This window comes from Lichenostomus cassidix, chromosome 8 (assembly GCF_008360975.1).
Source record: "Lichenostomus cassidix isolate B80296 chromosome 8, HeHo_3.0, whole genome shotgun sequence".
NCBI lineage: Eukaryota > Metazoa > Chordata > Aves > Passeriformes > Meliphagidae > Lichenostomus > Lichenostomus cassidix.
Window position 1 is genome coordinate 20,143,584 of NC_139489.1, and position 835,830 is coordinate 20,979,413.

General features: G+C 38.6%; 16 protein-coding genes and 12 long non-coding RNA genes across 58 annotated transcripts; 17 read left to right on the forward strand and 11 right to left on the reverse strand.

Annotated features, from left to right (window-relative positions):
• Window positions 1-10,724: 10,724 nt before the first annotated feature.
• VAV3 (vav guanine nucleotide exchange factor 3) lies at window positions 10,725-161,392 on the reverse strand. Of its 3 annotated transcripts, XM_085068247.1 has the most exons (28): window positions 161,119-161,392; window positions 132,054-132,170; window positions 108,478-108,536; window positions 107,683-107,748; window positions 105,324-105,432; window positions 102,595-102,687; window positions 102,430-102,498; window positions 99,105-99,208; window positions 97,036-97,135; window positions 95,613-95,708; window positions 93,902-93,970; window positions 91,372-91,458; window positions 90,827-90,912; window positions 90,351-90,483; window positions 89,907-90,016; window positions 73,135-73,236; window positions 71,865-71,965; window positions 63,453-63,475; window positions 60,412-60,457; window positions 38,260-38,396; window positions 34,529-34,594; window positions 30,885-30,919; window positions 28,971-29,087; window positions 28,209-28,296; window positions 24,714-24,843; window positions 19,620-19,703; window positions 14,950-15,101; window positions 10,725-13,224 (listed from the first exon to the last, which is right to left on the reverse strand). In XM_085068247.1, exons 1-28 carry the CDS (start codon window positions 161,320-161,322, stop codon window positions 13,183-13,185), a joined length of 2,625 nt encoding a protein of 874 aa, XP_084924373.1. In that variant the 5' UTR covers window positions 161,323-161,392; the 3' UTR covers window positions 10,725-13,182. The 3 variants fall into 3 exon arrangements, with proteins under 3 accessions (XP_084924373.1, XP_084924374.1, XP_084924376.1); XM_085068248.1 differs by lacking the exon at window positions 19,620-19,703; XM_085068250.1 differs by lacking the exon at window positions 19,620-19,703 and having other exon boundaries at window positions 14,945-15,101.
• Window positions 161,393-168,299: 6,907 nt separating this feature from the next.
• Window positions 168,300-201,125, reverse strand: LOC146434001 (uncharacterized). The gene is made up of 4 exons (XR_014853624.1): window positions 200,977-201,125; window positions 171,068-171,250; window positions 170,641-170,699; window positions 168,300-169,566 (listed from the first exon to the last, which is right to left on the reverse strand). It is a non-coding gene; the product is annotated as an uncharacterized LOC146434001 (long non-coding RNA).
• A 4,886-nt stretch (window positions 201,126-206,011) lies between these two features.
• SLC25A24 (solute carrier family 25 member 24) lies at window positions 206,012-229,023 on the reverse strand. Of its 2 annotated transcripts, none has more exons than XM_085068251.1 (10): window positions 228,704-229,023; window positions 217,770-217,896; window positions 217,165-217,252; window positions 216,619-216,730; window positions 213,867-214,025; window positions 213,379-213,531; window positions 212,195-212,302; window positions 210,400-210,567; window positions 209,163-209,313; window positions 206,012-208,515 (listed from the first exon to the last, which is right to left on the reverse strand). In XM_085068251.1, the coding sequence occupies exons 1-10, from the start codon at window positions 228,887-228,889 to the stop codon at window positions 208,337-208,339; spliced, it is 1,431 nt and encodes a 476-aa protein (XP_084924377.1). In that variant the 5' UTR covers window positions 228,890-229,023; the 3' UTR covers window positions 206,012-208,336. The 2 variants fall into 2 exon arrangements, with proteins under 2 accessions (XP_084924377.1, XP_084924378.1); XM_085068252.1 differs by lacking the exon at window positions 228,704-229,023 and adding an exon at window positions 223,786-223,934.
• A 7,245-nt stretch (window positions 229,024-236,268) lies between these two features.
• On the forward strand, window positions 236,269-260,121 carry EEIG2 (EEIG family member 2). Its single transcript, XM_085068255.1, has 11 exons — window positions 236,269-236,609; window positions 248,962-249,082; window positions 249,702-249,731; window positions 250,233-250,349; window positions 251,513-251,559; window positions 253,930-254,036; window positions 254,567-254,662; window positions 255,202-255,403; window positions 255,487-255,614; window positions 256,009-256,078; window positions 257,622-260,121. The coding sequence occupies exons 1-11, from the start codon at window positions 236,461-236,463 to the stop codon at window positions 257,662-257,664; spliced, it is 1,110 nt and encodes a 369-aa protein (XP_084924381.1). The 5' UTR covers window positions 236,269-236,460; the 3' UTR covers window positions 257,665-260,121.
• A 493-nt stretch (window positions 260,122-260,614) lies between these two features.
• Window positions 260,615-268,690, reverse strand: HENMT1 (HEN methyltransferase 1). Of its 2 annotated transcripts, none has more exons than XM_085068253.1 (7): window positions 268,581-268,690; window positions 267,849-267,980; window positions 266,233-266,345; window positions 265,454-265,588; window positions 264,861-265,043; window positions 263,086-263,263; window positions 260,615-261,564 (listed from the first exon to the last, which is right to left on the reverse strand). In XM_085068253.1, exons 2-7 carry the CDS (start codon window positions 267,963-267,965, stop codon window positions 261,169-261,171), a joined length of 1,122 nt encoding a protein of 373 aa, XP_084924379.1. In that variant the 5' UTR covers window positions 267,966-267,980; window positions 268,581-268,690; the 3' UTR covers window positions 260,615-261,168. The 2 variants fall into 2 exon arrangements, with proteins under 2 accessions (XP_084924379.1, XP_084924380.1); XM_085068254.1 differs by having other exon boundaries at window positions 267,849-268,095.
• A 1,560-nt stretch (window positions 268,691-270,250) lies between these two features.
• LOC146434005 (uncharacterized) lies at window positions 270,251-271,854 on the reverse strand. The gene is made up of 2 exons (XR_014853785.1): window positions 271,122-271,854; window positions 270,251-270,367 (listed from the first exon to the last, which is right to left on the reverse strand). It is a non-coding gene; the product is annotated as an uncharacterized LOC146434005 (long non-coding RNA).
• PRPF38B (pre-mRNA processing factor 38B) lies at window positions 271,830-280,464 on the forward strand. The gene is made up of 6 exons (XM_085068260.1): window positions 271,830-272,208; window positions 275,503-275,571; window positions 275,866-276,017; window positions 276,101-276,161; window positions 278,759-278,982; window positions 279,246-280,464. The coding sequence occupies exons 1-6, from the start codon at window positions 271,930-271,932 to the stop codon at window positions 280,099-280,101; spliced, it is 1,641 nt and encodes a 546-aa protein (XP_084924386.1). The 5' UTR covers window positions 271,830-271,929; the 3' UTR covers window positions 280,102-280,464.
• FNDC7 (fibronectin type III domain containing 7) lies at window positions 280,423-297,433 on the reverse strand. Its single transcript, XM_085067320.1, has 13 exons — window positions 296,304-297,433; window positions 295,858-295,876; window positions 293,854-294,108; window positions 292,955-293,215; window positions 292,194-292,451; window positions 290,519-290,773; window positions 289,553-289,810; window positions 288,763-289,017; window positions 287,606-287,860; window positions 286,798-287,058; window positions 286,180-286,209; window positions 285,584-285,647; window positions 280,423-285,103 (listed from the first exon to the last, which is right to left on the reverse strand). The coding sequence occupies exons 1-12, from the start codon at window positions 296,664-296,666 to the stop codon at window positions 285,610-285,612; spliced, it is 2,508 nt and encodes an 835-aa protein (XP_084923446.1). The 5' UTR covers window positions 296,667-297,433; the 3' UTR covers window positions 280,423-285,103; window positions 285,584-285,609.
• On the forward strand, window positions 297,416-319,732 carry STXBP3 (syntaxin binding protein 3). Of its 3 annotated transcripts, none has more exons than XM_085068257.1 (19): window positions 297,416-297,539; window positions 300,669-300,718; window positions 301,456-301,537; window positions 302,950-303,026; window positions 303,636-303,714; window positions 305,133-305,233; window positions 307,167-307,321; window positions 308,221-308,311; window positions 308,884-309,008; window positions 310,460-310,564; window positions 311,058-311,115; window positions 311,299-311,364; window positions 311,801-311,881; window positions 312,515-312,653; window positions 313,245-313,351; window positions 313,821-313,919; window positions 314,793-314,878; window positions 316,505-316,653; window positions 316,993-317,611. In XM_085068257.1, the coding sequence occupies exons 1-19, from the start codon at window positions 297,497-297,499 to the stop codon at window positions 317,079-317,081; spliced, it is 1,782 nt and encodes a 593-aa protein (XP_084924383.1). In that variant the 5' UTR covers window positions 297,416-297,496; the 3' UTR covers window positions 317,082-317,611. The 3 variants fall into 3 exon arrangements, with proteins under 3 accessions (XP_084924383.1, XP_084924382.1, XP_084924385.1); XM_085068256.1 differs by lacking the exon at window positions 316,993-317,611 and adding an exon at window positions 318,659-319,732 and having other exon boundaries at window positions 297,417-297,539; XM_085068259.1 differs by lacking the exons at window positions 297,416-297,539; window positions 316,993-317,611 and adding exons at window positions 297,909-297,927; window positions 318,659-319,732.
• Window positions 319,733-320,634: 902 nt separating this feature from the next.
• LOC146434009 (uncharacterized) lies at window positions 320,635-323,172 on the forward strand. Its single transcript, XR_014853786.1, has 2 exons — window positions 320,635-320,904; window positions 321,614-323,172. It is a non-coding gene; the product is annotated as an uncharacterized LOC146434009 (long non-coding RNA).
• AKNAD1 (AKNA domain containing 1) lies at window positions 322,609-332,699 on the reverse strand. 3 transcript variants are annotated; one of them, XM_085068261.1, is made up of 15 exons: window positions 332,545-332,699; window positions 330,911-332,049; window positions 330,151-330,210; window positions 329,728-329,842; window positions 329,474-329,625; window positions 329,289-329,348; window positions 328,667-328,800; window positions 328,204-328,318; window positions 327,387-327,550; window positions 325,998-326,083; window positions 325,703-325,822; window positions 325,507-325,617; window positions 324,632-324,713; window positions 323,659-323,806; window positions 322,609-323,020 (listed from the first exon to the last, which is right to left on the reverse strand). In XM_085068261.1, the coding sequence occupies exons 2-15, from the start codon at window positions 331,970-331,972 to the stop codon at window positions 322,901-322,903; spliced, it is 2,529 nt and encodes an 842-aa protein (XP_084924387.1). In that variant the 5' UTR covers window positions 331,973-332,049; window positions 332,545-332,699; the 3' UTR covers window positions 322,609-322,900. The 3 variants fall into 3 exon arrangements, with proteins under 3 accessions (XP_084924387.1, XP_084924388.1, XP_084924389.1); XM_085068262.1 differs by lacking the exon at window positions 330,151-330,210; XM_085068263.1 differs by lacking the exon at window positions 329,289-329,348.
• A 207-nt stretch (window positions 332,700-332,906) lies between these two features.
• Window positions 332,907-360,903, forward strand: GPSM2 (G protein signaling modulator 2). Of its 3 annotated transcripts, none has more exons than XM_085068264.1 (15): window positions 332,907-333,048; window positions 343,595-343,906; window positions 349,937-350,158; window positions 351,216-351,351; window positions 351,801-351,943; window positions 352,440-352,563; window positions 352,823-352,938; window positions 353,901-354,056; window positions 354,854-354,962; window positions 355,386-355,515; window positions 355,824-355,891; window positions 357,819-357,995; window positions 358,777-358,939; window positions 359,076-359,293; window positions 360,156-360,903. In XM_085068264.1, the coding sequence occupies exons 2-15, from the start codon at window positions 343,845-343,847 to the stop codon at window positions 360,318-360,320; spliced, it is 1,989 nt and encodes a 662-aa protein (XP_084924390.1). In that variant the 5' UTR covers window positions 332,907-333,048; window positions 343,595-343,844; the 3' UTR covers window positions 360,321-360,903. The 3 variants fall into 3 exon arrangements, with proteins under 3 accessions (XP_084924390.1, XP_084924393.1, XP_084924392.1); XM_085068266.1 differs by lacking the exon at window positions 332,907-333,048 and adding an exon at window positions 334,168-334,189; XM_085068267.1 differs by lacking the exon at window positions 357,819-357,995.
• On the reverse strand, window positions 357,182-373,017 carry CLCC1 (chloride channel CLIC like 1). Of its 3 annotated transcripts, none has more exons than XM_085068268.1 (12): window positions 372,853-373,016; window positions 371,023-371,178; window positions 369,173-369,268; window positions 368,230-368,337; window positions 366,845-367,066; window positions 365,548-365,688; window positions 364,696-364,789; window positions 363,517-363,614; window positions 363,292-363,438; window positions 362,554-362,835; window positions 361,756-362,002; window positions 357,182-358,921 (listed from the first exon to the last, which is right to left on the reverse strand). In XM_085068268.1, exons 2-11 carry the CDS (start codon window positions 371,167-371,169, stop codon window positions 361,775-361,777), a joined length of 1,563 nt encoding a protein of 520 aa, XP_084924394.1. In that variant the 5' UTR covers window positions 371,170-371,178; window positions 372,853-373,016; the 3' UTR covers window positions 357,182-358,921; window positions 361,756-361,774. The 3 variants fall into 3 exon arrangements, with proteins under 3 accessions (XP_084924394.1, XP_084924395.1, XP_084924396.1); XM_085068269.1 differs by having other exon boundaries at window positions 371,038-371,178; window positions 372,853-373,015; XM_085068270.1 differs by lacking the exon at window positions 357,182-358,921 and having other exon boundaries at window positions 361,775-361,997; window positions 372,853-373,017.
• Window positions 373,018-373,601: 584 nt separating this feature from the next.
• WDR47 (WD repeat domain 47) lies at window positions 373,602-399,760 on the reverse strand. 3 transcript variants are annotated; one of them, XM_085068280.1, is made up of 15 exons: window positions 399,656-399,760; window positions 393,260-393,426; window positions 391,611-391,694; window positions 390,970-391,054; window positions 388,529-389,331; window positions 386,144-386,267; window positions 383,393-383,571; window positions 383,030-383,287; window positions 382,246-382,321; window positions 380,874-381,031; window positions 378,093-378,262; window positions 377,026-377,196; window positions 376,506-376,637; window positions 375,663-375,881; window positions 373,602-374,991 (listed from the first exon to the last, which is right to left on the reverse strand). In XM_085068280.1, the coding sequence occupies exons 2-15, from the start codon at window positions 393,415-393,417 to the stop codon at window positions 374,849-374,851; spliced, it is 2,760 nt and encodes a 919-aa protein (XP_084924406.1). In that variant the 5' UTR covers window positions 393,418-393,426; window positions 399,656-399,760; the 3' UTR covers window positions 373,602-374,848. The 3 variants fall into 3 exon arrangements, with proteins under 3 accessions (XP_084924406.1, XP_084924405.1, XP_084924404.1); XM_085068279.1 differs by lacking the exon at window positions 399,656-399,760 and adding an exon at window positions 399,168-399,372; XM_085068278.1 differs by lacking the exon at window positions 399,656-399,760 and adding an exon at window positions 398,022-398,150.
• A 223-nt stretch (window positions 399,761-399,983) lies between these two features.
• Window positions 399,984-404,675, forward strand: LOC146434014 (uncharacterized). Its single transcript, XR_014853788.1, has 3 exons — window positions 399,984-400,608; window positions 400,948-401,100; window positions 401,551-404,675. It is a non-coding gene; the product is annotated as an uncharacterized LOC146434014 (long non-coding RNA).
• Window positions 404,676-404,735: 60 nt separating this feature from the next.
• Window positions 404,736-486,194, reverse strand: CAMSAP2 (calmodulin regulated spectrin associated protein family member 2). 4 transcript variants are annotated; one of them, XM_085068274.1, is made up of 18 exons: window positions 485,442-486,194; window positions 472,711-472,970; window positions 445,578-445,739; window positions 444,818-444,901; window positions 439,061-439,093; window positions 434,855-434,996; window positions 431,619-431,758; window positions 423,404-423,497; window positions 422,240-422,333; window positions 418,571-418,641; window positions 417,983-418,052; window positions 414,963-417,180; window positions 413,761-413,897; window positions 413,039-413,259; window positions 411,908-412,007; window positions 409,872-409,987; window positions 408,473-408,591; window positions 404,736-408,018 (listed from the first exon to the last, which is right to left on the reverse strand). In XM_085068274.1, the coding sequence occupies exons 1-18, from the start codon at window positions 485,578-485,580 to the stop codon at window positions 407,713-407,715; spliced, it is 4,506 nt and encodes a 1,501-aa protein (XP_084924400.1). In that variant the 5' UTR covers window positions 485,581-486,194; the 3' UTR covers window positions 404,736-407,712. The 4 variants fall into 4 exon arrangements, with proteins under 4 accessions (XP_084924400.1, XP_084924401.1, XP_084924402.1 ...); XM_085068275.1 differs by having other exon boundaries at window positions 411,908-411,980; window positions 485,442-486,193; XM_085068276.1 differs by lacking the exon at window positions 439,061-439,093.
• Window positions 486,195-486,197: 3 nt separating this feature from the next.
• DDX59 (DEAD-box helicase 59) lies at window positions 486,198-510,647 on the forward strand. Of its 6 annotated transcripts, XM_085068283.1 has the most exons (10): window positions 486,226-486,333; window positions 492,858-492,949; window positions 503,605-504,428; window positions 505,025-505,192; window positions 505,755-505,844; window positions 506,256-506,507; window positions 506,938-507,090; window positions 507,569-507,697; window positions 509,409-509,668; window positions 510,446-510,647. In XM_085068283.1, exons 2-10 carry the CDS (start codon window positions 492,946-492,948, stop codon window positions 510,531-510,533), a joined length of 1,968 nt encoding a protein of 655 aa, XP_084924409.1. In that variant the 5' UTR covers window positions 486,226-486,333; window positions 492,858-492,945; the 3' UTR covers window positions 510,534-510,647. The 6 variants fall into 6 exon arrangements, with proteins under 6 accessions (XP_084924412.1, XP_084924407.1, XP_084924408.1 ...); XM_085068281.1 differs by lacking the exon at window positions 492,858-492,949 and having other exon boundaries at window positions 486,199-486,333; XM_085068284.1 differs by lacking the exons at window positions 486,226-486,333; window positions 492,858-492,949 and adding an exon at window positions 502,231-502,357.
• A 1,036-nt stretch (window positions 510,648-511,683) lies between these two features.
• On the forward strand, window positions 511,684-534,116 carry KIF14 (kinesin family member 14). 3 transcript variants are annotated; one of them, XM_085068271.1, is made up of 30 exons: window positions 511,684-511,755; window positions 513,512-514,645; window positions 515,006-515,260; window positions 515,992-516,079; window positions 517,557-517,655; window positions 518,487-518,539; window positions 518,880-518,910; window positions 519,268-519,375; window positions 520,519-520,635; window positions 521,266-521,384; window positions 521,697-521,869; window positions 522,203-522,350; window positions 522,450-522,513; window positions 522,713-522,897; window positions 523,617-523,719; window positions 523,935-524,095; window positions 524,861-525,008; window positions 525,654-525,806; window positions 526,399-526,525; window positions 527,113-527,206; window positions 527,714-527,852; window positions 528,274-528,386; window positions 528,836-528,930; window positions 529,675-529,896; window positions 530,045-530,229; window positions 530,771-530,929; window positions 531,271-531,390; window positions 532,482-532,556; window positions 533,197-533,335; window positions 533,461-534,116. In XM_085068271.1, exons 2-30 carry the CDS (start codon window positions 513,600-513,602, stop codon window positions 533,811-533,813), a joined length of 4,872 nt encoding a protein of 1,623 aa, XP_084924397.1. In that variant the 5' UTR covers window positions 511,684-511,755; window positions 513,512-513,599; the 3' UTR covers window positions 533,814-534,116. The 3 variants fall into 3 exon arrangements, with proteins under 3 accessions (XP_084924397.1, XP_084924399.1, XP_084924398.1); XM_085068273.1 differs by having other exon boundaries at window positions 528,845-528,930; XM_085068272.1 differs by lacking the exon at window positions 511,684-511,755 and adding an exon at window positions 511,832-512,122.
• Window positions 534,117-567,570: 33,454 nt separating this feature from the next.
• Window positions 567,571-579,401, forward strand: LOC146434018 (uncharacterized). Its single transcript, XR_014853790.1, has 4 exons — window positions 567,571-567,771; window positions 569,408-569,513; window positions 570,116-570,157; window positions 578,067-579,401. It is a non-coding gene; the product is annotated as an uncharacterized LOC146434018 (long non-coding RNA).
• ZNF281 (zinc finger protein 281) lies at window positions 571,777-576,434 on the forward strand. Its single transcript, XM_085068287.1, has one exon. The coding sequence runs from the start codon at window positions 572,035-572,037 to the stop codon at window positions 574,672-574,674; it is 2,640 nt and encodes an 879-aa protein (XP_084924413.1). The 5' UTR covers window positions 571,777-572,034; the 3' UTR covers window positions 574,675-576,434.
• Window positions 579,402-630,472: 51,071 nt separating the features above from the next.
• LOC146434020 (uncharacterized) lies at window positions 630,473-644,317 on the forward strand. Its single transcript, XR_014853625.1, has 3 exons — window positions 630,473-630,641; window positions 632,166-632,311; window positions 644,146-644,317. It is a non-coding gene; the product is annotated as an uncharacterized LOC146434020 (long non-coding RNA).
• A 4,332-nt stretch (window positions 644,318-648,649) lies between these two features.
• On the reverse strand, window positions 648,650-736,235 carry NR5A2 (nuclear receptor subfamily 5 group A member 2). 4 transcript variants are annotated; one of them, XM_085068288.1, is made up of 8 exons: window positions 735,951-736,234; window positions 725,860-725,997; window positions 723,317-723,435; window positions 721,932-722,073; window positions 718,589-719,235; window positions 685,827-685,946; window positions 674,767-674,914; window positions 648,650-651,893 (listed from the first exon to the last, which is right to left on the reverse strand). In XM_085068288.1, exons 1-8 carry the CDS (start codon window positions 736,012-736,014, stop codon window positions 651,646-651,648), a joined length of 1,626 nt encoding a protein of 541 aa, XP_084924414.1. In that variant the 5' UTR covers window positions 736,015-736,234; the 3' UTR covers window positions 648,650-651,645. The 4 variants fall into 4 exon arrangements, with proteins under 4 accessions (XP_084924414.1, XP_084924417.1, XP_084924415.1 ...); XM_085068291.1 differs by lacking the exon at window positions 735,951-736,234 and adding an exon at window positions 730,132-730,282; XM_085068289.1 differs by lacking the exon at window positions 735,951-736,234 and adding an exon at window positions 726,081-726,400.
• On the forward strand, window positions 658,085-664,337 carry LOC146434022 (uncharacterized). The gene is made up of 3 exons (XR_014853797.1): window positions 658,085-658,145; window positions 659,320-659,437; window positions 664,115-664,337. It is a non-coding gene; the product is annotated as an uncharacterized LOC146434022 (long non-coding RNA).
• LOC146434023 (uncharacterized) lies at window positions 687,062-703,119 on the forward strand. The gene is made up of 9 exons (XR_014853795.1): window positions 687,062-688,809; window positions 689,247-689,350; window positions 692,356-692,491; window positions 692,895-692,956; window positions 693,288-693,347; window positions 694,093-694,249; window positions 694,677-694,821; window positions 697,146-697,192; window positions 702,832-703,119. It is a non-coding gene; the product is annotated as an uncharacterized LOC146434023 (long non-coding RNA).
• LOC146434024 (uncharacterized) lies at window positions 703,548-710,977 on the forward strand. 4 transcript variants are annotated; one of them, XR_014853793.1, is made up of 5 exons: window positions 703,548-705,049; window positions 706,064-706,099; window positions 706,980-707,146; window positions 707,871-707,990; window positions 710,538-710,977. It is a non-coding gene; the product is annotated as an uncharacterized LOC146434024 (long non-coding RNA). The 4 variants fall into 4 exon arrangements; XR_014853791.1 differs by having other exon boundaries at window positions 706,980-707,319; window positions 707,871-710,977; XR_014853792.1 differs by having other exon boundaries at window positions 707,871-710,977.
• Window positions 736,236-742,445: 6,210 nt separating the features above from the next.
• Window positions 742,446-822,432, forward strand: LOC146434025 (uncharacterized). The gene is made up of 9 exons (XR_014853798.1): window positions 742,446-742,600; window positions 788,073-788,156; window positions 804,640-804,695; window positions 805,914-806,226; window positions 809,875-809,908; window positions 810,973-811,100; window positions 816,262-816,439; window positions 820,701-820,772; window positions 821,272-822,432. It is a non-coding gene; the product is annotated as an uncharacterized LOC146434025 (long non-coding RNA).
• On the forward strand, window positions 757,435-781,980 carry LOC146434026 (uncharacterized). The gene is made up of 3 exons (XR_014853800.1): window positions 757,435-757,545; window positions 764,716-764,796; window positions 781,924-781,980. It is a non-coding gene; the product is annotated as an uncharacterized LOC146434026 (long non-coding RNA).
• Window positions 822,433-822,436: 4 nt separating the features above from the next.
• On the forward strand, window positions 822,437-826,047 carry LOC146434027 (uncharacterized). The gene is made up of 3 exons (XR_014853799.1): window positions 822,437-822,539; window positions 823,938-824,029; window positions 825,842-826,047. It is a non-coding gene; the product is annotated as an uncharacterized LOC146434027 (long non-coding RNA).
• Window positions 826,048-835,830: the final 9,783 nt, after the last annotated feature.

Sequence of the window (835,830 nt, forward strand, 5' to 3'; positions counted from 1 at the left end):
AAATGTAGGAGAGATGACAGAAGTGTATAACTTCACTGGAATTATCAGTAGCTTGACTGGCATTGCCTTAGTTCTAATAAGGATTCAGTACAGTACAAGCCACAAAAGCAAGTGGAAATGGTAGTTACAGCACTCTGAAATTCAGTGACTAAGAGCTTCACTGCTAACCAGAGAACAGCCGTGCTCCTAGATTGTTTCCACTCCCACTAAATCTAGTGCTTAATGGCCTAATTCGTCAGCTTTAAACTGTCAAACTATTGAAAACACTGAAGCTATACACACTGTACCAAAATGAGCAATAAGGCCATGTCCCTCAGGGTCAGCTGATGGGCTCCCCCAGCACACCCTTTCTGGGAAGTAAAGAAGAGGGCTGAACAGTAAGTGCTGCAAGTCTCTCCTTACAAACCTCAGACTTTTGCAGTATGCTATTGTCTCACTTTCAGTAATTGAAATTAAGCTCTCTAAATATTCCAATCAATTACATTTTGATTTACTGCTTTCCGTGGCATTTCCCTCTTTCATTTATTGGTGCACTTGACTTGTATTTCCTACACAGACATTGTGTGATAGAATTATATGTCATTATTTTAAAAATGTGTCTTTCCTTCTAGTACAAGTTTAGGCTGTGCCCTGCAGAGTTCCTCTGAACTGATCTATCCTCTCCCAGTCCTAGCAGCAATCTCCAGGTAGCAGTTTTCCACCATAGCTATGATTAGAATACTGATCAAAAGCTTCTCCTGAATCCTATCCCTATAGGACTGCACTAAGCATAACAAGATAAAGGAATTAAACATCTTCCAGCACACATTTGTAAGAGAGTAGTGTCCAATTTCTTACATTCAAATGCACTAGTTGTAGTCCTTGTCTCCCCTTGAGGAAAAATGGATCCAAATCATGAGTGGACTTTCCCCACCTATCTGCAGTACTGGGTAGTCCAGACTTTGGGATTGTTATTTCTACACCAGCCACTAATCATTGCCAAACAAGTGAGAAGAGCCTTGTACCAGTTGCCAGGGGGCAAATGGATGATGGAAGTATCATTTGAGCAGCTCTTCAAAACCCACTGACTTATGCACCACCTTACAGATCAACTGTTACCTGTTTTGCAATAGTTGGAAGCTTAGGTGTTTTCCTAAAAATTAATTTTAAATATCCCTTTGTATTCTACCCAACCTCCAAAATACTCCAGCATTCACACCCAGTGCTTCATCACTCATCCTCACAGAGATCATTTTTCTTGCACACACAGCCCTCACCCCACCCCTCACAAATACAATTCTTTAGCAACAGAATTCTCAAAATCTCTAAATCAATCCTTTTCCAACACTATTATGCAGACTGAGACTTTAAAAGAGAAAAAGCCTTTGGGATAGTAATCTCTTCACTACAAGAATCTATTCTTCCCATGTATAAACACTGCAGAATATATCCTTTGTGATGCTATTTGTTCTTAAAGTACCAGAAACTAATAAGGAAATGATGCCTATACTGTACCAACAACACACAAGGCGAAAGAGACGGGGTGGACTTTTTTTTTAAAATTTAATTAAACTTAGGAGAATCAATAAAACCATTTGTTTTGTTCTAGCACCTGTTTTTAGGCAATAATATCTTCATGCTGCTTGTTTAGTTATATTAGAAATTACATGATCTGCTCAGCTGCAAAAAGACTATTGATTTGTATGCAATAGCAGGGGAAAGAACTGTTTGTTTACAAGGGATTCATAGTTACTGTGAACACTGACTGTAAACAGGGACTCCAGTGTAGCCTCAGAGCAAGCAAGCTAAACACAGCAGCAGCTCACAATGCACAGCAAGCACTAAGCCATGTTCTTTGTCAGGTAAGAAACTTTACAAGTCTGGCAATATAAATTACATAAAAGATGACAAGCTTTTCAACAGCTCCTAAGAGAAAAATTAGGGAAAAGGAAATAAGAGGAAAAGAAATTGGATAACTGTGATCACTTACCATTCAGGCAACTTTCTGCTATGTTTCCTTTCAGTATACCTACTAGAAATTCTTGGGTACATGAAGAATTCTAAAAAACATGAAAATACTTATCCTGCTACTAACTATCTCACTCATCTAAGCCACTCCAGGGAGCAGCACTCACTGGTAAAAAGTTTTCTCCACTGAAAGAATAGTCTGTCCTAGACCATTTCTGTCCATACTAGAGCAAGGAAACAGTCAGTGAAAGTGGAATCTTGGTCACAACTATTACTCCAGAGAGTTTACAACTTTTTCTCTGTGGGATTTAAAGAGAACATCTCAGTACCCTTGCTGACTATGTCTGCAACAGTCATAAATTCCAACTTGCCAGCAATATTTAGTGTCTTTAAAAGCAGACATGGCCTTGTCTGACACTACCCTAAGAGCAGTATCATGTCTCCCTGGCTCTGTTCAAGTCAGCAAATTGCCTGGGTACCTATAGACTTCAACAGTCCAGCTTCTAACCTCTGTTCACTTGACAGCGCATTACATTTCCACAAACAGGCCTAATAGCTCTCTAGTACTGGTAACTGGAGGTTTAGCGGTTAAATATGTTTGGATTGAGGTGTAAGCTTTATTGAAACATTCTGACTTTGCTACACATAAGGCAGTTGTTAAACACCTTTTATATTATGAAAGTAAGTAGATGGAGAGTTGATTTTTTTAAGTAGCAATACTAACATTTAATAAGAATGTTGTTAATTTCTCAGTTTTGATAATTCAAGAACAGAGAAACAAAGCAGTGTGTTTTCAACTAACATCTCTCTTGCCCTTTGGGTAAATTGCTGCTGAATCCAACAGATGTGAAAATACTTGCATACCTTCTGCATTTACTGTCGGAATCTGAAACCCAAAGCAAGTAATAACAGACAGGGAGGAAGCAGTCACCATTATTGCATCTCAAACTTTTTTCAGCAGATTCTTCATCCTAGAGAGTTTTGCAAAAAAGCATCAGGTATCCAAGCATTTGGAAAGCTTCTCTTAAAGTATTTCCTTTGATAGACAACAAGAACTGAGTAAAAGCAAAATATCTTGATTTTTGGTCTACTTTACATCTGACACTCTAGGATTACTGCACCTTTTCAGCTCACAGGTAGGAATGCTTACCCCCCACTGCAGTAAATGAGGCTGCAGTCTATGCAACTCTGGGGTTATGTCTTTAACCTCAGCTTTCATGCATGTGATACAGGAATGCTGACATGTCCCCCTCTGTGCACTGAAGATCAGTTTCCTTGAGATGCAGCTAGAATATAATTTTCTGGACAGTTATTTTATGTGATTGCCAGAGAACTATGACTTAACTCCAAGAAATTGCCACAGGCACCATCAGTGGTAAAACTCATGCAGCTGAAAAATTCTCAAGAGCACACATCCTAACTGAATCATATGGCTTCAGTTTGCACCAGCCTATGTATTTTTGAGAATGAAAGATCCACAGTTAAAACTGAACTTATCAGTTCCAGTCAAGTTTGTCCTTCTTCTGAGGTTTGTGGCAATATTCTACATCCTTCATTGTTTCTGCTTCACACATTTTTTTCATTTCAAAAGCTTAAAAGAAAATATGAGTCCTTTACACTCCAGAAGTATAATAGTGAATTCTGATCTTGAAAATAACCACATACATTTAAAGGGTATTCGAGCTTACAGTTTTCCTCCTCTTATAACAACCTATTTTTTGCATGATCACAATGGATCATTTAAGTGGAAGAACTGAACAAAATATTCTGAAATAATATAAAAACTCTGTAATGTTCCATTACTCAACAGAATCTTGTTAAAATGAGTGTTCAGTTCCTCCCAGGCTCACAAGAAGCCAAACTGAGTGTCCTATAAAACCTTATAAAAGAAAAAGCTGCCAATGAGTAGGTGATATAGAAATTCTATTTTGAGGTTCTGTTCCTATCAAAGCATGCAATATAAAACATTAGTATTTTTCAGAAGGAGTGAGGTACAATATATACTAGAAATGCTCACTTTGAAAAACCCAGAGCCAATGTTGCTTGTATCTAATTAAGTGTGTGTTTTGCCAATGAATTGGTCACTACCAAAGGGTTTCTTTTATGTGCATATGTGCACCATGCTTGTTACTGTGCTGGGAAGTGTTCTGAAAGCTACTTTATAATGTATACTTCAGCAAGCTGAAGTTAATGCTCTACTAAGCACTTTTCACACTGACTATATGGGGGGAAAGAAGTTACATGTTTCTTGCACTGGTAAGTATAATAAGAAACCACTGCCCAAGGCAAGGTACTCTCTGTGTAAACTTAACACATGCTGGCAAAACTCCTCTTGGTATTGCTTCCTAAAACAGGGATGAGGAATTGACTGAAGTGCTCCTTTGTTCACGTCATTAGACAAGAGGGGGAGGAAAAAAGGATAGAAAAGAGCGTAAGGAACCAGGGAAACTACACAGGCAGAGAAGAAAGTCACAAATGAGAATAAAGACAAAGGATTTGCCAGAAACAGCAGTCTCTGGAAAGAAAACTGATTGTTCAACTGGAAAATGGAAAAATCTGTATACTCTAAGTATACTGGCTGTACCAATGAAATACTTGATTTTTCCCACCAATCTCTTCTAGAAGCAGTAAGATTCTCAACACTGGCTAAAGAATATTGTGTGCACAGTTGAATGCACTATGTAACATACTCGTATCATACAGATATAGCTGTAACTTCAGTGTCCAGACAACACAGGTTTTACAATTCATTGAAAAATTAATATATCAATAGAGCAAATCCTGACATTTTGCCAATTCTTTGAAGGCAAGGTGGAGCCACACAAGGACCCATCAATATCAGCTCCAAAATAAGCAGCCACGTCAAACTCAGGCTGATGTGTAATGAAACATGTATATGCTCCAAACAGCAGCCACATGAACAGGCTTGGATTGTGACTCCAGGTTCATTTTGTGATGGAGACAGGCCAAAATCCAATGACACAGGGAAGAACAAAGTGTCATAACACGTGCCACTTGTTTTCCAAGCACATCCTGTTAGGCCACAGGTTAATCATTGTCACTTCGTGCACCCACATGTCACACAGTCTATTAATTATTACTTAATGTCACTACACTACTAGATTGTTTGATGAATTCTATTAGTAATTAGAACTGCTCACAGAGTGACATTCAAATAAACCTTCTCTTCACAGTGCATTCATTATGAACAGCCAGAAAGAGAAAATAGCTAGGTTTTATTAGATGCATTTCATTTAGACTACAGCTTGTTGATTTATTTCACTGCTAAGTACAAAATACTCATGACAAGCCGAAAACCAAGCCTAAATTCAGCTGCATGAAAGATAAGTCATTGCATCTCCTTATACACATTTAGAACAGAGGAAAAGGATGCCATGCCAAGAGCTAACACTGTTATTTATCTAGGAAAGGTCAAATGAGAAAAGGATGCTTTCAAGTAGAATTAATCTTAGCACTAGTATTCAACCATTTGACTTCAAAAAAAAAGAGTACAGTCAAGCTGATGGCTTATTTGCCACTCTCTTTTACAGACAAATTTTAATATTACAGTACCTTTGCAAATTCTGCCTGAGAAATAAATTAACTGGGTTTGTTTTATAAAAATGTAGTTTCTGACTATTTGAGGGAAGAATGCTTGAAGCAAAGTCATTTCTTTCTCACATTTTACATTTCCTATCAGTTCAGAACCAAGTAGAAAGATATGGTACCTGAGCTGCCTTTCTTGTTAACTTTCCCTGGAATCAATACATATTTAAGAAAAGTTTTGATTTTGACAAACCTACATATGCTGCTGCAACAGTCTGTTCTATCAAAAAAAAACTTGTGAACTTCAATAATGCTCTTTAACTCATGCATCCCACTGTGATGCAAGTCTTAAAGACTAGTTTTACAATATTTTTACACTATAAGCTAAATATGAGCCAATTGCATCTCCTGAAGAGCCTGTTTTAATTCATAAACATCCAAACTCTTTGCATATTTAGCAGCCAGCTAGCTATGGATGTTCACCATATTACCTTTCATTTATCTTTTCCTCTACACCTTGGTATCACACTTCTATGAGCTTCTGGTAAACACCAGCAGCTGATTAAAGCATTGCACAGCTGAAAGGTAATTACACAAAGGTAGTACAGCAGGAGCTCCAAAAGAACATGTGATACGTATCTCAGGCATCTTTAACTCCATAGAAAATATCCCTGACATCTATTTAGCTGAGCACATCTGAAAAACCTCCAGTGCTGGAGATACCACAACTTGCCCAGACAATTTTGCATCTATGTAGCTTGTTATTCAGAAAACTTTCCTGAAAACTTAATCTCCTTTCTTCAGTTGAAGCTTGTTTTTTCTGTTACTGTTTACACTGACTAGGAACCGAACTAATTAACTAACTGAACTAAGACTGAACTAAGAGTTCCGTTTCTTAAGTTATGTAAAACCTTTTAGTTATTTGGATGCTATTGTCACATCCTCCATTAGCCTGTTTCATACTTCCATTCAAACAATTCCAGTTTCTTCACCTTTGTTAGTCTCTTGAGGAATATTTTCAGTGAGACTGTACCATATACAGGATTTAGTGCCCAAAGCTGGATAAAGAACTTAAACTGGAGCTTTACCAGAAATTATCTAAATGATTACTTCCCATTTTATAGATGCTGCTCCCATTACTAGACCTAAAGACAGTATTTACCTTCTTCACAGTAAAATCCAGTCAACTTCTGCTCTGTCCATGGTTCACTTTTACTTTTTTCACCAGTAGTGCTGCTTAGCCACAAGTTGCCCAGTCTTAACTGGTACAGACAATTCTTTCCACCTGTAAATAAAACTTCATGGATATTTAATTGCATAATCTTTCCTTAACTACCAGTTTATCAGTATCTGAGTGATCCAATCCTCCAGCCCACTCACAGCCCATGCTTGCATGGTATCACCTCAAAATATTTTAAATATATTCTAGACAAACCAAAAAGTAGTATTTGTCAAGATTTTTTGGGGGGAAACAGTAGACTTGAAAAGGACATACCTGAGCATGGTATCTTAACTCCCTACAGACACACTGAGACCATCAGTGATATGAAAAGGAAGAATGTGCAGCCTGGGAACCATTGCTTTTGGAAGCTTGCTTTTTCTAAAGTCACATGGCTCTTCAATGTAGCACATGAAAGAAAAATGTGATCAAATATTTTCTGTAGAAATCTTTTGTATGCCTGTATGTAAATACGAAAGAAAATGTTTACTAGCATGCCCCAGAAGATATAATAAGGGGTTAGCGCTTCTGGTCTTACTGTATAAACCTGAGGAGTTGTAATCAAGTTCTGATAACAGGAAGACTAAACCTGCATTACCATATTCAGGAGAATTTAGAAAAAAGGTTATGTTCCCCCAAAGTATGAATCAAAATTGCGAAGACTAAAAAGCTGAATCTAGAATTTGTTCCAATTTCTACAGCTTGGTTTTCCAAATCCTAGCGTACTGATTTGGACATCAACTGTCCTTTTAATCATCTAATTCCATCTTTACCTGATCCAATGTACATGCCTACATTAATACACAACTGTAAAAGCAATAAATCTCTCTTTTTCAAATCAAATATCAAACTGCTATTGCATCCTCTATTTGGAATTGTTCTTAATAGAGCAGTTGACATAAAAGCTAATATAAGTCCCATCCTGCCCTTTCCCAAACAATAAAAATTAATAATACAAAAACAAAAATCAGGCATGACTGCTTTTATGATCTGCCTGTATTTTTCTTCTCTCCACACACAAGTGACTAAAATACCTGTGGGACTTGTACCACACCTCAGCTGAACTTTGTAACGGGGAAGGGAGAAGAGGTAGGAAAGATCTGTGTACATAACCAGGTAACTGAGTAGGGTGGGGGTCTCCTGGCACATTCCACATTATTAATAGCTACAAGGACATTAATTGTAAAACTATCAGAGAAAAGGTTTCTTCAATTATACATATTTCCATTAGACCTATGCATGAGTAAGAATTATAATCCTAAAAATAATACTGTATCTCCTTTAGGAGACCTTTTGATTGCTTTGGGGAAAAAGACAACTATTTGAAAAGAGATTTAGAGAGTTATCTGGTAAGACTGGGACCAAGTGCAAGAGTCCTTGATTAGGACCACATCAGCAAACATTTTCCCATACAGAAACATTAGAAAAATTCTGTTTCCCACCCAATGCTATCAACAGACATATAATATTTTGGGTAATCATTTCGAAAAGTTAACACACACCAGGTTGTTTCTAACACATATGGCGTGGTACCAACTTTTTACCTCTTTTTTCCTGGTCTTCTCTATTTCTGTTCTTCCCAAAGCCACATATTACACTATCTCAATATAAAGAAAACAGTTCTGAAAGAAGCAAATCAGCCTGAAGGCCCTTGGTAAACAGCCACCTCCGAACCTGCCATTTTTTGTACCTGTAAGTTTACTTAAGGTCAGATTGCAACACTTGAAAATGAACTCACAGATTTTTCAACAAGCATATTTATCAGGTAGAAAATCGTAACCCAGAAAAAATCACCAATAAGTCAAATACTCCAGGAGGCTTATTAAATAAAATCTAACTTCACAGTCATATAAGCAGAGATCCTCATAATGAATGGGCAGAATACACTACAGCAGATCAGGAATTATAAAACCAAATTAGAAACCCAAATTTCATTTGCTATAAAAACAAACGGCTCTTTGTTCTTCAAAGGGAAGTTGCTAAGATAATGCAATGAATCACCCTTCTGCAATTTCTGATGCTTAATCCTTCCTGTATTTCTTTTTGTTAATTATATATGCATCGTACATTCCTACATTTTGTGAGAAAGTGGATATGATTAACATCTCATCTGACAGCTTTAGGAAGCTTAATTACTCAAAACTACCCCTCCTCCACAGAGTGGACATGGAGGAAAGAGCCAAAATTCCACAGCAGGTTTCACAGCATGGCTCCTGCTTCTCGTAGGAGCGTGCAACAGGACCGTGAGTTACACACAAACACACACACACAGCATCCCTGCCTGGACTTTCCTTTTATGCCCATCCTCAGTGTGCCCAAGATGGTGCTGACTCCCATCATTCCAGCTCTTGTGTTTCCACATTCCACCCTCATGTTTTACATCTACAACAAAACAGTGCTGACAACACACTGAGTGTTTAGCTCTTGGTGAACAGTGTTGCACAGGCCGTCTGCTGTCTGTTTCTTACTCTGTGCCATGACCCCCAGTGAACAGAACTTTGGAGGGGACACAAAGAAGTAGATGACCCAAACTGACCAAAGAAATACTCTGTCATATAACGTGCTCAGCAATAAAATGGAGAGGAGGGAGTTCTTCCTCTGCCATTGAAATGAAATAAGCAGTGCTCTGAACAGAACAACTTGAATTTCAGACAAGATAGTAATGTAAGGCTCTCAGCAGCCCAGTTTCCAGCAAAGAATTAGCAGACATAGTTAATAGAAACAAACATTTTTGAACTGAGCATGCAAGTCAGCAGATCAAAACCTGGGTCTGAGGCTGGGTATTTTGGATAAACAAGCACCACTTTTCTCTAGACGTACCTCTGTCTCACCCTTATAAACTGCTAAAACCTTGACAACTGTCCTTTTCTTCTTCACAGAGCACCTGAAGCTTGCCTGTGAGGCAAAGGCGAAAGGAATCCTGGTTGGCATCATTTTCATTGTCAAGACAGATTTTTTCAGGCTGAGATTTTCAAGTAAGCTCCCAAGCCTTACAACAGGGAAAAAAAACTATTGAGAACACAGCCACAAGTGGATCTTATGCCCTAATTACAGTGCTTTCTCAATTTCTCACCCATCAGAGGACACATCTTGCATACAAGGGGAAGGAGAATGTCTGTGACCAAGTGTGATATTGTTAACAAGAGCATTTAATTGGGACACATTTCTGCATCCCACATTAGGTGCGACTCTTAGTTATGTGATATGTTCACGGGTGACAGGAAAATTATGCCTTACATCTGCAGAGATGTGTAAATGCCTCATTAGGTTTAATAATTATCTGTTAGAAGGGCAGCTCCACAAGAAAATCTCTGTTACTGAAAAATGAAAGGGACACAAAAAAACAACATTGCAACTGAATCACTGACCTTGCTGAATTAATTCACCTGTCCAGAAATATTTTTATAAACACATTAATAATGAAAGTTATCTTGTAAAAAATGCATGAATGGGTTACATCATAAAGTTTATCAAGTAGCCCATGAAATCAGACACAGACTGTATGTTCAGACTTGAGCTCAATTCAGCCTGAATTTGTATGTTAGTGCACATATGCAGAGGGAGAAAAAAGAAGGTGGAAGAGAAAAGACGCTGCTGTGAAAAGTTACACATAAAACTATTTAGAACACAAGTTCTTTTCAATCAAAAAACTACAAGTATTATCTTTGAAAAAAAAAATTAATAGTATATGACTGATTCCCTATAGCTAAAAATATAACAATAAATTTAAAAAAAAACCAAAAAACAAAAAACAAACCAAACCACAATACCAAACAAACCACGTCATCACCTTCCTGGATGTGGCACAAGGCAAATTTTCCTGACAATAAAAAGTTCTCAAGGAAAGTTATACTATCCCATTTACATTGACAGCTCAGTTTTACAGCTAAATACGGATTACATAAATCTTGGTAACCAAAACAGAACATTGTCAACTTCTCACAATGAGAAGATAGGAGACAAATGAAACACAACCTTCACAGTAGCAAATTATGCATTTTGACACATACCATTAAACAAAAAAATTAACCAGTTTATTATATTTAACATATTTACAAAATAGTACAAATTAAAGTACTGTAACTCCATTATTGCATGACAAAAAAACACTCCATACAGGCAAAAGCAGCACATGAGAGAGACACTCCAGAATATTTAGGAAGTCTTTGGTACTCAAAATATAGTTTAAGATGCAGCATTAACTCAATCAATACAGGGCATTAAACATAGACAACACATGATATGTAGATTTATGCCACAAAAGTAAAGTTTACCTATGGCTTTCATTCTTCTCAAATGATGACTACGGGACTCAGGAATTGCTTAAAAGCTTTACAACAATTTTAGGATGGAGAGAAAACTGAAAATTATTCTAAACCCAAGCTGTTGAAAATGACAATTTTTCAACTTGTACTGAATTTAACTGCCTCTTCTCAGAACTATATGACAGTAAAGCACTAAACACTGCAAAGACCTAGAGCCTATTCCTCTACCCCTTAAGCAGGCAAAACTGGGAAAGAATAATCTTTGTCTACTTAGGGAATATAGAATTAAGCTCACAATAGACAACCAAACTGCATGGCAAAACATGATCAAATACTGTATAGTCTACACTGATGTACACATCATTTACAAAGTTTTTATGCATAATCTACAAATTTACAAATGCTCTCAATTATTCCATCAAGTAATGTACTCAACACAATCACAGTTTACATAATTTTGAGGTAAATCCTTAAACAGTTAGAGCATCAGCAGAATTCCATCTGCAAGGCTGAATCTCACAAGTTTCTAATGAGAAGCTCCTCTCTTTCCCCTGGTCACACAGCACTGTATGCCAAGTGTAGCAGATGGCTAAGATGGTTGCAGAGATGAAGGGCATTTTTGTGACTCTGTGTTGTGCTTGGTTCTGTTTGACGGCCAAGAAAGGCCAGAAAGCAGCAAAGAATCCTGGGGGCAGCCTAAAAGAAACCCAAATATGTACTAGCAGATTCTATTCTGTGGACAAATAGCGGGCATTGTGTTGCTTGTAGACTAGGAAGAAACTGCACTGTTAAATTGTGCAGTATCAAGTGCACACTAACTGCAAGATGCCAATGGAAAAAGAGGACAGGCAAAAGCAAAAGAGGCTACATGGGATAGGATGAATTAAGCTCATTGAAGAGCTTGATTTCCTTTCAAGTTTTCAAGCCAGGCTTGCTATTACTTAGATATTCAAAACTGCACATCTGAAGACATCACCCACATTTATTTAGCTTATTTCTGCCTCTTCATAATTACATGAGAACACTGCCTCACCAAGAAGTGGACAACACTTTACAAGGCCCGATCTTTCAAGCTGGCTAGCCTAGACACATTTTTCCTTGGGGATGTTCAGAACACTGCAGCATCACAACTCACTCACTGAACTGCCATTATCATCCCAGGCAGTAAGAAAGGAAAGGGCAAAGAAGTTTGAGAGCTCCATTTGCATTTACGAAAGGTGATAGCAACTCCCGTCTAAGTAGGAAAAGACAGTTTTGAGTTGAAAGAATAAAGTTCATCTGAATCAATCAAAAGCTAAGATAAACACCTTCGTTGAGAAATGACATCATCTTGCATTAGTATTTTCTCCTACAGAATAGGTTTGCAATATTTATTTAATGTTATTGCTGAAAACTTTCAACTCATCTTGTCATGACTATCCCCCAGTTGCACTTCCATTGTCAGCTGCTTAAATGAAAAAAACTCAGATAAAAAGGCTTGAGAAGACAGAAAAGGATCCCACAATTCCACTTTGTGGATGTTTTTTAAAGCAATACCACATCACTACACTTTTTTAGAATGTCTTTAAACAGATTGTTAGAAGATTTAGGCAGGACCTCAAAATAGCCATATCATGGCTAATTATATTGCAAAGTAATTATATATGCATGAAAGCTACTCATATTTACTACATATTTCCTTCAGAATGCTTTTGTGAGTGTAACATGGTTTGTAAGTTGATAAGGAAAGTAGTTTGATGTCTCATGATAAGTCTACTGACTGTACTTTATGCCCACTGGAATGACTGAAATCTGTTTTCTGCATGCAGTGATAAGGAAAAATAAGCCTTCATCTCCTTATACCATCACAAATGTTAGCTAGAAGAGAAACATTAAATATTCAGCCATTGCTAGTACTCATGTGTAGTATGGGGTGAAATGAAAAGGAACGAAAAATTTTCTTTTCCAGAGATCTTCTGGGAAGGTGAGGGTTGGACTTTGTACTGATCCCCAGTGACAGCAAACTGGCAGCTTGTTTCTTGCACAGCTCTAGGTAAGGTAATAATCTGTCAGCCCAAACTTCTGTATAAATCCCAACATTTAGACTGGAAGGTTCAGACAGACAAAAACATTGCTGTTTAAATACTTAACAAGACCAATAACACATTGAAGATATAAATTTTTACAATCCCTGAAACTGCTGGTCAGCAGAGGATAGCTTTTAATTCATTCGTCCTCTTCAACATAAGTTGATGGAAACCAGCCCACCTAAAAAAGGGAAAAGCAGAACAAAATAATACATGAGATGCACAGGGGTTTTATTAAAGGGCTGAACTAGGCACAACAAGGATGGGTCTGATCAGTAAATATCTTAATAGGATTGTGAAGATAAACTTGGCTGAGCTAGCATAGTCAAGGTAAGTACCCTTAAGAAAAGAGTAACTTGCAGATTTGACATTTTGGAGACGAACACCCTCTATGTCACTTCCTCCCCCAAAAAATCTAGAACACATTTGCCCAGACTGGAAGTCGAACCATTCAGAAAAATGCCAAGAGCAGAAGTAGTTTTACTACAGGCAGGATGCTGCTAATTTCTGAATGAGGAGTTAAACTTTTAACAGGCTCTGGTCAGGTCCAGGGAATCATCTTACAAAGGAAACAGGGACTGATTTGATTGCTTTACATGGAGTTGAATTCCACTGCCACTGAGATAGGTTTTACATATGACAGAACGAGACACAGCAGAGTCTAGTGTTCTACACTTCAGAAGTTATAAAGTTATCTACATTCTGAAATTAATGTTGCGCCAATTAAGGATTATGTAAGACAAACAATGATGCAATGTCATATATTTCTTATTTTATCTATTTACTTTAGGTATTTTTACACTTTTTTTATACTGAAAGTCAATTTAACATTCATGAAAGAACTCAAAACCATACCAAGAGCAAGATTACCTTGCTAAAACTATCTCCTGAGTGAGTTTATAATGTCAAGTCCAGGCTATGAAAGCTACCAAAGAATGCTAGCATGTAACAGAGCATCCTTTAGAATGTGGACAGCTGCATTAGAATGAGTTGTTCAGCTTTCTTCACATGAAAAATATAAATAGCAAGATGGTTATTTCTTCTGCTTCCCTATTTCTTCTGGTCTAATTGACCATTTAACTTTAATAAACTTTAACTATTTAACTTTAACATAACCAAACTCACGTACACAAAAAGAGTTTCTCTAAATTGCGTAAAGCAGTAATCTGGACATCCACTTCAGCTGGACTTAAAACTATCGTTTACAGCTTCCAGACAATCTACATTCTTCCACTTCTCATTTCTTGACCCTGCATCTCAGTGCTTTAGACATGGAAATGGCACTCTCAAATGCTTCTGACTAATCTGCATTAAAAGGCAGTAAACAAAGACTGAAACAGTAAACCTTTTATAGGTCAAAACTGAAACTTCACTTCCAAGTCTCAGTGCAGGGTGTCAAGTGAGCTCATAAAAATCCCTGCTAAATATGTCACCTCATATGGGCCACAATCTTAAGAGATCAAAGAAGCAGACTCCTATAAAAAGGTGGTTGATTCCACTGCATTGTAATGTGGCACAAAGATGTGGGAAATCATTCTGTGGTAAAGTGCTAAACAGAGTTCCACAGCACCAGGAACCTGACCCCAAATATATGTGTGCACAACAGTTCAAGAAAGGTCAACTGTAGCAGTGCTATTAATCCTGGTTATTTTCCAACCATATAATCTTACACAAATATTCAGCCTGGTAGGTCACATTAAAAAACCAGTAATTTAGATGCTGGGAAAGCTACCAGGCAAGAGTTCTGCCTGGCTCCTACAAACAAAGACGAGAATGTGTTCTGTCTTGTGAATTTAAATACATAAAGAAGGTTCATCATGCAGGAACACACCTTTTTTTTTCTTCACAAAATGACTGTCAGTGAAGGCAGAAATGGGACACAGAAAAAGTAAAAATATAGCCTTACCCTTCCATTTACTTCACCTCTCCACCAGCCATTGGCACTCATCTTTGTATAAATTTTGACAACATCCCCTTTCAACAAGGACAGTTCTCTCATGTCTCGTGCACAGAAGTCATACCTGGCTATGGCAATGCCTATCACCTTTGGGCTTAGCACTGAAATGAAGCACATGGCGCAATTATTAGGGTTGGTTAAATGAAGGCTACCAAACCAACGTAAATAGAAATACTGTAAAGTATTAAACAATGATTTCACAGCAACACACACTGGCATTCATTTTTATGCAAAACATTCACACTACAAAGATCAAGAAGATTTAAATATAGGTGAATTGTGTACAAGTTGAAGGGATTTTTTATGATTTTTTGCATAGTCCTCCTGATTTTTAGAAAAAAATTAAACTAGATGAGCCATAAATAAAATATTCCCCACCCTGAGATTGGTAAATACATTTGCAATTATTTTATTCTTGTGCTTCATAACCAAACTTGCTGCCAGTTATGTGCATCAACATAATTTACAGGTCACTAATTTCTTTCCAAAAGAATTATTAGCATTTACAGTTGATTTAACTTTAGACCTCTAATGAAGCAAAACAAACAGAATAAGGTGCTGTTCTTTCAAAAAACAACTCCCAAGTTAAATATTAATGCACTTAAAACTGGAAGCTAACATCAGCATGAGCAAAAACGTACAGACTTTCCACAGGAAATTTCCACGGATCATTTGTCACAATCTGTATTAATATTGACTGATGTAAATCTATTCTTTTCAAGAGTTTATTCTGTAAATCACCAATGAATTAGTTCTACAAAATTAAGATTCAGTGAAATTAATACTTTAAAGTTTGAAGGTACATAAATACAGAAGAATTTTGCCAATGTAAAGCCTGGACATTTTAAACAATAGAAGTAGTTAAGAATTTTTAAAAAGCAAAGGTGCAAAAAGGCCACTTCAAAAATCAACCCCTTCTTCCAAATGCTTTTATAGGAAATTATGTTTCCAGCCTTGGTGTAACATGTCCAAACTTATAAAAGAAACCCTCAAGAAACCCAGCGTGAGGACAACAAGAAGAGAGTGCGCATGGTCCAACAGATAAAACACCTGCAACTTGAGCTCTTTAGAAAGAACATCTACTACTCTACAGCATTTCATAGTTGGACTATTTGGCCAAGGCATTTTTTAGCTTTTTTGCCCATTAATGCCCCTGTTTTCCAAAGTAAATCACTGTAAGAGGAGTTCATGAGCACAGGCAAGCTTCCTATTGAAAAGATTTCAGAAGAATTCATATGATCATCATGAATGACTTGATATAATGTACCCAGAATCATCTCTGTCCTCAGAACCCTTTCAGATTTCTTAGAAATGCCCAAACTTCATAAGGAAATGCCATTAAGATTCTAGTTTCAGCAATGCCCTCAACAATGTAATAGGAAGAATTCATAGCTAGCTGCCATTAATTTAAATCAGGAATCCAAAACACAGCAAATGAGCTGGGAAATCTTAACAGTTTCAGCTCTGCTTGTGTTTAAGTTTTCTGCTGACCCCACTGGGTCATAGATACATAGGCTCCTACATAATAGCATTAAACATCTGAATATCATAGTATGTTCAAATACTTTCATCTTAAAGAGAAAATACAAGCACTTTATTTTAAAATAACAAGAAATACTATGTTTAAAATATTATTAGATATATTGCAAAAATGGAATGCCTAAAAAAGTTTTGACAACAGATTATGGCCTATTTTATATCACATCACTAAAGTTTAGTCCAACATTCCTGACTGCTCCTGTAGAGTATGCTTATCAGACACTTGATAAATTATGTAAAGGATGCCATATAACAGAATCAGCCTCTCATTTTATTGCTTATATTGATGTTGCAAAAACCTACGTGATATATTAAGCACATTAAATTTCAAACATGCTTTTTTCCTCCTCTTAGCAAGTCAGATGTAGATGCTGCTTGTTGAGATCCTGACATGAATGTAATGTCCTATACCTCATCAGCATTGCAGTAATCAATTTTACAGGCAAAGAGCATATCATGGGCAGCAATTGTTTTGGAGGAAGGAAAAAAAAAAGAGCAGGTATTGATTGTAGGGTCAGTAACCATTCACAGCTGCGCAGCAGTATCACTGGTGGATTTGGAGAAGCATTGCAGGATGGAAGGAGTGATTCTGGGGAGCAGGGTATAATTTCAGATTCTAGAAAGAAGATAAAGGGGCAAGGAAAAAGATTACAGGAAGCAAAGATGAACAAATTTGGGAAAATGGGGAAGAAAAGAACTAAGAAGAGAAGACATTCACAGAATAATAAGGAGGGAAAATAGCAGGGAAAATTAGGATAGAGTAAGAAATAGGAGCACATCTGGGAGAAAGGAGGACTTTTAACTCTTTTTCAAGTCAAAGCAGAGAGGGAAAGGAGAAAGAAGAAAGAGAAATCAAAACCATATATCTTCAAAAGTCTTGAGGCAGAAAGTAGCAGAATTTAGATTAATTTAGAATCCAAGATCCATATTTTCAAATAAAAGTGATGCTCATGATAGGAAATATATAAAAGGAAGCCAGATGAGTGATGGAATACAGGAAAATGACAGTGCTAATTCTGGAAAAAAAATATTAACCATATCTCTCTGCTGACACAGTCACAATAACAACTTGAGTAAAGACTATTAGCCCTGAATTCCCAATTAGTGCTGTCCCAGGATAAATAAAACTTGAGGGAAGACAACACATGGAAAGGACATCTGTACAGATGGGAGAGAGAAGGAACACTGAGTGAAGGACAGAAAGCTACAGGAAAAATGTGGAGAGAGAATGGGATTAACAGCAGAGATCAATGGAAAGAAAGGGCCCCACAGGTGAATGAGAAATTAACGGGGGGGAGGAGAAAGTGATAAAAAAGAAAATAAACTGTTGAGAAAGCATTAATAAATAAACCTTGTGTATTAGGAGAGATACTCAGAGAACTAACTGGAAATAGAGTGAGAAATCTGAAGGAAGTGAATAAAAAGTACATGTGTGAATGAGAAAAATATGCTTTTACTTCATCTGGCCTTTCCTTCTGCAAACAGAAGACGATGGCTACAGGGAGATATAATCAGCTTTGATTTACACTGGAGTATGTTGGACATTGACAGAGAAATAGATGTTCTGCAATGAGTTCTAATACTAGGTTGAGCCAATGATGAAGGATCTAGGGTGCAAACAACAGAGGCTCCCTGTGATCTCAGCATGCTGGTCTAGCTCACATGCTTCAATTCCATGAAGGTCAATGTTCTATTATTAAAGCTGTGAGTAGCTGTTTCTTTCTCCTTGTGCCATGGCCTCCTCATAAATCTGCAGCCATGTGCCCCGAGGGTTGCTCCTGTGTATCAGTTTCCATGATCCTTGAAGAGGAGTGCATTTACTTGCACTGTTTCCCCAGACCTCAGTTCTAACAGCCAGGCATAGGCAGCACCTTCAGTAGTGCTCAGTAGTCAGCTTAACCATCTCCTGTGTTACCAACTTCCGTATCAGCAGAACTAAGCCAGCTCTGAAGATACTTTTGAAAAGAAAAAATACTTGTAATACCATGAAATAAGTATTTGTTCTTTTAACATGGGCAAATTATTTGGCTATTTATAAAAAGAAGGTTTGACTACAAACATATGAAGCAACATAGCTTAGAAATCAGAATACAATGGGTAGATGACCTGCAGATCAATATTTTCCTTTAATATTTTGTACTTGTGTAACAAAATACTTAACCTAGCATACTGTGATATGCAAGGCATTGGTGACTACATCTGCATTTGTGCATGCTGGACACCTCCCGTTCCCTAGTGTACAAGCCAGCCCCAGTCCTGATGTGCACAACCCAGGCAGTGTCCTCCACCCCCATACACAAAGGTAGGCCAGTGTAATGTGAACAAATGCTGCATTCTGCATCAGCAGCTCTTTCCATGTGCTCCTCAAAGGCATTCACCTTTCTACTGGCAAAATTCTTCTTAAATTGTCCAGCAGTGCAGTTTACCTCTTGGAAGAACAGATCTTAGAGACCAGAGCAAGTCATAGCCATACTGATGCACTAATAGAGGCTACCAATGCTACTACTTTTAGCATTTTTATGCAGTCTCTTAGCTTGAAATGATTGCATCTATTAAAGCCAGACATGGTTAAACGGAAATAAAGAAAACAATATTTAGAAAACAGATGGGCAAAATTAATTACAATGTTAATGCAGAATTTAAAGAAAGCATTCTCTATGAAAAAAACTACTGTATTCTAAGATGCTACTGTAGTATGGTTTGCTGCAGGGATGGGACGAATATATTATTTACCAACAAGCAGTGAAATTTCCATGTTTGTACATTTGAACAAATATGTTAAAAATATGTAGCTCATAGATTTCAACTGCATAGCAATTTAACAAGCAAGTGGTCACTGATGGAATCTGCCGTAACTATTGAGCTTTGCAACACCTATTCAAGCTGCTTATTACAATAAGCAGTAATAATTCAAAAGTTTAACAGTTTGATTTTTGTTACACTCCAAGAATAACAAGTAATAACTCTGGTTTTGGAGTGGGAGAAGAGCTCAAGTATTAGATTCGTCCCTTCCCTCACTTTCTCCACACAGAAACAACAGAAGCAAATTTAGAAGAAATATAAAAGCAGTAAAGCAGTACCTGACCAGAAAGGAGTGGAGGAAGGGGGAACAAAGCTGTAGTCTGGAGGAGTTACAAAAGAAAACCCACAGAACAAAGAAGGGGCTTAGAGGGAAAAAAAAGAGAAAAAGAGAAAAGCAAAAGAACATTGAAATATTGGCATAAGATTTAAATAATAGTTTTTTAACTATATAACTCATTGATAATAAGGAAACTAAGGTTCTCTACTAAGGATGTCTGCAAGGAAATTGACTGTAATAACTAGAAAATTTGGATCTATGATTTAATTTTTAACAATTGCATTTTTCAAAGAGTAAAGTAGAAAGAAGTCCCCCATTTAGGGTTATGAGAAGCAAATTGTAACTGCAGACTCTTGCAAATATTTTCAGACTTAGAAAAGTTTTTTTGTTCTTTGTGTGCACCACTTCTTACCATTACAAAAGCAAGAAATCATGCATGCTTAATTCCTCTTGAGCCCAGCAAGACTAGTCACATGTCCTCAACTAGGAATACAGTCTAAGTTGAACTGGAGTCCCATGTTATGGCATGGGAAAAAAAAAATGCATTTTGCCCTGTTAATCATTAACATCACTCGGAATTCCACAGCTAAACTACATCCTCAAAGGCCAAACAGTACTGCTCGTATTTGCAGTTTCCCTGACTAGCAAAACTCCCCTTGAGCAAGCAAAAACGGCCTAAGCTTGGCCTAGGCAGAACCACCATATCATCCTAAGTCCCTATAGCAGCTTCCTTGGGTGAAAGCCACATGTGCTCTTGGTCTATTGCCAACAAAACTAGGGTCAATGTATTTTTAAATAAAAAAATTAGATGAATTGAGTTACTCCAAGTAAAATTACAGCCTGTTCATCTGGTCTCACATTTTGTCCCTCTTTCGAAGAGGCACTAAAGATACATAGTGTTGCATATCTAATAAAGTTGGGATCTTTACTTCCAGCTGTGATTTGGAAAGATACATCCATCTTAACTGGATGAATGATACTGTAGCCTCTAAATTATAGCTAATAATATCTATAATTATTGAACAAGAGTTTTCCTTCAAAAAGTAGTAGGGTTATATTTATCACTTACAGCTACTTCTCTGAATTTTTTCTTGTGACTGCACATGAAACACAATAATTTTGCTTCAAAATGGCTATTTGCATCAATGATTACTACAACGATTTTATGGAAGAATCCATGGTGGTGGTAATGATACAGTTTTGTGCATCTTAACTGGATGACAACAGATACATGTGTAACAAGAAACTACAAACATAAATAGACTATCTGGGACGCACAAGACTCTCTGAGGGACTCCTTTACACTGCAGATAGTAACCCCCAGTGACAGCTCTGTGTGGAATTGTGCTACACAAACCAAGAGGGCCACTTGACCCAAAAGCAGGGCCTTTTCTTAGAGGCAAATACCTGCCTTTATTTCTACAGAAGCACAATGGCAGAGCACACACAGGGGTACAGCCAGGTTAGGTCCCATATGGTGTGTGGCAGGTCCTTCACCGAGCAGATATTTATCCTAATTTTTCTCTCTGATATAGTTGGAGGTTTGGTTTTATGCGTCAAATTCTGGACACATAAACCTATGCAGGCAAGGAAATCCTACTAGATTTCTACAAGTAACTGGTCTGTCTTGATGATAAGGGGGTTGGTGCTGGCTTTTAACAAGAAAGGCTGAATTCTTTTGATTCCCTAAAGATACAGATGATACTTGCTTTTACTTTACTAACACATAGTTTTACACATTTAATGGATATCATAACTAGTTAATATACGTACTCCTAGTTAACAGACCAAAAAAAGCATCACTCAAGTAGTACTTGGCTTCATGATTTAGGTTACTTTAAAATCTAAATTGCATAAAGATTCAAATATCTCATTATGACTGTGCTCTGCATCAGCAAATCAGAATAAAGTACCATTATTCTGTTCCACAGAGTAATGTCCACTTATCTTTCCTTTTTGCCTTTATTTCATTTACTGGTTGATCATTCCTCTAATCTAATGTAAAGATTAGTATTTTTCTGTGTGGCAAAACAAAATTTGATTATACTGTTCTAGAAAAGCCCAAGACTCAAAAACTAAGAAGAAATAATATACCATTTCCCAAAAAAATCTTCCAAATTAACTTGAATTTCAATATTGACAGAAGTAAATATCTGACAGCTTTTACAACCACATTAAAAGCATACAATGAATACCAAAGCGGCATGGGTGTCTTCTGCAAGACCAGGAGACTGAAAAGCAAAGTTCCAATCCAAGCGGGAAGCCAATAATTGGAAAACCAAAATAATTATTCCACTAAAATGGTGACTTTTATTCTAAAAAATTACTCTAAAAATCAAGTAGATGCTGAAGGAAGAATTAGATTTCCTGAAAATTTAAGCAATTACAAGGTGACTTACTATGATTCATATTCGAAATTGAAAGTAAAATGAAATGCCAGTTATTTATTCTTTTCCCAAACAGGGAAAACACAACCAATTAAAAAAAAATAGTATTCTACTTCCCAGAAAACAGTGAGAAAGGAAAGTCAGTTCAGTACTGCCATTCAATTTCACAGCACCTCAAAGACCTTGGCAGCAGAAAATTATAAAACTGTCAAAGTCTACAGTGGTTCAACTAATGTTTTTTAGAAATACATTTCCCACTGATTCTGTCAGTTATATATCCTAAAGATCAGCTGGTTTTGGGGAAAAAAAAAAAGCTCATGTCTTTTGAAAAGATGGCTTCATTAAAAAATCCAGATATGTGAATAGTATAGAGAAAAATGCTGTGTTAAACCCAAATCCTTTAAATCAGCTTCAAACTGTCAAAGCCCATTGCACCCACTAGCTTCAGCCCTGTGCTGAACAGTTACAAAACTGAAAAAGAACGGGCAAGTGCCCCTCTCCCTCTCTTCAGCTACTTTGTCTGGCCTCCTTTCAACAACTGTTTTTCTAGCACTTGGATTATGTAAGAAGAGTTCAAAAAAAAATCAGCTGTGTGGTGGTCTTCGAAGATTAAAGGCTGTGAAGTAAACTCCATGTCCAACTGCTGCCCCACATGACTTATCTACTTCCTCTACTAAACAAACCACAGCCTAAAGTTTCCCAAATTTGCTCTAAATTCAGCCCAGCAGGGTTCACACAGCCTAGACATAAGGCTTTTCTCACATCAACTTGGTAAAAATGAACAAGACAGCTTAAAAACCAAGAGGAGTGACCCACAGATGGACTGTTAATCATGGACATTGGGGTTAAACAAATAAAACAAAAGAAAACAAACAAGAAAACAACAACAAATCACCACACACATGGGGACACACTTTACTGTCCGATCCATTAAAGGGAAGTGTCATTCAGAGTCAGTCTAGATAACGTAGCAGAATTATGTAAATCTATTAGATTTTACATGAGGAGTTTGAGAACTGAAAGGTTTTCCAGATCAGTTTGGTCTAAGACAAAACCTGCAGTTTCCACCAGCATAGTTTGCAGCATTATAGGGCTGATAGTTACTGTGGCAAAGATGCACTTCCTCATCTCCTTGACTAAAATGAAAGCATCCCAGTCATTTTCTTGCTCTCCCACATACTGCCCAAAAGATCTTGTAAAAGATAATGTTCTCTTCTGTATGATGACTGAAGTTATTTAGGATGTACCATAAATCTTGTATCTTGTAGAGCAAGAAATTATTGACTTCTTGCAGACTAGTAAATTGGTGGACAGTATGGATACATTCTAACTGGCCTAAGAAAGAAAACAATCTGCTTCTGCTCACTGTCAATAATAACTCAAACAAATGCAAAGTAAATCAAGCAGGACATATCCTCTCAACAATTAAAGCCTCAAAGCTGTATGGAGGCAAGGGATGAGGAAAGAACAAGAGATGGCAAGAAGGAGAGAGAAGCACAGGGAAACCACAATCTAAAGGGAGAGGAAAGGACAGGGCAGATAAATCCACCAGGAATGGAGATGTACAGCATAGAGAGGAGACAACTGACGGAAGTCCTGGGAAGCAGTGAAGGAGAACAGAAATGGAAAGATGAGCTGGGAGGTAAAGACAGTAAATGAAATACCTGGAGACACACACACTGGTTTCTCACAATCATCTGTCCTAAATTATCTTCACTTTAATTAGGAGAAGAAGAAAGCCTCTGAAGTTACAGAAATGTTATGGAATAGAGGCAAGAAAGTAAACAAAAGCTCACAAACACAGCTAATGAAAATAACAAAGCCACCACCATCATCATAAAAACCAGACTGGACCTTTTGGGCTTTCACAGCAGTCTCCATATTGTTAAAATCCCTATCAATTTTTATTTTGCTCTTATTACCTGTTACAGTACAAAGATGCAGCCATTGTCTGCAGAACAGCAAATCTAATATTTGCTCTTTGACAGAGACATTATATACTTTCTAGAGGCCAGCCACGTGGTAGTTTTTATCATTAACACTGAACCTGAACATATCCTAAAAATCATGCTAACTTCCACTTAAATTCTAAGAGCTTAAATAAAGGATACCACATGCATTGTAAGACTTCTCAGTTTATTTCTAAACTTAAAAAGTTTTTAACAGAGTTTACATTGCACAACAGTTCATTAACTTCCAGAAGCTTAGTAAGGGGACTCTAATAAACATTTAATGTTAAAATGCATGCATAATGATAATTATGATGTAGTAAATCTAGGGCTTTTTTACGCAATTATTTGGTATTACTGAGATGCTACTTCATAGGGCTATGCTACAAGACTGATTTATTTAAATCCTCTTTTAAGGATTAGAAATTGTCACAGATCTTAACACTTGTAGCTGCACATATGCAAATTTCTTAAGAAACTAGGCAAGATGCAGTTTAATCTCTCACCAGCATGTCTAATAGATTTTTTGAATATCAGGGAGATTTTCAGTTAGGCAGCAAGACAAGCTTGCTAGACATGTTTACAAATCTCCTGGCAGATCTGAATCTGCTTAGCTTCAAGAAAAAATCCTAGCTAAAAGCATTGCCATAGTAATTGGTTATATGTCAAAAATGAAAGATGAAGATGTTCAAAGTACCTTGTCCTTTTAATATATATATATATGACAGAAAGTAAAATACAAAAATTTATAATCCTCACCATTGCCACCTGTTCTGTTACTCCTTTGTCCCACTGAGTTTTCAGATTCTTTGTATGGAAATTGAAGAGTAGTATCCAAACTTCGAAAACCTTCTTTGAGAGAGTGGTGCTTGTAGTATTCTACAAGTTCCTTTCAGAAAAGAAAAACACTTTCATTGGAAATTGAAATCACATACTGTTCAATATTCTGGTGTACAGCCCATGACAGTTTTATTGTGCAAGTAACCTTATTTTATAATACATCCCATAACACATGCTTATTTTTTAAAATATATAGTATTCTAAAAATTGACAGCTTTTACATCGCCACTTACAAAAAATTAAACAGAAAAATAGCCACAACAAAAATCAGCTAAGTAAAATCTTTTTGTCAGATTTCTGCTCCTTTAAGTCAGGCTGAGAATGTATTTGCTTTTCTGGAGTCAGGTAGAAGGCAAGGATGTAATAGTAAATACCTCTGTTTTCTCAAATTTCTTTTGCAATGGTAAGTGATTTTTATCTACAAATGTATTTGTAAGCAAACAGATCTGAAATAAAGCACGTGGCTTGCATGTAAGTGTGTAAGTCAACAGCAACTTAATGCGCAGATACTCAGACCATGTAAAACTTTCAAGGCAGGGCAGGCTTGGGGGTGTGTCAGACAGGGCACACTGACTGAAAAATCCAGCATTTCATATTCTCCTTGCCCCCAGTCCAAAAATTCCATCTTCTCTCTGTGTGTGCATCTATATAAACATTCATAGCTACACATAGGAATATTTTATGTACACATATGCAAAAATCCACGTATGTAACTATAAAACAATAGCTGAAATAGTTTACGGAACCAAGAGTATGTTACTTGAGTTGCTACTCTAAACAAGACAACACCCATCAAAATTCTGATAACTCATGCGATTCCTTTGCAATCTTCAACCCCTGCCACTGTCTTTTACATTTGAATTAGCCCTAGAAATGTCAATATCACATCATTTGTACACAGAGCCAGAATAAAATTAAAAGTGACCAGACAATTCAAAGAAAACGTACTTCAATTGATCTATTCAAATATGGGATCTCACTCTTCAGAAATGCAAGCACAAGGCATTGTAAACCCTTCACGCCATTGCACTTATTTAATATTCAAATTTCCAAAATCAGAGTTGACCAAACCTAACTTCAGTTGAAATCTTACTGTGTTCAATCATTTCCTTCTACATTAAAAAAAAAAGCCAACCAAAACAAAAATACTACCAATAACCAACAACCAAACAAACAAAAAACCCAGCACCCCAAAAACCTATCAAAAGTTTTAGCCTGTAAGTGATACCTTAATTCCAGACAAACAAAAATGACTCTCAAATTATTTAGCCCTATATCTAATGCACGAACCCTTAATTCTTGGTAACAGCCTGGAGATTATTCTCTGAACTCTGGAGCACTTCACTCTCCACACTGTGAGCTGTTGAATATTCTGAAAGGCCATCTAAGGCAGAGGGCCAATGCTAAGTACAATCTACACCTGCTTTTAACAGTCCATAATCACAAGCACTCCAAGTAACCAGAAAGGCCAGGAGACTAAAAGCTCTTTGGGTTTTGCTGTTTGATATCAGCACATCATACAAGCTACAATGTCAGCAATGAAATTTTATTCCCATATCATCACTGAATATCCAGACACTCAGATTACCAAGGCAACACTGAGGGTGATTTCTAAGTAAGCAGCATTCAAAGTAGGATTTCTGGATAAATGGAAAACTAATTAGTATGAAACTTTTGTTATCTTTTTGCACAGTCTAAGTCTGTAAGAATTATGTTGTTTGGTAAAGGTAATTAGAATTCCAAATGGACAGATGTTATTTGTTGACAAAATAAGTAAAATGGTTCCAAACTGAGGGAGGGGGGGGGAACCCCACACTTCGTGCCACAGATTCAGCTACTTTTAAAGCTTAGGTTTTAACACCATCCTTCCAAGAAAACAGTAGACAGACAGCTGGCCTCTAAAACATGAATTGCACAAATCACAGTAGCAAGCTTACAAACAGGTAAGGTAAGCAGTCCCTGCCAGCATGGATAGCACTCCTCTGGAGTCTGTCATATTAACCTGACTCACAGCAGCAGCAGAACTGACCTTTCTCTGCACCCTGCTTTACACACTCAGCACATTTTAATTACTTTCGTGAAAGTTTTTCAAATGTACTATGAAAAGTACATACAAGAGCTCTTCTACCTTTTTTACCTCCGAAGTAGTACAAAATGCTGTGTCACTGCAGATCACTATTTAACGTTTCCATGGATGATGGCTTTGTGTCTCTTCTGCTCCCACTTCTACTCAGACTACTTTTGCTCCTCTTCTTTCAGATACTGTTACTTTTTCTCTTGTGTCTACCCAGAACAAAGCAGTTGTTCCACAGCACATACAAACAGTATTTACACTACCACTTGTCTTATTTAACTCTCAAGGGCAGACTTCATAATACCCTAAATCTGTGTTATAAAAGAATTCTTTCCTACTTGAACGTTAGCAAGGCTAAGCTGGGGCAGTGACATCCATACATTGGAAATTTCTTCCATCCTCTCAATTCTGTGATGCAATGCATATTCTTTTTGCTCATTTTTTACCCAGCTATTTCCTTTATTTATATTTCTGCTCTACTTTGGAACCTGCTCCAGTGCATTAAAGATCATCACCACCATAAGAAGATACCTGGCAGCATGGGACTCCAGCTGCCATGTTTTGTCAAGATCAGTTCCCAATGAATCATTTGTAGTGTCCACAGACAAGCAGCCCCCTCCTTCATGCATTTGAGCAGCACCATGATTTCTGTTGCTAAACAACTATAAGATCTCAGGCTCCCAGCCCTAACACTAAACTACTCACTGACTTGTAAGTGTGAAATGAAGATAAGAGCACAGAAACAGCTTGGTGAATTCTTCATCAGAAATTTTTCTTCTTTCTGTTCTATTGAGTACTTACAGATTATCATTTAATCTGTCCCCACTTCTAGGATGCTCTTGTTTTACAGAGTATCAGTCATTAAATTAAAATAATTTCTAAGGCTATCTGGTTTTCAAGCTTCTCCCTGCTTTTGTTTTGCATTCTATTTCATTTTTAACATTTTCACATGATTAAGTATGCATGAAGGAAGGCTGCTGCATAGATTTTAATCCAATTGATTCCTAAAAATCAAGATTTCCAAAGACACCATATTCTCCTTTCCAGATTCAGTCTAACTCCATAGCGGGCTGATGCATGGGATTCAAACTCCTGCTCTCTTCCACTTCACAAGGGACCCAGTCCAGTCCTAACAATTAATATGTAGTTTTAAGCACATAAAATTATCACTTAAGAGCTAAAACCATAAATATAAAATATTATGCTATTAGCAGGTATGGACACAATCCAAATCTCTCACTGTCACAGCTTTCTGGAATATCACAAACCCAAGTAGCTCTCTCTAACAGAAACAGCTAGAAAGAAAACCTCACATTGTTAAAAAGCTAATCAATGCTTACCATTAAATTTTTAAATTTTCTATTTTCTGCAATGTGGAAAAAGCCTTCTCTTGTTAAAATCTTGATGTGTTTCACTTCGTTATTGTACCTGTGGGCAATGAATAACTTATGAATATAAATGTGTTTTTAATCAGACACAATCAATAATTACCTGAGGGCATGCCCCTAGAACACCACACACATAAATTCTTAAGACAAAATGTATCTCTGTGCCAAAACAAAGTTGACATCTAATCAACCAAATATATTTATTGAAGTATGGCTAAAGAAGTAATCTGTAATCAGAAAAAAGTCACAACTAACTGCTCATTCTAACTGGGAATTCCCATGTTCTTCTTGCTTTTATATTCGTGTTGATAAGAATGAAAGCAAAAAAGACCCTCATAATAATGTGCATCAACAAAATTTATAATTACTGAATTGTCTGAGATGCAAAGGGTTTCAATGAGTCCTCACCAAAGTCAATGAAACAGCTCACACTGCATTCCAAACAATGCTTACTCTTTTCCAATACACTCGACCATTATTTTTGTACCCCCATTTGCTAAACCAGCATTATAAAACCATTCCTTCTTTCCTTCTATAAATCCTGGGTATTTTTGATGACAACTCCAGGTTTTTTTATATTGACTCTCTTAAAGGCTGCACACAATTATTTAATGGAAACAGCAGTTTATTTTCCATATTTATTTCAAATACCATCTAGACATAAATGAGAACAGGAAAACCTTCTTGAGAAATTCTTATTCCACTTGCACTTACTTAATACTAATTGCATATTCTCCTGATTCTTTGGTCCTGTGCCGCACCAGGTAAGTGCTATTTACTCTGTTAATTAGTTCACTTTCTGCCTGCAATCGTTCCATTGCTCCTGCAAACCTGTAACACAGAAAATAAAAATTGCTTCTGCTTTTTTCCAAAGTTCCAAAGGTCTATTATATATGCAACACAGAGTGCAAATATCCTACATATCATGGGGACCAAAAATATGTCAGTTGCAACTGAATACCACTTCCATATTTCTGAATGAAGAATAAAACACAAAAAAATTCCACTGTTGGAGGTTGCAGAATTCTTAATTAGAAAATAATTCTCATTGTGCACACCTTGAATACAATATCTGCCAAGGAAAGTGCTTGAGCCCAAGCATTAGCTGAATCACTACCAGCCTGAAAATTTCATAAAACCAGCTGGTTTATCTAAATAATTTGTTGCAAGTGAAACAATACAACAGTGGTCCAGAACCTCTGAAACTCCCTGAGTTCTAGGGAGCTTTATGTTCACAGAATGGACAATCAGCCACCAAAAACAGATTAGGTCACAAAAAGACCTGTGTGAAGATGTAGCACTTGCACAAAGACAGTATTTTATTTTGTTTCGTAATTATGCATAACCTTTAAAGGCTAAAGTGCAATGGGTATACCCAACATCCAGAGGAAAAATAAATAAATCAGCCAAAAGCGTCCAAATTTGGAAAAGTTAATGCTAAGTATTGAAAGCTAAGACAAATAAATCACTGATTCTGCAGCCTGCCTGCATAAGCAGATTTGTGCCCTTGCTCTGCCTTGCTGATTTGCGTAGGACATCATGAAAGGCTGTCAGCAGACATTTATTTGCAAAACTAGAGGTTAAACTGTTAATTGGGAAAAGTGACCTAGCTTCCAGGGAAATTATGCTTATCTTACCGTTTTACAAAGTAATCTAAAGGCTGCCACTGCCACAGACCACCACCACGTAAAATTTCACACTAATACATCACTACCAATTAGAAAGGAGCTTTAAGTAAAAAAATAGTTCTTTATTAGAAATCCATAGAAGATAAAGACTGATGTTAATAATATGCTTTCTTCTAACAAAATTATAAATATAGCAAATGTTAGAAATTAATTCAAAATACCAATTTTAAATATTAAACATTCTACTTGGGTTGTTACGAAAAAATCAGTATTTGTTTAGATGTGATCCTGATTTCACTTTTGGCAAGTTAGAGGAAACCAGAACTGATATCTAAATGACAACGCATAAAACCAGTGAAAGAACACAAGTGATGGTGACTCTGCTCTCTCAGAATCACCATGTCTTTTTGAGAAGCAAGCTGAGTTATGGTAAAGAGTTCACACACTTCATAAACCCCAGAGCAGCAGTGGTTGCAGTTTTGATACACCATCTTTTTCACAGAGGCATCAAGGTTGGAAGAGACCTCCAAGATTCATCTAGCCCAACCAGCAACCTTGTACCACCATAAACACCCTAAATCATTTTCCCAGGTGCCACTTGTATCTCTACAGTTTTCATGTTGTTGGGGGTTTTTTAGGGAAATGCAGATTATTCATGATACAAGATGTGTTTAACATTATTAATTCCTTTATTCACTTAACATGTAAGATATACTTCCATGCTTCCTATTATAGTCATCTCTTATTATTCCATTTCAGACCTCTGGGACTAAGGCTTTACAGGCACAGACTTGTAAACAAAATATCAAAATCCTTAAGCACTTTATTATATTAGAAATGCTTTTAGGCAATGCATGGTATTGTTTGCCCAAGCTACTGCACAATGTCTTCTTCTGAAGCCTAGAAAGGTTAAACCAATATAATTTAAATTGTAATAAAAACAGTTACTTTCTGTAACTGCCCCTTTCAGAGATTCTTGTAAGACAAGACAGGGACTTACCACAGTTGTGAAGAATAGTCTACTGGTTTAGGAACCTACGATATCAAAAGATACACAGAATAAGGATCAAGATTTTTTTTTCTAAAAAAGAGAAACTAGATCGCATTGATTTAACTGTCAATATCCAGATGCTCTAATTAGTCTAAAAGTCTGTTTTCTTTAAAGGAACTTATAATAAAGGACCAATATTCCATATCATTCTGAAAGCAGTACAGAATATTTTAAGCTCTCTTCTATTTGGGTATTTTTACTTCACAGTTTGGGTATTTTTACTTCACAGAACTGTTCAAAGCTTTTCTGACAATGCCTATGTTCAAATTTCATACACAAAATAGCTCAATGCTATGTGTTGTGGAAAAGTATCAATAAAATGTGCAACAAATTTACAGTAATGTATCAAATTTATTTCATATATCAAGGATTGTGTGGCCTTAGACTGTCTACTGGGAAATATGGTGTACAATCTTCTGAAAGACCTGAGGATATTCCACAACTTCTATTGCATGACATCATTCATTCATTTGTATTTCACTAGGTTAACTCTGGTACTGTATCTTGGTAAGCATGTAATTTGATCCTGAAATTAAATTTAAAAAGTTAAGCAAACTGCAATCAGCTTGCAAAATGGGTATTATATGTACACAAACATACGCATACATAATGTTTATTCATGCACAGGATAGACACTATAGCAATTCCTATGAAAATCAGCATTTCATCTTGATCATCTCCCATTAGTGTATGAGAACTCAGTATTACCTTACTCTTTTGAACAATGTGTGAAAATGCACAGTGCTGAATAACTGATTTCAGTGAAAGCTTAACATACATCCCACAAACGTATAACTTAAGGTCATTTATCCTTAGATAAGCAAATGTGTTTTGGTTTTTTCCTTCAAGTAAAACCAAAGAATGTTTTATTTTCTGGACTCTAATAAGGAAGAAATTACAGTAACATTCTTCTCACAATTTTTTATCCATGATATATTGAATGTCTTCAACAGAGACTTCCAAAAAGAAATCAAGTCAAGAAAATATTATTATAAAGGCCTACAAACTTAAATTGATTGAAATTGCAATAAATTACAACTCCCACTAACTTGACATCAGGTATCAACCAAGATCTCTACCAAGTCTCTAAACTTGACCTTGAAATAAACTTCAGTGTGGAACACGTTAAAGTTGTCTGTGATAAAACCAGGCTCACATGTTAGGCTTGTGCAGCAGTAAATCTACCCAAGTATTAAACAGTCCTTTAGTCTAGCTCTTGGGATAAAAAAAGGAGACATGCATTATTCCCAACCAGCATAGACAAAGGGCTCTGGAACAGCAGCACCTGCAGTGCTGGCAGCATGTGAACCCCTCAGGAGCACAGGGGACCTAAGTGAGCCAGCTATCACCCCTGGCAGCAGCACTGGCTTTTCACATCCCTACAGATACTGACAGTGTTACTCAGCCAGCTCTACTTCTAATGGGGAGACTTGGGAAAGAGCATGTTATACGTTTTAGTGGATCAACCAAATGACACATTTCAAGGCCAACTAAGCATTTACAAAGTTTTTACACATTGCAAGATATTCTTAAATAGTCCAAATTTTTCAAATAGTGCCAATAAGTTGGAAAGGCTATAAAAATTCACAGATGGTTTAAGTCCATCCTCCAGAGCAGTTAAATGAAAGATTGTAGCCCCTTTTATGAATTCTGAATGGACAAATATATAACAAGTGTTGTTCATTGTGATAAAAAAGGGTGAAATCAAATGTTATTTCAGAAGCTCTTGGCTCATATTGTGTTATGTATCCAATGCCTCTACAGAAATTAGAAAAATGGAGGATAGCTAGGAAGAAACAGATATTACTCATATAGTGCATAAAATGTCTGCTGATGTACACCACTTATTTTAAAGGGAAAAAATCGTTTATAGGTACATCTGTGGAATGTCTGGGATATAGATATTCCAGAGCTCAGCAGTTTTTCATTCAATATTCATTCCTAAAGTCTTCTGATATATGGATTTTATGCTGTTTCTGGGCATTTTTATATCAGATGGTTGTAAAGACTGTTAGACTTAATAATAACAGTAAAAGTTATAGCATGTTTAAAACCCAATTGATGTTTCAGTATCTTTAACTGCATCATTTATCATAATAAGATGTTTATATTTCATCCTTCCACGTTAACAGTGGTGAAGCATCAATTTATCTTTTTGTTCTGATCACGACAGCAGTTGGTAACATTTCATGAATAGTATTTATCCATTCTGTAAAACTGTGTTATTTTCAATACTCCTCTAAATAGTGTATTTTAAATTTAGCAGAAAGGTTTACCATTAGAAAGAGACCTTCACAACACCCTAGCAGCATTTTTCCTGACTTCAGATATTTCACTGCCTGTGCTTTTAAAGTATATTGGTGATTCCTAAAAATGCTGCTAGTTGCTGTCAATGACACTACAAAATGACTGACAGGGTCACTAACAGTGATACCACAGCATAGGAAATCCCCCACTTGAACAATAAGTGAGGGGAATTCACAAATTTAACAAGAAGCAAAGGGTGGAGGGATGAAAGTTAAATTCACACAACGATTTCATCTTTATTTCAGATTTGTTCTCTCACCCAAACAAACACAACTTGTACCTATAAATGTTCTGTGCATTCCTCTTCAAACAAAATTCTAGAAATACAGGGTACTAAAGATGTCTTATGGTATGCTAATGTACTTATACTCCTTAGGATCACATGTATACTTGTTCTGGAAACAAAGGCACAATACAAGCCCCAAAGGTGTATCAAAATGCAGCCACTAAGAGCTGATTCCACCTACTTATAAAAACCATTTAAATGGCATATCTTGATTGCTGTAACAAAAACAATTCTATTAGTAAGTCAAACTGTTGCAAATCAGGTTAAAGTAAGTGCAAACTGCCTTAAAGCAAAGTAAGGAATAGGATTCATTACTGGGTTTATGGGTTTTCATCAGTTAACTTCAACAAAGGAACCCAGTAATCTGATGCACAGTGTTACAGAGGGCAGAGAAGGAACAAGTGTATATTAATACATCACCACATCTGTACATAAAGCTCTTGAGTACATATTATAAAATTATTTTTCTTATTACTTTCCCGAACTTTTCTAGATTGAGAAAATTCTTGTGTGAAATAAAGACAGGTAAGAACCTAAAGAAAGAAGAAAATTTATCAAGCAGTCAGAATTCAAAGTTTTATATTAGTTTTACAATTTTTAAACTCACTACTTAGGGTGTAATCCCTCTCTCTAACCCAAAGTGACTGGGGAATAGATTAGAGCCACAGCATTCTCACCTTCCTGATGGAGAAGGAAGAAAGTGCACTTTCACATAAAATGTATTTGATCTACACTCTGGAAACTCTTCAGACAGTTCAATTTATTAATATTCCCAAAAGTTAAAGCTGCTTATCAAACTTGTTTTCTTAACATGTCCTACTTACATCCAATAACCAAAAGTATTATAATGCTCTATTTTAAGCAACACTGAACATACCATGAAAGCATAAAGAAACTAGAAACAAAATAATTTTTTGTGAGGTAAAATTAATCTTGATGAACTAATGAACTAGGTAGTTTTCCTGTAAGGTGGCAAACAGAACTAAACAATTCAACTTACACATGGGCTAGGTTTTACTGCATCACTTGGGAAGAATCCAAGCTCTCCAGTTGTTAGATTTCTCCCCTAAAAAGAAAAAAAACATTTTTGAGACATAATTGGGATTAATAGTAAATAATAATACATGCACAGGGATTTAGGACAAAAAGTATATCCAAGAGTCTTCAAAACAAAATGCTGCTCTAATAAAGCGTTGCTCAACATTTCTGTGGGTTTTGTAGTTTTGTTGGGGGTTCTAATATAATTAAGTAATAATTATAACTGATAGATCTGAAAGCTCTGAGAGATGAGAGGCAAGAAGGGAGCTCAGAGACTGGGATGTGATTCCCAGTTCTGTCAATGTCTGCCAGTGTCTGATATCTTCATTAATGTTAATTATCTCCTTTCAAGTTACTTCGTCCTCAGCTGGCATTCTACAGAAAGCTGCCATGCTACAACATTGCAGATCCCCAAAATGCCTACCCCCCCATGCAGGGGTGGCTGCAGCACCTGAGAGATCAAACTCCGGTGGGAATTCAAAGCTAGTGATCCAACAGCCCATTCAGACACTAAGTTAAGCATTTCCATCAGTGATGCCAATCAATGGAAATCGACTGGGCAGGAGAATATTAACAGAATTAAAGATTACACTCTGTCTGTGATATACTGACATGCTGCAGATGCACCCACAGAACTGGGAGACCAGGGACAGAATTGCATCCCCCAGGGCCTAAACTGAGCCTTTTGTGTAGCACAGCTGCTGACCCCACAAAGTGGCAGGACCACCAATTTCCTCTGGGCTTCTAAGCACCAAAAGTGACCTGATCATCACAAATCCACACATCAGCAGCTCACACCCAGTTCAACACCAACCAAGCTTTTCTGAAGAATACCTTAAAAACATCTTTTTATTCCTAGTAGTATTTGGCAGTGACCACACATTTCAGAGTAGAAGAGAGCACATAGCTAAAATTTCTGAACACAGATTCATAAAATGAAGGCATCAAAATGTGTATTTTGGCAAAGAAATGTTTTAATTTAACTGATTTTTTAAAAGCACATAAATACTTAAGCTCCATTAAATGTAATATACTGATTGTAAACATAATATACTCTCAGTATTTGGCAATGAGATGAAGCATGAGTACTCTACAAGCATTAAAATCTTGCGAATTACATTTCTTTTTTGATGGCATACCTGCAACATTAAAAAATTTAAAAGGGAAAAAGATCTCCATGAAGAGGCATGAAATTTCTTCAGAGTTTTAGTTCATTTTGTTTCTCTAAAACAAAATGTGCAATTCTACCATTATACCACCACAGAAAACAGAACTCAGAAAATTCAATAGAGTGGAGATAAACAAAAAAAAAAAGTTTATGAAAAAATAAAAACATTCTTTGATTGGTGCTATCCTAAGCACAATAAATGAGTGCATCATTTTCCATGGGAGATCATTATGCAATTTACCACAGACAGTAGCTGCCATCCTTACCAAATACAGAGAGAAGCGCAGAGGAGAGGGAAAAGCAGGTAGGCAGTATTTAAGCGAAATATGCTTTGTACCAGGGATACTTAACTTGAGAATTATGTGCAAACAAATGACAATCTTACAGATTTGAACCTGTATACAGCAAAGCTTCCTTGCCCCCTTTCACACCATCTGCCTGAATGCAGGTTAGCCTTTGCATCCATACATTCTATGTACTCCTGAAACACAAACCCCTCTCAAGTACAGACTTAAGCAGAGCTCTGATACAGTCTGCCATCTAAGCGATACTTATTTTCAATACTAATCATACCTGAATAGCAAGTGGTACCACACTCAGTAAGACCAACCACTGAACAAAACATATTAACTTCCATGAAAACATGTTTGACTACACTTCAGCTACAGCTCAAGCACTGCTTAGTAACTTGAATTGTTTATTTGATGTGCTGTAAAGAATGAAAAAATCTTACCTAAACCACATATACTTTTCTATTACAATCCCTTGAATTTCTAAACTGAGCAACAGACAACTTAAAAATCCATTGTAATATTTAGTCTTGTGGGTCAGCTGTAAAGTACCCTGAAATGCCTCTTGAATAATTAAAGATTTTAATATAAATTGCATTTTGCAGGCTTTTTCTTAACATGCTTTTTAAAAAGCAGATATCATTAAAAGACTCACAAAAATGTGTATTAAGCAGTCTGTGACAAGAGAGGATAAAAAATTCCTGAATGATGCTAATGGAAATGACAACTTCCATTAGGATTCAAATTTATTACTGAGGCTTCTAGGGAAAAGCCTCACACACTTTCTGGTTTCTGCTAGTTAAACACAATGAGATTCTAGCTAAATTCTTTAGCATGATAATCACAAATAACCTCTAAGACAATTTCCAGTAGATTGAGTTGACAGATGTGTTTGAACATGGCAATAGAATCAGTCCCACACCGTGCCAGTAATTTTGGCTTGTACTAATTGTATTAGTCAGACAATTACCTTCCAGCCAGTCCTAAGTCAAGAGCAGGTTTAAATGCTCCTCCAAGTCAGAACTCTAGACCTTGCAGAACCAAGTCCTACATACAAAACTACACAGGTCAAACTCGGTCATCTGAAAAGATTTCTTTTTAGTGATGTGAATTACCCATGGTCTGCTAAGTAAAAAGGCTGGGGAGGTTTTGGAGGGGAGTTGGTTTGGTTATTGGGTTTGGAGGGCTTTTGGGGAGGCGGTAAGGTGGTTGGGTTACACCTATTTACATATTTTTTCAATAGATAAAGTAATTTTCCTGTTTATTTCTTCCCTCAATTAAATGTTCAGGATAATACAGTGACATAGGAAGAGTTCACTCATCCAGTCCTGAAAAGTTTGGAGAAGATTCCATCCTAAGTTTAGCCAGAAAAACAAAAGCCAAAACAAACAAGTATTACCTAACTAATGAAAAAGACGAGACAGTTTTTATATTATATTCATTACCTTATTACAGCTTTAAAGAAAAAAAGAAAATCATGAAGACAAACAGAGGACTAACAGTTCAAGAAGATAGATATTTTCCAGTTGTTGTTCTATTAATCTTCTGAAAGTTCTTCTATTCAGCTCTATTTCCATGTATCCAATAATAAAAACAATTAAGAAAGCAATCAAGAAAAATGAGACACACTTTAATGCATTTATTGTTAAACCGAATGCAAGTCAGCATTTTCAATGTCTATAGCTCTCAATTAAGAAAGTTTAGGAACATAAGTAGTGATGTGAATCACACGACAGCAAATTTTGCCATCAATAGAATATACTTTTCCTATGCATTTAAAAATACCCTATTCTTAATTGACTTGAGACAGTCATCAGGTAGTTTAGGTGTGGTTCTGTTTTGCAGAGCTTTTTCTCTCCCCTATAAATCTAATATTCACTAACTGAGTTTTGTAAACACAGCTGTTACTTCTGGTGTGTGAAAATTCACAAAACTTTGCTTTTTGTGCCAAACACTCTTTAACTCTTGTACTTTCACTAGGATTGCCACCAGTGTCATGTTCTTGCAGATCTATTCACTGCAACTTTTACTTTAAGGTCGCACAAACGAAGCTCTACACCATATAGGAACTACTGGCAATTTAAAAGCAAAATTAGCTGCATCAGACATTTATTTGGATAAACCACAAAGAATTTTGCTGTTGTTTAAAAAGAAAAAAGTTACAATAGCAATATATCAATAAGAAGTTGATATCTGGATAGACAGAATATAGCCATTTGCTAAATGATACAGTACCTGCCAAAATAAGCTATGTGCATCTCCTCTAATTAGTTCAATAGTGTCCCCAATCTGGATATGCAATGGTGGGCCATCTTGAGCTGCTGGCTGCGGTATTCCATTGTAGTTCCGAATTACTTGCATTTTTGGTAAACCTAAAAAAACAAACAAAAAACCCCAAAACATAAAAAACATAAACAAACAAACAGGGGGAAAAAACCCCATGATCCAGAATCTATTTTTACTTAATAGCAATCTGTAGGACCTGAAAACCACAAGAGCAATGAAGCAAAGAAACACTATGGCTTTAGCAGGTACATGACTAAGGCACTAGTACTTAGTACTACCTGGCATTACTAGTAATACCGACCACAACCCAATAGAAAATAATTATGTTGGAGAAACATCTCTATCCTCCTTTCTTCTTGGGGTAAAGCTGATTTCATGCCTATGGAGACTCTTCCCTGTACATGTGCACCCCTAGTTCTGCATAGGGTTCAAATATTAAGGCTTATCGTTCAAGGCAAAGATTGAATTACTGTAAAGACACCAATATGGATAATCTCATCTGCTTTAGAACAATAAAACCAAAAACCTACGGCCAATGTGAACATGGCCAAGAGTCAGGATCACAATTCTTTCAGGTTTCTCACAATACTTTTTTTTTTTGGGTTACAAAAATATTTCTGGATCAATAGCTTGAAGCAATTGAAGGACTCATTTTCAAGACAAGAACTCTAGGCGCACACTACTCCTTTTACATCAACACTGGCTGCATCTAGACAACTAGATGTGTTGGGACATTTTTGTTTGGTTGGTTTGTGAGGGTTTTTTTAAAGAGAGCAATCCACTTCCTGAAACACAATTTTTTTTTTTCCCAACAATGAGTCTGTCTGGTTGTACAAAGAAGTAAAGCATTGTTTATAACTACAGTTCAATAATCCTCCACAGGCATGTATCAAGGGGGGGGGGGGGGGTAGGAGGATTTCAGTCAAAAGATAAAACTGTGGAGACTGTAACCCTATGTTTTATAACTTTGATGGCATTTTTTTAAAAAAAACCCAACCTTTTAAGCATTATGGACAGCTAGTTTAGAGCACTCAAAGAGGGTGCTCTGATACTATGAGAATACTTGAAATCAAGTGAAGCACCACCCACTCCATAACAAATATATTATAGCTTTAGGGACTTTTAGAAAAGCTTTTTTGCACTCTACTTACTGCCAAGGAAAGCATTTTATCACAATAGATCTATTTTTAATTACTCTCTATCTTTAAAAAAAAAAGTTACACAATGATTGTCCTGGTTTTAACTGAGCATGGGATTTTAAGAATCACTATCATTAAGTGGGCATATCAATTTAAAATCTTAACCAGAAAGTTTTTGGTTAAGTAAGAGTTTTGAAAGAATGCATAGTAATAAATTTGGTAAGAGTGAAAGCCTGCAAAGTCAAGGTTGCTGGGCTGCCATATTTAACAGATTTCTTGCTGGAAGGTCATTCATTAACTTCATTCTGAAAACAAAGGATCAGCAGGCACACAAAAGACTTATTTCTGTTGCAAGATCATTACTGTAATTTAGGTGGCAATAAACAAACATCCATGATCTCCTCTAAATTGTAGAAAACATCAAAGAGATCACCTTCAATAATTACTACTCTCTGTATTAATGAATAAATACTAATCCCAACTGCTGATGAAACATTAAGCAAAGTAACACCAACTCTTACGTTACTCAACCCAAACGACACCTTAACTTCTACTGTTTCTGCAAGTTATCTGGCATCCTTAAAATCAGCACCTAATTATTAGTGAGCTATTATTCCACTTAGGCAAGTACTAGATCTTACTTTGCTTCTTAACTGAAGGCTTTAGTGCTTTCAAATACTGATTCACCATCAACCAATGCTTCATTTACTGCAAGGCAAATTGAAGTAATGCTGCATACAAGTGTCTGCTGAAAGCTGACAACTTTGTCCTAACGCAAGGAAACCCCAATCAGAATATGAATTATGTTCTGCATATGTGGTAAAAAAACTGTGAGCATATGCTCATCTTACAGACATACTTGGAAGTCAAAGAAAATGCACAAAAAATTGTTCACTTTATAAAACCTTGTATTGGGTGATCTAGTTTATCACATTTTTAGTGGGCAGCTATAACATACTTAAAACCTTACCCTTGGACTGATTTTATCAGAACATGCTCAAGAAATAGTGAGGTACTTTTCAATTAAAATAGTGGTGGTTTTTTAAGATACTATAATGCTTAAATTATTAATCATAAGCATGGAAAAGTACTTTTTATTTCTATTCCACTGGTAATTACTATTATTGGCATCTCTAAAAACCAGGGCAAGAGAACTACAGGAAAAAAAAAGGAAAATTTTGCTGTGTCAACTAGCAGAATTATTCAAAAGGTAACACAGAATTAATCCTGTTAAAACATATCATGCCTTGAATACTTGTGTATAATTCAGTATGCTTAATTCTGTAAAATCCTACGGCAATTTTGATTATAAAGTTACCTTGGCAGATACAATGTTGGAAGATTTGATCTAACACCTCTTGACATCACTAGAAATAATCCTATCACTTAAATAGGCTTTTGGGTTACAGCCTTAATTGAGTTTATTATCTTGTTTCAGATCCCTTCTTAAAACATGTTCGTTGTAATGCCTATCAAAAGTATAACTACTGTGCTCATTTACTTGCTACAGCTGGTCTCTACTGCGGTGACCAATAAATCTTATTTTTCTACTGCAAAGTTATTACCTATTTTATCCAATTGTTATCTTTGACCTACTCAGGAGTTTTTTGTGCTCAGTGTTGTCATTGCTGTGAACATACACTGCCTAGCACAATGTATGTGCACTATCACCAGACTCACATAAACCAGCACCTGGAATAATAGGGATACATGGCTAGGATTCCATTATAGTGCAACAATATACAGTAATCAATGACATTGCAATGTTGTTCTGTACTACTTTCATTCCGACATTTCTGTAATGATACTACATGCTAGCTTCAAGGCCATGGATCAAAAATGCATGGGTAAACAAGGGAAATTATATTTTAGTGCTAATTATTTTAGCACACATTGGATTTGACTCAGATTCTGAAATGCACTTCATACCTCAAAGTAAAACAACTGAAGGGAAATTCCTCCTTTAACAACAGGAGTGTCTGAGTGACTGAGAGACACGTTCATTTCAGTGTCAAGAATACCACACAAGCATACACAGCCTGTATCAATGAAAGATATAAAAGCAGTGAGTGTACAACTAATGTTTTACTAGTTGTATGAAAACATCAAAAGGACCTATCCCTAAAATTCGATTTTAAACTTTTATTTTTAATCAGTTTTTCCAGGAACTAAAGACTAAATTAAATCTTTCAATGAATCAATCAATCAATCAGAAACAAGTACATACTATTCTGGAATAACTAAATTTTCCATGGGTAAGTGCCCTTCTCATAGAACTTCGCTTATATCACCGTTAAACATGGAAGAAATAAATGGGGTACAGAAAAGGTAATAAACTGAGGTAAAGTCAAAAAGCTCCAAACAGAATGCTCAACTTCCTTATCACCATTTAATTACAGATTTGATTACAGCAGCTCAGAAACAATTTGGCAGACATACACTGAGCTAGTGTAAATTTAACTGGACAAACTGGTCAGCCTTCACCTCCTAACATATACAAAGGACACTGGGGCATCTACTGTTCATTTTAGAATTCTATACTCTGAGCATTTAGAATTGTGGTGGCCTTGGCTGGGTTTTCTTCACAGTCGGTAGTATGAGGCTACCTATGGTTTGAATTTGTGCCGAAAGCAGGGTTTGCTTGAACAATGTCAAGGCCTTCTCTGCTCCTGGTACCACCCTGCCAATTGGCTGGAGGTGCACAAGAAGCTGGGAGGGGTCACAGCTGGGACAGCTGGCCCCAACCGACAAAGAAATAAGCCATTCCATATGACACCAGGCTCAGGATATAAAGCAGGGTGAAGGAGGAGGAGGTGTTTGGAGTGTTGGCATTTGTCTCCCCAAGTCACTGTTACAAATGATGGAGTCCTGCTTTCCTTGGGATGACTGAACACCTGACTGGCCAGAGAATGTGGTGAATGAACTCCATCTTTTGCTCTCCTTGCGTGTGCAGCTTTTGCTTTAGCTGTTAAACTCACTTATCTCAACCCACGAGTTTTCTCACCTCAGTGTTTTGTTCCTGGCTGGTGTTAAAACGCAACAAGAATCTTCTACTTTTCAGTGTAAATTAGTTCACGGCCAGCTTACATTCATATAGAAACAGCAGCCTGCATAGTTCTTTTCCTTGTGTGCATTTATTTTCATACTACAGTTAAAGAGAGCAATCATACCCCTATTAACCTTCATTTTGCTAGGCTAAACGAGCCAAGTTCTTTTAGCTTCCTCTCATAACAGACCAATTCCTCTGAGGCACTACACCAAGTGCTTTACAGAAGTTCAGACAGGCAAGATCTAGAATATTTTCCTTGTCTATCTTGACATTTAATTTTTAATTGGCACATGGCTTCGTAACAAATATACTCATTAAGAATCCTGAGGACTTGCTGCAATACAATAATGCAGACAAGAAAAAGTGGTATGTGACAGAAACCTGAAACACTTTAGAGTATAACTATGGATTATTTGTGACAGAAACCATATAGAACCTCTATGCATTAACAACTAAAACGTGAAATATGATGAGCATTTAGAGACACTGCCATTGTGATGTACATAGGTGCAGTAATGACAGTATCTGACAACTGAAGAAAACTTGTGGAAACATATCTGGCACAAAAATGTTCCTCATTAACATGTCCAAAAGAAGATAAAATTCCAGGACAAAGGACAAGGTCAGATTTCATCCTTGCATCCTTGCATTATCATTAATGTTAAAAATCCCATTGGCTTTCGTTGATTTAGATTTTGACATGACAAAGTTTTTTTATGAGGAAACTTTCTAATTTCAAGATACAAAAGGATCTGGTAGTTTCCAGCATTGAAATCAAACAGCAAACTTACCCAGTTTTGACTCCGATAAATAGCTAAAATTTAGTTCACTTGAAAACCAGGAAAACACCCAGATTCCTAGAAAAGTCTTCATATCCAAACTCTGGGTTACAGAACTAAGATAAATTGCTGATCTAAATTGTAGCTCATGAGAAAAACAGAAAGCATGATAGAGTTGAGATTTATAAAGTACCAATTAGGTTACATTATAGAAAAATAAAACCTTTTATAAGCCATACCATTTGAGTATTTCATCTCATAATTAGAAGTTAAAGAAGGAGGCTACAATTTAGAGTTAACACTGTACATAATAAGTTAGGATACTCATTATATATGAAACAAAAAAAAAGTATAAACTACTTCTATTCATTACAGAAGCTCTGCATTTCTGAATGACAGTAAATGACCCTCAGAGTTTCATGCAGAGATTCAAAAATGTTATTTTTTGCTAACAACATGCATAATGCATGCCCTATTATGACCTCTATCTGTCAAAATTGATGCCAGCATCTGTTACTTCCAAGCAACACAAAATGCGGTTTATGCTTTGGGCAGGGATCGTTCTAACATACAAAATAATGACACAGCATATAGGAGAGCAAGGTTCAAAGGTGAATTTGTGGATATACTTCATACTATTAGCACAAAGACATGAAACAACTTTGTCTGCATTAAACACCCCTTCCCAGTAAATATGAACACTTTCTTCTTCTCTAGGAAAAATATGGCCTAGGCACCAAGTATTTATAATCTGATCCAAAAAAAACAAAAAACAAAAAAAAAAAAAAAAAAAAAAAAAAAAAAAACCAAAAAAAAACGCCACTAATGCCACGGAATAAAGCCTCCTGACTTCGTAAGGCTTTGAATCTGAAACACAATTTTTACACTATCTCACAAGGCCACATCCTGATGTTTCCAGAATATCAAGAAAATAACATTGCCTTTCATAAAGGAAATTACATAAAGGCTCCCTAATTTTGTCCTTTTTTTCACCACAACAGCATTTTGGCTGTTTGTTTGGAACTTCTGAACTTGCTTTAACTCTTTTTGGTTTATACCTCTGTAGCTACAAAAATAGGGAATGCAGTTCTGCTGAGAACCAAGCTGATAATTAGTGATTGACAAACCTTTCCATAGTAAAGACTGAGAGGAACATTCCATATGAAATCTATGAGCAGGTACATCACCATCCTCCAACCTGGAAGTGAGGGCTAAGTAACCCAGGGATTAAATGTCTGAACAGCGGCCCACAGTGTCATGGATAATTTTAACAGCAGAAACTAAAGAGACATAGGCAAAGAGGAACTCATATTGAAATAAAAATGAAGGAATAAAAAATTACTATTAACACCATGATAAGCAAAATTAGACTGTGACAGTTTCAGATCAAGAAGCATAACTGCAAATATTAAAGTAAAAAGGAGTTATGATAAAAAGAGAAAAACAGATGGGTTGATAAGGACAGCAGTATGAAGAACAGGTGGAACCGTTATATCCACAATCTGAGCATCCATGACCCAAAATCACCAGCTTTGACACATTTTTTGGCAACATCTAGGTCCAACACTAATATTAAAAGCCAGTTAAAGGGAAGCTCTAATCTGAGTATGGGCTATATGAAAACAAAGTCCTTTGGCATTCTGTGTATGTTCTTCCAATCAGCTCTGCTAGCTTCATTATTTAAAATTCCTCTTCCTAATCATTATATTGTGGAATTAACAGTAAACTTTATTCTTCTCTCTTGTATTTATCAGGAGAGCAGCTTCTCAATTCCTCATCAGTGTCATCTATCTGCACAATCAGTGGAAGTCAATGGCTTTGTACAGTTACTGCCAAGGCAAAACTTGTCTAGAAGGCCTCTGCTGGTGAGGAGACATGAGAAAAGCAACACTACTAACCACTGAGAAAAACCCACTTACGTTCATCTTCTGAGGCTGTCTATTAATGCCTCAAAAGAGACTAGGTTGGGGTGGGGGTTTTTAACTTTTAGGGCAAGTACTTATAACACAAATTACAGAACTCGCATACATGGAAGATGCCAGCAAAGTCTATTAAGCACACTCTTCAGAATGGCAATTATTTACATAATTACTTTGGACAAAATTAACACAATAAGTACACAGACATACCTCAAAGAAGATATTTTAATTGAACTTCTAATTCTCCCAGTCTAAAGTCATTATTTTTGTATGTCATCGTAATTAAAAGTTCTAATTTTAGACGTTGCTTTTAAGCCTTACATTCATAAAATCATAGAATGTTCTGAGCTGGGAGGAACTTTAATGATCATCTCATTCCAACTTTCCTGCCATGGGCAAAGACACTTTCCATTGGACCTCATTGCTCAAAGCCCTGTCGAGCCTGGCCTTGAACACTTCCAGGGATGAGGCATCCACAGCATCTCTGGGCAACCTGTGCCAGTGCCTCACCGCCCTCACAGTAAAGAGCTGCTTCCTAACTACACCTTCCTGCTTCCAGTTTAAAGGCAAGAAGGCTGAAATGCTGAGAGAGTCTAATACTCAGGAGTATTTCACTTGTCTTCTCTGCTTTGAGTACTGTTCAATTAAGTCTATCTATCATATGATTAACCACAACTCTGGAGTTTGCCAATTGACTAATTCTGAAGTCAAAAAACTTCACAAGGCTGATTATTAAAGTTTTTATCAGCTACCATGAGCCTTAACTGTGTAAGTTTCTGCTTATGTAAGTAAAGCAGCCCTTTCTTCCATAAACAGAGAACTCACAAGCACTGGGGCAATAGGGGGAGAAGGATGCAGAGGGGGGCAAAATCATCTTCACTATCTCATAATTCAGATGACAAATCCATAATGCACTCAAAACCACATCTGATAAATATTCACATTTCTCTTCCACTTCCACAAAAATGGAAGATTTAAAAACTGTCATCTTCCAGAACCCATACAACTACTGGGAAAATAGTTTTTTTTTTTTTCACAGTCCTAGCCCTGCTTTCTGTCATTCTCCTCCCTCTCTTCCAACAACTGTTTCCTTCTTAAAAACCTTACTGAAACAGAATTTGGGGCTCCCTCCAGTCCTCTACTACCTGTCAAATCTATAATTCTTCAAAGATTCAATTTTTCCACCATTTCTACTTAATGCTGCATAGATAAACTGTATTCTTGGCAGAGACCTCTGCAAAAATGGTCAACCATCAACCAAAATGAAGATGTGTAGGAGGAAAAAATCTGTCTGCTAACAGTCTGATCAACAACTTGTTATGAGAAACAGAAAAACACCACAACTCAGGAAGTCCTTGTACTTCCTTGGGTTTTGTAGATCTGATCATTAGAAAAAAGCCCCCTGGTAAGTGGCTGTATCTCCATTTTCCACTTAAGATCCACACAAAACTTGGAACTACATTGCGGATCATAGCAGCAGTTCATTACAAGGATAACAAACAAGTCTAGCAATGTTATCCAATTTATAAGGTTGGATTTTTGAAACTGTGACTTCTAATATAATTCTACACTTTTTTTTTCATATACAGTAGTTTGTGCTGCTTAAAGACCAATGCATAGAGAAATGGTCATCTTCCCCTGCTCTGAACATCAGTGTGTGACTTCAACCAAATGCTTTTTACAGCAAAGATTTTCTGAGGATAACTATGCTTAGTGACAACATGAGCAGCATTAATAAAATTAGCAGCATGGGCACATGGACATTCACTGAGGTGAACAGTCCCCTCTCAGTAGGAGCTTTAAGTCTGCAGATCTTCCAGGTCAAGGTCAGCTTAGTGCTCCTGTAAATACAGCACTTATTTTGATCAGAAATAAGAAATTTGGCCAAGAAAATCCAGAATCCAAGCTAAGCTTCAATTTTTTTATTTTTTTTTTTTAATTTAGAAAAATAACTCAAACAGAAAACATTTTCTCACTTCACCCTCAAGCAGGGACATTTGGCACCTTGTGATGCTCATTTTGAGGAGTCTGGAAGCTCGCCTCTGTGCAAGAATAAAACTGGCACTACAAAAATGCCTCTGAAGAGCCATCTTTTTAAACTTCAGAAGTCACAAGGGCTGCCTTTTGGGAAAGGAATGACCATATTCTTATTTAGATGACCAATGACCATTTGTTTCTCATGCCCTTAAGGGTGGTTTTGCTTATAACTCTCACAGATTCAGTCTTGAAGTTTAAATTTACTTTTGTGTCTCAAAACAGAAGGGAAAGAAACTGTGAAGGTTTTGGGAAGTCAGGCAACAAAATGGTAAAACACGAAAGAAATACAAAAATTAGTCAAGTACACTGCTGAAAGAATCCACAAATGCCAACTCAATCCCATTTGCACAGCAAGCATTTTCACACACTGGCCTAGGCATCTTTCAAACACTCAGTCCTCCCATGTAATACATATATTTGTCTTTATAGATCCATATTAATTCAGAAAACCTGAAAATGCCCTAGATTGATAACTGTGGATTGCAAATGCAAGAAAGTGTGTCTAAAATAACAGAAATTTCTTGTGCAATTCCAAAATCATGTCTTAGTTTTTATACTCAAACCCAGATAATTTCTCAAAAGAGAAGGAGGACTCACTCCATGACTACACTGAAAGCAAGCAGACAGTGAAGAAAGTCACTAAATTCATAATGATCACACACCTTTCATGAGTAATTAAGAGTGAAAACTATTTTTATTTCACTGACAGACCTTGGTTTCCCTTTCACAGCAGGTTTTCTTCCACACAAGTGTTAAGGATAAGCTCTTGTGTTTTGTACAATTTTAAACTTCAAATGTTTATTCAGGCAACTACTCCTTACTTGGAGTGACCCAGGGAGCTATCCTTGTGAGATTAAGTGACTTTGAAATTGCCTGGATTAAAAAGAGTCTCAGCACTTCGAACAAGCATTAGAAATAGCTGAGCATTAAATGTTTCATGGGAATAAACAACAAAGAATAACCAGGTTCAAAAACACAGTTTTCATTTGTTTTGACAAAGTAATGAAATTTCATCATTTCAATGTAGTTTAAGAGGTGAATTAGGGATATAATCCTTAAAAATCATGTTGCCTCAAAAGTAAAAAGGTTTTTTTTTAATTAAGCAAAATGGAGTTTTGGCATATGAACTTTTAAGTGTGGTACATGTGGTGCTGCTTTTTATAAAAATACATGGTATGAAAATTAACCAGTGTTAATTATCACATCTTTTAATGTGATGCCATAGACAGGCATGGCATTCTAATTCATGTGTTTGTTCAAACATGTACCTGCCCTGAGGAGCCAACAACTTGCATTGGGCAGACACTGTGGATGAGCTATGAAGGTGTGTCCAGACAGTAGATTATGTGCATCAGAAGGCTCTGAAAAACAGGGACAAATCTTGGAATACTGAAGTCCATTATTCCACAGAAGTAATTATTTTGACCTGTACTTTAAATACTAACTTCCACATGCCAGGGATAATTCTGCAGCAAACAGTAAGAGGAAAAGAAGCTTGAAAACAGGAATCCCACTTTGGAAACTGAATTTAATACTGAGAACTGTCATGAACCTTGTACAGGATGTAGGCATTTTTTGTAGTGTTGAGAAATCACAGACTGAATAATTTTAAAAACAACATATAACCCATGAAAATACATACCTACCTAGAATACGCCACCTAGAATCTCTCACAGGTATAAAATTTAAAAATGCACATTGCTGAAAATGTGCTGACATTGTATTCATCAAGAATTGCAAAAATAAAAATTCAATTATCTTTCACGCAATTTCGTGTTCAGTATTGACTAATAGCATCTGCCTCTAAGATGAAAGGCCTTAGTCTCCACTTCTGTTACTTACAAGAATTAAATTCTCTGGCAAGAGAAGCATTTTAAATTATTACATAACGTGAAAGAGAAGTGGCTGATGCCTGGCAAAGCAGGCAGGTCCCAGCACATGGCAAATATTTTTGCCTGTACGCACCCTCTTCGCAATGCTACACAACCCTTCAGCTTTTCAAGTTAAACGTTCTTATGATCACACTCTTCTAGCAATTTTTCTTCTGTTGCCTCTACCCTGATTACAGGAGATACCCCTTTTACTTCCTAACTCATAGCTCTTAGCACAATTTTTTTTTTTTTTTTTTTTAAATTTAGGCCTTATAGATCTTCTTTGCATGCAAGCATCAGTGGACAAATGTTAGCAAGAATTACGGCATTATATTAAGCAATGAAAAGACACCATTGTTTTGGCTAAAAAAACCCTGCTCTCAAAAAATATGCCCACATATTTCTGGTTTGTATAGGCTACAGCAAATAAATTCTTCTCTTTGAGAAAAGAGAACAAAACTTGTTTTCATTATGAAGTATTTGCCCTATAAAAGTAAAAAAGATGAATATGTATTTCACTTTTAACACCACAATGCAGGTAAAATTGTTTGTCCCTAAATAGTATGTACTTGGAATTTTGGCTTTATGCTGCACACTTTGCATATTTGAAGCACTGGCAATCGATGAATGAAAATGTATTTTAGAAAATCCAAAATGCATCATATTTTGTGATACCTCCAGCTTTCCCATGAATTTGTAGTATCCCTAGCTAGTATCCTACTAGCCTGTAGTATCCCTCAGCTGATATACCTAGACAAAGGCATTCAGACTACAATGTAAATATCCACTGAGCATAAAAATATATCATACATATTCGTTTCTACTGTTTTCATTTATGTTGGCCTTTCTTTTCTAGCATAACTAGTATATAAAAAATTACGTACTATTCTGATACACTAAGGCTTTTGTATACTCCCTTTTTATCAAATAAAAATAGTTTCAATTTTAAATTTAAATTCTAAAAGTAGTTTACAAATTTAAGTACCTTAATTTTCTATGTCTACATATAAATAACACAACTTGAAGTTTGCTTACATGATGAATAAATAACAAGCTGCAAAAAGGTCTTCTTTTAAAGGCAAAAATAAAAACATACAATAAAATCATCCATCACTTGATCTTTGTTGCAAAATCGAGATGTTATTGGTAAATTATCATAGGTTATAAAGATGGGAATCAAGTTCAGTCCCCATCAAGAAAACAATGCTGCTGTAATAATCATGCTCCATCTTAAATATTTTTGTTTCTTTCCCTCCCTTGTCAATGAAACCCACATATATTTATCTGCAATGAAGACTCTCATTCTATTTTGTTTCCAGTCTGAATTATAATCCAGTGGATTATATACTCCAGGAAAGTGCGAGATTTGTTAAGACATAAACCATACCCAAAAGCAATAAAGTATGTGGGTTGATATCCCATTGAACTCAGGATGACTTATCTCGCTTATCTCCTCATTGCGGCTGCCACTGCTGCCTCCCTATCACACTGCCGCTTTCTCACTGCAGTCCTTCAGCCTGTGACTGGGTGATCCACAGAGCTGAAACAAAGGCAGGAAGGGAACACCTTAGTGGGACAAAGCACCACACCTGGCAGCACCATTAAAGAATCACCAGGGATCAAACTGACACCAGCAGAACACCCAGACTTGGTTCTTTCTCCCAAAATACTGCCCTGACAAAGAATACACCTTAGACTCTTAAATCCCAGCATCAGCTCTTTGAGCTTAGGTCATCATTCAGTGCTCCTCAGATGCCTGAGCCTTGTGGAGAGCAACACACAATTACAGGGTTTAAATCAATACCACCAGAAATGGACAAATCACAAAACTGGCACACAATGCACAAGAACAGTCAGAGTTTGAAGTCCCTGTCATTAAGCCTCATGCTCTTTTCCTTTTCAGCCTTTCTTGTCCACATGATAAAGCAAAAAAAGGGGAGGGTAAAAATTATAGGGCAGCCTGTAGGGTTTTCCATAAAGAAGAAATAAAGAGTAAAACGTTGTAGAAAATATACTACCATTATGTTAATTCCAGCATACTAAAATGATCCCTGCTAGTCACAAGAAGACTGCCACTGCCAGGAGTGTGATATTGCTCTGGAAGGAAAGCTGTGATCCATACATGCAGCTTTCATTGTATCGTATTTCATGCTATTTGTTGCTGTCAAACCCAATTAAGGAACAAGTCAAAGAAGAGTAAACATCACACTTTATTGTCTGAACTAGAAGACAGTACCCCATGCTCTCTCATCTCCCACATGCCCTATTCCAAACAGGCTGGTTAAAGAATAACCTCTAAGGTTAACGGACTGAGGCATGTTTTCAAGGTATCAGATAATGAAGTTACTTTTTAATTCCCTCTTACACACCAAAGCTTAAGAAACGCAAATTCTGAGAAGTGCAAGACTGAACATGTGTTCTATTTATTTGCAGGTCAGCAAGAGCAGCAATGAGGGCTCAATTCCAACTGCTTTCACTGAATGCCTCAGAAAAGTACTTCACCTTTTTTCCTGGATAAACCACTTCTAAGGGTTAAAACAACTGAATAAATTAATTCTACCGAAAAATCCATTGGATCCGGTTTTATACTGTCACTACTTGAAAATACTAACATTCAAACATTACGTCACTGAGCTGTTAATCATGATCTGCAAGCTATTTCTTAAAACAAGTCAGTACCATAGAAATAGTAGTTCTATGTGAAGACAATGTTTTAAAGAAACTCAGCTGTAATCAGTAGATATCCCAACACAGATATCTTACTCTTATACACAGAGAACTGGTAAAGCCTACTATAAAACCAGAACTTGCAAGCATATGGATAAAGACTACAAACACTTTTTAAGAACAAGTCAGGGCCATTGTTTAGAGTTCTTTAAAACAGACAAAGAAAAAGCAATATTTTATATTAAAGTGGATTAATGAAATAATTTTAACAGGACTCATCATGAAGCTCTCTTCCAGCTTACAGTATATAAGAGGCAAAGCTTCCCCCCTGCCCGCAATAAATAAACAAATGGACAGGAAATAAAAGGTTGGAACAACAGTCTTTTTTTCAAATAGAAGGTAGTATCCAAAAGGGCCACCCAAAGGAATCCATGCTTGGCCCTTCCTTGTTCAAAAAATTAATAAGCATTATTAAAATGGCACTAAGAGTGGATTAAGTCTTGTAAAAGGTGCAAAAGCATTTCTTTAAAAAGAACACTACTTGCAAAGGACTGAAAGAAGATATCATGAGCAATAGGATTCAAAACCAGAAAAGAACTCTGGCTGGAAGTACCTTTGGAGACCATTGGTGATACCTTCATGAAAGACTTAAAGTAACATATGGATTGAATACGCATACACAATGATGGAGTGTAAAACAGCTATCATCACATCTGAGAGAACTCAGAATAATTGCTGAGTAATTTTTACAATCAGTTCCTTAATATCATAATATAATTCTGCTCTGTACCAACACGAAGCAATTTCTCATAGCAGACACAGAACTAGAAAGACTGAGCAGATACAGAAGAGCTTCTGTATCAGAAGAATTAACCAGATAATAGCTCCTCAGGGTAGAGGAGATGTGACTGGAGGGGATATGACACAGATGACACATGAGTGGCCTAAGAGTGACCAGAGAAAAACTACACATTATTTTCTTAATCATTACTCATTTTCTTGATTCAAAAAAATACATGTGTCGAAGTAATAGGTAGCAGCAAACAAAAAAGCAAATAAAAACAGGTGCTTTATTCATACAACTAATTATGAGAGTGACATATGAGTAAAGGATACTGTGAAGATTTTAGACTGGTTTAAAAAGTGGTAATGAAAATACATGGAAGGAAAATTAGGAGCTAAGAAATGAAACCACAAGGTATGGCAGAAAGTACCACAACACCTTACCCCATATTCTATCCTTCAGCATCCATTTAATTGGCTATTGTTGAAGGGATCCTGAGCTAGCTTGGCCTGCAGCCTAACTCAGCCTCATTGTTCTCTTCTCTGGGAATCTCAAAGTGGTAAGCAGATTAAAAACTCTCCTGAAAAGTACATCAGTTTCTCAGGCTCTTGCCTCTGGCCTTTTCTACCAAGCTTTAAGACCTTCCTCAGGCAAAAGGCAGAGGCAGTTCTGGGAGCTTCTCTTGTGTGAATTTTCAGCAGTCTTTTTTCTCCCATGGGATGGCTGCTTTCTGTTTTACAATGTTTCCCAAATTCTTTGTGTGAGAATTACTTTGAAGTAGTGATCAAATACAGATTTAGTTAAATGAGTGAGCCACAAAAAAAGAAAACATATGCTTTAGAGTACTGTTAAAATTCAGTTACTTTTGACTATTTTTAATCATTCATTGCCTTATTATCTTTGTTTTGCCTTCTGAGAATTACAGCATCCTGAATATTAAAATCAGATATGAAAATAGATGGGTAAATGCAACATTCCTCTTTAAGATTAATAAGAGATTTGTAAGTCCCAATAAACTTTAGCAAAATACCAAGCAAGTCCCTTCCACTTGCCATGGTAAGTAAAAGCAACTTTGGGCCACCTAGCTGCTGGCACGTCTCTTTTCTTTTTTTTTTTTTTTTTAATAGTGCCATACTATTTTTGTGTGTTTAAAATACAGAACAGTGGTGTTTTGGTTTTTTGTTTGTTTGTTTTATTGGGCACACTTATACTTGTATGCTCATTTTGTCCACTTATACTTGACCTTTTCCTTTTTTCTGCCTGACAACTTCCTTGCAGTTATCTCCAAACAGTGATGTTTTGCTTAAACAGTTGATGTCGAGTGGTTTTATGCAGAAAAAGATACTGAAGGATTTTAACCCTCCTCATCTTAAAAATTATGTTAATAGATGGCTAAGCATGTATTGAATACCATTATTTCTCTAAGAGAAAAATAAAATGTTAATTGCTTAAGACATAGAGACAGCTCCAAAAAACGCATCCAATAAGACAAAAGAGTTTAAATCACACAACTACAAACTAATCTTGCAATCCAACCAGACAAGGATGAAAGAGTTTGACAAAATAAATACATTTCACCCTTTGGCATCTGGGTCTTCTGATGTTTAATTAAAAGAAAAGGCTAAAGGCTACGTTCTCTGAATGTTAGTTCACTGCTGAGATGCCAAGGGGACAGCCACCTTTCAAATACCTCTCCCCAACAGGAATGTAAAAATAATTTTAATTTAAAATAAAACAACCCAAATAAAAATCATTAAACTGCATTTGAAATGCTTCACTGAAAGACAAAACTCTGCTTCGCCTTCCAGAAACACATTAGTGGAAAATTTCTTGGTGCAAAACATTAGACATGTCTTTTCTTGTAACACAACAAAAACGAGTTCATTTGTTTTCTGAAGCTCTGTAAGGAAGCTCTGTAAGAAAGGGGGGGGAAGCAAATATCTTGAATGTATATGTATTTTTATTAATATGTGAGATAAATTAATTTGATCTCACAATCTGGGTCACACAATTCAGTGTATCTCTGAATTCACTATTGTTGATGCCAACCTGAGAGAAGCTGTCCTGTAACATGGGACCACAAAGAAATTCCCTGACTGTGGTCTCTTAACACCAGCCTCATCCCAGCCACTTGATATAAAACATGTTCAAACATGTCTAGCAATACCAAGAGACGGTCAGGTTAGAACTGCACTCAAAGTCGTTCGAAAGACTCCAGAACCTTCAGGATTACATCCCATGCCAGTAAGCAGCATCCCATCTACCCGGCCAAGGGGTGTTCTCTTTGCTGCAAGTGTGCTCCAGCTACCCCAATAAACCAGTTTTGACCTGCAATTCATCTGGTCCACAAAGCTTCCTAGAGACATGTACTGGGTAGGTCATAGGTACCTTGAAACAAGTGCTTAGATGCTGTGTAGAACAGGAAGTATCCACAGCTGAATAAAACCCAGTCAAAAGTTAAACATGTGCCACATATATGTAAAATTAAAGCTTATTTTCAGTTCTGTAGCTTGCTTAAAACATTACCACACAGAGAACTCTTAATGTACTTAGCAAATCTAATGTTCCACAAACATTATAAAAGACCTAAAACTTGGTCAAACAACTACTTCTTCACTAGAGAAAGTTTTATGGAACATTTCTCTTTGCTCTGGTATTACTTCTCAATTTAATTTACAGTCAGCTGCTCCTCCATGTACATATTCATTTTGGCCAGCCATTAAAACACATCATTATCTTCCATGTTAACAGTATCTAAAGCTGACAGGAATGTAGTATGTATATTCTAGTATTTGTGTCATAAGTATATTCTAGTGCTTGAGGGATTGCTATTCACTCCTACATTTTATTTACAGGAAATATGATCAAGTAACAATATTAAATGTTATCAGAAAAATCAATGCATTTCAATGTATTTCTTGATTGTATACACAGGAATTCCTTTACCAAAGCAAAACCATGCTACTTGGTCTAATCCATCTTGATTAAGACAATCCTTATAAGGAGATACTATCAATGACATCAGTCAACTCCTCATTTAATACTGGGGGCTTGATTAATGCCTTTTTTTTTTTTTGGTAGACCTTTTTCTGTGGCTCAGAAGAAGAACCAAGATAAATTCTTGTTCTCAACACTGATACTGACAGACAGCCAGTTAGTAGTGGGCCACTGAAACCACAGTTAGAATCCCCAGGAACTGCCACCACTGTCGAAGTGGAGAAATAAATTCCTGAATGCCTGTTTTCAGCACTGGGCTTCATGTTGCAGAAGGTTATCTTTTCTTGTCTGTGAAACTGGGATTTCTCTATACTGGGCTGAATGAGAAAAGCAACAGTCAACCGGGATTACTAAGGATGTGCCTGGATAGCTCAATAAAACAAGAAAATTAGCTATATGTTTCAAATTCTTAGTTAAAGGGTAATTTTATCTAGAACAACTGCATACTTGGCAAAGAATTATCTGCTGATTGGGATACCCCAGCATCTGAGTTTGAGCCAGCTTTTGTTTTTGGCTAGGCATACAGTTGGAGTGGCACTGCAATGGAAATCAGAGTTAGACTTGCATAGCATAGAGCACATTGTGTCAGAATTTGTTGAAATATCTCACAGTCTAGCATGCTTCATTCTTAACTGAAAAGAAAATTTAAACTGCCAATATGACACTATCCCCTAATTTTTACTCTGAAGACAAAATGCAAACATTACCACACTACACAAACACCTGGACATTGTTTCACTGCTTAGTAATCACACACATAACAATGAGAACCTAGTTAAAAGATTCCAAAATCCAATTTCAACAAAATATGAAGCACAAAGTAGCTTATTTCCCACTACAGCTAATGAAATTAACGTATCTCCAGTATTTTACTTCTCCCTACACTGATTGTTGTTGTTGTTTGTTTAATAAATATACTTCAGGCCATAAACCCAGTGACTCTCTTCAGATCCTGGGGTTTTTTTTAATAATCTCTGTAAAACCAATATTAGAACATTCACAAAGCAAATATGGACCAGACACCAACCAGAACTACAAATACTTCTTTTAAAAATTGTTATTTGAACTTTGAATTCCTGGGCTGAAAAATACATTTGCCCAAGCTATTTCATTGTATACATCACTTGCTAGTACTGAGTCCCTCCATCCCAAAAAAGCCAGACAATATTTTATTTTATGTGAAGGGAAGAGACATATTGGTTGTGGTCCTCAGTTCAGAACTGAGGTTTTCTAATCTTTAATCCTTGCTCATAAAAAAGTCAGCTATTTAAGAAGTCAGAACATGCTCAACAGCGATCTTTCACATATCAGATTTTGAGTTTAATCTGCACTGAATCTTGACTATGAGGCTTCTAGTGTTCTATTTTTACCCAGTTTATCCTTCTGATATGAAATATACTTTCACACTTCTGGAGTTTAAAATTCCAATGTTTATATTAGCAGAAGTGTTTAGGGTAAAACCAGTTTCAAAAACACTAAGCTGTGAATCTATCACATTTAGACTCTTTACACTGAAAAAAAAATACAACAAACACACACTATACTATTTCAATAGCTGAGAAAGACAGTAATTTTTACTCATATTAAAATATATATGAAATTATTTCCATTAAAAACATTGGTCAGACTGCATCATCCTTCTCAAGAATTCACACAATACGAATTTGTGCGTAAGAATATACATATGAATAGTTCATTTGTCATTTAAGTCAATAGTGCAAATCCCACGCCTGAACATATTCCCTACACAAGAATAAAATGTCATATAATTATTATTTCACATGCCCATTCTATGCAAAAACTGACACCAGTCTGATCACTCCTTAAAAGTATTTAAGCAGAATTATGTGGTTTTACAGTCACATGCAAGCTGTAGACCAAATTTTCCCTGGACTTACAGCTGTAGGTGTATTCACTGCTTCATTTCATCAATGGCTTTTATTATCTCCTGTTTAATCCAAAGAAAGGTTATTTAACACCTGTCCCTCTAAAACTTAGAAAATGAAGCAATTCAGGAGGCTCTCTGCAACTGGACTGCAGGCTGAAGGCCTAGTGCACAGCTTAAAATTAAAGCCATATTTTTTATGATTTCCAGTTTTTTCTTCACTTTTACAGTTTCTGCACACATTTTTTGCACACGTTTTCATTTTATGAGAATTTCTCTGCCTCATCATCCATTAATCATTTTTCTTTCCACCCTTCTTTCTTATTCAGCACAAAGTATATCTCGAGAAAGAAACTGTCAATGTCAAAACTTTTATCCCAACTGCAAAGAAAAACAAATGAAAAAGCCAAAAACCAGCTTATTGCTTTTAGGGTACTTCAGCTAGATAGGTTTCTTCATCAATGAGCTTTACTAGCAGAAGACAACATATCTTAATCCAATATCCTCACATTGTTTTGTTTAGACCTGCACTACATCTCAGCACACTTCAAATTATTTTTCATTCTGGGCTAAGCTGTATCAGCAAAAGTTGAATTTGACTCTAACAAGTATAAAAAGAAAAGCATAATGCATCAACTTGACCATGCTATTCATTATTCTGTACTAAAACAGCCAAAGATGGACGTAACAGAACATAATCTTGACAAGCTGCAACCCAAGATATTTGTATTTATTGGTGATATCAAACTCCATCAATATTTAGTCAGTGCAGGTGCTGGTTATTGATTCACAGCAAGTGTCTGCTTCCTAACCCAGCACCCATGCTTTGGCACCATCACATGCATCACTGGTACCAGTAGCAGCATACCAAACCTTCTGAAGACAAAGCAGGCTGGGCAGTCAACCTTTTGACTACCTCTCAGCAAAAAGCATCCTGGTACTCAGACTCTTTGGAATTTTACATGGCAGTGCTCTTGAAAAGCTCTGAGGATCAATGCAGTAATGCAAGCCTCACATAACTGATCTCCTACATGGGCTGCTCTCTGGATAAGCATCTGTCTCTCACAGCAATGTGCAACCTGACGAACAATAGTACTTAGATCCTCAGAGTTACAGGAGGACACAGAATGCCTGTCCTGACAAAATGCAGAACAAAAAGCTCATTTCATTTGAAAACTGACAGTACACATACAGAGCACATTACTATGTAATATACTTCTCATAATTATTTATTCAAAACCTTTAAAATGTCAGAAGCAATTGTGTAAGAAGTCTTCTGCAACAATGTCTCTAATAAAGGGACCTAAAGCTCATACAGATGTTCTGCATTTCTATTGGCTTCAAAAATATTATGAGGACCAAGAACTTCACTATGCAACAAGATTATCCCAATAACTCAAAGAACTGTTCTGTGTAGCTAAATGGACAAGGGCGGGGGAGGGAGAACTGTATTGTAGGCGTTGGTTACATACAGCTTTTAAACACCTACTTAATTCAACTACTGTTGGTGATTTCAGTGGTATTTACCCTTCAATGAAAACTGCTTTTAAAGTATCCTTGTATATAAAGATCCTGCAAATACTTCTATCAGACTTCAACAGCAAGTAAAATCACCAGTACACTCAAAAGATTCTCAAAGCTAAATTACTGGACCTTCTATGACTCTATATGAGACAGCTGTGTCTAAAGGTCCTGAACCTAAAAGGACTATTCTTCTAGCACACAATTACACTTCACTGCAATATGTACCAATGAATGGGAAGAACTCAGTCTTGGAAGTAATATTCTCATCCTCTTCTGCATGACTGAATTCCTATTATTGATGTTTTCCCCTCTGACTATACTAATTTTGAGAGTTACAGGGTGTTCATGCGCCTCTTTTATGACTGCAGTTGTCACGACACACAGAACAATTTCTAGAACCATGAAGCAGGTTTCTTTTGCTAGAGGGAACAAAGTGACAATACGTGTTCCAAAACATGTCAAAGGTACGTGAGTAAGAAAGGTGTGGTCTGCTTCAGCTAGTTACAACATTTAGACTTTCTAAGCCAAGGCAGCTGCAATGCTAGTGGCACAACCTGCATTCCTACTTTTTGAAAAGTGCTTAGCTCTGCCAAGCTGTAATGTGGTGTACAGAATTGCCATCCTGTTTAATGTTTAACTCCAACTATTCTCAGATGTCCACATCTAGAAATATTTAATAATCCACAGCTTACTTTTATTCCAAATAATATCTGCATAACAAATCTCCAGTAATTAAACTATACAAGAAACATAAAGGACAGAAATGTAATTACTGTAAAAAAATGACACTAAAAATATCCCACAGTTAACACTGAAAAACATTGAATATTTTATACAGACACAGAATGGGTCTCCAGAGGAAATGTTCACCCACTTGAGTATAAAACCTATAAGCAAGCATTTAATTTTCTTAAGGGCTGTTGCTGCCATGATTCCACAAAACTATCTACCGTAAACTAAGAGGAAAAATAAAATCACTTTGAAATTCAATATAAAACTTCAATTGGTTTATGCCTTTCAGAAAAGCAACTTATACAGTTAAGCACTGAGCACCACTACAGTTAGGAGCTGAGAATACCAACAACTTGAAGAATTAAAACCTGAGCTTCATCAGCAACTGTCTGCTATACATCCCTCAGTTATTTCTTTTAAAACTACAGAGTACAATAGGGTGGGTCATGTTAACTGAAAGCCCAGAGGCATTTTGTTGTTCAAACAGAACCAAAGCTCTGCTTAAAGAAAAACCAAGGGAAAAAATTAAGAGTTCAACCAGCTGACCTTATCTTTGAAATCACAAACAGAGCAATCACTTTAGACCTTCATGACTTCAGCAATCAAGTTCTCAGCATTGTATGCATGGCAGTAGCATTCATAATGCAACTTAAAGCAAATTACAGCTTTTTCACTCTTTTTATTTAATGCTTAAGTATTAGAAAGTCATGACACAAACCTGGGTCCACATGTCTAGAGCTTCTTCTAATTCCATTTGTTCGTTTCTGCAGAGCAAAAATAAGAATCAAGGATATGAATAAACATGTTTTCATGGAGGCACATTGCAATCCTTTCATTCCCACAATCTACTAAGCAAAGCTGGTTTTCTTAAGTTATTTCCCCCAACCACCAACACAATTATCTTTATCTTTTAGAAAGATCACACTTTGAAATATATTCTTAGTAATGTTGACTTTTTTTCATATATCTCATTTCTTTTCTGACACTAGGCTGAAAGAGTCTCAGTCCACAGGAAGTTTGTTCATACATCAAGATTTTTTGATACTAGGAACAAATGTATTTTTTAATCTTTTATGAATAGGACAGGAGAAAAACATGCAGTCAGGCATTATCTGCCCCAGATAACATCCACCAGCACAAAAGTCAAAGCCACTTACATTGCTTTAATAAGGTAGAAATTTTCACTACTTCTACTTCATACTGAAGTTAGCTACAATTCTCTATGGAATTTAATTTTCTTATTTTCTGGGCAAGTACTTAAATACATTTAGTAACTTCTCTCTCTAAAACTGGGGGAACCAGAGTTGTGTGAAATCAGAAATTCTCTGACAAGACTCATATTATTTCAATTTCTTTTCTATATTTTATACACCAAGACACTTAATATGGATCCCCAGAAATTTCATTGTGAAATAATGCATATCTGTGAACTAATCATCTGCTTTTGCAAACTTGTTTTATCTGGTAACTTGCATGACAGTTCATGCATTTATTTATTTTTTAATCAAACCAAGGAGAGAAAAGCATGTTGCATAACAAAGGGAACAATTAGGTTGCTCTGATTTACTTGCCGATGATATAAGCTGATGCAGGACACACACCAAGGCAAGCCAGAAAGCAGTAACCTGAGGCATAACCAAATTACCAAGCCCTGCAGCTAGCAAGCAAAATGAAAAGCTCGGTTTGAAAACACCTTTCAAACTCAAGTCCTTGGACATATCCTCTCTGTACCCCACAAGTCTAATTTAAGAAGGGATACAAGTTTTGCTTCATCTGTAGTGGATAGAATGAAAGTTTAAAGCTGCTGTCACAATGAAGACAAGAGTACTGGATAAAAGCAAAATGTTCAATTATATTATATATTGTTTTTTAGAGATGGAAGCCATGTCATTGACACAGTTTGATGCAGATTGGTGAGTAACCACAGATTTGCATGAGAGGGAAAGGGGCACGACTCAGAAAAGAAAGTGCAAAGAAAAGAAAGGACATAGAGATATATTTAATTGAAATAAAAACAACAGAGGGACTGTGACAACCTCAGTAATATACACCAAAGGACTGGATGGAAAACAGTTTTATGGAAATAATTCTTGAGCTTGCTGAAAACATGCTCAATACCCTTAAAAACATTGCAGTACTGGCAGATTCTTTATATTACTGGTATGAAACCTAAATCCATGTTTTCCAACATGATAGTTCCTCGTCCATGCTCAAGTTTTCTTCTGCACAGAGAATTAAAACAGGCACTTAAACAGGAATCTTGGTAAAAATGAATGTAATCCTTCAGATCAACTCAATAGGCAATAGCAAATCCATAGCACCAGAAAGGAGGCCTTTATTTTTTTAACAAGAAAAAACAGTATACCTATTTTTTCATCCAGACACAGTACGTTTGTCACAGTTAGCTTTACAAAGACTAGCAGCCTTGTCCACAAGGCCCCAGTAGACCCTCTGTTTGCAGCTATCTGGCCGTGTCTGCCAGCTGCAGGACTGGAAAGGCATCAGGCAAATGGACCATGCTGCAATTATCATAGTTTACAGTGCCCTTAGTGCATGTGTCAAGGCAGAGACACAAAAGGCTGCACAGCACCTGACCAGAGGCATAGCTGAGGGTGCAGCTAGGAGAGCAGGCAGAGGCAGGGGCTGGGCACAGGCAGGGGCTGGGCATAGGCAGCACACTCCTCTCCTCTGCTAGAGCTCCCCAGTCACCATACAATTCCCCTGCAGGTCCCCAGGAGCTGGAGCTCACCCAGGGCCCACATCCCAGGAGCTTACCAGAGGGTGCAGGGCTGCCCTCACCCAGCCCCACTGCTGTCTGGGGTTACAGTGACACCCCAACAGCTCAAACATCCGAGAGCACAGATGTGGTCAGCCCTGCACACAACTACCATCAGCCATGTCAGCAGTAACATCTCCCACTACCCATATTGGCAACAGCATCAAACACAGCCATGCTTATGGAGTGCAGTGACATATATACTCACATGCTGTTCATAACTGGCATGTCATTTGACCAGTTACATTACCATAAAGTTCTGATCTAAAATAGATGCTAGAAACTATTATGCTCTAGGTCTGAAGTGCTGCCTCTCTTTTGTCAGAAGGGATGTACAAAACCCAGCTGCTATGCCCTTCTGTGCAACAGTGGAGATGCACCAGGCGCTGGCTAGAAAATAACCCAGGGTGGCTTTCAGCCCTCTTGAGCTGACAGCAAGTCACACCATGTGCATTACAGCAGTTCCTCTGTTCAGGTCCATTCCAACATGCTGTCCAGATTAAATAAACTCCATACCACAGAATACCTCTGCAACTGTAGCCTTTTCACATGAAGAGGCAAACATTGCCCTGCAATCTTTCATCACCCCACAGTTCTCTGGCATGCCAGAGGAAAAAAAAAAAAAAAAAGAATACTTTTAACTCTACAGCCAGATTTTGTCTAGGAACAGTAAGGATCTAACCACCAGTTAGTGAAGTAATGTATGTTTTCTTACCTGTAGCTTAAAAAAGCACCTCCACCCCTTTCAGTGCTCTCAACACTGTCATATCTCTGCAAGTCTAACTCACATTTTGAGCAGAAAACATTCATATTTAATCACAAATACCTTGTTGCTTAGACAACTTCTACAGCTCTCTAAATAAATCTGTTTGCAAACCCAGAAGAAAAACATACCTTCTCCATCTGCATGTGCACAAAGTAATAAGGAGCTCTTATGTCACCAACAACACAAACATCGCATGCAAAAGAAAAAGAATCCTTACCTCGTGTTTCGCGTTTCCGTGTTCTGAAACATAAGTAAAAATTGGCATTATTGGTGATTGCAAACTGTAGACCTTTTATAGAGCAATCTCAGCCTGTGCTGTGTGGTGTTAGAGAAAACCCTGCTGCCTCCCTTTGCCACCTGATCCGTGCAGGCACCCCAGAGGCCGGGGCGCGCCGGGTGCTGTTGTGCAAAGCTCGCTGCGCTGCCGGCGCTCATTGGCCCCGCCGGGCTGCGCCCATGGCCGGGGCTGGCTGCGGCTGCAGGGCACCTGCACGCTCCAGCAGCGGCACGGCAGGCCGGGACAGCACACCTGACAAACCCTGACAACATTGCAAAAATGCTTGATAAATACTGCCTCGTTGGGAACTCAAAGCTACAGTTCATTGCAAGTCGAGTTCACACCTTTTTTTGTCTCTGTCTTTTCACAGTGTGGCAAGGTGTATGAAGATAAAATGTGTACCTTTAGCTTCAAAGTGCTCTGCATTTCATGTCTAAGTTCAATTCAGCATTGCATTAGTATACCAGAGACTGAAGCCCCTGCTGGTTTATTTGCCTTTACTATAAATGTTATGGTACTGCTTAAAAAATTAAGGGAAAAAAAACGGTGGGAGATCAGAAAGTCTGCATAAAGCCAGTAACACTTCAGCATACACACACCACCACACAACACAAAAAGTACAAAAGGAGATCTCTTTTTTACGTGTCCTTTGAATGTCTAATCTGATAGCAGGTATTTGGGTATACCCCACATTGTGGGTCGGTACCTTACCAAAGCACACACAGCTGTATTTACCCGTGTGTGCTCTCGCACAACACACGCTGCTGAGGCACAGCACAAGCTGCATGCCTGCGCTCTGTGTACTTCCGCACATTTGACAATTTTTATCGTAATACCTTCTAAACAGAAAGGCATATCCACAGTAAAACAAACCAACTTTAAGTGCAAGTCCCTTCTGTTTCACTAGAAAGGCTCCGTGCAGCAGTGAAGGGTGGGAAAACAAACGCCCCGGCCCGGGAGCACTGGGTGCCCAGGCGCTCAGACGTGCCGAGGCCGAGCCCGCAGCTGCGCACTCTGGGCCGGGCGGGCGCGGCCGCTCCAGCGCTGGCACGGCTCCGCTCACGTACGCCTTCAGTCCCCGCGCCAAAGACACCTCATCCTGCCAGCTACAGAAAGCACTAAAGCGATTATAAGCTCTCCAGAAGTAGTAGTTTGCATTTGTAGAGTGAGCAAAGAGAAGGAAAATAAGCCCGCCCGCCCATAGGAGGAGATGCAGGTAATCTGTTGAGGTTTTCTAAGCAGCCTGAAGGAATTAGTTGCCCAAATGCCACTGAAATTCAACATAATTTTGGTAATTCACAACTTGATATGCCTCTCAGAATTTTTTTACAAAATCTGAATAAAACCACCTTTTTTGAATGCTTGATCTCTTAGCATTATGAATGACTTCAAAGGAATGGAAGTCATATAGGCAAGTACTTGCAAAGGAGGCCAAAACTTCAAATTCCAGATGCAGGGGTTTTCTTTCTTATCTATATTCTAAAGACCTGTATTTAGTTACCTATAGCAGATCATTTATCAAAAAGTTGAAATGGAAATACCATTCTGTGGGAATGGGAATGAAGGAATCTGATTTTTAAACATTGCTGTTGAATGTTATTTTTACCTCTAAAAAATATTCCAAGTCTAACTAGATCAATGAGGTCCATCTGGTGATCAGAGCATCCCAAACCTTTTCATAAAAAATAACTAGGAAACTCAGTGATTAATTTTCAGTAATTGAATAACTTGATTCAGATATCACAGCATAAGAAGATAATAAATACTCCTGATCATTCATGTAAAATAAATTTCATTAAAAGGGAAGTGAGGAATTTGTTTAAAAGAGACCCAACACTGATGGACCAAAATTTGTGGCTTCACTATTAACACGTCAGGAATAGAAAAAAATATCCAGTATTTGTATTTCTACATAAAAGCCTATGGAGAAAATAAGATTTTTTATTGTTAATTTTTTACAGTTTAAATATTCCTTTATTTCAGAATATTCTGTATTGAAATATTTATATCATTTCTTCATTAAAGACCTGTTTTCCAAAAATTACACAAGTACAAGAGCAAGAAAACCCTCATTTCTATTTTTAGAAAAAAGAAACAAAGTAATGTCTGAGGATATGCACTTGCAGATATTTCACACATGACAACTTTAATTCAAGTTCCTGCTTATCACCAATGTGCCAATGAAACCATCAAGTGAGTCCCCAGTTCTGACAGCGACTTAATTAATGCCATAGCTCAGCACAGGTTTGGGGGTGTTTTTGTTTATTCACTGAGGCCATGTTACCACTGGGTCACATTTTGATAATTATATTTTACTACAGAAGCAAGAGGAACAGCAGCTGGTCTCAGTAAGTGAGGGAACACAGCTCAGAAAATGGGAATAAGCTGCTCTTCAGGGATGCAACAGAGCAGATGGATTTACACACTAACTAAATGGACAGTAAATAAAAGTATATGTAATAAGCTACTCACCTTTCTATTTTAAAAGGAAACGCAAAATATTTAAAATGCAGGACCTATAAACTAAGTCCCTTGGAAGGAGCTGTGGGACTACGTGTTCCTTTCCAGTCATTTAGTCAGTCATTGCACAATTAGAACAAAATTAGAAATGTACCCAGATGTACCACACTGTAGGACCCTAAAAAATACCAAGCCCCCAGGTGGCTTTTGTTCAGGTTGAGCAAGAATCATTAGTTAAACAATACAGCTCAACCTTTGTTGCAGTTTTGAAAAAGTGGTTTAACTCCAATGAACTTGGTGAGGTTTGAGCATTTACTTGTCAATTCAGTTGACAAGAGAGGTTTGGAGGAGAGCCAGCAACTTTGCAACTATTGATTAAGTCAGCAAAAACATAAATAGTGAAAGCTGCTGGTTTCTTTTCAGATGTCAAGACTACTGGCTTTTCATGAATAACCTCTAATGTGCTGTAGCAAGCAATTAGGACATGAAAAGCATGGACTGTATTATTGGGCATGCACCTTACTGTATGAAAAAAACTCTAAGCTTAACCCATTCATATGGCAACATTTTCTTTCATCACACAGTTGAAGAAACTTCTTTTCCGTCTCAAGAAATATAGTAACTTTACAAATGTAATTATCCAAATGAGAAAGAAATCATGTAAAAATTAACTAAGATTTACTATAAAAATGACCAGCTAATGTTTCTCTAATCTATTTATGAACTGATGAGACACACCTTTAAAATTCCCTGGGAAAAGCAATAGAAAGAAGAAAATTCTGTGGGTTTGGCACTGTATTTAAAATATTCAAAACACTTTCAGATCCTAGAATCCTTATTGGAGGTTTCTCTAATTGAAATATTCAATAGTCAGTAGAACCAGCAAGCATTTGCCTGTGAACACTTCATTCAATATAATAGGATGGACTTGGAAAAATTCCAGTTTGGAAATAGAAATGAATTGTTCGTTCTGCTGGTTTAGACTACGAAACAGACCAGAGTTCTTCAGTATGTTCTGGGCAGAGTGATTCTGTTTTATCAATCCTATGAGGCCTCACAAGGAATTGCAAGGGACATAGAACAATCTGTGCAATAAAGGTGGGAACAACAAGGGATACAGCTTCTCCCTTTGGCTACTAAAGCTGTGTCTTACTGATGCTTGCTTACCCAGGGCCACACTCTTAAGCATTCCCAGACACAAACCCTTCCATCTAGTGGGAAAGCATCCCCAGATGAGTGAAATTGCTCTGTGCCATTAAGTAAGACATAGGAACGCAGTTGAGAAGCCAGAAGATGTAACAAGAGAGAGGAGAGGCCCTTGTCAGCCACCAGAGAACGTCACATATGTCCTTATAAATGACCTTACACAGAAACATGTGCATCCATTTTCTAATCCTTGTGTTTAAGGATTTCATACAGTCTTGTGTTTAAGACAGTGCAATCAGACTCAAAGGAGTTCATCAGAACATTAGCAAGAGTTCCATATCACAGAAAGATTAAGTGATAGGGCAGAAAAGTAAAATACATGAAAATGTAGGGGACTATTTGAGGATGTACAGGACAGCATTTAAGGGGAGGGGAAAAACCTGTTAAATCAATAATGACAGAAATGAGCACAGAGGACTTCAACCAGCACTGCTGATTTACAGCAGCAAGGGCAGGAACAGAAACCAAAAAAACCCAAGGGCTAAATGCAAACATTTTGTTCTGTTCATTAATTCAACTGATTAACTCTGCATTTTTATCACTAAAATTTCTACAGTCTGCTGAACTGGCCCTCTTTGAAGCAAAACATCTGAAGAAATGGCATATGTTTGTGTATAAGGCATAGCATGAGAACACAACAATTTCTTTTCAGATTTTGTCAATGTTTCTCTCATAAGTGTATCATTTGAATCTGACAATAATTTTATCATTCAAAAGGTTTCATCTGTCTTTGGATGTCTGTCTTTTGAATTTTCACTAAGTGCAACTGGGAATAAAATTTAAAAATATTTAATCCACTCAGGAAAGTTCTAAGCATCATTTCAGAAAGGCTAGCAAAAACAACTGCTCTGTGGTCTATAAAGAAAACAGGATCTTAAACTTTACAAAATCAGAAGACACCAAGAAAAATTCAAATGCCTTTGAGAAACCTAATGGCATATTCCCACTACAGTGCTTTGAACTCTGATCACCTTTTTTTCAAATAGACCTCTAGAAGTAGGAGAGGTTTACAGAATAGGAATTAAAATTATTTGAAACATAGAAAAAATTACAGTTATAAAAAGATAATTAAAAAATGAAACTATTCTGTTTAGAGAATGTACTATTAAGAGGTCAAAATAATTTATCATAGAGAAGCAGTCAGTCAAGACTTCTCAAAAAATCCCAAAGTCACAAGTTCACAGAGAACTCACTGTTCTAACACTCTGAAAAGCAGTTAGATATTTCCAAATAGGGAAGCCATGCAAAAACATTTACAAGATGTAAAAACACTTCAAACACCAAAAAAGACAGAAAGAAAATTTAACAGGATCAAGCAAGGAACATCATTCCTGGACATTGTCTACCACACAGAGGATTTGCACTTTGCTGTGAAGCATCTGGAATGGCATTGGCAGAAGACAGAACACCAGAATAAACAGAAAACATATATTTACACTTATATATTCTATGTCTGTGGCCGTAACTAATACCACACGACTGGGGAATCATAACGTTCAGTTTCACAAAAGGATGACTCAGTTTCATGTACATTATACCCTGTGAAAAAGGCTGTAATAGTCCCCTAGAAAAAAATGAAGGGGGAAAAAAAACCAAACCACCAAAACAAAACAAAAAACCCACCAAACATAGCAATAAAATAAGTGTTCCAGGCATTTTACTGCTGTACAACCCTTTGCTCATTTCCCGCAGGAGCAGCAAATGACACTGTAAAAAAATACTAGGTTTATCATAAATTAATTTCTCTAAATATTTCAAATGGAAAATATTCAAAATTAAAACCACGTCAGATTTTTGTGCATAGAGAGCACACTTCTTCCACAAAGTGCAGCGAAAATATTGAATTTTACATTATATCTTTATGTCTGCATGCCTTTAATAACATTTCATAACTTAGCAGGCATGGCAGATAACTTTTGGGAGACCTCACTCCTCAGCAGAGCTCTGGAATAGTTAAAATACAGCTCCAAAAGATAATTCATATTTGAAGTGCACTAACCAATATTTCAGAGAGTCTAAATTGTCCCATCCCTGTCTGGCCTATTTATGGAAGCAGGTGCTGGTAAAACTCCTCTTTAAACCTTTCTTTGCTCTCTACACATTATGAATGCCCAGCACTGCTCAATCAACATTTCTTTCTTTAGAAAGGCAAATAAAGAGTAAAAGTGGAAAACATTACAGAAAAATCTAAGATTTTCCTTCTTAGTCATTGGCTGAAGCCCCTTTATCAGGTGGAGGGATGACACATTTTCAGCTAAGTAAGCAAATCCCCTTGTCCTTTCCATCTTCATTGATTGATAAAGCAAGGGAAGCATGGCAAGAGCTGCAGTTTTTGCAGCTATGATCTCAGAGCAGGCTGTAAGGAAAGACACAGCTTAGCACCTCCCGTCCTTTTGGCTCAAGAGCAGATAGAAGAGGCACAACTCTCCTGTTCTGTATGAGAGCTACAGCAATCTTTGCATAGTAGAAAAAATAGACTGAGAAGAGAAAGTAAAGTTCAAAGACAAGACAGAGGGCTGAACACTTGGTTGCAACCCAAACATGTAACACATAAAAGAATCTTAACCATCCAGCTGCTTGAAATTTCTGTACTGTGTAATTCTACAAACATCAGGAAGATGATTTAAAGTAAAATCCAAAATACTATTCTGCTTTTTTGAATTTTAAAATTACATTTTTTTCCAGTGACAAAGAAGAAGGAATGTGATTTGTTGTTGCTGTTATTTTGTTCTCTCCAGCAAGTGTACAGTATTGCTTAAGTATGCAGGAAAATTGCGAGAAATCAAACCTTTTGTTATCTAGGCATTCATGGTCATTCTTACTGATACATGTTGCACCATATGTGTCCACAGATATTTACAGAGGAACAGAAAGACAAGCTCCTGCCTCCTGGGGTGTCAGCTATCCAATTAAAATAAAAACTACAGAAGTGATTAAAGAAAGGGAGCAAGACAAAGAAAAAAGTAGAAGTAGGGGTGATTTACACCACAGAAGATTGTTCTTGTGAAGGGAACTATATGTGTATGTTTTTCCACTCTATTAATTTAAATGTAATTGCTTTAAAACATTTCACTTTTAAGATAATTTAAATATTTATTTTCTTTAGAATATCTGCAGGAGCTTCTGTGAAAAGCCTGTGTTCGAAAAAGGATCTCTGTCACAAATACTGAGATTGCTTGTATAGTTTTCAGATCTACAAAGATTACTGTTAAAAGTAGAGTTCAAACTTGGAGGACAGCATGGAAGATCTCCAATATAAAAAAGTAGCTGAGGAAAAAAAGTTTACTGACTGTAGCATAAGTCAGTACCTGCAATCCTTTTGATTTCATTAAAGAATAGGACAGGTAATTAGCACAGAGCACCAAAAGCCAAGTAGAATTCAGGACTAATGCAAACAGGGACAAAGACAGAAACAAGCTTATGCACTGTTGAAAGGGACAAGCTGGAGTCAAAATCTGGAAACTGCAGTTGCATGAATAGCAGTGGGTCAAGTAATCATGTAATCCAAAAGTGGGAGAGAGATGATCTCTGCAACAGCATTTTACACAGACTGCAGATACGAATGTCAAAAACAAAATAACCCAAGGGAAGAGATTGCAGTAGCTTATGTGAGGTATGCAAGACATCAAAAACTTCACAAATTATTATTAAATAATTCTGAAAAAGAATGCACAGATTTTAGAGAAGTGAGAATGATACATAACTGGAACCTTCCCCAACATATACAACTCCACTTTCCAGAAATCATCCTGAGTTCCCAGTAGCTTTTCTTTTTTAAACACTACAGCAATTCAAAATAATCTCTAGAAAAAGGAAAGAACAGGTAAAAAGCTGGACAGAGAGAAGTGTCAAAAATGGCACTACAATTATATGACTGTGGCAGTAGTATAACAAACTCGCTGCCACCAATAGAGTAGATACAGGGAAGACAAGGGGTGGCCAGTGATGGGGGCTAACATTTAGCATTAGCAGTGGGAGATCCTGAAGATGTCAGAAAGAGATTTGCAGGTATAATATTGAGCAGAAAGGGAAGATGTCAATTTTTGGAGTTATTTGTGGGAGGCCAAATGGTAGTTGAAATCAAAAGATTCCTTAAGGTCCCAAAGAGCAGAACAGGGGAAGTGCTAAGTGACAATGGCCAGGGAAGAAACTCACAGAGCAATCGATTAAAGAGAGAAAAAAAAAAAAGGTTCCTAGGTGTGGGAAGTAGAGAGCCATCAATCACCTTTTTGTGAATATTATGAGTGGACAGAAACCATGGAAACCAAAGAGATGAAAGAGGAAGCTGAGGCAACACAAACAGCTTTAGGAACTGAGAGGAAAATATGAAAATTGACATAGACATAAAAGGAGAAGCACAAGGATGATAGATGATGTGCTGTACAGTAGGTGTTACATATGAGCAGTCCACAATTGAAACAAGAGCAATTCCTTGTTGTATACGACATTGACAAAGACATGGGGTTTGACCTGTAACAGTTCTCTCCTACTTTGGAACATTTCAATTTAGTAGCAATAAAAATCCCTATGAATCCTAAATGCAATTCTAATTGTGCTTATAAATGGCAGTTTCACAAGTATGCATGTTACAATAAACACAAATTAGAGGTAAATTAAACCTTAATTATATCTAGCAAGTTTTATGTCCTAATTAAAAATGGTATTCTAACAATAAAAATGACTTACCACCTAAATTAGCCCTGCCACAATTGTCTAGTCTTCCTAAACATTCTTTGTGCGCTCCTGCTCCACACTTGGAACATAAATAGCCTTGATAAAACGTTCCCCTGAAAAATAAAATTAGGTAGTGATACATTAGAGGTGACAAACTCCACACATAAAGGACATAAGAGACATGGCAGAAGGTATTAGAAGTCATTTGTTGTTTTGCATAATGATAGTCCTTAAAGGCTTGAGAAAAAGTGACAACTGACAAACAAGCAGCTCATCTGCTTTCTGTCACTACTAGCTATTTACAGATCACAACCAGACAGTTCTTTTAGACTCCTAGTAGAGTAACAACCTCCATTTCAAATGTAATCCAAAGCTACTTTGGCACAGTACGCTTGAAATTGTACCATTATGCATCTATCCTACTGAAGATATACACTTCATCTCAGGGGGAATTTGCCAAGGCACCATGACAGATAGGATCCAGTTCAAGAGAGTTGTACGTTTGAATGTATATTTAAGCATTAAGTAGCTTATAGACTGCATTGCAAATATTCTTGACTTTAAGTGTGTTCATTTTTAAAAAACATATATCATGGACACTTCAGTTAATACTCAGAGCTGCTAATTCTCTAATTGTCTCTATACCACAAGGTAGCACTTGGGGATACCCAGCTGGGCACACCCATGGAAAACAATGCAGCATCTTGGGGGCTGTTTCCTGAATGCACAACAGCTGTTCCTCAGCAACAGCAGTTCCTGCAGCAACAGACACAATAACTCAGCTACAGTGCTCCAAAGTCAGAAATTAGCCCTTGTGACGTCAAGTTGAGAAGTCTGCACCATTGTTCATAGTCACTTAGAACTTATTGCATGGAAAAAATAAAATAAATTTGAAATTCCAGGTAACTCTGACTATTCAGGAAAAGCATTGCTAAAGGAAGAAAAAAAAAAAAAAATCTATGTCAGGGAGGAACATACCTGAAGTTAATTTATTCCATGCCTGTGCTTAACAAAGGCACTACCCATACTCAAATGCCTTGCTAAAATGCTGTGGCTACATTTTTCAGAATATCAGCAATATGCAACATAGAATGGTTTAGTTTGGAAGGGACTTTAAAGATTATCCAGACCCTCTGCCATGGACAGGGACACCTTCCACTAAACTGGGATGCTCAAAGCCCCATCCAGCCTGGCCTTGAACATTTCGAGGGATGGGGCAGCCATAACTTCTTGCAGAGACAGGGAGGGGGCAGACCACCACCCAAAAAACCCTTTAAAATACCTCAGAAGCATCTGACAGACTTTGCAAGATGTCACCCGACTGAAGGTATGCATTTTGAACTCATGAAAGCTCGTATCTGCATAGTCTGGCCGGATGTTTGACCTAAAAAGAAAATTTGAAAACATGCATTAAACAAATGAAATCCGGAACACAAAGCAACATTCATAGCAGGAAGTCTTAATCTACAAAAAACTAGTTTTCTTTACACTTTAATGTTTTTCACTGACAAGAACCAGAAGTATGAACTTTACGTTAAAATAAAATCTTAAATATGGTATTATACAGACCTAGTTCTTAGATATACTCTAACTACCTTAGCTGTCACAATAAATAGAAAACTAATCATCTGGGTTTTATTCTTGTTTGAGTAACTAGGATCATTGTCCACAGTATTTTATTATGTGAATGCACAAGTTAAAGCAGTTCACAGCCTGAGAAGTACCATATTTGAAAACATTAGCAGGAAATTTAGGACAGTTAGGTCATAGCTATGCAGCAATATACTGGATAACCTGAGTATTTTCAAAACAATTAGAAAATATTCACCAGGATTTGTCTGGTGTCTTTTAAATGTGTTGCACAATGCCCACAGCTGTAGCTTCACACAGTAAATTTAACAAAATGAAAGATCACTATTCAAACTGCCAAGATACCAACAGGAGACTTATTTGCAAAGATCAGATTTTGTACAAAGCACTGGCCCATTACAGTACACATATTTTGTTTCTCTTCCCTACTGATCCCTTTTAAAAGCAGGTGTATAGCTGAAGGATGACCCACTCATCATTTGTTGTACCACTGACTGTTTTCAGGTTTATTTCAATTTCACTGAGTAATCTATTCAATTTTTTCTTTCATCTGTTCCGTTTCCAAGACTCAATAGGACAACAGCCATTTTTAATGGATTTCTTTTTTTTTAATTCAGTAATATCCCCAAACTAGCCTAACACTGTCAAAATCAGTAATGCTGAAATGTTAGGTACATAATTTAATCTTAATCTAGATTGTATCTGACAAGAAAATATGTATATAGTAAGGGTTAATGTATTTTTTACTATTATTTACATTAGAATGCTTAAAAATCCGTAAGTTTGTTTTTTTCTATCAAAAACATTGGAATGCATGATGTATAGGAATTACAACAGGAAAAAAAATCCTGAGGGCACGAGTGCAAGAATCTACAGTACGCAAAGGGAAAAACCAGAAGTTTTTCCAACATAGAAAATTACATATTCATCCATTAAAGTTGGAGATATTTATAAGTTTCATTCTTATGTATTGTAAATAACTTCCAGGCTAAAACATAAACCATCTACAAACTGCAATGAAACAGAGATAAGCATGCAAGCATCAATCTCTCCTGGTCTGAATTAAAATGCTTACAAAAAAACCATTCAGAGAATCTGTTTAAGTACCCAGCATCAGAAAGGTCAATCTTTTAATCCACCTGCTGCAAATGAACATGCTGAAAATGAAACTGTACTCAAAAAGCAAAAGGAATTTTGCCTTTATGCCTGAGAAGAACCTTACAATCAGTACTGTTTTAACTACCTCACTTGTGTCTCTCTTTCTGTTCTAATATGCAAGATGTCAATACCACAATCACTGCTAACTGAAACAGGCATGCATACTACCCATCCACAGCAGGAAGGTACAGCATCAGGATAAAACTAATCTCAAAAAAGTAAAGAACATTTTAAATCAACAGAAAAAGAATTATTATTTTTAGGCTCTTGGCTTGGTACAGCCTGTATTTCATAACATGTCTGCCAGTGGCTGCCAAAACGTCTTAGGCTATATACTCCAAGCAATCCTGAAAAATCCTTAGAACAAGTTGCAGTGCTTACACCCCCAACAAAAGCTCGTTTTTATTGACCATTTGGTTCAGACCAGGACATCTTGCAGACCTATGTTCAAAGTATAAGTCAGAAGTGCAAGACTCATGAGATTGAAAGCAAATTAAACCTAACAACTCGACCACTTTTCAAGAACAAACCAAAGAAAAAATTCTTTCATTCAATTAGAACAGGATCAATCTTCAGAAATAATAAGCATAAGTGGATCAAAAGAAAGAAATTACAACCTCATCCAGACACAGTAGTTTAACATATGCATGTGACTACACAACTTCCTTCCATATGTAAAAATTCTCCTTCATTCTTCTCTCAGGCTATCTTCCACAAAGATTGAACTGCATGAACTATTCAAAATACACATCTTATTAACAGAACAAAGATGATACACCATATTCATTCTTCTTTATATTAAAAGAAATATTTGAGTTTCTTATTATTTTCTAGTCCTTCCATTTCATTTTACAGTTCTTAAAAGAAAAAGTTATTCTCTAGAGGAAAAAAATCATAGTGCTAAAATGCCAGTGAATGAAGCTATGTCTCACAGAAGAGCTGTCACAAGTCCCTCCAGTTTTTTTCAACCTGAGATGTTTTGTTACACCTATGGCCTAAATTGGACAATATCACGTCCTAAACAAAGAGTTGATCTAGATAAACACTGTCAATTTCAGCTCTCTACTGTGTGCTAAAATTCAGATACATTTGTCCCGTAAAGGAATACAAAACTGAACACATAATACAACACAAATTTGGGAATACAATGCAAACTTTGCTTTATCTTTTCCACTATTATTTACCAGAGGAACTAGCTTGATTCCAAGAACTAATCAGTTCTTAACGATAGCAAAAAACACTGTATTATAGAGCAAATCCATCGGTTTTCTTAAACCCCATCAAGCTTTCTTCCGGCAATTGTTAGGATTCTAACAACTACTTCAATAAATTCCCTTTCTTCACCACCTGCACATCTTTCACACTTCCTATCAACTCACTAAGTTCTAACTTCATGTATTTCCTTGTTGACGAAGGCTAAGATACAACCAAAATCTTCTATAATAGCTTCTTTTTAAAGACATGAACCTGAGTAGCTCTTTTAGGGACATAGAGCAACTATTCATAAACCCAAAAGACTTTGTAAATTTTCCTAGCCCTTTCTCGCACCACTGAAAATATGTCATTTTCCTCCTTTTCCCCCGCAAGGCAACATCACCCAGAAGGAAAAGCCTAAAAATCCCTAACAACAAAAGTTTAGTGGATCAAAGGAGATGCCACTGAAGTATATTATCCACAGGTTAAATTAATCTGGAAGGGACTGGAGCCTCAGTGTATAAACAAAGGGTCCTGTACAGGAAGAGGGAATCAACAAAAAACCTGCTGCTCAGTCTTTTTGTTCAGATTTAGAAGGTACTTCCAAGCAGTTGAGTCAAAATAAACAATGCCATTGCATTCAGTGAGTAAGAATAATTTTGGTTTTGTCTCTTCCTCACTATTTCTAATCATTAATACTAATTTTCTCCAATTAAGGTCAAACAGGAATGGGAAAATGTGCTTTATTTCAGATTACATAGCAGCAAACTATATTCTCAAATTTCAGAGTCCATCATATTTCAAACAGATCAGGATTGTATCCATTAACTCACAATTCTCTTTCTAAAGTAACAGTCTAATAAAAATATCAACAGTTAGATACATTTTTATCAGTCAATGACTTTAGACAACACAGCATTTAATCACTGCTCCAAATAGAGCATTCACAGTTAAGAGAAAACAGTTTCCAGTCATCAATATTCTGATAAAGGCAGTAAAAAAGAGCAATGCATAATTAGAAATTGTATGCTACTCTGGAGACAGTGCTGTAAAGTGAAGCACAATATGGAAAGATAATTAGTGATACAACAAAACCCAGAAAAATTAAATCAATGTGTACTGCAAATATAGAAGAGGAATAGGGAAAGCTTTGTAGAAGAACATATAGTGCAGTGCTAAATGTGGACAGGAAGACTCTTGCACTTTCTGCTACCTGATCAGTAAGGCTGCATTATGGCAAATCCAGTTCTGTAGTCCCATTACACATCATATCAGACAAGTCTGAGATGATGCACTACAGCAGCATGTATCAAGCAGCAAGTCTCTTAATGTAAAGTCTGAAACTTAATGAATCTAGGGGTTTGATATTTTAGTTTTCAATAGATTTAGTTTCAACAAATCAAAAATAACCCAACTTGATTTACATGTAAAATTTTCCGATTAGAGATTAAGCACAACTCATCTGTGATTGACTATGTCCAAATGCCACAAGGACTATAGGAAATTTTTTTTTCCACAAAACCTTTCAAACTGAATATCACATACTATGTTTTAAGTATTTAAATACAGTAAAAAAAGCCAATAATGTGAAATGGTCATGGCATAGCATACAACTTTTCATAGCCATGTCTAGTCATAAAAAAGCTTTTTTGGTTACAGCATGGAAGCCTTACACTGATACCCTCAGAACAGGAGCAGAGCTCTCACAACACAGTAAATAGAACATTTCATCCTTCTTAAGTCTTCTTTTGTCTTTTACTTCCCAACCTTTCAGCATATTATTGCAAGACAGAAAAAAACCCAAGTATCATGTCAATCTTAATTTTGAGAATACTGTTTTCCTCTTTAGAAGAAGGATTTCTTGTTGAAGACAAAAGAAAAAAAAAAAGAAACCCAGACATGGTCGTTAGCAAAACTCAAATGAATTGAAGCAATTAATAAAATTTATTTTGCTTTTTAAGCTGGGTTCCTTTGCCATCACAGTGGAACAGCCCTCTTTCAGACTCCTCAGTCCTTCCTACCACAACAACAACTGTTATGGAGTGCCCCAAGCAGCAAAAGAAATGTATTTTCTATTTCTGCTGTCAAACAATCTTGATAAGTGGCCAGAGCAGGAAGTCACTCACATACCAGAAATACTTAATCTGAAGTAAATAGTGACAGAGAACACGTTCCTCATTTTATTGTAAAACTCTTCTTATTTTTACAAGCAATAGCAATGTGGGAAGGCAAAAGTAGTTTCCCCTTTTCTCTTCTTCTTTTTCCCCAGGCAGTTTTAACTTCTCCACTCTAGCAGAGACTAAGTGTCAATGTGAATCTGTTATTAGGACAGTTTTTCCAATTCTCTCCTCAATTCAGCACCAGAGGTTTTATAAGGGACAACCATAAGCACCCCTCCTGCATAGTGCTGGAACCCCATAACCAGATTTACTCCAGTCACTACTGCAATGTCCTTGGGCTGCCCCTGAGCCTTCTAAGCAAAGCCTTCTCTTTCCAATTTACTTACAGAATATTAGTCCCACTGGGACCAATTCACTGCTACAGCACCAACCCAGAGACCTGCAGGTGCCTATCTCACGAGTCTCTGTCACTTGGACATGCAATTTTTGTCTCTGCACGAGCCATGGGAGCCACTGTTCCAGGGGCAGAATGACCATCTTCTTCAGTCAATCCTCCATCTCTGAACAGACCCTTTGGTTTTTATGTTTTGAAAGTTTAATGTAGAAAACAGTTACCCAGGTATCTTATTCAATTGCCCTTCTTATCATTTGACTTTGGAGTGCTTCTTGTGCATATGAAATATTCCCCTTCTAAAAATATCCTCTCCACATTGGCAGTGCCACTTCTTTCTACTGACTTGTTCTTCTCAGAAGAGTAAATTGATCATAGGCCAATCTCATCCTGCCTACATAATGCAACACCTTTATAAACGGTGTCGGGAAGTGTCATGTTATCAACCATGCCCCAAAAGCTTTTGCAGACAAAATCCATTCTAGTAATCATCTTTGTCTAGATTAATGGCACAGCTGACCACAGCGTAATGATACAGATAGCCCAAAATTGTCTTGTCAGACAAGACATCTAGGTGCTCATTTCTATGCCCATAGAATAAGGAATAAATTCTCTTGACTATCCTACCTCAAAATACCAAAAATAAGCATGCATATGAAAAAATGAAACAGCTTAAGCTACAATTTTCTCACACTGTCAGCTGGCATAAGACATCAAAGACTTAAAAGTCATTCTTAAACCTCAAAACAAAAATATTTCACAATCAAAAGACTAACACTTAAAAAAAAAAAAACAATGAACCTTGGCAATCTTGACATATCCAACCGTGTAAGTTCTATACCCCGATTTACAAATCTGAACTTTACTGTAGGTCTGAAGTGTTGCCAAGGTGTATATGCAATGAAGTGTACATCATTAGTATCAAGCAACCCAGATAAGATTGGTTACTGGAACTTCCTCACTTAAAACCATATTCCGATGAGAAAACAGTAAGATCAGAATATGTCTGAAGAGCAGTAGCACTCCACAGGCATTTGGCTCCCTTATAGCAACGATTTAGGGGTTTATCAGCATTCTTACATTCATGTTTGTTTCCTACAAGAAAAACTATACAGAGTACCTTTCACAATAGGTTGGAATAAACAAATAAATTCATTTATTACATCTTCAGGAGGGTAGGCACAAATATATTTTCTTTTACTGTCCTCTATACAGGTAGGACTTCCAAAATAAAATGCACCAGAAAAACTACTGAACTTTCAGCCACAAAACTCAATCTTATCTGCTGCACATGTAATTACTACAGATGTATCCCAAGAGAATAAATAAAAGGTTAAGAGATAGCTCACTATATAACTCCTTCCTCCTATTTTCCCAAGTGGAAAATAAATATATTAAAATCCAATTAAGTCTTCATTTCCAGAAAGGACATATTTCTAAATATATTTTATAAATGAAAAAAATCTTATTTTATAAATTTTTCTATACTGAGTACATCTTTCCTTGGATATCTAGCACTTCAGCTATTTCAGTATTAGCCTTGGAGACCAAGAACTATTGTCTCAAGTTTGTCTTGCATGGACATATTACTGAAAGCTTAATGACTGCCAAGAAATCTAACAGAAATATAAACAAGGGATAAAATGAAATATTATGTTTGTTAGATTAATTAAATCCTTATAGCAAGTTTAAATATTAAATAGGAATTTAATAGAATGCAAACCACGTGGCTTTTACTGAAAAAGGATGCACAAAAGAAGAAAACTGGCATTCTGAAAATGCAAAGAGTAGAAGTAAATAGAACGTGGAGTCTTTGGCTACTGGTCAGTGTCAATCTCATAGCATAAAACAAGCAACAAGAAGTGTAGCAATGTGGGGTTTTAGGATTCCATGTGCTCTCTTTGTTTCCCCGCTTGGTGTACTATTGATTCATTTTAAAATATGCTCTGCTGTACCTGAACACCTATTGGTGTGTAACCCTCCTGCCAATCTTCCCTTCGTCCTCCTGGGACTGGCTCAGAGAGAGCCAGCCCCCACCCCCTTCCTTTCCCCTTAAAAGCCAGAGCCTGGGTCTGAGAGAGGTCTTCTCTCTGAGCTGGCAGCCCTTACCCTGTCCCTGCTTTTCCTCACTCCTCCCCAGCAACCCCTCTCCCCGTTACCCCAAATAAACCTCCCTGCCAGACCAGAGATGGAGTCCAGTTCTTTTCTTCGTCTCACTATATTCTTGCTGAATTGATGTGGTTTGGAGACTCACACCATGCCGCGGAACCTCGGGGGCCGGGCACACCAGATCTGGTGGGATTATAGGGACCAGAGACCCAGTCCGGGCGGGAGCCGCCCTGTGCAGCCCCCCCGGACCCTGTTACATCAAAGAAGCTATTCAGCAGCAGAGCGCCCTGGAAATCCACCATCTTATGGCTTCACCTCCAGCAAGGAGTTAAAGGAGACTTCAGAATACAGCACAAGAGAAAATCCTCCTCTTCCTTTTATTTTAAATCTATTTACCATTGCATTTAATGCCACCAGTGAGAAACTATAGTTTAAACAACGGCAAGGTGCAGCACTTTCCTCCACTAGTCACCAGTTGTTTCTTTCTTCTTGTATTTTGAGGGCCATTGCTTTTAATTGCTTCCCTGGCAGCTTTCCAATACCAGCTTGACGTCAGCAATCAAGACCTCTACAGATTTCTCCCCTTCCTGGGTCTAGGCCACTGAAAAGGTGTTGCTTATACCCACTACAGACATTAATTTAATGTTGAAGAATTGCTGCTCTGGAGTACTTAATTAAAAACTCAACTTCTCTTTCCCAAACTTCAAGTATTTTAAAATAAAATTCCTTTTTCTTAAACTGGAAGGGAAAATGTGTTACAGGAGGGGGAAAAATAAAAACCCTGACATATGTTTGATATTCCTTGGATACACGCACAGGAAAAGGACATCCATGCTCAATCACAGCATGTATAGGAAAAGAAAGAACAAATATTTCACACAAGGAGAATTGCAAAAGTAACCCTTTGCAAACAAATCAAGAAAGCTTCTTTCCAAAGTGAATTGGCTGCAAAACAAGGTATCAGCAAGAGCAGGTGCTGACCCAGATACTTGAGTAAATCACTGCTGTTAAATACAGAGAAAGCCAAGGCCTTGTAAACATTGATTGGAGCAAGTCATTCTTAGAGAACTGATGATAAACCTCTCAGGTAACATTTAGGCCCTGAGATGTTCCTCCAGTCTCCCATAGCTCAGTGGGGCTGTCATCTTGGAGAGAAGAGGAACCTTCTAATCCCCCAGCAGCAATCCCACAATAGTTTTCTGCGTAACATGAAACAGCAGCAATTTCTTGGGTTGGGAACAGGCTGTTGAGCAGTCATGGGTTCTGCATAACAGTACAGCAAGACAGCTGCCCTTTCTTTGGGGTTGATAGTTCTCCCCACAAGGAAGTTTTAATGGTACTTCTTTTTGGGTTTGACTTCTTTTCACATAAATGCTATTTATGTTAGGTCTTGAAGATCATTTTCTCACCTCAGTCTCTTCAAGAAATGCAACTGTGTCACAAGAAGTTATGCAGAGTTCAGTTGTATGCATGTGCTTTAAAAATGTGCATCATTTTGAAAGTGCACTATATTTGAAACTGAATAGCCATTTCACTTGATTAAAACTTGGCTTGAGAGAATAGTTAATGTATGTATGCCCACCTGTGAGACCAGAGGCATAACAAATAAGCAGATGCATGAAGTATCAGATAAAGAGTCTGCAGTGAATTGCAATTGTTTTAAGTATTAAAAGAAGTACTACAGGGAGCTCAGATAAAGCTCCATACCTTGAACTCTCCCCCACTCTCAACCTCAAGTTAGACCTTTGCATTTCAGAGCTCATGTTATTCTGCACTCCATGTTATGCTTATAATAATTTAAAATGCTCCATTACAGGACTGCTCAGAATTATGGACACCCTGAGCACGAACTGCTGAAGATCATTTTCAAGTGTATGTGATGTGAAATCTGATGCTGTACTCATGCAGTATAGCTTATAAAGAAAATGGCACAGGTTAATAACTCTGTATACTGAAAATTTTCATTCCAGATTTACTTATTGTATAAATAATTGGCATCACTGCAGAAAATGCATCAGTCAACTCAGACCTAACATAAGTCTAACATAACATTTCTAAGATATTAGTTGCTAACAGAATTTATTTATGACGACATCCTAAGTTACAATTTCTGTTTTGTGCCAAAGTGACTTCCTTTCAAAATTTTAAGCACCTTAAAATTTAGCCATGACAATTGGTACCAAGTATCTCAGCAAATTTTGGAAAATTTTACTCACATTAAAATATAGCTTTTGTCACATATTCAAATGCTACCTAGGCAGTAAAAAAAAAAAAAAAATCAAAATTAAAACAAAACAGAAAAAAAACCAACCCACAACACCAAAACAAGGAAAAAGAAAAAAAAGACAGCCATGTATGTTACTGTCAAACAGGACTAAAAGCTCTCAGCCAAACCTCATATGAAGAATTTGATGCATAGCTGGTCCCAAGACATGTTCACCCTCATCTGCTGCTCTGACATGCAGCAGCCTTACCCTTAGGATCCCAATCCCTACAAACAGCAGAACCTGCCTTACATTTGCACTATACTTAATTTCCACTCAAAGTATTTCAACTCTGTGTAACTGTCACCATTTCAGCTGATTACACAACATGCTGTCACCTAATACAAAGGCATTTGTGCAATGACAAAGTAAGAGCCAGAGAGAAAGCCACAAATTTACAATTACGTAAAATACAAGTAAGTATTCCTTTTTGAATCTTTACAAGGATTTTATAATTTACCCAAAAAAAGGCATTCCTAAGGGATACTCTCACTAGAGGTGAGCAATGCCATTTCACAAAGGATGATTTTCAGCTTCTTTTTTACCTTCTCTCCTCAGGAGCAATGCTGATTACTTACAACTAATTCATCTTCTCTGTTCCAGCTAGGCTGTTATATTTCAGAATCATCTTAGAAAATGCTATTTACTGAAGTAATCAATCAATCAATTCACCATATGCTAATACTCAAACATTCTGGTTTGTCACATCAAAGAGACTTCAACAAGACGACATGTTATGAAATTAAATTAACCATATCACAAGTAAATTGTGCTTTTGATCAAGAACACACAGCTTCTAAAAATTTTCTAGGAAATTTGCTTATGTGATCATATGATGAGTGGCTTTTTTGGGATCAAGGAAATTATCTTGTTAACTTTTTTGAAACATATTGCATTGTTTCAAACAAGATAACGGCTTTCCTTTTTATTTATCAGGCTATTCCCCAAAAAAGCATGGGAGATGAACTGCTTTGAGCTAATCTATTCTTGTAGAACATTTTTGAACACTACCTGGTAGGAACAAAGCTCTGTCACACATCAGTATTTGTAAATCAAAAGCAACAATACTTTATATACTTTAATATTCACTGGCTGAGTCTTATTGGTGAAAATTCCAAGTCTTACAAATCCAAATTTTCCAAGTTGATTGTATTGATAAGCTTTAAATATTTTATTATCCATTTACACTTAAGTGAAGACAAGTCTATGTTTTAGAGTCAAAAACTTTGAAAATACAGTACTTATACAGCAATAAACTAGTAAATTACTGGAGAAATACCTATATCTGCTAAGAAAAAAGGTTTGCAGGGAGAAGATAGGACATCTATTCATATAACCAGAGTATCAAGACAACATATAAGGCAGCATTCCATGTTTTAACACTGAAAAAAATACTCCTTGCACAAAAAACCCAATATCAAGATGTAGTACTTTCTTTTTATGATGTAGTGTCACTAAACATTTATTTCACTGAATTTTAAGAAGCACTAATTTTCATAGCAATATACCTCACATATTGTTAGGTAAGCTGTAAAAACATAAGGATTGGGATATCTTTGTTTTTTGTGAACCGAAAGTCATAGTATCAAAGTATATTTATCATCTTCAGGTGCTTACCCACTGTTTTCATAAATTGTGGTTTGCTTTGACATTTTACACTGTCCTTACACTGTGCTCTTAATCATATATAACATCTTCACACAGTTGTTGCTGTGTCTGGAATAATCTAAAGAAATTTTATAACTATAAATATGTTGTGAAGGATTGCTCATAACCCTGAAAAACATTTGATCAAAACCAACTGGAATCACAGCAAAGAACGGGCAGCCATTCTTCTTTAACAGACATGAACTTGGCATTCATTTTTGCAGTACTGCAATATTTATACTGATGAAAAAACCCCAGGCAGAAATGTTTGTTTATTGCTTTGGTAACCTACGTGGGGTTGGTACAAGTGAAACACCTCTGCAGGTTATTTGAAAAATGCAGCAGACATCTAAGGCTTTTAAGGTGCTCTGATAAGAAAGCTTTAATTTAATATGTCAGTGTTCAATAAGTCAGAGCTCAAATATTCTCTCAGAAGAAAGCTTAATGTGCATGCATTATTAATGCACTATCTGAGGGAACAGATCTATTTGAGCAGAATCTGACCAATGTCATTAGTCACAGAGTGCAAGGCAAATTTGGAAATACGAATGATAATAGCCAAGAGGACACTTCTCACCTACCTTGTGCCTTGTACTAGTTTTCTCTAAAATTTAAAAAGCCATCAAGCTCTAGTTACAATTTATGTAGTTTCCCTAATCTAAATTGTTGTGCTCACTCCTACCAGGTTTGACAATCAATGAATCTCAGGATTATTTCCTCACTATCAGATGATGTGTTCTCTGTCCCTTGAGTTGAAAGGTATGAAATCATTGCCAAACTGAAGGAGCAATTTTTCAAAAACATGTTAGCCTCTACCTGAGCTGCTGCACAAACTCTCTAGTGACCCAAAACAAAGTACAGTGTAATTAAAACTAAAAACTATTTTTGAGGGCTGTACAGTTTTCATGTCTGAAATCTTTTATTTAGGTATTTAAAAGAAAAATCAGATTCATTAACTCCATACAGTTAATGCCTATCCTAATCACTATAATGAACCTGTTTCCCACTGATTTTTCAGGCATTACTAATTAGACATATTAATATTGCTATTTCAGCTATAATGTCAAAGCAGAAACTACAATCACAGTACTTCAGAAGCTGAAATTTTAACTGTTCCTCTTCCTGCAAGATGTTTTCATACATCTCTCAGTTTGTGAAAGGCAGTCGTTGAGTAAAGCCTAATTAAAAGGTGTTACAACACAAAAGGTGTGTTGCAAGAGACTTTGCAATATTGGCTCTGTGCGTCTGGAAATACAGCAGAACTAAACTCAAGCTGACACAGCCCTGAGCAACCTAAGCCCTGCAGAAGACTGAAGCTGAAAATCTCCAGACACCCCTTCCAACCTAAATTCTTCTTTAAATTGCACGTATGTGTAAGATGTTTTTATACTCAAGTCAAGTTTGCTGACACTCATTTTTAGAGTGAATTACAAAGCCCAGTTGAGAAACCAAAGAAAGGCTTAATTAAATTAGGAAACTGGACAACATGAAGACAAAAATAAATTCAGCACAAACAAGCGTAAGATATTGCATGCCATATTACACTAATGGATTCAAATATTGTCAGTGGGAAAATATAATCTGCAGCCTTTCATGGAAAAGATGTCTTCTGTTGGAACAATGAGAACACACACCTGCTTCATTCTCTATTGTGAGCAAGAGACAAACTACACACAAAGAAGTATTTAGTGAAGGGAAGCGAATGCTAAGTGTCAGCATGAGACATGTAGCAACAACCAACAGATTTTCTTGCAGTACTTATTCTATCATCTCATGAGAAAATAGAAGAATTAAATTCTTCTCAACAATAATGAGAAAGGCAGCTGCTCTATAGTAAGAATTTAAGCCTGATAATTAGTCAGCTAAGCAGAACTCTGAGGTACATACACAGAAATGTACATATGCATACAATAGAGGAGGAACATTTCAACTTTCATGGAGGTTTTTTCTTTTAATAAAGAATAGTTAGCATAAACTCATTGGCAAAAACATTGGTCAACTACTTTTAAAAATAAGCATTTTTAAAACCAAAAAGCATCTGTAGAAGAGCTTCCTAGGGAAGAAAAAAAGTCAGTAAACACTGCTACCTTTTAGCATAAACGGAATAACATGAAAGATCAAGGTATATTATGAAGGTATATTAAGAAACATTAAATATTTGTTCTGATTCTTCTAGTGTTTTTAGTAGGGGAGGAAATAGATTAGACAGGATGTGCTACTAGAAAATATGAAAGATTTGTGTCTCACACAATCAGTTTGAGGTTTTAAATGGCCTAGTTATGGCAAATAAACCATGCACTTTATCACATTGCTGACAAACTTTCATTTAATACATGATGTCTCTAATTTAGCTGAATGGGGACAGTAATTTGGCTGTACACTTCTATCAATATTATATTAGATATGGAATGACTTTGCATTTAAACCAATGCTATTTGACACACTAGACCAAATTTAAACATTTCATGTCTAGTACAGCAAAGTCTTTGCAGCACTATCTTTGAAAAGATGCTTATTTATCCTTGAAGCTAAAGGCTCATCCACTGCTATGAACAGAGCTCCAAGAACAAAATAGCAACTGCTCAAATTGGCCACTGTCACAGTTAAGCACCATATCTGTTTGGAAGCAGGTAACTTTTTTTTTTTGGAGGGGTGGAGGAAAATGGGCCAGACCACAGTATCCTTGCTGATGAGGATGTGCTGTATGAAGAGACATCAAGACACACATTAAATTCTTAGGAGAAATAGAAATTATGGTGTTTGGTATTATATATTTTCTAAATAAAGCAATAGTCTCAGGAAAACAGCAAATACATACTGTAGGACCAGATCTGCCACATGAATAAAAGCAATTTACTCTGTTTCCTATGTCCAGTAACCCAGCACTTCCAACCTCCCTCAAAACAAAACCCACCACACACTACAGTAGCAGAGCTGGCTAAGAGGTAGAATATTTTCACAGGTTTGTGAAATTAGCTTTCTAATAGCAACTTACTAGTCTGAAAAGTAACACTTTGGAAATTGCACTGGGGTTTCATCTATCCTCCCTTTAGGGATTTTCCATACCAAGTATGCCTGATGTATTCCTTCTCTCCTCACCTAAATCAAGTACAGCTGGCAAAGCAGTGCTCTCCTCTATTTCATACTTCATCAATAACATAAGCTTCCCATACCTGGAGACAAATTCTCATCTCAGCACCAGCATCTCAACAGTAGGTGCTTTTTCAGCAGTTAAACAATGGCTGTTTCATACACCAGTATAAACATCTGAGATCCCCAACTCAAAAAAACAAATTATAGCCTAGCTAATATAATTATGCCTGTAAGACTGTTCCAGTGGCAACAAGGTTAATTCTTACTTTAAAAATAATAAGAGATCCTAGTTTGTTCTCCTATTATGTTCTTAGATTAACACTTGCACAAACCTGACTTCAACACACTGCTATCCCAAAGGCATTGAAATTTCTGTCTGGAACTCAGTAAACAAGATCATTTCTGATAATCAAACCCTAATGTTATTCACCCCTTCAACTGTGCTGGTTTTGCAGTCTTGTAAATTTTTTAAGTAATGAGAATTATTTTGCCCATAGAAGCAGCAATTATAATTGAATGTGATGAATAAGAGCATAATTTCAATCATGGCTACTTTTCAGAGCAGAAGAGTTCATCTCTACAGTATACAATGAGACCCCTGAAAACAACAAATCAAACCAACCAAGCAAACATTCAACACACTTGGTTTAGTTCATTCCTAAATACAAACTCTTGCATCTGAACATTAGAATATCATTATTGCTACATGCACCAAGGTATGTTTTGGCAAAGATGCTGAGAGAAACATGCAATGAAGTCAATTTAATGGAGTTGGGGGTAAGTAATGAAAACTTCAGAAAGGATAAAGCAATAATGCCACTGTACTATATTGCACCTCAGCCCTGATCTTGCTGCTCCAGCCCTGGTGCCTTAACCCCAAGGAAAGAGGTTAAACAAGAAGTACGAGTTTACAAGAAGGACAAAGATCCATAGTGTCACCACTACCTGTCTTCAACCACCAAGTCCATCTGCCAGAGAGGAAAGAGTGGCACATGGACTTGTCAACCATTGCGGTGCTGCTTGCTCTGCTCACACAGGCAAGCAGCAGCAATAACCCCCTGTTCACAGAGGCACACTTTCAACAGATCAGGAATCCTGGCTGGTGCCTAGCACTGCATGAGGGCCAGCAGCTGCAGTCATGCAGCACACACAATGAGAGGCAGGGGGGAATGGTCCTGCACAGAACCATAAAAATGGTTGGAAGAATTGGGGAAAAAAACCCATAGTGCTCTACCCACTCTCCTTAGCTCCTTGCCAGATTGCTGGTTTGTTTGGTGTGTTTTTTTGGGGCTCTGGGCCAGGACGCCCATAGAGTGATGAAGAGGTCCAATGCTGAAGTTGGTAAGTCTGAGTTCCCCACTTCTCATACATGTGTTAATATAATGATGATATTACATAAATACAGCAGGGAGAGCAGAGGGACAGAAAGAGGCACATATGCAAATGAATACCTCTTTCCATCACCAATTATGCCACCCAGAAGTTTTTGCCAAAACACATGTAATTTTTGCCTTCAATAAAAATCAGCAAGATGGGAAACCTAATAATCTGGCTTTATTCTATCTGGCCAGCCCAGGCTCCCCTTCCTCATGTTTCCATTTAAATCATTAACACTCATCATACTAAGGTTTTTAAAAAATATTTATAGTTTGTGAGGAAGTTTCACCCAAATCAGCTCACAAAATAGCCTTTTTCTTGAATCCACACACCTTTACAACCACATCCAAACCCACCATTGCTGATGCTGTCTCTGTTTTCACTGGGAGCCTCTCACTCCTCCTCACATTTTTTCTTTCCATAAAGCAAGCATCACCCTGTCATCCAATTCCCTTGTGCATTTTTTAAATTTAATCACAACACCCAAGGTGCCAATAATCACGTTTGTCTTTCTGACAAGAATCAGAAACAGAAATAAAGTTCATGCTGCATAACAATAATGTAATCTGCAGTGCTGCAACTGAACTTACATTTCAAGAAGTCTAAAGCAACCTCCTCTTACTTGAAAACATATAAAGGAAATCAACCTTTTGAAACTAACTGTAATATGCCAAACAACTTGATTCAGATACTAATAAATTAGATAAAAGCCACTAGGAAAGGCACCACAATCCCGTCTCAAACCACCAGCATCACCTTTCAAAAACATGCTTCAATTAGTCAAAATTAAAATGGGACAGGAAAAATGTCACTATTATGATAGATATTTATTGTTAATATAATTAATATTTTCCCATGGTTGCTTAAGACAGCATTACCAGTTTTAGCAGCAAAGTCGGAAAGTACTACATAGCCTAGAGTGCCCTCTTGCTTTTCCAAGAGGAATTTCAGGGAAATAGTGTTGATGAAGATGTCAATTAGTTGTTTCTCAGAATGTCAAATCAAATAGATAACTAGACTGTATTGAAACATGAAAAAAGTTCAGCATAATTTAAGCAAAACCCTTATATGGCTGATGAATGTGATTCTGCCTTAATAAAAATGTACTTACAGAGCCATCTGAAATTGTTCAAGCCATTTTTTCTTCAAGTCTTTAGTTTTGCAATAAACTTCTAAACCATTTTCACCTTGGATATGAATGAGGTAGAAGCCATAAGACCACTGCATAAGAAAATTGGTAATGCAAAGATCATCAGTTAAGAAGAAAGGAAAGGCAAAAAAAATCAACTAAAAAATAACAAAGCATTTATAAATTCTTTAATTCATTAATTTTGGGAACAGCAAGCCACATTATTGTGTTCCCTTAGAATGACTTAATCAAATGTTTTAATTACATCAAAATAAACAAAGTTGAAATTCCTAAATATTCACTCTAGCTTACATTTAAAATATAAAACCTCTTAAAGAAATTGTATTTACATTTTAAACTCCTGCAAAATGCTTCAAATTCTTGCTAAGAATACACATGTTACGTGAATTAGCCACAAATATTTACCTTCTTGTTTTCTTTATCAGTAGTGGGGTTATTTGTAATTTTGTATTTCTGAAGATCTATTATTTCCTTCATTTCGTAATTATCACCTCTCCTTTTGCAAACAATGACAGCCAGATCAAACAAGAAGATATGCCTATGAAAATACAATATAGAGATGGTTAAAAACACTCCAGAAAGCCAACACCAGAAAGTCTTATTTTACACACTTTTGCCAGTGCCACTTAAAATTTTGAAGGTGAAGAGCTAAACTACTGGCTAATAAATCAATGAACTACTTGTAAGGGACTTAGTGATCTTAGGCAATAATGTAATAATTAATTTTCCATTCGTCACTTTGCACATTCACTTGGCAAATGGTAGACAGGCTCTGTAAATGCACAGTGGAATGGAAAGCCCTTAAGAATCAGTGAGCTGACCTCAGACCTGCAGTTATTTTACAGGTTTTTAACAGCAAACACCGCAAGTTATGTCATCACCTGTCTTGCCTTGCACGTTTGTCTAGTGTTGTTATCCTTATTTCCCCATCACCTTGAGGTCTTCCATATTGTAAGAGGGAATGGTTCTGAAACAGAAATAATATGTATGATTCCATACAGAAAAAGTGTGAAGATAACACATTCATATATTAGACCACTCCCTCCTTTTACCCCAAAAAAGGACTCTTCAGACCAGGAAATATGATCTTTTCCTCACTACCATCTAAACTAAATACTATAAAGAATCAGTCCATTCTCTTTTTGTCTTCAAACAGGAAAGGTTTTCCCATTACAAAAACACCTGAGAGTCACTGTACACATAGGAACCTTTAACTATGCAAAAACCTTTAACTACCGACACCCAGAATAGCAGAGATTTATGTACTTTAATATCCATGTTATCCTAAACCAAGCAAAACATACTTATACTTAAATATTACCAAGAGTACTATAAACTCATATGAAATGAGGAAAAAATACATCTATCAATATTTTTGATCAAAAGTGATTTTAAAACTATATGTAAATTTTAAAAAATCACATACCAAATTCTCTATTGATAGTTGAAACTGTCTAATTTCACGAAGTGTTTCATTATCTCTCTTTACTTCATTTACATATTGAGCCAAGTCCTAGAGTATCGACAGCAAAAGGGAGGAAAAAGGTAACTTTTCTATAACAGACCACTTCAATACATTATTTTGACAAATTTATTTCTAATTTTATTTTTTACTTATCTGCACATTTAGTAATTTCTTTTGGAATTCTCTTTAACATTCAAGAATCACCAATATGTATGTCTAAATAATGAAGGAAAAGTGTCTGCACAACTTGAATAATATTTACAACTCTCTTCATGATATCTATTGGAACATGAATTCAGTATCAAGACAGAGAGAAAAGAAGTAATAAATTCTAAAAATGAGCTGATTTTTTTCTGAATTTCCTTAGTGTCTTACTTTCAAGGTTAAAGATGGAGATGGAATTTATGCAGCACACTACTGAAAAAGCAGTCAACATCCAATGTCTGAGGTAAATAGAAGGTAAATAGAGAATATAGTAGGAAACATATATAAGGCAGCTCAAAAGCAGAATATAAGGTGTAAACAAACCAAACCCCGGTGCTTATTAGAAGAGAAAAAGCTAAAGCCCCAGAAGTGGGATCTTGCTCTTACTGTTGCACAGCAGAGAGAAGCCATTACACAGCAGATTTTAAAAGGGGCTTTTGAAGGGATATACTACCTGAAGTCACAGGGTGAGATCATTATTGTGCCCTTTACCTAAACATGTACTGTACACATTTCACTAAAGCCTTTAAACTGCTCTGAACATGCTTGAGTAATAGTGACAATTTGCTGGGGCTTCTCTGTTTATGGCTAGAGATGAGGAGTGAGCAGAAGAGGTAATTGGTAAGGTCAGGGATGCTGAGAGCAGCAGCTGGAAAAGGCATACTGATCTTCCTAACTTGCTTTTATGGTATCCCTTCAATATGGTCACAAATTTGGAGGGTGGGAGGAAAATACATCTTCTTCCTAAGATGTTTCTAATCAGAATCTATGAATAGCTGCAGTCATTATGCTAGCTTCCCAAATGGATCTGTGCAGGATACATTCATGTCAGTCTTAAAAGACTTAGCTTACAAATTAAATAACCTCCTTTCTTGCTGCTAAAAGAAAACCAACTGCACAACCCTTTCAAGAATTTTCTTTCATGGGGGGCACTATCACTTTGCTAGCAGTTTTTACAAAGACATTTCCTTTTCGATCTGAGACACCAGGGTTTTTCAAAGCAAAACACCAATGCTACACTGTTATTTCTACTACTGTGGCAGAGACTACAGTAGATCAGAATGGGAACAATACTGCAAACTTAAAGGAGATAAACTCATACGTCAGGGGGTTTGTGGGTTTGGAGGGGGTGGGGGTGAGGTTTAGTGGTATTTTGTTTGGTTATGTCCTGCCAGCCAGCACATATCTGCCACAGCTACTCTGGCAAGTGATTCCTTTGATTTTTCAGTCCAACAGACACCAACAATGCAGAAAGCCAGCAAATGGGAAAGAAAAAGCTGGGGTAAATATAAAACAGAGTTATTTTCCTAGCCAATTAGCAGCAGCCACAATGCGTGGCTTGCCACTAGATGGACACGACACGGTGCCATCTCTTTTCAGGCACCTCTCCCAGGGAAATTACCATAGTGTCTGTCCCTCTACATTCACTGCACAAAAATGGATAACAGAAAAAGGAACTAAAAATCTCATTTGTGAGCTGGTTTGTATTCCAGGCATTCAAGACAGTCACAAAATATGAAACAGCTGTGTGACCCAAAACTAACTTAGTCCGACTTCAGCATCAACTGTGGACCATACAGATTAGAACAGAAGGGGATATAATTTATATTATGTTGGCTTCTTTCTCCCTTTCCCCACAAAGAATAGAAAAAAAATTCCCAATTCCAGCACATGAATGTCACCATTCATGCCATGAAGTCTACTGAAACAGACCTGTGCTTCGTTTCTGAGGCTGTGCAGAGGAACGCATAATATATTACCTTATGCAGAAGGCAGCACAGCTCTTCTATAAAGCATTTGTTTGTACCACTTGCGGGTGAATGTATAGTGACAGGTACCCTACCTCCAGAAAAGCACTACTGCTTTCAAAGGTAAAGCCACAGAGATCATATTAAGACAACAGGAAAAGGTCTTGTAAACAAAGCTGTCCATATCACTGGGAAATTACTGAGCTTGATTCAAACTGACTTACAGTAGTAGAAATACTCCTCAATTTCAAAAGCAAGACCAACATGACTGAAACACCTGTTTTTCAGCAAATACAAAAGTAAACTGAAATGGGGAAGTTCCACTTCACAAACCCTCTGTTTCAGAAAACTACTGGACTTGTTTCCCAGACTTGAGCAAAGCCCTCAACTTCACACTTGCCATGACATACAAAGCTCACAGGAACCTGTGAAAACATGTTTGAATTGCTATGAAGAACACTATCTCCTCCAGGAAATACCGTTCTGAGCTACCATTCTAAATGCCAAGAGACAAATACTTCACTGCCATAAAAACTCACCTTCATCGCATCAAGTGCCAGTTTTAGATTTGACTTCTCCATGGGGTCAGTAGTGTGTTTTACCAGCTCCTGTGGACAGAGTAGTAAAAACTTTCCACCGTTTGTCAGTTTATAAATTGAAATTAACACTGCTCATCCCCAACCCCCAAAAAATAAAGCCAAAACCAGAAAAAGAATAGGCATTTTCATGCCCACAGTGAGCAGCCTATCAGTGAGTGGGAACTGTTGCAAACAGTTAATTGGCAAATGTTTTGGAATGATTGCTGTGCAGCCTAAACACTGCCTTTAGCTGCTAATGAACCATCATGAGAGGCGAATTTGGTCTGTCTAGCACTTAAAACTTGCCAAATCAGATCATTACTGTATGTGCATGCTGGAAGCCCAGGTAAATGCTCAAGTTCATTTACACACTGCTATACGGTATTTCATCCTATTCCAAAGCACACACTTGTCCGCAGACAGGGATCCATGCTGGCAATAAAACCTCAGCTGAAGTGTGCACAGCTTAAAAGAAGTCGCTGTCTCATTATACCTAAGAGGAAGCTGACTCAGTAAACATACTGAAATCAAATTTACATGTTCAAAGAATTCTTTTAGCCACTTCCCATATGGAAAATACAGGGCCTTTTTTGGGCTTTATGAAGTGAAAGGATAATGTCTTGGGGAAACAGGTCATTTCTTCATTATAATTTGAGGCAATAATTACACATTTCTGCTCACATAACTTTGTAAAAGCCTAAGACATGAAATAGTAATTTTTTATACTAGTATTACAATTATTATTAAATAAGTAATAAGTACTTATATTTGCATTACAAGTCTAATTTACTCATTTTCTTTCCAAGTCTGTAAAATATTTTTCCTGTACAACATATAGATAGTGTTACATAGAGCACAGTGACATTGTATATAATCTTCCCACAATATATAGGTTGATTATAAAATCATGAGTCAGATCTCAAACTTTTTCAAAAGATGTTGTACCATTCATTTTGCTTTTTCCAATTTTGCATTGATCAAAATATTGATGACTCATTTATAGATGTATTTCAAAAATTTAATATTACAAAATGTATGTTGTTCTGCAGAGTCAAAATTATGCTCCACATATAAGTAGTAGATCTTTTTAAAATGACATTTTACAAGCATCAGCAGGGTTGACAGTCTAATATAGTAATACATTTCTTTGCAGCTGAACTAATGAGTCTCCTGGCACAGCTATCAAATTAAATTTATAAGACTCTCCACCCTTATTACAGGACTAACTGCAAAAGCTAATGCTTTGTGGGTTATAACAAGAAGCATTTCAAAATAAATATGGCTTAATTGCAATTTATGACAGCGAAGAAGTATCTTAAAAGTATTCTGTATGTATGGCCCAGCTTCCTATTTGGGGGGTAATGACTCACATTTCCAAGTACCATGATTATAGTTTGGTACTACTAACCATTTCAAAGACACCAGGAATGGAAGGTCCAGATACTGAAGAAACACTCATGGTTTTATTTGATTCTCCCCAGATATGCTTCAGCTCTAAGAAATGATCTCTGGAAGAAACCCTGCACTTGACTGAATTTTATTTTGTAACACATCTAGGGAAGCGTCAATCACCTTCCTTTGATAAAAACATTTAGCTTTCATTTCTACAACCCACTGATGATAAACAATCACAGTTTTGCTCTCAGTCCCCTTAAATTTCAAGAAAAAATACCTGGAGCAGTAGGTGATATTTTAGCACTCTCTGCATTGGAACCACCAATAGATCCCGCAGTGTAAATTTCCCATTATTGGCCCTCTTGGAACACTCCTAGTTCAAACCAGAAGAAAGAATAAGACAATAGAGCTAGAAAGTAAAACTACTCAAGTGATACATATGAAAATTCAGTGACATAAGCAACTATATTAAGCTTATGATAAACAAAATCAACAAAATGAAGAAAAACAGGTGATATGGCAATACCAAAAAAAGGGGGAAAAGCCTGCATCTTGTAATTTGTTCTTAGATGTTTCAACACGCATGAGAGAGTAGAACAAAGACAAGAGAAATGAGGCATTCCACAGAGCTAAAAAAAATTATATACACCTATGGGGGGAAAAAAAGGCAAAAGGTAATTGGCAAAAGGTAATCACGGAAACTAGAGGCTAGTCAGTCTCACTTCAACATTTCACTGTAAAAATTGTGGAGCAAGTCCTCTTGGAAGCAATTTCTGGGCACATGAAGAAGGTAAATGGGAATATCCAGCATGGATTTACTGCAGATAAATCAATGCTTGACCTACTTGACTGCTTTCCCCAGTGGAATGGCTAGATCTATGAATGGGTGGAAAGAGTCTTCCTTGACTTTTTCAAGGCTTCATCTCTCACGGTAGAGTAATATCCACATTGGGATGTTATGCTCCAGGTCTATAAAAAACTGCATTATGAGGCTCAAAAGGTACAGTGACTAATGTTTCCTACACTACCTGAGGGACAGTTGCAAACAGAGCTCTTCGGGGGTCTGTCCAAGACACCGTCCCCTTTAGTGCCTTTAGCTGTGACCTGCAGAGAAAGATGCAGGACACCCACAGCAGGTGTGCAGACTGCACAGCTCAGAGGTGCAGCTGACACCCTGCAGGGCATGTCAAGCACAAACCTCACGAAGGCAACAGAGCAAAGGTGCAGTCCTTCACCTGGTAGGCACTAGCCAGGAACATGCTAACGCTGAGGGCTGAGCAGGTGGGGAGCAGCTCTGCAGAAGGGACTCAGGGTCATGCCAGACAAGCCCGAGGCTATGGGACAAGAGCTTGTTCAGCCTATATGTCCCACCTGACCTCTGTGATTCTGCAATTCTGTGTTCTAGCTGAGATAGCCTGATACATGGAAGAGTGTCACTCATGATCACGTCCTTAAAGAAAATCCTAACTCTGCTAATGTCAGTGGCAAACCTCCCTTCAGGATGTAGACTGTTGCACATGCAGCATATTTTCATTTGATCAGAGGCTCCAAAAGAATGAAAATGAAGAGAAACACATTTACTTATCAGTCCAGCTGGTTTTGTCATAAGTTTTTTACTTCAATGAAAGCAGGACATATTCACAGACACACCGGGTATAATGTGTGTGTATATATATACGCATGTAAAAAAATACTGATACCTCCAACTTCAATTTAACATCTTCTTTTGTCTTGGAGATATTGTCTAAGCATGATATCGCTATTTCCACTTGACTGCAGTACTGTCCATAAATAACCAACCTAAATCAAAGCAAGAGAAAGAATAAAAGGAACATTTGTTTATTTAAGGACAATCCTTGATCATTTTTTACAGTTCTGTCAAAAGGAGCAGTGCCTATATAAGCAAGGAGCGAATTTAGCCATGTGTTCAATAGGCAGCATGAATGAATGACGACTATTCAGGAGAACAATTGCTCTACTTTCAAAATAGTCTAAAATCATTGCATTTTACTTTAATGGTGACATATATATAAATACATTCTGATAAATATGGAATCCATTAAAAAGCAGCAAAACTTCTGTTGAACAGAACAGTCTGTAGTGTTTACAGCAATGTAGACTTCAAAGGCTGTAATGAATAAATTCTGGAGCACAGGCTTAATAGAATTACAGCCATCCTTTAAAGAACTTGTAGGTTATCCAAACTGATCCGTCTCCAACAGTTTCTATCAAGTTATCTCCTGTGAGCACTCAGATCAAAATAATAGTGTATGAAATCTCAAGAAATTTTCAATAGATGTCAAGTGAAGCAAGGCTTCCTGAAGGAGCCTGGTTTTATGACAGGAGTTTCTTGCCTCTGTGTGGAGTGCTTCTTTCTGCTAGTCCCAGTGCCAAGAGTGCTCTCTTCTTCGACCTTTTCATCTATTTCTTGAGGTTATTTCTTCTGTATGCTTCAAATCCTTTTTGGAAGGTTTCCATGAGCCTTCCAGTGAGGTCTCCTAAGTTTCTTATTCTCTCACCTAACCTTTACCCTTTTATTTAATTTTTTTTTCCACAATAAGGTGATGACACTGATTTAAAAGTTATCATTTCTGACTACTTTCAATGTATGGTTCAGACACTGTATCAACCTCTGTTCCATTTTTTTTATGATATAAACTTGATATTTCTTCTCAGTGTCCTTTGTTCCTCTTTTAGCATACATTTCAGAACACCTTTTGAAATATAAGCATTTTCCAGAACAACTTCTTGTCCCCTGATTCCTTCCTACAGCATCACGAAGTCTAACAGCCTGGGAAATAACTATGTCCTGCTCCAAACTAGAAGTGGAGACAGAGGGTCTCTGAAGACAGGACTGTTTGTGGGCAGTCTGGGACACCCTCCTCCCTTGGAAAACTGTTCCTTCTAACACTCTTTGGATGCTGCTGTCCAATTTCTCACACACATTATTACTGCAATAATCCACCTTCACCCATCACTCTGAAGCAAACCCAGTTAGCTTCCCCAGGTCTTTCCCACTCTGCTCCCAGAAGGACCTTACTTTTAACCAAAACCCAAGGGTTACTTCAAGGTAGGTCAGCAATGTAACCCACAGAACAAGTGTTTTTCCGCCAAGTACCACAGGCATATAAAGTTCATCTATGTAGTCCAACAGCTGTTCAGTGCTGGCAGAAAGAATATTAAATGGTGGGTAAAGAAATTGGCAATTAGCCCACAGGGCATGGCATGTTGCCAGAGCTCTTCCGTTATCAGCTGGGCTGCTTTTCAAAACTTGAAGGCAAAGGGTGTTTGCTTTATTGTTACACCTTTGACTCAGGGTAAAGCAAGACCAGAGTCTCTTCTCTCTTCTCTTTTATACCTGCTTTCTCATCTTTCCAGTTATGACCTCTTCTGTTTTCTTTAATCTGAAATATTCCTAATAAATATCCTTTTTTATAAAAATCTGTTAAACAATACAGGTACAGACTATAAAATATATGGGATTACATGCATAAGAAAAAATGCTGCGCAAAATAAGATATTTAAGTTTCCTTAAAAATATAGATGTTACTCGTCTAAGTAACAATTATTTCAAAAAGTGGGCTAAGAAGAGGGACAGCTCATAAAACAATAGGTTACATTTTGACTTCCAGGCTCAAAACACCAAAACTAGCTTGCTAAGGATACTGACATTGAATTTAATCCTGCTTCAGAAATATTCATCAAAGAAACACTCAGTAAAATACCAAACTGAGCACATATTAGCATAATTAGTAAGCTTAAACCTTACCTTTCCTTGTAGTTAATAAAAATTTGATACAGGTTCTGATCATTTTTGTTAACAATGGAATCATTGATGTCCTGTGTAAGACTCCTGTGAATTTTCACCAAATCCTTAAAAACAATAATGGGGAGGGGAAGAGCTTTGTAAAAACAGAGTGGCTTAAAGCTTTGACTATAAAAAGAAATTATTTCATGTTAGACCCATTTCAATAAATTGGAAAACAGATCATTTGAGAGTAGAATCTAATTTCAAGGTTTGCCACATCTTCTGTATAGTGCAACAAGAAAAACTAAACTCCAAGAACAACCTATTAGAGACTAATTTATTCTAGCTTGGAACGTGCACTGTTAATTCACCTTCATTTTATAATGATAATTTTAAAATTAAGCAAGTCAAGTAAATGCTTTAGTGACAAGATGAAGTAATGATTCATGTCCCTGAGCTGTGAAAAATTAGTTTTGTACATTACATTGGTCAATTAGTGATGTCCTAATGCTAAATTAACTGCAATCATAATGAGTTTCCCAATACAGGCACACAACTAAACATCTGAGAGAAAGAAAATAATATTACAGAAATATTTGCTCTCTGATTATTATTGCAACTCTCCTTGCTTGTTCATTGTTATACACAAACTACAGGAGCATCAGCCTTAACACTGTATAAGAGAATTCACAAGAAATTAAGTCAGAACAGATTTAAGATACTCTGAAATCAGAATAACTAAATAGTGTACAGACCACTGCAATGAAAGAGAGAGGACTGTTTAAAAGAGCCATTGAAGAGGATTTAATGCAGGAAATTACATACTACAAAAGTAAGATTCCATACTGAGTTGAGAACTAAGTTACTACGTTTCACTTCACACTGATGAAAACTAACAGTACATACAAGGTCAATCACATCACTGATGAGGGTGCAGAATCTTGAAACAGATCAAATTCAGTTGCTATGGCCTTAACCTCAGAATATTAAGTTGCACTAGACAGACATTATTATAGAAATGCTTCCCAACTAATGTATTGGAAACAGGAGCACATTTTCTAAGAAGCACACAGACTCAACTAAGCAATACCCCCAAAAAACAGCTTAATGCTAAGGGGACAATATGTCTTTTAGGGTTTTTAATTCAAAGACAATTTAATTTTAAATTAAACTGATGCTAATATCATTTGAATTTAATGAATGTTCCAGCACTTCAGTATGTTACATGTACTTTCATTTCTCTCTATATCTACATACATAATTCAAATGCACACACAGGTGCACATATAAACGTATCTGTGTATGGGTACATCATTTGCTGGATGTACCTACAAATGCATATATATGTGATACAGACAGATATATACATACACAGATATAGAGCCATACACAAATATGGAGCCATACATTCATTTTAAAGAACAGAACTTAGAAATATGAGTGCCAATGAAAGGCACACTCTTTAGACTGTGGTAATCTAGGGTAATTGGTTTGGGTTTTTTTTTCTTCAAAATAAAGCATCTTGATATCAGAAATTAATCCAGCATGCATCTTTTACAGACTATTTAAGGAATGTAACATCACCCTAAGGAAACAAGCTTTCACCATAACCCCTCAACAGAGGAAAATCCATCCTGTTCTGAGAATACAGCACGTGCTCTTCACATCTCACTTAGCTGCAAAGCTCTGTGTAACAGCTATTTTTAGTTTAAAACAAGCTTCCACTGCCCTCCAGCCTTCCTGCTGAGGAACTGCTACACAGACAAGGCCTGGGCAGAAAAAGCATTTGCAAATATTTCTGGCTTAGGCAAGTCCTGTATTTCTTTCAATATTATTGGATGCCCATTAAATGCTCCTGAAGTCAGAAAGAAGCAGCATCTTCTAACAGCAGAATACTGAATGCTGACAACAGAAAGCAAAGCAAAACAACCCAAATGTAACAGTTTACTACATGCCCCCTAGTTTAAAATAAACAGGTTTTGCTCTTCTTACTCTCATGTGATCCCCTTACATACCTTTAACAAGTAGCGAGTAGGCTGACCTCCCTGTTTGCAGTTATAGCACACAAGCCCTTTTTGTACCCTTGTGCAGTGTTTCCCTTGACTGAAATTAGGTCTTTCAATAAACATAAGTCAATATGCCTGGGCACACAGAGCCTTAAGAAAGAGGTTTACAGTAACTTAGGTGGGGCACATCATGGCTTTATTTGCAATGAGTAAGAAACACTAATTTCAGACAGTAAATAAATTTGTTTTCAAAAGCAAAGGGATGCCTATGGGCAGCTGACATAATTCAAGAAGACAAGCTGATTTTCGATACCTGTGGCAGCGTTTTGGACTAATATTCAAAGTGAAGGACATGAAAGCAATTAAGAGGCAGAGTGAAAACTTTACTGGGGGACAAATATGGCAAGGGGCCAGGTATCATCAGTATAATAACTGTCATAACTTACCTTCTATCAGGATGATGCTGGAACAGCAACCAAAACATTTTTACAGACAGGCCAGGTTCTCACAGGATAAAATAAAATCCCCAACACCTCCTCCTACAACCTGAGAGCCTGTTGGACGTGCCACAGACAGCCAAAATAAGGGTATTTTACAAGCAGTAATGGCTTGATGTGGCGCATGGGCCACAATCTGGGGACCCTTTCTTTACAAAGGCCTCATAAAAGAACATTGCTTTCATTTGTCTGGGTTGAGAGAGGCTTCAGACCATTTCTGATGTCTTCCTTTAAAGTCAGGCAGAGTAAAGATGTGCTGAACATTCATATCAACTCAAAAGATATGTAAATTGTTACACTGTTGTGATTAAGCCAAAAAATAAATGTAAACACAGAAACCATTATTGTTTCAGTCAAATAAGAGATTTCCTAGATAGTTCACAGAGGATTTCCACATTCTTTCTAGCACCAGATACCAAATCCAAAACTGAGCTTTATGTTAACTTTCAAGTGTGTTCAACGATGTAAGACCCAGAGCAGTTACAAGGATTTGCAAAGCAGCTATAGATAGTATACAGTGATAGGTTACTTATCACAACTTTGAACCATCCTTCAAATATCAGCATTTATTCAAAGATAATCCATTTCTAGAAATTATTAGCTTTTAAGGATCAAAAATACTCGCATTTATAACAATTCACTGACATTATAATACTATTTATCTTACCTTATTCCTTCAAGCAGAAGAAAAAATTGACTAGTGTACATTCTTTTCAATCAACCAATATCCACATAAACACACTGTGCATTGTATTTCAAATAATCATTTTTTTAGTAACACGCAGAGTATATCACAATCTACTATGAACCTTATATCTGTTCATTAAATATGCGATTACTCACAGGAATGTTGATGAAAACAGTATCAAACTCTGAAGCTGACAGAAACCTTTTCAATGGCACCATGAAAAACTGCAAGAAGAAAATTATATATACATTGGCTATTTTAATTATATCTTCTAGACTGCTATAAAAATGCATGTTACAAGTCTGTAAGCAGCATCTTACTTTCTCGATCGATTCCAGAGTTTCAGTGTACTTCTCTTCAGTTTGCTTTATTTCAGCAAGACAACAGCTTCTTATGTCATTTTCAGTACATTTCTGCAATTACAATGGAGTCAAGTTTAAGTCATTAACATGCACCTAATGGATAACAAATGGTTTTATTTGTTTCGAATTATGCAATTAGGATAACTGCTTCCTGAAATTCTCTGAGTACTGCAGCCTCCAAAGATGACAGCAATAACCAAGAATATTTTAATGTTCAATTAGCTGATGACTTCAGTAAAATCAAAATCAAAGTAATGTTATGAAAAGTTAATGTTTAGACATAAAACACTAAAGTATCAGCATGTACTTTGGAAGCTGAAATACAAGGTCACATTTAATTTACATCCAGACTGAGAAATATTATTTTACAATACTGAGCAGTTAATAATTCCAATAAACTTAACGGGGCTAAATCACGTAAGCAACTTTGCTTTGCCATAAATATTGGATTCAGTCTAATCCTTGTACTTGCATACAGTTTTTCCCCTTTTATTTCTCCAGGGGAGCTTCTCTTCAGACACAAAAGGAGTATGTCCTCAGATCAGGAAGTGCAGTGACCTTGAACTCTTGCATACATATGTGTGTGTCTCCAGCAAGACCCTGGGATTTTTCTATGTAAACCACCAGACTCATAGGACATGGAAGTAATTATCAGTAATTGCAGGACTCTATAGTTTACAAGCACTCTTACCCAAGATATGATTTACAACATTACAACTTCAATACAATCCAATTTCAGATAAAAGTAAATAACTGGAAGATGATACAGAATCATTCATGTCAAGCAGGACATAGAAGATCTGGAGACATATATGTCAGCTTGAAGGTTTGACACAGTAACTGGATAGGCTTTTCCAGTTAGAAGCAGAAACTGATCCAAAATGTTTTCTCCAACAGCTACAATAAGCAGTATCTTAATAAGCCAAATTCTTTCCGAAGCCTATTATTTATCAATTTGCAACATCCTTCATCATATACCAGGTTGTATCTCACCTATTTTCATCCAGTGCAAGGAATCCATATGCTGCACATAGACCTGATGACTAAATCAGGTCTATTCAAATACATGGAAAGTCAGGAGTAGAAATTTAGCACTACAGCTCTTTGTATTCAGGAAAAAACACTCTTAGCTTTTGAACGAAAGACTTTTCTCCTCTAAGAATAGCAAAAATCCTAGACTGAAATTTTAACATTAACCTTCTGATATGTTCAAGAGCTAGACTCCTTCCTCTCTCTCTCTCTCTCTGCTGCCAGTCTACCTGACACAGCTGCAAAGCACAGCAAAGCCACACTTATACTGTCCATGAGCCACATACAGTTCCTATACAGCTTGGCCACCTTAGAGTGGAAAATGTATTCCTACCACTTCAACTAGATGCCAAGCTGCAAATCACACAGATGCATAAAGCTTGGTCACTGCTTCCACTGATCTCCCTTAGCCTTTTCTCTTTCATCTCTGTGTGACTCCACAACCAGCTCCTGCAAGCAGAACATGGCTTCTCACTCTCACCTACCAGGGGCTGCAATTTCAGAAATAACTCTTAAAAACCCAATTCATGCAGTTTTTCATTTTCCCACAACAAACATTAAAGTTTCATCTTAATCAGATGCAGACACAAGTAACTGTTTTGCAAAATTAGTCTTACCAGAAGAACTGTATTTTGTGAGCATCATCATCTGATGGTCACCCTCATCTCAAATCTATCACTAATTCCCAAATTCTTTTATGGGGGAAGGAGACACTGTCACAGTTAACTGTTAATCAATCTCTATAAAGTATTAGAATTTGACATTATTCAGCTTTTTTTCCACCTTTAGCACAATACTGTTCAAAATGTTTGCAGTATTTGCCCCAGTACAGAAGTGCACATTTACATCCATTTGCAAAATGTGGGAGTTTGTTGTTTGCCAACACTCATATAAGCAATGCAAACAAATCCTGGGATTCCACTTAAAACCATTCACTCCATTTTTATGCTCACCTAACCCAAAGAGATCACTAACACAGACAGAAATTAACATATCAATTTTGGCAGAAATTAACATATCAGTTTTGCTATCCATACCACAAGCATCTAGAATTTGAGTGCAATAAACAAAAGGAGAGAAGGAATAAGAAATCATGTGCAATACCAGTACAGGTAAGAAAAGCTGCCTTTGAAATTCAGCTACTCCTAGACAAAACTTAGTGCAACCATTTAATTTGCAACATAATGAGAAGCTAACAATCAAAAATTGCACAGTTGAATGAACAAGAAATTCATTATTATGAAACAATTCTCAGTCATCCTTATTAGGCTAGTTGTCCACACTATGGCTGAAACAATATTATACACAATAATTTCACAGTGTTATAACAATTTTGGAGGTAGGACACTTTCAACTAAGCAATTCAATTAATTGCTCTTAAAATAGCTGGTAAATTTTACTATTCATAACTAGCAAACAAAGTCATTACTGTATTTCATTTAAAAATTACTTCTTTTTTTTTTAAGTTACTATAGTTAATGTTTTCCCCTTTACCCAAACAGCCTGCTAAGTCTTACACAGAAGATAATGCACTGCACATGACAACTCTGGATGAAGCTGAGCAGGAGTATCACTGAAACTATATATAAAGACATCATTTCAACTTTCCAACAGTTAATGGCTATTGTTCCAAAGAAGCTAGGAATTGGAGAACATACAGGTTGCTGTGCTGCTTCATCTTTCATCAGGTCTTCATAAACTTCCCCACCTTCATCTTCTCCATAGACACAATCATACAACTCCTCATCTTCTTCAACACCAGTTTCACTGAAAAGCCAAGACAAGAAAAAAGCTTTGCAGCACAACGTACCACCAGCTCTGCAAGAGACTACTCATAGGAAAAGTTTCTATAGTAAACAAACATATTATTTAATAGAATATCTAATGAAAATAACTCATTAAGGGAAATTAGGTCCATTATTTTTTTTCTCAATTAATTTAAAATAAATTTGTACAAAATCAACATAATACTGAAGACCATGTGAATTTAGAACCACATGGGAACTAAGCCAGACAGCAAAAGCAGCACATCAGAACAGTCTTGTCACGAGCTACAATCCAACTGCCTTCTTTGCTTCAACCCTTTTCCCACCACATCCACTGGAGACAAGCTGCCTGTCCTCATTGCCTGGCATCCCACTACACTGGGATGTGAGACACAGGTCCCCTTCCTGCCTGTAGAAAGGACTTTCTGGGGTAAAATACAGCAAAGACTTCAGAGCCAGTACTGAGACACTGTACCTCCACACTATAAACCAGTATCCTGATCACCTCATGCAACTTTCAGCTACACAGAAATGAAAAAAGGAACCTATGAAACTGAAAATCAGACAATTCTACAAAACCAAGTATGCACAAGTGATGTCCTCCAATTACGCAAACTTCAGAAATAAAGCAGAAAAAATCAGTGCTCAACTCTACCCTCAGCTAATTCAGCTTCATTACAGTCAGTCCTGCTAGAGTGTTACCTACTTTGTGCTAGGACTGTGTCAAGCCCATAATATCTTTCACTCCTATTTCTTAAGGGCACGTCTACAAAATAATTCTAAGAGATACTGAAAGCAGTAAAGTCACAATAATAATACAGAAATTAGATCAGATATGCTGCCAATTTTGAGGATTTGCCTGTTGGAAGACAACACTGAAATCCTTCAGAGTAAAAACCAACAGGTTTGTCCAACTTTCACTTCCCACCAGCAGTGATGGTGTGCTAGAACTTCACATTAAATACTGGCAGCTGTCAGATGCAGCAGACACAGTCCATTCTACCACCTCTGCTCCAGGGAACAAAAGCTGGCAAAAAGGCAGAGTCAGGACAGAAATATTTAACTACTACAGTTCTCTCTGACAAAAAGACTTAATTTTAAACTCTTTAGGCACCATTTAAACTCAGGGACAATTAATTTAATTTCAGATAAACTTACTAATAACTGAGGGAAACTAAAAAATGTGGGCCATTTGCATCATTCACTGGCACATTTGTTTCTTATTCTTGAATTGCTTCCTTCACAATTGAGACAGCATGCAGCTATTCAATTTCAATTAATAATATTCATAATTTGTTGCAAAAGAAGAGTTACAAACCAATTTCTTTGGTATGATTTGTCAGTTTTTTGGGTTTTTTAAATTAGAGACTGTCTCCCAGTGCTGAATTTTTATACCCACTTCAGAACTGGGGGCTATATTGTTTTCAAACAGTGCTAATGCCACCACATCTAAGACATAAGGACATCACCTCTTGCCCACTCGGGCCTCAGAGGAGACTGCAGCTCCTACCTTCTGCATGCTCTGCAACACAGAGTGAAAAGTAATTATCTATGAGAGAGTCAATCAGCTACAGAGATGAGGACAAGATTTGCAGGGAAAGCAGTGAATTGGTGAGGTTTCCCTTCTTTATAGGCACCGAATAAACAAATCCCTGGTGTGGACAGCAGCTTCTTTCTCACATTGTAGCAAGTGACACGCAATGAGTGCTGGTGAACTTTGAGCCTTGAAATAGTGAGCTCTGATCTAGCTCTTGTCCAACATGAGTCCTCATGGATCTTGAGAAATCCTAGCCATGGGATACAAGAGTATCCTGACACTCCTGCAAACACTTACCCAGACGAGGTAAATGTACTCATATGAAGAATTTCATTAACTTTAGGGAAACAATCTACTTGAATTATGATCCAAACATGCATTTTCTTTGCAAGTTCAAGACAATTTCCTTGAGTCCCTTACAAGTGATACTGCAATATTCTGAAAGCATTCTCATAGTACAGACAGGTAATTTAGTAATGCATTCTTTATTTACTTGCTACCAGCACTCTCTATGAAACATGCAGCTTTACATTCACAAATGTATCATAATAATTTTTAAATGTGTCCATAATTAATCCTTCCTGGACAGCATAATGACTAATATTTATAAATAAAATAAATATCCTGTTCTCATTAAAACTATATGTTCTACAACACAAAACAAACAATAGCATTCAACTGAAAGACAAAATCTTTAATATATTTACAACATACTCTATTAAATCAGGAAGACCTTTGTAGATATCTTCATCATCAACACTTTCTTCTGTAGGGAAGGGCCTATAGGAAGAAAAATACCATTAATTACAGATAGCACTAGCCTAGTCATATAGTGAACTTCTGTTTGGTTTCCAAAATTTTAACACAGATTACTGTATACTAATGTGCTTATATGTTCCCCCCTTTCTCTGAGGAACAGTATGTGTGTATTTACACTTCATTATGTGATTGACACTTTTTAAATCATAAAAAACCTACTGGACACAGCTGTTACAAATCCCCACTAAGACACATCATTGTCATTTTTCAACTGGAAAAAAATCACCAAAACTTTCAGGTTAAGTCTGCTTAGGTTTGGTTTTGGGGTTTTTTTGTTTGTTTCTTTTTGAAAACAAGAATCTCACGGACTTGGTCAATTTTGCTGATTTTTTTAGAAGCAAGACAGAAGAAACCTCATTTCTCTTTACATAAATCAGCACTGCATCTGCTTGACTTATGATCCACGTGTCACAATTATCACACAAGTTCTGCAATACCAGCTGCTCCTCTGTTCACCTCCTGTTTCAGCATGAAAAGTACACATAGCTCAGGCCCTTCAGTAAGTGTACCAGAGATAGAAGATACCTTTCGTAACTCCTCAGAGGTCCAGAGCCTTGGTTAGCTGCCCACTGGGCAACCTGGCTTACAGCTAGTGATGTTCTTAATGAGCAACACAGCCTCTAACAACTTTTCCAAGCAGCATCACACCAAGAAGCATCACTCCCACCACTGTCTGTGGCAAAAACATACCTTATTCCTGTGCCTAATGCAATAGGAGTGCGGGAAAGCTTTGAAAGTGTTTCTATCACCTGTAGAAGAAGGAAAGAGAAACTATGATTAGTTGTAGAACAGAAGCAATAAAACATTTTATTATCTATTGTTTCATTATCACAGCACTACTTCAAATCTAATTATATAAACAGAAAAAAAAAATCTGGCTGTGCCAAACACAATCTGCAATTGGAGCTGGATGCACTCGTAATCAAATTTTATCCTTCAGACTCCTCGAAATATTTGGGTTTCCTATTGTAGTTGCAGAAAGAACGGATTTGAGCTTTGACGCACGGCGGGCAGCAGAGGGAGCCAAAGGCCAAGGCAGCAGGAGCCCCTGGAGGGGCTGGGAGGCGGAGGGAGTGATCCAGGGGCCGAAGCTGAGCCTTCTCTCATCGGCCCCACTGCCAACGCTGCCTGCTCCAAGGAGCCCTGAGCCCTTCTTCATCTCCAGAATACGGCAGCAGTCTGCAAGATCTCATTCTAAGAGAACACCTCCTGTAACCGCTGAGGTTACACAAAAAGCGAGGGAGAGCATTTGGAAGCGTAAAACACGCACACATGGTTACACACATGGAGTTGTTTTGCTGGCAATTGTAATAATACAAGATCTACTTTGACTCTGCCTGGCATGTCCTCTCTGTCATGGATATTTACTCGTATACTCAGATAAGAAAATCTGATTTGCTAGAGAGAGAAAAGTACCTAAAATGACACCCTGCCTGAATTTCCGTACTTCCAATGACAAGGTCTCCCCTGAACTCCTCAGAAGTTTCAGCCTGTATCTTTTCAAATCAAAATCCATTTTAAACTGAAGAGAAATCTCCAAAGAAGGTTTTTATCAGTGGTATGAAAATTCAGCACATCAATTCTACATTTCACAGGCATTTGGGAATAATCTCTACAATTTCAGTTGTTTATTTTTGAAGTTCTAATTACAAGACTACCCAGACCATAAAAGAGAGTTAAAAGTACATCTCTCAAAGGACGGAAAATTACATGTTTACACAGGAGAATGACAAAGTAAAAACCACACAGAATAGTCACAAACTACAGAGCTTACACTGAAGTTACAAAGCCTCCATAGTAAATCATATCTCATAGGCAGATGAGCAAAATTAAGAATTAACATCAGATTAATCCTGCAAAATGAACATTTGGAGTTAACTTAAGCTTCTGTGAAAACTAATGCCACAAAAAATCTGGTTTTGCCTTACAGCAAAGACAAAGAACATTAAAAACAAGTAAACATGCCATTACCATAATCAAAGGTGGGGGCACATATTTCCCCTACCAACAGAAGAAATGCAATATGGTCTAGAAGAAGCTTTAGAAATTGTGAATAAAAGTTGATTGAATAAATGACAACATTAATTAAAAACTATTTCTCATTAATCAAAAGGTCAAAGGGAAAAAAAGACTCCTTTAACAAGTCTTACTGTTGCAGGGTAGTTCAGGTTTCTGTAGCAAAGCAGAACCTGGCTCTGCACACCAGCAAGAATCCCAGTGCAGCACTGCAAGGACTGCTGAGCCACATGAGACAAGATGCTGTGGGATTCAAGGCAAAATGATCTGTCCTGACAGATAGATGGGCACTGATTGGCAAAATCACAGGAGGTTTAAAGGTTTGCAAAACAAAGAGTGGCAAGTCTGGTGAACTGAATATCCCTTACTTGTTTCAACATGATATTTCCCAGCACACAAAAAATCTTTTGCAAACTATTCCACCCACGCAGACCCTTTTCCTTAGAGTGATTCTCACTTATCTAGCATAATCAAACCCAGCAGACATATGGCTTACTCTTCACAGCTAATTACAGTTGCTTCAAGATAACAGACAAAAAAAAAAAAAAAAGGCTGTACAAAAAAAATTATAAATTTTAGGTAGGTAACTAGCAAATGTTATTCCCAAAGTGCACTGCCAAATTACATTTTAGAGCTATCAATATGAACACAAACAAAAGCAAGATTTATAAATAAGAGCAATATAAAAACCTTTTCAGGAACTGATGCGAAAACTTGGAGGGGGTGGGCACGGAGGCACACGATGACACCCACACACACTGAGGAAGTCAGAGATGCATTTACGAGAATATGCGCACAGCGAAGAGGACAGAGAAAGGAACTGTATCACTAGAAACAGAAGACTACAAGAATTTTCCCTGCTCTTAGAACAGGGACCATTAAGCACTCCAGTCTCTAGTTAAGATTAAAAAACACAGATACAACTTCCACAGAATAACAGGTAATGCTTACCCATTGAACCACTCCTACTAAACCACAGCTTAAAACAGCACTAGCAAGAAAGAACCATGTCTACTGAGGAGCATTTTTCTTGCAGTTGTGGTTTCCCTTAAGAATTCTGAGAAAACGTCAGGAATACTTACACCAGTAATCATACATGAAATTACCACTTCTGGTCAACACACTATTTCAATATCATATCCATGTAAATCTATTTGGTCCAACAAAAGGTGGGGCAAAACAACATTTTCCCTCCACATGAAGTTTCAGTTCTTTGTTTCTGAGACACTGCAGGAACAACTAAGAATTCCCAAATTTCAAGGTCCATGGTGATGATTGCACTTATGTATGGGCTGAGTTGTCTAATAAGCAAACACAATTTTCACAGTCATTCATCAAAACAAAATTCAGCACAGCAAAATGTCTGATTTTCAACAAACTGACAAAGACTCAGGAGTTTTTCAGAGCAGTGCTAGCTGGAAGCCCTATACAGTTGACTGAGAGATTCTGTAATACAGTGCAATTCTGATCTCCAAAATTACAACGTACCATGCAAATTAAAGTCCCTAACATTCAATTTAGCACTTTTCATGTGCTTTTTTTTGTTTGTTTTGCTCTCTTCCTTTCAGCAGATCTTGAATCCCTTTTACCCATTTAATCCTAAATGACTGCCCAGTTCTCTTCCAAAGCAATGACTCTGACAGATGCTCCTGTATTTGAATGAGGCTTAACTGGATCTTCATTTAAGTGCAAAAGTAGTACCCCTTGCTTGTACAAAGTCCAGAACAGCAGGGATTCCATACCTGGCCTTTCTCTGCAGCTAACAAATGTACAAAGGGCTGCAAAGCCTTGCACACACGCTACCAACAGGAACACTCAGCAAAAAACAGGTACTAAGTACAGATCACTAATTGACATCCTCGCCAGCTATGATACACAAAAAAAGAAACATTTATACTCCAAAACATCCCACAACAACTAAATTCCTTCACACTGAAAAACACAGTAACTCTATGGTTCTCCTGCAGGGAACCTGACACTGGGAGATACTAGCAAGAGACTTAGCAGCATGAAAGGAAGCTTTATTTCATCCACTCCAGTAGAGCTCCTCTGCACTGCCTAACACGATCAGACAGAGGTTAAGCAGGTCTTCAGAAGTCACATCAAAGTCAAACTTCAAGAAGATGTGAACATCCAGGTCTGCTTTTCAGTACATAGCCAGGTTATGCAAAATATGACATGAAATTCAAATCTACAGCCCTGTAAGAAGAAGCACAGCTCAGCCCACACCCTGGTGAGTGGCTCTATTCCTCATTCATGTTTCAGGCACTGCTGGTAAGAGCGATGGCCTTACACTGCATATTAACTCTTTATTTCATCAATAACACCAACACCTTTTTTTTTTCTTTTGCTTGGTATTTATTATGGCTTCATTTGATTTGCAGTTGTAGGTCAGACTCTCCAGTTTATGTAAGGACTTTAAAATGCCTTGCCAAAACATTATTTTGTTATTTCCTACAGCCATACTCTTCAGTTAATCACAGAGATATTCTTGTGCCTGCTTACAGCAGCAGTACACTAGAGGGACTACTTTACTTCTTTCCATAGCGGTCGTGTGTCTAAAATGTCCCTTTTTAAAGTATTTTGGTGGTGTCTCTTTTAAATCTTATTTCTTTAAAAGGAACTTGCAAATCATGCAGTTCAAGAGCAGATGAAGTACATTTTAGAAGTACTTTTCCACTTTTAGAAGAAACAGAAGTAACTAATTTTGCAACTCACTGTCTCCCCAAACAGGCAGTAATTCTGTACTAGTGACAGTTGCTGTAAGGACTAGGCCCATATTTATATTTCTGATGTTTACCTAAACTGAAAATATTCAGTGATCAACAAATGTTGATGTCAACAGTTTCATAGCTTATGCCAATAAAACCTAGAAAGACTCACTTGTGGTTAGATCATCAAAGCAGTTGCTTCCATGCAGGCACTTAAATCAGGATGTGTTTTCCTAAGACATGGTAAAAGTCAGAGCTCTGGGCAGATCATGAAAAACAAAAAGCCAATGCAAATAGAAATCCAGTGGTTCTAGAGAACACATTCTCTGCATCATGGGGTAAGGCTCTCATGAGGCCAATTTTAAGGGCCACATATCCAGAACACTTTAAAGCCAGAACTGTTAGTCATGCCCACAGGCTGAGTGAGTTCTCATGAAGGAGTTTTCACTCATACACCAGACTGGTGAGGAGGAGGGGGAAAAGAAGCATCATTTTGTGTCTCTGTCACTCCAAGACAAGATGAAATTGCTATATACAAATATATTCTCAAATTACCTATATTAAGAAAGGTTTATCATTTGCTACTGTAGAGTTTACCAGGCTCTGGACAAATCTAGATCAATACTACTTTTGGCACAAAAGGGGGTAGAAGGCAGTTGAAACATAGATTGATTAATATGTATTAATATTTTACACTAATCCATCATTAACTTTTAAACCAAAAGACCACTAGAAACAGCTGCATTTCCATTTTACTTGGTTAACAGATGAAAGAAAAAACAAACCAAAACAAAACCAAAAAAACCACCAAAAAAAAGGAGGGAAAAAAACAAGAAAAGGAAAAAAGAAAAGACATGTATCCAGACAACTCCAGGGTGATTACACAGCTGATGATCTAATGAGCATATTATTCCAAGTAAAGCGTGTTCATAAGTTAAATTGAACATTTTCTCTCCATCTGCCTCATTCAGGTACAGTGTTAGTAGTCTGTGTTGGTTCAGGTTAGTTTTAATCAAACCACAAGCCCCTAGGGAAGGAGAAAGGATGAGGGCCTTTCAAAAAGGCAAAAAGAATAAAAACTCGTTAAAAAGAAAAGAAAGAAGAGGCAGGGGAAACAGAGAAAGAGAAGAAAAAACATGACCTAAAAGCAAACCTTTGTTTCACATACTGGCACCTCTAACAGGCCCTTAAAAACAAAACCCAAATTTCAAATGCAATCTATACAAAAATGCCTCTACTAAATACTGTTGTGGCACGAATTCAAGTGTCAAAGCCATACAGCCACAAAGATGTGAAAGAAAATTTACAGCCTTGTCACCTGCAGCAACACCTCCTTCGGAACACGACAGACTGCAGGCAGAAATATTTGTCCGTGTTTCATTTCACAAAGCTTCTCATATAGCTGTGTCTTGATTTTCACCTCATTTACATAATGAAATCCAGGCTCTAGGTGTAGAGTGCTGATAGATGCAATCCAAAGCAAAGGCTCAAATTTACTTTCCACTGGGGTCATCACCAGCTACAGGATGCTGCCTGTTTTCTAACTGGCATCACGTTCAGCCATCCTGATTCTGCCTCTCTCGTTGCCCATGTCCATTCTTCTATTTCTACTGAACTACATCCTAAAGAAAAATATCTGAGGACTACTTCATCCCTCCTTCCCATCAAGGCTTAGCACTGGCACACTAGCAGTAAGGAAAATTGACTGTCCCAGGGAAGCAGTGCAGAGAAATTCACAGCCCTGAGCCAAGGCTTTGTGACTGACATGGGCCTGCCAGCAACTGTGAAAAAAAGGTTTGAAACCAGGTGCCAAATGCTTTCATACAAAAACAGCGAGGGTACGACTGCTGTAAAAGCTGGTTTTGACAGTCATGCACATTTCCTCTGCGCACTGAGCCCCAGCTCCAGCTGCGAGAGGAGAGCTCAGAGGTGCTGTTGTGCTGCAGGGGGTAAGCCTGGCTAGCTCCGGGCATGCAGACCTTCATACCCCTACACGCATTGCCCTAGGGAAGTCTCATCTCGTATGCATTTTCTCTAGTGTCTCCACAATGAAGTGGCAGGAAAGTTTCCCCAAAGCAAAAAAAAAAAAAAAGTCTCCAGGGTGTTACCACTCTGTTCATAGATAAGCTGACTACAGAGGTGCAAACCGCTGGGACTTCAAAAGCCCTGGGGAATCAACAGCTACAGAAGATGCAACTTTTTCTCCAAGGCCTTTTAAGGAGAGGTAAGATGTGCAGCTTGGCACCAGTAAGGCAGATAAAGCTTGCAGAACATAATTTTTACAAATCACTGAAAGATATGAGGACAGATGACCTGATGTCCAAAAGGGCAGGTTGAAGCCAAGAATATTTACCCTTGTAGTAAAAATGGAACATCTGACATTAAGTTTGAAATATCCAAAACAGAGTTCTGTTGTTTGCACATCTCTGACTTACACCAAGCAACGCTTGACGTCATATGGTTACATTACAAATGTAAAGTATCTATAGTGTTTTTCTCTAGACAGTAGTTAAAAGCATAAATGCTGTTTCCAACAGCAAAGGGCAGATTGGGCACCTCACTAACCAAACCACTCCTCCTTCTTTTGCACACTGAACATTTGCAGCCTTTTACTGCTTTTATCAGAACTGATAACTCTGATCATGCAAACTCTGGCACTAGAACAGTGGGACTGGCTGACAGACCTGCCCACATGAATCCTAAATATTAAGGGAGGAGAAACAAAACCAAATGCTCTCTGGGAATCTTTAAAATTCAATACCATGTTATTAGGACTGTAGTGGTCAAGTCTTGAAAAATCAATATCCAACAATGGACACAAATATATGTACATTTTTTAAAAATTGTACTTAAAACCTGATTTTCAAATTTTAGGCCTCTGATGAGGCAACAATTGCTAGTCCAAAAGCATGAGGGGTTCCCTAGACGGCTCTGTTCTTACAAGGAACTGAAAAGGTTCAAATTGCACAAGCAGCACAGTCCTGCTCATCTCTTGGTTTATTTTGTCCAAAAGGCTGAGACTCCCCAATGCAAGCATGGGGAGAAGGAGTTCTAGCAGCTGCTTCCTGTCTGCAGCTCGTGGTTTTGATTCTTTGAATACCTCCCAGCCCTCACCATGCCTTTAGGCGCATTAAGTTCAGGGCTGGTTTTCTGGTTGGGTTTTTTTTTTTTTCTGTTTAAGATCTTGCTTAAACAATGACAACCTTACTTTAAGCATTGCTGTGTTATGAACAGCACTTGAATACTGTAACTAATAGCATGAGTGCAGACTGCCCCAGAGCATGCTGTTCTACAGATGGAATACGAGTTTGTCCTTTCTGGTGCATTTGCTACATTTCAGGTTTTGCATGGACGGCAAAGAAGACAAAAGGATATTCCTCGGATAGAATTGCAAATCCTATCTTCTATTAAGCCATTCCAGTTTCCTTCAGAATGAAGATTACAAGAAATGACTAGAAACAGCATCTTCAAGCTGTATTCAGCTTTGATCAAGTGCTTGTTTTCAATGCTTTTTGAACACTCTTATTGATGATGCCATAGGTTTTTTACCATATTTTATATGGGTCATAACATTAATCAATCATGAAAAAATGGCTTTTTCCTGCTTTTTAAATAGGATATTTTAATACACTTTTTATTTTTTTAAACCTAAAAGTAAACATTCCTTTTAAAATCCATAATGACTGAACAGGGAGAGATTATCAAAAGGGTTCAGGCTTTGAACAGGTGGGGGTTTTCTGAATAGGAATGGATGCAAATCAATGCTGTGTGCTTTCCAAAGTTACATTTCTTTTGCCCCTGCCCTTCAAACAGACTTCAGAAGACTATTTTTACATGTTTTGAAAAGAGCAAGCAAATTCTCTAAAATGCAACCACCAGTTTGTACACTATGTACATACACTTTGGGTGTTCTTGACCTTGGATGTTTAAAATTGGCATACAAATATTTTAGAAGGAAATCAGCACTTTCATATTCATTATTGATTTCACCTCCAATGCTGTTTTAGGTATGCATCATGCAGTGTAAGTGACGTGGTTTCCTCACTCCCACTGTGTTATTTCACTTTAATATTTAAACAGATTCCTTGTCAATTTTGATCCTAGCAAGAATGATATTCAGAGGAGGCTGTGTAATAGAGCTTTTCTTCCTCTCTTCTGCTAAAAGCAGAGGAAGATTTTTTCTTCCTCTCCTTGGTGAACCAGTCACTGCCACACTTCTCCCTTTCCCGAGTTTACTTTAACCATTGACTATAGAAATTTAACTAGTGTGTGGCTTTACCTAGTGGTACCAAGTCACACCTGAACCATGAATTGAATTTACTCTGCTACACAATCAATGAAGATGGGAATATTTAATAGGCAGAAATACATGCTATATATCCCCTTACTCTCTGCAAGAAAAAAAAATTCCCTGCTACAGCACAAAGGGAAGTGAGGTGTTCTCTTTGCTGCAATTACCCTCTAACTCACTCACAGTGGCTCACAAAAGCCCACAGCAATCTTTCAGGCCTCACACTCTTAGGAGATGTCTACTCTACCAGAAGAGACAGGGGATTAGATCAGTCCAACACAAAAACATTGCACTTGCCTTCAACATTACAAAAAGATAGACAGTAAACAGCATGGCATAACTGACATTTGACTGTCTTCCACTCATTTTAAAAGTCATCAGCTTTGACACAGGATTAAAAAAATTAAACTTGGAAGACATTCTACAACAGAAGTGGCAATCTTATCAGCTTCTATTACAGAAACCAAATAAGAGCAGTAGTTTGTTTTTTTCCCCGAATCATCTGTTCATTTAGATTAAAAAAAAAAAATCTAACTACACTTACAGTGGTGAAAGAAAATATGCAGAAATATATTCCAGTCATGTTTGTACCCAATTCTGCTTGAATTCTGCTTGAGCTGGATCCTTATACTAAAAATGGCAAAAAGAATGAGAGAAACTAACTTGCTATTTTTATTTTTTACTGCTTAATTGTTGTCTTGTTTTATTACCTTGAACAAGCAGCAGCTTGCAGGTGATATTATCTATGTGGTACACTTCCAAAATGCCACTGAAGAGCTAAAGAGAAAGTGGGATTGGTTCCTCTCTTTTTTGAAAATGTTGTTCTTTAGCTTCCACTTGTCTGGAAGTTGAAAAAAACATTTTGAGTTGTTAAAGTCTGTGATGGGGATCATACTACATATTTTAGATGTAGGTACTGTCACAAATAAAAGCAAACCAGAGATACCTATCACTAACCATATACTTGGATTAACTATTAAGCTATCTCCTGGAATTTCACAAGCTCTGCTGACTTTAGAAATCTCTCCTCTCCTTTGTGCTCTTCACCCACAGTTCTAACCCAACTGTATAGTCATGTCATAAACTACATTTGAGAACTGATATGCAGAGAGAAAGGGAGGGATAGATTTCTTAAAATGTTATTCTGAAGGGCAGATGAGGTCCTATGCTTCTTCCCCAGCTCAGCCACACTAGAGGCATTCTGCCAGGGTAGAAGCAGTAATTTCTGACATTAATATTGCCTCTGAGAGCACATAGGACTGTACCTTACTTTTACTCTATAGCGTTGGTTTATGGGCATTTCTAAATATTTGCTGTGGAATTGTGCTTAAAAACATTTGTGAAATGGCACAGGACTGAACCCATCCTGGATTGGTAACAGGTCATACAGCTTCATCTACAGCCAACTTCAGTCTGAGCTATTTATGATAAAACAGCAGTAGCACATATGAGTTCAATGAAACTCTTGACATTTAGTTGGGCATTTCAGTCCAACTCAGCACGTTCAAACCAAGCTCAATATGCCAAGCATTATTTAGCCCTGCTATGGTCAATCTCAGCAGCAGCCTACAGTGAGCAAATGCAAGAGCAACTGCAGGCAAGCAGATGCACCTAGAAAACACACCAGAAAAGGCCATGCTTTGGGAACAACAGCCTCCCCATGTTTTGCAGTCAATGCACAGTCATTTTGGGGAGGTAAAATTGGGGAAAAGTATACTGCAATAAACCAACATTGTATAAGTGGTTTCATCAAACATACAACATGAAAGAGAAACCTTATCTGATACCAATATTCTCCTAGCAATTTGGCGTAGATATTATGGTCTCAATGAAAGCAAATATTTATGGTAAAGAGTGTTAAATTTGCATGGGTCAAATGTCACAGGAGGGATTTCAAACTGAAAGTTGTAACACATATCCAGCAGCAATCTGAGTTATGTCTCTACCGTTTTCATCTTTTTACATCAAACTTCAAATCTAAAACCAAGACCAGTGAAAACACAAGCTGATGAACATTAAATTGAGTGAAATACCCTCAATGCCAAATTTTTTAAAAAGCTATTCAGCATTCCAGCTTGTAGTTTTATCCCACACTACCTGTAACATTTCTTAAAATTGTGTTCCTCAATGTATCTCCCTTTTTACTTGGCAGGCACTAACTTTACCGCTCACAGGTATTTCCAAGAGCACAGAAATTCCCTTGCTGTGCTCATACCAAAAATAGTAGGGATGAAACAGCATCAAAACCAGCTTAACTGAGGCAGACGCATGAAATGTAATCTTCAGACAACAGCAAAGTCGGAGAGACAGAAGTTTTCGGAAATAAGAGAGATGTCAACAGGAGAAAGATGTGAGAAAGTTGAAGGAAGGAGAGTGAGGCAATGGAGGAAAAGGAAAAACCCCATTGAAAACAATTCATGTTGTCAGCTTCTGAAGGTGTTTGAGTTTACAAAAACATCACCTCAAAAAGTAGAAAACAAGAAAACTGAAACCAAACCTGTAAAGCAAATGAAACATAAAATGAGAACAAAGAAAGTAAGCACTCCCTCCATACCAATTTGTTGGATTTTTTTTTAATATTTTTTTAAAACACATATTTTCCAGAAAAAGGAACAAAAATTTCAATGTATAAACTTCTTTGTTAGCTGCATTAACACTGTTAGCTTGTTGCTATAGCTGAGGTACCTACAGCATACAGATCACATACAACAACATGGATTTTGTGAGGTATGTGGATAAGATCAGGACAAGGCATGGTCTGGATTTAGATTTAGCTTTTGGAAACTTTTAATAACTGCTGTTCAAGGATAATACAGCTGTTAAAACCACTCTAATCCAATACTTTTGCACTGTAGACTACAGAGAAAAGCCCTTAAGACCTGCATACAACAAAAGATAACTACTGTTTTCATATTAAGATGAAGGTCTAGTTATTGGTCCAAATTAATTGTTACATATGTAACAAACAGGCCAGGCTACTGCAGGACAAGTCAAGTTTAAGTTTTCAGTGGATTTTTGATTACTGATGTACTTAGGTTTCCCATTGTCTGTGACACTCAGAACATGCACCACAGTCTCCATCTTCAGAATAACTCCCACTACAAATCATTAAGATCCAACAGAACAGGCAAGGAAAAAGGGCTTCTGACAGGATTCTCTGTCTATGAGAAGCTTCACAAAGAGGGTTTTCCCTTAAGACTTTAGTCTGCAAAGTGAATGAACATGGATCAATTTAAAGCCATCATAAGGTCTGAGGCAGCCTGTCAGATGGATTCTTTCCAACCAGCCAAAAAGCTTTGATACAATGGTACAAAGTCACAAGAGTTACAGAACACTGACTTGGTTTTTAACATTTTACCTTACACTATCAAATTTATCACTGAATTCCCCTTCATACCTGGAGTCCTACACTTGCAACCAATCAAGGAAGCAGTAGTTACTCTGATACCATACCCACCAAAGCAACCAATTTCACTGCCTGAGCAAAGAGTTTTCAGTGTGCACACAAAGAGCATAACAAGAATTAACATTAGTAAGTTTAGATTACTAGCTTCATATGTTTCATTATATTAGAGGACTAATTTTTTTCCAAATCATCTTATGAGTAAGCATAGAAAGCAGCTCAATTTCTGCACGAGCCTGCGTTATTTTCACTTGGCAAAAACATACTTTCTCTCAAATGCTTATGAAAACAACTGCCTCTAAACCAGCACTTGTATTCACCTTCATTTTCCATTTCTGGAAAACCATGTGGAAAATAACTCAGCTTTTTGGGTTTTCTTTCTCACTAGAGTAATGCAATAAAGCATCTTTCATGACTTCCAGAAAAATATATCTAAGGAGGAAAAAAAGTTTGTGCTCACTAACTCTTACTCACTCAATCTTTTAATTTGGTCATAACCAGAAACATCCTGGCAACATTCCCTGTTGGTTTACTTGCACATACTCCACCTACCTCAACAGCAGGAGATGAAGGCCTGTCTTTTAGACCTTTCTACGCCTCAGACAGCTCAGACTGCCAGCACTACTCTGAGTCTCTGTTTCTGCAAACACACACAAGCAAAAATGCCCCATAAAAGCACAAACACACGATAGAGCACACTGCACTTCCCTGCCTTGCATGGCATTTTCAGGTCAGCCCAGAGCTGTGCATTAGCACAAGACTCTTGCTGTTTTCAGTACCATTTTCTCTGTGAAGATGTTCTAGTAAGTGCTATTGCTCAAGTATTTTTTACTATGACACAGGCCTTGTTTTCTGGATTAAAACACCACAAGTAGTTTTTAGTCAAATTTGTTAGTATTGATTTGATAAGAAATAGGAAGCTAAACCCTCCTCTCAGATTCAGTGTTCTTTAATTCAGTTTTAAGTGAGGAATCCGTTAACTTCATCTCAGAATTTGATAAATGTATCAGCTGTATTTTTCCTGAATTTCTCAGAGTTCAGGTCCACATTTCTGATTTCCTGAGACATCACAGCAGTTCATATGTATATATTGAACAACATACATTACAGATCAATACATAAAGCATAGACACTTACATGAATAATCTTGCCTAAACACTTGTCTATTGCACTCCAACCTGACTACTGCTTAATGTCAACTTTCTTCAAGAAAAATATGGTTCTTAATAAAATGTGCATCTTAGTTAAAACCTCCTTTTGACATTCTCCAAATAAATGACATCACCTTATAGCTTGTAAATCCTAGAATAATTTTATTGAACAATTTGTGTCAAAATTCTGAATTGCTTCTCACAGTTTCATCTCTAGAGTAGTGGGGGTTTTTTTCAGTTTAGACAAAGGAAATAAAACTTTATCCAAATATCAGTGTTAGGAATTCTTTTTCCCTTTTCTGAGTTTTGGTGGTACAAGACAGCATCAAAGACTCTGCTCGCTCTCCTATTAAACATACAAAAATATGCTCTGAATAAGATGCAAGAGGAAGCAAATGAAACCAAATTGAATACTTCTTCTTTAGAGGAAAAAAATGAAGGAAGAGATTCTCATATTCAAATTCTAGAGAATTGCAGGCATTTCAATAGAGCCATAGTTCTCTCACAGTGAATACTTACCTGCTAGGCAGAAAAATCTTAAGATGTATTTAAATAAGCACAGGAATAACAGGACCAGTCTTCTAGCAAACACCAAGACACAAAACACTTCAGAAACAAATCTGAAATGCATAAATGGAAAAGGCCCAAGAAGCACTCTAGGGATGGGGATGTACACCAGAGTGCAGGGCAGAGTGGTGAGAAAGGCAAAGAATGGAGGCAGCAAAGGAGACAAGGCAGTGATGAAGAGTAAACAGTAACTAACCACAGAAAATTAGTTTAAACATTAAGCGATGAAAGCCTAAGTAGAAATGATCATACAGATTACATTCTTTGGGTGTAAGGCAAGGGTGAAGACAGGGCAGCACCAAAAGCCACGCGTGGAGGAAGGAAACCCAGCAGTTCCGCTGCCCAGAGCCTGTGGTCAGAGCATTCTGCTAACTTGGTATGGTTATTGCTTTGTTAACCTGAACTCTGAAAATAGCACCCTTTTCTAGCATTTGGCAGACTATTAAGGGCACAGGTGGATTAGTCATTTCAACAACAGAAAGATGTTAAGAAATTACCTAAAAGCCCCACAATTTAAATAGAAATCTTCTCATGCACTCCCATTTAACTCTACATCCAGCATCAGCATGGGTAATCTAATTAATAATACACACAAAGGCAAGATTTAAAATCAGTTTGGTTGTGACTACTACAGATTCCACATTCATGCCGCCCACCTGGAGGTTGTAAACCTCCATTAAAAAAAACCAACAAAAAAAAACCAAAATGCAAACATGAATTACATTGTAAAAGTACAAAAATCAAAGTACACATTATACTTAAGTTCCTAGTATTCAAATTCGTTCACTAAGTTTTGGCTAGATGCTTGCTAGATATAGGAAAACTACTCTTTTCTAGGGTCTGAAAAAGAGATCAATTCATATTCCAATTTTTTGTAATTTTATAAGGAAATGTCCATAGAAAGAGACAGTATTGAGAATTGTAGATCAGATGTCTGGTCTAGAATCCACTTTTTCCATGACAAAACAATATGCTAAAATGTGTTAGTAATATTAATATAAATAGTATTTATCCTAATTTAAAGCAACTTTGTACTAATTTGGCCAGGAAAAACCTGTTAGTTTTCTAATAAGGTATGATCATGCTTTTAACAAACATTTTTTTGCCACAAAATATGCAACTGAGAAAATACATCTTATATCCAGCCTCCAAGTTAGCATATACAAAAATGTAGACCTCACTACTTTGAAAATGGTATGATGACATTTCTAATCAGGTGGTTTAAGAACTTTCATTAACTTCACTGAGTTAATTAAACTTCAAGATTCCTAATGAAGCTTGTTTACCAACACCCAGATGGTTTCTCACAGATCACAGACTGTGTCCAACCACTAAAGGTATTCAGTTGGTCTCAACTTTCCTCTTAGTCAGCTGAAAAACTCTAAGGAAGATCCCCACCAAATCAAAACACTAAAACTCAGTCTCAAAATAAACCCAGAACTATATATATCACTCACCAATATTTAGCAGAGCAAATAAGTTCCATGAGATGCTGCCATATACACAAGTGCTTAAATCTCAACATATGTTCATATATATATATACACACAAATATATATACACACATAGTACTTTTCAAACAAACTGATGGTGACTAAAAGATATTATATAATCATAAGAAATTGCCACAGTCAAGTAAATAATCTTAAAATTTTTCCCAGCTATTCTTGGCTGGCCACTTGTTTCAAACAGCTATTTATTTCTTATTTATTATCTATCCAAGTGAGGCAAGCATTTTAAAGAAAACTTGAAGGTTAAGAAAAAGATATTAAGAAATTATCTTACTCCTTGTTCTGCTGCTTTTGAAGGCTTGAATACATTGCATGAGATCACTCCACTGCATGCAAACTACAACTTTGATAGTGATATTTAGAGAAGTTGAGCCAACTGTTTGGACAGGACTGCCACAAACTTGGCATTATGTCCCTTCCTCATGCTGTGTTTTATTCTCCAAGGCTTCTGTGAGGTGTGGGCTGATGCCACCTCCTAGTTATGTCCCTAAGCCCAGACACAACTGCCAAGGCATATTCAGGCACACCAGTCAGAGGACACACAGCTGGGGTTATGCCTCATACCCCTTAGGAGCATCATTCTATTTTTGTCTAGCACTGGGGGAGGAAAAAGCTACATTGTGCCCTACTGAGTCACTATGACATCAACAGCATCTCTAAACTGCTCTGTGAGTTTTGGACAGCAGTGAAGGCTGAATGGGAATTGGTATAAAACTCCCCAACCCACCGGTGACCTACATTCAATTTTTTGCTCTACTCTCCTTCAAGGGCACATGCAGTAAATCCTCCCTCAAGTAATCTACATGTTTTGGTAAAAAAAAAGGATTACATAGTACACGGAATTACGCAGTACCAATTAGCCACTGCAAGAAACAAATCATGTTCTTGCACGATGTCACTGATGGATTTTTGCTCAAATCAGTTCTACTTTAGAAATATTTTAAACCTTCCAGCAACTTAAAGTTGACTTGGGGAATGAATTATACTTATGTGAACTACTCCACAATTGGTTTTCTGAAGTAATTCTGTGAAGTGTTCATTATGTGTTCACCAAGCTAAATGGGTTTTAGCTGAAGACCTATATGCAACCTATTCAAACCTATATGCAACTCTAACTGGGGAACTTATCATATTAAGGTTAAAACTTGCATATAAAAATATGCTCAGAGTTGTACATTGCAAAAATTCAAACAATACTCTTTTGTCAGTTCCTTCAGCATCGTATTGAATTACTGTATCATATAGTGTAAATATTATCTAAGGCTCTTTACAGGCTGATCTAGAGATGCATGATGGCCTATCAGTTTTAAACTGTAACTGGGTGAAATCTAAGGTCTTATTTACTTGTGGAGGCTAGCAGTAGCTAAAGTATGCCATTTAATTTCACTTTTGCTAATAGTTTCATTTGACAATATTTGAATTCTACTTATTCTGCCGTATTATTTTCTACATAGCAACTGTCACTATTTACAACTTTCCAAACACATTGCCATGTTTATCAGCTACTAGATTCATCATAAAATTTTACACTGAATGAGTTAGCTACTGAATTTTGTTGTTTTGGTAATTAAATCCTCCATGTTTAACTATCCATGGTTTCACCTTCAAAATCCCATGGATAAAGCCATGAAAATGCAAACAGTCCATTTAATAGAACTTTCCCAAATAAATCTCATTTCATGCATCAAATTTAACAACATTTTAGACCTAAAACCTAAGATCCCACAATTCTGATACATTTTTTACAAGAAGAAAAACCTATGTCCCCAAATATGCTTAGTGTTTGCACAGAAAGATGGATTAATTTTCCTATCCTAGCAAGATGGTCTTTGTGATCTAATCAAACACAATGTAAGCTTTTCAGATTTATAGACAAATACATTGGAATACACTCTTTTGCCATAATTTTCCATTACCCATCTATTCAAGTATCCATGCTTTCCAAAGCCATGTGCAGCTGTGCATCTGACATTTATTCATAACACAACAACTGTGTCGGAATTAAGAACCAGAGAACACAATTCCTGATTAGCAAACAGTTCTTTAACCTTGTCACCAAGATGTTAAATAAAAGCCCTCTAACAGTCTGCAAACACTTCTCATTAACACCTATTTCCTTTTTATGAAATACTCAAATGGTGTTTCCTGCTGAAAACCATTCACTGCAGGTTTCACCTTCTACTGAAATTAGACAGAAAAAGCAGTGAATGAAATTACAACCTAACTACAACATTCTTCAGCTTAAACAAACCATGAGCTTTTGATACTTACAAAGAAACAAGCAGCAACTGCTTGTTTACGGTCTTTGAAAAAAAAGGTTATTATTTAGGACTTATCACTCGAGTATGCTTCTGCTTTTCATAGAACTCTCTACCATACACATCTGAAGGCAGTCTCCCTTTTGCCTGCAGGAAGAGCAGGATCTCTACAAACTGAGCAGAAGAATCATGGTCTGGCTTGATTCCCTGCATAGGAACACCTCCCAGCTATGGCCCACGATGCCATTAGCAGCTCTTCTTGGAGAATGCTCACACATGCTCAGCTCTGCAGAGGAAATCCCAACACTACCTAGGTGACAGTTTAAACCTTATTTCCCTAGCTAGCAATCTGTGCCTCTGAGGTAGAGTTCAAGGGCAGCCCAATCACTCTGGTGGAGGTGACAACCTCCACAGGTTGTCTCCTAGCACAGACAACCTTCAATAACGTTTTAAATTTATTATATAGAAAAGATGGGGGGAAGAAAGGCAGAGGGGAAATGGGAGGGCTGGGAGATGTCCTCCAGTATTTCAAATGATTCCAAGAAAAAAAATAGGAGGGGAAAAAACCCAAACAACTTAGCAGTTACACTTAGTAACTCTCTAACTTTTGATACTAGAACGGGGTAATGAAAGGCATAATATATACTATTTTCAATTTATTATTTTACAGCTATGCATAATATATCAAGCCAATTGAACTGCTTTTGCCTTCACCAATGCATACAACAAAAAGATATTTGGCAAGCAACATGGGGACTGGTAAGTATTTCAAATTCTTCAGTTTTTAATATCACTCACATGTTTGCACTTCCTTGCCTCCTTATCTTTGATTTTTATCAAGATACAGTCAGCTAAGATTCAAAGTGAACTGCAGGAAACAATAAAAAAAGCAGGTAAAAGTGCAAAACTGTATTCTAGGTAATTCATAGTGCTGCTTGGGTCAGCCTCTTGCTCAGACAAAAGGCCATGCACAGAGGAACCACACTGAACATTAGGAAAAAACAGTTCCAGCACCATAGTAATTAAATTAAGCTTGTGGTGATCAAAATTCTTCAAGGTGCTTCATGAGCTATACACCATTACTCACCCCACTTGTTCGCCCACCTCGATGCTTTACTCAAAACCGTGATTTGTGTTCATTGGGGCTGGAAGTGATGCTTTTCACCATTGAAGGGATGCTTTTGGAGAGGCTAAGTGCTTGACATTTATGTAATTATATACAAACAGCAGTAATAACTAACAAACAAGGTCCCTATATGCCAAGCATTTCAGCAGTTTTGCAAAAGGCTAGTATTTTCTTGCTCATTTTGTCCAAAGTATTTCCATGGAGAAGAAAGCTGAAACCTGTCCATTTCTTCTGTTTCTTCATTCCTCCACATACACAAGTAGAGCTTGGAAGACTTCAAGTGCCATTTATCCCAAACCAGTCCATCTCACTGAAACGCTACTCCTGAAAGTAACTGCGCAGCTAGTTTCTTGAGCAAACCATTATCCTTTTGTTTTATTTTATAAATAAAAGAGCTCAGACAATGAAGGTGCCGAGGTCTGTTTGTAATGATAGGCTTGTTTTTATCAGTTTAATACCTTTCTTCATTTTAATATCTTTACAGATATATACTATAACCTTTTGGCATGTTCCCCCATGTTCTGTAGTTTTAACATGACTTTGTTAGTACAAAGTGATCATATTTTGCTCTATTATCCCACTGATTAAATTCAGCAAATAGAACATGAAACAACTGCAGATAATCTCAACTGCTTCAGTTTTATTTAAGATTTTTTAGACATTTTTCCTCCTCTCTTTTCATGGAAGGTTATATAATCTTTTATAATAACTGTTGCTTTTTGTTGTGTTGGCTTTGGTGTGTATATCTCATGCACATCTCCCCCGTCTTCCTGGAATCCATTAAACCTGAGAGAATACTAACACACCAGGATCCTCAACTTCAGCATGACTTTCTCCTGCATCATTGCCCAAATTTCCTTTGCAGTAAGGGAATGACTAAAATGATCACAAGCTATGTGACTTGAGTATATGCAACTATTTTCACAGCAGTTGCTTGCTTTTACATAAACTAGCCTTTTAAGTGTCACCGGAGTGAGCTACACTAGACATTATATTATATGCTTTTAAACAATTAGGTACTAATTTCATCAGTGCCACTTGATATTTGATCTCCTTGTTTGTCTTTTTAAAATCACAATTGAATATTGTACACTATTTCTAGACATCGAACACAGGATCCCTATCAGGGTGTCTATTGCTATGTTCATATTAGATCGGTTATTCCATAACAACACTCCATGGTCCGTTACATCCTCTTTAGAAAATTTAAAAGCAGAGCACACAAAAGGTGTTTTTCTGACCCTATCTAGATACCATTTTCCCCCCACAGGACCCCAACCACAGCTCTCTGAGGCCACAGAGCATCTGTTGACGTGAACAGACACCAGAATTAATCCTCAGATTCCCATTCCTGCAACACATTAGTTACAAACTTCCTTCAGAGAACAGGGATAGCAACAATTTGTTGTGGCACACCAAACAGCAAAGGCAACTGTTGGAAGAGTGTGCCGGGCTCAGAGCTGAAAGAACAAGTACCAACAGTATTTGCTTATTCTGGCATACAGGTAGAAAGGAAGAACCTGACAACCCTGCGGTAGTGAAAAATGACTCTCCAGCATGGAATTCATAATGAAAACACTGTCTGGCACCTCCAGTGCGTGGGAGAGCATTTCATGCTCTGTCAGGAACTTAAAGCAACAACAATGAAATTTACTGATAGAAAGGTGAATGAGTGGGAATGGGTGAATACTGTAGCGCTTGAAGAAAATCAAGTTATATATAGTTTTACAAAGCATGATTTAAATAACCTTCCTATTCCTGTGTAATGCAGCCCATCTTTTTTCAGCCACAGTCAGTTTAAAGTAAGAAACTCTGTGCTGTTACATTTGAAACAGAAGGAAACACATCTTATAACAGCTAATACAAATAGTCATACAGAATGTACACATTAAACACACTCATGAGATTACCTGCCTCCATTTCTTAACCTATTCTTTAGCTATTTACATGTTGCTACTTCAGCTTCACCTCTGATTTCTATCCACTCCACATACACCCTTTCTTTTTCTCTAATCACTGAGATCAAAGGGTCTCTGCAAAGTGGAACACAAAGTTCAAGTCAAATTTGTGTACATTATGTCAAAGCAGCTAGAAACAGCTCATTTACCTCTAACTATTAAGTGCAGATTTCACCATTACAACAAACATTTTGTAACCAGTATTTCACAAGGCTGTTAAAGCCTTATGACTATATTGGCAGGATACAGCTGCTACTTCTACAATGCTCTGGGTTTGTCTGCCATTTTCTTTAAAGAGTTGAAAAATATCAGAATATTTTAAAAAAACCACAGTTGCCCCCACCAGGCCTCTCACCTTATTTTTCCCCTTCAGTCTTACTTCCTTGAAGGAATGTTGTTTACAGCCGACACATTTCTCTTATTCCCTTCACTAGCATGTTTAGTCACTGAAGTTTGTCATACTAAACAAAACATTCCACCTTAAGATGACAAATTCAATAATAATTTCTTTCTAAATTAAACTGAAACATTTGAAAGTAACAGATAAGGTTTACAGAGCCACCTCAGCAACAGTTGATTTATATCTCACCACTAATAAGTACCTGCCAGCTTCTGCCATCTGAAGACAGCTTCTCGTACATTCAAACACATAAAAGGCTGTAGGTAATGCACACACTCATCCCATCACCTATTTGAGCAACACTTTGGAAAACAGTGTTTTTAAATAATATTCCCCTTTTTGTTTCCACGTGTAATCATTTTAAGATCATTCATATTTTGTACACATTTACAGAGAGCAGTTCAAAGAATTCTTTTAAAAATGGCAGGAATGATTTGGTTGCAGTAGCATGAAAAATTTGCAGCACTTTTTTTGGCCTTTTGCATACGTACACCTTCTGTTCAAGGAAGCTGGGAATATACAACTGTATTGGAGTTGTTATTCGCAGGAAAATATAATGAAGGGGAAAGTTGAAAAGCAAAGAGCAACTTGAAAAAGATACAATTTGCTATTCTCACCACTGTAATTAACAATCAGAATTTCCAAAGTAGTAAGTTCATAATCAGATATGCAACTGAAATCTCATGCCACTTTGAGATTTTCTCTGCTAACTGCACAAACAGTACACTTAAAGGCCCACAAATAGTATACCTTTTCTGTACTTGGAATTTTATTGATTTTAATACAGTTGCCATTTCTCCCTCCTCTTCCATAGATAGCCTGAAGTTCACCAGCCCCTTTCAGAAGCTCACTATGCTCATTTGCATAGGCTACTAAAATATATAGCCCAGCCCATCTGTACACAGCCTATTCCAAGCACCACATGTGCACGGCAAGTTTCCACACAAGCACCCAATGGAAACAACTGAACAGCAGAGCCATCAGGCACCTAAAAACTGCCCAACACAACTATTGCAAGGACTGCACAGCCATGTTCAGTTCAGCGTCTCCACCTCTGCACAAGCAGCTGCTCCCACACAGAGTTCATCTCACGAGAGAGTACCACACAGCAGCACCTCTCAAATTTGGCACTGCATTTTCAGCTTGCAGCTTTCCAAGAAAGGTGACCTAAGACTAGAGAAGCCATTGCCTGTATGCACTAACACTGGAAAACCAGTGCCGGGGATAATTAGTCTACTTGTGCTATATTGTGGCAGCACAGAGTAAAAAAATCCACATCTCTACATCCAAATTGACTTTGGGAAGAGAAATTAAATACTAAGTATAATGGGTGGGATACAGTATTTTTTTAACCAATTATTCTACTTACATAAAATGTTCCAAATACAATTGTGTTAAGATTACATATCAAGGGAACCAGAAACACTTTATTGGGTTCAATTCACCATTAATTTAGAACTTGTTTACTGGGTATTCAATGATGCAGCAATAATAATTTGCATTGCAAAACAGTTCTTCAAAACTAGACCGTATTAAAAACAGGGTATCTTTACATGGCACAAAATAAGAAACTTTCAGCAAGTAATTAGAACATACAATAAAAAAAGTTTTGTGTATTAGGCATAGATAACAAAGGTTTGAATGAAGCACTGAGATATCTGACTTAAAATACCTTAAATAGGACATTGTTAGTGCACACAAAAAAATAAAAACCAACAATTTTTAATTCCTCCGCTACCTGCACAATAAAAACAAATCTCATTTTTATGAGCCAAATTTGTACAGAAGGACCACATTTTAACAAAAGCTCTGTCTTAAATATGATTTACAAGGACAAGATGTTCAGTAAAACTGAAGAACAGGTGGAATTACCAGGTTATCTAATTTAATGCCCAAAGGACTTAAAGCCAGACAAAAGATTGAGAAAAATAATTAGATATTTCAGTTACTGATAATCACAGAGCCATTTCTAACAATCATATTGCAGCCTTGATTCATTCTTGCCCTCTTACATCATCATTAGCTCTATGCCACCTTATAAAAAGAGCAGTGCATAAGAATCAGATAGTAAATTATGATCTCTTAAAAAAAGCAGTAATGCTTAAAATATACTAAATTTGAATAAATAACTGATTTTAGTGCTACTTCAGATAATTTTTAGACTTTTTCCTGTGCAATTAGGGTAATGATACTATGACTCAAAACCAGAAACTGAAGTTGAACAAAACACATGTTGGCAATGACAGATCAAACAGATATGTAGGAGGCTGAACAAGCAACTGGAAAAAGATTTACATGTACAAGTAGTCATAGACTTACAGAGTATACTGTATACATACTACGTAAATTAGAATAGTCACATTAACTTATCATGGTTGTGTCTGAGTTTTACAAAAGGTTGGAAAAAAAAAACCAACTAACTGTCAAAAAAAATAACCTTTACAAGGGCAAATTACCCAGGTGAATTTCAAGCACTGAGACTGAAGAAACATACTATGCCACATGGTCTCACAATGTACAGGCCCAGGGTTTCCAAACACACGCGACTTATGCCAAAGTGATTTCACCAAACAGCGCTCACCCAGAGTTTGTTATCTTCTTGCATTTCATTTACCTTTACTCAGCATCTTTTAAACCATTTATCTTGGCTTTTCACACTCTCAGAACTTTCCTACCAAGTATTTTTCTCTGCCCTTTATTACCCCCTCCAATTATAACCTAATTTTTCTGATATCTTAATTCTTTCCCACTATGCTTCCATAATGGATGCTCACCCATAGGTCACAGCTTCTAGACCACAGCTACAAGAAAAGGCTTCTGTACTCAACCAGCAGAATACAGGTGTTACTCAGGATATAATAAGAGGATCCTTACCTTTCCAAAATCTCTCACATCAAACAAATCGAATGCTTCAAAAAGTTCACTTTTCTTCATTCCAAATATTTCACAACACGCTGAAAGGAAAGTCCTTATATTCTTCAAGCAAAGAAACTAGGGGAAAGAAAACAGAAATACTAAGTGTCAAGTGTATCAATTAGCAATTTATGTGCTCACTCTGCTCACAAATACACCATATAATTCACCAATACAATTATTTCAAGTCAGCACTTGCACTATGCTGTGATCCTCCACTGGTCCTAATTCAGCTATAAAAGTTGCCTTCACTCAAAAGCGTTAACCAAATTCTGAGTAGACACCTGGTGAACACAAACTATTTTCTCTCTTTTTACATAAACAAAGAGAAATGACAATATGCTACTAGATACATGATAGTCTAAATACAGACTTACTTTTCAGCTCCCTACAGACATCATAGAACAAAACAAATAAGTTACCCTAATAAAATTATTCTGGTATGTGAAAGTTTTTATTCACGTATAAATCAAGTGTTTCATCTATTAAAAGCCTAGTTTGAATGTTTAATGAGTGCATGTACACTGTTTTCAAACACTAAAGACTTTATGAATATATATTCTCCATCTGGCGCACAGGAGCAGATGAAGCTTGCAGTGAAGTAATTTAAATTTACCTAGCAGAGATTTAAGATCCTCAGACCACCTTGATTTCTTTACTAAATCAAAGGCTCTTTCCCTTTAAGTTATCCATATGCATCAGTGATCATCTGAGTCTGAAAAAGAATAAAGTTTCTGCCACAATGATCTGCTTAAAATGCTTTTAATGCATTTTCCTGTGGATTATTTTGTTTTCAAGACCCTACCAGGCCGAAAGGCAGTAACTGTCCAGAGAATTGGTAACTTAAGAGGGATAGTTAACGTGCATATCAATATGCATTCTTGATAATTACTGGCACTGTGAGATACTAGCACCTTGTGAGGACATCAGCTTCATGAAGATGCTGTTGTAGTCTTATGAGCCACAGTTCAAAAGCAAATACCATATTTATAAGCAGCATTATTTCAAAGGACCCCACACCATGCTTTGAATATGCATTTTAAAAGTACTGACACAGCAACTCAGTATTACAACAGAGTTCTCCATGTTTTAGTGGATTCATGAGGATCACTTACATGAGAATAGATTATAGAATTGCTGTATGTTACAACTTCCTGTTCTGATCAAAGCAGTATTTTTGGTCACAGCCACACCAATTCGACATGCAGCCCTACTTCATTTCTTACACAGAACTAACAAATGAGACACAGAAAACACAAGGCACCTGAGAGACCAGATTTACACCAAGGGCATACGTATGAGAGCAGTGATTCAACAAGAGAATCTACCAGAGCAGACAGCTCCAGTAGATAGTTGTGGACATCAGGACAACAGCCAACAGGACAACAACGAATAAACTCTCTGCAAAGCATCACAAAAGCCATCCCTGTGCAACCCAAAGCTCTGAGGGAAGCACCTGTGACTGACCACAGCCTCACACAGTAAGGATTCCCAGCTGTACCAAGTGCACCCGCAGCCTCCACCTTTCTTCCCCGCTCCAAAGAGCCGCTTCAGCCCTTGCCTTCCAGCTCACATGGGGCAGTCATCACCGGGCTATGCACTGAGGTGCTCAAGGACAGTGCTGCATTTATACCAGAATGCTTTTATGCCTACTGGAATTTTAAGAATTAGTATAGCTTTCTTAGTCAATGTGGCAAGCTTATCTGGTTTTGCAAAGATTATAATTTTGAAATCAAAATTGCAAGGTTAGAAGACCAACAGATGTTCAACATATGTGCTTCTTCCTCCATCATAGTGGCAGAAAAGAACAGAAAATGATCTGCTCTTTAAAATGAGCCTTAAAAACAAGATGGCACATACAAAGTTATCATTGTTTTCTGCTATATTTTTCTCCAGACTTTTTATTAAAAACTGTCAATGGCTACTAGGTTTGTCCTATGCACAATACTGATTCAACTGGAATACCCATCTATTTTCTTACATCAAAATTCTCAAAACCCCTGACAGATGTGATTCTCCCTGGAAAATTCAGCTGCCTTTTTAAAACCTAACTTTTGAGTTTATGTTAGTTAGTGCTGAAGTCTGCCAGTGCAAAGAAAGCTTACAGCTGCATTAAATTGTTTACCTCTAAAGAGAGCAAGAAGTTAAGGGAGAGACAGGAGCTGTCATGGGCCTAAAATCTGACCTAGATTTGCTAAAGAGCATTTTAGTGAGTTGCATTTAGCTTCTTAATATAGCTAAAAGAACCATTTAATGGATCAGCAGTTATTCACAAACAAAATATCCTTCTCCTTCTGCAAAATCTCTTAAAGTATTCTTAACAGACATCTCCTGCAATAAAAGATAAAGATGGCAGCATTTTTCCAACAAGATTTATTGGTTACTTTTAATTTCTTTAAATTCAGAAGCAATTTTGTGGTATCAGCCTTTTGTTTAAATTATCATTACTATGAGTTACATCTGAGGAGATTAGAAAGCATATTACAAGAAATTACAGGTCCACATTTTTAAAGGAAACATTAAAGCATCTACACTCTAAGTAAAAAATTCTTTGGAAGATTCTAACAGTAAGACCAAGAAGAATCTAATCCCCCTGTCTTCTGCTGCCCCTCTTTTTTTAAAATACTAATTCACTAATTTAACATGTATCATTATGTTAAACAGGTTTGACCTAATTATAATCTAATATTCAATAACCATATAACAACATGGCAGTTACATGACATGTCTTGTAGGCTCTAGAAAGCACATGGGTAAGCATTTGTCAAATCTGCCTGCACTTGAGATGGGACCATATCATCACTGAGTGAGCTCCAGCCAGTGCCTTCACCAGAACTGGTATCCAAATCTAACCCCCTGCAAGTTCAAAGACTGCTTAGTAAGTTTTGGTTGGGCATATAATCAGTATGCCCAGTATAATCAGTATCCATCAGTTTTCTCTTATAAAATGAAAATTAAATTATTATTCTAACTATTAAGCTAACCACAGCAGCTACAAGGATAAAACTGTGAAACTACTAAAACCAAAGCATGTTCATATTTAAATGAATTCATTTCTCAACACAAGATACTAGGGGGAAAAAAGTCTTTTAAAAAAATTGTTATGTGCTACTCATGTTTTGGAAAAGTTATTTGATTATATTACCCAGAAAACTTTCAGAATTATTTCCAAAACCTTATAATGCAATCTTCTAAAGAAAGTTTCCCTCACTGAAAACAAAGATTTTTATCGCTGTGGTTATTGTATGAAGAAGTACAAATTAGTAAGAGAAACCTCCAAATTAAAAAAGAGCATACTGCTAAAATCTAGGAAGTTCTATAAAAGACAATCCTCCTCGCTGGCAGTAAGAAAAAGGCACCAGTCTGCAGTCTCTCATTAGTAAGTACAGTCCTCGGGATATTTGGAAACCTACTGCATTATTGTGTTTCTTTTTCAAAAGAAAACATTATAGTTCGGCACACCGCAAGGGAGATCATTAGAGCAGTTGGGTACCCAGTTCTCAGAGATGCCAGGAGAGCTAAACCTCACTCAAAGTCTCCACAGGAAACAATGTCTTTCAGTACAAGAACTGGTTTCTGTTCATTAAAAAACAATAACCTAACATGGAAACATTCCCTTGGAATAGTCAATGATGTGTTTTTTTCCATTTCCAGCCCCCCCCCCCTTTTTTTAACTACATGGCTATATCAGGATGCACCAGTCCAGAATTCTCAGTACTTAGATCAGTAAAATATTGCAGAAGGGTAGTATAAGCCATGAGTAAAAAAAGTTAGCACCTAGTGAACAATACAAGTTCTCTCTTGCTCATCTGCAGGACAGCACACCCAGCACCAAAGACAGATGGACAGAAATCACGATCCATATCCCTTCTGTGATTCTGTGACAAGGGCTCAGGACCCTGAAAACAATTGTCAATATTTTAAAGCTATAGATGATGAAGACATTTCTAAAGCATCCTGATGTTTCATAACGTAAGTGTTCACACTACTACAAACCCATAGAGTAGCCATTGTCAGGGCTGTGTTTCTATGGAATAGATTAGAGTTCTAGTGGCCTCTTGTCCATTCAGCACTGAATTTAATTTTGCAAGAGACACTAATAAGACATTTATTGAAATGAAAAGCAATTTTGGGGGGAAAAAAGTATATCTACCACCTTAAAAAAGCAGGTACTATTTATATAATTGGGACTGCATTTGTCTGAACTTTAAACACAAGACAGTAGGCAAATCAAATGATACCTGGTTCCACAGAAATAGTATGCTGTTTTCTAACACAATATTTGCCACTTCACAAGAAAACATTTATTTGAGACTTTTTCCATACAGGACATGGTTATGTGAGCTGACAGAAATGCACAGAAATATTTTACAAAGGGTACTGAATAGAAATGACTAATTAGATACTAAAAGCACAGGCCGGGCTGAAGCTGCCCACAGGGAAGAAGATTTCTCTAGCCAGACCTTTAATGAAGTGAAAGATGAAATGCAAAAGAAAAAAAAAAATCATATAACCTCTATTCACATAATCTAAGAGGCATTTCTCAAAAAATATATTTTGGAACTGAGGTATTTCAATGGAATAAAGGTCTGTTTGGAACAGACCATAATTTTCAGTATCTAGATGTATCCTTTGTACTAAAATCAGTTCTACAGGCCTTCAGAAACCGACACAAAGAGCTCTGAAGATCAAATTGTGCCACACGACATTTCATGAAATTCCAACATGGCAACACCAGTCAGGCGAGTGAGAACTGAAAGGCCAAGAAATGACAAGCATTCAGGAAAGAATGACTTCTAATTCACTCTTTAAAAATTAGTTTTAATTACCAATAGTGGGAAGGGGGGAAAAAAGCTATTTGTATTTATTTCAACTTCCATCTCCTTTTTATTATGATGATTGAGTCACAAGCATGAATATTTAGTCACAAGCCTGGGAAGCCAACAGTTCCCTTGAATCTAGATCAGGCATTCACATTGCATTAAGGCAAACTAGGAATGTACTGAAGCCTGAGCTATCTAAAACAGTCTAAACAGATGCTAGGCTACAAGGGGTATTAAAACCAAACTGGATCACTGCCACTATGTCAGGGAAAGTGTTTTCTTCCCCACCATGATTCACTTTTGCTGACATGGAATACCCATTCCTTCATCACTGCACTTCACTGGCTTTTTTAGCATTTTGTGTTTCCAACCCCACAGAGGCTTCAGGAAGCTCCCAACCACTGTAGGAGGTCTGAGGCCAGTTGCTCCCAGGCACCATCATGTAGAAGCTGTGACAAAAGAGTAAAAACACAGGAAAAGGACTCTACTTACTCTACCCATTGCCCACTATATCCACTTTACCTGTGAAAGAAATAAGGCATGTCAAACACAGAAGTCCTGAAATCTTCCCCTCCTATTCCTCCTCTAAATGGCACCACTTGATAAACTATGCAGCTGCACCTATTTGCCTTTGCCTTATCTTTAAAGAGCCTTACATGCAAAACCAAGAAGTGTAGGATTTAACTCTGTGGGATTTGGTTATGAGGATGGAATGGAGACAAGAGATCCCTGAAGTCAGGTCTTAGAGCATGGGGGTTTATTGTGAAAGAGTGTGGGTGTAGGAGACCTGCCAGGGCCGCAAGACGCAGCTCAAAGCAGGTCAGAGAAGCGAGAGAGAGCCAAGAGGGCGATTTGCCATTTACAATATAATAAATCATTTTCTGTGTTGAATATTCTAATTCTCCTTAACCAATCTAGAACAAGCTACAAACCCTACAACATTTACATACAACCTATAAGAATCATCGCATTTCCCTACGGCATTATATTTTAAACCTTAAAAACTGTTTTTTGGACCCTCTGCCAAGTGAGCAGGGTCTGCTTTGACCCTTGGACCTGCCTGCAGGCAGAGGGTATTGTTTCATCAAGAAGGGGGATTACCTTCAGTCGGCAGTACTATTGTTTTCTAGTTATTCTTCAACTCAAAGCTTGTCTTCATCTCAATCTCGCTTATATTTTTCCATATTCTCAGCATCTTTTGCTAGGTAATCATATTTATAAGGCTTTCCTATTTCATCTTCCCCAACAAAGAAGTGATGGCATTTTATATTACAGCAAGCATGTAATGGCAAAAATAGTTGAGGAAAGGCCAGACTTCCAAAGCAAGCACATAAAAGAAGCAATGAGAGGAGCAAATTTAGCTTCAATTCACACATCTCAGAACATACAATTGCTTTCTTTTCTTAATTTGCAAAATACTCATGTTACATGCAAGGAAGCATATACAGGTTTGTGAATACATGAGATTTTTCTGCTGGTTATTTGTGGTCTTAGAAAAGCAGAATTATACAACAACAGAAGACAGAAAAATAGAAGAGCAAATCATTGCCATAACACTTATAGGCTCTTTCTACACCCTCAGTGCTTGCTGCAAAACATGAGTTCCTGACCTTTCCTATCTCTTCCTGGAATGCTGATGAGAACAGATTAGCTGGCAATCTCTCATTTTTACTTCCCTCTGTTGCTGAGAATATAAGCAAAAAGGAAAATACTGCACTTACACCTGTTAAGCAAGACAAGAAATGTGAAAATTTCCATAATGGATTTAAATGGAAGAATTGCTTTTGTACATTCTGTCACCAAGATAAGTGCTGGTTGTTTCACTGAAAGAAAGCACTGGAACAGCACTTGTCTCAACGTTTCCTTCAAGAAGTTGATTAATGCCCTGAGGGTTGCAGATTTTGTCTTCTCACTTGTTTCAGTATTTGTTCCAACAACTGTGTTGATAGGAACAGCATAAAATTCATAAAAAATGCTGTTCAAATCCTTCTGTGTCTGAGTTTGAGATCCCAGAACCAGCTACTCTGAGCAAACAGCATCAGCACCTCTAGTACCCAAGTCAAGGTACCGTGACCATAGCGAAGCTACACAGCAGCAAGACCAAAATTGTACCTTGAACCTACACACACAAAAAAAGCAACAGTAACTAGAGATACAGACCCAAGGGTTTCATCAGCTTCTACACAAAGTGTGTGCACAGAAAACTTCCAGCTTCCTTGAAATTCTTTCAGCCACAAACAAAAAAGGGAGAAAATTAGGGGCTTAGAGATACAGCTGCTCGTATGTCAAAGGCTCCTTTCCATAAGCCAGGCTGGACAGTTCGCCAGCACATGCCATCTTTGACAGAATAATACCAGAAGTAGGGTTACCAAAAAAGGAGCACATTCTATTTCTATAGATGTCACAATACTTTTTTTTTTTTTTTACCATCTGTATGTTAGGTAACACCAGATGACTAGATAATCAGACAAAGCCCCACTGTGGTACTGACAGAATTGTACAGTCAGGGTTAACAATTCAACACAGAAATCATTCCTGGCTCCTTCACAGATTTCAGCAGCCAAAGTACATTAGATTAGTTCTGCTCTGCCAAAAGGAGTAATTATCACTATATGCAGTAAAAAATAGCTGTAAGGATTTGTAAGTGAATGAAGTATGGACCCACTGATGAAGTCTTAATTCGGCATCTATTAATGTCTTTTCATAAGCCAGCAAGAGGGAAAAGAGTCATGTCGGACTCAGGAATTGCATATGTAACATTCTTCTTGTTCCTAAGTGTGCAGCTTTTCTTGAAAAAAATTTTTTAAGACAGAGTCTTACTAAGTGAAAGAAGAAGAACCATAAGGAATTTAAAGACCAAGTCAACAGGAGACAGTGAGTGCTCCTATTTAAAGTAAGCAAATGCAAGCTACCAGGCTGTCCCCAGAGATTTTCTTTTTTATTTTAAGTGTCACAATGCCACAAGTAAGCATTACTCTTTTTCTCACTCTTAGACAAAATCTATTAACTTGCAAATTACATTTAAAAAAGAAACTAACACACACAGGAAGAACACGTCACTCACATCAAAGGAATTCAGTTTTAGGTTCTGCATTTGACCTCTTGTTCTACAAACACCATTTCAGTCATTCAGAGGATCAATATTTCTAAAGCTCCAAGCAGAAGCAAACCAGGCAAATGTTAAATACCTCCTAAACTTTGCTCTCAAAAAGCCACAAAGCAGGTACACTGATAAATATGGAGGAGACAGCACACTGAGCTCTTTGTACAATTGCTTAAGGTTCTGGTACCATGATATAACTGAAGAATTTTACTAGGAAATGTGCTATGCAAAGAGCAGACACTCCCTAATTCACAGGATTCAGGAACAGCTAGGGAGATCTGTCGTGTTATTACCTTTCTAGATGTGGGCATTGTTTGAAGGCCTACACAACAAGATGCTGTATGAACTATAAAACATATTAAATTCCTCTGAACCACTGCTAACACTGTATGAATATTAATAGCATATTCTTTATTTGCTCAGTTAATGTAGTAATTAAACATTCATAGGAAAGCTCTTAAAATTCCTAACTGACTACTATTCAATTGTGTCTACTGCATTTTGGCTTGAGTATGAAGTTTTGTTTATGTACATTGCTCTTTGCTTCAAAGAAAGAAAATGGAAATTGAAACTTGAAAAAAAGCTGAGGAAGCACAAAGGATGTTCCACTTCTATTAATACTGATACGGAGTGAATAGAGGGCAGGGAAAAAAGTTCAGGATTTGTTATGCATTACTGACTATCTCCTTGGCTGTGCTTGCATTATAGCATTGGTTGAGGAAACTGAAGGCAAAGAAGCATTGAAATTCTGTGTCCCTGAAATCAAGTACTCACACAAGCCATGAAACATGATTAAGTATGATAATACTTAGACCATTAAGCCCCAACTACAGGAATCCCCAAAGTGTAATTATCAAGAGACAGGGGTGGGAGAACTCAGGACAGCATCCTGTTGCAAAGGGCAATTTTTAGAGCAGCCCTTTGTTCCCAACTAGCAAGAGTTAACTAAATATATTCTGTAGTATCTTGTAAAAAAAAAAAAATCAGCAATTGGAACACAGTATTAAGCATGCAGAGCACAAAGAGATTAGCAAGGGAGTTACTGTGCTTAGTTACCTTTTCAAATAACTAGCCCTATATGTCTTATATCCCAGAACTGCATCTCTAAAATGTCTTTCTCTAAAGATCTCAGTGTTTTACAAGCAAATGCAAAAAGAAGGAAGACAAAGAGAACATGGAAAATAGTCCTGAGAACATGAATAGGAGGAAGACAACAACAAGGAAATGAAAAGAGGACCCCAGGAAAAGGAACAGGAAAGGGACAGACATACACTAAAACAAAAGTTTAGATAAAGAAAATCAAAATAGACTAAAAGAGAGAGATCCAGAGAGAAAGAGCATTGAAATCATAAGACATTTGACTCACAAATTATTACGTTGTGTGAGACATTAAATAAAAGCCAAACACAAGAAAATAATGTATAAAAATTTTGCTATTTAAATGCTTCAGGCAAAACTGTTTATGATACTGCCATTTAAAGTAAGACAGTAGTCACTGTGCCATAAGGTGCATTTACAATTGTGACACAGAAAACTGCTTCTGTAAATGGCAGAACTATAAAGGACACCCATTTCCTACTTGGATGGAATGTTATTGGTCCCAACACAGGCTTTCTAATCACTCACGTTTCAACTTAGTTGATAAAATATTAGCAGTTGTCAGAAACCTCAAAACCTATACCTACCTAAAGTATTTAATCCTATTGCAAGGCAGAGGGCAACTCTAAGGCCTCCAGCTTAACTGATCCATTTAAATAGCAAAAGGAATTGAAAGCTTCAAACAAATTAACTCCCAATACTTTCACAGTCAGGGGAAAAAATTATATCCATATTGAAACCATTGAAAACTTCACAGCTACAGTGTGAAGCAGACCTTCACATCTGTGCTAAAGAGAACACCAAAACACCTCTGGTCCATATTGTTAGCTTGGAACACTAAAAAGCTGCTTCCATTGCATTTTGGTATCTTGTGTTCATGACTGCGCTTGGTTTTTACCAAGTCTCTAATGTTAGTGCAATAACAAGAGAAGACCTCTTACCTTCCCTATGCCTGTGCAAGGGAAATTAATTCGGGGGTGTAAGGAGCCCTATGAAGGTGCGACAAAAGGCTGCCACATAGCCTAAAGGCACAGAATCTGCATCTGACTTCAGCTCCATCACAGAAGCACAATCCCTTTCACTTATTTCCACCCCACATGTAAAAGTAAGCACCGTTGAATTCACCATCTGAACTGGATGTCCTTTGTCAATAACTTGTCGCTGTAGTGGCCTGGACACAGGCCTCACAAGCCAGACCTGGACCTCAGCTATGTAATTCCTTTACAAACACCTACAGTGTGGGTTCAAGAGCATTTTCAAGTTAGCATGTACTAACTTATTCTTTTCTAAGCACTTAAAAAGTCTCAAAAGCTGTCAGCACTGAATCCTGTGTGGAAATTCAGGATCATTTAAGTGAGGAGGGGAGGGGGTGCTGAGGACCTACACAGGGTTGTCAGTACCTATTAAAGGTGAACCTAACCCAAATAACTCCTATGCTTTTCCATTTCTTACCAGCAGATACAGATCATGTACTAGGTATTTGATTTCCAACAGGAAGGAACAATATTCTTATTAACATTCATTAGTGTTAACATACATTATTCATTAAATATTTTAAATGTTTTCTTGAATTACATCTGTGTATTATTTTTCAAACTCTTACAGTCATGGAATAAATTCCTAACAAGACCTTAAGGATACAAGTACAGCTCTCTACAAATTGCCCAGTATGAATCCAATTGTCCTCTAGTTACCTATTTTAAAAATCCACTGTTCTATTTTTGCTGGTGTGTCACTTCAGGTTTGCAGTTTATTAGACCATGCTCTCCGTAGCAAGGACAGGGTTTTCCAATATATTCAGAGAATACTCTCAAGGATTGCAAGTCAAGTAAGTAGAACAGATAAGTCCAGAAGCCCAAACCACAAACCAGCGGGAATAGCCATGAATGGAAAACAAACTCCAGAAGTAAATTTGCAGTATTGGAGGTGAAAGCTCAATGGTTGCATAGTGTACTGACTACATTTTTACACCTTGTTATGTTCTCTGGACCTTCAACAGATTGACCTGCCACCAAATGTCAACCTTTCCTGCACTGAGTGTCATGCAGCTGGGATCTCAAAAGTGCTACCTAGCACTTCTATTGGACATCCCTCTCCTTCCACGCTGGAAAGCCTAGTAAATAATTTTCTCTCTTCTCAGGCCTCTCTTAGTCTCCTGCTATGCTGCCTCTTGTCAAAAGCTGACCAATTCTTCTTCTTCTTTGGTTGGTTAATACCTTTGGAAACCTCTACTGCCCTTCTCTGAATTTCTCATTTTATTACATCCTTTTTAAAACAGGAGATGACAACTACAGAATACTGGAGTACTGTGGTTTATGCAGCAGACTGCAATGGCATAATGAGCCATAATGGATAACAGCATAATGAATGGTAGGAGCACAAAACAAACTTCAGCATACACATTTTGCAAAATCCCCTGGGTACTACATCCTACACAGCTACCTATGGAAACAGATTATTGCTCTGAAGAATCTGTTCTGGATGTCAGTGACGAGATACTAAAGTAGATAAAACTACGGTTTGAGCCATAACTGCAATTCCTGCCATAAACAGGACACAAAAACATCAAGAGTTCTCAACTCCCAAAAATTCTGAGGGAAGAGGCAGTTAAAATACAAATCAAAAAATGAAGAGACTAACATCTTCTTTTTACCCACAACTGTTTTCCATCTTGTCACTCTGAAATCCAGCCAGTGTTAGGCAAACTGCACTTCATTTATTCTGTGACACATAATCCTCCTAATTAAGGGATTCAATTGAAGTATCAGTATAATGCAAGAACTGGTAAGTTTTAGAACCTTAATTTACACCACCAACTTGAAATCAGATGAATCTTTACAAATCTGGGCCAGGTTTTCTTCCTTAAGAAGGCTGACAAACAGTGAAAGGTTAACCTAACATAAAGCATTCCAGTTGTACACCATCATAGGCACTTGATGTCTAAAAGGCTGTATTCACTCACTCCAATCTGTCTGCCAAAATGAAACACATCACGGAAGGCAACCCAAATTTGTGTGGGAGATGTGTCAAAATTGCATAAATACCTACTTCCACTAGTATAAATTAACAGCTGTGATCATCTCAGCAGAGCCAAGTAAGTGGATGCTCATAGAAATTCAACTGTCACCTCTAAATGTGGCCTATTTCATGTGGCAGCTAAATCATACTGATATCTTGTTTCACAATAACAGTTGAGATACACCAAGAAACGGTCCAAAACTTCATTTCAGAGGATGTCAACTTGGCATCTTGCAAAGTAAAACAATCATGAGCATAGTCTCATGAGAATGAAGGAGATTTATGAAAATAAGAAAAGAAGAAAAAAAATTAAAGTCCTAGCACACAAGTGAGTATTTATTGATAGCCCAAAATAATAAAATGGTGAATTAATCAAATACCTTGAAACATGAGCAGCAGAGTATAATTTAACATTATCTGGATTCAGTCTGCTGAGCAATTTGATGCAGTACAATCAGGGTTTTAAATAGAGTATGTGAGCATCAGCGAGAAGTCTGCATTACTGAACCATACTATGTGCTGAGCCTTAAGATGCTAATAATATTTTTCTACAATCCAATTAAGAAAACCTTTCTTAAGTAACCATAACATAGATGGCTATTTCAAACAGCTCATTATAAACAACATGAGGGCAGGATCTGTAAAAAAACTACCCTAATTGTTAGAAGATCTGTTCCTCAGTCTTCAGCAGGTAAAGTCCATGGAAGACCATAAAAGACCACACAGGAAATCTGCCTTTTTCAAGAAGAGAGCAGCATGAAGCCCAAGACGCAGAGCAAGCTCAGTCTCCACTAAGCCTCAAGCCTCAGATGCCACAATGACTAAACCCCTCAGCAGTGCAAAAGGCAACCAGCCATACTAGCAAAAGCTTTACTTTTACTGTATCTTGGCAGTTCCTGCAATACAGAGTACAAAAATTGCGCAGTGCTGATGGAGCCCAGGAGCAGCTGGTCAGAGCACAGGGCAGAAGGAGATGTCACACACGAGTGCCCCACCCAGGGCACTCTTCACCAAAAATACCTTGTCAAGTACAAGTATCTTGCCACCAGATGTTTCCACTCTCTTACTATGCAATCACCTTGGGAAGAGGACTACAGAACACTGCACCAAAATAATTCCAATGATAAAAGTACAACGTGCCTTGGGTTTCAGCATGTTATTCCAAGGGTCCATAGATGATGAACTGTGTTAAGGATAATTTTAAAGTGAAGAACTCATCCCAGTGTTTATGCCAGTGACTCACAGCTGAATGACTTCAGAACGACACTGCATACCTATTGGTGACCTCACGGAAATCAAATTTCCTGAAGCACTTTAAAAACACCTGTAAAAAGTATTCCTCATCCCTGAAAGAAGGACTGTGTAAATTATTACTGTTAGTTTCATGCTTGTATTTTCATGTCTCTTAAATTTACAAGAGACATACATAACTGTGTCAGAAAAAATAATCTACTGTTGGGGCCTGAGAACCACTAACTTGGGAAGTCCACATTCAGTGCTCTGCTGGTCTTCTGAACTTAGTGAAGAGACCTGGATTCTATCTGTTTTATTCATAAAATTACTTCTATTAAAATCTAAGGTAGTCATGCATGTAGAAAAAAATTAACTAAGTATTTAGTCATTTAGCAGCAGTGTGTGAAAGCACAACACAGAATTTAAGCTGGTTGTATAAATACATCCCTGTCATCTTAAGTGTAGTATCATCAACAACATTTTAAGTTTAAAAAGACTCACCAAAATCACAGCAAGATACTGGCTATTTACACAAATCTACATAAAGATCAACAGTCATTCTTGTCATGGCTAAAAATTTCTGCATGAGCAGTAACCCATAACTGGTTTTGGCACTGATGCATACATAAAGGAAAACACAGCAACCTAACATAGGGACAGTGAAAGTCTCTGCCTGCAAGCTGTAGGCAAATATTTTTTTAAACCTATTATACAAAAGAACACATACAAAAGCATACAAGCAGCTGCTGTAACATACTTCCAGGCCTCTGAACAAGCATCAACTTACTAATTGCCTAACAGAACACCACTTCAACACAAATGTTTCCCTAGGTTTTTTTTAAATAACATATTGAATGCAAACATTGGCGTTAAGCTGTAAGAATGTCTAGGAAGCCTAAATTTTGTCTAGAAAACCTAGTTTTATGTCTGGTTTTGTTTAGTATTGTTTTGTTCTACAGACTATTCAGCTAAGTAAAATGAAATCTAAATAAAACACAGTATGATCCTGGATTAGTTACTATCTTCTAAAAGGCATAATAGCTTATTCAGACAAGATTAGAAAGAATAACAAAATCAATATATATGCAATTTGTAACTGGGAATTTATAACAATGACAGATCTTCCTCTGCCTCTCTATGCAGATGGTTCTCAGCACTGGAGAAGTACCTGTAGTGGTTTTCAGAAAAATGGACACGACAATACTGCAAGGCTGATTCTTGCCTTCAAGTCAGATAAGCAGAATAGCAGCATGGAGTCCATGTAGAAAAAGACAAACTTGTTTGATTTGCTGAAAGATGATAATATGAACAACTAGACAGAAAAATTATTCAGTAAGAGCCTTTTAACAGATCAGAGTAAGCGAGGTTATGTGAAACAAGGACAGGAGAGTAATTAGGCAAAACAATTAGAATAGATCCTTGCAACTAATTTTCTGGCTATATGATTCAAGAAATATTTGTATTCAGATCCTGTTCATTTTTTTCAGAAACAAGCATTTTTCTATTTGTGACAATAACATGCCACTTCTCAATATGTGTTGTTTAAGATAAACCGAAGTCAGTATATAGTAAGTACTTGACCTAGTCAGTCTAATTATTTAACTCTTGCACTGCTCATTTATTTCTAAATGAAACCACAGGAGCAGCTACATGCGTATTTTCTTTAGCAAGGACTGGAAACTCACACGTTTGTGACTCACTGTTCCATGGCTGAAAACAGCTGTGCCACACACAACTGACCAACTGATCCTCTGAACGTGACTCACAGGTCTACCAAAATCGGTCCAGATCTGCTACCAGCAAGAGGCCACCCCATCAGGACACAAAACACCTCCGTACCAATTCTTGGTAAACTCTCCCACAGCCTCTCTGCTCAAGTCTTCCCACCAACTTTAAGAGTGCCCTCAGGGTAGAAAGGGGCAGCAGTCTGACCAGAGGAGGCACAAGGTATCCACACATCTGCTAAAGCCTGTTAGGTGTTCACCCTGCCATCAATAAACAACACTACCTGAAGTTTGTACAAGTCTGCTCTCGGTAATTCACAGGGAAAATTACTCTCTAAGGATGGCAGGGGAACCAATAAACTGGTTCAAATGACACTCCCTTTTCAATACCAGTATGGCCTGCCACTCAAGGGTATTTTTGATTAATTTTTTGATAGCTGCAGAGAACTAGCAAAAAGTAAATTGTCCCATTTCCATATTTGTCAAAACAAGTCAAGTTACTGTCTACTAAATGTGGTAATTTCTTGCATTCAATAGAGGACACTGAAGAGTATGCATAGGAAATCCAAGGACTTCCTAACAACAATATAGAAATCATATCTACTTTTTGTCAATGACTACTGTTTTGAAAACTTAAACTTGTTATTAAAAAAAAAAATTCAAAGCCAGTTGAGAGGGAGAAAAAAAAAAACCACACACACACACACACACACATTATTTGGTCATCATGTGTCCTTCCAGTGAAATCTGCAGCCACTCAATATCTCTAGTTTACTCTCCACTTGGGACACTAACAATTGATAAGTAAGTACAGAGAAATTATAATGGTTGGAAAAGAATATGACTAAATTAGAACAAATTTTTAAGGGAATTTCCCTAGTTGAAAAAATCATTCTCACAACTATAAATACTGAATAAAGTTAAAGGAAGCATAAAAGAGCAGGACAGACTTTACAATGAGAATTTTCATGAGGAAAGCATGATAGAAAACTTAGCAAAAGCCACTTCCTCACAGCAGTATATTTCAGTTCTGAACAGGTATGTAAGGAAAATTATTCACAAGTTATGAAAGATCCAATATCAAAGTAAAAGAAAAATACTGACCAGGATTAAGATCCAATACTAAAGCAAAACAAAAAAAATCATTGACCTGGATTAAGTTCTCATTAGTACCTCATCATGAAACACATAGTTTAAAGCTGCTCTAGTGCTTCAAATTACATGAAACCATAGCCTCAGCTACCATAAGGAGATGAGTATTACAATAATTTCTTCTCATATGTATGCTCTACATCAAACTAAGAAACTGCAAGAAAAAAGATTCATTTAGTCCCATGAGAACCTTCAAAAATATAATTCACAAATGGTAATATTGAACTGCTCCAGTCTCAAGCAGAGGAAAAAATGTGAACCAACCAAGACAAAAGGTGCAAATTTCCAGAACAGATACTGGTATTGATGCTTTGACTTTCCTGAGCTTTCACTGACAGCACCTTCACTTCCGTGGAATAACAAGCTGGGCATCACCCCCTTCTCTGCCTGCAACTTCTATGAATTATATCAGGCTTATAATGACTCTGTCCATCCACAGAGAGCAAGCAAGCAAAACTGCAAAAACTTGAAGAAAAAAACTATTTGCTATCAAGGTAAGCCCTCAGGGGCATCATTGTCACAGATGCTTGCATATGTCACCAATACAGATACTCAGTGTAGTGACTGTTTCATTTAGAATGTAAATAGTCTTCTCAGCTCTAGTCTGGGAAGCAGAAATAATATTATCATGTCTACCAGCCCCTGAAGAATGAGTGGAACTCACTGGAAAAAGACACAGAAACCATTGAGACTGATGTCCAGCACACAGGAGATGCAGAATGAATGTGCTGGCTAACAGGACTGACTATTTCTGCCTTGCAAGCAACATGGAAAAATCAATCTGAGAAGTGGATAAAAATAACTACCATTCCCATTCCCACCTGCTCACTCCGGACACAACCACAGAATAATATTACTTAAGCATTGCCATGGTGGCACAAACCTCCAGAGGTTGGTGGCAAGGCCAGAAATCAAGTGATGCTGCCTTTGAAAAGAGCAAGTTTCCAGTCTGATTCACCTGCAGACTCCTGATTCACTGCTGCAGACTCCCAGCACTAGCTTTTATCCTTATCACTCCCCACCAGTGCAATCTGCCCTGTCACCTGGAGCAAAGCAGCAAAACAATTTTGGGAACACCCTCACATATGTTTCAAACCTCTGAACACAACAGGGAGGTGGCAGAAATTTTTAAAATAACAGACACAAGCAAAGCAATCACTATTTACCAAAAGCAGTCACTGAAAAGCAGCTTAAAACAGCCCAACATGAGACTGCTGGTTAAGCACTGTCTGGTCCCCTGAAACCCATTTTCACTGGTCCTAAAAGGGTAACTTCCACCAGAGCCTTCTTGCCCAACACTCTCACCCATGCAGCTTCCGGAGGAGACGCGCTCTTATCCATGTAGGAAACAGATTTCAGACAATCTGCAGAGAGATGAAGCCAACAGGAACAGTGAAGAAAACAGGGCAGGGGAAACAGTTGAAAGGAAGAAAGCATCAGGAAAGACGTGAAAGAGGAAACAGGTGCACTGGCAGGAGAAAAAAAAATACAAGTTGGAGGGGAAGGCAAATGTACAATGTCAAAGTAATATAGACCAGTTTGTGCTCGTGCTCTCTCCTCTCAAACTGCAGAATAGATGAGTCAAAATGAGTGAGAATTATAGGCAAGAAGGAAAAGAGGAAAATACAAAAAAAAACCAAAACCCAGGCCTGTCACAGCAGTACTTCTTACCAATCACAGAGCAGTCTGGGTTTCTGATAGATAGGATCAAGTCACCTGAGCCAAGGTAGAGAAATGTGGGAAACAGGGAAAATTGAAAAAAAGTTGTCACTAGCACACCTGTCAGGAAAATAAAATATTCTACAGAAATCCTAACATTTCAAATTCTGCTGCTCTTTCAAATCAAGATGAAAGGCATTTTAAGTTCATTAAACTTTAACATCACTTTATAGAAACACTGGATTTTGAGGTCAAACTCTAATGTTCTTCAGCACAAAACAGGAAACGCTGAATACTACCACATTTTTTTCCAAACAGTTTTAAGAACATCTCCCAAGAATGGCATTCCTGCAAAACCTTTTGAGGGCTAATTTTTCTGCTGAACTGCTTCACCACAAATTTTAGATTGGACACAACGTTAGATGAAATCACTTGTTCCTCACTGGAATTAAAAGATACACCACTTAGGAGTTATTTCCAGCCTAAACAGTTTAGCAAAATATATTTGTGGTCCTGCATTTTGAGCCAAAAATTTGGACAAATATTTTTAAGATTTAAAAAGCCATTCTATTGCATGGAAATGGACATGAGTTCTGCGCCAGAAATAACAAGTCCTTAATTAATATGACAACTACCTTTAGAAGACCAACACAGAGAAACCCCACCAAGACAGCAATTTTGCCCCAGAAAAGAACATCTGGCTTTTCTTCCTCACTGCTAAACAGAGGCCACACAAACTCACAGTTACTGTAATACTACTGATGGAAGTATCCACTCCTCAGGCCTATTCCTAGTGAGGTGAGCTAAGAGACAGTGTTACATAATATATTCCCCCTCTTGTTTCAGGACTTTTTAATTAGTTGTTGTTTTCTTATGTTTCTCCCATTGTTAATGGCAAATAACTTATAATTTCTCTTTTAACAATATTATCTTTTTTTTTCTTTGTAGCAGGTATTTTTAACACCAGAGAATAATTCAGATTACATTAATATTGCTAGAGCTTGTGCTCTTGAAATAATGTGATGCGCTATGGGGCTTCCAAGCTACAAAAACCTACATTCTCAGAAAAAAGAAAGTGGATAGTTTAAATTAAGCAGATTCCCCAGGGTTCTATGAATCTGAGCAATTATAGCTGGGAAGGCACACAAATTCAGATATGCTCCAGTGTGCTGCTCAGGAGTTTCTCATGAAGTGCAGCCCACCCTGTATCCAGCATGGCTCAGCTATTCCTACATTCACATTCTCCCATCACCATCTGCATTAACAAGCAAATGTCCCAGGCAGCAAAGCCTTTCATCTCAGCTAATCATTTTACCAGGGTCTTCAGCAGAAAGGGAAAACTATAGGGCTATGGTACAACTATAGAGGCATTCCAATAGGATTACAGGAGTCACTTCCACAAAGCTTCACAAAACCTGCGCCAGCACAGTACCAATAGCTACCAGCACTTTCTAAGGCAAAGTCCTCCTAACCAACAATATTGCTTGAAGGCATTACTGAGAACAATTGTGGAATTAAACCTCAGCTTTTACAAGGAGTACCATCTGCTCAGCATACTTGCAGTGAAACCAGCGGCCTCAGCACAATCCACAGAGAAGATGCATCACCATATTCAGTGCTGCCAACCACAAATGCAAACTGAATGAACACAGACCCTGAATAACTTTCTCATGACTACATGTAGTGATTAACATCAAGGCACGGTGGTAGGTAAACATGCACTGCCCTCTTTGTGATGGAGAAAAAGAAGATTGGGACAGGCAGAACTCAAAACAAAACATGGCTGAAGTTAACCCTGCTTGGGAGTCCAGTAAAATCTCAGGACATTACACACCTGTTAAAGACCACTTAATATTTTAACCTATTCTGCACTTTTAAAAATTCTCTAAGAATTCGGTCAAACCAAACACCCCTAAGAGGACACACACATGGCCCAAACAAGCCCTCTGGGGTATGGTCCAAAAACTGTTATTTCCATCAAGCAGCTAAAAAGCTAAGCGAAATTAAAAAAAAAAAAAAAATTTTAAAAAAAAAGTGGGAAATCAAAGCCCAGCAGGAATTTTCAACACTTACCAATTCAGAAAACTATGTGATACAACCTGATATCCTACATCACTTTGTGAAAACATGGAGGGTAAACCATTAAGAGAAAGTGAAACCTAAATATTTCCGCTCACAACTTCACAAAATTTAACAAAACTGGTACTACTGCAAAATGCAAAACTTGAGCCACAAAGAACAATGAAGAGCTTTTCAAAATAGATGCCTCAATATAAGTTCTAAAACCTTGGCAGAAATCCCTTTTCAGCCAACCACACATCAACTGACCATAAACCCAAAGGCAGCAGCCTGCAAGGGCACTTCAGGGAGTCTCACTCTTTCAATTTTGAGAGTGAAAGATGCTGCAGGCAATAGCAATAGCTTGAACATTCTCTCTGGTGTTTCCTACGCTCTACTTATTTTCCAGGAAAAAGAAATTCAAAGCTTGATCTAAATCCTACAGAGATAAGTAGGATTAATGAGTGTTCACTTCAAGTTACAATTCACATGGCAGCACTATGTCATCACCATAGCTCCATCCAGAGACACCTAAAATCTGAGGGGACGCTAATGCAGAGAAGGTGTTCTTCTCCATCTACCTTTAACCTTCTCTATGCTGGAATCAAATGTACTTACTCATAGATTCTGAAAATTCAGAGGAAAAAATACCATGGCCTTTTATGAGTTGATATAAGGCATCACTATTACGAGACAGCAGTTGATGGGAATTTGAAGTCAATCACTGGAGCACATAACTGAAATCCTGACTGCCAAAATGCAAGCAGAACACAAGGAATTATACAAGCTATGATGATGCTGTAATTATTATGCTCTTAGTTTAGAGTGTGTGCAAGCAAAATAACGCATTCATTTTTAAACACATCAAATTTCCTACACAACAGTGAAGACAGACTGCTTTGACAATTAACATTTTAAAGGGCCAAGTTCTAATCATTCTGTTTTAGTGACTCTCGGGCTTTTTTCCATGTAGAAGCAGTGTGAATGAAGGAGCAAATAATGATACAAAATACCCTAAGTATAGATTATACAGCATATGCCATTATATAACTCAGAAACAAATAGGTAAATTTGATGGTACCAAGGATTAAAGGACATATCTAAGGATTTTGGAAAAACAAATCATCTTGTTCTGCTAAGCTTTACCAGTTAAAAATATGCTTTAAAAAATGCCTTGCTTTGTTGGGTGTTTTTTGTTTGGGTTGTTTTGGGGTTTTTTTTTCACAAAGTATTTGATTATAGAAACAGTGTCATGCTTTTTTTTTTTTTGCTTGCTTCTGCAAGGCAATCATACTATAGACTGTATATCATTTAAAGTAAGTTTCAAGGATAGAATGAGCAAAAGAGAAATACTGACAGATTAACTGAACAGCTACTAACTATTTATAAAATAAAATTCTGATTTAAAGAAAAGGCCAAAAATATTTTGGATTGTAACATAAGACAACTGAACCATACCTGTAGGTCTGCAAGAGCATTTTAAATAGCACATGACTGGCTTTTATACAAATTGCTACAATACCTCTATAGTATGCAATTTGTGTCTAATATTTCATGTTCTGAATACACAAAGAAACAAATATCCAACTAATAGTCCTTCAGTGTTTCATGTTACCAAGACATTCACTATTGACATTTAGTATAGGATTACAGAAAGGGCCATTGACTGATATTTTTTCCAAAAGATATGTTCTCACTTGACAATGTGGTGAACTGAAGCCAATAGCATTCACTGAGCTTTGAGAGAATATCTTTCTTTTAAATATAAAAATTCAAAGCTTTACTATAAAGCTGTCAGTTCAGATTGCATTTTACACATCATAAGTCTTAGCAACAGCTGGTATTTCACAATGCCTCAAGTCTTAAACATGGCTTGTCAAAGCAAAACAAGAGGAAAGAAAAGGTAGCTCCAGATGATGCCAAGCACACTGAAAAGTGCAGGGGAAGAAATTAATAGTCATTTGATAAACTACTCAACAATTCATACTTCTTTGTGAAACAGAATTTTTGAAATACTGGAATACAATGTAAGGTAGTACAAGACATTGCTATGAAGTATTATGGAATGAGATGAAGTACTGCAATGCTGTTTCACAGCAACAGGAGAACAAAAAATCAAATATTTTTGACAGGAGATTTTGTTCTATTTGGTCTTTAAAGAACTACAGGTACAATTTTAGTACTGGGTGAACAAGTTCAAAAACTGACACCTCTGTATCAAGCAAAACTTAAAGAAGATGAAACTGTCAGTGATCTAATAAAACAATACCTATTCCTCTGTACTCCGATACCCACACAATGCAGGGCATGAGCCAGGCCTTCCCTGCCTGCTCCAAGCAGTGACAGCCTTGGGTCTGGACAGAAGCTGCCCTCTCCCCCAGCATGTGGCAGTACACAGAGGGGAGCACATCCCAGCAGGTTTCCTTTGCAGCCACAGGCACTTGCCCTATTCCCCTCTGGGTCATCTGCTGGTCAGGAAGCCAACAGTACTTCAGCAGAAGGGTCTCCTCTATTTTACCAATATCAAACTGTGCTCTGGAAATCCTTCCTGCCCATGCCTCTCACCAGCCTCCTGCTAGCTGCTGCTCCCAGTTAACCCTTCTCCCCAACACCCACAGGAGTGGAACCCAGGCTCAGCTATATGAGGGCCAGGAGTGCCAGGTCCCTGCTGGCATGGCCAGGATGAATGCACCACCATGATCTCTGCAAGCTTTGCCCCTCACCCCTGGCAGCTGCCTTGCCTCTCTCTCACCTTGCAGCTCTTTCTCTCCTTACCTTCTGTATCTCCTTCTTTACAACTATGATTTCATCAATTCTTTTGACCTTCAAAGGAGAATGGAAAGGGATGCATGTGAGAAATCCAAGATCCTGTATCTGCCCAAGTGTACGGATGTATTTTGCTAACCCAGCCTGATGTGCAGTGCTGCAGCCTGGCAAATAACCTCCTGCACCTCACAGGACTACAGCAGGACATAAGAGACTGGCATGCCAACAATGATAAAGCCACTATCATTAAAAAATAACACAGTATATCCAAGATTGGTTTTCTGTACTTATCTTGTGATAAATACCAAATTTTTAAGTGTCTTGCTTGCTGATACCCTCTTCAAACCAGCTTCCCAACTTTCTCTGACCGTTCTTTCAGTTAATTTTGTTTCATTTGATTATTTCCTCCTACTTCATATGCATATATATATATATATAATTTAACCCCTTTGATTTGTTTCTTTTCATAAGCAGTCCTTCAACTTGCCACCAGCACTGGTCTTCCACCTTTGTCTGACAAGGATCAGAAAAAACTTGGTTTTTCCCACATGACACAGCAGTGTGCCATACACAGACATTAAATTAAGTGATCCACTGCTGGCACACACTATAGTCTCTGTGAGAAAGCACCACAAATATTTTTTCTATTAATGCATTAGATAGCTGCCAGAACACCAAAATTTTGTCAGAAGGGGACATTTGAGACACCTCTTGCCAAGATGCATATGCCACATTTAATAACTGTATGATAAACATAACACATAAAATAAGCTTTACCACAGTACAACTGCAGTTTTCCCTTCCCCTGCAATGAAAAAGAATGAATGCAAATCAGTTAAAGTCATTACATCACTTTTCAAGCACTATTTTCTTTGTCTGCTTCAGGTAGGAAGAATTACCCAGAAAAACCAGGTCAATACTTTTTCATCAGTCCTTTCTTAGAACAAAACAGAGGTCATATTAAGGTTTTGCTTTGAACAAATATTTGTTAAAAATATTTTATCAAGTCCAACACATACAAGATATGCATATGTACACATATCCTACACATGGATAAATATACCTTTTATGGATAATATATCTTATGGCAAATAGAGTTTTTATTTAAATCAATCATGGAAATGAAGTTAAATGTGGTAAAGATGTTAGGTGGACCATATATAAATACCAGCAAGTAAGCAGAGAGATTGAAAATATTTGAAGAGTTAAAAAAAAAATTAAAATAACCGAATTCTTTTAAATTTATGTGAATATATAGTAAATTTCAAAGAATTCAAGAAGAATGGGGGTGGTTAAACACATCTCTTGTTTCTATATTGACAAAAAGTGAACCAGTTTCTAAACTCTTATTCAAGCCCAAGAAGTTTTACAGTTTCAAAATAACTGCATTAATCTAAATGTATCTTTGTGGTACTTCCTAGCACCTAAGGTAACAAGAAAACACAGCGTATCCACACCTGCTGGGAGCCTACAGAGGAGGGATGCACACTCGGGGCAGAAGATCAGGGTTGTCGTTTGGAGGGAATGGAGAAGCTCCAAGACAAAGACAGGATTAGAGGAAACAAAAAGGTATGTCTCACTCAGCACACCCACATCCTGCGACTACCTGATCCCACTGTAACCAAGAAAAAATAAACTTCTGCACAAAAGCTCTGTTACCACACCAAAATACGACATGGATGACAAAGATAAGCAACTTCCTTTGGACAAAACAGTCACATCGAAAAAAGGAACTCCCTAAAATTAGAAAATATTTGAACTTCTAATACTAAATGAGGGATATTTTGTTTATTTTTATTAGAATAATAGGAAATAGTTATTTTTAATATTTAATCTATGTCAACATCCCCTTCAAGTAAACTCCCGTGCCAGTATTTCATTAAGTGCTGTTTTCCTGTTTAGCAATCTCGCACAACTTAACTAAATGCCTTGCAAAAACCATTTCAAAACTAGTTTGCAAAGTATTACAGATAAAAGATAAGCATTAAACAGATGACATCTTCTGCAAATCCATCATAATCCATTGGTTTGGGTTCTACATTTCTGGTGACAAATTACTTAAGTTCTTGTATGATTATGATTAAACATTAGGATTAGTACTCTCAGGTATGGATCACTTCTATTTTTATTACTTTCACCAGCCTACATTAGCCAAGAGGCAGCATCTGAGGCAAGTGAATAACTACAGTGAACAGCTCTGAAGACACAGACACTGAGCTTCAGTACTCTGTCCTCTGTCTCACTGTCACCAGGAATCGATGCTCCACTTCAGGGGAAACCCCAGCACACCAGTCACACCTCCCTTGTTCATTTAGCACATTCCTCCATTCCCAGCAGTGACAGTGTCTAAGTGGTGCCTGCAGTAAGACCACTTTCACACGACTGAGTCAGGCAGCCTCCCCTACAGTTAAAGGCCAAAAGATATTACTTGATCCATCCCTTAAATTTCCTTTTCTGAGGGCACACACACAGGTTTAAGTAACTTAAGTTGCTAGCTCATGGGAGTTCAAACAGCAAAGTGAGTTTCAGCCTTGACACAATAGCTCTTAGTAGAGCAAATATTTTCCTATCCTGTTCAAAGTGAACAAAAACCCCGGACATGCATGTCCCCAAAACTGAAGATCCAATCTCATACAAAGCCCACGTGTAATTTTTCACAGAGGACCTCACACCAAGACACACCAGCTTCTCAGACAGGAGCCAGGCAGCACTGAGCTGGCAATCCAGAAGAGGAAGGCTCATTGGCAAAGCAACAATGCTGCTTAGCTTTTATATATGCAAGGTTTATACTTTTAACATCTGAGGCTCGCTTTCTGGAAAGTGTAACTGACTGAATTAGCTTCTGTTCTTCAAAGGATAACTTCTGCTAACCAAATATACATATTTTCATAAACATGCAGTAATGCAGATAAAAACAGCCAGCATTCATAAAGGTTCAAACCCCAATGTTTTGCAGCCTAAAACCACTGAGACTCTTCTCTCGCACAGGCATTATCTCCAAAAAAGGCAGAGGGGTAGAATCCACAGATCTCAAAGGCATAAAACAGCCCAGCCATGAGAACAGCTGTGACATCAGGTGCATAACTGGTGGTAGGACAAAGATACATGGTTCCGCAATACTAGCCAGCCCATAAAAGAGAACACAACCCTTGCCATTTGGTCAAGCACATGTTTGTGTGGCAATGCTGAGCATCATCAATCTCAGTTTCCATTCCTGCCCCAAGAGCTTCCAAGGCAAAGCAGTAGTGCCCCTGTTTGAATCAGGCTCCACTAAAAAGCATCTGACACTGCAGCATCAGTCACAATCCCTCTGCACTTTTGATATAGTTTATGAGGGGTTACCAAGGACTAGTAAGCAAAGCTTCTGAGCATCACTGATGTGTGATCTGCCACATTTATTCTGAAAAAATAAATATGTAAAGAAATGGAAAAGACTTGATTCTTATGTCAGAGGACTGACACCTACTCCCAGGTCTGCCTGAGGCAACACCTCTCGCTTTCCTGTTCTTTGGAGCTGCTGCATTTGTAACCAGCCCCTAAGACATGAAAACTTGGTTCATAGAAAAAAGCCTGACAAACATCAACAGCAGTAAGAGACAAGGCCAAAATCTAACCGCCTGCCCTCAACGAGGCCCATTCACGAAGTCTTCCTCCACCTTTCTCAGTCTCTGTTTGTACTGATCAAAAACTGTGCAGTAAGAATCCGCTGACCCACTCAAACTCAGTGCAAGAAAACATCAGATCACGGAGTACAGGAGCTGCAGCCTAGTTCTAGCAGATAAGGGATAAGGGCCAGATGAAGTTCAAGCAGCTCAGCTAAGCACTACAGACAGAGCAGCATTTTCAGATGGACTCTGCAGTCAGTGGCCAAGATGATTTCCATCCTAATGCCAACTCCGCTCTGCATCCAGTGCTGACAACTCATTACCCCACAAGGAACAGGTGAGCTTGTAGTGTTTCTTTCTACAAGACCCCAAGATTCGATGATACAGCAGCTTGATGATGCAAATCTACTGTGATGCAGTATTAGTTTACTGACAAGTACTATCCTGACAAAACTCACAACTTAGGGCAGATCTCACCAACTGAATAATCTTCAAGCCACTACGACTTCTCCCTAAGTTATTACTAAGAGCTCCTTACAGTCTCAGCCACAAACTACAAGCACAGGCAGAATTTCAGTTTCAGCAATATCTGAAATTTTCCCTGAGCGATCATTTCCAGCAGAATGGGTGTCCTCCAACAGGCTTTTTAAAAACCCCACAGAACCTCACTAAGACCACCAAATCTTGAACTCACAGAACACAAAGGTAACATTCCCAGTAAATTTAACACTATGTAGAGTTATGCATTATAGGTTTTGATCCAGCAACAGTTCCCCTTGTTTAAGGGTTAAAATTAGTGTAGGGCAGAGAAATGCACCATTGGAGAGAGCAGTCTGCAGCGCTGTGGAGTGCAGGTACCTCAGGCATAGAGCAGACGAGACAACTGTCATAAATAATCCAAGACCTACAATTATAATCCATAGTTCAAACACACCTAGAGAAATAAATATTAAAATTTATTCCCAAACTTGCTCTAACAAAGAAGACAATAGAGCATTTTGATACTTAGTTTTAGTAGATGGAAGGAGACCACCATGGTTTTAATTCATCAAAAATAAAATTAAATAATAGCGGTCCAGACAATTAACATTAATCTAGAATTCAAGTTGATGCAATGAGTTAACCATCTCAAAAATACTGTGTAATATTATGACAACACCTTTCTAGTTCATTTGAAAAACAAATATAAACCAAGGCTTTGGTTTAGCAAGTGCTGAAACTCACAGGTTGTAATGGTGCAGAGAAAAAACTTAACTGGATTTCTTCCACTCAGAGAAGCCCACCCTCTGTACCACTCCATCACTCAGATGACGAATTGCCTTTGCATATGCCACTCAAGCAAGCACTTGAGCTCTCAAGAACATGGGGATAGCCTTTATACCATTCATATCTAGTGCAAGCTTCTCAGAGTTTTGACTCTGACTAGCTGAACTACATTTTCCCTTTTTGCACTCTGAGCTTCCAGAACATGCCGTCTTGGAGTTAAGGCATAACCGCTAAAAAAAAAAAAAAAACAAAAACAAAAACCAAGAAAGAATTAATAGGAATTAAAATAACTGTTATTGTAAGTTAGCACGGACAAAGATATGGACAAAGCAGTGTAATTCACTACTACTGATTTTTGCCAGTGTCCTAAATGTGAACGGAATTTGAATTCCTATAAATCAAAAAGAGAACCATAACACTGAAATGTTACAGTGTATCCGTTTCTCAATATTTTCAAACACATGACAGGCTCAGAAGTTAGTTCCTTCCAGACAAACATCTGCTCAGCTGCCACCATCTCTGCCGAGGCATAGGTGTGCATGAAGCAGTGACAGGAAATCAAGTATATATAGTCTCTTCTTGAATTATTAATATAATCTTATCTCGCTATCTGAAACCAACTTTATGAGTCACAGTAACAAAGCATCAGTCCAAACTAAAAAACGCATTTAAAACGGGGTGGAACTAGGAATTACACTTAAATATTAAATAATTATTCCAAATATCAAGTTAAGCCAAAAATAAAAGGGCCGGAATTTAAATATATATATGGTACTACACAGGCAACCAGCTATCAAGAACACGATTTCACACTAGTAATCAGTCTTCCCTCTTCAACTCCCTAAGTCACAAAAAGCTGGGAAGAGCAGCTGACTGGCGCTACCAGGACTTCACCCGCCGCTCCCCACAGCCCCTGCTCTGCCTTCGCCACTCCGGGCGGGCTGCGGGCTCCGCTCCCCGGCCACGCCGGCTCAGCCCGGCGCCCTCCCTCCCAGCTACGTACCTAGGTACAGCCAGAAAAACTAGAAGAAATAGGTCATTTGATTTGTGACCGCTCACATTAAACAGTAACGCACACAGATGTTAAACTGCTGACCCTGGGACTACTGCGGGAACTTCTCCTTAGCACGGCCACCTCGTGACGGGCCCGGGGGACTCCCGTCCGAACCGCCTCCCGTTGCGGAGGACGAGCCCTCACGGAGGTTTCGGGAGCCGCCAGCCCGGAGCTGCAGTTGCGCTGTCCCAGCACGCGGGACGGGACGCGCCTAGCCCGGGCTGGACAGCTGCACCACGCACGGAAGGAGCCCGGCGAGGGCGGCCCCGGGTCCGACTCACGCTCACCGCTCTGCAGACGCGGAGGCTCCGGGTTGGAGACAGGCGGCGGCCGCGGGCGCAATCCCACTCCCGCACCCCGCGGGTCCCGCTCCCCGCCGCCACAAGTCGCAAGGCATAGCACGCGGAGACCCCACGCGTGGTGAGAAGGGCGCGGAAGGGGACAGAGGCAGGGGGGAGCAGCCGCACCTGGGACATCTGAGGGCGCAGGTTGATCTCCCTGAGGTTGATGGAGTGGCTGCGGAGGTTGTTGAGCAGCTGGCAGAGCAGGACGCCGTCGCGCAGCGTCTGCGCCAGGTCGAAGACCTGGGCCGTGTCCCAGGTCACCCTGTGGTTGGGCGGCAGCACCTTGCAGCTGATCAGCCACTGCCCGCACTGCTTCCAGGGCTCCATCCCCGCCACCGCGCCGCGATGCTGCGGCCGCGGCCGCCCCTGCTGCGCCCTCCCGCCGCCGCCGCTACCGCGGCCGGCCCGTCCCGCCCCGCCCCGTGCCCGCGCCCGCCCCGGGAGGCGGGTCCGCCGGCTCCCACCGCCCCTCGCCGCGCCCCGCGCCCGCCCAGCCCAGCGCGGCCGCACCTGCCGGTACCACGGCGGCCTCGCTGAAGCGGTGAGCGGGGGGCGCTGGCAACCACTGTCAGCCCTCGCCGGGCAGCTCCCAAGGCCGGTCCGTGAAGGTGCTCGTCTCGTCTGCTCGCCCGAGGATGGCCTAAACGTAGCACCTGCGGCACACAGGGCGCAGCTCAGACAGGCAGGTGTAGATAACAGCGCAATGGCACGTTCTGCCTTTTTGTCAGTCCTTTGTCCTTTCACTGAGCAAACAGCTGAGTGCTCAGAAGAGGTTCAAGCAGAATACTCTCAGCGACTTCTAGAAACGATAGAGAACACATCATGGCATAGCATTGTTTTCCCATCTGTTCTCCCCTACAGTACTTCGCAATTATTTCAATTTGATTTGCACTTTAAGTAATGTTTAAAAATATGTAATAGCTTCCAACAAACATTCAGACAACTTAAAATAAAAAAATTACAAGTGATTTTAAGTTACTAAATGTGACAAACTCCAAAACCAGACAACACAAACACCAGAGTTCACAATATCCTCTAAAACTCCAAAGCTATTAGTTCTTTTTGATTTTTGAAGGAGTGCTGGCAAATTAGTTTCTCCCCAAAAAAAATCACTTTAAAGGATACAAAAACTGGGGGGGGTGGGGGGTGTCCTCTGTAAAAACATATTAAAACACCTTTTTTTTAAACCGGAAAACCCTATTAAAGTACTATTAACATTTACGTGAGGAAAAAAAAACAAAACAGCAGACCACAGTGAGACAGCCTTCCAAGAACAAAACACCAACATGGTTATTCAAGATAGTCCACAACTATTGCTGGTTTTTGCATCTCCTCTTTTAAAAGCCTGACACTTATTGCTGATGGTGCTCAGAATAGTCCCACAATTTTTTTAATAATTTCTTGAAGAACTCATACAGACATTTAGGACAATTTATTTCAGAAGCTAAGGCCTAGCAAGTGATTTGCATGTTTCACTAAGGTCAGTATGCTGACTCCCTTTTTTCTCTTTCTTTAAACAGGCAGTATGTCTGCAGAACATGCCACAGGACACCTCACCATTTTGCATTGCATGCACCCAAAAGGACAAAGAAAATCATGGCCCTAAATGTAGGATCCAGATCCATGATCTGTAACACCTGTGCCAGTGCCCAGCAGGTGATGGGATGAGACAGGTGTGACTTGCTACCTCATTAGAAGGCACAAGTGCTGTTCCCAGATGACCTTGAGCAACATTTGGTTCCACTCTTAAAGATGCACGAAGTTGCAAGCACCTGGCTTTGTTTTCAGCCCTCTGCATGCATTATCTGGGCTGGCAAAGCAAAGAGGCTCCCAGGCCTGACCAGTGCTGAGGGAGCTCACAAAGCCTGGCCAGACATGTCAGAGCATGAATGCATTTTAATAGAACACAATCTCCAGTTAGCAGCTACAGGTTTTGCATGAATCAAAAGAGGGATCCTCATTCCAAAGGACTGGTGACAGTGCTGCTGAGCTTTAACTCTTTAAAATAATTTACATGGGACAGCATGTCATTAGGTTGCATCAGGTAGTGCCTCCATCACTTCAGGTCCCTCCTGCTCCATAGCTACCTGGGCAGTCACAGCCATGCAGCTCCCAGTTCTCAGGAAATGTGAATCCTCTGTTCAACAACCTAAGCCCAAACACTTGGTCACCAGTAACAGGTACCTCTGCCTCCTCAGAGCAACATTTGGTGGGTTTATGCCTGAGCCGCTGGAGGAGACGGCAGTTTGCAACACAAACATGCTATCAAAGTATCAAACTGCTTGCAACCAGGCAGAATTAGAGAGAATTTAATTCTTAATGTAAACCAAAAGGGACTGAAACTAATAGTTTCCACTGTGATCATTTGGATATCATCATCCATCAAAATTAACATAGAGCACTTTGATCAAGACTACAATAAAACACTTTCTTGTAGAAACATATTTTTATCTGTGACAAGTATGAAGTGATAAGTAAGTAAGAATTCAGTTGCGCCCACAAGCTATCCACTCTCAGGGCTAACAACAACCATAACACTGAAGCAAAACCAGAAAGCAGAAAAGCAAGAGAGATAAAAGAAACAGAAAACCATCTCCACTACATTATCCATATCCCCAGTTCAGCTGCCTCCAGCCAGGATTGGTGGTACAGCACCCTGAAAGCAACACAAAGAGTTGGCTTTGCAGAAATGCAGGAAAACTAGTGCAGTTCTGACTCATGAATAGCAAGAAAAATACTTCAGGCTTGTTGCTCACATCAATCTCATCTTTTTTACATAGTTAATAGGAGCAATCCAACACTCCTCAAACCAAAATTTACATCCAAACAATACAAATGTTTAGAATTTCAGCCATCACCTTTAAAGCATCTGAAAAACCTACACTGCAGTTTTAAATTGTTTATAAGCCATAGGATGTTACAGTGCAATATTAGAACCAAATTTCATTGAAAGCACACTGGTTTCTCTCTGTATTTCATGTAATCAACTGAGTGACATTCTTCCAAATGGAGAAGAATCCGCATAATCATAAAAATTCTATAAAAATAGTTCTCTACAAAGAGTTAGATAGTTGAGAGAAGTGAAGGGACAAATGGATTCAAAGCCAAAATTCATGGTCAGCACAATCTTGCTGGAGCAGAAGGCAGAAATATTTGCATATTCATTTTCCTCCTCTCAGAGTATTATTAACAATGTTCTTCAGCCTCCTACATTGTCCTCAGTCATTTATTGGAAGGGGTTCAACTTTTCCTTCAATCCTAAAATTTGTTTCTGTTCAAAGACTACTTTTACATTGGCTTTTTTTTTTTTTGCTATTAATAAATAAAAAAAAATTAAAAAGAGAAACAAAAAGAAAAAAAAAATCTATACCTCAATTATGAAGTACTTTAAATGAACCAGCTGCTAAAGATATACTGGAAGTTTGTCCTGTTTCCATCCTGTTCTTCTCTCCATACTCCATAGATCTGGATTGAAAGAGGGGCTGATTTAAAGTCACCTCAGTCCATCTCCCCCAGTTTCACCAGGACTGACCTGGCAGACAGATCTCAGCTTTGTTTTTCACAACGTCTAACGTACATCACATACTTTAATGCATCAATAAGCCATTTGCTGACGGAGTTTTTTCTTTGGATTTTCTATATAGAAAACCTTTCAATCATACATTCCCACTTTCCAAATATTGCATAGCATTGACATAAAAACAACAAAAAAAGGAATATCTATTAAAAGAACAGCAAGTCTGAAGGAGACTTGATCACCAAAAGGCACACAAAACCCCAAGGTTTTGCATGGCTTTTCTCTCCTTCCAGGAGACAACTGTCTCCTCACTGGGGACATAATCATAAATTTCTTCTTTACTTGTATCCTGTACTGCATGCTATGAAGGTGGCAACTTTCCAATTCTTTCCTTGTTGCTTTACTTAAATCAAACAAACAAAAACAACTCACCTCAATTTGTTTAGTATGGGCAGATTTGCAAGTTTCCTGAAATAATTACTTCCTGGTGTCACAACAGTTGCTGCATGTAAACTACATACATTGCTCAGCTTGGGGAAAATTAATAAATAAAATACAAAAAATTATAAACCAATATGTCTACACACATTCCCTCTCCTTCAATTACTCTTGCAGATAAAATAGTGGCCATGAGCACTAGGCACAAACCCACTTTGTGCAAGGTGCCAAACAAGGACAACAAAATCGTAGTCAATGTCAAAATAATACATTAAAGCAAAGAGAGTGGCTACCTCTAATAACCAACCACCAAATAATTATTGTAAGAGTTGAAGGCATTGGCTCACCTCTCCTGACAAAAACCTACTTTTTATTGAAGTCAACAGAAATTTTTCCCATTTTACTGACTCCAGAATCCTATGCTGAATTCTTAAAATAGGATATTTGATTTCCAGAAGGCCAAGTTTCAGCTTTCTAAAAACCATTCATACCAAAGGAGAAAGCTGCTGATGTGCCACCTGTTTGTGCTGAACAAAAAGGGAAGCCAGACTCAGGCAGCCACTCACCTCCTGCCAGTGCGAGGCCGTGGCATTTATGATAAGGAAAACATTTATGGGCAAGCAAAAGAAAGGAAATTGTCCTGTACTACTTTATGTATTTTAACCAAAATATCAAAAAGGCTGACTTCTTAAGAATCTAAGCAATTTGAAACAGTAAATTAATTAGTAACCTTCCTCCTGTTTTCTACCCCTTTCCCCCAGTTCATCTCCATTTCTCATCTTGCACAGGTTGTTTTCAACAGTCTGATGATGATGTCAAGGCAAAACCAAATCAGATTACAGGATTACAGGATAGGAAAAACACCCCTCTTCCTTCCAGACAGAAGGAAAAGAGATGCTGACAAAAATAGTTTTGTGGTCTCAGCTGACAAGAAGGTGGTATTTTTCTCAGAAGTCAAGGTGTTCAAGTGCATATAACTGAAATACGAAAAGCTAGAAATTGGCACAAGGAAGCCCCAAAGCAACGAAAAGATGTTTTTTTATGTTTTCTCATTGTCTATTCAGTACCCAGAACCAAGAACCCAGAAATATTTTCCTGCATGAAAAAAGGGATCATTGCTGAAAGTGTGACAGTTATGGGAAACACTGTGCACTGGATGAGGTCTGAATATATAAAACCAAGAAAAAACTTCACACTAAAATAAAAAGCCTCTATCTACCTAAAGTCTGGAAAAAGTGAAAACTCCCATTCACAAAATTTCTACTCAAACAGCATAAGAATATCTGCAGTAATATTTCTAACTTTATTACTAATAGAATATTTATTTTAAAATTACTGCTATTAGGTAATTGAATTTTTCATATCCTAAAGGCACAATTTACTAGCAGCCTCTAGATGCATGCTGTGTTAGCTGCTAGAATAAATAGGGCAGTCACAGAGTCTCTAAGACACTGTTCCAGTTTTCCATTTACAATGTTAAACCTGTACTTACATACTAATCTAAGTTCCGTAAATAAAAGTTTCCTTTCATGGTTACGAGCCAAAAGTATTAATAATTTTTAACAACAGAACATTCAAATTTATTTTTAGAGAACTCAGCAGGCAAAATATTTCTAAACACTCAGTAGACAGGGAAGCTTCATCTCTAAAGTCACCCATACTTGCTTCACTTCAAGAATAAAGAGCATAAACATCTCAGAACTTTCTGTTACCTACTCTTTTTTAACCTTTTACAAATGAGTGTATCTGGGTATTGTTTGTCTAATGAGGCTGGGTCAACACTAGACTGCAAATCAGCAGAGATTGAAGAGATAAGGGGCTCTTTATTCAGACCATTGGGATTGAATTTGTAGCAGCCCAGACAACCATGCTAAATGAAAGTCATAAGGGCCATAAACCATCACAAGCTCGGGACAGTAATCCTCAGATGTCCTCTGTATGTTGTATACATCCATTTCTGCAGGCTCAGTTTTAGACATGGTGCGAGACCCTGCTCCCCCAGGGGCCAAGAATATTTATTCTGAAAAAAAACCCCAAACACATCTCATCCTAAATCTTCAATTTTACTGTCCAGAATCCCCACTTCAGTCGAAGTCAGTAGCATCTACAGCTACCAGAAATCTGGGTTATAAAGCTGTGTATCCAAATTAGAGACCTTGTTAATATGGCTAGCAGTCTACCAAATCAATGACAGACAAGACACTGACAGAAAAAAATCATCTTCTATCTTGAGACATCATCTCCCATCCCCTATGCTGATACCAGAACTTCCCTAATCCTGGTTGAGAAATATTATGCTTGAGATAAAACTAGAAGTGAAATAGAGTAAAATAATGATTTTAAAACAAAAATATTTAAATTCAGATCTACTATATAGATTAATGTTAGAAATTAATTACACTGCTCTCACTATATTAGAAAGAGTGGCAGACGTGTGCCAGTTAAAGGCACTTCAGGTTTACCCATCCTATCAAAGTGCCAAATGCCACACAAGAGAAATATGTCCCTCATTACCTGCCCCTCTTCATGCAGGAATGGAAAGCAGACTTCATAATATCTGAATAAAGACAAAAAGCCACTCTGAGAAGTTTCTCAGAGGTTCATTTACAGGTATATTACACCTTAAAAGATCATAAAACTGCTGTGGAGAAGACAGAAGTTGCTTTAGTAGTAAGGTGCTTTTACAGCTTAGAGTTATATTAGCTGAGGTCAGTGGTCCTTATGGCAAACTCGAGTTGTAAAATTATTTCATCCTGTCTTCATTTTTCTCAAAAAAACTATACTAGGACTAAAATAGGAGTGGAATTCCATTACTGCCTGCAAAAAGTCCAGCAGTTAACTCTGGCTTATCTATAAACTTGTTTTGTGTTCTGTGGGCCACCATCTCACCCTCAAGCAAGTGAGGGATTGCCAGAAAACAGCTTACTGAAAAAGTAAAAATGTACTTCTGGCGCGCAACAGTGAAGAAGTAATAATCTCTGTTAGGATGCCAGTTGCATTAAAGGCACAGAGAAAACAAACACAACTTGCCTTGAAGAGCTTCTCAAGGTAATATGAACTTCAGTCCAGTAAGCCAAAGATCTCACCACCCACAGGCACAGCAGAGGTGTCTGCTAAAGAACTGATTTAATAGGAAAAACTGAGAGAAAATTCAGTGTCCAAACATCACTTAACTCGCCTCAAATTTTCACTCTTTCATGTTTTCTGCAGTCAGATCTTCTTAAATCACTGTAACTTGTACACAAGGTTCAACCAAAGAAAACCAAGCTGAAATTAAACCACTTTTTTATCACACTACAGCACTTCCCCCACCCTGGGTAAAAGGCCACTTTAAAAAACAGCCTGAAAATGTCAATATATCAGGCACAATTTTAATGGCAATAAATACTTTTATGACATCAAAAGGTCTCAGATCCAAATTAGATAAACTGATGCAAAATATGTTTTTAAAGGAATAAAAACATGCCAGTAACAGTAAGACACAAGTATGACCAGCACAAATTCATGCCCAGCAAATCCTGCCAGCAAGAACTGCAGCAGAATCTGATGCTGCAATCTCAAAAAATATACTTTCCCTTGCTCCAAGGGAGAGTTCTTCCTACCAATTCAGTTTCCAAATAGCCGTGTTAGATTGCCTCCTTCACTGAGTTTACAAATAGGATGTAAAAATGAATGCAGGTGTAATTACAGAGTTTGATTTGTTGGCTCGCTCTTCTCTTCTTCCCACGGAGGTGCCAAAGGGCAGATGAAGTGTGGGCAAGGGCCAGGCAAAAGTCTGGCTGCAGAGAAGCCGTTCTGGCATGCAGTCCCTGGAGCAGGAAAAACGCTGAGGAGACAGGAGTATGAGCTCCGAGCTGGCCACTAAGAAGCCCCGGAGGTATGCAGGACACCTGAGGAAGTGGTACAAAGGCAATTTATGAGCCATTCCCAAAAGGCAGTCTTTAGTCTCCTGGGAAACTAATGGTGCCCAGGTGTTTCAGCCAGATCTTAACTGCTCTGGGAGACTTAACACCCAGTTATGCTAACCCAAACCTCCTCAAACAGAATTCATGTGGGCTTAAGGAGGTACCTGTTGGGTGTCTAAGTGAATACAAGATAGGCTAAACTTGTCTGAAAGCTGTTCTTGGAGTGTTTTGTGATTGGCAGGTTTTCTACAAATTTATCTACCCTGCCAGTTTATCAACATCATTGTCATATAGAAATAAAGGGGTATGGCTTGTTTCCTCAAACACTTCATGTGTTATAAATGCAATAATAAAATTATTTGTAGTGATCCAGAATTATTGAGAATGATTGGTACTACACTGATAATCGATGCTTTTAACTCTGGCAGCTGTGACATTCATTCCCTGCCGCTGGAGACAGCAGAACTATGGAGAGCAGTGACTCAGGACCTCTTGTTTGCAGGTGGTGCATATGCAAAGAGCCTGCCATGAATCTGAAAAGGCATCTGAAAAGAAGCACGTTTCAGCCACCCGGATGGTGAAATGCGCTGTGTTTGAGCACAGCTGATAAGGTGCTATTCAGCTGCTGTTAGGCTGGCTAAGTAAGCTCTGCTTTGCATGGCGATCTCTGATAATGAGGTCCCAACCCGTAGGTCAGAATTCCAGCCCGACCTGCAAGGATGAGAGAGAATTTACAATTTCACTAATGTAAGAGGAAAGAATACAAAATTGATACAAAAGTATTTTCATGTTCAGGGCCCACTGCTAACAACCCTCTGTACGTGTCCAGGGCACTTATACATACTGAGATAAATTCATCCCTGGTGAAAAGTATTAATTTCAATAGTTATACTAGGCATGAATTTGAGTCACTGTGTCCTTTTAAAATGAGCCTGTTGGGATTACAGGACTGCAGATATAAGAGTTAGCAAGATGAAGGCCACTGCTGGATCACAATTACAACTGAGAAAAACAAATGTACTAATTAGCTGCCAGTCAAACATATGAAAATTAATAGCAATTTTAAGTATCAGCTATTTGTAACAGCATGCTTATACTTGGACCTCAGATACCTTAAACAATCTGGAAGCTGAGCAGAATGATTACTCTAAAAAGGATAAAAAGCCCATGTGGATAATAGTTGTTAGGAGACAGTTATGTTTTAAGCAGATGGTAAAAACTGTCAGTTTGAGGCAAAATATAGATCTCCCTTCTGTTGAATAATTAATGGAAAAACTCCTTCCCCATTATAGCCATTGTAACTGTGTGACTGAATAGTCTCCATTTAATCAGGCCTTGTGTATGAGCTCAAGTCACCTCTTACAATGAAATTTTTTTCCAGGGCTGGTTTCCATTGCACTCTCTCCTTCTCCTGAACCTCTTCCACAGGACAGATTCTGTTGTGCCTAATCAAGCAGAGCTTCCAGTGACAGTAATCAAGGCAGTTTGATTTAGCAGTGCAGCCTCCCTTTATTAGAGAAATCCTGACTCCACTGAAGGCGGTTGGAGCCTTGACATTGACTTGAGCCATGCAGACATATCATATGCTGAGTTCTCTCTCTTCAGCGAATTGTACCCTTCTGCTGGTTAACATCAGGACAAATGGTAATTTTCTCAGGAAGAATTCTATTTTCAAGTATTTGAATATATTCACTGGAAATGTTCAAATAGACCCAAACTAAAAAAATAGATAATGCCACCAGTTCTAATTGCAGGGATAGTACCCTAATATTTAGAACTTCTTACCAGACCAGTTGCCATTATGTTCTTGTGTGTGCCTCATAACAGAAGGAGGATCTGGGAGCCTAGGAAGAGAGAAAAGAAATAGAAAGTGAGGTAAAAAAGGGATAAAGAATGAGTAGAAAAGGAAGTGATCAGAGAGGGACACAAGAGATTATGCCTTAATAAGCTGAAAGATACTAAGGTGGACAAAGTAGTGGGGCAGGTCATGAAAGGGTATTTGAAACCAGTAGGTCAATGCCTGACTGCAGAGCCAGCCCAAGCAGAGCATGAGCAGAGGGGAAAGCAGCTGCTTCACACTTTCTCTTGATGAATGCATTTAGATACAGTACTTGTCACCAAGTACTGGGTTTGTGCAAGCCCAGCACTAATAGGAACTCAAAGCAGTTGTCAAATTCTGTATGTACTTGGAGATTTAAGACCCAAAAGTTACCTCTGTCTCCACAGGCAGGGAAAGCAAGCCCTCAGAACCACATGCTGCAGACCGAGCAGGGAACTGCCAGCTCAGCAGAGCCTCTGTAATACCTTTAACCTGGACCTCTGGCTCCCCACTGCTGCCAGGGCTCACATCGCTGTCAACTACAGTCCTCAGGATCTCAGGGAATCCGGATGTTTTCTGGAAAAAATGAAACTGATGATGGATGAGGATGGAGTGGTGTGGACTGCTTGCATTTCTTCACCACATGGAGATCACAACTAAGGAGTGTTTCAGTGCAAAGTTATTGTTTTTAAAAAACAGGACATTATTGACTTTCCTCACCAGTAAGGGGTGGGTGTGGTAGCTGGAGGGAAGGAACCATTTACAGTGCAAAAATGGAGAAGAAGGCAAGAGCCACAATTGCTCACTTCTGGTGAGTTTGTTGGACGCCCTGAACTTGGTGATGTAGCCCAGGAGACTACTCTGAGCTCATGCTCTTGCTGCATTAAACGTTTGTAACTAGAGCAAGAGAAGTTAATTCACTCACGTTCACGCAGGGTGGGCAGATGGAAACCAGACCTTTTTCTCCTCTCTCTGCCGTCTCTCAGCTCTGGGGCAAGACCCCAGAGTCCCTGGGGCATTGCTGCCGCAGAGGAACAGCCAATTCACCAGAGCTCACCAGCAGAACCATGCCCATCACTGGTTTATGGCAATAAACACTGGTCGGTGAGATGAAGCTTCCATGTTCCCTCTTACACTCACCTTAGCTTCTGCAATTAATGACAAAACATGATTTCACATCAATGGGCATTTCTTTCAGTCAGCCCATGCATGCAAATGCCCTTCACCACAGCAGAAATGGAATACAGAAATACAAGCATTGAACACACTAAATTTTTAGTATGGCTGTCTGAGTAGTGTAAACAGCTCCTCGTGTTAGCTCCTGTGATCCAGATCCTGCCTGAAATTAAATCTTAAATCTCCTCTTGGAAATTGCATGCTAGCAGATTTCTTTGTATAATACTCACAGCTTGCCTTCAAACGTGTACTGCATAAATAGCTCAGGGAAAGGAAACAAACTCAAAGTCACACTTGTAAATTATTTGATCATGCTATTCAGTATTTGCCAAATCCCCTCATTTTTCTACAGAAAAAAATAAAAAGAGGTTTCCTAATGCCCTACAATCACAGCAAATTCTTTCAAGAGAAATCCCAAACCTGACAACCTGCAGCCCCTTGCAAGACACAGCCAGGCAAACAAAAGACATCTGAAAGAGATGATTCTGAAGAATGCTGCCGTAAACTAGCTGTATCAGTCTTGCAGAAACACTGAGCTATTTCTTACAGGCTGTTTGCCTTTAACTTTCCAACAAGGAATAGCATCTAATGTAATGCAGCTGCAAGTTTACAGAAGTAAGACTAATTTTTAAATGACAATGTTTCTAAGCATCAGGTTTTCCTAGGCAGGATGTCTGCTGCACCTTGCCTGGAGGCTCTTGCACCATTCCTGGGATGGGCAGGGCCAGCCAGGTCCTACGTCCCAGGAATAAACAAACTTGCTGGATACAAGGTCTAGCCAAGTTTTGCTCCAGCCCAAGCTGTAGAGGCTGGAGTAACACTGAGAGCTAACCTGGTCCCTCTGCACTGCACTTCGTGTATGATTCTCCAATAATCCTGGATTTTATCACGCAAGCTCACAGCAAGGCTTCTTTGTCTTTACAGGCCTGTCAGAGGAAAGAGCTTTGCTTATGAAATGAAATTCATGTTGAAAATAAAGGTTATTTGGATCCTCGCTGTGACCACAGTTCACTACTAAGAACACTATTAGTATGAGATCCTCAGTGACGTGAGCATTGTCTTGAAGGCAATCAGTGTTCACTGATCAGGGATCTCACTTTAGCAGCATTGACCTTGAGTTCTAAGCACAATGGGTGACAACAACCAGGAAAGAGGAAAGAGCAAGGACCAGCCCAGGATTTCTCAAAAACCAAAAGGCACGGAAACCTCTGAAAATGGCAATGGAGGAAGAAGCATTTGAAATGTCACACAAGTGTATGCAATCCAATAAAATTGCCATTTGGTTAGTCAAAAACTAAAATAATTATTTTAACAAAGAGGAAATAAATCAAATTTGAAAATATTTAAATGCAAAGCCAGGCAAAGAGCTCAGAGATAAGGATTTGTCCATCATCTGTTTGGGCACAAACAGCTTTTACTGGTGTGTGACAGCACTCTTCCTCAGCTGAATTTGCATTGGAGCCAGGGCTGGTTTTGTCCTTTTGCACTTCAACCGATTGCCTCTTTGACACATGATCTGCCTGAAGAGTGAGTGATGACCTATTTCCAACCTCTGCTTATTGTGTACATTCGGTACATTTCTGGCATTTTTCAGCCCTGCCAAGTATAATGTTGGGTGTGAAATGGGGATCGCTTTCCCTTTTCTTGGTGCTGTCTCCAGCTCTAAAGGCCCTTTAATTCGGTAGGAACAACAATAACAAACTCAGGTAACAACTTCCAACCAAATGTTGCAGACGACAACAACAAGCTCCACATGCAACTTTCAGCTACAGTGCCAGAGATTGCTGAATGCAACTACAGCTAAAAGCTGTCCTTTCTCCATGTTGAACACACATTGTTTTAAAGAACTGTTTGAAAAGACAAGTGGGGCTTTTTTGTCCTCTCTTGTTATGAAAGTTATTTAATGTTTCAAAGCAGGAGCTACAGATTCTCAGGCTATTTGATTCCTGCCCCGACTGACCATAAAAGCGCATCCTCTGGTACTGCTGGACACCTGACAGGCTGCCGAGGCAGAACAGGTGTATGCAGCCTCCACACAAGCACAGACAGCTACAGACACACACAGCAGCAGAGAATCAGCTGCTTTGATAAAGGAGTGCTTCAAACACTAGGAATTTATGGAGATAATTACTTTTACTATCACTGTGAGCATTTCTGGATATTTAAATTAGGCTACAGATGAAGTTAAAGGAAGAGCTTCTTGGAAGATACCAGCTCTTACTCCTGTTAATTACCATCAGAAACTGTAAGAACAAGGGGCTGCAGGTGTGACTACAAAGGAAATGAATGTTACGTTTGTATATTTTCCACAGAGAAATAACCTAGGAGCCTGCAGTAAACAGAGGGGGCATGATGCTCTTTTTAAAGATAATGTGATTAATTTTTTAGCTAAAATTCTTCCCAGGCCCTACTCTATTATGACAGATGAGCATATAAACATGCAATTTATCATTTCATACTGCACTTCTTTCCTTATACTGACTCACACCTGATCATGTTTACAAACAGATGTTATACTTTGATTCTCTTTTGGTCCATGTAGGTGATGAAGAAGTGACAGCTTGGGAATGTGTTTACTAAGCAATGTGAAACATCTGCTTCTTTCAACAGACACTGCATGCTTTACCTATTCACTGGACACACAAGTTTATATCCAGTTCACAGTTACACCCACCAAGCTATTACAACTACTAATCCAATTATGGTATAAACCTTAGTGCAGGGATGGAGCAGTTTCCTTAACCACCAAGGTATTGGGTGTCTGTAATACCCCATATGTTTAATGTCCCTGGAACACGTTTGCATGTCCCACCATCGCAGCCAGCAGACCCCTGGATAGTGAGGACTGTAACAGAAAAGTCCACCATAGAAATACCACTCATCCATTTCTCGTCCCCAGAAGAAGCCCTGTGCCTGGACAAATGGCTGAGGCAGCCCCTGCCCTTGCCAAGAGTGTGAAGCTGGCACACAGCACGGGTCCATGCAGCACACAGTAGGACAAGGTGACAGCACAGCTCTACTGCTGAGCAGGTTTGCATGGCTATGCTGCTTCCCACACACCTCCTGGCAGGGCTCAGGGCCAGCCAGGGCAGCCCTGCACCTTGGAATAAGCTCCTGTTACCTTACAGGCATTCAAATTGCTGTCATGCTCCTGGTGCCATTCTAATGAGTGGTTACACGACAATACCTGCCTGTGGTCTGGCTTGACTCTTTAGAAAACAAACAAAAAAACCCCCACAAACCCCCCACGTTTTTTCTTACATTAAGTCTGACAAATAGAAAGCTAGGATTAGTGGGCCTCTAGAGTTTGAGAGTAGGTAAACAAAAGCAACCAAGCAAGAAGTAGCACGGTATACAGCTAATAAAAAAGACAAGCTAAAAGCACACATACTAATGATTTCTGACAGTAAAGAAACCTTTCTTTTTATTCATGAAATAACCCGAATTTAAACTACTTAGGGAAGTGACCATCTTCTAATAGCCAGATTGCATATTTAGGACTTAAAACAGACTGAAAGTGAAAATTTTGCTAAAATCATTGGGGAATTTAAATCCTTGTTTAATTCACGCTGCATAAGCTGCCAGGAATAATTAATAAGGCTAAATTTAACTGCTCTGGCAGTATTTTCCTTTCAGACACAGATCGTTTTGGCCACAGCCCAGGCAATCTAAAGCAGGCCCATCTTTCCCATGGTACCAGGGAAGACCAGAGCTGGAGGAGATGATATTCTGAGGACCTGCAACCATTTTGTGTTCAATGGCACTGAAAACAACTCCTCTGCTATAAGGGACTGTTTCAGGCTGAAAACACTTTTCAGTGTGGCTGCAAACCGGTGAAACCAGATGCAACCAAACAGGCAGGTTTCCCATTCTTGCCTGTGCTTTGGTGTGTAAGCTCTCATTGAACTAACATGTTCAGCTCAGGAAGGAAAGCAAACCCAGACACGGCACAGGCAAGCGATGGAGGGTAAGTGCTGCATGGGGTGTGAGGGAATTTGGTTTTGTGAGATGTAAAAAGGCGAGTGACCTTTGCAGCCCAGTAAAGGTTGGTTTCCCTCAATTTCCTGCTTCTTCCAGCCATGCAGGGGAAAGAGAAGAAGAAACAAGTATAAACTTGTTATCCCCCTAATTTAATTTTAGTGTCCTCCTCCCCCCAATGCTTTTCCTGTGAGAAGTTCAGGCATCTGGAATAATACTGGTGCATTAAGAAATGAGAAACAAATTGCTGAAGGGCACTGGGATCCAAGCAGTCTAACCCAGTGCCTTCTGCAGGTAAAAACAGCTGCCCCTAAGAAAATCTACCCCAGATGCTGCCTTCAATTCTCGAGGTGCAAGGCCTAAATTTGAAGGCAAATCAGGCTCCCAGCAGAACATGATCAGGGCAATCCAAATGTTTCAGCAGCAGCTTCAGCACAGCAGCAACTCAGAAAATCTCAGCTCCAGCAGCAACTTGGAGGTGAAAACCAATCTGCCAGTCATGGCAGCAGGACCTAACCTGGGTGTTAACTCACTGACTCTTTTCATGTTCTCCAGCAGGAAAACATGAATCCAAAGCTCATCCCTGTTAGATGGCAACCACCAGATCTGGCCCATGTACAACCTCAGCTTCTTCTTTCTCTACCATGTAATTAAAGAGAAATAAAAGAATGACCCATAAAAGCCAATTGAGTGGCAGTTGACAAATAACTGTATTCTCATTAACTACCACACTGTTTATCTGTGGGAAAGAGCACCAGGAGGTTTTACTGTGTTGTTTTAACACCAAAATAGTGCAAAGCTCATATTGGATAATGCACGCAACTGTTCTTGAAGGTACAGTGAAGAAAAGAAGTACTTGTAGCAAAGACTGTCTTGCACGAGGTAAGAAAATTTATATTTTGATCCACAGTGGGAGTAGAAAATGCTGCAGACATAAAAGTAGCTGTCCAAGCACCAAGGGAGCAACCATAGCACAGCAAGATCTCTAAATTATTTTAGCAGTCCATATAAGAAATGTTTTAAAATACAGACAGAACAAACCATCCCTACTCAAAGAGAAAATTTGTTTTTGTGGTTAAGATGAAACTGGAAATTCAAAACACATGTTAATTCCTAGTCTGCATGACATGGGAGTAATTTGATTCTCTGTGTCTCAGTTCCTCACCTATAAAATAAAGCTAAAAATATTACCTTTTCTTTTTAAAGTTCCTTCCTTTCAGATTATCAGCTCATAGAACAGGCATTACATCTTATTTTGTATTAGGTACAGCATTCAGAATAAAGCTAGTACAGTCTCAGATGGGCAAGCCTATACTAAAAACTTAAATCTATATGGTAAGATTTTAATTTTAATCTAATTCCATGTCTGGTCCTGTCTTATTTGGGATGAACTGACTTAAAGGAAAGACAGTAATAGCATCACACCTATGTTTCACACACTGTAATAACCCTTGGAAGAAAAACATACCAAAGAAAGTGAAACAGAGCTGAAATATGACTGTAAACCTTGCACTGACGACAATGGCTTCAGCTCACCTGTATATGCTGGGATTGTGGAGCTGAGCCTTTTACTTACAGTTGCTCCATCACTGGCTGCCACTGCCATTGCATTCTCTCACTCAGCACACTGCTGCTGTCTCCTCCCCCGCTTCTCACTCCTCACATCTGCACCACCATTCGAACCCAACCTGAGGGAGCTGGAGTGTGGGGTGGGGGCATGAAGCAGGGGCTGTGGAGGACAGGAAAGAAGAGCAGCGCTGCACATCCCCCAGCAGAAGCATTGCTTCCTGCCTGCTTCCATGCAGGAGCACAGGCTTTTATGGGGGTTACTCTGGTCCACTCTTTGCATCCTGCCAGTGCAGACACACCTCCTGAGCAGAGGATGTTTGACCCCTTTGAGCTGTTCCTCTAAACCCTGTAGCCTACAAACCCTCAGTCCTCCTCCACACCTGGGAATCAGCTCTCAGCCCATAAATCTGGGGGTTCCACATGCTGCACATTACTTTGCATGCTTCCGGCCAAGATCCTGTCAAACCAGCACAATCTCTCCAAGCACTACTGCCTGGCCTGAGGCAGCCACTCTCAGCTCCATGGGCAGCTCCCTGCACTTCCCCTGCCCCACAAGAGCACTCATCCCTCACCACCAAGCCAGCACCACTGCCTGTAGACTGTTCCTGCCCTGCACAAACCAGCTGGCCAAGTTCCCTCTGGGCACAGTTCCCTCCCAGTCCATTTCCCCCCATCCATGCTCAACCACACCCCATGTCCTCTTCAGACACATTTTTATTCTTCAGGCAAATGTAGGCAAAACCTCTGCCTGCCACAGCCTCTTCCCATCTCTCCGGGTGGGCTCTCAGTTGTTCTCTCTTGGGAGGAACACCTGGCTCCACTCTAGCAGATATTGCTAGCTAGCCTTGGATTTACTGGGGTTGCCTATGGCAGCCTATGCCATGTCATTGCCAGGGTTTTTGCTTCCCTACAAAACAGTCACTCCTCATAGGCCAAGCTCAAGCAGGCTTCTCTGAGTGCATGTGATGGTTCCCATTCTCACACGGGTTAGTAGAAAGACTGCTGGTGTTTCCACATCATTTGCAATAGCTGACTCCCAAATGAGCCTGGCATCTTGAGCTGTTAAATTCCCCATCAGCGACTTCTAGGGACAGTCCTCCTTCAAATGATTTGTCTGTTCAGAGCCCTAAGCTGGATCTCAAACCCATGTTTCATATTCAAAGTAGGCTAATCAGTGAATTCATAAAAAGAACTGTGGAGGCCTGGATGGCTGGCAGTACATACCGAATAATAATTTGAACAAACACTGCCTGCCTGTGATGATAAAGGACGATTGCACAGCACAGGCAAACACATCCCAAATAGACTGCACTGCAATCTGTCTCCATATAGCCCCATGAGTCATGCTGGGTTGGAAAATACTTTATAAATGCTAGTAATGGCAAGCAATAATTTTAATTAGATACGGCCTAATTAAAAAAGAATAGAGGCTTTTATAGTTCATTCTTCCCCAGTGTGTACTAGGGATCCCCACTGGTTGGCAAACAGGAAAAATGTTTGTATTATTTAATAAGCACAGTGTTATCAGCAGAGCTTTAATGTAGGATTTAATGCATATGCTCTGCCTCACCAGAGTGAACGCTGATTGGCCAGCGTGCAGCCTGGATGGAGGAAGGTCACAGGCATTTCACATCTCCAAACGAAATCTCAAAATGTGTCAAAACATGAAGTACACACAACGAACTGGCTGAACCTCCTGGGTGTTTATTAAGCTGTATGTGAGTGTTAGGCAGATTCACTGAGAACAAAAATTGGCCTAAAGCTGCAAAGAAACACCTCCAGTTGATCAGCTTCTCTGCACGTGTTGAGTAATGATGAGAGAGAAGTGATACCAGTGCCTTCATGGCAGCCCTGTGCCTGCCCCCACCTCAACCTCTGAAGAGGACCAGGCATTCCTGGCTGCTCAGAGCTGGTGAGCACTGCCATACCAGCCCTCAGCTCTCAGCCCTCCACTGCTGAGATGGGAACAGCCACGGAAAGCAGAAATCCAGTGCTCCCGTGACCCAACCTACCAGCAGTGTGCATTCCTCTCTCATTTTCCATGTTGTTGTGTAATGCTTCCACTCTTCTGGGAGAGGAAGCAAAAAGACCACAAGAAAAAGCACTTCCTGCAGTATTTCTGAGCTAGTCAAATCCAGGAAATAATGGAAACTACAGTGATGCATGGGCTGTTGAGTTTCTCATGTTCTTTTGCATTTCTGTTATTTTCTGTGCTTTTCACAGGAATATTTGAAGCCATAAGGAAGATAAGCCTGCATATATGTACGTGATAGCATTAAAGTAGTAACTTCTCCCTGCATATATTTAAAATAACAGAAACCTTTAATGAGTGATGACTGTGCATTGTGCTCACTGCATTGCCACAGCCAGACTGCTCAGCCTGCATTACCCTGGATCCCAGGGATGCTACAGACTAATTGAAGATCACTATTCCTGCTCAGAGGATCCCAGTGAGCCTTGTCTCACAGACCAGCCCAATAAGCTGAAGATCTGCAGTGTCTCCCTGAGAACCTGCTGCTTTGCTACAACCCAGGGACCTGTATGAGTTCAAACCACCCTCCAGATTACCTACTCTTGCATGTGAGAGGGCTAGGGGCTCCCCAGGGCCAGGACCAGAGGCCAGGCTCAGGTGTGGCAGGCTGCCTTGGGGCTGCCTGACTCTGGTGTCAGTATTTCTGCTGAGAGCAAGTGCTGCTTTCAGCCATCCTGTATTGATTTGCTTCACCCAAGGTCACCTTAGAAGATGATTTATATTAAGAAAATCAATTTTTAAAAAAGTCATCGCTGAAAGCAATGCTTGATTTCCAAATTCAGAGCACAGCTGGGCATGCATGTGAATTACCCAATTCTTATTAAAGGCAGAAGGAAATCTGCCCACTCCATAGCTTTACACTGGAAACATGCATAGTGAAATTTCTATCACTATCTCACTATCATAACTCCAAAACACTTAAATGCAAAAGACTGCTTCCTTATTTTGGCTTTTCCCAACCCCTCCTGAAGTTGCTAGCAGCATCTACTTTGCCCTGGAAAGGAAAAAGGGGTTTTGAAATGGAGTTTCTTCCAAGTATTTTGCCCCAGTTTCATCATTTCCTTCCTCAGCGAAACATGCATATTCACCTCCTTTTTATTAACAGAGAATCAGATGATACTTAGTCATCTGTTACTCAAGGCTCTGCACAGATGTCGTGCAATGTGCACAGTAACTCAGCAGTGTAATGTCAGAATATTTCCCTGCTTCCAAGTTCATTCATGTTTTTCTCCTAATGGACAGCTAGATGCTATATACACATTCATGTTCTGCATCACTACCTATGGAGGTCTCAAAAACCTTTCACCAAATTCTTTTCAGCTCTTCAGTTCTTTTACCCTCTTCACAGAGGGTAACTCTGTGATCTCTGTGAGGACCCCCTTGAGTGCCAGAGTCACAGAGGTGAATCCTCACACCATCCAGGACACTGAACTGGCTGCTGCCATGGCTCACTCCCGCCTGCAGGCAGGGTGCATGCAAACCAAAACAAAAATGTCGCAGGAAGAGGTAAAACTGGAAGAGAGCTTAGCAGGGCAGGGGCCCCGGCTTGCTGTGGCCTGCCTGCAGCTGCATTAGACAACCAGGGCAAGTTTCCAAGGAGGGTGTAAATAGTGGGACGATGGTTAAGGCATCTTGACATGGCATTTTCTTCTCCTCACACCATAAAGCAATAGCTGAAGGACCTGGGTAGAGGAGTGAGAACTGGGCCATGAGCAGAAGAGGGGTGACATTCCTGTAAACCCCATGTTCAGCACTCTCCTAAAGTGCCTGAAGGAACTGATTTATACACAGAGATTTTTCTCAAACCCTGTTTAGGAAATGTGTCCTCTCAGCCAGAGCCTGCCAGCCAGGGCTGTAGTTATATCAGCTTGCTGCATGCTCAACTTCCCTCAGACTGAGACCGGTGCTTTGCCAGCATGGGGTCACCAGCTGGTCAGGCTGCTCTGCCTCACAGGTGTCTGTAGGACACTCTGCTGGGGATCTACAGGCTCCACCTGTATTTTCACTACAGGAGAACCCAAGCAGCACAGCATTTGTACAAATGCAGCCTGGTTCTGACAGCCAAGGGTCTGCGCAGCCTATCTGTGCATCCACACTTGAACAGGATAAGGCTAAGTTTACCATGTTATATGACTATTCCAAGCATTTCCCTCCATGACTTGATCTGACATCAATGTCTCCTTACAGGGCTGTGAATCACCAGCCTCTTCCCTCCTTTACTCTCTCACCTCACTCCACCTCTCCAGGCAATCACATAACTCCTTGCTCTTGCTCCAGTTTGCCAAACTGCCCGTATGTTTGTAGGCAGGACACACCGTGCTCATCTCCTGTCACAAAGGGAGTAGCAGTTGCAAGAGCAATCAACTTTCTAGTCAACCTGCACAGCTCCTCTGACCCACCACAGCGACCTTCAAAGTCTGAACTATCATCCTAAAAAAATACTGTATTCTTAAAATAGTTTAAAATGTATTTACACCTCAAAATGACACTTAAATAATACATTAGTCTGTGATAGCTACTAATTTTTTGAAGTCTTCGCTAATGTACATATTTATGCACATAAAAATGTAATTATATGCTTTATATAGTCATTTATCCTCTTTTTAGTCCACCATGATGAGCTGCCAGGGTGCTGTCAGCACCGCAAAGAGCTGACGGCACGCAATGCCTGCGAGCTGCATCCAAGCACTTACAGAATGCACGTGTCAAGTGCTGCACATTTCCTGGTGTCAGCACCATTTGCTCAACACATGACAAACAAAAGGATGGGTTTAGGCTTTCCTGCTGATCTTTTTTTCCCAGAGAATGGAGGTGTCTGTTCCTGAACCTATTAAGTGAAGTGCAGGTGAAATGTTAAGATTACTGATGTAAACCAAAGTTGTTACTGCAAATCTAAAGAATGATACCTTCATAATTACACGAGTATAATAAATGGTTCTCTGAGTCATCTGTAATTGGCAAGCATCGCTGAGATGCTTCTACCAACACAGCTGGGCCTGGAGCAAACATTTATTAAAGCTCCTTAATTTGGGCTACTTAGCCATCCTTACTGAGGCTGAGTGTTCCTGCACTTTGTTAAAGCCAGTGAGATGAGCTATACACACCAGCTGAAGGAGAGATGGAAGATTATGAATTCCCACCCTTGCAATAATAATCAGACAAATATGTCTCCACTCTCATTTGGTATCACAGTAAGTTTGGCAACTAATTGCCATGGGTATTCAGTGTCTTATGAGCTTCCTCATCACGAAAGTCTCCTTTGGCCTTCAGCTTTGAATTTTGTATTAAACAGTCCTCACTGGCCCAAGATGTGTTATAGGAATTTTCTGGTGCCATTAGTATCTAAGTATTTTCACTTTATATTTTCAGCCATCTGTGAGCAGACTAATAGAGCAGTATCAACAGGTTCTTCTGTCTTGGTGACTGGATTACATAAATTCAATTACACAGTCCAGAGAATTTTTTCTTAAGCATTTGCTTTACATCCCCATTCTGTGCATTTTATGTCCTTACCTGTAGGACAATGCTCTGTACTAACTTCGTGTTTTGGTTTTTCCTTCACACATTTAAATAATTAATTTTAAAAATGTATGCAGACATCAGGATCAATCTGCCTCTAATTGAAAATGACAATGTGGCAGTTCACAAATTATGCCATTTTAAAACTATGTAATTATGTAATGGGTGGTGGGGAGAAATAAGATACATCCATATATTAAAATACAAATGCAGGGTAGCATTTCCTACTCTCTTTTACATTTGATGAGGTTAACCTTTCTTTTTTTTTTGTCATACATCAATATTCTACCTAAGTGTACTGTATTTGAGGTCCAACTGGATGTTTATATTCCCTCTGCCATTAAGAGAAGTGTATCCTGATATCAAATTCAAAACTGAATTTATGAGTGCTGCCATTCAAAATAAAGGACCAAGCAGGGGTAGAAGGATATAATACCACAGAAACATCAAAAGAACTGAGATAAAACTGCGCGCAACTGTAAGAAAGCAGAACTGCTGCTTTATACAAACACTGAAAGAAGTCCCTCAGCCCTGTCTGTCTCTTGTAACGGTGTTACAAATCCTTTCCATCAGGAGTATTTTCCCCTTCCACGATTTGAAATGCTGGAGATGTGTGACACAACAGGAGGGAGGAATTTAAACAAGGTTTAGCAGAGTCATGTGGCACAAAGACTGAGTTTTCCCAATCCTGTACATTTTACAGAGATACCAACGTAGCTAAGAGTTTTGCTTTGGAACTAACCCAAAACCAAAATTCTGCCAGGAAGTGTCTGCTATCACTGGAAAAATACATCATGGTGCAGCAGGGTTACAGGCTTGCCAAATCCTCCACCAAAAGCCAGCTCCAGCTCGTGGATGCTGAACCACCTGTGCATTGTGGCATGTGGCTGACAGATGTGGCCCAATAACCCAGCGGGTACAGTTACATCGAAATTATCATAATTCTACTAAACATTAGGGGGGAAAAGCAATAAATTTAATAAATAGTTAAGGTTCTCAGAAGACACGCTACTGAAACAGGTCTGTGGCTTGCATAGCATAGCCTGAGAATACCCCCAAGAAAGAAATCAGTCAGTTCCTCCAATCTGCTTGCCTGAAGCAAATGGACAAGGAATGATACTGATATAGAGGGAAAATAGGTCAGTTTTATCTCAGCTATTTTATGCAGCTACTGTCTATAATAAATAAAGATTTCTAGTGAGGAAATCTCAGTTTCTGTATGGTGCATTATATATTCCACTCATTCATTTGCTTTCTAAGATGAAAGACCTAAGTGACTGCACTGGGTTTGATAGAATATTAATTAATGCATAACACGCCAATGTTTAATTTAGCAATCGTCTAATCACATGATAGTCATAAATGCTAAATTATTATCCCTAAGCATGCAAGTTCTTCCTAGAGAAGCCCAAGAAAGCATGGCATTGAAGATTTCAATGTATGAACCACAGAAGAAATTAAGAGGGAAAAGAATTCAAAATATATTTTACAAAAAACTGAGAAACCTCAAAACTGTATGTCTACCACTTAGTACATAAGGCTAGGAGAGCTGTGGACAGCAAATGCTTTATCCACAGTGAACACAGTTTCCCTTCCTTCTTAGCAGCTGGCTGAGAGGAACTAAACTTAGCGGGCCTGAGGTGTAGGAAACCAGATAGCACAGTGTATAGCTGGATAGGAAATACAGGGCTCAATGTGTTTGAGGTTAAGATTAAGCCCTGACTTCCTTTGGGTCTATTTTAAACGGTGGCAAATGATGGCATGCTTTCTTACAATAAAATGACAGATGATCAAAGGTTGAATATGATCTGTATGTCAAGCATTTGTAGAAGGACCTTTCTTTGGGGGACTGTGCAGGAAGCAGTTTAACATGGTGTCTCATACTTCCCCTCATCTGTGTTTGTTCAAAACATACCAGTAACTGGGGAAAGCTGGATGAGTGGCTGCAGATAACTTGCCAAGCAGTGTGTGCCTGCCCAAGGAGAACAGTTGGGTGTGGACAGAGGGAAAGGAAGACTACCATGGTCCCAGCCATTACTCATGCGAGGAAGAGTAAGGCAGCATTAGCTGTGCTCACACTTTCAGGTGTCACTCCTGGGAAACCAAGACACAATATGTTGAGAGCATCTTCTTCTGGAGGTAGCCAGAGATCAAAACAGAAAAAGTGTGAAAAACAATTTGGAAATCACTGCCTTTTCCAGCTACCATTTAAAATACAATTTTGCAACACCTACAGTGAACAGCTAAGACTCACTATGTAATGCTGAATACAAATGACACACTTGCTAAATTTGCTAGCATTATGTATTACCCATGACTGGTGCTGAGGCAGCCAAACGAGGACTTCACCTTTACATGAAATTGAAAAACACAAGAAACACACAAATGTTTATCCCAGAAAGTGAGGGGGTACCTGAACACCACAGCCATACCCTCACAGCCATCCTCTCTGCCAGACGGCTTACATCCCTCCCACCCTCCTTCTCATACCCAGAAATCAGCAGAACAAAAGCCTGTGTTTGAAAACTCGTTTTAATCAAATTTTTCAACTTGCCTCTGGCAATGTTGCAACAGTCCACAGCTCCAGCTCTGACCTGGTGCCTGCTGGCAGCTCTGTAACTGCCCCTGCCAAATACTTGTCCTACTTCACTAAGGCAAGGGAAGATGTTGTGACTTATTTTTCACTAAGAAAGATAACTAGGATCACTTTGCTCCTCTGAAAACACACAAAACCCAATTTATTAGTTATAACAAGAGTTGAAAATAAAGCAGCTGTTCATCCCTCAGTTTCAGAGGATCCTGCTGGCAGCCCCTACTCTCATGAAAAATTGGTCATTTTTAAGTGCAGCTCTGTGGACTCTTAAAAAGCAGCACAAAGCTGCCTCTACTGAGATTTGACACTGGCTTAACAGACCGGAGAGAATTTTTAAGTATAGAATATTAAACATAAATTTGAATCAGAAAAGCCTTGTCTGATGTTAAGTGGGTGGGAAATCAGGAGAGCATTTTATAAAAAGCTGTTGTGTTTTTTCTACACCTTGTCCTTCTGCCTCTGGCAGTACAGCCCATTTCACCAGCTAGCAGGATGCCAGCAGGAGTCATGGGAACCGAAGGGCAGTTTTAAAATGCACACTATGGTCTAAACAGTGAGAGGTGAATGCTCTCTTAAATGCCTCTCTGTTGTACAGAGGAACACAGGTACTATTTTCCCGTGACCTTTCTAGGATTTGTTAGCTTCCCAAGTGGTTCTGTGTGCAGTAGTGTACTAGAGCCAGCTCTGAGTGTGCGTGAAGTCCCATAGAGAAGACAGCTGGTAAACCCTGTTACAGGCACATCCCAGTCCTTCCATGAAGAGCAGGAAGGAACCACATACCTCTTCTCCTGCTCAGGTAGCTTGTGGTGGATATCTCCAAGCTCCTACAAACAAGCAGGGGAAGATGCCAGACACCACATAGAAAAAAGCTGGCACAGGCAAGAGATATTTAATTGCTCTGAATAAAAGAAACTCATCAGCAAAGCTACCACTGGGAGAAAAAAATAGGAATAATCCCACCTAGATGCACATGATAATAAACCTAGCACTTAACTCACACTAGCATGTACAAACCATAGTTTTTGGACTAGTGACTGAACTACCAAAAAACCTGGGATCAAAAAAAGGTCCAAAGCATTCTCATTCAAAGTCAAGTACTCTTACTCTCAGAACAACAGGAAAAAATAGCCAAGCTGTCATTTTATGTTAAAGCAGCTATGCTGTTCAATAAGTTTTAAGTTTGGGATTTCATAAAACCCAGCTTTTCTGTTGTTATTTTAGAATAAAATAGTAAGTTTCAAAACAAAAACAAAATGGTTTTGAGGGGTATAAGGCGTTTTTGAAACTCAGTGCTCTGTTTAGAATCATAGCACACTTTAGGTTGGAACAGACTTCTAAGATCATTGAGTCCAAGTGTAAACCCAGCACTACCACTAAACCACATGCCTAAGTGCCACATCTACGTGTCTTTTAAATACCACCAGGAGCAGTGAATCCACCATATCCCTGGGCAGCCTGTTCCCAATGCCCAGCAGTACTTTCTGTAAAGAAATTTTTCCTAATATCCAAACTAAACCTCCTCTAACACAAATAGAGGCCATTTTCTCTCATTCTGTCACTCATACTTGGGAGAAGAGGCCAGCCCCCACCACAATCCATCCTCCTTCCAGGTGCTTCTAGAGAATTATAAGGTTACCCCAAGCTCCTTTTCTCCAAGCTGAAGACCCTCAGCTCCCTCAGCTGCTCCTCATCAGATTTGTGCTCCAGACCCTTCCCCAGCTTCATTGCCCTTCTCTGGACTTGCTGCAGCACCTCAATGTCTTTCTTCAAGGGAGGGGCCCAGAACTGGTCACAGGATTCGAGGTGCAGCCTCACTAGTGCCAACTACAAGGAGAAAATGTTTAGAAAGCATTAAACCATTTTCCAAGTATCCTAATTCCACCTTGTGTCCCTGGCTGAAAGCTTTTGCAAAATTCAAGTTAAAATTACTTATGCTTCCAGTTTCTGTAACCTGTTCTCTGGCAGATCAGTCAGGTCTAACAGGCAGTTTACAAACATGGAACAGGGATAATAGCTCAACAAAATATTGGGCTCAGTTCTGGCCCATTCCTCCCACAGATGTCAAAATGACAAGCAGGAACAATCTGGATAAAGACAGGCAGTGGTGACCAGGAGAAGCTGACACAGGAGGACATAAGAATCTGCTACCTGGCACATCCCTGTCCCACAGCTTGCTGTCTTCCTACATCATGGCAACTATTAACATTTCAGCATGCACACTACAGACCAACACGAACAGTCAGGCCGCAGGGAAGAGAGGACACAAATATCTCAGCCTTCAGCTTTAGAAGATCAGTAGCATTAAGATATTAATTCTCTCAGCTGTGAAAGAGCCTCCAAGATGTGTCTAAAAGTAGACAGAAAAGCTCAAATGCTGTCACAGTGAAAGGCATGGGAGTTGGCAGGGCCACATCTCCTCATTCGCTGTAGCCATGTTAGCTGACTGCCAGCAAAGGGTATCCATCCCCAGCTTTGCCCCAGCAGGGTGTCCCTGCACGGCTGAGCTGCCATCGCTGAGCTTTTCCCACCTCCAAACTGTAGTGTAGGGAATGCAGAGGAGGATGTCTCAGGGTAGGAAGGGCTACGACTGAGCCATGTGAGGCCATTGCAGCTGCTAGAGTGGATCCCAGGGCACAAATTCATGCTCTACCTTTGCTGCCAAAGCTATTATCAAGGCATTTCCCTTTACTGTGACCCCCTTCTGGTAGAAGTATGGAAATGATTCTTCCAGCAGAGGAGGCCGACAAGGTGGAAGCTGAGCTTTGACCTACATATCTCTTAAAAATGACATTCTCTATGTTCACTTACATAAACATTTTTCTAGTATTTAGACCACATTTTTGTTTGTAGGCTTTGTAATTGCAAAAACTTACCCAGGGCCTTCTGGAGTCACTTAGGATATGACCTTCTCACAAAACACAGAAGGTTTGAGGAAAACATGGGGTCTTGGTTAAAAATAATTTATGCTGCTTAAAATAATTTACATAATTTAAAAATATTCACTATATTTAAGCATATAAGACAAAATTCCCATCGTTTCACAAATGCTTCTTGAAGACTGTGATTGACAACACTGTCTCCACAGAAAGACTCACCGTTTTCAGGTGCTCTAGCTTTGATTCAGCACTGAGTGAAACAGCAGTATAAATAACTAATATTGTTCTGTAAAAGCAATGGCCAGATAGTACATATATTTTAATCAGGCCTGGTGAGATGGCTCAGTATTTTTCTTCTGAACAGTCCCATTGTAAATACAGGCCTGGCACGGATTCACTGGGGGAAGCACAAGGGATTTGTAGCCATCCTTCTAATATTGCCCACACTTTGTGTAATGGGACATGAGATGGTCTGCACCTCTGGGCAGCAGCCATCCTTCAAGTATGATAGTTATGACCAGAGACATAAACTTTAGATCTAAAAAGGTACTAAAGTATTCAGAAAGGCTACACAGGATAATGGTGAAGGCTTTAATTCACACTGGGCCAGTGTGCCTGGAAGGATAAGCACAAGCATTAAAGCACAGGAGTTCTCTTGCCAGCTCTGCCACTAAGTCCATGCAAATCACTTAATCTTCCTATTTGGTTACCCCTTTGCTAAAAGGGGAATGTTAATATTTATTTACCTTCCAACTCACGGGCATGTTGTGAGGATTAATTAGTTAATAACTGTTAAGTGCTTTGAAGATACAAGTGACTGTGCAAAATACTAAGTATTATTAACTAACATTAGGCTAATGATGCAGACAGGAGTGGCAATTTTTTCATTAGCTGTATCAAAGCAGAGCCCAAGATTCAGCACTGAGATGAATGTTAGCTAGTGAAAAACTAACAAGGTTATGAGAAAGATTTAAAAAAACATAGTGAATTTATTTCCCCTGGAACACACAAAAAAATCCCCAAATCCCCAACAAACCAAAACCAACAAACAAACAAAAACAAAGAAAACAAAAACCAACCAAACAAACAACCAAACAAACAAAAAACCCCCCCAACGAAACAGCTGTGCCATTCCTGACCTAGCAAAACCCTGCCTCTATTAATAACTCAAGACCACATTCTGAATGCTGCTGCTTTGCACCTCGATTAGTCATTTCCAATGTGCAAAGTGTTATGGTTTTGAGTTGATGGCAATTTCCACTCCTACATCTTGCTCTGCACCTGTGAAAACAGTAGCACACAGCTTAAGGCAGGCAAGAATCAAGTGCAACATGCAGGCCTTATATACTAAAATTTCACAACAAATTTGCTTGGCATTAATTTCTATCAAACTTCTGTAAGACATCCAGACAGTTCTGGTACAGCTGAGTGAGAAGGATGGTTTTGCATTCAGACAGATTTCCTGATCCAAAGGAAGGGACAGGCTGGAGTTTGTGAAGGCTGGCTGCGCGGGAACAGCATGCACCTCTGCCTTATGCTACTGGTATAATTCTAGCAAAGAAAGATGGTAAAGACAGTCTGGAAAGTTGAGACAGCAACTAAAATAACTTCAGAAGATGCTTCTTCAGAGCAGCTGTCCACATAGCTCTGCTGAGGAAGCCAGGTGCAGCTCCTAAGAGCCATCAGTAACTTCCACCTGTGGACCTAAATCACTTGCTGCTTATATGAAAAAACAAGGAATTCCTCAATTTCAATTACAATCAAGCATTTTGTTGATATTTGCAAACAATTTACAATTCATGTATATAACAATATTTATTTCTCAACTCTCTTTTTTCCACTTCTTCACCTGAGCTGGCAAACTTAATTTTGGTTCTTTCATTTTTTTAATTACTTCACTGGTAGCAGAGGGAGGTAAACACACAATGATTTTAGGATGGAAAGAAGACAACACTCCATAGACGTCTTTTTTTGTAAGTCTTCATACAACTATTCTGGTCCCGGACAAAATTTTTAACTTCTATTATCGCACAACATCCTTGTGCAAAAGAAAGATTATGAGACAGAGTGACACAGAAGTTGAGAAAGCTGAGAAGAGAGAAGGATTTCAATTATCTCCAAAAATCTGCAAAACTTTTTTTGAGTGTTATAGAAACACCTTAAGCCCTGGTGCTGTGAATGTCTGTTGGCAGACACAACACTCATTTGTGAGGCAAAGATGACCTAAGATACCCCACAGACTCCTTTAGACTGAAGACAGCAGCTCTCAGGCAGGTGGGTGATTAAGGAAGCAACACAGCCGGGCTCTGCTGCACTTGTTTGACCCAGTTGAGAAGAAGGAGGCAATTCCTCTACTCTCACTTCCAGATTACAAAGCTTAGAGGCACAGCGTGATTCTCAGAGGTACAGGTTTGACACCAGCATGAGAAGTCTCATTTCCTTCTGCATTACAATGTGCTAAGTCCTTTGGGGATCCCTATCCTGTGCTCAGAGTTTCCCAGGTACTCTCCTCCTGAGGAAGGTGGGAGAAATGCCTTTGTGAAGCCATCCCCTTAACAACACTTTTACCAGAAGAGAAGCAGCTGCTGCAACTAAAATAGAGCAGAAGAGTTTCTGCTGAGACAAGTGAAAGCTCCTGAAACCTGACATTCAGTTTCAAGACCTTGTTCAGCAGGGTGACAAATTAGGTACATGAAGTTATTGTAAAAATTAAATACACTAAATATCTTCAATAACTGCATCTCAACACAGGAAACATAGAAGTTGAATTTCACATTTCAGTGTAAGGCTCAAAGCAGTGGTGACCATCAAGGATGCTTGGCATTTTAGCAGTCTTCTGATGATCAAGCTCTGCTTTCAGGTATTTACAACATGACTAAACAGAATTGATTTGAAGTTAAGTTTTATGTAACTCAACTCTGAATTTAATCTATTTATCTAAGCAATATGTGGGGACTTTTCCATTCTAAAATACAATGAACAAAGTCTATTTTGCATGTTAAAAATATATCCATTGAAACATATCTCTTCCTGCATCTTATTTACTAAGCTCTAACATTAGCTCAAGATTTCTGTTTGACTGCAAACACCAATGCACATTATGAATATACCTACAATCCACTTATAACACTGGAAAGGTTAAAAACATTTAAGCAAGAACAAAGACCAACTACTTACTCAAAATATCTTGCCCCCTGGATATATTGTTGCTTAATCAATTTTCACATGGGTTTTACTTTTGCTGCTGAAATTGCTGGCTAGTGTTTGACACACAGTGTTGGACTCAAAATACTATAAATCTGAAATGTTAATGTGTTTTCCACTGCATGTGATTCCTACCAATCAAACACATCATCCAGTACTTTTATCTCAAGCCAAGACTGGCAAGGGCAAACACAGTCTTTTATTGACTTCAGAGCTTCTTCTGTTAAATTCCCTGCCTTTTCTACCACCAAAACAATCACAGGCTGACGACACCATCCTGGATTTTATTTTGCAGTATTAGGAGCATCAGAGGGGCAGGGAACCTTCTCGAGGCAAGGAGGCACATTACTCGCCGGCTGCCTGACAACAGGGGAAATTGCTTTTTCTTTTTGAAACATACAGTGAAGGGGCAGGCTCAGCCAGTGCAGAAGCTTCTGCAGAGCCTCCGGGAAGAAGAGGAAAAACACTTCATGCTCCTTGCCAAGACGTTTTAGATGCTAAGTGGGGCAGCAGAAAACCTGAACCAACTGACTAAACCCCTTACAAGCCAGCTATGCAAACAAGGAAAAAAACCCTTCAGGAACAGATTTTTTCAAACAACCCATAGGAAAACAAGCAAATGTACATTGTTACAAATAGCATCGCTTCTTATCATACGCAAACCAGAGATGCTGCTGTTTAAAGGATGAAAAAAAATTGGCTCTTATGAGAACAGCATCCAGTGCTTCAAAACTTGCTAAATTACTAACACATCTTCTACATTTTGCAACAAAGGCGTGCACTCAGCTTCATCACACACAGCTCAAGTGAGCAGATCCAGCATGCTTTAAATTATTTTGAGCAGATCTGGCACAACTTTTTTGCAGTTCAAAAGAAGCTGCCACAGCATCCATAGAAGATCTGCAATTGCTCCCTCCAGTGTCCTGGGCACAGAGATGCTGCGAGCATAGCACAAAGTCAGCACAAGCATCTCATAACTCTTGTTGACATTATGACAGCTGACAAGGCCAAGAGCCAAACATTGTAATTCTTACTTGTGTTGCTCACAGGCTAAAGAAACACAGTGTCACTCTGAAGGCAAAGGCATTTTTCCATTTTCTTGCATAGCTGATTTTGCATATAAAAGTTAACATTAAACATCTGACTAAAACTAGTGCAAGAACACCATATTTTCGCTGGACAAAGAGAGAGCTGTAGCATCTACCATGGCTAAAATCCAAAGTAACATCAAACTGCTTTTGTATCCAGGGCAGTGGAAAAAGATCCATCAGCATTCAAGACTGTGGACTGCCAAAGCTCCTGCCTACCAATTCCCATACAAAAAGTTTGTTGTATGGTACATAAGACCCACAGAAGTCCTCAAGTCTAACTGGGGCAGCAAGGAATGAGAGTGCTGCTACACCTAATTAACTAAATGCTAATAATTGTAATACTGTTTTTGTTGTTTCATCATGTAGCAGCTAAGTACTTTGGAAAATGAGATATAAGTGAATCTATAATGCTACAATGATAGCTGCTTACAGCCGGGTGACTAGATAAATACAAACACTGTTATAACAGCCATATTCAATTTTTCTATGTACAGAGGTCATTAATAATCCTTGAATTGATAATAATCCTTAAATCCATAAACAATGATAATAATCCTTGAAAACAAATTAACTGGTTGATTTTCTTCTTACTGAGTCCCTATATTTCTCATTTGTTCAGGCTGGCAGCATAGCAACCTATTAGTTAAGAGTGGTTTGTTTGCTTTGTCAGATCTGTTGTCACAATGTCCAAACATATATATCATTACATAAACTACAAGTTTCAAATCAAAGTGTTTCTTAATATCAGAGTGTAAATTCATAGAATATGGGGGGGGTGTTGGGGTGTTGGTTTTTTGCTAGACTTGAAATAAAATGTTACGTAAAGAAGAAAGACATTCAAATGCTGAAAATCCACATCAACATGCTGAGTTTATTACAGAACAGCTCACTGGAAATTATTGGGTACTAATCTTTTAATACTGCAGCTGATCCTTGGTCAACCTGTTACAAGAGCAAATTGCCATTCCCAGCTGTGCCATTCCCAGCTATAAGAGGATAAACATCAGTGGCCCTTAGGAACAACCTATTTCAAGAATATCTCCTCAATCTTTTACAGCTAATCAGAGCGACATTAACAGAAGGAAAGCTGCCAGACGGGAACGTATGTAAATATAAATCCAATTGGATGCAGTAAGGCAGTGAGTACTTTTTTTCTTTAAATGTAGTACGATATTGAAAACTTGCTATTAAAGGACTGCAGAATTAAGACTCAGGGATCTAACATGCAAAAAATCTGGGCCTAAGTACTTAGGAAAGTCTCTTTTCTCTCATTGCAATAAAGCCACAGTGGAGCTCAGGGGGGAATATCGTACCTTAGTGTTCAGCCTATTTCAAGGAAAACTTGGTGGACCCCCACATCTGAAGCTGCAGTGCCAACCAGAGCATGATGTATATTTGGGAACCCAAATGTCTCTGGATCTGCTACATAAGATAAATTTCCACTGAAACAAGTTGTGCTCAGCACTTTTTCATGCTTAACAGCTTCTTATTCCACAAATGCATTTTCTTTCAATTTCTACAGCTTTCATTTTCATTTGCACTTACTCTACCTTGTGCTTCCTTCACAATTTCAAGATGACTGGTCTAAGTCATGGCTGAGCAAGAATCCCCTCTGCACTCACAGAAAGTCATGTCTAAAAAAGGCTGTCAGCATTTGTAAGATTTTTAAAGCAGAAATATTTACTTACTGTTTGCACAACACCTAAAGCTATGGGACCTCCAATCTATGCAAGGTCTTTGGCCACTACTGCAACATCAACACTACATAATGACTTTAAATTTATAATCTTTTTGCTTTCTGTTGCATATGCCAGATGACTAAACACCACTTCTTTTTATCATCCCCACCCTATTCCAAGATGACACTATAGAGTAACTGCAGAATCACACCATTTATTTAATACACTACGAGATGGCAAATAACCTCCTTCATCTCCCAAAACATTTACGTGGTTAAACAAAGGCTTCTGGGGATAACTATTTTACTGTTGCCTTTCCAGTAATTACAGAAATATGGACTAGGCAATTTTTAATACTGAAAAGCATATGGGCAGGGCCAGGCTCTGTGAAAGCCATCCTGATGCTTCTACACTCTAACCCACTCTTCTGGGGAAACTGTCAGAGGAAGGAAAAGGCATTTCTCCACAATCACCACCACCCAAGCCAGAACTCATACCATGGCATGGGGCAGGAAGGGCTGTGTTCCCTGCCTTCTCCCTCCCCATCACAAACAGTTCAGCTGCATCCACACAGTATGACCCAGGCTAGTGAGCAGCTGACTCTCTCACTACAGCTCTTGAGTGTTAACTGCTATTTCTCAGGTCTTGCTTACACAGTGCTAGTACTCACACTGTTGGTTCCTCCTGGGATTACAGTCAGTGCAGCCTGAAAAGAGAGTGGAAAGAGACAAAACGGCTTGACAACTGACTACTGAAAACTGGGGAGTGGTGTTAATCATTGAAAACATGAGAGTATGTGAGACCTGCTAATAAAACAGGTATAATGTAACTGCTAACAAAACAGGAATATAATTTACACATATTTTCCATTACTTATGCCAGAGCTAGATTTAAAAGCTGGCCCTAAAGAACAATTCTTCTTACCGGTTTTACAAGGTCTTCCTTTGCACGTGTGCCAGCTACAGGACAGACCAAAGGGCTTCACACCTCAGGACAAACAGGCATTCTGAGCTTTCCATGCCCCTCTCCCACCACCACTAATTCCTTCAACAACTACACTCCCTCCAAAAATGGTAGATTCATCTTTGGCATTCTCCCTGCATGGGGAATATTTAGCCAACCCTTATAAAATGAGTGCAGCTGAAAAGCAGCCAACATTACAAAATACTCTGAGCCATACAGCCAGCCCTTCATGTCAAAACTGTGTGTCCTGCTGATACTGTCAAAATCACCGGAAAGACCTCTCCATAACCACAGAAATTACTTCCCTTTCATGCCAGTGCTTCTCTGTGTGCAGGAGGAAGGATGGTCTTGTGGCTCACAGAGACTTGGCTGTCAGCATGTGTGCCTTCTATTCCTGGTGGTCACCAACTTCTCTTGTGACTTTGGGAGAGTCATCATACTTCTCCACTCACCAAAATGTCTGTCTGCTATACAACATAACAACATAATTCAATTTTGCCCTTTAATAGAAATACCTTTGGAAAACTTAATGGCTTGGCATAGACAGGAAGCAGTGTAAGAGTTACAAATATTGTTACTTTCATGGTGCTATTATTTTAGTGGCATTTCAGTTCTCACTGAGCAGAATTTTCATCAGATGTATAGTGTCTGTCTCCAAATATTGTCTACAGTGTCAAGACACAGAGAGGTAACTATTTAAATATACCTATTTTTCTTCACCTGAGGGAGGGAAATACAACTAAAGAAAGCACATCTTGAACTCACTCCCACTTCACCTTCATAGTTACAGTAATTTTCAAGAATAAAGACAGCAATGCTTTTTATATGTGTTTCTTGGAAATCCCTCTCCAAGCAACTGCTATCAGATCAATATTCCACATCAAACAATTACTGAAAGTTTTCCATCTCTGCCTCATTTAATTGTAATTAGATGTATTTCCAGACCCCACCAGCACAGTGCAGTGTAATAGGTGTCCATCTGAGTGACCCAACTCACACGGCTCAAACGAAGGAGCAGCTATATTGGTACAAAACCCTTTACTCTGAATTCCCAGTGATAACATGGACTTTCACAGAAAACCAACCAATGTGAGGGACCTCTGTGATGCTTCTCTCCTGGAAAGCTGGCTGGACAGATGACACACAAGGAGGTGGCACACTGGCCACATTTTAAAATATTTTCTGCAGGTTAGAAACAATTGTTTTCAAAAAAGTTTGAATTCCACAAATAGAGGTAGCAGGGAGGCTTCTACTGATGGATTTTAAACACTATATATTTGATATAAAGCTGAAGGCACCTGCTATGTGAACCAGGAATAAACCAATTTCTTCAATCTTGACATTAAGGAAAAAAATGTTACCTAATGTAAAGGACCAGGCAACCTTGAATTGTAACTTGTAATTGATTTCAGAACACATGCTCTCATTCTGACTCAACAGAACAAATTTCACGTGGCTCATCTGAACACAGAGACAGAAATAAACTCAGTCTGAAAGAGAGGTTAAAAACAAAAAAAGAAATATATAATTTCATTTCCTTACAGCATACTTTTTCTCTTCAGCTCTGGGGCTGCCTAGCTTAAGGGCTGCTATAACAATGCAAGAAGTGATGTCATCCCAGGGATTTTTTTTCATCAAAAGTACTGTATCGATCATCATTATCTATGACTTGCCACCCAGTTTCAAAAATAGTTCATTTTAAATTAAGTTATTGAGCAGTAGATTACAGGTATCTTTTCACATTTTAATTTCTCAGATAGAAAAAAAGTGAAATTGCCATCTAAAACATTCTGCTGCTTTGCATTATTCACAACTTCATATCAAAATGATTCCTGATCTGTTGCAGAAATAGTAATTCTGGTTTTGTTCACGGAGATGTTCATGTTCACCATGAAGAAGTTTAGCTCCTGCAAGGTCACTGTGCACAGAATTATCTGGAAATGCCATGTGCAGTGAATGTGCTGGGTGTGCAGGAGGAGGATAATAGTTTTTGTGCTCCACACTGCCATCACTAAATATTGATGCAATTAGGGTACATCTCCAACTATGAAAAAGGTATCAGGTCTGCCTCTCTGAAATTGTAACACAGTTACAACACTGTTTTGTTGGTTAGTATTTCCTAAGCAACAGACAGTGTGCACACAGTTTTGTATTTTCCTTTCATACTACTATAGGAAATGCAAGTTGAACTCTCCTGTTGTTTGACTGAAAATATGCACTATGTAAAAATGAAGTTCTGTCTCACCCAAACTGTTACTAACAGCACTGCTTTCAAGCTAGTCACTCCCTCCAGTGAAAACAGGTTTTTTCAGAACCCACTTGTTAATCTTCCTGTAGCATCTATGTCAATAGAGCTAGCTCTGTGCAGAAAAAAAATTATGGAAGCTGTTAATGGGATCAAGCTGTTAATTTTCATTGTCTGAGCTCCCAAAAGCTCCAAGAGCCAACATAAAGACTACAGGAGAAACTTAGCTTTCAGAAACTATTTCAATGCAGCAGTATGAGCTACTGTGACTAATGAAGGAATAGAGCTGTTTTCATGACACAGTCTGAGATGTTACAGAGACCTTCCTTTTGTGGAGGTCAAGTTGAAAATCAGAACCAGTAGCAATTAATCTTTTTCCTCCACATACATTAAATTCCTTGTCAATGACACTTGTTTTTCTCAGATCCTCATTCCAGAGGATCACATATACCACATAGAGCATGAGCATACAAAGCTGCTGCATATGTCTTTATCCCACCCAAACTGTAGGCTCATTAGTACTGTCCTAATGTTTCCTAAGGGAAACACTTCTAACTGGTTCTATCATTTGTCCAGCTATTTTTATCATTTGTAAAACTTCCCAAGAAATATTTACTGATTAAATTAACTACCAAATACAGTATTTAAAGTGTCATCAAAAGGGGGTTTTTCAAGCTCCTCCTCTTTACACCCCACTACAGCTAATAAAACCCAAAAAATTCAAAACCACAAACTCAATTATTGTGAATAAATATGGACAATAAATTCTCCTACTTTACAACCAGCTAAGGAAAACAGAAAACAAAACATTACCCCTTTTATTGTATTAAAGATATAGTGTAGTCACAGGAATATAGCAAGGAAGGAGAAGTTTGTGGGCCAGACATTCCTAAGGAGTGTGTCCGAATAATTAGGTGTAAGGCTTACATTTTCTGTAAGCCTACACTGAATACAGTCTGAGAACACTCTGATTTTTTTGCTTGAAGTTCTCAATAACTAAGGATTGCATTAATTAACACCTGGGGGAATATTCATGCATTTTTCATACACGAAAACAATCTGCATGCAGACGCCATCCAGACTCCTCCCAAGTGATTCAATCTGACTAGAGCCAGTCTGTAAAGAAAGGACTTTTCAGCCCTTGGACTTGCCCCCAGAGGGAGCACACTGCAGGCACGAGGGAAAAGGCGTTTTAGTTGGCTGTGGTTACATTGATTCATGAGGCAGTGCCTACTGAAGGACAAACCAGCTGCTGAACATGTTCTGCTTTAGTGCTTAACATCTTTTCCCAAGATCCCTAGTAAGTTTTTAAAAAAGGAGAATAAAAATTGCCTGTTTCACTAGAAAGGGAAAACATCTGACATGTTCTTTGGAAATAAGCTGTGAGAAATTATCAGGAGATAAGCAGTTTAAATAAAAACATTGAAATGTCTGTATGTACACAGATACAAGAGAAAGGCTGCTTCATCCTTTCAGCTTTGATATCTGCTGGCAGATGTTAACTTTCTGTCTCTTAAAATGAGCATTTTTTAAAGGAGATTTCCTATAGAACCAAACAGGAATTAAGCATAAGATGTTAGTCAAATTGTCCCAGATTTTTACATCTCTTCTTTATGTCTCCATTGCATGCTCCTAGTTTTTCTAATAGGACTTTAAGACATCACACTTTATATTTAGCTACTGATATACAACTGCAAACTAAGGTTCAACAACATGAGCTGTGAGTTTAATCATGAAGACTCTGTATTTCTTCACTTTGACAGTTTAAGACAACTTAATGAAATATTTATTACTGATTTAACCTCTTGAAGCCAAATTACATTTACGTCTTAATTCTAGAATCATCTGATGACGCATGAAAATATGGACTCCCTAAAAAGGGAAAAAACCTCCAAAACACTCTCTGGCAGATAAACAGCTTTAAAGCTATAACTGACAAAAGAAAATCCCCTTACAAACTGTTTCTCTTATTTTCTACTGAATTGATCACTGTGTACGTACATTAAGCACCAATCCCTTCTGGTAAGTTCCCAAATACATGCAGAACACTTCAATCCCATATACGCAACTTCACAAGTGCCTCAAAAAAAGTGGGAGAGCAGGCAGCTGCCTAATGTAGCAACCTGCAATGGGGGACAAAGTGCATCAAGAATACAGGTTAATAACCTCTATTCCCATGCTGGCTACTGAAGCCTCTAAGAAGGTTCTGGAACTTCAACCTCTGGAAGACAGTGCTGTGAGGAAGCAGCTCATACTCTAGACCTATTCCAACCCCAATGTCCTGCTGAGGCTCTGGGACAGCACTCCTGTGGAGAGTTCAGCACATAGAGCAATGCTCTTTCCATGACATCCTCTCCCTAAGGAGGCACTTGAATGCCATCACGTCACTTCAAAACTGAAGCGTACTTAGGGACGACATGAGAGGTAGCTTGCCCCTTCTGCAAAGCACCTCCTAGAGAGAACTGCAGAATGGCTTTTGTTGAATTAGGGTCATTTTTGAAGTAATTCATTATATGAAATTATATCTATGGAATTATAATGCACCATTCGCAACAGGTGCATTGTAACTCCTGTGTTTATACTTCAAGCATGAATAAGATACTTGAAAGTTAAATAAAGAGCTGTAATTACAAATTTCAAGTAGTTCCACAGAATAACCACTTGTGTGGATATAGACACTTTGAGCATTGGTTTTTTACCACACAGCTTTCATGGCAAACTCCAGCCCTTGTATCTTAACATGGAGTAGTAAACCACCTGAAAGTCAACTTCTGACATCTGGGAAACCTTCAGAACTTTGGAGATCTTAGATGCTATTTGACTTGTTTCTTATAGCACCCTGGGAAATTAGAGATGAACATACAGAATGACTAAAGAGAATTAATGCAACTATGGAATGAAATATCCAACTATTTGTTGAAAGTTTCTCATGAGAAATTATTGTGGTCAGACAGAGCATTTCAGAGATTTCAGTCTGGAATGCTTATTTGAACCTTTGCATTTGCCTACACACTTCACTGCGGCTCGAGACTATTTAGCTCAGGCATTCCAGGTGCTCAAACTCCAGCAGCAAATGGCAATAGAACAAAGATTCTGGGGATTCAATAGGCTGTTCTGCTGTCTGCTGAAGGACAACCAAAAGCCCTTTGTCTTTGTGCGATTGCAGTCCTAAGTGACCTGCGGCAGTAAAGGTCTGTCTGTGATACATGTTGCCATAGATTTGATTTATTCTATTTTTAATTAGTGTCTCAAGCAATAGGAATCCTTCGGGTAGATGTGTGCACCGTCAGGAAAACATTTCTGACCTTCAGCCTCAGGTTTCACTGCTGAGTACGATCCCACCCCTCACTCCCCTCCCTCTCTTGCCAACTTCCCACCTTGGCGGTACAGCTCTCTGCACGGCCAGAGCCTGACGACAGCAAAGTCAGACGTGTCGTGACTCCAACCCTTCCTGCGGATCCCTTACAATCAGTTTCCCAGCCGATCCTCCCGCCGCCTTCCCGACCCTTTCCCTGAGGGCGTTGGGTCGGGCGGGGGCGGCGAGGGCGCCCCCTGGCGGCCCGCGCGGGAGCTGCCGGCCCTCCGCTCCTGCCGCAGCAGCGCCGGGCAGGACAAACAGCGAGCGGAAAACAAGGGGGAAAAACAACGGCATGGAGCCGAGAAGCGGCTGCTGCCGGCGCTGCACCCCCGCCTCAGCAGTGCCTGCCTCCTGCGCGGAAAGCCCTGTACAAAAACCGAGTATTATTAACTGCAGTTCAGAGAGTACACTACTCCTCAATGCACGTGTGTTCTCCAAGGCCTCAGAGTACTTCCAGTGGGAGAAGGCAGTTAAAAAGTTAAGCCCTGTCGGTTTTGCACTTTTCTTCTTTCAAACCAAATTATACCAGTCCAGCTCCGTGGGTTCTCAGTGTTCTCTGAGAGAGACACTCTTTACTGGCAGTGTTAGAGTTTGCTGTATTAGGGTGCAAAACACTACTGCCAATTAAAGATAAACTAGGAGAAAAGGCTAAAGAAATAATCAAGCAGGAAGCCAAATTTCCTTTCAGAGATGAAAGACTATCTTTAGGATTAATATGAATTTATCCCAGCAGGCAGCTTTGGCAATCAACTTATTTTAGCATATGATTGCTTTCTTGCTTCCATTAGGTTTCTTCTCACACTGTGGTATTATCTTAATCATCAAACCAACAGAAAAATCTCTGCCAATAAAATGCATGATACTTTAGAAAGCACTGTTGTAGGCCAAGGGCTTAATTTTTAATCAGAATATTATTTGTATCGTAGTACAACCGAAGGCTACACACTGAACCATCACAGCATGATGGCAGTCCCAGGGAGCTTAACACCTACAAGACAGGAAAATACCAGGACCAGAGATGCTGAGACAGGACGTACACAAGATCAGTAGCAGAAGTGAGACGAAAATCTCAGTGTTCAAGACACTCTTATCTACAGAATCATACTATTTGCCATGAAAATGTCATACTGCGGAAATTATGAGTGCCATTAGATTTCAGCCCAGCAAATGCCTCACAGCAAGGTATGGACATTGAGTACAAGTCTGCAAGAACAAGTGAGAATACTCAGTAAAACTTTTCCTTTATCCCTTTTTCCTCTAGGATAGAGAAAGCACAGAAGACTGGAAACTAAAATCAGATACTCCTTAAGGGACCAGTGAGCAGTATTTGGTGTCCAAACCAAAGTAACTTCAAGGGGATGGCAGTGTCGTGACTGATTCAGAAGTGCTCCTAATTCCAGCTCCAATTCCCTGTGGAGAAATGCAACACCACACTTGCATCTTTTTTCTGCTGCATGGAAACCAATCTTCTACCAAACTCTGGCTGATTGGCAAAAGAAAAATTAAACATTTATGCAGCAGATAGATCAGATGTGTGCACTGTCACTCATTCATTAGTACAGACACTTAACAAGGATAGGTTTCATATTGCTGCCACCCCAGAGGCCAAAGGCTTTGTATGAGCAAGTCATCAAGTTTTGGGGAGTCCAGAAGTTTTCCACCCACACAGCACAACCTTTTCCTAACCCATAAAGAGTAATTTCAGTACTTCTGTTATGAACAGGCTAACTGTGGTGATGGATGAGTCAGAATTTTATACCTTTCCTCATCGCCACCAAAATCTGCAATTATATCTCAGTTTTTCTTCCATACTGAAACCTTTGCAAAATCTGTCCATCTAGTGAGAAATAAGAAGCTATAAACTTGGGAAAGGAATTCTAAAATGTAGCTCCTTCCTCTATATTGCAAGCAATCTTTGAGCTGACAGTAAAAACTTTTACATTTGAGACACGTACAGAATTTAAATTGCTAGCTTTAGTATTAAATGTGCAAGGGTGACACTTTTTATATGCATCTATTTTCAGAAGTATGGCTTCGGAGCTACTACCAGGATTGAGACAGTAATCTGTACCACCAAGATTACTCAGAAATCCTATTTGCAAACCAAGTCCTATTAAAACACCCCAGCCTCTGAACTTCTCCTTTATTCAATTATTTCCCAGCCCCAACTATTTGAAAGGCTTGCTTAGGTATTTTAACACTGGAAGGAATGACTGGGACAGATTCAGACACACACTGAAGCAATTTAATGAAGCTTATTGGTCTGTAATTATCAGAGGAGGCCATAAAAGAAGAGCTAAATGTGCAGTTAAATCCATGAAGCTAATGCTACGTTAACTTAGTAGGGTTACATAGAGCAAACATACACAAATATCCAGTAAAAGTGGTATCAATGCAGTGAATGGAACTGCTGGAAGAGGCAGAGGCTTTTGGATCTACCCAGCAGGCCAGTTAAAGTTAAGGAATTTGTTTAATTAGGGAAAGCAAAATGGCCCCATTACCAACCTGCATCACACTTGGCATCAAGGCATGGGGAAGGCTGCAGGGACATGCCATTACAGAGACCTATAGGGCCAACAGCAACTCAGTAATTCCCTTCTGATCCAGCAAATTCCATGCTTCTATGAGAAAAACATGGCTCAGCTGGGTTCATCCTGCACTGTTATCAACTGTTTTTCCTTTGCTGTGAAGATAACTGCAAGGAATGACCTCAAAGGTTGAGCCTGGAACAGCCAGCCCCCCCTCAAAAACAGGTGTTACAACATGACAGTAGATGGCACTGCTCGAATGCAGTTCCTGCAAACACAGCCCAGAGCAGAGGGGCTGGTAAGACTTGCTGGGGAGAGACTGGTTCGTGCGTAACACAAGTTTGTAACAATTCAAACCCGTGGCCTTTCCTTTAGAGAGAGTGTGAGCGCTTCCTATCAGTGCCTCAGCAAGACCAAAACTACAGGTCAAATATGTTAGCAAAAGGCTTCATTTAAAATGGCAGGAAAACCCATACAAAAGTTCATCAACTGTACTCCCACCTTGCAATCTAATGGCTTTTGCCAACACCAACTTCAAGAGGATGGGCACTAGATATTCTACTACATATGAGCCTAGAGGGGACATACTGTTCTGGGTTTTAGCGTGAGTACTACTGACACATATTATTTAAGAGAGCTTACTTCTTTGTCTCCCACCGTCAACCTGCAGAAGAAAGGTCTACAGGGACAGCAGTTTCAGGGCTCCAGGAGTGTTCAAGTAAAAGGCCATTCTGGAAGCTGTTCTAGATGGAGATGCACAAACTTGGTGCAGGGAAGGAAAGGTTTTATACATGTATATATACATAAATATATGTAAATATGTAGGCATGTGTACACACACTGTGGGTTTTTTCATACACTTATACAGTACATAACAGACTTCTTTGTTAGCCCTTTAGCAAAGCAGATGCAATGTGTAGGAGTTTAGGTGCACAACACCCAAGCATTTCGTTAGTTGCCAGAACACAGACAATTTTTACCCTGAATTGGACAAATCTTGACAAAAAAAATTGTATTTCTACACATTTTCAGACACCAAGAGGGCTTAGAAACTAGACCTAATTTATACAGCAAGACCGTCAATATTCCAAAATCACTCTGTGTTAAATATCTAGTTATCAATTATGTTCTCTACAACTTACAGTTTAGGATCAGTACCTTGCTTTAATTCAAGTCCTAAAAGCCGTTCTCAAGACAACTCTGATATCAGAAAGGGAAGCATTTAAAAACTATACTTCTAACACAGCAAATAGCCTGCAGGTTAAGACATCCTTGATATTTTAGTAATTTATACATGGTAATATCACATACTGCAATGCATTTCTTGCTGTACCTTATCCAACTGTTAAACATCAGAAAGGCATGAAGAGAAAGCTGCCAATATATGCTGTTTCAGAGGTGTGAAACAAGGCAGGGAAGGGCAGAAGTCGTCTCGGCCTGGGCCTCTGAAGGCTGATTTGGCACCAGGCAGGCCCACACCCAGTCTCACCTGGGAGTGCTGGGCACCAGGCATTCTTTAGCAGAAGGAAAGCTGCCAAGGGGGTTTCAGCACGCTGAGTTCACCTTTCTACCAGTACGTGTGCCAGGCAGCCTGGGCCCAGGCTAGCAGCACTGTAAGGAATGCCACTGCTGCAGCAGGTATATCCTGCCAGGAAGCCCACCACAGTCAAGAGGGAAAGACACATCGGAAGCCCTGTTTTAAATTCCATGCCATTTCTGCAGTGTTTTCTAGTGTTAATACTGAATAGCCGTCACACCCCACATACATCTTGAAGGGAAAACAAATAAGCTTTTCCTTTCCCTTCCGGGTTCTTCTTGCAGAGCATTTCCAGTGAAAAGCATTCTTACCTCAAATCAAATTGCATGTCAGATTGTTCATTTGGTCAGGAATCATACACTGTACACCTACCACTTCCCTTACTTAAAAGAAAACTTCTAAATCTTATGTTACAAGACCTGTATTTGCAGCAGAGACGAGAAAGGCTTCCCTAATTTGTTACAATTATCTGTAACATTTGAAGGATTGGTATGAAAAACTCAAAAGGAATTCTCTAAGCTGGTTGCTAGCACGCTTTTAGTAGCATAGCCATGCTACATATGCAGAGTAAAAATTAAGTCAATTGCCTTGAAAAGATTTTATATTGATCCTTTGACTACCAAGCAAGATTAACAACAAAGCAAGATCAGCAGTAAGAATACAAGCAAGTACATTTATCCCTGATTATTGAGTTCTGTCACACAACATACACAGAAGGAAATAATTGCGAAATACTGTTCAATGAATGAGCAATAATATTAAACGTGTTCTTCCATTAAGCAATGAGAGAGTTTTAAGCAGGATGACAATTTACTTATCTCAAACTATGTTTTCAAGTATCAGTGTAATAGCAAAGCATAGTCTAATCTCAAACTTATTTATAGATTAATTCCCTTCATTTTTTACACTGAGTACTATGCACACAATGTAATAAAAAAGTGTCATATATCAGACCATGAAAAAAACCACATCAGCACTCTCCAGCCAGATAAGGAAACAAGTATTTATTAGAAACTGGTAGTTTTATAGAGCTAAAAAGGTAAACATACATTAAGCAGACAAAGAATACACAATTGAACACAGTCATCATCAAGGCACATAATGAACAATCAAATCTGAAACAGCTCATCTTTTCAACATTTGAAAAAGTCACCATGATTTCAATATTCATAATGGCACTTGCACACTATGAACAAAAAGAAACAAGTTTAGAAGATTGAAACTGCTAAAGTCATCTTTACATCACACACACAATACATTTGCTCATTGGTCACAATCAAACAAAATTATCAGCGACTGATCTCACAAATTCCACAAAGGTACAAGAATATTGGCAAAACCAAGAAACACTCATATCAGAAAGGCATTATACGTATAAATGATTTGGATAGAATGACTTTTTGTTTTTTTTTAAAAAAGTGCAAAGTCCAACGTTTCCCTAAAGGGAAGGCCAAAATACAGCTAGAGCTGCCATTCTCTGAAATCTGATAAAACAACATTTTATAATACAGATTTTACAGAGTAATATATCAATTTATGGAGAATAAGGACTAGCCATGGAAGCACTGAACACAGATTTACACGTGATTGCTGTTTGAAAAGTATGGTCCAAATGGTATGTGGATGAAAGAAGGTTCAGGAAGTTATTTTTGCTTGCTTATTTGTCTGTTAAAAAAACCAACCAAAACCAACAACTAAAAAGCCATGCCCTGCCCCCCCCCAAAAAAAATTAAAAAGAAGACCCTTAATGACCTTAACAGAACAAAGTTCTTCCTTCAGTAATCCAATTTCAGGAAGTGGTCTAAGGGCAGTTGCTTTTAGAAGGTCAAGGTAAGTATAATCCCGAATTTACCAAGATTAAGACACTACACATTACAGAAAGCAGAAAAAGCCTAACAAATTAGTTCAGTAATAATTGTTAATCTATTTCAGTGTTCAGGCCTGAAGGCAACTGTGTGCCTCTCAAAACACACAAAAAAATAAAAGAAAACAAGGGACGCCACTCTGGAAGGACTTGTACATGGAAAAACCTAACTTTCTGCATTGATGAAGTGCTGCTTTTTTGTTTTTTTAGGAGGAGGCATTTCTCAAGCACTAACAAGTCTGCATGCATGCTTTGCTTGCTACATTAACATCAATCTGATGGGCACCTGAGGTCAGCACTGCCACTTGGTCACTTGGATAAAACATTTCAGTATTTTGCTATCAGAATTTCACACTCACAGCCAGCATGCACAAAAGACTGAGCTCACATGACAAACCTGTAAAAAACCTTCACATAATAATGCAATCCTCTACTGCCTAACAGCACATAGTGGACTGTAGCCCTCTGAATAAGGGAGAGAATGAAGAGTTCAACATGAGAAGCATTCCTCTTCCCAAGGCAGCTATGAAGAGTTCTGCTATTGGCTGTACTACAATTACTACCAGCTTAATACTGGACTCTCCACCCTGTTTTTAAATAACAATTTGCACTTTGTACAGAATGGATCTAATACCCAAGCCTTTTCTGTTCCTGTGTATTATGATCCTATAAAGCATGCAGCTGCAACCCAAATCTTGCTATGGTTAATGGTACTGACATTTACAAGTGCAATGAAAAGCAGGTCCAGTGGAGCAAGTTATCAAAATTGCTGACTGTATTACAAAAATACCGTGTAAATCCATTTGAGGTATTCTGGTACCGCAGAACAGCAGTTCCTCAAGCTCTTTAAATAATGAAAAATAAAAAAGGTTTGCCTGAAGATAAAGGTGATGGGCTACATTTTAATGTGTTACGCCATCATTGTGTGTATCCAAGATGCTATTTTTCACAAACTCAACATTCAGTCTTCAAAAATAACAAAAAAGTGCTCACTTTTAGGCATGCAAAATCTTGCCTGTGAATTGCTTGAGTATAGGCAGCGTGACAAAACAAAAAGTCACTTTCATATTTTCAGTATCAAGGCAGTATAAACTTCTCCTACCTTTGGTTTGATCCAAGACAAATACACATTTAGAAAGGACAAATTTTAAGAAACCCAATGAGTAAAATATGCATGATTTCCTAAAAATAAAAACATACTGCTGATTTAAAGACAGTTTCTTGATTTTTTCTTTTTCAACTCAGTGACATTTTAAAGTGCAATATAGGTATCTGTTTAGAAATGGTGAACTAAAACTTAAGAAAGTTTCTTCCCATTAAGGGCAAATGTGGAAGTTGCAGCATGTCTCCATAAAGATCTGTCTCTAATTGTGAGAACAGATTACGTGAAAAACATTATTGTTCTGGTGTTTCCAACAACATTAGAAACATCTCACCTTTTTCCTTCATTTCATGCTATTCCCAAATTCTGTTTCATTTTTTCATATACAACATAGCTGATGCTGACAGCTGGAAGCACTTTCATAAAATTAGGGGCTATACCCCTATAAAGTCCTCGGAGTCCCTCTGTAGCAACAATTCTTTGAAAGAGACCAACCATGTTTAGCTGTGGAGCTCCTTCCACCGAGGCTAGAACAAAAAGATAAAGTGTTATACAACAGTTCTAGTAATATTAAAATTCTTGAGCAAGTATTGAACACCTGGATGGTGAGCCTTCTATTACCTCTAGGGTCATTGAAAAGGGAACTTTTAATCCCAGACATTTAGGAGACATCCATGTGTATAAATCTCACTGAAATGCATTATCAACCTATATTCCTTTGGAAATCTAGGCTCCCATCCTTAAGTCTGTGCAGAAACCTATCAAGCAAAAATGTCAACTATGAAACTGTCTTCATGAAATGTCCTACAGAGCAAACATTGCTGTCTACCCTCACAAGACAATGCAAGCCCTGTCATTTAATCTCTAAAATTCAGAAAACCTTCTAAAATTTAGAAAGGTGCTTCTAGACTATGACAGGGACTCTGTGTCTGGTAGTCTTGTATGGAATGTGGCTCTCAGAATACACAAAGCATCAGTGCTTGAAATGCTCCTTTTTAAATCAAGTATGAAGAACAACAATGTTGGGGGTAAGAGGAAGAGGGGACCAACATTAAGAAGAATTTTCCAGCTATGTCCTTGGTTTTTCCAAGATTTTTTTTTATTCCTATGTCTCTGCTAGCGCTATCCCGAATTATACAATTTTAATGAGACCACACAGTACAAAAGAACTCACCTTGAGCCTGCATGCGTGTTCTGATAAGAGCAAGAGGGTAACTGGCTAACTGCCCACATGTGCTGGAAATAGTGCCACATCCCAACAACACAAAAACACCTGGGTTAGCAGAGCTTGATGCATAGTGTTCTAGCCACGTACTCTTTAAGAGCTGCCAAGGTATAAAATTAAACAGTAAAACAGAAAATCTGCATTCAAGAAGGTAAACAAATACCTCTTTATTCATTAACAAATCCTACAGGCTCAATCCTGAAAAGCACCAATCTCTCCGGGCCAGTCCTACACACTTAAAGTGCACAGGCAAACACCTGAGCACACAGGGTAGGACTTCAACCAGACTACAACAGTTAGTACCTAGAAGAGAAATTCTTAAAAGATCCAGCAGCAGGAATAGTGCCCATGCACCTGTAATACTTTGGGGAGAGGAGGAGGGAAACAACTCAGCATCCCACGGAGTGCAACAAGAGCTCACACAGCTGTGCGTATCACCCCGTGCAGAAACAGGGATGCAAACTGTAAAAAAGAAATTCCATACAGCTTTGAAAATGTTTGTTTAAGCAGTTCTGGTGATTACTAATGCAAAAGAAGATTTGTCTAGACTAGAAAAAAAATTAGCCTGCACATCTGAGTTATTTAACACACTTAGAAGTAACACATATTATACAAGATAGATAAAAGATTTTCAGCATTGCTGGTGGGTGAAATAGGTGCCAGTTTATCTTGAAAGGAAAAAGCAGTGTTTCAAACTCCTCAGGAAAGCTATGCCAGCCAGAAAGAATTCTGGTGACATGCACAGACACACAAGGAATTCAGGGTAATATAATCCACTCATAAATCAGACAACCGGCAAAACAATGTATAAACTATCATAAATGCAAGATAGGGACCATAATAGGAAAATCTTTTTTAAGGCCCATATTTACTCTAGAATGGGTCTGTTCCAGTCTAACAAGGTTAGGGAAGTGTGCAAGCCTGTTGTACTGCCAAGGTCTGTATAATCCTGTCTTAGTACATTTCCTGCTTGGTACTGTTGCATGGAAGGGCCCATCTGCCCAGGCACTCCTAAGGAGGGACAAACAGAAACACTGAGGTCTACTAAGATTAGTGGAAAGTCTCATTTGTCTGTTTTAAACTGAATCAGCTATAAAAGTACAATGATACAAATATTCTAAAGAATATTTACGATTTTTGTAAATTAACTAATGACAGCTACATGCATGCATCGATCTAAACTCACCTCATAAACAGCAAGGTCAATGCCAGCGTAAGGAATTATACCCAGAATATTAGGAATATAGCCTTTGTAGAAGGCCTTTGGACCTTCTCTTTTTAAAATCTTCTTTGCACAGTCAAACATCCCAGAATATTGCCCTGTTTTACCCACAGCCAATCTGGTCTTTAAAACCTAAAAGGAAAAAAAATAGTAGCCTTAATTACACACCTATTTATTAATCTATTCTATATACACAGCATACCTCTGCTTATTCAATTCTCTAGAACTGCTTTGCACTTTGGTGCTCCAAACCTCCTTTGATTACTGGCAAGGCTTTGCTAGCACAGGCTTCTTCAGGTTCTGTCCTTAGTGCAGAGCACCACACATTACCATATACTAGCTTATAAATTCTTAGCCTTTTTAAATTGCATTTTAGCTTTATTTACTTGATTAAAAAAGTTATTTGATCAACTTGAAGGCAACAGTATAGGCAATATTCAATAGAAGTATTAGCTAAGGAACAAGTGAGAGCACTAACATGCTGGCAGATGACACTTCTGGTCTGGAAACACTAAAGCATGGTCAGAAAATAATCTTTCAAAAAGTATGACACTTAGGCAGTTAATGAATATAAGGATTGTATTTCACTGCTGAAAACCAGCACCTGATTAATAATGCAAATAAGTCTGTACTGCACCTTAGGACAAAGAAATCAACAGCATCCAATAGAAACCACAGAGGAAATTGCCTGAGCAACAACTTGGTCTACTTTAAATCCTCCTAAGACTGCATCTTCCTCAGGAATTTGCTAGCACTTGGCTTTTCTCTTTTACTTAGAAACATCCTAAAAACACTTCCAGAACAGTATCATATCTTTGTGAGGAAGACCAGAAGATATTACTGTAGAATAGTTCACCTGTCTCCACTGATCAGTGTAATCCAGACAAGCTACATCATGTTTCAGTTATTCCCTAATAACCCATCTCTGTACTCAGGTCAGCTGGGACTCTGCCTCTGGAACAAGCAAGAACGCTCTTTAAAGAGATCATTATCACTTCAGCAATGAAAACAGTTCTATTGCTACTGAAATCCCTAACTATGAAAAAGCTATTTAGGTTGCAATTGCCATTATTACCAAACTTGATGTTGGTATTGGTTTAGTCCCAGACCCAACATCTATTCCAACATATATCTGCACACATGGTAAACTTCCTGGGGAATCACCAGTGAAGAAAGAACATCCTATTTCTCTGAAATGTTGTGTATTAGTTACACTGGAGCAGTTAATACATTAACATTAGTTAAACTGCAATGTGTAGTACCTCCTACAGATATGCCCTACAGGGGAAAGAGCAGCCAATCCACCCAGCCTGAGCTGTAGCTGTAACATCCTTCCTCCACACTGCTCTTATCAGACACAACTTCCCATCTTAACATGACAGAACTTCAGTTCTGCCCAGACAAGATCATTGCTTGGTTACATATAGTGACAAAAGGATTTGTGCCCAGTTTAGAAAATGCTTGAATATTGAATTTTAAAAGGTCTTGGGTGATTCTCTTTCCTGAACTGGGTTTTATTTAAATATTGTTTTTTAAAAAATACAGTGAAACATATGTGAGAATTATAAGAATCAGTTAGAACATAGTATATTCTAAAATGCCCAGCACTAAAATTCTGAAATTAAGCCCGAAGTTAAAATAAATTAGGATTTATTACAGAGGAATTTTTACAATATTTTCAGGAGCAAAATGGGGTCTACTTTGGAAACAAACCAAACATTTGGCAGGCTCCAACGGAAGCAGATTCTCTGTTACTTACCTCCATGGGATAAATAGAAGTTTGTGCTGTTGCTCCAGCCAAAGAACCAGATACAAATCTTTCAACAGTGCCTAACTTTCCATCCTCCTTAGTGAGTATCTTCTTGTACTGTATAGTTAAAACACAAAATCAACACACGTTTTTTAGGAGTGGCAAGAGTTACTATAAAAGGCAAGAGTACAGTACAAAATGTCTTTTCCAGCTGTTTCAGTTTTTCATGTATTTACACTTACATTTGGTAACTCAAAAAGGTTCTCCAGAACACAATAAACATTCCAGCCTGCAAGAATTCTCTACATTGAATACCTCAGTCACCCACAGTACTATGAGGCATTCTACAAACAGCCACCTCAAAGATACCTATACTAAGAACCACAGAAAATAAGGAGGAACCAACCTCCCTTGCAGATCCAGCTGTCCAATCAAAGAATGAAAGATCAGCTAGTAATTTCACAGAGGCACTTAGAGAGCTGTACATACTGTGTCACTCCATGAGTAAAGAATAATGTGCCCACAGTTACTCTATGGCACCAAAATCTGCTGTTCAGTCTTGCAACAACCCCAAGTTTATTTGATTTTTTTGTTGCTTTTGTTTCCTAGTTGTACAGAGATGTGCAGTATGCTCATTTAGTCTTACTTGAGGCACTAGCAAACCCCACAGAGGAAAAATAAAGCTCATTTAAATACACCAGAACGGGAGTTCATTTTCCAAAGGAGGATTAGGCCTTAACATGATGCTTAAAGCTGATTCAGAGGTAAATATAACTCTGAAATCCAGGATGAGGGCATCATACATAGCACTGTGATATTTGACTTTAAATGAATCCGTGTCAGTTCAGCGAGCATAATGTGCGAAGTTTTTGCCTGCTGTCACTTTGAAGCAGCAATCTAGATACTAATGCAGTACTCCATGCAGTACTTGTAATGCATACAAAGCCATGCAGACTCAGGGACAGTTTAAAACATATGACATAGAATTTATTTACACTGCTCATACTACAACATAAAATCTGCCTAATAGTAAGTATTCTACCAGCAGAGTAGACTATTTTAAATCTGAAAGTCCCTCAAATTACTACTGCAAAATCCCCAACTGTGACAAGAAGTCCGATGTAATACAACAGTGTCAATAATGAACAATGAGAGTGATTTAGGACTTTATTTAGCATTATTTTCATTCCTACCTGTTCATAAGCCCAGAACTTAATAGCTGTTTCAGGAGCTATTTTCACAACATTTACACCATTCCCCCTCCAAAGGGATCGGACACCACCTTCTTTCAACATTTGCTTAAAACCACTGGCTATATTCATTTTGTTTGACTTTGAACCATGAACCTAAAAAAAAAAAGCCAAAGTCACAGAAGAGAACACTGCTCTGATTAGATTATAAAACTTGTCAGTATTAAATTGATCATAGAAATCAACTAGAGAAACCATATGAACTATTGAAAAATTCTTCGGTGGCACAAGTACTGTAATATTTTGCTCACATTTTTTCCCACATGTCTATAAAATACAATTTTTATGAACACAAAATATGGAAATTGTCAAAACATAGCCAGACCTCTGCAATTTACATACTGACCTTGGCCATCAATTTTTCCCAACAGATCTCTGAAAACTGAAGTGATACACTGGAAACCAAAAAAATTGTTGAACATTGCACCTACCTGCATCATGACTTTAAGGCGATCTAAGGGTGCTGTACCTGTTCGAGAGACAGCACCAGCCACTCCTCCTGCCAACAGCTGCTTCCACCACTGACCAGTCTTTTTCTCTTCCTCTGTGAACTCATCTGGAACCGTCAAACTATCTCCTATATCCAATACCTTTTAGAATCCAAAGCAAAGGTGTACAAATAACTATCTCATTCCATCACTTCAGTTTTATCCACAGTTCTAATTTTAAATTAATATACTACCTAAGAATGTGCAAATAAAGTGCTAGTTACAAATAATAAATACCTAATTTACATTCTATAATTAACTTGCTATGCATCACTACTCAACAAAAAGCAGCTTTAAGTGACTTCTACATAAATATCGAGCAGTAACACCACAGACCCACCATGTCAAAGACTGCACCATCATCATTAAAAATTACAACAAATTTCCTCCTTGAGTAGGGCCCAAGCAAAGACATTCTGTCATGATCAGCAGTCCTTTAAAGTCAGCACTAAAGCTCAAATGCTTATATGTTGCAGCTAACCTTTCCCCAGACAGCCTTGTGGGATTAGTCTGGTAATCTGCTAAGGTTGCTAACAAGAGATTTCTCTCTCACTGTCATTTATTCACACATTATGTGGGGTGTCTCCTTCCTCCACCATCCATAACATTTTAAAGCAGCTTTTTTACAGCTGATATATCAGAATATTCTATTTCCAGTAACTGCTGAGTATTATCCTACAAAATGAAAAGTTCAACTACTTGCTTTATATATTTTCTTATCATCGCTTATACTGAAAGGCACATTTAATTGCCTTCCTCAGCTATAAAGTTTGAAATTTCACTAAGGGGGGTATGTTTGCATTACCATTAGATTTTTTCCAAGAACAACATTAATATAGGCTTTAATGATAAAACTAAGACATAACACTATGAAATCTCACATGTCACTCAAACTGTCTTTGCTCTTAAGTGCAACTTATAACCATGACACAAAGAAAAAGTACACTGTAGATAATGCCAATCTGCTATTACACACAAATTAAACTTATAAAAAGAATGTATTAATAACTGAGAAGTACTGACCAGAAAGTGTGTTAACTGATAAACCTTTTAAACTACCATTGATTTTAAGTGCAGACACTATATCCCTAATTCATGCTGCAATCTGTATTAGTTAGTAGACAGAATACTGTCCTGGTCATTTGGAACAAAAACTGCAGAATGCAGACTGCAAATATAGCCACTGGACAAAAAGGATAAGCACTGACTATTCTGGATACTGAACACAGAACAGATTAATTAGAAAATCATTTCATCATTCTCGCATTTGAGGTTTCGAAGTAAGATGTTATCAGTTGCTCAGCTACACAGAAACATCAAAAGATCAATCAGAACTCTCAAAATATAAATCCAATGTTCTTAGAGATATTATGCATATCTACCAGCGTTTAAACCTTGTGTGTACCAAGATCTAAATGCAACTAAGAATAAAAAAATATGTATTTGAGGGTGTTTAGAAAAGAACGGCCACAGCTACCATAATAATTCTATGCCAATGTAGCTGTTTGGAAGAGTCTGATTGCAACTAAAATTTTATAATAAAAACACAATTTTAAGAGCTGTCAATGCCAGCCAGGCTGGGAGGTGTCACATCTGCTCTTATCTGAAAGAGCAGCTGTGTTGCTGTGTAGCTGGATTTTGGCTGCTGTGATAACTGGGTCATCAGCTGACTGCAACACTAAGATCACAAGAAACTCCCTCAGTTGTTTCTTGGGGGCAACTAATGACATTCCATAACAAAAAAAGAAAAACACAGATCTTACATTTAACAATAGTAAGAAGCATTTTATTAAAGCAAAGGTTCTTTCCACTAAGTAAGCTGGGACCAGGACTATTTGATCTCATAGCAGTGCTTCAAGCGCTTTCTTCAGCAAACAGGGAGCTAACTCCCTTTTGGCAAGCATTCCTGAGCTGAGGTGGTACAGTGTCAAACACTCAAAGCTCTCAGATCTCATAAACTGTTTTTTATTATGGAAATGCTGACTAATCCCTGGAGATATAAATGGTCTCACTATATTCAAAGAAATCTAACCTTACTTTATTTACTCCAAAAATCTACAGTAAGGGTATTTAGCAAACAGGATTACTAGTGTTTACTCACTTTATTATTGTTCTTAAAAATCAGGCACTGAGGTATCAACAGCTCCATTCAATAAAAACTTAAATAATTTCTCAGCACAGTGGACAGCCTATTGCTTTATATTCTGTATTCTTAAACTAAATTCTATGACACAAAAGAACACAATGTGCACAGAAAATCACCAGTAAAGACACCAGTGATTTTTGGATAATTATGATACTATTTAAATGCAAATACTAATTTCAACATAAGAAACTGCTAAAATGTCTATATAATTTGTTTCAACAAATGAAATCACACTGTAATGGGAAAAGAAAAATATTTGCTATTGTGGTTATTATTTTTCTGTGGAATTTCTCCAAAAGAGAAAAAATATTCTGTCCTAAGAATTACTGATAATTATTTGAAAAGTTTAGACAAAATTCTTCCTTCAGAAGAAACTCGTATGACACAATCCTGTTGGTAAATGGGAGAGCGTGAATTTCAAAGGAAAACCAAACAAGACAGATACATTGAAATATAACAAGTGTGAAACGTTACACTTAATATCACAAAGTAACACAGTAGAGATGAATTTAAGAGGTGCAACTAGGTTACAAGAGAAGTTGAACTTACAGTGGAATGTTTCCAATATCGAATTATTTCTTCAATGTCTGTAGCTGGATTAAACATAAAATGGTCTCTCCACTCATTCCAGTCTACTGTCATTGTCCCATCAGCATCGATACTGAAAAGAAATTGAACAAAACTATATAAGGAAATAGCAGCTATGGGGTTTTCTTCTGTTTTTTTGCTTTTTCTTCCTCCTCTTCCCCCCCTTTTTTAACTTTGGTTATCACATCAATAACAACTGACTGCAAATTCCATATAGTGACTTCAAGGCTGAATCTGCCATGACCTTTCAGTGCTATGCTTCTCTTATCCAAGTGCATCTGTCATATTCCATTTAAAAACATAATATATCAATTAAATGCTCCACTTTATCAACAATATTTACAGGGAAATGAAGTAACATTCTCCTCCTGGAACCAAATGCTCCAATAGTAACTACCAACACCTTTCAAAGCCATAATCCCATTTATCCTGCCCTCTGAAATATAAAAATATAATAATTAACAACACAAGGAAGATTAAAATTCTTCAAAAATAATAATTCCTGACCTTTGCAGGATCTTTTCTGCCTGTTTTTCTGAAATGTTTATACCCAATATCTTGAGGGACTGGACAACTTCGGATGCTTCAATTTTTCCTTGAAACATTAGAACAAAGATGGTACGTATTTAAAATGTGGATCTTAATAAGCTTAGCACCTTGGAGGTCATTGTAACAGCTGGATAATTGCAAAGATGATTTAAAAATCAACTTAAACACAGATGATGTGTTTTAATTGTCTACCATAAGGACAAAGCAAAGGTAGGTACATTAAAATCATGCAACCAAATGGGATGCAAATATACAGTTAGTTAAAAACTGGTTTATCTTTAATAGCTAGAAATAGTTAGAAATTTCCTTATAGTTTCTGTATATGGGGTATAAAGAGTCCCAGTTCAGTGTACGTGGAAGAAAATAGAAAGAATAAAGACTATAATAAATTATTTTTTCAATCTACAGCAAACTTTAATCACGATCTTACTAAGGAAAAGAAGTAAAGGTTCCATATCCACAACTTTTTGTTTCCAGTTCAGACAAAGAATATAACTTAGACTACTTTAAATGCAGAGTTGCTTCAAACAATGTTTGAACAAATAGCATAAATCAAGGCATACCATCATTGTTTTTGTCCAGGCTCTTAAATGCCAGTTTCATCTTTTTCTCATGTTCTTTAAGATACTGCATAAATTCTTCAAAATCCAGCTGTCCATCCTGGTTAGTATCTCCAGCTTTAAAAATTTTCTATTGAGAGAAAAATGAGTATTTTATTTTTCCATATTACAGCAGGTCACAAAGCATCATTTTGTTTTCAGAATTTAACACATTAATATCGGCATAGAGAGAGAGAACGCATGGCAGTAAATATATATTTAAGAAAGCATTATTTATTATTTACATAACTTTTCTGTGCTGAAGTTTCAAGGCTTCTTACAAGCACTGGCAAGGTATACCTACAGGTATCAAATAATTTGTGGAGGAAGAAGTGGGGGACAGGAGAAAAACCTGAGAGAGAACAAGTTTAAGCCTGTGAGTTTCCTGTACATTAAAGCTGTCAGTAAAATTAAACAAGCAGAAGCTTGACTATCATCTTAATCAAGCAGTCTATTAATTATGAATTATAACGATTAAAAATACCAACAGCAATTAACTATTTAAATGCTGACCAAAAATTTACAAAGATCTTGTCCCAGTGTTTGACAGAACAGGGCTTTCTGTTTTGAATTGAAGCCCTGACTGCAATTTAAACAAACTTGTAACAAATACACACTTATCTTCCTTTCTTCCATGTGCTTCCTAGGAACTGTCCTGCAGAGAGAAACACCTAAATGTAAAATTAACTATGCATTGGATGCACGGTATGCAATTGCCAGGACTGCAGGAAACAAGTCTGAAACACAGCCCAGGCAGACACTTCTCCACCAACAAAGGACCAGGAAACACCATCATCTTCAAGTGGCAAAAATTACTTGTTAGAAAAGGGAAATTACAGCAGCCCCACAAGCATCAGCCTGTAACTGCTGAGGCTTGTGCTCAAGGCAAAGGCCAGGGAAACTCTGCAGGGTTTAGGAGGTTGGGCTTTACACTGCAGCAAGGGCAGCTCTGGACACAGAGGGCTGCAGAGAGCCAAGGCCACAGCAGGGCCACAGCCACTGCATCTGCTCCTCACACTGCCACAGCACTGCCCTCTCCCCAGCAGGAGACACAGGAAGGCAGCAGGGAAAACCACCTCAGAACCCTGCTCTAGAACACAAGATTAAAGGAACATTATGCCTTATCCCCTCCTTTGGGCATTGGGCCCTGTGGTTTCTCTCACTGTGTGAAATCCTAGGGGGGCAGCAGGACAGGAGACCAACCCGATAGCACACTCTCCTCACTACCCTGCAGTGTGTTGCAGAGCACTTCAGGTTATGTGTAAAGCACATGCCAAAAAATTCTGCCAAGTATCTTCTATTTAGCAGACTGCCTTGCGCAACTGTAGTTTCTGAATAAAGTAACTCTCAACAAGACTTGCATTGCTGTTCTAATCTGCAAAATCTGGTTTTAATTTTGTTTACTCCTCTTTAATTAATAGAGGTCCTCAAAAGACCAAAGTCCAATAAGTTCTAGGCTACAGAAACTAAACACAGAGGAAGCAGAAAATTGGTGTATTCGTTGCAGGTGTCTGAAAAAGACTGAAGACATCTGAACACATTTATGTTGCCTCCTTTATCTTTCTTATCCCTCTACAAAAAGTGATGTACTTTAACACTTCATCTCAAAACCCCAAAACTTTATAAGATCATCAAGGACTTCTCAATGAAATGGAGGAAAACTATGTGGTACACCACAGTGAAATGAGCAAATTATTTACCTTCCATAATACAACAAGTTGTGCACAATAAAAATGAACTCAAACCCAAACAAAAAACTAACCAAACCCAACCAATAAAAATTACACTAGTCTGACGAGTCCCCTTTCAGAGACACTGCAATCTCAAGCCATCTTTTACTCCACGCATGGCACCTCATGCTGCAAGGTCTGAGTGTCCTGCTGGGCTGCCACACTCTCCTGAAAAGCGCTGACTAAAATGGCACTTGTAATCATTTTGTGTGAGTTCTACTCAACACAAATTGTTACTGTTCCCTACTGCTATCTGAACTACACAAACCAAAAAGCAGAAGGAAAGTGTTTTTCTGTCTCACAGATATGACAAACTTGAACTAAATTATTATTATAGAACCTCCACTGCTGAGGATGATGTGAGCCAAAGAAAACAGGAATTCCTATGAAGTTTAGAAAGCTGGCAATTTCTCTGTGTGAAGGGGTGCACCTTTCAGTTCATCTGCCAAGGAAGTGGATTTCATATTGTAACAATAAGAAAAGGGTAAGCACAAACATACTGTCCATTTCCTACTTTTGTTTTGACAGTTATTTTCCAGACTTCAAGGCAGTCTCAGCCACTCTCTGGGCAGTAGAACAGAAATGACAGGCAACAAAATTATACGGCACATGTGGTTTTTCTCTCAGTACAAATCTAAAAGCTCATGCAAACAAAAGCCTCTTGCTGTCTATGAAATGAACTAATTATGTGGGTGTAAAAATTTCAGATAAAAATCAGTTTTAATTTTTAATCTTACAGATTAAAAAATGTGCAAATTTGTGGAATTAACAGGAACTAACAGGAAGACTGAAAGAAGCTTGTCTTCCACTTGGCAGGCAGAAACTTCCTCCTGGGGGTTACACACCCCATGGGCATAGCCAGCAGAAAGACACCTACTCGATTCTGTGGGGAGCCTGGCACACTGAGTCCTAGGTACAAACTGCCCCTTCACAGCATCAAGTAATAATTCAAGGTGGAAGGAACCTCTGGAGTCCATTGAACACAACCCCAGCACAAAGCACCTGTAATTAGATCTAATTAGATCAGGCTGTGTGGGAATACATCCAATTGAATCTTGGACACCTTCAAGGAAGGAGATTCCACAGCCTCCACAAGCAAACCATTCCATCATCCAATCACTCCCCACTTCAACTCAACACTGAATCCAACTCTGCTGTTCTGCATTTAATATACTACTAGATTTTGTATAATCACAGCCACTTGTCACTCTGCCAGTGCCTGGTTCACCAAGCTCTCTGATGGAGGAGAACTGGATGCATTTTAAAATAGGCATGCTTACAATAGAGCAGGAACCAATCAAGGTGCCAACACTTGCTTACAAGTCCTGGGAAACAATGTTCAGCATGCCTGCCACGTAAAACCTGCCATTTCTTGTTACAGCCTTACTGTGGGATCACTTCACCTTTACAGAATCCCAGACCCAAGAGGAAAATGTTTATTTTTCAAGGCACACCATTTCTCATTGTCTAAAAACTGTAACCCCAAGCAATGAGGATAATTCACCAGATAAAATGAAATTATAACCACATAAAGAATTGTTAATTACCGACAGATATAGGAAGACAGTTTAGATGATGACACAAGCTAGCAATGTGTGCTTGCAGGCCACAAAGCCAATCATATCCTGGGCTGCAGAAAAAAGAAGCATGACCAGCAGCTCAAGGGAGCTTCCATCCCTCTTCTCTGCCCTCATAAGACCCCACATGGAGTACTGTGTCCAATTCTGGAGTCCTCAGCACAGCAAAGACATGGACCTGCTGCAGCAGGTCCTGAGTACGCCACAAAGACGATCAGAGAGCAGGAGCATCTCTCTTATGAGGTGCTTATGAGGAAAGGATTTTTTTCAGACTGAAGAAGGTAAGGCTCCAGGGAGACCTTATTGCAGCCTTTAGGTACTTAAAGGGGGCATATAAAAGATGGGGATGAGCTTTTTAGCATGGCCTGTAGCAACAGGACAGGAAGCAATGGTTTTAACTAAATGAGTGTCAATTAAGATTACATATAAGGAAGTTTTTCCACAATGAAGGTGGTAAAACACTAGCACAGGTTGTCCAGAGCCTGGCAGATGCTCCACCCCCGGAATATTTGAGGTTAGACTGGGTAGGGTTCTGAGCAACCTGATAAGAGTTGAACATGTCCCTGCTTATTGCAGGAGAATTAGCCTACATGACCTCTAATATACTACCAATCACTAACAATCCAAACAATGTTATGATTCTGTCATCTTTCTTTTTAATGCTACAGGCCTTCACACAGACTGAAATGCTCCTGTGCTGACCTACTGAGTCATGACACTGTCATCTTTGTCCTTTCTCTTCTTTTTTTTCTTCATTATTTTACTACTTTTGCTCTTTTTCTGTTGCATATTTTGTTGATACAGCTTTAGTTGATACTGCTTTCAAAGTCCTACACAGCCAGGTAACACCAACACAAAAGGCCACAAGTAGAATGAAACACTGAACGTATTTAAAAAAAAAAACCTCTCCATTATATAAATCATGTTGCAGCGTTGAATTCCTACTCCTCCAGAAGACCGCTGTATTTGGTGTGGAAATGTAAGTCAGCAGGTCTGTTAAAAAAAAAAATTACACACAGGCTTTATAAACACATCAAATCCCCTTACTCTCCTCTCTAAGTGTCCTGGTGAATTATTAGATTGCTCTGTGCCAAAGTTATGAACTTTAACACATTCATGGCTACAATGTAGACAAAGAATGCAACATACTAGAAATCTTGATTTTTTTTGTAGATTTTTCTTTTAAATTCACAGTTTAATTTTTACATTATTTATCATCATTATTTGTGTATTGTGCATGAGCCTTCACATTCTGTTTACAAAGCTGAACTGTGAGTGAAAGGTGGGACTGCTGAGTACAACAGATTACCAATACAGTCATCAGCTTGTTATTTCAGCTAATTGATATAACATAAAGAATATTTAAAAGGAAGTGATTCATCATGAAGTTACTGGCTTCCCATCATGCTATCTTAAAAAGACATACGCACAGAACAGCACTACAAGACACATAATTGGTGCAAGTAGCAATTATGTGTTCCGCAATGTGCAACTAGAGCTCCAAAGGGCACAGATACAAGTACTGCATACAAAGAACTCCAGCACCACAGTAAGAACACCATCACGTCTTCAGACACTCCCAAATTTCACATTTGCTTTTAAAATCAGAGGTACTATATATAAAACCAATCATGACTTAACCTTTTCCTCTTTTTCCCCTTTTTCAACTCTTTCCCTCAAAAATATTTTTTAGCCATTCACATTGCTCTGCAATTTTAAGTTATTTGACTGTAATATTATTGGAAGCCATATTCAGCCACAGCTGAAGAATACATAACACTTCTCTCTTTACTGGACACATAGCTGACAACAGTCCTCTTCCTATTTATATCTGCTAAGACTACACAAATTTATGCAGACTATGATAACCCAAAAAACACTAGCAAAGATTATTAAAGTCAGCCTTGCCAAACTGCATCAGTTGGGAGATAAACCCAGCATAAAGGGAAAGGGCCTGAGGATGTGTTCACACAGCATTATAGCCCAATGCATCCACATAACACGTGAACTAGACTGACACTTCACCTCCAGAAATCCAACACAACACTGAATAAAACAGGAATTTGCACTGCCTCCAAAGGTCTCCCAACTTGTCCAAATTCAGCATTCATATTTACTCAGTTGCCACGCAAAGGATACTACCAACATGTAACAGTATCCAAGCAGGCCCTTTAAACCTGCCACAGACACACATGAAGAGCCCCCCACTCCAGTACAGCAGACTTGCACCCTTGACAGTAGCAGATGTTGCTATCAGCTGCAGAGCTTCCCCTTCCTATTCTCTGTCCTAAGCACTTCTCCTCCCTGCAACAGGACAGCACTAGCAGAGATCTTCTCACTGGTCCATTGCAGCTAACAGAATCTCTAGAAAACGAGACAAAAAAGGACAAGATGCAAGCATGAATACTCTCCCAAAATGCCTCGCAAAGGCTACTCCTTCAGGACCTGGATAAACTCTCTCAACTCATAGTTATGAATTAAATTTCAAGAATCTGAAACAGCATACATGGAAGATGCAAACTATCCCTTGAACTTTCATTCAGCATTCCTTGCAAGTTACACTGGTATTTTTGACTTTGAGCATACTTGGTAGACTGACTTTTCCCATTAAACAGGACCACTCTGCTGCAGAGGCATCCCAGCCGTAGTCTCTCAAAAGATTTAACAGTTTACCTTGTTTGTTCACCTGGGACACACTGCTGTCTCAAGACAGCGATTTAGCAAAGCATTTCGAAACAGCAGTAAAGAGATGTCTCAGAGGTGAGGCTTCCCATATTTGGGAATTCTTGGCATTAATGCACTTTGCAGCAACAGGAGGAAGAATTAATCATCCACTGTACCCTGTCACTGTTCAGGAAAAAAAACTATGAAGTTAGTATTAAAAAACAATTTGTTTTATCTCCTTGGATGTTTAAAGTGTTATGAAAACAAACTTAAGATTCATCTTGCTCTTTCATATGGGGACTTGGAGACTGCAGCACATATCAGTTAAAAGCTTCTGAAGCTTTACATATAGAAATGAAATAATGATAACATGTTTGCTTACAATGGAAGCAAAGTAAATTAAATGTATTCAATTTCAAATTTACAAATTGAATACATTAGTGAATATATTTGCAGTACTTCACAATTACGTCCCCATAACCAGTCATAATCATCACATCTATTAGGACTTGAAAAGGGAAGTTTAAAGGGACTAAATGGTTCCCATTTTCTACAATCACATGACATGACCTCTGTTTTGATAAAAAGCTGAAGATCCGAGATTACTCTAAATATATAATACCAAGTTCTGGGCAAACTCTTATGGTGTCACAAAGCTTCAATTCATATAAAGAATAACACAGAGACAGGGAAGTACTGAAGCTTTTAAGACTGTGAATCTGCATATCAGGCATGACAAATTCTAAGAGTAGATACAGTGTGATATAAAATACCCACGTATCTTCTTCAAAGTTGCCAAAGTAATTGGTGTTTCTTCTGTTTCTAGTCAAGCTACAACATGATGAAGGAGGCTTCAGTTACCTTGCTCTACTACCCTTCCAATTTTGCCACATAGGGGAAGTTACCAAAATTAAAATAAGTGCAATAATCTTAATAAAGCAGTGGAGAAATATTTAAGGATACGTATTTAGCTCACTCACTAAAAAACAGTGTGCTGTCTGAACTAAGAACTGCTATGGAAAGCTCAAGCTCTGAAGCACTATTATCTAGCTGCAGTTTTTAGAGGCCAGAGAAAAGCACAGAAGGAAACAATACACACCTGGCCCCATTCTCACCCATCATCACACTGAGACACAGCAGTGGAACACAGCTCAGAAGCCTGCCTCACTTGACAGAATTCTGAATTTCCTACAGTTTAAATGCAGAAACATATTTAAATTTTTTTGAGTATTTTTAGACTTGATTGGACTCAAATTTTTAGAAATAGTCAATTACTCTAAGCAGACCATAGTCTGATTGTTGAGAATTAAGTCTCCTTATGCCCTGTCTCCACCACACAGAGGTGTCTCTTCACGCTGCTTCTTTATCCAAAAGAGCTTTAATGTAGCCAAGACTTATGTCAAAACGTTACAGAGAATTAGTCCAAGTAAGATCATTACACTGGTTCCAGAATGCAATTATTCATTTCAGTAACATGTTCCTACTCCTAGCTCCAGAACTCAACGTATAAACAGCACCTGAATTTGAATACTTGGCTGTTCCTATCCCAAACTGAAGCTTGAAATATGGGGTTCACCTCCTACGGTTTTACTGTGAGGACTGATTGCAGCAGAAGGATGAACAAAAATAGTACTTCATCCAACCACTCACACCATTTATGGTTCTCCCGCCTACAAGACTCACAGCATTCTGAAGACACAGCATGAGATCATTTGTGATCTGATCCCAGCATCTATTTTGTGTCTCTCCTAATCAAAGTCACTGTACAATAGCTGTTAATATTACTTGTAGAGTAACATTTGACAGGCAGCACACTGAATTCATTCTTCATAGGTGTTGACATATGTCAGGACTCTTGCAAAGTTACCCCTTCCTGGGTATTTCTGGCAGGTAATACAATACAATATAAAATAGGAGTCACCCTGGAAGCCTCTAAGCAGCACACATTGCAGATTTTCCAGTCATTTACTTTTGTCTGTCAGTTACTAACAGAAGGCAGGTCAAGTAGAACACAGTCAGGAGGTTTTGTCATGTTGTGCTATGATATCTTGCTATGGGAAAAAAATGATTCTTCCTTAGAGGGACATGCAACCTATCTCCAAAGCTTACAGGTTCACAACTAATGAAAGGTGGGTATCTGTAGTCTATCACTCAGATAGACAGTAGTTTCGTCTCTTTTAAAAACATGCATATTCCTTCTAGAGAGGAACTGCACTTAAAGACAAAAGAGCAAAGTAATACTTGTAGCACAAACACTAATTTATATTGTGAAGATGGTACAACTTTGGATCAACCAAGTGACTATGCAGTGAAACCAGGAATGCTCACACAGTTCCCTTTTCCAGGAGTTAGCCAGGAAGCAGCTGTGCACGTCAGCAGAACAACAGCCAATATTCCCAGGTACACAGATTTCATCCCATCTGTTGGAAGCTAGCCTTGCAATAGATTTTTGGAAAGTTAATGCAGACCAGAATCAACATACTGAGACTTGAGACTCTGATCCAGCCATGAGGCACCAAAGCCTACTCTGCTCTAGGATATCCCAAGCTCTGCCCATGCCATGGTGCCACTATGCTGGCAGGGCTGAGCAGTTTAGTAGATAACACTTTGCCCCACTGTATAATATTTTCATGTCTCAATTCCTTACTCATTAGTTATTAGTAATTATAAGACTAATTCTGCCTGTCCAAACACAAATATGATGTTGCAATATCTGACTTCATTAATAAAATACCTTTTTACCAAACAGTGGGGAAAAAAAAAAAATCAATTCAACATCACTTTAGAGCCTGAAGTGGGCAAAGGCAGCTTTGAGCTACAAGAAAGTACAGGAGGCAGATTAGCTACATAAAGGCAGGAAAGAAGCAGAAGAAGGCAAGTTCTTACTGAGGCTCTTTTATTACAAGCAGTCTAGTTATTAACAGTTACACAGAACTAGTCTAGCTCCTCATTCAAACTGTGCCCACCATAGTTTAAAACAGTGAGCATATAGAAGTTTCATTGCACTCCAGAAATTCTTCCACCCCTCCCAAATGAGAAGATGACTCATGGCTTATTTTGTTTACTCTGTGTTTCTTTAACAACTAAGGCAGCAGTTCCTGCTCTCTATTAACAACCAGGCACATCTAGCTAATGTCTATCTCTTCCGTGGGTCTCCCTTTCAGTTTATCCTGAAGCAACTGAGAACAATCTGACAGCTGCTCAGATGTGCACTATTAATAAAGATCACTGACTTTGAGAAAGAACTTAAAACTTCAATTCTAAGTTGCTCACACCTTGAGTAGCACACCAGGGCTTTCGGTGAATTATGTGGGAAGACCACCTTTGTTAAACACCAGAAAATTAGCTGGTCACCTGTTTCCCTGCTGTTCAATACAAGTAAAAACCCCAAATTGTTACAGTCAAACTGGTACAACAGTTTTGCAACAATGTGTGTATATTATGTGACTGAAGTTCATAACTAGCATGCTCTGAATACTGACAACTCTCATGGATAACTAAAAAGGCCAAACTGTCCCTCCTTTATGCACAAAAATCTAACACCACAAAGTGTACCTATTGTAAAGATGATTTTGACCAGCAGCAGTACTGAAGTGAAAGTGTGCTTTCATTTATGTCCTTGCATAAACACCATTCAACTCAAGAGGCCTGTTGGATACTTTTCCCTTAAGTACAGGAGACAGAGAATTAAATATAACAGAAAGAGGCAAAACAGAAACCAAATAATGAGACCTCAGGGAAAAATTGGCAGTGTCACACAAGCAGCATTAGGTCACTGAATTATTGACCCAATACCTCTTTTAACACTGGAGTTGAAACTTAAGTTCCATTTCCTGCATCTGTTTCAGAAAGTATGCAACAGCTAGTACAGGCACAGCAGTGGGATGCCATGAAATCCTTCCTCATAGCGAAACAAGAATTGTTACAGTACTAGCTCCCCCAGGACCTCACCTGTGTCTGCTCAGCCAAAATCAACCCATGTGTGCCTAGTCAGTGCAGACTTGCCTTAACCCACAAACACTTGTGCCTACAGAATTGTGCATTAAATGATTTTATATGCTGATCCCTAGGGATTACTTAAAATAATTAGGAAAGAGAAGTTTCTCTTCCAGGGAACAGGTCACATCTGCTAGTGTAAGTCAGCATCACACTGGAATGCTTGATGACTTAAGTTTTACTGACTTCTGAGGTCACAGCATTGATACAAGAGACAAAGGAATGTAGTAGTCCACCTGATCACTGCAGAAGCCACACCACAGAGTGCACAGTTTCATGGTTTGACGGCCATTGTTACAAGCGTGCATTTTCTAATAGAGGGCCACGGTATGTGACAACAGCCCATGCCAAGAAGAATCATTTCCCTATGTGTTTAGCTTAAATAACTAGTTCTGAAACTGCAACCTACGGCTATGCAGATTTACACTACCTGCTGCCCAAAGCAAACCTTAATTTACTCTGATTTAGATTACACATGGGTGGAGTGGTGCACAAAAGTTGTAAATTACCATCCCTTATCACGCTGGAAAAGGAATGTGCTATCAAGTATCACTCAATAAGAAATCAAAGGATGTCAAAAGTCCACGCACGATGAGTAAACCCACTTGGCAGAGGAACCGCCGACAGCCGTACGCGCTCGGGACCCTTCGCCTACAACCCGGGGCGTGCCTGTACAACGCTGCCGCTGGCGCTGAACAGCGTTCCGGGGAAGGAAAACGGCAGGCCCGAGGCCGCCTCCATCCAGGAGCGGCCCCAAGCCGCCAGACGCGGCTCCCGGGCGCGCAGCAGCCCCTGCCGGGCCGCGCCCCGTCCCTCGGGCTGAGCGGCGGGAGGGGCGGTCGGGCCCGCCTCGCCCTCCTCACGGCCGCGGGGCGCCGGCAGACACCGCTCGGCAGCGACCGCTCGGCAGGGGCTGCGGGCCCGCGCTTACCTCCTCCGCCTCCTTCCCCAGCGGGATGCCCATGGCCCGGAGGCCCGTCTGGAGCTCGGCGATGTCCACCCTCCCGTCTTCGTTGAGGTCCAGTTTCCTGAAGAGGTTGGCGTACCGGGAGTCGCCATCCCTGTTCCCCTCGCAGGCGGCCGCCGGCAGCACGAAGCCTCGCAGGAGCTGGAACATGTCGGGGCCGTGCGGCGCGGACAGACGGACAGCGTCCCTCGACTCCCGCCAGCTGGGCGCGGACGAGACACCGCCCGCGATACTGCCACAGCTCGCAGCTGCCAGGGGAGGGGAAGGGAGGGCTGGCCCAGGGCCGCCCGGCGGCGAGGGGCGGAGTGAGGGAAACAGGGAGGGCGGGCAGCGCCGGGGCTCGGCACAGCTCCCTCCCTCCACCCACGCCGCTGGGCGGGAAATGCGCGCTGTGGCAAGAGAGCTGCTCGCAACCCCTCGGGCTCGGCACAGCGCTCCCGCCCGGTTGTGTCAGCTCAAGGCTTACAGTACAAGCAGAGCAATACCAAAAACACTGCAAAAGACCTAGTGTGGACACTTGGGCTCATTCTAGTTCCCCGCCATTCTGGGCTAGTGGTGGAAGCCTCAGTGGAAGGCATCTGAAGAGCATCCCAACCTAAGGGCAGTCTGAAAGAGCTTGGCTACTTGGCCTAACAGAATATAACATTTGAAGGGGAAACGTCTAGATTTTTTTTTGCTTCATAAATAAATCAGTGGAGTTAATGGAAAAGTACACAGGTGGTCTGAGAGTGAATGCACAGAAAACATTACCAAACAGGCTCGCTCTCCATGTAGAGCTGCAGTGAAAAGGAATTTCAGCTGCCACTGAATTGCGTCTTGCTTTCCTGGAACCATGGAAAGTGCATTTCAGCCTTACAGCGAAAACTCTGTAGCCTTGCTCACAGAGTTATTAATAAAGCTAACGTGCTACAGTGTCTCACCATGGACTAGTGTTTGAAAAAGGGCTACATGCTACTAGGACTTGCATACATAAAAACTGCTGCATTGTGTTATAGGTTCATTGCATCACAGAGTAAGTGGTGTGGGAAGGGACCTCCTGCTCAAAGCAGGCTTAGCCAAGAACTCAGACCAGGCTACTCAGGTCTATATTTCACTGTTAAAGACCTCCAAGGATGGAGGATCTTTAAGGAAACTGGGCAATCTCTCCAGGCAGCCTGGCCTAGAGCCTGACTGTCCTCACAGGGAGGAAGATCTTCCCTTTTAAACACTAAGCCGTTGTCATTTCACTTTATGCCTGCTGTCTTTTATCATCCCACCATACCCCACTACAAGAAGCCTGATCCTATTTACCTTGTAAACTCTCTGTAGGTACCAGCAAGGTAGAGGCCTCCTTTTAAGTTCCCCCAAAGTCTAATTTTCTCCTGTTTGGCAAGTTCAGTTTCCTCAGCCTCTCTTCACAGAGCAAGTGCTCCAGCCCCCAGACATCATGGTGGCCATCTGCTGAACTCTCCAGTTTATCCATTTTCAGGTATTGGGGAGCCCAGAACTGGACTAGTATATAAATACAATCTAGCTTGTGCAGAGTAGAAGGGGATAATCTCCATCTCCTGGCCATGCTCCTGTTAATACAGCCCAGGATGCTGCTGGCCCATGCTCAGATTGCTCTCTGCCAAAACCCCCATGTCCTCTCATCACAGCTACTCCCTGTGGTTGCAAGGGACTATTCCTTCCTCTATGCAATACTTTGTGCTTGTCCTTGTTGAATTTCATCAAGTCCCTGTCATCCCATGCTTCCAGCCTCTCGGAATAGTAAGAACACCAGGTCCTCCACAGTTTGTGGGAAATACTGGAAAATACTGGAATAGGCAGAGCCTGAATCTACATTACTCCTATTGGAATACAGAAAGTGAATATTGCTGAAGGTCACTGCATCCTAGCAATATACCACTGCTAAGTAGTACAGCGTTTGATTCCATTTTTCTCCTCATACCATCATCATACCATCTTACCTAATGAAGTATCATTCTCTTTTATCCCTAATAAGAATATGCAACCAGTATCTGTACTAATTTCTGAATACCATATATAGATAGATGACATACATGGTAATGAGAAACAGTGCTACCCTAAGCTCTCACTGCCTACCAATAAGTTCCTAATAATATCCAGCATTGGCACTGAATTACACTTATTTTCTTATATAATGAGTATCATACTAAATGCTGTATTTGTATATTAAGACCATACATTAATTAGAACCACTCAAAAATTAACACCAACACTCTGTCAACACATGTGAAAACAAAGTGCCAATAGTCCAAAATTCAAGGTAATCGAGGAAGAGATGCATTTGTTCTTCCTCAAGCAACAAGAAAAAAGCTACGTGTGCCAGACTTGGTTTTCATAAGTGCATCCTGCATAGGTATAATTTACAGAGTGTGTGTCACACTGTTCAGAGTTGTGTAGGAAGAAAGAGGAAGCCACAGAGAAAAAGCAGACAATAGCTTGATGGTTCAACAAAAAACATGTGCAAATAGATTCTGGTTTGACTTACATGCACAGCAGAAGTTGGAAGTACCAGCTGCGTATCATTGGTCCAACTGTTTATCCATGATGAGACACAGCAGTGAAATTCGTTCTTCAGGTTTGCACTGGTCTCCCTGAAAATGGAGTAGCGTAGAGCTGTGCAGAAGGTTTAAATGTTTTGACTTTAGTATGACTGACTGATAATAATGTGAGAGCCCCAGATATTTCACACATGTTTATAGAGGAACTATTAAGTAAAGAATTGAGGAAGCCACTGCTCTTTGGAAGATACAGACACTACTTCGGTCTAGCTAACTTCCTGCAAGGACACCTGAGTCAGTGACCACAAACACAGATCCAGAGATCTGCCTCATTTACATCAACAAGAAAATCAGTCTTGCCTATTACTTGGAAGCTAGCTTCACCACAACTATAATTTCTTCTACAAATGACCTTGTTTGGCAGGTTTTGGAGCTGCATCATTTACAAAGTCACTGTTTGTTAAAAAGGAGTCTCGAATAGTCCATGACTTTGCACTCTGATTTTTACCTTGCTTGAAGGAACTGCAAAGGAGCTGCAAAGGACATCTGAGTCAAGAAATACTTTTGCCCAAGGCATCTTATTTTAAATGTTTGGTGGGGTTTTTTGGTCAGGCTTTTTAAAAAAATTCTGTGACATTGGTGTTGGTTTTAATATTATGAGCTTTTTGATATCAACACTGATTAGTATCAGAAGAGCAAAAACATATCAGAAAAATATATGCATTTAACTTACTAGAAAAAACTTTTAATTAATGTTATATCAATACATATACAATAAATATTTAAATTACATCAATACAATCCACTTAGATGAAGTGCTATAAATATCACAAAACCTCAGAGACTAGAAGCCGACTTGATATATATTATTAATAGACTAAAAGATAACTCAGCTGAATTGCATTATTAGGGGTCTGCTCCAGATACTGTAGCTCTTTTTCCATGAGTAAGGAAGTTCCTCATGATAATCCTAAAATTTTGAAAATCATCTACTGCATGAGACAGAAAATTTCTGGCTTAACTCCAAGGACTGCAGGGAAGTTGGATAATTTTAAAACTATGAGATCAAATCTAGTTCTGCTACACATTTAAAATGGTCTGTTAAGTGTATCCAGAGGTTTTATGTCACCTGATGAAGCAGTCTTTGGGTCACACATGGGAGGATATAATTAAAGAACACAAAGGCAATAAATATTTAAAAGGCAACAGACGAAGTTCAGTGTTTATTTATTTAATGTAAAATGAATACTTGCTTCATTATATGCATGTAATTACCTCAGTTTTAAACTAACATTATAAAATAATTCTTCAAAACATATATAACATAGAATCTTATTATATTATATACAACTATAGTAAAATTGCATTATTTTATTATTTTCACTTTTTTTTTTACTGGTTTTCATCTAGCACACAGCATTAGACTGACTTAGCATGAAAAAGGTACACTGTCTTACTTCAGAAAGACTGGTGCTGTAATTCCGGTAAACATAATTTACAAGCTAAGAAATCACAATTTAAAATCATCAGTGAAGGTTCAGCTGGGCTGTGACTTTTCCTGTGACACATCCCCATTTTGGAGGGCAACAGCCTAGGACTGGGGCTGTTAGCTGAGCTTTGTCTACACTAGAGCTTTAAACAGCCAAGCCACATGAAGACAGTGATCCTTCAGAGAGTAATCAGAGGGACTGCACTGTGGGTCTGTACCAGACAAGTACAAACACATCTGGACAAGTGAGACCTCATCACATATTTCTTAAAGCAGCATGAGAAATGTCATGATTATAGAGTTCACCTACACACATTGCATCTAGCTCCCACCAACCTGACTTTTTAGTTTAATTTCGTTTCAGGCATCCAAATGAATCTCTTCCATGGTCAAGACAAAATGCTTACAGTGTACTGCTGCTGGAAGCACTGGCCTGGGTATAGATTGGAACCCAGACTTTATGTCAGAGCCAGAGCAGTGATCCATTTAAAGGCAAACCTAGGAACAATTTCAATGCTTTTCTGATGCTACTATTCTCAGGAGAAAGAGCTACAGGTCACAAATGAAGTGCCCGGCAGGAAAATGGTGCTGCAGAAAACACACAGGCCAAGTGGATGAATACAGATCACATGAGCAGAACCTCTAAAAATGACAATACTCTGCAGGATTTAAAAATCCCAGGGACCTATGCTGCACCTGTCCACTGAATCACCTGTCCATACAGGACCATCCCTATTAACTCCTGCAATTTTGTAACTGAAATCTTACATTTCTCAGAAGAGCAAACAGCCCTTGAATTATTTGTTTTATCCTACTGTAACTGGGGCATTTTGTAAAACATGTTTTTCTTGAATACTTGAGGATTTTTTACCTGTAACATCTAACTTCTTTAAAGATTTAGGAATTTCTAAAAAAAACCTCCAGTGCTTTAATTTTACAGAAGCTTTGTAACAACGACAACACAGGATTGTTATATTACCTACAGTGTTCATTTGTTTTCTAAAAATTCTTCAGCTATTCGAAGAATCTTTTGATTAAAGATTCTAAATATATTTTAAAATCTATACTTCTGACACTTTTGACTTTGACTCTTTTGGTCAAGAAAGTTATACTGAATATAGAGTTTTTTCTGGTCACCAGTTCAGAACATAAATGTAGTCCCAGAATAGATTGGGCTTTTTCAGATAGAGGTTGCCTTTGACTCAAACCTCCTAAAATCGTTTGGCACCTCCCCTTGTCTTTATTTTAGCAGTCAGCCCTGCAGGATGGGAAGGCACAGCAAGGACCAGTTCTGTCCCCAAGAGCAGCAGGATGAATGCAAGAGCCCAGAAAGCAGGGCAGGGCCCCCCAGCACTGCCCACCCAACTGTACCTAAGCAAGGAGAGGAGAGGAGAGAAGGTAGCACGGCAGAGAGGCAGCCCTGAGGCTGTGCTGGGAACACACCTCAGGCTCCAACCCAGCACCAGCAGCCACAGCCAGGCACACCTACAACAAAAAGAAAGCACTGAGATCAAGCTAAGAAATCAGGCTGTGAGTCAGGGCCCTTACCAAGGCACAGACTACACAATAAAGAGACAGCAGACAAAGATAACTAAAGTAAGGTTTAAATAAGGATTGGTGCCTCAGGCTGAGCTTAAATAGGTGCCTGAGCAGGGGGTGGGTGGGGACGCAGGTGAGGCTGGTCAGGGCTGGTGGTGTCACCCTCAGTATATAAACTCTTACAACGGCCCAAGGAGCTAGATTATACAGGGAAGGTTCTTGCATGGGGTGTTACACAGTACACATATGCACTTTTATAACTTATGAGGAGTACTAATCTACTTATTTGACTGAGTGGAATAATTTAATTGTTCTTTAAAATATGGGTTAATAACTGGACCAATTCTTTTTATTGAACTCTAACTGACAATTCACCTGGCCTGTAACCCTACTTTTCTTTCTACATCTTAATGCACCAGACCTTCCAGCTAAATAGGGTAATCTCTTTTATCAACCATTTTTTAAAAAAATCTAGAGTTGGGTTTTTGGCTTGAAGAGTAAGGAGGTTCCTGGTATAACTTCATACCAACTGATTACTAATTTAGTCTCTTTAGGTGCTGAAAGCTTTTCACTTTCCATTTATTTGAACAGAGAGTTGATGAGTGCACTACCCAGACAATTGCCTTGTATCATATATTGTGGGCTCTTGTGGTCTGTTTAACAGAAAAGATTTTCAAGTTTACTTTAGGGCATACCAAATAAATGTTCTCAAAGGGAAGCCATAGATCAAGACCAAATGCTAGATCTTCTCTCTAAGATGTCTTTTTATTCATTTTACACTAGAACCAAGACTTCTTTTAGAGCCAGCTATTTCTTGATGTTTAGGAATTTTGTAGGGAATTCTTTATTAGGATTGCAAAATTGGCAATGGAGTCAGAACCACCCTTGTAGGTGTTTTGGTTTTTTTTTACTAGAAAACTGTATATAAACACTTTATATGCATGTTTTAGAACAGAAAAAATTAAGAGCATTTCTTTTCCAGATAATTTTTATGCTTTTTTTCTTTTAATCTTTACTCCTTTTATTTTTTCCTAGGATTATGCCACAGGACAGCTGTGGACATTCTGATATGTTTAACTGCATATTATTTGTGGTATCTGTATTCATCAGGTATGTATTCTATGAAAAATATATTTGTATGTATTTATACTGAACGAGGGGCAGCACTACTTTCACAACCTGCAACAAGATCACAGGGCCTCAGCATCACACTGCATATGTAATCTTACAAGTTCTTTTTCTTACCATGTGATTAAGTGCTTGGTTATGGGAAGACATGCTGTGTGTTTCTTATGCAACGCTGTAAAGAGGAAACTGATCTGCTGATGGAGGCTGCCCGGAGCTTGCTTTATGTTTAAATCTCCTGAAATGGGTTTTGAAGACAAAGCCGTTCCCTAGAGAGCACATGCTGGTGTTGAACTATGCATTAAACAAGAGCGTCGCATGTGTGTTGCTGTAATCGTCTATGCCACGGGACTGTTTTTAATTGTAAAAACAGATGTGTACACCCTCCTCCCCTACAAGACCGTGAGCATCTGTTGCTTGTAGCCGAAGCGGAGCTGATTGTGAATTACAGGTTGAACGGCTGTACACGACCCCGATAAGGTTTAAATTCCAGCAGAAGGAACCTAAATTCAGAGTTGAAACGTCGACGCCTAAACGATGCTTTCTTTTGTTAGCGCTCTCTGAGTGAAGAGCTGTGAGCAGCATAGTGGGTTTCCGTTTGTGGGACGCGTCCCCCGCCCCAGTGGGGTCCTTGGGAGGCGGGGAAGCTGCAGGGGAAGCTGCCGGGGCCGCGGCCACGTCACTGCTCCGGGAACCGTGCGGGGCGTGGGGAGCGGCAGCCGAGGTCCCGTTATTGAACAGCCTTGCCCCGGCCCGGACCAACTTCTTGGGGAAACCGCACGCCGGCGTTCGAGCCTTTCGTGGCAGCTCTCGCCAATGGCTCCGGCGCCGCTGCCGGCAGCGGGCGGAGCGGAGGCGGGCGGGTTTGAAAGGGTGGCGCCGGCTGCCATGTAAGCGTTGGCCAGGAGCGCCGCGGCCGGCAGGGGCTGAGCTGGGAGCGGCCGCCGCTCCGGCCCGTCCCGCGGTGCCGCCCTCGCCCCGGGCATGGGAGCGGAGCGGAGCGGGGTGGCCGGAGCGGAGCGGAACTGCCGTGGGGGCAGCCCCCGCGGAGCTCCTGGCCCATGGCCTTCATCATGATGAAGAAGAAGAAGTTCAAGTTCCGCGTGGAGCTGGAGCTGGACGAGCTCTCCTCCGTGCCCTTCGTCAACGGCATCCTCTTCTGCAAGGTGCGGCTGCTGGACGGCGGCAGCTTCAGCGGGGAGTCCTCCCGGTAGGTGCCTCCGGGACTCGCGAGCCGGGCTCTGCCGCGCTGCCCGCCCCACGCAGGCAGCCCCGGGCGGGCCGCGGCCGCCCCCGTCCGACGGGCTCCGCTCGAGTCCGCGTCCCCCCGAGAGCCGAGGCGGCCCGGCCACCTCTGCAGCTCCTCCGCCCGCACCTCGGCTTCCTCGGCGAGCCCGGGGCTCAGCCGGTGCCCGCTGGCGGGAGGAGCGGCTGCCCCGGGGCTCCTGGCGGCTGCGGCCGTGCTGCTCGCCTTTCCTCTCGCCGAAGGGGAAGCTCCTGTGGCACGGCGTGGCACCGGCCAGGCTGGCCGACTTCTCGTCCCGCCTGCTTTGCCAGCATAAAGAGCGAGAGAACACATGTGGGAGCACTTGTAACTCCTCGTCTGCGTGGCTGCTCGCTGCCTGGAGTCGTAACGTTGTAAAATAAATACCGAGGCTCCTAAACACGGAGTAACAGGGGAAATGAATCCCTGAGTGATGAGGCTTGTCCCAGAGAAACGGGTCGCTTGTGCCATAATGCTTGGAGCTGCTGGTCGGATGGGTAACAGGAGGGTAGGGAATTTCTTGTCCCCAAGCCTGTAGTCTGAGCTGTCCTCTGTGACTTATGCGACCTTACTGTTTAATTATTGGACTCTGGCTTGCCGTGTTTCATTCTGTGTATATTTACATGGAGAGCTTAGCTCCATGGACCAGTCCTCAATTTTTCCTATATGTGTTCAGGTCATGTGTTACTGACTTCATTCTTGCTCAGTTCTGCAGTGCAAGTGCAGCAAGGCAGGTGTCTTTTTTTCTCTTTCTTTTCCTTCAGTTGTGCCTCAGCGACAGAGTTGTCATCTGTCATGATAGTGGCTCCCTGATTCACTGGTAGCAATGGGTAAATACAGTGCCAGTGTGTTAATTTTTCCAAGTACCAGGCAGAGGCAGAACCTTGTCAATAGGAAGGGTATGCTGTGGCTGCAAGTGTGGGGAGGAGGAGACTCGGCACCCATTATACTTGTTCTTGTAGGAGTTATTATTTTACTTTAATATTATTATGAAAAGGATTTACTGGAAAATGTCTCTGGAAAATTCTGGGAGCAGACAGTAAAAAATCCTTGGATATTCAGTTATTTTCTTATTGAAATACTGCTCTTACAGAGCTTTCTAAATTACCCACTTTTGATTCTGTAAATTAAATTAATCAAGGAGAATTAAGAGAATAAAAATGGAACTTTGGCCTAGAACCTCCTTATTTAACCATTCCATTATACTAGCATGTATAATTGAAGATAAATTTTTCTTCAGTAGAGTTGGAAGTTGTTCAACTCATCAGCGTTCTGTTCTTATTTAGTGTCTTTCCTCAACGTTTTTCTTGTGAGCGACTTCATAAGTAATAGATGATGATGATGACAATCATGATTCAGGCACTAATGTGCCATTACTGTCCTACTCCAGCCCTTACTGCTTTGAAGACATTTTCACAGGCTGACATATATCTTCTGGACAGGATCTCTATTTTCAAGGACTTGGCTTCAGCTGAGCAGATGGCTTTGACACATTATGGTGTTCTTAGTCTTTTTTGCCTTGTCTGTTCATGATGCTAAAATTAAATGCTTGAAAGGCTACATTCATATCTTTATGAATGGTCTATTAGAGTAAAATGTGTGTGGTACGATGCAGTATGTGTAGGGAAATTGATGTAAAAAATCCTGTTGGAGTTCAAGTTTAGAAATTCTTCCATTTTCTTATTCTGGGGGTATGGCTTAAAAACTAACAGCAATGGAACACATGCTGGTATATCAAGGTCTCTGTGAGAGTAACTCATTCTTGCTGGACTGAGAAGAGTTGAGGTATGGAAGGTAAAGAATTCTTCTACAGTGATCCTTCAGTGCCAATTTAGGGAGTGCCTTTGTTCTTGGCTTAAGAATTAACAGATGAATTTTCAGAGTGGTGATTCAGCAACGGGCTGAATAAATAAGGAAGAAATTAAGTTAACATTAGAGTGGCAGTATTTCAAAACTTCTCAGTTGCAAACCTCTTCTGATGGCCATCATCCTCTAGTAGCATGCATTTATTAGTTTTGCAGTGAGCTGGCAGGTATATCTCTAAAGTAGTGATGTTTTTAGCTTAATAAAAGGCATTCAAAGAATTCTTTTGTTTCAGAAAGTAATAGACAAACTCATTCAAAAATTTTTGTAAAACAGATGAAAACTGACTGTTTTCTTAATAGTTTTGTTACTCCCTGAGGTCTAGTAAACTATAATTATTTTGGGAGAAGTGAAGTTCCTAAGTCAGTACACATACAGACCAATACCCTGCTGCCTATTGCCTTAGAAAGTAAAAAAAAAAAAAAAAATCCTACCAATAGTCTATAAACCACCCTAACATTATTAGCATTTTATGTCTAAAGCTTACTCACAGAGAAAAATGTCCTAAAAACCCTGGGCAGCAGTTACCTTGGAATAGGGGCCCATATGTAAGTAGCAAGTTGTCATGAAAACAGTTTCAAGTGATTGTCTTGTCAGCCCTGTATAGATCATGCTGTATGAATGATTAAACTCCTGGTCCTGCAGCTATGTGGTACCTTCATCATCTCTCTGATCATTGAAGTGAGATGAAAAGAAGACAGATAAAAGGTCAAGCTACTGAAAAACAGGTTTTTTTCTCTTCTCCGATCTTTGCTGACAAAGAGAAATACATAAGAAATATGTTATGGAGACATGGGCCATGTTACTGGAGACTTGTCACAGTCCAGTTACTTTTCTGGCTTCCACAGATGTGTGCCTAAAGTGTACAGAAATTCTGTGACCAGGTGAAACCAGACTGTAGTGTGCAGTACATAGTGATCTGGCTGGTGTATAAATAGCAACCACATCACTTTGCATTTTTGTGTTTGCGTATAGTTTTTAGAACTCTAATTTGAAAATTTTATTTGAAACATCCCTATGCATATCTGTGAATGCCTACTGTAGGAAAAGAAAATTCTCTATTATAATGCTAAATGCCTCATTACCTGACAAAATATTCAGCTTCTAAAGTAATCTGGTAGTGCCAAATAAAATTTTGATCCAAGGACATTGACCAGCCAAGTAGCAGCAGTGTTTAAACTGGAAAAATGTTTGAGAGTTTCTGCAAGAGCAGGAGCCTGGAATTCTGGAGAGAATGAATGTGTTACAGGCTTTGACTCTAAAACAGGGAAAACCTTGAAGGGAGTTGTGGAAGAGGGGAGGTTCAGTTTGGTTGTTTCAGGAAACTGACAATCAGCCATACAGTGTAATTCCTGTCCTCCCCTTTTTGGAATTGCTTTCTAGCATGACTTGTGGATCTTTACAATAGTATTTTTAATTATTAGAATAAAGGGTGAATTTTCAGCCAATAGACTGTGGATGTACGCAAAGTTAGGCTAACAAACCTCATTTTCATTTAGAAAACTTTCCTAGCTTAAGTCTGGTTTCCTGTGTGCAAAGGCAACTTTCTACTTTTCTCTGGGCCAATGACAATAGACCTCTCTGATCTTGGATACATTAATACACAACACTTGTGCAGATTCCAGAATACTGTGTGTCTATATACTGCCTGATCATAAAATATTGTGCACATAATGGCCAATGCACCTTGAAAGGACAGAAGATTATTTCAGGGCAGAAATTACACCTAGGAATATTTTGAACAGAAGAAGTACCATTTTAAGGTACAGACTTGACTAAATACTAAGCATATGTATTCATGGCCATTCTGATGTAGATATAAATATGTAGCAATTACAGGCTTTCTGCAACTGCCCTCATTTTAACAGGCTGAATCAAAAATTGATAGGTCCCTAGAGCAGATGACTGACGCTCATAGGCTGAGCCGTTACTCAGTCAGCAGTAAATGAACAGATGGGATATGAGGAAATCCAAGAAATTTTGGAAGTAAAGGATCTTATTTCTTGAGGATGTACTTTAAATGCTGTACTGTATCGACTGAGGCTACAGTAGCTGTAAGCCTGGTAGTTCCATTTTTAGCTTGGTTTCCAGCTGCACCCCACTCAAGAAAAGGACTTGGTTGGTGTGTTCTTCAGACTGCAGCCTTCAGTTTGGTCATATTCCCCTTCCTTTCACATCTGATTTCTGGCAATTTAGACTGCTGCTGTTTCTATTTTCTTTTACGCAACAACATTCTAAACTAAGAAGCTGATTATGATTGCTATCTGTGACAGAGATTCAAAGTGGCCAAAAGCCTTAAATTTTGCATCAAAACATCTAATTTTGCAACAGATTCCAGTGATGTCAGGGTTTTTTATGTACACTCTTGAGTCCTGAGAGGAAGTCTTGGAGATCTTGCATGGATATATTCTTATTATTAATAGGTGCAAGCTAGAGCATATAATTGTTTTCTGTAGAAAATGACTTCTTATCCTCCAGAGAATAAGTACTTCTTACATCTAGTGGTGCATGGCCACCTCCTTCTCTGCTGCCTAAAACTGTATCTATTTTCTGTGACACCAGCAAGTAGGTTTTCCACCTCACTGGATTCTTCAAGATGCCTTTTTACCATTCTTTTCCTGATTGCTGCTATTGCATTTGAAAGGGAAAAACTCTCCTGATTAAAAACTCAGTTTAACTAGCTCTCTGTTTTTAAGTAACAGTACTTGTTAGAAAAACATACCTGTCACATGGAATCACTGTCCCTATCACACTAATCTTCCTGCATGATGTATGAATCCTGCTGACAGTCTTCAGAGCTGGATAATGCTACTTCTAATAGCTTTTCCAGCTGTAACTGGATTTGCGGTTGGGTAGCCTGAAACAAAATATGTTTTCAAGTACTGTGAGGAGTATTGGCGGTGGGATCAAAATCCTACCTTGCACGTTGGTAGCTAGTTTTCTCAGATTCTTGAATGCCCCCATAGTGTTTCCTCCGTTGTGAAGAGACACTTGGTTAAGCACCTTGTAGACCCTGTCCTCTGTAGAGAAGAAAAGTTAAGCAGTTCTCTGCACAAAGTTCAACTTTTCTCTCTACATGTAATTTCTTTGTAATTCTCCTTTCTTTAATAGTTACAATAAAATGTGTCTAGTCAACTGATTTAAAGAATATGCTTGAGAAAAAGCAAAGAATTAATCAGAGGACTAAAGAATATAAAATTAGATCTGAAGAGGCTCATCTCTGGGCTACAGTAGAAGAAAATGTTTGTAGTCTGCTCTTTGCTTGGGGTGTAACTGGGTATTGCATTTATGAAGAGGGCTCAGTCTTGTGAGGCTTCGGTTACTGTAATTGTAAGTAGTGGTAAGAGATGTATCAACAGCTAACTTGTCACAAAAAAAGCTTCCAAGAAGAGATGCCTGACAGACACCTGTTACAGAGGGAGAGGGTGGTGGGAAAAGCTTTCATTATCAAGGTGCCTGGCTTGTGCAGAACTGGCACTTTGGTTTAAAAGAGCTGGTGATGGTTTGTTGGTTTGTTTTTTCCCCTGACCTCAGCACAGTACATGGAGTACAGTATTTTTCTGCCATAAACTTGCCTCTTCCAAGTACCATAGCACCTAATAGCCTTCATATTTTAAGGACTATTTCTTTTCATGTAATAATTTAGGGTGAAGGGGAATGCTAGAGATCCCATAGTCCAGCTGCCTGCTGAAAGCAAGACTAATTTCAGTTAGATCAGGAAGCTCAGAACTTTTTCCTGACAGCTTTACAAAATCTGTGGTAATGGAGATGCCAGTTTTTGTAGATAACCTGGCCTGCTGCTTCACCACTTTGATTGTGAACATTTTTCCCCTTATTTTATGGTGATTTACCTTGTTATTGCCTCTCTTCCTTTTTCTGTTCCCCACTAAGAAATATCTGGCTCCATCTTCTAACTTGGTAGAGATAGCTGCAGATGGCAATTAGATCTTCCCTCACCTCATTGTAAGATTGAAAAATCCCATGTTCCCAAATTCTCCTGCATCGAAGAAGAATTCATCCCCCTCATCCCTGACTCCTGACCCTCATCTCACACCTTCTGTACTTGCTTCAGTTCATCAGTCTTCTGACAAGGAGTCCCTAAAACCAGGCACAGTGCTGCAGATACAGTCCCAAATGTTCAATTTCCTCTGACTTGCTGACGACAGTCTTCTAATGCAGTTTGCCCTTCACAGTGCTGATTCCCTTCTAGGTGTCTGCCAACCAGCAGTTTTTCAACCACAATCAGTTTATACATATTTTATAAGAAATCGTTGACATGAAATGCTGCTAGTTAAACATGTAACCTGTTTTATTATGAGTGAAAACCTGTGGAATAGAAAATGATTACTCTGTTCAAGTTTTGCATGTACTAAAAGCAAATTAAGTGGGGAGCTGTGCACTGTAAACAAGTGGAGCTCTTCTGCAGAGCCAGCTGTTTGCTTAGTCCTGAAATTTGTGAACCATTGCAGCTCTGTTTGTAAATGACTGTTTTGTTCGGTTTTTTTAGCAATGCTTAGGAAAAAATGTTTTTGTTGGAGAAAATGCATCATCTTATGCCTCAGGCATGAGGGAAATAGCATATTAAAGGAAAAGTAAACTGAATTTGTTTCTGAATAGAGAAACACATTAAAGCTTTGCATAAGCTTATTGCTACAGTATATATTTTGGTGCTCATGCTCTGAGCACTTCAAGTGATGCACTTTCCTATACGAAGCCTAAATTTAGTGGTTTGGTTACTGGACAACAATTTAAAGTGTAGCTTAGTACTGCTCCAGGACCCTGTTGCATGGCTACCTGTATCTGTCTCTTAATTATGCCACTGCGTGAATTTTACATGGAAAGGCTTTGGGTACAAGGAGTGCATGAGGGTATTCTTCTCTTGCATACCGAACCATTATGTGTTAATGTAGAGTATAAATGAGAACTCTATATCCAACAATACCTCCTAATACTAAAGACAGCCTAGGAAAGGTCGAATCTTAGTGTAAAGTACCTGAACCTGAAGCCAATGATAGTGTGGCTACACTGTTAGATTGTAGGAATTAATGCCTTAATTCCTGTCTCTGTAAGGTAGGATCATGACATTGGCCTTTGTTATGTGTTCCAGATTTCTGCAGAAGAAAGATGTTAGATACATTTAAAAAAAAAAATATATATAACATCTATATGAATGGGATATTGCTCCATTTTAAAAGACTTTTTGCTACACTAAAAATAACTCTCTAACTCCAGTCTACTAAATACTGTATTTGTATCTGAAGGGTAGAGCTACCTGTATTAAGTTTATTCAGAGAGGGGTTGATCAAGGAAGCTTTAGATGATAGAAGTACATTTGCACACCCACAAATGAGTGCAGTAAGCAAAGGCAGTGGAGGGTGGAGGGCCTAAAATAACAGCCAGCTCTAGCTATTTCCAGTCCTGTCACAGGAGCCATCAGCCCATCAAAGCCCATCTATACAAGTCCAGGGGCACAGAGGCAGGTGGGGAATTGAAATCATGGGCTTGGACAAGTGGACACCCTGTCTGGGCCTCTCCCAGAGCTGCCCCAGGAGAGCCTCAGCTCCATTGTCCAGGCAGGAAACCCATCATGTGGATCTAGCACTGGAACCCATTTTGGACTGAGGGGAGTTGCTACCTGTGAGACACATCATAGGATACAGGGGAAGAGGATTGTTATGGGACAATTTGGGGAGGAAATAAAGGTGAAGGAAGGCATGAGTTTGAGGAGGAATAAGTCTGGGGAAAAATAGGGAGTTAAAGGGATAAAGGGTCAGTTGGTTGTAAATAGCTGGTTGGTACATTTGTCTGGTCTGTTCTAATTAGTACTGTCTGTTGTATGTTCATACTGAACTACATTCTGACTCTTTCCTGGGGAAAGGGCTCTCTGTTCAGTGTGTATTGGGCTGTGGGAATTCTAAGAACCAGCAACTGGAGTCAAGAGTGTGTCACACAGCCCAGGCTGCCAGCAACAGGAGAAGCCAGAGTCAGCACACATAAGCCATGGGAGTGGGACTGTGGGTCACAGAGCCCTGTGCACCCACTGTGCCAGCAGCTGGCCTGGAATCGTGGGCCAGAGCACTTGGGTGCCAGCAACTGGAGAGTCCAGGTGGGTTAAAGCAAATGCCAGCCACTGGGGTGGGAGCAGGAGTCAGAGACAGGTGTGCCTGTGGTGCCAGCACTGGGAGCAAATGCGCTCAGGGATCGAGCTGGACTGGTGAGCAGGTGGTATAGCCTGGGAGCTTCTGCATCTCTCTCCCTCCCTCTCTCTGGCAGACCTCAGTCGTGCTCAGCCAGAGGGGTGGGCTGAGGCTGTTGGTGCTGGCTGGCTGTGAGTGCCAACAGGGCCAGCCCTGTGTGGTGGGAGTGGGGCCTTCCCCGGAATACCTCTTCAGCCTCGATGCCAATGGGATCTGAGGAGCAGAGCCGCAGCAGCCTCGCTTCTCTCACACCACCTCAGCAACATGATAGATCCTCTTCTAAAATAAGCAAGCAAACTTAGGTGACTCTCATCAGATTACCAGTTTTACAAGACAATAATATTCTCATTTATCTCATGTAGTGAAAAAGCTATTTTTCTTGGTATTTATAGCGAGTAGGTAACTCATGTTCTGTCCACATGCTGTAAGATGCATAAGCAAACACCACTTTGCTTAACATAAAGTGTACTGACCCAACTGAATCCAAAGGTAGTTCTGGAAGTATTTTCATGTGAACATAGTCTGATATAAAGACTGAACGGCATCTTTAAACAAATTATCCCAATTTATAGTTTCTTTGGTGACCAATAAATCTAAAATAATTGCACTACAAATCCAAGCAGTTTAACATAACCATCCCCATATGGCTAAAGATAAAAACTTCAGTAAATTTTCTGACTAATGGAACACAGTCTTTTGGTAAATGTCCACAATGAGTTTTGGCTTCTTTATTTCAGAGCATCTCATGCTAAATTTTTTTCCATTTAGCAAGAAGGGATTTTCCCCCATCACACTTCAGGTTCCTAAAAGTGATTTATTTTTGCATTTGTGGCTATTTGCTGGAATATGCCATCATTCCTAGACTTTATCCATGTGGAAATGAAGAAACAATCTGAGGAACATAAACACCTTAAAAAAACAAGTCCATCACTTGTTAATAATTTAGCATGAGGGGGTGACTGGATTAGGATTTATTATTTCTTTTTTTTATTTTGTTTACTTTTCTTCTTTGTTGTTGGTCAGAAGACAAATCCAGTATTTTTATTCAACATTTTAAGTGACAAGTATGCAAAAGATATACAAATAAGGACTTGTTTACAGCTGAAATTTTGCATTTGAAATGTAGTCAATGTGAAATTGTCCCTCTAAAGAACAATGATGGTAACTTAAACTATATTTTGGAGTCACTGTATGTTACAGTATCTGTTACTTTAATTTATTGTTGGTTACATATTACTGACAGCATTTATTAAAGGACACCAAAGCTCTACAGCCTAGTATGTATTCCAGTGCATCTTGGTAACTAAGATACGTTTTGATTAAGAAACAACTGGTTTTGCTTTGCATGTGGTAAAGTGACTGGGAGGCTCATAGGAAACTGACTCAGAACGGAAAGCTCTCCCCAGTGTGCCTGCAGCACCAGCACAACTGCCAAAAGTTATCTGGGTTCATTTCCATAGTAGCCAATCAATACAGCTGTTTATTTTCTAAAGGTCTTGCACTTGGACTAAGAATCTTATAAACTTGGATGTTACTGTTGAAGTTAAATGTTCTGATTATTTGACTTTTTTTTTCCCCCAGCATGGTGGGAATAGCTAGATGGTACTCCTCTTTACTAAAAAATTACCTGAATTAAAATACATCAATTTTTTCTTTTGTATAGTGGAATTAGAAGAACTGTTTAGTGGGAGTAGGGGCAGTTGGTTGGGTTTGGGGGTTTTTTTCTGAATTTTGTACAAATTTTTCAAATATCTTGTGATTTATGTGCCAGTGAAAGAAACTGATACTTTTTTCTGACATCCTTACAAGAAGGAAGCAGTATTCCTGATTTTATCCCATTTTATTTTTAGAAAAATTAGACCATCAGTATCCACAACTTTTTATTGTCACTTTTACCTTCTTGTTTGCATATCCTGTGATATGAGTGGATTGAGCCTTCCAAAATCAGAGTGGTTTCATGCTATCTTCCTTACTTGAACCATGATATCCATATAGTAGTATTAGTATGTTGAAATAAATTCAAAATGCTTAAAGGCTTTAAGGACACTTACATTTCTGAGGCAGATGTTACTTACATTTATGTTGCATTTATAGGCAAAAATAACTTTAATGTTCACTGCATTATCTTTTACTAGAACATGAGTGATGTCTGGAACACTTTAACTGTAGAATGTGCAGCTGCTTTGACCTTGCTGTAGAGACAGAAGGCTGTCCTGAGAAGCAGAAACAACTTAAACCATAGTACTGAGTTGTACAAAGTTTCTGGCACATCATTTTGACTTTATGAGTTTACAAAAACACTTTTTCAATGGGAAAAAAGTATCATCACTTACTAACTGAAAATGTTAGAGAAGTAAAAACACTACAAGAACTTAGTGAAATGATGACTGCTGTCCTACTTGTATGACAAAGAGATGTAATGAGAAAGGATTTTCTGACCTTTATGGATGACCAGTGAATACTTCCAGTCTAGTGGCACTGTTTTGTATGTGTCACAAACGTTAGCTGTTATCAATTATCCCTTTTAAGGGTGTATTTTACTTGATGTCTTCTTGTCTGAACCTGTTTCAATAAAGGATGTAATTATTTGTAACTTGCCTTTTTTGAATTCTGGTTCCTTTTTTGTATTTAACTTGCATGACAGCAGGATGGGATTATTTTTTTCCTAAAGTACAGGAAAGTTTGCAATGTAAAACATAACAGATAAAGAGCAGGTCATGGTGTTTACAGAGCATGTTCCTTTTAGGTCACATGCTTGAATGTGACTCAGTGGTGTATCATCAGAATCTGTTAGTCTGTTGTGGTCGTTAAACTGACTCATTTTAGGCTGGTTTGTTCCCACCTTAGGAAGTCACAGTGCTGGAGCTGGCAGTCTCACCAGAACAGCAAAGGGAGCTTTTGTGTGCACCCTCCGATTCATCATTTTTCTATACACATGATGAACTCTGGCTCCAGCTTATGCAGAATCATAGAATTCTATCTGCTAAAGACTTCAGACTGCTTCTTCAATAATAAGCTGCTGTCAGAAGTTAGTATAAAACATAAGAATGTATGTATTAGAAAAATGGAAGAGGAAAAAGGAGAACTTTTTTTATTTGTGAAGACTGTACTTCAGTGATTAGAGTGGTAGAAGAAATTATTAGTTTCTCCACAGTTTTGAGTTGTGAATTTAGAAACATGGGGGTAGAAAAGAACTCTTCATTGAGGCAGGTCCCTCAGAATCACAGTCCTTATGTTCCTCTTAGTGACAAATTGGCCGACATTGTCATAAAATACAGTAAAGACCTTTTATGCTTCTACTTCTATTATTTGAAAGCTGTTCTAGAAACATGCTCTGTAGTTTGAGGCCCTCTAACTTTCAGTTTTAAATGGGTATTTGGTTATGCTTTATTTTGGTCCTAAACACTTTTCATTAGACTTAAAAGCTATTTGGTCTCTCAAGAATTTGCATCACCAGTGTATTTTCATTATCTTCTAAGATACAGGAACTTTCTAGTTGTCCTCGCTGTACCTGTTCCTTCTGGAGTCTCTTCTTGGTCAGTTACCCAAAAAAAAAGTGTTCTGTCTGAGCCTTTTAAAATGACCTTAATAGCTGAAAGCATCCCACATCTTGCCTTTTTCTCAGCTGCATCATACTGTCAGACTGTTATCCTCCTGTGAGAAACAAATCCCTTCAGACGTGTCACCTTATTTTGGTCTCAAATGGCAAGCTCACAGTATGTAGCTGAAATTCCCAAGTGTATTACTTTGTATCTAGTTATTGCACATCATCTCCTTTCTACTTTTGCAGGCCTCAGATTTATGTAGTTTTGCTTGTATGATGCTCCCTTTCTCTGAACTGAAAAACTGCTTGTCAAAGATGCTGTCTTGAGCACATTGCAAAGCTAAGCAGCTTGGGAGACAGTGCCTGGGAGCTAATGTTCAGGAAGACTTCACTCTCCTGAGGCAAACTACAGAAATCACACTCTTGTTCATTTGCAAAAATGCATGGCTGTTGAATTCTTCTGGAGGCCTACTACTGTGTTCAAGGTTTGAAACAGTTTTTCGTCATGCTACACTGTTAAGAGGAGAAGGGAGGATTATTATTAATATTAGTATTCAGCCCTTGGAACAGAATTTGCATTAAGTGTCCACTCTACAAACAATGGAACCAGTGTTTGTTCTTGAGCTGTGTTATTGCAATGTGTGGTTCTGAATGTATGTGTAACTAATACTGAGCATGTGCTCTCTACTTGCAGGGAGGTGGTACAGGCAAATTGTGTTCGCTGGAAGAAAAAGTTCTTCTTTATGTGTAAAATCAGTGCCAGTGCCACAACAGGGATTCTGGATACTTGCACTTGCAGGGTGTCTGTACGGAAGGCAAGTAGCTTTTTTCCCCTCTTCTCCTCTTTCCTTGACCTTTCTTCCCCTGTTTTAATTTTTTTAATAGCTGGTAAACTTCATAAAGCAAATTTTATCTGCAATCACATCAGGCATTCCTTTAGTAAAAAAAATTGTAGTAATCTTATTAATTACTTTATTTTGACTAATTCATGGGGGTTTTACATTCTCTTTGAAGAAAACCTTTTTCTAGCAGGGCAGCAAAGGAATTACTCCTCCGTGTTTATCAAGTTAGGCCTTGACTGACACTTCCAGCAAGCAGCAGTAGGTTTAGAAGCCTTGAACAGTGCTAAGTACCAGAATTTTGCATGCAGCACATCCTACCTTTGGGGCCAGACCTTGTCGGAGCCAAATGCCAGTTGGCATCAGGCACTCACCCTTCCTGTATCCAAGATAACAGTGTCTCGCTGGTCTGCTCCAAAGGCATGATGAATATTAAGGTCTAAATGACAACATTATAGTCGAGCAAATGTGTGGTGAGATGTTTTAAAATAAAGATGAGTATCTGCTTTTCTAAAAAAAAAAAAAAACCAGAAAAATCCTGAGTCAGTATACTTAATGGCTTAATGGTGTGTCTTTTTTCCATTTTTTTTTCTAGGAATTAAAAGGAGGAAAGGCATATGCAAAGGTAAATTGAGATGTAGCTAACTTTGCCTACAGATAAGCTTTTCTTGCCATTTTATGCCCTTTTAAAGTAATTCCAGAATAGTACTTAAAACCCACATTTTCATTATGTGTATTACAGTGACACAGTGCTGTTGAAACTTTCCATCAGTGTGTTCAATCATTATAAAACAATGTTATACCAACAAAACCTTTTTCCTTTGAAGTTAGTACGCAGAAAGTGTTAGTAAACATTTGCATTTACATTAGAAAATTAAGAAAACTCCCCTCATTCTTTTTCTCTCTTGGAAGTTTAAATTTTTAACTGAAAATAGGACTACTATGCTGAGTTTTACACTCAAGGTTTGTTTTCTGCTTTTTGCCTTGGTCCATTCCCTTTAATGGGCATCCTCTTATTCATGTTTGAAAGAAACTCCTGTTGAGTGGTACTCAATGTGGTAATTAGCAAGCACCTTCATAATTTAGCCAAAAGATTACTACTAACTTTGTCATTTACTCTTAACAGCTGGGATTTGCAGATCTAAATCTAGCAGAGTTTGCTGGATCGGGAAATACCACTCGTCGCTGTTTACTGGAAGGTTATGATACCAAAAATACAAGACAAGACAACTCTATTCTCAAAGTAATTTTTTTCTATTATCGTACTTAAAGCAATAAAGCAGAGAATAAGTGCTACTATTAAGCACTTAATGAAATTTAAAACTTACTTGCTGAACCTCTCTCTGGAAGAAAAGCTATTTAAAGTAAAACTGAAACTGTTGTTTAGACACAATCATTAAAATCCACAGAGTCAAAAATAGAATTTGTCTTACTCTTTGAAATGGAGCTGGATAGCTGTAACAGAAAAGCTTTCAAAAGGTATTCCTAGTCTAAGGAGAGCTGAAATATGAGCAAGTTAATATATGATACCTTTAAGACCAGGCAACTTTCTGTGCATCTTTCTTAGAGTGAATCTATTAATTGGCTTATTTATGTATCAGCCACCTTCAATACCTCCATGACTCCTGGGAATTTCCTGTTTTCTATTTGATAGTAATCATTATAACAGTTGGAGAGAATTCTTGCAAGAAACCCATTCTAACATTCTCTTCCATTAGTCCAGAGAATTAAAAAACTGAATAAGCTCTGTAACTCAGAAAATAATTCTATAGAGAATGTTTCAGGTAATTTAAAAAAAAATTCTTTTTCTACTGAGACACTGGGATTAATTTCCCACATTATTCAGTATACAGTCTATGCATGCACTTTCTGATCTCTCTGAGAGTCACAGACTGTGTCCAGAATACCTGTAATTGATGGCTTTGACCTGGCTCACAAGCCTTCCATGCACTGTGTCCTATGGCTCATTTACCCTGTGTGGTTTTGCTGTGTCTCTGATGTTAGCACAACCTGTCCTGAGAGCCAGCAGTTTGCTAAACACCCTCAGCAAAGAACATACTTCAGCACCCGCTGGTCTAAACAATGTTCTGTTTGCTCATTCAGGTTTTAGGTTTCTTGGCTCTTTTTCCCTTGAAGCCATCTTAATTCTAAGATTCTCCTTGATATATGTGTCTTTTTCAGAATCTTGTATGTGTAACTATTACTTTAAATGGTATTTTTTGTTGTTTGTATGCCTGGTAACGTAAAAGATTTAGTTTTTTGCCTAGGTGTGTTTATATGCAAGTGTGATGATGGCATTTTATTTTCCTTAGTGTAACATTTGTGGCAAATATAACTTAGTTACATGACCATGTATGTGTCACAGATCAATTAAGTGGTTTTCTTCTGATGGTGGATTTTGTGTAGGTTTTGATCAACATGCAGCTGATGTCTGGAGACCCATGCTTTAAAACGTAAGTTTGTAAAAAAATCTTTGTGGGGTGGTGTTTTGATGGTACTTCCCATGTTGAGAATTACGCTTCTAAGTTGTGTTTTTATATCTCTCCAATCTGGCAATAGCAATGGAAAAAAAAAAGGGCACCAAAAAAATGGAATGGTAGCTAAATAATGACTAACATGGCAAAATTGCCAGTAGAAGTGTCACAGTTCTTCTTGCTGTTAGATGCTTAGTATCAAGCACAGAATACTGGCCTGTACATCTGTCATGTAAAGAAAAAACACTTTGGGGAAACTGTTCCTGCAGCAACCTCAAATAAATACACTTGGTATGGGGTGACCGGACTAATACCTGTGTCTGGAAAATGAACTGTTATAGCTTTTATTCAGAAATCTCAGATGATTTTCAAATATTCATTTCCAAAAGAACCCCCAACGATCACAACATAAGTGTGATAAGACTTAGTACAAGAGGAAGCACTTACAGGTATTTAGTTAGCAAAGACATTATGCAACTTAGTAAAAGATGCGAGAGGCAACATCTGAGGGGGCGGGTAGCTAGGAAAATTCACTGCAATACATTGAGAATCCTTTGGCCTCATTGTCTTAATCTGTAATTAAGGAAGTGTTATAGTTTTGCTGTCGTTTTGTACCAGTCTAGCTCAAGTGATTCACCACAGAACTCTTCAATGTGCCCTTGCACCACTGAAGGCCCTCTCTCCTCTCTTCTACTATCTTTTAATGAGAAGTATAGGACACTGAACACTGTAGAATCTCATCTTGTGCTTACTGAACAAATAATAAGAGGCTATTATCTGAATTTGTTTGACTGGGCAAACTTTTCTGTATCCCTAGTCACTTAGCAACTCTTTTACTTCAGAAAAACTTCAGTAAATTTACTTTAGAGTCAGACCTACTAACAAATACATCACTGGTAATAATAAACAATTCCTCAAGGGAAATGAATCATTAGTCTTGAATACTAACAAAGCAATGTATTTCTGCTTTTTACTGCCTAGTACTGAAGGAGTTGAAATTAGTACCTAAATAGCTTTCTGGATCCCTATGAAAAAATCTCTAACTGAAATTATTCAGATTTGGCATTTTCTTCCAAACTGGTGATATAACCATTTCCTGGAACATGAAACTTTCAACACAAACAGAACAAAAAATTTATCTAGTCCAGATGTCCTTTGTAGAAGGAAAAATAAACCTTAAAACAGTTTCACAATCTGGAATCAACTACATATTTTATGGAGCCTAGAAGGCTTGAAGTATGATCTGGGATGACATCCCTGAAACCATTTAGCTTTTGCTTTCAAAAGAATTTTATTCAGTGAAGTCACACAGGCACTATATTTCTTTCTCTCTTTACTTTCAAACATAACCTGAGAGGGGATATGTTACTCTACATGAAGACAGTGACTTATTTATCAAATATGTCAAATCTAAAAATGTCAACAAGTATCCCTTTGTATGCAGACTAACAGTCTGTTCCCAAAGTGGAAAATAACAAAGCATTAAAAAAACCTGTAGGTAACATCTTCATATGTGTTTTCATTGTATTTGCTTGCAAGACATTGCTTTCACTTTGTCATTTTCTAATTAGTTTCTTTTGCACTAACAAAGCACAAGCTAAGAGGTTTATTAATTTGATAAAATCTCCCTTTGGGTCTTGGTATTAACTCAAACAAGCACTTAAGCTTTATTAAAAGCTTTTCAATATTGAACTAAAATTTAAATTATGTCATACATGTTGCTTTTTTTATTTTGTATGAGGTAAAATTTAGAGGGCAATACCTGAAGGAGGTGCCACAGGACCCTTTATTAGGAATTGTGAGGGTTATCAGCCCAGAATCATCTCTTGTTCTATGACAGAGATGAAATAAAGCCAGAAGTATTGTCACAGCACACAAGGCAACTTGGCCAACTGTTGTGCACGTCGGGTTTTTTTTTAACTTATCACCTTTTCATGTATTCCATCAAGTGCTGAATTACATACATTCTTAGCATGTAAAATATTCTGTAAATTAAAAAATTTAAGAATTTATTTTGTTTGATAAAAAATAAGTAGTAACTTCAAACTAAAGACACATCATTCTACCAATCATGAGAAAAGGAAAAGCCTTTCCCAGGATTCCCAGAAACCTGAGAACTGAGCAGATGGATTCTTTAAAATATCCTTAAGCTGAATAGCAAAAGCTTCTTTTATTTAATTGCCTTCAACAGGGGACTAGGCAGCAGGTTTTCAGAAAAGAATTGTAGGTCTGTTGACCTGATGCACAGCATGAATTATGCCTATTTACTTGAAAGAAAAACTATGTGCTGATCAATTTGGAGGGATTACAACAGAAGTACAGCAAATCTGAACCACCTTTTTCTTACAGGCCTCCTTCCACAGCAACATCTATAGCAATTGCTGGAGAATCAGAGTCTTTGCATGAAGACAGGAAAGGTGGTGAAAACTTAAAAGTAGCACATCTGGGTATAGCAGGTATAGAATAATGCTCTTAATTTTTCAATGTTTTTATCAATGGCCTCACAGTTTCAAGATGTACAAAATACTTCAGATCTTAAAGAGATGCTGATAGTTGGCCTGCAAAGGAACCTTCTTACATGGCTTGTGAGTTTCTACTTCAAACACAGCAGAAGTTTTTAAGCAGATTAATTTTTCAGACAGAAAACATCTGGCACAACATTGTGTCATGATACCGGAGAACATGTGGTCACCTCTTTAATATTGACACTAGACAAATGTACAAGACATTTCATACAAGTCTTTCTAACCCAGTGGTACTCTGTTTTGCTCAGATACATATTATGATTTTTATTTTTTAAAGAATGTATATTCATTGACATACATGGTATTTTTGCAGCACTTGAATCTCCAAAATGTTTGTAGAAAACCAGTGTCAAATTTCTAATCCCTCTGGGAAATCTGATTTTTTAAATCTAATCAAGATTACAGGCAAAGTAGCAATAAAGCTGGCTTTAGGAACACTGTCTGACTTGTACATCTTGCAGATGTCTCATCAAAGAGTGCTTCAGTCCCAGATGAACTTGGTGCATGTGGACATTCCAGAACATCAAGCTATGCAAGTCAGCAATCAAAACTGTCAGGTAGCTGCTCACAATTTTGTTACGAGTTCTTGGGGGTTATTTTTCTTTCACAGGCTTAGACAGCAGCCAGTAGGTTTACTATATGTTTTAAAAGGGGTTTGGGTTGAAAGCTTTTTCCTCAGAGTTTCAGGTGTGGTGAGGGTGACATTTCTTTTCTCTCTTAAAATCACATTGGATTATCTCTTCAGATGTGAGACAGCTTTTTGGCTTCGCTCTGTCCAATTCATGTATCTGAATGAGATACTTGCCTCTTCCATGACTTAAAAAATGGAGACTGAGCTCTAAAAGCTCAAGGTGCGGGGGGGTGATATTTGTCACTACATTTGTTATGACATAAACAAGAGTTACATAGAACAAAAAGAAAATGGCATGTGCTAGAGTACGAAACCTGAAGTCAGCTGTCCAGTTGATGTATGCACATACATTCATAGGGCTTTTGAAGTCCCTTTATAAGAAGACTAAACACAAACTCTGCTTTTATGATGGACCTGGCCTGTGAAGAGCATACCTAACCCATCTCTCTTGCATTTTTCCAACAGGATACAGCACATGTCACTCTAGATCATCCAGTCTGTCTGAACTCTGCCACAGGAGAAACACCTCAGTGGGGAGTACCTCAGTGGGAAGTACCTCAACAGGAACTGGAAGTATTCTAGAGCCATGTGAAGAGACTGAGCCAAAAATTACTGAAGCTAATATTGATACATCCACTGAGGATGTACAATCGGAAAAACAATGCAGGTACACTTAATCTGAAAGCTGTATCTAGCACAACTAAGTTACTTTATCACATCTAAGAGCTCTAAATATATTTATTTTTGCAGACATCCTGTAAAGCAAGACTCAGTGGAGTCACAGCTGAAGAGAGTTGATGCTACCAGAGTTGATGCTGACGATGTAGTTGAGAAAATACTCCAGAGTCAAGACTTCAGTTTAGACTCAAGTGCAGAAGGTATGGAGGTTATTAAGGAAGCTCAGGGAAAATTGATGTACATTACAGGCCTTAAGAAAACACACTCTCTTCACAGTCCCTGTTGTTTGTATTCTTAAGGACTGTGCACATTGATCACTACATTTTCTGCTTCATCTTGTCTACCAGAAGTTGAAAATACCATTACATGACTCAGGGAGCTTTCCCAGATCATTACTTTAAGCCTAAAAGAGTAGGTGCAAATCTGTAACAAGGTAGTTCCTTCAACCTACACCATGTACAAGTTGGTTCTTCATTACTTAAAGTATTTGCATCTGAAAGTATCAGCTACAAAACTGGTAGATTTAAAATTACTTAGATTTAGCTAGAGCAACATTAAAGAATGCTAACATATTTTAATTCATTTGCCTTTTAGAAGAAGGTTTAAGATTATTTGTGGGCCCTGGTGGAAGCACTTCTTTCGGAAGCCACCATCTGCCTAACAGGTATGTAGCCTGAACAACTAATCACACACAGTACTAAATAATAATGCATCTTATACAGCAATTATTCTCTATCCACATTCTTGATCTTTGTATGTTTCTATTCTGTATCATTTGAAAGCACCAAAAGAGCTAGATTGTCAGGTTTTAAAATAGGACACATAGATTAGTTCCAAAACGGAACTGATGTATCAGCCATAAGAATTTTAACCTTCACTGCTTCTGAAGAATCTCAGTTCCAAAGTTTTCAGATATAAGCAACATTTCAGTATAGACACAGGAAACAGACACCAGTTTCAAATCTGAGCTCTATAGCCTAACTACATTACCCTGGAGTGGGAAGAAAATTTTGAGTGTTACATACCTCCACCTTGACAGTATCAAACTGTTATATCTTCCTGATAAGTTTTTATCACAAACCCTGTTTCTATTTGTTACATTATTTGTTTCAAAGGTTATCTTTCAACTATTTGCAGGTCTAAACTCTTTCCTTGGATAATCTGCTTCAGATTATTTTGTAGTTTGGAATCAGAGATATTTTTTTCTTCTCTAAAGCCTCTTCAAATACTCTGATATATGACTTGATTTGAATGTGTTAATCTTCAGATAACAAAGCATGAAAACCAGGCAAGAATATGCTTTAATACAGTGTTTCTGCAGTCCAATATAATTCAACATTTTAACTCAAGAAATTAGAATAGTCTCAGTATTTCAGCAATTACTTTCAAATTTGGATATAAAGGCAGCTGATAGTCTATTGGAAGTAATAAAATAATTGCATTTTGCACATGCATGCAATACTAATGGTTAAAAGATGCTTCATTGGCTTATCTGCAAACTGAGCATACCAATGTCTATCTAGGATCACATGAATGGTTACAGAACACACTCCTGTAGCATACAGAGATCTGTCCTAATGCAGTTGCCAGAACAGTCCAGACACAACACTAGACTAAGGCAGAGCCTGCCCTATTAATTTTTTACATAGTACTGCAATTTGCTGTGGAAAACCACCCAGTGTGGGCTGTCATGTGGGAGGTGAGAGAGTTTTGTTTACAATCCAGCATGAACAAAAGACTAAAAATGTTTTTCTTGTATCTTAACATAAGATGATGATCACTTACTGGGTTTTTTAGGTACATTTATCTGCTTACATATAAATGTAGGTAAAGAGTATTAGGTGCATATGATATAGCTGTGGGGAGGGGTACCCTAAAGGGGATGTCTGAGAAATTCTGGTGAAGTCCAACAGTAACTTCTTGTTCAGTAACATTATTTTTTGTTCATTTTGACTGTAGTACAACAAAATCTCTTTAATGCGTTAAACTGTAGGTGACTCCATGGTATGGTAATAATGACGACAGATGTTTTGTACCTGTCACATTTAGCTGGTTTGGTATTTGCTGTTTGGTTGGAGAGGTTTTGTTGGGGTTTTTTTTTGAGGGCTGTTGGTTGGGTTGTTTAAACAACACACTTGCTGCTATGCGATACTTGCTATTTAGCTGCCATTTAAATTGACACTGAACTAATTTTTTCAAACTTTCAGAGTAGGATCTGGAGCATATGAGCAGGTGGTGATAAAACGCTAAACTACAATGTCAAGCACGGAAAACTTGGAGCTCTGGTGTTGATACTTCTGGTATTGTTTGCTCTGTTGCAAGAGCTGAGGAAGACAAAATGAACTCAATGTGATCTTTTTCTGAGAAGTAATGGAATGCCTCTTGCTCATAGAGCATAATCTTCTGTGGTATGAAGGCAATGTTTAGTTGTGTGTACCTTGTGAGAGCACTTGGACCGTTTTTGTAAGCTCTGTGTGATATTAGTGGAATTATTTGTGTGAAACATCTGTGGAAGCATGATGAAGCAAGTCCCATTTGAGTATTTTATATAAGAGATCACTTGTGGTGATCACTTTGTTCATAATGTCTTTTCTAAAGAAACTTCTACAAGTTGGTCTTAAAAAAACCTAAAAATAGTAATTACTCAATTTGATCCTACATGCCATTTTAGTTTTACAGAACCTAATTACTCCTATCAAGTCAGTTTTTATCATGTCAAAATTATGGCCTCCTAAAAACAGCTCAGCTCTGTTTTAACGTAAGCAAAAACTTCTCTTAAGAGTACTGAGCACAACTTCATTGTAAGGTTCAACAAAAGAGGTGAACTTCACATACATTTAAAGCAAATCCCCAAAACTAAATAAATCTAAACCAGCCACTAATCAGTTGTGTTAACTGTAGATTAAGTCTACAGGTTTAAGTGCATCACATGTGACTTTTTTGTACAAGTGATGAAAAAAGTGGGATTCCACATCAAAACACTAAGGCACAGTAGTGTACTACCAAGAAAGCTGCCTTGGTTGTTAAATCTGGAGTTCAGCAGCTGTTCCCACAGAAACTCACTTTGATAATGCATGAACATTGAGATTCAATGGGATGGTACTGTTTACAAACCTAGTCAGTAGTTTACTACCACTTAAATTTTTTTTATAGCAGTTCAATCCTTCACAGTCAGTGCTTTGCTTGTTTTTTAAATGTGCCTTGCGGGATTTGGGATGTACAGGGAGATGAAACAATTTACTAAAGAGTTTAAGCTTTAAAACTAGGTAAACTTCTATACTATTATCAATGTAACTTGTTAAGAGAAGCACTTTATTGTAGACCTACTCTGCACACTGAAAAAGTCTTAGTGTGCAACACTTTTTTTGAACACATCTTCCTTTGCTATCTGTCCACTGTTACATTAGGTCAATGTACTGTATTTAAATTTGCACAAGTAGTGATTTGTCTGACAGGCAAGAAAGAGCTCTTTAAATTTTCACTGAGAATATGAAAGAATCCATTTTTAAAGGGATGTGTTAAGTAAAAAATAGGTGTAATTAATTGTAAACTGCAAATTACTTAAAATTTCTTTATATTTAGTGGTACTGTTTATCAGTTAAGGCTTGGAATAAGTAAAAATAGCGCAGCCACTTTTGCAAGCTCAGAATACTTCAAATTTTGCGCGGAGTGACATTTGACACCTTTTTATTGATGTAAAAGTAGGCCATATTTAATAAGTTAAATTAAGAAAAGCAGACTTTGTTTTCCAGAAATCCATAATAGAATTATTAAATTTTTATTAGTGTTTTAAAAAAAAATCTCAGCTTTTAAAGCTACAGTACTGTTACTGAATAAGATGAATAGGAGCTATTTCTCAGTTTTGGTACCTGCATACTTTTCTGTTAATTATAATATCTTCAAAGGGTCTAATTAGGTATAAAAATTAATACAGAGTCTATTTTAGCTGCTGTTAATAGATGTGTGGTATTACCAGTTTCTGTTCTCTGCAGGAATTTTAAACAGAAACTACTCAACTGCTGGTGTACAACTATCTCTCAGAACATTATAGTTTTCTTTCCTGTTATATAACTAATACATACCAAAAAAATCCCACTGTAAGCAAAAGATGCCAGAAATTTGAATACATTATTTGCTTTCAGAACTTTTTAACAACTGATATACTTGTTGGCAGATCTATTAAAACTACTAAAAGTAGTAGTTAAATGGTAGTTTACTGATGTTTACTAGGAAAACTACAAATACTTTGAGGAAAAGAGACCTTTAAAAAACACTGTACAGCTACTTATGTAATTATCATGGGAATTTCCATAGCCCATTGCATTTTATGTTAAACAACACAGCTCATTATCATAGATTAGATAGTTTGCTAGAAACAGTAGTAAACTCTTGCCTGAGCAGATCTTTTAAACAGTAGGGAAGTTGACATAGAAATCCATCTTTTCATAAAACTGTATCCTAGTAATTTATTCTTCTGACTTGACTTACAACTCTTTATGAAGTGATTATCTAATTGCATCATTTCAGTGGATCATAACCTCCACATTTAGGTGTTGTATTTTTCTTTTTGTAAACTGTGTTATATGAGTACTGGAGACTTCCACATTGTAAACTGTTTGGGATGTGTTGGTGGAATATGGGGTTTTTTAACTGTATTTAAACACAAATCTCTCAGACATTCAATAAACTCATGTCTTCAGCTTGGAATCTGTTCCTAAACAATTGTCTCTTTTTTTTTTAATACAAAGAATGGCAAACTTAACTGGCAGTTTAAGTCCATTTCAGTTTCTCTTACAGTTAAGGACTTCTTTTTTAAATGTTTTGCTTTTTTCTGCTTCTGTATTTATACCCAGTTTCAGTGACATCTGTATTATCTGGAAAATGTGTTATTTAGGTCCCATTCTTTTTCTAATCTAGAAGGACAATTTTTAATTTATGACACTGGTCAGAAATGTTCTGTTCAACTATTCTGACCATAACCAAACAATAGTTATCACTTGGTTTCCCTTAAATTCAGGATACTTTTTTTTCTTGATGATGGTGTTGGAGGGTTTTTTTGGTTGTGTTCTGGGGTTTTGTGCTTGTTAAATTTTTTCCATCTACTCTATTTGGGTTTTACAGTTTCGAACAACAGCTGCACATGAAAACACAGAAGATTTTTCACGTACCAGAGCCAGGTTAGCATCCACAATTACAGCAGTTCTTTAAATTTTTTTAATTTTTTTTCCAAAAACAGAACAAATATGCCAGTTTCATATTTCACTTCAGCTGGAACAACATTTGTTTTTCGTCGAGGCTGAGTATGTATTCCTCTTGAAAAAAGCATCTACAAATTTTATAGAAATTAAGAAAAAATTTGCCCTAAACCTATGTCTGACTCACATTATTCAGCACAACACAGTAGATGATAAAACAAACTATCCTTGAAGCTAACAAGAGACTACCAGAAATAATCTAGTAATGACAGCTACAATAAGGCAACAGAAAGCAAACAAATACTTCATTTTCTTCATGGGAACTTATTATTTCCTTTTAGCCCCTGATACTCTACTTGAAAGCCCTATAAGTTACTGTTTACTTTTTCAGAAGCACTCACATTCACTCAGTGTGAGTGGTGCTGACATAGAAATACCACTGATGGAGGATTTAGAAAAGGTTTTGTGGTCTAGTTAGCAGACAGAAGATACCATTTGACAGCTCCTAAAAAAACCACTTTCATTACTTTAACTGAACTTTGTATGAGAAATCTGTGATCTAATTTTCTTCATTTTCATGTTCAATATTGAACATCACAGCAGAACCATCACTGCTCAGTGTGACCTTGCCAGAAATAAGCTTGCATAACTTCTCAAAGGTACCACAAAGTCGATTCACTTTGGGAAAAGAAAAGATTGTTGCAAGAGGTATGTAAACCTCATTTCCACTGACAAATGGTTCCATGTTCTTTTCAACAACTGGTTTTCCAAGATACTCTGAAAAACAGTCCATTGAAGATTGGGATTTGGATTTTCTCTCAGGATCATCACCATACTCCTCACGTTTTGACATTAAACGGTGCTTAATGATTTGGGCTGTGAAAATAACTTCATTGATCACTGCATTCTGCAAGTACTTCTCATCTTTAAGACTTGGGTACACTGTTTTGAAGACCTTTACAACATACAAGAATACATAAAACGTTTACCACTATCACAAGCTCATTTTAACATTTGCTGGCCAAAAAAGCTTCTAAAATATGAATATGGTTTTCTATTCCAGCCTGTTTTGCTTATTAAACATTTTCATGTAACAGAAAAACTGGGCATATGAGTTGGTTTTCCATATTACAACTCTGCTGGCAGTTAAAGGAACTTAAAGAAACACCCCGAAACACAACAGGCTACACCTGCAAGCTATCCTTGGAGATGAAGCACAGTAAAGCCCTGCAATTCTTTACTTCTTTTTAATAATTCTCTTACTTCTCCCATTACTCATTATGAGGTTCTGGGGACAGTTCCATAATGATGGGAGATTCTAAATGACTTCTGAACTGTCATCTGGAAACCAAGACTATAGCATGTCATTTATTGTTTTCAGAGCAGAATATTAAATACACTTTCACAGCTACAGTGAGTGCAAAAATTAAATTGTGACATCAAAATCTGTGATCTTGTAGTGTGTTCAACACTGAGCCATATTCCAAGGCAATTAAGGAAACTAGGCAGGCAATCTCATTCCCACTTACTAAGAAGTGCTTTATACCAACATGCTACCTATCAAGTTCCACTGCCCATAATTATTTCTTACTTTCCAATTACATCTTGAAATGTTCATTTATTCCTATAAATTAAGACCTTGATAAGAAACACAACATTAACACTCTTGTTTAAAATCCAAGGATATCAATGTTAAAACTCTCTCCAAAATGCCTGTGTAACAGGAGATAATGAAAGCAATTTCTAGTACACACCTGTCACCTAGAGGTATTTCCAAGTTTGTTGAGCATTGAATACTACTTCATGATTCTATTAATGGCAGTAGATGACAGGTGACATTTCACATACATGGAAATGTCAAATACATAAACTACAAATGTTTTTATAGCTTGGAAACCATAGAAGGTACAGCCATAATGCCTCTTTACATTTCAGTTCAAGTCATTGAAGACACATATTTTTTTACACAAAGAACTGAAATATTAGAATATGTTCACTGAAACAAATAATTTAAGGCCTCATAAAATTGGAAAAAAAAGCTCCAACAGTATATTTATTTTTGCATTATTATTTCATGTCAACTCTGAAAAAAGTTTTATTTATATCAGATTTAGTTAGAAAGGCTTTTAAAAATTTTTTATGTATCTGAAAAATCTGTTTCATTGCCAACAGCACATAATAAATAAAATGAATGACTAGAGGAAAAACAGCTGGCAGAAAAGAAAAATTTCATTCTTAGGATAAGAGTATCTTAAAATAAGAATGATTATCCATTATGTTATTTAGCAAATACCCTAAAAGTTAAAGGTCTTTGTACAACTGGAAGCACAAATAGAAGAATGAGACTCTCTTGTTCTGATGACAATTGGAGCTAATACTGGATAGTAGCAACAGTCCATGGTAACAACACCTCACAGGCAGTCATAGACAATTTTACTCTTTATTCATACCTCCAAAGAAAGAAAATAATACTTACTGTTTTGTAAACTGCTTCAGGGGGTTTCTCAGACTGAACAGATGCACCAGTTTGAGGATATTTTCTAACAAACACACCGATTTGGGTACAAAACCCAACCTTCTCCATTCCTGTTGGTGGGTGCCCTACACCAGTAAATTCCACAGAGTAATCATAGCATCTAGCAGTCTCTAGAGCCCTAAGAAAGACAAATTATTCCAATTACATGAAATATTCATCTTTCCAAGTGATAATGCATTTGCAGCCTTAGAGTCTTGCTTCTCCTTAAGCATGCTTGAACATAATTTCTCTAACAATACTGCCATGCCTGAAGATAAGCACTGTCAAAGTTTATTGTATCAGAGCTGTAATATGCCTACCATAGTCTGAATCATTTAGTATCAGTAATTTAGCCATCCAAACATTACTGTTTCTTCTAAAATATGTGCACAGAATGTTAATGCTCTCAGTTGCTTAGTCACTAACTTGGAAGTCACCTAAAAACAACTGATTTTCAAGAATAGAATTATTTGAGAAGAACCCATAAAGAACATACATTCCCCAAAACCACAAGAGACCAGTTAATAGAGAAAAAGTGTGGTTTGTTGTAAATGTAAAAAGAGTAAAATACACCTAATCAAGGTTGTAACAGTGTACATGATACCTAAATGAAAACCATCTTGCAGCACATCAGCCAGTGTGAACAAAGGGATGGGACAGGGAACCAGAACTGCACTACCTACCTGCTTAATTCTCCATTTAAAAAAAAAGTAAACTAAATTAACTTCCCATGTATTTTAGAGAATATTGTCATACTTATATTTCACAACACAAAGGCTTTCTCGTATATACAGCTCAAAAAACCCCTCCACTCTTCAGTGATACCAGTATTTTTACTGCACATCTGTCTACAAGCAAAATCTAAATATACTTTAAGTCACAGAAATGGTCTCTAAGGTATTCTAAGGTAGCTAATTACAGGCAGGTTTTAGTATCATTATGTAGGGAAAAATATATGCTTCAGCTTTGCAGAACTATTTACTCAAAAATCACTGGATACTTTAAGGTGTATGGCAGAAACAACATAGTCTAAGGGGCAAAATTTCCATGATAGATACACCAAGAGTTGGCTATTGAGGTATAACGTTCTTTAGTGTACCATATGTCTTCTTCCACAACTGCTTGACAGTTGAATGTTATCACAGCATACATATCCCACTCCCTCTTTATTTAATTACACCTACTGATATTAAGGGTAAGATAGATCTCATGTAACCCTCTCTCATGTGCATATGATTTGCATAAAGTCTTTCATTGTGCCATGATCCATTAAACTATCCTTACTTGTGTTCAACGTGCCCCACTGCTGTGGTTATTTGATAAATCTGCTTGCATACTGTTACTAACTGAGTGCTTTGATTACACACCATATATAGCAAGCACATTTACTGGATTTTATGAAGCATTTCTATAGCAGGGTATTATGTAAAAAGGCTAATTGATACATTACACTAACACAATGTTAATTTTAATAAAAATATATAAAAAGTAAGTAAAAGTTTTAAGTCTTTTTTGCAGAGCAGTTACAGTAAAAGCCAACTTAACCACCATCATAAAACACAAAACCCACAGAATATGCTTAACTACTCTCAACGGCAAAGAAATGACCAAGTCAGGAAGGTGACACTTCACTGACAGCAAACCATATATGTGAGCCATTCTGAAAATGCACAGCCATTCATTTCTCACACTACTAGGCACCCAGAGCTGTCAGCATATGATGTTCAGTACCTTACCAGCTTTGAAATTGTGCTTGGTTCCACTCAAATTTGTGGTCTGGATGCCTGTATAACATCACTCTTGAAAACAAAGGGTTAAATTCAGAATTTGGAGTACTGATCACAACTATGCTTGGAGCCATGAAACCAAACACCACTTCAGGAAACTTCTTCAGCTCTGATTCTTCTAGGTGTTCTATTCTGAAAAGAGTAAGTTGATGTCTGTGTTTAAAAATGCCTTACTATAATCTTAACAACCAGTAAAAAAAAAAAAACCAAACCAAAGCCGTATCTGTAACTTGTAATTGTACACATAGCTCTGCAGTATGAGCACTGGCACTGTGGCCAAGTGGCAGCACAAATGTTTTTGTCCAAGCCAATCTCCTCATGCATTTTGTACTTTTTCACCACTATCCTTTCCAGCACAACTTGAATTGCTTAGTATCGTTAATTTAAACACAAGTTAGAAGATGCCACGCTTTTACGTTCTACTTTTCTAATTCTACTCTTCTGCCGGAAAGCTTTGATCAAGTCTGTTTGGAGCATGGACAAAATTCCAAACTGAACTCTAACGGGCTTAAAAAAATGTGTTGTTTTGTCCTAATACTCACAGTTCAATACATGTCACCAGGTCAAAACCAAGCATGCAAGGATCTTTATGGGCAACTGAACCATGATGCAAGGTAACAGTTAGGGATCTTTCAGATGGTTGCAAATAATCAACAGGAAGAGGAGACAATGTATGCCTACAAAATATTAAAGACAATGTTACAGAAAAGACCTTAAGACTAGATGAATTGTGCATATAAATGAACTAGCTAACAGCCTAGATACCTCCTAAATCTCAAAAGGGTTAACTACTTTACATGGATATAAAAAAGAAATATGCAATACACTTTTTGTAGTTACCTACAATAGGATGGAAAGAGCAGAAGTCAACCAGAAACTGTCCTTCATGTTTACAAAAATTTCCATTATACTCTCAAGTCACTTTGAAAGAAAGCCGCTTGTAAATTCTGATAGTAGTACAATTCCAGACTGAGCTAACTTTCCCATTTCAAATTGCTAAATAAGTCCCCATCATGCTGACTAAAAGTTATGTGCACATTTCAAAAAGATCAAAACTGATCTTTCTGAACACAAATAATGTAATGCATAAGCACAAGCAGATATTCCTAACACCATGAATTAGTACCTTTCCAAACAGTGTATTTCTCAGATGTGCTCTCCATGACCCAGACCTTTGGCTGCATTAGGTGATGTTATATTTTCTCTCCATGTCCAGCTAAGGAGAGGAGCAATAGAGCAGCTTTTGGTGAGCTCCTAGGGCCAGCCCATCACACCACTAGATCAAGACAAATACAAACCCCAAAACAATCAAAGAACTTACATTTTCTCTTTCATTACACTTGCACAAATATCTAGCCCAGCTAACACTTCAATGCAACGGCAGAATTTCAGCATACGGAGAAGGCTGCAATCAGCACATCCTAAATCTGCCACCTGTAAATTAGATATTAAAAAATATCTAAATGCTATATATTTCGAAGTAATTTCAGAGACCTTCACAAAGTTAAAATTCCATATTTATGTCAAAATAACTTTCTAATTATAAAGCATTTCACAAACATAGCTAAAATATACCGCTGCAAGCAAGCAGGATAGATGCAGTTTTGAAAATTATTTTTTAAAAATGTATGATAGCCCTGCTAGATTTTAAAAAAAGAATTAACCTTTTGTTACTACAGCTATAAACAAGTACGTGCAAGACATCCCACTAACTCTGAAGAATGTCTTCCACAAGAGTAACAGTAAGGTATGATTTTAAGTATCAAAGCTGCAGCAATTTTCACATTCACCGCTGCTTTTCGCTGGGCTGTTCTCCCTCCAAAACTCTCAGAACAGGCTTACCAGCAGCTAAGTTAGCAGCAAAGAATCTGCACAAAACAAGTTTACAGGCTCAGCCTAATGTTAAAGTGGGGAACTCTGGGGATACTCAGACCACGAAGCCAAATAATAGATATTCTTTCCTATAAGGTAAAGAGATAGTTGGGTATATAAACCAACTCCCACTGTTCTTTCTCAGGCTCAGTCAAGGTTGAAGCACACTGCTGTTCTCCATGTGAAAATCCTGAGTTGTTTCTGTCCAGCTTATCTACTCTCTGTGTAAACAGAAAGTTTACCTTACCACCACTTCCACATCCTAAATCATAAAATTCTTACCTTTAAAAACAGATGCAACACTGATGAAAACATTATATTTAAAAACAGATTATAGTGCCATGAACTCATAGTCTGGATTCTATTTTTATTAGCTACTAAAAGTATGATTACTTAAGAGCACTGCAGGTGCATTAGTTTCTTGCATTCCCCCTTAAGACATTAACATCAGTTTAAGGGTTAAACACTGAAGATTTGGGAAGATCTTTTGGGGAAGGAAGGGGTGGGGAGGACACATTACAAGAGAGAAAACACTACATAACATTACTTAAATAACTTTTCACAGCGAGTAGTGAAACAAGATTCTGGTATATTGGGGGACACACACATGACAACACAGGTGGAGGGTCACAAGAGCTTAAGAAAGCGGAGATGGGTTAGCCTCATGTAATCCCACACTCTCAGTGTTACTTCTCATCTGAGAACATCCATGCAAATAATGAGCTAAATCTGATACCGTACACGGAACTAACAACTCTGGAAAACAAAATGCAACTATGAAGAATGCAGCTTGAACCAAATTCCTCAGTATTAAATTAAAACCCCTACTCTCAAAAACAGTCTAAGGCATTTCTCTTGTTTAAATACTCTATTCTTCCGATCAAGTAACATTAATTATATGCACCCCTGAAAAACAACATATCATGAGGTGTCTGCTAAGGCCATTCAGTTTTAACAGTTCCTGCACTACTGTTTGGTAATTAGGTCAATGCATTTTGTCTTCCTGAGATACCAAGCGTCAACTTACTTTCAAGTTTATAACCTAAAAAGACAAAACATACCAACCTTCTTAGGTTTGTATTTCTCCACTAAATCTTTAACAAACTGGTGGCGCTGCTTGTGCAAAGGAGGCGTAAATTTAATAATTCGTGTAAACTCTTCTTCTTGAAAATTCTTATCCATAATATTTTGGTAATGCTAAAATAAAAGGTTAACTCTTATTTTCTGAAGCACTTCATAACAGATCCAATTACAGAGTTGACTGATTTCAGTGGTGAGTCCCAGTTAAGCAGCGGTAGACCAGGTCTGAGTTCTACAAAAAAAATGAAAAAACCCTGCGTTAGCACAACTAGGCTGCTCTCTCCACATATAATTATGTAAATAACCTTACATAAACAACTATAAATCATACACAAACCTTAAAAAGCAAATTTCATGATCTGTCACGCTCCATCCAGCACACCTGGACAGAGACTAAACCAAACACTCCAACCAAAGCAGCTGGGCCAAGCCTGCACACAACTTGACTGTTCGACAAGGTCTTTCACAAATAAATAAAAGTATTTATGCCTAAATATATCCGCACAAGCCCGGCTCGGTGCTCAGGCCACCTCAGGCCCCACCGCCTCAGGAGCCAAGCGGGCCTGCTGGGCTCCCCTCAGCAGTGCCCGCGTGAGGGGCCAACCGCGGCACTGACCGCCCGAGCCCCCCGGCTCCCGATAGCCCCCCACAGCCACTTCCCGCCGGCCCGGCCATCCCCTGCCCCTTCCCGGGACTGCCCCGAGCTTCTCCCTCCACCTTCTCTCCCACGCCGAGCTCCCGCCAGGCACAAGCGGCCGCCCCCACGGGGGTGCGGCACCTGCGGGGAGCGCCGGGAGCTCGGGCTGACAGCCCTCAGCGCAGGGGGATGTTCCCTAACGCACTTTAGTGCTGACAGCCCTCAGCGCAGGGGGATGTTCCCTAACGCACTTTAGTGCTGACAGCCCTCAGCGCAGGGGGATGTTCCCTAACGCACTTTAGTGCTGACAGCCCTCAGCGCAGGGGGATGTTCCCTAACGCACTTTAGTACTGACAGCCTGCACCGCAGAGGGATGGATGTTCCCTAATGTACTTCAACGCGAGACGATAAATCGGCATCGAAGGCCTTCCGAGGGTCCACCTGTTGCACTGATTTCTATCCGTGACAGCCTCCCTCAGTATAATTAAAAGGTGATTGGCGGTGGCGAGGGGTGTCCTGCTGTGTTTGCAGTTGTGTTTGCTACTCCCTTGAGATGCTGCTGTGCCGGCAGTTGTGTTCGCTATTGTGCTGGCTGCAATATGCAGTGAACTAGCCCTCTCTGGGGAAGTAAGGTAGAGAGCACTAAACCCCAAAACAGATGTCTTTTGCAGGGTTTTTTAAGTCTTTTCCACACTGGGGCCAGATTTGTCTCAAAGAGAAGGCAGCTGTATGGCTGCATGGTGAAAGCAGAGAGGAAAGCATGGTTCCAAATGTCCTGTTTGTTCTGTTCCCAGCATGTGGAGTGTTTGCTAATCACAGGGCAGGGCTGTTATTAATAAAGGTTGTATATAGTGTAGGCCTGGGACCTAGAAGGAGGCAGGACTGGTGGCAGTGAGGATAAAGATTTGTTAGACAAATTAGAACATAATTCAATGCCCTTTAAGATTTCAGCATATACTAGAAATGTATATGCTGACTCTTGGCTAACATTTTAAGTTTTGCGGATGTGGCCTAGTCAGAGCACAGGTAGCTAAGAGTAGGTTAGCTATGCTGTTCACCCAGTAGCTAGGACAGGAAATACATGTAGGTGTGCTTGCAAACTAGCAATCCAGGCAGCTCTTTCAGATAAATGAAGTTATTCCAGCAGTTCCATTGTGTTTTGTGAAGTGTAGCTGCTCTTACACACAAATCACCATCCTCTTACTCTTTTATAATTATATATAGTTACTTATAGTTTGCAAGTGAAAATCACCTCATTTTGCAGTTCTTGGGTTTGACTTTTGGGTTTGTTGGTTGGGGTTTTTTTTCCCTTTTTGGCTGTATTTGGTATAAAAACCAGCTGGGATGCCTGAGGGAAGGAAATCTAATTTGGAGCAAATGGATTTATAGGTTGCAACTATATCAGAGCTTTCAGCATCACACCAAAGAGTGAAAGAACTACAAAAATGTGATCTTATAGAGAGTAAAAAATACTAAGGTTTGGAACACATTGGCTAAATATTCCAACAGGTAAAGGTAAATGCATGAAAACACAATTTGGGCAATATAAACTATAACAGAAGTATGGGCTGTCTTGAAGTGGTTATACAATATAAATTGAGGAAGTGCTCTGAACAATAACAAAACCACTCAGGTTCAAAGAAAAGTTACTACTCTAGCTAACTGCCTTCAGAACAAGATCACTGTTATAAAGACACTTTCTCAGAATTAGTTTTTGTGATTAGTTCTTTGATTTAATGCAAGATTGTTAGATGGATATTTACTGCATCAATATGGTAAAGCCATGTCAGTAATGAAGATTTTGTGAACATCTTTGGAAATCAGCCAAGATGAGAAGAGGAGGCCAAAAGAAGACTTGTGGTTATTCCTGGAAAAGAGGAGTGAAAAGCCTCGATAGCCAAACAAGCAGCTTAGAGAAACCGTTAACTGCCAGGGCCCTGATAAGAACCTTTTTGTGCTACATTACAAGCTCTAAGGTATTTGAAGGGCCAGAGTAATGAAAATAAACTACTGTTTCTCAGGGTTTCAATGTGTAATGAAGAGTGAAGGTATTTTAATGTTGCTTTAAACAGTATTTATCCCCTATTTTCTAAATTAAAAATCTAGATTAGCTTTAGTATGTAGAGATGCTATTCCCATGGATGATTTCATACCAGCTTCTCCTTGTTCCTGTTTCCTGATGCACTGAGCAATGGAGAGCCTTTCTCTGTGTGTACAGCTGAATGTACTTTGCTACATTATGCCAAACTTGCAGTCATTTCACTGGACTTTTTTACTTTTGCAGTCATTTGATGTTTAGAATATTTTGGCAATCCTAAATCGTGCATTCTGTCTCCCTTTTGTATTCAGGTTCAAAGACTGACACCAAAGTATGTATAGTTGTATTGGGTTTGGGTTTTTTGTTTGTTGTTGTTGGGTGGTTTTGTTTTTTGTTTGGTTTGGGTTTTTTTGCTTTTGCAGGCAAAACTGGAACTTCATTTAGTAGCTACATGTAGACAGTGACTCTGAACTTTTTGCTTTCAACTGCACTAACCTAATTCTGCTCGTTCCAAGCCTGTATTTAGTATTACTAGTTTCAGAAAGAGCTGTTGAGGTGGAATTGAGCAGCAGGGAACACTTACTGTTTTCTGGGTGTCTGACAGGGCTCTCAGAAGCCGCTTAGCCAGGTCCTGGCCAGAGGAGCAGGCCTGGTACCCAGCTTTAGCGTCAAGTGAGCAGGCTGGGCACTCCACACAGGATGAATACCCTTGCCGGCACTTTTCTCCAGCACACTGAACGTCCCCAACATTTGTTCCTTTCCCCTTCCCCAGAAGTGAAAGAGTGGATGCCCCATCCCTTCAAGACCGGGTTGGATGGGGCCTGAAGCAGCCTCTTCTAGTGGAAGGTGTCCCTTCCTATGGCAGGGGGGTGCTGGAACCAGATGGTCTTCAAGGTCCCCTTCCAACCCGAGTATTCTACGATTTCTTTGCTTCTCCACTGCTGTGGAGGCAGAAGCAATCAGCACCGGCTGTGCCATGGCCTCATTACCAACGACAAGAGACCGAGGGGACCCGTTTCCCACTTTGTTAAATCGGTGCCTTAATCCACTAGACTCCGCGTCACTGTGCCAGCAGCTGTCCCCCCTTCAGGCCACAGAGTCGCCTGGCTCTCCCTGGCGGCGATGCCCCACCTGCCAGGCCTACGGACCGCCGTGAGGCGAGGCGAGGCGACGGCGGGAAGCGCCGCGGGAGGCGGCAGGGTGCCGGGGGAGGGGCCACGGCAAGGGGCCGGAGCGCTGCCGCTCGCTCCCCGCCGCTCCCCGCGGGTCGGTGACGCGGCCCCGGAAGGCGCCGCCGTCACTTCCCCGGCCGCCATCTTGTCGGGGCTGAGGCAGCGCCCGCCGGCCCCGCTCCGTGTGCGCGGCCCGCCTGCCCCGAGCGCCGACCCGCCATGGCCAACAACAGTCCCGCGGTGGCGAACTGCCAGGGGCAGCAGGCGGCCCAGCACCCGCCCGGCGCCGTGCCGCCCGTGCAGCAGCCGCTGCAGAGCGGGGGCCCCAAGCCGGCGGCCTCGGGCAAGCAGGGCAACGTGCTGCCGCTGTGGGGCAACGAAAAGACCATGAACCTGAACCCCATGATCCTCACCAACATCCTCTCGTCGCCCTACTTCAAAGTGCAGCTCTACGAGCTCAAGACCTACCACGAAGTGGTGGACGAGATCTATTTCAAGGTGAGCCCGCGGGCCGCGCTGGCGCCGGGCCCGGTTTGGTTGCGGCCCGCGCCTTTTCGGCCCTTATCTTGCGGTGAGGGATGGCGGTAGATATCGGTTGTGTTGCTTAGCTGGGGGAATCCAAGGCGCCGCCTTCTCTGCCTCCCCAACGAGGCGTGTTCCGCGTCGAATTTGGAATTGCGGAGCTGTAAATTAGGTTTGAAGAGGGCAGCGTGAGCCTGGGCGGTGGGGGCGAAATGGCCGTCTGAGGGCTGCGCCTTCAGCCGGAGAGAGCGGGGAGGGCGCAGGTCTGCTGCCGCTGCTGGAGGCCAGCGCTCCCCGCAGCACCGAGCCAGCAACACGCCGGAACCACACAGGAGGGATGTGCTGACCGTAGGTGTCTGCGTGTGGCTTTCATGCTGTTGCAGGTTAGGATTCCCTCCTCCATAACTCAGCTTACAACTTAACGAGTTGGTTTTAGGGCTTCTCTTGGCGGTAGGTCGGATGTGCTGGGGAGATGATCTGTATCAGGGCACCTATGTCTCGGTTCTTGTTTTGTTAGCAGGATTGAATCAGTTTTGCACCGAGGCTTCCATCAAGCCACTCTTCCAGGTAGAGGTATGCATAATTAATGCTAATCAACGCAGCCACTTTCTTTGTTCTGATAACGAGACAAAAATTTAGATTATTCAAGTTTAGATAATTCAACTAGTCACCCGTGCTTTGGTGGTTATTGGCATGTTTTTTCAGGTGAATTCATTTTGCTTGACAGTGTTATTGTGTCAGTTGGTGGGTTTAATATATTTGAAATAAATTTTTAAAAAGTAAAGGTAGCCTTTTCATTTATCCAAGCCAAGTCAAGTTACTTAAGGCACTGTAATTGTGAAAAAGAACTCCACCACAGTATTTTGAGATTTTTGTCAGTTTGTGGCTACTTACACTACTGTTTTTCCACTTAATGATAGTATTTCTCTGCCTGTGCTCTGTCATTTGGAGCTGGTTATTTATTTCTCCTAATACTTAGGGTAACATATATTGACAACAAAGCATCTCCAGTTAATTTACCACTTGCTGCATGTGTGAGAGACTCATGACTGTCTGATGGAAAGTAGCAGTTTCCTTATGCAATTGATGATTAGAGCTGAAAATTTTATAGAAGAAACACATTTTCAGAAAATCTGAGAGCTTACTCTATCTTTAAAGTGAACTCCTTCAGATGCACTAAAAAGTATTTGATGTGATTCATCATCTTCGTACTGGTAGAGCTCAGCAGCAGTAGATCAAATTGTTTGTTTGCTTGTCTTACTGTGTCATTCCAAAAGTGGCTTTATTAAGTTTGGGAAGAATTTTGATGTGCCATTAAAAATCTGCATACTGATCTGATTTGTTTACCGAACTTGACAGTTACTGACTCAAAACTGCATGCTAAATAAATAGAAAACTCAGCCCCTTACTCACTCATGAGTAATGGCTGTGAGGGAGAAGATAACCTGATGGTTAAGCTGCTTCATTGATATTAAGAAGATTTGAATTTTCTTCATGTTTTAAGATTCCTGAATAATTGCTGTGGGGTTTTTTTGTTAGATTTTTTTTTTTGGTTGTGGGGTTTTTTTTTGAATGAGCATGATACCCATCATGGTAGCTGTATTTTCAAGTGTATTTGTCTGTCTTTGAGAAACAAGTGGCCATTTTAGAAAATTTTAGAAGGCTGCATGCTGGATTATCAGGAAAGGTGATTGTAAATCACACAGGCAGCTAGTGATAAGGACCATCTTTGATGATATGGATTGTGTGCAGATAGTTGAATTAATTCACTTGTAATTCTGGACTCCTGTTTCAGTTCTGTATCTATGAAGTGCAGGACTTCCTCTTTCTTTATCCCTGACCTTAACACCCTGTGCATGTCCTTAGCTTCATTTTGTCTGGGTATTTCCAACAAATTAGGCATACACAGCAGTCTTTGTGGGATCAAAACTTTAAACACTCCTTTCTGAAATGAATATTGTTTTCAGGGTTTTTTTGTTTGATTGTTTTTTTTAATTGATACCTATCAAAATCAGCACGTTTATATTGACTGTAACTAATTAAAAAAGTTGAAGGCTAGCATTTGCGATAGTGTTATACTCAATACTAAAAAACACTTCTCATTTCCTGTGAGAGGCAATACTATATAACCAGAAGGATATGCAGTATTATTTATGTAGTGTTTGTGGATTTCTCATGCTGATAGCACAGGAAGTCATAGTGGATTTTGAGTTCTACGGTATTGGCATCCCTCATATTTCCTGTTTGGCAAACACAGCAACTGTAAAAATCCCAAACAAAACAGTTCAGCAACTTCTGCTGTTAGTGTACCTCTGATTTCATGTGATTGTGTACATAATGTGTTTTATTTAATGTATTGTTTAAAGAGTTTTAATTTGTACTGTAATAGCATGAACTCTCATTCCCAGTCCAGTGTAGCACCATTTTATCTTTTTTTGTCTTTTACATATATTTTAAGTTGATGTGTTTAGGCAATACACTTGCTTATTGAGCCAGATACTGCTTCCCTGAATTTCAGAATTTCAGATGTAGCATGGGCAGTTATGTGGTTCTGAGCTTGTTTATGACTCTTACTGAGAAGTTTTAGGAATGGTGTTGATTAACTGTGTTTGTGCACTCATGCCTAAATGTATCTCACAAGATTTGAATTGAGCAAATTTTACTTGTTTGTACTTAGGAGTCATTTTATCTAAGAACATCACTGCAGTGTAAAAGATAAAAACATTGACTTTATGTTAAAATACTACCCTTGATAAACATTTTTCTTTTGTCCTCATAGTAAGTGATAAAGAAATCTCTAGCTAAGTTCACTTCATAAATGAGATTTAGGGATATGATGAGACTGTATATTTTGACTTCTGTAGCTGTCATCAGCAGGTATCACTAAACTTGTAAGGAAATGGCTTAAATAAAGGTAGTTATTTAATCACCCCAAGGAAGTAGTAATGATGGGATCTAGTCATACAGTATTTGAAAGTACATGGAGTACAGAATAAGCATGAATGCTTCCTTTGGGGTTATGGGATTTGGTTGGTTTAAATTTCATTCAAGATTTTGGCTGTAATTTCTTAATGTGGTAATTTAAAAAGCCAAGTGCTTTGCTTTAATGACAAAGCAGACTTGATCTTGAATTTGCAAGAAGACAGTCTTTTAAGATTGATTTAGGATATGCATTGTTAAATCAGACTTGTATAGGTACCTAAACATTTTGGAGGTTGTAACTGTAATTTTCTTTTTTTTTCCTTCCTGTTCCCCACCTCACCCTTTCAGGTTACACATGTTGAACCATGGGAAAAGGGCAGCAGGAAAACAGCAGGCCAGACAGGGATGTGTGGAGGGGTAAGTAGAAGTACGTGCCTTCTTAAATTTTTCTGTCTGGTAAATAACTTTCTCAAGCATAAATAAAATTTGCTTGTATGTTGGCTCAGTCTCTAGATATAAAATATTTATTATGAAGAATAGATAAATTCTTCATGCTTCCAAAGCTGTAGATGTAAGCGGTGTTCCTTTTTCCACATAGCTTTGTTTGTAGATTTAGATTTTATCCTGTGTTAGTTCTCATATTCTTTTGTAGGTTTGGAATAATGTCTTTGTGACTTCCTGCATCCTCACCTAACTTTCTGCTTTTGAAAGGTGCGTGGTGTTGGAACTGGAGGAATTGTGTCTACTGCCTTTTGCCTGCTCTACAAATTATTTACGCTGAAGCTCACTCGTAAGCAAGTGATGGGCCTTATCACTCATACAGACTCCCCATATATTAGGGCTCTTGGATTTATGTATATTAGGTAAGTATCAATATCATCAACTGATGACTGATCTAATATGCAGAAAGCTGTATTAAAATTTTACGTTGTTTTTGTGCTTAAAGGTACACACAGCCACCTACAGATCTATGGGACTGGTTTGAATCCTTTCTTGATGATGAAGAGGTATGTCGGCGAGGGTAATAATTTGTTTTCTTTTGTTTCTTTTCGTGTTACTACTTAAGGTTTAAACGTTGCTTGATAAGGCTTTCTGTAGTTTGAATGTTACAATATCATGTTCTTGTTTACATGAGGAACGTTAATTAGCACAGGAAACAGGTTTGAGCTGGGACCTGGGTTATTTTTCTTAGATTTCAAAGATCTAACATTTTTTTCATTGCTCAAAATGTTACTGTGTCAGATTTAGAAAGCCATGTGAAACAGGTGTATTGAACCAGAACGCAGACAGCAGGATGTGTGGATGTGTCTTCTGTGTGTTTTTTTAAATCATAGTTACTTCTAGGAAAGGTGTAGTAAGTCATCAGAATGCTAAATTTGTGTTATGTATTTATTACTGGGATGGGGGAATAGATGCTTACATAAAGGAGTGGGGAACTATCTGGTAGAACCTAACATGCACCTTGGAAAATACTGCCAAAAATCTCTGTGGTTGTTATTCATATCCTGGAATAACTAAACCCAGGATTTCTTCAGAGGAGAAGCAAAAAGCCTGATTACTGCAAAAGGTGGCATTATTTCTGGAACCTTAATGTCTTTGTTAATGGGGCAGATAAAGAGATGTGAGTTCCTAACTGAAGAAATCCAGTAAAGAGTCTGCATTATTATGCAGTAAGATGGGATCACTTACTGATCCCATAAGATGGGATGCAGTAAGATACCTTTAGTATCCTAGTCCTGATTTACTGTTTGGAGAAACAGTAGGGAGCTGGTGGGTGAGTTTTCTGGAGCTCTGAAGTTGAATACACGGTCTGCTATATACTGCTGCAATTTGTATTTATTGAGCAGGTTTTAAATTACATCCTAAGTTTCAGAATAGAAAAGGAAGGATCACTTGCCATCTTCAGTGTGACTTAAGTAGGCATATACTTAAATTTAAAATGTTTTAGTTGCAAATGATGTCCAAATACTGGTATTAAAAATAGTGTTAATTGTACCTGTATCTGACTGCAATGCAGTGTATTTATTTTAAACAGCTTCTTTCACGCTAAGTATCAAAAACACTGTGCAAAGGAACCAGCTGTTATTTCAGGTAAACCTGTGCTATAGTAGATTTTTAACAAAAATTAAACCAAATTTGACTCTTGCTTGAATCACTGTAATGTCCTTCTCCCCCAGGTGGGGCTAGCTAATATGAACTCTCCTCTGCAACGTTGGACTGTAATTTATGAAAAGGATTGGGGTGGCTTCATTCTCAGGGTCCCACAGACTCAATTCCAAGGACAGTAAAGCAGTCACAAGTACAATGCATTGTGCAGGTCTTAACTGGTTCATTATGCAAAGCACATTTTTTAGTTTATACATGTCAGTTCTTGCAGATAGTGGTTATCAAGATGTGTTTATTTCTTGTTGTTTAAAATCTCACAATATATTTTTGGAATCAGTGTTTCTTTCCCAGCTGCTATCAGTAGCTTTGTGTTATATAGAAAAACTGCTTGGGGCTGCTTAAGTTTCATACCCGCCCTGGTCAAGCTCAACAGAATGAAACAAATTTTTATATATGGAATTATTTAGACCTACAGGATTTTTTTTCCCCTTCAGTTCTTAAATATGTGGAAGCAGTTCATCTTTTGTCATGCTGCTGTGAAAACCTTCCCAGGATACAGAGTTAATTTTCAAAATGCTTCTTATGTTTATTTTGTTTAACTGTTCATACTCTCCAGGTGCTACGTTTAACTGCTCTTTTTCTTCTTTAGATCTCTGCAGCGATTATATTTGGAAAAACTGTATATCTGAACACTTAAATGTGTGTGAGTGCAAGCAGTTTTACGTTCAGATTTTCTCTTCCTGTTTAGATAACAAATCTCACTTTCCTTGTGTGCTTGCACTATAGGTTTGGGACTGACAATAGCTGACTAACATGTCCTGAGCTGTGAGAGGGCATAGCAAGAAGGCCTTCATGCGGTAATGACCCTTTTCAGAGACAATGGTCATCATGGATTATGCGTTTCCAATTATTTGTTCATTTATTTCTTTTTTTACATATTTCTAAATTAGAAACCTCACTGCTTCATGGCAGTTGGTTTGCTATTGCTTCCAATTCTGTTAGGATGCCATTTTGTACTAGAGGTTTTCCTATGATCATTTTTAGATAGGCAATGATGTAGTTCATAAATTATTTAGTCCACAGGGTTGGGTATGATGGTACACAGTTGTGCATCCACAAAATGGAGTATTAAATGTAGTTTCAGAGGACTTCTCAACTTTGTGGCATTTAAATACAATGCAAGATCATTCCATATAACCAGACTGTGTAAAGGGATTTTGTGTTAATCTCTTCATCGACAGTCCCTTACCATCCAGATGGCTGCAGGATTAGTATGTGCCTGCATGCATATATATTAAGTCCCATTCCCTGTCTGTAACATTCTGCCAAATCCAAAGGGTGCAGAGTTTGAATTTCTCTAAGGAAATGTATTAGAATATGAGACAAGTAAACTTTCATAATCATGAGACTTCAATAGGACAGTTATGTAGCAGCATTTTTTTTTAATCAGTGAAGAGTGTTTTTGACCATCAAGATATTTTTTGCTTGTATTTTGCAGGACCTGGATGTGAAGGCAGGTGGGGGTTGTGTTATGACCATCGGGGAAATGCTTCGTTCCTTCCTCACTAAGCTTGAATGGTTTTCCACGTTGTTTCCAAGAATTCCTGTGCCAGTCCAGAAAGCCATTGACCAGCAAATTAAAAGCAGACCCAGAAAAATCAAGAAAGATGGCAAGGAGGGAATGGAAGAAATAGACCGGCATGCAGAACGTAGACGTTCAAGGTCATATACATTGTTATAAAAATTAATGGTACAAGTTCAGTATTGAACTACTCATTATCAGCAGCATGTTGTCTTTCCACTGAGATAGGGTTAGGTTTTAAGGCAACAGTTTATGGATGCTAGTGGATTAAAATAATCAGATGATATTCGGTATTTAAAATTAAATACGGTCTGTGGTATGTAAAGTATAAATTAGGAAAGGAAAGAGCATCTCTTAACTTTTGAAGGAGATGTTTCATGTAGAATATCTTCTGTTTTAAAAGGTCGCCAAGACCAAGATCCATCAGTCCCAGGAGATCTCCCAGAAGATCCAGAAGCAGAAGTCACCATCGGGAAGGCCATGGATCATCTAGCTTTGATAGAGAACTAGAAAGAGAACGAGAACGGCAGAGATTAGAACGTGAAGCAAAGGAGAGAGAAAAAGAAAGGCGGAGATCTCGAAGTACTGATCGCTCGCTAGAACGGAGGCGAAGCAGAAGCCGGGACAGGTACAGAAGCCGGAGTAGAAGTCGGGATAGGAAAGGAGATAGAAGAGACAGGGATAGGGAGCGAGAGAAAGAAAATGAACGGAGTCGGAAAAAAGAGAGAGATTATGATAAGGAAAGAGGTAGTGAGAGGGAAAAAGATCGATCTAGAGAAAGGTCAAAAGAAAGGAGAAGTAAGGGTGATACAGAGGAGAGACGACACAAGGATGACAAAGATGAAAAGAAACACCGTGACGACAAGAGGGATTCCAAAAAAGAGAGAAAGCATAGTAGAAGCCGAAGCCGGGAAAGAAAGCATAGGAGTAGGAGCCGAAGCAGAAACACAGGTAAGCGCAGCAGAAGCAGGAGCAAAGAAAAATCAAGTAAACATAAAAATGAAAATAAGGAGAAGTCGAATAAACGAAGTAGAAGCAGAAGCAGAGGAAGAACAGATAGTGTTGAGAAGTCCAGAAAACGAGATCAGAGTCCCAGCAAAGAAAAATCTAGGAAGCGTAGCAGAAGCAAAGAACGTTCCCACAAACATGATCACAGTGATAGCAAGGACCATTCTGACAAACACGATCGTCGAAGGAGCCAAAGTACAGAACGAGAGAGCCAAGAAAAGCAACAGAAAAACAAAGATGAGACTGTGTGAATTCTTTCAGAAGTGGATCACATTGAATCCTATAAATGTTTGATTAAATTCTGCTTATTTTTTCTTAAAGTTGAGATTGTGCAGTAGTTGATGAGCACTCTTCTCCAACCTCCCCCTAGGCTGCAGATTGTCATTTCCTATTTTGGGTAGGGAAGTGCCTTTGTAAACCCATTCAATGCATTGACGGTTTCAAACCATTTGTTTAGTTTAATTTGTAATGCAGAGATTGTTCTCGCATTTTTATTGTTCAGATGTTTCTGAAATGTACAGTCTGTACATATGTCCTGAAAATGTTTTAATTCCTTTGGCATGGTTGCCATGTTGGTTAAATTTGTATGAGGCAATAAACTGCCACTAATTATACTTTCCTTTTGTAGACGTGGAATTATGGTTTGTATCCTGAAGTTAGCATGGCTGTGCTTTCCATAATGGTATGGCTTTTAGGGATGGATCTGGAATGTGTAATATAGTTGAGATATTTATGTGCATACAATGTACATTGAGGGCTGCAGATTTAGAACTAACATTTATGTCCACTGTACCTGCTGTTTTGTCCAAAGGTTTTAAAATGTATTATGTTGATCACCAGTGGTGTTAAATTGAGTGGACTTTCAGAGACAGTGGTTTTGATGCAAGGATTTAGATTATGTTGGGGCTTGTTTAGTAATTCTGTAGAAAGGCTACCTCAAGCGGACACTGTAAAGGTTGATGGATGAGTACCGTAGCCATCTATGCATTTTACTTGTTTGACAAAAGTCCGTGTAAGCTTCCATTTTTTTTAAAAAACACAATTTATCCATTTGTGGTCCTTTAATGTTTTTAATCAGCCGATGCACTCTGTCATTTATGATAATCCTGGGCTAATAAAGGCATTTAAGATGGGAAGAGGGAGGTAGGAAGAAGAAAAATATTACAAAGGATTTCAGTTGCAAGCTTCCAAAGCATTTTTATAAGTGTAAACATTTAAAATAAGAATTAACTGATAGTGTCCTTTTTTAATTCATATTTTCTACAAATAGTAAAGATCACAGTTTGTGCTGAACATTTCATCTGGCAGTTTTTTTTTAAAATAGGTTGATAGAAGCAAAAACCAAAATGCATTATAGAAAAAGACCATATCATTAAAGTCCAAGTCTATTTGATAGATTATTCTGATGACTTGTATACTAAGTGAGGAGAACCATCTGGAATAAACTCTCAGTTAATTCCTTTGTATTGAGTGTCAGCTTTTCCCTGCATGTTCATTGCCAGTTAAAAAGTGCTTCAGTTCCTCCACATTTTATTTTCAGATCAAGTGACACTTTGTATGAATAAGGGATTTTATGTAGTAAGTAACTTACAGTGAAGATGTAGCAAACAAAGAAATGCAGCAGTCCCAAAAATAGGAAGAATATGAAGTGGGACTCAATGATGAAGTGCTCTGAAGGTAGAAACAAAATATTTGTGCCATTTTTGGTTTTGTGGGATGGAGGTTATCTAGGTATATTTTGTTTTAAGCATCCAGGAGAAAACTGGTTTGACTTCTAACGGTATACTTCATTCCATAGTATTCCAAGAAGCAAACTTTTTTCCCTTCCTCCCTGCTCTTCCTGTTTTCTGAACTGTTAGTCTTTCCTTTACCACCACAGTCCTTAGTAATCAAAATTTTTTAGTACTGAGGTTGTTAAGGGATTTTGTGTTTGTGTTACCTGATTTTAAATCTGAGCTTGAAACAAAGCTAAAGCTTCAACAAATTCATTCCCTTGTAACATAAAACTGAAATACTGAGCTTTCATTTAATATAGGAGAAAAAAAGAAATACTTTGTCTGGTAGATTACTAGAACTGCCTCTGCAGTCTGCCAAGGGATTGCATGGATTCTGTCCAAACAGTGAGGACAACTTTAATTTATCTTGTTTGTGTCTAGAGGGCTTCTTTTGGCCTTGATTTTAACCTTCAATTTCTGAAACAAGTATGTTCTTGGGCAGATGCTGCCAGTGTTCTGTCAGGGAAAATGGATTACTGGTTCCCAGTTTTCCTTCAGGGCTCGTCCTCCTCTTCGTTTGCCACTGTTGGGCAATACAGTGAAAGAATTGTTTATTTGCAGGGGAAAATACAGGTATTTGAGAAACCATCTGACCTGAAAGTGGAGAAGCACCATCTCGCTACAAGAAAGATGGTGAACATTTTGATACAGCTTGTGCAAAGACTCTCTCTCAGTATCTCTCACAATTGCAGTAATTTGAGGACTGTGCTTTTATTTTCCATTAAGTAGTCCTTTTTGATCTTTGGATTTAATATGATCCATATTATGTACTTGAGTTAGCAGTGTAATAGATGGCACAATATTCACTTCCAGCCAAGACCCATGAAAATTACTTGAACCGAGACACCTGTCTGAAATTACCCTTGGGATTTACTGTTACACAGCTCTTCAGTTTGTATCCAGGGTCTCTAATTCCCTTCTTGGCTCCCTGGTGCCATTTAATTTCACCAGGAGGAACTGTGAAAGGCTGTAAAAGCAACTCTGATGAGCAGGGGTGAGCTAGTGGAGGTGCCAGTGCTGCCCACTGAAGCAGTTGCTGCAGTACAGTACAGCTGCACTGGGCATGCATCTCGGGGGCATTAGGAGAAAATTTCTGCCAGTTTTAACTGGAGGAGCTCACTTTGCAGAGCTGTTGTCTTAACAGTCAGTGCACTCACTCTTCAGTTCTCAGGGTAAAATCACACTTACCGAAGCACTATGAACCCAAAGTTTCCATAGTATGCCACACGTCCATAATAGCCTAGCTGGGATTGTTATGCCTTGTGAAGCCTCATTCGTCTTCAAAATTTCCTGTGGCTCCAACGCTAAATACTGGAATAGTAATATTAATAGCCTCCTACAGTATACAGGTTCCCCTTTTCAGGGGAACCTGAAGGAATTTGATGAATTCTGCTGGTTGTAGTAGATGTTTGAGCCCTTTGCCCCACTCTGAAGTGCATGTAGCTTTACATATGGATGGCCACCAGCTATTATGCTAGGTAAAATAGCATTTAAATGCCACTCTTGATCTTGTCCAATGAGGTTGTCATTGTGTCTCTTCTTTATTGTTCACCAGCTATATTTAGATGTGGTAGAACACTTCTTAAATCTCAGTAAATTTTGGCCAAATCTGAAATCAGTGGAAGGGTAGGTTATTGCCAGTTCCTTCAGTGGATTGAAAACAAACTATCTTAAGTTTTGAGCTATTCTGTGCCAGATACAATTAAAAATAATGTGTATTTTGAGTAATACATACAAATTTCTTTGCAAGTGTTCATTTTTGTGTAATTGCAACTAATACATCTTTACTATTATGCATTGAATTTAAATTGTATATTGAGTAAGCATTAATGAAGGCATCTACTGTGAAATAACCTAGGTGGTTTTAATCACCTAATCTGTTAATCCATGTGATTTCACAGATACTGCTCTGAAAGCATCTATTTTAGCATATCAATGTGCTGCCTACCTCCAGGTCTTCAAAAGGAATTTTCTTGGTTCTCAAGTCTTCTTTCAAGAGGTTTGTGGGGTTGGGTTGCTAGGGGTTTTCTGGTAGGATTTTTGTTGTTTGTTTGGTGGAGAATTTTATTGCTTGGGGTTTTTTTGCTTCATAAAGTTCAGAGCTTCAATACTAGTAAATAGTATAGAAACAGCATCTATAAAACCACCACATCTAATTGTCATTTCTTGTGATCTAACGTCAGCATGGCCCATAAAAGTGTATTTACCTCACTTTGGAGAGAACCTGCAAGTAATCCTGACCAAATTTTTTTATCAGCTCAGTCAATGCCAGTAATGTTTCACATAGCAGCAGTGTTAATTATTAGACAATTATTATTAGACGATGTCTAATGCCTGGGTAACAGCACCTCAAAGTTACACACTGCCACAGTAGGAGTTGTCTGTCTGGCTCAGTTTGGTGGTGTTGCTTTTCCTCCCTGTTTTGCTAATTGTGTACATCTGCTACCCACTTTTTTAAGAGCTGAATCAATGCGGTTTTTCTTGAAATCATTACTCCTCTTCAGCTTTTTGCCTTTTGTCCCTCAACAGATAGGCAAATTTTACATTCTGGTATAGTTACACTTCAGTGACAAAAGTGAGAGGAGCTGACAAAAACAGTACTACAGCATTATGTTTGTAGTGTGTGATTGAGATATTAAGGTCTGTCTGCCAGGGAGAATTAAGAAAACATACACCAACACTTGAAGTTTAGAATGGCTTCAAGTACATTAGAGTTACTATTAGAGCATGGAATTACCAGAATTGCTTATGGGAAAAGAAGTAGTTTGGGTCTTTAATTTGGTTCCAAAAGAAACCAATTGCTTTAGATCTCTGAAAACCCAGTTAAACACTTACACTGTGGTGACAGTGTTTAGCAGTGATGTCTGCAAAGAAAAAATATCTAAAAAGAACCTTCAAGGAAGAAAGCTGATTAATTTTTTTTTAATTAAGTGAGAAATAAAACCAACTTTCTATTAACTAATGCAGGGCAGTTTTAAATAATGTTTCCTAAAGAAAGATTTGTTTGATCATAACTAAATGCAGATCATGTTCTAAGAAGCAGCATGCAATTCTTGGGTCATCTACAAGCAACTTATTGAAGGGTGAGAATCCCATGAGATTTTGTGGAAGTGATCAGAAACATTAGCTGAGATATCTAATAACCTAATGTATTCTCTGAAGAAAATTTCCAGAATAGCTAGTGTCTCTTTACAAGCTGAAAATAGTGTTTAAAACCCTTTTGTCTTTGGTTACCTTTATACACATGAGCTTCTGAAGACTGTGTAAGATTACATATGTGTTTGTAGAACCATTGACCTTGAACTTTGCTTTCAGTGTTGGCTGAGAAATTAGCCACTGTGGAGGATGAGAGGAGGTCCTGCCTGAATTAGGTCTCAGATATGGCAAGGTGTTCAGCTGCCCTCCTCCCAGTTCTCAAGCAGCTGTGAATGTTGCAGTTAAGCACGGATGTGTCTTTGCAGCTTCAGGGGAACAGGGACTGAAAAGAACATTTAGGGAAAATGGTGTTATCAACAACTTTAACATCCAGGACAGTAGTGTGTGAACAGCAGCAAAAAGGAGATCAGCCTTAGCGGGGAAAAAAGTCAGCAGTGATTTGACATCCCTTTGAGACAGGAGCAGCAAATAGTCCAGAACACCAGGAGAAAGTAAACGAGTGCTGAAGAATATTTTGATCTGTTTGGATTTTAAGGGCTTTTCTGGGGATCTGTAGCATAGTGAAGTGAAGGCTTAATGAAGTGAAAGAGGGTTGTTATAAATGGAGGAGAGGACAAATCAGTAGTGATAGTAGGAGTAGACAACAAGAGATTTCAGAGGTAGATGTGATGGAGTTTAACAAATTGCTTATATTTATGATATATAGGACTGGTGAAGTGTTTCCCTCCAATCCCAAAGATTTAATCAGCAGGAAAAGTTTGATTCATACATTATAAAATGAATTGCAATTCTTACAACTTACCTCCTTATCTGAACCAGCATTTTCATCTAGATGTGTTTTGCATTGCTCTTTCCTCGATAAATCACTATAAAAGAATTTGGAAATTAAGGCATTTCCAGTTAAGAGAAAGCAACTGTCTTGAGAAATTTTATTTCAGTGGCTGCTTTTGAAGTTGTTTCTAGTAGTTTACATAGGCAAATAAAGCACAAGACTATCCTATTGAAACCCCAGAAGAAATAATGTAGAATAGGTTGAGGTAAGCAACACATTTTTTTAAACCTCATTAAAAATGGAAATCAGAGGTGCCACCTTGCTTCATTTGTAATGGGATATGGCAAGGCTATAAAAGATAAACCGGACTTTTATTACATGCTGTCATTTAGATAGTAAGTGTTGTGACCATGCATGATAGTATACAAGCCACAGTACTAGTAAGGTTTGGGGTTTTTTTTAAATTATACGTTTTAAGAAGGGGGGAGGAGGTGAGACAAACCTGCGTAACACTACCAGAAGCCTTGACTGTCAAATTTATATGCTAAATGCATCTCATCTGAAGTTACATGATGCAAAAATATTTTATAAACTTCGTGAATTTTTAATGAATGTACTGCTCTTACCCATTCCAACAGAGCTTCCAGAACAGGTTACTGAAATGACATGAAACAGTGGTACAAATGTTAGTGGTGTCAGGTTGTGAGGTGGAAAATTATTGGTCTGTAGTATGTAGTCCATCTATACAACTATGTGATCCCATCAGATAGCAGTAGTTTTATACTGGATTAAATCTGTGCCCTGGGAAAGGAATCCCAAAGGAATTTATTTCCCTTTAAACATTTTTTGCTTTAAAAATGTGCTTAGGAGTGATTAATTGAAGTTATTGATTCGTTTCTTTATTTTAAAAAATCCATATAACAAGAAATGCTTGTTTATTTGCTTCTATATTCTAGCCATTCCTAACCTCCCAACTGAAATTAACTTCTCTGTATTTACGAGTATATGGGTGATCCAGTTAAGAGGCATGTGTGTAGATAAGTGTGCCCAGTCCTGAAATGCTGCTGTGAAGTTCCCATCACAGATATTGCAAGACTACACCCACAAAGTTTACTCTGCAGTCAACACTAGAGCAGGAAAGTTCTATTCCATGCCACCTTTACTTGCGTAACTTGGGGTTACATTTTAACCATCTAGCACGTACTGACCGAAAAAAAAAACATTCAAAGAAATTTAAGTTTTACCTGAATATATTTTTTTAGGACAAAACATGAGCTTTGGCCCCTTGTCAGTCACTGGAGCTACCATCACAGTGTAGACATCCCCACAAGGTATCTCAGTGATATCACAGTGACTTAGACCTGAGCTGGGGGTACAGCTGAAATTTCCCTTTGAGCCACGTAAATCAGCGTTGTAGTTAATTGTTTCATCAGAAGCTCTCCAGAACACCCTTATGCCATTGTTGCTGAGTCTGTAGAGTTTCACCCCAGAAGGGCAGCAAGCACCTAAGAAAGTAAGAAACATTAATAAGCAAATTTCGTGAACAACGTATAGTGCACTTTCAACAAGATTACTGTGATTACCAGCATTTCAATGAGAAATTATTTCACAGAAAACCAAAATAATTCTTTAACTGAACTAGGAAAGAGAAGTTTTATTAGAGTCATATTATGGAGCTGGAATTCAGTTATTGTTTTACATGCTGGAATATTGTTGCTCTCATCTGGCACAAGACTTACCTTAGAATGCCTAGAATCCTTTTGAGGTCTCTAAAATTTCATTATGCCATAGCATAATTTAAATTTAAAAACTGTTTGTGGAGCAATTTTATTAGAACTTCTTTGTATGGCCAACTGATGGCTCAGGTCAGAACATAAGAACAGGTCCTCAATTATATGAAAAAATCCAAAGTGCATTTATTTAAAGAGGGAACTGCAGGTATATTAGCTGTGTGTTGAATTTCAGCTGTGCTATTTTTATGGGAAGAACACTACACAAAGTACGTCATATATTGTGTGTTTTTCTTTCCAATTTTATTTACAACTTACGTACTGGAGGAATATCCATGATAAGTGCAGCTGGATGTCACACCTGTCTCACTAATGGCTCTCAGAGATACTGTATAGTTGGTGCCACATGTGATACATCCCAGGAGACAATAGTTCTGAAGAGTGTGACACTTTGCCTGTCCTTTTGGAGATTCCAGTGTTGTTACATATGTCTGTGCACCCATCCCAACAGACCAGCTGATGTTGGTTACAGACTGTGTCACTTGACTTAGTATCAGGTTGTTAGGGCAACAAGGAGCTGAAAGAGAACAAAAAATATAGAAGTCAGTTTTGGTTTGTATGTGGAAAATGGAAGGTATTTGAGGGGGTGCCAATAGCATGGTACATGTTCAAGAGCAAAGGAATGAAGAAGTGTGTGCTTCTCAGGTGAACACCAGCATGCTGGAAAATACTTGACTCTGCAGGCAAGCTTCTAATAAGCAGAATGTCAATATAAGATCAATTTGTCTTTAGTAGTGGGTTATAACCCTGGAATTATCATAACATGATTGTTCACCAAGATGCTAAAAATTACTAAAATTTTTCATCAGAGTATCAGAGTACATCGGTAGTTAAATTAAGCAGGGTCCATCTCTACGCCTCAAGTCACACAGCCCAGTCCAGCTCTGTTTAAAGTCTCTTCTTCTACAATGTAAAATGACTGCAGCCAAACTGCCTGTTAGAAACAGACCCTGGTGTATATTAATCTCTGTACTGGGCCTAGGGATTGTCCAGGTAAGTGATAGAGGACAAAACCTGTTAGCAAATTAATAGCAGCAATGGTGGGTATGTGCTTTAATCTGTTCTTTACACTGCTCAGTTGTCGACATGGACATTACCTCATTGCCTCTCCTGGTAATATTAAATATCAAAATGCTGACAAGGAAGTTATGCATTACATTAGTGGCTTATGTTATTACATTTTAGTTAGCTGTGCCAGAAGATAATTGGTTGCACTAAGTCCTCTCAGTGTGAGGCAACTGCCAAATGATCCTTCTTTGTCACACACACAAGATACAGACAAGTTTGTGAAGAGGACATCCAGCAATACACAGTACAATATGCACATATTGTAAATTGAAAAAAAGCCAAAACCATAGAGTCATAGAACTATTTTAATATGTGGCTAAATATGTTGAACTATATACAATTCCCACATACCTGTCTCTAAAGGGACACTGTAGCTTGGTAAACTCTGTCCTGCTGGTGATCTTGCTACAGCACTAACAGAGAAAGCAGATCCACAGGGAAGATCCATCAGGGAACAGGAATTCCCAGTGCTCGTGCAATGCCAAAGTCCAGCCTCTCCTCTGGCAGTGACAACGTACGTAGCTTCTTCATTGTTAGATTGCCACTGCACACTGATTATAGATAGACCCTCCTTTGAGATGTTTTTAATTTCAGGACTGCAGGGAGCTGAAATATTTTATATTAACGGTATTTAAACAGATTGTTCATGCATAATATATGTTACATATAATTTAATGTATATTTTAAATTATATAAATATATAAATTATTATAATTATTTCATTAAATAATATATAATTTAATGAAAATTAAATTCCAGTTGGAATTGACAAATTACTTTGGAAAAGTATATAATCCTTACACACTTTACCCTTGGTGAGAATTTAGAATTTGTGACAGAATTGACAACATAACGATCTTGTGTATTGAGATAAATTGTAATTCTGATTTTCAAAATAGTGGAGCTATCAGAAGTTTTCAATACAAATTTGATATAAGTTCCCTTCTTAAAGTGTATTTTTAAAGACTTTTATTTTTGGAGCTTTTGTTTTTGTTTGGGATTTTTGTTTGTTTTTTATTTTTTATCAGTAAACTTAGTAAAACAGTTAAACAGTAACTTAGCCCTCCAGTAATGTTTTTCATCCACGAATCACCATGGTGTCTAATAATGATTTCTTCAGCTACATGAGTGATCACAATACCTGTTGCCACATACTGAGGCGCACATGAGGTGCTGGTGCCCCGGGCCTCGCTGAAGGAATACACGGTGATGTTGTAGGGGGTGTTGCACTGCAGAGCCGACAGGGTGCAGGCCGTGGCTGTGTCCTTGCAGAGCACCACTCTGCTCCCGCCGGCTGCTCTGGTCTCGTACAGGTCAGCGCCTCGCACAGGAGCCCAGGTGACCCGTACCGTGTCACTTGACGTGAACACGACCCTGAAGTCACTGGGACAACAGGGAGCTGGGAACAGAACAGGCTGACAGGGAAACTCGACTGGGAGTGGAAAACTGGCACAAGTAAGAACTTTTTGTCATTTATCTATGTGCTTCAAGTCTTAAATATCCAAAGGTGACCAATACTGTGCAAACAGTCTCATAAATCCCAGATTTACTTCTTAAATTAATTCAGTAGCACTCCTTCCAAATCGATAGAGGACATACTAGTGTTTAGGTCAGACACAGGAATTATGTATATATCCGTGGTTTAACATTTTAAAGCTCCAGAGGTTAAATAACTCTAAGAATGTTCTTCTCAATTTCCCACTGAACTTATTATTGTTTTCAATTTTCCAAGAATGAAAACTCCCTATGAGAAAGTGTAAGACATTGATACACGCTTCCTGAGGTAAAACCAAAAAACACCCAAACAGGACTAGAGTTCAAGTGTTATGCCAGGGCTGTGTGTTATTCCTATGTCCTTGCCTGATGATTGTGAATTGTTTAACTGTTTCCAAATTTGTATGCATGTTGGTGCACTTGACTATGCAAGTTAAGTTTAATTGCAATGTGAATTGTTTCTTTTTCTCTTCCAACCTTTGTGTGTTATGCCCAAAACTTGAATAAAAATAGAAATTTAAGTCATTATCTTCCCATAAAAATGTCCAAACAGCTCTACCATAAACACAGTTAAAGGATCCAAACGAATTTGCAAGAATACATGGCTACTTACCAGTAGTGTAGTTGAATACATCACCTAAAGGACTCTGCCCTGCCTTGTTATATGCAAAGACACTAATGAAATAAGTGAAACCACAGTCTGACTGGAAGTGGCATTGAGTATATGATGTGTTGCAGTGCACTTCCAAGCCATCATCACTCTTCACAAAAACCACATAATAATGACCAAATCTGACGCTAGACCACGATACCAGCAAGTGACCAGGTTCATCCTCCTCAATTGATATGTTTACTGGTGCACAAGGAACTGCAAAGAAACATTTAAAAAGAAAAAATATTGTAAATATCTTTTTTTTTCTTGAAGTTATAATCCTGGGGAATAAAGGCAAATCAGGAATATATAGAATTATTCTACTCAGCTTGAACAGTTGCTCTGTCTCGATCAAGAAAACAGCAGCTTAGCTGCCTTTACAGAGGTTGCTACTTACATTTAGATGACAAGTGGGTATGATTTTGACAAAACAAAGTAGATGCTACCATAATTTTTTACAGAAACATCTGCTTAAGGAGCCCTCTGAACAAAACCAGTGGCACCAGGCAATATTTCAAAAGGAACTGGCACAGTGTGTGCTCACAAATAGTATGTTTGGATGATAATTGGAATACTAGCATGAATAGAAGTTGGCATCCAAAAGCCTCTATACGTGAAAATCCTTTATATTTTTGTATCAAACTTACAGGCTGTGTCTGAGTAGAACTGTCTTTTGCTTAAGTTTTCTTTCTGATGTCATCCCAAAATGTCACATTAAACTGCAAACTCCATGGTTTTTGTTTAAATAACATCTACTTTCTTTCTAGTTGACAAAAAGTGTAGCTTGCTGCTATTAGAATGAATATACATGATCTAGCTGAAGCAGTGCTGGCTGAGAGGATTACAGCCCACAGCTAAATAGTTGTCTCTTGCATAAGGCTCTCTCATCCTGTTAGATTCACCTCAGAGCTGCTCATATGATTGATCTCCTAACTCCTATCAAAAGTAAAAATAAGGCAGGTTACATCAAACAACTAAGTAAATAATGTTGTGCATTTAAGTAGCATATAATAAAAAGAAATTGTTTAGAAATGATTACATGGGCAGTTCATCTAACAGGTCAGGAAGGCAACAACCTCTGACATGGCAGTGGTGCTGTAGCTGAACTAAGCTCTTGTCCTGGCAATGGTTGATAGTTTCTTAACTTGGTCTAATGATGTTACTTTGGCTGAATGTGTTTTTGTTGACCTCCTTTTCTAACAACTAGATGTGGCCCAGAACAGTTCTAAGCCCTGAGGCAGTCCTTAATGTAATTTCTTCACAAATTTGTTCCAATCTATTTGTGACAGACCTGACACAGAAGTACAGATCAGTTATTCCTTACATTAGTTTTACACTCAGAAAATCGATTTTAGAGCATATACTTCTCGTAAGAGGAAACTCCAGGCCTACTGCTTCAGCCAACAGTATATACACCATTGCAAGTTTTTCTCACAGAAATATGAAGAATGTTTAGGCTCTTACTCCTGCAACAGAAAAGTATATGGCATAATTCATGAACAAAAGTCAAAAGCAGAACCAACTATTTGAGAGTCACCTGTGAATTGCAATGGACTAATTTACATTTGAAATTAAAGAAGTATATGTAAGTATATGTTAAAATGCCATAAGCTATATAAGAATCAGTGACACATACTAGTTTTTAAGCTTACTGCATCAGTAGGTTTACTGGATCCAGCATCATTATATGCTGTGACAGAAACATAATATTCTGAGCTGCACTGGAGGGATGGCACCATGCAGGAGGCAGAAGATGTGTTACACCTCAGTTTCAGGAGTCCACTGGAGATTGTGACACTGTAAGTTAGAGCTCCTTCTGTTGGCATCCAAGAGACAACGGCTCTTAAAGCGCCGCTATTGAAAGCTACTTTAACATCCTCTGGTGCATTAGGACCTATGGAATATCAATTTGGAACACATAAATGTAAGTTAGATTATGCCCTACAGACATGATCTTTTTCATAACTTGTAAACGAAATAAATTTTTTTGTGGTGCAAACCTTGCCCTCATTCCTGTTAAAGTGAGACTTAAAAAAATAAATAGTTCTGCTTGCCCACTGCTGAAACTTCCGGCTTATTTGAATGTTTGCTTCTCACAATTAGAAAAATCCTCAAAATCAGTCTAAGCTTGTGTAATCCTTATCCAGACCTGTCCTAGGTACAACTTTAGTGACAGTTAATGGTATCTTTGCCTCAGTAATACAGACTAAACTTAACCACGTCATCTGATCTTTCATAAACTTTGAGATGGGGCAAAATTAATATGATCTGAAAATCGACCGAATGTATCTTTGAAAAACATAACACAATCACACATGCACATAAATACTTTCTGGTATATTGTTGTTGTGTTGTTTTTGGAATGTTGACTTGGCGTCGGAAAAGAAAATTTCTTACTTGTTCTTTGGTTATATGTGAAATCATCTCCAGGCATCCCATTGGCATTCCAGGCATAAGCCTTGATTGTATAAAGTGTTCCTGGATCTAGATTTGTAAATACCAAGGAGGTATTGGTGGTGTTCTCCTTCAGCATTCTGCCCAAACCATCTGATCTCATGACTGACACAGAGAATCCAGCTGCCATATGCACAGATTTCCAGCTCACTGCAATGGAGTCACAACTTGGAGAACGAACAGACAGAATAGGAGCAGCCAGGACTATTGAGAAAGAACAAAATTAAACTTTTGGTTTTTCAGTGGTATGGTTTGAAAGGGACAAATTTGAAATGAATACACAGAAACAACAATCACTAATTCTCAGAGACAAATTCAGTGACAACAAAACCAAAAAATAAATTAATTCAAGATTCACAGAATAAATTTGGAAGGTGATTTGGTGCATCAATTATTGTATTGCACATTTTGTGAAAGGAATGAAAGCTGTACAGAAAGTGTGAAAGGCTACATGCATTGAAAAATTAAAATCAAGAAGATACTGTATTTCCTGTCCTCTTTCATATTATCTTACTATTTTATACTTTTGGTTGCTTCCTCATTTCTTCTATTCCTTCAAGTTATGCCTTTTTTTAAAGTAAAATAAATATATTCATACAAATTCTAGTGAAACTCCCAACTGAACTTTTAACTTACTGTACCATCAAAAAGTAAACCATTAATTCAGACTCTTGTCCCGGTCATTAAGGCAGATGGCTGAATTCTAGTCCTCAAAACTGACAGAAGAATGTGATCAGTACAATTTAAAGTACAATATTATAATAATTCAGGACTGGTACCTGCATGAATGCTTTATATTATAATAACATTACAGAATTTGAAATAAGATTTTGAAAGTCCACCTGTTTTTACTTTTCTGAATGGTGAAGGCTGGCTTTTTCCTCCTGAATTTATAGATCTGATAGTGATTCTGTACAAAGTGGCAGGTTTCAGTCCCGTCACTGTGCCTGGAGAACTTTTTACTACAGTTTCAACGAAGGAATCTCCATCTTGTGCAGTCAACATGTAATTAGTAGCCCCAGGTACCGCTCTCCATTCCACTGTGATACTGTTGCTAAGTTTTGAATAAGCTTGGTCAATAACAGGTATGTCTGGAGCTAAAATGGAAATAATGATAGACATTCTGAAGTCGGGAAACTCAGCCCTGCATAACACTGCATGCTTTGAACATTTCACAAAGGCAAAATGTAGGACTAAGAGTATACACTTTCTATGAATGATTAAAATTTAAGTTAAATGGACTTTCAGTGAACATTAACAAAATACACAGTCTTGCGATATTCTAGACCAAATTTCATCTTTCAATAAAAATACTCTAGTACCCTAAAATCACTATTGAAAAATACCATTATTTAACCTAGGTTGCACTGAGAGGTTCTCCTCTCCAGCCAATTAACTATATTAATTACTAACTAAAGCAATATACAAAGCACCATATACAAAGAAGAAGTGCATGTTTATACAAAGCAGTCTGAAATAGGATGCTGAATCATAGGCATTTCTATTTCAAAGCAACATACAATGATCTAGTTTGGAGGGGTCATGGGAACTCACCTAACCCCTTGCTCAGAGCAAATATAAAATAACATCACAAATCAAATATTGAAACTAAGTGCTTTGATGTTACACTCTGCCATTCAGAAAGAGTTCTTGTATACTGCAGACACTAAAATAACTGCACAGTGTATTTCTTAACCATGAGTAATCTATGTTCAGAAATCAGGATTTTCACACTAAAATCAGCATTTACAAAGCAGTTCCTTATATAGCAAGGCTGCACAACACTCACTAGAAGAGAAAAAAGATAAAATGAATGCACATCCCACATAAAATTAAGAAAAGGAATATGAAAGTATTTGGGACAAAGTAGGTGCCTTGAGGCAAACTTGTTCATAGCAAGGCAGCTCGTGTGGGATTTGGGAGACCTTGGCGAGTATTACACACAGCTGCTCCACTAAGTGCTAACATCGATGTGCTATATATTCTATACTTGACTATTAGGCAAGACTTAGACTTGGGTAAGGATTTCCTGCACAGAAATTTTTATGAATTGTTACTAAAGACAATATTTTAAAACAAACTAGAAAAGAATATAGCACAGTATTTAGCTCAGAGACTGTGAAAGACCCATCTGCAAACATTTCATAGGCTTGGCCAGACAATATCTGGGATCGTTTTTACAAATGGGGCAAAAGAGAGTGTCTCACCATAACTGATAAAGTGGTTGGGACTAAAAGCAGGCATTAATGTTTAATTGAGTAACTGTTTACAAAATGCAAAATGCCGGAAATATTTGTACACAGGAGACTGTGCTTCTTCTGGTGTGGTTTTCATTTTGGTCTTTTTGGTTTGTTTGATTTTTTATTTGTTTTTGTTGTTGTTGTTTGAGTTTTTTGGTGTTTTTTTGTTTTGTTCTGTTTTGGGGTTTTTTTGAGGGAGTGTGGTGGAGTTTTCTTCTGATGTTACTTTTGTTTGTTTTCTTAAGTAAAATATACAACAATTAGTTGGGTGCAAATATAGGACAGTTTGAATCCCACTTGTAGCACAACTATGTAATGAACTGCAGAATTTGTTCATCTGAGTGTTCTCCCTGGTTCACACTAGTATCAAGGCACAAATCTGAATATTTGCATGAGTGTCATACAGAATTGTGACTCCTAAAAATGAGATTTAAAATTTATAAAGGCATCAAAGCGATTTTTTAAACCTGAATCAAACATGAAAACAATTTTTGTTTAAGCTGCTAGAACTTACAGAATATTTTATTAAAAATCACAAGTGTGTGTTCTCTTCAGACTCATTCAAAAATAGGCAGCCAAAACCAAAATACCATTTTGAAAATTTACCTGTATTTGCTGAAAAGATCTGAAAAGGAAGATGTAACAAAATTAGAAATGCAATGTGAAATATTTTATTTTGAAAATTAAAAATTTAGTGATATTACTAACAACAACCTAAAATACTATGTTTATTAACACATTTTACTGATATGATGTATTTGCTCAGATTCTTTAACCACTAAAAAAGTACGCAACCAATGAGATCTGGTACAGGTACAGAGATTGTACTGCTTCTGTATTTTCCCTTCTGAACCTGCCTATTCACCCCGTTGGCAGTTGTTGACACACTTTGAAAGTACTTTTCAGTCACATGTAAACAGTGCAAAACTGTAATAGTAACTAAATACTAACGTGGAAGCGGATGTCTGATAGTGCTCCACCCTAACTTTATTTCTTCAAAGAATACAGTATCATCGCTAAAAATAGCTCTACAGCAAATAAGTTGCACTCACCACTTCTAGGCATCTGAGAAGCACTCCAATAAAGGCTAATGATCTACTTTTTGCACTGCCCATCTTGTCAGAACTCCGTTCCAGCTGCACACGGGGGCGAGCCGAGGCCGATGCGCAGCGCAGTCGCCCAGCGGTGCTGTCGCTGCAGGCGCGCTGCCCCGGCGCTGCTGGCACTGCGGGAGAGCTGCCCCGGCGCTGCTGGCACTGCGGGAGAGCTGCCCCGGCGCTGCTTGCACTGTAGGCGCGCTCCCGGGGCAGAGTCGCGCTGCGCTGGCCGCTCCTCCCTGCTGGACCACAGCCGGACAGCGGCCACCCCAGCCCTGGTGACACGGGGCCACCACAGCAATCGGCTTCTGGGCGCATGGGTAGTGGGGGTCTCTTCTGTTACAGGATGCAGATTCTTTAAGGTTTAGACAAGATTCATATAATAACTAAGCCCAATGAGACTTGCTCTTGGGCTCATTATCTATTGCGTTTTTCCCACTTAGAAGGATCTTTTCTGCCGGGAATCATGCCCTCGTTGTACTTCCCTTTGAATGGCACACCACCATGCAGACTGGGATCTACTCTTCCTCATACCTGGCGTCGTGGAAAGAGAAATTTTCCTCGCATTCCTGCGTATCTGTTCCAGCTACTGGTTCCCCTTTGAGAACACGACTTTATGTCTTCAAAGTGTAACTTCTGACAGACTATTGTCGGTGTCAACAACCGCTCTTGTTCTATGACCCGAAAGTGTTTTCCGTGTTGGTTTACACGAATGCCAGCGGGAACCTGGGGCCGTTTGCGTGAGGGAGCCCCGCTTTTCCCGCCGAGGGGACCCGGGACCAGGGCAGGTTTCGCGGAGACACCTCGGCCAGGAGGTCCCCAGCTCCCCCATTCTCTCCACACCTTGCCAGGGGCCGCCTCGGCGGTCGGGAACTGCTCCCGGCGTGCCGGGCTCACCTGCTCATGGAGCAGCAGCAGACTCCTTCCTCAGGAGGCGAACCCTGCTCACCGGGCACTTCCCCAGCGGGAATTTCGGACCCCACGGTGGCAGACGGAGAGGGCCCGGCTCCCGGAGGGCTGGTCCGGGCTGCCGAGGGGCTGATCCCGGCCGGCAGGAGCCCGCCCCGCCCGGGATCAGGCAGCGCCCTTCGCCACCGCCCCTGAAGAGGGAGGGGAAGGCAGCGCTGCCAGGCGGGGCTGGCAGCAAGATGGCGCCGGCGGTGAGGGGACTGAAGAGCTTCGTGTGGCAGAGTAGGTGACGATGGGGTTCCTTCCCCGGCCCCACGGCGGGAGCGACCTGGGGCCGCTCGGTGGGCGCGGGCCGGCCGGGAGCCTCGGCCTCTGAGGCGCCGGCTCCGCGCAGTCCGGCGTGTGGGCTCGGGGTGCCCGCTCAGGGGGTCCGGGGCTGCTCCCGGCGCGCTCGTGTGGGAGCTGAGGCGGCCGAGGGGGTCGGGCCCGGGCGGCTCTGTGGGCAGCCGGCTGTCCGGCGGAGGCTGTAGGGGGTGGTGGCTTCTCCCGGCGATTACAGGTGGTGACTCGTCGCGCTGGTGGGAGGTGGCTGTCCCGGCTTGCGGCGTTGCCGCGGGTTTCGCACTGATAGCGCTGCGAAGAGACGCTTGTGCCTTATTCCAAGATAAGGGTGAGCTCTGCAGGCTACAGCCCACTGGGACGGCTCTTGAAGAGCTTAACCTTAAGTCAGCTCTTCAAGGACTTCTCTTTTGTATCCGAACGGGCACTTCTGGAGAGCGTTCCGGCCTCAGAAGTGGGTTTCTGCTTTCTGTCACGGAGCGGCACCTCCCACTTTGTGCTGGGCTTCATGGTTTTCAGTAGAAAACACTGCAGCTGTTCTCAAGTAGTCTTACAAGTGAACTGCAGATTTTTATCTCCGTGTTTAGGAGCAGGTTCTGCTGGTGTTTGCTACAGAAAATGAAGTTGTTACTACTCCCTTTGTTGCTGGAGTAGAAAGGCTTATAGTGTTTCAGGTACTGTGAGACCTTTGGGGAAAAGGCAGCAGCAGCCACTTCACCCTAGGCTTAATTGTACTCGGGTTGTGACTCCCTGAGCTGCTTAGCCAGCCTGGTGACTGTCACTGAAATGGGGAGGTCCTGCTGTCATCCGGTCTTCATTTTTCTCCTCTGCTTCCTGCAGAAAGCTGCGATCTGGTTGGTTGTGTCACTGGAATATAGAGAAAGCTGAGAAAGAGGAAAGCAGACTGTCCCTCTGGTGTTCAGTTCTCAATTGTTGGCACCTGTACTTGCATGAATCACATATCTTTGTTTAAAACTAGACCTTCAGAAATCCCTACTTTTACTGCTTTGCTTATGCTGCTGTCTTGCTCTGTTATTTGTGCCTTTGTAAAGCCAGTGTTTTGTCCTGAGGTATTTTATAGAAGACTTGGACCTTAAACGGAAGGAATATGATCAAAGCATTAGTGTCTCATTAAAGGCCATAAGGACTTTTGAAAATGGTGTTGCCAGTGGGAGGAACAAAGATTAGAGCCAGTAAAGCAGTGTAAATAATAAACCATTTATATTGCAAGCTTAATAAAGAGGAATCTTCTGAAGTGAATGCTTTGTTAGTCAGCTGGTTCCTCTTGTCTTTCCAAGACTGCAACAACAATGAAAATTGATGAACTAAGTGTTAGACACAGTCTGGCACTTTTTTAATGGGTAATTGAAGGCCATAAACTGCTGTGTCCTAATGTTTCAGCAAACACGTATGTTGGGGAGTTTCTTAAGGCTGATTTGTCTGAAAATACTGATGCTAATGCTTTATGTAGCAGCATGTGTCACTGTGAATCTTATTCCTGCTCTGTGAATAGGCACAGAAGTTAGACCTGTGGCTTGTGGAATTGAAGAAGTGTGTGGACAAGTTAATTCACACAAGTTTGTGGTCAGTTAAGTTCACAGTTATGATGACAGAGAAAGCTCCCTGTATTTAGGAGGCAGTAGTTCATGTGGATAAAATAATGAAATACACTGGAAGCTGCTGTAAATAGTTAACCTTAAAATAAAGTCCTTTCCAGAAGGAATTCCATCTTTTAATTTTTTTTCACAACTTTAAGTTGTTTTCTAGACTTGTATAATAAGTTCTAGCGTAGCCATAGGTAGCTATATTAATTTTTGTAAATGATTCAACATTTCTGCAATTCTGTTTCTAGTAGCACTTGCTTAGAGTCCTTTCTTCAGGAAGTGTGTTATAAACAGCTCATTAATTTTGCCAAGGTGTGGTTTGCCTTTTTTTCCCCCCCACAAGGGGACTTGGCAGCCTGTTATTCTGTCAGGGTTGTGTATAGTTCTTACCTAGATCAGGAAGTTAAGGTAGAAGAAAAAATGCCTTTCTAAACTAATGGAATGTATTCAGAGAAGACAAAATCTGTAAAGACAGTTAGAGTGTATTATTGGTATAAAATCTGTGAGAAGACAATGAAAGCCTGGACAAAAATGGAGCTCTAACCTGTTGCTGTTGAGCAGCTAGCAGAGTAATGAAGGCACCAGTTCTCAGTGGCAAGAAGGAATGACCTTTATTGTTTTGATTTCATCACATATATAGAGTTCTCAAAAGTCACCCAGATTGGTCAGTCAGAAGCCTTCCCCCAGGCCTGATTGGCCAGGCCTGCGCTGTCCAAGTTCTGGGACACTGTTCCAACAACATCCAAACTTTATTTATAAAACACAAGAAAATTTCTCATGGGAAAAACCTGTGCTAGCCACACTAACCTGGTTTTGTTTTTGATGTGTTCAAAATGTTTACAGGAGACAATTGATTTTGAGAGCCTGTAAACCATTGTAGGCCAGTTATTTGGGTGAAGCAGCTGCCGGTTGAGGGCAAAGCAAGTAACAGTTGTAAGGTTGAAGAGGCAAGTACTTGGTGTCTGGTACACTGACAGCTTGGAATAAAGTTTCTTTCTACTATGGGAGGAAACTGATTTCTGTTTTCTAATTGCGGAAATGAGGTTCATGACAACTTAGTTATGCATTTGTATGTTCTGCTGTCTTTTATAGGCAAACAAAATAAAATATTGTAGAAAAAATGTATTTGAAAATTTGGACAAGGTTGTTGGGCGCTCAGTTTGTTAAAAGGAATTCTGTGTAATGCTAAAGACTAATTGGCAAGCATGTTCTCAGAAAATATGAAGGTTAATAAAATTTTCTCATAGTTACAGATTTGTTATTACACCTGTGTACAGACCTGGAAACAGGCAGGGATGGTTTGTGGTCAAAAATTCTGTGGAGATATTTATCAGTATGTTTTGGGGTTTTTTTGTTTGCTTGTTTTTCTTTTTAGGGCTCTGAGCATATGAGTCTAAATGGGTGAATTATTTTGTCTTTCTTAGTAACAATTTGATTCGTCTAACTGGTAAACTGTTTCTTCTTACAGAGCTAAAATCAGCAGTATTTGATGACTTTAGAAAAGAGGAAGAATGGAAGGTACAGTTTTGTTATAATTTTTGTAATAATGCTGTGATCACTTGAATAAGAAATCTGTATCACTGAGTAAAGAACAAATAAAATCAATGGCTGGCATTTTCACTTAAGATTGTTTTCTATCCAAGTAATAGATTTTAGTTTTGGTAACTCAGATCTCTGTATAATACCTATTGAAAAATCTAAAGGCTAGTATAGGAAGAACAAATGGCTAGTTGTCTCTATTTTTTAATCAGTTTTGAAGAAAAATTAGGAACTGTTTATCTTCACTTTTCTTTTTAAATACTTGTACTTTATTAATTTTAAAAGTTACACTGCACTGCAGTACACGTGGAGTAGGATTCAGCAGGATGATACCTGTTAGAACTGCTTAAGCTATGAAACAGTTTTAACATAAGTACAGATATATTTGACTAGGCCGTGGGGTAAATTAGCAGGAATTCAAAAGACTTGTGTCCAAGTTAAAGTTTCAAAGTACTTTCTAGTATGAGTGGGAGAAACAAAGCACTTGAGATGGCGTTTTATCTTTGGAAACCCTGTACATAGGGAGCTGCCTTCTGATGCCTTCTGAGATTAATTTCTCCCTGCAACATCGGTATATGCTGGTGATGAAAAAATACACAGTAATAGAAAAGTTTAAGCCTAAAACTTCAATGGCAAATTGTTGAGGAAATGACATGGGTTTAATATAGCTGATTAATTTATCTAAATACTTGTCTGTTTTTTAAAAATATGTTTAGATAATGCTTTTAGATGATTACACTACTAAGCTACTGTCACTGTGCTGCAAAATGACTGATCTGCTGGCAGAGGGTATAACAGGTAAGCATAATTCTTATTAATATACAGATGGTAATATTCTGGTAAGAAAAAGGGAAATACTGAAATTGATAGTACCCTTGAAAGAAATTGTCTTTATTTGGTTGCTGAAGACAAGTAGTTATGGTATATCAAGAGAGTAGGCTTTCAGGCTTCTACAGTAATTAGCCAATTGTGCTTTTTTTTTTTTTAAATGAAAAAAAACAAATGCTGGTCTGCCTGAAAGCTCAAATCCCTTTTTAAAATATTTTTTTCTAGAGATTGCTCTAAGGATTTTTTTGCTTGGTTGGGTTTTTGGTGTTTTGTGCTTTTACTTTTTTTTGTTGTTGTTTGGTTGTTGTGGTGGGTTTTGGTTTGTGATTTTGAGGGGTTTTTTTGGGAGGTGGGAATGAGTGTTTGTTTGCTGATGCCTATTTTTGAAATTGAAATAAGTACACAAAATGTAAATTATCTAGTTTTTAATTAGCTTTAGGTCTAGATTTTCAGAAATGCTTTTGTTAGAGGGCATAATTTAGACTTGATTATTTCTTGCACAGGTAGCAAGACTATTCTTATTCCAGTTATTCAGCATAACATGATTATTCTGTAAATATAATAGTGAAGCTGTATCAATTTTGCTTTTTGATGTGTGTGTTTTAAATCATAAGAAGTGCTAGTTTTGCTTTGTGAGAAACTTTCAGTGAGCATGTGTCCTCTTCATCAAGAAGAAACCTTTTATTTTTAGTGGGTACACTGCTGAAATGAACCTGTCTTTCCACATCCAGAAGACTGACATTACTTATCTTCCTTGTTCCTCCCCCACACAATTTCTGAGCCACAAAAATCTCTGCATTCTCAAGCTAATGTACTGTAACACTATATAGTAATGACTTTATTAAACAGAATGAACAAGAGATGAGTGAAGCTGATTTGCTAAAAATGTCTTAATTTGTGCCTGCAACTACATTGAAACAGAGTAATTGCCCAGGAAATAGGCAAACAAAGGACAGAAGAGGCTGTAGTCCAAAATGATGCCCTGCATAGTTTCTCTCCCTCTCCTTCAGTGCGCTGGGAAAAGAACTATCTTGCCAAGTCAGTTCATACTGGGCCCCATAGTTTGAGCATGTTTGCATTGCCATACCTTCTGTGTGAGGGCAAAACTCTGCTGGTGTAGAATACCCAGGAAAAATCTAGTCCTACAACTTTACTTGTTACTAGACTGAAAGTTGAAGAAGACTTATGGCAATTTTCTGTATATAAAATAAAAAAGAAATAAATCAGTACCTGGCAGGAGGTACGTCCTTACCTCTAATATTGTGGACAACTTGATTGCTGTTACTTTATTTTTATCAACTCTATATTAAAATACGTACAGTGTTCTCCTTAGAGATGCATAATGCTCTTAATTATAAAATCTAATATTTCTTACTTTATAGTGGTGGAGAATGTATATAAAAGCCGTGAGCCTGTCCCACACATGAAAGCAATATATTTAATAACTCCCACCAAAAAGGTTAGTATTTTAAAGTGTTGCAAGATCTTTCAGATTGAAAAAACAACCTTATTTTAAAATGTTTATTTACTGTGTACAGCTGTGCAGTACTTTTGCATTTTCTGTGGTACTCCTCTGCGTGATGCTTTCCCATAATGAAAAGACAATGTAGTGCCACCATGGACTATGTTGCAAATATGTACCTTGTTGGGCAATGGGCACTGTATCATTGCTTAGCAATTGTAACTTCACTCAAAGAGATGTTGTATCACATTATGATACAATACATTGAAAAGTAGAATTCAAAGTAGTGGCTCTAATAAGAGATTACTCTTACTTCCTAAAAATTGAGAGAATAAATCTTAGCACTTTTACAGCTGGAAAATGATGCAAACGCCCTGATTTGTGTGCTTCTGAAAATTATCTTGGTGCATGACTGACCATCTGTAATTGTTATTCTTCCTCTGGAATTAAAAATCTTAGATGTTTTCTTATATGTTGAATTGCAGTATTCCTAAGTGGGACTTGGTAACAGGGCAGGAGGAGAGGAGGGAGAAGCTTTGGTATATGGAGAAAGGCAAAACACTTGCATCATGGTTTTTTTTTCCTTATTTTTCCTACCCCTGTAAGTCTGTAGATGGACTGATTGATGACTTCATCACTAAATCATCCAGCAGATACAAAGCAGCATATGTGTATTTCACTGACTGTAAGTAAGCTTTTGGATTGTAGTCTGGTAATGTTATCTTGGTAAATAAGTAAGCTCCTCACATCTCTTGTCTACAATTGAGTAAGTGAAAAGTTTGTGCCCTGTTTTTTGTGAGATGGTTTGAGACTTAAGTCATTAACTAAGTATGTGGGTTGCCAGGTTGTGGCCACCATGCTGTGTGGCAACAGTAATTTCTTTCAGTTACCAAACAGTCTTGATTGTTGTCCACCTCTGCTTTTATTTTAGGTAATGTAGTTTTCATTTTGAAGTATTCCAGTCTTCTCCTATGTTGGAGAGTGGAGGAAGACAATTCAAGTAAAACTATGTATCTCTACATAAACGAAATAATACTAAAAACATAACTGCATGAGAACTTTCTGCAAGAGCTATGTGTTAGTAATTGGTTGCTTCAGGTAGTTCCTTGTGAGACTAGACTTGTAGACTTGTGAGCCAGCTTTTCCCCTTCCCTGAAAGAAGGGGCCTACTTAGCCCTTGCACGCACAACACAAATTGCATAGTGGAGACAATTAGTGGGAATGGGGTTAATGTGACTGCACATGCTCCTACAGTCAGTCAGCGTGACTAAAATGGTGTGTAAAGAGGGGAAAACAAAAAACCCAAATGCGCTGCTGAAGGCAGAGACTGAGTTGTGGCTGTCTTTGTGCATTGTGCATAGCTGCTAGTGAATGTTCTCAAAGCAGTATCAAATTACTATCCAAAGTTCTTGGTTTCTTGTTTAATTTCATGCTGAAGCAGCAGTTATTATTCTGGAAAAATACTGGTATCTTGCCGTATGCTCCTTGGTTGGAAGTGGGCAAGCTTTCAGTTTCAATACTTGCCAAAACTTTCCTGTTGAGAGGAATAGCTCCTGAGTTAGAGCTATAACTCTGTCATTTCCAAGACTGTGTAGTATTTGTGTCATCCATGTAGTCCCTAAATCCCTAAATTCAGTTTCTAGACTGGAATCCAATGTAGCCTGGAAGTGTGGTGGAACACCTTAGACATCTATGATTAAATTCCATATTTCTGTGTTTTGCTCTTAGATATGTACACATCATTTCTTTATGTAGCTTGGGAAATGTTTTTTCTCTCCTACATGACAAGAAATAGCAGAAACATTTACTTTGATGAAATCAACATCCTTCACAGTTGCAGATTGCTAATGACTGTTCAACAACTTTTTGCTTACAAAAAGCCAGTATAAATTGAGCAGTGGTGCTTCTCAAAAAAGGTCTCATAATATTGATTATGTGTTCTATTTCACTTTAGGAATAGTTGGCTTTTTTTTTTTTTTTTATGCTTAATTGGGTCTTAATTTAAAATTGTCTGCTCTGAATACTATATGCTTATAAGTGAGCTGACAGCTGTAATAGTAAAAGAAGTTATTTATACTTAAAATCTCCTTTTTTCCCCCCTAGTTTGTCCTGACAGCCTCTTCAATAAAATTAAGTCTTCATGTGCAAAATCAATAAAGAGATGCAAGGAAATCAACATTTCCTTCTTCCCTTACGAGTCTCAGGTAAATTTAATTCTTAATCTTAACAGTAGTCTGGAGGATTATTTTCAAGTGCTGCTAACCTTCTAGAAAACCATGAAATAGGATGTTGCTTTTGACTGACAAACTCTTAGGTGAGATTATTCCATTTGGATGCATTTCCAGTGCTTGTCTATGCTTCTCAGGTGAAAACAAATGCTCTTGTATTAATATATTTACTCTTTGCACTTGACCTCTTTGCAAGACTTGGTGTCAGTTGCAATAGGGAGGTTAAAGAGGGAATCTGTTCCCTGAGAGAAGGCAAGTATTCTGGTTTGTCTTTAGTAAGCAGTAGTTTGTTACTGCTTATACTGAGGTGTTACTTTGATAGATTGGGTAGGTTGGTGCATAGAAATAGGAGTAAATAGGATTAAATACTTGATGAAAATCAGGAAAGGAGAGCAAATGGACTAAGAGAACTGAAGGGGAGTGGAACAAAAACTAATACAACTTGGCAGTCTTTTCAGTGAGAGGAGAGCATGGAAATCCCTATTTTCTCAATTAAAAATTTAGACTGCCAATGGAAACCAGTGGGTGTTTTCCATGTGCAGCCACACAGTTGGGTGTTGTGTCGAGAAATAATTTGTTGCTCATGCCATTCATCAGATGTGAAGGGCTGAAATGCACACTGATACTCCCTAAGACAGTGAAGCCTGCAAGCTCTGCCCAGTTCTGGGAGTCGGAGAGCTAACCGTGAGTGCTTCCCATGTCAAACATTATCAACATATCAAGGGTGACAAAGCTTATGTATATGAAGTGGCAGGTGAATATAGGAGAGATTGCTGCTAACCCTGTCTCACTGTGATGCAGTTTCCTAGTTTGAATACACACTCCTTTTTATTATAAATTGTTCTTTATCATTTTAGTTGAGACTCCATCAAGGGATTACAAGTATGGTGGCTTGTTTGCTTTCCAGTGAGGTTGACGTTTACAAGTTTTGTTTCAGACTGGTTTTGGGAGGCCTGCCAAAGCTGCTCTTCAGAAGAAGTTTCGTAGCTTTCTGTACCAAATAAAGCCTCTGAAAATTCTTTGGTCCTGGTTCTCTGGAGGATTCACCATGAAAGCAGAAATCAGGACTACTTTTCTGAAGTTGAAAATAAGCAGCACTTAGGCTGAGCAGCACTCTTTTTGTTTTTACTGTAGTTTAGTATTCTCAGTATCAGGTTGTGAGAACATTTGAATCCTTAGCAGAGAGACAGTGTTAACTGGTCTGCCTGCTTTCTGGGATGCTAAGAGTAAATAATCAGGCTGAGCACTGGGCAAAGTCCAGGTGATTATCTATTCAAATGAAGCAAACGTCTTTATCTGGATGGACATTTTTCTCTGGCTCTGTATTTAGAGTCCATCTGAGGCTAGAGAAAATCCATTTACTGACAATGGGATTGTTTCTATGTTTGCATTCCATTTACAAAATTGTTGAAAAAGCTTTTCATCTCTGTAGTACTGAGTTGATTTAATCAAGGGTTAATGCATTTAAAGAGTTTCAGTTATTGAAGGTAAAGTCTTCATATTATAAGCAGACACATATGTAAGATTTATTTTAAACTAATATAACCTTGATACCTTCTATGATCATTCTGATAATGCATTGTATGGCTGTGTACAAGACACTGAAGGGTGTTTAGTTCTTCCTGTCTCTCTCTCTCCCTTCCTTCCTTCTGTCTGAACAGACAGTAAGTAATTTGAAAAATAGAGTAATTTATGGAGGAGAGTAATAGGGAAAAGGTCTGAGAACAAGAAGATGAGCTCAGTGGGGCAGGGATAGAGGAATGATGTGTGGGCTTGGTTTTTTTTCTTAAGTGTTTTATATATGACTTTTTATTGCAGCATATAGTTTTAAATTATTAGCAAACTTTTTACCAGGTATTTTGGCAATTTGCAAGTTAAGCCTTTTTTTTCTCACTTGTACTTTACATAGGTATTTACTCTCAACATCCCAGATGCATTCTACCGCTGCTACAGTCCAACTTTGGAAAAGACAAAGGATAAAGATGCTGTACTGCAAGTAATGGCTGAACAAATTGTTACCTTATGTGCTACACTAGATGAGAACCCGGGAGTACGATATAAAAGGTGGGGCAAAATTAGTGTTTTATTAGTAATTACTTTCACTTCTATGGCTTACCACATTGTTTGGTCATAGTTTGAGGCTACAGCATTGTTTGTTTGGTTGGTTTTTTAATTTGTTTTTGTAATTGTTGGTTGTTTTTAATCCATAAGTGTGAAATATGGAATTACGGGAATTGGTGATGTGCTTGTACACAGTGCTTTTTCTCTGTGTACAAGCATCTAGCAGTACTTGCTATACCCTGTCTTGTTCTGAATGGCTTGCTTCATATCTGGGCAGTAGGATGACACTGATATACTGCATTCTTGTATGCCTCATGCATAATCCTGTAACAGAACTGCTGCTGTTCATCTGTTTGCAGCTCTGCTTGGCACTGAGGAATTCAGAAATTGCTATGTCAGATGGGATTAAGATTTCTTGTATTAGAGATATTGAGAAGAATGCCTCTTTTGAGCTTTGAAAGGGAGTACAGATTTAGTATCTTTGAAGTAAAAGTAAGCATCTGAAATTGTATTCGAGAACGCATTCTGTGGTGTAATGTGGTGTCCTATTCTCTGCAAAGGTAACAAATGGCTGCTTGACTGTTTGTTTTTTTTTTTTTCCTGTTCTTTCTCTTTTTTTTTTCTTTCTTGTTTCCCAGCTCTGAGTGAAAGTTTGGGTGCTGGGCTATATGCCAGCTAATGTCAGTCTTTTGGGTGAAGCTCTTTCTACTGTGTCAAATACCTGAAGCATTCAAAGAATCATAATGTATAAGGGAAAATATATTGGAAATACTTAGAATGAAACACAGGAACTGCTCATGAAACAAGAGGATCAATCTAGGGAGTTTTCTGCTTTAAAGGTAGCATTTTAGTGTTCTGATGAAGAAATTGAAGTTATTTTTGCATGCTTCCTTTTTTCCCAGTGGACCATCTGACAGAGCCAGCAAACTTGCGCAGCTTGTTGAAAAAACTCTTGAAAACTACTACAAAACAGATGAGAGAAGCCAAATAAAGGTAGAAAATTAGCTAAAATGCTTATTTCTTCTTTTTTTTTTTTTTTGTGAGTACAAATAAGTCCTGACTGGGGCAGCTGCTTAAATGCAAAACTGTGGGGTAAAGCATTCTGATGTTGTGACTTTGCTACGGAATTAATTGTACCTGCTGCTACTGCCACTTTAGTAAATCCCAAAACAAAACTTTCAGTTGAATGTTTGGAGGTTTTTTCGTTTTTCGTTTGTACTGCAAAGCAGCACAATCTGCTTTGCAGTACAAACAATGGAGTTACCTATAAAAAGTCAGCGAGTACCCGTTTTTGGTTTTTGTTTCTCCTTGACTTTTTTTGTTCATTAGATAAACAAAATTCAGATTTCTGAATGCATTGCAGTGGGCTAAGAGCACTGCCTTAAAATTAGTATTTAAAACCATCATGTATAATTGAAATGTTTAAACATTTGGACCATGCTTCAGTGTTTCTCAGTTGTTTTTCTAAAAATATCTGCAGTGCTGTGACTTAAAGCAAATAGATTTAACGTGCATTAACTTTGTACTGTGTGTCTTAACTCTGTGTTTGTTTGATGGCTTTCTAGGCTAAAACCCACTCCCAACTAATAATAATTGATCGTGGCTTTGACCCAGTATCAACTGTACTCCATGAACTCACCTTCCAGGCAATGGCATATGATCTGCTACCCATTGAAAATGATACTTACAAGCAAGTACTTAAAAAAAAAATCTAAATAGTTTATTCTTGATTATAAAATCTCTGAAACAGTTTAGCTCAGTTGCACCATGGCAATATTAGCTGCTTATGTTGCATAATGGTTGCTTCAGTAGTTGTTAGTCTTTCCTCTTGGATTTGTAACCTCAGCTTTTTGTTGACTTCCTCACTTAGTTGAGATTAGGTAAGATCTATTTGGCATTTTTGCTCAGTTTTGAGTCTGACAAATTGAATTTTTTAAAAATTAAGAACTTTGTACTACGCTTGAAGTGAAGCACTGGTAGTACACACTGAGATTCTCTAGATTTTCTTTCATATTCTCAACTTGTTTGGTATAACAAGACAAACAAGACCACTAACTGAATACTGAGAAAAAGCTAGGTTATTTCTCAGGAATGCTCACTTTTATAGCTCCAGTCATTTAATTTGTGTAGTTGTTAAAATGTACATGTTTCTATGCTAAATACACATTTAAGTCAGTCATGTTCAGTTTATAAGCACTTTTTGGAATAGTGTAATGTTAATTTGGATAAATGATGTGCTTTACTGTCTGATTGTTCTGACAACAAGGATTTTGGCAGGATTTTGCTTTGTGATGACCCACTACAGCAAATAGACCTGATGGCCTCATTGCTTAGCCAAGCAAAGAGGAATGTGTATCTTCAGTCAGAAGCACTGAATGAACATTTTAATAGAAAGTGTAGAGTTTTATGAATCTGGGTTTGATTGCTGGGTATGAAGATGTAGCAGAATAAGTTTTCTAGGTAGTTGTGATCTGACTTCCACCATTAATCTTGTAATTTTTTTCCTCCTTCTGCTTTCCGGCAATCTGCACTGTGTGAGTTTCTGTAAATGTGACAATACAGTGTGGCATGATTACTGTCTTGTTTTTGGTTTATTGCCGTTTATAGTCATGTAATAGGTGCTCTGTAATGCTGTGCAGCATGTTTCTTTTATATGTGAAGTACTTTGTCCTGCTTACCATTTTGTTGGTGAATGTGACTTAATTTTCCTTCAGTTATAAAGTGTCTTATAGTACACAGAGAAAGCCGCACGTGGCAATTGCAATGTGTATTACTTTGTGCAGTTTGCATTTGAAACCAAAGGGAAGTTGGCACTGAAAGCTGAAGAAAAGTTCAAGTGCATGTAAATGTGTGTTTGAAACTCTAGTTACTGTTGGTTTAAAAGAATGTCCAGAAGCTATTGCCCCAAAAGATCATTCTAAAATTCATGTGTTGCTTCTGTGTTCAAAGATGTAATCTGTAAAATCTTTCTATAAACTATATTTTTTCAGGGAATGGCTTGGCATATAAATTAAAATATTTGTATATATTGCTGCTATTACCATTTATGTTGATTAAACTGTTACAAATAATACTGTAATAAGTGATGAGAACTGGGGCAAACCCAAAACCCAAATAATTGTCTGAATTTTCTCTTGGAAGATACAAAGCAGAAGGCTCTGGTGGGAAGGAAAAGGAGGCGATTTTGGAGGAAGATGATGACCTGTGGGTGAAGATGAGGCACAAGCACATTGCAGATGTGATAGAGTATGTGAATAAATAACAAACCCAACTGGTTGGTTTCTTAGAGAGGGAAGGTGTGTGAGCTGTTGAGTAGGAATACAGGCAGTAGTGAACATGGTTTGCAATATAGACTGCATTCAGTTAAGTAATCTATGCAATGAAGAAATTGTGCTTCAAAAATACAGTATGTACCCAGGTATGCAGTTATACTAATGCTGCTTACCATTCTTGAGGTAAATGGAAATCAAGTCATTCCCTGGCAAGTATTTTCAAGTATTTTAAGTATTTTGCATACAATACTACCAAGCTGCTGCATCAAATGACATTATGATGATATTGCAAATAGAATGTTTAATGTTTCCTTTGTCAAAAATCCCTGTTTTCCCTGAAGACAGACGTGTATTTCAAGCTTTTACTTTCATTCAGAAGTTCTTGCTGCACAGTTCTTTTAAGATTTTAAGAAAAGATGTAAGAACTCATGTGCCATTACCTTTCATTATTTTCCTCTTTTCTTCAGGGAAATACCAAAACTTTTGAAAGAAGCTTCATCAAAAACAAAAGCAGGAGAAGGAAAGGTAAGTTGTTTGAGATATTGTTTTTCCTGGTAACTTAGTTATTTTCGGCTGATCAGATCCATGTAACTCATGGAACTATTAGAGAAATAAAGGCTATTCTCAACTGGAATTTTCAGGGGTTGTGAGGGAGGCAGGGAAATAAGCATGGTGAACAAACTTTGAACTTGTGTCATTTCTTCACAGTTATCCATATCTGCTCTGTCCCAGTTGATGAAGAAGATGCCACTCTATCGTAAAGAGATTAGTAAGGTAAGGAGTCTTTTGCAATCACAACTTCACAATAGATAATACTGTGCATTTTAAATTTGTTTTAACTTTGAAGTCTAGTTTTAGTCTGTCATTTTCCTGTAATGTGCTAGATAGTTGTTCTCCCAATTAATATATTCACCTACTGTAAAATTTGGAGAAGAAAACTTGTTTCCACATGTTTCATTTCACTATGTAAAAAAGTGAAATTATTTGTGTGCTTTGAGGATTGAAGATATCATAAGAGTTTAATGTTTTAAAAGGTATTATGGGGGTCAGTCTCTCAGTGAAAAACTGAAAAAAACTGAAAATGTGTGATGGTACTGAAGGATAGTTGAAGGATTGACTCCTGTAACCCATAAAAATTACTTGATATGCTAAAAAAAAGGCAAGTTATGGCAGCTTGTGATTTTCTTTTTTGATTCTTTCTGTCTTACAGCAAGTTGTTCATCTTAACATAGCAGAAGATTGCATGAGCAAGTTCAAACCTAACATAGAAAGGCTTTGTAAAACTGAACAGGTATGTTTTAAAAAGCCACAAGCCAAACAACAACTTTGCAAGTACCACCTTTTTATTTGCAGGAATAGAGGTTTGCATTAACTGACTAAACTACTATGTCTCTTGTCTTTATTTTGTGATCCATTTTTGAAGTGGTGGTATTAAAACTAAGTGAAATATACAAGGATCTTAATCTACCAAAGAGGAGGTGTTTTTAAGAATACTGGGGGTTTTTTTTGTCTTGAAGTCTGGCTGATTTGTATGAGGATCACCTTTGTTTTCATGGTTCAAAACTCCTATGAGGTTGCTTTAATATGTTGTGCGGAGGAAAGCCCTTTTTAAATGTCTGAGAAAAGCACCTTTTAGGGTGAGGCATTACATTGTGACTGTAATTTACATTTCTAAGAATTCTAGATATCACAGTTGTAGATGTTTAAGAGTGTTATGTAGTGTTATTATAATGCTGTAACTATTGAAATAAATGTCAGACTTGTCATTGAAGTCTTTCAACTTGAGTTGAAATTGATGCAACTTGATTGTTTCCTGAAACCTATGGTTTCATAAAAATGCATTTCAAAACACACAGAACAACGTTCATTTAATTACTTGAATGACTTTAACCATGGTGTCCATTTTTATTTTTTGTTAATTTAGGACTTGGCTCTTGGAACTGATGCAGAAGGTCAAAAAGTGAAAGACTCTATGAGGGTCCTCCTTCCAGTTCTGCTCAACAAAAGTCATGACAGCTATGACAAAATCAGAGCTATTCTCCTGTATATCTTTAGCACAAATGGTATGACAATTTGCCCTGTTTTTTTTCCCTCAGTGCTATGAGCTTGAAGTCAAGTTTTAAGGTTTTAGTTAACATTAGTCTCTGTATTGGAGTTGATAGCTGGATTTGCAAGAAATCCTGTCCATCTTCTGTATCTTCTCCCAAATTAGTAGCAAAGATACTATTGATAAGGAGTTAAGAGATGTAGTTCAAGTGCAGATTCAAAAGTGTTTTAGTATCATTCTTATTCTTGCGTATGTGCAATAGTTTGTTTTTTTTTTTATTTTCACATGGTATTGAAGTGTTAAATGGGGAGCTCCATGTCCACTGCAACCTGAAAATGAAGTCAGTTGGGAAGAATTTGTTGTAGAGAAGAAGCAAATTGGCAGAATGTTGGTCTGAAGAATCTGTAACAATGTTTAGTTTTGGTCTCAAAAATGGACCATTAAACAAAATTTAATGTAAAATACAGTATTATGTTAAACTTGGACTGTTGGCCACACAGAAAAACCAAATAAGCCTGGACTTTTATAATAGCTCAGAATGTGTGAGACAAAACTGGTATTACTCACAATCACTTGGTAATTGTTGCGTGTTTTTCATGTATTGAAGGAACTACCCAGGAGAACTTGGACAAGCTGATCCAGAATGTACAAATAGAAAGTGATAGTGATATGATAAGAAATTGGAAATACCTTGATGTTCCTGTTATCTCTTCAGTAAGAATGTATTTATTTATTTTGTAATTTCCTACTATCCAAGCACCTTACAACTCTTTCAGCAGCTCTTAGCAATATTATTCCAGGTCTGGTTTTGGAAGCAGATGAATTACTAGGAATTCTTGGTTTTCTAATGTGTTTAAGTGGTAAATCCTTTGAAAATTTTTCAAAGTAAGTAATTAAGAAGTAATTTTAAAGTAAGATACCCATAATGTTCCCTCTGCAATCAGCAGATGGTGACTTGAGCTAGTTGGTTTTGGAAACTACCAACTTACTCAGTTCCTTGTCTCTGAAGTTATTATTTCTAGTGTATATCCTGAATTCTAGTGGTATTAATTGTTGTTCTTTGTCATTATTCCTATTTCTTTAAAATTTTCTACTTATCCCCCCTCCTTCTACTACTGACTGCTAGTAAGTTTCAAAAATCGAAACATTAAACAATACAACCATATTTTGAAAATCTTTTCAGTTTGTTGCTCAGCAGCCTAAATACCGCAGAAGGGACCGTTCTTCAGAAGAAACCTTTCAGCTTTCTAGGTGGACTCCTGTAATCAAAGATGTTATGGAGGTAAATTTGACCAAGTAATTGATTCATGGGGGCAGTGCAGAAATTTACTCGAGTGATCTGTTGCAGCCAGTCTTTTGAATTCCATAGTATTTTGGGTTAATCTTGTTAAATACATCAGATGGGCAGGGTGATAATTTCTAGTCTGCCTCTTATATAGAATATTAGACTACTGTGTGTTAGTAATACTCCTTATTAGAGGTAATTTTCAAGGTGAAGCAAATGAAAGAGAAAGCCAGAATTCTTTTAAAACAGCTTATCCTGGGATTGGCAGTGTTTGGTATAATTTTAAGACCTGTCTCTTTTTGGTTTTAACTTCAGCAATTCAAATCTAAACTGTAGTGTGGTAAAGGCTGGAAGGTGTTACTTGACAGGAGAGTACTTTCATTGTTCTTAAACCTCTTCCTAAGCATCAGCCAATAACTGATGTCACACAGCATGTTGAGTTTACTGGAGTGTTAGTCTGACCCAGTGCTGTCGTTCATAGATTCTTGGTGGCTTTCACATGTTCATTTGTATTTGCAGAGGACTCTGACTTCTCTCATACACTGCTACATAGAAATTAAATATGTTTGGGTCATTACAGATGAGAAGGTCCTAGTGAAATCTAAACAGTTAAATCAATAATATGTTTGTAAAAAAGCATGTGTACTCCCAATTCCTTATGATACATAAACACTTGTAATACATTTTAGCATTATGTGGTCCAGCATTTTGTTACATAGGAGTGTTATTCATGAGATGCTACTTATAATTATTTGTTGAGCTGCATGTGTTGGGATGAAGTTCCAGTTAGACACCCTTTCTGAAAGCTGAAACTTGGTGAAGTTAAGGTCTGCATGGCTGTTTCAAGTGTGTCTTTATCTTGCAATTCAGGATGCTATAGAAAACAAATTAGATTCAAAAGACTGGCCTTATTGTTCTCGGTGTCCTCCCACCTGGAATGGTTCAGGAGCAGTAAGGTAAATGGTTTAATTTCCTGAAACATAATTTACCCATATTTCAGTATTTTTGTAATTTACATTATAAAGTGTTATGGAAGTGTGCTTACAGAACAGTGAAATAACATCTCTAAGGTAATGTTAGTGTGCAAAGCCTATATTTTTATTTAATCTAAAACATACTCAACTTGGTTGTTATTTTAATAATTCTTGGTGGTGTACAGCTTCTTTATTTGTAGTATCTCCCTTTTGCTTCAAGGTTAGAAATAACATTTCATATTCTTGGAATGAGAAGTTTAAACCATTGGGCTTATTAGTGGGAGATAGTTTCAGGAATGAATGTTCAGTACTGTGACTTAGGTAAAAAGGATGTTTTACTTCTGGAAAATATTTCTGCTATGTTAGTGATGGTGACATTATTGGAATTAATGACCTCAGGAAGCTAAATTCATCTTCTGTAGACTCTCTCTTTAGGAAATATGGGCCTGTTAGGCATTTGACCCCTGTTGTCAGTCAGTGGTTGAGACAAGTCCAGGAGATTTGGAGATCTTGAATTGAATTCACTGCTAATGAATGTGAAACGTGTAGTTGCATATTTAATGATTATTACTGAGAGGTGATTTTTTGGAATTTTTTTTAGCTTGCTAACTTGTACTGTTCCTTCTTTTTCTTTTTAATTCCACTAGCTCTTGAAGCTTATGACCAATACCTGCCAATTTGAGAGCTTTACCACTTTTTGTAGTGTTATTTAAATGGTGAGACAACTGAATAGAGACTCTAAGAGTTCCTATCACAGGAATGTTCACTGAGAGTGTTCCTCTCTCAGGAATGCTCACTGCACTAATCAGATGCTGGAATTCAGGGTGGGAAACATTAAACATATTCTGAGTGTGGAAGACACACTTGAGTTGGAATTCGTACCTTACTAAGGAAAAGACAAAAAGTAGAGAGACATAACCTTAGGAAGATAAGTTTTTTTACTTCCACTGCTAATCAGACTGTTGGTGGTGTATCCTTAGGTTCCTGGATATGCACTAGGATGATCAATGCAAGGGAATACTAGAGCAAGTCCCTGTGCACTTGATCTCTGTCATATAGGCTGGTGAAATGTGGGAATCTTGAAGGCACTAGAGAGACCAGGACTGCAGATGACTTTATCTGAGTCTGCAATTACTACATGTGTATTAGACTTTTAAAGAGTTTCAGGTTGTTTTTGTTTTTCCTAGCTATCTGAATCCGATTGGATAACAGCCAAATATTTTCTTTAGAAATTCTGTTCATGTTCAGAGACTGAAAAACCTAAGACTCTAGCTTTTTCAAATGAATGTCTCATGAAAAATTCCACTGGGATTGGTAGCATGCTGAGTTAAGCTGCTTGGCGGGAGTCCTTGGCACGTTAGCTGTGTGTGGAACAGGGTTTTTGTTTTGTTTTTATTTTCCCCCGGTGATACCTAAATAGTTTGAGTAATGTGATAACTTGTTTTTATTAAATTTTTTTAATTATCAATTTATCTAAATACTTTGCTGAAATTATAATTAAACCATGAACTGCATGATAGAAGTTACCACTGCTTGTTGAGTGTATAATTTTAACCAAAAATTGATCAGGTGAGTTGTATAAATGTCAGCTTATGAAATCTTTTGCAGCGCACGCCAGAAACCAAGAGCAAGTTACAGAGAGGAGCGGAAGAGCAGTGCAAGACTGATTATATTTGTGATTGGAGGAATCACATACTCGGAGATGCGCAGTGCTTATGAAGTTTCTGAGGCCTACAAGTCCTGTGAAGTTGTCATTGGTAAGCTTGCCCTGGGAAAAGGGTGGTGTGTGCTGTACTGTGTGTGGTTCTAGAAAATGTAATAATTTTTTCTTAGATTCCCTGTGTTGGTTCACTATACTAATGCTATAGCCAGAGTATTTCTTAAAACTTTGCACTTAAAAGTATCTTTTCAGTTTATCTCAACTGTTTGATGTTTGGAGGAATTTTTTGCAACATACGAAGGACAGTTATGCTCTACAGAAGAATTATGTCAGATAAATATGTTAAAATATAGCAGACAGCATTTAAAGAGACGTCTATTCCTTTGCATTACAGTTCCCTCACAAACTTTTGTATCTGCCTGTGCTTTGCCTTTAGTGACACTTGCTACTCTCATTGCTTTTGGAAGTAGGAAAGCTGATAGACTAGTGCAAAATTGCTCCCTTTGGAAGGAAGATAAGTATTAAAAAGCCTAACAATCCTAATCAAAATTCCAACCAAAAAACTGAACAAAACAAATAAACCCCAAACCACTTTTTCCGTGTAGCTCAGTTGACTTCACAATGTTTTCTAGTTTATGTTGTGGCTGGAGAGGCTTTGCATAAACCACATAATGATTAATTGCTTTTGTCCTGAAAACTCCCCTTCTTAAGATTCAGCAATTGGAAGATGGTGTAGTAATCTCCCAGCACTTTAGAGGTATTAAATGCTTGTTCCATCAGCTGCTGTGCTTCAGGTGAATTTTAAGTAGCATTACAGGAAATAATTAGGTTGTAAAACATGTACATATTTATGATATATCAAAACAGAGCTCCTAGATACAGAACCTTATCACAGACCAGTGTCCATCTGCAGGGCCAGCTGATGTCTGGGTGCAGGGTCATCTGAAGCATTCTAATTGCTTGAGATGTCTACATCTGGCAATTAAATTTAGTCTGGAGTTTCATAAAGGATTGAATCTACCATGATTTTAAATAAATACTCTTCTCTAAAACAATGACAGCCTTGATTCTGATATCTAGAGTCTGTTACCCCAAAATATTCAGTGATGTTGTAGGTGTGGTTGTGTGTGGTTAGGGGTTTTTTTTGTTTATTTTTTATTTGCTGGTTTTGTTGATGGTGGTTGAGGTAGGTTTAATGCTGGTTGTAGTTTTGAGTAGCAGTGGAAAGACCAGGAAAACAGGAATGTAGTTTAACAAGATTATTTCTTCTGCGACTGGTTTACAAAAAGCATGTTTAGTGTAGGTTACTCTTTCACTGTGGTATCTGGCACTCACCACAGCGCCATCTTCCCTTTTGTTTAGAGATGAGTCTTGTAGTGTTTGTAATCCTGATTTGAGGGAAGATGATAGTTGCCAAATTTCCATGTGGATTACTGAAAGATTAAAATTTTGCTGTGTTCCTGATTCAGGACTCAAGGAATATTAGCCCATTCAGAGTGACACTACTTGTTGCCTTCAGAACTGTAGGGTGACTCTTCATGCCACAGGTTACAATCACTCTCTATGAGAACAAGCAATGTAGCTGTGCAGTCCTGAAGAATAATAAGGATTTTCTTTGCTGCTCAAGACTTGGATTTTGTTTTTTCAAGGAGATGTTAGGCAGTAAAAGCCCGTTTTCTCTAACTGGTATTTCTATGGAACACTGTTGTTTGTGATAATCTTGACTCCAGATAGATTCTTGATTCTAGGATAAAGGCTCTTATTAACTCACCCTTTCACAGAATGGCAGATTTCTTGCAGGCCAGGACAATTGCATACAGCAAAAGTGGCCCAGGTTCAAGCCTGCCTTTCAAAGAGGGCAGACCAGGATTTGAAACGTGTATTCAAACTAAGAGTCCTGATCTGGATGTCTGAGTGGGGGAAAAGGGACATTGACCACCTAATAGTGGCACTTACATTATGGCACTTTATATGAAAACACTTTCAACTGGTATACTTGTCAGTTTTCCACGTACAGTAAAACACACTGGCATGTAATTGATGTTTTAAAGAGGGAATGTCTGAAAGTCAGAATTTGACTGATACTTATGTTCTTTTGTCAGGTTCTACTCATATTTTGACACCTAAAAGACTACTGGAGGAAGTGAAGAGCCTTAGTAAACCCAAGGATTTGGTCTGCATTAAGGATGAATAGATATGGTGATGTTTATGATGCATTAAAAAGACAAACACTATGTACATATGCTAATGGAACTGACTTTTCCAAATACTGCACTTCAATACTACATGGTTCCAAATAGGAAGTCATGTTATAATTTAAATTTGCTGCTTTTTGGGGGAGTAGAAGGCAGAGAGATGAAAAGATAAACACATGTTTCTTAGGTTCTATTTAGTATTACACTGCAAGTGCATTTTCAAAAGGGCATGTTTGTTCCTAACTAATTATGCTAAAAGTTATTGTAATTATATATAAACTGGAATAATCTTTGAGAATGTGAAAGCTTTCTAGAATAGAATTTATTTCAAAAATGACTGAATTAAAAAGGGCCTAGGCTCTTGGGTAGGGACTTCAGGAGAAAATTTGTATATATGGTTTATGGTAATAATGTTTCATACAAGTGCAGTGTCTTAAAGTGTAATATTTTCTGTAAAAATAACTCACTGAAGATTCTTTAAATATGTATAATTGTGAAAAATCTGAAGGCTTTTTAGATGGTGCTGGGTAGGGTAGATAGTTATTCACAGAATTATTGAGCAGTTCCAATCACAATGACTAACTTTGGAGAAATGCTGTCAACTGTGCACTGAAATACACTTTATATTTAAGTATATACAGAGATTATTACTGATGTTTTTTTAAAAAGTTAATTTCTTAGCAAATTCCTTATGATTGTCTACATTGTCTGTCTGTTTCAGAAGTTGAATTGCCTATGATACTGAAATTCCAAAGCTAAGCATGTCTTTTTGAGGAAGTGGAGGAAAGGGGAAATGGGAGGAAGAGAAGGGAAGCAGTTCAATTTTTCAAAGGGCTTGGTAAATTGAAAAAGAAAAGCACAAAGCAAACAAAATGACAAAAGCTGATGTATTCGAGAATTGACTTTTTTTTTTCTATTTTGTTACATACTAAGAAATAAACACTTAACTTTGCATTGAAGGAAATAAAAAATTGAACTGTATGAATTTTGTACTACCAATAATTTCTAGATTTCTCTTTAAAAATGACTTAAGATTACCAAACTTTCAAAGGGATGTTGTATTTATGTGCCTTGAAATAAATAGTTTGTTGTATGTAGAATCTGAGAGAAATGTCATGATGAAAAAGAATAGATTACTTATGGCTTTTTAATTTACATTCTTTACAATTATAAGAGTATTTGTTTTTTGTTTTGTTGTTTTAGTTTTTTCCCCTTTATTTTGCTCTCTGGTGAACTACTATGTTAAGAGAATATTTTTGTTAGGTAAGCTCATTCAGAGTTAATTAGAGGGCAGAGAAAGGTCAAGTTCCCCCCTACATCAGAGAGGAATGAAAGGGGAGAACATGACAATGATTCTGAAGTGGGGCATGATGAGAATAAGTGGCTGTAGCTTTCAAATGCACCTAAATGAGTTTGGAATTGAATGTATAATGACTTGTTTTCAATAGGACTACAGAAGCAACACTCGTATATCAACTGGTTCATCAAATAGCACATACATCGCAACCTTAAAAAAATGCAGCAGAAACACCTGCATTGGTTTTCTGAATTCTAGTTTATAACTCTAAGTATCACAGTAAGAATTCAGAGTAAAAGTACTTATCTAAAAAATGCAGTGTTCAACTAGAGATGCGCACTTTGAAATTGGTACTGAACAATTACACTAAAATTACATAAATTTCTTACACCTTTGGCAAGAAGAACCTAATTTTGTTGTAACAACTATATGTAGTTGCATTTTTTTTTCCTAAAGCTGAAAAGCAGTTAAGTACTAAAGAAAATAACTGATATCAGTGTTAAACTTAAGGACTGAAAGAATTTATTTCAGTAGTATATAAAATCCATTGTGTTGAATTTTTTAAAAAAATTTATTGCATAGACTTGAAGAAATTCCACCTCAAAACTTTGGATTACTTTTGTATATTTTGCAGTTAAGTCTTTTTCCAGGTGTCTGCTTCAGGCCTAAGTGCTATCACCAGCTCAGTCTGATAGATGATAACTCAAAAGTCTTAGTCTCTTTGTTTTGGTATCCCTTACCCATTTTTTCCATCAGGCAAACAAAACCAAACCTTACTGCAAAGGTGAAATAATTGAGATGCTTTGTGATAGGAAATCTGACACCAATATGTAGCTCAAAACAGCTTATGAAGGGGGTAAGTAGAAGTTTCATTCAAGATGTTTGGGGTTTTTTCCCCAAGGATCTTACCTGCTACATTTTTTTCTAGATCAAGAATGATTTTATCAAGAATGGGAAAGAATTGTATCAAAATAAACATCTCCCTCCTAAATTTAGTATTTCAGCGTACATATACAAGGTATATTGTAATTTGGAATGTGTATTTTCATATTATGCATCTTAAAATACTTAACTAATGCTACATGTGGGTCTAGCAATTGATTTTTCTAAGTTGAATCTGGAAATCTGGACAAGATTCAGAAATGACCAGGAGGAAAATCAAAGGTGTGTAATAATTTTCATGTCAAGAATAACTAGACTAGGATCCTTGAACAAGGGGAAAAATGATGGTAGAATGTGTCATGGAAGCCTGAAAAATCCTGTTAATGTTGAGACTGAAGGGACAGATGTGTTATCTTCCTATTCAGTGTGTGAAGTAACACATGAAACCCACAGCTGTCAAATCAGAACAAAAGGACCTTTAGCATCTGAAGTGTCATGCAATAATGGCATACTCTAAATAGTTATGTGGGGTGAAAAATCCTCAAATAATACAAGTCTTTATATGGCTAATAAGTAAAAATGTTAACTGCTGATTTGGAAGGATTCTGAGCTTTCAATTTGCCAGAGAATGTTCTCAGGAAATGTCACTACGTGATTGTCTTACTCAGTATGTTCTTTTTTAGGCAGTTGCTCTCAGGCACAGGACAGCAGGTTCAGTGGTCCAGGATAAACAAAAGGTCTAGTTGTTCTTGTGATGTGGAGAGATTTCTGTGAAAGAGAGGAATCTATTTTTTTATTGCATCGAGGAAGCCTGCAGCAAGTTAATTTGCAAATAATGGGGACATTCCAAACATTAAACTAAATAAAGCAAGAACATAATAAGCAGAGGCAAATGAAGTTACAAGGATATACAGTAAGAGGCTAAGGAGGAAAAGAGTTTAGTGGTATTGCTGGCTGTGAAGTATGGAAGAAGCCCTGAAAAAAGCCATTGACTCAGCCTAGTGAGTAAGTGGCACATGGCAGTGAGTTTAGCAATCACTGCCTTTGTGAACAGAGTCTGGATTATTTCTGCCTCCACCACTGATGAGACTACTCAGGTTTGCATGAAAATGACTGTCCTTTTTAAGGAATGCACTGGCATTTCTAATTTGTTTTTCACTGGTCCTTATATATACTGGGTTCAGTGAATAGCATCCCTGATAATACAAGGCTGTTAACTGCTTACTTTTAATAACTGCAGTTAAATGGATGTTAGAAGGAGAATAATAGATGACTTTTCTTGGCCCATTGAATTTCTACAGTATTTAAAAATTTTCCAGCTGACTTACTTACCATCAGCTAAAATCTCAAAGCCAGATATTTGACACGTTAAGGACATCGCATTGAAGGAACCAATTTAATTGTTACAAATACATAAACATGCAAGGCAGCTTCTTAAAAACAAGCACCTCTCAATGTAGGGCACTCTAAAACAAAAATAATTACGAATGTTGACTATGACTTGGTATGTTAGCATGATGTTTCCTTCTAGATGTCTCAGGTACAGAGGCTGTTTTCTTTTGGTGTCCTTAAGCAGCTGCTGTTGAAGTGGGGGAAAAAATGATACGTAATGACTTCAGTAATGACTGAAGATTATTCTTGCACTTGGGAGTGCGGGAAATCAGAGTCAAAAGGTTAATTTGGTTTAAGCCAGTTTTTATTAAGCTATCTTAAGTGAATTCTTAGGGTATCTGTACACAGTAGTGGGGATTTGCCAGCCTACTAAAGACTTCCAGTAGAATTAATAATTTGTTTTACAGTTCTGAGTGTAAATGTGGAATGCCTGTATGCTCTGCTTTGTACTAACAGGTACAGAACAGCTGACAAAGTTAGCTAGCTGACTTTTTGATGTTTGTATTCATAATTTTATTTTTGCAGAGGTACTAACTCTTCAGTATGAACCAGCAGAATATAACATTTGAACTAGGTAATTAAAACTGTTTTCTTTTAACTTCTGCTAGATCTTCTGAAACTGCTTGTACCATTCGTTCTGTAGCTTTCTTCAAACTGTTTGCTGTCTGTATGGCATGATCCAGAGTAGAACTTAAAATCTGTTGGAAATAATAAAATTTAGCCTTGTTAATAGTGAAGGCAAATGTATACACAGGTATTGGAAAAGGTGATGTTTAAGGTTTTGTGCGTGATTTTCACTCTGAAGACATGTTGAGAAGTAAAAATTGAGTCATGATAGTCTGCTCCAGGATTGAAGATGCAAGAATCTGTTCTTTCTTTCTTTCTTTCTCTCTTTCTTTGACTATGTATGTATTCCTTTGAACTGAGGGATAATTACACCTTTCTAATGTGTCAGCTCCAGTGTGGTGTATGGTTTTGGTACTGAGAAGGCTTTCTTGAGGTTCTGAGAGTAGTTTGTCTAGCTAGACTTTGTTTCAGTATATGAAACAATTCTAGAGATAAGATCCAGTGCTATGTTTTGGTCTACTTCACCATTTATACAGGGATTAAATTGCATAACAAGTATGTACATACCTATATGAAGCAATATACTAATACATAAACTAAAATGCTTGGTTTTTTGAACTCCCTCTTCTCTTACCCTCAAATGGACTACACTTGCTTAGATTGTAGTAATCAGCTTGCTAAGAATGGGATGTTCAATAGTGCCATGATGTAGGGAGATAATCCTTTCAAGAAAGTTGTGTGGCTTTTAATTTTCACTCTAAAGTCTTACATTTGCATAGGAGTCATTGGCACTTCTGTTTCTGATGTTGACTGCAGATTTCCTTTGGGCAGATTTCTTGCTGGGTATGTACTGATGTGAAAGGATAATTTTATCACATGTGCTTGAACAGCAGGTTTTGGCAGCCTCAAAGGATTTCCTAAAGATATATAGAATAAAATACAAACAAGTTAAAAAAAAAAAAAAAGAATTTCTAAGTGATGAATTACATACATATACCTTGATAGCACTCAGTTGCAAGTTAATTTTATGGTGAGTAGAATTTTCCATAGAATTGTAAAGCACAGTCCATCATTATATGTGTTCCATCTGTACTGCAACGAGACACAAAATGTTCTAGGATGCAGAGTAAGGAACTTTCTCATAATAGCAGCACTCTTTTGCTGCTGTAACTTTCTCTCACAGTGTTCAATGCCATTGATTCTCAAGTGCAGCTGCTGTACTTCCAGGCAATTACTGCTATTGAGTAAAGCTGTCAAAAAATACTGTGACAAAACTTGTTTGCATTTCAATCTAGTCTGTGCTACTGTTAGGAATCCATTTTATTTCTGTCTCGCGGTGTAATTTAGTGTTAACAACAATTAAAATTAGGATTGTTACTTAGAGAGAAATAGTTGGTAGCAAATAGAGCTGCATCCTTATGATACAGGCCTACTTTTGAATCTTTGAATGGGAACATCCTCTTCAAGTGAATTTTTTTTGATTACTAAATGTGTCCGCTAAACAAGTTACATTTTTACTCTTCATTAAATTAGAAGGAGTGAAGAACTACTCTGAGAATTGTTTACACATGTTCTTAGAGTAAATATTTTAATTTCACCAAAGAGTGAAATTCTAATATACAACATGCACTGCAAAGCATAAAACATTCTTCCTGCTTATGATGCTGGTGTGGCTTTTTCCCATGCTGAATCTTCAACAGTGGGGTTCTCTGTTGTACTACATAGTTACTGCTACAGCTTACCTTTCACAAACTCTGGTTACAACTTCATTTGGCTGTTTGGTTTTTTGAGCCTTTTGAGTGGAGATTCTCTTCTGTGAATAAGCTTGAGTTGTTGAGGCCATGTTTAAAACAAAAAGGAAATTTTCTGTGTGTTTTAACTTTTTTTTTCTCTTTAGCATAAATAAAGGTCAAGTAATTATCACTGCTGAATAAACCTTGAATAAGTTTAAAGGTTTTTTAAATGAGGACAGATTAACCTTTTTGTGTTTGCTCTTGAATTCAGTTGGCAAATGTTATGCAGATTTATATTCAACTTCAGACAGTGAAACATTGCAGGGGGAAGTGTCGAATAATCAGACTCTCATAATCCTAATAATTACATGAATACTACTTTGATTTATGGTTTCACAGGATTGCTAGACAAGTAGCTAATTTATACTTTCTTCTTGATGAAATTTTGTACTTTTCTTTAAGCAGTTTTTTCTTATACTAGAGGAGGAGTCTAAATGACTTTAAAAGGTAGATATTCAGAAGTTCAACATATAATTTTTTTTTTAAATTAGGCTTTCCTTGACGTTTCTGCATGTCACACCATCTGAGTGTAGAGCTGGAATTTTCTTTAGTACTTGTTTATATTATGTTAGGTAATGGCTGGCACTATAAAATTTGGCACACTAGTGCCTTATTTTCATACTCTTTCATGTGGCTCTGCAAAATGAGATATTCCTGCCATAAATGAAATATGAAAGGGATTCCTCTCATAAAGAACCAGAGAAGGTTAAAGCTGCAGTGCATGGAGATTAAACTTCACCAGGTATGTAAAAGTTGGATTTACAATGCTAATCACTGCTTATAGCCTGTGTTTGTTAATCATTTCAGTAGCATATCCTACTTACAGGATGAACCAGAACTTTTATTTCTACATAGGGTGCCAGACTGAACAGACTCTTTGTAATTCCCGAGTTTTACTTGATCTCTGCTTCCCCTGGAGCATCTGCATCTAAATCCTGGAAACAGAGACATGTTGTTTAGAAAAACAAACTATAAAGAAATGTTTCTTTATAAATGTTAATATTTTTGCAATCACTCTACCTTTTCTCTCTCCACATGATCTCGTATTTAACGATTTGGAACTTAGAGTGTCACAGTTGACAAGGTCGTTGCTCTGTGAATCATAAGAATTGTAGGCTGAGAAGTCTTCTGGATCACTGCCTAAAATTCAGAAGATAAGTTAAAAGGGTCTGAAATACTAGAAACTTTGGCTAGTGTACTCAGGTAATTATTTGGCTTTCAGCACCATAATAGACATAAAAGGAATGTATTTCTTCACAGGATTCCATAGCAAGTTTAAGCACAGTTCTGACCTTTGTATGCCATTATGACTTACTCAGGTTGGTATCTGATAAATCAGTTGGTTTTCTCTGCATGAAGAGTGAAGATGTTCCAGTTTTTCTTTCCTGGATGTTTGTATTTCTTTGAACATGAAAACAGAATGATATTTTAGTTTTATCTTAATATTTCTGTGAGATTTATAAGCATCTTATAGTAATCACTAATCACTTCTTAGTTGAGAAGAAATCAAATGTATTCACAGAAAGAACTCTGCCTGTATCGGTTATCTGAAAAGGTGGGAAGCAGAAGTTTAAATTAATAATTAACCACTTGCAAAATAATGAACCCTTTCATTAAAGGACACATTCTGACAAAAGCAGCCTGACTTACCACAGCTGTTAAATGTGCTTAAAGGTCTTGATAATCCTGTATTTCAATAGTAAAGTAGTATGAAATTTTAGATACTTATATCTTTTACCACTGAGAGTGTTTCCATACAACATGCATTAAATATGATTTGGTTTCTAACATTGAGCTGTTACTAAGGCTTTAATTTAATGCCTTTAGATAATTAGAGGAATATTTGAGGTATATCTTCTTAGAGAACAAGAATAAAGTTCCTTGTTGGAGTTATTTGATGTGTATTTTTAACTTAAGGTGTACAGGATCATCAAGTTGATTTGGAAAATTTTCTGCCCATTCATGAACATAATGATTAGAAGATTGACCTAATATTCTTTCAATGACAGAGAAAAAAGTTGAAGCTAGGTGTGTTTTACTAGACAACTGTTAACATTTACCCTGTAAAATAATCTGACAGAATTACGTTAATATGACTGAGTTCTGGGCTGGATGAATTCATTTCCCAGAAGCTGTGCTTCTCTACTGGAACTTAGTTCAGCTCTCTTTTTTTTTTTTAAACCTTAGATTGGTTAAGAGTATACCATTTATTTTATTTTTCTAATCTCATTGAGATGCTTAACATGTACAAAATACTTCCCAGGAGGGTGGAGATGGTATCTATATTTTTCACATGGTTTTGATGGTTAATTAGGTAAGATTCTGCGTCCCTCCCTTTTCTTGTTTAATTAAAAATACCACACAAATATTGGCAAATAATCTTTTACTGGCACTGTACTTTGGCTAGTCATTCACATCCTGAATTTGTGTGGCTGTCATGAATTTATACAGGAATATAATTTAACTTCTAGGTGAAAATGATGGTAATGTTTTGGCTTCAGGAAATACTTTCAGACTGAAGGTAGGAAGACCAGGCTGGGAGGAATTCTTGGGTATATAGTTATAGAGTTTTGTAGAAGTTTTATTCTGGAAATATTCCTGCTGCTTTTCAGAGATTTCAGTCATCCCAATTTTCTTATTCAGCAAATAATTTAACATATATTTTTATGAAAACATCAACAGCTGTTTCCAAGTTTTCACTTACATGTGAAGACAAAGATGGCACTTTTTGCCATCTAAAGAAAGTTGATTTGTTGGTGGGATTATATCAGTTTTCTGACTTTTTTCTCCCTCATGGTTCTTGTGAAGAAATGGAGTTTCAGTACCTCTTCTTTGTGGAGGATGAGCAATGCTTGAAACTACCGAGCTCTGTACAAAGTAACAATAGTGTAGATACAGGTTTCTGTGGGCCTTGCAAGGTACATGACTCCTACCAACCAGCACCTCCTGAGGTTCTCTTAACATTTTTCTCTAAAGCCCAAGTTACCTAAAACATTGATTATGAAAGTATTTGTTGAGACTTACCTGTAGATTAGAAGGAAGTATTTTTTTTTTTTGTGGGGGTGTGTATTTATGATCTGGGACAAAATACTACCATTCTTAGCAGTAAACTCAATTTTCTATAGCACAATACTCCTTGATCATCTAGTAATTCTGCACCTTAAGAATCTCGGACAAAGTAATCTTTGCTCCCATTAAATGATAGTGATTAATTCCCCAAACCAAAGCAGGCCTGTAGAAGTTAAATTAGCTACTCGTATTTTCTTACTGTGAAATAAATACTTTTGAAACTGGAACTAAGGCCATTCAGTATAGTTGTGTTTTTATACTTAGGTTTCTCTTACAGTTAATGACATATTACGAAGTTAATATTTCATAAAAAATACTATCTTTTGAAGTAACATGCTATCTAAAAGCTACATACTGTTACTAAAGGAGAACAATCCCACAACTGCACTAGGGATCTTGAGACTTGCATCAGTAAATCAGAATAACTGTAGTCTTTAGTAAAACTCAGTTACCTGGGCAGATTCAAAGGAAGTCAGCAAAGATGACAGGCTGCCCTTGCTGTCATCCATTTGTTCTTGAATGTCTTCAAGCAGCATGCCAAGTCTGAATATTCCTCCTTCCACCCTTCTAAATCCAATCACAATCCACAGTTAGTTAAAACTATATAAGCTGATCATTTTTTTCCTTATCATGATAACAATAGTGGACATTGCAGTACATTTCCCATAGGAGAAAAATAAATTTTATGGAGTTGACATAGTCCCTTGTAAGTATTTGAATTAATCCAATGACATCCCAGTTCCAAGTAGGATATGTAACGCCCAAGATGAATTTTGGCCAAATAATTTTCAGTTTACCACATTAAGATACTATTTTCGCTTCAGGAAAAGTCTAAAGAATAATCGAAGTAAAAGTTTTAAGACACTCAGAATAGAGAAAATACACTAATGTACTACTTAGCACTTATGTTCTAACCTCTCAGGATCAAACTCTCCAAGGTTGATAGGCTTGTCCTTGTAGTTGTGCAGCTGTAAGTTGTGGTGCTTTTCTCTAGCTGTTAAATAATTCCTTTCCAAGACATCAAGGTATCTTTTCAGTTGATTTAATGCCTTCATCAATAAGAAATAATTCAATACAAAATGTCATGATAATTTAGCTTAAGTAGCTATCACTATGTCTTGCTATGTAAGCCAGCTGCTCTTTGCAGTGCTGTTGGTAAGAATTTTGGTAGTTCTCTGAATTGAAACAGGACTGCATATTATACATTCACCTAGTACTCTGTGCTGCTCTATTATATCCAAGTAAAATAATAAAAAAATACTTCTGAACTATGCCTTACACATCAAAATTCCTAACTTACATGGCAACTTCAAGCTTTTTATTAATAGTTATACATTGGAATCCTTAGAAGATTTAAGAATTCATCCACCTACTAAAGACCTTAATTTTTGTTTCTTAAACTCATACCTTCAGTCTGATTCAAGAAGAAGAGTAAACATCCATTTGAGGTAAACATCAAGCATCTTGCCAGAAAATTGTAAGTCTACAGCCATTTAAAGTGCATTTCAGATAGCTCAAAATACTTAAATTGATTTACCAGATATTTGTCTCGTAAAAGGAATGTTTCTTGGGTCATATGCTTAGAGAAGTCTTCCACCTTCAAGACAAAATATTGGACTTTTATTATATTTATAAAAATATGCCAAGTGAATATGTAATTTGAGCATTGCTGCAAAGTATATATTGAGAAGTTAAAGTGTATTTCAGAAACAGAGCTCTTACTTTCTTAGTCAGTTGATCTGTCTGATCCTTTAGTATTTGAGATATCTTTTCCCCTAGTGTTAGTTCTGGCAGTGAATCAGAAGAATTTAGACACTGTGCTTCTACTGTACCAGCTGCTGGTATTGTTGATGCTGCTGTTCCAGGCTGCAGTCCTATGTAAGACAAGGTAAGATTGATCAATTGCAATTTCTGCCCCAAAGTGTAATCAAATTACATTAAATAGTCATTTGCATAGTTACTGTAATTTTATTTACTTGTTTTAAGCAAACCATGTGTAGCTGGTACAGGGATAGGAGTATGTAATGTGATGACATCAGGTGGTGTCCCAGTGTCTCCTGAGGAAACTGCAAAGTCTGACTGAGGAAGTATCTGTTAAAATGAGAACTTTCATTAGAGATACAATGCATAGAACACTTATGGACATAGCAAAAAACTTTATCTCAAAATACAAAATATTAATGAAATTTTTATTGTAACAGTACCATTTATTTTTCTGAGTTGATAGTTAGATGTATGAAGTGTCTCATTGTATAAATACTTAAGATATTTCCATTCTGTGTTGTGAAAATACAGAGGACTTGTATGAATGGGAAATACAATATGAAGGTAACAAAATAGTTTTAGGGGATGGTCACAGTCCTAAAGAAGAATGACTTAAAGTATTTTGAGAGATTTACCTTAGGATAAAACCTCAGATGGTCAATATGATTCTGGGTGTCAGCATGCTGCGTCAGCATCTCATTTGCAGCCAGGAAATAATAGGGAAAACTATTAAAACTTGTTGTAACATCTCAAGCAGTTCACTAAGATGTAAATCTAGGAATGGAATTAAGAATCTGTAAGGCTCCGTGAGTGAGCTTCATGTCAGGGCGTGAAACTGAGCAGTGGTTATCTAATTACTAATAAGCTTTAAAATAAAGTCACTACCATAAGAGAAATATTGTTGTCAAAAAATCCTTTAAAAATAATTGACTTTTCAATAAATACCAGTCTCAGTAGTTGAAGAGTGTTAGGTGTGAAAAAGGCAAAGATGTCTTAACATAGGCACAGTATAAAAATAGAATGTTCTTAAAAATATATTTGAAGTATTTTTTGTGAATTTAAACATTTAAATATAACACTAGAAATAACAGTTTATAGTGAATTTCCTAATGATTTGATCAGATGCTTTGTCATCACAAACAATACTCCAGTGTTAAATACTGGAGTATTAAATAATACTCGGCCTTTAAATAATTGGTAATGACACTTCTGTATAAAGTCAATCCCACAAAACTTTATTTGTGAAAGCAGTTTTTGAGTCAAGTGATGTACTCACTGATACCTGCAGAGTGCCTACGTGAACTAGTCATGTTAGATTTTAAGGGACACAGAATATCTTCTTACAATAAACTACTCTTACCCAGTATAAAGAATTTCTCCAAGCATCTCAATTACCTGTAGCTGTTGCAGCAGTTCTGAAATACTCATTTCTTCTTGGTTCTCTACTTCAGCAGAATTGAAGTAATTCTTATTTTCCAGAATGTTGTTCACAGTTACTGATTTACTTGGCAAAATAGGGAAGGGTTTTGTTCTCCCAGTTGAAGGAACTGAGTTAATATTGTCAGTCCTTTTTGGTACTTTAACTTCTGATGCAACTTCAGAGAAATCAGGAAGAAAATAGTGTGCTTGTTCTTTGCCATATTTGAGCTCCCAAGGTGAAACTGTTTTCTTAAATGGGGCTCTCTCATCTTTCATGTTTTGAAAGGTATGTGTATCTTCAGTCTCATTAATCAATTGTGAATATTCTTGTCTGCACCCACACTTACCAGGAGAAGAAATAGGTTTCTTTGAAACAGATCTATTTTCATTTTTGTCCCCAGCTTTTACTTCCTTGTGCTTTTCTGAGGGATACTCCTCAGAGCTCATGTCCCATTGTTCATGCATTAAAGGGCCTTTGATGTGTTCTGAAGGCTCAGGTTTGCTCCCACTGTCATCAACACTTTCAGTAAAGGATGTCTCTGGTATCGTCTCACATTCAATTAAGTGGCATGTGCTTAGTAACTCTCCCCTAGAAAAATGACGCAGGAGGACATTGGACATTTTGGAGGTAGTTACATGTTCTTTGCTAGAATTACCAACAGGTAATTCCTTCTTGAAGGAAGCTTCACTTCCAGGCATTTCAGCTGAAACACCAGTTGTTCCTCTGGTGCCTTTATGATGACTGGAGAATTCTTCAGGCTGTGCATGAGTTTCATAATTGGCTGCTGCATTTATGTTTTTGTTATCTTCAGAACAGTCTAAGTTTAAAATACTAGAAATGTCTTTTGCACAAGTACAGTAATTGAAATTATTTGAATTATTGTTGTATTTACAGCTTATTCCTAGATCTCCATCATAAACTAAGTCATCTTGTTCCTCTTCAGTTGCATCTGTGCTACAGACTAATGCATCTGAAAATGAATTATTCATTTGGGCTTTCATCCAGTCTGGCAGTTTGCACTTTTCTGTAGTCTCCATATCCAGTTTATGTAGAATACGAATTCCATTGTTTTGCCAGTTGTGGATAGAGCTTTTATTATTGCATGGATCAAAATCTGGAATGTATGAGTAATAATTATTTTATACTTAAATACCCATGAGAATAATACCTAGTTATCGATTTACTTAATATTTAATTATCTACCTACTGCAGTTTTTTTAGAACAATTGTACTGACATGGATACTTCACTATTTGCACGAAGTCTGCATTAACTGCTGGAGGAAATAGGGAGACACAAATGACAAAGCAGCGGGAGCATGCTGCTGCCAGGTCCCTGTCCTTGCTCATTAATCCTGCTGTAATGGTAAACCCAAAAAAACTTGGTAACAGAGCCACGAGTGGTACTAGAGTTCAACCTCAGGTTAAAAAAACCCAAATAAAATCCCAACCCCCTTTTCCCCGCCTTTCCCTCACCACTCTAAAGTATTTTTTTAGTTCATGCTCCAGAGAAAGATCACACTTTTTTTCCCCCAATTTACTTCTCGTCCCCGTCCATCAGATAAAATGCAATTAATTAGCAGCTCAGCATCATAAAATGCATTGTTTCACCTTGTCTGCAGTCGCTCGAGGCGGCAGAAGCGAACTTGCAGCCTGACTTTCCTGCGAGCACCAGCGCGCCCGTGCCACTCCCATCCGCGGGGGCAGCGCGGTTGTGCAGCAAGGGCCGAGCGGCCGCTGTCTCATTCCCCGGCCCTCCCCCGGGAGCGCGTTGGACGAGCGGGGGCACGGTGCCGGGCGGTGCCCGCTGCCCGCTGCCCGCCCCTAGCGCCGTGTGCCCGCTGCCCGCTGCCCGCGCCCCGCCCCGCGCCGCCATTGGTCCGTGCGGATGATGCGCCGCGCCGCCCTGGCCGTTGGCAGCCGCGCCCCTGGGGCCGGGCGCGCGCGGCCGCGATTGGCGGGCCGGAGGAGCGGCTGCGCGTGGGCGGGCGGGCCCGCCGCCCCTCAGAGCCCCGCTCGGCCCCGCCGGCCCGCCGCTCGCAGCGCCGGCCCCTCCGAGCCGCGCCGGTCCCTCTCTGCCCCGCCGGCCTCTCTCACCGCCGGCCCGGCACTCAGGTGAGCGGGGCGCCGGGGGCGCGGCGGGGAGCGCTGGGTGCTAGAGCGGGGGTTCCGGACGCTGCCCCGGCGGCTGCCGCGGCCCCGAGCGGCCCGGTGCGGTGGCGAATAAAGCGGCGGTGCGGCCCGTGCCTGTGCCGGCACCGCCGAGCGCCCTTGGGGAACAAAGGCGGGAGGTGCCCGTGGCCGGCGCGGGTGGCTGCTGTGCTGCAGATCGCCCCGGTGTCTCCGAAGGGAGCCGGGACCGGCAGGGCTGTGCATCGGGCGGCTTGCGGCAGTCGTGTTGGGCTGCACGAGATGGATGAACAGAAAATAAAAGCGTAAGGGCGGGGATGAAACAGGCTGCTGATAGAACGGGAACCAAAGGATCTGCAACCGTAATGCGAGCAGCGAGGTGTACAGCGAACAAGCTCTAAACTTGTTCAACAGTTTGAGTTAGGCGTTGTGTTGTGGCATATCTGAACTCAGGTTATACCAGACCTAGTCTTATTTGTCTACTAGACTGTAGCTTTTGCTAGTGTCGTTGCTGTCCTTCTTTACTTCTTGACTTTTTCAATGGAGGAGCATGGTGAATCAGAAATTGTTCTTTATTGAACTGCTTGCCAAGACACAAATTCTACCCCACCTTGAAGTTCTGGCCTTTCTTCTGCTTCAGAATCTGTTTCAGCCTAATGTGCTGCTCCTGTTAGATTCTTGCCAGTGACTGCAGGGCTCATGTGTCCTGGGTTGCCATGGAGAGCTGTGCAACCATCTCAGAATCTGGAAGAACGTGCTGAGTCTTGCATCTCAAAAAGATGAGTTAAGAGATTCTAGTCCCTGCTTAAATTTTGTCTGGAAACTTTATGCCTCTTGTTTAAGTGATAACTTTATTAGACCTGAAAATGCTAGCAGAAAAGTCCTCATAATACAATCCTTCTAAATTCATTGCTTATATATTTTTACAGTGTGTTAAAACTAATTTGTAGGCCTGTACAAGTGTTCCTTCTTACTAGTTAAATTAATGGTTAGCAAGTCTTCTGGACTGTGGTTATGCATCCCTCTTCAGTGGGAAGGACTTTGTACTTCCAGTTACTTCCGTATAAGGCTGGGACAAAACTTACCTGAAACCTAAGACAGCTTCATTGGACTAGAAGAAACCTGTGTGAGTCTTCCCATTTGCTTTATTTAGCATGCTGTTGTTTAAATGCTCTTGTGGCTCTTTCAAGCGTCTTAAAACTACTTAGGATTCCTGCTACTCTTGCGGAAAAATCACTTCACAAATTGATGGTTCGAAGGTCAGAGAAAGTTTTGAAAAACTTTTTCCTAAAAATAAATACTATTTGTCCATAGTTTTAACTACTGAACATAAGGGGAGTTGGTTTTTTTTTTTTAGAGTTTCTGATTTTTTAGTTTCTCCTCATCTTTCACTTTTTTAATTTAATAGCCAAGTTACTTGTTTTTTTTGTCCTCCAGGTTTGTTACAGCCTTTGTGTGTTCAGTTTCACTTTCCACAACTTAGTCAGTCCTGCCCAGGTCTGTGGCTATGGTCCTGGGTTTTAATAGCTTTTAAGGTTAAGGTCTTAATGAAACAGGTTTTGTTTGAAGAGTAAGTGATCATCTTAAGACTTTCTGAGGGATCAACGTGTTATTACATCACTGTTCCTGCAAATAAAAGAGAGATACCAGGTGCCAGAAAAAACCCTAAACTTTTCTTTAGCCATTTAGTAGCAAGTTAGCTGTACATGTGGTAGTATCCAAAAACAAAACAGAAAAGGTATTATTTTGTGGAAGACCACAATATTAGGAATGCAAAATATAGGCAAAGCAGAAGTGGAAAGACTGGTAAGAGATGGTCTGAAACACACGTAGTGTTGAATAGATGATTATCGTCAAGTTGCCTTTTGGGACTCAAATTTGGCAGTGTTTGAAGAATATGGTTTTTGTTCATATAATAAAACTTCTGTGTATTATAAACCTTTTACTAATAAGAAGGAAAGCTTTCATTTCATTGCTGGTAATATAAACCACATGTGATTTATAAAGAAGGCTCTTTTAATCTATTTGATTTCTTTGGTATTTCTGTTTGCTACTTCTTTTTTCCTCCCATTGCAGTGTTAGTATATGGAATTTTGTTCCTTGCATGAAGCACTTTGGGGCCTGGACCTTATCTAGTGGTCATTGGTTTGTTAGAGAACAGGATGTGCTGTTGTGACCAATTCAGTCAGTGTAAGAATGCATGTACATAATGGATAAATTGGTGGGCATTGGGCACAAAATGGGCTGCAGTCCAGTAGTCATCACACTGATGGAAGAAACTGCATTGAGTAGATTCTGAATAGATTTGCAGCTGCATCCCAAGTGTTGGAATGAATATGCAAAGCAGTTTACAACTTGGCACCTCAACAAATACTGTTTTCCTTAAGTCTCCATAGGCGATGTGCTATAAATACACTGTACCTGCATCTGTAAGAAGCAAACAGTATGAAAAATAATATGTGGTCTTCTCACTATAGTGAGTGTTCATCCAGCACCACAACTTTTAGAGGGTGTAGCTGTGTGTTGTTCAGCTGTAGACTCATTAGAGAGGATGTTAATGCCTGCTGTTGGTACTTGGGAACTGAGGGACACAGGTGAGGCACCAAGCAGTGCTGCTGGCATTAACCTGTCATGGATCATTGCAGTGGTGTAATAGAGGTTCTGTGAGAGCTCTGATCTTGCATCTGATCCCTGCAAGATAAAACCTTGCTAGAGCGGTAAGGAGTTCTTTATGCTGAATATCTGCTTTGTCTCTGAATGAGCACCACAGTGCCAAGTAAGAATTTTGAAATAGCAGCTATATTTCTTCACTTCAGTTGCTACTGTGTCTTACTGACAGTGATTCTAAGGATTTTTTTTAAAATTTAATTTATAGAATCTTAAGGTAACTTTTTCTGTTTCTTTGTAAGATACCTGTACAATCTGTGTGTCTTTTTTTCTTTTACATACCAGGATTTATTTTTAAGATACTATATTGGCCAAGAAGGAGCTAAGCTAGGTGGAACATTTTATTGGAGAAATATGTAATCAACTTGCTCTATCAGTTTAAGTGCAGATAGCCAACCTTTTGTGCTGAACCCTTCCTATGGGGGGTTCTTTCACATTGCATAACATGCTCCAGTTCCCTAGCTGAAGGTAGTCGAGTCCCTCGTTACCTGGGAGAGGCCTGGTATATGTTAATTTGCATGATGAGATTGTCTCAAAGGAGCAGGGTTCAAATTTACCTTCAGAACCTGGTAACAAAACTGTTACTGATTTTGTGGGAATATGACTTCAACTTATGCTATGGATAAAAGGATCACAAGTTACCACTTTGTTGTGAACTGTCATTGCAGTCTGTTGTGGCATTTGTGCACTTAAAGTGCTTGAATGCAAATCCCATCTCCACTTGTGGGACATGTTGGACAGAAGGCAGCACAATATTTGTTTTCAGTCTGTGAACAACAATTTGTAAAAAAACTTGGTACTTGTTCTGATTAAAAAAAAATATAAGGAATCCTAATACCTTGATGTATCAAATATGTGGAAAAGTTCTGAGCTTTTTTTTGACTGTGATATTATTCTATCTTCTTGTATCTGAAATCCTATTCTTGCTGCATACAGAATTAGTTTTCAATTGCTTGATTAGTTTTATGATGGGGATATTAGTTGTATTTTGCTGTCACTTTGTGTTCTCCATCTTTCTTATTTTATCCTAGTGTGGGATTCCCCTAATTCAGGATTTAAATAAATGGCGTACATTAACTATCTGCAGAAGTGTCTGTATAATAAAAATACTTGTGGTTACTTGTGTTAACTACAGTGTATTCTTTAACCTGCACACTGAACAGTAATTATGGACATTAAGCTGCAAGCTGTTTTCCAGTTAAATTCTGTTTCTTGTAGAAAAATAAAGGAAAAAGGAACAAGCAGGATAGACAGAGTTTGAAAGGCTTGGCATGTTGCAGACCTTTAGCATTACTTAAAGCCTCAAACATTCTATTCAGCTAGGTAATCCACAAACAGAGGAAAAATCCTCCTCCTAATCTACAGAATAAGTGCAAGGTACATTCAGGAAATGCCAGAGGGCAGGTGGAAGTGCTCCTGGACTTGTGTTTGCCTTTGACAGAGTGCTGGATGAGGCAGGGCATGCAGTCAGCTATGCCAGAGGTGGGAGTGCAGGAGGAACCAAGAGGAGTTAACCTGGGAAATGAAGGAAATGAACCTTCTCTTACCTGTGTTTAGAACCTACCATGAGCAGGGTCCATTGGGTTTAGGAAGCCAGTGGAATAAAGGAAACACCAAGCAAAAAAACTTTGTAGAAATAGAGTGAGAAATTAAATATCTCTACTGTTACCATGTCTGTCATAATTCAGGACCATATTAGCAATTAGGCAATAAATACTGGACTCTGCTCTGGAGCTGTGTTCCTCTAGTGTCAAGTCCATGATTTCATTTCCAGCTGTAGATGTGCTGAGAGCCTCACTTCATTGTGAGAAAATTTGTCTCAGAAATGCTTGATGCCTATTGTTGTGGGGTTTTTGTTTTTTAATTACTCATCTCAAGATTTTCAATTATCTCATTGCTAGGATGCTTTTAAAGGTTTTTTTAAAAGTACAAACAGAGTTTCATAACATTGTGTGATTTATAACTATGTATTTAATCTTGGAAAGTAGTTTTGGGGTTTTATGCAATATTTTCCTTAGCTTCTTTCATATAGTAATTAATATTTTCAGTAAAATTATTTTGCAGTCCTACTTGGGACTCTTAGGGACTATTCTGGGGATACTTGTTCTCCTTTGTCACTAGGGGATTTCCTTTCCTGCAGTCATATTGATGACTAAATTAGAGTGAATTGATGAGTAAACTAAAATAATTGATCAGAAAACCTTTTCATTCCTTTGGGTTTATGTACAGTGCTAGAAAGAAATTGGGAGAGGAGTGAAGAAAAGAATCAGATTACTCAGGAGTTTGCGACAGATAATGATAGCATTTGTGTAATTATTCATTTAGCAATTATTTTAATTTTTTGAGGAGAGTTGTCAGCAGTATCCTAACTTCTATTATTGGTATTTTTCTGTTTTTTATAACTGTCTGTGCTGACTGTCGGGAAAGACTTATGGTTATACTGTAGTCATTAAGTCTTGGGCATTAACTGGCTGAAAAGGGAGATGGAATAATTTCAGAGATAATGGAGTCAAGTTTCCCTCCCTCACTATAGCAGTTCTTTTCTTCTGATTCACAAAAGGTAGTTAGCTCTGTGTCTGTCAGTTCTGGTAATAAAATACCTGTCTAGCCTTATGCTGTCAGTTACAATTTGCTGATTCTCTTTCTAGCAAGGAAATGATGGTTTCCTATAGAAAAGATAGCTCTGTGCATGTCATGTGGGCAAAGGGTAGGAAACTTCGTAGTCCATCTTCTATTAGAATGCTGTAGGTGAAATTGCAGGCTTGTGGAGCAGCAGGTTGATAGGATTACAAGTTTGCTGAAAGAACATCACCTGTGGGTCAAAGCCAGTATATACAAATAGCAGTACAACCTTCCTACCATTTCAGGGCTGTCTGCAATATTCAGCAATGCGGCTTAGGTTCATATGGGCCCATATTTATAAGTCAGCATGGTAAATATAGTTGGGGTGGAGGAGGAAGCATCTGAACCAAGAGCATCAGATAGTGGTTTTATGTATTTGCAGCTTGCCTGATGAGCCTGATAGCTTAGGATGTTTAGGTGGGTCTTTGCTGTGCTCCGTAGTGATACAGGCTCTGCGGCCTGTGCTCCATCACTCACACCTGGGAGGAGCAGCTGAGGGAGCTGTTTGTGGACTTCAGCTTTCCTCTTCTGTCCATTAATGTGGGATGTGAGCTGCACTTGGGTTCTATGCTGCTAAGCCATTCCTTTAAAAGAATCCCTGTGGTTTATTCTGGGGTTTTCTGCTCCACATAGAAATCCATCAGGAGACACGGGCAGTATTTCAGAGCAGGTATTGTTCCATGTCATCATGATCCTGAATAAAACCTCACATTCACCTCATCAGTGAAGGTGGTTTCTGTGTGCTCTCAGCTAATCAGCTGTTGAACAGCTGTCAAAAGTGATGCAGAGAGGAGTTTAAAATTAGGCTGCCAAGAATAACCACAGCGGTCGTAGTGCAGTGTTTCTTGTATTTGCATGATCCACTCTCATGACTAGTCACTTGTACTGTGCTCAAAGTTTGGAAAAATTAGCTTTTCCCAACATGGCACACATTTACTTAAAGGTTCATTCACAGGGGAATATGTATTACTGCAGAAATGCTAATGATGTTATTTACTAATGTAAATAAAATATTAAACTTGATGTGAAATTTTAAGGGATTTTTTGGTGGCTTATTTTAGGCTTATTCGTTAATTCAGGTAAATTATAAAAATATCCTTGAACAGCACTGAAGACTAAAATAGAGAATGCTCTACTTCTGAGTGTTTCTTGTACTATTTGTATTTATACACTCCTTTATATTTTAGAATTCTGAAGCCAAGCTGATCTCTGTATTTCAGTAATGGAACTGTTAGTATATTTTTGTTGTTGTGTAGCCTGTTTCTTCATTCACAGAATATGCAAAGCTCTGTTTTGTTTTTAGATAATCCAGTTCAAGCTTCTTTTCTTCTTCTGCTTTTTCTTCCCCCTCCTACCCATGCTATAGCATCTTCCTGAAAGGAAATTCAGACTTAGTTCACCATTGGGAAACTTATCTTAATCTTGAAACAAGTAGTGTCTGTCACAAGTTTTTCTCAGGAAATGCGATTTTGTGCAGTTGATCTGCCTGTATCTGCACTTTCCTCTAGTAGCTTTTGAATCTCTCAGTCGGTGATGACTTCATTTGGCAGATGCTCCTTTCCCACAGATTTGTGAGAAATAGCAGATGGAGAGAAAAGGCATGACTTGATCATCTCCTTTAGGGAAAGGCAGAAGGAACAGAACTATTTGATATTCCACCAGCCCCCAAGTGACCGGTCAGGATCTGTCAGCTCTCCAGCCACGTGACTGCATAAGCAAAGCAATACTTTTGATCATCTGACAAACTCCAAAAAAGAAGGTGTGGGTTCAGGGAAGGAGCAAATGAAGCTGTTTAAAATGTACCATTTTGTGGTAATGAAGGAGAAAAAAACCATCTTCTCCAACTGTATTGTGGTTATTAGTTCTGTGTACTCCAAATAAATCATAGTATTGTCTTTCCGTTGCTCACTGATGAATTTTCACCTGTGCAGAAATACGGCTTTCTGTCAAATGTTAAAATGAAGGGATCTATTGTAGACATTCAGCGTAACTAAGAGCTGCAAACTGATTCAACTCATTGTCTACCGTTGAGATAAAATTTATAGTATGGAATCAAATCACTGCTGAAATGGAAAATGCCTTAAAAGGTGAAACACCTGTCTGGAAGTTGTGATAACCTAGGCTATTAGCTTGCGTACAGGCTTTGGGGAAAGAAATAGCAACTATTGCTTTATCACTGTCACGAACTTGAAACATAATGATTAGAGTTCAAGATGGTAGAACGTGGTTTCTTCTATAATTTTTCTTGAGAGAGAATGGGCCTCATTCCAATCTTACCATTCGTGTCACTGATTCAGTGCAGGAGTGTTAATGGAAGGTTGAGATGTACTTTCATCCTGCAAACCCCATCTATATTCATATAGCTTCTATGTAAATCTGTGATTTAATAGAAAAAAGAGTGAAAAGTAACTTTCTGACAACCATAAGTATATTTTTTTAGACAGACCATTTAATTGAGGCAAATTTATCTTTTCATTGATGGTTTAATTGAAGATCCTTTAGCTGTTTATAGCCAGGGTGGGTAATCCCTAACTATAGCTCACCATTTTCACCCAATAAAGTTGATAAATTGCATGGTTTGTGTATTGTGGGCTATGAAGTGTGTGCCACATTTGATTGCCCAACCTCTGCCTTGCTTCATTTGATTTGGGGATGGCGATGCTGCTGTTCATTTCTGTTTCAGTATTAAAATACTGTGTAATTAGTAACCCCAGCTTAATTTTCCATTTCTGAAGGAGACCCAGTCTTTTCTGTGTAGGCTTTTTGCTGCTGCTTTGAAATTATGCAAACCCCTAGGACTTCCTGCATTTAGCGAAATTGTGAATTTTTAGGTTGTGTATACAGCTTCACTTTTCTGTTCATGCTTTCCTGAAAGGCAGCTCTTTAACATGGATAGAGACTTTGTATTGCTCTGACGTATGGAGAGAATAAATTTAAAGCAGCTGGATTTCATTAATACAGTGTTTTTTTCCCTAGTAAGCCCCAAGTGATTTTTTCAAGCTACATAAAATTTTAACTAAAAATTCAAGTTTAAGAGAGCCTGTTTCACTGTTAGTTCTGCTGGCAGTGTAGAACTTCACCTGAGGTCTGTTAATTCCTTAGGCTTTTCAGTTGAAGCCCTGTGTCCCCTGAGCCAATTCCATGCTGATCACCAGCTCAGGCAAGGCCTGGTTACTCAGAGATGCTCTCAGCAGTTAAGGTGCAGCAGTTGAAAGAGCAAGGCTTAGTTTGCTGTACTCCAGCCCTCCCAAGGCTGCTTTACACCTGAGAGATGCTGTCCGTGCAAGTGTTCGACTTCCACCCCCTGAATTTTGCATTCCCCACTCCAATTAATATGATTTAGGTTTGGTTACTGATTACATGTTGGCATGGCTGAAGGCGTAATTGACATCCTAATGACTTACACGTGATGAAGCCAGGTATGAAGACCAGACCCAGTAATTTTTGTTGGATCTGTGATGATGATGTGTTGGCCAATGTGGGTGTGTCTGTATCACCCTTCCAGGACTAGGAATGTGCTGCATGGCCAGTAAGGAGGGAGGAAAGCAGGAGTAGTGGATCCAGCTCTTGGGAGATGGTGGCATCAGTCAGAGGATGAGGTTAAGTATGAGGACAGAAGTGTAGCTCAGACATAGTGAAACTATAAACAGCTGATGTGAAATGCACTGCTAAAAATAACTGTTATTTATATAAGTGCAGATGTTTTGATGTACTTTTAAGTATAACTGGGTTTTTAAAAATTAAAGTTGGTTTTCTATTTTTAAAAGAAAACTTAAAATTATTCTGTTAATTACAATTACAGCATAAATATACAAACAAATTACCACAATCATAATTTCATGATCTATGGAGGTTGCCAAAGTACACACTTTTTCATTTGTGGCATGAGTGTGTCCCTCTGTGGAAGAGAACTTCCCATTCCCTTGCATTTGCTGAGCAGCAGGAGTGCCCTTGGATGGCTGCTGCAGACTGAGTGGCTTAGGGCCACCTGCCTGTGTGAGTTACCTGCTCTGAGGCTGGACAAACTTCCGCAGAGTGAATACCTGGGACACAGCCTGCCCAGTGTGTGGGTTGCAGTGGTATTGCAAACTGTGGGTGTCACGCTTTGTAATTGCAAAAATACACCCACACCCACTTGTTGTTGCCAAATAATTCTAGTGATGAGCATGGAAGGGTGAAATAGTTGTTTAATTGGAAGAATGTGGATAGTCTGTCTGAGGGCTGCTGTCAAGGTAAAGTATGATGGGAAGCATGAATCTTCACAGCTGGTACTTGATAAAACTAATGAGAGGAAAAGGCATGGCCTATATTGACAATTAAATATAGAGGCTTACATTTTCTTCTGGTGACAGCTCTGAATCTGAGCTCTGTTCTTGTCTTTTTGACACTTCTGCAGTCTCTTGATGAAATATGCATTTGTGAATTACACAACTCTATGTTTACTTGCAAAGGAAGGTAATATTAGTACCAAGCAATAAATATGCCACTGTCTCTCCTAAAAATATGATTTAAAGTGGGTAAACTTTTGAATACAGAGTTTCTTTTCTGTTAATCTTTCCCCAGCCAGCCTAAACATGTCCAGTATTTACATGCTGGCTTCTGCTACGCCTTTGAAGCAGAGTTTGGAGCTCACATCTCAGTGCTACAGAATTTTTGAATAGGAAGCAGTGTTAACATCCCTCGCCCTCCAAACCTCCACACCCCCCCCTTTTCTTTTGGGAGCAGGGAGGAGAAAAGTTAATATAGAGCTTAAACCTTTGCTGGCTGCTGAGCTTACAGTATTCCAGGCAGGACAATCTCCAGAATGGATGATCTCCAGATGGGATTGTGCCACCAGTTCTGACTGCTGTGGGCCTTCAGCTGATGTTCAGGGTTTCAGCAGCACTGTTTACATGTAAAGTGCTTTGTGGTCTGTTCTGTATTATGCCTTTCATTCTGTAGCTTTCATCCTTTAAAGTTTTTGCTTGGAACTTCATGAGGCCAAAGAATACTAGCAAGGGTAAATTCTTCAAAGTCTCCAAGAGAAGAGAGAGTGTTGATTTTTGTTAAGCCTCTTTGGCTTTCTCACTTGCCTACAGGAATTGCCATATCTGTGTAGAAGGCTTTGGCTCTGCCTTAAGTTCTTGATTGACGTTTCCTGCTTGGTAGGAGCAGTGTTATGCTTTTACATCAGCTGCAAATGGTGATGAGTTATTAACTGACTATGAGACTTCAAGCCAAGCATCTTGTGTTCCCTTTGCAGAAACGTAGCTGAATGGAGCTTAAAGGTCCACAGATGAAAGAACGTGAACATTTCTGAAGGTGTGAGATGTGTCTGGCAGTGACCTCCTTAACACAGTAATAAAGAAGAGTTTTTCTACTGGAGCTTAGGATATCTTTCCTCCATCTTCTTAATTTACTAACTGGAATGGTGCTCTGACAACAATTCTCCATAATAAAGTACTTACCTTACTACAGAACAGTATCACTTTCTCTACTGATAATGCAACTCAATGGCGGAAAATAATGTGTTGATAAGCATGCGTGAAGATCGTTCCTTTCACGTGCGATACAGGTAAGACTGCATTAATTTTGCTATAAATAAGTGCTATTAATAATAGAAAGCTAAACAAGTTGCAACAAATAGTTTGATATCTCTGCTAGTAGTTTTACTGAAACTGACAATTAAACCCTTTCTTCTTTTCTTGATTTTTGAACAATGAAAATTCATTTTTGATATGTAGCATATTATATTAATATGATTACATGATTGTGCAGTATTGGAACTTGCACAGTAGCAGAATAGTACATTACTGTCTGTATTTCTTTGTACTTGGGGTAGAACGATACAAAGCATAATACCTGCTCCCTCTTTTAGTTGTTGGGCTGCCTATGCAAATTGCTGAGTTTTGTCTGCTGAAGTTCTCTGTACTTGTCCCATTATTGTTTTGATGAACGATGAATTTTAAGGTGCGCTGTCACCTAGAGCAGTGTTTTCCTTGCTTAAAATAAAGAGGTTTGATTGATAGATGGAAACTGCCTTGGTGCCTTGGACTCAAAAGTACTGTTCTTGCAAGTGAGTAGGATATGGGATTTTCCTTCTGAGAGCTTTTATCATTTTTCTTCTGAATCCCCTTTACAGACGTGGGACGTGTTAGCATTGCAGACTCGCTCTAATGGAGCTGAACTACAGGAGCATTGTGTAGTGCATGGTGTTTGGAAGGGTAAATCTTGCAGCTCATTCAATAGGAAGGGACACTAGAAGACTGAAATGATTGTTTAAAAAGAAATAAAAAATGTGGTTCATGTGTGCTCCCTCCACCCCTACCCTGGTCATCATTTCTTTGCAGGCCTTTTCCTCACTAGCTAACAGCAATAAGACACTACCAATATTTGTAAAACAGCACATGCTGTGGCTTAAAATTAATCCTTTCAATGTTCTGACAATATTAGATTGCTGTTTTGTCTTCTCTTCCATTTCATAGAAGAGAAGTACTTAATTTCATTTCGTACCGGTCCAGTGTCCTGGTTAGCAGTCCAACCAGCCAGACAAGCTTTTTCATGGTCAGTAAGGAGAAAAATTAGCAAATAAGCTGTAATTTACTGTTTTCTTTTTATTTTGCTAAAATCTTTATCCTGTGGCTTTGACCCTAAGTGTGCAAGCATGGTAGTTCTGTGCTGAGTGTTTCCTTAAGGGAGCCACTTCTCAACATTCTTCTAACACATCTACCCCGCTGGTGTTTGTGCTCTCACTCCTCCCCAGACAATTACAGAACATCCTTGCTCACTCTAATAAAAGCAGGAGCTGTTCAGGGTACTATTATAGAAATAAATGGATGAAAAATATGTCATGGCCAATTGTCTGGTTTAAACTGACAACCTAATAAAATCCTAAAAATCGGCAAGCGCAGACAGGGCACAATGTCTTACTGCTTTGTGTTGTATTTCAGTACAGGTTTGAATTAGACCGATTAAAAATATCAGTGATAACAATATTAATGACCTTATTAAACTTCTGCAAGAACTGTAATCTGATTCACATGTAAAAACCATGACGGCAAAATACTTTTTAATTTTAAAAAATATTAAACTTTTCTAAGACTTCGGGAAACTGCAGATTATTTCAGTATATTGAATTGGAATTTTATGATCATTTTGATAGCTGTAATTTGGAAATACTTTATTTGGTTGGAGTTTAAAGTTTAGTGCAGGAAATAAAAGGTCATAAATTACTGCGGAGGGAGTTACCAGTTTTTAAAAAAATTTACTTGTGGTTATTAGTCCAGGCTTGTTTGGCACTGGCTGCTCTTCCTTCTGGCATTGCATTAGAACTGATTTTAAACATGTTGGGGCCCACTCCTAAGGAAAGGTTTTTACTATGGGTCTGTTTCTTTCTCCCCACAGTAGTTAATCAGTATCACTTTAGCAGCTATAAAAATGCTTATGCTGGTGGAAGGAGACTTTTTTATTTTTTGTTGTTTAGTGACTGAAAGTAAAATGCTAATGTGACTTGATATTTATGAGCAAATTATCTATGGGGTGAATATTTGTAGAACTTGCTTCTTTTGGCCTGCTAAATTCATACACCAAAATCTGGTAACTGCTTGGTAATCTTGACTGGAGCAAAAGAACCCAGAATTCAGGTGTGTGGTTTCTTTTTGTGTGAGTTGTTTTGTTTCTAACCTCACCATCAAGGGCAGTTTGATGGAACCAGTGCTGCAGGGAAGGTGTGGTGGAGCTGTTTGCAGTGGTCAGTGTGGAGGCTTCTGCTCACGTGGAGAAGCCAAGAGTGAGGGCTGGAGTCAGGAATGGTGTGTGAGCTTTATTATAGGATGCTATGGCATTAGTAATGCTGTGCATCTGAGCTGAAGGGAAGTAATGGGGGTTGGTTTGTCTCTAGGTGTGTTATTTGTACCCACATGTTTTATGGCAGATTGATGACAGCCTTGTTCCCCCTCAAAAGCAAGAAGTCCTCTTAGTGGGAATTGAATGGAGTGAAACTCAGTTGTGTTTAGAAATTGTAGTAATCTATGAGCCTAACTGCCTTCTTCCATTGCCTTAATTCTTACCAGTTTTCTGGTCCTATTGTAAGGTGAGAGCAGCTGAAGGGAGTGAGACAGAAACAAGGAAGCAATATGCTTAGGGTTTATATTCTTAGAAATACAAAGATTTAAAATAAATGTGAAGAAGGTCAGAGAAGAACAAGGTGGGGGGAGGAGGAGAAGAAAAGAAAAAAACCTGGGGAGCCAGGCAGGAGGAAAAGCTTAGAGGGACAGATAAGGATGAGGTAGTTTTACAAATGAGAAATTATTCAGGAGATGCCAGCCTTTCTGAGAACAGGTCCAGGCATCTGCAAACAGCATAACAAAATGAAGCACTGTGTGAGCATTTCCAAGTAGTGTCTGAGAGAATGTTACCCTGTTCAGCAGGAACAGCATTTCATTAGAAGTGCACAGATGAATGGCGTTTGTTCTGTATCTCTTCTCTGCAGATTCAGTGTATCTCTTGTTTGGCCATTGGGTATTGAGTAAATAATTCAATTCAGCCCTGGGAAAAGAGAAAGTAATGTCATATTCTCCTTTTAACTATTTAATGACTTCCTAAAACATTGATAACCTGGCCCTGTCTAGTCTGTCAACCTGCTATTTAACCATTAGTGGTGACAGGTGGAGAACACCTAAGTAGATCTTCAAAAACCCCAACAAAACAAGCAAACAAAAAAACCCCAAACAAACAAACAAAACAAAAAAAAAACCACACAAAACCCCTACAAAACAAACAAACAAAAAGCCCCAAACAATTTAACAAAAAACAGCAAAAAAAGTGTTAATCTGTATAAGAGTCCTTTAAGTAGCAGAGGGGAGGAAAAAACAAACACAAACCAAACCCAATCCTCTTCTGAATCCAGTTTTGGTACTTGATGGAAAAGCCTAGCAGACTTTTTAAATAACTGAGTGATTTCATAGCTCTTATATAACCTGAATAAAATATTAATATTGGGTGCAGGCAACTGTGGAAATAAATATTTAATTTTCTCTGTTCTATTTTGGTATAACTTATTTAGATGTTGAAATGGTAGGTCAGAAAGAATGGATCCAGATGGAATTTAAGCTTTAATTTGCTGTACAGATTCTAGCAACCTGTTAACACAACCTCTGTAGAGTTGTGCTCAAATGTATTGTTAACTTTTGCATTCTTTTTTTACTCATACTATTATTAATTCTCATTTTCATTTACTTCCTGTAATTCTGGTTGAATTGAAACACTCCGTAATAACAGTTGATTTTCATCAGACTAAGTATAAGCCTTCTGCTTCTTAGTGATTTGTCAGCTTTATGAAAGACCCCAAATCTTTCATTTTTATGTTATATTAAATCTCAGGTTGCAAAGTCAAATTATTATTTTTCAAGTTCCCTGATGAAATGGTAATGCTGCCTTGGCATTTGGTATTTTTTGATGTAGTGTGACATGAGACGACTGCAGTGTCTCAGGGGAGTTACCAGCACTCTCTGATACTGCCCTTGTGCCTTTTTTACCTTTGCCTTTTCTTCACTGGTTATGTGGCTGATGCATCACAGTCACATTTTTTTAAATGGAATAAATTCACTTAGAGAAGCAGAGTCCAGTGTAGCATTTTGACTATTACATCATAAACACATTTTGCTGAAAGTCCTGCTTTTTTTAGCTATTCAGGCTAAAAATCCAAAGAGTGTGGCTCTGTAATGGTCCAAATCTGCACTGAGAAGCACCACATTTTCTAGCTGTCACTCTAATTGGACATGTCAGTTAACATGAGGTGCCCGGAGAGAACCTCTTTGGATAGGATTAAGATTACCCAATGAAGTGTTTTAAGTCTTAAACCTTCAGTTGCTGAGGGTGTAATCATATCTGCCTTGTACTTAACTGTACTTAATCATTTCTGCCCTTTTCTGTCTTACATTCAACACATGCACAATGTAATGAAACCCAGGTAGTGTGTTGTAGCAGATAGGAATGCTTTAACTTCTCCAGGAAGAGTTTCCAAGCCTAAAAATACTGCATGTGTTATGGATATCCAACCTGAGAAGTTGGGCTTGGGAAGAACTTTATGCTGGAGTTTGCTTTTGCTGTCAGCATCTGTACCAACTATCAAACAGACAGAGCTTTTGACTGCAAAAGTTAAACATGTCAGTCATCTCGCTGTGCTTAAGTTGTGGCATGTCGAAGACCAGCAGGTATGGTAGCATTTTGTATTTTGTATTGTACTTGTGATCCCAATTCTTCTGTATCTGTTGGAAGTCAATGGAGTTTTCAAAAATATTTTCTTCCTGTTCAGATTGGAGTAGAATTTTATATAGTCAATTTTTTTTTTTCCAGTTTAGGAAAAGAAAGAAATGTAAATATTGCAGTTATGTTAAAAACTTCATCATTGTGTCAAGTCAAAACAGGTGTTGTCTGGTGTTTCCCTTAAAATAACTTTTGGAAAATCCAGCATTGATTGTTAATTTTTGGGCAATATTAGCACATGCTTTTTCAACAATTATAGAATGTCTCTTACTGAGTTTTCATTTAGAAATAAACTTAAAAATAGAACTATGACATTTTTGCAAGCTTTATAAAATGCATGTACTTGAAAAAGCTGGAGAACCATATTGCTTCAAGATCAAGAGCTGGAGCTGTCATCTTTCTAATCTTCCTCTCCCCTGCCTCCCTTGAATCTCAGAACTGGAAAGTAGGAAACATTTGTGTAAAATTGTTAACACTTACTGAAATGTGGTATTTTGTACTCCTGAATTCACAAGGGCAAAAATGCACGTGAATGGCTTTTGGCACTGTAGTTCTATATCAGCTTCTTTGTTCATGTTCAAAATTTAATTTTCTACAAATTCATTCATGACTGCAGTATTTTGCGCTTGTGTAATCACACAATTATTTGTTCATAATAAAGTATTCCAGAGGGTTCTAGAATGATGGCATATCAAGTGAAGTAACTGGAATTGACATACATTTTATCATGAATTGAATCCAGGTATTTTTTCTTCCACTGAGAATTTTCACAGCAGTGCCAGTATAAGAAATGAGGTGCCAAGGAGTATTGAATTACACAGGAAGCAACTTGGGGAAAATTAACTGTTGTCTTTGATACACAGAATAATTTAATTTAATTTTTTCCCTGTGTATAATTTTGCAGGTTACTACGGTATCGGCTTAAAATTTAAAGTGCTTCCATTTGTCAGAATCAGTATTTGTCAGTAATAGATTGATTTCTAGGTAACTTTTCTGAAATTATCTAGATGGCACAAACTATGCTTTTGAATCCTGTGCTTGCTACATATGGACAAAACAGTGTTTGGTTTCCTCTCTGAGACTGAAAAAGAAAGAAAATAAGAAATTGTAGCTGTTTGTTTAAATGTTACATTTGCTCATCACTGTCAAAGTTGTAATTTCCATTTCAGCCTCCATTTCTGTGATACTATAAAGCAAAGCTCATTGGTTGTACTGTGGTGCTGAGCCCCTCTTGTAAACAAACAGAGGCCCTCTGAGTAAAATACCCTTTTCAGGGCTCAGGTGCTGGACAGAGTGTGGCATTTGGGGTGACTGTTGGCCTTTTGCTTCCCCTGTGCAGGATGGAGGCTTCCTGCCTGGAGCTGGCTCTGGAAGGTGAGCGCCTGTGCAAGGCAGGAGATTGCCGGGCTGGAGTGTCTTTCTTTGAAGCAGCTGTTCAGGTTGGGACTGAAGATTTACGCACCCTGAGTGCTATTTACAGCCAGCTGGGCAATGCCTATTTCTACCTGCATGAATATGCAAAGGCCTTGGAATACCATCACCATGATTTAACTCTTGCAAGGTAATTGTTCTCCATGTCATCCCATTCTGGTAGATACAAGCAGCTGACTGTTCATTTTCCTGCCAAACCCTGCTATTAATACTGGCTAATGAGTGAACGTGGTGGTGGCAGAGGGCTGGGGGGCCTGGCAGGTCACTTGGTTGCCCTCTAACCTGGCAGCTAATACTTGGTCTAGCACCATAATCCTAGAACTGACTAAGGCCTCACCAGGTTTCTGGATAATTAAAGTGGCTACTTTAAATCCACCCTTTCTTTACCCTTTCCTGTTTCTAAAATTCAGTTTCTAGTTCTCCAGATTGTTAAGCTGCTCTCTTGTTTACTGAACAGAACTCCTTAATGTTTATGTGTGTGAAACTCATAATGTAATACTGTGAAATCTAAACCCCTCTGCATTTCATATGCTATTTATGTATATGACTTTTACTAATTTGTATAGATCCAATAAAAGACACAGGCATCTAATGTACTTAACCTCAATTTAAGCATAGATCTATCCTTCCCCCTGCCTCAACCTGCTGCAGTGCAGTGACCTTGTGGGCATTTGCTTTGTTGTGTTATCCCCCAGTATGACAGTCTGAGTGGTTCCCTGGCAGTCTCTTGCCTTAGTCTCATTTAGAATCTAGAAATGAAGTAGTGCTTGGAGCTACAGAGGACACTGGAGTGTTTTGTTAAGTAAAAGGAGACTTTGGTAATCAAGTAAAATGCAAACACAGTTAAACCTCTCTTTCTAATGTTGGGACTGTCTTTCTACATCATCTTTAAGATTTTTCTCTGTTCTCTTCCTAAAAGAGGTGAATTTAAGAAAAAACGTGGAGCAGATGATCAATACCATGAATACCAGCAGTTGGCCAAACAGCACCAACAGAATGAGGTGTCTGTAACCACAGATTGAATGATGTTTATGAGTGCATTTCAGATAAAAATGAACTGAACACATAGACATGTACATGGTTGTAGTCTCTTTTCATAAATTCATGTAATTCTCTACCATACATTGGCCATCTCCTTGATATAAATTATACACTGTTTTCTGTGTACTTAATTTCTGCAATTCTAGGACAATTGGAGATCTACTGGGAGAAGCTAAAGCTAGTGGGAATCTGGGCAACACCTTAAAGGTACTTGGGAATTTTGAAGAAGCTATCGTTTGTTGTCAGAGACATCTGGATATTTCCAGAGAGCTTAATGATAAGGTAAGAATTGTGTAGGAATCTGGAAGTAAAGTGCTAACACACATTCCTGAACCCTGTTGTACTGGTAAAGGAGTGTGCCACCTTTCAGAGGAAAATAGTGAATATTCAATTATTTCTTGTAGACAGTAAGAATCTCTTAGTTGGAATACAGTTGTTTGTACCTGGAAGACTGTAGATCCAGGTTAAATATTACCCTATTTTGTGGTGGGTTTGTTTGTTTTTAATTTAATTTTTAATGGTAATTGACTTCAGGAATGTATCTTGCTCTTCAAAAGGAAGTATCATGCAAAACAGTTGGACTAAGGGATATGATTGGGTGGGTGATCAGAATGGGCAGTGTGTTTACAAGTAGTTAAAGAACTTTTTTCCCATCTGTGGATTATACAGATAGTTGTGACAGAAGACTTTGAAGCATGAAATTTTAATGCCTTCTTTTACTTCTGGTTTAGGTTGGAGAAGCAAGAGCACTGTATAATCTGGGAAATGTATATCACTCTAAAGGGAAAAATGTAGCTAATGCTGGGACTCATGATCCAGGGGAACTTCCAGAGGATGTGAAAAATGCTTTACAAAAAGCTGCAAATTATTATGAGTAAGTAGTAGCTTTAAATGTTGGGGACTGGGAGGATATGATCCGCTAGTTTATTAGAATATGGGAGATTTGCAGTGCCGTGAGCTAAACTGTGGAATGCTTCTAGGCAGAACAGAGGTACCTGCCAGTTTGCCCTTTCCAACGGGACACTGCACTGGCTTTTGTCATGTCCTCACTTGTAGTTAAAACCAGCAGAACTCTTCAAACCAGGCTGAGACAACAGGACCTTGTTATATTTGTATATGTAACTAGAGGGGAGCACACTGGCTTGAGTAAGAACACAGTGCCGTTTGGTACCTCACAGGAACTGCTTCCTACTCAGATTTGTGGTTGCATAAAGACCATTAAAATAGGCTAAAGTAGAATACCTCTACCTATACCTCTACCTTTTCCTTTATATAAGAATTTTTTTAATTGTTATTTAATTGACTGTGAGAATAAAAAACCCCAAACCACTTAAAAGTCATTATTCTCCTTCTCACTTCCCCCAAAACAGGGAAAACCTAACAATAGTAACAGAGCTGGGTGACAGAGCAGCACAAGGGCGTGCCTTTGGAAATCTGGGAAACACACACTATCTTCTGGGCAACTTCAGGAGTGCAGTTTTAGCCCATGAACAGGTACAATAATGTGCTAGTAACGAATTCTATTCTAGCAGAGTATCAGGTTGCTCTTGACCTTTAGTATGTGTGTTGTGTTGGATCTTGTTGCAAGCTTTTTAATGCAGGCGTTAAATCTTAATGGCACAATTTTAAGTTTGGCCGTTCTTACCAAGCATTGTTGACCTAAAGAATGCATTTTTTCATGCATTTCTGCATGCAAGTCTATGCTTCAAAGTCTGTAGTGGAGTAAATAATGCAGTTATTTCACATTTTTAAGCGTCTCCTAATTGCAAAAGAATTTGGTGATAAATCAGCGGAAAGAAGAGCATACAGCAACCTTGGAAATGCATACATATTCCTGGGGGAATTTGAAACAGCTGCTGAGTACTACAGGTGAGTGACTGCTGATAAATACAATTTGTATCTTGCACAGTTTACTTCTGTTGTGCCTGGTGCTGTAGCTAACTGTGGAATAGCCATCTCTTCAACATACACTTCAAAAAAACCATTTGTTTAGCAAAGATATTTTTCCTTTGTTGTTTAACTATTTTAGTTCTCTTAAGGGAGGGGCATCATTAATGTTTTTTGGTTTTTTACTATTTTGTTACTTTAAATAGATTCTTTGCAGTACTGTAGACAGACATCTTTCCATTGCTAGGCATTTATTCTCCTTTATTCTAGAAGCAGGCATTACTGTCTTAGCTCTTAGTGAGCTCTGGAATGATCTGAGTAGCTTTCCTACCCTGAGATGGGTAGGCTTGGGTGGGCTCACCAGCTGAAAGAGGTGGTGCACAGCAACATAAATTTTCAATCCAGACATTTCTTGATCTCTGCATCTCTAAGCAGTTGCTGCTGTACTTGGGAAAGTAAAAGCTTGGCAAAGATAGAGTATAGGTGTTACTAGCATTTTACTCGGATTTCAGAGCATACATGTTCTTTGGGGAAAAAGCCTCAGTACTTAGCAAATCTCTCTTAGCACTCAAATTCATTTTGCCCAGCAGGGCTGGGCTGGCTTGGTGGATATAGGCCTGTCCTGCACATGCTGATGGGGAAGTAGGTGCTGTAACACTGGTATTAAATGGTGCATCCTGCCAGGGAAAGTCCTACAATTTATTAATAAGGCAATAAACTAAAATTAAAAGATGCTGTTTGAGGCGTCAGTGTGCTCTCTAATAAAGTAAGTGAAGTAGGGTGAGAGTTGTAAGAGTTTACAAGATAGATAAATTAGGGCACCCGGCTGGCAAGTTATCAGCCAGTAAACTACTAAGTTGTATAACAGATTTTTAGGTGTGCAGGTGCACTTTTGAAACCTTTTCCTTGCAGTAGTTTCTGAGGTGCCTGACCCTCTCTTGCAGGAGGACGTTGCAGCTGGCTCGGCAGCTGAAGGACAGAGCTGTGGAAGCACAGGCCTGCTACAGCCTGGGGAACACCTACACCCTGCTCCAGGACTATGAGAAAGCAATTGATTATCATTTGAAACACCTTGTGATTGCTCAGGAACTACATGATAAGTAAGCCCTAAAAGATTGTTTAATGTATGTGTGACATTCAGAACAAATCCTGTTACCTTCAACTCTGCTGTCACTGTTCTGTATGTGACAGCTGAATTAATGTGAATTCCCTCAAAGCTGGGTTCTGGTTTTCATATGGAAAACAAAAATTACTCATGATGCTATTATAATGAGTCTGAGATGAAAGACAAATTTATGAATGACTGTTTCTACATCATCTCCTGTCAGCATACCTGTGTAAATTAAGGAAAAGAAAAGCACATCTCTCCTTCATGACTTCATTATAATAATTCACCCTGCTTTCATAAGAATCTGTCTCCTACTTGTCCACAAGCTAATAATACAGGAGGGGATGGGGAAAGGAGAGTAACACAGCAAGCAAGTTATGTTTATATTACAATCCTGATTTCTGAGGCCTTTTTTATAATGTTGGGTGCAACCAAAATTTTTTGTAACATTTAAATGTACATCTTCTTAAGTCAGAAGAATATGGAATACCAGTAAGGCATGCAATCTAAGGAAAAAGCAAAGTAGGTTATACAATGTTTTGTGCATACAAGACTGAGTAACTTGTTTATTGTGAGCTTAAAAATTAAAATTTTGATTAAATTGGTTCATATTTATTTATACTTAGATCACACTCCTTTAAATACAGTATTTAAAGTGTTGGTGTTGAAATGACCTCTGCTGATTGCCTTAACTTTTCTTGACCCAGCAAGTTGCTGTGGCAGTGCTGTAAAAACCTGACCTCTGGTGTTCAGTGGGTAGAGGTGTAACTGAAAATGTGTTGTTTTCAGAATTGGGGAAGGAAGAGCATGCTGGAGTTTAGGGAATGCATACACTGCTCTGGGAAATCATGACCAAGCCATCCATTTCGCAGAAAGGCACCTGGAGATTTCAAGAGAGGTATGATTTTCATACTCCCACAATGCTGGCTGTTGGTTTTTGCTCTCTCTTACACAGAGGTTCTATGGAGGTGTGTCCATGCATCTGATTTTGAGTAATGGAACACATTTGGCTTGATTTCAGAGGGAGTTGATTCCACATTGTTTTAGCCACCCTCTCACTGCAGTTAGCTCCTTAGTTCTAGTGTCTCCACTCACAATGTCATCAGAGAATCCAAGTTAGTAGCCTAGCAGAGATTATTTTAGGCTTTGTTATGTTACCTGTTAGTTGTTACTTTCTTAGAAAGATGATGTTCTCAGTCTGCAACCAGGAAAACTTTTTCAGCCCTTTTCTCTCAGAAATCCAGGGGACGAGGATTGCTTTGAACTTACATGTGTGAGCATTCATTAAGGTAATGTAACTGCTAATTTTATTTGCTTGAAGGTAGGAGACAGAAGTGGAGAACTCACTGCTAGACTTAATCTCTCAGATCTTCAAATGGTTCTTGGATTAAGCTACAGCACGAACAATTCCATGATGGCAGAAAGCCACCTGGTGGAAAACAGTTTGAATGGTATGTGCCTCTTTCTGCAGTACTTTCCCAACAGAGAACTTCAAAAACAATCAGTTGTTTATTTACTGACCATGGTTGAGTACGCAAGTTTGCTTGGTTTTCTCCCCACCAGCTAAAAAAGGTTCTTGCAGTATTGGACCCTCCAGCACCTCCTTTTTGCTGAAGGATTTATATTGTGAATCACAGGTTACTGCTTAGTTTCTTCATGTGTGTCTTGGACCTTTGACCTTAGATGAATACAGCCCCAACTTTGCAGGTGACATCATTAATTTTAATAATAAAAAGATGAACTTGATTCTCTCTTGAAGGTGGCAGACCACGAGGACGCCGTCACAGTATGGAGAACATGGAACTTATGAAATTAACACCAGAAAAGGTTTGCACTTTACTTCTTTCTGTTCTGTTGCTGATATTGCAGAGAAATGTTTCTGAGGGTGTGTTGATGTGCCATTTGTCCCTTTTTGAATTTAGATGATCTTAGGAGTTCCGTAACAGCAGGTCTAACAATACTGACAAATAATGCTTTTGTCATGTAGGTACCAGTCAGTGTGTGACACATAATGGTTGTAATGGCTTGTGGGAAGCTTGCTTTATTCCCTGCATGAATGAGAAAGAATTGGGCTCTGTAATGTGCATCAAAAGAATTTTTCCATCTCTTTATAGAGGTGGTTTGAGGTTGCAGCATGAAAGTAATTCAGAGTAAAATTCCTAAGCTTTAGCTCAGCTCTTCTGAACATTTTTAATTTGATTACAGTCATTTTATAGGCACTTAAAATACATGTTGTGATTTTTGCTTTGGGATTTTAACCAACTTGCAAACTATCAGGAACTTCAACATCCATTTTGAGTAAGGATGCTATTTCAGAAATGCTGCAGCTGAGTCACAGACAGGCAAAGGAACTTCCCCCCCAAGCTCAGAGAAATCTCTTGGAGATGGGATTTACTGATTAAAATCCTTGTGTCAGTTGCTGAGAGATTTCCTTCAAATTCTGCCTTTCAACAGCGGACTGGCAGTTCTGCATAAATGACTGCACTGGCAGACTGAAATTGGTATTTTTCCCTCCATAGTGGGATACTAATTCCAGTCTCTTCAAGTGAGGCAAAGCCTGTCATGTTAGTCAACCAGGCAATAAAATCTCAAAGCACGTGGGGACAGTCACTGCAGCTCAAGTCAGCATTGATGCTCAAGAGCCTCTTTGGGTACTGCTTGAGAAAGACTCTGTGTTTAGTCTAAGGAACCTCTAAGCTATGGGCCACTATCAGCTGGGTTTTCTTACTCTCTGAATCTATTTATCTGGGAAGGGTTTCAAAATATGTACCCTCTAACAGTCTGTGCCCTAAATACACCAAAATGTGTTCTGCAGATTTTTGGCATATTGCAGTCCAGCTCTTATAAAGGGCTTTTCTCAAGGTTCATGTTGAGTAGATGCCACACATTCCTTCCATAAATATCCCTGATACGTAGAACAACCCCTAACCTGAGCATTAGTGTTTGGTTGTACAGGATGCCATCTTCTCCGAGTCTGTGAGCTGGTGTTCAGTAAAGCCATGAAAAGGCAAATCCAGTGGGTAGGCAGTGTTGCTGGAAGATTTGTGACTGTTCATGATTTCTGATGTTGAATCAGGAAAAAAAAAGGGGTTGTTTTTATTCAGTTTCAAGAGTCTGTCAGTTGTGGATAATTCTGTTTATTTTACAGGAGGTTTTTGGGAAAATCTGTCAGGTTTATAAAATTACCCGTTTTGTTCTTCAGTGAAAGGAGATGGTTATTCCTGTTTGTTCTTGTTCTGGTATTTGTCTCCCTCTTTCTTTTCAATCTTTATTGGGATGTTTGTGTACATCAGGGACTTCAGGGAAGGCTGGTTGAAAGCTGGCTTTGTGTAAGGGTTTGTTTTGCTCTAACACTTTCTAACATGGGGTGGTTTTTTAAATTATTTTCTTTCTAGTTTTAAAAATGCCAGGTGGGAAATGGCAGCTTGTGCCTGCAGTTCAGCCTTTACATTTACTGCCTTTCCTGCACTGCACCCAGAAGGACAATTTCTATGTGTTTAATTAAACATACTATTTGATCACATGTTAATCCATCAGGTGTTAAACCACAGTTCAGTTCTCAGACCAACCAGTAACAGCACTAACCTGCTTCTGCTAACAGCAGCTCAGGAATCATAACCACATCCTCATGGCTGCAGGAACAAAATAATGTAACACTGCTTCATTTTGGGGAGGAAAAGCAGCAGCAAGTAAGAGGTAACAGTACTGGTAAATAAAATCAGAAGGCATAATTTCCTGACTCTTGTTTTCTTAGGTTCCAAACTGGAACAGTGAGATTCTTGCTAAACAGAAACCACTGGTTGCCAAAACTTCAACAAAACTTCACTTTGTAAATCGACTAAAAGGCAAAAAGTACAAAAATGGCACCACCTCCAAAGTTTTGCAGGATGCCAGTAATTCTATTGATCATCGACTTCCAAACTCTCAGAGGGTAGGTTTGGTGAGCTGTGGAGATCATGGCCTTTACTCATCTTTGTGTGATCAGAATTATGGAAAACACCTTCCTGCAGCTGTCCTGTTCAGTTTCACTTGATTTAAATACTGTGGCTCTAAACTGATCCTCAATCTGTCATTCTACGGCTCTCTCAAGGGTGGTGCCAGCTTTAAGATTTTCCTACTACTGAAACACTTTATTCCTGGTGGAATTTTTAAAGTTAGAGCTCCGCTTCCATATGAATTCTATTTCTAAGTCTCTTCTAAACCCCACTTCTCTAAATTAAAAAAAAAAAATCTAGTTTTTTCTGATTCAGGCAGTGGGAGATATTTTGGACTTACTTTTTAGGTTATTACTCTCTTGAGAGAAGTCAGTTCAAAATGAAAGAACTGAGTCATTTGGTCACAGACCTGAGGAGACAATGGTAACTGTTCATTGCCGCTTTTGTTGTTTTTTCCTGTTGTGGGCATTTAGGGTTTTGTTGGATTAATGGCTGAGGAGGAATAACTCCAGTTGTACCATGATCAGAGAACACTGTTCCTTTCCATTTCAGAGAGTGAAATGTTTCTAATGTATTTCACTTTCAAAAATGCTGCCCTATCATTAGCATCTCTTCCTATGATAGATCTCTGGCTATAGAAATAGTTGACTAAAAAAATTGATTTAATAAATTGCAGATATGCAAGTATCAAACATATCACCAGACTGAAACTCTGATACAGTTTTCCCAGCTGTAGGTACTCTAAGCTCTAATACCCCTACATCTTCTCCTTTTCAGAAAAGCAGTCGTGAGACAGTGGCAGATGAAGGGTTCTTTGATCTGCTGAGCCGGTTCCAGAGTAACAGGATGGATGATCAGAGGTGCTGCTTCCAGGAGAAGAACAGACTCTCAGCTGCTTCAGTGGCAACATCCTCTACTCCACCTACAGCAATGATAAAATGTAATTTTTTAACAGCAAACTCTGTATTTGACTTGAGGTTTTTGCCAAATACTAATTTCAAAATGTATTTGCATACAAGACTCACTAGAGAAAGGACTTCACTTCTAGGCTAACTTGTTGTGTCTCTCCTGCCCAGCCTTCTCCACGTCCGTGGTTTCCCCACACACGGACGAGTTTCTGGACCTGCTGGCGAGCTCCCAGAGCCGCCGGCTCGACGACCAACGCGCCAGCTTTAGTGAGCTGCCTGGGCTGCGCCTCAAGCAGCACAGCAGCCAGGCTGTGCTGGGCCACCTCATGGCCAGCAACAACAGGGAACTCGATGATGATTTCTTTGATATATTGATTAAATGCCAGGTAAGTGCTCAACAACACATTCCTCAGTTTCTCAGTCTTTGGGGGTTTCATTTGTGCCTCCTGCTACTGAGTTTCTTCAAGTAAGCCACTTAGTTTATCATGTGTTTTAAGACACACATTGATCTAGCAGCTAAGGAAGAACATAAGAGAACAAAAGATTACAATTGTTGTATTTTTTTAAGTTTTGGGACAATTCCTCTTTCTTGGTTTTTATAAATTATCCAGTGTCTAGTAAGTGTAATTTTGATATTTATACCATGGCAACTATTAAAAGTAACAAATGCTTAAAAAGTGAAGGCAAACAAGTGAGGCTATTAAAAGGAATAGGTAAAACAATTTTAAGTGTTTAGATCTGGCTTGCTAAGGAGGGTGCCTGATAAACCAGCAATCTTAATTTATCAACTGAAAGAAATCAGTATCTAGGTTTTAGTGGTAATAGTGGTTATCATTCCCATGATGGTAAGTAAGTTTGAATGACAGTTTATAGCAATATACAAGTGAGGTGGCTGATTGTCGTATTTTCTGGTGTATGAGACTAGAAATACCCTGTACTAATGCTGAAATTCTTCTTCTGGAAAAAGGACATTTAAATTGCATTCTGCAGTATGTCAAAGAACTAAACTGGAGGGGTTATTTCCAGATACATGTGCACAAGTGGCTCAGAGGAACCATTTTAGCTATACTTGGACTCTTAGGAATTGTATTTGACAAGTTTAACTTGAAACAAAACTTATAAATTAAATTTCTCTACTACCTTTAAATCTGAAAACAAAAGCTTTTAGTAGTTTTTTCACTTAATATTGTTCACTTACTACTTATCTGCCTGTAAATATGCAGTTTTTATTGCTTGGTCTGTCTGTAGGGTTCCAGACTGGATGATCAAAGATGTGCTCCTCCAGGATCTGCCAAAGGCCCCACTGTACCAGATGAGGATTTTTTCAGCCTGATTTTACGCTCCCAAGCGAAGAGAATGGATGAACAGCGAGTCCATTTACCCTCAGCTATAAAGGGACCCAATTCCAGCTGAAGATCCCCAGAGGCACGTACTGTACAGCAGCATCTTAGGGATCATTTTGCTTTGCTGGAAAAGCACACTTGCCTTTTTTAAGATGACTGCAATAAGTAGCTTTGTCTCCTGATTCTTCCCATAAATAGCAGCAGCATCACACTTTTGAGCAGTAGTTATAGAGTTGCCCCTACTCTTGCACTTGGCAGCTGCTTTTCAGAGCACTGTCTGAGGTACTGGTACTGTGTCTCCCTCTTAATTGTCTCTAGTCTATCAAAATTAATATGATTTTTTTCTCTGTCAGTTCTCTCATTGCTCATTAGTGGATTCTACCAGTCTCTCAATCTAGTGTAAGACCTAAATTTTTATGTTCTTTTTAAAGAAAACATGATTTCCCCCCCGATTTGTACCTCCTGAAAAAAGGTCCTGTTTTCTTTTATACTTTTTTTAAAAAAGTAATTTTAAAAAAGGAGAAATAGACTAAATACTGAAGCTCTCTTTACAGAAACAGAGTTTGGAAGAAACAATTATTTCTATAAAACAAATTAAAAAAATAAAACCCTAGTTTTAATTCTGTTTAATAAAAAATAGATTTTTTTTCAAACATGATGGGGTTTTTTTTGGTAGTATTTAGTTAACTGTTTCCTACATTAACTCAGAATGGTTTTAAAATCAGCAGGTACTTATTTTCAAGAAACAGCTGCCCACGCTGCTCTAATTCCCATGCAGCAGGAATCCTAGGGGTGGTGGGCATTTGGCACCAATGCCCAAGGGCCTGGGGCACTTGCTGCAGCACCCCGGTTTCCAGTGTCACATTCAGGAAATGCACAGGTGCTGCTTACTGTACCTGTCCTCAACTCCTCTCCTGCTCTGGCTAAGGACAAGCTGTGCAGGGGGGAGTTCTGGGGAAAAACCACTGGAACTTCCCCGTGGTGGATCTTGGTCCTACCCTGGTTCAGCTTTGAATTGCCCTCAAAACCATCTGCTACAACATCAGGATCTCACTCTGCAAATCATTACACTAGGAGGAAATCAATAAGCTGTCCTAAAACTGAGTTGACAAGAAGCAAACTGATTTTAAAGAATATAAATCCAAAGACAGACCTGAGCCATCAGTCTGAGCTGTGAATTAGTGTTATGGGAATTACATGAGGATCAGTAACTTCCTTGAGGCTGTTGGACAGAGACCTGGTTTGGCTTTTGCTCACTTCCACAGAGTATCAGCGACTCCCCACCACCCAGAATCCAGTTCTACTCAAAACTCAGTACACAAACCTGATTTCCAAAAAGCAGCAACACTTTGCACCTTGATTTCAGATTCCAGAATTAGCACATGTACTCAATCTCCGAAGGTTTACAACCCCAGTTTACAGCTTACTGATGTTCCCTCTTCTACACTTGTGAACTAGAGCAGAATTAGCAAGTATGCGACAACTAAAGATTAGACAAAACTTACAGTAGAGCTTGGGTCTTCCTTATTCTTTTTCCTGGGAGTCATGTGAAACACTATTTTTCTTCTCTTCACATGGTTCGGTGGCAGAACTTTTCCCTTCTAGATTTTTATTAGGGTCACAGTTTTCTCCAGTCTGTCCCTCTGCTTTGCCTGTCTCCTGTTTCTGCTGCTCAAGTGCAGGTTCTTCAGTAAGGTTTTCAGCTTTGAGAGTTTCTAGTCTATGAACTTCAGATTCAGTGTACAATCTGTTCTGCAAAGAATTAATAATAATCTATTAATTAAGCAATATAAAGTGGCACATCTGTTGTTTCAAGTGCATTCCTGCTCAAGGGGCAGAGCTCACCCAAAGCATGACTGGGATTTTTTTTTTAACTGGGGAAACAGAAGACATAAAGAAGCGCAATGTAGAGTATAAATCTGTTTTGAGTTTTCTGTAGTTTACAGGGAAGTCAACACTGCTTTTTTCCGTCAGTTTTCTTCTGTGGGTAATCATGATTGAGGCTGGCAAAAGTACTGATCTCTCAAAACTGAATTTTTACTATTAAGAGTTTTAATTCTGTATTTTCCTGTGACACTTAGCCATTGCAAAGGTATTTTTCCAGAAGAAATACATCCAAGACACCTCTATCAAACTCTTCCATAGGGGAACATGTACTGCCTTAATTCCTCTCGCCCCCAGATCTGTGCTAAGTTTATTGTTTCAAAGTGTTCTAGCAGGTAACATTGCAATCTGTTCAGTTTAATCCCAGCTCCCAGAGTGCCAGGACTCACGTTAGGAGAGTCCCACAAACACGAAGCTACCTGTGCATCTGGCTCATCGCTGGCATGTGCCATGTCTGGGCTTCTGCTGCCACCGCCCGCCCTCACCATGGGGACAGGTCTGGAGGAGGCATCCCCTCTGTCCTGGTGACCTCTGTAGACATAAGGATGCTTCTGCAAATAGTATTCATCTGCTGTCCTCCCATCGTACTGCCCAAAGGCTATTTGCTCCTGCTGACTGGCAGGTGGAGGGAGACTTTTCTTCTGCGAAGACGTTAAGTATCTTAATGCAGACACTGATGATCCTGCACCATAGCAAAAAGCCTGGGGGAGAAGAAAAAACCCAAACAACTAAGTATTTGCTGTCTATGGTTTTCACACAGATTTCAATGTCACATCTGAAAGACCCCAAAAGAAAAGGTCAGATGAGAACAGCTACAGTAACATTCAAGCTTTTTGCAGTCTGACCACACTGCAGGAACTGCCAGACTGGATGCAGTTTAACATTGGTGCTACATTAAAGATGTTTAAGGCTCTGACTCAATGCTTTTGTGTACAAAATGCCAACTATGTCCATATTTTAATTCCTAAACCAACTGTAGTATGAAGCCTTTGTCAAGAAAAAATTCCCTTATAGAAGTAGTTTCATCTGTGCTAAGAAATCTGTTCAGTTGTACAAATAAGAAATAAATAATATAATAGATAATACTTAAATACAAATACATTTAATATATAAAAAATAAAACAGAGCTTTTAAATATAAAGGAAATGTATACAAACCAGGACAGCCAGAGCCATCATAATAAGCACTGGAACCTGCAGAATTAATGGTATCTCCTTCATAAGTGCCTTGATGAATTCACCAATACCTTGTCCTACATGCTTCAAAGGCTCAGTTACAAAGTTGGTGAACGTTATTGCCAATGCCTAGAAAAACACAAAACCAGTGTTGTCACACAAATAACAAATATGAACATGAACAGTCCCTTTGGACTTGGCACATACCTTTGTTGGTGGAACCAGCAAAATAGGATTTACAAGCAGAGTTTCATAGTACTTCTGACAGGGATCGTCCTGAAGCGTCCATGTACTTCTAAGCCATTCTGAAGTCAAAGCAGAGACATTTTTACTACTTCTTAAAAACGTATTTTATGACACAGCAGCAATACAGAAAGTAGCATTTCAATTACAGATGGAAGAGAATTCTTGATACAGTTCAAAGCTCAGATTTATTTTTACATATCTGAGATTAGCTTGGCAGTATAGTTTATCCAGTTATGAAGATACAGGAAGGAGATGGAAGGCTGGAAAGAAAGAGACAAACCTGAACTTTTCCCATGTGTAATCAAGAAAGCTCTTTAGGTGAGTTTAGTCCCTAGAAGCCTCAGGGAAAAAAAGTCTCATTTGTGGCAACTATGAACTAGCACACTGTGTCCACAGCAACTGACACAACATCATTCTGTGTAATTGTTCATCTGCCAGTCTGCAGGGAGATTGAAATTGTCTATTTTGCTTGCTAGATTCAAGGGTCTCTTAGTTACAAGCAGAAAGTCTTACTTAAGAGAACTTTTACATGATAAACAAGGATTTGTAACATCAGTGTTTCTGTAGTTTGGTTTTACAGTAGTCAGAACATAAATCATTGACATTTATCAAAGACAGAACAATCAGAGTTGATGAATTACAAAGGGAAGACCATAGCAAGCACTCCTTGAGAGCTGTCATCCTTCATCTACATGCTAAAGCACTGGATAGAAATAACAGCTAATAAAAAAATTTGGCTTTCTCTCTAAAATAGTAACACTCGAGCAAGCAGTTACAGATACAGTTCCTGATGTCCATTGTACTCATAGGTCTGATAGATAAAAAAAACTCCTTGTCCTGAATTCTGCCTGCTTGCCTTTAGTAAAAGGCACTGAATGGTACTGGGGAGGGAGCCTGGGGAAACACAGGCGAGTTGTGAGAAAGAACACTATGACATACTCCAAGTACAGTGCTGTGATCAGCTCTCCTCCCAAGGCCTAGAAGACAAAGTCTTATAGGATGGAAGAAGGGTAAACCCACAAAATTATGTGTTGAAAAAAATCCCTGCGCTACTCATGAAGAAATTAAGCATTCTGGGATACCATGAATTGATATTCTGTGATCTGAAATACTACTCCAAAGTACCAAACAAGTACTCACCAATCAGACTTCCTCGCCAGTCCACCTTCTCTGCACAGACGTTGTCAAACTGCTCCATTTTGGCAATCTCTGCCTGGTGCTGTGCAAAGGCCAACTGCAGAGAACAGCAGGGGTTGGAAACATGGACTGAGGTGCCTGCATCCCTGCAGTGCTGCACTTCAGCTATCTGTGTTTGCTCTTGGCACGCTTCCCATAGTTCTCTGTGTAAATGAGAATTTCCCCATTGTCCCCTTGTATGACAATTCCCCATGTAATATGTATTAAGGAAAATTCAGAAAAGTGGCATTCTACTCCTATGCCAGAGGCATCCCACTCTCTGGCACTCTGCTGTCTCTGGGTCTGACAAACTGCAGTTCAGTTCTTATGACAAGATGTGAGGGCAGATTTTATGGCTGGGCTATGATCTGGTAGCTTAAATTCCTCCTCAATAAAACTGATCCTATTGTACCATCACCCACTTAAGCACCATTAAAGAGGTGTTTATCTGGTCTATCACATCAAACACAGTTTCTGCCTGGGAATTTTAAGAAAAAAACTCAGAATATATTTCTATATAACTTTTCTACCAAGCTGCTTTAGTCAGAGGCCACATCTGCCCTGCCCCCACAGTGAAATTAGAGTTCTAGTGTTCTACGAATTTTGTGCACCCCTACAGGATGCAGTTGTTCAGGGTTTCTTTTGCTCTTTGAGCTTAACACATCCATCAACAAGCAAAATAAAATGTTAATCCTTTTATTTATTTGGCAGTTAATGAAAACCTTTATGTTAACTAACTAAAGGAACTAAATAACCCTAACTCCCTCATAAATGTAAAATTTTAAGCCTAAAAGCCATTAAGATTACAGAACTTACCTTATACAAGTAAAGCCAATTCCATGCAAAACTGATGAAGAAACTTATTAATAAAATACGTTTTAGCTGAACAAACCAAAGAACACGTGTCCAGAGTTCTGTAGCTACTACAGTTACAATGCACACTAAGCACAAAAGTAGCTGAAAAATAAAAGAGGAAAAAATTATGAGCCACATTTTGAATTTTCCAAGCTTACTGACAGTACACATGTAGAAACTTCCAACTTTTGTTTTTACTAGTGTAATTTCCACAGAATAGCTGAGAAGCTTTTCCTTGCTTCTACCCAGCCCATCCAAGCAGTACCAGGCAGAACAATTTCATGGCAGCACTAGTATTCATTCCTGTCCCAGCCTTACATTGCAGTTGCTCTTTTTTTTCTTGTGATAGTTAGTTCTTTCTTCCTTAGGATGTTTGTCACATTAGCTACCATACTTCTAAATGATCAAATGGGTGTCAGTCAGTGCTTGAGTAGCTTGTGCCTGCCATGAACCACAGAACAACTGCTGCCAACTCCTGCACTTTGGTTAAGAGACTAAGTTACAGTTTGGGTACCAGCAGCAAGACTTCAAAGAAGCACTTCACAGTGACTTTCCACCTGAGGACCCCTAACAGAGGTTACTGACAGCTTGCTTTTGTCATCTGGCTTCCAGGACCCCTCAAATCTACACAGGCTACTTGCAAGACCATATCAGCATAAAACATTAGCAGACTCTGAATTTTAAAGATTTATTCAGAAAGCTTCAGCTTATTAGAGACCCTCAGCTTAGCACTTTGTCATTGCCATACTCATGCTCTCCTCTCCAACACTATAAAATTTTTCCCACAAAATTTGCAAAAGCCTCTGACCTATAGGAATTCAAATATATACTTCTCTAAATATAAATATATTCCAACTCCTGCAAAAGCCAACAGCTTCAACATCTACATGAACAAGAGACAAACCTGGAAAATCTGTAACGCACGAGGTGTCAGTTCTGGAAGTAAGAAAGTACTAGAGCATAACGAGTCTGACAGCACAGATATAAAACATAGTAAGAAGGGGAAGAAAAAGCACACCAGAAAAAAAGCCCAAACCAAAGCTACAATAAGGACAGATGACCACAGGAATAAAAAACTTGAATTCCGTCTTAAAGCAAATACATCTTTCAGCCACCCTTAAAAAAAGTGATTCACTGAAAGTATGGTGGAAAGAACTGCTTTATGTGTGAAGTTAAGATGGTAATATTAATTGACTAGACTTGCACAGAGAAACTGCAGACAGCAATTAAACCCAACAATCAGCCCTTATTCTCTTACCAAAAACAAATTATATAGATCAATTCCAAAAGCATCTTCAAATCTCCACTGCCAAGCTTGATCATCATGGTGTTTAAAATTGATCAAAATATCACTCAGTGCCTCATCCATGGCACCTGGCTGCCAGGCTTCCTCATTGACAAACCTGAGGATCTCCAAATACGTCTGTTTTGTAAGAATGATCTCAGCATCATAATGGACATGGCCCACATTTTCCACAGGCTAAATTCAAAGTAAAGCAAAACAATGGTTAAAAGTTGATTATTTGGAAATAGAAGTTTGCCCCTAGGCAAAAACCTGATCACATTCATTCTGTACCAGCACCCTTCTGAAGAAGACTGCAGGATGAAGACATGGGACAGGGGGCATACTATGATTCTACAATTTTTTTTTCTCATCTAAACTACATGAAACACAAATTCAATTGATTTGTAATCCTTTGGGTATCAGCTTGTAATCCAAGCAAAAAGCCTGAAAAGATAAAGTGAATTATCTCACCTATTACTAAAATTACAGAACCAGTGCTCATTAACAAGTAATAATTACGTATGCACTGTGTGCACCTCGGTCACTACTGGATAATACAGATAGAAGCTACTGAATACTAAAATAAGAAGTTTTACATTGCTAAATGTAATGTTCATTGTTAAACAGTAATTTTGCTTATTACTAAAAATCAATTCTTATACCTCTGAATAGAAAAAAGTCTCCAAAGCCAAGTCTCAGTCCATTCTCCACCCAAGCCTATACTGTGCCTGGGATTGCCCTGACTCATTGGCAGGACCTTGCACTTGGTCTCACTGAACTTCATGAGGTTTGCATTACCTTACCTCTCAAGCCTGCCAGAGTGCCTCTGGATGGTATCCCTTCCTTAGGGGTGATGTCCTCAGCCAGGTTTAATTCTGTTGGGGGCTTTAGCTTTTCCAACCTGACACCTGACTCCTGCCCCTGCTTGGACAATCTCTCTGTACTCCTCCCAGGCTACCTGTCCTCGCTTTCACCCTCTGCAGGTTAACATGGTAGAGCTACAACACAGGCCTTAAAAGTCTACAACAAACAACCCACATCTGGCTGTTGACAGTTTCCAACCACTAACATAACCAGAAGAAGGTGTTCCTACAGCTGCATCCCAGCAACAGATGTTTAGACACACTGAATTCACATAGCCTTCCTTTGGATGCTTTACAGATCAAATGGCAACTCTGTCTCCTCAGCAGTACTGGATGCACATACTTCCATCATCTTTGCCATTCAGTTACCTTCAGTTAATTTAAAGTACACCAGCATAATTAATCAATGCTTGGTAACTATGGAAACTACATAAAGCAGCAATATGAATTAATTTTAATTAAGTATTTTTTAAAAATGGTTGTTCAAATACTTACAAGGCCAAGTTTTCCAGCTTCATTTAAAATCTTATTCAAGTATCGCTTAAAGATATAAAAGCTACGGCTTTCATGTGATTTGGCATTCCTCTTCTCACATTCTGCAATCTGTGATTGTGCAAAAGACACTTTTATTCACTTTGCTCAAACCAGCTTGCTCATGGGAGAGAAAAACCCCCAAACAAGCCAACACTTTAAAATCAGGATTAACAGGGACACATTTCTTCAGTTTACAATGACCCATGGTCAGTATGACAGATAAAAAGCATATGCAGTTACTGAAGATCCTGCTTTACATGGGACTGGCCAGTACTGGAGATTTCACATCTGCTAATAATATTCAAATACTGACCTCAGTAAGGCTAGAAACAAATGTGAACATCTGTATCTCCTTACATTTTAAGTTTGCATCAGGAAAAAAAGAAGAGAACTCCCAAAAATCCTGAGTAACTAAAACATTGAAATGACACATATCCCATTGGGTATCCAAATGGCTGAAGGGAGCGAATGCCCCAGTACCACGCAAGCATCCCCTTATCCTGGGAGGGGGTCTGACAGCAGCTCCTGAGAGCTGCAGCTCTGCCCAGTGTCCTACTCTCCATGCTCACAACCCAGCCCTTAAAATCAGACAGGACTGAACAACTTGAGAACACCCTGGAGTAACATCAGCACCACATGTTTAAACTGCTGACACCAGACAGAAGCACCTAGCTCCTATCATTTTTGTTACACTACAAAACATATCAGCAAATAGACCTTTGTAGGCAGAACAACAATTTGAAATTTAATGCAAACCACTGCCAGTCTCTCCTCTCAATAGCGGTTCCCCCCCGCCCCCATAAAGCATAATTATGCCAGCAATGCACCTGTTTGATACTATCTCAAAAAGCATCATCAGAAAGCACAAACTATAAAACACTGGAAAATGTTCTGAAGAACAAACCTTGTGTTGCAAGGAATCTATTACCCTGGAGCAACTTTGTGAGATTTCAGTACTGACTGTATCCACAGCCTTATCCTCAGAGTCATGATAGTTTGCCTAAAATTACACAAGAAAAACATGTATTTTTAGAATCCAAGAATTTGATCAACATGCCCTCTTACACTTCTACAGTCATACATATTTAAAAGAAGCAAAGGAGCTAAAAATTGAGTGTGGCTCTTTGCTGCTAATACTCTCCCAGTGACACTCCAGCTGCCTCTCTGCTGTTATTTTAGGCTCCATATGGACAACTGCTTGAAATTTATCTAAATGCATGCTGCCTTCAAAAGGTGAGGTCTTGCCTGTCCTCCCCCACCCGCCCTTTCCCCTCCTTAGAGTGCTGGTGATCCACAGGGTACATCAGATTAGATAATGGCACTGGCTAAAAACTGACTCAGCAGGCAAAGGGACAGTTTTCAGCCAGGCAAATTCCCAGTCCAGCTGGTCACGCCGCCAGCCAGACTGCAAGTAAACATAAATCCTATTCTGGGCTGCATGCCTTTCTTTGCTCCAGAACACTCTCTGCTTTCTGTTCATTTCTCACACCTACTTTTAGCTGTGCTGCTTCTACACAACCAGGTGTGCACACTGAGGGAAATCTCCAAAAGGAAGCCTAACAGCACATGAATCAGTGAACTCCTGCTGACAAAGTTTGCTTTTGAGGGTTTGGGTGGCTCACACAGCCTGCCCACCTAAAACTCACTGCAACGCAGAAAAAAATCCTGAGCCCATGAATTAACCCAAAGCAGTGATTTTTCTCCTTTAAGATGTAGTTCTATTTTTGTGGGAGACAACAATAAAGGTACTACTTCTTTTATAAAAGCCAAAGCAGTTGGGCTCCAGGCTTAGAGTCCAAAGCTTGCTGCTGGATCTTAGGGATGCTAATGACTACCAGGGGGCCTTGGAGCAGCTGGAGGCTAACGAGGAAAGCTGTGGAGAGCAGTAACGCACTCAGCATTTTTTAAGCTTCAGAAAATTATGTGCTGAAGTCTTTAAACAGTATTACTCAAGACTGTAAAACCAAGACTGTAAAACCAAACTTGAAAGCTGCATAATGGCAAAAATCAAGGGTGCCCACACAACCAACCCCAGTTTACAGCGTGTGCACATATGTACTAGATAAATAACATGCATCTCATGATACGTAGTCTGCTCTTCATACAAGACAACAGGCACAATTCACCTTCAAAAAACTATTTTTTCCTACTTCATCTTCTCTTCAATGTTAATGAATCATTAAAAGTACAGCATTCAATCCCTATTCTGACTGTCCTTCTGAAAACTGAGGCCCAGCATTACAAAACACCACTGACTTGCACAATAGCCTCACACAAGAAATGGGGTTCATTACCCCATTGCTGGGAAACTGGTTAATTAAAAAAAATACAGTAATTAACTTTAACTCCCCCAACTTTTATCAGTTAGGAACCTGATTTTCAAGACATTTAACACTATACTTGAGAAACTAGCAAAAGCTGCTTAACCCAGTACCTACCTCTCAGAGTAGTAACTTGTGGTGCCACAACCTGCATAAATCAAAACATTTATGTGAAAATTCAAAAAGCCTGCTTGATCTGACTTGACCTGACTGCAACAGAAGCTCATCAGGAAAAGGTCCTGAGTTAACTACAATAATAGAAATCATTATTTTTTCCTTGTAATTTTAACCATGGACACACAAGACTTTTCTGTGTATGGATTCAGATACAACATAATAAGCCCCTAAAAACACCATATTGCTATCATTATTTACTGTCACCATTTAAGACTAATCCTTCAACAGCATGTGGCAGTTTGGGAGAGACACACACCCTTTCTTTTTCTACCTTGTAAGGTCTTCTCATTGTTCCTGATGCTGCATCATAATTGAGCATATCTGTGGGGTCAATCCATTCATCTTCTTGAACTTTACAGTTCCCTGTCAGCACAACTGCACACAATACCAAAGGAAACAGCATCCTGTATCACTGAATATAACAAGAAATTCAGGTATTTAGGTCAGGGTGTAACATGCTGCGTGAAGAAAATAAAAAAATCTTACATGAAGAAAGTAAAAGTTGATGCTGTTTGAAAACTCAGTTCTTCATTAAGCAGGTTTAAATTCACTTCCATTTTTTTCCCCCAGGAAAATGTTGGCAATAATATGCAACAATTAAACCATATTATATGAGTGGATCAATACCCCTGACTTTGTTATCAGCATGTGTAGCACAGAGTTCAGCATTGCTAAATATGATAAAACTGTCCAGAGCTCCACCATATTCATGACAAGGATATTGTGTTAAGAGTAAGGCAATTTTTTCTGTCACATTAAGAGGAGATTTGGCAGAAAATAAACTCTGCCTACATTCCAGCTGTTCCTCAGATACCAGAGGCACTAGGGGTGGCATTGATTCTGAGGCATGGCCAATTCAGCACAAAAAAGGGAAACACAGAGCCAGCATGGCACTGTAAGTCCAGTCATGTTCAGTAAGAAGTACCACGATCACAGATCCACAAACAGCAGGACAGACACACTGTCAGGCTGGTCATGACCAACAAACTCTCAGACCACAGTCTGGAAACATTCAATAACCCTCAGGTGCAAAACACTATAATTTGCTGAGTAACAGAAACACAGCTTCTTGCTGGATTATCAGTGATACACACTCTGTCTGCAGGAGCACGGGAACACAAAAAATAGGAGCAATACGGCCGGTAACAAATACGCTCCATTGGGAGATCATGCTCCAGTGCTAAAAGCACAATCACAAACAGGAGCTGGCTCTCTGAAGCTCCTGAAGGAGCACTCATTGCTGGAGCCTTACCCAATAGGCATTCCTATGGGGGAGGAGAAAGGCACAGACCCAGGATACAAAGGTGGAGTCTCCTCTGACCTCCGCCCCTCTTAACCTGTATTTATATTTTTTTTTAAGGGACGGTAGAAGGTAGAGTTTCAGTTGATGACGTTTCATATTCAGGTGCAGTCCGAGTGCTTCAATCACGCATGCAGAGCATGTCGTACTTCATTAGCACACGCTGGGCTGTGAAAAGGGGAATCTATCTTCGAGTTAACGGAGCACCGTAGAGGTTTTGGTCACCTTTGGGTCATTCCTTTGGCTTAGTTCCTCTCAGCTACAACAGTTTTAAAAGAGCATGGCCACAGCACCTGCTGCCGCTCCAGCATGCTTTGTTCCCTCAGAGCAACACAACACAACAACACACCGAGCTCCTGGCTGATCTGCACCTGTGCGTGCAAGCAGCTTGTCCCTGCAGAACCACTGCCAACGCCAACTCTCCTTGCTGAACTTTGCTGTTCAGTATTTCCCCACGAAGGGGCCAGCACGATCGGCACGCAGAACTCACCCTGGCCGGCCTTGCAGGGACATTCCTGCCTTGCCCGTAGCCAGGGCCTCTCCCGTCGCTGCGGCTCCGCCGAGCCCCGGGCCCGCTCTGGCCCGGCTGCAGGGCCCACAGAGCCACGGAGCGGAGCCCGCACGCTTCTCCCCCGCCTTCGCCCGCTTCCCGCCGGCACCGCAGCGATCCCGCGCTCCGCCGAGACGCGCAGCCTCCCCTCAGGCCCTCCCCGCTCGCCGGACACCGCGCAGGCCCCGGCCAGCCGCGTCCGCCCCGCCGCAGCCCCCGCTGGCCGCCCGCGGTACCTGAAGGGCCGCAGGGCTCCCGGCGATCACCCGCTGTGTTTACCCGGCTCGGGGCCGCTCCGGCAGCCGCTCCCGCCCGGGGTAGCCGCTCCGCCCGGGACGCGCCGCGGAGCAGCGGGCGCGGAGGCACCGCCCCGGAGGCACCGCCCCGGCCCTGAGGCGCCGTGTGGCGCCGAGCCTCGCCCGGGAGCAGCGGCGGCGCCGCCCCGAGCCCCGAGCCCCGCCCGCCAGCGCCGCCTGCGGGAGCAGGCTGCGGTCCAGTCACAGCCAGCAGAGCCAGCTGCGCTGAACGCCAGCTCAGGCACAAGAGGCGGGGATGGAGAACCACAGCGGCTCTGCAGACACCACCTGGCATAACAGTGATGTCAGGAAATCATTATTTCTAGGGATATACTAATTAAGATAGTCTGCCAGCTTTGACCACAGGGCGACAACTAGAGAAACGCCATTTTCAGCCATAGTAGTGCTGTATATGTATCATTGTCTCATACATATACATTACTGTATATGTATCTAGTAAAGAAAATATAAACTAAAAGAAGATATAAAAAACATAAAATAGAAAGGTTTTCAGCTCTGTGCCCATGTATTATTACTTACCACACTGCAAATTCTGATACTTGGAAGCAGAATCAAAGCTCTTTAAGTATTTTATATTTCTGGAAAACATAAATCATATGTCAAACTATTGTACCACAGCTGGATTGAGGAATTATAAACCAAGAATCCAAAATAAGAGATGAAACAGGTGCAGGTGTTGGAGGTCTTTATTGAGATTATAGCACAGATACACTTCTATAGTTACCTTTCCACTTTTATACGATAGCTAAAAATGCTTGCTACAGTGCACATATAATTTAGTAACCAAGAGAATCCAAAACTTAACTGCAGTTCAAATAAATAAATAACCTAAAGTTTAAGGTTTATATTTTAAAAAGTAAAAGGAACTGTACAATATGAAAATATAACAATACATAAACATTAGAATCTAAAGTTTTGTAGAAATAAAACTGCAATTTCCCATACATAAACAGTGCAAGAAATAAAATTCAGATAAGCTTCTGAACTGGGAATTTAAACAATTCTTAAATTATCATGCAGACATAGCATTTTAAGCCATGCTGGTTTCTATTACAGCATTAATGGTATCCCTTTCACTTGAAAAACTGATAGCCATTAAGCTCACTGTGACAACTGCTGCCAATCCACTCTTTTCTACAGTACATTATACACAGAGGTATTCTGTTGCATTCAAAAAGTAAAATATTACATGTTTCTACTGAAAAAAGTCAATATTTTACTTTTTCCCCCTCCAACAAGTTAGCTTGTTCAAAACAATGTCATGTAGTAAAAACAGCAACATTTTTCCCAGGTTAGATGAAAAGAAAGAAAAACCCCCACTATATAATGGACCATAATCAAGAAGTGGTTACTACCTAGTCAACCTTTAAAGTTCAGCTTTTTTTTTACTAAAAACGTTGAAATTGTGGAGATGTTATAAAGTTTGAGCTCTTGCTTAAAAGTGATGAGTACAATAAATCTGAAAAAACAGTGGAAGTAGTTTTTCTTTTATGTGTGTTTAACTACATACAGACTTGATTAAAGTGTTCCTCAACTTAAGTTTCTATACAAAATTCTCATTGAGGCAAAGAACAAGGAATGCAATTAATACCAAACTGTAAACACATCATTCATGTTACTTTGAGTGCACATCAACAACAGAAGAGTTTTCCTCATAGACTTTGGCAACAAGACTACAATAGGTCACAGCAGCATGAGTTCAACATGGAAGACTGGAAGCACTGCAAAAGAATATACTAAAAACACCAAGACCTCCTAGAAACCAGAAAAATCAGTGACAAGTGACCCTCCTCCAGATAAGACACTCTCCTGCTCAACTGCTGCTCTCTCAAAGCCTCATTATTATTACTTGTTTGGACAGTTCTGTAGTCGCAGGTCTCTGTGCTTCAGCTGCATAGTTGCCTTTGTTTGCACTCTAACCATTGTAGGTCCAAAGGGTTACAGTTCTGTCTGCAGAAGACGACAAGAAGGAAAGATCTTGTGTGTGCCATCTGCACTGAATAACTTTGTCCTTGTGCTCCCCTACCACCATCAGAGGAAGCTGCTTCGTCAGGTCCCCTGTGTATGAGGAAAAGAAATCATTAGTCATGTCATGAATTTATATCCCAGCCCTTGGGCAGCAGGGTTTTTTTTGTTTTTCAACCAGTTTGCTTACTAAAGCTTACATCTGTATTTCACCTTATGAAGCACACTTGACCCCCCTTTCTCTCTCTCACACACACAGAGCATATCATAAGGCTCAGCATTTAAATTTTTAGGCATTACTGGACACAGTACAACTTAAAAATGCAGATCTCCACCATTTTTACACAAGGTGATTAAAATTTAATGATCCAAGAAAGTCAAGTCCATTAAACATACCTAATAGCTTCTCTCTTTTCAACTCATTCGTATAGAACTAAGAATTGCTATACTTTGTAAGGGTTTTTTTTTCTAAGGGTCAATTTTATGAACTCTGTCTGAAAGCAATGGCCATCTCACCAGGCAAAAGCGTTAATCAGTGGTTTTACTGTGATGAGACCCTCACCCCAAAACAAAATTTAGTTCACAGCCTCCACTTTCAGCAACACAAGTAACCATTTTCCAACAGACACAATCACAGAGACACACGTCCAACCTTTCAAAGCTCCACTATTTTTCCCCTTTTAAAGTAAAACCTGATCTTTGAGCCAAGTTCTCAACTCCAACATTAAACACACCCAAGGGAAAGTTAACTTTGCCTGTGTTACCTTGCAGGTCTGTCACCTTGATTTTCATGTCGTAGGAGCCGGTGAGCAGGTAGTGCGCGCCGGGGGAGAAGCGCACCGAGCGGACGTCGCTGGCATGGGGGTGGTAGCTCTGCACCATCCTGCCCCCGCGGATGTCGTACAGCATGCAGCTCGAGTCCTCCTGGCCTGTGGCCAGCAGCCTGCCACTGGGATCCACTGCCACTGAGGCTACTGCACTGCCTGCAGGGGGACAGAAACCCCAACAGTCATACCTTGGCATTAGGGACCTTTGTGCAAATAGACAGCTTTTTTTTTTTTTTTTTTTTTTTACACAAGAATATACATTGTAAAACAACACCAAAAGCTGGCTTTAAATTGAACTGAATATACCTTGCTACTGTTACCTTACAGTAAGAAAGTTTTTATGTTTCAGCACTAAAAACTCTGAAGACATAGGTCACACTGGAACCATGGCAAAGACACTACTGAAGTTGCACGAGAAAAGTATCTTTGCATCACAGGAAAGAAAGTCACTCTTATGAAATAATGTGGAATACTGCAAGGAATTCACTGCAGCCCTAAAGTTTCAAGGACTTCAGTTAGGTTGCTGTATTTGAATACACCTGAGAGTGTTTGTTTGAAAATCACAAGGCAATACTCCACCCATCTTCAGAAGGGAATTAGAACTTCAGGAAGAAACAAACCAACCAACCCCAGAGGTATAGATATCCCCACAGGTTCTTTCTTTAAGCCAAGCCTTCCTTCTGCACTACAACCCCCTACCCCATTCCCTCTGTACAACTGTGACATCTTCAAAATTTATTTTTACGCCAGCATGATTAGAAGCATGATAGCAAGTCTCACCTGTTCCATGAAACGTTGTTCCCACAACACGAACACAGCTTGGCACTCTCAAATCCCAAAATCTTACAGTTTTGTCTTGGGATCCAGATGCAATCATCCAGCCACTCCATGTATAAAGTGCTAAAATATGTCCTGAGAACAAGAAGACTTCTTAATTTGATTAAATATCATTAATCAAACAGTGAAATATTACAGTTGTGATTATTTTTTGCATCCAGAGACTTAACAGTTCTATGGAAAACCTGCAGGTTGCATGATCCAATGCACCAGTGTATGGCAATACCCAGCTTTGCATCTTCTCTGGAATGAAGTGGGCACTCTCTCCATTACATTAACAACCAACATATTTAAAAACAACCACTGCCCACCTCCCCTCAAAATAGCCCAAGAGCAATTGGGAGAAGAAAACTAAGTCTTGCTAAAAAGAAAAACACAATGACTTTAAACCAACCAAAACAACCCAACAACTTTATTACAATACAGACTTAGAAATGTGTGGGACAAGCCCCCCTGTACATACCAGTGTGACCACTTAGGGCATGCAGGCCTTGCCCTCGCTGACAATCTGTTGTGTAAATATTACAGTCCCCTGCTCCAGCACTTATTAAAATAGCACCACCACTTTCTGGGCCTTCCATAAAAGCAAGGTCTCTGATCGTCCCATCGTGCATGCTGAATTCCAAATCTGGTCCTAAAAGAATTTAAAAATCAAGGAACAAATTAAGGCATACTGTTGTTTGTTAGTGATGTGCTCTTTAGAGCAGCTACAGAGAAAATGCAGAGTATTTTAGGCAAGGGTGAACATGCCACCAAATGCAAACATGGCTGTGCACTTTAGCACAGAACATGCTATTTCAGTTACTACAGTTCAAATAAAATCTCTAAGAACCTTGGTTTTGAGTGTTGTTTGAGCTTCCTACTTCCTAAAGCTTTGCAAAATGTACACAAACCACCACCAGTGCCAACTGCAGCCTATGGTCCTTACAGAGTACATTTAATTATGTGTGTAAACTTTGGTGAACTCAAAAGGCTCTCTCTGCCAGAAGGAAAAGATCATTGGGAGCACTGAACCACAAAGGACAGGGCAGCCTAAGTTCAAAACACAAAACATAAGAGTCACATTCAATGTATTCATTAGGTGGGTTGGGAATGGAAAGTAGTATTTGCTGAGACAGAAACCTTTTCAAGATGGGTGAGAAGATAGATGACAAAACTAGGCAAGAGAAAAGGGAACTAGGAGTGGAAATAAATTCTTAGTGACAACCAGTCTCTAGAGGTGGGTAAGAACATGCGGTTGTTTTACTATATACGAAGATGAATCTGTCAGGGGATAGCACAATACCAGAGTCTTACAAAATGAAACCAAAATACAACCAAACAAGCCAAACAAAACCCTAAAGATAATTCCCAGCCTCTCAGTGGTTCTTTGCTGGACAGAGATCACAGTGATGGTAAAAGGGAAAAGAGACTAAATTAAAATATTGGAATAAAAATAACAAAACATAATCAAAGTGATTTGAATGGCTTTGACAAATATTGGACAAGTAGTTGAAAATAAATTATTTGAACTAAATATATGCACAGTACCTGTTGCATTACAAGTTTCTGCATTAAAAGGCAGCACTTTCACATATTTATCATTAGAACCAGTAGCTAAAAGCTGTCCACAGGGACTCCAGGCCACACAGTAGATTGATCCTTTATGATGCTTATTCCTTTTGAAGCGAACTACAGGTTGTTTAGGAGTATTATAAGCACTGATAAAAGAAAAAAAATTCCCTTTTAGTTCTAAGGAAAACAAAGTATTCTAAAATGAAAACACTATTTTTTAATTATTTTGGGTAACATGAAATTCACATGACTACTTGCATGGTAACATACATATGTGATCATAGACAAAAGGATCTTCTTAATCTCATTTTCTCAGTTTTAACTCATCCTCCCATTTTATCTGTGATTGAACATGCAAAAAGAACTTACACAGTCCCTTCATCTGTAAAGGGTTGATACAGATAAAATACAGTAATTACTAGCTATAGTACAATGAAATCTTTTCATATGAAACCTGAACTGGTGTGATTTTTCTCTACATCCTTCATATTTCCAACATGTTAATTCTATGGCCACTTTTGAATATGCACGAGTTCAACTAAGCAACTGCATGCAAAGCCTGTTCAAGAAAAACAGATTCACCACTGTGTTAATGTAAGAATCCTGACAGCATCTAAATGCACCACAGATTATTATTTGTAAACCCATGTCAGCTTTGCACACTGCTGAAATAAAGGCAACAGTCTCAGTAATGTATATTTCCTTGATTTTAATCAATTCCCTTCCTACAATATTCCTTCTCTGCTCTCAGAGAAGGAAGAAATCAAGTACTTAGGATAAAGTATTGCAGTATCCACGTCCATCAACATTCACTCCAGTAACACCAACAGGAGAAATTCAACAAATTCAACTGGTATTGAAAAAATTCATAAATCTTACTATAAATACTTGAACAAATGAGGCAGAGAGAAAAGACAGAAGACAATCATTCAAGTCTGTTGAAAAACTTTGGAGATTAACATGGCTTTAGTAAAGAATACTAAAGCAAATCTTCATGGAAGCTAATTTTGTTTTATTGCCAGAGAGGAAATCCATGAGAGATTAACCTAAATCAGGATCATTGAACACACTACAGAGCTTCCTAAATGGCCTAATGCCTTATCTCACACTCTGAGTTTGGATTTATTACATGTTAGGAGCTGAGAATCACTGATTCTCCCAGGACACAGGAGCCCCAGCCCAGGTCAGAGACCACATACTGCCAATCCACTGCATGGAAGGACTGTGATTATTTGAGCAACATTTGCAGAACTGCAACGTCTATCTGTCAGTGTTTAATCTTAAAGGTGTGCAAAAAACGACTACTATTATACCTTGAGAGAAAGGAAAAAAACCAACTCCAAACCAGCCTGTCCTGAATCATACACCAGTTTGAAGGACAATTTAAAAACACCTCTAAAAAGGCCCAACAAAGCTTCAAAGAACAGTTATTCTACACAAACATAGGTCTTTGAAAAGCACGTAATTTTGGATGGATGTCTAGACTCATGTTGTTACAAAGATTACAGTATCTTTAAGATTATGTAATCTCTCTGTTGACTTGTAAATTCCATGATGAAATGCTTTAGGCAAACTGTAAGCACAGTTAAAAACAACAGTAAGTGGAAGAATTACAGGGTCAGAATTAAGGAAACTTCAGTATTCCTTTCATGTGGAGATGCACTATGTCTGCTGTCATATCAGATTGTGCACTGCAGGTAGAAACCAAGGCTGCAGAGTTGTTCTAACATTTCCCAATTATGAGAATAAGCAGCTGTGCAGAAGCCAACATGTGTTGCACTGCTTACCAGTCAAGAGGCTGCTTGGGCTTCAAGCCCAGTAAGCTGGCTTGCACTGGGTAACAGAGAAATCAATTCCTTTTTTTGTTGTGTCATCCACTGCTCATAAATATTTTGGAATTAACCTTCAAAGGCTACCTTACTGATGATATTTAAGGAGGAGAAAAAAGAATCAGATTACTTTTTCAACACTTTGGAAGCACAAACATCAGTACCAAAGTGGGAAGATGTCCCAGATAAAATCACTGTGCGTGCTTGTAGCTCCTAAAATTGTGAAGTTTTAAATGCCTGCACTTCTCCCCTGCTCCAACAAAATAATATAAGTGGAGCAGACATAAGGAGATTGTTATTGATGTGAAATATTTATTTCCATGTGTATTTTCCCCACCCTATTAAAAAGAATGGGTGGACAGTAAACTGAAAACACAGGTGCACACTAAACCACAAACAGTGCTTTTTCTGTCAAGGAACCCATGAACCTAGAAAACAATGTTTAGAGTAAAACAGGTCAACAGACATGCTCTGGCAAGTTTTGCTGTAAAAGTACAAGAAGACAGAGCTCTCTAGTGTTAAGTCTGTCCTCCTGCCACAAACCGAATCCTGTGAAGCCCAATTTGTGCTGGCTTGGGAATTGCCACATGCTTTCTCCCACTTTTACAGCTCAAATATCAAAACCACAGGCCAACTAGTAAACCCAGGAAAGCCCAACTGCTGAGACAAAAGACAACACTTTTGTAAGGGGAGGTGTGGTCTTGAGGCAATACATCTTGCAAGTAGTGAAAGAGAGCAAAGCAGTAGCCCACAAATACACAAATACTTCAGCACATCACCTTATTTTTGTTTGGCAGTTCAGGATTCCAGAGAGCATTGCTCTATTTATGACAATAAAATAAAGGTATGAAATGTACAGGTATCAGTAGCTACAAGAAAAAGAAGAGCTATGATACAGAAAAAGAAATTATTATACTAGCTTTCTTACCTTGGGTCAATTACTTCTGGATAGGCACAAACTCTCAAAGTTTTAGAGTTGGAGCCAACAGCATATAAACTCCCACTGGGATGAAAGGCTACAGCTCTGACAGCTTGTGTGTCTTCTAGAGTATTAATGCAAATAAATTGCTTTTTTGATTTGTCATCCTGCATAGAAGGATAACAGTGAAATTAGGCTCTTCTGTGTAAAACTGGACATTTAAAAGTAGATGTGGACTCTTTGTGGAATAATGTTAATTTAGTGTAACCAAGTATTAGCAAATAGCAGCACAGCAGGCTGGATTAGTCAAAGTACAGTTTTGAAAACAATGTCTACTCCAAGTCCACGAATGCCTTGAAGCTCTTTTGTTCAACTAACTTTTACAGATAACGTTAGATTAACACTTCTCATTTTCCCTCCAGACTTCCACTTATTTTTGTTCTTCTAAACAACCCGTCTCAGACAGCCAATACTACAGTTTATTTCTGTGTAAACACATTTGATTGTGAAACTTGCAAGGGGAACAAAGCTTCATTTTTACTGGAAACAGTCAAAGCCAAACACGGTTTCTAAACCAAATATAGTATTAAACACAGAATCAGATTTTCACCCTGTATGTAACACAAACTTGTCATTAGATTACAGTAATCTTTCCTACATCATCCTCCCTGTGACTTCATGATCACCTTTCTAAGATTATGATTTTTATTTATCGGATGCAGAAACTTTGGAATGTACTTTTTGCAGTTATTTCCCTACTAACTATTTCTCTGGGTTTTCAGACCATACTGACTGGAGTCCAACACTAAAAGTTTCAACCTGGAAAACACAAAACAATGGTTGTAAAAGACATCCCATTGGAACATCTGTTGTACAAGGAGAAGCTGCAAGAGCTGGCACTGTTTGGCCTTGAGATCAGAAGCGCTTTTCAGGGTGTGCATGTGTGATCTCACCAGTGTATTTAAATATGTGACTGGAGGTAAAGAAGATGGAGCAAGACTCTTTCTCTGTGGTACTCAGTGAACGGACAAGAGGCAATGAACACCAAATAAAATAAAAGCCAATTCCACTTCAAATTTTTTGTGCTTTAAAAACACTGTGAGGGTGGTCAGACATGGGATGAGGTAGCCCACCCTTGGAGAAACTCAAAACCCAACTGGACCCAGCCCCAAGCAAGCTGCTCTCATTGACCCTCTTTTGAGCAGTGAGTTTGGATTCAGTCTCCAGATGTCCCTTCCAATCTCAATGGTGATTCTCTAGGCACTGCACCAACCAAAATTCATTCTCAATATCTCTTAACAGTAAGAGGATGTCACATCCTCAGGATTAAATACTGAATCTTCTGATAACACACATGGTAAAAGACACCACGCAAACTCACCTCATCGCCTCTTGTCCTAGATAAATTCCCCGAAGAGTCTTCGGACTGTGGCTGAGTGACAACATGTTCTGATGCACTGTTTTGATATGGAGAAGTGTTTAAAATCACAAGACAAAACAACAAGAGCAGAGACAGATTTTTTGGTAAGTATTTTTTGGGCTAAAATTACAGTTTCAGTCATTCTCAGAACTGACTCTTGTGTAAAGCATTATACATGTCTGAATCATTACCATTAAACTATTATTTTTACAAGGGGCAGCAGCCCTTTTTGCAGCAACTCCAAGCACTGAGCAAGTGAATGCAAGTTAAAAATATTTTTCATTCTATGCCATACCTATGTGTAGATACAATACATAGACACAGAGAGGCGGAAAAATTACTGTTTCTTTCAGGTCAGGATTATTTTTAATTAACAGAAGAAATTCAGCTCCAATTCTGCCCTGCTTCTCCCTTCATCTAGTCTGTATTTCATGGAAAAGCTTCCAGAAATGTAGTATAACACAAAATAAACAAGAACTATACATAACGGAATAAAAAAATCTAAAAAATAAGCATAAAATATAAGCCATAACAAATAACCATTATTCCTCATGCATGCTGTCAAAGAAAAAAAAAAAAGAAGACTTCATAATCCCTACACAAATATCTAGAAAACACTGATCTTGAGCTAAATACCCCTATTCAACGATGAATTAATCTGATAACTAAAGAGAAATACAAACAGCTACTCACACAGTGCTAGCAGAAGGATATTTCCAGTCCTGAATGCTCTCCAATAACTTACCTTTGATTCCCCTGTACAGGTGACTCCTCAGGAAAGGGTATCTGATTAGCAGATCCACACTTTCGAGGAGTGCTTGTATTAAGGTTTGGGCTATCAGTTGTTATCCTCTGGCTACCATCTGAAGGTGCTGATGTGAAGTTACTTGCGGGGTTGGTAGATGCAATCCCTTTGCTGCCATTACATTGCTGGCTAAATGTTTGTACATCATTTCCAAGACTGTCCATACCCATATTCAATTCTCCTAGTTTCTGGATAGATCTAATAACAAACGATAGGTTAAAAAAACCAAACCATCAAACCAGGTTATTATGACAACTTACAGAGGGATATGGGTGGGTAGAAGAAGAATGAAACTCCCCCAACCTGTTAAGAAACTGTTCAGTAAGGTTCTGTTGCTGGTCAGCTCCATCTTCTTGATTGACTCCTCCTTCTAACAACATCTGCTGATACAATTGTCGCTGCTGTTCTTTCTGTTCTAAGTGCTGCTGGTAACGTAGTCTTTGTCTGTAGTATTCCTGAAACTGCTCTGTGGAATCACGAAGCTAAAAAGAAATGAGAAATCATGGATGGAATTTAAACAGTTAATTGTGGTATTTAACCTAAATATTTCCTTTCTGGTTCAGTGTTTCAACACAGGCATCAAAAAGACAGGAGATTCACCTCTGAGGAGTGATGATTTCATTCTTCCTTAAAACCAGACACAACTTACATATTAAAAAGAGAAAGCACTGCCAGCCTATGCTATTCACTGTTGCAGCAGTCCTGCCATAATTCTGAAGGAGACTGCTCTTTCCTACAAAACTTCCGAAGTATTACTTAAGGTCAATACAAGTAAGTGATTAAAAATTGAAAACAAAAATCAGAAAACTATGTAAGTCAAACTTTCATTACAAATTTAATATTTAATATATTGATACCTCCCTGCCATCAGTCTGCAGACTCAATTTGCCTCTACCAGCAGCCAACTCTGCAGTGGTCTATCCAAGTGTTACATCTTACTTTTGAAATGGGTACTTTGTTTTAACTTTAAAATTCCTTATTTTCTGGACCAAACAAATGCATGAACTTCCCTTCTCATAATTTTTTCTCTTTTAGATGCTGTCTTTAGTTTCCCACACTGCCAGCTGCCCACGACTTGCTGCCTTCTGCATTCCCAAACCTCATTTTCTCTTTCACTTCTCTGCTAACAGCTGAGAACAAGATAAAAATGAACAAACAGAAAACCAAAAGCACTTTAGTCCAAGGCCAGATTATCCACACTGAACTGCCCTACATTTTCTGAAGAAAAATCCTGAACTGCGTATTTACCAACTAAGCGAAAAAAACCAGTAGTAAAAGGGAAAAAAAACCTCAGGTGAGTTTTTTTCTTGTTTTCTGGAGAGACAGCTTTGTCATCTATGATTTTAAGTTGTATAAGGACATCCTCATAATTTTGCATTAGTTCAGACAATTCACACACATTTCTTTGTAACAGCCTTTGCATTTCTTCTAACTAACAATACTTGCAGTATGATTTTTTGTTCTCTGACACGTTTTTTTTTATTTATAATGAATTTCCTAGCACTGCTACATTTGCAAAATGGTTATCACCTTAGGTTTCCCTCAGTGAATACTTGCAATTCAGAAACTCTACAGTTATTGTCAGAAGTCAAAAGCATTCATCTTCTGTATTGGGAATTCATTAACTATTCCCCAGTCACTGGGTTATAATCCTAAATAACTATATTCTTGTCTGTATTTCTTTCCATGACTGATACTTGTTTATTACAATTTTATTCAATCTTTTGATTTGGTGCATTCTGTGCCACTATTATCCAAACTAACATGCAAACCTAAAATATGCTGCCCAGAAGCTCTATTCTATAAACTCTGGCTTCTAAATCAGCCTCTACAGGAACACAGCAAAAACAAAGCTCTGACAAGAAACTTAAATTAATTTCTTAATCATACAGGTATACACATACACCACTGTCATGTGGGACACAAAACAAGGAGAAATTGCACCAGGTACCACATTCTTTTCTGCTTGTGTATAACAGCCTGGCCAACATTCTCACCACAGCAGCTCCTGCCCTCATTCTCTCCTACAAATTCTGCATCTGTTTTATTTTTTCCCTTTTGAAGCCTGCCCTGTTTTATGTCTGGCTAAGCTCTTCCCTCCCTTCCAACATGCATACAAACCACCACTGCAGCAGAGAAGTGACTCAAAGTCCTTGAGGGGAGTGAAGTCCTAAAGTTTGGAGGACTTTGTTAATCCTACAGTATTATCCCACTGCCTCACTCAAGTATCCAGAGTCCACTAGAACAGAGCCCTGTCAAGATTAGACTGGTTTTTCAGTACCACATAGATACCATAAGCCAAGACAAAATTTACTTAAGAAAATCCAACCTGACTCTGCAAACAGAACAGACAGCACACTCAATGTTACTCATCACTACCACATTTAGAGACAGGTCTTTAACTGTGGAAAAAGAATAGAATAGGTAACTCTTTTCATTGTTTCCTTTTGAGCTATTATTTCACTTTCCCCATATTGCTGTTAAAGAAAAAAAATTAGAGAAAAAATAGTCAAGGCACAGGCCTTCAAAGAGGAATCCAAAGAAGGCTATGCTATTAGATTCTGAATAGCAAAGATATATTTATGAGAGAAATACCCAATTTTAATTTCTCTGTGTTCCAGACAAGAACTGATGTAAGATGACCTATGAAACCTAGTGTTAATATTAAAAATTACAAGCTATATGGTAGATTTCACACTAAAACATGGAGAGGATGCTTAAGCACTGTTTAATCTAACATTGTTAGCTGGGGTTTTATTTTTTTCCTTTTAAAGATACATACAACAGTTTAGCTGGACTGCTGATATGACCAGGCACGCTAATCAGCTGCATTACAGATTTAAATGACAGCAGAACTTTATACAATGGGGGGGGGGGGGACAAAAAACTAGTAGTTTCCTATACAAGATGCAATATGGCATTTTTGCTATAGTAAAACAAGATTCAAAGCAACCCATTGTCATGCATGAAGTTCTCCACACAAAGACAAATCATTATGAAGCAATCAGAACCCAGCTCAAAGGGCCTCATTATTTTTGAACAAACAAGCACTACCTCATTTTTCTCTGTTTTGGCTGATCCCTGACTCTGTGCTGCATTGAGTGGTTCATTTTCTGGGGCTGAGCTCTGGCACGAAGGCTCACTGCCGATGGGATGCTGTTGCTCCACAGGAGTATCACTTCACGCAGCAACATGGAAAAGAAGAGAGGCTTAACTGAGAAAAATGAAGAGTAGAAAACCAAGTAGAGAAAGATAACATTCTAGAATAAGACCTGATAACACAAGCAAGCAAACTACTTAAGTCATATCAAACTGAAGATATTACTTAGGAAAAAAATGCCACTTGCAAAGTGTTACATTAAAGAAAATGAACTCCCTGACAAACAAAAAGTGCAGCCAGTTTCCAAAAACCCTTACTATCATGGCATACCCAAATTCCATGATTTCTATCCCTATTGAATTCTACACCTTTTAACTAACAAGTTACCCAAACTCTCCTGTTTCAAAGCAATTATGTGCACAAAATGTATCTGATATACGATGTGACTATACTCTTCCCTAAGATACCAGTTTAATTACCATCACCAATCTAAAACTAAACTATGTTTAACAACCATCCACTTGAACATTGCTGAAAGTGCAAGGTAGAAAAATATACTGGCTTTGGTATTCTTGTATTGTAAGTATTTCTGCATGACATTCTTCCAAAATGGTCTGGCAATCAACAAGCAAATGTGCAGAACACATTGCAAGCCTTGGATGTCCATCTTCAGTTCTATCAAATTAAAGTCTTTTACTCAGTGACTTGGAGCAAGTTTTTTTGAAGTTATTTTAAACTTTTTGGGCACCTCTGTACAATAACAAAAGTAACACAGCTGACTAAAAGACAATTGCTTAACAAACATAACCTATAAAAGAAACACAGCATTTCTTTCATGTGAGAGGAAGCAAGGGTCAGATTTACATAAAGTTCAGCTTCCGCCCTTGCAAATATTGCCATTTAGGCTGGACACTTGATCTGAATTTGGATTTTCTTCTGAAAAATGTAATGCCTTCTTGAAAACTAGGGGTCTGGTTCTATAGTTCTAATCCTATAAATCTGACTCTGCAATTCTAACCTTCAAGAGATATACTACTATTGAAAAAAAACATGTTACAAACTATAAACTCGACATGAAAAGGCCTACATAAAGAACTGCAGGAATTAACCACCTTATCTAGCCCACACAATGATGTTATTTGTGCAACATATGTCCATAAGACTGAAGCTATCCAGAAAAATGCCAGTTGTGAAGAGGCTGATAAAACCCAAGATTTTAATTTAAAAAATCAGCTCCTTTCAAGACAAGTAGTAAGATAAATATTAAAACATATATTACTGTAAATATTTCCAATTACCATTGGTGAACTGACATCAGTTTGGTAACTGCTTGTTTTCTTTTTACTGAGTTCAATTACAGCTGCCCTTTACCATAACAAAACATAGGGAATATTGCTCCAAGGCAAAACTAATAAAGAGACCAGCTGTGGCCTAGATTGATCACCACAACCCCAAATGTCTTCTCCTGGCCACTGCAGCCAAGTGCAGGGCTAGTTGCCCACATAGTCCTCTAAGAGCCAAAAAAGCTGGCAGCTGCTTTCCAGGGAAGTGTGACTACAACCATTCAAAAAGGACAGAACTGCTAATCAAAATATTAAGGCCAGGCAGAAACATGATGATAAACTCTCAACTGATATGTACCAGGACATTTCTCTCAGAAGCCAATTTTGCAGTCCACATTTTATTAAAGAATTTATTAATAGCATAACCCAACTATCTCAAAGTCCAACACAAAAAATATAATACATTCAGCTGCCTTATTCATCTTTGGTTTGGAAAATATGAAGCAAATATTTAAGCTGAGCTACTATTGTAACAATTTAAGTGATAACAGGAATGCTACAACAATGGCATATTGTCGTTTCCAACAACTTCAGTGGGATATGCAAATTGTTCAAGTATACCTAAGCAACTAATTTACAGTGTCAAGACCAAAATTTATCGAGACTTGAGGACACAACGCAATGAAGAAAGAAGATAGGAGTTACAGCTGTTTCACTGTCTCCATTTATTTATCTGAATGGAAGAATTCAGTAATACTAAGCACAAATCCTAGCTAGACCATATTACATACTCAGAGAATATTTGTGCTCTGTGCTAGGAAGCTTTAAGAGAGCCCAAACTGCATCCATAAGGCTCAAAAGCCAAATACAAAATTCTACTTATATTATAAAAGCATAAGGAAGAAAGCACCTTCTATACCCAGTTTCTATTACAACAGATTTTAAACAACAAAATTATGTTTCAATGTTACAATTATGTTCAGGGTCCCAGTGCAGGTAAGAACACACAAAGTGCAACGTAAGCTAAGGTAAAAACAAAGCTCTAGCTGCACTTACCGCTCAGGTGACTCTTCAAAAATGCTGTGACATTCAGTGTTCTCAAGCATGAGGCTCCTGCTGAGATTCTGTACTCCAGGGTAATGGAAATTAGCAAAGGAGTGTGACATGGGAGAAGTTTTGGTCCCGAGGTCTGTGACCCGCTTATCGTGGTTTGTCAGTCCACACGAGAGCCCATCTAAGGCAGGGTTTAAGGAGCGGGTCATGTAAGCATCTGCTGACTGAGGCCGTCGCATTGGGGATGATGGATAAGGAGAAAGTTTGCTGATAAGAGGTGTCAGAAGATCAGCATAGGCAGCTTTTGTAGGCTTGAGGAGTTTATCAACATGAATATTAAGCATCTTTTGTTCAAATGCACAAGAAAACACAGTAGCTGGCAGATTCTGCAGCCAGGATAATAAGCTAAGGTCCAAGTCATCACACCCATTACCACACAAGAGATCAATGCCCAGCAATACTTCACTTTCTGTGATTTCTTCTCCTGTTGCTTTACTCTGACAGAACTCCACACAACATTCATAAAGCAGTCCCTTCATGACGAGCTGAAATAAGCGATTGTTACTTGCTTTGAAGCCAGCCTCGCTCAGTTTCCTATCGGCTGGAATAAACTCTGCCACCATGACGCAGGCTTCTTCAAAGCAGTGCACCCGGGCAGTGCTGGGATTCCACTCCTTGAACTCGGCGTGGTTGGTGAGGCGAGGCAGTGTCAGCAGCAAGCACAGTTTGCTGTAGTCTTCCTTAGAGGGACAATATTCCTCCAGCGCATGCAGGCACTGCACAGCCTCCCGCATGGTAAATTCCAGCTACGGAAACATTAATATCAACAGAGCTCTTTGGAGTACATGTGCTTCCATGAGAAAACACTTGAACAACAGGCAGCAACAGAATTTATCTGCCATCATTCATTTATTACTAATAGTGCTTGTATTTTAATTAAAAAAGCATATAGAGTCGGAATTTGCTGATACTAATGTAGTTACAACAGAGACAAATTCCTAGATGCTTCGACTTCCTAAAATCCCCCATCCATTCCCATTTTTTATAGATTTATGGAACATTTTCATGTCACTGCAGGTTTGACAGGCTTAAAATTTTAAATCTGTAGCTGAGCAGCTCCAATTCTATTGAAGCACAAAAGGTCACTTTCCATTCTCAAAGCCAGCTGACTTATTTTCCCTTTATTTCTATAACCTGTGCCAGTAGCTTTTCATAAAAGCCTTGTAGATTGCTCTAGTTTACAGTGATTAGCAGCTTTTATACTAAGATTTTCTGTTCTTCAATCAAAAATGTTAAGAAAGTTCAAAGAGTTCTCAGAAGATAAGACCTCCAAATGAATAGAGGGCTTTATTACAAAGCCTGTCGATAGCTAAGATCCAAGAATAACGTTAAATACACAAATCCTGACATTTTTAGCGACAAAGATGCAAAAACCAGTAGAACTCCCCAGTTAGCCATGTTACCTAGATACTTCAATACAGCAGGCTTTGACCCACAACATGCTAACACATTTGGTAACATTTAAAATAAAATAAGGAACATTAATCTGTTTTTTTTCCCCCTCTACTGCTGTCTAGCAACAGTGCACAGATTGAGTGATAAAAGGACTAGTACACCTCCCATTTATAACTAGAAATATCGATTTACTTCTAATTTTCTCTATTCTGTCAAGAGAAAACCCTCAAGTATAGTGTAAGTGTAATGGGACACAGAATTAAAATGAATGCAGTCTGGAAAACAAAATCACTTGTCTTAAAACTACTGGCATTCTTCATATTTAATGTCATACATTTTTTGTCTTAGAAATTTGGTATTACTGTATCATCAACACAAATTAAAAACTGTAACTAATTTCACAATCTGCACACTTTCTTTGCCAGTTTGAGTTAATAATGCCTCTTTCCATATTAAAAACTTAAGTCCACAACTCCTGCCGTTTGCACATTTAACTGAAAGAGTCCTTTGTGAACACATCTGCTCCCTCAAAAAAAACAATTCTGACCTTTTTCTCCAAAACCAAAAGAAATTAAGTACAAGATTCATTCAAACTTTCACCTGGCCCACATTACAACCATAAATTTCTGTGACTCTGAGGCTTGCCTCAGAATACTTCTGGAAAATAAAAGTAATAAAAAAAAGGAAGAGCCCTGTATTTTAGCACGCTGACCTAAAGTAAATCTAAGGGTCAGGACCACAGACACAGCATATGGTCACTGATCTGACTGCAAAGTTTCAAGTAACCCTTTTATGTACAATTGTATTTGAGACCTGGGAGCCTCATTTCCAATGAACATTGATTCCTTTTTCCAGTGTTTATGAAACCACTTGGTAATAGCTAAAATTTGTGTATTTAATGCTGGGAGCTTTTGCTCTGCCTTTAATCAGACTAATCTCAAGAGATTTTCTGACAACAAAAAAATTCCAAAACCAGAGGCAATTCTTACATGCTGAGGCTCATCTTCTGCTGACATCGCATTGTTTACACATAAGGCTTCCAAGAACTTCTGTTTCATTATAATGTAACGAAACCTGCCGGTGAGAAGAGAAACACTATACATTTTGCTCCAGTGGTTAAACATGATCCTAGAGACAAGCAGGCTATTTTACATCACATTTTTGAGTTAGGCATAGCTATTGCCACGACAAGGAACTCTGATATGAAATTTTAACAGATTGGTAACCACAACTTTTTTTTTTTTTTATCAGGAAATGTTTTTTCCATACTTGCTTTCAGAAATATTTTATTACGAGTATCAGAAGGCTAATTAGAAAAAAAACAAGTATAACAATCATATTATTTCTTGAATAGAAATACGACAGAGCAGCCACCTATTAAAAGACTGTACAACATGCATCATATTCTTAAAGTGTATGACACATGACAACTCATTACAGATTGTCAGCACGTATTTTAAGTACAAGTTTAAAAACACATGCACACACTTATGGAACAGCACACAGGCTAGAAAAAAGCTCCAAAAACTAAGGTGAAAAACTCAGAACTACTATTTTTATAGACTTTACTTAGAAATCCTCATTTTCCAGAACTCAAAAAAACTGAATTCTAACATACATTCTATTTTACCTTTTCTTGTCGAATTTTTCCATACATTCAAGAGGCTGAATAAATTGAAGAACCTCATCCCACTGGCCATCAAGAATCAACTGCCTAGTAAAAGAAAGGATCATTCCTTGAATGTCACTGCATTAGAACAACCTTTTTCTAAGCAAGCAGCTGATTTAAATACAAAACTATAATTTAAATACACAACAGGTGATCAATCTGCTTTGAAAAGTCAATGTTTTGCACAGATGCCAAAATGACTAATATGACTAACAAGAGCAAAATCCAAGTCTGTTCTCAGTATTTTTAAAAAATAACTGCACACTAAAAGGAGAAATGTTAAGTACTTTTGCAGGCACACCAAAAAGTACCAAATGGTCCTGTATCTCCTGCTTTACCTGTAATTCTTATTAAAAAAAAAAAATCTTACTTGAAGAGTTTGAATAAAGGTATCATTTCAATGAATACATCTCAATTAATGAAAGAGAACTTAAAAATGAGTTAACTTGAATTGCATAAATACTGCTGGGGCTATTTTACAAAAGGAAGACAAAGAGCTCCCATATTAAGCATGTTAGAGGGAGAGCTCGGCAGGAAGGGTGCCAGCACAGCAGCTCCAGATCCCTGATCAGTGGGCTGGACTGCACCGGTAGAGCAGTTCAATTTCTTTATGCCCTCGTATCACACACAGAGCTTTCTGTAAAAGGCCCAGGCCTACCAGGGAAGGATGAGTTTGTCCAACTAAGCTAACAACAAAACAAGAAAAAATGGATTAATAACTCAAATCTTTCTGCAATTCTTCTTTCATTTCATTTTAGTCCAATATATATAATTTTAATCAAAAGGGAAGCCAGGTGAGAAGATTTGTTCAGTGATAAAACGCATTTTTAGATGTTTTAAGAACAACTGGATAAATTATTTTCTCATGCTTCAAGAGTATTAAGTACCTTTGACATGAACAGACAACAGCAATGCTGAAAAACTACTGTGGATCTACACTGATTGTTTTTAATAATATTGAGAGCAATATCCTGAATGGTAAATTGCACCAGCCCTCATGCCTTTATGATGAAAGACGCTCCTTTCGTGTTGTTAAATTTAAGACAAATCTAAGTATTATTTTGAAACACACATAATATTTTTGAGGAAAAGCTCTGGAAACCACTCATTCTTGTTGTTTGCACCACAATACTGCAAAAACATTTTAGAAGACATTACACCTTCAGGGCCGTGGGATTGGTAAGCAGATAATAACAGATCACATATGCCAACAGGTCTTGCTTTCCCATCCCATTCATGCTTGTGGTTTTCCCCCAGCTTAATCTGCACTGATACTGGCACTTGTTAAGGCTCCTTCCCACTTGCATTCATTGGTGTGCCAGAAAAATAACAAAGTTAAAATGAACAAGCAAAGAAAAAAAACCAAGGTCAATGTATGCTGCTGATGCCTGGTCAGTGACTCTGAGTGGCTCACAGAAGGATGTCAGTAACTTCAGAGGTGGAACACACTGCAGGGCTGGGCCCCAGAAAGGGATCAGGCCATAGCAGAATAAGATGAGGACACAAATTAAGATCTCCTGCTTAGTGGCACAGGGCTGCTGACTGAATCACAGTCCAACTCTTGTGTTTTCATAAATGTGGTATTTAAGCACCAGAAAATGAAGTCCTACCTTAGAAAGAGCATGTCATCAGAAAACAAGCCATTAATGACCCCGCTTTCTTTCTCAAGTGCCAGCATACTGATGTGAAGCTTCCTTGAGTTCAGAAAATCCAGTATTAGCTTAATTATTTCAGCTTCTTTAACGTTCACTGTTTCTTCAGCCGTCATGATGGCAGCCTAAAAGGAAAGAAAGAATTTTAGCTATGATAAATATCTAATCTTCTGCTTGGTTAGCAAATGTTGGCTACCAACAAAAATAAAAATGCAGATTTATAAGGCAGAACATAGTGGCATTACAAAAATTAAACTGCAAGATTAATTTTTTATTAAGTAATTGATTTTGAGGTTGACTATGAAGCCATAATTAAGATCTACCAATGCCTCTGCAACTTCTTAATTTCTGTCCTACACATAAATAGGGGCTCAGACAAACAAATCTACCAAGAAATCAATTCCCTATCAGTATGAAAATATTGTGCTTACCAAGTCTGCAATATGTAAAATTTTCCTCTCTGAAATGCAAACAGTGAAGTTCAAAGAGCATAAGAGTCACTTACTATGTCATTATCTAGAGAACTCACATATGAACCTAAATATTTCTAAAACACATAAAAAGCACAGCACACTAAAAATGCCATCTCTCCCCACCTTAACTTTGAAGTAGCATATGACAACTAAGCCAGGGGTTTCCATTCTTCCTTCTTAAGGATGTCTTATTTCTGTCTATTCCCTTCATCAGGGATCTAAAGCTGCCAGCTGAAGGTGGCCTAAGACAGTTCCCGCTGGCTGCCAGACTGCCATGCACTCACTCACCTCCAGCTGCGTGTTCACAGCCCTTCCTCTGCCCTCCTCACTTCTGGCACTGCAGGAGCTTTTCCACCAACTCAGGATGAGTGGCTCACTGGTCTAATGAGCTCTCCAGCCAGCAGAAAGCAGAAGTGGGTAGATGTAGCTGGGGCCCTGGTGGCCAGCAGTCTGCTTGTTTAGAGCTCCCACAGATACATCGCCCAAGCTCCTTTGCAACACAATTCCTCCAAGGACAACTGTAGCATGTACTCCTCTTACGAAACCTAAACTGAATTCTTCTTTTGGCTAAGTCTTGCCTGGTTCCTTAAGTATGACTTACAGGAGAAGCTGTTGAACTTGTTTTTTCAAGCAATAAAAAGACTTTAAAAGTAACTCCTAAGCTGATCTGCTGAAAAGAACTGGGGATGTGGGGAGAAACCCTCTAACACAGCCAAGCTACACAACATTGCATTATCAGGAGCTTGAAAAAACCCAACAAACGAATCCCCCACACACCTAGCAGCACTCTTGCAGATACAAGAATATGATTTCTCATCAGGAAAATCTCAATTTAATCCCACTCAATTTCAATGTAAAATGAGGCAGTGCCTCTTCTCACCTCTGCCCTCAGCCACTCACCCCAGCCAGCTCCCAGCCCCACATCTGCGCTGTGCTGAGCCTGACCACTCCTCTGAGCTGGGTGCCACTCATGCATTTACTCACTCCTTGGACACAAGGGCACTAATGCTGACACAAGCAACTAACAGAGTTTTGCTTTCTGGCAGTAGCAAAGTCTTAACCTGACTTCAGTGCACTCTCATAATCAGTTTAAGACCAGAGAAGAAAGCAGTGGCAGTGATTAGCCCTCAGAAGGAGGCAATAGCCCCAGGAAGGAGGAGACCCTGGAGCAACAGTGATCCAAAAAATGAAGAAAGTGAGGGGAGATGACCATACAAAGCAAGATATCCACAGCAACAGGTTATAACTCTCAGTGTCTCTCCCTTATAAATCAAAAGGGGACATAAAAGTTATTCTTAATCTCCTCATGAAACCATTCATTTATGCAGATCCTGCAACAGAAAGACAACCAGCTGTGGGCAGCCCATCTCCCAAGCTAGCTTGAGAAAATGATGTAGCCTCCCGGTATTTCATCCTTGGAAAACTGGAGTTAACCTATCTACTAGGGAAAGATGCACAGAATCTGAGTAAGTCTGAATAAACCAAATAAAACACCCGGAGTATTAACAAGAAATTAATTATTTATCGGACGGGAAAGGAAGAGATAATTATCCCAGTGAAACTTCTCTCTGATCACCATAAACCAATGCTAGTGAACTTGAACAGAAACAAAAACTTAGGCCTTAATAACATGTTTTTTTGCATTACTGTCTAAACCCCCAAATTTTCTGTCTTCCTCACAACTGTATGCCGATTTTTTTCTATGTAAGTTTTTGCCAGAACATTTGACTAGCAAAGCATTCGATTATAGCAGCACAGTTTATTTTGGAACAACAGAGACCTAGTTGTGCCAGATGAAATGGCCTAACTTCTTAAAATGGCTAGGTCTAATTCTCATTTTAGACATAGAAGACTCCAATCACCAAGTATTTTGATGGGTTTCATGAAAGACACACCCAGAGACCATAAGCACATTGTCAGCTGGTAAAGTTAAAAGGAAAAATTAAACTCTGGCTTGCCAAAAGCTTTTCTGCAAGAAAGAAGGATAGACCCACAAATCAAAAACCAAAACTTACAGAAAAATGATTTTTCCTCATGTTTTATCACTGTTTCAGCTTCCCCTTTTGGCAACTGGATATGGATTTTTGGTCCAAGAGAAAGAATTCAACCCTACCCTTATACACTGAAGGAAAAAGACAATCAACACAAATTTAACCAGCAGTTTAGTACTAACATCTTAATTCACAACCTCATCTAAAGTACTCGTACTTCTCTTTTATGATGCATTATGGTACTGGTGTTTTTTATATAAAATAATTAACCTCCTTATCAAAAGACAAATTAAGTCTTAGGCAAAGCTATACTGAGACTCCTCATCAGAAAACTACTAGGAAAAAAAAATCAGACTAAGAATCCCTTTGAAGAAAAGAACACCAAGTCCAGCTTTCTTTTCAGCTGGCTCTACTGGACTCAAGTGTAAACAGGAAGCCACCCTACATAGCTTCAAAGCTTCTCTTAATTATTTATGTAATTTACTGATGACAAAATGAGCATATTATTCAAGACTTGGCTTCAGACTACATCTACATGAAGTAAAATTCAGCATCTGTGAGTTGTCTTCCATTCTCCATTGTAGTTGTTTTTAAATTAAAAGGTTTGTCCTGATCATAAAGTCTCTGACAATTCTAACTCTTAACTTCATTTACTTTATTTTCACAGAGCAGGATAAAGAATGGTTGCACCCTCCATATTTGATATAGGACTAGTAGCAGCACTTTTGGGGTACAGTAAAGAAAAATGTATTATAATATCCAAACTTAGTCTGGATATTGAACTTTTGAAAGAGAGTTGAAGTACACTAATAAGCTCATAAATTAACAGTATTATGAAAATATTTAGAGTACATTCCTTGTCAGAGCAACACAAATAGCTAGAAAAGAACAGTAAACCTACTAGAGAAGATTTGCACATAATTGAAGGTTTTTAGTCTGATGAGCTCAGACTTCTTTTATAAGCATTATGCTGTCAAAGCAATAAGCAGCATTTTATCATGAAATTATAAATCTACATAGGTTTACATATCACCCTCTATGAAATCTATGAGGTTTTCTGACATTCAGTGGTATGCCAGTACGTGTATAAATAAAAATAATAACAATTAAAAAGCAAAGAACAGCAGGGAAACTCAAGATTAGAGCTCAAGCTGCATCTTTGGTCCATCACACTGTATTGCTTTCTGCCGGCACATATGGCACATAACGTCACAATCTGATCAGCTCAAGCTCTAATACTCAAGAATGACTGAAGCACAGCATTAGCTTGAGGTATAAATGAAAGCAAACGAGAATTAGAGCTTAATATTTCAGGTGCCTTGGATCAACCACATTTCTAATACAACCTTTTTATCTTGCCCAGTCTTTTCAGAGTGGTACTTCTCCACTCCTTCCCTCCTTCTCCAGTCCAGTCCCTCTTATCTTCTGCTAGTTCTATTTAAATTTGGTTTTCTACATAAGAAAACAAAAAAAAGTTCTTGCCACAAACCTGACACATCGTTTCTCTTTAACTTCAGTGGACAAGATGTTGTTTAAACAAGCTCTTTGGAACATACTACCTAATGCTAAATCTTCCAGCAATAGGCTTCACCCTTGTTCTGTTCTTAGCCATATTTTAAGAACATGCCAACAGCAAGAATCCTCTCATGGTGTTACAACCATAAAAAAATAACTCTTAAAAAAATAAGAACATATTTATGTTCACTTCTATGCATCAATATACTATTTCAGTGAAATGTTTATTAACTAGAAGTATCTAAAGATAGCGCTAAACAGTCTCTATCTTTAAGCTACCTTTCTTAGAAGAAATTTTAAATGCATATGCATTCACGCGACAGAAATTAGAAGTATAATTTAATATTGAAAAGCAATTAAATTGTGATATTGTACAATAAGCATTATTCATATGTTATTTATCAACTTAAACAGATAATTTGCCAAAAGTATAGAATACACATTTGGAAAACCAGGCAAGGAATATAAAATCAATAGCTACTCTGAAATACAATATTAATTAAACGATATTATAGTTGAAATCTGAAGTGTCATGCTGTGAGAGCAGTGACACATTTAAAGTGACACACAATGCCAAATTAGGAGTCTTGGTTCACTGACAGCTGTGATGCGGACCCACAACCTCAGCATCCTGGGGAGCTGTCACAAAAAACCTCAGTGGGAACAAGTCCTACATATTTAAATAGCTGGCTATTTAGCATTAAGTTATTTCACTTTTTAATCCACCCCACAGACACTTACATTTGCCTCTTGTGCCTTCCCAGAGGCCACTCCAGTGTTCTGGTTACACAGAGCCCACAGGGCACTCTGGGCCCGCTCAGTCCCTAGTGGCTCCATTTCTGAAGTGCTCTCAATCATATCCCAGTTATTCTATATCAAAAGAATTTACAAAAAAAAGAGGAAAAAAAAAGAAACCATAGGGCAAATGTTTATCACACCTGATTCCCACAGCAGTCAGCGGGAGCTCACTGACACCCATTTCACCCTAAGAAATCACACAGTTCATTATCTCAAATGAAATGCATTCAGCATATTAAGCCCTTAACAGAAAACCTTCTCTAAACTTCACACAGCTGAACTCCGAGACCTTTTCTACTCCAATACACAGCAAATCGGTGTCCTCTTACACACCAGCCTTTCCTGCCTCACACAGATTTTTCCCTGGCTTGCCATCTAGTAATCCATGTTGTTGCCCTGCTTAGATCAGCTGTTGCTCCAGAGGCACCCGGTAATCCTTGTCTCAGCACGCTCGGGAGGTGACCGCAGAGCTCAGCATTCAGCAGCCCCTGCTACAACAGGCACACGCCTTGCCCAGCGCATTCCGCACCGCGAATGACAAAAAGGTGACATTAAATTATGCAATGCTTCACATCCCAGTGAAAACAGAAGGCAAGGAAATAAGAAAAGCCAAACAACTTCTAAAGACTAGAAATTAACGCGTTTTTCCTCTAATTCCCCGCGTTGTTCCAATGTTTTTTCCCTCTCCACGCGCGATTCTATAGGCAATCCAGCTCCGCCGGGTTTACAGCAGCCGCCCCGGTGAGCTGCGCCGCGCCGAGCCGCATCAGCATTTCGGGAACGTGAGCTCAGCACCGGCGGCGGGCAGGGCCGCACGGCCCCAGCACGGCTCCCGTGGGGCGGCCCGGGCACACAGCGCTCCTCGGGCACACAGCGCTCCCCGGGCCCGCACCGCGCCCGAGCCGCCCCGACCGGGCCACAACAAAGGGGCGGCGGCGCTCGGGCGTCGCCGGCAGCCGGAGCGATGCGCCGCCCGCGGGGGAAGCCACGGACGGAGCCCGGGGCCGGCGAGGACGCCGGGCAGCGCCTACCAGGCGCCGCAGCCCCGCCGGGCCCCGCCGGCCCCCGCCCTCGGTCCCGCCCGCTCACCTGAGGGGCCCCGCGGCCCGAGCGCGCCGGCAGCGGCGGGGCGGGAGGGGAAGATGGCGGCGGCCCGGCTGCAGGCGGGCGGGCCCGGCCCGGTGCCGCGGTCTGTGCAGTGCCGCTGTCGCTCCGCTCGCTGCCCGCCCGCACCGCTGCCCGCCCGGCGGCGCCCCGGGGCCCTCCCGGCGCCGTGCCGAAGTGGAAAGCGAAAGGGGCGGGTCGGAGCCGCCCCGCCGCGGGGGCGGGAGGGAGGGAGGGACAGATGGCGGCGGCGGCCGCGCTGGGCGGGGCTGCTTTGTTCGCGGCGGGGCGAACCCTCCCTCCCTGCCGCCCGGCGGGCAGGGCCGCGGCCCGCGCTGAGGGAACGCGGGGCGGAACCGGCTGGGGCGGGCCGCAGCTGCCGCCGGGCTAGCACGGAGTACCCCGCGGCCCCCGCCCGGCCGGCAGGACACAGCCCGACCGCCCCCGGTGCTCCTGCCGGCGAGAACACTCACCGGAGCCCGGTGTCCCCTCACAAAGGGCGGCCAGGCCCTGTGCCCGGCTCCCCTCACCGACTCCCCGAGGCACCCAGCGCTGCCGGCATACGAGCAGGGCACGAGCGGCGCTGCCCGTCTGCCACCGCCCGGCTCTGCTGTGCTGCCAGGCTCACGGCTGGTGGGCAGCACCCTGAAGTACTGCGTGAGGTGCTGCTGCAGTCCCGGGCGGCCAGGGATTGCTTTAGTGTGCTTGTGCTGTCAGCTGCTTCTCGAGGCTGTTGAGCAAAGCACACATTCTTTACAGAAATCTTCTGTGTGCGTGTGTGATACCTGTGTTTGATGAAGATGTATTCATATGTAATTTGACTTTTAGTTACATTTCTGTAATTGTCAAAAGGTTCACATTAGAGTTGTTATGGTGAACAGTCAATGAGCTTGCTCTTACGTTTTAATGTAGTGTTTATATATAGTGATGAGATGAGATACAGAAAATCATGTTAAAATGCAAGTACAGCACTTGGACAGAGTGCTTGTGAGCACACTGCAGTGCACTGGCAGGCCCTCCCAAAATGGAGGTGGTGGCAATTTTCTGACAAGCTGATGCACGATTTAATTTTTTTTTTTTAAATTATGCATATGTGTCATGCGTCAGGGATACTGGAAAGGTTGTCAGGGATTTGACTGAAGCTGAACTGGCTTTTCTGTCGCATTCACAAAAATGTCAGCGAGGTCAAGTCTTCTTGCAAACTGTTTTGCTGAGGATCTGTTGAAGGGCAGAGAAGAATGATGTTATTTTTTCTCTCTTCTTTCTGAACAGGAATACAAACAAATGTCCCAAAGGCTGTCCAGTGAGGAGTACTTACGACCGGCTGCACAGCAGTGACTCTGCCAGGCATGTGCAAGGAATGTGGAACTCGATGGTTCCTTTTGTTCAAGTCCCAGCTTCACTTCCAAGGAAGATAAATCTGCTGGTAAAACACCAAATGCTTCCATTTACTTCCAAAGCTATCACTTGTTGCTTAGCTGCCTTTGGAGGTGCTGCTTAAGAGATAATGTAGTTAAAGAAAAGAAACTGTTTTACAACACACATGATACGGTAGAGATGATAAATCAGAGGGAGTGTAGAAAACCAAGATGACTTTAAGTGTCCAAACTGAGCTGTATGTATAACTTTACTGAGCATAGATAATAAAAGTCCATTTTTAACTTTGTTTAACCTACAAAATTCTAGATAAACACACATTGGCTTTTAAATTTAATCTTGATTTCAGAATAGTTTTACAGTATTTTACTAATCTTCTGTGCAATAGCTTTGTTTTCAGTGGACATCCTGAGACCAAAGCTGTGAGACTGTAACTTGGATGGCAAGAAAAATAAAGCTTCTTCCCAGTTAAGGAGCTGAAAGGAAAATTATGAATTTAAGATTATTCTGTTTCCTGCTCAGAATGTTGGACCTTTGATAGGTAAGCAGCAAATTCCTAAACTCTGGAAAGAGATTTCAAGAACTAACTTTCAGGAAGAGGTATGGAAGAACAGGTAGCAGTAGTTGGTGGCCCTCTTTGGGGAGCAATCATACTTTTATTAAGTTTTTGTGGGGATACATATAGTAGTATCCCATGGGAAGAAGGCCAATGGAAGATCTTGTTCTCTGGTTGTTTGCAACTCTTTACTTAAGCATAGAAACATGTTTGGGATGGTCTCAGCTTGCTTTGAACTCCTTACTCATTACTGCAAAGAGGTAACTCCCACGAACAGCAAAGCTGTTGGGTGTGGGGTTTAGAGAGCTTGAAAATCAGGATTAGTGGAGGAGGAGATCTGCATTGCCTAGTGACAAAACAGGACGCTGCAGTCTGTGCTTGGAGCACTTCAGGAAAGAAAACAGTAATTGTGTGACTGTTTTACAAATGTTGCAGGTGGGGAATGAGAGGCTGGAAATCAGCACCCTGGAAAGAGACCTGGGGGTCTCTTTGCTCAATGGCCAGTTGAACGTGAGTCAGCAGTGCCCTGGCAGCCAGGAGGGACATCCCTGTCCGGGGGGCATCAGGCACAGCATCGCCAGCCGGGCAAGGGAGGGGACTGTCCTGCTCTGCACTGGGGCAGCCTCACCTCGAGTGCTGGGGGCAGTTTTGGGTGCCACAATATAAAAAAGGCATTAAGCTGTCAGAGAGTGTCCAAAGGAACGCAACAAAGACGGTAAAGGGCCTCAAGGGGACGCTGTATGAGGAGGAGCTGAGGGCACTTTGTTCAGCCCGGAGGAGACGAGCCTGAGGGGAGACCTCACTGCAGTTACAACTTCCTTGTGAGGGGAAGAGGAGGGGCAGACACTGATCTCGGCTCTGTGGTGACAGTGACAGGACCTGAGGGAATGGCCTGAAGTGTCAGGGGAAGTTTAGGTTGGATATTAGAAAAAGATTCTTCACGTAGAGGGTGGTTGGGCACTTGAACAAGCTCCCCAGGGCAGTGGTCACAGCATGAGCCTGACAGAGCTCAAGAAGTGTTTGGACAATGTTCTCAGGCACATGATGTGACTCTTGGGGATGGTGCTGTGCAGGGCCAAGAGTTTGACTCAATGATCCTTGTAAGTCCCTTCCAACTCACCTGATTCTATGATTCTGTTTCCTAAAAATGAGCCAATCCCACTTTTCTGTACTTACCACAGAGCCATTGAACTCTTTACATTTTATGTTATATTTACATGTTCTTGTAAAAAAATTAGAACAAATTCTGTTCAAAACTTTATTCTGAAACAGTTTTTATTCATTTGAAAAAAGGATTTCCAGAACTTTGGGTTGACAGTTCAGTAGAATTCTTGCATAATCTATAGAATTCTTTAAGTGAGCATCATAGCTCCAGTTTCAGGTACCTTAAACAAGAACAATACTGAGCCGAAGTATAATCTGGCTTCAAGTGATTTAAATAATTGCAGACTTGTGGGGCCTTGCCAGGTCTTGTACTGCAGACATTTAGATCAGTGATGATGAAGAAATGATAAGACAGAGCTGCTGTGATGGAAAGCTCCATATTAGCTTTTGGTCTTTCTGCAGAGCTCCATTAATTGTGACATAAAAGTACATACAGATATTACTTAGTAAGTCTCCATAAAGTTCACATACCATTAACTGCAAGCTGAAACACATGTGAAAAATATTATTTCAGTACTCACTTAAATTAATGTCAATGGATAATGAAATACTTACTTACTCCTAAGCATTTTATACATCAAATTGTTTGTAATGTTGAATAAGAGTCTGAAGAAAATTTTAAATAATGTTTTTTCAGTGAGTGCTTAAGTGGTTTATGCTGTTATCTGTCCTTTCTTGAATCCTGGTGGTTATTAGCTCTTCTAATCAGAGTCAGTTCTGTCTAGCATCCATCAGCATTATCCTTGAATTCAGAAATTTGATTAAAAGAACTCCATCTCCCAAAGAGTTTGTGCTAAAATGTGCATGTTGTATATTGCTGCTTTGCCTCTTACAGCAGCAGTAGTTTTGAGTGTAAAACACTGCAGCTGCTTTTCTTTCCTGCTAGTATGAAATAAGCTGGAGTAACTTCCCTATTGTGTTTGACTCTAACTTTTATCTAAGTAAAATGTTTTTTTTTTTATTCTGCATGTAAGTATGAAGGTAAATGTTGTTTTTAATTAATTTAACTAGAAAATGTAGGAACAGCTGTAATGGGCTGTGGCTGTCACAATACATCTTTACAGCCACAATTCTTCGAGCTGTGTATTTAGCTCATTAAATTAGTAACAAGGCAACAAAGAAATACTAATTGGCTATTTGTAAAGATCTAAATAGTTAATAGTTTAGCCCTGTGTCTTTTTTATTAAGTTGCTGGAAAAAAAGACATCTGCCATCTATCTGATCAGTACAGCTGGATTTGAGAAACAAAGCTAGTTTTTCCACCACATTTATGTGCTGATTGATCCAAAGCCTTCTGTTCCAAGCATAACTCCCTGCACTGGATCCCACAGCAGTACAAATTTTGATTCAGAAATTCTGTACAAATTCAAGCACACAGTTCAATCATTATGTCAAATTAACCAGGGCATGAGCTGAAGTTTCTCAGGGATGGTGTTATTTGCCAAAGGATAGAAAACACCAAGTCTGTTCTAAAGCAGATCTGCACAAAGGCTGGTTTTAGATGAAAATTTTGAGCAGGGCTCGGCACTGAAAAAATAGCTTTACTGGGTGCAACTGGGTGTTTGTGTTCCAACATAATTCCTTGCTTGTGTCAGCCTGTTTGTGATGCTGTACAGGGAACTGGCTGAGCTGGCTGAAAAATAACCAGTTTTTAAGGGGAGGAGGAAAAGCTATTAATTTTCTTTCACACTAGTTTTCAATTCAGCATTAAAAGCCTTACTATCAGATTGCCTGTATTCTTGAAGTTACCCTTCAAACAGCTCTGCAATTTTGAGATTCTTTATCTGTGTAAGTTAGCCCAGCAACTCAGTCTGCCTGTTGACAGTGCAGGGATGTCAAGGCCACTTTCAGCAAGTCCTTGCTCTTACTCTGCAACACAGCAGAACAACAAAAAACTGAAAAAAAGGTATGATTTGGACTGGAAACATTGCTAATTTACAGATCTGGAAGAGACGCCTCATTTTTTGACAGCATTTCTGTTCAAGATAGCACAACTAGCAAGTACAAATTATTTCACTAGAAGTCACACACATGCTTTATCTTGACAAAGATAAGACTTCGCGCACCTTGACAACCTTTCAATCTGAAGCAAACCTCTTACCCTGAGCAGTAAGTTCCTGTGGCTTTGGAAAAATGGAAGCTAACCAGAGCCCAGAAGTTTATCAAATGGCTTAAAATTGTGAAATTCACTTCTGAAGAAAACAGCGTAACACTGTGTTGTCCTCAAGAATGAAATATGAAGCCTTATTATTCGATAGCATTCCTGTGATGACATCAGAAAGCTAGATTATCTATGGAAGGATGACCAAAGATGGGAAACAAAATAAGAAATTATAATGGCGCGTATTTTCTACAATTTCCACATTGCTGAAATAGGAGAATAAACAAGATTTAAACATTAATGTGAACATTTTATAATTTTAGTTTATATTTAGAGGTAAGAAAAAACCAAAAAATTGTTATTTTGGTGCCATGCTTTTATTTAAATGAAAGGAAAAAACTACACTGTACCACATAAGTAGCAATGACAATATTTTACAGCACAGCATTTGAAAAAAAATGGAAGCTATGCTCCATAGAAGTGGACAAGTAAGCACACAATACACTGTACATTTTTCAACAGTGCCCAATAAATCATAATTAAATAGCTGAATTTGGCTTTAAACAGCCAAATAATAAAAACTAACAGTCATACTAACATTAAAAAAAAATTCAGTAGCTATTATGACTGTTAGAATATGAAATTTTGCTCCAAAAACTAAGACGAGAGTTTGGCAATTCAGTCGTAGCAACAATAATAATACCCCTGATGAAAGCACCAGTGTGTTCTGGAAAGGTCAGTGATAAATACTGGCCTTTATGGAAAGCTTTCTTTTTTTTTTTTTTCTTTTTCTTCTTTTTTTTAAACATGATCCCAACCAAAGATCCACTGTAATTAGAAAATTTGCAGGCTTAAAAAGGAAAAGCATCTCTAGCTTTACTTTTCCTGTATTAAGTAAAACCTTATACTGCGAGCAATGAAATTTTCAACTGCATTATTCACATTCTACTTTTAGACATTGCACAAATCTTTAACCTGTTGACAAATGCAAATTTCATAATACATTCAGATATATTTAAAATTACTCAAAGAATTCCTGTCACGTATTTAAGCTCACTTTGATTAGGTTGATGCATGTGTCTTCATGGTGTTGCAAATCTTCAGTTAAATCATAGAACAGATTTTAGAAATAAAAAGCCTCCCATGATAAAACTTCTTTTGAAGTTATTCACCATATGTGTGTCAGTTAATTCCAACCTCCTGGTTTCTTGAATCACTGTGTATTACACACAGTTTCATATTGTTATTCAAGATGTTCCTACAATGGTATCTGTAGGAACTGTCTAACAGGCAGAATGTGCAAACCCTCTTTCCCCCCTTTTTAATATTATTTATATCCTATATACACAGTATGTATACACTTGAAATATAAGAGTTACATATCCTGGTGATATACATGCAAACAGTAGGAATCAGCTAACCACAAATAGTTTTGAGCCACATACATATTAAACATGTATTTTAAAGTGTTTTTTTCTTTTTTTACAGTTTTAACAAATATACATAAATATAAGAACATAAATTACAGTAAACTGACAGCATTTTGGAGAAAATGTTTATAATCCAGATGCACTGATGCCTAAGGCCTTATAATAATTTAAAAAAGTACTGTTCTAAACTGCTTAATGACATCTCATTCCTGTGCATCTTTTCTCTAAGTAAATGAGCACATTGTAGTAGTGAGGCAGTTTCTCTCAAAGCAGTTCAATGAGAGAAAAAACAAACATAATTTTAGTCTCCCATGAAACTGAATGGACTACATACTTATAGCACAATACTGTCGTATGTGAATGGAGTTGTCACAACACTGAAACAGAACAGAATCACAAATCATTCAAGTCTTTTCCTGAGAATGAGATTTCCCTCCCCCCCCAACAAATTCTCTGGTGTATGATGTTATCAAAATAGCCACAGATTTAGGGGAGGCTTCAAGTTTGTGTTTTCTTTTTTTTCCAGAACAGTGCTATGTTAAAAGCAAATTATAAGAGAAACAAACACTGAAACGGGATACTGGTTTATAAAATAATCAAACACTGTTTTGAAATAAAATGCAGCCCTTTATAAATAATACTGAAATATGCCTAGAGTTTGGTTTTGCAAATGGTCATGTTATAAATTTACTGAAATGTCATTTAGGCTTTTTTGCCATACGTACTTAAAAATTGCTCTGTCACAAGACATCACCTGTTAGTGTCAAGAAAACAATTTACTAAGACATACTGAAAATTCTTATCAGATGTCTATTCCCTAGAAAATTGATTCAAGTCTGAGTTGGCAGATCTGAAGGATCTGAAGGCAGGAAGTGGCCTGGATCTCAAAATCAATGGGAATTAGATACATGACTTCTCAACGATCTGTGACTTAGTGAATTCTGTGATTCTTCTGAATATTTAGCGTTCTGTTAGGCAACATCAGGGATCTAGTTCTGAAGGTTTCACAAGCTCCTATTCCTGCCTTGAAGAAGCAGTACCTGACCGTGTGCTCTCTCTCCAGCTGCAACAGTGCAAAGCAATGAATGTGTATTTGCTTCAACTGTTTCTTTCAGAGAGCTACCAAATCTTTTTACTTTGTGTTTTGACGGTGTTATGAACATGCACATGGTCAGTCATTACATCTCAGATGGCAACTTACTGAAACAGAAATAATTGCATCACCTAACTTTACCCTGAGTTGTTAAATAATTCGTTTGAAGGAAACTTCAAGCAGTTCAAAGGTTTTTCCTTTACTGTTTAGTTTATAAGCAAATCAGTACTATTTAATTGAAAAAGAATTATAAATATACAGGGGAATGAATCTTGATTTTGTTACAGCACACAGTAAGGATCTTGCAGAACAGACCCATTCAGCTGTTATTCAGTGACATATAATTTATCATTTAGTCTTTACTGTAAGTCAGTATGCAAAGCTTGATGGTATTGAGAATATTAAGAAGTTTTTCTTTAGTGAAACAAAAATATTTAAAGACAAGCACAAATACAAACATATAAGGCAACAGATGTAAAAAATGTAGTTTGAGTCACTAGAGGAACATTCAGTGCTTCAGTGTATCTAATCAAAATACAGAGCAAATATACTCTATATGTTGTATTAGCACATACAAATCTCCACACAAGTCAAACATTTCCGTAATCACTCATAATTATTCACCTAAGAGATAATCTTCTGCACTCCTAAACACTGTGTTTACATTCCAGTTGGACATGATAATAGAACTCGGTGTCCAGTTTTAAGTTCTAAGAGTCTTGTTGGCAACTAGAAATCTATTTCCTATAGGCAGTAAAGATGAAGTGCAAGTTTATCATAATTGTCTCAAGCAATTTTTTCCCCATCTACTATGCCTTGGTGGGTAAAAGTTTCTTAGGAGTTACTGGTCTCTTTGTTTGCCACAAATGGCTGTGAATGGTAATTGCATCAACACTGGCAGACAAAGTTTTGGCAGGTATGTGGCTAAATTGCTTCCTGTCAGAGTTGTATTTATACAGTCCCTCTATCATTTTCTTTGTGATCGATTTGGGACCTATTCCCGTTAATTTATTGATTTCTTCAGTATCAGGGCAGTAGGTATACAGAGATCTGAACTGGCAGCCTGAATCCCGGAACAAGATTAAGAAATTATTGGCATCAGATTTTTCCATTTCCTTTAAAAGAAAGAAAGAAAGAAAGAAAGAAAAGCATTCAAAATGTGAATTTTGCATTGTAGTTAGAAAACATTCCAAATCATTAGATTTCATTTTGAATTAGTTTTCCACCAGAGCTGAAACTTACCTCTAACTCTGTCCACTAAGAAATCTTATTTTCAATTACTAGAATTTGCTAAACTTCACCTATCTGAATTTTGATGTAGTAGATATCCATCTCAAGCAAAGCCTAATTTATTTAGATAATTTCAGCTATAATTGTTTAGTTGTACCTCAAGAACAGACATCTTAAAAACCTTTTTGTAGACCAAATAAAAATTCTTTTCATCATCCATTTCACCAAGCTGGCCTAATAGTTGCAAGTTTGGGAGCAGGAAACTTTAGATGTGTCTAGACATGTCTGAAAGATCCTCTGGTGCTAAGATGCAATTTAAGTCATCCCAAATACTCTTACCTCCAGTATCTTTTTCTTTTGACCTTCATTTACTTTTCCAGCCAGGCAGCAATGTGCCAGTGCATTCTGAATTATATACTTATTGGATTTAGCACTGGGTTCTTTGAAGAGCTTTGGTCCTATGGAAAAGGAATGACAAATCAGCTAAATTAAAGCAATAAGCCAACAAAGAGTTACTCCAAATGCTGTGAAGCACTTCTGGTGTGGAACTTATGCATGCATAAAAACACAAATCCAGGAATAATACAGAATAAGGTTAGAGTCCACAAATTTTGCAAACAAGTAAAATGTTTACTGTTAACAGCTGTCACCAAATTTACTTACATATGTGTCTTTTATTATTAAATCAGTATTACTGGCAGCCTTGGTAAATATTTTTTCTCTCACAAGACCTTTTCTATGAACAACAAAACATTTTGCTTTTTCTAACTAAAATTTCAGATTTTCAAGAGAAAACAAAGTCTTTCTTTATCTACACCTGTCACTTCAAGGGTGAGAAGTATATGAATGAGGAATATACAGTGCTTAGAGTAACTGTTGCCTGTCCTCTTTGGAATTCCAGAAATGATTTACCCAAAGTCAGGAATAAGAGATTTGGCCTTGCACTGGTCAGGTTATTCTGTCTGTAAAATTACTTGATTGATCTGGGTGAAGGAGAGATCTCCCCTGTTTTAACTTCTGAAATATATGTGTACCTGTATCAAGACCATTTGAAAAAACTCAATGCATGAGTACCAATTCCAAGTTGTGGTTCGGAAAATAATGTACAAGCAAATATCAATGAAATTCAAGATTAAATCTCAGTTTATCTATGCTTTTGGGAAAAAAAAAAGCCTAGAAAATACCTCACCTTATGCTACTCTTTTCACAAAGAAAGTGGTATTAGGTTGGCAAAAGTGGATCTTTTATAATCCTCATGATGCAAGGTCTTGGCAATATCACATGTGGTATAGTTAGAGCAAATGGAGGAAAACATTATTATTTGATTCATGATATAATAAAAAACTAGTAGTCAGATTATAGAGTTAGGAAACAAATGGTGCAGAATATTTTTATCTGCATTGCTAAGCAGATTTTTTGCTCTTGTAATTTGGTTTTTGAATTTTGTAACTCTATTCTAAATTGAGTTGAAATTGCAGCTCTTTGTGTCTTGCCAGAGACACTACTAAGTGTAGTGATGTGTGAGCCCATTTGCTGTTCTGAGCCTGACTGCAGTTTATTTTGGTTATCATGAATGCTATTGAGTCAGTACCTTTACTTTGGATTTAAAATGTTAACCTTGTATTTTAAAGGGTAAAACTCAGTCAAGTTTTAGGAAGCCAAATCAAGATAACCGAAAACTTCTCATGCACAGAACCACTAATAGGCAGGTACTTTTCTGACTATTGTTGTCACTGACCTGTGTACTCTGTAGCAGAGGCAACTGAAGAAGTTGTAGATGCATTTTCCCAATCCTTTTCTCCGTTACGACTACCACAGCGACTTGGAGATAAAAATCCTTCCACGGATTCAGACCTAAACATTAGCGTTAAAATCTATTTTAAAAATGTACAATGTGCAGCTGGGAAGCCTTCTGATATGAAAAGAAGGCAAACTGTATTAAGGTAGAACACAATGATTTGAATTATAAACTATAAAGCTAAATGCATAGTATTTAGTATGTTTTGAGTGATGCAAGAAGTTGGTATTTAGGTGACGTATATGTTAGTCAGTTTTTGGGCTACATCTGAGGGACAAAAACCTAATAGATGTTCTTGGTTGTGAAATATGATTACTAAGTGGGAATGTACTTTTAACATGTACTGGCAAACCAATGTTATCTCATGTAGTGAACAAACCCGTTCTTGAGAGAATGATGAATATGAAGTAAAAATTTAGTTCATTTATACTTATGACTGCAACAACTGGCAGTGAGAACGCTGCTGTATTTAAGACAGCGAAACTATTTACCTTCTAATTTTTGTTTTCAGAAGCAATAACCTGCTGCTGTAATTCTTCAGCTTCACTCAAATGTGAATAACTTTGTATTTAAAGGTCTAAGCAACATTGTCAAGTTTCTTATTACAAGACATCTAAAATACTTTTGATTGTGGCTAGCACAAAAGTCAGTCAAATTTTCAGCTTGGAATAAAAGTTCTCTAAGTGAGAAAAAGGCACAGAAAAAGGAAAAAAGTGGTATCATATTAACATTGGTGTGCATGCGCATTTTCAGTGAAATCAGCAACAGATGAAAATTCAATTTATAATATAACCTACACCTTTTGTGATTAGCACCTGCATGAAGAAGGTGACAAATGTATCACTGAGATTCTCTCAGAGGGATCATCAAAGACAATGGTAATGTGAGGACCAGGTGACAACATGGGTTAGGAAAGATACTGCAAATTCTTTCAACTCTGTTGCTATCATAATGTTTTAAAAGTCTCAATCACCTAAATCAAATCCAAAGCCTCGGGAAGATGTACTGCTCATTACAAGCATAGTGCAGCACTGTACAACTACAACTCCATACATAGGGGTCATCTCCTGTAAAGCATGTGTAGATGAGCAACGTCAGGCCTTTTTTGTAATGCCCCCTCCCCCCATTAAAACTGATAATTTTTAGGAGATGACAGGAGATATTAGGCTAATTGGAACATTTATGAAAGTTTCTTATGTAATAATTGGAAAGTCAGTTCTCAAGACATCAAGGTAATTGAAAAATCAACTGGAACCAGCTGCAGGCTTGTCAGAGGTGATGAGTAATGTGTAGTGGCCATGAAAATATGACATGCAATATTGTAACACGTAGTACTCCTTATCAATCCCCTTTTCCTAGTTTGCCTTTCATCCATATTTCTTTTTTTTTACAAAAAAAATTAGTATTTGTCTGACTATTATCAAGTAGTTCACAGCAATAATAATTTTCATGTGAATGATAATAGAGATTTTGTATAAAATTTTTCTCTGTTATTTTCAGATGATTTTTAATGCAAAATAAATTCTGGTATTTGGAAAAGTCTGAAGTCCTAGTGAGAATTTAATAATTCCCTGTATAACTGCTAAAGGAAAAAAAAAACCAAACAGAAAGGAAACTTCTATGTTAAAAAAAATAAGAACAGAAGATATATAGCTACACATAGCAAACAGGTTTAGGAAAATATCCTCAAGTTGAGACTTAGATACAAGCAGGTGAATTAAAGAGGCTGTGTGAACAGCATTTTGTTTTGACCTCATTTATACCTGCCCAACTGGTTTAGTTGGTAAACTTTGCAAAACAAATTATCATGGCTCGGTTTCCTAATGTCTGACAGTGGAAACTATCCAGGTCTCAAAGGAGGAAAACATACCTGTTCTTGGAGTACACAATGTATACATGACCTCTTAAAAATTCATGCTAGTTTTACATAGCTGATTATCAAATTTTATTAAATGAAACGGTTGTTTTAGCTTTACCTTGGTGTTCTCTTGCCTGACTGCACACTCTCATTGTCCCCTGTATTCAGCGATGCCAATGAAAGACTAGATACTGAAAAAACACGATAAAGCTGTGAACCTGGATAAAAACAAAGTTAAAGCTTATAAACCCATGCAAGTAGGAGAGTCTGTTCATTAGACCAACACCAGCATCTGGAAGTCAGTAAGAGCTTCTCTACATGGGACTAAGACCCATCCATGATATACCTGCATGCATATGTGCTGCACTTCATGTAAACACTTGCTGACACCCAGCCATTGGCAGCCACCAGGGATGGGCTCACACTAAGCACTAATGGGAAGCACGGACATGGGAATATTGGCACTATGCAAATCAAAGAATGCAATTAAAGTTAATGAGTCCTCTTGAAAGAGAGCTTAAGAGATGTAATTTAAAGCTTGGGAAGGATTCTTGGAAGGTGGTAAGGAAGTGCTTTAAATTACACTGGAAGGTGGAGGGAAGCAGCCAGAGAAAATGCAGTACAACAAGACTAGAGGAGGCTGTAACAAAAAGGATCACTGAGCAATCTAGATACTTTTTTCTAATATTAAAGTGGCAATACTTGTTCCAGATATTACTGCAAGTTCTTTTGTATCTAAAAAAATGCTAAATTGTTCCACCTGGTTAGTGTTGCTATGTTCTTAACTACACATGCAGTTGGTAAGTGAGTGAAATGGAAAAAAACCATGAAATATATAAGTAACTGTTTAATTTTAATTTTGTCTGTATTAATTGTGAGTTTAAGTACTCTTACCGTATAATCACCATTTTATTTATAGATATCTTACCTCCCAACTTTTATTCATTCTTAGCTCTACAGCTGTAATAAGAGATTAGTGAAGAAAACACGGGTGTGTATGAAACTTGCAACACACATTTCTCCCTCCACTGGGTTTTCAGAGCTAACTTTTTTGCCTGTTGATATATGCATGCATGCATAGCAGGTAAGTGACATTCCTCTTTCCATTTCTATGCCAAATTTTGCTTTCCAGTTTGGTCACGTGCAGTCTCAATTTAGCACAAGACACTCAAAATGCATGTGCTTGTTAAGAGCAGAAAGCTGGTGTTTCAGCATGAACAGACTCTTTTTCCACATAAACATTTGTTACCTGGTGGACCTTTGATTGGTGTCTTAGGTGATTCAATGTGATCTCTATGAATAGATTTTGGACGTGGCTTTTTTTGTTTGATTGAGAGGGAACGTGGCTTTATGACAGTATCCATGTCTTCCATGAGCTTTAGTTGTTTCCTTCTCATATATTCCTGCTTAATAAATTCTCGCCGTGCTCGTTCATCCTCCTTCTTCAGACGTTCTTCTTCTGTTTTGCGTCTAAAAAATTACCAAAAACTTCAGCAGTAGAAACTTTTCAAATAAGGGATTTCAGCTAGCACAGGGAGGACAACACAGACATCAGATTTTTGGAACTTCTAAATTCTCAGACACCAGTAAGAGACAATTAATTGCTTTTTACTTTTTTTACAATTTTCAGACAGTTTAAACTTTTTGGGATATTGCTACTAATAAAACCAAAGCCAGCTTCATTGCTATAACTGAGTGAACATTGTGCATTTGTGCAGAAAGAGCCCTGAGGGATACAGGCTCTCTCAGAAGCATGCTCTGAGGACCTGTGCTCAGGCCAGCACAGCTCACAACCTGAGAGAGCTACAGACTGATGCCACCTGCTGTCCTGCAGGGCCAGCTGGGCTCCTCAGCACATCTGGCTCTAGCCGTAAATATCTTCAATATTAAGATGCAAGTTACACTTTTAAGTAAACCGACGTTTTTATGTCCACCATTACCGATCATTTGGATCAGGACATGTAGTTTTACCTTGTCTCTTCCTTCTTATGTTCTAGTTCTGCTTCCAGCTGCTGCTTTCGAAGCAAAGTCTCTCTTTCCCTTCTCAAACGCTTCTCCAACAATGCTGCTCGTTTCATTGCCATATCATTTTCTGCCTTTTGATCATCCTAGCAACCATTTGAAGGAAAAGAACCAAAAACATTAAGATCTCTAAATTCAGCAACAGATTTTGACCAGTCATTAGACACTTAATTCTGTATACTGAGTATGCTAACATACTCTTGCAGTATTTGTAATAAGTTTATTTCTGAGGATTTTTTGTAAGATTCTTAAAAACTTCATAATAGAACTTTCCTTCCTGAGTCAAACAAAATTCAACACTGATACGAGAAAACTTGCTAAGTGAGGTATTTTAGTTTTGAGTCAGATCCCACACAACATAAACTTCTGCTTTCAGCTTTGGAAGATTCTACATGTATGAGGATGAAGGTAATTATCACGAACTCCAATAACTATGCACCATATAAAGGTAACTTCTGAGCAAGCCACATATTTTGTTAGAACTGAGGAATGCTTCCAGACAAGCTAGGTGCATCTACATACATGATATGAAATTTTGGGATATTCTAAGATGGAAATAAGTCTAGGCCACTGTCTTACAATATATATTATAGTTAAAAGCCTGTCTGAATACAGCTCTTTAATAAAATGTCTCCAAGGGTGCTCCCAAATACAAGCTTCAAAAGGGAATCACAGCAGATGGCTTCCCTAGCCAGTCGAGAGAGGGAAAAAGGCTCTCCAAAGTGCAATTAAAAATGTGAATATTTTTTTAAAATGCAGGCTGTTATGTACTTCAAAAACTTTTAGTTAAATTTGGGGGTGAGGTGGGGAAGTGAGGGTGAGATGTGAGTGTGTTTAATCAAGGTCACCAAAACACATGTGAAAAATAAATCTACATTCAGCATGCATTTTCCTCACCAAAATCTCCAAGCACTCTTCCATTTCTATGAATGGAAGGAAATACTCTGGCATGCTCAGAACTGCAAAATATAGTAGAAACTCACCATTCTTATGATGCCACATTAATCAAGTCCAAAATATAAGTTTGCACATTTAGAGTTGCAATACCACCTGCTTTGACTTCAGTCCTCACTGACATCCACATCTCAATTAAGAAATTCTTTTTCAAACAAAGCTTAATAGCTGACATACACATCCACTAGTCCTCTTACCTTAAAAAAGAATCCACAACACACTTTCTGGTCATCTTCAAACTGTTCTCTATCACTCTCACCTTCATATTTCTCAACAGATACCTCACTTTTTTCTGGTGGCTTCAAATCTGATAGGGAAACTTCAATTAAGTTAGCTGTTTTGGGAGCTGGAGGGGGTAAAATCGGTTGGTTCAGCTGATCTTCATTTGGGGTGAGGCACACAGTTTCTGTGATAGGCTGAGATAATACTTCAGAAACATTAGATTCAATAGGCTTAATCTCCTTTTCCTTTTCCTCCAACTTCTGCTCACCCTGTTTTGGCAATTTTGGTCCTTCTTCTTTTGCTACCTCCTCTGTAGACTTGGCTTCCTTCAAAACATTTCCCTTTAACTGAGGTTCGCTTACATGTTCACCATCATCTCCAAAGCAAACAAATGATCTAGTCTGAATAGGAACCTGACTGGGAGAAAATCTCCTCAAACGGGGAAGACTGTCCACAGACCGTGGGGCAGTCAAGGTACGGTTTAGAGGAGTTATTTTCAGTTCATTTGGCCTAGGAGTCCTTTGCATTTTAACGTGAAAAGAGGCATTCTTCCTGTTGGAAGACTGTGGAGATTGATGTGTAGAGCGAGGAGATTCCTGTGAGAAAGGTGCAACAGGAGCTGGAGCTCCTCCTTGCCTTGAAGAAGACTTAAAGTCCCGAATCTGCTTCTGAGGAGAAGGCTGAGGAGGAGAAATAACCCAAGCCTGTTGCTCTCTCATCTGCATCAACATCTCCTGTTGAAGGGATAGTCGCTGCATTTCTTGTTGTAGAAAGTGTAGGGAAGAGTTTAGTTTTTCAATAGATTTTGTATATTCCAAGAGATCTCCGTCATTAAGATTTTCTTCTGAGGGGCTTGCTAAATTCCATTGTTTTTCAGCATCCCCAGAAGTAGCAGGAGATTTTAACCATTTGCTATGAGAATTTTCTGGGTTTTCTTTTATTAATTCTGAAGTCTTACTAGTTAGGTCATCTGATTTTTGAGTTTCTTTTTCTTTTAACCGATTGCTGTCAGTGAATACCTTCTCATCTTCAGCTCCTGCTGCTTCCTCTCGGAGAGGTGATACTCCATCACCTTTCTTTTTCACAACATTTAGAAATGCTGTTCTTCCCATTTTCTGCCGCTTCTTGGTGAATGCAGCTTCAACTTTTTTCTTCTGTGCTTCAATGGCTCGCCTCTTTTCCTCTAGCTTCATCCTAAGCTGCACCATTTCAGAAGCCAGTAATTGTGTAGTGTCTCTTCCTTGAGGAACAGATGGCTCCTCGGGAATATGAGCCCAAGCAACCATATGAGGGATGTTCAGCTCAGAACCTTCTGGTGTGGTTTTCTGAGAACTGCTTCCACTGCTTTTACTATCTGTGTGATTCAACTTCCTGAATTTCTGCTCTGCAAAGCTGGTCATTTTAACCCCCGAACTTGAAGAAGCACTGCTGCCTGCCTGTGATTTAGTACTTACTGAGCTGGGACAGGGACTTAATTGATCTCTGTGATTGCTAGCCCGCATGTCATAATCCTGGAGAAATTTAGATGGTTCTTCCATGTCAGAGTCCATGCTTACAGTATAATCTCTCAAAGAAGAATCCTCATCCATTGTCTCTGGGATATCTTCTGATGGAACATGTATTCCAGTATCTACTTCTGTGTTGTCAGTCACAGGACTCAGAGCACCTTTAGTGTCTGTAATTATATCTGGGGTAGTCTGATTTGGTTTAATGTTTGAATTCAAGATGCTCATTTCCCGATTGTGAAGAAAGAACCCATTTGTAATTTGGTCTGTTTGGAGAAGTCTGGGAGATTTTTCGGTGTCGTGAATTATCTGCAAAGCCTCTTCAATGCTTGGCGTCTCAATCTGATTGCCAAAATCATCCAGAACTGCCCTGTTTTGCAGAGCTCCATTTGGAAACCTGTAGTGGCTGCTCTCATTGGCATTTCTTTGATTTGCATTAAGAGACTGATTGGCCTTTGTGTCTTTAAGAGGTGTAATGTCCTTTTCCTCTTCAATATCTTGATTCTCCTCTTCTCCATTTACTGGTTTGAAGGACAGATTTTTTCTAGAATGCTTCGGCATGCGGTTGATGTTTCCTGTAAGGCCTTCATTGCTCATAGATCTAGGAATTCCTCTGTTTGGAGTAGATGCTGGAATGCTTTTTTCTTTGTCAAAAGGAATGTCAAACGAAACTCCATGTAATGATGACCTAAAGGAGATCAGAATAAAGAAAGTAACTGAGCAACTCATGGTTATTAATAAATTAATGAAATATTTGCATTTGTTTTTTAAATTATTTTAAGCTGGTAGTATTAAAGGCACTGTTAGGTGTACTGTATTTTGCCTATCTTCAAATATAATAAATACACAGATATTTTTAGATAAATAGATGTAAGTATAATAAATTTTTAAAAAGCACAATAGAATAGAATGTAACAACATTTTCTTCAGACTCAGCCTGTGGTTTTTGGTAATTTGGAAAAAATTCTGGGAATTTTAGGAGTATAGGAATTGCCAGCATAGATCAGAAGGAAGGTGTGAAAAGACACAGTTCACACACCATTACAGCTCTTACCATTTTAACTTTAGTTTATATCCTACAGATTAAGACCTTATGACTGGTCTAACTGAAAACTAAAACATTCAGCCTCATTGTTCTTGGTATCCCCAAAATAATACAAGCTTAAATGCTACTGAGATCATTAGCCACGTTACTCTTACCATGTTTAGTTCACTGGGATGAGTAAATCTGAACATATTTAACGCCCACAATTCAAATGTCCGAAATATATATCTTTCAGTGTAAAGAATAAATTACTTATTTCTGAAGACTGTTTCCTATTAACCAGTTGTTAATCTGTGATATGGTTTTATCTTTCTTTTTCCACTTCTGCAAGTAGTTTACAAGAATTCTTATTACAGGACTCTGCAAATCCAAACTACAATGGAGCAGTTACTACAGCTCATAACCAAAGCTCAATATTTTGTGACCAGCTTGTAAGATTACTTACCTTTTTTCTTTGGGCCATGTCCCTACTTGCCCATCTACATAAGACATTGATGTGGACCTTCTGATGACTCCTAAGTGAAATAAAAATAGGACCCAATGTAACTGCTGTGAAAAATGATTTAGGCATCACCTTCTGTTGCTTTAACAAATAGTGTGCTTCACTACTCAGAACACTGCAATGGCAAAAAAAATGTTTATATATTGAAAATACAACTAGAGCAACAAATCCAATTTCATCCTGAATATATATTATACCCCTCAACCCTCAAAGAATTTACTATTGTGTAAAATATTGTACAAATCCTACTAAAATACACTACAAATACTTGTTGTAAGCCATCTTCCACATAATCAAAATAGAAGCCAAATTAAAAAGAACATACACAATGCATTTGCTACAAACACAAACTTCCCACTTGTACATTTTATAAATTACAGAAGTCAAATATGTAAATAATTAATTTTTCAAGTAAAGGTCCTTCCCTACTTCTGCATAAATAATGTTTGAATAAACATAAGCAAGACAGCAATTTACTCAGAGGACTACCCCTTGTCTCACTGCCTGTGCCACCCCTTTGTAAATTGTTACCTGGAACAGATGAATAAGGCTGCTGGGGTGTGTGCAGTTGGTGAGGTGGTGTGTAAGCTGGACTTTCCAATCTATAAAGCAAGAGACATGAACTTAGAATTAACACATCAAAAGCCACATTACAAAAGGTCAACCAGTCATCATGTCCTGGGCCAAGATAAAAACGGATTTATTTTTTGTGATGGGAAAGCAAGTGAGGTGTATTCTCTTCTGGAAATATTAATCTATCAACTAAAAAGAGAACACCATAATAATGTTTGACTGGAACTAATGCAGGTAGACCAAAAAGTCAAAAAGGTATTTCTCATACACAAACAGCTACAGAGCTGTAGTAGTTTTGTTAATGTACTTGTCTCCTGATTTATTTCATGTAAATGTCACTATTTGAAGGTTCTCATTTCTTAGGCTTGATTTTAGGAAGAAGTCCATGAGCAAGATGAGGCAGCTCCTACTGGCCTCAAAATGGAGTGATTGAAGCCAATATGACATACTTTCCATGCATTTCTATTTTCAGTTGCTTAGTTTGAAATTTCTGCTTTGTGTCTGGACTAACATGCACAAGAGCTGGATAAAGAAGATTTTGTGACAGACATGACTTTATAAATAAAAAAAATATATTCACTAATAAAGGAGTAATTATAGAGATTTCCTCTGTTTCTACTTACACAGACACTTTATTTTGGTTCACAGACAAGGTCTGTAATTGAGAAGCTGTGTTAATCCAGGATCAGATTAACATAATTCAGTGTTTTGATCAAGGTGCTTCTTCATGATCAGAACAAAGACATGTACATAAAGACACATGGATTTGTATGTAAAACTTCTAGAGAAGCCAGACTTCAAAACCAAGCTGGACTAAATCCTTTCATGTTTTGAATTTTGTCCACTGAATTGAAGTGCACACACTCCCTAACTCACATTTTTTCAGTCAGAATATTTTAATGTTATTATATTACATACACTGTATGGTGTAAAATGTCTCAATACTATTTGCATAAATTTAAGAAAAATACCATCTACAAAAGAATCTTTCATAACTATATATTAAATTATTCAAAATAGGTTCCCATAAATTCCTGGGGTTTTTTTTTGCCAGTAACACTACACACCAGCTACAAGACACATCTGTTTTAAATGGCATTTGAGATTTCTGTGAAAATTTTAAAATCCTAATGTCTCTAAGTTATCTTAAAAGAAAAGCATGCTCTCCAAGTTTAATCCAGCAGCCTGTGAAAATTTGCTACCATGAAGAAAATCTATACACTTAATTTTTCTTGGGGAAAAGACTGATTCTGGCACCAAGACTGGGTTCCATGGCAACCTCAGACATCGTAACTGCTCACTGCCACAGTCCCACTCCCTCCTCTGTGCTGGATCTGGCTCTCCCTCTGATCCTCTGAGTCATTTCAGCAAGCTAAGGCGACAGAAGAACATTCACTTTTTCCGACTGAATTAGTTTTTTCTGTCTTTGTGCACTGAAATGGCAAATCAAACACTCAAGGGGACAGGAATGCACAGTTGGGACAGGGAGGAAGGCCAGGACCACAACATCCTGCAGTCAGGTCTGTTCTGCCAGGGAACCTGCAGTCTGTGTGTTGGATTCCAACCATCTGAAATTAGTTTTTGGGCCTCTCCTTTGTCCTGCCATGCAGTAATGTATTATCAAGTTGGATGAAATACTCTGGTTTATGAGGAAAGGTACAGCAAATGGCCTTGGGAACCCCTGCTTCAAAGGATATGTTCAAAACCACTGTTTCTTTTTCTCCTGGCTTATACGCTCAGTTTACATGAAAATAAAATCATTGTCTACCTGGGAAATGCACTTTGGATGCATACAGGAAAACTATTTGCAATCACAACATTTAATGGCAGTAAGAAATATTATTAAAGTCAGCATAGATTTCTAAATGCTAAAAATGTACTTAGGAACCTTAAATCTCAAACCCAACCAAACTCTCACTCCCTCTCTCCAAAAACCCCATCCAAAAACAACAGAAAAGGCTAAACAGGATTTATCTGGGTTGGCAAGCAACAATTTGCTGAATAACCAATTAAAATGCTGATTTTATCCTTCTCCTCTGTGCCAGTTTAGACACAGTCAATAAACCTTTGCTCCAGAAATATATTGTAAATATATTGTAATGCTGTCTCTCATTCCCTATGCCCAGATCAGATCACTGGAAGGCTGTCTTTACCTTGACAAAAGATTAAAAAGAAGGCCTATTGTACAATTTATGCCCCTTATCATAGAAAGTATAGGTTGGAAAAGACCTTTAAGATCATGAAGTCCAGCCGTGAAGCCAGCACTGCCAAGGCCACCGCTAAGCCATGTCCCTAAGTGTCACATCTACACATAATACTTCCAGGGGTGGAGATTCCATCACTTCCCCAGGCAGCATGTTCCAATGCTTGGCAACTCTTTTGGTGAACAGATTTTTGCTAATATCCAATCGAAACCTTTGCTAGTGCAAATGGAGGCTGTTTCCTCTTCTCCTATCACTTGTTCCCTGGGAGAGGAGACCAATCCCCAGCTGTCCAAAACCTCCTTTCAGGCAGCTGTGGAGAGTGATTAGGTGTCCCTTGAGAAATTCATCACAAGTATGATCAGCTACAGAACACAAGGGAAACAGGATGTTTTTATATTGCTTCCAAATCTGTAACAGTAATACTAAAAATAATGTTTCCCATTGTCTTGGTCTTGGCTGGGATAGAGTTAATTTTCTTCCTGGTGGCTGGTGCAGTGCTGTGTTTTGGATTCAGTGTCAGAGCACTGTTGATAACACACTGGTGTTTTAGTTGCTGCTCAGCAGTGCTTTCTCCAAGTCAAGGACTTCTGGGTGCCTCGTGCCAGCAAGGAGGTGCAGGAGGAGCTGGCAGGGAGCATGGCCAGGGAGCTGAGCTGAGCTGAGCTGGCCACAGGGATATCGCAGCCTATGGACTGTTGTGCTCAGGATGAGTGGGGAGTTGGCCAGGAGGGGCTGACTGCTGCTGGAGGGAGAAATTGTACAGTGCAGCACTTGTTCTCCTGGGTTATTTCCCCCCTCTCTTCTATTCATTACAATTATTATTATAATCATATTTTATTTTGTTTCAATTATTAAATTGTTCTTATCCTGTGAGGTTTACATTTTCTTTCTGATTCTTCTCCCCATCAGGAGGCAGGTGGGGTGGGGAAATGCATTGTAGCATAAGTAAGAATTTTTACCTATTTGACTCTCATGGTGCCATAGTAAGATAACCGAATAAAACTAAAACCATCAGTCAGGGGTTTTCTTGCTGTTATCTCAGTTTACTTTCATTGTAACTTTTGGAAAATTTGCTGTGAATTCCAGAAAAATAGCTCCTTCAGAACAGATCTGGTCACCAGCCCTAGTAGAAATTGAAGAGGACAAGGCCATGTGATACTTCTCTGCTGAATGTTAAGTTGTTTTGGAAACTGGTAAGAGAATAGCACACTGCCCAAGTGTACAAACATGAACAAGCAGCCTGCCGTGCAACAGGGAGGGAGGGCTGAACTATGGGATATTGCACAAAATTCCACTGGCTGCATTTGGTAACTCAATTGCTGAGCTTTGCAAAAAGGCAAAAAAATTAAATTAAAAAAAATCTTTTTATTTTTAACAGAAAGGAGGAGATTGTGAAACAGTACAACTGATTCTCTGACATTACCTGGCTGCGAAGTCAGAACCAGATGGACCATCCACATAATTTCTTCTGTTAGCATTCAAGCTGTGAGCAGAAGCTGCATCTTTTGCAGGTTCAGCTGCCAGGAAGAACAAAGTACAAGTTATTATAGCTTACTATGCAGTTAAATTACATAGTAGAAATCTGTCCAAAATAATATGAAATAGTGATTTTCAAAGGTTTAAAAAATTTTCATTGATTCCATTATTTAAACTGGGAATTCACTGGGAATCACTTCCTTTCATCTTTTATGTCCTCCAAAGCTCCCATATTCATGGAATGAAGACTGACAAAATAGACTAGAAAAAGCAAGGAAAGAACTAATACAGAAAAATAAACTAAAAAGGAGCCACAAAATTAAAAGGAAGCAAATGGCTTTAGCAAAAGCTGTTTTTCTGGAAGAAATGTTTCTGACAAAAGGTTTTCTCCCCAAACCCTCAGACTGACTAGATAATAGGTTTTTTTGTCACACCCTAAAATAGTTAGCACTATTTAAAGATGTATATCAGATTTGTACGAGCTATAAAGCATACCAATGAGAAAAATGTGTAAGATCCACCCAATGAAAATCTCTTCCTAGTGCATGGAAATCCAATCACAGCACTGCTGTATGAACACTTCAATTACCAGGACTCTGTAGACATTAACAGATCTCGGGATCTATCTGACAGAGGGATTTTTAAATTTGAGAATTTGCTGATGGAAGATGCTGTCTTTGCACAGGGTACAAAATGCAATTTTACAATTAGATCTCTTTAATTTTCCCCAGATTTATGATTCTTTCTCTTGGTATCTTCTCAGCAACACAAGTTCTTCAGGCTAAATTCTGTTCTTGGTTCCTTATTATGTTTGTAATCCTTGCATGGGCATAAATGGATTCTAGGCTTGTTCAGGTCAGAAAAATTTGCAAGTGATTATACCACAACAATTTAAATGAGTTTTTGGTAACAGACAACAAAATCTAATTATGATTTATGAGATGAGATGAAGATTAACAATGAAGAAAAAGTACTTCTCTCCTTCTTTAAGGGGGTTGTACACTGCCAAATCCTGTTAACTAAAATATTCACTCCATCTGTGAACACAATGGCAATCTGTACACATACATATCAAAACATGCATATTAAGGCCAATCCAGAACATAATTACCTTGGGGGTGCACAACAACACGGGGTTGTACAAATGATGGCTTCACCACTTCAAACCACCAGAACAATTCTGCCATGAACACCATGTAATTGCTCTACATGGGAAAGAAAAAAAAAGATGGAGAGAAATTTATGTTAAAACACAAGCCTGCGAATAAACAGATTAAGCAGTATTTGGGAGATGTCTCTGTGTTTCAGCCTGTTTACAATCTCCACTTTACTTTTTTTTAACAATCTCCACTGTTTTTTTAGAAATAGAGACCAGTACAACTGATCTGAAGTATCAACTAGCTAATACATGACTTGACCAGATTGCAGCTGATTGGGTTGAAATGTTTCATAAGAAGCATATGCTCAAGCCTGATGTCTTGCAGGGAGGGCAGAGAGGAGCAGGATGGGTGGAAAAAGATGCCTGCCAAAGATCAGCCACTTCCATTAAAAATAGCAGTGAAAAGCCCATTGCAAGGCTAGACAATGCTTTTTTCAGAGATTTTTGACATGAAAAAGTATGACAGACCTTAGTTTTAGTGCAGGAAGTTGGAATCTGATTTTGGCTTTTGTGTTAAATATGTGCTTTTGTTCACATTTGGGAAAAGCTACCTAAATTTACAAGTTTTTAATGCAAAACAAAAAAGAGCAGCAGAATTTCTTGACTGCAAGTTAGAACAAGGTTTTAGCTCCAAAGATTTCTGCACACTTAATACTCTACTGATATATCTCTCTACTATACATTCCCTATAAAAGACATGGTGTGGAGCCACCAGATTTAACACTAGGGGAAAAACAACTGGTGACAAACTGTGTCAACAGCAATAAGAACAATCAATAAAAGAAAACTAGGCAGTAGCAGTTGTTTCTGCTGCAAGAGCATATGAGGAGTGCAAAAGACCAAAAGGTTATTGACTTTGGAAGCCGAAGAGGCCAAAGCTTCTGCATCTTCAGTGCTACTTCATATCTTGAAATATCAACTGAATGAGATCAGCAAATATCCAGGTTTGAGCTGGCTCAAGCAGGTGCACAGACCTGTGCCACCAGTCTCACAAAGTCTGAAAATGTAAACAATGCTCTTGTACATTATACTCTGCTTATACATTAAACTGGGAAACCATAATCAAACAAATCTCTCAAAGAGTTTGTTTTAAAAATTCTAAACAAAATGTCATTCTATTTCCAAAACAAATCACAGGCATTAAGGACAAGAACATAATTTTAAATTAAACAAAAAATTTACTAAAAAAAAAAAGATTGATAATAATGAAGTAATCCCAATTATGTATCGGTAAATTTGAAAATATAATTTTGAGTATCTATTTGACACTTCTGGTTCAGATTTATTTTTCCTGAAGATTTTTAACATAGATAAGCCTTTACTTCAGCAAAGGAATACTCAGACCAAAAGCTACTCCTACACTTTACTATGTGGTGAAGGGATCAGGCATATGTTGCCATAGTTATTACACAGAAGTTATAAACAGAACAGGAAAAACCTCACTGCTGCTTATTCAGCTCAACAGAACTGCATGAGAAAAATGCATAGCAAAATCTTTTCCATGCAAAATAAATGTCAAGAATAGCATTTTGGTATCACATACTGATTTCATTAGGAAGCTTAGACAAAGAAAAATCAGATTTACTTCTCAGACAAAATATGATTTTTAATATTACAATTTTGAAATATTATAATTTCTCTCCTAATATTTCACCCTCCCCTTGCCTCTCCTTAAATTTTTACTTTTTAAACTTGTTTCTTTAGTACAAAAAATAAATGATAAAATGTTCTAATTATAGCTTTGTTCCCATCTGAGAAATAATATTGCATTTAGATACTCCAAGTTCTTACATTTATGTTGAAATGCTGAATTTCAATTAAAAATACACACAATACTGTGACTGTTTTATGAAGGACAGATTCCTTCTGAGAATATCTTCTACGCAGTCCTGAGCTGCTGCAAGACAGTTTGTTTTTCCAAAGTCACCAAAGCAGTATTTACTGAACTAAAAATGAAAGTGCTGCACAGCCCACTGAGAACAGAGGCTACCTTGGATGTGTGGTGGTGAGCCAGCATGATGGAAATCACATTTTCTCACTAGTTATTTTTAGTCAGAAAGGGATGTTAAGAAGGATCAAAGGGAAAGATTGATGATCACTAACTATTTTATTGGGAAAAACTAGCAGTGGGTCTGTAGTAATGTTGCTATCCAGGACTTAAAAGAATGTATATATTTCCACAGATTTTGCCTTGATTATGGTGACAAAAATTCTAACATCTTGTCATATGATTATCACATGCACTTACACGCAACAATATTCAGAAGCATTACAGTATTTTAATAGTAATGAAAACTAAGGCAGCTCTGAGCAGTCCAGGCTGGTTCAAGCCCCCTGAACAGCAGATGGCAGACTTGTAGCTTCAGAGATCTTGTTATTTGCTAAACATTCTCATTTAATTTTTTTCAATTTGCTATTTGCAGACTGTTCATCAGTTGTATGTAGTCAGCTGTATTAGTGGTGCTGCATCTTTCAGTGCTCTACCATAAAAATCCTTTTGTTTAACAGACGTTGGAATGTTATCTTTTGGGAGAAGAAGAAATTGCCATATTTTGAGTATAAATTCTAAAATAATTACTTGCTTCTGCATAAGCTAGCTTGTTATTTAAAATTTTATACAAAACATAATAAATTATTTTCTTTAATATCTCTAGTCTCCCTACAGTTTTAAAATCACTATTAATTTTTAAATCAAATTAGCTAATGGAAGTAGAACATCCAATCTTGCCACTTCAAATAAATGATACCCTCCTAATATCTACAGGTGTTAGATCTGCATATTTATGGAATAACAACCAAATCATATACACAAATAATACATATACTTTGTCATCAGGCTTGCATCCACTAAAATTGGGTGTGAAAGCAGTCATAGAGGCTTTTAGAAATTTTTTCAAAATGAACACAAAAATCCACTGTAAAATTTTTATCATGATTCACATTAAAATCTCTATTCAGTGGGGAAGGAAAGGTCACCTCAGTGCAAATCCACAGATTTTTTGTTATACAAGTGCCAACATAAATGCTTCAAGACTGCAGAAAACTGGACTGTCACAAACTGTCTTGAGAAGGCCAAACTACAGCTCTGTGGATGATCCCAACACTACCAGTTTGTCCTTTGTCCTGCCACAGGCTAATAAATGCCACAACAACTCAGGTTTAAAACTCCACTAGGTCTTGGTTTCACACCAGAACAGAGAGGGAAGAGCGGCAGATTAACATCAGTGAAAGCAAACCACGCTGCTTCCCTTTAAATAATGAGTCAGGAACATTTGGTCCCTCTCAGGGAGAAACTGTCTCAAAAAACTGTTCCCTGGTGGAATCTTACTTTTAATTCCTGGTCCTGAATCCTTTTAACAGAGCCAGATGGGAATCCAATGGCTGAACTGACTCCCACCATACACACTGAGCTGCCTCACCAGGCACAGCCAGCTGCTCTCCCAGGTCCTCAAGGGCCTTCAGCTGCCAGATCAGGCTGAGGTGAGCAGCCTGGCTGGCAGTGGGTTTTGCACTGACAGTGGAGGGAAAGCTGTACAACATGTGTAGACATTGTGCAGCCCTGAATTTCTAGGATTTGTCTATGTAATGGATTTGAACACTATTTTTCACATTTCTGGTGCTGATTACAGGTTCTGCTTACGTTGTTTGCAAACTCACCATCAATATTATATCAAAAAGTACAAGTATTCAAAGCTGCTCAAGTGCAATAAATATTTTTTAGTATAAATCAACCCTTTGGATATCATATATTCCTGTTCAATTCTACAGTGGAAAGAAAAATCAAAAGTTCTGGGCCTGAATCAAAAAAGATTTGACAGTGCAAATGTTTTTTCTGCCACTCTGGTTAGTAATCAAGTGCAAAAATAAGGTACCTATTCAGTGTGCTTAGTTGTGATTCTGCACAGTTTAGAGTGTGGCCCACATCTAGGTCAGAGGAACGCCCCTTCAGTCAAGACACAGCAATCATCTCTCAGATTTGCGTCATTTCACATGCTGAAAGCTTTCCTTCTGTTATAAATATGCCTTCTGCATGAGCTTGGGTGAGCAGGCTCTACAGATATCAGCACACAGCAGCCAAAGAGAAGCAGCATCTGTGCTGAGGGGCAGCACATAACCCCCTAAGAATCAAGAGCTGCAGAGCCCCTGCTGAATGCACAGGAACCCACAGGGTCAGAGCAGCAGCACTCAGCCTCAGCCTTATGGGACCAGCAGCACATGCTTGTGTCAACAGCAGCCTGTACACAAGGGCAGTAGTTATTGCATGCAGACAAAGATTATAGGGACAAATGAACCCCTGAGAAACTTTCTGGCCACGTTCCCCAAAGCCACTGGTGAGCCAGTATGAGCCCTGCTTCTGGAGACCACAGAGTTGGGTTCCAACCCTGTAAAAATGATTCTGTGTGTGAACTCTGTGAGCAAATGAGTGCACTGTGTGAATAGTTATCTCTTGGCAATAACTGATTCATGTGACGCATAATTGCAGTCGAATTAATAAAAGATGTTCTAATATTGTGATCTGAGTCTCACCCTCAATCCTCTACCAGTGAAAAGAGAATGCACAACATGTGTACGTTAAATGAGTAACGCAAGTTTCGGATCACTATTTAAAAATACAAAACACAAACCCACACATTTTTAAAGGCTCAGGTAAAGGAACACTTACAGAAGTCAATAATTAACTGCCTGACAATTGATGGAATATGAAGTTCCCATGCTCTTAAATCATGGCAAACATCAAATGATTCGAGTTGTCAGTCAGTCCCCTCTTTGACAGTTAACCTCCTAAATGACTTGCTCTCAGATTTGAAGCCTATGGCCCTACTAGAATAAAGTGGCAGGGAATGATCTAAAATTATCAAGAATATAATCAATTACAACCAAAAATGTAGTTTTTTCCTCTTTTAGAAATACTTTCAACATCTGTCTCATGTGACAAATGGAACATGTGGCATGCTTTTATTTAAGTTTTCTATTCAGGGACCATAAATGTCCCTTACAACATCTTTTGAGGAATTATACATTGCATTAGACACCCAAAGCACAAATGCTTCATACCTCCAATTACATCACAGTGCCAATCAACTGCTGGGACAAATCAATGAATAAGTCTTTACAATTCTGCAGTGTGGTTCATACTTCTTGTTATGGCACTTTATGCGAAGCTTTCTATTTCTACCAACTTGTTTTTTGAAAAAGTGAAATAAGTGCATGTCAAGACACAATAAAACAGTTCCTCCAGTTCTATGTACTTTGCCAGATACAGGTGAAGAACAAGATACTTTTAAAAAATAAATCCAGTCCGAGGATAAAACTGCCTGCAAGAGAAGGGCAAAAAACCAATCTGCACAACTAAAGAGAGATTCAAGATTTTCTATTATTTCCTCTTGTTAAATATGCAGGGAGGATTCAGAAAACGTTATGATTATTTTTATGTAATCACTCTCTACTTGTGTTTGTCTGTCTCAATGGAAAACAACCAGGAACCAGTATGGTCCCTTGTTGGTGCCTCAAGCATCCATGGAATGTATTCAAATATTTTTTCTTTAATATCAGTAGCCCTGCCTTAGTAAACATCTTATGAAGAACTTCACAAATGTATTTTTCTTAGAGGAGAGAAACAGGCAATAAGAAGCAAAAAAACTTACTTTCTGAGTCCTTTGATTATGACACATTAAAGCTGTCTAGAAATCCAGACAAAGCTTATTTCTCCTCTGTGCTAAAACATAACTAAGCCAATAGTTTCATCTGCTGCAAAATCAGAGAGCCTCTATCAAAGACTTAGGATGCTTAAGTGAAGTGATTGTGTCTCTGAGCATTTTGAAAACCAAAAGCAGGCACAGTCACCTTGGTCAAGTGCTGCACTAAATTTCTGCATCATAGGCTATCTCTAAGCTACCTCGATTCAGTGTCACAGGACAGTGCAGTGTGCCCTGGGAAGAATGTAAGGCATGTATGTTGTGCTTGATCGCTTTAGAAGAGGTTCTGCTCTCTTCCTTCTCAAGAGCCAGCAGCAAGTCAGGATGCCTACTGTAATTTCTAGGACCACACAAGGCACAGCATTGTAATCCCAAAAACTATGCAGTGAATTTTTTCTTGAGGTTTTTTCCAGTAAGATATCAGCAGTTGGTTCTTTTTATTTTTTCTGTCACCACTACGAACGCAAGATTTTTAGCCAAAAGCAGGGTGGCACCCGCTGTGCAGTATGAGCCACGCTGAAAACAGACAGGAATTTCTGCTGATTAACAAAGATGCACTTCTAAAAATCCTAAAACTTCATACCATGTAAATTTTGTAGGCTGAGATAGAAATAGCTTCCACAAACCAGTAATTCAATGTGCAATATTTAAAATATCCATTTACAAGTTTTTTCAAAGTGACAATAAAATTCTTTGGAGAATAAACATTTATTAAAATTTACTCTAATCAGATGCAGTGGAAAACTAAGGAAGAGCTCCCTTAACAATGAATTTATTTTTAAAGCAAATTCATTCTAAACACTGGAAAAACAGAGTCTGCAGCACTAGCTAAAGTTTCCATGCCAGGTTTTAGAAGAAAAACTTGGCAGCCTTGCTTTGTAGCACTTACATCTAAATAAGCATCCACACCACAGCAACTTGTAAAAACACAACCACAAAAGGGCTTTCTCAGATCTAGAAATACACTAACTCTTTGAAAGAACTCTAAATCCTATCTAAAAACAGTGTTCAGAAACAGCAAAATCACTGAGTCTGCAGCACCTCAAAAGTGTAAAGTCTGATCCATTGGGACATTAACAAAAATTCACTATAGCTGTTTTTTTAAAATTGAAGCTTGCTAGTGCATACTGGCTTGAGAAATAATTCAAACCAGTACTATAAAAACAGTATGACTAATTGTTACGAGTCAAAACAAAAGTAATCAATTCCATTTATTCCATGTATCTGTAAGCAGAGAGAAACAATCAAAATGCAGTGAAGGAGTCCTACTCGAGATCACTGAATGTGGTTGTAGGACTATAAAGAACAGACAAAGCAGACTGCAATGCAGCAGACTTCACAAGTATGTGGGTAGATTGCTGTATGTGAAATTTAAGAGCACCAAAAGCTGATTGAAAGCAGTCACTACACAACTTTGCATGCACAAAATAAACCAGCAACACCTAAGTAGTCTAGACTTGAGTCCTACTGCCCTTACTCACCCTGGCAGCTCATTATTTATTTGAAAAGGATTGGGTTCAACCCTACAGGAGACAACAAAGCTGTATTCAAGCTCTGGCCTCTGTGACTCTGCTTGTGAGATTGCTATAAAGTCATAAAAGCAGTGAAATGACCCAGATATTTAGAAACCAATTACATCCCATCTGCAATGGATATGCTGACTTCAGAAAAATAATATTTCATTACCTAAAGGCAATCCAACAAGAATCTTAAGCAAATGAAGTGTGTTTTATATAGAAGAAAGTCTTGGTGAAACGTAGTAATGAAAAAATAAAATTACAATTAAGCGAGAAATCATTCAGTTGCTCCATTTCTTTCTGCACAGGCTTAAAGAATTACAGAATAATGTTTTTCCCCTCTTTCTGAAAGAGGAAGGTCTTAGATTGATTGAGAACACTTCATTGTTTACTCAAACAACTGTGTTTGTTGGAACTGTGTTACCGCTTGTATTTGGGGCATCAAGCCATTGGATTTTCCAATGAAATTAACTCAGAAATGTATACTTCTACTAAAGTGGAAGAGCTTTAAGATTAAAACCCATGAAATTATTCTGCACAGAAATGAGTAAGAACAGTGAGTAAAAATTCCGTAAACAAGTCTTCAATATTTCCTCCTTTTGGTAAGGCCTCAATACATTTAAATGCAGATCACTATAACATTTTAACAGAAATATTACAGATTACAGACTTAAAGTAATAATTAACAAGAGAGAAGATAAAGAGGGAAATAGCTTTGCACAAAAAGTTTTTACAAATCCTTTCACAAGTGATTTTTTAAAAAATACTTTGAAATTACTAGAAAAACATAATGGCCAAGAGAAGGTGGTTTTCATTCTGCTGAAATTTGTGTGTTGCATGCTACAATATAAGAGAAGCCATACAGTAGCAGATCTAAATAAATACAAAACATATCATTAGCAAATTAGTCCTGTGGATGTTGCTTGCATTTTTGTTTAATGATTATACTTTTACCTTTATTGAAGAAGCTGCATAGAGCATATCCTCAAGACTGAAATGGCAACACTGGTTGAGGTATTCTTGACAAAATTCTTGAATCAACTGCAGATTATACAGGCTGTCAGCCAAAGACATTGTCTCTTTCAAACAAATATCTAAAAAGAAAGAAAAGAAGCAGAGATTAGATATAGCTACAGATTTGTAAAAAAAGTGCTTTTTGGCTTTTCTGGATTCAGGAACACTTTTCTGGATAAATTCAGACATGATTTCTTACTACCACCAGACACTTTTACCTTTCTATTTCAGAAATGAAATTATGAATTACATTTTATCTTTGCATTTCTATATATTAAGATATTTTTGTAAAAATTAATTGTTTTTCACTATTGAAAAGTGAGTTTGTTTCTGTTTTGCCTTTTGTGAAAATGTAAGTTATTCTCTCACCCCTACTATTTCCATGCAATGAAAAAATGCATTTAATAACTAAGATAATTTTAAATTATTTTTTCTATAGAGCAATGGCAATAAGATACATTTCTCTGTACATATTAGTTCTTTGTCTTCACATAGGGACCCAAGAGCACATTTTAATGTCATAAAGTCTGAACCTTCACAAAAAACAGATTTGTCTTAGGTATTTGTGTTTGTGGATTGAGATGTTTGAGATGAGATTTTCCTAGGAGCTGAAGCCTGTTACATGAATTACCACTCTCTGTTTAAAAGTGCTATTTAAAGACAAAGAAGTGGTGGCTGTGAACAGACTTGTGTCGTTATACAGAATTCTCTGACTACTACTTAAGCCCAGATAATCTCCTGTTCTCTCTCTATGACTCCTTCTTGGAAAACTAAGTAGCAATAATAACTCCCTTGAAAAAAGTCAGTCCTCTTAAAAAAAAGGACTGACAAAAAATTAAATATACTTCCAGAGCATTCATCAGATTTTATTCCTAAAGCAACAGAGTATTACAGAACTCCAGGTAAGTTTTGAATTGTTAAGGATAAAAGGTTTCTTCATAAAGGTAACCTACTTTGATACCAGCAGGATAAGGATTCCCATACTGAGGAAAATCAGACATAGTCCATCATTCCAACCCCATAGATGATGATCAGTAGGAAAAAAAATTGACTAAACTGACTGAAATGAGATGAAATTTAGAAATGTAAAAAGAGAAGTCATACATTTGAATCTAATAAAATTCTAATGTGAGTCACTGAATCCAAGTGATATAGAGCAGGAAGTTATTATGTATTAGCCAGCGTAAAGGTATGTGCCTTTGGCATCAGGCAGCTATGGAAACAACAAACATGATGCTAAAATGTATCAGAAAATTTATTGCCAGTAGTGACAGAGGAGCACTGTACAAGGCAGTAATGAGATGTCAGTCTGGATTTCTGTGTACAGTTACATCCATCCATATTCACGAAAGACAAACCCAAACTGGACTACTTGCAGAGGAAGACTATTGAGGAAAATAATGAGAATGAAAATCCAGATAAACAGGAGAGACCAAAAAGGCTTGGTTCAGGACCCCGGACTAAAACAAGAGGAAGAAAATATATAAAAAATGTAGACACCAGATTAGAAGCTATTTAAACCAAAGGGTACTGGTGGAAGAACAACAAAGGCATGTGAGATAGGCTACAGGCACACTTAGATAAAAAGCAAGAATGAGATTTAAAATCGTGTAAAAAAATTGAACTATACAACAGTGGGTAAGAAGAGTACAGACTTACAAGAGCTTGACAGCTTTAAGACAAACCAAAATCAATTCATGAAAGAGATTATATAATTTTGTACAATAGCCAATTTTTTGACTTGCTGGGAGTCCTTTCTAGTTCTGTATTCCTTCAAGGAAAGCTAGATTTGAAAGTCAAACGAAGACTTAATGAGATGAATTGATCTATTTCAGACTACAGAGAACTCGAGAAAACTTTTTTTCTTTTTTGTTAATGCATTTTTAAGCATTTTTGCATATGTATTTTTATTACCTGCCCTCTTCAGTTTCAATACAGAACCAAATCTCAGTAAAATTCAACATGCATCAAAAATTATATTACCTAAATACAGGGAGGATGAACAAAACTTATTAAAGTGTTTCCAGTTGCTTTGGAGTACCTTTGAATTTACTTCTGAGACAATGACATGCACATTTGTATCTTTAGGGAAGATGATGTCAGGACACCTAACAAGAATATTAAAACTAAAGTTCCAAAGATGACATGTGCCTTGCCCTGTTTAAAGTCAGATGGGAGAGGAATGTGCTGATCATGCAAGGTACACAAGACCTTGCAGGCTGCCTGTGCTCTCAGCCGTGCTGGAATGGTACGGAGGGATCTGGTGTTACCCCAGCCAACACCACCCAAGTTTAACTGTTCCCCAATCCCATGTAATAGTATGCATTTGGCTGCAATATTTATGTAAATTGGAAGTTCTATTTATCAAAATTCACAAGCTGAAGAAGAAAGGTGAATGAATGCATCTTAGGGCCTTTCATCTTCAATGCCTACTGTGCTGGAAGCTCCCTATAAAGTGGTTGTGTAGATGAATTCCAGATTTCAGTCCTTAGCAAGCTGTAAACCCTTCTTCATATTCCTGGATTTCTCAGGATGTTTCTGTGTAAGTGTTCCCACGACATCAAAGGTATGATAGAAAGAACAGAGGCAGAAAATGATGGGTGTTAGCTGCCAAGACATTTTACAGCTCTTAGTTGCCAAGAGGAAGGTATAACTTTAACCAGGCTGCTGAGCAAAAGAATGAGATGAAGCTGCTCATGATCACAGACAATTGTTATTATAGAACAGCACAACACCAATACATTCAACACTATACATTTTTGGTTACTCTATAAATGATCCAGGTAGGCTTCAGGTGAACTAAAAGTCCAAAATACAGAGCAACTATTTGCCATGCAGTGCAGCTATGCAGAGCCCAACTCTAAACGCTTCGAAGTTTTATAACTGTAACTGCTCAGATTCACAAAAAGCATTTATGCAGCTTCAAGAATAAGAGTTTTGCAGGTATGTTCAAGCATGTTTATTTTCGTGTGACAGCATAAAAGCAAGCACACCAGGGAAGGACATCTAGCCTCCTTTTATGTAAATGTAAAAAGAAATAGGCACAAAGTTCATATTAAACCCACCACATTCAAATTCTGCCTGTTGTATATTGAATTCAAGCACCTTGCTTCACCAACATAGACATGGAAACATTTATGGCCATGTCCACAAGCTAAGAGACACAGCAAACATACCCTCCAGTTTAATGATGTCTGGACAGTAGAAGTGGATCAGGGCTGCTAGAGCACAACCATCTGTACCATCCTTCAGCAGATTCTCCACCAATGGAATGCAGGGCAGCTGTTTAAGCAATGTTTGCTCCTTCCGGTAACGAGCCTACAGTTTGAAATGGAGAAATTTAAAGAAACAAAGGTTCTGAAACATAGGAAGAAACATATTCATACTGTAGGTTTTACACTGTCAGTGAAAAAGCAGTATTCAGGAAATAGCTGAATATTCTCAGTATTATAATTATTAAAACTATTCCTGTTATGCTACATTTTGAATGACACAGATAATATCTAAGAGTAAAGCAACAATACTAATATTGAGCTTTTCCTTCAAAATTACCAAGTTTTGATGATCTCTGTATAGCACACTGAAGTAAATAACATTATATACCTTAACTAAAATTTAACAGTCATTACCATACAATCAAAAATGATCTCTGTGCAAACACAGGGAGACAAACCCTTTGCTAGTGCAACTTCAGTTTACTGGCAAGTCATGACTCTGAAGTTAACACACCTAAGTCTCTTGCCCAAAATCTCATTCATATAACTGACTTAATGACAAATCCAGAAACAAGGAAATGTGCATTTGAACAACTTCATTTTTATTACTTGTATGTGTTACTATAAGCAGTCATAAACAGAGAAATATTAATGGTCAAGTGTTATGAGCATGCAGTGACCCAGTTATAATTGGAAATATTTTGAAAATCAAATCAGCATATAAAGAGATCATTAGTTTAGACTATTGAGATAGCATTTATCTGCAACAAATATATTTTTTGTGGGTTTCTTTTCTTTTTGTGATAGGAGTGGAGGGATCACTGAAAAAATGGACTTAATATCATTACCAGTTTTTTCCCCACTTCTTCCTGGGGGAATAAATGGAGGTGGAAGAAAGTGGTATAGATTTAAATTTGTTAGTATTATTTACTAAGACATTTTAAAAACAGTTGCAAAGGGTTATTTTTCTATTCATACCACATACTTATGATGCCAAGAGTTACTGAGTTAATTTTATGCTATTTAACTCCATCTATACACGCTAAACTGCAAGTGTCTCAGTAGGGACTCTGAGAAGTCTTTGTGGAAGCCACTCTTCCTAGCAAAGCTAAAACTGACTGTTTCTACCTCCTACTCTCCATCTTTTGGCTGTGCTGGAGCAATTGCTGATGGGATTGTACAGCAAAACCATTGGTCTGGCTACAGCAACTATCTCGTCTTTTGTTTCTGCAGTGAATGAGTGCAGAAACACTCATGAGTGCACGAGCAGGGATGGAGGCTTTATGGGTGGGGTAGGAATTGTTTAAGCCATCTTTGCACACAAAAAGATCTGTGGAACCACAGACTAACCCTGAGGGCTGCACTTACTGTCACTGGATTTCTGTCAACGATCACGTGGGATTATCTTAGTGAAAGTCAGTGTCTCCCAACTGGCCTGAGAAGTAAAAGCCTAAGCTGGCAAAAGCAGCCACATCAGTTCTAGAAAAATCAAGGGCTTGCACTTGGCCCAGAGAACTTATACCTCAACCAATTAATATTTTTAAAAAAACCCCTGAGAGTTAGTTGTTACTTCATGCTTTTAATGTTGTGGTATTTGTGTGTCAAATATGCTGTATAAAAATTTAAATCCCATTTTTGTGTGCTAGAGGAAACAATAACACCAAACAAAAATCATGTTCCTGTTCTTCATTATTAATGTTCTTTTCTCCATGTTCTTAATACTTACTAGTATTTCTAATGAAAAAGGCCAATTATACTTGCAGTGAAAGCTTATTCTCTCTCACTCTATGGCAATCCAGTGACTCACTGGCAAAAATTCTCTAAGCTTCAAATTCCAAGTTATTATGTCCATGTATGTCCTCAAAATGACTGAAATTAGGTCTATGAAACACCACAATTTAATTATGATTAAGCACGAATAATGGTAACAGATGGACTGAACATCATGGTCCAACTAGCTCTGTTTAATTTATATATTCTTTTGAATAGCATCTTTTAATGGATGTATTAAAAAATATTTGAAACTGAGAACACAGTGTAAATCCTGTCCAAAAGTACACTGCACTTTAGTGATGCCTTCACTGGCCTTATGAACAGTGCCCACCCATGCTAGAAACTGTGTCATATCTTTGAAGTGGACATAAAGGATTTAATTCATTTTAGAGTATGCCAAGCACATTAGTTTAGGAAAAAGAAACTCGTATAACCTGATCTGCTAGGTTCATTAGTGTCTAGCAGGCATCATGTTTCAATTTGGTTGAAAAGATAAAAGAAATTATACTAAAAAATGAAAGACACTGGTAATTGCACTACATTTTAAAGAAACTTCCATTTGAGAAACTCTTCTCATCAGTTGCAATGTTTGCTACTAAATATATATGCAATAATGTCAAAGATTAACTTCTACATTTATTATGAAGCTCTAGAGCTAGCTGAAATATAAATGCTAATACAGGTATCTTGTTTCTGAGATCCTAAACCATCCTGATTTAGCATGTTTGAGCTTATTCCACTTAAACTAGTCTAGGTATAGAGAGACACTTGCCTACAAACAAGGCCAGCTGAAGATGAACCAACAGCACACCAGCTACTCTGTCATAAGTGCTTGTGAGAGTTAATCATTCATGAATGCTCTTACACACCCCACAGTAGATAACATGCTATAAATTAGTTATCAGAGTTTTTAGCTGCCTGTATGCTCAGCAATATCTCTCCCTATGAAATGTGCTCTGTGAAAAGGGAAGAGACAGAAGACTGGCTGGAGTGATAGAGCAGCCTGAGTATTATCAGTAGCACTTTGGGTTTTAACTGCATCTCTAGTGAACTAACAACACAAAGTAACATAAATACCACTAGTTCAAGTTGTTTTATGGATAGCTGGCAGGCAAAATGGAGTTAGCTTCTCAACACATTGAGTATTTTATAGCTGAATATAATTTTTATGCAAAGGAACAGAATCACTAGTAAACTAACACCCTAGACAAAAATAGAACACATAGTCTGAAACTGTTTTGAAGTAGCCTTATTTTGACAAAATAAGACCAAAAAAAATTGTGATATCATGGTCCATCCTAAATTTTGCATTATTTTGTCTATTTAGTTACACTGCCTTAATTCTAAAGGGCTATACTGTGAAGAGCAGTGTATCTGTGTGTGTCACAACTGCAAAGAAAACTTTAAAGAGGCAATTGCCCATGGAGATTGTCAGGAATCTGAACACTGCTCAGGCTCCTAAAGAACTGGTTTTCCAGACAATGAGTAATTTTTTGTTGTTGCCTACATGCAACTGCCTCATTCTTTTCAATTTCTTTTGCAATGTAAGAACAATCTTTTATTACTTATGAAAACAAATAGCTAAGGGACTGTTAGATCAATTACTTGGTAATCTTTAGAGCAATGACAGATGGGAATTAGTTCTTTGGAATTCAGACCAGAAGTATGCAATTCTGCATCTACCTAAACAGCTGTTCTCGGCCAAATCTGTTGCAGAAAAAACAGTATGAATGTATTTCAAGTGTGAATTCCTATATGATAAAGTAATGATAACCCTAAGGTGACACAGCACAGAGAAAACAAAATTTATTATTATTGCAGACATGAAATGTTATTTTTTTATTACTTTTAGTGAAATTATAGTCTCACTAAAAGTAGGCTGCTTTGGATCATCTTGTGTGGGGAGAGATTAACAGCAGCCTTAAATCAGCTGAAAAAATGGGAAATCCTAGACAAATGGTGCAATGATTGCATATGTTAAAAATAAGTAAGATTTCAGATTCCATGTACCATCAATAATCAAAAACTACTTCTGCAAGTCTTTTTTAAAAAGAGAATTGGTATCAAATAGCATGTTTTTACTGAAAGCTTATGAAAAAGTAACTTGCAAATACCCTGATCATTTGACATAAGTTAATAACAGGTAGTACTGCCTTGTACAAACCCACTGACTGCTTGAAAAGTAATTCCTTATCCAGCATCATATCTCACAATTCTTTTGCAAAGATTGCCTTGCAAAACAGGCTTCTGAAGTATGCACTCCTTTGCAGGGCAATCTCCTGTAAAGTTATCCCATACAGATAAATGAAATGAATGATTAGACGAGCATGACATGGACAAAGCCATTCACAAAATAAGCAATTTGATCAAAGTGAAGCAGTTGGGCAAACTTACAGGAACCAGTTTCCAAAACCATTTGGTAGGAGACTTCAGAGGAAGCAGTAGGAAAAAAGGGATAAAAGCAAAAAGCAAAGGGGAAAAAAAAAAAAGGAACATTTTATCAGATTTCATGAATTACTTTTATAAAGCAATTTTCTTTAACATTCTCAGTTTTGTATAACAGTGAGTTGTAATTTAATGGCAAGCATTAGTGCACTGTAACCTCTGCACATTGAGCTAATTAGCAGCAATAACACTGGAGAAATATGTCTGCACTCTTTGTAGATCAACATTATAGTTTTCCCACATGAACAGATAAGATTGTCAGATCAATGCAGTTTTATGAAATGCTTTCACACAGCTAATTGTACTCTACATATGCAATCCGACTGAAGAATTCATTTGAGACTTGAAGTCATGATATCACAAGTATCAAAATGAACTTCAGCAGCACACAAGGGGAAGCAGGGAAGCTAAAGCAATGAGAAAAGGGATAAACACACTGTAGTACAGTACACCCAACTGCAGTGAAGCTGGTGTTAGTTACTTGAAGCCAAACAGTAACATTCAACAATATTTTTAAACAATCATATGACAGTTTTCAGGACAACAAGAGGTACAGGCAGTTATATTTTTACGATGACAAATCACATTAGCATCAGCTGCATGATGTGCAATGACCTGAAATGTAGATGGAGTTTTGACTACTGGCAGAGGAATTATCAGAACTGATACATAAAACTCTAAACTCATACGTGATCAAAAAATACTAATCTGAAGCACAATGACTTTGTCTGCAACTCTGTGCACTAGTCTAGCATAATACTTCTGGTATCAAGAATAAAAATATTATGTACCAGTACTATAAATACACACAGAAAATGTCACCACTCCATTGATTTCATTGTATGAAAAATAAGATAAAAATAAAAATCCATTACCAAAGTGCAGGAAAGAATTTAGTTTTTAATGAAGATAAATATTTTCTGGAAATAGAAAAAAGTTTAAAACTACAATGGAACAAACTGCTACAGAACCTTATTTTATGTAATTGTTAAAATACTATGCTTCTATAAAACCTTGAAAACAACTGTAGTAATGATACAGAGCTTTTATGGAAAAAAGCTGTTGTGCACTAATGGGTGTGCATTAGTAACACAGCTATTCTCAACATCTTTCTCCTCCATTTAACTAGACTGTTGCTGTGGAGAATCCCAAAAGCACTTAGAAGAAATCAACTACAAGATGCAGGTGTATGTGTGGCTCTGGACATTTCTGTCACACCCAACTAAAACACTTTCCACAGGGCTCAGTTTCTCTTCATCTCACTGAAATATAGTCACCATATGAAAAAACATGCAAATTTGAAAACAAATTATCTTATTTTCAACTGCAGTCAGGAATTCTAAACCACATCACGAAGTGAGGTTTTGACTAAATTGGCTGAGACCAGACCTAGGCTGCTTATTATTCTATTTAACACTGACAGGAACATTCTTCTTGCATTTATCAAGGTGCAAATTATTTCAGACCTGGACTCCAAAAGTCCACCAATGTCTACTTAATGCTAGGCTGAAGAAGAACTCCTTGGAAAAAAAGCACACGTTCTTTTCAAATCCAAAGACTAGCTCTTCCTAAGAGTGACAGAACTCAAAACTAGTAATCCAATATATATTTTTATTTATTCACTTGGTTGCAACTGTGATTGAAGTTGCTATGAATATGCTTCAAAGGGGAGCAAGACTTCAGATAATCAAATTTAAATTCAAACATACCATAAGATTTATATATATACATTTTGTAAGGCCACTTAAAGGAAAAGAGATAAAGAAAACCTGAAGTCTCTTGGACAACCTGGGAATTCAGTGGCTGTTAAACTGTCACTTTAGATCAGCAAGAAGAAACTTTTTTGCCCTGGAACTTCATAAAAGTGACTATGAAACAAAATAAGCAGAGAATCCTGGCTGACTTCTCCCCAATGTTTAAAACAACAACAACAACAACATCAAAATAAAGCCCTACAAAACAAAACAAAAGCATTGAAATAACAAAATAGTCCCTCAGGTTCAGGGCCTATTGTTTTATACCATGATTTTTTAATCCCCCCCAACAAAAAGTTTTAAGCATTGCTATGATAAATTTATTGCCATATAAATTCATCTTATGGTGCCAAAACATGATAGTTATGCCTTTCATTCAATGCTTGTTTCTGCTGTCTTCCTTGCACCATCATTCGTGTTCATGCAGCTGCGCATTAATTGGATCAAGAAGCTAATTCTGCTGCAAACCTTTCTTCTTGACAGGTTAGCTTTTGCTAGCAGTGTGGATTTATGAAACATTAAATTGAAAATGGAACTACAGTGTTAGTATTTTACCTTCACGCAAAGAGTTGCATGGTTTAAACTGATCTTAAAGTTTGAAGAATTCAGGTACTTGAATGTTACATTTGTTTCTCTCATAGGATTTGCATTCTCTTAAATCTGTTAAGGCTGATTCAGTCTAAACCACAGAAGCAGACAGAAGAATAACATGTTTTTGGGAAAGCTCCAACTACACTGAAAATCATCAGTTTAACCAGTGCAACTGTACATTCACTACATACTATTCAGTGGAAGCCTGAAAACCAAAGCAATTTACTACAAAACTTGAAGTCCTAATTCCAAAAACAGATGCAAAGACTCTACCAGAAAAAGAAGAGGTTACCACAAATCACCAGCTGATCAAGATCCACAGAGGACTACCTGGAACTAAAAATCATACATACTCCTTCCTCTCTTATCTTCTACAGCTAGTAGCAAAGACAGGGAAAGAAAACAAAAGCAACCTCATAATCTGTTATTAGTGTTTGTATCTATCCAGAAGTAGAAAACAGGTATATCTTATTAATTGTATTATCTAATAATCTGGTATTTGATGTTTAAACCTTGTGTAAATGTAGAAATTTACGATTCATTACAAAAAGGTTCACCACAGTTTTGTAACAACACAGTAAGACATTAGTTTGGCAGGCTTGAAGGTTACACTGAAACAATTTCTCACAACTGAATAATTTACAAATGTTTAACTCTCAGAAATTATGAAATTATTAAAAAAAATCTACTTGTTAACTTTGTTTCATCTTTTACGTGCCTAATTTTGTGGCTTTTTGACCGGAAATTAAAACTAAGGAAAAGTTTTCCCTATTGACTAAAATTATCTGTTCTTCCCATGTTTGCTTGCCCATCTCTTTAATCAGTAGAAGGGGCATTCCAAATTTAAATTAAGTTCAGTTTCAAGACCTGACCATACCTTGGAAACTCTGAAACTTAAATAAACAAATATTTTGTCTAAAAAAAGGAGACAGCAAAGCTTCTTAAATTTTAGAATGGAGTCTTCACGTTTTGAACTGCTAACTGTCTTGGTAACATAGAGAACTAATACCTAACCCCAGCACAATATGAAATGAAAAATTATATACATATTTCAACAATGCCCAAGCCTGGTACAGAAATTTAGCTACAGTTATTTCACAGCTTTGCTGAGGTGCAGAGCTAAGGCCAATACATCATTGATTCTGTGCTTTCTAAGGAGGAATACATGGGCTGATGCAATATGGGGACAGATAACCAGCGTAAAACACCTGGGCATCTGGGAATGAATACTAAGAGATGCTTGACAGGAGTGACATGATAATTTAACAAACCCCTGTTAGAAATGCTGACCAACTTGATTTGATGCAATGGACCGATCCAATGCCTCTGTGCTAGTTTTCCTTGTAAAGCCAGCATTCAATATAATCCTCAGTTAAGAAATACAGGGCATGTGTTTCTAAACCTCAGATGTTTGCATGCATGCAATGACCATTACCTTTAAGAAAAGTGAGTGGCAACTTGGGAAATAGTGTGAAACATATGACTAAAACAAAAGCTAAGATATCAGAGTAGTAAATTAGCCATCACTTTAACAGACCCATGTTTCTCAGAGAAAACCCGAAGTTAAATAATCCTCATGCTAATACAAACTCCAAGCATGGAATACCTTACTTGACAATGTAATTTATGGAGCTGAATCCTTACTGAGGCAAAAAACCTAACATGTACCTGGGATAATGGTACCAAAAATTCACTGTACATTAGAGATGGTCTTAAATACAGGTTTTTTCCATGTTAAGTTGAGTGATTTTGTTATTTTGCAAATGCATTTGTACCTTGGCCAACAGAACTGGGCTCTTGTGCTCTGTTACAGCTTCCAAATTCATATAAAACACCACAGAAGCATATGCTATTTTTAGGTAAATCTGTTATTCCACTGAGTCCATTTATAGGATCAGTTACAGACCATACAAGTCTTTCAACAACTGATTTTAAAATGTTGACATTTTTTAATCAGTTTAATAAATTAAACTGAGGATAAATTATATACTAAAAATTTTATCTTCTTACTCCTAATATAAAATGCAAATTATAAGTGAAATGAAATATTACTGACTTTTCACAAATACAGATAACTTTATAGAATTGCTCTGATGATAATTTTCACTTTGATATTTATTTGTTTACCATATTAAGACTCTCATGCACTTTTGCCTTTCAAAATTGTTCTCGTCTTTCCAAGTGACCTAAAAAGCACATAAAACTTCCTACTATTATTCTCAGGAAAAAGAAAAACCACTAGAGTACAGAGGAACACAAGTTATCTCCCCAGCCTCTGTTTACTTTGTTTTATCTAAATTTGAGAAATGGACTTTCCAAGGACATCTTATTCTCCAGATTTCTATGCTTCTATGACTACTGAATACATCTTAAATTTTCCATATCAGAGTATATGCACCAAGGTCACACTATTATTTTAAGAAACATCTTCTTTTGCTGAGTCACATCCTAATTAGCCTTCATTGGCATTTCTTATATTTAAAAAATCCCCACAAATGTAAAGATATTCACTATATTCATGTTTTTTGAAACTGAACATCTAATCTAGGCTGGTAACTCGCCACTCCTTCAGAGTGGCACTGCAAAGGAGACAGCAGCTCACGTGAGAACAGGCCAGGATGAGAAGGAGGATTACAGCCTTCCAGCAGCTTGGAAATCTGTTCTGCATTCAAGTACAGGGATAATACCAAAAGGTGTTCAAGGTGATTACCAATTCTCCAATAATAATTATATCACAATAGGGTAAAGGATTTTTCTGAAACAAGTACTTTTATGTACTCTGGAACTGTCTGCTGTCCATGCGTATTTTGATGGGTATATAATGCTACTTAATTAACTGAGCTCTGCAAACAAAAGGAAAAAAAATCCTGTAATAAAGGGAATCAAACATAATCTGCTTTTATTGTATATATAATAAAACCTGTAATCGACCAGTATTTTGGATCACAGCCAGAGCAATCCTACCCATGATACCAGGTACAGATCTCTCTTTTGAGATTCATGCAATACACAGGGAAAAACCTATTAAAAACCATGAAAAAACATTCTGATCTTTTTAATTTCAGATCTGACTGGGGTTTCAATTCACTCAAAAGTACTCATTAATCTTAAATTCCTTAGCATTAATCTAACAGACGTTTCCCTGCTGTCAAAGTTGTCAGAAAGGACAACTGGAAATAAAAAGTGCAACTCTGTTAGTTTTACATTTAAGGAGGTATTTTATAGAAATTATAAAACTAATAACAAAATGAACACTACAAGTTTGCTTTCTTTAACAAGCAGTTAGAAGTTCAATGTCTGCAATGTCTGTTTACAGATGAATGCTTACTTTTGTTTAAAATATTTCAGCTCCAAAACCTACCTTTTGACCTCCTGCAGATTCTGCACTGTGATGTTCTTTTAATTTTTGTTCCTGTTCCATGATGTCTTTCAAATGTTCATTTACCTAGAAACAAAGCAGTTCATTCAGTTGTCTGTTCTAAGAAACACGTCATAGAAATTACAAGTTTTTCAAAAGCTCTATCAATCACGAACACAGAGTTAACTAAAAAGATAAACATTTCAGACTATAGCCCTCAAGCAAAAGCAGCAAATGTCAGTCTCAGATGCAGTCTAAGGTCACCGCTTGTTAGCTTTACATTGTACAAACTAACCTGTCCCTTATTATGCACAGTCACATTTGATTAAAAAGGTATCCTTGTTACTTGATTTGATTATGCAGTGAAGGCAGATCACTTCAAGCAAATGTGTTCCAACAAACAAAACACCATTGGGTTTAACTCATGACAAAGTACACAATGAGATGACAACTTATGAAGAGCCAAAAAGAGACCCCTCAAGCAGGCACTACGGCATCCCAACCTGACAATGACACCTAAGATGTCATATATAATACTTACTACAGTATTAATTTAGACTTCCCATTATTTGTTTCACACATGTTTAACTCTTTTCTGCAAACTTTTTTTTTCCTATTCCATAAACAGCAGATTAAGGAACAGTTTGTATCTGAACAGTCCTGATATACCTCCACACATAAACACATATCCTATCCTATCATCTTGAAACAAATCATATAGACAACAAAAAAAAATTCCAGCTTGCTTTCCCAGCACTCATACCTTGTTTATCCAGTACATGACAGCATCCTCAATGTCATAGGGTACCTCTGTGGCCTGGAAGAAGGTTGAATACCGCTGAGTGCATGCGATGACTTTCTCAACGCTGACCATCTCCACAGTGTAAGCCATCATGAGGGTATCGATCATGGCCAAGTGAGCGCTCTGCAGTGGGAAGCACCAAAACCTGATTAGCTTGCAAATCAAAAGATCTTTCTTGTGTATTGCTTCTGAACATAGCCACCTACATGAAAAGACCATGTAAATGCTATAAGTTTTCTGCTGGTTGTCAGTTTTTAAATGAAAAACAAACATAACAAGCTTGAGAACACAGATTAAATTGCAAATTAAAATAACCTCTGTTAAAAAATTAACACTAAATTAAAAACTGAAAGTGAACAGAAAAAGCAAGTTTCATGATTCAAACATCACTTTTAACAGAGCTAAAGAGATCTCTTACATTTGTCATCACAGCAAAACAAAACCCCCTGCCTGATCAATGTTATGTTTACTAGAAATAAAAGGTGAAACTGCCTGCTAAACAACCTTCAGCATCATGAAAATGGTGCATTAATATGTGGAAGTTTATCTATATTTAAAGTCATAATCCAGGAAGAAGACACGATTATACTAATCTTCAGTAAAAAGCCAACATGATAGAAAAACATGCATTTTTCTTCTAGTGAACTAATTATGTTATGCAGATGCAGTTATATATACTCAACTAGGTTTAAAATAATATATCTTCTGTTAAAAGAGAAGGTACATTTCTTCTGGTGTTAATATATTGAAATACGATGTCTCTCACGGTTTTAAATAATTCAAAATAAACAACCCTCCCCCCAACCCAACACAATAACAAAAAAAAAAAAAAAAGAGGATGACAACTAGGATTTACATTAGATTCTTATGATTGAATAACAAAATGGTGGTGGTTTTTAGAGGCAGTGCCTAGAGCTAAACACATTTCCTTCTGCTTCATGATAAGAAAAACAGAAACAGCTTTTTAAGTATTAAGCAAGATTTCCCATGGATCAGAACAATTTCCAAAGACAGTATTTTTAAAACACTGCCTTTAAACACAGCTCACAGTGCAAACAAAGATCCCCAACACTTGTTAACACCATCACTTTAATACTATAAAAAACATTCATATAAACATCTCACAAGGTAGCTGTAACAGCCATGGTAACAGCAATGAACAACATGAGTCACACAGCAATATGCTATCTAATCATCACAGTTAAGGTAGTTCATGCACATCATTTATTCCAGAATTCCCAGCAGGAAAAAGAACAGATCCAGACTATGTGCTGCTCTTAATGTTTGTATCATCAACGAAAGTGATGATGCTGACCTCAGAAGCAGGCAGCAGCACATACCCATGTTTTAAATGCAGTTAAGTTGCTTTGTCTCACAAAAAAAGGCAAACTACACTTAACAGACATTCACAAAACTGAAGCTGACAAGTCAACCTTCCTAGGACCAGCTTATTCTCCTTGGGCCCTGGATGAGACCCAGGGGCCCTGTCTGCCACAGACTCCACCCCTGCTCCCAGCCACAGCAGGGCAGCTGGGCAAGGAATCAGCATCTCCTCCCTCCTGCCACCTAGGATGGACTCAGACCAAATGAACTCCTTCCACCACCATTATTATGCCTTAGGAGCCTATTTACACACCTTGATGGACAAATACTGATTCAAGCTCCTAGGTGAATGAAACAAAGTGCTGGGCAGCTGAATCTTGCCACTCAAAGCATTTAAGAAGGAAAAGAGTATTGCCTGTGTCCAGCCTCCTGAGGAACCTGCACTCCAGTGTGCAGAGCAGCAATGCCATGCAGAGATGAACAAGCCACTCCTCTGTGATCCAGTGCACAGGAAGGTCCAAATCAAGTATTACATTAACTACAAGTACAGTCCCCCAAATCCTTGTGAGGGATTGCAGAGCCTGGGTCAGCCATACAAATCCATGCAGTTCTGATAGGACTTCCCAGCTCAGAGTGTAGAAAGCTAGTTTAGCATGTGTAACACACAGCAAGAGAGGAAAGATTTAGATCAGCTCTGAGATTCAGGGGTCATTGCTCTAACAGTCTTTCCTTTCTACATCTTGCCTAGTCTGAAATAGCACCTGGGTTAAAACCTTGTGCTATTCTCAGAAACTCCCCAAAAAAATGAAAAGGAGATACTAAAACAGCAAGAAAATGCTGGATTTGCCCTGTAAGAGGAGGTAGAGCACAAATACACATGTTCCAGCCAGACATAAGGGAGGCCTCATACAGAGTGCTGCTGCTAGGAGTCATCCAGGCTGATCCAGAACTGTTCACACTGCCTGCTGCACGACGGGATTGTTTTCATCCTTCATTCCCTGCCTTCGGGGAGGACACTGCATTCCATGTGAGGTCTGACAACCAAGGAGGCTGCCAGCACATGTGAAAGGAGCATTCTCTTCCCCAGCTGCTGATCCAGGAGTAGTTCCCTGGCTACTACACCTGTGCTCTGAGACAGGTCTGCAAGAAAAGCAACCACTGGACTCTCCTAGAGGAAATTTAGTAGCCTTCACCTCCCACGCTGCATCAACAGCTTCTCTGGAAAACACCTATAAAGTGGATTGCCAATGGAGAGAGAAAGCCACTGAAATGTTGCTAGAACTGCCAATATACCCAATATGTTATAAATACATTAGGAAAAGTAAATTATTAACAATTCGTTGACTAAGTCTCATTTTCAGTGTTTCTAGCAAATCATTAATGAAGTGCAAACTACTTAAACAAACAGAGGGAAGAATGACCTTAAATAATAATTTGTACTATCTAAACTAAGTGTAATAAACTTTTACTGGCACTGGCTAGATCCACATCACAATCTATTTTATATAAATAATCAAATACAAGCATCTTCATTCCCAAAAGTGACTTCAAGTTACTTTCTGTACAGTTCAGACAGGACACGCAGAAAATTTTTAAAAAGCAGTAAATAATAAAAAGAAGAATGAGTACTATCCTGAGAGGAAAACAACAAATTGCCTTTCTGTCACCCAGCAAAAATCAAACTTTGGGTTTTAGAGTTTCTTTACTAATAACAATATTTAAACCTGGTAACATATATGGATTTATTCCCCCAAAAAATTGAAAGCAACCTAATAAACATATATGATAACTTATATCTAAAATAGTTGTTCGTTGGTCTGTTTTTTTTTAAGGAGTTACAAAAGGAATGAAAGAATATTTAATTCCACAAACACCCTACTGGTTTTCTTCCACTTATTCTGGCAAGAGTCAGACAAGCTGCATTCTTTTATATCTCTTCATTCACTAAGCTCAATAAGAACGACTAAATTAAAAACTGCACTATAAAAATAGTGTTATACTCTTCCAAATACAGGCTTTGTCAGTATAACCGCTGAAGTTCTTTAAAAAAGCCCAAGTTTTAAGAAATTCTGTAGATAGTAATAAAGTTCCAATTCTTTTTTGCCTCTCTCACTGAACAACATATTTTAGGAACAGCTAAAAAAAAAAAATCAAGAGGGAAAGTTCACTTTTACTAGTCAGAACCAATTATGAGTCAATTATGCAAGGAAACAACATTTCATATCTGAGGGAGAAACAGAAATCACTCTGAGCTGGGCTGAAATCGGGATCAGCTGCTTAGCAATGTCTGGTTTCTCTGGACAAACCTAGAATACAATGCCTGAAGGAAGTCCCCAGGATGACTGGGATGAAGTCAGTACGTTAAATGTTGGTGTTTCCTCTGAGATGGCAGCATTCTGATGCACAGCCTAAAAAACCCACGCCAGATTTCATGTTGTCACATACCTCCCACATCCAGAATTGCAGCAAGGCATAAATAAAGAGGCACGATTCAAAAAAAAAAAAAATTAAAGAAAAAATTTCTTAAATTGCTAACATTAAACTACACTGAGTATAATACAAAGCCATTAGAGGAATATACTAAAAATATCAACACAGCAGCAGTGAACACAGGAAGTAATACACTTTTCACAGAAGTGCTATGCAGAGATTTGGTTTAAGCCAATTTAAAAAAAAAAAATCATTCTTTGATAGCTTCACTAGAGTGGTGCAAAGCAATAAAATCTTAACTAGAACACAACAATAAATGAAAAAATACAAAATGGTGGATTCTTAGAGGCATTTTTTCCTAAGATTCAAACGTGGATTTGTCTTTCCCAGCTACAGTCTGCATAGAACACAAGAGTTTTAACTCACTAATCTTAACAATCTCTTGTAATTACTGGTTAGTTTCTGCCCTGTAATGTAGGTTCCACTGCTTTTCCTTCTACTGCTGAATAGTTCAATAAGAAGCTTACTGAACTGCAGAAAAAAAATTATTCTGAGCATGATTGCTAATGCTTTCCTGTCTGCCTAACATTTGATTATAGAACTTTCTTCACCTCCCTTGAATAACTGAAAAGGACTTCATTAAAAAGTGTATTAAGCAGAAGGTGTACATGATACTGTACACACAGATACTTATGGATAAATATCACAAATTACGGACAGCTCCTACACTGTTACCTACTACTAAGGCTATTTCTTATATTCCATTAAATGATATTCAGGTCAGGAGTTCTCTTTTGAACTCCCTTTTTAGCAAAAACGGACAAACCGATTTCCCACTACAGTACTTGAAGAAAGGGGCAGAAAGAAAACAGGGAAAGAAAACTGTATAAATATTTGGATCCAGACAGTTTTCACACTACAGTAAAAAACATTAATTCCAAGGGCTTGATAAAAATCACTCTGCTTATCAAGAATATACATGGAATAATCCGTATAGGACACATACTTTAAGCAAAAGACAGGTAAAACAAGAGTTGTCCATATCCATGGCAAAAGGAAGACAGTAGGTGAGTATGGGATTAAACATACAGGAAATGTGTGCCAAGGGCACTGTGAGGATCTGCTTTTGTAGCACTGTAACCCACATCTGCATCCAGCTACCTTGCAGATTCTGTGAACAACACTTTGAGGAGGCTGGGTAGCTTAAGCCTCCAGGCCCCTTTACCAGAGACCCTCCCCCAGGTAATCCAAGTCTCAAATGAATTTGCTAACATAATGAGATATCATCTAAATTTCAAGTCTCGACTAAGCATGGAAAACTGCAGAATTCCAGCTCAGGCAAAGTATAGGCCAAGGCTTGAATACTGCAGGAGGTGAGGAAGGAATTCACGATCAGAGCCAGTAAGTAATAACTCTGTCACAAATTTCAATGTGATTGCTTCATTTAACCATAATTCTTACAGCAAAATGAAGACAATTTTGATACGACAAAGGAAACAAGTTCTAAAATATTTCACTCAACAAAATGGAGTAGTCTGGAGTAGTCAGTTCTGCTCTGTTTGATGATTTTTGCTCGTAATTCTTCTCTAGCCTCACACAGTACTTATGCTTCGCACAATCCTAAAGTAACCCCAGCTGTCTAGCTAGTCTTGTCCTGCAAGGGAATGATCATGCTGAATTACCTCTTGGCTGCATCACCATGAAGAACAAGAGCTTGACTGATAAGATGCTTACTCAGCAAAACCAGGCATTTTTGAGTCATGCTAAGCAGCTCAAGACAGGTTCTGCAAAGCAGAGGGAATGGGTTTTGCATTCAGTATTTTTATAACCTTCTCTATTTGGCTAACTTTTTCACTTTAGTCATCTATTATATGAATATATATTTAAAAAAATCATTGTTGCGCTGACTATACACACCTGACACAGGAAACTTAATTCATTTCTATAAGAAGGATTTCTTAGGTACAGCTATAGGTACAGCTGTGCTAAGCATGTTGAGAGCACTTGTAAGTTCAACCAAAGGTTTCCTCATGATGCTCATTAGGGAAGTTCATAATTTGATCTACTAACTCAATCCTAACTAAATACCTAACAGAGACTTCCAGATTCTTTCTGAATGACATAACCAAGTGAGACCTTGACCTACTCTAGGTCAGAGTGAAACAAAATATCTGTACAACGCACACTGGAATCAAGAACCAGCAAATGGTATTCATTGCATTATTTTAATTTTGACTTATTTTATAGTTTCACACAACCTACTTTGAATTTTTAAAATATACTTATCAGTTGCAAGTTGCCTGTATCTTATTTACTAGAAGAATCAAGAATCAACTAGAAGAATCAAAGGCACTTCAGTATGTTTATGCTAAGTACTCCATGTTTCAAAAATAAATACTGGTAGTTAGACAGTTTAAACTAAACCAAGAAAGTAACACAGATAACTGGTAAGACAGTTATACACATTTAGACAAGTAAATAGCTAGAGCCTCAAATTTCCCAGAGGACTTTGTTTTGCAGATAATTCAGGGTTTTCCTAAAACATACTGTCAAATCTTGTCCACATAAAACAACTCAAAAATCTCTTACAAAAATTACTTATGTGCATTGTCTCCTTGATCTTATGCTGGCCATTCAAATTAAGAACAAGCAGTAATCGTATTAAATATAATCTGTATTTCTTTTTTTCCACAGCAAGCTCCAGTACTCTTTGAAGAACACAGGAGTGGGAAAAAGGAAAACAAGGTTTTGTCTTGCCCATATATATATAAAAAAAAAAGTAGTTCCCTCTTCCTGATTCACTCATACCTGCATAAGGAATGACATTAAAACACTGGTTTAACTTCTCTGGCAGCTCAACCAAACACCTGCAGAGGCAGTTATCACCAGGAAATTTCAAAGCACATTCATCTCAGAACATCTGCTGAAGGAACACAGCCTGAGGAGTGCTGGAGAACTACCACTTCCTCATGGACAAGCAGGAGCAGTGGCAAGACAAGCCGGATTTCTACAGAATTTGGGGTGAAGAGTTCAGGGTTGGGTGATGTGATAAAAGTACATAAGAGAGGAAGTTTGGCAAAGAGAAGAAGAGGCAGAAATCCCAAAATAAAATATATATGGAGGGCTGAGGTATTAATTCCTGGAGATGAGACTGGAGAATGAAACTGAGGGATGTCTTCTCCAGAGCATGACAGCCTGGCAATGTACCTCAGCATGCTGCAAGTCCCACTGACAAAGCCTTCCAGACCCACTTCTCACTCTGGGATCAGAGCAGACTACTTGTGAAACTCTACAACACAGACTTCTACTTCATCTGTTTGACAGTTAAATATAGACAGCCGGTTTTGAATGGCAGCTTTTTTAGCTCAGGTAACTGATATCACATGCTTTCTGACTTTGCATTTCAGTTTTGCATTTTTTTTGGATCAAACTAGTTAGTTTCTCTCACCCTTTATCTCACAATTGTTACAAGGTTTAAAGACTTGAATGAATGTAAAATACCCATTTGATACAAGGCATGCAACCAACTTGATATTACAATAATAATTTACTAAAAAATCACCTGAAGTAATACAGAGCCTATTTTACATAATTCTCAATGTTTAACACATCCACTGCCCAGTGGCCTTGGCTTCTGATAAACTGAATTGTAATAATGAGCTTTTTTGCACATAGTACTAATGATGCTTTAATTGCAGTGATGAATTGTACAATATACTGGTTTGTTCAACTACCCTGTTTCAAAAACTGAGCTCTCAATATCATTATGCTTGTATCAAGCTTTCTCTTAAAATAAAAAAAACAAAAACAAAACGTTAAACACAAAACACTGCTTTCCTACAAGGGAAGACAAAGTTATCTGTGGTTCTTCCCCTCACTTCTCAAACCAAAAAAAGCATCAAAGTAGGGCCAAATTATCAATGGAAATCTCCAACTGAATTCCACACAGTTCTGGGACTGGCCTTACAGGGTATGTTTTTAACTCCTACATTCTACTCAGTTTCCTCAGGAAATGTGCCTCCCAGCTGGAACTTGTGTGAGACACTTGCCAAAATACAAAACTGGAAATAGAGACCTAAAATCACAGGGAAGGCATTTTAAGAACAACTTTTAGCTATAAACAAAATATTTGGGGTGTTTTGTTGCAAAAAACATCTTTTTGAGTGTTACCATCCTTGTTGGTCCAAATTAATATTTTTATCATGTATGGAGGAAATGTGTATCATTCAGCACCTTAGATAAAGGAGGAAAATGTAGTATTGAAGCTAATGCCTCTGACATGTAGGCATCCAAGACCTAGGGACAACTTCATTCTGTCACATGTCAAGTATTACAATATTTTTACAAAACTGCTGCTGGAGAACCGATGAAAAGCTTCTGTAGTTTTTAAACTAATGAGGAAAAATCTATTTTTAGGACAGAAACATGAAAATCTTTCTTAAGCTTAGCTTTCTTTGTTGATCTAGCATAATACCACCTTAAGAAATCAAAACAAGCATGGTCATTTCAACATACTATCTTCAAAAAGAGGAAAACTAGTTTCAATATTCATATGAAAACCTAATATGAAATCTTCCTGCATTTGCATATGAACAGGTTCCTGATAATTTCCTTGCTGTTTCTTTATTAACCATACAAGGGCAGCAAAATAAGGTCACCACACATTACTGTAATGGCAATTACATTAAGAATAGCAGTTATTTGACCTTTTCTTCAAAAGTTTTTAGGAATACCACATTTATAGACCATAACACCGCACAGTAAGACAAGAGAGAAAAATTGACCTGAAAGAAAATTTTCTGCTAAAATAACAGCCAAGGTCAAAAGAAATTTCCTAGTCTCCTACTTTAAATGAACTCTATCAGCAGTGTTAAATAATTAAAACAGACACAGAAAATTATACTGATCACAAGGAATCTGTTTCTTTATGGCTGTTAATGTAGTAAAACCTTGTAAGTGACAAGCTGCTGACTAATAGCATTACTAAATCAGACAGCTGACCAACATTTTTTCATCTAGTTATTAAAGGATTAGGACAAGCCAGCCACAACAGTGGCTGCTAAACAAGGATGTGGCCCACAGTGATGTTATAGCAGAAGAGGGAAAGGTGCCTTATGGTTGTTTCAGGAAACATATTCAAAAGTGTTTCCACTTGTTTGGTTAATCTGGACTAAACACCAAACTTTAGGACAGATCTTGAACCTCTGATGTAAAGTATGGGTTCTTCAGAGAAAGTCTCTTACATATACACACACAGGCACAAAGCAATTACTTTACTGTAAACTTTAAGATGTGTCTTTTCATTGTTCAAATCAAGTGTACTAAGGAATACACTTAATACTTAAGAAAGAGCAATCTGCGTGCCTTCATAGAGATCATGATGTACCAATAATCCTTTTTAATAGATTACTTGGACTCGAGGATGTCCACTTCATCTACTGCTGCAGATTTTTGCAGGACATCTGGCAGTAGTCTCCATCACCATAAGCTTCTGCTAAGCACAGGGTCATACCCAGGCTGTGTCTGCGTCAGGAACTGCTGCAGACCAAAAGGAGCAGATTGTCACACAGAAAAGAGTTGTGCTGAGGACACAATACCTACAAGAAGGACTGCAGTTGTCAACAATCACGCTACTTAAAAAGAAACCTGGAATTCAAGCATCTTACTAATAAGGCAGTGGATTGTCCTTCTATCAGCATTTCACAAAAAAGGGAAGGTCAGTGACACAGTTACTACAGCTTTTCATAAAAGTTACTTTGGTAAAGGCATGTAAAATAGTTACCAATATGATACCACCTTCAGGAGGCACATTTTCTTCAAGAAAAGTTTCTTTTTAAAAATGAAGTGGGTAATTAGCTTGCAGCCTATGCACAGAAAACATTAAAATATTTTATCTAAAGAATTAAGACAGAACAGGAGACCACTGTGAACTAGAGGCTACTTTTTAGGTAACTGGGAAGCAAGGTAAAACACTGCCCATTCTCATCCTTCACAAGTATCTGTTTGTGAACCGGCACTTTTCAGGGCATGAAAATTCACTGAAAAGTCTCCTTCGTCCCCCTCTCTTTGGTAATGAAATAACTGAAATAAGTTCATAAGTCTCTTTTTTAAAGATTAAAACAATAAACCACACGATTGTGTTCTCATCCTCATGCATTTTTGGTTTATAATGTTATTATTCCAGGAGGTCTTGCATAATTAGTAGCTCTTGAAACAGTGAAGTCAGCTGCAGCAATAACCTATTCACATTGTAGTAAACAAGCATTTTCTTAGGCAAAACATCCCTCCTCCTTTCCTCCCCAGCTAAGGCAAGCTGAGTAAGAGGGCATGGTTGACAAATGAAACAAAACAGAATGCAGCTGAAGAGAAGATCACAAGGCAGAAATGAGAAAACTGCTACCTCCTATCCTTTTATTTTCAAAATAATTGCTGAAGATGGCAATAAATAAACAGTATTTTCTGTGCTTCCAAAAACAGCAGTAAATACCAATAGTGTTATCTGAAACCTCTGCTACATGAACAAGATATATCAGTGCAAGCCCTTCATATGATGAAATCTTTCCTTTGGCAAAAGCAGTGATCCCCACACATGAACCTCAACTATTAAATCACCTTGTTAATTGGAAAGAGGAGGGAAGATCAAGGGAGGGAAGGAGCTGGAAGTATTTTACAGCTGTCCCTGAACAATGGATTCAGAGACCACCAACTGTAAACATGAAGCCCCATCAGCAGTCCCATGTAGTGCCATGCAAGGATCAGTGCAGGCCCTGGGCAAGAGTCAGGCAGTTCCATCGATTCTCAACATTGTTTCATTGGCCAAAAGCGTAAAACCACAGAACAAATATCTTTGCTGGGCAGTTTGGCCATTCAACATTTGGAGGAACTGCAGACAGGGTTGTTTTTTTTTTGATGAGGTGGAAAAGAAGCTGGTGTAAGCACTGAGGAATGACATCAAGCCAGGCCAAAATCCCTGGAGAGGTACTGCTGCAAGGACTTAATTGATAGTTTTTCTGATTGGACTAAGCAAACCAAAGTAGAAATTGTTGTTTTCCATTTTTTTTCTTAATTTCTGTATGCCTTATTTTACTCTGTATTTCATGTCTGTGGTTTGTTTGGGTTTTTTCCAAACCTCCTTCTCATTAAAATTAGAAATTGCCTGACATCTGTTCTTTCTTTTCAAGCATCCAAACTCTGAAATCCCATAATCCGTAAATGGGAAAGGACGATTACTGAGAAACTTGGCTGAACTACATGTGAGACACATTATTGGACGTTTCAGCAATCAATTTAAAAATCATTGGCTTCAAATGTGTTATTTCAGAATTGCAGGCGCTGTCTGTAACTTATGTTACCTAAAATACCCAAAGGAAAATTTTATCAAACATAAAAAGCTAGCTGTCTGCACAGGCAAGTCAATCTGTAGTATTTGAAAAAGTCAATACTGTGATAGAACAAGATGGAATGGGCACTATTAGAAAAGCTGGTATGCAGTTCTCCCTGAAGAAGAAATATCACAGAAGATGTATTAGTCACAGGTAACAGGCAGTATGTATTTCAGCATCTCCCTGATCATCCTGACGTGTGATAAATCCAAATCAGTAAGTAATGTTGCCAAAGAAATGCCTTACAGTACATATTATAAATATGAAAGACTGTGAAGAACTTTATACTAAAAATGAAAACTTGTCAATACTTTAAAATGTACTTTAGAACAGTTTAGACAATTTAGGGTTTGCTTAGTAATGTTAATTATTCATCCTTAGACACAGAACAGTTGCTATTCTGAGACATATTACTTAAGAATTATGATAAGTTTATTTCAAGTTCTGTGTTGGATACATATGAACACACATCAAGCAAAGCAAGAGGTACTACAGAGGCCCAAGAATGAAAACAGGCGAGATGAATGCCAAGCTTTCAAGAGAATGTACATGGTTTCTCCCTGAACAGAGGGCTCTGTGATATTTTAGCTTCCAGTAAATAATGTGTACTTTGTGTATATAATGCAGCTACAGTGAATATATTGATTTAATGCATTACTTTATTATTCCACAACGGATAAAAGGTGTGGGTACACACCTGGGCTATCTCATGAGTGAAGAACTATTTCACTATCTTATTATTGATGGAGAACAATCACACATGCACCTGTAATCCTCACTTCATTTCATAAACACAATTTTATATATTTATATTGCTGCAAAGAAAAATGACAAATATAAAAAACTATTGGGATAAACTGATAGGAACATTCACATTAGTACACATGCTTTCTGTTTTGTCTGGAACTCTTCCCATTCAACCCCTTTGCACATGGATGCAAAACAAACACTAGCCATCAAAGAGCATATGGTTCAAAATGTATTATCAAACCAACCCAAAGTATATGTTTAACACAAATTACCAATACTGAAGAAAACCAAGACAAAACAAAATCAGTTTTGCATGCCCAACAAACAAGCACAGAGGCTCAACCAGAGCAGCTACTAAAGACAAGAGGAACATGAACATCCCTCACTCCTTTCCTTTCTGGGCATTATAGCCTGCACCTTCCTCATGCCATCCCAGGATGTGCAGTCACCCAACAGGAACTGTGCTCCCAGCTCCAGCCTTCAGCCAGGCGCGAGCAGCAAAGCGGGCTGTGTGTCGGGACAGGGTGGCTGGAGCAGGAAGCCCTTGGAACCGAGCTGCCTGCTCAGACACCCAACCCCAGAGCCACTCCAGAATGGCTGCAGGCTGGCTGGCAGCCAACGGGACCACACTCATCTACCAGAAAGCTACAACTAGGAAATGGCTCAGAATAAAGTAAAGGCATGATAATAGTGATTCTTCAAACCTTTTACTTGGACACTGTTTAAAATACATCTATCATTGATTAACACGACCTTTCCAATGACTTTTGAATTAACCCCTGACTATACTGGAATTCTCTTTCCATGAACTACAAATTCTTTTGGCAATTCAGCTTTATCAATGACTGACTATAAAAGTTATTTTGAATGCTGTCTTCATCTGAACTCTTTACATTCTTAGTATCTTATTTCACTACCTGTAGATTTGGCTTAGTAAATCTCACATTTGTTTGTATATACACATTTACACACCAATATATCTACATGAATGTCAGAGTAGCTTTGAATACACATAGCAAATGATGTTTACAACAGGTCTTAATGAGAATGAATCAGTCATTCAAACAGCATTATCCCTATAAGATATGAACAAGACAGGTTGTCACATCTAGAGACTAACGTCATGCTTTTGCCAGAGTTCCAAGACTGCAAATGAAATGTCACTTTGGCTTTTCCTAGCTTTCCAGTATTTGGTACTGCTACTAATTTTTTAAACTTTTTTTTTTGTGCACAGTTAAATATTAAAAATATCCTCAATTTAGTTTCTACAGATACTAATGTCAGCATTAAAAAACTGGTTTTTTTTAAAACAGTTCTGCTTTATAGAACAAGCAGCCATTACAAATACCAAACATTTGCTTAACAAGTCTTGTTCAGCTCTTTATATTTTATGTATATATATTATGACCTTTTCATTCCTCTGTTGCCCTGATCCAACATGAAAATTTGCTGTTACACCCTGGTATTTCAACAAGACACTGGATCAAACAATTTAAATTCTATTCTAAATACTGATAAAGAATGTACTGTCTAGTAGTGAATGCATTCATATTTGCAAATATAATGCTATATAATTATGATAAATCATGCTGCTTGGTGAGATAAAGAAAAACAATTCTTTCAAATAAATAATTAGTAGATATATATATATGTAGACCTGATTTTATAGTCTTCTTACTTAGCCCCCAGATTTTGTTCTGCCTTTGAGTAATTTAACAAATACGTCACTGAAAGAGTAAGTAGCCCTACCTTAAGCACTGTGTACTGCATGCTGATGTTTACGACAGGGAAAAACAAAGGGCCTACCAAGCTTTCCAATTTCACCTCAAAACCTCATTAAGGCTTCAATATATAATCACGTTCAAACTGCTTATGCAAATGCAATTAATTGCATCCTCTAAAAAGGCATCTGAAATATGTAAAAGACTGCAAAAATAGTTTTTGTAAATATAATCCTACTGTGACATGCTTTTTCACAGCAGCAAGCACAGAAGTTAAATACTATTTTAAACGTTCAATTATTATACCCATACATTTTTTTCAGTATTTGCCTATTTTAATCTCAATCCATTAATTTGCCCCCAGAAATTATGACAATAAAGTAAGAGATAATGGCACGTCTAGTTGCCAACAAATTAACAGTGTATTATTTTAGTCTGTAAAGCACCATGTATACTGATGCTGTTGCAAGAAGCAGAGGAGGAATGGTGGGAGTTACGCTGTGGGAGAAAAAAAATTATCACCATTCTGGAAAAAGATATTCCCAGCAATAATTCTTTATCACATTGTGCCTACACACAGATCTAGAAGTCTCTGCTTTATTGGGATTGTCACAGATTGATGATGCCCTTTTGATAGAATAACTGAAGCACTTTGGGGAAGCACCTCCAAGAACTCGGCAGTGATTACCTGTCAGTAAGAAAAGGGTGCAAAGTGGGAAGCAGTTACGCTGCTCTGTGTCAGCAAAGCTTTGTGAATTGATGAACCGTGAGCTCCAATCTCTGGAGAGACTTCACTTCTCCCACCTAGCCATCACTCTAAGTCTCCTCGAAGATCCAGTTCCTGTCCTAAGCCTCTAATCTCTCACGTTTTTTTCCTCAGACCTACATCCTGAAGGCCTTTTTGAACTATTCTTGGTATGTGCTGGCTCAGGAAGGAAGCTCATCAGAGTCCACAGCTATTTGGTCTGCACTTCAGCCTTCCCTTTGGCAAGGGAGTGAATTTGGCCCACTCTCCTCTAGTCCAGCAGCTATCTCCAATATGCTTGTAAGAACGTGTACAAGAAAGAATTCGTAAAATAAATAATCAGCAGAAGAGGGATATAGGCCATCCCTAAGTAGAACAAAAGACAAAACCAAAATGTTATTGGACTAGGATTAAACTTGCAAAATCAGATCATATTTTAAATTCTTTTCAAAGAAGATTTGGGAAAGGGACAGGAGCAATTCAAAGCACGAAAAATCAGCAGTGTAGGCCTTCAGGAAAACTTAAAGGAAAATTTAGTCAGTGGTTACACTGGAAGAATGGTAGATATTTTTCCAGATAAAGTAACTGCCAGAAAAAAACACAACCCACCATTTAGAAGACTATTATTTGGATAAGACAACAAAAGTGACAATATAGTCAAAATATAATATATTTTATAATAATGTTAAAGCACTTTGTATGATTTTATCCTTAATTTGGTCATCAAGATGGTAGCTAAGATGCAAATTATCTAAAAGTAAGTATGAGCCAAGAGCTTCATAGAGGGAAAAAGTGATGTAAGTGGCAGGAGAGACATGCAGTTATCACACCATTAAGCACAGCAACTTTCTAAACCACCTAAGCGCTGACAGGCTTTTGTGCTGCTGTCCAAGGTTTCAGCCTTAAAAAGCCAGCTTTTAAGTAGCTCATTTCTTTGATGACTGAGGACAGTCACGTTTAAGGGTAGGAAACACTGGCCTACGGAGAAATATCTCTATTCTGTTATCATGAAACATACTGACCTGCAAGCTGACACTGGTAGTATCTTTGCCTTTTTTAAAAGGGAGTTCTAATTCAGTCTTCTAGAAAATAATTAATTTTTGATAGTCTTTCGATTATCTGCAAGTCTGCCAGTTTCATGCTTAACCCAAATCTTCATCTCAGTCTGGAGCAAACATGGAAAGAAAAAATACTATATTTTTAAAACTACAGAAGTATTTAAAGAGGAGTAATCTGTACACATTGGGCTATTCTTTCAATAAGTCTCAGAATACTGATGACATTTGAAAATATTAGAAGAAATGAAACAATGGATTTTTTGAGAGTCAACAGACAATACAAATAAATTTAATGGCCCAAATCCTTCTTCTGATTTAATACAAAATAATTCCAGAGTCAACAAGCAGCTTGATTTGTATCTGAAAAATGAACACATGCCAATTTAAACGTGAACTAACAGAACATAAGCCACTTTCTAAATTCACTTATAATTGAACAGTGCAAGACTTATTATGAGTGTAAAGCATCTAACGTGATATTAATACATTCTGATTAAAGAGACTTCTTAATGCTGGATACATTAAACTGATTTATAGTGCAACCCTGAGCATAGAATCAGCAATGAATTGGTGAATTTTTCAAGAAACACCACATGAATGAGTTATCAGCTCACCATCTCTTACTATTTTTACCAGTGGCCTGGAAGGAAAACTCATAACTGATCAGCTCTGAAGAGAAGGCAAAACTTGCAGGAAGATGATGAAGTAGGAGTAATCAGTTCTACCTCTAAATTTGGTAGGGTAGGAAGAGAATCAAATAAGTCACATAGAAATGGAAGGTCCCACCTTAGATGAAAAAAGGCAAGCTATAGAAATCAGAAAGGCACTGCATTCTCTAGTCAAGGAAAGTTTAATGCTGTTTAAGAAAAGGAACTAAAATAATTGACACTAAAGCCATACATATGATAAGAGCATAGTTGTGTTAAGGCATTAAGACATTAGATCCTGTTAGAACAAGCAAGGCTGTATTACCCTTCTCCTTTCCCCACCAGCAGTACAAGGCAGTAATACCAAGGTACATGTAGCCTGTTAGCTAAGTTCTAAGTTTTCCTATGTTCTGGGAAAACCAGATAAGTTATCCCACAGTGCTTAGAGGCATATGAGCATTTTTCTGCTGCTGTTGAAAGTACATAGTATTTTAGGAGGATTGAGGTTTCTTTTTCCCCAAAGCTTTGACCTGGAAAAATAAGAATTTTCATACATATGCATCATACATTTAGAATCAGAATTTGCTTCTCTCTAGCAGTTCTTTGGTAGCATGTATACACATTTCTTTATCAACTTCAGTATTATCAGGCTATTCCACTTCCCAATCGCATAAGTTAAGTGTTCTTTGTATTTCTTCCTGTTGCTGAAGAAAAGCTAAAAGCAGGAGTTGGAGTAACTTCAACTGTTGCAGGTATCTACCTATAAGATACGTCTTACTGTAAAGAATTTAGCAACATAGAAGTTATGAGACTTCCCTGACAAAATGATATACTAAATGACATTAATTTACAATCTTTCTGTGGGTAGTCACAACATTATTATTTTCTTTAACCTCATGTACACACAGTTGTCCTTACAGTGAACTTCTAAGTACCATTAGATAGGTTTGGTTTTGCTTTTGGGAACAGCGAAGTTAAGAACAGGGGTAAGGAAACAAACAAAAAATGAAACATTCAAAATCATGAACAGAATTTTCTTCCCATCAATATTCTGTCCATTTCATTGTTTCCCTTTTATGTATTAGGATGTAACCTGGCATAGTCCTGTATTTCACTCTAGCCTTACTTTTTCAGTCAATGCTTTGAAGTGAATTGGCTGTCTTGGCAAAACAATGCCCCAGAAACATACCAGTGGGATTTACACAATTCTTTCTGTGTAATAGACCAGGAAGCTTTTACAAATGTTTATTACCTCACAGAATGCCCTCAAGAAGGGAAATCAAGTGCAGGGTATTTTCCACCAAAGCATTTGCCAGAATACACGGTATAATCAGCTCCAAATTAATCTCAGTATGATGGAGAAGAGTCAGAAAAAAGTCTGTATTAACCTTTTGCACCAGAGTAGGGAACACATAAATAAATTGCTGGACAGCAGGCATGATCTGAGGTTATAGAGTGTCATCACCTGAGCGGGAGCATGCAATGAATGTCACTGCAAGAGAGGCAGCTGACATGCACATGTGTTTTTTGTGAGCTAGAGCCTGCAGGTGACACATCACAGCCCTGTGCCCTACAAGCCTTGACAAGGTCAGTTGGAACCCTGGGTCCAGGCTCCAGCACAACCTGTCAAGAAAGACAGCCACCAAATGGAGGGCATTTGGAATGAAGAAAAGCTTTGGGAAACAAAATGTGGGAGAGACATTACCTGCCCACACTTAAAAAAGCTGCTATGAAAAGGAAGGGAATAAACTGTTCACATTCATGTTCACACAGACACAGTAGAAATTAAGGTACTACAGAACTGATTTTAGAAAGAAATTTAAGGAAAGGAGACTTTCTGAAGGTAGGGTTCTTCTGACAGCTGATATGGCAAAATAAAGCCCCCCTTTCCCCAGAAATTAATTATAATTTGCAGGTCAGCAGGCCAGCATCAGTTAAAAAGAGGGTGAGGTGGTGCAACTTCTGTAACTACGCCTTTGAACAAATGTTGTTGACAAACAGGAAGAAAATGCCATCTGTCTATTGACAGTGCTTAATTGGCACCTACTGCAGTGGTTTGCTGCCTAAATACCACTTACTGCAATTTACTTCAGTATATGAGTATCCTTTAATAATGTCACAGATACATCAGTTTCATATTTAAGAAACATGTTCCTTCACAATGAGATTTCATATTACATACTGTATACATTTAATAATTGAATCATGTAAAATCAATTTGATGACCCATTACACACTTACCCAATATCTACATATTCTCTCTGCTTTTCTTGTAATTTTCTTTTAAAAGCCATAATATTAACCTGCTACTTCTTTATCAAACCAGTTAAAACAAATTCAATCCACACTTCACCTTGTATATACTTATGTTATAAATACTACCTGCTGCGTCTTCTAAATTGTATCCCAGACATCCAACTTAGATCTTATAAAAGCTCTTGCCATTGCAGCTTTAGAAGGATGTCATCAGTCTTGACAACTGAGTTGGATCTGTGGCTACAGCTAGAAAATTATATAAATTGTGCTAAAGATAACTTTTTCCATTATTCTAAAATTATTAAGTGGCAGGATTTCTTTCTGACATACACTTTACTAATCTTTCCACTGGTCTTAAGATTCCTGGTTTGGGAAGGCAAAGAAATATACTGGGAGATACCCTTCCTCATGACCTTCTGATACATGAGGGAAAACTGAACATCCTCTACATTTATACTAGATAGTCAATTTGCTACAGAGCACTATTATAGTTAATTTATTACTTAAACTATTCAACAAGTTACCAGATAATCTTTTATGTAAGTCTTGTTTTATTTACACAGGACAAAATCTACTGGATTTTGTTTTGGCTGATTTGGAAATCAATGTCTGCAAGGTAATAAAATTTCTTACTAGTTCATATAAACCCAATAGTTCAGAGAAAACCTAACAGTTCCTATAAATAATGGACATACACTGCTATTTACGGAATTTCCCTAACTGTCACACAAAAAGAATAGACATAGTCTGGAGACCTTAAGATAATTTGTTCATTCAACCTCAGGAAAAGAAAATCTCATCATATTAAATTCCATAGAGTTTTTAAGAACAAAGATTTTGTTATGATACATCTAATGTGGTGACAGAATGTGTTCTCTGCTGATAAAAGTGGGCAGATTGCCAGGATTATGTGTGCAGATTAACAAATGCAGATTCAAAATGTCCTTTTGTACTAGACTGGAGCAGCTGCTGCATTTTGGGGAGTACAAACTGTATTCCTTCAACAGGCAGTGTGGTTTTGTCCCCTTGTTGCTGTGTGTATGTTCTACACAGAGCTGGTAGTGAAGCTCTCCTTATGTTTACATGACAGACCCACACCTCCTGCTAAAAGCTGCTCACTATTTTCCATAATAGGAAGAAAGCAGTGCTCTTCAAGTAACTGCCTGCTACAACCATGTAAGATTTTTAGCTTTGTGCTATCCAGTACAAGGGTATTAAGAAAGATTTCTCTTCCTTACCACAATTCAAACAAACTGATGAAGAAATTCCCTCTAGGTAGTCTGTAAAACAATTCAGATACATCTTTTCCTAATAGCTCAGTTACTGTGCTCCAAAATATACTTAATGCAACAGAAGTAAGACCATTCCTAAACATTTATTTAAATAACCTTTTCACATGTTTAAAGATACAAAAAAAAGTTCACAGCAGCAAATCAACAGCCAAAAGCTGGACCACACTACATAACAGTGCTATTGAAACAGTAAGAAAATGTTCTTAAACTGTGTTTAACAAAATAGTCTTTCTTTCAAGGTTAATGAATATACTTCCTGACCTGTTTAGAAAGCATTTTCCACATGGTATCTGGCATGCTTTATGGACTTTAATAATTACATCTCTCTTTCATAATTTATTCCTCCTTTTAACTTGTTTTCTTTTAGTGCTTCAGGAGTAGATTGTTGTCTGTTTTCAGGTGGTTGTTTTGGATTTTTAAAATTAAATCACCACCATCATCCCCTCTTTCTTCACCTCTCTCCCCCCAGTTAAAAGCAGCTGAAGATGGAATAATAACTAAGAACACAATCTACAATCAGAAGCTCTCTGGTTCAACACCTCAGTTTGTTCAAGGCAGAATAACACCAGCTATATCGCAAGGAAGTGAACAAGACAGAAAACAGTCAATAATAATGTGTTGTTTATTTTCTCATGAAAGGCATGAGACTTGACTTTGGGAGGTACTACCTTCTCTTGAGGTTCATTTAATTTCCTGTCATTATTCCAAAAGCAGCAGTTTGATTTGGTAGATCATGTATCTTGGTTGGAAGACATATTGCAATATTCTCTCCTCATTTTAGTAAAAGATTAAATATAGTTACAACAATTTAACGTTAGAATAAGCATGAGAAAATGTGCTGCTATTTCTAAACATTTCCTACTACATTCAACTGGCAAATGTAAGGCCAGCTCTGTATACATCTGTATCCATCAGGGATTTTATGGCAGTTCTAAGAAGGCACTTTCACGGCAATACAAGCAGCACAGTTTATTCAATAGCTCTGCACAACTGAAATCAACCCTACAAGAGCTGTTAAAAAGAACAATCAGATTTAGTTATCTTCTATGAAAGGATTCTTAGTAATACAAGTTTGAAATGCCAGCTACAGTGCTGGAACCCTAAGACCAACACACAACATAGATTTTGCACTGAAATTAAGGATGCTGGATTAAAAAAAAAAAAAAAAAAATTAAAAAAATCCCTAAAATTAAAGCTAGAGAAACCATAGAAGACCTTGGGGATTTTAGCATTAGAGTTGCTGGAAAAGACCAGGAAAGAATCCCTTCTTTGAGTTCTTTAAAGAACAACTTCAGTTTCAGTAGCTCTGCTACCTTCCACATTAGTTGCCACACCTGGTGCACACAAGTTGAGCAGACAGCATTCCATGAAAACCTGAAGGATGTTGCAGAGGACTTTGTGGTTATCCATGTCTTCCACAAATTTCTGATACAGATATACAGAAATACAACAAACTCTACTACAACTCACCCTGATAACCTATATGTTTTGCACACACTAAATTCTAGACAAACATACTGTAGAAAACATCCCAAGACACTGCTTCTATTTACATGACACAGAAAAAAAAGCATTTTCTACATACAAGACAGACATCATTAAATAGAAGCAGCAAGCAAAACAAAATACCCAGGCTATGAGTCAACAAAAATGGCATGAAGAAAAGCTAATAGGACACTTAGTTCTAAGTGAAAATGGTAAGCACAGAATGAACTCTACGGAGGGCTGTAGCAGTTCCCATGACCCAAGTGTGGACTGGCATCTTGTGTGTGAGGGAGCCTGGTAGCACATTGCTATGGCAAACAGATGTTTGTGCAGTGCTCGCTGGAGTGAGATGGTGTATTTGACACAACAAAAACACTGGATCCCTGTTTTCAAGCAAATGAGAGCCTAATGAGGAATGCATGTGAAGAGATGAGACTAGAAATGGAACAAAAAATATGGAACTTCTGAAGATTACATTATCCCAGCCCAAACCCACAGCAGACTGGTTCTACACAGCACATCAGACTCACTGAACTCAGGTTCTGTTTCACCACTATATTTGCTTCTTATTTTAATCTTCTGTGAAACATGCTGCTATAAAGATGATTATATATCACAAGTTAATATTAGAATCTGGTGTTTTAACTAACAAATTCTGGTATCTATGGGCTCAAGTCAAGTAACTGCCAATTCTTTTAATGTGTATTCTAACAACTAATTTACAATAGCATGGAATGGAAACTTGTTGCATCATGCCTAAAACCAGAAAAAAAGTTTTCTTCAGGGCAAAAACCACATCTTACTTCTTTGTTCTGTGAAGTGCTTAGTACATTTTGTTGCTTTACGGAGTTAAAGGAGTTGTACAGCCTGCAAGTGCAGAGGCTGCAGCATGTAGCTGCAAGTAACCGGGTGAGCTGCTGCAGCCCTTCCTCAGGGAGAAACACAGCGCTGATGAAAGGCACTGTCATTTCCAATGAATGCAGTCTGCCACGGAGACCAAAAGTCTGGACTGCAGCATGAGTTAACCACTTCTTGTCTGTTATCTCATCCAGAAGGAGAGCCAGATTCTGGCTGTGGGTACATACACACCTAGCACTATCAATCCCCCAGTCGTCCTGCCTTCCACAAGAGTTTCGCTGGCTGTGATTAACTCCGCAATTAGCTCTGCACAACAGAAAAGCAAAACTGGTGCAAAGGTTCCCAGACTCACCTCTGCTCCCTCCTCAGGGGATTCCCTTCAGTCAGCTCTGCTCTCATCCTGGGAAATGAATATCCCATGGCAAGTGGTGTGAACCTAGAGCCTATCTTCCAGGTTAGGTGCTCAAAGAAACTGCGCCTGTGCTCCCTGAGACATTGCAAACCACAAGAGCAGTAACTGGGAGAAGTACAGCTATTTGCCTCAAATGCGCACTCCTGGTGACTACTAAACAGCTAATACAGGTACACCTAATTATACCTCAGTTAGAGCCCAGATATACAAACTGCTACAGAGGAATGACTGTCAGACTTCCTCACAATAGCCATCTTCAAGAAAGAAGGTAGTTTGCAGCTAAATGGATAAACAACTTAGATGACAGCACACTACTTTTCTATGTAAACCCCATATACACAAATTATGTCTCAGAACTTGGGAAGTAGCAATTTTTATTCCTACTAGCTACTGTGGACTTACTGCTGAGGTTTTGCAGGAGCCTCTCATTCCCTTCCCTTCTTGGCTGAAAACTGTAGAATTTTATGAAGAATTTAAGTGTTACTTGATTAATGATAGAAGTTCCAAATAGTAATTATACATGGGTCTAAGTTTGAAGTAGCTGCTCAGCTGGTTGACTTTCTTGCAACAGTATTTTTCTGAATTGAGAGTTCAACTTTTGTTAAAAGTTATGGTTTTTGATTATATTATGCTTAGCATGGCTTTTATACTTTTCCACTCTGAAAATATAAAGAAATACTTGTATGCATATTTTCTTGGATATAATGTTTATACACAAGGTATTCATTAACTTTTTTCTGGTCACTAAATTTTATTTCAGAACAAAGTACCTTAAAATGCCTTGTAACTTAGAAACTATTTTTTTGTTGTCACCTGAGAATGTTCTATTAATATACAACAACAAGTTAAGGAAAAGAAATTTTTCTGGAGCAGATTTGGTAATAGTCAGTAACATTACTGTACCTCTACACTCCCTAACACAATATTGGTTTTGAACAGGTATTCAAGATTTGACATTATTACCCCTCAAGCTAGAAATTCAGATAGTTTTGGCCCTGTCACATTAAGAACAAAACAGAAGTCCACTGCTGGTGTAGTTATGCAACTTCAGTTTCCCTGCAAAATGAACTAAGATGCTGATTTTTCATTCCTTTCTCCACATGGCAGAAGTGCATTGAAGGGACTTGAGGGAAGGAAAGCAGTTCTTAATTCCTCTCTGAACCTGTTTATTCATCCCTGCACTTGAGGCAAATTGAAAGAGACCATATGAATACCAAGTGACCAGCCTGATTAAATATCAGGATCCTCAAAAAATGATTTGGCATGGAAAATAAGTTATTCAGTTAATACAAAATTCTTGTCATAATGAAGAAACTTGTATAAAAGTCTCCCCTGAGTCATCCTGTAAGAACAGATATATATGTTTTGAAAACAAATAGATCCAATACTTATATGAGAAAAAATATGAAAAAATCAAAATGGCTTTCCTCTTGTGTATCTGACATTTGAAGGTTTAAGTCAGATTCGGTCATGAAGGAAATATGAAATTTTAAAAAATAAATCAGCATGGAAAAATAAAGTTAAGACTGACTTGAAGAGTAATTTATATGTACTATGTCTGAAAGCATTAGAACAAAATTATTGCATCATTATCAGAACCATGTTGAATTCTTAAGCTATTTCTGATTTCTATAGCAGGACAAAATCTCACATTTCCATATGGGAGTGCCTGCTCTGCTGAAGACAGATTTTTTTTTTAATGTAATTGGAACTTGCCAACTGACATAAATATCTTCGCAAATTTTTTTTGCATCTTAGCTTCCATAAACTTTTTAAACATCAGATAATTCCTTTTATATGGAAGTATAATTTCCAGGAGAAAACTACTCTGATTCTTGGTTCAACACTTGCAATTCCTAGCTCTAGACTATTTCTGTACTTTTTGAATTCTAGCTTACCAGAGCCAAGACCATATAAATTTCAACCAGAAGAGAAATAACATGGTATTTGGTTCTTCTGGTCCCCTACCAAAGACAACAGGATGAACCTTTCAAACACACAGCTAACAAAAAAACCCCATAGAATTTAAGTTTAATACTTTGCAATATATGGAGAACAGAAATTGAGGTACCACACAATAAGCAAGCTTTTGATTGCACCAGAAATGAAACAGGAGATGTGAACAAACCAAACATGAGGAAGACTAAAAGAATTAATCAGACCGCACAGGGGAGGCTGTAACAGAAGTCTTTGCTCCCATGGGTAAATTTCACAAGTGTGCCTTTCCTACCCCATTCCACCAGGGCAAACTGATTTTTATACATACACACATTTGTGTATGGATACACATACAGAAACACACAAACTCAATGATGTGCAGCCTCTCAAATTAGATACTAATGCAGCCAAGTCAGTCATGCCTAACAAGCAAAGTGCCATCTACCCTGACCCCAGCACAGAGAAGCATTTGATAGACTTTTCAAAGACCTAAATATCTAAGGTGTTCCTAGAAAAAGGTTGAACCTAAGAAAGAGAGAAGACTCAAATTTGACATGCCTGCTTTACTAAATAGTCATATGTGAGGTAAGTCAACCATTAATCCCCGCAGATGTCACTGTACAAACATCCAGTCCAAGGAATTCCAAGTCTGTTGGCCAGAGCCACACACTTTAACACATGTGTAAAATGAAAACATTCCGTACTCAAATCTCTTTCCATAGTTCCATTCTATCATATAACTTGCCCCTTTTCAGCTAGAGAAAGTACAGTACATCTAAGAGGATAACAAGACATATCCTCTAACAACACTAACATCCTTCCCCTATTCCTTGGGAAGGCAGGCTAGCAAAGGGAAAGACAAGCACACCGTCTTCTACTAAATTACTCAAAATTACACTTTACATGGGTTTAATGCAATCTGGTCTACTAGAGGAACATATGTGTTAATTACACATGAAAACTTTCTGTTCTACATAATTGAAAAAGAAAAATCATTCCCTGCTCTAAAACAAGATATACATTTAAATTTGTACAACTTGTAGAAACTGTGACATATGGAATAATAGGAAAAGGTACTGGAAGACATCAAGGGAAAAACTGTCAATACTTCAACAGCCAGATTTGAAGTTCTCTGCCAACTTTACTAATAGTATAATAAGGAAGAAGGTTGAGGCTTTCCAATTAAAATATAACGTTGTTGCTAGGATCGTGCATAGGAATGAGAGCATGGTTTGACAATGTAAAGCTCTTGGGCTCAAGATATTGGTATTGAGACTACAGTTTCATGGCCATTTCTTTGGTAGCAGTTATTTTGGACAAGGCTGCACTTCTGCCCAAGCCAGTTGTGTTCCCTGTAATTGCCACAGCCCAGCTGCCTGTGAACTGACAACCACAGCAGTGCTGTTAACACTCATCTGTTGCTGGTACTGGAGTGGGGACCAGTGCCCTGGGCAGAGCAGGAACCTGGGGATGTCAACTGGTATGACATTCATGTGTGAATGTCCATCTGCTAACTAAAACAACAGGTACCTGCTGTACCCAAACAACACAGCAAAGAAACACACAAACAGCCCCACAAGCACTGGGGAAATAAACAATGGCTATTGAAATACTTTCTAAGCAACATGAATTACTAAGCCAAAGATCAGCAAACCAAACTAGGTAACACTGACACTTTTTTTTTTTTTTCAATCAACAACTCTGGGAAGAGATGACTCTTACAACTACTGTAGACAGGGATCAAATTAAAAGAATCAAATGGGAGGCTCAAAAATACAAGTCAGTTTCCTTATTTTCCTTCAGAGGCAAGAACAGAATGAAGTTCTGTAAAAACACAGTCAGGAAGTTTGTTTCTTAAATGCTTTGACTTCTATGTACATTATGAACGCTCCTAAATCACCCACAAGTATTGCAAATGTACTGCAAATTTTGCATCACTTAGAAATACAGAATTATTTAGATTGGAAAAGACCTCTAAGATCACCATAGCTATATTAATTTCCATACGCCTTCATTGTAGAAGCAGCCACAGGTCACTGACCACAAACACATTGTTTAGTTAATTTATTCTCTATATTAAATATAAATCTTCTGAGGTGAACATTTAAAATTTTTCATTTTAAATATATTAGCATCTTATTCTTTCATATTGCCATTTGCTAAACAAACATATGTAGACGTCCTTTTTACAGGTAATTTTTTATAACTCAGCTCCAAACAATGAAGAAAACCCATGACTTAAGAGCTTACTAATAGAATCATTCATCAGTTGCACTAATGTTTTAATTAGCAGTTGTCTAAAGCAAAGACTTATTATTAAGTCTCCACTAAAAAAAAATACCATTGTCGTGTGTTTTACATTGACTTAATGTGCAACAGGTGACTATTCAATGTTGTTAGGCCTGCCATCAAAACCTTTTTTTTTCCCCAAGCTTTTAACCAATGAGTTCTGCCCAAGAAAAATGTTTTCAAACATTTCCAACAGAGAAATACTCACTGACAGTCAGTGCTATAAAACTAAAATCAAAGTGATCATATTGTCACTGCTACATTTAAAAATGTAACATTTGAACTAAGTTGGAAGATAGGTGTATTCTAGCATTAATATGGAAGAAATACACCTGCACTGACAGCTGATGAGATGAAAAACAAAACAAAGCAATTATAAACTTCCCAGTAATGAATCCCATTGAATTCTTGAGAAAAATACTTCAACCTAATGATGCATCTTAAAAGACAGATCTGTAGGTATTAGGAGTGCACAGAGAGATGTAACACAGAAGCTTTGAACACTCACCATCTGAATTGGTTTTTTGTGAAGATCTCGTTCAGTCACCAACTTCTCTTGGTCAGTGACATAAAGGCCTTTTTGTGCCAGGGCTTGTATAACAGCATCATGACCTAGAAGTGGTTTTGCAGCATCACTCTTGAGGATAAGGCTCCCAGCACGACAGTAGAGCTCAGCAGACAGCAGCAAGTTAACAACAGGTGGTTTAATGTGCTCCTGGTCATACTGGTCTGTGTAAAATGGCTCTCGCAGTTCTTCTGGAACATTTTCTACAAAATATAGAAAAAATACTAGTCAGTGCTAGTCAGAAAGGACAGCTGGAGTACTAGAGGATTTTTTGAAACTATATATGAACTCAAAATTATGTTAAAGAAAGCCTAATCAAGGCGAGGCCAAAGCCTCTACCAGCAATTATGTTATAAAATACTGGGGAAAATTTCACACCAAGGTACTATTTCAACTATAAACTTAAGAAAAATTCAAAGGATTTCACACTGCAAAGGCCACAACAGAAGACCAACCTGTGGCTTACAGCATCATTACATTAAAATTGCTTAGCTTCTCCAAATACATGCCCAAACATTCTCATTTCCTCTGGCATAACATTATATAGGTCAGACATATAGAGGCAGAACAACACCCATTTAAACACAAACTTAGGACTCTATTGCAATAACAAAATGGAACTGAAACAAAATGTTTCAGTACAGAATAATTCAAGACAAAAAGTAGCCTTCTAATTTCCACATATGCAGGAGAATTTTGATTATTATACTGTCCATTTCAAAGGTCATGCATCAGAGAATGATGACAATCCAGCAGTTAAGCATAAACATATGGGCTTTATCTGAAATTAGAAGAATGGAGAAAGAAGAAAAAATATTACCAGTTTCTTCCTGACAAAATACTGAGTTCTTATTGGTCTAGCTGTGTTACTGACTTCCCTTAAAATTGTGGGTTTCCTCCATTTTCAGTGAGCTGGCTTAGCACCCACAGAAAGCTATGCAAGATTCTGTCAAGTTTATGCTGAGATTTTAACTCCAAAATTAGCATTCCAAGACAATTCAACAGTTTTTTCAAATACTGTACATAGCACAATACAGGCAGACTATATTTATAATTGTCTACCACAAAAGTAAAAATTATAAATTAATTAAATATGGTACTTGATCAAATTAAATTAAATCATGAGTCAAGTGGAAAATTCAGGCATACACAATGCAAGATGCTCCATTTTCCTCCTGGAAGAATTTCATTCTCTATTGTTGTAAAATTAGTTAAGCCAACAACATTTATGGGATAAAGAGCATGTGATCCTTTTCCTGAGTCCAAATGGAAAAAGCCTACTTAATTGCTAGGAGAAAAAAAATGAAGTGCGTAGGAAAGCAGTGATGCAACTCAAAGTTCCTACCCCCTTTGCCTTTAGCTGGATAAATGGCTTAGCAGACAAGGTTTGAAGCAGAGTCTGGAGTAAACAGCCCAGTAAGGGTGGAGCAGGAGAAGAGAGAAAAAACAGAACATGCCATCACAAGATAATGACAGATTATCTTCCTCATACATATTCTATTGCAGTTCATGTGCTTCCATTATGGGCTTTGCAAGGTGCCAGCTGCCTTCTAGTTGTGGAAGAAGATACACTTTATAGAGAGCAAAAAGTGAAAGAAATATTAACACATGCTTTAAATGCCAGATGGATGGTAGGAAAGGGTAAGCTATTGATGCTGCTTTTGCCAATTCAGAGTATCAAGGGAAAAAGAGGTATAGTTTATAATTTGCTTAAACCATGAGCCTAAATTTGGCAAGAAAACTGACAATTCTGCTTTAGAATACAGATCAAAATATACCATCAGCACAACTACTCTGCCCTTTAAAACACAAATCTAATGCCTAACAGCCTTACTTTTTTACAAGATTATGATAAAACTACTAACAAAAAAGTCTCCCAGTGTCAGGAGATGATATTGCCATCTTCTCTTTCACTTCCCAACTTCACCTACTGACTATAGGATCTAGAGTCATCCAGTCCAACCAAAAACATTTCTAATTGAGGATCTCAGAGCTGCTAGATACCTACTCCCCCAGGTATTGTCTTCATCTATCTCAATTCTACCTGACCTTCCTTCTTTTCCCTGTTTGTCTACACATTGTCTATTTAAACTTGCTGTTTCTGAAGTCCCTAATGATCCATCTCCACTTCAGTATCAGGACCTCAATTCTCATCAGGACTTTATCCTCTACAATTGCAAATGCCAATTCTTAAAGCATCTTTATGCTATTTCTTCAAACTAGAGAGGATTACAAAATGGTTTTTTGTATCTCGAAACGCACAGGCAGCAGATTTTGCTTTTGAAAAAAGAGAAAAATACCCAGAACAAAAGCCCAAACCAACCAGCCAAATAAAAACCCAAAACAAAATCCAAGCACCCCTGTTTTGAAGCACATGAGAATTTAAATGGGGGTGAGGGGAAACGGGGAGGAACAGATAAAGCCATTTGTAACTTCTTAGAAGACCTAAAAAAGCCTCATTCCCATATGAAAAGAAACCAAACCTCTTGAGGCAGGAGTGCTTAGCTACACACAAACAGAAGTCACATACTCTGTGGCTCAGATTCACTGATGAAAATGACAGATTTCAAGTCTGAAAATTTGAGCCAGAAGAGAAATCAAGGCAGTAAATAACAAACCCAACGCCTGTTAATTCTCATCTTCTCTATCACTGAAGCACATCCTAAAGTGACAAGATGCAATAAATTCATTTATCATGAAAGAATGACATCCACTGCTGGGATTTAGTAATTAAAAACTCAGTACAGTTAAAAAAAAAAATCAACATGATGACTAGCAAAAGCAAATAGAATTATTTATAAAGCTCAGTTCTGCTTCTGAAAATACAGAAAAAAACAAAATTACATGTATGCCGTTTCTTTTACTTCATTGGTGTTCACAAAAATAAATCTGGAAAAGAAACTTTTTAGTGTTCATTAAAATAAAAATAGAAAAGAAATTTCTTAGAAAAAATAGAACACAAAAATGAAGGGCTAAGAAGAGAAACTGTGGCTACAGACATATTCTGAATGTATAAAAAATGTGAAAGCATACAAACAAGGAATCTCTGATGCAACAAGATCAGAATTCTTCACAAAAATTCTTGTCAAAGTTCCCCCCACACAGACGGAAACACAGCATTTCCCCCCACTTCATAACATGTATTGAACTGTTTGATATGAGCATAGCTCTTGATAGAAGATTCCAACTGTGTTCTCATGTTAGAATTTAAAAAGAAAACAAAAAACCCCACAGCAGATAGGTAACAGACAGAGAAAAATTTATCTCTTAGAAGTCCTTCCAGAATTGGCATGCTCTGCCTCTGGAGTGCTGTGGCAGGGAATTTCAAGGCTACATCCAGTTCTCAGCAGATTACCAGAACAACCAGCAGGCTCAAAAGCCTTTATTAACAATTCTGCCAGGACTAGAGATTGTTACACAGACTCTGGCAGAGAAGAGCCTTAACACTAATCCCCAAAATGTGCATTTTACCAGTCCTTCCTTTGCCCAGCTGATAAAGGGAATATTTCAAGATTAGACCCTGAGGTAAATGATCCGTTTTAAAAGAAACTTCTTGTTGCACATGCATAAAGTACATCTGCCCTTGAAATCTGTGCTAATTATGTTCGAGGGGTTTACTGGGGACATCAAGCCCAGGTAGCTGAACACATGAAGTACAGGTGAGACCAGAATACTGTGTGCAGTCCTTGGAGAGAGAGTGGAGGATCTACCGGCACTCTTCCAGCACCAACAGGCAGCTTTTGGAAACATGGACTTGGATAAAAGGCAGTGGTCATGGGCTGATGTGAGGAAAGTTTTTCAAGAGAGACCACCAGAGCACAGCCACAGGTTTCCTGGGGACCCAGGTGTGAAATTGCCATCCACAGGGACTTTCAAAATTGTGGACAAGGCCCTGAGAAACCTCTTCTAACTTTGAGGCTGGCTCTTCCTGGAGAAGGAGGCTGAACTAGATGACCACCTTATTTTTTTTGTGAACAGAACCACAGATTTTTATTTTGGAAATTGACATTGTGAATTTTGTAAATATTGTACTGTGAAGACAAATGAAACTAATGGGCAGGTTCAACACATACAGAAAAGAACAAAAAATAAATACCACATTAGCCCGAAACAGTAATTCAAATTTAACAATCAGGCTAACTTCAAAAAAGTATTCAATGTATATTCAGGTAATTTTTCAAAAACTATCAAGGAATTAAAAGTCCTGCAGATACTGTTTTCAGAGAAGAAAAAAAATTTAAAAAATTAAAGGGCTAATGCAAAGCTTGAAAGCAGGCACAGGACTATTACTGCTCCCCATTGTGGTTTAACCCCAACCCCAACTAAGGGGCACAACTGCTTGCTCTTCACTCCCCTCTCCCCAGGGGGATGGGAGGATAGGGAGGAGAGTTTGAAAAAGTTAAATCCTGTGAGCTGAGATAACACAGTTTAACAACTGAAATAAAGTAAAATATTATAACAACAATGAAAGGGAAAAAGAGAGAGAGCCCATTCCCAAGCAGTTGATGGGCCCCTCCTGGCCAACTCCCCACTCATCCTGAGGACAACAGTCCATAGGCTGCAATATCCCTGTGGCCAGCTCAGCTCAGCTCCCTGGCCATGCTCCCTGCCAGCTCCTCCTGCACCTCCTCGCTGGCATGAGGCACCCAGAAGTCCTTGACTTGGAGAAAGCACTGCTGAGCAGCAACTAAAACACCACTGTGTTATCAACAGTGCTCTGACACTGAATCCAAAATACAGCACTGCACCAGCCACCAGGAAGAAAATTAACCCTATTCCAGACAAAACCAGAATACTCCCCACTGTGAAATAGAAATGCAACTTAATTTTCCATTTAAACAGACCATTTTAAAGGGAAGAAATGAGTCTAAAAATAATTGGTTTAAAAATAAAAACAATGGGTTTAAAGGGCCTAAAAATAATTCAAGCATACCACTACTGAATTTACCTTCAATAGCTGCTTTATAAAAAAACCTCTCTGCTCAGATAAGTATGAATAATTTTTTGGAAGACAGTATGTATTCCTACTTTTACAAAAGTTATTTGTGTTGATGTGGAAAGCCTACACTATCTTTAAAAACAAACTGCTTTTTTGGTGAAGTTTCCGTGCTTCCATACAGATGAATACAATTCATAAGTATTGAGTTTTTCAAGTTTATATCAGTGAACAATTTCAGATTTATGAATGTTTGCCTTAAGAATGTCCAAAAGCTTACAAGTCTTTGTCAACAAGGTCTCCAGTTTGTTTGTTTGGTTTTGGGTTTTTTTGTTTTGCCTTTTTTTTTTTTAATTCCTGAAGATAATATAAACAAGTTAAAGTATTTGGCCATGGGCTTTCTAATTAAAAGATGCCATCACTTTTGGGAGCCACAAGGCCACATTAAGCCTCAGCCTAGAAAACTTCCTCTCTACAGGTCACCGATGTCAATGCACAAAGACATTAAGAAGAAATAACTATTTGTAGAAGACTAAGATTTAACACAGAATTATTTACTGAAAATTCTAATACCTTTAACCACTTCCTAGTGCAAACCAGTAGATGAATGCATGCCAAATGTTAATGGACTTGCCAGTTTTCTGCTGCTCGGCAAAGGTTTGCTTTTGCCATGAAGCAATAGTGTTAAGTTACCTCATTCAGACTCCCACTTGCCAACAAGGATCCTGGTGGTACATTTACAATCTGGGCACAAGACAGCAGAGCTTGCACAGAAGTCATGAGTCCAAGAATAGAAAACAGGTTAGAGAAGGTGAAATTACATTATTTAACTTCTGATTAATTTTTGTAGTGGACTCAGTAGAAGACAGAGACATTTCAATTTGCTATTTTATTTTGGAGACATCGTCAAGAAACAAGACTTTTAACCAGGAAGGGAAAACAAAATTAGAGGGTAAATATTACAAAATAATTTTTACTTTTTGGTTTGTTAAATCAGTCTGCCACTTACATCGTTCTTGGCTATCAGGCAGTAGGTATACTTCTGTCTAGAGACAAGTATCTGAAAAGCCAACCTCTGTAAATTTATGGCACACTCAACTTCAGTATAGCCATTCTTAACTTTGTCCACCTTGCTAAGCTGAACTTGAGAGGTTTTTGGATTTACCATCACAGAAGTACTATGAATAAACAGATCCTACTCTCCTGCCTCTAGATGCCACAAAAATAGATCATTATCCACTGCTTCAACAGCTGTTCTTGCACTTAAAAGGGATTCCTCATTAAAAAAAAAAAAGGAAACAAACAACAACAAACCCCAAACCAAATAAATAAAAAAAACATTAAAAGAAAAAAAGAAACAAAAAGCCCCCAAACAACCCAAAACCAAACAAACAAACCAAACAAACCCCAGAAAATTTAAGGTAAAAACATGCACAGGCTCTACTTTCATAGCCTAACCAGACTTCAGTTGTTCTTTGAACACTGAAAATCACGTAAGAAATGCTCAACTAATTCTCACACTAATTGCCTATCCCATCTACTAAATGCTCACACTAATTGTCTATCCCATCCAACATTCTGTCTTCAGTAACCCAACAGGAAGTGTTCCTCACAAAACCTACAGGATGTGTTTGGTACTGGCATTTCTTATGAAAATGGGAAGATTAGCATCTAATTTACTAAAATTTGTGTATTGATTCAGGTTTTAATAAACAAAAGAAAGATTAAGAATTAACCCTGGCAATAAGGGTATCAATTTTTCTTAGCATAAATACCTTCAGAACTTACTTTCAGGAGAGGCAAGTTATGAGAAATGCAAAGACAATAGTATAATTATAATCCTGTCTCACCCAGCTATCACCTTGATAACTATTACAGACAAGTTATGACTTAAATAGCCTATGGAATATGGAAAAAACTGTTTCAGAAATTTAGAGATAAACATTTCTTGACCTATTACTAGACTTTATTAAGCCAAAGAAAACTTTTTGCCAGCCATAACTAGATAGATGTGAATGGGCACATCTTTGGTGTCTGGCTTACAGGTTCTCTTAGCACAAGACTACTTTTAACTGAATAAAAGAAAACATGCAGGAAACAGCTAGGACTATACAAATCTTACATTTGACAAATAGATTTCAAACACTGCATTTCAATTTGGTAGCAGAAATGTTTATTACTACCATCTGATCCAGTAATAATGTATTGTCCAATTGGACAAAATAAAAAAGTGGAGGAGGAACTCCTCACTCTACTTTTCTTATGAAGTCTTCAGAATTTTTCACTTCTACCCCCATTTTCCAGAATGATCAGCAAAAACAATCCTTCTGAGCTCTCAGTTTAGCAGAGCAAGTAGTTAAAAGTAACTAATTTCAGGAGTGGAAAATCCAGTTGTGCTCATTAAAATCCACCAGCTAGCTGTAGAACAGAAATTGCATAACATATTGAAAAAGTTATACATTCCTGATTAACAGTATACAATTGTCAAGTTTGAAGGAGAGCCACCTTTAAACATGGAATCACTAAAGTAACCCAACAGACTACCCTAAATCATAGGGTGAACGGGAAAATTTTAAACTATATCTGCAGTAGTAACTGCAATGGTAGTCAAAAAATATAAAGAGAAACCAGGTATAGGTAGAAGAAATACATTTCATCTCATCACTTGAAATGGGTCTGCCAACAAACACAGTTGTAAAGGCAAACAGGCTCAAAAGAGGCTCAATGGCATTGAGACATTGAAAGAACAGATTCCATACCCCAAAGGAGATCCATGGTGTACTGCCAACCCTGCAACTGCCACCTTCCTGGGCACTTTCCTGCACATTTGTACCTGCACAGTCTACAACTTCAGAGGACTCTGCTAAACCTAACAGATCCAGAAGCTCATACAATTTTATGTATTTACTTTTAGAAACGTGGTCTACAGTCAAACTACGTTGCAAGTATGTTTTACGGAAAGCACTGATATAACCACCTTCCAAGAAAAACATCTCAGTAAATGATTTGTCTAATCCACTGATTGTAGTAGGACTGACTGAAGTATCAATTTGTCAGATACTCTTTTATGGAGGTGATGGAAGCTATTAAAAAAAAAAAAAACCCTCACAAAAATCTCAAACATTTGTTTTTGTACTCCAAACTCTTCTACAAGGTTTTGTGCTACTGCCAGACTGAATAAAAGTGAAGAAAGTACGTCTGCTAGAAAAAGATTAAAATATGTTCTGGCCTGCAACACCCAATGTAACAGATGAGAGTATTTAGCTACAACTTGCTTCTGTCAGATACACAGTGTTCATTTCCTCCCTTCATGGTTCTACTGGCAACATGTGCAAAGCGCAGTAAGTAGCCACATACGAGTTCCGAAAACATTAATCATCAGGAGAAAACTATTTTTAAGTTTCTCGGGTAATATTTAGTTGCAGATGACGCAATTTGTAATCAATTGCTTCAAATACCTATTAAAAATACATTTAATGTTAAAAGGCAGATGGACTACTTTATTTTGACTTCAGAAAACACAACAATGTTTAGGACAATCACTCAGACTTGTGCAGCTTTTATTTAGCTTTTAGTTTATTCCTGTCCCCCCCAAAAAAATCTCATGCTAACCAGTGAAATGTATTACTGTAGCAGAATAATGTATTGTATGGATAGTAAAGCAGCAACAGATCTAACCTGACTTTAAAACTGTTCCCATAAGAACAGTAAGATAAGAATCATATTCTTAACTTAGACATAACAGACATATTCTTAACTGAGTAACTAAAAATTGGATGAAAAGCTGTCTGAAAAACCATTCTCTAAGAGTACTCAGATGTCCCCTATGAAATGGGAAGAATATGTGCTTCCAGGTTTAAGAATTCATATCTTTCTTTCCACTAGACAAGGTTGTAGAGAAGTGATTCCAAGATACAAAAGGATTGAAAGCACTTTGGAGGACAAAATTGCTATCAAGTTAATTTTGATAAGCAGAAGTGGTTTGAAAATAGGATGCAGTTATGTAAGGAGAGCTGCAAAGCAGGAATCTACAACAGTACAATTACAAGATGGGAACAACTGAGTAGGCAGCAGTTCTGCAGAGAAAGACATGGAGCTACAGTGAATCACAGACTGCATGAGTCAACAATTCTAGGCTGATGCACAAATGGCAAACATCATATTTTAGTGAATAAATCAGAGTATTATAGGTTGGAAATATGAAGTAATTTTTCAGATTTACCTTGTACTGATAATGGTTTGACTGACCATTAGATCCAGATTTAATTACCAAGCTCATGCAAACCAACCACAGGAAAAAATTACATGAAAAACCAACCAAACAAAAAAAACTCAAAACCAACCCCTAATAAACACAAAGAGCGAGAAGGTTTTACTTACAAAGAAAGAAAAAAGTCTCTTTTGTCTAACAATATAACCAACATTGCTTTTATTATTTAAAAGGTGTTAAGGTGCCCACCATTCTCACACGCACCAGGAGAAGGGTAAGTAATGGCATAACAATGTAGCAAAAGACATCAAGATTATGTTCAAACATCTAGAGACAAATAAGGTCCAAATTGACTAGCAGACATACTGTGGAATCTCTATAATCAGATTTTCAAAAAACAGGCTAAACAAACATCACGAATGATGTATATTTAGCTCAGCCTGTCTTTAGGATCGCGGATGGATAACAAATTTTTCAGGCACATTTTCTATTACTATAGCAGGCTGAGAAGGCAAAACCTTCACATTCCAAAATAATGAAATCCACTTTTGTTGCTTTAGAGATAAAAAGGGCACAGAGTGCCACAACATGAAGACATTTTTCATCTTCTTCCTATGAAGAAAGTCCTATTATGCTTAAAAGTTGAAGGCTATAGTGTCTATTTTTATCCAGTTCTTTGGGAAGAAATTTTTGTACACTGAAATGGTTAACTGCCAGCATTGGTAGATAAGACTGAAATTAAGTATTTGCAGATTTAATTTCTAAGGTCAAACAGTCTTCTTTTCATACTTCACACTTGTTAATTTTCTCCCTGTCAGTTACTGCAAGTTGTGTCACTTAAATAATTTGATTATTACAAAACATTTAACATGACATGTCCCAACACTGATATACTGTCTTGCAGCAAAACACCAAGGCACAAAATCCTACACACCGTCAACACTTAAATATGAATTCCTTCTTCAATTAGTATTTCTTAAACAATTCTTCATACGGGATGCCTTTAACATGACTGTTAATAGATTCTTACTCTCACATAAGACACCTCACTAAGACAACTTCTCTTGACCTGCCTGTATTGGGGCCAGACTCTATACTTGCACTGTTACTAAGGACAATAGCAATAGAAAATTTGTCTCTCAATTTTTGGACGCAGGTATCAATAAAACACCAAAAGTCATTAGTAATGTTAATGAACAGTACCTGTTTCAAAGTCTAATTGCAAGAGCACATTCTCTTCACCACACGTAGTCAAGCTGTAACCCCAACTTTGATTGTATTGAAATACGCTTTTAAGAATGTGAAAGCCATCCGCCGAAAGATGTACCCCTTTGATACATGATTGTAACAACCTATGCTTTTCGTTAATCACAGTGAACTGCATTACTTTGTTTCATAGACGGTAGGGAAAAAGCCTTCACTTCCCCTGCACTTTAAGAACTTCAATCCATCAAGGATAAAAAAAGAAATAAAATGTGGCATCCATAAACATATTAATCATCCTTTGGATATCCTCTGTGCAAACGTATATAGCAATACTTAGAAGATATGACTGAGGTTGTGATCTATTCCCAAGAACTAAAAAAATTTAACAAACCCAAACTTCCTTCCTTCTTGGAAAAGGTGAAGGTCAGTTCTTCTGTTTCACTCCAAGTATAAAGGAAGCATTTGTACTGCAGACATGCAAGTCCTGTATGCTGTTTTCCCCTACTTTAGCTACAAACGCTTGTTTGAAGTTTCTAGTTATATTAACCTAGTGGAAGAACTGGGACCAGAAACACTACAAATGTGCGTGCTTACCTCTCTTCCTACTGTTACATTACTGCCTACTGTGTTTAGAGAGCAGATGGAGCAATTATCCCCTCTAATCAGGTTTCATTTTAGCATCTCAGAACAACCCTTCTAATGAAGAGAAACACTAAAGGAATTTGGTTTGAATTAAACTTTCTACATAAAAGTAGCAGAAAAGTACCCTGTAAGTGGCTTTACACATCCAGTAGAAACTTAACCACTATAAACCAAGACATTTCAACCACAGGTTGAGAATCTGCCAAACTCCAGTAGAAAAAAGTTTTCAGGTTAGGAGGCTGGCTTATATAATTGCTCAAGCATTGTACACTCAGAATCCCATGAGTAGACCCTATTGGACCAAGCAACCTAAAAATATAATGATCTCTGAAAATGTTGAATTAAGTACTTCCAAGAATTTTCTCTACTATTTTACCTCTCATATCTGCATGGCTAATAAAGCCATATATCAAAATATTACTTGTCCAGATTTCACAAAGTAGAGTGTACTGACAAATATTTATATGGAAACAGTATTCTGATCTTTTCTTTCCTTTATAAGTTAAGCACTTACTGAAATTTCACTAGATTCAAAAGTGGCTTTTTGGAAGCATCACATCAAATATCATGAGTTCCCAGAAGCATCATAAAGACATGCCTTTAACCCTGGCTAAATACATAACAGCACCCTGGCCCTAAATGTAAAAGGTGCAAAATACCATAAGGAGGAACCTTTTCCTGTTATTTTACAAAAAACAGGGGCAAAAGTAATGATTGTTGATATCTACCTCACTGTTCAAAAAAAACCCATTGCTTTTAATCCACAGAACATTAAATGATTACTATACTACAGCTATACTAAAACCAGAAAACACAAACAACAAGCATACAACCTTCCCCAAAAAACTAAAAAAAACCCCAAAAAACCAAAACAAAATCCCAAACCAAACAAAAACAAACAAAACCCCAAAACCAAACAAACAACCCCCCCCAGCGTGGTAAATTTTTAAAATGCTTCCCTCCGAAGACCTCTGCAAGTCTGGTATTCCTCAAGGCCCAATAATATTTCAGGCACAGAATAATAGGTCTGGTATTCCTCAAGGTCCAGGTTTTCAACCACAGAGCACCGATGCCTTTTGGAGGCATTACGAATCGATTCCATTTACACTTACAGACAAGGACAGCCTTCTGTATTGTGCAGGCCAAAACCTGGCATTAAATGCTCTTTTTCCTGAAACCCTTCTTCTTCCTTAACCACTCAAATGGCTACAGGCTACTGTCACACATGTCAAAACTACGAGCACGCACCCGTTTCCACTGCTAGCCCCCAATTCAGCTCCCAAGCAATATTAGGAAAAACTGCAAGATGACAGACAAACGTGGATTCCTGGGGTTTTTTCGCACTGTAGAAGTGTGACCCGAGTAATAAATAGAACATCATTTACATAGCTCGATGCACTCAAATAAAATCATATTAGCGTCAATACACAAAATTGACTTGCTGATGGAAAGAGTGGGACTACTCCAAAAAGACTAAGCGTAATTAAGGAAAAACAAAAGAAAACCTAAAAAAGCCCGCAGGGGGTTAGGGATCTTAAGGATAAGGGAACAGACCAAAACCATTTCCCACACATCTCCCCCCGTTCTCAGCTCCCCAGGGAATGGCTCGCACGTCCTCAGTAGCGAAGCAACCGAGCAGGAACCAGCATCAAAGAAAGGGAAGAAGGAGACGCCACCTACCTGTCCCAAAGGCTTTGGCCACCAGCCAGGCCAGATTACAGGCGATTTTCGCTCGGGAGAAATCATAATGGTCAAAGGGTTTGATGGCAGGAACAATGAAAGTCTTCCTCATCTCCTTGGCGTCTGCGGCATCCCCCATCTTCTCACAGGACCCCCGGCAATTCGGAACTTACATGGTTGTTCCCCGTCCTCCTCCTCCTCCCGCGGCCGGGAGAGCCGCCCGTAAATACGCCGACAGCAGCTGAGCGCAGCGCCGGACCCAGCTGTCCGTAAAGGGCTAACACCGCCTCCCGCCTTTCTCTGCACAGGAATGTAGCCGAGCCCGAGTGTCCTCTTCTTCCTCCTCCTCCTCGCTCTTTGTCTCAATTCACTCACGCCGCCGTCCCTCGGCCTCCGAAAAAATGCCCCCGGCGGCCCCGGCCCCGCGTTCCCTGGGGAGACCCTGAGGCCAGGGCTGGGCGCTCCAGGCGGCCGCCAGCCCCCCGGCCCAGGGCGGGAGCCGCCGGCAGGGCTCCCGCAGCCGCCGCAGGCCGGGACGCGGCCCTTCCCACAGCCGGGATGTCAAAACGCCGGGCTCCGGCCGCAAAACGCCGCACGGCCCCGCACCGCCCCGGCAGCGGCCTGCGCGGGCCGGGAACAGAGCCGGCTCCCCGCCGCTGTCCGGCGGCCCCGGCGCCCCCCGGCCGGCGCCCCGCTCCCCGCGCAGCTCGGCGATGCCGCTGCGGTTCTCCACCCGCGGCTGCCGCACTGGACGGGCGAAGGCGGCTGCGCATGTGCCGCCAGCGCCTCCCCGCCCGGGCGGGGCGGGAGCCTGAGGGGCAGCGCCAGGGCGGGCCCGGGCCGCCCCCTCCCACGGGGGCTCTGGGCGCCGCGTCAGGCGGGGTCGCTCGAGGTGGGTTCGGCCTCGGGTGGGGCGGTCTTGGGAGCGCGGGCAGGCCCGGCCCGGCGCAGCCCAGCCTTACCCCGGCGGCAGCGGGAGGGGGGAGTGTTTCCCGCGGTCAGGGGGCGCCGGCGGTGCTGGGAAAGGCTGGGAAAGGGCGGTGTCCCTTGCCGCGGGTCCACCCGCTCCGGCGTCGCCGCTCTCCGCTGCGTGGCCGGACAGGCCCTGTGTGGTGTCGTCGGGGAGGGTCGGGATCACCCCGGTGTTTGGTCTGTCAGGGGGGCTGAGGTGCCGCCTGGCTGCCGGGGAGCCCGCCGGGCCGGGCCGCGGTGGCAGGAGCACGGCCGCTGCTGAGGAGGCGGGCTGAGCATCCCGCCCTGGGCATTTGGTTCTCCTATTTTAAATCAGGTCTATATACAACTTGGAGAATACTCGGGTAGAAAAACGACAAAGCCTTAAAATGGTTCATGGCCTGGTCACGTAATCACTGTAATAGAAGCGGGAGTAGCAATTTGCCCTAGAGACCATCTCCTGCGTTGCTCACAAGTACCTGGGCTTTTTTTGGCAACGCACAGGATCACTTTAACAGTGGGTTGCGTGGAGGGAAGTGTTAGTCACGGTAGGAAGCAGTAAGTGCGTGATGAGTGACTCAAGCAGAACTGGATGGGGTGGCTGCGAGGTGCGGGGCTGAGGGCGCGGCCGGGCTGTGAGGGGAGGCTGGCGGCAGGCACTGCTTCCCTCAGCGCGGGCACGGTGACAGCGGGGGACCCGCCGCGCCAGCCACTGGAAACCTCCGCGCTTTGGCAGCAAATACTTAGTGTGGATCTATTTTTATTGTATGTATGTATATAAAAATATGTATAGTTTGAGGTAATGTCTAAGTCTGCCCTTCTCCCCCTGAAGAATAATTAAACAAAGTCTTAGCGTGACATTGTAAGACTTCCAATCATATTCTGGCCAGACTGGTATTTCTTTGTGTTTCAAGTGGACTGTGAATTGATCTGGACAGAGATTTTTCCATTGCTGTGTGCGTGTGTGTGCTTCTAGCAAGAGTTACTCATTATGAGGCAAGAGTACTTTACAGTTTTCCTGTATGTATCTATATTTATTAGTAATAAGTAAATGAAAGGGTTGTGGAGGTCAACATTTGGAGAAATTGTTGCTGAGTATTCCCCATACATTCTCTGGGACGTGATTCCCAAACTGTCATGCATACCTACCTACAAAACTAGGAGCTGCTGTGGGCAGCACTCAGCACAATGGAGGGGAGGAGGAAAGTTGAGAAATCCTTGCTTTCGCAGGCTAATGACTGAAATTCCCAGATCCTCGGCAGCAGAAATAGAAATAATAATACCAAATTAACATACAGGTGCACTTGGGAAAATGTTTTCTGTTAAGAAAGACTGTGTGTTTGTTTTCAACAATTAATATTTGCTCATTTTCCTGAATTATTTTTTCTACATACCTTGGAAATAAGTTATATTAGACACTCCAGATTATTTCAACTGGGTTTTTTTTTTTTTTATACTGCCAATTGAAAATCGTTTTAGGTCTTCCTGCATATTTAACAACAAACACCTGAAATTCATAAGCTTTAAAATTTCCAATTATTAAAGCTAAGAAGAAAAAAAAGAACTATGTTCCAGATCTCAATTCCTTTGTTTCTTGTATGACTGAGAAAATACCTCAAAGTTGGATCAGCCTATAGGAAAACATATTTAGAATAACTATAAGGCCTTTATTTAGCTATGATGGAGTTTTGTGGGTGCAGTATTTGTGCTCCTGAAACCTGTTCAGAGACACCAAACAAAAGCTGAAAAAGCTGTTTTGTGGTAACTGCAATCAAAGTGGTTTTTCATTTGCTTAGTGCTCTTAAAAGTGAATGCATGAATAAGAAATCTAATATAAGTAAGTGAAAAAGAAGACATCACCACTGGTTGTCAGGGTTCTTGTGCCAGTTCTTCTACTTTTGCAAACATGCCAAAATGTCATCTTGCTTATTGCATTGTCAAAGACAGCAGCAGCCAATATGGAAAATTATTAAAATTTGCTCTAATTGCTCAGAGTAAACAAACAGGAAAACTGAATGAGGAGTTATCCCTTTCTGCTCTGCTCCTGTTTATACATCTTAAAATATTTTAAATAGTGATAATCTTTTCTGTACACAATCTTTCTGCTGCAGAGTATTTTATACTTTAGCGTTAATTCCAAGCGGATAGACAAAGTATTAAAACACATCTCAGAGATTTTTTTTTTAACCTTCCTTTCCTCTCCCTCTACCCCAGATTAGAATCCCATTTGACTAGTTTTATCCTATGATTACATCATAAGCCTGATGGTTCACTGTCATGTGTCTGGCCATTTTCACAGTGGGTGTACCATGCCTATAGTCAGCGTCAGGCAACAGGAACAAGTATGACCATTAAGCTGTGAATAATGGTGTGGATGGCAGTTATTGCTAGTAGTTCGAACCTTGGGAGATAGTGGAACAAGTCGTGACTAACAATTTCATACTTTTTTTCCCACTTGTTTTAAGATTCACTTAGCTTCTGAAGAGGCTATGTGTAGAGTAGAAGCCTGTAGACTAAATTCAGGCTATCACTATATTACAGAGTGTTTAATCTGGAATAACGTTTCATGCATAGTTTCTTCCTTCACAACACTTGATGGGAAAGGCAAAATATTTTAGATTAGCAATACCATGACTCTTTTTGCAGCAGCACTGTCTGTAGCCAGACTCGGTGCTAGTGAGCACCCATCTTACCAGGCTACCTATGGAGGGTAGTAAAAACATTCCCACTGCAGATTAGCTGTATGTATTAGGGCAAATCCAACAGAGACAGCAGTTCACTGCAACTATTCTGCTGAGTAATGCTTCAGTTTTAAGGTTGGAAATGGACCTGGCATAACACCGAGGGCATATTATCTTTAATTGCTGTTACCAAATTTGCCTAATTAAGATGATCCCATCTGTTTTCCTGAGCTTAAAGGATATCAGTCATGATAGAAATGGTTTTTGCTGAGGGGAGGGGTGCACCCTGTGGCCTGGAACCTCTGGCAATGAGGCTGCAGGCACGACTTGATGTGGTGCTGTCAGGCTGTCAAGGTACAAACCAAGAACCAGTTGTGTCCCAATGGGATCCCTAAGGAATATGCTTGTTGACTTCAGCAGGTTTTGTCCTACGTGTGTGAGGTTGAACAGGTAATCAATAAATCATTGTGTGAGGTTATTACAGCCTAGGGATGACTTGTGAAATGGAATTCTTGATATTCCAGCCTCTTAAACTATGACATTTTATTAAATATATTTCTATATAGGTAATGGTAAAACTGTAAGAGTTAAGAAATTATATTTTAAAATAGCAATTCAGCTGGCTATAAGCAATGCAGGAGATTCTTGAAGTGTGTAGAGACATTTTCCTGGTCTAAGTATTAGATGAACCAACCAGAAGAGATGGATTATGGGAGCTAGTGCTCACCAATTTAGATGAGCTCATTAAAGAGGTCAAGACTAGTGGCAGCCTGGTCTGTAGTGACCACTCCCTGGTGGTGTTTGTGAGGATTGTGAGCCTGGCAAGCAGCTAAATCAGGACCCTGAACTTTGAAAGAACAATCTTCCAGTTGTTTAGGGAGTTGGTGAATGAGATCCCCTGGGAAACTGTCCTTAGGGACAAAGAAGCTGGCCAGAGCTGGCAGCTCTTAAAGACACTTTTCTTAGAACTAGGTGATCTTTAAGGTCCCATCCAACCCAGGGTATTCTATGATAATGAAATGAATGATTGTCTGAATTACTAAAGTTCTTTGGCATTATTGCTAACATGCATAGATGTAGTTTCTGCAAGCAAGGAGTTTTCTCAGAGCGTGTTTTTGGAAGGGAATGTGTTCTTCCTGTTTCAGAATGATACAAAAGTACAAGAACAGTTACATAATTACTGTCTTTCAAATTCTTCTATTAATTTGTAATCAGAGAGTGCTGACAGAAGAAAAGAGTTTACCAAGTTTACAGATCCTAGTAGAGTCATGAACCAAAGGGAAGATAAAGGTTTGTATGTCATTTTACTTGAATCATCTGTGATTTTTGATACAGTTAAAACTGAAAGAAGAAAAAGGTGGAGTAATAGCTACATCTTCCCCCCCAGTTCCACTGGGCCACCAACCAGACAACAGATCTGTGGCAAAAGCTCTTATCTCTGTTAACATTCAGGACTGGTTTGTTCTGTCTTTTTCTCTGGTTACTTCGATGTCTTCTTTTCTGAGATTTTTAAAATCTGATTTCTACACTGGCTACTTTTGTGTTCTTCCTATCTCCTGGAATTGCTCTTGTTCTAGGGAGTTTTAGATGAGCTGTCTTCCCACATATCCTGTGCAATACTCCCTTAATTCCAGGGCTTTCTCTTCCTTGACATTCCACTGTTGCCAGGTTATCTGTGAAAAAATAAATACCCTGATATAACTTGTATTTTTTACTTTAAACTTTAAAACATATGGAATAGATCCTACACTCTTTCAATAAGTGAAATATCTGTACTGTATCCTTTGTGACCACCTGGTGCCTGACGTGTTTTCTAATGAAAATTCTGAGGGTAATTTTTAATGAATGTAACCTTTAAATGGCTTAGCTGCACTGTAAAATAGATGTATGGTGGGAAACTTGCATTCAGAAAAATACTTTGTACAAAAATAAAATGCCATGTTATTATCATTATGGGAGTTGTTAGATAATGCTTTATTTGCATCCCAGTTCAGAGAAAAATGGACATGACTGTAGTTTCCAAATTGTGTATTTGGAAAGAAGAAGTTTAAATCAGTTAGTAAGACATTTTCACTAAGTCTGAATGAGAGTGAATACAAAACTGTGCACTTTTTCGTGCTGTGACTAGCTTTTTTTGTGCTGCTTCTACATGTGAAGAAAGATCTGAGCATTTATAAAAGCTCATTTGTTTTGAGCATATACATCATTTATTAGAAGAGCATGAATAGACTTCAGTTTCCCATGTTTTGGCCCTGCTTCCAGTTTTCACTGAAGCTCATGTGTGTCTGAATGAGACCAGCAGTAAAGAGCACAGAATGCTATTTGAAGGTAAATTTCTGATATCATTTGATTGCAGTGAAATTATTTTTCTTCAAAGGGATGGTAGTAAAGATGAATGAGGAAGGGAAAGCAAGGAAATAGCATAGGAGACTATCCAATGAAGATGTTTTTTTAAAAGTCTTTGAAACATCATAATCCAAATTTTCACTGATATTTTAGGCAGTTTCCATTTCCCTTGAATTACTGAGAAATTCCATGTTATTGAGGAATGTTTTTATTACTTTAGGGAATGGATGTACATAGCTGGTAACTGTTTAAAAATTTGCTGTGGAAAGTGTATATCAAAGATTTTTATTGTAACCATTTATGTGTGCATAGTAAGGTCATCACTGCCTGAGTTTGATTATTATTAGAACATTTGATTATCTTTTGGCATAACTTAATTTGCTGATAATATTTTCTGAGTAGCTTTACAGGGTGTTTGACTTATGATTCATTTGAAAATATGTTCAAGATAGAAAAATGTATGGGATGTTTAGGCCGTGTACAGAACAATTTGATTTAAATACTCCCCAATTTTTATATATATTAGAAACATGGAAAGAACAACAATTATTTTAATACTTGCCTTAAACCAAATGTGTGTGTATATGTATTTAGCAATAAAATCTTGGCTCAAACAAGGATTTTTTTAAAGTTTACGTTAATCCTATGTGTTGTTCCCATTTGAAATCATTGGTGCTACAGACAAGATTAAATATAAGTGTATATGTGACTGGGTTTCTGGATTAAAGGTAGCATGCAGTTTATTTGTACTTGAAGAAAAAAAACCTGGGTGGTTTCTTTCTTGTATAAAGTTTCAAAAGAAAAATTAAGTACAAAAGTTTATACATCTTTCTGGTTATTCTTTCCTTATGTGGTATTTTTGCTCTATAATATACATGGCTCCATTAAAGCATGGACTGTTACCTCTGCTATCTCACCTGGGCAGGGAGCAGTCATGGTTCCAGTTGGTAGCACAAAGAATAGAAATGTCCATCATCTTCATGGGTGTTGGAAAGAGAGCTCTCTCTTTGTACTCACCTGTGCAGTTGAATATGGATGAAGGAAGGAGGCCCCTGAACTTGCTGTTAAGGGCATGTGGGAGCCCCAGTTGTGATGGGCATTGCCCTGGCAGCAGCCTGAGACAAACAAAGTACCCCTGGGACTCCCACTTCAGCACATTCAGAAAAGTCCCCCATCGTCCAAGGTTTGTTTTGAAAGCCACAGTTCAGTTCTGATGTATGATCATTTACTAAAGGGGACAATCAGCCTGGGGGAGAGCATGCTAGCAGGCACTGTTGAATCAAAGGGAAGCATTCCACGAAACAACAAAAGTAACACCTGGAGACTTTATACAAGGAGGGAAGCTTGCTGGGGTGTATACCTATCAGTTTCCCTTTGATCTGGAAAGTCTCTGTGTTTGTGTCAAACTCATTCCTCCTTTTTCATTTGTTCTTAACAGAAATGAAGCAATTGCCAGATTGGAGAATGTAGGGTAACAGAACAGATTTCACTGCAATGTGCCATTGATACAGATCCAGCTTGTTCAGATGAGTGAGTATTTTGCTATGCATTGGGTTACTGTTGAAATGGGGTACTTGAGAGTGTTGCTGCTGGTAGTCTGCACTTTCAGATGTGGGAAAAGCAGTAAGTCATGGTCACCTGAAGTGCTGGGGAAACAAAAACAGTTTCAGTAAGAAAGCATGTTCAAGGTAGAGGGCACACAGCCATGCTTTATTCTCTTTCACCTCCAAGGTCTTAAGTGGTATTTTACTGGTATAATAAGGAATACTATCTGACTATTTTTGGGTAAAGGGATGAGCTGGAGGTGGAATAGTTCAACAGAAGCAGAAAAAAACCCAAACTACGTGCTATTTATGTTGTAGCATGTCATAGGAGTTCTAGTCAGAGACCAGGATACCATGGTGGAAACACTCAACATACTGATGAACCAATTTAGTTCAGAGTCAGAATAATATAAGTTTTAGATATTGTAAAACTAGGCAAAGGGTAACAAAAAAAGGCTTTTATTTCTACATTGCTCTGATTTTGTTATTTAAAAGAGCCCAGTCCCACAGCAATATCCTCACTGCTGCTAGAGAACAGGTTTCCTGTGTATCTATGGAAGATTAAGAGCCATCTGAATGGAGATGCTGGGTCTGTGCTCATGCTGGCTCTTTAATCATTAAAGGATGACATGTCATGCTTCCCAGGGCCAACACCCTCTTGTAACCACTGCCTCCCTCTGTGGCTCCTTGCAGAGCAGACAGTGTCAGTAAGACAGAAGCCTTTTGGCAACCTTGCCGTTTTGCTTCAAGTTCCAGTTCATGCAAACTCTTCAAGAATGGTAATGTCTTTATGCACCCAGCATGTTAGCTGAATTGCAAATAACCTCAGAGGAACTGGAGTTTCACAGAGTTACTCAATGTTGATTTGTTTGAACTGTAAAGTAGGTAGAGATATTTTAGGGGATAATGTGATCTAAGTGAAAAAACCCAAGTTAGGAAAATTAGCAGAAACTTTTTTAAGATACTCTGTCTCATGTTTTTTTCTGGCCCTGTTCCTTCTAGTGTTTCCTTTGAAATGACTTTACCATTTCAATATCAATAATTTATAAACTTTTCATAATATATGACATTTATATGTTTTGATTATCCCCTTTAGTTTTGAATTGCTGGGAGGTTTATTCCTCATAGGTGTAAGCCTAAGCCACCACTTTTTCCTACTTGGGCAACTATCATAGGGTTCTTTCTTCTTGACACCTGGCAATTACCTGATAGAGAACTTCCTTAGCTTGGGCAGCAATCTGTTTTGTGCCTGAAATCTAATTTCTGTATGTCTTGCTAGGTGCCACAGGAAAGAATATTGCCTTGGCCAGGAACTGTACAAAATGACCTTGTTGTAATGAGTCAAGAGCCAAAAAAGAAATGGGTACACTGAAATTGGACTTTTGTGTCGCTCAAAGCTTTGAATCATTTGTTTAAAAACTAAACAAAAACAAACCGACATAATTTCACATGGAAATTCTAGGCTTATATTCTGTGAGAATGATGTGTTAAACAGCCAGTTTTTTTCACAATCTGGCATTATACCCCGGTCAGCTGAGTTGTATTAAGAATTAGTACAGATTTATTCCAGTGAATTGCTTGGCAGATAGAATAACAAGTGCTTCATATGCATTTCATACAGTCTTCCTTAAAAGGAAAATACACGTCAGTGGAATTTGGACCATACAGCACAAAGTCTCCTTTCACACTGCAAAACTTCAGGTTTATTTAATACCCAAGAGTTAGAAAACTTAGAATGATCTGGGGTGCAAACTTGATAACCACAAGTTTTCTTTCAATAAAGCAACTAAAAAATACATGAAGTGCTAAAGGGTTTACCTTATTTAGTGTAAATTTAATTTATTCCAAAACTCAAAAAAGTATTTAAAACTTGTAATCTGAATTCTTTTGAACTGGGTATCATGCTGGAATTTTTTGCCGCCAAGTTACAGATCCCAGAAAAATAAGGTTTGCATGAAAAGTTCTTGGCAGATCTCTCTTGGAACAGCACAAACAACACTGCTTAACAAGGAGGCATTCATTATTTCTGTCTTGTTACGCTCTGCTATTACATTCACCAGCTGTAAGGTTACTGGCATCTTTGAATCTTCCTAATGAAAAGCATAGGTAGCAGTCATTCAAGGATGATAGTGAGAAAGATGTTGCATTTTTCAGCGTTGCTTTTGTTTTTCAATAGCCATTGTGCTTTGTCAAGCTGAACTAATGCATTGTCTGCATGTTCTCACAACAAAGAAAGTTTAGGAAAGTAACAGTTTCTAAAGGACAAATCTGTTGGTCTGACTTTAATGGTCTGTGATCCTTGAGTGTGCAATTAAAAAATGTGTTTGGCTTTGTGAAATTAAAGCCATCCGGTATTTAACTTTTCTGTAAAAAAAAGTAATGGATAAATTGCCTATTTGATGCCCATGTGTTTCTATTGCATTACAATCCTTTTGGAAAAACTTTAATTACAGTTATAACTTTTTCTGGTAAACTATACCACAGCTCTTGTATCCTCTATTTTGCTTAGTAGTCATGTATGATGCCTTTTTTAGCACCTGACAACATTCTGTGCTAGTGAAATTTGTGCAAAGTGCCACAGGTCTGTAAAATCAATATTTTTGAGAGTTGAGAAGTAGAGAAATACTGAGACCTGAAGTATGAGTTGTTAGGAAAAAAAATACCCTCAAATTGTATTTTTTAATTATACTATTAAGACTGCATTTAATACTCTGTACACAAAGAGTGATGTTTGAGAACTTAAAAAATCTGGAGGCTAGAGCTCAACACAAACAGTCACTTGGAGGAGTGGTAAAGGCTGACATCAAGGAAGCTTTTGAGACCTGGATTCTAGAGCTATGTGGCCACCAAGCCCACTGCTGGCAGAAAGTCCAGGAGCTGGAGGAATCCTCTGCTGGGGAAAGGCTGCCAAAGGCCATGGTCACAGCTGGCAGTCACTCTGTAGCAGGGACACCCTGAATTTGGTTTCTACTGTTGCAGCAGTGAGTTAACTTTTTGAAGGTGCAGTTTTGAAGGTGCCTTTCATGCCCTTTAGTGATTTTTTGGTGAGGGATTCAACTAGGACAATTGAAGACTTCATGCAGAGACAGAAGGAGGACCAAATGTAATGTAGGGAAGCATGAAGGCTAAACACAATGGTTAATACTAGCATAGATTTTAACAAGACACTGATAAAAGGTCTGATTTGTAGCAGCTCTCTTGCATGTTTTCTGGGCCTTGTGGTTTCTGCTATCAAAACTAGCAATGCTGGTAGGAACTTTAGTGGTGGAAAGGAAAATTTTATTAATCATTTGCCCAAAAGGCTTTTGACATAATTATTTTCTTCAGTTTGTCACACTATTGGATTCTAACTCCATGCTTCTTTTACTCCCCATGAATGCAATGTACCTGTTATGGTTGTCATACTTGCTGATTAATGATGATTGGAAAGAGAATTTATAGATGGGCAGGTGGCAATACACATTGGACACAGGTCATCTGGCAAGCTGGAACTTGATGATTCCTGTTGTTTCTTGTGGAATTTCTTTTTTTCTCTCCCATCCTTTTGTCTGAGACCCCAAAGGATAGGGGGAAAAAAGAGTTTACTTTCAGTAAGTGCATGTTGTGTGAATGTTATTTTAGTGTTAGAATAGATGCCAATCTCTTTTGCCTCCAAACACACTTATTAATTGGAATACAAATATATCCTTTCAGAGAGAAAAAGAGATTAACATGAAAGGAGAGAATTTTTAATTCTTAGTTCTAATTACAATATATTGCAATATTTATTTACTCCTGTTAATTTCCACCTGAACTCTCTAAAGATCTGGATTATAGTTTGCTGCCAAATGAAGTCCCTGGAATTTGGCAATTGTCTGCAATCTTTTGATCGAATCCTTGCTCTCTAAGTCTCAGAGACCTAACATAGGTTTGTAAGTTTAAAATGGCTTAAATTATTTTCATACTCTAAAATCATTCCTTTTAATTGCAAAAAGCTAGCCTGTATCTTATACACAAAGGTTGGTAATTGTATTCACTGTATATTTTACAGCTGTGCTAACAGAATAGTGATACTGAAGAGTCCATCAGTTTTCAAAGTAAATACTATATGCAGTATTTGAGCATATAATCACATACATTAATTATATTCATAATTTTTTAATGAATTGCCCTATAGAGTTATTTCCCTACGGACTAGTGGCATTTAATGCTGGAGCTTCAGGGCAGGATTGCTATTTGCGGGGGTTTTTTATTTTTATTTTAAATTTTTTTTTATACCTCCTCAGTAATATGCTTTAAGAATTCAGATTTAATTAGATTATTTTTAAAATTCCAATTTTACCATGGATTTCTGCAGAGACTTAATACTGGCCAATGTTTCATTAGAATATGGCTCTTCAAACAAAGAGAGTGCTCAGGAAGCCTGAAAATACTAGCTCTTTTTTTAATGATTTACTTTCAAAAACCTTAGGATTTGCCTGTTTAGATCAAACAAAATTAGAAAAATTAGGCCTCACTGTATACAATACCTATACAAAATCAGGACATTTTCTATGAATATTAGCAGAATTGTCTAGTTAAGGGTTAGCCACCATTATTTGTTTTTAGATAATCTGGATTTTTCCTATGTGGTTCCTCTAAAGCTGTAATTCAGAAACCAGTGGAGTAATTGACTCACTGGTTCCTTCAGTCAAAGAACTATTCATTAAATAAGCTTTGGCTTAGAGCTGCAGTTGAGTACCTACCTAAAAATCTGCTGAGTGGCTTCAAAATTCCCAAATGTTAAAGAAACAGAAAAATATTTAGTTTTAATGGCATCAAGTGGAGCAGACACATGTAGCAATCCCCAAGTAAACATACTCTGCCTTCCATGCCTCCTGAATGGAAAGACATTCTCCCAAGCAGTGGATGTTTTGTTCACTCCAATTATATTTATTCAAGTCTGGCACACTTGGGAGAAAACTAGCCCAGAGAATATTTTTTTATTCTTTGATTGACATCTTCATAAACTTAATTTTCTTCATCCATTATAGTGCTACAGAACAACAACATCAAGGCTCTGGAATTCCCTAGTTTAGAATAATGTAACAGAATACATATTGAGATATTTAAAATAATGAATAGCATAAAGAAAACACAAAGCTATTCCTCTCAATGTGATTTTAGACACATTTTAATTGTCAGATCTGTCACTCCTGGCACTTGCCTCTTGAGGGAGGGATGCATGATGTGCTGGTTGGACTCCAATTTGAGTCTATTCTCAGCAGATTTGCATACACTGGGAGCTCACTCAAAGTGGAAAATTCAGACATTGTGTGAAGGTATTCTGGCTACAAAGGAAACTTGAAATGCTCTGTATTAAAATGTTTCGGACAGTTACCCTTTGGGATGGTTTTATCTGTTACTCAAATCCCTGTGTGGAACTGGAGAAGACCTTGCCTGCCAGAGGTGTGGAGAGGTGCCTAGGGGTTTGGTTCTGGGGTGATTTGGTTCAGGTGTGAATTATTGGGGTCACTCTGGGCAGTATCGCTGTGGAGAGCTGAGGTGGATGGTACAGTCAGGCAGCTCTTTGAAATGCTTGTGATGCTGTCTGTGAATTAGTATGTGGAATGCCTGTTTCTTATGGATTTACTGTGCCTGGGAATGGGGGAATTTCAGTCTCCTGCTTTAATCCAATCTTGTTTTACTGAATTATTTATTATTTGCAAGTGATGGGAAAGGTTGATTCATGTTTCTTAAGAAAGGGTGTGAGATGTTATAAGACAAAGTGTCTGTTTTTAAACTGAGGATGGGAATCCTTTCTGTATATTTGATATATAAACTTTGAGTGAATATGAAAAAATCTTCATTATATAATTTAAAATAGACCAAAAAGTGGGATACTTAATAATTTGTGCTTGAGTTATTGTTCTCGTTATTTCTTTTGACCTTTAATCAATAGTTACTATCTTTGTTATTCTAACAGAAATTTGTATAAAGTTGAAATAATCTGTTGCTATATATTTACATAGTAAATCTGTCAGTATGTCCTTTTGTACATGTGGGGGTGTGTGTGCATTGTTATGTTTCTGTAGCTCCTAATATTTACTTTAGAAGTTACTCTGAAGAGACATTTTAATTATATAAGGACTATATATGTGCCATTTCTGATAAACAATACGTGATACCTTCCTGAGCAGCTATTGTACACACGCAGCATAGGCAAGAGGACAATATTGTAAAGTCTTGGTGTTTTACCAACTCACATAACAGTGTGATCATATAAATGCTACCTTGCTGCCCCAGAAACCTGAAGATTTTCCTTTATGACATCCCCAGATAAATTGTCTAGAATGAGCAAAAATTACTATCCATAATTGCTCATGGTTTTTTAACAGGACTTCATTCAGTCAGTGCCTGAACTAACTAGTTTTTAGAAGGAAAAATACCAAAACAAAACCCTTGTAGCATATCTGAGACTATCTTGTCTGGGACATTTTGTGTACTCTAAAGGTACAAAAATTTGAATGATAAAATCTTATTAAAATGCCATTCACCTCAGATCTGATTAGCAGCATCTGAAAGAAAACTTAGAAAACTGACTGAACTAGAATGTTTATGCTTTATTCTAGGAAAAAAGAATTATTCAGTGAGCTTACAAAGTACAGCATCTGTTTGAGAAGAGGTTTTGTTACCTCTGTATTGGTTAACTTCTCCATGTAAATAAAGAATAATTTACCACATTCTGTGGAAGCTTGCACTCCTTTTCAGTGGTGAGCACTTTTTATAAAGCATGTTATGATTTTTGTTGGAAGAAATAATGGACTATCAATAGCTGTCCAGCCTTTATGAGCCACTCAAGGTACACTGGATCTATTGTTACCTGTTCGTTAGACTGTTGAGTTTACATAGTTGTTTCTTGCATGGAAGTGTTTCATGCCTCTGAACACCCATAGAGTCGTTTTCTAAAACTTTGTTCAATCTCTACTGTAGTCTTTCTCATTCAAGAGGAGTATTTTCTACCAAGTAACTTTGTTTTTTTCTGACTACTGTTACACGCTGAAAAAATCAGAAAAAACCAATACATATAGGATGGTTATATTTTGGTCCATGGACTCTATAAAGTATGAAACATCTCATATAATATTGAATATTGTTGGAGTACTGGTCTTTGTTTAGCAAATGATGTTTTGAATTCCAGGAAATGACCTTGCAAAAATGGAAGTAAGAATAGGAAATTAGCTTCTATTAGTGAGGGGAAAATGAAGGAAAGAAAGTTAGTGCAAACAAAGGGGAATGACAGAGGCTGAATCAGAGAAAGGTGGAGATTTTCACAGGAATGTGTGGAGTGTGGGTGGAAGGTGCCTAACAGTTTTTCAGTCTAGTGATGCCCACTTTCCAAATTTGATTCCACCAGTTAATTAAAAATCTCAGAGACCTCCCCCCACCCCCCATTTGCACTTTGTATTGCTACTGTGGTAGTAAACTGCTACAGAGAAATCCAGAGTACTTTATGATAGACCATGTTTCACATATGACTGGACTTGAATGTTGTAGAATGCTGTAGACAGCTGCTTGAAAGCCCATAGCTTCGTGTCTGTGTTTTTACCCTACTCTCACTGGCTCCTCTCACTGGTCCTCAGGGCTGCCATTAAATTGTGCTTCCAAAGGGCTCTGTTAGGATCTGTGGATTTTCTCTGCAGCAAGAAATGGTGATGGTGGTAGTCACAAACAAAAGTAATGAGGCAGAAATGGAATAGCCCATCAATGTGTATGCTTTCAGGCCAATGAGATCAGTGTTGGAGGAGAGGGAGGAGGTAAGGTTTAAGGCATCTAGAGTACCTGGAGTACATCAACCCAGAGAGCTCCTTGCAGATATCTTTCCCATGCACCAAATCATTTATGGTCATAAGGTATGCTTTTACTTTGGGAATATTCTAGTCCTCCTGCATGTGCTCAAAACCAGGATCTGTACAGACACAGTGACACCACCTATGACAGGTCTTGATATTGAAAGGAAGTACCTGGGACAGGCTGACATAATTCTGGTGACATGAGTCCTTGGAAAGCACGGGAATGGCCATGACCACCCTGTTCACAACAGGCAAGCAGCTAAAACCATCAGCCTTCTCAGTGGACACACATCCAAACTCTTCCATGCACCTGGGTTTGCCTGGGGCAGCAGTTGCGTCTGGGCTGTCTTGCAAAGCACAGGTTGCCCATAAGTCTGAAAATGTTTTCTGCCCTGTAGAAAAATGTGATAAATTCTGTGTTCTCATGCCTCGTAATATGTGCAATAGTGTAAATATGCTTACTTATTATTAAAAGTAATAACTTACTCGAAATATATGAACAGTTGTCTCACTGCACCCATCATAGCAGGTTGGGGCATGTACTGGACTTTCCTCTTGTGTACCTTGTGTGCTGCAGGAACATTTTCCTCATGTGCAAATGTGTGTGTATCATCTGTGTCTGTAGCATCAGCTCAGGCCTTAGCTCAGGAGTGCTGGATGTGCCTCTCTGCAGAGCCAGTGTTGCAAAATGCAGAATATGTACAATTTTCATAAAAAAGGTTGTTCATTGTTTGATCTTGGTATACTTTCAAGCCTAATCAACAAGAAGGGAAATTTAATCTGTGAAACAAAGAGCAGCTAACAAGCAAGCTCTAAGTGATGTCCAGGTGTTAGAAAAACAAATTACTTGTTGGTAGAATTGCCTTGTCAAGGTTTGAGGCTTGACACACTCCACTGACCTCAGCCCTACGGGGAGGTTGCAAAGCCGGGGAAGGAGGATGTCCTCTGATGCTAGATAAAAAGAATGCAGGACTTACAGGCCACAAGGACATTCAGAATTCCCAAGATAAGGAAGAAACTAATAAACACAACTCAGCAACTGTGCTGCAGCTCTGCTGTCTAAAAGGTAATTGTGGCACCAACCCAAGAAACCACTGACCTAAAAGAGAAACAGTGATCATGTGGGCTAATTAGAATCCCATCATTAACAACAGAAGATAGAATTCTAATGAGAGAACCATGCAACTTGTAGCCAATGAATAGTAATTTGTTTGCTGAAATGTATGAGTAGTAAGAAGTTTTGATAGCTGCCGTGGTTGATTTGTGCAACACCACCGCGAACGGAGGCTTGCGCAATTCTGAGATAAATAATCAATGTCTCTTTCGAGTGTGTAATTATTGGCTTGTTGCACACCGGGCCACGACTGCGATTTGTGCGGCCAACAGGCCCCGAAGGCAGGCCGAGCCCGGCGGCGGCTCCGGTAGCCGCGGCGCGCCCCAGCCGGTCCGAGCGCGCAGGCCCGGCCGCCCCGGCCCCGGAGCCACCCGCGCTGCCCTGCCCTGCCCGCCCGCAGCCGGGGGCGGAAGCGGCGCGTGTGGCCGGCGCCATTTTGTGCGGGAGGCGGCGCGGCCCGGCGGCAGCGGTTCGTGAGGCGGGGGGTCGGGCCGGGCTCCGCCTGCGGCGGCGGGGCGGGCTGGGCGGCGGGCACGGCTGGCGGGCATAAGAGGCCCCGCGCTGCCGTGTTCTGCTTGGGTGGGTGGCTGCTGCCGGATAGCAGGGCTGGGAGAGGCTGCTGTGCGCCCCGCGGGTCCCTCCCGAGCAGCTCGTCCGTCAGCCCGGCACTCTGCGAGAGCGCTCCCCTCGCCTGGGAGGCTGCTGAGCCCGCGGAGAGGTTTGTTACGGGAGATTCTCATTAGGCGCGTTAATCAGTGAGATGTGGCCTCTGCTCCGGGAGCGCGGGGGAGTAGCGGCCCCCGGTCTGCCCGCGGAGCTGTGCTGGCCGGCGCTGCTGCCGCCTCCTCGGCATTGCTCCCACTTACACAAACACAGCTGTCTGTACACACAGACATAGCTTGGCGTGCCTTTAAAAACAGTGTAAGGAGTTCTCAGAGACTGGTAGACACTGTGCAATTTATTCAGAATAAAGTGGGCATGTTTTGTGTACTTTATTTACTGGTTATACGAGAGCAAAAACTGGTGAGGATATCTGATGATTTCAGAGACAAATACTGAAAGTTTCAGAATACAAAAGTTATGGTTATTGCTGAACACTTAATTTGTCTTCGTCGTATTAAAGTATAGATTTGGCAAATTGATAATGTAAGCATTTGCTTGTTTCTGGGCACCTTGAACAAGCAGAACTGGACTCTAAACAGATCTCAAAAGTTTGCTGCCTTATAATTTTAAGTGGGCTTCAAAAAGAAAAACAAAAGGAGAGATCTTGGATGGGTCCTGATTGAATTTGACATCCTTTCCAAAACTGATTATTTTGTTTGGTTTAGGTTGGTTGGGTTTTTTCCATAGCTTAGAAGAATGCTTACATCTGTGGTTTCATCTTAGAAATAGGTGAACTCTCCAAGGATTTAAATATGACTGACTCTCAAAATGGATAAATTTCCACACAGTGAAAAGCGAAATTTTTTCTCATTTGCAAAGGCCTAATACTGACCAATTAGCTGTAGGTAGATCTCTATATTGTTCCATGCTTCCACTGTTATTTTAAAATACAACATTAAGATCAAGATAATTTTTAAACAAGGTAGTTTCTAGGTATTTTCAGGGATTGAGAGTTGGCTTCAGTGTTTGCTAGTATTTGGTAGACTCTGTGTTAGTGAAATGTACCTCTTTAGTAGTGGTAGTTTCTAACAACTGTAATCATTTTCTTTCTAGGGTACCGAAGCATGTTTTTACCACGGTCTGTTAAAGTCAAGAGGACTGCTGATGAGGACAAAAGTTGTACGGTTAAGAAAAATAAACTGTCTTCTGAAGGATCTTTGCTAGTGGAGCCCACTGAGTTCCAGAACTGTAAGTCGGTTGGAACAGAAACTTCTGCTTCAACATGCAGTTCGAGTGAAATTGTTCAAGAACACACAGAACCTGCAGCTGCAGACCTTGGTGTTGCTAATACACCATTGGGCAAGGACAGCCAAAATACTGATGAAGCTGGCTCTTTGGAAGAACCCATAAAATCTTTCAGCAAATCCCAGCGCTGGGCAGAGCCTGGAGAACCTGTGTGTGTTGTGTGTGGCCGCTACGGGGAGTATATCTGCGATAAAACAGATGAAGATGTTTGTAGTTTGGAATGTAAAGCCAAACACCTTCTGCAAACTCAAACAAAAGAAAAGCAACTAACATCTGATCAACCCACAGATTCTCAGGCAGAAGCTCACCTGCTTAATACACCTTATTTCTACAAAGATCATTCCTTTATTTTAGGTTTGCAAGATGAGCAGGTTGAGAACCTTAAACTCCAGCTGGGTATTGCTGTCCAGGGTCAGCAAGTTCCAAGACCTATTGTGGAGTTTGAACATTGTGGTTTTCCTGAAACTTTAAACAATAATTTAAAGAATTCTGGCTATGAAGTCCCAACTCCCATCCAAATGCAAATGATCCCTGTTGGACTGTTAGGGAGGGATATTTTGGCTAGTGCTGACACAGGCTCTGGAAAAACAGCAGCCTTCCTACTTCCTGTTATTATGAAGGTTTTGAAAGAGGTAATGAAACTTCGGATAGTTAGAGAAAGCAGTTTGCAACTTTGTCTCTTGGATTCCCAGTGTAATGGACCATGTGATTGGGGTGTTTTTCATTAATATTCAAGGATTTATTTGACTTTTGAGTGATAGAGCATTTGGTTCTTGGAGGGGGAAGGTGCTGATTTTTGTTTAATGAAACGGAATGTTTTTTCAGTTTGGTCAGGAGATGAAACAACTCTATTAATATTACCTATTACACAGTTCCTCCTTGTTAAGAAATTTAATTAAATTCTGTGGTAAACTTCCTGAATTACTTAAAATAGATGGTGAAAATATTTTTTGTCTGATTATTATTCAATTCTGCAAGACAGATATGTGTTTATAATAACATGCACAAAATCGGAACCTCAATGAAAAATACTTCTGTGCACGATCTTTCCCATTCTTCATCTTCAGAGTACTGCACAAGTTAATGTATGTATCAAGAAGTGATTTTATTTTGCTGTTTAGAATGACTTTAATTTTTAATGTAAAAGATTACTTTGGGAAATTTGAAAGCTTTTTATCTAAATAATAGAACAATTCCATGTTAATCAGATTTTCCCCCTCCTTTCTAGACAGAAACTCCATCTGCCCTCATTTTGGCACCAACAAGGGAGTTGGCAATCCAGATAGAGAGACAAGCTAAGGAGTTGATGGCTGGGTTACCCAACATGAGGACAGTTCTCCTGGTAGGAGGTTTGCCGCTGCCACCGCAGCTGCACCGACTCAAGCAGAGTGTGAAGGTGAGCACTGACAGCTTGTAGAGCCACGTTGTCATCACATTCACAGCAAAGAAACATGTTACTGGTGACATGTATGAACATACAAAGATGTGTTTCTCTTAAGTCTAAATTACTGAAATGTTTGTTTCCTCCTGAAAATTTTACAATTACACAGTTAAAAAAAAATTCTGGCATCTGATTAAACATCTAATAGCTTTGGTTTTTTGTTTTTAAAAAGTTTCATGTGTGATATTGCTGATTTTAAAGACTGAAACATGCCAATATTTTAGACAAGGAGTTGTAATTGACAGCAAAACATAGTTTATTTTTCATGTAGATTTTATTGCTTGTAATTTAGACACCTCCCTTAGAGTTTTAAAAGGTCTATTTCCTTTTAAGGCTTCATAATTTATAAGTTATCTATAAAAGTTTTATTGCTTACTTGAATGCAAATAATTTCACTAATTACTGCCATTTTTATCAATGTGCTGGAATTTTACGGATTTTCTAGGATGGTCCTCTGTCCTTTCATGGAATTCCTAACTCCTGTGGGTTTTTTCCTCTCTTTTTTTTTTTTCTTCAGGTTATAATAGCAACACCTGGAAGACTTCTTGAGATTTTAAAGCAAAGTTCTGTTCAACTGCATGGCATAAAAGTTGTAGTGGTGGATGAAGTAAGTTTTTATTTATCAGAGCTCTGTTGCCTATACAGAGGTCCTGGAAGAGTAGTGTGAGTGGCTAGTCTGGCTAATTAAACTTACAGAGTGTTTGTTATAAAATACAATATGTTTCTTAATAGATAATTTCAGTTTTGACGCAATTTGAAATGTGTTTGAACAACTCATGCTCTATTGTTATGAAAGACTTAGATACCTGACAGGATAATAACTGTAAGACCAGTGTAAGACCAGTGTGAACCATTTGTTTTTAATTTCCTTACTTAGCATTTCTTCTGACTGTAAATACTCCTGCATTTGGATTGTTGCATGCCAGTCATGCACATTATGGTTTTTCTGTCCATTCAAGTTCAGGATCCTGCTGTTAATGGAAAAAATTGTGGTACAAATGTACTGCTTTTCATTTAGGTGGATACCATGTTAAAAATGGGCTTCCAGCAGCAAGTATTGGATATTTTGGAAGACATCTCTCATGATCATCAAACCATACTGGTGTCAGCCACCATTCCAGTGGGCATTGAGCACTTGGTAAATCAGCTTCTGCACAATTTCGTAAGGATAACAATTGGAGAAAAGAATCTGCCATGTTCCAATGTTCGGCAAATTATCTTGTGGGTGGAAGAACCATCTAAAAAGAAAAAACTGTTTGAAATACTAAATGTAAGTTTAATACTTTTTTCATAAGAGCAGTTTATAAAATGAATCATGTCTTTCCACATCTGTCATGTGTGGCTAGCACAGGTTTTTCCCATGAGAAATTTTCTTGTGTTTTATAAATAAAGATAAAGTTTGGGTGTTGTTGGAACAGTGTCCCAGAACTTGGACAGTGCAGGCCTGGCCAATCAGGCCTGGGGGAAGGCTTCTGACTGACCAATCTGGGTGACTTTTGAGAACTCTATATATGTGATGAAATCAAAACAATAAAGGTCATTCCTTCTTGCCACTGAGAACTGGTGCATTCATTACTCTGCTAGCTGCTCAACAGCGACAGTCATGTTCTCATCTCAAGATCAAAAGAGATTGAATCCATGCTGATGATGAACAGCCAGTGGTTGTAATACCTTTTTAAATCTATTATTTAACTTTACAGGATACAAAGCTCTTCAAGCCTCCAGTGTTGGTGTTTGTGGACTGTAAACTAGGAGCAGATCTGTTGAGTGATGCTGTTCATAAGATCACAGGATTGCAGTGCACAGCTATGCATTCAGAAAAGTCTCAGGTGGAAAGAACAGACATATTACAGGTTTGTGCCTCGTAGTGTTAACAGTGTTTTGGTAGATTTCAATTTTTTAAATGTGGCTTCATTTGAGTGAATGAAGTAATAATTGAGTGCTTTTCTGCAGTAATACCTGGGGTACTGCTGGGGGAGATGAGAGACAGATGGGACCAAGCAAAACTGTGGATAATAATGGCATTTTAAATGTGGATAAATACAGAGACTGTTTCCTAGATTATTTGAAATGGGAATTTAAATATGCATATAACTTTAATGGATGACTTTTAAAATTAAAATTGTGGGTTTGATCTCTCTTTAATTATTTCTCTGAATTATATTCCCATTTAAATCAAGAATGCAGGGGAGCCATTCTCTTTTCTACAATAGAATAATCCCACTGGCTGTGTTCTTGCCCCTAATAACTAGCTGTTAACTTATGCTTGGAGACGTTCAAAATACAAATAAGGCAAAAAAAATTAATTTTTTTTTGTTCCTCCTTTGCCAGGGATTGCTTCAGGAGAAGTATGAAGTTATAGTAAGTACTGGAGTCCTTGGACGAGGGCTTGACCTTGTCAATGTCAAACTGGTGGTGAATTTTGATATGCCTTCAAGTATGGATGAATATGTACACCAGGTAAATAAATAAATTGCTAAAGCTTTATTTGAAAAGTATATTGAAATATGACACCCACCTTTGGAAATTTAAATGTGAACAGAAAGATAATTTTCCTCTTCAGAATATTGTTTTTATAGGAAAGGAAAGAAAAGGTGCTGGATATCTTTTCATAAGTCTCTTATGTAAATTACTAAAATCTAGAACACACTTCTCCTACATAAGTTACTTAAACCTAGAGAGTGTTTTTATATTACTTATTTTTGCGGTATTATTCTTCCTGTTTTATACTCTCTTGTATCATTTTGTATCTATAGAAGAAAACAAAGTTTACATTTTTTTGCTGTCTGTGTGAAGAAAGGCCAAATACCCCTCTTTCAGCTGCAGCTCATCCACACTGTGGAATATCCATATAATAGGAAAGCAGTCATGAACTTGATTGCTTCCCCTCTTTCTAGTCAAGCATCTCCTCTGATACTTTTTCCCAGAGCATTTCCTGCTTTAAAATAATGGTCTCTGAGTTGCACGTGTGTGTGCATTTACATGCACAGCCCCTAGCCCTAGTTTAGCTGGCAGATCAAGAGAGCTCATTGTTGCCCTCTTAGTGGCACTTAGGGAGACACAGTGCTACTGTGTGCAGTTCTGAGGACATCAGCTCTGGGAAAAGCCAGCAGACTGGAAGCAGTCCAGGTCAAGTCAGGGGGCTGGCACACGTGACGCACAAAGGCAGGCTGAGGGAGCTGGGCTTGTTTGGGCTGCACTAGAGCCTTAATTGCTGTCTTCCATTCGGGTGGTTACTGAGGAGACAGAGCCAGACTCTCCTTGAAGATGCCCAGGGAAAGGACGAGCCAATGGTCATAACTTGGTGCAAGGGAAATTGTGGCCTCCTAGCAGGGAGAAAGGATTTTCACAGCAAGGGGAATCAAGCAGTGGAAGAGGCCTGAGGGGTGATGGGACCTTTCTGCTTAGAGACACTTGAAAAAAGGCCTTGGGGGAACTGATCTGACCTTGAAGTTAGCCTTGTTCCAAATAGATGAGCAGGACCTCTGGAAGTTACCCACTGTAGTAACCTTGAGCTCAATACTTCAACTCCTCAAGTATTCTGTTATTAACTTCAGTATTCCCCTGTCGTTTTTAATTTTCTCTCTGCTAAAGTTTCAAGCATGTATTAAGTAAATAAAAATGGTCTTTCCCAGCATCAAAACTATACCAATATTAACATATTAGCTGTTCCTAAATAGAGAGTCTTTGGAGATTCTTTTCTAATTTGTTGAAGCATTTTAGATAATATTGGTAAATAATTTAAAGTTAATAGGACATTGAAAGTAAAGGGCATTTTTGTGGCCATGCTGGTACGTATAGGCTTGATATCAAATACAATAATTTTTATTTATTTTATCTTTATAATAAAGACTTTTTAAAAACATTTTGTTTGGATCAGGTCTTCCATAGGCCATGGGCTGTATCTCATATCTCAGTATCAATATTGAACTTCTGGTATGTCCCATAAATGATTCATAATTTTAGATGCATTTAAGCTAGAGCTTCAGATCTACATATCCTGAATTCAGGAATGTTATTGTAAGTAACTCTGTGCTTAGAGGATGAGATATAAATTTTGCCCTATTGCTTGGGTTTATTTACTGTTTTGTAACAAAAAATAAACTTCTAAGACTATTTTAAGGACTTCTATTTAATATTGCTAACTTAAAATGAATTTATGCTTTTTCAGGTTGGAAGAGCAGGGAGATTGGGTCACAATGGAACTGCAATTACTTTTATCAATAACAACAGCAAGAAGCTCTTTTGGGATGTTGTGAAGAGAGTAAAACCCACAGGCACCATTCTTCCCCCACAGCTGCTTAATTCCCCATATCTGCATGATCAGAAGAGAAGGGAACAACAGAGACTGAAACAATTACATAATAGCCTTGTAACAGGAGATAATATTATGGACATTATTAAAAAACACAACAAAAATAATTCTCAGAGGTAATAAAAGGCATATTTATGGTTATGTAATTACAATGAAAGTATGATTAAAAATAAACATGAAATGTTGCCTTGTATATTGCTTGTTTTGAAGAAATTTGTACAGTTTTATAAGAAGTCTCATTTTTATTTCATATTTATTTTGAAATACCGGCTATTGTGTGCTTGAATTACAGTAATACCTAGTAAAAGTGCTCTGTAGCCCTTTTTCAAAACCAGTAGTCTTTGGTCTTGCTTTCAAGAAAAAAAAATTAGTGACAGATTGGCCTCTGAAAACCTCTGAAAATCTCTTCCTGTTAACTTAAATAAACTCTTCCACTGGGAATATTTCTCCAAGTCTTCAGTATGCTCTCTTGGGGTTTCTTAGGAACACATAGGCAAGTATTGTTTATAAACAGTACTGAAAATTTAGTTTCTCCTCTAGTGCCTGTGGACCAGTTGAAAGTTCTGCTCAAGGACTTTGTAATACCAGAAATAATTTGTTATTAGTGTAACTTAATTGAAGAGAAATAAGATAAACCTTACAATTTGTGTTTTTATTTAATGAAACATTGTTAATGTATAAATGGTCATAATTACTTATTTAAGCATAACTTGCCATGCTCACACCAGATGTTCTTACTTTTTTCTTTTCTTTTTTCTTTTTTTTTTTTTTTTTTTTGGGAAATGGGGTCAAAACTGTATTAAGATAGTGTTGTATGATTTCCCATCCAAAGTCTGAGATAGGTCATAATCAAAACTTCCTTTTTTTTCCTTTTTTTTTTTTTTAACTTTTAGACTGAGGCTTGAGAAATCAGTTTCATCAGATCTTTCATGCTGCTGTGATGCATCATCCATTTTTGGCAGACTGAGATGTTGCAGGTAGTTAGACATTAGCTCTGTGCATTGTATGTCTGCTCTTTGGCCAAAGGACAGCAATGGGATAAACTGACTTTGGTGGCAAAGAAATTGTTGAACGATAAGTAGCTTATGTGTTTTCCTCCCAATAAGAAAAAGCTTATTCTTACCCCCCAATAAGAAATAAAAGGAGTAGGTCTTACATAGAGCAGGACAGATGACATGAGTGGCACCAGTGCCACACTTACTTCAGGGACTAATGTTATAAATGTGAGGAGATAGTTTGGTGGGAGTTGTTGAATATGGCAGTTTGATATCAATCTTGGACACCCAAGTTCAAACAAGAGAACGGGTCTGTCCAAAGACACATTAGGCATGCTGAATTCCTTTGACATAGTTTAAACATTTTTCCCCTCAACCTAATTCACAACAATGTGTAAAACTTTTAGTGCTATTTTCAATTTGGCATCATATAAAAATGATGTCTCCTTTAGAGATGGAATTCGTTGATTTTTCTCTCTGCTTTGAAATAATGCACTTCTGCCTATCAAATGTTTTTGTGTAATACTACTTGACATATTTGGATAGGTACAGTTGGAAGTATGGACATCTCTACCCTTGGCCACCCTGCTGTACAAAAGTTCCACAAATTGTGTTCAACAGTCATGAAATCGAGCAGTGGTTCTACCCCAGCTTTACCCCAGGAACTAAATGTGAGTATGGGTTGTGTAAAGGTAAAATTGTATCAGCAACCTGGTTGTTATCTTGTAGCAGGATTTCCCATTGTTCCTGGGTTTAGATAGTGTTGTGTGATGTGTTTTCATTTCAGTGGGTCTTTCACGGGCATATCCATTGATTGCCCACCACCCTGGCTTTATTCTTTCCCCTGGGGGTGCTTGGAGTGCCAGCATTGCCTAAGCATCAGAGCCATCATGAGTTCTTTTACCTCCTTTCCCACCCTTTTCTCTCATTTTGGCTCGTGCTCGGCTCTCCAGGGCAGTGAGGTGTGACTGCCCTGGGTGTAACCGCAGCGCTCCGCGCCCGCTGCCCGCGCTCAGCCTCAGCCCTCACAACCGGCCCGCCGCGGCGCCCCCTAGCGGCGCGGGGCGGAGCCGCGGGGCCGGGCTGGGCGGTGCCTCTCGGGGCCAATCGGGCGCGCCCGGCGCGTTCAAACGGGCGGGGGCGGGGCCGCGGGCCGAGCCGAGCCGAGCGGAGCGCGCCGGGCGGCGGTTGAGGAGGGGCGCGCTCAGGTGAGGGCAGGGCGGCCCGGCCGGACCGCGGTGTGGGCAGCCGCGGGGCTCTGGCCGGGTGGGGCGGCGGGTCCGGAGGTGCTGCTGCCACTGCTTCCTCGGCCTCTCCCCGAGGGTGGGCCCGGGACACAGCCCCAGTCTTGCGTGGTCTGCCGGGGCCCGGCCGGGGAGGGAGGAGAGCTTTGCTGAGGGATAACAGAGCTGCCGTTTGCTCCTGCGCTTTCACCCAGCCTTGAGCTCTTGTGTTTAGTCTGTAGTTAGTGGTTGTAATTCTTTAAAAACGACGAATGAGTGTATTGCTCGGTCTGAGTTCAGTTCTCTAGAACTGAACCTCATTCATTATTTTAGAACGAAGGAACTTCTAGTGGTGAGTTTCACTTTTCCCCAGAGAATATTTGTGAATATTCACAAGGCACAGCTGTGGTAAGAGGAAGGGAGAACTTTCTTCCAGGAAACTTCCAGGAAACAGGAGTTCTTCCATGACTCCTTTCTTCCAGGAGTTAGGTTAACGCTGCAGGGAAAGGATGGACTTTTCAGAAAACACTGAGACCATTTATAGCTTACATCCGTTTCTCTATTTACTGACTGCTAGAGGGAACCACAAAGTTTGTATTTCACTACTCATGTAACATAGTTTCGTGTCTCAAATTGAGCAACAAATACACTGCTCTGAAATGTTGATATTTTCCTCATAATTTGTGAGCTATGAAAACTGTGCAGTCATGACGTGTAAGTGGATGTAATTGCATAAAGTCTGAGAGTACTTTGAAAGCTATAACTTAGAAGTGTAGCATTGAAGGAAACTTCTGTTGGAGCAGTGGCAAAATGGTTTCTTCTACATCACTTGCTCTCATTTTGCTTTCTTTTTTTTTCCCCGACCATGTATGGCTGTTAATGATATTGCAGCTTTTGAAGGATTAAAGGCAGGTGACTTCTTGTTGACTTATAACAGTGAATTAATTGCAGCTGGCAAGTCTGCAGTGGGTACCGATATCAAAACTGCTACAACCCAGTAACTATGATGCAGATGCAAGAGGGAAAACATACTTTCCTATACAGATTATATATAGAGATCTTTAGAAATACTGATATGTGGAAGGGATGGGGAACATATTTTACAGTTTTCCCTAGGCTAGGTATCTTTTATTTTGCAATGCATCTCTGTACTAGAGTGAACTATAACATTCAAAGGTATTATTAATAGTCATCATTATTAACTGTCCTGTTCTGATAATGGGTTATATATTGCATATCAAAATCCTGAAAAAAATCTGCTTTCCATGTTCACAGACTTCCTATTCAAGGTTAACTTTTTGTTGTATTGGAGTCTGTTAGCTGTGTAACACTGAAAGTGTAAATAGCTGTCAGGGAATGGAGGCACAGTCTGGAATTTCCTTACTTTGGAAATCATGGTAGATCATTTGGAAGAAATATCCATGGTCATCTTTGCTGCTAAATAGTTATATTGTTCTTTTTTGGTGTTTCTGGTGTTTCTTTGTGATGCTTGGTTTTTTTTTGGAAACAAATCATAGAACTAAATAAACAAAATCAAATAACCTGTTGTTGTTAGGAGTGGTCATTCAAATATAAAAGAATTACTTTTTTTTTTTTAAATACTGGAGGTGAAACAGGATGCTGATTGTTCTTAATGTTTGAGAACTTATACTGCAGTATATGTAAGGAGCTCCCCATACGGCAAAACATAACTCACACTGCACATAAACATCATAAAAAAATGTTTGCTTTGTCTCCCCAGATTCCTCACGAAGCAACAACTAGAAATAATCCTTCAGGAAAGGTGCTGCACTTGTTAACATTTGGGTTTTAATGTGCTGGAAGACAAGATGCCTATTTACACAGTCCCTGCCAGAAGCCCTGCTGGGACACGATGCGTGGCCACTTCGCAGAAAGCTTCCTCCTCGCACAATACCCTGGGCAGCAGCAAAGCACCCGGGCAGCAGCTGAAGTCACAGGTGTTGGGAGAAAAGGATTGTCTGCCTTCATGTTCTCAGAATAGGATTCAGGAAGTAAATAGGACCTATGTGATTTCAGCTTGTGGAAAAGTGAGTGATGTGTCGACTACTTTTAAACTTGAAGGCAGATTAACACTCCAGAGGAGAACTGGAGCAAGCAAAAAATCCGTGTCCAGTAGTGACACAACACAGGGCACAGAAGAGCTACAAACCGAGAAAAGACTTACTCTACAGAGGCGTGTGAGGACTGGCTCCACAGAGAGGACTAAAATTAATCAGAATATTGTGCCTAGAAAAGAAAATGATGACTTTGATGCATGTGGAAATGACAAGATTACACTTCCACAGAATATTGAGGGTAGAGACTGTGTTAAACCAAACTTGAAGTTAACTGAGAGTCAGTCAAGTACCAAGTTGCAGCATAACCTGAACAGCAAGGATTCCTTTGGTTTAGTTGGTGGTGACAGAAAGTTTCAAAATGAAGTTCCCAAATCAGAACGGGTAGTTACCTCAAAATGTACTAATAGGCTATCAGGAGCACAACTGAATGAAAAAGGGAATGTAAATATGCCAGCTGGAAAACAAAGGGTCCAGCACTTGATGATAAAACATAGCAGCTTGGAAAGACCAAGGACACCAGCAAAAGCTTTAACAGAAAGATTTGCACTTACCCCAAAGAACAGCACTTCTCAGGATCAACCATCTCTCAAGCCAGCCTCAAATGAACGAACACCTCATCGGCAAATTTTAGCCAAAAATCTCCCTGGTGTGTCCAGCTCTCTTCCTGTGAGTACAAGTTCAGAAACAAAAGTGAACACAGAAACTTTCACTGAGAGCAGCAGTACTGGGGAAGATGTTTTCAAAGTGAAAAACAGCAAAGTGATTGTAGCTGTGCGTGTGCGGCCCTTCAGTAACAGGTCTGTATCCTGGACTTATTTCTGGTGCTAACAGTGTATGTTGATTTCTGCTTTGTGCTTTTTGAGTTATTTAACTATTGACCTGGTAAGGATATAATATGTACTTGGAAATTAGCTGATACTTCATGCAACACCAAGATAAAGATTTAATTAAGAAACTGAATTGACTTTATGTGCTTGGGTCTATTTTTTACAAATTTATTAGCAGAAGTCTTGAGCTTTAATACTTTGTATGTTAATCAAACAGGTATTTTTAGCAATGGTTGCTGATCTTTTTATTTTCCATTAGGCAGTAGATTGAAATTACTAACTTAAAGCATGTTGCTTCTATTTTTTTATTTTCTCACCCTTTCCATTCAGAGAGAAAACTGAAGACTCATTCCCTGTCATCTCCATGAGTGGTTCAGAGACAGTTGTACGAAACCCATCCACAAACCAAGTTTACAGCTTCAGTTATGACTTCTCCTTCTGGTCTTTTGACAAGGGTCACCCTGATTTTGCAAGCCAGGCAATGATTTATAAAACTTTGGGAGTGCCACTCCTTGAAAGAGCTTTTGAGGGATACAATGCTTGTCTTTTTGCTTATGGGCAGACTGGCTCTGGAAAATCGTACACGTAAGTTGCTTATAATAATTGTTAAAATTCTGTACCCAATTGTTGTGTGATGTTAAGTCATGAAAGAGATTGTATTGAATTTCAGAGTGATTGAATTGGGTCGAAACATTATTGTCTATTTTGAAAATAGTTAAATCAATATTTATAGCAATTAATACTCTGGAGTATTTTTCTGTCTCTGACCCTGACTTCTTTCTACTTTTAATGAAGAAAATAAACACCGTATTCAGAGATTTTGGTGAAGGATAACCATTAATACTGAGAGATTCTCAGACTCTCCCAGTGCTGTTTTTCACAACTGTTTTGTCATTTTGTGCATGAAGTGACATAGTAAAGTATAGCGTGGTTTTTTGGAGTTTTTTTTGAATTATCATTTAAGAGATCATTCTAATTATAGTCCTGATGCTTCAGAACTATAAATAAATCCATATGTTTGTGGCACTGCTTATTTGAAATCAAATCTTTGCACAAAATAATCCCAAACAGGTAACATTTTTAGGGTTTATGGCCATTTGTGTATACCTTACTTATATTTTGAAATAGAATGCCTGGTGAGCTGTTTGGTTTCCAAGCACGCACCTATTAAAATTAGTTCCATGAGTTTTATAACTTTTGCTTATTATTGTATGACTTGGAAGCATATAGCATGCCAACTTTAGAGCTGTAAAGTTAACATCAAAACTACCTCTGGAGAGTTACTGAACTAAACGACCAGGTTTTTGTAATCACAGGATGATGGGATTCAATGAAGACCAAGGAATAATTCCAAGACTTTGTGAAGATCTTTTCAATCAAATAGCACAAATGGACAAGGAACAGGTGATATGCTTATGCCATTGACCTTGTATTGGAATATAAGGAAACCAATACCTCAGTGCTGATCCATTTGTTAGTGTTCATGTTCTTTTGCAGATTCAAATCTTATTTCTCTTGGTAGCCCTGATTCATGGGGTTCTCTAAACAGTCAAAATCAACATGGTTTTCTTCCTTAATGGCAGTCATGTGAGAGAGAAATATGGTCATGATATTTTTGTTGCATCACTAGACTAGGATCCTTTCCTCTATATTTCATGTCTTAAAGTATAAGATTTATATAAGGAAAGGTAAAACAAAATCCCAGTGGTCTCCATACTTTCAGTGGAGGCAGTAAAATAAGGCTCAAATATATGAATTTATTGTTAAACATAATGTATCAAAGCAAAATACCCTGCAATAAAATTCCAATTCTAGTATTCTAGCTGAAACAAAAAAATGACAATCTCCACTTTCTTTGTATTTTTTTTGTGTGGTTGTTTATGTCTGTAATGACTGACTTGCTGTTCAGTAGACCTTAAAATTCAGTTAAGCTTATTCAGACAAACTTTTCCATTTTTAATTATACCAAATTCCTCTACTAGTTTACTGCTTTGAATTCTAGACTTAGAATCCTAATACCTGTGAGCATGTTATATCCTGATCCTACAGTAGATTTGATAGACACTGAGGAATTTGAGAATATTTTTTATTGCTGAATTCAGCTATGGAGTATAACTTCTAAAAAATGCAGAGCTTTCATTATTCCTTTGCTTATGCATTGTGAGTAGTGATTTTGTTGCGGTGAATTGTCTTGAGTCTTGTATTTCTGACTTCAGTGTTTTAGGGGTTTTGCTGCAATCTTCCTTGTGTCTTAAAGTTCCATTTTACTTGGAAAAGAAAAAAGACCCCAATGCCTTCAGAGGAAAAAAGATGTATTTTCGTGAAAGTTTTGTTACGTGGTGTGGGGTTTTTTGTTTGGGTTTTTTTGTTTTTTGGTTTGTTTTTTCAAACTGCTGTAGGTAGAATGAAGGTTTACCTTCCCATTAGCTAATTCTGTTCCATGTCAGGATGTTGACAAAATCAATCCCTGCCTTGCCTGTGTCAAATACTGTGCTGTAGAAGCACAATCCCTAAGGTAAAGAGATGAGTGCAGGTGCAAACAAAACTTTGGTTTTGTGTACTAAAAATCTGAAGCCAAACCCTCTGAAGTGGATATATCTACTTTTTTTTTAGTGCTTTGTGGCTTCTATCTGGGAATGTCTGTGGATGGAATACCAGTAAATTGTATTCTTGGTCTTAGCAGGGGGGTTAGAGTAGATGACCTTTAAGGGTCCCTTCCAACCCAAAATGTTTTATGATATAATTTCTATTGGAAAGTCCCTTCAGTACAAATGTTTGTAACATTGAATATCATGATCTGGCAGTCTAAGTTAATTTTTGAAACAAAGGGTGATGAATTTGTTTTGTGGACTATGTTAATAACTATTATTAATTTTATTAGGTTTTGTATCATCTTGAAATGAGCTTCTTTGAAGTATACAATGAGAAAATTCATGATTTGCTTGTCTTTAAAGCTGAAAATGGACAGAAGAAACAACAAGTAAGTTGCTTACAGAATCAAGTATATGCATAATATCCAAGTATTGGCATTTATTCTGAAACAAAAATGCACAAATGACAAGTGGTCATTGTTTTTTATCTAAGAACCTTAGTTGTGAATAATGGGATTCAGGTAAAAAACAAAAATATCATCACGTGACTTAAAGCAAAATGCCTGCCACTGGAGAAGTGCTAAGCAATGCTGAAATAGAACAAAACAAAATGATTCAGTAGAATCTCTCAAAATGGTTAAAACCTCTCTGTATCTGCAAAATGAAGATGATCTTATCAGCCTTTATAAAAAGTCTCCTAGGATATTATGTATCTAAATCTTCAGATTATAATAAGAATCTTCTGTACAATATAACTTGAGTTAATTTAGATGGAGTTTTTTTTGTTGCCTGGTTGTCTCTCAGGGAGCTGGAGGAAGGGGAAAAGAAACAAGACTGGCCTGATTAACTAGTTAAGGATCACTAGTTAAACTAGTTTAGCTAGTTTTTACTGTTTGTGTATTAGAATATGTAAAACTATAAATTAAAGAAATTTGTCTTGTGTATGTGGGGAAGTGTATGCAATATTCAACTTGCTGTTGAAATAAGTTCTTTAACCAAAGCTTGGGACTTAGTTATAAAGGAGTTAAGACTATACAGTCTTGTCTAAAGCAGGAGTGCTTTCACTCTGAGTTTTGTCAGTGGTTTTGGGGTAAGCTACTTAATTTGGAAACATAATCGATTCTTGTTGCGGAATATTTTTTTTCTTTTAAGATATTCCTGAGTGCTATATCTAACTAATGCAAACCTAATAATTTTTATTTTGAAAATATTCTCGCCAGCTTCGTGTAAGAGAACATCCAGTGTTAGGACCATATGTGGAAGGCTTGACAGTGTAAGTCTTGACTGTACTTACTTTAATAGATGCATGGTATAATCCTGAATGACTCTGATAATTGTTATCTTGAGGCTCTATGAAAGCTTGTGTACTCAGCAGTAAATTAAGCAAGATCCCAGTGTTATGTAGTTTTACAACAATGCATACCCATGACTAGCTTGATATATTTTCTTTATTGCCTTAGTGAAATAAGTATGTGGAAGTCTCAAGACAACTGGAGCTTTCATTGTGTATTTGTGTTCTCTTTGTAAATGGGAAAATGTTTCAGAGCTCAGGCAGCAGGGAAATCTATAAAGACAACTGTCTGAAAACAAACTTTTCTTTCCCCCCACTTTAGGAATGTTGTCCGTTCTTACACTGATATTCAGGTAAGAGTTATTTGGTTACTAAAAGGGAGTACAAACATGTCTGCTTGCTCCTTTTCTGCTCACTGCTGGAAAATAAATTTAGTGGGTGGGAAGCAAATGCTTAGCAGACTGTTCAGTAGTCTATGATATTTCAGCTGATTTTGTAAGAGGATAATGAAGACTAGTCTTGTACAATAGAGCTGAGTAGATTCATATAGCTGAGTGTCACTGTTCACAAGGTTATCTCTTAAATTTAATTTTTAATTCCTCTCCTACAGTCATAATTTGTGTTAATAACTGTATTTGCAAACATTTAAATCTTTAGTTATCCAACCAAAGTAGGGTTTGGTTTCACATCCTGACTTTTGTGTCCTACAGAGTTGGCTTGAACTAGGAAATAAGCAGAGAGCAACAGCTGCTACAGTAATGAATGATAAGAGCTCTAGATCTCATTCTGTCTTCACCCTTGTCATGACACAAACCAAGGTATTGCTGGGGGCATTTTTTATATCTGTTCAAATCTGGTAGTAAGAAGTTCTTTTGTGTGCTACCTAGCAAGTTGTGAGAATATACTGGAAAATCTTTTGAGTAAAGCACAGGGCATTCTAACATGGCTTTCTACACAGCAAAACTTGTTTTATTTTACATGCTTTGAGTAGATTCTGATGTCTTTGTGCTAAGTATATTTATAGCAGCAGTATAAATATGTCTAGGCTGACAGATCTAGGAGTAGTTCCAAGCTTCTCAGTGTGAGTTTTGAGATGTAACAGGAAAACTAATTGAGGCCAGATTGAATTTCACACTGCTGCCAACACATCTTATCTTGTAAGAAGGTTAGGCTGTGTGAGGTGCAGGGCTGTGCTGAGTTCCTGCAGGCAACAAACTGGGGCAATGGTAGGAGATGCAATTTCTGCTTAGTTTCAACACACTTCACTGAATAAATGTTTTCTTGCTTCATGATACCTCTTTCCCAAGTGTCTCCAGGATATAGGGACTACAACTCCTCATCTGATTTACAGATGCTTAAAAGACAAAACCTAACTTAGTGACATGAGCCTGCAGACATTACATAGGTAGAGCTTCTCAGGAGTCTACCGACTGTCAGTTTTCTCCATTGAGAAATAACTTGTTGGTTTGGGGTTTTTTTTGTTCTTGATTGGTTTAATTTTTTGTCCCAGTTTCCTGTTCTCTTTCCTTTCTTCTTTCCCTTGCCATTCTCACCACTAGATGATTGTTTTTTCTCTATCATAAGTGGTCTTGAGCCTTTTCCACTGACTCCTTAACTGATCTTCATTGGTCTAAGTCAGTAACAGCTAACTGATTTGCATATTTATTGGATAACTGCAATTGGATTGACTGCAGTCAACAAACTTCAGACCCAGCCCCTAGTCTGGTTATCTGTTGTGTTTGCAGTTTATGCTTATGCAGTTATTCAGCCACAACCAGCTGATACTATGGTTGTAAGTCTGAGCTTAGTCTCCTTCAAGGGCTGCATGTGAGGGTATCCTGTCAAAAATTAAATTGAGGGATCAAATTTTTATGTATTTAATGTGAACAGCTTGTCAGATTTGTGCTTGTCCTCAGACTTTTCATTTTCATTTGAATGCCAGAATCTCCCTTTCTTTCCAGGCAGAATTTGTGAATGAAGAACAGTGTGATCGTAGGCTGACCAGTCACATAAATCTAATTGATCTAGCTGGCAGTGAGTGCTGTACAAAAGCTCAGACCACTGGAGAAAGACTGAAGGTAAATCGAGAGTGGAAAGCTGTGGAAAAGAATTGACTCCTAAGATGCCCTTAAACTCCAAAGCATGCTTACTTAATGGGACTTTTTGGCAGGAACTGTAGCTATAAAGGGATGTATATAGCACTTATGCTTATGAGTATTACATCACACTTTGCTAGTGAGGGTGGGTGGCTTGAAGAAGCTGTTTGGACTGTGCAATGTTGGCAGATCTTGCTTAGAACAGCACTCCCCATGCTATGCAGGTCTAATGATCTTGCAGGAGGAGTGAGGGAAAAACTGTTTGACGTTGCAAATCATGAATCAAATATCACATGGAGCTGAGGCTTGCCCCTTTTGGGGGGCATCTAGTTAAATAGATTTTCTGATAAGAGACTTTATTTCAAGCTGCCTTCATAAGTGTGATGGTTCTTAACACTACTTACTTTAATGGCAGGGTCTTTTTTTCTTTCCAAATGAAGACCTTTTAGACTGCTCTTCCATCGTACTGTTCTTTTAAATAACTGGTGACATTTTAATATGGTACAGCTGTACCATACATTGAACAAACATAATTAATCAATAGTACAACTGATAACATCAGACAAGAAGCTGCAACTGTATTAGAAATATTTTTATTTTTGCTTTGTATAGGAAGGTGTGAGTATCAATAAATCACTGTTAACCCTTGGAAGGGTTATTTCTGCACTCTCTAAGCAATCTCAAAACGGAAAGAAAACTTTCATTCCTTACCGGGAGTCTGTCCTTACTTGGTATGTACATTTCAGATTTTTTTCTATAGAAATAGAGGCTTTCTGAGGTTGTGGTTTTCCCATCTATTCATGAGGCATCACTTCCCATTCTCTTGCTGTCTTTCAAATGACCTATGGAGGGAAGAAATTAGCCTGTTGGATCAGATAAAGACCAACAGGAGCTTGGTTTGTGTTTTAAGTAGCTAATAGTCCCTCTCAAATAAGTACCCAGACCCCAGGTATTTCATATTTACCTGTTCCAGTTGTGAAGTTTTGAATTTTTCTGTCAGTGTGAAAGCCAAGGATTGACTGGTATTCTCCTGTCCAATGAAGGCTGTTAAAGGAAAGTCTTGGTGGGAATTCCCAAACGACCATGATTGCCACAGTGAGCCCAGCTGCCAGTAGCACGGAAGAGACACTCAGCACCCTCCGCTATGCGAAACAGGCTTGTTCAATTATCAACGTTGCTAAAGTAAATGAAGATGTAAATGTCAAGCTAATCAGAGGTGAGATTGGCATCTGTAGTCTTTCAGGGTCTTCATTTCCATGTGTGTTTAGCTTATTTCTTACAAGAGTTCTTACTACTAATATTATGTAGTGTTGGCTGGTCAAGTAGACTAATACATCCTGGTATGTCTTCCTTTTAATATTACTGGTTTTTGGGAATTTTTTTTCCTGCAAAATTTAGGTAATATCTTGGGCTGCATTTGAGAACCTGGAATAGAGAAAGGTGTTTTGTTTTTAATTAAATACCAGAATGATTTTTGTACTATTGTACTGAAGTGTATTTTGTCTTCATTTTTTTTGTGTGTGCTGTATGTCTGGTTTGTCTAATGTAGAATTGAAAGCTGAAATTGAAAAACTGAAGGCAGCTCAGAAAAGTGCTCTGAACACTGATCGTGAAAAATACAGGCGTTATTTGCAGGAAATAACGTCTCTGAGGGTAGAATTGCACCAGCAGGAGAGGAACATGGCAGAAATGCAAAGGTCAGACAGTCATTAATGTCCTAATATAAAATGGAAATGATAAAACTTGTATGCTGTGATTTTTCTCCTAATATTTTATTTTCTCCTTGATATATTAAGGGCCTGGAAAGAAAAACTTGAACAAGCAGAAAAAAGGAAATTGGAAGATATAAAAGAATTGCAGGTACATTTTCTTTCTATAGGACATAGTAGAGAAAATAAAACCTCAGCAAGCCTTGCAGAAGAATGAGAGCAGCTGTAAGATTTGGTTTCCTTAATGCTCTTCTTTTAATAGATTGCTCTGACTTGTTAGAAAAATTGGATGTAGATATTTGAATGCATAAAGTAAATAGTTTTTTAATGCAGAGCTCTTTTTTATCTAGAAAGCTGGAATTGCATTCAAAATGGACAATCATTTACCAAACCTTGTCAATCTCAATGAAGATCCTCAGCTTTCTGAGGTGCTGTTATATATGATCAAAGAAGGAGAAACTACAGTTGGAAGGTGTACACCTAATTCAAAACATGATATCCAGCTTTCTGGAGTGCTGATTGCTGATGACCATTGGTTTGTAATGCTCTTTTTATACTTTAAGTTTCTTTTTGCCATTCTGTTTCTTTAGGAGTCACTCTTCCTTCTGGCAGTAAAAAACCATGGTATTCTAGCCAAGAAAATACTGTGTAGGGATATTCTTTGTACTGCTCAATGGTTAAGGCAAGTACCCTCTGTTCCCTCTAGAAATCTGTTAACTGAGGTAGTTTAATTTCTTTGTTAATTTATTTCATGTAGTAAGGTTTTCTTGTGCAGCATTTCTGCATGAATAAGACCTGATCAAATGATGCTGTGTGATAGATAAGTGTTACATTAAGTTCAGTGGAAAAATGGAAAGCCTTGACACTTCTTACTTTAATAAAAATAGACAGCAATTTGGCTGCACTGCAGAAATATTGCTTAAAGTGCATTCCATGCAATTGATCCCCAAAAAAATGCTGTAAGAAATGTAACTAATGAGTTACTAAAAATGCGAAAGACACATTATCAAAGAAATGCTCAGATGGCAGGGTACTGTAGTGATTTTCTAGCAGTGGATTCTTTAATATGAATATAGGTTCTCTACCAAAATATAGGTTGTCATTCGTTAATTATGTGTGTTGTACCTAAATAGTATGAAGACAGTACACAGAAAAATAACAGAACACTGTCTAAAGCATGAATTTTAATCTATTAAGAAACATCATTTGCAATTATCGTCAGCTACTGATACCGCAAATGTTTCTTGTTTTCAGTGTTATTAAAAATACTGTTGGCAAAGTAAGTATTATTCCACTTAAAGAAGCCAAGACATACGTAAATGGGAAATGCATTTTGGACCCAACAGTTCTGCATCATGTAAGTAATTGATTTGGTAATAGTAATTTGTGCATGTGTGGGTTTCTTTGCTTTGTTAATATTTTGACTTCAGACTGCCGGTTTTCTTAGAATGCTCTGTAACCATAAACATTTGTCCTATCCTCTTTGATTTCTCGCTTCACCTACATGTTGTATGCACTGAAAATTTGCTTATAAATCTAAAAGTTTTAGCAGAATTTTTTCCCTCCCAATAGGGTGATCGAGTGATACTTGGGGGAGACCATTATTTCAGGTTTAATCATCCAGCAGAGGTTCAGAAAGTTAAAACACCTTCTTGTGGGACTACATGTTTGCATGATGGTCCAAAAGATTTTGAATTTGCAAAGAATGAGCTACTTATTGCACAGCGAACACAGTAAGTACTCATTATTCTTGTTCTGAAAATAAGCTCAGTTGCTAATTCAACCATGCAACTAGTTTTAGAAATAACTGAAGATTATTAATTGTTTCACAAGAGGGGAAAGTTGGAAAACATAAATAATGGAACTCACTGACTTAGCTGAAATCAATGTATACCTCTAAGATTCAATCATCACAAGTTAATCCAGTTACCAAGAATGTAGACCACTGTTAAAGAAACACTGAGCTCCAGGGGTTCTCAGAGTAGGCTCTTTAATTATGTTTCTCTCCAAGCATATGATGACTCTCAAATTGACTTTTGATGTTTTGGAGAGATTTAAAGCCTGCGAAGTAAATACCTTAGGAAAATGAGAAGAACCCAGAGTAATAACCTTAGTCTTCTGTGATGATGGAGAATTTGAGAGACAGTGGAGAGTTATTTGTACTTGCTTCATTATGAGGAGTTATTAAACCACAAGACTCATTGATTTAAAACTTAATTTTGCGTCTTAATGTGATTTAAGGAGTTTCCATTGCAGTCTTTAATTTTGTGAAAATGATGTAATAAAAATGAAAATTGAGTGGACTTTAAAATTCTGCAATGTCTTCCATATTTACATTCTAAGAGTTTGCATTTTTCTCCATGAAATCAAAGACAAGTAAAATATGAAAGTTGTTCTGTTAAAAAAATACTTCAACCCTCATGACAGAAAAAAAAATTATAATTTCTATGTAGTTAATAAGAAATAAACAGCTCAATCTAAATGTATGATACTCCTAGGCTTGAATCAGAAATTGAAGAGGCACGACTCAAAGCCAAGGAAGAAATGATGCAAAGTGTCCAAATAGCTAAAGAGATGGTTCAACAAGAACTGACCTCACAAAAAGAAGCTTATGAAAGCAAAATAAAATCCCTGGAAGCAGAAGTGGTAAGTTGCCATTGCATCGTTACATAAAACATATCAAAGTAACCAGAAACTGTAGTATGTGGTATCTGCATTTGGTGCTTGGTTGGGGTTGGTTTGTTTGTGTGTTTTTGGTTTGTTTTTATTTTTTCTTGCATATTATAGTGGTATCTTAGAATGCAAAACCTCATTCTTAAAAAAAAAAGTCAGCCTTAGTAAAACAAGAAGTTGTAAAGAAGGTATCCTCTTCATCGTTATTCCAGGGATTGTAACTTGTAAGCAAAGAAAAATACCTGCAGAATTAACCTTCCTGCACAAGACTTTAAAATTACTGTACTGGGTTCATTGGTACAGTTTTTTTTTTCTTTCCAAGCTTGTGTGGTACTTTGTAGTTGGTTTTTTCAATACATTTGCAACATGCATAAGTTGGCATAGAATAGTAGCTCATGGTAAAACAATAATGATGATAATGTATCTTATTTCTTACACATTCTGTAGAAGACCTAATGTGATGCTTGTGAGCCGGGATATAACCTTTCATTGCTCACATTGGGCTGTGAAGGCCACAGATGCTGCAACTTTTAAATGTATTAAATATCTGCCTGAGGCATGGCTCAGAAATGCTGTAGAAGCAGTATGCCTCCTCTCACCTCTCCTTTTTGGTGTCAGAGAGAAGAATCTCGTAAGAAGCAAATCCAAGAAATGAATAACCAAAAAGCCACAACAAAAATACAGGAGCTGGAGAAGGCTAAGAAAAACCTTGAGCTAGAACTCCAATTCAATAAGAAGCGTTTAGAAATGGAGACTTTAGCTACCAAGCAGGTAATTAAAAAAAGAGCCTTTTTGGGCAATAAACTGTGTTTTGTTTGGGAGGCTTTTTGTTTGTTTGTTTTTTTAAAAATCAGTTATTGCCAAGGAAATGCTTTAAAGTACTTCTTTGTGATATTATGCAGAAGAACTGATGTTTTGTTTGCACCCTGACTATGGTAATGTATTAATATTGGCTTAATAATTATTAATGCTGGCTTTATTTAATAATGTGGATGGTTTTGTTCCTGCACCAATATTTAGTGACTGTTGCCTCAGGCAAAAGTTATTACTCCAGGTGTTAATGTAAGTAATGACTGTGTCTTGGCTGGTGTTCATATGACTGCTGCAACAAATACAAGTTGTTTTTTTAAAAGTGGTTTCTTTTTAATTCCTGTGTTTGTTTTGAGCATTGCAATATGTAATCAAACCCAGGAAACTGTCAGTTTGAAAATGATTGATTTTATATTGATAAAGCTGATGTCTAGTATAAATTTAATTCTGCAAGTCTTTAAAATGGCAGGAACAAAAAAAATTTAGCTTCAATAAACAGCATTAAGAGTTTTAGATTTGATATTGAACACTGTCCCTTTATTTGCCCCTTTAGGCTCTAGAAGATCATACTATTCGTCATGCAAAGATACTGGAAGCTCTGGAAGCTGAGAAGCAGAAGATTGCTGATGAAATACAGACCCTTCAGAAGAATCATGGAAGTGGGAATAAACTAATGATGAGTATGTGTATGCCTAATGTTGCAAAGGCAATGCTGGCTTCTCTTTTTCTTGAGTTACAGGAACTTTTTCCTGTTCCACTAACACTTCTCTAGTGATCCTGAGCAAGAGCAGCCTTCTGGTTCTTACAGGCATTTGTATTAATAAGTTGTATGTATTGGACTGTGTTAAAAGCTCTGTTTAATCACATTCAGGGTGGTTAGGTGGATGTACATGTAGCCTGTATTTTTCCCAATTACTTAAAAGTCCTTCCCTCTCTGGCTCCACTGGTCAGGCATTAACTCATTGGGAAAACTGGAGTAACAGAATTCATTTTGTTCAGTTTCCTATCTTGTATTAATAATAAGATAGTGTCTGGTCTTATGCCTCTTTCTGAAATACCCTTTATCCAACTATTTAAAAGGGTTATCTTGCCTGGGAGGGTAATTTTTTCCCAATGTGTTGGGAATTCTTGGAACTACTGTTGGCTAAATTGCATTTGTGCTTTTGGGTTGTGGGTGTTTTCCTGTCTCTTATTTTTTTTTAAGCCTGAAGTCATTGCGTCACATTGTTTGGTTCGCTTAATCATTATGTTCTATATTCTTTGTAAGTTCCACTTAACTGGAAGTCTCTGAAGCTGTCTGTGATGATTAAAGAGGCTAACACCATTAGTAAGGAATTAGGGAAAAACACTGTTTTCTGCAGGTGAGTATCTAAGTTAATTATAATGTGCATATGCATATTAATGGATATATAATATTTACACATGAATATAATTGCAGTGGATTCTGGATATGCAGTGAGCTGTTGGTGTTTCTTTCAACATCTTGTGCAACTGAATGTGATAAATTAACTGACACTAGTTTGGAAAATTCAGTGTGTAGTTGAGCTGTGTAACTTTAAAATGTGGATTTCTAATTTGAATTTTAGATCAAAACTTTAAAGATATGCTATAGATAATTAAGTTTGAATTGAGTGTGCTTTGGAGCTGAATCTTCTGATGCCCATGTCTGTTCTGCTTTAGTTCACATGTTAAAGTGGTACTAAAGCACGATAACTGTGAGATACCTGATGTCTCAAATTTTTGTGTTGGTGTCACGTTTTTAGTCTCTGTGTAATCATACCTACAAGTACCTTGTTTATTTTTGCAATATAAATATGTGTTTTGTCTTGATTTTTGTCGTCTTTTTTTTAACTTTCTCCAATTCTTAGGCATGACAAAATTGATGATAAAACAGGAACAGTGTCTTGTATTCAGGTGCAGGTTCGTAACATCAAACTGGGAATAACAACTTTTTGGAGCCTAGAGAAATTTGAATGTAAACTAGCAGCAATGAAAGAACTCTATGAGGTCAGTAACAGTTGAAGAACAACCACTAATAATCAGTAATGTTTTGTCAAAGATAAGATTTTGATAATGCATACAGGAAGAAAACCTTGCTGGTTTTTTGGGTTTTATGTCATCTTAGACACCAAGACACGACTACTTTTTACTAAAAACATGCACTTGTCCATCAAACAAAAAGAGTACAATAGAAACAAATTACTTTATTCAGGTAATTTTGTGCTCAGAGAGTAAGAAGCAGTAAAACAAGGGCTGCTTTGCGGTTCTTTTGGTTGTTCAATTGTTCTATGTTCTAAATGAAAACGTAGTTTTCTAAAGGTATTGCATGAGTTCTTGTTATAATTTTTATTTATCCATACATTGACTACTTTATCACCTTCTTTCTGTTTAACCCTCTTCTTTCCTTGTGTTTCCTTTATTTTTTCAGAGTAGTGATAGAAATAATGCTGTTGTTGATGTGTTTTATTATCCTGCTGATGAGTGGGAACCTGACCTTTCAGACAGCTCCTTTCAGACAGTTTCCTTGCTTTCCAGAAGAAGGTAAAAGTAGTTTGTATCTACTCTTCTACACTTAAAACAAAGCAAAAAATTGTCATTATCTAAGTAGGCTTTTGTTCCACTCTCATACACTGTGTCATCTGCTGAGTCTTCTCTTGTGTTCACTTATTCTCTTGGATTTCCTCATGGACAAAAAATAGGAACAAAAGTTATGTGTGTAGAGTTTTCCAAAGCATGTATCTATGAATCATCAGTGCAAAGTGAAATGTGTAGTTTTTAAAGTTTTCTTCCCACTTCTATAATGTGAAAGTATTGCTTTTAAGGAGTAAATTGCAGATGGTCTGGGACCTTGTATTTGAATTTTTGGCTTTGTAACAATATTTATAACTGACTTGCCCACTTGTTCAAGCTGTAGCTCATAATGGAAATGCTTGATGAGGAGAGATTCTTTTCAAGGTTTTTCATGTTTTTATTTTATCATCCTTTCTCAGAAGTAGAAGCTTCATGAAGAACAAGAGAATATCTGGATGTTTGTCTGAGATAAAATTGCAATCTATTCAGAATAAACAGACTTCCTATATATCAGGTACTTGCTATATGGCAGAACACCTTTCATTTCATACTGACAATTTGAACCTAATACATGCATAAACCATAGGTGCTTCTAATAGTTGTTTAAAAACTGAGGGTTGGAAAGCAAAGTTAAAAATGTCCTGTTTATGATACCTTGAAATTTATAACATCAAGCTGTTTAACAGTAAGGGGTTTTGTGTTTTTGATTGCCCTTTCTTAGGGCAAAAACTTTGTGACCAGCACTTTATGAACCTAACTTAAGAAATTTATGTAAAACATTACTCTGCTTAACTATGTGGGTTAACTGGAGAAAGAGGATGAATCCTGATATAGTGATACAGAGACTGCATTTGCTTGAGTTGTTGCTAGTCATTCATTTACTGAGGTTTCCCCAAGCTTTTGGCCAGGTTTTACAAACGTTTTTTTCCTGAAATATAGGATGCTTTAGTCTTCCAAATATTTGTATGCATTCTGTTATTTTAGATTGGCTGGACTTTATTTTCTATTTCTCTGTAGATTTGATTGTTGAAACAAATGTATTCATGTTAAAGAATTTCTCTTTGGAATTTCTTTGTACTATCTGAATTTAACTATTGAAAACATTGTACACATTTTTTCTGTATTACTGTCTTGGTCAGGTGAGTGTGTGTGTATATATATATATATATATATATATAAAAGTCAATACAAAAGTATGCTGACTGCTGACTCCTATGAAGAATTTCTTGCATGTATGTTTTGATTTTATCTCATACAGGTTCACACAACAATTCCAGCATATGCCCAAGCTTTTCTGAATTGTTTCTTCCTGGAATTTGCAAGGAATCTATAAGTTCAGCCTTAGATTTACTGGAACAGACTCACGAAGGAGGAAAAAGCATAGCAGATAGTCTCCTAACTAATTTGTTTATGATTTTTTCTGGAGCATCTGCCATTTCAAAAGCCTATGAACAGCAAGATGAAGAATGTCAGGAAAACTGTAAGTCTCATTTTCATAGTGGTTTAAACACTACTAATGACTTGTCTTTCACGTGCACAAGCATTCATGTGTTTGTCAGTCACAAGAATTAATGTTCCTACATTCATTTGCAAAGGAGTTGTGTCTGATAGGTCTCTTTCTCTTGTAGTTTTCTCTCTTGATCGTGCTGCTCAGTCCAACAGCATCAGAATTATCTCTGCTTTTGACCAGATTGTGGTTATAAGTAAACTCTGGCTTAATAATGTCCAAAAGTGTCCTGGATCTATAAAAGTTGATGAAGAAATAAAACAGGAAATAAAGAACTTGGGAGGTTATTTACAGTTGCTGTTGCAGGTAAAGCATATTAAAAAAATTAATCTATGTATAGAGAACTTCTCTGCATTAATGCAGTATAAGGAAGATAAATGGCCAAGGTTCCTTTTTTTTTTTTCTGGCTAAGCTGGTACTTCCATGTGCTAGTGGACAGTAATGCAGACCTTCCTGTGCCTAGGCTCTGACAGTAGCATTGGTTCTTACTCATAAAATGGTAAAATAAAACATGCAATGACCTGAGCAAATAATAGTTTAGACTGTGAAGTGCTGCTGTTTAGAAACTTATAAACCAATGGCCAGTGAATATTAGTTTTGTTCATGCTACAGCCTTGTGAAGCTTTTTTTAACTATGTAGTGTAACAGTATTGTTGTTCTGTTCTGTGGTTGCAAGGCATGATTTTTTTTAGCTGTGATAGATAAACTATTGGAAGTAGAAAGATGTAAAGCTGGAAATGCCTGAGTATTGTGCTGTGTACTACTAACTCTTGTTCTATAGACAGTGTATGTTCTTTGGCCAGAGGTGCTTTCTGGTATCAGTGAATAATGTACCTTTATTTCCCAGGGGTGTTCTTCAGATATATCCTCGATGGTAACAGAAGCATGGAGCAAAGTAAACCAAACAGTAAAACAAACAATGAAATACATAGGACACTTGGCAGTAGTCACAACAACTGATATTTCATTTCCCGAAGAGAACAACATTCCTCCCTCTAGTCTACAGGTGAAAAAAAATGTTTCTTAGAAATACTGATTATGAATAGTAATTTTAGTGTTGAGGTCACACTTATTATCAGTAATTGTACTCAGAAACCAGTTGTTCCGTGTAAGAACTTCATCAACTGAATTAAGGATATTTATAGTTTGTCTAATACTTCATATTTATGGTGAAAATAGATGAAAATCTGAACTAAGCTCCTGTGTTCCAAGGAAGACATGTGACTGAATAGACCTGTACTGAATTATTTGCTCAACATTATTTCTAGACTAATAAAGAAAATCTGTTTTAATTCAAGACCATGCCAGTTTCTTTAATCTTTGTGTTTTGAACCTTTTTTTTTAAAGGAATTTGTGCTTGCCATTTATGATGGAGTAGGCTTGGGACTGGCATGTCTCATTGATGCTGTACAGGAGAAAGCAAGAATGGTACAGAAAGAACTTGTGAAACAATGTCCACAAAATGAGGTGAGATGAAGTTACGATTAAAAACTACTACTATGTCTTGGAGACACTTGATCATGTTTTAGTTTTTGTGCTTGTATTTTAAATTGTGAAGAACATACTATGGGCAGTTAGACAAAATAGAGAATAAAGTATAAGCAATAAGCACCACAGTTAAAAATATTTCTGTGACCGTTTGAAAATTCTAGTAGGCAAGTTAGGGTACTCCTTGGAAATAAGACTCTTTCTTAGGGGGTAAGCCCTTTTGACATAGAGCCTGGCTGAATTGAAAGAAAATTCTTGGGAAAGATTGGAATTTTCTTCAGCAAGGTACTAGCTGCACATAGCATACCAGCTTCCTTTACTGTTGGGATATACAGGCTGGTTCTGCCGCTTGTCTGTACAAAATATTTATTCAGAGGACATCATGCAAGGCCAAAGCTGTGATAGTTTGCCTGTGTCTGAGCAATCCTATCTACTACCTGGTGTTTTTGTATTGGTTATTTTTCTAGAGTTAAGAAATTTGCAGAACTGTGGCCAGTGGAAAAAAAAATTCTTAAGTTGGGATATGTAAAATACTTATTTTTGAAGAATTTGTTACTATTCAAAAACCTGTAACACATGACCTAGTATAAAAGGTTCAAATCAGCTTGAGAGGAGTGATAATTTTTTCCTCTCAAGGAAAGCTAACATTTCTTCCTACTCTGGTTTTCATTGTTGTCATTCTTAATCCTACAGATAGTAGTGAAACCATCCAAAATACTTATTAATGTGCTTGCTTAACTCCCAAATACTTTGTTTCCAGCAAAGGGAATTGAACACTCTGCTTTCCAAATAATGCTGTTCACTTGCAGCAGATTCTTAGGGATCTGGAAGATTTCTATACATGCTTGTCTCTGGTGCAAATAATGTGAAGTTGGAACGGAAACAGAGCTACTCCTGCCACTTAGAAATTACAGGACAACCTTTCTTTAGTGAATACTTAGATATGTTCATTTGATCATCCCAATGTGAGGGGTTTAAAACCTGGCAGATGTAATTAATGTTTGTTCTTACCCTTTTAATGTACTTTGACTTGAATGAAGTGTACAATATAATTAAAAGTTTCTTTGTAGATTCAGAGTCGAATAAAGGACACTGTGGTGGCACTAGCCAGATTCCTTGAAAATAACATGTCTTACTGTAGAAAGGTAAGAGAAATGTTTCACAAAATATGTGCTTTGAGTCTTGTATTGAAAGTCTAAGGATGCATTTATCTAAGAAGAGGAATGTATATACATACACATAAATGTACATACTATGTATTTACTAATGCATGGTAACACATCCTGTCACAACAGCATTCCTGTGATTGGAACGCTAACTTTCCTTGCCACTGCACTTCCACTCACTGCTCTTTTATTTTCATTTTACTTAAAAGAAAATTTCTGGAGGTGCTTGTATCTTCCTTTTTGTGCTTTTCATGAGCAGCCTAACTACCTGCTGTATTATAAGCTGAAAGTTCAGTAATGCTAGTGTAATTGTTTTATAACTACTGCCATAGATTATGAGCATAGTTACTGGTATTTTGAATTAAAAGCCAGGATAGAGGATTTGATCTAAGAGCCAAGCATTTTCTGGATTTTCATTTAATTTGCTTTTTTATTCTTTTTCTGACCCTGTCAACAATTCACACTTCTTTTCGGTGCTATCTTATGTGACATGACATTGATTTGGTTTTGTGTTTCAGCATTGGCTTGACCTATGTGACTGAAACCATAATAGGACTGCTTAGTAGGTAATATACTGCCATGTATTTGCTTCTCTTTAAATTGCTCTTTATTAATACAGAAAGAAACAGGATCTCAGTTACCAGAAGAAGAATCTCTATATCGAGAAATAAAGAAAAGCACTAAGATTGCTGTGAAGTATTTGGAATTGGAGCAATGCCTAACTGAAGTGTGTCAAATTGTTTCTTCCATGTTCCAAGGTATTTAGCTGAGTTACCACCTGTAACCTATGGGCTACAGGAGACTCACAAAGCAAGAGAGAGGGTAATTTGGAGCCTCTTTGCGAAATGCTGGATTTGATTCTTCTTGTTTCTGTTTTTCACAGGGTTGTACAGAAGCACAAGCCCTCTCAGGAGCTTTGCAGAAAATATTTCTGTCATAGCTGGATATTTTAACAACTACTTCCGTTTATTTGCCTTGTCATCTGCAAACAACCCTATCCATGTGCCTTTTATGAACTTGGATGAATTGGACTCTCTGGTTGATTCCCTTGTTATGAATTTTGAACTTGAACAAGGACAGCCATCACTGCAGTCTCGAACTATTTGTAATGAAAGTACTGAGGCTCGAGGAGGACAGGTTGAAACAGGTCAGGCTGAATTTGCTTGGAAAGGGAATGGGATTCCAGAACTCACAGAAACTCCAGAGCTTTCGTCTGGTAGGATAGAATGGGTATAAAATGTTAATATTAAATTAAGAGGAACTCTTTCCTATTGCAACATACCCCAAAAAGCTAAAATTTGTTGCTAATGTTATTAGTGAGTGTGTGGGGGTGAAAGTAAATGATATGTTTGTATGAGGATGAGTACCCTATATTTCACCAAAGAAAAATACATTTCTTTAGAGGCTGTCAAACTTCAAAATATAATTATTTTTGCTTTAATATTAGTCTATTACTACCTAAGTTTATAAGAAATAATTTAATTTTTTTGAATTTTTGCTTCACCTCTACTGCATTATGATCTAGTAATGCTTCTGTAACTTGAAAGTGTTTTTATGCCTTTTTTTAAACAGAGCAAAAACTTTGTATTTATTTATGTAGAGAAAAACAATGAGAGGTAGTAAAACCTCTTTTAGGAAAACCTACTTTACAACCTTATTTGAATGCTTTTTAAAGTGGTTTTTAGTTCATTAAAAATTTTGGGCTTCAAGTATTGATGATGCTGTTCTTCAACATGATCTGAAGTAAGTTTATGTTGGGTTTGTTGCTAGTGAGTTATCATTTGATTGCTGAAATCATTTTCACTACTATTCATATTGGAATAGAAGCATATCTCTTCTTAAATAATATATAAATTATCCCAGGTTGTAGAGAATGTCCCAGTCAACTACTTCCTTGTGCTTTTTATCATTTTTTAACATCTTACTTTTAGTCTGTGTGCTGAAGCCAGTGCAAGTTAATAGGAACGGCAGAAATTAATTTGCAAGGGGTTTTATGACGCCTGGACTGAGCACAATTTACTCACAACAGTGCTGAGAAATTCCTAAGGTAAAACCAAGGTCTTTTCCTATACATCAACACTTCTGTCATGGTTTAAGCCCAGCTGGAAACGAAGCCCCTACTCTCCCACCAGTGGGGGAGAATCAGAAGAGTAAAAGTGAGAAAATTCCTGGCTTGAGATATAGACAGTTTACTAGTGAAAGCAAAAGCCACAAAAACAGGCAAAGCAAAACAAGGAATTAATTTGCTGCTTCCCATGGTTTTCCCTGTGGGCTGCAGGAGAATCTCTTGTCCCATGCTTGGAGCATCTCCTCCACTGCTCCACCATGGGGTTGTGGGTCCTTCTCACAGACTGCAGTTCTTTGTGAACTGTTTCAGTGTGGGTCCCTCCTACAGGCTGCAGTCCTTCAGGAACAGCCTTGTAACTCATGGAATTGCAAGTGCTGCCAACAAACCTGTTCCAGCGTGGTCTCCTTTGTCCATGGGTCCACAGGTCCCTGCCTGGAGTCTACCCTAGCATTGGCTTTCTCTCTGGGGTAACAGCATTCTTCAGGCATCCACCTGTTGCAGTGTGGGCTCATCATGGGCTGCAGGTAGATCTCTGCTTCCACATGGATCCTCCACAGGTTCCAGGCTCTGACTTGTGTTCACACCAGAGTTCCAGTGTGTCCAGTAACAGCAGCACAGAACCAGCAGCGATGCCCCAGCCACCTGCCAGTCCCTGTACCTCACCATGGCCATCCTCAAAACGTCCCCAAGCACAGCAGAGTGAGGGGATCAGCAGCAAAAGCAAAAACCAGCTGCTGCAGAGCACTACGCTAATGTACTGTAAGGCATCAAGCCCAGGGCAAGCACAGGAGTCTGCCCAAAGCAGCCAAACAGCAACAAAGGCTAGAAATTCCATTTAACACATTCCAGTCTAAGCTGTTATCTTGAACCTTCTGAGCCCCATGCTGGGCATCAAAAAGAACTGTTGTGGTTTAGCCCCAGTTGGCAACTCAGCCCACACATGCCTCCTGCAGTGCACACAATGCAAACAAAGGAAGAAATCAATTCACTGCTTCCCAAGGGCAGGCAGGTATTCAGCCATCCCCATTAAAGCAGGGCTCCATCACATGTAATGGTTACTTGGAAAGACAAATGCCATCACTCTGAATGTTCCCAGCTTCCTTCTTCTGCTGTATATACTGAGCATGCTGTCATATGGTCTGGAAAATCCCTTTGGTCACTTTGGGTCACCTGTCCCAGCTGTGTCCTCCCCACTTCCCAAGCACCCCCAGCCTCTGCACCAGCATGGCAGTACAAGAAGCAGAAAGGGCCTTGGATCTTTGTAAGCTCTGCTCAGCAGTAACAAAAATATCTCTATCATCATTGTGTTCAGCACAAATCCAAACCACAGTCCCATACAAGCTACCTGGAAGAAAATTAACCCTACCTGAGCCAAAACCAGCACAGCTTCCAAGGCAGATATTCATAGCTTGTTGCTGCACTGCTGCAATAGCTGTCAACTCTCCTTCTGAGGGAAGATGTTCAACATCTTGAGAATTTCATCCTTTGAGGACATGTAGGGCTCTTGGAACTACTTTATGTGAAAAGACTACAGTAGAATCAATCATCATTTTCTTTTGAAAACTTTCACACTGTAGTTATAATTGGCACTGTTATTCAGGGACTTCATGCTTTTCTGATGTAGAAGAAATGGGGAAGGTAATTATGCTGATCCAGTAACCCACATATGTATTTCCTAAAGACTAGTGTACTGTAGTACTTTGTCAAAAACTGTGTAGCAGTGCACTCCTGCCACCAAAAATATTCAGCAGTTTTTCTTGCAGCTAATAATTTCCCTCTCACATGAGCTGTGATGCTTAATTGCTTTCTTACTGTAAAGGCCTTTACAAGTTTGCTCAAGGGTTAAGAAAGTATATTCAGTTATTCAGATTTTTATGCTTTAAAAAGGAAGAGAAGCCTGACATATTTCTAGTTGTGTAAATGTATTACTTGGTATTTGGCTGAAGTTCTAGAAATGTAACTGGTTCTTCTGTATTGTGTATCTAAGCATGGGAAAGGTAAAGAGTAAAACTAGATAATGTAATTGATTACACTTGAAGTTGCAGAAAGCAGTAAATTCCTTGTTGATTTTCTTCAGTTGATTTTGAGACTTTCCTTTGTCACTGAGAGTACTGCTTTCTTGCTCAAAATATTGTCATGTCAAAATATGAAATATTAGTAAGAGGTGTTTTCTGTAGCTCAGAAGTGAAACAAAACAAAACATTTCTTTACTGTTACTCTTTATGTTTCTTTCCTCTATCAAGGCATATTAACTTTCCTCGGTTAACAGCACACATTTATAGACTGAGTGCTCATGAACTAATCTGTGCCTATTAATGTCAGAACAGTCAATCCCTTCCAATATCAGCTAGCCAAGATTATGGTGTTAAGTGTTCATTGCAAAACTACATTTGAGAGTTACTGATGTTCTACCTGCCTACGTGATTAATCATGTTAGCTTTTTTCCTTGTATTTGAGAAGCATTGCTCAGAAAACACTGGGGTTTTTTAGTGCTGTGTATTGTTACAAAATTTTGAAATTTTTTCTCTATTCTATAACTGAAAACCAAGTTTTTCAAACTTGAAACTCAAAATTACTTTGAGTCTTTAACCTTTAGGAAACTTAGGAAGTGACCATGCAAACAAATGGGTTTTGTAAAGTTTTACCTGAGGTGTTGGAAAGGCTATCTTAGTAATGAAATACAGCTTTTGCAGGATAAGTGCAAACGTTGCTTCCTTCTGCTTGGTTGGGGTTTGTTGTTTTTGGAGGTTTTTTCTGTTTTTTGGTTTTTTTTTTTTTCTCTTTTCTGCTAACCAACTCTAATTAAACTAATCAATCCCACTCTCATTATCATTGTTAATGCATTATTTTAGAGTAAGATGTTGTCAAAACCTACTTCTGCTGATGTTTTCTTCAGCTTTGTGCCCTTGTTACAGTTATACATCACTGAAGTACTTCATTCTCATGGTCTGTATGGTGCCCATACATCATCAGTGAGCCAGTGCTCTCACAAAGTGCTGTATTAACACATCAACATGCCTAGCTGAGGCCCCAGTAATCTACAGGGGTAATATACCATAAGGTAAGGTATATTTATAACTGTAGGCTAGGGCATCTATAAATTATCAATGGCAAGGAATTGGCATCACAACCAATATTTATTTAAACACCTTTCATTAACTGTTATTAATGGAATTAAGATGTTTACTTCCAGCAGGTAGCTGTTCACACAGTACTTTCACTTATTCCTTCACACTTCTTTTGCACCCACACGTAAAATTCACTCGTGGTTACAAGGCTGGAGTAACAACTGTGAGCTTCTGACTCTGTGTGGAGGTTCATGTTGACTTTGAGACGTTGTGCTACACACCTCACCATGTATGCTGCCCCTTTTTGGCTAAAATTTTCTACCTACTGTTTCTTCATCCACAGCCACAGGTACAGTAGAATCAGACTTATACAGACAGCACTTTTACAGTTTGGGCTGAAACTTAGCCACTATAGTAGCTAAAGTCATGCTTCTGCTAAAAGCACTAAATTTGGTCTTGAAAGGTTTTGGGATTCTCAAATCTACAGTCAGTTCCTTGACGCTGAAAGAAACTGTGAGTGAGCAGTCAGGAACATGGATGGGGGGAGTGGGAAGTGTTATGAGGAAATGTTTAGATACCTGACTGGAATGTATTGTTTTCTGGACTCATGATTACTTTGTTATATGTATTGGTGTAATCTGTGGTGTGTGGGGGTTTTGTTGGGTTGCTTTTTTGATATTTTTTTTTCCCTTCCTTTTGGTTGATTGGTTGTTTCCTCTAATGTCTTCTTTTTTTCCTTCAGGAAAATGTTCTTCAGTCAGCTTGCAGGTAAAAAGTAATTAGAACTGTAGGTACTTGACCTATGGGTTCTAATGACTGACCTAAAAGGAGAGGGGGCTTTGTTTTAATTGAAATGTAAAATGGGGAGATGGGTACTCAGACTGCTGTACCCTAGTTTAATTTGAAAATGTAAAACTATGAAAAATCAAACCAAAGAAATATATTCTCTTTATAATATAAGTCACTTTAAGAAATGAATAAGAAATAGGAATAGGTATTTATACCTTCAGTTCCATACTTTATTTTAAAAACAGTATTATATTAATAAAAAGGCATAATGATTCTGAGAGTACCCAATGTTAGCCCATCTTTATTGAGACATCGTGTGTGTAAATGTGCTTTCAGAAGAAAGTGCAGTCTAGCTATGATTTTTTAAAGAATGTGTATTAGTCTTAGAAATTAAGGATAAAGTTTTCTAGTACTTGCTTGAAAATTCTAGGTGAAGAAAAACAGCAAGCTGCAGTTTAGATTTAATTTGATCCAGTAATGGCATCTGCAGGCAGAAGAGGAGACTACATCTGATTCACCTCTGCAAATACAACCTGTTATTTTTGGACAGGAAATTTTTTCTCGTTCTTCATATATGCTAAAATACTGTGATTTGATGAGTCCTGTCACTGTTTTAGGTTTTACAGCTTTTTTTGATTTCGAGGTCAGTTTTTGGTTTGTTTGGTTTTGAGGTTTTTTATATATTATTTTAGTATTTTAGTTCCCTCCCTAGCTTTTGGTAGGATCTTAGAGGGTTTATGCCTTTTCCCAAGAAAAAACGGTTTTTTTTTTTTTTTTTAAGTCCTTTTAAAAAAATTTCTGTATTAAGAAAACCCCAACAATTGCCAACTTTTCTTTGTTTTATGCTCTTTTTATGACCTGGAATCAGTACCTGTAACAAGATTTTATTGTTCTTGAGGTTTTTTCCTACCTCCTTTGTATTTGTTTGTTCTTGTTGTCTCAGTATGTTTTATGTTCATGAGTAGGATTGGCTTCTAGACCAGGAGACAGTTTATATAATCTAATTAATATTCATGTGATTTGATTATTGCAGTGAACCAGGACAAAACAGATCTTCTGAGCTAATGCTTCATCAACAGCAAGCACCACAGACAACATAAAAAGATATTACTTCAGGTATCTTTCAAAGTGAGCTAGAGTAGCTCACCTCTGTCCTGGTGGCAGTCTGTTCTAGAGCACCCACCCAGGAGAATGAGGCTGATGAAATACTCTCTGAGCAACTGGGAGAAGTCTCACTGCCAGGGCTGATTGTATAACTCTAGCCACAACCCTTTCCCATGAATTAACTCTTCATAATTCTCTTATCGGTTTTCATTCTGTCACTTGCCAGCACTGTCCCTGAACAGTATTCTCAGAAAAACCTGGATGGTAGTGAAAATGTCCAGACTTTTGCAGTTTTGGATTTTTTCCTCTTAGTTTAGAAAATTTCTGCTGGCTATATTATGTGTTTCCTGAACAAGGTGGTAATTGATGCGGTGTGTTTTCCCTCCCCTGGGTCGGAGGCGGAGGAGCTGTGTGGGATGGAGGAGTGTGCCATGGATGCGGTGGGAAGGCTGCGGTGTTCCCGGAGAGCCGCTGGATGGCGGTGCTGCCCAAGGCGAGGCGGCCCGGGCAGCCGCTTCTGGCTGGGTGGGGAGGAAACCCTCTGCCTTGGGGGCGGTCCTGTGGTCCAGAGAACAACTTTCCTGTTGTATAGCCCCTTAACTAATTATATGACAGCTTAAAGTATAGCTGTATGTATATACAAAAATATCTATTATCTCACGCCTATTTTTCACATTGTTAGTTTAGAATTTTCTCTTTTTGAAGTTGCTGTTGAGGAAAAAGAGCATTTAATTTTGCTTGTGTATAGTACAGTTCAATAACTGTTTTTATCAATATCATGAGTAAATTTCGAAAATAGTGTGCCTAACTATGTAAGCAATCTCAAGGAGCAGCTTTTTCTGTCATGTTCACATGAATAGCGTAGAAAAAAAAAGCTGTGGTTTAAAGCCAGGAGACATGATGGCCTAGTAAAGCAAATTTTATGCCAGTTTAACTTTATTCTGAAGCCACTTAGCAAAATGCCTACAAATAAACTAATCTTTTGCTGCAGAGGAGCTTGGCTGACTCCTTTATTCCCCCTTGTGTCTCCCACAAGTCACATAATGGGTTGAGAATGAAATTCAAAAGGGAACTTCTTTAGAAATTCTGAGGTTTCCTGTTGTTAACTGGTAGGTAAGAAATATCTTAGGGTCTTTCGATTTTTAATAGGTTAACTTGGTAAATAGAGGTATTGTAAATGTGTTCAAATTGTGAAACCAAGGTTTCTTAGGGTTTATGTGTGCATTAAGTATGAGAAGTATTATTGGAAAAACCTCTTAATGTCTTCAGAGGAACTCAATACCTAAGAATTATCTATTTAGTAGCTCTTTTTTCCCCTGTTTAAAATAATCTCCAGTGTTTGTTAGCATGTCTTACATCAAAATTTCAAACTGTATCCAAAGGTCTAAGAAGATGTGAGATAAACTATACTTGTCTCTTCTCCAGCCTTGACTATGCTTCTTATGAGAGAGAGGCTGTAAATCAGATGGAGAGATGGATTTTTTTTTTTTTTGAGAGGGTCGTTGTTTAATGAGCAATCCATTTATACACTATCTCACCACTCCAATAAAAACATAAAAATTGGTATGAAGCAATTCAACCTGAAAATTATTGTACTTGCGAAAACTCAGACCACAAGTTTAGTAACTATTTTATTAACTGTGTCTTGATACCGTGGTATTCTTCCAGAGTAGTTTTGTCTGCATTTTAGTGGTATTGCAGTGGAATAAAGGTGCTAACCCTCTCCATGAGTACATGGGAAATTAAAGCAGTAGTTTTAAAACTGTCTAATCTCTAAAAAGATACCAAAACCAACCAAAACCCCAATATTTTTTCAAATAATGAACATTATTAAATGTTGTTTGCAGACAGATCATTAAGATCAATATTGGATACATCTCCTGATGTATATACCAAATCTTGCACTGAAGTTGGAGGTGGGATTTTTTGGTACTTATTTTTTGTGCATTTTTTTGTTTTGTTTTTCAGAAAGCCAGAAGTAGATATCTTTCTTAATAGATATAATTTAAAGAGACGATTTATCTTAGCGGAGTATTAATGTACTTGGATCATAATAGCTGCATCTTGACCTCTCCACTTCTGATGCTATTGAGTTATGATAAAACTATCTTCTGTTCTGCAGCTGGAATTGCATGAAAATCTACAATGTTCCTCATCTAGTAGATCTCAAATGCTTTGAGAAGGTGAGGAAACTCAGATGGAGGAGAAAGTATTCAAATAAGTTATATGGTTCCTATTGCTCAGTTGCAAAGCAAATCAGTGATCTGCTCATGAACAGATCTTATTGAAGAAATAGATTCTTAACTTTGGGGGGATCTGCTTAGCCGAGGTGGTATTTTTTAACCTTTAGGGAATAGATTATGAATAAGTTGTTTTAAGACTTCTAGTATTAATGTAGTGCACATTTGACATAGGTACTGTTACAGGTCTGTAAAGGAATTTAGTGAACCACCACCTGGGTATAGACAGGCACCCTGGTACAAAGGAACAGGAAAAGCAGGCTTTATCCCTTGAACTTAGGAGCTCTGCCTTAGGTCAGCCCTGGAGTTTTGCCTGCCCCTGCTTTTTAATATTGATGTTAGATGAGTATGTGTGACTGTTCTTCCAGTACCTAGAACTCTTGTGGGACCTGCTTTTTAATCTGACATTTCATGGCCCCTTTTCACTGTGCTTGAGAATAGACTTCCATGCTATTAGTTTACTGCTGTGGTCCAGGAAAGATGAGGCTTCACTAAGATATACAATACATAAAACACATTTCTGACACATTGCACTAGCAACATTGTATTGGTAGGCTCTGCTGTCCAGGGAATAAAGATTATTCTCTGCTCTGCACTTTAAGCCAGCGCTGCTGTCCTGGGAGGGCATTTACAGCATTCTCTGCTCAGAGAAGTAAAGACATCAGTGGTGTGCTTTTCACAAATGTTGTGTGTTAGCCAACAGAATAGTTGGCTTTTCTCCTGAACTCTCAGATAATTGGAGCTTTCAGAGGAAAATAGGATTCTAAATATGGAAGACAAAATCCTTGAGAGAATTTGTGATTCACAGTATCTAAAAAACTGTTTTGTAAACAGTATTGAATTTCATCACAGTATTTTGACAATATCAAACATTGACTACAACCAGATAAACCTGGTAATAGGTTCTTGTGGCTGATACATTCAAGTTGATTTAAATTGGAAAGTTTCTTTGAGGCTAAAGGCATAATGTGACTGAAATATTTTTCTGCCTTGTCTAGATGTTAGAATATGGCAGCCATGTATTTTAGCAGGATGCTGATACCTTTTACTGTTACTCAGTGTTCGGGTGATTACTGCTTAGCAGAAATTCCCCTGTTATAAAATGTCTGAATTTCCTATGTCCTTTGTAAGGAAGGGGTCATCTGCCAGGGATTTTCAACAGGAAATTAATAATTCGTAGCCAGTCCAGTGCACCAGGTCAATTTCCCATTTCTTTTTGGGCTGTATAGTCACAATAGGATGTACATTTGTCGCTATGGAATTGAAAACATAACTCTGAATGTACAAAGTTGGCTTTTGTGTTGAATAAAGTAATTTATTTTGGCAGTCAATTTTACTGATTGTAACATTTAAATATTTGTTTGCATAAATTTGGAGTCTTGTACATTTCTTTCAGTGCTCTTTTTATGATCAAAAAAATTAAATGAAAGTAATATTCATGTAGAGTGGCAGTTTAGGACCAAGTTATTAGGTTCCTGTTAGATTTTTCTAAGCGTGGCATGTGATGGATTTCTGTGCTGGTTTTTTTTACAAATAAACACTTTTATGGGTGTGCACATCTGATCAGTTTTCTATTATTTTTTTACTCTTAAATGTCACTATATCCAGAGCACACTGGTATGTTCCGTCTTCGTGGGATACTTGTCTCTAAGTTGAGGGTGCCTGTAGTTTCTTAACCTGTACTTTGCCTGCTGGAAGCAGATTTGTCCTCCTTGACTTTTTCTTGTTAATTTCTACATTAACAAGAAGATACATCAATTTTTCTGTTATAATGTAAATGTAAAATCAGATTGTAAGAGTAGTGTGAACAGGGTGAAGCTTTTTTAGTTCTCTAATGCAGAGTCTGCATCAGGAATTTGCTCAGGTAAAGGTGTTATTCAGATTGTATAAATGCTCAGTATTTGGTAGGCATGATCCTATTGTAGAAGAATTTTGCATCCCAAGGACTTTAGAACTGAAAACATGGGGGAGAAAGGGAGGGATTGAATTTGGAAATTATTTCAGGGTCTGAGAATTAAAATTTTTATATTATTCAGATACTATTTCTAAACGATGCTATTGTTCCTAGAAATGCCATCTAGAAGAAGAATAAGTTGTACCTGTTTTGAAGGGAGGGGAAAAAATATCCTTAAATCTCCAGTATGATGAATGTGATAAAAGGTAAGAAGGTAATGCATATTAAAATAAATAGCAACTTTGTTGCACTTACCAACTTTTTCATAGGGGTTAGAAAAGCAGTTAAAATTATCACATAACTTACATGATCTGATTCTAAATTCAGAATTTCCACAGCATGTTTACTGTGTCCAATCTATAAGGCAAATACAGCATAGTCATCTATTTGCAAAAAAACTTTAATAGTAAGCATAAAAATAGGTCATGTGATATTACATGACAACATGTATCACATGAATAGCATGTAGGATCTCTTGGAATTCTGGTAATAAATGAGATTTAAAATGGGCATGAAAGACTTGACATTTAGATTGTTGATGCCATCCTATTCAATAAAGCATAGAATTCAAAAGTTAAGTTCCTTGCCAGTGGTAATTGTGGACTACTGCTTCCTTAAATTAGTATAAATTGTGCTGTTTGATGTTCTGTGCTGTTGAACAGTAATTGTGCTAGGCTCTTTCTTTTGCTTGTGGATCAACTTGAAAACTGTCAATACTGTATAAATAATAGCAACTTTGGGCAAATATACCTTTTGAAGCCCTATAAATTGCATACATTTGTAAAGTAATTTTGGAAATAACAGTGCTATTCTATGGAGATTAGTACAATTCTACAAATGCCCCAACAGGCATCTAGTTGTTGTTAACCCATATCACTATTAAAGTAACACAACTCTTTATAAAGGGCTGAACACAGTTCTTCAATGATGTGTCAGTTGCATAAATGTGAAAGCTGCTGAAGTGGTGTCTCATAATGGGAGATTTTGGCAAACCTGCCATGTTCTTTGGGTGCACAGATACCACTCGATAGTGAAGGGACTCTGGCTTCTAAATCTATGTGGTTATTCTGAAAACCTCCTTGCAAGGTTTAAACTGAGACTGCAAAGAGCTGTACAAAGTGCTCTTAATCCTTCCACCATGTAGCGTGAAGTAGCCAGGCTCCTGCTGAAGGGCTTTCTCTGCTGCCGAGTGGAGTTCGCAGCTTGCTGCCTGTCAACACCAGCGTAGGCGTTCAGCTATTGCCACTGCTCCTTCCAACAGGTCTCATTTGTCAGGGCCACTTTCCAAAATCTGTGGAAAGGTGTTCCTTTGTTATCCTTTAACATGCTGGGCAACTTGCAATTGTCCTTGTTCTGCTTTTAATTCACTGATGCTACAACATCAGTGCACCTGTTTTGGTGTGAACAGGCCTGAGGCCAGCAAAACAGAACTAAAATGCAGTGATGACTAGAAAAATCAGTAAATCAGCAAGCAAATCACAGAACTGTCTACTCACTTGTTCTAGTGAACAGATATTACTGCAACTCATGTACTGAGTAAATTAGACTGCTCTCTGCTCCATCAAAAATTGCAGAATCTGCACATCAGGTAAGCAGGTGATACATAGAAACAGTGGTCAGTGGTGATTGCTTAGCTCTTGGCTTAGAAGAAAACTCAAATTCATGGTAGCAATAATGTCAGTGGGAAGTAAACTTACTAAAGCAAATTATAAAAATATAGGAAATCTACCATAGATCAAAACATTGCTGCTTATGTTTGAGTCAGTGAAATCTGGTACATTCTATGTATTTGTGTATTCTGCATTTTTAATGTAATTCTTTTTTATTTTTGCCCATGAAGAACTAAGTATACACGGGGATTATTTTTAAACAATAGGGTAAAAACTATTTATATTCTAGGTTGTCTTAAAGATGCGGTCCTATAGGTCTACGGTTGATCTCAAGTTTACTAAAATTAGCATCTGTGGTATAACTTAGAGAAAGCAGAAGGGAAATTCTTTCTTTTAATTTCAAATTTCACCCATAAAAAAAATCAAAGTAAAATTTTGAACTGTTTTGGTAAGAAAGGCCTGTGGATATTTTGACTGTTGCTTGATTTTTTTAAATGCGAATATAATAGGATTTTAAAACAAAATAAATAATACAGTGCCCCTCTGACATTTTTTCAGATGAACAATTTTTCAGGAAGATTACAAGGCTGAGTAGTCAGTTTTTGAGAGGTGGAGTATAGTTTAGTTGGTGGGCCTGCTGTGATTGGAATTGATTAATGGGTGTTGTGATAAGCATAGAAACAGATCAGTGGCAGCTTATCCTGCTTTCAGCTGTCACAGCTGTGCCTCTTCACTCTTCTTCTGGCCCTATCACACTCCCTGGCAGCCTTTAAAGTACCTCCTTCCCAGTGGAATTTCTGCAAATCATCTACTCAAATGCCAAGATACCCTAGAAGCAGCTGTGTCTGAGAAAATTTGTTCAGGCTCACATATTTGTTGTGATGAAGAATATTACGTTAGAGAATCCTTTCCTCCTGCAGGAGGAAGCATGCTGTGCCATACCCTGAAGAGAGAGTTAAATGATGATTCTGATGGGCAGGTGGGCTCCTTAGTCAAGAACTTGCAGCCCTGGCTGCAAAAAGAACGCAGTTTGCAAACCTGCTGGCTAAGAGATACCACTGCTGCTGCTTCACAGTTGCAATAAATAAGCACTGAATGTTAATTTTATTGCTAATGGCTTGATAGAAGCAATGCTGTTAAGTGTTTAAAATCCTGGCAGCTGCCTTTTCTTGTTCTAACGTTGAGAAGATTACCTTAAAGACAGTTTTAAGTGCAGGTTGTAGAAGTTTTGAATGTGTTTAGAAAATATTTGCCTTGTTTCCTTAATGGGAACTGTGATCTCCAGTGTGATCACAGACACAGATAGTTTGATAGGAATCATGCAGTCTTAACAGAAAATGATAGTTATGTGGATTTAATACAAAATAAAGGTGGGACCTTGAGGTCCCTTCCAAGCTGGCATTCAATGAGCCCAACTTCTTATGTAACATCATGGATTTGAGAAGGATAGCCTAGTAATTAAGTGGTTTTCAGGATATGAGACTTAATGCTCTGTAGGATTTCTCCTATTAGTTACAAAAATATTTTGTTCATTTTATTGGAAAGTGAATAAGCCTAGAGCATGGAAATAATTGTACTACTCTTTCTGGACATTTTGCAGATTATAATACTTAGGTGGTAAATAGTCTTTTTATGAAATCTCTGGGTGCTGTAAATCATTGTTGGCTTCTCTGTATGCTTTAAATGCCTGAGGCAGCCATACCAGCATTATCAATACATATTAAAAAAATATTTTGATCTAACTCAGGCAAATTAAGTCTAAACTTAAAAGCAAGTGTTGCACACAGAAGGTCTGATCTCTGGCTAAACCTGCGGGATGTCTAACTGATCCACCAAGGCAGTGTACAGTTTATCCACTGTGGCACTCTGTGAACAAGAATAATTTCAGGCTATTTGGGACATTAGATTATTTGGGACACATTACAAGTAAAAAGATTAAGTTTATGAGTGCATGTACAATTCCCGTGCTGGTTATTTAGAGTCAGCTAAGTCACATCAGTGGAAAACTACTTCTCGGGGAGATGAAAAAACCCCAACTTATTTCAATTTTGAATTATATTTTACAGAGGAATATATCCAAGACCCTTTTAAAAAATCATGTTATTTATTTATTCTACGGTTATATCGTATGTCAGCTGTATCTTGTAATGTCTTCTGGCATATGAAAACAAACAAAGTCATGTTACATTAATGATTTGTCTGAGACTCTCTGCCTCTAATTCCATGCTCCTTTGCTATAGAAAAAAACATGACCCTGAATCTTAAACAGCTCTTGATTAAGGTACCTACAATTATGACATGATAAAAAAGTTCATAGTTTTATGACTTAGTGATTTCAGTTTTCTTCATTTAGTGGGTTTTGCTCCAATTTAGATTTGCATGTTCTGCAATTTAAGAAAAAGTGGATATTTTAATTCAGTACAACTTTAAAATCCCCTGTTTCTATACTATCTAGTGCTGCCAAAATTGAAGATTTTAAATGAGAACTGATTAAAAGGAAAGAAAAAATGTGATTATATGTTGTTCACATGTAGTGTAATTGTTAAGTTTTCCACATCTTGATCTGTTATAGGGGGACTTGTTCTTTGGGAATTCAGCCTGCACTTTTGTCCTTCCTGTGATTTCTTATTTCAAGCTTGATAGAGAAAGCATCCACTGTTGTATCATTTCCTTAGTGCTAACAGCTTTTATTCTCTTCAACAAGTGTTTACAGAAAAGTGTTGATGCTTATTAATCTGTTTCTTGTCTTACAAATGTGCTTATGCATGATTTGTGGTGAAATTGGCATTTCTGACAGCTCTCAGTGTAATCTGCATAGCACAAGAAGATTGTTACATTGAACAGATGTGGCTTGGAGTTGTTATTCTTGGTAATTACCATCATTAAGTGAAAGCATGTGTCAATCAACTTTGTACTTTAAACACACCACTCATTTGTGAGACACATGCATCTGCATTTCAGCTACAGATCTAAAGTACTTGGGTTTGAAATTTATTTCTGTTGTTTCTGTTTAATACAATACTCCATGAAACACATAATGCCCAAAGATGTCAAAGCAACAGATCATCAGGTTAAGAAAAGCTTTACTGGGGGTTCATCTAGATTTTTTTTTAGGGGGGGGAGAGGGGAGGAAGATAGGAGGGTGGTATGAATATATTCATCCTCCATTTCTGACATAAAACAAAGGTATTTAAGTCTAATTTTATAAATTTCCAAAGTCACTTTCCTATCTTGATGTTGGATTAAGATTTTCTTACTCGAGGGAAGGAGGTCTTGTCTAGTTTGATTATTTGGGGGCAAAAATGAATCTGCATCAGTAAACTGACATATTGCCTTTTAAGAATTAATGTTTGGGTCATTAATGTTGCCAGGATACCTCTTAGGGTCACAAATGTTCATACTGGTAACAAACAGGATTAGATCAGGAAATTATATTTTGAGTAGAGTAGAAAACAAAGGGGTCTTAGCCTGATTGCACAACAAATGACAATAGAATCTGACTGAAGCACACAAAAGCAAGGACATTTGGAGATGACATTCATTTTCTTCTTGTTTCCTTCTATGTCAGCTTCAGCTCATTGTGTTAGAGACAGTAGAGATGATGGCACCTGTGCACTGGGGGGTTGTGGGCTTTTCCACCCTGTGCTGTGACACTTCTTCAGTGCCAAATAAGATGAACTTGTCAATAAGCCACTAAGTGACACTCATCATATTGAGGTGAAATGGCCTTCAATTTTTGAGGGTATTTTAGCCTCTACCTTTGCTATGAAGCATTTGTTCTGTAATTTTTTTTGTTTGTTTTTTAATCCTCCCAAGCTAATGAAAGAGAAAATCCCAACATTTTTATCTTTCAACGTGCTCAGAATACATTCTTTTAGATTTTTGCCTTAAAGGTGACGCTGGTATCCTGTATGTAGTGTGTGACTTGTATCTACTTTCTGACAAAAAAAGAATTGCATAACTATCCTTTAGAATATTTTATGAAAGTATATTGTATATATCCTGCCAGAGGCCTGTAGCATTTCATACAGATGGTGATTATTTTTTATACCCTAATCATCTTATCCTTACTGAATCTTCTAGAAGTACTGAAATAAAAATTTTAAAAAAATATTTGAGAATTAGAAGCCAGATGAACTACATCCAAAGAATAAATAATAAAGAACAAGGAAGTAAGTCTTCTTTTCATTGAAGTGTGAAGAAAAAACTTTATTTCCAGTCCCTGTTTAGTGCCATATATAGAACCAGAAAAAAATATGGAAATGACATAGGGAATTCAGCAGTACAGTCTAACACATAGTGAAATGAAGTGTCTGTTCTAATCTCATCCCTTTCAGTTAAAGAAGCAACTTTCTGACAATAACTTGCAAACTGTCTGGTAGCTGTGTAAAACCAATCACTGGGAGGCAGGAAAACCAAGGCTATGCATTGATAAGTACTTAAATGGTACCATAAAATTTTGCACCTTTGGTAATTTTCTTTGCCATTAATTTCTCCACCTGTGGATGGGGATGGTATGTGGCTACTTGGAGTTTGTAACCAGGCTTGTAAAGCAGTTTTGCAGTGTTGGAAGTCCCACAATATTGCAGTCTGGAGCAGAGGAAACCCTTGCTGCATTAGTGACTTTGGATAATTGTCTGTTACACTTGCAGACTTCCAGCTGCCCTATGTGGAAGTGACTGGACTTCTACTGGAGCAACATGCTGGGAAGAAGAGTCCCTCGTACACTTCAAATTTGATATAATTTTGTTCAAAATAAGGAATTAAATCACTGAATGGGCTGGAATTGAATGTCCCAAAAACTGCCTCATGTAAACCCAACTATAAACAAGTCATGTGAGATGCCAAAGCATCTTGAAGTGATGGTGTGCTAACCAACCACCTCACCACTTCTTTATTAAGAGGGTTGTAGAAACTTGAATGTCTTGATTTTTATTTACCCCTGCCCTGATCCCCTGGGCTAGTGAAATTCAGAGTAGGTATTTTGATATTTCTTGCATGACTGCATTGTCTTTCAGCTTTTTCAATATAAGAGATGAATAATGAAAACTTCCCTTTTTCATCAGTGTAGAGAATTGTACATGAAGTACCACATAAAGGCCAGTTATCTATTATTACATTTTTCACATATTATCCTGATAAAAGAAAATTTGATTTCAAGTAGTAAGGGCTCATTAATGGTGCTTTTTCCTAATCAGTGGTTTTCTTGCTCTTAGAAGTCCTCATATTGCATCATTGTTGAATATAGTGTTACATCTGCTTTTGTTTTTTTGTATACTCTATTTTAAACGTTTCAGAACATTCAATAAAGAAATGCAGGACTGGACACTGCAATTCACAGTATACAACAGACATAGTCTGCTCCTGTGGTGAAATATCAGCATCCCTCTAGATTTCCTGCAGGCACACCTATTCTTTCTTGTATATTGTTAATGGTTGAGCTTTCCAGGAAACTTGGTGTTTGTCATCTTTGCTGTCAGATACCAGCTTTATTCTAGTTATTCTAGCATGTTATGCTTTCAATTACTTAAAATGTAAGGAAATACTACACAGAGGTAATGAAAATAATACTTAGCTTTAAAAATAGATACAAACTTTTTTACATATTTGATTTTATTTTGGCTGTTTACTTGGATTTCAAAGGTTAGTGTATTTTTTACGTTAATTACTCTGCTTTAGAATATGATGTTTTATTTCTTGAAGTTAAGGTCCTTCTATTTATTTTTGTGTATAAAATGGACTATTTTTGAAACAAAATCTTTGCTTACTAAGATAGCATTTTTATGGGCATGATGGCAGAAACAAGAGAAGAGTATAATCTGAATTGCACACTACATGCCAGTGGAGCAGATATTTTATTCAATCCAGTTTTTAACACTTGCATTTTAAAAAAATCTGTTTGACTTTAGGGGAGTTGTACTATAGTTCTGCTGGGAGAAGCTTGTAGCTTCTTAAGTGGGTGAAATAAAATATTTAAGTATATATGAAAAGAGATGTAGATTTCTGGCATTCTGACCACTGAATTCCTCTGATGTAGAAGCTACATTATGAAGAAATTTTTCTCCAGATGTTCCTAAAACTATTGTTATTTAAAATACTCTGAAGGCATATTTTTAAAACATTTTGCTTTGGGTTCACAAGAAACAATGTACTTTTTTGTACAATGTACAAAAATTTCTATATGCTTATGTCAACCCTTACTGCTTGTTATCTGGAAAAACAGCTATCATTAAGATCCAATTTTTGAGAACTTAGAACTCAGAATAAGTTTTCAATTTTATGTACTAATCTTTCCTTTCCTCCCTGCCTCCATGATATTGTTTAAATGGAGAAAGGCAGCTGAAAACATCCTTGGTTTTGTTTTCAGTTAGATATCAGAGTAATTTATTATGTTCTAGTTTAATTAGAAACTATGACTAGACTCAATCTTAAAGGTGTTTTCAAGAGTAAAGGATTCTATGGTTCCATGAAAAAACCCCAACTTTTTTCAGGGACTTCTTATTTTACTATTAGCTTGCAAATGAACGAGGCTATTTTCTTTGGAAATGGCAGCAAAAGAGAACACAAATTTATACCACTTATTTTCAATACATCAAATTAAGAGGTTGAAAGAGTAGCTTAATTTACTCTTATCCCCTGAAGCTATATAAGCTTGGAAGTTAAGAAAGGCATAGGAAAAAATGTTGTTTGTAAAGATATTTCAGAGTTCCATGTGTGTTCAGAGATAGGCTTTTGCAGACATTCAGTGGTATTCGTTTCTGTTATACATGTTTTATTTATTTTACTTTTTAATGCAGAACCATAAACAAATTTAGCAGTAACTATTTAGGGATGTTGTATGTCCCTAAAATGGGATGTGTTTGAAATCTGGAACAGGCATATGTTGTGTTGAGAATAGTAAATTTCTTGTAAAAATCCACCTATCAGGGCATTTCCTCCTCTTGAGGTGCATATGTAGTTTTCATGAATGTTAATAAGGTTTATAGTACTGTAAAGGAAAATGTGCACCAGAGTGTATGTTGTATATATGATATTAACATCCCACAGGACTTTTGTATTCTCCTTCATATGCCATGGAACCTAGAGATGCACAAAAGAACAGCTTAAGTCTGACATTTTGTTTGTTGTATTTGGCATAATTGCCTTTGAGTGTAATTAGCTCCTGACAAACCTGTTCCTGTCCCATTTTGGCAGTGGTCTGGATATTTATTGATACATGTACATGTGAGCAAATCTAGTTGCCTAAATATGAATTGACAGCTGAAAGAAAGCTTTAGCTTTCCCAGTGGTTTATGCTGGGTTAAATGGATAGTAGTAATTGTTTTAACTGTTGAAATTTCACTTCTTGTATTCCCATGACTTTAGCCTTGTTTTGCTTGAATGCTAAAATTGTGTTTAGAATATTAATCCAGTGCCTTGAATCCTTCATTCAGTACCCACGTCTCAAACAGTTCTGCTTGAATTTAAGATCTATTCCAAAATGTGAAGGAAGCATTTTAGCTGCAGATAATGAGATCTGACAGTACCTGAGCTGCAGAAGGAGATGAAATCACTATCTATAGAAAATAATATTTTTTCTACATATTCAGGTTAAATGTGTGCACATCCTGGTAGCTGAAACATCTGTTTCTAGCTTCTTGTTCCTCATGGCTGCTTCTCAATTGGATTTCCTCAAGCAGGTCCAAAGCTTGTCACCTTAGCCAGGGTCTGTTAACTATCACCACTGGCCCCACATTAAGTAGGAGGTTCAGGGCTAAGCTAATAACTCTCCTGCCTTTCTGACTGATCACAGTGATTCTCCCTCTGGCTACTTATCATGCTGTGCTCCTGTGGGAGGGTTATCTTCTTTGTCTCTTCTTCAGCTGGGAATTATTTTTGTTTTCTTCATTCCTAAGTTTTCAGGTGCTAATTCTGAAAGCCTTGCTACTTTCTGCAGCAGCTGTTTGATTTCTGCCCATTATTTCCTCCTTACCAGTTTCATGCTCTCTCATACGTCTAAATTTTGCTGCTTTCCTTTTCTCTGGCTGTACATGTAACTGCCAATTTTCAAAAATTGGAACTAGACACAAGGCAGAATGGATGCAATAGAAACATGAACCTAACATTGTAATGCTAGTTTGTGTGAACCTTGAATCAATTTCTCTGTTGTCACAGGTGAAGTAATTTTCATGATTTTTGTTCTAGTGTACAGAGCGGCATAACATTTTAATGTGTCTCATGCAGCTTATTAGGCTGTACCTACCATGAGCTTTCTAAAAGAGCTCAGAAGAGTTGAGTGAGAGAGAAGAATCTGTGAAACTGCTGATTTATGGTCATTGGCTGCCTCAGAGCCTCACGTAAAGCATCACTGAAGTCTATGAAATTGTTTTGGTTGTCTTTAATGGGCATTGAATGAGGCCCAGAATGAATATAAAGGCATTCAGTGGAGGCTTTTTGCCTGTTGAAAATTTTAGAAAACATGGTGGTAGTGCAGGCAAATCCATGTATCTTCCCTGGAAATCCTTCAGTGGAATTACAGAGATTGTTATCCCATGATTGGGAGGGGGATAAAAACCCCCAAAAACCAAAAAATCACAGCCAAAAGGAACTTTAATCAGATTTGAAAACTGTATCAGGCTGGATATAATGTGCTAACAATTTTGAGAACATGGGCAATTAAAACTAAGTTCATTTAATTCTCACATTGGGGTCTGATATGCTGTTTTGGCTTTGAAATTCTCCCTGTCTGGGGTATGATGCTTTATGTCACCTGTATTAACTCTTCATTTGATAAGTGGAAAAGACACTGGTGTAAAGTGTTTGACAGAGTTTGTGTTTCAGGGAAAACTCAAACTAGGAGGAAAAAAATTTGGCAAAGAGAAACAATATTGTTATCTCTCCAGGTTTTAGGTCTGGAAAAAAAGCTTCCTGGGTCATGAATAATACTGTGGAGAATTTAATTGTTTTACTGAGTTAAAGTAGTCTGTCATCCAGTTCAGCTTCGGTTTTTGTTGGCATGTGAAGAGATCAACACAAGCATGACCCTGTGTCCTGTGAATGGTAGCATTTTGAATTGAAAACAAGGGTAAATACTGCATAACCCTCACATACTTGTCTTTCTCACCTTTTATTTTACTGTACTATGGTTAACTTGGGATTAGTCAGGTGAGTCACAAAACTTGGTATAAGCAGGGACATGGAAATACAGCCCCTCAGTGAACAGCTAGTTTTTAATCCCACCAGGATCTGCTTGCTTTCATTTTATCATGCCAATAATTGTGAAGGCTGAACTGAGTTATTAGGCACTCTTGAAATATTTTAATGATCTAAAGTAAGATCTCTCCAAATCTATTAAGCAGCAACTGCATTTTCAGACCATGATGTAGTACTGTAAACTGTTAGATCTCTTTTAAGGGTCATGAAATGAAGGAAAATTGGTGATGGCAGCAGATGAGAAATGGAATCTGAGCTGAGATGGAGCCTGAGATTCCCAAACTGTTCATGAGATAAGTCTTACAAGGTTGCATAGCATTATGTCAGAAGTAGTTATAAGTGAACACAAGAAAACATCAATGACCAAGAGCACTGGAGACTGAAATATGAAGAAAAAAATGGCAAAAATTAATAAGGAGAGATGACTGGGAGAAGATTACAGGAAGAGGTAGGGATGTCTAGGAAACATAACAAAATATATAAACAATCAGAAAACAACTGAACACCAAAACCTCTGTTTGATTGTGCACTCCAGACAGACAGGGCAGAAAGCAGGACAAGAGAGTAAGGACTGCCATCATAAGAGTTCTCTTGCCAGTTAACAAACTCAAACTTATTTTTAATTTCTTCCTTTAATTTTTTGCTCACCTATAGGTAGTCATTTCATTGTTTCTTACTGTCATCTAGTTGTAGTGTCCGTTTGAATCTCATTCTTTCTGGCTCATCCTCCTCTTTCCATTCTTAATTGTTCCATTTTTCCTAAAATATCTGAAGCTCTCTTCCTTAAACACCATATTTCAGTCACAAGTGGTGTGGAAATGTTGCAGTGAAAGGGCTACTAGAAGAAAATTCTTATCAGAATGTTATTCAATTTTTGTTCATTAATATTTAAAAAGTCAGAATGTTATGTAAATATAAAATATTACTAGCCAAGCTTTTACTATAACTTACTCCAAGTCTCATTCCTAGCTGATTAAATTAGGACAGTGATCTACATGGTCAGCTCAGCTGAGCAGTAGCAGGCAGGAGATTTATTATTTCAATCACTAAAACTTGCTGGGGAGTTCAGTGAAACTCCCACCCAATGTTATGGCCATGTTTTTGTTTTCTGTATTTATTCTCTTCAGAAAGTCTGAACTAGGCCACTTGAACAAAATTATGAAACAGAGAAGCCTGTATTTTCTGCATTTTTTAATCTGCATAATCAAAATTAATTGGAATAGGAATAGATAGAACATTACAAATAATAATGAAAAGTAAACAAAAATAATACTTGCCTTTCTTTCTGTGGCAGTAGTCTGTATTGTCACTTAAGCACACAGAATACAAAAAAATATTGCTCAGAATAAAATAAAATACTGCTTTTTAAAGCATATTTTAATTAATCCTGCAAATATCAAAAATATGACTCTGACCATGTAGAGGAAAGCAAAGAAGGGAATAAAGAGAAGGAAGAGATGACAGAAAAGTTATTAATAGGTCTGTAATGATCGGAAGTTTATTCTAGGGTTGAGGTAAAACTTAATGGTTCATAAATAGCAAATTCATTATGTTTTTAATACTCAGGTTATATTAACACTATATAACATCTTTATAGTACCATTTGTACCACTTAATCCTAAACTAAGTTTGGAAATAAACATTTCCAAATCTTTTTTTCATGGAACAATTGGCCAAATAAATTATTTTTACAGGAAATATTACCTGATTAGTGCATGGCTCATTCAATCATAAACAGACTTATAAATGTTTTATGCCAACTCTTGCACAGAGTTCTTAAATGTTAACAAATTAATTTATTTTAAAGGCCGTATCAAGGTGAAAACACCAGCGCCCTGGGCAGCAGGACAATACATCACAGAGCCATTTCTCATTCAGTCACAGTAATGGCAAAGGATATGTTAAGACATAAAATGTGATATGGTTTGTTAAATATTCATTTATAATTTGCATTCATTATTAAATCATGTGTTAGAACTAATCTTTAATCTCAAAAATACATAATGTGTCATGAAGTCTATTTGAAAACATAACAATAAATATTTTATGCTTTTTATGTTGCTTTTTAAAGGTTGACAAGAATACACCGAAATGCTTGTCATTAATGTAATTTGATTATTCCAAGGAGATTTGGTGTACACTGATGTTGATTTCAATAATTTATTTCAACCTTTAGGTCAATATAAAATAAATACATGTTTGGGAGATGGGCTGTTCTATGATTAATGACAATTTAGCTCCCCCAGTCGTCCATAGTAGTTCACTGTCTGAAATGCTGGAGGTGAAATGCGGTATCTGCAAGGGCTGATTTTCCCGAGGTCCTGAACAGTTTGCTTGGTGATTACAGTGCAGCTGTTTCACTGCTGGTGACTGCTGGAGATCGCTTTTACATGACACAATAGCTTAGACATTTGTAGTGCTGGGAGGTGTGCTGCCTCCAATGTCCTATTTGCTGAATATCCCTGGAACTGCTATTCCAGTTCACACTCTGAGAAGAAAGGCCTGGATGAGAGGGGAGAGGGTGATGGAGAAGTGATTTGTATTATAGGAGACTAGGAGCTACTCAACGAACCATGTAAAAACAGTTCATTAAAATGTTGATGTGCTTGGCTGGTTAATGCAAAGAGAGCTTTACTGCTGTCTTACAAAACCTCAGTAACTTCGGTTGGAGTCAGATCGATGCATCTGTAGTAATTCAGACAAATACCTGGTTTAGGTTAAGAATCACCAAAAAATTGGCAAGAAACAATATTCTTAGTCTTACTTCCAAACTAAAACACACTTGAGTATTTATCTTGAACAACTACAGAACATTCATACTTAGTAAAAGATTTTTGGACAGAGCTAGCATGTGTCAAGATTTCCCTGGATCTTCTCAACCCTGACATGTCTGTTAGGTGGGATCTGAGGTGTTTGGACATTTGCTAACTCTGCAGCTCTTGTGCCAAGGTCCTGGGAATACCTGGGATGTGCTTCAGGTATGTACTGTGTCCTGTATGTGCCCTTTACACCTCACTTTATATATATGGCTCTGGAAGAAATCTGGTTCTATTTTTGGAGACTACTGTAAAAAAACAACTCAAGTCTCTCAATTATACTTGTCAGTTAACTGTTGACTTGATGTATGACTAAGCACTTATTGGAAAGTAACTACATCAGTGAAATGCCCCTGTTTGTTTGTCCTGAACAAAGAGTGTGATTGCCCTAATTAGATGTGATGGGATTAATGTTAGCAGAAGCAAGTCCCTGGTAAAATGAAGTTTCCTGGTTCCTGGCAGAGACACTGGCAGAGAAAGCTACAGTTCCTCACCCTAGTTTACCAGGAAACTAGCAAAGACACTCTTCAAGAAGAATGTGACATCCTGGAGCTTGGCCAAAAGCGAAGAAGTTGGCTTGCATAGGCTCCCTAAGAAGAGTAGGCGAAGCAGGCTGGGAAGCTGTGCTGGGCTGCCTAAGAACTTAGAATGAATTGGGTGCTGATAAGTAATGAAGCAAACCTCCCTCCCCGAAAAGCATTGCCTTCATTGAACAGTAGGGAATCTTCTCTTATTACTCACATTCTTCTGAAAACTGCTAAGAGAGGAAAGGAATCTCTTTAAAAGATGCATAGTCAGAGCAAACTCCTGACTCCTAATCAGCCACATCCTCTCCCTATCCTTCTGGAGAATATGGACCATCAATTTCCCTATAAGATGAAGGGGAGGCAAAGCAATAGTTTAGCATCCTATGCATTATCTCTCTTTATGATTACAAATTGAGCACTTATGTTCACTGACCCATATCTCATACCAGACATCAGTAGCCAGGTCCAGATTTAGGTTATTGTTCCAGCATGGGATTAGGCCATGCGATCAGAATCAAATTTATCTAATATGATCACTTGATTGTGACATTTCTTACTGGGGCTGTATGTATGCACAGCTGAAACTTGAAGACATAAAGCAATGCTCTTAAGGCCGAAAAGAACAGTTGTCAGTGCTTTTACAATGAGTTTCAGAAAGGTTGAGGAGACACTCTCTATTGGGTTAATTAAGCTGTCCTTTTGCTTGCAAGTTTAAAAGGAAAAAGTGAGTTTGCTCCCCATGTGGCTTTCCCAAACTTTCAATTGTAGCTGTAAGCTTAAATGACCCTCAGTCCTGCATCATATCAACTTGATGTATATAATTGACTGCTAAACATTTTTTTGCAGCTTGTTAAATGCTAAGGCTAAAAAAAAGTAATATGTGAATGTTGATTAAAGTGCTTTCGTAGAGAGGGGTCAGAGATATTAGCAAGTTAAAAAGAAAGTGCGAGCTCTGCTGTGGTATGGTACTTCTAACCTGCATGCTTTATTCCGCATAATTGATCCCACATGTTTACTCTAAGGACATTTTTGTCAGGTTTCAAACTGCAAATATTAAAATGCATTTAGAGTAGGGTGTGCTTCAGTAAAGACACTATGCAGAATGCTCAGCAATGTAGATTGCTGGTATTATAATGGCAATGATTATAAAGGGAATAATTACAGTAGCTTGTAATTGTGTGGTGAGGTAAGAGGAAAAAATAGCAAGGTGTAAAACCTTGGGTAACTGTAAATCTGAAATGGATTAAGGCAGACATTCAAATTATAATTCTCAGTAATTTTGTTTTCATTAGAATTTATGGAGGTTTTTTTGATGACTGACATAAAACATAATGTGTTTTTCAGGGGGTTGTGATAGCTAGGCAAAAAATAGAATCTGTCACAAAATCTTTGTAGCTTCTTTTATGGAGAAAGGCATGATGCCGTTACAAGTAGAGATTGAAAAACATTCTGAGTAAACATCCCGGAGGTTTTTGTAATGACTGGGTATCTGTAACAGAACAAATGGGTTATAAGTTTGTTAAAAGGCAAAGAATAAATCACCAGTCCTTGTTTGGGAAACAATGCCTCAAAAGGTTAATAAGCACAACTTTTTAATACCAACATGATTTTCTGCATTTTTTTCTTTAAATCATTAGCACTGTTAAAGAAAAGGTGGAACTTGCTAAAGTTGCCCTGCTAAGTTAGTTATCAATGAAATTCACAGGACTAGGAAAAAAGTTTGGTCATTGCTATTTCTCTGCTAACTATGCCAGTTAATGCTAGTCACAAAAAACATTCACTATGAGTTGTACACAGACACATCTGACAGTGAATATAAACTCAGAGCTTTGTGTATATATTGTTTTGTAACTAATGCATAAAAGCAAGTTTTAGTTTGCACCAATCCAAGCAGGATTTGAAACCGTCACTTGGGGTGAAAAGTTCAATGGTGTACAGAACTTCTGAACTGTCCCCTTCCTCTCCATAGCTTGGTTTGTCTGTTTTTCCTAAAAAGTCTAAATGTAGAAGCTTTATTTTATTGAATACTTTAAAAATAGCTTGAAACATAATTTAGTTCTCTGGAATGTAGTAGTTCAACAGTTATGTTTCAAAAGGATGTTCTATATTCCTATCTGTGCTATTGGAAATTTGACAGAGTGTTTGTCTGGATGGTAAAGTCTAGCAGGCATTTGATATTATTAAGTCATAATATTATTTTAATTGATAATATCATCTGCCAATTATAAGTACCACTTATAAGAATGAGACTCAGCTGAAGTGATTTATTTTAAAAATTGCTCAAGAAGATGTATTTCACTATTGAGATTTTAGATTAATTTATTTTTATGTAATCTAAAACTATAAATGTTAGTAAGATAACCCTAATGTTATTTCAGTTTCCCCCTTTACCCATAAATAGGAACAATGCTCTTAACGTTGCAAGTTTTATTTTGGTATTTCTAAAGAAAGGACCAAGTGGGTTTTATTAAAAATGAAACAGTCCTTATTAGGGTACCACTTCTAAAAGGTTTCAAGCCTGTCGCAACTTTTTAGCTGCACAGGACAATACGAGTTAACTAAAATGAATTTAGAATCAAAGCCAGACAAAAGTTACAAGCAATAAATCCTACTGCAGTGGTAAAATGATCAGGAAAATGACAAGAGGAAATGAGAATGGAATATCTCTCTTAGCAGGAGGTGTGGTTTATTTTTAAATTTTGCAGAAAATTATTAGTAAGACCCGTTTTTATTTTTAACTGCACAGTATCTTGTTTACACAAAATTACCCATGTGCCTGACTTTAACTTGAAAGCTTTGTAACTCAGACAAAATATTTCTGGAATAAGTTTCATTTAAGACAGCAGAACAACAGTGAAGTTAGAAACATGTTTGTGTCTTTTTTTCATGACTAGCCCATGTCTATTCTCTATGAAATTGATGTCAAAAAAGTATTATATATTTTCAGTGGGAAATAGAAGGCTGCCCTCTACTATCCTTGTCAGGACGTCGTATCCCTTTAATCATACTTTTCATTTCAGTACATTGAAATTTCCGTTACCAAGGACAACATCATAAATAAAAGTGTTTGTGAAATTTTTACCTGCAGCTTCCTAACTTTGTGCATTAAGCATGAGACTAGCAGAGAGGTGGTCAAATGTGAAAATTTATAATCATTTATTACGTACGGCTGAAGCGAGAAGGGAATAAAAGCGTGAAGGCATACATCTATAAACTGGAGCAGAAAAGCTTAAATGAAAAGTAAAGTGAATTTCTGTGTCTTGTCATAAAGTAATGAGAAGCTAGAGCTTTATTCATAGCAACCCAAGATGCATTTACTCTCAATCTAGCTTTAGCAGTAAATGCTTCCCTGATGTATTGCTTCGGACTTACAAAGAAATATTTGTGCTCTACATAATAGTATAGTTAGGAGAATTACTGCATGGCTGAGGAGATTCTATAAAGGTTTATAGCTGGTGCTGTTACTGTAATTTAATCACAATGTAGCTAATGTAGTACTTTAATATCACACGTTGCTTTTTTATTTACCATTTATTAGTAGCTGACAGTCAATCATCACCACATCATAAACATATCACACAGGATTCTGTAGGAACCCTGAAGTTCCAGACCAGATGCCCTGTAGTTTTACATGTGCTCCATAATGAACGAGATATCAAATTATTTCTTAATGGAATAATCACATAAGTCAGGGCTCTTTTTTTCAGTCCATCAGCCAAAGAAAGTGTTTGAAGCTGTGAATACAAATCGTGTTGCATATTGTGCATACGTTTGAGATGAGACACAAACCCTTAACAAGCAATACAGGAGAATGTCTTCAAAAACTTGGAGAAGACTCTGGTAAAAGACACCACGTACAGGAATTTGCACATACTGAAGAATGAGGTTATACAGACTATGAATTGTGCTCTCTCACTTTCAGCCACCTTTTTGTTAGGTTTGCTCTGATTTGTAAGTTGAGAAAATAAATGTAGCAGAGCGTACCCAGTGCTCTTGAGGCAGTGAAATCACAAAAGATATGTTGGGATGAGAAGGATTTTTGTATCTTAAATATGTGAATTGAATGACAGATGATATGATATATGAATAGAATATGAAATATGCTAGAATGGTAATTCTATCTTTATTGTCCATTTTAGATACACTGCAGGATCCGTTTATCTCTGATTTGATTTCATGATCAGGTTTTAGTACAGAATCACAGTATTTATCTGAAGTTGCTTGTGTTAGGAAATTTAAATGCTGATTGGAACTCTGAAAGTACTGCCTCTTTGGACTGAAAACTGTAGTTCTCTCAAGACCCTGAAGACCTTTTAATTGCAAACAAAATCTTTGTTTTTCAGTCTGCTCCAGCTGTGGGGGAATGACTAGTAACCAACATCAGCCTGCCATGCTGATTAATATGTAGCAGTAATAAGACCCACGGAGATGTATGTGTGTAGGCTAGTGGTGCATGTCCTGGTATGCTGCAAAGGAACAGCCTGAAGACCAAGTGCCTTCAATCACTTGAAAGGCTTGCCAATAAGTCTAGTAATGCACACCCTGGCAGGGCTTATTGCTATTAGAATATGTCTCTCTAATTTAAATTTCATGGAATTTACCCTTTGATGGTGAAAAATTCTTCCTAGAAGAAAAATGTAGAATATTGGGAGGAGGTATATGGGAAAACCCACTGCTTTGCCATTAAATAAATTAGAATATTAAATTGCCTTTTATGTCCACAGGTTCTCCAGACTAACTGGACATTTCCAAGTATTAAATCTGATGTAAATGGATTGTGGTTGATTTGACTTTTCTTAAGTGACTGTAAAAAACCAAACCAAAACAACCCTCCCCACTTTGCTATTAGAAGTCTATGAGAGAACTCTTTTCCCTAAAATTACTGTGCAAATATTTTAGGTCCTAGTAAACTCTTGAGTTTGTTTACGTATTTATTGACCCTTTGATATGTTTTTAAAAAGGAACCTGAACCACTATGATATTCCCTTGTAGTTACCTCAGGTAAATGGATAGTTGTGCCAAGCACAGCAAAATGAAAATGGCCACTGCATCTTTAAACATAGAATTATTGGTAATATGTAAAAAAATACTGTGAAAGGAAGACACTAGTATAAAACCATACTATTTTCAGCCTCTATTTTCCTTTTTGCTTTTGAATGGCTTTTTGTGAACAATCACTTTCAGCACATTTTCGAGTGGTCACCAAAGACCCAACTTTAATCACACTGTGCTGAGATAAATTAATTTTTAGACATTATGTGCTATTTAAACTGTTGTTACTTTTAAGGGCATTTTCTGGTTAAATTGACAATAGATTGAATTGCAGACACTAACCTCTGTTTTTGAAAGGAGGATTTAATACCGCATGCATTCAATTAATACGTTTGTGTCGATATCTATTTAAAACCTGTATCGATCCTTGAAAGCTGCAGAATGATTGTTTCTTTTCGGAGTTATTTTTTAACAATTATTCTGCTGCCTAAATTCTGGCATATAGTCCTTCTGTTCTAAGCTAATTTTATTGTACCTGCCTGAGCATCCTGATGCAATCTTCTAATTGATACTTTTCTGCTTTCTTCTTGTTTGATTATTTTCTTCGTGTTGTCCTTACCTTTCCTCACAGACCTGCTGATAATGTTACCCCCATGTTGCTCTGTGTTTTATCTGCAGTGGTTGCTTTCCTTTTCTTGCTAATTACATGTGTAAGGTTAAGAAGGATGCCACTATGTGAGGAGTGGGAAGGCTGGCAGGAAAATCTTCCATGACAGTTATGGATAGTCACTGGGATCTGAAAGAGGTGCTGCAAAGCCAAGTGAGATTATTCTTTGAAATATAAAACTTAAATGTCTGCTTTCCATTAAATATATTACTAGAGCACTCTGTTGCATTTACAAGCTGATGTGGAAATAGACCTTGTTTTTTTTTCTTACCATCTTAAATTTGCTTAACTGAATTATGAATTATTTAATGCTGGGCAGAAATTAAAACTCAGCTCAACAGAAATGATGCATGAATTTGCACTGAATTCTCAGACTGTTTTTCTCAGAAACGACCTTGGAAGTGTGGGTTGTTTTTAGGTGCAAATAATTTGGTTTAAAATGGTCATCTTTTTAAAATCCATGTTTTGAAAATATACTTCTGTGAGGTCATTAAGAACTCCCAAATGAAGCCAAAGGAAACTTAAAATTTTCTGGGGTGGTTTTTTTTGTTGTTGTTGTTGTGGTGTTTTTTGGGGTTTTTTTGGTTTTTTTTTTTGGTTTGGTTTGGTTTTTTGGTGGTGGTGGTTTTTGTCCCCTAAAAACCCTCCCCTCTCCAATGAAGTATTTTTATTTATTTTGACAGAGGACATATGCATTTTCGGTCAATCCTGAAGTATCAATTAATTTCAGCACCTATTTTCAGGCATATTTTCAGACTGAAAAATCAATTACTTTTACAGCTATACAGTTCAATGGGGTTTTCTTTCGTAAAGTAAAGTGCTGCAAGTTCTTTTTTTTTTAAATTATACCTGACATACTGGTTTATATTTAGTGTTTTTTGGTATTTTTCTAAAGATTAACTACCACTCTCAAGTGAGCAGTTTAAGGATTCATGGCACACTATAAGAAAATTATGAAGAATCCTTCAAAGCACATAAGAACAGTGGGTTTTACTGCCACAACATATGATTGAAAGCAAAATTTCAAACCCATCATGGCTTTCCCAATCATTTGGCAGGGATGGCTCATGAAAGAACACAAATTGTAAACTGCACCTATTTGCTATGCAACAAAGAGAAATGTAAGTATGACCCTTGGAAATTGTTTTCACATGAACATTTTTAGACCTAGAACAAATTTCCAAGGTTATCTCTCAAAACAATCTACTGTATATTTGACATGTGGATCTTTGGTTTGGAAGCATCTGGCTTTTTCCTTTTTTTTATTAGAATTACCATCCATCCTTTTGAAAACATAAAAAACTAATATTTGTAACTTTTTTCATATTATTATGAAAACCAGGCCCCATCTTGCAAGCAAGGATTAAAAGACAGAAAAACAGGAAGGGATAAAAAACCCCAAACTTGCAAGTTTCTGAGTAGTTGCTCATTCAGCTAAGAGTTTCAGATCCACACCATGATATCAATAATTTAATACATCATTTTGAAAATGCAAGTGTATTATTATGGGACCATCATCTATTTCCCAGATCTGCAACAGCAGTTAAAGCCTAACTCATTGAGAAATTAATTTTGAAATCAGTGCAACTGAGATGTCTGAAGACTTCTGCAGATCTGGACCTATGTGACTATTATCTCTCCCAGAAATTCAGAAATAGAAATGTGTTGTATCTGTTAAGAACTGGCATTCAAATGTTGTGAGCTAAGAGCCTTCTCTGTACTCAGGCACAATTCCTGTTTGAAAGCCCAAAGGGGCTTCTGCTAATCAAAGATGGCAGTACCAGGAACCTAAACTAGTAGGAAAAGATCTATTTGGAATGAGGCTTCAAATAATGTTTCTTTTACAGTGTCTCTCCACATCTAATCCACACAGAATTGATCTGATGTGAAAAATGGGGGAGAGGATGTGCCATAACTGTTCAGTCACATAATAAGGAGATTAGTTCTATGGGAAATAGTGCCCATCATGAATTCATCTCCCTGAAGATAATTTAGATAGAAGGTTTTTATGGGGTTTTTTTTTAGGCTTGTAATGAAGTCTAGGATAAATAACATCTAGAGTGTGTGAAAGTATATGTGTATTTTGACATAATAACAGAATATTTTAAGCTATACAGGTTCTGTCTAGAGTTATAGCTTAGAAAAAAATTGAACGTGTTCAATCATTAATCACAGATCATTATTATTGTACAGTTTTTGTTACAGCAAAGTAAGAATGTTTAGTATGGAGTCTCAGTAACTGGTCTAAATGCTTCAAATCTGTGGGAAAGATTCTGTTTATTTTAATGGACAACACTGGAGTATTTTTTAGCTATTCTCTATAGATTTATAGGGTTCTGCCTATTATTTCTAAAGAACCCACGAAAAGAAATTTAGAAAACCAGATGTGGCATTCAGTATAGTTCATCAGTTTTTCTGATGTCTACAGCTGTAACCTTATTCTTTAAATTACTATAAAGGAAAAAGGAAGGCAATACACAGTAGCTTCCAGTATGTGTAACAGCCTTGGGATATTTTGCAACACACTTCCATGTTTGTGTAAATAAGCTGGAGAAATTTGTGCAAACACAAACCTGTAAATTGCAATAATACTGGGATCATATTTTGACTATGTCCTAGCTTTCCTACAGAGATTTTACAGTGATTCTTATAGTATAATCTACACCACTGTAATTCTAAACATATCCTTTCTTAAAAGATATTTTTTCCCTCACATCTAACAATATTGTAATGGCTCCAAGGGATCTAGGCTAAACTCATTAACCACTTTGAGATGTTATTAAATATAAGGAATACAGGATTTAGCTCCACGTGGTATGAATCAACATTTTTTGCATCATTTTGCATCACAACGCATTGCAAATACGTTTTGTGCTTATTCATGTGTATTAACTTGTTTTTGGTGGAGCAGACCAAAGGCATGGATTAATTCTTTGGGTGAAATAGAATCTGTTTCCCTGTATGTTCTCTAGTTCAGTAAAGTGCTTGGAGAAAGTTTTATAAAATGAGAAATTGGGGTTTAGTGACAGAGAAAGTAATCTCTGAGTTGATGACAAGTACAAGGCATAGATGCAGTTAGAAGAAGTTACAAGCCTGTAAAAGTAAGGTAGAATGAAACTTGCAGTTCTTTCCCTGCAGCCAGTATTCTAAGTAGAAAAATGTACAGAAAGAGACATTTTGTACAGCAGTGGAATCATGCAAAGGCACAGCAAGACCAAGTATCAGGGTAACAGCCTTCACACACCAAAAAATGATTGCAATTTGTCTAATCTTGAACCAAATATGCTGTCCATAAAAAGGAAGCTTTTAGGAAATGTAAAATAGTAACAGAATAAGAGACAAATGTTAAAATCAGGGAAAGAAACTTCTGATAAAAACAACGGCCATGCAAATTTCTCTTGCCCTAAAGCAGAATGAACTTGTGATAAGAGTGTCAACTTTCAGGGGTACCACCCAAACTGGAACAGATCCTGACAAACTTGCTAAAGATTAGAACTGTCCCTAGACTGATTTATTCAAGATAGCAAGGACAATTCGGGCAAGACCTGCCAAATTTCAAAGCTGAGCAATCCGTTCACGCCCTGCCCAGGGTGACAAACAGAGCTGTAATTAAGCACCCAGTAGAGCTTTCCTGGGATTCCAAAAGGCAGGATTCCAGCTCAGCCAAAGGTTTTTAACTTCTCCTTACGTTTCCCAAGAACACATCCTCCTTTGGCATGAGACCTGAAAAATGACAGGTGTGCCTGCACGTTCTTTTTTGTCTACACATGGCCAGATTTTCTATCTAGAAACCTTTACCTTTTCAAGGTATAAACAGCTTTTTTGTGGATGAATATGGATATGTTACTGAGCACAATGGGACTACAATTCCTCTGGGGATTCAGATGTGCTATTGCAACACAAAAGATACAAATGTGTCTTCTAAGCTTCTTACGGAAGAATTTTTTTTTTTTATCCCAACAAATCAAATACTAAACAGTTCTGGATAAAATTACTGCCTTGATCACAACACTGCTTAATTCTCAGAAGCCAAAGAACATCTGACCAGCCTGAGCAACTGAGGCAGCTGCTCACAGAACCACACTCCTGCTGACACCAGGGCCCACTGAAAAAACAGAGAAACTGTTTTTTTCAATTAATGAGCAAAAGAATCTGAACTATCAATAGGTAAGACCATATTATTGGTAACATTTCAAAGCATATGAAAGAGGATCTGCAGCTCTTTTTTTTCATCACAGATGGACCGTACACTATCCTGTACAGGTAATTGTTGATGACAGTGTTGTGTGGAAAATGACCCCTCATTATCACTTGTGGGTGCCAAGACCTTGTAACTCGTTGCAGGCAGTAAGTAAAATCCTTCTTGGCTGATTCTATTAGAATAATTTGATCTCAGAGGACACCCCTACTCTGAGATAAAACAAGACAAAAAGCTCCCAGAAGTCTACAAGAATTAAGATAAGAATGTCCACAGCTCTTCATATTTCTAACAATTAATTACTTAATGGAGCCGCTCTAAGCTCAGGAATTTTTAATAATTTGTTTCAAGTTTTCTGTTAGATTAGTGAATATCCAAACCCAAGTAGCTAACTAGTTTATTTTTATGGGATGATATGAGATTCACAGCTTTCAGAAGAGACTCACAAGCAATTAAAAACATTATTTTTGTATACCTAGGTTAAAAAGAGCATTCTAGTGTCTTGGAAGTCCTGAATGTATATTTAAAATTTTTTTTGCTCCTATCCTATCCTAATATCGCAGCAACCAGTATTGTTTGGATTGACAGTTTTGGCAAGAATTTTAACTAATAAAAGTGCCTGAATAAAAAGCAACATGTTTTATTCTCTCTTTTGGGATTAGCCTGAGAAAGAATTTTTTTTCTTTCATCTTAATAGCTGATTATTCCTTGCCTCTCTCTCTGTGGCTACCCCTAGCAGCCTCTTGCCTGGGATGGAAATCCCTAAAATGCTGGGAATTTGAAATGGACACAGGAGGAAATTAAGGCATTGACTTTGTACCCCCTCCTTTTTTAATGTCTATTTCAAATGATTCTGTGACAGGAGGACTCAGAATGGTCCACTAACTCTATATTTAGAGAGATAACTGGGATTTTATTCCCCAAATAGTCTGCCTGTGAGTAAATCACTTATCAGAGTTACTAAGCTTCAGGATTCTGGTAGTTCTGTTTACAAATAAGCATCATTATAAAATTGCAATATATATCTGGTGAAGGCACAGTCAAAAACGTAGCTATTTTTTCAATCTATTCTTACTTATTGTTGAGCTTATTGATGTAACCTGAAAATAACTGAAAGGAAGTGTGGGACTTTAGTTTTTTTGAAAAAAACAAACAAACAAAGAAATTAGGCAAAACTACTCTCTACAAGGGTTTTATGCTGGTATTGGGTAATCCATGGAAATATTACATATGAATGATGCCTCTTATTGCTCCCTGCTTGAGAAGATAGTGATTTTGCTGATGAGAAAATCCAAAATTAATCCAAATTTCTTCCAGTAATTTGCATGTTGGATAGAAAAGCTGCAATTTGTTTGCTATTCAAATTCAGTTTCTTATCAGAAAATATTTTTGGTTTGAAAATCAAGAGTTTTTTCCCTGATATATTCAAGTGATCAGTTAAATATTAATAATACAAGACAGGGTAATTTTACAAATAAATTAAAAAATAAGTTATAAACCCACAGTGTATCTGAGTTACAGAAACATTTTCATAGCAAACTGTATCTTTTGCATTTTTTTTCTATGCTATTTCATTCTTCCTCGTAATTTGACTGTTTTTTTCAGGATTCTGCCTGCAGATTGCAAGTATCAGTAACAAGTTGCACTGTGAACTCAGATCCTGGAAATACATCCTTCAATAAGGGGAATATATTCCCAGAAATTAATTGAAGTGAGTATTTTGTTTGTTTTTAGCTTGTTTAGTCTAATAAGAGACTGATTTGAGGCGAGCCCTTAAAAGAAATTTGGTGATTCATGTATACTATCTGCTTGGGTTATGTGTTTTTTCTGTCCTCATGCATTTCTTACTTTCTTCCTATTTAAATTTTGAGATTAAGTGTATACATTTGTCATTACATATGTAGAAGTATGTTTTTAGTATAGAATTTGGCAGTATATGTTTTGTTACTTTAAATTTTACCAAAAAAAAAATCAGTTTGTCTCAGCATTTGTATTTTCACTTTTTGAAATAAATGCATTTTGTTGGTCCAAAGACCATCCAAATATAAAATTAAATTTTCTAATTAATGTTATATATCCTTTGTTGCTAAGTTTTTCATTTTCAAACAGCTGAATATCACAATATAGTTGATGCACTCCCATGTTATCAAATAAATGCTCAAGGTACAGCTTATAATGTTGAAAAATAGAAAAATAAATTGACCTTGATGAAGTGTGTCTTCTTTTGTCTGTTCCCAGGAAAGTTTATTTCAGGTATTTCTACTGCTGAAATGATGAGAGTTAACAGCTTTTTCCCTCCATTTTATTTTACAGGGTCTCTTCATCTTCCTGATATATGGGGTGTACAACACAGAGGTAAGTCTGCTTGGAGTATCTCAAGGCTGACAGAGTGAATGAGAGAAATGACAGGTTTCTTATCTTGATAACTGAGGGACAAAGTTGGCTTTCCATACGAGTGTCCTACTGCCCTTCATGCTTGGACTGGCTTATATGCATCCCAGCTTACCATTAAACACAGACACCCTGAATAAAGGGACAGACTCATTTCTCATAGGCATTGACTAATATTTTACTGCTGCTTTAAGTTTTTTGAATTCCTGGTCTGTCTTTTAACACTTAGCTAAACCTGACAGTCCTAAACTGTTGTAATCTAATATACATATTGAAATTAACTGTTAGTTTACATGCTTTCTAAAGGAATCTCGATATAAATTATAAAAGGCACAGGTTTTACTTTAAAAAATGTTAAAGTACAGTAATGGCATCAAATTTCACTGTGCATCAGTCAGGTATGTTTAAGATTTGAAGATCTGACCCGGGCCTTTGTACCAGCCAGGGTTATGAAAAGTATTTGCTATTTATCGGCTCATCTGTCATAAAGGGAAATATTTTTGACAGGTAAAGCATAAATATAATATTTATCCACCTTCTTCCATTACTTCCATTATGATAATGATAAAAATTAGTGTATGTTTAATTCCAACTTTTTAAGCTAAGGTACTTCTGATGTTTGCATTTTGAAGCCTTACTGAAATATAAAAAGTGTTCAAAGTAAATAGTTAAGAGATTAAGCAGAATTCTATCTATGTTAGCATCCAAGGGGGTGTGATGGACTATTAGAAAAATAGTGGAAATTCTCCTGATTAACCAAAGTAGGGTGCTATTTCAAAAAACGATTTTATTGCATTTCCACGATAAGGGTGAATTATTTCCGTACATGCAGTCAACCAATGAGCACCATTAGTACGGTTTTTGCTGTGACCGTGGGCCGAAGAATCGCGGCTTTGGCGCCGGGGAGCTGAGCTGCTGCTGAGCTGTGCCAGCCCGCCGGGCGCCAGGGGTGCAGGCAGCGCTCAGAGTGCAGCTGAGAAAGGCTGGGCCCGGGGAGCTGCCCAGCGGGTGCGTGGGGAGCAGCGGAGAGCAGCCTGTGCCAATGGGCCCGACTGGTACATCCCACGGGAACACTGGCAGGGTTTCAGGCGTGGGAATGGTGCCTTCGTTATCTCCGTGGCGTTACGTGCGACTCATGTCACTGGTTTGGGATCAAACAGCGACATCCTCGAGCCTTTGTTAAAAACGCTCCATTTCGGTCTCTCTGCATCTGCCGCTTCTTCACGCGGGTCACGAGCGCTGCGGCGCCCGCAGCCGCCCGCGTTCGGAGCTCGGCACAGCCCGGGCCGGCCGTGCGGCGCGTTCGGGGCAGCACCTGCCCTCTGATCCCGGGCTGCGCCCGTCCCGCCGAGGCCGGGCGGCGCCGCCCGGTCCCGTTATCCGGCCGTGCCGGCGGCGGAGGCCGCGCTCGGCTCTGCCCTTAGGGATGCCGCGGCCGGCGGAGCATCCCGGCGCTGTCCCCGGCCCGGCCCGGCCTGGCCCGGCCCCGCGGCGGGCAGCGCCCACCCCCGCGCCCCCCGCGCCGCGCCTGCGCGCCCGCCGCCCGTGCGGCCGAGGCTCCCAGCGTGCCGCGCGGCGCGCATGTGCGGCGGGGCGGGCGCTGCTAATTCCATTGTGGAGCGGACGCGGCGATATTTGTAACTGGCGGCGGCGGCGGGAGCCGTAAGTGCAGCCGGGCCGGGGCCGCCGCGGGCGCGGGGCGGGAGGCGGCGATGCGCCCGGGCGGCGGCTGCCGCGCCGCCGAGGGAGCCGCCCGCTGAGCCGGCGCGGTCCGGCGGGCGGGCGGCGGGTCCCGCAGCCCCTCTGGGCCGCGCCTCCTCTCCGGCCCGCCTTCCCGGGGGATGAAACTCGGCAGCGGCTTCCTCGGCGGCGGCGGCGGCGGCAAGAGGGCGGCGGCCATGGAGCCCACGTTTCCCCCCGGCATGGTGATGTTCAACCACCGCCTGCCCCCGGTCACCAGCTTCGCCCGGGCGGCCGCGCCCCCCGCGGCGGCCCAGCACCCCCCGCAGTGCGTGTTACCTCCGGCCGCCGCCGCCGCTTCCTCCACGGCGGCGGGCGAGCCCCCGGCGCCTCCGCCCCCGCAGGACGTGACTTTCAAGAAGGAGCCGGCGGGAGCTTTCCCCTCCGCGCCTTCCTCGCAGAGGAGCCCCTGGGGCTTTCTGCAGTCCCTGGTGAGCATCAAGCAAGAGAAGCCCAGCGAGCAGGAGGAGGAGGAGCAGCAGCAGCCGCAGCACCATCACCACTACGGGGGGCTTTTCGGGGGAGCGGCGGAGGAGAGACCCCCCGGCCTGGGCAGCGGCAGCGGCGAAGGAGCCGGCCAGAGCGTGATCCAGGACCTCAGCCTTCTTCACCACCTGCACCAGCATCCCCACCGAGACCTGCTGCTGACTGGCAGAGGCGAGGGCGCTCCAGGGAGCGCCGGTGAGCCAAAGCACGACGCCCAGGTCAAGAAGGCAAAGAGGCCAAAGCCAGAAACTCAGGGAATCAAAGCCAAGCGGAAGCCAAGCACTTCATCCAAACCCCCCCTGGTGGGAGATGGGGAAGGTGCCGTCGCGTCCCCCAGCCAGAAACCTCACGTCTGCGAACACTGCAGTGCTGCCTTCAGGAGCTCCTATCACTTGCGCAGGCACGTGCTCATCCACACCGGGGAGAGGCCTTTCCAGTGCAGCCAGTGCAGCATGGGCTTCATCCAGAAGTACTTGCTGCAGAGACACGAGAAGATCCACAGTAGGGAGAAGCCTTTTGGGTGTGACCAGTGTAGTATGAAGTTCATCCAGAAGTACCACATGGAAAGACACAAGAGGACGCATAGTGGAGAAAAGCCATACAAATGTGACACTTGTCAGCAGTATTTTTCAAGGACTGATAGACTGTTGAAGCACAGAAGAACATGTGGTGAAGCCATAGGTAAAGCAGGGGCTGGAATGGAGCCTGGATCATCAAACAGCATGGGTAGCTTGGCTGCATTGTCTCAGGGAAATACAAGTTCCTCAAGGAGAAAAACTAAAACAAAAAATACATCCAGTGAAAACAAAGGAAACAAGTGTAGCAGCAAAATAGCTGAATCTCAAGTTACAAGCAATGTGGCCATGCCAAGTTATGCAGTTGATATTCCTATTGTGTCTTCCAGTGGTGGTCTAGTTGGCACAGGCGTAGAAGAACTTCAGAAAAAGGTGCCAAAATTGGTCTTGAAAAAAACAAGCAGAAAACAGGCAGACAAAAATTACCTTAATTTTGTATCACCACTGCCAGATATTTTGGGGCAAAAACCACTGTCTGGGAAACAGACTGGCTCCCTAGGCCTAGTAGCCAATACCGGTGTAGAAACTATTGGCCTTCTCCAAAGTACAGGTGGTAAACCGGGTCAAATAAGTAGCAATTATGATGATGCCATGCAGTTTTCAAAGAAAAGAAGATACTTACAAACTGCAAGCAGTAACAGTGCCTTTTCACTTAATGTCGGACACATGACTTCCCAGCAGTCCGTCATCCAGTCTCCAGGTGTTAGTGTTATGGATAACGAAGCTCCTTTATCTCTTATCGATTCAGCATCTTTAAATAGCGAAATAAAGTCTTGCCATGATAAGTCTGGTATTCCTGATGAAGTCTTACAGAGCCTTTTGGACCAGTACTCTCACAAATCGGAAGGCCAGAAAGAAGATCCTTTCAGTATAACTGAACAGCGTGTGGACTTGCACGCCTCAGGAGAACATTCAGACATGGTTCAGGAAGAAAACTTGAGCCCTAACTCTCAAACGGTTTCAAATGATAAAGCAAGCATGTTGCAAGAATACTCAAAATACCTCCAACAAGCCTTTGAAAGAACAACCAATAGCACTGGTTTTGCTTTTGGACCCAGTTTCCAGTTTGTTAGCTTGTCTTCAACTCTCCATAACCACACTCTGTTTCCAGACAAACAGATATACACTACATCTCCACTTGAGTGTGGCTTCAGCCAATCCGTTACCTCAGTATTGCCAACTGCGTTGCCAAAACCTCCATTTGGGATGTTGCTTGGATCTCAGCCAGGCTTTTATTTGTCTGCTTTGGAGGCTTCGCATCAACAGTTGACTCCTTCTCAAGAGCTGGATGATCTCATCGATCCACAGAAAAACTTAGAGACTTCATCGAACTACCAGTCAACATCTCAGAAACTGACTGGCCAGAAGGAACAGAAAAACTTAGAATCCTCAACAAGCTTTCAGATCCCATCTCAGGAGTTAACCAGCCAGATAGATCCTCAGAAGGACATAGAGCCTAGAGCAACCTACCAGATCGAGAACTTTGCACAAGCGTTTGGTTCTCAGTTCAAGTCGGGCAGCAGGGTGCCAATGACTTTTATCACTAACTCTAATGGAGAAGTGGACCATAGAGTAAGGACTTCAGTGTCAGATTTCTCAGGGTATACAAATATGATGTCTGATGTAAGTGAGCCATGTAGTACACGAGTAAAAACCCCAACCAGCCAGAGTTACAGGTAAGGTCCTGACTGTGACCAGGCTGTGGGGTGTTCTTAATGTAATTTGTTTTACTTTGACAACACTGCCATTGGAATGTTTCTACACGGTCCTATTAAGAATAATGTAACATGCCCTTTCAATGCAACTTTTCATATTTAGTTTATTTTGTTAGTGTGATTTTTTTAGCTCTGTTTATTATGGTTTTTAATCAAAAATCAATAGTTTTAAAATAGATTTTTTGTTCAAGTGACAATGTTTAGCAATCAAATTTACATTAGATTGTCAGGGAATAGCCCAAGAGTTTAAAATGCAAAAAATTAACTTTGTTCCTAGGACTAAAGTTTATTCTAATTGCTTTACTCTCAGGAAAGTGTAATGAAGCATGGGAATTCTATGCACCGCTAGTGTATTGGAACTTCCAATTTACAGATGATGACAAATATATCTCAGCTTTTTGAGGAAGGGATCTTTGACATTTCAAATTGCTGTCTCTTACGTTGGCCGATCTGAAAGAATTTTGCTACCTAAATCTTCTTGTTTTTAAAGTACTCCTGTTCTTCCAGGTGATGCTCATTCCAGGCAGGTGGAGCAAATATTCTCGGGTCTGTCCGATGAGCTCAGCATGGTAGCTTTAATCTGAGCAGTAATGTCCCCAGAACGTCTGTGTAAGACTGTAATTCCGTAAAGAGATTCTGTTGACACAAACCGAGAGAACAAAATGTGTGCAGCTGGTTCAGGTCATTAGAACCCCAACATGAAACTACAGTCCTAATCCAGATAGGTTTTTGGGATATGTAATTTGTTACACGTGGTTCAGAAAAGTCCATCTCCTGCTCTTCCCCTTTTCACACTCTGTTGGTGTAAAGGGTTCCCTCTATTTTATTGTGTTCCTGGTTCCTCTGGACTTGATCTTGGTCACCTAGCCCCCCCAGCCTCCTACCTTTTCTTTCCCTTTTTACCTACTCACTCGCTCACCCCAACATAATAGCTAGAATTTAAAAAGATTTACATTCCAGAAAGTGCATATCTTACGATGTGCTTTCTGATGTCTTAGGACATCAGATGATGAACAATGAACACCCACCTGTTTTAGAACTATGTCGAGGTTTCCATGTACGATAAGAAATAATCTACTCCCAATTGTACATAGTAAGGCCCCTGTCCTGCATCAGGATCAGCTACCACAGACCCCTGTGCCCAGCAGTGTCCCAGTGGTGTCACTGGAGCTCTTTACGGAGAGAGGGGCTTGCAGCAGTTCATCATGGCAGGCTTTTAGGGCCTAAGGCTGCAATTCCAGCAAAGGATTCTGGTGATGGCATCAACTACAAAAGTAGAACTTGAGTGGCTTGTTAATATCAACAGAACTTTTCTTTGGAATTATTGCCTTACTTTATGTATATTTTGTGGTACATTATTTATTATATGTGAATCCTGATGAATGCCTGTGGAGCCATGGAAACCTGCTAGAAATACTGGTGGCCATTCAAAGCTGCTGAAACGCAGTGGCACTGCTCTAAACCACTTTTTGCAAATGTATTTTTTGATTAGTTTTTTAATGTAATTTTGGTGATGTTTATGATGATGGTTTTTTATGTACTCTTGGTGATGTTTCAGTCTTATGTACTTTTCTGTTGTCAGGAAGGTACCAGTGGTTGTTTGCAGTCTTATTGTGTAATCAGCCTATTACAGGCTTCCATGTATAATAAAGTTATTAACATTGTGCAAGTGTAAAACACTTCTGTTATGAAAGTGGTGTATTATTAAAGGAATTGTTACAAAAATCCTGGGTAATTTCTCCTGTTGTCCCTCACCACTATGAATAGAAACCTGAGCCCACTCGTGATCTCTTTTGCTAGTAAACTGTCTTTTTTTTTTTTGCCCTCACTAATCTAGAGTTTGTTCTCATAGAATCTGTGTAACTCCATGAACTTTTTATTTATACTTGATTCTGTATTTCACGCTATTTCAGTTTAAATAAGCAAACAACTGTTCTCTAAACGCAGAACCCAGCCTGTTATCAGGGATGGAATAGTCCGTAACCACTGTGTTGGCTTTTTTAGTACCTTTACTTTTGTTTTAGAGAGGTTATAATTTACATTCTTTATATTGTGTGTAGTAGAAGTTGCATATGTATTGTTCTGGCTGTTTGCTTTAACTTAATAAAACCCATTATTCACAAAATCATAAAGGTATCACTTCTATTATCCAGTCATGCTTTTGAGAAACTAGTAAGGAAACATTAGGAGATTAAATTTTGAGAAGGAATAATATAACTTACTGGAATGTTTTTAGGTTTTTTTCAGTTTCCTTTTGAGTCAGGTAATCTAAATGTGTTATTTTAGAAACCAGGGGTCTATTTAGTATCTTTAGCTTAGCAAAACATAACAAATTCCCTTAAGTTAAAATGTTTATACAGCCCCGTCTTTTCAAGTCTGTGGCTTTACTTAAAAATACCTAAGTTGCATATTGTTAACTTCAAAGACTTGTCATAATGGCTGCAAGTTCAGAATGAGAAATACATAATATAATTTAATTCAAGGTAAAGATTGTAGAAAATCTTCTGACTGCTTTTTTTTTTTTTTTTTTTTTTTTGGGTTGTTGTAATTTCCCCCTCACCCTCCTATTAACTCCTGCATTATAAGGAAAGCCCTGAAAAATAGGGCTTTCTAGGGCTTTCACTAGTTTTCCTAGTGCTATAGGAAAATACTTTAAAAGCATTTTAGGGAATCTGAAGATAGGTTGTGGATTTACTTAGTCTGTATTTTTCTTTAACTCTGCATGTGAATTTGAACAAGGCAATGACATGGATGAGAAAAACCCTTGGAATGTTGAAAAGCAAGTGCAAAAACCTCACAAAAAGTAAATAGGGAATATGCTCAATGTCTAATACTCAGCATATTGGTAGGAATAATTTAAAAATACGATGGGAAGATGTAGTGGAATTTTGTATGTTCTTTGCACAGCTTAGTCATTCAAACATGTTTCTAAATAGAGCAGAACTAAACCTTTTTCTACTTTAATATGGTGTTCAAATGTTATTTTAATGAAGGTAGGGGGTAGCTAAAATTGCATGGAAATCAGGCTATGGCTTTACCTGCTGCATGTTAGAAAACTACCTAGTAAGTAGTACTTAACCCCCATGAACTAAAGCTTTAAATAAAGCTTAAAAAAAGTTTAGGAATGTGTCAGTGAGAAGAAAAAGGGGAATCAAAATGGCTCTTGAATTCTTTTCCACTTAATTTCAAAGTTTAGTTTGTTGTTTTTAAAGGAATTATGGGAGGGAAATGATAACCTGGTTCCTACCACTGACAGGAGTGTGAAAAAGAATTGATAAGTGTAATGGTAGAAAATTGTGCATAAACTGTTACACTTCCTCTTATAGTAGCTCACTTAGTGTTATTGCCTTGGAACAGGTGCATTATTGAACCTTGAATTGTGATTACAGCTCTGTCCCAAGCCACTGAAAGTGCACCTCTGACCTGCCTGCATATGATCCAGAAGAGCTGACTAAAATTTGTGGTAGCTCCTGAATTACTTCAGTTGGACACAGACTTGTGAAAGAAATGTTACAGTAAGAAACTGAAATGGAAGGAGAATGAAAAGTGAAAACAGAATGGTGTGAAGGTTATTTGCAATTTCAGGTTTATGGACTACTGATGAAGAAAAGCTGCTTGATGCCTCATGGAGACCTTGAGAAGCTACTGGAATAATTCTATGTATTCTATTAGTGTTTTTTTGTTGTTTCAATTGTTTGGTCTTCCCCTCACCCCCAGTATTATATGCTTGATAACAGTGTATTTGTCTGAATGATGCTGCTGCTGCTGTCTTTTTCTCCCCACCAGCTAGAAATCAGTCTTGTTCATGTGAAGTTGCTGTTGTGGCTGTGGAAATGTTTGTTACACCCGGGAAGATACATGTGAGAATGTGTAAGTTGTTTTTGCTCGATGCTCTAGTTGAAGGGAATCAGGTCACTTTGAAATCAAAGCTCCTGTTTACAGCCCCTGCTGACTACCAGCTTTAAACATTTGAGCTGTAATTTTCCAGTCTCTGTCTGTCTTATGCTCTGTGCACTATCTTCTTTCTCTGGGAAACTTCTGCAAAAATTGCTCACGTATTTCCTAAAATTAGATTAAGGAAGAAAACTTTCTTGTTCCACTGGTGTTTTCATTCCATGCTTCTTCAAAACCAAATCAGAGTTGTCCTCCCCCAGCTAGGACTTTGGGCTATGTTGATGGCTGTCCGTTGTTGAATCACTGTTTCTGAAACCAGATAATTAAGAGTTTTTGAAAAATGCTTTTATGTTCAGAGATTTGAAAGTTTGGTAGTTCTGTCTCCAAGGATGACCTCACCAGGACAATGCATCAGGCTGTTTCAGTCATTTGGTATGTTAGTCCATGTGGCAGTCTTTTTTCTAATGCATATTCTCAGACTGGAATCTTTTCTTGCTGCTTATCTAAACTGTGGAGTCTTCACTTTTAATATTCTTAACTGATTTTTGTGCAGTTTTTTTGTTTGTACAAACACCTAGGAAAATATAGTTAACTATTGTGCACATCATTTGGAAGACAGGATGTATACCTTGCTTGCCAAATGAACACCTCTACACTTTGTTATCTGTGTTGTTGAAAACATATTTCTTGAGCAGCCTCATGGTGCAGAGTCCTGTTTCATTCCCTGAGTGTCATCCAGTTCAGTATGGATACAAACAGCAAGGATGTGTGGCTTGGAAGATATTGACATCATGTCATCAGTCTGTGTGGCTAGCACAGGTCTTTCCCACGAGAAATTCTTTTGTGTTTTATAAATAAAGATAAGGTTTGGATGTTATTAAAAACAGTGTCCCAAGACTTGGACAGTGCAGGCCTGGCCAGTCAGGCCTAGGGGGAGGTTTTTGACTGACCAATCTGGGTGACTTTTGAAAACTCTATATGTATGATGAAATCAAAACAATAAGGGCCTTTTCCTTCTTGCCACTGAGAACTGGATTCTCCTCTCTGCTAGCGGCTCAACAGCGACAAGTCTTGTAATGTATATTCAAGAAGGGGTGAATTGAGGCTTAAACAGAAGATTTAGTTCATTTTTTTTAGCTTATAAGACTTTATTCATAATCTTTACAGTAATGTAATTTTTTATATAACATTCTGTTATACTTCCATATTGATACTTTTCAATATTTTGATTTTATTAATTGGATAATGGATTTGGTAATCTTAAACCCAAGGCTGTCCTAAGTAATGGGATGATGCCACACTAGAAAGCTCTCTGTATACTTGGTGACCTGGCCTGAAATTTGATAAAATATTATATAGCCAGACTCAAAATGAAGAAAGAATTAAGAACTAGTTTATGGGGTTTTTTTTATTATTTTAATATACTCTGTGTTACCTGAAATATATTTAAATAGTCTCTCACTTAGTGCTACAGTTACCAAAATGTTCTGTGAGCTAATGAGGCATGTAGCATTCATTATGCAGGAGCTGCAACAAGCATCAGATATTCTGTAGTAGCTCATGTGCCACCTTGATGCTAAAAAAAAAGTTATTGCCATTCAGGGTATTCCTGTGTTTTGTTCAAAAGAAACCTTTACTTTGTGCTGTTGGCAAAAAATTTAATTTTGATTTCTATCTGAAAGGTCAAAAAGCTGGTTGTTTTTTCATCCCAGATTTCTCCTTCCAGTGTGTACTTCTGGGTGTGCTCACACTCTGGTCCCAGTGGGTAGCTCACAGGCTTGGCTGGGGCATGATGTGTGCAGGTGCTGGCATATGGCCAGAAATTATATTGAGGATGGGTCAGTCTGCTCAAAGATTCTGAGTACTTCTTTTTCTGGAGGGGTAAAATACCTCACAGGTGGGAATATTTTCAGATGGTATTATATTCTGAGATAAGTGGGAATAAAACTGGGCTGAGACCTGTATAGTGTAGAATTTACAAAGAAATCCAGGTGCAATTCAATGAGTGACAAGTTTTGGAATCACTAATTTGCTTTCCAGTAATGAGGAAATATGTAGATGTGTAATAAAACATCTTGCATGTTTTGCTGAGCTGCTTTAAATTCTAGTGGGTAAAATGTGTCAATGGATCTTCTTACCTCTTAAACAAAATTATCTCTAGAATGAAAAATACATTCTTTTGGAAGCTGCTCAGTAATACTGGAAAATGAGACAAAAGGATTAACTTCTTCAGCTGTGGAGGGCATTGATACTGTGTTAGCTATCTGCTTGGAATCTGGTCAGGGTGGTGGTAACACATTTATTTGCCGAGGTTCCTGGCCCCATCCTGTCTCCAGGGGCAGAAGGCTCTCCCAGAGTCCTGGCAGAGAGGACTTGGCCTGCCTTTTGCAGCTGGGCTCAGGCCAGTGGCTGGGAAGTGTGAGAGACAGTGCAGTGAGCTCCATTTCTTACAGCACTGAGGGTTTTTTGAAGGGCTGCTATTTCCAAGTAATGATTCACTGAGAAACTGAAATGCAGAGATCTGTGCCAAAAGTCTGCTATCTCAGGTTTGGCCAGAGGGTTGAATAACCCCATGGGTTATTCAGCAGTAATCAATGAAGATGTGACACTAAAACTAGTTAACCTGTTTAGCTTAAGACATTTGTGAAAGGTAGGTCAAATTATATCGTGTTCATGTACTTGGTCCATCAAACCTTGTAACTAAACATTTACACTTGGTAATCTTAGTGTAGAGTTAAGTGTGTATGAAATGTGTAGGTGATTTAAATGCTTACTTCCTGAGCATTCTTAATTAAAGCATCTTTCCAGTCATTTAATGTTAGTCTGGGGACATGAGAGTTAAACTAATTACTCATTTTGTGTTCTTGGAGCTTGGAGTTTTTGAGAAATGGCAATAATTTTTTGTGCAGAGATACTAAATTTGCTTATTTATTTTGGAGTTGAGAGACACTTTAGAGTCAAAATAGTTTCATATTTTGTTTTATGTGGTTGTGGAAATCATACTTCACGCGTTATCTTAAGAGTGGATGGCAAAGGGAATAAGACGGCTGAAATCATTAGTTTTTGCAATTTTTAACACCATATTCTGATGCTTACATGTTTTGTTCTTCTCACAATGAAGCTAAATTAAAATCTCTGAGAAAGAGGTCCCTCTAATATAGCATAATGAAGTCTTTAAATGGGTACAGTTGTAGGTCATCGTGAATAGGAATGCAGTGACCTTTGTCTTGACAATGAAGCTGACACAAGCTTCTCAGAGCTGTTCTTTTTTTTATTATTTCTCCGCCAGAAAGAACACAAATAAAACAGAGGATCCCCCTTCTCCCATCAGTGAACAAAATCAAAAGACGAGAAAATGTATTCTAATTTGTCAGTTTGCAAAATCTAGAAATAACACGGACTTCTTTCTCAATATAGACACTGCTACAGGAAAAATTTGTGGCAAGGAGTTGGGAAAAGAAGGAAAGTCTAGTTGACTTGCCATAGGACTGGTAAAGGTCTGGTTTCTCCTGGTTTCTTAAGGTACTTTGTAATAGCCTGTTTTGATTTTGGGATACACAGCAGTAAGGCATTCAAAATTATTATTTGTACTTACTTATAGTTTTGAATCTAGAAAAATCACAGATCTTCCTGTCATTCATTTTACACTTTTGCAGTACATTGCAGGCTTGCAATGCACTTTGTTGGAATCTATCAAGGCTTGAATTTCTTGGTGGCCTGTGTTAAAAAGCAAAGCATTTTGCAGAAAGCACATAAATGTGGCTGTTTCCTAATGGGAATACACTGTTGCTCTATCCAACTTCAGCAGAGGCTTGTGAATTGCAGTGCTCAGCAATTTTCTTTAACCATAGAGAATCATCTGTCATTCTTAAATAATGGCACTACCTGCTTGTTTAGGACTTTCTCAAGGCTTCAGCAATGTTGGTCTGAATTGTGCTGCTGAATTGTAGAGGAGAGGCCTGTGTAGCAGAGCAAACTCCAAAGTGTTCAGTCAAGGTAATGAATGGAAATTTGTTCCTTTTGTAAGAAGTCCTTTCTATAGAACTTGTTCTATACCATCAGGTAATGATTTTATTTATTTTTAGCCAAGGACCTGACTACATGTTTTTTTGAAGAGTAGCTTGTTTACTCAATGATGATGAATGGTATTTCCATAAGGCCACAGGCTGGGTGAGTACCTGGAACAAGTATTTTTATTGGGAATGTCCCTATCTGAGGATATGCTTCATCAAAAGGAAAAAAAGAAAGAAAATAAAAGTTTAGTGTATGCACATGTTATTTCAGAGCTGCGTAAACTAAAAGAGTGAAACAGCAGTTACCATATAATATTACAAGTTTTTAAAACATATTCCAGAAAAACCAGAAAAACAATACACTGATACCATATAAACTGATTTGGTAGACAGTGAGAAGTGACTTCAATATATGAAAATAAGGAGGTATGTGGAAGCCTCTATTTTGGTGGGTTGTTTTTTTTTTTTTTGCAACTTCATGTCAAATCCTCTGAGGGATGGAAAGTGGAAACATTTATTTACTTTTTTTCCGGGGAAAAAGTGTACCAAAGACTGAGGTGAATTCTCAGTGATGATTAAATGCTGTGCTGTTTCTGCACATGATAACACAGTTGTGGTAAACCAGTAATTTCTGCTTATTTGCCTTAACATGCTAATATAAACCAAAACCTACCATGCCTGGCATTTAGCAGGCTGAGGGGAGCTGGTGGCCATCTGATGAAGCTCAACGAAGTGCAGTGCTCATTCCTGCCCCTGGGGAGGAATAACCCTATGCAGCAGTATATGCTCGGGGCCAGCTGGCTGGAAAGCACCTTTGCTGAAGGACTTTGGGGCCCAGTAGACAACAAGCTGCCCCAGAGCCAGCAATGTGCCCTTGTGGCAAAAGAGGGATCCAGCAATGCCACAGGGATCATTAAGCATCTGGATTCTCTTTGGTAGTAGGAGAGGCTGAGAGAGCTGGGAGTGTTCAGCCTGGAGCAAACCAGACTCAGCAGGACTTCATCAGTACCTACAAATACCTAAGGAGAAAGAATGAGGATGAGGGAGTCAGACTCTTTGCACTGGTACCCACTGACAGGGCAAGAGGCAATGGACACAAATTAAAACACATGAAATTCCACAAGAAAACACTTTTACTGGGAGGGCTGTCAAAACAGAGCAGTAACTTGCCAGAAAAGTCATGGAGTGTCTGCCTGTGGAGATACTGAAGCCCAACTGCACCTGGTTAAGAACAGGCTGCTCTAGCTGACCTGGCTTGAGCAGGAGATTTGAGCAAGATGAACTCAAGAGATTCTTTCCAACATCAACAATTCTGTGATTCTCTACAGTTTTGTTTGATTGGTGGTCTGTGCCAAATAGCAATGACAGGTTCCATGCTGAAGGGACTGTGTGTGGATCTAGGAAGTAGTACAACGGTGTGTCTGAAAGTGCATTTTTTAATGGAACAAATGGGCTTGGGAATCCTGGTAAGCAGTTAAAAGTTTCAGATGTCTAGCTTGGACACTTGAGCCTGCATTTTCCATTACAAGTCTTCCTTAGTCTTTTGTTAACAATTAAGAAGAAAAGGTACTGAAAGCATTGTGAAATGAAATTTTTGCTGTTTATATTAAATACAGTACAAAATATATAATATATACAATATATTATATTTTTTGTTTGTTGGTTATTTTCTTTTGGTAACATTCCTCCTTTCATTTCTTGTTAACTGTAGGTTACAAAAAGGAAACATCTAACTGACACTAATTTACCTGATTTGGGAGATGGTAATTGCTTTTTCCCTCTTCTCAGTTAGCTGAAATGGCCTGACTTGAAGCTGCTCTTGTTTTGAGCTCATGCAGAGCAAAGCAGAGAGAATGCAGCTTATGGTTTTGGTTCAGACTTTGACTTGAAATCTTTCTGCTGGAGAAAGGCAGGCACAGAGCATTATCTTATCAGTCTGTTGATAAGTCGTAACAGCATTAGGCTCTTTCAGGCATTGCTGTCAGCTGTTGTGGTCACGGGCTTGGTTGTTGCAAAACCAAGTGGGTGAGACAGCTTTTTTTTTTTTTTTAAACAGAAAGCAAAAAATGATTAAAAAGGATGGGGATTAAAATGTATATAGTGAATGGATGACAGCAGGAACATAAGTTTTGTATTCCAGATGTTTTTTGAAGCTTAATCAAAGCTGGATATTATGGCAATGTAATTTGGGTCATCTTTGGTTGGTCTAGTCTGGCTGTTCCTCGGGATCTGGGCAGCAATCCTGAATGATGTCGCAGTGAATCCTGAGCTTCCATGTGGTGGTATTTGTCAATTATAATGGGAAGTTTCATAATTTTCAGACATCTATTATAGATCTAGTTTTAAGTAATGGCTTTTAACAGGTCAGCATTTTTCTGACATACTTGCCTATAGGCCTTTGTTTTTTCTGCTCTACACTTCTTTTGTTTGTAAGACTTGATTTCATCACAGACCTTGGGTTTTATCAGAGGGTGTTGTTTGGACTAACTCAATATTTCCATCTTCAACTTTTCTGGCTTCTATAAACAATCTTTGTTTATGCTTACAGATATATGTTTTCATGCTTTTAAAACTCTCTTTGTGGATACTCTGTGTACTTATTTGTCAAATATACATAATGTAAATGCAGTAAAAATTTCTATGAAAATCCCTGGTTTTTTGAGATGTTGCAATAGAAAGATATATTTTTTTAAAGGGTGGGTACTGGACCAGTGTTCCTGTATAGTGTTAGAGGGTATTATCCTCTTTGAGATGCAAAGCCATATTATTGCTGAACACTCTGATTATTGATTTTTATGAAACCTCTTGCTCTAATAATGTGGAAAGACAGCCCTTTATTCATGTGTATCAGTCTGTAGTTACTGAACTTAGAGGGAGAATTTCAGAAAATATTTAACAGCTAGCTTCAGGTTAAATTTATGGCTTCAAGTTGTAATCTCGCTATTCTTCTACAGTTTTTCTGTATATATTTTTCCTTTTTGTGTTTTGGTTTGGTTTGTTTTTTTTAAGGTAGCAAACTGAGAAAGCAGCCCAAATGCCCCAAGGTGGACTTTGTCTTGGTGATCATCCTCTAGTTCAGTAAGTGGGTCAGAAGCCCCTGGATGAGAAGGACCACTGACATTTGAGGGAAAGACTGACTGATGACAGTAGCTGGTTGTTGGACAGGACCAGGGCAGAACACAGCTCTGCGAATTGTTTTGATGGCAGATGCTGATATCTCAGTAATGGTGTACTTGGTAATATTGCTCTTCTGCAGGACTAGGCAGCAATAACTCAAGAGGATGGGCTCTTGTTATCATGGCCTTGACCCTTGTTCCTTCTACCTTGTTCCAGTCTTGCTTCTCTTAGTGCACTTAACTCAGTAAGCAAATACCAGCCATCTCATTCAGATCTCCCTGTTCTACAAGTCTTTGCCTCTCTGTTAGCTCCTGCTTTGCTATTGCCATCAGCTAATGTGTACCCTCTTTCAGTCCTAATCTTGTTACTTCTGATCCTGCATTCCTTGCCTGATCACTTTCTGCGTCCAGCTACAGTTCTGTTCTTCCCTCCTGTTCCAGGTTCACCAGACTCCTTGACCCTATGTGTTGTTTCCTTTTGTCTGTGCGTAGATTTTGTTTCTTCTGCATGAGATGCAGAGGATTGATATTTACTTGCCATATGGATATCTTGACTTCATCTTGTGATGAAGAGCTGTTGTAACTGGCCTTTACATGAACTATTTGGTTTTACCCCTTTTGGCAGGGCAGGAGGCACATATTTTAGCACACTGGGAGAATAGGGCCAACTACAGTTCTTCAGAAATTTGTATAGTGTGGATGAATTTAGGTAGATTATCTTGAAAATATGCAGCAGTGTACCCCTGTGACACAACAGATACATTTCTATTGGCAGTCAGTCATCTTTGGGAGTACCAGAGATTGTCCTTTTTGGGTTTTTTTTTGGTGATAGTTAAGACAATGTATTTTTCATTAGGATTCTTCTTGGAATTGAGCAGGGTTTTCTGAATAAATAATATATTTATTTTCATGCACATGTGTGCACAAAAAGCATCTTACAGTGTTAAATGTGGTTGATGAAAATGTGATCAGCTTTGCAATCACAAGCTACTGACAAGAAGATCTTGAAAGGTTCTGGGGTAACATTTTAGAAGGCAAACTATACACTGTTAATTAGCGTAGATCAGCTGAAATAATATTAAAGGTAATGGAGATGGACAGAAATTTTTACAACTGCCACTGAAGCATCAGGAATTGCATTGCCTTGGGCAAGTAATGTTACCAGATACAATAGGTAGTTTATCTCTTGTTGCAGGTTCCATATTCCTGTAGAGGAGCTAGTGCTGCAAATTATCCAGTTGTAATGCAATAATCCATCAGATAGCTACTCCTTTTGAAGGCTATTTAATTGAATGAACTGCAATACAAACAAGTTGTATAGTTACATATATGAAAGTCCCAGAAGGATGCAACTTACTCATTCTGTTGCCCTTCCAAATCCATTTTTAAAAAATTTTCAGTGGAGAATTTTAGAAGGATATTTCATTGTAGTAAACTTCAACTTTTCTAAACATCTTTATGTAAATTATTATCAATTAACTTCTACCATCCTTTTAACAAATAATTGGAGCTTTATGGAGGATGTTTAGGCGAGGCAACTTCGTCCAGTAGTACCAGCAGCCAGAAATTCGTTTTGATTTGCATGTTAAATTGGTAGTGTTGCTTATGTGAACCACTCTTAAACTGCAGGGAATACTGAACAATAGTTCTGGGAAGTGTAATTGTAAGTGCCCAGATAATGAATTAAATGCTTGTACAGTCTTTTCTCACTGAATAAAGAAGGTGACATCAAATGTACATAAAATGTACTTTTAAAACATTTTAATAAAACTTTCACAGTATTTTGAGTTGAACCAAATTAACTTAGCTTAAGTTGAGGAGTTATCTATTTTAAGCTAAGTGGGAATCATCTTCTCATATCGCAGATTGACCACAGGAAAGATGCTATGGTTTTATTTTAAAAGTTTGTCATAAGCTAAAGCAGTGCATCACATACACTCAAATATACACTTTCCAGTTATTGACTAGTGAAGAGTGTAAGACTATTGTAGGTAAACTTGGTAGGAAATGTTTTGTGATGTGGTTGTTGTTGGTTTTTTTGTTTGTTTTGTTTTGCTTTGCTTCTGTTTTTGTTTTTGTTTTTTTTCTGTGATGAAAGGAGTAACTGTGAGGGATATTGTTTAGGCTTTTGCACTCTCAGTGGTCTTCTGTTCTGGGGCTGCATTTTGAATTCTCTAAGGTGGCACTATTACTGAAAAAAGTCAGCCTTCCTTCTGCAGTCCTTGGCTGCTTGCTCTCTCCAGAAAAAAAAAAAAATAAAGGCAGCTTATTTTTCATTTCATCTCATTCTTTGCAGTTTACAAAAATACTTACCCTTGCACAGGTGTGCAGGGGGCACTGAATCAGACAGAGCTGTTTTTCTGTGACAAACTTGGTTTAAATTGATTATCAACATGTTTTGCCATTAGTTTAATTGCTGATTGTTCCTGTTCTTTTGTTGTACTCCATCTAGAACTTCAGGTCAGGAGGTCAAGTTTGCTGGCATATTTTCCTGTGCCTTCAGAACAGCGTTGCCTCTGGCCCATGCATTCATCTCCCTCCATGTCATGCTGTTAGTGCTTTCTCTGATGTACTCACTTTAAAAGCAGTATTTATGGGTTTAGATACTCCCTCCAAAACATAAACATGAATAATTTAATTTATATGTGACATCACTGTAAGTGATATAAACATATGTAATTGTGTACAGTATGCTAGGAAAGAATTATTCCAGTTAAAATGCCTGTTATTTCTGATTACACTGTCTTTGCTAAATTCATATAAAAGCCATGGCAGGGAGCGTCTTTTGTGGTTGACCTTTTGAAAGTTGAGTATTGCTGCTTGATGTATGCACAGATTTTTCACTTCTGACAAGAAGAAATCCTGTGTTGTCCTCATTTATAATGTACAGACTTCTATTTCCATATTTATATTATTTAAATAAAGAATTCTGTGAGTTCTAAGAAATGCTGCCATTCAAGTGCAGAATGGTGGTACCCAGCTTTCTGTGTGTACAGTTTGGAATATGGCAAAGATCCTGCTGCCTTAATTACTGTGCTGCTGCTTTTCTGATTAATGACCAGTAGACTTATCGGACAACCAAAGACCATTCGAACTTTGTTGTTTCTGAGGACATGCACAGCTTTGACAGGTCAAGAGAAGGAGAAAATAAACTGACTTCTGGTTAAAATTCACTTCTTTCTCAGTTACTCCTTTTAATTAATCAGGTGTTCTTGCTCAGAGAATGTCTTTAAATGTGAGAAACAGGAACTTCCTAATTCTTCAATCATTGACTTTTATTTAGACACTACATTGGTAAAAGTTATAGAGTCAAAACATATTGTGGAGCTGGATTCTCTGCAAATTAGCAGCTTTCTGAATTCCAGTAGAAGCACTTGTGTCCATAGTTAGGACAACTACTTAGCAGTTTAATTGATTTCTTAAGAAGGGGGATTTCTGAAGGTCATAGGGTCTCTGAAAAATGCATTGATTAAAAATAGATCAATCTCACAGCTTCATAATTTTATGATCTTGTTGGACTTGTGTCTCTAGAAGACCATTTGGCTGTTCTGTGGGGTCTGATCCTGGAAGCTGTTAGTTGAATGCATAGGGATTATCGGTATTGGGTATGCATAGGTGGAAAGCCTTCTACTTTTAAACTTGCCTGTAGGTTGTTGAGCCCTTAAGGTATACAGAATGCATAAACAGTATCACTGCATCCCGAATCAAACCTGCCTGGTTGTATTGTTGCCTCAAGATCAGATTTTGTTTACAAGACTATATCAATAAACTTTCATTGAAGTTTTCAGTTTGATTTTTTTTAATCATCTTACACAAGCATAGCACTGCAATATTTAGGATTACAAATACAGCTTTATTTAAAACAAACAGCTTTCAGTGAAATTGCATTACCTTTCTACTATTAAACGCAGATTTATATGTGAGGACTGGAACGCTGAAGGTCTCTAAGTCCGATGTTATAAATGTGAATGCTTCCAGTAGCTAATATTTATGCTTTTTCTTATTTTCTGAAAGGTAATATTACTTGTTAGATACTCATAGTGAGGAGTTGAATATCCTTTTCTCTGTATGAAAGTGTAACAGTCTTCCTCTGACTGATTGTGCAGTCATGACATAGCTGAGGTGAAGATCCAACTTCAAACATTGCAAGATAAATCATTTCCACATTCTTGCTTAAGTGGCTATTTTAGTGTAGAGAAGCACATTTTCTGTTGAGTGCTAATGCCACTGTCTCCTTGACCCAAGGTCTTAACTATTCTGAGCAAAGTAGATTTGGTACTTAGCGTAAGAAAGAGTTTGCAAGTAAAACAGTTGTGTAATGTGGAAATCTTGAAATTTCTGTACCTTGTGGGATTGTCCATTGATAAAAGCATTGATTGAATGAAATGTGCTTTATACAGGGTATTAATAGACATCTTCTTCTTTCTTATTTATAGAAACTGGAATGGGTGGCTGGGATCACAGCTATGTATAGGCTTGTATAAGGGACTGCTGAGAAGGGTGTACATTTCTCAAGTTATTATTTTGCTCAGCTGCTTTGCCCTTGTTTTCAGCAATGACATCTATTAGCATGAGGCATTTTGCTAAAAGGTGAGGAAGTAGGAGTGTTTAATGTTGCTTAATGGAAACAAGACTGTAGTTTTATCTTAATTTTGCTGTTTGAAGACAGTCTGGGAATTAACCCATGAGAAACAAAGCCATGGAATTATTTTTGTCATCTTAGCAGATAAATCTCTGGAATTTTGTCACCTAACAATGCTAGTTAAGCTTCAGTAGCTTTATTGCCACTAGGAATAAAATGGAGTTAACTACAGTCAGATACCCTTAACATGAGCTAAGGCTATGGCCATTCCTGCTTTCAATGGGCCACCTTTGAGATGTGTTGCTGCTTTCAGTCTGAGTTGCCAGCACTGTGTTGAGATGTTCCCAAACCCCTTGGGCAGTGGCAGTCCCATAGCAGAAGAGCCTCTTTTGCCCCTGGATTGTCCCAGTGTGTGGTGTCAATTTTTTCCACAAATACAGAGGCCTTGAATATCTGAAAGGCTTTCTAAGTTTCAAAGAGGAAGAACATTTGCAGAAACAGGGAGAAAGTATATGCAATTATTCTGCTATGCTTTTGTCTGCTTCTTTTTGTTTGCTGCTTAAACTGAGCATCTACCTGGGAGTAAAAACAAGGATGCTCCTCCCCTGGAGGTGATTCTCCAAATATTTTTCTAACATAGCACTGTCCAGCTTTATTTGCCAGCATAGGAAGTGCATGGCACAAGGTCTCAGCTTCATGCTTTCTCTGCCTTTTGCAAGAGTAGCCTTGCATCTCTCAAAGAGATGAGCTATTGTTTGTAGAAGCTTTTTCCTATTTCTATTGTTTCCTTGTCTCAAAAAGCAGACCTGCAAAAGATAGATGGCATTTATCTTTAAATGAATTTTGTTTGGTTTAATTCAAGCAGCAGCCTCAGTGACTGATTATCAAATACCATCACACTGCTTACTTTTTAAAGGAAATGGAAAAAATGTCTGACACAAAGGCATCTGAAATGAAACATTCAATAATCACAGTATACCAAGATCTTACCTACTGGAAATATTATGTGTGAGTATTAAAAATAAAACATCGACTCATTTAGTCCTGAGCATTTAAAAGCAAATTGTTTGAAACTGAAGAGAATGGGTGGAAAATGAGTTTTTCTGGGAAACAAACTCAGGTACTTCAATTTGTGCTTCTTACAATAGGTATTTTAGTACTCTGCATAATAAATGTAAAGTTGTTATTAGTAATGTGAAGAATAATGCAGCAATAATAAGGATGGGTAATGACAGTCCAGCAGCATTTTCTGGCTGAGGATACCAAGGGAGAAACTGTTACTACTCCACAGTTGGTAAAGTATTGTGTGTGTGTATATATATACATATATATTCACATTCTCACTTCAAGCTGCCTGTCAATCAACTATTACTATGCTCTTTTATGTCAGTGCATTATAGGGTAGACTAGCAAAGCTACTCATGAAACATTCAGCTGCATTAAAAGAATTTGCTTAGAAAGGAAATTCCTTACTGGCTTTACAGGACTGCCCAAAGGAGTCAAACATTTATGGATATGGCAAATAGTGGAGCATGAGGAACCATGAAGTGTAAGTACAGAATATTGAATCCTAAACAGAAGCTGAAAAGTAAAAGCAAATGTGGTGTATGTTTTGTGTAATAAACTTCCTTAAGGATGCAAAGTAGCTACAGAAAAGTCACTCAAGACCTTGCTTCCTTTTCAATTCCTCTTCAGCTTACATGTACACACAAAACTAGATTTCACTGAGTGAGAAAACTCAATGCTTTTTTTTCCCCTTTGGAAACATATTTAATGACACTTGCCTAGCTGCTTCATATTTCTAGTCTTTCTTTTCCCTCCTTGAAACGGAAAGATTTACACAGTGTCTGCAGTTGTATGAAACATGACAAAGCGATTAGGTAATTGTTGGGCACAGTATGCTGAACATATAAAGCTTCATGTGACAGCATAAGGTATTAGCTGCAATTGAAGATAAATGTATATTCACATACTCTGCATACTAATTGGTGAAGTTCTGGTTGAGCTAGCGTCTCCCATTTCCTTCCAACCTGAAAAATGTTTTCTTTATAGTGGGATTGCAGTGCTGATTTGCACTTAATTTAAGATGGTTTTATATTTTAATTTTTATATTCTGTGATTATAATAAGGATAGCTATAGATAAAACACAGGACTGATTTCCATGGTTTTAGCTGGAAGCACTTTTAGAAGTATCAGATCTTTTTATAGCTCTTTCAATTAAACAGTGAATTACAAGTTAAGAATGGGTTGTATTGGAGGATGAGTTTACAGTTCTCAGGTAGCTGCAGGTCAGTTGCACCAAAACTGTTTTTGACAATTCCTTCAGTGCAGGAAAAATTTAATAAAGAAATAACTGATATTTCACAGTGTTTCCGAATATATGAAGTATATTTAGTGTTAATTTACATATCCAATGTTACAGGCCTTTCATCATAAAGATCTGTCTTTTAAAATGGATACTTCCTTTCACCATTGTTCTGGAAAGGAAGGGGAAAAAGAAGTCTTTGAAGTAAGTACCTATAGTTGAAATTAGCATGGACTGAGTTCAATGTAACACAGAAGCAACATCATCTCAAACTGGAACACAGAGGAGGATACTTAACTCATAAAATACTTGGAGCAGTCAAAATATTTAGTTTGCATTTTTTCACACTATGGGTCTCAAGGCTTTGATCTCTTTGCAGAGAAGACTGAGATTTGCAAGGGGCATATTAGAGCCTAAATATTTAGTAAACCTTATGGTAATTGGCACAATAAAAAATGGAGCATTTATTAATTGGACATTAGCACTAATGTGAATAAAAGCATTAGTTAGGTTATAATTTGGCACCTTTAGCATCTAGAAGAGCCTCTTAAAAATTGTTTTCATACTTGCCTTAAATGCCACCCTTTTTTCCCCCTTCAGATTTATTGCATTTGTAGTAAATTTATACATTTTCAAATGTAGAATGTGAATTTCCTCAGCCTTTGTCTGCATAGCTTCTTGCCTTCTTGCTTTCTGCTTCCCTCCAGTTACCTTTTTCTTACCCTGAATCATTGTCTGTTAATAGTTCTTGTCTTTGTTTCTCTTCTGGCCCAACTATGACTGTGACCTTTAGCACACAAAGGACAATTTCTTCTTTTCCCGTGTTATATGCTTATGTACAGGACTGATTGTATCTGCAGAGAAACCGCCTCTTCTGTTGTTGGCTTCAACCAACTGAAAGCTCTGTATTTAAACTCTTAATTAAGACTTCTGTCCATGTAACTTTTTTCACAAAATAATACACCTCCTATGTGAAGAAAATGCTCACTTGCAGTGTGCTGGCACTGTTATTTCCCTTTGACTGTGTTGTAGGGATTTTGTACCCTCTAACTTTCTCACCATGGGAGGTGACTTTGCAGTGCATGGTGGAAGGAAGCACTGGGGAGCAGAGTAGCTCTGGCTTTAAAGCCAAATCAGCTGTGTTGTTGTAGAAGCTAAAAGCAAAAATCAGCAGTGTGGTAAAAAGAAATTGTTGTCTGGGAGAAATATTTTATCTGGGGTGCTTCTGCGACGTCATTAAATGACTGAAGTAAATGTTTGATAGATGCATCATGAAAGCAGCCTGACATCCTCATTAGAGGAAGTTCGATTTTTTTAATAGCAAAAAACCAAATTAGATGACTTCCACATGGCTCTAAACACAGATGGCCAAAGTTTCTCATGTTTAGGTGATTCTTGAAAGAAATGTATTCTGGGTAATTTCTTGCCCCTAACCTCATCAATATTTGGAATTTTCTCTTGCATTGCTGCCTGCAGCTTTGACACATTAATTTACATAACCTGACACTTTTAGGATATGTCTCCTTGGAATGGCTAACCTCTGCTGTGTTGTAGAGGAACATACTCCATGGAGATGCTCAGTGGAAAAAATCTACTTTTCTTTAGGTTGCCTCAAAATTAATTTTTTGTGTGTGTCCTCCTCCATTTGTAAAGTTCAAGGTCAGTTTTATTGAAAATAATTGCATGATTCATATGACTCCCTGTTTTGTTCAGCCCATCAGAACAGAAATGGCAAGGCCTACACAGGAGTCTGCCTTGGGTTAACATCATCAGTGTGTTAAACAGGGAAAGCTTTGGTATGCAAATATAAACAAGGGGCTTGGAAAATGCTAAGCAGAGGAGAATGGGCTGAATTTGTCAGTTTCGTAGTGTTTACTTGCTTTTCCTATTGTGACAACAGATTTTATTTCCTAAAGCTTAGGAAAGCCTCAGTTTAAGCCTCAGTGTCACCGCGTTTAACCCGAGGGGCTCAAGTGACGCCCTCGAGCCCGCCCGAGGGGCTGAGGTGGGACATGGCGTGAGGCTCTCCCCTCATCGTGCCGGTACAGGGCTCTTCCCTGGCTTTGAAGCCATTCCGTCCCTGCATGTTCCCGCCAGGCAGGGCCGGCTGGCGGCAGGGGTGGCTGCAGGCGGGGCTCGGCCCGAGGGGCGCTCCAGAGCCCCCGGCCCAGCCCCGGCTCCCCGCTTCCCGCTGAGGGCCGGGGGCTGTGAGGGCAGCGGGCTGTGAGGGCTGCGCTCCCACAGCCGGCAAGGCGCTGTAAGTGCTGCGGGATTGTGCTGTCCCTGCCGAACAGCTGCATTTCCAGCGCGGCCCATGTACTGGAGTGAAGTGCTGAGGGATGAAGACAAGCTGAAGGGTTCAGTGTTCCTATTTCTCTTCCTTTTTTGCTCACTTTGGGGCTCTAAATACCGTATTTCTATTGCATCTTCTTTCCAAGGATTTTTTGAGAGCATAAAGCCTGGCTCATTCCTTGAAAGTAATCAAATTCAGCCTTCTGCAGTTTGAAGGAACATCTTAAGGCAGATTTACAAAATAGTCAACAGATGTGTGTTTTCTGCCATCAAATGGGAAAGCAGTCATGCTTAAGACGTTTGCTTAATGGGTTCCGCCCCCCCGCCCCCTTTTTTTTTTTTGTTTATTTTGAGGGTTTTTCAGTATGTAAAGTAGAATATTGTCCGAGACATCCTGGAGGGAATTGGGAGTTTCCATGAAGTTGTCTTTCAGTACTCTTTTAAAGGAATAAATTTTATTGCTAAAATTCACGTTAAGCAATTCCTCATATTGCACTTTTCTGCCAAGAAATGCGATTTCTCAATCAAGCTTGTACCATCTGTTCTTAATTCAAATATTCATGGTAATTGAATCCTGTGTTATCGGAGGGACTGTACTTGTTCCCATTCACTAACAAGGTACATAGCTTGCTGACATGTGCATATGGATAGTTTTGAAACTTGTTGTGTCCTGTAATCATTCCTCCTCAAAGAAAAGGCTTGGTGAGGAATGAGCCCTCAGGAGCTACAGACTTGATGGCATTCATGGAGGGGTCGTCAAAATTCCTTTAATAGTTTATTATTCAGAGGAGTCATAGCCTATGGTTTCGTAGTTTACTGTCTTAAACTCTTGAGTTTTGCAAGCTTTGCTCTATTTACTATTATCAAGTCAAGGATTCTTAGAGTTTTTTGTTTTGTTTGTTTTGTTTGTTCCATTTTGATCTGATTGCTTCAATCATTTCCACCAGCTAGGCAGTGCTGTGAGGTATTTGTAGGTTAAGCTGATCATTGTATCCCAACGATAACAGAGTTGTTTATATTCCATATCATGATGATTCTGGATGTTATTCTTTCACTCCAGGGCTTACAGTTCAAGGGGAGAATTTTATTGCAGAAATGATAACTTTCCAGTACTGCTTTAGAATTGAGTTTGTGATGACTCAGATGTTTTAGTATTTAAATAATTTTTTAAAATTATATATATTTGTAGAAATTATTGCTTAGTTGTAATTTCAACTAGATTTTTCTTACTCCTTAACTGAAAAAGAATTTTGCATATTTGATAATATTTGATTTTTTAAAAATTAATAATTATAGAATCATAGAATGGTTAGGATTGGAAGAGACCTTAAAAATCATCTAATTCCAGCTCCAATTACTTGTTAAGAATATGCAAAATTTCTGCTCAAGTGACTGGGGAGAAGCTGAGCAGCTCTAGATATGACTGTTTTCTGTCTTAGGTAAGGGAGAAAGAAATGTGCTCAGTATCATGAAGAAGTTGCAAAATGAACTGCAGTGGTTCAAGAAGTGCAACGAACATGGTAAATTATTTTCTTGATACCACTATATGTAAAGGTGAAGGAAAATTAAGAAGGGGAAGCTCATTTAGCAGAGTGCATTTAAGTGTGATTTCCATCCTGCTCAGTGAAGAGTCCTGATGAGCCCAAATTGTTCTTAACCTCCCTCTGCTACTGAGGTTAGGAAACTGTAGCAAGGGAGATGTGATGATGCTGCTCATTAATTTTCCAACAAATGAGCTGTTGCAGATAGGTAGGAAGTAACCCACGATTTGGTTTTGCATTTATTTTTTTTATCTTTAATAATGGCATTTGAGCTTGTTTCAAGTAGTTACAGATGTAACTCACAAATGGTTCAAAGATTATTTTTCTTTCTCTGAGAAATATGATCTTCAAGCAAGCAACTTTTCTCTACTTCTTCTTTAATTTTTGTTTTTTCTTCTGCTCTTTTTGACCTGAAGATTTGGACCAGCTATGTATTATTTTGGTCTTCTAAACAATTTCCAGTGGCAGTGTAGCTGTGAAAACTCCTGGAGTCCTTTGAGTCAAAACTGCCATTGGTTACAACATGAAGGTTTGGGTTTTTTAAAATCTGGTCGAATTTGCAAGTTTCACTCAGCTTTAGAGACTGTTGTAGTGTTGATTTAAAATGTGTAAATAATAGCACTGAAAGGATTAATCTGAAAAGACTGTGAGTTAAATCATATATTTACTATGACGTTTTATTACTAGATGTTTAATCTTGAACACATGGGAAAAATGGTAATTGAGTGACCTGTTTGTCTGGTTTGTTTGGTTACTGATTTAGGGAGCTATCTTCCTTTTGGTAATTGTTGTACTTAACACATATTATGTATTCTACTACTGTTCTGGAAAGCAAAACTGGAAATGGAGGGCAGTGGATGCTTTGCAGCTTCTGAGCAGATGATTCTCTAAATAAACCAGTGGTTAAAATAATTTTAAGCAAGCACTCTTTCACTTTTACAGTGAAAAGAATGGTAACTGTTGTCATGAGGATCACTGAAGAAGAGGTATAATATGTATATGTTTGGGAGATTTTCTGAAGATTCTAGAGCAGAAAATACAAGTGACCTTGAAACGTTTTGTATGAAGCCAAGTTGGAGGGCTGAAACACATTCTCCATGCTTAACAAGTGTTGACATAAATTTCTTTTTTAGCATTAAACGTTGTTTAGAGTAGTATTCAAGAATGATACTTAATGGTGCTTTTTCTCCCTTTTGGATTATCAGATATGAGGTAGACAAAATAGCTGCAAATGTGTTATCTGTTCTGCCTTTGCTGTGGATATTTGTGATTCACACACACCCAGATCAGCATCTCGAGGTTGTTGTTTTTTTTCCCTCATCCTTTCCTTTTGCTGAAATAGATTTATAATTAGTTAAGTGTAAGTGCAGAGATGATCTGCAGTGCCAACAGTCTGGCAGCCTGTCACAGAACCATTGCACCTCACCTTTCCTCCTGGAAAGCTGGCCTCCAAAAGCCAGTGTTGTGTTGTGTGCCTCAGAAAGGGACATTTCATCCTGAACAAGTTGTATTGGTACTTTCTTTTTCAAAAGTGTATGTGCTCCTGCATTAAGTTATGCTGGCTCTGAAGTTGGTATTTTGTTAGATTAAGGTTTACTTCTTTCCTTCTTAATGCCACTGGCAGTTGTGTTTTATGGGACATCGGTAAATCAGCCCTGTTGTGTTTGCAGGCTGTTTCAGGTATGGTTTTGCATCTATAATCATACTAGTGAGCAGTGAATCTTAGGATGAGCAAGAGTTTGTCTGCTTCAGCAAATTGGAGTACTGGCCTCTTCCTGCATGTTCTTGTTAAAATACCCATTTGCCTAATGACTGAAGACAAATGCATTAAGGATACTGTGACCTATGTCTGTAATCATTAAATAGGGATGTGATGATGAAGAAAGAATCAGAAAAATTACGTACTCCTTTAAGAACTTTTTTTTGATACTGAGACTAGCTTAATTCACTAGTCTAACAGATCTTGTCTGCCTTTTCTTGTCCACAGACTGTTTTTCATTAAAAAATACTATCTTTCTCGCATGTATCAGTGTAGTGGTGACCAAGATACAATTGACTGAAGCATAGATTATGTTGTTATGCAGTAATTACTTAAGCCACGCAGTGATCTTTTTCTATTCGTGTTAGCTATGTAGCAGGTTCAGTTGACAGATCCACTCCCATGTTTGAAAGTGCTTGTTTAATAGAGACTTTCATGGTGCCTGCCCAGCCTGACTTTGAGGAGACTTGGTTCTGGACTGTTTTCCTTGCCTGTGGATCATGCAGCCCAGTGTATTTTTAGTGCTGCAATGTATTGATGTTCTTAGATTAGCAGCAGCCTCTCGTGGACTGGGCAGTCACACATGGGCAAAATTAAACTGACTGGGAATGCCTCCACAGAAGATGGTGATGGTGACTTTTGCTGCTGATACTCTGGAGAGACTCTTAAGGTGTGTTATGTTATCCATCTGATATCTTAATAACATACAATCTCTTAGGTGCAAAGCATATGAAAAGTTGTGAGTGCAAGAAAGAGTCCCAAAGTACCTTAATCCTTCTATCGATAGCACCACTATTGGGTTACACGGTTTTAATCCCAGAGGAGTTGTTGCCTGACATTAAACTGTCCAAATAGTATTTATATCTGCTGCTGCCCTGCAAGATCACTTAACCCTGCACAGCAGTTTAAAAGTAGTTAATGACAGACCCAGCATGACTTGCCCCTTATGAATGATCACATAAGTTCGACCTGTGCTGTCATGGTTTATGGAGGAAGGCAGTTTGTCCATAGTCTGCTTCAGCCACAGCAGGTAATTTGAAATGAAATGAGACAGTTTCTACAAGCAGATTGATTTGGGAATCTTGCCTGTTCTTCCCTTTGACCCTTGACAAGTTGACACTACAAAGATTGTGACTTTAAAAAATGATTGGGTGCAAATACATTTAGGTAGATGATTTACTGTGTGTTAAAGCAAGGACAGTGCATTTAGAATGGAGCTGTGAGGGAAGGTAATTGTGAACTTTAACAACTCGTGGTTTATGTTTCTGTATCTTATTAATTATCTGAGTAGGTGAATCTTCTGATAACAGGAGACCAAGTACTGTATCTAATAAACTGTGTGTGAGAGTCCACAGGTTCTGCTTGCCAGTATTCAGTGTTTTAGTTATGCAGAAATAAGTGTAAATGATATAGAAATGCAGCTGGAATGCTTTCTTTGAGCTGCAAGGGTTAAGTCTGAAGATGAACATCTGGATGTATGGGTTTCCCAATGCAAAGATGTCTTAATTTTGTTATTCTTTGGTAAATGCAGTCATGCAAATACAAATATTAAAACAGCAAGATCCAAAATATGGCAAATAGATGGATAACTGGCAAATAGTGAAATAATGAAAGGATGCCAGAGAGAGAGACAGAGAGAATCACAATTATGTATCTATAAATATTCTGGTTTTGCAAAACATACACCCTCTTAGTTAAAAAGGATTATGTGGACTTTTATAAGACTCTATATGGAGATTTTATTTGAGTGCCTTTTTCTGATTTATCTAATTGGATTTTCCCCAAACTATTACGTGATTAACTACATAATTTGAAAATAAATAGCTAAAATATATTGCTTCTGAAGAATTATCCTACAATGATTCAGGATAGTATGTAAAACACAAGTAAAAATATTGCTGAAATATTTTTATATGAATTTCACTATAATTTAAAATTGAATGTTTAATTAAACATTCCTAGAACCCGTGAACTAATCTTTGGTAAGCCACCTAGCACTAAATGTACAATTATTAGTGTGCAGTTATAAATGCATAACACAAAGTAAATGTTTACACAAAGTGAATCTCTCTCCAGGTCTTTCTCCTACTGTCTGTTCAAAATGCTTTGTATGAAGCATTATTTTGAAGATGCTTATAAAAAAATTCTTATTGGTCTAAGTTGAAATTGTTTAATACCTCTTTGACTGTGTCTTTACTGAACAATATTAGAAGTATTTTGCTGAAATGTTTCTTTATGTTGTCCATTGGGTTTAATAGATGTGCCATTTAATAAGCTCTCTACCTGTAAGGATAGACTATTTGACCTTTGTGACCTGCCAGTGGTAGACATAGTATAAGATTGCTTTGTGAAATAAAGCTGTCGGTAACATCAACAAAATAAAAAATGATCGTATTCCAATACTCTCTGCTCAGTACTATGACAGCACTGAAATATGGAATAAAATTGAAAGTAGATTAGTTTTGGGTCCTAAGTCATGTTTTGACAAGATATAAGAGAGGAGAACATATCTTTGAACTTTTAGTTTTAAAGTTTTTTAATGAAAATATTTATCATTTTGTAAGGTTCCTTCTTTCTTTATCACAACAGGGCTGTATAACCTTAAAACAATCCATTCTCTTATTGTGAGGGATATAAATACTGTACTATCTTTGATATTAAACATCATAAAGGATACATGCACAGTATGAAATTGCTTGACACTTGCAAGTAAAGGACTGTCATGTTAATAAAAAGCTTATTGGAGAGGTTGAAAAATCAGTCATTAATAAGCCACATATTTTTAAACTATGTAAAGCATGTAAATACTGCAGACAAGAAGGCAGGTTTTTGTCATAATTTCTCCACTCTTTTTGAAATACTTAAGGTCTACAGCAATATTGTGTATGAAAATTATCAGGTTGCTTCTTCTGTGCTTATTTATATTGTGAATTTTATAGGATTAGAAAAGAAATTAATACCTTTACAGTTACTAATCAAAACAAATGAAGAGTTTGGGGGAGCAATGATGACATGACTGTAAATGCTAAAATTCAAGCAACTTACTTTCAGTCTTTTCTGAAGAAGAAAAAAACAAACCAAAAAAAGAAGCCTTTAAAGAGGGAATGGGAAAATCCCAAATCATCAAAATCCACTTTGTACTGCAGCTACGTAGTATGGGAAATGGAAGAGAAGGTATATTAAACCAGTGAACATAGTATCTCTGTATGCATTGAAAATAGAAAACAAATTACTTTAAACTTCTCAGTCTAGGGTTAACCTCATTAACTGTTTCTCCTCGTTAATTTTTTTAATATTACTTTTCTTTTTTTTAAATGCCCTTGATTTTGGTTATTCTGATTTGTCTCTTCTATTCTTCTAAGTGCACAATTGTTAGTATAATACAAACGCAGGTTCTTATTTTTAATTTTTTTAAAATTACTTTCAAGTTAATGAAGTGTTTGATTGTTTCATTTTTTGTTTTTTTTTTTTTCATGGCAGATGTTTATTTTTGAAGCCATAGGAATAAAATACCTTTCCTGGATGAAGTAATAATATTTCTGTAAAGACACTAGTCTCAGCAAATGAGTGTATTCTCTCAGGAAATACAAGATTTTTTTAATGCTAACTCATAAACAAAAATATTAATAGAAAATAATATAGAAAATTCATACAGAATTTGTGTCTTACCCAGTGCCTCTAAGAGGACTGTAATGACTGTAATGTTTTTAGCAGAGGTTTACCTTCCTTGGAGCATGATGTAACTCTAAAGTTTAGTAAAATAATGTAAACTGATAACAAGGGAATGTTGACCATCCTCAAATTGTACTTCAAGTTGTTTGAAAGGAAGAGGAGAAAAGCTTGCAGAAAAATCTATTTGCTCTGCATTGGACTGTACTGGAGGTCAAATGCATTTTACTGTATTAGGACTTTGTGGTTTTACCCTTTCAGATGGTGTGAAAGCAACGTAATTGGATTATCCTCTGGCCCCACAGATGGTTGAGGTGCTCTGTTGCTGAGATCTTTGGTGGAAACTGTTATCTTACGCTTTGAATGAGGTTAATCCCCATTCCTATTAGTTTCTGTGACTGTTAGCCAGGAGCCATGTCCCCAGTAGCAGCATCTTTGCCTTTTTGCTATGCTTTGAGGTCTCAGCAGTTCAGGATTATTTCAATGCCAATGGCCACTGTGCCTCTGGAAAGTGCCGCAAGGGTGGAGAGCACGGAGTATGAGTCACCTGCAAACATCTGAGGAGGAATCCCCGGATCAAGGTACCCTGTGCCCATTTTTCAGTTGTGAAAAGCTCGTGGAGAGAGTGAAGTCTTCCTGGAACAGGGAGATACTGTTTCCATGTGTGCGTGGTTTGGATTGTCAGCAGCAATAGGACATGGCTATGTTGTAGATTCAGTTAAGCCAAAGGAAAATGATTCCCTCCTTCCCCTGACTGTGCATCGTGTTTTTCTTGGTAGGAGTACTTATTTTTTCCTTTGAGGCGTATGTACATGTTTTTACATATAGTTTATAATGCCATTTTCCCTGCTTTCTGGTGATTTTGCAGAAGCCTGTTGTGTTGGAGGTGAACTGTAAGGCAGTAAACACAGTGATGAAGCACATGGTTTTGGCTATAGCTATTCATTTGCTGTTTCACTTCACCATGTGTCTTCTTTCTCCCACCCAAACCATTCCTTGCCCAAATTACAGTGATAGGTAGAGTTACACAGAAAATGGGCAAGAGAAAATGGTGCCCATGATTTGCCAGCAGTTCTTTTGGATTTGCACTCCTTGTCCATCTATGCCAGACAGTTTTTTGGCTGTTACATTGCTAACTCCATGACATGAACCATGTGGAATTAGAAATAGGCTAATCCTAAATGGGTTTTTTATGAATCAGTATTTGTCAGTGCTGACAACTGCTGTTACATAGATGATCAGAAATTTGTTAGTTTAAACTCAAGATTTTTGGAGACCTTTACCTCAGTGGATTAAGTAGAGGCTGAGAACATTGAAACATGATAGAGGAGGCTTTCTTACCTTCCAACAGGAAATTTGGGGTCTTTTGCCTATTTGATGTGGGATGTGTTTCTTAAAACCTCTGACTTGTTTAAAAAGCTGCATAACCAAATATCTCTCAATTTAATTGCATTGCATCAAAATTCAAAAAGATTTAGGCAGAGGCTCCAGATTCTCCATAACTGACCTGAATAATTTGCTTAAAAATGAAGGTGTAAAAAGTAAGCTCTAAAACTTGATATTAAACCAAAGGTAGAGGGGAGGACAGGGAAGGAGCAGGAAAGGAGGAATGGGGTAGCACAAGAGACAATGGTATAACATAAACTGGCTCACAGGTCTAGGTCACTCATAATGCTGCATTGTGCATGTACAATTCTGGGTGACTTTGAAGTAGGTGTCAGGATAGTCCAGACAGACTTGTGGAGGACAGCTGTCTGTCAGTGTTTTGCTTGGTCCTGGAAAAGAGCCTCAGACTGAGTGAAGTATGGGTAGATGTAAATTTTTGAGAATGGACCTGGTAACAGTATATTACAGAGAAGCTGTCAATTAGCCCATTATATCCTTTCTGAAAAGAAACCTTGCCTTTTCAGAATGCTAAGTTGCTTGCAGATCAACACTTGAAGAAGAAGTTATTCCATGAATCATATAGTGGGCTCTGACATAGATCGCGTGGCTGAAGAGTGTTTTGACTAGTGTAATGCAAAAGCTTTTCTTAAAAGTTCAAACTCACTGCATACTGGCTTTAGAAATTTTAGCTTAGATTTGTCACCTGGTTGCCATTTTGAACGGACATACAGAAGAGTCCAGATAGAAATGGTGGACACAGTATAAAGTATATATAAATAATGTAAAATATATATAAATTTCTCACAAGTAAGTACATTTCTTTGAAAACTCTCCCATTTTTACTATGCAGCACAGACTTTCTTTTCTTTCTCTTCCCACCACATCTGTGATCATTCTCATTCTCTTTTACAAAATGCATAACAGTTGTATTTACTACTAATTGCTTGTTCTCAAACTTACAGCTCAATTCTTTATAGCCTTTGTTCAAAATTCCTCAAAAGATTTAAGTTGCACAAATCGGACTGATTCGGGAAACAGTATAAACAAAGGATTTTTGTATTTTCTTTTTATTCCATAATGTCCACAGTCACTGAGGTCCCAAGCCATCGTGCCAGAAGCGCACGGATCGCACTGGGGATCAGGATTTCGCGGCTCGTGGCTCAGCCGGGCACAGCGGCACCGGTATTTTGCTGCTCCGTGTGGCCAAGAGGTGGCAGCACCACCTGCGCTGTCCGCGCGAGGCTCGCGCTGCGGGGACAAATAGGGGCAAACCTGTTAAAAAGGACACTGCCCTGTGTTAACAAGTAGTTTCTTAGCGCAAGAAATTTGTTTGTGGAGCTGTGCTTTGCTGCCTGCTCTGTGCAAATAGAGACCTAGAAAGGCACGCTGATGATTTTAAGTGTCACAAGTGGGCTCTATGCGTGAAATTTCAGTGACTGAGCGAATGTCGATTGTATAAATGCAAATATTCTCTTTCCCAGGGCAGGCAGTGGCAGTTGATAACACAAATCTCAGTCAGCTGTGTGAGGCCCTGGCACACCCTGCATCTGTGAGCTGCTGCTCCTGTCAGCCAGGGCCGCAGCAGAATCCACACAATCCTTTGCTGGCCGTCTGCTGTTCACTGAAGGTTTTGATTAATAACTTCCAAGGGATGAAAACTGAAAGAATTTGCAATGATGGTTTGTCTTCAGTTATTCTGGTAATTATTTTTATGACTAGGAAGTGCTAAAGAAATGTTCTGCATTTTGACCAGGCCAGATTGCTTTGGAGAGCAACCTTTTTAGCAGCTATTACTGCTGCATATCACTTTTATGATCACAGTGATATCATCTGAAATACAGCTTATTTGTGTTGTACTGAGGTTTTCTTCTTTTTGAGGATATATGTTTCTTTTTTCTTTATTTTTTCATCATACTGAGTTAAAGTCAGTGGTAATGTTTAAAGGCTGCACATATTTTTCCTTCTTTCTGCATCTGCCAAATGCTTTTCCATTCACTGTTTCTTGGTATTGCTTGCATAGTGTTTTTGGAGGAAGATGACGTGATGTTATTCCTGTCCAAGGCTTTACCAACTGATTTTTCACCTTTCCATTGGTAATTTGTGATTGGTAAAGTGCACCTCATTGTGTGTGCAATTCCATTCTGTCAGGCCCCAGAGTTTATTTCAGAGTTAAGATTGCAAATAGAAGGCACATGCTCGTGCTGGTGGAGGTCTGTTAACAGCCTGTATTGTTCTTTCCTTGTGTTTCTAATATGAACAAATGTTAAACAGCTTATTATTTATTTTACCCTATTTTCTCAGACACAAGAAAATGGTAAAAGACTTGGGCATTTGAGAATCACAGGAAACTCCTTAGCAATGGGAAGCATGCTGCTTTCCCCTGTGGATGAATGAGCTGTTCTCCACTGCAGTTCAAGTCCCAATCGACTTGGGGAGAGAGATGGGAGACCATAATGATGAATGAAGCTGAGCATCCCAGATGACAGTGTTGTTCACTTATAAAGTACTCTAAGTTATTTACTGATTTTTTTTCTCCCCAAGGTTATACTGCTGTACATAACACAGGTCAGATGGGTACAAGAAATACTATAGTCTCAGGTCTTTCTGGTAGTTCTTTTTTTGCCCTTTCATCTCCTCACACTCTTGCTTCCTCCTCTTCTCCCCACCCCCTTCTGTTAGAGGTAGAGTTTAGATGATGACAAACCCCATCCATCTGATGTGTGCTGGATCTGCTCATACAGCTCTGTGTTCCTGCAGTGCACTATGTAGCAATTGTGTCAGCTCTAAAACAAAGTTTATGATGCTTCTGAAGACTCTGTTAGTTTCTGCCAATGTTAACCTAGAAACAGCAACAGCAATTCACTATTCCACGAAGTTAGTTTATGGATCTGGTGGTGCTTGCCAAGAGGACTGTAACCCAGAAATCGTGACATCCTGCAGAGAAGAAATCAAAAAGGAGTGGGGTGGGTATTTCAGTGATTAAAGAGCTGGGATATTGCATGGCTTTGTCACTGCCACTATGGTCAAGCCTCCCGTGGAACTGCTCTTTCATGCCACCAGTTAGCATCCAGGGGAGCTGAGTAAGATAAAAATGCAGCAGGAATAATAGTGGTTTCCCTGCCACATCTGTTTACCCAGGACTCATATCTCCCTAATTCTGAAAGGGACTTTTATTGGATGAATTAAAACAACCACAACAGGCCAAAATATTAATTTTATTAAGCCTTAGGGTGTATACCAGCAAGATTGTTTTTGAGTGATTATGACTCTGTGTGTTACTTCTGCATTATTCCAGCTGCTGAAAAAAAACCCAAGGAACATGCTGTAATGCTCTCCTTGAATATGTTAGTTTTCTTTCTGCCTCACATGGCGACCCCATAATATGTGAACACTGTCAGTCATGCATAGGCTTTTTTCCAGTCCTTTGTGGAGGTAGGCTTTACTATAGAATGGCACCTGAAGTCCAGGGTCTTTGAGGACTTCTATGGCATCAAATAGGATGGTTGGCCCTGGAGTTCCTGACTGCAAGACCCATGCTCCATAAACCATCTTACTTCTGTAATATATAATTGAGGTAATGGACTAAATCTGAAAACAAAACAAAACCAAAACAAATAAACCTCAAATGTGCATGTTGAGTGCAGCAGAAAAGCTCTGGACATTTGCAACTTGAATGAATAACACACAAACAAGATCATGTGCACAACAGTCTGTCGATGTAACAAAGAGCTGTTCTTCATGTGAACATGTTTTTATACACAACTGTAACACCCTTCAAATACTGCTTTGTGATATTTTTTAGTATAGTGCTTTCATAAGAAGATAAGGCTTGACCAGTGGGATATTGATCCTCTGTATTCAGAAGAAATGCAGTTAAGTGTTGTTCCAGCTATTTCTGTGCAGGGCAGCTGGATGCAGCATTCTCCCTTTTCTGTCTATGGAAGTTGTAAATGCCTTTTTTGTTGTTTCTGACACAGAGTTCTGTGCTGTGTTTTTTTTTCTCTGAAAATTAGCGCTGTATCATGGTAGAATTAGTTCAGCTTGAAATATTTTGTTGCTCAGATTTATTTTGGACTCTCAGGCAAACATTCTGCCATGGACATTGTGCTGCTGCAGGTGGCATATCCTTGGCTTGTTTTGGAGTGTAAGGTAAAATGTATTTCAGCCATTCATTTGCTCTTATTTGTGGTTAAGAGGTTTTAGAGACAAGGTGGGATGAGTGGGAGCTGTTCTGCTCTGCCAGCTTTCTGTAGGTGCAGTAGGGTACTGGCTGACCTTCCTTGGGAATTGGTCTAGAGATGGTGTTTACTGTGTGATTGTTGGTGGTCACAGTTGGCAATGACCTCATTCCATGGAGACCACTGCCATGTGCTGTGCTGAGAGAGAGCCAATGTCCACTTTAGTGCCTTAAGTGTCACATGGCTCAATTTTTGCCATTTAATGATCACTGTGCATCAAAATCTGTTGTCCTTAGTTAAATAAATCTCCTCTGCAGCCTTTAGTGGACGTTTTGCTTTCCTTAACTTAGCTTGGTAAGATTCTGCTCCAGTCAAGTTTCTTGATTCTTCTAGGCTTGGGTCTGAGGTAAATGAAATGATCACACTGCAGTATGAAATACTTTAAGGGAATCATAGAATCCAATTTTGCTTTTTGTTTCACAGGTGAAGGTGCAATGAAAGCTTAATCTCTAGGAGGAAATAATAGTCCTTGGAATGAAATCAGTGCTCTAAGATTTTGGACAGCTTGCAGTAATACTCTGTAGTCTGCTGTAGAAAGCAAGCGCACTATGTGATGCTAAATAAGAATTAGTTGATATTTTTCATGTCTTTTGTCTGAATTCTTTACAGGCTCACTGTGGGGGTGTCCCAGTCCACACAGAATTTAACCCACAACCCTATTTACTCTGTAGAAAATTGAATATAAAATAGCCTTTAATTAATGCTTTTTTTTTTCCTGGCAAAAGGAAATTGTAACAATTTAAAGTTGGCATAACATTGGACTCAGTAGAAAAAAAACTGGGCCAGTGGATACCTGTACAAATAGAAGTATTTTTTTGAAGTATACCTCTGTATTTTTATGGGAAATAAGATTTCTGGTAGGGTGTCTTTTAAAATATCCAATGACATGGTGTAGACCTGTAATTTTTATGTATTGAATGAATGTGTTGAATGGCTCAAAAAGTAACATATCTTGTTCTTCAGAATATTCATATGAAGTTTGTTATCAGTGTAGGAAAGCTCTCAAACCTGTAAAAATACTTAAGGCAATGCTTGAAATTGTAGGTGAAGGATGTAATAATATTCTGTAGGGTTATAAAAGCTATGAAAAGACATCACAGAAAAAAATGCAACTATTTAATTTCTGTTTAATATAGAAAGGGAGAAGCTTTTGAGAAAAGATCTCAGTGCAGCTGCCTTGCTTTACTGAGTGAGAAGAGAGGAAGCCCCTGGAGGCAGGAATGGGTATAGATTTTGGGGATTTGGTGTTTGGGTTTCCTGTAAAAGCTGCTGCTGATCATATCATTTATTTTACATGTTTTATTAGAGCAAGCCTTGAAGTGTTTGGTAAAGCCAGAACTTTGGTGCAGTGATAGCTTTGAAGTGATGGGGATAAACAGGCCTCTCTTGAACACAAATGATGTGACTGTCTTCAATGGAAGGAAAAAGCCTTAGTTTTACAATAAAATATTGTTAGTACACACACATGCAATTAGCTTTGGCTAAGGGATGTTGATATTGACATGGAAAAAAAATAAATTACTTTGACATCTTAGTGGCCATGTTTGAAAGGACCTCTCTTTTGTCTACATCTGAAAAGATTTTGCCAGGATAATGCCCTTTGCTTTTGCTTGCAGTGGTGTCAATAAGTATTTGTTGTTGTAACAGGAGAGTGTGTTCAGTATTTAGGTTGGCTCCCCTTGTTTCATCTATGCCATGGTCGTGCTGGCTGGCCACAATACTGTACCTTCCTTTTGTTCCCTGACCTGCACGCTGATGCAAAAGTGACTCTTTGAGACAGAGGACAGAGCAGTGCAGCCAGTGCTCACTTTCCAGGAGACCAACTTCTCAGTCTGGGAGCATCCTTCTTCCCTTGTTCAGTGTGCCTCAGACTTCTCTGGCTGACAAGCAGAAGAGCCACGAGGGCCATGCATCTTCCTCTGAATCAAGTCTCAGAGGTGGTTAAGAGGTATTGACTTGCCAGCATTAGAAATCCCTTGTGTGTTTTGGGGAAAAGCAGGGGAGAGGTTACCAGCATAATTTTTTTTGGTTTTTTATTCTCCCTTTTACTCTAACTAATCTGTTCTTTTCTCAGTGCTGCGAGGGATTGCCTTGATCACTCGAGTACTGTGTGTCCCTGTTGCAGTAACTGGCTGTAAGGAAACTGGTAGGGTAGTAGTGCCTGTTTGCTTTCATCTGATTGTAGAGCAGTGCATCCTCCTCTGTGCTCTTGGCCACCTTTAAGCCCTGTTGAGGCAGTGCAGACTTCTCTGATCCATAGCCCCTGTAATGCTGTCCATGAATCCCAAGTGCAAAGGCTTTAATAGCTTTGCAGGAACGTGAGGTACAAATGCAGTGTCTGTTGCATTGCAGAATCCCTGACAGCAATACCCGGGCTGGGAATTGTAATTGAGGTCCTGTAGTGGTAGCAAGTTTCTGGATCGTGTCATGCAGGGGTAATAGACTGATTCTGCAGCCCAAAGGGAGCAGACTCTGGAGGAAGGGGTTCCAGATGGCTGAACATGCTTCATTTGGCTCACTTTGTTGGAATTGCAGTGAGCAAATGACTGAACTCTACTTTAATAAAGCTTTGTGGATACCAGAACAAAGGAGTTGAGGAGAGTGTAAGGTATGACAAGACAATTGAGCCAGGCTACTTAGCTGCTTATAGACCCCAGGAGAATTGCTTATTTTGCTGTGTCTGAAGTTATATCACAAATTTATCAGGTGATTATGCTTCAAATAAGGAAATCAGATAGGAGGTTCAAATATATTATTTTATGTGTTTTTTTATATATATATATAAATTATACAATTATATGTAATATCTATATATAATTATGTATATTCTTTTTCTGGTGGGAAGCTATTTTAAAATTTGCCATTGCAATAATCTCTATATGTGTATTCAGATTTCAAATAATGACTCCATCCCTCAGGTTGAGTGACTGATCTTCATTTTCTCTTTGAAAGTGGAGATCAACCAGGCAATTTAAAATGTGTTGCTTTCATACAGGTCCTGATTCTGCAGTCCTTACATGGAACAGTATTTACCTGAATGAATAGTACCATTGTACTAATTTGCAGGAATAATTGCTCTTTGGTTTAGTAAGGGTGACAAAGTTGAGCTTTAATTTGCAACAGCTAGGACATGTGCTAGTGATTTTCTCCTTTCTGCATATAAACAAAGAGTCAGCACAGAAGTATACAGTTTAAGGTTTTTCCATGTTGGTATTTTCTGTTTGGTTCTCTGGTATTAAAGGAAAAATCTTAAGAGCATTTTTTCACTGTATGAGAATGTTTGTCTAGACTTGTTAAAACAGAGATATATTTCTTTCTTTTTCCTCCTTTAAAGCGGCAAAACATGGATGTCTGAAAAGTTCTGACACTTAAAACTGCTTCTCATCTTGGGAAAAAGAAATGGGAAGAACCAAGTACAGATTGAAAAGAGAAAATGTTGCTAGAAGCTTAGAATGAAATACTTGCTTTTGAAGAAATAGTGAAGTCAAGGCTTTTCAAGGAGATTTTGCAGTAACTATACTTGAGCATACACGTTGTGTTACAATCCTACTGCTTTATCACACCTCTCAGCTGTTGCTGTTCAATTTATTCAGGTCAGTGGAAAACCAATCACTCCTTCCTCTCCATCTCTCCTGACAATATTAGGTAATAATGTAAAGACAAAAAAACCCTCCAAAGAACACTCCCCTCCCTCCCTAAAAAAAAGCAAAACCAAACAAAAATGAATTCTTTCACAACAGTTTCATTGTCCTCTGCCAGTTTACACAATTTTTTCTATTGCCTCTAAGAAGAAACTTCTACCTCTGAAGAAGTAATGAGATAGGAAAATTTGGGGCTTATTTACCTTTGGTAAAAACAGAATAAATTAAAGAAACAGAGTCACTGAGGCTGCAAGAATTCGTATTATCATTTGAATAAATGACAAAGAAAATGAAGTGTCATGCCTTTTAGTCTCATGATGAGTGATGGAGGCTTTTCTTTTTTGGTTGATCAGAGATCCTTATTCTCAATTCCTGGCTTTATATTTTTATTGATGGAAGAGTAAGGGCTAGGGAGAGAACAACATGTTGAACTTTGGGGTTCTTGCTGTTGGGTGCTCAGGACAGAGACATCTAAGGAAACCTAACTCAAAATGTTGAGTTCTATTTAAAACCACCTGCTTGCTTTTTTTTTTTTTTTTTTTTTTTTTTTTTTTTTTGGGTGGGAGGGAATTTCTGTCATTTTTCTCCTAGTGAAATGCAGTTCTGAGTAACAGTGTTCTTTGTTTTGGTGGCATGGTCCCATTCTGGTTTGGCTCACTGAAAGCCAGCCATGAAAGAAAGGACCCAACATTTGGAAATCTTGTGTTGTCACAGTAAAAATGTCCTTTCCCCTACAAATTCTGCATACCTATTTTGTAAAATAAGTAATCTTCAAATAGTTTTTACGCTGTGAAAGAAGAAACACAAAAGTAAAAATCAGTGTCCCTTTTGCTATTGTAATATCTGTTAAATATCACCTCTACGTCTATTTTTTCAATGAGACATGTAGAATAGTGCTACAGCAAGGTAAATGTAGGCCTGTTTCTGAAAAATGCTTCATTTGACATTCTGCTTGCCATATCAGCTGTCCTTTATCACTGAGTTTCCTCCAGTCTCTTCCTGTAACTTTAGCAAGCTGGACAACAACCTCTTTTGATTAGTATTTCTTTTATTCTATATAATGTCTTTTTTTTTTTTATTTTCCCCGAGTTAAAGGATTTTGCAAGTGTTAGAGCATTTGGAGAGACTGGAGTACAGTGCCATACTTGTGACATCATTGTAAGCTGTAATGTGGTCACCTATGTGGAAATGCATTGCTGCTGACAGGGGTTGGGTCTCCTGAGACCACAGCAGTTGAAGTATTGGCAGTGGCACACAGGAGGGACAGCTCAAGTTCCCCTGTGTGCCTTGCTCTGCAAATACAGACAGATGTGACAATGCTCACATTGGACCTTTCCTCCCTGTACCAGTCTTGAGGTCACCTGTTGTTAGGACTGGGGAGAAAGGTGCCATTTAGGGCTTGAGCTTGTGCTTTGTGTTTCTCACGGACTGAGCTTTCTCCCTGGACCCTCTGTGAGCTCCTCTGAAGACAGAAGCATGGAGCAGCTTACAGCATTCTAAATACCATGCTGGGAACCATTTGGATTCCTGCTTGCTTCAGAGAAGGAGCCTACTAAACCCTTGCCTGCAGGGACCAGGCAATTTTAGGTATTTTCCAGTCATTCCAACCACATTATCTAAATATCTCTTAATTCTGCATGCACATGCAATGCTCTGACACAATGGATGCATCTTGAAACTTAGACTGGAGAGAGCATTGACTTGGGTTGTCTTTTCTGATTGCAGAGAAAACATGGTTTTAATTTTTAGTTCAGACAAGTTAATATTACACAACCTTTAAGGAGAATTCTTTAAGAGGCATGTATAAAGCTGAATTATCTTAGTGTGCTTTCATCTGGGAGGAACTTTAGCAACAATTCTATTATATGTAACAAAATTTCAATTTCAGATTGTCCCTTAAGAGACTCTCAATTGTACTGCAGTGACTTGGCACAACCAGCCTTTTGCCTGTGAGAATTCGGGAGAAATACAGGGGGAGCACTGAGGGATGGTGAATACTAAGGCTGCAAAAAAGAAGCACAGTCCTCTAGCAATGGAAGTATTAGTAAATCTCTGTGGCATTTCTTGTAAGTGGACTTTCTTGTGTATTGAACTGGTTTGTAGGAATAGAGGTACGTTTTCTGGTCCATGTTTGCTGCCTTCCTTCTGCTGAGACTGTGGTGTACCTGCTATGATGGGAACATTTATTCAGCTGGACTGAAACCATCAATTCATTTTTGCAGAGGTCACCAAAAATCCATCAGGTGGTAATGACACTCAGTCACTACTGATGTGGGCTGGATGCGAGCCAGTGATCTAGAGGGGAAAGGCAGTCTAACCCATTACCAATCCCCTGGAGCCACTGAGTTCCCCACTTTTTGCTCATCTTTCTGCTTCTACAGCTCTCATAGGTTAATCTTTCTTTTTCTATGTCTAATGTGATAATCTTTCTTCTCTTACATATCTGCTTTTGACTTTCATGACAGTATGGCTGACAAACACCCTCAGCATTTTTCCTTCTGATGCAGAAGATATTAGTCAGTAGTGCAATGGTCAATAGGGGTTATTAAAAAAAGAAGAAAAAAAACCCAACTAAAAAAAAGGTCTAGAGAGAGAAAGGAAAAAAAGCCACTAGGCAAAGGGAAATCTTTATTTTAGACTTTCACAGCAGGAATAACTACTCAATGTTTTAAAATTTGTATCTTCTAGTCAGAATATGGCTATGAAGGCTTACTTGTTTATATACTGTGCCTGTGTTAGTGTCCTGTAATTCTGGGCAAAATAGGGAAGGAGGAATAACCACCTCAGCTGCTAGAGATAACGCTGGGAATTTGTGCTTTTCAGGCTCCAGTGTCCTTGGCAGTGATGTGGAGACGTCTGGAGTCATTTGAGTGTTGAGAACAGTCCCACTATCCAAGACAGCAGCAGTGTTTCAGTATCTCAGCCTGCTGGGAATCAGGTACAGCAGTGCTTGGGTGGCTGTGCAGTTTCTAATGTTTGTGTTGGTTTGAAAACCTGTGTCTATGGGCCAAGTGATGAGAATCCAGACTTGGATTTAAACAAAACAATGGACTATGTTCATTTTGAGGGAATAAAACCCATGAATGCTTCCTGATTTTTTTAAAAATTGTTCCTCCTTACTGCTATACTGTATAAATGCATCCAAATGAGTATTTGTAATAAAAAATTCAAAATGAGCCATAAACTGTTAAGTTACATAAATACATATTTATTCTGGAATGGGACTTGCAGCCATTCTGAGAATACTGCTGGAGTGTACCTACTTAGGGAGAGAAAATATCCTGTGACAAATTAATAACTTGCAGAAGTCGCTGTGAATACTTTGGGAGGAGGAGATATGCTGAGGTGATTTTCCCTAACAAATCAGAGTCTATTTTTATGCACTTTTGTCAACCTAAAAAAAGCCTTGTTACTCGAATTAAGTCTTGCTGCATCACCTCAGATTAAAATGGATCTCTTGCCCTTTATTGTGCGATATTCTGATGAACTGGGAGTTATAATAGGAACATATCCTCTTGTATCCTGTGCTGTTTTCCTCCCCTCCTCCTCATCCAAATTAAAGAAACCGGGGCCTACTGTTTCCATTTAGCAGAAATTGTTTTAAATTAGCCTGGAGGTGTGGTTACTCCTGTAATCCAGTGCTTGTAAACATATGATCCTGCCAATAGAACTGCACAGGGTATTTTAAGCTGATACAAAGTGGACCTATGCCAAGAATTTTTTTTGTCAAAATAATTAAGTCTATTTTTCAATGTCATGCTTTGCTCTATTCAGCCTGTTATTAAATAGTCCTGAAAATAATCTTGAACCTTCTGTAAGGAAGCAAATTAAACATTATACTACAGCAAACACAGCAAGCCTCCTTTCCCTGTGTAAGCAGTCTGTTATAGGAAATTTCCTTTAATTTACATATATGAAATCTGAAATTACTGTAAATGAATTGGTGCAAAGCTAATATTGTCACCACTTCCCTTTTATTACACCTTGTATCTTTTGAGGAACAGTTTGCACTTATCTGTGGAGCTTTAAATACTGCCCTAGCGAATAAACACTTCATTTCAGTAAACAATCCCCAGAAATAGATTTTTACCGCAAGTAGTTTGTTTTTAATAACACATGCTGCCTCTTGGAGTTAGATTCTGAAAGGAACTGTAAAATGAATTTCTATCACAGCATCTGACTTCCCTTCTTTGTCAACCTTCTCACAGATGTGTTGGGTTCCCTGTAGTTACAGGTCAGCTTCTATTTATTAAACTAAATCAAAACAAACCAAAAGAAAAAAAAACCCAAAAAACAATGGAGTGGGGAGATAGAAAGGGAGCATACATATACCAAGATAGGTATTTGGATGCAAAATTGAAAACTTTGGGTTCAAAGCAATGTTTTTCAAGTAAAAAAATGTTGACTTCGAGAACACCAATTTCAAATTCTTGAGTATGGTGTGAAGGTTGCTGTTAGGAAGTCAGCATTATGAGTCTGTATGGTGCCTATTTTAGTATAAGAGAGTTTTCACTGCCATTTTGAGGTTGCCAGTATTTTTCAAGAATTAATCTAATTTCTGAGGAACTGATTTTGAATCCCTTTTAAAGTAGTGTAAACAAAGTAAGATTTGCCTGTGCAAAGCATTGTGGAAGCAGTGTCCATATATTCAAATCAGGCTCTGCAGCAGAATGCTCCTCTACAACTTGTATTTTTAACACCGTGTTTGGAAAACACCTTGGTCTGTCATCAATTTTCAAGAAAAAAATTCAGCTGTGAGATTTTTGTTAACCAGAGGAAAAAAATCAATCCCTTGGGGATTCATAGTGCTTGTATATGAGGATTAGGCTAATGCAGATTCACAGGCAAAAATCAATATAGATTTCAGAAATCCCTTCTGCTAACAATGAAACTGATCATGCAGTTCACAGGCTTAATTATGTATCTTCTTTATGAGACAATAGTAATATCTCTTCGCATGGACATACAAGTTGAATTTAACCTTCACCCTACACTAATATTTTTCTTACTGGAAAAATATAAGTAAAGTGCTAAATATTATTTGTTTGATCAAAGAGTAATAAAAATGATAGGCCATTGTATAATTTGTTCAAAACAACCATACTGTAAGGAATAGATTAACTTCTCCCATCTGTCCACCAAAACATCAAATATAAAGAGTATTTCCAAAGTAATATTGTCTGCAGAAGTTGCAGCATTAGACAGAGGTTTATGGTAATTAGGTAGCTATCCCACAGATTTTATGCTTTTATGGAGTAATATTGCAGAGACGTAATCTGGGGGTAAGAACATTTCTCAAGAGGAGAAAAGAGCCCATTCCTCTTAAAAGGATGCATGTTTCATGTGACATCACCCAACTTGTTCTGAGAGTTATTGAAGAGCTGAAACACAGTTGAAACCATTAGTGGGTTTTTTTGCCTAGAGATTGCAGAATGGTGCCCTAGGATGGAGTTGTTTGAAGGCACAGAGGATGCAGGGGTGGTTCACACCCCAGTAAAATTTACATTCACCATAAGCATATTGGTGTTTGTAACAGGAGGGGCAGTCCTGGGGATTTCTTGCACTGCCTGCCACACTTCATTTTGAGCCATGCCAGCCCTGTTGTTGTTTGGCAGATTTCTTTCCCCAAAAAGGGTTTTCCTTCCTTCTCTCAGTTTCTCAGAGAGTCATCTGCCCTGAGTTTCACTGTGTACACTGTTGAATATCAAATAACATATTAAGCCACATTTTCTGCCTTCTGACCCCTTTAATCTCTCTCACTTCTCTCTGCCATCCACCCACCCCAATTCCAATTACTTCAGCTGGTTCTGCAGTGGTATGGGGTTCTGCATTAATGTGAAACTCCTCCTGTGGTCTTCAACAAGGAGGAGATATTTGAAACCACTGTCTCTTGTGATGCTTACAGAATAAGCTGAGAGTTTTTATTACCATCCTTTGTGCTTTGATGCACGTGGAAAGGATAGAAATAGTCTTACTTGGCGCTCCCTGAGGTACAAATAAGGTTCCCAACAAGCATATATAGAAGAAAAAAAATTGCATCTATTAATGATATTTTTGTGTTTTTGTTTAGAATAAGAAAAAAAGTGAAAACAAACATTTGGGTTAACATGATGTGTTGCTGAGCTTGAGATGCATCCATTCTTTGTTGCTTCTAAAAGAATGCAGTATATGGTGGTTATTGGTGGATTAAAGAAGAGGCCCAATTTTAATTCCAACAGTAATCATGTGCTTTTTTTGTGACTTACAAAGGCTGATGAGAAATGGATTTAGAATATAGGATTTGAATTTTATTACCTTGATATTCTCTTAAACGGGGGCTTTAAATTGTCAGTTCTTTATAGATTGTGTGGGTGTGCTGGAGCTGTAACGTTAATGGCAGCTGGGCACAGCTGGTGTTGGTTAGGATCATCTTCTTGAGGAAAAGTCACCATGTGACTGCAGAACTGAGAGAAATGTGATTTGTTAGGTGTTTAGAGTAGTTGAAATGGATCAATTAGCCCTGATATGTAATTTTGAGATTTAATGTATTTATAACACAGAATTTCTAAAAGATTTTTTCTGGTTCAGGATTAAGAATTAAAATGAGGAGGGAAGCCCTGGAGGTGATAATTCAGATTAGATGGAAGAGAACTGTCTAGATGAGGGAAATAGACTACCTTTTCAAAACTGTAGTTTGAGTTTGCCTTGCATCCTGCCATGAAGTGGCTGAAGACTTAGTGTTCAGAGGGAGATTTTGCTGTTTTGGAAAATTTTGTTATTTCCAGTGTTATGCTGGAGAAATATAGGGAGGGGATTTACTAGGGGAATAAAATTTATGGACGGGAACTTCCATGGTCTTTGAAGTAAACTTGGTGTTTTCCAAAAGAATTAAATTTCTTGACCTCATGAATGCTTTCCGAAACTTTCCCCATTTCCTTCCTACACTTTTCAAACATAACAAGCCTCTTCTGTACTTGACTTTGCTTCTTTTCTTGGTCATTTTTGCATGGTGAATAGTCAGATTCTCTCTTCACCACCATCACTTTTTTTTTTTTTTTTTTTTAATACAAGCACTATTCTCTCTTTAAACTTTCATTCTTGGGCTTCCAAATTTCAGTCAATGCTTTTCAGTTGTTCTTTGCACATTTTCCTTCATTTTTGCTGTTACTTGTTCCCATTCAGTCCTCTCTGCAATAGTTATTCCAAATTCCCATTTTTTTTCCTGTGTTTTCTCTGTGACTACCTTCTTCATTTGATGCTCTGAACTGTATTTTCATGTTGGTGACATCTAAATTTCCTCTGAAATTTCTTCCCATTTCAGTGTCTTTTTTGTTCCTTTTTCTGGTTACCTCCAGCTCAGTCCCAATCACTATTAGCATCCCCAGCTCTGTTGCCTTTCTCTGGATATGCTCCAGCCCCTCAATGTCTTTCTTGTCATGAGGGGCCCATACCAGGATTTGAGGTGCAGCCTCACCAGTGCCCAGTACAGAGGGACAATCACTGCCCTAGTCCTCTTGGCCACACTATTGCTGATGCAGGCCAGGATGTTGCTGGTCTTCATGGCCACCTGGACAATGTCCAGTAGCTCCCATCCCAAGCCATCTACAGTTGCTGCCTTGCCTCTAATTCTTTATCTCCTCCAGTAATAGCTCACTTGCTCCTACTTCTCGTGGAGTACAGGGGAGAGAAAGGAAGTGAAAACAGCAGCACCTTCCCTGTTCAACCTCCTTGCTTATGGTGAAATACAGAAAGTAGGAGCTTGTGCTCTGAAAAATGTAAAGGGGAAGCAAATTTGTTCTTCCCACAGCCTTGCTGAAAAAAGGAAAGGAAGAGGGGGCGGGGAAAAACGGCAGGAAGACAGCAAACAGGTACTTGAGAAGCTCTACCCAGAGGAGATCAGTGAGGAGAGGGGCATGATGGCACCTGTCTGCCCAAAGATGTGTTTAGTGCTGCTGTAGCAGGACTTCCCAGTTTTGCCTGTATGACTAATGCTGATGGTGTGAGCAATAGCTGTGTGTGTTGGGATCAAGCACCACCCCTTGCTTTACAGTCACACCAAGCACAATGTTTTTGGCTGTAGCCTAATGGGAGAAGTGTCTGACCAGAGGAGGTAGTGCTGATCAGAGTCAAGCCCTCCACTGCTGGGGCAGCTGCTGAGGCAGAGAGATCAGTTCCATTGTTGAGCATGTAGAGTATAAGAGTAGAATCTAAAGCAGCCATCTATACAGTCATCTTAGAGATAGTTTACATTAAAAGTTAATTTACTGTTGAAGTCCTGTAAAATGATGCATGTGGAATGCTGATGTATGGATTTGTACTGTGGGATAACAGGCAGCATACAAGTGAAGCAAGTCACAGCCATCTCATGCTGCCTCTCCCCTGGCCATTTTGCCTAGCTGTCATGTGAATGTGGATTAAAAGGAAGCAATAAAAAATTAAGCTGTAGTTTTTAAAAACAGTATTGAAGGAATTGTTAAACTTGCTTAAGTCCATCTCACTAACTGTGCTGTATCCTTTCAGTTTATCTGGTCCCACCTAGTTTATAAAATATTTCCATTGCAGTAATTAATAATATCAGGTACTACTTTAGCTGTTTCTAAGCTCAGCTTCAAAGTGTATGTGGCACATAGTGCCTCCTGAAACCCCACATGCTTTGCAGGAGAGATTTCTCTCTTATATTTACTCAAATAGAAATGGATATAGTGTTTTCTTCTCAAATTTTTGGTCTGACTCCTGTGACTCTGACTCCAGTAAGTAATGCCAGTAGCATGGGTAGATGGATCTGACAGGGTTGAAAACTAACAGCATGTCAGACGCTTTTCTCCAATGAAGGCTATAGATCAGAGCTAGGAATCTGCTGGAGCCGGAGAGGGTGACAGGGGAATAACATCCCTTTCTCTTCCATCGACAGGGGTAATAACTCCTGGCTCCCTAGGGACAGATTGTAAAAGCCAATAGCCAGAAGCTGTGAAGCAGGGAGGGTAGAAGAATTGAAAATTAAAGAGGGAGTGAAAATTTTGTGTAAGGCTTTAGTGAGATGTTGGAATAAACCATCAAGTGTCATTCTTTTAATTGCCTTATTGTTGACAAGGTTCTTGCAATGTTGGGTTTTATTAGTTTATAAAGTTAAAATACTAGTAAAATACTAGTTAAAATGAATATGGTACACCATTCATGTTTTTATATGTAGCTGGGTATTGTATATGCTATGTTGACTGTTATTATTAAAAGTATGTGGAAAAAAATGTTTTACAAATATTGCTTTAAAATTACATATTTTTGAATAGTAAAAAAATTGTTAATGTCATTATGATATAGACATATTTGGAGCATGGTGATGCTGTACACTGTATAAAAATCTGATCATTAATTTAAATGACTGTGTGATTTATAGGTGCTATCTACCATGTATAAAATTCCATGTTGTTGAATCTTTCATAGTTCACGAGCACTTAAACTTTGGCTGCCTTTGTGTCTAGGAGAAGTGTTCCAGTCCTAATAGATTTTACTAATATTGTGATACCTGCATTATACTGTGAGCTTTAATTCATTTCTTTGTGGAGCAGTAGCTTTGAACAGGTTAATGACAAACACTTAAAGAAGCAGAACCGTAATAAAAAGGCACAGCTCCTGGACTTTTAAGAAACAGAAGTGCTTAAAAGTGGTATTTTTTATTAGGAGTTGTTCTTGCTTAGTTTTTAAAGTGTGACTAGTGTTTAGTTAAATCTTTTACAGACTCAGTTCACTGAAGGTGACAGAAGTACTCACTTGAGCTCAATGAAAAGTAGACATGACAGTAAATTTTTCAGTCAGAGACAGGAGATCTTGTTATAGGAGTCAGTATGGGGGTCAGGGCAGAGCCTGTTGATGATTGAGGAAAAGAGAAGTAAATTCATTCTGCTTCATGCACTTTGTCAAGTGCCAGTAGCTTACCATTGAGAACTAGTCACCCGTTCTAGTCTTACGGCCCTAGAGGTCACTCATTTGATATAAATCATAGCACTGCATAGGCTCAGCAACCTATTGCCATTCCAGATGAAATAAAAAGAGAGGAATGCTTCATTCTGAATTAAAATGGCTGTGAATATCCCACCACATGTTGCTGTTTAATGCAATATGTGGTTAGATATTGATCTCCAAAATCAAGTCATTAAAATGTGCAGTTTTTGTTTATTGGAATGAAGCAATTAAATGGTTCAGTTATGCCAGACCTTACCTTTTCTGATGAAAACTATTGATTTCTTGCCACAGCTTTATAAGCGACAATGTTTTTGATTACTCTTGACAAACCTCCTTGGAGTGTTAATTAAAATTGTACCAGATGAGCAGGTGTGGGAGATCATTAGATCGCCCGGATCACACACTGTACTTCATATTCTGCAGCCTTGCATAATGAATAGGGCACAAGAGGGGAAAAACAATATCTTCATCAGCAGAATTAGCATCTTCTCTCTCTTTTCTTTTTTAACTAGGTGACATTACATTTTACAGTACATCCATTTATCATTTTTTGAATAACTTCTTCTGAATCCGATTAAATGAAATTTCTTTTGAAATATTACGTTGCTACAAAAATGCAAAAAATTAAATACTCAAGTAGTTTGTGTGTGGGCATTGCTCATAAACTTGCAATACCCACTGCATTCTTTCAAAAACAAAGCAGAAACTTTGACATTTTCTGAGATAAAATATTTTAATAATGTCTGCATTTTTCTTTTGCTTAACTACATGATTGTATAAAATAGCATGAGAACTATTGATTACATTGGTTTTCAAACCACAAGTTATTTCATGATTTATTAATTTACCATCGATTTCTTGCCTGATATAATAGCAATTGGTTGCTAATTTTTTTAAACCTTAATATTGTTCTAAGAAAACAGTGTGTTTTAGTTGTGTTGTACAGTAAAAGGATGCCCTATGCTGCTGATTATAAAGCCTGTGAAGGGCTGTTCTCTTGACTAGACAGTGTAAGGGAAGAAAAAAATAGGACTTAACTAAGAAAAGGATGTAATGTAATTAATGATGGGATATTCATTTGGAAGAACAGAGGGAAATCAGCAAACATGTGATCATAAATTTCTTGGCTTGCAAATAAATAGCTTCAATTTCCATTAACATCACAGGTGAGTCCCAGTCATCAGCTAACTGGAAACTTGTGTGATATGTTTGTAGCTCAGTCCAAGCCTTATTGAACTGTCAGTTTGGGCTTAGAGGCTTTAAATGGAGGAAAAGGAGGATATTAGAGAAAAGAAATACTTCAGATAATTCTTGGGAAAAGGTAGTGCTTGAGGATGAGCAACGTTTGGGATAGGTGTCCTCTGGAAGGGAGCCAGGTAGATGTCATATGCCCTTTGACAAAGTTGCCTTCCCTGTGCCTGTCTTTCTGGAAACTAGATAAAACTTCCTGTGTTGCAGTTCTTAGTATTGCAGCACTTATTTAATGGTAATAAAACTATTTGAAATCCTAGCATAACTAAATTCAAATCACAAATGAGATATGCATTTCTTTATGATTAATTAGCTGTGCATTAAGCTTTCGAAGATCTGTCCAAAATGGGAGTAATGCTGAAACCAGGCAGTCCTGTGTTAACTGTTTCTACCGGAGAATTATAAAAGCTAGCACATTGCAACAATGGAAGAGAAGGTTCAGAAGTTACCTAGACATTGGAAATCCATTGTTGTCTTCTAGCAGAAATCCAGCTGAAGGAGTTGAGTTGTCCCATTGATTTAGGTGAGCAATATAAATGAGGTGGACATTAACTCCAGCCATAGTGACTCCTTTACAGTAGTAGTGGTCTATATTTGAGTGTTGTAATTTGATCATGTTTTTTCAAATGCAGAATGTGTTGATCACTTACATTTTTTGATCAGATTCTGGAAGATGTGGATATTTTTGAAGTTACGTAAAGCATTCTTTAAATAATGAATTTATTACTTGCTGACTTCACTCAGAGACATTGCTTCTTTTTGTTCCATTTGAAAAGAATGACATTAATTCAAATGCATATAATTTGCAGGACAATTTTCTGTAGATTTCAAATATAATTTGGAGGCTCTCTCAGTAATCTTTATAAAAGAAAGTATTTCTATTCCTATTCCTATGATATCTTTTGGGTTAGACTGAAAAAAGGGGAAGAGGATGTTATTTCCAAAGAGTGACTGAAATTGCCATGCACGTAGTGTTTGTGTGGTAGCTTCAAAGTGGATGAGACAAGATTCATCCTTGCAGGATGGTTTAACATGGATGTCTCTAACAGCCACTATTGCTTGGTACCCTTTGGAATAGCCTTCGGGAGGCTGTTAAAGCAGAATGGAAACTAATATGTGCTCTCAGCCCCTGTCAGAGCTGAGGTGTAATGTGGAAACCTTGGAGTGTTGCTGCTTGTGTGCTACCTTTTTGGTGGATAAATAGGATACTGCAGCAGCTTGTAGGAGTCAAACATATAAGAGCTAAACTTTGCAGGAAAAAGCCAGTGGCAAAAATATCACATAATCTAACAGTATAACTGAAAGAGAAAGAAGAGAAGATCATATCCTATGAGCATTTTGGGCGGGTTTTTTTCTCATGTTTTTCCATACTTTTGTGCCTGTTAATTTGAGATTTAAAAATCAAATTATATTTTAAATGATATTCCAAGTGTACCATGTGATTTAGTAAATAATACTTCCAGAGGTGGAAAACCAGTTCTGCACTATATGATAAGCACCCTAAGAAAAGGCTGAGTGCAACTATTTCATTTTTTACCCTAAATTTGAAAATACTTTTTTTTTTGGTATGGCAATGCATTCAAATAAGCTTTCAGATTTCTGCCATTTCTGCTTTCCAAAAGTATTAATTGCATAAAACTGAACTGAAGTGGTAGTTATGGAAAGATGCAGAACAGTAGTAGTAGTAATAATAATGATAATAATAAACAATAATAACAGTAATAATTTCAACTTTATACAGTTCCTTTAATTTCAGGAGTCAAAGCATTTAACAGTCACAATTCCATCACAGTCAGTGATTAAATGTGAATGGCCAGAGTACCTGAAATATAGTTTTGATTTCCAGCTATCCAAAATGTAGGCAGCATATAATGTAGTATATTATTGGATAAGCATATTGGATAGAGAAAATCTCCATGCTTCCAGCTGTTGATTTCCTACATTTTCTTCAGAACAATTACATCAGTGCCTTTATAAGTAATTTTTTTTCTTTCGTGGCATTCCCATGGCTGTTTGCCACATTGCATGTAAAATGAGTGAAACCTGGAATCTCTCAGGATTACTGGTGCTCTTTATTCTTTGCTCCATATTGAAAATCGTTCCTGTCAGCTGGTGCTCTCCGAGCTGCCTGGAAGAACTTTGGCATAGTTTTCCTAACCTTTCAAACAGTAAAAGCAAAACCCTGCTTTGATTTAAAACAAAAAAAAAAAAAAAAAGAAAAAGGAAAGAAAAGCCAGAGGACTTTGGCCCCAAGCCATTAAGGATGCAGGCGACTGCGCTGTGGTCTGACGGCGTGTTCCACAAAACCCTGCAAAGTTCTGCTCGGGGTCCCTGGAGTGGCTGAGGCACTTTGCTTGTACTTAACATATATCAACTGTCACCCGACGGCAGTCGGTGCTGAACTGAACACAATGGAACATCCAGATGGTCTAAACAAAGCGAACAAATGTTCACTGCTATTTAAAGCTGTTTACATCAACTTCCAGTATTTCATGTGCTGAAGTTTATATTGTGTCACTACTGGGGTGCTTAGCTCCATCCTCAGTTCGGAGCAGGGATTTCTAAACTATTGTTGCTTATGTGTTAAAATAACATTCTGAATATGCCTTAAATACGTGCCACTGAATTTTTTTTTTTGTTTTAAATAGGAAATTGGTCATTGTATGCTAATCGCAAGCTTTCAAATATTGTAATTGATTGTCCCATCCAATTTCCCCTGGCTTTTCCCCCAGTAGCCTCCTTCCAGCACCTCCCCCCCGCACATGCATGCCCCACACCGTGCCGCTCCTCTCGGGCACACAGCTGGTGGCTGCCAGCCGGGGCTGTGGCACTGTCTCTGCACAGGGTGCCCCCGCCGCTCGCTAGCCGACTGATGGAGGTGTTGGTGCATGGTGTGCTTGGCTTTCATGCCCGAAACACTCTGAGACATCTCCTGCTGTCCTATTAGTGATTAACACGTGTAGGTGACAAACGGACATTTTACACCTCCTTCCTCTGACCCGGGTTCCTGGTGTCTGCTTTACTGGAAGTCCACATCCCTGCCTTCTGCTTGCTGAAATGAATTAATTGATGGGACACAAGCTTAGCTCAGTCTATTGTTTTTCATGAGGCTGCAATAAAATTCGTAGGAAGACTGTGAATGAGGAAATCATTCCAAAACAGTACTGAATTTAACAAGCGTGATTTCTGGTCAGTCATATACCATTCTTGAAAAAAATTACCCCATAGTGCTTGAAGCACTGAAAATATCTCTTAACTGCAGTGATTTAAAGAGCTAAGAGATATAATTTTCTTTCAAATAGATGAGTGAAAGATCACCTGCAAGCTGTTATCCATCTGCAGAATATTTGTTTGCAAAATAAAAAACAACTGTTTTTTCAATTAATTTAAAAATAAAACCTAAATAGCCTTCCCTCCTCCCCACAAGTACCATGTTAAGGCATTCGAGAAAATCAAATTCAATCCCTAGCCTTTCCACGTAAGAACTTCTTTCTTTGGTTTGCACCCTATAGATCTATTACTGGTCACCATGGTACAAATAATAAAATAGAAAAAGGCGGCACCTGAAAAACATTTTTAGACCGCAAGAATCTGATATTGGCATTGACTATCTCTTTATAATACCAGTTGTGTTTATCCCAGCATATCTCATTCATCTGCATGTTAGTTGTAGCCCTAACTTTCACAAAATGGGCAAAATCATGTTTATTTCTTCCAAGAGAGAAATTGCAACACACTTTACAGTTTTTAAATAAGTAGAGCTCTGCAGCACTGTAACAGGGCTACTGAAATCATGTTATGAAGGTCTATATGGAGTATGCTAGCAATATTCTTTCTAAGATGCTTATACTGTGGAGAAGATTTCTGAAGATGTAAATGAATGAATGAACCATTGAAACTGTCTGAATCTTGACTGGTGTTTTTAAAAACTTACAGAGTAGAGGTACTTCAAATAGAATATAATGCTTTACAGAACTATTTTCCTTTCTGACAACAGCATGTGACCATAATGTAAGTAAAGAATATTAAATTTTAATATCTCTTTTCACTATTACTTGCAAAGAAGATGTGGCAAATAGTGCATTTTCCTGGTGTGTACTAGGTGATACCAATTCCTGTTCTCAGAAGCTTTGAACATGAGGTTCCCAGATTCAGATTTGTTTTGCAAAACTTTTTCAACTCAGTTTTATTTAATTCTGAGCTTTATTAAATATTTAACTTTAGGCTATTTATTTGAAAATCTTGTTTGTAGGTTTTCCCCCTACAGTCCTCAAAGTGTTGCAGGGAACCAGGACAAACTCCCTTGTTTTTCATGTTCTTTTCATTGTTATTTTTTTATTGCATGGCTAAATCTCCTTTCCATAGTCTGTTGTACAAAGACCAAATCCTTGGCTTGGCAAACATCCTTAGGAGTAAAGTTAACTGCTGTTACTGAATTTCCTTTAAGTTCCACACTGCTCATGTTGTTTTCAGAGATGAAATGACTCCTTACAGACAGACGTCATTATCTGGAATGTAATGGAAGGGGCCTGATACATTTCTCTGTCATGGAAGATCTGTGATTCACCTTATTGTCTGAGTATTTTTTGTCGTTTTCATGACGTGGTAGGTGAACGGTCTGCACAGAGATCAGCTCCTGGCAGTACGGTGGGCTTTGTGTGCAGGACTCATGTTCTGGAAACACCAATGTTTTGCATAATGAGATTGCACAGTGTTCAATTCTTATGGGGTCAGTGCATCAGAAATGTGAAATATATAGAAGAAGTAGAGTTAAGCCCTGGTGGCACTGATGGCATAGCACTTGAAATTTCTTTTCTGAAAAGTCAGGCTATTTCCTATGTTATGTTGGAACATGACAATAAAAGAACCGAATATTATTCTGCATTACAAAATGATTAATCTCTGATGTTTCCATCCCAGGGAGTTTATTGCCAAAACTGTAGGAAGTGGATGCATAAGGAAATGTTTTACAATAAAGATGACATCATTAATCTTCAGTATTTCTCTAAGCAAGACCTTTCTTGACCATGCAGAATGGTAGAGTAAGAAATATTTTACTTTATAGAAAGGAACCCTGAGAGGTATCAGGGCAGAAAACTCTTACAAAGCCATGGATTTCATGTTTGAAAGGGGTCAAGCTTTGTGCCCGGTGTAGATGAGCCTTTTGGAGCCAGATTGTCAATCCAAACGCAAGCTGCTCTGTTTCCTGTTTATGCCTGTGCAGAGTTACACATCCTGACTCGCTTGCCTTCAGCTGCAGGTTTTTCCGCACTCCCTAGGAGATTTCTTCCTTAAAATGGTTTGTTATTTATCATTTAAGTAAGCCATTGGAATTTTGTTAATTCCTGTTTTACTTAACACATGCAAAACGGTATCATTAGCTAAAGGAAGATAATGTTAAGGTAATAAGAGTGACTGATACTACTAATTAAATGACCTATGCAAAACAAAATCTGATCAGCCTATGTCTGAATGTAGAGAACTGATGCCAAGTTTACTGTTTCACAGAGGCCTGGCCTATTGTATATCTGACCTGAGGTTATCAGCAATTGAAACCTGGTCTAGTAATTTAAAAATAAGCTTTTTGTATATTACACATTTCCATTTTTCCATCTGTCATGAGATTAATTAAACATGTTTCAGCATAAAGGGACATTCTTAGCAGAGCAGTTTGCTTGGTATGTTTATGAAGTTCCTCCATGGACAGAGATTGTAAGCATTTTTTATTGTTCAGCAGTATAGCTCCTAAATAGTAATATTTTTTTTAATTACCCCTCCAATAAAGTGGACCGAAAACCAGACATGCCTGACAGTTCATGGTGCTTTGTCCTTTCCCTTTAAATTGGAGCACAATGAGAAATTCTGGTTATAGTCAGGTTAGTGCTATCAGAATTGTACTGCATTGGCTAAGTCATGCTTTTCTTTAAAGATAAAGTTTTACTAAATTTAATGGGCTTTCTTAATAGGTACCAAAGAGCTTTTGTTAATGGCCTGTATGCCTGGCTTAAAAGCTAAAGAAATGTAGTTACTGAGGAAGGAGATTGCTAATTAGGCCTTACTTCCAAGCAAATGTGGATGCTGTTTGATAAAATGACTGACAACGAGCTACGTATTCCTCCCTCCACCTCTTTTGGTGCTTTACTGTAATTAGAAATTACATCTTTAACACATGCTACACTACACTGATTGATATAAAAGGACCATGTGGAAGTTGCAAGGGATTTTATTACTTTAACAGTGGACTTTCCCATAAAATAATTGATATATAGCATGAGCAGAGTGAGTGTGTAATAAAAAGTCATAGTATGTTGAACCAGCATAATTGCAAGGAAAAAGAGAGCATTTTGCAGCTTTTCTAGAAATTTGATAGAATTAGGAGGATACATATTTTCACTGTACTTAGTAGGAGCAGAATTGTACATGATCTTCAGCTGGAGTCAATTGGCCTAGTTTCAAAATTAATGGTCTTTTGGCCTTTACAGCTACCAAATAATATAACCTGTGAGATACTGATAAGGACCTTGGCAAAAATAGCAGCTATAATGAAAACAAAGAATTTCTTCCTTTGATCACTTTTTCCCAGTTTGTGAATAACTCCATTAAACTTGATAGGGCTACCTATGCTTTTTTATATAGCTTCTATTGGCATAGTATCCAAGTACTTCCCAAGGATTAATGGGTTTTAATTTAGTGATACCACTATTAGGCACAAAAATCTCATTGTTGCCATTTTAGGAGACTGAAACTAAGCGACTTTATGCATTGATTTGTGTAACTTAGTATCAGACTCTTTGAGACACCTTACAACCACTCATCCTAGAAACTTAAATACCGAATAGTCACACCTGAAATCTGTTTTCTGAACTGTGTGCCCATTCAGAACTGCGTCCCCTCCGCAAAAAGAAAACCCAAGGCAAACAAAAGACCCAAACAAACCACCACAATCCTTAAGCCAGCTTTGGAAAAGTCATTACATAAAAAAATCTTTCATATACACAATTGAATGAATTCCTTTTCTCCCAAAGGTTGATTATATTTAATGATAGAGTAGAGCTGAGGTTTAGAAATTTGGTTTTAATAGATGTTAAACTAATCATTAAATGCAATCAGGTTTGTTTCCTGTGTTGTTTGAAGTCAAAAGGGTGGTCAGAGGCTCTTTCCAGACATTCCCTGTTGTCTTGATAAATGCTCTTAAGTAACAGCTGATGAGAATATTTATATCTTAACGTCAGTATTGTTTGACTATATTTTTCTATTTTTGTCATCATTTATTGTTTGTTTCTTACATTATAGATGTACCTGATGTACACTGCAGAAAATAGCATTTTAAACCTTTTTCCTCAATTGTCTTCTAAGTACCTGTAAGATCATGAAAACACCCTGCAGTACCCAAGTTAACTTTAGAAGGGTTAAGCAGTAATTCCCTTGGTGACCATGTTCACATTGTGAGATGCATCAACACACATGTTTTGTCTATCAAGCCTAAAGAATATCCCATTTAGGGCTTTTCCCCACAGTAATCAAGGCTGGAGGCAGCAAAACAGCATTCCCTTCAGAGGATGCAGCAACAACATGAACTCAACCTTTGTTAAAGACTAAGCTCTGCCACGGGTTCCTTTTTGCAATATATTGTGGTGTGACTTCAGTTTCCTACAGTGAAGGCAGCCAAGGCAAAAAGTACAAGACTGGAGAATAATGTAACAAAAACGTGCTGCTCTGCATAAAGCTCCTAAGTTTCAGACTTGTTGCTGGTCAAAGCTGGCCTATTGACCCTTGTCCACTCTAGCTGAGTAAACCTGCAGATCTTTGCTAAGGTATGTTTGCAGCAGGAAAGGTCTTGCGCTCTAATTAAATGCAGATGGCATGCAAATAGGCTCTCCAGATGTTTAAGTTAATCTAATTAATATAAATCTGAGCCTAATGCCTTCCTTTATTTCAGAGGCAAAAGAATTGTTGAGAAATACTTGAATCTTTGAAAATGGTATTAAAACATGGTATTTGCTTTTCTTTTTTTGATTTGCACTAATTTTTTTCTTTTACTTACAACAAAATTAATTTTTGCCTACAAGAAGCCTTTTGGCTGCCTTTTTCTGGAAAAAAACCAACTGTCTGGCATAAAAGCAAATAGCCTGTGGATTTGGCAAGATGATAAACACAAAGATTTCTCTTCCATTTGCAGTAGAATATTGCATTATGAGAAACATTAATAGTAATCTCACTTTTGTGCACCTTGGGATGGCTTGCTGGAGACCACTCAATTTTACTTCAAAAACTAACCAAATAAAACTAAGGCAAACAAAACAAGGTATGTTCACAGCTTTGTTTTAAAATATCATAGGCATATTTTTACTAAGGACACAGTTTTGACAGCCCCTTCTTTGTAGAATTCTCATCTGCTCTGATCATTTGATAAGGGCTAATTTTTCCAGGTTGCTTTGCTTTTGTTTAGTTTATTTTTTTTTTCAGAATTCTTAACCTTTTCATACTTTCAGTGTATTTTTAAATTATTGCAAAAATTCCCCTTCCTTCTCCTGTGGCTAAGCAGGAAGCCAGCAGGATACCAATACTGCTTACTCACGGAAATTAAAAACAAAACAATAGGTAAGAAAAATAAAGAAATAGAACAAACAAGAGACACTATCTTTTCTGTTAAAGCTTAATGTATTGTGCTGGTTACTCAATATACTGGTTATTCAATATACTGAAGCTTGAAGTATTGAAACTTCTGCAGGAGAGTTTCTGCAGAATTTGTCTCTTAGTTATTTCAGTGTCTGTAAGTGAAACATGGTATTGAACTACTAGTCTGTCTGTGTGCCCAAAATCCAGGTAAAAAAAGCAGTAAGTCAGCGATGGTAGCCTTGCAGCCCAGAGGCCATGTTTAAGGGGTGATAGTTTTTGGTGAGGCGTTCTGTTTATTGGTTTATTTTTGTCATACCCCTGCAGATGCTGGTGTTTAAGGGACTCATCAGGCTGGCATAGGTGATGTCAGGCTCTCTGGACATGTGTGTTTATCACCTCCATGTGAAGTGTCTCACTCTCCTGTCAAGTCTTTCCTGAGGTGCTTGGACTCCTTCTTCCAAGCAGAACTGCAGTGTGTGCCAGGAGAGCACTGTCTTTTGATTAAACCAGCCCAGACAAGGGGACAAATATCTCCCCTAAACCTGTTTGTGGTATTAAAGATTACCTTAGGGAGAAAGAAAAGGGGAAAGTATGCTTCCATCTTCTTTTCCCTTTCTTCTAATGATGTGGTGATATGACCAAGTTGCCTATTTCCCCTTGAATCAAAATATACCTTATTAGGGTGACTATTTGAAATGTCTTGTAATGCAATTACTTAATTTCATTTATGTAACTTGCAACTCGCCTCTCCTTCAAAAACATTGATTCCGAATTCTGTCTCCTGTTTTTCTCCAAAGCTGCATATCTTTTATTCTCTTAAATTTTCATTTGTAAGGTCATATGATTGGAGACTTGTATCTAATTCAACACCTTCTCTCTAGACTTTGGGATTAATAGACTTCTCCATTTGCCACTGACAAGTGTGTGAAGAACAGCTCGTAACATGATTGAACTCCATTGATTTTTCATAAAAGTTTAATAAGCTGATACAGGTCAAAAGCATTGCAAAATTTGTTATAAATTCCTGTGGTGATCTGAACAAGACAGTGGGGATAGCTGGCACCAGAGGAATTTAAATACATGTTGTATTACATGGAGGATAACAAGGACTTGAAACTTTTTGGTTAATCATTTTGAATATTTTACTTCAGATTGTGAGATTTGTAACATTGCATGGCTCTCCTTGTTTATGTTTTGTATTTGTTTACAGGTGATTTGCTCATAACTGCTTTATTAGGAAACAGATCTCGGAAAAATACTTAAATTGCTTCCCAAGAAAGGAAACCTCAGGTTTGCATGTGAGTCCACTTTTCACTGTAATAGTTGACTAATATTGCATGAATCCATTCAAATCAGGTGAGGTTCCAATTGTGCTACAACTTCTAATCAAGTCTGGGCAGAGCTCTCTGATAAGTTCCCTGAGCTGGTTGCATTATGAATTAGGTCATGTTTGAAAATTGCCCGGACAAAATGCAGAGCGTTTACATCAGTTATAGATGTCATTTGGGCTTACAATATAGAAAACAACCATGCAGAAAACCTCAGTAGCTCCTCCAGGAGCTTGGAGATTGCCCCGAAGCCCCATATCTTTCTCTGTGCTGGTCTGGGACCTGTGACCACAGTGGGGAAGTCTAGTGTGGCCCATTGCTGCTGCTGAGCTTGTGGCCACAGGCCAGAGTTGCAATATGCCCACTGGCCACATCAGTCTGGTGAGTTGTCCCTCAGGACATGAATCTTTCATGAGCAGCAAAACCTTTTTATGGCTTACCTTTGTTCCTTGAGCGTGCAAACTGCAGAGGAACAGGATGTTTATTCTATGTACAGTGACCATTCCCACTGAAGAGGGACTGCCTTTAGGGTGGGCACAGCTCCCTTGAGGGAGGTACCTCCCGTACCTTGGATGGTAGGTGTGAGTCCTGAGGACCTCTAGTGTGTGCTGTGTTCCTCCCAAATGCACTAACAATAGAATTTGTTGCAAGTAAGCTACCATGTTTAATATAATCCTCAGGTCAGCATTACCAGATGAGGTCTCACAGGATATGGTAAAATTATTCACTAGTTGGTGTTTTGTGTCATATGTACCATATAGATGGCTCCATGAAAAATTTAAATTAAAAATCACAAAATATAGTTTGTTAAGAATATTAATAAGTTTTGGCCACAGGTTTTGTGGCATGGGGCAGTATCTTTTTAAGATAACCAAGAATGCGAACTTTCATATGGATCTAACACCCTGAAAAATGAGCCTTGTGCTCCCTTGCTAGCTGGGCAGTATAAGAGGGGAGAATTCAGTGCATGAATCCAAAACCCTCTGGAAAGCATTCTTTATAGCTCCAATAAAGTACTCTAGCTATTTCAGTGTTTGCTATTGACACCAAAGACACCTGAATATTCCTTAATGTACTGAAATGTCCCAGAGGGTCACTAGTAAGAATGGTGCATTTTCTGGTATGGCATACAGTTTTTAAAGGTTCCTCTCTATTATCATCTTCATTGCTGTCCTACAGATGAAAAAACAGGCAATTTCCTCTTTGCTTTATGCGCTGCCTCTGTGCAACAGCCGCGTTCCAGCGTGATGCACTCAAAGTGTCAAGTATGAACCCGAAACTGGGGGGAGGATTCTGCAGGAGCTATAAATTGCCTCTTTTCCAGAGGTTATTTCTGCACTCACCCTTGGTGTGCAGAACTTATTTCTGTGCTTGGGTTAATGTTTAGGATTTCTTTATAGGTCATCTTTTATTCTAAAAAACTAAATAGAAATCCTTCTGTTCATCCATTAAATTTGTGGGTTCTGTGTACTGTACAATATGTTTAAGGGAGGGGGATATTCTTTCTTGAATTATAGTTCTTCAAGTGAAATGGTTATCTTTTCTATAACCTTTCCTGTCAGTGCCTTCAGAAAGGCAGTACAGCAATCACTTAGGTGCTTATATTTTATGATTAGTATCTTACAATTAAAATATGTTTTCATATAACTTTAATTTATCCAGGGTGTATGGCAGGCTCAGATCTTTGCACAGTGTCTGTTGCTCCTGAGACACTGTAATTTGTTAGTAGCTCAGCACCTGATCTGTTCCACATTTCCTTCATACAAATGTGTCTTGATGATGTTGCCATTAGTATTTATTGTGATAGCAAGTATTTATCTCAAGATTAGGATCTGGAGATGATTAGCACATTTCAAAAGTCAGTGGAAAAGTGATCTTTTAGCCAAGATGGCTCACCAAGAAAAAAACATCTTCTGAGCTGGGGATGGACCCAGGAAAAGGATGCAAAGGACAGGACTTGGTTGCCCACTGGTGGGTGAATGGCACAGGTCTCAAGTGTGTCCTACCTTTGCTCCAGCTGCTCTCAGGTGTATCTGGAAGGGCAATGTCCTATGGACCACCTAGTCCTGTGATTTATGCTGAATGCTGGACAAGGTAGGGTATAGAAGCAGTTTGTTTTCCATTTCTGTTCTGCAATCCCCAAATTATTCTGAAATTTTCCTGAAAGTCACTCAAATTGGATAAGTCTTGTGTGTCATGTGTCCCCCTGCCTTAGCTGTAAAGCAGATTCACCTAGGTGAAATATTTCTGGGACATACCGGGAAAAGAGTCTGTATATATGCAAAACTGCTTTTTTTCCCCTGTTGTGTGGCAGTTGATTTTAGACATAAGAAAAGTTATTTTTATGAAGCCTTTTCTACCCTATGAAAATTAAGGACCTTTTAACTGTTTTCTTGGTTACATTTTCTTATGAATCTCTTACTCTGCTAACGTGTATTATATTTTTCCTTCTCTGCAAAGACTTGAGACTTTTCAAACACATGTGAGTAGCATTTATCCCCCTTCCGGCAGTAATATTATGACTACTTATGTTTTGTGCTTCTGAAGGATTCAGCACTGTGGGAAAATGCAGAACGCTGTGTAGAGAAGAAATCAAAGAATATTAATGTATTCAAATGAAGGGAAAAGAAAATTGAATCCAGACTTACATTTGCCTGTAAATTATTAGAATAAGTACAAGTATAATTTAATAGAAAGTAACTTAACTGTAGCTTAGTAATGCTGTATTTTATCCTGTGTGTGAATAGTAAGAAATGTGATATGCCAGGAAGGGAAAACACTGTTTCTTACAGCTTGCATTAGACCATTGGAAAATAGTAATGTAGGGAATCTCAGTGATAAATCCAGAAAAAACAAGTTGGCATTCATAAAATTGGCTTATTTATTTATAAATGGTACCAGAGATGCAGTGAGCTCCAAATGCTCAGTAAACTGTAAACACGGATTTCTGTCAGAGGCCTCTGAATTATCTTCTTGTCTTCTGTCTTATTGCCCTCCCTACCATGGTCCTCTTATTTTCCACCTCCCTACTTGGCAGTTCCTGCTCCCCTTGCATTGTCTCAGGTCTGCTCAGCTGCCCATGGAGGTGGGCACTAATGCCAGCACATGGTACTGACTTCCACAAGGCAGTCTGAAAGTGGGTACACTCCAGGAGCTACCGAGTTTAGGACTGCCAACACCAACATTGTTGGGCTCTTGCCATTCTCATAGTGTGTTTGTGGCCCAGTGTAATCTCCGCTGCCCTAAGCAGGGACAAAGGACACCCAGAGAGGCTGCAAGAGATCCCAGCACATCAGCACACACCATGCAAGTAGTGGGAATAACAAAAGAGAGCTGCTGAGGAGCAGTGACCTGTGTGCCAAACGCAGCCACCCCTCACAGCAGGAGCTACATGAGCACAGAGAGCCTGCAGTTTATGGAAAGCAGTAGGTATGTAGGAATAGAACATGTCTTCTCTACTTTGGACATGGCACGATATTGAGCAGGCAGGGGGAAGGTCCCTGAGGATGTGCTTTGGCTCAGCCATGGGGATGCTCATGGGAACTTCAGCCAAGTGCTTTAAAATTAAATGTATGCTTGTTTCCTGTAAGGGAAGAGCTGTGCCCTTAGGAAATGGGCAGTGCTTTGGATGTAGAGGGCTGGTGTCTAAGCTAACTTTTCTGGTGCCAGAAAAGGAGGAGCGTGGGGTTGAGGAAAGGGAATGCAGCTGAAGGATTTGCGTATCTTACTATTGTTTTTGGCAATAATTGTCTCTGAAGTACTTTAAGTGAAATCAGTGAAAAATGTATGAATAAATAATAGGAGATTTACATTTCAGCCATAAAAATATTTTTGGACTAAGCTTTTGAACTTTCACCCTAGTATGTTAGGCTCTGTAGACCCAAAGAACAACTAAGTAGCTGTCATTAATTTTTATTTCCCTTTTACCATGGAATTTTCATGGTTTGTCAGGGTTTGAGGCAGCAGTGTGTGAAGTGATGGGTGCTTTCCTCATGCAACCCCTGTGCAGAATTCCCTTCTGCCACCAGGCTTTGAGCCTGCGTGACAGCTGCTCTTGGTCTTCTGCTCTGCTGCCTCCTGTGACAGTCTGGATGTCCTGCAAGATCTGTTAGGAGAGAGGGAGGAAAAAGCTTCATTTGTCCCTCAAAACAGAGGCAAGCAAATATGAAAACACCTGAAAGCTTGTAAGACTTTATCTGAAAGAGGGAGGTTTGGATACAGCATTCACTGTTACTGATGTTTCTAAGAGCCCCTAAACATGCTCTGGTTTCTGCTTTTGTTTATTCTAGAGGAGTGACAGCAACAGAGACTCACAGTCTGAAGTTTTGCTGTGTGGATGTTGCTTGGGTAGAGTTTTTCTAAAAAGGTTTTTGAGGAAGGCAATTTCTTCTCATTTTTGAGGATTTTTTTCCTTTTCTTCGTCATCTTTTTTTTTTTTGTACCTTTTCTGCTTGCTTCTCTGACTATAATGCTGTTTTCTCCTTTCTGTCTTTATTTTGCTGTGGGTACTTTGTTTTAAATTTTTATACTTTCTCTTCTGTTATATTCCAGTGTGTAGGCTGGTTTTGACCTTTGAATTTTTGCAAAATATCCCTTCCCAAAATTCATATGCCCTCATAACCTGCTTTACTTTGTAGATTTGTATACATGCACATTATATAGATTCGTTGATCAGTCTGGTTTTGGTGGGGTTTTGGCAATCATGCAAGTAAACAGGTAGAGGAGACCTACATATTCTATGTGAAAGTGGAATGCAACTCTATTATATCAGAGAAATTAAAGAGTGATTTATCTGTGCCACCATTACCTGTAGTGCCAGGTGATTGGTATTACTGTCTGCACTGAGTAAAGCCTCATAATCTCACGGAAAGACATGATACAGATTATTAGTTAAAGGTTTTTTTAAAGGATTTGAAACAGGGTGGAAGTTCTCTCTTTTTAAGAGGTTATACCCCCTGTTTTTCTGTCAATAATCTCTATTAGTAATATAACACATAGGTCACTAGTATGGTCTATGTTCTATGTCATGAAATGAGTAACTAAAAATATTAAATTTCCATTTTGTTAAGTTCCTCCGAAGGCTGCCAGCAGAGGAGAGAGATTGGTGGGTGGTGCTGGGTACATGAGTGAAATGATAAGTGCACACCTCAGTGTTTTGGTAGACTTTTTGATACATCACTGCAAATGTGAGCACAGATTTAAATTAGGGAAGGTTTTTAAAATTAATTCCACCCCTTTTCTGGCAACCCTTTTTGAGTAAGGTTGTGTGTAAGAAGCCCTTCATTTTGCAGAGCCTTTGCTGGTGGCTTTGAGGAGGAGCTGGTTGTTCGCAGCATTTGGGTGTGACTGCAGAGGGATGATGCCCAGCACTGTGTGCAGGGCTCAGGGCACAAAGCAGGTGTGACCAGCACTCCCCTCCTCCCCAACTATGTGTACCCTGGCACAATGATCTGCGCTGTGGATTAGCAGGTATTAGGTAGTGGACTGTGAAATAGATTCTTAGCTTCATCAATATTTATCAGTTATGACCTTCTGTCCCTAGTGAATGCTTATTTCTGAGAAATTTAAAAGAAAGAAAGAAACAAACAAAACCCTCTACCAAAACAACAAAAAACCCCACCCAGACTCATACAATGTAAATAAGTTGAAAAGCCCACAAAACTTCTATTGAGAGCTTTCTGATTGTTGCTATGTTTTGGAGTAATACATTGTCCAAGATACAGCACTGCTATGATATATTAGACTAATATATCATGAGAGTGTCATAGCTTTGATGATGTATTAATGGAATACATCATTAAGGTGCCATAGCTCTTATGATGCATTACTCAAAACATGACCAACTGGTTGGGGTAGCACGCAAGCATGTGTGTGTATGAAGTAGTGTTTCTCTCCCTAAAAGTTCATGTGCAAGAAAAGTTAGGAAGCCCTGAAAGTCAGGGGGTCCTAAAGAGAGGGGTTGAGCTGGATGGGACCAAAATGGAGGCTGGAGCTGTGTGCTTGCAGAATTTCTGTCTGAATGTACAGAAAACACGGGGAGGGAAGAAGAAACTACCTTTATTGAAGCAATGACAAATTTTCATTCCCTTTCAAAGAACACAGTGATATGTGCTATATTACATGAACAAGTTCAGCATTTTTCAAAAATGTCTTGACAAGTTTTTTTCAGGGTATTTTTGTCAATTTGCAAACATATTTTCTGGGAAAATTAGGTTGAATAGATTTTATGCAGATTTAAAAACTCTTTTGTCTTAGCTGTTATTCATCAAATTTTTGTTGTATATTTGTTGTATATCAGCTATTTCTGGTTTTAGAAAAGAAAGTAGGGTAAGTTGTGGTAAGCAGTGACAGTCTTTTAACAAAGTTTGGTTTTACCACATTTCCAGACATAGCTGGTTTTGGGCAAGCTTTGGAGAAGCTTTTTGATGCAAACTGATAAATCCCCCTCACCCTGAACATGAAATCAAACTTTAACAAAAGGTATTACAAAGCACCTTAAATACTGCTGATGATATATACTCACCTCCTTGTTTCCTAAGAAAAAGACTTTATGTGTTGTGTGTGTTTATCCTTATGAACTTTCTATCTCTTGCCTTCTTTAAATATTGTATTGTCCTGTATTGTCATGTTACGGATGTTATTGATGGCGTGTATGTCCTTGAACAGACTGTATTTATTGCCTGGTTTTGTTGAAAATCAAGCTCACAATTGCTCCAGTTTTGCAATGGTACATATTTACTAAATTTGAATATTGCTGCTTAATCTAATTAATCTCTTGGGGATTTTTTTGCCATTCGTAGAGCTGGGTGCAAGATTTGCCCATAGTTGACTTTTTTCCTCTGTCATGTTTAGAAAGAGAAGGATGCAGAGGCAGATGTAAAATACCACTTCTTGCTGGATCTAGAGAGAGGGAAGTGGGGGAACATTTCCAGGTCCTGAAAAATCAATATTTTCAGTATAAATTGCTCTTTTGCTCTTTATGATGAGAAGCATTAAGTATCCAGTAAAAAAGTTTCATTTCTCAGGTTTAACTGCACACAATATTTATCTAACTTTACCCACTTTTTTTACATCACAGTATCTTGAACACTAGATGGCATTGGCATTGTTAGTGTAAGTGGGGAGGAGATGGAGGATGCTCAAACCTCCTCCCTTTAATGGCCTCCATCTTCGTTCCTGCCATTCAAGAAGCCCAACCAGATGAAAAAATCCTCAAGTTCACAGAGTTAGGACCATACCATGTGCTGCATTTTCAGGTAATCTTCACTGATTGCTGCCTGGTCACTGCAGAAATGACCCAACCTACACAGCAGATTCTTACTGCTGGGTGGTTTTGAACAGACTGTGCAGAGCTGAGATTGCACCTGCAGCAACATCGGACATAACCTGTGGAAGACACCAGTGCATGGACTTGCCAGCAACCGTGTTATGATGCATTCCCAGTGACTAGCAGACTGCATTTTGTCTTGGGTGGGGTCTTTTTTTGTTTGGTTCGGGTTTTGTTTGTATTCTGATAATCTCTGCAAGAGTTACTGCAATGGTTAATTTCTTCTGATCCTATCTCCACTCTCGACTATAATTACAGGAAGTTGTTATGTTAGTGAGTATTCTAGGCATCTCTCATTAGAAGCAGCAGTTAACTAGGGATGTTAAAACAGATCTGTGTATACAGATTTGTATCTTTTTCAGGCCAGCTGAACAGTGTTTTGCAGCATGAAAGCTGATATTGGAAAGTCATGTTGCTGTCCTTTAATAGTGCTGGTGTGACCTTGGCTTTGTGTAACATTTTATTATAGGCTTATTTATGAAAGCCTAGGTGGAGAGCTTGAAGAAAATCATGGGAAGTTGGTTGTGAGAAGTAATTTCTCTGTGTTGTTTCTGCTTCAGAGCTTGGTGTGAACTGGTATCAAGTGATTAACTCTGGGACTGAAATGGCATCCCTGCGTGATATGGGAACTTGGCATCTCCTCAGTCATGCCCTGGACCTTCTTTAAAGGTCTCTTCTGACCCAAACCATTCTATGACAATAGAAGTTTAATTCTACTGACTGAACCTGTTTCTTTAGGAATGGCTGTCTAAAAAAGGGCTCTGAAAGCCGTTTGTGCTTGGTGATAAAACAGGATCAGATCAGTAGTAGACCCGCAATTCCCTTCTTTCAGGAATGTGCTGTTTCAAATAGCCTGGGTGGGTTCCATCCCTTACATTTACATTATTTGTGGAATTTATATATCATAAGTATTAAATTAATTGTTTAAGAAGCAATGCTTCATTCCTGCAATCGAGCAGTTGCTGTAATCTTTGACTGGGGAGTCATGTATAACCTAGTATTAGAGGCAATTATTTTAATGATGGTTTAATGACATGTCACCAGACTTGGAGCAGATGGGTAAACGGATTCTCAGAAAACTCTGCTTTTTGTTCTGTGATGATTACCTAGTTTTTGCTGATTAAAATTAAGACAGGAAGTGACAAAATAATGAAAGTAGTAAAGCCTGAAAAACTGAGGCAAGAAAGCAACTAAACCATTTCATAAGGGTAGTAGTGGAGAGAAGTATGAAAGCAGTGCTGTCTCCTGCTTGCTATTCCTTTATTTATTAAGCATAAAACTTTTTCAAATGCATGCTGTGGTAGTAGCTAGGGACTCAGCCCCAGGTCAGGGCTTTGTCATACTAGTGATAACCATACAGGTTCCTGTGCAATGAATGAAATTAGGGTTTTGGGTTTTTTAATGAGGGTTTGTTTTTTTTTTTAATAAACTATCACAGAGAAGAGTCTGATGGCCTCTGTGACTACTCCCTTGGAGAGGTACCTGTAGTAATGAAGTAGCTTAGTAATATAATGAAGCACAAACTTCTAGGAACTTTGTGGGGGATGTTGTCTTGCCTTTGGAAATGGAATGTTTCAATGCATTTCTCTGGTTGCACTGCAAGGCTACGATGGATTTGGAGAGTGAATTCTTAACAATCAGTGAAACTCTCAGAACTTTTATCATAACGGTACAATGTGGGGTCCCAGCCAGTGTTGTGTAATTTATTGATGTCAGTGCTGGTTGTGCAGGCAAATGTGATCTTCCTGAAAATGTCTTACTTACATGCATTACTAGAAACTACTATGTGTATCTCTTTGAAAAGAGAGGCTGGTTTTGGAAATCAAATTAGATTTTCTCTCTATTAGCTTCACAAGAAGTTCCTTGTAACTATAACCACTGACCCAATGAGCCAAGTACTTCCATCAACTGTTTCACTTAATGATGTCTTTTATTACAGTTCAGCAGCCCAGTTGAGTGAGTAGCCGCATGATGGGCTAAGTGCCTCTGAAAGCTCAGCAGTAAAACTTTTGGGCCATCAAGTGATTTGAAAATGCTCTCCTATGGCTTGAGTAGGCATTTTTTAGTGTGGTTTGGAAGAAATTACACAGTAGCAAAACAAATCAGGAGAATGAGTGGCCATCAACCTACAAGTAATGATCAAAGATCAGTGCAGTTGAGAGAGGTTTACGGTGTGTTGATACCACCAAGCACATCTCTGTGGTCAGAACTTTAACAGCAAATACAGAATGAGACCCAATCCTAGCCCAATTTATTCTTTTTACTTTTTCCTTTTTTTTTCTTTTAAACAACTTCATGCAGTCTTCCCTCCTGGCTCTTTCTTGCAAAAAAGTGCACTGTTCTGTGGATTAGCTTGTGGAGTTTACAATTTGCAGTGTCTAAGTGAACAGAAACCAAATAAACTCTGTTATGTTAATGGGCTACGGAAATAAACTTCTGTGTAATAAAGTGAATTGACTGTCCTGACTCATTCTCAGCTTCTTTGTTTGCTCTAATTGGAATGAATTACGTTGTTTGCACTTCTGTTGTGGTTTTGCATGGCTTCTTGTAAAGTCTTGCCTTTTATCTTTTCCACTGTTAATGATCTGTACAACAGGTGTGCTAACTACCTTTTAGCATCTTGGCTGTAAAAGGAGAAGGATTTCCATCAGCAGTGTCTTGTTGGTTGTACCCATCCTACATGTGCCATATAAGCGCCTTTTTTTAACCAGCCTGGGCTGGGGTACAGAGACTTTTGTAGTTCCTGAGGTAGATGGTGCCTAGGGAATGAGGCATGGCAATGGTCTGAAACCCAAGGTATTTATTTCTGGGGCAGTTCACATCCTTAAGATCAGTTGTATAACACAAACTCAGTTTCTTGGAAAAGGCCCCGCTTAGTTTTACATTAATAAGAGATGTATATTTGGCTTCATGTCAGAAACAGAAATTCAGAGACTTTGAAAACCCTTTGAAGACTGTTGCAGCTGTAATTGGTGTGTTTTGTCTTGGGTGGAGAATTTGAAAGGTTTATTTCGAGAATATACACTCTTAAGGGCAGGAACTGTTACTCATCTGTGTTTGGAAAGCAGCACCAACACAGTCTGGATAACAATGATACTACAGAAGGTTGAAAGAACAATTAAAGAGTGGAAATAATGACCTAAGGGAGGAGCACTTAACTTAGCACGCCGACAACTGTGCATCGTGTGTTTGGGGAAATCTGAGGGGGGAGAGCAAGAGAGTTGTCAGAGAGACTAATACTCTCAGAAGAAATATGTTGAAATCTCTGCTTACATTTCATAGAAATGATATCAAATAACTTGAAGAAAAATCCTTTGAAACGGAAAGAGGGAATTTGTCCTCATTTGTGTTTTCTCCCAGGAGAGCTTGCCTCATTTTTTGGTTCTTTCTCTTTCCTTTCTAAGTACTTTGGGACAGGGGGGAGTCTGTCAATAAAACACCATCTCCAGAGCCACACTGTAATTGTGAATACCAGGAGATGCACACAAAAGCTGTCTGGTAAATCCAGTTTACCAAGGCCCCTCTTCCAGAGCCAGCCAGTGTCCCTCCAGGGTGGATACACCAGAACACCTCACGTCCTGATACCACTTGTTAGCTATTACTTGTTGCAGGTTTTAATCATTACTGTGACAGTCATGTTTCTGGAACAGTGTAGGATGTAGGTCAGTCTTGGCTGTGTTGTACGGGTGGGAGGATCAAGGCAATGCATCCTGGGGCCTTTCAGGGATTACAGGGGAGTTTGTGGCTGAAGAGAATCAGGGATTCCTGGGTTGTGTGCCCTGGATCTCCAGCAAGTGTCTCATACAAGCTGAACTACAGACCCGAGCATCAAATACCTCATGATTGACAGACCTTTTGAAACAGAACAGAATTTTATGTATATGCACCATTAAATACTACTGCTACTAGTACTACTACTAGTAGTACTTAATTTTAAGAAGGTAGAGAATTTTTGCTCTTTTATCCATCTTCTGGAATATTTCAATTATGTCTGTATATACACTTTTTTCTAAAATCTTTCTTTAAACTACTAACAAATTATATTTCTTCCAGGCTACATTGGCTTGTATTGTATTACTTATAGCTTTCATGAGAAGGCATTAAAACAAAGCAGAACAACTACAAAGTAACTACCAGGAAGAAAACAGGGTTTTTCTTGTGTTCTTGGCCTCAGTTTTATCACCCTGAAGTGATCACTTCCTTTCTGGAGCTTTTTCTTGTTTTGTGTATATTATTTCTGTGTGTAGTTGTTTGCATGAAATCAACCTCCTAACAGTGCCAAAATGTAAATTAAAAAAATTTGGTGGGTAGTAAAGCTAACAGCATCAGTAAAGTGATCCCTTAATAGTTCAATTATGGTCTAAATGCTTGAAAATACCTGTTATTAAAATTATGTTATTTTCTTCACAACTCCTACAGGCAATAAATGAACAATGATTGTGTATTATTAATTACTTCCAAGTATACAAATGGGGAAACATAGTTCTAGAGTAGCAGATAATCTCTCTAAATCTCCCTTGTCTCTGTGTCTCCAGGCTGGCAGCTGCTGACACTAATGTGTTGTGCTGTCACATGGGGAGCAGTTGGGCTGTGCAGTGTTTGCTTCCAGTGAGTGCCCCTGTTGTCTCCTTGGAGCTCCATCCTGAACAAAACATTCCTGAGACACCACTGATGCTGCTCTGCTGGACTTTCTCAGGACTCTGGCACACCAGGTGAGGTACCAGCTAGCTTTTCTGACAGCAAGAAAAGGCACCTTAAATGTGTCACTACAGAAAATACAGTGGGTTTTCTTTTTTATTTTTTCTCTGTCAGATGCCCAAGGGGCAAAGTTGGAGCAAAGTTTGATAAATAATATTTAAAAAACCCCAAAAGCAAAAAAAACCAAACAAAACCAAAAAAGCACATCAAAAATTTTGTTCCCTTTGCTCTTTTTGCCAATGGCTGTTTTCTTGGTTATGTTGATTATTGCTAAGCATGGTGGTGAAAAAAAGGCTGTCTTAAAATAATTTAATCCTAGCCCTGATGCTACTGCTATTTTTAGATTTGTCTATTAATATTTCTGTGCAGTTCTTTACCTAAAATTCTGGGATGTTTCCTCTTTTCTCTGAAAACGGTGTTTGGTAAGAACTGTTGATTATTTAGGTCTGTGGAACTGATCATTGTAAGCCAAGACACAGCAGGCTGACTGGTGACCTTGTCTTACATTTGGCTGGGGTTTCTTCAACTTGGTATGACCAGGTCCAGCAGTTGCTTTCCTGTTTTGACATTTGTGGTCACTGTGCTGCTTTAGACGCGTAGAAAATATTATGTCCTTGACTTTTCTCACCCTCCAATGTATAAAAAACTCTCCTGGAAATCCTGATATGTTGGTAAAGTTGGCTTATGAGTTTCGGTTTTGATACAAAGAAAATCAAAGTAGAAATGGGGTGGAGAGAACCTGAGTGGTACAAAAGGAGTGGAAAGGCAACAGAGGAGTCCCATGAAGAACAAGGACTCTCACTGGGAGGGAGTGGGGAACATCAGCTGGGTTTTCAGTAACAGGTGAGCAGAGGAGGGACACTGACATAAAGAAAGAAACAAAAATTGTGAGATATGTCCCAGCCTCACCTTCTCAGGGTCAGCGCCATTGACCTTCAGTGTCAGGTTCTGTATGCAAAAGTATGCAGGAGCTGGGGGGAGGTTGACACTCTAAATCCAGGTATTGTGGGACTCATAGGAAAGTGGTCTTGGGAAGAGTAGGACATTGCTGTGGAATATTTCAACTGGATTTGTGAAGTGAAAAAACAATCTGGCACAGTTTGTTAGGCAGCTGTAGTGTTTGATTTTAAATAAAAGCATACTCCAATAATAAGCTTCTGTTTTCACAGCATCAGTTGAATGACTTGATTAAATATATTCAATCAATTATTCCATGTTATGTTTTTAATCTGAAATTTATATACAATGAAAAATAAAACAAAGTTTATTGAATGAAAATTAAAACCAATATCACTTACTGTGGCACGTCCCGAAAATACATACATGATAATTTATTCAGGCCTTGTTAAACTTCAAAGCAATGGTAATAATCCATCATATTTTATTTACTTTTTTTTCTTTTAGATTGAAAGTGAATCAAGATTAAATATTTATGGAACATAAATATCCTTGTGTCTCTTCTGTGTCCATGTGCTTCCTTTTTATTTTACTTTTGGAGCTATTCCTCCCCTGTTATCTCTTTTGCTTTCTACCATATTTTATGGACTGATCATAACAGACACTTACAATACTCTGTATTTCTTACTGTTGAGTTCAAACACAGGCAGTCCTACAGACCTTCCCTTAGTGCACAGTTGTAGTGTGCCTTGGTGTAGAGCTCTTTGCAGAACTTCCCTTTTTTGCTATATGTTGATCAAGATCAAGTTGTAAAGAGCAGGACAGCTGTCATGATGTAGTGCAAGGTATAAACACCAGGGTATTGATTTGAAATCCTGCCTCACTTTCCTGCTCTTCTGCACCAACGCTCTTCTGCTTGCACGAGTGGGAGGTCACCACTGTGAAACAGGAATTGAGCTGCACAGATGACTGAAGCTCGGTGTCCCCCAGGGAGCTGTGCCTCATAAAATATTTGATATAGGAACAGAAGTTCTGGATGTTTGAGCATGCTTTAGGAATTCCCATAGGTGGCATGTGGGGTGTGTGCAGTCGTCCGTAGGCATGCCAGCAGCTACTGAATGGCCGTCAGCATTTTCTGTTGTACAAACAGAAGCTTGTTTGGGGTCCTTCCCACAAACACACTTTATTCCCTCTGCTGCAGAGTCCTTGCTTTACACTATAATTGCAACTGACAGCCTGGATTGGTAGTATCCAGCAAATGTTCAGCAGCATCAGGCACAGGGTGATTGACGGGAACACTGCACAGGGAGGCTCTTGCTTTGCAAAGGTTTTGGTCTGCAGCAGCATGATAAGCAATCAGTGTTACTGGAAGCATTCTCACATGTTGCATCTCAGACTGAGAGGCATTTCACCCTTTTACAGGTGACCCTGAACACAGGGAAGGCAAGATGTGAATGGACACAATCGGGACTCCAGTGCTGTTTGTGTTTTATTAGCAACTAATGGTAAACCCTGCGGTCCTTACTGAGGCAGGGAAGCAGAGGTCTAGGCCTCCATGAATACAGACAGCATCAGGAGCCTGTGCTCCACCACCTTGCTTTACCTCACATTGGATTTGTCCCCCGGGCGTGCACAGGACATTCACAGCAATTAATGTAGGACTTAGAGGACTTACAGTGAATGGGAAATAAGTCAGGACCTTCCTGGGGCAATGGTGAAAACTCCCTAGTATTGCAAGTCCAAGCTTGCATGCCAGACTCCAAAACGATCAGTATAGTGGAGAGCATTTTTTTATGTATTGGAGCAAACCCAAAGGTTTGCAAAGTGTGTTTGATGCAGAGAATCCATGTCTTGTCCCACTAATGTGTGCCAGACAAGACTCTACCTATCAAGTAGCTTCTAGTGCTGCTTTCTTCAGCTGAGATCCACTGGCATCAGGGTAGACATCAGGTCTGTACTCTATCTGAGGGTCAGGTCCCGTTTTACCTTTATAATTTAGGAAAGATTTTTCTGATGACAACTTGCCCTTAGAAAAGGAATATTTTTTTCTGAATTTGCTTGACTGGAACAGAAGTATTCGGGCTCATGCCAATATCATAGGGTAATACAACTCTAGGATCTGCCCCTAAAAATTTATCTGCAACCTTCCTGGTTTGCTGTTTAATGCTGTTTGTCTGCCATTCCATATTCTGGCAGATGCAACTATATAGAATTTCCCTGGAAAAAAACCAGAAACCGTGTCAGAGAAGTAGAAATATTGTAAAACTCTTGTGATATATTTAGACTATGGGCTTCAATGTAGGGGTTAATAGAGTGTTATTCAGTATTCCAGGAAATTGTCAAGATCACCAAGTATTGTACTGACTTGACCTGTGTTACATTGAACTCACTCTTTCCATGTTTCCAATAAAAACATACAGCAGATTGTTCCAGAAGCAGTGTCAAACTCAGTTAAAAATAAATCCCCTCGTACTTTAAACATGTAGTGTGTATACTAAATATATCAGACCAAAATATATCTCTTGTAAGGAAAACTATCTAAAATATATCAACCCTGAAATCTCCCCTGGGTCTTCTGCAAAACCATGGGTTTCAGTTATGATTCCTAAAAGTTAAAATAATCTTTCCTCATTTGTGAGCCACCTAATCCTCTGTGTTTTACTCTGCTTTTATCACAACACTAAACCAGCTTTGTTTCATTCAAGTGCAGGATTTGTAAATAACTAATTATAGCCCTGTTTTTTTCCCTTGGAGCATTAACATTTGGCACCTGAGAGAACAGTCCCGTTTCAACTACCAGACAGTTCAGGGGAGCTAGTGGACTTGGTCTCAAAACAGTAGAGTACAGCTGACAAGCTCTCTTGGACCACTTCACCTCCTGCTCTCAGAACAGCAATCAGATGAGCCAGAGGGCAACTTTAGGAAAATATTTTTCTCTAGTAGCAGTAACATCTGTCCCCTTGGCAGCCTCCGCTGGCAGTTGTGTTGGAAGCTGTGGGTTTGCCCCTGGCCCTGCCATATATTTACATTGCTGAGAGGTTATCCTGAGCTCTGCTGGATCCTGTTACCTGATTTGCTTTTGTTCTGTTATTTTCCCCTCTCTGATGCTTTGGCTGCTTAACTCTTTAGAGGAACATGTAAAGTGAAAATTACATGTGCAGTATGAGCTCAAATGTATTGATTTGAAAGTATTAAGTGGTAAATTTCTTTCTGATTAGAGATGCAGCTTTTCTGATCTGTTTTAGCTGTATTTATTTGGCTTCAGCCTAAGCAATTTCACCATTGCTATCTGAGCTTTTGAAGGTGCTGTTCCCTACACTTGTGTCTTCCACTTGCATCAAATTCTCTTTGGTGCTCTTGTTTCTCCTGCATTTTACTCTCTTCTGAGTAATTGATTTTTGACTGATGCTTCATTTCAGTGCAATGATGGTATTATAAAGACAATTATAAAGTAATCAGCACGGGCATACCAATATTTATTGAAATACTGAAAAAAAAAATTCCATTGGTGATGAAAAACTCTTGGCAAGAACTGACATGACAATATGTATTTCACTGATACAGTAAGAGAACTTCAACTTCAACAAGTAACTCACTGCACATTCTAAGAGTTGCATGGATTTAAATCCAAGGCAGCTGCAGAACATCTGTAATACAAATAGTCAGACTTTACAGATTGTCTGTTTACAAACACAGAACAACTATAATAAACCAGCCAAAGCCAAACCTTTTGAATTTTAGTCTGCTTTTACTAATATATCCTGTTACCAATAAGGCAGTCAGAAGAAAAGGCTTGGTTACAAAGTAGTTAACGATTAACGTGAGTGGTTTTTTCCAGATTTGTTTTGTTTTGTTTGTGTACTTTGGGCAATATCATGGGATTCTTGGAACCCCAGATGTGGACAAATATATGTTAGAATATCTGAAACCATTTCCACTAACCTAAATTGTTCCTTTCTTCTACATTCTTATTTTAATTCTTCTGTCCTGTATAGATAACGGTGCTGTGAATAGAGTTGGCAATATTTTTTTTAGCTTTTTTCTTAACATTCAGTGAGATTCACTGTAGCATTTCAACAGGAAAAAGAAAAAGAGAAAATACAGAATGCAAACACTTGAATTAATGCTTTGCTTTTCTTTCAAAAAGGAAAGAATGACCACACTTATCTTGTTCATGTATTTCACAGCCACTGTCAATCGGCACCCGCACTTTACTGTTAATTTTGTTTGAGGGAAAACACTGGTATTTAAATAATGCTTACATCTGCCTTGTGGGATGCTGAGGGGGCTGTCCTTGGTTTGCTCGTGGTCTGTAGGACAGTATGTGTGTGCTGGGATACAAGACAGGCATGTAGGAGTTGCAGACACTTGGCTTTGCTGTGTTGGTACCCTATGCATGGACAGAATATTAGAGCTGATTAATACAGGCAATTAAAATAGTGTGCTTTGTACTAATGCAGATGTAATAACTGATGTCTTTGGTATACAATGTATGAATGGTTGGACAAAAGTGAGAAAAATGCACCTTTTCAAGTTCACATGAAACAGAAAAAGTTGTAACTCACATAATTTACAATAGATTTAAATAAACTACATTCAGGATTATGAAGATTTACAGGCATTTAATCAAGTGAATGATTTTAATTTGTAAAGACCCTTCTGTGTCCCTGAACTATGTTCCACTAACTTGAAGACATGCTACAGTAAACACATATATTTGGCTTCTTCATTCTGGCTATATCTTATATAAAGATGAAACCAAAGAACAATAAATTAGCATCATAATTGTCTACAGTGAAAACTATCATATACAATATAAATAAACTATTCAAAAGCCAGCAATCTTCATGAAAAAAATTAAAGTATTAGGATTTTATACAGTTTCTACAAGTGATTGTGCAGCCGATAATCTCAAAAATTAAAGTCAAAATGAAATACCCCTATTGATTTTAGTGTCTCACGACATACAGTAATTAAGTACTGGTAAAATAATTACCAATTTAAAAGAAATAATAAGGAAATCACTGCTCTGCAATTTTATCACAGTTTTTTCCCCACAGGATCTAAAGAATGTAAACACTATGTTTTTGTTAATGTTAGAGATTAATACTTTATTTTGAAACGTATGTTGATCTACACCTGCACAGTTACCTTTAAGGGTAATGAAATAAGGCAAGACTTATAACTGTGGCACTACATGTTAATACTGATATCTTCTTTTAGACAGAGAGAGAAGTGTTTGTTCTTTTCTAATATTTGTTCTGCAGCAGACTTTGGCCTACACAGACTCAGCAGTATCACTCTTCTTTCTTTGCGTAAAATAGCATGCATTACCTAACTTTAAAAACAAGAAGTTTCAATAGTTATTGGATGTTTGAGTTGAAATTTAGTTTCCAAATTACTGGCAGTTTTAAAGATAATTTCTTAATAAACTCCATGGCATCATCAGGTTGTACAATTCACTTGTCACTTCTTTTATCACAAAATTATTTTTAAAAAAATTTTTTTTTAGTTTTTTAGCATCAGTATTTGGTGTCCTTATTTCCATTTTCTTGTCAAAGATATGTCGTTTGGGATGGCTAAAATATCTTAATTTCGTTTATTTGGAAAAAACCATGAATATGTAGTGGAGCCATATTGGTTAAGTAGGTAGGTGAGCTGGCTAATTTACTTTGGAATATCTCCTTAGCTTCTTAACAGCTCTCTGATAAGAGCAGTAGAAGAGGGATACTGCCTGGTAGAACAACATGAACACGTGACAAAACAAACTTCAGAACACAGTTAAGGATGCTAAGCTAACTGGATAACAGACTCCTCCTAGTAGCAGTTTGCAGGCCCGAGAGACCGACAGGCAGAGCCAGCCTCTGAGGCTTTGGTGGCCAGACCACAAAGCACGTGGCCTAGGCCAGCTCTCTCTTACAGCTTGTTGGATGGATGCCACATCATTTATCACAGAAGAAGTAAGTGTTGGGTCCTTGTAAGGATGACAGAAAAGGCTATAGATGCAGTTTTGCCATCTGTTGTAACTGTTTTACAAGTCCTTCTATGCAGTAAAGGAATTTAGTGCACTCAAATTCCCCACTACCTTAGCTCAATAATACAGATCAGTCTTTTAAAACCTAGGTTTCTTCATATTGGCAATCAGCAGAGTTAAATATACAAGGATCATTCTGTCCTTTTTCATGTTGACATTGGTAATAGTATCCACTTGGTAAGTTCACTTCAGCTCCAGTATAAAGTCCTACATAGATTCCTTTGGGGATGTGTAGCATATGATTCACAGTTTGCAATACAAATACCCTGATACATCACTTATTTACTATTAGTATTTGATTATTATACCATTTTGCAAAGTCTTAAAACCACGTTTTAATTAGTGTTGCTTGGAGCAGTTCAGAATATTTTTTTTCCTTGAAAGCAGAAGCTCTAATGGGTATAATTTATGCTCTCTTTGCATGCAGCATCTCAATGAGAAGGTTATTACACGGCACATCCCCGTTCAGGTGTTTGTAATAGAGGTATTCTTCGGCCTGCATACTGATGGCCCGGATTTCTGGTAGTCGCAGGAGAAGCTGCCCAAATTTGTCTGTTTGCTGTGGGTAATTACACATTGTGTAGTCCAGCAGAGCAGCATTCACTTGTTCCTGAACACCTTCCACAAGCTGGAAGTTCTCGAGATTTTTGACATCTGAATGATAATAAAAAACAAAAGGTAACAATTCAGTTGCATTTTAATTCCTGTTTACGAAGGCAGTGTTTCACTAAATGGATGTATTTTTTTTGCCTCCTGACAAAAGCATACTTTACAAGCTGCTGAATATTCAGTGAACCCTTTTGCCAACTTTCCTGGGAAAATGATCACAAAAGAGCTTTAGTGGAGTGTCTTGTTGAAATTCTGCATATACCTCAAATCAATTAGACACCAATGGAGTCTGAGCAAGGTCAGCTCTTTTCATAGCTAACAAAAAGAAAGGTTGAGGATTCCTAAAGTAGAAGACCATAATATATTGCTAGCAAATGAGTCCCAAGAGGAAGCCCTATCTTTAACCTACTATGTTACACAATTCATATAATTCCATATTAATTTTTCTGACCCAAGGTGAAATCTGTGTCCAGGGTATGATGTAGTTAATTCTAATAAAAAGTGACAGCGTTCTTGTTTCTGTTTGACATTTTCTAAATGATTCTGAAAGCCTTTGACTTGTCTAGCCTATGTTAATGAACCATCTGGTACACTCCAGTGACTGCCAAAATAATATTCTCTACTAGAAACTCTCTAAAATATATATTTCACTGACTAATGATCTTTATAAAATGAAATCATTGTCCTTTGGGTAGAATACTAGATAAGAATGGTGCCCTTTAACCTGCATATGGTTTCTGAAATCCAGCACTGATTTTTTTTTTTTTTTTTTGGTATTGGACAACGGGGCATTTACATCAGCACGGCAGGTACAGTTTGTTCCCTCTGCCTCTGTTTGATTATCTTCTGTTCCTATACAGCAAGTTCAAGCTCTGGAAATGCTGGTCAGAGATAAATGGCAGTATGTTATCTCCTCATTGTTTGCTCCCCTGTGTAAAAATCACTCTGGTGGAATTGTCTTTTGACATGCCTGGTGAATGCAGAAGTTATTCTAAAGCTTGCAAATTAGAATGCTGCTCTAATGCAGGAAGAGGGAACTGATCAAAGTGCACTTGCTGGGAGAGCTTGTTTTGGTTGGTGTTTGATCATTTTTACCATCAGTAGAGTACTGTAACACTTTCTTTTAAGGCTAACGGTGCTATTGGGCATAACTATGCTGCTAATTCACTTTGGATAAAGACAAATCTGTTCATCTGTGGATGTTCTTGGAGCACAGGAGATGGAGAATTTGGCAGAATTTGGTTCATTGTAAATGCCAGCCTTTGATTGTAGGGGAAATGAGTGTTTTCCTTTGCAAAACAGGAACACACGTTGGTCACCCAATACATCAGGAGCCTGGGAGGCTCTGTAAATTGGGTCTCACTGCTCCTTTTCTGCTTTAAACAGAGCAAATACTGGTTCCTGCACGTAACTTTGTGCGGGAACGTGAAGGAAATGGTTTGAGGAGGCAAGCATTGTCTTCAGAACAGGAGGATAGGAAAGATGCCAGGGATCCCGGTGGCAGTCGGTGGCAGCACGCACACCCTCCAGAGCCCGAGTTGCAGGCTCTGAGCAGGAGCCCCTCTGGAATGTGCTGGCTGCCGGCTGCACATCAGGTTCCCTCTTGCATGAGCCGGGGCGAGTGTTTCCTGCTGCCTCTTTCCTGTCCCAGTTTCACTCTGGAAATGAAGCGAGTGACTCCTGGAATTGTGCTGCTTGTTTGGGAATGGGGGACATAACATCCACCTGAATTTTGCTAGCTGACTTAAGGAACACACCAGTAATACTTAAATTATGATGGCTGTCCAAAAAGAATCACCTGAACTTTACATTATCCCAAGTGGAGAGGACTGGAAACTTCAAAGCTGCTATGCTTGGTCCCTTAGCTATTCAAATTCATTTATCCAAAGTCTTTTTGCTTGTGTCTCTGGAGAGCTTTGGATAATCATGTTTTCATGTATTACACTGGACATTTTCTCACACAAAATATAGCTGTTTATTATTTTATGTACCTACAGCAAACTCCCAAGGTATTTTGTAGCTAGTGTAATCTGGTTTAAAAATTGGGTGTTCTAAGCATATTTTTACAGAGTTAAGAAAGAAACAGTATCAACTATCACAATTAATTTAAATAGGTTGTTTCAGATGCAAAATATAATCATGAATGAATTGCTAGAACATAAAAATTCCCACCCAAAACAGGGACTGTGCTTGAGATTAAACTGTTCAACAGCAAGGTAAAATGTACGATGATTTCAGAATAAATTTTTAAAACTTTTTTCCTCTGTAAAAATAACTTTAAAAGTCAGGAAGTTTTAGAAACTGTTAGCTGATTCAACCCTCTTTAAATTCAAAGGGCATCTTTCTGTTGCCGTCTGTCTGTTTTGAGCCATACTGTGTATGAAATCATGCTGACTTCTTGGTAAACCAGGTTCATTAGTATTTTTGCCCCCTGTTTAAATGTTATTGCCTGGATGATATATTTATTGAAAAATCACAAGATAAATTTTTATGGAGATTCAGAAGAAACAAAATCTGACGATTGCAAACTTATAATGTTTTTCTACAAAAGTGATGAATTTAATATATGTTTTAGTGATACCTTCTGTTTTTATCTGTATTGATACTATACTCCAAGTCAAGAGGAGGCCTAGTATTTTATCGGTGTCCAGTTGATACTAACACTTATCAAGTCCAATTGATACTAACAGTAAACAAAACATAGTTCTGTGGCTTCTATGCCACATTCAGCCTAGGGGAATACTTTTAATATCTTTCCTCTAAACAAATTCTTGCTATTTGTGGTGAGGCTCAGTGCTTCTAAAATAGATGTTACTAGTTAACTAGCAAAAATATATATATTTTTCCTGACTTTCTACACTGAATCAGACAGTCCAAGTCATTACAATTTAGGACATCACTACACAATTCATCTGTTTGTAGCTCTCTCCAGGACTGCAATTATAATAGCAGAGGTGTAGAGGCAACCTGATTTGGAGTGAGTCTCCATGAAGTGACTGAGATCTCTCACTATGACTTTTGATAAGAGTTCTTATCTCATATACATTAACAGTTAATGTTGCAGTAAAGCAAACAAGACAGTCTGACCAGAGAGAAGTCAAAGCATATGTGCTGAGAGCACTGTGTAAAGCTCCATAGTCATCTCTCAAGCTCTCCTATGATATTTTGTATGTCATCAAAAATAGGTTTGCTGAACCCATAGTTGCAATAAAAATTATGTTGCTCTTTTTGAGAGCGAATAATGAACTCTAGCTGTGTTGAAGATAAGTAATAGCAAAGGAAAATATGTGAATATTAAGTTATTTCCAGTAACATCAAGTTATGCAGGTAGAACAAGAAATGGTTCTACCATTTTCACTGGTACACAGTACACAATTTTCACTGGTGGTACTTAGTGTTAGCTAGTACTGATACAAATGAGATTAAATAGTAATTTTGGGGTTTAAGTAGATGTGTGGTTTCTTGTGGTTTGAGTTTGGTTTTGTGCTTGGTATTTATTATGTAACTCTAGCTAAACAGATGTGGTTTAGTTTTACAAATACTTCCTTTGACTCTGAGTTAACTTGGTGAGACATCAAGCAATGCTGGTGTAACTGCTGAAGCGCTTGTGTACAATGAGTGTGAAATCTGCTACTGATGTGTACAGCACAGCATCCTTTATACTTTCACAGAGCTACTCATTCCTGCTATTATTTAAAAACTGGAATGTCTCTTATCAATCTTTATATCAGTTAGTAACAATTTAAAGTACACATGTTTAAGCTTAATGCAAGAAATCATTTTCTCAAGTTTAGATGCTTGTAAATTAAATGAGTAGGAGTAGGTCCCCCCCTCCCACCCACACACCCTTTAAATCCTAGCAGCTAGAAAAAGTGTTTTGTGTTGCTACAGTAAGTATCAGTCTCTTAGCTCTTCTACTTTATTCACTCAGGGACTAATTACCAACTTTTTACATGAAACAGCCTTACTGTGAGCTCACAGTGGGGCGCGCATCTTTTTCTATCCTTATTGAAAAGTAAACCCTTAGGTCTTCTGGAATATATTATATGTTTTACAAGAAATAGCAATTGCTTTTCTGTCAAACAAAGAATTTTTGTTCTCTATAGCTTACTTTTGACGATTAAGACAAAAACAGTATTATAGTGTGTCAGGATCTGCTCTGCAGTCACAGTAACGGTCTGCCAGTATTCCCAGATATCCCCCCATTTTGATTATTTTCTACATCTGCCATAAAGCTCTGCATTAAGCTGAAACTGCATATAACATTCAGCCCAAGGAGAACACTTTTGCATATTTTCCCCCAAAATGGGTCTGGTCTTTAGAGGGGAAAAATATTTAGGTTTCAGAGAGATTTTCTCCCTCTCATATTCCAAACATGAAATACTGAAAATTTGGGGGTGTACTAATCTACAGAGAGTTTCCTTTGGTCTGGGAATTTTGAAAAGAAAAATGAAACAGAATGAGAGATTTAAATTTGAAAAATAGTAACTCCTTAGGAGCACAAAATATCTCCCAGAGAAAGCTGGTTAAATTTTACTGCTCTGGTCTTTTATTCGGTACTGTTTCTACATGAAGCAATGAAGAGGTGTGAACACAGCTCAGCTGCCTCTCTGCATTTTGCACCATTGCAAGGACGAAATAAGATTTTGGGCCTCTCCATGGGGAAGAGGATTTCTCAGTTTCACAAGGCTGGAAGCAGTCTCATGGGTACTCCAGGCACTTGTTACCAGTCCAGGCTGAGCTTCCTCACCCTGAAGGGGCTGATGAGCCCCATCATTTAATGGCTTTACTGAAACCAAATGGCTCATACACTTAGCAGCTCTTTGGAACGACTGACTAGCTTGTAGATAAACTCTGATAACTTCCAAATTGTGCTGAGGGTGGTTTTGGCCAGGGTGGCCTTCAGACTCACCCCCAATAGCCTTTTCTTTCCAACCGTGCTGCATGGCTTAGGAAGCAGCATTGGCTTGGCCTAGAAAATTCTGTTTTATCAGGAAAAGTGAAGACATGCCTCCTCACATGGCTGGGGTTCTCATCAGGAGCTTTAGTGTGAGCTCAATTCCCATCTGAGCTTGAATATAGAGTATGTTAATTCTGATGAAGGTTTTCAGCCCAGGGTAGTTCAAAGAAGGGGAATTAACCAGGACTGAGGTGATGTTACTGAAACTTCCTCTATGTAAAGAGTTTTTGCTTTTTCTTTTCCTACTTTCTGCTAGTCCTGCAAAATCTGTGGGTTACAGGACTTAAAACACAGGTAGATTTGGACGTGCTAAACATTTTTTTGAAGGCAAGTGTAGTAATGGTTGATAAAGTGCAAGTCTCTGAAAATTACCCACAATTCTCCTTCACTGAAACTAAGGGCAACAGCAGCAGTTCCATATAGCACATCTGTCATGAAGGCAGATGCATGCCATTCTATAGCTAAGCCTTCTTGACAGACAAAATGCTATAATGAAGGAAGATTTATGGTAAAGATAAGCTCCTTACTGCAAAATTCCCCTCAATTTTATTGCAGCAGGACTGTGCTGAATATTATTCACTTAGAAGTCATGGGAAACAATTCTTGATAGATGTTTGTTAATCAGTGATAAGCTGCATATATTTAGCACTTTCCAAACCTTGAAAAACCTTAACACTATAACATTAGGAACCACTTTTCTTAAGACTCCCAAGTCCAAACTGTATGTGTAAAATCTTTTCCTGTCTTTAGGATTCTTTTTTGGCAGTGGCTAAGCTGTCTGTAACAGTGCAAGAGTTGATCTCCAACTATTTATTAGGGTCATAAAGTAATTTTCATTTTCAGTTGAACGTAACATCTTATAATGGCTACATAGTTTTGAAAAATCTTAATTAAATTCTTCTACTCTTCAGAGCATTTCATTCATGCCTAAGTATTGGGCAAAAATGTATGAATTTTTAAAGTGAGAATAAGATTCTTATGAGGAGCAAGCTGTAATTCTTAGTCTGGATCCTGTTCCACTCCCTCAGTTTTCAATCTTGATGGACCTTTGGTTTCCTTCAGAACAACTTGGACTCAACTGAAATATTTTGGTATTGCTTTTTAGTGGTAGGCTTCTTTCTAATTCTATTTAAAATATTGAAGCCTATTTTTCTGTTCTAAAAAGATTATAAAATTATGGATTCTTGCTGAGAAGTTCCTGATGTCTATTAAGAACCATGCTTACTGATTTTGTGAGTAATTTCCTAATTGCTTTTTCCAGTGTTAGCTCTGCAGTGGGAAGAGAGACATGAAGAAAGAAGGTGGATTCCTCTCCTTGAATGACTCTGGAAGTTTATGTAGGTTACTACATTTCAGTTGTTTCTTTTATTTCAGTCCCAGTAAAGACAAAGGGCAAAGCTTAATTTGATTTCACGAATCTTTATGACTGGTGTAATTACTGAGTCATCACTCAGGAAAATAAAACAGCTTGACTTTCAGCAGCTCAGGCTGAATTTACTCTCTTGAAAGTTAAACAAACAAACAAAATCTCCACTCACTTCTTGTCCCGACACCCCAGGAACCAACATCCTTATTACTTGCAAATGAGGCATATGTGATATGGTGGCCATTGAAACACAATAAAACAAGAGCCTGCCAGGCCTCTGACGGAAGAGTTGCTCACAGGTCCTGTCCCAAAGTCCACAGCCAGCTACACCCTTAAATACAAAGTCCAGCATTTCTCACTGAAACTCAGGAGGGGAAAATACATCCAGATACAGCCACAGAGCCAGGGGTGTGGGGAGCGAGTTGGGATGAAACTATGGCCCAGCCCAGAAGATGCTGGGACAGTGCACAAACCACAGCCCCAAGCAGTGGTGCCACTGCTGGCACTTCACCTTGGCTGTGCTCAAACTCCTCTACTGCCTCACTTTCTTTCACTTTCTAAAGCTTCCTCCATGCCTGCAGTTCTGCCCCTGAAGTCCCAGCCTGGCTCCTGCCTTGTGGGCCAGCAATGAAACATGTTGCTTGTCTCTTGCTCATCTGGGACTGAGGGCAGCCTGTCTATTGCCCAAAGGTTTGTTCTGTAGGTATTTTAATCCGTGCTTAAGGATTCACTGATAGGATTATGTTCCACATAAAAGAGTAGCTGCTACTTTCTTTGAAGACATAACAGAGGAACATGAATTTGGAGAGCAGGTGCTCTGTTGTGTCTTCAAGGAAATTCCCCAAACAACTGGAGTCTCTCACCATGCCAATGGGTGGTCTCTGCTCCTAGCTACAGGCTGTTCTCAGTGCAAGTGCGCTCCAGTCTTCAGGTTGAAGCTTTGCTGGTGCACTGAAAAAGTTAACCCTATGTGATTAAGCCCAAATTTACTGCCTGCTTCTGTAGGCTGGGGGAAAGGGAACCTTCCTGGGCTGACGTGGTTTCCTGCTTCCGGGCTTGTTTGTGCATTTGACCTAGTGACCACTTAACGTAAATGACAGATCAATCCTAGAAAAAATGTCTCAATCTAAGTCTCTCTTTTGCAGGAAAAAATGTGTAACCACTATGCTGTGGAGGCATGGTCATATTTGTATGCCAGCACACGTTTGAAAACCAGGGCAGAAGTGATTTAGTGAAGATCTTGAAGATAAACTGAGAAAGAAAGTGAGTCACAAATCATTTTTTTCTGAATGCATCCCCATATTATATGTTTGGGCTAGAAATGTTTGTCTTTGAATATTCGATTATAATAAGCATAGATAACAAAACTACTGTGCTAATTATCATGCTATCAGCAGACTTTTGTATATACATATATGGTTACATGCAGGCAAACCTACAGCCATTGCACTAATATCACAGTATCACATTTCATAAAAGCAGAAATTAGGCTTCTGATAAGTTTAAAAAAAAGAATAAATAATAAGTTTATTGAACCAAAGGGTTTCCCCGGTTAATTTCTGCAACATTATTTTAATCTTCAATAACACGCAGGACTGTTGGTGTTTTAAGGGAATTGTCTGTCAATGCCTACAATTTGTAGGGTGTGAATAGTTTAAGATGTCATAAATATTCATGAAGTTCCTGGGAATGGTGATAGGGACATCATATGAAGTCCTTGAAGTTATGAACTGAGGCAGAAAGGGTGTTAAATGCAAATTGCAGTAATAGTGGGGTATAATGTTAAGAAGAGCAGGAAACAATCTATTATTTAGCTGAGAAGAAGCTGAATACTTAGAAAATAAGGAAAAAAAAAATTGAGATATTTGCTTTTACCTAGAAAAATTTTGCTCTGCTTTTGCCTAGGCTTTTGTGAATGTTTGGACTTACTGCTCTCATGAGAAGCTTGCACATTATCTATCCTTTCCCTTTCTATTCCTCTCCTGCTACTCAAGTACTGTTTAAAGTAGGAATAATAGAACAGATTAATCTCAGAGGTATTTCTACTCTGGCCACTGGAACTAGACCAAGGGGTGATACAGTCCAAAAGAAGAAATATAAATATTTTCTGGAAAAATATAGAATATAAATTTCTACTGAGGTTAAAACACAGAAATGCAGCTGCCATTGAAACACTTTGGAGTAGCAGGCTCTATCCTTTTATAAAGCCCATCTGTCTCTGCAGAGTATAAAAAATGCATGATCATAAAAAGCAGTCCTCCTTAGGGGAAAAATCTCTCTGTACTAATCTTGTAGTCACTTCACAAAACAGTTTTTAATCCCAAATTTGCATTTGATTTTCAGTCAGGAACTTTTGTGGTTTTTGCAAAGTTTTCTTATTCCATTAGAATAAGATATGAGGTACAGTTTGTTCAGGTGGCAAGTCCAGACTATGAATAAACCAACGTTATCATATGAAAGAGAATTAAACAGGCAGATCCAAGTGGGGATATATTAAGCCAAATTTAAGCTCCAGTAGTTGAATTTAGCCTGTACTAGATGTCTGGTTTGCCTCAGGATATATTCAGCTTTCCAGCTAATCGACTGAGGAAAACTGCCTCAGGTATGATAAAATTTACAAGAGAGCTCAGTCAAATAGCTCTTGTTATAAATACTAGCTTAAAGGCATTCTTCTGGTCTTTGGGATCAGAACTGTATTTGCATTTAATTATTATATTGCAAACTTTTTTGAACTTGGTTAAAAATATTAGACCAGCCAGTTAGGGTTACATCATTATAGTGCTTTCCAGATAATGATAGAACTTCACACCATTTTCTTATTACTTGGTGAATTTTGTTTGGCTTTATTCTTTTATTTAGATCCAAAGTCCCACAGGAGCAAAAATTATTATAATATATTCTCACTGAGAGAAGGAGAGATAGTTAAGCAAAGGTGTTTCAGTGATGTGCTAATCTAAGAGGTACAGCACTCTACTATGATTTTCTGTCAACATAATTGACAAATAATTCAGAGTTTTAAGCCTTTTACACTATTTCCAGACAAGGCTTAGTGTGAGAACTGTCTTTTAGCCATTGATTAAAAAAACCTGTTTTTCCTCTTTTCTGAGATTTTTCAAGACATGGTTTTACTAGTTCTGTGCCAATATTTACTCTAACAGTTTGGGTTTTTTTTTCACTGAACCAAGTTGCATTAGTCCAAGCTCATTGTAGTTTAGAAAGAACATGAAAAAGATAATCACCTCTGCCTGTGCAAGATATGAGAAGTGGAAATCAGTATTTCCACAGAAACTATTTTCTTACATAATTGTGTTGAATTAACACAAAATGCATTAATTTAATTGCTCAGTACTGAAAGCCCTAAAGTAGAAACAAATACATGATGCCCATTATCCAAACATTGGAATTTTACTATTATGAAGAGGTGGACTCTACTTTGGGCAGTTACAGTTATTTCCTATATAAATGTAACTGCAGACAGTTCACGACACCATTGATGGTACACTGAAGCTGATGCTGTTTCAATCCCCTATCAAATGAAAACTTTCTGGTGCAGATGAAAAGAACCAACAAGTTTGGTCCCATCATATACATGTGTATATCAGCCACCAGATCACTCCCACACCTGACTGCAGCAGCCCCTGAATTTGTTTAAATGCACTACACCCTCGTGTTCCTCACTGAGTGACAGTAAAGCTGGTGGTGCTGACACAGGGGTCCTGCCCTGTCCCCTTGGCTGTCCCAGGCCACCAGTCCTCCTGCCATGTGGTGGAAAAAAGAAACTCTTTGTTCTTTTGTACTCCCAGTATTGCCTTCGTGGACAATAAACACACTAAGGTAGATAATTTTGTGCTGCATCATTTCTAAGCTTATCGTTTCTGACATTGTGTATTGATCAGAGAGGAAGTTGCAAATTTCACTTTTTACTGTCCCAGTAAAAAGTCTGAGCTTAGTTGTGGAAATGGTTTGGCAAGTGGGATGACAGAAGTCCAAATAAGGACATTTACAAGTACACTGCAAGTGTCAGTGCTGCCTGTAGGAAATACTGGAAAGGCAACCAGTGTGTGTGTCAAAAGAGCCTTTGGACTATTTTTCCAAAGACTTGGATGTGTTCTTCATCCTTATTGCTTAAACTTTTAAACATACAGCTATGAAAGCTGAAGAAAAGCCCACCTGAAAATCCCTCTGGCAACATGGTTTCTCCTCAATCAAAGAGACAGGGTAGAGAAGTGTAGAAGAGAGCAAAGACTCTTACACCTACATTTCAAACATGCAGCTCTTAGGAGGGAGTTTTATTTTTCAGCTACCTCTGAGTTCTTGACAAGAAGTCCTGGTCAGAAAGGGCTGGACACTCTCAGTAAGGTACTGCCTTAGTACATTTTTAACATTTCAATTGCTCAGTAAGGAACAGCAGCAAAAAATTCCAGATTTTTGCTCAGTGCTCAGCTCAGACTGAAATGTTTTGGTCAAATATGGATGACATGCTTCCATAGACAACACAGTCACAGGCTTAGCAGGAGGAGCATGAATTAAGGGGCTCCAGATCCCCACTAGCCAAGAAACTGTGCTTTCCTGTAGCCTTGCAGCCATGGCAGACAGTGGGATATGCATTTGGCAGGATACAGTTCAGGTACATACACATGTGCATCCTCATGCTCTAGTTTCTTGGGAATCCACAGGCTTTCATGTCTAAGGTATTGAGCATCAACCACTGCATTTGCAGCTGTAAATCACCACAGTCTCAAAATGCCAAAGTAACCACTAACACCTGCAGCAGAGCTGCCCACCCGCCCGGTGGGGATTCCTGCCCAATTGCTGGGAAAATGACCTGAAACACTAAATGGCCCAGGCTTGTTCAAGGCAGTGTGCTCACATGCTTACTGTTCTTGCCTTTCTTCATTTACATTCACTAATTGGAAGGTAATTTGTTCCCAGAGGCAAATAAATATATTTAAACCAAAAATTATACCATTTTTTCCAAACCTTGTGTTGAAAAGTAACTCAGTGCTTCTCCTAGTGAACAGCCCTAGGAGCACCTCTGGTGTGTGGTAACACTGTGCTGCCTCTTCCAACTCTATCCCATTTGTGTGTTTAACACAGAGATCATTGGTCTGTTCACACCTTAAAGGCAGCTTGCTTTGACTAGTGAGATAGATTAGTTAACAAAGATTAATAAAATTCTTACCACTTCTGTCCAACCAAGCCTCATAAGCTCACAGTTAAGCACACACCAGCAATTAATTTTGGTATTAATTTCCTCTGTCAGCCTTAGATTTTAAAAAAAATACACATATCACAGTACAGAAAGTACAAATCAAGCCTGACACTTGGGAAAAAAAATCACATAGTGGAAAACTTGACGTAGAATCCAGTGGTGTCAATAATCCTAGATATTTGTTGTTTCAAATTCAGACATTCTTCATTTAGACCAAAATAACAGACATCCGTAGTGTACCTTACTGTTGGTGACTATTTAGGAGCTAGGTGCTCTCACAGCATGGTACTCTTTATGTGCACAGTAATGAAAGTTCACTATTGATTTTTCTGTAGCTGCTTGTAACTATTATAGTTGATACATCAATAGAAAAGGAAAGCACAATGTTTCACAGGAGGCAGAAAATCAGAGAATGTGTGATGCCGTGACAGTAAATCATGGCATAATCTCAGAAATTGATAGATGGTTACTGCTAACTTGAAACCCACGGCTTTCTCTGAAAAGACTAACCTATAATCGTCCAATATGTTCTAACAGACTGACTGCCCATAATAGTGGTAAAGGACACAACACAATGTTTCATCTCCAGAGTGATGGTTTCCACAAACCAGGTTGTTGTGGTGGAATTCGTTTGGTGTGTTACTGAAAAGGAGGGAGAAAGAGTGGTGAGAATGCCATTTAGACTAATAGTTACAGGTTGTAGGAAAAAGACTTCTTTTTTTCCCCAGAAAAAAGTACAGAAGGGTTTTGTTTAAAAAATAAAAGAGGAAGAGAAGTTGTCATTAATTTTTAACTTGCAAAAGTCTGCAGTTAGTTGAAAAGGAAATGCAAAAAAGCTGATTATACTTGAGATCAAAATATTGGAGGTGTTTTGTCAAGAAAGGCAAATGCAGAGAAAATACATTTACTGTAGCTGTTTCCAGTTCCACAGCATCCTGAAAGGGAGCCAAAGGCACGTAAGTAATGAAAGCTCCTTTAAGTGTCTGCTTCTCTCTGCTGCATTTTTGAGGGGCACCATGATCTCTGAATTTTACAGTATGCCTAGTGAATTTTTAACAGGAAAGTTCTTAATTGCTTTGTTCCTTCTTAACTCCCTGGCTCATCTCTGGTAGCTTCATCTACAGTTTTAATTACTTGTGAGGGTCTTTTTTTCCTGTCTCAAAACAGAAAGGGAGGAAGAACCGCCAGTAAGCAGTGGCCAGCTGGAGCACAGTGTGCAGTCTGGATGGCACTGCTTCCACAGTAACCTCTTAGCAATGTTCCTCTCTGGAAGATATTTCCATTGTGCAGCATTGTTTTCTAGCACTTCTTTAGGGCATGTGAATTTGATATCTGCCCTTTTCAACCTTGCTGCTGACTCCACCCTCTAAGGACAAATGTGTCCCAGATAGTCCTAGACAAGAGGAAAGGACTTTCTCAAGCTACCACCCATCCAGCCTGCCTCAACCAGGCTTGGAGAACATTTGATCTGCTTAGGCTGTAAGTTTTCTCCTGGTGAAAGACTAGATAGTGTTGTCTATCTTGTACCAAGCAGTTTGCTGATCTCTAATACAATTTTGGTGTTGGGGAGGAAAGATGCTATTGTAGTTTCCTTTGCCATTCTGATGTTGAAATCTTTCTCTTTGTTGAGATTTTCCTTCACTTGCCAAGCAGAGGTGTTATGTGATATGTTTACAATACACATGAAACCTGAAAAGGATATTAAATTTGGGATTTTCCTTATTAATCTTTGAATAACCTTATAAAGAGGATTCCTAAACTGCCCTTAGGATGATGGCCCCGTGTAAATTAAATTTTTGCAAGCCACGTGGACTGTTTTGGGGTTTACTCTTTCAGTTTGTCCCATACTAAATGGCTCTGCCCAGGTCCAGAGCAATACTGGGAATTCCTGCTCTGAGAGGTTCATCCAGTCTTGGTAGCAGCTTTGCCAGAGCCTAAGGAATTGCAATTTTCATCCCCCTCCCCTTTCCTGCCAGCCGAAGTCATTAGGGACACACTCCAAGCCACGAGCTTGGGAAAGAGTGTTTCTGCACAGTCCCTGTCTGTCTCCCAATTCATGATTCCAGCTGTGTTCAAGGATGGGCCATAAAGTTTGTTTCTGAGTTTTCCTTCATTGTTTTGTTCCTGTTTGCTTCTGTTTCCTCCCTTTCCACCTCTGGCTTGGCTTTGATCACAGTTCCATGGTTTCTCTTTCCTTCCTGGCCTCTTCCCCCTATTTTCTTGACTCCTATCTCAAGCCCTCCAGTCTCTCACTGTTCCTCTGATCCACACCACTGCTGTCCCTTGTTTTCATCCATCACTCCTGGTTCCTGATCTGCCCAGATATCCTTTTTTCTGCCACTCTTCTCTCATCACTCTTGCAGATCCTTTTTTTCATCTGTGATTTCATTATTTCTTTACAGAATTTCACCTCTTTATTTAATTCCCTTGTTCCCTTATTTTTTAATTGCCTTGTTCCTTTACAGTATTTCACTTCTCTGTTTTAATTCCCTCAGAGACAGCCATAGCTTTTGTTTCTTTCAGTGTTCAACCTTGCACAAGCAGCAAAGGTGTAAGAGAAAGAGGGAAATTTGCCATAGTCTACAGTGCATCTCCAGTAAATCACCAAAACTTTCCCACATATAAACTTACAGCTAAGAGGCTCTGCAATGTGTTTTTTAAATTAGAAATACGTGAGGCAGTTTTCAGTCTATATATTCTCGTTTTAAAAATATGTAATAAGTTGTGTGTTACTATTGCAAAGTTAATTTAGCCATTATTCTCCTTTAGCAAGTTCCTCATTCAGTTAAGCATTTAAGAATATGTTCAAATTAAAACTGTAGGGTGGTATTACTGGCTCCAAGATTAAGGATATTCATTCACTTATCTGTATTTTAATAGATAACCATTTATTCCCATATTATGCTGGGTACTTCACTAAAAGAAGTAGTCACTGATGTTAAAGATTTCTGCCAACAGCAGCTAAAAAGACTCTGTGTAATACTGTATTTCCTCTGTTACCTATATAATACATTTAAACTTGCACCTTAAACATCTAAAAATGCTTAGAAATTGTAAAAGTATTCAAAAAGTAGAGACACCTATAAATGTGGGTTATATGCAGGTAATTTTCCCCCCTACAGATTTTTAAAAGCCATCCTTACTAGTATTCTATAAACATATTAGAAAGGGAAAAGTGCAGAGCACACTGATTGGGTTGTTCTGAAATCCCCACTGTCTCCACACAAAGGCAACAGTACAGAATACAAATATTGCTTGATACCCATGTTTCTAATTACTTGCAAGATTTGTATCTAACAAATATATGACCTAATTTTCTCTCAAGCATCAAATCCTATTGTTATTTCAAAACCTTGTTAAATATGCATTTTAGAAAAAAACTACATGAAAAGAAGATGTACTTGCTGAAGATGGTTAATCTTTTTTCCATGGCTTGCAGCTGTCAGACAAGCAGACAACATAACCAAGTAATGATCAGATTGAATCAAATTCATGCCTCGAATAATGCCATTGTACTAAATAGTTACATGAGGTATGAATCTGCAACATTCATTGCATTTAATGAAATAAAATCAGGACAAATCAAGAGCAATTATTAACTTTCCTCTATAATTTAGTGTAGTTTATTCAAAAAACTCAATCAGCCATGAAACAGAAGGCTTTCTCTGGGATTCCTGAAATAATTTTATCATTCACCTGTTCATCACTACTCCTACATGTAGAGCTGAGATGAATGATTAAAATTTTATTTATTAAAAAAATATTAGTTTAATTCTGCATTGTTCCTTACAACCCTAGCATTTTCATTTTATTCCTTTTATATTATGTGCTTTTTTCACAAAAACAATTGATTGTAGATTTCATTAAAACAGATACCTGTAAGACACTGTCCTACTTTCTTTCATACTGTCTGCACTTGCATGCAAACCTGCATTGGAGGATGGACTAAAACGTGGCAGCTCACTGAAAAAGTGTTCTCAGGAGCAAAGCATTGTTTATCAGTCATCACTCCATTTCAATTAGCATCTATAAGAAGTTTAAGGACTGATTTTTAACTGTTTGGCTTTGCTATGGGTTTTAACAGGTAAGTGAAAGGAATATGTTTTTGGTTTTGTTTCTTCATAAAGAAATAAAAGCCAGGGCAAAAGAAAATCCACTTTGTCCTGCATCTGCTAAATACACTTCTAAAATAGTCCCTCAAAAGATGAATTGTCAAATTTTTTTGCAAAGTTTTAGACCCTGAAAATACAGCATGGAACTATTTTCATGTTGAGTAATTTATAAAAGAAAAGATCAAACTTCCTCAAAATTTAATCAAGATTTTAAATGAGATTCCTTTTAAAATGGTGTTTGTTTTGTAATATGTAGAGATTTCAAGCAGTGTTGTTCCAATCTGCCTCTACTCCACATAGAATTTTTAATACTCTGGATTTATCGCTATTTACAAAGATAGATAACTATTGTTTTTGTTTACCGGATTGCATAGTTGAGATATCATTTAAGAGACTTCAAAGTAATGGAGTCAGAAGCAGAATTAGAGACAAAAGGGTTGATTTCTCTGTTGAGCAATGCTGCATCCATGAAAGGAGAACGTCCCTCATGAGATTATTCTGAAATGAGGTTTTGTCCATATTCATTTGCTTTATTTTCCCAGAGGGTTAAAATGAAAAAGTGGAATAGCTCTTCTAGTGGCAGAGTGGAGTAGCCTGGCTGCTATGCTTGAGATCCAGAGAAGAGTTGAATGTTCAGCAGCAGACTGGCTGTTTAACTGTTCTGCTGGCCCTCATCACCTCTGGTAAGAAATGGGTCCCTAGTTTCCAAGCAATATGCAATGTGCAGCAGTGAGGAACTGCTCTGTAGCTCTGCTGGGACTGTGCCTGTCATCCTTGTGTTGTCTGCCAGTCAACACCTGTTCATTGTCACAAATGGAGATTTTAGACTTTAAAGGAGCATTTGAAAACATCACCTGCCGTTAAGGGTTCCTCATTATAAAATTATGAAATGTTCCCATTGATAAGTTTGTCACAGTGAAAGCATCATCCGAGCTAGATATCTTGTTGTCCATTCTTTGGGTTCACTCCCCAGCACTCTGCAGATTAGATGGTCATTTCAAAAAGTCTATTTGAAATACTGCAAAAAACCAATCAAGAATCCAAGGGAGCAGGTTTTTTGTCAGAAATTGGTATGTGGAAAAAAAAGGTACTTAAATAAATCTTGATTTTATCTATTAGTCAGCTGTCAGCTAATAATAAATTATATTTAGTTCCTCCCTTGTTATAAATACATATTGATTAGTTTTAAACTCTGAACTTCAGAATGAGTTATATCTGGTCATTGCTAAACTGCTCTCTTCACTGAGAAAAATATCCCCAACACCTATTATACTGCACTTAATTAAGACAAGCATCAGCTTTATGTACTTTTATTTGCTTCTGCCAAGTCTCTCTGGTATAAATATTGAGCAGTCGCATCTCTTGAATACTAATCGATCCTTCCTGAATTCCAAATGATTACATAAAGTTTAGGAAGTGTTTCTTTGCCAGTATTAGCCTCCAGTGCATACTCTGGTTGGACATTTGGGTTGAGACAGCCTGAATCTGACAAGTATGCAGTAAGTATTTTTTCAAATTTAGATATAATGTGGGGAAGCTTGAAAGCCCTGACAGAATGCTGTACAGAACCCCTCAAGTACTGCTTTACTGGTGTTTACCAGGTGCAAATGTACAGGTAGACTTGGAGAACAGAACAGGTGAATCTAAGAAAATGTCAATGGAAAAATAACAGCCCAACTGTACATTTGTATTATAAATAACACATATATAAAAAGGTGTATAAAAATAGTTGTATATTTACAAACTACCAAAAGTAAAAACAGCTGGAGTGATCATGCTGAAGGGCATTAAACCCTAAGTACTGTTTGTCCCTGTGAGTGAGAAGTGGACATATTTGTAAATGACAAGTCCATGCCTGGATAAATTCTCCATTAGTGGCCTGCACTGGCTTGCCAAGGAAGACTGTCATGTAATACTTTTCACTTCAAATTCACAGCACCTACCTAAACTTTATCTGCAGTAAAGATCTACATGCAAACTCTGCTTTCTTTGTATCTGTAGTACACGTAGTGATCTATAATCCTACATGAATTGGTTCTCATCTAATTTTCTGGTCTTCTTTCCTGGGTTTTTTTGGTGTGATAAAACCTCCTGCCTCACTAATTCCTTCATTTCATTCTCCCATTATATTTGTTTGTGTGCTTTTATCATAATTACTACAAAACTTCAGTCAACATTCCCTGATACATTACCTCCAGTTGATGCTTAAACTCTTATTTTCCTATCTGCATACATGATATCCCTAATTAAACCCTCAGCAAAAGTTATGCAAGTGAATGTATTTACAGCCTCACATTTCATCATAGTTTGCTGCTGCGTTTTTTAATCTTTTCTGTGTATTTATATTGTGAACTCCGAGGCAGAGATTCTGCTGGTTTGTAAATCTGATAGAACAATGAATAGAACAATGATGTTACATAAAGTACATTAAAAAGTGCAATAGGTATGTTTTTTTGCTGCAGATTGTTGTGCAGCTGTATTGATGTGAGTTACTGGCACAAGGTGAAACAGAGTACACGCAGGCTTTATTCTGAATGCACATTTGAAGGAAACTCCTTCTAGTCTTATGAGTGCTGGAGGTAGAGTCTGCCTTGAATATGCTTCATTTCAGCCTGTTTCATCTGCATTAGGATCTTAACAGGCACATTTCTTTTCAAATGTGCAAATGGTGGGCCCTAGCACTTCAAATACCTCCTCACATCTCTGACAGTTTACAGAGACTAAAAGCAAGGAAAGATTCATTTTCTAATATTCCTCCTTACTTGCTAATGTTCCTCTCATTTTACCAGAAATGAGAATGGAGTGTTACACATCTAGGTGGATTTCTGCTGAACCCTTAAGTAAGACTGTGGTTTGTTTAAAAACTGAGTTCTTTTTTGCTAGGTTTTTTTTTTCTGCTGCTTAAGCAAGAGCCCATTGTTTGATGTCCACAACGATTAAATGTTTACTATTTTTACTGGACCCTCTTGTCTCATGTTAAGTGGGATGTGAGATCAATAGTGGCTCTGCAATTATTTGTCCATTGATAAAGCCTTCATTTCAAAAATGAAGTACATTTATCTGTGTCCTGACAGTGATAAGGGAGCAGTCCCAGTCAGCCGCTGCCTAGTCTAGCATTTAGCTCCACAGCCGGACAGGTGCCTGGACATGGGTCAAATGATGTCTAACTTTCTTCCTATTGGCATTTCACTTTACAAACTGCTCTGATGGGAGGTTTGACAAATCATCCTTGCTGAGTTCACGTAATAAAAACTAGCAGGACAAATGGGAAGTTTTTGTAAAGAGAAAACGAAGGTTGATTTCAGGTTAAATGACCAGTCTGTAAAGCTACTGGATGGTAAAATGAAGATGAAAGAAAATATCCCATTGAAGGCACTCATTTGGTTCTTCAAATATAATTTAAATTTAGTCATTTGTCAAATTTAATTGCTGAAAATTTCATCTGAACTTTGTTTTGTGATAGGAAGCAAATTTTGACTAAAAAAAAAAAAAGTGAAATTCTCTTGGCCTTAGTGAAGTCAAAATTGCATCTCCCACGTATCACATCCATGTTGGTTCTTTTTCATTGGAGGACACCAGTCAAATGCAACTAAGAAGTTGAGAAATCCATACTTGCATATCTCTTGAGCTACTGGGGATTTTTTTAGCCACCTATCTTTAGATTGGAAAAAAAACTGGCTGACATACCTGTGTTAAACTGTGGTTTGACATATTGATTATCTTTACTCCCTTAGGTGGAATTAAGAGGAGAATATCTCTAAATGAGAAATCACAGAAATGATGCCATAGAATACAGCCACGTTTTGGGGTTTGCAAACATGATGGAAACATCAGTCAAAGAAAGGTTGGCAAGGAGAACTGCGATGAAAGACTTTAATGTACAGAGAGGTAAGAACTACCTACCTGCAAAGACATTTGCTTTTCACAGCTGAGGGAGAGAATTTAAAAATTATGTAGCTCTACATATATAAACATTCTATAGCCCTGAACTAAAGAGATGTCACACTTAAGAGACTATTTACTAAACCATTCTGGCTTATTGAATAATTGCTGAGTCAATTGTACCATGATATAGTTGGCAATGTTTGTCAGAGGGTCCCAGACAGACCAGGTGGTCTCCTGGAGAAAGGAGCTGAGCTCCTGTGCCTGGGGTACCACTCACTGAGGTGGGGATGTGTAGTTTGACTGCAGGAGTTGTGTACTGCCAGCCACAATGGCTACAGTTAATACGCATCTGGCTAAGCTTCAGCAGCATCTTCTTTAATGCTGCCAAAAATCAAAAGGATTTTCCTGTATAAACCCTTTGGAACTCCTCCTGAGTAGATAAACAATTACCTCTCATTTAAAGTCTAGCAAGGAAAACTGATATGATTTAATTCTACTTCAGAAATTTATTCCAAGTGCTCTGGGTTTTGAACATGGTTTTACTGTTAGTTTACTAAGATAATCACTTCTGAAATGTTAAGATAAAGGGCAGAGACCAAGTTCTTTGCCCTAAAGGAGATTGCCGTCTTGTGGAGAGACAGACAGTGTGGTACAGCCATGAATAACAAACAGCTTTACAAGGCACTCTCATACCTTTACAGTTATAAAAGACCAAACAGCTTCTTCTCAATAAATTAATTCTGTGGATTATTGACTTCATATTGCCTTTGAGAGGCTTTATATTAGCATTTATTTTTCAATCAAGCACTGGACTGAAGAACTACTAAAGTAAAAGGTTTTATTGGTTTGGTTGACACTCATATGAACATCCTCTGAAATGTAAACAGGGTATGTCTTGAAGCACTTATTATTCCATTAAACATTACAGGCCCTGGTTGTCGACAAGAAACAGCTGAGCTTTTTGATTTTTTTTTTAATTAACTGATATATTATTGGCATTAAGACCAGTTTTCTGTTGAGTTGCCTAAGAGATGCAGATATGTGCCAAATGCACCTAGATACTTAGGTACAACAATTGCTCCCAGTTATAATTTGATGCTTAGCTAATTGTGACAGTCTTGCTGAATGCCTGCCAGCATTGTTAGACACTTCAATGCCTTCTAAACCTGAATTGCTCTTAGGCTGTGAGATGTCTTATTAATTTCAGCTACATGAGTCATTCATTCTTTTGGGCACAAACTTAAGTCCTTATCTGGAAAGGGTATCTGTATTTTTCATGTCAATTTTGTCATCATTCTCATTAAATATTAGCCTCTGTCCTGTGGGTCAAGTGCTAACATCTTTACATTTTACTCTTTGCAGAACAACAGCTAGCTCTGACTCTTAGCAAATGGAATTCTGCAGTATGCCAAATAATGAACTAATTGATTTCAAAGATGTCGAACTTGTCTTAGCTACATCATTTTTATATGCAAGTGATATGACTACAAGGTTCCTAGTAGCAACAAAATTAGCTTGTTCTATAGTAGCATAAATGAGAAAAAACTGGATAACCTGGCTTGGTACAAATCTGCAGGTTATTCCTGCCCAACTGCTTCTGAAGTTGAGCACAGTACCTGACAATTAAAAGAGCTCAAGGTGTGAGAATGATTCCTAAATCAGTGCAAAGTACTAGAACAGCTGATGAAACTAATTAAATAAAAAGCCACCTAAATGTGAGAATTTTCCAAATGCACTTCACTTATTCAGCTAATTTAAAATCTTTCTGAACTGACATGAATTCTCTAAATATTTTATCAGAAGAAAGCTACAGGCTCTATTTGTGCCACTGTATAATGACTGAAAAACCTACTTATTAGTAATTAGGAAATATGAATTCTTGTTATCCATCAGATTAATTCATAAAACATAATTTCTGCAACAGATGGTTTGCATTTGTTTCTCTGAATCTAAGATATTCAAGCAATGAAGCCCTGAATACAAAATGTTAATAGTTACCAAGGAAATCCATCATCTCTTCCTAGGATTCAAAATGGACATACCCCAGAACGATCAGTTCTGTTAGCATCATTCTAATTCCATTCTACTTTGTAAAATAATTCTTTTCTATCTTCTGCATGTTCTGTGTCCTGTACCTTTGAAGGACTGTGTTTAATGTTCCCTTCATTTAAAGGGAGCTTTATCTAAAATTTTCTCAAGCAGGTTCAAATTCTGTAACACCTAGGAGGGACATATTTAAGACTCAAATTGAGGTGTACAGTGTGACCAAAACTGTTCCTTTTAGCCTACTTGCAATTATATTACAATAATTTATTTTTAGCATTTTATTCCTTTACAGGTTTTTATTTTTAAACTGAAAATTAAAGGAAAGGATTACTAAATGCCACCACTGCTGACATGTCTTTGACTGTTGTCCTTGGCTCACCTGTTAACTCTCTTTGTAGACAAAAACACCTTTTCAGTAAAACAGGAGGTTTTGCTATGGAGGTATGGCTGGGTCTGACCTTATTTATGTTTTAAAGTCTCTCAACTGTCTGCCAGAAAAAAAAAATCACTTGGGCAAAGTTCATTTGGACCAGCTTTACAACAAAGTGCAAACCTGAAACAGAGGACAGGCAGAAAAATCTCTTCCCATGAAGTCAATAGGAATCCATCTCCCTAAGATCTTTTTTATTCTTGGCACCAGTGATTTTTCTTGACTGATTTATTGGAGGGCACTGGTTTAACTAATTTGTCTTGCATAGGTATCTTTCCCATTCTGTCCTCTCCACTAGTACAAAACAATCTTCCCTTTAAAGGTTATTTCCTAGCCAGATCTTTCATAAAGCTATTATCATTAATTTGCACTTTAGGAGTTCCTTTCACTTTTTAAAAACTATGAGATACATTCCTGATTTATGGGTTACAGTGTGACAGCCATCATATGCAAAGAAGATTGTTTATACTTACCACAGATGCCTTTGAATAAGAGGGAAATTTCAACCATATCCCCACTCCATCTGCTTTACATAATTGTATTCAATATCATAGAAGAACATGGCAATCTGTATTTTCCACTGTTCTCTAGGATAGCTAATAGAATTTTATCCTTGTTCTGAAAAATTCAGTAATCACATACCAAAATACAGAAGGTTTATAAAACTCCATTAAATTCCACAGGTTTTAGGAGTCATTTCCATAGAAATGCACTTTTAATCCTTATACATAATTTCCCTGCAACTGATAATTAAAAAATTATCCTCAGATTACTGTGAACCTCATTAAATATCCTTCAAAATCACGTTTCACAAAAAACTTAAGAACCTTAAGAAAAGCAAAGTATTTTCAATGTTTTTAGAAAATAACAATAAGACCATTAAATATGAAGTTTAGAGTGTACCTACCTAAACTAAACAGCACCAGGAATTTGAGACAGACAAATTCTCGTAGATCAAACTGCAGGGAGCGAAGCTTTGCTACCAGCTCTTGTGCATGGCTCATGAGATTGTTGAGGGTGGCTCCAGCTTGGGATGCTATTACGGAATAATCCACCTGAAAGAGAGAATTGTATTCCTATCTGGTTGTCATGTCCAAACTTTAGGATGTTTCAGGCAATAATATACAACAGGTATACTCCTGGATATCGAAATAATTCTCAATTTAATGGGAATTAAGTCATCATCAAATCAAGATGATTTTATGTACAAACCAATTTTAAAGAAATGAGATATTCCGAACATAACTTTAAACCCTATATCTTAATGGTATGTCACATCACTGTGAGTGCTGGTTTGTCTGTATTTGCTTATTTTAGAGGCTTTAATTATGAGAACTGCTTATGACACTGGTAGCTGTTGTCATCTCCATTTGTTTTATTCACTTAGTGTCTCCTGTTCTCATTGTAATTGTATGATCCGGTGAAGAACAACTGATGAAGTGAGCTACATGCCCACCCTAGCTGTATTGCTCTAGGGGGACACAACAATATTCATGGGAAACAGTTCTGTGTCCAGAACTTGGCCAGAAACATCTATTCAAGCCCAGAAATGTCGGTGTATTCCCACAGGAAACAGAGGTATTGTGTGGGTGGTTTCTGTTCTCCTCAGCCACACAAAATCCCTGTGTTTGTTGGAGTTGATTCGAGCTCAGTTGTTGTGGCAAGTGCTGCCCTGCTGGGGAAGGGGGTGGCAGGTGTGTGACAGCTCAGCTGCCCTCGCATTGTCCCCAGCAGCGACTGCAGTGCACAGAGCTCCTTTCCTGAGGCACAGAAACAAGTGGGGCTGCTCTGGGGTCTGCTGCCCTTGTCATGCTGCCGTTTGTTCGCAGGGCAGGCTGACCTGTCTGGGAGCTTTCCGAGTGACACCTGGATACAGAGATCCCATGGAAAGCTGAAATTAATACACTTATTAAAAAAGGGAATATTCACAAGCACAGGATACTTATAGCCTGTCATTGCTGACTCATTACATGATCCTTGAACCCTGGGCAACCTCCCCATGCCTGGCATGCTGAAATTTTTCATTCAGGGGATGTTTCCATGCAGGTGGCTGTACCAGCCCCTGCCACTCACAAGGTGTGCCCCCTCTGTCACCTCATGGTGACCAGTGGGGAAGGGTACCACAGCCTATGGCAATGCTACCACAGCCTATGGCAATGCTGTCATGGGAAGGTGACTGGAGAGGCTGGGGTGAGACAGGGCAGAGGACTGGCATGGAGCAGGGTGGAACTGCTGGTGTATCAGAACTGGGGTGACCCAAGCAACAGGTTCACCTGAAATGCTCAGCCCAGAGTGCTACACATCTCCTGCAAGTGCCACTGTCCCATGGAAATGGCCTGGTGTGCTGCTTGCTCCCCTGATGAACCACTCCTGGCCAACTGGCCGAGACCTAAATGGGTCACTGACACATTTTCAAATTGTCTTTTCTTGCCTGGGTGCTCTAATATTCCTAACCCCTTTCTCATTTAGGAGCCTCCAGAACAACAGGGATTTCCCTAAAATTCCTAATCATACTTCATCTAAGTGAAGTCTGGCTGTAAATTAGGACTAAACACAATGGTAAGTGCTACTTTGGGTTAGTGATTTGTTTAGTGGTATCAGTGCTCTTAGGCAATCTGTAAGGTTTCCCATAATGAAGAAGTTAATAAAGAATGGACAGGTATCACCAAAGGAAACAGAACAATACTGCAAACTTTTGTTTTTCCAGGCTCAGATCCCTTAAAATAATTTTTTTTCGGTATTACAGAACATGTATTTTAATTTTTAAAAAATTATTTTAAAACTATTGAATTGGTTTTGCTCAAGTATAAACATCAGTGAAACAGGAAGCCCCACCCCTTGAAATACTTTTATCCTGACAGAATTTCAGCAAGGGAGGATAGAAAAATGACTAAAAGAAACTAAAATTAACTTTTCCCAGTAATGGCCTTAATATAATCAATCAGTTACTGACTTTTAATAAGAGATTTCATTTATATGTACTCATGCTGCTCCTAAGAAACTGACTAGAAGCAACTGCACAAGAAAAATGAAGTTACACTTTCTGTATGGAGGTTAAGAATAACAACACTTTGCAGTGTTGGAGCAGTTAAGAGTTGTGCTCATAGTTCAATTAAGTCAATGGATTATGCCTAAGTATCCTGTGAAGTAGATTTTATTGCTCTCTTTTACACCTGGGGAAACTCAAAGTAGTGACATTAAATTGCTTACTCAGGGCCAAAGAAATCTGTGACAAAATTACGATGTGATCTTTGAAAACCCCAATCCATCTTTGAAAAACCACTCTCTAGTTCATCTCTTATTTATCACTCTTTCTAAAGATGCATTTATACATATTTCTTTATGTATATATACTTATATAAATAATAAGAAAAAATAAAGTAACATACCTCAAATAATTTTTACTCAAAGATTAGTTTAATGTAGTGACATGATTCAACTACTTTGTATTGATAAACTGGTCACATATAAATATGAAATTTCATAACTTAATTTCCCTTTTGTAATTGTTAAGGGTGGGGGGAGAAAAGCTCAAAATCCCTTACTGAGCTTCCAATTTGTGGGGAAAATATGCTACTCACTTCATAATAAGAAGTTAAGATGTCTGAATGTCAAGAATATCAGTGGCCTTAGTGCAGCGATTATGCCATAATGGAAAAACCCAGTAGATGCCTGGATCTCCCAGCATCCCTCTACTGGAGAGCTCTCAGGCAACCTGCTCCTCTTTCAGGTGCATTTAATATTTGCAGCACCAGCAAATTTGTCTGGGAGGCAAGTCCTCATCTGCCACTCACCAGGAACAGGCTGTATTAAATTTTTATATTTATTGACATTTCATTACCATAATTGACTGCAGTTGGTTCTCTAGTAGAAGGCACAGGGCTGCCTCCTAAGCAGGAGAATTGGTCCCTTGAGTAGGATTTGCAATTAAAAACAACGCAGAATGGATTTTTTTTTTAATTGTGTAAATATGATGAGTTGAATTTTCAGCTTTAACTAGAGAATAGTAGGTGTGCAGAAGGCTTTTTTCAAGAGTGAGCAAAATTATGAGTCAGTGGAAAGACGACCCCCAAAGGTGTCAATCAGTTTATACAAAAGCAACTGTGCATGAAAAAGCCTCAGTTAATGTCTGTTCTGAAAAAGTGGTCACATTAAAGACTACACTGTTCTGCTTGCTTGGTCCTGTATGCAGAAATTGATACTAAAAGGTGTATTAATTCTTTAACCTTCCAATTCATTATTAAAAGCACTTTAAAAATACAAAGATTAAACCAGCTTGGATTTTGTGCAAAATGCTTAATTGCATACTGAAATCTTAACATTTACTTTATATTGTACATTTTACTTCATATTGTATATTGATTTCATTTGGAAAAATCAAACCCACGACTAAAATTATTATTGCATCCCAATTAATACTACTACATTTCACATTGATTTTGATGTTGAATATGCTGTCTGGCATTTTTGAAAACAGCAGTTTTGGCAAAGCTTCCACATAACCTAATTTGGAAGTAAAATGATGGGCTGAAGTTATGGCTGCACAAAGAGAAGTGTGAATTCCTTCTGTACCCTGGGCTAAATAAATGCTGTTGCTGATGGCCAAAAATACAGGGAGCACCTGTGTGGTTTTGTTTTGCAAATGGTGTATCATGGTAATGAAGGATTTTTGAAGACAAATCCCTGGTTTTACTGGGCTCAGATAGTAATTTTTCTGGTGGAATTAGGTGGTGGCTTCTGGCGTCAACTCCTCTCTGTGCTCACAAAACAATCTAACACTTAATTGTGGAATTAAGTTCCTTTTATTTTAGAAACTTAAGCAGTGTTTGATTTCTAGAATATGACTGTGGTATCATGTGGAAATATTGTGTGAAACCACACCATCCCTTTCAATGCTTCAGCAAGCTTGAAATAGTCTCCAGAATACGATTAGAGTGATTTTACTTGTTGATGGCTGTTGCCAGGTACTGACTATCCCTGAGTGCCATTCGTTTCAGCCAGACAGGAATTGTACAAGGAAGGAATAAAGCCCCTGCTGTGGTTTTACATAATGTGTAATCAGACTAGGGCAGTTCAAGTTAATAAAAGATTGGTTTCATATTTAATTTAGTAAATTAGACTACTGTGTGTTTGAGGTATGAAGGCAGAGGCAGAGGGTGCCCAGGTGCAGCGAAGGGATTGTCTTACCCCTGCTGCTCTAGTGGTGCAGCCCTGGCCAGCAGCTCTGGCTGCTGCTGCTGCTGGGAGCTGCTCCCCCACTGCTCCCTCCTTGGCTGCAAACAGCCCTGAAAGCCTGGGGTGGCCCACGGTGACCTGGCCTAGGTTGTCAAGTCCTGACCCTGCTTGAGTGGATGCTCTGTGGGTGGATGAGTCTCATCTCAGAAGCATGCATTCAGTACATAGCAAACAAATTAATTTACTATTGCAACCTTGCCTCTGCTTCCTGAAATACATATTTCAGTGGAAGCTGCAGTGGTTATTAAACTAATTTTGAGCTTGTAATGTAATTCTTTCATTACAAACAGTATTTCTGCTACATTTCTAAGCAAATAATTATGGAAAACACTTTGAAGAGGCACCTACATACAAAAACTGAGGATGTTTCAGCTTGGAGAAAACCCACAGATATGCTTGTATCTGCTGATTATCAGGTTTGGATGTATTAATTAAAATTGTGTTGACTTATGCAGCATAAGATGCTTGTCATTTTAACATGAGACACAATAATAGAAGATAATGAATTAAGTTGCCAGTGGCCCTTTCCCCTAGGATGATGTTATGGTGCTTGATAATTAACTATAATATGCAAATAGTAGCACTCCAAAGTACTGCAGAGTACAATAGAATCCATTTCTTTACCGAAGTGTTATAATGTACTTTTATGATTTTTTTGATATAGAGGGGAGATGATATGAAATCATTGCTGAGTTTGATATTCAGTGCATTTCATCAGAAGACAGAGCATCCCTGGAAAATTTTGAATGTCTGGATGACATCTCACCAGGTTGTGCTAACTCAAACTACTTCAGGAGCTTTGAGCCAGGTAAGTTCATTTCCCCTTATTACTCTCTTTTCTTACACAAATTTCTGCTCTACTATTTTAAATCCTTTCACAAAAATGACTACAGAGTAGTCAAGACTGGATGTGCTCACTTTGGATCCCATCACTATCACTACTCCAACAGGCAGTTGGGACAGACTGATGTGGATGTGGTGCTTTCTTCAAACTGAGTCTCTGAACAACTTGTCTCTCATGCTGGACAAGCTTAAAACCAGATATGGGATTTTACATGAGTTTACATTGACAAATTAGTTCACTAGCATGGGACTTGTTTGGAAGACTAACAGGCTTGAAGAAAAGCTGTCAGACTCCAGGCAAATAACTTTTGTTTTCTTTATGGGAGCCATGTGTACAAAATAAAAAAGAAATATGTTTCCCATGATCACAGCAGAGTTAGCATGTGGGAAATGGAATAGTTCTGGTGTGCAAGGATTCATGTTGGGTGCCCTCTCCATGAATTTTTGCTGGAACTGGAATTTTAGACTTAAAAGCAGAGTGCTGTGATGGTTTCATGGCAACACAGCAAAGCACATGTACTTTGGGATCAGTTTGTTCACAGGTATGTCCATAGCTACTTGAAAGACTCAAAATACGTTACAAATATTTGGACAAACCTGAAATCAGGGCACTTCATGGTTATAACTGAGTTTCGATGTGTTTTACCCAGTTTAACTGAGCACATCTAGCTCATCCCCAAGAAGCAGCCAGCATAATATCTTCATGTCTTCACAAGGGATGAGGCACTTTGAACAACTAGCACAACCTTACTTTCCTTTAGGCAGAAACCACTAGAGTTAGGAACTGTGCAAGAGAACAAATATGATACTGAATACCAAAATAATGATTGCTTGGCCTCATTTGTATCCACCTTGAATCAAATCCTGGGTTTATTTGCTCTTGTAAGGACTTCCAGATTTGGCCCTCAAATGCCAGTACCTCTTTTGTACCTGCTACAACTATGAAGCCTCACTGACTACAAATACAAATCGAATGGGAAAAAGATGCTTCCCAATTTCCAAAAATGTAAGGAGTAATAGGTTTTCTCTAGATATCCATGTGCTTTCTATACCTATGACTGGTGTATGTCCTTTGCAGTCATTCCTTTAACATTCTTGTACCTTTTGTACTTCAGTGATACTTCTGCAAGGGTGATCTTTCTTGGCAATACCATCAAGATCTTGTGCTCTTTCTCTGGTGCTACACTTTAGAATACAAATCCAGGTGTAAAGATGCATTTGTGTGATGACTTCAAATAAATCAATAGTTTCAACCATCTCAAAAAAAAATCTGAGATTTAGGAACATTTTTTGATAGCCTTTTTAATTTTAAAGGCTTTAGACAAACTCAGCAGAGGAAATATTTGGCAGCAATGAGTAGAGTGTAGGAATGAACAAAAGGAGCAGATTTTGTCTGGGCAGATGAGGTTACAATTCACATGTTGTGCATTGACTGTTGCAGGAAAATGTGCAAACAACGATATTCTATACAGAGCTTTACTGTCTACCCTGTGTGTGCTGGGTCTTGGAAGCTGGCAGTGTATTGCTGGTGAAGATACGAGAGGAAAGTGCTCAAGCTGGAGGAATTAAAATTCTGTAATTAGAAATGGTCTGTTAAAATTACATGCCACATGGCAAGCCTACAAAACTCAGCATGTGGAGAGCATATTGGCAATGATTTACAATTAACCACCACATTGCAAATCACTCCTTAGCTGTTTTCTATTATGAAATTTTGAGAGTTGTAAAATGCATTTGTGCTAGTTTATTTCCTTTTGAAATGGTAATTGCTACTGCTGAGGGGCAGTACTTAGTGCAGAAAATGAAATGTGCAGCACAGGGAGGAACTTGTTTCTGAGGAACTGCTGAGGAATTGTAATGATCTGAAAAAAGTGCTTTCTTGAAACACATATACACAAAAGAGCTTAATTTATGAAACCCCAAATAAATAACAAAATAAAATAAAACACAGTATTTTTTTGTGCAAGGGCCAAAGCTTACTACTTTGTTGCTGACTGCACTTTTTTGCCATCAAAGTGGGAACAGTGGATTGACACTGGGTAAAACTCATAAACCAGTGGCTTGAGGGAAATGCAGATGTATGGAAATGTGATAGGAGTGCCCTAAAGTAATGGGTTTTAAGCCAGTGTGTTTGAAAATGATCAAGTGTTCTTCTAACTACTAGCCCATTTTAGATACCTAGTATAGAACTGACAGTGGTATGGCCCTGGGGACCCGGATGAAGTTTGACTTTTGTGTCTGAGGAACAGAAGCTGTGCAGTCTAAGTGGAGAGAGCAGGTATGTTCTAATTAAGTGGTGGTAAGTTCCCCCCTTACAGCTTCCACCTTGATTGTGATTGTAAAAAGGACTGTGTTTATGAGTAGCTTTTATGGAGGGATATATTAAAGAAAGCGAGGAGTGAGGCTTCTCAGGTCTTAAATTTGCTAACTTGTGACAATAATCTTGGTCTCTCAGGTAATAAAGTTGGCAATCTAGCTCAGGTCCTCAATTTAAAGTTATTATCTTTGAAAGCCAGATGATTGACTGTAATTTCACTCATAGTGCTTTGTTGGTAGCAGAAATAAAAACATCTGCAGCACTTTTCATCAGAAGTGTCAGAGTGCTTTCCACACCTTAATCAACTAATTTTTATGAAATGGTGGCAAGGTTTTTCCCTGTCTCTTCTGTGGGAACTGAAATGATCTGGACAGCAATTGGAAAGTATACAGCACTTGGTGCACTAGCAAAGACTCACAATGCCCAGGTCTACAAGTGGGGCTTCCCAGAATTATTTTACAGTTTTTACAGAGGATACAGACACAGTCATAATTATCCTTTCATAAATACATCTGAACAGCTGTTGTGTGTTGGAATGTAACAGTCTGAGTTCCAAGATGCTCCATTTGACACTTAGGAAAAGAGAAAATTGTATTGATCAACTTGTCTAAAAAGCAACTCCCAGCTGAGCTAGGATGTGAAAAGGTAGTGTACAGCAGCTGAAGCCAGGAATGGCTCAGGACAAGTAATGAAGAACTACCATCCATGTCCATGTCCACTGGCATGTAGAGGTAATGTTAAAAAAGCATTCAGCTATAGCTGAAACTTGCAAGGGATGTCAAATTGTTAGTCTGGGATAAACCAGGAAAATGTGGGACTGCTGCTGGATTCAGATGGCGATTTTCTGGCAGTAAGCACAGACCAGGCTGAGCTTCTCAGTGCCACTTTTGCCTCAGTCTTTCCTAACAAGATCTTCTGGGCTCTGTGAGTTGCATCAGGGCTCAAGGAGGAAGAGAGTGATGAGCACTGGCTGTAGGCTGGAAAAAACCAAGAGTTCATTGGAGAGCTAAGGAAAAACTTTTCCCCAGTGGAGATGGTCAGGCAGTGGTGCTGGCTGCACATGAATGTTTTGCAGTTTCTATCCTTGGATGTTTTCAAAGCCCAACTGGACAAAGCCCGGACTGGGGACTCCTCAAAATCCCTTCCATCCTGGATTATCCTGTGATTTTAAGATTTGTGACCCTGGCAATTCTAGACATTTTAAAATTTCCACTTAGCTCACCCAGCCTTGTCCATCTAAATAAAAGAGGTTCTTCAAGGAATGATTTTTACCCAGGAAAACCATTTAAATAGATGCTGTATAAAAGTAAATGCTTTTGATGGAGAAATTGCATCCAAGTCACGTAGTGGCACAGCACTGGCACTGCTGCAATACCTCGACTACCAGCAGCCTTTCTGTGAGATGTGTGCCCCACACAGCCCAGCAGGAGCAGGCACTGGCAGTGCTGCTGTGCCTGCTCCTGGAAGCAATCTGGCTTTTCACTGAGGATCCAGTGGCCAGAGCTGAATGAAACTGGGACAAAACAGGGGCATTACAGGGAGATTTCAGAAACAACAGCCAGAGACTGTGTTATTACTTCAGGTCTAGTGTCTCCCTATTTCTCAAAGAGAATCTGTGGCACATCCGTGGGAGTATGTTCTGCAGCTGTTAGCAATTGTGAAATGGGAAAAAGGACTGGCTGTAGAGTAATAGAGTTCTGGTAACATGGCTCTTGCTCTCAGCCAGAGAGCAAAGTACAGAAGGTGGTGGGAGACTCTGGGGATGCATTAAAACTATTGTACAAATGTGGGCAAAAATGGATGCAGTAATTTCAATTGAGCCAGGTTTTAACCTAGTTGGAGGCTGCCTGGAAATACACAGCTTCCAAATCCAGCTGCTGATTTGCAAGCAGTACATTTAATAAGCATCCTGCTACCTGTTGTCCAACAGTGAAGAAATGCTCTGCTTTGCCTTGAGATCATGTACAGCTGGGTTTTTATTTTCAAGAAAAGATAAAAGTGGCTAATGAGGTAAAAATTATTACTGTGGGAAAATGGGGACAATGGCTAGAATTTAAGGGTAGTTAGATGTCTCTAATGATTTCAGTGGGACTTAGGCACTCAGTACTTTTAAAAACTAGCTAATCACATAACAAAGGAGACACTAATTTAGCAGTTCTCTCAGGAACAGAAACCTGTCAATATACTTATAGCTTTATAAACACAGGAGCAAGCAAGCATCCTGTGTGGTAAATGAAATAATTGCCAGTAAAATTGTCTGTCTTTTGCAGAGGATGGAATGGAAAGGGAATCAGTCATTTTCTCAATAGCACCAATATAAATCAAGACTAAGGCAACTCAACTAACTTTTGCTGATATAATTAGGGAGTGCAATGGTATCTGAGGTAGGTTAGTGACTTTCCACAAAGTACAGGAGTCAGTTTCATAGCTAGAATTTGAATTTTCCCAATTCTTTTCTTGGACAAGGCGATAATTTCACCCTTCCACTGTAGACCTCTTAATCATAAATGCAAACAGAAGAATCAGAATCCTTCTGATTCTTATAAATGCTTGTTCTTAGTCATAAGAAATGGCTGCAGCTTTAAAATTATAACCAAAGCTGTAAGCAGATTCCACAACATGCAGACACAAATGGTGTAGCACAGAAAAAGGAGCTCTTTCCCAGGTGTGTATAAATCGAGGCAGTTCAGTTTGCAGCTAGTTAAATACCAAAGAGCCATCATTTGTTTTCACTTCAAGTCAGAAACATAATATACAGGCACACTTTGCTTTGATATTGTCTTTTTTTTTTTCTGTTAAAAGCAGAATAACAATCTTAGGAATAAGGTTCTTGTGTTACTGTCAAGTTCATTGTGCTTTGGAAAGTATAACAGAAACAAAACTTTCTATTTCTTTTCTGTTTTCTCACAGTTTTTCTAATATTTGTTCCATTATAGCTCTTGCATTTTGGGAGATCCGTGTATCTGACACATGAAGAAAATTAACCCCTGGAAAGCTGTGCTGAAACTGCAGGGTGCACACCCTGAGACAGTTTCTGAGACAATATCTGCTTTTATAGTCTATGGACAGAATAATTTTCCTGGGATTAGATGTCTCAGCTGCCCAGTTTATCCCACACGTCCATATGTATCTAAAAGCAAGGTATTTCTGGGGTAGTAAACAGGAGGTTCTCCAGATTTCTGACCCACCTAGTGCTTCTTTTCAGTAAATCACAATTCTAAAGGGAAGCAAAACTATACTTGCTTAAACCTAAAGCATTAGGTTTGGGAGTGGTGGTGTTGCCAGAAACCATTTTAGCCCCAAGGAAATGCTACGTCTTGAGAAACACTTCTCATCTGCTCTTTTTCAATTACTGAAGTATTTGAAAAGCAAAGTGCTTATGATTATATCTGCCTTTTTAGGTTTATCTGTAACCAGCAGACTACAAACAGAGTGCACAAATGATTTTACCTACAGTAGTTGTGGAGGATCTCTGAGAACACAGGAGTGCTTCTGACCTAGTTAAACTCCTGCTATTTTGAAAATTATTATACAAACAAGACATCCCTATTTCTCTGAGACCACATACTCACTTGTTGCCCGGTAACCAGAAGGATGGAGCCTTCTTTCCCATGTACCACTTGCCGGTAAATGTGATCTAGAATTAAGAGTTCGCTCCAGCAGTTCTGAAGCAACTTCATTTGGTCATCAACCTGTAAAGGAAACACAAACATTGGTGACATCACTCTGGGAGTAAGCCTGACATCACACTGTGGAGCCAGTCCTCCTCTGAGCTGGCTAACATCATGAGAACAGAGGTGCTGTCAAGAATTATTCATCCACAAAATTGCTATTCTCAGTTGAATAAACAGAATATTGCTCTAGCCTTTATCTGTAAAATGTATGGAATATTTTCTCCTGATTAGATTCTAGGAAAGCAAAGCTATGGCCTTGTTATGTAAGTAATATGAATTGCATATTTATGGCAATGGGATTTTATTTTTACCCAAAACAACAAGAGCAGGAAATAATGCTGATGTGAACTTTCTCATACTCCCCATTTTTGAACAATTTTTAATTTATTTTTTCAAATAATAAGGGATCTGCAAATTCACAAGCATTATTGCTGCAACAGGCTCATGTCAGAGATAGGACTCTTGGCAAAGGAAAAAGTGAAGAGTGGTTAAAAATCTCTCTAAAAATAGCTGTGGTACTATGGAAAGAGGAGAACACTTCTTAATGAACAGAAGCTGAGCAGCTTTGGGTGTCACTGGTAGAGCAAGAAAGGGCAGTGCACGAGTCAGTGGTGAGCAGTGAGACACATCACTGAGTGTACCTGGGAGTTGAAGGAACATATTGGGCACCCAGCACAAGGAACCTACATTAAGATTTTCTTAAATTATTTGGAATGTACGTCTTACAGGACAATGAAATGTATCCCTAAACTGACTCTAAATGCAGCTGGATTGCATTCAGTTTTCTTCACTTAAAGGCTGAAAAATAATTAGGATTTCCATAGTAATGGGAGGAAGAAAAAAATCACAAATTAATGTAAGGTAGAGTATGAAATTAAGTCATGGTAAGCAGCAGTATGCTCTGAACCTATTCTTTCTGAGGTTTCTGATTTCTCTTTAAAATCAGACCAAGTCTTTGACTTTAAATGGGTGCCCCGAAAGAGCTGAGAGATGCATACTTTAGCCTTGCTACAATTCAGTGTTGTAATAGCACCTATATAGTTGAAAGGACTCTTAAGAACCTGCATAGATAGCAGCTGCTGTGCAGATTAAAAATACAATAAATCAGGAGAAATAAAAAATAAATAAGCACAGTTAAAGTGAAGAAATATCTAGAATTTCTGAGACATGGAATTATTAAAATTGTTTCCCAGAGGTTCTAGTTTCAATTGCTTTAGAACTAAATTTTGTCATACACAGGAAACCACGCTACAAGGAGTAATCCTGCATGAGCTGAATTAGATAACGTAGTAGATGTTTTCAAGTTTTATCAAATATGACACAATGAATTTTAGAACTTTATTCTTTCAGGCTTGTTTTCTGGTTGTATAGTAGAGAAGGAAGTTACATTTCTTACAAACAGATTTTTATAATGTCACCTGTGAAAGTTCCATACTATTGTCTCCCTCTTTCCAGTCACTTGCCACACAGCTCAGACTTTAACATCTGAAATGCTGAAATCTTTGCTTCTTCCCTTCATCTTAACTTCCCTTCACCTTTCAAAGGCCTAAGAGCCTGTGGGCAGCAGTTTTCCCACACAGATACAGAGCAAGGCTGATTTGGTGTTAAAAATCTCTTCCTTTGCCCATGCCAAGAGATTTGTTGGCTCAAGAGAGGACAGTAAATTACCACATTGATACACTTGGGCAATGTTTAAATTAGTAATTTGAAAAAAATGTTTGAAATGTACAGATTCTGTTACTCTTGCTTTTTACATGGAACTATTCTTTGATCATTTTCTCCTCTGAACAAAAAGGTGTTGGAAAAATCACAAAAATCAAAGAAATCATGCTAACATGATAATATCATCCAAATTTCACACAAAGCTATCACAGCTTACATCTGAAGAAACCAAATTGTGAGAGAGTTTAAACCTTCAGCATCCATGTTATAAACCTAATACGTGAATAAGAGCTCAAGCATTTGACTGTACTATAAATGACTAGATATTTCCAGTGTAAGCCAGCTGTCTCAGCCACAGGCTTTTAAAAACAAACTACACTTTACAGGTTTGGCTTTCTGAAGATGTCAACAGCAGCTAGTCCACAATCAAAGCTTACCTCCCAAGCTTTATCCTATCATTACCAAGCCAGTGCTGTGAGAACAGTGTGAGATGGCAAAATCACAAAAACATTGTTTTGCGCATAGTCTGTTCCTGCTGTTTTGCAAGACTCACAAAACTAGCACAACGAACATCTGCTAGTGGTTCACAAAATCTACTCCTCTGTATGCACTGTAAGTGAAAGCCCATAAATGGATAGCATAAACAGCACTATACACATCCCAAACACCGTGTTGCCTGCTGAAGACGATTACATCCAGCTGCTTTTGCCTTTTTAAGAAAGATGGTGCGGCAGCAGAATGCTTCCCACTTTGCACTAGGAAGAAAGAGACATGACTTTAATGAGGATTGTGTATTACTAAAAGGTAGGACAAATGCCCAGGTCCAGCCTACTTCTGAAAGACATGTAGATGAGGAAAAGCACTTGGATCACATTGAAGAAAACCAGTAATGCACCTCTTCTTATGTTAGAATGAGCTGGTAAAGTTTATGATGTGTGTAACTGCAGCCAGAACACAAACACCTTTGTGTTTCCGTGGCACGTCAATAAATGAGTTGCAGAAGCATAGTATCTGTCAAAAAGAGAAAATCAGCCTTTGACCAAAACAATTACGTGCCTTGAACTGAATGTGCCTTAAACCAATCCTGAAGGCAAAGAGACTTAAGTTTGGTTCTGAAGAGGAAGGTCCTCTGCAGAAAAATCCTCTTGTGGACTTCAGTCTTCTGACTTCAAGGCCATGGCAGGCTGCTCTGACATTTCCAGCGTAAGCAGGAGAAAAGGTAAGATTCTGTCACCAAGACACCTAAGTCCAGTCTAGGACTAGACATAATGAACAGCCTTTTCAATTATAGTACACAATGAATTAGAACAAGGTCACAAACTTGTACTGCTGGCTAAATTTTGAGGACTTGTTTTGTTTTGTTTTTCAATTTGTGGAGATCTTTAAGAGTATTTTCAATGTTTTAATATCAACAAGAAAAAAGTTCCTGTTGTCTTAACTACTAGGAATGCTTATAAATAAAAGTTAAGCATCATATGGCCAAAACCTGCCTGCTGCAAGAACACTCCCCAAATCTGCAGCTGCTTCCTGCCATGACAGAACACTGACACAAGGATAATGTAACTCAGGTCTTACCTAAGCAAGTTGTCAAACAAAATACCTATTTGACAGCTATCGAGCCTCAAGCAAAAGCGTGAGTAATGCTGTTAACTTTAGGTCCTCTCTGGCCAGTGGCATTCAGATGAAGACACACCAGAGGGGATAGCGTAACTGGAAATTGTTGCTGAAGAAATGCCTTTTAAAGAAAGATGTGGAAGAAGGTAAGGAAGGGTGTGTGGCTCAAGATAGGAGATCATTTCCAGCATGCATGGTGGCATGAAAGAGGAACGATGCTACAAATATGAAATGAGTAAAACTGTACATGGGTAAAACTGCTGTTAAAAGGGAAGCAAAGGCAGTGCTTAGGAGGAGGTTTTAAAGGAAGGGAATGGTGAGGCAATGTAGTGGGAGAAGACAAAGGGGAGCTGGATACTGGGTAAAACCTCGAAGGTGAGGAGGATGAGATGCAGACTTAGAGGGTTTGTATGACAGCAAGTGATGCTGCTGGGGCAGAGAAGGAGCGAGTACTTTGTGTTAGAGAAGCAGAGGATGGTGGTTGACAACAGCTCAGGTGTGGTATTGCTCATGTCACAGTGAACTTGATTCTGTTAAGTGTTTGAATACAGGTTTGAACACAGGATTCTGTGGCAGCATGTCTGAGTTCCTACACTGCCAGCTGGAATTATAAGGTGACTTTAAATAATTTTTTTCTGAGCTTTACATTAACAAGGATTGGAAAACAGGCATGCATAAGAATACACTTAGATGCACCTACTAGTTTGCATAATTTACCTTGCCAATATAATGCAAGCCACATAGAGTATTTCCAGGAGTGGAGGAAATGGATTCTCAGTTTGAAGGGTAAAGGTCTAACCCTGAGCACTGTGGTGCCAATATGCTTGGCATATTGATAATATGCTTGGCAGGAGAAAAAGATGGGAATGGGAGTGTCACATCTCCCTGCTAAACCCTGGCCTCCCCTCAGCTTTTGATGTGGAATTCAGTGGAAGTTTGTAAGTCTGGCTGAGGCCTCTATTGACACTGAAATACACAATCACACCTTATCAATTGTAGTTAAAGGAAGGACTTATCTCAGAAATGCTGGTTACTCATCTGAAAAACTATTTGTGCTGATGTTATAGATGAGGAAGGCTAGTGTGACACAAGAGTAGTATTGTTGTGGAGTGTATGCTTCCCACAGCACAGAACGTTAATCATTATAAACTTTTGTTTTCTCTGAAGAACAACACTGAAATTGCCAAACAGTAAAATGAAGAATAATGTGTATGCTTTGCTGAAATTCACCTTAATCTTATCAAAACCACACAGTGTGTTGCTTTTAGGAAAGTGTTTCACAGTATTTCACATACTGTAACCAACAACTGCAGATTTATTACAATTTTCTACTGAAGAGGTATTTTCAGCCTGATGTTTGATGAATTACCTGTTAAAAAATTCCAGGGTCATGGGTTTTTTGTGTTGTCCTAAGTTAAATATTTTCCTTATAATTATTGCTTCAGATTCAGTTAAACAATGTGCTCACCTTTTACCCAGTTTACACCTCCCTTTCTCAGAAGCTGGAGAATCCTTTTTCATCTCTCTTCATTTACATCAACTTGCCACTGTAGCTTTGGGCTTTTCTGCTACTAAAAATTTAAAAGGGTATCTAATGATTTTTAAAAAATATGATAATTGAAATTTATGTGATAAAACTCTGCTGGATTCAGCTGAATTATTTTTACTTATGCTTCTAAGAGGGAATGCAAATATGGAATAACATGAAGCATTCATCTCGTAGTGCCGCTTTTAAATTCTACGGCCATTGAATAGCCATTTCCTAGTGAATATGAAGTGATTAAACATCTGTCTGAACTGTTCAGCCTGAAGCATACAGGTTCAAGGAATGGTTGAACTTTCTTTCAGATGCAGTTAGGAGATCACTCACAAGTCATCGCAGACATATAGTTTGAGTTGTTACTCCATTTTCTTATGCTATCGTGATGCAAATTACCCCAAATCAAAGTTTTATAAGACAAGTGCACTCCAGAGGCTATTTTTTACTCCTCAATGCATGCATGGTTTCCAAATCATTACATAGGTAAGGAAGTATTTGGACTCTCCAGATGGGTTGCTGCTAACAGTGGGAAACCTTCTGTGCAAGGTTGCTGTCAAAAAGCAGCATGTAACAGCCCAATGTGGTTTTAGAAGTGAATGCACATAAGTTTCAGAATCAGTGAATGCCCTCATAAAATGTGATTACTATCTATAACCTCAGTAATAAAATGCTACAAAGTTCAAGAAGAAATGATTTAATATTAACTACGATTGTTCCATCTCTTTACTAGAAACCCATGTGTTATAAAAAATTTCTAGGTGAAGGCAGATGTTATCTTTACAAGTCTGTATTGGGTTAAATGACTGTCCTGTTGCCATCTAGCTCTAGTGTACGAGTGAGTAGAAATTGGTCCAAGTTTGGTAGCGCCTTGCATTTGTCTTGATTTAAAAATGAGATGAAATACAGAAATACATCAGTGTGTGCCTTTTGCCTTGCCTTTGCAGCATGTAAAGAGGCTGTTACACAAGTGCAGTTATACTTGGAATGTGTTTCTGTGTTGTGTGTTCCTCTTCCTTCAGTAACTTCTGAGTCCACCAGTCAGAGCCAGAATATTTCAACAGGAAGTTTTTCTATCCAAGATATTAAGTTCCTATATGCTTTGTGTGAATCAGTGTCCAGATAGAGGAAAGTAACTGCTGAATGCCATGCTGAAAGAAAGGTTAATGTGCTCACCCTTTATTCAACAGCAGGGCATTGAGAAACAGGAACAGGGAAGGATTAAAATGCTTCATTAACTCCCTGCTCTTGGAACAATTAGTATTTGGAATATCAAACCACTTTAGAATTTTTTAAAGGACACAGAATAGGAATTTATAGCACAAAGCAACATTTGAGAAGTCCCACACTTTTTTAGTCTTCCAGACTGTGGAGGGGTGAATGTGTGGTGCCCATGCTCTGAATGGTGTTTCCTGCTTAGCAAATGCAGGCAGGGAGAGTGAGGGCTTTGCTACAGCTTCTCAACTCCCCTGCCCCTGGACAGCTCCGTGTGAGATCAAGCCAGCACTGACCAGCCATTTCCCAGTTTCAGTGCTGATCGTCCAGAGAGTTAAAATACTTCAATAAAAAGCAGCCTTGAGCATCAGTTCTCATCCCGTTTTTTTGCCGGAATAGAATACAAGGTGCCTGAGTCTGGGGGCCTCAGACTGCTGAAGGTGTAAGGCAGCAGATGGTGATCCTACTAAAGAATAAGGTCTCTCTTATGGATCTTTGGACTCCATTTAGAATATTCCCATCTATTAAGGAGAAGGTAAATGACAAATCTCATTTCTACAAGCATCAGATGGAAAGGGCTGTTACAATACACTTTGTGCATGTATATATCTATTACATGGTGTGTCAAATGCGACACATAGCACTCCTATTTCTTCTGCTTTTCTTCACGTTTATCTCTGTGCAAACTGCATGAAAATCACTTGGTATTTCACAGTCAGCATTATTTCTGATGAATTATAAATGTGTTTTTCTTAGGTTCTTTTTTGGGTGGTTATGGGTTTGTGCTTTTTTTTTTTAATTTAACTGAAAATAAGGGAAATATTTCTTTTTAGTCCCAACTGAAAATTTTGCTTGCAATGCAGTGTTTCTTGCTTCTCAAAGTGAATACAAAGATGAGGAAAGGGGAAAATTAATTATTCTTGGCATCTGTTTCACAGAGTGAAGGAGGTGCTTTCTTTAGCCCTGGACCTGTAGAATTTACCTTCAAAATCTTACTCCTGTGAGTATTTCTACAGATGTTAGTACAGCCTAAGCTTATGCATAGTTGAATCTAGAATTTTTAAAGAATTAGATAATGCTATGTAGTTTATGTAGCAATTTTGGTAGGAGAGTTGTATTGTTGCCTTGAATTTCTCTGGAAATACACCTCAGAAGAAATACACATCAGAAGAAATGACATTTCTTCTGATGTCAACAAACTAACTGCAAAATTGTGCTGGACCATATTCTTAACTCTTAAATTGCGTGAATATAAGTAATTTGTCTTGCACATAAAATCAGACTTAGGCTCATGTGATTCATTAGCCTTGCGGGTCTGGTCTGTTTTTCAGGCTGCACAATGATGTCCCCCAGGGAATCAGAAGACAAGACTGAGTCCAGTAAACTTTATGGTATGACTGGTGAATTTATTCTTACTATTCAATAATCAATCAGCAGTTTCACTCCAGTGTAGAACAGCCTGTGATTAAAGTCTTTGTGGTCTTCTCCAAGTCACATATAATTTAGAATTATCTGAAAGGATTTCTAATACATAATGTTCCTTTCCCATTTGGTGATTAATTGGATAAATTATGATTTCATTTTTCTTAGTAACTGTATTGTTCCAGTTGAAACTTATTTTAAGAGTCTATAGGTAAACTTTGCCTCCTATATTAGCTCTCATTTGTAAAATTTCTTATATATCAGCAATAACAAATCTCAACAGAGATCAGTACAACATATGGGGTAGATTGTTAATATTAAAGACAAACTTTTAGTATTAACTGAAGTTATTTTTGACAAAATAAATACTCTGTTAAAACTCAATCAAGTAGGCATCATACGGAAAATATTTGTAACTTATGACATGACATGCTAATTTCAGGAAGACTCTTTAATATGGTAACAGGCAAGCAGAGTAATCTCTCAGCACACTTAGAGTCCCATTCTTTCAAGTGCTGCATGCTCCAGAACACTGTTTTTTGCATGAGTTTTTAACAAGAGTTACTTAAATCAGCTCTCATTTAAATTACACTGTGTGGTTACTCTTCTGTTTAACAGGGTTAGTGTTTATTTCCAATACAGCTGTTAAGTGGATGTGGAGTATGAGAAAAGGGCAAGCCATAAGAGAAGTATAATCTTACCCTCTCTTAACAGGTGACACCTACAAATGTTGGTTTGTGTACACAGTGTGGGACTGTTTTCACCATTACACTGATGGGAATATCTTCTAAAATACTGTTCTTGAGTCATGACTAAAGAGAAGTTACTTTAACACTGGATCAGTGTAAATGAGAGAAGAACAATCTTCCAGGTGAGCATTAGTGACGATCAGGATTGGACACTGACAAACCACACAAAGAATCGAATACATTAAATATTTCATGCCATTTGTAGTTATCATCATATCAGTAGTTCTTTATTTTAAATGTTGTTTATCTTTTGATTGCATAGCACTGCAATCTTTTTCAGGAATTCAAATCCATTTGTTTATATTTTACTTTTCATAGTCCTCTTAAAACTTTTTACAGACGTCCAAACATGTAAGGACAGGTATTTCCTTCTGCCCATACTTGAATTAGGGAAACATGAGGATCTAAGGTCTCCAGACTGAGAGCTGTAGTGTGCTAAACAGGACAGAGTCACCTGCAATACACCCTTGGCAATAGAGGCTGAAGTTACTGTGGAACACTGCACTTGCCATACAAATGTATTCCTCTGTGTTTTCCTCTGATTTGTAGTAGAAGAGCCAAAAAAAGCTCCAGCAAATGCAGCAAGAAATCATGAGAAACAGTATCTTCAGTCAAGATGTGAAAGGAGATGGTATACTGATGAAGAAAAAATACAGAAATGTTGTCTTACATCCTGAGGGCTGCAGCAGTAACAGTAAGTCACTGGGGCAGAGATTAAATGAGAAACGAGACCCAATACTAACGGAGAAAATGAAAGAAAAATCAGCCTTATGAATGGGAGTTGTCATGTATTAAACCAGTATCCATCTGACTTGATAGAAAAAATTGCTTAAAAACACCACCAAAGGAAGCTGAAGTCATACAAGAAGGTTGTGGAGGTGCAGTGATGCATGATCCCACAAGGTACACGGGAATGATTCAAAACACTTACTACTTCTCTTTTTATTTTAAAAGCATTGCAGGAGGCTCTCAGCATGCAGCTACTACCATCTAGCTAAATCCTTTCAACTAGGAACATAGTCTTCAAAAAAATTAGCTCCTTTCCCAACAGAACCAAGTGTGAAAGAGCAGACAGAGCATGCTATTAAAAATCACAGGAAGTCTTGATTGAATGAATGTTTAAGGAACAGGCAAGTGTGTATTAAAATGGTTTTTTTTCCATTCATCCTTTCATTTGGCTTTGTTTCATTTATTCCTACTTCCTGTTTCCTGTAGTCTAATTTGGAAATCTCTGAAGTATCATTAAAATAAGATTGTCACAACTCTGCCCAGGTCCCATATTGTCATTAGCACTGCAGTTAGGATGAATAATAACATTTAAAAATATCTTGGAAGATACTGGTTTTATTTGGGCTGTTTGGTATGTCGTTGAAAGGTACTTTTGCAGTACAGAACACAGAATGAGTAGAAACCTTATAGGCAGAAATGACCGTGGACTGTGACACAAATCACTCAGCCTCTGACTTTCTCTGCTGTCACAGCTGGGCACAGTATCCAAATTGTGAGTCTCTAAATTGGGTTCCTACATGTCTGCATGCAATAGAAGATTAGCTGTGTGTTTAGGAAAAATGGGGAGAGTATGTACATCTCATTTATTAGGTTTTTCTTAGCTCATTTCTGAATGACAGCAGGAATGATGAGCAACAAAATCAGGCTGCTCTAATTACTTCCCATTCACCCATGAGTGCACCACAACCACAATCGCAGGAGCTAAGTTTCCATTAGACTGGGAGAGGCTTGGTCAATGGGCAAGAGCTTGCAATAAAATGGCAACATTTTCTTCAGAAAATAATTTTTTGCATTGCTTATGTACAAGAGTCTGGCAATCTACTACTAACCTAGGTCTAAGTACTGGTTACTTTGGTTGCTAATTAGGTTTAATATGAATTTTATTACTGAAGACTTGGCATGACTAAAATATTACCTTAACACCCAAACGTAAGAAGTTTTGTTGATTAATCCCAGATTTATCCCAGTTTTACCAAAGTAGGGTGCATGACGAGTCTGTCTCTAATAAGTTTTTCTGAGTGGTATTAGGAATTTTTAAAATATGGCTACCCAAGTCTATATCAGGGTGATTTTCCTGGTACATAGAATAGCCTGAATGATTTAAAAGTATAAATGAATGCAAGATTATACAAATATTTAGCATCATGTCACTGACAGGTAATGGATTAAAGTCTCTCTGTGGCTAGTCTGCCTGAGGGTGTTTCTTTTAGAGTATAAGGTCTTTAGGGAAGGGACTGTCCTTAGGCAGTATCCGTTTATGCTACCATAAATCAAGTAACAGAAAAGGGGTGCCTGACTGCATGGAGCATACATGGACACTTCTCTGTAAATAAAATTATCAGCCTTTCAATTTAAACTGCCAGCCTGCAAAATAAACCCAGAATGTCCAGTTAAATAATACAAGAAAATATTATTAGTGAAGCTCACTGTCTCCTTACATAAATATAACCATGAGCTTAATGATGCCATGAGAATGTTTTGCTCAGTATTTTTTGCACTGTGGCATAATCATATAATCTGACATCCTATGTAACCATAAAATACCAATACCAATAATTATGGCATTATACTGTATCCTGAGCTTGGATGGTGTACAAGAAATTCTTACATTATGAATGTGTTTGAGACTGATTCTACAATTCATATGCAGACAGAAATACAAAAATGCCTGGGTTTCAACAAAAGGCTTCAGGGAGCTGGTCCTTACTTTTATGGCTTTGTATCTGTAAAGCCTTTGATAATGCACATGTTTTTTTAATACACCCCAACATAAGCCAACTTCTAAATTCAGCTTCTTGCGACAACACCTTTTATATTTCCTCTTGCATGAGCACACACTGCACCAAAATCCAATATACTGTATCAAATATATGCATTTTGCAAATATATGACTATTTGATAAATGGAGTTGAATTGGAGGGGGTTGGGTTGGTTACTTTTAGCAAATGAAGAATGTGCATAGTTTAGTTTTTAGCTCACATGTTACATGCAAATTGCCTCTTTCTACAGTGCAATGTTCATATGAAGTTCTCTGAGATGTCTGAACTAGATTCAATGTAAGTACTTATCCAGAATATGCAATTAAAATGTAATTCATTTCTAGATATCATCAATATTCTGTCATTGCATAAGGGGAATGGACTAGGTGACCCATGAAGTCTATTCCTACCCTCATATCTATTATGATTACCTTATATTAGTAAAATTGCTTTTTAAGGTCACTTATATGTCATGGTTCCCTTTACACAAATATTTGGTACATTTTCCCAGTTATGTGTATTTTTTCCAGCCCTGTTTAGAATGGGTTCAGTACAGGCAGAACATCAAATGAAAGAAAAACGTGATTTTTTGGTAAATAATTCATAAAACAACGTTATGACCCTTATTCCCTGTGAGGCACCCAGATAATGAGCCACCCAAATGAAGCAGGGAAAACATGCACTTCCCCTGCCATGGGTGTGCCCCTGACAGACTCCTCAGGGTCACAAACCCATCAATCTCTTTTCACACATGAGCTAATCAATTCAAAGAGGGAAGTGCCAATGAGCTATTAGATCAATATGGTGAAGTATGGAGATTGATCTTATCCCAGAGTGACTGCATTAACAGACTCGTCAGTGTGACCTCTGCCCTGCGGCACACATTATACAGGATTGCAAGTCTGAGATCTGAATGAAGACCTCAGGTCATTGCTTTTAATAATCTGCTTTGCTGAAAGAATTAAAAGTAAACCTGTAAAGGGATGACTAATGAAAATATGAAGTGCTTTCTGCTCCTCTACTCTTGGAATGCTTGCAGAAATCACGCCAGCTTTTCACAGCAGCCGACAGCATCAACTGTCTCACACAGGCACCTGCTTGGCCGTGCTGGCTATCGGCATTTCAGAGGACAGTTTAATACAACCAATGGGAGTGTGCTCTCCTGCCACAGAAATTAATAAAGGAAACCAAATACAAATGATAAGGAGTACTAGCTGTGTCAAAATCACTTAAAGTCTTGGCTGAACTGCCAGAGAGCTGTACTGGGGTCCTGGTGGTCTGAATTATTTAGGTGGTGTAAGTGGGATGGCAGGAGCTGCCACTGCTGTGGAAGTTGCTCAGAGTGCTGCCATGCACTGAGCATTCCTTCACCCAGCAAATTGTTCCCAATACTTGCATTAGCTCAAGGTCCAGCCCTGGGAGTCAGCTGGTTTTCAGTTAGGCCAGAGGCAGTGACTTTGGGGAGAATTGATCTGATCTGAGGAGCCTGGGTCACAGTATTTACGAGCAGTATGTGCATACATTCTATAATATTCTGCTGTCCCTCGATCAACCTGTGCTGGTAGATGTCACCAACTGTGCAGGAAGTCTGTTCATGAAGTGACCACATGTAAGACTGCAAGCAACCATTTCAGGCATCTCATTTTAAAGACTCATTCTTTTCATATATAATTTCAGAGATGCTGAAAAAAATGTACACTTTTTTGTCTCAGAGCATGATATTAATATTGTTAATATTTTTAAACTCTGAATAATTTCATTGCAATGAAACATTTATGTATATAACACACTTTTAATACTGTATTTTTATTACACCAAACATTTTTATTGTTCATTGTATAATTGAATCAATGAATTAGGAAAAGGTTACTAAAAAAGGATTAATGCATTTTTAATGAAACTGAATGATATAACTTGTGTTAGTCACTGAGAATAATGGCAGATCAGGTTTATATAGATAAGAGCTTTGTGAGTTTATCTGAAAGCCCACATAATGGTCCTCATTTAGCTGTAACCTAGAAAAACAGCCCTAGCAATCCTATTCAGGATTTCAATTCATTGTTTATGTATATGATCTCTCTTCTGTCTTCTGATCAGATCACCTGTCTAACGATGCAAATATGAATCTGTTTAGCAGACACATCTATTTCCAGTTGTAAAACACTTACTGAAAACAATGCTCTTTCAAAGTCTAAATGGAAGAACCAAGCTATGCAATACCACTGGGAAATATTTCTGAACTCAGGGTAAAAGACAGGGAAACCAGTGAGAACTCTGCAAGTTATTAGTGGGAAGGTGGACATTTCAATGCTCGCAGAGCTCAAATCCTTAATTAGCACACCAGCCTAAATTATAAATACTTTTCAGGTAGAAACTACTATGCTTAAAGATATCCCAAAATCCTTATATTGGTTTTGCACCGATTGAAATGTTAACACTGTACAAATGTCATATAGAAAACTATAACAGCAGTTGCAAACCTGTTTTGAATCCTACAGAGATATCGTGGTCTTTGCAACCTAGTATTTAACTTTTGATTACTTTGCAATGGATATAGAAATAGATAACAGAAGGTTCTATTAGTACAAGATATATTGGGGAGGAGGGACTTTATAATGACACCCTAAGAAATATACTTGCATTTTTCAATGGGAGGTATGTTACCAAACTTCAAGAGAATGATTCTAGTATTTTTCCTGTCTTCTAGTAGAAACTGAGAGGATATGCAGAATATGTGTGTTACACAAGATGTTGCAGTATTGCTCAAGAATTTGTGTGAATTCTGTAAGAACGCCTAATTCATAGTGGTAAACCACAGTTAAATAAATCTCACCACCAAAATGGACATACTTTTTTCCTACCACTATATTGTGGTTTTTGCATCATGTCCTTTCCAAACAAACTAAAAAGCTATTCTATAATAGCTTTTAGTGTTTTAGATCTAAAAGGGCTTTAAAATCCTGTTATTTTATTTGTGTCTTTCTACTTATAAAGGAAGGAACTTAATACACATCCAACAGTACAGGCCTCAGAAGGACTTTGATTCAGGAAAGCACTTGTCCTGATGTCACTGATGGGAAGCTGATGCTTATATATTTTCACTAAAATGAAGGTGATTCTTCTGAACAGGGCCAAGGGAAAGTAAACTTATAGCATATACAGAACTAAAATATCTTTTCCATTAACAATAATAATGCTACCTTTTTACAATTCAGTGCCTCACACTCAACAAGCGCTAGAAGTAAATGCTGCCTCCCAATGGAAATGTAAAGTTTGTTTCCCATTAAAATAAACCAAAGAATTTCTAGTCTCATTGTTTTACTTCTAGTAATAAATGAAAAAAATTCATCGGGATTTCCCAATCAAATATTTTTATTTATGAATTTCATACCACTAGGCTCAAAATGTACTTCTGGAGTGAGGTAGATGTCTTTTCCCTTTAAAAACAGCCACTGGAAAACTGGTCAGCAATATGAGGAAGCAACACTGGAAGAGTGGTAGAGTTCAAACAAGGTCATGAAGTTCATGATAAATACAATTTATCTTATGAGTCTGCGATTTACCATATAGCTCCACAACTCATAATTGCAATATCAATGTCACACATGTGCTATCCATAGATGCATCTGTTTGGTCACAGAATCTGTGGCTGCGTTAGGGATATCTGCTAGTGGCATATATTCAGATGCTTGTTATGTATCTGAATGCAGATAAGTAATACACATTATTTTATAGTTGGTGAAACATGTCACTAGCTTCTTTGTAACACAGGAATAGATTTTTTTTTTAAACACTTCAATTTCCACTGTAAGCAAGAGCTTACAGGAAAAGAACATTTCTGAAAACTTTCAGAACAAAAAAAGAATCTTCTAGGAAAGTTACAATAGATTCAAAATACATGTCAAGAATCTAAATGCTTCCTTCAGCCTCGACAGAATAAATAATAAATGCTTTCTAGGTAACTACTGCAGCTCTTTTGATAACATATATATTAATAAATTAAAAATGCCTGTAGATTGACAAGTGTTTTGTGGGCTTATACTGGAAAGCCAATAGCTAATTATGAAAGCCTGACTTGACTAATCAATTATTCAGATGAACATTAGGTGCCTATTATATGCGTAAACATGGGAATTATATTTCCCCTAAGTAACTTTCTAAAATAACAAACCCAAAACATGCAAATTTGAAACAGACAGAAATGGCACTATTATGCACTTATTGCACATGCAGAACTCCCACTGAATTATTCAGGGAACAGTGAATCGGGAGCCTCGGTCTTCTGACTCTGAGCAGCACAGCAATAGCAGCACATGCCATGTAGTATTTGTTATGCATGTAATATTGATTTAGCTCGTTCTTGCTGGTCATGTTTCAAATTCATTTCATGTTTAGGAGATAGGGAAAAGGAGTAGTATCTCTGGATTGATATTTGCAATGTATTTTTATGCCTGTTGAACACAAGATTATCTGATAAATTAATAGGATGGTGTCTTTTGAGTGCAGGAATAATAAGCCTTTGAAAATGAGCACAAGTGAGGTAATGAACTGTGTTTTGAAAAGGTTTATATTTGCTACATTCCCCACCTCTTGTATGTAAAGATTGGGAGAGGATTTGTATTACAGAACAGATTCCCATATGTTTCTTAAAGGCACAAACCACAACAAAGTAATAGATAATTGTCCTTTGCATTTAGCAAAGATCATGCTCTTAAGTAGCATACAGCAACAGGGAAACCAGAAATAGATGTGACCAGACACCTGCTGACAAACAGTGACAAATCCCACTGACACTGCAGTGACCCCCAGTTAGTCAAGATTTAATTAAGGAGTATAATTAAGTCAGTGGAACAGAACACTAATGAGTGGTGGTTTTTTATATGGATAATTACACATAAGAATACAAAGTAAGCTAGACCCCTCCATATATCATTAAAATGAACAGTATAGAATGACAACCAGGGCTTAAATATTTTTGGTTTTTTTCTGAAATAATGTAGGTTGAAACACCACGTCTTGTCAAACATCTGTAACATGCTAACACATGCTCCTGGCTCAGCCCTGCATGTGTCTAAGCATGTTGGTAACATGACCTTGCTGGCACAATGCACATCAGTCCAGCTCTGTGTGCGTGGGGCTGCCAGGCTCTGTCTGTGTTTGCCTGTGTTTGTACTGTGCAGGGGTCACTTGGGCTCCTTCTCTAACAAATGACATTCTGTTGCTATTCTCTTACAACTAACACATCCTCTGGATTTCATTTATCAAGAGTGTTGATTACAAGGAAGACATGGGTTACAAATTGTTCCTATGATTATCTGCACGCTGGGCACAATATACCTTTACAATCAAATGACAGAGATTTCTTACAGCAGTTCCAGATCCAGTTCTCTGGAATTTATTTTGGGAATCTTCAGGCATTTGAATTAAATAGCTGAAATATCACTGACTATGTGATATTTGCTTATATTTGTTTATATTTCAAACAGAAAAGCATTGTAAGGTAGATTTACTAGACAAACATTTTAAGCTAGGGTGGAAAACATCATCATGAATAATGATGACAATGGTAGGGGAAAAACAACTTTCCTATAGTCTTGAAGATTTAAAAGAATGCCGGTGCAGTTTGGGGCCAGCCCTCTGCTGGGATTACTCTATCTGCTCCCAGCTGGTAGCCTGCAGTTCGTGACAGCCTTTTATCCGTTATCAAAGCAACAAGTGGAAAAGCAGATCCTCCTGCCTGCTAACACTCTGTTCAGTTCTCTCTGTAGAATTTCTGCTTCTAAATCTTTCCTTTTAACAAGTCCTCAGATTTCCTTCCTACTGCTGCAGGAGACACTAAATATCTCTCAAGTTTTTAGCTCACTTGTCTAACTTAAACTCTGCAGAACACTAAAGGAAGAAAGAATAATTCCACTGCACCAGCACGTTTTCTACAGGAACTGACTGAAATGCAGAAAGAGACCGATCTTGCTCACACTGGAGGGCTGAGAGTTCAGTAACTGAGTTCAGTGACAGCAAAAGAAGAACCTAATTACTCAAATAACATAGTACCAATATAATGCTTACAGCTTAAGTAAGCACAAGTTTTACTGTAGCAAAAGCAAAGCAAACTGCATTGAAACTTGTGACATGTATCCTGAATTTACTTCGCTTTTTTGGTAGCATAGGAAAAATAAAAAAAAGGTAGAAGTAGGAGATATTTAAGTGTAATTAATGCAAATTCTTTCAAGCAAAATCTATTCAGTGAAACGGAACAGTTATTTGTTACTAAAACAAATCTAAATGAATATATTTTATATAGTAAAAATATACATCCCATTTTCCTTAAATCATGCTGTCATGGAGTAATAGGTCTCAGAAAGACAATTCTGTAACAATAACTACAGTCAGGTAAAAACCAACAGAATTAAACAAGCTGTTATGTAGGTTACATTAAATAAAATATATATTAAGGTTTTGGGGTTTTTTTGTTAAACATTTTCATTTTTAAACACAGTTTCCCAAAATTTATGACAGTCATGGAATGGCAGAAGATGCCATGGGACTGCCATCATGGCAGTGAATCTGGGACTTGTTCCCTCTCTGAGCCAAGGCCTTTGCCACCAGGCTCCTCCATGCATGCCAAGGTGCCCTTTGAGCTGGGGCAGGGCCAGGTCATGCCAGCACCACACCCTGCCCACAGCACAGTCCTGTGGCACTGAGCACAACCAGCTCCAGGGCCTCTGCTGCTTTGCTGAGATGTGGGCTGTAGCATCTAATTTCTGTGAGGTGCCTGAGGTAAATGTTCTGGAGAAGGACCCAAAAAATGCCATTTTAAGACACAGAGTTACTATCTTAGTTTTTTTCCCATAAGCTGGAGCACATGCAAAAACCCTAACAGAACTGTAATACAATGAACGAGGGAGGTCATAAAAATTATGCAAATCACTTCCCCATTTTTATCTTTTTGTAGGCATGTGCTGGTATAAAATGGGGTCAGAAGGAGTGACTTCCACCTGGGCTGCAGATACACAAGTGCATAATGGGTCCCTGACATCTTCTGCCCCATTTTCGTCCCCGCGAGGCTGCCCCTGCCCAGCCGCGTATGAATGAACAGAAGTGCCTTTCATCCCCCACTTGCCTGGTGCTTCAAAAGGAACTACGAAAATAGCAGCAACAAAAATCCAGCCGCCTGCCAAAAGGCCTGCACACGTCCCATTCTCACAGGCATGCGAAAGGTTGGAGAGCTCAGCAAAATTTTTATGTACGGGAGCAGGCCCAAGGAAAACTCACACGCCATAACCAATTGTGGACAGAGGATCATCTATCAGCAGACAAATGCAGGAACTCCAGAATGTCTCTCCTCAAATGAAATAATATATCTTTGAAAGCCAATGCCCGTTTTAGGCCTGAGGCCCATATATCAAGCCTGAGAGGCTTGTGGATACGCTCCAGGGCCATTAACCTTCCACCTGTTTCCCCTTGTCCTTCAGGATGAGACCCTGCCCTTGATTTTACTCCCTTCCCCTGTTCATCTTCCGACAGAGTGTAAATGTAAAGCAGAGGGCCTGCGAAATAATTCAAAGGCAATGGACCAGGGACATGGTTACAAATCTCTGCCACTGGCACTGTGACTTATGCAGGCAGTTTGTCACACATGAGCCAGGTGACCTCTGTGACATAACAGAGAAAAATATCGCCCGAGATCAAAAGATGAGATTCAGAGCACTCTAACTAACTCTGGTGTACACAGCCGTGCTGTGTGGTGGCCAAGGGTTTCCTCTCTTCCCAATGCTGCTCACTCCGCTCACTAGCGGGCAGGATGCACTCCTGCTAATTTCAGTGATCTCTTTTTCTCTCGTCTCTTTGGAAATCTTTCCTGTAGCCTGAACAGCAACATTTGTCTCCTTCTGAAGCCCCTCTTTTTCCAAAAAGATAATTATATTGACAAGGAGAGACAGCAAAGTGTCATTCAGCAGATAAAAATTAACACATAAAAAGCAGCATGATTGAAAATGGTGGATTAGTCACTTTTGCAAATGGATCTGTTTAAATCCATTAATTTTTCAAATTATAAGTCATACTAAAACTTTGTATGAGCACATGATGTCTCTAATATTGCAATGAGAAGTCTTCAAAGTCTAAAACATTTATTGGGATTCAACTGCCATGATGGTAAAAATTAGAGTAGAATTAGTATTAAAAAAGATGTAATGCTCCCAGATAACACACTTCTGTACCTATTAATATTTTACAAAGAGATGTACTACAGATTCTGAATAAGAGTAATTTGAGACAAACCAAATCAGATTGATTTTTAAAAAAAATCTTGAATTCATTTTTCAAGCTGTGTGCTACATAGGAAGTTTCCCAGCTGTTTTGTACATTCAGGACTCTCTGCTGGGTGCAGACAAAAGAATAAGGCCTGATGCAGTGTTTCTCCTTCACTCCCCTTAACCTAATGGTATGTCTGGTATGGACATTTAATTTTGTCTATTTCATAAATTAAAGAAAACCCACAACTGTCACAGTATCCCTGGCATGATGATGAAATGAGAAATACAACTGTAGCTGGATCAGCCTAAATCCTGTTCTAATCCTAAATCACTTTGGCACTTGCCAACATCTAGTTGATGAAAAACTCAGTTTGACCCATGAATGTATATAAAAATACACGTACACAGACACACACTCACACACACACACAGAAATTCAGCACATTGATTACAAGTGTGCTAAATGTTACCTTATCAGTTATTTAATCCTGCTTCATCTCATGCCGACTTGGAAAATTTTGCAGTGTTCAAGCTCTTACCCAAAATCGCCTAGTATTCCACTATGGAAATTTATCTAAATTCACAAAATCTAAAAGCATAAAAGAAGTTGGACAGTGGATAGGTCTGGAGGCTAAATCATGCAGGAGTTACAAAGAAATGCACAGCTGAAAATCATTTCATGTTTCCCATTGACTAAAACCTGACGTACAGCAGTGAACGACTCTGTTGCAGAATGCTGCAACAGTAAACACAGTAAATGCAAAATTAGTATTACAAAAAGATTACTGTGAAGTGTTACCACATGCATTTGTAAAAATAAGACAGCTGCTTGATTTTACAGTGCTAAAATCTTTTGCTTTTGTTCGGGCCATGTGATTAAACACCCTTTTCCCTCTTTTTAATATCTCTAAAGAAAGTCTGTCAGAGATACAACAGTCAGCAATTACAGGTCAGTTTTGTCACCAGTTTCAGTGAACTCCAAGTCAAATCCCAGATGTCTTTATTTTTGAAAATACCTAGTGTTACTTTTTTGTGTAAAATATAGGTGTGATAACCAAGTTTTCTGGCAGTCAGATCTTCAGCTCTCTTTTACACTCCTACTGAATATATTAATTTGTATTTAGGCTGGGTTTCACTTAGGCTTTCTGCAATTTTTAAAAATATATTTGATGTATCCCTGAAAAAATTAATATTTAATTTTAAAAGCACCTAACCCAATCCATTGCCTTTTACAGTATGATCTAGTGCATCTGCTTTTGTAATATTCATGAAATCTGGAAATCAAGGCTAGGCATCATATGCTACTATCATATGCTAATAGAGGATTTTGCTCATTTGAGTGTTTGATCAGTTTTGAATGCCCAAATGTCCTATTAGAATTTCCAAGACACAAACTACTTTAAAATGTTATTATATGTATAAAAATACAATTATAAAGATAGAATAAATTTTAATTTTCATAGATACACACTCAGATACACGTGAAACAATTTGTCTCATTTACCTTCTGCCATGTGCTTTTTTGTGTAAATAGCCACTGAGCAAATATTTTATAAAATTGAAGGTTAAATTACCCTAACTCTAGAGAAGAGAATTTGACTCTTGGTTTTAATGTAACAGAATGCCTTGACTTGAGGAAAAAAGCCTTAAATTAATTGGTTGACATAGAACACAGATGTTAGAAGCACAGTTAATTGTATTTTTGAGTGCCTGCGCCTCCCTCATTCAGGCATTTAAAACAAAACAAAGCAAAGAGTCTTTAACATTAACAGTAATTTGACAAATAATAATAATTTGGGGCATGAATCATTCTTTACATTCCTTTCCAGCTACAGACGGTTTCTGTTGGGAAAAGTGCCATATAGTATGGACGGTGACAACAAATTGTATTGTCCGGTGAACATCTGTTTCCGACTCCCACACTGATATTGCAGGTTGGCTACTTCTGATTTAGTCTTCACAGGCTGCTCAACCAGAGAGGAACTGGAAATTACTGGTACATTCAACTTTTATTATTGGAACACAGGAAAACTTTATCATCATGCTGGGAAGTTGTGTGTCTTTTGAAATATTGGAAGGAGGATTATGTGAGCACAGAAAGCCACATGCGACAGTTCTTACGAAGAAGGAGAAGAGTGACTCCTGTTCATTGTGTCTGTCCATACATGGGTATGAAAGTCTGAGATTAAAATCTCAAAATGGAATAGTATTTCTGTTTTCAAGATGTGATGTTTGATGATGGGGGTTTGGTGGGAGGTGTTTATTTTAATAAAACCAGCAGCAATGCAAAAGGGACTGGATTCTCCCAGCCTTGCTCAATATGTAGCATTGTGTCCCTATATGAAACATCTCTGAAATTCAAAGCACTTTCTAAAGGGCAGAGCAGACTGAGGTTTAGTTTGAATTTCAGGCTCTAGCCCTAGAGAATTGAGCTGTTCTCATATTTACTGCACCAAGTTACTGTGATAGCAACTTAGAGAGTAAGGCTGTGTTAACTAGCTGGAATTACTATGGTTAAAAAAAACAAAGACAGTACTAAGCAATTTTTCAAAACTAAGGGGAGCTTTTTAGAATGAACAGTGTCATTTTTCTCATAGTTATGTCACCATTGTTAAAAAAATATTAAGTTCCACTTTGGCAGGGAAAAAGAAACATTCTTGATAGGCACCATGTACCAGTTTGATAAAGCTCCAACTCCTGATCTGTAAACTTTTTTACAGAGAAAGAAGAAGAGGAAGAAACTCCACTGAAACTCCTGTTAACATTAATTAGAGTTGCCAGCATGCAGCGGAATCAAAGGCAAAACATGTGGAGCTCCCACTGAAGTCAAGAGGAGAGGGGTATGACTTAAAGGAGAGGCATGCAAATTAAAAATAAATGTGGTTCAACGTTACCAAATGAGCTACTCATGTAAATACTCGCTTTGGGGTCTAACCCTTCCTACTGGGAACACTCTCTCTGAAAGTTCATTCCTAGTCAGGAGACAGCATTGTCCTTGACCACACTTGCCAAATGAGAACCTGTCTTGGGAATGATGGGTCCAAACTAATGTAAAGCAATTGACGTGTGTTTATTTCTATTTAAAGTTATTAATATTGTTGTTGTTGTTAATATTATTGCTGTTTATTCACTGAACTGTAAACAAAGACCATTATTTTCCAAGTCCTTCATCAGAAAGGCAGTGCTACTCCTTATTGCAATTTTAGATTTCTCAAAGACTTGAAAATCTAGGTAGAATGTAGCAATATGACCAATATTCAAAATCATGTTAGGACAATCTAGGTCTCGGCCTCAAATGCAGAAAATTGCCTGTTCTTGTTTTTCATTATTATGGTATGTACTAACCCAAACAATACTCCAGTAGGTTTTTTTTTGTAAGCAGCTGGCTATCTCCTGCTCTTCTCTCCATATGTAGATAGAAGGTACATCAGTGACTGTGGATTTCTTAAAAAAAGGAAACTGAAACTATTTTGTGCTATAGCAACCTGAGTATGAGCTACACATGAGTCTTGGCTTCCAGTTGCACATTAGATGATTTGCAAACCACCTAATTTAGTCTCATGTCTCCCAGCCGCCAATCTACTATATCTCTACCATCTCCCACAATTCTACAGACAGGGTTGTTATGCCCTAAAACCGCTGCACAGACAAATGGGAGCATAAACAGAAACTTTGGGCAATTGTCACCTGTTATTCTTTCTACTATTCTATTCTTTCTACTATTCTGTTTTTGCTGTTACCTGAAGGAAAGTTAATATTTAGAATTAAATATCATTGTGGTTTTATCATGATTTTTACTGAGCTACAGAAATAGCAATATGGTGACTGCTGGCCTGTGTGACCCACATATTATGAACCTTTTTCTCAAATATTTCCACCTTTTCTGAAAAGGGTGCATGAAGATTTTGAGGGCTTGTCACTGAAACCATAGACTGATTGAAGGAAAAGGTCAGCGGAGCCCAGAGCCACAAATAATTGCAGTTACTGCTGTCTGTGTAGTGGCCATGGTAATAGTACAATTCCCAAGAAAGAGAAAGGAAAAGAAAATAGATAACAAATAGGGCATGTAGAAGTAACATGTAGCAAATGAAACTTAAATGCTTGACACAGGCAGCTTTACAGAAGAAAACAGGAAACTGGCAAATACTATGACTGAAAATGGAAATACAGTATTCAATATCTTGCACTTCTTATTCGGACAAAATTCTCATTGGTTACAGTAAAGCTTATTGTGATATGCAGTACAAGACTGGGTCCATAAACACAGCAGTGAAAAATTCTATATACAAGACTGATTTTGTCAGTTCTCTATTTAGGAGAGCAAGCAGTTATAGGTACATGTTTATCTCCTTGCGCAGGTGAATTCTGGCCATAGCATGGAGATGAGGAAGGTTCCCATCACAGTTAGTCTTTTCTGCTCATGCCTTGAAGAGGGATGAAGCAGATTACCATGTGACTAGACAGCCCTGTCCCCTAAAATGCTGGGTCACCCCTCAGACTAATCAGTTGCCTAAAGGATACAGAAAGCTGCTTCTTGAGTCGTGAGGGATTATGACTCAGCAGCACCAGCTTGCTCATTATTCAGGACAAACTGGGAGACTGCACTAAGTATTCCACAATAAATACCAGAAGGTATCCAGATGAAGCAACGAGATGGTGTTGACCGTAACACCAGAATAAAGATACAATTCTTCGTCACATTCAGTGTCACTTTGTCAGGGTGATGCTTCCTGTACTCAGCAAACACGCCAGTAAAAGAATTTCCTTGGCATACAGACAACATGGAAATGTCCTTTTAAAATCAGTTAATACCAACAGAACTCATGAGCTAGCTGGAACCATTTCCTATGCTATGGAAAGAACACTCAAATAAGGTTAACCAAGACATTTCACCCTCCCAGCCTCCCCCCTCCCCATCTATTTCTGGATGTCTTCTTTTGTTCACCCTTTGCTAATTATAGTGGCCTTGCTTAGGTGATATTTATAGTCTTAAAAGAGTTGCCTGACTTTTAGAACACTTTATTCATGTATATTTCCTGTGTTTATTGTTGCCTTAACTAATTTTTTAATTAAGTTTACTTGATCCAAGATTTTATTTAGCAACAAATATCAAAGTAACTTTTCTTTCAACAAATGCAAGAGCTGTATTTAGATGTAAAAAGCATTCTTCTATTTCTGAATTTCCGAAAGCAGAATTTAGTTTCTCTCCTTCTCCAAGTTATGAGTATGACAGAAAACTCCAGAATCAGACAAAATGAAATTTCTTTTTTCACTGCAATATGGTTATTTGGTATTTTATTTTACTAATTTATCCTTTTTTGTCAGTAATGATTGCTTTAATGAGTGGTATGTTTCCAAGACACAGTGTTAAATATTTTTTTTCCTAGACTACCCTGATGTTTTCCTAACCACCTATAACTGAACTTCCACAGTTTACAGAAGTGGAAAATAGACACTGGGAAAGTCTACATAAAATTACATCTTCGCTTTCCCACCTGCACCGTACTTTATCAGTTTCTTAGTTTTCCTTCATTCCTTCCTAAATCTGACCTTTTGTTTCCCCTGCAGTTGCACTGAAATCTGGCTGTAGTAACGGCAGTAGCAACAACTTTTATTCCCTATTTCAAAATAGCAAATAAAGAACATTTTAAGGAAGAATTTGATGCGTGCCTTTCAGCTTTGTTGAAAGCAGCTGGATCTGGGGAAACGTTCGAGCAAAACTAACTGGTGGTGGTACACCTTTCAGCAGAAAGGCTTTCTCCGTGCCGGGATGCTGCCGCGCAGTCAGACGCGGACAGGCTGAGGTAAGGGCTGCGGGGAGCACACCTGGCACCCGCGGCTCCCGGCCGGTGCCCGTGTCCCACGGGAGCCCCTGGCTGGGCTGGCCCAGGGCACGCAGCCCGCCGCAGCCACTGCAGGGGGACGCGGGAAGCGAGCAGCCCTTGGGGAGGGCGCGGGGGCCGCTCGAGCCTGCCGCCTGGAGCGCGCGGCTGGGCACGGAGCCCCACACGGCCTGCCCGGCACGGCAGCGGCACCGGAGCGCAGAGCTGCGGGGCACCTCGGGCTGCCAGCCCCGACCCCTTCACACGGCCTCAGCTCAGGAGCAGGAACGGGCGAGAGGAGCACAGCCCGAGTTACCCGCTTTTTTCGGGTTCTCTCCCGTGTTATTTGCTGATACGTGCGCCGGCCGCAGCTTCTCGCCTCACCTGCCAGCCCCACACCCCTCACGGCCCCACCTGGGCCTCACCCACGGCGCCATCGAGCTCCAGCCAAGGACCAGCCCTCGCTGGGTCCCTCACTGCCGGTACGCGCCCTTGTCTCTTCCCTTATGATCCTGCCTTGCCCTTGGGGCTGCCAAGGCTCTCTGTGAGGGAGGTGGAGCGGGATGAGCCTCTGAGGGGGGATGGCGGCCCCTGCCCCTCAGTCCGGCTGAGGCGATGGGGCTGCTGGTGCCCCAGTTTCTGTGGCACGTGGAGAGCAAATCCATTTTATAAGGGGCTAAGCTGGTGTATTGTGATTTAGCTGACATTAATTCTGAAGAAAACTCTGTTGGAATGGAAAATACTTAAGTCCTTTAGTATGTTCCTGTGCTTATATAGCTGTACAAGATGTTCAACCTGTTCTGAGTGATCCAACGATCTGCAGCACAGTTTGAAAGCTCTCAGCTTTAGGCCTTCTCTCCAATGAGTCTGATGTTTGAGTGTTGTTACTCACTCTGTGTGTGTGTGTGATGTGTGAGTACTGTTACTACAGGCAGCACCAATAATATTAGTGGTGAGGATCTACCCAGTTTCTCACTCTCCTAGGTATGTTTTGTTCAGATGTTGTGCTTCTACAAGGCTTTTTTTCATATGGCTGTATAGAAAAACATCTGTTTATAAGATACAGCTTCAGCAGGGCTTAATATGAAGTCTGTAAGCCACTTCAGTATGGCTGAGATGTCATCCTTACTGTAGGTGATCCTAAAGACTACAGGTTAACAGAAGAACATCCTTAAATTTGACCAATATTGATAAATATATAGAAGAAAATTTCCACTATAATTGGGAACCATCCCACAGAACAGAAATATGATACAGGTATTGTATACAAGTGCTGCATCTGAATACCACAGGTTTCATACAAAAACTCTGGATTGGAATGAAACAAGTGCTCTTCCTACAGTAAAGTTTACGGCCTGGTTGTACAAAATGTCATCATTTGCAGATGGAAAAATGCCTTTTTTTTTTTTTTTTTCCGGTCAATGTGGCTGAGCATTCCCTGTTTAGTTTCTTAGTACAGCAGTTATTGTTGGAGTTAACTTTAACATTACTTTGGACTGCTCACAGCATCTAAAGATCTAAAGAGCACTGGTTTTTCATCTTGCCCTACAGCAATGTGATATGCATTTGCTAATGCACCCAAGTAATCTTTCTATGTCACTGCTGGCAATTGTCAAACTTAAATTGGAAGCTTACACTTTGAAGGAAAACAATTAAACTGTAACTGTTTTGTGTAACCAATACCTCAAACTCAGATTGACTCAGTGTCTGCTTCAGGACTTGTAGCAGGACAGAAGTTGCTTTAGCTATGTAATTCCTTTGTTGTCCATATGTCAGGCTATTATATCTCTGCTTAGGGGCTGGGAGCTTTTGGAATTGTTATTTGCACACATTTTCTCTAGTAAGTGACAAGACTCTGTTATTGCACCATGGCTATTCATGGCACTCTGGGTAACTTTGCTGGTGAACTGGCCAGGGCAAGTGCACTCGAGTGCAGAAGTGGTAGTACTTAAAAAAACACCTACAGGGAACATGGTTAGTCACAGCATCATGCTTAACTGGGTGTTAGATAGAAAATTACTAAATCCAGGGAGACTAAACTCAGTCTCCTATCGGGGGTGATAACATCGTACAGCAGAGTGAAACTGAAGTGCCAGCTGTGACATGAGATGGCATAAGAGAATGTCATCTTTCTCTTAACACCTAAAAAACGTGCCAGCACTGAACAACTATTTAGAAAGGCTGTAAAATGACAAGCCCATGTGCCGAAATACAGTGTTTAGTCACATTCTTTGTTCAGAGAAGAGCCAGAAGATCAATCATGAAGTTTATTCTAACAGTGCTCCTCTACATTTTTAAATGCTTGAGGAATACTTAGATCCAGATGCACTGAAGCCAGACTAAAAATCAGCAGTTACACATGACAACATATTAACTAATCTGATTACTGATATCAAAGGTAGTCCTGCACCTCAGTTCCTGGCAGCTTCCCTGATTGAAAGAACACTGCAGAAATTTTATTTCATCAGCTATGTGAGTTACATTTCCTGTCTTGATAAGCACACACTACAAAGTCCAAAAGCACTTCAAGTTATCAAATAGCACTTGATTACTTAAGTCTAAATAATATATCAACCTTTTATCATCCTGAAGATTTTAAGGTATTTAACTACTGACTTTTTTCTCAAAAACAAAACCTCAGCAAAACCCAAAATTATGTTTTTGCTATTCTGTGCTAATTCCATTCAATAATTGGATTTGTGTACTGTAATTCCTTATTTTCTAAACATTTCTTGATATTTAACTACATACAGACTGAAATTTGAAATTAAAGCTGGTATACAGAGTATTACATTACCACATCTATCTAAATAGATTTCACAGGAAAAATTAAGAGCCTCCAGGAGTTCTGTTAATCCCATTCACATTAAGTTTGCATTTATAGAAATAAGTTGAAACTCTGATAATATAGTTGCACTTATGGGGAATATGTAACGCAAAGCTTTTATGAGCTGCCAAAATATCTGTGATGCCATGTTCAGTGCAAGTTCTACAGACGAGGTCCTTTTGAGATATGTGCTTAAACCACTGTTTCTTTGAAGGCTATAGCTAATGTAAGCATGAGCAAATTTATACTTACAGCAAGAAATGTGGCTTGGAACTGACACAGTCTGACATCAATGAATGGCCTAAATTTGCAAACTCAGTGAATTAGTTGTAGGATGAGCTTGTATGAGAATGAGTTGTAGGACATGAAGTACACTGGTTTTTCCTCCAATCATTCACTAAATGGTTTGTGCTCACATAGTACTTTGACCTATGACATCCTCACTAAAATAGCCAAATAAGGCAAAGTAGTATTTTTCGTGAGTCACCATTCTTTTAGTGCCATTTTTGCAACTATTAACATTTAGTTGATTTTCAGATCCTCAGCCAGAAGAAAGTATCGTGAGGTGCAGGATGCAGGTCCTGTGTTTCTCCTGGCCCAGGCAGAAACTGTTTTCTTTTATGGCTTTGGGAATACTTCACTCTGGAAGCAGTCTCTGAATTTTCCCTTATGCAGGCTGATGAGGAAAGACCAGTCCAGAGGAGCTGTCTGCATCCTTCCATGGGGCCAGGCAGCCTTTGGACTCTAGAAACTCTTGCAATATTTTCTTTTTAGCTTTGTACAAAGACCTTTCACCTGACTAAGACAGCTGGCTGCAAATCTAGCATCCCCAGGGCATTCCTGAGTTTTCTTAGCTGAGGATAAGATGGATACATCTTACTTTTATATTTACTGAGCTTTCAACAACTCTAGAATAGCAAACAGAGGCCTTCTTTACTATTACTATTACTATTACTATTACTATTACTATTACTATTACTATTACTATTAATTACTATTACCATTACCGTTACCATTACCATTGCTATCATTCTGAATCTACTGGGATGTTACCTCTGTATTATTTCATCTGTGTATAAAGAACCAAACAGAAACATATCTCATTATGAGTAAAAAAGTAATACATGATGTCAAACCCCGGAATTGATGACTTAATTTTATTACTTACAAAATATTCTGGCTTAACAAAACTTACAGGGATGTTTGAGACTTCAGCAGGTGTTGAATTCAAATTTATTGGATTGCAATTGGCTGCTTTGGATGTTACTCTGACATTATTATTAATCCTGACTAGTTGACTTCTTTAATTTTTCCATTAGTTTCTGATATCCTACATGAAGATGAGAGGATCTGCTCCTCAGTACGTGTGAACATTGGCCTTAAATTACATACTCAAATCGATACACAGGTCCTATTCAAATGCAGTGCATGCTGTGGTTAGTTCTACCCAGTCAGTGTTTTTACATCCTTAAATGTATAATATATTCCAAAAGAGATTATGAAAATTTGTAGAGCAACAAGTGAGAAGATTGTGATAAGCATAAGTTAGTAAACGCTTCAGAAAATAAACTTTTAAAACTATTTGTTTTTTAAAAGATTTGTTTTGATTTGAGACCTCTTAAAAAAAACCAAACATCTGCAAGCAAAAGGAAAGGAAAAAGGAAAACTTAAAAGCTGCAGCTCAGTGGTGGGGTTTTGTTATTATGTATAGGATAAATGTGGCCTAAACAACTGATGGGCTGGAGCAGCATTTTTTCTCATATCCTCCTCCTGAATTCTGCTAATTTTCCTGAATTCTACAAATCTCTACATTTAGCAGAAAGGAAAATGATTGCTTTTTTATATTAATTGATGAGACAAGAGTGTAAGACAAAATTTTGAATGAAGCGAAAACATAGAGTAAATAATTGCAAACATGCTGCCTGGTAACTCACAGACAGTTGTGCAAGGCATCGCTCACCATGACAAAGTCAAGATGAATTTCATACAAACCACATTTATACTTTCTTACAGTTTAATTATTTGAGTAATTAAAAAATTTAGTCCCAGAGGTGTGCTAATGCACCTGTCTTATCTGAAAGACATCTCAATATTCAGTAGGAATATAGTCAAATATCTTTACATAGATATCTATCTATCTAAAGACAAGTAGGAATAATAGTAAAATATCTTTTTGATAAAATACACATTTCTCACCTGTGAACAGACAGGGAGCAAAGTTAGCTGTTCTGAAAGTCTAATTGCATCTCTATCACAATTGCCTCCCTTTCCTTCTGCATTTAAAATCTGTTATATCCTTAGGTGGCTTTTTTTTTTACCCTGTCCCACAGGTATTAATGTCCTGTGGAGCCATCTGAAATCACTGCTTTTGCTACTTTGGTCAGAAGGACCTGAAATCATGGACGGATAGAAGAGAGCTGCATTCGGGCAAGGTTTGGAAAGCTTTTGTTTAATATTGTTCCTGCCCTCTCAACTGAAAAGGGAGATGTTGTTACCCAGTGCTGTTAAAAACGTAGGGTCTGATCTAAACACGCTTTTGAAATTGAAAAGCTTAAAGTTGTTAGCATTGTGTATCATTTGATCCCTAAATTTTGGATGTGGATGGATTTCCAAGTGAGTTGTTAGTGCTCTGGAATGCTGTGCAATTTTGGTGATCTTGTCCAATTAAAAAAAATAATCTGGATGTGCTAGAAGGTTTGAAACTGTCTGACCTTGAAGCTTCCAAGATGCAAGGTGTTGCAGCAAGGGGTACAAACACTAACATGAAGCCTTCTACAAATATGTGAAAATCAGTTCATGAGCCAAAGGCTCTATCTAGGAAATATTTTGAATATATGTGTTTCACACAGAAGTCTGTGTGTACATGGTAGTGTATAATAAATCCAGAACCAGGAGAAGTCGGTCAGCATTTTCATAAACAAATTTCTGCATCTTTTCTGTCCATACTAGCAAATATAGGTTGGTTGAATAATATAATCCAGGCTGAGGTTGGAGGTGAAGACCATCTCTAAAACTGTTCCCAATATAGCATGCTGAATGCTTATAAAACTTCTCACTTTTATCATAAATGGAATTTTAGGGCAGATCATAACTTAAAAATTTGTACGCTGAAAGGTATATGCAAGACAGTAATTTTTAACACTGTTACTCTAGAATAAAGTACTCCCCAGTGCATGGATAGAAAGATCTGCTCTCAGAAACTTATGACATATTCTATTGGAAATATAACACATTTGCAATTTCAATTTTTGAAATATTTTAAATGGGTAGCATGGCTTATAGCTGACTATAAAATTGTATACAACTGAGATAGCAAACTTGTGACAGTCTCTTCCTCTCTTTAATGCATTTTGGTTTTCCTCTCTGAGTAAACCTCCTCTCTTCTTTCTCTTTATATAGACTGAGTTTTCAATAATTCCTGCAATCATTCTCACAAAAAATTGGAGAGAAGCTGGAGTTGTAAATGCAACAAATACAGCTTGCTATTCTTGTAATCAAGCTTTATGTCATGTGTCCACGTCCTTATGGTTATGACAGACATACTGTTGTGGCAAGCTTTCTGAGTGCAGCTTTTCAATGGGATCTCCCTTTTGTGATCTTAATTAATGTAGATTCAATTCTCATTTGTATTTGTTATTTTTGTTATATTTTATTATATTTTGTTATATTTGATATATTTTATTATTTGTATTTGTTATATTTGGAAGCTGAGTTACCTTCCCTTAAATTGAAGTAGTCAAAAATTACAGGTAGTCACAAAATTTTACAGGTTTCAGTAGCAAATACTTGTGGCAACATCTCTCTGTAGTAGACAGAGACACAGTAACTAGCAATGTAAGTAGGAAATTCAGATGTGAGTTGAGCTCACCATCTTGAGGGTTTTTTTGAGACAGAAGATTATTCTATCACAGCTAATTTCTGTATCAAAAGAGTGGTTAAAAACTGTAGTTCATATCTATTGCCTGATCTCAGATTTCTGGCCTAAAATTTCAGACTTGAAATTTCAGACCTGATCATAACAGACCATAAAGCTGCTCTAATGATAAGTCTGAGTAATGTAAATGGGGGAACTTCTGTCCACCAGAAAGCTGTGCATAAGGATTTCCTAGGTGCTCCAACAAAATTAAGATCCTAAAGGTCATTGTAGCAGCCTAGACTAAAGGAATCCCCCATGTATCATTGGTTATGAGAACCAAAAGGAGGCCTTAAGGTATCTACTTCCTCCTTGCTTTCTGTTCCATGTATATCCTGCTTAGGTTTCAGCCTGCATGGTTAATTAGACACACGGGAATGCAAAAAATAATATCCCATTGAGAAACTGAATATTCCAAATATGGATTTATATAAAGTGTAAATGGAGATGGATAGAAATAGCATTCCCCCATATGTTAAATAAGGTAATGAAATAATTACATAAAGTTATGTGGAATGGTGTAACAGGTGTGCTTACAACCCTGAGTACAAGCCAGACAGTAAACGATGCTGACAGGGAAGGAGAAAAATTTATGTGAGCCCCTATGGATATTAAAAATAGTTGTGATAAATACTGAAGTACAGAAGAGCTGAACTGAATATTGAATCTCTTTGCTACAGCTAATTACAGGCTCAGGTGGAAGTCAGCAGCAAATTTCTCCTTGTAATAATCTGCCTACTTCAAGCCAAATAAATAAAGAATGAGATGCTGGGAGGGAGAAAACAAAACCCATGCTTTCCTGCTTGAAGTACAAGATTGTAAGAAATAGTATTTTTCCTTGACTGAATAATAATATAATGTAAGATTGTTACCTACCTTAAGTTCTCTAAAGAAGATGCTACTCCTAGCCCACTCAACAATGGAGAAGAGGGTTTGGTCAGCCATTTTGCACATAAGCCCGAATGTGTTGAGCTTCTCGTGTTTGCTTCTGTTGGCTTGCTCTTGCTGCAGATATGCCATGATTTTAGCTTGGACTTGTGGCTCATCTGGCTCACATTTCAGGAGTTCCAATATCAGATGTGGGATACTTGCTGGTGAGCTTGTTTGATAGCTATCCATGTATGAGTAGCCCATTATTGACTCTGGTGAGCTAGTGTAAGGGTCAGGGTACTCGGACTTGATAGCACGGCTTGGAAAATGGCCATAGGTTTGGTAGCCTTGCAAACTGCCATGGGGCGGCATTGTCATGCTGATTGGAGAGGTCACAAAGGGACTCCTGTCATAGTCTGTGGGAGGCAAGGCAGTATGGTTCAGAGGTAGGCCTTTAGAAGCTGAATGGATGTTCTGGATTGCAGAGGATATTGTCAGGTCAGTTGGCATTGCTTGGATCACCTGAGTCATGGCTTCCAGTTTAAGTCCATTTGCTCGGATAAGAGCTTTCTTCTGCTGCTTCAGTGCCCTGTCTCTCTTGTACATTGGTCCAAACTTGTTTCGACCGCCACGCATTCGGTCAGCTCGCACAGCTGGCAAGGGAGAGGAGGAAGTAAGTCTTTATTAACACTTGGAATCAACATTCTTTAATCAAACATATATTAGGAAAGAGCAGAAATTTTAGAATGTAACTTTTTTTCCCCCAAATTCAGAGTTGCACTTTTTTCCTAAAGAAAAGGATTTATTTTGACTTAACAAATGGCACTTTTTTCCTAGTGATTTAAATGTCACATGCATATATTACTAATAAAGAAGGACTTCTCTGTACATTGATTAGGACACAGGGACAAACACAATGGATGGCTACAGGAATTTCACACCTGCTATGGGATCATGTGGAAATCTCAATGTACATTTGGGTTTATATCAAGCTACTATGTCATTAAGAAACAAGGGCTGAAGTCCAGAATTTGTCTGAGATGTATCCAGCAGACCACACTGTCTCATTATAATCATTCCATTACTGCCTTCCACCGCAGCAAAACATCTGAAACGTAAATTGTGAAATGTTCAGTAGTCACAAAGGGGAATACATTTCTTGTGGCAGAAAGGAAGCATTTCCTTTCGATGATTCTGTTCAGGTTGGTGTGAAACTTTGAGATTTCTAGTTAGCTGAACAGCTCTATGGAAATGTTTAGCTGCAGTTGGAATGTGCAGAGAGAAAGCTGTCAGCTTGTTGCCTTTCATGTGGAAGGTAGAAGTGAAACAGAAACTATTGACACTGTTCTGGCTTATAATATCTCTGGAATTAGAAATAATTAAAACAAATCCTACTCAACAGCTGCCTCGAGAGTCATACTGGTGGTCTCTGTCACAGCAGTGTCTGTCACCATGGGATAGATGTAATGGACTGGTGAGGAGCTTTCACCAAACCCACCTTGCCCAACGGCAATTAGATTGAAAGAGGAACCTCTGACAGCCTGGTGACATGTTGAGACTGCTGAGATTGCTGGAGGTTAAGTTCTTGAGCTTTTTATCTTAGGGATTAGTAGGATATTAAAAATTTATTATGAATGCTAGATACGCATAATACTGTACCTTATCGTAAGGACTTTAACGTTTAATGATTTTTTTGGTCCGTGGTAATTTATGAACTAGACTTTTGAGGCTATGTATATCACTATCAGGGAAATACACACATAAATGTCACAAGCATTTACAATTAGGAAAGCATGTGCTGTTCCAATTTTCTAAACAAGGGAAGAGAAGTTGTATGGATGTGTAGATAAGGAAGCTAAAGCACATTTTCTGCAGTACCTTTAAAACTATGGGTTCTTTGCTTGAATTTGTAGGAAAAATGAGCTGCCAATATTGCTGCTGAATGTTGACTTTAAACAAAATGCATGAAATTAATTATAGCACTAGTAAATGTAATTAATTTTAAATCTGTATACATGGTATCCTCACAGGTACTCTGCAATTAAAAACTGTGAGCCAAATTGGATTAGCAAGTACTTTTGTATTACTCCTACGTAAATTTAAGTTGAACTTTGTGTAATCACAGAAGACAAAATTTGGTCTTGTATCATTGTCAGCAAGTGAGAGGAGTTAAAAGTAGGAGTAGAAAAATGTATTTTATCCTTATTCTTAGTGCCAACAATGACAAAAGGATTCCATATATTCTATTATTGCACTATTTGAATTTGGAAGCACATGCGGTGATCCAGATGTTTAGTGCAGTGTGTAAGTGCTACCTCAGTCTTGTGGGCAAATACAACAGTATTGAATCAAACTGCAGGAGGCTGATTTTTCTGTTTATCTTCAGTTATCTCAACAACTTTCCTTTGCCAGAGCCTGGTGGCTGGGTCTTGTCCTTTCTGGTTCCCTTCACCGCTTAAGGTTTTCCTCCTTGGCCTGATTTTTCCTGGTTAAGCGTCTAGGGTGAATGTCATTGCAACACAATTGTAACAGTAAGGAATTTAGGAGCTTGTCCTTAGTCAAGGAAAAATGTCATCTGCTGTGAAATCTGAATTTTAATATTTTATGTATCAAAGTTAGAATGTATGATTCACAGATTCAAGATGATGATATTTTTGCATTCGGTTATCTCAAAGGGTATTGTACACTTTTCATTGTTCTCTGTAGATGAGAAAGTGAAATGAAGTCAAAAAGTGTACTTCAAAATGCCTTATTCTCTTTCAATTGCAATAGCCTCGCAGGTGTAGCATCACAAAAATGTAGGACACAACTTTAGAGATTATTTGGTTCCTTAATCTCAAAGGCAAGTCAGTGTGAGAAAAACCCTTATTTTTTCTGTTTCTTTGTGTTCTGCCTTGTTGTCAAAAGAATATATATAAAAAAACCAAAGCAACCCAACACTAGATAAAATACAAATAAAATCAGATCACTCTCCATAGCAAATGAATAATTTTTTTTCTAATCTGGACACTTGTTACAAATTTTATGTTTAATCTAAACTGAACCTTTTTAAAGCTGCAAACTATTCAATCTACTTCCATGAATTTACAAACTTTAAAAGCCTGAAATATTAAACTATATACTTGTATGACAAAGTGGATTACAGTTTTGACTGGTTCCTAGTGATTTACCATTTACTTATTAGATCTTTTTTTTATAAAGCAACAATTTCACTGAGCATAGGAAGTAACCTTTTATTGTTATTTCAAGCCATAAATATATAACGTTTTAATATAAAATACAATGCAAAACATCTAATCCTGTAATTTTATAGTATAATTGAAGATATCAGCAAGACTGTAGCTCTTACCTTCCAATTTCATTCCAACACTTAGACATTTTTGAAATCGACAGTAAGGACATCGTTTTCGCTGTGTTTTGTCAATCTGGCAATTCTGATTTTCTATACATGTGTACCTTTTGTTATTCTGGACTGTTCGCTTAAAGAACCCCTGTATGATAGACACAAAAATTAGCCTGTTTTGCTTCAGCGTGTGTTTCAGCATTTTATGGAAATCATTGTATAGTTTTCAGATGCCATTCAAGCGCTTACAAAGTTACATAGTTTATTTTAAATTACTGAGGTGAGCCCAGGAGAAAGCCACCAGACTCCAGAGGAGGATTTTTTGTGTTAGTCCTATGTTTTATGACTTAATGTCAAAGATTGGTAAGGCTTTTAGGGAGGCTGTACCCTTCTGCACCTCTACACTGGTTGCAGAAATAGTGACACTGACCAGTTCCTTTTGTGTTCTTTAATCATTGCAGAATTATTAAAGCCTTCCTTTTAAAGTAGTTTTACATGAAATAAGTAGGAACATTGTTGCAAAGGTAATAGAAGTACAGAGTACCACTGGCAATTGTACATCCCAGTGGCCCAGTGGGGCATGCTGGAGGCATAGTAAGTGCTCGTTGTTCACTTCTCATTGATTTTTTTTTGGTGAAAATACAGTAGGCTAGATTAATTTTTCCATGCAACTAAACGTTTTAAATTGCATTGTTCTGGCAAAGGAGTTTCACTTACAGTGCACTGCTTAAACAACTATAAAAAACCATAAAAATTTTTACATTAAAAGTCTGATGTCATAAATTCACAATTATTTAAACCTTATAGTATAATAGACCAACACAGGTATATTCATCTTTCTGTAAGATAATTGGTTACTTGACTTGCGTATCAAGTGAGCTGTCACAGTTACACTTTACATGAAAAAAGTGCGTGGTCATTATAGTCCGAGAAATTTACATTGCAATATTGAAGGATGAAAATAAGAATCTTAAGAAAGCTGCATTAGATTTTGCAAAGCTGATCTGCATTGAGGAAGATCTTCCAGATCTTTGTCTACCAGAAAAAGAAATACTCTGAATGTATATAAATCAACTAAAATCAATATTTAGGACAGTTAGGAATGAAAGTTGTTCTAGAACTACATCACAACAGGAAAATACTTAAAAGCAATGACAAAACTACAATGCAAAACAGTCCAAGTTGTTTCCATTTGTACAGATGTCTTTCTCAAAGAGACTTCTAAGTCCTAAAGCTTTTGGTGGTTAATTATTTTATGTGAATGTGTTAAGAAACATATCAGAAATAACCCAAATTATTACATATCTGGTTTATTTAATTATCCCTTTTTTTGCTTATATTTGAAACATTTTTGTTGTGCTCATGTTTTTATGGAGTAATTAGTACAGAACCTTGCAGCTTTCACAGGTGAGAAGTCCATAATGGTACCCAGACACTTTGTCTCCACAGACTGGACACAGCTCTTCAAGATCTTCATCATAAGAGTAATTCACCATTTTAAACTGAGACACTGGGGGGAAAGGAGAAATAGCACATTCAATTTGAATTTACATTACTAACTCAAATATTCTGCAACTTCTCTCATCTAGAAAGAAAGCTTACTTAAACAAGCACACCACTGATAATAGGGAGAAAAAAGTTTTGTTTTAAAAAACAAATAGCATGGAGACACGCAACTTCCCATCATCAGCAAATCTGCATGGTATTTAGCAAATGTGAAAAAAAAAAGTATCAGCTTCTAAGTTTTATGTTCTAAATAATTATACTTATCGAGTGCCTTTAGCCTAGTCCTAACTTTATGGAATCACAAACTGAAACAATTCATTTAAATCCGAAAATTATCAGGGGCAAGCTTTAAAAAAGCAGAAAACGATTGTTGCTTGTATATTGAAAGTAATTCTTTTCCCTTAAAGCTTTCCCCTAAAGTCTTTCAACATCAGCCCGCAAATTTTTACTTAGACCAAACCTGTATCTCACAGACCCAGCACTTTTGCTGCGCGTGAAATCCAAGTTGGTTACTCGCAAAACTAGCTTAAAACGACGTCCTCCGCACCTCCCAAGCCCGTCGTCTTGGGGTGACCGCCACCCCTGCGGGCCAGGGCGAGCGCTGCGTGCCGGCACCCCCGGCTGTCGCAGCCAGCGGGACCCTGGCGGCGGGGGGGACGCTTTTTAGGTGTCCACGTGTCGGCACAGGGACAGCGAGCCGGGACCGCCGTGCTCGGGGCATGCGGTCACGGTCTGCCCGGCCGGTAGAACCGGCAGACCGGGCGTCCCCCGCTATTGGCGGCTGGCGCGAAACCTGCATGCCGGAGCCGCCTGAAGTTTCTGCCGCTCGGGGAAAGGCAGGGAGGAGCCGGCCGTCAGCAGGGAGCGGGGGGCTAAAATATGCGGAATGAAAGCACGGAGCGAGCTTGCCCGAGCCGGGGTTCCCCCACGAGGAGCTCAGTCAGCCGCTCCGGTTACTCCTAAGAAGAAACCCTACTGCTCAACGCAGGGCCAGTTCCTTTCCCCTTCCCTGCTGCTGAACCTCCGACCTGCTCGGCAAGTACCGTGGCAGCGGACTCCTTAACACGGCGAGAGCGCTGGGCATCGCCGCCGCACTGCTTAGGATGTCGCCTCTTTAACTATGCGGCTGCCACAGTTCGGGGGCACCGGGCGGTCAGACTCCGCCCGAAGCCCCCGGCCCGGCCTCTCGGCGTGCCAAGGCAAGGGGCTGCGCCCCTGCGCTCGAGGGAGCTCCCGGGGAGCGCGGGGGGACTATCTCGCCATCACGCTGCCGGCAAAACGTTTCCGGAGCCACCTCGGCACGGCCGGGGATCGCCGCCTGTCAGCGGCGTGGGGCGGACACGGGGCGGCCGCAGGCGGAGGAGGAGGAGGGCCCGACCCTCCCCTCTGCTCCCGCGGTCTCGGCTCCAGGGTCCGGCGCTGGGACGAAGTTCCCCTCCCCGCAGGAAAAACCAAGTGGGAAAGCAGGGGTTTTCCGAGCGCCGTGCCCTTGCACGGAGCCTCCTCCGCGGGAGAGGGAAGGGGCGGTCGGGTCGCCCCCAGCACCTCCGAGGCCCCCGGCCTACCCTGCCCCTACTTCCCAGCAGGCTCCCGAGAGGAGAGGGGATAATTTCTAAAGAGCAGCCGGGACGGGAGTTTCTGCCCCGGGAGAGTCGCGCGGAGCGGGGCGGGCAGTACCGGCATACCGGGCTGCCGGCTCCAAGGCAGGGTGCCGACCCTCGGCGGGGTCTGCGCCGCCTCCCTTCGCGCAGCGCTCCGGCCCCGAGCAGGGCAGCGGGAACAGCCCGGTCCCGCCACCCCACGCAGACATTTCCAGCGCCATTCCAGCTCCGGCATCCCTCTGCCTTCCGGGGTATCCCGCAAGGGCGCAAATTCGCCATGGAGTCAGAGCTCTCTGCTGCGAAGTTTCGCGACACCGCCGCTGCCACCTGCACGGTACCTGGGGGCGCCGCACCCGCTGTATAGAGCCCTCGGATCCCGTTTCGGGACGTTGTGTGACACGCGAGGTGCTCGCCAGAACTTCCACGCGTAACTCTCCCTGCCATAAACTTCGAGGTAGTTTTGCTTGGAACGGGGATTAGACCGAGATCCCCTGGATCTGCGTCGGGGCCGGGCAGTGTCCGACGGGACGTCTGCACCCCAGGGAAGGCTCCCGCCAGTCAGATGCTTGACGGCTCCTCGGCCCCATTTGCAATTCTGAGCAGGGCCTTGTCGTCGATTCGGCCCTGGAGTCCCGGCTCCCGGTGCCTCCTCGAGCTACTCTGCAAGCTGGCCCGCTAAGGCAGGGGCTCAGCGGGGCGCGGAGCGGGTTGTGACGGGGGAGCTCGCAAGCAACTGCCGCAAACTTTTTTGGCAGGACGAAGGGGCGCTTTGCCGAGGGAAACCCGAGCGTGCGCGGAGGGGGAGCGCTGTGCGTCTCCCCCCTTACCTTGCATGTTTTCCGGCATCTGCCCCTGTTCCCCATTCGACCGGGCGAGTCCCAGGGCCTCCGTTTCCACTTTGGGTAGCATGACAAGGCGGCTGCGGGCCGGGCTGAGGGCTCCGTGTCCGTCCGCGACACCAGCACCTGGACACGGCAGCACAGATTTAGCTGGAGCAAGGGGCGCTCGGCGGCTTCTGCCTTTTCCCTCTCTTCCTCTTCTTCCCTACCTCTGCTCTACACCAGCCCTTGCCCAGCTGCAGCGAGAGCACCGAGCAGCCCCGGCCGCCGGGAAGCGCCGCCGGGTGCCCTCGGCTAGGGGAGCCGCCGAGCGGTAGTCGGGCTGCAGGCGGCGGGGGGCGGAGGAGAGAGGAGGAGGAGGAAGACCGGGGGTGCCGGGGAGGAAGGAGGAACCCCGGGAGCCCGCAGCAGCTCCGCCCGGGGCTCAGCACGGCGGCAGCCCGGCGCCCCGATCCATGCGGAGCAGCACAGTGCACAGGAGCACTCTGCCGCCTCTGGTGCTGCTGGACAGGGTTCCCACCCCCGTCCCCGTCCCCCTCCTCCCTTCCTCCCTCCTCCTCCTCCCCCTCCTCCTCCTCCTCCTCCTCCTCCTCCCCCTTTTCCCCCGGGTACAAGTGCGGAGGTGCCGAGTCGGGACCTCTAGCCCCGGGCCCGCGGGGAGGCGCTCCGGGAGCCCGAGGGCTACAAGGAGCGAGGTCTCCGGCGAAGGGGGGCCCGACACCGCCACTGCAGCCAATAAGGCAGAGGCGGGATGAGCAACACCCCCCGCGCACACACACGCACAGAGCACACACAGTGGCCCGGTACAATCACCCCCTGCCCGGTTCTTAAACGGGGCTGAGGTGGGAGGGTCTGGGCTGCTGCCTCCCCTCCCTGTTCCAGCGGACCCCGACGGGCCACCAGCCCCGCCGAACCGGGCTACGGGGCCGTGCCTCTTTGCTAGTGGGCAGCCACGGTTAATCTCTATTGGGGCCGGTGGGGCAATGCCTCCGCCCGGCCGGCGGCGGCTGCGGAGACCCCAGCCCTCGCCTTCTCTCTGGGCGGGTGGGGATGGACAGCGGAAATCCCAGCCTTTGCGGCCACGTTGCCGCCGCGCCGCCCTGGAGTCTGAAACAAGCAAGCGGGAGCCGCGTTGGAGCTCGCTGTATCTATTCAGGCTTTTTGGGTCTCCCTTCCCTAAGCTTCTTGCGAAATCGGTCAGTGTCAGTCGCATCGCTTGCACAAAAGCCAAAGCCCTGGCAGAGCCATCGCTTGAGCCCCCCCTTCCCCGGCTCACAGTGCAGCAAGCGGCACTCGTTTTCAAGTTTTCCCAAAGAACTCGTTTCTCGCAAGCGGGTGCCTCAGCGGTGGGAGCCGAGCGGTCCCGCAGCGCGGCGTTCCGGGGGCGACTGCGTGCCGACCGCCGGGCGACCCGGGCCGGAGGTCTGCCTGCCTCCGTTGGCCTTCCCTCCCCTCTCTCGCCTGGAGGGTCCGGGGGGTTCCACGCCGTTCCAACTGCGCCGCATAGGTTTGATGGTGTGGGATGAGGGGTATTTGCACCTTGGAAAGCATCCGAGCCTCTCACCCGAGCGCTGGGTTGCCCGTACTCCTCTGACTCTTTAATCTGTATAAAATGTTGTATATATTAAGGGCTGAAAATGTTTGGCGGTGAAAACCGCTTCCGATGGAAAGTGGGGCGCGGAAGTGTCTCCAGCGCGGAGTATGGCATTTCCCATCGGCTGGGAGAGAGATAGTGAAAACTGGTGGTTGTTGTAACTTATTCAGTAGTGCTGATGATTGCAGGGTGAACCCGCGCTGGGACAAGCGCTCCACATGCAGAGAGAGCCGACTCGGCTGTGCTCTTAACGTTTTGCATCCAGTAGCTGGGAGACCTTTGTTAATTCAACGCAGATTCCGAGCCAACCCAACACCAGCACCACCGGAGTAGAAAAAGTCTTTTTTCTCCTCGCTGTGCAGCGTTTGATATTTGGGGGATGGACCCAGCTCTCAGAGAGGCTCGGACATCTCTGTCTCATTCCATTCGCCATTCCACTTCGGGCGAGAGCGCGAACGGGCGAACGATACCAACAGGTTACTTTTCAAGTTACAATTTCACGAATTAACAGGTCGTCTGCGAGTAAGTTTTAGGACAGCAATATGGCGAGCTGCGGGAGCGAACAGCTCGGTGGCTAAGACGGGTTGGCTGAAAACCATCTAGAGAGAGTGGCCCCGTTTCTAGGCAGAAGCAGTTCAGGTTGATACCCTGTCTCGGCCCCTGGAAAGTTATTCCCAGGTGCATAAGTTACAAACAATCCCTCTGTCAGGCGTCACCGTGTAGCATCGCTCTGCGCTGAGCCCGGGCGGCTCAACACTGGCGGCGAGGACAGCACAGCGCCCACTCCGCTTCTCTGCCCCGGGCGCCCGCCGTGAGGGCTGCGGGTCGGGGATCTGCGCGGCCCTCCAGCCTGCCGAGCGTGCAGCCGGGCCGCCTGGGCCCGACGGGCGGCCAGAGCGCTCGGGGGCAGCTCTCAGAGGAGCGGCGCCTCCTCGCAGCCCTTCACCGCAGGAGAGCTGTTGTCAGAGCACAGCTCCAGCCGCATTTGCAGCAGACCATCAGGACACCTGCGGACTTGGGTCCTGCAGCCCGCTGGGCTCCGTCGGGGACAACCGGTCCTCTCCCTCCTGCTCGCCGCCGGGTGGGTCACGCCGCTTGGCGACGCCCCGACGGGGCGCTCCGTGCTGCCACTCTCATTACTGCTGCTCCGGGAAGGTAGCCGCGTTTTGGGGGGAAAGCCGAGAAAGGAAACCCCGCATCCAGACAGGGCAGGCCAAACCAGCCCGAGTGTTGCCGGGGTCAGGCAGGCTGCGGCCCCCGTGGGCACCGCGGCCAAGTGCCCCCGCAGGAGGGTAGCCCGCGCAGGGCCGGCTCTCCCCGGACAACACACCCCTGTGGGCACGGCCCTAGCACCGGTCCGCGGGCTCTTCCCTCCTGCTCGGGGGCTTAGTGTCATTCTGCCGGGGAAGGGTTCGGACCGAGTTCCAACTATACATGGCAAAGTCACTCTGCGAGATGTCGCTATGGATGAAAATACTTTGTGGTTATTACACATCCACATTTCTCCGAAGTAACAGTTCAGGGCAGTACATATTATAAATGATACCTGGTCCCTTGTGGCCACATTTAATTTAACATGGAGTTCTAGCTCTCACGATTGCCTTGAGCAACCTTAATTACCCTTTCTTCTAATCTCTTCTCCATTCCTTACCAAGTTCTCCAAACTTTTTTTTTTCTTTTTTTTTTTTTTAAATGCAATTTCTCTCCTGAGTTTGCCTGCCTTGTTCTGACTTTGCCTGAAGGTCTTGATTGACGCGTGTAATTATAATTATAAAAGATGATGGCTCGGGGAGCCTCCAGCAGCCTTGATTAGTACAAGGAGCAAGACCTGGAATACGTTATACTTCCCTATTTAAATGTATGTACATTTACATTAAAAAAACCCTACTCTCTAATGTTAAATAATCTGAAGCTTTTCTACTTCTTTGTTTCCAAGGTAGAGGCTTGTGTGATGATATTTCAAGGCAAGCTCCGATTTCTTACAGCTTCCAAGAGGCCATAGAAGCTGAGAAAATTTCAAAGTCTCTTTCCCTAAGCCAGAGGCATTTCCAACTTGGAGGGTCTGCTCGATGAGAAACAAATAGCATGGTCTCTCCAAGCTTTGTGTCGGGAGGTGTCCCGGAGAAGGTTTGATTTACCTTCTCGGCAAACTAGTGAAAGTGAACTTTTATGGCGTGGGATTGGGGGGGGGGGGGGGTAGCTCTTCAAGAAAAACTTCCCAGAAGCAAATAAAAGAAATAAATTAGCAGAGGACTGAAACTCTTCTGCTGGGAAGTCTAAATCCAAAACAGATAAAAAAAGACTTAAAGGGGAGTGTTTAAGGAGAGAAATATGCATCCTGTCTACCTTTCTCTCCCGCTGAACATTCCCGTTTGCCGCCAGCGCAGAGCCCCTTTGAGCCATCACTCAGTGAAAACAGTGATTTCAGCCTGGCTTGGGGAGGGAGTCAGCACCACAGCACCGCACATCCTGTCCCCGGCACAGCGACGCAGCCTCGGGCACAGGCTGTCACTGCCACGGGCACACAGTGGCGCGGCCGCGGGCGCAGACGGGCGCGGCCCCGGGAAGTGCCCCGGAGGAGGCAGCGTGCGGCACTGCGGCAGACACGGGATCCCTGTGCACTTGGGAAAGTTCAGAACGCGAGTTTGCTGCTTCACCTCACACACCTCTCACGCCCAGCTTTACGAGACTGTTTACACCAGGAAAAGCATGGCCAATATAGGCTTCTCCTCTTCTCTCTTCTCTCTTCTCTCTTTTCTCTTCTCTTCTCTTCTCTTCTCTTCTCTTCTCTTCTCTTCTCTTCTCTTCTCTTCTCTTCTCTTCTCTTCTCTTCTCTTCTCTTCTCTCTCCTCTCCTCTTCTTCTCTTCTCTTCTCTTCTCTTCTCTTCTCTTCTCTTCTCTTCTCTTCTCTTCTCTTCTCTTCTCTTCTCTTCTCTTCTCTTTCTCTCCTTTTCTCTTCCTTTTCTCTTCCTTTTCTCTTCCTTTTCTCTCTTCTCTTCTCTTCTTCCATCGGTAGTTGTCATTATCAGATCACCCCTACAGCACGAAGGGCAGAGTACCTTGAAACCTTCCAAACGCCGTAGCCAACGGTCTTCTCTCATCACTTTGCCGAGGCAATATTTAATTTAATTCCTAGGGATTCATTAAATGGAGGTTGCTAGTGCTTCCGACTCAGGCTTTAGAAAACAAACTGTCCCCACTACAAAAAAAAAAAAAAAACAAAACCAAAAACCCAAACCAAAACATACAAACAAAAAAACCCCCACCCACAAAAACCCAAAACATCAAACAACCCAGAACAAAAATCCCTAAGTCACAAAATCAACCCATCCCAAACACAAAAGTACACTTCCCCCCATTTTCTCCCTTTTAATTTTTTTTTATCCACTGTCAGCAAAACAGAGTGGGTGCCTCAGAATGAAATACTTTCATAGTAAAATGCACGCCACACAGGATCACGTCTGTGCCTGTTGCCTTTTTTTATGCAGCTAATCATTCACTGCTGCTTTACGGAGACATCGTTCCCTCTCTGGTCCGGCATGGACAGCCGTTTCTAAACAGTCAATTATTGACCGAGAAGCTATTTTTCAAGCTCGGCCAAGCTTCTGCCGCCCGCCGGAATGCACTGCTGCCTTATGAACACCTGGTAGTAGCGTGATGCAGAATGACAGAAGACTCCGGAGAGAGGAGTGAGCGGGGCCAAGTGAGTGGTAAAGCGTCGCTCTGATTGCCTTTCTTTTATTGCTAAGTGAGTCATCAGTGAGGTGTCGTAACACTTCACCGCGTCCCGCCGCCGTCTGCTCCGTCCCGCCCGGGTCGGGGCGCGGGGCCCCTCCGTGCCCCCTTGAGCTTCGCCCGCTCGGGGCGCGCTCCCTCCCGCGGGGCCGTCCGCACGCGTGTGGGCAGAAACGGCCGGGCGCTTCTTGCTGCTAGGCACCTTTCCGACCGACATGCTGCTGAGCTAACTGGAAGGCGTGGAAGGGCTGAGGCATCCCCGGGCGCCCTTGGGGGCGCGATGAGCCGTGCCCAGAGCTGGCGGCAGGGCTTCTCTGCATCGATTCCTTCAGCAGCGAACTGCAGTCTGTTCCACGCGACACTTAAAGATCCAGTTTTCCAAACGGGGACTCTGTTAGAATTTTCCCCCCACCCGACATAAATTACACGAATTCTGTGAAGAAAACGCCTTCTAGTCCCGCACTGCTGGACCTGTTGCCTCTAATGGTGCGACGGGGAAACGCGCTCGCTCTGATCGCTGCTGTCTGCCGCGGGGGTGGCGGCTTCCCCCGCAGCCGGAGGCGGGGAGCTGAATCCATCAGCGGGGCCGCTTTCCGCGCCCGCCCGCCCGCCCAGGAGCGGAGCCGCTGCCCTGCGGCGGCCGAGGGACTCCCCGGACCATCCCGACGCTCCCCTCCGCCGCCCCGATCCCATCGCCCCTTCCCAGCACTGATAATTACTTTTCTGATGAGGCTTTGTTTCTGTCTGTGCTGCTCTTTTGGAGCCGAGTGTAGAACGCCTAGTTAAAAAGCTAGAGCTTAGTCTGGAAATAGAACTACAAATATATTTGTATATACAGCAACGCTCCTGTCAGGGCTGAGAGCCGGTCTCTGTATCATAACAGATAATTGATTTCTATCCTGCACAGACAGGCTTAAAAATGAAATTTCTTTTGCTGAGGCAACTGACCTTGATATGCTGTTGGAAAAAAAAAGATGGTTTAGGTCTGCTTCTTCCCTCCCCCTCCCCCCATGTTTCAAAGCTTGGAAAACTTTATTTAAAAATAATTTTATAGCTGATCTTTATAATGAAAAACGTTTAACCTCATACATATCTATCAGTCTCAGGATTTATCCACACATAATGTAAAATCATAAACTATGAGAAGATAAACTAGGCATAGTTTACATTGAAGAATCTTGATAAGGATTGTGCACATATGCATGTCTGTTCATTGCACATAAGAATGTATTAATATATATTAATATATGAGGTTGCATATCTATGTAATATATATAATGTACTCATGTAATATGTGAGTAAACTCTAGACATTAATAATGATCTGTCATGAGGAGTTTTAACGGGTTTCCCCACAAGACAGACTAGCGCAACTGCTGCTGCAGACAAGTCTTCCTTTTCATCCTGTATATTTAAGACAAGTTTGAGAGCTGACCTTTAAATTACCCACATGAGCAAGTAGCCTGAGGGGTTTTGTTGGTACTGGAGGTTTTCCCTCATAAGACCACAGGCATCATTGTTACTTTGCCTCGTGTATTTTGGTATTTAAAATCAGACTAACTGGAAAAAATTGGTTGTAAATGTAAATACTGATCTTGTATATAGCTCATTTGCAGTATAAGCACAGGAAAAGTGAGAAGAAAATTGATAAAAGTAAAGAGTAACAGCAAAAGTCCAATGACATAAGAAAATATCCTATGGCATGTCTTACAGTCCTCACACAGCTCAGAGTGTTCACTTCTGTGGAAGCTTTGCCTGCATAATTGCTGGCCAAAATCCTAATCCAAACTTTTAAAGATAGTATATGCTGTCTTTGTTAATCACATGAAAATGCTACTACTCCTATTACCACTAAACATAAAAACTAACTTTGCCAAACTCAGGAGCCCTAATTATAATACTGTTAACTGCCTGAGGACATATATTAAAATCAGGAAGGCAGTAAGTGTTCTACATGCTTAAAAATTTTGCAGTTGGAAACTACAAGTATTTTTCCTCTTATCATTTTTTTTAGTTAATGAAACAGTTATTTCTGTTAAATAATCATAACTAATGCTTATAAAAATGGCATGGTGTCCCTGATGATACTAAGACAAGAGGCTGATTAGAGAAAAAATGAAACTAGTCAAGTACCTTTGTATTGCCTCAGAATCTGGTAGAAGAAAAAAATCATGGCACTTCCATAAAAACATTTATAAGCCCATGTGGTGTTTGTCATCTGGAAGATAGGATGTACTATAAAGAATTTGTGAATTCTAGCTGCCTCTTTGATCATATGACTATAAACCTAAAAGCAGGTGTCAACAACCGGTAGTGCCCACTCACACTCCAGCTCCAGGATGGTTGTGTTTGCTCTCCAAGGGAGAGATCTTCTGCTATTTATATCAATGGAGTCTGATTTGCATTCATGGGAGCTGGAAGATGCCCTCCTTTCTGGGAGGATGGTGTGACACGTCACTGGTTTATAACAAAACCAGATAATATCACCAGATGGGGAAATGCACAGGGTGCATCCTGCAAAGCAGGAGCTCCCTGACAAGGGCAACTCAGCCTCTGTGGTGGGAAATAGCAAGTGTCCCTGGTCTGAGGGGCTGGTGGGCTGAGGGTGCAGAGGCTGTGACAGCCTCTCACAAGCTTACCTGCTCTTCCTTGCTTAGAAGGGAAAAAGCAAAGGAGATGCCAGGAGGGACCAGACAAAAGCAAAAGGCTAGGGATAGGATTTATACCCTTAAGAGCACATGGCCCTGCTGCTGATTGTACTTATACTCTGTGAGGACAGCTTGTTTTCCTAAAGAATTACTCTCCAGTGCAAATAAAAACAGAATTTGGCTCCTTTCTATTTGGTTCCACCAGCTCCGAGCAGAGGCTCTCAGATTGGTGCTGGTTACATTTAACCCTTACAGGCCCACAGTGATCAGTTTACAAGGTTGAATTATATGAGCTCTTCAGGGATGCTACCATGAGTTCTGGCTGAGCAGAGTCATGCAAGGACAGAATCCTCTCCATGACTCAGAGTACACAGGATTTTGGAAAAGTTTCACAAGACTTAAACCTGCTTCTTTCTGGGCCATGCTTTGTGAATCTGTCCTGGTATATTCAAGATACAGCATGCGTATAAGTGGTATAGTGACAAGAGTCTCTGCTACTCCCACCAATCTGTTTTCTCATATCCACATGATTTTGTGAACTGAGACCTGCTAGTCTTCTGGGAACCATGAAAATGGCATTTAATTGGTCTAAATATCAAAGGTAAGTGTCTTGTTTTCCCTTCTCCTGGGGTTGCATCCTTTCACCCTGAGAAACCTTATCTGAATGATCACTCTTCAGATACATGAGATGTATATAATTATTTTATTGTCCCTCAGGAGAGGGAACCAGAGAGTCCCTCCTTGTCAGCCAGAAAGAGCAAGAAAGCAAAGCCTATCAGGATAGCTGGACTTGCCACATTATCCATGTATTTCTGGGGGCAGAGCTGTGCAGAGGAGCACCCCACACCTGTAGGGAAGCATGGGGCCTCTGAGGAGACATCTGGCTGAAATGGAGTTGGGTCCAAAGTGGACCCAACTTTCCTGCGAGAAGCAGCAGCTCCACCCAGAAGATAAAGATCAGCTATGTTTGAGGATATTTCCTGCAGCTGTTGCTGTGCCCTCCATCCCCACGGTCCCGAAGCCTCCCTTGATGGCAAGGTGCCCACATCACACCCAGCATCAGGGCAAACTCCTTGCCTGCCATGTGATGACGCACTTTGGGGCAAGAGGAGGAGAGTGTGCCCTGATTCTGCATGTGGGCCAAAGATCCCTTCTTTCATCCCTGCCAGGAGCTGCTGTGCTGAGGCACAACCTTGCAAAACCCTGGGCTGTGGAACCTGCAGCGCTGCTGAGCTGGCTTGTGAAGAGCCTTCTGCTCCATGAAGGAGAGGTTTCCCATGGTAAGCCTTCTCCAGCCCTGCTTGGCCCCAGTCTCAGCCTGGGCACAGCCTGGTGGGACAGGGGATGCTCGCCTTGGCAAAGGAAAGATGCCTTGCTCCAGGTGTGTGGTGAGAGACAGAATGGCCTGAGACAGGAAATGTGTGGAGAAAGGCAGGGAGGTGGTGGGGACATGCAGCCACTGGGGCTTGGCCACTGCCACCAGAGTCTGGGACAGCCTGGGACAGCTGGCTGTGCAGTGCCTGCAAGCCAGAGTAACCTGTGCCTGATGGCTTTCTGACAGGGAGTGGGTGCTGTTTCCATATGCTACTGAAAGTATTCACTTCCTTGCTGCTCTGAAGTCTTCATTGACATTTATTATCCAGCCCACCCTGACTGAATGACATATCTTAATGCTTAGCTATAAGGAAGAATCTGCATTTGACAGGAACTACAGTATTACAGAAAGGACACAAAAATATTCCTGAGGTTTTCTTCAACACAAATTATTGGGCCAGAAGCAATTTAAGTCTAATTTTTGCAAATGTTTCTACATGCACACACACAATTTCACAATTATTATCAATTGTAATAGATAAGGATACTGTTAATTATCCAATTATGTATATTTGATAATTGCATTATCTCTAGAGAAAACTGTTATTCTATGGATCATCATCTGTTTTCTTATATTTTTACATGACATTGTAAAATTTTCTCCCGCCTAAACATTTGTGCAAATTAACCATGGGCTTGCCCAATTGTGGTGATTTTTTCAGTCTGGACAGCCACAAACCTAATATATTTATGCACAGTCTTCAAAACAGTTAGAAAGCTGCTACTTACCAGCTGATGTAAGTCCATGTTTTATAGATTCCTGTATGATGGCTGTGTGGGAACCAGAAGACATTATTAGGTGTAAATATACCGTGCCCTTGGGTACAAGGTGTACAGCATTGAGTACAGGAGAGGTGCAGCCTGTAAACTTTTCTGGCCTTGAGATCCAGGCTATAATAGCCTCCAGTGAAAGTCGGTGTGATGAACAACAACAACAAAAAAATATCCAAGAATTCAGAAAGTAACAAGCATGTCTTTGAGTGGACTCTGTACTTTTTCCAGCATTAGTGACCTGCTGTAAACCATGTATCCCATTTCATGATAGTCTCTAATCAGAAGAATTGGAACTTGTGATAGGTTTGGCACCATCACGTGATTTAGTACAGCTTGATAAGAGACCCTGTTATAAAGTGACAGCAAAAGAGATAAGAACTGTTGGCAGATAATGGCAGAGAAATGATTAACCTGGAGTGGAGAGGTGCTATGAAGCCCAGAGAGGGGAAGGTTGTAAAGTTTTGGGGTCATAAGATCATACTGAGTGGATGAAAAGCCATACCAACATGAGTGTAATGACTACAGACTCAGACTTGTGACCTGTCTTGTTGATGTCATCACCTCTTTGCACAGTGGACAGCAACCATGGTTGTTTTGGCTTCTGTAAACACTCTTTGGATGGCAAAACAATCAAACATTAATTCCTTAAGGGAGGCTTCTGAATGCACTGGGGATTCTACACTCTGACTAACAGCACCAGCAAATCTCTGCTGATAGTTTGTCAGACAAAACCATTTTATTGCCCCAGTCCTCAGGCTGGAGAGTAGCTCCAGGTTGCAGCCATTTAGTTGAAAGCATATACTACTTTCTCACTAAAGAGCTTTACGACATGGTTAAACATTGATATCCCAGGATTATGATATGTAGACAGTATTGCACTCACCTCTGAGGCTGCGAGGCACAATACCTACTCACAGCGTGTCTAATAGCTGTCAAGTGTTTAGCTTCAAATAATTTTTACAAAAGTGGGCAGCTGTGCAGAAGACTGGGTGATGTTTCAGCTCAGCTATAGTGGGTCAGGTTCTGCTTTCACCCCCTCCAGAGGAAAGGCAGGGGCACACCAGCTCCCAGCCTGAGCACAGTGTGCCTTCTTGCACCGACAGCCTTTGCGGCTCTAGCCCAATAGATTAAGTCTGCATACACTTTGTGAGATCAGATTCAGGCCTGAATAATCAGATGGTATTTTATATTTCAAGTCTCTTGAAAAATAGTGAAACTATTCCACTGTGGGCTAGATCTGAAGCCTCTTGAAGTCAGTGGGAGTTTTTTCTCTTTAAACTTGCAGAGTGCTGTAAAGCAGAACATGCCTTTTTATATACTTTGTCATAATGGTTAGATTTTGGTGATACAGTGGCAAACAAATAACTTCATGCACAAACTGAACTGTTTCTCTTGGCTAGGATGAGAGATTTGGAGCTGGTCTGAAAATGAGGTTGATGTGGCAAACCAAGCAGTGACTAGGCCTTACAGCCAGGAACCCTGAATTCTCACTTGTCTGTGCAGTACTTGTCTCATCTAGAGTCCTTGTTAGTAAGGAGGACAGGCTGTAGAGAGAAGGTCTGATTTCCCAAATTCTTATCTTCATATTTATCACAGGAAAAAAAAAGTACAGATCTGGTTAAACAGGTACTGTGAGTGTTTTTTCAGGGTCACCGGTATTTTTTATCTGTTTAGACTGAGTGAAAGCAGGCTTTTACCACAGATTTCATATAAACCTAAATAATTAGATTCAGTGTCTCTTTTAATTCCTTTGGTCATGAAATAGATTTTCAATTCTATTTATAAAAAGTGTAAAGAAACATTTATTGTATCAGGAAAGATGTCTTTAGGGGCTGGGGATAAAATAAATGAGAAATGCTGCAAATGATACTGTGGTTAGAAGCTTTCCATTGTATCATCAGAGACATTGCTGGAGCACTGTTGGCCCATCTTCAAGAGTCTCTACAAAGGAATCCGCCGTATGTGGGGGAGAGAGATATTAAATCATAGGAAATATAAAGAAACTTCATGCTTTTGGCTTCAAACACTGTAATTCCTTTCCTTTTTTGCATCAGTATCAAATGTCAGGGTCACTGAAAAATGTTCTGTTTTTTCCCTTTTTGATACTTTGTCTCCATGGACAGAGGAATGTATGCCAGGTGCATAACCAGACAGACTTTCTTTGCCTTTCTTTATACCTAATCCAGTAGGGGAAAAGAAACTCCTAGAGAAACTCCAGGACAAGCTATATCAGCCTGTGATCCAGCAGCTCGATGTGTTTAGCAGTGATGCCCTTGGACTCCAAGTGAAACAAATCCATAAAGGTGTGTGTAATGAGGACGAGTTGGACCACTGAAGTACTTGAGTTCATGGCTGATTACATTGCTTGATCAGGAATTTGGAACTGTAGCTTTTTGCATGTAAGTTGCTGGTAAGGCAGCCACTGACATTTCTCAGAACAGCTTTTCGTAACTGTGGTTGAAGCATCATAGACTCATCTTGTATCTTTTTCAGTATTCCCCCATGCTTTCTTTCCTTCCCCTGTTTTCATCCTGAGTAGGTGAGAGGAGTTAATTTTGTTATTTCAAACATTATTTTCTGTCTCACATCTTTCAGGAAGATAATTGATAAACTTTTAGTGCCTTTTTTGTTTAGCCAGTTCTTGTGTGATGAAATTGTCTCTTGTTTGTTCCTCTGACAAATGTCCCTCAAAGAAACTGTTCCTGATTTCAAAAGCTTGGCAACAATCCCTCCTTTGACTCTTGCACATCAAATTATTTTGCAACCATTTACCACAAAAATGGAGTGAAAAGGAGTTTCTCCTCTTGAGGGCATTTCCATGGGTGGCATTTCATTTGGACATGTAAGATTATTAAGAAGTAAGCTCTGAAAATGGACTGACTGAAATGAAAAATGAGCTTTTCAAAGAGTTTTTATCCCTGAGTTGTATATCTTGGTGTAAATGTAGTGAGCTCAGTCAAGATTTTGTAATTTTCCTTTAACATGTTGGATATTACTTATTTATTTGAAGTGTGTTGCTTGTCATCTTTCTATGCCATCTCAATGTATTGTTGTTTCCATTATCCATACAACTCAGAAAAGATATGTGCTCAGCACAGCACACATGAAATGAAGGACATGATCCTCATTCTACTGGAAGCTCAGGGCAAACGTGGCATTGATCCTGGCATTGTGCCCACCAGGCATGAGCTCTCTGGTCCTGAGAGTAGTCCAGTTGGTTTCAGCTGGAACTTTGCTTAGGTGGAAAGAGATTTGCAACTCTGTTCCCTGATTTAGAAATCACTCTTTTAAAACTTGTCTCTATTTCAGTCATTCCAATGTTCCTCCTGATCTATCACAGACATTTAAAATTCTTTTGGATGCTTCAGTGTATTTTCTCCACCTTCATGAATTTTGTATTATTTCACATGTGCAAAAACAAGACATTAAAATACAGTTTTATGCCTTTTCCCCAGGAGTCCTGTAAAAGATATTGGGAGAATCTGATATATCTGATGATCTTTACCTTTTGGATTTTTTCAGCGAAGTAATTACAGTACTGAAATTGAAGGCCTAATTTATTAAGCAATTTCCATAAGTTGATCCTCAATTCCTGTTTGGTCTTATGGTATGACTGCACTATTAAAATTTCTTCTTAGTTTTGGTTTTTTACTTGTACATATTTAACACATTATGTTTATCACCTCACTAGAATGCAATGGCATTAAAATACATTTCAGTCTATGCTACTCCTTTATTCAGGATTTTCAGCATATTGGAAAGGAACTCTGGAGAGCAGAAACAAGGTACTTTCTTTGTGGGTGTCAAAATATGAACTGTTTTCCTTGATTACAGTTAGCAGAGTATATCAGTCTCTCATGTTTCTGGTCTCTGTTCAGATGAATACAATTTAATGTAAACCTTATTTGGAGATGAATAATGAACTGCAGGAATTATAAAATTACTTCCTGTGACTTTTCCTTAATAGTTACTTACAAAAATTATTTCAGTGACTATTTCTGCTGATAAATTAATGTCTAAAGTAGGAGGTGAGTGCAGACCTTTGTAAACACTCTCTTAGGTTAAATGAGTAATCAGGTAACTTCCAGAACTGCTTAGAAGGAAAACTCAGGTCTGTGCAGATGGAAGCCTACAGCTGTGCATCACAAAAGTCCTCTTTTAGCCTTAACTAAAGGAATAGCATGAGCTTTGGTGGGACCCAGATTAAGTGCTAGCTCTCTGCACTGAAGGCATAAATTTTTTTTGTGGAGTAGGGAGTTTCATCTGCTGGTGTGTCTATCTGTGTAAGTAGCTTCAGTTTAAATTTCTTGTACACCTCCTTTTTTCCACTAATCTAACTTCTTGGCATACAAAGAGAATGTTCTTAAATAGTTATGGACCTTTCCAAAGCTTATCTAGGAGATATTTACTACTAATAGGAGCAGAGTGTTTGACTTTGTGAGAAATGAACAGATTTCAGTGAAACAGGCGGGGGAAATTACTAGCACGTATGTAGCAGTAACAGGTGTTGTGAACTCATCCATCATCTCATACAGCACCAGGAACAGACAACAGTTTCTTCGTAGAACACTATTAATAAAATAGCAGGAATTTATTACTTTGAAAGGAGGAGAGGAGAAAGAGGTGAGAGGGAATCTTAAAGTGAATTTTTAGTGGAACTTAAAACCTTCTGAACTTGGTGTCTAGATTTTTTTTTTTAAATACATATATATATGTAGGGATGACTCTGTTTCCACTCCTGTCCTCCCACCAAAAAGCCTTCCAAAATCTTAGCTTGAGCAGGATGGAAATACCAAGTCTTACCTCAGAAAACTAATTTCTGAAAGACTCTGAGTGCCTGATGAGTTCCTGATTAATTTCTACTCCTGAAGGAAGCTGCACATGTGCAACACCACACGGACTGGATTTGCTTGAGACTATGGAGTAAGTGCAAGCTGAATGCTAATGAAAGGTGAATGAAAGAAGAAAGCAGTTTAGAGTGACATTTCATGTATAAGGAGAGGGGTTCTCCTTACTGAAACTCATTTATTGCAGCAGGAATAGAAGTCTGTCAGGAGGCTGATGAACTGCAGAACCACAGAAACCCACACTCGATGGGCCACATTCCAGCCAGAGGGAGGAGAAATCAAGGCTTAGTGCTCAAGTGGCCCATCAGATCCAGTGTAGAGGAGCATTCCCGCTTCTTTCTATCTTCCCAGTGAGCACGTGCAGAATTTGTTCCAGTTTCCAAGCTGACTTTCATCAGGAAGGACACTGGGCAGGAGAGAAAAGTGGGGTAAAGGCCATTCAGAAATAAGGATTTCTGATAATTTTATTAATAACTGTGAGAAATGTAGCACCTGGCAGGAGAGATAAGTGGATTTTCCTAAGCTCTGTTATAGGCGGGTAAATATTGTTCTGGTTTATGGCACTAATAATTAAACAGAACACTAGTCTTTCTATTGGCAATTTAAAACTTAAGGTGGTTGGTTTCTGGAGTCATGTGCTGAAACCTGAACAAAAACTACTTTACATGTAAACTTCATAATAAAAGGCTGTATACATCCTGTCAAATGGATATATTTCAGGAGCATATATAGCACTGAAATAACACGTATTTTTCATTGTCTTCCAAGGGATCCAGCACCACTCTTGGTAAATATTGCAGTTCTTAAGAAACAGACCAAGTAGACTTAAGATCTGAGAAGTACTAATTCCTTCAAGAACATAATCTCCCTAGTGCAGTTATATGAATAATAGATTAGTGTAATATTAATTAATATTTTTATATCTTTTATACATTGTGCCCACAGTTTGTTAGGCAGTCTACTTATTTCACGTGCTTGGATCACAGTAAAAAAATAAAATGCAGATGACCCTGGAATTAGAGTACCTATAATTTTGGGGAAAGCAGTAGCACCTAGTACTTCTGAGGAGTCCTGACTTTCAGGGCCCAGCTTTAAATTAGACTGTTACTACATTTGCAATGGCATGCAAATCTTGTTTGTATGGTGCCTGAACTGAGTTCTTTGTCTCAGGCTAGGGCTTCTGGGTGCCTCTATTCACCAGGAAATATGAACAGGTGTACAGGTACCCTTATTAACTGCAAACTCAGGTTATTCTTGTTCCAAATTGATACTCTGCCTTTCCTCTTGTCACCTGTGTACCATCCCATTAGACTGAAATGCTTTTCAGTGGCCCAGACAAGAATGTGTACAGCTAAGACTGGGACTTGCTAACGACCTCTGGAAAATACTGTATTACCAAACATGTATCCACATAAGAGATCTTCACTAAAGCAATGGTAGGATGATAAAAAAAAGGGAAACTTTTGTCAGGACCCCAGGTCGGTAACGGCCCTTAATGGCTCTGATCACTTTCACCTGGGTGCCACTCAACTCCCGCCCCCGGGGCCACCTGCTCACTTAAACTCCAGCTGGGAGCGTAGACCCTTTTCCGAGCTCTGCTGGGTGGGGATATTGTCTCAAATTATTCTTTGGATTTTCTGGCTTGACTTCAGATTGTGGCTGCTTTTATTGCTTCTGCAAAATGACCACTGGAGCATCAGTAGAACTTGGCACAACTCTGCTTGGCTTGCTCTTCTGCTGTGGAACTGTGCTCCACTGGTGAGTTCCTTACTCAGTGTTTGTTCTTGCTGCCTTTAACTCCCAGTTTGCCTCCTCTTAGGGTGCAACTGATTCTTGCTTTCCCCTGAAGGCTTTTGTAGGTGCTTGTCTCATCTCTTCCTATGAACTGGTGGTAACTACTCCTGTAACAAAGCACACGGACTTGCTGGGGGCTTGAAGTGCTTTTTAGTTAGAATCTGGAGGCTTTTCAGAGAGTTATCTGATTGTCCTAGGATTATTGCTATAGATAGAGAGTTGAGTTTTTAATTTAATTTAAATTTTTTTTAATGAGGGGGAAAGGATTTTGCTCCTATAGCTCACAATGAGGGGCAGTTAAGAAGACCAGGGTCTTTTCCATTGGTGAGGCCTGGACAGGACACTTACTGACCTTCTCAAGGTCTTGCCTATGAAAAGCTTGTACTAGCTCCAAGCCAGGTGGTTGCTGTGTGCATGCATAGCCCTTCCTAGCTGCTCACTAGTGTCTCCAGAGGGGATGGAACACTTGATCAGATGAGGAAGCTAGGGCCAAGACATACGTAATGTGTAGCTCAGTCATGCTTTTGAAAAACAATCCCTGTGCCTTGTTTTACCATTAACCCAGTGCCATGTCTGACACTCGGGCATCAGTTGATGGGAGATAGTGGCTGAACAATAGCTATTGATTTGTCATTTCATATTAACGGATGGCAAGCTCTGAATGTGATAGTGAGGGTAGGATGCTAGTGGAGACATTCCTGTTTGGCTGTGAAAGAAGTCTCTTTGCCTTCCCTGGACCCTTACCTTGTATCTGAAGAAATTACAGAATTCATTCATTAAGGCATCAGAGTTTCACAAACTATACACACTCTCTCTCCCTCTCTCTCTCTCTCTCTCTCACTATATATATGCATGTTTGATTTTTTTTTTTTTTTGTCTTGGAACAAGCATCTGTTAAGCTTAAAATAAATAAATGTTTATCAATTATTTAACCACAGCACACTGGGGGAAATGGCAAATGAATGACAGAAGAGGAATGGGATGGAGTGGAAGTTCTTTGTGACTTGAGATCAGTGTTTAGGTGACAGAGAGACACTGGCTTCATTTGATGGAGATTTCAACAAGCTCGGTGGTTTTCTTTATAAAAAGAAAAAATGACCTAGAATCCTTTCCTACCTTATCCTGGTAAGAACTATTTTAGTCAAGTCACTGCCACTATAGTTGTACACAATGTTGAGAAGGGACAAGTTGTTGTTTTGGAATTTCAAAAGTTTGCAGAATTTTTGTAGTTTTGCAACAGACTCTAGGATTTTGGCAGCAAGTTAATTGAAATGCTTGTATCATTTGTCCTATAGTATCAGCAGACTTAAGTAGCTAGCAGAATTCAAGTGAAATAGTTCTAGCCAACAATTTTTCCTCAGCACGAATAAAAGCACACGTTGTTACTCCAAGCACAAGCATTTTAATATTTTGTTTCTTATTCTGTTGCTGTTTGATTTTATTCTCCCTCCCTTTTGGCTGTAATTGTAATTTTTCTCTATTTGCCTGGCCTGTTACTGTTTCTGCTTGTGGACAGCTTTGCTCTGGCTGCTTCTTCCCATGTATGTCTGGAGTCTTGATACCTGCACTGAGAACCTTCTGAAATACAGATGTTGAGGATGTTCCCAGGTTAGACTTTTTTGCTGCTTGCAGTAATAGGACTGCTGCTGCTACAAGAAATGATTACATAAAACAGCGTACAGCAAATATTCTATACGTGCAACACTAAAATAGCAGGCAGTAATAGCAGCCTAAAGGCTGTACTCTTACACAGTAGTCTGGAAAAGTAAGGATTGCTTTTAACCTTTGAATTTATAGTATATTCCTTCACCTCCTGTGGTAGTGTTTGCCTTAATTGCAGTATGGCTTTTGGTTTTGCAGTTTTATTCTGCTGGAAAGTTGAAATCCACAACGTTTCAGTTTCCAAGTTCCTCTGACTACTTTGGATGCTAGGGGCTATTGGGACCCCATTCCAGGTCTGGGCTATGTGAAAGCAGGAGTTTTCTTTGAGCAGAACAGTTTGTAAAGCTACAGTCTCAGTAGTTTTGCCATATGAAAAGGCCCTGTCCTGTTTTGAAAAAAACCTCAACAATAAGAACCAACCACTTTTTTCAGTAAAAACCACAAACACCACAGCAAATGCTTGAAAACTTTAGCTCTGGGGCTTCGTAAGAAATTCTTATGGGATTTGAAACTAATCCTGATCCTATTGCAGAAGCTTGTTGAGAAAGGCTTCAGCTCAGGCAACCATGTCAATATGCCTGATGGCCTCATACATGGGAGGTAATTCTGTTGAGAACTTCAAATTTAACACATACTTACCATACCTGAAAATGGTGTATTGGCTTGAGATCTATAAAAACAACTGTGACCCCACAGTATGTTTCAGTTTGACCAGCCTGTGCAAAATATAAGCATACCAGAATTACCACAGTTAAGTTTTTTGATTCTGCCAAATCATCTTTGAGATAAGCTAATTAGAAAATACAAGTTAAACATGTTGAAAATGAAACCTCCAAGAAAACGGAGGTCTTCCATGCAAGACCTTGGCATACACAGGGAAACCCTGAGACCTGGCAGAGTTTCGACGGTTGGATCTGAAAGCCTGCAGCTTTCTGCTTGTGCAAGGTAAAAAGAATGATCCTTAAAGCAGACAGACTGAAGTGGCTGGCTAGTGAGGAGGTGATCCTCACTTTATCTTACTTGATTTCGTTGCTCACAGGGTTGAAAGCTGTCTGCAGTGTGTGGTACTTTGTGCTTCTCCTTAAGCCTCAATTGTTTTATACCATTGTTCTGAGAAGCAATTTAAAGAATTTTGCATCACTGTAATGATACGATTCACTCCTAGAGTCTCTCTGAAGCACAAAGGCCCTATTGTCCTACCATGTTACTGAAGTGTTGTAAAGGAGAGCTTGCTATTTGTAGTTTTGGAATGGTTTGGTCGTGTTTCAATGTCGTGTTATGGTTTGGTTGGAATGGTTTATCATGTTATCATGCCCCCCAAGAGGAGAATCATTACTAAAGTATATAACTTACGGATGAAACCTCCTTGATACCCTTCCCACACAGTGTGCACATGCCTTTGGATAAGGCATCACTAGTACACTCTGCATTTCTTCACAGCCAAGTGTCTCATTTCCAGGGCTGTGCACCTGCTTTATAAGTGGCTACATGTATTCATTAATAAGGAACTTTGTTTTGTTCAATGGTTTTAATAGGGCTTAATAATTTTCATAATTTAACACCAGTTTTACAAAGGTGTAGTGTTAAATTAGGGCTATAGTGAATTGTTGTCATACCAGCTAACCTAATGGAAGTATTACTGTGGAATTGTACTGATTTATCAACATTTACCAAATGCTTTAGCAACATCATCAGCTTTAGTTGTATCCATCCTAAAACTGCATTTAAACAGGGAAGTTTCTATAACAGAAGGGGAAATTCACTGAAATATAACACAGATCTTCATAATCAGAACAACATTTTAGAGGCTAAGAGAACTGGTCTAGCTTAGTTTCTGTCGGGTTGATAAATGTCTTCTTTCCCCATTTTAAATGTTAGCTGAAATTCAGCAGATATCTACTTTGGGTGATTCAGATTCAGATATCTACTTTGGGTGAAGTGGCAGTGGTGGGTGGGAGAAGACAAAACCCTTCCCTTAGAAATCTGAGCAGGGCACAACTGCCTCATGCTTCCTGGATGACTGGGCAGAGATTCCCTTGAGTACTTAAGGGAGCAGTCTTATTCCTACTATGTCACATGTGTTTTTACAGGCAATTACATCACATTCTCTGGACTGATACATTTCTTGTTTTTAACTTTCTGTGGACTTTTTTTAACCCTGCATTGCTTTATTTCTCCTTTTTTTTTTTAAATTAATTACCAAATGAATTCAATCAAGTCTTTTTTGATGTTCAGGAAAACAATAGTGTGGGGCAATGGTATTTTCATTATTATAAACAATTTCTATACAAAAAGGATTCAGCTCTGTTAATAGGGAGGAACTATTCTGTAGCAGGGTTTCCTGTACATCTGTGCTAAAGTGGAGCACATCTCATCCCAGTGAGGGAAGCGCAACATATGAAGCTATTAGAGAGAACCTATAATATGGAATAGAAAAGATGTCCAGATGAATGCATAAAAACCCCTTCATAATGCTGGAATTTGTGCTGAAGCAAACAATTTTATAACCTGGGCTGCCCTACCAGCATGAACACAATGAGAAGGCAGAGTAGTTTGTTGATCTGTCTTTATTGCATAGTACATGTTAATTTGAAAAGTGCCAAAAGTGCATTTTGAACTGTGTGACATGATCTGATTTAATGGAAAATACTTCTGATGAGACATACACAATAGTCTGTAAAATCCACAAGGTTGTTAGAATACCTTTGGTGAACTTTAAGCAGTGTTTTAAAATTGCGATTCAACAGGATGTTTTTATCTCATAAAATATTTGTAGCATTATGCCTGAGATCTGCTGTTTTAATGTCATGCTGTTGTGACATGTCCGTTTTCTCTCTACAGCATTGTGCAACATCAGTTAATCACTCTACAGGTAGCATGACTGAAAAGAGTTTTATAAAGTTGGTATTGAGCTATGGGGATTCACACTTGCTGAGGATCTAGTACAAGGTTCATAAAGTATATTGAAATAAGAAATAGCAGGTACCACAAAAATGTAAAGTATTCTATCAGTGAGAGAAATGCAAGAAAATTCTCTTCAATTTTTATCAATGGAAAACAAAGAAGTCTGAAAGAATATATGTACATCATCAATATGCAATGACTTCTGTTTGTCTGGTATCAGTTCTGTAACTTGTTATACACAGTAAATCATCCTGCTTAAATTTAATCTGATTCCTCCACCCTAGGTTAACAATAGACAAGCTGGTCCTCTTGCTATTACAGTTGCTAGATTTTGGGCATGAATAGAGGTTTTTAAAATCATTTTGCATTAGTCTTTTCATTAGAAATATTTCAGTTTAAGAGTGAGAAACTGTTTGAAATGCTATTTGTACTTTCAAAATGCTTGGTCAGAAAAGCTGGGTTTATCATGCTTGGTTTTGCTGGGGGAAGCCAACCTCATGTTGCAAATGGGATTGGTCCCTCTGCATGCTCTCATGATGCTAATCATTCAGAAGAGGAAGGTGTCTCAGTAATGGACGTAGTAAATTCTGTGCATCTTGAGACTTGGCTATTCTTTCTGCTTTTGCTCCAGCAAAGTACCTGGGAATTTAGTTTGGGAACTTTGGCCAGGGATCTTGGGACCCAAATCAGGAATGATGTCTATTTAAACTGGCTGAGAGTGAATGACTGATGTTGAGCATAAGTAATCCATGTTGTGAAACTTTAAGGCGCCATTAGTTTTGAAAAAGTATTTGCTGTCAGTGTTGCTGAAATACTAACTTTTTGAGGCACAGAGGTCTGTCCTTTTGAATATTCTTGAATAAAGCATAAGGTAATCCCTCTTGTAGGCATTATGCATGCACATCCCACGGTGAAAAATGTGTGTCCTTGGGTCTGGTGGGACAAATTCTTCCCTTGGTTACCTGAGAGAAAATGCAGAGTAAAGTCATAGCTGTTGCTGATTTCTCCAGTACTCGGTGATGCAAATGAGGGCTGAATTAATTCCACTGCCTATATCTGTTATTTTGCATAGAAGCACTCACTGCGCTGAAACGTACTCACATTTGCAAGAATGTGTCTGTGTAGTTTACATTTCCAATTTTAATTTTTGAGCCATGTGTAAGAGACTCCAGGGAACAGTGTGTACTGTCAGCAGAAGTTATCTTTTTGATGAATCAGGCACATTGTTTGTAACCCTGCATTTGATAGACATGTTGTAATAAGGTCCTGAACTGCTTACTGTGTCTTTATGTACCTTCCCCCTCAGCAGTTGTAACTATTGTGCTGCTTGACCTATATTAATGGTACTACAAACAACAAGTTTAACCATTAACTTGTGGGCCCTGTTTAAATGGATTTTGCCAAAAGATGAGAACTGAAGATTTAAGGAGGTAAAAATTAAAAAAAGGGCTACCTAATGGGATGTTTTTTAGTGTTTACTGATCTGATGCTCAGGGTGGGAAGGAGTTCAAAGGCCCAGGAATAAAAGTAACATATTACTATGGTCTGAATGACTAGTGCCATTCAAAGTATGGAAAAGCCTTCTTTAGATGCTTTGTTCATTAAATAACTTGTGAATTTATCTGTGTGGTTATTCCAATGAGGATGGCTTGCTGTATTTTCTGTCTGTTCACACTGGAGCGAGAAGAGGCTGGGAGGGTTATGCTGAAAAGGGGCAAATATTGCCTGCTTGTGCTGCCTGGGAAAAGGAAAACTGACTCTCGAGCAACATGTGAGGAGACAGTGGAAGCTAGAAGGCATCCAAGTGAAAGGAGCCAGTGTCAGAATAATGGTATAGGTGTAGAAAGAGCTGAGCAATTTTTCTTGATTTAGTAGGGCTGCATCTCAGGAGCTTAAGTTCTGTGTGCAGAACTTGAATTTTAGACCATTAAATGAAAGCCAAAACTCTGATTTCTGATAAATATGACTCCATCACCTCAGGAATAAGCAACTGATCAACTGTAACAGCTGATCCACGGTAGCTGCCTCATGTGTGCACGAAGCCATTGTGAAGCCTGTGGCGGTTCAATATCTGATGTGATTTGATCCTTCATGGAAAAATGATTCTGTGTTTGTAAGTTTATTGACAGCAGTGATCTTTGACTGAGGTCCTTAAAGGGTAGGCATGCAGAAGTTAAACTGGGGGAACGAGGGGGTGGGAAGTGATGTGCTCTGGGATGTCCTGCCAAAAGCTCAGTTTTGCCTGATAAAGCTGCCTCATCGAATGCAGGAGGCATTTAAATGTGCTACTGTTTCCATTCTGTGGTTATCTCTCTGTCTGCTGGGATTTCACCATTCTGGCTCCACAGGGCATGTGCAGGTGTCTTGTGCAATCCAAGTGTGTGTCCTGCTGGGTCCTAGGGATTGACAGTGGCAGAGATGTGTGCTTTGGCTAAACGTAGCAGCTGATATTCATATGTGCAAATGTCGATGGCTCATTGTCTGCACCTGAGCTGTTAGTTGTTACAGCTGTGAAACACACATTAGGTAACCCTGTGCATAGAGTTAAAACAGAATCTGAGTGAAAATCCCTCACATTGATTTGTGGCTGTTGCAGTAATGCAGAATTGCTTGTCTTTAAGGTGCACAAAACATGCAGTTAGAAACATGCTCTGGAAATGTGTGATATTGGTGTATGTGGTCCTCATTTCAATGTAGCCTGAGTACGGTGAGTAGAACTGTACCTGCCTTGTCACTGATACAGTTTTTTGATTGAAACAGGTAAGCTGAGACAAATCCTTGTCAACCCTGACCATTAAGAGCTGTTAACTGACATCTTTGGGCCTTGGTTTTAAGATTGCAAATAGTTTGGTAAACATTTAATTAAATCACTGAAAACTTCATAATAAGGAAGGGAAGCAGTGAACAAGACCGTCAAACATTTAGTGAGGTATAAGACAAGTAAGGGAAGGAAACCCATGATTTTAGCTGCCAGACTTCTCAAACCAGGGACTTCCCTGTCTTTTTTTGATTCCTAAAGACATAGAGGCACAAAGTCACCCTTACAAGGAAGTGATCTCAATTAGAGTCAAAGGGAAGAAAGCCAGAAATATTGGGGAAAAATTACTGTGAGCAAACAAAAATGCAAACTGTGCTAACAGAATTTTACTTGCCTCCAAGTTTCTGTAGTTGCATTTTTCTCTGATGCCAGCATTTCCCCAGGTTTCTGTATAAGTAAGTAAACTGGTAAAAGCCTGTGTATACGTGGTTTCTGAGTGTTATTTCTGCTTGCAATAGTTGTTCCTAAAATTCAACAGAAATAAGTTTAGCTGAGGAAAATCTGTTTTGAAATTTGCCCATATGTTTCATGGCATTAATTTCTTTAATCTGGATTAGGAGGCAGAGTTTTGCTTCACCCAAAGCAGAGGTAGGAGCAGGGTAGGCCCCATGGCTACTCTTGTCTTTTTTTTGTCTGCCTATCCCTTCAGCTCGGAAAGTGCCATGTTCAGAATGAGGTCACAGCACGGTGGTTTTGTTCTGAACATTAACTTTTGTTCTAGCAGCTGTGCTGGCTGGCACCCATGCAAGGAAATTTAGCATTTCCCACTGTATTGGTACAACAGTATGATTTTTATTTTGCTCTGAGTCTAATGGGCACGTTCCGGCTCGTAATCATGAGAGGGCCTGGCAGATGAGCTTTTGAGATGCATGTGAACAACTCTGGTGAGAAGCTCCCTCCAGTTTTGTGTGTTTAAACCAGCTTGCAAGTCTTTAGATTTTTCTCCTGATGACTCCAGGTGGGCAGGCTTGTTTACTTACCAGGTTAAAGCACCTTGTATAGGTTCATACGTTACCCTGATAGGAAGGAAGGGAAAAATCTGAAGTTTAATAAACTGGCCTTGTTTTGCCAGTTTTCAGATATGAGGGGGAAAAAAGATCAGTTTAGTCCCAGAATGTGACCTATACAACTATGGGCAAGACAGGTGAAATTAATGCAGCAGTTTCAGTTTCATGTCTTGTCATAGCTTGCAAAACAGTTGTCTGCCCAGAGTATTCTGTGACCCAGTGACAATAAACTGACACAACACTGTCACACAATTCAGTTATTTTTTGCTTGTTTAGTCAGTGTCTACCTTGTAGTAAGTCAGTCTTACTTCGGCAGCTGTCACGGTAAAGACTGCATCTTTTGATATCTTGATATTTCTGTGCTAAAAGGTGTGTGTGAGCTGCTTGAGAGAATTTTGTCTTGTATCAGAGCTATAAACCTTATCTCAGTAAATAGAATAAAACTGGCTAATGATCACCAACTCTTTCAGGGGATAGGCTTGAAAAGGTAGTAATTTCTTTTGACAATGCAGAAAGCCTCATAGAGAAAATAGTCTTCATCACATATCAGTAAAGATAAGCAGCCTTTTTCAGGCTATGTTTTCCCGTAAAGAGTACAAGGATGGTGTGTGTAGCTCACTTGATGGTTACATCTGTTTCTGAGAATTTGTATCTCAAGCCATCCTCTTCTTACACAGAACTTATGCTGAAAGTCACTGAAAGGTCTGCATGTCCTAGGATTGTGGGATTTTATGTGTGTGTGTGTGTATATATATATAAAAGAAGACATCTCAGACATTTACTCATCAGAACCATCGGGGGAAATGGAAATAACTTGTTTGATTATGTGGCTCTTCTGAAATGGAGGGTTACCAGCTGGAGGCAGCCGTATGTACAAGTTTGCAGCTGGGAGGGCAATCAAAATTCTTTAAAAGCAACTAGATGGTGCTTGCATTTTTTGCAAATTGTGTGAGGTAAAGCTTAGGAGCAGGGAAATATGTTGTGGAGTGGCAAAAAAAAAGGATCATATCTGCAAACGTGTTCATCTAAAGTAAGTTGTAGGACAAAGTGAGCATTATATTGAGATCTCATGAGACAGCTTGGGATCCCCATGTGCATGTTAAGCACAGTTAGAAAAAGCCATACAAGACCACAGTGTCTCAATTTGTACCCAAAAGACTGACGTATAATGCTAGTTATACAGTGAAAATTAGTGCTTTCTCTAGCTCTGTGTCTTTGGACTTCTAATGACACTTGAATTGACACACAGAAGCAGGTCTTTTAGCCCAAGAAGCTTTTCTTTCTTGGTGTCACGTAATTGCTTTACCTCTGGACTTTTCAGTGCTTGCTTTCCTCCTTTTATCACTTGCTCTGTCAGAGTATCTTTTTATATAAGTTTCAGCTATGCTCTTCATTCGAATGACCTTATTTAGAGTTATTCCCAAGGATGCACTGGTTTCTAAATGAAATAGTTCTGCTTCATTGCTTTCCTTATGCTTTTATCTGTTACCTTATGAACTCTACAGTACTACACACAGGTTATCAAAAGTTGTTCTATTAAATTATGCATTAACCAGCACTATATATTTACACTATATATTTACACTGTGCGTGTTTAACAGCATATTATTACAAACATTGCACAGTATAAGGACAGCAGCTTAGTAAAAAGTATATTATTTTGAGGTCAAAACTAGAACTAATCAGGGTTTGAGCCTCTGTGTAAAATGAGAAGTTTGGATAGACCAGCTTTGGGAGTTTACAGACTATAAAACATACCCTGTGCAGACTGTTTCCCCTTGTCTCTATGTGGGAAGCTTGAGCTCAGTAGGAGTTTCACCAGTGTGTGGATTGTAGGGCTGAAGCTCAGTTGCAGCACTGTAGAATTTCAGCTGTGCCAAATTATGTATTTTGGAGTGATTTGAATATTTTTCTAACTGTTGATATTTGAAACTGTTGTTTTAGTGCTTTTTTTACAAACAAGAACCTCGGTCAGCATCACAGTAAAGGAGATGATGAATCTTATATGACTGAATGTTACAAACTTCTGAGAAATATAATTAAATTGTTCTTGATAGCAGATTCATGAGGCAGGCCATAAGCGAATAATGCATTTATTTGTAAGCTGCATCAGGGAATAAAGATGTATATCTGCCTCTGGCGTCCTTTGTTGGTTTTGATTGTACAGAACTGGCATCCAGGCATCCAAGCCAATCTGTCCCTGATCTGATAGCTATTAGTGTGGGCAGAACTGCAGCTGGGCCAAGGATTTGGGGATCGAGGATTTGGGCTTTACTCCTATCCAAAAGAGGTCTTAGTTTCTTTGATAATGCATGGGACTAGCATCCTGAAATCCTTGTGTTATCCAAACCCATTAGAAAAAAGTCTTCCTGGAGACAGAGGAGGACTAGAAAGACAAATTTTAGGGGACAATAATCCCGAGTTTCCCCAGTCATCCAGATATTTGGGATGTGATAGAAATGCTCTTAAAGCTCACTTGTATTCTGGCAAATATTGGTTTACTACTTCCACTCAGAAGTCTCTTCTTCAGTCAGGCCAGCTACTCTTTCATTATCCTCACTTAAAAAAAGGTGACATCTCTTATTATGAAAGACTTACTTTTGCTTTTAATAATGTTTTAAATATTTTATTCTTTGGGGAGTAGCCTGGACATGTTGTGTATAATGAAATGATCCAAATGGCTCTTTGCAACAGCTGTGGTAAATGTAAAAGGGATTTTGCTGCTTTGAAAACAGGAAAAAAAACCTTGTGTTGCATCATTCTGGCTGGGAAGTGCTCAAAGTTATTGTGACAGGACTGTATTTTGAGCAATTGTTGGTGATTTGTTTTTTAGCACACAAAGAAAGTAATAAATCTGTCACCCTGAAAAATCAGGTTGTGACCTAAAGGAAGGAGAAAATTGTGGCTTTAGGTAAAAAAGAGTGACCTGTCTATGAGGGTCATTTATCATTATAACAAAATTGCTGGTGCTCTCCTAGCTGACCAGGAAGAAAGGCTGTGGTAAGCAGAATTGAGAGATGCAAGCATCCGAATATTTTTAACTGATCAATATTTTCAGGATTTACAAGCAGCCAAAAACCTGTCAGCATGCAGACTAAGTTCACTGTGCATCTGTTCTAAGAAAGAAAACAAGGCAGAGAGAGTTTATTTTGGCTATTAAAAATTAAATACCTTTTAGATTTGGCATCAGTAGTTCAATTCACAGCTGTGTCTTAGTACAGATGCCCTTAGCAGCCCGTATGTCTTGTACAGTGATACAGAAAATGGGTATGAAACTTAAATCCCAGAAGATTGAAAGCAATAAATAACATAAATTCAGGGTGGGGTTAGCACTAAGTGTCTCAGAACTCATTTGGGATATGTGGCTTCATTGTTTGAAAGTAACAGGACCAAAGTTGTTTCGGTTAAAAAAAAAAAGAAACAATCCCCAAACTTTCATTCTTAGCTCACCATTGTTTATTCTGCATTATCCTTTATGTGAATAGATTTGCATGTATCTTATTATTAAAAAAAAAGAGCAAGTTGAGTGTTACAACTGAGGTTGGCAGAGATTGGATCCATTGCAAAGGATATATTCAATGAGTTCAAGTGTGACTTGCATGGAATAACAGCTGAACCCATTTTGAAATACAAGATTGACAAGAAGAATTCTTGTAATGTCATTATTCTTAAGTATCAAACCTCTCTTAAAATTTAAGATCCTTCTAGTTAATTTTGGAAAGTATTTTCCTACTGGTCAGTCTCTCCTAGTTGTGAATTTTCACTTTAATCTGTTTTTATAGAGTTCACAAAGGCATAATGAGAGTGCAGGGAGAAAGAGCCAAGGCAATTTCTTGTACAGTAATTTTCATGCCAATTGCTGATTTCCACTGATTGTCTTAGTGCAGGATTGTCTTATCAGACCAGAACATCCAATGCTAAAAACCAATTCTAACACGTCTAGAAAAGCATTTATGATTCAGGCTATCACCTATTGTTTGGCATTAGCAGCATTATACTGTATTAGAAATGCTTAACAAACCTCTTTAATACGATTTATGAGAGCATTTTAGTGTGTCAAGGCTGGTAAAGTACCGTACACTTTACAGGCATTATGAACGCATTCAGATAAAAATCATGTAGAAGGTAAAATAGGAATTTAAAATATGAACTGATTTTTTTTAAATGCACATTGATAATAATGCTTTTATTGTGACTTTACTAAGGAAATTACATTAGCATAATTATTTTTTAAATATAAATTTTGATTGATTCAGAGTTGACTACATGGCAGTGCCAAACTGGTGTAATTCTGCACCAAAGTGCCTTGTCAGATCTTACCACTGTGGAGGAGCAGGCTGGACTAAAGGCACTTAAATGAAGTCTCACAACTTCATAACTGAAGTTTTCATGCTCTGAAAAGATTAAGCTCTTTTTTATTTTTAACAGTTCTTCCGCATTGAGGAGCTAACAAAGTTACCCTGGTGTCCTAAATTTGACATGAGATAGCAACCTTTTCATCTCACTCTTTCCCAAGAATGCTGAAAGTATAATTATGCTGATAGTATAATTGCTTCCCCCCTGACTTCTAATTTAAAAAGAAAATGAAAAAGTTCTGTCACCAGTGTATCTCAAATATGTTTTATTCAAATTTGGCTTGAAAAGTTAGTATAAAATTTTGTGAATGTGTGCTCAGATCTGTTTTTATTGTTGTTTATATATATATATGTATATATATGTGTATGTTATTGACAGAAATCAGATTTCCAGAAAAGCCTTTGCCTGTTCTTTTCAGTTACTGTGTTATATAATCTGGTTTGGGGTTTTTGCTTCTATTAAGCATACATTTACAAGGTCATGTCGTGGCAGGACAAGGATGAATGAGAGTATGCACAACTTTGATGTACAATACAGGTTCAGAACTATTTGAACCTTGAATTATTATCAAATGTGTGGATACTCCTTCCTTTCCAATACATACAGGTTGATACTATTAACTGTCTATGAAACTTCTAGTCAGAGACTTTTTCTTAAGCAGATAAAATGAGGATGTGTTAAGTGTTCTGATTTCATAGTGTCCTGATAGTACAGAGACTATCTAACAATGTCTGTAACACCAACTGTTGTTTTATTCCCGTTTATTAATCAAATTCTAAATTCCAATCCATTTTCCTTGCACATTTTTTTTGTTCCTGGTAGGAGGCATAGATGTTGCTAGTGAGTACCTTTTTAGCCTATTATTTTTGAAGAATTTCCTGATTCAGATGTGAAGTGTTATTAGGCCAAAGGTGTTAGGTTTTGTCTGGCCAACTTTTCTTGCTATTTTTAGGAACAAATGTGCTTGTATTGGGTACCACAGATTGGCACTTAGATGAGGCTGGGGCAAGCAGCTAATCAATCATATCTGGATAAAAGACATCAGTGATATTGCTTTGCAAGGTTTGCCCTCTTTGATTTATACTAGGGGATTGTTTTTTATGGGACTTTTAGAATATTTGTCACTGAATAATGTTTTCATGACCAAACTACAAACACAAAGCCAATATTTCTTTTAAAGCTGTCGATCAAGAGTTTGATTAAATCTGTATGTATTTTGAGAGCATTCCAACTGGATGCCATTGAGTGCGATGAACAGAAGATGCTTCTAAAACAATAGTGGTGCTTGGCCTGAATTGCTATTGACCATCACCTTGTAGAGTCATTTACAACAGGAGGATGTGAAAATACAACTAAGTCAAAATGACAGCACTTAACAGGCAGCCTGTACTACCCTTTTGTTGCTCTAAAGCTCTGCATAAACATAAGCACAATGGAGACTTGAGCCGTTGTCCACTAAGTATCAAGAAATATTCAGCTAAAACACTTTGACCCATTTCATTGATTCTGAGGGGGTTAAAATCTTTACTATAATTCAGCACAAAGAAATAGTGGCTGTTACTATGTTTAGGAGCACCTCATTATTTCATCTGGTTTTGAGTCCCACCCAGTACAGGAAAGAATGGATTGGACAGGGGTGATGTGACAGGGACAGTGGATGCCATCAGGCTCCTTGGGGGCTGGAGCAGTGGCCCTGTGAAGAAAGGCTGAACATCCAGGACTTGCTCAGCCTGGAGAGAAGGGAGGATGGGAGCGGGGTGGGGGAAAACCAGCAAAAGGTGGACCCAGGCTCTCACTGAAGTACATGGCAAGAAAAAAAAAGACTGGGCATAAACTGAATCTGGAAGTTTGGTATGGGGAAAAAGAAGTCACTATGAGCATAATGAAGCAGTGGAACAACAGCAATCAGTCCTGGAGGTTTTCTGGAACTGCAAAACCCCCGAGAAACCTGCTCTGAATTCAGTGCTGAAGCTGCTTTGAGTGCGAGTCTAGACAGAGATGCTCTGAGATTCCTTCTAGTTGGAATGATTTTGTGTATTTATTTTTTTCCTCACATGATTAGGTGTTGTGACTTTTGGAGTGATCCTGGGATCTGGATCCTCCAGAGGACTTTTCAGATGCATGCAAAAGGATTTGGAGCCTAACTGGGCTGTCTTTCCAAGGTGAATGGGTACAGAGGGCTGCACCCTTGGGAGTTTGTTCTTATCTCCACTTTCATTTATCTGAAAGGTTTTGGTGATTCTCGTGAACTCATTGAAATAGACACAGAGCAGGTACTCTGCCATTTGATGGCAGTGTAGAACATTCAGTCACCACTGAGGCAATTCCAGTGAAAGCTGTCAAAATCTGCTGGGTAGGTGATTAGGGAAAAATGTATTTGGGCACGAGGGAGATGTGATCAAGTTCTCTATAAAGACACTGTCTGAGACTTGACTACACTGATAAGATAAAACTTAAGACACTACAAGTGAGGCAGTGGAGACTTAGGCTGTAGCTTACAGTCAAAATTAAATGCTGTTTTAACTGTATCCTTGAGGAAAATTACAATGTAAAATGATGAGAACTACATGTTCCTCAATGCTATGCAGAGGGGGCATCACAATGAACAAATCTTATCTCCCTGTTTGTAAACTACTGTTTTGTCTTTAATCTACCAGTGGACAAACTATTCTGATGCCTTTCTGTTGTTCGCTTTGGTCACTGTGATCCTCATGTACTAACACTTGATTCAGCTCCAAAGCATCCTTCCTAACCAAGATATTCTTATTAGAAGCCAACATATTTCTGATATTTTGTTGAGAAAGACTGATAATATTCAGCAAAATAAATTGCACTTTACAGTGCTTGGCTCTGATCAGATGCCTTTGCAGCAGAGTATGGCTGGTCAGGGCAGTGGAGAGGAACAGCATCCTCATTGCCCAAAGAGGAGTTTATCAGAAATGCCACATGCTTCCTCTTCAAAACATTTGCATTTTAACACATGAGCTAGTATTTCCTCCTGCTGTCTCACACTGTGGATCCCTGGGCTTATGACTCCAAAGTACAAGAGCTATATTGGTATTGGGATAGAGCTTTCTAAATAAGTTAGCCCTGTGTTGTAAAAATGCTTGTTCTAATTTTCCATCTTCCCCTCATTTGTTTGTTATGCTACATGGATGGAAGGTTAGACAGAAAGTAACTAGAGGAGTCTTATTTTGGGGTTATGTAAATAAATGCAATAATAACTCCAAACTAAAGGACTTCAAGGAACAATGCTGGCAATAGTACCTCTATTACCTGAATTTCAGCAGCTCTGCATTTGGATGTGACACAGATTCTCCACACCCTTCTGGTGATTGCTGTATGGGTCACTAGTATGATGACATACGCCTATTCAGAGTGGCAGCAAAATTTAAACCAGAATAATATGGTAACCTCAAGTATCTAGTTTAGGGATCAGTTTTGCAAGAACAGGTATGTTTCCAACCTTTGTTCCTAGCATGTGGTATCCTTGCTGAAGGTTCGGCTTTCACCCTTCAAATCATTTCATCTTCCATCTCTTTAGCTGTGAATGCTGCTAAATAATTGGGTTTTGTTTCCTTCAGTGGAAGTCTGTAGTTTATGGATTACTTTTACTGTCACACCTCATAGCATTTCTGGTTTGAGAGGACACAAGCAGAAGTGGCTCAGTGATAATCTAGCGTTTTTCAGCTGCACATCAATTTTGGACCATGTTGCAGAGCATATACAGGTGACCATGATGGGCTGGGGCAAACCAAATGAACAGAAAATGTATCTCAACACATAAGCACCCACTGAGCCCAGCAGAGCTCACTCCTTTCAAAAACAATATTAACAGCAATTTCTTGTGACAATACACTTTTGATATAGTTATTACTGTGAACTCTGAGTCAGGCATATTTTTGTCACTCTGTCTTTATGACTTGGTTAGTACAATAGTGAGCCATATAATGTCAAAGAACCTGCCAGATTATTAGTGAAATACACTTTACCTGGTCCACTATCAATTGTGCGATTTTTGTGTTTAAGTAATCTCCCTCTTTAGTGAGGTGTGTGTGCAAATAGCATCCCTATAATATTTTTAGGGTTTTGTTTTAACAGAAAGGTTTATGAGCAGCAGGTATCAACTTAGACACCAGCAGCTATTCAGAAGCTGTTGGTTGACAGATGTGCAATGTAATGTATGTTTGAATACAGCAATTGAAACTAATTGGGTTCTTAAAGCATCCTAGAGCTTTATGAACAAAAAGGAGATGAGTTTCCATCCACAGATAGTTTGCTGTATTGCTGTTCTACTTTGTGGACAACACTTTTCAGTAGATCAGAATCAACTTTGTCATGGCTAACTCATCTTAATGACCTATTATCCAAATTACCTACCTAAAATAATTTACAGCTGAACATCATTCCATATACTAAGGAGCAAGTATTCCTCAGGGGAAAGGATATTAAACCTTACTACAAAACTTCCAGTGTCATTTTTGCTGGTGCAGTAACACTGGCATTAATGTGATGACATTGAGTTTATCTCAAAAAACCACTGAACTGGGGTACAAATGCTGCTGAATGTTCTGTTATTCTTTTGTCTGGTGGCACTTTAGTGCTAAATATCTCGTTATTGGAGTGAGATGATACTAAGCATCTTTAGGAGCCATAGTTTATTGCACAAAATGCATGACTCATAGAACTATTTACTGGGCTTTTATGTGTTGTAGAATTACAACCAAAATAAATGCACAAAGCAGAAGCCTGGACTTGTACCAATAAAAAATTAAGAATGAGCTCTAAACAGACATGTAAAAGTGAACTAGGCATTTCTTCTTTCTGTGAGAACTATCCTTGACTATTATAGAGGAAAGCAGTGATACAGTCAATATAGTCTTCACAGACAGTAATAAACAAGTAGCATGAGAGAGGTGTTGCTAGAATGACTTTTTTAAAGGAAATATATTCAACTCTTCTAGCATCTGTAAACACCACATTACACTTGACTGCTTGCTGCTCTGGGTGTGACTATAAAAGGCAAAATAAACTTTATCAATAAAATCCTGCCCCCCTGCAACTTCTAGCCCTAGGAAGTTAGAATTTTTACATCAAATCATATAAATATATAAGGTAAGCTTTAGGGTATAGTTAGAACACATTATGATTAGCTGAAGATTATAACTTGTAAACCTGCACTCTTAGGAATCACCATTTATTCAAAATGAGGATGAAATATTTGTTAAGACTGAATTAAATTAGAAAAAATGACTTTGCTTCATTGTTGTTTATGCTAAGGCAAGTATAACAGGAACAGTTATCATTCTGAGTCCCCATGTTACTGTTGTGTCACATACTCAAGTGTAACAGGGTATGAAGTGTTTCAATCACTTGTCTAGGATGGTAAAGTGATCCCATGGCACAGCCAAAAAAACCTCTCAAGTACTGGTTCCTGATCGTGTGACCTATTCCTGGAAACCTTTCTGCTGTAGTCTCAATAAGCAAATACAATGTGTTTATGAAACATGGAAGGTGTACAGTCTTTTGAAAACATATAAAGACAAAAACAGTGTCATTGCCAGGCAGTGTCTTTCCTATATCCATTTTTAGCCTCAGTTCCAAGTTCATTTTGGCACAAGTCTGTCAGTCTATACTGATAGCAGTTAGCTCACTTCAGATATTTGTGGAAAAAATTTCAGACAGGGACAGTCTTCTCCATCCAGAGCAATTTACTGAGAGAGAATTCTGACTGACACAGAAATGATGCAATACCCCAGCACACAATCTGTGGTATGAACGTCTGGACCAAACTGAATATAAGAGTATGGAATTGACTAACCCTGGTGTGCTCTCTGAGCTCTGTCACAGGTCTGGACCAGCCTTTAAGATAACATTTAAGATAGATCTATAGCACTTAAGATAACAGACCATATCGAGGCAATGAAGCCTATAGTGTTGGCTAACAAAGATAACTGCGGGTAACAAACTACCAAGTAAGAAAAAAGGTGTGAAATTAAATTCATCTTTCTAAATATATTTATTAATGTACATTTGTGTGTGTTAATGCACAGAATGTTAGAAACAGTTTTTTGGGGTTGGTGGTTGTTGTTTGTGGGTTTTTTTAGCAATATGAGGATTAGAGAATTTTGATAAGGGAGAGAAAAGACGTTCTAGAGGAACTGCTACGAGAAAGAAGTCAGAGTATCCTGGACACTGTGCTTGTCATGGAGCACTGTCCTGTTTGGCTTTTCCATGCATTATCCTTCCATGTTGAATACCAACTTGAAAAGGACAGATCTGAGAGCACACACATGTGTGAGGTTAGATGCCAGCTGCATACCAGACACTTAAGACATAAAAGAAATCTCCTGACTCAGACAATGCTTTTAAAGCTGCTGAGATAAGAAACTGAAATTCCTAAAATGCAGGATGTCCTGCTGCAGGAGGGGCCATTGAGAAGGAAGTGGAAGGAAGCTGGACAATCCCAAAGAGAACCATTCACACAAACTTATTTTCAAGACCAAATCCAAAACCCAGACATGGAAGTAAACTTATATAAGAGAAATGATTGCAGCAAATGAGCTCTCTGCCACCTATTGTCTTAAAGGGAGATGGCCAGTGTTGGTAGTTTTAATGAAGGAGCTGAATTTGTTCTTAGACATTTGATAAGTTTTAATGAAATGAAGGTATGTGATTTCTCCCTAAACTGATAGAAAAATGGTAGATCTTGTGATATGTTTTGATAAGACTTACTGTAGTTGGTAAATAAGAAATAACTTTAATATACAAATCAGTCTATAAAGAAGCTTAGGACCTGTTCCTAATCCCTCTCACTCATTCAGTGAGTCTTGGAAATGCACTTTAGGTAGAGTCTTAACATTCAGGAATTTGTTTTTACTTATTATAAAGCTGCTTACTTGTTTCACTTTTCCTAATTGTCTTATACCCATGGAACTTTGGAAAAGGAATTATTAACAATTTTTTGTGCCAAATACAGACCTTAAATACAAATGCCTAACAGTAATTGTTCTGTACATGTTTGTATAGACATGAAAATGCATTTGATATATATATATATAAAGTTCAGTACTGATGTGTGGAGACATATATGTATGTCTAAGTATATGAAAATGTATGTACAAAAAAAATTAAAAATGCTATACCTACTTGCTCTTGGTAGTTATCTTTTGAGAGAAAAGAAGTTTGGAAATAATTAAAGGATCCGTCCAATAAAATTGAATTACTTCTTTTAGTGGGGTGGAAATTTTTGCACAAAATAGGAGAACACATATCTGACAACAGAAAACAGTATCAGAAAACTGCAGTTTGATGTGGAACACAGAGCCAATTTATTTTAATTCATTAAGATACTTAGAAAAATGTAAGAGAATATTTTTGGGGATTTTTTTCATTTTGATTAATATTCATACATTTTAAGTGTTCTCCCCATTACATTTTTAATTATGCTGGAGAAATGTGTAATGTTGATTTTTTCCTTCTCAGATGAAGCATAGTATTATGGAAATACATTAAACTAAAGAAAAAAATAATCCTGGAACATTCCCACTGGCATCCACCAATGTAGTTCTCAAATATCAAATGGATGTACATGACAATTAGCTCAGGCTTTGCCTTAGAGAAGTACAGAACAAGATGCCAAAGTTCCTATCCTATGATGCAATAAATTCTTTTTTATTAGCAGAGCTTCAGTTTTCAGTTAAAAACGACCTAAACTTACACTATGTATTTTATGCTCTTTGTGATGTGACTCAGTGCTCCTTCATGGAGCAACTGATACAACTCTTCACAGCAATTCCTGTCAAGAGAAATGTTAGCAAAAACTGACTGGAAATTAAAATACTTTGAGTGCAGTTAAGATTGATTTATACTCGCAAGAAAATATTTTAAATGATCCTATTGCTGGTTACATTTTTTCCTATGTACTCTACACACACGGAAAAGTAATACAATCTGTGGAACATCAATCATTCACCAGACCCGGTTTCTTCTGTGAATGCTGCTTCTCTTAGATTTTTCCATGCCACTGCACTTTAGGCAGATAATACTGTTTAATGCATTTGCTCATTAAGCCAAAAGTAGCAATAATTTTGCAGCTGTATTCCCTCAACATATGGAATATTCTACCATGTTTTGAAAAGTGTAATGCACATCTGTGGCATACAAAGGCATATTCTCTAAGTAAATATTTTGGAGGATTAGGACACTGGCCCTAATCAGGTTAAATGTCAAATCATTGCCCATTAGGGGCAAAATGAACTATGGACATTCTTAAAAAATTGAACTGTCTGTATCAGTCTAAGAAATTATTATATTTCTATTATTAGAAATATAACTAGGCCTGGCACAAGAAAGATAAGACCTGATGGCATATCCTGGGTTCTGCTAAGGTTCTGCTTTGCTGGTAACTGTAAAAGAGTTTGTCAATTATCACAAAATTTCCAAGTAATTCCCATTTTGGAAACATACAAATTTAGCGTGTTTCTACTACAAAAGCAATTACACATGGTTTGCCTGATTTGTCTTGAGATTACTGAAGATGAGAATTCAGCCTTACTCAAACTCTGAAAGCTCTTCAAAATGTGCTTGCATACTGTCTACATGAGCACATCATGTCTCATTTTAATGCAATTCTTTGAGGATTTTTTTCTGAGTTCAACTTCACTAGAACCCATGGCTTTTCATCCTTTAAACACCATCTCTTCTATTTAAAAATGTGCTCCATTTGGACTGTCGTGGCACTAGTTATTATTGTGGTAATACCTAACAAGGAAGTCTAGCTTTAGGTCATACTTTTTTCTGTGGTTACTTTAGTCATGTGATATGGTTTCTAATGGGAAAGGTTACCTCTGTAGATGTCTCTGATATAGCAAAATACCTAGGCTTGTGCTGAACCTTAAAAGTCACAAGAAGTCCTAAGTACAGGAAGCCTGTGTTTTGAATTCAAAACAATTAAAATCAATCAAATCATTGTGCCAGTGTAATGCCTTGGAACTATTGTTTTGGCATGACTTCAGCTTCAGCATGTTTTGCTTGCCCTATGGTCTTTATTTGGGTAAAAGATTAATTTTGTCTGACAGCTCATAGAGCAGGGTTCTCCAGTCCTTCATGTAAGAGCTGAATGCCTCCACTGATGAGTAAAAATACACAGATATTGGTAGTATGGTGACTACCTGACAGTAGTACATGCTGAAAAACCTTCTCTGCACATTCTGTGTATCCCATGTCAGCTCTGAAGGAGAAGAATGCTTTCCTTACAAGACAGTGTTTCTATTTCCTGTTGGGCCAGTAAGTTGTCACAGGACTGATGGCTTTCTTTACTTCTGTTTCAGAACAGCTTCCTTACCACCTTGCATCAGGCCAATGTCAGGGGAGCCTGCACTTCATAGACTGATGTGTCATTGCTTGGTCAGGTCTGTATTCTACCTCCCTCATTCTTCCAATGCCAAGCACACCAGCATGCTTTCCTTCACTGTTGCTGGTGGGTTTGATTTCCCTCTCTCCATGAGAATGAGTAGCTGATACAGGAGCTGTTGGATCAGTCTTCAGCCTGGACCAGTGCCTCTCTCTCAGGCTGTGGTCAAGAGAGTGCAGGAAGCTCCACCTTGGCTAGTTACTGGTTTCTGCCCCTAAGGTAAAAGTTTTTCCTGAAGGCCACTGGGGATTTGCATATGCTGCTGGCCAAGAGGGTGACTCCTACCATCAGTCACATTAGAATAATTTGCACTCTGGTGTGCTAGGGATGAAAAATATATACTGATATTACATAATTAGTATACAGCAGGAGAATTTAGGAATTATTTTACTGCCCAAGGGCAGCTGAGCATTGCAAAGAGTCATTACTGAGCCGTACCAAATATTTTCTGAACTGAATAAGAACCCTGGGAGCATCATCAGGATTACAATGATTTTCTAAAGTGATGAAGTACTATTTGGGGGGCAGAGGAGAGGGGAGAGCACATGGTAAAACAGTGCTCAGGCTTGCTGGGTCTAGGTGTTTCCCTCAGACCTGCCAGCTGCTTTCTGCAAGTGCTCTTGAGTAACACTGCTGGGCACAACCACTTGTAAGTGGACAAGTCCCAGTTATTTTAAACATCAAAGTATTGGTAACTCTTTTCTGCATGTCTTTGGACAAGTTCATAAATCTATCTACTACTCTGGTTTATTCAGTGCAAGAATTTTTCTGTAACTTTCTTTTTGGTAGCTCAGCTTCACACCCGTGTGGCTGTACTTGGCAGCCAAGCTGTGCAACGTGCAGGCATTTTAAAAATTGACCAATAATGCACCAGCAATAATAAAAATGAGTGAAAGAATGAGCTTGGGAGGGCCTTTTTCCTGGAAATGGGAGATCAAATGTGATATTAGGGGAGAAACATGTCAGGGCTTTTGTACTTTTCTCTGCTGGAAGCTGTGTGTTTGGGGATCAGCTTCCACCCATCTAGGCTGTGCAGCTGTGGGGAGCCTTACTGAGGCTTGGTTGAGTTTGCTGGGGAGGCACATGGTGTTTTGGAGTATGGTAGGTGATGAAAAGTTGTCCTGCCTCTGTAAGCATCACATAGCTTCTGCTGTTTTTTCTATATTGCTGAAACCCTTTGTGAAGTAGAACAACTTAAGTGACAGACTAGAGTGGAATCTAATAAACTAATGAAAGCATGTATGTTCTTCCTTTCGAGCAGCTATGGGATGCTAAGAATTTTTTTCCTGAAATAAACCACTGAACCCATTTTACATTTTGTGTTTTCTGAGGCATATGTATTGGAGAGAGAATTTTAAAAGGAAAATGGACATGAGCTTTGATGCTAAATTTAATGAGTACTTGTTTTCATTCCAACCTCCTATAATTGCTGTTACCTGATAATTTTATATTTATATGTACTGATGTGTTCAAAAGTAGATGCTTATGCTGCCACCTGCATACAATAATCAGCTTGTGCAACCTCAGGGATGAACTCTGCTGGTGGCAGAAGCAGCAGTACTTCAACCAGGATTCAACCATCAGATTATGTGCTGATGCATAATCTCCTATGGCTTGATATAAGTAGATCTGAGGCGTCATAGATATTGAAAGACATACGAAGCTTGGGCCAAAACTTGATGGGAAACTACCCCTGCTTGGGAGAACTTGTGAATTAGAAAGTTAGGCCAAGAGTGAGGTGAGAAATAGAGACATGTTTTGAACTTCTAATGCAGTGTAAAAGCAGCACAGGCTTCCTGACACCAATCTAATGCCACTTAGGACTTGTGATGCCTCCTCACGGTGGCTGGATGCTGGCCTAGGTCCCTTGCACTTTACAGTCAGTTGGCAGCAGAAAGGGCATGTTTTCCTTTAGGACAGAGAAATCTACCTTAGCTGCAGAATAAGAAGTTTCCAGCAGGTCAGGGAACATATTTAAGCTTTAGGGTGGTGTGTATGAGAAACTGAAGTTTTAGTGAAAGATCCCTGTAAGTCCCATGTGAATGATTGCTGCATAAGGAAAAACACAGTCCAGGGAACACCATAATGTTACTGGAAGCTATTCAGTGCAGCACAGTACATGGCCATAAATTTCATATGAAGGTTATAACAGTTTTCTCCTCAACAATTACACACTGAATGACTCTGAAAATAACAGTGAGCTCATCTGACATGTCTTTATAATAAAATATTAAAAAAAGAAAAAAGAAGGAAAATTGGAATGAGAAAAATAAGGAAAAAATTTGTATTTTGTCTTTTCCTTGAGTATCAGAGAGCTATATGCAAAGGTGCTCTATAAAGTTAAATGGAGGACGATGGGGAGAGGTGAGAATTGTGTTTCTCATTGCCACACACAAAAGCAGAGAATGGCACTTTTTAGGGCCAGTGCCAAGAGAAACAGAATATAGCACAAAAGTCTGGAGACTGAGGCGCTCCAGAATACCCAGGTAGTGGACAGTCTTTCTTCCTGCACAGTCTGTGCAGGGGCATTTCAATGGCTGGCATGTTCCTTCTATGGAGCTTCACTTTTCTGTTCTGTGTCCTGTCCCTACCCTTCAGGCTCTTCTTCGGCATTCAAAGGTTCTGGGTACCAGCTCCTGCAGGATCAGAACTGTCTCTCCCAGATAAAGCCAGTAGTTTCAGCAGTATTTGACAGGACTCCAGTTCCTGTTCTTTTCCGAGTTCTCTCCCAACCTTGCTTATTAATGGAAGTCTCTTCTTCAGAATACATTTCTCTTTTTTCTTTCCTATTCTTAGTAAATTGTTTTATTTATATTTTTCATCAATTCCATGAACCAGACAAAATCCTGAATCAATTTTGACCCAGGAAGCTAGTGAAATCGGTTAAGAATGTTTTTAATTTTATTATATAAATATTTTATTTATACATCACATTTAATAATGAGCAAAACTATGTTTGTGGGGTGCCAAGAGCTGGAGTTGTTATACTGAATAATATTCCCATGCAACCTGATGACTGAGTGGGGCTCTGGGAATAGGTAGTATACTGCAACACTGTGGAAAATACTGATGTTAAAAGTTGATGCAGTTTTAATGTAAATATTGTGGAAAAAAATAAAAGAAGCTGCAATATGCCTTTAGTGGAACTGAATTAACTGGCAGTATCTTCACTGGCAGTTTGTCTGTTTTACACCAAAGCCTAATCTGGTTCTATAAGAACAGACTTGACACAAAGATACTGTAATAGGAAGCTGCAAACAATGACTTCTCCTTAAGTTCTTCTATCCCTTAAACTTTTACCAGGGGTGATTTGGCCAGGTTTCATGTAGTGCAGTTAAACTTCCTTCTTTGGTATTACACTTTTTTTTTTTCTTTTCCCTTTTAAACACGTGTTTTTTCTCTCCCTCTCATACTAGCAGATGGTCTCCAGTTATATGCAGGAGCTTCTATTCCCTGGGTTGCTATGCAACAAAATGCATCCTATCTGCATCCTTTCTGCACTGTATCCCGTTTCCGTTCAACAACTCAAAATAACCAGCTTAGTGCTTCAACATGCTGCTTCCTCTTTTCTACAGAGTTGAATATCTATCAAGTATCTTCCTGGGCTTCCTATCTCTTCCTGTTACAGCCTTGAAAAAAATGTGTTTGCCCTGAATTGATTTTCCTCATCACTTCCTATTTACATCAGTCCACTTAGTGCTAAGGCAGGCAAAACATACATAAATGAGTCACGCAGCTGCTAGCCCATAAAAAAAATAGTGTCAGCCAATTGTGTGATGTTTGAAAGCAAGATTCTTCATTGTTGTCAGGTGTGGGGTTCCTGTTTGTCCTTTTTATCGTGGCTTTGTTTCCCTACTGATACCAGAAAGTTGAAAACAAACTTTTTCTTTTTTTCTGCTGGACTGGTGAAAAGGAAAATATTAATCTCCAGCACAGCAAAGGAGAAGATGTGATAGAAACAGTAGTATGGTTTTCTCTGGCTGATAATGAGGCAAACTTTTTGATGGGGTTCATTTTGTGTTACTGGATATTGACCACTATGGTTGTAATTGCAAGTGCTATGAGGTACTTGTGAAGTATTCACTGCTGATAATGCTAAGTTTTGCATATTCTAGACCATTTACATTGCTTTTTAATGCTCATCAGGCTAAGTGCAATTACTTTGTACTCCTTCTGACTCTTTTTAGATGAATTTAATTCCCACTTTGATCATATGTTGACTTTCTCCATGGCAGGGCATGTAAGCTCTGGAGAACCTTTTGTTGCTTGCTCTACAGATAATTTAGTAGGTTAAAGGACACAGAGATTTATTTTGCGTAACTTGAGCAATCTGAAGTCGAGCTTGTGGTGTGTCCTCAGCAGCTAAACTCCCTGTCTAGTCAATGGAGGAAGAGAAGCACCTTCAGTAAATGAATTACAGTAATTCAGTCATTCACTAAGATAGGTGGGATGAATCATTGAGATACAGTATCTCTGTCTCTTTAGCAACTATGAAAAGAATTTGGCTGATAGCTTGGGTGAAATGCCTGATTCTTAGATTGCTCAAGTGAATCTGGGTGTTAGCAGCCTGCTTTTGTATAGCTACAAAATATTTTTCTATTTCTCAAAAACAATTTCCACTTGTTGGCATCCCATGCCATCATTTCCTGGTACAAATAATTTGATCCATGTTTAGGAGAGAAAATGAAAAATTACTATTAGAACTACAAATATGATTGATCTCTCAGCCAGTTTGGCTTTTTATAATTGTTCTTCAGAAGTAATGTATATAATGAAATATCTGGTTTTTTGCAGCCTGGGCTCAGCCTGTGTAACACCAAATCCAGTCCTACATTTCTGGAGGAGTGTGCCTAAAAACCCTCTTGTTGCCAACAGCAGTGCCCATGCTCAGATAGGGACTAGGTTAACACCAGCTGAGTTTCAGTGCCTGAATCTTTCCAGCTTACAGTTGAAATAAAGCTTTTGATGAGAGATTATTCAAGGCAGAGTTAGATGATGCTTATCCAGAGCACAGTTTTAAACTAAGTAGAACAAATTTCTGCATTGCCTGAAAGCAGAATTTCAACCACCATTACCTTTCTGAAGGAATCTGACAAGTTCTTTTGTTAAACACCATTAGTTTTCTACAGACCAGGTAAAAGGACTGACTTTGGAAGTCTATGCTTCCTGTATGGTTATTGACTTTTGATTTTTTTTTTTTCTTTTCCTGGATCCATCCATCAGTCATTCTAATTTTGGCTCACTGACAGGACCCTCCTCCAGAAGCTGGAGATGCATGGCCAAGGCTTGTGCTACTGGGGCTGCTGGGCTCCTGTGGTCCCCCCTGCCAGTGCCTCTCCTAGCCCTCTCACCATGGTTCTTGGCTTTCACCTTCCCTCCCACAGCCCAGGGTGGGCTTTGGCAGGGTTAGGCTGGTAGGCCGATTTATGCAGCTTGTGAGGGCTGGCTCTGCACTGCCTCTCTCCTGGGCACCTCCTTGACTGGCACCAGGAGCCTGAAGCAGAGCAACTGAATTCAAAGCCTTTCAGGTGGAGATACAGCACTTTGCATTTTTGGGGCTGGGGTTCCTCTGCTCACTCTCTTTCTTGCCCTGCAGAGTGCAATAAAACCTGGGCACTGCCAGAGGATGTCTTGGGAGCAGCTTTTCCTTCAGGAAGCTCAACCCCCAGCTGCCATTTCCTTACTCTGTGTGTTGGCAGCCTCTGCATGGGTTTATCCCTGTCAGAGCCTGGTCTCAGGGCTTCTCTTTTTCTTCCACCTCCCCAATGTGCTGTAAAGGTGACTATTCACACTTTTGCTGCTCCCCCTCTACCCTGCACCAAGGTCTTGGTTTAGAGGCTCCTACTCTTTTTGGAACAACACAACTGATTCTGGGCACCAGGTTATAGTTCTGCTCATTCTTAGAGGAATTAAATGGATTTCAACTTGCTACAGAAATAGCAGTAGATAATAAATAATATATTTATTTATAAGATGCCATTTCAATTTTACATTAATAATACAATAAAATTAATGCACAGAGGAATTTTTTCCGCATTGGATCTTCAGGAAACCTTTACATTAATGCAGAAAGAGAATGGGTGCTGTAGTTCGCCAAGGTGTGGGAGTTGTTGGATGTTATCTGAAGGACTCTGTGTGCAAAGGCAGTCTTGGATGTTCATCATACTTTGCTCTAGCTTTACTGTCTTGGAAGCTATACATTCAAAGTATAAGCAATGAAGGAGGATGGTTATGGAGAGGCTGTCAGGGATCATCCTTTTGCATAATGTGAGCCATTTTCTCATATCGTGAGAAAGGAGAGGAGTTAAATTCAGAAGGGGTGAGTGAGTTTTACCCAGTAGGAGCTTTCACAGCAAAGGGTAAGATGGGTTTTGCTCTGAGAGATGATGGAAGGATCCCTCTAGACAGATGGTGTCTCTTAATGAGAAGATGTGAACTGGAATTTGGATTATAGCCCACAAAATTTAAGGAAAAAAAAAAAAAAGAAAAAAGCAATGCTAACCATACTTTATTCCTTCATTCTGATTAATACCCCCACAGCCAAAGTTCTCTGATGTCCTGGATCTGTGCACACGGGGTCATTTCAAAACTTCGGCCCCACATTTAATATAAGTCAACCACAGAGCAGTGGCAGATATGTTATGATTTTGTTGCTTATTTTATCCATGTGCATTGTAATGTGTACCACTGCTTGAAGTCCATATTAAGATTTCTGGACTCAAGACTTTTGCTAGCATGGGGTATGTATAAATTACAGCACAATTGATTCTTTTTGAAGATCTTGCTGTGCTGCCTGGTGGATTTCCTTTTAATAAAGCAAATGTCTCCATAACCACAGAATGATAGGAAATGCTAGCTGTGGCCAAGTTACTTCACAATAAAGTTTTTATTGTGAAAATGATACTTCCTCCTAAATGAGCTCAATGCTTATTGCTTCTCAATATAGAATTCAGAGTAATGTATTAAAAAAATGTATTCTCAAGATATTATTGCTAATTAGGAGATACAGAGAATACATATATTGAATTATGACTTCTTTAAAAGGGAGCTCTGTGTGTACTGTTAATGTCTGTCTTAGAAACATGCAACCTAGAAAGACACAGAAAAACTAGCACAGACTAACCTATCTTCAGTTCTTTTAAAGCAATAGAAGTCCAGGTTTCATGGAGTTAAAAAGTTTGCTTGCAATCTTCCCTGGGAACCTGATGCAATTTGTTCTTGTTTGAACTTTAAATTTAGCAGGTACTTTTCCTGAGTGTTGGCATGGGTTTTTTTAACTGTAGTAAGAGAGATATGTTTAGTTCCTTTTAAAATAAATGCAGTCATTCATGGGATGGATAAGGTCTTTTCTAGCTCTGCCTAACAGTAATGTTAATGATGGAGTCAGAGGAACAGATAAATTAATATTTTGTATGACAAAAAGCTAAAGAAAAATGTTAGGAAAAATCACCACTGAGCTAAACCTTTGTACTGTCTTTGTTTCATCATCCAATAACAAACAGGTACTCCTGGAAGAAATTGTCCTCACTACGATTTTTGTTTGTTTGTTTGTTTTAAAAAGTCAACAGGGCTAATCCCTAGGAATTAGAGGCCAGTCGGTGGTAGGTCAGAGTGGAAAGCAGAAGTGCAAAGCTGCAACTCATCTGACAAGAGATGAAATTATGTCCATGTGTTTCTCTAATAAGCAATTTGCATTAATCACTTTCTGGTAGCCTTAGAAAGTGATTAGCCTCAGAAAGCCTTCTTTCCCAAGCATTGATTGCCATTGTACATGTGAGTTACTTTCAACATATTTTCTGATCATACTCAGTATGCACACAGGTTTGCAAGAGGAATATTGTAAACCAGATTTTAATGAAAATGACAATTATAGCAAAATGTTTCAACACAGTTCTATCTTTATTATTGACACAGTAATAGAAGAGAGGCAAGAGCAGTAATTAACAAAGCAATCACTTCCAGTGTTATGCTGCTTTTCTGCAAAGAAAAAGAGACTGTTCTATTCACACACCATGGATTCTTTGCTTGGAAAATAAGCTTTTTACTTCCTTGTTTTTTCATGTATCTAGTTATTAGGACCTATTTATGAAAGTCTGGGAATTCATACTGAATTTCCTATATGACTAGATGAAATTGATAATATATCAGTAAACAACATTTGTTATATGTAAGCAAGCTATGATCAATGTTGATAGGGATAGGCCAAGTTGTAGCTTCCTCTACTGGAATCCATATCTGAAAGTCATGATGAGAATGAGCTCCATTAAAAAAAAAATTAAAATTGCATTCTCATGCCTACCCAGAGAGAGAGAGAGGAGCATTGTGCTGCAGGTTTAGATTTCATATGTAAGTAATGTGTTATGGCAAGTGCCTTTACAGGCTTCAGCTGCTAACCTGCTCCTGGCAGTAGTGCAGCTGCATCCTTCATCCTGCGCAGGTTGCTGTCACTTCAGGACTGGGAATTAAACTGGCACTAGGGATAGCTGTGTGGGCATGTGGAGTCAACCTAATCAGCACAGTCTACGGGTCCAGGCAAGGCCACTGTGGCCTCTGAAAGCTGTAAAGGAGCTTCAAACTCTGGGGGGGAGTAATGTACAGAGCATATAATGTAGTGTGATACCTTTACAGCATCATGTGTGTCCTTGAATATAATTGTTTATATTGTTTTAATTAAATATAATTGTTTTGCTAGTCTATCTTTGATTAAAAGGGATTTGTTCCATTGCTGGAGTTACTCCTTTTTTAGAAGAGACTCAGTAACTAAACTGAACATGGAGAAACAGTTTGGTTATATAAGTATATTACCTCTGAGCCCAAAGTAGTCCTTCTCAGTATGTTAAGTTTAAAAATATTTTTAATCCTAACTCTGTAGAAGGTGTTCACAAGGGACAAATAGCTTAATATTGACATAGCCTTAAATATATTGAAAATACATAAATCAGAATAATGAGATTCATAAATATGTTAATATTAATGGAGAAGCCTTTTGGGAAATGTAGTGTAAAATCAAAGAAAAAGATGAACTTGAGATGTAAGCAATGATTTTATTTAAATGAATAAAAAATTGGATATTTTGTTCCTCAAGTCAGAAAAAGACATTATATCCTTTTGAAATTGTGCTTATGTCTTTAGTAATACTGTCATAAACAGACCACAAAAAACATTAGTGAAAAAAACCTAAAGGTATCTGCAAAAACCTGATAATAAATTAAAACACTGGAATGATTTGTTTTTCGCATCATGGAAGGAGGAAAGCACCATGAAGCCTTTCTTTCAAAAATTCTCTCTAGAATCGATCGACTAATTCTACACTGAGTTTCAAGGCTATAAAACTTTATTAGCAAGAAGAATATGTATATTGTTATTCATTTGTTCACACTGCAATGGTTAAGGTTCTGTCAGCATTTCCATTAAAAACACTCTAATTTAACAGGAAACTCCAACACACATAAAAATACATTCAGGCTGCATTTGACAAAACGGCTGTTCTAACCAGATTCTCAAAATTAGTTCTATTTAAATATTTTATAATTTGAAAAGAAGTGAACTACCATGTTATTAGAGATGCATACAATCTCATTCCTACTGCAAAGCATCACCAATGTCAGCAGCTGCCAAACCAGTGCTCTTTGTCTCCCTCTTTCCTGGCTGACCCCCACTGCCCATCCACTGTTGCACAAGGAAGTCCATAACTTTTGTCCTGCTTCCCGGTACTGTGCCATGTTTGACTTCTCTGCATTATTTACCTTTTTCATGCTGTAGGATTTTTGTCTTGAGAATTCTTCCATGGAGCTTTGGCACTGTCCAGGGCATAGGAACAGATTCTATATGCAAAGATCCTGTGTTGTCTGGACTGAGCTTCTGAAGAAGGCTCCTAGGGCAGCTGCACTGTCTATGGATGAGGACCTAGTTCTGCCCCTGGTCAGGGAGCTGAGGGTGATGAACAGATCACTGAACTTCAAGCCCAAAGGGGTGCTGGGCTGGCCCAGCCTGATGTCCCCATTGCAGAGGTCCCGGGACTGAACCTTGCCTTAAACCCTACACTAAACTCAGCTACTGCACTGATGTGGAGGGGCATCTTCACAGTCTCTTCCTCAAGCAGTTTGCTCCTGTGAACAATCACATCCTCTGCAAAAAGCTGAATTTTGTGTCTTCAGGTTAGTACGTTTTGATATGGCAGGAAATGTTTCACTGTTAATGATTTAAGCAGATGCTAGTTGTACATGTGTCTAAGGCAGAACATAACTCATGAGTGTTCAGAAAGATTTTGTTAGCAAAGTAAACTTTGGCTGTTGAAACTACCACACCTTCCTGCTTTAAGCACAGACAGTGTAGGGGCATCACAGCTCTAGGATATCAGACAAACCCAAGTTCTGCTCTCATCACTGCTAAACTGGGCTTTTTGGGGTGGGAAATAAGATAGTTCAGATGCTTTTGTATTTTCTAACTATATCATAAATTATTCGGTGAATGTCTTAAAAAACTGTTTGATTAAGATTGCAGAAAATCGTGGGGCTTTCTGAGAAGTAATAAAGTTGAAGTTGTTGGTAAAAATTTTCAGTTTTTCTACTGCTTGGCTGAGCTGTCTGCTGTGTAACAGCGGAAGTCAGACTGTAAAATACTGTTTGCTCCCTGTCTTTAAAGTTCCATCAAAGACTGTTCTCATTCATGTGTAGCTGACTACTGTACATCAGCAGTGTTTTCAAATCTCAAATCAATATCCTGGATGTTTCTAGAGAAATTAATTAGTCTCACTGAGGAGTTACTTTCCTAGTTTGGAAAAAGCCCCCTTTGCTCTTGTTGGTATTGACTACACAGTCAGCTGGATAGACACAATGTTTACCCTCCTAAGAGGTCAATTTAACTGCTCCAGGCAATACAGTAAATGTAAGAACACACTTTTCTGCTGTTTGCTTTATAAGCATTGACCACACACAGACTTTTGAATAAAATTGTTTCAGGCTATTGTTCCACTATGCATTTTAATGAATACCTACCCGTGATTCTAATATGATTCTTAAATTAGTAATTTTCTGTTTAGAGATGGGCACTTCCTTAACAGCAGTATATATAAAAGAATCTCTATTGATTTCAAGGGAAACAGGCAGACTTGATAAAAAGGAAACTCTATGATTAAATAAGACATTTAAATACTGAAATTATGAAATCCTACAATGTGCTTTAGAAAATGATTTTTGACCACAAAACACAAGCTTATTAATATAATTTGCATCCATTTCCACAGCAGTACTTACATATTTATAGTATTTTCCAGTTGCAGGAGTGATGCAATATTTGTCAGGGAGTCAGAGCTGCCCTTCACATTTTTACATAAGATGTTTCTGCAGAAATGTGCCACCTACACCATGTGACTAAGAGATGTCAATTTTTATAACTACATTAAAAAGATATTTAAGCTGTTTATGCTTATATGGTGCAGATATTTATGAGAAATTGATAACTTCATTGTAGACTTTGGACTAGTGTTGCAGTGCTCCAGAGCCGCAGACCTCCCATCCCTTATTCTCAAGTAAAAAGTTTGGAAACTGGAGATTTCATTTTGGCATTTCCTAATGAAATGAGTTTGTTTTTTATTTCATTTTCCATTTTCCATCACTGAGCATTTTCCTAAAAAAAAACCCCTGCAATCTCACAAACAAAAAATCCCAGCAAGTTTATGTAGCCTGAAAATGAAAGGATGTTTGTTGGGCTGCCTTGCACTGGCTTTTAACCATTGGTCTTAAGGTCTCCAGTTTATAATGTTAGCATGTCATCAGGAAATTAAACCAGTAGTCAAATTCTCCCCTTATCTAAAATGTCCTAGCTCAGTTGGAGTTTACTTCCCAAGAGATAATGTGAACTGTAGGACCACTGAACCCTTTGTTTCAGCAAATATTCCAATGTTTTGTGTGTCTTAGGAGACAGTGAGGCTTTGCTTTAGCTTACTGTTTCAGACACATTCAGAGCAGATAGGAGACATGGATCAAGGGCCCCTTGAGCAGAAGAGGAATTCAAACACACTCGTTTTTGTGGAGAAGTGCTCTCACCTCTGGGGTTCTGCTGGCCAGGGAGGGACTGCTATCTTTTCACTTTTTTTTCTTATTTTAGTCCTTGGTTATTTTGAGATGAAACTCTAACTTTGGAAATAACTGAATAGGTTTTTGCTGAAAACCACATTTGATGAATGCTTTATTTGCTGAAAAATTCCTCAGCTTTGTGTGAATAATTATGGGTTTAAGTAAATTCTCTCTAGAGGGTATATCAGATTATTTTAGAGTAGAATAGTGTAGAATAAAGTTAGAAACCCAGAAAGTGTTGTGCAGTCAGCTTCCTGCATGTCTGTTAAAAGTGGGGAAGCCCTGTTGGGTTTTCCTTCCTATGTCAGCTTGCCCATAACTCTTTAATCAGTTTTCCATAGCTGAAAAGTGTTGTTGGCTTTGTTTATTATGGAGAACTGTGAGTCCGTGTTTTTTTCTCGGTATATCCAACATGAATCATGGTTTATAAACATCCTGTTGGTATTGATGGAATAACTGGGAACTTAATAAGACTTTGATCTTTCAAGCAACTCACATATAAGGCACAATGTCGGTATTCTTCAAAGTCCTAACATTAAAAAAACACCCCAGAAACCCTCATACAGGAAAAAACCCCCTCCATGAGTGTAGGATGTACACTGAAACAGTATTTCACATGCAGTGTTTCTAAGAATATATCTTAAATCCCCTGAAAGATTTTGAAGTTTCTAAATAAAACTAAAAAAAGAAAATGAAAAAAAGAAAATTCCCTGACCCAAGTAATACAAAAAATTATTTCATTTCTTTCTGCTATTTTACAAGAATATGTTCAAGAATTTATTGCAAGAGCTATGAGAAGGGTGGGCTATTCTGATATTCAAACTTATTTTAAATTATTATTTTGTTTCCTTCTGCCTTTTTTTTTCATTTCTTATATGCACAATGGCTAACGTCTATTATAGAGATGGTTATATATATGGTTATACACATGGTAATATAATTATCCTTTAGCAAAGCCCCATTTCTTCTTATGTGTAAGGTTGGCAAACAGTGCTTCATGTAAAACCAGAATTTTAAAATGGCATAATTTATGATGCAGACATTCTGAAAATAGACCATTTGTGAACCAGTCAACAGTTATGAAATAGTTTTTAGAAACATCATTTACAAGGTGGGGCTTTTTGTTGTGGGTTTTTTGTTTTTTTTTTTTTTGTAAACTTGACAGTCCTTTAAAGATGACCCTGTGGAGTACAATAGATGGGACAAACAGTGAGAGACAAGTTTCAGATTGCCTTTGAATAACATCTAAATCTTCATGGTGGCCTCTTTGATGTGAGCTCAAGGGGACTGACCACCTGTGTTGCTTTGTGCAGTGATGATTTGTTAATCAGGAAAACAAGAAATACAATATGGCCTCAAGTAAACCTTTAAGGAATCATAGATTAAATTTAGGGCTTTTTATCGTGACCTTCTTGTCAGTCTTTACACAAAATAAATAATTTCATCAACACTATTAACTGCTTAATTCCACAGTTTGGCATCCAGACTTCCAAGATCATAGTTCTTTAATTAAAAACATCATTTTCCATATATCTCCTAGATTAAGCTGAATAAAACAGGCTAGGTTTTTTAAAAGGACAATCAATGTATATGAGCAGTTCCTTTTTACAGCTTTACAGATGTGAAGTTCACTCAGGGGTTTTTCACTTCACAAGTCATTACAGATTATTGAATATATTTCTGAAGTAGCCACTGCTATAGCAAAATCTCCCAAGCTGTGATTTCCCTAAGAATAAACAAAAGAACTAACCATTATTATTTTAAAGACATTTAGAAAATGGAAGTAACCTCATATTGTAGGCTAATAAATGCTGATGTCTACACTCTTTCTTGTTTCCATGGATTTCAATACTTATCAATGAGGCAATGACAGATATTTTTCAATTTTTATACTGGTTGTAAATTAACCATGCTGTAGTCATCTGAAGTGGCAGTAAATACCAGCTCTTTATAATTTCCTGAACATAAAAATTATATCTATTTCTTCAAATAGGAAGTTAATGTCAAGAGGATATATTGAAGCTTGAATTTCAGTAATAAAATGGTGAACTGGTGAGCATTGTAGTATTTAAGATCCTTGCCAGTAATTTTTTTCCTTTTCAGAGAGGAATTGCAAAGGGAAAAGTGAGGGTTTGTTATAGAGGAGTCCACAGAATACTGTCTTTTAGAATGTGTAGTGCTCGTTCTCCACAGAGGGTTCCAAACAATCAGTAACATAGGGTTTTTTTCAACAATGACATTTTAGCTGAATTGTCATATATTTTTCCAGAACACATATCTGAAGGAAAACTCATCACACATATTTAGGTATATTTATAATGAGAGAGAAAGTTGCTAGGGAGTATGTAAACTACAGATATTCTTGTGTGAAGGCTGAGTGATTGAGAAATGCCAGTTTAGTTCAGGCAAGGACAAAGACTTGGGTTCAAATATGTAACACTAGTATAAAGGTGTTTTACGACCACAAAGTTATACTGATTTGAATTTTGGGGAAAGTATTAGTGTTCTCCAGACTTGTTTTACAGATTGCTAAACCCCCTGGGGAATTTAAGTTTCAAATGGCTTCCAGGCTTTCCTCATTCTTCAGGAGCTGAACTCAAGTCTATCTTTTAGGATGTAAGCCATTAAGGGACAAGACCAAGAGCCTCTGTTCTGTGGTGTGTTGAACATCTGACAAAAGAGAAATGTCCTAAAAATTCCTCCAGTGTTTGAGTCCTCACCACAGGGGCTGGGAGAAGCAGAGAAGCTTGGGGTTGTAGCTGTCCTAGGCTGGCTCTAGGCCCCTCAGCTCTCAGTTCATGTCCAGAGCACTTTTAGCCCACACCAGGGAGTGCTCATTTTTAATGCAGAACCGGACCACAGGCTGAGCATTCAGAAACACAGACGTGGGCAAAGGTGGGAGCACGTGCCAATCAAGCCTGTGTGTTTGGGTAGATGAGCTGGCTTGGAAACCTGCTTAAGAGGTGGGGCGGAAAAAAAGGACATAACCACAGAAGGAAAACTACAATTAAATTGCTACTTTGTGTGCTGCAAGTTTTATTTGTAAGGTTCATTCTTTTTTTCAAAGTGTGCCTTTGTGATACAATTCCATGTTAAGGATATTCCTACTGTCATCCAGATAAACACAGATAAACGTGTTTCTACCTAAATGCTACTGCAAGCACACAAAGTCCACTTAGGATTTGTTTAGTTCTGTTTAGTAACTCTTTTCAAGTGAAGTGTTGCCTTTTTTGCCTTGCTTACTTTAAATCCACCGTTGGGATTAATTTGGTTATTTACTTTCAATAATGGAAATAAGTCAAAGGGGAAACGCTTTTCACACTGAGCAGGCACCCTGTCCTTCTGGAATGAGCATTCTTTTCCTTTGTTTTTGAAACAAGCTTTTGATTTCTTTGGTTTTCCTTTCATGACGTTTAGGAGAAAAGGAAACTGCTGTTGAATACGGGATGCTTGGGATTTCTGTTTTACATTAAACTTTTTAAAATATTTGAACTCTGCTTTGTGACGGAACAAATTAGAGCTGAAACTGCAGGGCGGGTAAGGAGTTTCAAGGTTTCCTTATTTGATTTTCAGGGGTCTATATTTACCCTGCTCCATTTTATACTGTGAAGTACCCTTTCTGCTCATTCTAAACAGTCTTTTTATTGGTAGCAGGCTTCTAAACTCATAGTTACCTGCACAGCGGCTGCCAATCTTCTTTATTGCTATGTTTAAAGAAAACCAACCAAACAACAAAACCCCAACAAAAATAGCAGATTTCTATGTACTTTGACAGACGCATGAAAACTTCCTCATGCACTGTTTCACTTTTATTCCCTCTGCCTATCTCAAAGCACAGTTTTTTGTAGCTTGGTTTCAGCTTTAAAAAAGCCTAAAACCTTTAAGCAGTGTGTTTTCCTTTCCTTAGTAAGAAGCTGGTGAACCACAGACCTGCACATTGCAGTTTTGTTCAGTGGGGCACATGCAGTCCTGGTGCTGCAAACTGATGCCTTCCCTGAGTGCCAGCAAGGCTCCATCTAGAAACAAGAACTCAGGTCAGATGCTTGTGACAAGGGGATGTATAATCTCCTTGCTTTTGTATTAGGTATATTTGCTGTGTGATAGAAACTCAAGAGAGATTCACTTGTTCAATAAAAAGGCAAGTGAGATGAAACTCATTTCCTAACGTATTTTATCTATGCCAGCAGTTTGGTAGTTCTTATATACAGTAAGCAATAAAACTAGTTAAAAGATCATTAAATAACTCCCATGAAGTTATAACAATGCAATAAAAAATCTAACCAACACAGAGCACCTTGCATCATGGAGCCCTTTAATCAGTCTTTTCCTGGGCTGTGTTCAGACCAGTGACCATAAATCTATCAGCTATCCAATCTCCAGCACTACATTTCCTCTTTTGCTCTGAGATCCTGGGCCACCATGGAAGGAGAGCTGAAATCTTGCTATAGTTACTATGGTGTGCCAAGCAGCTGTTCAAAGCTAGAGAAATTGCTTTGAACAAGGCAGAGAGAAGTTCTGATTTTAAACTTCCATATTAAAGTGGTAATGAAATGTATTTTTGTACACAGCTTTGAAAATCCCCACTGTGGAATCATGCGCTATCAAGGGTCATTTTAATAACATTGATTGTTAAAAGACACAGCTCCCAGTGTAAAACCAGAACTCATTAGAATTCAGGATAGAGCTGATTACAGAGGAATGAGTAAAACTGAATATTAAGAAGATTAAGAAGAGCTGGATATCAGTGCTGTATTCCAAAGGGAAATCCACCATGTACTTACTGTCCCAATCAGTGGTACCCAAAGGCAATGTGTACCTCTGTGAGTGTACCCTACTGGAGAGGGAGCTCTCAGAGTTTGGCCAAGGGTAACTATAAATATTAAAACCTTTATTATCAATGTTTGATAGAAACATAAAAAATTTATAGTTGTATACAAATTCTTTCTTTAGCAGAGGAGACACATGAGATTTTATACTGCCACTGTTAAGTCACTTTTTTCTTTCAGATAAAATCTAATTATTTGTGCCCAAACTTCTTTCTTTACCAGAGGTGGCATCATCCAAAAGAAGTAAAATAGAATGAATGGCTGAAGCCCTGTATACAGTTAAATAGCAGATTCTGTATCAAGGTCATTCAGATAGGCTGCTGTGCAATGTTTTGTTTCTTTTTTAATTTCCAATCCCCTAGCCTCTCTGCCTCCTTTTGCTATTCACTATGTGTTTGTCACAGACTCTCTCTTGTTTAGAAAGAAATGCATTCAGACATCTTTCGTACTTAGAAAAGCAGTCTCAAATTATAGCAATCATTAACATAACAGGAACACACAGGAATTATCCAGCATATGGAAAAAACCTGTGAAGACTTCAGTGCACTCTGTAACTGTACGAGATGGAAATTAGAGGTATCTAGACAAATGTGAATTTCCATGCCCCTAGAATATGCAAATGGAATTACTTTCCACGTTGTTGAGAAGATCCATTAAATAGTTGTAGAATCTCCTTGTCTTGTAGTGGAGAGCTGTAGGTGATGTACATAAATACTTCTGTGTTTAAAATATGATTATCAAAATTGAAATGCAGAATTAACCCATCTTACACTATGATCATGGAACAAAAAAATGTAAACTTCCTGAAAAATACAATATGCAAGGACACTAATTTAGAAGAAACTAACTTAGTCGATAGCGGCACTAGTATCACTGTATGTTTTACAGTTCTGTTGTGAAGAATACAAAAAATCAGATAGGACATATTTGGTTTCTGTGTTTTACTACTGTTTTCTACCTTCTCAGCTGGTGTCTTTTAAGTGACCAGAGAGACAGTACTCTCACCAGGATCCTTTTCCTCTCCCAGCATCGCCTCCAGTAAGGCCCCAACTTGGCTGTATCTCTATGTGATACTCTGCAACAAGTAACAATAATCATCTCTTCAGCTTGTCTTGGGCTCTTTGCAAGTCTAGTCACATTATTGCTGCAGAAGCACTTGAGAAATACATGCAGAGGAAGAAAAAAAACCCCAAACGACAGAAACCAGCCATTCAAAAGATGCTCCTTGACTTCCTATCCTCCCATGCAATGTGTACTACCATGCTGCCATGGCCCTGCTGCAGCTAGTAGGCACATGCAAAATAACATGAATCCTTTTGGCTTTCATGCAAACTAACCTGTGTGCCAACAGATTGTAAATTTTCATATATTTTGAGCAAAAATGCACTATCCCCCCTAGATTTAGATGTGGCAATATGTTTGTGGTGAAACTGCTATTGCACTGCAAAGTTACATGATTCCCTTTAGTTATATTACTATAAATTTATTTAATTTAGATTAACAAAAGCCATCATAGAGTTAAGATAATCAAAACTGTATAAATAACTGAAAATTCTTTTGAATAAATCCATCTATTTTTGAATAGACAAAGACTATAATACACTCTGCTGCAACCTAGGACAAAGTGCTGTGTATTGTTAAGAGTTTCAGTAACTGTCCATGGACTGTCTTTGCTGTAAATGAATGTTTTTGAATAACACCAGTAATCTGAAGGTAATGAAAGCAGTTTATGCAAGGTACAATAAACAGCCATTGTTGTGTCTACAGAACATTACTTTATGCTACTGTGAAGATGATGTCTTTTTAGTCTTCTAGCTGTTTTGAAAAAAAATAAAAATTCAGAGGCCACTAGTCTGAAAGAAACAAGGACAAGATAATAACTAGAGACGCAATTAATCCCTGTGCTTTGGAATAGGACAGATTGTTATAACAATCACAGAGAAAGCTGTACAGAGGTTACAGGAAGGCAAGTTAATGTAATGCTTGAAAAAGGGAACAAAGAGTGTTAGAAAGACCTAAATTACACGAGCAAAGAAATGAAAATACAGCTTAATAAGAAACAAATGTTGCATGCTGTGTATTAACAGTGAAACGCTTGCAGAAAATATGGAAAAGTCTTTGTTTACTCAACCCTGACTCATGGGCAAAGGTTTACATAAACTGTATTCTCTCCTGAACACAAGTATGTGGGAAGTCCTGTGGGGATGGGTAGTCAATAGGGCTTCTCACTCACTTGAAATCAGACAAATGTTTGGATTCAGTGACTCAGGGTAAAAACTTGGTTGCATAATTGTCAGCAAAAAGCTCCCATTTTATCACTGGGACCAAAATCCCACTAACGCATCAGGCTCTCCAGCTCTGTTGCCAGCACTGGCTTCTAAATGAGCAGGAGAGAGCTGGTAGCCAGGATCCATGGCTGGATCTGAGCCCCTGCTCCTGTATGTCAGCGTACATTGCTGTGTGGTTTCCCAAGCTGCTTCTGGGGCTCTCTTGCACTCCCTGACAGGAATGAGCTTTTGTCTTAGGTGCAAAGGAGGAAATGTTAGCAATAAAAGTCCCCATTAATGAATATACAGAGCAGATCCTGCTTTCAGTCCTGCCCTTTCAACCTCACAGAAGTTGAGGCTGTCTTGACTCTTGTCAGGGTTCTTTCAAGCCTGCCTTGCCTCTAGAAAATGCAGAGAGCCTTTGGGAGGCTAAGGGCCAGGACCAAGAAAGCAGAGGTTTATATAGGGGGACGTCAGAGAGGGGAAGAGAAAATGCACCTAGAAAGGACCACAGTGGGTGATGTAAACCCTTATTACAGTCTATAGCGATTTAATGGCAGTCAGAATAAATAAATAGCTGAGGTGAAACTAAGAGGCAACTGACCGACTCCGAATGGGAAGTAAATTGCAGTTGACCTATTGCATCACTAAATTACCCTCCTCAAGGGGAAGGGATAAAAGTTACATGATTTTTTTTTGTCCTGCTTTAAAGAAAGTTTTAATAATTCAAAGAAATGTCTAATGTTGGTAAATGTGCATGGTAATGACTTGATGGATTGAATTCATTCCCCTCTTTGTGTGCTGACATCCTTCTTGCTGCACAGGGAGATTCTACAGATGTACAGAAATGTTGCACAGGATGGGATGTTTCTTTATGGCATTTCCGTGTGCTTTAAATCTCTGAAGAGTTTTCTGTGTGTGTGTTTTATATTGAGTCATTAAGTACAAAAACAAACTTATTCACAAGCTAGCTTTGATCTAGGCTTCCTGTGATTTATCTGAGCTGCCTATAGCATGCACTGAAATCCTACCTGATTGTTATTAGCTCCCCAAATATTTATATCGCTCCAGATAATCAATGCTTATCACAGTCAATACAGATGGTACAAGTTCCTCAAAGAAAGGCACTGTCAGCATAATAGCATTTTAATTATTGCAGCATATGTTTTCAAATAAGTCTTTTCTTTCCAGTATCAATTAGAGTAACTATACATATCTTATTAATAGATGATGTTAAAAATATTGTACATGTAAATTACAGCTTTTCCCACTAAGTGTAAGAAGCAATAATGCAATGTCTTGGAGGTATTAATGTTCTCTTAATTTAAATCATGTTGCTAGTGCTGTTTTCTGATTTCATTCCCTTGCGTTTGCACTCTCTACAGGATGTTTTTCATTCAGCTGCTGTGTAAAACAAATTTGCTTGTGGGGATTTGGTGATATAAAGTATCTGACTGGCACCAGTGCATTAGTTATTCTACATGTAACTGAAAACATAAAGTCAATATTTGGAGAAGTAGAGATAGCAGCATCTACTGGTTCAGAAGATGCAGATGACATGTTTTTTGTTATCAAGTGTGTTGTAAGTTCATGGGGAAGTTCAATGGAGAACACGCTGAGCCCTTCTGTGCCTCAGCTTCCCAACTTTGTGGAGCCTCTCACTCCCTGCACCATTTTGAAGTTCTCCAAAAAGAAGTGAAATGCTTCTTTCTTTTTTTCTTTTTTTTTTTAAGAGATTTCAGAGAAAAGTGTATTAGTAACTTTGTAAGGAAGACTGAACATTCCTCTTTCTCTCAACAGAATCTAGTCTAGGAACAGCACAAAAATACTTCTGTAGGCAGCACAGTCATGCTTTGAAAAGGGGAATTACTTTTTATCTCTATAAAAATACTTGCTGCTCATGCAAGATATTAGGGAATCAGTTCTGAATCAGAATTCTGATTCTGTCTTCTGGATAGACACAAATCAGAAGACAGATATGCAAATTGGTGTGAGGATTTTTCATGCCTTAACTACCTAAAATTTTGATTCTCTTCTCTCTCCTAAAAACAATAAAACACTAAATGTTGAAAATATTTTTGAAGTGGTTGAACACACTGTTCTTTTATTACTGTTCTTATGCCATGAATCTGTAATTTTTTGTCTCTGATGTATACAGAATATACACACTCATACATATATGCACACATAGGCAGACATACAAATGTCTGCTGAAATTCTTGGTACTTCCAGCTCACAATGAGTACAATACTCAAAGTTTTTCCTGAAAATCCTTGTTCCTGGGATCACTAGATTGGTTCAAAATTCCAGCTTCTGTTCAAAACGCAGACTTTCTGGAACCTCAAAATCACCGGAAAATCTGGACCTTTCAGGACTGACTCAAAAAGCTAAAATGTAACACTAGTAAGTTATCAGTATATTTAGAAGGAGAGAATAATTTGGATAAACACTTACTTGAAAGTTTATAATCTATCTGAGTCTTCTGCTATTTTTTTTTGCAGGCTTACAGACTTGCCATTTTACAAATTGTGCAATGTAGTCATTGTAAGTTTCCAAAGCATATATTTCTAGTTGTATTATCTATGATAAGCATGTTTCTTCTGGTAGAAGATATCTTCTATGTCATCTTTGTTGTTACTTACTAGAAGCATGGTGTTACTTAGATTAGAGAAGACCTGTAAGGTCATTGAGTTCAACCATAAATTAAAATTTGTATGACTGTTTGTTTTTTTTTTGAAAGAACATTTAACTTTTCTGTTGGTTTTTTTTTGTTAGTTTTTTTAATTTTTTTTACTTTCCAAATTCAAAGTGATGGTTTGAGCTCACTTATTAGGTGTTATAAAATCACTGACCACCATATCAAGATTGCAAAATAAAAAGCAGGCTAAAGTTAAATTGTTTTAATTCAGAATTGAACGTAAACTCTTATTCCTAGAAAACAATTGTACATATGTGGGTAATTTTCAATGCAGTGGATAAGCTTTCTATCCTATCATAATTCATTTGATTGTTTCTGTACAACAACTCTGCTGGAGGATTCTGATAAGTCTGATACTTATGCTGTGTGAGTGTCTTGTTCATGCACAAACAGCACCAATTCAGGGTAACAACCTGTGGGAGCAAAGCATTACCTGCTAACCTGCAAACAGAAATAGAAAATTGGATAAAAAAGGACCTGTAGGTAATGCAAATTCCCTTTTAGGATTAAGAAAATAGTCACCGGAAATAGCTGGGCTGAGCATATTCTTCCTCTGTTGATTTCTATAAGTGTATGAATTGTTACCTTTACACCATTGACATATAGAGAAAGAGTTTTAATGCAGACAGTTAAATTCATGGTCACAACCCTTATGTTGATGTGCAGGGGGTACTTGGGAACTGTGTCCTTGTGAGCTGATGCTGTTGCATTGGTGTCTGAGGACAAAAATATCAGCAGATTCAGTGCCACTGAACTTGCACTCACTAGAAGGGCAGTAGATTAAAAGTTGATCCACTGTTTTCCTTCAGCATAGATTGGGTCTCTTCAAGTAAAGTTTCAGGTCACTTCTGGGGCATCATCACAGGTAAATGAGCACTGTGTTTATTAGTCCCTCTGGTAGATAAGAAGGTTTCAGTTTTAATGATTGCAAGATCAAATATTTGACAAAAAGTGAAAAGCAAAGACCGGAGGTATATATTCTGAAGTGAAAGAGGGAGGAGAATAATGAGGTTGAAAAGCATAAACCACAGATTGGTTGGTGGAAAAGAATGCTACAAAGGTCTCTGTGTGAATCTTCGGTTCCTGGAGTTTCTGCCAATTCCTTTTATTACTATTTCAAGTAACCAGGTACATATGGCATGTTTGTAAGTAAAGCAGTCAATGAAGTTAGTTACACCTCTGCATTTATTACCCTACCCCTGAGTATTATTAACTTTTACATTCCCCATAAAATATAATTTATCACTTAAATAATTTGCTTTGTGTCAGGGTTCAGTGTGCTCCAGTGCTTTCCTGCTCATTAAATGAGATATTTTTACTTAATGAGCCCAGAATGTCCTTTGCATTTAACATTAGAATTGATTTCAAACACTCCATTTTTCTAACATATTTGTATGTAATTTCAGAATGTGGACTTCATTCCACAGTCTTACTCTGAAGAAAAAAGAGCTACAAAGAATAATGATCCGTGAATTCTGGAGAGGAGCACAGTAAGTGTGGGTGAATATTTAAAAAACCCCTATTATCTACCTGCACTTTGCATTCTTTCATCTCATTTGAAAGTCTGAGTTACTATTTGAGCCTGATGCTGCACTTATTACATACATAACACTCCATTAGGAAGGTATTTTTAGAAGGGACTGCAATATATGGACTTCCATGAAATTAACAGCATTTAAAAATAACCCCACCCTTAGATGTATGTGTGTGATACCCTGATTCATGTAACAGACAGCTAGTTTTTCAAATGTTCGTTCATACATTAAATATATATCCATCGGATAAATAAATATTGTAGAGCTCTAGCAATGTGCACCTAATGGGGATCTGGCTCATCTCTTTGCAATTGCAAAGATCACAAAGAATTGCAAATAATCACTTTGCAATTATTTAATAAAATCTGAATAGAGAAGCCCTCTGTTATGCAGTAAATCATTTGCTCATAATAATCACTGGAACCAAAACCCAGCCCAAACCTCTGAGCTATCTTAGCAATTCCAGGATAAACACTGTAGTGCCACACTTTAAATGGAATTTTGCCACCAGCTAGATCTCAAGGAGTCAATGAGTAGAATATGATGGATTCACAAGTGGGTGTTCATTTGAGACCATTATAACAAATGTAGCCATCTGTGCATCAGCTGTACATTACTGACACGCAGGGTGCAAGTCTGATCAGTCAGGTGCTCAGCATCCATGGCAATGTGCATGGCATGAAACACTCAATAAAGGATAGTAAAGCTGAAATTTAATCCCATAAAAATGCTAATGGTGTAATATGGATTTTTTTTTCCTTCTGAATGAAAAAATACTAATTCGGGAAAAAAGCAAAAAATATATTTGTATTTAACTGAACTTAAAGGGTTTTTTTTCAAAGTATATATAGTGTAATAAATGTCATATGCATATTTTCCCATTGCTTCCTTGTCTCACCTGGTCAAGAGCTTAGGCCTCTCTTGCTGTTTGCTCCTCTGGACCAGGTTCCTTGGCTGATCTCCTTTTCTTACAAGGCATGTGCAGTCATTTCACTGCTGTGGGTCAGCTGGATGTGGTGGAAGTGTTTATTGTGGGATGTGCCATGGTTACCGTGGCACACAGTGGGCAAAGGCGCACGAGCAGGAATGTGTAGGCAATCTGGCAATCTGTGCCTTGGTGTAGCAGTTCAGTAGCCTTCCTCGACATATCAGCATGTTTGCCAAGGGAAGTCTCAAAATTCTCATTAGACTGACACTGCCAGCTTATTTGAAAAAACGTTTTTAAAATAGTGAAATAATGTTTCATGAGCCTGGGTCATACCTTGTAGGTCAAAGAGAAAAAGAACATTTCCCTACTGGTGGCCACAGGAGCTAACAGTAGCGTGATTATCCATACAAGTGTAGGAAATGTGAGATCTTCACCTTTGCCATATAGGGAGAGAAAAATGAATGAAACATTGGAATTAACTGCTGATTATAGTATAGTGAGGGGGGAACACACCCAGGTTATTTATTAACACCAACTTATCATTGAAAAGGCCACTAAGTAACATAATAGCTCTGATAAAGACTGGGGAAACAATGTCATCAAATATGTAAAGTGTAAGGGAATCCGTACTTTTCTCTTGCTGTTACCCATCAAGAGAGTGCATCAGATAACCCTAGGAAATCAGTTTATTTTGCTTTCAGTCCTTCATCAGTTTGTCTGTTTGAGCTGCAGACAGTTAAGGTTGGTACACTCAAGCTGAATATGCTTTTTTTCCATGTTTTTCACTGTAAAATGAAGTGTGTTGAGGTTTTTGTTTTGTTTTGTGCTTTGTTTTATTTGGCTTTGTTCCCTCCCATTTCCCCTTGCCCCCCCTCCCCCCAAAAAAAAAAAAGAAAAAAGAAAAGCTATCATTTGCTCTGGGGAAATACTGAAATATCACTTTATATACTGAAGTCTGTAATATTGTAGCATATTTATATGGTCTGATGAGATCTTAAAGGATAAGGGACTTTTTTCCCCCTTCTGATTCTACAATAGCAATAGACCTGCCCTTCATTTCCCTACAATTTTAAGGATAGATGTGAGATATTTTAAATTTCATTTGAATTACTTTTCTAGACAATAATTATCATTGCCTGTTATGTTTTAAATTCTAATTTCAATGAATTTATTTTTAAAATGAAAAGTAAGTGATTTCAGTAAAATCTCAGTAAGATATCAAAAGAATTTTTTAAATACATCTTTTTCTGCACTATGATTGTTTAGTTGCTCTCGATGAATCATAGTTTGGTTGTTGTATCACAAAAGTACTGGGGATGTCTCAGTGTATGCAGAAATGAAAATGTGATGCACCTGCTTGAGAAATTTCTATGATGGGTCAGCAAGGTTTTGAGAGAGGGGCTTTCTGGGTTGCTGAGTTAGAGTCAAGACTGGAGCTATCATAGCTGCAAAACCTGAGCTTTCCCCCCTTTAGCCTGTACCACTCCTAGAAATACATTTACATTTTAAGAAAATTCAGGCAGATTATAGAGGAGTCACACCTATAATTTCCTCTGTATTCCTATAATTGGCAGTTTGCACTTTATGACTGTGTGCACAGTTGATCTTGCCATTGGTATTAGGAAATAATTATTTTTATCAGGGAATGCCAAGGCTGTTTTTTGGTTGCTGTTGTTTCAGTTGATGGTGTGATCCTAAGCCTGGGGAAGAGCACAGTTTGTTGTGGAAAGTCTGTGGCAAACACTCGCACATGAGGTATTGCAGGGCACTGGCACTAGTGGAAAGGGACTAACAGGTGCCTGCAGCCCAGCTGAGGGTATTCATATGGAGCACCTCAAGAAAGTGAGGAGCACAGCAACGTAACATGGTATCCTGATTTTTCTCTGACATTTGAGAGCCCTTGTCTGAGACTAGAAATGGTTGAAGAGGGAATTAATGTCAGATGGATACAAGTGTCCTTTAAGGGATAATACATTGCTCCACTTGGCTTGTATCAAAGGATCCAGTATATGCATCTGTAGGCAACAAATTTTACTTAGACTTTTATGTATTTTTGAAAATCAACTATTTGTAATTGAGAAATAATCTATGCAGTTTCAAGAGAGGGTGAGATAATGGTGCTTATCAGATTCCTTTTGGGAATGGCAGTAAGTATTTTATAGCTAGTTTCAGTTAACATAAACTTTCCATAAATCAGATACATAACTTTTTACACATGTAGACTAAGGCCAAAGGTTCTCTTCACTCTTTGAGAGCACTGACATTAAATTTTTTATTAGTACCCATGATGAATAATGCACTTGACTTCAGTTTTGATAGTACTATTGAGAGAAACTACTACATATTTCTTACTGAAGTACTAAATAGCCAGCTTTAATGCTGAAGAAAAGTTTATTTTTCTTTTAAATTAATTACTTCTTTGCTCAGTTTAAGTTACCTCCTGATGTCTGCAGCCTTTCTTGCAGGACAGGTCTCTGTTGCTACCATGATGTTGTGTGTGTGACCATGGCTGGCTTTCATGTTGTTCCTTTGTGTCTTGGGGCTGTGTGGTTTGCTGTACTAAGGGGTCTTGGATCTAATCTTGCCACTGACATCCACTTTGCCAGTGGTGTGTATACTTGCAGAGGTCTAGAAACTCTTGAAGAAAAATGTAAATTGCTGTTCTTAAATCTAAACACACAGATTTTCTTAGTTCATACTATTGGCCACTGTGCCTGAGTTCATCTAGAGTTATTTGGGCACCCTCCTGCTTTTACAGCTTAGATTTTTCACACTTTTCTATTTGAGTCTTGTAATGCTTTGACTTCTCTGCTATGTTTGGGATGCTCCCATATTGTTTTCAATTTGGCTGGAGTAGCTTAGCTTGCTTGCAAAATCCCAGGCTTTATTTTAGACCTTTTATATGCTCTTTCCAAGTGTTCTATACCAAATCCAAAACAACTTCCAGCTTTCTACCAGGAAGCTAACACTTTCCTCCATGTTGTGATGTTTATTGTAGTTCAGATCAGTTAAAGGCTTCTCTGTGTTTTCTCTCTCCTTTTCTACTGCTAGCTTGAAATAAAATTCCTTGGATCTTTTTTCATGGGAGTATTTTATATGTAGCCCGATCCAAACCTCCTTCTAAGCACTACTGCAAGTCTTAAATGAACTTTAAATTAAATAGTTGCTGAAAGTTGTGAGTGGTAAGGGTAGATTTCTTACCATCCTGTGTTTCCTGGGAAGTTAAACTGTAGTAAGAAATGCTAAGCAGTATAGAACTTTCACCAGAGCTTCTGAATTTTCTGAACTGTCATCTGAAAATTGTAATTTGAAGAAAAAAAAGTCTCTGTAAATGAAACTGGTTCTGACGTTCATGAGTCTTGAAACTTAGCTAGTCTGCAAGAGTCTCCTTCTTTAATGTGTTAAGCACACAAATGATTCCATGAGGAAAATGGGCTTCAATCTCATTAGTCATCGTCCTGTATTAATGGAACTGGTTCACTCATATTTTATTCATTAAATAATATTTGTCAATGTTTGTTTCTATTTTAAACTCTTACTGTAAAAGAGAGCATTATCACCTCAAAGTATTTGTTTCCTAGAGTGAATGCCAATACTATCCAGTCACGCCGTGACTGGATAATTCTCCTAATTATGCTGAGGGTTTCTTTCCTAACAGCATTTATTTTCAGGTGTCAACAATACTTCAGTTAAATGTAGTGTAAAGTGCACTTATTTAGCAAACTTGTCCTTCAGAAAAGGGTTTTTTTGTCTTTAAAACACCACTAGATTGTTTCTTTCTGTCAGCGTGTGATACAATAGAAATCTTAAATCAATAACACTTCTTATTCCTATGCAATTGATGCATAACATCCTTCTTCACACAGAGGTTTAATGTGTTGTAAATTAATTATCTGGAATGCGTAGAGGGTCAATGGACCTTGGTATGACCGGGATGTAATGTTAAAGTGTTCCATTTTCTTCCAGCTCTGCTCAGCTCTTGCCGACTCCTCTCTCTGTGTCAGCTATGCCATCTTCTGCACTTTGGTCCCTTAAGTGTTGTTAATGCCCCTTGAGGGCTTGATCGATAGGAAAAATTTGCTTTACCATAAATTTGCCCAACAATTTTCTTTCTTCTGGAGTGTCTTTCTTAACTGTACTTGTATAAACTATTCTTACAGAAGTTTAAAATAATAGGCTTATTTTAAATCATAATGAAATTGCAGAGATTCTGCATAAGCAGATGCAGATGTAATTTTTGGCTTTTAGCGACCTCAAAATTAATCAACTATGCTTCCAGTTTGTGTCAGGAGGAGTTTTGCCTTACTGTATCTACACATCAAACCACATAGATGAATAAAACTGTTATTAACTGTGAAGAAATGCTGAGGGAGAGATTCTCAACCATGAAGAGTGCAATTAAAACATGCATTCACTGGGTTTAAAGTAGCCAATTTCCTTTAAAAATCAGAGAGGCCACCTCTATTACTTTTTTTTTGAAGCCAGCTTGGCTATTAGTTGCTAGGGTAACAAGATCCAAGATAGTAAGTCCTGTCCAGGCAGCACAATGTTATGGGGTGTCTAAGACGAACGCGATGTAAAGCTGGTAGGAAAATTCAATTACTGATTAGTTTAATTTTTATTTTTCAGTCTTTTTACTACAAGAATGGTCAAAATATATATTAATTTGTAATTAAAAAGGTGCTGGTGTATTTTAATTGTCTGAGTAACAGCTGACACTAAACTATTAAAGCAGAAAATACTTTAAATCTTAATAAAAAAAAGAAAGATGCTACTTAAAACTCCTGGCATGTTGGTGGGATCAATTTAATGTCCTGTGCTGTGTCAATGTCACTTTCATAAACTTTTGCTGAAGTGCTTTTCCTACTGTATGTTGAATGATGTTGTCAGGACTGTGAGTCGGGGGTACGGTGGATTTGAGTCTACTTTACTTCCCTTGATGAAAAGGTCACTGCCACTTGTAAATCTGTTTTACTCCCTGCACAGTTGTTAGTGTCAAAGTCTGTCAGCTCTGTGGGATGTTAAAATTATACAACTGTGGTAGGAACAAGGATCACAAATTCCCAAGTGGTACATCCCAAGAAAAAGTCTCTGATCTTTGTGTAAGAGTTCTGTGAAAAGTTTTTCATTCAGGATTTTCAGCTCACTTTGGCTTGATTGCAGAAATAAACAAAATTTCTCTTTCATTCCTCCCATCTGGTGAGCCTTCCCCACCGATAGCTCATCACAGGGCCACTTAATGTCTGTAGCTCATGATTGCAAGTGAAAAAATCTCTGCTTTATTTTTTAAGGCTGCAAGGGCTCCAGCTAAAGCACAATTAAAACCTGGCCTGTGTTGTGTTATGTGATTATGTTTTGACAAATCATCACCGTAGATCAGCTTCACAATTATTCGTGAATTATTTGGGAAATACCAGGAATAAACAAGAAGTAAAACAACTGGCCAATTTAGGGGAGGACACCTGACCTCCAAACCAAGCTTCCAACCAGTGTAAGAAATGCAAATGATAAAAACCTCCAAAAACCTAAACTCTCTCTTCCCTTACTCATAGTATCATATGAACTGTTCTGTGCATAGGCAAAAAAAGTTTTTTACTCAGCACTTTCCCCATGTGAGTTGTCATACTTTGCTAGTGAACTGCAGCAAATGCAGTGGCAGCTAAACCAGCTGGAGTGCCAAGAGCAGCCGTGTCCTCTGAGCTTGATTGATTACGACATGGCGTTTGCGAAGTTTTATGCTCTGGCTGTGCAGGAGATGGACGCAAAGTTCTTTGCATGTGAAGTATGGCCAAAGCTTTTAGGTGGTCAATTGCCTGCTTAATCCAAAGGCCTCTGCTAAGACAGAGTCAAGCTTTTCATACCGTGAGGTATTTCCATATGACCTTGCAACTAAATTGATTTTTGAACTGAGTGGAGTAGTTTGCCGCTGAGGAGACAGAATGGGACCCGAAAGGGGCAAACACTGAATCTTTTTGGCTTGACTTTCAGTCAAGGTAACTCACTGGGGTCCTGAAGGTGATGCAAGTAAACATCTGCCAAGTGAATCTTTGTGTCAAGGCAGCCATTGTGGGCAAACTGGGGTAGGCAGCCATGGGTAAACATATATCAGTGTGCCAAGTAACCATCAGCGTGACAGGGAAGAGGACATTCTATGATCCTGATTTCCTTTTGCCTTAATTTTGACTGGAAAATTCTCTTTATGTGCTGCTGAATCTGATCTAGGAGCTGTCTTGCGCACTCATTTCAGTGATATGGAAGCAGAATCCTTCATATGAAGTTTTTCTTACTGTCTGTTAAAGATTTGAATGATAGGTAAGCAAACAACAACAACAACAAAAAAAAGAAAATAAGCTGAAGCTTTAATTACTCTGAGGAAAATCATTGCCATCTCTATTAATCACTACCTTGGTTTTATAGATATCTTTCAAAATGTCATCCAATTTGCCTTTAAGATCACAAACACTTCTGCTTCATTCTCCTTCCCTGCCTCCTGAGAGATTTACAGCAAAAAATTTCACCTTTTCCCTGTCTTATCAGATTAATTTCTACTGTTTGAAATTGCCAAAATCCAAATGGCAGATATTTGTCCTTACATAACTGGAAAGCTGAATAGATGCCTGTTGTATCAGTGCCTGTGTTTGCTGAAGACTCACAATGTTAGACAGAGGGCATGCTGAGGAATGTAAACAAACATCCACCTTATCAGGACTTTTACCACTGAGAAATAGAGAAAAACATTTTTCTCCTACCCTCTGCCCTCCATTATCCCTCCAATTCTCTAGACTTTGCTCAATCTTTTTGTGGTTTCTAATTTTCAGTTTCTCTAGGCACAGGCAAACGAAGTACAATTAAGACCTCTTGGAATGATTCTTTTAAGCAGAAAGAGTGGTTCCACACTCTCAGGTCTGTACATGCTAGTATAAAGGGTATCGGGTATATAGCTACTTTTGCACTCTGAAATAAAATTAAGGAATGTGCGTATGCTAATGTATCTACATACGTCTTGGGGATATTTTTATTCTTTATAAAAAGAGATTTTCAAAACCAGATGTATTTATATTTCAAGACAAAAATCAGATATCTGTTTATGATAATAAATAAATCTAGAATAATCAGATTTTCTTGGAGCAGTCTTCTACATATATTTCTAGGCAAAAAGGGAATAGAACCTAGAGCAAAGACTCTGCCAGGGTTTTGTGAGCTTTGGAAAAGTTACTTACTGGTCAAGCCTCCCGACTGAATATTTGAGATGATTTACAGACAAAATAATATTTAAGGCCTTGCGTGGCACTTCCGGCCTTTCCAAGGGAAAAGGGCTGCCTACAGGTACAAATGTTTGGTATAAATGATTTAACCTTTCCCTTAGTAAATTAATTTGAAATACTGAATTTTAAAGTTACTATAAAGCATTGTGGTCCTTGTGATAAAAGAGACAATACTTAAATACTCCTTATTCTTTGAGTATCATTTAGTCATTGTGAGCTTTAGAAAGATGATCTAAAATTGGCTTGTCAGATACCTGCACACAAGTGCCTCCCAGCTATTACTGGGCTTGTTGCTTAACCGTTGCCTTTCTTCAAATTTTTAATCATATTCTTACTGCTTCTTTTCATGGCTGACAAAATTACACCCCTTTGAACTTCCTAAATGTATGTCTTCTACATGTCAGGCTGCAGAGGTTTGGCTGTTTTCTCAGTTGGACATTGTTATGCATCCCTTCTTTTTGTTTTGTTTGGGTTTTTTTGTTTTTTTCCCCTAAATGCACTGGAACACCTTTTCACTTTCATCAGAGTTTTGCAGATCTCCTATCTGCTTGCACAGTCTGTGCCATCCAAGTCACAGCCTCTTCTCTTTCCTTCGTATTGCAAGAAGGCACTTTCTCCTTTTAATTTGCGTCCTTAAATCTTGCCCAGAAACGTTCCTTTCCCTCTTGGCTTACCAGGCAGTATTTTGGGATATTGTGTCAGATGTACTGCCAAACACTACCATTTTATTTTGTAGGTACAGTGACATGCTGGCAGAGCGCAGCGCAGTGCTGTGAGGTGGTTCTGTAGGTCCCAGCTGTGTGCAGGTGAAGGATGTCTCTTGTTTTGGACCCTAAGTGGCTCTTTTCTGATCCTGGGGAAAGACTTCCCTTTTTGCTTGCTTATATGGTCTAGTCTCCAGAATGAATGTTGCCTTAGCACAGCTGAATCATTCTCAAATTCTCTTCAGCTAATTGTTATTTTTTTTTGAGCATGAAGTAGTTTGATATGCGTGAGGGGAACCAGGCCAGGTATGAAGTGCTTTGCCCCAGTGCATGAGTTCATGTGAAGATTCCTTGTGTGAATTCTTACAGCAGCAGCCCAAAGAACTCCTTATTTTGTATGTCCAAGAATAAAGGACTAGATGGAGACATGAAAATTTGCAGTAAGTTTTGCAATATACGATCCAAAGTATCAATATGATGTTAGGCTAGAGGGCTGCAGGTTTTTTGAGAGAAACAGATGCATGAGATGTGCATCATGTTACCCAGTGGTAACACGGACAGCATTTTTTGAAAAAACTTCAGTTCAAAAATGTGGCTCAAGCAGAGGATGAAACTGAAGCCCCTGCTCAGCTGAGATGGGAGATTGTATTTGGGAAGAAGTGAATAAATACCCATGACAAATCTTCAGCTGCTCTAATTCATAATGGAAATTCATTCCCATAATGGAAGATCATTCATAAAAGATCATTACCCCAAACAGAGGCTCTCAGTGGCAATAGTAATTTAGTCTGGGAACAAGAATTATGTTGGTCAAATTACTAAAAAGGAGGAAGTTTATAAAGATTATCAATTTGTGACATGCTTTCTGCTCTGCAAAAACTTTTTACTGATACTTAAATTTGCAGAAGCATACAGTCTTTAAAAAACCCAAAGAATCACCGAAACGTGTAACACTTTAACCAGTCATTGAATTGTTTTTTCTGCAGAAATTTCGAAGGAAAAACAATTAAGAGCTGTTGTATGTATAAGTGCTAAATATGTGAAACATTCCCAGGCAGTGCCACATGACAGCAATCCTGTCCCTGGGGTCAGGCTGTTCACTGGTAATTTCAGTGTGAAGAATTTCTGGGACAGTGAACCTGCTGGGGGAAAACTGGTGAGCTGCCACTCCTAAACCAGGGCATACTGTGCTCATGTACTTGTTCATTGAAAAATCTGTGCAACAGATCCAGCTAAACTGTATTTGCTGCTAAGATACAGAGTAGAATAATTTTATAATCTGCTTCTTTTGGAATCATATTTCTAATTGCTTTAACATTTGCATTGTTTCAACTGGAAGTATTGTGTGTGCCCCCACAGGTTCAGTGGCATTCTGCATTATTTATACCTAATATTTGGTGTATCATTTTTAGTGCAAAAAGTCAGTGTCACAGAAATCCCTTTATACAGACCAAAAAAAGAAGAAAAACCTCTCAATTTCCATGCACTCACCTTCCACATTCAGTTATGATCTGGGTTGCCCCTGTTGTTGGTTAATGTATGAATAACAGCATGCATTTCCCACCTGCGATCAGATTTTACTGCAGGAATGAAGGAAGGTCAAGATAATATCTAATGTTTAGACAGCATGCTGGTAGTCAGCAGACTATTCTTAAATAATAGAAACAAATTAGCATTAAAAGCTCTCCACAACAAGATGTGCTAAAATAATACTGGATGCTCAGTGACCCGTGCAAACAAAATGTAATATGCTGCTTTCTAGTGCTTTCAGCCTTAGCTGCTGTAGTGTCAATTATGTCACTACAGCTTTTCAGAGGTAGAAGCAGCATGACTCAAGAAAATAAAACAAGAAAAAGAGAAGAAAAAACAAACAAAAATATACTCTGGATGCAAGAAGTGAGAGTGTTGCAAGAGGAGAATGTTTTGCTCCAGTGCCGAGTTTGAAGGGGCTGCCCTCTTTAGCACAATGGGAGCCAGCTTCCCTGCTGTGTTCTCTGAAGTGGCTCATTGCAGAGCAGTAATATTATATCTTAATAAGCATAACACTGCGAACTGAGGCATATTTTTAAGTCAGACACATGGGAGGGAAACATATCAGAGCAGAGCTGTGTTATTTTTAATGGAGCATGTGTTTGTCTTGTAAGTGTGTCAGAAGAAAAGGAACAGGTCTCGGGTTTCTTCTCACCATGTCTAATGTAGGATGGGCACTCCAACTGCCTCTCTAAGTGATATCAGTGGTCTTTGCTATTGCAAATGACACTGGATGGTCTGGTCTATGCTTGTACATCACATCCAATGACACTGAATACATGTTGTGTATATCAGTGTTCACGAAACATATCCTTCAGATGAAGATCTTTGAAAGTCACGGAGACCGAGAGAGCTTTCAGTAGATAAACAAGATTGTCATAAGAGACTGCCCTTTTCCCAGCTTTGCGTGAGTGTATGGTACAGATGATGGGGGACATGCTCTGCAGGAAAACATTTCCGTTTGAAAACATTCAACTGGAAAACAGATCTTGCAGTGTGGAATTGATAGCTGCCATGTGTCCCAGACTGCACTCCATGCCACTCACCTCGCATTCTTAACATCAAAACCAATATTAGAGTAAAAATGTTTGCAATGAAATTACTAAGGAAATTTTAGATTTCAATTAATATTGATAATGGTTTTTTAATAAGTCCTGGGTCAAGATGTATCATAAATCTATTTTCTGCAGCGCACAGAAAAGATATACTTATTCTGTCTTTGTGATATGACTGGATCTAGTCTTACATCCAGCAGCCAGCTGAGGCTGCTTGTCTATTATAGTCTCTTCCACCATTCCTGACAAATGAACAAATAACTAGATGCCCTGTGAAACATTTTAAATAGAACTGTCTCCTGAAAAAGCCGTTACTGACAGAGACAGGTTCGATCCAGATCAAGAGAACCTGCTGTGGAGTAGAGAAGATCAATACTGGTCACTGGCTTTTTTATTTCTGATTTTTTTTCTTTTTAACTGAGCAAAGGTAAAGATTATGATGAAAAAAGTAAAGCAGAAAACAAGCAATCTGTGAACTGAAGTGCATCCTTCTTATTAAACCTTATTGTGCTCTTAAAGCAGTAGCAGAAGCCGTTGCTATGAACTCTATAATGTAAGAGGCTTTCAAAAGAGCATTTAAAACTATGTATTAGCTAGAAAGCACTCTGCCCACAAATTCTGAAAGAGCTGGAAGTAACTTTTGAAAAGGAACCAATGTATTTCATGGCAGAGTAAATTAGCTTCTATTTTTTACTTTTGAAGTATTTGATCAAAATGCAGTACTGAACACCGTGTCTTAAATTAATTCTATTTAGAGTGCTTCTCTGCTGGTTACAACCTGGATCCTGAAGAACCAATTGCCCCCCTTCCCTGTTGTGTTCTTTGGCGTAGGCAGGAGAATTCCGTGTTTCCAAAGGCAGATGGAGGCGCTCAGGTCACGTTCTCTTGTTTGGAAACAAGACATGGGTTTGTGGGAGCTGGACAGATCAAACCCGTGATTGTTTTTATTTATTCTATTTAAACAGCATCATCGATTCTGACTTTGCTTAGCAATGAAAATGCTAATTAAGAGAAAAGTCACTAAGACCAAATGAGTCTAGCAGTGGAAAATTATAAAAAATTCAACAGGTTTTAGAAAACAAGGCTGGCATTATAGCAACAATATTCTTGATAGCCTTTGGCTAAATCCAGGAATTCAGTCTGCAATATAATCAATCCTCTACAATCCACAAGTATTAAATTCATCATTAGAATGTTGTTTTCTCCTTCCCAAACCTTCCATGTAACAAGGAGCTCAGTAAGATGAAAGGCATTTGTTACTGAGAACGGCCTTACGGAAAGCAAAAAGAGCAAATCTGGAAAACAGATTCATATTTTTCTGGAAATGGGTAGTATTCATAAAACATTTAGCAAGTTCAAGGTCAACTTGTTCTCCTTCTGTATACTATTCATAACAGGCATTTGACAACTCAGTGACAGTCAATCTAGCAGCTGAACTGAATATATTGGGCAATCCAGTTTAAATAAAAGCTAAATCTTCATTGTGAAATGACCACAACAAACCCAAGAACAAGAAGAGCAAAAGGCTTTCCTGTTTCTGAAATTTCAAATAAAATCAAGAAATAGAGTTACAAATGTGAGGAAATGGATCTAATTTTGATAAATAAGCAAATGTATGCATAAATGGCAAGAGATCAGAGGCCTTCACACCACAGTGGTGTTGTCTTCTTATTTAAGTGAAACAAAATAATGCTGAAAATTCCACAGATTTTTTTTCAGTATTGTATGTTTGCAGAATTACTTAATATGTATAAGATATTCACATTTTGCAGTTATAATTACTCTTAACTTGTCTTTTCAGTCCTCATACAAGACCACCCAGGAGTTTATTCCCAGTATTGACTGTTTCTGGATATGCTCTGGGATACAGAAAAAGGTATCCCCTAGTGGCTCTTGTCCTACTGGAAAGTGGGGAGATTACACTCATTGGATTGGAATAATGAGATTTTCATCTGACTTCAAAACCTGGTGAAAATAGCAGCTCAGGGAGCCCCAGAGACATATGTTTTGGAAATCCCAGGGATATTGAATTTTGTATCTGTGCAAATCCTGAGGTTGGGTCCATTTTTAATTCTAATATTTTTCTTTTTAGTTACTGTCAGTTGTGGACCTTGGAAAACTTACTTTTTGTCCATGTACATTCAAAACAAAAGGGATAAACATAACATATATCTATCTTCTATAAAAACATTTTCTAACTAAATAAAAATTAATCTTACATGGTGTATGTTGAAGACAGATGGTCCTAAACAACCAGTTTGTACCTTCCCTCTACCACTTCCAAATCGCACAGCTTTTTCCAACAGTGAAAGTGCATCATATCAGCAATTGCCTTTACTCTTTCAGTAAGACATACAATGAAAATCAACTAGCAATTGTTTTGTGGGTGGGTTCACAGATTAAAGATCAACTATAAATTGAGAGGAGTATCAAGTTCACAATACACTTTGTTCCTTTTTGGAAACCATTACCTGGTTTTGTTTTTAAAGCTGCCATGGGTTTTCAACAGGATTCTTGCTCTAAGCACTCAATATCTTTCATCAGCCAGCACCCACTGAATGACTACCAGGGATGTCAGTGTCAAATTCCTCTGCAGATGTCCAGCTGGACTCTCTACAGGGATTTAGCTGAAAGGACTTGCTGCAGGAATGATGTTACTAACAGTTCCACCTTCCCCACTCTGCATCTTTCAAATATCAGCTATAAAGATATTGAATATGCTCACTATTTAAAATTTTAGACCTCTTCCCCAGTTTTGTCAGGTATTTTAGAAGGCTTTCTGCCTACAATTATAATGTATGTCTGCAGTCCAGGAAGACAGCTGAAAGCACAATGACTCTTGCTCTATATTTGGAAACATCTGCTGTTTCATTTCCATGATGCACAGTGACGTGCAATTCTGAGAGGAAGAACAGTTCTGGCACAGGAGACATTGGTTTATGGTTAAATATTTTGATATGGAAATTGGGATTCCCTCTAATCTAACTCTCTGGCAGTACTCCTCCTTTGAGTAAAGGATGCTGAAATAGTTACTTATTGTTCCTCTGTTTGCTGTAGAAATAAATCCCACACCTAGTGAGGCAGCCCTTTCAGGTATCAGCAATCAGCTTCCTCCACATAATTTTGTCGTTGCTGAGAGAGAAGCATAGAGGCAATAAAGTGTGATAGGCAGTGAAAACAACTTAATTGACTTGGGAGAGGCTTTGGTTTGAGTGGTCTCTAGATTGAAGGTGAGGTGCTGAGGGTCTATGAGAAGATTTGCTTTACTATAAGTTCCATAAAGCAATTGTGCCAAAACTCCATCATATAAAAGCCTAGTTGCAGGTACAGGAGAAGTGCCCTTTGATGAGTTGAGAAAATCTGGTAAAATTCTCTTCATTATAGTGGTTTATTGTTTTTTAATAGTCCATCAAATAATTTCAGGGGAACATAGCTGTGTGAATAAACTTAGCAATGCTTTGTGGGGAGCTGAAACAAATTATAACACTTGGTGCTAGGGATAGTTTGACTCTTATTTCCGCTGACCTTTCCCTAGGTATTTCCATGGTGGTCACCTGGTAATCACTGTTAGCTCCAGGACATTGATCTGTGGTCTGACCCAGCACCATTACACCTGTGAATGTTTGTTCCAGATAAAACGCTGGAGTTAAACTCTGCATGGATTCAGAATCAGACCATGGGCTTTGTTCTTATCAATAATGATTATCAATGGAAAATTTAAATTAGAGGCAGGAGTGAGTATAGGGGCTCAGGAGACCTGAGGTAACACATCTGTGAAGTGCTGTTCATTTGGTATTCTTTGAGGCTCAGTATCTTCTGAGAGTGTCTGTCTACAAAAAGACTGTTAAGTGTACTGACAGAAATTTTGGAAAATGTTGAAAAATTTTATTTTTGAGAAGCCTTCATACAAATCTTATTTAAAATTCCCTCGTGCGTTCATTATGTAGGAACTTTGTTATATGCTTTCTTTTAAAGCAATATAATTCTATTGTCCAGGAATTCTCAGCTTTAAAAGACTGGGGCGCGAAGAGCTGCCTTATTTCTACAGAGAGAACAGACTTTTCTTTTCCTTCTTAAGTTAAGAACTTAGTGGAGTCTTTCTTCAGCAAAACTAAGAAGGTGCACGTTTTGATCTGACAGATTCAATTTGATTTGTCGAATTTTCTGAATCTCTGTGATCAAAGCTACAAAGATCAAACTATTCCATCACTTGACCTGAAAGTAATACAATAGTTTAATATAGCAAAAATATTTTGCCCTAAATGTTATGCTAAGGCTGTCTATCAATAATTCAGCTCTTATATAAAACATTCTTGCAAATAAGATATTGTACGTCAAGAACAAATTATTTGTGCAGATATATTTTCAAAGAATATCAGTATCTGTTTATGCCAGTGAAGAGTGAAAGAAACCTGAGGGTGAGAAATAGAACAAGACAAGGTTCAGTGAAATATGTGGGCTTGGATGGAAAAATTATGAACATTTGGAGCAATTGGGCCTATAGCATGGAATGTGTCTTAATAACTTTATTGCTTTGTTTTTTCCCTAATGTTTTAAACCAACTTTTAATAGATTAAAAAGTGACAAAAGACACTTTCATGGCAAAATAGCCTTAAGAACCCAAGAAATGTAAAATAAGTGCAGCATCTAATGATAAAATGGGCTGTTCTAAAGCAAGGCTCCCAACCTCTGAGTTGAAAGTGAAAAAAAAAAAAAAAACAATTATTACTTAAATCTCATTTAGGATATACAAAAGAATCAATACCTTAAAAAAAAAAATCTATGAATTTGCCCGGAGGTGAAATGCAAAGGTGTTGGGAAAAGCTTCTATTGTAAGATGACTATACTATAACCCTGTATTTCATAAAAAGAATACTCCATGATATTCTCTTTGCAAGTTTTTTCATGTCTGCTTACAATATTCAGAAACATTTTGCATCTTCACCTTCTAAACAGGCTGAAGAGGCACTGTCCAGGCAGGAGTGGCTGCTTACACCAGTGATTTGTAAGAGGTATGTTTGGGTTGGAGTGATAAAAGTTATGTCTCAACACTTGCAGCATTGCCATCCCACACTTCAATAAAATATGCTTTAAGTATCTAGAAATCATGATATTGATTTCAAAGCTATGAGTGTGCAGTTCCATGAGTACATTTGGTATGTTTGGCCTTCCTGACTTTGTTGGTTTAGAAGTCACTTCCTAAATTTTCCCCATAGTTATGAATAGGGTATTTTTAAAAAATGAGCACTGGATGATTTTACAGCCATTTGACTCTAGGAATTGATGCTTAAGTATGCCAGGAGAAATTCAGATACTACGGTAAGTAATGCTAAGTGTACTGTTTGCTCATATGATTTTAAATGCCATCCTGAAGGAGAAAGTTAAAAATACCTAAATTCTTCCTGCCAAGGATGTTTTTGTTTCTTAGAGAGATCAGCTGTGTCAGAATGAAATCTTCCCTCAGGCCTTTTTTTTTTTTTAACAGCCAGATCACTTTAACCACCAACTCTGGCAGTAACATTTTTTATATCTGTATAAGGAACAGTGAAGTTGAAACCTCCTGGAGAAGAAGCTATCAGAGTTGTGCTCTTGTCCTGCAGGGTTGTTTCAGTGGGGTTCTGACGCAGGTGTTTCTTCAGGTGGGGAAATGGAGAATTATCCTGGCTCCTGTAAGCCAGTACTGATAGTATGTCTTTTTATCCAGACTCATTTCTCTCTCTAGAGATCAGCAGCACTATTACTGATAACACAACTTTATATTGCTCTAGGCAGCTTGTCAACTTTACTGATCTTAACAATTATGAATGAAGATTTTCATGTGGGCAGGAGGCAAAAGGGAGTATCACCTGAAAGTTTCTGAAAAGGGAGAATTATGGGACTGGCCCATAAGTGAGAGATAATACGTGGTCTCCAAGGGCCCCATCAAACTTTTGTGAGAACCAGCCACAGAGCAAACAATCCCAGCACCAGATTGTTTCTCCAAAGAGAAATAATCAGTGTGTCAATGAAAATGTGCAGGCCAAATGTACCATTGAGTACAGATGAGCCCCCTTCTTATTCCAAATAATAATGGTATGTTTTCAGATTTATGGTGTTGCTCCTTTTCTTCTCCTGCTCCATCACTTTGCTCTTTCCCTCTCCTACCCTGATGGCAGATAATATATAACCCATAAGATATATTGGTGTGGGTATGATGCTGAGATGGGATTTTTGTTTCTTCATTCTTTTAGTAAGGGAAGCTGAACAGACACATATAGATGGATGGGTGAAGTGAAGTAGAATATTACTGAATAATCTTCAACCTTGAATGAGGAAAATGAGATACAGGATGCCTAATGTTTCATTGATATCCATGAAAAGAGACATGAAAACATCCAAACCTCTCTCAGTGGAAGAAAGTTAAGGGGACCACATGCCCAACCACTGCTCCAGTGAGAACAGTGACCCTGGCAGGACAACAGGGATCCCATCTGTGCACCTCTGCTTGTGTGGCCACAGGAAGAGGCTGTACCTGGTGCATCATGGAAAAGAAAATCATGTTTGGTGAGTTCTTACTGCAGTGCTTCCCTCTTATTTCTGGGCAGGAGGTAATATAGAACTCCATGTCTCTTAATTTCTGTAGTAATTTCATGATTATGTTTCCAAAAGAAAGGACGCCTTCTTATTTTCATAATTAACAGGAAATACATGTTATACATTAAATGTGACACAAGAGAGATGAATTATGCAGTAAATTCTGTGTGTGCTGATCAGCACAAAGCCCAAGGCACATTCAGCAGAGTTGCTGTGAAGATCTGTAATGAGTTTCAAGTACATCATTTCCTGATGGAGGATAAGAAAACATCCATCAATGCTAATTTTCCCACAGTTTTTAGCTTTTTATGAATACTTTACAGCTTACAAAAAAAGATGAATTTATAAAGTGCAACTTGAGGAAACTCTCTTAGTAATTAGAGAGTATTCCTAGCCAAAACTAATGAGGTCTGAACCTTAAACATGGGGATGGTTTGACAGTCCCAGCCTCTAACTTCTTCAAAAAGGTTAAATTAATTCCTCAAATCTGAACATAGATATTTTGTTTTCTGGTTGAACTCCAAACCAGGATTGTCACTGTGCCTTCAAAAAGGCAGAATTTTGGCGTTGGGGTAATTTCTGATTCTACAGCAGTGTTGTACAGGATTAGTTGGTCTGAAAAGGAAACTGCAATGAGATTGGAGCATCTTTACACCAAGCTGAAGGACTCTGTGAAGTAATGCTGACTTTGTAGTGGAGCACATGACCACACACACAGCTCTGTTCTCCTCAGCTTCTGACAAGATGTTGCAACAAAGATGTCCTGACATTTTAGGAGTGAGAAAGGGGATTTTAGATACTGGCAAGGAGGGAGGGGCAACTTTTCTGATTAAGCAGTCATCCATTTTATGTTGAGAACTATCTGCTTGACTGCAGGCTTCAAAGAACCCAAACCTAATATCTGGGAATATTTTTCCAGCCAGTGTATGTTTAATATTTAGTGTGAAAACATTAAATATATTCCATGGTTAATTAATATTATGTATTTATATGTAGTATAAATACAAAAAAAATATATTAAATATTAAAAATTGTACCTGCTATACCAAGGTGCTTAACACTTTAAAACTCTGGTGATTTCAGAGAATTTAGATTTATCAGGCCAAGAATTGTGAAGGGCTTTCAAAGAGAAATTCTAAACTGGTATGCAATGAGGGTAAATCTGTTTATTAAAACTCACCCTCACTGGGAGCATCAGGTTGTTATTTCACTGCATGTGTCTCCTGCTTATGTCCCTCAGTTATGTTAAATGAAAGTTCTCTCAGAGATCACTACTCTTGTCCAATCAGAATTTAAAGTTTTTTTCTGTGATAGAATTTAAAATCAATGTTCAGGTTTCTTAACACAGACTACTTCCCAGCACCCGTCACTTGAATGAGAAGGCTTTTCTATATCCAGAGTAGATTTTATTTGATGAATCCCAGAATCAAAAGCTATAACCTACTGAACAGCCTGAGGGCTTGAGTCTGAACAGCAACAACATCATTTCAGATATATGTGAATAAACTGAAGCTGTGCTTATATAATTTAGAGCCACTTGATTTCTGCAAGACAATCCTCAGTCTTTACTTGTACAGCAGTTCCAAAGCAGAGCTTGTTTCAGTCATGTTTTTGTTAGCATTTAGAGACACTCATGGGAACAGGTTTTTGTTCACAGATGTGTTTCAAGGAAGAGCTATACCTTTCATGAGGTACAGTTTTCATGACCAAAAAATACTGCAAAGACACTTTCATCCTCTTTGAAACATTTCAGCTTTTCAGACAGGACAGAAACAATTCCACAGGACTGCATGCCTAAATTATGAAAAAGAAACAATTATTCTGGATTACACTGGTTTCTACAAAGAAATTAAGTAATGAATTTTTTTCACCCTAATTAACCAGTGATCACTGTGGATGTTCAGACAAAGCAGGATAGGTTCTTTTATGTGTTGTTATTAGCAAGAAAGGCTAATTTATTCTTTCTTAAGGTAGGCAAAAAGAAGTTGAGCTCTGCTGCTAATACAAAACTATTTTGTGATCCAGTAAGGGACAGGAATATAACACTGAATATTATTCATTTATCTTTGAAGCAAACAAAACTTTTGTAGTCTAATACTACACTCATTTCTCTGCTCAGTAGTTAGCATGTCAGGTGTTCACACTGGACCTTAAAATGAGTTAGAAAGCTCAGGAGTATATCAACATTTGCAGCATAAAACTGACTTCTCTTTGATCATTCAAGCTTTCCATCACTCTAGGTGGTCCTAACTAATAAGGAACTGTGATCCTCTTCACTACTTGATTCCAGTGGCCACACAACAGACCACATGCAGTTAGTGCTTGCCATTAGTGTTTCAGTCAAATACCAACACTTAGCTACAGATTTATGATCCTTTTAATTACATATTTATAAACCATGTCACTGTATGTATGGAGAAAAAAAATGTCTTTTTTAAGGATTTGAACATTCTTCATCTTTTTCTTTGGGATATTTTTTCCCCTCAAGGCAAAAACCTGTGCAAGTGTTTTAATGTATCTAATAGGTGTTATTGAGCAGATACCCAGGTGTGCAACAGACTGGTATGTATGTCTTGTTTAGGTATTAGGGTTTAACGACAAAGTGGAAGGGCTGATAATAAAATTCTTGTGATGAAAATGCCTTCTGAAAGGAGTTCAAAGTAACTTTAACCAGGCAAATACTCCTCAAATGTTTATCCTGTATATATATAGAAAAAAATCTACTAAATTTGAGATTATTGAGAATGAAGAAGTTGCTGAAGGGAAACTGGTTTATAACTGATCTCTGTGAAACCTTAGGCTCTGTCTTGCTTTGATTATATGTTGTTTTGCTGATCTCATAATCTTAGGAAATACGTATTTGTGACTGGATCATGGTCAGGTATGCAAGTTAAAGCAATAAATAATTCCTATTTTAGAGGTTTATGATAGTAACCCCCTCTCCCCAAATCTTGTGCAGGCATTAGTTTATGCCATGATCCCCTCGGGATATAAATGATTTGTAGCTTTGAGGTAAAGGATGGTCATTGGTTCCTGCTGGAGTGTCTACAGCACCTAAGGTTGAGCCTTGCTCCCAGCCCAGTTGTTCCTCTGGGATGCCTGGTCAGGCTGGATTACCTGACTGTGGGTTTTTCTGGTGCTCTGAATGTCTCATGCTGAATGCCAGCAATCTGAAGCACTGAGTACTCATTTTAAGCACTAGTCAGCTGAAAAAACCAAAAAATTAAAAATTTAACCTTTTAAATTTCATTGCTATACAGTCCCAGAATTCCACACACTCCTTAGAGTGTTTTGAGTTAAACCCCCCTGGCAGTTATAGGCTAGTGAAACATGCAGATTTGAGACCTTAGTTTTCTTCCATTTTATATATTAAGTGTAAATTTTAAATAATTGTGAAAGATATGAACTTAAAAGAGGGAAGATGTCTGCTCCAAGGGAGGAATGACACAATGGATTTGCTCTGAGCTGCCTGGGATCATTTAAAACCAATGAATTAAAAATCAGATAGTCGGTGAGGGCTATAATTTACACTACAGAGGTGATAAAGCCTTTTGTGTTCTTATTTGCAAAGAAAGCATTAAACTACAGTGATTTTTGATTTTTTTTTCTTCCCACCAGGGAGAAATGTGAAACTCAATTTTACCCCCGATTGGTAAGGTGCTAATTTGTCTGACAAGTTGTTGGAATCTCAGCATGTTTGAGGTATCCTTGATGTATCAACACCTTCATGCTGAATGAAGGATGCCTTTAATGTGTAAATGTTTAGTACATATCCTATATCTCATTAGCCAAGAACAATACAAACCACACACAGGCAAGAAGGGTAAGAAGCAAGCTCCAGTCAAAGAGAAAAATCTTTTATGTTCTAATTAAATGAGCAAACATTTGGAATACATCTCTTTTGCAAACAGTTTATCAAAAAATACACTTGAAATTCACAGCCTCACTTGAGTTCTAAAGCCCTGATGAGTCTAATATCAAATGATATTAGATTTGAATCCAAGTTCCATATAATGCTGATGTCTCCAAGTTCTTCTTACTGCATGCAATAACACAAACTATTGAGAATAGTAGATGAAAAACAGTTGTTCCCAAACTGTGACTGTTAGTCAAAACTTTAAAAAGTTGTATGTAACTTTAGAAATTTAGTTTCATTGGCTCTTTTGTGAAAATGAAAAGTTTTCTAGGGAGACCTGAGGGATGTTGGTGAGGTGGAGTGAGTTCTTTCATCCATCTTTGCTGGATGTTTTCTAACGGGACTTGCCTGATTATGAGACGAGAAAAGTGATGGCTCTGGAAGAGGGCCTGGAGGATGTGTTCACACACTCTCAAATGATTATCCACCCTGGCTTGGTTCAGAGAATGCCACCACCTCTTGCCTTATGTCCACCAAAGCATAAGGTGGACATGAGCCCACAGGGACAAACACAGAACCTCTGCTCTGTTTGGAGCCCTTGGAGGCAGACACCTGTCCTGCCCAGCCTATGCTGTGGTCCTTGCCAGCACTCCCTTCCCTGGTGGCCACGTGGGCACATTGGTGTGCTGCAAACTTCTGGCTGGCTGTGTTCTGACACTGCACACGAGAGATTAGAGAAGTTCTTTTCACTACTATTTATCCACATTACATTAAATCAGTCTCATGTTTGTCAGTTCAGTTGCAATTGAGCCCTGGTCCTGTGTATGGGTTCATTCCTTCCTTCTGCTTTTCTTTTCCAGAGCCTGATCCCTTTGAACTGCTGAAACCTGATGACTTACAATCAATAGTCTGTGAAACAATAAGGTCGGCAGTGCGAAGATTCAGATTTTCTGCCTCTAAATGCAGACTGCTGTGCTGGGCCACTGAGGTGAGTCTGACCTAAGCTCATTGCCTGAGAGAAGAATGGAGTGGGAGGAAAGGGATTAAAAATACCTGGAGATATGTAGAGCTGTTACTACAGTGTCTGTCCTCTTCACATAGATAACTGGGGGAAATATGCTGCCTGAACTTACAAGGATGTGGTTGACAAATGTCATTTTCTTGTTAAATGTTAAATCACTGATGGACCATGAGACTGGAATTCTAAGCCACTTGGAATTGCTCCTGGGCCATAAGCACATGCAAAGCAGAGCACTGCTGGTTTCCTCTGGCTCATTTCTAGTTTTGGGATTGCAGTAGTTGATGTTAAATGCAAACCCCTTGGCACTGACCCCTCCTACATTTCCATCTGCAGCTGCACATTCTAGGTGCTGTGAAAGCAGATCTCAGAACATGGTGTCATCTGCAAACATATACATGATAGATGAACCACAGTAACTGTTTGGGTTTGGAATGGCTATCATAGACAGCTCACAAAAAAGCATATTTTGAAATGAAAATGTGAAGATGTATGAAAAGATAAATGAGCACCTTGGCTTCTGTGAAGCATTTTGCCCCCAATACCAAAATGTCACTGCCTAAACAAAGCCACAGAATTTATTGTCCCTATCTCTCATTAAGGGTATTTGCATGCATAACACTGAGATCTGCTGTAGCTAAGACAAAAATCACACTTATCCCAGATCCATATTCTACCCCAGTGCTGCTGGGAAGGTTTGGCAAAGTCTCCCCTTGTTTCTGGGCATTTTACATTGAAGCATCAATGGTGCACATTCAGGTAACAATTGTTTGCAATGCTGAAAATGCTGCTAACAAGAGTTGGATGAGCTTTCTAGCTGCTCCAGGTGTTTTCCCTGTCAGGTTCCTGGCAGCCTGATGGGGTGCACTGGGATGTTCATGTGGCACAAGGTGCATGGTAGTGCTGGGATTCTGAGTAATGCTGCAGAAGCCGTGGCTCTGCTCCTGAATATGTCTCCTCAGCTCCTTGCTCTCCCAGATAGCAGACACTGGATTACAAGTCTCCTCTTCCATCTCTAGACTCCTTTTCCTTTTCTGCCATACAGCCACATGCATATATTTAACATCAACTTTCACAGAATATAAGCCTTAGTACTATTATATTTTCGTACCTTAAGGAAACTTGCTCATGGTTGGCTAAAGCTTCAGCTGATTTAGAGCACTGCAGTTCATTGACTCAGCAAAACAGTCAAGACTATACCCCCTGGGTGGTTATATTTTCCCCCCACAAAAGTTCCCAGTGTGCAGAGGGTCATTTTCAAGGCTTGTATCTATCTAAGGCATTTGAAGGTCAAGCCCAAGTGGTCTGTGGAAATGCTTCAAACCCTGAAATCAAATTCTTCTGAAACTGGTATCTCCTGGTAAAGGAACAATCTGCTGGATGTGGATATAACAGATATCTGAGTGTGTGGCCTAGGGTTTGTCCTTGGGAGCAACCAGGGTGACTTTTGTACTCCTGGATAGTGGGTCTTGAACACAACCCTTTTACCACAGAAACCAATAAAAGACCCCTAAATTTCCCCTTGACATAAAATAAGGCTTCCTGGCAACACAGGCAGAGCCTAACTAGGGTTGAACAGATCCACGGATGATTTTATTTCACTTCGAACTGAAACTTCATATGTGTAAACAGTACTCAAAGTACAGGAATTTTTTTCAGTTTTTCTAAGGGAAAACCTGGACAGAACTTGGGAGATAAACGAAAACTTGATCACTTGGCACTGATGCCTGATTTATACAAGGTGATAGCTTTTCCTTAGGCACGTAAATGAAACAAGGGACAGCCTAAAGCTTCCACCACCCAGCGCTCCTCATGACACTTGTGGACAAGCTTCTTTCAAATCTCTCAAATTTCAGAACATTTTCAAAAATTTTGCCAATGGCCTATAAAGACCAAAAGGGAGCTGGGCAAGAGCTGAGCCTGTGAGCAGCAAATAGACCCTCCCTTCTCACTCCCCTCATTCTGTTCTAGTCCCCCCTTGTGCAGAGGAACTGCTCTGGTTTCTCAGGGACAGCATTTGGTTGTTAAATTCATCTCTCACAGGGGCCTTTCCCTCTTTTTCAGTCTACTTCAAAACGACAGGCAGAACCAAAATCCCATTCGATTAAAAGCAAGTAAGACAGGGAGATGAACTCCTAGCAAACAAACAAAAACAGTTTGAAATTTTGACTTAAAAAGCACGGCAGTATTTTACCAGCAAGGACTGAATTCATTAACGTTGCCTTATTTGTGCTACCATTAACAGTTTTTCACTGTTACTGTTCAAAAACCTTTTAAAGAGCCAGCTGTTTTACTGCTTTGAAATAGCTCTACCCAGGAGTGAATCTTTGCCTTTATTTTCAAAATAATCAATTCTTACATGAGTAAGACTTCATGCAAGTCCAGTCTTCAAAGACAAAAAATACCAGGCATCCTTATTCTAGACCACTTTCCTCTTCTATTCATTATCTCCTCCCACATTCCCTTTTCTTGTTTGTTGTCCAGCAGCAGTTCCTAAATTTTGTTTCTCCATATCTTCTCTTCTTTTTCTATTTCCTTTCCTTTATATCTGCCCACCTACTCTGCTAGTATTTTATGATGCTGTTCATTGCTTTGATATTCTGGATCCAGGGTTAATTGCAGTCCTGAGCTGCTCTCATTGCCAGTGCATCTTCACACTGAGCACTGGCACTGCTTTTTGTAGTGCCGGAGCCGCAGGCAGAAGCCCATGACCTCCATGGTGTTAACCTTAAACCATTCTGACCCAAATAGGTCCAGATTTAGGCTGTTATTGTAGTATGGCAACCGAGACCTGATCTAGAAGACCACTAAGAACATGTTGGATATTGGAAATGGAGTAAAAAGCATGGCTTTGTTCTGAAAAGTGGGAGTCCTGCCAGAGCAGGCTGCTGTGGAAACACATTCAGATGGGCCCAACCACCTCTGACAGGCATTTAAGCCAGTTTTTGTGACTTTGGCACACAGGTATTACACAGCTACGTGGGTTAATAATGTGAACAGACAGGAAGCAAGAAACATTAGTGCTGTGTCAACAGTGTAGTTCCCATCACTTCTTTGGCAAAACCCTGTGTACACTGACAATCTGACAGACATACAGCTCAGGAGAAGGCTCCTTTCCTAAATGTTTCTGTACCTTTCAAATATGATGGTTTACATTTGCAGTCTCTGCAGTCTCTATGCTGAAGCAAGCTGCAAAAACACTGAAGAAACAGTTTAGTGGGATTAAAATAAAGAACAGATGTAAAATAAACGTGGAAAACCTAAATGTGGCCGGAGATGTCACCAAAGCCCAAGGCAGAAGGTGTCACAGCCTCCCCCTTCTGAGTAGGGCATATGAGAGGCTTTGGTAAGCGGCCACACACGTGGGTGGCAAAGGTTCAAGTCAAAAGGTTTGGGGATTTCTCAGGGTGGTTGTGTGATAGCAGGTAATGTTTTCAAGCGAAGATGAGGAACGTATAGTAAATCCTGAGGGAATGGTTTTCCTGTAGCTGTGGAGCAGAGGATACAAGGAGCAGTATGACTGCTGGTAGCCTCTGGAAGCTGAGCAGTAGGAGGACACCGCGGAGAGGGAAGCAGGGAATGGATTGTTTTTCCCGAGCAGCGAACTGCGGGGGGGTTGGTGGTGGCTGGCAGCGGGCGATGGCACCGCCTCGGCCGCCACCTCGCGGCCAGCGCGGGAACTGCGGCCGGCGGCCAACGGCGGCAGCGGCAAGATCGACCGCAATGAAAGAAGCGCAGCCGAGCCCGGAGTTACGGGAGACACCCCAAACCCCGGCTCGTCTTCATCTTAACTGTGTGTCCTGTGGTCACATCGCTTATGTCGCTAATGGGCCGGGATACTTTGACACCCTGCAGCAAGACAAAATCAAATTATTATTTATTAATCTCTTTTATCACTCTTTCCTTTTGTACCTGTCTAAGAAAGGTACCAGTAGTGAGAGGCAGGGACCCTGTGTGCACTTCTAAGGACAGGCTTTATCGCTTCAAAATGATAACAGAAAAAACAAGTAAAATAACAAACTATGCTGCATCCCAGTTGTTAAACTGCTGCTGTCAGTCAATGTAATTCCCACCAGCTAACAATAAAATGTTTTGACATTCAATCTCATACACACTTCAATAATAGTTACCAAACAGGAATTTTCTACTATGGAAATATTTCTTTCTCCACTCTCTTAGCATCATGAAAATGTTGATGCAATACAAGTCCTATTATAAAGGGCACCCTGTCAGGGACAGTGGTCACCAGAGCAGCTCTGTAAATTGTGTTGTACAGAGCAGTCATGTACAATACAACTGTTATATTTCATAATAAAAACCAGCTTATTACCAGGGACAGGAGGCTTTAGTTTCATGCAAAAAATACCATCAGAGCAGACAGTGCTTGTAATTGGAAATTTAGTGTCTCCTAGTTCTTTGGCTAGTTAAGCTTTGTTCAGGCTGTACCCTGAGCAAACAAGGAAAAGGTTTTCTTTGGGTAATTGCAGACCTAATGGGTGCCCAGCTTGTGCTTGACTCCACAGACGTTAACAGCATCCAGCACAAACAGAGTCTGACAACTCCTCCATTCCCAGCTCCAGAAGGCAACTGAAACCACGGCAGCCTTGAGTCACTTGAGCTGCATGTGCAAAGCAGCTGGACTGTGCAGAGGAGCTCTGCTGATCCAGGCTCTCCACCACACTTCTGCTTGCGAAAGTCAGGCAGGGATGTGGTTTTGTCTCTGCGTGGAAGGGATCTGTAAATGATTTGAAGGTTCAGAGTTCAGGGGTGGTTTGGAAAAACACCCGTCGGGCTGCAATGCCTGCAGGGGAGCCGTCTGGTTTGGTAGGGTGTCTCTGGGTATTTCTGGCATTTCACCTCCCGACTGAAGTCAGGAAAACTCTAAGAAAGAAAGAATATGAAAAAATACATCCAGACACTTCTGAACATGGAAACCAGTTTCCTAATGTTTAGTCAAAGGCAGAAGTCAGTTCTTGTTTTACCCAGCCTCTTTGAATTAAAAAACGGTCAGTGCAGTTTCTTTTCAAATATTAGATAAGCTGCTGCCCAAGAATCAGAGCCATGACTAATTCTTGTTCATTAGATGTGTGCAACATAAATAACTACTTGTTTCACTACTGATTAATTACAGTGAGATGCCTCCAGCTCTGTCACATGTGTCCAGATCTGCTTCCACACTGCCTCCTTCGAGTAAATCGTGTCATCCTTCTGCAGACTTGTGCCAGCGAGAGGAAACGGGAAAGGCTGTGTGCCATGAGCATCCCCCTCTGCCTCTGCAGCTCTGGCTCCTGGGAATTTAAGAAGGGACGGTGAGCTCCGGGGGGTGAGATACAACCACTAGTTTTGTTACTGGCATAATATCTCTTGTCTGAGGTACAATTCCCAGATGGCTTTCCTAAGCCATCGCATTGCAAATATTTCTGGGGAGTTTTGTAATTCGCCTCAGCAGTATACACAAACATTCCTTAATGCGTGTCTTTAATGCTGCCTGCCTGCTTCCAGGATTTTCACTGGGTCACTGCGTTGGTGCTGATGCGTTCCCTGGGGCTGCATACACGTTGCCACACAGTCAAGGGCAGGGGAAACATTGCCATTACAGTTTGAGTTGATTACAGGTTTTTGACTGAAACATGCTTTTTCATTTTCTTAAGAAAACACTGAGTCATGAAAACTTAAACTTGCCTTTAAAATGGATTGATTTTGAGGGAAAAGTTTCCCAAATGGAGTGGTCTTCCTGTATATAGCAAAAAAGGAATTCTTCCATGACTGGGGCACTTGTGTGTGGGAGCCCTGCAGCCAGCAAAGTGCAGTGTGTTGTGAAATAAGTCACTGAGCCTGAGAGGGAATCAAGCAGGGCAAGGGTTTGAACCTACTTTGCAGACTAGTTTCCCAATCTTTGGGTTATGGTCTCAGTATACTCTGCTAGTGCCAATCCATTTTGTAGAGCTAATTGCAAGTTCAGGGGGTCAGGGACAAAACACCCTAAGCCAGCAGTTAGAGCAGCTGGGTGAGATAGGACCAGTCACACTTCCAGGCCAGTCACAGGAATGAGCTGTGCACAGGAATCTCCCATGCAATGAACCAAGGGGTGATGTTACTCTCTGTTCAGCATGATGTGGAGGCAAAAGCAAATGCCTCAGTTCTTTTTTTGTGATACAGCCTTCCTTGTTCCTATCTTCCCCCATGTAACACAGATGAATAGGCTTAAAACTGGGGATATCTGTTTATAATCTGATTTCCCCCACCTTCATCTTGCTTGCTTTTAAATGCTCCGTTGTGCATTCCACAATTGCCCTGATAGGACTAATTTTGCTTAATTTCAAAACTGAAGCTGGTGGGAACCAAAGATGCTGTGAACGTAATTGTATTAACAGAAAGTGGTACTGTGAGGTCAGGGGGAAGTGCAGGACCTCAGTGCTCAAAATACCATCAGCTACGCCATGAAAACAGATGTGCTCTGTAGCTTCTTTCTGTGTACGGGCAATAGGCTCAAATCAGGATCTACTCTGAATAGCTCCTCAAAGGTTTTTGTCCTGTTCTTCCACTTTCTACCTTTCCTTTCAGAAGGGAACCTAGGTTGGTTTTTATTTTTCCCCCTCTCCCCACTTGGTTTTTTGGTCACTGTGGAAAACCCTCTGAAGTTATTCTACATAAATTCTGACTGGTTTAAAAAACCCCAAACACCAAAAAGCCCAAACTGTCTTCATTTTCTCTATTTAAACCACATGTTGAATTATAAGCATTTAAGTAGGAGGAAAATGAAAACATATTTCCCTGGGTTCTAGAAAAGCTCTGAATGGATAGCATTTTTATCAAGGTTCTACATGCCCTATCCAAACACAAAAAACTTGTGCTGTACCTCAGATTTAAAGTGAGCTGTTTTATTTTGTGTCCAGATGGAACTACATCAAGGGAAGTGTGCACAGCTTGTAGCCCCTTCCTCAGGATGCAAGGCTGTTGCTCAGAGATGAGTTTTGGGTGGTAGAGAAAGCTTGGTAAGGTTTCAAGATTCAGAAGTATGATGAGCTATTTCCAGTGCGTTTTAAAGCTGCACAGGGTGAGCTCTTGAGATTCAGGTAGCAGCAGTACAAAAAGCTCCTATGTTTTCTCATGCACCCAAAATTAATATGAGTTTTGCACCTTGGTCTTCCTCTTGGGATTGGGGCTGTCATTGTTCCCAGAAACACTGTTTGTAGTTGTGCCTGTCTTTTGTTAATTAGGTTGGGTTCAAGTTTGTATTTGAATTTGATTTTAATTCAAATCTAGCTTTACATTCTGCAATTTTGACCTTTCCTGATAAAACAATTACAGATAAAGTAACACAGAAGCAGGAAGAAAAGGACTAGTTTGCAGAAAAAGTTCCCTGATGCCAGAGAGGTGAGGAAGTGACAGGCTAACTTGCAGTGTTCATTCTTGCTCAGCTACAGTGAAGATAGATTAAGGATAAATTACTCAGTGAACAAATGCCTTGTTTTCTCTGTGACTCCACCTCTTTCGGGCATCCTGCCCTGTCCCACCCCTTGCACTTGTCTGCATGTCTTAATGGCAGTATTCATGCAGCTGGTAATTTATGTGTCTGAGAGAGAAGATTTACAGAGGGCCTTCCCTTCAGTTATTCAGAAAATTTGAGATACAAGTATGTATGTGATTTGTTAGATCCCAAACTTCATCTTAAAAATCATAAACGTCTTAAGGGCTGAGCTTGAATGAGAGAAATTTTAAAAGGAATAATTTCAACTAGAAGTTAGTTCTTAGGTCCTCACTTTACACCTAGTTACAGAACTTTGTCTTCAAAATACATACAATGCCTATTGTAACATAAGCACAGCCATTTGGCCACGACTGGAGCAGTTTGATGTTCCGCTCTGGAAGACAGACGGAGCTGATCCTGTTACTGAAATCGCCTTGATTCACTTGGTGTCTGGTGTCATAAACACGAATTGTTAATTTCATATTACTCATAACAGGCACACTGTGAATGTTTGCAGAGTTTATAGGGGATCAGTTACAAATGTGATTATACCAGCCATTCCTCAGGACTGACACCAGTTTCAAATTAGAAGCTGACAGGCCTCACCTGCTCCTGAGTTCACTGACAGGTCACCTTCTTGTCATTTTGGCTGTCCCCCCATCAAAATGACATCTGTGTTCATAAAGGGACAGCGAGAGACTTGAAGTTGTTAGAATTGTTGCAGAATAAGAATAAAGTGTCATCTACTCCAATAATGTAGTGCTCAACTTTGGCCTTTGAGACAGCTTGATGCTTGCAGCCCCTGACAATGTTTCCAGCTACAAGAATAGTTGGATCCAAGGGTCAGCAGTTGTTCCCTCTTCCACCCATGGATGTGAGGCATTCAGCTCAGCCCGAGCCACAGGGCATAGACAGTCCCAGAGACAAGCAAAGAGCTTGTAAAGTGCTTTTACTTTTCTTCATGCAGGATAATAAATGTAGATAAACAAACTGGATTAAAAAAGAGAAACCTTTTCAATTTGTTGAAACCTATTTCTTTGTAATAGAGTATTTTTCACATTCACTCAATTTAGTGGAATGGAGCTAGGTCAGTCCAATTTGTGTAACCTTAAATTCCTCCAAACTAGTAAAATAGGCTGCATCTTCAAATACAGGCTTTGGGATTACCTCTTGTTTGTCAATAAAAAAATGGAAATATCAGATTGCAACAATGTCAGACTTTGCAGGTTGCAGACTGGGGCTCTTTTGGATTTCAAGTTTACTAAATAATTATGTAATATATGTGTGCCAGCTATGGAACAGTTCTACAGCTGTCTTCTAAAGGCTTGGGTTTTCCAGGAAGTGAAGGAAATGTAGGTGTATAGAATCCCGCTGAAGTTGCCTGGCACACTGAGTGCAGAGAGGGAGGTCTCTGAGCTGTGGGATGTTACAAGCTCACATAAGTGAGGCTGCTGGGAAAAGTGCACAAACATGTTAGTGAGAGGGTTGGTAGGGATAAACAAGATGTTGAATTACACTTTGCCAAGTGAAGGGCTCAGAGCAGCCAAGGCAAATCTTATTGTTTTCCCCTCCCTAAACTAGACCTTTTTTTTGTCTCAGGCACTGTGAATCACAGAGCTGTAAGGACATCCGGTTCTCATAGTTGCCATCATTCTCTGAAATCGCTCCTTAATTTTATTTGCTGGTCCTGGAAATATAATAGTTTTGGCATTTTATCTATATTAAATAAACGTAAGGCCAGTTTCCGCATGGTGTAAACAAGCATGACTTCAGGGAAGCAGTGCTGATTCAGGCCATCCGAATGCCTAATTATTAATATAACTGGGACCATGCTACAAGAAAGTGAACAGAAGCAAACATTTGTTATCGAAACTCATGTCACCAACACAGACTCCCCCCACAGCATTCAGCAGGGAAAAAAATATAGCTAAGGTAGATTTACAGAAGCCACCACTTTTCTTTTAATGATTTGGATATTGATCATTTTTAATCTTCTTCTCAGAACAACCAGGAGATCTATTACAGCTTGAGCCAGCCATGAAAAGCAGGTCCGTACTTTAACCTGCCCCAATTCACTTGGACATATTTTATATCTCCAGGGATTCAGCCACGAAGTCCATTAGAGCATCAGATGCGGTGAGGTCAAATCAATTGTCCATACTGCAGACAAGGTAACCATCATTTACTGTAATTCTCCCCCGTCATGGTAGAGGAGAGGAAAGGTTAAAAGCTGTATTACCATGAGGCTGTCTCATCTATCTTTCAGTATATTGGTAATACCTAAACATTGCTTAAAGAACTGAATGTACAATCTTAAATCTGTGCTAAACTGGATTTAATGGTTAGATTGCCAAATCAACAAATTTGCTAATGATTTTTTTAGCTAGGAGCAGGAAAAAAAAGAGCACTTTTACAACAAAATGCAACCCCCTTTGAATAAATTGTCACATCTGACACAACACATCCAACGCTGTATGGAGTGTTCATTTCACGATGCCCTGAATGACTGATACTTATCCTTCCCTATATGTAGATATATTTACCTATGAAGTAATTTGCTGCCACCCCTTTAAGCTGGAGATGCTACAGCACACCAAAAACAAAAGAGGAAGTAAATTCAGGATGTATATTTTGCACTGTAAATCAAGTCCTTATGTGTTTGCACTCCAGGATGGGCAACAATAATTGACTGAAGCAATCACTGCTGTGGGAAAACAAACGTGCTGGCCGTGTCGCATCTGAAGGTCAGGCCTGATGACATAGCAAGCACCTGAACTCTCACTGACTCCCGGGGAGCAGCGGGTGCCGAGCAGCTCCCGGAGCTCTCCTGACGGGGACAGATTTACGTGGCCGCTGGGGCTGGGATGAGGATGCTTTCTGCTCCCACCTCCCGCTGCTGGCTCTGCGGAGTCATTTATTTCCATTACGCTGCCATGGCATCTCTGACTCCTGCGCTCCGTGCGGTAACTGCAAGAAAGCGGAGAGAAAAATGCGGTGCTGTGCCAGGGACTGTGTGTTCCTCCTCCTTGGAACAATTGCACCGTGGCCCTGACTAATGTCACAGGAGCTGGTGTGCACATAGGGGACCCATGCCCATGCCTGTCCTACCTGTGAGAGCTCAAGCACCACGGCCAGGCCTTTGCAGGACTCCTCTGTTGAAGTGGGAAGTGACAATGAAGCTCAGATTTATTCACTTGCCTGTTTGCTTTTCTAGGTTAATATTTTTTCTTTCCCTGGATTCCTTTAATCCTGGGATGTGTTTTTTAAAGTAAGTGATTGAATGAAGGAGCTATTGAAATTTTCCACATTACAGAAATCTTTTCTCAGCTGTAGAAATGAGTAAATTTATTTTAGTGCTTCAGAAGGTGAGTTGCCGAGCAAACATAGCCATGTATATGAAATAGAAAGCAGTAAGAAGGTAGTCAAGCACTGTTATTCTCATATAAGTACATCAAATGTATTTCTGTGGCTGACATACATTCATGATATTCTTCTCGGGAGAAAATGTGATGAATGTAGTAGGAGTGTAAGAATTGGTGTAGGCTGCAAATTAATAAATATTTTTATTATGAAGCCTATTTTTAAGATCTTCGTAAGGTTTTAAAGCCCAGCACAGTAAATTCTAACTTCAGATAATGTGGGTATTCAGTAACTGTAAAAAGAAACTAGCAAAATTTTGTGTGTGCTGAAGGAAAGATAAATGTGCTTTAGATTAGGTGTTACATGCCATTCACTTAACTGCTTTTCCTCTTCTGCTCCCTCTTTTTATGGTTTACCTTAACACAGACTCTGTGTGGGTTCTTTTCCTCAGCTTATGTTACACACTCATCTCTGAATGTCTCATCCCAGATCCTCTGCTAATGCTCACAACAGTGTAGATTGGCGTTGTTGTTCAATAGAAGTAATGACACTCTTCAAAAAATTAAGCACTAAATCAGGTAATTTCTTTTTCATTTTAATATAGAAATTCAGAAATAAATAATGGGAATTTAAATCTAAGAAGAAATAAATTGATCCAAGTCTGGATAGAAAAGAAAGACTGAGAAGTTGTTTTGCTTTGTAAATAGCTCAAAATTAAGACTGGATGCAGCTTGCATGGTCTGTTGGGTAACTTGCTCTGGAGCACTCTCAGAAAACTCAGCTGGCACATATTCTGCAATGCTAATTCAGAGAAGGGTCCACTGGGTTATTTAACTGAACCCAGAGTCTCAAAAAGATCAGACAATCTTTGCTGTTCTTTGGCTTCAATGGATATCACAGCCCTGACTGAAAGAACACTGAACTTAATAGAAAGGCCTTGGATCTGGAAAAATGCTTTCTGAAATCAATGAGAGAAAGAGCTTTAACTCTAGCAGTTAACACTTCATCCTGGCCCTTTTCTCAGTAGACACAAACATTGGCTCTGCAATGCCCAGTCATGGTTTTCAGATCAATACAACAAACTAAGGGATGTATTTACTATCTGCTCAGTTATCATCACACGTCAAAACAGACTTTTGAAAAATAACTGTTTGATTTTACAATAATTCCACCCTGTGCAGCAAACAAGTGTATTTTAAAGGAAATCTGTTTAACAAGGAAAATCACTAAGGAATTCCTCAAGAGTTATATATAGCTCTTAGTTGACAGACTTCCTTAAAGAACTCCTTTTTTTATGTCTAAAGTAATTAAATTAAAAGTTGTCGTTTTAGTATTTGATTTTGGCATGGTGCATTTAGTTTAATTTTCTCCAAATGCTAGAGAGGTTGTAACAGTTATGGGGAAGTAGTTAGGTGGTGTGATCACGAGGGAGGGTCAGAGTCTCTGAATTTCCCAAAAGGTAATATATTCAAGAGACCTTTCTGGTCCTCCTGGTCACTCAGTGGGAGTGTAGGAATTGCCTGCTTGTTACATCAGTAGTCGGTGCCCTGGAAGTGGAGCTAGTGGCATGACAGCTGTGGAGGTACAGAGAACATCAGTGTGTGGCTTTTGGGATGAAATTCTCCTCTAAAAAACCAAAAAAGGTGGTTTTGGTTCCAAAAAAAAAAAGGTGACTTTAGGCAGAACTGCTCTGGAAGCAAGCAGAAGAGGACTGTGTTTGTGAGCCAGTGTCACCCCAGGTGCAGCCTGGCTGTGTCACAGCACAACTGCTTCATGTCCAGGATGAAACATAAAAGCTCTAGCAGAAGGTTATCAATACAATATTTTCTTTTGGGAAGGAACCACTTCTGTTAAAATTGAAATAGTTATTAATGAATGGCATCTTACTTCTGTATGAAAACGTTTCCTGTGGTGCTATAGGCCACCAGAAAAGACTGTATGGCCTCCTTTTTTCCTTCCTTTTTTTTTTTTAATAGGGTGAAAATCAGTAGCTGTAGATTGCCTGGCACTTCTTCGCATCTACATATAAAACAAAATTAACATGAAAAACTTTGGAGATTCTCTTCACGTAAGCATGCAGTTTTAGTGATTCATTTTTGCCATGTGTTGAATCCCCTTCTCCTTTTTCCAGTTTACAATATATTATCTTCCAATATGGCACTGTGAAGTCACGTTATAACAGCTTATCCAGGAGAATTTTCTATTTGAACCTCTTGACTTAGGTTCTCTCTGATGTCCAGATGACGTCTGGGTGAATCACAGAAGAAAGCTGGGGCCCTTATGCTTTCATGAGGCTATTTAAACCTTCTGAGCCTGATTTAACATGAAAAATATGAAAATTTCAAACTGGATATACAGTTTTAATTTCTGCAGATTTCCTGATGTTCATAACTTGAAAAAGCCCTAGTGTTTTTGATGAGATGGAAAACAACTTGCTTGGAACAGAATACGCATACAAAGCAAACCAAAGTGATTAATTAAACCTTTTGGTAATTGCTTAGGAATTGGATTTTGGGCTGAAATTTGCTGTAAAAGTTCTTCAAAGTCTGAGGGAAAGGTACAGCAACCAGTGAGGGAAAGTTGTCACTTTACAGAGATCCATCTGCCTTGCCTACAGATTTGTTATTAATTGCCTTAAATGATGAGTATTTGTCCAAACCAGCAAAAGGATGTGAAAATGTATTGAAATGAAACATTACCCTGAAAGAGCTCCTGGTTTCCTACAAGTTCCGCTTGAACAAATTTGCCAGATTAATTCAAGGACAAAATTTACCAAGATTTTGAAAAACAAAAAAAGCAGTAGAAATATTTCCATCAATTAGAAGAAAAAAATCAATATGATATTGTCCTCAATATCCTAATTTCCAGCTCTGAGTTTAGTGTTACTATAACCTGCTAGCTGAGTGGAAATCTGAATGGGAAGTCGGCTTTTAGAAAAGAGAATTTAACTAATTTATTTTCATTACTGAAGCTGAGGAAAATGCAAGATATGTGACAGGGAAAAGTTATATTATTTGAGCAGGAAACATTTATGTAAAAAAAAAAAAGTAAAACATAGGAAAACCCAAGGAAATTAGATGGTTTTAAAATATATTTTTTAACCATGCAAGGTAGCCCTTTCAGCACAGCATGGGATATAACATTAATCTTATTTGTCTGTGATTTAAAAAACTGTTTCCTCATAGTCAGGACTTTGCTACATTACCTCATTTTTACCCACAGAAGCCAAACTACTGATTTTTTTGGAGACTGTTAGCAATAAATTCTTTTCTACGACAATTAGTTCATTACTAATCTTGACCATGTCTCCAATGAGCTAATGAAGAACTTTAATATTGAAAAGCACCTCATAAATAATTTACAATAAGCCAGAAGAAATACTGAGTATTTGTAAACATGACTTCCCTTGGCAGGATTTGTCTCTCTTTTAGTTTTTCTTCTTGAGCCCTTGCTACAATTCTTTAAGTCTGCATGAAAGAAGCCAAAGAAATGGGAAATCAGGTTAATAGTAATATTAGTCATCTTACTAATGGATATTCTATAGCTTGCCCTTTTTTTCCACTTCCTCTTACCTGGTCCTTTCATAACTCAGTCAGACAGACTCTTAAATACTCTTTGATTGGAGCCAATGGGTCTTACAAATGTAATTTATGCAGGAGTTGATGATTTAAATGGAAAAAACCCAAAGTCTTGTGCTTTTAAAAAATGTAAATCTGTCTGGATCTCATTAAGGAATGTTCTTGACTACAGGAGAAACTCTTTTTTTTTTTTTTTTTGAAAGCCACATATTTATTCATGCCATTCAGCTCATCTTAAAAAAAAAGAAACAAAAACCAACCAAGCTTTGGAATAATGATTTTATCTGTTGTTTTTTGTCCAGTGGCCTCAGCCAAAACCTTGCCAGTACTGACATGCAGGTTACTGTCAGTGGGGAGATGCCATGATGACCTCTCTGTCAAGAGAGTGCAACAGTGCAGACAGTGCCTAACACAGGAATTTCAGGTACCAGTGCATTTATCTTAACCTTGACTCTGAGGATCTTCTATGAATCTTTAAAAAAAAAAAAACAAGCAGCAATGTTTGGAAAGGGGAGCTGCATATAAATCCTTGCTACTTTTCTGGTACTTTGTTTTTCCATTCTGACTGTATGGAAATTAAAAAACTACAACTTTGTCTGAGCCATAATAGCTAAGAAATCCTAGGACAAGGGTGAAACCAGTCTGCCTCCATTTGTGAACAGCTGAGGCTGGCTGATGGCAAACAGCTTGCGTGTTAATTTGTGGATAAAGCCCTCCTGATGCAGGTTGACAAGTTGTTTATTAGTGGGGTCATAACTTGAGGAGAGATAAGGTTTCTCTGATCTACTCCCTGCATAAATTTCTACAGTTACTCCTAAACGTGAACTTGTATTGGTGGCTAAGTTTCATTTTTCTAAAAGAGAGTGCCAGAGTCTGTGTGAAAGATTCTATATGAGGGACAGGCTTGTTTTATTTTTTATAATTCTGTGAACTCCACCAGTGTCTACTCCTTTTCTTTCAAATTTGGTATAAGGATATCAGATAATCTGGGGTAAAGCGACTTGGCTTTCTTTTTGCCTTATCCTGCTCTGTCTTGCAAAGAGTATGCTGGTGTGCTTGAGGAGCTCCTATTGATATTTCAGATCTCTCAGGACATCAGTGACTCTACCAGATAGTGGTGAATATACCTAACACCTCTTCTGGAAAGAAAGACATTTTCTTTTAAGGAATTTTACTATTTTAATGGGGAGAAGTAGTGGGAAACTTCTACTTTAACCTGAAGGTTCTAAAAATATTTAAGCCAGATTCTACTGGCTTCTCCTGCTTGCTGTGTTCAGTGAATTATAACTGCGTGAGGAGTGTTCAAAAAGAATGCATAGTTCACTATAATAACTTAAAATGTAGCTCACCAGTTCTGATTCACATACCTCCTAGTCTCGAAATAAAAAAATGAGCAATGCCTCATTTTTAAACCAAGTATGAAAATTAGATAAGGTGCCTTCTTTCTGCTTCTAGTCTTCTTGAGAGTGTGTGGGAGAGGATGAGAACAAGACAGACATCTGCTTAGAAAAGTGGAATATTTTATGGAGAGCAGAACAGAAATCATTTACTCTTTCTAAGTGTGCATTTTTTGGTGCCTTAGTCAATGCCATATTTACTGCACACAAATCTGGATGCACCCCAGTTGTTGACTGCAATTAGACATTTTATGAACAAAGCAGGACTTTATTTTCCCCACGGAGGTTCCCTGCTGATATCTCTCCTGTGCCCAGCATTTGGCCTTGCAGCACTGTGCTTGGATACTGCTAGAAATGCTTCTCTGGGGTCACTGGGAGATGGTGAAACACTGGGGGACTTGGATGAGCCTTGAAATTAAGCTATGTCTCCTCTCTTTTCCTTTTCTTACTCACTTGATCACATCAGCTTCTGGTTTTAAAATGATGGCACCTTTTAGGGCAGCATTTTAAAAGCCTGAAGTAAAATTTCTATATACTTCTATTAGTACTATGTCTAAAAAGATACAAAATGATGAACATTGCACCAACAGAAGATTGCCTCTATCTCCATCTCTTATTTGCTCTTACTTTCATCTTAAGCACCTGCATTACTGGAGGACAATACATTAATCAGACATCTCACAAGCCAGAATTCCATGTAGCTTGATCACTTTTGGGCTAAAATTTAGCTAGACTGCCTAAAAATGCTTATTGGTCTCTATGGATTTGTGCTGAATTTATTTAATGCAAAGTGTAATATAAAAAGCCCTCTCTGCAGTTAATTAGCCTCCAGGTTATTGCAGGCCCCAAGGCATTGTATTTGAGTTGTCATTGCTACTTGCAAAGATCAGCAGTATTTAATCCTTGTGTTACACAAAGTAGATTCCTCATGCTTATCTGGGTAGTGTTAATTCATTGTTTCTGGACTGTATTTTCATTTTTAATTTTCTTGGCTGTTAAAGATGGTGCTAGAGATGAGGAACTTTGCTGAAACCAGATGTGTTACAGTGAGATAGTACCAGTTTAAATCATAGCAGAACTAAACTTGAAGGTTCCTCCAGAACTATGCTATTGTAGCTGGGGACAAGATTTGTTCCTGTTACATAATAAAACAAAAAAATAGGGTTCATTCTGACTCCTTTGGGATAGGGTAAATCTAATCTTATTAATTATTCCTGTTTTCTAAGGAGAAAACTTCAGGTTTCCTTCATTTGATAATTCTGTTTTCTCAGAAAACATTTACACATGTTCCAATACCCAGCTAGCCCTGGCAGGAACTCTTTAGTGGTTAGAGAAGTGGCAGAAGGTTAAATCATCTGACTTTGATGTGAAGTTGATTGTTTACCCTTAGTGTATAGTAATGTCTTAAAAAAATGAAGCAAAGTGGGTGTATTCATTACTGGACAAACACGGCTGACAAGTTAAGGAATATGTGACTCCCTTCAGCTGAGACCAAAGTGCTTCATTTATAATGGAGATTACGGTAAGAACCAAATGAAGTTGTCTGAGGGAAAATGAAGTCTCCTGAGCTTTTCTTCTGGTTTGGCCACAAGTTAATAACATGACCAGCACTTAACAACAAAATGCAGGACTGTATTATCTTTTAGCAAATGCCAGTCATGGGCAATCCAAACAGGTCAATTACTAGCAAATCTCCAAAGACCTCCTGAAACCTCAGAAGAGTTAGAGATGCCAAGAAAATGTCTAGATGCACAGAGACACAGGAACAGAAATAGGGCATAAACCAATTTGCAGAAATGGAACTTAACCCTTAGAGGGAAGAATCCAGCCTGCTACATATTCATTTCCCCTTCATTAAATATTTATGGAGACACATGCATGTAATGTGATTCTACATTATGGAAAAAGCACAAACGGAATCTGTGCTCTTTCAGTCATTTAACCTATTTTTTTTCAATCTTTCTGTATCTTGCAGGTATAATGAGCAAATGTGGGGGCTTCTGCCACTGACATGTTACACATTTGAAAATGAATGTATTCTCTTGAATAATCCTAAATCAGCACACACAAAACAGCGTGTAGAGGCCAGTGACAGCCTATTCTTCAGCTCAATAGCATGTCTACGACTTATTAATATTAATGAAACCTGCACACAAGCATGTGGGGATAATTGACCCCATTAAATTCCATTTACTCATGAGCTACTTTGTAAGGTTTGCCCCTTAGTTATTGTAGTTTTTATCAAGGATAAAAGTTGGAACAGCGTGTATGCCAACAAAAGACTATTTCAAAAGTAGCTTTGTGAAAAAAGAAAAAAGCAGGAGTGGAAAAAAAACGCAAAACAAAACAAGAAAAAGGAAGTACCACAATGTTTTCATCCAAACTTTCAACAGCTACTGAAAACAATCTTATCTTGCTTTAAATCTTTATTGGGACAGGATATCAAAATCCTTTAGGCGATGAAGGCATCAGCTTGGATATATATTTTTTTGGTATCTGTGTTGAGTATTTGTTCATTTGCAAGGCTTTGCATTGAGCTGGGCAGATATGGGAAGGGTGAGCAGTATTTCCAACATGTACGTGGAGATCTGGATCCATTCAAGGCCAGGCTGGACAGGGCTCTGAGCAGCCTGATACAATTGAAGATGTCTCTTTAGGGTACCTTCCAACCCAAACCCTTCTGTGGTTTTATGTTTTAATTTTTTTTTCTCTTAAATTCTTTTTGCCTTAACTGAGTTTTCTTTCATGCTTTTTCTATTATTTTTCTGAGAAAGAGAGTAAAACAAGGTAGTCAATCTGGCCAAGAGCAGCTGATAACTTTCAACTGATCTTTTCTTTAAAATAATCAGCTCATCATATGCAATTGGTTTTCCAAAGTTATGTAAAATCATAATCTAACAACCCCAGACACACAAAGAAAATAATACTTGTGTTAGGAGTTGCATTATTTTGGCTGTAGCTACTGTTTCATAGTAGATATTATTCAAAATAATTTCTTCAACAGTAACTTTATAGCTTCTTGGTAATAATCTCAAACCTCTTGAAACAAATCTCATCATGAGATCAAGCCTTGCACAACAGGAGCACTCAGACAACATGAGTTGTTGTATAGTTTGTACTTTGTTTTCAGAATCTAGCATTTTTACAGTTTAGCACACCTTTAAAATCCCCCAGTTCAGGGCTGCAGGGTACTTGAAAAAAGGTCCAGAATCACATTTGGCATCTCCAGACCTGAATGGGGTCTACACAGCTTCAGGCTGACATGCTGCTCATTGCACCAGAGCAGAATGAATAATCTCCAGACATGAGTTACTGGCACAATTAAGGCAAGAGCACAGCTGACTGACATAGTGAACAAAAGACCTTTGGCAAAGCTTACAGTGGAAAAACATAGAGAGGAAATTCACTCTTGGCGCTGAGCACTCATGAGTACAAGCAGGACGAGCTGCTGATTAACAAGCTCAGACTCTCAGACCGAATTCCAAAGGATGAACAATGGCAATAACATTCTGTTATGTCTCTCTACAGTATGCAAGCAATTTATCATTAAGTTATAATCCATAGGCAGCTCCAGAAGTACATTTTCACAGTCTAATTGATACATATGAGGTTTGGCTTGCAGCTTTCAAAAGAAGTCAGAAGTACGTAGAATTCTGCTCCATCCAGCAAGAAAACCAAAGCTCTGTAATATTAGTTATAGGTGCAGTAGATTTTGATGACTCTAACACAGCTGGGTCACTCAGTGAGGCAGGCAGGACATGGTTGTGCCTTGGAGGGTGCACACTGAGCTGGGCTGCTGGGGTTTCCTCAGAAAAAAGAAAATGCTGATCCCTCCATGGGGCTCCAGCAGGTTTGGGGGCAAGACTGTCTTCTACAATAGTCAGGTCAATCTCTCTCTGAGGGACATATTTTCCCCACATTAACTAATTTGATTCTTTTTACAACTTCTACCAGTGCAGCACTTCACATTTACTGGCCCCTAGGTTGCAGGGTCACTTCTGAGCCTTCCCCATACATTTCCATGGGTCTTTTTACTTGCCTGTGGTACTGAGGTCAGTGCAAATAATTGATTACATGGAACAATTACTGGGCATTTCATATTTTAGGGAATCTCCTCTGTTCCAAGTGCCCTATGTTTTGACACTTTGATCTGCAGTCCTGGAGACACTTTTGGCCTTGTACAGAAACCTCCCTGTCCCCTCTTACTAATTATTGATGCAAATAACATATTTAGGTTTCCTGCAATGGCTTTCTCTTCCAGAACTGCTCCGTTTGCACCTCTGTCATGTGCTGGCACCATCAGTTCACCAATTTCCTTCTAGGCTGAGGTAAGTGAATGCAGTTATCAGGTTTGTAAGTTTAGCAAGTCACTCTTCAAAATGTTGTGGGCCTATTTATGGTGGTTTCAGTTAACTTCTCCAAGTCAAGTCTTTTATCTAGTTTTTTCCATAGAACAGGACTTACTTTTTGAAGGATGGCTTTTTTCTCCTGATGACCGTGTTCTCTGCCCTTTTGGCATGTTAACTACTTTTGATGTTTGCAAAGTCTATTTAATGATATACATTTACACTGGACCTTTATTGTGCCTTTAAGCAGACTCCACATGGATTGTGCTAGCTGCGCATTTTTTTTACTTAAATTTGCCATTTTAAGGTAAATTGCTGCAAAGCCTGACATTTTTTATTTCACCCTTCTGTGAGGAGTTGAATTTGAGAATGACAGCGTCAAGACATAATTCTTTTCCTTATCCTTAGAAAGTTGGCAGCTTAGCTCTGCTGAGTGGATGTGACCAATAAGCGGTACTGGCATCCAGGTATGTCAATCAATGTCTTAGCTCAGCTCTCACTCCTTATGTGAGCTCTTAGAGTATCTCTGCAGAGCTAAATGGTCGGTACTCACTGTAGTAAATGGCACACAATGCTGTCCTCTGTGGCAGCTGTGGGAGAACCCTCTGAGGGGCAGCCCATGGCCAGGGGAAGTGCTGTACACACGTGCACAGTCTCCAGCTGAAGAAGCTGCAGATAAAATTACCTTGAGTTGCCAACTTTTCAAGTCTTGGGAGAAACAGAGTAATTTAGTCCTTTGGTAAAACACACCGTGCCAGGGGAGGTTTTCTGAACTCCATGCTTTTATATCACACTTGACCTGCTAGTTGAGTAACACAGTATGGCATTATCTGATTTCTCCAGTGCTTACAGCAAAATGACTTCATGGTAAAAGCATTCACATTCTCCCATACAACTTAAGATTTTCCTAGACTGTTATGTTTCTAATCATGAAAAACTCAGCTTATTTCAGATGAATAAGTGTCCATAAATAAAGAGCTCGCAGGAGCAGGCTGACAAATAAACTTTTTATACGTTGGGTATGTATGGGGATGTAGTTTGTGGTGACAGCACATTGCTCAGAAAAGCAGGTCATATGCTGCTTCCTATTATACCTGTGTCAACCCAGAGAATTTCCATTGTCTATATTTCAGCCAGTTCAACTAAGATAAAGATCTCTGCACAGGATTTCATAGCCTTTTTGCCACTGTATAGTATTATTAAAAAAAGAAGGTAGAGCAGGGGTCAAATTACTTTCAATATTGTTTGTGATAATAAATGCACTACAAATGGTCTTGTTGCATCCATTAATCATAATAAAATAATAAAAAAAGCTGAAATACATTTCAGTAAGGTATCAAGTCCTTCTGCAACGTTTTGAAATTTAGGTTTGTGATACAATGCAATGCCTGTCACTGTGACTGTCACTGGAAACCAGACACTTCAGGGTAGATATTGCTATTTTAGGTTGCACAATGTTAAGACTTTGTGTGGGTCAAGTCCTGTGCCCTTAGACCACTTGTAGTAAAAATAAACAAAGATGAAATAATCGAAAGAACAGTAAAGAGAATGGTTCAGAGGGACAAGGAAGAGATACTCAAAGAGCCTCATGCCACGTGCATGTATCCAAGAACAGCAAGAAGGAAATGGGAAGCTGTATGCTGTATGCAGGGCTGGGCTGGCAGAACGCACAGGTCTAAGACAGGTCTAAGCCCACACTTTGGTTCCCAGTCTTTTGCCCTGCTAATCTCTGGACTGAGTTAGAGGGGCAGATGTGCTGGGAGCCCTGCCAGAGCTGGCAACAGGGCACTGCTTGCCTGGGCTGGCTGAACTCAGCAGTCCTTGCCAGGGCTGTGATGCTGGGAGCTGTCCTCACCAGGAGGGAACAATGAAGGGTTAAACATGGCACACGTTGGAGAGGCACAGCAGGTGTTGCTTTAGCCTGGTGTGATGCTCCAGCCAGCCAGAGCCCTGTGAGGTTCAGCTACCTGGCAGTCCCCAGGGCAGGGGATCTGAGCTGAAGGCTCACAGAGACAGTGACAAAAGTAGGGCAGCATCCATGGACAAAGCCTGAGCAGCTTATCTCACACTAATGGAAAAAGGGATTTGAGTCGCTAAAATCTGGTACATCAAACTGAGATGAAAATATAACTCTAAGTATGTATTTCTGGGCTGTAAGGGTGATGGGAGAGAGGAGAAATAGTACCTACCATACTCCTATTCTGGGAAATTTGGTTTTCACCCTCCTATTTTTTAATAACACAGAGAGATGTTATTTTCAGTCTAAATATTTACATTTTTTGGTATGTAAACTCAAGAAAAAAATTAAATCTGTTTGCAGGTTCAGGAATGAGCTGTATATACCTGTACATTCATGTACAAACACTTTTCACACACACATACACATCCTTAACCCCTTGCTCCCATATTTCTCCAAATATCTTGGAGAAATTGGTGTTTCATTATGTACCATTACAGAAAATGACAGCAAACAACTACACAGAAAAAACCTTTTTTGTTCTTTCAAAAAAAATCAAACATAATATAGATTCTAAGAGAGCAATATTAAACAGATTTTACAAAACTCTTAATTAATCAAATGCTCCATGTGAAAGAAAAACAAGAAAAATTTGGTGTTTTTCTATTCCTAAGTACCACAGAAGAATCTTCCATTTTTCTGTAATGGAACAGCATGGAGTAATACGAATAATTTGAATTTCAAGAGCTTGTTTCTTTTTGAGAAGTCTCATTTCACAACCAAGTCAGATTAGCTCTACCATCCTCACTGGAATGGGAGTCATGTATTCCTATTTTATAGATAAAATTATTGAAAAAGAAACATTGTGACTTGCCTGGTGCAATGCAGAGTATTTTCTAAAGAAGTGGCCCCCAGGTCTGTGGCCATCTATTTGTGTGCATCAACCTCTAAGCTTTCCAGCACATAAGAAAATGAATTTCCTGACTATTCATTTTTTTCTTTTTTCAGTCCCAGGATAACAGTAATACTTCTGAAGATATTAGCATTATTTATATTAGATGGGAGGTGTTATTTTAAACCGACTCATGCTTAATTTCCTCTGGGGCAAATTCTGCCTGTGCTTTCCAATACTCAGTTTATGCTGCCATCAGCAGCATTTCCATGGGCAGACCTGTCTGGACTGGCAGAGTGATGAGGGGTAGAGAATGGGAAAACCCACAGGTTTAGCTGCTCACTTCATTAAATGAGGGTACACCCTCATTTGCCCCCACTTCTGGCCTCCTCTGAAAGCTCATCTGAGTATAAGCACCACTCAAAAAGACATTTATTCCTTCTGCTTCATTTGAGCTGTGGCAAAGCTGGTGGAAACTGTCATATTATCCTTGGAGAAAATTAAGGATCTCCTGGGAAATGCAGAATTTTGCTATTCTAGTCTACCTTTCTCAACCCCTGCTTAAAAAAAACAGTGGGGTATTTTAATACATTGCCTAAAAAGTTGTGCTGAAATGCAGATAAGCTTTTTCTCTCAGCAGTCAGTGACCCTGAGCTACATACAGTCCGTGGCAAAGAGGTACCCCAGGACATGTTTCATTCTCTTTCCCTTCTCGTTCTGGCACAGCATAGAATTCAATGATACAAATGCTAGAGCCAAACTACAGTGGTTGTGACAGCTCTAGGGAAAGGGTGGTCAGCACTGTGGCTGAACTTCTCACCCATTCCCATGGGGAGAAGGTGCCTTGCAACCACACAGATGGTTCCTACGGCAGGTAACCAGAAATGTTCATGGATACCCTACTTATTTTTGCATGGTATTCACTGATTCAAATGGCTTCTGAGCCTCTCTTTCCCCTTCTTAATAGAATTTTTATCATGTTTCTCGAGATCTTTGCCAATTTCAATGTGGCTGATTTAATTTCACACAAAAAAGTGTGGGAGCAGCAGTATTGGTTCCCCTGAATAGGTGCTGGACTACGTGCTGCTTGTGTTTGACTATGTCAGCTGTGAGCCCTCGAAGTATCAAGTCCTGCCAGGAAAGACGTAAATCTTTTGTCAGTGAAAGGGGCACTTTATCTGCTTCTCAGCTGTTTCTTTTCTAAACAGCTACCTGATGTGTAAGACAAATATTTAATTTGAAAGAAAAAGTAAAGCCAGAACACTTTTTCCAATGCATTGAACATTTATGACAAATCAGAGACTGGGAATGAATCCTCATGGCATGTCTCAGATCAATCTAGAAACGCAATAGTGCAGGGAAAGCATTTTTAAATGCAAAGAATCTAATAATACTTTGGCTGTAATATAATTTGTACCTTCTGAGCCATCTCTTGCAGTGAAGCTGATGAATTAACTCCTGAGACACCTGGGTGCAGCTTTGCTGAGTTAACCAAGCTGGAACATGGTCAGTCCAAGTGTGGGATTGTGCAGATGGTTGTGCTGAACTGGGATCTTTATTCTCAGCCAATGTCTTCTTGTTCCTAAGTATCTTCATACTGAAAAGTGTGAAGAAATTAGATTGCTGACTAGCCAAAAGGCAACAGATAAAAGGTTCATGGATTTATTATCTCTTCATGTATCCAGCTAATCTCTTTTCC

Bases quoted from the DNA above. Each gene is read 5' to 3' on its own strand.
- STXBP3 (XM_085068256.1), top strand. From the start codon at position 297,497: ATGGCGCCGGCGGTGAGGGGACTGAAGAGCTTCGTGTGGCAGA. The intron at 313,352-313,820 runs GTAAGAATGTAT...AAATCTTTTCAG, and splicing joins ATGTTCCTGTTATCTCTTCA to TTTGTTGCTCAGCAGCCTAA. The intron at 313,920-314,792 runs GTAAATTTGACC...CTTGCAATTCAG, and splicing joins TAATCAAAGATGTTATGGAG to GATGCTATAGAAAACAAATT.
- WDR47 (XM_085068278.1), bottom strand. From the start codon at position 398,138: ATGATTGAGAGCACTTCAGAAATGGAGCCACTAGGGACTGAGCGGGCC. The intron at 393,427-398,021 runs GTAAGTGTCTGT...CTTTCCTTTTAG, and splicing joins GGAAGGCACAAGAGGCAAAT to GCTGCCATCATGACGGCTGA. The intron at 374,992-375,662 runs GTAACACAGGCA...CCTCATACACAG, and splicing joins CAAGGTGACAGACCTGCAAG to GGGACCTGACGAAGCAGCTT.
- FNDC7 (XM_085067320.1), bottom strand. From the start codon at position 296,666: ATGCGCCCAGAAGCCGATTGCTGTGGTGGCCCCGTGTCACCAGGGCTG. The intron at 292,452-292,954 runs GTAAGAAATTTT...GATATTCCATAG, and splicing joins CACATATAACCAAAGAACAA to GTCCTAATGCACCAGAGGAT. The intron at 289,018-289,552 runs GTATTGTGATCA...AAAATATTTCAG, and splicing joins GCCTCAGTATGTGGCAACAG to CTCCCTGCAGTCCTGAAATT.
- EEIG2 (XM_085068255.1), top strand. From the start codon at position 236,461: ATGGCCTTCATCATGATGAAGAAGAAGAAGTTCAAGTTCCGCGTGGAG. The intron at 254,037-254,566 runs GTATAGAATAAT...TACATCTTGCAG, and splicing joins AGCACATCTGGGTATAGCAG to ATGTCTCATCAAAGAGTGCT. The intron at 255,404-255,486 runs GTACACTTAATC...TTATTTTTGCAG, and splicing joins CAATCGGAAAAACAATGCAG to ACATCCTGTAAAGCAAGACT.
- PRPF38B (XM_085068260.1), top strand. From the start codon at position 271,930: ATGGCCAACAACAGTCCCGCGGTGGCGAACTGCCAGGGGCAGCAGGCG. The intron at 272,209-275,502 runs GTGAGCCCGCGG...TCACCCTTTCAG, and splicing joins TGGACGAGATCTATTTCAAG to GTTACACATGTTGAACCATG. The intron at 276,162-278,758 runs GTATGTCGGCGA...TGTATTTTGCAG, and splicing joins CCTTTCTTGATGATGAAGAG to GACCTGGATGTGAAGGCAGG.
- GPSM2 (XM_085068264.1), top strand. From the start codon at position 343,845: ATGGCGGAAAATAATGTGTTGATAAGCATGCGTGAAGATCGTTCCTTT. The intron at 351,352-351,800 runs GTAAGAATTGTG...CTTCTGGTTTAG, and splicing joins CCAGAGAGCTTAATGATAAG to GTTGGAGAAGCAAGAGCACT. The intron at 355,516-355,823 runs GTATGTGCCTCT...TCTCTCTTGAAG, and splicing joins GGTGGAAAACAGTTTGAATG to GTGGCAGACCACGAGGACGC.
- VAV3 (XM_085068247.1), bottom strand. From the start codon at position 161,322: ATGGAGCCCTGGAAGCAGTGCGGGCAGTGGCTGATCAGCTGCAAGGTG. The intron at 34,595-38,259 runs GTACTGTATCAT...TTTTCTTTTTAG, and splicing joins CACATAGCTTATTTTGGCAG to GGGAGAAATCTAACAACTGG. The intron at 28,297-28,970 runs GTAAGTGCAAGT...CATTGCCCACAG, and splicing joins GAATATGCAATTAGTATTAA to GTACAATAACGAAGTGAAAC.
- DDX59 (XM_085068281.1), top strand. From the start codon at position 486,213: ATGTGCCGCCAGCGCCTCCCCGCCCGGGCGGGGCGGGAGCCTGAGGGG. The intron at 504,429-505,024 runs GTAATGAAACTT...CCTCCTTTCTAG, and splicing joins TTATGAAGGTTTTGAAAGAG to ACAGAAACTCCATCTGCCCT. The intron at 509,669-510,445 runs GTAATAAAAGGC...TTTAACTTTTAG, and splicing joins AACAAAAATAATTCTCAGAG to ACTGAGGCTTGAGAAATCAG.
- NR5A2 (XM_085068288.1), bottom strand. From the start codon at position 736,014: ATGTCTTCTGGTTCCCACACAGCCATCATACAGGAATCTATAAAACAT. The intron at 723,436-725,859 runs GTAAGGGGGGAG...CTTTCCCCCCAG, and splicing joins GATGCCGGAAAACATGCAAG to TGTCTCAGTTTAAAATGGTG. The intron at 685,947-718,588 runs GTAGGTAACAAT...TTTCCTTTACAG, and splicing joins TCTTCTTTAGAGAACTTAAG to GTTGATGACCAAATGAAGTT.
- ZNF281 (XM_085068287.1), top strand. From the start codon at position 572,035: ATGAAACTCGGCAGCGGCTTCCTCGGCGGCGGCGGCGGCGGCAAGAGG.
- AKNAD1 (XM_085068261.1), bottom strand. From the start codon at position 331,972: ATGGAGACTACAGAAAAGTGCAAACTGCCAGACTGGATGAAAGCCCAA. The intron at 327,551-328,203 runs GTAACTGAGTTT...TACTTTGTACAG, and splicing joins CTTCCTTTGAATCTGCCCAG to AGCTCGGTAGTTTCAAGCAT. The intron at 325,618-325,702 runs GTAGAGTGATTG...CTCTGTTTCCAG, and splicing joins ATCATGTGGAGAGAGAAAAG to GATTTAGATGCAGATGCTCC.
- CAMSAP2 (XM_085068274.1), bottom strand. From the start codon at position 485,580: ATGGGGGATGCCGCAGACGCCAAGGAGATGAGGAAGACTTTCATTGTT. The intron at 431,759-434,854 runs GTATGTTTGCTG...CTTTCTTTTTAG, and splicing joins AGACATCATTAAACTGGAGG to ATATTTGTTTGAAAGAGACA. The intron at 409,988-411,907 runs GTAAAGCTAAAA...GCTAATGTTTAG, and splicing joins TCAGGCAAGAGAACACCAAG to GTCTGAATCCGTGGAAGGAT.
- SLC25A24 (XM_085068251.1), bottom strand. From the start codon at position 228,889: ATGTTCCAGCTCCTGCGAGGCTTCGTGCTGCCGGCGGCCGCCTGCGAG. The intron at 217,897-228,703 runs GTAAGCGCGGGC...TTCTCTCAATAG, and splicing joins TGGGGAAGGAGGCGGAGGAG to AAAATTTTTAAAGCTGGAGA. The intron at 213,532-213,866 runs GTAGGTGCAATG...TTTTTTTTTTAG, and splicing joins GCCTTAAAGTCATGATGCAG to GTTCATGGTTCAAAGTCAAA.
- CLCC1 (XM_085068268.1), bottom strand. From the start codon at position 371,169: ATGCTGTTTCCTTTGGTATTGTGTGCAGTTGTGCTGACAGGGAACTGT. The intron at 362,836-363,291 runs GTTTGTATACAT...CTTCTCCCCCAG, and splicing joins TGATGGCTCTGGCTGTCCTG to GCTTTTTGCTATGGTGCAGG. The intron at 362,003-362,553 runs GTAGCTTCGTGT...AATTCTTTGCAG, and splicing joins GCGATGAGCCAGATGCACAG to AACAGATTGTACACTGAATC.
- HENMT1 (XM_085068253.1), bottom strand. From the start codon at position 267,965: ATGGATAAGAATTTTCAAGAAGAAGAGTTTACACGAATTATTAAATTT. The intron at 266,346-267,848 runs GTTGGTATGTTT...TCTAATTTACAG, and splicing joins AGAAATACAAACCTAAGAAG to GTGGCAGATTTAGGATGTGC. The intron at 265,589-266,232 runs GTAAGTTCTTTG...AATATTTTGTAG, and splicing joins AGTGTAATGAAAGAGAAAAT to GCATACATTGTCTCCTCTTC.
- KIF14 (XM_085068271.1), top strand. From the start codon at position 513,600: ATGCCTATTTACACAGTCCCTGCCAGAAGCCCTGCTGGGACACGATGC. The intron at 522,351-522,449 runs GTCAGACAGTCA...TGATATATTAAG, and splicing joins AACATGGCAGAAATGCAAAG to GGCCTGGAAAGAAAAACTTG. The intron at 531,391-532,481 runs GTGAGATGAAGT...GTTTCTTTGTAG, and splicing joins AACAATGTCCACAAAATGAG to ATTCAGAGTCGAATAAAGGA.